General features: G+C 44.4%; 1 protein-coding gene across 2 annotated transcripts; it reads right to left on the bottom strand.

Moving 5' to 3' along the window:
• Window positions 1–36349: 36349 nt before the first annotated feature.
• On the bottom strand, window positions 36350–664231 carry SLC8A2 (solute carrier family 8 member A2). Of its 2 annotated transcripts, XM_085625254.1 has the most exons (8): window positions 663871–664230; window positions 607541–609368; window positions 172181–172284; window positions 167669–167686; window positions 164804–164928; window positions 141767–141866; window positions 85649–85924; window positions 36350–38174 (listed from the first exon to the last, which is right to left on the bottom strand). In XM_085625254.1, the coding sequence occupies exons 2-8, from the start codon at window positions 609316–609318 to the stop codon at window positions 37798–37800; spliced, it is 2778 nt and encodes a 925-aa protein (XP_085481380.1). In that variant the 5' UTR covers window positions 609319–609368; window positions 663871–664230; the 3' UTR covers window positions 36350–37797. The 2 variants fall into 2 exon arrangements, with proteins under 2 accessions (XP_085481380.1, XP_085481381.1); XM_085625255.1 differs by lacking the exon at window positions 167669–167686 and having other exon boundaries at window positions 663871–664231.
• Window positions 664232–1010808: the final 346577 nt, after the last annotated feature.

Genomic DNA, 1010808 nt, shown 5'->3' with positions numbered 1-1010808 from the left:
TCTCTAGTACTCTCTACTACTCACTCTCTACTACTCTCTCTACTACTCACTCTCTACTCTCTATTACTCCTCCTCTACTCTCTACCTCTCTCTACTTCTCTCACTACTACTCTCTACCTCTACCTCTCTCCCTCTCCCTCTACACCTCTACCTCTCTACCTCTCTCTACACGCACACATATGCACATATATATATGTATATATATGCATATGCATTTATATATATGTATGTGTATATTACCTACTGGCAGTCCCCAGTAGGTAGTTATAGTTAGGACCAATTTTCCATAGGAAATCCGCAACAGTCTATTTGGAATAATGTTGGCGACGATTGACGAATCTTTGCGAAATTTTCCAAACTTTTGGCCAGCTCTGGTCCGCTCCAATCCTGAAAATTTCACGGTGATTCATAAAGCGGGGGCTGAGAAAAAAGGGGGGTCCCAAAACGCGTTTTCCCCATGCATTTTCCCATAGGACCTGTTGACGCAGCTACAGCCCGAACTGCTGAACGGAAATACACCAAATTTGGCAAAGAGATAGTCCTCAGTTCAGACTCGTGCCTTTTGCTTAAATGGTGTAAATCCGTTCAGCAGTTCCTGAGAAAATTAGAGTTAAAAAGATAGATATATCTGGACGGAGCCTAACCACACATCTCATCGTGAGATCTGATTGGCTGTCAGTACTTCATCCAAGAAGTGTTGGCAGCCATCTCGGGACCAATATACATGATAGCACCTCATTAAAAAGCATTGCTGTTAATAGAAGGTTTTAAGACTTTAGTTACATGATAAATCATTTGTTGATGGTACCATACTCATTTTAGGAATTGTGGTGTGTTCTAAGGTGATTTTACCATGTGAAAAAGCCTTCTGCTGTAATATCATGAATCATGTTTGAGAGAAAACTATTTTCTCATGCTTTTCCCACAGAGGTTTGGAAGATGATCTATAAGCTAAACTGAGAGCATATTTTCTGTAAATTCACATTATCTTTCTCAGTCATGTGAGAATGAAGTCTGACATTCTCAGTAAAACATGCACATCCAACAAGGGCAGACACAGTCAATTGATTGCTTTGTGTTCTACTGCAGCTTCCCAGAGTATTTTAAAGAACAACTAGAGCGCTAACAGTCCTACTTATGACAAACGTATTGCACACCTGAAGCCATCTTGATTGGAATAAAGTGGTAACTCTTAAAACATTTCATTTAAAAAGGAACAAAATGAGGGGGTTCATTTTGCCATAGAAAGTATGATTAGTGCTGCAGAAAGAAAAATTAGGGCACATTTTGAGTGACTTCTCAAATCCTCTTCTATTTTATTAAAAAATTCTGACATGCAGACTGAAACATGCACTTTCAATACCAGCAGCAGACTTCTCTGGTGAGCAGTAGCTTTACTACAGTGATCTAATAATCAACTGGAGTGCTAACATTCTGAATTCATGGCAAATGTGTGACACATCTGAATGCCTTCTTGATGGAATCAAAGTAAAAAACTGAAAGTATTTCCTACTGAGGAGACTGCAGTAAATGAGGAAATTAGGAAACTTCATAACAAATAAGTCTCCCAAAATGGCCACTAGAGACAAAAGAGCCCAAATGTAGCCCAAATATCACCCAGATGTAGCCCACGTATAGCCCAATGACAGAATGTCCCAGAGTGTTCTAACAAACAACTAGAGCACTAACAGTCTTACTTATGACAAAAGTATGGCACACCTGAAGCCATCTTGATTGGAATAAACTGGTAACACTTGAAACATTTAATTTAAAAAGGAACACAATGAGGGGGTTCATTTTGCCATAGAAATTATGATTAGTGTTGAAGATAGAAAAATTAGGGCAAATTTTGAGTGACTTCTCAAATCCTCTTCTGTTTCATTAAAAAATTCTGATATGCAGACTGAAACATGCACTTTTAATACCAGCAGCAGACTTCCGTGGTGAGCAGTAGCTTTACTACAGCGATCTAATGAGCAACTAGAGTGCTAACATTCAGAATTTATGGCAAATGTGTGACATATCTGAATACCTTCTTGATGGAATCAAAGTAAAAAACTGAAAGCATTTCCTACTGAGGAATCTGCAGTAAAAGAGGAAATTAGGAAACTTCATAACAAATACATCTCCCAAGATGGCCACCAGAGACAAAAGAGCCTAAATGCAGCACAAATATCACCCAGATGTAGCCCACATGTAGCCCAATGACAGAAGTGTGCAAAACAGTTATTTTTTTGTGTATTTGCAGTTTTATATAGTGCAGACTTGTCAGGTATTGGAGTGCTTTACATGAGCATTGGTTACATCACACAAGATCAAATTCGTTTTGGTTGTAGACATGGGGAGATTAAGTGATTTGATCAGAATCACAGAATGTTTAGCTGAAGCAGAAACTCCAACCTGGTTCCTCAGTTGCAAAGTCTGCAGCTCTGGAAGTAACACCACATCCTCTCCTCTAGGTGCAACATTTAATCAAGTGGTCAACTGGATAATAAAACATAAAGATTACAAATAATTTAAAAGTTCTTTGTCGCTATTTGAAAACTCAGAAAATATGTCCTCATTTTAGTTTTTTAGAGCACTAACCATAATTTTGATGCAAATTAGACCCTCTCATATATGTAATTTCTAAAGGAAATGCTCTAGGTACTACAGTTTTGATTACATCAAGATGACGTCAGGCGTTCCACACTTTTGTAATAAATATAGAATGTTAGCAATTTAGTTGTTCATTGGGATACTGTTGAGAGGCAGAGGCCAGGGGCACGGACTCTGAAAATTGAAGGCAGGTAGGAGAGTGCAGAGGCAACAATTTGACCACAGTGGGCAGGCAGGAAGGGCAGTGGCAGCACAACAGACTATGGAGGGCAGTGGAAAGGGGGGCAGGGGCAACAATCCAACAATACAGGACTGGCAAGAGAGGCTGTGGCAATATAATAGACCATTGTTGGCAGAAGGAAGAGGCAGTGGTAGTACAACCATATATACCAACAGACCCGTTTCAGTCAGGAAACGTTCAATGTTTTTAAGCTCAAATGGGCTTTATTTGATCTGTCTCCTGTCTACAATCTCCTCCTTTTCAATATAACTCAAAGGGGAAAATCAATACCCCAGTTTTTTTTCAAAATTTCCCTCTTACCAAGTTCAAAATGTTCGCAAGTATGATACATTGGATCATGGTAGGCAGGAGGAATTGGGGTAGGGACATGGACTCGGATAACAGAGGACAGGAGGGACATGGAGAGGTGCACCAAACTGACCCTACAGGGCAGGCATCAGGGTTTGCCACAGCACAATACACCACACAGGGCATGCGGGATGGGAGTGCAGCACAACAATCCATAAAAAGCAATAGGGAGGGGACAGGACCACGTACACGGACAACAGAGAACAGAGGGGAAAGAGGCAATGGTAGCTAGCTGACCATAATGGAAGGACAGGAGAGAAAGCTGCAGCATAACAGACCATAAAGGGCAGGAGGGACGGATCAGGGGCATTACAATGGAACAGACAAGCCAGGAGGGAGGGAATAGGGGTCTGCACGTGGAAACAGAGGGCTGGGGGCAAGGGGGTAGGGCAGTAGCAGCAAGATGACCATGGAGGTCAGACAGGATGGGCACTAGAAACAAGACAACACATGGAGAGCAACAATGAGACTATGATGGCATACACACAGACCATGGAGGGAAGGTGGGAGGGGGTCAGGGGCTGCTAGCTGACCACACAGGGAGTGTGGGAGGGGCCATGGCAGCACAGAAGACCATGCATGGCAAGCGGGAGGGTTAGTGGCAGCACAATGGCTATGATGGGCAAGAAGGAGGGTGCAGGGGCATGCACGAAGGACCATGGAGGATAGAAGGGAGGGTCAGGACCTGGGCACAGACAAGAGAGTTCAGGGGAAGGGGCCTCACAACAGACCACGTGGGGCAGGCAGGAGGAGCAGTTGCAGCACAACAGACCAGGGAGGGCAGAAGGGTGTGGCAGTAAAATGGACCATGGAGGACAGGAGGAAGGGGATAGGGGCATGGCATGTGGACAGGCAGGGTGGAGGTGGCAGGGACAGGTTACAGTCATCTGACAATGCTAGGCAGGTGGGAGGGGAGTGGCAGCTCAACAGAACACTCAGAGTAGATAGGAGTGGCAGGTCCATGGAACATGGTGGACAAAAAGGATGGAGCAGGGGCATGCTTAAGACATCGGAGGGCAGGGGGAAGGAGAATAGGGGCAGCAAGCTAAGCACCGAGGCTAAGCAGGAGGTCAATGATGGGCCCTAGAATTGGGCAATGGAGGGCAGGAGGAGTGGACTGGTACATCATGCTAAATGGAGGGCAGTGGCAGCACATCAGAAAGGAGGGAGGAGGCTAGTCCATGGATTCAGACAACAGAGGATAGGGAGGAGGTGGATGGGGCAGCAAGCTAACTGTTCAGAGAAGGTGGGTATTAGGAACTTTATTGTTTTTAAAATGTGTGTCTGTGCGAACTACTTAAAATATGAACAAGTATGCAGCATAATCTCACTTTTATTCAGGAAGAAGAGGACGTTTGTGACTGTGCCTCTGGGCTCACTTGGCAGAAACACCCCCTGACCCTCCACCCCCCATCGCAAAATGTAATGCCTATGAAAAGGGTAGGGGAACGCAGTGTTATATAGAACATAGTCCTGAGAGCACGATTGAAAATGAAAACTAGATATAGTATATGGTATAAACTATGCACCAAAAAGTGTGATATAAAATTAACCGGGCGTGAAATATAATATGCAATACATTGTGCGCAATGACAGATTCATTGGAGAGCGCGAGATAGCACAGGCACTAGCGCGTGCTATGCGATATGCGCCTTGGAGTGTAATATGCACAGGGCAGTGTTGTGTAACCTAACTAGTCTCTAAAGTTGTAATATAAAATATGTGCTGGGGAGTGTAACGTTGCATATGCACTGTGACAAAGATATGGGGCCCGATTCACAGAACTAACTTAAGACAAAATCCTAAACTTACTACCATTTTCGTATTCACAGAAGACACTTACTCGCTTCGGTATTCACAGAAGTTAGGAGTCCTAACTTTAGGACTCCTAAATGCCTTCTGTGAATACCGAAAGTCTTAAAATTAGGATTTTTCTCAGTTTAGGAGTCCTAAAGTTAGGACTCCTAACTTTACTACTACTAAATTGAGAAATACTATTAAAGTGACAAAAATCCTAATTTTAAGGCTTTCGGTATTCACAGAAGTCATTTAGGAGTCCTAAAGTTAGGACTCCTAACTTCTGTGAATACCAAAATGAGTAAGTGCCTACTGTGAATACCAAAATGAGTAAGTGCCTTCTGTGAATACCAAAATGGTAGTAAGTTTAGGATTTTGTCTTAAGTTAGTTCTGTGAATCGGGCCCTTGGATCCCAGATTGTAATATGTATGGCATAGCGCTGTGCTTTATAACATAGGCATCGAGGAAGGCACGTTAGATGGGGCAATATAACACGTGCGAAGGCAAGTGTGGAATGACATATTCACGGGGTGGTGTTATAGTGCACATGGGCTAGAGAGTGTCATAGCATACGCACTAGCTGGTGGAATACAACACAGAGGTGTGTGGCACTCGGCGGGCACTGGTGGGTGTAACACAGCATTGGGCTCAGCCAGGAGCACGCTGTGACTCTCAAGTGAGGTACGTCTCCTTTCCAGAGAGTAAAATAAAAAGTATTACACATCCAGCGGTGGATGTGTGTTTTATTAACCGTGAGGGGGGTTTCTTGCATAGTTTGGTCGAATTTTGGTCGAATCCCCTTTCAATGGCTTGGTGTGCGTGTGTATTAAATGTGCCCGTCAATAGCTACCCATGTTTGTATAAATAAACGACAAGGGTGTCTACTTGGAGAGTACCCACCGGCGGGGGCGCCGGGATTAGACACGTTAGGGCGTCAGACACGTCAGAGCTTCACTAGCGGTGTAAATACATTCCACGTGGATTCATTGTATGCATAGTCGCCTTTTAATGAATATCACGCAAATTGTCATGGTGATAGGTACATACGGTTTGTCCAGCATGTCCTAGGTGTTTCTATAAATATATATTTTTTAACCCCTTCGACGCGCATGACGGAGCGGTTCCGTCATGCACGTCGGTTGCGCTGTGCGCATGACGGAACCGCTCCGTCATGGCCCAGCCCGCGCACGGAACCTTCAGCGTGGCGCGGAAATCCGCGCCGCGCTGAAGGGGTTAAAATAATAAAAAACAAAGGCCGGCCCCGGGGGATGGGGTCCCCGGGGCCATAAGTGGCCTGAGGAGGGGGGCAACGCAGCCCCCTCCTAAAGAGGTTGGGGTCCCCAGGGCCGATTAAGGCTTTGGGAGGGCCAAATTTATTTTTTTCAACAAAACAAATTAGGGTGCAGGCCCTGGGGGATGGGGTCCCCAGGGCCAATAAATTAGAAAAAGAAGGGGGGCCACACAGCCCTCCTTGTTAAAAAAATAAAATAAACAAAAGACCGGCATCGCGCCGGAGGCCACGCCCCCTCCTTGCAGCACTCTGCAAACGCGCTCCCTGGCCAGTTGTAAGTTGGGGAATTAATTCCCCTTCAATACTGAGGGTCCCTGAGGGCCAACTAGCCCAACATGTATCTCCAGTATGCGCCAGGGAGCTGCGTTGCAGACAGGTGTTCTGAGGCCACGCCCCTTTTTACACCTCTATGCAATGCAGCTCTGTGGCGCTTACTGGAGGTACCTAGTGGGCTATTTTGACCCTAGGGACCCTTAGGATTCAAGGGGACTTAATCTCTCAACTTAGAACAGCCACAGGGCGCGTTTACACAGTGGTGAAGGGAGGGGACGGGGCCTGAGGTGACGTGTGCAAACACGCCCTGTGGTACATTTTAAGTTGGGGAAATAATTCCCTTTCAATCCTGAGGGACCCTGGGGGCCAACTAGCCCACCAGGTGCTTCCAGTAAGCGCCACTGCTCTGCGCTGCAGAAAGGTGGTGCAGGCCGTGCCCCTTTTCACACCTCTCTGCAATGGCGCTTACTGGACGTACCTAGTGGGCTATTTTGCCCCTAGGGAACCTCAGGATTCAAAGGGACTTAATCTCCCAATTTAAAAAACGGCCATAGGGCGTGTTTACACAGTGGGGAAGGGAGGGGACGGGGCCTGAGGTGACGTGTGCAAACTTGCCCTATGGCGCGATTTAAGTTAGGGAAATAATTCCCCTTCAATCCTGAGGGCCCCTGGGGGCTAACTAGCAAACAAGGTGCTTCCAGTAAGCACCACTGAGCTGTGTTGCAGAGAGGTGGTCCAGGCCGTGCCACTCTTTACACCTCTCTGCAACGCAGCACTGTGGCGCTTACTGGAGGTACCTAGTGGGCTAGTTGGACCCTAGGGACCCTCAGGATTCAAATGAACTTAATCTCCCAACTAAAAACGGCCACAGGGCATGTTTACACAGTGGTGAAGGGAGGGGACGGGCCTGAGTTAACATGTGCAAACAAGCCCTGTGGCGCGTTTTAAGATGGGGAAATAATTCCCCTTCAATCCTGAGGGACCCTGGGGGCCAACTAGTCCACCAGGTGCTTCCAGTAAGCGCCAAGGCGCTGCGTTGAAGGGAGGTTGTCTAGGCCGTGCCCCTTTTTACATCTCTGCAACGCAGCTCTGTGGCACTTACTGGAGGTACCTAGTGGTCTAGTTGGACCCTAAGGACCCTCAAGATTCAAGGGGACCTAATCTCCCAACTTAAAACGGCCACAGGGCGTGTTTACACAGTGGGAAAGGGAGGGGACGGGCCTGAGGTGACGTGTGCAAACACGCCCTGCGGCGCGTTTTGAGGGTAGTTTTAATCCCCTGCCCTATTATATACTAGGGTCTTACAGAGCAGGTCATGCTAATCACAGGGGGACCCCAACGCATAGTGTTCCCTAGTGTATGTAGGTGTTTTCACTGTATTCGGAGTGTCTTTTAACATAGCACTGGCTCTAGGACTGGTTAGTCAGACTCAGTTACCACCAGTATCCGTCTGAAAAAGTTGAGGGTACAGGATGATTTTGCAACAAGGCTTCTTTCTGCTCTTTTGTTTGTTCTTTCTGCACATTATCCTTCTTCCTGCACTTTTCTTCGTCTTTGAGGACTTCTGTTGCTTCTTTCTGCATTTCTTTTTTTCTTTCTGTGCGTTTTTTCTTCTTTCTTCACATGTCCTATCTCTGTAGGCATAGTTAGAAATTAGCATTTAAAAAACTTTGAAATTCACTGAAAAAACCATAGGTTTCAGGCACGTTATAGTTAGAAATTAGCATTTAAAAAACCTTAGAAATTCACTGAAAAAAACATAGGTTTCAGGGGCGTTATAGTTAGCTGGACTTTTCACTCGCACAAAACCATTGAAATTCCCCTGTTATAGTTAGTTCGGCTAACTATAACTTGCGCGCCTGCAATGCACTGCTGATGACGTCACATATTACATCACTCATGACATGGTCAGTGACATCACTCATGACATCACTGATGACAAATCAAATGACATCACTGATGACATCATGACATCATCCTTGAGATAGAGTGGCAGACCTCCTCTCCCCCTGATATAACCTTTGATACACACATTCAAAAATGGAAACTAAAATTTTCAAAACAATGGACATACCAATACCAGTTACAACTAGGCCTGGGCGAAGCACTACGCTACGCTCGCGTAGTTTGCGAAGTTCGCGCTACTTCGCACTACGCGAACTGCACGTAGCACAGTGCGAACACGCGTAGCGTAGTGTTGCGTAGTGCTGCGGTCATTTTTTGCTTGCTCGCGGTCCTCAACTTCAAGTTGGCGACCGCGAGCAAGCAAAATGACATCCCGGCGAGATTTTTTCCTTGTTCGCGATCGCGAGCATGGAAAATAAACCTCCCGGCGAGATTCCCAACGCGAGGAGGTCAGGTTTCTCATTGCGAGGGGTCGCGTATGCTCGCGACCGCTCGCGATGAGAAACTACCAGTTCGCGTTGAGAAAGCTGCCGCTCGAGTAAAAATCTACTCGAGCAGCAAAAAACTACAGCTCGCACTGTGCAAGATGCCATTTTCAATGATTGCACAGTGCCGGTTGCTTGTCCGCACTGTGCAATCATTGAAAACAACATCTTGCACAGTGCGAACATGTTACTACGCAGTTCGCGAAGTGCTACGCGTAGCTCGCGTAGTGCGAACTTCACTTTGCGTAGCTTCGCGAAGTGCTACTTCGCGAACTACGCCCACCCTTAGTTACAACAACCTATTCAGTAATTCTAAGATCCACATATACATCCACTCATTCACCAACAGTCCTATACAGTCACTCATACATGTACTCACTCATCATATGTACTCATACACCTATACATCCTGTTACACAACGCCACTCATCCATAGAGTTACTCACACACATAGTCACTCATGCTAATAAAGAATCAAACATCCATTTACTTGCATATACAGTTATACACACACCACCACACTTACTTCTACAGAAACGTACACATACTTAGTCTTTTCAACAATCACTTATAGAAACACATACTTATTCATACAGGAACTCTTTCAATCTCTCACTCTCACATATACTCACTTATATACACCAATAGTCACATATACTGGTTTAAAACATATGTAGTTACTCATAAAGACACTATTGAGACAGTCATTCACACACCCATGCACACACTCATCCACCCATACAGTCCTGCACACATGTTGTCTTCAACACATACAAACAGTGAGTCACTCATTCATGCACCTATGCACTATGTATTGCCCCCCACCGAACCATACAGACACTCAGACACTCATACTGATACTCCAAAAACCAACTAATTACCTACATAGACACTCATGTAGCTACTCACCAACCCATGCAGCCACTTATACACAAAGTGAGAGACTGATACAGATATTTACATATTTAAACATTACTCACTAAGCCATGTATTCACTAAGATACACTTAATCAGTCAGTTATACAATCAATTTTTCAAAAACAAATCATCCATTTAGACACTTATATACCCATTTATTCTTCCATCGACCTTGAGATATACATATATAAAACATATGTAATTTTCAGAAAACACGCATTCACTGGATGATGTCATCAGGGATGTCATTTGAGATGTCATCAGTGAAGTCATGAGTGATGTCACTGACCATGTCATGAGTGATGTAATATGTGACATCATCAACAGTGCATGGCGGTCCCGCAAGTTATAGTTAGCTGAACTAACTATAGCGGGGGAATTTCAATGGTTTTGTACGAGTGAAAAGTCCAGCTAACTATAACGCCCCTGAAACCTATGGTTTTTTCAGTCAATTTCTAAGGTTTTTTAAATGCTAATTCCTAACTATAACTTGCTTGAAACCTATGGTTTTTTCAGTATATATATATATACATACATATATAAACATATATATAATCTGCATATCTATATAAATACAAATATAAATGCATGTATACATATACATATATGTATCCATATGCATGTTATGTACATGAAAGTTTGAAAAACACTAATAAAAGCAAAGCTAAAAAGCCACCTAATTACAAACAGAATTGCTTTAACTTAAACGAGGGTGAGACCCATTGCATTTTCAATGCTTGTTTACTTTGGTTCCATCAAGAAGGCATTCAGATGTGTCACACATTTGCCATAAATTCTGAATGGTAGCACTCTAGTTGCTCATTAGATCACTGTAGTAAAGCTACTGCTCACCAGGGAAGTCTGCTGCTGGTATTCAAAGTGCATGTTTCAGTCTGCATGTCAGAATTTTTTAATGAAATAGAAGAGGATTTGAGAAGTCAAAATGTGCCCTGATTTTTCTTTCTGCAGCACTAATCATAATTTCTATGGCAAAATGAACCCCCTCATTTTGTTCCTTTGCAAATTAAATGTTTTAAGTGTTACCACTTTATTCCAATCAAGATGGCTTCAGGTGTGCCATACTTTTATCATAAGTAAGACTGTCAGCGCTCTAGTTGTTCTTTAGAACACTCTGGGACATTCTGTCATTGGGCTATACTTGGGCTACATCTGGGTGATATTTGTGCTACATTTGGGCTCTTTTGTCTCTGGTGGCCATCTTGGGAGACTTATTTGTTATGAAGTTTCCAAATTTCCTCATTTACTACAGTCTCCTCAGTAGGAATACTTTCAGTTTTTAATTTGATTCCATCAAGAAGGCATTCAGATGTTTCACACATTTGCCATAAATTCAGAATGTTAGCACTCTAGTTGCTCATTAGATCACTGTAGTAAAGGTACTGCTCACCAGGGAAGTCTGCTGCTGGTATTCAAAGTGCATGTTTCAGTCTGCATGTCAGAATTTTTTAATGAAATAGAAGAGGATTTGAGAAGTCAAAATGTGCCCTGATTTTTCTTTCTGCAGCACTAATCATAATTTCTATGGCAAAATGAACCCCCTCATTTTGTTCCTTTGCAAATTAAATGTTTTAAGTGTTACCGCTTTATTCCAATCAAGATGGCTTCAGGTGTGCCATACTTTTATCATAAGTAAGACTGTCAGCGCTCTAGTTGTTCTTTAGAACACTCTGGGACATTCTGTCATTGGGCTATACTTGGGCTACATCTGGGTGATATTTGTGCTACATTTGGGCTCTTTTGTCTCTGGTGGCCATCTTGGGAGACTTATTTGTTATGAAGTTTCCAAATTTCCTCATTTACTACAGTCTCCTCAGTAGGAATACTTTCAGTTTTTAATTTGATTCCATCAAGAAGGCATTCAGATGTTTCACACATTTGCCATAAATTCAGAATGTTAGCACTCTAGTTGCTCATTAGATCACTGTAGTAAAGGTACTGCTCACCAGGGAAGTCTGCTGTTGGTATTGAAAGTGCATGTTTCAGTCTGCATGTCAGAATTTTTTAATGAAATAGAAGAAGATTTGAGAAGTCACTCAAAATGTGCCCTAATTTTTCTTTCTGCAGCACCAATCATACTTTCTATGGCAAAATGAACCCCCTCATTTTGTTCCGTTTTAAATTAAATGTTTTAAGAGTTACCACTTTATTCCAATCAAGATGGCTTCAGGTGGCCATACGTTTATCATAAGTAGGACTGTTAGCACTCTAGTTGTTCTTTGGAACACTCTGGGAAGCTGCAGTAGAACACAAAGGAATCAACTGACAGTCTCTGCCCTTGTTGGATGTACATGTTTTACTGAGAATGTCAGACTTCATTGTCACATGACTGAAGAAGATAATGTGAATTTACAGAAAATATGCTCTCAGTTTAGCTTATAGATCACCTTCCAATCCTCTGTGGGAAAAGCATGAGAAAATAGTTTTCTCTCAAACATGATTCATGATATCCCAGCAGAAGGCTTTTTCACACGGTAAAATCACCTTAGAACATACCACAATTCCTAAAATGAGTATGGTACCATCAACAAATGATGTATAATGTAACTAAGGTCTTAAAACCTTCTATTAACTGCAATGCTTTTTAATGAGGTGCTATCATGTATATTGGTCCCAACATGGCTGCCAACACTTCTTGGATGGAGTGCTGACAGCCAATCAGATCTCACAATGAAATGTGTGGTTAGGCTCCGCCCAGATATATATGTGATTTTACTTTTGATTTTCTCAGGAACTACTGAACGGATTTACACCATTTAAGCAAAAGGCACGAGTCTGAACTGAGGACTACCTTTCTGCCAAATTTGGTGTAATTCCGTTCAGCAGTTCGGGCTGTATCTGCGGCGAAAGGTCCTATGGGAAATTGCATGGGGAAAACATGTTTTGGGACCCCCCTTTTTTCTTGGCCCCCGCTACACGAATCATCCCGAGACTTTCAGGATAGGAGCAGACCGGAGCTTGCCAAAAGTTTTGAAACTTTCGCGAAGATTCGTCAATCGGCGCCAAAGTTATTGGGAATAGAATGTTGCGGATTTCCTATGGAAAATAGGTCCTAACTATAACTACCTACTGGCGACCGCCAGTAGGTAATATATATATATACACACACACACATACATATATATACACATACATACATATATATTTATATTCACTTAAAAAACCATAGGTTTCACACATGTTATAGTTAGCTGGACATTTCCCTCGTAAAAACCATTGAAATTCCCCCGTTATAGTTAGTGCAGGCAACTATAACTCACGCGACCGCAATCCTCTGCTGATGACGTCAGATATTACATCACTGTATTTAGACACCTATTTACCCATGTCTTCTTCCATTAATCTTTAGCTATACATATATTACAAATATTTATTTTTCAGAAAGACACATATGTAATCAGTGATGTAATATCCGACGTCATCAGCAGAGGATTGCGGTCGCGTGAGTCATAGTTGCCTGCACTAACTATAACGGGGGAATTTCAATGCTAATTCCCAACTATAACGTGTGTGAAACCTATGGTTTTTTAAGTGAATTTGTACGTTTTTTTAAATGCTAAGTTATGTATTTATTAATATTTTTTTTTCAGGTTTTTCACCGTGCGCGCACCGTGCGCGCTGGGTGGGCGCTTGGTGCGCTACGCAGACCAAGCGCCCACGATGCGTTGTGCATGCCGTGCGCGTACGGTGCACGCACTCCGCGAATTTTCGAAAAAAAAAATATTGTTTTTTTTACCCTTGGGGGTCCTTCAGTGACCCCCTGACAAAGGCTATGGGGTCAGGAACTGTCCATCCTGCCCCCTTTTCACGTTTTCCACCTTTGTTTTTCACTGCCTCAGACTGCGAGAGACAAAATGGCGGCCGACACTTCCTGATTTCGACCGATTCGAATGTTTACTGACATCTAACAACCAATCAGAATTGCGCTCGCGCACGGCAGCGTGCGCGTACGGTATGCTTACCGTACGCATATGGTGCGCGCTTATAGATATATATGTACTTTTAACTGCAATTTTCTCAGGAACTACTGAACAGATTGACTCCAGATATCCAAAAGGCACATCCCTGACCTGAGGACTACCTCTTTGCCAAATTTCAAGTAATTCTGTTCAGCCGTTTGGGCTGTACCTTGGACTAAAGGTCCCTATGGAAAATTGCATAGGAAAAACGCGTTTTGGGACCCCCCTTTTTTCTCAGCCCCCGCTTGACGAATCCCCCCGAGACTTTCAGGGTAGGAGCGGAGCGGAGCGCCCCACCTATTTTGATAAATTCACGCGGATTCGTCAATCGGCGCCAAAGTTATTCCAAATAGAATGTTGCGGATTTCCTATGGAAACACGGTCCTAACTAGAACTATCTACTTGTGACCGCCAGTAGATAATATATATACATACATACAGATATGTTTGTTTTTATATGTATATATTTATATATAGTATTAAAGTTTAGTGAAATGTATATAATTTACATCATACTAATATTAAGAATTGAAATATTTAAGATTTACTACTTTAAACTCTCTATTGCTCTCTTTCTTTATATATATAAAACGATTTTTTGTATATTTTTTATTGATATTAGTGTGAAATAATATTTTATTTCTGATATTTTTGTACTTAACATTATAAGTATAGGGACACAATATATTATTGTAAACACTATTTTTGACACAATATTTGTGTCAATCGATATTGTTTACATCGATATTGTGAGAGTGACAGAGTGACCCATATTAAATACATAGGTAACTAGCGTAAGACAAAAAGTATTGGCACATACAACTTAGCATAAAGAAAAAGAGAAGGCTTATCAGAGCACAATTTTGTTTGCTACAGATAAGGGGCTTCTGTTGGCTTCAATAGGAACAAAACGGATATCATATTCCACCTCTGTAAGAGGTGATTACTCTGTCCCAGCTCCAGAAAACAGTCAAGCTCAGTTTTTAACAAGGACAACAATTTTTGGATGTTAAGCTCATTTATTCAGTGCAGTGAGCTTTTTGCCTGTATGTATCTGTATGATTTTAAACAACTGTACAGTAAGTACATTTAAGAACTCCAATTCACTGATTTTTAATGAAAGGTTTTAATCAGTTTGAGGACATAAATTCCATGCAACTCAGATTCCGTTGTCTCTTATTATAGGAAACTAAGACTCTTGAGAGGAATATTGACAAAGTGAAGCATTTGCAGAATGCTTTTAAATGATTGGGGGTGATTACGATGGCGGTGTACCCGCCACTGGCAGGCTGCCGGTGGCGGGTTCACCGCCAGCTCAGGATGGCGGGCGGTGTGCCTGGTGGGCAGAAAGCCTGTCCGCCACGTTTTCACCATTGCGGTGGGTGCTGCAACCAACAGCACCCGCCGCAATGGTAAACATGCACAATTCGACCACCACAGTGGTGGTCGCATTGTAATGTCATGTGCGGGACCGCCGCCATATAGGCAGCCTGTCCCAATCCCTGGGATGATGGCGGACGGACTTAAGTTCGTAATCACCCCCTAAGTGCAGTTGTAGTTTCACTGCAGGAGACTAAGGGTCGGAGAATTTGATTATTTGATTCAGCAGAAGAGACTTGCAGTGCAGTCTTGTAGAATCAAGTACCTGGTCGTTTTAATTCAAGAAACAAATGTAAATAACATATTTTTCAAATACGTGTAATTATGAAAGTGTGTACATTGAAAAAAAAATAAACAAATAAGCACGTGTTTATCAATACGAAATTATAAACAGCTTAACATTAAAAAAAATGTATAGACAAAACAGTAAAACTGGAAGCTTGTATGATCTCAACTGCAATATGAATTTTGTCTGTTTTCAGTTGGTAACAATAATTAGATATAGACAAACTTTATTTTGGTGTTGACTAAAGGATGAAAAGGTATGTTTGGCGTTCCTACTGTTCTAATCCTCTGCTTTATCCTAAGCTAAAGCTGTAGCGAAGTGAGCCTCATTGGTAGCCTAAAATGTAAAATTAAGATCACGTGCAAAGGAAATGAATGCAATGAGGAGGAAGGCTTGTGACCACATCTTCTTCCTTCCCTTTGTTTAGGGGTTGCTGAAGAAGAAGGTTTAAGAATGAAAGAACAAGAAGTAGATGACTCTGAATGAACAAGATCAACTTGAACTTGCCTTTCCTACACCTGCGGAACCAAATAACAGATACATTTCAAATGTTCCACATTGTAACTGAAGTCCCTCAGAAATGTTAATATAACTGGTTCCCATCTGAAAAGCAAAGACAACAGGAAGAATAAAAGACAACACATATTTTTTTTTCAAAATAAATAAATGTATTCATCAATTTCTGGGTCTGTTGCTCAGTAACAATGACATGCTGCTAACAGTAATTGTTGTCGTTGTCTGAAATTAGAACAGGCATAGTAACAATATTAAAAGTCGTCTGTAGCCTTTTTTACAAGCAGAAAAGAAAGAAAGAAAGATAGAACGAAAGAAAGAAATAGCGGGCTAATAGGAGAGGTGTTGAGGCAGATATACAAGGAGATAAGGGGAATAAAGAGGAAGATATGAGGGAAAACATTAGAGGATTAGTAGATGATAAAAAGAGAAAGAGTACAGCTAGAAATTTACGAAATAGCGCTAGCATGATATGGAAGAACATATGGTGAGGACGTTGGGGAACAAAGAAACAAAATGATTGAGCAAAAAGGGGAGAAGGGGGATTGGAGAAAAATTAGAGGTGCTGTACTAGCTAGAAGGTGCCACAAAATGGTGGTTTATGTGACAAGAGAAGCCACATAAAGAGAGCACCAAAAGTGAGAAGGCACAAAAGACAGAGGGAAGGAGTGATGAAATGTAATTAAGGAAATGCAAAATGTCAGATGGAGAGGAACGAGAAGAAAGGCTGTCAGGTAGACCAACACTCCAAAAAAGGGAAGAGTTACACTTAGTCAGAGATGATGAGGGACAGTTGTGGGTTCCAGTATTTTAAAAAGGAACAGCAACGACAACATATAAACATCTGAACAATAGCAAGAGAATCATTTTAATACAAGACATCCTTCTCCCGCTCCCAAATAATGGTATATACTACAAATCTTGGGGAGACCGGTTGTATCAAGAGAGCTCTTAGAAAATGTAAAGTCTACCATGTCATAGAGTAAAAATGTGCTACTTTGTTCCTTGGCCAGGCAGTGTGACTTGTGGAGTTCCAGACCCTTTCAGAACAAGGTAGGAATGGCTTGTCTTAGTGCTGTTCAGTATTGAAGCAAGTTGGCTTAGTGGGTTGCAATTCCTTTTAGCGCATGGATGTGATTCCTTGCTTGGGTGGCGCCTTTTCTTGGAGGATGGAGAAATGGATTGTTTGCTTCTAGTCCCATTTAGAGGTAGAGAGAGGAAACTTCAAAGGGCACTATATCCTTTTAGAGCTAAAGGATGATATTTTTGCTTATTTTTTGACTGAGTGAGGGAGAGATGACCTGTCTAGCTGCTAGACCCTTTCAGTGTAACACCGCTTCTGCCAGTAGATAATAACTACCTGGCCTATTTAGTCTTCCCACGGCTTCCCAGCCCTACTCGTTCTCACACTATTACTCTGTTGTGTTACTCATAGGCCTTTTGAGTAGACCTCCTGGCCCAACATAGGGGCGGGATTGCTTGTCCGTGCGATATACCCTTTCACAACAGAAACGAGAAGACATTTTGTCTTGGGAATGGTCTTCGGAGAAGGATTATTCTTTAGGATGAGCTCAGCATTCGGAACAGGAGAGAGGTTACTTGTTAAATGGCGTGGAGCAGAGGAGGGCTCGCTTTTGAGGGTGCCAGCCAAATCCAGAGGAGGTGAGCAATGACCTGTCTTGGTTCATCCTCAGTGGTGGAGTAAATGTTGACCCCTAGGAGGATGAAAGTGAGAAGACATCATAGGAAAACATAAGCGAAAGGTGATTACCAACCCACACTGGTTTTTTCAACAACCAGTGTTAACTGTCTACATGAATTGGATGGTCATGATTGAATCATGGGGGGAAAAGGCACTTCCTCTACTCAGTAGAGAGGAGTAGTTATGTTCTGCTTCCCTTGCATGATTAGACAGCCCTACATTTTCGAACTGTGTTCTGGATGTTTTGAGAAGGAATGTATGATGCCTCTGTGTTCCAAGGCAGATATGTTAGGCACTGAAGGGCAGAGGCCTTTTTGCCATTTGAGATGGCATGCGAATATACAACTTGGCACACATTGCAGACTCCCCCATCACAAGGTATTTGTTTTCAATTTATGATCATATGGCACCGGGGATACTGTGTGCTATATTTCGACCCTCTTGCCTTTTCACCCCATTCAAAAAGTTCCTGTATATGTAGGCTTTTGCTGTTTAATGTAGACTGCACAGATGTAAACTTTGATTTTTATCATACTGTCCTGAGGTGGACTCCTTATGGCGCGTATACATTCATGAATAAATCAAAATTTTAAAATACCTTGCTCAAACGTCTATGCATTCAACCTAGATTTTTGTTTTGCATTGCTCCAAGGGTCAGAATGGTAGAGCATTTTTTGTTCTAAGGTGAATCGTTCCCCATCCTATCTTGACTTGCATTGTTGTGTTGGTGTGTGCTTGCTTGCCTGTCTTAGGAATGGATGGAGCTATTTTTAGCCTTGCATTCTTGGTCTGGTGTAGGTGTTTCTAGAAGCGTTTCAAAACTTCTAGAAACGTAAAGTAAAAAATGGCTAATTTGTGTTGAAAATGGCTTCACTATGTGTAGCTGTGTGGGCCGTGGGTTCTCCTAGTACATAATTGCATCCTGACTGGACAGGGGTTGACAAGATAACAAATAAATCACTGTTTCACCAGAAAGGTTGGGCCCGTCATGGTCTTTAGCTCTACTCAGGGACCTCAATAAGCTGTTTCCTTGTGCTCAGCACACGTTCTGCGTTGACAAATGTCTTTTTAAATGGGCACATCGAGGGCACTCTTCCTCTGGCATTTCTGCATAAAAGGACCACAATAACCAAAGGTTTCGGTTCACTTAGGTTGAACCTAACTGTGTGAAACAGAGCTTTCCAAGTGTAAATTCCAAACTTGGATGGCGAAATTTAGGGGTATATTCACAAGAATGTGTGATAGCTACCGCAAGAGTAGCTTAACGCAACTCTCAACATCGCAGCCTATCGCGGGAAAATTACGCCATGCCAACCAAGAATTCACAACGCGGTGGTAGCATGCGATAACGCGACAAATGGCCGCGTAAAAATCAACGCCACACCAAAAAGATGCCAAATGCGAATGCAAAAAAACATGCGATGAGGCCAATCGCGGTACAAAAAGTAGCAAAAATGGGCCACAGGCCTGCAAATCCCACGCGCCTGGTGGGAAAATGCACCATAAAAACCACAGAAACAACACACCAGAAACAAGCCAAAGCACGTAGCAACATGGATGCACCCTAACCGAGCACAGAGGCCAACGCAAACCCCACAACCCACACAGACCACCAGCAAGGAACAACGGGGACGGGGACAGCCGAGGAGAAGAGGGAGAGAAAGACAGGGTGCAGTCCGCAGCAAAACCAGATCAGTGTCATGGAGGTGACAGAACACTACCAGCAACTGACCCACACGTAGACCCCCTGGAATGCAGTCAGAGTGCCGAGGAGGCCAATTGAGGACGCCAAGAGGCGCTGGCATGATGTGACGACCTAAACCAGGCACAAACACGCTGCCAACAGGAAGGCTGCAATGGCGACAGGAGGTGGCAGTCCTGTGCCACAGGAGGAGCTGGAGGAAACCGTGGCCACAGTTATTAGTGTGGAGACGTTGTAAGGAGTAGGGAGTACGGACACAGCTCGAGAGGACCTGACACAACATCAACAGGGTGAGTAACTACCAGGGACTAGGGGGGCGGGGGGAGATGGGCACAATGGCACACATGCACAGCAAGGTGTAGCACACTGCACACCCACAATTACCCTGGATCATGTCCCTCATCCCCTTGAAACACTGCAGCACACACACACACACAGCAAGAACAGCACACCCACATTGACGACAACGTTGTATAATGCACAAAGCCGACACTGCAGAACAGAGGACACAACTGGCCTGCGGTGACATGCCTGCATCCGCTGTACACAGCACAATGTAATGTCGTAGGGCCCTGGGCCCTCATGCAGACAACAAGACCACAGGGACACACACAGATATTATGTTGAACTGGCTACGGGCACGTGCGCCCAGACCCTTTATTGGCAGGGCCACATGTACAGTGACGCCTGTGCTGGATGTGTGTGTGGTGGGTGCAAGCCAGCCCTCGGGGAGTTGTTGGTGCTAGCAACAAATACAACAGTTAACACAATGAATACGTAAACAGACAACACCAGCAGCACAGGAACAACTGCGGAGCATCATGGAGGTAGCCTGAGCAAGTCCTGAGGGCACACAATGAGCAAACAGAAGTGTCCGTGAGTTGCAGTGCACTGAGGTTGGGGCACTACAGCTGAGCGCACCCATGTGAAGAAAAAGTCTTGGATAGTGTCCCTTCGAGATATTCCTGATGCAGACGCAGTGGGGTGTGTTACATCTGCATCATCTACCTCATCAACGTCCCAGGTCTCCCATACTGCTTGAGGTGACATTGCTGCGCAACCACTCCACAACACAAAACTCAATCAGTAACGGACGATGGCTTGCGGTGCACTGAGTCAGTGGCACCTGGAGTGCCGAGCAAGTTTTATGTCTGATGATGCATCCACGACAGGTGTGAGCAACTCCGTAAGTCTGTCAGGACCACCGTTTTGACTCTGGCAGATGGCGGTTGGAGGTGGTCCTGTGGTGGTGGCGTGTGCCTCCTGCGGTGATGCAACATCCGGTCCGGTCAGGACTCGATTTGATGTGTGAGCCTGGTGGACCGCAGTTGAGGCCAGAGGCAGCAGACAGCGCAGGGCCACAGACACATGGCGTTGATGACCCTAAGGCCATCGCCTCAGAGTCTATCCAATATCTCAGAAGAAGGGGTCCCGGACATGACCAGCGCAAAGTTAGTGGCCCCGGATGCACTGCGGCAGGCACAGGCACCCAGCCACGGGACGGTGACTAGCGGTGCAGTCAGAGGGGCCATGCGACCTGAGCGGGTCCTCATCAATGTCCAAGGTGTATGTTGCGGAGGGTTGCGGGGGACAGTGGAAGGTGTCCTCCACGGCATGATGCAGAGGGTGGAAGCTGTCTGGAAGCAGCAAATGGAGGGGTGGAATGTCACGGCCTCGTTTTCGCCGCAAAGTCAGTATCACCGCCATGATGGCAACGACAACCCCAAGTCAATGGACTCAGTCGGACCACACCTGTCGTTGGCTCGCAATGCACAGTTAGTGACACCAGGGCAATTGTCGGTAGTGTTCGATCACCTCCGTAACGATGATCCTATTCCCTCCAGACTGCAACGCGTCATCCTCTTACACCTCTCCTTGCGTGCGATGATATGTATTCTGCCTTTGAATAATGTTCACTGCCATGGTGTAATCAAGACTCAGTTCCATATGTGTGACCTACTTGACCATGGTATAGGCCGGAAGCGGCAGTAGAGTACGTCAACGAGAAAGGACTAAAGCGGGCCTGTGTCATGGAGGCCGTGATGGTCTGAGGAGGCTGCCAAGGTCCCGGGCCTGGGCCTTGGGGTTTGCGCAGGCACGTGGTGGGCCCTCCTTGACACACACCGGTGTCAGAAGGTGATCAGTGTGGCCTGGCTGCGCAGGGGCAGGCCTGACGGGTTAGGGGTCCAGAGGGCCGGGGTACTGCTGGCGCACAGGATCGCAGGCAACTTCGCTCACGAGGACGGCGTTGGCCTCGTGGCGTAGTGAGAGGCGCCGCCCTGGCAGAGACATTGGGCTTTCCAGGAAGAGGACCACGCCCAGGGTTACGTGCTTTTTATTCACACCCCTATGCTGGCCTGGCGTACGCTGGGCCATCCCACTCCGCTCACGCTTACGGGGGGGACGTAACAGGCAACATTTCCGTGAACTCCTCCTCTGCCTGGGGTGACATGGTTGCATCCACTGTCCACTACACTCCATACGCCAGAGGTGGATGTCGCCATGGATATGGGTGTGTTCTGCATACTGCTGTCTGTCCAGCACATCTCTGTCACTCTTGGCATTGTGTACTTTCCCACTGATGGTTCTCCTGCATCCTTCACACATGCCTGGTTGCCACCTCTACCCACATTCGGCTAGTGTGTGGCTGAGGTGCCATGCCATTGATGGCTCATGTTCACGGCTTGCCCAGGTTACCATGTTGAGTTGTTCTGTCGTGTCTGGTGGGTGGGCATGTTGTTTTGCATGTTGGTTGTGATTTTGTGACGTGTGCATTGCCAGAGTTGTGAGTTGCATGGTTGTGGAGTTGAGGTGAGTGGGGTGTTCATTTGGAACTTGCCACGGGGCTGTGCATTTCTCTTGGTGCCATCCTGGAACGCTGTTTGCTGATGGACTGTCAGAGGATGAAGGAATCATGCACACTTGCTGGGTATTTGTAGGCAACATTGGTGGTGGTTCCACGGTGTTCGGATGTTGCCTGCACATTGATGTGAAATGTGTGCTTTCTGTTGCGGTGATTGTGTGCTGTTTCACCAGGGGGCACAGGTAGAACATGTGTGCTGTGGATTGCCGACACATGCGTGCATCCAGCTATGGCGTATGGTCCTTGCTTGGTCTCCAGCAGATCCTGCGCATTGTGTTGGACGTATAGGGACTGGGGTACCAGGCTGATGGTGATGTCCAGGACAGGTGTGAGGGACTTGGATGTGGCTGGCTGTGAGACTCCTCCGACTCTGGCGGGTGTTGGTTGGGGGGTACCAAGGGCCAACAGGTGCAGCACAGCCAGCAGCTTTGTGTGGGGTGGAATGTTGGTTGTCCGCTGTGTTGGTGCCGTCAACCTTTTGGGCGATGTTGGACAGGATGCGTAAGATGGTTTTCCTTTTGAGCCTGTAGTAGTGGGCAATGACATTGTCAGGTGTTGGGTCTGTGAGGCTGGTGCGTTTCCTGGGGGTCCGCTGTCTTTGTCAGCGCTGCCTCTGTGGTGGTCCGGGGGGGGGGTTCGGGTGGGGTTGGGGTCCTGGGGTGGTGGCGGTGAGTGTTGCGGCCCTCTTGGATGTCCGGGCCGCATGACCAGTGGCTCCATGGCATCTGTTGCCCTTCGATGTGGCTGAGGGCTGGGCTCCCTTTTGTGGTGCCGGCTGTCGCCCAACTTTGCACCAGGTCTGAGCAGGTGTTAGTTTCAGGGTGCTAACTCGCCATATCGCCTGTTTTGTGTTCTTATCGCCGATCGGGATGGTCGTTGAGAATGTTGAGGTGTGGTGTTGTCGCTGCTTTTGGCACGGGAAAGCCTACTCTGCATCTCATTAGCGATAGTTGCTGGGGTCATCTATGGCGATGTTTTTTGCGGCTGCTATCGCGGGTATACTGGTGCTGTGGGCTGTTAACACCAGCTTGTGATTGGGGCGATAAGTTTATCGCAACTTTGGCTGCGATAAAGTGCCGTTAACTCGGCGATAGATCCTTGCGCATATGCCCCTTAATGTACTGAAAAAGCTTTAATGAAGGTCAGAAAGTATGTGGGTGAATTGCTAAATTTACAAGTTTAATGTAAGAGGCAGGCTGCTCTCTGCTTCTTCGTGAGCCACGTAGTAAAGTAGGTCAGCACTGACAAATAGATCTGGTTTTGGGTATTCACATGTCTGTTGGAGTCGGTTTCTCACCACTGAAAACATTCAACTTCATTACTATCAAAAGCAAGAGCAAATGTCTTTTATGGGTGGGAACTTGGAGCAGTAACATATTTATTGGGAATTAGGTGGGAGTGTTTTGAGGCGGTGGATAGTTTACCAGGTGGAATAAAAAGAAACAAAAATTGTGAAAGAGCATATGCATTTAATTTAAGACTGCAGAAGTGTTCAGTGAGTGGATATTTCAAAGACTACATTTTATGCTTTGGAGTTCTCCTATAAATCTACACCTGCTGTTCTGGTGCACGCCTGGGACCATTTGGAAAACTCTAAAAATTCCTAGATCAGTTTCAAATTCAGTAGTAATCCTCTAGGGACAGATTTCTTACTTTCTCACTGTTCCCTGTCTGAATAGGGCTGAAGAGATGAACTTCAAGCTGTCCAGGACCCGCTGCCTCTGCCCGAAGATAGATCTCACGTTGCCATAAAACTACAGACTTTCCACATCTGTCAAGATAAGTATGTGACATTCTGCTAATTCTTCGAACTGTCAATTTTCTATTTCAATGTCTCCCTTTGGAAAAATGCAGTCTCCTACTGCCAGCCCGCAGAAAGACATTACAATAAGACTGAAGCACATCTACAAGCCATGGTGCCAAAGTGGTTCACCAAGGCAGATCTTAGTATCTTGGTTAAACTATAACTACGATGATATCAAAATGTCTTTCAAGAAATAGTATCAAGAAACCTGTGGTTGCCCCGCCTCAGATGTGTGAGATAGATGCCGCTCCGTCTCCCTAGCCCGCGCATTCCTGTATGCTCCTGCGACATGCGAATTTGGTTTCTTCGGCCTTGCCCCCCCCCCTCTGTCTACCCGGGTTGGATTACTCCCTCGATACGAGGGGCACATGCTACTGCTATTAATTTCCTCTGCCTTGTGTGTTTGCTGTTTTTCGTTTCCTAAAAATATGAAACCTTTCTTGTTTGTTTATGGACTGCGGTTGCGGCCGACTGCGATGATTAACTCTCCAGTGGCCCCTTTTTTGTTGCTTCATCGATGTGAATGTTCAGCTGTGCCTAGGGTTACACTGCATTTTAGCAGCCGGCCTGTTGGTTGTAGGCCCATACTTGTATTTCTCTGGAATTGTAATAAAGGTTTTAAAAAAAAAAAATTAAAAAAAGAAACCTGTGGTTGACGTTATCATAGGTATGCACATATAAATCATGGGCCTACATATTCCAACTGTATGACTACACTGTGCTCTAAGAGGAAGAAACTACAAGGCCCCTTATGGGCTCATTTAGAGTACTGCACAAGAGAATGATGTATTATCCCAAATTTGTCTTTACAGGGGGATGCTGTGCAATGGCCAGAGCTGGCGACTCGGGAACTGGAGAACCGGGTTTGGGTCTCGGCATCGGCTCAACAACCTGTGATTCTGGGCTAATCAATTAATCTGACCATGCCCATGGACAGTGCCTGGAAACCCTCACAGGTGATAAGCCGCGCTATATAAATCAACAAACATTGGAAAATAACATGCAGAAAGAGTGGCTATATAGAGTTTTAAATGTTTGGCTTAGGAGCATGACCTTGCCCAGCTTTAGAGGTCAGTCAAGTTTCCCACCACATGGATCTCTGCTTTTTAACAGTTTAGGCAGAGTAAGCTCTCATTATCCATAATCAGGAACACCTATGAGGCTAAGATATGATTACGCAACTTGTTTCTCAAGCCAGAGAAGGATTTATTTGGCACCAACGTACATTTGGAATGGAACACCGTACTGAGAGTTCACTTCTACATAGTGACAAATGTTCATCGAGGTCACCTTCCTTGTTGGCTGGATGGTGAGACCAATCTTGAATTGTGGGCTACACTCAGACAGGAAAGATCAACTCAATTAAAAACACAGTCCTATTATCCCTTGCCACTCATCCAAACTATTCATGACTTTTTTTGGTGGACTATCGTGGGCCACAGATAGGTTAAGTAGCATTAGGCTACCTGAATCTTTCTTTAATGCTTTGAGGATGTCCTCTTTGATATCAACCATGATAGTTTTAGTGCCTTTGGTGAGTGTAATCCCTGATTCATGATCAGGTAGTAGAGCAAGGGACTCCAAGAAACTTAGTAGATATTTTACAACCACCCCTTCTAGAATCTTGCTAACAGTGGGAAGATTATATTTTGATAGCCAGTAAAAAAGAATTGGGATGGGTAACAAATACAAGCTTGGTTCATTTTGAGACAAGTACAAGTCTGTGGGATTCATTAAGCATCTCAGCAAAGTTCAAGTATTGCAATATAATCCATAACTAAGGATTGGGACAAGGAGCCACAAGTTGGAGGCTTTTATCCTGCCTCTGTCCAGAATACTTGAACTTTGCTTATGGGTTTCAAGGAAATTCATAAGTTCTGTTTGTTGGTGGCCTGGTGAGTAGATAGTTTACTATTTGGGGCTGTCACAAGTAAGCTCTTGAATTACAGTCATTTCGTTGGCAAAAAAGCGTGGAAGGTATTTGCAGCGTTTTTCGGTGAAGCAAGGCACAATCTTTCGCTTATATTAATTCTGTGGTGCCCTTGGAAATATTGATCAGATCACTCTTGTGACTGATGGATACTTGGAATGGTTTGCATGGGGTGTCTTTTTGTTCTCAGTACACCAAGGGGCATATTGATCAAATATTCACCTTGCTGTGCTGTGCTGCACTGCGTGAAAGGGAGATAGCAGGAATGGGCCGAAATAAACATTACATGGTGCATTCCTGCTCTATGCCTGTGCTTGCACAGAAACCGCTGCCTAGAGTTGATGCAACCACTTCATGAACCATGCTGCAAGGCGGCCTGTGTTGTAGGCAGGATTGTTTGTTTTTGTGCATGAAACAATCCTCTGAGGCTTTTTCCTCTTTCTACATGTGCTGCAGAATGCTTCCACCCACTTGCGTGGCGCAAGGGGGCAACTCACAACCATGATAAATATGCACCCTAGTGTTAGTGTCTCATATGCAGTCAGAAGGGCTGTTAATCCTATAGCATAATTGTGTTTTTCCAATAGCAATCTAGATGGCCTGCCAGTTATTCCATTATATGTCCAATGACGAATGCATTCCTGCATTGACTTATTAACACTTTTTTGAAGGATTTGACATGTTTCACCCCCCATGATCTTGTAGCAATCAAACGAGGTTTGGAATAAGGTGCTGGAATGTATACTATGATGAGGGAGTGCTGCACGTATTAGAAAAAAGGTGATCAGTGATTGCCTAGTTTTGTTATTTGGGAACAGGAATTATATTTGTTGTTCATTTTTTTAAACAAGTATTACGAATGTTCTAATAATGTGTGGTGTACCATTTGATGCGTTCTTGCAATCTGGCAAATGAATAACCATTGAACTCAAAGGACAGTCTTTCCCCACAGTCGATAGCTCTGCAATTTTTCCTTAAGGCACACCTCTGCACAGAACATTACTACCTCACCCGTTGGGCACCCTGCTCGCTCTTCTTTTCAGCACTCCATTGCTTCCCAGCTGGATTTCCGCTCTGCAATACATCTTCATACATATATTTTGGTAAACATGTTACAGAGACTTGATGCTCTGTATTCCATAAACCGAGCTAGGATGCAGGACCAGTTAAGGGACTTTAGACAGGGAAAGTGGTTGTTCGGGAACTCCTAGGACAGTGGGGGGAGCTAATGGCAAGAGATAAGAAGAGGTTATTCAACCTTTCATGGTAGAGTACTTGATCTTAAGATGGATTATTCTCTGGGATTTATACAGGATATTTTCCTGTGTAGAGCATCAAAGTATACTCTCTTTCAGTATCCCTCCTTAGAATGTTAGTATAGCCCAGTGGCCGCCAGCCCCGGTAAGAGCATTGGGGTGGTGGGGTTGGGCGTTAGTAGTCAGACGACGGGATAGGTAAAATTAAATAAATAAAATAAAACCACTCACCTTGCACAGTGGTGCGGCAAGTTCAAGGTAAGTGTTTTTTGTAAAAAAAAAATATTTTACCTATCCCATCTTCATAGGAAGAAGAAGCGTAAGTCTTCTAAGACATCAGTGGTAGATGATATTTTCTTAAAGGGAGGGATCAAAATGGAAATGAGACTCAAAGGTACATCGGTGGGGCAAACAGCAAGCACAAAGGGGAGAAAGGAAAATGAAGGAGGGTGAGCGGACGGAGCAATGAATATTCATTGTTAGATAAGAAACACCCACATACACTTGCATTAGCTGTGTTGCTTATGCTAACAAATTTTACTTTGATATGGAATAGGCTGGAAAAACGACAGAAAAGGCTGTAGAGAAATGGAGTGTTGCGGGAATGTAAGAGAAAGAGAGAAGGAAAACAGAGAGAGAGAGAGAGAGAGAGAGAGAGAGAGAGAGAGATGTAGCCCAGGGCTGAATTCATGTCAGGTTTTCAGAATTGCCATGTGAAATAAATGTGCATACTATGGGGCATATTTACAAGCCACTTGTGCCACCCATACATAACTTTTCCCATGTTAAAAAGGACGCAAAAGTGGCGCAAGATGCTTGTAATTCAGCCCCTATGAATCTAAATCAGAATAATTTGCATATTCAGTGGATATCCTAAGTATCTGACATGGATCTCTCTCTCTCTCTCTCTCATCGAACAACCTTTGACACGCAAGCTATAGAGAGCAAGGGAGGTTGAGACAGAAATGAAAGAACTAAGAAGAGCTGTGAGATATTGAATCAGAAAGAAAGAGGACACAGGAAAACAGGATAGCAAGAGAAATGCAGGCAGACATGTGAAATACAATATGAAGAAAAGGGATATCATCTAAATTTATGGGAGACACCTAAACATTTTCAGGTATTACGCATATCCCTAATTAATAGAAAAATAAAGTCTCTGTACAGTAGCACCAGCTTTGAGATGGGCCAGACGGTATCACACATTACACATATATGTTAGTATAATTCTTTTTTGAGGAACGGATAGGGAGTAGAGTGATGGGAGAGGAAAGAGATGGCTAGAGAAGCTAAACGAAAGAAAAGGGTATATTAACTACTACTATGTATGCATACAACTTCAATGAAAGAGAAGGTCCTTATGGCTCATGTAAACAGAAAAACTGCACCCATTTAAATTTCACAGTAACCAATGGTGAGTGCCCTAATGTGCACCAAGTATGGACTGCTAGAGAAGTTAATCTTTTGAAAGACGCTGAACTGAAACACTCATCCACTGCTCCCGCAAGAGCAGTTCACAGCATCTGAGATATCCGGAGATGTATGCCAAATCCCAATATATGAGACTAAAAGAAACTTCTTCTGAAGGACCACTGAAGGCATTATTAAAAAATGAGGAGTGGGGCAATGTAGAAAGCACAAACAAAAAAGTCGACTACCTGTGAGGGGCCTGGACCACACCCTGGAGAGCACTGAGACCAGGTTAAAATATAATAGTGATGGTATATTTGATACCAACTGAGATGTGGTTGACTTGTTTCAGCCACACAGCAGTACAGCACAATGTCCCAGCAAGTCGGTATGCCCTTAGCAAACCCAGAGTGTTGTGATCTGCTGACTAGAGCAGGGGAGTGGCCCAGCTTGTGCTGAAGTGGCAGATATATAAATGGTGGTCAAAAGATTAGGGATATGGATAGCGTTTAATTGGTGCAAGGGGCTTGAGGTGAAATCCGAGAAAGACTTGGCTAGAAATTTTAGAATAGCTAACAGAAGGAAATAAATCTAATTGATAGTGCAACTTTCTAGTTATATAGCCAGATAAATAATGTCTTTTACATCAATTTGGATTATCAATAGTCTAATGACAACACAACAAGGAATAAGGGCTGACTCCAAGCATGGCATGGGCACGCTACACTGGGAATTAGAGGGTAGAACTTTAGAATTCTCAAGATGTTGAAGCTGGAGGTGAAACTATAGCTTCACACCACTTTAATATCACTTGGGGGAAGGTATATGACTGGTGTACCTCACTAATATTAGCCTCGCTTTACTCCCACAGATCCCTTTTTCAGTTTTGTTTTGGGATATGGAAACATATAAGACACAAACTGCATGACAAGGACGGTGCTGCCTGCCCATTTTGCAACTCGCACCATGGCTATTCCCTTGCTTACTTCCCACAAAGTACCCTTGATCTCTGCTAGGAAGCTGCTGCATCAATCCATAGTCCTTAACAAGAAATACTTTTTGCTGAATATTTCAAGCCACTGCTTGGGATCAACAGGAGTACAAACTTAGTGGGGATGGTGGAACCAGAGTCCTGAAAAAAACATTAGAAGAAAGTGGATGGGGTTTACAAAATGACCACAGCATGCCACGGCCAGAGGTCACATCAACAATTACAAAGGTGATTATTTATGAATTCTAAGAATGTTGAACCTTCTGGGGAATTATCCTGTTTAGACGGGTGAACATTCACTCCAGCCAATCATCCTTTAACTTTATCATTTCACCAGTGTTACACTTTACCACTGCGTTGGTAAAATGGGGTCACTTTCATAAAATCATTCTTAAATGAGCAGCGAAGGACCTTTGTGTCTTCACTACTCTGGAGAGAGGTCTGAGTCTGAGATCAGATACGGCCCTGCTCACGTGTGAGGGATTTTGAGAGTTTAGGCCTGAATTATCAGTGGAATGGGGTGTAAATTTTGATCTCTCCCCATCACTAATAGGACTTTGCAGAGGGATCGGGATTCCGACTTGTGCAGTAAGGACCATATGAGGTATTTATTTAAAGATTTTCTACGTTTCGAATGTGGTAACTACTGCAACCCAACAATTTTCCCCAGTCAGATTATGCCAGGAAAAACCTGGCAACATTTAAGATGGTAAAGTTCCCAGTAAAAAAGGCAAAGCAAGCGTCATTATCTTAAATTAAAATCTAAATAGTGGGGTATTTACTGCATCTAATAAATACTGCTCACCAGGGTAATGGCAATGGTATTTACCAGGTGTGGTACATACCGCCCTTATTCAACCCAACTCGTAATCTGGGCCATAGAAGGAACATTCACTGGGAGGTTGCTTGTTGGCTTGTGCATTTGGGTTAGTTCCTATACTGTTCGTTTTGATAATAATTCTGTAAATCTCTCACAGGATGTAGAACAATTATTGTTTAATCAATCGTTTTTGTTTGAGGGCCAGTAAGTCCCGCAAAGGGCACCAGCCAGCCTCTTTTACGAAGCCTCTCAGTTTATCCTCTGCCTCGATGGAAATCGAGGCAGCCACCTTTCAAACAACGCTGTGAGCACCGTCTTAAAACATGTGCTTCCAATAAGTGGCAGGAGAGAGGATGGGATCTGACTGCAAGATTGCCGACTTTGGTCCTGGAAACCAGGGTTCGAGCCTCGGGTCCACATCCTGTGATTCTGGGCAAATCACTTAATCTTCCCATGCCTGAATGTGTCCTTGTGCAACGTAACTGGTGCTCATGTAAAGCGCTCCAATACCTTCGGGACAAGTTTGCGCTATATAAATTTGCAATATAAAAAAAAAATGTATGGAGTGGAACACAAGAAAAAAAATGAATAACGAGACATAAAATATAAATGTGCAGAAGACAATATGGTAAAATACATGCAGACCTTTGAGAATCAAAATGGCAGCCAAACTAACCGTGGCTTCTGTGTATACTTTTGTAGCATAAAGGTTACTTTATAATCTATCGTTGCGCAAGTTCAAATAGTTCTTGGAAAAACACTTTAAAATAGCGTCAAACAAACTGATGTTCCACCACTGTACACATAATTAATTTGCTTCAGATAAATTCAAACTAGTGCCTAGGATCAAACAGTGATGTCACCATCCTGCAACATCAGTTTAATTCTAATGAGATCTGTTCTGCGACATCTGCTTGAATTTTCTAGACAGGGGACCGACGAGACAATTATAAAGTTGATTTTCAACTAGAAACATTCATGTCCCAAATATATTAAACAGAGGCGACCAGGTTGAGAAGCAGCATAAAATGTAACCGTTTCCTATTTAAAACACGTTAGAATTTCCTTCTAAAACTGGTCGTTTTTTCCCAAAATCGTTTTGCCATTATAACCAAATTTTATAATATAAATCTTGGTCCAGGTGTTAACCGAGTGCACGGCAGTCCCAGGGGCGGTGGGTGAGATTTTAAAGTGGTGGGGCGCAAACGAATTAGCATACAGCACCGTAGCGAGCGAGCGCAGCGAGCGAGCCCGAACCCCAAAAGGGGGGTTTGGGGGGGTTACCCCCCCCTAGAAAATATTGAAAAAAAAGAAGAAAAATCAGGCATTTTCAAGCAAATTTGAGAAAGCAGGAAGGTTAATAAAGCAATTGTGAAAGTGCAGTTATTACATTAATAGATGGCATAACATAGGTAGCTGCTTATTCAGTATTACCACAGAGCTTCATACATTCTGTCCTATTATGCTCAGGTGCTGAATTCAGACTATAAGACTCATGGAAATCTCAGCTCTAAGAGTAGAAGAAGTTGCACAGCAGTGTAATTGGAGTAAGTGGGGTAGATTGGAGTAAGTGGGGTAGATTGGAGTAAGTGGGGTAGATTGGAGTAAGTGGGGTAGATTGGGGCGGAGTGGGGTAGATTGGGGCGGAGTGGGGTAGATTGTAGTAGACTGGAGTAGATTGGGGTACATGGGTGTGAAGTGGGCTAGAGTGGGGTGGGGTAGACTGGAGTTGAGCGGGGTAGACTGGTGTATTGGAAAGGGGTAGATTGGAGCGGGGCAGAAAGGGGTGGGGTACATTGGAGTGGAGTTGGGGTAGTCTTGAGAAGAGCGAGTGGAGTTGGGGTGAAGTGGAGTTGGGGTAGACTTGAGAAGACCAGAGCGGGGAAGGCATGGGGTGGGGTAGTTTGCTGTGGAGTAGACTGGAGTGCAAGATTGTGGGAGAGTGGAGTGGGGTAGATTGTAGTAGAGTGGAAAACATTGAGAGGATTGCAGTGAGGTAGATTGCAGTAGGGTAGATAGGCAGACTGGACTGGTGTAGATTGTGGTTGAGTGGATTGGAGTAGATTGTAGTGATGTAGATTGTAGTGGAATGAGGCAGGTTGGGGTGGATTGGCCAGGAGTGGAGAGGGGTAAAGTTGGGTAGACCCTAGTGGGGTAGACTGTAGTGAAGTGAGATAGAGTTGACTGAAATAGATTAGTAAAGAGTGGGGTGGGTAGAGTTAAGAGGGTCAAATGGTGTTGAGTGGCTTAGATTGGAGTGGCATAGAGTGGCATGTCAAAGTCGAGGGGCATGTCTCTGAATCAAAGGGCATAGACTGAAGGAGAGTGTTGCAGAGTGGAGCGGCGTAATGTGGAGTATCCATCGTGTGGTAGCACACTGCCTTTACAGACAACACATTTCCAATTGAAATGACCATAACATTGGTACAGACATGCAGATTTTTAGCGCATAAATGATAATGTGTGGAAATAGCATTGGCTAGTGTATTGTGTTTTCATTGTATTCAAATATTTGTTTCCAGACTCCAATACAAAAATTAACTTCATTATCTATTTATAATTCTAATATAGTGTGAAATATCAGCACTTTTCATATTTGTTGTGTGCTAGAAAAAACCCTTTCCATTTCATAGCAAGATTTCACATAACTCTCTCACTTCGAAGTCAGAGAAAGAAAAGTAAACACCAGGCTCCCAGAATGAAAGCGGCTGACATTTGACCTTTGTATTTCAATAACCAGCAAACGTGACAAGAAAACAAGTGCAAAAGGGTAATAGCTCAGTTCATCACCCAATGAGACAACTGCAAAGCAGAAGCTAAGGCAAACACAGGCAATCACAGATATTGAAGTGCAGTGTCTCACAGTATGCATAATATATCAGAAGCCCACTAGGAAAGGTGCAATAAAGCACACAATACTAGAGATTCATTGTCGACAATCCTAGAGTCACGGAGTAAGTCATTTTGATTACGCTGCCATCAGATTGACCCTAATCATAAAGTGTACATTTTGAATGAATCCCATTCAGCAGAGATTTAGAATATAACATATTTAACACATACCTAATCCAGTATAAAATATTCTCTCATTCGCAAATCTAAGAAAGGTACCTTAAGACATGGAAATACATAAATGCATGATATATGTATTGTATCACAACTAAAGCATTACCCTAAAGTGCTTAAGTGCAATCATGATTATGCGGTGTCAAAGTGTATTCTTCGCTTCTAGCCACACCTTCGCATGACTGCTCTCAGTTCACCAGTCTGTGTGTTTTAATTACTACAGGCCCCCCTGCTGTCCCTGCTCTTGTTAAGGACCCTTGATGCCACAGTGGAAGAATACATTTCAGGAACAATACAGAGCTAGGCAAGCAGAACATTAAAAGAGTGCCGAGCCAGAGTCCAGGCAGTGCTCTGTGTGGTGTATAATTTGCCATGTAAACCTATGCTAAAGGCTCAAATTTTAAAAAGGTAGATTTGTTTAACTTGGATGCGTTTTAGTTCAGAGACCTAGAATTAATTTCTGCATGGACTGGAATTTATGAGAAGTTATTGGTTCTAAATGTCAACTTTGAAACATTCATGCCTGCGAGGACGATGCTTTTAGTGAACCAAGAGGCAAGTCAGCCGTCATGTGAACACTGCATAGGTTTTTATAACATAGGGGGTATTATTAAAGTCTTTTAAACAAATGAGGTTGTTGATGACACATCCTTAATTGAGTTTTAAGGTAGGATGATAACAGAAAAGAAGGCACAGTGAAATAAGTTAATGGGCCAGGGAAACACACATTTTGCCAAGCAGATATACCATTTGAAACCAGGTTTCTTGGTTTTACGTTGCAACATTTAGCCTCTCGATGAGGCGGCGTAGTGACAAACATAAGTGTGTGGGTGACAGAAACCACAAGAAGACTTGGCGTGAAGTTCCAAGAACACTTCTTTCAGAGCCAGAGCTCAACATCTGGCTCTGGCCTTCAAAGGCTCACCTACCTCTACAAAAGTAACTTTGAAATATCCAAAATACTGACATTTTGTTGCAGGATCAGCTTCACAATCATTATAATTATAGTTCCAATTACACCTAAACTGTCAATGACGGTTTCTTCCTGTCGAGGGATGAATCCTCCTGCATGGACACAGCTCCACGAATGACCCTACACTCACACTGGTTCACGATTCCCCCAGCACTCGCACTGGTACTTCGGTTACGCATTTCTCACACAGCTCATCTTTCACGCTTCCCGTCCTGAGACAAGACCACACTGGTCACCCAGTTCTCACATGGGCACCCTATTCACCCTGCACTCACTACTCACCCTGTACTTCCACAGGCATACCTTTCACCCTGCACTCACACTGCTCACTCCGTGTCACCCAGCACTTACACAGGCACACCTAACACAGCATACATTTAATTACCCAACTCTCGTGAAAGTGTACATACTTTGAATATCTGTTCTTCCTGCATTAGTGCATGCCTACTCTCCGTAACTAAAATACCAGTGCAAGAGGGGAAGAGTGCGCTGAGGAATAGCACAGGAAAGAAGACTGAGTGGGAACCAGAGGTGGCTGAGTGGGAGGTGGGATTAGTCTTAGGCCCTGAGGAATCAGCCAAAAGGGAGTAGATAAAGCAGGCAAAGGCTGCTGGAGGGCAGCAGCACAACAGATGAGGTTCAAGCACTGCAACTGTGGCTGTGAGCTTGTGTGGGAATCGAGCAGGGACTGATCGCTAAGGGTATAGCGCAGGTGGGGTGGAAGAAATCCCATGCCCAACACTGAGCCCCAATGGATTTCATAACGACCACTATGAAGGAAGGAATAGGTCACCTACAGCCACAAGTGCTGTTTTGCAGCTTTTGAAGAAATGATGTAGACCGGCATCTAGGCTGGTTTTCATTCTTTTCCTTTAATGCCTTTAGTGCGGCATTTCTACCTGCACACACTGTGCCCTTGACTTCCAATGAAATGTAGAATTCAGTGAATAGTGATTAACGGACTATATAGACTTGGGTGGCACAACGAGTAAAGTTGGTCACTCTGAATACATAACCTTTCTGGTTGAAGGCATGTGCCAGACCCAGTTTAGGGGCTGAGCCACGGCCATAGGGCAGGGGTGGTTCACCTCAGATCTCCTGTAATCTGTCCTACTATGGCTTCGCAAACTAGGCCAAGTACAACCCCTTCAACACGAATTTCAGTGGTACCGCTGGTGAACAGCCACAGGCTTCTCAGGAAAGTAGGGCAGGGGTGTACAAACTGAACGCTCCGCAGCACAAAATTGTAGGTCCAACTCACTGCTTTAATTTGATACGAAAAGGACTTTAATAAACACTTAAAACGGTATATGACAGCAGTTACAAATCAGCCGGCCCAGCATTTCCCCATGTTTCCCCAACCGATCCTACCTGTGTGTCCTCAGTCCTCAGCCACCGTCCAGTCCACGAGTCACGACGACCACGAGGCTCAGGCGACGCGCACGAAGTGAACCCGACCGTTACCGGATCCAAGCAGCACGCTTACCTTACGTCAAGCTCGGCATCCAATCAGGATTGCCCCTGCTCATGCTGCGCGGTGACCGGCCAATCCTGGCGCAGTGGCGCTGCATGCAGCGCCAGGATTGGCTTGGAGGGCATAGTGACTGCTCGCCCTGTCGCCCTTTTGCTGCCAGCGCTGCCGCCAGCAGGTCCTGCACCCCCCCCCCCCCTACTAGCTAATGGGGCCGGCCTGGGTGCGCATGCTCGGGCAAGTTGCTGCCCGAAGTATACATGCGGGGAAAGGGGAAAAAAAAAGTTTTTAGACCTGTCAATCATCCGGCTTCAAATCAATGACCACACCAGCCAGCCCGCCCCCCTGCACACTCCCGATAAAGTCGGGTGCTGCCCGGCGCCGCCGGAATAATGTGCGCAGTAAATGGTAATTTGGACATTATATTTTAATTATTTAACGCGGGTATTATTTAACGCGGGTCCAATCAGCAGGGCTGGTGGGGCTACGCCCCTACGCCCCAATGGACGCACCGCGGCTGGGCAGTCCTGTTCAACATGATAGCGTAAATACAAAGCAATGTTCATTGGATGGAATGAATTGTTTGGCCCATGCACACCTGCTCCCTCAGTTCGGAAAGTGTCAGCTCCTCTAGGCCATTTGTTTGCTAACACACGTGACACAAAAAGTTTATTAGCCTGGCAAAACACTCGCCAGGCAGCAGAGAAAAGGAACAGACCGACGATCTTCACATCTCTCTTTTCGTTGCATTTCACCTTGGGACCCGCAGTCCAAGTTGTGCGTTCAAGTGGCAGGCAGAAGACAACACCAAACAATGACTTCGATTGTCCCAGGAGTCAATCAGAGCTCGCTGTGGAGGCTCCGCCCACAATATGGTACGTCATGAGGGTAGGTCACATGATACGTCACGTGGTACACGGTAATCCACATTGCTGTTTCAGGCAGCACCCTGTCCTCTGTGGAGTCCAGATGTGCCTGTGGAGTCCAGATGTGCCTGTTATTCCAAAAGTGGAACGCATTTGTATTCTTGCACATAATTAGAAACTCTTTTTTGTAAAACTTTTCCCCACCCACACCCCCTTCTCAAGGCGTAACCACAATAACAAAGCAAGAAAAAGCAGTGCTCCAGAATCAACTACACCATTGGATATAGCGCCCAAACAGCTCGGGACTGAATGGCCATTTAAGGCATTTGCATGAGTCCTGTATGGAAGGCGTAGCCAATGACGTGATCCCAGAGTAAGGGGTTCGGGGGCTCTCCATGTAAAGGGAGGGAGACTAAGAAGGAAAACAAGGGGCTCCACATTTAAAATAGGTATCGAGCTGGACAGGACATGAACACAATCCACCAGCTCTTCTGGCACTGAAATAAATAGCATTCAATTAATAAATACATCATCAATAAATATTATAAAATAATTGGTCAAGGGGGGACTTTTTGTGTTTCACTGAAAATCAAATGGCAGATGACTGAGCAGGAAAATAACATTCTTGGCTAGTTGACGCTGTACATTCAGAAGCCCTTAACCTCAAAAGGTGAGTCATCCGTCTATTTTTTCTCTCCCTCTGGTCACCTCCCCTGACAATTCTGCAAATACGAGGTTTAGAGTTAAACAGGCTATTCTAGTTGTAGAAAGGTGGGGGGAGGTAATGAAGAGGTTGCAGGACTTGTATGCCCTAGGAAAAGAGGACCCATGTAGGGAATTTGGAATATTCCAGGCACCGCTGGTCCAATGCGTAGAGGCTCCTTCTTAAGAGATCTTGCAAGTAAACATAGTCCCCCCTCTGGTAGAGTCTTAGAACCCTTTGATATGGCAGTAGGCCTCCAGGCTGGAGAATAGGATGTAGAGAAACCAAAGGCCGACGAAGAGAAATGAGGTCAAAATCTTGGTGGTTCTGGATCCTCCAAGCTCGCCCCCTATGCTCGGCCTCCGGCGATACATCAACACACTGATGCAAACAAACGCAAAGATGGTGAACAAGGTGACAGAAAAGGCCAGCGAACCAGGCTCCACATTGAAATCCTTCCCCTGGACAGCCCAGTAAATGGCCGCCACAGACCAGGCCACTCCGATACCCAGGAACACATTGACGGCATTGCTCCCTGTCACGTTGCCAATACAGGCATCTGCATACTGATCCTGCATCGCTGCCACCTTGCTGGCAAAGGTATCTGTAAGTATAAAGACAAAACTTCAAAAACAGCCCTTGGTGTGAGGAAGAACATTATGAAAGTTTGGTGTCATTCGTGCCATGTGCTCAGAATGTAAGCGGTTCCCCGTTACTAACAAGACTTGGACCAGTACTCATTTCACTGACAGTCCCACACAAGGCTGATTGATTTTTGCTATTTATTCTTCTCAGAAAAATAAATACAATATGTTGCTACATGCTCTGCAATAAAACACCAGAAATGTCACTGGTGCTGTTCCCTGATGACATCATTCATATATCAGACAAAAAATAGCGAAAAGGTTACTTCCTTAGTAAATCTTGCTCTTGGACTCCGTGAAATGCGTATTGGAAGGGACTGTTGCTTTACTGTGACATGATTGCAAACTGTTTGCCCTAGGTTGTCAGATTACATGCAGTGAATGGGGTGGGCGGACCTCGCGGAGTTTTACTCTGCAGAATTCCGCAGAGTTCCATTAAAAACTCTGCGAGATTCCGCAGAGTTCCGCCTGTCGGCGTAGCTGCCGTTCACTGCACCCCATCGAGCGTCAACAAGCCACGAATAACAGCTGGAATTAAAGATCCTGGCGCCAAAGTGAGTGAGGCCGGGGAGAACATGGCATGAATTACTGAATCAATCTCCTTTTATCTCCTTCCTCTTGTGCTCCCACGTACTCAGTGTTGGCTCTGTAGAACAGCTCATGGAAATGATACCTTCAGTTTCACAAATTATTTACCTAATGTTTAGAAGACATATAAGAAAAGGGGATCTAAGGGAGGGAGGGAACATGAGTCCAAGGGTTAAGAAGGGCATGTGCATTTTTCATAATGCGACATCGGATTTTTGTCGTCTGTTCCAGCTGTGGGAGCCAATACCCAAGATGAAGACTTTAGGAGATAGTTAAAGCCTAGGCTCAAGACAGCGTCAATTAAATTTGACCAAACACAGCATCCACTTTGGAAGAGGAATCCAGTGAATGGCATTGGCAGTTTGCAAGTGCAATAGGCCATAGATGTTGCTTTCCTTCCTGTGTGACGAGCTTTCACGGGGCGGTGTACACTGGATGTGAGAGCATGGAGTGATGATGGAACTGATCCACTGTGACGTCACACAAAGCATTACCACCATAGCTTGCAAACAGAAAATAAAGTCAATCTCTTTTATCCTGACATGGTAGCACTTGGAAGTTCTTTTAACCTCTTCAGTGCCCATGACGAGATAGTCTCGTCATGGAGCACGGTTGCGCTGTGCCCATGACGAGACTATCTCGTCATGAACCCCACCCACTAATAAAACGCCCAGCACAGGAGGGGGAAAGGGCGTGGCACAGAAGGGGTTAAATATAGCAAGTCTGAGGAAATGTACAGAGTGAATGAACCAAAGTCTAACTGCAGAAAAAGCAAGTCAGATGCTTTCTATCACAGGAAGTTATACCTTCGATGGAACAAAGAAGACACAATATTCCACTTCTCTTCGGATGTCAAATCCTTAATGGAGGATAACAATGACTAAATCCATCACATTACCTTCTAATTTTAAGTATTTATGAAAATTCAACCTAGTTGGTTTGCTTACATAAGTCTTAACAATGTCTCCGACACGTTGAAACGTGTTTGCTGTATTACGCGGAACTACATTCTCCATATAAAAGAGAATACATTATTTTTGTGTTAAAATCACATTTTGACATCAGAAATTCCTTGCAGTAAGAAAAAATATTACCACTCACCTGGCATAGCTTATTACTAGTGAGTAATGTCATCACAGCCCCGGCCCATAATTCATGTAATGTGGTTTGACCAGCACTGACAACACAGCAGACATTATCATTTGCTTTACTTTCCACGCCATGTGTGTTATCTGTAAGCATCACACTCAACAGGTTATATCAGCAGATATCTGCACAAACATACACTGCACTGATACCACAAATAAATGTTACCATAACAACACTCCATCTGTCTTTGACAACAGCACACATTTAGGCAGAACATCACACATTAAAAAGAGTCCACCTATACCACTGTGTTAGACAGTCTATCTCACACAGACACACACACACGCGCGCACACACGCACACACACACACACACACACACACCCCTAATCATACACCTTTTAGCAAACATGCCACAGTGCACAACAGCCAGAATAGTACATTCACACCTAACACAGCATAGCTATACCATGCAGTCGAGTATCACCATGAACCAAGCACCAAAATAGACTAAGAAACACAACATCTACAAGACAGAGCCTAGATCTTACATCCAGTGCTGCCCAAATAAGTCTCCAACTGGCTACACTGGCACTAAAAGGGGCATAGGACTGCTACGTAACTAAAACACAAATATATTTGCCAGGCAACAGGCACACAAAAAATGAAGATACATAAGCCATCTTGATACAGCTCTCTGGTATCACTATTCAAACCCATAGCTCACTAGAGCTGACTCACTCATTTAACAGAGGTGCATTTCTTCACCACAATGGCTGCACATTCCCACAAACTGAATCAGACTTCGCTCTGGGTTGAAAACCTCAGAACCATTTGGAAACGTACTGCTGAACTACCACTGTGATGTCAGTTTCAATACTTTATTCGATTTCATAATAAAATCATAAAAGTGCATTGCATTACATTGTAAAATCTAATACCCGATATAGTTCAAACGCTTCATAAGACAAATACTTGTCAAGAGCAATTTAACATTTTCTTTCTAGCATAAAATGCGGTCCACAAAAACTTCCGGCACACCTCCATGGTAGACAAAGACTGTAGGTAAAGATAAACAGGGCGGCATTGTGTGAAGTTGAGCGATTTTAAAATAGGCAAAATATAAATGTTCTCCAAGTGCTATAAAATGTGCAGAAAAGAACTACATGAATAGTACTCTGGGCCGTCAGGGTATCACAGGGACAATGTATTCGTTTTGCAAACCATTCATTAATTTCAGGAAAACTAATTAAACGAGGATAAATATCCATTCTCGAGTGGGTGAGTTTAAATCTATGCCTAGAGTTATATACAGCTTTAAGATAAGGTTGTATTTCATATGCAGTTAGGATGGCTTGGTTTTTTAATACGCTAGGCTTTAATATTTTGGTGGTCAATCTAAGATTCTCAAGGTGCGTCATATATTTGTTTTTCAAATGTTTTCTATTGATGACTACCAGGGATTCTGGATCACGTAATAATCAGGATACCCCAGGTCACGGCGAAACATTGAATATATGTCAACCAGGGTATATGTAAAGGTGAGCTCGCTTTAAGGCAATCCCTGATAAAAGCACAATTTAAGGCAGTATAATCCGATGTCCAAATTTTGTGCCATAATCGAATGCACTGCAGTATTATTAAATCTGTAAGGAACGGGACACCCAGTTCCGCATGACAGACATATGCAGAGGGAATCTTTGGAGTGGCAAGAAGATACTTTAAAAATTCATTTTTCACCGTCTGCAATACCCTACAGGTAGTATGTCCCCACACTCCTACTCGATATAAAGCAACGCTCACACATTTGGCTTTATAGATCTTTCTAATTTCATTGGGGGTTCTTACCCATCCTTCTGGCTAAGTTTTGTAGAGCAATCGTTGCTTTTTTAAACTGTAACTTCCTAGTGGAAATAGTGCTGGTCCATGAGCCTTCTATGTCAAATAATATGCCCAAATAAGAAAAGCTAGTTGTAAAACCAATATTTGTGTCCTTGATTTTAAATCTCGACACATTGCTGTTCTTCTCCCATATTTCATGATGAACATTTTAGATTGGTTAACTAGGAGACCTAAGTCCTGCATATAATCCAAAATGTTTGTAAAAAGGCTCTGTAGGCCCAGGGGAGTTTGTGCCATAAGGACAGCATCATCCAGATAGAGGAGGGCCGGGACAGGTCGATTTCCAATCTGAGGAAGGTCTTTGCACTGGGTGGCTAGCACAGCCCATACACTGCTTATATATAATGAAAAAAGGAAGGGTGCTAAAACACAGCCATGTCTCACCCCTCTCTCTATGTTAAAAAAATGTGTACATTCTCCCATAGTGCCGTATCTATCCATAGCTCTACATCAAGTATACAACTCTCTTAAAAAGTTGATAATCGATACCTCCACCCCCGTATCTCTCATAATTGCCCACAGTTTTTCATCAATGGCACAACCGAAAGCTGATGACAAATCAATAAAAGCCAGATAAATGTTCCCCTCTTTGATCTTGGTATACTTTCCAATTAGCATGCTTAGATTCAGTCCCTGCTCTATAGACCCAATTCCAGGCAGAATCCATATTGAAAATCTGACAAGATATCATAGGATTCCGCCCAGTCCTGTAGCCTATTCAAGATGATGCAACCAGCTATCTTTGCTAAGGAATTGAGAAGGGAGATCGGCCTATAGCATGCAGGATTAAGACAATCTCCATTTTTGTAAATCTGGACAATACATGATTCTGTCCACATACGTAAAAAACCTATGTTGCAGCATGCCCTCAAAGCAACATCAAGAGAGGACCCCATAAAGGGGTAATTTCCTTAAACAAATCCAATGGTATGGTGTTAAATCTGGGGATTTTCCCACCCTTACTTGCATTTATTGCCCTGTTAACTTCCTCCAAACTGAAAGGAGGGATGGTGGAGGCTTGGGGAATGACATTGGTATCAGTGTTGCAAATGTCATGGCCCACTCTGGCATTACTAATGGCAATTGAGTAGATAAAATATTTTGTCCACTCACTGCGATGTCATACTAATGGTAGATTGTGTGCTGTATAAATGGCAACTAATAATAATAAAAAACCTCTGAGTGGTACATAAGTGCAGTGGAACCACTCCCATCACATGCCACACAGTAGTGACCCATGGCGTGCTAGGTAGGGTTTCCGAAATATTTGCCAAGAAATGACTTGCTGCTTTTATCAGCACTGCAGAGCTGACCTGCCCAGGGCTGTGGTTTAGCATTACCTTCTTCGAACCACTCCCTTCTTGTATTTGTTCTTTTTGCAGGATTTTGCCATACTAAAATCAATCCCAGAAATAATTAGCAGGACGTTTGGCAAACTGGGAAAATAAAAGGAAGGCCTACACCAGATTTGACCAAAGTCTGGTCATGCCTAAGAGGCTGTAAGGTGATACAGTTTTCAGGTGCTGCTGTTCCTTCCCATTTCAAAACTGTCATGGTCTGGAGTCAACAAATTGATGATGCTAAAGGATTTAGGGTTTGTAAAGAGCATTCCCAAAGCATAAGCTGATATGATCATCTATTAATATTTAGACAGGTTGGTCAAACACAACTTCTCCAAAGTCAGCTCACAGAGAAACTGGTGTTCAGAATGCTGCCCTTGGACAGCACTCATTGGATATGAGTTGAACACAATAGTTTTTTTAACTAAGTGATTCTTTCCCAAGAGGAAAACCTATACATTTACACGTTTTAAAGAGTGCTGCTTTAAGTGGCAAGAAGAGGTCCCAGGAATCTAGCACTAGTAAAGGCCTTTGCCCACCATATTGCCACCACAGTTCTCCAATCTTAACTTATGAAGTTAAAAAATAGAAATAGGAATAACATATTACTCATATATATTAAGGTAAGTAAAAAGGACGAAACATAGTGCTCCGACTGGAAGCTGTGAACAAATTATGTGAAACAAAAAAGGAGCTAGACATACTAAAAACAGATAAGGTTGTTTGATCATAAGGAGACGAGGGTGGACAGAAAAAAACAGTTGCTTACCTGTAACTGCAGTTCCCCAGTATTAGCAGAAGCTCTGTGAACCAATGCTGCCTGAGCCATTTGGGAGCTATTAGAATGAGGCGACGGGGGGGAAAAGCGTATGCATAAATCCCGGACCATCTCATTTTAAGGGCCTTCAACCATGACCATGGGAACAGGTATTGACTGCTGTAAAACTGGCATTTGGCATGCTTGTCCATCACGAAAAGATCTAATGCTGGTTTGCCCCAGCGAGAGAAGATCCAGTCCAACATTAGCTGCTCCAATTACCACTCGTGGCAACTGTCTCTGGTTCTACTTAGAGTGTCTGCCAAGGTGTTTTTCACTCCTGACGCTTGACTTTTAGAGCTATTCCATTGGATGCCTGCAAATTTTAAAGGTCTTGAGCCTCCTGAGAGAGACTTAGGGACCTTGCCCTCCCTTGCTTGTTGATGTAATACATGCTGGTTGTATTGTCTGCATGGAACAGCATGGAGACTCCTGCTATTTGCGGAAGGAAGGCTTGAAGAATGAAAAAAATGGCATTGAGCGCTAGATGATGTATGTGCATCGACTTCTGGAGTGCAGACCATTTTCCTTGGATTTGAAGGTCCTGCATATGGCCGCCCCAGCCTTCCAAGGAGGCATCAGTGGTGATGAAGGTGATGGTACTGAGGTCAGGAATGTGAGGCCTTGTGAGAGATGAGATGCTTAAGACCACCACGCTAGTGTCTCCCACATCTTTGAGGTAATGTTGATCAAATCTTCAAGGGAACCTTATGATTGGATCCATTGCATATGGAGCTCCTCCTGCAGTGGCCTCATTTTCAGTCGTGCCAGAAGGACCAGGTTTGCCGCTGAGGAGATCATGCAGAGGAGCGACTTGAACAGCCACACTGAAATTGACTTTCTTTTGGAGATCCTTAGGGTGAGGCTTGACAATCCTTGTTGCCTGTCTTGAGGAAGATAGACTTTGTTTCTGACTGTATTGAAGTTGACTCCCAAAAATATTCTAGTCTGACTTGGGATGGTCGAGGATTTGGGGTAATTTACTGTGAAGCCCAGCCTGTGGAAACAGTGAGAGGCAGGCTGTGGTAGCTTCGTAAGCTTGCTGTGGTGTTGAGGATTTGAGCAGCCAGTCGTCTAGGTAAGGAAATAACTGATGACCTTGCTTGCGGAGTGTGGCTGCTAAAGGGGTGAGACATTTAGTGAACATTCAAAGGGGCAGACTTGAAGCCAAAGGTAAGGACCTTGAACTGGTAATGGGTACTGGCTTCGGTGAAACAGAGATACTTGCAATGCTTTGGCTGTATGGGATTGTGGAAGTACGCATCTTGTAGATCCAAGGAGGTCATGTAATCGCAGCTATTTAGCAAGTGGAGAATGTGAAAGAGTAATCATATGGAAGACTGTTTGCGCAGAAAGTTTGTTCAGTTTCCTGAGGTCTAGGATGGGTCACCACTCCTGATTTCTTTCGTTCCAGGAAAAAAAAGGAGTTAAATCCCATGCCTTCGTGTGAACAAGTTACTCTTTCTATTGCACTCTTGGCCAGCATTATTAGAGCTTTTTTTCCTCAGTAATTGAAGATGAGGTGGATGAACCCTCTTCAGAGAATTGTTTGGTGGTCTCTGCACAAACTCTAGGGTATGTCCATAGCTTACTAAGTCCAAGACCCATTTGTGTGATGTTATCTCCTACCATTGGGGAATGTAGTTGGAGATATTTGTGCCCACATGAGTGAAAGGGGAGGATGTAGCCGGCACTTGGTCCAGGTCCCTGTTTTAAGCCTATATCGTGACTCTGAGGGTGTGGCTTCCAGAACGCACCTTACTTGTTGTAAGCTGCTGAGGGTGGTTGATGGTAGGTCTGCTGGTAGGTGGGCCTATACTGAGATTGAGGTTGGTAACGCTGTGATCGTTGATAGCCCCCTCTGTAAGTAGAGAAAAGTCTTCCTCAAGTCTCCTGATTGGGCAACTTCATGAACTGGAGAGTGCAGAGAGACCTAGCGGTGTCAGTGCCCATCCTTATAGCCAATAAGGCGTAATTGATATGTTTCCCGAACAAAGTTGTGCCGTCATAGGCTATGTCCAGGATCTTTGATTGGGCCATCGGTCTAAAAGAGGTGCCTTGAGCCATCCATGGCATCTTGAGACTGCTGCTCCAGCCAACTGACGAAAGCCTGTGGAGGTGATGTCGAGCACAGTCTATAATTTCTGAGGAAGTGCGTTCGCCCTCCTTTAAGATTTTTTTGCCTCTGCCTTCCTGTCTTCAAGGATCAAATCGAGCAGACTGCTGACATCTGACCACATCTGGTGGTCATAGCACCCCAGGAAGGCTAGTGAGTTGGCTGCTCGAACGGTGATGGCAGACATGAGAGAGAATCTCTTCCTTATGTTGTCCAAGCGTCTGCCTTCTTTGTGTGGTGGTGCAGAGATGGAAGCAGAAGGGTTTTTTTAGCACCTTTGCGCTGCTTTTGAAATAAAAGTCAGGCTTGGGAGGACTGGTGAGGCAAGCAGAAGAATCATCTTTGGCTTTGTATTTTTTGTCCAGGCGAGGTGGTACTGGTGCTAACATAGCTAGATATTTTACGATTTTTATACCCTCATCCCAGATAGTCTATCATGGGGATGGCTCTGACAGACTTTCTGTCTTGCTCTTTAAAGTAATGACGAAAGCAGTCGGACTGCTTGATAGAAGTTGGCAGTGGAGTAGTGCTGCAGCTTGGTTGATCAGATTATGAAAACACCTGATGTCCTCTGGGGGAGAGTCTGAAGGATGAGGTGGCAGAGGAGACAGAGTAGGCACAATGTAATCATCCCATTCGCCCGTGGATGTTGAGTGTCAGGAATCTCGCCTTCCTCCCTCTCATCCTCTGATGGTGAGTGGTCCTCCATTGGAGGTGGTGCAATATTGAGAGCAGGTGTTTTCCTGGGCGTTATTGACGGAGGGATATTTCTTGGTGTGGAATGAGAAGCAGGCTGGGGCATGGCATGGCATGTAGATATTGAACTACAGAAATGGGCATGAGCATTTCATCTTGTCTGGGTTGAGGAAGGGGGTGGTATTCATAGTGTTCCTAATGCCGCTAGTTCATAGTATGACTGATAGTATAGCTCTTCGTCCTCATCATCAGTATCTTCCTCCTGGTATTTCACTTGAAGCTCTGAAGGACTGTTTGCACACCCAAAAGGCTTGTTATGATCTGATTCTTCTAAGTTCAATACATTACTGGGTAGTAAAGGTGAGACCTTGCTTGGAGAGGTCACTTCAGGCTTTAAGACAGTATTAGTTATTTTTGTAATTTTAATCTTCGTTGACGACGTGAATGTAAACTTGGGCGTCAACGGTAAGTATTTCTTCATCAACGGTGCTGTCATCGACGGGGTAGCTGTCCACAATGCTGTCGTCCACGCTGCCATCGTCCACGGTGTTGTCATCGATGGTGCTGAAGCTGGTGGCGCTGCCGTCGTCAGTGATATTGTCAATGGCGCTGCTGTTGATGGTGTACCTGTCAACGGTGTCTTTGTCAATGGTGACTTCTTCGATATTGGTGCAGTCGAGGTCAACTCCGCCGTCGACGGTGGCTTAGTGGAGGAGATCACCTTGGTTGACGAAATGGGAGCGTTAATAACTTCAATCGTCGATATTCTCTACCACGATGGCCTCAAGGACAAGATGGATAATACAATTTGAAATGAAGCTGTACGCTGGGTCCATCAAGAAGGACTGTTCAAGTCTTGACATTTTTTTTTTTTTGTTTATTGATTTTCAAAGCTAAGGCAATATACATTACAAACAGAAAAAAGAATCAAAGCCAACTCAGGAGTCACCGCAGAGCAAACAGAACCCGGCCTTCTTCCGCCACCCCACACCACCTTGTCACACCTAAATTATTAAAACAATTATATAACCTCCCCCCATAGTCTCGACGGTAATACTCACAGACCTGATGCTCCTCACAAACTAACCTGCTCCTGGATATGTGCCTAGACACCCTCCACTCAGGTCCCTCATATTTTCTCATATTGCTCATGCATCTCCTACTCTTGTGGACCATTTTTCCCTAGATCCTGCACAGTTCCATTCCTTCCACTAAACCCGGGCAGTGAGGACTTCCCCAGTGTCTAGCAATAACTCTCTTAGCTACAATATAGCCCACGTTGATCAATAGCTTGATATTTTTTTTTCCCTGTTTTCTCGTTCCGCTTTAGTGTGCTGTTTCTGCTCTGTATTTCTGTGATTGTCTTCCCTCCCTGTGGTATTTAGTTATACTTAGTTCGTTGCCTTTGTCCCCTGTTGCCCCTCGTGGTGCTCAGCCCCTGCCGCGTTTCCCGCCACCTCCCCGCTCCCCGCCGCTGCCCCCCTGCGGCCCCGCCCCCTTCCCTCTGCCGCCCTTCCCATTCGCCGCCCCGCTCCCGCCTCCCAGCTGTTCCTCCCTCCCACTGGACCATATAGGACAAAGGGAGCGCGGTGGTTAGCAGTGACCTCTGACCCTCTGGGCCGGTCACCCCACGCACCGCACTCACTCCTCCGTGTGTGAGCCCAGGCTGCCCCCGAGTGCCACCGCTGCCTGCAGCTGTGCTCCTGGCCCCCGACCGCTGCTGCTTGCGCTGCCTTGTATTGTATTGGCTTGTATTGTATTGTAATTTTTTTTCCCCTGTTTTCTCGTTCCGCTTTAGTGTGCTGTTTCTGCTCTGTATTTCTGTGATTGTCTTCCCTCCCTGTGGTATTTAGTTATACTTAGTTTGTTGCCTTTGTCCCCTGTTGCCCCTTGTGGTGCTCAGCCCCTGCCGCGTTTCCCGCCACCTCCCCGCTCCCCGCCGCTGCCCCCCTGCGGCCCCGCCCCCTTCCCTCGGCCGCCCTTCCCATTCGCCGCCCCGCTCCTGCCTCCCAGCTGCTCCTCCCTCGCTCCGCCCCCCCCACTCTCCACATATGGCAGAGTGGCAAACGCGCAGCGTTGACGCACAGCGGGCGCGCCCTAAGCGCGCCGAAGGCGCGTCAAAGGCAAGCCCGTCTGCGCCCGTCCGCGCCTGGCCCGCGCCCAGCGCCCGGACCCCTGGCCCCCGCAGACACCAGCCCACCCGCCGAACCTACAACACCACCGAACTCAACGCACTCAACACCGGCTGGATCCCTGGATGCTACCGAGACGCACCCACGGACCCTTCAGCTGCCACTCCTGCAAGTTCACCTGCATCCGGACCTGCACTGCGCCCGCACCCACCGTGCCGACCCCCAGCAGCAACCACCTGAAGTGCATCCTGCTCAACACCCGTTCCGTCCACAGACACGCCGTAGAGCTCTGGAACATGCTCGACACCACATCTCCAGACGTCGCCTTCCTCACGGAAACCTGGATGAACGCCACCTCAGCACCCGACATCGCCATCGCCATCCCGGACGGATACAAGATCACCCGGAGGGACCGCAGCAATCAGACCGGAGGAGGCATCGCCATCATCCACAGGAACACCATCCGCATCACGACCAACACCGATGACACCCTCACATCCGCCGAACACCTGCACTTCCAGATCCACACCAACCCCAAGACCACCCTCAGAGGCACCCTCATCTACAGACCCCAGGGACCACGCACACAATTCAGCGAAGACATCGCCGACTTCATCAGCCCGCACGCCCTCCCCTCCGCTGACTACATCCTCCTCGGGGACCTCAACTTCCACCTGGAGAACTACAACGACCGCAACACCACCACCCTGCTGGACAACCTCGCCAACCTCGGTCTCAAGCAGCTGGTGACCACCCCCACCCACTATGCCGGACACACACTCGACCCCGTCTTCTCATCCAGCAAGGACATCGCCTTCAGCCACGCCACCGGTCTCCACTGGACGGACCACAGCTGCGTCCACTTCAGCTTCAGAAAGAACACGATCCACCACCACCAGCAACAGGTTGCACGCAGAAGCTGGAACAAAATCACAGCCGACCAGCTCACCGCATCCCTGAGCCAGGACCCCCCCGCCAGCTCAGCGAACCCCAGCCAGGCCGCCAACAACCTCACGAAGTGGATCAGCAACTGCACAGACGACCTCGCCCCTCTGAGGACACCGCCTAGCAGACCCGGCAGTAAGAAAGCACCATGGTTCACCGACGAACTCAAGAGCTCCAAGAAGAACTGCCGAGCACTCGAGAGAGCCTGGCGCAGAGACCCAACACCAGACAACATGACCACCCTCAAGCTCGCCACCCGAAAACACCACCAACTGATCCACACCACCAAGAAAACCGCATTCAAGGAACGACTGGACAACAACGCACACAACAGCAAGGAACTCTTCAACATCGTCAAAGAGCTCTCCAACCCCAACGCCGGAAACAACGACATCACCCCATCACAAGACCTCTGCAACTCCCTCGCCTCCTAATTCCACAACAAGATCGCAGACATACACAACAGCTTCATCACACAGCCAACGCACCCCACGACCGCACCTGCAACCCCCACCACCACCCTCCGTGCCTGGACCCCGATCAACACCGAAGAAACCCGACGCACGATGAACTCCATCCACTCCGGATCTCCAACCGACCCCTGCCCTCACCACATCTTCAACAAGGCCGACGCTGTCACCGCACCCCACCCCACCTACGGGACATCATCAACGCCTCCTTCGACACCGCTACCTTCCCGGAGAGCTGGAAGCACGCCGAACTCAGCGCTCTACTGAAGAAACCATCAGCGGACCCCACCGAACTAAAAAACTACCGCCCCATCTCGCTCCTCCCGTTCCCGGCCAAAGTCCTCGAGAAGACCGTCAACAAGCAGCTGGCCGCCTTCCTCGAGACGAACGGATCCCTCGACCTCTCGCAGTCTGGCTTCCGGGCCAACCACAGCACCGAGACCGCCCTCATCGCAGCCACCGATGACATCCGAGCCCTGCTCGACAACGGAGAAACGGCGGCCCTCATCCTCCTGGACATCTCCGCGGCATTTGACACTGTCTGCCACCGCACCCTAGTGCAGCGCCTCAGCAACGTCGGAATCCAAGAGAAGGCACTAGAATGGATCATCTCCTTCCTCGCCAGAAGAACACAGAGAGTCCGCCTCCCCCCGTTCAGATCAGATGCCACCGAAGTCATCTGCGGCGTTCCTCAAGGCTCCTCGCTCAGCCCCACCCTCTTCAATGTCTACATGAGCCCCCTTGCGGCCATCGCACGCCAACACAACCTCAACATCATCTCCTACGCCGACGACACCCAGCTGATCCTCTCCCTCACCAACGACCCCGCCACCGCCAGAGCCAACCTGCACGAAGGGATGACAGGCGTAGCCGAGTGGATGATGAACAGCCGCCTGAAACTGAACTCAGACAAGACGGAAGTCCTCATCCTGGGCTCCTCGCCCTCCGCCTGGGACGACTCCTGGTAGCCCCCCGCCCTGGGCAGCGCACCCAAACCAACGGACCACGCACGCAACCTGGGCTTCATCCTGGACTCCTCCCTCTCCATGACCAGATGTAGGAGAGTAGGGTCTGCTATCCTATGGTCACCCCAAATTTTTGCTTTTTGCTTCACTGGTTTTTGACATATTGAGGCTGTGGGCCTGCCAATCAGACCCCCAGCCTGCTGTTCTCTCTACTAAATTAAAACTATGCACCCTAGGTGCATAACCAATTGGAAGTGGACCACCCTGTCAGCCCCTGTACCAGTGTACACTAGGTACCCAGGGCATTGGTGTACCCAAGGCCTGCCAAGGGCTGAAGCATGTATTATGCCACCCCAGGCTTGGCCTAGCAATTTGACACAACTGGCTGATCACTCAGCTGGGGTAAGTTGGTGTAATCACCTCTTACTAAGGTGTAGTATACCTATACCTAACCTTAAATGGGACACCTGGTAACCTATAAGTCACTCCTATGGCAGGCCTTAACAATCCTGAAGGCAGAGTGCTTGGTTCCATGTGAGATGGTGCTCTGGCATGAGCTGAGCCTGTCTGCAGTGGTCGGAACAACTTCCTTCTACTGTTTCCAGATATCGTCATACCATATACTCTTAAGTGCATTATGAACCTCGCGGTTAAATGCTATCTTTGGTTTGGCTTTATCAAAACATGTCGAGTAAGGTGTCATACGAATTGGAATACTAACCCCTCGCCAATTCTGGCGACGGGGTTAGCATTCCACCCTTCTAGAGGGACACGACATGTACAGTACCTGAAACCCGGGTAAAATCAGACATAGCCTCAGCTCCACAAAATGGATGCTGCCACCACAGACACAAGTCTGCCCTCCTGCTGCTGGGAGTCCTTCCAGCTTGGGAGGTGTGGACAAAGGGTTTCCTGCCAGGGGAGGTGCGTGCACCACCCCAGACAGGATTTTGTGTATTGGTCAGGTAGGGCTTGAAAGAAACCAGACATGCCTGTGGCTCACAAGGAGCCTCGGTGCATATGCCAGTTCAAACCGGTCCTGGGGCACACCAGTCCCGGGCCTGGGGCGAGCTGGACAAAGGATTGGGGGTGTAACCACCCCCCTTCCTGGTCCCACCCATAGGGAGGGACCTAGCAGGTAGTCCGGCCCCTAGAATCCGCTTAAAGGTAGGAGCTGTGTCCTAAGACTTCAGACATCCTGGAATCAACTTAACACTAAGAAGAAGACGGGAACTTCGATGCTCTGCTGCACAGAGGACTGAAGCCAATCTCCCCTGTGGTCAGGGAGTGACCACCTTGCTAACGCAAGCCCCATCTAGCGAATCAACGTCTGCTTTGCCGCCGCCTCCCGCCGGAGCCCGAGCCCAGAGACTGACAAGACCTGGACCTCCAGACCTCTCACCGCCCGATCCACAGTCCCTGAAAAGAGGAGACCCGTGGAGGCACCGAGATACGTGGAGCCAGCCATCTTGAAACGACCACGACAAGCTGACAAGTGCAACAACCGAGGCTCCCTCCAAGTTGTGCTTTGGGATCTGAGAAGCCCAACACCCGAGCAGCATCTGCACCAAAGGTGAGCCCTCCAGCATCTCCACGATCTGCGTGGGGCCCTTCTGCCTTTTGCCACTCGACGCGCCTAACCGGTTGCTGGCCCGCTGGCTAGTAGCCATCTTGGCGACGAACTCTACGAAATACACCGCTGGTCTGGTTGCTCCAGACTGGCCCTTGCTCCCCTCCAAAGGAGCAGTCCTTCTGACCTTGCTGGTCAGAACCATCAGCTTATTTCATCTCCTACAACAATTGCTTTTGCCAAGGCTTGTTTGCTTCGATCAAGTCGCCGACAGCGAGAGCCTGCGTGGGACAGCTCGTGAACCGACTCCTGGACGTCGTCGACCTCCAGGGACCACGTGGCTGCAGAGACAAGCTACACCTTTCTTCCTGTTTGCACCCGACATTGCCTGGTACCCACCTGGTGCCACGCCGGTCACTGGCTAGTGACTGTGAACACTGTCCCCTCTGCTTACAGGTCTTCAACATCTCCGATCCACTCTTGGATCCACTGCATCTCTCCCGGACCGACCGCCTGCAGCATCTTTGTCTTCAGGCTCCACGGAACAGATAGAAGAAACCCGACGCACTCGAGGCCTATGCACCCGCTTCCTGTGGGTGAGGTAAAGCTGGCACACCTGTGCCCAAGTGTAGTATTACATCTCTAGTGCCTGTGTTCCAAATCTTGAGTTCCTAGTCCATCCGGAAGGTCCTCTTTGCAGTAACTTTGTACTTTTTACGCACCCATTGAAACCTATGGGAGCACGCGTGTGACTATTTGCTCTGCACACGCCACCCGTGGACCTCCTGGTCACTAACTGACGTTAGCTCCTTGTAGGCCCAGCGATTCTAGAGGCCCTAGGCCTTTTCCCTTTTCTGTTCGTGGTACTTATACCACTATTTTAGTATATGGTTTGAGCGGCCACCAGGGCCTATCCATATAAAGTGCAACTTCTGTGTATTCTACTGTAATCTTGTTTGACGATTTGTGCTCCTGTGCTCATAAAGAGACTAGGGGTTACTTTGAGAAATAAATACATATATATTTTGAATATATATCTGTGTGGTGTCCTTTCATTGGTATAAAAGGGGGTTGCATTTGGTAAAACAGCTGGCTTAACACGCTTCACGAGTTTAGCCTCAAAGACTGCTTAGCCTACGCTACCACTAGGGCAGCTAGTCCGAAAAGGTTGACTTACAACCACACCATAAGGGTTGCTTGGCATGGTACAAGGTGATCACTTTAACTAGTGAGCATCATATACCAGGCCAACTTCTCACATTGGTGAGCAGCGGTTGGATTTGAGCTTGCTGTGTTTTACCATTGTAATCTCTTGGTTACCAATTGAAAGATCACATAGGTACCTGTAGGTACATATAAAACAAGATTAGATATACATAAGTTCTACTGAACTTAGTTGTTGTAGAGCAAAGGGAGTAGCACACCCTGACTACAACTACTAGATAGGTTTAGTAGGTAAACCCAAGTTTAGGTAGATTGCAACACATCCACCCACACTTAAGAGCAATGGCCGGGGCAGAGGGGTCCACTGTACCCATCTCTGTTGAGAGTGACCCCCAGAGGGCACCATCTAGCTTTGCTACCCTTAACCAGAATGAGCTCAGGCATTTGGCAACTCTTAGAGGCCTTAAACAGCCCAAGAACCCTACCTCTGCTGAGCTCAGAGAACTCTTACAAAATGATGAGAATCAGAGAGAACTCAGGAAAGCTTCCCAGTTAGCCCCCTTAGGGTCAGGAACAGGAGGCCCCCCTTCTGAAGATGCTACAGAGGTACCCAGTTCCAATAGCCATCCCTTAGATGAGAATCATACTACAGGGGAGGAAAGTGGTGAGGATACAGAAAGTAGTGATGATGAAGGGAGAACTAGCCCAGTGCCAAGTGTTATACTTGGCCCAGCTAAACTAAGGCTATTGGGGATTGACAGTGGGTTTACGCCATTGGATCTCCCCAGTGGACTTAACACAGGGCTTGGGAGGCAAAGGAATCGCTCAGGTGACTCCAATGCTTCCCATGGCTCTAGAGGCTCTCAAGGTCACTCCAGGAAAAGGATGACCACCCCTCAGAGGAGGGAACATGAGGCCAGAATGCAGGAAGCCCAGCTGAGGATCAGGAAGCAGGAGCTAGAAGTAGCCCTGATGGAAGAGAAACTGAACAAGGCTAGGCAACCTAGAGAGAGTGGGTCTATACCCACTGGTGGCAGCATTGTCCCTAAGGACAAAGATAGGGTCTTTGATAATAGGAACCTGTCTAAGGTTGTGCCCCCCTACAAAAGTGGGGATGACATCCACAAATGGATAACTGCTCTTGAGAGAGCCTGCAAAGTACAGCAGGTTCCTGAAGACCAGTGGGCAGCAATCCTCTGGCTCTCCTTTGAAGGAAGAGGCAGAGACAGACTCCTCACTGTTAGAGAAGAGGATGTCAGAAATTACAGAGTCCTGAAGAGTGTTCTGGTAGATGGGTTAGGCTTAACCACTGAACAGTACAGGTTAATGTTCAGAGACACCCAAAAGACACAGACTCAGGACTGGTCTGAATATGTTGAATGTGCCACTAAGGCTTTGGAGGGTTGGTTGCTGGGAAGTAAGGTATCTGATTTTACAGGATTGTATAATTTGATGATGAGAGAACAGATTTTAAATAACTGTCAAAACCAGCAACTGCATCAACACTTGGTTGACTCTGATCTGACCTCTCCCCAAGAATTGGGAAAGAAGGCAGACAAATGGGTCAGAACCAGGGTTAAGCAAAAGAACCAGAACCAGGGCCAAGGGGGTGATCAGAAGAAAACAGACCAAAAGGGTGGAGATCAGAAATCTAAAGACCAGAAGTCTTCAACAGGGCCCCAAACTACTGCTAAGGAGGGTGGGTCCCAACAACAGTCCAAAAAGAAGAAAGAAGGTCAAAAGAAACCCTGGTGCAATCATTGCAAAAATACAACTCACTGGACTAGTGATTGCAAAAAGGGTGGAGCCCCCAACACTGTTGCCCCTAAGGCACCTGCTCCCAGTACTACTGTTAGCAGTGTTGGTCCCCAGACAAAGGGTGTAGTGGGAATCACTATGGGAACTGAAGGAGATTCTGACTTAGACAGAACCCTGACACAGGCAGTCTTGATCTGTGATGGGGACATTGATTTGTCCCTGACTGTGAGCCCCAGTAACCTGGGCAAGTACAGACAGACTCCTTTAATTAATGACAAAGTGGCTCAAGCCTACAGGGACACATGTGCCAGTGTCACTATGGTGACACCAGGCTTTGTGGACCCTGGACAGTACATACCAGGTGAGAACTACCTGGTGACCAATGCCAGCAATGCCACTACTTCACATAGTGTGGCAGTTGTTAACTTCTCATGGGGAGGGGTAACTGGCCTCAAAAGGGTTGTGGTTAGTGCAGACCTCCCAGTAGAATGTTTGTTGGGCAATGGCCTAGAGAGTTCTCTATGGTCAGAAGTGGAGTACAGGACTCATGCAGAGATGTTAGGTATATCATCACATGTCCTTGCTGTGACCAGGTCACAGGCCAAAAAGTGCCTCACTGAACCTCAGGTCTTGGATCCTGGAACAATGGACCAAGCACCTACCAAGAAGAAGAACAGGAGGGTCAAGGCTGTGCCTTCCCCCCTGCCTCAGAGTGATGAGCAGCCTTCCCAGGAAGCTGATCTAGAGGACCCTGAAGGAACTGTCCCTGAAGAGCTTGAACCTGATCAGGTTGAGTTTCTGGGGACAGGGGGACCTTCAAGGGCTGACTTGAGGCAGGCTCAGTTATCCTGTCCCTCTCTTGAACCCCTCAGACAGCTGGCTGCTGCTGAGGCTGCTGGGAATGCTCAAGGTACCCATAAAGTGTATTGGGATGAAGGGCTCCTTTATTCAGAGGCTAGAGACCCCAAGCCTGGTGCTACCAGGAGGTTGGTTATACCTCTGCAATTTAGGGGCTTCCTTCTTACCTTGGCCCATGACATTCCCTTAGCAGGACACTTAGGCCAGAATAAGACTTGGGACAGGCTTGTCCCTCACTTTCACTGGCCTCATATGAATGAAGATACAAAGGAGTTTTGTCGCTCCTGTGTGACCTGCCAAGCCAGTGGCAAATCAGGTGGCACAACAAAGGCCCCCCTAATACCACTACCTGTGGTGGGGGTCCCCTTTGAAAGAGTGGGAATAGACATAGTGGGTCCCATGGATCCTCCCACTGCATCTGGGCACAGATTTATACTGGTGGTAGTGGATCATGCCACCAGGTATCCAGAGGCAATTCCCCTTAGGACCACTACAGCTCCTGTTGTGGCCAGGGCCCTGCTGGGAGTATTCTCCAGAGTGGGGTTTCCTAAGGAGGTGGTATCTGACAGAGGTACCAACTTTATGTCAGGATACTTGACAGCTATGTGGAAGGAATGTGGTGTCAACTACAAGTTCACCACCCCTTATCACCCACAATGCAATGGGCTTGTTGAGAGATTCAACAAGACCCTAAAGGGTATGATCAAAGGATTACCTGAAAAGCTCAGGCGAAGATGGGACATCCTTCTACCCTGCCTTCTGTTTGCTTACAGAGAGGTCCCACAAAAAGGAGTTGGCTACAGCCCCTTTGAATTGTTGTTTGGGCACCCTGTAAGAGGCCCACTGTGTTTGGTGAAGGAAGGATGGGAGTTACCTCTCAAAAAGCCTAAGCTAGACATAGTGGACTATGTACTTGGTCTCCGCTCCAGGATGGCTGAGTATATGGAGAAGGCATCCAAAAACCGTGAGGCAAGCCAGGCCTTACAGAAAGCTTGGCATGACCAAAAGGCTGTCTTGGTTGAGTTTCAGCCAGGACAGAAGGTATGGGTGTTGGAGCCAGTGGCCCCAGCAGCACTCCAAGACAAATGGTCTGGACCCCATACAATCCTGGAAAAGAAGGGAGAGGTCACCTACTTGGTGGACCTAGGAACTCCCAGGAGTCCCCACAGGGTACTCCATGTTAACAGGCTTAAAGCATATGTTGACAGGACAGACATGGGCTTGCTCATGGCTACAGATGAGGGACAGGAGGAAGAGAGTGACCCTCTCCCAGACCTGTTGTCTCAGAACCCTGAAGATGGCTCAGTTGAAGGAGTGACCCTTGGAGGCAACCTCACTGCCCATCAGCAGACTGAATGTAGACAGGTTCTACAATCATTTTCACATATGTTTTCCTTGATACCTAGTCAAACTGACTGGTGTACCCATGTGGTGGACACTGGTGACAGTCTGCCTGTAAAGAACAAGCTTTACAGACAACCTGACCACGTCAGGGACTGTATAAAGGCTGAGGTACATAAAATGCTGGAATTAGGTGTCATTGAACCCTCAGAGAGCCCCTGGGCTAGCCCAGTGGTTCTGGTCCCCAAACCTCACACCAAAGATGGCAAGAGAGAGATGAGGTTCTGTGTGGACTACAGGGGTCTCAATGCTGTCACCAGGACAGATGCACACCCTATTCCAAGGGCAGATGAGCTCATAGACAAACTAGCTTCTGCAAAGTTTTTGAGCACATTTGACTTAACAGCTGGCTATTGGCAAATCAGATTAGCTGAGGAGTCTAAGGCCAAAACAGCATTCTCAACCCCAGGTGGGCACTACCAGTTTGTGGTGATGCCCTTTGGTCTGAAGAATGCACCTGCCACCTTCCAAAGGCTGGTGAACCAAGTCCTTACTGGGTTGGATGACTTTTGTGCAGCATATCTGGATGACATTGCTGTCTTTAGCTCCACCTGGGAGGATCACCTGATCCACCTGAAGAAGGCTCTTGAGGCTAAGCAAAGGGCAGGCCTCACTATCAAGGCTACTAAGTGCCACATAGGGCAGAGTAAGGTTGTATATGTGGGCCACCTTGTAGGTGGAGGCCAAGTTCAACCACTGGAGAGTAAGATACAATCCATCAAGGACTGGTCCCCTCCAACCACCCAGACTCAAGTCCGAGCTTTCTTGGGCTTGACTGGGTACTACAGGAAGTTTGTTAAGAACTATGGGTCCATTGTGACTCCTCTTAATGATCTGACATCCAAGAAGATGCCCAAAAAGGTTCAGTGGACAGTAAGCTGTCAAAAGGCATTTGATGACCTGAAGGAGGCCATGTGCTCTGCACCTATCCTGAAAAGTTCTGACTACTCCAAAGAGTTTATTGTCCAAACAGATGCTTCTGAGTTGGGTGTGGGAGCTGTGCTGTCACAACTTAATGTAGATGGTCAAGACCAACCCATTGCTTTTATTAGCAGAAGGTTGACCCCCAGAGAGAAGAATTGGTCAGCTATTGAGAGGGAGGCCTTTGCTGTGGTGTGGGCCCTGAAGAAGCTGAGGCCATACTTGTTTGGCACTCACTTCAAGATTCAGACCGACCATAAGCCCCTCTTGTGGCTAAATCAGATGAAGGGTGAAAACCCCAAACTTCTTAGGTGGTCCATTTCCCTACAGGGGATGGACTTTACAGTGGAGCACCGGCCAGGTACTGACCATGGGAATGCAGATGGTCTCTCCAGGTACTTCCACTTAGGACATGAAGACGAGACTGGTCAAGGCTAGTTTAATGTCCCAGCGTTTGGGGGGGGGTTGTGTAGGAGAGTAGGGTCTGCTATCCTATGGTCACCCCAAATTTTTGCTTTTTGCTTCACTGGTTTTTGACATATTGAGGCTGTGGGCCTGCCAATCAGACCCCCAGCCTGCTGTTCTCTCTACTAAATTAAAACTATGCACCCTAGGTGCATAACCAATTGGAAGTGGACCACCCTGTCAGCCCCTGTACCAGTGTACACTAGGTACCCAGGGCATTGGTGTACCCAAGGCCTGCCAAGGGCTGAAGCATGTATTATGCCACCCCAGGCTTGGCCTAGCAATTTGACACAACTGGCTGATCACTCAGCTGGGGTAAGTTGGTGTAATCACCTCTTACCTAGGTGTAGTATACCTATACCTAACCTTAAATGGGACACCTGGTAACCTATAAGTCACTCCTATGGCAGGCCTTAACAATCCTGAAGGCAGAGTGCTTGGTTCCATGTGAGATGGTGCTCTGGCATGAGCTGAGCCTGTCTGCAGTGGTCGGAACAACTTCCTTCTACTGTTTCCAGATATCGTCATACCATATACTCTTAAGTGCATTATGAACCTCGCGGTTAAATGCTATCTTTGGTTTGGCTTTATCAAAACATGTCGAGTAAGGTGTCATACGAATTGGAATACTAACCCCTCGCCAATTCTGGCGACGGGGTTAGCATTCCACCCTTCTAGAGGGACACGACATGTACAGTAACTGAAACCCGGGTAAAATCAGACATAGCCTCAGCTCCACAAAATGGATGCTGCCACCACAGACACAAGTCTGCCCTCCTGCTGCTGGGAGTCCTTCCAGCTTGGGAGGTGTGGACAAAGGGTTTCCTGCCAGGGGAGGTGCGTGCACCACCCCAGACAGGATTTTGTGTATTGGTCAGGTAGGGCTTGAAAGAAACCAGACATGCCTGTGGCTCACAAGGAGCCTCGGTGCATATGCCAGTTCAAACCGGTCCTGGGGCACACCAGTCCCGGGCCTGGGGCGAGCTGGACAAAGGATTGGGGGTGTAACCACCCCCCTTCCTGGTCCCACCCATAGGGAGGGACCTAGCAGGTAGTCCGGCCCCTAGAATCCGCTTAAAGGTAGGAGCTGTGTCCTAAGACTTCAGACATCCTGGAATCAACTTAACACTAAGAAGAAGACGGGAACTTCGATGCTCTGCTGCACAGAGGACTGAAGCCAATCTCCCCTGTGGTCAGGGAGTGACCACCTTGCTAACGCAAGCACCATCCAGCGAATCAACGTCTGCTTTGCCGCCGCCTCCCGCCGGAGCCCGAGCCCAGAGACTGACAAGACCTGGACCTCCAGACCTCTCACCGCCCGATCCACAGTCCCTGAAAAGAGGAGACCCGTGGAGGCACCGAGATACGTGGAGCCAGCCATCTTGAAACGACCACGACAAGCTGACAAGTGCAACAACCGAGGCTCCCTCCAAGTTGTGCTTTGGGATCTGAGAAGCCCAACACCCGAGCAGCATCTGCACCAAAGGTGAGCCCTCCAGCATCTCCACGATCTGCGTGGGGCCCTTCTGCATTTTGCCACTCGACGCGCCTAACCGGTTGCTGGCCCGCTGGCTAGTAGCCATCTTGGCGACGAACTCTACAAAATACACCGCTGGTCTGGTTGCTCCAGACTGGCCCTTGCTCCCCTCCAAAGGAGCAGTCCTTCTGACCTTGCTGGTCAGAACCATCAGCTTATTTCATCTCCTACAACAATTGCTTTTGCCAAGGCTTGTTTGTTTCGATCAAGTCGCCGACACCGCCGACAGCGAGAGCCTGCGTGGGACAGCTCGTGAACCGACTCCTGGACATCGTCGACCTCCAGGGACCACGTGGCTGCAGAGACAAGCTACACCTTTCTTCCTGTTTGCACCCGACATTGCCTGGTACCCACCTGGTGCCACGCCGGTCACTGGCTAGTGACTGTGAACACTGTCCCCTCTGCTTACAGGTCTTCAACATCTCCGATCCACTCTTGGATCCACTGCATCTCTCCCGGACCGACCGCCTGCAGCATCTTTGTCTTCAGGCTCCACGGAACAGATAGAAGAAACCCGACGCACTTCGAGGCCTATGCACCCGCTTCCTGTGGGTGAGGTAAAGCTGGCACACCTGTGCCCAAGTGTAGTATTACATCTCTAGTGCCTGTGTTCCAAATCTTGAGTTCCTAGTCCATCCGGAAGATCCTCTTTGCAGTAACTTTGTACTTTTTACGCACCCATTGAAACCTATGGGAGCACGCGTGTGACTATTTGCTCTGCACACGCCACCCGTGGACCTCCTGGTCACTAACTGACGTTAGCTCCTTGTAGGCCCAGCGATTCTAGAGGCCCTAGGCCTTTTCCCTTTTCTGTTCGTGGTACTTATACCACTATTTTAGTATATGGTTTGAGCGGCCACCAGGGCCTATCCATATAAAGTGCAACTTCTGTGTATTCTACTGTAATCTTGTTTGACGATTTGTGCTCCTGTGCTCATAAAGAGACTAGGGGTTACTTTGAGAAATAAATACATATATATTTTGAATATATATCTGTGTGGTGTCCTTTCATTGGTATAAAAGGGGGTTGCATTTGGTAAAACAGCTGGCTTAACACGCTTCACGTGTTTAGCCTCAAAGACTGCTTAGCCTACGCTACCACTAGGGCAGCTAGTCCGAAAAGGTTGACTTACAACCACACCATAAGGGTTGCTTGGCATGGTACAAGGTGATCACTTTAACTAGTGAGCATCATATACCAGGCCAACTTCTCACACCAGACAAGTCAACGCCGTCTCCTCGTCGTGCTTCAACATCCTGCGCATGCTACGTAAGATCTTCCGGTGGATCCCCACCGAGACCAGGAAGACGGTCACCCAGGCCCTCGTCACCAGCCGACTGGACTACGGCAACTCCCTCTACTCCGGAACCACGGCCAAACTACAGAAGAGACTCCAGCGGATCCAGAACGCCTCAGCAAGACTCATCCTCGACATCCCCCGACAGAACCACATCTCCGGACACCTGAGAGACCTGCACTGGCTCCCGGTCAACAAGAGAATCACCTTCCGTCTCCTCACCCACGCACACAAAGCTCTGCACATCCAAGGCCCAAGATACCTCAACAGCCGCCTCAACTGCTACACTCCCACACGCCAGCTTCGATCGACCAGCCACGCCCTTGCCGCCGTCCCCCGCATCCGAAGAGCCACCACAGGAGGAAGGTCCTTCTCCTACCTGGCCGCCAAGACTTGGAACTCCCTCCCGACCCATCTCCGCCTGACCCAAGACCACCTCGCCTTCAGGAAGCAGCTCAAGACCTGGCTGTTCGAGCACTAGCGGACCCCCCCCTCCCCAAGCGCCTTGAGACCCTCCGGGTGAGTAGTGCGCTATATAAATGCATTGATTGATTGATTGATTAACAGGTAACCTCAGAACCCGTCCAGACCCCTAGCAACACCCCCGATGTGGAGAATGGCAAGGGTACCCCTGCAACCTCTGCCAGAGACATCGTCACACCATCCCAGCAGGGTTGACATTTTTGCCAGCCCCACATTGTGAGAAAAAAGACTTAGCTGTCCAAACTGTTGGAGGCAACAATTGCCTAATGCCCTACCTATCTTGTGTAGCAGGACCCAGGTATAATATGTCTTGTGCAGTTTTTTCAATTGAATGAGATGGAAGTTAGCTCAGATGCAAAATCAAAAGGGATGATGGACGGAGTGTTGAACATTGCAAGCACTCACCCCCATTCAACTGATCTGGGTTTAATCCATCATCATTCTTTAGCTCACTCCGCCACCCCAGTTCAGACATGGCCATATGCAAATCAGTCTGACCCTGTGCCTCATGGGAACAGTCAGGCCCGAACTGCCAAGCCATGTATTCCCTGGACCGGAAACAACCGTCCAGGGACCGGTATCTGGCTAATCAGCCGTCATCAGCCAGGCTAGCTTGAATCCAGTGGCAAAGTGAGCAAGGGACCCACGTCTGGGCATACCCTGCCAATTTAGGGCGAACAAAGCAAAACCAAAGGGGATGATGGACGGAGTGTTGAACATTGCAAGCACTCACCCCCAGTCAACTGATCTGGGTTTAATCCATCATCATTCTTTAGCTCACTCCGCCACCCCAGTTCAGACATGGCCATATGCAAATCAGTCTGAACCTGTGCCTCATGGGAACAGTCCTACCCAAACTGCCAAGCCATGTCTTCCCTGGACCAGAAACAAGCATCCTGGGACCGGTTTCTGGCTAATCAGCCGTCATCAGCCAGGCTAGCTTGAATCCAGTGGCAAAGTGAGCAAGGGACCCACGTCTGGGCATACCATGCCAACTTAGGGCGAACAAAGCAAAACCAAAGGGGATGATGGACGGAGTGTTGAACATTGCAAGCACTCACCCCCAGTCAACTGATCTGGGTTTAATCCATCATCATTCTTTAGCTCACTCCGCCACCCCAGTTCAGACATGGCCATATGCAAATCAGCCTGACCCTGTGCCTCATGGGAACAGTCCAGCCCGAACGGGTATGCTCAGACGTGAGTCCTGTGCTCTCCATGCCACTGGAATCAAGCTATCCTGGCTGAAGAGGGGTGACATCCCAAAACCGGTCCTAGGATGCTTGTTTCCAGTCCAGGGAGGACTTGGCCTGGCAGTTCGGGCTGGACTGTTCACATGGGGCACAGGGTGAAGACTGATTTGCATATGGCTGGGTCCAAACTGGAATGGCATGGTGAGCAAAAAAACGATGGATTTAGGCCCATAACTCTGTACTGGGGTGAATGTATGACATTGTTCTGCATTCTGTCCATCAACAGTTCTTTTTGCATTTGTCACCCCGAGTGGGACGGGTATGCTCAGACGTGAGTCCCGTGCTCTCCATGCCACTGAAATCAAGATATCCTGGCTGAAGAGGGGTGAAACCCCGAAACTGGTCCTAGGATGCTTGTTTCCAGTCCAGGGAGGACTTGGCCTGGCAGTTCGGGCTGGAGTGTTCCCATGGGTCACAGGGTCAAGACTGATTTGCATATGGCTGGGTCAAAACTGGAATGGCATGGTGAGCAAAAAAACAATGGATTTAGGCCCAGATCTCTGTACTGGGGTGAATGTATGACATTGTTCTGCATTCTGTCCATCAACAGTTCTTTTTGCATTTGTCACCCCGAGTGGGACGGGTATGCTCAGACGTGAGTCCTGTGCTCTCCATGCCACTGGAATCAAGCTATCCTGGCTGAAGAGGAGTGAAACCCTGAAACCGGTCCTAGGATGCTTGTTTCCAGTCCAGGGAGGACTTGGCCTGGCAGTTTGGGCTGGACTGTTCCCATGGGGCACAGGCTCAAGACTGATTTGCATATGGCTGGGTCCAAACTGGAATGGCATGGTGAGCAAAAAAACGATGGACTTAGGCCCAGATCTCTGTACTGGGGTGAATGTATGACATTGTTCTGCATTCTGTCCATCAACGGTTCTTTTTGCATTTGTAACCCCGAGTGGGACGCGTATGCTCAGACGTGAGTCTCATGCTCTCCATGCCACTGGAATCAAGCTATCCTGGCTGAAGAGGGGTGAAACCCCAAAACCGGTCCTAGGATGCTTGTTTCCAGTCCAGGGAGGACTTGGCCTGGCAGTTCGGGCTGGACTGTTCCCATGGGGCACAGGGTCAAGACTGATTTGCATATGGCTGGGTCCAAACTGGAATGGCATGGTGAGCAAAAAAACGATGGATTTAGGTCCAGATCTCTGTACTGGGGTGAATGTATGACATTGTTCTGCATTCTGTCCATCAACAGCTCTTTTTGCATTTGTCACCCTGACGGGGCCGGGTATGCTCAGACGTGAGTCCCGTGCTCTCCATGCCACTGGAATCAAGCTATCCTGGCTGAAGAGGGGTGAAACCCCGAAACCGGTCCTAGGATGCTTGTTTCCAGTCAAGGGAGGACTTGGCCTGGCAGTTCGTGCTGGACTGTTCCCATGGGGCACAGGGTCAAGACTGATTTGCATATGGCTGGATCCAAACTGGAATGGCATGGTGAGCAAAAATTACGATGGATTTAGGCCCAGATCTCTGTACTGAGGTGAATGTATGACATTGTTCTGCATTCTGTCCATCAACAGTTCTTTTTGCAGTTAGCTCAGATGGCCACTTGTGAGAAAGTGGCTCTGTATATACTGTTCCCTAATGGGTACAGGGTGTACAGAGTCCACAGTCCCCCAGAGGCTGATAGAGGTCAAAGTTAGGTATGACCTTACTCTCAAAAGTGGTAGCTTGGTCGAGCAGTAAGGCAGTACCTGAGGACAGTGTAAAGCATTTATTGTACACACTCAGTCAGCAAATGGTTTCACACACTCAATAACTGAACTCTAGGCCAATGGTTTATATATATAAAATATATGCTTGTTTTATTTTTAGAACCACAAAGGGAATAACAATATACTTTTCTCAGAATGAGAGATTGAATATAAATACTTTTGCAATAAGCAATGGATTTTTGTAAACAGTCACAGTTGGTTGCAATAAACAATCCTATTTCCTAAACATAACAATGCATTGAGCTCAATGGTAAATTCAGGTTATCTTGTAATAAATTACTTTTCAGATTACTTTTGAAATTCCAGGTCTGGCTCCTAGATCCAGTCTGGGTCAGTACTCAGAATCAAGTGATGAAAGTCGACTTAATAACTGTAATGATTTTTAAATAATATTTAGCTATTTCAAAAGTTAGCACTTAGAAAATATTTCAAAGAAAAGATTCAATGGATCTCTATGGCAAGAAATTCAAATTGCAGGTAGAGTACTTTATCGTTACTTTAGTAATCCAGGACTGGGTACCTAGACCCAGGACTGGGGTCCTTATCAGAAACAGGTAAGTAATTTCGTTTGCAGAAATAGTACGATTTTAAAAGAATATTTCAATTTTGCAAAAATAGACACTTAGAAGAAATTTCACAGAAAAGCAGACAATGGTTTCCTATGGAAGAAAAATGAGTTAGAGGTAAGTACAGTTGTGGACACTTTTCAGAGTCAGGGCTGGGCACCAAGATCCAGCACTGGGAGCTCACCTAAGAGCAGGTGAGTAAATTCGTTTTTGTCACTTGGCTGATTTTTAGTGAATATTTGCAGTTTTGAAAAGTTCACACTTAGAAGATTTTTCAAGAAAAAGCCAGTCAATGTTACCCTATGAGGAAAATGAAGTTAGCGGTTTAAGGGTAAGTACCCGACTGGCAGAGTTGAAATTCCGGGCATAGACTCAGGGGTCCCCCAGTGTCAGGTAGGTACAGTTGGTTCACTCTCAGCGGTTTCAGGACGGCCGGGTGCAGAGAGAGTTAGGCCCAATGTTATCCTATGAGGGATAGGGGGGCCTTGGTTGGTGGCTGCTGTCTGGCAAGCCACGCGGCTGTGGGAGCTGGGCTCCTGGTCACTTACTCAGGGCAAGTGGGGAAGTAGGTTAGTGTAGAGAGGGCACTGCCAGGGCCACTCGGGCGGCTGGGTGCAGGGTGCTTTTGAGCCCTCGGGCGCTCAATGGAAATCAATGGGAATGTTCCGGTTTGGAAAAAGGCTGCAGGCTCGGGGACGAGGATGTTTCAGGTGCCACCACCACTTCGAGAGGTAAGTTGGGTAGTTGTAGGTTAGGTGGGTACCCCGGGATTGGGCACAGGGGGCCGCAGGGCGCCGGGTGCAGGGGTGCCTTTTGACGTCGGGAATCTTACCCTCTGGTTGATCGCGGTTGGGGTGGCACTTGGTTCTGAGGCTGCAGGCTTCCTCCGGGATGTCGAGGGGTGTCCTTGGGTGCCGGACTCGGGGTCACGGTCGCCGTGGGGTCGTCCTCGGGGTCTTTGTCCACTCCGGCGCTGGCTAGGCTTGGCTGGTGCAGAGTGTGTTGGGTCCGCGGTTCCGGGCTGCAGCCAGGGGTTAAAAATAGGTTTCTTGAGTAGAGCCTCTACTCATGAGAGTCCCAGGGGCTTAGAGTTCAAAGGTAGCCAGGTCCTCCGGGGTTTTTGAGGTTGCTGGCCACAAGAGATGCCGCGCTGGAGCAGGAGCAGGTTCGAGGGTCGACAGGCCGGTAGGGCTGGGGCCAAAGCAGTTGGTGTCTTCCTCTTTTTAGCAGCTGCAGGGCAGGTCTTTGTCCTTCTTGCTCTTCTTGTAGTTTCGAATCTGGGATCTGGGGAAGGAAGGTTCAGGGGGCCCCTAAATACTAGATTAGGGGCGTTACAGGTAGGTGAAGGCCAGGGACCAATGGGTCCTTGTCCTGGGGTGGGTACACCCCCTATCCTGCCTCTCTCCTGTGGGAGGGGGGCAGTAGCCTAATCCTGATAGGGTAGGGCCTCCCATCTTCAAGATGGCGAGAGCCCGGAGATGTGCTTCACCTCGCCTCCCCCACCTGAGGGGTGGGGTGGGCAGGCTGGCACATCCCCTGTCCTTGTATGGGGTTTCCGGCCAAGCTTCCTGCCAGGGTGGGGGGTTGCAGTGGCCTGGGGAAACTCCAACTGGCGGCATGCCTTTGAAGCTTCCCTTTGCTCATCCTGGGGGAGGAGATTTCTCACCTCACCCAGGATGTGCATTGTTGCAGGCCAGGGAGAGCAGGGGCTCTCCCACCCAGGGGTCCAGCAACGTGTCTGCTGTGTGGCAGCCTGGGCAGCCTCAGAGCAGACGTGGATTGTAGGTTAGCTGTAAGGGGGCATCTCTAAGATGCCCTCTGGGGTGCTTAGTACATTAAATCCCACACTGGCATCAGTGTGGGTTTAATGTGCTGAGAAGTTTGATACCAAACTTCCCAGTCTTCAGTGTTGCCATTATGGTGCTGTGGAGTTCGTGTTTGACGAGCTCTCAGCACCATGTACTTGTAAAAGGCAGCACTGTACTTACAGTGCCCAGGAATGGACCTGGGTACTGTAGGGGCACAGGGCTCCTGCTCCTGTGCCCACACCATAGGCATAAGGCACCCAGCCAGAGGGGTGGCTGACATATGCCTTAGCAGTGTAGGTGATGGGCATGGCACACAGAGATGTGTGCCATGTCGACTCTTTGTTTTGTCCTGCACCCAGACACTCAGCCTGCAAAGGCAGTGTGTGTGTGTAAGGGTACAGGGCCTCTAAGGGTGGCACAATGAGTGCTGCAGCCCTTAGAGGCCTTCCCTGGTCACAAGGCCCTGGGTACCTAGGGTACCATTTATCAGGGGCTGACATGTGGCCAGGGTTTGCCAATTGAGAGTTTGTGTGTTTTAAGGAAGGAACATAGGCCCTGGGCACCTGATTGGCAGGAGCCCAGGGCACAACAAGGAAAAGTGCATCAGCTATTAGGAAAAAAAAGGGGGGGTTACTGCAACAGAAACCCACTTTCTCACACCACTTCCTTTGGGAATTGTAGGGCATCACCCCCCAGACCTCATCCTATAGATCCCCTATATCCTCCTGCCATCATTCCCTCAAGCACGTCATCTCCCCCTGTGTATTCCTCATTACTGTACCACACGTAAGGGAGATGGCTTTGGAATCCAGGTGGCTGTCTAATAGCCGTAGTTCCAATGGTAATTCTTCCTTCATTTCCTTATCTCTAGGGATCCTGGCCTGCAGGGTGTGTGTTAGTTGCAAATATTTAAATATTTGGGAGGTGCTAATATCATATCCAACCTGTAGGTGTGTAAACAAAGCCAACCTTTTTTACAACCCCCATGCCCAACAGGGCTGAGAGGCCAATCAGGTCCCATTTTTCAAACCTTGGCAAGACCAGTAAAGGACGAAGCCTTGTGCCCACCCACAGTGGGGTTCATGGTGTCAATCACGTTTCCCACCCCATCTCTCTTGTCAGTTTGTGCTAGATTGATATGACCATGGCAGTAGCTGGGGGGGAAGGGATTTGGTGGTATATTCCCCCCACACAGCAAGTGATGGTAACCCCTCTGCCCCAGTACCTCCCGGTACATTCGATTTGCCAGATCTGTAACTGGGGGGTGAATGTTTGATTTGTTCAGCATTCCGTCCATCATCTGCTCTTTTTGCATTTTTCGCCTTAAGTGGAAAGGGTCTGCTCAGACGTGAGTCCCATGCTCGCTACGCCACCAGAGTCAAGCTAGCCTGGCTGATATGGGGTGAAATCCCCAAAACGGTCCCAGGATGCTCATTTCTGGTCCAGTGAGGGCGTGACCTGGCAGTTCAGGCTGGACTGTTCTCATGGGGAGCACGTCCAGACTGATTTGCATATGACTGGGTCTAAACTGGAATGGCGTGGTGTGTATAAAATTATTTTTTTTTAACCCAGATCTGTGACTGGAGGTGAATGTTTGATTTGTTCAGCATGCCGTCCATCTGTTCTTTTTGCATTTGTCCCGATAAGTGGGAAGAGTATGCCCAGACATGAGTCCTGTGCTCGCTACGCCACCAGATTCAAGCTAGTCTGGCTGATGAGGGGTGATACTGCAAAAACGGTTGCAGGATGCTCGTTTCTGTTCCAGTGAGGACCTGGCCTGGCAGTTCGGGCAGGACTGTTCCCACGGGGAGCAGGGTCAAGACTGATTTGCATATGAGTGGTCTAAACTGGTACGAAGTGGCATGCAAACAAATTATGGATTTAACCCAAATCTATGACTAGGTGTGAATGTTTGATTTGTTCAGCATTCCGTCCATTATCAGTTCTTTTTGCATTTGTCACCCTAGGTCGGAGAAGGTATGCCAAGATGTGGGTCCCGTGCTCACTATGCCACAAGATTCAAGCAAGCCTGGCTGATGAGGGGTGATACCCCGAAACCGGTCCCTGGATGCTAATTTCTGGTCCATTGAGGACCTGGCCTGGCAGTTCAGGCTGGACTGTTCTCACGGGGTGCAGGGTCAAGACTGATTTGCATATGGCTGGGTCTAAACTGGAATAGTGAGGTGTGCAAAGAATTATGGATTTAACCCAGATCTGTGACTAGGGGAGAATTTTTGATTTGTTCAGCATTCCGTCCATCATCTGTTCTTTTTGGATGTCAGTGGGGCATATACCCACTTGTTGATGATATGCACCTGCACTGCCTCATAATACTTCTGAATATTCGAGAGCGCAATACTGATCTGACCTCGTAGACTGTTCTCTGCAGTGTGGTGGTCCATCTGATCAGAGGAATGAAAGTAACAGTGCATTAGTAGCCGGGAAGTAGGTGTCCACGATTGGAAAGGGGCTTTTCTACAAGATGTAGGTAAACTTAGGTAGCGCAATCATCTTAAACATCGTTGTCCTCTTCATTAGCGATAGTGGCAGGGCCCTCCTGTGTTTTATGTCTGCCTCCAATCACTGCAACAGGGGGCCAATATTATCTGTGTAATGCGTACCACCCTCTCAGGAGATGCATATACCCAGATTTTTAAAGTGCAGAGATTCCACTTTCAGCAGCAGGGGCAATGGAGCTCCCACCTACCACCCACCTATTAGCAAGATCATGGATTTCTTCCAGTTATTCCTCAACTCCGAGGAAGTGCTGTAAATAGTGAACATTTCCCCCAGCACCTCAAAGACACATTCGAGTCTGCTATATAAAGCAGGATATCATCTACGTAAAGCGAGATCCGGTCCTCCCATGAGTCGCTCCAGCACCAGCTCCACACCTGGGTATCCACCCTGATCTACTCGGCTAGTGCCTCTATGGCTATGGCAAGCAACATCGGTGAAAGGGGGCAGCCCCTTCTGGATGGGGAATTCCCAGGAGAGAACTTCATTCACCTTAAGCCTGGCCCAGGGGTGGTTATAGAGAAGGTGGATCCACCAGAAATATCAGGGACCAAAACCCATTTTCTCCATAATGGCAAACAAAAATGGCCATTGTATGGAGTCAAAACCTTATACATGTCTAGGGACGTGATTGCCAGAGGGATCCCCAGCCTATCAACCGCTGCTATGCTGTTGTATAAATGTCAGAGATTCAATTTGGTCAACCTGTGGAGGATAAACGTGTTCTGGTCTGGGTGGATCAAATCCGATATAACTCCCTGCATTCTGTTCACCAGGGCCTTGCCCAGAACTTTTGTATCTGCATTTAGGAGAGAGATCGGTCTATATGAGTCCCAACGGTCATGGGGCTAGTCTGCCTTAGGAACCAGAACAACAGTATATGTGCGAAGATCTCAAGACAGCCCCCCTCTGTATTCTATGATATACATCTCATGTAAGGAGCCTGCAATCCGACCCACCATCTTTTAAAAAAATTCAGCCGATAGTCCATTCGGACGTGGTGTCTTCCCCGCATGAAGCTGCATGAGTGCCAGGAGTATTTCCTCTTGTGTGAGATTGGCCTCGAACTCTAGAGCCACAGTGCTTTCTAATCACCTACAGGGACACTCCATTGCAAATTTCCCCATTTCTGACTGCAGGACCCTCACCTGACTATCATAGAAATTCTGCATATAGTCAGTCACCATGTCTGCTTGGGCCAATACCTGTGACTGTCGACCTATTCGGTACAGTAATGCCTCTGATATAACTCCATTCCCAGTTGCCTGCACTCAACCATGCCTGGTGTTTACCTGCTTTATCTCCAATTTCATATATGAGCTTCTGCTTGGCTACATGTGCCTGTTTGTCCTCTCTGGTGACCAAGGAGTGAAATTCTTCCATTTTGGTCAAAAAGCTCAACCTTTTAGAAGCTGACAGAGCTAAATGGTAGTATGTCTCCAGGTCCTTAAGTTCCTGTTCTAGTTCTAGATGACGGAGGGACTGCTCCCTTTTGTTTCCCACCTCATCAGCAATAATGACCCTCCCTGGGAGGGTAATCTTATAGGCCTGCCATCTGATCAGTACATCTGTTTCACACCTGGAATTTTCTTTAAAATAATGCTCTGTTGCCTTGTCCAGGCGGTCCACTGCCTCCTCATTTAACAGTCGCCATGATGCTATTCTTCATTCTGTCCTGTCTCTCTGCTTTTTCGTCCCCAAAGTAATACTCAGTGGGGAATGGTCTGAGATTCCCCATGCCTGGAACTCTGCCTCAGCGAGCCTGTGAGGGGTCAGCAGTAGTGTAAAAAAGTAATCCTGGTGCGAATGGGTATTATGGGCCCCAGAGTAGTGACTGCCAAATGTCCCTTAGCCCCAAGCCCATCACACATTTACCCAATTTCCCTTCATGGGGGTTGTGAGACTGCAGAGGGGTGAATTTATCCAGCTGTGGGTGCATGTCATATTAAAGTCTCCCCCAATGATAGTCAGCATCTGTGGGAGGCCACCAATTAATTGGGCCAGGGGGTGCTGAGTTTCTGTCTCTAGTCCCAGAGGGACATACACATTAATCAATGCCAGTGATTTCTCTCCCTTGACCACCGTGCCCACGGTCATCTGAGCGTGTCTGCGTCACCTAGAACGAGAATGGATTTTTTTATTAGTATCACAACCCTTCTGGATCCCGATGTGTAACCAGAGTGACCTGCCACGGTGTATCGACCCCAGCCCAGGGAGGCACAGTTACACTCCATTAGATGTGTCTCCTGTAGGAACACAACATCTGCAGAGTAGTGTGTAAGAGCTTTAGCCACCATCCCCCTCCTAATGGTGCTACCCAACCTACTGACGTTCCATGCGAGCAACCTAAGGGAATGTGTCTTCATTGTGCCGCCTACTGTTCTCCCTCACAGGGGAAAGGTGTCTACCCGGGTGGGGAGCCACCGGACCCCGCCTCTCATACTCAAATATGGCTGCAAACACAATAACATGAACAACAACGTTAAGTGAACTCCCCTCCCTCCTGGAGAAGGTGCCTTGCTGCTTCACTGACGGAAATGTTGTGATGTACCATGCCTCATTTCTGAAACTAAATATTCACTTCCTCATTCTTTCATGATGAGGAAATCCAACATCTCTTGCTGGGAAAGGTTGCCCAGCTCTGCATGCTTGGCAGAAATTTGCGGCACTGCTTCATACAGATGATGGGACACAGAGCACGGTCGTACCCATGATGACTGTCCATGAATCAAGAAGAGCAAAGGTTATAAGGGTCAACTCCTGCAAATGTCCTCTATTTGAATGGCAGAGCATAAAACTGGAATGTAGTGGAATAAGCTGACCAAGCTGATTGAAAAGTATAGAGGGCGTAGGAATTGGGATTGCTTTCTCCCGAGCTTCGCTTGGTGGAAATTGTTGTTATACCCAAGAAGGGACAACAAATGGACCAATGTTTCTCTTTCTGTCTCATCTCCCCTTTGAACGTGGAGATCAAAATATGGGCCAAGGCCCTGGCCAAAAGACTGCATACTGTGACCTCCACCCCTGGTCCATGCAGACCAATCTGGCTTTATGCCCTGGAGGGCCACATGGCATAATATCAGTCACCTGGATAACTGTTAGACCTAGCCCTTCTTGCAGGTCTATCCCCAAATGTTTTGCCTTTTGCCTCCTCTTATTCTGACCCTGTTTTAGTTGGCTATAGGGTTCTGGGCACTTTACCGCTGCTGATCAGTGCTAAAGTGCATATGCTCTCTATATAAATTGATAGTCTGATTGATTATCCATGATTGGTATATTTGATTTACTGGTAAGTCCATAGTAAAGTGCATTGAGTGTGCCAAGGTCTGTAAATCACATGCCATCTAGTGAGCCTGCAGCACTGGTCGCGCCACCCACGAGTAGCCCTGTCTCACACCTACCACTTAGTGTCTGCGCACACAGTTTTAAACTTCCATGTTGACCTGGCAACGGCACCCACTTGTCAGGCCCTAACGTTCCCTTTTCTTACATGTAAGACACCCCTAAGGTAGACCCAAGGTACCCTCATGTGCAGGGTATAGTGTATGTGAAAGGTAGGACATGTGCCGGTGTATTTTACATGTTTTGATAGTGAAATACTGTGTATTTTGTTTTTCACTGTTGAAAGGCTGTCTGTCCCATAGGCTATCATTGGAGCTGCACAGTAACATTTTACATGTGTAACTTTTAATTGGGACAAGATAGAGAAAATGAGTTTAGGCTCTCTGAACTCAAATCTAATACCACACCTTTTAGGAAATGTACTTTTTAAATTGTGTGTTTGAAGATGCACTTTTAGAAAGTGGGCATTTTTTTGCTTTACCATTCTTTGTGCCTTTGCCTGTTTGTGTATTCACCATCTGGTTTTATAGCGACAGGAGCTGGGGATGTGCATTCACTCTAGACAATTACAAGGGGGTTGCCTTGTCTAGATGACTCATCACTAGGCTGAATAGACATGGTCTGCATTTAGAGTGGTGGGAGGAGTTTCACTAGCACCTGAATAGGCTGTGTCTGCTTTGCAGAATGCTGTCTCCACCCCCTGAGGTCATGCTGGACCTGGGAGGACAGAACTGGTTTGGACTGAGCTCAGCAACTCTGAAGCAAAGAGAACAGGGTCAAAATGGGGTATACGTATGGGACCTTAAACCCCAGGACTTTAGATTACTTCTGGAAACAAGAGGACCCTGCCAAGAAGAAGAGCTGAAGAGTTGTGTGAGGAGCGCTACCTTTTCTGTGTGAGGGGTGGGTTGGCCTGCAGTTGCTACTTCTGTCTGTGGTGGAGGAAATGGACTGACTCTTTTTGCCCTGCTGTGGTATCCTGCTTGTGAAGAATCTCCAAGGGCTTGTGTGTGCTTGTATCCTGTTGGAAGTTTTAGTGAGATAAAAGACTTCAGAGAAACATCCTTGCTGGATTTTAAAAGGACCTGCCTGGAGCAGGAGGAAGACTGGACTGTTCTTCACCTTTTTACTAAGAAAGCCTGCAGGAGCACTGGAGTTTCCAGCCCAGAGCGTGTGAAGTGCTTTTTGACCTGCAGGAAGTGCACGGGATCGCAATTCTCTGGTTATATAAAAATCTAATTGGTGCTGTGTTGAAAACGCCTTGGCGGCATGAGTTGTAACCGAGGAAACAAAAGAAAAACCAGAAAGACATCCCTGTGTTGCTGGGGCAACCCGCCGTGCCATGCTGAGGAGGGAGCTGAGTCCTGCCCTGCCTACCCCATAGCCGAGGAAGAAGGGCAGAGTCAGCAAAGTGGACGTTGTTTGAAACGGCAGCTGCATTCCCAACCGCAAAGCACCGCCTGGAGGCACCGGGATCGAGGTCTGTTGAGGGCACGGCTGTTGCCATGTGCCTGAGAAGAGCAGGAGGCCAGGAAAGCATCTCTGTTCCTTTGCTGGCATTGCGGTGATACCAGGAGCCCTGCAAGGAGTTGGGCAAGGGAACGCCCCCTGTATCACAGGCCGTGTTGCCCAATATTGTTGCCAGCTTTGCTGGAGGCTCGCGGGCAGCTGCAGGGGACAGTTGATCGTGGAGATTGGTCAAGGTCTCCCGTGTGGAGAGCCTGAACACCCCCGACTTGCGAATCCTGCTCCATATGCACAAGTGCTTCTGAGCATAAGGGAGAATCCATTAAGTCCCAGAAAAGACACAAAGGAGTTACGGTGCCTATGTGTGACTATAACACTTTGGTAAACAGGTCACAAAACAGCAATAGGCGCTCTGCACTGCATATGGGGTAGGTAGAACTACACAAGTGTCTTAAATGGTGCTCATATGAAAAAAGGTCAGTTACCAAACAACCTGTGACAGAGCATCCCTGGAGGAGGACTACGGGTTCCCCGGGGGTACTGCGAAGGCGTGCTCGACATCCGTAGATAGGCAGGACACGCAGCCACGGACAGCGTTGGATGTACATAAGGGGTCGCCTGGTCCGGAGACGGGTTCAACCAGAGTCCGACAGGAAGGAGTGCGACGCAGGCTCAACCAGCGGGAGCAGAGAGAAGCGAGTATGGAGAACTGGACTGGAGACCAGGAGACGCAGAGTGAGGTGGCGCTGCCGGTTATCACAGGGGAAGGCACACCGGAAGGCAGTCGTGGCTCTGTCAGTGCATCACGGCTTCAGGTAAGTGGCCCGAACGACCGGACGGGCTATAGGCGGGTGGTTTCTTACCCATGCATACCTTACCGGGTTGTAAAAGGGCACCTCCGGGGTATTGAAGGCGGAGCCTGTTTATTTCCCTTTTTGTTTTGGGAGGGGTGTTTCTCGCCTCTTCTTTCTTTATCTACCTGACTTGAGTGAGTGAGCCCATGTTCTGAAGAGAACCCCGAGCTGGAGACAGAGGGTGGAATTGGGGCCCAAGGAGGGGAACGCTACCCGTCTGCGCTTTGCGCTTTAATGTGATACCCTGTTTTCCCCAACAAGTCACCCAGTAAACCCGAGGAAGCTTCTGCCCATCCTACTACCCTAGTTCCTGGGGTTATTGGTGAAGGAACCAATACGTACTAGGAGTGATACATGCACTAATTGCCTGTCATTTCTCCTTTTCCCAGAGGGAGGACTAACCCTGACCCTTGACTGACGATACCGACCGCTGAGACGAGGAGAGACACAAAAGAAGGAAAAGACATGGACCGAGTACCAGGAACTTACCTAACGGAATACCCGACAATGCTTTTCGGATGATTAATCAAACCTACTTTGATCAAACAACTATTGTGTACTCTTGTGGTTTGTCCTGTCACACAACCCTAAGAGGTCCCTCAAAGAAAAAGGGAGGGACAAACTGTATCAATGGACTAATCCAAGCACTAAAATTGTAAGAAAGAGTCAATGTTTAATCCAACAGTAAATGATATCAAGTCCACTTTAATCCGATTCATCTGTTCGGGCCAAAGGAGGTGTAGTCCCATAGTCTTCAAAATAGAGACCAGTTGAATTTCATATAGCCAATCAGAATTAAAAACATTAGTTGAATTGCACAACCAACACAGAATAGTTCAGCCTGAACTATTCTGTGTTGGTTGTACTATTGGAGTACACCTCCTTTGGCCCGAACAGAAGAATTGGATTAAATTGGACGTGATATAATTTACTGTTGGATTGAACATTGACTCTTTCTTACAATTTGAGTGCTCGGATTAGTCCATTGTGCCTATATGTGACATGAGAAGTATCATATGAGGTGTTGTAGGAGTGCAGGGCATTCACCTGCATTATCAAGCCCTAATATTAGGAGGAAGGTCACTGTGACACTTGTAAAGACCAGATAATAAGTATGATGTTCAGGAACGGATGATATGCACAACAAGGGTGTTTTTCATGATGTTTGTATGATATGTGCAACTTATAAGTACGTGCTTTATTGCACTAAGTGTGGTGTTATGATAATTGGGGGGAGGAGTTGGCCTAACAGCTAGGGCCGTTGACGTCGAATCTGGGGAACTGGGTTCGACTCTCGGCAATGACGCTGAACATCCTGTGATTCTGGGCAAATCACTTAATCTCCCCGTGCCTAACAAAAGAAAATGAATGTGTCCTAATGTAACGCAACTGGTCCTATGTAAAGCGCTCTGATACCCAATTCGGATCAAGTTCGCGCTATATAAAACTCTATTAAAATAAATGTAAAAAATTGCCTAGATGGCAAAGTGATTTATGATCTATGTATTGTGATGACCATTGCCTAGTCTCAAAGCGATTTATGTGATTGTGGTCTATGTGTTTGATCTACAATATATGAGATATTTGATATAACCTTGTGTGGAGTCTATTTTGTGGTGTGTGTAGTGCGTCACTGGTGTATGTGTGTGTGTGTTGTGCAACTGCTTTACACACTGCCTCTGAGATAAGACTGACTCCTCTACCAAGCTACCTAGTGAGGTGAGCAGGGGTTATACTGGGTGTGTAACTCCCTTACCCTGACTAGAGTGCTGGGTTCTAGCCAACCAGAAACCCCATTTCTAACAATAACACACTAGCACTAGCCAGCAGACTTCAGGGTGCACATGGATTCCTCCTGGTCATTTTCCACAAGGCGTTTGACTCGGTTCTGTGGGACAATCAGTTCTGCCTACTACATAAACTGAAGTTTGGTCCCAACTTTCTCAAATGGGCATGACTGTTATATGCTGATGTCTAGGTGTGGGTCAGGGTGGGAGTTTTGCTGTCCACTCAATTCACACTATATATGGGCATAAGGCATGGATGTGCCTTGTCGCGTTGCTATTCATGATAGCGATCGAAACCTTAGTGAGGTGGCTAAGTGTGGATGCCCTGGTTAGGGGTCTTGAGTGGGCCTATGGGGTCTAGGGTAGGATTGCACTATATGTGGACGACATACTCATATTACTCAATGATCCTCAAGAGTCCAGTCCCCATGTGTTCCCGATCCTGGGAGTCTTCAGTGCCTGTACTAGGCTTACGGTTAACAAAGCCAAGTCCTCAGTTTACCCTAGAAGTTCCCCTCATCGGCGCTCGGTTGGGTGGACGGCATACAGATCCTTCGGAATTACTTTCAATACCTGGGAGTATATGTAACTAATAACCCTGATCGCGCCTGGGCACGCAACATCCAGCATCACCTGTAGTGAATGTCCTGGGATTTTGGAAGACACTACCGCTCTCTATAGTCGGCCACTTGGCCGTATATAAGATGGTTGTCCTGCCCCGTCAGTTATACCAGCTGCAAAACTATCCAGCCCCGCTTCCATACTTCTTCTACAAGACTCTTTGCTGCAGACCTTCCTGTGGTGCCAACATACCCCACAGATAGACCTCACTAAATGTTACAAATCCCCGTATGACGGGCATTGTGACCCCGAACATACTTTCGAACTACAGGGCCTCCCATTTCATTGTAATAAATGAATGGGGTTTAAGCAATATACCCAACCCGACATACAATACCGAAAATGGGTGATACAGGTGATATCCCTCCTACATTTGCTGTATGGAGGTACCTCTCCAGTTGATCTTCCGCCGACAATGATGGTAACCCTTCAGATATGGAAAGACAAGATAGGACCCTCGGGTGGGTGGGACACTTGATGAAAGAAACTCCACTGTGGCAAGGAACCCGGGTACTGCAGGTCACAGCCCTGAAGCACTTCTCATCATATGACACTATAGACATTTCGACACTGGGAGACATCATGTCAGGCACTACACTGAAATCCTTCCTGGATCTGCAGACAGAATACGACTTGCATCACTCACAGTTCTTCTGAGATCTGCAGCTCTGGCATGCCCTTACCAAGTATTTCAGGGGGCTCACTGACCTCCAGACCACAGCTCATTGGAATAAAAAAAGTTACTTACCTGTAATTGTAGTTCTACAGTATTGGAATCTTTCACAGATTCACATGCTTGAATCATTCCCCATCGTTGAGATGGGAGTACCACAGTACATTATAATAGCAATGCAAGGATACACATAAACCAAAAAGGCCCTAGGCCCTATAGTTTTATAACATATTATAGTCATTGGTAAAAAAGAGACCAAACATAGGTTTGAACCAATCAGGTTAACCTGCCCTCTAGACTACTCCAGAGAGAAGCTCCAGTCCCTCAGATTTTAAACACCCGAGTGTAGGAGATACATCCAGATAAAAAAGAGTGAAGGGTGAATTCCTCCGGGGAAGAGGGTGGGTTGCATGTGAATCTATGAAAGATTCCAATATTGGAGGACTACAGTTACAGGTAAGTAACTTATTTCTTACTTCAGTATTGGAACTTTCATAGAAGCGCATGCTTAAATCAGATTAGAAAGCAGTTAAGAAGCACATTGTTTCTGTTACCTCTCTTTTTTAATGTAAAGAATGAATTCATAGATATATCATATGCAAACCCAGACATATACAAATACATCTAATAGGAAGGAGTAGAAAAACAAATTGGCATAGCCAGAAAAAAAGGATGGAGAGGTTAAGGAGAAATCTCACCATCACTGGAAAAGAAGTTGCAGTCCCACTTGACTCACTGCTGTTACATTGTGAACTGCAGAATCCAAGCAGTAATGCCTGGTAAAGGTGTGTGCATTCTTCCTAGTAGCTGCACAGCAGATGTCCTGGTTTGTCAGACCAGCAAACAGCGCTGTTGAGGCTGAAACAGTTCTGGTAGAGTGAGTGTGTACAGATGTCTGTAACGGCTTGCCCACTGCTTGATGGCAATAGCAAATGGCGCTGGAAATCCAAGGACCAATACTCTGTTTGGAAAAAGGAAATCCCTTTCGAGGAGCTCTGTAGGCCACAAAGAGCTGATTAGACTTACGGAAGCGTCTGGTCCTTGGCAAATAGAGCGTCAAGCATCTGTTGACATCCAATGAATGGAAAGCTTTCTCCGCTGGAGTGGAAGGATCTGGGAAGAATGTCTTGAGGATGAGAGGCTCATTTAAATGAAAATCTGAAGGGACTTTAGGAATGAACTTATGGTTTGTCCGGAGGACTACTCTATCATTTCTGAATTGGAGGAAAGGCTCCTGAATGGTTAGAGCTTGAATTTCCCTCACTCACCTAGCAGATGTCAATACTACGAGTAGAGCTATCTTCCATGAATTGAATTTGAGATCCGCTCTGTGAATGGGTTCAAATTGGTTCTTCATGAGCTGTGAAAAGACAAAGTTGAGCTGCCAGAGAAGTGGGGGAGGTCTGACTGGTGGATAGACCCTAAATAGTCCCTTGAAGAACTGCTTAACGATTCTAGATGTCCATAAGGAAGGAAAGGTATATGATCTCCTAAAGTGTGAGATAGCTGCTAAGTGGACCTTGATGGAGGAGTGAGACAATCCTGATTTTGCTAAGTGCAGGAGATAAGGGATAATCTCCTGAGGTAAAGAAGAAAAAGGATGCACATTAGCTTGTTGGCACCAAATTCCACAACATTTCCACTTCAGCCGATAGGTCTTGTTATTACTGCTGGCACGAGCGCTGGACAGTATTTCCCTGCATTCGGAAGGGAGTTTCAAATGGGTAAACTCATTGTGCTCAGGAGTCAAGCCAATAAATGACGTGATTTGGGATCCTGATGCCGCACTTGGCCCTGGGACATCGTTAAGAGAGATGGAATCCGTTTCAAGAGAATGTGATGTTTCTCTGAGAGTAGGAGGTGTCCCATAAACCAATGTTTGAACGGCCAGCAAGGAGTTATGAGGATCATCCTGCAGGGCTCAGCTTTCATCTTCATGAGCAGCCTTGGTAGGAGAGGAATTGAAGGAAAGGCATAGGCAAAGATGCCTGACCATGCCATCAAAAATGCATTCCCCCATGATCCCTGATGGTGATGCCAACTTGTGAAGAACTGGCATTTCTTGTTCTGGGGGGTCGCAAAAAGATCGAGATTCAGCTTGCCCCATCGGAGAAAGATGCTGTCGAGAGTGGCTTGACTCCGTTCCTATTCGTGACACGATGACTCTAGTCTGCTTAGAGCGTCTGCTGTGGTGTTCTGGTTGCCTTGAAGATGTTCTGCTCTTAGGGATACTTGCTTGCCAATTCCCAGATGCACTGCTCCTCTTGGGATAGGAAGAGTGATCTTATGCAACCCTGAATGTTGATGTAGTGCACTGTGGTGTCCGTCTGAACTAACAAGGCTGAGTTCTTTATTCTTGGCATTATTATTGGCAGGAAAGCTTATAAGGCCTGGTGAACCACGTTGAGCCCTAACAAGCTGATGTGAAGGAGGCGATGCAGCTTTTGACACTTGCCACTTACTTGTAAGTCTGGAAGGAAATATCCTCATCTGTCGAGGGAGGTGTCAGTAGTGGTGACCAAAGGAGATGACAGGACTAAAAAGGTGAGGCTGACTGAAATATTCTTATGATGTTTTCTCCATGAAAGAGCTTTTACCATGGCTGGGGTGATGGTGAGTAGATTGTCGAAAGATTCCTCTGCTTGAAGCCACTGCTTGTCTATTTTCTCTTGGAGAAGACAAATTCTTAACTGACAGAATGGAACTGGAGGGATGTAGCAGGACATCATCTATAGGAGGGATTTGTAACGGCGAACTGAAAGAGACTGTCTTTTTGTGTGTAAGTTCTGCTATTGATATTAGTTTTTTTTGTCTTTCGACCAATGGGAAAGCTCTGTTGAGCGTTTTGTCGAGCGTTGCTCCTACGAAGGTAATAGTCTTTGAAGGATCCAAGACTGACTTTTTCTAGATTCAGGATAAAGCCTAATTCCATGAACAGCGTTGTGCAGGCTGCGGTGGATGCTTGAGCTGCCTACATGGACGACGCCTTGACCAACCAATCGTCCAAATAAGGGAACACTTGGCATCTTTGTTTGCTGAGAAAGGCTGCCACTGGAGCTAAGCACTTTGTGAATATTTGCAGGGCACATTTGAGGCCAAAAGGGAGGACTCTGAATTGATAATGGCTCCTGACTATTGTGAATTAAAGGAATTTCCTGTGAGATGGGTGGATGTGAATCTAAAAATACGCATCCATCCTGGAGGTCGAGGGTGGACATGTAATCTCCTGGATTCTAGAGCAGCAGAATCTCCTGCAAGGAGACCATGTGAAAGGACTGTTCCTTCAGGTAGGTGTTGAGATTTCTCAAGTCTAGTATTGGTCGCAATTGCCTGAACTTTTTGCGGACCAAAAAGAAACGGGAATAGAACCTCTTCACACTCGTTATGATGCAGGAATTGGTTCTATTGCTCCCTTCCCCAACATTGCAAAAACCTATAAATGGAGGTGTAGATGTTTTGGAACAGATGGTTGAGGTGGAGTGGGAAATGGAATTTGAAGAAATTCTAGGGTATGGCAAAATTGAATAAGGTTGATAACCCATTGGTCCATAGTTATAGCCAGCCAACGATGAAGGTAAGCAGATATTTTGCCCCTAAGTTTATCTGTGAGGAATGAGGACTAGCTGGAGCCTGAAGGTGGTCTTTGGTGATGAGCTGAATACTTGTTCTGATGCCCTGCTGTACCTCTTGCAGAAGACCGGTTGTAAGCTGCTGACGGCGGCTGACATTGGGCATACTTGTGACAATAGGGCTGAGATGTAGAGGAGTAAGCAGGGTAGTGATACTGCTGGTACTCTCTTCTATAGGATGGAAAGCCTCTCCCTCAGGTGACACAAAAGAGCACCTTATGTAACTGGAGCACCCTCAAGACTTAGCAGCGGTGGTATCCGTCTTTATAGCTTGTATTTCCTCATCGACATGTTTGCTGAACAGGGCTCCTCCATCAAAAGGAAGGTCGAGAAACTTGTTTTGGACCTCAGGGCGGAATGAAGTAGTTTTAAGCTAGCCCCAGCAGTCTAAAACTGCTGCACCTGCCAGCAGTCTAAAGGCAGTTGTGGCAATGTCCATCGCACAGTCAATGACTACCAACGATGTGCGCTCTCCTTCCTGGAGAATCTTTTTGGCCTCTGATTTACTCTAGTTATGAAGCTGATCCAGGAAAAAGGAAAGATAGGACCACCTCTGGCGGTCATATCAGCCAAGAACTGCGAGAGAACTCGCTGCCCTTACAGTGAGGGCCGACACAGAAGTGAACCTCTTCCCAACATCCTCAAGGTGCCTGCCTTCTTTGTCTGGAGGTGCTGTGATTGGGACTGATGTTTTTTTTTACCTGCATTGTGCTGCCTGAGATATGACTGAATCAGGTTTCGGGTGCCCAGTGAGACAAGCAGAAGCGTGGTACTTTTTCTCCAGATGTGCAGGAACGCAGTGACTGTGGGCGGAGTCTTCATGACTTTCAAGCCCTCCTCCCAGATGTAATTCATGATGGGCATAACTCTTACGGTTTTCCTGAATGGTTCCTTAAAATCGTGAATGAAAAAGTCTGTTTGGGTAGAAGGCATAGGTAAGTCAAATCTCTTAGCTACTCGCTCTAATAAATTGTGGAACCCACCAATATCCTCGGATGGAAAATCAAGAGGAATTGAAGAGGGAGATGGTGGTGTGGGAAATGGTAATCATCCCATTCTTGGTGTGGCTCCCCTAACTCTCACTCCTCATGATCATCATCAGAAGTCGCTAGAGCCTGAAGCAAAGCAGTTCGCGATGAAAGGTGAACAGAAGTAGGTAGCAAGAGTATATTGTGCCCTGCAGTAGATTGTGGAATGGACGCCGGTGACAGTGGTGGGGTGGCTGGTGCTGCGATAGCAGAAGATGGGGGGAAATGCTTCTTGTAGTCTGATAACATAAATTGCAAGTCAGTGAGCAGTGCGGAGGGCATGCAAACCATCTCTTCCTGATGCTGCTGCTGATATTGGTCCTAAGGGACGTAGAAGCTGTGACCCGAATACTCTTCCTGCTCATAATCGTCTTATTGACACTTTACCTGCAGTTCTGATGGGCTTTGTGCATATCCCTAGGGTCCTTCGTACTCCTCCTCATCAGAGGCTTGTTCTTTTTGTAAGAACTTCAAAACAGAGACAAGAGCGCGAGTGTGTGCGTGTTTTTGTCTGTGTGTATAGGAAAACTCCAGGTGAAATCTGACAGACACCCCACCATACTCAACAGCACGTGTACCCTAATATTTACTACAGAAAACATTTTTTAATGGGGTGTAAAACCCCAAATTCCCCCTTGAAGCTATGCCCCTGCTCCTGGGAGCCCCCACACTCTCTTTCTGCCTCTCTCCTCTGGACTTTAGCGCTCCTCTGCCTGGCTGCTCATCTTGTTGCTCTCCTCCCCATGTCTCTCTGAACTCTCCTCACACTCAGTTCCGTTGATCCATGGCTCACAATTTGTCCGGTGCGAGCGGCGCAACAGCTCATGGACTTGGACCCGAAGGCTTTTCCGTGCCTGAGAGGGAGGGCTGGTGTGCACCTTTGTATGTGTGTGTGCACCTGTCAGTGTGCCTACCTCTGTCTCAGCGTGCGCTTAGAAGAGGAAGTGAAGGGGCATCTTTCAACGTGACTCACTGCGAGGGGGTGAGTGTAATTATCATTGTGTGTGTGTCTGTGTGTGTGCATGTATGTGTGCTGTGCGTGCTGTGCCTATCTGTTGGAGGGCGTTATCATAGTCTACTTCTGTCTGATTGTGCGAGTATTGAAGGGACTAGTCACTAGGGTGTTTGAAGACATTGACAATGACAGCGTCAATAACACTCGGATTGCCAAGACTTATTGGCGTTGCCAATGCTTGTTAACACTGTCCGGTCATTGGTGGCACCTCATTAGTACCAGTTTAACACCAAAATATAGCAATAAAAAACAGAAGGTGGACCAGTCACCGTTTGCAAAGGACCTTCCTCTGTGCAGCAACATGTGTCACTGTGTTTTTAGTAACTTTTGAACCGTTTGAGCTAGAAACAAAAATGTGTTTTTGTTAAAATCTGCAGATCATGCAGCAGATGATGGATTATGTGGCAAATTTCCAATTCAGTGAAAAACGACATGGCCGCACAATTGCATAATTCCAATAGCCCTGGTTACCAGCTAAATCCAGAATATTTTACTGAACTGGAAAGGTGGGACAATTTGTCAGAGACACAGTTTTCAACGGGTTCTAAAAATAGCCAGGGGAAACATTTCACTCAATTGACATTTCACTATCCACAACTGCCCATGAATCTGAACTACAGTCACTCTACTTTGGGCCCTTACCTGGTATGGAGGTTCCCAAAGCGACGAAGACCACAGCGGTTACGGAATCCTTCAGCCCTACGGTGCAGCCGAAGTGGGAGGCTAGGTCTCCGATGAGTGCGGTGAGCAGGCCGATGATAGTGATGCAGACCCAGAAGCAGGCCCAGCCATTCCCATATTCCGTTGGTGGCACAAAAGCGAAGAGCACCTTCCAGAAGACGGTGAGGAAATGCATGACGTAGTCAAAGCAGGAGGGAAGCCGCTCTTCCCGGCCATCATCCTCTTCCTCCTCATCACCTGGAAAATCGAGGATAAAAAAAGCCTCATGTTATATATCCTGTCATTGCACATTTTTTTGGTGTGCAGTCACTATCAAGATGAACGAAATACGTAGCAAGAAGTAGTGTTAGGCTAAGTCACAAATAGGCGTATTTTATGTGCTTGTGAAATGACAGAGGCTCAGATTTTCAAAGGTGTCACGGAATGCAGCGCAGCAGCCAAAAATGCTGTGCTGCTTTGTGTGAAAGGGAGAGAGGAGGACAGCGCCATATTCACAGAGATATGGCGCTCCCCTCCCCTCTCCCTATCGCTGGAGCTGACTTGAGCTGCTATGGCCCAAGGCACACACCTTAGAGCCATAGGGCTAGGGCAGTGGTTCCCAAACTTTTTTGACCTACGGCTCCCTTGACCAATTGCCCATTGGCCGCGGCCCCCCATTACAATACTTTTGTTTTGTGTGTGTAGGTGGAGAAGTGTGGCTCAATGTTTAGAGCGGCAGACCCTGATGCAGAGGTCTAGCCCGGTACCAGGGTTCAATTCCCCGCCTCGGCGGGTCTTGGGCTCAAAAATTCCACGGACCTGATAATTCTCGCCTCGGTGCCATTCCAATCATGGAGTGCAACTCTGGGCAATAGCTTGCTTAATCTCCACAACGGCCCCCACAATGCTAAGGATGCCTGGCCTCCACCTTGGGGGTGCCCAGGAGTGGACGCCTCACAGGGAAAGCCAGGATGGGTTCCACAGCGGTATTCGTACAAGTGCCTTGAGACCCTTGCGGGTGAGTAGTGTGCTATACAAGTATCAATTTAAGTAATCCGGAGCTCGGTAGTGCATCCATTTTAATCCCTGAAAATAATTGGGATGAAGGTGGGGATAATAGTGCATGCAATGCAAAGATATGTCTCCTCTCCCTTTCCACAATATTTGTACGCCCTCTGTTTGCTGTTCATGTGCGATCAAACTGAAGCTGGACACCTCCAGACGAATCCGGGGCCACTGGGGCGCTGCAGCGCACAGTTTGGGAACCACTGGGCTTATAGTTCCTTCCATCTGTTCGTGATCCACATAGGGTACAATGAGTAATTGCAATGGCTTGTTCGCTTTGTGATTTTCCTTTCACATTATGACAGGTCAGTAGCCTACCACTGAGGCTCATTAGGACACGAGGTCCACTCAGATGGCTCCCATGTGTCCACTTCAATTCCAGTAAAGCTATTAATGTCAAGAAAGACAAAGCCATGGATTCATTTAATAAAGCCAATTATAAGAATGTCACGGCATTCAGAGTACTGCTGGCGCTATACCTCCAATTAAGAAAGTTAATGCTGTTAAATACTGTCTGCCTATATCCGAACCACTGATTTAGCAACGAAACAGTAGCAATAGCCACAGTATGGAGATTAAAAAAAAAAACTTTCACAATGCCTCTGAACCACAGGATTCCGGTGCTGCAGGTCAGTCGTTTGTATGCTCCACTTCTGCAAGTCTTTCACTGTACTGACACATACATCAAAAGAATGTACTAAAAGCCAATACATTTGCAAGGGAGTGGGCTGCAGTGAAGGCATTCGAACACCCATTAATGTACTCAAAATGCCTCAACTGAACGGCAACATAAAAAGCCAGGACGGATAGTGTGGGCATCAGAAAAAGCCATCAGCAAATATGGACAAGCATACTGTTGAAAAATGGTATTCTGCAAAAGTGCTGGACCTCTTGTTACGAGGCGGTCCTCCAGCTGCTTCCGGGTTAATCTTGATGTGATAAGATATATTTTAGACAAAACCTCCCTACCCCTCTTTAAAGAAAAAGGACAACATCCGGTGTGTTCCTCAGTGTTATCAATTATGGGCAAGTCCGGTTTCCGAGCCAACCACAGCACCGAGACCGCCCTCCTCGCAGCCACTGACGACATCTGAGCCCTGCTCGACAACGGGGAAACAGCGGCCCTCATCCTCCTGGACCTCTCTGTGGCGTTCGACACTGTCTGCCACCGCACCCTAGTGCAGCGCCTCAGCAACGTCGGAATCCAAGAGAAGGCACTGGAGTGGATCATCTCCTTCCTCGCCGGAAGGACACAGAGAGTCCGCCTCCCCCCGTTCAGATCCGAGGCCCCCGAAGTCATCTGCGGCGTACCACAGGGATCATCGCTCAGCCCCACCCTCTTCAACGTCTACATGAGCCCCCTCGCAGCCATCGCACGCCAACACAACCTCAACATCATCTCCTACGCCGACGACACCCAGCTGATCCTCTCCCTCACCAATGACCCCGCCACCGCCAGGGCCAACCTACACGAAGGGATGAAAGACGTAGCCGAGTGGATGATGAACAACCGCCTGAAACTGAACTCAGATAAGACGGAAGTCCTCGTCCTGGGATCGTCGCCCTCTGCCTGGGACGACTCCTGGTGGCCCCCTGCCCTGGGCAACGCACCCAAACCGACGGACCACGCACACAACCTGGGCTTCATCCTGGACTCCTCCCTCTCCATGACCAGACAAGTCAACGCCGTCTCCTCGTCGTGCTTCAACATCCTACGCATGCTACGGAAGATCTTCCGGTGGATCCCCACCGAAACCAGGAAGACGGTCACCCAGGCCCTCGTCACCAGCCGATTGGACTACAGCAACTCCCTCTACGCCGGAACCACTGCAAAACTCCAGAAAAGACTCCAGCGGATTCAGAACACCTCAGCTCGACTCATCCTGGACATCCCCCGACACAGCCACATCTCCGCACACCTAAGAAACCTGCACTAGCTCCCCGTCAACAAGAGAATCACGTTCCGACTCCTCACCCACGCACACAAACACACAAAGCCCTCCACAACCAAGGCCCAAGATACCTCAACGACCGCCTCAACTTCTACACTCCCACACGCCAGCTCCGATCGACCAGTCACGCCCTCGCCGCCGTCCCCCGCATCCGAAGAGCCACAACGGGAGGAAGATCCTTCTCCTACCTGGCCGCCAAGATGTGGAACTCCCTCCCCACCCACCTCCGCCTGACCCAAGACCCCCTCGCCTTCAGGAAGCAACTCAAGACCTGGCTGTTCGAGCAGTAGCGGACCCCCCACCTCCCCAAGCGCCTTGAGACCCTCCGGGTGAGTAGCGCGCTATACAAATGCCTTGATTGATTGATTGATATATGGCAGTGCTGTAAGGAAATGAAGGCGCTTCTATTGTTGCCCTGAGGGAGTGACCAGTTTGGAATTACACAGGATCGTATTTAGTGCTAGCAAAGTCAAACAGTGAAGGTATCACATGGCAATGTGGGGGCCATGCAGCCCCGATCTTTTGTCCTTCATAAATACTGGAAAAAAACTAACACAAATATAAATAATTGAGAATATCCATCACTGTGTGCACTGGACACTGTGGACCACGATTCATTTGGGAAAATACAGTGAATATTAATGTCCTGGTGCCATCGACTTTCGAACGTCGTCTGAGGTGAGATGCCAATTCCAGTGGCTTGTGCTCTTGAAAACTACCCAAACACCAAGCTGTTTCCTGTCCTGCTGTCCTCATGTGGGGATTGAACATACTTTCAATGAGGGAAACGTCTGCTACCATATGTTCCTTCACATATGATCAATTATTACACTACGAGACAGTAAGTGCACCATCTAGTGGTCGCCAGGCACTGCGCTCCCGGCCTGCTTTTCAAGGGCTGGTGTAATTCAGAATGTCCTATTACTTACCGGTAATCTTCATTACTCCGGGACCCGTAGTCCTCGACACCTTCATAACAAGTGAGATTTACTATCTCACCGACAGAAAAAAAGAACGAAGGAATGCTGGACCTACCCTCCCCCTCCCACTGGGAGTACATAAGGCGTACCGGTCCCAGCATTCTTCCTGAAATACCAAGCCACAATGAAGGCCGGTAGACAGGGAGGGAGGGAGGGAAGTCATGAAGGTGTCGAGGACTACGGGACCCGGAGAAATGAAGATTACCGGTAAGTAATAGGACATGACCCCCAGGTCCCTACGTCCTCGACACCTTCATAACAAGTGAGAAATACCAAAGCAGACACCGGCATTCATTCCAAAAACACAACAAACCGCCAGGACAGCAAAACAAACCCATTGATTTATTGGAGACAAAAAAAGAAAAAACATCAGGAGCAAACAGAGCTCAACACCCCCAACGCAAAACTCCCATCATCCCCCAACAGATTGAGGAGCCGATAATGTCTGATGAAAGTATTAGAAGAGGCCCAGGTGGCAGCTCTACAAATCTCAGAGAGAGGAACACCCCGAACCTCCACCCAAGAGGCAGCCACCCCGTGTAGAACGGCCCTGAACCCCCACAGGAGGAGGAGACCCAGACAGAGAGTAGGCCAAGGAAATGACTTGCTTCAGCCAACGCCCGATAGACACAGAAGAAGCCTTACCCCCACGGGAAGCAGCCCCAAAGGAGACAAAAAGGGAGTCCGACTTGCGAAACACAGCCGTGCGATCCAGATAAACGCGCAAAGCCCGGCACACATCCAACAAGAACCACCGGGTACCACCAGGAGAATCCAAAACAGAGCCCAAGGCAGGCAAGACCAACTCCTGGCACCTGTGAAATTGGGAAGAAACCTTCGGCACAAAAGAAGAATCAAGGCGAAGCACCACCCCACTCTCCGTGAAGGACAAGAAAGGCTCACGAGCCATCAAGGCCCCCAACTCCCCAAGACGACGAGCAGAGGTGACGGCCACCAGAAAAACTACTTTGAGAGTAAGAAACTTCAAATCCACCTCAGATAAAGGCTCAAAAGGCGGATCGACCAACACCCGAAGAACCAAGGGCAAATCCCACAAGGGAAAGGAAGGGCGAGGCACAGGACGAGAAATAGAAAAACTGCGTAGCAGACGAGAAACCAGGTCCTCAACATCCGAAAGATTCCCCCACGGGGAACGAAACGCCCGAACTGCGGCCCACTGGGCACGTAGAGTGGACACAGCCAAACCCTTCTCGAAACCCTCCCACAAAAACTGCAGCACAGCCTGCAAGGAACAGGACAAAGGGGAAAGGCACAACGCCGAACACCAACGACCGAAATTACCCCAATGTCGATCATAAGACTTGAGGGTAGACGGCCGCCGGGAACGCTGAAGGGCCACCGCTAAATGTTCTGGGAAACCGTGCCGCCTCCAACCCTGCCTCTCAACCTCCACACCGACAGCCGCAATCAGAGAAGAGACAGGGACGGGGAAGACCTCAGCGGAGACGGGGAGAGGGGAAGAAACCAGGGACCTCTCACCACCAAAAGACGAACCGTGGAAACCAGGACCTCCGAGGCCAAAACGGCAGGACCACCACCACCTCCCGATCCTCCTGACATAAATGGGACAGAAATCGGGGAATCAGAGCCAGAGGAGGAAAGGCATACAGGAGACGGGACGGCCAAGGAATCAACAGGGCGTCCATCCCCCAGCAACCCTCCTGCAGAAACCGGGAGCACCTCCCACCCTGAAACGCTGAGCAAGGGACACCAACGTCACAACCCGAGGTTCCGGGAGGAACACCCGGTTCAGATCCGAACGGAAGCGAGCCCCAATGAAAACCATCTCCTGAGACGGCGACAGCTGACACCTGGGGAAGTTGATCAGGAAACCATGGGCCTGCAACGCCGAACACACCACTTCCCGGGCCTCCAACAACATGACCCGAGAGGGAGCATGGACCAACCAGTCGTCCAAGTACGGGTACACCATCACCCCTTGGAGATGAAGCCACGCGACCAAAGGAGCCACCACCTTCGTAAAGACTCTCGGCGCCGACCGAAGACCGAAGAGCAACACCATGAACTGATAATGATGCCCCAGAACACAAAACCTCAGAAACCGGCGGGACCGCGGATGGATTGGAACATGGTAATAAGCATCCTGAAGATCCAGAGTACACATGAAGTGACCCGGAAGCACCAAAGGTATCACCCTTTGCAAAGTCTCCATGCGAAAAGGAACCCTGGTCACTCACTTGTTTATCACCCTTAGGTCCAAAGCCAAGCGGAAACCCCCCGTATTCTTGGGAACCAGAAAGATCAGGGAATAAAAGCCCTCTCCCATCTCCAAAGCAGGAACCTCCTGAACGGCACCCTTACGAAGAAGATCCACAATCCCCTGAGAGAGATGAGCTTGTTTCAAACGGCAGGAAGGCCAGGGAGTTGTCCGAACCCCAGAATCTGGATCCGGAACTGAAAACTCCAGAGCATAACCCAGGTGAATGATCTCCAACACCCAGGCGTCGGAACAAGACTGAACCCAGGCCGTAAGGAAGAAGCGCAGTCGCCCTCCAACCAACATCCCGGGAACCACCACCAAAGAGTCAGGAACACGGCTTGGCAAGCGGAGGAGATTTAGCCTTACGATCCCGACCCCGGCCAGAAGCAAACCTTCCCTGGCCTCTCACAAACTGTCTACAAGAGGCAGGACGAAAGAAAGACTTGGATTTAGAAGGGACAGGAGCAGAAGAAGAGACGGACAGGAGCAGAAGAAGAGACCTTAAATGAAGAAGAATGCTTCTTTTCCTTAAACAGTTTATGCAACTTGGCCTCCAATTCCCCCCCAAACAACATAGCCCTGGAAAGGCAAACGCAAAGCGCACGCCTTCTGTGCAGAGTCAGTCTTCCAGTCTTTAAGGACAAGACTGCGACGAGCCGCCACACAAGCCCCGCCGGACAGTGCAGAAGCACGCACCACGTCAAAGGAGACATCGGATAGGAGCTCCACCTGACGCTCGATATGCTCAAGTAAACCGGAACAGTCTGTGGCATTGTCCAACGATTGATATAGCGACTTCAGGTCAGACAGCAGAGACTGAGAAACATATGTCCCATAGACGTCAGCCCTCAAGGCCAGGTGTGAACCAGAATAAACCTTCCTGAGCGCAACATCAGCCTTCTTATCCACAGGATCCTTCAGTACGGCGTCCTCAGCCAGGGAAGTGTGCCCCACCAAACTAGCCACAAAGGCGTCAATAGGGATAGAATCTGGAAGGTCCGAAGCCATATCCTGCAGAGGATACAGCCGTGCCATGAATCGCGAAATCAAAATGCGATCAGGATCAGCCCACTCACGATTCAGAACATCTCTAATGAATGGATGGACAGGAACATCAACCGTGGCAGCACTCTGAAACTGACGTAACAAAGGCCCCCTAGAGGTACTCTGAGCGTCCTCGTCAGGGAACCCCATGTTCTCCTTAACGTGCTTCAGAATACCTGGCAAAGCGTCCTTGTCCACATATTTGCCCTTCAAATCACCGTCCCCCAACCAAGCAGACTCATCGCCAGAAGAGTTGGAAGAAACCGGTGCAGGGCGCCTGCGACGGGACCCAACATCACCCACCTCAGTCAAAGTCTCACGAATTAGGCGCTTAATACGCGCATCTCCACCACCATCACGGCGTCGGGAACTGGCAGGAGAAGGAGACCTGGAATCATCAGATGAAGAAGAAGAAGAGGAAGACCTCTCCCGATGATGCCTCTTCCTAGAACGCTTCCCCATGGCAGCAGAAAACACTAAACACAGCCAAAATCAAGAAACCTCACAGCAAAAAACCGCTATGCGGTACTCACCCCACCGGCCCGTTTATAACGAGCAGCCCACAGCCGGGAACATCGAGGCGCCTGACATCTGTCCCGCCATCAAAAACCGGAAGTCAGGCAGGCCGAAAACCGGAAGGGGAAGGAAGCTGCAGCCAATCCTGAAGCAGCAAACCGGCCGCGCCCCCTAGCAAGCCCGGCAGGCCAGGAGGGGCGGCCATCGGGCCAGAGGAAAGCCAACGCGGTATTACCACTCCTGCGCGGCAGAACAATCCAGGAGAAGCCCGCGCCACTCCCCCCAAGCCCGGCAGGGAGGGAGAGGCCTCCGACGAAGGACCGCCGACCGAAGATCGAAACAGCGGCCTCCGTGTAAGTATATATCCAGCAAAAGGCAGGAGCGCCCCCGCTCCCGCCACGCCCTCACACTGTCAGCATGACAGAAAAAAAGAACAGGAGGAATGCTGGGACCAGTACGCCTTATGTACTCCCAGTGGGAGGGGGAGGGTAGGTCCAGCATTCCTTCGTTCTTTTTTCTGTCGGTGAGATAGTAAATCTCACTTATTATGAAGGTGTCAAGGACGTAGGGACCTGGGGGTAATAGATTATGATTAGCATCTGCGACCGCGGCGCCCGTGGCTGCTTTTGGTGGTGCACCAGGGTGCCGCAGCGCACAGTTTAGGAACCAGTGGGCTAGGGTGTGTGCCTGAGTCTACCATAGGTTTTGTACAGGAAGGGTACCTTCCTGTACTCCGAATATTATGACTAGACCAGTGAAAAACCTTCTCCTACTTTGTATGTGTGCTGTACAGTGCAGCACACATGCAAAGTCGGAAAAGAAAGGAGAAATTAAAATATTTCTCCTTTTAACATTTGCTTTTCAGCTGCGTTCATGTTTTTGCGCTAAACCCTGTCTACTAATGTTAGTAGATAGGGTTTAGCATAAAAAAACATGGGTAGTTGCATGGGAACGTCCATGCACCACCCATGGAACGCCCCCTTGATGCAAAGTAATGCAAAGCAGCATTTCATGCTGCTTTGTGTATCTTTTGAGTACTTTCCAGCGCAAAACAAGCGTTGCACTGGAAAGTGAATCAGGAAAAAACATTTTGTGCTGGTCTGTAACACTAACCCAGTGCAAAAAGTTTGAGAATCTCCCCCAGATTGTCACTTCTGGATGGATTTGAAAGAGATAGATTACTCCAAAGCAGTGCTTAATCGGAGCTGGTGATTGCTGGTGGGGCCAACCGAAGCTCATTTGTGGGTACGGGCACTTATTTTACCTCATCAGATATTGACCCAGAGCAAGGGAAGGAAAACACACAAGGGAGAATGAAGGAGGAAGAGATAGACGGGAAAACAGTGATAACGAGAGAAGGCAGGAATGTGCAGGAGTTAGATCTAAGGGGAACATAGTGTCTGGTGATAAAACGCATGAGGTGGAATCAAGGCTGTCGTGGGATTTTGAACAATAGGTGGGGCCCAGCACTTATTCTTATGCACATTAATCACTGCTCTAAAAGCAGCAGGCTAGAACCTGGGATGAATAACCAGCAACAGAACAGTTCTCTAGGTCATACTTTATGGGAGTTTGTGATCTGAATCAGCCCAGGCCCTGCTAAGCTGATAGTAGGTCAGATCTCATTCACAAAATGAGAGCAAAAGAGGTAGGTTGCCTGTCTCTAGTCTAGACTCAAGACTTTAAGTGGGATGAAAAAACAGAGGGTCTCTCAAAAGGGCGTGGCCAATGTAATTAAGGGCGTGGCTTAAAACACTTAAGTTTAAAATCTGTGTTTAGCATAGTGTGCCGCCGACTTGTATTTTGCCGTTTCTGTCATTGCATGCAGATATATGATAGTAACATCATACCTACAACAAGTTAAGACTATTTGCTTTGTCAATGGTTGTTAGTTGCATAAGATAAATAAGCAGCAACTATGGCTTGTTATATATAATGTTGAAATTATTAAAGCCCTTGTGACACCACGACAATGCTGCTGCTCCTGAGTTTCAAAAAGAGAAGGGAAATCCAGAGAGATATTGACTCTCTTTAAAGGATTTCCCTTCCCCTAGAACGCTCACCTGGCATGACGTCATGTTGTAACTTCTCGACGAGTGAGAAGTGAGCAGTGTGGGCACACGCACATTGATATGCCTGCGGTCACTGCAGTCCGGAAAAAATGGACTGCCTGTGTCAGGGCACAAAACAGAGCCCGATAGAGACCCGTTTCGAGGCCCCCTTTAAAAAACTGCCAGTGCTCAGCACCGGTGAGACCCGGCCCACTTAAAGCCCTGTCTAGACTATAGGTTTGAAGTGCCAAGCACACAAGCCCTTCATCTGACCTATTTCGCCACTGATAGAGGTGTGACCAGGTGTCCCGGATTTGCTGGGATGGTTACATTTGTTCACTGTCCCTGCATATATATATGTAAATGTATGACATTTACCTGTTTTCAAAGAGGGTTCACTGAACACAGAGGCAGGCAAGTTTTCATGTTTTCCAGTGCAGAACTAGTTAACAGCCCCTGGCAGAAAGCAATGTAAAAGTTGCATTTAATTCCCATCAATGTCTCGCTGTCTGTGTTTTTGTGTTGGTGAGTGTTGTCACTTAAGTCAGTCTGTGCCCATTGGTCCCTGCAAAACTGTAGTCCTATTTTGATGTCTGTAGAATGCCATGTTTTTTATGTTTATAATCTGCGTACCCCACACCGAAAACAACTACAGTTTTATTAGTGCAGGCATAATATGAGCTCTGCAAAAAAGTAGGAGCAGTAAATATGCTTCATCAGCTTTAAAGAATACAGGATATGCATGCCCTAGTTTCGAGCCCAAGGTGTGAGCGGTTCCATCGTGAAGAAATTACCTAATCAATGCAAAACAGCAGCAACTTCCTCGGGGGAGGGGGAGGGGGGGATGAAAAATTGGAACTTTTGTCTGAAATGTTTAAAATTGAACCAGTATTCCTAGATCACCCATTTTGCTCCGAGGATGTAAAGAGCGCAAAAAGTACATCAAGATGTTTCACCTTCAAAGCTGCTTTGATGTCACACATGAGCTGGGGGTCCTGTCATGAAGTTGTACAGGCTTTAAAGAGGTCCTATATCTTTAAGGTGTTAATATTTAATCTTAGACTCAATCAAATAAAATGGCTGATTTCACACTGTTTCATTCTCCGGCGTGCAATTTTTGTATTGCTGATTATACAATTTTTTTTAGAAAAATTGCATTCTCACTACTCATTTTACTAGCTCTCCAAGTCACTTATTGCCCAAATCCCTGCAATACTGTACTGTACTGTAATTGCATTTATATAGCGCTATATCATCAACTGCACACAGCACCAGCGCCAGCCATGGTCATCCTCATACACTTTAATGGGGTCCCAGTCATACACATCTTATAACTGCCCATAACGAGCCTCGTACACTTTAGTGGACACCCACTCGTTACCTACATCCCATAATAAAAAACACTTCAATGGAGTGCCACTCAATGTCTAACTCAGTGCGCTCCATCGCATAATAAAATTCAGGCACCACCACCCATAATCAATGGACCTCATACAGTTCATTGGAGTTCCACTTATTTCTGCATTACTACACCCCACATCATCAGCTGTACACACTACAAACAAAACCTCCGCCAACCAAAAAAACATATTTCAATAGAGTCCCACTCATTGCCTATGATCACTGCACTCCTATACATCTACTTCCCACACTACAGCACCAATACTAACCAATTTCATACACTTCAATTGAGTCACATTCATTCTTACATCGCCGCACCCTCCACATAAACTTCACATGCCACAGCCTCCACCCATTACCAAACTCATGCCCTTCGCCTCCACACCTCATCAGGGGTAGCAAGTGCTACATAAACGCAAATATTTTCCCTCTTCTATACCACCACTATACTTCCGAATACAAATAACTGGCTAACCTATCCACCACTCAAATTACTTTCATATTTCACTATACTAATTCAACACTAATCCTTTATGTGTTCCGGAGTAGCGTGCTACCCGCCAAAAAAGCGCTTCAACACCCCATCAGGGGCAACAAGCCAAATATATATATGCAAACCTTTTTTCCCTGTTTTATCTGTCCGCTATCCTTCTCAATCCAAATAACTGACTAATATGCACCACTCAAATTAGTTTCATATTTCACTATACTAATTCAGCACTAATCCTTTATGGGTTCCAGAGTAGCGTGCTACTCGCCAAAAAAAGCACCTCAACACCCCATCAGGGGTAACAAGCGCCATATAAATGCAAATCTTTTTCCCTCTTCTATCCCTCGGCTATCCTTCTCAATCCAAATAACTGACTAACCTATCCACCGCTCAAATTACTTTCATATTTCACTATACTAATTCACCACTAATCCTTTATGGGTTCCGGAGTAGTGTGCTACTCGCCCAAAAAGTGCTTTGACTCCTCGTCAGGGGTAACAAGTGCTATATAAATGCAAACCTTTTTCCCTCTTCTATACTTCCGCTATCCATTCAATCCAAATAACTGACTAACCTATCCACCACTCAAATTACTTGCATATTTCACTATACTAATTCAACACTAATCCTTTATGGGTTCCGGAGTAGCGTGCTACTCGTCGAAATAGCTCTTTGACGCCTCGTCAGTGGTAGTAAGCGCTATATAAATGCAATTACAATTACAATGGAATCACACTCATTCTTCTATCACTGCACTCCCCTCCCCAACTCAACTTCACACACTACAGCGCCTCCATTGACCAACCTCATACACTTCAATGGAGTTCCACTCATTCTTCTATCCAGGGCTTTAGGTGGGCAGTTCTATAAAGCAGGTGCTGAGATGGGTCCCTATTGGGCTCTCCATTTTTGCCCTCACCCTCAGGGTGAAAAAACAAAATCTTAACTCTGCAGCATTACCACCCTTCACTGCATTTGGTGTAACTACAAAGAGACTTGTTATAGTTCTTTCATAGTCTCAGCATGTCAGAACTGAAGCATTTTCAATATTAGATATACAACGAAGCCATAGTTGTTGCTTATTTATCTTACACAGCTAACAACCACTGGCAAAGCCAATAGTCCTGGCTTGTTGTAGATGTAATGTCACTTGTTGTATTATATATCTGTATGCAATGACTGAAGCAGCAAAATACCAGTCGGGTGACACACTATGCTAAGCACAGATTTTTACGTATTTTTAAGCCACACCCTTAATTACATCCACCAAGGCCCTTTGAGAGACCCGCCTTGTTTTTTCATTTCCCTTAAAGCCCTGCTTCTATCACGGCATCCCCACATCAACTTCACACACTACAGCACTACCCAAAAATAACTTTATACACCTTAATGGAGTCCCACTCATTATTACCAGGGACCTAGCAAAGGACCTCGCACCACCCTGTGGTGCGTGGGCCCCACAGGCTTCCTTCCCCATCCTGGGGGCCCCTCGGCCCTCCCTGCACTATGGGTGTAATGTAAACAACTGCTAGGGAAAGCCTCTGTGTGTTCCTCAAGCTGAAACAAAAAAAGTGAAAACTTGCAAGATTATCCTATTGCTGCAAGTGCAGATGGATGCATGGCCCGGCGAAAAGACTCCTCGGTAACAATCATAGTGTGATTGGGCCCAGCCAGGCGAAAGGAGAGTAGTAACAGAGGTGAGAGAGAACAGTAGAGAGCGGACTGGGGGCTAGGGACAATGAGCCAGGCAGGGGCATAATGCAGGCCCATGCAGCCTCTGCGTTGCAGGGGGTTCTCCCAAACTCTTCAAGCCCCCACAAACCTTCAGGGGGACACCCTTCAACCCAAGGCCAATGCAAATACGTGAGACTCATGGGCCCATTATCACATTCTGCAGGGGGGTCCTTCATTTTGTATTAAGCCCCTGATTCTTACACAGTAGCGGCTCGTGGAGGGAGTGCTGCGGGGCGGTGAGGCGGGGCGGGGATCGGAGCAGGGTGGGGGGTAGTAAACTACGAAATACGGCCAGAGGTAAGTAAACAAATAAATAAATAAAACGAATTTTGTTGCGCGCGTTGCATCGCATTTGGCAATGCAGCGCGCACAATGAAATTCGTTTTATTTATTTATTTGTTTACTTACCTCTGTTAGGCCGTTTGCCGTAGTTTACTACCCACCACCCTACAGCACTCCCTCCACGAGCCGCTACTGTTCTTACACCACTGCACTCTCCACATCAACTTCACACATCATAGCACTGCATATAAGCAACCTCATACGCTTTAATGGAGTCCCAATCATTCCCAAATTATCACCCTGACATATTTAAACTGAGTTCCGGTACTTTCACATCACTGCTGTACAAGAAGAACACTGCCCTCCAGCTCTAAGTTATCCTCACTCAGACCCCTTCCACCGACAAAATGGACTTCAGTGCATGGCCCATTCGTTCATTCACTAAACGACGTCAATGCAATCGGCGTCAAAGCATTCCGCTCACCCGGAAATACTTTGTGTAGATTTGTGATTAGTTTAGAATTTTATTAATTGTCTAAGAGTTGCTGTTCTTAGGAGCCTCACCAAGATTGTGGCTTCAGCACCTCCACTCTGGAAATGTTTCCAGGAGCACTTTACCATACTCGAGAGGAAATTAATGACAGGAAAAAGACAGGCATAAAGAAAAGTAAAATAAATATTGCGAAAATAGATTTTGTACAGACTTACAGAAAGTAATGACAAGAACTATTTATTATTCAGTTATTCATACAAGTCTAAATAACACCAGGTTAAGTGATATGCGTGCCCCCTCTGTGTATAAACAAGGAAAACAATACACCTTAGCCAACTTTGTAAGATAATTAAAAAAATAGAACTGCGGTATGAAGTGCATTAATCATGTTGTTAACACCGTTATTACAAGCAAGACTCTCTTCCAAACTGAGGAATCCTGGGCCAGGTGTACTAACATTAAGAATTAGGAAATCGGTACTTCTAATGTATGAAATTCTTCTGAGTTTCATTAAGGACTCTTAGTGGGTCGCGAATAGACCTATCTCATGGTAGGTCGCAATTTGCGACCTATTTGGAATCGCAGCCATCACAGGGATGGTGGTCTGCGGAGGTAAGCAGTCCAGCATGTCTGTGATTTCTTTTTAAATAGCTATTTTTTTTAATGCAGCCCGTTTTCTTTAAAGGAAGGCAGAGGTCTTTGGAACCATTGCCTACTCTTAAAAAATATTTGTATCCATTCTCAAAGGTGAAGACGTCCCCTGGGGACCCCTTCCCATTTGCGAATGGCTTACCACCTCTTTCAAGGAGTCGGTAAAATATGAATGTTTTACAACCGTCCACAGGGCTTAGTTGCCCCACTCACTGCTGCCGCTCCTGCCTTGCCTTTTGCCGCCTCCTGCCTGCAGATTCCCCCGTCCTTCGATCGCTGCCCGCTGCTTCTTCGAGTTTCCCACCACTGCCTCCCTGCGGCCCCGCCCCCCTGTGATTCCATTCGCCGCCCCGCTCCCGCCACCCAGCTGCTCCTCCCTCCCGGCTCCTTACTTTAGGGGACTGTAGGGGACCACAGAGTGTGACCACTCAGCCTTCCACAGGGCTTGGTCGTCCCACTCACTGCTGCCGCTCCTGCCTTGCCTTTTGCCGCCTCCTGCCTGCAGATTCCCCCGTCCTTCGATCGCTGCCCGCTGCTTCTTCGAGTTTCCCGCCGCTGCCTCCCTGCGGCCCCGCCCCCTGTGATTCCATTCGCCGCCCCGCTCCCGCCACCCAGCTGCTCCTCCCTCCCGGCTGCTTACTTATGACGCCCCCAGAGCGACCGCGCAGCGGACGCACGCAGCGGAAGCGCCGATTGTGCGCCGAAGGTGCGCCAAAGGTAAGCCCGTCTGACCCGTCCGTGTCTGGACCGCGCCCCGCGCCAGACCCCCTGGTTCTTGTCGTCACCAGCGCACCCGACTCACCTACGACACTACAACCCTCCTCGCACTCAACGCCGGACAAAACAACGCCTGCCACCACACCACCCCGAGACGCACCCATGGACCCTTCTCCTGCCACGCCTGCCGATTCTCCTGCCTCCATCCCTGCACCGCACCAGCCAAACCAAGCCCCAGCAACAACCATCTGAAGTGCATCCTGCTCAACACCCGCTCCATCCACCGACACGCCGTCGAACTCTGGAACCTCCTCGACTCTACATCACCAGACATCGCCTTCCTGACGGAAACCTGGACGAACGCCTCCTCAGCGCCCGACATCGCCATAGCCATCCCGGACGGCTACAAGATCACCAGGAAGGACCACATCAACCAGACGGGAGGAGGCATCGCCATCGCCCACAAGAACACCATCCGCATCACAACCAACTTAGATGACACCCTCACCCCCGCCGAACACCTCCACTTCCAGATACACACCGACCCCAATATCACTCTCAGAGGCACCCTCGTCTACAGACCACCAGGACCACGCACACAATTCAGCGAAGCCATCACTGATTTCGTCAGCCCACACGCCATCAACTCCACCGACTACATCCTCCTGGGGGATCTCAACTTCCACCTGGAGAACAACAAGGACCGCAACACCGTCGCCCTGCTAGACAACCTTGCCAACCTCGGACTCAAGCAACTGGTTACCACCCCCACCCACTACGCCGGCCACACGCTTGACCCAGTCTTCTCATCCAGCAAGCACGTCGCCTTCAGCCACTCCATCAAACTCCAGTGGACCGACCACAGCTGCGTCCACTTCAGCTTCAGAAAAACGACGACCCACCACCACCCGAAACAACCCCCTCGTAGGAACTGGAACAAGACCACAATCGACCAGCTCACCACCTTCCTCAGCCAGAACCCCCCCACCAGCTCAATGGACCCCAACGAAGCCGCCAACAACCTCACTCAAGGGATCACCAACTGCGCGGACGCCCTTGCACCACTGAAGAACCCCCCCAGCAGACGCGGCAGCAAGAAAACCTCCTGGTTCACCGACGAACTCATTACCTCCAGGAAGAACTGCCGCTCCCTGGAGAATACCTGGCGCACCAACCAGACCACAGACAACATGACTGCCCTCAAACAAGCCACCCACAAGCACCACCAACTGATCCGCGCCACAAAGAAGACAGCCTTCAAGGAACGGCTGGACAACAACACCCACAACAGCAAAGAACTCTTCACCATCGTCAAAGAGCTCTCCAACCCCGACGCCGGAAACAACGACATCACTCCCTCGCAAGACCTCTGCGACTCTCTCGCAGCCTTCTTCCATGACAAGATAGCCAACATACACAACAGCTTCGGCCCTCCAACCACGAACCCCACCACCGAACCGACGCCCCCCACCGCCACCCTCCGCACCTGGACCCCGGTCAGCACCGAAGACACAACTCGCACGATGAACACCATCCACTCCGGATCGTCCACGGACCCCTGTCCACACCACATCTTCAACTCGGCCGACCACATCATCGCACCCCACCTCCGCGACATCATCAACGCCTCCTTCAACACCGCCACCTTCCCGGATTGCTGGAAACACACCGAGATCAGCGCCCTGCTGAAGAAACCTACAGCAGACCCCACCAAGCTCAAGAACTTCCGCCCCATCTCGCTCCTTCCGTTTCCTGCCAAAGTCATCGAGAAGACCGTCAACAGACAGCTAGCCGCCTTCCTTGAGACCAACTGTTCCCTCGAACACACGCAGTCCAGCTTCCGAGCCAACCACAGCACGGAGACCGCCCTCATCGCAGCCACAGACGACATCAGATCCCTACTGGACAATGGGGAAACAGCGGCCCTCATCCTCCTGGACCTCTCCGCAGCATTCGACACCGTCTGCCACCGCACCCTTATACAACGCCTGAACAACACCGGAATCCAGGGGAAGGCCCTAGAGTGGATCACCTCATTCCTCGCTGGAAGAAGCCAGAGAGTCCGCCTCCCCCCGTTCCGGTCATCGGCCATTGAAGTCGTCTGCGGCGTCCCCCAGGGGTCATCGCTCAGCCCCGCCCTCTTCAATGTCTACATGAGCCCCCTCGCTGCCATCGCACGCCAACACAACCTCAAGATCATCACCTACGCCGACGACACCCAGCTGATCCTCTCCCTCACCAACGACCCGGACACCGCCAGAGCCAGCCTACACGAAGGGATGAAAGACGTCTCCAAATGGATGAAGAACAGCCGCCTGAAACTGAACTCAGACAAGACGGAGGTTCTCATCCTGGGGTCATCACCCTCCGCCTGGGACGACTCCTGGTGGCCCCCTGCCCTGGGCGCCACCCCCAAGCCTACGGACCACGCACGCAACCTGGGCTTCATCCTGGACTCCTCCCTCTCAATGTCCAGAGAAGTCAACGCCGTCTCGTCTTCGTGCTTCAACACCCTACGCATGCTTCGAAAGATCTTCCGGTGGATCCCCACCGAGACCAGGAAGACGGTCACCCAGGCCCTCGTCACCAGCCGGCTGGACTACGGGAACACCCTCTACGCCGGCACCACCACCAAACTCCAGAAGAAACTCCAACGGATCCAGAACGCCTCAGCTCGACTCGTCCTGGACATCCCCCGTCACAGCCACATCTCCGGACATCTGAGAGACCTCCACTGGCTCCCCGTCAACAAAAGGATCACGTTCAGACTCCTCACCCACGCACACAAATCCCTCCACGACCTGGGCCCCAAGTACCTCAACGACCGCCTGACCTTCCACCAGCCCACCCGCCAGCTCCGCTCCGCCAGCCTCACTCTCGCCACCGTCCCACGCATCCACATAGCCACCGCCGGAGGAAGATCCTTCTCCTACCTGGCGGCCAAGACATGGAACTCCCTCCCCATCCACCTCCGGACAACCCAGGACCATCTCGCCTTCAGGAAGCAACTCAAGACCTGGCTGTTCGAGCAGTATCATTCCCCCCCCCAGCGCCTTGAGACCCTCCGGGTGAGTAGTGCGCTATACAAATGCCGTTGATTGAACCGTAATTCTGACGCAAAACATTCATACATCACATTCAGATTCAGTATTTGGAAGGGGCGACCTTAACACGCCCCTTCCAAATACCAAATTGCAAACACAAATTGCGATTCGGTAACTTGTTACCTAGGGGCATATGTATCAACCACATTTTTAATCGCAAACGCTGCGATTCGCAAAAAACAGCGTTTGCGATTAAAAATTCGCAAAACGGGATGTATGAGGCAAATTCACATCGCAAATTTAAGGAATCGCTAATTTAGTGATTTCTTAATTTTGCGTAAGCATTTAAGAAATCGCAAATTGCGATTTCTTAAATGACATGTAACACGCACCAAAGCATTGCGAATTATCCTTAAGAAATCGCAAATTACCACCAACTTCTAGTTGGTGGTAATTTGCGATTTCTGTTAAAAATGCACTTTTTGGAATTTTACAAAGGGCCACGTGGCGCACATACATGCCCTTAGGGCATGTATGTGCGCCATATGAACACACATGCTCATTTCAGGGGTGCATCAGGGTGTCATCATGACACCCTTGCACCTTTGAAATTATTCTCAAATTGCGATTAGCAAATTGCGAATCGCAATTTGAGAATTACTTCCCATTCATTCCTATGGGTCTCCTGGCCCACAGAAATGAATGGGAAGGTATTCCTTAATTGCGATTTCGCAATTTGCTAATAGCAATTAAGGAATTTTAAGAAATCGCAAAAGTTTTGCGATTTTTTTAATACATCCCGTTTTGCAATTCTCAAATAGCGATTCTTTAAAAATCGCTTTTTGAGAATCGCAAATGGAGATGTTGATACATATGCCCCTTAATCGCCTTCTGCGTTTTGTACCTGTGGGAAAACATTTTTGTGGTCGGAAATAAAATGCTTCGTACATGTGGCCCTCTGTTCACTTCTGCAAAATTTTCTTTTTTCTCACAACAATTGCCCTTACTGGCCAGCGACTCTAAAAATATGCCAGCACAGTACAGATAGAAGCATAATGAAAACGATTGCCTTAGTCACTCACCCAGTAGACCAATTATCGCTATCACATCTCTCCAAAAACCTGCACGCCTATCACATAATAAACATGTGAAGAAACTACTATTTCAAGCACGCACTTCTGCCTAAAAGCTTCAATGTAACTTTTTTCCCAGTTGTCCAATAAATGGTGGGGCAAATTTCAGTTTAAAAGCATTTCTGCGTTCCATTGAGTACATCGTCGATATATGCTGTTACCCCTCTTTGTCGGTAGGTGGCAGTGCATCCCTTTTACAGCACTCAAAACCTATAGGAAGTAAAATGGAACGGCAGAAAACTCTCCAAGCTGAGTGCTCAGGTGAGCAGTAGAAATTCCGCAAGTCTACCTAAGGAGAAATAAAAAAGTGATAGGAGGAATATTTGAATAATCTGAGCCACTAGTTATGCTCAGGGCCGCATCCCAGCCCGTCGTTTTTTTGCCTATTTTTCCACTCTAGACAGGGATCAGACATATGCAAATAGGATTGGTCCTGACTCCTGCTCCAACGATAACCATTCAGCCCACACTGCCAAGTCAGTCAGATGGGAGCACAAGCAGCGCCAACCCGCTTAGGTTCCGTCTAGGCCGCGGCAGTGAGACATAGCTGATTCACATGGAACGGTGAACGTGGTACCCACGTCTGGGAATACACATCACACTTTTGGGAGTCACACTGAGGAAAACAAAAAAGGTGGAAAACAAAGTTAGGGCAACAAAAGTCTGACAAGGTGAGGTAGCAAAAAAAAGAGAGAGTAGCCAACACGGAGAAGTTAGGGCGTGTCCAGACCATCAGGGTTTAGTGGTGCGATTGGCAGTGCTTAATTTGAGCAGGTGGTTTCCGGTACTCGGCACAGTCACTTATTTGTCATCGCCGGTGCTTGTGACAGTCTGACACAAGGTGGTGCTGTCTCAGATGATCACAACAACCAATTATTAATTCAATATACATTAAAAATAACTATTACCTGCTGCCCAAGCCATTCTTATAGCTTTGGGGGCCTGGAATAGTCTGAATTGTCACACTTGGAGGAGTGTGATGGTTAGTAGGTGTGTTGTTACTATCACGGGCAACACAGCATGAGCAATGTTGTGGTTCAAGCTGCAGTGTTCTCCTGACGAGAGCCCTGGCACTTATTTATTTACAAATTAAGCACTGGCGATAGGGATGAATGTGGGGCAAAGCCGGGATGCAGCATAGTGAAGTTAAGGTAGTAGGGTGTAATGGCACCATATTGTTTATACACAACGTGCATTTGCTGATTAGAATATGCCAGTGTAACAGAATGTTTCTCCTAACAGGTATTGCTTTAAACTGCTCCAAAGTAGCCAAAGGGAGCAAGTACATCCACCACAGAATAAAACCAGTGTCCATTCCAAGTGGAATGCTGAGCAGTGCGGGAGGCATCTTTGTGAGGAAGACAGACCCTCACTTCAGGGCAAGTGACCAGCACACACTGCAAATTCACTCACACCTAGACTCACTTGAAATGTTGACAAGTGAGTAAACTGAGCCATAGGGACATGCAGTATCTTGTCCAGGATCATATAGCTTGATCTAGTGGCGGGAAGTGAAACATAGGTCTCCTTGTTCAGATGTATGTACCTTTGGGACACATGTACTAATACATGAACGCAATATACTGGTCACCACTGGCAACCAGTATTTTTGTGATTGACAAAAGATTTTTTTTAAATCCCACCTATGTACTAATTCGTCGGTTCTTAAAAATCGGAATCGCAGTGGGTTGGAATCTGCCCTACCTCATGCATATTAATGAAATAGGTCACATGTACTGACTCACTACTATTCGTTACCCCCACAGGGAGAGTGACCTGTGTGGTCAGCAGACCACCATGTTTGTGTTTGCTTAAATAAAGCAATCATTTTGTTTAAATGCAGTTTGTTTTCCTTAATGGAAAATGAAAAAAATAAATGACAAACTTTTTTTTAAGAGCAATGGGAAGAGATACCCAAGGGACTCCTCCCACTTTGTAAATGTTGTAAACAAACATTTTTATGCCCACTCCTAAAAAATGTTTTTTTTTTTTTTTTTAACATTCACAATGTGGAAGTGGTCCCTGGGGGATGTCTTCCTATTTGCGAATAGGTTACCACTATCTTTGTTTAGTTGGTGAAACATTAATGTTTTGAACTCGAATTTCGGTTGCAGAACATTAATACATACTATAAAGAATCTGTGTTTGGAATGGAACCCCTAAAACTCCCTTTCCAAATACCGATTTGGTATGGTTTCCTAAACTCATGTAACGATTGGGAAAACCTTTTCTGAATTGCTAAATGGTCTTACTACTTTTGAGAAAGGGTTTTAGCATTCACAAACATTTTGATTGACCAAATTAAATAGCTTTTGAAGAGAACATCCTTTGTTTCTCAGGCCCTTTGGCCCTAAACTACACTTTCTCCCAAGTGACCCTAAATAATTTACCTAAAAAAACACGATTGTCAAACAAGCGCTTCTAATACTCGAAGTACCAGTTACAAGTAATTTAGATATTTACAGAATTATAGAAACAAAGACTGTAGTTGCTATATTTCAATAGTCAATACACAATGGGCATATTTACAATGAAGTGGTGAAGCGTGTCCTTAAGTCAAGAAAGGCTAACAACATGCTTTGTCACTTTAGAAATGCAGGGATGCACCATATTTACTAGAATATGGTGCCGCCCTGAATTTCCCCCTGCGCTGGCGCTAACTGTAGCTGCTTAGCGCCAACACAGGCACTCTTGCACCTTGCACCTGTGTTGAGGGGAAGATTGTTTATGTGCGGGAAGGTCAACCTTCCTGCACATAAACAATCTTTAAATGGTGTTTTGTAACTTCTATGTGTGCTGCTTAATGCAGCACACATAGAAGTTGCAAAATGGCATTTTTTTAAGGGATTGTTTATTGTGCAGGAAGGGGGACCTTCCTGCACATAAACAATCATAGGCAATTTGCTATTTCTATGTGTGGAGCACAAAGCAGCACACATGGAAACAGCAAAAACGAGGAGAAATAAAACATTTATTCTCGTTTCGCCTGTTGAAGACCAGGTTTTCCCTTAATAATTTACCACTAACTTTAAGGAGGTGGTGACCCATATTCAAACATGAAGTGGTCGCCAAGGACCCCTTCACTTTGTGAATGGTGAATAAACATTTTTAAAGAAAATTAGGAGGTCATTTCATGGACAACAGCCTGATCTTAAAAAAAAAGTTTCATAAACATTCCTTTAGGAAAACAGGTTGCATTTAAAAAAGACAATATTTCTTTATTTAATAGCAGTCACAGACATGGTCGTCTGCTGACCCCAGCAGGCCACCATGCCTGTGATTATAGCCAATCATAGCAGGACGTAATTTGCGACCTACCTCACTATTATTTGTGAGGTAGGGCAAATTGTGACCCACTATGATTCTGTATTTTGTGAACCAACCTATTAATACACAGGTCGGTACGCAAAATAAGACAGCAGTCCATAAAAGTCGGCATTCAATTTTCGACCCCTTTTACCTAATACATTCTTCATATATAAGGCCCAAGATGCACTGAGAACCCACAACTCAGCGTTTCCTTAGAAAATGAGGTCTCAGGGCTTCACTGGAATCTCCTGGCCCGGCTCTTCCTCTTCTCTAACCCGTTTTCTTTTCTCTCCAGTACGGGCCTCCTTAGAGAGCCCCATATGATAGGAAAATGGTGAGGACAAATCTACTTCTTGTTCAATCTGCAGTCAACTCAGCACTCACTGAGCCTCCATACTCAAGAAGCTGACACCAGAGGGGATCAGAGAAAAATTTAAACATTTACAATAATAAAGCTTGTCAGGCAAATTGAAAATGATGAGAGAAAACACAGTAGAAGAGAAGTGGAAAAAGAAGAAAGGAAGACAGTTGAAAATAAAGCAGAAGTCCTTGTCATATTTCACAGTACATTGTGAACCCAAAAAGGAGTGAGGTGTTGGAATTGAATCAGGTGTGGTGAAACAGCTCTTTCAGCACTTGGCCAAGAAATGTTTATACATCTTGAGGATGTGAAGCTCTAGGTACAATGTTACATTCTTTGTATTGTTAACTGTTGAGAATTACAACTCTGGGAGGTGAAAATAGCCTTTAAGAATGAAAAGATGTACAAAACAAAATTAGGGCATTCTTATTGTATAGAGGAATAATGCAGGTGGAAAGTGAGGATCTACTTATCAGTCAAAGAAGTTACACTTCATTAGCATTAGTAACCAGTAATTTGAATTAGAAAAAGACCCATATTTAGGGGAGGCCACTCTGACAACGTGCATATTTTCCCATTTCTTTACACTCCAACAGACACTCCTGCCCCACCCTAGCGCCCCTCTCATTACACAAGTCCTCACTCTCCCAACTCGCTCCTGAGATGTCACTGAGCCCAATGCCTCTATCACCCTTACCACACATCACCACCTCATAAACATACAACATACAGTAACCAGTGGCCCCCACAAAATTCCTGCATTTTTCATATGGCATGTGAGGCCTATCTCCAGTACAACAGTTTGTTTTCACTGATATATTCAACCCTATTACAATGCTTTAGTATTTAACCCTGACAGAAACCCAGATCTTGCCTGAAGACACCACTATTTCAGCAGCATATAATTCCCATGCTCCAAAAAGGGTTGCAGGGGCAAGGTGCATCTTTGAGTAATCTCTTAATCACTCTCATGTCCGGCTCTAAAGATCCCACCGTAATTTAAGCAGGTCGTAACTTGCCTTTGGACACCACACAGAATGAAAATCCCCTTCCTCTACGACCCCTCTAGCTCAGTCAACATACGCTTCAAGGACAATGAGATTGTTCTTAACACCCTCCCCACTACCATCTCCTGTGTCTTCATCATAACTTGAACCTAGATGAACAAGTTACTTACCTTCGATAACTCATTATCTGGTAGAGACAGTATCTAGGTGAAGATTCCTTACCTTTGAATATTTCAGGCATCACACTGGATCTGGAAACGTTTGCATGAGCTGTACCCCTGCGCACCACCGGATGGCTCCATTCAGTTCTGCATGGCATCGTCAGCATCGTTGGTGATAGATGTGATGTCACGGTCACCTACATAGGTGCCACCCAGGCGCTTGGACGTCTGTTCATTTTCACGTTTTCCACGCCAGAAGCACAGAGCCATGAAGAGAACTGACTAGTGTGTGTCCAAACTAGGGCCCTGAAAAGCAACCGTAGCCCTATAAATGAGTTTGCAGAGCGGGGAGGCATGGGTGGGTCTGTAAGGAATTTGCAGCTAGATAGTGTCTCTACCAGATAATGCATTACCGAAGGTAAGTAACTTGATTATCTGATAGAAAGTTGTAGCTGCAGATTCCTTACCTTTGAACAAATACCCAAGGCATACATCTTGGGGATGGGCTGCGGAAAAATTACTAAACTAAAAAGTACTGTAGCACCAAATGGGTGAAATGCCCATCCCTGCGGAACTGACTATCTAGGCGTAGTGTTTAGCAAACGTGTGCAGTGAAGACCACCTTGCAGCCTACCAGATGTCCAGGACTGGCACTCCACAAGCCAATGCTGTGGTCACAGCCTTCTCCCTGGTGGAATGGGCTCGTAAGCCCTCAGGAGGCTGCTTTTTATCCAGCGCATAGCAGATCTTAATACAGATAACGACCCAGTGCAAAGTGGTTCATTTCTGCACTGCCTAACCTTTTTCAGCTCCCACATAGTCCATGAAGAGGTGGTGGTCCACCCGGGAACGCTTTTGTGCGGTCATGGTAGAATGACAGTGCTCTTTTTGGGTCCAGATGATGGAGACGCTCCTCTTCCTTAGAGGGATGTGGATCATAATAAAAAGTGGGCAGTCTGACCGACAGACCCAGATAGAATGGGGTCCCCACCTCAGAAAGGAAAGAGGCTCGGGTGCGAAGCACCACCTTATCCGGAAATATCATGAGATAGGGAGGCTTGGATGATAAAGCCTGCAGCTCACTCACCCTCCGGGCAGAGGATTTTGCCACTAGAAATACTGTTTTGATGGTAAGCAAACTGAGGGGACAATTATGTAGTGGCTCAAAGGGAGCACACATGAGGTAAGTGAGAACTAGGTTCAGATCCCACTGAGGCATAATAAAGGGCATAGGAAGAAAAATATGTACAAGCCCTTTCAGGAATCTATTTATAATAGGGGACTTGAAAAAAGAGGGTTGGTAAGGCAGCTGCAAGAAAAAGGACAGATCAGAACGATAACCCTTGAGAGTGCCCAGAGCAGATCCCGGCTGGGCTAGGGTAAGAATAAAGAGAAGAATATCAGAAAGAGAGGCAGAAAGGTGGTCAATAGATGTTTCTGTACAATATTTTAAAAAATGTTGCCAACAGCTGGTGTATACCGTCTTGGTGGAGTGCCGTCCGACTTCCAAGATAACCTTACGAACTTGGGGAGGAAGATCAAAAGCTATCAACTGTCACCGCTCAATCGCCACAAAAGGAGGCGTAGAGGTGACATGTTTGGTTGAGGGACCCTCCCCTGCTACTGCGACAGAAGATCCTCCCAAAGGGGCAATCTGATCGGAGGTTCGCTGCTAATTTGAAGAAGCTCGGGATGCCAGACTCTCTGTGCCTAGTCTGGATCCGCAAGATTTGGGCTCGATCATTCTTTTTTTTTTTTTTGTTTTTTTTTTTTAAACCGTTTATTGCAATCTCAAGTATATACAAGTATGGGCCTACAACCTTCCGGCCGGCCGCTAAAGTGACAGAAGCAAATGACATACATACAATAAGGCACCTGACTTTGCAGAGACGAGAAAGAGGAGGTATCAGCAACGTAGGCCACATGACTCTGAGCCCACAATACGGTTTCGTTTTATACAACACAACAACATAAAACCACACCCGCAAGGCAACCCGCGATCGAAAATGACGACACATGCTCCTCCAGTGGGGGACCCCAATCATCCAAAGAAATCCAGCGAGGGGAAGGGAAACAGATCCGGGACTGGGAAAACAATGTGCCCGGGGCTAAGGGGAGGGGTCAACTAAGGGGATGGAGCTGGTGAAGTGGGAGGCAACGACGGCGGCTCGCAAATACCCCCGCGGTAGGCGTTCCAGGGGCCCCATATCTTCACCCATGCCCCAGGCTTACCCCGCGCCACATACACCACCTTTTCTCGGAACATGCACCAATCCATGTGTTCTTTCCAGGCTGACACCGCCGGGGGCCTCTGGGATCCCCACAGCTGAGCAATGTCACGTTTAGCTATCATATATCCCAGAGTCACCCATCGCGTCTGCGGAACCGAGTAATCGGTCGGTTCCCACACATTCAGCAAGCATCTCCTCGCTTCAGGCAGCAGCGCGACATGCGTAACCGCTCGCAGGACCTCATGCACACCACGCCAGAATCGCTCCACCCTCGGACATTCCCACAGAATGTGCAAAAAAGTCGCCAAAGCACCACACCCACGCTTACACAATCCATCTTCGACATAGCCCATACGCAGAAGCCTTGGCCCCGTCATATACACCCGGTGGAGCATCTTAAGCTGGACGAAGCGAAGGCGAGCCGGGATGGCCACCTCCTTCGGAGAGGCCACCGCGGAAATCCAGTCCTCGTCGTCCAACTCCAGCCCATCGGCAACCCAAGCCTCGCGGAGGCCAGTCAGTAAGCCCGAGCGGTCATTTATCAATTTCTTGTAAATGAGGGAGATCGTACTGTCCGGAACGTGGCCATCTAGCACTCTATCCTCCAGGGGGGAGGACTCCGGGATGGAGGCCACGTCTGGGAAGACGGAACCCAGTGCGTGACGGACCTGCAGGTAACGAAAGTATTCACTGCCCTGCAGCTGAAACTCCGCCTGCAGCGTCTCGAATGTTTTGAATCCTCCCCTCGTCCAGAGATCTCCCACTGTACTGATGCCTATCATGTCCCACCTCTCGAAGCCCTTCGAGGTCCACAAAGAGCCCAGCTTCTCCGACGCATACAACGGTGACGCTCGGGTCAAACGGTCCTTCCATCCCATGGCTGCATTAGCCGCGTGCCATACTCGCACCATGACACGCGTGGGTCCCGTCAAGCGGGAATCGGGCACGCTAGTGTAGAGCGCTCGATTGTAGTCGCCACCGGGCAGGAGCATTTTGTCCATTTCAAATGCCGGGTTTAGGGCGGGCCCATAAAAACCGTGATTAATTGCAGCTAACTGGGAGGCCCAGTAATACCGCTTAATATCCGGGAGGGCGATCCCTCCGTCGTACCACGGGAGCGTCAATTTTGCCAGAGCTATACGCGGCCTCCCGTCCCAAAACAGACGGCGCTGCAAGCTTTCCACCTCACGGAAGTAGCGCGCCGGGACCAAGTCCATAGTGTTCTGGAGAGCGTACAGAAAGCGCGGTAACGACATCATCTTGAACAATGCCGCCCGGCCGAGCGGCGAGAGCGGCAGGCGCCGCCAGCATGTGACGTCCTCCTTCAAGGGCTGGAGGGGGGGAAGCAAATTTCGCTCGTAGCGGGCCACCGGGTCCAGCGTGATATAGACCCCCAGGTATCGAAATCCCTGCGAGGCAATCTGGATCGGACAACCCCGAGGGAGGACAGGCGCCTCTCCGGAAAGCACATAGACACAGGATTTAGCCCAGTTGATGACAAGGCCCGAATTACGGCCGAAGGAGCGCAAAACATCGACCAGGACAATCAGTGACTTGCGCGGGGAGGCTAAGTACAGAAGGATATCGTCAGCGTAGAGGGACACGCGGTCCTCATACTCGGGGGTCCAACGGAGACCACGGATAGAAGGGTGCCACCGCAGCCACTCCGCCAGGGGTTCCAAGGCTAGTGCCCCGTCCCAGCCCGAATGGGGCCGAGACTCGACCATTCACCACCACCTGTGCCAATGGGTCCGAGTACAACAATTTGACCCAACTGATGAATCCCGGGCCAAATCCAAATTTTGCCAGCGTCGCCCAGATGTAGGGCCATTCGAGCGTGTCGAACGCCATGGTGGCGTCTAAGGACGCCAAGATGGCCGGCTCCCGCACGAACGGCACACGCGCGAGCACCCCGTGCAGGCGCCGCAGATTAAGGGCCGTGTTGCGATGGGGAATAAAGCCGGACTGGTCCTGGTGGACCAAATCGCCCACCACGCCGACCAGCCGGTTGGCGAGCACCTTGGCGAGGATTTTGGGCTCCGCGTTCAAGAGCGAGATAGGCCGGTAGGATGTGACCCGGTCTCGCGGTCTCCCCTCCTTGTGGATAACCACGATGGTAGCCAGACGCTGGTCCGGCGGGAGGGAGCCCCGCGAGTGGGCCGCCAGGAACATTGCGCGGAGATGGGGTGCAAGTACATCCGGTCGCAGTTTGTACAACTCGATAGGAATACCGTTCGGGCCCATGGCCTTGCCAGAAGCGACCGAACGGATGGCGAGGGCAATTTCGTCCGGGGTGGGGGCGGCATCCATCAACTCCCTGTCTTCCATTGAGAGGGAGGGCAGCGCGATGTCACGCAGCAGGGCATGGGAATCCGCCTCCGGGCAGGGAGAAACCGGGGAATATACCTCTCGGAAGTAATCTGCGAAGCAAGAGACAATGCCTTCCGGCTCAGTAACACGTACACCATCCATTCTCTCAATCAGCGGGACCACACGACTAGCTCTCTCCTTCTTATCCAACCACGCAATCAACTTGCCAGCCTTATCACCCACATCATACAATCTCCCCTGTTGCTCCCTGCTGAGGCCCCTGGCCGCCTCCGTGACGAGGGACCTATATGCCGCCTGCTTCAGGTGTAGAACGTGCAGCGCAGCGTCAGTCACCCCACTCCCCAGATCACGCTCCAGTTCAGTAATTTCAGCCTCCACCCGGGTCACCTCCTCCTGTGCGCGCCTCCGGGCATGAGAAATAAAGGAGAGGGCCTCCCCTCTAAGCACTGTCTTGAAAGCCTCCCACAGGGAGATGGCCGACGAGACAGACCCCACATTCTCCTCGAAATACCGGTGCAAGGATTTAATCAAGTCCGCACGAATAGTGGGGTCGCGCAGGTACCAGGCATTGATTGGAGCTACCCTGCCCTCCCCCCTCGGGAAGACATCAAAGTGCAACAGGAGTGGGGAATGATCTGAAATACCCCGCGCCAAATGGCGCACCTCCCCCACTCTCCCGGCATAGGCCGCAGGGACAAGGACATAATCAAGCCGCGAAAGGCTACCATGGGCCCCCGAATGGAAGGTGTATTGCAGCTGAGTGGGATGCTTTAGACGCCAACAGTCCACCAATCCCAGTGTGTCCAAAAGGCCAGGCAGCCACGCTTGTGCCCGGGGGAGGTCCCTAGGGGGATAACGATCCATAGTCCCAGAGGCCACCGCATTGAAGTCCCCCCCAACCACCAGAAGCCCCCCCGGAAGGTCAAGCAGGAGGCGTCCCAGGTCCGCAAAGGTGGTGGACTGTAACCCCGGTGGGACGTACACTGAGACAAAGACGACTACTTTGCCCTCCATTCTCCCCACCAAGACAGTGTATCGTCCCCTCTCATCATGGCGCACCTCGTCTATTTCTAGCGGGAGCGAGGTCTTGACCATAATGCCCACCCCTCGTGAGCCAGATGTGAAGCCCGAGTGGGCCACCAAACGATAGCCACGCCGATTCATGGCACAAAAGGTGTTACCAATGAGGTGCGTCTCCTGCAAAAAGACCACATCTGGCGAAGTCCGTTTCAGATATTGCAGGACCACACCCCGCTTAATCCTATCACCCAGTCCGTTAACGTTCCAGGACAACAAAGTCAGGTCCCTACCCCCCATCACATACAGAAGCCATCATTTGTCCCCCGGAGAGCATCTCAACAACATCAATACAATGAAGGGTTTGCCTTGCGGTAAAAAAGAACCACACCCCACCCCAACCCACCCATCCCAACAGAACTCCCCCCACCCTGCACCCCTGCATGAGCCCGAACAGCCCCCCCAAAGTGCAGTGTGCCTGTCGCCCCATAGAAAGAAAACTAACTAGTCCCCCAGAGGAGGAGGGAAATCCCCCAAGAGACCCCACACGACCTCCACAGGAGGGGAACTTACCCTAACAGTCAATGGTGACAATAACACAGTCCCGAGCAAGGCCTACCATTAGTCCCTCAGTCCTGATCCTGCGGGCCCTCCCCACCAACCGCTCCCCCCCCACTCCCTCGGCCCCGATCTCCGGGCAAAGTGTCCAGCCAGTCCCCGGCCGCTTCGGGACGGTCAAAAAAGTGCGTGCGGCCATCCACCTCCACCCTCAGCTTAGCCGGAAAAAGCATCGCATATTTGAGATTCAGGTCCCGTAGGCGACGTTTGACACCGAGAAAGCTCAGTCTCTCCTTTTGGACCGCCGGAGTAAAGTCAGGATAGAAGTTTATATCCGCATTATCAAGTCTGACCGGCCCTTGTAGCCTGGAAGTCTGCAGGATAGCGTCCCTGTCCCGAAAATTGAAAATCCGGGCGATGAGAGGCCTCGGAGGGGCTCCGGCCTTAGGCCTACCCCCGGGGACCCTGTGGGCACGTTCCACTGCAAAGAATTTACTCAGCCCCCGAGGCTGGAGATGGGTGAGGACCAAGTCCTCCACAAACAGATCCGCTGCCTCCGCCTCGCGTCCTTCCGGCACCCCGATAATGCGGACGTTGTTTCTCCGGGCCCGACCCTCGGAATCCTCCAGTCGACGATGCATCAGGGCGCTCGCCTGGCCAAGCCTGCGCACCTCCTGTTGGAGGGCCGCCACGTCAGATGTGAGGCCCGAGGTAGAGTGGGCCAAAGAATCGACCCGGTCATTTGTTTTTGACAGATCGGCTCTCACGAGGCCCACGTCCACGAGGACCGAGTCGATCTTCTGCGCCAGAGTGTCGAAGCGCTGGTCCACCGAGGCCTTCATCTCGGCGATGGCGCCCATGACGTCTCGGAGGGTCAGGTCCGTGGGCAGAGCAGGAGCATCAGTCGGGCCCGTAGGGGACCTACGCAGTGCCTCTGGAGACCCCTTCTGGAGGGTGTAGCGATCCATGTTGTTGGATTGATGGGCCGCGCCACGACGGGTAGACTTCACTTTAGCCCGGTCGCCATCTTGTTTTGTGGCCATGGTCGTGGTCCCCAAAGCGAGCCAATCTCCTCAAAAAGGGGGTAGACAATCCCGTTCAAGGGCTCCGGGGGGGGGCGACCACCGCTCCGCAGGACGGACCGCAGCCGGCGGGCCGGCAGGGCACCCCAACGAGGCCACACCGCCGCACACCGCTGCGCGACCCTACCCCGCCTGGCAGCAGGGAGGGCGCAAAAGCGAAAGTGAAAGTGCGGGGTGCGCGAGTCGCCCGGCCTTGCCCGCCGCTGTTGTTCACTTTGTCGCCGGATCGCCTCACAACTCCAGTAAGGGGGGCCGGTGTGGAGAAGGCCGCAAACCTTAATCGGTGCTCCCGCCGGTGTCCGAAGTCCGAATTGAAAACGGAAAACGGGCGTCACCTCAGTTCGGGTTCACGAACACAGTCCCCTCATCTAGGACAGGATTCGGTCAGGATTTATGCAGGAGGTCGCGGAGGTCCTCGGGAGCCTCACACCTACGCGGCCATCTTGGGTGCGCGCTAGGCTCCTCCCCTCCGGCTCGATCATTCTTGATCTTCTTGAGAAGTCTGGGCAGAAGTGGTACGGGTGGAAAGGTGTACAGGAGGCCTAAGCTCCACTCGCGATGAAAAGTCTCGCCAAGAGATGGCCGCCTTGGAAACTCCAACGTGCAATACTGCTAACATTGCGCATTCTTTACAGAGGCAAACAGATCTAACAAGGCTCTCCCCGCTGCTGAAAGAGACTTGCACCACCTCTGACTGGAGATACCATTTGTGATCCACTAGGCATTGATGACTTAATTTGTCTGCCTTGGCATTCAGAGAACCTGTCAGGTGTTGAACCACCAGGGATATGCACTGCTTTTCTAGCCTTGTTCAGAGGTGCAAGGCCTCTTGACAAAGGGTCTACAACCTCACCTCACCCTGGTTGTTGCAGTACCACATAGCAGTCGTGTTGTCTGTGAACACCTGCACTAACTTACCCTTGACAGAGGGAAGAAATGCTTTCAATGCCAATTGGATCACCCGGAGCTCCAACAAGTTGATGTGGAGCCCTGATTCCACCAGAGACCTCTGCTCTACCCCTCTCCCAATGGCCGCCCCATCCTAGGAGTGATGCTTCTGTCACCACTGTGAGATCTGGTTGAAGAAGGGAGAGGGGTCTGCCTTTGACCCGATTGTGGTCTGTTAGCTACTACTGCAGGTCCCTTGCAGTTCCCTCTGAGATCAAGACAATGTTGGAAAGATTCCCCTGATGCTGCGCCCACTGGAACCACTGCAGAGCCTGCATACACCATCTGGCATGATTTACCAACAGGATGCAGGAGGCCATGAGGCACAGCAGCCTTAGAGTAATTCTCACCGAAATCCAGGATAGAGGCTGAAACATCGGTATCATAACTTAAATATCCTGGACTCGCTGCTCAAGAGGATAAGCCCAAAACTGCATTGTATCCAGAACAGCTCCGATGAAAGGGATCATCTGAGCAGGAGTCAGGTGTGATTTTGGCACATTTATAGTGAAACCTAGCGAATGCAGGAGGTCTGCCATAGTCTGGAGGTGGGAAACAACAGTCTGGGATGAGGATGCCGTCAACAGCCAGACGTTGAGATAGGGGAAGACTGGAACTCCTAACCTGTGCAGATGAGCTGCGACCACCGCGATCATCTCGGTGAACACCCCCGAGGGGCGCTGGTAATGCTAAAGAGTAGCACAGCGAACTGAAAGTGCTCGTAGCCTACCTTGATCCGCAGGTAACTCCTGTGGGCAGTCAGGATGGGTATGTGAAAATACGCATCCTGCAAGTCCAAAGCTACCAGCCAGTCTCCTTGGCCTAGGGCAGACAAGACATGAGCCAATGTAAGCATCTTGAATGTCTCCTTTTTGAGGAAGAGATTGATGGGCCGAAAACCTTTGTTCTTTTTGGGTATCAGAAAGTAGCAGAAATAACAACCACTGCCTCCTTCTGAAATCAGAACCCTCTCTATATCTCCCTTGGCCAAGAGAGCTGTAAGTTTCGCTCTGAGCAAGATAAGATGATCCTCTGCTAGCTAGGAGATGATGTTGAGTTCTCCCTCCAAATGGACACCCATGGTCTTGCAGAACCAAACTAGAAAGGCTTAGAGGCTGCAGATGTTGGGGGGTGGGTGGTGACCGACTTCTGGCTACCATTCCCACAAGGTCAGAATGCACAGCGTCCACGTCCTCGCACAACCTGGGAAGTCTGTGCAGGATGATGGCCCGAGTATGGCTGACACAGTTAAAAGCCCCTTCCACTGCCATGAAAGGGGCGAAATGCAGACTCTGGACGAGGTGTCACTGAGAGACCCAAGAACCTGGCCAAAGCCCATAAGTCCTGAAGTGCTCCAGCGCTGAGTCTGTCTTTTCTCCGAAGAGACGAGTCCGTTTGAAGGGCATGTCCATGAAGTTGGCCTGGACAACCCTCAAGAAGCCAGATGTTCTTAGCCAGGCATGGCGCCACAAGGCCACTGCCAACGAAACTGCTCTACTTAGTGAGTCAGTCGTATCCAGACCACACCTAATGGTGAACTTTGCTGCATCTCTCCTATCTTTTACTGCTTGGGAAAGCACAGTCCGGGCCTCCTTCTGGACCTTTGGCAGCACTGCTGCAACCGTTTCCCCTATGATATGTGAGAAATAGCCCAAAAGGCATGCAGTGCTCACCGACTGCAATGCTAGGCATGTTTTTACCAAGTGCGTCCAGCCTCTTGGATTCGCTATTTGGGGGAGCAGAAGGAACGAGCCATGGGATGTTGTGGTTTGGACCACCAAGCTCTCAGGGGTAGGATGCTGGCTGAGGAAACTTGAATCACCCGGGGCAGGGCGATGGCCGCGTGCTATAGTCCTATTCGCAGGAGCCCCTGTGCTATGCTTGAACCATGAGCCTAGAAGGGCATCCGTCAATGCCTCATTAAAGGGCAAAAGGGGTTCAGATGAGAAAGACCTAGGCTGAAGCACTTTGGTCAAGAGGTTAGTCTTGACCTGCACAGAGGGCAGCTCCAGGCCAAAGACCTCTGCTGCCCTGTTTACCACCGTAGCATAAGAAGCTCGCTCCTTCCTGACAACAGTAAGTGGAGATTGCATACTAGCATCTGGGGAGGTGTCCCATCAACTGGTCTTCAAAGCTCCACATACCAGTCTAATTCCTCACCAGGAGTGCAGTGGCACAGTTAGACCTACTGCCACCAGGGTTGGACCCTAAGTTTGCCGCCTGGGGTGGCGACCGACAGATGTCTTGTTTGGGGGGGTGCCTGGCGGCCAACTGATGACTTATTTTTGGAGGGTGGGGGGATGGTGATAGTCGACAGGCATGACTTGCTCACCTCCGCCACCATCAAAAACAGTGCCGCCCAGAGTGGACTGGCCCTCCACTACAAGAGTGTCTAACTGGTGTTCTAAAGGGTCCAGTGACCCCTCCCACTCTTCTCCCATGCCTGGAACCTCCTCAAAATGTTGAGGCAATGTCCTAGAGCCTCTGGGCTCCGTTGGTGCTGGAATCTGTGTCGACCGACGCCGATCCGACTTTGAGTCATCGGAAATCAGAATGGGGTGTGTTAAATGGTAGCGGCAGTCGTAGTCGATAACCTTTCAAGTATTGCCCGGCGGTAATCGCCTCTTATACCATTCGATGCTAAACCAATAAAGAGGCAGGCGCCGGAGACTGGAAGGCAGGAAACAAAGTTTTATTCCGTCGGAGTGGAACACATCAGATCAGACAGCGAGGTATCGTCACGAGGTGCTCTAACTACATCTCTGAGGCCTGGCCTCTTACACACAGGTTTATGACTTTATTGCAGGTTTATCATACATGGCACATTTTTGAGATCGCTTTGATACATGAAAGAACATCCTCAGAATCCCCACTTCAAGCTCGTTCCCACACATATCTACAGTGGAAGTCCCCACCCCACCCACAGTAGGAGATGGCTATCACACAGCTGGACATTCCGCCAATTCCCAGGGGTGTGTGCGACCGGTCGGGTCTCAGGGGGTGGGGGGGCCCTGATCTACTGTAATCCCTTTGATGTGGGGTGTTTCCCTTACAGTAGAGGCAATAAACTGCATCCGCAGGGCTAGGTGATGGCCTGGGATCGGTTCGGACAATGGGGCGCAGAGGAAGGGGGTTATCAAAGAGATGCATGACCATGTATGGGATGTCGGTCAGGCGTGGGATGTGGTTCCATGGCAGGGTCGCGCAGAAGGAGAGGGTTTATGGCCCGTGTATGAGAGAGCGGGGGTGGCCGGCGCGCGGGGGAATGCTCGCAGCGCCAGGGGGACGCGCTGGCGATCGGCAATGAGCAGGGAGAGACCAGGGTGCCTAAAATGGCTGCTGTGCGCTTTCCTGTGTGTCGCGCTGGGGAGAGACAAGATGGCGCAGATAATGTTCAGTTCGCAAGCTAAATTTCCACAGTCCTCCCTTTTAACATATCTCGCCAGCTTGTTTAGTTCGGATCTATCCCCATAATACTACGAACTTCCACCTCATACAAAGCTTTCATTCGCTCCGTTTCAAAGTTCAAAGTCTTAGGGCAGATGCAGTTCATAAAAAGCGAACATAAAGGTGGCAGACACTGAATCCCCAAGCAACATCCACATAGTATCACAATTGGTATTAGGATAAATGAAAACAGCCTCCATCCCCAACTTCTAATAGTGTCCCAAAACCAACTTCCCAGTGACCATTCTTCTTGCTCCTGATGAACCTCTGCGGAAAGTCTGTGGAGGTGTTCAATTGCTTTGTAGACTGAGGGTGAGTTATCCGGTAAGTAGGTACAACAGCTGGACCCAATGATGCGGCATGCTCCTCCACGATCAGCCAGAACCACATCTAGAACGAGGCGGTTCTGAAGAGCCACCAGGCGGACGGCCTGAAGCTCGGCGGTGTTGTTGGCGAGGATGCCAGCCGTAATGTTCATCGCCGTTTCGACTGCCTGAGTTAAGTGGCGGATGGCACGGCTGTTTGCCATTGGACCCCAGAGTGGAACAAGTCCTTTTACTGCGTCCATGAACTGTGCTCCGGTGGAGTCGGCTTGCACAATGTCTTTGGCACGTTTCTGTTGGTGATGGTTTGCTGGAGCCACATATGTCAGAGGAAGGACAAAAGCGATGTAGCAGGTGCCTCCCCAACCTTTCGGAAGCCAGGTGTAGGCCTTAGTACCACAGACGAAGTACATATTCGGGGAGGCAACAAAGGAGGGTGGATCAACTGAGTCCAATGTTCGGGTGATGAGGCAGGAGCTATGGCCCACCAGCTGCGCCCCCAGGCCTTCGAGGCACACAAGTCCAGTGATGTTGATGAAGGATAGGGCCACTGTTAGGGTGGCGGCCGTTCGTTTCCGGAGGTAAGAGAAGGTGGGTCTGGCTGGGTTGTTAAACACCTGCATTTCAACTCGTTCTTTGGCAGGGATGTCCATGTGAAAGGAAGTGTTTGATCTCAGAGGACAGAAGGGGGCAGAAGTTTTTCCAGTTTTGTTCAGCCAGAACCCATGGTAGAAGTGTGACACAGTTTTGCCGGAAGTGGCATTGTCCTTGTAGCTTTCCTGCAGGAGGATTACCCAGTCGAGGCAGGAACCATGGACCGAAAAAGGTGAAGGGATGAAAGGGATAGAGTGTCCGGTGGCAAGTGGTAGCAATCCACAGATCCAGCAATTAGTGGCATTGGAGGCAAGATTGTGTTGGTGGAGCAACTGCACAAAAGAGTTATTCCAGAACTCCTTACGCCTTTCTCGGAGTTGGGGTGAAAGTGAGATCAGATGGTGTTCTTTCATGGTGGTAGGTGGAACGGTGGTCAGCAATGTCTTATGGGCGGGTGCGCTCTCCTCCATGATCCAGAAGGTGACCATGAGGAGAAGGCAAAAGAGAAGGGTAATGAAAAGTGCAATAGTCTTTGAGCTGTGCATTTTATCAGTCTTTGGGATTTTGTAGTGGATCTTTGGGCGTCCGGTTGCTTCCATCATCTTCATGTCGGATGCTTCCATCACCTTCAAGGGACTCGGTAGCGGGCAGAACCACAGACTTTGTTTAGTTTCTCTCCTGGTGGCCTTTGAGGTGGCTAGGCAACCACTCTTGAGATTTCAACTTAGTTTGTGGTCTGCTTAGCCGAAGTTCCCTCCTTTCGTCGTAGGTTATACCCTTCTTTGGATGGCACAGTGGGATCGGGATATTTCGTTAATTCAAGTGTCTCTGTATCCGGGCAGTGGCTCAGGGATGGTCGGTCTTTGTCCAGTAGTTCCTCTTGGGCGGTGATGTTGTCCGTGGTCGTCAGGGTCGATGATACCTTCTTGCAGTTGTGTGCATGCAGCCAATTGCGCTTCCCCTCCACTCGAAGAGCTGTTCGGGTGGTGATCAGGACTTGCAGAGGGCCCGTCCACCGGGGCTCCAGACTCTTGGTGCGCTGGAAGTTACGCACTAAGACAAAGTCACCCGGTTGGATGTCGTGCCCGGGGCCTCTGGAAACGTTGGGAATGGCTTGCAGCACCTGCTGATGGATAACAGACAACGTTTTAGTTAGGTTGTACAAATAGTCAGACATGAGGACGTCCGGGACGTCGTGGATGGATGTTGGTTTCGGTGCAGTCCAAAGGTTCATGGGCCGCCCGAAGACGACCTCGTAGCGGGTTAAGTGGTGTTTGGTGGGGGTGGAACGCATTGATAGCAATGCTAGCGGGAGAGCGTCTGGCCATTTCAGTCCTGTGGTGGCAACTATTTTTGCTATCTTAAGCTTCAATGTGGCATTATGTCGCTCAACCAAGCCTGCAGATTGGGGATGGAAGACCGCATGGAACTTCTGTTTTACACCCAGCCCCTTTAAGATGAGTTGGATAACCTCGGCTACAAAGTGGGGGCCGTTGTCGCTCCACAAAATTCGACAAAGGCCGTACCGGGGGAAGAATTCTTTCAGTAGTACTTTTGCGGTAGTCATAGCAGTGTTGTCGCGGGTTGGGTAGGCTTCCACCCACTTGCTGAAGGCGCACACAACGACAAGTACGTACTTCAAACCTTTGTACCTTTCTAACTGGACGTAGTCCATTTGTAGGACTTCAAAGGGGTGATTGGGAACCCCAAACCCTCCCCGGGGTACAGCAGTTCCTTTCCCAGGGTTGTGTTGGAGGCAGACCAGGCATTGTTGGACCAGACGTTTGGCTGAGTCCGAGATTTTGTCGTTGTGCCAGACTTTGGAGATGAGTCCGATCATGGGAGCAGACCCTATGTGTGCGGGGGAGTGTGCCATGGTCAGCATGGGGATCAAGTATGAGTCAGGTAGCAACCATTTGTTTGAGTCTTTAGTTCGCCAGCAACCGTCATCGTCCTTCAATCCCACCTGTGCCCATTCAGTTAATTCGTGTGGTGAGCTGGCTAATTGGATGTCCCTAATCGTTTCCCTAGCATCCTTCCATTTCTCAGTTTGTGACCTGGTTACGTACATACGGGTCGTGGACCTATTCTCGGCTGTGGTTCGGGCAGTAATGTCAGCTAGTGCATTTCCCTGGCCTATAATGTCTGTCACTTTCTTGTGTGCCTGGCATTTGATCACAGCCAGCCGTGTGGGGAGGAGGGCTGCTTCGGTCAGGGCAGAGACTAGATCTCCATGCAGGATGGGTGTGCCATGGGAAGTCAAGAATCCCCTCTCCTTCCAAAGGAGCCCAAAGTGGTGAACTACCCCGAAGGCGTATTGGCTGTCTGTGTAAATGTTTGCGGTTGTCCCTGCTGCCAGGATGCATGCTCGTGTGAGAGCAATCAGTTCAGCCGCCTGTGCGGATCGCTGTGTGATGCGGGCTGTCTCAACAACTGTTCGGGCTGTGGTGACTGCATAGGCAGCGGAAGTGGTGCCATCGGGGAGCTTGATGCATGAGCCATCCACCCATAGTTCTCCGTCAGGGTCCGGGAAGGCAGTATCTCGAAGGTCAACCCTACTCTTGGTCTGTTCGTCGGTGAGAGTCACACAGTCATGTATGGGGGGCGCATTGGGGTCAGTGTCAGGGAGAGGTAGTAGAGTGGCTGGATTCAGAGTGGTGCATCGTTTCAATGTGATGTGGGGTGCAAGCAGAGTCAGTTCATAGCCAGTCAGTCGTGCGCTAGTCAGGTGTTGAGTCTTGGTCTGGTTCAGGAGGGTGTCAACCGCATGGGGTACCAATACAGTGAGGGGGTTCGAGAGCACGATCCCCTCACTTTGCCGGATAGAGACAGCAGCGGCGGCTACTGCTCGAAGGCAGGCGGGCAAAGCTCTGGCTACAGGGTCAAGAGTGGCAGAGAAGTAGGCACAAGGGCGTTGTTTAGGACCTATGGACTGGGTTAGGACAGACAACACGCATCCCTCCCTTTCGTGGGTGTAGAGGGAGAAAGGTTTAGTGTAGTCTGGGGTTCCTAGGACTGGGGCCGAGCAGAGGGCGTCTCGTAATTCTTTGAAGGAGGATTGGCATTCGGGTGTCCAGGGGAGGGGGAAGGGGACATCTTTAGCCAACAGGGAAAGCAGAGGTTTTACAATAAGACTGAAGTTTGGCAACCACTGTCGACAAAAGGAGGTGAGGCCTACTAGAGACCGCACTTGCTTCTGAGTTTTGGGAACAGGGGTTTCTAGGATGGTCTGAATTCGGTCAGGGGTAAGTTTCCTCCCATCCTTGGATAGGAGGTGGCCTAGGTATGTCACTTGGGGTTGGCAGAACTGTAACTTCTTTCTGGAGACCTTGTGACCGTTCTCCGCGAGGAAGTGGAGGTGAAGGGTGGCCGCGACAGCAAGTGGGGTGGTGTCGGCCGCCAAAAGAATGTCGTCGACGTACTGTATTAACACCACTCCATCGGGTAATTGGACTGCATCTAGTTGTCTCTTGAGGGCTTGGCTATAAATGCTGGGACTCTCAGTGTAGCCTTGGGGTGCCCTACAGAATCTGTACGACCGGGCTTTTAAAGTGAAGCCGAACAGGTAGCGGCTGTCTGGGTGGATGGGGATGGAGAAGAATGCGTTCTTGAGATCAATAAAAGTAAAGGTGGTGGCAGTGGACGGAATTAGGGTGAGGATGGTGGTGATGTCTGAGACCACGGGGTACTGAGGTATGACTACTTTGTTAACTTCTCGTAAGTCAACAATGAAGCGGTATGCTTTCTCATCTCCCTCGCCTTGCTTCTTTACAATGGGTAGGATAGGGCTGTTGCAAACATTACTGACTACTTCTTCTACTACTCCTGCATTGACTAGGGACTGGATGATTTCCACCAATGCCTTCTCACCTTCGGGCGATATTCGATACTGTGGAAGCTTTGGTAGCACTGCGTCCGGTCGGACGGTTATGTGTACTGGGTCGATCACCATGCGCCCTACATCTGAGTCGGTTTTAGCCCATAGATGTGAGGGTAACGTGTCGAGTAGGGACAGGTCAGCATCAGTTATAGAGAGCATACGTCGTGTGTGACAGGGTCTGAACAGATCTGGGTTATCGTGCAGGATGACTCGAACTCCGTCTGGGGAACATCTGATGGTAGCTCGGAAATGTTTTAGCAAATCGAGTCCCATAATAGCATCGGGGGTGTTGGAGGAGAGCAGAAAGGTCGTGTCTGTGGCGTTATCTTCTAAGTCAAAGGAGATTGGTGCTGATAAGGGGTTAGTGGAGGGCGTTCCATCGAAGCCTATTGAGGTTACGTGTGAGCCAGACAAGGGTGCCCTAGGAATCAGTCGTTTAGATAACGCACTACGTGTCGCCCCAGTATCTACCAGGAATGGAGACTTTGTGCCCAAGACCTTAGCAGTGACGTAAGGACCTTGCTGGTCAACACGGAGTTCGACTGGATCCCTCCCTTGCCCCTGGCGGTCCTATGCGAAGTCATGGGTGCTTTCGTAGTCGGACTGCTGACACTGGTTTTGTCGGGGGCGATCAAAGGTGTTTGGTCTGCCTGGCCTGTCGTTGATGGCGTCGTTCGTGTACCCTCGTCCCTGTCCTCTATTTCTGGGGTCATATGCTATGTCTCTGGGGTCCCTATTTTTGTTCATTTCCAGAAGGACCGGGCACTGGGATTTCCAGTGTCCGAACCCTCTACAGAACGCACATTGGTTCCCATCTAAGTCTCTCCGTCCGTTGTAGGGTGCAGGTGTATGGTCTCTAGGGGGTAGCTTTCTAGGGGCGGTTGGTTGGTAATTCCCTTTTGGGGGTTCCCTTCCTATGGTCACCCCTTGCAACTGTGCTATCATTACCCTCTCCTTCAGTACCTTTTTCTTCCTCTCTGACGCCCTATCGTTCTCATTCTTTTGGTTTTCGTAGTATTGGGCCATCTGGAGGATTGCTGCGGGTTTGGAGGCTGCCCAACTACTCTCGCTGGTCTGTAGCTTCTGGGAGACTTCTTGTGACAGACCCTTCACATAATTCTGGACAAAGAGGTGATGTCCGGTTGCAGTGGTCATGTCCTGGCCACTATAATCGGAAAACACGGTCTCGAATCGAGAGAAGTATTCTGACACATCCTCCTGGGGTTTCTAGCGACAAGCCGTTACTATCGACCAGTCTACCTTTCTTTCTGGGATTAGAGTCTTCAACTTCTGTACAATCTTGTCTGGGAGCTCCAATATGGCTTTCGGGGGTTTCTGTCCTGGTTCTCGCTGGTTGTCTATGGTATCAAGTTGTACCCAAGTATATCCGAACGGCTCAGCGTGGTCAACTTTCCGGATTTGCTTCCACACATCAGCCGGCAGACATAACCCGAAGAACAAGTCGATATCTGCTAAGGTCATTATTGTTGAACCTAAGGCTGTACCTAGTTCAGTGTAGAAGGCAGTCGGGTTCTTTCTTAAGTCGGGTAGGGTTTTTCTAAAGGTCAAAATGTTTTGTCGGTCCCATGGCTGGTAGACCCAATTATATACAACCCTTCCCTTCGCATCTTGGTGGTTGATGTCGTCATGTGTTCCCTGACCTCGTGGGGGGACCCAGTAGGGGCGGCCTCTTTGATGGGCATCATGGTATCAGCCCTTCCTGCCTGGGGCTTAGTCGCTATGGGGGTTTCTGCTTTGGTTGTCTGTCTGTGCTCTTTAAGGTGCCGGTAGACCTCGAGTGTACGAGTGAAGAGGTCCGTCACATCGCCCTCTCCTTCTTCCCCAATGTCTACCTTCCTATATAGGGCCGCTAAGCCTTCGGGACCTTTATCGTGGTACCTATCCTCATATGTATTCAGGGCGTGATAACAAAGTCGTACGACAAAGTGTCGTCTGCGGTTGTCGGCATACGAGTTATACACGTCTGTTATATACTCCTCACTTTCCTTTCGCTCCACCAGTGTCCTTACTATCTTGTCGATTCCTGCTCGTTCATCCTTTGTTAGTCGATTCATTCTGGTGGAATCTTTCTTTCTCATCTCAGGGTCATCCAACGTTATCGCCAACGTTGTGTTCAGTACAAGAGGCTCGGCCGGCGCGGAGGCCGTGAGGACCGAGGCCCCTGTACTGATTTCGCTTGTGTTTGGGGGTTGTGGGTGTTGCACTACCGGTTGGGAGGGTGCGTATGGAGGGGGCATGTAAATGATCGGGGGACCTAATAGCAATTCGTCATTCGTTCGTTGCTTAGAAGACAACTCAGGGTAGAGCATAGAGGGGGTCCTAACAGGGTACTGGCCTGATGTTTCAGGCTCCTGTCTTAGTTTAGCTTCCCTTCTCTCCTTTATTTCTTCTTCTAACTTTCTAGCGGCAAGGTGAGCTGCCTTTCGTAATTCCTTTTCTGCTTTTACTTCTTCCCTCTTTTTCCGTTGTGTTGCTTCTTTGCGCCACATGACGATACTGTCAAGCATAGTAGGCGTCGTTTTATTACTACGCAGAGCTATTTCTAGCATTTCTATTTTATGGTCGTCGAAGGATCCCATCAGTGGCCACTGACTCTCGGGGTCCTTCTTTGTATATTTATGCCATAGCTTGCTATAAGCTACGGCGACTAGTCCATATTTAGTGAACATGTCCTTATTAGGGGTGCCCTCCAGTGGAGCCGGGTGGTCCACCTCTAATAAGCGGTCCGGGCAGAACCAACTACCAATCAGTGGGGAGAAGATAGGCATGACGGGTTACAACGGGGACAAAAGTCAGCACTACCTATCTTTTCACTGCTTGCAAAGACTAGATAGAATATCTCTATTCCTTGTTATTTGTAAGCAGAGAATACCTCCAAGGAACCAATATCGAACAACTAGTGTTCGGACAATCAATCAATCAATGGTGAGAAAGAGATAGGCACGACGGGTTACAATGGGGACAAAAGTCTGCGTTACCTACCCTTCACTATTTGCAAAGACTAGACAGAATATTTCTATTCTACGTTATTTGCAAACAGAGAATATCTCAAGGAGCACTATCCTTCAAAACAATCAATATTTGGACAATCAATCAGTGGGGAGATAAAAATAGGCACGACGGGTTACAATGGGGACAAAAGTCGGCGTTACCTACCCTTCACTATCTGCAAAGGGAGAGAGAGAGTATTTCTACTCCTCCCCGTTTGTAGACAGCGAATATCTCAAAGAGAACAATCAATAAGCAATACTAGTATTTTCAATCAATCAATCAATCGTTTCGCAATTTGTCGTGTTTCACGACCTTACCCGGACCGCATGGACAGTTTCTCGTCTTCCGCCTCCAGCGCCCGATCGTCCTCTACTCTCCGTATTTGCCGCGGCACTCCTGATGGTTCCCAGTCAGGACCGTAGATCACTCGAGAGAGGTCTGCTCGGAACCAGTGAAGTTCGGATGATCGGCTGCCAGACGAGGGTCTATCGGGCAGGAGCTCTCCCGATCGTTGCAGTCGTTCACTCTATCGTCGGGACCTCTCCCACTGGATCCACGTGTCGCTGATGGGCCCCACGCTTGGGACGCCAATTGTTAAATGGTAGCGGCAGTCGTAGTCGATAACCTTTCAAGTATTGCCCGGCGGTAATCGCCTCTTATACCATTCGATGCTAAACCAATAAAGAGGCAGGCGCCGGAGACTGGAAGGCAGGAAACAAAGTTTTATTCCGTCAGAGTGGAACACATCAGATCAGACACCGAGGTATCGTCACGAGGTGCTCTAACTGCATCTCTGAGGCCTGGCCTCTTATACACAGGTTTATGACTTTATTGCAGGTTTATCATACATGGCACATTTTTGAGATCGCTTTGATACATGAAAGAACATCCTCAGAATCCCCACTTCAAGCTCGTTCCCACACATATCTACAGTGGAAGTCCCCACCCCACCCACAGTAGGAGATGGCTATCACACAGCTGGACATTCCGCCAATTCCCGGGGGTGTGTGCGACCGGTCGGGTCTCAGGGGGTGGGGGGGCCCTGATCTACTGTAATCCCTTTGATGTGGGGTGTTTCCCTTACAGTAGAGGCAATAAACTGCATCCGAAGGGCTAGGTGATGGCCTGGGATCGGTTCGGACAATGGGGCGCAGAGGAAGGGGGTTATCAAAGAGATGCATGACCATGTATGGGATGTCAGTCAGGCGTGGGATGTGGTTCCATGGCAGGGTCGCGCAGAAGGAGAGGGTTTATGGCCCGTGTATGAGAGAGCGGGGGTGGCCGGCGCGCGGGGGAATGCTCGCAGCGCCAGGGGGACGCGCTGGCGATCGGCAATGAGCAGGGAGAGACCAGGGTGCCTAAAATGGCTGCCGTGCGCTTTCCTGTGTGTCGCGCGGGGGAGAGACAAGATGGCGCAGATAATGTTCAGTTTGCAAGCTAAATTTCCACAGGTGGGCACTGCCGGTGGGCACTGGCAGTGCTGAGACCATCTACTTCGGGACCGGCAAGGGGATGGTTGTATTAGCACAACCAGCAACAATCTGGAATCCAAACCATGAGACCCCACCAGAGTCGAGGCCGGAGACGATGGTGCGAAACCTGATGGGGTCTCCTATGACTCCGTGGGACCCAAAGGCACACCAGAGGGGTTGTCCAGCTCAAATACTCAGTGTCCGGCTTCATGAAACACTTTTATCTGAGCAGGGATTGCTCTGGCTCCTAGAAACAGGGGGAGGCATGGACTCGAACCTGGCTTCAGCTCTGCCGAACCGTGCCTGGAACATCAATGCACCTTCACTCGTCTCGTCAATCCTCAATAGACAAGGTAAAGTTGAAGTACGCCTAGACCTCTTCTTCTTCTTCTTGTGCCTCTTCCTCGAGTGTGACGAAGAGGACTTGGGGCTACTGGAGCGGACCTGCAACCTTCTCTTACTCGATCGGGACCTCCAAGGAGTCGTCACGATGGCATTGACTGCCGGGCCACAAGAAGTTTTAGGGACCGGTCCCTCAAAGCCTTCGGTGCCATGGCTTGGCAGTGCGAGCGTGACTTTGAGTCATGGTCACACTTGAGACTCCATAAGCACACATGGTCAGTAACCAACATGGCGCGGTGACAGGCCCCAGACGGCTTAAACCCTATCTTTCTACAGGTCATCCCTCGACACACAATGAAAAATTCCTCACCAAAACGTTGAGAAAAGTCTGTCATAAAGAGACAAGGGGGGGGGGCTCTTCTCTGGTCAGCGTTAACTGGCGCGGAAGAAAAGAACTGACGTGCACGCGCCTGGATGGTGCCTATGTGGGTGGCCGCAACACCACATCCAGTGCCACCGACACTGACGACACAACGTGGAACTGAATGAACCACCTGACAGTACACAGGAGTACTGCTTGTGCAAATGTTTCCAGATCCATTCTGACCCCTGGGAAATTTAAAGGTAAGAAATCTGTGGCTAGAAGTCTCTATCAGATACGGACAACAGTGAGAACAAACATGAAAGTGCTTAACTGCTCAATGTACGCAACATACCCAAAATGCACTCATTCCTACAGCATACCACCCTTCCTGTAATGCTGTTTTTAGCATTTTGCCATCCTTCTTGGTGATGGGAGGAGGAGAAGGGCCTGTGCCTGTGGAGATTAAATAAGGTTTGGGTTTGCAAAGTTCAGAAACTTGTCTAGGGAGTACAGAAAAAATTACGGAGAAAACCACTGCGTTGAGGAGTGATTTGGTAGTACTGAACCAAATTAATGAGCTTTTTTTTGCCGGTTAGGTAATTGTAATTGGGAATGGACATACTGGTGATAAAGTCTTCCATCTTTATCAATGAGCTGAACAAAATGCCAGGATTCTCGGCTGATGTGGTGAATTTGTAGTCTGACAACCTTGGGTACAGGGTTGTATGATAGTTGCTAGTGAACAACCACCTTCTCAACAATATGCAAAAAAAGGCATGAAACACACCCAAGTCAGTGGAGCCCTCTATTGACCAGCACCTAAGCTGCTATCCCTTCTATATTTATGTCCCTATGTAGTTACTAGGGGTAAGTGTGCACACTGGATCGCACCCACTGATACAATGCAAGTCCAAACGGACCTAATAATTTCAAAACATAAGCACAGGTGCACCACACATTGAGAAATCGGGAAGGACAATAATATAATTCATTCCCCACGTCAAGATTATTCAAAAAAGTTCATTTTTATTCAAAAGATTTATAATAGTTGTCTCATTTTAAAACACAAAATTGTAAGTGCAATCTGTTCTTGACAACACAGCCGACGCGTTTCGTCCTTGAAGCGGACTTCTTCAGGGCATGTAATAAGGTGCACGAACTAATCAATTCTATTCTGCATGGATAGACACAGTGCCAGACCACAAATATCCGTAGAGAAATTCCCCGGTTTCTTATGTATACTGAGATTATATTTGAGCGTGGTATTCTATAGGATCACCATAAATTTTAAAAGGATGACCTAGTCACGTCATTTCAAGTGTTTTCAAGTATTTTCTTGTTGTATGAGACGAATGATAACAATCTTCACAGTCAATATAAGGCTGTGACGAGCTCCCGATGGATCCGAAAATAACGGCTGGCGGGCAGCAAGAAAGGTAGCAAGCAAGTGAAACACTTGCTTGCTACCTTTCTTGCTGCCCGCCAGCCGTTATTTTCAAATTTATGGTGATCCTATAGAATACCACGCTCAAATATAATCTCAGCATACATAAGAAACCGGGGAATTTCTCTACGGATATTTCTGGTCTGGCACTGTGTCTATCCATGCAGAATAGAATTGATTAGTTCGTGCACCTTATTACATGCCCTGAAGAAGTCCGCTTCAAGGACGAAACGCGTCGGCTGTGTTGTCAAGAACAGATTGCACCTTCTCAACAATATTTGAGGAAATGTGCTTATCCACGCAAGGCATTCCCAGATGCTGGCAACACTGATCTTCACCCCTTCCATACCTCATGCCTATCTCCCTCGCTGCTCAGTTCCAACTCAATTCGTATTACAGTGTCCCCTTTGAGACTCATTTCTCTGAGTCCTTCTCCTCCATAGCAGTGCCCCCACATCCTACAAGCAAGAGATGGACGACACCTAAGGTTTTCTGTGGCCAGTGGTTCTGCATCCAACTGCCTGTGACAGACTTACCTGGTAAACGATGGAATCTGTCTACTTCAAGGGCAAGTTGATATTTTGGTAGGTTTCACCTAAAATCCAGATTATTTGTTTTCTTTAACTGGAGGTATCAGGGCTCATTAGACAAGACTTTGACTCTGCTTAGTGTAGCCAGTATCACTGCTGGACACAACAAAGACAGCTTCAACTGCTGGAATCCACATATCCAAACTGTTTGGAATTACTGAATGTGGGCTATATTGCTGAAGCCCTGGGAATGCTATTTTGAATATGCACAGCTGAATTGATTTGGTCAGTCTCATTTGATTTTGTACAAGACAAGCTAAAAGCAAAAAATATTTTATATTATGGAAACCAATTGGGTACCTTCAGGCCTAAAGTGTCAACAATACTGTCTGTTGTCGTAGAACTATTTTGATAGACTAACAATAACACCCCACGTCATCTGAATGAACCATATGTAAGGGATGGCCCCTAACCTTAAAAAAGAGACTTTGTCTGTGGTCGGGGGAGCACCTTGCCCCCCTCTCAGTTCATACAACCCTTTATGAGTGGGGGGAGGCACCTCATCTCTAATTGGGAACTAGGATGTGCATACCATGGCCTCTCCTGCTCAACTGATGGGGTGGACGGATGCCCATTCTCATCACTACCAGTTGGTGCAGCGTTTTGGGGATTGTTGCACAGAGCTTCCTGTGTGCTGCTCAAGGACACAGAGAGACCAGCAGGGTGGTGGTTAGGGTATTCTAGGGATTAAATCAATAAGGACATTGTTCCCTGTTGGCGGCGAAACAAAAATGTCGATCACCTGCTCAACAAAGGTGGAAATGGAGGGAAGAGTGTAAAAAGAGGAGGGGGAAAGAAGGGGGGGGAAGGAGAGGGGAATAGAGGGGGGATGAAAAGAGGCAAAGAGAATTTCCCCAGTCTCAAGGATCCACTCCTGAAGGGGAGGACTCTATGAAGCCTCTCGTAAGCCCTCACACACCCCGAGGGATGTCTTGCTTCATCATTGGGCTAGTTGTTGCTGGATTAAAAATGCCTAGGGGTGTCCAAAAAAGTGGATTTTTAATAATATGGAGCCTCTGGCAGACTAAAAAGACCAGAAGGTCACGGGGTCACTAATCAGCGTAAGGTGCTGGTGTGACTTTAATGACCTTTTATTAAAGTCACACCAGCACCTTACGCTGATTAGTGACCCCGTGACCTTCTGGTCTTTTTAGTCTGCCAGAGGCTCCATATTATTAAAAATCCACTTTTTTGGACACCCCTAGGCATTTTTAATCCACACACCCTGCACGCACCCAACCACTTACCTCTCGGATCCACCTCACTGCTTTTTTGCCCACATACCCGCATTCACCTAACGGCTTTTCTCTTTAAAAGACCTCCGATAGAGAGACCCTTCGGGGGACCGTCGGGCATTGCAGCGCCGGCCCGACGAGGAGCAACAACTAGCCCAATGATGAAGCAAGACATCCCTCGGGGTGTGTGAGGGCTTACGAGAGGCTTCATAGAGTCCTCCCCTTCAGGAGTGGATCCTTGAGACTGGGGAAATTCTCTTTGCCTCTTTTCATCCCCCCTCTATTCCCCTCTCCTTCCCCCCCCCCTTCTTTCCCCCTCCTCTTTTTACACTCTTCCCTCCATTTCCACCTTTGTTGAGCAGGTGATCGACATTTTTGTTTCGCCGCCAACAGGGAACAATGTCCTTATTGATTTAATCGTTACGAGTGGAGCACGGACATTGGACCATAACCAGCTCCTGGTCCCCCCTCTCCTTTTTTGACTAGGGTATTCTAGGGCCACTGCCATCATGGGTTAAGGCCATGATCCTAGCCACTAGTTCCAGAGTTTACTAGGGGTCCACCGGGGCGTGTTCACCATGTCAGGGTGGTGCCCGTCCTAAAATACAGAAATACAGAACTGTGAGATAGACCTCATATTTGAATCTTAATAAGGTATTCACATTGTATATATAGTGGCTGAAAGGAAGGGAGAGGAGTGGGAGGGACAGTGGCTATGACCTGGGAGATAATATTTTCATGGCTCCAGGATAGGGCCATGAAGTCCCAGTGTCTGCCTCCATGGCACTGAGCAGTTTCAGAGGGTTTTAGTGGAGTCTCTACCTCTACCACACCAGCTACGCTGGAAAGGGGGATAGCTTGGTTACTCCCGAGGGTACAGCAAACTTAGCAAGCTATCAGGAAAGGTCTCTGTGCATACTGTCTCACTAATTTAGTTCTTGGCTCAGGGCTCAAATGAGCCAGGGGTAGGCCTTACTTTGGCTAGTTGTGTAACCCTATTTTGAATTCACGACATAAAACCATATTTTTCAGTTTGCATATAGGTAGAGACACATATGGAGAAGGTGTGGAGCTGAACAAGATGATACTAGGAGTATGCACGTTTGTATCCAGTGCACTAGAATACAAAAACAGCAGAACCTTCACCAAGTTGTTCCATCAAATTCTGACACCAAGACCCACACTGCAGAAAATCGTCACTAGGGCACCCACAGTGGTTTTATTAATCTTGTAATGGAAGGGGGCGAGGTCTGTGCGAGTGTGTGTGTCTGTTTGTCTGTCGAGAATGGCTTATACTGGCATACCTATGACCTGATTCCTTAAAGTGAAGTAGTCATTCGGACTGCCGACCACATGACTTTTCTATGCAGTGCCGTAGCAAAGATGCCATGGGCTCTAGAGCAAGCAAGGGCTATTGACCCCTCCACTTCAGGTTGGACAGTAAAACACTATGGGCCCAATTCACAAAGGTAAAATGAGATGAAAGTCTAACTTTACGACTTTCGGTATTCACAAAAAGGCATTTACTACTCGTAAATGCCCTTTGTGAATACCAAAAGTCATGAAGTTCAACTTTTGGTATTCAGAAAGTTTCGTTTAATTTTACCTTTTGTGAATTGGGCCCTATGATTACTAGGTTTCAATGGGCCCCCTCAGCCCTCTGTGCCCCTGTGCCACTGCACCTGCTGCACCATTAATAGCTACGCCCTGGTTCCTGGGCCACCTGCAACCAGAATTATTACAGACAGAATGACTGATGCAGGCTACATCCACATGGGTTGGTGTGGGCTTTCTGGCTGCAGTGAAAGTTACAGTTTGAAAATTAATGTTCTGATCACGGTAAGGTCTAAACAATGGCAGGATCTGTAGTAGTTTTGAGAGTGATGAAAAAATATGTGCTTGAGTTGATGGATGCTGAATAACCCGAATCCCAAATGATTCTTAACTCTGCGAAGGGCCAACTTGAAGCCCTGCAGAATGAGTACTGTCACTCACTGAAGAAGGGAATCTCAATATACAGGGCAACGAGGTCCCACAGGATAATGCAACTGCCCAGAATATCCTATACAGAGTAGAGGGTACCATAAACATTGGCTCAGTGGCGGCTGGTAGGGAATAGAGGAGGGGAGGCGAGAGAAAGTGGGGGGGTTAGGAAAGAAAAAGAAAGGAAAACTTACCTGGGGTCACAGTCGCCAGCCGCTGTCTGTCCTCCAGCAGGAACCAGGAAGCACACAACCTCCCAGAATCCCCTGACCAATCACAACGCTGCCTTACAGCAGTGTTGTAATTGGTCTGAGTGCCGTGGTTCAGTGCTCAGAGAGGGGCTGGTAGGCTGTGCATGTTCTTTAACCCAGGTCACTAAAATACGGCCTGTGGGAAACATGCAAAGTGCGCATGACAGTTTGGCTGGCCCGAGACGGCCGGCCAAACCATCATGCGCACTTAAGGTGTTGCCACCAATACTCCTCCCTCAACGTCAGGGGAGCCCACCCCCTCCCCGCCCTAACAACCTGGCTGGTTGTAGTACAACGACAATACTAAAAATAATATGATAATAACGTTCCGTTATTATCATTTTGTTTTTCGTTTGCACATGCTTTGCAGCAGTGGGCCAACGCTCCTGCGCCTTAACTGAGGAGTTGCCCCTGCATAGGCTAGAACACCAAAGGACTCCATCTCAGGGGAAGAACTACCAGTGCAAAGGCATACGTGGCAAAGTCAGCTATTTTTCTTTCTTCAGAACCGAGTAAAATCCCACATTCAGTACAAACCTTCAAGTTGTCTCTACCAGTGGGCGAGCCACATCCCCACAGCATGAATGGAAGGACCTGGCAACCAATGGAGTAGACTCAGCATCTAGAAGTAAGAAGGCGCAGTGCTTCTCTTCTTGGCGCTAGGAGACCTTTCAAATCCTGAAAAAGAGTAATCTATCACCTGATTGCTAAAATAACGTACGTGCTGCTTCGCCTGATTTTTCATGAAGACTGTTAGTCAAATTTGAAATATAGGAAATATGAACTGAGAAAGAAATTTGGAGTCGCCATTAGTGTCACAGAGACAGTGGTAGCTCCTCTACCATGGTGGAGGAGCGTCGCCCACTGCCTGGCTCAGAGGCAGCAAATGTAAAATAAAACAATGTTCTTGCATCGTTTTATTTTACATTTGCCGGCTCTTAGCCAGCGGTGTTGGGAGGGGCGAGGCGGAGGCATGGGAGTGGGGAGGAGAAGTGCTAGCGCAGTCCACTCCCTAAGTGCTCATGTGTGTTTGGCCGGCCGTCTCAGGTCAACCAAAACACACATGCACACGGAGGTTTTCTCCAGCCCGGCTGCTCAATGCAAACCCCACAGACTCCCTGGTCTGAGCAGGGCGTCTTTCCTGCCTGCTCAGACCAATCCCCGGGCTGCTCTGCAGTGCAGGGACTGGACAGGGAGTCTGTCCCAGGGGCTGCAGGCACCCAGGAAGAAGCGGAGAGGCAGCATGGCATGACGAGACGCGACGCTGGAGGCGGCCGGCGGAAAAAGGTACGCCTATTTTTAATTTTTAATATTGTATCTGCCTCCCCCCTCTCCCGGGGGACACCCACCGCGAGACCACACCCGCTCACTACCCTTTGTTTATGAGGGCCGCCACTACACACAGATAGTCATGACAGAGATTGTAGCGCCTAAAAGACAAATTAGCTATTTCCTTACACCTTGTGAGTCCGGATGGTAATCCTGCAGAGAAAAAAATGCAGGCAAAGGAAAACCCTAGTGAGGTGAAAAGGCTCAAAATAGTTTGTGCGCTGCAGCTGCGTAAACCGTGACTTAATGACAGAAAGACCCAAAAAAGCAACAGGGAGGACCTGGCAGCTGGCAAACAAACCCTCTAAAATTAGCTCGAGGGAGCTCCAGCAGCGATGTCACCATATTGTACTCTTGAGGGAAAATGATGTAAGAAAAGAAAGTAGGACAAACCGCTCAGTTCTTTGAGGAGCTTTTACGCTTGGTAAGACTTAAGACGTGTGACTCTGTGGATGAAGACAGAAGTATGTAACTTTCTATCATCTAAAACTGTAATCTAATGAACTCCTCTGAACAGCACATCTAAAGAACACTTCAGAGCCCTTAATGAACCATTTCATCTCCAGGGCCCATTCACAAGTCTTCTCCTTCTGCAAGGAGCTTACCAATCTTATATCTGACAAGATTGCTTCTATCCACAGAGATAATGCATTCGTATCCTCGGTCCAAAACACCCTTTCCTCCGTTATCTTTCCAGCTTCAGGCAGCTTCTCTCCTTCTCTTCATCCCACTCTCACAACACCATACGTTTCTTAATCCCTCAAAGAACCTAGGGGGTATTTACAATAAAATGTCCGAACGTGCTGTTATTCCAAAATTGGTAACAGCATGCTCCAACATTTTTTAAATGCATTAATGCGCCTTATTTACAAACATACGGCACACCCCAGTGTTTCCCCTAGTGCTGGCGCTCAAACAGCTGCCTAGTGCCAGCGCAGGCACCCTTGCGCCATGTTGCAAGGGTACCTGCGCTGCAGGGGTGATTGTTTATGTGCAGGAAGGGACACCTTCTTGCACATAAACAATCTTTAAAGAATATTTGCTGTTCCTACGGGGGCTGCAGAATGCAGCACACACAGAAAGAGCAAAATATGAAGAGAAATTAATAATTTTTTCTTGTATCACCATCCTTAGACAAGGTTTTACTTGGCCTTAGATTTTTGGTGCTGCCCCATCCTTGTAAATATGGGGCAGCGCCAAAAAGCAATGGGTGTTGTTGCGGGACGCCCACTGCAGCACCCATTGCATACCCCTTTCATGCTAAGTGAAGCGTGAAAAGGCACCTTATTTACAAGGCGGCATTAAGCCACGTTAAGTGGCTTGACGCTGTTTTGTAAATAAGGAGACAGGGATATCGCCACCAGAACGTCACGACAAGTGATGTTCTGGTGGCGATAGCCCCTTGTAAATATGCCCCTCTGTGTTTTTCTTATACTGCCTTATAGTGTCTGTGTGCGCCACAGTCGTTGGGGCTCCTTTAACTCAAGCAACTGGAGCAAACTGTCACTCACCGTCCCCTACTGAGAAATAATGCAATCTCTCCAAGCTGCCAGACCCCGTCCAATAATCAGAACACATAGTCACCCATGAACTGCAACATTCTTCAGGGCTCACAGACCATTAAATGACCACCAGACAGGTGACTGACCCAACCGGAGGGACATAATGGGGCCTCATCTGTGGAACTCATGGCCGCTGAATAATCATTGTCAAGCTCAATGTTGGTGCCTTCATGCAACCTAGCATCATGCTAACATTGGCTGACATCCTATAGTTCATGTAAACCTAGGGCTGTAGGGCCTTCGCTGTAGGGTTCTCCTGAATCTCTTCTATGATCTTCAGTAGAATTCAAAAGGCCCTCCATTCCTTCTCAAACACCCAGGCCCAAGGGGTCCTTCTGTGATTTTTTCACAAGGATCTTCCCTGTCTCCACCTTTCTTCACACTTTGGTGTTTGATCAGATTATTTTGTTTGACCTTCTATGCCGAGACAGATGATGCACGGTAACAGCCCTCATTCCTTTGCTAAGACTTTCTCCTTATGCCTCGAAGTTTTTCAACTTTCGATGCATATTAGCCAGCCCATGGCGTTTAATGGAGATTCTGATGGATTACCACTGCAGCAACCTCTGAAACTCCTCTTCCTGACCTACCTGCCCCCATGCCTTGCACCGTCCCTTCCACCAAGATAGAAAATGTGGACTTTTAGATTTTAGAGTATGGTCAGCCTCTCCATAGTTCACTGATATACCATATTGTCAGCACAGACATCCGCTTAAAAGAAACTTCTCTCTTCCTGACAATGTTGCTATGACAACTGTCTCTGCAGCCTTTAACTCCTTATCTCACACAGATGCTTAAAAATACTGCAGAAAGCCCCAAGGCCATATTTGTGGTGTACCATGAAATCAACCATATATCTGAAGCAATACTTACCTGTTTGTCTATGAGTGGAAGGGGATTTAAGAGTGGGAACGCGTACACGTAAAAAACTGGAGATGGCACTTTGCTTATTTCTTTGGCGATGAATACACGTGACCAACATGAAAATGAGATTATCAGCCTGAAAAAAGTGGTTGCTAAAACAGGACTTGGTACCATCCCTGAACAAGCATTGGCATAGCCAATAGGTCTCGCCTTTGGGACCTTATAAGTGTTTAGCCATGCAACAGTTGCATAACTAAATACTTATAAGGTCCCAAAAGCGAAACCTGTTGGCTATGCCAAGCGGCCGTGCGCCCGCGAAAGTGATCGCTATCAAACATCAAAGCGAAAGTGAAAGTAATCGCGGTAAAAGCGGTGCTCGCGCCCACGCACATGCACTGTAGCTCTATGCTGGCCTGGTAGCACTTTTTGGAGCCCACTCAATAAGTCTCGCCAGACCAGCGCATGCGCGGGGTCAGGCGAGACCTAATAAAAACCACCACACCAGGCCAACTTCCGTCAGATATGTCTACCTTTCTACTTCTCCAGTGTGCACCTCCTGTGTCCACTAAATTGAAGTCTCCTGGAATGGGCGATAGTCGTTGACTCACCTGCACTGACTGTGATGGCCTCCATGAACTGCTCCCGCCAGGAATGGGTGCCGATCACTAGAGCCAGGTTCGTCTTCTTGATCAGCTTATCCACAGTGCTCTGGAAATGGAAGAACAGACATAAATCCAAAATGAACAAATGGATACACAAGGATGGACCAGAGATAAAACTCTCTCTCTCTTGCACTCCATAATTTACCATGAAGGCACGTGATCTGCTCTGTGACTATGCACAATATATATGCACATGTAATCTTGATGAGATTGCTGAAAGGACTAAAAAGAGTTGTAAGGATTTCTGTCCCATTACTTCTTGTGCAGACCTAACTCTGGTTTGTAGTGGTATACAATCATTATTACAAAGGGTGTGTTTGTTGAACTGTGTGAAAGAAGACGTCGATTTTAGCGCAGTTCACATTGGATAACTTTTCTTACTACTAAGGAACCCTAGTAGGCACCACAAGCTGAGAGCCAAGGCATGGATCTGTTCTGACCTCTCAGCCAGGTCGACTGCCATACAGAACAATCAGGCAGTGCCCGGCGAGCTGATCTGATAGGTCAATGTGTGGGCTGATCTTTTAGCTGTTTGTGGCCCTTTTTTATGGTTTGTTGGGCTGGTTTTACTGTTAATGTTCCTGATATGAAAACAAAAATTGATTGTAGCAAGCTCAAATCCACGCAGTCTCCCATAACTGGAAAAAATCATTTATACAGCAGGTCTTTACAGGTTCACAACTGCTGCAATTTTCATACACAGGCAAAATGTTTAGCTATCTAATTCACTAATGGGGGTCACTTTTATTTTGGTGCCCAGTCCTATTTTCCGTCCCAGTACAACCCTGTCTCCAAAGCATATTGAGGGAGTCATCTGTTGAGGTGTGCAGAGTTTTTTTTATGCTGAATTACTTTTGTGATGTTCCCACCTTTTACTTTTCCCGAAAGCTTCATAACTTTAATAGACCGTTGTAAAGCTTTAAAAAAGAACTTCATAACTGTGCAAGTCCATAGTAATGTGAAGGTGTCTTTCAAGTACTATGGACAGAATTACACAGTAGATAACACGTAATAATTTGTCTTCATGCTCTTGCGGTATGTGTGTGAGGGAAGCTTGCAGTACAATTAACTATGATGTAGCAGTTCTGTCTGTCCTTGCATTGATGTTTACCACTACTGTTAAAGTAGGGCCCATTAGGGAGTCTTCTACAACTACTGTCTGTGTTGAACCCTCTGTGTCAGAGAAGTATATTCTAAGAAGTGTGCACTGGTGAAGGAAGCACAGACTACCTCTGCAACTATTCTGTGTAAGAGGGAAGCTTGTGTTCCAAAGTGCACAGTGCACCTATTCAATGTATGTGAGAGAACTGTAAGGTGCCAGTACCTAGGCTGTAACTTTGCATGTTTGTGCATGAAGGATGCCCTCCTTCATCCATTACTACCGGCGTGCGGACGTGCTGTGGGGAAAAGGTTTTCAGATCCAGTCTTGCACCTGGGGAAGATACTAAAGTAAGGAATCTGCAGCTAGATGTCTCTATCAGATAAATAAACTTAGCACTTTGGTTCTAGCCAGTGCTTAATTCGTAAAATAATAAGTGCCAGGGCTCTAACCAGGAGGCCACTACACCTTGCACCACCGATTGCCTGTCATCACTGGCAATAACGGTACCAAAACAACTGCTAACCAGCTCTTTCACCTTCAAGTATGACAGTTCAGATTATTCCTGGTCCCCGGAGCTAAAGAAATGACTGGGGAGGCAGGAATTCGTATTTTTTAATGTATTTTGTGTTCATAAACGAACAATGTTCTGCTCATCTCTAAATTAGATGAGCAGCGCCACCATGTGGCAGAGTGTCATAAGTGTGGTGATGATAGTTAAGGGCCGATGAAGAGCACCGGAAAGTAATTAAGTGCCGGAACCGAGCACCGGCTCAAATTAAGTACTGGTTCTTGCGCTAATAATCAAGCTCATTTCACATGGTCACATCACACACGCAGACTTCAAAAGTGTGTTGCAGGTTTCACAGCATTAAACTTTGTGCTGTAGTGTGGCTTATCAAACCATCACTGTGAGCCACGGAATGGAGACATTTTCTATTTATGCCTCCATCAAATCCTAATTGGATGTTATTTTTTAAAAGTTCTTCAGTTATTTTCTGTAATTCCACAAACGTCGGCTTGTAACCACTTCAGAGCATTCTGTAATAATTGGACTTACACGTTGGGCCTGTGGCTCCATTCAGGTCAGGTATACAGAGCCCTGAGTAGCAACTGTAATCCAAGGTGGCAAATCAATAGGAGAATGTTGCATTGAGAACCACCAAACCTGTGCTTGGATCCAGAAGATAAATGAAGTGGGGCAATTGGGGGCACGGGGAGGGGAGGGGTAAGAAAGGAAGAGCAGAATAAATACCTTTTTGTTGTGGCTTGATCTCACATTACTAGATCACTGGGTTGCATGGTACGTGACATATATATCAGTTTAGACAGACATATTTTTCAGAGTCTTCTCAAGTGCAAGGTTTTCGGGTGGAATCTTAGATGGGTCTTGGATATTGTATTTGGGGGGTGGGGTTCTGAGTTTAACTTCATTCTTTTGCCACCTGAAAGTTTGCTGGGGAACATAGGGTCCTTTTTAGTGCATGTTGGGGCAGCTTTCAAAGCAACATTGGATACTTTCTCCAGAAGGCCTTGTGCATGGGTCAAACCACTTTAACCTCTTCGACGCCGATGACGGAACGGTTCCGTCATGCACGTCGGTTGGGCTGTGCTTATGACGGAACCGTTCCGTCATGGCCCCGCCCACGCTCAGAACTTTCAGCACCGCGCGGGAATCCGCGCAGCGCTGAAGAGGTTAAAGCTTATTTACAGTTTAGCAGGGGGACAGCACACCGAAGCCCTGGTCGTCAAGCACTCCATAAGAGAGCTTTCACTTCCTCTGCCCAACTTCAACTGCCCCTGGCTGCCCATCCTTAACTGGGTCTTCAGGTCACAGTGCGGTTGCCCTTCCCCACTGAGAGCGGGGCTGCGGTCACTCATTTTTCCCAGTCAGGACCGCCATACAACACCTGGAGGACCCTGGAAGAAAAATGTGTAACTTCCCTGGTGGGCAGGGAGAAAAATTCTCTGTGTGTCAAGATCCTTTCCCTTATGCTTTTTAAGAACAAATGGCCGGTTTGGGGGTTAGTTGCTTATAAGCAAAGTAGAATCCAGAGCACAGCTCTGTATTTATAGTAATGAAAATGCATCTGCCACAGTAGCAGATGTTTTTGTATCATAGACATGGCTACCAAGTTTTCAGTTTGTTTACGTGTGACAATTCCATGTTTTTATTGTTCCAAATATGTGACACTTCAATACCTTTTGCGGTTTAGAGTGACACTTTATTAGGGTTCAACAAAGCATTCACGCCCATTAAATGAGATGAAATTCTAAAATCGCCATCACATGCGCAATGCTATGGTCTAGAACAGGGGTCTCCAACCCTCTCTGTAATAAGAGCTACTTATGTTAAATGAAACTCATTGAGCGCTACTATTATTATTAGTGTTGTAAAAGTGACCACATATGACAAAATTACATTAATCATCACCATATGCAAGATTACTACCAGCAGTCATCGCCTCAGTTCATCATGTGTGTTTGCCAACCGTAATGTAAGAAAGGCTATGCCAGTATTGTGTGCTTCTACATGGGCAAAATAATACATAATAGCGATAGCACCAGGGCCTCTGGTATCAAGGTGATAATTGCAGAAAGACTCCCTAATGCCACATGATTTATCACTCATATATATATATATTGGAAAGTCAGCCATTTTTCTCCAAACACCAGTTTATGAGTTCTGATAATAAAATATTTTTGGCTAAAATATACACTCTCAATTTTGGTACAGGTATATTATTCAATCAAGTGAAAGCTTCTAATTTCGTATGGTTGCCTGCACAGAGGAGACCTACTTACAGGTTGCTGGAGAGCTACCAGTAGCTCACAAGCGACACGTTGAAGAAGCCTGGTCTAGAATGACCTAAAAGGGCAGCAAAGATTCTAGAGTACTTATTTACGGTCAGCCTGTTTCTAACATGATCGTCCCCTCATGCATTCTTCGTGCTATTAAGTCTAGTCAGGTATGGACTTAGGTGCTATGAGCAATCGGTAGAACGCAAACTGATCTTGGCTACAACAAGCCATGGCAACAGTCACATGCCTGGTAGCCATTTCATAGGCTGGCAACACCAATTCCTGAACCTTCCTTACACACAGCATTGTTTATAAACACGCTCCAAATTAAAGATGTTCCACTTCTTCGGAATTTTTATTTTTAAGTTCTCTATTTAATTTTTTGGACAATAGTTTGGACCTACAACCTACAATGTACCATACTCCTGCCAAACTAGTTTCCCTAACTGGTGCGATCTAACTACAAGTCATGCAATGTACAATTTGCCTGTACTGCATGAGCTTGAACATTTTTGTGATGGTGGCCAGGGCCAGACAGGCCACAGCAGGCACCGTTTGTTTCCCCGTTGGGGCTGGTTTTGGACCCCTGGGGGATGTTTTTGTTACCGGGGGTGGCAATATCGACCCCTGTAACAAAATTGGCAATGGTGAGAAGGGAGCGGTGCTTTCAACAAGCACCCCCACCCACCCCTGGTGCCGACCGAACTGTTTGCCCAGGCCGGTTTCGGTTCCCAGTCCGGCCGTGATGGTGGCTAGTACGGCCTGTCCAGCAGTGTTAAGTAGGTGATCTTCTGTCCTACATACTTGCAAAAAGTAAACCTAATATATGTGTGTGTCAGTTGTATCCTGAAGATCAGAAAGTGTGAAATATGTCTCGTTTAAAAACGTAATTGGTTCCTTCTCTTTCAGTGCTTAATTTACGCAGATAGTTTTTCGGTGCTCAGCACCAGCACTTAATTGTCAACACTGACACTTGATGAGAGTTTGACACATGATGGACTGTTTGTCGAATTCAGAGACGAGCACAACAAAATTTGTTTATTAATTCAATATGCTTTAACCCCTTGGCAGCGGCGCGAATTTTGCCGCTGCGCTGGGGGGGTGCGGGGTGAGCGCGGCACCGCCATGCTCGTGACGGAACCACGCCGTCATGAGTCACGGGCGAGCTGTGCTCATGACGGAGTGGTTCCGTCACGACTCCGCCCACTCGTTAATTCGCCCGCAAAGGCGGGGAATCAGCGACGCATGGGCGGAGCGGCCGCAGCATGACGGAACCACTCAGTCATGAGCACACGCCGCCCGTGGCTCATGACGGAGTGGTTCCGTCATGGGCACGCAAGTGGTTAAAAATGATTAATACTTGCTGATCTAGTTATTCTTATAGCTTTGGGTGTCTGGAATAGTCAGACATGTCACAACTATAGGAGTGGAACGGTTAGTAGATTTGTTGTTGCTATAGTTGCCAGCGCTGACCGCGGCAATGAACAGTGCAGACAATATGACCTCCTGATGAGGATCCTGGCACTTCGATTTTCACAAAGTAAGCACAGATGTATTTGCTACCAAAAAACTAAGGGGCAGATTTATGAGCCCCTTGCGCCACTTTTGCGTCACTTTTCCTATGTTAAAAGTGACGCAAAAGTGGCGCAAGGGGCTCATAAATCTGCCCCTAAGGATCTGGCACCATGAAGAGCTTTCCTGGTGTTCTAGATCTAGACCGGAGAAAGAAAAGAGCAATATTTTAAAGCCGTTTTGAGGATATACCACGAAAACAGCTGGCGGGTAAACAGTGGGCCAGAGACATGACTTAAAATAGATGAACAAACTCTTAAAAAGAATTCATTTATATAAAGAGAACCAGTGAAGCACAGACAAATGTAGTGAAATGGGCTCTTGTCTAGGGGTTTTAAGGGAGAGCTGAGCTGCAGCATTCTGAAGCAGCTGCAGATGCTGAATTGTATTAGCCTGAAGGCCTAATCACAGGACATTTGCATAATCCTGCCTAGAACCTTTCACAATGTGCAAATGAGGTAATGAGCATTATCCAGTAGTTAGGAGAAAATCTTACGAAGAGTCTTTAGATCATAAAAACAGGATGAGGTGACCTTGGTTACCTCTGTTTTGCATTAAAACCCATCCTCAGATTTGCAACATTCTTCACAAGCCCTAGGTAGGTGTTTAGGGAGTCCAGCTTCGAACTCTAGGGCCATACATGCAGAGAACCGCCAATCAGCATCGCCAGAGTTTTTTTCTGAATTCAGCTTCTGACAATTCTTTGCCATCCAGGCTGCCACCAGAATGGAAGTCTGCACAAGCCACCTAGTTTTTGCCATTCAGCCTAAAAAGTATTTGAGCATCATTTGCATAACACAAGCTAGAAAGATGACACTCCTTAATCAACCCCGTGAGCGTAGCCACCTCTACACAGGGACATTTTAAGGATTTTGGGGGCCCTGGGAGAAACATATTTTGGTGGGCCCTTTCTGGAACAGCTTTTAATTTATAATCCAGTTTCAGCTATTTCATGCCCTCTTTAGCCAGTACACTGACAGGCGCACTGACTCTAATCCTAAATATGTTTACATGTAATATTCAGGGCTAGAGAGGTGTTTTCCAAAATTGTAACACAGAAGCAGCTCACTAATATTACTGAAAATAATCTCTGTGACACTCTCCCATTTCTCTTATTTAATATAATAAAACTTTTTTATGGATGTTGCATGAAACATAAACAGAACATTTCTCTGCAAAATGTCTGTAATCGACTCTCCACATCACCCACGTTAAACATAAATGAAAGGAAACCGTAATTAAAACAATCTGTTTAAGAACTTTTCAAGGTCATCAGGGCAAGACTCTGCAGAACAGACCGGGCTCTATCAGGAGGGCCAATGAAAGCTGGGGCCCTGGGCCAGGGCCCACTTTGCACTTGCCTTAAAACGTCTCTGCATGTACGTTGGATAATGTGAGTCTCAAGAATGAACCTTGCGGAACTCCAGAGGACCGTATGCCACTCAGACCTTTGGTGGATAACTTGATGCAGGCATTCACATTGATTGGCCCTGGTGACTCCCTTATGGCCACTCCTTTTTTTACACTCCTATATAGTAACGTGAAACTCGTAAGTGCATAAATAGTAAAGAAACACATACATTTTGCTGCTGCATGCATGATGTGATGCGAAGAATTGGAAGAGGATTACATGTGGATGCTTTCTCACTTTTCCACACTGCAACAAAGGAAAGTACTTAAAAAAAAAAAAAGACATGTCGTGCAACGGGCAAAATGTGATAGCATTTGTTAAATGCACGTACATAAAAAAATGGAAATCTTTGCAGTTTAACAAAGACCCAAATAAAAAAAAACACGGTCAACATGGCACTTAAGTCCTGCATTTTACTGGTAGAAATGCAGCCACATTGGGAGTGAAAAAATTATAAAAATAAATAGCTTTATTTTTTATTTTTTTTATTGCACAGCTGCCATTTTTAGTAGTGCAAATTAACAGGTGTTAGGATTACCCAGTTTATTGTTGCTAAATTTAAAAACTTCACATCGGGGGAAGGTTGACTTGGCTGTGCTGAAAATCAAATCCCTGACCAGTAGATTGCACCGGACGTCAGCTAGGAGAGTTAAGTCACCAACCAGATTCCAGCTTGAGATTTAGGTCCAGATTTACTAACCCTTTGCATAGCACAAGGCAACGCAAGGACAACACAAAGGCTTCAGTACGATTTCCAAGGCCACACAAGGGGTGTTATGTGGTGCCTTGCTTGGCTTTGTAAAGAAATGTAAAGCAACACGGTGGGTTGTGCTGCGTTGCATTACATATCATTAGCGGTAGGCATTCCTTGGATGCAGCATGGAACTGGTAAACCTGAGATTGTGCCAAAATGGTATGCCACCTCGACAATGGTGTAAATATGTTTATTTCGCCTTGTGATTTCTGCTTTCCACATGCGGCATACATAAAATATATGCCTTTTAGGACTGTATTTGCACAAAAACAATCCTAGCTGTAATGCAGGCACCCTTGCAGGTTGTCGCAAGGGTGCATGAGTGGGCCCTAGGCAGCACACAGTGCACCAGTGCTAGGCGGAAGCAGAAGTGTGCCATATCTTAGTAGATACTGCACATTTTTATTCTCTCCATTTCACACAACGCAGCATGGCAACTTTGCTTGCGGTTTTCCTAAGGCTTTGGGTTACAATCTGATTGCGGTTACGATTGCGCCAATTCACTTATCAAGGTGAGAGCGTCTCCCGTATGGAGAGGGGCGGTGCATGGACACTTCATGCTCCTCAGGAAACAAAGGACGAATATTCTCAAAAGTAACGACGTGTGATCTACACAGACCTAAAGTGCTGCTTGCTATCGTCTCTATGTATAGACTCAAGGGAGGTAGACAAAACAACCTCTCATTAGATTTTCCAAATCTCGACTATTGAAGAATTTTTTCGAACAAGACTGCCATCTTAATATTTAAGAAATAAGCCTTGAGAAAGTCCAGGAGGATGAAATGCGCGTCGGCTGCTGTCTTCTTTTTTCCAAGTGGAATAAAAAGAGTGACCAGAAACATCAGTCATTGTGGACTATTACTAGGAAATTTGTCAAATGAAATCGTAACAATTGGATGTCCTTTTCTTGTTAACAATATTAATTGAGGATAAAAGCAACATTGGTTTGGTCTGCTCTGGTGCATTGGCTGGATATTGTGGTCTAGACTGCTCTTTTGCAGTTCTAGCAGACTTATACCTAAGGTGGGTGGGCATTTCAGCATCATGGGAGCACCCCTATAAAGTAATGAGTTTTGGAGAAAAAAAAGTGTCGAAACATGATATACTGATCAGTTCTATCAGCACATCCACTGTTTGTATATGTATATTTGCGTGAAACATTAGTAAGTATGCCCTTTAATGATTTTGCACAATCTCAAATTGTGATACAGCTGGAGGAAAGAGTCAATTTTATTGGGTCTGATTAACTGTAGCAGAGTAAAAAGAGAACTTAGTATGGTAGACTACTTGTTCAAATCCCATGGAGCATGTGAGCCTGAGCAGCGCGGAGACAAGCTGACCAAGGAAGGTATATTTAGCTTAGTAATGCAGTGACTCAAGGGGCAGGATGCTAAATTAATCAAAGCCAGGATGAAGAAGCATCTCTTAGCATCATCCCAGAGGTCAGTGCCAGGGACTGCAGTAAACCTCGGTACAGCCACTAACAGCTCACCTTGTCTCACGGTCTTGGTGCACTCTCTCCCGTGGTAAAGTGTGTTTTCCTCAGTTTACTTTCCTCAGGATACAAACATATAAGGGTAATTAAATAGAAATGGCAAAAAAGTATGGTAGAAACATTTAACGAGAAAGGTATGGGAAGAGTATAATTAAAAAGTGTATAGATAATTAAAAAGTGTAAAGGGTAGCGGTAGATCTGACGGCTCCCGGGTTTTGCAGGAACCTTCAGAAGGTGGAAGTAACTGATTTTAGTGGAGAGGCTTTGAGTGGGAGGGGAACCAAAATTCTGTCAGCTTGGTTTGGGGTAACTATAGGTGGGGGTATTGGGTGCAGTTGTTTGTTAGTGACTTGTTTTAATGGGTATGCATTTGGGTTGTACAAGTTTTAAAGATATGTCGACATTTTTAACCTGTTTTTCTCTGTACTAGTATGCATAGACCGTGGTCTGTTTCTGATGTCCTGTACTACCACAGTGCATAGCCCATTCTCTGTTTCTGAAGTCCTGGCAACAAAGGTTTTTTGATATTTGTATATGAAAATAATAACATTTTGTTTAAAATAAATAAGGGTAGTGGTAAAGGAAGGGTTTAACTTAAAGGAGTGTGGGATAAAGTGATAACTATTCATATAAAAAAAGGGATACAATAAGTTCAAGAGGGGATACATGAGGGAGCAGGTGTTTCTCACTATAAATGAAACAAAATGTGATGGGTGAAAAGGAAAAACAGCAAAATGAATTGGATTTGTATCAGGAGTCCCAGGGCAGGCAGGGGTTACTGGGCTCGTACTGTAATAATCAGATACTTTTATTACTGGTGTGCTGGGGCTTAACCTTAATATTGACCCCAAAACGGAACACGGAACACAAAGCAGTCTAAGGCATACTCAAGAAGGTAGTGTGGAGATAGAGGCTCAGAACTTAAAATAAATCAGGTAACAATTGATAACTCAAGGTCCAGTCAGTAAATTTGTTTTTAAAAAGAAAAGTATTTTAATGCTAACACACACAATGGAAAAATGTTGTATAAAACAAACAAAGGGCTTTCATTAAGGGTACTAATGGAAAGAGTATCCTCTGTACACTAGGGACAGTCTCTTGTGGTAATGCGCGTTGGCTCATAGCTCTATGTGGGGAGCTCAGTGGGACTGTTGGGGGTAGTTATGGAACTGATGCTCTCTCTGCCTCCCAAAACCCCCTACAAATAGATGCATACTCTCCCTTCCCATCCTGGGTGCAATGCCTCCTGACCTCCCTGTCCTTAGCGAAGCATCTGTGGCGTCCTTTCAAAGCAGGCTGAGGATGCCAATGTCGCTGTCAGCAGCAGTAGACACGATGCTGGTGGTGTGTGCTCTGCACTGCCCCCGGGGAGGGGAGAGGGGGAGTTGCTAACCTTGATCCGGCCCGGCTGCCTGGTTGCACTTAAAGTTACGAGGGCTGGCAGCCACAGCCTCAGGTAAGTGGTCACAGCACCAGCACCACTGGAAATGAGGTTAGACTGAGGCCATGCTTCTTGCGGTTCTGGTCATCTTACCGCTTGAGTCATCCTCGTGCCCATTTACAAAACCCCACCTGAACACGTTTGGTGTCCACCCTGGGTTGAAGCGGTGACCAGTTTTCTTCATCAGCATCAATCTTCTTTCGGGACTTGTTGTCTCTTCGGAGCTCAATTTTGGACAACATTTAATAGTCCTCCAGCATTTTGGACACTAATTGGCCCTAGTTGACATAGTGGAACTCACCCTTGTGAGTTCCACCACACCCTCAATCTCACCTCTGCTGTTGGGACTGCTTGGGCCCCATACTTTACCCTTAGTGCATTGGTGCAGGTCATATCCCAAGTTGCATCAGTGGTCTCTGTTTGACTCAATTGAGCTTCTTCATAGCCCTTCTCTTTCAGAGTAGACCCTTCTTTGTGCAAGGTCAACGCCTATGCCCACCCGGTGCAGTCAATATGCTCTCTCATTCAAATTAGGGTCCTGGAAGACTAGCTGGGGTTTTCCCAGGTTTCTAGTCTCAAATCTGGCTAGAGTAGTTGTTGGTCGGCACCCCATCCCTGGCGATCAAAGGCATCGCCCTGTAACCACTGGTGTGGAAACCCATCTTTCAGTTCAGGAAAATCTGGCATACTGACTGGAAGTTTCTCTACCATCTTTATGCCCAAATTGCAGACACTTCTTCAGTATTCCAGCACTTTAGTTCAGTGACCATTTCCTGACAGTTCTGCTCTTTTGCCATTTCCACACAGAGTAGTCCAGCCATGGTCTTTGTCACAAGCGTAGGCAGAAGACAGAGAAGAGCTGGGAGCTTCCTCACAGAAGCAATCCAGAACAAGAGTTAACTTGCAATGGTGGCTGCCCCATTAACTACCTGTTAACCTGTGGGGGTAGCCTCTCCCAGAGAAGAAAGGACCCAGATGTGACAGGGAAAACGCCCTTCGATTAAAAGGACCCTCTGTCTCCTTCTTTAACAATCCTTTGTCTGACTCAGCACAAAGGATCCATGGATAGCTTTGGGTGGAAAACATCTTCTGTCTGGGGTTCTCCATCCAGTCCTCCATCTCAGGTATGGTAACGGAATAACCAAAATAAAATGGAACCGCAGTCACATGTGTCATATGCGCTCCTCATGCACCCTCTTCACAAGCAAGTGATGTGCACATTCACTGCCTCCACATCCTAAATGGAGGAGCAAAAATCCAGCTGCAAGAACTGCCGGAGAAGTTTTAAAAACGGATGATAGGCCAGCAGGCCCCTGTACCTCGGAGGCATCAAGTTAAAAAATCCGTCCTGATACCATAATCATGTTGTTGCCACACCTGCCAGTCCTCCACAAACCTTTTAGGTGACAGTAATCAGGCTCATTAAAAGGAGAGTGCGCCTGATGCTCGCTGGAGGTCACTTGTATCACAGAAAGGATTCAGCACACAGGTATGATCATTATATGTGCTGACGTGGGAGTCAGAAATCACTACAGCTTGCTAAGGGGGATTAAAGGCAGGGTCACACGCTCTCCAAAGCCAAGGAGGGGACTCTTCTCAGTAAACGGTTAAAAAAAAAGACCGTTCCGGGTGGGTTCTTCCCAGTATATTATCCTGTATCACTTTCCCCAAAAAATGTCCAGAGATTTTGGAAAAATTAATAAATAAAATAATAAACTGACATTAATTGCCCTGGAATTAATAACTCAAGATTAATCTTAAAACCAGACAGAACCCCTCTCACTACTCAGAAACGTGCAAAAATTATCTTCTGGTTAGGTGGTATTTCACTAGTCATCTCCACCAATCCAGTCTTCTTTGTTCCACATACCTACAGTTCCTGGATCATGTCTCTCGCTAATAGGAAGGCCAAATTTGCACTTGCATTTATTATGTTTTTCTGGAATTAGACCTGACACCCTTCTTAAAAAGGTACAAAACCGTGCGGCTAGCGAGGAAGGGATGGAACAAATGGGCTTTAATTTCTGGGTACAACTTCAACTGCACGGACAGGTCCTTGAAAACATGCTTGTCTTTGGGGAGTGTCAACTTGAGGTGCATAAACTGTGCAAGGAAACATTTAATTTCTCATCAAATAGTGTTATAGGGTTGTATGCTGTAAAAGATCGAGCAACAGCTGTATTTGTAGTGTAGATGGTGTATAGCAGACAGGCTAAATGGGCCTGTGGCCCTTATCTGCCACTATCTGTTATTCTATTATGGCAGAACAAGTTGCCTGCCTCTGAAACAAGACACAGTGAAATTGCTATTATGATAAGAAAAGGATGTAGATTTAAAAGCCTTTCTGAAAGCGAACAGTCTTCCGTAATCTCAGGAAAGGAGGGCGTGGAGCAACTTGAGTGGCTCACCAGCATTGATGCTTCAACATTATGTGTAAAGGTCGGTTTGGCAACGGAGTGGTGCAGACTGACAACCCACGTGCTGCTTGGTGTACGGTGGGGGTCACTGTACTGCATGCAATATATGACCTACTGCAGTGGTGTAACAAGGAGGTGGACGGGGGCGGTCCGGCCTGGGCAGCACGAGTTTTGGGGGTGGCGGCTTCCCCCCCACTCTTACCTGCGACCGTGCAAGGCAGCTGTCGCGGGAATCGTCAGCACCCCCCGCTATCACATGCAGCCGCCGGGCGGCAAACTCAGGGACCGCCACGGGCGGCAGAACGGCTAGCTACACCACTGACCTACTGATAATGTCATCAACAACTGCTACATTTACAGTTAAATAGATACATATTTTACTTCATTCACTTATACTTACCCTCCAGTCAGGGCTGGACTGGGAACCGAAACCGGCCCTGGCAAACTGCCCCTTGGGGGGTGGGGGGTGGGGGGTGCGGCCAAACTTTTTGCTAGTGCCCTTTCGGACGGTTTTGTTACAGGGGACAGATATTCCTAACAAGAGAAAAAAAGCACTTACTGGATCCTGATGACATCCTGGTCACTTTGACTTTGTCTGCTGGGACTGCAGTGCAGGACACAGCAAACTCCCTCGACCAATCCAGGCATGCTCACATGCTGTTAACCAGCAAGTGAGCAGTGCCCTGGTTGGTGGGAGTGGCCTCTCTTGGCTCTCCTGAGGGCACTGGAAGCCTGCACTTGCTCTCAAGCCAGCTGTCCTAAGACAGCTGGGTTTAGAGATTTAAAGTGCGCATGTGTGGCTGGCCATGTCAAGACGTCCTGCCAAACTCACATGAGCACATTAAACAAATGCAAAGGCAGCCCTCTCCTTCCACTCCTCCCTGCTCACTCAGCAGGCCCACCCCGTCCTGACGCTTGGTTCAGAACGGGACAATAAAAAATAAAATGGTAATCAATTACTATTTTATTTTTTTATCTCTGGGGCTTTGGGGGGCACGTAAATGGGGCGACCCTACTCTGCTCCAATGGCGGAGCTGCCCCTCTCAGCTACGATTCTTCGAAGATATGAAATGTCCGAAAATAGGGAACACAGAACCAGGTACTGAAATGGCAAAGGAGTGATGCCCTAGTGGTCGGTGACCCTTTAGAATTTATGTACCAACGTCACCAGGTTTCCTCTATCGTGGAATGGTCACTGTGGTGCTGTAACAGCTCATGAAAAGAGAAAGGATGTAATCAGACATTAAATTTCCTGCAGGCCAACCTGTCTGGCCTGCATGGCATATTGTAGTGTACTATAGGTTATATAGTGCTTCATGACCCAGCAAATATTGTGGTTTGGCCCCTTAATAGCCCTGAGGCATATTGGGAGGCGCAGTCTCAGTGACAGAAGGTTGCTTCTCAATCAATCTCACATATATGTACATGGATGGTATAACGTAGCCGGAGGAAGAAAGCGTAAAACCTGGAAGCAATACTGTGTTAAAACGAGAACCCTCACTCACCCTAGGGTGACATGCTTCATCATTGTGTCCCCCATAGGAGAGGAACGGGAGGTGTTTTTTGTCATCCAAGCCAAAGTTTGTGAGGGGCAGAGTGCAATACAAAATGTGTGAGTTAAAATTTTCTCTTGGTGGGTGTAAACAATCTTTATTCTGATAACCCCAATGAATAGGCTAAAACCAAGCTAAGTGAAAAAGGGATATAGATGTTCCCCTATTTTATGATGTGGTCAACGTGTTTCTGCCTATGAAGACCAAAAGGTTCTTGGCATTCTTCAGGACCAAAGCTATATGTCACTCTGCTCAAAGTGTGTTTGAAAAAGTAATAAAGTAATAAAAACCATACTTTCACTGGTATGGCTTATGTATGTGGTACCGACCTCTAGTAAGGTCCACATGATACTGAAAAGATATAAAAAGAAAAAACAAATCAAAAACACGGTGTACAATCCCAGTGCTCCCATTTCTTCACCACACCAGTGTCCTACACCAACACTGCAAACGAAATACAACATAGTTTTGTGTCAGCAGTCTATTATATGTAACCTTACCATTTAAAAGCTACTAATCATGCATCACCTTCATCAGTCCCTTCATGGCAGGTATCAGGACTCTAAAGGTATACAAAGGTGATAGCAGAGATCATATAGATATAAGTAAACTGTTACTTCTTTATTATTAGTACACCAATTGATACATTCATAAAAAATCTCCACTCCTATTATGGAGCAGGGGCCTCATCTCATGCTCAAATATCTCATTTTATATAAAAATCCATTGATCTGATATCATGGCTGATAAGTAGCAAATAGCGCCCGTGAGCAAAATAATTGGACATAAAAAGAATAAACTAGAACCTTCTGGAAACCTATCTCTAAGAGAAGATTGTATTTATCAATTAAACAATGTACCAAATTACTGATATGTTTGCATTAGCGTATGACAGCTAGCCAGCCTACATACATATAGCTAAATAAGATTACCCGTACCTCAAAAAACTCGGCATGCGTACGACGCCAGCATTCATATTGACAGTACAAAACCATTTGAGACGATAGAATCATAATCATTCATCTCAATGTTAGTGCTCTACACTTTATAAATTCGAGAGAAATTTAACCCCTTCAGCGCTGCGCGGATTTCCGCGCAGTGCTGAAGGTTCTGAGCGCGGGCGGGGCCATGACGGAACGGTTCCGTCATAAGCACAGCCCAACCGACGTGCATGACGGAACCGTTCCGTCATAAGCGTCGAAGGGGTTAAAAAACACACGCCACAGAAGAGCGCCCTACCTCGTAAGTCTCAACTGCCGTGTCTACGAAGGGCCGGAAGGGAAGAGCTTATGGAGGACGCTCCACAAAAGGCGCTTAGGAGCAGAAATTACCTATACGACAGAGTCTCAGTTACAGAATGGGAATTCTGGGAACCGTATTACTCACTGTCTCTTGTAGTTCGCATTAGAGGAAATCAGTAATCACGGGCACATTAAGTACGTGAGCGCTCTATAGTGGACAGTATATAATTAATAGCACTTTAATGAAAACGGGAGACCAAACAGAAGGGAGAACAAGGACTGAAAAAATAATATAAAAATAGGACAAATTAATGTTAAATCAATTAGCAGTAGACTAATCTAAAATCATCCTGGCCAAGAGAAAGAGTGAGTTGTGAATATTTTGTCATCTCTCATAGGGTCAAGGAAACTTCTAATCAATGTTAAAAGGGTGAATGGATAAATCACCCTTTTTTATCATGTTTCCCAACAGATCAGGTTTATGAAATATGCCCCTTCTGGTAGTCTTCATACACTCAAGTTTCTATCGAAAGACAAAGATACTTAATCTCCGAAATATTGTTTCGGTGGGTTAAACAACGGCCTCAGTGCAGTTTATCAGGTCTTTATATAACCCATATAATTGTCTATATTTCCGACCCAACAAATACAGATTAGTATGAGATTGTGGAGAAGGAGTTATCATGTCTGTCGTGTATTTAAAACAAGCACCAAGGAATATCATCATTAAATCCTCTTTTGTGACTCCCTATTCGAAAGACCCACTGTTATTCCCTCCGTACCAAAACTTTCTCTAGAGAACCCATTTATGTGTCGTAATTCGGTTTGTCCAGTATCACCCAGGTCAAATCATCCTTGGTATGGCCTACCTCAAGAAAAGGCCTAGTGAATTTAGTATTGGATTATTTACACCTAATAGAGCTACGGTGTTCAACAATCCTATTCTTCACTTTGCTGGTGGTCATGCCCATGTACAGGGTGCAGGGGCATGTAATCAGGTAGAAAACACCCCATGAATTACAGTTTGCATGTTTTGTTAGGAACCATGGTGTTTTGAAACCCAAGTCTAGTTGTTCCATATGTTGTGTGAAAGGGGACACCAAGCAAGACCCACAAGGAAATTGTCCCATGAACAGGGGTCCACCCCATAGTGACTGTTGTGCCACCTGTACATTGGAGTCTTGTGTGAACTAAAATGTCCTTCAAGTAACTGCTCCCCGATGTAGGACAGTACAGGTGGCACAACAGTCACTATGGGGTGGACCCCCAAACATGGGACAGTGTAGGCTGGCTAGCTCCTATACACTAATGCAAACATATCAGTAATTTGGTACATTGTTTAATTGACAAATACAATCTTCTCTTAGAGATACGATTACAGAATGTTCCAGTTTATCCTTTTTATGTCCAAATATTTTGTGCACGGGCACGATTTGCTACTTATCGGCCCACTATATCAGATCAATGGATTATGATATATAAAGAGATATTTAAGCATGAGATTAGGCCCCGCTCCATAATAATAGGAGTAGAGATTTTATATGAATGTATCAATTGGTCTACTAATAATAGAGAAGGAACAGTTTACTCATGATCTCTGCTATCACCTTTGTATACCTTTAGAGTCCTGATACCTGTCATGAAGGGACTGATGAAGGTGATGCATAATTAGTAGCTTTAAAATGGTAAGATTATGTATAATAGACTGCTGACACACAACTATGTAGTATTTCGTTTGCAGTGTTGGTGAAGGACACTGGTGTGGTGAAGAAATGGAACCACTGAGATTGTACACTGTGTTTTTGATTTGTTTTTTCATTTTATATCTTTTCAGCATCATGTGGACCTTACTAGAGGTCAGTACCACATACATACTCCATACTAGTGAAAATATGTTTTTTATTACTTTATTACTTTTTCAAACACACTTTGAGCAGAGTGACATATAGCTTTGGTCCTGAAGAATGCCAAGAACCCTCTGGTCTTCATAGGCAGAAACATGTTGACCAGATCATAAAATAGGGGAACATCTATATCCCTATTTCACTTAGCTTGGTTTTAGCCTATCCATTGGGGTTATCAGAATAAAGACTGTTTACACCCACCAAGAGATAGTTTTAACTCACACATTTTGTTTTGCACTCTGCCCCTCATGAACCTTGGCTTGGATGACACAAAACACCTCCCGCTCCTCTTACGGGGGAGTTGTAGCCCACACTGCGTATCTTGCAGTCCCAGTGTGAAGAGGGGACCCAATGATGAAGCATTTCCCCCTAGGGTGAGTGAGGGTTCTTGTCTTAACACAGTAGTACTTCCAGGTTTTACGCTTTCTTCCCCCGCTCCGTTATACCATCTGTGTACATATATGTAAGATTGATTTTGTGGAGTAGTACAGTGGATGGTGATAATTACTCCAATGAGACCCCTTATTGTGAGATACTACTGGTTGCTTCTGAATGCCTGGAAAGTAGGGTGACCAGATCTTTAGAACCAAAAAACAGCCCCTTATTGTGAGATACTAATTACTACAGCTTTTGTAGCTGTGAGTTGTCATATTAGTGTTATCACTCACATTTTTCATTTTTTTCATATTTGTTCCTTTTTCTTACACATTTGGTGGCTTAAACATGGTTGGGCACTCTTGACTCTCAACATGACCGATACTAAGGGTCTGGCTTTTGATGATGAGGCGGTACAGGCCATCCTACAAACACTGAGCATGTTAGACACTCATATCTCACAAACACTTTCACAAACAGAGGAGTGGATGAAACTCAACAACTTGAAGAAACAACATGTTAGAACGATCCTACATGCAGCGATACTTACAGAATATCTTAGAGGGAACATTGCCCCCCAAGGGTTGATTGTGTCTAATGCCCCAAGACTTTTCTAGACAACAAAGTTTTTACCACCAACAGGTCCAAAATAGCATGGAGATGCACCAGAGACTGGTCGGTTTTACTGATCAATACAGCTAAGGAGACGGCTGATATTCTGATAGTGGAAATTCAAACCTTAGAGAACCAACTGAAGTGCTCGATACAGATTACAGCTTACAAGAAGAAGTTGGAAGAAATAACTAAAAATCTCAATGAGACTAAAGAGGAGTTGGTTAAATATAAAATCAACAAATTGAAAAAAGATCTGGACAGATTCTCTCTTGAGAAGATATATCCTTATACAGCGGATGGGTATCAAGCACAACAAAGCAAGAAGAATAACAGCAGAGGAATCAGAGGTTGGCGCCATGACACAGATGAATGGATGTCCAACTCAGACGAGTGGAGTGATTCCAATGACTCTGATTCACACAACTCATCTAAATTCAAGTTGAGGAGAGGGAGAGGAAGAGGTACACTGCATGGCTTTCCTCCTCAAACAACATGGTGGCCCCCATAACCATGGTCTTTTCCATCACACCCCTTCCCTACATGTCCTCCTTTTGGAGGTCTGCTTTTCCAACCTTTCTTTGGGCAGGACCGGGGAAGAAGAAGTCGAAGAACAGGCAACAAAGGTAGCTCGACCTGGAACCAACAACAACCACACGTGAATTGGGATCTAACCTTGGAACAGTGAGTGACCAGGAGCATGACTCGGGATCAGATGGCATCCACAAGCGACCTGACGACTTAGTTGTGAATTTGAGCAGTAAAATATTGACACCATTGGAAACCAAAGTCTTGAGAAAAGGCCTAGGGTTTGTCCCTACTAAACTAGGCAACAAATTCAAGACATACAAAGAACTGACTGAGTTCATTCGTAAAGTGCACCTACATTTCTACTTTTTTTCTGCAACAGATAGGGATGTAACTACAACTATGACCAATACAGGTCTGAGAAATAAGTCCATTTTTCTTCCATCTCTACAACAAGTACCATCAGAGGTGGCTACCTTTGAGAAGGGCGTGATCAAGTATTTTGAGACCTACAAGGATCAAGCCAAAAAATCTTTTTTCAACCTGTCTCAAGATGAGAAAAGATGTCTAGAAGTACTGGGTAGTGATGTGACAGTTACTATTAAGCCAGCAGACAAGGGCGGGGCAACTGTGATCTTTGACACATAAGTCTATCGCACAGAATGTCTGAGACAATTGGGTGACACAAAATATTACAAATCTATCCAACGGGATCCAACAACGAGACTACAGAGAGAAATAAAGGTCCTGGTAAATAAAGGGAGAGAGTCAGACTGGATTACAAAAGGGGAAGAGGATTTTGTGGTTCTAAAACATCCAAAGATACCAGTGTTTTACATTCTCCCAAAGATCCACAAAGCCCAGAGACCACCACCAGGTAGACCTATGGTCTCAGCAATAGGTTACATTTTTGAACCTCTCTCTCACTTTGTGGACTACTTCCTCCAACCTCTTGTAGCTGAGCTGCCTTCATATCTGCATGACACCAAACAAGTATTATCCTTTCTTGACACGGATCTGTTTGATCCCACAGTACATCTGTTGGTGACATATGATGTGGAATCATTGTACACCAATATTCCATAAGATGATTCACTAAATACCATAAATTTTCTGCTGGAACGACACCTTTGACAGGATGAAGCACCTACCGCACTTATCATGAATTGTGCCAAAATAGCAATGAAAGAGTATTTCTTCACATTTGAAGGTCAGCTATATTGGCAAGTAACTGGAACTTCTATGGGCAGTACATGTGGCCCCAGCAAGGAAAATTTGTACATGCACGGTTTTGAGCCCACACATATCTACTTAGCTACCAACCCCTTCCAGGTAAACCTGAGATTGTGGAAACGATATATAGACGATATCTTTGTCATCTGGGAAGGTGATCGTATGTTTTTAGACACTTTCTCAACATGGCTGAACACCCTGGACCCTAATTTACGCTTACTGGAAAATCAAGCAATGAAAAAATCTCCTTTTTGGACCTCCTTTTATACTCTAATGATGGCAGAATCTACACTGAGCTCTTTCAGAAACCAATGGCACGAAACTCCTTACTCAGCTATTCCAACTTCACCCATGAGCTTTGCTTAATAATCTCCCGGTAGGGCAAATCCTTAGGTTGAGGAGAAATTGTACCGAAATAGAAGAATACAAACAACATGCCATCAATCTGAGTAGGAAATTACGGACACCCCAATATCCTGAACATTTGGTTTACAGATCCGCCAAAAGGGCACGTAATAATAACAGAGATGCCCTCTTAGAGACATACCCCAAAGAAAATACAGGCAGAGTGGTTTGTGTGAGTACATTCAGCCACCTTACAGATACTATCAAGAAAGCTGTAAATAGGAACTGGAACATCTTAAACAAGGGAGACATGGTTTGGGAAAAACTCTTGTTTGCTCTGAAACAGAGCAGTAACTTGAAAGACATCTTAGTTCACACAAGATGTCGATGTAGGACAGGACAGGTGGCACAACAGTCACTATGGGGCGGACCCCCAAACACGGGACATTTTCCTTGTGGGTCTTGCTTGTGTGCCCTTTCACACAACATACGAAACAACTAGACTTGGGTCTCAAAACACCATGGCTCCTAACAAAAAACACAAACTGTAATTCACGGGGTGCTATCTACCTAATTACATGCCCCTGCACACTTATCTACGTGGGCATGACCACCCGCAAAGTAAAGAATAGGATTGTTGAACACCGTAGCTCTATTAGGTGTAAAAAATCCAATACTAAATTGACTAGGCGTTTCCTTAAGGTAGACCATACTGAGGATGATTTGACCTGGGTGATACTGGACAAACCGAATTATGACACACAAATGGGTCCTCTAGAGAAAGTCTTGTTCCGGAGGGAACAACGGTGGGTCTTACAACTAGGGAGTCACAAAAGGGGACTTAATGCTGATATTCCTTGGTGCTCTTTATAAACGAACAACAACAGACATGATAACTCCTTCTCCACAATCTCATACTAATCTGTATTTGTTGGGTCGGAAATATAGACAATTATATGGGTTATATAATGACGTGATAAATTACACTGAGACCGTTGTGTAACCCACCAAAACAATATTTCAAAGATTAAGTATCAATTGTTTTTAGATAGAAACTTGAGCATATGAAGGCTACCAGAAGGGGCATATTTTATAAACCTGATCTGTTGGAACACATGATAAGAAAGGGTGATTTATCCATTCACCCTTTTAAGATTGATTAGAAGTCTCCTTGACCATTGAGAGATGAAGAAATATTCACAACTCACTCTTTCCTCTTTCCCCTTTTCAGTCCTTATTCTTCCTTCTGTTTGGTCTCCCGTTTTCATTAGAGTGCTATTAATGATATACTGTACACGATAGAACGCTCATGTGGTTAATGTGCCTGTGAACGTTGATTTCCTCTAATGCGAACTACAAGAGACAGCGAGTACACGGTTCCAAGAATTCCCATTTTGGAACAGAGAAGCTGTCATATAGGTCCTGAAGAATGCCAAGAACCTTTTGGTCTTCATAGGCAGAAACATGTTGACCAGATCATAAAATAGGAGAACATCTATATCCCTATTTCACTTAGCTTGGTTTCAGCCTATCCATTGGGGGTATCAGAATAAAGATTGTTTACACCCATCAAGAGATAGTTTTAACTCACACATTTTCTTATGCACTTTGCCCCTCACGAACCTTGGCTTGGATGACACAAAATACCTCTTGCTCCTCTACTGTGGGGGAGTTGTAGCGCACATTGGGTACCTTACGGTCCCAGTGTGAAGAGCGGACCCAATGCAGAAGAATGTCACCCATGGGTGAGTGAGGGTTCTTGTCTTAACACAGTAGGGCTTAACACAGTAGTGCTTCCAGGTTTTACGCTTTCTTCCCCCCACTCTGTTATACCATCCGTGTTCATATATGTGAGATAGATTTTATGTAGTAGTACAGTGGATGGTGATAATTACTCCAATGAGACCCCTTATTGTGAGATCCTACCGGTTGCTTCTGAATGCCTGGAAAGTAGGGTGACCAGATCTTGAGAACCCAAAAACAGGACATATTGGACAAATAGAAGAAGGACTACAACGTTTCATCCACGGAATTCGCACAGAATGACAGCTCTCATCAACATAGGATTACAGAAGATGCATTAAGAAAATAAATAAAATGTAATCTGTACAACAAACCTCAAGATGACATGGTACCTAAGGCCCCTTCATGTGAGGAAGCAAAAGCACCAACAAGAGTATAGAGAGAGAAAAACAAATTGCCTTAAACTCGTAGGACTCCTCAATGACGACTTCCATCTTGGAATACTCGCCCAGGATTGGCTTCCCCATCTCCGCGATCCTCTTTGCTTCCTCCTCTTCCGCTGACAGCTTCTTATCCTCTTCATCTGAGTAAGAGAGCACAGGTCAGTTTCTTAGCAGGCGGCTATGCAACCCTGGATCCCCGGGGCCTGCTCAGCCCACAGGGCCATTTTATAGTAATGAATTTCGGGTTCAGAGGTGAAGCACAAGTTTACAGCCATTAGCCTGCCGTCTGTTTACTACATTCCTTAATTAGTTCGCATTTGTATATTTGCAAACATGGATTGGACATTTATTTGCTTCGCCTTTGCGATGTGGCAGGCCTTATTTAATGATCTCTTGGTGTTCAGCACAGCCAGCCTGAAGATTTAGCATTATTTATGAGAAAGTCTTACATACTAGGATTTAACTGCAATGTTTCAAAATTTAATGGAGCTTTAATTGCATTATGTGACAGCTGTTCAATGTTGAAGATAATGCACCTACAGCACATTTTGACTCACCAATTTATTGTCAGGCAACTAGTAATTTTAATTATTTTACTAAAATAAAAATAGAAATATAAAAATCTTCTTTTTTAGTGGCTCAGCATGCACATTGGTTCTCACTTGGTATAGCACAGCTATTTGCAAGAGGAATTGTGGAAACAGCAACACCCTAAACCAATGACTCAGATGGGTGACATACAGTATGACAAATCACCCATCTAAATTAGTAGGGATGACTCAATAACAAATGGCACTATTCCATCAAACTTGATTCGAACATTTTACATTAAACATATTTAAACAGAAAAACTCCCAGGAAGCAACAGGAATCACACACCAGAATGGACATGACAGAGCATCCCTTCACAAGAAGTCATCAAACCACAACCCATGTCCTGCTCACCTCCAATATGAAACCTCTGATCTCCTGCCAGACCATCCTATACCACCATCTATGATCTGGTGCACACAGAGAGCAACATTTATTTTTCCTATCAAAAGAATTGATCAAACGGAGTCACAGTGGAGACAACTAGGCAGCAGAGTAGAAGGTGAAATGCAAATAAGTACTCAGAAAAACTAATCTAACACATTTAGAGAAAGTCACTTCTTCTTGTACCCTTACGGATTACAGAACAACTGGAAAATATAAATGGCCTGCATCCCTTGTTAAAACAAGATCAGAATATCTGTGAAGTATGCCCTATACCATCGGTCACCACATCCGGACAACCATAAAACATTTCAAACCTACATGTTTACAATAGTTACCATCAACTACACAAGGAAATGTACATATACAGGACCAGTACACATGTTAATGGCCAGGTATCCTTCATGTACCAAGAATGCACATCCGAGGTTAAAAGATTTCACCTGCAAACCCAAAAATATTGTTTCCCCTACCAGAGCAAGTGATGCCGTTGTGAGAAGCGTGTGGGTGACGGCAAATAACATCTACACCCAAGGTCAAAACGTCACTGTTTCTCAACAAAAGAGTCATATTTCACGACTCTAGTATGAATAGACTACTCTCACAAACACATTTACATTTCAAAAATTTGGCAACATTTATACATGAATACCCACCCACACCTATCCCCTAGCCTTCATAAACTCCTGTTTGTTATTGGTAACTTAAACTGTTTCCGTTAATTCAGTGAATACCCATTGGTAGAAGGGTCACATGATTTTGCAGAAAACATAGACGTGTATCTGTAACACACTGGTTTCATTTTTTCTGAAATCATGACAGGTCTACAATGAAAAAATAAGCAACTCAATATGCTGGTAAACTATTATTGACCACGTTAATGACACTTTCTTTGGAGGTGCATTTACAGTTTAGAACTCTTACATTCAGAAAGAATTCTGGCAAGTGGGAATATAAGCATAGGGATATCACAGCAGAAGGGGATAGGGACAGATTGGATTGGTATAGGAGAACAGGAGTCAAGAGCAGGGGAAGTGGGATCAAGCACATCAGTAAAAGAGGTATGAGTTTGTGGTGACCCTTCTGTTTATGGTGCTGTTTTCCACATAGTTGAATCCATAGGTTTTCACTATATTAGCACACGGATTGTATGATTCAGCTGAGTATGGCTCAACAATGCAATGTATAGTCTTGGGGCGCTGGCCTGGAAACATGGAGGAAGTTTCCTTTATAGGAGAAATGTCCATTGTTAAACACACTCTACTCATTTTGTGTTTTATTGTGTTCCTACACCTGCATGCAATGCAAATATTCATGCCTCCAGCTCTACCAGAGAGTCCTGAGGGTTAACTTCACTTCTTGTCCTACACTCAATTGGACTAACAGGAGTGTGGGTAATTAATGTTCATTTCCTAGAGTCTCATTTCTCCTCCTTCTCCTCTCCTAGCAGTTAAAGGATCATCCTTGGGTTCTTTCAATTTCTACTTTGTGAGTGCAGTTGCCAAACCATAATGAAGCTTAGTGCCAGAGGATTCTTGAACCTGTGGTATGTGTGAAAACAAGTTTGCAGGACGATAAGAGTAACCTAGTGGCTGATGCCAGCCATGGAGTGATCCCAGGAGATTTATTCTAATTTTGAGCTCTTGCGCATGTCTCCAGTGGTACGCAATGGCTCATATGAGAAACAGTGGCACGCACCAGTTACTGCCACAGTGGTTTCCATGAACAGCAGACAGAAATTGGTTGACACACATTTGAACGTTCATAGTTGCTGCTAGCCAGGTCTGATCTGTCTGCTGGCCAAGCAGGAGGGAGGCAGATGATAGTAGACACACACAGAATGTAAAGCAGTGGGTACAGCGTAGCACATGCAAGGGACGTGTCATGGACATTAAAATGGCTTACCCTCGTTGAGTAAGAGAGCTGTGAAAAAGGAGGTGAAAGAGAGAGAGAGAGACAAAAAGAGAGAGGGCAAAAAAGAAAGATCAAACTATGAGCACAGCAGGTACATAAAGATCACAGAAGCTGTCTTTGGAAAAGGACAGTGAGTCTATTTTAAAACACACTTAGGAGAAGGTAGGAAATATCATTTTAGAGAACAGCCCTCAGACCGTTTCCCCAACTGATAACTCTAGGATCACTTTGTCCCAAACGACACGTCAGTCTGTCGTCCGCTTTGAAACCTCCCGTCTCTGTTCCTTGGAGACCAGCTGCCATATGGAAACTGGAACTGGAAATGAGCGATCACAAAACCTGGTTAGCAGAAAGAAGCATGCCCACCTGCCCTTGTTTTTAAGAACTGAATATAAGCCAGTATTTCTCTGATCCACACAGCCCTCCTTGCATTTGTAAAGGAAGTGACATAACTGAATTTAACTGATCTTCTCTAACAGTACGCCTCTTCTGAAAATATGGGAAGCATACCAATGAAACGTCTAACCAGAGAATCAAAAATCATAAGCAGACCTTCTCTAACTATGGTGGTTTGAGTCTGCATATATTTTGGAATTCATGTTTTTACAGACTGAACAAATTTCATATATGCAATTGGATAGAAGTCCCACAAAATGATATTACTTGAGTCAGATAAATGCTAGAATGCGTAATGTTTCCAATTCTTGGCAGAAGCAAGGCCTACCAATGTTATATTGACTTGGCACTGTTTCTCTCAAACTAGGCCGGCCAAGTCTTATTTTCTCTGGACTAAAGCCATAAGTGTTGATGCACCAAGATTTCTAGCCATCATTCTGCCTCCCCATCTGGTTAAGGAGTTTTCCTTATCTGTATCCACATATTCATTTCACTGTTATTAGTAGCCCAAAGAGCTATCACTTTGTCCTCCATCCTCAGCCATTCAGTGACTGATGGATGGTCATCGTCTAAATGTAGGACAGTATCCAACACTTGACACACAGCTCAAAGCAGGTATTTTCACTCTATCAGATACTCCGCTTGTTCTAAAATATAAATGTATCTAATGGATGAAAAGCACATTTTTTTCTTTGTGTTCTGACTTGAACAAATAATGATTCATCTAAAGTGAGCCTGAGAAATGTGCCCTTCCTCTTACATGTATTTCTCAGAAAGCGAATGGCCTTTAGTAGCTGATAATACATCATATTAAATTAATGGATACTTGGGCCTACAGACCAATCTAATACAGTTTCAGGATATGTCATGTGTGCCAGCAAACCTAAAAACTAGGCCTCTGAAGATTAACAAAACCAGATGGGGAAATGTTAAATCCTTTTTTTTATCCAGATGGTAAATTCGATATTACATTGAGTGGGGCACCCTTAACATCATTAGCACAGATGTATGGGTCCATTCTTAACTTTGATCAACAAACTGAGGGAAAGCAAGTAGAAGCAGTACTAAAAATTCAGGATGCAAAAAACATGTCCTCTACCGTTTATGGGTCTGGAATTTCAGGTTATGCTATTTCTGCCTTTCTACAGAGTCAAGATCCTGTGGGGATTGTTAATCCTTCCCTCAGTCAGCCTCAGGATATTCTATCCAGCAGGAAGACTGCTTACCGTATTTAGATGATAGAATCACACTTGGCCACTGACCTTATGGATATAAGTAGGGTGATCTCCTAGTTTCAGCAAATGTTAATTCTATCTATTTGGTTTAGTTATATGGAGGGTGCTTTTGTACACCTACATAAAGTCAAGATATTTATTTTTAGTACTAAAGATGTAGCAGTTAAAGATAAGAAATTGGTCACTGATTGTCCCATATACTTATATCTGTAGGACTCACTTGGGCAACAAAAGTGCACTGTTAGAATCTTTTTTTATTCTGCTCAAGTGTAAATAATCTTCCTCTTCTCACTGAAAAGATTCTACACTTGACAAATGGACGTTCCCATCTCCTAGACAATTGGTTGTTTTTGTGATTGTTGAACATATTTCCTCTCATGTATGTAAGATTTGTTTTTGCTACTTGTAAATACAATTATGTGCCCATTCACGATTCTTCAAATTTCATTGTGTTTATTTGCACTATTAAAAATTCTGTTTATGTTTTAAACTTTCAAGTGATTGACATCACTATTTTGAAAAGAATACAATTAGTTTGCTCTTACAACCTCTCTTTGGTATTGCTTTTGTATGCAAGTACCTGTATGGAAAGGTGACCAAACTGGCTTAGCCAGCTTTATGTAATAAAATATTCTCACATTAGGTGGGACCGGACACGCTCAAGTTTCTTGCATACTGGATATTGTGAATAATTTCCTAGAACAACAACTGATGGAAGCTCTGTTTTCTTGCTACAAAAAGACTCATACTTGGGCTGTGAAACAGTCAGTTAGCATACCCAACTGTAGAGTATCTGAGTCAGGTTGTGGCCTCCGTCCCTGAGATACATGTTCCATATATGTACACAGACTACAGTTGATACATTTGCACATACTACGTAGCACCATATAACACCCAGTAAGATCACCCAGTAAGATAGTTTTGATGAGGTTTAAGGTTTCTGAGCTCTAGGAGACATAGACCAACTCTCAATCACTTATTGATGCTTTGATGACCGTACATTTGCCGCTCAGTGGACGTCTTTGTGGCAAAAGCATTAAAAGCTAAAAGAGATTTAGAAGATTCTGGAGGAACGCTCATGCAAGGAGCATAAACTCTACTTTTTCTCTTTTCCGGTTATGCACCATTTAACTTTGTAACGCCACAAAAACCTATATCTAGAGGATAGCAACGGATGATATTCTACTCTAACCCTGTGACTATGTACCCAGATTTAATAATTAACGCTTTATGATTCATTCTATCTTGCCTATTTTATCTCTATGTTATGTTTTTAAGGTTTTAGAAACTACATTTTACTACCTTTTCCTAACCCCATTGTGTCTTTCCAAAGTAATTACACCCTGGAAAACATTACAAAAGTATTGCATGTTAACATGGAAGTAATCCAAACTTTTTTAGAGTTGTCAAGATTCTCAACTTGATAGGAAACCAGTGACAGCGAAGGGGCTTATTGAGTAAAGTCAGTACAGCTTTGGGGTTTAAGAATTGATCCTCCACCTAGGAGCAGGGCATGACATGACCCATGCCCTTTGTTTCAAATGTAAATTTCCAATATATGTGTTTTCTCCTTGGTAACACAAATATTTCCCCTCCAAATATTGATATGTCAACATTGTGCATGTGGTGTGTGTTGTATGTAGTAACAATTTAAGTCCAAGAAGTTGATTGTGTGCTGTAAGTAGATGACAGCTAACAATAACAATGGAATCTATAGATGTGTAACTCAAACTTGAGAATTGAGAATGGCTTGAGGTCTTCCTGGTTTGGCTTGCCAGCACGGCTGTCTGCAAGTCATATTGTTACCAAATTATATTTCAAAAGTACACTGAATCCCCACACAGGAAATTCTCTACATCAAAAATTCATTGTTTACTGAAACCTGTCGTTTTTTTGTCAATGCAAGAGGTTCTCCTTAAAGTATTAGTGATAACTAAAAATACAAGCCAAGCCTATTGACTTTCTCAATGATTGTTTCAATAGAGGATATACAATAAGCTTTTGCACTATCCAAATATTTACACATAAAACAACTTACAGTTAGGTTGTCTCAAATTGCTCTCTAATCAAAAGACTTCAAACCAGGAGAAAATGTATCACTATGCCAAGAAGTCATGGGGTGAATTTTAGGAGGTACGTTCCCCTGAAAGGCATCCAGTTATCACAATAAACATATGAAGCATTCCTTCCTGGTTCTTTTCTCAAAGGTACAGTGTGACATCTCATTTTCTCCTGTTGGTTAAATGTTCAAACTTGTACAGGAGTTGCGGCAGCGGTTTTGGTAATTTCACCAGCCAATTAGTGCTCATCTAGAGTCATAAAATGGGTAGAAATCTATAGTGAGATGCCTTGAAGAGAAATCTGTTAATAATATCTTCCAGCTGAAAATTAAAGGAATGGGTTCTGCTAAGAAAGGGTATCAAAGAAACACCTAATCCTAAACTAGTGTTTTTCTGGCACTCCACTTCCAATACAATGATCATGGTCAACACCTAGTGGCCATCCTGCGTAGTGGCCTTGTGGGTAGGAAACATTTTCTAATTTCTGCAGGCTGAAGGCATTAATTCACAAGACCTCAGTCTCCGAGAAGCATGCTTCAGTATTGCTCTTGTAGCCATTAAAGACTTTCCTGTTTGAATGATCAGAGCCTGGTCCATCTCCCAGAGTTAACACGTAAACAAAATCATTCCTCCCACCCCAAACTCATCTCCATATCTCAGTAGGTCTTTCTGCTGTTCTAAAACTATCGTGGAGAAGAATGGGCGACAGGGATATACAATGACTGACATGAAGCTTATCATATGGAGGGGCATGGATGTAAATTATGCTTTCTGTTTAGGCATGTGCTAGACAAGATGATCTTAAATGCTACCTGAAATCCCGCGCTTCAGCCATCTCGGATCCTCCAAGATGATGTAAAAGTTTTCTTGCTTTTCATATTCTTCATCATCAACTATCTTCACCTGCAGGGTTTTTCTGGTCAGGGAGAGAAGAAGAAAAATATCAGCATCAGCTAAATACCCGACTCATTCTATTTATCACTGATGTACAATCCTGATTTACGATTAAGATCATATCTGCAAAGTTTCAACATTGCTCTTTGTAGAAGAACATTCTAATGGCATAATCGGCTTATAAATCTTATCAATTTGATAATCTCCCAAACTTGAACAGCATACACTGTGTTGCAGCGTGTTGCTTTTCAACAACTGTATAGGAACCGCAGGGCTTTCCTGCTTCAATCATCTTATGTGCAGTCCCAGACTGGCCGTAGCGGGCATCAGACGTTTTCCCGGGAGGCTGGAAGAGTGGGGTCTGGTTTTGCAGCAATGGGGACCGTTTTTTTGTTCCCAGGGCCAGTTTTTCAGAGGTGCTGCATTATCGCCCCCTCGGTAACAAAAAGCAGCAGTGCTTCACACTTGCATCTCCCTAATCCCCTCCCCCCCCCTCCTCTCTGGGGATGATCCTTCAAAATTGCCAGGCCCGGCCTTGCTTATGTGCTACACACAGGTGCGTAGCTATCAATGGTGCATCAGGTGCTGTGACACTGAAGCCTAAGGATTTGAGGTTCCCACAGCCCCCCAATTATAATTGAGTTTTAATACCAAATTAGAGGCTGGGGGGCCATTGTACTTGCCAAACAAGACAAACTTCACCTACAAAACATTAACAGATTATACAGGTCAGCTAGCACAAAAGCCAAGAAAAGGTACTATTCAGACAGAATTCAGAATGCTAAATGTGCAAAGTAGAATTCTTTAAAATACTCAATGATTTTCGCAAACCAAATTGCCTAAAAGGAACTCATCCTGTTACTCAAGATTTCACAGACAAACTGGCAAATAATTACACGGACAAAGCAGACACATTGGACTCATACTTAAAACAGAAACAAAGCACCAGCACTAACCCCTGTACAAAACAACAATCCAAGAATACTCTAACCCAGGCTCTCCGTTCCTTCCAATACATCTCACACAATGAATTTATGGACCTGTTCAAAGCAAGATGGCTTGCCGGCAGCCCTTCTGACCCCTATCCACCACAAACTTTCAAGACAATTCTTTTAACATCCTCTGCTGCCACTCCTGTAAGAATCATCAACGATTCCTTAACTAGCAGAATATTTCCAGAAGAACACAAAAACTCACACATACGCCCTTTACTGAAGAAAACAAACTTGGACCCGCCGAACCCTGACAACTACAGACCCATTACAAATGGACCATTCCTGGGCAAACTGATAGAAAGAGAAGCGTTCGCCCAGATGTCCCAATTCATTGAAGAGAATGACATACTCTCAGACTTCCAAACAGAATTCCGTCCGGGGAGAGGAACTGAATCTGCCCTCCTTGCTATCTGGGATGACCTGAAAGATACAGTTGACCGCAGCAGGGTTGCTGCGCTACTCCTCTTGGACCTCTCAGCTGCCTTTGACACGGTTGACCATGACACTCTGAAACAAAGACTCTATGAAGCCTGCATAGAGGGAACTGCTCTAGACTGGATCGTGTCCTACCTCCGAAACAGAACTAATGTCATCCATACCCCACCTTTCTCGTCCAAACCATACTCCACGAAAGCAGGGGTCTCTCAAGGTTCTATCATCTCGCCCATGCTTTTCAACATCTATATGAAGTAATTACCGGTACTGATCAATCAATTTCACCTCACGTACTATAACTATGCAGATGACACTCAAATACTCCTTCAACTGGAATGCCCTAAAGACATTGAAAAATGCCCAATTTTCAGTTGTCTCAGAGCCATGGATCAGTGGATGACTTGGAGCCATCTCAAAATGAATGCTTCAAAAACGGAAATACTCACGTGTGGAGATTGGAAACATTACGACCCGCTTGCCGCCTGGCCTGATGAACTGGGATCACCACCTAAACTTTCAAAGGAAGTAAGAAACCTCGGACTAACCATGGACTCCAAGCTGTCGATGAATGCCCAAGTGGACAAACTAGCAAAATCAAGCTTTGTCACTATAAAAATGCTTCGACGAATTTTCCCTCATTTGGGATTTCCACACAATATCCAAGCTACCATCTCCCTTGTTCTGTCCAAACTCGATTACTCCAATAGCCTCTACCACGGATCACCTTTAACAACCATGAAAAGACTACAACGGATTCAGAACTTGGCTGCCCTGCATTGGTTACCGGTTGCCAGAAGATTCATGTTCAAGCTACTTTGTATCACCCACTAAGCAATACATGGGATGGGACCGCTCTTCATCAGGAATAAAATCACCAAACACATTCAACAAAGAAACCTACGCCCTAAAGGGGCATCTCACCTCAAAATTCCAAGATACAAGAAAAAAACCATGGGTGGCACATCCTTCTCTGTTCAAGCAGCCAAACTATGGAACTCTTTACCCCCCAACATAAGATCCACCGACAATCACCTTATCTTCAGAAAACTACTCAAGAATTTGCCCTTCTCCACATAAGCACCATACGCAAACACAAATTTACAGCATATTCCTCTGTATATAAGCATTTATTTTCACTATAGATATGTACCTATCTTTGTGTATTGCTTTCTATAAACATGTATAGTAATTATGTTGTTGGAAATAAATAAATAAAAATCATCTTTGGGCTACATGTACTTACTTCCATTGTGCATCTATGTACCTTCCATGTACTTGGATATGTGTGTCTGTTACCTTTCTCCTGAAAAAGCATATCCAAAGCACTACCCTATTTCTTATCCTGTACCTCTATCAATATATTTAATCTATATATACTTACCTCCTTTATGCATCTATATACTTTCAATGTACTTATGGATCTATATATTTATCACATTCTTCTAATTTAGCATTTAAAATGCACTACCCTATTTCTAAGCCTATACTTCTCTCAATATATCCTCTGGCCCAACCTTCTGACTCATCTCAAACTTTTTTCTACCACTCTTTCCAATGCACTACCCTATCTCTCACCCTATACATCTATCAATATATCCTCTACATCCACTCTCTCATTTATCCCAAACCCCATACCACTACTATGATCCCAAAATAACCCTTTCTAGACTCTCTCCTACTCTACCCTCATCATCTGACACCTCTTTTTACTATACCGATCCCCCAAAACAAACCTTTATAAACTCTCCCCTCTGACTCTCCCCTCAAAAAACCCTTTTTACTCATCCAAAAGCCTCCCCCTACTGCTATGACCTCAACAAAAAAAAATCTCACTCTTCTGTCCCTCCACTATCCTTTTCAATCAAAATAACAGACTAACACGTTCACTTATCAATTTCCATATTCCACTATACTAATTCACCACTTATCCTTTATGGGTTCCAAAGTAGCGTGCTAATCGCAAATGAAGCGTTTCAACAGCCCATCAGAGTTACCAGTGCTATATAAATGCAAACCTTTTCCCTTTTCTACCCCTCCCCAACCCTTCTCAATCCAAATAAGTGACCAACATATCCACCACTCAAATTACTTTCATGTTTCGCCATACTAATTCAACAGTAATCCTTATGGGTTCCAGAGTAGCGTGCTACTCGCCAATAAAGCGCTTCAAAACCCCATCAAGGGGTAGCAAGCGCTATATAAATACAAACCTCTTTCCCTCTTCTATCCCGCAACCTCCCCTTCTCTATCCAAATAACTGAATAACATATCCACCACTCAAATTACTTCATACTTCACTATAGTAATTTTCAACACTAATCCTTTATGGGTTCCGGAGTAGCATCCTACTTGCCAGAAAAGCGTTTCAACACCCATCAGGGATAACAAGCGCTATATAAATACAAACCTTTTTTGTCTTCCCCTCTTCTATCCTTCTGCTATCCTTCCGAATCCAAATTACTGACTAACCTATCCACCACTTAAAATTTACTTGCATGTTTCACTATACTAATTCAACACTAATCATCTATGGGTCCCGGAGTAGCGTGCTGCTCGCCGAAAAAGCGCTTCGACGCCTTATCAGGGGTAGTAAGCGCTATATAAATGCAATTACAATACAATTACAATACAATACCTCCTTTGCTAAGGCACTACCTGCATAAAATCGATAAATAGTGCTTTAGCTAATTGCTTACATATAGCCATTTGAGCCGTTACATTATAATGGCCACTTGAACAGTTGCATGTAGGACTCTCGAGGAAAGAATTATCCAACAAAATTATCGTGGCCTAAATATTGAGAAAACAACATTGTGCAGGTAAGTATATATAGGTAAGCATAGATTTACTATTAACTCCACATCCACACACATTGAAGATATATATTGTTGAGGTACAATCAAACGGAGTTAGATGCACTAAACGTATACTTATCTATATATAATCTTACCTTCGTGATATTTTGGTAGTTTATTTTTTTACCATAATATTTTTGTAGGATGATATTTTGTCCACAATACTCTGGTAGTATGGTCACTTCGACACAGATGCTTAATAGAATGGGCGATAAGATACTCCAATGATGCAAATCCCTATTATAAGGCTGTACCTACAGACGTCGTGGGAAAATGAGGTTCCAGGTGGCCACCAATTGTCATGCGGTCAAAATACCCTGAAATACATTCATGAGCATCTACATTGTGTCTACTTAATATGCAAAAATCAAAGTCAGTTACTTGCACAAGTATAACAAAAGTCCAAGCTTTACTTTTGCAAAAATAAGTCTTGAAATCAACAACAGTCCTGGTGCCCCGGGCTCTTTCATTAAGAGCAAGGTTTCCTGCTGTGCCTTTCCAGCTAGCCAGGCAAGCTGCTTGCATTGCTCGTTTTCTACAGCAGACAGCAGAAATACTGCGAATAAGACTCAGGGACTGTGTACCACTCGCTGTTCCCCGTAAGTTTCCAATTATTGTTTTTCTGTGCAAGGGAGATGTACACAGTTTGTAACTACTACTTGCCCTACGTGTTGACCAGAAGCAGATTTTCTTCTTCTTGTGATGTTTAGCTGGAATTACCCCCAGACCATCATCCAACTGGTCAAGGGACTAGGGCCGGACTGGCCGTATCGGGCATTGGGCGTTTCGCCGGGAGGCTGGAAGGGTGGAGGCCGGCAAGTGAGCGTTTCCAGCCTTCCGGAGCCAGGCAGTGCTTCTCCAGGAGCTGGTCTGAGAAATTTGCCAGGTCTGCTTTGGGTTCCCAGTCCATCCCTGCAAGGGACCCAAAAGAAAGGCATCTGCAGGGTTAGACCATCTTTTCAGTCTGACTGCCTATCACTGATGTTCCAGCTTGAAAGGACCAGTGTGTGGACCATTTTCTTTTGGTCCCATGGGGCTGTGACAATACCAAAAACAGCCCACGCACTGCTCCTTTCAAGTTGGCCCATGTGGCAGTAATGGACCGCCCAATGGTCACTCCAACACTGAGCACCGGAAGTGGACCTCCACCCTGTTGGGAGTCACAGAAACAAAGTGGCATCGGCCTCAAAGGTGAGGTGAGGCCGCGAGAAATACAATAAAAAAATTAATTGGCAGCCTTTGATGCTTTAGTCTGGTTCTGTGATTTCTTCATCCCCTCGACCTCGGCTACAGCAGTCACCGTCATGAATCGGAAACAATGAGGAAAAATAAAACGTGCTTCCCATACATTTACCTTCATTCATGTTAGTGAAAGTTCTTATCTTTCCTGCTCAAGGGACTTCATAAGGGGTTACTGAACCCAAAAGAAAATAAATGGCCGGGAACGTAGAATTAGCTCCACGGGAAATTCTTGTTGGGCCAGCGTGATCTCACATCATTTCGCATTTGGCGTGCTACGCAAAGTTTCCCAAAATTACACCATTACGCATTGTGGCATAAATACAAATTTTAGCAAAATGCATCTTCTTACCTAAAGTTGAAACCTGGACATGTTTCTTGCTAAATATAGTGTTAAATTCCAGTTTTACATTTCAAGTAATTTAGCATAATTTTGTGGGATTTTACATAATGGTGCAAATGGAATGGGCAGAGAGCCGCCTGAGACTGGCCTAAATGGCTTCAGACTAAGGAGTACAACCAGCTTTTTTTAGGTCGACCCTGGGCAGAGTATGAGGTGCTCTGTGAGGTATGCTGTATTCGAGTATGGACTTGAAGCCCCACCCACTCTCCACCCATATATTGTCATTGGCTTGTGTCATTGTCCTTCGTAAATGCTGGCATCTGATTCGTTAATAGGCTTGTAAGTCCCTCCTTAGTACCGCCTTGTCTTCATTTGTAACCTCCCTTGAGGACTGGCCCTTTTACTTCTGTTGTTACACTGTATGTCTTATTTAGTCTGTAAGCACTATTTTCTTTAATGAGTTTCTCCTACTGCAAGCACGACATGCTTTCCTGCAATATTCAGCATGCCATGCACGCTTTCACTTTTCAAGCAGCCCGGGACAATGGGGCCGCTTCTTTGAAATGAAATAGGTCTCACATTTACAAGAGTTTGAACTATTGGCATTGTAAATGATAATGGCTTTTATTTATATGTTAATTATCAAAACAGATAAATAAAAGGCATTGTCATTCACAAATGCGAGACCTATTGCATTGCAAATGCTTGGTCAGCTGGCTAAGGAAGAGCTCTAGAAAACTGTTCTCTCTCATCATTTGTCGCACAGCTATTGCTTTGGCCTAGTGTTCCCGACAAGTCAGTTTTAGAATGCAGGTGAGACAGCTTTCATGACCGGAACGCCTCCACTTAGCTTTGAATGTGAATATTGGTGGACAGCAGAAACAAAAGAAAAACGTGACACCACCAATGTAGGTGCTTTAGAAACAGCTCTTTCAAGTTTCCCAGTGCCATGTGTGAGTAGCTCAGCCAGTTCATATAAGATTTTTGTTTTTATTCTGGTACCTGGACTCTTATTTTTATTAGAACATTGGACTGTTGAGTGCTCCATTGAAGAAAATGGAGTGCTCCGGGCTTCTAATGGCTGGTAGTAGCCTAGAGCATCAACATTCCAATGCAACAGTTGTGAACAAAGGCATCACGGGTCCCGAGGGGATTTCAACCCCCTCAGGCTTCGTGAGTCCTTTGTTTTACAAATTTGAACATTCTGCCCTCTAGGGGCGGAATGTTCTAATAGCCTGCTCTCTTGTTAAAGGCCCTCGCTGTACGCTGAAGTGGGCCTTTAATAGCTGGTAGAGCCCGCTATGTCGGGCTCTAAGGCTATAGTAAATACTTAACAATGTAAAGAAAAGAAAAAATCGTTGAACGATCACCTTCTCAAACATGGATCTGAGAAACTTGAGAGCTCTGCATGACACCATATCTTCTTACTTGTCATGTTTCTGTTGCGTCTGTCATCCTATTGGGAGTGTGACAAGAAGGAGGAATTTGGAAGGAATTCATAACATTTCCAAAAATGTTCTTGGTGTGGTAGGAGACCCCTGCCTGCTGTCCCCCACACCCCCTGTAAAACACAAAGCATCTCTGTAAATAAATGACAAAAACGTATTCAGACCTGAGCTTATAATTGAGAACCCATTGCAAACTGTATGCAGTCTTGAACAAATATCACCCTCATACAACAGTAACTAGTTCTCTACTGAGTTTATAACCATGTTTAAGGGATTTCTGTTAAGTCTGAATAACTTTTCTTTTCTTTCTCCTCAGAACCTACAGATCAGAGGGTATGGAGGAAAGAGGTCACCAATTAGCAGGCCTTGGCCATCTCTCAGGAGCACTGAATCCAAAGGAGATCTCAGGAAGTTTCTGCTAACTCCACAATGCTACACCATTACATATAGTGAGGTATTTCACTGACAAGGCTGTCTTTGAAACACTATAAGCTATGTGAAGATCTGCCCTATATATCAACTACATGTATGATTTGTGCTAAAGTAAGCCCTCACAGTTAGAAAACACCATCCCATGCACTATTCTCTTAGGCTGTATCTTCACAAAGCAAGATCTATGTGAAGGGGCCCTCCACCTAGTCGATATTTGCTGGCGTGCAGAAGATTTACGCTCTGTACTTGAATTATTTGGTACTGTTCTGTAGATAAAGAGCAGACTCACACTCATCATGCTTTAATACATAGAATTACTGTAACTACTATAGTTAAGGAGCGGTCGACCTCAAAGCTGGGGAACGGGGTTTGAGTCTTGGCAGGGATGCTCAACATCCAGTGATTCTGGGCAAATCACCGAAACTCCCCATGCCTAACAAAATGAACGTGCCCCTCGGTAACGCGACCAGCTCTGATACCTTCGGGTCGAGTTTGGGCTATATAAAACCCTAACAAAAAAAAATGTAATTACTGCAAACTGTGTAGATTAGACAAAAATCTCACTAGTGCTCCAATCAAGTATACGTTTTGTAGATAAAGAGCATCCTCTAATCGTGGGGGCATCCGTGAATTGTGCTATAGTGAAGGAGTGCCTCCTCAACTGTGCTTGAAGGAATTGTAACTTGAAGGTCTGTCTCTAAGAAGCATTCTGTTTCCTTGCATGAATTGTGATACTGTATTTTCTGTAGCTAAGAAGCACTCTCTCATTGAGTGTGTCAGAGTACATTGTGATACTGTAAGTTCTCTCACTGCCCGTGTGAGAATGAATTATGTTACGGTAAGGTTTATAGAACAAGAGTACCCTCTCATTCTCTATGCTTGAATGATGAGTATTATTGTATGTTCTATAGCTAACAAGCACTCTCTCACTGTGTATGTTAGAATTAATTGTAGTAGTGTAAGTTCTACAGAAAAGTACACCATTTGTGTTTGAATCTAGGGTATTGCTGTAAGTTCTACAGTCAAGGAGCACATTCTCCCACTGACTGTGTTAGAATAAATTGTGATACTGCAAGTTCTATAGAAAAGGCGTACCCTCTCACTCTTTCTGCTTGAATGAAAGGTATTACTGTAAGTTCTATAGCCAAAGAGCACTCTCTCACTGCCTATGTTAGAATGGATTGTGATACTGTAAGTTCTATAGACAAAGTGCCCCCCTCAATCTTTCTGCTTGAATGAGAGTTAGTGTTGTAAGTTCTATAGCCAAGGACCACTCTCTTACTGCCAATGTTAGAATGAATTGTGTTACTGTAAGTTCTATAGGTAAAGGGCACCCTTTCACTCTTTCTGCTTGAATGAAAGGTAGTGCTGTATGTTCTATAGCCAAGGAGCACTCTCTTACTACCTATGTTAGAATGAACTGTGATACTGTAAGTTCTATAGAAAAAGTGCACCCTCTCACTCTTTATGCTTGAATGAAAGGTAGTGATGTAAATTCTATAGCCAAGGAGCACTCTCTTACTGCCTATGTTAGAGTGAATTGTAAAACTGTAAGTTCTATAGAAAAAGTGCACCCTCTCACTTTCTGCTTGAATGAAAGGTAGTGCTGTATGTTCTATAGCCAAGGAGCACTCTCTTACTGCCTATGTTAGAGTGAATTGTGATACTGTAAGTTCTATAGAAAAAGTGCACCCTCTCACTTTCTGCTTGAATGAAAGGGAGTGCTGTATGTTCTATAGCCAAGGAGCACTCTCTTACTGCCAATGTTAGAATGAATTGTGTTACTGTAAGTTCTATAGGTAAAGGGCACCCTTTCACTCTTTCTGCTTGAATGAAAGGTAGTGCTGTATGTTCTATAGCCAAGGAGCACTCTCTTACTACCTATGTTAGAATGAACTGTGATACTGTAAGTTCTATAGAAAAAGTGCACCCTCTCACTCTTTATGGTTGAATGAAAGGTAGTGTTGTAAATTCTATAGCCAAGGAGCACTCTCTTACTGCCTATGTTAGAGTGAATTGTAAAACTGTAAGTTCTATAGAAAAAGTGCACCCTCTCACTTTCTGCTTGAATGAAAGGTAGTGCTGTATGTTCTATAGCCAAGGAGCACTCTCTTACTGCCTATGTTAGAGTGAATTGTGATACTGTAAGTTCTATAGAAAAAGTGCACCCTCTCACTTTCTGCTTGAATGAAAGGGAGTGCTGTATGTTCTATAGCCAAGGAGCACTCTCTTACTGCCTATGTTAGAATAAATTGTGATACTGTAAGTTCTATAGAAAAAGTGCACCCTCTCACTTTCTGCTTGAATGAAAGGTAGTGCTGTATGTTCTATAGCCAAGGGGCACTCTCTTACTGCCTATGTTAGAATGAATTGTGATACTGTACGTTCTATAGACAAAGTGCACCCTCTCACTTTCTGCTTGAATGAAAGGTAGTGCTGTATGTTCTATAGCCAAGGAGCACTCTCTTACTGCCTATGTTAGAGTGAATTGTGATACTGTAAGTTCTATAGAAAAAGTGCACCCTCTCACTTTCTGCTTGAATGAAAGGTAGTGCTGTATGTTCTATAGCCAAGGAGCTCTCTCTTACTGCCTATGTTAGAATGAATTGTGATACTGTAAGTTCTATAGAAAAAAGTGCCCCTCTCACTCTTTATGCTTGAATGAAAGGTAGTTCTGTAAGTTCTATAGCCAAGGAGCACTCTTACTGCCTATGTTGGAATGAATTGTGTTACTGTAAGTACTATAGGAAAAGAGTACCGTCTCAGTCTCGCACTTGAATCAAGGCTAATGTACGTTCTGTAGCCAGGCAGCTGTGTCTCGCTGAGCTTGTTAGGAGGAATTGTGCTATTCTATGTTGCAAAGAAAAGGAGCACTCTCCCACTCCCTGTGTTAGAATGAATTGTGGTTCTGTAAGTACTTTAAAAAAAAAACTTTATTTATTGATTTAAAAAAGAAACAGTACAAAACAGGCAAATGGCGGCACGACACAGTATACAATAACTTAATGGCATCAGTACTAGGGTTATGACATTTCTTCACCATAGAACCTTAGGAAAGAAAGCATGAATGAAAATAGGCACATTACAGGCACGTAGATCCAAGCGGAAGTGTGAGCATGTTACTCAGGGAGCAGAGGAGCAAGGGAGGGGGGGGCGGCAGTGGTTCTGTAAGTACTTTAAAAATGGAGGACCTTCCCACTCTCTGTGCTGGAATGAAACGTATAATTGCTGTCCGTTCAATAGCTATAGCTTCTGTTCTGGAATGTTCTATATTACAATAAATTGTATAGAGATAGTGTTGCCACTCATGCCTTGACCTTAAATGATTGTTTCCTATCCATTAAATGTATGAAGAACTTCTTTTCACTGCCTGAATGGCATGTGCTACTTTTCGCTCTAGGAAGAGGGAACTAGCGTAAAACCTCTTTTCCTGAATGGCCAATGTTACTATAAAGGCTGGGGAGCCTGATTGTACGCTCATGTGCGGCTGACGTGTGCCGCTCTCTTCACGTGTGCGTTCTTTACCCTGTGTGGCTAAATGTGTGTCAGAGTATTGTTAGCACAAATAACATCTGACTGCAATACTGTATCCTAAATATTGTTTACAAGCATATAATGCCATTGGAAGTCTATTTGCAAATAATAACTCTAATTGGACCACATTTGTGTGAACAATGTTTAAGGCACTATATTTCTGTGAGACAATATTTTGGTTACAATAGTAAGGTCCAAAATCAAATGTCTTTATAATCGTTCTATTACAAACTCTTTACTGCAGACAGTGTCTCGATGTTTAATACTAATTTGTCTTATGTTTTGTGCCAATTTACCTGAGTTGTAAATTACTTATATCACATTTTCCAGTTGCCCCAGTCAATGGCACTCATTTACCAATCCTGGAGGGACTAAGGACTGCGCCATCCCTTCTCGGATTCAAACCCTCAAACTTCAAGTTGTACGCCACTATCTGCAGCAGTTGCATTGCCTCAATGTCTGGGCTATCCATTAACCTCCATTTGGCCTACATTGCCTTAGCCTTTATGCTAAGTCATCAATTTACTTTATTGTAAAGCATGTGGCTATAGATAACAAAATGAAGCAATACACCTACAAAGCTATGCAACCATTAAAGAAGGAGTGTCTACAAGCTAACAAGATGGTGCCAGACTTGGACAGGAATATAAGGTTTGATTCATAAATCTTTTTTTTTTAACATTGACCCCGCCTTACTCCTAGGAAACTCAGGAGAATGACAAATCAAAGTCAGGAGAAAGACAGAAGTGCTCTAAAAAAAAATAAAAGAGCTTTGTGCCCTGGACCTGTAATGAGTTCCTTACATAATTGCATGGTTGATTACAATTCCACACTATCAATATGATTATCATTGCACTCAATATTGTAAGTCGAGTTTAGTGTAACGGTTAAATATAATGCACATTTCTCACTGATCTTGCCTGTGTAACAAAACATCAGGTGGTTAGTAGGATCCAACTCTTCCAATCTCCACCTGGTAAAAGTGAGATTCCCTGGAAAAAAACTCAAATAAATATTTTGAGTGACATTTTTGTGTTAAATGTGCTGCCCCAAGATACTCCGCTGCAATCGCAGAAGTGCGTGCTTTTCTAAATCGCTGTTCCACAAATCCCTGCAGTCCTCCAATCACGGATCCCTCCAGAATCTCCAGTGGTTCTATATTCTATTCTGGACCACACCAGTTGCGTTCAAACAGGCTAGCTCAAAGGTAACATTGGAAGGCAACAAAGGACGAGAGATAATCTGCATACATCATTGGCTCTGCCTCCATAATTACAGGTAAGTACCTTGTCCATGTCCTTCACCACATGGACCATGCAGGTCCCCTCTCTTTACATGGTTTTCTACCGAGAGCCTATAGCAAAGAGATGCTGCAAGACTTTGCTGCAAAACCAGCTAGAGCCTTGGCACCCATGGCCACACAACACTGTTTTGAAAGCACCAAACAACGCAACACAACTTTCCAAATTTCGATCTTGGGAAAGTTGCAAACCATAGCAAAATTGGCTCTTTTCATCCTGTTGGAGAGAGTCCCAATTCACTTTTTGGCAAGGGATAGTTTATCTGTTTTGAATAACAGAAAACAATGCATAGGGCAAGCCAAGTAGATGTTGAATCTTGAAAAACAGAGAGATAGAAAGTTTAGTCACAAGTTAACAGAATTTTGTGTGGATTGCTTCTGAAGCTTTATTTTCCATCATAGTTCTGACATTTGATGACATTCTCCTAAAAAACCCTGCTCTTATGTAATGTTGTAATTAGAGTATCAGCAGGAAAAGCTTCAATGTCACTGACTAAGCTTGCAGAGGGATGGAAACAAAGAGAGTCGCCTTGGAGAGCAATCAATTTTAAAGGGCATTTGTCTTAAGTCTCAGTCGTAGACTTTCTTAATACACCAAGGACAAAGTCTGAGCCGCAAGCAGGATAGTAGCCAGTCCAAGCAAATTATTTGCATTTTTTTAGAAAGGTCTGCGCAAGAGCCAAAAGACGGATAGGTCATCAGTGCATTTATCTGTATGCACCTGTAGCATGTTTGTGTTATGTTGTAAGCCACACTACATCCGTCCATTTCTGGTATGAGTACAAATATCTCTTCAAAAAGAACAATTACAAATCCGTCCTGAAGCATGGAAATGTCTTGTGTGTGTAGTTTTATATTTCTTTACAGGAGAGCTGGACTCAGAAAGGACACCTGAAGAGCCTATATTCTCAAGGTCTAGAGCTACCTTCATGCCATGAGGTTGATTTTGACAATAAAGGGATTATTTGTGAATCTTCTAAAATTCTTCTATATCCATGCTGCCTATCATGCTGCATGAGAATGTCTCCAGCATTATTACGAGCTTTTCTTCACTGCTCTGGTTCTAGGAGAAGATAATGTGGTAGTCAGTCATGGAGGTGACTGTTTCCTTGAGAGTTTTTACTCCTTTCTATCTTGGACAGATGAACTTATGGTAGCTCCTTGAGCTGAGAGACAGACTTCAGTGTATCCTGTTTGATCTGCTATTCGTGAGATATCTGTGTGTGCACACAAAGGGTCAGTTTAGGCCCTTCTTTCTGACAGGTGTCAGGTGAAGGGTTATACTCAACAGGGAAGCATACATTTCGAAAGAAGAAAGGCCTTTCAGAGGAGACAAGACATCACCATCTTTCGTTGTGGATGTAGCACAGAGATGTCCTGAAGTCGAAAAGCATATATTCTTGCTTTCCTTAAACGCTGCATAGAAAAGCTAGTAGAGAAATCCATTCTGCTCTGGACTTCAGGGTATTAAACTACAAATTAATTTCCTCCTGGACAAAGGCTTCTGAAGATCAATCTGGGAATGTGCGGTACTCATCAAAAGCCTTTGGAATTCATACTTCTTGACGCTCTTCAGGGGGCTGTGAGGTTGGCTACAATTTGGTAAGTTGAAGGGCCGCTTTGCAAGTGCACGTTTCAACTCCGCTGAGCACATACTTGGGCACAATCTGTGTCAAAGCATCTGTGAATTGTCTAAATATTCTTTGCAGTGCTGTTTAAGCAGTAACTTCATCAACTTGGGCTATGGCACAACATGAAGTCAGGAGAATATTTTCAAGCAAAGAACACATCAATCATGACTAATAGTGAGTGGAATCTTCAGCCTTGCAGTTGAAGCCCCTGGGAAAGAGGTGAATGAGTGAGGTTGGGTGTGCAAACATGAACTGCCATTGCTAGTGTTGAATGAAAGACCCAGAGAATGACCAACATTCACAGTAACTTCCAGAGCGCTGCAAACCTCCTCCTGCATTGGAGCCCTTGTCAATCAGTCGGCCAGATCTCATTGTTGGTTTTGTGATAAGTGCTTCAAACCATGGCATGATTATGGTGAATATCTTTAGAGTTGCACTATGCCCAGATGGAATCTTGATAAAATGATAGGGTACATCTGCCAGTAGAAATCACAAATATTCTGCAGCTTAGTCTTAGAGGAGAGTGGAGCCACACACTAGGGGAGTTTACTAATCTTACCTCACTAATGCCATCACTTCAGCTGTCTGCTAAACCTGTCTATGATGAACAAAGAGACTCCTCTTTTTGTTCTTTTGCTCTATGGCCTTAAGAGCAATGGGAACATCTCACTTTCAGGCCAAATACTCTTTTGATTGCTTCTCTTCCAACCTCAGCTTTGGCTGTAGAAGAGGCTCGAGGAATGACTATTCTTTTAAGTGACAGGAACCAAAAGGTAACAACTGCTTTGCAGGTTCATCCAATAAAGGTGTGACTCGCCCTTCCACTGGAGAGACTAATAAAAGTACTTGTTAATGCACGTGTTATTTTCTTCAGTTCGTATTGACGGCGTGAGTAGCAGCAGATTGAGATTACCCACTATCACCCATGATTTAGCTAGTCCCCAGTAAATATCAGCAAGTACCCTCCTCTATTCAGAAGAAGGTTTACATTTTTACATGATGCAGGTAGCTCAACAGGAGGAACATTTAAACACCCTTTAAGAGGGCAGATGTATTTCCTTAGCTCCTCAGTGTTTCAGGGGCCATGGGAATCACACTGCTGCACAGCGTTAGCTGAGAATTCCAAGCATAGTCAGTTAACAACTAAAAGTTTTGTAGACACAATATCAGCTATTCCAGGTTTTACACCACATTACACCATACCTTTGGTTTTGTGACACCAAGGTCACCACCGCAATCCATGGAAGACCTATCCATTTTGCAGCAGCTCTATCTGAATATAGCTTGCTGAGTCCAGCCGCTTGCCATTCCTCTGAAGGAAAGAGGAAGGTCTCATCATACCTATAGTAGGTGATGTTGACACAATCTGTCCTGCCTCTGGCTACAGGAGTGAGGCCTTGTGACACTGTCTATGACAACCACAGACAGAGAGTGAAATTGGATTCAACAGCATTTACATTTGCTGCTCTTGCATGAATTCCTTAATCTAGAGTATCTCTTGCTTCTCCCTTACAGTAATAGCATTTTTCTATGTAGGTTCGCCAGAATATACTTTTTTTTCGTTTAGGGGAATGTTTGTAGTCAGTACTCTTTCTTTTCCCGCTCATTTCTCACGCTCGAAACCAAATCCTTTGTGATCATACTGCAAGTGTTCTTCATCCAAATTCTACCACCATCTGCAGCTCTTTGATCTCGGAGTGGGATTTTTGTTTATTCCAGTGTCACAGGATACTCTTTTTGTATAATGTATTTCCCCACATGCAAGCATTATAGTGGTTGAAAATGGGTATTAGAATTAGTCAATTAGCGGGGATTTAAGGTTTGCACTGCATTTTTTCCATGGCCAGGTGGAGTGATTGTATGCTCCCTATAATTTTGCAACAACCAGACGGAGCCAGAAAAAAAGATCGCTGGGCAGGAACCTCAACTTAAGCTTCCTTCTCGCTCTCAGAAATGTGCATATCAGTTCATCCGCCATTCCTACCTGATTCAGACCTTCTCATCCAATAGCATAGTGTGAACTTCATAGATCTTTACTTGTTTTATTAACATTATTTCAATGCTATTTTTATGAAAAATAGATTTCATATAAATGCTTCATTAACTAAAGGAATAAAATGCATTGTAATGTCCTGTGAGGAAAATATGTTTTTTTCTGCTTAAAAACAATTGTAGGAAAAACGAACTTAAATTTATAGTAGATGTAGTCAAAGTCAAAATACTTTATTTCCAAGAAATACAATCTTACAGAAATATTGCATGTTATCCAATACATTAATATAAATAATCACGAGCTTCATAAAATCAGCAGTGCGCGGCACAGAGTTGGATCAATTCAACCAACACATGAATTCAGCTTATAAAGGATATATAGCAATATGATCATTTAAAATTTCTCCACACTAAAACTCAATAGAAGGTCACCAGCCCAGAATCCCACATATATTTAAAAACATTTTAAATATAAAGAAAGTAGCAAATTAACCAGCAGCATGCAACTCGTTTTGCCCCCATAAAACATTATAAAGTGCAGTATGAGTAGCAACTTATCACAATTACAAGGAACTCTCTTAATCAACCTTACTGACAAGGTCAAATTTCCCATTCCCGGATCCGTCCTTATCAGGGCATCCCCTTAGTGTGGTCAACATCTGCTTACCAGTTATAGACACAACACTACTGACCTGAGAGGACTGCCAGCTTAGATCTAAAAACACTAAGAGGAAGGAAGCCTAGCATGGGATGTTCTTTTACAGAGGTATTGACCAGTGGCAATGGCTGCATCCTGATATTTGAGGCCACATATCAAGTTTAGACCCATTCCTCTCGACCATATCTCATACTTTTTAGATACAGGCCAGAGAATCATTTTCCTTTCCTCGAGAAAGAAAACACAGATTATTGATAAGTGACTCACTGAACATTTCCTACCCTGCTTACAGGGGTATTGACCATGGTTCTCAGATATTTCAGTTTTTAGCCACGCTATTCACCGAGGGTCATTTCCCACCCTCATCCGCAGAATTTCATTTCGTAGAAACTTATCTGGCATTTAAAATAAGTACAGGAAGAGGTCCATACTAGAGGTAGTCATACTCATATAGTAATAAGTGTACTGGAAAGTTATAACTCACAGCATGTATAGTGCACTATCATCATAAAGCTGTTCCTATGTTATTTCAGCCCAGTTGTATCAACATTAGGAATTGCAATTCCTAATGTATGACAGTTTTATTTTTAAAATTGCGATTCCTTGTGGGTCCCAAATCGACCTACCTCATAAAAAATATTGAGGTAGGTTGCAGTTTGAGTTCCACTAGGAATTGCAACCATCACAGTGATGGTGGTGGCCTGTTGGGGTCAGCAGACCACCATGTCTGTGATTGCTATGTGTTCCAAATTCAAATTCCTTTTCTATTTTCATATGGGTTACCGTCAGCATTGAGTTGGTGGTAAAGTATTACTGTTTTGCGACCCAAATCAGGTAGCAGAACATCAATACATACCAATGCGATTCGATATTTGAAAGGGACACGCTAAACACAGCCCTTCAAATACCAATTCGGAACTGGGTCGAAAATGCAAATTACGATTCGGTAACATCAAGAAAAGCTTATTCGCAGTCGCATAAGACCCGATTCCGTGATCGGGCCTTTTGCAATCCCAACAAAGTTTTGTTGTACAGCTGACCTTCCATTCTATCATTTGTTATATGGTTTGTAGTGAATAACACTATCAGGATCTTTTAATTATTACTCTTACATGAAGCATTTATTTAACCCTTTTCACACTTTAGATAGTATTTTCCAAGTGTTTTTGCATATCACCTTCAGTTTTTGTTGCATTCACTCTCTCATACTGTTTTAGTTCTTTCTTTACTTGCCCCTCTGTCCACAGAACTTTTCTCGTTCTTTCTTCCTTTGCCTCTCCCCATCGAATTGCTGTTCTTTTTCGCCTGCCCCAGTTATTTTCCTTTTTCTCTACTGTATTTCTCTCTTGCCCACTTTCTATTTCACCCTCTCTTCTTCTCTCTTCCTTCTCTCCTTTGATCTCTTACTTGTCGATCCTGTGTCTTGTATTTTCTGATGTAGTGTTGTACTGCTAAAAGAACAGACTGTACCATCCACATGGGCACAAGGGAGGACTATTATGTGGAGAAATGCTCATCGCATTCAAGCCACCCACGCACAGAAGTTCCTGGCTAAAGCTGAGGAATAATGTTATTTGGCAGACAAATCAGATTTGCCTGCAGCACAGTTGCAGTATTACTGAACAGAGGGGGTTATTTTGCACTTTACCACCACAGTGACACAGATGGCACCTGGCACCTTCTCTAGGTTTTGCAATTCGAAATATTCCTGCTAGAAAATATTACAATGCAGAAGGCTCTAGGGGTAAAGATTTGCAAAGATCATACGCGGGGCGATTCCAGGTATATTTGCTGGCGTTATCATTACTCCAACTTTGCCTTTATCATTTACTACTAAATCCATAGACAGGCAAACTAATTGCAATATATTTTTCTTAGCGTTCAGTCCCTTGTAAAGTGAAAGTCCATCCATTGCTCCTCCTATGATGACGGCCAAAGTCCTTGGGCAAAACCAAGAACCTTGAGGTTTGGCGGTGTGCAGTGTGCCGAGGAAGACAGAATTTGAGTAATGATATGTGCATAAGCAAGTGAAACAGCCTACAGAACCCTTGTACTAAACTTCACATCGAGTCTCCCACCACCTACAAGTAGTGTTTATGAAAGGTAGGTGAGGAAGCCCATGCTACTGCTCAACATCTATCTGGAAGGGTCATGCTGACAGCCTCCAACCATGATGCTGCCATGCACCTAGGTGAATGGTCAAAATAAACCCAGAACCTCTTTACTAGCTAGCTGATGGGACATCAAGATTGCTCTTGAAGTCTGATGACTCAAGGATGGCACATTAGGCGTGAGATTGGTTTTTACAGTTCCAAAATGTACCAAACCTTTCAGAGTGATAAAGAGAGCATGCCAGCTCTAAGTTTCATGCCACTACTCTACAGACATACATTAGAACTATGCTTAAGATTCAATACCAGAAAAATTATTTCTTCCAATCTGGTGGATTTTTAAAAAATATCTGTGGAACAAAGATGGCTGTATGGCAGGAACTGTGAAAGCAACCTACTGAGAACCCCTTCCTGGTAGGCCAGTCCAAGGCTGCTAGCTGAGACTCTAAAGAATTAAGGCTCTATTCTTGAATTTAATCAATCCTCTAGGCGCATTTGTTTTTTATGATTTGGTTCCTTTATATTAGAAGTAAGCTTTACAGCACCCAGAGGCATTGTGTGTATAGTTCACTATAAAAATATCATTATCAGTCAACAAATTTGCATGCTACCTCATGTGGGACCAATCTATTCAGTTTCAGACTTTGAAAAAGTAAAATAATTTGATGTATTTTATAAAGACCTTACTTTTTCCAAAACAAACATGTCCATCAAAACACAAAAGGGGAGTTATATGACCCTGAAATCCCATACTTCCAATAAGAAATAAGAATGCAATTACACACTATCAAAGGTTTAAACCTTTCAATAAATGTTCACACTGCCATTTCCCATTTATTTATACATTTCTAACGATTAAGTTATTAAAATTTCGCTTGAAACAGTCCATTAAATTAATTAGTAATCGTGTCACGTGTTTCATGCATCCATGCACACCTTCTGGCCTATGACACAATCTGTGCAATGTGTGCATTGGTTTTAACTTTTCACATATTAGAAAGATCCACCAAACAGGCTTTTTGAACTAAAAAGAACAAAGAAAACAAAAAACATTTTAGTAGATGTAGTAGTGCGTGGAAATTGAGATCAATACATTTGGCATGGATCAGAACAAAAACCTGTGGCAAGTGGTCTGCATCAGAGTTTAGATACTCTAATAACACTATCGCGGTAGCACCACACAGCAGTAAAAAGTTCCCCCTCTGTATTAAATTCACCCCCAGATTTAGATTTGGTGGAGAATAATTTACGGGAACACGAATAATGCTTACTCTTGCACATGCATTTTTATTTACTGGTCATTTTCGGTAAACAACGTTTACCACAAATCTTTTTCCCCATAAGGAATCACAACACCGTTGTTACAACGACCGTGTTGTGATTCCGCATACCATTACTCCGTAAGTCGGAACAACGAGGGGGGGGGAGGTGTTGGATTTAAAATCCAACACCTTCCCTATTGTCCTCACAGACTGGAGTTGGAATAGTAAATTATACTATTCCAACATCCAGCGCCCTCCCCTCCGCAAGTCGTTGTTCTGACTTGTGGAGTAATGGTATGCGGAATCACAACGCGGTTGTTGTAACGACCGCGTTGTGATTCCCTCCGGGGAAAAAGAATGCGGAATAACAACACACATTCGTCATTTTCTCTCTGCTAGTGAAAAACATTTACAGTTTTACAGTAAGAAAAATATGTAAGTCATAAGTGCAATGTTTGTTGACTTTTCATTTGAACACTTGTAATTGAACTACAATGAACCATTTTTCAAACCCTAGTGCCAAAGAGGGATTTCACGTAAAATACGTGAAATGAAACTGAAGGGAGACGATAGTGACAAAGTATCATGCGCTTTAATTGAAGACCCATTACTACAAATGCATGTCAATGCTCGATTTCAAGAAACAGTACATGCCGCAGCGGCCTGTGCAGGTAAGAGCGGTGGGGCCAGGTGTGGGGGGATTCGACAGACAACCACAAGGGGAATTAAATAAATAAATAATTTTCCCTCATCGACGTCTGTCGAAATCCCCCACAACCAGGCCCCGCCACGCCACTGCTCTTACCTGCACTGGCCGCGGCTGGTCTACTGCAATTTGCTATCAGAGGAAGACAAAAAAGGACACGATGTTTACCATTTTATATTTGTGGTACTTATGCCATAATGAGACGTGGGCCATCAATGTGATGTCCCTAGAAATAGTCTTGTAATCCTGACCCTATACGTGTACAGTAATGTCGACATTCATATCAGCCAGTGCACTTTTCCAGGATGAGGTGGAAGAGAGCAAAGTACGAGTATCCTTGAAACAGTTTCAAACAATTGTGATTTGCACTTATGAAGAGGAAATTCCAAAACTTTCTGGATAAATGAGACAAATATATTTTGCATGCTCAAGCTTCAAATCCTCCAAGAAGAATAGATCAGAGATAGTGCAGACTTTACGAAAGATATATATGTTTAATCTGAAACATTGTCAAGGAATGCCAACTTAATCAGAAATGTACTGATGAATAGAAATGTTTTCAGACAGGAATACAACTAAAAATCTACAAATTATGTCCTCTTTTGTACCACAGTCCCTAACACACAGAGTGGCTGCAATAATTTTGAGAGAACTTCCCCTGCCGCAGATATACATGAATTTAGCTCACAGAAATACAGTGCTGGCTATTAGTAGGTCCTCACTTTAAGGCTGGAGTGGCTGGGTTACAATAAGGACTAACAATGCTGTAAGCTTCACAGGACAACCTGTCTGAAGAGGACTGTGTGCTTTCATGCAATGACAAGAAAGATGGTATTTAGTGGATTAGCAGAGAGTTAGGATAATTCTTATTACTATCAGTGCATATTTAAACTACTTCCAATTAATAAATACAGCCACATCTCACAGGGGGCTGTGACAAGTCATAAGAGAAATGGCTTGGTACAAACAGCCCTATATACTGAAGATCACTGATGGGGAAACAAGAAAGAAAAAGCCAACATGGGAAGTAGCATTACCTACTTAAAAATAGGCTGATAAATGGTGACTGTTACCCTTTCTAGAAATGGAGCCCCATCATATAAAAAATATCAGAAACTGTAACTGAAAGATGGTTACTTTAAATTAAAAAAAATTAAAATTTACAATGCTACCTTCATTGTTTCTATGCAGGAAAATTATGGGAAATTATTTAAATACAACTTACTACAAATCACACACAGCAGTTTTGCGCAAAGTACAATTTACAAACTGAGCAAGTGCATTTAAATTGTCTCCATGTATAATACTTAAAGAGCTTTTAAACGTATTCTAGCACCAAGTTCTAATCAAACATTAAGCTAGAATACTGTGCCCTGTTAGGACTGCCATTATTCACTTAAACAAAGAGAAATTGTACACATATTCTTGATGAAAAGAGTGTTATTTTCATGTTGAAGACAATCCACACACCTTAAAGACAGCTATGTGTGAGTAAACATTATGTAGACAGTGGGTTAATGGTGAGATTAACCCAAATAGTAGCACAACATTTAAAATGTCTTTCTTGTTTTATATTCGTAATACAAGGGTTGCGATTTTCAACGAAGACCTTTCTTTATTAACAGAGGTGCAATTAGAATGCTTTAACACGAGGGTTTAGAGAATGGAACAGTAAATAGCAGCTTTGCCACTTATAGGATAATTAATACAATTATCATATAAGTGGCAAAGGTTATTAATTAATCCCAATTATTGGGGATTTCTATGGGGCTTATTATATTTCTTGATATTTAAATAATGGAATAATAAATATACAAAAGTAGTTGTAAATTTATTTTTGGGGGGATTGTGAAGACAACTACACTCATTATTTGTTTCATAGAGGAAGAGAGGTTTCAGTTCTTCATTGAAGAGGAATCCATGCTCCTGTTTGATAAACATGCACTCAACATTGCTCTGTTCGCTTGGATAGAAATGTGGGTGAATGTGCTTGGTACAGTAGTGCTGGTAAGAGTCAACCCAGAGTACATATCTAAAACTGGGGCGCCCCCTATTGCTGCCAGGAAATTAAAAAAGAGTGGATAATATGATGAAACTTTTTTGTTTTTGCTCTTTTTCAAATGTTCTTGTTCATATACATATGTCTCTCTATATTGCCATATAGACAGAAATAAGTACAAGCAACGCAGTTATTGGTTGATAAGTACACTAAAGTTATATACGCTTATAAATATATAAGCACATTAGAATTCACACATGTATGCGGGTCAAATACAGCATATGAGATGCTTTCTCCAAAGTGTACTGAGACGTTTCCCCAACATTTACATATGAAATCCTATAAAACATTATACATTTTACATTTTACAGATCCCCCCAAACTAAAACGTGTGTGGACGGTAAGTTAATTTGTCATTTTATGTTTTTTTCAAAGTTGCATCCATTTTAGTCTCCAGATTTACCTTTTGAGCCAATGTTCGACTTTGAAACTTAGTTTACTGATGTCATTTTAAATACACATATATTCCTCTTAGTCTTTTTCATTAGCAATTGACGAGAACTGGTCACTGGAATAATCATTTCCCAGTCTGCAGTTTTGCCTTACTTTCATTAATACAAGACTATAAAAAACTGACCAAAACGTATGTGCAAACAATAATCACATGTTCATCTACCCGAGAACTTATGAGCGGAAAATATCATTTTACACCCATCTCGTTTATTTTTTTGCCTGCTCAGCATTTTGTTGTTATGCTTGGCCACTTTGAAATGTTTCGCTTGATATCCTTTATATTTGTCTATTGCTTCATTAATTTGCAATTTTTGTATCGAATTTTGTATTGCTGGAGTCCTTTGGTGTGACCCCTTTGTGTTTTAAGAGGTTATTTTTTTAGATGTGCTTCATGGAATTTTAAAAGTTAGTCCCTTAGACACCACTCCAAGAAAGCCATGCTGCATTTTCCTTGAGCACACATGCACCATGGCTGAGTTCAATAGCATTTGAAATTTGCATCTGCTATTTTACTGTCTTTACTGCCCATGTACTTCACTCCTGTCATCTAGGGCTCATTGGTAAAACAGCAAAGAGGTCTGGCAGATCACTCCCAACATCCTCAGGTTTGCCTTGAAAAATCCAAGAGCTTTCTATGATTGACCTAATTAGTATGTACTTTCCTTTTTAGTTATAGCCTATTGACAATGCAGCTCACATCATTAGCTTTCTGTTGTTGAAAGACCCATTTTGGACAATACCAGAACTTGAGCTTTGGTTCACCTGATTGCTTATCATTGGTTGGCTGTCCTATCAACCTTGCTTACTTATTTTTTTTTTTTAGCTTTCCTTACACTTCTTGTATTTGTCCCTCCCCTGGAACTTAGCTTATTTACCGTCCTTTTGACTGGATGACTTATATCCTTCAACTGCTTACGTTCAGGAATTACTTTTTACTTTTGGTTTTAATACTCCATGGTAGTGTATACATTACTTGCTCTACTGCCTTCCCCCTTGCTCTCCCAACCCTATATCACCTCTGTTGTTTCCAGAGCCTTCTCCATCTCAATCAGCTTTTTAAATAGTTCTTCCTCACCCATCCATTGGTCCCAGGCCCTTCCATGCTTACTGCTGCCACAGCTTGCTGGTGGAGTTTACTTGGCATCCCCCCTCCTGGGTTGCTATGCCATCTCTCTTTGCTCTTTTTTTTTATACATTTTTTAATTTCTTTGGAGATCAATGCACCTGCGATTTGCTACCAAGACTCCCCTTTTTGAATATGCACTTTCAGGCAATTTAATTTAAAGAAATGTACTGCTCCATGATGGGAGTCCGTTATCTTGGAATGATAAATGAAGAAAAAGACAATATGGCGTACACATCATCATGTACATGTGCATGTGTTGTGGCGCATTCACTTGTACACATCATCACACTGGGGCACTGAAATGTCATGACGTATATGTGCATGAATGACGAGACATGCACTCACATATATCACTAAGTTTATTCTTTATTTGCAGATGACGTTCACCATCGGGAATCACCATTTTCTACTTTTTGCCGATGCTGAACAGCATTGACTAAAAGTATCACCAAAGTCAATAGGTCTCCGTTAGCAAAGTCAAAGTCGAGCCCTATTGACTTTGCCAATGCTTGACAGCAACTTATATTTTATAATGGGACTTTTTGATGGCATTGTTGACACACTTTTAATCTCTTCAAATGGCTGGATCTGAACTGGGGTGGCATGGTGAGCAAATAAATGATGGATTAAACTCAGGTCTGTGATTAGGGGTGAATGTTTGTATTGTTCAGCATTCTGACCATCATCTGTTCTTTTTGAATTTTTTTCCTTCTTTTTACCCTTCAAACCTCAGCTGTTTTAGTACTGGGATCCTCACAGAGTTCTGCCAAAGCAACTCAATCTTGACCAGAACAGTATCGTGGAAAATTGCTATTTTTCCTCTCTTGAAAGTCTTTCATTATTGCCTGTTCTTAATACTGAATATTTCAGTCATTTTCCAGTGAATGGCAACAATACCCAGTGCAGATTAGGTAAAACGGCCAAAGGCATTTTAGCCCCAGGAATGGTTGTTTGTCATAATATCGCACACAAAAATATAATTTGACAGAAATATCATGTCCTAAATATTGTTTATAAAACATTGTCCCATTAGGTGTAGCTTTTATATCATTTACTCCAACGGCGTGGCATTTTCGTGAATGATATTTTTAGGACATGATGTTTCTTTCAAACGATTAGAGGAACTGAAAACCGTGCGCTCCACTCCTCCACTCCCGCCGCTACAAGTACATTTCCTGGAGGCCCTGTCAGTCTCACGCCACCCCAGAAGAAAGTCGATTGGCCGGGCGCTGTTTCTACCGGGTTCCTGATGTGTATTTCTCTGGTAATCTATCAGGGCTGCCATTGTGCAGCGTGATTTACATTTCATCTGCAAACACCACACCACCAGTTTCAAATTCAATTTCTTGTTCCAATCTCTGTCGGTACATTTTTATTATTGCAATTTCTAGAGTAGAAGGAAAAAGCAATAGATAAGCGTGCTCCAAAATCTCATAAGGGAAACATGGAATATATAAGCAGGCTGGGACCCACTGTCCCTGAACGGCACGTGGCAAGCAATTCTACATTCTTACTTCAGATTATGTCTTTCCTTCCTGGAGTCCACAGCCATTGGAAATAAATTTAATGATTGAGTGGTCTAGCGTTCTGTGCGGGCTACAACCGGATATGTCGCACCCATGATCTCCCACAGACGGGCGGAGCGCTCAACTATAAATAAAAGGGGCGTGCCCGAGTATGGGTGGGCAGTCAGCACCCAACTATACTAAAGTGTGGTGTCTCATCATTTGCACGCGCACGCATAGGCCAGCGTGCTCCAAGTCCCGCAGCGAGGGGGCTTACATTGGCAACGAGGGAGCTAACCTCACGCTCCCGTGCCTGTCGCGCACCAGCCAGCACCATGTTCGGCCCTGACGCAGCCTCGGCAGCGGCCCGCACCACGTCAGCAAGGCGCAAAGACACAGCCCTGCCCCACACTACCAGCAGGTGCGACTTGAAAGCGGCTATGGCGGCGGCCCCCAGGGACATACCCATCAGAGCCCTTAAGGCATGACCCTCATTATCACCGGAGGCTTGCGCGCGGCCGCGTATCTGTGCCAGCCCCCCCCTGCAGTCACAGGCAAGCAGGAGGGCAGGGACCTCCAAAAACAATCAAGCCTGAACACGTGGCACTCCAGACACGCTGTGGAGGCAAGAAAGGCCATAAAACCCCAGCAATCCGGAGACAGACAGCAGAGGAAGATAAAAGCAAGTGGAGGTGATAGTCATAGCCAGGATTAACCCTGTGACCTCACTAGACAGCAGGAGCCAAGCCTTGGGGTACACACACTCATGAAGCACAACAGCACTCCTGCGCATAGTGCAGACCAGCACCAGCAGTTGATACCCCCAAGAAACAAAGGAAGATGGGAGACAACCCCGATGGGAACCTGGCACCAGTCCGAGTCGCTACGCAACTTGCGCCCACAGACGTGCTGTCCCCATTCAGCAAAGCGGCTGACCCCACAACGGCGTCCCCAAGGTGGAAAACGTGGCTGGGAGGTTAGAAAATTATTTCATAGCCACCAGGGAAAAGGACGGGCGGTCAGGCAGTCGCTACTACTCCACTATGCGGGGGAGGAGGTCTACCTGCTATTGAAACACCTCCCGAACACAGGTGGCCCAACCGACTACGACGCAGCAGTGGCTGCGCTTAACGCGCATTTCGACCCACAACTGAATTCAGACTACGAGAGATTCAAGTTGCGACAAGCCAGACAAAGGGAAGGGGAGTTCTTCGACGCATTCCACACAAGACTCAGGGAACTGGCAAACAGGCATCTCGTCAACTAAAGGGCCACGGAGGAGATTCGGGCAACTCATCCAGGTAGTCAGCCGCAAAGTACTGCAGGGGCTCATATTAAGGCAGCCGAACATACCCCTAAATGACATACTGAATGCAGGCTAGCATCAGCTAGTCTTAGGCAAAGAAAGCCGCTACATCACCACGTTCAGTATCCACCTTGGACTGAGAAGGTATAAACGTCTCAATTTCGGAATATCGTCTGCAGCCGAGGTGTTCCAGGACACTGTGAGGGAGATTCTATCCGGCCTGCCAGGAGTGCTGAACGTGAGTGATGATATCCTCATTGACTAAGAAACTGCGGACGTGCACTATCGCCATCTGAGGGCTACACTAAAGCGGCTGCAAGACCATGGTGTCCCCCTACACCGGGAAAAGTTCCTCTTTTTCCAAAAAACAGATAGAGTTTTTTGGATACCTGTTCAACCAGGAAGGCATCCAAGTGGACCCACGGAAGTCCCAAGCGATCAACGACGCCCCAGCCCCTGTGATCGTACATGAAGTATGAAGCTTTCTCAGGATGGCCATGTACTGTGGCCGATTCATCCCAGGCCTGGTCACCATTGCAGAACCACTCCGGAACCTCACCCCAGCAGATGCCATGTGGACGTGAGGAACCCTGGAAGTAACAGCATTCCAAAAGATTAAGACCACCCTGCTCGATCACACCACCCTGGTATATTTCGACCCTGCCAAGCAGACGGAGATACTAGTTGACGCCAGCCCCGTAGGCTTCAGGGCCGTGCTGACCCAGGAGCAGGAGCCATGAAGATGGGCGGCTCTGGCGTATGCCAGCAATGCGCTTTCACCCATGGAAAGGCGTTACGCCCAGATCGAGAGGAAGCCCTGGCTATCCGCTGGGCGTGCCGTCACTTTTATTTGTATGTCTGCGACCAGCCATTCAGGGTTTTTACCGACCACCAGCCATTTATGCTGCTCTTCAAGGGATCAGCACCACGCCCACCCCCGAGGATCGAGCAATGGGCAATCGGACTCCAGCAATACGAAATGGAAGTGGCCTACCAGCCAGGGGCCAAAAACCCCGCTGACTTCCTATCAAGACATCTGGCACCCAATGAGGACCAGAGTGAGGAGGCAGATGTCTAAGCGCTTGAAGCCCACCTGAACATAATCTCAGCCATAACGTGCCCAAAAGTACTGATGCTGGAGGACGTTGCCACTGCGGCGGAAAATGATCCCGTAATCACCAAAGTACGTGCAGCTGTCCAAGGGGGACACAGGCACCAGTTCTTGCAATTGGCCAATGATTGGGCCGGACTGGAGAGGGAGTGCCTCATGAAGAAGATGTGGAAGATCAGGAACAAACTAAGCGTGATTCAAGGAGGGATTCTGTTAAGAGGGTCACAAATTGTCAAATTGGCGGCCCTGCAACATCAGGCAACTCAGCTGGCTCACGGAGGACACCAAGGAGTTGAAAAAATGAAGGCCCGGATGCGAGAAAAGGTGCGGTTCCCAGGCCATGAGAAGATGCCTAGCCTGCCAATTAACCTGCGTCTCGGAAAGACCAGCACCAGTCCAGAGGGAAGAACACGGGAAGGCCCGTGAGAGAAGGTGAGCATCGACTTCTGGAGTTTTCCCGATGGCCAGGCGGCCGTGGTCATCATCGACAGCTACTCCAAATATCCCCTGGTTGAAGTCGTCAGCTCCACCGCATTCTCCCGGGTCGCCCCAGTGCTTGAGAAGACCTTCGCAATGTTCAGATGCCCAGAGGAAATCAAAAGCGACAATGGGCCTCCGTTTCAGGGGAACAAATCCCACGACTTCATGCAGCACCACGGCATATGTCACCGCTGTATCACCCCACAGTGGCCGCGGACCCTGAGCGACACCTCCCGCTATTCCTCCGAGAATAGAGAAGCACCCCCCAAAGCACCACACGCTGCACGCTGATTTTCAATGGGGCCGGCCGTGACACCCTTCCCATATGCCCAGGATGGAGCCCACCTCCATATAGTGAAGAAGACACCCTTGAGGGGAGAGAGAGACAAAATGTCACCGCCAGCCGAAACAGGAGTGCGGCGCCCCGATAAATGCAAAGAGGGGACACAGTGATAATGAAAGATCGGAGACCAGGAGGAAAGTTCCAAACAAGGTACGAGCCGGGGCACTGGACGGTGGTCAGTGTAAAAGGGAGCAGGATAACAGTAGAGAAAGGTGGAGAGAACGTGACCCAAAACATCTCCTGGTTTAAAAGAGTACCTCCACCTCTTTCTAACATGCAAGTCGACAGTGTCCAGGACCCCGGAGAAAGCAACGGTACAGAGCAAGAGGAAGTCCCCATGAGCACCATGCCGGCAACAAGCCATACGGCACGCAGAGAAACGTGCCAAGAAGCAGGACCAACAATGCCAAGCTTCGGGGAAGCTACGTCAATGGCCCCTGAACCACCAGATTCCAGAATCGGTATCCGAGGTGATCACCCCAGGTACAGACTGAGGGGGAACCACAGACCCATCTCCCGCCTGAAGGACTGTGTATGGCAAATAAGGAGATGGTGGGCTTCCACGAAAAGGGACAAGGACTAAGTTGGGATGGTATGTAATGATTGAGTGGTCTAGCGCTCTGTCTGGGCTACGACCGGATATGTCGCACCCACGCGCTCCCAGCGATGGTGGGCAGAGTGCGTAACTATAAATAAAAGGGGCGTGCCTGAGTATGGGTAGTCGGCACCCAACTATACTTAAGTGTGGTGTCTTATCATTTGCACGCGCGCACCTAGGCCAGCGCACTCCGAGCCCCGCAGCGAGGAGGCTTACACTAAAGAGCACTGCCACACGTGCACACACGTACACGTAAGTATGCATGCACGTTCCCACCTGAAACCACTTGGCCTGTTTATGTCTGAGCAATTTGCAGATTTATTATTAAATCACTATGCAGTTGCAACAATAGATATCATGTGGTGCTTACTAATGAATGAATGAAGAAACAATGAATGAATACCAGATTTCTATTGCACAAAACAGTCGTCCAGAAGGGTATTCTAGCGCTAGAGAGAAAAAAATCACAAAGAGAAGTCTAGAGGCTAACATAAAATAATAAAACCAATTTTTTGAGAATGGTAAATAATTCATCAAAAATCAATGGGGCTGATTAAGACACTGGTATTCGTAAGACCGCCAGACTGGCGGTGGTGGACCTCAAAAGTCGTTGCAGCGGACGACCACCAGCTGTGCCAGGCAACAGTCACCACAATGCAACATGCTGAGCGGGACTGTCCCGCTCAGCATATTACGAGTTCCGCCACCGCCCGCCATGAAAAGGCTGGCGGTGGAGGAACAAAGAGGGCCCCCGCCATGGGAATATATTTAGGGGGGGTACAACATGTGCCCCCCCTGTCTGTAGTCACCCAAGGTTCCAGTACGGCATGGACATAACCCTCCATACCAGGCTGGAACTTTTTTGCCGTTCCCATTGCAGTACCTGTTTTCCAGGCACCGCCATTGGAAAGGCAAAGGACCTTACACGATTTCAACTCATAATAAGACGGGCGGTCCTTGCACGGCTTTGGCGCAGCTGTGTTGGCGGAGAGCCGGCGCAAATGCGCCAAAGTCGTCATCGGGTCCTAAGATTGGGAGGAAAATTATTCTAGAACTTGTGGCCGTTTCAGGCTATGGATGGGCCACTGCAGCAAACTTACTGAATCATTGAAACTGCCATCTATGTAGACAACTTCCCAACAGACCAGACCCAAAGGATGTATCGACCCAGTGGCAAATCCACGTGCACTTGAAAAAGATTTTTTGGTGTATGGGCAGGCAGAGAAGCCTTGAAAGAAGTTTCAAAACATGATCACAGTGTGCAAAACCGAGCACCAGATAGGCAGAAAAGTTCTGGATGAGCCTCTATTTGGCAAGCCTAAATAAAATGCATTACCATGATTCAAATGAGAGGGAATGGTAGCTAGGATGGCCTTTTTTACTTTTGTAGCCCCAAAAACAAAAAATGCAGATGTCAGTCTGCTCCTCTGAGGATCAAGAGAAAAGTCTTTATCCAGGATTAAGCCTAGATTAATAACAGAAAGAGTGGTGACAGAACTCAAATGTGGTTTGCATTGGGGCAGGGCATCTGTAGTGGGGTGGGTAGAGCCTGGCCTGAAGGTGTGCCCAGTGGGGTGTTGGCCAGCTGCAGCAGAGTTGGGTAAATGTCCTGGCTATAGGCCCTGCAGCCAGGATCTGTAGCCCACCATCCTCTGCACTGGGCTCAAGTTTGAATATGATTTAAAAGAAAAAAAACAGGAATTCACTGGGAAAAAAAGGTGAAAGTGACACCATAGTTAGGTATGGTAATAAGATTTTAGGTGTTGAAATAAGATAAAAGCAAATATTTAATAAACAAAAAACAATGAAAATCACAAGTTATACTCTAACTATAACTTGTGCCCCCATTGCACTGCCTGTGACCTCGCATATTACATCATTCATGAAATGTGAAATTAAAAAAGATATATTTAATGTAAAAATGTAATTTAAATTTAATTTAAATATAATAGGGTATTTTAATATTTGGAATAAGTTTTCTTTACTACATTAGTAATACCTTTCACCTATTTTTAAGTTAATTTAATTTAAATACATTTAATATACTACTTTAAATTACAAACCTTAACCCTAAACATTCCCACTATACTGATGGACTACCTCTCCCTAAATACCAAAAACTCCTTACTACCGTCTATACCAGGGGTCTCCAACGGGTATCTCGGGAGCTACTGATTGCTTGTCAGTTTCATGGAAGTAGCTCCCTGTAGTGCAGGGTGTACTCCAGCTGCATTAAAGAAGGCTACTTCACGAAAATACGACATTTTGTTGGAGCGTGTTAACCCAAAATGTAAAGTGCATTCATAGAAAACCATGAGGCCGATTTAGCCTGCTAAGGAGAGTCTTTTCAGGGTGGCAAAGTAAACAAGCATTGGCATAGCCAATAGGTCTCGCCTTTGGGACCTTATAAGTGTTTAGCCATGCAACAGTTGCATAACTAAATACTTATAAGGTCCCAAAAACGAGACCTATTGGCTATGCAAAGCGGCCGTGAAAGTAAAAGTGATCGCGATCACGATCAAACATCAAAGCGGCCGCTGAAGTGAAAGTAATCGCGGTAAAGCGCGGCGCGCGCGCGCGCGCACATGCACTGTAGCTCCAGGCTGGCCTGGTAGCACTTTTTGGAGCCCTCTCAATAAGTCTCGCCAGACCAGCGCATGCGCTGGGTCAGGCGAGACCTAAAAACTACACCGGCCTGAAGGAGTATCCTTCTTCCAAATCTAGGAATGCCCGCCAGCTCATCAGACATCTTGGCAGGAACCGCTGCCATGATGGTTCCTGTCAATGTACTAAAAGTTTGATTTATGAAGCCACTCAGGACCACACAAGGTAGCCATGCGTGGCTTCATAAATTGCATTTTGGGCTTGCGTCACCCTTGCACCACCTTGTGTGGGGCAATACAGCCGCGGCTGCTGCAGGTAAGAGCGGTGGGTCAGTGGGGCCAGCGGGGGGGAGGGTTCGAGAGATGACCACGAGGGAAAATGTATTATTTATAAAACTTTCCCTTTCAGTCGTTTCTCAGAATTCCCTTCCCCCAGCCGGCCCCACCGCTCTTACCTGCAGCGGCCGCGGCTGGTGCAATAGCGACACAACTCCCCATATTAATATGCCCCCTGGTCTTATCTGTACAGCGCTCCAACAACAAAGCTGTACTAGTCCACCCTCAGCCAGTAAATCTGAAAACATATAAAAACTATACTGCAGGCGACATATTTTTCGCTTGAAGTGTTCCACTTTGCCACAGATGAGAGGATCTGCAAGGGAAAAACAAACTCAGGAATTCTTCCATAATAAATACAGGTGAAGCATCTTGCACACAACGCATCATAACCCATCATTGTGTTTTGGCCATCCCCAGAGCTCACTCACTGCAAGGTCAATGTTCATTTTTGAAATGCGAACTGTTATGCACTGTGAAGTGGACAACACGTTCCTGATCGCAATGGCTTTCTGGCTCGCATAAGTGGCAGCAAATTCGGGGTCTGATGTATTAAAGAGTTTTTCTAAATCGGTGTCTATGGGAAAATGCATTAGTACATATGGGCCCTGGTCCCATAACTTGATTAACACTTAAGGCCCGATTTTAAAAGTTAGTTATGTGCGAATGTTTGGCTTAAAAAAGCCACTAGCCTTTTTTATGAGCACAAAATCACTTTTTGATTTCCAAAGTTGGTTTTGTATTCTTAAAAGAATTTACTTATACAAATCTTTATTACAGGTGGGGATGCGCGGGGAGGGGGCGAGGTGGGGTGAGCTGGGGGATAGGAGTTGGATTTCCATGCCTGAATTACCCAGTGAAGTTGTTGTCCCCCACACATCTCTTTCTGACCTACTCCTACTCTGGAAAAAGCTGAAAATGTACTTCGGACAATGTCAGGGGTGAAAATAGCACTTTACTGCGCGATGTATTACATTACGTGCTATTACAATGCGGTCGTTACAACGACGCGTTGTTAGTACGCAATGCATTTACATCGCAAGTCTTTACAACGTCTTCCACTAGGGAGCGAGCTGGACTTAGGAATAGTATTATTTACTATTCCTACTCCAGTTTGCGCAACAGTAGGGAAGGTGTTGGAATTAATTTCCAATACCTCAGCGCCCCTAGTGGAAGTCGTTGTAAAGACTTGCGATGTAAATGCATTGCGTACTAACAACGCGGTCGATGTAACGACCGCATTGTAAAGGTATCGCGGTATAATGACCGCGTTGTAAAGGTTGTTTCCCATCAGGGGTAAATCCCCTTCCAGCGTGAGAGGGGATTGGAATGCCACAAAATTGTTGGGAGTTTAGAGGAAGGAGTTCCCCAATAGCTCATAAATAATTTCCCTGTGGAGAAAAAAATATCAAGTGCATTTTCTCAGCAGTTTTTATTATGAGCAAATAAGCACTCATATTTGTGTATGCAACCATGAAATTCACAAATGTTTGCCAGGAGCACGTCTGCACACCAGCCACTTTCGTAGGATTTCAATAGAACTTGTGTAATTGTTTGTGAATTTTAGAAAGTCGTAAATATACACCCATGAAAGATCATAGGCCTCTGGGTGCAGATCTTTCAATTAGAATCTAGCCCTTAAATTCTACGTTGGAGCATAAAACTATGCAACTGTAATCAACCAAAGTGCAAGTGCTTTTAATATATATGCTTGAGGACCTTCCTCTATTAAGGAATATGTGGCGGCTGTACCTTGTTCTATTCTTGTCTGGCTATGCAGAATTTGATTGAATTCAATTTTCTTATTTGGCCATGACAAATATATAATCTCAAATATACTTTAATTTTATTATAAAGTTACACCTTTAAAGTCTCGTCTTGATGCTTCTGTGATTGTTTGAGCACCTTTGCCCACCCTCACCCACCCTGATGCCAGTCTAAGTAGTAGGGTGCTATGGCTGTGGTTGCAGATTGAAAGTGTAACACAAGAGACTGGAATTTGATTTTGTGATAAAATATTAGTGAGTGTTGTTTCTGATACTCACTTCACTAGTTGAGGTCCCAGCCGTTTTCTTAGGAAGATTTGAAGAAGCCAATACTAGTCTCACCCACACACCTTTGCAACACATAGGCACAACTTTATAGCAGGGTCCCAAGATGGAAATGCTGTTGAATGTTTTACTTTAGCTATGTGTTCACAATTCCAACCAATCTACAAACTGACTGTATGTTAATGTTTCAACCCTGTGGACCATGAGCTGTCAGTGGGGGTTCATCGGTTAAGGCGGATGAGCGTTGCCCCACTGCTTTCAAGCAGTGTCACTAGGCAGCTTTGCGGGTGGGATGGGGCGGGGCTGCTCTGCTGACAGAACAGGGAGGGGAGGAGTGGTTTGCACTCCCTAAAGTGCGCATGAATGTTTGGCCAGCCCTCTGGGGGCGGTCAAACATTCATGCACACTTTGCACGTCCTCCATCTAGGCCACATTACAACCTGCATGAAGAACATGCTCAGCCTCCCATTCACTGGCTGAGTGCCGATCCATGGTGCTCAGACCAATAACAACGCTGCATTGCAGCGTTTTGATTGGCTATCGGGAGGCTGGGAGCTGTGTGCATTCTGCTTCCTGCCCTGGGAACAAGGAAGAGGACTATGAGAAGGCGGCGGCGGGTGGCAGACAGGTAAGTGTGATTTAAAAATGCTTTTAATTCCCTCCCCCTCCTCCCGCGACTCGCCCCCCCCACCCCACCTCCAAATAACAGCCGCTGCTGTGAGTCGGGCATTCTAGAAACTAATGAGTTTACATACCATGAATGTATGTTAGAATACAAGGTTTTTGTGCTAATATAAGATCTACCATGGCACTTCAACCTATCCTGCAAAGTTCTGTGGTCTGAATGCTGCACTTCTAATATGAACTGTAGGGTTACAAGCACCAAAGGGAATTGTAGCGTGTGAAAAGGACTGACAATCCTTCTCAGACCCCCCTTAGGGAATCCTCAGGCTGCAATGGTTTCATATTCCTTTGAAGTGAGGCATAATTGCCTTCACCAGATCAGAGGGAGAAAAATAAAATAAGCCATGCCCTCTGTCCTTTACCTCCACCTTCAAAGGCGAGCATGTTCAATAGGCAGAGCAAGGTACAGGATGTGGCTCATACTGGTATTAGCAGGGAATACGAATGGGCTGTTTTCATCTTTGATATGCATATTACAGGATGTAGATGTCATGTTGTCGACATGTACCCCTGCCCTGAGACAAATTAACCTCAGGAATTTGGAAAGTCTATCAAAAAGCACATAGAAATACTATCTAGGTTAATGAGAACTAGCCAGGACTTCAATAAAGGAACTCTTTTGAAGTACACAAATCACTGGCAGGCCCCTATTTCATATTTGTCACATCACACTCAGTAATACTTGACTGGACTTTAAGGGGATCTAATTTTATTGTTTTGACATATATGCATGTGTAAAGTAACACGAACATAGCAAAAACAACTTGGCTTCTCCAGAAAGGTCATACTTTTCTGCTGCAGATCCCTGATGGCAAGACAAGAAAATAAGGCTTCATTTTTATGTTTTTGTGAAAAGAACAAGCTACTTACCTTCGGGAATACCTTATCTGGTAGAGACTTTATCTAGCTGCAGATTCCTTACCTTAGAATTATCCCCAGGCATCAGACTGGCTCTGGAATTTTTTTGTGAGCAGTACCCTTGCGTGCTGATAGGTGGCATTGTTCAGCTCCATGTGGCATCTTTGGCGTCATTCGTGCCAGAAGTGATGTGTGTGGTGCCTATATAGGCACCACCCCAGTGCGCTGATGTGAGTTTTTTTTCATGACTTTCCACATCAGGAGCACAGAGCCATAAAGAACACTGCCTCTGGAGTGGAAAACTAGGGCCCTGGCCTGCCCTGTCCCTAGAATTTTGTAGAGTGGGGAGGGTGGGTGGGTTGGTAAGGAATCTGTGGTTAGATAGAGTCTCTACTAAATAAGATGTTACCGTAAGGTAAGTAACTTGTTCATCTAATAGCGACTACTAGCTGCAGATTCTTTACCTTATAATAAATACCCAAGCAATACCTCCACGGAGGTGGGTCTGCAAACTTAAAAAGTCCCGCAGGACCGAGCTAGCAAAGTGCTAGCCCCAATGGACCTGAATGTGCAGGCAGTAGTGCTTTGTGAATGTGTGAAGAGAAGCCCACTTTGCTGCCCAGCAAATATCTAGGACTGTAACTCTGCATGCCAATACAGTGGTCTCAGCCTTAGCTCTGGCGGAATGAGCACACAAACCCCAAAGGGGGTTGATTTTTGACCAATGTGTAGCAGATCTTAATGCAGAGACCGATCCCTCAGGAGATGGTCTGTTTCTGCACAGCCTTTACCTTCTTCACTCTGACATACCCCATAAAGAGTTGGTCGTCCACCCGAAATTCTCTTGTGCAGTCAAGTTCAAGGTAGAATGACAACGCTCTTTTGTGTTCAGTCGGGGAAGTCGCTCCTCATTCTTTATAGGGATGTGGCGGAGGGTAAAAGTAGATTAAGGTCTCACTGAAGCATGATGAAGGGTGAAGGAGGAAATATTGCAAACCTTTCAAGAACCTATGTACAATAGGGAATTCAAAGGGATGGCTGATCAGGCAACCCCATAAAGGCTGAGATGGCAGAAAAATAGCTCTTTAAAGTTCCCAGACCAGAGCTCTGCTGGGCAAGGGAAAAGATAAAGGATAGGGCCTGAGGCAGGGGTGAATAAATAGGGTCAACCTTTTTATCAAAACACCATGCCACAAACTTTCCCCGACAGCATGCCTATACCATCTTGGTGGAGGGACACCTGGCTGCCAAGATAACATTGCAGACTTCAGGCGGAAGGTCGAAAGCTGTCAGCTGTTGCCACTCCATCTCCACACATGAAGGCAGAGCATTCCAGTCCAGTGGCCTCTGCAAAGTCTATACAACAGTCCATGTTGGGATCTAGGGACTGGTATTCTTCAGGGTCCAGTGACCCCTTCCCAATCCTCTTCATGTCCTAGCCCATAGGAATAGGGGTCAGGCTCTGGCCTGGAAGGCATGGCTCCAGTTGGCACTGGAGTCGGTGTAGGACAATGGCCCTCTGGCTCGGTGTCAGAGTTGGGTATTAGAATGGGGATGGCGCTGCCAGAGGGGATCCAAGTGCCCGACTGGTGCCAGGGGGTGGACCCGCCAGCAGTGAACCAGTAGGGCCCCCCCCCCCGAAACCGCAGGGCCTGAAGGCCCACTGGCGGTGTTAGGCCATCCAAATATGAGGTGCATGGCCTCATAAAAGTCTTGAAGTTGGATGAGGGCGCAGTGGCTCCAGGAATCTCGGGGAGGTGTTGAGCTGGCCAAGGCGCAGACTCAACCACGGAGCCTGACCTCGAATGACAATGTTCCCTCATCTCGTCTGAAGACCACAATAGATGGGGCAAAGCAGAAAACCTCTTTAAGTTCTTGTTCTTCTTTTTCTTGTGGGACTTACTCGAACGTCTGGACGACTTTGAGTACCCTTAAGGATTTTGGTCTCAGTGACCGATCCCAGGACCTTCCTCTAGGCTGAGATTGAGACTGTCGTGGTGTTACACGTTGAGCAGCAAGGATCTTAAGGGACTGCTCCCTCAAGGCCTTGGTGTGCATGGCGAGGCAATTGGTACAGGTCTTGGCGTCGTGGTCACACTCAAGGAACCATAGGCAAACAAGATGCAAGTCCCTTCACCAACATCTGCCGATGACAGGTGCCACAGGGCTTGAAGCTGGCCTTCCTAGTGAACATCCATGCCACACCAGGAGAAGATCCCTCAAAAAAGACTTTGACAAAAATCAAAAAAGGTCAGTCAAAAATTGCATGGGGGTATTTCTCTCCAGATCGGCGCTGACAGATGCAGAAAGAAAAGCACTGGCATCAGCGCACTGGGGTGGTGCCTAAATAGACACCGGACATGTCACTTCTGGCGCCGATGACACTGATGCTGCCATGCAGAGCCGAAATATGCCACCTACCAGTGCACAGTGGTACTGCTCACAAAAGATTTCAGGATCCTGTCTTACATCTGGGGATAATTCCAAAGTAAGGAATCTGTGGCTAGATGTCTCTTTTAGATAGACTTATGCTTCCACTGAACATCATGGTATGTATTTTCTGAGGATGCTCAATTATGCACCTGTTGAATTTTACTGAATTGCTTTGTAATTGAATTAATACAGAATTACTACCAGATGAGGCATTGAAGGGCTTTATGGTGGGTAGCATGCTACTATGTAACCCAATGTTAGTGGTTAACCCAGTGGTTAATAAATATTGATGTAAATGTGTTGGTTATCAAGTTATACAGAATATCATGGCTGAATTATCCAGGCTTGCAAAAGACCTCCTCTGTGGAAGACCTGGGCATTTCTCAAAAATGGAGACTATGTACCATAACAGAGGAATATATTGAGAGCAAATGCCAGACATAAGCACGTTTTTAACTGTACCTTTTCCACAGGGACCTCTAACATACCATGCTATGATTTGAGGGCATGCAAAGGTATGGACACCTCAAATATGAAGTTTACACTAAATAACAATTAACCAAGAAAAAAAATTCCATCCAAAAAGCAAGTGGGGGTTGATAGAGACAGAAGTCAAAAAAGTGGCTGCGGGCAGTGGGTGGGGATATGGCAATCTTCTGAATCTCAAATGACATGTGCTTTAGCAAACTGCCACTTTGGCATATTTTCATTTGACTATATGCCAAAACATTTCCATATCGCTTATACTCGCCACAATGCTATCAGGAGGTATCCATTCAGTGCTGCTTTAAAAGATGCATAAAGTGGTCTTCATACCCTTGCCTCCTATCCAATCTTCTCCAATGTAGGTCTCAACTCATTCTGCACCATCCTCACAAGTAGACAATATATTTAAAGGCACTTCATGAAATACCATCACCTGTCATTTAAGAACGGGAGTCCTCAAGGCTTCACCCTCGTATAAATGGTATTTCATGGCACCGCACAGCGTCCTTTGCCATTGTAATGGATGAACTCAACTACAAATTGCATTTTAACACCAGTGATCCTCTTATGTTTCCTAAGATCTTGTTGGCATGTGAAATTCACCAACAATTTCAGCGGTCTGTTTAAAGTGCATCCCTGCCAAATATTAGTTTGTCCTCATAAAGGGTGCAGGCTTCAGCCCTAAATAGAAGACTGTCTCAATACAATGAAATGTAGCTGCTCCTCCCATACTCTTGACGCTTCAGCCAAGTCATTGGATTGTTAAATTAATCCACCCCTCACCTCCAAAGAAAATGCTCAAAGAAAGTTCACATCACCTGGTAGAAGACCAGCCTTCTTAGAAGCATTGAAGTTTTGTTTCCAACTCACAGTCTCCTGACTCACAGCCCCCCAGTGTAGGCCCTCATTCTCTCCCACAGTGAAGCAGACAATGCCCACATACCCAGGATCCCTGAAGCCACACTGACCCCTGTAAAGGTCACCCTCCATGATGCTGCTCATCCGAACAATGGTAAACACAAATAGGACTAAAACACCCCCCATCTCAATGACCTTAATTGGTTCCCAGTCCAAGCCTGCATCAAAATCAAAGCTCTTTGCACTGTTTTCAAAGCCATTACTTAATTAAAACAGAATTCCTCACTGAACAAAAACTACTTAGCACCCTCTTAATAAACGTTTGGACGCTGGAGACCCTGAAGATGAAAGTGGAGAATAAGCAAGCGAGACCATCCAATCCCTCACGCCTTTTCTATAGAACAGCCTTCGCCCTCACTTGAGACTGGTCCATAAGGTAAGGACTCGAGGCCTTTCTAATCACCATCTTTTCCAATACACTTGACAGGCTTTTTCTCCCTATGTGTACCACCTTCAAATTTCACAGTTTCATAACTTTGATGTTTCTCTTTTATCCGCTGCATACTCTTTTTTATTGTGTCTGCAAACGTCCTTTGCCATCCTAGAGCCCATGTGCTGAGGTTAATTAGCTCCCTGTTTCATGAAAAGGGCATTACTGTCCCTTAAGGCCCCGTCTGTGCTATATATATATACTCGCAATGAAATAAAATCAAATAAACATGTGAAGTACACTCCATTACTCAAAGTCATCAAGGGCACTATTTTGCAATCTAGTGTATACCTCTATTCACCCCTGTTATCTAGGTCTTTAGTCCAATTACTTCACCTTATATGAACACGGTCTACACATCTTAGAATGCACTCTATTGTTTGTAATAAATAGAAAGTGGTATCTATGCTGCTATGGCATCAACTGTTAACCTTACAGTGAGAAAAAGAAATAGGGGAAGCCGGGGTCTGCCTTGCTCCATTTGTAAAAGGGTCGTGAGCCATTTCGTTCTAAATACCCCTGGTTCTGCTGCTATGTGCTCCTATCATAAGAACATTCCTCGTACACGGGTTCATGGCTCAATAATTCAACATATTATTTCCAGTGGAAAGATTTCTCATTAGGAGAATATTCGGCTAATTAGAACATTTGTTTCCATCCATGGGGCATTATTCTCCAGGGAATGCACTATGCCTGATTTGTGTTTCTACAGTGCAGAGGGAGCCCCATTAACTCCCATTCTAACTTCCAACTTTGGCAAGTCAATTACACAAAGTAAAACGAGAGCCTCTTTGACTTGTAGTCCTCAGCAGCCTCGCGAAAATTACGGGAAGGAGTTGCCATGGCAACCAAGGCTCTGGCTTGGTTGACACAGAACACAACGAAATCAATTACCCTCAAATTACCCATACCTCTCGTAATGGGATGAAGAGGTGGCCCGGGGCTCTGGCAATCAGACCCTTTACCGAGCCGCGGGGAGGGAAAGGCTGATGGGCTTCAACCTCAAGTGTACGAACCAAAAAGAAAGAAGCCAGGACGCTAAATAGCCGCTGAGAGTTGACTAATGAAGCCGACAAATAAGATGAAAAGCAGCGCAAAGGTGGATAGAGTGAAATACGCATAAACAAAACATTCTTGGTGTCACATTGGGACAAATGTACATAGGGGAAACTGACCATCCTTCCATTTCCACCTTCCATCAATAGGGTGTGGCATCCATAGTTACCAAGATTCCCATTAGTAAGTCATTGCTCCAGGGTCAGTTTCAACCCTTAGGACCGAATACTGCCTTTAGTTCAGCGGAGAAGGGGCTGTAGTGACTGAAGAACGATGAATTAGAAGCCAGGCGAAGGAAAGTTCCTTTTAAAGAGAGAATAACATTGTGCCTGTGATTGCCCATAGGAATGGCAGAGAGGTACACACCATTTACTCCAGTGGTCTGTGGTGTTTCACCCAGAGGCTCCATCTGCTGAAAGATCCTAACTCCAAACTTTTTTACACTTATCCGCTGCATTTAACAGGGTGGCCAATAGAGTCCTCATCTTTACCCGCACTGAAAGGCTTAGAATTAAGAACATTGCTCTACAGTGGTCTGAATTCTCTCTTGCAGACTGGTTTTAATACATACTAATTGATGGTAGTCTCTCTAAAGAGATCCCTTTTACCCATAGTGCAACTCAGGGCTCATTACTGTCACTGCTACTGTTCAATATATATCTTGAATACCTTTGGTCTCTTCTAATAGAATTAGAAATCTGCTATTATCTTTATTCCATTGAGATCTAGTTATTTCTTAAAGAGGCAGAAAACTCTCACTGCTTAATTCTGCACCCTTGTCTAACGAATATACAAAAACAGAAGCAGTTAAATGAATTAAAAACAGAACTTTGTATCTTCTCATCATAAACCGACCTTCCATATGTATGGAAATTATTTAAATGTGATTCGGTCTACTGAATTTCAGCCTCAAGTTATTGAATTGGCCTAAACCATCCAAGTCACATTAGGATTCTTCCACAGGTTCATTTTTCTAGCTCAATTATTTCATAACTGCAAACATTTCCTAGAATCTAATGATTTAAAATCATCAGTGCAACCCCTTGTGCTCTTTTACACCATCTAAGGCATTATCTTTCTTATCTAACTTCTATAGTAAAGCTCAGCACCTTTAAATTCTGTATTTCAAGGTCTAGTTAGGATGGTCTCCAATTCCTGTAGATATGGCTATATCACATAACTCTGCTCCTAAAAATGTCTAGCAATCAATGCAAAATGCATTTATGGAATTCTATGCTTAACATACCTGAATACTTCTAAATAACTTCCAAAGAAACTGACCATCTCTGGGAGCTCCTGCATGCGTAGAAGATAAGTCAACTGCCACCTATAGAACCAATAAGTCAAGAAAGGATCTGCCAATGCATGTTCTTTTTCTAGCTATGGAAGTTCCTTCCAATTGCCATTAAAATGTTTAAATCCTTAAACCTACTTGAGGGTTCTCTGAAAACTCACCTCTACCAAAATTAACTTGACACAATTACTGTGTCACTTTTAAGGAACTTTTCAGAGTACATATCTATTGAACCAATTAATGTGTTTACTTGGAAGGATACAAACTCAATACCATGTTCTTTTGATATTCTTGCTGTATGATTTAATTTGGACATTGTGTGCAGTGATGCTGCAAACCTGCTTGTATCCCACTTATGTTTCCTGTAAAATCATTTGGAACTCGAATACTTTGTATGTACTGCTTTATGAGCTTGTCTTAAATTCTGCTTCCTTCCTATCAACTTTGAATACATCTGTTTTAGGAGTCTCTGTACATTGCTTTGGCAAAAGCGCTTATGCAATTTCAGTAAAAGGAATGGAATTCGGTGCTCAACATCATTTAGAAGTGAATGACGTCATTAGATGGTAACTGGCATCATCCAGGGTATGGCATTGTCCATCAGTATACTGGATCCTTCACGGTGCATAGCAGCACCATGTTGTGACTGACATCAGAGTTTCCATCTAAGGTCTCATTATGAGTATTCCATAATTCCTGATGCACCCTGCTCTACTGGATTGCAGTTAAGGCTCCCAGTTTTCTGTTTTTACTGATTTTTACAGATAAATACAGACAGAAAACAATGTGATTTCTGTCTGTATTTATTTTCAAAAGTGGAACAATTCTGAAAACTGTGCTTCTAAAGTATGACTTTCCATGCTGTCTGTTGTGAATTCCAAGACCACAGATAAGCAGATAGACAGCATGGGGAGTTTCAAAACAGGTTAAGATATCTTTAAATACATGCACATTTTAAAATATATTTGTACTAAATTGCTAATATTTACTTGTGGGTGTAGTGTTTTGCTATATTTGGATGCTGAGTTTGATAACACTTGACAGCCATTAAAGTATGAGTGCATGTTTATCAGTAAAATAAATGTAGAAATGTACAGTTTTTGACTCCACTCATTCACATACTACAACATAAATATGGATAAATACTAATACGATGGGCAAAAAATAAGTATGGATAAATACAGAGGGAAATGTTGAAAAAATGAATACCATAAAACCAGGAGCTCTAATTACAGTATACAGGGGCACACCACAGGTCCGGAGATTTTATCTAGGAACTCTGCTCGAAGCAGGAAAAATGGCCAATTGAAACCGGGAAAAAACATGAGGGAACCTACCTGGAAAAACAGGTTCTGCTTGATACTTACCATCAACCTTTTCTAATCAAGCAGTAAGTCCTAATCAAGCAGTAAGTCTTCTCCCATCCAGAAGTATTGATGCCCATAGTATCGGTACTTCTAGGTTAGGGCAGGGGTCGAAACACTGTACTGATTCCTGGTCCACTCATAGTGGGCCTTTTCGGCCCTCATTAGAACTTTCCCTGTAATTCTGATATGGGGATGAATTACAAGTTGTGCATTCAAAGCGCACTGCTGTTTGCTTTTCCCTTCAAACATTTCAGTTGGTATTAAAAAAAGTACATGAGGAAAAGGCCTGGAAAACATGGCAGAATCAGTGTACAAATTCTCATTACCGCTATTCTTCTCCATTGCGAGGATAAAAACTTGTGTTTCACTGGGAATTTCTCCATGGTGATCTCCACATGATCAGGATTTCCCAGAGGAGAAATTGACGCTGAACCATGAGTAATGAGGACCTTCTTAGCCGTCTATGATATCAGATAGATATTGATACCCTTAGGCTTTCATTGATGTGAGTCATGGAGTGTGTGTGCACCTGCAGGCTGTGAACAGTATCATCAGGTACTTATTGACATATTAAAGTCCCATTTAAATCCTCAGCTATTGACTAACATCATCAGGAGTGTATCTTGTAATGAAAAACTAAAGGCCAGCAATAGAAAATGTCAATTTCACAGTGCGTGTATGATATTATCAGATAGCTAGTAGCACCCCGAGTTGGTGAATGGTATCATCGGGCAGTGAGGGGCCTCACGGGGAGCAGCTGGTAGTACCTGCCCATACACAGAAACCTCCAGTAGTGTACCGGTGATTAATATCACAGGGGAGTGACTGACATCAAGAGACAATAAATAGAATTCTTCCACAGTGTATGTAATCACCACTCAGTGAAAGACAAATCAGACAGTGATTGACATGATCAGACAGCGAATCTCACTCTGTCATATAGTATTTGTCATCGAGTGACTGACATAATAAAATTGAAAAAAAAGAAAACCACTTACCTTGTGCACGCCACATCGCAGAGTCGGAGATGCGTTGAGCTCAAGGTAAGTTGTTTTCTTTTTTTTTCTTTTTTTTCTCTTATAGTCGTCTGTCGACTCACCACCGCGCTCCTGCCCCACCACTCTTACCTGCACCGGCCGCGACTGTGTAAGTTTTCTGTTTCATTTCTTCTAAGTAGTATATACTTTGAGGTAACCTTAGCTAGGACAGAGGACAGAATGCGAAATGTGTCTAAAAGTGTACTAGTTTAGGTCAGAAATTGTATTCACTACCCAATTTCGCCCGTGACATTCACATTTATATTTAAATATATGTCCCTTCCAATGGAATAACAGTCTCATTCTATTTGCAATCCCCAAACCACTCTGCCGAAGTTTACCGTTGTCAGGGCAACTAGGATTAGGTGGCAATGAAGGATTAAATTATGCGGCAGGTTGTCAAAATTGTGCAGCAACAAGAGCTAAATGTTGCTGCATTATGCAGCACATTCTCTGACAGTGTTATTTTCAATTACTTCAGCTAGAAACAACATTGTTTTGTGAGTTTTTTTAAATATTCATTTCTTTACAAAGCGACAGTCCGCACAATGTATGATTTAGCAACACTTTTTACTGAAAAGTCCTGTATACAGGGCACAAGTCGAGAGTAGACGTGGGTAGATGGCATCCATCCAGATGGTAGCTGCCACCCAGCTGGCCACTATGACGAGAGTGCACAAAGTACATTTAGTTATTTTGGCCCAAAATTTCCAGAATAATTTCTCACCATGCCCCCTGCACCTTCTTCTTTGCAATGGAGGAGTTGCTTTGCCCATTCACAGCAGCACTATGGGCAGTCTCTGGCACCCCTGTTACCTTGCAGCCTGCCTCCCAGTGAATGCCTTTGACCAATCAGTGGTCATATAACAGGTCACTGGGTAGGCATGTGTGCACCTCTACAATTTCACTATTCTGCTGTTTGGCCCTTTATTTTCTGGGCTTGCCCGAATGTCTTCTTTCTTCTTTGACCCATATATCTTTGTGCTGCCCACCCAAGACGCCACATTTGTTCCTCACCACCGGCATAACTGGTCTGGCACTACTTGTTCCCACTTTCCTGGCACGATTATGAGGGTTGATGACAAAGGATTGCAGTCTAAGTCTATTTTCCCAATCGCTTGTGCTGAACAAATCCTGTTGACACGTAGGGTGGGCGGGATCGGTCAGTCTAGGAAATCCTTTGATGGGGATTGTCTCATTATTCATTTTAGGCATCCCAGGTTTGCAGGGAAGATTCTGTATATGTCTTCGCCTGACTTCTCCAAGGGGGTAAAGTTCTGCTTTTCCTCTTGGGTTTTTTCTATCGTCACCTATCTCAGGCTCCTGCTGGTTCTGACTATCGATCCTTTGACCCCCCTATTGCTGGTAACCACCCTTTCCCCCTTACACTCTCAAACAAGTATAATGCTTTGAATGACTTACAGGCTGACTTTCAGATGCAGGGGTCAAGCCTTATCCTTTTGGCTGGAATGACCCCGCAGGCCCTATTACTTTATCTCCCTGCTGCACAAATACGTCGCCAGTGAATTCTAATGCTCCTGTTCGATATACTTCCCCTCTGCTTGGCAATGGGGCATTGGCAAGGAACTCTAGTTTGTCTGGTCCAGCTGTCCCTTCAGTTCAATCTGGCTATAATGGGTTATGTGGCCTTGTTTCATTGAATATCTCGGGGCTCTAGAATAAGTTAACTGCCCCAGACTGGTTTCTACTACTCACATAATTTTAATATCCAATGATAAGGGAAAAGGCCTGGTCGACCCTGTTCCAGGCAACTGAGACTAATGACCATATCCTGTTTTGGACGACTGTAAATGCCCTGTGTTTCAAAAATGATTGCATTCCTGAATTAACATCACGCCTCCCTCCAAGCCTGGGTCAATCACTTCAAAAGGATCTTTGACCCTTTGGTTAAGATTGAGTTGAGGTATACCCACCCGGCTCTAAAGGCAGCAGAAATGACTTCTATTTCTAAGAGTAGCATGCCCCTTGACCTTTACCTGTATGAGGTCTTTGAAGCTTTAAAAGGTTGTGCCAAAGGTAAAGCTCCCGGACCAGACGGGTTTCCTATTGATGCTTTTATAGGTAAGGGTGAGCTATGAGGTCCAATTGTGACTCAAGTCTTTAATGCAGTGGCAAAGGGCTCAGTACCCTCCATGCAGGCTAATGCCATCATTGTCCCCATTTTCAAGAAGGGTGGCAGGTCCGATCCAAAGTGTTACCATCCCATTTCCCTCCTGGATTCATCTGTGAAACTCCTGGGCAGAGTTGTCTTGCAGAGATTGGAGGAAGGGGCACCCGATAATTCTATCTTGTCAGACATCCAGTATGGATTCAGGAAGGGACTGGGGATGGTGGAATAATGGGTAAACCTCAAACTCCTTATTGGGAGCTATACAAAGGCAAAGCCAGGATCCCTTCACTGTGGTTTGTCAAACTTTAGTAGTACTTTTGATCTGGTGGACCATTCAATTCTGTGACACACTTTGCTCTCATATGGAACGCCTGAAAATATTGTCTGTCTTCCTTGCCGCGGTATAAGAATCTTTTAGCTAAGGTATGATATGGTCCCAACAGGGAATGCTTCCCCTCTTTATGAATTAGGTGGGACGTGAGACATGGGTGTACACTGGCCCCGCTTTTGTTTTTACTTTTTATAAATGGTGTAGATGATGTTCTTTGGTCCTTGCAGGTCGATCCACGACTGTTGCTGGTCGCCCATTCCTTGTCCTCCTGTATGTAGACGACGATGTCCTATTGTTTAGGACCTCCATCAGGCTATAGCGATTAATGGATACCTGTGCTGAATTCATGGAATCATAGAAATGAAAGATTAATACATCCAAAACATTTATAATGTCTTGTTGGAAAACTCCCCAGAAGTTTAGGCCCTATTTTTTTGGAGCGCTTTGTTATTTGGGCATTCTTTTTGCTAGTAATAGTTCCTGGGTCCAAAACAAGCAGAATGCCTGGCTTAAAATGAATAGAGTGTGTGAGGTTGTGTTAGGGGTTTTCCTGTAAACTCAGGTGCCACCCTATTAGGGATATGATCACCATTTGTAAAGCAATAGCATTAGGAGCTGCACCATATGGCGGGTTGTGGGGTCATATGCCTAGAAGCTCTTTACAGGTTGAGGAAAACACCTTTTTAAGGCATCTTCAGTGGACTTCCTCTTCATCATCATCTTCTAAAAGTCATGAGGAAGTGGGGTTAACTCACCTGAAATACATGCTGTCACTCAAACCTATCATATTGTGGCATTTAATATGGGCTAAACCCAAAACAGAATTCATGAAGGCAAACATACAGGGCTGTTTAGGCGTTAGATTATGCCTTTAATATCCTGTGGTTGTCTTAAATCAACGACATCCTCAAGCTGGTGTTTGGCTTTTCTGGGCTTCCGGAGCCTTCTAGAATTCTTATGCACCAGAAATCTGAGGTGAAGGCCGTTTTACTTGATATTTGGGTAGAAAAAAAGAGGCCTTGTTGATATCAGGAAATCCATGTTTTTCATGTATTTGTCATGTGCCCTTCCCGAGGGATTTCAAATGTATCTGTCTCTGGTGACAAGCACTCAACATCGCTTTGTTTTGACCAGACGGCGGCTAGGTATTGTACATCATCTCGTCACTCACCCTATTATAAATCAACGGTTTAGAATGTTTGTCTCGTGCCCATGTGAAGGAACCTCAAAACAGACTTGTTATGCTTTTTTGCCAATTCTATCTTGACTCAAGGAAGCTTTCTTTTAAAACCAATCTTTATTGCACACAATACCAGGGATTACAATGCTGCATGGGTTTTTTTAACATTATGGTGGCCCCTGCATTATGTTTTAGTGTTGCCTCTTACATTTGGGAAGCAATTTGTGTTAGAAAAAGAATTCTCTATCAACAGTAGCATCGTTTTGTTTGTATGATACTGAGCCTTGGATGTATATTTTATTGTTCTTTTAACCGAATTTATGATGTAGTGTATTTTAACCAATTGCTCTTTTATGGTCTATGCTGATAGTGCTGTGTTATACTGCTGCGCAGCCTGGGTGACTGTGTGAGAAAATGTTGGTGAGTGGAATGGTCATGTGTGTGATTTACAACATGCTGAAATAAAGATTTTGAATCAAAACGGCAAAGGATTGGAAGCAGAGTCAGTTGTCCCTCTCTGCACTGGCCAAGCCCCATCCCTTGCTGTGCTCTTTCAGGCTTGCTGTGTCCTTACTGTGCTATTAAAGGTCCCTAAGTAAGGACATTTACTCTATGTCCTGACTGTCCTTTCTCTTTCAGTTACTTTTCTTCCCCTTCCCATCATCCCTCTTTCAGCCACTCCCTCTCTCCCCCTCCATTTACTATCCGCCCTTCGTCATTCTCTCTTCATCCTACTTTGTGCCCTCTTTTCAGTTTACCCCTCCCCCTTTCACCAGGGCCGGACTGACTACCAGGCGTTTTTGGAATTCTGCCGAGCAGGGGGCTGATTTCACTGCGGTGGGGGCTGATTTCGTTCATGGAGACCTGCGTGTACTTCGAAATAATTAAAGCAAAACAAATTTAGTTCAGTACACGCAGGTCCCCATCAACGAAATCAGCCACCAGCTCAGCAGCATTCCAAAACGCCCGGTAGTCAGTCCGGCCCTGCCTTTCACTTAACCTCATCCCTCTCTCTGTCACTCTCCTTCCTCCATTCACTTCCCATCCACCTCTAGGCGCCCTCCCTTCTCTTTCAGTTACACTTCATCTTTCATCACAGCAAGCAAGCTTTAAGTTAGCTTCTGCCTGCCACTCATGCTCATACATGACGTGCCAATAATTAAATTAAACCAGTGACCTTTGATTTATAACGGGCGAGAGAGGGAGATGCCCATCTAATGGCTCGGTTGCACAATGTGAAACAAGAAAACCCGATATCAATCCCAGCTTCTCCATAACCAAACTGTGTGATCCTAGGCAAATATTTTATTTTCCCATGCTCCCTTTATCTTCATTATCACATCAGAGCACCTTCAAATACACAAGTTTAAGAAGTATGCTGTACAAAATCCTCTCTTGTGTTTGACTTAACAGACTATTGTTTCTCCATGTATCTGAAGAATCCAAGTAATATGTAGGGTACACACAGTGGTCGAAGTGGGGGAAAAAAAGTAGGGGAACTGTGGGCGGAGAATCAGAGGGCGGGAATAACCTGAGGATTGGATCAGTGGGCGGAGTTAGAGGTGTGGCCAAGATTGGCAAAACATCCCAATCTTTAGTATTTGTTTGGCATTTCACTGACCAGTTACAGCTTATTATGTTATGTAATTCAACCAATGGATACACATGATTATTTAACGATTAATATGAGTTATTGACATTAAAATAAATTCACAAACTGGGATATGTTTCTAATCACAGAATGTCCCAAATATGCTTAAAAGTGGAAGCACAAGCCATTTGTTTCTGAGCCATGGATTTTCTGTTGTCAGCAATATACACAGAGACAATCAATTTTACGTGTGTAAATCAGTGTATGGGAAATGTTACATAAGACAAAGGACTACAAGGTGTAGGAGTCACATGACAACCTTATTAGTAGGCAGTATAGTTTAATAATGATTGATCTGGAGAAACACAAACTCAGAATTTAAAACTTAATACCATGATTGGGGGTTCACTTTAATAATCATTATTGATTTCTATCCAAATGAACACTTTTTGCAACATTAGGATAATCAAAGGCTTAGGGAAAAAAACCATAAAGCTCTAGTTTATACCTTGCAGTTTGTATTCAGCTCTAAGATGAAAGTTAATAGCTCACTGTTCTTTGTTAGGATTTTAACTTATAAACTGCAAGTAGCAAAAGGATCTTACTGACAAAAGCAGTAACCCACTGACCTATTTACAATATGTGCACTTTGTGATGGGCATGGTACATGTTCTTAGCAGCAGGCACATTAACCCTCTGCGCTATCTTTCCATGAGTCAAAACTTCCACTAGACAAAACTCTGATCTCGCTCTAGTAAGACGTTTACTCACCGGAGTTATCATGACATTTTTATTATTGCAGAAAATTGCTGTAGGCCAGGAAGGAGGCAGCAAGTGCTTCTAAAACCATAATTTACAACGCCCCCACTCAAAGTCAGCACCCGTTGCGGTCACACCGGTCGCACCACCCTAGTGCCAGCTCTTCTCAGGGGTCCTGTGACCTCACTGTTGCTCTAGGGTCTGCTACTTCGTAGGCCTGCCAGCAAGACTGGAGGTGAACTTCAGTATGGATTGTGGTGGGCAAGCCTTCAAGGTGAGCCCACACTTGCCACTGCTAGGGTCCACATGCTGGTGTTAAGACACCGGGGCTTTTCCGGTTTGGCCGTTTAAGGTCTAGCGTGGGAATGTGCTCCCTCAGGAGAGTGGTCTGGGAGACTGCTCATGAAGGCTGAACCTGGTTCCCCAGTTCTAAATTCGGCAGCTCTGCCCCCAGTGCTACGATCCGCCTCCTCACTGAACACCATGCTGCCCCACTGAGAGAAATTCACACTGCCTTCAACTACAATCCAATTTGACCTGCTATAAACAACTGGATACGACTCAATTCAAATTAAGCACTAGGCAAGAGCAATATGCTGCCTAGAGGAAAAAGTAACAACATCCTGGAAAAAGCAAACACTCATAGGAAATGAAAGATTAAATAAAGCATGTGAAATGTAAGCAGAAACAACATGGTGAACTTAACGCTTTTACACTCACTATTCAGAAATTAGTGGGTGCTTCTGCCTGAAAACTACAGGGCCCAGAAAGGACCCATTTCAATGTCCACTGCTTATATGCTTACAAAACGTAAGCAGTATGGTTTAAAAAGACCACATTCGTGAACACAAAACCGCCATACACATTTTGTTTTCCAATCCACCCATCAACCAGGTATCGCACTACCTCCAGGTTTGACGCACTTCCCCACCAGGGGAAAACAGCGCTTCACTGGCAAACTCAGTAAAGTGATGCTAATGTTTTTGGGGTTTGAATAAAACCGATCTGGCCACTTTAAGAACCCTCCGTCTTGCTTTATTTAGTTATTGATTTTTCATATTTTTAACCTTTTATTTCCGTGGCTGCACTTTGGAATAGAAAAATGTCAAAACGGCATTTCCAGCAAAAGTGTTTTTCTTTTTTGCATCCATTTCAAAGGGGAACAAATGAAAGACAGGAAGAAAGAGAGGGTGAGAACCATTTCTTGAGTCACGGTTTTCGGTAAGTGAGTAGGAGTTAGACAGAGAGGGAATAAGAGTAAGAAAGAGAGGGGGGGCAGCTGTCAGCGGCTGAGCAGAAGCGGACACCTTCCTTGTCTTGTCTGGGCAGGAAGCAAGAGAGGGAGATCTTTTCCTTCTCTGCTCCCCGCCCGTCCCCGAACAGCCACAAATGCAGAGCCTTCTCTGCAGGCCTTGGATATTTCTTACGTTCCGGGACGCATGTTCCAAATAAAAAAGTAGGGGAACGGAATCTATAGAATTAAAGAAGTAGGGGCACGCCGTGCCCTGCCGTTCCCGCCCACTACGACCACTGGGTACACATGACAATCTACTTGCCTCTTAGTTCGGGGGAGCAGGAATCTCTTCTAAATTCATATTTAAAAATTAGCACCTTTAATACCTCTCAATGCAGTCATATTATATTTGATGTACAAAGATAAAACGATTATGCACGTTACAGAAATGCACTTTTTCTTTATTTTAAAGAGGCATCATATTTTTACATGATGAGTGTTCCATGATTTATGTGGCAAATATTTTCATGGCTCGGCTTGCGCATGGCCTCTTAGAGCTAAGACAGATCCTTGGCTTGGGTCTGGCGTCTGGCTTTGCTCTCACTGTTAATGTGTTGACTTGCCGACCTATATTTATACCTATTCATTGATAGCAGTATGAAGATTCTGTCTATTAACCAAGGATTTGGAGTGAGGTGCATCCTAACCCCTTTAGTAGCTTTAGGGTGGGGTTCCTTATGGGTCTCTTCTGTCTACAACATGGCATATACAAGCTCATAATTAAAGCTATAAGGAAGAATGAAGAGTTGTTAGAAAAGGGAAAGATGGAGGGATGAGTGGGTGAAAGGATGGATGGATAAAGGAATGGTAAATGAGTGGATAGGTGGGGGAAAGGATAGCACAGTAAATGGAAATTAGGAAGGATGGGTGGGTGGGTGAATGGATGGAAAAGTAAATGGAAATCTGAGAGGCTGGATGGATGCATGGCAGAATAAATGGAAATCTGAGAGGATGGCTGGATGGCAGAGTAACTGGATAACTGAGAGGATCGGTGGATGGACGAAAGGATCAATTGATGGATGAAAGGTTTTATTGATGGGGTAGGTCAAATGATGGCTGTATGGATGGGTGGATGTATAGATGATGGATGTGTGAACAGACGATGGACTGTCCAGTCAATGGATGGAATTGTGAAAGACTGAATGATAGATGAAAGAATGAATGGATGACAGAATGTAAAGGTGAAGTGGTGGATATGAGCAGGTGGCTGGGAAGGTGGAAGGATAAATGGATAGATGCTTGGCTAGAAGTGGCAAGGGAGCTTTTCTGGGGTGTTTCGGGCTACTTGCTTAGTGCTATTTGAACCATTTTGTTCAAAGTGGGATGTATATTAATTTTCTGGCTACTCCCTTAATTCCACTACACATCCCTGCTACAAGAACAAGCAGTGAGTTACCTACACATATCTTGGTATATCTTTTAATAACCTCTTTCTTGATGGTTGCACTGTGGGACTTCAATTCCTATCCCTCTGCATTTACAGCAGTACTAGTGTCCAGGATGCACAGGTGTTTTAGAAACTAAGGTATGAGACGGCAGTGTCATCAATCAGGGTATGGATATTAATAGTAATCAGCTTTGTTTGCCCTAAGTTGGCAGGGTATGCCCAGACGTGGGTCCCTTGCTCACTTTGCCACTGGATTCAAGCTAGCCTGGCTGATGAGGGGTGTTACCCTGAAACCGGTCCCAGAATGCTTGTTTCCTGTTCAGGGAAGACCTGGCTTGGCAGTTCGGGCTGGACTGTTCCCATGAGGCACAGGGTCAAGACTGATTTGCATATAGCTGGGTCTTAACTGACGTGGTGAAGTGAGCTAAAGAAAGATAATGGATTCAACCCAGATCTGTGACTGGGGGTTAGTGTCTGAAAAGTTACGGTGCTCCGTCCATCATCTCCATCTGTTTGCGTTATTAATAGTAATCTGATCTTAGGCAAGCTGTTCGTTAGGGTACTGGATCATAAATGGGCACAGCACAGGATGCATTTTAGTGTCTGCTAGCAGGCATTGGTTGATGCTGGTCTGTGTAGCAGCGTGTTCTCATTACATACAAAACTGTGTTAGTATTGCACATCTTTCTTCACTAATGTGCGTATATCTCATGGGCCCTCCTCTGTCGCTTTGGAATCCAGTGCCATATGTTAATGTCTGTATTAATATATGTGCAGAATATTGTTCCCCATGCTCAATATATCAAACATAGTGTTTAACTTGCATTTTTAAATGGTCAACGTATTTATAATTATCAGTGTATATAATGGTGGTAAGTTAGGTAGGTTAATATATTTCACAGTTTTGGTATTCGCAGTTGCGGTTTCTAGCATTTTTATTCCAATTCATGAACTGTACTTTGATCTTGGTGCCAAGTTTAATCTGCCTAGCTTGTAGCCATTAGTGGCTTGTCTCCTGTAGTTAGACATAAAACCTTATCTGGAATTGAGCTGTTAATTACTTCAAACAGCAAATTCGAGTCACAGGCTTACGTACTGATCCATTTTCACTTGTTAAATCTCGTAATGTGCTCAAGTATACTCGTGACAGACTTGCTAAACATATCAGAGGTTGTAGGATCTGATGTCCCTTCCTGTGATGTTACTTCCTGTGATGTCACGTGCTGTGATCCGATGCACCCTGATGTCATTTGCATACTGCCTATCTGGGTGAGTCCCACCACTTCTTTTTTTAGGACTTGTGCTCTACATTTTCGATGTCTTTGCTCAGGGCACATCATGACCCATTTGAGTCTGTCATTCATGAGTCTAGGTCACTCCCCACATTGAACAATCCTAAAACAATACCACACTGCAGCATACATCCGCATAACAATTGTTTTCCTGTGTGGTTAGAATATGGCTGTCTGCTGTGAGTGCTGGCGTTGGACTCTTAGATCACGAATTAAGGAGACCTTACAACGTAAATGATACCCAGCTGCGACACAGCCTGGAAGCATCAATCGCTGGATACCTTGTTGAGTGCAGAAGCTCATTTTGGGCAAAGTGTTCTCCAAAATCAGTTTGTTTAAAGCATGACTTGAGTGAATGCTGTTAAGGCCTTGATTATGAGTTCAGAGATAAATATTGATCCCTGTGTCAACAGGTGTTTCCACAGATATCAGAATTATGAGTTGTGTGAAAATTATCACACCCGCACGGTTTTCTCCTGATAAATTCCAGCCGCTCAAACCTGCTGAAATTTATAGGGAGAAAAGGCCTGTAACAAAGCCATAACGTGGCATTCTATGTGCCTTGTCCTGCTGTTAAAAACTCGCAATAGGAGATTTTTGCCATACATGATAAATACCTCACCCAGGGGTAATGGTATATACCATGTGTGTTAAATACACCTCCCTATTCCGCTAAACTTGTAAAGAGGGCCTAAGTGTAAAGCACTTAGGAATCTACTCTCACACTAGGGATTGGCAGCCTTCCAGATGAATCAATGAGGAAAATAAACTTCCATCTATTAGCACCGCACATCATCGCATGCGCTGCCGCTACCTGTTTGTGAGTAGCAGGGCCTGACCGAAAACGCAAACCAGCCATAGCAATTAAGTCGGATCAGCACGGGGGGTGTTTGCTGGTGGGAAACACTGCCGCTGCTTTTGTTACAGGGGGCTGATATAGCAGCACTGCTACAAAACCAACCCTCAGAAACAAAAACGTCCCCAACCGGTCCAAAACCGGCTCCCACCCTACTGGCCTACCAGGAAAATGCCCGGTGTCCGCTACGGCCAGTCCGGCCCTGGTGAGGCCGTTATATCCTCATTGGCTCTCAATTTCTTCTCTTCTAACTCTTTGTGTTCCAAATCCAAAATTCCTCTTCAAATCAACAGCACATTTTCATTGCTTTTAGCCTCTTGATGTAATGTGTTATTTGCCTGGTCAGGCATCTTAGATAATGTATTCCAATTATATCCTATTCTCATTAGACAGCGATAAGGCCATCGATCATAGTGGTAATCGACTGTAGCATCACATCAAGATTAAGGGCTTCAAAGAAGGTGAAAAAAGAAAGAAAAGCACAATATAATTTCCAATGAAAAAGCTTCTTTAAAGACCTCTCCCCTGATCAATGCACTGTGGGGAGTGTCAATTGATAAATTATTTCTCACCCACAGCTCTCACATAAAAGCATTTCCAGCACCCCTGACAAACAGAGAAAGGATGTTTTTTAGCTGTGGCTTACCAGAGTCTGCTAGGCTACGGTGCAATGTATGATACACAAAAACTGCGACATATTGCTGATCGAAGTGCAGGATGCAATGTTCTGCCTTGCCGCCCAAGGGTGCATCGAAGCATGCACAGTACCAACAAGGGGAAGAAAAAAAAATTTGAAAAGAAAACCACTTACCTTGTGCTTGCCGCATCACCGAGTCCCCGATGCGGCAAGCACAAGGTAAGTGGGTTTTTTAAAATTTATTTTCCCTTGTTGTTGTCTGTCGACCTCACCCACCCCACTGCTCTTACCTGCACCTGCCGTGACTGCTAACAGGGTCGGGTTCACATGTTGCACTAACTCATGTAGCACAAATTGGTACATTGTGTATGTCTGGGGGTTGTTTAATCTATTTTTCTTTCTACATTGTTGCCCCCAAATGTTCCCTCGATCCATTTACTTTCCCCGTGGTTTACCTACTTTCCTCATCTCGACGTCTCGTGGTGCTTTTAGTTTCCCTCATACTCCATTTCCTCTTTGCTGCTCTTAACTTTCTTTTCTACCCTGTGCTCACCTAATGCAGTGGTTGACATCGCTTCTGCATGCAGCATCTGGTTGCTTCAGGCCCTGTGGCTACGTATGTTGCAGGCTGGAGCCTAATGAAACCTACCTTACATATGGGGATTTTGGCAGCAAGCCCAAAGGAAAACAGTTTCCTGTGTCTCTTTTTTTATTGCTCATCTCGTGGATGTTTGGCTGTCCACTCATAAAGTGCATGACATTTAAGGCTCCTTCCTTCTGGTCATCACTTGGCCTATTTATGCCTAGCTTTCCAAGGTAGAGTCACGCGAACTGCCTAGGATGTGACCAAGAACCAAACATATGACTTTTAACTGCTGTCATGTTTTTTAATCTCCTGCCATTTTTCCTTCTGTCATAAAGCATACAGGTATTTCAACTCGTGAACGCTTAGGGCAGAGCTTCCCAGTGGCATCTCCTGGCAAATTACTTTTATGCTATTTCATGCCACAAAACACCTGGGCATTCCATCGAAGAATATTTGATGGCCACTTCATGATACAGTCTTTCTCAAGACAATTCATAACCCCTAAAGTAGGCCCTAATGGTTCAAAGGGTAAAGTGCAACTATGTAAAAAGTAGGACAAGTGGATTTAAGTTTTACATGCCCTAAAGTCGCTTTTCACTGTTTGAAGGCCTACCTCTACCATTGACTAACAGTGTGCTATTGTATTGCAGTTAATATAGCCTTAGAACCCGCCGTAGGGGGCTATACCGGCTATTAAAGGCCCGCTCCAGCGTTAAAGGCTCGGGCCTTTAACAAGGGAGCGGGACTTTAATAACCGGTATAGCCCAGCTATGAAGGGCTATAAGGCTATTAGAACATTCTGCCACTAGAGGGCAGAATGTTTTAATTAAAAAAACATATACCTCGCGGAGCCCGAGGGCATTTAAATCCCCTCGGGCTCCGAGAGCCCTTTGTGAAAACAACATTGGAATGCTGCTTTGCGGGCCTTTACCAGCCCATAGAAGCTCGGAGCACTCCATTGAATTCAATGGAGTGCTCCACATTCCAATGTTCTAATAAGTGATAACTTTAGATTGAGAGCCGATAGAGATATGGTATTTACACTCAAATAAATTGTAATTTAAAATCCTCTTTAACGGTAAAGTCCATTTTTAAGTCACAGTTCTGAAAATGCCACTTTTAGAAACTTGGCATTTTCTTGTCCTAACCATGTGTGCCTTCTGCCAGTGTCTTGGGTCACACATAACTGGGACTTGGCTCTACTACTAGGGTTTGGTAATTGCTTCCAGACAGTAACACAAAGGGGACTTAGGTGACGTGAGATTTGGTGAGGAGCTATACCCAGCCTTACTTACACTTCAAATGACTTTGCCTCCTGCACACACAAAGGAACCTGGAATCAGATCTGCCCTGTCTTTTGTCAACCCAGCAGTTTTGGAGCCTTGACCAGGGAAGGGGAAGACATTTCCAGAACCAGATGTGAGGGTAGGACAGGGAAACCCCCCCCTACACACAGGGGCTGGCACTAGATTTAAATGTTGGACCTCCAAAGCCACTCATCAGAACAGTCCTGGACCTGTGGAAGTTACAGAAGGCGGACTTGCTGCCAGAGGACTGCCTTGCTGCTGAAGGACTACAACAAGACCTATCTGTGCCCTGCTGCTGGCCTCTGCCTGAAGTGAATCCCGATCCCAAATCGGTAGCCCAGGTCCTAGACCCTTGGTTGGAATCAGAGTGTACTCCTACCTGCCTAAGTGTGTGTTCCATCAAATCCAACAAACACAGCATGACACAACTCAATGTAGAACCTTGCATTGCAACCCTCACAGCTTCTGATGCAGCGTGACACCAGCCGACGCTGGACCTCATATCTCAGCACTTGCAGCTCCTGACTGGAACTGATGCAGCATGACGCAACTTGACATCACAGCACAGCACGTCTCCTGATCAGAATCGACGCAGAGCGATGCAAAGCCTCACATCAAGGGCATAGGGTACAACTCTCATTGAGACTGACATTGTCATTGATAAGGACCTGTGCTCTAGCATGGCCGGCATGAACTTGTGACTTTGTCCTGATCCGGCATGACCAGAAAACCACAGTTGGCACTGTGTGCTTTTGGCGCTATTTTTACTCAAATCTTTAAAAGTCAATATCTTCGATTCTAATGTTTGTACATTTGTAATTCTGGTATCATTTTATGTATTAACATTTATTCTATTTTTCTAACTTGGTTTGCGATTTTTCCTGTGCTGTGTTTTAATTTCATTACTGTTTGAGTTCTGCATAATTTTTTAACACATAAATATTTTACATATTGCCTCTAAGTTAAGTCTGACTGCATTTGTGCCAGGCTACCAGAGGGTTAAGCACAGGTTTGTTTAGTGACTTTTGTGGTTCACCTTGACACGGATTGTGGATGCTGCCTGAATGGGGGTTTCACTACCCTTAATCAATAACCCATTTTTTTACAGTGTCTTTTGGCAGTTGTTCGTCACCTGCATTTCAAGACACAGAGTGGCAGTGTGAATTTGGATTTGAACTAGAAAGTTAAGAACGGGCTGAAATTTCAACATATAATGAATTCTAGTGCTTGCTGCTATGTGCATTATTGTGCCAGTAAGTATTTTTGGTGCTATGTTTCCAAAAGTCATTATTTTTTTCCTCTAGTAATCATGATGTCTACTCTTTCTGTAGAATGTTACTCTCCATAGGGAGTCTGAGGCAAAGACTGCCTTTGGGTGGGATTGCGCTCCGTTAGTCATTGGGGAGAAGTGTGTGAAACCCCAAATCCTGTCTCTGTTGCAGACTTGGTACATCAAGCAGTGGGGATCGAAGGGGCAGCAAAGGAATAGAGGACTAACACGTGCTGCCATTTACAAAGACAGGGAAGAGTTGAAGGGGCGTTGCAGGTTAAGATGGTCACCAATTTGGTTTCTGTGAGCAAAACAGGGCAGTCTAGGTAGGGCAAACCCCTAGCCCTGTATTACAGGTGAGTGCTTCCAATGACAGCTGAACGTAACACATAGGAATAGGACACTTTACCCCACATGCGTTACTCCGCAGTGCCATTACCCCACAGTTTCTACACCGCAAAATCTTTTACAGCGCAGGGCTTTACACCACAAACTATTACAACGCATTCCCCATTACAATACAATTTACTATTCTAACTCCACTGTGGCGTTACTTTGGGAATTGCGTTGTAATACTTTGCAGTGTAAAGCCCTGCGTTGTAAAAGATTTGCGGGGTAAAGGATGTTTCCCAACACACAGCAACCAGCTCTGGTGCAAAGATTTTGTAAGACAGTGGCAAAATGACAGTTTGCCACTGGGTGCTCCACTGTAAAATCATTACATTTCTATGCCATTTGAAGAATCTGGTGGCTGTTTTGTAATCTTTTTGTGCCTCACAGAGGCAGAAGCTGGCAACAGCCTTTCAATGGCACCTGGCTAGCTTAATTTCCCCCTTCTTACCTAACTTGCATTTCCTTGCTACAAAATCAACATTGCAATTAGAAATGATCTTCCAAACAGAAATAAATGTTCACTCTTTTTACGAAACACGCATTTCCTTTACACACTGTCTAGAAAACAGTTATTTCATCAAACAGAAATACTTGCTTCTTTCCTCTAGCTCACCTGTGTTTGCCTTTCACGCGAGATTGGATGTGATTACCCTAAAAAGAAAGATCAATTTCAGATGTAGTGAACGGGACATGTGGTCCTGAAAGCTAATCCCCAAAAATATTGATTAGTCAAATAAAAGAGCCTCGGAAGAGAGGTCCCTTTTTGCTAGTTTTGAAACACCTACTCTATGTTTCATGTGTAACACATTATTACCTGTAATTAAGGCATTTTAAAAAAAAACTATTGAGAAGAGAAAAGAAAATGATATGAGGCGGTAGAGGAATGCAAGCATATCACACAGGTACAGAAAACAAATTAATACAAATTAATCTTCCACTGAGTCGCGAGCCAGGAAATCAAGCTGAAGGCAGCAAAGGTAGGCTGGAGACAGGCTGGTTGGCCTGGGTCACTCTTATCATTTGCCCCTTTGAAACCACTGTGCTGTGCAGACTAACAAGCTAATAAAACTGTGAAGTGTAAATATTAGGGGAAAAGTACCCAAAGTATGCCTTCACTGTTTCCAAACTTAGTACACCCAGACCATTGTGGTTTTAAATCATTAGCCTCAAATAAAATAAATATCTAAACAGCCTTTGAAGACATATCAAAGTCTGAAGAAAAACAGCCTCCCACAGGGAGCTTTCTGTTGATGCTGAAAAGCGTTTGATTCGTATTCCGTTCTATTCAGATGGCGTTTTGATTATTCTAGAGAGATTCGTAGTTTGGTTTGCAATTACGAGTCAGATAAACACACTTTTGTACAACTCCTGATTGTTGAGATCAAGGGCTTTGTAAGTATGCTTAAAATCAGGATCAATCTCGAAACACTGTACATTGTGCACAAAGTATACAAAGGTACTGGCAGTGTTCAGAATCTGACCCATCTCTGCCTTCCAGCCAGGAATCTGAGTCCCTACCGAGCTCATCTGAACTACAGTATGGTGGAAGGTCCTCAGGTCAAGGCCTGAGACTTTGAAACAACCTTGACCCTTGTATCCAAATGCACGTTTGTTACCTTCAGACAGGGTCGGACTGGCTCACAGGGCAATCAGGCATTGCCCGATGGGCTACTCTATCAGATCAGTGTGGGTCCTTTTTAGGTCAAGCCTGGGCCGCGCATGCGCTGCTCTGCGAGGCATGCTGTATTCGAGTATGGACTTAAAGCTCCGTCCACATTCCCCCCATATTTTTTATCGGCTTGTGACATTGTCCTTTGTAAATGCTGGCTTCTGATTTGTTAATAGGCTTGTTAGTCACTCCTTAGTACTGCCTTGTCTTCATTTGTAACCTCCCATGAGGCCATTTTAATTCTGTTATTACACGGTATGTCTTATTTAGTCTGTAAGAACTATTTTCTTTAATGAGTTTCTCCTACTGCAGGCACAACATGCTTTCCTGCAACATTCAAGCATCATGCAGGCTTTCACTTTCCAAGCAGGCCGGGACAATGACGGCCGCTTCTTTGAAATGAAATAGGTCTCGCATTTACAAGAGTTTGAGCTATTGGCATTGTAAATGACAATACCTTTTATTTATGTGTTAATTATCAAAACAGATAAATAAAAGGCATTGTCATTTACAATGCCAATAGTTTAAACTCTCGCAAATGTGAGACCTATTGAATTGCAAATGCTTGTTTTAAGCAGTTTGAGGACTGGTTTTATGGCCTAGTGGGACGGTTTTTAGGTCTCGCAAAGGGCAGCGCATGCGCTGCCTCTACGAGGCATTAAGTAATTGATGTGGTAGGTGAAACTCCGCCTATTGGCATTAGTTTCTGCTGCTGCTTGCCATTTGTTAACTCAGGCATTTTTTTTGTTAGCAGGATTATCATTGGTTTGAGTTCCGATGCATCACTTCCGGTTTGCTTCCCTTTTGCAGGAAGCAGCACCGACTAACTACAGTTTCGGTCCGCTGCTCGGTGTTATGTAGTCATGTAGGGACTACTTCCTTGTTTTTTCCACCAGCTCCACGCTCAAATAGTTAATTTTGTTTTGCCTCCTACGTGCTCACTGCACGCACCCTACCTGTGGTTGCCTCGGTGCTTTGTGCGTGTTTGTGCGACTGCAGCTGCTCACAGCCAGCCCGGGCAGCAGTTCCCCAGCGCCGACATGCTTCACGCCTTCCTCCTCCTGCCGGTGTGCGGAGGTCCCCCGCGACCTCCTCCCCTTGCCTACAGTACTCACAGACATTGGAGCTCCACGTCTCGGCCGCCACACTCTACGAGCAATACCGCCACTGCACCGATGCAGCTCGCCATAAGCTCCACCAAGGAATCGGGTACCGCCTGGTTTTTATATGTTGGCAACTATAATTGTGCATTTATACCCTCCCCTATGGTTCATTTTCATTCCCTCACGCTTGTTTTCCCTGCGAGTTAATCTCCTTGCAGGGGCAGGACGACATGCGCAGCCTGGACAGGGGCTTTGGCAATGGCGGCGCATGTTTATTTTTTGCATTGCGCCGTGCCGCCATTGACAAAGCCCCTGTCCTGGCTGCGCACATTATCCTGCTTCTACAAGGAAAAGGCATTTTTGAAATCTCTCCCTGTGTGAAATGCTTCTTTTGTTAAGCCCGCCTCCTTTAAAACTGCAGCGTGTCCCACGTTGGCCTTTGGAAATAGTTTTGGAAATATGTCGAGTGCCCGTCAGTAGGGCTTTTTGTCCTGAGTGAGGAATCCAGCGTCGTAAAGGAGACCCCTCACACTAGGCTGTCTTTAATTAGAAGAGTCAGCGGAGTGCAGCGCTAACAGCCAGGCTCAGAAAACATCACTCAGCTGCGTACCTGTATGTGTGTGCGTGCATGTGTGCAAGTGTGTGTGCCCATGTGTGTGTGTGTGTATCTGTGTGTGTATGTTTGTTTGCATCTATGTATGTGTGCCAATGTGTGTCTGTATGCGTGTGTGTGTGTATGTATGTTTGTTTGTCTGTGTGTTACAGTCCAGAACCGTGCTATGTTATTCTCTGCCAACGAGGGGCCCAGGCAGGACATCTGCTAATCGGGGGCGCATTTTGCATCCTATTGCAGTTGGCGTGGGCAGAACTGCTAATTTAATCTTGGCGCCCCTGCGAGATCACCTATGTAGCTCTTCATAAGTTATGTTCCTCCGGGCCATGAGAAAGTAATGTCTTGCGTTATCTTGCGAGTAAAAAAGAAATGAACGGCAAAATATTTTCTCAGGCTATAACATTGCAAGTTGACTACTTTGTGCCCCTTAGTCCCCAGAATTCATCAGTTTGTGGGTTTACAAGGCAGGCAAGAAAGACGGCTGCGATTTACTCCTGACGAAGCGGGAGGTCGCGCAAATTCCAGCGGGTCGTGAACCCACTATCATTTTCACATGTGTGGCTTCCCTTCTTCAGACTGCGCCTCGGTGCCAACGCCACTCTGCTGAAGTAAGTCTCAAGTGATCGCTTGGCAAAGCTGAGTGGGTTGTGTTCCGGCCGCATTCAACAAGGAGAAACCAGGATTTGCAATGCAATTGGTCTCTCATTTACACAAGTTTAAGCTATTGGCATTGTAAATGACAATGCGTTTATTTCTGTTTCAAAAAACAAAACATAAATAAAAGGCACTGTCATTTACAATGCCAATAGAGCAAACTCGCGTAAATGCGAGACCTGTTGCATTGCAAATGCTTGTTACTGTTGGTTTCCCCGGTATTGCCACAAATATTGTCTGATGCATACACAAATGCATGCAGTCTCCCATAACTGGCAAAACACCGATATAGTGTGTCTTTACAAGTCCAAAACAGGCCTGATTTCAAATGTGGGTCACTTTTTTAGCTATCTTGTTTGCTAACGGGGCCACTTTTATTTTGGTGCCCGGCCTATTTTTTGTCCCAGTCGGACCCAGCTGATAAATTAGAAAATTCAAGAAAACCAAACTTTGCAAACAGGCTTTGAATTTAGTTTACCGCTGTCACGGAAGTGAGTGAAGAATGTCTGATATAGGGTCATCCTACACATCTGGTATGATCTAACGTTCATGTTTTCAGAACCTTCATTGTCAGATTTTTCTTTTCTGTTCCAGCACTCTTAAGCTACTTCGGTGACGTGCCGCATAAAAATCGTAAATAATTAAAACAAATAGTTTGCATGCAGACAGTGGTCAATCAATGTACTTTGAAAAGTGTGCAAATCTGATTAAATATTTAGGACAAGATACTCAAACATGGGCACTCATCATTTATTAACTGTGAATTTTTCGCGAGACATATTTCAAAGGGTTGGGAGCAATGGAATAGACACTCTCCAGTAGTGACAAAAGAGTAAAGGATTTCATGAGGGTTTTGAGAAGAACCAAAATATAGGAGGTAATTGTAATGCACAAGTTCAAAGTGTTAAAAGATACCAGAATAGCTTTTGGCATATGAATAGGGAGTATATTAGTGGATGAAATTTAAGTTTTCTTTGCAGTGTCAAGATCAGGCTTCTCCAAAGAGTAGCTTATGAGCTACTGGTAGCTCTCCATCTACCTCTAAGTAGCTCCTGTGTGTGCAGCCTAGTCAACTAAATTAGAAGATTGTGCTTGGTTAAATTAATCTAAGAAAATTGAAAAGCATGTACTTAAGATGAAAATGTTTATATTTTCAGAACTCATAGGCTGATGTGTGGAGAAAAATGGTTGAATTTCCAAAATACATTTAAAAATTATATTTGAGTGAGAAAAATCAAACGTGTCGGGGAGATTTTTCACGAATATTATTAACTTGGTGCCATGGGCATTGCAGATATTGCTGTTATGTATTACCTATGTAGAGACACTCCACACTGACAAAAACAAATTTATATTACTGCTAGCAACCATATCTGATGCACTGGAGTGTTCATCGCCAGTGAACTTTGTATATTGTGGTTGCTAATGTAATCTTGTCTGATGTGGTAACTATTACGTCTCTAATAATATTAGTAGCTCGGGAGAATTTTATTAACCATAAGTAGCTCTTAATATAGAAAAGGTTGGAGACCCCAGGTCTAGATATATCTTGAAGGTCGAGATTTTGCCAACCCTTTTGAATTTATTGCACAGTGAGTATCTTCTACGAGTAAGGAGAGTCCACAACAAGGACGATGATAATGGAGAAAATCTACAAAGTAGTGCAATGTAGAAACAAGTTGAGGGAATAGTGTGTTATGCAGTATTGTGATCTTGCACATAAAAGAGTGGATGTTTACAGCTTTATGATCTGCTAAAGCAAACTGACCTGACACCCTCCGTGTAAGAGAAGGTGAAGAAAGACTACAATGGAAAACTGTAGGATCACCCCTTTCATGTGGTTTTGCTAAGGAGCGAAAACGATAAGCCAATCCTAATGGAAGAAACACGGATGATGGAAAATGTACCAATGCAGTATGTACGAACTCCGTTCGGCAGTAAGCCGGAATTTACTACCCCCCACCCTGCCCCTCTCCCGCCCCACCGCCCCGCAGCACTCCCACGAGGAGCCGCCACTGGTTAAATGGCAACTAAAGTACCTGAGGGACACACTCAGAGATAAGTGCGAAGCTTGCGTGGACCTAAATGAAACTTTGAAGTAAGAAGACACGGCACAAATGTGGTTAGAAATTAATATCTTGAAAGAAGTACTTGTACTAAATGTGCATCCGCCTCCCTGACAAGGAAGAATGGAGAGCTCTGAAAAAAGAGTACAGATAGATTGGCTGGGCTGATATTGGCCTAGGAGAAACGGATCTGAAAGGATATCATCTCATTGTGCACTGGTGGTAAGGGGCGATTTCAAAGTCCAAAATAGTAATGTGATGGGAGTATTCACGAAATTGCTCTTGTAATAAAAGAGAATGCATATTTTAACAATTTCTTACATTTTTAATGTCGTTTTTTTAATATGTATTTAAAAAACTTTGTACAGCACTGAGTTTTGTCTTCTGACCATTTAAGAGAGTCAGGGAACAGGTTGTTGTATGTTCTAATAGGATTGTTTAAACGTTTATGTGCCTATCAACGAAGGTGCGCTCCCATACCAGGCGGTGTTTATGCACACCTATTGGCATAATTTTACAATGCCATTTAGGTACTTTTCACTCAGCCCTTTTGCAACGTGTTGCCGCAGTCTCTGGGTGCAGGCATAGAGGTCTGTGAGGGACAGCAAAACTCTACACCTGAATTTGCATTTACTGCATGCCAATGTTTGTTTAAAGAAGGACCTGTCTCTTGAGGAACAGAAGCTGTTTTCAAATTAATAGGTTAACATGTAGTGAACGAAACTATGCGCTCGCCCCCTGAGCCACTGTCTGCTTCCACTGATGTCAGAAGTCACCATTCACATGGTGGAAGCTGTCCTTGGAAGGGGGGGGAGGGCAGATGCAACCGTGCAAACGTGCTACTACACGTCCACGTGTCAGTAACTGATCAATGGCTGCGGCTGCAAATCAGTGATACATTGCATAGCTCACACCAAACTCACAGCAGGGAAAGGGATCCTATTATGTTCACTCTTTCCTCTGGAATTTGAAATGGGGGTGCAAAATATACTTTGTAAGTCGCACAGACGTTTCCATCCCTCAAGGTACATTTTGTACATCCCAACACACTATTTGGGAGGTGCAAAAAGCCATCAATTGTGCAAATGACAAGTATTGCAACCAGAAAATAAATTGATGCGTCTGGCTGAGCTATAACCCTTTTTTCATAGCTCTTTATTACATTCGAAAATTTGGATACTTTTGCGTTAGACTGTTATCTAACCCATGCCCATGTGGAAAAGTAACATTTAGGTATTCTTGACTGTACTCCATTCTTTTTCATCCCAGCCCGGGGTATTTTACACAGAGTTTAGGATAGGGGGTCCTGTAAATATCTGTGCCCACTGCTAGTGTCAATGTTCTACAGGGAGTGAGAAGAGCTCAGTAACAAACCCATATAGACCATTGACCCCATGACTACTCCTTTCAGCAGTATCACGCTTTGTCGGGACCCCTTCAGGGTGCTGCTCCCACTGTTCTCAACGCCCGCCACATGAATCCCACCGCTGCGAGTCACCCTATTTTGTTCGTGCCACTGGGGTTCACCCAACGAATCGCCGACTGCTCTGTTGGCTTCCACTGAGCACTAAACCTTTAATGTGTCAATTTGAGGATATTAGTTAATATCCAAGGGGGTCATGCACGGTGCTGCTGTTCCAGGATACTTACATCCAAGCAATTGCTTTGTTTTGCGATTGGATCAAAAAGAAACTAAATACATCAATCAAAAAGGGAAAAAGAACTAATCATAAGAAAAGTTGTATTTAAGAGGACCACATGAAGAAATGACAATGTACAAATCACGATGAAATCAGATTTGTAGGGTGGCAGAATATTCTTTATATATAAATTGCATCATTTATATCGACACCCATATCATTCTTTTTTGCAAAGCAAGGCTACCAAAGTTATAAAGATTAAAATTAATTCGTGAATCAGTGACAAAGTGACATAAGTGACATAATTAGTGCATAATATATACAAAGTGAATACAAAAGTTTTTATATACAGAATAAAAAGGGCCAGTATTGGAACGAACACAATCACCCAGTTTCCACGGAAAAAATTCAAGTTCTATATGAAACCGAGTCTTGAACTGGTCCTAGGTACTGTCGACGTTTCAACCCTATATATGCGATCTTAAATCGTCATGCGGGTCTTCATCAGGACTTAAAATTGACAATGGCAACCTAGCCGTTGGTCTAGGATGGCCTAATATTCACACATAGTAGATCCGATGCACTCATCCAGCGGAGTTTCTCAAAATCGACTTGTAAGCTACAAAGCTTAGTAGGTTGAATAGTAGCCGTCAAATCCAATTTGGAACAGGAGTTGTTAGAAAAATCTAACTGCGTTTTCAATTACAGCAACAAATTGCTTCCAAGCGGTGTTGATTCACGCTTCTGTGCCACCTTTCGTTAATGTGGGGAAACCACAACTCCTGTTCGAAATTTGATTTGACGGCTACTATCAATTTTAAGTCCTGATGAAGACCCGCATGACGATTTAAGATCGCATATATAGGGTTGAAACGTCGACAGTACCTAGGACCAGTTCAAGACTCGGTTTCATATAGAACTTGAATTTTCCGTGGAAACTGGGTGATTGTGTTCTTTCCAATACTGGCCCTTTTTATTCTGTATATAAAAACTTTTGTATTCACTTTGTATATATTATGCACTAATTGTGTCACTTATGTCACTTTGTCACTGATTCACGAATTCACTTTAATCTTTATAACTTTGGTAGCCTTGCTTTGCAAAAAAGAATGATATGGGTGTCGATATAAATGATGCAATTTATATATAAAGAATATTCTGCCACACTACAAATCTGATTTCATCGTGATTTGTACATTGTCATTTCTTCATGTGGTCCTCTTAAATACAACTTTTCTTATGATTAGTTCTTTTTCCCTTTTTGATTGATGTATTTAGTTTCTTTTTGATCCAATCGCAAAACAAAGCAATTGCTTGGATATACCCGACAGAACCACTGTATTTTGTATCATTTATACCCAGGTTCTGAGGGACCCAGGGTCACCCCATTGTTTACGTAATCCAGGATATTTACAGCCTGATGCTAGTGTGAGGATTATCGTCTGGCCAATTTCTTTTTCAATCGTTACATGTTGTGTTCTCAGACTGTGCACTCTGTTCTACACCTGACCGGTCAATAGGTCAGCGAGTTCTCTCCCCTCTTCTACAACACAAAAGACAACTCCTACAATTCACATCGGGCACTCCATGGCCAAAAGAGAGCCAGCAAAGGAGCGGCGAGTCTGATACAAACCGGTAATCACTCTGCAGCAACCCCTTAGAACCTAGGAATATAAACTAGCGCTCTTCTTCAGCAATTTAGTAAGATACATCAACACGATGCTGGAGGACTTGTTGCTGTTTCCTGGATGAGAGCTGCCGTCTCTTCCCTAAAGGCTGAGAGTGACAACTCATGAAATCCTGTCCTTGCCCCTGTGCTGTCAAGCCACCTGCTGAACATAAAGCTGCCCAAGAGTAGACGGTACGTCAAGCCAAGGAGGAAAAAGGAGCTTCTTGTATACACCTGATGGTCTCCAAACACCCTTTACCAGAGACATCAGACTAGAGCACAGGGCAGGAGTACAGGTGCCATCCCCTGGAGTGGTGAAGCTGCCTGGTGAACACTGTACCTCTTTTGGTAAATGCAGGGATCTTCTTTTTGACACCCCCGGAACACATTAGCCTTTGTCTAGCATGATGTGAGCATGGACCCTACCAGCTTGGTGGCTGGGCTTCAGACGAGTGTGCCTACACCACACCATGGTTCCCCTGACTGTTGTGTTATGTTGAAGTCTAGCAACCATTGGAACACTGCATCAAGGGCGCTGTGCTGGTCTCAGACTGAGCGATCCATTTTGTGAACTTCAACCAATTCAGTCTTGGATAACAAATCATCTTTTTGTGGTTGTAACAAGTACCAACCCCTACTATCATCAAAAGGGGTACTCCTGAATCCAGGACATTTAACACTGAGCCCGGCACGTCAAAGCCAGAGCTTCATGGAAGCAAACACAGTGGGCCATTAATATCTATGTTTGGGGCTAGACTCTTGGGGCAATCACTATTCTTCTTTTCCTACTGCACCATAGTTATAGGATATTTATTAAATTTGTATTTCTTCTTTGCAAGACATATGCCAAACTGGGTAGAGATATTTACTGTTTATGTTGCGATTGTGTTACTGCAGCTGACTTAAACTTCAACCCACATTCCAGGAGCCAGATCAAGGTTGTTCGACAATGCTACCTGCCAGAGTCAAGGAGGATACGAAGACCAAACTTTCCCCCTCAGTCACCTATGCACAAACAAACAGCATCTTGGTCATGCAATCTCATCTTTGATAATGGGAGGCGGTCACAAATTCATGAGCTTGGAAAAACCTGACAGTGCTGATTGATATATTGATTTCTAACAAATGCATATAACATACTTGCCATCTTTCTGAGACCAGAAAGAGGTAGGATTTTTTCAGGTTGTAAAACCAGCAGTTAGCTTAATGATCTTCCATACCTTGGTTCGAATCGCAACATTACAGGAATGACATCCAGTGATATTGGACGTAGAGCAGAGAAAGAACATTGAGGGCTCTGTCCATTGTGACACTACACTTGAAAAGCTTTGCTATGTATTACTAAATGTCAATGACAAAAATACTAACAAAACGTTGTTAAAGTCTCAAGTTATGCCCTGCAACACTTCTCTCACTAGCACAGTTCTTAGGGACAACATTTTATAGGCAGTCCAGTGGACACAGTAAAAAATAGGCCCCTTGACAAGTTGAGGACCTGAATTAGGCAGGGTGTCCAGGGAACTATGAGTCCTCATAATTTTGGAAGACACGATGGCCCAGGCATAGCGGATTGCTTCCGGTGAGAGTCTTTTCCATGGCAAATGGCGTCATTTGGACACTGGCATCACTTCTGCCACTAGTGTGTCTGTTGGCGACGTCACCGGAAGAGAGTATGGATCTTTCACTTTGAGCCAGGGCCATGATTAGGAAGGTGGAACACATGGTCAGTCGGTGGCCATTGAGAATTAATGATCTCATCATGTCAGGCAGTCAAATAATCTTTATGCGGTCGGGAGGACCATAAAAGCACAGGATAAAACAAGTTACAAACAAATCACACATGATGAAATCACAAAGATAAAACTACTCCGTGAGACATCATCGATTGTCATTCTGTCATGTCGTGAGTCGTGACTAAGTCACACTGCATACTTTTTCCTTAAACCCCTCGCCTGGGTAATAAAATTCAATACTGCGAAACAGATTGTAGGAGTCTATCAGCATTGCAAAAATCAATTAACCTTCTTGATGGGTTTTAAAACATATCCCCACTAAAACAGGGCATAAAAACGGGGCTATGTATAAAGTGCAGAAAAACATAAAGTGCTTGGTGGACTGTATTGACACTGAATCACATGGGCAGCAGGGTAATGAGGCAAACCCTAGCCCAGTAACGGGGGAGAGCCACCAGGAAATGAATCATATTTATTCGAAGGCAGGTTAAATAAAATTTATGGTCTGGTGCCTTTGTCTATAATAGGTAAGGTTCCATTCCTTCAGAGGCTGATAAAGGGATATATGCGTGGATAGTTACCATGTCCACAGTTTTCTCAAGTCTCATCTTATCTCTACGGTCATGGTATGTGTCCTTTACCAAAGCCTTTGTGCGTTAGCCAATATCGCTAGTACTCTCAAAAACACTAGGTAATCCTAAATCATAAAGTGTGTTTTTTTTATATACTTGATCCTAGGGAAATCTAGCATGTTAGTCTGTTTCAGACACTCCTCCAATATTCCCCGAGTGAAGCTTAACTCCGGAGTGGACCAGATTTCAACCCACAACAAAATAGATGCGATCCTACCTTATTTTCTATAAAATCAAGGACCATTTCTTTGTGAGTAATAAAACTTGCAGTGGATCTGGTAATACCTAAACGCCTTGCAAAAAACTTGTTTTCTGCTACCTGAAGAGTCTTTTCAGGTGTATGTCCCCAGACTCCCATACCGTATGTACCAACCGACAAGCATTTGCTTCTGTATAGCATTATCAGTTCTTTTGGAGGATTGTGTCCTAAATGTTTGGTGAATCTAAACAAGGATGCACAGGCTGCCTCCAATAACTGTTATTTTTGGAGAGTTAGACAGCCCCACTTCAAATTGGCACTAAACAGAATGCTCAAATAGCTGAAATCTGTTGTTTTCTTTATTGGGGTATAGCCACTAAAAATGTCTTTGAGCAAGTGTTCTTAAGCCCACATGTTAAAATGTAGGATTTATCAGTGTTTACCTTAAGGTTTAACCCCTGCATAAAACTTTAAAACCCATCTAAAAGAGCTTGCAGGCCATTTGCGCTGGGGGCCAGGAGGACAGCATTGTCCGCATATATAATAAAACGGGGAATGGGCGCAAACCAATTTTTGGGACGTCAGGGGTACAGTCTAATAAAAAGGAGTCAAGGGCATTAATATAAAAAAGAAATCATGTCAATGTTTCTAGTCATTAAAGAACTAGAGATTGGGTTGCACTGGAGTGAATTTGCATTTATCATTATATGGCAATAATTGGTCCCAGCCAAAGATGGGTCAGAGTTGCAACTTGTGATGTAGTGATGAAGATACCTGACTGGTGATCCTGCCCTCGCTACTGGGGTCACATCTCCACACCCACACTGTTAAGGTGGGGGTGTGGGCTGAGACAGTTGCCCATTTGGGAGGTGGCATGGGACTGTCTCCCCTGAATGCGGGTTGCATCAGCTATGTTTGACTTGGGCAGAATGTGAGTGCAGAGAATGGGTCTACTGCTTAAATGTAAATATTGTAAATAGGCTCATAAGGGCTAGAATAGTTACAATAGGGAAATCTGTGGGGCAGAGGTTCTGTTTGACTCAACCTGTAAAAAACAATTTGTGGAAAAACTAGGTAAGTTTCTGAAATTTAAGAAGTGTAATTTTGTCTTGCGTTAAATTAATTAAAGATGACATGTCTTCTGAACAAAGAAATTGTGGGCATTTTCCATTGCCTCTTCCTAGTGGGGAGGATGTGCACCTCTCTTGGGCCTCCTGGGCTTATAAACACAGGCAACTTTTTAGGGTTGAGCCTGCGAGTGCATGAATGCTATTGTGTTCAATAAATGACTTGCAGCCTGCCATTGCTTACCATTTGTTGGCTCCATTTTCAGTCTTCTTTGCTGCCTCCTAACTGGTCAATGCAGCCCAAATGTTACCTCCGTTTGCCTCTGTGGAGCAGGGCGCAAGCACAGACTAATCAAACTTAATCAGTGCCCTTCCCCTGCTCGTAGCGTGATTGAGGTACTATTTCTACTACCCCCACTCGCTCTTACCTTGTCTGGTTTCCCAGTTGTTGTTCTAAGCAGATCCTGTGTGTCCTTTCAAGAGGGTGTGTTTGGACAGGAAAATCAGGCTGTGCAATACACAAAAACACTGCTCAAAACGTGCGTGAATCAGGATGAAAATGCCTGCATCTCCCTCCATAGCGCCTTTTAGGTCTCGCCTAGGCAGCGCTTACGCTGTCTCTTCGAACCAGGCTTAATTTAGGATATGGGCATAAAGCTCCGCCCACATTCAGCCCATCTTTTTAATTGGCTCCTGTCCCTTCCCTTTGTACTGGCTTGTCGCTTCTTATAACCTCGCATGAGGGCACCCCCTGTTACATGTGTTGTTACTCCCTAGGTTTTAATTACAGCCTCAGAGTACTATTTTCTTAATTGGTTCCAAGCAGGGCACACCCTTGGTCCTAAGTAAGGCTGGCAGTGGTTACTTCACTCACTAGCACTTCTCACATTTATATGAGACCTTTTATAAATTCCCCTCAAATAGCTCCACACAGAGTACAACCTAATTTGGAATTAATCTAATAATTATTTTGTCACATTTCAAAGCTACTAATTTTTATATATGGACATAGGTTTTTTAATGTACTCGTGGTACTGTCTTGTATGCAATGCATTATGGGTAGGGCGGATTTACCATATCTTCTGCAGGGTACAGAAGTAAAAGGGCCAGTCCTCATGGGAGGTTACAAATAAAGACAAAGCGGTACTAAGGAAGGACTAACAAGCCGATTACTGAATCAGAAGCCAGCATTTACAAAGGACAAAGATACAAGCCCAATGAAAAATATGGGCGGAGAATGGGCGGAGTTTCAAGTCCATACTCTAATACAGCATGCCTCGCAGAGCAGCACATACGCTGCCCAGGCTTGACCTAAAAACAATAGCATTTATAATGCCAATAACTCCGAACTCCAACAAATGCGAGACCTATTGCATTTCCAACGCATTAGGTCTCGCATTTGTTAAAGCTTGAAAATGTCAATGTGTTTTGTTTTTGCTTTTTTTTATCATTGGTAATAGTGCTATAAAAATATAATAACTCCACTGCAAATAAAAAAAACAAAAGTAAAAAACATTGTTATTTTCAAAGCCAACAGCTCTAACTTTAACAAATGCGAGACCTATTGCATTGGAAATGCTTGTTTTTTCTTTTGCTGGCACCTGTCGTTACTTTTTGCCCCGCTTTTGGTACCCCCTCCTATGTCGTGTTTCCAACCAGCCCCCTGCCCCACCCTCTCCCGTGTTGCATATTTTCAGTTCAGCTTTCTCCTTTTCACTGCTTAGCTACATACACTGTCTGATGTAATATAACGTAAACGGTGTCCACAGTCATAGAATTCCACGCCCAATAACTGGTCAAAACTGTATTGTTCATTTGTTCATACCACGTCTTTAGTAAGTTGTAGCTGAGACTGGCAACAACAAAACCCCTGTTTTGAGATGCAAAAACAAACTGCCGCAGCAAGTTCAAGAAGAAAACGTAGTAGACAAACCATGTTTACTTCGTGATGACGTTCGACGGATCACAATTTTTTAAAATCATTTATTCGTTTGGCTATGTGCCCAGCATTTTGAGACGCTTCTCTGGAGAGGTCCGGGATAAGCTGGCGGGAGGGGGGGGGGGACGGGGGCTAAATCGACCAACTTGAGTGGTATGTTCTGCTCTGCCTATCGAGCACACAGGAGGTCTCATTTTACAATTCCACTGTGATAATGACTGGTACACCTCTGAGACCTGATGGAGTTCAGTATAACAAGCAAAGGAGTCTATACTGTGTTCTGAAGGGTTTTGGAGTAAGATGCATTGTAGAATTTATACAGTGATTGATACAACGCTTGGGAACTTGATGGTTTACAGAGTTCCCAAGTTTCATGGTACATGGTGAGCAGTTCAGGATTTTGTTTTGGATTCTGGAGCTTAAAGTCTGGAGTTTAGAATGGGGTTAACAGGACTACATGTCCCAGAATGCAAAGCAAAAATGTAAACAATGTGAGCTACTCACTGAGAGACCTGAGGGAATTGTAAGCTCTTAGGGAAGATGCCAGCACACTGATAAGTATGAGGCGCTATAGTATATGAGGAGTTGAGCAAACAGTGTGAGCTTTCTGAGGGCTTGACATGTATGTGCTGTCGGTATATATGCAAATTCCACAAGTTGGAGAAGTGAGGAAGGAGTTTTCAAACAGTTAAATCTCCTTCCACAGACCTCTTTGCGCAATCCTCTTCAGCAGTGAAAGGTGTTTGATCCTGCTAGTTAAGTAAGGTTGCATATATCATTTACCAAAGCACGTGTTCCTTGCGAATGAATACCAACAAACGTGGCTCTTTTTCCCTGTGTAATTTCCGTTGTGTGATATTTGGTTGCACTTTGACCACCACTTCATCTAATTAACAGTTCATAATTGTGCGACTGTTATGTACTGCTACTGTAAGGTGAGGTAATTTACATGTGTGCAATTTGCACCTAATTCTAAATTGTGCACATCATTTGTATCAACAGGTGTTAAAATAATAAAATAGTGATGTTAACACTGCCACAGAATGTCATATGAAACACTGTATTATTTGCCTTTTCTTGCTGCATTATAGTACATTGGGCAGCAGCATGGCTAAAAGTAGTTATAAAAAAAAGCTCTTTTTTTCTAACTTTACTTCTAGCCATGCTGCACAGCTACGCTGCTGTACAACATAGATAAAAGACATTGGCAAACTCAATAGCTTTTTCATAGGCAAGACCCATTGGCTTTGCCAATGCTTGTTCATCTTGCAATGCTTTACAGATTCATGTTGTCCAGGCAAAGGATGTACAGGTATTTGAAGTCTAACACTGTTGGCCTGATTAGGATGGCTGGTGGTACGCCCCTGACAGGCCGTCGGTGGCGGTCCACCGAACAGCCAGGATAGCTGCCCGACTGCCACATTTTGATACAATCGGTCGGAATGATGTGGTCGGAGGGCCCACCGATGCCTTGGACAGGTTCAAGGAGCCCGTCAGGGCATCTGTCCGAACGTAATCCCTACAATGGGAACGATGCGTGCGGAAGCACGGCCATAGGGATTACGATGTCCCTTTCCCTCTGCCTTTACATGGCAGTCGGACCGCCATGTAAAGGCTAGTGCTGCTATACTTTTCAGGACTGCAGCACAAGCAGCAATAGAAAAAGGCTTTTTCCCAATCGCCTACATCGCATCATATTTAAGAGGGTAGGACTGCCGACTACATGTCAGGCGGTTCCATTCCTGCGGTGATGACAGTCGGAAGCTCGTCCGACCGCCATTGTAATCAGGCCCTTTATGTTCAGCTGGTTTTCTTATTACCCCAAAGAGGGCTTTGTTTGCAGACTACACTGAGGAAGGCAAGCAGTCAAAAAGTGTGATCACTCTCAAACAGTTGCATGTGCCGCAAAAATATTAAAATACAGTAAGGGACTTTTTGGAAATGATCTCAAAACAATGGCTTTTAGCTTGAATTATTATATTGCCCCCTTCATGTATCTTTATTCCATTACAAGTTACTCCCTGTCCCTCGAACTCCCTACTGTTTGTTCTTTTTCATCCCTGTTTTTCCCTTTGTCATTATTTTTCTGTCTTTCACCTCCTCCTTCTCTTTATCTTTTTGTGTTTTTATCTCTCTGGGTCAAAGTTGGATCAGAAAAAAATAGATGTTGGTGCCCGAAAATAAGTGCTGGTGGGCCACAGCTACAACCAGTGCTTTAAATAGAGCAGTACCAAAAGGTACGTACAGGTACTTTTTTATTTTGAGAGAGAGAACCTGCACAGCTCAAGGGAGGTGCCATACTTTTAATTGAAGAGAACCAGCACTTCTCAGAAACAAGGACGCACTCCGGTACAGGGTACCTGCACTTCTATTTTTCCATTCTAAGCACTGCCTGCAACCACCATTTCAAGTTAAGTGCTGCCAAAATGACAAAAACCGTTAGACAGGCAATGTCAGGGGTATTACCAGTGTCCGGCACAGGGAAGTGTCTGTCGGTCCCCACAATAACTGATTTCCACAGGGCGTGGCTTGAGTGTGCTGGCGTAGCAGGCCTCGCTCAGCAGTAGAGCACTGAGGTGCTCGAGTTGAAACCCTGTCTCGCCTGGAGTAGAAGGCAGTGATAGTCCTAGCCCCACACTCAGGCTTCTCATTGGCTAGCCACACTGTACAACAGCAGTCTTTGGCTAGCAGCATTACTCTGAGCTCCGCGCAGCCAGTATTTGCCTGACTTGAGGCTTGTTATGGTTCTTCACTGCACCAGTGGCGGTTCCCCCGTTATGGCAGAAGAGTGGCTCCTGCTGCAAGTGCAGGAAACATAAAAAATAAAATGGTAATAAAATGATTCTATTTCCATTGTATTTTTCAGTGCGGCCAGCCCGAGCCGAATGTCGGGGCGGAGCCGGGCGGGGCCATTGCTGCTGATTAGCAGCAGGGAGCTGTGGTGGCAGGTACTCCAGTTTAAAGTGCACATGTCTCTTTCGCTGGCTGTCCTGTGACGGCCGGCTTGGCATGCGCACATTAAACCTCTTCAACCTGAGCTGTCTTAGATATTCGGGTGGAGAGCAGGCACAGCCCTTCGGTGCCTGTAGGAGTGCTGATCCAGCCTGCTCCAAACAACTCTGGTGCATCTCTAATGCTGTTTAACAGCATTAGAGCATCGCCTGGATTGGTTAGGAGAGTTGGTTCTGAGAATCCTCGCTGACTTACAGCCACAGACTGCGTGACCGAAGAGGAGTAGGTAAGAACGTTATTTCTTTTTTTTATTTAAAACTGGTTTTTTAACCCCATTACAGGCAGCATGAGAAACTTGCCCTGCCTTCAACCTCAACCTCAACTCGAGAGCTCTCAGCCGTGGCACATTAAAGAACACTGTTTATGCTGGAACACAACTGAGATCTTTGGTGTTGCACCTAAGGGCATTCCTGGTTTCTCACAATGCCTGTAAGTGGGTAAAAATATTCGCCCACCACTTTCAAATACAAGCAGCTGCCACTGCCCTGCACGTGGAAATGGCTGCAATGACTACGTCCTTCACAAGCATTCAGAAGCTGTACGAAGGCAGGGACAAATTGGGAGGCGGCAGAGCTACAGCAAATGTGGTAGACTACTGCCTACATCAGTAGGGTTGGCAAGTATATACTATTAGAGCAATAATAATAATAATGACAATAATATATTTTGGCTTCAACAAAAGATAAAATTGTCTCGTGTGCTGAATAAGATCCCATTTTGCCTTGACAAAAGAGCCCTGGCTCAATAGCGATGCAAGCAGGAAACTCTGTGTCAGTGCTTAATTTGTAAAATATGAAGTGCCAGGGCTCTAACTAGGAGGCCACTGCAGCTTGCACCACCCATCGCCCTTATCATCTCTGGCAAAACAACTACTAACCATCTCTCTCGCGTGTAAATGCGACATTTCAGATTATTCCAGGCCCCCAAAGCTAAAGGAATGGCAGGGGAGGCAGGTATTAGCACTACTGTAATGTATATTGTATTCCTAAACACTCATTGTTCTGCTAATCTCTAAATTGGGTGAACAGCGCCACCATGTGGTAGACTGTTCTAAGTATGGTGTTGACAATTAGGTGCCGGTGCCGAGCACCGGAAACCAATTAAGTGCCGGTGCTGAGCACCGGAAAGCACCGGCTCAAATTAAGCACTGCTCTGTGTTAAACAAATGCACAAGAATCACACTGCGTTATATCTTCCATGTACAGTGTCAGTAGAGCGATGCTTTATTTTTATCACCATCCAGATAGCATGAAAGAGACAGATGGTCACATTGCAATACTGTGAGTAGGCCAGTGCGCTTCAACTTGTGACGTGACCCATCTTGGGAGCGCATGGTGAAAGGCCTTGGGTGGCAGGAGCCCATCTGCAATGTCAGTGCATCAAAGGAGGAGGAGGAGCGGAGCCAGTGCCTGTAAATGAGGACAGCCTGGAAGTGCAAATGTGGCTCTTTTTAAGATTGTCTTTATTAACAGTCTCAACTGAGGGGGAGGAGCATGCAGTGGTCAAAGTGGGCGGGATCTGAGGGGCATGACATGCCCATACTTTTTTTAATTTAAAATGGTTCCCCTACTTTTTGTAAAAAGGCAACCATCCTGGGACGGTTAATTGCGAGACTTGAAATGCTTCACCTGAAATTTATGACACTTGTGCTATGAAACCAAGGGAAGGGCAAACAGCTGAACAAGCCTTCTTGCCAGGGTGCTTGCTTACCTGAAAGAAACTTAAGTATGCAGAACTAGCTAATCCGCAAATCCAAAGCATGCTTGAAAGCCGGTATTGGCTTTAATTGAAGGAATCACTTGAAGCTTCCTGATAACACATATTTATAATAGGCAATATTGCAAAGGAGTTACCAGCTCAGCAGTGAAGTGTGTGCTTTTAAAGGACAATTATTTTAAAAAACTGCACTATGTACAGTCTTGGCATTACTAAAATGTATATTTTGGAAGCAATTTTTATCCTAAATCTTTTTGCAAATTTTGTAGCAGCTTATCTTATACGGTGTGTACTGCAAGTTTAAAATAATGACTTTCATATCCACAGTGCTTTCTGTCACATACTGGGACCTCGTAGCACCAAACAAACACAAGTCACTGCTCTCCACTGCACCAACCAGGATTCAGTTTTGTGGCATTCTGGTTACAGACATAGACCATTCATTAACTAATAGAGGTTACCTAATGTACAATAGTGCATTTTCCAATGATTAACTTAACTCACATTTATTTTTCATTTAAGCTGCACTTTTTGTTCTATGTCGTTTACCTGAAGGTGAAAGAACAAAAAAGTTCCAGTATATTTTGTGTCTTCTAGCCACACCATTTACCATGCCTCCACACTCACTCACCCGCCCCCATTGTGCACAGCATCACAGTTCCCAAACTTTTTTTTGCACTTCGACCACTGGGAACATGGGACCTCAGAGCCATGGTCCCCTGCAGCAAGGGAAACAGAAGGGTCTCATTTTATTCACAAAGCGGTAGAGAGGAAAGACTGCTCAGGGTTATGAACCGGCAAACGGGATGGGGTGCCTTTATTACAGGAAGCAATGATGGGCCAGCTCAGAAGGACCTTAGACGTGGTTCATGAGAATCCGACATCTGGAGGCCTCATTCAGCCTGGGACATTTCCTCTTATGGTGTGTCACATAGTGGCATGGGAGACCTTGAGCCGGCCACTCATTCAGTAGCGGTCAATCATATTAAGAAGTGGTTTGGCGGGGGAAGGGGAATACAAAAAAAAAAAAGAATCAACATATATAAAATTGCACTTACCTGCTTTGCCGTCCGACGCCTTTCTCCTGATCCTCGCCGCCCGGACGTTCAGTAATTGCTGCACACTGAGTAGGCTCCCAGCTCTCAATCCCAGCGCTGCTCACAACCCGGGAATACTACACGACTGGTCTGAGCGCCTCAGTTGGGCACTCAGACATAGACTGGGAGCCTGTGTTGGTTTCCCCATCCAGTCGTACAACACAACTAGGTGGTGAAAGGCTAAGTGCATGTGGCGGTTTGGCCAGCCACAGAGGGCTGACCAAACCATCATGCGCACTTGGCAGTGCCCACCACTCTCCCCCTCCCTGGTGCTGCAGCGTCAGTATGGGAGGCCACGCCCCTCCCTCCGCTCGCAGCCTGAAGGGCTAAAAATAAAATGATAATAAAAATGCTTTATCATTTTGTTTTTGGCGGTTGCCTCTGCTGGCTTTCAGCGGGGGGTGACGCTCCTCTGCCATAACGGAGGGGCCGCCCCTGCACTTGTTGCATAGAGCTCCTGCTTCATGTCACCTCAGTGGCTGGTGCTGAGGGACATAATGAAGGAAATGTTCCTAATGACAGAATAAAGCAGCAGGTTCCAAGGATATGCTTCTTGAGTTGATCTCAGAGTTGCTGTTCGCGATTAAGGGCTGAGTTAATCAACCAATAAGAAAGCACTGGCTAAGGACAAGCTGCTCCGACATCTACTTTTTTACGTCAACCCATTGAGCGGTCTCTGTGGCACAGTGGTTGTGAGCAATGTCTGCCTTTGTTAACCTTTGGAGTTTCTACCTTTCTAAGAAAAACACATCACACTCTTGGTCATGTTTTGCTGTTCTGGAAGTGTCAGGAGCTGGCACTTTGAAAATGGTTGTGTGTAAAATAAATAATGTTAAGTACCCATACAACTTCCCTTATTTTTAATAACCATTTCGGATTACCATAAAACAAGTCGAAATACTTCCGAATTATTTTTTTTTCTTGTATCTGCTGCCTTAAGTTTATATTTCAAGTGAGAAAAAATACTGGGTTTTAATTATATATACCACTTTTTGTCTGTCTTTAGAATAAAAATACCAATCATGATTGCAGAATACTGACCACGTGGCAACCCAACCGTGCAAGGATACGGCTTCTTATGCAAAATGGTTGCAAACGACCCATCGTAACTTTGACAACCATTTCTCTATACATCAAAGACAACCACCTTTGTCAAATAATAATTCCACCCAATTCTCCATATTTCAAATTCAGGAATTAAACATGCCAACACTCGATTTACATGGGAAACTTGTGTTGTATTAAGTCAGAAAATGGCTTTCATTTCCTCTTCTTTCACTTAACTTTTCTGTTGGACTTGGCCCTAGCTGCAGGGTCACCTCTAAACTCTTTGCCTATAGCCCTGCTGTTTTCTGAACATGTTTGTGTTGGCTTTTAGGACTCTATGCACTTTAACAATGCTAACCTGTGTTGACAGGCTTGTGCTCTCTCTTATTAACATGGTTAGATCAACTTACACCCAATTGGTGCATATCATTTACTTATCAGTCCCTAGTAAAGAGGCTCTACATTTACCCAAAGCATGTAAATTTAAAGCTACTGGTGGGCCTGCAGCACTTATTGTGCCGCCCACTTACGTATGCCTTTAAAAACATGTCTCAGGCCTGCCATTGCTGCCTGTGTGTAGTTTTAAATTGCCAATTAGCCCTAGCAAAATAAACTTTTTGCCAGGCCTAAAGCTCCGTCTATAATACATATAAATCACCATTATGGTAGGCAAATGGGCAGGATACATCTCATTTAAAAAGTAGGACATGTGTTTTTAAGTTATACATGCCCCAGTAGTAAAAACTCATTAATTTGTCTTTCACTACTGTAAAGTCTACCTCTCTCATAGGATAACATTGGGTTATGGTATTACATTTAATATATGCTAACATTTGATTAGGAGGAGGTAGAAATGTCGTGTTTGGATTCAAATTAATTGTAATTTAAAAACCTACTTATGGTAAAGTCGGATTTTAGATTACAATTTTGAAAATGGTAGTTTTAGAAAGTTGGCATTTTCCTGCCTTAAACTTTCTGAGGCCTTCTTCTAGTTACCAGCTGCCTGAGCCTGTTACTTCATCAATAATGCATATTGGGCTCAGACAGTGAACAATAGGATCTGGTTGTAACTGGGAGGGTAATCCTGACACAATGGGAGGGGTGGAGTTGTTTCCTGCCCCACTTGCATTTCTAAGGGCAGCCTCCAGTACAATCACAAAGGAACGTGTCACCAGCCTCTTGTCACTCTAACCCTTGAAGACTGGACGGGGGAAGAAAGGGGAAGGAAGGAACATTCCAGAACGAGATGTGGGGGCAGACTAGAAATGCTCCCCTCTTGAAAAGGTGACACTATTATAAATATTGGAGCTCCTGAACCAATCGTCAGTTCATTCCTTGACTTTTGGAGGATCCCTAGAAGGACTGCCTTGTACTTTAGAGGACTGCCCTGCTGCTTGGGGTCTGCTTAGTACCTCAGAGGACTCCCTGCTGTTGCCAGAAGACGGCCCTGTCTTGTACCCTCTGAGGACTGTCCCGCTGCTTGAGGCTTGCATTGCTGTTGATCCCAGGAGTACCAGAGTGACTCCAAGGGTCAGTTGGCTTACCTCCTGTTATGAGCTACAGGGAAACAACAAACTTCAGAGACCGCCCTCTAACTGCCCAGCTGACCTGTTGCAACTGGCCTTGCCTGGACCTGAAACTGGACTTGTCTGAGCCCTGATGGCCTCTGCTGGAGTGAGTTGCTGATCCCAAGAGGAGCCTCCCAATGTCCTAGACCTGTGGCTGGCATCAGATGAGCTCCTCCTTTGAAATTCTGTAGCTTTGGACTCTGCGCGCCGGACTTTGAGAAGGTAACTTTTCAGCTGGGCTACCCTGGTCCCTATATCTGGCCTGCAGTCCATCGTGGTTGGCCTGAACTTGTGACTTTGTCCCAGTCTAGCGCAACCAGACACCCACAGTTAGCACTTTGTGCTTCTTGCTGCTATTTTTACTTAAACAGTTAAAATTACATATCTTGGGTTCTACTGTTTGGAAATCTGTTATATTGGTCTCATTTTATTGATACAATCATACTCTATTTTTAAATTAGCGTGGGCTATCTCTTGTGTTGTGCTAACACCTTATTACTGTTTTTGTGCTGCATAAATACTTTACACATTGCCTCTAAGTTAAGCCTAAGTGTTGTTGCTCCACGCTACCAGAGGGTTAAGCACAGGTTAATTTAGTGACTGTTGTGGTTCACCCTGACAAGGACTGTGGTTGTTACTTAAGAAGGGGCTTCACCCCACCATTAAAAAAAAATGTTCTCACATTGGTGTTCAGTGGTGGATTCAATGCTTGTGTTTGTGAAGTACCAATCAGTGATTTTGTATAACACTAACGCTAAAATCCCATAAAAATAACTTGATACCAGATTCAATCTTTTCTTCTCATTTATTGGCTTCTTTTGCTTTTTCCACATTTATTGCCATTCAACCTAATTTTGTAAATCTGTGGCTCTGCTTGCTGCAAGCATTAACTTTGAGCTAAACAACCTGGAGAGCTACACTGTGGCTGGGCTCAAGGATTCTACAGGGAGAGGGAACTTCCAGCAGACAAGAACTCCAAGAACCAGGAGATCCAGAAGGCCCTCAGGGTCTGGGAGGATGCCCTCCAGTTCCAGTTTCCTGTACAGGAGTATGAGGAAATGGAGTTTGAGGAGGAGCAGGGTTAAGAAATGGAAAGGGAACATAACAACCCCTAATTGTGGTCCCAGAGGAAAGAGGAGGGGCCACAGGAGTAAGGTCCCTTGCCAGATCCAGAGTAGGCAGCAGTATCTCCTCCCACACCTGTCCAGCCACAGCAGGAAAGCAGAAAGGAAGTTCAGGTTAATGATGGCCAAAGTGAAACATTGAGGATGCAGCTGCGCAGAGAGCTGCAGAGGAGAGAATGCATGAGGCACAGAAAGCCTTGGCAAGAGAGAAGGCTGAGGCAGAGACAGTTTGGCAAAGGAGAAGGCTAAGGCTGAGGCTTGCAGCCAGGTCCCTGGGGGGAAATAAACTAGCCCTGGAGAAGGAGAAATCTGAGGCTGAAAAGGGCCTTGACTGAAAGAAAACTGGAAGTGGCTCATGAAGTGAGTCTTAAAGAGCTGGACATCAAAGTCAAACACGCCTCAGAGTCTAGCAGCAATGGTGACATCGATACCCCAGTGCCCAGTTACCAGAAGGGTCCACATTCCAAGGACCCAGTGCCTAACTTTGTTGTGGGGTGTGGGGTTGACAAGCAGTTTGAGGTTTAGGAGTCTGTGTTAGAGATGCACAGGGTCCCTGAGGAAGACTGTAGAGTCAATCTATGAAGGCACATTCCCAACGAAGAGAGAGATGTGCTGTTGGCAGCAGCGAAGGGAGACAGGATGAGTATCCCCTCATGAAGGACAAACTTGTCAGGAAGTATGGCCTCACTCCTGAGAAATATAGGCTAAAGTTTAGTGATAGCTAGAACTTGCCCCAGCAGTCCTCAATGAAGTCTGTAGACTTCTTCTACAAGGAAGTGTATGGTTGGGTGAAGGGCAGTAATGTGGATGACTACAAGAGCTGTACAATTTGATTGCCAGAGAGAAAATGTTCAGCAATTGTTTACAGAGCTGCACCAACACCTAGTGGATAGTAAGATCTCTGACCCCAGGGAGCTTGCTAAGGAGGTGGACCACTGGCTCAGCACAGGGTCGACAAAAAGGTACCTGGTAGTGACCCCAAAAAGGGTGGTATACGTTCCCCTCATCAGAGTGAGGAGAAGGTCCAAAGAGACACAGACAAGTCCCAGAGTAAGGGGGGGAGGGGTTCCCAAGCCCCTTCTGAGAAACAGGGAAGAGGTTCTGGTGGGCGGTGGCCTAAGGCACTTCATTTTCAACCCTGTTACTTTGACTGTTCTAGGTTAGGAGACAAGCAGGGGGACTATGCCTCTCCCAAGAATCCACCCACTGGTGGAAACTCTACACAAGTGGCCCACATGGCCTTAGGGGTAAGTAGTCCCCAGGAGCAAAGGGTATACCATTCCCTGATCTCCCTTAGTTGGGAGATAGACCAGAGGGTAGGCTTGTGATCCCTGTAGGTGGGAGTCGAAAAGTTAATTAGATCACAGAAAATAGGATCCCTGTCACTGCTCTGAGTTATACCAGTGCTAGTCAGACAGTGGTGGAAAGGCTGGTTTCCTCACATAAGTACACCGGACAGGTGGGTAGGGTAAGCCAGGCACTTGTGTAGGCCTTTGTCTGCCCTAGGGCTCTGGTACCCCTAGAATGGGACGGAGAAGAGGCCCTGGTGCCCACTGACTGCATTCTGGCTAATGAGTTACCACCGATATAAGAAGAGCTGGAAGGGTAACTGCCCAGGGCTCCCTGGAAGCTCTGGTCTCTGGGGACACAAATACCACAGGGGGGGTATAGAGGTTCATATATAGGGTCAGGTAGTGGAAACAGTCCACAGTGGGTGGACTAGTGGCTCAGGGGTTGCCATCTCTGAGAACAAAGCATCCCAAGACTGACCCTGGTGAGGCCACTCTTGACCTGGAGGAGTTCTCTGCTCTGAGACAGAGGGTTGGAGACATGCATCAGGCAGACTCCTGCATGACACAGAGTGTGCCAGCCTGAGGGGTGGTGGTCCCCCCTCCCAAACCCCCGGGAGGTTCTGGCTTGCCAGTCACCCGTTCAGCCTCAGGGTGCAGACCCTGGGCTGAGTGCCCAGTCTCAGGCTTCCAGCCCAGGAATGGTGGGGAGGAGGGTATTTTAAACTCAAATACATGGTCAATGTTTGGTTAGTGGTGATCCTTCTTGATAGAGAGTATGTGAGCATGCCACTTTATTCATGCAAGCTATGAGGCAAACATCTCAGCAGGAACTGATTACATTTGTGTGACGTACAAGGTGTAAGATTACTGACTGTGGGCACTCGGTGGGAAACCCTGACATGGCTTATATAGCCAGTGTTTTAGATCCTTAAAATAGATATAAACTGTAAATGATTGGTTATCAATGAGGATACACTACTCAAAGCAGTGACACAAATGCCCTTGAAGATTTGATCTTGAGCAGACAGCAGGTGTCTGTGTTTTCTAAGTTTAGGAAAGACGAAATTATGAATGTTTTAATTTGGCAATTGGTGATGCTTGCATGAGCCTGAACTAGTTGTATCTATCTGTGATCAAAGTCACTGGAAAGTTAAAGTTTCATTGTTTGGACATTTTCTAGTACTGCTGTTTTTACTTTCACTTATGAGGAAAATTGCACATAAGAGTTATTGAAGAAGGAATGTAGGCAAGTAATAGCCACTGAGAACACCAGAAGTAATGAATTCTCATTCTGTGCTAGGAAGAGGTGGTAGAGAGTCCCCACTGCCTATGACATTCCAGAACAATGGACTAATGGAGTTATTGGTGAGTGGATTATAATGTGTATTGTTTGAATGTGTTGTTGCATTTTGGTGTTCATTGAAGGTCTGTCCCAGATTTTGGACATGCCTGCCTTCTACTAAAACGAAGCGGAAATGTCTTCTTAAAGCAAATACATACGTTGCATTATTCAAATATTCCATAAAGTTTATTTTAGGTATAGAGACCCATAACAATTCAAAACGAACGCAGTTACACATTCCCGCATCAATAATTAAATTATAGGCCAATTTAGCATATTAAAGCACGTGTATAAACAGCGTGCATTCTATTCATAATTCAACAGGACTTACATCATAAGAGATGACAATCACAAGAACTCTAATCCCAAAATGTAATAAAATTGGTTTCAGCTAATGCTTCTTATGCACTCAATATAATGGGCATAAAATGCAAAAAAATTAGATAATGTTTCTGAGGTTTGGGCACAGTGAGTTCATTAACCCAATCCGAATCATTTATCTTTCAAGTATTTTGTAAAATATGCAAGAGGCAAACGTCCTGCCTGGATTTTTTAAAAAAAGCTCTTATGATGAAAACGTTTTACCCTTCCAGTGCAAATGTTTCTACAGTTCAGCAAATTAGTCTTCAAGTAGCTTTCTGTCATAATTGTGTTCTTAGATCAGACCCCCCAGGATATTGAGGCATGGATTATGAAATTTTGTGAAAGAAATGGAAATTTTTGTGGCACACTATTGCATTTCTTGTGGCATTTTATTTTAGTGACATTTATTAGTTATGTCCTCATAGCAAGCGAATCTGGAGGAAAACCCCATGGTGTGTGCTCCCGTAATGACAACAGCTAAGGGCTCCTCCACACACTGACACTATGTTGAGGTACCTGAGTGGGCTACGACCCTGGTGGAGGAGCACTTTTGAGGTGTCAAATGTTTGGAAGAGGATTCTGTATTAGGAGTGTTGAGGTTATCAGAGTCTGTTTAAGTGGAATGAGCAGACGGGGAAAGGAATTGTGAAAACTGCTAACACTACCTCCTGACAGTCGCGCCGGCATGGTTCGTGGGTGGCAGGGCGGGCGCGGGGGGGCTGGGTGTCACGCAATGGGTGGGAGGATCGGAATTAAAAAAAACAACTTACTATGAGGTCGGGTCCTGCAGGTTCTCTGCTCCTACTCTCCTGCCTCTGACAGGAACAGGAAGCAGGCAGCCAAGCTCCCTCTCCTAAGTCAATCACAAAGCTGTAATGCAGCGATGTGATTGGTCTGAGCGCCATGACACGGTGCTCAGCCAGAGGCTGGAGGGGTAGGCATGTTCTCCATGCAGGCTGTAATGCATCTTGCATGGAGAACAGGGAAGTGCGCATGACTGTTTGGGGCGGCCCGAGAGGGCTGACCAAACAGCCATTGCGCACATAGGAGTGGGCAAACCACTTCTCCCCTGCCCTGCTCGGAGAGCAGAGCAGCCCCGCCCACCCACACACCTGCCACAAAGCAGCAGGACATGAAACATAAAATGACAATGGCTAACTTATTTTCATTTTATGCTTCTCACGGCTTAATATCAGTGGGGCAACGCTCCTCTGCCATAGCGGAGGAGCCGCCCATGCCTCCTGGTGATTTCAAATTTTATTCTTGTCCACAGTGGGTGTCGGTGAGAGGAAGAGCCCTGCCTGGAGTATTCTTCGTGGTATTAATCGATAGGTATGCAAAGTCTTAGCTTGTGATTGATGGTGGACTGTGGAGATGATTAATCTAGTGTTCACATTTTATTTAAAATAAATAAATAAAGGATGGTAGACTGAAAAGAAGATGTGACAGCTGTTGGTTACATTTTAAAAATGATGGTTGGCTGTGGAGACGCCAGTGCTACAATCGTCCTCCACTAACTCTCACTTCCAATTATCAGTTTTTTTAAATCTTAAAAGTCTATAAGCAGAATGCTGATAAATAGCCGACCGAATTGTTATGGATTAATACTTAATGTATCACAACACTTAGTGAGTTAAAGTCATGTTTATTGGCGGTCCGTAATAAGTAGTTTACTTGTGACCTGCACTTCATACACATAAGGTAACCAGATGGTGCCACGCCGTTGGGCACACTGTACTCCAGTACTGGACTTTCCCTCTAGAAATCTCTGTTTTCAGCTGAGTTGGTCCTATTGATTCAACTGAAAATTTACAGCATTGTAATTGCATTTATATAGTGCTTACTACCCCTTACTAGGGATTGAAGAGCTTCTATAATAGTCGCACTTTACTCAGGATTCCAAAGTTAATGGTTACTCCAGTGGTTGTTGTTGGTTATTGGGATCAGTCTTATGCTCTCAAAGAAATCATTCCATACACTAACTCCAGTTCTATCTGCTGCGGGTAACAGTGACTAGTGGAACCATTACCCAACTAACAAACGACCTCACTGGAAGCAGGAAGATTTGACTACAGGGTCTGTGCGTTCAGCAAGTATATTAATCAAGTGGTTCATTTTAATAGGGGTGGAATGTATGACCTGTAGGTAGGTTACATTCACATCTCATTAGCAGGTGCATTATGCCCAAGCTGCCTCAGCAGCTCAGATTCACACAGCGGAAGCAGTCAGGGACCTACCAGATGTTGAGCAGCCGCTCCCATCGAGAGAATGAGGATGTGCAGGAGAGCCCTTCCCCTGCCCCACCACTCTGTGCATGAATAGAGTGGACCAGTTTCCAAAGGCCCACAGATCATGACTTTATCCCATGTAGTCAGGTTTTGCATTTGTGGCCTTCAAAGTGGACAGGAGGGCAAAGCTATATACCTTTGTACACAGAGATTCCTGCTTCAAAGTTAGAGGAAACTTTGAACGGTCTCCTCGTCCAAGAGACAGCAAGGCCATTCACTGAGGATGAAGCAACAGCATTTTAACAAAACAGCTGAGACCTACCCATCAATGACAGGAAAGGATTAGATAAAGTCAATCCTTTTGTATACAGGAATAGAAAGTAATACTTTAGCACTTTGTCGCGAATCATACTCCCTGTCTATTCCTACAGCCACAGCAGCTGACAGGACACCTGACTAAAGGTGGGACAGCCGCTGAAAGCTTGAGACAGATGCCGGACGCTGGCTCGCCTCGAGGTCCTCTTGTAACCTCGAGATCAAATTGAGCTGAGCGGAGGTGATGTAGCCAGGGGCTACAGCTGTCGCTTCTGTAACATGGAGAGCCAAGTTTGAATTCCGGGCTCAGCTCAGCATCCTGTGACTCCAGTCAAATGTACTTGTGCCGAAAAAATTGAAAACTGTGTAACGTGTCGTGAAGCACGCTTATGTCCTTGGGCAATGTTTGTGGTATGTCAACTGCCAAAAATACAATGTAGATTGTGCCCGTCAACCACGCTCTAATCTCATCCTCCAAGACTTAAAGACATAGCATTTTGATGTCTGGAAGAGTTATCCATCTAGTGGCTGATTTGCACAGTGTGAAACTGGAAAATTGAGGAGCACAAGCCAACATTCCTGCTGGACCACATGGTGTGGTATTAGGCAAATATTTTTCCATTGAGCCTCCTTTTTGTTTATTACCACATTTGAGAGCACTTCAAATGCATGACTTTCAGGATGTGTGCTGCACCCAGACTTGTCCTTGATTTAATGGTATATAATTTAGTTTGTAGCTCAAACGGCTCAAAGTTACTAAAAATGTGATGACGTGTTCGCGCACAGTGGAAACCCTTTTGCAAAAGTTAACTAGTTATCTTTCTGTAGCTTATTTCTGTATTTGGTTGTTAAATTGGTACTAATGAGTTGAAATCTGTGCCCAGACAGTATTACTATGTGAAATAATCTTAAAATAATGAAGTAGTGCTGTTGAAAAATGTGTCTCACTGTGCCACATAAGTTGCCTTTTCTTGCTGCATAATTTACTAAACTCAACCGCATAATCATTTGATGCTCCCCTAATGCATAATTACAGTGGCCCTGATATTTGTCAAATAACAGCATTGTCATCAGGGCCCAGGCAGTAATGTTATGTTTCTCAGTTCAGTAAACCCTCATATTCAATAAATACCCCCTAATTCAGATATAAAGTTACATGTACTAAGGTGAAACGCTTCTGCGTTTTGAAGACACCTTATCATATTCTAACAATATCTTTGTTGCATGACATACACGCCAAGTATTTTCTGGGCTTGGCTCGTACATGGGCTCTTGGAGCCAGGCTGGACCCTTGGCTTGCTATGTGTTTATTTGTTGGTTGTCCCACCTTTACAGCTGACCTCCCCCAGGCTGCTTCGCTTTCATTTAGTTTGGCAGCTCAGTGAGCTGGCAGAGGGATAGGTGACGTGAGAAGTAGAAAAATAAGTTCAAATATAGCAGAACTAACTACAGGTGAAAAGCTCATGCTCAGCCTAAAGAAACGCTGGAAGACATTAGGGATCCAGGCCTGGTTTCCGTGCTTTGCTCCACTCCCTGAAGAAACTCCAGCATTCGGGAGGAGGAGACAGAGCAGAGTAGGGCCATATAAGATTATTTAGAGCACGTTTGGGAGGGTGGGAACACAAAAAACACGCCGTTCTGCTGCCTTTCTATCAGCAGAACCTGCTGTGTTTGGAGCACCTATGCAGCCTTCAATTAAAAAAAATACATCATTACAATACACTCTGGCATAAAATTGCAGGCATCGCACACCTTGGCAATTTGTGTGGCAAATACGCAAATAGCAAAATCAGTGGCATAGCTGGTCCTTATGCCACCCATGGTGGCCCCTACTTTTACTGCCTGCGGCCAAATGTAAGATGGGAGGGGGATTGGGGGGGGTTTGCTGGCAATTCCTGTGGTCGCCGTGGGGCAGCGGCCACAGGTAAGAGCGAGGGCCGCTCACAAAACTCATGCCGCCTGTGGCAGACCGCTCCCCTTCCTGCTACGCCAATGAGTAAAATTTTGAAAAACTAGGGGGTCTGTTTAATACACTAGACTTAACCATTAAATGGTTGATATATCTTTTTTTTTCCTCATATCACCATAGCGTCTGCAAAACGTGGACCATCTTAACACTCTCTGTCTCCCTCGTGGCCATTTGCATTTGCTAGCTTCAAACCTCCACCGCTCTGATCATACCACAATGGCCGACTCCAAGTGCGGTGACCTGGTGTAATCATGGGACAATGGTATTGTATTTGGGGTTCGCCCCTCGGTGCACCTCGGTACCTGACCCCCTATGGAATCCACCTGATAAAGTCAGCCCACACCTCAGCCGATCTTCCTGGTTCACATTCCACCTCCATGCGGCTCTAAGCCACTCCATAGCGTGGGGGAGGGGTAGATCAGTCCACCGTTTACAGATCTCCCACCTGGCTAAAAGCAACAAGTAAAATACCAGGCCACTTTGCTTGCTGCTCAGAGTACTACGTGTGATTTTATCGACCCCCAAAAGGACTAAGACAGAGTTCAGAGCTATAGATGTCCCCATGATGCCCCTTATCTTAGACTTGACTACATTCCAATATTCTTTGATCTCAGGACATGTGAAAAAGATGTGTTCATCTTTGGCTTTTGGGCAGTCGCATCTTCATAAACATACATGAGATATTGAACAACTTCCCTTCATGTTGTTGTCTTCATCGTGATCTCGTCAACCATGCAGCTTTAGAATGCCTGCCTTTCGCAGCTAGGATGAGACAGGTAAAAGTACATTAACTGTTTATTCTCGTCAGCTTCTCCTTGTTTTCAAGAACTGAAGGATTAGGTGGTGAGAGATAGATAAGAAAGGACGACAAACAGCAGATGCCAAAGCCGGACATGTCCTCAGTACTGTGAGACTGTATTCATGCTTTCATCAGATTCCTGTCAATATTTTACTTCGGTTTAACTTGCACAATCTATAAGGTGCATGCATGTGTGACTCAGCTATTTCAATATATGTCAATGATGTTCAAATGGTATAAGTAGATTGTGCAAGCTGCGTCTTGGCTGAGTATACTTGTTACTTGTAAGCCAAATGCTTTGTATCTCTCAGGCTTAAGCTTAAGTAAATATACCTACACAAATGTGTTTTTTTACTGTCTCTCATTAACAGACAAGTGTACCTGATTTGTGTGTTCACAGATCAAACCATTAGCCCTATTATCTAATTATTTTACATGAGAATAACACAGAAAATACATGTACAATTATGATAAAAACTCTTTCAAATAAAAAATATTTGTTTCCTCAATTATTGGGTTTTATTTTAGTACATTACCTTATAACATTACATGCACATCTGTTAAACTTAGTAGTTTTTAAACATGAACTTCCTCCTTCAATATCCTGACATCTAAAAACCATACACAAGGGAGGATTTTATACAATGCATATCCTAAATTGTATTCCTTCAGGGTACTTTAAGATTTGACACTCAATCAAAATGAGGCAATATGTGGTAAAGGGATTTGCCCAGGATCACACATTTTTCAAGTAGGGAAGCCGGGCTGTGAACTCATGTTTCCTGATTACATGTTATGCAATTAAGCCACTGGATGAATAATCTATAACAGGGTTCTCAAAGTCCGTCCAGGAGGGCCGGATTCATGCCAGATTTTTAGCATACTCCCATTGAGATAAATGTAGTTATCTTAAAAATCTGGCATGGATCTGGTCCTCCAGGACCAACTTTGGAGAAACCTGTTCTATAACTATAAACATCACACCTTATTTCAATATAAAGATATATGAAGTGTCAAAAAGTATTCTTGAGAAAAAAGTGAAGCATAAGGCAAGACAGGAGGCTATCTTAATGTTAATATCACTACATTCCCCTGACTTAAACTGTAAAGAGGAGAGGTTCAGCAACTCAATGAAGGCAACTAATCAATTAGCAAAACACATAGTGGGCACTGGCATACGGGAAACATCCTTTACCACGCAACCATTACAACGCGGTATGGTTACATCGTGGTTTTTACAACGAAAGTCGTTACACCGACTTGCACTGGAGGGCGCTCTAGACTAAGGAATAGTGTGAATTACTATTCCAACACCTTCCCTACTGTACGTAGACTGGAGTTGGAATAGTAATTCACACTATTCCTAAATTCAGCGCCCTCCAACGCAAGTCGATGTAACGACTTGCGTTGTCAAAACCGCGATGTAACATACCGCGTTGTGATGGTACGCGTTGTACCATCATACATCCCTCAGAGGATGACAGACACAGCAGAAACACACCTTTTAGACGTCACATGCTAAGCTGTTTTCTATTTAGAGGGTTTTGTCTTTTAAGACTGCATTAGGAAGGAACTGAGATGCTTTTGCTCTGCTCGATTTTTGATCACCAATCCCCCAGGGAAAATTGCTGAGACAGTCATTCGGCTTGAGACAAACTGGAGCTCTGCTTGGCTTGACAGCCTCTAGACACCGCCAATGCCTTGAATAAATGTATCTCTGTCAGGAAAATTATGATGCAGTCCATACTAGAAGATGCTTAATTGTTCAGTTCAGCCCTCCCTGTCTTACACACAGAATGATCACCCACAGCTCACTGAAGCTGATGAAGTCACCTAACATTAGAACATACTGAGTCAGTATAGTGATGAGCTCATCTTCACAAGTGGTCCAAGACTCTAGTCTTCAGAGGAACCCTCAGAACAAATTCAAAGTCACCCTCGACTAACAAAAACACTGCAATACCATGGGAGACATGGACGTATTGCACCCGGACCCAGAGCTTTCTTGATGCTCTTTGCAGCTTCCTCTCCTCCCTCTCCCCTTTTATTCTATGTCATTTTAAGCACTTTATTTGAGACAGGGGGGATAGTCATGCTTATTCAAGCACAAGTTTTAACGTGTGCTGCATCCTTGTTATAACAATCTTCTGGGGGTTCCAATCTTCTAATGTAAGGGCTATCCTTCCCCTTCTAAAAAGCGCTTTTCTGGTTTTATTCAGCATGCACACTTGCGTAATGTTGCCCAGCACGCGAGGGTTTCACCTTTTTATCGCCTTTTTCTGTTTTTATTTATTATGACCATTTGATCAATGTTGCCCAATACATGGGGGCATGTTTCACTTTATATGATGTTGTTTTCCACATGGTGGTACGTCCCACCCTTTTAAGATTTTAACAAATCAAATAAAAGTATTTCTAACACTGCAATACCATTCCAATGGCAAACTGAGTGCTATACATTTGTATATGTTATGATATTCACATGTCTATAGCGCCCACAACTTAGCTTATGATAATGTACTGCATTCTCTATCTTGGCGAACTTTTATATGGGTCTCAAAACCCTTCATTTGCATTCCCACTAAATATGAGGGTGTCCCCGACTCTTTCCTACACGTAAAGTTTACTTCACTTTGCATATGATTCCTGGGTGAGAAACGATTTGCAAACGGATCGTAAAATCCTCCAAGCTTATGGGTTTGGAAGGGTGCATTTTACAGGGCCACACACCTAGAAGGCCCACAATTCAGCCCTTAACCTTGATCTTGTGAATGTGGTAATTCCACCAAACACACCTTAATTTTCCACACTCATAAGCGCCCTTTGTGAATACAGAATTCCACCTTTCCAGATTATATTAATCAGGATATGGATTTCACACTCGCAAATTGCTGTTTTTGTGCACTTATGAAAAACGTAGATGAGCAAAAGCTTTTGTCAATCGGACCGGCTGAGTTTCTCCATCTAGATTCATCTTCGTCATATGGTTATTGTGATGAAGGCCATGATACAGGGAAGGGGTTACATTCCAATTCCTGCTCAAACTCCTGTCTGCATGGAGATCAGTATTCTGAACCCTGTGCAGTATTCCACATGGGTAATTACTAAGCCTGGGCAAAGCACTACGCTACGCACGCGTAGTTTGCGAAGTTCGCGCTACTTCGCACTACGCGAACTGCACGTAGCACAGTGCGAACACGCGTAGCGTAGTGTTGCGTAGTGCTGCGGTCATTTTTTGCTTGCTCGCGGTCCTCAACGTCAAGTTGGCGACCGCGAGCAAGCAAAATGACATCCCGGCGAGACTTTTTCCTTGTTCGCGATCAGCAACTGCAAGTTGGCGATCGCGAGCATGGAAAATAAACCTCCCGGCGAGATTCCCAACGGGAGGAGGTCAGGTTTCTCATTGCGAGTGGTCGCGTATGCTCGCGACCGCTCGCGATGAGAAACTACCAGTTCGCGTTGAGAAAGCTGAAGCTCGAGTAAAAATCTACTCGAGCAGCAGAAAACTACAGCTCGCACTGTGCAAGATGCCATATTCAATGATTGCACAGTGCCGGTTGCTTGTCCGCACTGTGCAATCATTGAAAACGACATCTGGCACAGTGCGAACAAGGTACTACGCAGTTCGCGAAGTGCTACGCATAGCTCGCGTAGTGCGAACTTCACTTTGCGTAGCTTCGCGAAGTGCTACTTCGCGAACTACGCCCAGGCCTAGTAATTACAGGGTGCAATAAACACCACACAGCTGCAATTTTCGCCAGGTTACTTGACAGGTCAAACTTGCCAAAAATCACTTTGAAGTTGGTGAATCGGGTACCGAATTCTTCCAATTATACCTAATTTCTGAGTTAAAAGTAGGAAAAGTATACATTTACCAGACTTTTGAATACCCCACTTCCCAACAGAGTACCACACTGTGGCGGCTCCTCTGCAGCATTGAAATTCAGAAAAAATAAAATGATAATAACTCGAGGTTATTATCGTTTTATTTTGTCCTGCTGTGGCAGCTCTGCAGGGCGGGGCTGGCTGCTCTGACCACAGGAGTAGGGGAAGGAGTTGCGAGCACACTTTGAAAGGGCACATGAATGTTTGGCCAGCCCGCTCGGGCCAACCAAACATTCATGCACACTTTGCATGTTCTCCACCCAGGCTGCATTACAACCTGGGTGGAGAACATGCCCAGGCTCCCATTCCCTGGCGGAGCGCTGAACCACGGCGATCAGGCCAATCATTGTGATTGGCTAAGGAGAGCCTGGATGCGCTTCCTGTTCTGGCTGTGAAGAGGAACGAGGAGGAGAGACGGAGGCAAGACGCGGTGATGAGGTACGTATTTTTCTTAAAAATTTTGATCCCTTTACCCCCATCCCCTCACCACCCCTGCCCCGCCAACCCGATCTGTGCTGGCCGGCACTGGTTCCACATGTCAAAAGGTCAACACGTTAGGATCCGGGGCCAGAGGACCACCGCCCTCATGCACACGTGACTCTATGGCCGTGGGCTGGAGGGAGGTGGGGGGGCAAGATTCCTTCTGGGTCGTGTCGTGCTTCCTGTCACCAGTCCCGTCAGTTGCGGGATCTGTGGCAGGAAATGACTTGCACGATCTGTGAGCCATTTCTGCTCTAACTGCAGTGATGGCTGGGAGCTAATTAGGCTGGGCTGGATGTGGCCACCTCCTTTTCAATAGAGGCCATCGTGGCAGCCACCCACCTACCTTCTCATGTGACGGTGGTATTTATTGCTCCTCCAAGATTGCTTCTCAACAGCCGGGGCCCTCCATCTCATACTTCTGAGAGCAGCACTAATGGTGGAGACAGAAATCTGGATTCCGATCAAGGATCTTCAAACCGGCTTGAGGCTTAGGCTCACGGTTCATCAGTGTAGGACATGGGGCTATAGCTCCTGGTCACACTTCTTGTAGCTCCTGAGACAGCTTGGGGTTGGAGGGGCAGGACCAGGGATGTGGAAAGATCAGAGTGAGCGGGTGCCACCCCTCAGTGATACAGGTGGTTTCACCTGTGTGGTCTTTCTAGGAGGAAGGGTTGCCTAGACCTTAGTGTTGGAGTGTTATCAATGGAGACCTTATTGCAAATAATTGTATTAAGTTAATGCTTCTGGTTTTATGTACTCATTCACTTACCTCTTTTAAATTCTGGTATTTTTGTGCTGTGGTTATCAACGTTTGCTGTGGTTTAATGTATATGTTACTGATAATGTATGATTCTGACCAATTATTATTGTGTTTTGTTTGGACAGTAATAAACATGATCTCTTTACTCAAGAACCAGATAGCCGACTGGCCCGGACCGGGGTCTTCTGGTCCTAAAGGTTTCAATGTTTACTGAGGTAAATAAATGTCCTAACCCCTGGGGCGCCCTCAGAATCTTGGCCAAAGATTGCTAGATACACCCTGGCTCCGCTTTTCCTCTGGTTTCCTTATATATGTAAAACGGCTGCTCTATATTCAAAGCAGTCTGTGTCGCCTTCATTGTTACTTTTTTTAGTGGTTCTCCCAGACAAAACTGCCTCTTTCATTGCTAAAAATATCGCTGGGCCTTTTCTCATTTAAATCGCAGCAGGGAGGGTGTGGGGGGGCGGTGGGGCTGTGAGAAACAAAGCGTGGGATGGCTTGGGTGATTACTCTATTATTCACAGGCGATGCCTTTCTCTTTACAGAGGGAAAATACTTAAGAGGCAACACATGACTTTCATGGCTTTGCCTAAAAAGAGAAAAAAGGGCCTTATCGGCCTTCGCCAGCAGCAGAACGCATCGCTCGTGCCTGCCAGCCGTGACAACCTTGGATCAAAGCGCACCTTTTTGATAAGTGCGTGGAAGCATAGGTGCGCAAATGGAGGCTTACAATGAGGCAGCTGAACCGAATCGGCACAGTCCAGTGGCGGCTCCTACGCTAAGGCGCAGGAGCATCGCCCCACTGCCTTGGAGCAGCAAAAGACAGGAAAGCATTTTATGGTAGTAACTAATGTCTCGGGCCGCCCAAACCAGTCATGCACACATTTCCCTGCTTTAATGCAGCCTGCATGGAGAACATGTCCACCTCTACAGCCCCTGGCTGAGCGCAGTGTCATGGCACTCAGACCAACAACAACGCTGCGCCGCAGCACTGTGATTGGCTGCAGGGAGCGTGGGAACCCTTGTGCTTCCTACTTCCTGTTTCTTAGAAGAAGCCAGGAAGAGGACGCACGAGAGGCAGCGGTGGCCGGCCAGGAGGTGAGTGATGTTCTTTCAAATTAATCCCCCAACACCACAACCCTGCCAGTCCCTAAACCCCCACACAGCCCACTGCTCCTTCCAGGCAGCAGCCGCGTCTGCTGCACACTGTTTCCTTCATCAGCTAATTCGGCTCAGTGCAAAACACTCCATCACTTAGCCTAGGAGCATGTGGCTGCACTGGTGCCGGGCAACGTTCTCAGGCCTCAAGCAATTCTGCACCATAACTGGGAGATTTTGGAGTGGTCCACCAGGGTCGGACTAGGACAGAAAATAGGCCTGGCACCAAAAAAAGTGCCTCATCCCATTAGTGAATTAGATAGCTAAAAAATCGCCCATGTTTGCAAATTGAGGCAGTTTTGAACTTGTAAAGACACGTTCTATGAATGTTTTGCAAGGTATGGAATATTGCATGGATTTAAGCTTGCTGAAGGCAATGTTTGTTTTAATGTCAGGGAAAAAACTTGCTCAGAATACGATAAAACAGGCCCACGAATAGCCGAAAAACGCCCCCTGCCCCACTGACCTGTTCAGACCAGCCCACCGGGCACTCTCTGATTGCCCTGTAGGCCAGTCCAACCCTGGTGGTGCTAGACAACATTGCACTTTTTACACCCAGTTTTGCATTGGTCTTTTGCACTGGTGCCACGCAACTTTGCATAGATGCCAAACAATTTAGCCACAAAGTTGGGCACTTTCACAGTGACATTTATAGCAACGACCTGTCGTGATTAAACTCGCGGGCAAATTGCATCGACAGCCAAGAGCAAGAAGGTCAATTTGTCTTTGCAAGTGCAAATATTTGCTTTAGATTAGTACCAGGTCGCCTGACACTGGTGCAAAATTGCTAGGTAGTAGTACAAAACTACCCAGCAGAGTGAGGCGCATTTTGGATTGTCTGGTCCCATCTTTTCTGTTGCATCACATCCGGTTTCTGGTGCCTTTCTCTGACTTCTGAACCAGCCTGAATGCATTCTCCTTAGTTTGCTAATTCATCAAAATGACAACGCGTTTGCCACAGAAACAACACCTACCCACCATTGTGTGTAGGACTCTAAAGCCCTTCTGGAGCAGTGGGTCGACCAGAAAATCCCTCTAGTGCAGGAGGCTCTACTCCCAGGACGCCCATTCTCATCCCAGGACCTTCTTTCATCTATAAGGCAGCTGGCCTAACGTTTGTAGCCTACCTCCCTCATTTTTAAACGCCACTGTGTTTTCTTGGTGCCAGAAGCTGTACTAGATGAACTATCTTCTAACAGGTTTCTATGATGAAAACTTAGTTAGAGGTCGCTTGCCCTACAATTTCCTGCAGACATACCTTATTCCTTAATAATGCACCATATGTTATTCTTTTTTTACCCTGCAGTCTTTCTTGTATCACTTTTATTTTCTTTCTAGTGATATGCTTCCAAACAGATTTACAGTGGAGATATAATGCTTTAGACCACATAGAAACTGCATAGTAACTGGGGATACCTGCAAGATGAGAGATATAAATTCCAGGAACGAGTTGATTGGTATAATACTTCTCACAAACGTTGCTCACCTGAAGAGCCCACTTTTATAACTCAGCTGTTAACTGGTAATCAGACAGATGAAAGTAAATATTTGAATCACCATGTAGTGGAATATTAATGCAATTATTGTTTGGATACCAAAGTTGAACAAGTATTATCAAAACATCAAATGAATTAATTACTCTAGGAACAGAGAGAGGATGCATGCCAGCACAGAGACAAGAGGAGCAGACAGGCTGTGCATACATGCTTCACATTCTGATGTGAGAAACAAGGTGATGAAAGTAATGCCTGAATTAATCCAAGCCTCTGGTGATTACTCCGGGCTGCATTCCAGACCTTTGTTTTTCATCCACTGTGCCACACTAGACAGAGTCCTGTCACATGCAAAACAGTCCATCTACTGTTCCAATTGGAGCAGTCCAGCCCAATTTCCAAGTCAGGTCCCCTCTGAGCAGGAATATAAGCAATCGCCGGCCTGTTTCAGCCTGCTTAGGGTTCCAGAGTAACAGATAGCTTAAGTCTTGTAGCAGTGAGCATGGGACCCATATCTGGGGATACAAGGAGAGGGAGTGTGATCTGCAAGGTACAGTGGGCCACCATCCCTGTGTTTGCATTCCCAATCAGATCCCATTCCTTAAAGGAACCAGTGCTGTTTAAAAAAAATTAGGAACGTTTTCGGTTTAGAAAGACATTGCAGGGAGTGGGCTGTGGTCCCCTGACCAATGCACGACCCCCCCCCCCCCTTTTCGAGGCTGCCAAAACGATTCACAAAGGAGAATGCATCCGAAGGGGGCTCAAATCCAAATGAATCTGCTGTGTCATTCAGCCTTTCAACAAGATCGATAAACTGAGTGCCATTAAATTGGATACCAATAATTCACATACCTGTAAGTAGTGTCAAGAGAGATCCTTGGGGGGAATTCTGCACTCTACAAATACACATTTTGTCATGTCTAGCTTGGGGACTGGATGAACTCCAAGGAGGCTCAGGCCCCAGCTGACACATCATCATTTTGCCAAATGCCAAAATGCTACCCTTGGGACTACTAACAGTCTATATTTGTCAAAAGAGCCTTTGAACAAATGGATATTCAATAAACCTTTTTTGCAGCCTGTGTGATTATGCTAATACTATTATTGTAAAGGGTCCAGTCGGTACAGATTTCAAGCTGGACTAAAACCAACATGAAGGTTTTCGCCCCATTCTTGTTCTTGGGTCTGTAAGCAACAGGAAAAGGTTGCCCAGTAGGTTTTACATTTCAGTAGTTTACCAAAAGGCTCTGTCACTTATAAAGCAATAAAAAGAAACTGCAATCTAAAAATTATTTGTAAAATTACAGCGCCTTGAGACCCTAACAGGTGAGTAGTTTGCGCTTTACGAGAAACTTGATTGATTGATTGAATTACAAAAAGTTGTAAGAATTTAACCAATAAAGACTATAAATTCAATAAATACATTCCTTTCAAATGACTAGTGGATGGCATATCATCCCCATAGCATTCTCTCCTTCTGTGTGTCTTTTAATGTAAAAAATGAATGCTTCTTCCCATAATTTAGACTGTAAGTATGCTTGATGTATTCATGTATAAAAGTACAAAGGGTAGATGTAAAAGAAAAGCCAAAAACAGACAGACACATCCACGCAACCAGACACTATGACACACTCTAGTGCACTCTCTCACACACAAACACACACACCCACACACCCTCTCTCTCATACAGACACACCCACACAGATTGTGAGAGAGATGGAAAAAGGGGGGACATTTAATTAAAAAAAACATTTTGTTTCAATTAAAAAAATCTCAACCGATTCGTTTTGAAACAAATATCCATTTCTTTCCAAGGTACAATAAACCTAACTTTTTTACTGATATGTTTTAATATAAGTAAATAGGAAAACATTTATTTCAAAGGTATTCAAATGGAATGACGTAGATACAGATTTATAGTGGCTTCTTCTGTCTGATCAGACAAAAGACTTGCAAGGAGCAGTGTCCAAAGACTGAAATGGCAGGCCTCAGATTTCAATAAAGGCAGTAAAAAATGATTTTAACATTTGTCTTCTGACCATACACACAATAGAGTGACACACAGATGACAATCAAAGTCCCACTGAATAGACCATCAATTCACCAGTGTTTGTGGTGAGGTATGATCTATATTAAATACCTTTCTCTTGAATATATTAAAGAAAATCAGAATTCTTAAGTACATTGTGTAGGGGTATCACGAGGTGCCACAATTTCCAACCAGTTGTTCCCAGGTCACATGGATGAATTGCCAGAAATAGACTGTATCACCATTCGACTTCTTGCATGGAAGCACTTCTGATGGATTGACAGACTTGAATCTGGCAAAAGTGTCACCCTTACTCATGTATGCCTTGCCAATGTAACATTGAGTGAGGTGCACCCCTCTCAAAAATGAGTAGACACAGCTTAACCTCTTCTATACAGATCCGTGGCCAATGTCAAGCCAGGGAATGGGGTTTGGATTCTCAAAACCAGGGCGACTTTTCTGTACCCTTCAGGTATGAAATTAAAAAAAATGATGGCTGGCACGCTTCAATTGAGTTCAGACACTGATAATAACTCAGGCCACATCCCAGTCCATAGTTTTCACCCACCACGACACCTCAGATTAGACCCAGACATATACAAATGAGCATTGTTCCTGCTCCAATTGGAACATTCCATCACACACTGCCAATCCATATCCTTTTTGAACCAAACACAATTAACCAGATACCGTTTTTGTCCTAATTGGGTCTCTTTAGTACTGTACCGCTTGGTTCCAGTGGTACAGTGAGCACGGAACACAAAGAAACAAGTGTGTGAGAGACAGACTATTGGCCATGTTTAAAGTTTGACAGACGGATAATCTGTCAAAAATATGAAGGATAGCCAGTCCACCTTATGATAAGTACCATAGAATATAATGCACATGTAATAAGGTGAAGCTGACACAGCCAGACTGGCCGTAGCGGGCACTGGGCGTTTCCCCGGTGGTCCGGAACGGTGTGGGGATTTGTTGTTGCTGGGGGGCAGTTTTGAGGCAGTGCTACAAAATCGGCCATTTGTAACAAAAGTGCAGCAGGAGTGTTCAAGCCCTGGCAATTACATCTGATCGCCCCCCACCCCCCTCCCACCGTGGGGGGTCTGACGTAATTACCAGGGCTGGTTTGCGATCCCAGTCTGGACCTGGAAGCTGATATCTGCCACCTCTGTAAAAGTGGACGCGTCTGTCTAACTCAAAAGCAGGCAATATGATTTGAAAGCATATTTTTGACTTTTCCAACCCCTAAAAGTAAGAGATATGCATGTGCTGTAAGAGTGTCAGATTTATCTATGTGAGTAATTACACTACTAAATACATTTTCTTCAATTTCTTCTTGTAGAACCATGCTCATCCCAATGTAGGATGTCACCAAGGCTTATATCACAGAGATATTATATCGAGGCGATGCTTTATACAAGAGTGTAAGTCAATTTAAAGGAAATGTTACATAAAACAAGGAGGTTTACAAGGTGTATGAGTCACATATCATCCAAACTGCCTGTCAAGAGCGCTTGTTCTGGAGCAACAAAAAGTCAGGATTTAAAACCTGGGCGAAGTCTACTGTACATGTTGGATGATTTTTGTTTGTACTAAAAGTCTTTTTCACTACCTAAGGGTATCCTTATTAGCAACCTTATAATAAAGAAATAAAAAAAATAAAAAAACATTCTAAACTTGTGCACTGACATTTTTATGCCGTTCCTTAATACTGGTTCATAACTCTGCAATCAGTGCGTAATTTGTAAAATAGTAAGTGCAAGGGCCCAAGGTTTTGCTTAAATACCTGCCAGAACCAGAACTACGAATATCAGTGGTGCTGAATACCAAGGCTATGTAAACTTAATTCTATCTCATGCCTCTTTCATCAATCACCAAACACTCCATGCCCACTTTTCTCACTTTTATAGGTTCTTTTTCTTCCCTGCTTTCCCCCTTTATCTTTTGGCTTTTGCGTCATCCTCCTTTTACCCCTCTTGTATTTTTCTCTCTCTTGCCCTAAGTCTGATGAGGAAAAGTAAGTGCTTTTCCCCAAAAATAAGTGCCGGGGGCTGCACCTGCAACCACTTACTCAAATGCAGCATTGTCTGCTATATGATAAGGATTGTAACTTATCTCCTGCAGGTATCAAGAATATCTGTGAGAAAAGCAATAACCCTTTGAAAAATGTACATAAAATAGAAACAAGTATTCTGCATGTTCCAAGTTCTGCTTTGCAACAAGCACATTAATCCTCTATGCTATCTTATGATGAGTCAGACTTGTAACTAGATTGCACAATAATCTTTCCAGCATGCGCATTCATTGCTAGAGTTATATTACTGTATTATACCTTGAAAAATGTTGTGTGCACAAAGATATCTGCAGGAGCTTGAAGGGATCTTTTACGCTTTTTAGGTCGAGCATTCGAGACCTCTATATATACTTTACTATATACTTATATGAGTATGTACTTTGTAGGCTCTGGAGATCAGCCCTAGGATTTGTCTGCTTCCGCTTAGGGGCTCTTTTTCTGTTCTACTGCCTCTATCTAACTGTCTTGATAGAAAACGACCAGTAGAGGTCAGTAAAATACCAGAATTGCTTTCTGCTTGTTCAACTGCCTCTATTTAACTGTCCTGATAGAAAACGACCAGCAGAGGTCAGTAAAATACCAGAATCCCTTTAGCATTCTCTCGATTCCAGTCCATAGAAATTGTCTTCCACAAGCACCCGTAGACAATAAAATATTTTTTCAAATCTTGTATTTTCAGTGATATGATGACCGAAGGCCCTGATACTATATTAAAAACAGAGCTTTGGACTATACCATTTCCCGCTGAAAGGCAATATTTCTCTCCATGTGTTGCCATACCTGGCGTGTCACACAGTTTGGAGCTTACTTTCCCTCCATGTTAAAGAACAGTAGATGTTTCAGCACCCAGGCTAATGTGCTGCGTAGCTAAATACATATAAGGTCCAAAAGGCGAGACCAATTGCATTGCAAATGCTTGTTTAAAATGCAACCTGTTTGTGACCAATTTAGCAAGCCAGGACAAGTTTACTGTCACATTATCCCTTGTTGCCAGTTTCTGTAGAAAACAGTTGTTGACAAATAAATGAAAATAAGTTATCTGTCATACTGTGCTCCTCCTGACTGCGCCCATCGCAACTCCACCTCTTCTCCGATGGCACTCCTCTACCCACACTTGATTGGATCCCAGAGTCATTTTTATCCGTTTCCAGCACTGCTGGGCCTGTAAATATGCTGCCTTATTTAACCCTGTTTTCTTAACTAATCCACTCTGACACGTAAGACACTCTGAAACGAAAAACAACAGAGGCAGCAAGTACGACAACATAATGAAATCTGGCATTCCAAACACCATGTGATAGAACATATGTGACTGCCCCACTATTCTAAAATGCTCAGATAGCACACGTCTAAGACTCATCTCTCCCCACAAGGATTCTCTCTGCTTCCAATAGAAATGCAGAGAATTTTTAAATTGTTTATTAGCAGTCCTTCCTGTTTGAGCGTTAATGTGTGAGTGTAGATGTATTGCATTGTAATTGCATTTATATAGCGCTTTTTTGGGCGAGTAGCACGCTACTCCAGAACCAATAAATGATTAGTGGTGAATTAGTATAGTGAAATATGAAAGTAATTTGTGTGGTGGATAGGCTAGTCAGTTATTTGGCTTGATAAGGATAGCAGAGGGATAGAAGATGGAAAAGGTTTGCATTTATATAGTGCTTGCTACCTCTGATGAGGTGTTGAAGCACTTTCTCAGTGAGTAACATGCTTCTCCAGTATCCACAAAGGATTAGTGGTGAATCTGTATAGTGAAATATGAAAGTAATTTGTGTGGTGGATATGCTAGTCAGTTATTTGGCTTGAGAAGGATAGTGGAGGGATAGAAGATGGAAAAGATTTGCATTTATATAGTGCTTGCTACCTCTGAGGAGGTGTTGAAGCACTTTCTCAGTGAGTAACATGCTTCTCCAGAACCCACAAAGGAGTAGTGGTGAATCTGTACAGTGAAATATGAAAGTAATTTGTGTGGTGGATATGCTAGTCAGTTATTTGGCTTGAGAAGGATAGTGGAGGGATAGAAGATGGAAAAGGTTTGCATGTATATAGTGCTTGCTACCTCTGATGAGGTGTTGAAGCACTTTCTCAGTGAGTAGCAGGCTTCTCCAGAACCCACAAAGGATTAGTAGTGCATCAGTATAGTGAAATAGGAAAGTAATTTGAGTGGTGGATATGTTAGTTTGTTTGTGTGAATGAATGAATTATACTTGTATACATCTCTGTAGGGAACCCTTCTCTAGATGCGATACTAACAATTGCCCCAAGAACGCCCTACATGGTATAGCATGCTACACGTGTAGACATGCTCTTCAGCGCCCCATATAGGGTTAGGAAGCACTGTGTAAATGTAACAACTCAATACAATATATTTAGGGCATAAACAGCTTCTAAATAGCTCAAAAGCAGTTTGAAAATGTTTGCCTATCTGACAGAATTTCTGGTGTCTGAGTTCTTTCAGGCTAACCACAAGAAAAGACTTCTAAAGTGTTGGTCCCAGGGTGCATTTGTGTGCGTGTAATGATCACATTTCATAGTAGAATAATTATGAACAAAAGCAGTAAAAGACATTTTAGTTCCAAAGAAATGTGAGTACATTTATATAAAAAACAGCAGCACGTCAGCAATTATTTCCAAGCTAATAATAACGAAATCAGCAATGATTTCAGTAAATGGGAATTTCGAAATAGGAAGCAAAGTTAACCTTTTAGTATAAATATCAGACACATGCTGACTACTAAAAAGAAGACCATAAAAGAGCAGGGCTAATGAGGATATCCACATCTAAGCAACTGAATATTTGGGGCAACTATTCCACTGCAAACTTGCCTCTGGGTAGGCTTTAGGGACCCTACTGCATTATTACCTATGAGAAGAGGAAAACACATTACACACAGTATTGGGATTGTTCCACAGCGTTGTACATATCAAAAGTTGCGATGCAATATGAAAACTAGAAAGTACCTTTTAGGGCACAGGAATAATTGATTAAAGGGGGGCAGAAGGTTTAGAAAGAGGCAGGTTTTACTTCTTGTCATCAAATGTTGGTTTGAGGGAGGATTACTTAGAGTCATTAGGAGTTCCTTCAAACATCCGGGCAGTGGCGTAACAAGGGAGAGCGGTCCGCCCTGGGCGGCACGAGTTTTGGGGGGGGCGCCTTCATCCTCTTACCCGCGGCCATTGTGAGGCGGCAAATGCAGGAATCACCAGCACACCCCCTACTCTTACATGCAACCCCCATGGGGCAGCAAGAGCAGGGACCGCCACGGGCGGACAAAGGTCTTGCTTCGCCGCTGCATCTGGGTGCATTAAAATAGAAGGTTTTTTTCTCTGATTTCTCGAGAGGTTTCTTCCGGTCTGGCCTTGCTAATTAGGGAATATGCCCTGTTCTATAGCGACCAAAGATGGTTAGTTTATTGTCGCGATTTCCGTGAGGTGTCAAGTATTTAAATATAGTGCTCAGTGGTCATGAAGATGGTTGGCCAAATTTCGCTTACTGTTTCTTCTGCCATGGAGCAGCAGGGAACACCATCTTGAGGAGTGCAAGTGTGTTGTTGGCCTTGCCAGGGAGTAGCATATTGCCACTGTTGGTGTCCCAATAGAAAGAGTGCCTAGATGGTGTCACGTAAGTTTTGAGCAAGGAGGAATCGTTGGTTTTACAAAAGACCAGTTGGTCCTACTCGCTTATGTGATCTTTGAAGGAAAGCAATGTAGAAGCCCACAGTGGGTGTCAGATAGGACACAGCTGGAGAGATGGTCAATGTGGTCTCGGGTTGGAGTTGGGGCTCTGAGGTTCCCTTACGGTGAAGCACAAACTAAGTTGTGGTCATGGAAACTTCCGACAGACTGAAGGCATCTGAGTTGAATCACCTTGGCCAACATGACTGAGATTGTAGTTCTGTATCGTCTGTGTACTTCACCCACTCAACCTTTCAGAACCTTTTGTTATCATATTCTTGTAGTGAGATGAAGGGGAAAGGTACTTTTAATGTCAATAATGATGTGTAACCACTTCAGTCTTCAAGCAGATACTTTTCTCCCTAGGGTAAAAGTGTGCAAGGGACCTAGTCAGTAGCGCATCACTGATGGGTCCCTAATCCCACACATTACCTCTATCAGTCTAATAAACATTTAACATAAGTGTAGCACATGAATCAATGGTGCCACAGTTAAGATCCGGCTACAATCTCATCAGAAGAGGGGGTGAATGCAGACCTGTTGTCCACATAGTGATTTGAGTAAGCTCTCGTAATACTCGGGGTGAATGTGCTTCTAAATATTTAAATGTATGCAAGTTTGGGAAACAATGCATGGTGAAATAAAGTGATTTGCCCGGTTAGATGCCAGGGTAGTGATTAGAACTCAGATTTACAGCTTCTGACATTCAAACTGAATTTCGCTATGCCAGCATGGCTCCATACCCATTCCTGTTAATCAAGAGTGGCTGGGTTTAGAGCTCCAAAAAAAAGCTAACCACGCCAGACAGCAACTGGTTAACATCATGTTTCTGACTGAGCCAAACCCCAATGCCCAAAAAAGTATTATTCAGTCAAAAAGTGTCACTTATGGAAATTAAACCGGCTCTATCACCAGAGTTTTTTTCATTTCTTCTAATCCGAGCATGATACTTCGATCAACCCTCAGAAAAGAGTGTAAGAGCATAATCACCTATGCAGAACTGAGAAGCAAAAAGGAGTCCGGCGTGCCTGCAGATTTGACTGAAAACAAGTCCACAAAGGCAACTTCTTTCAGAAAGAGCACTTATGAAATCAAATACTTTGCATTTGTCCCACAAGTGGTTAATTTATTTCAGAACCAATCCAGCAGGTGACAATCCACTGAGTGTCATAACATTATAGAGAACTCAAAAACAACAGTGTGATTTATTGCACTCCAAACAGCTTTAATGTCATGTTTTATTACACGTTATCTCCTGGCTGTAATTGGTAGTCTACAAACACAGGTTTGTTTATTTCTATGGTCGTAAATGTTTGCAAAGCATGCAAAAATGTTTCTTAAAAAAAAACGTTCATATAGAATTGAAGTCACTGTCTTTTATACTGTCAAGATAAAATAGAAGTACAATTACAATATGTTATTAGTATCTCTGCAAAACACGTTAGCAGTGATGTCTATAACATGCTTTATTTGTTAGTCATTATTCACATGTCTTGAATGAAGACTCAGTCGTGAGAGGTGCAGAATGAATGTATGTAGGACAAAAATAAATAAAAATGCACATTACAGGCAAGGCATTATTTGCGTTCTCAGCATTCTACACTTTCTGGCACAAGCAGCAACGTAGGCTTTTGCGATTCCTTAATTGCGATTATTAAGGAATCGCAATTAAGGAATTGCAAAAGCCTATGCATGTAGGAATCGCTATAAAAATAGCGATTCCTACACATCCCGAGTCGCAATTAAGGAAAGCCGTCCCATTCATTCCTATATGCCTCCAGGCCCATAGGAATGAATTGGAGATTGCATGAGCAATTTGCGATTACCAGTAGGTACTCACAAATTGCTCATGCAATTTCAAGGGTGCAAGGGTGTCAAAATGACACCCTATTGCACCCCTGAAATTGATCTGTGCACATATGTTGCACACACACATGCCGTAAGGGCATGTGTGTGCGCAACATAAAACTTTGGAAAATGCACAAAAGTGCATTTTTCAAAGTTTTTGCAAATTACCATGAAGTTCAACTTCATGGTAATTTGCTCCCCCTATTATCGAAATCGCTAATTTTTTTACTTTAATACATTGCATTTAAGGAATCTCAATTTGGGATTCCTTAAATGCAATTGCAATTTAAGTAATCGCAATTTAGAGATTCCTTAAATTGCGATTTTTGCATTTGGGATGATGCATCCCAAATGCAAAAATACCGGTCGCAAAGGGGCAGATTCTGAGAATCTGCCCGTTTGCGACAGGTTTTTCGTTTGATGCATGTGCCTGTTTATTGCCTATAAAGAGAAAAAGGAGGTTCATTTCACGGGTGTCTATAGTGCTAACAATTATGATACCACCATTTTTATCAGGTTTTCATTTGGTTTTCTGCACAAGTTCACGCAAGGCTCCACACTGCACCTCTGCTGGGGCATGTGTTGTGATTGACAGTTGATTTCATCATGCTGAACCTTTTCTACTAGATACACGTGGCTTCAGTGGGAGGGGCTTATGCACTCTCCATCCATTTCAAAGTGCTTGTAGTCACTGACACTCTGAAGTTTACAACAGGGCGTGGATCTTGTGTAATTGCGATTATAAGGTGTTTAGCTGCCTGAGATTACGTGATCACCTATGAAAAACATTCCCAAAAGATTTAAATCAAGCGACTTGTAATGTACAAAGGATCTCCTGCAAGTTCAGTTGTATGCCACAGGATCGGGAAAGATATTGTCACCAAAATATTGAGAACCAAAATACCATGGGCCCTATTATATATAGGGAGAAATCTCCCTGTTTGCACCCGGCACACCTTAAAATTAGTGCACCGGGCTCAAACAGGGAAAGTGCACCCTATTGCATAGAATGCCCTGCCTCCAGGACAGCCGAAAACTCATGCTGCCCCAGAGCAGTGCATTCAATTGAAACAGGGAGCGTCTTTGAAGCAGCCGCTCCGTGTTTCACTGAGCAGGCGGCAGGGGATTAGAGATCCCCTTGGAGCCGGATGCAGTGAGTGACTGCCCCCGCCTGCAAGGGGATGCCTGGAGGTGTCAATAGGACCCCTTCCCCCTCCAGAGGGCTGCTATGCCTCTTTGCCCGCGTCTGTACTAAGGAGCGGGCACAGAGGCAAAGAGATTCCCTCATCTGCATGGGGCCACGCCCCATTAAAATATGGGACCGCTCTCTTGAGAAAGTGCTGGCGGTGTAGGCGTATTTCGTCCATGACATTCCTGTACTATAGTTCAAGCTCAAATATCATCATTAAAGTAGGGAGGAGGGAATAGGAGGTTAGGTGGATGTTGTTGAGAACAGGTACATATAGTGATATAGATAATGTCAACATTTCTGAAACTACCTCTATGGATGTTAAATTAATAACCTGTGCAAATAGATAAAGATAGTATGGTTTTTGTTGCCAGACGTATGCTCAATACCCCTAAAACATAGTTTAAAACCTCTGCTTTGATTTAATTACATATGACCCACTGAGCCTAAGGCAGACATCCATTTGATGCGCACTGATGGCACATAAATATTGTGTTACTATTTCATGAGACAATGATTTAGCACACAAAAGAAAAACATCTTCTTGTTCTTGAATATTCGACAGGTGCATGTTCAACCTGGATTGTTCCTAAAAAACCTAGACCAAGGTGGTTTTGGGCTTTGTTGGTCCTATTCTGTAAAATCACAGATGAGCTAAAACAATTGTTTGGAATATACCTAGAGTAATTACTAGAAGTTCAGATTAATTCAACCATTTTCCTACATCACTATTTAGCATTCTTCGTAAATCACCACAGGTGGTGTGGGTATGCCCATAACTGGGTTGTGTGCTTGCAGAGCTGTATACACTTAAGCTGAACTTCACTGATGAAGCTCAACAAGGCCACAACCGGCCTGAGATTGCTTCAGATTCAGTTCAAAGGGTACTGGCTAAACAGATCATGCTTTAAAGAGAGACCACTATGTGCCTACAGTAATTACAAGGTGTCCAAATTGATTGAAGCAGTCCCATCCATCAGTTTTCTAAACAGGTTTTATTGTTTTTAATGGCACACATTACAGTTCCATAACAATTTCACCTGAGTGAGACACCCCCCAACCAATATCATATGGACCAGTCCTTACGAATGACCAATTGGCTGAGCTTTATCTCTTCCCCTGGAATATTTTCCTCATTATCTTCAATTCGGGGTGACCTTAGATAGAGATATCGCTGTTCGATGAGTCATATATTTCTATGTTGAGTCCATAATAAGTTTTTCATTTCCCCAGACCATGCCGAATTTCTATGGGCAGCCCCTGCCCTCGAATACCATCCATTCTGCCTCCATACACATATTCACGCCATATTGCCACATGGCGTTTGTTGGAGTTTATTTCTAACTTCACATTCCAGCCACATCTCTTTTCGGGAATATAAAACCCAACATACAAAACCCCCCTTGTGTTCTAGGGAAGTCTGCATCATTTGGGATTCCCAGTATTACCAGATGCGATGTCCCAGAGATGTCTATATCCATAATAGCCTTCAGATCTTCTATCATTACCCACCAATACAAGCTCATCCTGGGACATTCCTTTCACCACTTTTTTGATGTCTACATTTTCACCAGGCTAGGCATAAAAGAATGTCGGTATTGAGCTATGGGGTGCCTTCACTTTTAAATAGAAAAATGTATCACCGGTAATAATCGATAAAGTGCTTTAGGTTTATATTTAAGAAATGTATTTATTTTCAAACAAAATATATCGTAGAGTAAACCAGTTATTTATTTGAAAAAAAATTGTGCATGTTATCTGACAGAAGAAAAAATATGCAGGACCAAAGCTTCTACAATGTATCAATCACAAGAAAAGGGATAGCACACCTTAAATCACTCTTACATCCTAACAAATGGATATACTACACAATTGGGTACAAGGAATACACCCATCATTGTAGATGCACATGGATGTGAATGAGCAGTTAATGGGATGTGCTTTCACGTTGACAGATTTAGCCAGATCCTTACACATCTTTAATTTTGCCTGCCCAGCAGAAATGTTAATTTTGCCGCTTGTTCTGTTTGACCTAGTACAATGTGCTGCATTGCCCTTTCGGTATTGTTCTATTTTAATGGCTGTCGTATCATTTTGCAAAGGTAAAACATTTGTAAAATGTAAACAAAATCTTGAAGTTTGAAAATGCTAATGTTTTTTTTTCTTGACCGCTCACGTTAGTGTGCGCAGACACTATTCGATCATCTTGCATATCGGATATGGTGCATGTTTTCCCAATTAGCAATGATTATCATTGGAACAGAGGTAATGCGAATGCAGAAGAGTTAAAAAAAAACTGATTGGTCATAATGATAATCAAAGTTCTAGTGCTCAAAAATCATAGTGAGGCACTGAGACCTCAGTTACTCCAGTAATGGGTCTCCTCATTCGCGGTCTCTGGAGCTCATTGGCTCACTTGACACTGAATAGTCAGAAATTCATAATTTGAAACAAGTATGCAAATAATCTCCACTGATAATCATTATATGTAAATTCGCCTCATACATATTCATTGTGGATATCAGGAAACCTTGACTAGGATTTACTATTTGGTGGACAAGCCCAGCCCTAGCCTTAACTTGTAAACAACAGGACTTCGAAAGACCTCATGCCCTGAGTGTGCCCCTATTCGCACACTTGTGCCAACAGACATCTGAGGCCTGCACCCCGACCTTAAGGGATTACCGGGAGTAAAGTAAGAATGTTTCTGTAGAAAAAATAGCATGACTACAATGCATCCCTCAAAGTTGTCAATTGGCCAAGATTTCAATCCATGCGCAACATCTTAAACTCTACCAGTTTCTTCTTCTCATTCAACGTCATGCTTTTTCTTGGCTTTGTCTGCAGTCTCTTTGTTCAACAATTTAAGAATTCTTGAGGTAGTCACCGTTTCCACCCGATGACGGCCATCCCAACCGTTTCAAATTGAGCCTTTTACCGTGATGGCATTAGCTAGGGTTGTTATGCTTTGTTAATTCAACTTAGCCTAGAGAAAACTCACTACACAACTGGGGATTTTTTTTAAATTTTGGTGCGTAATTGAATGGGGAACAACTGATCAAGGATCAATAGTCCACTTATGTTTTTAATTACAAATGCCAATTTGGAATCAAATGTTTCAAAATCTGCTTATTGGATCTCTGGTGACACTAACTGGAAAAAAACCCTGAAAATATGGGCCTTAGTACTAGTTTTGAAATACCCAGTGAGAACCCCTGTGAGAGATAAAAAGCCGTAATATATCAGAAAACAATGCATACCTTGTTTTTTAGGTAGCACATCATACGGCACTTTTGCCATTTCTAAGAGCTGTAAATAACACATATTCTTATTGCCAATGCACTCAAATTTCAGATCTGCAAAGGGTGGAAGTCTGAGTCAGGCATTACTGTAACCCTGTTAACCAGTAGATCACAGACTTTTTTTTAACAGCAAGCGTTCAAGTCACTGAGCCATCCCGCTAGCTATAGCCTCATGGCCGGCATGTAGACGGACACGCAGTACAGCTGTTGCTACTTACCACATCCTATGCTACAAGCATTCTGAACTAGAAATAATTGCAATTTAAACAATATTGCAACAATGTTATCTCAAGACACAAACAGAATCATAACTTGGGACACCTTACATTTTCTCTCTCCAATCCGTTCACAGACCTGTTTGCTTCTCAGCCAGCAGGGGGAGAAACAAAGAAGCCACGGCCTGTAATCTCAGCCGGAGAAATCCAAAATCCAATCATTTTTTTATTGTTTTTAAATCCCAGGCCTCTTCAAAACTCAAGGCGTTCGGTGTCTTTAACAGAGTTACTGCTGGGAAGGTAACAGATGGTGGATTGAAAAGTCGTAGAGGCCTCAAAATACCCCCAATAAATTGCATTGCAATCAACCATAGATGTGCCACTGAATACTAGAACACCAAGTCCACACAGAACGAGGGGCTATCAGGACCTTGAGCTGGAAAATGGGTTGAATGCCACACAAATACAGGTTCATAAAGACTTCCCAGGAGACCATCATTTCCTTGCAACATATTATTTTACCTTTATACATTTACACAATGCCGTGGTACGTTGTACTATTTGACATCACTGCTTGGAATTCAGTTCTTCCCCCCACCAAACTGAACTTTTACAAAATTACTTTTTTTAAATACTAGGGCCATGCTGTGATAGCCAGATTCTGGGGAAAACACAAGTGGTCTTTCTAAGCAAATACATTTAGATGGGCGATGCTGCGTTCATTTGTTTGTAAAGCATACTGTAGTGTTCTGTCCACGCGCTTCCCCGGCGCGTGGACACTCCAACAGTAATTGTCTCGTGCTGCCCGTTGGCGCGCGAGTCCCGCTAGTCATGTCAGTTATTTATGACAGTTGAGTTGTCAGTTGAAGCTGAACCAGCGCTGCGCTTGCAAGCGTCGCCACATTCGTCTGTGGGATCTAAATAAACCAAACTCACCTTCATCGCCCGCTTCCTGTCAATATTACACATACCTTTCCACAGCATTGTGAATCCGAAAAAGATTGTCCAACTAATAAAACTTGTTTTTGTGTGTGAAGAGCTTCCATTGATACATCTAGCCGAGAATATTCTGGCAAGATCATTTTTGGGATCCTTTCTATTGGTGACATGTCTGGGGAAAGGGTCATCAGACTTATTTGGGAGACAGTTAGGAAATGCTCCTGGCACAATGGCATTTTACCCACTACATTCATAGCTGGGCCAGGTGTGCTTAAAAATGATAATTTGGTCAACTAAGCTACGAGCAGCAGGTACTGCCTGCATTAAATTGGAGCAGGGGCCATATGCCGAGTGTACACTCATAAGCCACAGACGAGGAGACAAATTTCAATATTCTCGTCTATACATCAAGTCTTATCCAGGTATTCTTTTCCTCCACTAAGTTAATCGACTGGTAGCTTAGTTGACCAAATTATCATTTTTAAGCTCACCTGGCCCAGCTCTCAATCAGGAGTCTGAGCCCAATTAGCACTCCCCAATTAACTACACATGCAATCAGTCCTGAGGATGGTCTCCTGTGTACAAGACGGGGTCGAAACATCGACGGTGATTCCATTACTGTTCTCGAAACTATACGGAGCAAATCCAGCATCTTGGTGATATACTCTATGGACTGTTCCCAGACAAGAGTGAATTGATTACACATTGGTCAAACAGTGCTCTAAATGATTGGTCTGCACAAGATTAGCACTGGATAGATATGTGACTGTTGCTTGTTTTGTACCCCTTTTCAATGATTCAGCCGTCATTTGAGACCATAAAATGGACAAACTGAATGAGAAGTCATCACACCTGTACGTCTCTCTCTTTTCTAGTTGTGTCCTGTCTTTATCGCCTTTTTGTTTGATTTGCTCCAATCTGTGGATTCTAAGTATCATCTTGAACCGACCCATATGTATTAAAAAATAACTGTAAACAAACTCTGCAAACATTATCCAGGTAATACTTAGCCATGAGTTTCACTCTGGTCTCTCTGTGAGGAGCAGTGCACAAGTGTGCCTGTATCGCTACTTCAGGTGGAAGCTAAACTCTCAGGATACAGTCCATCTCACAGCTGAGAGTCTCAGAGTTGCAGAGAACAACACAGGGCTACTGCAATTTGGAGATTGGATAGGACTACTAGGTACGTTCAACACATCTGGGATACGGTTCTTAACTTCCTAGATTAGCACTGTTTTCAATGTGTATTCTATCGACAATCGCTCTTAAATTAGACAGTATGTACACTTAAGACCTATACAAAATATACTGCAATCATCTAAAGATACATTTATATGACAACCTTTTTCTACATATAATGTAGTTTCTCACAGCCTAGTAAAACCTTTAATTTTCAAGTCCCCGATAATTAAATAGGATGCATGTAAATATTACATTTCAGACCACCTAAACTCTGTGTTTGCCAACCACTTGGGTCTATTCTTTTTGATTTACTTTTTCAACTTGCATGCCATCTCGCTCTGCTTTAGTTTAAATACTGGGACATCTGAGTCACTGTGAGTTGTATGGCTCTACAGTGCATGGGACGAGGTACACTTTTTAATCACTCTGACCATATTAAACACTGACCTATTGCATCTGTTCCGACCGACTCTTCACTGATACAGCCCTGAATAAATTTCTTTGGAACAAAAAATGTGTCGGCTGCGGTTACATCGTTTAAAATACTTTGGTCGGCCCCAGAACATTTACTGCACATTCAGAAGTCCTTATACACTCAGGAGCTTATTTACAAGGCCCTTGGCCCACCCGTACATCCCTTTTTCCATTTTAAAAATGACTCAAAAGTGGCGTAAGAGGCTTGTAAATATGCCCCTATGTGTGCAACTTTGGATTTGTTATCCCAGGGACTAGTACAGTTCAGAAATATTACTTGGGACTGGTTTATTTGGACACTTTGGATTTTTGCAATCAAGTCTGAAACACAAGGACTATGACGTTGACGTGATATATGATGGATTTACCAAACAAACCAAAGAAATACTAAACTTCTAACAGATTTTGCACAATGTATCACTTATTTTAGTGTATATGTGTGTTGCACCTGTCAAATTGCTAATCCATCATTCGTCTTTTGCAACTGAAATGTTGATCATCAATTATACCTCACTATATTGTGCAGTAATCCATCAGTTTCATCAATACAAATTATATTCACTTGGTGGTATGCTACCAGACGTTTAATATACAAGCTTTGTAAGTTGTGGGCGCTAATAATTTGGGTACAATTTCCTGGACAACAAGGAATTTTTAGGTTTAGCACCCTCATTTTCTGAATTCTATGTCACATCTTCTACTTTTAAGGGAAGGAAGGGAGATGTGGAACACGCACCATCATTGCAACGAAGTGTGAACTGATCCAGAGGTGTGAGATTTGTCAATCCCTAAATGATGTCCATGGTGCAGCCTCAGCCCAATCTTACAAATTTCTCACCCCACAGCACAGCTGACATGCCTGAAGCAGTTCAGGCAGGGAGTACTGGTAACTCCGTAGTGGAGAAATTCCAGTTCATTACGAGTAGAGCGGCAGCAGTGGGTCATCCGTATGGGCTGAGGGGCTATGCCCCTCACCTTTTTCCCGGCAAAGAGTGTTTGTCAGGCTGAACAAAGGTCAGCCTTGCAGACACTGTTCTTGTTCAGCTCAGGAATCCAGGAGCTAACCATGAGCTAAATGTGCTGGCTCCTTGCTGCATGAGCTGAACGTTGTTAGGCTGAGGATTTCACAGCCCTGTGGGCGTGGCATTCTCAGCCTGGCAAAAGTGCCGCGAGGCCCTCGCCCTCGTGACGAAGGGGAGAGTCACTGATTGCCTCGGTCCGGGACGCTTCGGTTATAAGCCTTGAAGTGCCCAGGTCCGAGTGTCAATTAGGGACACCTCATCCCAGAGTGGGGCGGGGTCAGCAGTCTCACTGACCCCACCCCACTCTGTGAGGAGTGAGGGACCGCTGCCTTCCCTCATTGGCTGACCTTAAGGCAGCAGGCCATGTCCAACTGGGACTTCTGAGGCTGCCCTCTCAGAGAGTTGCAGTGAAGGTAAGTTTTATGTGTTTTTTATGTTTGGTGTGAGTGAGCGTGTATGTATGAATGTAAGTGTATTTGTTAGTGAGTGTTGTGAATAGGTGTGTGTGTGTGTATGAATGCATGGGTGTGAGTGAGTGAGTGTGTGCATCTGCATGTATGCCCCCCATCCTCCTCCCTAGTAAAATTACCAGCCACTACTTTATGAGCTGGAAAAATGAGAGACTGCCAAGATAACCAGTAACTTTGGGTCTGAGTCCAACGACAACTCATTTTACCCCAGATTTTCAACTTCATCTGCCTTTAGTAGTGAAAATCTCTGGTTGACACTTAAGAGATCTGCAGTGTTTCCATGGATCTCATAATTCCAGTGGGACAGGTAGTTGCTGCTACTGGTCCATCAGAACTAGTGGCTACTTGTAACAGGGGCTTTTGAAGTTGTCACACAACAACATTGGCAGGTTGGTTATTAGATAAATACTATATGTAAATATTTCGCTATTTCATGAGTGACTAGGGGATCATAGATATAAAGATGCCAGAATGGCACAGATCCACACTGTTATTTGCTTTTTAGTTTAGGCTAGATACAGGTTTCTGTCTCTGAAGCGCTGATAATACTGTGTGCACCACTAGAAAACTGTGTGTCTCATTCTTTGTTAGCGAATACTGAGTTGGAAATGCATGTGACATTTGGCTGCAGGGGCGGCTGGTGACATTTGAAAATGGCGGGGCATAAAAGTGCTGGAGGAGTGCCCCGTCGGTGTCGAGCGAGCAAGCAATGCAAAGTAGCAAAGAAAGAAATACTGGGGATAATGGTCCCAAAGAATGAACTACTGCTCTAGCACGGAAGGAGGGGGGAGGCAGCTGCCAGCAGCGGGAGAACTGAATAAAATTAAAACAAAACTTACCTGACCGCCTCTGCTCCTGGTCCGAGTTGGCGCCTCTGCCCCCTTCAAACCGGAACACCACGTCAGCACTGGAGTGGCAACCCCTCAGTCAATCCTGGTGCTGCTGCAGCGCCAGGATTAACTGAGGGCACAGCTTACGCTACGCCCGCTGCCTGCCCATTAGGAGACCGAGGGCCTCCTAATGGGCATGCGCAAGGCAGTAAAAACACAAGTATGCATGACTGGCACGGGCTAAAAATTACTCTCCATGCCCACTCATGCGCACTTGTGCTGCAGTGCTGCCTTTCCCTGGCTTGTCTGACAATGCATGTCAGTCAACATGCCGCCGGACCGCCCACGGTCCGACGTCATGCTGACTGACATTCATTGTCAGTTCTCCCCACCCTCGGCGTCTCTGAACTTAAGTAAACTAAGTTCAGAGACACCAAGGAGGGAGCTGCGGGCACGGGCGTGTGCGGGGGCGGGGGGGGGGGGGCAACGCCCCAACGCCTCAATGGACGCACCGCGCCTGTTTGGCTGGTATTCACTCATTATTCAAGACCAGCCTCTTCTGGGTTCTGCAATCATAATTAGCAAGTTGTTTGCACCTCGCTCTCTCTGCTCATTCCGAAGAAATAAAAACATGCTGTGAATGAGGAGCCTGTTCAGAGCTTGACTCAACAAATTATACATGCAATTATATTTCCCAGGTTTATAGGCAAGAGAGTAGCAAAGTGATGCTTTGATGAAGAATTGAAACCCAATTTTCTTGGTCTTTTAGTACTGCAGGCACACAGCGACTCTTCGTTAAAAAAAGAAAATAAGATTCTAAGCACATTCGACACATAGGTCTTGGTCCAAGCCAAGGACTGAGGTACCCACATGATGGTAAAAGTGAAGAAAGACATCTAAAGAGCTTCAACAACTCGGCAGAGGTAGTAAGAGCTATATAAATGCAATTACAATACAGTACAATGTAATGTGCCCATTCGTCCTTCAAAGGTGAGACTGCCCTGTTCCCACGAGAAACAGGATCGGTATGATTTCCATGAGCTGTCTAGAGTGTCCCAGTGGCTGAAAAAGAATGAGTTATAATGCAACCCAGGGCATTTGCCAGCTGATTATATTATCTACACGCATTTGTCCCATACTGTTTTGTGTGTTTGATGTAACACTCTTACGGCCTGATTATGAGCTAAGGCATGATTTATCGCCCTTGATAAATAACGATACCACGGGGTACGTTATTTATTGAGTGCGATAAATAACACCTATTGCAAGTTCATGGGGAATAGCGTGTATTTTGGTGTTTAACGTACTAAAATTTGCATGATACTGTAAATGTTGTATGTTTTCCCTCGTTAAATTTCTGCAGGTTTGACTTTCCTAAATGTAATGAAAGTTGAGTTTTTTAACGCATCTGATAATTGTTGAATGTGTTAAATACCTTCAAATTCGTATTTCCGAACCATGCGTAAACGGGGGCTAACGCATGGGTCAAAATATTCCGAGGAACTCGTAATCAGGGCATTAGTGGACAAGGGTATCCCAGATGTGGAACCATTGCTCGCTGTGCCACATCACCTAAACTCTACCTCACTGATGATGCCTACTAGGGCACACACCAGTCTGGGGATGCTTGTGTTCCCCTCTGGAGGGGGATCACCTGGTAGTTCAGGATGGATTATTCCTATGAGGAACAGGGTGACTGATTTACATGAAGTGGGGATTTGTCTAGAGTAGCGCACTGGCAAAAAACGACTGGTTGGAATGCTACCCAGAGCAATTTCCAGTGGTTATGTGCAAGAATTCCTCCATCATCTTTTGTGTGTTTGATGTAGTATCTACATGATGGTAACAGTGAAGAAAGCCATGTCTCCATTCATCCTTTAAAGGTCCAATGTTTGATTGTTCCTTGGGGAATTTTAAATTTTCATGAGACTATACGGCATAAGGTCATGCACTAACAGTACTACTACAATTTAGGAGCTATAGCTGAAACAATGAACCCATAATATTCTGGGTAGAAAATGGCTTACCATATAGAGTTTTCATTCTCTTTAGCCTGAGATTCGATTCAAGAAGTATGACGCCCATGAGAGTCAGTGAGAGAGCACCCAATGCTAAGAGCAGACCATTATTACAATTATTCTCTAAGAGACTCTTGAGGCAATGCCAAAGCATAAAACCTCACAAATTCTGCTATCCAGCCCAGGCCCTTGGTTCTGAAGAGATGCAACCCTGGTTCGCTGTGGGATATTGCAGTAGCCCAAGACGTACTTGCTGACATCCCTCTTGACATGTGCCTCTAAATCGAAGGCATAAGAGACCAGGGCCCACAACGCTATTATTCAGCTCGTGTCTTTATATGTGGATTCAGCCGCCACTAAGAGTCTAGGGGTTTGCACTCTAGAGCATTAATTATGCCACTGAAACATAGTGCAAACATGACTTACCATCTGAAATAAGGTACTGGCCTGGTGCTCTCTTCCAACAGTTCTTTTTAATCTGCAACTCTCTCTCCTAGGGTGAGGCCTGCATGCTACTTTGATATCACAGGATGGCGCTGAATAAATGAATGTGATTTGAAGTACAAATACTGTAAGGTCCTCATTACCAGTGGCCCTATAATTCCGATGGGCCCTGTAGTGGGGTTATGAGTAGTGCTGTTTCATGCAGATTCTTCTACTGGTGAAAACACGGATTGGAAAGCATATAGGAATTGGCAGGAAAGCACTAAAACCCACATGCCATTCCCTAATAACTTATCAGGCTGCCCCAATCTCTTCCATCAGCTGTTTTATCCAATACTTATTTACAACCTTCACGTTGGGTTCCTCCGGATTCTACTTTGCGTTCTGTGCTCATTACCATCCATGCCGCACCACTCACCACACACAGACTGGTTTCAGGGCATCTTATGGCACTGAATTAGTTCTCCTCCAATTGCTCAAGCTGTGACTAATTGTGTGACAAAACAGGATGGCTGCTTTTGTACCTTCAAACGTTTCACCATTTCCCCTATACAATCTCCCACTCAGCCTTTCTTGGAAGTCTCCATAAGGACTGCATGTGGTCCAAGTGCATTGGCATACCTCATTCCCTTTGCGTCAGACTGCTCCTATGTCATGCATCTGCTGCACTTTCAATCCTTGTTTAAAGCCCACATCTTGGATTCCTCAGGGCTATTTCTTGAGCTTTCTCTTTGACATTTATGCCACACTTCTGACTAAATTGATAAGCTCATTTAGCCTCTGTTTTGAGTCCCATTCTGGCATTACCCAGGTCATCATCAGATTTTATAGATTCGCAGAGCACAACAGAAGATCTAACAGAAATTGAGCTATAAATGTGTCTTGGCCTCCAAAGTACACAAAAGGCTTCCTTGATAAAAATTACTGCTATTGAAGAAGTGACTTTCATAGCAAGAATAATTCTATGACATAAATCCATCCATCCATTGTCCAATGGTGCATTATTGAGAGCTTAAGGGAGAGCATTCCAGAACGTATGCTCTTCTGTGATACTACAACTAAAGCTGTGACATTGTAATTGATGATCATACCTTTGGGACACTTTGCCAGAGCATACCTGATCAATGAAATGTAGGCGTCCTCAGGTGTTTATGTTACATCATTCCAGCTCATGGATACCCCCTTAGACTCATTTATCTGTGTATTTAGATCACTGTTGATACAAAACTCTACTTGAAAGTCTCTTCTCAAATTAATTTTTATCAAAGAACAAATGGGAAAAAAACCTATAATTAAGGCATATAGAAACAATAACATGTCCTCTGTTAGCAGTCAGCTTAATACAGAAGGAAACAAAATAATTATACAATAGTCATTGATCACAGGTAAGGGTCCCAGGGCAAAGAACACAAAAGCCCTTAAATACAAAACAAACACCTCCCTCAGCCAACGTGCTCCACTCAAAGCTGCCACCCCATCTAAACACAGTTCAAATACAGGGGAGCACATGGTCACCAGGGGGCCGGCCTCCGCCCACATTCTGACCACCTTTGCATCTCCCATCACACATCAATCATTGTCTGCTCCCTGGCGGCCCGTGAGGCATGCAATAGCTATCAGACCATGAGGGCAGGTCAACGCATGTTGAGTAGATCTATCCTGTACACATGTCAAAAAAGGGCTCCACACATTATCGAAGCACAACCATGTGCCACGTACCGTGGCGGTCATACTTTCCATAGTATATATGTCTCAAATCTTAACCCACCAAAGAGTCATGGTGGGAGCCTCTGGGCCATTTCACTAGAATGCAACCAACAATCTAGCAGCTAGAAAACAGTGTGTGAACAATTTGCCCGGAGGAGGGCTGAGGGGATAGAGCCCCTCTTCGTCCGCTGCCCCCTAGAGTGCCTGGAGGGGATGGGAGTCAAGCGTAATATTCAGGATCTCAGAGATTTGGTGGAACACCTGGTTCCAGAAATCTTCCATAACAAGACATTCCCACCACATGTGACTATACGTACCGTGGGACCCACAACCCCGCCAACAGGTGTCCACCACTATGTGTGACAACTGGGCACAGGTGAGATACCAGAGTAGAAGCAGATCATGTGCATTTTCCCTACTTTGGGTACGGATGGAGGTCTTAGCTGCTCTCTGCCATATAGCACCCCAATTGCCCTTTTCTATATCCATGCCCAGATCTTGTGACCACTCTGCAATGTAGCTAACCTTTGTGGTGTCAAGAGGAGTTTCCAGCATGTTGTAGATCACTTTCGTCCTGTCCCCTCCTCCCAGGATATCCTCCAGTACATCTGTTTCCTGTGTCCCTCCCTGGGTGGCATTTTCCTGAGGAGCCCAATGAATGAGCTGTGTCACTCTATATAGATCAGTGCAGTATAGAGACAAATTGGTTACACATTGATTTCAGGTTTTGGGGACCCCCCTCTAAATACAAATCCTCAAGGGTAAGAGCTGCACCCCCTATGCCACTGCTGGAACTTCCTATCCAATGTACCTGGAAGAAAGTCTGGGTTTCTTACAACAGGAGTATATGGGGACAGATATAACTTAATCTGCAGAGTACGGGCCACTTTCCTCCAACAATACAGGGTGGTCAGGGTAGAGTCCAGCTGACGACTAACTGAAGTAAGGCTGCACTGAGGACGCCATGGTAGATGTTCAAGGGGAATCTTGCAAGAAAGATGTTCCAAAGAAACCCACTGTTTAGTAGGTTTGGAGACTCAATCTAAGGCCAGAGTTATCTGGGCAGCCAAAATATGATGAGTAACATTCGCCCTCCCACGAGGACCAATAAAGAACTGGACTAGCAACCCTGGGAGATTTATTGTTCCATAGGAAGGCTCATATTTGCTCTGAATGAGGGAGATCACTGTTTTCGGGATTTGGAGTGGAAGAACTCTAACAATGTATAATAGCCATTGTAAGAAATTCATCTTAAGGCAATTAATTTTTCCCATACAGGAAACCTCAAGGTAAACCCCCATCTATAGAGATCCTTGAAAAGTACATCGAGGAGAGGTGGAATGTTAAAAAGAAATGTGTCAGAAGGTCCTAAGGTATGGATACACATAAGTATTAAAAGCTGCTTTGAGCCCATGAAAATCCCCTAGTCTCGACTAGCTATTGAAGGCTTGATGCCTCGGGTCCACCCCATACTCACCGATTAGTTGTAATTTATTTGGAAACTGGACACCTCCCTGAACTCTTGTAACATAGCTTGAGGGGCATCAAGAGAGTCAGCAGTATAGAACTTGAAAGTCTCTTCTACTTCAGATTTCCAGATTTCCATTGCCTCAGACACTGCCTGCATATCATCCAGATCTGGATGTCCAGCGCCAACCTGAAGTTCAGCCCAATTAAGACAGAATTTCTGTTATTTGCTAAAGCAACAAACATTAAACAGTACAAAACTGTTTCAATGACATGAACTTTGCTAGTTTCGACACTCAGCTTTCACTGTATGCCGAGTCACTTGAATTCACCCTGGACAGCAGTGTGACAGAATATTGAGAAAAGAAATACGGTGAGGCCAAAATATCATGGGCTAAATTGTGAGGACCAAAGTATCAAGAAGGTACGTGCATATAGCTAAACATAGATTTATTATATTGATAAGTTACGTACATCTGAAGTATTGCAAACCTGTGCTTACCTATATAACCTTCTTCATGATATTTTGGTCCTCAATGTTTTTATAAGATATTTCAACCCCACAATATTCTGTTGTTGATATCCTGGTGGAATATCCCTTGGACACCAAGCTCAATGTCAAAGAGCACATTGCCAATAAAACAGGCAGCCTATTACAAGCTGTCTCTACAAGAAAGAAACGTCAGAGCTGCTGTACTCTCCATCAAGATGGTGGTAAAGCCCTGCTCCATGGCATCTCAGAGTCCACACTCACCCCCTTAAGGGCACCCTACATGCTGCAGTCCATCTCATACAGGGCCTGAAGAAATATAATCACATCACTCCCATCCTAACAGAAGTCCTTTGGCTACCCTTGCCAGCCCGCACCATCTTCAAAACTAGCTGCATCATTTACAAAGCCATGACAACCAGCGCAACCACTCATCTTGAAGACAAGCTCATCCTCTCTTGGGGTTCTGTACACACCCAAAGCCAGGATGCCATCATACAGCAGACTAAGAAGTGTAAATAAGAAAAAAAACAAGGCAGAAGGCTATTTTCATCTATTCACCCAGGAGCTATGCACTCAGATTCTGGAACAACATGCCCATAGCCATCAAGCCTGCCCAAAGCTGCCCAATTTGGGAAAGAGTTGAATACACACCTATTTAAAGAAGACTGCATCCCAATGCATTCACTGTCCACAAACCAACTACTTCTCATATCAGAAGTTGACTTTATGCTTGTCTTTGACCATGCCCAGCACACTGCCGCCTTTTGGCTAGGTTTGTGCAATAGAAATATCACATACATTCAGCAGGGCCATGGAAAAGGTAGAGCATGGGATTTGTTTGGCAATGCGTGAGTTACATCTGAAATGGAGACCCCCTTGCAGCTTCTGAAAGATCATTGTAGAAAATGGTGTCCTCTACAACCATTGCTATTAAACTTGGGAAGCCACATCTCAAGCATGGTATCTGTCGGAGTCAGTGTAAGAAAAACTGGAGTCATCTTTTTTAATCCTTTGAAGGAAATTCCCGGGAATAGACCCTGTTGTTTGACCTATGATTCTTCAATGCAATTTGAGGCAATTCTGAGCAAATCTGTTAAACAGCTGCATGGCATAAACTGCTCCGTTCAACTCTTCAGTTTGAGACTTGAGATTTCCAGAAATGCTCACTCGGTTGTCTCTAGGAGTAAATTCCAGAGCACAGAACCATCCACTGATATTGCTATATAGATTGAGATGTTGCATTTGCTGCAAGGCATTCATGTGTGTCTGCAGTAGAGTGGTTCAGAGCACAGACCCCTCCACAGGGGCGACTCCTCCATGTGGGTGGAGGAGCGTCGCTCCACTTGCTTTCTCGCAGTGCGAGAAGCAGTAACATAAAATGGTATACCGTTTTTATGTTACTGCTTCTCGCACTGCGAGAAAGCAGAAGGGTTTGGTTGGGGGCGGCGGGCGGGTGGGCGGTCCTGCAACAGGGCTGGGAAGGAGTGGCTAGCCCAATGTTGCGGGCCCTGACTGTTTGGTCGGGCTTCTGGGGCCAACCAAACCAGTCATGCGCACTCTGCATGCATCCTGTATGGAGAAAACAGCCTCCCCATAGACGCCTGTGCGGTCAGCATCCCAGCCAATCACAACGCAATAACTTAGGGGAGGGGAGGGGAGGGAGGCTGCCTGCTTCCTGCGGCTGCGAGGAGCAGAGATGACGCGGGACCGGATTGGGTGGCTAAAGTTAGTTATTATTTCTTCAATATAATTCAAATTACCCCCCCTGCGCGACCCCCTGCCGCCCCACCCACAAGTCATGCCAGCTGCGACTGCCCCTCCACTGATGCAACTTGCCATTTTACATCAAAAGTGATGACCCTCAGAGAGATGGTGGGGCAGCATTCAAAAGCACGTGTCAACATATGTGGATCGATGACAGAGAAATAGAAAGCTAGGGTGGAAGGAAATGGGCCAAGGATAGAACAAGTCAGGAAATGGATAAATAGACTAACAACATAAACTGCAGAACTGCCTCTGAAAGCGTGCGTCCGCGTGTTCTGACAGTGCCAGCATGGACTAGCGAACAGAATACAAATCTTCTCATGTTCTCCTCCCTCGACGGGTAGAGCTATTGCGATTGCAGCCCGTGTAATGCATTTTCAGTCAGGTTATGTGAAATTCTGCTGTCTTTAGAAATATATATTGGTTTACCTCAGATGCGTACAATATAATTACCTGTCAGCCTAGGCCAGGAACAAATTTACCTTTGCGCCACCAAAATGAGTTGTAGTTTTGCCAATAAAATGGCTGACTGGAGTAGGCATGCCCAAAAGATAGCGATAAATATAGCGATAAATATTCCCTAGCATCGTTTTTCTCTCAGAGAGGTAAATACTCTGTGCACACTCGCTCTCTGAATGTCAGTGTTGATCTGATCTGCAATACATTCAATCTCCATGTGGTTCCACAATCTCAACTGCCCCCCCCCTTCTTTCTCTCAATCGCGCTCTCTCTTGTGGCCTCTCTCTCAAGACCCTTTCGCTGTCCCTTTCTCTTTCTTGCCCTCACTCCCCCTTTCTTAGTGGATCTCCACCTTTCCCAATTTCGTTGTTCTTCATTATGTGTTCCTGCAAAATACTGTGCTTTTCGCAACAGTGATTGAGGGGGTGATGGGCTTTGTATAACAGACCACCACAGGCAGCTTCAACTCCAGCACTTCCTGGTAGAACTGAATGCTCCAATCAGTTTGTATTAATATTAATAGCAATCATAATTTGTAATGAGGGGCTCTACTCAAAATGTTTCACACTGAGCATTTTGATATACAGGAATTATTCCCTTTTTGAAGGATGCGTTCCATCATCAGTGTGTCCACAGCACAGTGCAGCGCTCATAACAGTGACATGTTGTATTTTATGCAATTACATTTATATAGTGCTTACTCTCCCTGCAAAGCGTTGAAGCTCTTTCAGCAGATAGCACGCTACGCTGGAACCCGAGGTTAGTGGTTAATCCATTGGTTAATGATTGTTGATTCGTGGTTAGAGATTGGTTAGTGTTGATTATTGGATTAGTCTCGTTCTGTCAAGGAAACCATTTACTCCAGTTTCTATGTGGTGGGTTAAATTGACACAGGATCATTGGGGGGGGGGGGGGTATGTGAGTTCATGCATATGGTTGGTGTTATGAATAAATAGAAGAGAGGAGATTTTGTATTACTTAGTTGCTGGGATTTGGCTTCAAATAAGGAGGTTGTGATCTATGAGATGAGGTGTGGGTAATTTACAAAAATGTAATAATAGAGTGGCGGCAGACAGGTATGCAGCTTAGGGCAGACTACACTCATAGAGCGTACGGCATGCAGGAGATGAGAGTACGGAGCGGGCCATTCGACAGAAAAGAAGAAAAGAGAAGCAGTTGCTAGTTTTAAGTCAAGACCAATTTTGTATGCATGATATTAGGAATATAGGTGAAACCTTTTGAGACAGCATGAAATCTGAGGATGTAAAACTGTAGAAAGAATCAACAGTATTTGTGTGTGGGATAGCATAATCCACCGTAGCACTCAATGGTGCTAAGTACCTCAATATGGGGTGCCCAAGTGCCTACCCACAGAGATAGCATACTATATAGATATGTGACTTTACATAGACTAATGCCTGCCATGCAATGAAAACATACATGGACACTTGCACAGAGGACTTACTGATCTGGTTGATCTTAGTAAGGGGGTGTTTGAACGGGGAATGGGATGATCTAGTCCTCCCTTGATCAGTCAGTAGACGGTAGTGCAGGGGCATCTGTTTGTAGACAGTGTCTGTTGTAGACAGTGAGGGCATAATTTGTGTTGGCACTTTGCAAATTCGATGAGGGATCAAATTGAGAATTACCAACTCTATAGTTGATGTAATAGTTCACTAAGCCACTAAATGAGAACCTCCATCTCAATATAAACCTACCCTTATCTTTTTGCATTCTGTCATTTCCCCAGAGTGAGGATTTCTCTGTAGGTCACAATTATGCTATCGACCCTCCCCTAGAACATGATGGAGGCAGGGACTTAAAATTGAACCACATAGAAAATAATGTTAAATGAATCTATTTTGACTTTTTAAAGATATACATAAAAATAATGTAATGTTAAAAAAATTAAATATAAAGATGGGACTAGGTATGGCAGCAATGGGTCTCTCAGCGGCCTGCACCTTCAGCAGGTTGGACCCAGGAAACAAGACGTTCTTGTGAGAGTGGAAGAAAGGGCTCTAGCATACATGGGACAATCAGGTATTGCTGTGACTATGGGGGCTACATGTGCAACAGGCCTATTGCTCTGCTGAGTTAGGTTGTGTGTGGCTTTCTTTTTTGTCAAATATATATATTTTTTAATTAAAAATAAATGAAAACGAAATATTTGATGATACAATATGTTATTAACTTCAAATTTTAAAATAAATGTAACTTTCATTTCACTTTGAGTGGGATTTTTAAACTAAATCATACAAAACATAATGATAATTTAACATATTTAAATAATGCAATATTTAATTCAAGATTAATATAATAGTGCTGTCGTTTTTTGTTGTTTTCTTCTACATTAAAATTAAATATATAACATTAATTTACATTAGTATTAAATATGTAAATATTGTTACTGTTTTTTTAAAAAGTTTGATAAACATTTTTACTTTTCCCCATGCTTTACTGTAGGAAGAGCTCTACCCAAGTGGTGGAGATCTCCCTAAGAGCCTGAATCCCGGAAATCTATTTAAACGTATAGCCATTAATGCAATCTACAAAGCCCCATGACCATAACCCAAACAAATCCATGCAGCCGCTTTGGGGGTGTAATTTTTTAGTACAACTGATAGTCTGGGAAGCAAAGAGGAAAGAAAGGAATGAATGAGGGGAAGAAAATAAGAAAGAATACTAGAAAAGGCAGAACACAGGGGCAAATGATGAGGAAGAGAGAAGGGTCATGGAAAAAATAAAAATACAGAAAGAGCGATAGAGAACAAGCATTGCCAAAGCCAATAGGTCTTGCTTGTGTGAGAGTTACAGCTGTTGGCATTGTAAATAAGAATGTCTTTTACCCATGTGTTGTGGAGTGGAGTGGATGTATGTGGTGTGGTGTGGAATTACATGGGTTGGATTGGAATTGTTAGTTGTGAAATCGTACGGCATGGGATTGTGTGGTGTGGAGTGGATTTGTGTATTGGAATTAAGTGGCATGGTGTGCAGTGAAAATATTTGGATAGTAATTATATGGTATTGAGTGCAATGGAATTATGTGGAGTGGGATTGTGTGTCATTGAGTGTAATTATGTGGAATGGTATTTTGTGTGGTGGAGTAGTATGTAGTGGAGTTTAATTATGTAGTGTGCTGTTGAATTTTGTGGCATGATGTGGAATTCTGTGATTTGGATTGGATGTATGTGGTGTGTAGTTGTGTTGTGTTGAGTTATGTGGTTTGGTGTTCAATTATGTGGTGGGGAATTGAATCGTGCAGCGTGGTGCTGTGTGGTGTTGAGTGACATTATGCTGATTGGAATTATGTGGAATGGTGTGGAGTGTTTTGATGTGGGTGGTTGCTGTGTGGCATAGAGTGGTTTTATGTGGGGTGTATTTATGTGGTATTGAGTAGAGTGTAATTATGTGGAGTTGAATCGTGTTGTGTTGATTGGTACTATGTGGAGTGTAAATATGTTGGGTGGTGTTGAATTTTGTGGCACTGAATTGTGTGGGGTGGAATTGTGTGGTGCTGTGAATTACACTAAACATCCAGGTATGTTACACAATATTCGAGGCTCTGGATCAACCTACAGAGAAGCAAAGATAAACCACTATCAACCAAGACTTTTTAAAGGACAATCGAAGTAATGAATAAAAAAGCAATGGTTGGGATGTAAGCTCTCAAAGTGAATACAACATGTCTCGAAGAGACAGAACAAGTGCTGCCTAGGCTCCACCTAAAAAGGACAGAATAAGGAGGAAATCTGACTAGGCGCATGTTCAACACACCTACATAGATAATGCTGACACATTTGAGCATTGGTAAGCACAGGCCTGCAAACTGGTAGCAAACAACATGCAGCAATATATCTTAGGCTGCACAAACTTATGAGACTAGGAGAACTGGCAGATAAGGAGTCTAGGAGGAAACCAGGAGGTGCCAATGCATTTACAAGAAGGAACGGGAGTCAACTGGACCCAAAGACACCGAGATGGCTGCAGGGAGGCATTATTCTAAGAAACAATGAACAAAAAGAGTCACACATGATACAGCCCCTTTCTGAACATAAGACAAGTGCAGTACAGCGACTGCATAGTAAAAGTTGAAAGACATACTAACTCTCCCTCCAGGATTGTAAAAAGCTTTTCTTCTATGAAAACAAACAAAACAAAATAGTAATATCTAACATAAAGAGTTAAAGACCTGCGGCATCACCCACAGGAATTAAATATTTATCATCTCTTCTGCAGCTAGCAAAACTTTTGGAATTCAATGCTTCTGAGCAATATGGAAATCACACCGTGATCAGAACATGCATAAATGTAGTTTTCAAGAGAAAATCTAGATATAGGGAATTATTTAACAGTGTATTTCTGGAAAAGTTGGTATTTTCATTTAAAAATGAGGTTAATATAACAGAGAGCAGCAGTGAAGCCAGTTAAGAGCAGACAATGGTAAGAAAACGTAAAGGTTACCAATAGCAGGAGTGTGTTCGTGGGGGCGGGGGGAGCAAGAGGGGGCAGGGGACACAAAATGTACTAACTGTAACAGAGATTCTCTGGCCAGTCTGCAAAGACGCTCCCAGGGCCACATGCACTACAAGGAAGACAAAAAACAAATGACACACATCCGCCCCTCCCCCAGAAAAAGCAAACAGTATTGGCAGACATCTCCGCCATGCCCACATTAGAAAGAATTGTGCGCAGTCTGTGGTCCGAGGGTGCTTACCTCATCCCATACCACAGATCTGCCAGATTCTGCTCCAAACAGTTTATTCGGATAGGAAATCAGCGTCAAACATTCAGAAGAGTCTAAACACAAGTGTAAATTGGCATTGTATGGTGAAGCACAATCAGAAAAGAGGCCAGGGGCACCGTGTTTATTCTGAAACATGTAAAAACACCAAGCCAGTGCTAAAGTGTGCTATTGCCAACCACATTTCACTCCACCCCTGGCCAGCTGAAATTGGCCAAGGTACAACAAATGGTGCTGAAAACATGAGCGCTCCTAATAAGGAACTCACCAAAAGGGAGGCTTTGCTCACATGAGCAGTGAACCAAGAAAAATCAGTGCTTAAAAACGAACAGATATGGGGGGCGTGGCTTCGGCGTCTTCGGTGATGGCCGCCGATTTCGGGAGCTCCGTAGTACCGTGACACAGTCCACCCTCTCCAGGATATTTTCGCTCCTTTTTGGAGCGCGGAAAGTGCATATATCAGCGTCGGAAGTGTATCCTGATGCAACGCAATATCTTTTCCATCGTTTGGTGAGCTCTTAACAGCTTTTTCTCCTCAAAACGGCTGAAATGCACTCGCAGCCGCCATTTTGTTTTCATTTTTCAGGCGTTTTTCACATTCCCTGATATTTTACCTCAGAAGTTGCGTATTATCGCCTGAAATGACTACTTAACCAGAATTTTTCTATTGCCTCATTGATTTCCTGTGTTAGGATGCGCTTGTGTCTTCATATTTGAACATTCCGGCTGTGCTATTTATTTACTTCAAGTTATTTTGCTCCACGTCTGGTTCTGGACTTGTGGGTTAAAACTGCTTTATCCAGACTCCGTACCTCTGCCAGCTTGCTTTGTGTTACAATACTCTCTGGGTCTGACTCTTTTGAAGCCGTCATCAACATTTCTGCGTCTAACAAGCTCTACAATATGGCGGCATCTCGAACCAGCCGTAAAGAGGTGCCACAGTCCGCTGGGGCCTCTTTAGAGGACTTCAATCCTTTTACTATTTTACCAGAAACTACAGATGAAGCTCTTAGTGACCCTATGGCCATAAAAAGCTCCTCTTCGTCTACGACTCGTTTGGGCTCCAAACAGGGGTCTAAAATTCCATCTTCAGCTCCCCTCACCCCTAGGAAAAGAGGGAAAGCGAATCCTCCATCTCCCACTGGCTCTTCTACACCTCTTTCAATGGAACTTCTTCTTGAGGAGATTCGTGCCCTCAAACCCTATATGGAGGAAACCAACACCCGTTTGCTGAGATTAGAAGATAACTGGTCTCACACTGAACAGCGGGTGGAGGGTCTGGAGAAATGTGTTGATGCTGTTCAGGAGTTCGCTGACAAGGTTCCTCTTATTCATAAAGATGTTGAACGTCTTCAGCAACAAGTTGAACAATTGGAAAATCGTAATAGGAGTAATAACTTGCGCATTTATGGTTTGGCTGAAGGTCTTGAAGGTTCTAACGCCATATCCTATTTTCAGTCATTTCTTCCGACTCTTCTTGGCCTTCCGGAATCTCCTCCATTAAATATCCAGCGTGCACACCGTTTGGGCCAGAGTCCCCGTTCTTCATCTTCATCAACAAAACCCAGAGGAGTAATTTTGTACTTTCTGGAGTATACGGATCTACTTAAGGTTTTACAAGCAGCCAAACAACGAGGAAAAATTTCCTGGAACGGTTCCAACCTCTTCTTCGCTCAGGATTATGCCAAAATAACTGCTGACCGTCGAAAAAGGTTTTTAGATATGTGACCAGCTCTACGCAGTTTGAATGCCCGTTATGGCTTATTCCATCCCTGCCTTTTTAAAGTGACTCTTAACAACAGAACCACCAACTATGAAGATCCTGCTGTCCTTCAACAATTTTTGGACTCTTGTACAGGAATTTCCATGGATATTTCTAAACCATGAATTGTCGTGTAGTGTTTATTGCGTATTTACCCGTTAATGTACACTTCGTGTGTATCAGTCATTTTCGTAAGTTTTTGATGTCAGTATCACTTCTCACATTAATTGTTATCTTATTTTATTTCTTTTTTGCCAGGTTGTGCTTTCCGTACCCCACTATTTAATATTCTGCGTTTCACCTGGATGGTGTTTCTCTGTGTACTTTGCGTCCTGCGTCCTCCCGTCTGGCGTGTGGCCCTCCCCATATGGCTCCACCTACCCCGCTACTCTTGTTCTTTTGTGGTACGTTTTTCTGTTATTGTACTGTTTTATCAATTGTTAGCTTAATCTGTTCTTCTGTTCCCTGTCTCTTTCTCTCTTTCCCTCCTTTCTCCTCATTCCTCTGTTCTTCTCTATCTCTGGTTGTCCTCTTATATTTCTCATTTGTCTACAATGTTTCTCTTATCCTCATTCTCTTTTTTCGGCACTGTTTCCTGATCTTCTTTGTTTCTCACTGCTACTTTTCCACAATAAGAAGTTGTTTTCATGATTTGATGTGTTTTTTGATTACTTCTGTCTTTATGCACCATATATTCTTTTACGAACAGTTTTGAATATATTTAAATAAGATCTAATATGTCGTTAAACATTATATCTTGGAATGTTAAAGGCTTGGGTTCTCCTATCAAACGTCAACGAGTTTTGTCTCATATTGCAAACTTAAAAGGAGATATTGTTCTTCTACAAGAAATCCATATACCGGACACTGAGGTAACTAAATTAAGACGATGCTGGGTGTGCAATGTTTTCGCATCACCAGGTTCCGGAAAACGCAATGGCGTTGCTATTCTCTGTCACAAGCGCTTAGATGTTCAACTCATAAGTCAAGATAATGATTCTGAGGGTAGATGGGTTGTGGTCTCTTTACTAATTAACAAGATTCCTCTCACCATTTTTAATGTTTATGCCCCCACTTTCCCAGATAAATTGTTTTGGCCTCAAATTCTCTCCCGTTTAATGCAATGTACTGATGATTATTTAATTTTTGGGGGGGATTGCAATATGATTGTGGATCCATTTATTGACAGGAATTCCAGCTCCAGGTTTGTCCCGTTCTCTATGCATTCTCAATTTATGTCTGCTATTTCTCAAAGAGCTCTGGTAGACTCTTGGAGGCTTTGTCACCCCACACTACAAGAGTATACTTATTACTCACCTGCTCACTCCTCCCAATCCCGAATAGATTATCTTTTTATTTCTAAAGCTCTTCTTCAACACATTTCTCATTCGGACATAGGCTCTATTCTTCTCTCTGATCATGCCCCTGTTTCCTTGAATTTAGATTTACTTCCTCCCATTAAAGGAAATAGACGCTGGAGATTCAATAACTCTCTTCTTTTAGACTCTAAGTTCCCGCCAGCCTTTCTCGAATTCACTTCTTTATTCTTTAAAGAAAATGATTCCCCTCAATTATCTCCTCAACTTGTATGGGATTCCTTTAAAGCTGCTTCTAGAGATTTTATTATATCCTTTGTTGGCCGAAAAAGACGTGCAGCTTTTCTTTCCTCTCAAGCACTTACTTCACAAATCAAAAAACTGGAACATCTTTATTACTCATCGAAAAGTCAATCTACCTTGAAAGAATTAATTAATGCTAAACTCTCTTTCAATAAGCTTTCTACTGACTCTGCAAATTTATATTTACTCAAGTCTAGTGCTAAATTTTATAGTGCGCAGAACAAATCTGGCAACCTTCTTGCTAAATATCTCAAGATCAAAAAGGAACGTACTAAAATCGATTCTATTGTATCCTCTGCTAATGCCATGCTTCATAAAGATGAAGACATTCTTTTGGAGTTTTCTAATTTCTATAAATCCCTACATACTCCTGAATCTACTCCTCTTCTATCTGACATTGATCAGTATTTAGCTTCCATCCCTCCGCCTCCTTCTTTAGATGTTGATTTATCTGCTTTAGAATCTGATATTCAGATTAAAGATATTCTTACTGCTATTCAGTCACTTAAAAAGGGAAAGGCGCCTGGTCCTGACGGTTTTACCATAGAATTTTATACCCACTTTTCCAAATTACTTATCCCTAAATTACTCAACTTATTCTTGTTTTTTATATCTTCCCGAAAATCTGAAGGTTCTTTTCAAGAAGCTTTGATTTGCCTTCTTCCAAAAGAGGGTAAAGATCATACACTATGTAAGAACTACAGACCTATCTCTTTAATCAATCTAGATTATAAGATTTTTGCAAAGATCCTTGCGCTTCGTTTGGACACTATTTTACCTCATTTAATTGGCAAAGAACAATGTGGTTTCATTAAAGGTCGTCATCTCTCAGATAACACTCGCCTCTTTTTCAATGTCCTTAGTAAATCTCAATCCCATAAGTCTTCGTTAGCAGCTGTAGCTTTGGATGCTGAAAAAGCTTTTGACAGGGTTAATTGGCAGTTTATATTTTCAACTCTTACTTGGTTTGGTTTTGGCCCTAAGTTTTTATCCTATATTTCTTTACTTTATTCTTTTCCGAGATCGTTTATTTTAGCTAATGGCCTTGTTTCTTCCTCTTTCCCACTTCTCCGTGGTGTCAGACAAGGGTGTCCTCTTTCTCCCCTTTTATTTATTTTGACGTTAGAACCCTTTTTATCTAAAATCCGGATGAACGAAAATATTACTGGCTTCCCTTATGGGGATAAACACTTAAAGATCTCGGCGTACGCTGATGATATTCTTTTATTTCTATCTAACCCTCAGACCTCTCTACCGGCTTTTCTTTCAGAAGTTTCTTCTTTTTCTTCTGTTTCAGGTTATAAGCTTAATGTGGATAAATGTGAAATTCTTCCATTAAATAAATATTGTTTTCATGCTGATTTTGTATCTTCTTCTTTCCACTGGAACTCTACCAAAATTAAATACTTAGGTTTATGGTTCACCCCTTCTATTAAGGAAACTGTATCGCTCAATCTTAAAAACCTCCAATCGACTTTAATTAGTTCCACAACACGATGGCATCCCTTGTTTTTATCCTGGTGGGGTAGATTGGATTCTATAAAAATGATGTTGGTCCCTATAATCTTATTTTTCTTATCTAATCTGCCTGTTAACATCCCTAAATCCTGTTACAAACAAATATATACTATTTTATCAAACTTTTTGTGGCAGAACAAAAAATCTAGGATGTCTTTTTCCAAACTTAAACAACCTAAAAATTTGGGTGGGGTTAATTTCCCTGATTTTGCATTATACCATACTTCCTTCTTTCTTAAGAATTCCTCTTCCCTATTATCTCAAAATACGACTGATTTGTTGTCATTGCCTCTGTGGGTAGATATTGAATCCTCTTTCATTCACCCTCTCTCATTTGATGACTTTTTATCCATATCGAATACTCCTCAGAAATTCTCCCTTCCTATTCTTAAACATACTCGTAAAACTCTTCATCCTCTTACACTAGATGGTTTAGATGACCGTACCCATTTCTTACAATCACCGATTTGGTATAATACTCGTATTAAGATCAAAAATTGGACCCTTTTTTGGAAAGAATGGTTCAATCTTGGTCTTAAATGGACTCATCAACTTTTCATAGGCGATCCTTGCATTCCTTTCCGTATATTGCAACAACGCTTCTCTCTTCCCTCCTCATTTCTTTCTAAATATAAATTATTGACCTCAGCTGCCCAAAGTTCCTATGATAAGCTTCTGGCTTCCTCCACACAGATCATTTCTTCTCCTGTTACGATTTCATTCTTGAAATCGAACCCCTCAGCCTCTCAAATTTACAATAAATTGAGACATACTAATCAGACTCGAGACAAATCTGCAGTTGAAACTAATTGGGAATCCGACTTAAACACTTCCTTTTCCACGTCAGTATGGGATAACATTTGGATTAAGATAAGGAAATCTTCTAGGGCAGCAAATACTACACAAACATTATTTTTTATATATAATAGGCTATTAATTACTCCAGCCAAATTACATCAGATTAACCCTATCTCTCCCTCTACTTGTTGGTCATGCCCAGCTCCTGTTGCAGACCTTAAACATATGTTGTTTACTTGCCCAGTCATTCATCAATTTTGGATTAAAGATTGGCAGCAAATTAACAAAATATTTCACACACATATCCCTTATTCTTTTTCTCACATTTTTCTAGGTAGTGTAGCGGAAGTTTGGCCCTCATCCACTTCTCTTAATACTCTTATTATTGACTTACTCATTGCTGTTGCCTTTCAACAGATCACTAAGTCGTGGAAAAATGCCTCCAATGTCTCTTTTCAAGCCTGGTGGTATGGCGTTTGTTATAATCATAGGTTGGATAGAGCTTATGTTTACCCGATTACTCTGGCTATTAAACGTGACTTGTTATGGCTTCCTGTTACCAGTTTTTTAGATTTATCTGCTCAATCATTACCATCCCATATTCCTGCCATAGAAGAAGTTTCCAAGCCTCCTTAAATTAAGTTTAATTCCATTAAAGTAACTTAAATGTTGTTCTATTTTATATATACTCTCAATATATAAGTGAATTTGTGGTAGTGAGTTCATTACGATGTACCTGTTATATTTGGTGTATAATATTGTTCTATGGTATTGTTATAGGATTCACATATTTTTCTTTTTCTCTCCTTCCCCCTTCTTCTCCCCTCTTTTCTTTTTCTCTTTTCTTAGTATATATAGTTTATTTTCTATTTGATATTGCTTCTATATGCTAGATTGTATTATTGATGTATCTATTGCTTATATTCAATAAACTTTCTTTAAACTTAAAAAAAAACGAACAGATATGCACCAAAGTTTAATGATACCAGTAATTTGGCTGTGGTCTGGAGAGGAAACAAAACAAAAAAAGGAGGAATAAAGAGCAAACGTAAACCACTAGCAAGCAAGCCTTTTTATATGACAATCGAAGTAACAAATAAAAAGGCAATGGTCAGGCTGTAAGTCCACAAAGGGTATATACAACATGTCTTGAAGAGACAACACAAGCGCTGTCTAGGCTTGACCATAAAATAACTGAAACTGAAAGCAACTGAGAAAATTTATGAAAATAAAGATACAGAAAAGAAAAAGGAAAACATGAAAGAGAAACAAAATTAACATTGAAAAAGAATTAAGAAAACGTAAAACAGTGAGGTAAGAACAAAAAGCAATGGTGTAAAAAAAGTGAAAAAGAGAAAAGAAATAAAAATTGCTGTTGTCTAATCCTAGCAAATCACAGTGGGCTGGCAAAGCAACAGGAGAGCAGGAACGGGGCATGAGCAACATGGGGCGCAGGTGGGGAGAAGGAACATGGAGGGCACCGTTGGGGGAAGCAAACTGAGACAGCGGTGTGTGGGGGTAGAAACAGAAAAGGAAGAGTACAAAGTGTAGCGAGGGAGGAGTTCACAGGCAAAAAAGCAATGTGGGGGGATAAGCAGCATGGAGGAGGGCGGAGGAGATGCACAAGAGCAGTATAAGAGCAACAGGAGTGAGCGAATGGGGGGTGAGAAGTAAACAAAGGAAACGGGGAAAACGCATATACTCTCATGGAGTGATTTAACAAAAGGAAAAAAGTAATACCTGAAAAGGGAGCAGTGGAAGGACACATGTATTGCCTCCATGCTCCATGATGGATATAAACACAACAGGAAGGAAAGTCCACACACACTAACAAATAAAATGTAAGCAAACCAGAGTGGCAATAAAGGCAACCAATGGTATGCAATGGGTGGGCTCTAAGCACCCTGTAAGCTAACAATATTCTCGCATCGGACAGTGCATGCTCTGTCTAGTAGGTAAGTCCTAAAAATTAAGTTTAGTATCCTTGTGCGCCTATTATAAACAATGGCTTTTGACTCAGACCTCACAATAAATAAGCATTGGCAAAACCAATGGTCTGGTCTAGGCAAACTGGCACAACAGTGTATTTTTTTTTAATTACTGCAAGCATATGCCATAAAAGTGAAAAAAAAAATGCTGCAACATAAACATGGCGGCCAAATGCTTGAAATAAACTTTTCAATAAAAAAATATAATCATTGCTCAAACTTTTACCTCACGGTAAACCTCAAGTAGCAGAATATTCGAGAGTTGTGGGTGACGATTCAAAAAGACCTAGATCATGCTGAATGGTAGTAAAGGCTTTGAGGAAGCAACAGGGAACCTGTAGTGTAGTGAGAATGCCTGGAGTGTAGTGAGAATTCAAGAGCTCGTATTATGGAAAGTCGTGTCAATAAGGCAGAGCACAATAAAAAGAATCCACTTTTTTTCCAGGTAATGAAGTTCTCGCAGAGCCTCTTAAATGTGATCAAATTTCATCTTACTAGTGCATGCCCATATTCTGAAGCCTTTGCAATTTAGCAATCTGGAAGGTCAAGGTATAGAGTATTTTCAAAGTCCAAACATGGAAGATGGTAGAGGTGATCATCATGAACCAGTTTTTGTGAAGGAGAAAATTGAGGAGTTTCCCATTATTGTCAATAGGGCAAAACAAGGGATCCAGTTTATTTTGAATCTGGGCACTGAATGAAATATGTAGGTTAAGTCAACCTTGTTTGGAGACTGAGGTAAGGAAGTTACCCAACAAGGTCTGCAAGAGAGATCTAGTTGAAACCAAGGGATTACCTTGTGTTTTCAGAAATTTCTTCTTATCCTATGGGCAGCTTGAGCAAATTTTCTGCCATTCAGTTGACCAACCAACCAATTTTTATTGTGTTCATTGTATACATTTTCATAAAATAATTACAATATCCCAAAAATTAAGTAGCATATAACAACATGAATGTTAGATCATTTCAAGTACAACAACAGACAATATTAAAAATAATTTTAAAGAATCAAAAGATTAATAAAAGAATACCCTATCCCTCTTCAATGCGTCAAGTTTAGTCATTTGCCTTTGCATGCCCATTAATTACATTGCCATTCGAGTCTTTTATCGGTTATATCCAGATAACATATTAACTTTTCTGCTAGAGCATTTATTTGTGGCTGAAAGCAAGCTGTGGTGGCCTCCTTTATACAGTGCAGGGATTGCTTCCTGAAACAGGGCAATTCAAATGTTCTTCAAATGTAGCTTAACCCTATGCAGACGCTGATAATATGTTCTAGAGTTTCATTCAGTTTCATACAGAGTCTGCAGTTAGGGGAACTAATTTAGACATCCAAAGAACCTTTGAATTATTTCAACTGGATATACAGCAGATGGAATGTTTGTTTTATTGATGGCTCTAGATTGGAATCGATATGCTTCTGGTTGGACTGAAAGTATGATTCCAAGAGTCGCTCTGTATATTTGGAGCATGATACTTTGTATAGATCTCTTAAGCGAAAGGACTCCTGAAGGTTTTCTTTGTCAACTCTTTTAGGGGTTGATTGTTCCATCTTCAAGAGGTCCTTGAGCGAAGGGAAATTATGTTTTTGGATAACAGAATTAATTTGATCCGAAGAGAAGGCCGAACTGACCATTTTGTTCTCTGTCAGTTCTTGGTAAATCAAGCCTCTCGGGGAAGGTAGATTTTGCAGAGGCGCAATCACAAAAATAGTTGATTTCCCAACTCAGGTGTGCTGCCTCAATTGATGGGAGATTTGTTTTGAACATATTTAGATGTTGTACAGTGGTTAAATTCTTATTCAGATGAATGCCCAGCTTAAAATTTAAATTTACTGACTCCACTTAATTATCTCCTAATTTCCATGTGAATTTCTGTGGATTCTTCCAAAAGTATACGATTTTTGTTTTCTTGATGTTTGTCAAAAGGCCATTCATCTGGTTATATTAATTAACAGCAACATGTTGGTGTTGTAATCCAACTGAGATCTGTGAGCAGATCACAAGCTTGTCTGCGGATGTTAGGTGGCTGACTGGGCAGTGGCCTAATTGTGGTGGATGAAATCCAGATTTCTGAATGTAGTTTCCTGTGCCTGAGATATTCAGTGAAAACAGGTGAGTAGCTAAATTGAAGCCTTTCCTGAGCCCATTCTCAATACAAATTTTAGGGAAGATGTGTGACCAGCTCATTAGCTTTATTTGCATCCAGGAATTAGAGTGTTATGCAATTGTCAGGTGCAGCAAGTTGGCCTCGGCATCCATGTCTCAAAGCTTGGACCAAAGATGATTACGATTTACCTCATGGAAGGCGTATGAATAATCCACAAAGCATACATATGGTGGTCTTCTAATGTATACTACCTTCTCTGCAATCCAGGTCTTAACAGCCATTTGGGAGATAACACTGTTTCAGTGGCCTAGTTATGAAACTTAAGGAGATTTTTAGTATCATGAGCGTATGACAGCAACCTCACATGCAAAACGCCATTTTGGCTCGCCAAAATTCTAGACATAGTTTCTGAAATGTGTGTGTGGGGGGGGTGCAGATGCTTGAAGGACTCTGCGGCAACATGGCCAGCCTTTAGAGCAGTAAAGGGCTGAGGGGAAGTGTTTAAGTTTGCCTTGAAAAGAAAGAAGTGAACCAGTCTGGTGTGTTTCAGTGAGGCCAACCCCCTTGAGACTGTTGATATGAATGATGTGTCAACTGTATGGAATGTCACAAATTGAGAAAAACAGGCCAGCAAGTTAGATGAGTTCACAGGTGTCACAAAGAGAGTCAGAAGCTACTATGAAAGCCACCTCACTGTTGGCTGCCCCAAAAGTCAGTCTGGGCCAAGTCCAGAAATCCTGTGATTTCCATCATGCCTGCTAACCGCTTGGCAAGAAAATGTCCATGATTTTAGCGAAGGCAGGCAGAAGAGTAACGGTCCTGTCATTTTTCAGGTTTTTAGGGTCCAATCCAGCCTTTTGAGCATCCTAAGAAATACACAGTATTTACAGAAATCTGGCATATGGCCACAAATTAGGGAAGCATTTATGACATTGCAAAGAGATGGCACCAAAGAAGAGGCCAATGACTTCAAAATGGCCTAAGGCCATTCATCCTCAGGTGAGCTCGATTTCAAATTGCTAGGAGTGGTGGAGATCTTAGCTTTGAGAAGCAAGAAGAAGCTTATAGATTTTGGTTTATTTGGAAGGCTCAGTGAGTGAAGGCGCTCAGTGAAAGCACGAGGAGCCGACTTCTTCCCAGATTTTTTTTATTTATTTTATTGCAAAAAATGTTGCAAGTTCATCATACATTGTGTGAGAAATGAGCGAGTTGGAGGGCCAAGCAGTCAGAAGCAGTGATGAAATGGACCACCTTAAACAGGTCACACTATACGCCTGAAAAGAAGAAGCAAGCTGGGATGCTCTGAAGGTAACTTTTGAGTCTCGCAGTTTACTTTTAAATGCATCCCACAAGTCTGTGAGTAGTCAAGTCTCCAGCTGCTTTTTGATAGTGTCGCCTTGCCTTGAGCATCGTGTGGTTCACAAACCCACTAGTTACACCAATCCTCCCAGCAATACATTATTTTATATGCAGCTTAGTTTAGTTTCTTTTTGCAGTTTAATGTACTCGCCAATTATTTTAGCATTCAAAGAAGTGTTAAGTTGTTGTTATCAGCAGATGTCACCCATTGTTACCTGTGAAATATATTACAGAACTCTACCAACACCACAACTAATCCAATAAGCCACATGGCCCTCTGGTCATGGCTGGACAACCCTCATATGTAATGCAGCTTTTGCAACTGTACAGCACAACCATGTTCAGTTCATACTTTGAAATCTGACGGTCACCAAGCATTGATACCAGGGTTCAGAAAAAACAGATGAAACACACGAATAACTTCTACGATAATTAATTCAACTAAAAAAGTCTTATATGAAGACCCTGGTGGCAGAATATGCCTCCTCAGCAGAGTGACATACTGCCCTCCCAGCAGGCTCCTATGCCTGCGTGCTGAGAGTCACAACCATTGTGCTCATTGCCCAATGGCATTACAATTCCTAGAAATAGATGTCAAATAGGGAATGACCACTCCCGAAAGAACGGAAGCCTTCCCTAGCTCTTGAGGACAAGAAAGAGTTAACGACCACATCACGGTCCAAATTCCCTGAGCAAACCACAAGGGAAGCACCACAAATACTGCTACCGCCTCTAAAAATAGATTCCACCAAAAAGGCAGGGGTGGGTGATTGTACCTACATAGCAGCCAGACGTGGCCCGTGCAGGTAAGAGCGGGGGGCGGTGGGCCGGGTGAGGGGGGATTTCGACAGACGATGGCGAGGGAAAATTAAGACAAAAACACAAATACATGGCCGTGTACACTGTGAAAAAGGTTTGGCCTAGGGCTCCCTGCCAGCTGCATCTCTCCTACCTCCAAATATAGATGGAAAGGGATCATGATTGTGAAGCAGACTGGAATGGAATGGGCAGGCACCCTGCATAGCAAACCTTTACTGCCACTGACACAGATTGAACAATCATTGGCATAGCCAATAGGTCTCGCCTTTTGGACCTTATAAGTGTTTAGCTATGCAACAGTTGCATAACTAAATACTTATAAGGTTCCAAAAGAGAGACCTATTGGCTATGCAAAGCGGCCGTGCGGCCGCGAAAGTGATCGCGATCCAACATCAAAGCGGCCGTGCGGCCGAAAGTGAAAGTAATCACGGTAAAGCGCGGCGCGCGCGCCCGCGCACATGCACTGTAGCTCCAAGATGGCCTGGTAGCACTTTTTGGAGCCCTCTCAATAAGTCTCGCCAGACCAGCGCATGCGCTGGGTCAGGCGAGACCTAAAAATGACAGAAGTACAGGAGGTGCCTGCATTTGTACTCAACCCCCGACGCACACAGCAGTTCCAGGAACCACCACATGCCCTGTATGTCACAGCAAGCGCCGCGAGGGAACGCCAGGACTTCAGAGTGTCATCCTGCAAGGCTAGGCCCACCCCGATAAAGAAGACTAAAAAAAATAAAAACTAGTTTCTGGACATGAGCAAAGCCTGCAAAGGAGATGCCCCTCACAACAAATCCCAAAATAAGGCGGGACTGGGAGCCAAAAACAGCCCTGGCAAAAATGCTCACACCAACCTCGCCCGTTCTCTCCTCACTCTCTGTCCATCTCTCTCTCTGTTCTCTCGCTCGCCCCTCCTTCCGCTCTCTCCTTCCCCTTCTCTCTCTCTCAGCCCCTTGTTCCTGCTGCCATTAATCTGGAGGAGGTGGGGGAAGTGACAGAGGCACCAGCCATGGCCTTGGGCTTCTACATCAGGCCTCCAATGACTGCAGTGATGAAACACCCAATGGAATAAAAGGCCAGCCCAGCCCTGCCCCAAGCAAAGCAAATGAGTCAAATTAAAAAACAGGAAATGGAACAGACTTCAGGTTCCAGTGCAGTGTCTATTTTAACGACTGTAAGAAGGAAGAGGGAAGAAGTAGTAAAGAAAAAGAGCAACACGACCATCAAGCAATAATAGGGAAATAAAAGAGAGCGGAAGAAAAACGTTAGATCTGAAGCTTTGCAAATATCTAAAGCATATTTATGGCCATTTTAAAAAGACTACAGAAGTGTTCTGTCCTAATAAAATTGTCAGAATTGAAAAGAAAGCCAGGGCCGCATTGACCGTTTATCTTAGGGGAAAGGGTAAAAAAGGATGACCTGCCAGGGGTTTATGTTTCTTTGTGGCAGCAGGAGGCTTTCCAGTAAAAAGAGACTGCTCCTGACTCACCTAATGGGACAGTGTGTGAGCCCCATTAATCTTACGCGGCGCCTGCGTTTGATGAAGTAACGCTGTGGCGGTGCCAGGTCGCAGCTCAAGGCATCCTAGACACACAACTAATGTCTTATCTGGCTTCCCTGTCTCCGCCGTCTGGTGCTGTTATTGGAATTACAGCATCAGTGGGGCGCTTAGGGCAGACATTAGCTAGTTCCTCTTCTGCCGTGAGCATCTAGGGCGCCTGTAGCACTATGCCTAGGAAAGGACAAAGGGATGAAGTAGTCAAACCACGTTCAGCCTGCTCTGAAAGAACAGAAAGCGTTGCACGGTTTGAAGCTTCAGTGCAAGAATTTCCGGAATCCACGCAAAATAACACTTTTCACCTTGGTTAACTGCCCTTGCTTCAAATTCACTTTTAAGGCCGTTTGTGGCAATTTGGTGCCCTCTTGCGGTATTGCTTTAAGGCGGCTGCCTGCAATTTCCTTGAGGTGTCTGCCCTGTCTGGTTTCCGTGCTATGTTTCATTAAGCTTCTAGTAATCTATGCATGGCCACTGGAATTCTGCAGCAGGGGAGGACCAAATTATGTGACAGGGTTGACTAAATTATGCTGCAAGGAAAGGCTAATTATGCAGCGTAACGTGGCACATTTTGTGATAGTGTTACTTTATTATTCTGTCATTTTTATACATTCAAACACTGCACCCAGGCCCTCGTCACCAGCCGTCTGGACTACGGCAACGCCCTCTACGCCGGAACCACCGCCAAGCTCCAGAAGAGACTCCAGCGGATCCAGAACGCCTCAGCCAAACTCATCCTCGACATCCCCCGACGCAGCCACATCTCCGGACATCTGAGAGACCTGCACTGGCTCCCCGTCAACAAGAGAATCACCTTCCGTCTCCTCACCCACGCACACAAAGCCCTACACGACCAAGGACCGAGCTACCTCAACAACCGCCTCAACTTCTACGCTCCCAAACGCCATCTCCGATCAACTAGCCACGCCCTCGCCGCCGTCCCCCGCATCCGAAGAGCGACAACAGGAGGAATGTCCTTCTCCTACCTGGCCGCCAAGACCTGGAACTCCCTCCCGACCGACCTGCGCCTGACCCAAGACCACCTCTCCTTCAGGAAGAAGCTCAAGACCTGGCTGTTCGAGCAGTAGGGGCACCCTCCCCCCCATGCGCCTTGAGACCCTCCGGGTGAGTAGTGCGCTTTATAAATGTCTTTGATTGATTGATTGATTGATTGCCTGCCTGTGCAAAGATTTCACCATATCAGTGCCAATTTAGCTCTCAAATAAGAGGCTTTCCACTGCACAGGGACATGGGTCACCACATTTTTACTAACGTTTGATCTGTTTGAGCTAGAAACACATTTTTTGGTTAAAATCTGCAGATTATGCAGCAGATAATGGATTATGCGGCAAATTTGTCAAATCCATAATTATGTGGAAAATGCAGCGGCCACAGAATTGCATCATTCCATATCCCTGACTATATATCAGGGTCCATGCTGCTTCCCACAACTTCCACTTGAGATGACCGGTCCTTATCATTTCCATTACAATGAATGTTAATCAGGCAACCTCTAGACCTGGTTAAATTCCGTCATCCTGAAATGCAGGTACATATGACCAGCCACAGCCCGTGCAGGTAAGAGTGGTGGGGTGGTGGGGCTGGGTGGAGGGGGATTTCGACAGAGGACGACAAGGGATAATTAACTATTTATTCAATTTTCTCTTGTGGTCGTCTGTCGAATCCCCCCACAACAGGGTCCCACCGCTCTTACCTGCACGGGCCAAAACTGCATATGACTAGTCTCTAAATAAGTCACATGGTTGCAAGCACTGCCCCTTATCCTAAGGGTGTGGTTAAAAAGTTGGGCTTTCTGGTAAACAACAAGCTCGCTATGAAGGAACATGTAAATGTCATCTATAGGACCTGTTTCAGCACCCTGCAACTGCTCAGGAGAGTGTTCCCATGGCTTCCTATAGCTCAAGGAAAATGCTAGCCCAGGCCTTCATAATAAGTCACCTGGACTATGGTAACACACTTACGGTAGCGGTAAAATAAACTCTCATGTGCCTCTCCTACAGGTGGTACAAAATACAGAAGCCCATTTGGTCTGTAAACTCCCATCCAGTTCTCCCTCTGACCCCACTTTAGGAACCTTGCACTGGCTCCCCATATGAAAGCGCAAATATCTTTAAAATCATGTGCCTCACACACAGAGCACTATTTGGCAATGGCCTTGCCTACCTTTGCCCAAGGCTATCATGGAATCATCTGGGTAGAACCCTGAGATCTAAGGATAAAGCACTGTTAACCGCACAATGCGTATGTACGACCCGACATCAGGGTCGGACTGGCCGAAGCGGGCATCGGGCATTTCCCCGGGGAGGCTGGAAGAGTGAGGGACGATTTTGCAGTGGTTGAGGCCGTTTTCGTTAGTAGGTGCCGGTTTTGCAGCGGTGCTACTATATCAGCCCCCAGTAACAAAAGCAGCAGGGGGGCTGGTCCGTCAACATTGCCAGGGCTGCTTTGGGTTCCCACTCCGGTCCTGCCCGAAATGGGGGCCGTTCGTTACCTTACCTAGCCCCTCTTCACTGGAACAGGCTCCCCCCTCAAATTCGATCCTGTCAGAACTTCAGTAATTTAAGGAACTTACAGAAAAGATGGCTCTTCTAAGTATTATAGGCTGCCTTTTTAGAGTCTGCAGTATTAGCGCCGGGACATTCCTCTGGGAGTGAGACGCTGCGCTATACAAGTATAAAAGAACATGACCTAAAACGCAGTGCTGCTATAACCTCTACAAATAAACTAATGAATATATTACACAAGGTATTTTATGTTTGGAGATTTAGGAGGCATGGTTATGCCACCAGCACGGCCACTGTGATTCAATTAATTCAGCATTTTGGCATTTGACTGGCTCGTATTAAAAATAAAAAATAAATCATTTTGTACACGAACAGCAAAATCAAATGTGTTTTAACCCCTTCAGCGCGGCGCGGATTACCGCGCTGTGCTGAAGGTTCCGTGCGCGGGCGGGGCCATGACGGAGCGGTTCCGTCATGCGCACAGCGCAACCGACGCGCATGACGGAACCGCTCCGTCACTCGCATCGAAGGGGTTAAACCACATGTCAGATCTATCACATTGCACCGGAAAATACAGTATGTCTGTGACCAGAGAGAGGCACATTTTCATTTATGTCACATGCTTAAAGAGCTGAGGGACACCATCTTTGCTGATAAAAGTTCAAACATATCTGAAATCCATTAATAGAAACTCCCATCCTCAGCATCCCAGAGGCCGAGGCATTTGGTGCATGTGTGCTCAGAAAGAGTATTTTACTAAAAACACTGCTCATTCATAGACTGTATACAGACAGCATCGATGAGATGCATGCGCCTAAAGCCCTTGCCTACTAGAGAACTCGTGAAGCATTTGGATCAGGTTCCCAGTCCCTAGTGTCACTCAGTATGTGCTTGAGATAGCGGCCAGAGGGGGAGGGCTAAGAAGGTTGGAGTAACAGGGGGCGTGGTCACAGTATGTGCAGAGGCAGTGTCTATTGCGATTAATAGAGCCTGTAAGAAACCTACTGGGTGAACTCCTACAGAGGTGTTGTTCAGCTGCTTTAAGTGAGAATGTTCCTGGAGATGCTAAGGCCCAGCTACACAAAAGATTGTGTTGTCCTTGTGTCACGCAAGGTGACGCAAGGTAAGCAAAGCCCTTTAGTGAGATTTACTAAGCCACCTTGCATTGCCCTGCGTGACTTAGTAAATCCACAGCAGCGTAGCGTAAAACGCTGCCTTGCGTTACTATGCATTGGGAAGGCGCTCCATGGGTGGAGGATGGGCATTCTCATGCATCCTCACTTGGATTTTGACGCAATCCTAGACTTGCTGAGGGCTGTAAACCTGGGATTGCGTCAAAATGGTACACCACGGCGTAACAAGAAGAAATATCTCTATTTCTCCTGGTTATTTTCTCTTTCTACAGCAGACACAGAAAGAGGAAAATGTCTCTAAGGATGGTGCAAGGGTGTCTATGTTGGCACTGGGTAACGCTCAGTGCACCAGCACAGGCAGAAAGCATTAATGCTTCATATCTTAGTAGATATGAGGCATTCCTGCTCTCCCCCTGTCATGCAGTGCAGCACAGCAAGTTGTCTTACTACGTGCATGACATTTTGAGAGATCTGGCCCTAAGTCTATAGCAAACACGAGGAGTTATGGAGTGTGTTCGACCCACGGTACTCCTGCCATGTGCCACCCATGAGGAAGGTGACAAGGGCGGCAGGAGAGACTGGTCCTCTGGAGTTGCCATTATATGAACAGTTGCTTTATGAGCTGTACAGGACATCCGAGCACCCAAAGGCTGGGTTTGCCTGCACAACCCTCAATCGAGCCACCATCCTGGTCCATGTCCACCTCTGCAGCTTCAGTCATGGCTGGAGATGGAGGGCAACTATGGAGAACATATACTAGTCAGAATCCTGCATTGGCAAACACCTGGCCACATTTGGCGTGTCGTTTATTGGCTTTATCATTCATTAGTGATGAAGCTCAGCCATCATCTGAATTAAGCAGGAGAGGAGATTTTTTTAAAGTAGTACCTATGAAATTTTCCATCGCCTTTGAATGAGTTGAAAGCATCTTTATGTTGTTCCTTGTGATGCAACAACAGAGCATGGTAGTTCAGTGTTTGGGCAACTAAGTGTGAATAAAAAACTAGGAACCACAGATGGATTTCAGTCTCTTTTGTTAAGAGACCCCCCCCCCCTCTCACCCCGCCACTAAGCAGAAGTCTCGAATCAACACAACCGACATTTGGTGGCACCCGGCCTAGCGAACAAGGTCAATCTATTAAAAAATATAAGCATTCCCCACGTGCACAGGGTACGGAGCACATGAAGTAATTATTTAAAAACTATTACTGCACACGTTTGGCATACATACAGCTGCGTTTTTAAATAATTGGCTTACACATTTTTAAAGTACTCAACTGTCTCTCGTGTCACACATTTATAATTGTATTTTTAATTGATTTGGTCACAGTCACACAATTTATGGACGCGTATCACAGCCAAGGCTCCAAGTTCCAAAGACAGTAGGGTAGGAACTAGACCCCATCACTGAAGCATATTCTCGTTCTGTGTGATTATAGTGAATTCAGCAACAACTAGAACATTCTAAAACTACACAATGAACATTTCATAGACATAGTACTGGAGCACCTATCACCAGTGCTTAATTTGTACAGGTGTTGGCCAGTACTTGGCACTGGCACTTATTCCTAAATACCAGCAGTTAGTAAGGACAACCTAACACATGGTGGCGTTGTCTATCTATATTTGAGCAGACATCCTCACTAAAGTGCTGAATGTACTTCAAAAAATAGTAAACCCAGCAGGTCCAAGCCATGCTTTCAGCTTGAGGTGAGGTGGAATAGTCCAAATTGATCACACTTGAATTGTGCGATGCTTAGTATTTGACAGTGGTGGCAGGCACAGCGGGTAGTGCCACGTACTTTGGCCTCCTGAGAAATACCCCGGGCCCTGGCACTTATATTTCTACAACTTTGGCACCGCCTATCACACAGTGCGATGTAAGCATGCTGTACTAGAAAGACAGACTGAGCACACGTGACTGACAAATACAACAGCAGACATACACCAGACTACCACAAATCACTCTTGGAAAACAATCGTAGACACAGCTAATGAGAGAACATCTAACAGCTCTCTTGAACAGTGATGAATGCTTGAATTAAGTTAGCTTAATTCTAGACCACCATTTTGATGCTCACTGTGCTTCTGCCAACAGAGATAAATTGCCTGGCGGTGACACTGCCCTGAACCACCCAGGCATATGCCCCAACACTGCAACCTCACCCTGTCCACGTCACATATGTTCATTATAATTAATTCAACACGAGGGTTTCTTTTTCTGGGTAGAGGCGCAGGCTGGACCATGAAACAGTACAGTGTAATCTGCACGTGTGTGCCTCAGGACAGTTTCAGTCCCTGTTTCCACTTCAGTCCTGGCTGGTGCCTTCATGGTGCCTCGGAGCAGTCATGCCATGCTGCCCACGCACCACACTGTAGACTGCCCTTTGCTGCACCGCACTCTGAGATTAAAAAAAGACGTTAAAGTCTCCAATGGGATGTCCATATTCCAGCTTCTGGGATCCCTTTTTCTGCCTTATGATCCTCCGCAGCCAGATGTATGTCTTTATCAGTGCAGCTGCTGTAAGGCACTGCTTAATTTGTACTTCAGGCCCTGGCACTTATATTTCTACACATTGCGCGCTGCTGTAAGCGGTGTAAGTAGACATCAGTGGTTGGGGAGAAAGGGAGGGGGTTGCAGTCCAGGCATAACTCGAGAGTGTGGGTGCCTTAGAGCAGGGCTTGCTATTGCTTTGCTCGGTACCCTCTTAGGTGCAGGAGGACTGACCAATGACGTAGCGAGGGGGGGCACTCTTTTTGGGGGTGGCAGAGGTGAGCAAGTCATGTCTGTCGGCTACTGTAATGTCGTGACCGTGACGCGATACGCCTAGCGTGTACGCCTTAGGTCACGTGGCTATAATTAATAAAAGATGGTCACGCACGTACGTACGCCACTAGGGCTACGACGGCGGACCTTACAACAACACACCTCCTGGTCTCCTGGTTTTTGTGTCCAAGCCCAGGCCCCTAGTCGCGACTTCCCGGCGGTTGCGTCCCCATCTACCAATGGCGGGAGCCGGAGAACATAACATAAACTGGCGACGAGGGTGGGCGTGCCCTCGCCGACGTGTGGTGTGCTGGTGTGGTGGCCGCGAGCGCTACTCTTGGCTCGCGACGCTCGTGTCCCAGTGCGTGGCGCGGAGTGCTGTTTCCTGCGCACCTCGTGGTGCGCCTGGTGTGCGGTGCAGTCGCGCTGCCCTGCGGAAGCGCTGCAGAGATCGCGCACAAGGCCCGTGAAGGGTCGGCCTGCCAGCCACGTGGTCTAGGCCTCGAAGGGTGCCAGTCGTGGCGCCCCAAGCTTTTGAGCCCTGCAGGTGACTGCTGATCGTGATGCCAAGGGGAGGCAGCTCCTGAGAAGCCCTGTGAGTACCTGTGGCCCCAATCACTGGGAAGACTGGGGGAAAAGCCCACCTCACAGTGCAGAGGTCTAGCCCTCAATAACCTTACACCGGAGGGAGGCCTATGAGTGAGGGGCAGGCCTAGTGAACAGTGGAGAACCCCAAGCACACGAGCATAAGGAGAAAGGGGAGGCACCCCAGAAATAGGGAAGGCCCACGAGGACTGGAGGCACAGCAGGCAGTATACACACACGCAGAGGCCAGGGAGGACCACGCACAGCGCTGAGCATTAGCCATGGCCACGATACCACCAATAGAACCCTTCATAGTAGAGGGATCACCTTCGTCGATTGCGGCCAAGTGGAAGGACTGGGAAGATCGCCTGCGAATATTCTTCGAGGCCACCAAGGTCCATAGGGACCAGAAAAGAGTAATGATTATACATCTGGGTGGAAAAGACATTCACAACATCTTCAAAACGCTAGCGGGAACGCCACATCACTCCCACGATAGACGATCTCATCGGGGAAATGGCAGGAGCCTGTTGGTTTTCAAAACTGGACCTGAGATCCGGATATCACCAACTGGTGCTCGACAAAGCCTCCCGCAACATCACCACATTTTCTACACATGTGGGACTCCGGAGGTACACCAGGTTAAGTTTTGGAGTATCCAGTGCCGCAGAGGTATTCCAAAATGTGATACAGGAGTTAATTGCAGGCATCCCGGGGGTCATCAATGTCAGCGATGACATCATGATACACGCCAAAACCATCCAAGAGCACAATGAGCGACTGCTTCAAGTGCTATGCTGGGTACGGGATGCAGGCCTCACCGTTCATCGAGAGAAATGCGAGTTTCTATGCCAAAAACTGCAATTCTTTGGCTATACCTTCTCCACGGAAGGGGTCAACCCGGACCCTGAGAAAGTTCGGGACATTAAAGAAGCTGTCACTCCCACCAACGTCACGGAAGTCCGCAGCTTCCTTGGGATGGTCAATTATTGCGGGAAATTCATCCAGGACTTGGCCAACCTGACGGCACCGCTGAGAGAGCTGACCAAGGAGTCCATCACCTGGAAGTGGGGCAGTGAACAAGCCCAGGCCTTCGAGAAAATCAAGGAGTCTCTCTCTGAAGCCACCACCCTGGCGTTCTTTGACCCCACGAAGTTAACACTGGTCGCCGTGGATGCTGGTCCGGTCGGCCTAGGAGCCGTCCTCCTGCAAAGAAGGAACCCTCAAGAAGAGTGGGCCCCCGTGGCATTCGCCAGCAGATCCCTTACTGAACAGAGATACTCACAAATAGAAAAGGAAGCCATCACTATCCACTGGGGGTGCCGCCACTTCCATTTGTACTTGTACGGAAAACCGTTCGTAGTAGCAACACACCACAAGCCGCTGGTGGCGCTCTTTTCAGGAACCTCAACCAAGCTGCCGCCACGGATTGAGAAGTGGATGCTACAACTCCAGAACTATAACTGTAAAAAAGAGTATCAGCCCGGGTCCAAGAATCTGGCCGGCTACCTGTCCCGCCATCCTTGGAAAGCCACGGCCCAGGAAATGGAGGATGCCGCTGACACTGAGGAATATGTTAGGTGTGTCACCGCCCGATCATGCCCTATACCCATCTCCATGACAAGCCTACGGGAAGCCACAGACCTAGATGAGTGTCTGCAGCGAGCCAAGGGAGCCATCCGGAGCAGTAGCTGGCACAAAGCTAAGGAGGAGTGGAAGAGTTTAACAACCATGGCACAACGAATAATGGACAGCTTGTACCATGTCCGGGACGAGCTCGATGATACAGGGTGCCTGTTAAGAGGACATAGGCTAGTAATTCCGACATCTCTAAAACAGAGGGTGGTTGACCTTGCCCATGTAGGACATCAGGGCATGGTTAAAACAAAATCGCGGCTTCGCACAAAAGTTTGGTTCCCACTAATGGACGACCTGGTAGAGGCCACTGTCCGTTCTTGCCCATCGTGCCAGGTCACCGGGGAGGTGCCCCGACCGGCCCCTGTCATCGTGGAACCTCGGCCGAGGGTCCCATAGTCCCGAGTGAGTGTAGACTTTGGCAGTCTTCCAGATGGACGCCATACCCTGGTAGCTATCGATGACCATTCTAAATATCCTGAAGTGGAGATACTGTCAGCACTCAGCGCTACGGAAGTTATACCAAAACTCGAGAAGATCAGGGCTGCCCATGGACTCATGCAAGAGATAGGAACTGACAATGGATCTCCTTTCCAAAGTCAAGAATTTGCCTCATACCTGCAAGCGCTGGGTATCCATCATCGCCGGATCAATCCACGCTGGCCGCAAGCGAATGGGGAAGCTGAAAGATTTATGCGCACACTTAACAGAGTCATACGCATTGGACATGACAAGGCTCAATCTGTAGAATTGGCCATATTCACCTTTCTCCGGAGTTATCTCCAGACACCCCACACGACCACTGGTGTGACTCCTGCGCATCTGCTAATGGGAAGAGTAGTCACTGACACTATCCCTCATCAACCGGAAACTCCTGAGGACAGTATCATTGATGCCCGGCGACGGAAAGCATATGCTCTTGTTAGTCTCTGGCGGAGGGCTGCCCTACCAAACATCCGCCGAGGGGACGCTGTACTGCTCAAGAACCGAGCTCAGGGAAGCAAATTTCGCTTGAGTTTTGAAAAGGAACCCTGGACGGTGGTGTCCGTCAGGGGAACTTGCGTCACTGCCACTCGCGGGAGAGAGAGAATAACCAGAAACGTGTCGCATTTTAAAAAGTATTACCCGCGGCGAGCAGAAGTAGTCCCTGACCATGTAGGAGACGACCTCAACACAAGGCGGGTGGAAGACGTCAGAACTAGTGGTGGAGAGATGGAACCAGCCATGGAGGACACGGGAGAATCGGACATCCTCCGGTCGTCTCCACAGAGAGCGTCAAATGGTACAGCGATGAGTCCTGGGCTACAGTCTCACGAGGCTGTGACTCCTGTCGAGGGGCAAGGTGGAGATACTGGAGACTCACAAAGCCGGGGTACGTCGCAGTACAGCCTGAGGAACAATCCTGAGCCATCCTGTCGTTTAAAAGACTACCTCACGTAAGATTGTTCCATTTTATATTATTTGGAGTTTTGGAATGCTCTGTTAACGGTGAACGCTGGGCGGGGAGTCCACTGTAAGGAAGGTTGCAGCTATGTTTTGGTTTTCATGTTTGTTGGGGAGGAATGTAATGTTGTGACCGTGACGCGATACGCCAAGCGCGTACGCCTCAGGACACGTGGCTATAATTGATAAAAGACGGTCACGCACGTACGTACGCCACTAGGGCTACGACGGCGGACCTTACAACAACACGCCTCCTGGTCTCCTGGTTTTTGTGTCCAAGCCAAGGCCCCTAGTCGCGACTTACCGGCGGTCGCGTCCCCATCTACCAACGGTGGGAGCCGGAGAACATAACAGGCTACCACCATTCCCCTGCCCCAGAGAACAAGTCATCCACCTTCCAAACCCCCCGGAACAAGTTGTCCGTCAGTCGCCATCCCCCCCCCCCACTCTTACCAGCATCAGGCGGCAAACTTAGAGCCCCCCCCCCTCCCGAGGCTGGCTCTTTGGGGCTCACGGTACCCCGCCCTCCAGGCTCTGCTTCTGCTTCGTGTCAGGCCCCTGGCCATTGTCATTAGTATGGCCTTGTAGCACTGGGGAGAATGAGTGCCGTTCTTGATGCAGTTCAACAGTCCCCGGATGCAGGCGTCGTGCTCATCTGGTGTTTTCTTTCAGCAGGGCCAGCTGCTCTGGAGAGCTCACATTTTAGATTCCCTCATAAAACTGCAATGGCGAAGCTTGAAGAAAATCAAATCTTTACACAGAGACGGTGCAGTGGCTACATCTCTGTCCTGGCTTTTTCCTTCATCAATTGTAACAAGCATTGGCAAAGCCAAATACGTCTCACCTATGTATGTTAAAGCTATTGGCTTTGCCAATGTCATTTAGCCATATTGTACAGGAGCGTGGCTATGAAGCATGGCTGAAGGAAAGGTCACATAAAAAAAGCACTATGACGCCGCCAGCACTGGTCGCAGCATAGATCTGTTTTTTCTTATGGTGGATGGGGGTGGGCAACACAGATATTAGGAGGGAGAGTGGGAATGATCAACACAGACAACGGGATGGTAAGATGGGATGGCAATGGGATGGTAAAAAAAAGAGCTTTGACGTGGCCAGCGCAGAGTGTTTTATAGCACGTTTAGATCGAGCCTGGCAAGCACATGCGCTGCTCTGCGAGCCATGCTGTATTGGACTATGTACTTGAAGCCTCGCCCACTCTCTGCTCATATTTTTCATTGGCTTGTGTCATTGTCCTTCGTAAATGCTGGCTTCTGATTCCTTATTAGGCTTGTTAGTCTCTCCTTAATACCATCTTGTCTTCATTTGTAACCTCCATGAGGACTGGCCCTTTTACTTCAGTTGTTACACAGTATGTCTTCTTTAGTCTATAGCAAACACTATTTTCTTTAATGAGCTTCTTTTACTCCAAGAGGGCATATCATGTGCAGTTCTGACCACCGGCTACTTTAACTCGTAGCAAACGGGGAGTTCTTCAGGGGGCCATGGGAGACAGAAGGGACAACTCAGCGATGTCAATGGCGGTGATGTAAATTCTGCTAGATATGGCGTGTTTATTTTCTGTTAAACATGAATATGTTTTAGGTTTGCTCCTCCTCTCACTTGCTAATAACCATGACTTCAACAAAGGGCTCCTACCTTCTGCTCTCAATTGGTTCCTCTGTGAAACGGATCCAAAAAAGAAAGAAACTCTTTGGCTGCAAATGTCCTTTGCCACACTCTCCCGCAACTGCGAACCTGACCTGAAGGTATTGGAGCGCTTTACTGAGCAGTTCCAAAGTGGCAGCTAGCTGCGCTTTGCTCCTCGGCTCTGATTACCTGTGAAGGGTGTGCTTTCACCCCCAGCTTAACATTGCTCTGGCTCATTTGCTTTTCTACCCCTGCCCGTCACACTGCTCTGTTTATCGTTTGCTTCCCTATGCCCTCCGTACCCCTTCCCCTACCGCGCCATCATTTTTGCATTCCCACACCTTCTCCTCGTCTATGTTCCTTCTTCTACCTTCTGTTTGCAACCCCCCACACACACTTTTAAACAAGCATTTGGAATGCAATAGGTCTCGCATCTGCGAGAGTTTAAGCTATTGGCATTGTAAATTACATTGTCTTTTATTTATGTTTTTAAAATCAAAACATAAATAAACGGCATTGTCATTTACAATGCCAATAGCTCAAACTTGCGTAAATGTGAGACCTACTGCATTGCAGATACTTGTTTTTCTTATGACGGTTAGGGGGGCAATACAGTCAACGGGAGGGTGGGTGGTGGGAAGGAAGTAGCACCTTGTACAAGGGGGTGGTGGGAGGTGAGAAGCAACACAAACAATGGTGTGGGGTGGCAGGGGAAGACACAACACAGAACACATGTGGGGATGGGAGGGGAAGAAGCACCAAGGGGTATGGGCGGAAGAAGTAACAAGGACAGGAAGAATAAATAAAATAGTACCTGAATCTCAGTGATTAGTCAATGGACAGTGGAAGGACACCAATCAAAGTAAATCAATCAATGCTTGGTCCATGCTCCAAAGAAAAGAACTGGAAGTGACATCTGCAAGTGCTGGCCAATTAGAAGACAGCAAATATGAGTGACAAAGAAGCCAATGAATGGTAAGCAATGGCCAAGATCAAAGTCCATTAAAGTAAACAATACACCTCGCAGCAACAACAAATGTGTGGCAGCAGGTGAGACCTAAAATTGAGCTGAGGTGTCTGGTCAGTCTATATATTAGTTACATTGGCAAAGCAAGGTCACCCTACCTAGTCCTTCATGTAAGCAAGTTAAATTGGCCCTCCCCTATCAAAGACTTCTATCGCTATATCTTTCTTGAACAAGTTCTGGCTTGGTTTTGCGATTTGAGGTGTGTGTGTTTGTTTTTTCCAATATACAGGGTCTTTTTAAGGAAACATTAAAAAACAAAGATTTTAAATCAGGCTGACACAGTTAAATGGGCACAAATTTAATATTATATAAGTAGAACTTTACATTGAACTGTTTCTGATTATTTTGAGGGCAGTGAATGGCATATATAATACTTAGATGCGTATTTGGCAAAATGCATCAGTGAAAAAAGGATGGAATTTCCCTGGCAGTACTAATATAATAATAGATATCTTTCAGAGTATCTCTTTGACAGACATGAGCACTGGCACATTACAGTGGCATGCACACCAAGAGGTTCACACCGTAACACTGAGTTGCACAAAAACATGCATACAAACAAACAGACCAATGTATTCCACCACCCACCTATAACCAGCTTGATTACACAGATACCTGTCCCCTGGCCCCACTTCACCAACAGCTCCCCGGGCCTCCTCTTCTTGGGTGGACTGGTCACTCACTTCTCAGTCTTCTGAGGGTACAAAGCCCATGGCTGTTAAGCAGAGTGAGTAACAAGCCCAAAGCAAGGCAGCAGGAAGTGCCATGTTGTAATGGTTGCATATCAGCCCAGTCACACTTCCATTGAAGCAGGGCTATCTTGTGGTTAGTAAGAAGCCAGTCCAGCCCAATCTATCTGGGTGCTGTGCTCTTTGGGCAACCTATGCCCGAGAGCTCTGGCACCTGCAGGTGATATCCGTGTGCTTGCTGCCAGACCAGGCTGCAGCCTCCCCTGGGACCGGTGTCACAGCGCTTGCTGCACTGCTGGTAGCTTGGGCCTTGTTATTCTAGCAGCTAATAGGTCCCATGGCATTAAGGTTACCTTGAGTTCTACTCTTGCAGCCAATAACGCAAAGCATGATGGGAGTAGTAGCTTCAATTCTGCCATTATACATGTGATCTTACAACCCCCAGCATACCCAGTGTTGTCTTAAGATCTGGGTAAAGTCAAGTTCATGAAAAGCATCAGCCAGACTCCCAGCCCCCATTCCCCTCCACCCCACCTTCAGGAAGATGAGTTCACTCGCTTGCTCGCTTCAATCTGGCTTTGGGCATTCTCCATGCAGGCAGTGGGTGTCTCCCGCGGCAGACGTGGGCGGCACCAGAGCAGTAAGTGGGCCGCACAAGTGAAGGAAGTGGGCTGCGGCCTGCAAAGAAAAATGTTGACCACCTACACTTAAGTTTCTTCACAAATAAAGCACTGCCATGACACAAAGCGTGGTGTGGCCGCCCGTGAGGCCTCTGCCGCTCTCCATGGTCCTGAACAGACGAGCTCTCCGCTCCTCGCGCCGGGAAGGCCACCGCTGTTCCTGCTGAAATCTGCTGCACACAAGCAGGTGATCGATGCACGGAGCACCTTTATCCCGGAAGCGGCGGCTCTATAAACGCTCATCAAATATTAACGCGCGCCTAATAAATAAGGCTTACACGTTGTCATCACCTTGGGTGATTGCTCAAACCGTCTACATTATTAAGCAGAACAGGCTCCCTTAGAACTTGTGAAAGAGATTCTAAGAGTGGCCGGTTTGTGCTGCAGGCATACACAGCAGCCGTGGCACCGAGGAAAGGGCCAGGCTACCGGTGTGTGCGTTGAACAGTTGGGCCCCTAAGGAGTTAGTAGCCAGACGCTTGCTCAGTTCATCGCTTTATAGTAAAATAAATTATCCACTCATTTTATGGACTACAAACAACGTGACAGATATGCTGAAAAGTTTTTTTAAAAGGCCCACATTTATCAATGTTTTGCGTCCCCTCGCGCCACACAAAGGGGCACAGGGGCAACGCAAAAGCTAAGTTAGATTTATCGAGCCACGCAAGCCCACCTTGCTTGCGTGTCCCTGCATGGCTTGATAAATCTAGATGAACGCGAGGCAGCGCAAATCACTGCCTTGTGTTACCCAGCCAAGGGAAGGTGTGCCATGGGTGGGGCGTGGGTGTTCCCACGCCCCACCCATGGATTTTGGCGCATTCCCAGACTTACTATTAGTAATAGATATGGAAATGTGTTAAAATGCTACGCCTCCCTGGGTGGGACGTAATAAGGAGAAATATCTTTATTTCTCTCCATTTTTTTCTCTTTTTATGTGTGCTGCATCCTGTGTCGCTTCCTCCACAAAATCGCTCCTGCCTACAGTGCAGGCACCTTTGCAACATGACACAAGCGGGGTCGGATTGGGACCAAAAATAGGCCCGGGCACCCAAAAAAAGTGACACGCATTTCTGAATTGCAACCTTTTGTGAAGCGTCGATTTTTTAGTATGAGGGGGATCATTTTAGGAGAACCTTATGTAAAAAAAGCTTTGTGTTGCTTATTAGTCAGGTAACATTGGTCAGGACTGAAAATTCCATTGCTCCACTCAAACTCACTCACTCTTCTCCTGACGCTCATCTCAAAGTCTATGAATATCCATGATCCCATTCTCTCCTTCATATCTCTGAGTCCCCTTCTGTCTATTAGGCCACAATCCATACATATCCTGATGAAGGCAACAAATGATGAACCAAAACGTTGTGTACTAAGCTGATAGTTGTTGAAAAAGTGTCTAGAAAGGAGAGGGAACTACTGGATGAAATGCATATTGCTTGAGGTTTTTGTCTCCCCTTATCAGGACTTGTTCAGTAGAAAAGTGTGAATGGGAAAGGGTGCCTGGAAGTTTTACTTTTTAAAATATTTTCATAGATATGCTGTGAACGAAATTGTACTTGATAGAAAAAAATAACGAAAATTTAAATAGCCAGTGACTGTTTTAAATTTGTATGGATTGTATTTGGATATAGAGCAATAAAGATGAGATGATATCAGTGATTCTAATACTTTTAATAGGGCATGAAAGGAGGTGTGGCTCACTGGTTAGAGGCGGCAGACCCGTAAGCAGAGAATCGGCCAGGGTTCAATTCCCGACGTGGCAGGGTTGTGGACCAGGGTCAAAACGGACTCGATAATTCTCGCCTCGGTACCTACTCTAACCGGGAACACACTTGGCAACTCTGGGTATTAAGCTTGCCTCATCTCTACAACGGCCCCCCACAGATGCCGGGGATGCCTGGTTTCACCTTGGAGATAGCCAGAAAGGGACCATCTCACAGGGATAGTCAGGACGGGTTCCCCAGCGCTCTATAGCGCCGGGACACTTCCGAGTAGCTGTGCGCTGAATAAATTAACATAACAGGCGATCACTGCGCGCTCGAGTATGGCATACCCAGAGGTTGGTCCCGGACACATACCTGCAGCCCCACTCAGGGTAGAGGCGAGCGCCCTGAGGGCCCACGAGACTGAGAGACCGAAAGGGCTGTGACTGGGCGCTCCTGATATGCAAGTCTCTATGATAATGACGATACCGCCTGTGCCTGCGTGTATTATTGTTTATAAATGCCAATAAAAATGTTTTACAAAAAATTAAAATAACATAACATAACATGACAGATATTTATATAGTTGTAATTGTGGGGAAGAAAGCATCAGAAGAGAAGAAATGATGAGAGCGGTATCAATATTGAAATTAGATTTGAAAAAGAGTGACAAGATACTCTCTAGATGAAAAGACTTACCCAATTGAAAAAATAAAACAGCACAGTCTCTTACCCTTGTCAAAAAGATAGAAAAGGCAAACTCTGCTCATGGCCGCTGGGATGCAAGAGAGACGCTCACTGTGAGTGCTCTATGGAAGAGAGGCAGATCCCCAGCATGGATAAAAGTGTGGAAGTAGGCCCCCATCATAGGCTCTACAGTGGGGGAGGCAAATTACCAACGCAAAAAAAATGCGTCGATATATATAAATACACACACACCAATCCACACATTCTATGTGTGTGGGGGCTCAGATTTTCTTTAAGGAGCTCTTGGTCAGAGTTATTGAACACAGGATCGAGGCAACCAACACTTGGTTTCACCCTGTTCTGCCTTCTTACACCATCATACTCTTCCTGTCTCTTTAGGTCATTCTTGTATGTTGATTATCCTCTCTTCTTTCTCCCTTTGTCGGTGTTTCGCTATAGCACTGTTCCTCTTTATTCTGCCTTTCTCTCTCTTGCGCTGGTCAAAATAAGCCTTGGTGTAAAAAAATGAGTGCTTGTGCCAACCACTACCAACGATCTGCACAAATTAACTGCTCACCTTTGTTGCTTATTACTATATTTGAGTGTTAAACTAGTACTAATGAGTTGTGTCCAATGCACATACACTGTTAACAGGTGTAAAAATGACAAAACAATGAAGTAATACTATCATAAAATTTGCCGCATTACACCACATAATGTTACTTTTCTTGCCATACAATTTACTCAACTCTGCTGCATAATTTAGCCCTCAACTGCTGCATAATTCCAGTGGCCCTGGTTGTATCAATACACCCCAGCAGACAGCACATAATTGACTTGCTGTTTTAACAATTAAACTACAGGCGTAAACACTTTCAGTTTCCGTGGCTTTGTTTGAAAGGGCTTTATTTTTTTCAAGGAAGGAGTACCTGATCAAACATTTGATCTCTCTGAAAAATAGTAACACTTTCTTTGAGGTCCTCCTCTGACATCGGTAATTTTAAAAGCTGCACTGCGGTGGCACTAAGACCCAGGAAACTCGCTGCCAAGGGCATCTGCTCACAAAGCCTCTTAATTAAGTGCCAAATCTGCACGAGACAGGTAAAGCAGTTGCTTTCCAGTTAAATTCTGGGTTTGAGAAGGGAAGTTGGTAGAGCAGCAAGGATGCCTTGCTTGGCCACCATAAAGGGGAGTGTGGCCACCCACTGGGGGGACAAAAGCAAAACCCCCTTTATTGCCCCCACCACTTCCCCTTCCAAAGTGAAAACTCTGCCGCTCAGAAGCCGCATCTCCCATGGCAAGGCCACACCGTCACATCTCAAAGCCACGGCAGGAGCACATACCACATGCTGTGTCTTCTAGGGCTAGCCCATTGTCATTCTATGTATGACAAGGGGATGCGATAATCCGTGCTGGGTTGGGAATAGACTGCTGCAGCATCTGGAGTTCAGAGCAGCCGAGTTGGCCCGAACATTGATGAGGAAAGGACTGGCCCACATCAAGACTCGGGCACCAGGCCTCGGGCACCGGCCAAATGCCCACCTTCCCAATCTGACCCTGGTCCAAGGGTGCCTGCATTGGAGTTAGGCAGCCAAAAGTGCAGCAGAGCTAGGAAAGGAGAGGAATGTGCCATGTAATGGTAAATACAGTGCATTCCTGCCTTTTCATGCAGCACAGGAAGGTGTCTTGCTGCGTTGTGCTGCGTGAAAAATGATAAATCTGCCCCAAAGTTTATTATGATTTCAGTTATGTAATTTTTTCCTAATATTGCATTTTTGCAAAATATATTTAAGCAAGGAATATCAAAAAAAGAGGCCTGAATAAAGCCGTGAAGTAGGTGAGAAAAGGACAGCCAGGAGATTTGGGTTGAGAAAATGTGGCAAGGAGACGAGGGTAAGTAGGAGGAAGGAAAATGGATAAAGAGAGGGTTGCTTGTTGTACCAAAGAGAACGCCCATTTTATTTTTCAGGAAGCAATTCTCTGTTTAAACAGTATCAAAATATCCACATAACATGGGGAATGGAGAGAATTAGTGATAAACAATAATGTAGGTGGCACAGTGACCAGTGCCTTAGTGGGTGGTGTAGTGTATTTACAAAGGAATACTGACAACCCAGAACTGTAAACCCAATGAACTGAGAGGAGCATCAGCTATATGTGACCTTTTTTGAACAGACAACCCTAATGTTGGGTTTATGACAGGGTCATCAGCCGGATGAGGAAGCTAGGGTTAACTGTAGAGGTCACCGGTCAGTATGGCACTGGAATGCATGAGTCACAAAAGGCTGTTACATCCTGGTGCTTAACGCCCCATTAAGTGCACAACTTAGGGGTAGCTTACCATTTGGAGCATTTGACACTACCATTGTGACCCATGTCTCGGCATCATGAAGGCAGCAGCAGGTAGAGTTGGGGCCACATTTATCAGCATTTCACGCACCGCACATCAGCAATCCACCTTTCTGCGCTGCGTGAAAGGGAGAGGGCAGGAATGTATTGTATTTAATATTATACGGCACATCCCTGCTCTCTGCCTGCGCTGGCGCCTAAACCGCTGTCTAGCACTAAAGCAGGCACCATTGCACCATGGTGCAAGGGTGCCTGTATTTCAGGCGGTATTGTATTGGTGCAAAACAATCCTCAGAGGCATTTTCCTTTTTCTAAGTGTGCTGCACAAAGCAGCACACAGAGTTAAGGAAAAAAACGAGGGAAAAAAGTATTTCTCCTTGTTGCGCTGCTGGCGGGCAGGCATACAATTTTGATGCATTTCTAGGTCTACCAGTGTTGGTAAATCTGGAAATGTGTCAGAATGTATGGGTGGATGCCTGGGAACACTCACACTCCACCCATGACACGACTCCCTGCCGCAGAGTAACGCAAGGCAGTGATTTGCTCTGCCTGAAGTTATTCTAGATTTAGCAAACCACAGAGGACTATGCAAGGTGGCCTTGCATGGCTTGGTGAATCTGATTTAGGTTTTGCTTCACACTTGCATCCCCTTGCATGGCACAAAGGTGACACAAAACCTTGATAATAACGGGCCACTTAATTTCCTCTCCTTTGCCCATCTTCTAGCTCATCAGCAGCATTTAGGAGGCTGTTAAGGGACTAAGGTGGCATAAGGAGAGAAACATGTGATGGCATCGGAGGTCGAAGGGTAAGTAATGTCACTTTCGTTACTCTGTTATTTTGTTGCAGAACATCAATGAATACATGGTTAAAGAACAGGAGTAACAAATAGGCTGATCAAATCTCAAACTGAATAAATGTATCCTCAGTGAACAAAGGAAGTTAACAAATGCCAGTAATCACAATCAACTGTGCTAAGGAACCATAAATGCCTGGCACAGTCTTCATAAACTAACTAAGCAGGTTGCTGCTAGGACGAGGGGCAGGATAGATATCTTGTAGTTCTTCCTTAACTAAAACCACTGTCCACCCTGTGCACCTGGATCTACAGAAAGATTTAGGGCTCGATTACGATGTTGGTCGGAGTTGCCTCCGATCGACACCATTGTCGATCGGAGGCCGTAGCACAAGCTCCCATTGAGAAATGGGAGAGTCTGTTAATCCCTGCACCGCATGGCAGGCAACTCAAGGTGCCTGCCACACAGTGCAGGGATTAACAGGGGGCACCATAGGTGGCCCCTCGACCCCCAACCAGAGGCCGCATAGAGAAAGGGGCCCTGCTAGGGGCCACCAAACTCTCTTTCTGACAGACTTTCCATGCCAGGGAGCCCGGCATGTAAAGCCTGTCGAAAACCGAGCATCGTAATCCCAACGGCGGAAACGCCGTCCATTGGGATTACGTGCCAGTCTCCGACTGGCCAACGGGCTCCTGGAGCCCATCAGAAGCCAGCCGGAATGACTGCCCGGTTTCAGTTTCGACCGCACACATTGTAATGAGGTGGTCAGAACAGATACCGCAATGAGGCTTGGAAAGCCTCCAACTAGTGGTCGGAGTCTTTCCAGGTCTCATCGTAATAAGGCCCATAGTTGGGTGGTTGTGGGTAGAAGGACTTACAGACGAGCATGTGTTGCAGCAAGGCAGTTCTAAATAGGGATGGGAGGCAAATTCCGTTCCGCGCGAAAATGTCGAAACTTCCGCGATCGGCGGCAGAACGGAATTCGGGGGACATGAGGTATTTTTAAACCTCACCAGGAGGCACTTGCAGGAGCCCGAGTGTCCTCTTCTCTGCCTCCCTCCCTCCCTCTCTTTCTTTCCGTCCGTCTCTTCCTCGATCTCGATCCTACTGACTTCCTCCATTGGTTCCCCAGTGAAATGGATCCAAAATCGAATGAAACTCTGTTGCTGGAAAAGCAGTCTGTTTCTTTCATTTTTCTCTTTCAAAGTGCAGCCTCTGGATGGCATCTAAACAAAAACATAGTTACCAAAAAGTCTGTGTAACTTCAATGCATCGAGGTGTAGGACACGAGGCACTGATTTACAGCAGGCGCTGCTGACTCAAGTCACCTGGCTGCCTGACAATGTGCGGCTGTTTACGACACAAAATAAGTGAAATACTCGGACGTGGTCTAGATTGCACAGGTAACCAACCTTCACCTGGCAGACTCTACACAGCAGACAGCACCTCTAAACCTGGCAGCAGTGGAGCATGTGCTGGCTTCACAGAAGACTCTGTTGGTTGGCAGACAGCCAGTCTTTATAGAAATCAGGAAACGGTGCCCACCAGGACTAGACTGCATGGTTTAACCTCCTGACTCAAGTCTAAATTTTGAGCGCCATCTTAAAATTACAAAACGTGCCAGTTACATAGATTGCTTCAAGGAGGTGTTGTTTTGATGGGGTTAATGCAGTAGTGCAGTGGTGTATACAAAGGCGGAGTGCTCACAACAGGAGAGATTCATTGAACGTGCGTGCAAGCAGCAGATATGTGGTTCACACATTAGGTTTCAGCCTTGCATGGATGATATCTCGAATATGGGCTAAGGCTAACACAGGCTTTTGCACATTCTCAGAATATGTTTTAATTTACAAAGCATCACTTTTAAGAATAATCTCAGTGCTTCAAACAATATCTACAATAATATTTCAGTTGCAGCGCATGCGTCATCGCCACTTTTCTGCATAAAATGATGCAGGAAAAAACTGAAGGGCTCCAGCTGGAGAATACATTTACATGTGTACCTGAATTATATGGTAACATATAACCACTGGCGTGTGCATCACGATGCACAATAAGCAGGGCGAAAAACAAAAGTTTAAGAAAACGTGAAAAATAAATAAATAAATAAAGCACGGCACGTTGGCCGCAAAGCGGCAAATAAAATAAATAAATAAATAAAGCAAGACATGGTGACCAAGTTGGTTTTATTCTCACGCAAACACAGTAGCGCCACTTTACAGGCGAAACTTTCGACGGGCACAGCAAAATCTCCACGAGAACGCGAAATTTCGCGTGCTCGCGGAGATTTATTGCCGTTTCGCTGAATTTTGAAGAAGGCAACTTCGCAAATTTCCCCCACCCCTAGTTCTAAATAAGAGTGAGCCTTACTAGTCACTAGCTCCCAAATTAACAACGAATCAAGTACAGAGAGTGGACACCATGTTCAAACTCATGCATAAGCAGGCCATCTCTGATATGGCAGGTAAGATTCAAGGTTCCCAACAAGCTTACTCCTCCCCCACGACAAGTAAAAAACAAAGAAATGGAAACGCTTTAAAATTCCAGGAAAAGGGGGAAGCATGCATGCTCCACATTGTATATATAAGACTTTACCCTTGGAACCTCCTAGCCTTTCGCATGGTCAACCCTTCTCGCGCCCTGCCTTCATCTGTCCACTCAACCATGCCTAGCACATTTGTCGATGACCCGTGTGTGTGCACTGTACATAAGGGGCACTCCTTTAGTGCTGTAGTTTGCTGTCAACACGCTGCGATATATGGTCCCAGAGCCCTTCCCATCAACAAGGAAATCCACAGCAACGCATACTCAAAACATGTGCAGCATTTGCAGCAACCAGCAACAAGCAAAACTACCCAGCATCATAGACCATCTCATGAGCCTATGCAGTTGACATGATCGGAAGCCTCTCTATACGGTAGGGGCCAGTGGCCCACTCATCACAGCCACAACTCACACATCTGTAGCCTTCACACAGCAAACAATTCAAACAAGTGAAAGGGCCCGAATAAGCTTAAATGTCATCCAGTGACATTTCCATCTTGTTAGTGGGAAATCGAGAAAGCATCTGAAACCAATTTCCTTTATAAAAAAAAAAAAAAGAGGACCAGAATGCTTTTAAAAAATGTAATTAGGAGGACTTGTTTTCATGCTTTGCTCAGAAAAGTTAAATGTCATAGTAAATGAACGAGGAGCGATCTTGGTTGATAGATGGAGTCGCTCCCATTCCCCCTTTGCACCCATGAGCCACAAAAGGCCTTAGAACTGAACCAGTAATTTATACCCGCCTTGTATTATTTGGAGACTGCTCTCCTCTTTCATGTGTGTCATGAAATGATAGGAGTCTGAGCCCGGTAATGAGTCTAACTATACTAATGTATTATAGATTTCAAATGATGCCCATGCTCAACACTGCTACCATGTCAAGGGAATGGAACGTTTTGATGTTTGATGTCCAATTAATGATGTGCTCTTTTTCTCTAAAATGTTTCTGTGCTTCCTACAGGCCACGACAGCTTCTTTTCACACTGAATTGCGAACTAATACTGGAAAAACACCAGCGTAGAGCACAGGTCCCACTCTACTGTCCAAAAGGGCATTATCTTGTCAACAATTGTAGAGGCGACTCTCTAGCAGCCTACGTTATCTCCAGCCTCCCTGGCTTATCAACAGCACCACTTCTGATCTTGACAAACCAAGCCCTTTGTCTCATTGGTAGTTCCCTACCATGCTCATATCAAGCTGAAGGGTAACCATGCCCACCTATAATAAAAGAAAACAAGACTTTCTTCTTCAGATCTTCTAAACCCACGAATCTGATACTCTCAAGCGCTCGCTTCGATCCTCCTCCGATCAGTTGTCCGGGACCTTGTAGAGACCACTTTCTCTCTGATTCAGTGGCACGCCAGCATATTTGCAATCAAAGTCGCCAACTACCAGGTCCTGCACCATGTACCTTAGCTATGGATAAGGTAGGACTTAAAATCAGCATGGGCAAAACACTCAACCCATCCCCAACTGCAGAACACCACAACAAAAATAGAGTTGTGGCGGCATGATTGAGCGAAGGCGGCCCATCCTGCTCATCTAGCCTGAAACCTACCAGGAAAATGCCAGAGTGGCAAAATGGCTGGTCTCCCTAGCTTTAGAGATCTGGCTGATGCAGCTGAGGCTAATGAGCAATGCTGAGGTATCCTCATGGCCATATGCTTCAAGGTACAGCAATTTAATTGTCATTATTCTATTCATTAGGGAAATCATTTTCTTATTTATTAAACTGTCTGTTCCTAGCAATATCTGAGCCTCATCTGACTGTTGATCAACAACACCCAGAGTAGGATCATTTGCTTTCCTGACTTTAAAATGTTTATGTTGACGAGGACCATAGATTGTCTACAAGAACAGTCTATGACTGGTCTGCCAAGACTTCAATTAGCTCATCTGTGGGTAGACGTACTACTTTTAAAAATGATATCGAGCACGTGATACTGAAGTAGAAGAATTTGCATTGACGTAACATCAAAGCAATGCTCCTATCAACATGTGCAAAACAAAATGCGCTGTTAAAGCTAATTATATATGCAAAACAAACCAGCCTTGGCTTGCTGAGATACCAGCGGATCTGCATCTCAGACTATTCTAGGTTAGAGGAGACAGTACGTAAAAGCCATTTATTCTTTCTCTTCAAATTATGACAGTAAATGCGTAAATATCTTGCTCCCATCTTCGCTTGGATGAATCCCATTCTCGTTTCTCACAATTCCTTTTCAAGAAATGTCCTCCTAAGACCTGAATTCTTTTTGGAATAACTTTTTGGTCAATTCACGTATCTTATTGTGGGATCTTTTACTGCAGTTTCAGAGCAATTAGAAGTTACTGGAGTCATATTGTGTGAATCAGAACCCTTTACCTATGGGGTTCAGAAGCTTAATCTTACTGCTGGACCTAAAACTACTGATCATCAAGTGCACCCTTTCAATACTTGACACTCAGGTTTGACAAGTTGAGCAGTCCCATGTTTACTCAGGAAGGTGCTGTGGGTTCATAGACTTAGCACTCAATATATCTCAAGAGACAATCAGAAAATCATGGTCCAGCCAGTACCTGAGTATAAGAAAAGTAAATATTTATTAGGACACACACACTGGAAAATGCTATAAATAATAAGCACAGAGCTTTATTAGGGCACCAATTGGAAACAGTATCTTTCTTTACATGGGGGAGTTTCATAAAGCAATGCGCATTCTCCATGGCCCTCCACCATGCCTCCATCTCAGTTACAAGCGAAGTATGCCTGATACAAATGGATTCCGCTATAGCCTCAGGCACATTTGCTCTCCATATACATCCTCCACAAACAAGTAGCACATAAACATGCAACCTCTACACATATGTAGCGTTCACATGTGTAATAGCTATACACAAGCAGCATGTGCCTATGCAAAATCCACAAACAAGTTGCACACACACACACAACATCCATATTGTGCATGGATGGGCGAAGAACCGGATTACAGATGAAAGAATAATTTAGAAAATGTTTGTGATTGGTAGACTCTGGCCAAAGTAGGTAAGAGGGAAAAAGGCCTATCCTGCAACTATAAGCCCTACACTTCTACCACTGTTGGTGTTGTAAAAGGAAGGTCCACGTGGTGCACACAGTCTGTGGGGAAAAACTATAATCAAAACAAAGTAAAACAAAACATACACATATAATAAGATGGAGAGACGTTACTGATTAACTGCTATTAATCTGGTATAGTAAACTATTGGACCTTGTAGCTTTCCTGGCAAAAAAAGGATAAAGCCTCAACACAAGAAGGGCTGGTACATTTAAAAATACATTTATGTGCCCGATCAGAAAGCCGTCAGCCACCATTTATTAATCTGATGAATAAATTCCTGGTGAAACTGCTTTTTGAGAGGAGCCCATCAAACAAGAGGCCAGATTTATAGTGCCACTATCCATGGGTGGCCCAGTGTTAAGAAATGAGTCTGTCCAAAAAAGCTTTTTCCCTAAGTATATCCCATATGGTGCTCTTTAAATCTTGAAAGAAACATTTCTTTTTTTTTTTACTGTTTTATCCTATTGCCTAATGATTCTATATTGTATTGATGTTTTACTTGGTTTATTATATTCAATAAAGCTTTCTAAACTTAAAAAAAAAAAGAAATGAGTATATGTGAAAAAAGACTATCCTAAAATAGAGGACCACATCGGATTCCCCATTTTTAAGTAAGGAAAAAACCAAGCTCATTCGAATTTTCTAAACTTGGAATAGGGTTAGGTCTATAGAATTTTATAGGAGATCTGCAAAATTTTCCATTTTAAATGTTACAATTTTGACATCCCAAACTGGTATACAGGAAAGAGACAGGACAAGGCGGTGTTGTTTGCCCATCACATAAAGAGGCTTTTTTTAAAGTGAGCAACGTTTATATTAAGTCAACAATCATATGTGAAAAATAATAGTACATAGTTTTAGACAATCAAAGAATTCCTGAACATGGATTTGATTTATGTTGTTTACATCAACTTCTACGCGTTTTAAAATGAGCCAGCGGCAGACAATAAGTGAAAAAATAACATCAGAAGATGACAGTGCTCTCAAGGGAAATACAAATGAATGCTTAATGCATGCATGTTTTGGAAGATACCACAATTCCTATGCTTACCTTCTTCATCATTTTATTTAACACATTTGCCAAGATGATGATTAAGAGTAAATGTTTAAGAAAACTGGGCTCTTTACAGGCTCTGCATGGGATTTTAAATGTAGACACAAATAAAATCCCTGACCGGAATTGCACTGAAGCATTTTTTCCCATTTGTATGTTCTGGGTAATATAAATGGTTAATGCAAAATTCAAAATAAAAAGGGGACTTCAACTAAAGCTCTGCATTAAAAATATAATTGTGCAACAATGTGAATGGATCCGTAAACTAATAAAAAATGCAAATGGAATTCATACACGAAGGCAAAAAAAAAAAAAAAAATTACAAGCCGAACTTGTGAAGAGACACTTGACCTATATGCAGGGCCACAGGAATTATGCAACAGGGGAGGGTCAAATTATGCGGCAGGGCTGACTACATTATGCGGAAAAAAGGCAAATTATATAGGACACTGCAGGCCATTGTGCGGTAGTATCACTTAATTATTTAGTATTGTTTATACATTTTAACACGAGACAAAGGCTTCACATCATAAGTACCAGTTTTACACTCAAATACAGCAACTGGGCAACTGAAGGGTGACCAGTCTATCTGTGCTGAGGGCCTTCTACTTCCATTGTTGCGAAGGATAACAAGTGCTGTCGTGTTTTAAGTAACTTTTGATCCATTTGAGCTAGAGACACATTTTCTTTTGTTAAAATCTACAAATTATGAAGCAGATGATGGATTATGTAACATATATGGCAAATCCATAGCTATGTAGAAAATGCTGCAGCATTATCACATAATTCGAACTGCCTCCATCCACTTTTTATGTAGTTCATTAACTGATAGATTTGGTCAATTAATGCCAAAAATAGGTACTTAAGTACCCTAATCACCAACCTAACTAAACGTTTTTAAAAATACAGTCATAATGAATGACACACACAATTCTAACAAAGTACATTTAGCTGCATTTAATTGAATCAATTAAAAATTAATTGACTGTGATGACTTGCATTTTAGCTTGAAAATAAGAACTAATCATATAACTGTAAAGGACTGCTGACAGGAAACAAACATTGGCCTACAGAAGAAACATGTAGCAAGAGTAAGATGCATTACAGCCCTACCAGTTGGTCACCAAAAAATTATATATATATATAGATATATATATTGGTCACCAGGTGTATCCATATTTACGACAGACAATAAATTCTCTATAGTGTTAAAAGAGAGGATGCTGGGTTTTCTACAATACAATTCTGAATATTTTGTTTCAAGTCTTCACCTGACATCAAGCTGCTCCAGGAAGGACACGGGGTTTCACCCAAAGCTAATCAGCTGACCCATCACCAATGAAACTGGAATTATCTCAGAGATCAATCGGATACAGGCACAAGGTAGCCAGTCAGGATGGCGGAAATCTTGAAAAAGGAACAGAGGGCCCAACTCTCATAACAATTTTAAGTCTGCAGATACAAGTTCATGTTGTCTTTATTAGTGTTTTAGGTTACTCGCAGGTTTACGATCTCACATTGGTGAAGATCTATGATCTGTTGCAGTTCACAAAAGTTTACTACCCTTCTCCTTTAAAACAGCAACTGTCTCAGATTTCCAGGAGTACTCCAAGAAATGTCTGTTAGTTCTCAAATCCTAATGCAAAAACAACAATTGATGGATAGAATGCAGAACAATGTCATACATTCACCCCAGTATAGACATCTGGGCCTAAATCCATAGTTTTTTGCTCACCATGCCATTCCAGTTTGGACCCAGCCATATGCAAATCAGTGTTGACCCTGCACCCATTAGGAACAGTCCAGCTCGAACTGCCAGGCCAGGTCCTCCCTGGACTGGAAACAAGCATCCTAGGACCGGTTTTGGACTTTCAGCCCTCATCAGCCACGATAGCTTGACTCCAGTGGCATGGAGAGCATGGGACCCACGTCTGGGCATACCCGTCCCAATCGGGGTGACACAAACCTACCATGCGAAGAGCTTTTCACTTTCACAATTATAAACAGTGTGCAACCTCTGACAGAGAAAAGCCTAGCCATGCATGCAATTGCAGTATTTTTTCCTCCTTGTGTACAATATTTTCTTTATGGAGAAAACCCTTCCCCGAGACCCCCAACGATGATATGGGTATTCCATTGTTATTTCCACCCTCCAAAGAAGGGGTTCCCAACACTTCCAAGGTGCCTGCTGCCAAGCTGCACCTGCTCTCAGGAAACAGGTACCAAAGAGAAGCTAAATTCAAGAAACTGCTTCAGAGAGCCATCTGTATTCAGGATTTTGGTGGCATCAATAATGGCTCCCTCTATGCTGCTGGTACTCAATAAACACAGCCGCCATTGTACCACAAGCAGTGTCACTTGTAAACAGTCTGTAGGAAACACTGCCTTATCCAACAGGTAATTTCTAAATACCAAAATTGCATTTTCAAGCGAGTAGCTTTATACTTTTCAGCAGTTCACCTTAGCCAGCCGAGGCCTCCATTCCCAGCCAAAACTGTGGATTTGAGTCGCGCAATCATGTGAACAGTGAGCCACCAGAAAATCATTAACTGCTGTAATTATTAATCTCGTACCCCATAGTCATCTTTTGCTGGTCCCAACACTTGTAGACAAGATGCTTCATACCCCTGGCATGAGAACACCTTGAAACAGGGCAGTTTGTATTCATTCCTCTTCAGCTACAAGCCTAGGCATTGCCTCCTGGATTTCCTCTGTGAGTATGCAAGTGATTAGTGGAGATTCTAATCAGGGCCGAACTGGCCGTGGTAGGCACTGGGCATTTTCCCAGTGGGTTGGAAGGGTGGGGGACGGTTTTGGAGCGGTGGGGGGCGTTTTTGTTACTTTAGACCGGTTTAGAAGCAGTGCTCCAATATCGCCCCCTGTAACAAAAGCAGCAGCAGAGCTTTACACTAGCACATCCCCCAAATCCCCCCCCAACCCAACACCCCACCCCGGCCGGGCCGACTGAACTTCCGGTGCTGGTTTGTGTTCCCAGTACGGCCCTGATTCTAGTGAGAAGTCTAGTGCAAATCCATGGACTGAAGACCAGGAGCAGCTGCAACCGGGATGTTAAACCTACCCCCGAACTCGGAGCATCTCAAAGTTATTCACTTCAACATGATGCTCTTCAATTTGCCTCCATATAAATCAGTCGCAAACAAAGACTTTGGGGTGATGTTCTTCCCTCAGTGGGTGCCCCGCGGACATTTATCACACCTTTGTGAACATACTAGTCATGGCTATGGCATGACGTCTTTGCTGCTATGGACTATAATGAAACAAATCTTACTTGCTTGGATCTCTTCCATATGTTATTATGTTAATGTTCATATTATGCTAACCATGCAGTACATATCTACTGTTCGCTGAACTGGAGTGCTTACATTGCGTGCCGGTTGACATAAGTCCTGCGGGATGGCGTAAGAATTTGCTCCTCAGACAGACCCACTATCAGTATCCTTTCTTTAGCTGGCTTAATATGTGTGCTGCCGGGTGAAGGTTTAATAATTATTATCAAAGCAAAAGATGTCTACAGTAATCCTTCCATGACAAAGAGGATTTGTGTCAGTAATCACTGACCCAGTTGTGGATTTATATCCATACGTACTCTCTTATTAGATGTATGCCTGCATTCATTGCCCCGAGAAAGAAGGCGTGCATGTCTCCACCGATTGCCCTCTCAGTTCAGAATGCACACTTAAAATCATTGAGACAGCACTGCAATTTAGACCGCTATCAAAAACAGTAAATATGTATGCCTATAAATGTACAGCGGTACATGATTTATAACTTGAAAAAATGCCTTTTGAAAATGGCTTAGTCTTTGGGTTAGCATGTCGTCTGTTTTGTGATTTGCCCTATGGCAATCCTGCCCACAGCACAACATTTATACCAATCACTATCCCCTTCAAGAACAGGTTGACTGTGCACAATTACTGCACAACAGGTAGCCTGCCTGTTCCTATAGGCATAATCGTAGGTATTGTGCAATGCAAGGAACCACTCAGTGGTGGATCCTCCGCTCTGGCAGAGGAGCGTCGCCCCACTGCTTTTAAGCAGTGAGAGGAAGAAGAAACATAAAATGATAATAACTTATTATCATTTTATACTTTGTGCTGCTTCACGGCGGGTGGGCGGGCGGGTCTGCTCTGCTCTCGGAGCAGAACAGGGGAGGAGTGGTTTGCCCACTCCGAAGTGCACAATGACTGGTCGGCCCTCTCGGGCCGCCCAAACCAGTCATGTGCATTTTCCCTGTTCTCCATGCAGGCTTCCGTACAGCCTGCTTGGAGAACAAGCCCAGACCCCATTCCCGGGTTGAGCGCTGAACGCAACATTGTGATTGGCCAGTGGGGGCTTCTTCCTGTGCCTCTAGTTCCACGAGGAGAGCAGGGACGCGGCGGCAAGGTAAGTTTATTTTCTTTTTTAATATATTTTTGTTATTGTGTGACCTCAACCACCACCGCGCAACCCCTCCCCTCCCCCACCTGCCCCGCCACCCGCGAGCCTTGCTGGCCACCACTGTGCAAAGAAGACAAGAAATTGGTACCAGCACACCAATATATTTGCACTTAGAGAATGTTCCAGTGCTAACCCTAAATGAGCAACTAGGTAATGAGTTTGAAAATCAACCAAGAAAAACAGAAAAAATCCTTTCATTTGAGGAGCACTGTCCAGTAGCCAAGCCTTCCAATGATGTGTTTTGAGGACTGACTGTCCAATCCGAGCATCATCCTGCAGGTCAATCCCAGCTTATACAGTTTGCGGAATGTGTGAGACTTGGCTCATGTGGCTACTGTGAACTTGTAGATAAAGTTAATTAGGTTTTGTTTTAAGAGAACTAATTTGGTGCTTGGATCATAACGGCAGGTATGTGGGGACCAAATGTAGGAGGGATGTTCCACGTTAAAAGGCATTCCAGAATACATGTCACAGTCCAGCAGAGCAGAGAGAATTTAGAGAGTTTGCTTCTGAGAACTAAGGCCACCAAAAGCTACAAATAGCCAATTACAGAAGCATAAATCACTAGTGTTTTCCATGTACAAGGGCACCTTAATAATCGGATTATGGAGCATCCAAGAACTAATACAAGAAGAGTTGGCAGAAACATGGTTAATGCGGAACCCTAGATAGGACTATATATGGTTCATGAAGGGTGGCCTCAACAGTAACAAAGACAGAGGTATTCAATATTTCAAAACCAAACATTCCCCTCCCTACAGTCCTCAAGATCGTCCAAAATGACTGCCACATAGGGATGTGAAAATAATCGCCCTGGAGCCCATCAGAAATCTACTCGCTCATTTAAATGCTATGATTTGTGCTACAATTAACAAAATGAACCTTAATTGGGTAGAGTAGTAATCAGGCTTTGATTGAGTGAATGAGGGAAGGAATAGAGCACCAGTGGCAAATGGTTTCTGAAGACATGTTTTCATTACTTTCAGGACTTCAAGGTCCCGGGTGCTAGTTCGCCACACAAGGAGGTACAAAGAGTTTTGAGCTCCTCACAAGGCTCGGATGGGCATGAATATTGATCTGGTTAAGAGGCAGTCAGCTTTGTGATTGATTCCGTTCTGGTTTTAAAACCACTAGACTGCAGGAGAGTAAAAGAAGTCCTTGGGAAGGGCCTGGGAAGCGTTCCTCCTTGCCTACTACATGAATGCTCTAGATCCGCGCAATGGCTGGCAACACCCTAAAATCCAAGAAAATATGTTAGATTTGTCTTGCATCATTTAGCCTGTTGGAGTCAATGATGGTTAATGTTCTACTTGGATAAGATGACCAAGATAGACAAGATAGACTAATGCCGCCACTTTCGTGAGTAAATCCTTCATGCTGGCATCGAGGGGTGTCAATTGCAAAAACAACAGTTGATGGACAGAATGCAGAACAATGTCATACATACACCCCAGTACAGAGATCTGGGCCTAAATCCATCGTTTTTTTGCTCACCATGCCATTCCAGTTTGAACCCAGCCATATGCAAATCAGTCTTGACCCTGTGCCTCATGGGAACAGTCCGGCCCGAACTGCCAAGCCAGGTCCTCCCTGGACTGGAAACAAGCATCCTAGGACCGGTTTTGGGGTTTCACCCCTCTTCAGCCAGGAAAGCTTGATTCCAGTGGCATGAAGAGCACGGGACTCACGTCTGAGCATACCTGTCCCACTCGGGGTGTGTTTCAATCAAATTACATATCAAAGACTCTCTCTTGAACATTAATTATCAGAGGGCAGGTGCTAAGTCAGGCTTCTCTTCTAACAGTGACTATTAATGCCTGTGCCCTTAATGGCAGGACTGGCCATCCTCACATTAGAATTTGAGTTGAAGGTAAGGCCTTTCCCCATACAAAGGTTGAGTCTATATAAAATACAATTAATATTTGCTTCACAAAGAATAACCAAGAATGCAGATACACCTTTTAGCATTTAAACATCTAATTATCAGCCATGACCTCATGCACCCTTCCCTCACTTGGTGCTGACTCTGTGTGTGAATGTGCACATAAGGTGTAGATTTTAAGCTGTGATCATTCATAGGGACAGCACCCGAGGGATCTGGCCTCGTGAGTGACCATTACACCTTTGTCAGAGTTATTTGTGTGATGTACATTTGGCCAGGGTTTCGGTTTGGTTACGGTGACTTAATAAATAGTAGGCATGTGTGTAATTCTTCCCTTTTGCATTATCACACGAAATTCAATAAACATTCATTGAAATTATGCAAAATGAAAAACCAACTTTCAAAATGTGTCCTACAAGCCATATTGGATGCGCAGATACATTTTGCATTAAAAAAAAGCTCAAAGAGAACAAGTGCCATAAATAAAAGCCACTTGCTTCTGGTCATTTGCCTTGTTTGATTGTGGTAGGATATATTGAAGATAGAATATTGAAGAGTCGCAATATCGTAACAGAATATCTAAGAATATAATATCAAAGAGGTAAGTGCATAGAAGGACGTATGGATTTACTATCTATTCTGAGCTCCAATGCTATGTACGTTGAATATATATATATATATATAACACAAGTGCCCGCTCCCGAATATGGAGCAGGCTCCGACACAGTTCAGATTCACCCCATGAGAATGAGTCATCAATGACTTCAGGTATTCCTCTTCCACATGTTAAATGTATTAACCTTGCAGACACGTTTCGGCAAACAAGCCTTTTTCAATGCAGGTAACAAATAAAATGGTGTTAGTTGCATGTCTTTAAAACACCAATGGACTGTTCTGATTGGAGGAATTTCAGGGCCAAAGAAAGGGCTGCCTCAATCCATATGTACTACAGATTAATAATAAGGCTGTTTGTTGATATGCGTGTTTAGATTTTCTCAAGTACTTTAATAGACTATTACCATGCTGAAGTATTAATCCATTGTTAAAATAACATGTTCTTCCGTCAATGGATGCAGCACGTTGCAATGCATAACAAAGCCTTGTACTTACAGTCCGCCACTCGAAGATATTGTTCCTTTGCATCTGCAACACTGACATCGCCCATCATGACAAGCCGCATGCTGAAATAGCCAAATGCAGAGCCATGAGCATTGGTACAGTGACCTTCGCTCAAACACATAATAATGCCCTAACGCCCGTCAGCGGATGTGCCTTGAAATCTCAGCTGCAGCGGAGTCATTGTGAGGCGACTAACATACAGCGATACCGCTGTTCCATTACGCTGTAAAATACTGCTCTCTTCTCTCCCCAATGCAGGTTCAGTAGTGCAGGTTAGTCTATCAAGTTTACAGGCGTCCTTAGAGGCTCAGGAACCCGTCATCGACTTGTCCTCCATTTGACTGCTGGGGGTGCGCCCTGGCTTGTAGCTCCATATAATATTCCCTTTCAACCAGCAGCCGCGGTGCACCAGACCGAGAAGGCGTGTCGAACTCCACTTAAACGTTCAATATTTTGTATCTCGATTTTCTGTTCAAAATACCGTGACTCTTTGATGTTCTGTCTTTGGAGTTCCTGACCGACACTGCATTTTCCCAAGCTCCTGCGCTAAAATTGTAACACCATTTCACGTGACATGCACAACACATTTTCAAAATAATTTTTGTTCTGGGTGACGCAGGAGCTAGCATGAATAACACACCACCCATGGCTTGGGCAATTGGAAACCTGGATGTTGGGAATGTATTAAAAAAATCACAGGCTCAAACAGTGGGCTCCAAATTCATCGATTTGAGACTGGTCTTGGCCAAGCGGGCAAGCGCTATGAACTGGAGGTATCCAGATTGCCCACCTCATGATATACTGAAAGCGGAACTCTTCTAATGGCCAAAGCTAAAGAATCCGCTCTAAGATTGGACGAACTAAAGGACCTATGACGAAAACCATTTGCGAATGACTGGGTGGCTCTAATTGCCACCCTCACCAAGACAGAGAGAGAGAGAGGCAGAGAGAGAGTGAAAGAGAGAGACATCCGAGCCTCAATCCCCTGTGCCAAACTTCCCAACGGGTGAGTAATGCATAACCAGCATAGAGCAGAGGATACTGGACTGTGATTGACTGGTGAGGTGGGTGAGGGCCAACCATGCTGCGAGGGAGGGATAATGCGCTTCAGGGATGAATGGGCATCAGCTAGGAAAGAATGATTACAGTTTCTGTTAAATTGTTAGGTTTACCAAGCTTCTGCAATCAGTCCTGTGATAACACTGCATATGAATAAGTGAATTATAACTAGCAACATCACAATGTAACTTCACATGTATACCTGATGTCAGTACTTAATTTGAGCGGTGGTTTCCGGTGCTCGGCACCAGCACTTAATTCTCAACACCAGCACTCATGACGGTCTGTCACATGGTGGTGCTGTCTGTCTAATTTAGAAATGAGCACAACAGCAGTTATTTATCAATGCAATACACATTAAAACAGACTAATACCTGCTGCCGAAGCCATTCTAATAGCTTTGGGGGCCTGGAATAGTCTGAATTGTCACACCTGTAGGAGCGTGGTACTTAGCTGTGCTAGTACTGTCATTGGCAGCGCTGACAAGGGCAATGTGTAGTGGAAGCTGCAGTGGCGTCCTGACAAGGGCCTTTGCCCTACTTTTTTTTTTTTACAAATTAGGCACTGCATGAGGCCTACCACAGGATATGTTAACCTGCCGAGGCTTTGCGTGGACAAAAATTTGCTTAAGGAACGTCAATGCAGACCTCAATAGAAATTAATGTAATAAAAATAATTAAACACAGATACACATTTACAACATTATGTAAGATTACACCAGTGTAACGAAAATCTCATCTGGCTTTATTGAATACTGCCTTTTTTCCACTCCCTTCCAATAAGGTCATATCGTCTCAATCTCCGAACCTTCCTGAAATGTACCTTTACAGTCCCATCCTGCTCTGTCCCCTTGTCCATGACAGTCCCATTGTTAGAAATGGGATTTCTGGTTGGCTAAGGCTTGCGCCAAAGTCAGGCAGAAACCACCACTCTAGTCAGGGCAAGGAAGGTACACGCCAAAGATAACCCCTGCTCACCCCCTTGGTAGCTTGGCACGAGCAGACAGGCTTATCCCTGAGGCGATGTGTAAAGCTTTTGCGCGCGCACCCAGCAACAACACCCAAGGCCCACCACAAAGGAAACTCCACACAAGGTATTATATAAAAATAGCCTTTGTATTATACCAAAACACATTAGATAAAAACACACACTTTACAATGTGCCAACAGGCACGGGCAGAATTTACAAGGGATTATATATACAGGGGACAGGGCCACATGGACCACTGTCAGGAATTAGCACTTTGTAGAAATAGCACTTAGAACGTAGGAATAATATTTTAGAACATAGCACATATAATCACTGTAGCACTAAAAATAGAACACATAGCACACAACCAGTAACTACTGGTAACAAGTAAGTACTACCTACGCAACCCTAACCACCTTAGGACAATATCGCGCAGGGAACTAGGACCTCACTAGCACCACCTGTACTAGGAGTAAACAAACAACCACCTAAGTATCACAATATCTGTAGGGGTAAAAGCACATTACACATGACACATAAAAACATTCAGAGGTGTAAACACAAGGCACATGACGCATAAAAGCACAACCTACACTAGGAAAGACCTTCCCCTACGCATAGGTACAGCTAGCAATCAACATAGCATAAAGGCATTGCGCAGGCGCAAAAGTACATATGTAAACATCAACAGGTACCCTAGGTGAGGGCACGACACAGCAAAACTGTCCCCAGGCCAACCTGGCCCTTCAGGGGCTCAAACGCCCTTCGTCCACAAAGTCAGGGCTGGACGGCGCAGGCTGCGCAAGCCAATGAGCGCAGGGGCACAACCTAAACGTGGCAGCTGCCCACTAAGTGCTGGGCAGCTGTAGGGACTGAGGCCTGGGCACCTCTGGGCCCTTAGAACAGTTATTGCCCCCTGAGCCTCGCAGGCTCTAAAACAAGAAATGCCCCCTAGATAACGTAGGAGCGGCCCGCTGCCTTCCGGGGCCGCTCTGACCATAAACGAAATGCCCCCGTCGTTGGAGCCCTCTCAGGCTCTTTAAACAATTGCCTCATTGGAGCGCACTAGCGCTCGGAATCCACCAATGCCCCCGGAGTTGGAGCCTTCACGGGGCTCTGAATAATGAGCCTTAATCACGTGGGGGCGGCCCACTGCCTTCCGGGGCCGCCTGTTACCGGTAGTGCCTTGGTGCCGGTCTCAGGCACCCCAGAAATGCCCCTGCAACGTTGGACACCAGCGCGAGGCGGGGGAGGAACCCACGGGGACAGCCGCACTCACCGTGCTCACGAGGCGGCGTCTCCTTCCTCGGGTGCCTCCTCCGGGGCGCGGACCTTCCTTCACCCGGCCCCCTCCTGGGACCTGGGACACGGATCGGAGCCGGCCGCTCCGGACTTCTGTCTTCGTCTTCCTCGTCCGGCGGTAGGAGCGCGGGGTAGGCTCCCGTCCGCTTCCTCTTCAAGTCCCGCCCCCGTCCCAATGAAGGCTGCCTGACTTCCGGCCTGGAGAACCGGGCCGCCGCGGTGATTTCTCCGGTCACAAGAGGGGTGGGCTCCCTCGTAATAAGCAATATACGGCGGGGTGGGCACCCGCCGTAGGAAAATAATTAAATAAGCGGGGTGGGCACCCGCCAATGAGCGCACAATGCGAGGTGGGCACCCGCTTCAATCTTGGCAACCAGAGGGGGAATCCCTACGCCGGGGATTCCCTCTTTCAGGAGGAGCAGTTTGGCGCCGCTGCAGACGCGACACGGAGCGCTCTAGAAGTGCTGGGGCCACAGAGAGAGCGCTCCTAGCGCTGTGAGGCAGAGAAAAGCGCTCCCAGGCGCTTAGGGGTGAAATAACCACCAAATCCAGCAAAGTCCTTAGTAAGGTGGGCAGGGGGCAAGGGTGGGCCAGGGGCCAGCTCACTGGGCCCTCCAGACGGGAAGGCAGTCCAAAGTGGTGGTTCCTCCTGGCCTCCAGCAGCAGCAGCCCCCCCTCAGGATCCTGGAAGAGAACAGATTCTGTGGGGACACAGCCCCATTTTTATACAGTAAAAACCCTTTGTTCTGGGTTCAGGGTGAGGGGGAAAACCAGTCGCAGCTGGTTGGGGAGCACCCTTGATGTGCTCAGCCCCTCACTCTATTCACTGGCAGGGCTAGGGTCGTCAGTCGCACCACAGGGGGCGGAGCCAGCATTGTGTGGGGAAAACCCTGCCCTATTCAGGACCCAGGTGTACTCCTCCCACCCATCTAGCTGCTGATCTCCCCATTCACCACTGGGTGACTCATCCTGACTCTGGGGAATCCCTAGCCCGTCACATGACCTCAACCAGCCAATCACGCGACAAGGCACACATTTTACACTGCACACCGAAGTGCCCACTTCTAGAAGTGGCACTTCCACACTAGATACATGCACGCCGCACACATCATCGCGCAGAATTCAATCTCACGAGTCCGCACATACCAAACTCGGGCCTGCACACCCCACGCATCAGGAACTACTAGGGACACATACATTCCCCATGCATTCCTATGGGAGGGCAGGCCTATCTCACCACATGCACTCAAAGTGCGCACGCACTTTACCCTGGGACACAGGGAAAGTGCGCAGAAACCAAAAATCACCACACCAAGTCACCAGTAAAAAGCAAAAAAAGTTCAGGGGTGAACCTGCCAGAAGGGCCAAGTCCAACACCCATCCTGTCCTGTTTTGTCCCCTTGTCCATGACAGTCCCATCCTCCTCTGTCCCCTTGTCCATGACATTCCCATCCTGCTCTGTCCCCTTGTCCAATGACAGTCCCATCCTGCTCTGTCCCCTTGTCCATGACAGTCGCATCCTGCTCTGTCCCCTTGTCAATGACCGTCCCATTCTGTCCTGTCCTGTCCCCTTGTTCATGACAGTCACATCCTGCTCTGTCCCCTTGTCTGATGACAGTCCCATCCTATTCTGTCCCCTTGTCCATGACAGTCCCATCCTGTTCTGTCCCCTTGTCCATGACAGTCCCATCCTGTTCTGTCCCCTTGTCCATGACAGTCCCATCCTGCTCTGTCCCCTTGTCAATGACAGTCCCATCCTGTGGTGTCCCCTTGTCTGATGACAGTCCCATCCTGCTCTGTCCCATTGTCCGATGACAGTCCCATCCTGCTCTGTCCCCTTGTCTGATGACAGTCCCATACTGCTCTTTCCCCTTGTCCGATGACAGTCCCATCCTGTCCTGCTCTGTCCCCTTGTCAATGACCGTCCCATTCTGTCCTGTCCTGTCCCCTTGTTCATGACAGTCACATCCTGCTCTGTCCCCTTGTCTGATGACAGTCCCATCCTGTTCTGTCCCCTTGTCCATGACAGTCCCATCCTGTTCTGTCCCCTTGTCCATGACAGTCCCATCCTGCTCTGTCCCCTTGTCAATGACAGTCCCATCCTGTGCTGTCCCCTTGTCTGATGACAGTCCCATCCTGCTCTGTCCCATTGTCCGATGAGTCCCATCCTGTTCTGTCCACTTGTCCATGACAGTCCCACCCTGCTCTGTCCCCTTGTCCATGACAGTCCCATCCTGCTCTGTCCCCTTGTCCAATGACAGTCCCATCCTGCTCTGTCCCCTTGTCCAGGACAGTCCCATCCTGCTCTATCCCCTTGTCCATGACAGTCCCACCCTGTTCTGTCCCCTTGTCCGATGACAGTCCCATCCTGTCCTGTCCTGTTCCCTTGTCCATGACAGTCTCATCCTGCTCTGTCCCCTTGTCTGATGACAGTCCCATCCTGTTCTGTCCCCTTGTCCATGACAGCCCCATCCTGCACTGTCCCCTTGTCTGATGACAGTCCCATCCTGCTCTGTCCCCTTGTCCGATGACAGTCCCATCCTGCTCTGTCTCCTTGTCCATGACAGCCCCATCCTGCTCTGTCCGATTGTCTGATGACAGTCCCATCCTGCTCTGTCCCCTTAACTGATGACAATCCCATCCTGCTCTGTCCCCTTGTCCGATGACAATCCCATCCTGCTATGTCCCCTTGTCCGATAACAGTCCCATCCTGCTCTGTCCCCTTGTCCGATGACAGTCCCATCCTGTTCTGTCCCCTTGTCCATGACAGTCCCATCCTGCTCTTTCCCCTTGTCCATGACTGTCCCATCCTGTCCTGCTCTGTCTCCTTGTCCATGACAGTCCCATCCTGCTCTGTTCCCTTGTCCATGACAGTCCCATCCTGTTGCATTCCCTGCCATCTGCCAAGGTGTTTCACTTGCTCCCTTGTGTGAGGGGCCAAACCCCCCACCCCCCCCTCCCCCCCACAGTTTTACTGGCAATGCTCCCCTGCTTGTCTTGCAAGACCCGGCTGCAGCCGCATCATTACAGCCCGGCGTCTCACTCCCTTCTTCTGGCCCTTAATGTCCTGGTTTATGCATTGATCACAACTGCCAGGACAGAACTCTGCAACGAGGTCTCCCTGTGGGAGAAAGGATATACAACTATTGATTACATTAAATGGTGATTATATCCAGTCATCCTATCTTGCGATGACAGGCAGCCTAGGAGGGAACACCCTGTCTGCGAGCTCTTTCCCAGAAGCTATGTAAGGACAGGGAGGCCTCAGACAGGTCTCTAGATATGTAAGCATTGAGGCAGACGCGGTGCTTTAAATGGGCCGGTACGGAGTACCAGCACTTCTTTATTTTGAGAGGTAGAGTACTGGCACTTCTCAAGAGTGACCCAATACTTTTAATTGGAGAGTACCTGCACTTCTATTTTTCCATTTCAAGCACTGGGCAGATGGGCAGTTCTAGGCTCCTTTTTGGGTTTCTCCTACAAATAGCTTGTTGTCAGAAGACCTATTGTGTACAATACCAATACTTAGAGAGGGCTTGGGACAGCCCATTGCTTATCATTGGTTGGCTTTCTTGTGAATTTCAATTCTTATTTCTTGACTATTTTTCTTTTTACTTCTTCTGTATGCCCTCCACTGGAGTCTAGATATTTTACAGTGTTACTGATGGGATGTATTGTATTATTTCACTGCTTCCAATCAATGAATTACTTTTTCTTTTTTTCTTTAAGCACCGTCATTTGTTTTCTTGCCCACATGTTGATGCACTTTTAAGTAAAATAATCGTAACAGCAACATTCTTGAGTGCCGCCTGTTCTTTGGTTCTGGATTATGTACTGGAGTGGTTCCCAGCCGCGGCCCGTGCAGGTAAGAGCGGTGAGGCCAGGAGAGGGGGAATTTCAACAGATGATGCAGAGGGAAAATTAAATAAATAATACATTTTCCATCGTCTGTCGAAATCTCCCCCACCCGGCCTCACCGCCCCACTGCTCTTACCTGCATGGGCCGCGGCTGCTGGTTCCCATAAGGGCTCGCATTGGCAAAAAATAGCTACATGTCAACGTAATAAAGAGCCAACTTGGTGGATAAGATATGTATGGAGGGCACACATTGTTAATGTTAACTCTACACACTACAAGGAACTTCTACAGGTATCTCCTGCACTGAAACATATAGCATTGAAATACATACAACCACCTCGATGCAGCTTGCAAGATTGTATGATCTAGGATATGGCTAAAGCAGATCTTTGTGCTGCAAACAGACATGGCAGGCCCTGTCCTTCTTGAATACTCCGGAAAGGGGCTGGAGGGTAGTGCTTAATTTGAACCAGTTGTTTCTGGTACTCAGCACCGGCAATTAATGTTAACACTAGCGCTTATAGTGTGAACTCGACTCAAAGGTATTGGAGCACTTTTGATGAGCACGAGTTAAGGACACATTTATTTTTTGTAGGCAAGGGGAGATTACGTGATTTGCCCAGAATCACAGGATGTTGAGTCCACGCCAAGACTCGAACCTGGTTCCCCAGCTTCAAAGTCATCAGCTCTGGCTGTTACCCCACATCCTCTCCCCACTTGTAGGGTTTCACGGTTAGTAGTTAGTTCTGGTATAGGCAGCGCTAATAGGAGCATTGGGCTGCTGCAAGCAGCCTCCTGACGAGAGCCCCGGCACTAATGTTTTCACAAATTAAGAACTGCTGGAAGGGGGTCCGTACCAGGAAATGTTTTGCCTATAGCCATATGGATGTTTTGTTAATAGGAAATTGCCATTGCCCATGTTGTGTTATTCCCACAGACAAAATGATATGGTACAGCTGTATGTTGGGCACACACGACCATATGTCATGCCCTGTCCGCACTACATACAAGAGCACAGAGCACTCAAGACATGCATAACCTGTATCATTTATGATATCATAAGTAATATCATAGATGACGTCATTTGTGGTAGGATCTGTCATACTTGGGAAACATCCATTACAACGCAATGCCTTTAAAACACAGCCAATACAACCCAAATTCCATTACAACGCATGCTATTACAACACATGCCATTACAAAGCTGACCAGCACCTTCCCTGAGGTAAGCACCCGGCGCTGTTAGAATAGTAAATTACGTTGTAATGGTGCATGCGTTGTGATGGCTTGCGTTGTAATAGCATGCGTTGTAATGGAAGTTGCTTTATAAAAACTGCGTTGTAAAAGTATGCGTTGTAATAGTTTGCGTTGTAACGTCAGACAGCCGTCATACTGTGGCTAAATGTACTCATCAGTTAAAAAGGACTACCTATGAGGCATAGCCTCGAAAGGATGAGAGCAAAAGATATCCCGTCTCAGCAGTGGGATTGATCAGATGTGATTGTTATACTGTTCTGAGTCTCAGTGTGAAGAAAGTACAAGCGGTCACAAGTGATCCAGAACCAAACAGCCGGTACCTTCCACCACCCAACCACTGGCATCACACCAAGGCCCCTTTGAGTGAGCTCCACCCCAGTGGCAAAGCGAGGGGCCTTGGGCCCTGATGCAAGGGGGGGAAAATGGGCAACGCTCTGCGTCTGCTGCATTAATTGTTGCCGGGCCACTGGTTTACAAGCTCCCAATCAGACAATGTTTACAAAAAATCTGACATTTTTGTTGTCCAGGGTCAGTTTTTGTGAAAAAAATGATACACCTAAAAATGTCAGCTAGAAATCTTTGGTTTCGTTTTCTTAATCAATGTAGTGATTTCGCCAAACTCGATGTCAATGGGAAGCTGTTTTAGCCCGTATTATTGACATAAACCGACTTGTGTTTTTATCAGTGAGCAGCAGCTGAGGCCGCCTCCCATTAGAGCAGACGAGCCAGTGGACCATCACAATGTAACACAATACACAAGAAGTAGAGATAAGCGAGTGCACATTGAGACGAGCACGGCTATGCGTTGACATGTATTCAATTTTAAAAGTCTCCATTACAGTTACAGAGAGCCGCTTGAAACATAAGCGCCTCTGTACTGTTTAATCTCTTCCTCCCACTGTTCCACCATTATCCCTGGTAATTGAGTTTTCTCATGTCTCATTTTCACTGATGCTTTTTGTTTTAGTTATTGGAGTGCGTTGTCGGCCTCGGTGCTTGTTATTATATTAAAAAGCTGCAGTTCTTTTTATGTTGTTACAATTGAACAGATTAATGAATGAAAAGGTGTGCACAGTACACTGGTCAGGGAATAAACTGCTGACCCAAACCAAGCAACAGGACTCTGGAAAGACCCAAAGCCCCGCCCGGCCAGGACCTGTTTAAGAGAAATCCTAAAATGGTCTTCTAAAATCTTAGGCTAACCAGGCATAAATTCTATTTCAAGCCCGCCTTCTCTCTGAAGGCTCTTTTCCCATAGAGGCCATTTTAAAAGGGGGTGGGGTCAGGGACTAGCGCTGTATGATTCCAGAGCCTGGAATCTAAGCATGGAAGAGATGCCTCAAATTAAAGCTTGTGTGGCGGACGTATCCTTCTAACGGGAACCCTAAAGGCTACGAGGAGCTTCTGCAGGTACCTCTCACACTGGAAGACTTACCATAGAAACACCTACAACATCTCCGATACTGTTGAATAAAATGGCATGAACTATGCCACGGTTAGCAATGGAAAGGTTCCAGGAGCTCAGGATACGGATCCACCCACTGGCGAATAGAGTCAGGCTTTCTGACAGCGGCGGCTCCTTCACTAAGGCGGGGGAGCGTCGCCCTACTGATTTTCAGCAGTGTAAAATGAAAAATCAAATGATAATAACTGTAGCGGTCTAGCTTATTTCCAGTGTTCCCCTGTCCCCGGAAGCACCTCCACACTTTGTATCACTCTCTCGCCAGGCGTGGCCAGAGAGCATAAATAAAGGGGCAGAGGTCGCTCATGACCTTCCGGCTAGCACCCCGAGCAATGTGTGTGTCTCCCTTATTCGGCGGTGCTGCGGCGTAATCATACCCAGTCCGATGCCGGCTGGGGCCTACCTGCACCTCATGACAATAACAAAGGCTATTATCATTTTATTTTTCCTCCCTCACTTCGGCAACTGAGGGTGGGGCAGGGAGGTCCATTCTGACACGGCACAGCTGCAGGAAGGAGCGGTGGCACTGCTTCAAGTGTGTCTGGCCGTAAAAGGCCGGCCGAACCGTCATGTGCACTGCAATCACTCCACCCGAGCTGCGCTGTACAGCCGGGTGACGAGCAAGCACAGGGTTGTAGTTCCTTAGTGATCACCTAACTAGGGCGCTCACACCAATCAACTGGTCTCAAGCTGGGCAATACCAGCATGAGACCAGCGTCTGGATTGGTGTAGGGGAGCCTGTGGCATGGCAGGCGTCGAGGAGCAGAGTCCAGAAGAGCACTGCAGTTGGCAGGTATGCATTTTAAAAATAATTTTCTCCGCGCTGCCCCCTAGCGCTGCCTTCCACATGCTGCCTCACCACTTTAATGCCCCAGCAGCTGCCACTGCTTTCTGTCCGCATAGCAGTCAGTACAGAATCCAACCCATAGACTGAGCAAAAGCTGGACAGTAAGGGGAACAGGAGAAGTAATTACTTCAGATCACCATGAAGCTGCCAGCACCAGCAGTTTCGCAGAATGATAACGAAAGAGGCAGATTCATTATAGACTGATAGTTTCCAAAAATATTGTGGTCTAATAAAGACATCTTAGGCAGGGGTTTACTATTGTTATTTCTAGATTGTTGTGCTTGGCTTCCTCTAGCAGACAGGCCATTAACAAAATCAGCTGGCTTTAGTCTCAGCTGTTGCCACTTATTTGGAGCGTCACAGATGGGTTCTTTCATGCGTTTAGCAGTCCAGAGTTTCCAACACAGGGGTCATAAATATTCGGTGCCACTCATATTTTTTTTTTAGTTTTATATAGCGCGAAATAGACCCAACGGTATCAGAGCGCTTTACATAAACACCAGTTACGTTACAGACACATTCATTTTTTGTTAGGCATGGGGAGATTAAGTGGTTTGCCCAGAATCACAGAATGTTGTGTGTCCCTGCCAAGACTCGAACCCGGTTCCTCAGCTTCGAGATCAACCGCCCAGCCATTAGACCACAGCCTCTCTCCGAGTCACTCACTAAAAATGGAAAGGGATGGGAAAGGATTAGCCATATACCTTGAGTTTAATGTATGCAAAAGGGAGCAAAGATGTTGATGCTTGAAAGTATGCTGAACGTTTCAAGGGATCACTTGGTTGCTAGACACCTTTGTATTCACTAATAAAACAAGAATTGGCAATGCCATCATTCCTGGTTTGCCTGCAATAAAGGCAATAGGGCCCCGGTGGCATAATTATTTCACGTATGTTAACAGGTCAAGCAGAGGATTTCTGTGGCCACTTCAGCCATAACACTTTTCCAATAGATCAGTGTGAAGATCCAGCATATGCCATGGCTCTGTTCCTATAGAATGGAACTCAGTAGCATGACCACAGACAGCTACAGTTAACTGTAGCCAGACACAAAAATCATTTTCTGCCTTTTGCTTATAATTTGCAGATACCCAGTGGTTGCGTCCTAAGGCTGCTGCATTACCCCACCTGTTCAACAGAAAGTAGCAGCAATGGGATCTCTTGGTTTTTCATTTTCCCTGAGTAAAAAATATCAAACTCTTCTGTTTCTTCCAACTATTGAAGAATCTGGTACCATATACTTTTAGACAGAGGTAAAAGCCTTTACAACTGAGGAAAGGGCCTCACCATGATTATTTTTTATTGCCAATTAATATAGCGCAAACTCGACCCAAAGGTATTGGAGCGCTTTACATGAGCACCAGTTACGTTACACAAGGACACATTCATATTTTTAGGTAGGCACGGGGAGATTAAGTTATTTGCCCAGAATCACAGGATGTGGAGTCGACCCTGAGGCTCGAACCTTGGTTTCCCAGCTCCAAAACCGGCAGTCTAGCTGTAAGACCACATCCTCGCCCCAATTCTCTGCGTATGCAATTTTGTTGTGCCCAAACATTTGTTTCGCCGACTAAATTGCATTGTTATAGCAGGTTAAATGTTGTCCAAAAATTATTTACTGTCACATATATACTTTCCTGCAATTTCCATCCAGTTTAGTGTTTGCTTTTTTTTATTTAGATCACTGGTGTCATCAGGTTGCCAAGTATTTGGGTGGGTTTTTTGCCTTGCGGGAAAAGGTGTGTATAGAATTTTTTTAAGTGGCGGCTCATCCGCTAAGGCAGAGGAGTGTTGCCCCATTGCTTTTTAGCAGTAAAAATAAAGGGAAAATAAAATGATAATACTTGCATTATTAACATTTTATTTTCTCCTACTTCCGCTGCTTTGCATGAGGGGGCGGGGGCAGGGGAGGAGTGGTAGCACCCTCCTAAGTGTCCTCCCGGGCCAGCCAAACAGTCTTGCCCACTTCGCATTACATCCTGCATGGAGAACATGCCCAGGCTCCCAGTCAGCATCTGAGCGTCGAAACACAGCACTCAGATCAATCACAACGCTGCTAAGACAGTGTTGTGATTAGCTGACTGGGAGCTGGGTGTGCTTCCGGTTCAGGCCTGCGAGGGAGGACTACGGAGGAGAGACGTGATGAGGAGGCAAAGAGAAGGTATGTTATTTATCTATTTTTAATACCCGCTTCCTCCGCGTGCAATGCTGCTCCCATCCCTGCCCCCGCCACCCCACCCCTGATCAGTGCTGGACACTGCTATTTGTTAAGTAGTTTCTCTCACATAACAAAAATTTGAGACTCTTCCACTAACTCAATAGTGCCGATCAAGAGCTCAAGGAGCAATCATTTGCCTAAGTGAATAATGAGCATAAATCAGAGTGTACTGGCTGAACAAAACAAGCCTTGGCAAAGCCATTAGGTCTTGCCTATGGTTCCTTAACAGTACAACACGAACAACAAGCATTGGCATAGCCAATAGGTCTCACTTTTGGGACCTTATAAGTATTTAGTTATGCAGCACAATATCCTTGGTGCAACAACATCAACTGTTGCATGGCTAAACACTTTTAAGGTCCCAAAAGCGAGACCTATTGGCTATGTCAATGCTTGTTTTCATAGTAACTGTTGAGTATCAGCCACGTCCTACTCCCAAATAGACAGCTAGCATGTCAACCGACCAGAGTGAGAGAGAGATTTAGAGAGAGAGAGATATTTAGAGAGAGAGAGAGAGAGAATTAGAGAGAGAGAGAGATTTAGAGAGAGAGAGATTTAGAGAGAGAGAGAGATTTAGAGAGAGATTTAGATAGAGAGAGGTTTAGAGAGAGATTTAGAGAGAGGGATTTAGAGAGAGAGAGATTTAGAGAGTGAGAGAGATATTTAGAGAGAGAGAGATTTAAATAGTGAGATTTAGAGAGAGAGAGAGAGAGAGATTTAAAGAGTGAGATTTAGAGAGAGAGATTTAGAGAGAGAGATAGATTTGGAGAGAGAGAGAGATTTAGAGAGAGAGAGAGATTTAGACAGAGAGAGGTTTAGAGAGAGAGAGAGATTTAGAGAGAGAGAGAGATTTAGAGAGAGAGAGGTTTAGAGAGAGAGAGAGATTTAGAGAGAGATTCAGAGATTTAGAGAGAGAGATTGAGAGAGAGAGAGAGAGATCTAGAGAGAGAGCGAGAGCGATTTAGAGAGAGAGAGAGATTTAGAGAGAGAGAGATTTAGAGAGATAGAGAGATTTAGAGAGAGATGTAGAGAGAGAGAGAGAATTAGAGAGAGATTTATATAGAGAGAAAAAGAGAGATTTAAAGAGAGAGAGAGAGATTTAGAGAGAGAGAGAGAGAGAGATTTAGAGAGAGAGAGAGAGAGAGAGAGAGAGAGAGAGATTCAGAGAAAGAGAGAAAGACCTTGTGCCACTGACAGTGGCTGGTGTAAAAAAAAGTACATTGTGGTGTACTAGTGTGCACAATGTAGCCTTGTTGTGTCGTAATATCAACAAAAGACATTGTGATGGACCAGTAAACACAATTCACCCAAATTGGGGTATAAAATAAGGGTACTGTGATGCACTAGTGAGCACAATGCACCTGGATTGTGATATATTTCGTACAAAGGTGATTGTGATATACTGGTGAGTTAAATGTACCTTGTCTGTATTGTTATGTACAAGGGCCTAATGATACAGCGTTCATATTTCATGACGATATTATGATGCATGTTTATACCAGACAGTATTCTGGCTGTGATATTCTTGTTCGATAGCGACAGACACACAATAGTCGTACAGGATGTGGCGTTGTGCAATGTACAGACACTGTGCATGCTCAAACTTCCAGGATGGTCGCTACAGTGTTTGCAGATTGTTTTCACAACCTTCTTACATGAACCAACGGTCCCATATTTGGAGATCTGAAGGAGTCCGATAAAGGGGTGATGTCAGAAGCACCAAGACGTTTGGGCAGATGGTTAAGGGTGTGTGGAAGTCACACATTCAAGTCCCGGTTACCCAGTGGCTCGTTGTGTGATCTGAGGCACATTCTTTTTCTCATTGTACAATGACTGATCAACTGCGAGAGGTCGTAGAGATCCATATGGCGTAAATGTATTAACTCAAGCGTTAATGGGAAATATTTTCGTGAGCCTGCGCTGTAATGTGAGGTAACACTGGTGCAGGAGTGACACTTATTGAAGTGTCCTGACACTGGTGAATGTGTTTGAAGGCCCTGTAAACCCTTCCCAGGGGCTGTGTCAATGTTGGAACATTTCAACCAAATGAAGAGAGAAAGGCTGTATCAAAAGCGGCCAAAAGTGTGAAGATACAGCACTAAAATTCAGTGACAGCTCCTAACTGGTGCCCACTCCTCGTGCGGTGGAAAGCTGCAGTTACGTGAAAAGTGCAACTTACGCCAGTGTCACCCCTGAGGCCCCGCTTTTAATTAAGTTAGCTCAGCGGGGGGCAAGTGGATTCCAACTCTGCAAACATTGTCATCTAACTAGGTAGACTAAAGAGAGTTTCGATTAATCGATTAATCAACTAATCAATAAGGAATTGCAAGTGTTTCACAGAGGAGCACTCGTGATACCTTACTGCAGCTTCAGAAGAACCTCAAGCAAAGCTGAAATAGTCCAGAGTTCCGATCATGCAATAGCTCGTGAACACCAACTTCCCGTTCACTACAGTCACACTACTTTATACGCTGGTTGTGCGACATTTGAGCAGCATAGATGCCGTGCCAAAAGTTTTCACATTAATTGAGTGGTTTCGTGTCATCTTGTCTTTTGAGAAAGGTTCTAATAAACCACGCACTCTTCCCAGATGCTGAGCCACGTTTCATACGATGTGATGCATGAGGGAGCTGTCCAGGTGCTGAACAGCGTGCACTCTCTTGAGAGCAGGGGTTTGTGTTACTGAACAGCAAATGTAAACAAGAGAGGAAAGCCAGATGGCGCTGGGAGAAGCAGCAGCCAGCAGAAGGAGCGGAACGCGCTCTGTGGTGGGGGAGGGGGAGGAGCGTTCAAGAGGAAAGCCAGATGGCGCCTGATCGAGCGATGCGAGGAATGCGCGTTACTGTGCGTGTAACCGCACGCTCTAGGCCAGCAAAAGCTTGTGGTGGGATTTCTAAAGCCCACTCACTAAATGTCTCGCCAGATCAGCGCATGCGCTGGCTCAGGCGAGACCTAAAAATAGCTATAAAAAAGCATGTTGACATAGCCAAAGGCCACATCATTTTGTAGGCGCACACATGCGTGATGATGTGTAGTCATGTAATTTTGTAAACACACATGCATGATGACATATATGCATGCAAGTATCATCATGCATGCGTGCCTACAAAAATTACGCAAGCACAATCTTTTTTATTAAAGCAGTAGTGGGAAATCATTTTTCAAGGCAGAGGGACCAGCAGCAATTATCTGCCTGGTCGTCGTGCCCACCACATACAAAACTAAAAATTAAGCATTTGAAAAAGAAAGACAGTGGGGGGAAATGGAGATGTGGGGGGGAGGAAGAAGCAATGGGCAGTGGGTCAGAGAGGTAAAGGCAGCACATTCAAGAGAGCAACACATGGGGTGGTGGAGAAGCTCAAGAAACAGGGTGCATGGGGAGAGAGGGAGTTGGGCAGCAGGCAGAAGCACACAGGAGAGAGCTTGCAATGTGAGGGAGACAGCAACATGGAGCATAGAGGTGTGTACTTTGCACACAGAGAAGCGTGTTTATTTATTTATTGAGTTTTTTATAGCGCTGGCTAGACCCGGAGGTATCAGAGCGCTTTACATGTGGAAGAAACATTGTTTCAGAACATGGTTACAGAGTTACATCAGTTACTGGAGCGTAGTTACAGGAATTACAAGAGCACAAAAGCATAGCATAAACATGAGGAAAAAAATAGGCAAGGGGAGAGAAGATTAGGGGAGAGAGGGAAGGAACAGGGGAGGTAAACGGAGAATAATGGAGGGAAGAAGAGGGGGAGGGTGTAGAAGGCACAACGGGGAGACGAAGAAAAACAGTGTCCGACATCCGGCTGGGTAGGTGACGGCCGAGGGATGAACCAGAGCCAAACTCCTCTATAGCTGCGTGGGACAGCTCCACCGGTCATCGGCCAAAGGTTGCTGTGGCTCCGCAGTACATACAGAAAGGTTATAGTTTCAGCCTAGGGGGGGCATAGTCAAAAGTTCCATCGAGCGCGCCGATCACGGTGTACGGTGCTGTGCTCCCAGCGGTAATGGGATAAAAAACCCAGGCCTCCGCTGGGTGAGACTCCCTTGTCACTGTGGACTCTCTCAGAGGGGTCTCTGAGACTCCAGGTCATAAATGCTGGATCCCTCCCCAACAAGGAGAGAAGGAGTGCTTTGGAAAGGGGCCCACTCATGGTGGCCATTATTAGAAAATTGGTGTGTCAGATGTGCCCAGAGGCAGCCATCCTAAGGTCAGGCACCCACGCGCAAGTCAGGGCTCTGGGTTCTACTGGCGTGATCCCTGGGGCCGCGTACCCTGGGGGGGTCTCTCCTCTGTTTTGTATATTGGTCACTGGTATCGGCGAGCTCTGGGCCCTGCTCTTCGACTTCAACAGCGCTGCTGGGCCCACTCCGCTATTTTATGCCTCCTCTTTGACGCGGCTAATCGCCTGTCCTTCTCCTCAGGTCTCAATGTAGGATTTGCTGCTTGCGGCCGACCTGGGGGAAGGCCCCCCGCCTCTCCGGCCTCTCGCTGCCGGTCTTCACCGCTGGGGCCCTGGGAGTGCTTCTAGGATCCCCGTCGGGGCACTCTCCTATCAAGCCCCCGGGGTCTCCTAGCCTCTAGTATATTCGGGACTCTCTGCAGCGCGGTCTCAATCCTCCGGGCCTTCGTCTCCCCCAGGCGCCCGCTGGTATCTCTAGGGCTGCACTCGCTTACCGGCTGCTGTCCCTGCCAGTTACCTCAATGCCGCTGCAGTTCGCTTACCTTCTGGGGACCAGTGCAGCGTTATCCAGGAATTGCTGGTTCGTCCTCTGTTCTCAGCTCGCTTTCACCGGTGGTGGCCAGGGGCTTCCCCCGGACCCACCACAAGGTGTCCCTGGCAGATCTGCACCTGCCTCCTCACCGCTCCTCCGGTTCAGCCTTCGGGAGTCCCTGGGCTCTATTTCAGAGCCCTTGACAGGGCGGGAGGGAAGGGGGACACTCTGGGTCTTAGTCGACTGCTGCCCGATCAGTGCTGTTAGCTGAGTTTTCCTCCCAGCTCTGAAATAGCTTCATGGGCGCCGCCATCTTGAGGGAGAGAACTGGAAATCACATGCAAGGAGTACTTAAGCAAAATAAAGAAAGCAGTTCCCTAAAAGTGAGTAGTGGAAGGAAAGAAGCCAGTCAATCATAGAGATGATAAAGATGCTATGCTCCAGGGAAGGGACAAACACAAGATGGACAGTCTGGGGCAAGGAAAGCCATTGAATAAAAGTTAGAAAATGAGAGTGACAATAAATGTTAAGCAGTGGGTGCACTGTACACCCCTGTAAGCTACTGTCAATCAAATAATAGGCATAATAAAACCAAGGCTGCTCAGCTTACTAAGATATGATTAAGCTTCAACTTGATGGTGCTATAGCCAGGCCATGTCTCCAATAGGACGATAGTTTCGGGGCAGTGGAGCTCTACTATTGCGATTGTGCGCTGAAAGCCTTTTTTTGGGCGGGGGTTATATAGCGCGAACTAGACCTGAAGGTATCAGAGCGCTTTACATGAGCACCAGTTGCGTTACAGATGGATATATTCATTTTTTTTGTTAGGCACGGGTAAATTAAGTGATTTGCCCAGGATCACAGGATGTTAAGCGTCCCTGCCGAGACTCGAACCCGGTTCCCCAGCGTCAAGATCACAGCCTGGGATAAAAGGAGCATTACTTAAAAGTGTAACTCACAGTTGTCACCCGATTCTGTGCTCCAAAGGGAAGAACTTACAATTTAGTTGCTCATAGGTCTTGTGTGGGCTGTGAATCAGCAGCTAGGAGGGGTGTCTGTTGAAAATGCTCCTGTAGACATACGGCACCACATGTTTTTGTTAAGCTGGATCCTGCTCAATGTAAGAAACAAGTTAGTCACGCCAGCTGTGGTCCGTGCAGGTAAGAGCGATGGAGCTGTGGTGCGGTGTGGCTGGGTGGGGGGCGAATCTTGACAGACGATGACAAGAGAAAATAATGTATTTATTTAATTTTCCCTCTTCATTGTCTGTCAAAATCCCCCTCACCTGGCCCCACCGCTCTTACCTGCACGGGCCACGGCTGACTCACGCACAGCCTAAGACAGATAGGCGCGTGAATCACATTGGAAGCCTCAAAAGCTATGTTTGAAATTAAAACGATGGGATTAGGGTGCGGTTTGATTACTTTTTTAATGATTATATGCATAAGTAACTGTTTTATTCCATTGAAGTGCACTTTTATCATTTTAAATGATGTCTTCGCTATTTCTTGGGTGGTAATTAGGACCTTATGAGCTGATATGGAAAGCACTGTACAACGCATGAAAATCCGGTTTGATAGTAAATGTATGTGGTAGCTGAATGTAATTAAGGATCTATAATACTATTAGATATGTTGGATTTGTTTTATAAAATTGATTACTAATGGTAATTGGAATTGAATCTACTGTGCGGGCTAAGGAGCCATACACTAAAGAATGAATTATTACAATTAAACAGATAAAATACATATTAAAAACATAAATCTACTGTGCGCCCCTTTAATGATTTGATGGCACTACACCAGGAATAGGCCTGCAACCAGATTAGAAGCTAAATGGTCATTCTGAACCTTTACACAAGGCATCCACAACCTAGTCCTATTGAAAAATGTAAGTAAGGGGCCCATAAATAACATATTAGGTCAAGGCAGGCAGGAGCAAGCGACAATCTGTATTGTTTAGTTTAAGAGAACGGAAGTAACATACCTGCCAACTCAGACGGTGCCGCAGTCTGACAAACGATATCGACTCCCCTCACATGGTCTCCCGGTGAGGAGCCGATATCACACAGTGGCAGGGAAAATGATCTGAAAACCACTGTACAGAGTGGTCTTCCAGCTCGTCTTCTGAGTTTGCACTGCCCACGTCCACTAAGGGGTGTGAAAACACCACAGGGCAACGGCACCAGCCTCAGCAAGCTTTTATTTTGTAGGGGAGGAGAGCGCTAGGGGGCGGGATGAGATGCAAAAATGCCTCGTCTGTACTTCTCTGCATGAGGCCCCGCCCCTTCAAGGCCCCGCCCCTTCCTCACACAGTGAGATTGTTCTTCAAGTTGCCAGGTATTTAGTAAGATAGCCAGCGACTCAAGGCTCTCATCTTCCAACCTATGGTTTTAGAATTCAGTCTGGTAACCCATGCTGCGATTGGCACACAAGCCTCCCTCATCCCCAGTCCCCTTGGGTTTGTCAGAGCAAGCAATTGCATACCCATTAGGGACTTGATTTCAACCACGCCTGCCTACCTAAACTAGTGGCAAACAGGGTCGGATTGGGACAGAGAATAGGCCCGGGCGCCAACATAAAGTGGTTTCCATTTGCCAATCAGATAGCTAAAAAGTAGCCCACATTTGCAAATTGAGGCAGTTTTGAACCTGCCAAAGCATGTTGTCAGGACCAAATTGGGAACACAAACCCGCCCTGGCAATTCTGCTGGACCGGCTCTAGGGGTGGGGGGGAGGGGAGGTGAGGGGGGTGCAGTGAGAAGCATCACTGCTGCCTCTTTATCACCGCTGCTGCTTTGTTAAAAGGGGCTGATATGGCAGCACTGCTGAAAAACCTGCCCCTTAAAACAAAATTGCCCCCCACCACTGTAAAGCCAGCCTCCACCCTTCCAGCCCACCATGAAAACTCCCGGTGTCCGCTACGGCCAGTCTGGTCCTGCATGTTCTATATGAGATTTACAAGGTATGGGAGATTGCATGTATTTTCCTTCATATTGAACACTTCTTATAGCATTTCTTATTACAATGGTCTACTTGCCATAAGACAAGCTGGCCCCACTGCCCTGGTGTGTGATTTGCTGCATCGTCACCCACCCTCCTGTCTATCCCAGCACTTTCAGGCAGTGCTCCATAAGTGCTCGTTTGTAATCTTCAAGTTTTGCACTAATTTTATATATTTGTTTCCCCTAGCGTGAAATAAGAGCTGCCCATTAATGTGTACACAGACCAGTTCTTAATTTGAGCCGGTTGTTTCCGGTGCTCGGCACTGGCACTTGATGTCAACACCAGCGCTTTTAGCGCGAACTCGACCCAAAGGTATTGGAGCGCTTTTCATGAGCACCAGTTAAGGACACATTCATTTTTTGTAGGCACGGGGAGATTACGTGATTTGCCCAGAACCACAGGATGTTGAGCCCACGCCAAGACTCGAACCTGGTTCCCCAGCTCCAAAGTCAGGACCTCTGGCTGTTACGCCACATCCTCACCCCACTTTTAGGGTTTAATGGTTAGTAGTGAGTTATGTTATAGGCAGCGTTATTAGGAGCAATGGGCTGCTGCAAGCTGCCTCCTGATGAGAGCCCCGGCACTAATTGTTTCACAAATTAACCACTGACACAGACAATGCTATTTATGAAAACAAAGTGTACCTTAATATTTATATCTTCTGGAACTGTTAACTGTAACCCGTTTTCTAATGGCAGACTATAAATTGTGCCATGCGGCCCTTTCACCTGGAGTCTTCTTGACGAAAGAGTGCATTGGAATTTAATGACAGTTGCTAGGTTAAGAAAAAGTGTTTCTGTTGAGTTTGAGTCAATAGAAAATGCTAACTCCTCTACTGCAAGCCTGCGAGGAACACTTTGAAATCCAAATACTTACATACAAAAGAATACCTCTATATGAGTACAAACACATACAAGATCTGCCCAAGAACACCAGATAGAGGACTGTTTCCATTACTATGCAATCGAGGAAATTTCAATCACCCTATTGTTTAATAAGTGCTCTTAGCCATTAGGATTATTATTTGGTCCGGTGGCCACGGGTGAGTGTAATCTGTCAGTTAACAGTGTGGATGGCCAAATGCGCAGTCCTTTGCAGGAACACTCTGGTCCCTGACCACCATCTAGATATCCAGAAAAAGTGGAATGACTAGCAGGAATGGTGGGTGGCCTGCTAATCCTTGAAGACCACCATCCCTTTTTTCACAGCCAATCACTGGAGGTTGCAAATAGTCACCTGACTAATTAAGAGTCATTAGGCTGGTCATCAGTGGCATAGCAAGGGGGGTGGGGGGCGGTCCGCAGGCGGCAATCGCAAGCCTCCCGCCGCTCCTCAATGCATTTGCCACGGGCGGCGAACGGAGAAAACTCGTCAGCACCTCCCACAAGGCTCCCTTCCATGCGGCCACCGCGGGCAGCAACCGCAGGGACCACCATGGGAGGCCAATAGGCTAGCTACACTGCTGCTGGTCATTATGTAACCCCATGCAACTGGATAGTTTGAGATACAACCTAAAAATGGTTGAAAACTCAAAGATTTATCCAGAACATTAGTGAGCAATTTGTGTCCACTATTGTCCTGTACCCAATCTCAGCTACAAGCATCACTTTACAAAGTGCAGGGATTCAGGTAACATTTTTTAATAATAAGGGGCGTATTTTGCCCTTCGTGGGCTGTACTCCATTCCTCCAGTGAGTGCAGTGCTCTGGATGGCTAAAGCTGCCATATATAAATATCTTTGCCTGCCTGGCAGAGATCTCTGTGGCTTCAGACGAGCTGTCTCTACTGCAGTTCCTCCGAAGACACAGGAACTTTGCTATTTGGGCATCACATTCGGTGCACACACACAGCAAAGTTTTTTTGTTTTTTTTTAAACAACCTCCCAAAAAGAGAGTTTGACTTTGAAAATCAAATATGTCACTGACTGGCTGGGAGATTTAACCCAGTGTGTGGGAGTCACAATTTGTGCTGTTTAGGCCACCAAACTTTACGTAGTGGTACCAAAGAGGAAAGAAAAAAATGCCAGACCGTCCACCCTAAATAGGGAAAAGGGTCTAGGGTTCTTCGACTGATGTCTCAATGTCAGTAGATTGATCAGTCAAAGGTTGCTGCCAACAGAGCCATCGAAGGCTCAGCCAGAGGAAACATAATGGTTCACCCAACTCTAAATAGAATTGGTGAATTGCGAGTTTAGGGAGCAGGATTTGTGCTAAAGTACTCTGTCACCAAATTTTAAATAGGTCACTAAGTCCTAAAATTAATTGCTTGAAAAATTCAAAGTCATGCTAGGTCCTAGGAAGTCTAAAAACATCGATGCCAATTGTTAGGAGTAAATACATTTCACCCAAAAAAAAGGGGTCAATAATTTGGCAAACATCCATGTGGTTTACAGTTTCCCTTTCAGAGAGCAATCAGAAGTACGAACAGTCAATAGGATTTGTAGGAGACCCAGTCCGGGAGTGAGGAAGAAAAACAGGGAGACAGCAAATGGAAAAGACCTTAGCATCTGCTAGGTTAACAATAAGGGCCTCATTACGATGTCTGTCGGAGTTGCCTCCGACCGATAATGTCTTGGTGTGTGAACCAGCCGACCATAGTTTGGCAGTTCCTCGCACCAAATTAGGATGCCACCACACATGGTGCGGTCGCAAACTCACATTTCTCTATGGGAGCTTGTGAGGTGGGCAGAAACTGCCTGCAGCACAAGCTCCCATGGAGAAATGGGAGTTTGTGCAAATCTCAGCACCATCTGGCAGGCACATCATGGTGCTTGCCACAAGGTGAAGGGATTTTCAGGGGGGCAGCATAGGTGCCCCCCAGGGCCACAATCGGAGGGCAAGGGGGGAAAGGGGCCTGTTAACAGTGCCCAAAGTTGCTTTCCTACAGCCTTTCCCTGTCAGAAACTGACATCATAATCCAGACAGCAGAAACACAGTCTTTAAGGGATTATGAGCGGTTTCTGACTGGCCGATGGGATCCTGGAGCCCATCGGAACCAAGTCGGTTTCCCTGGCTGGTTTCCACTCCAACCACCGACATTGTAATTCGGAAGTCAGAATGTAAACCTTCCAGTCAGAAAGCCTCCCAGCAGCGGCCGGAGGCTTTCAGGCTGACATCAAAATAAGGCCATGTTTGAAGCGAAAAATCTGAAAGTCTTGATTCAAACACAATGCAGTCAATCAAATGCTTCCACTTTCCGGATCATATTTCGGGAGCCTTTTTGATCTTCCGGAAGGTAGAATGCTGAAAAGGGGCTAAAAAGAAACTCTGACCTCCTGTGATGTTTATACATATACATTTGTTTTTGTTTGTAATATCCGAATCTTGCCTAGGAGTCTGGAGTCAACTTTTTTATTGTACCAGTGCCCGGCCTTCCCCAGGAGTGATGTTCACCTTCCGCGGCCCAGTTATATCTTCTGTGCGGATCACGCTATGCATTGCTCTGCTCTCGGACCACCAGCGGCAGCCAGCAGAGGTGAACGCGGTGTGGGAGCAGGGGGAGGTCGACAGATGACGGAATAGATATAATTAAATAAATAAATAGTACCTATTCCGTCGTCCGTCGACTTCCCCCCTGCCGCGCCCCGCCCGACTGCGCTTACCTGTGCCGGCCGCTGCTGCCAACCACACGGCCATTTTCTTGGCACTGATCTGGTTTTCAGTCTTTTTAGCTCCTGAGCCCCTTAAACCCCAGGCGGTGAAACGCACTGTGCTTAATTCCAGCCACCTGCTCACGAAATCCATTGCTGATGTGTATTGTTTCCGAACCCTGGTGACTGCAACATTTTGGCACAAGCTAACAAATCTAAAGTAAATACACTGCACAAACCCTGCCCCAACAACAGCAGGCAGCACAACGGTTCGTCTTACACGTTTGCAAATACTTCCTCGCCTCCGGGTACTCGGGCAGATGCTGCTTCCATTTTGTGGATGGTTTTGGAAGCATCTTTCATAATAAGTGCTTGGAAAGCATTATTTTTGGGCTTTTTGGCTTTAGGGTGGACGAGGGTGGTGTCGGATGCATGCTTTTGCAAAATGATGATTCTTAACATTCCTTTTAATAGTCTACATTAGTATGTCCTATAAGGAAAGAGAAAACATTACAGATCAGCATCTGGCGTAATCTGCCTCGTCATTAATAAAGAAAGCATCTTTGTTTTTTAAAAATTACGAATAAATCTGTTGCAGCAGCAGTGCGTGGCCCCTGAGAAAGCTTGGGGATGAATAACCACTCTGTCTCCTCTTCTCCTTACAAACCTGGCCTTATATCTTGTTCTATCCGGGTTCTACCAATGTTGTACTGTGTCAGCTTTCTTTTAGTTTCCTCTGGTGTGACTGTGGTTTTCTTCTTCGTCAAACATTTGCAGGCTCCTACTTACTTAGTTATTTATTTATTTATTTATTTATTTATTACTGATATTTATAGAGTGCAGACGTCACCTCTTGGGCAGGATAAAGTGGGAAGAGTAAACATAATTGCAAAGAACAATTTGTAATAATTTGCAGGATTAACAATAAATTGTTATTGAGTCTGATGTTGTTCCATAGTCTCAGTACCAGGCGGCAGGATGCTTGATTGGGGTTTTTATTTCTTTTTTTAATTTCCAAGTGTAGGTGTGACCTCCTGATTTCGCAGCATCTTTCACGTCCTGCAGTTTGTAGCTCACCCTTCAGGATCCTGGGTGAGACACTGTGCTAAATTTATGTGATAACATTGATTTTGAATGTAAATATTACTTTAAGTTTCTTAAGGATGTGTGAAGAGTCGAGCCGCAGCATGAAGGGTATCCTGAGGAGAGACAGCTTGGGGTTGAGGAGGCTGGCTAGCAATGCATTTCCAATATACAAATGAGAAAGCACTAATACATGTAATGTTGCTCTAGAGTCTGAGGGAAAGATTAAAGACTTAGGGGCATATCAGCAACAGCCGGCGATAATTATCGCTTAGCGCGAGGATAATTATCGCGGCTATCGCTGGATTTTACCGCTGAGATAGCGCGCTATCAGCGACGCTTATCTCCAAAGTGATAAAAATTCAAGCGATAGCTGCTAAATGTGCGATTATCGCTGGAAATCGAGCGATAATCGCACAGCGAAAGGCGATAGCTTGATGATAGGGCAGGGCAGACTTAGCCATAATATCCACCTTCCATTGGATATAATTGAAACCAGGCATAAGGAAAGTAGTGATAAGCACGGTTAGCGCTACTTTTCTTATCGCTGTGCAGGTCATCGTGCAGATTAATAATAGGAGAAATGTCGGTTAGCGACATTTCCCACGTTATTCTGGTGAGGAACGCCCACTTTGCATCTCATTAGAGATGCAAAGCTGGCCGTTAAGGGAAAGGGCGCTGAGGCATGTGAACACGTGCTAGCGTGTCTTTGCTGATAGTGCGATAGAATTATCAACGCTTTTCACTCGAAAACGGACGCTAAAGCGGCGATAATTCGATTGTGGCCCCTTGCTGATATGCCCCTTAGGATTTCCAAGAAAATGTAGTTGGAGGGAGGCTATTTTGTACATGTAGATATATGTTGAATTATAGTTTGATTCTGATTAAAGATGAAGCCTAAAGTTTTGGCAAAAGGTGCTTTGAATGGTGAGATCTCAAGCTTAATAAGCGGTTCCAGAGATTCTGGATGGAAATGGAGAGTTATTGGTGGAGATTAGGAGAAATTCCTTATTTATTGGGTTCAATGTAAGGGACAATGAACTCATCGAGTTTTTTTTTTAAGGAAGTTCTTCAGGCATGAAATGTTTGAGGGGGAAGAAACTGAGATACAGCTGGTTATCATCAGTGTATTGGTGAATGATGACGTCATTCTCTCTAAACATTGTGGTTTTACGCTTCCACGTGCAAGTTGAGAAAATATGACAAGATGATTAAAGATTGATGCAGGCCACATTTTGGAGGCATTTTTGATTAACCATAAGAGGGATCTTGATTTAATGAAACATTGATTTCAATCTAAGACTTTGCCTTTTATCCACAACCTGGGAGAGAGGCTATCAAGTAAAGTGCTGGATCAAATGTGTTGCTTGCTGGCAACAGGTCAAATACCACAAGAAGACAAGTATCATCTTCATCCTGAATATGTAGAATGTCATCTAATATTTGTAGTACCATAATTCTAATGCTACATTTGGGCAGACGTCAGATTGAATAGTATTTAGTAGGTCATAATTGGAAATGTGGTACAGAAGTTGTATAGAAACTACAGTCTGGGTCTTGTGCGCAAGGAAAAGGATTTTGGAAACTGGCCGTAGCATCTGCAAGTCACAAGGGTCTAGGTTAGGTTTTTTCAACATAGTGGAGAGATCTAGCCAGATTTTAGTGGGGACAGAAGGATGCCATCTTCTAGTGAGGTGTTAATGATCTTTGGAATTATTAGGATGATGTCTAAGGCACAGGATTATATTAGTGTTGCAGGTAATATATCATCTTTATTAGATCAGGAGTTCATTGGCATTATGATTAGATTAGTTCTTGCATTTCTAGCTGCTTCATGTCCATCTCTGCATGGTTCATTAATTGAAGTTGAGGTAAGGATTTCAACATTTTGACCTGTTTGTAGATCTTTTGTGTTTTCTTTGAGAAACCACAATGTTGTTGCAAAGAAAGGCGAGCTAACAGTTGTGGTTTGTATGATGGGGCTTGTACAATGTCTTGTTAGGAAAATATTTTAGGAGTGGTTCACAGTTTCAGTAATCTGTTTTTGTAGTATTTGCTCAAGTAAGTAGTAACAGGTCTTGTGCTTTTTCTTTGGGTTTTTTTAGAACTTATAGTGCAGATATTTCTCCTTTCTTTAGTTTCCTTGTAGATTTTTGATGGACGGAATGCAGAACAAATCAAAACAATCACCCCCAGTCAAGAGATCTGGGTTAAATCCATCATTCTTTTGCTCACCATGCCACCCCAGTTTGGACCTGGCCATATGCAAATCAGTCTTGACCCTGTGCCTCATGGGAACAGTCCAGCCCGAACTGCCAAGCCAGGTCCTCCCTGGACCGGAAACAAGCATCCTAGGACCGGTTCCGGGGTTTCACCCCTCTTCAGCCAGGATAGCTTGATTCCAGTGGCACAGTGAGCCCAGGACCGACGTCTGGGCATACCTGGCGCACTTAGGGCGAGAAAGCAAAAGACACACAATTGATGGACGGAATGCAGAACAAATCAAAACATTCACCCACAGTCAAGAGATCTGGGTTAAATCTATCATTCTATTGCTCACCATGCTGATGAAGCTTGAGAGGTCCTCCATGGAGTTGGGGATTTTCGTGGGCATCACAAGAGAGCCACGTATTTAAAACAGTTTTGGTAAAGATATCCAGCAACCTCTCCTTGGGTGAAGATCACTCACAAAAGACTATGCGGACAAAATCCAGCAATCAGGAGTGACTGAACGCCAGGAACCAGGAGTGTTCCTACAATGACCAGGGCCGGAAGCTAGAACTTGGGCTGATCCCGGAAGAGTAGAACAGAATGTGAGCTGGAGAGGTTAGCATGACGGCTAACCTGCCCAGGGTAGAGACTTGCAGGTGCACTAGGATCTCCTTCTGTCACCAAAGGAGAATGGGCCAGATGTACAACCCTACCAATTTACGAGTCGCAAATTGCATCGTTTTGCGACTCACAATTTGCGACTCGCAAATTAGAATGTACATCAGTGTCTCAGACACTGTTTGCGATTCCTAATGGGGTCGCAAATTGCATGCCTCATAAATATTCATGAGGCAGGTGCAATTTGCAACCCAATTAGGAATGGCTAGCACTCCCAGGGATGGTGGCCTTCTGGGGTCAGCAGACCACCATGTCTGTGACAGCTTTTTAAATAAAGCAGTTTCTATTTCTTTAAATGCAGCCCGTTTTCCTTACAGGAAAATGGGATGCATTTAAAAAAGAAAATGAAACGTTTCTGTTTCATTTTTTAAGGGCAATAAAAATATTTTTGCATCCATTCACAAAGGGGAAGGAGTCCCCTGGGGACCCTTTTCTGTTTGCGAGGAGCTTAACACCTACTTGAAGTAGGTGGTAAACTGTGAGTGTTTTGCGGCTGGAAATGCGGTCGCAAATCAATGGCGCATTCCATTGTGACTCGCTATTGGGAAGGGACGCCCCTTCCTAATAGCGAGAGTCGCAAACGCTATATTGCGAGTCACTGACTTGCTAAATAGCATTCCTACATGCCATGACCCTTTTTTGCAGTCGCAAACGGACCGATGTCCCATTTGCGACTGCAAAAACGGTCGTACATCTGTCCCTTAGAGTCTTTAACATCATTTTAACTTAACTTAAGTTTAGCATCACGGATTTCGTCTAAAGGTTTACATAGTTTGAGATTTAGATTTATGTGTAAAAACTGGAGTGTTCATGCCCCTCTGTTAAACACCTGCCATGTGAATTAGCTGTAATGCTTGTGCTTGGGAGAGCATTGGACATTGGTGCTAATGTTTATTTAGTACTCCTAACGATGCCTGACTGAGGGCCAATGTCATTTGTTTGTTCTACTTTTTTGATGTTTTGCTATTTTTGCTGCCTGATTAGTAACATTGTAATATGCGAGAAGTCGGCAATCAATGTTTTTGCCCTGTTCCCAGAGCATATTCATGTAAGAACTGGGTATTTTGTTATTTCCCAGTACCTTGGTACAAATCCAAGCCAGATTTATGAATATCAGCCAGGCCCAAATCTTTCTTAAAGAAGTGTAGATTGATGCCTTGTAAGAGGATCAACTCACAAAGTTGTACAACCTGCCATTTTTGCTATTGCCACAATACCAAATAAACACCATGGGAGCCTTACCTATTGATCTGATTTATCGTTCTTCATCAATATTACTTTGCCTGCATTATCCTGTGCTGCTCCTTTATGATAAGCGTTCTAGCATGGCAATATTGGACTCAAAATTCCTCACATTGCTGGTACAAGTCCATGCCCACGTTCGCTTCCACTAATATTGACTGGTTTTCTGGACATTTTTTTCATCTTATATAAAATAACACAAATAAAGTAAATATCTGTTTCAGAAAATAAGGATTTCCCAACATCTGGAGTAGGCAAAGTTAGATATACTGTCACATTTAGCCTTTAAGGCAGTATGTGTTAGAAATGAGGTCACTAGTTGGCAGTTGGTTGCACCCTGCCCATGTAGCGAACCTTATTCTAGTCATTGTAGGGGAGTTACACATCCAAGGTAAGCCCTGCTCACCCCCTTGGTAGCTTGGCAGAGCAGTCAGGCTTATCTCAGAGGCAATGTGTAAAGCATTTGTACATAAACACATAATAACAGTGATAACACTTCAAAATGACACCACACCAGTTTAGAAAAATGACCAAAATTTATTTGAGTAAAACAAGTCCAAAACGGCAAACATCCAACATCCAAAAATCAAGATATCACTTTTAAAAGGATTTAATATAGTTCAGTCCACAGGAAACCATCGATGCATCACTTTTTCACAGTGTACCTGGAATGCTTCAAAATCAAAGATGAAAACAGGCGCAGGGGAGGTGAGGCTCTGGAAAAGCAGAGCAATGCGACTGTCCCTCACTCCCAAGGGAGGTGATTGGTTGGTTCTTTCTTTACTCCCAGGGAAAGTGATGTGTTGGATCCTGACTGCAGCACAGGGGAGGTGAGGCGTCTGTTCATTACTGTCAGGGGAGGTGATGCCTCAGTTCCTTACTGTAAGGGGAGATAATGCATCGGTTTCCGGACACGCGGCCTCAGTTCCTTACTGCAGGCCAACAACGATGAAGAACTTAGGGGACAGGTATAATGTGTCGACAATCTGGACATGCTGGGTCAATGTGGTGGCAAAACAGGCACTGCATTAATTTTCAGGCCACGAGCAGGTGATGCTCGTGGTCCTGCATTGCAGTCGGAGCAGGTGTAATGGACATCGGTGACAGTGCTTAGGACTCGGGCTGTGGCAATCTTCTGGCCGCACAACAAGCATTTCATCTATTATTCGCCCGCACCCCAGAGATGCATTGGTTTTTCAACTGCATGCCATTGCTGTGGTGAGAAAATCAAGATTTTCTTCATTTCTTTGCAGCAAAGCCACCTCCTATAGCCCATAACTGGAATTGGCACCACTTAGCAGGTCAGAACTCGCAGCAGAGGAGTTCGGGGGCTGCAGATGAAGTTTTTAATGGCCTTGAGACTTCTTAGCAGGAGGCAAACACAAAGAAGCCTTTGGAGAACCATGGCAAGTAGGATACAGAAAGCAAAGTCCTGTCCTTTCATTGCCCAAGACAGAAGCAGCAAGCAGTAGTCCCGCAAAATACAGCAACAAGCAGAGTGGCAGTTTTCTCCTACAGCTTCTCCAGCTCGTCTTCTTGGCAAAGTCTCCTTCCAGTCTAGAAGTGTTCTGAAGTCATGGTTTCACAGCTCCAGTACTTTCACCAGTTTCTGCCTTTGAAGTATGAAAACCTCAAAGGAAATTATTTGTAGTGCACACGCCAGCCTTTCCCTGACCTGGCTCCAGACACACTGAAAGGGGCATGGAGACAGCTTTATGTGAGGACAGGAACATCCCTATTCAGGTGTCAGTGACAACTCCTCCCACCACTCTAGCTCAGGAAGACCCATCAGCCTGGTAATGGGCCATCAGAATATGCAGGGCACACCTCCGCTCCCTTTGTGTGACTGTCTAGAGTGAATGCACAAACAGCCCAACTGTCAGTCTAAACCAGATGTGGATTCCACAGGCAGGCTGAGGCACAGAATGGTAAAGCAAGAAAATGCCCACTTTCTAAAAGAGGTATTTTCAAACATGCATTTTAAAAATCAACTTCACAAAAATATGAATCTTAAATTGTGAGTTCCGGGACTCCAAACCTCTATCTCTTCCCAATTGAAAGTTACACTTGTAAGAGGCTAAAAGTCAGCTCCAATTATAACTTATGGGAGAGCATGACCTTGCAAGAGTAAAAAATTAAATAAGCAGTATTTCACTATCAGGACATGTAAAAACACACCAGTACCTGTCCTACCTTTCAAATACAGTACACCCTGCCCATGGGGCGACCTTGGGCCTACCTTAGGGGTGCCTTTCATGTAGTAAAAGGGAAGACTTTGGTCTGTGTAGTGGGGGCACTTGCCTGGTCGGCATGGCAATTACAAACTGCAGTGGCAGGTCTGACACATGGTTGCAGGGCTACTCATGTGGGTGGGACAAGCAGTGCTGCAGCCCCACTAGCAGCATTTTATTTACAGGCCCTGGGTACACCTAGTACACTTTACTAGTGACTTACCAGTAAAATAAATATACCAATCACCGATAACCAATCATAATCACAATTTACAAAGGGAGTATTTGCAATTTAGCACTAATCAGCAGTTGTAAAGTGCCCAGAGTTCAAAAACCAGAAAAAACAAAATGCAGCACTTAGTCAAAAACAGGAGGTCAGAAGCAACAATGACAGGGGAAACACATGCCAAAGATGCCAGGAGATCACTGCCAACTCTCAAACTAATGTTTTTTAAAATGTTTTCTTTTTAAATGCAGTGTTGTTTCCTTTCAGAAAAATTGGGGGCGTTTAATAAAATATTTTTACTTTATAAAAATGCAATCACATGCACAGTGGTCTGCTGGCCCCAGAAAGCAACTGTCATTCTAATAGCATTCAATCGTAGTGAGTCACAATTTGTGATCTGCATCATGAATATTGATGAGGTAGGTCCGATAGAGGCTCACCGTGATTCAGAATTTTGTGACCCAACCTTTCAGTATATATGTTGATCTGCAAAATAATTTTTCATTTGTAAAAGCCAGTGAACGATCTACTACCACTTTTTGGAAAAGGAAATTCCGTTCACCAGGCCCTATGTATCTTCAATATGATTTTACTATACTACACACATTTAACCCTTTGCATCCTGATTTTTGGATAAAGATCTTTTGTCAAAATAAGAAAAATTACCATGGCACAAACCATATATGCAGATGTGCAGATTATAATTAGGGCTCCCGGTTTTATGGTATTTATATTTTTTTCATGTCTGCCTGTATTTATCCATATTTATTTTTTGTTCATTTTACCTGTATTTATTCATATTAATTTTAGGTTTTGTGAAAAAATTAAGCTGAAATATGTATATTTCTGCATTTATTTAACCAGTTAATGTGCACTTGTGCCTCATGCCTGACAGGTTTCAATGATATATACACAGTCAGATGGTAAAATATGCACTTGTAAGAAAATATGCACATTTCAGTATGAAGGTTGTGCTAATCTACTGCTGTTTAAGGATTTTTTTTTATCCCCTAGCTTGTCAATCCACACAGCTATTGGCCTGGCAGTCATGACTGACAGCATTTAGAATCACTCAAAAACTACATATATTTCCGTTTTTATCCATATTTAAAAATAAATACAGAGAGGAAAATAAATGGTTTTCTGTCTGTATTAATCTCTAAAAATCAGTAAAAATGGAAAACAGAGAGCCTTAACTATAATAGGATTTTTTTTTAACCAATGTTGAGGAAGGAAACAGACATAATGACCTTTTGTGAGTCATGACTACACCCTACACTCAGCAATGGTAATAAATAGCATATTGCACTCAACGCATCTGTGCGCACACACACAAACACCTCTGACTGTTAGGAATCCATATTCAATGCCTGATCCTCTCAACTTTAAATCACATTTCACTTTGGCCCACTCACAGTATGCAACATGGAGCAATGGGCCAACCCACGTCAGCCACTGGCTCTCATTATTGTGAATTAGATAATTACAGCATTTGTATCTGCCCACTTCAGCCACTGGCTCTCATCAATGTGAATTAGTGAATTATAGCATTCTGCTTGTGCACATGTGCAAATCCACTTAAAAAGTAGTCAGTTTCAGTGTCATGGCTTGTTGGTCAATCTCTGTTCAATTCTGCTCTCTTTCATAATTTGTAAATTTATATTTGCACTGGATTTTTTTTACATTTTATTTTTTGTAAATATTTGCAGACCACCTTGAATGCAGCATTTTTACATTTCTTAACTTTTTAGCTTTTAATACCTATTGCAGATTTTTTTGTTGTAAATTAAGTAAAATAATTGCAGGCTTTCCAATGCCAGATCAATTGACTATGCCAATGCTTGTCTGCTACAGATGTTTGCCAGATTGAAGCTGACATCTAATTTAGGATGCTGTAGGCCCTTGGGTGCTACACACCTGCAGCAAACAGCTACATTTCCTATTAGAGATAGAGATGACGGTGGCAGTGCACTGTGTCTCATACTGATGGAGAAAGAAGCACCATCAGATGCCCAGAGCTCATTCTGACCACAGCATCCAGCCTGCCTACTGATCAGTGTGCTGATAATGTGATAGATGAGGCATCAGAGATAATTTAGGGCGATAGCAGCAAACATGTCATTTCATCAAACAGCCTAGCAGAAATGTGTGTAATCATGCCAGCTTTGATTGCACCGAGGAATGTCAATTTGCAGAGTGTCTGGATTCCGCTTGCTATCCACGGGGTCTTACTGATGGCAGAAGAAGCAGGTGACATGTAAGGATGCGGCAGGGGAATTACAGAAGAGAACAGACAGCCTCTTCCTGAGCAATTTCACCGGTCTGGAATTAAGATGTTCTCCATTATTTGTTATTTCCCTGACTCTCTGATCCATTATCTGTAAGAGAATGTACTAGCAAATTTACGTATTATTACATTTCGATCGATAGTGCTAAGTACTGGGTGAAGTGTTGGTTTATATAGTTTTTTTTGTTCAAGTACTGACACTGTGGGGCCTATTCACAAACCGTATTTTGTAGTACATATAGCAGTACTACACTAGCACTACTCACATACTTCAAAATGTGATTCACATATCTATGTGTGGAGGTCTACGCACCCGCCTCTCCAATATTTTCTGTGAAGATATCTCCAGCCTGACTGCGGAGATTTCCGCACAGTGACTTCTACGTTTTAGAGGAAAATGTGGGAGGGAGAAGGGGGAGTGGTTAGAAAATGTCCAATACTTACAACAGAATGAGAGGGGGTTAGGGAGGACTATGGAAAGGTTAAGGGAGAGCTGAGGAGGAGCATGTACCCACCCACAAAGGAGTAGGGTCATATTTATAGACAAACTGCACTTCTATAGTTACTACAGTAAAAAATGATCCTTAACTGTAGAAAATGTACTCCAGCTCAGGCCTTGAGTAAATCCAGCACCACACATGGTCAACCGTTGGTACTGCAACACCCTCCCATTGACAATAAGCAGGAACTTATTATAAAAACCCAAAGGAAATAATGGTCAAAATAAATTATTTTAGCCTTTTTTAATATACAAATGTAATCTAATATTAAAAAATATGAATAACAAAAAAATTCTTTTATTATGAAGTATTTTAATACCCATTTTAAATGTAAAAATAAGTAACTTTAATTTAAAAAAAAAAAACATTAATATATCATAAATAAATATACACATTTTACTGTAGGTGTTTTTTTTCAATAAACATTTAAAAAAAAAAGAATTTTAAGTTAATGTAATTAAACTAGTTAAATGTTTAGTTCAAAATTAAGTTAATAAGGCTGCCGCATTTTTTTTTACATTTGTTCAACAATAAATATACCAAAATTAATTTACGGTCGCATTGGCTATTTTTTTAAACTTTTATAAACTTTTATAAATGCCCTAATACTTTACCATAGGAAGATCTTTGCCCTGATTGTGGAGGTCTGAGCCAAGTGTGCAGAAAGTAAAATACTGTCACAGTTACTAAAAGTGTGACTTTACAGTCGTATTTGTTGTATTCTCAGACTATTCCCCCTGTTTCGGCGGGGGGGGGCACATAAGTCTACACTTTGTAGTAAATTTACATGCAGAAATAGTGAATAGCCAAAAGTGCCAAGTTACTACAAAGTGTAAGAGTAAATTTACATGGGTAGATTTACTCACGTAAATTTGCCTTTGTGAATAGCTCCCTGTGTTTATAAGCTCTTTGGGCCTCAAATCAGGAACTTTCAGTGGCCAAGCCAGACACTGTCTCTGCTCTCCTCATAAGTCCTATCCTCTTTAACCATCTCTGCTTGGGACACTCTGATTCCTCCATTTATGAGTAGGGTTACTATGTCTTGCCTCCATCTTTGTTGAGGTGTACTCTATCCTGCCGTTATCTCTGATAAAGGTCCACTGTGACCTGTTTACCATATGAGAACCCTATACCCTCCATCTATTTCCACTCATGGGCACTGTGCCACACTTTCATTGGTCAGGGGCCAAATGTTCTTTCCTCTGGAGATCCGTGCCCTGCCTTCATGTCTGCCAGATCGATACTGTGTCCTACCACCCTTTCAGTTTGGGGCACATCTATGCTCAAGGTCACAGTATCATAATGTGATCGGTGCCTACTCTATCTGAGAGTTTCCTTAGTCTCATCTCAGGTGCATTGTGTTCTGCCCAAACAGTGTGTTCTGTATCCAACTTTGACCATGGTACTATGCCCTTCCTCTGTCTCTGCTCCATGCACTGTTTCATTACTTCTTCCGAGTGTAGTGGTACTGTGTCCTGCGTACCTTCATCTTTGCTAGAGGGTATTGTATCCTGCCTGCTTCTGTACTCAGGGGCACTGTACCCTGCCTCCATTCCAGCTCAGGATCGCTGTGCCTTGTCTCAAACACTACGCCCTACCTTCATGAGCAGTGGGGTTTCTTCATGCACAGTGGCTTACCTGTATTTCTGTTGTGGAGCAGTGTACACTCCTATCATTACATAAAGCCCATATTACTGCCATTAATTCCTCTCAGGCACAGTGTACCCATTCCGCATCTCTGGTAAAGGGTACCATGCCTTGCCACCATCTATGTACAAGGGCCCTTAATATTTTCGCCATTGCTCACAGACATGTTCTTTCTCTGTCTTTTCGTAGGGCTGTGTCGTGCCTCCAGATATTGGTCATTGGCTCTGTGTCCTATTTACCTCTCCACTCAGGGGCACTGCATCCCTTCTCCATCCCTGCTCAGGGGCACCAATCTTGCATCATTGTCTTCCAAGGGCACTAGTCTAGCCTCCATCTCTGCTCAGGAGGTGCTGTGTTGTGACTACATTTAATCAGGGGCACCAATTTTGAATAAACGCCTACATAGGTCGATGTGCCTAACCTCCAGTTCTGCTCAGGGAGCACTATGTCACAAGCCTACCTTTACTCAGGGGGACCAATCTTGCATCAGTGCCTACCTAGGGCAGTGTACCTAGCCTCCATCTCTGCTCAGGAGGCACTGTGTCGTGACTGCAGCTATACTCAGGGCACCAATCTTGCATCTATGTCTGCACAGGACAATGTGCTTAGCCTCCATATATGCTCATGGCTCAGTGTCCTGCCCCATCATCTTTTTTTGATGCACTGTCTCCTTCCGACGTGGGAGGCCGAAGCACAGTTGTCTCCATCTTGGCATCTGTTTCTAGGGCCCTGTCTGCTGATGTGGCCATCACACTCTTCTATCTTGCATCTTTTCTTTAGAGACGGTCTCTTTCCTCTGTTAGTGCCCATTGCACTGAGTCGTGCCTCCATCCCTGCTCTGGGGCTCTCAGTCATGTGGTCATTTCTTGTCTGGTTGGCCAGGCTGTGTCCTGCTTCCTGACTTCAAGGGTTCCAATAACTGTATTCAACCCTCAAACTGGTGTATTATCACATATGTTTCGCACTGGCAATAAAAAATAATCTCAAGATGCACAGACTGCATTAGAGAATACAAATATACATGCACTCTTTAGCCATAGCCTCTAAGAGGATTTTGTTAACTAAAAGCTCTCCATGTTTTCAGAAATCGCTCTTGTGCAGATCAGCTCTCTGGTTATTTCCCTTAAACAGAACATTTCAGTTTCCTGGGATTTTTACTTTTGCTGCAGTGGAGCTGTACGGCCCTATGTAACTGAAAATTTGGGAATGAAGAGGATATTTCACGTTTTCTCTAGCACTTATGCGTTGAACTCCAATGTTTTAAACTAATTTTTAATACAGAAGGTCCGTGGGAAGATCTGAGCCCCTGGAGCATCTCATTCTAAAAGAAGTATTGGAAAAACCAGTAGGTCTCGCATGTGGGGCCTACTGGCTTTGCCAGTAGTTTGTAACCATGCTGTACAGCATCCCCAATGATGAACAGGATGGTTGAATAAAACAAACCAAAAAAAATGTTCTATGATGCAGTGGCGGTGTCATTTTGTAGGTGCATGCACAATGTATGGGTTTCCCTACAAAACGGTGCCTGCAAACATTTTTTATGTTTGGAATCAGTAAATAAAATAAATACTAGGTAGCGTTTTGTTTCTTTTTTCTGAAGCACGGGTAGGGAGAGCAACATGGGGGGCCAGGTGGAGGCAAACAATGGGCGGGAGACGGAGGCAACATGGAAGGCATGGTGGGAAGGAGAAGCAACAGGTGAGAGGGAGAAGGAGAGAGTGGGTGGAGGGTAGAAACACTGAGGGTGGGGAAGGACAAGCAATGTGCGAGAGAGCAAAGAGGAATGGGCGGGGAGAAGCACACAGGCGAGAAAGTAACAGAGGGAAGTACATGAGGGCCAATGTAAAATGGAAGGGCTGGGAGAAGCACATGGTCAACTGGGAGCAACAGGGTGTGCAGGAGGTGAGAAGAACATGAGGAAGACTGCCGGAAAACACTCTCATGGAGCGTTTAACTCAAAAGAAAAAAGAGTGCTTGTAAAGCAAGCAGTGGAGGCATAAAAGCCAGCTTATCAACAGAGATGGTAAAGAGTTTATGCTCCATGGGAGGGACAAACACAACATTGACAAGCTGGGACACAAGAAAGAAGCTGACAAATGAGTGTGACAGGAAAGCCAGCCAATGGTCATCAATGGGCAGGCTCTAAGCCCCTGTATGTTCTTGGAAAGTCCACAATACGTCTTTCGCATTGAATAACCTAACAAAGCCACATGATATGCAGACTAGTAAGCAATATCAAACAGAGACCATTATGGTTAGAGAATTGTGTTTTTATGAGGAGCTACTTTTTATGTTATATGAGAAGGATACGGATACCTGAGCATGGTTGCGGTTGAATTTTAATACATTTGATACAAATGTTAACACAATGATTTGTTTTTTGTGGTAAACCATATGCATTCATTATGGAAAAGATTTTATGTGGTTTAAAAAATTTGCGTATGACTTATGTTAAGTGAATCCAGGAATTAAATGATTCTCACTACACAAATTCATTGCACAGGACACGGATTCAAGATAAGAAACTAGGACTTACCCATATTACTGTTAAGGTCTCATAGCCATGTAATTATGGGGGCCAAGAAGACATGTCTGTGTGCATGTCACACATTGCCAATGATCAGACCACACATCTATGTCATGGTATAGGGAGCACATCCATGTCACTGCGCAGGTCACAAACCATGCAATAAGGAGAGCAAACATTATATCACTGTCTATCAGAGCAGGGTGGGTGACTGGGATGCTCTGGATGGTTGGAAGCAGGCACGGAGGCACAGTTAGAGTTTTTTACACCCACCACAACCACTAAGCTCCAGCCCATAGTGTGGTCCTGGGCATGTATCTGGGTCACAATCAGTCGCGGCTCGCCAAGGGTGTGCTGCGGGGTGGTGGGGCGGGTGGAGGAGGGGCATGGTGGGGGGTAGTATACTCCGGCTTATGGCCGAAGGGAGTTAAGTAAATAAATAAATAAAAGAATTTACATTGCGCGCACTGCAACGCCGAGTTGGCGATGCAGCGCGCACAATGTAAATTGTCTTATTTATTTATTTATTTATTTACTTAACTCCCTTCGGCCGTAAGCCGGATTTTACTACCCCCCCCCACCACCCCCACCCTGCCCCTCCTCTGCCCCGCCTCGCCCCGCCCCGCCTCACCCTTGGCGAGCCGCCACTGGTCACAATTCATCCCTGCAAGTGGATTCGGTGGTAAGTCAGTAATCAAATATGAAGCGTGCACTATTTCTTTAGTATGAACCTAGCCAAAAGGTAGCAGAGCTCTGTACAGGGTAAAGCGAGAAATGTACAAACTGATTACAGAATCATCAACACGTGATGCTTTTAAAAATACTGAGTGCCAAAACACTGCTATATTTTACAGCTCCTGAAGTGATGGTCGGTACGCTTCGTAGTAAGTCACAAGTTCTTTATTAGGAACAAAGTATGAAACAGGTGAGCGCCAGGATACACCTCCACATCCTCAGCCAGACTAACAGCAACTCCCAGAACCCGAATGTCACAGAGACTATGACATTCCATGCACGCACACACACTCACCTTAGGAACACTCGAAACCACGAGACACACGACACTAAAGTAGGACACAACACATCCCCCCCTTAACACAACAAACAAACAACTAACAAACCAAAACACAAACACAATAAAAAAAAAAAAAACAGCTTATATCCACAAACACAGAAAGAACACCAAACACAAAACAACAGTACTACACAATATACTCCTTAAGCCAACTAGGCAAAATCTTTTTCCTTTTTCTTACCCCCATGCCACCATCACCAGAAACAACATCCCCCTGTATAGGTAATGTGACACATTCCTGTGGAGGTACCATGCTTGGCTGACACGACATAGACCCTTCCCCCTCTGTAACAGAAGAAGTGTCCTTGGCACCCCCATGACAGAATTCATCCTCCTGAACCACCTCATGTTCCCGTACATCTTCCACACCTAACTGTGACCGTAAGTTACTATTCTCAAAATAATCCTCCACCCATTCGAAATCTTCCCTTTGATCCTCCACAAGGTTACCACCATCTTGACCACCAATCACAGCTATGTCTTTCAAATTCCACACCTTCCCATCACTTAACCTAACCGAATTCCTCAAAACCTCGATAACTTGCTGAGGTGACTCAAATTTACTCTCTCCTTTAACAACTTTGAACGGTTTCCTGACCCGTACCCAATCGCCAACTTCCATATCCACCTCCTTGGCACCATGGACCCTATCATAATAAACTTTAGTTTTTGCATGTACTTCTTCCAATTTACCTCGTACCTCATTAGGAGACCAATGATGTACTCCACTTTGTACTAACCACTTTGGATTGTACTTACTCCTTGGCATTCTACCCCTCATCATGACAAAAGGAGGCAACCCAGTTTGAATTTGAGAAGTAATTCTGTATGACCACACCGCTTTTTGCACTTGCATCCTCCAATCCAGATTTTTGTTCATTGACGCTTGGATGACCCCTTTAATCACCCTATTAAAACGTTCCACCGTACCATTCCCACTTGGATTGTACAGCGCCGTGGTTTTATGTTTAATCCCACACCTTTTAAAGTACTCTTTAGCCATATTAGAAAGAAATTGCACCCCGTTGTCCGTAAGAATGCAACCCGGTAAGCCTTCCATCACAAAGATATTATCCAAAAACCTTAAAACGGACTGAGTATCTGCCTTCTCTACTATTTCTACAACTGGCCATTTGGTAAACAAATCTATAGCCACCAACCCATACTCTTTTAACTCACCAACCGGTCCAAAAATGTCCACCGCAATAGTATCCCATGGCAAACTCGGAATTAAACCTTCAGTCATTGTGGGTCTTAAAGTTTTCAAAGACTTGTCCGCCGAGCAACAAACCGAACAAGTCTTCACAAAACTTTCAATCTCCTTGTCAATTCCTGGCCACCAGAACATCCCCTTCACAATCAACTTCGTTCTGACAATTCCAAAATGCCCCTCATGGCATAATTGTAAAATCCTTCCACGCAATGTCTTTGGAGGAATTATTCTATCACCTCTTAACAACAGATCTCTGTCTAGAACCAATTCCATCCGTACCTCCCAATAAGATTGCAAACCTCCTGAAATACTCGCCTTCCTCGGCCACCCTTTAGAAACGTACACCACAACTCTCTCCAACACCTCGTCCTTAGACTGTTCCTCTAGCCATTCACCTTTACTGATAGCAGCTGCACCAGAATCATGTACTAAAGCTATACTACAGTTCTCCCAAGGATCATCCACACACTCCTCCAACGGAGTGGGCAATCTTGATAGGCAATCCGCCACTACATTATCTTTGCCCGGAACATGCACCATCCTGTAAATGAACTCCTTCCTCCTCATTGAAATTCTGGCCAATCTAGCCGAAGCAACTGCTGTACCCTCACTAGATAAAATACGAACCAAAGGTCGGTGATCCGTACGAATCACCACAGGTTTCCCCCACACAAAGGCACGAAAATGTTCAAGTGCCCATGCACACGCCAATGCCTCTCTTTCTATGATCGGATATTTACTTTCTACAGGTGACAATGCTCTAGAAGCAAATAAGATAATCTCCTCTCTTCCATCTTTCCCTTTTTGTGACAACACAGCGCCAAGCCCTTTATCGCTAGCGTCCGTAGTCAAGAAACAATCTAAATTCGGATCAAAACTAGCAAGAGCATTCACTGCTTGAAGATCCACCTTGACTTCCCTAAATTCTCTTTCACACTCCTTATTCCAATCAAATTTTGCATTTTTCTTTAAAAGTAAACGAATATTGTACATTTTCGATGCAAAATTCTTTATGAATTTCGCACAATATTCTGCCATACCCAAAAATGACCTTATCTCTTCCTTAGACACAGGGGCTGGTGACCTAATGATGTTTTCGACCAATGTTGGCTTAGGTCTTACCCCTTCCTCACTTATAATGTGCCCCAGATACGAGACACTCCTATGACCGAATTTACATTTAGTTAGCTCAACAGTTAACCCCACTGACTGTAAAGTTTCCAAAACTTGAATCAATTTTTTATCATGCTCCAGTTTGTCTTTCCCTGCTACCAAAATGTCATCTTGAAAAAAACGTACACCTTCCACATCACCAAACAATCTGTGCATTAGTCTCTGACAAACTGCTGCAGCAGATGCCAGCCCAAAAGGCATTTGTGTGAATTGAAAGCACCCAAACGGCGTAATAAAAGCTGTGAGGTTCCTTGAATCTGCTTCCAACACAACCTGATGGTAAGCCGCAGACAGGTCAATGGTAGAAAACCACGTAGCCCCTCTCAAAGATGAAACCATCTCATTGATTTTGGGTAAAGGAAACTTTTCTATGACAATGTTATTGTTTAAATGGCGCAAGTCTATGCAAAGCCGGATTTTTCCGTTAGGCTTGCGGGCCACGACAACCGGAGAAATCCATGCTGATGTCTCCACCTCTTCAATAACTCCTTTGCTTAACAAATTCTGTATTTCACTCTTTACCTCATCCCTAATCAATATCGGAATGGGTCTTGCTTTGTGAACTTTAGGTTGTGCATCCTTTCTCAGTATTATTTTGTGCTCAAACCCTCTGAGCTCCCCTAACACTTTCCCGAACACCCTAGGAAATTTCCTGCTCAACATTTCACTCATCTTACTGCACTCATCCATTATCAGCACTTTTTCCACACTATTAGGATCAAGAATTACATGCGGATCCTTTTGATCGAACCATCCCAACACTGACGGTCCCCTCTTAGCTATGTACAATTTCCCTCTTGTGGATCTCCCTTTAAATAGGAATGTCAACCATCTGAAACCTAACATGTCAATTTTTTCACCAGTGTAACTCACAGGATTTACATCTGATTTGTTTAAATGGTTCCCAATTTTTCCTACAAATTTTTCTTTCCAAATTTCTTCATTTATAATTGTGTACGGTGATCCTGAATCCGCATACACCATTACTTTAACTCCACCCAAGGATAGCTCACAAATAGGTTTACCCTCCATAGAATTATCCTCTATGTTCAACATGAAGCTTCCCCTCACGCTCTTCACACATTCTTCCTCGTCTTCACCATCTTCCTCCTCATCATTCCATATGTACTTTACATTGCTGCGCCTACGACACATTTTGCTAAAATGGCCTAACAATCCACAAATACCACACTTTTTCTTCAAAGCCGGGCACATTTTGCTAAAAGCTAAATGTTCTTTGCTGTCGCAACGATAGCATCTTCTCTCCTCAGTCTTAAAATCTCTCGCTTGGCTCCTCATGGGTTGACTTGTCCATCTCCCTTGCGTACGTTGAAAATTTGGTTTAGCTTTACTTTGAATTTTAAATACTCCCTCTGTCGCCTTTTCCGGATCTTTCTCTGCTGCCTTGACCACTGTCGCACATCTCCCAGACATTTCTGACTTCCTCATTATGGCCAGTACATCCTCCAGTGGTGCATCCCCATTCACCCATAAGCGATCTTGTAGAGGCGAATTGTTATTATGCATAACCAAATGATCTCTAATTAAGTCATCATGTAGATCACCAAACTTGCAATCTATCGCCAATTTCTTCAAATCATCTAACCAGTCATCAACAGTCTCATTTTTGGCTTGCTTCCTCTGAAAAAATCTGTGCCTAATTACACCTATGCATACCTTCGGGGCAAAATACGTGTCCATATCTTTTATTGCGTTCTCAAAAGTATTCAAATTTGCATCTGACACTTTGGACATTCTTGAATAAGTTTTCAGCCCCATAGGTCCTAAGGAATGTAGAAGTATTCTCTTTTTCTGCTCTGGTTTCATTTTCCCCGCTTCATCCACAGCCGAGATATAGTTAATAAAATATTCTTTCCACTCTAACCACTTGATACCTGGTTCTGCTCCTGTTGCCCAAAAGGTGTGTGGGTTACTTATTGAATAATTCTGATGTGCCATCTCTATATTTGTGGGATTTCCTTCGTTATCCCCTTCACTCATTTTCAATCTTTCTTCTTTTTTTTTTTTTTATAACAGCAACTTAAGTTCTGGTCCTAAATTCTTTATTTGGGGTATTCCCCCGGCAATCTCACCTGTTTCCGCAGCGCTCCGCTACTTCAAACACCTTGTGGTTCCTTTTATTCGCCGTACGAACGTGTTGCTAGGTAACAACGCTGAAATTGATTAAAACAAAATGGCCGCCACATTGGGTCACGCAACGTGACCTTGCGTGGCTGCGTAGAAGTATTCCTAAACACTGCGCATGCTCCTGACGTGTCCAGATGTTCCTCTTACGTCAGGAGCGCTTCGCGCGTACAGTTCCGGAATCTCCCAGCGATTCGTATCTCGCCAACAGCGCGGACCCTCCAACCGTCCGAGACTCTTCTGGACAGACAAGTAAGACACAAGTTCCTTTTCCTGCTTTTTTTTCTTGTTTCCATCCACCGTCGTCCGTCCCGATGGCAAATACTTGAGAAGGAAGCTCAGAATAAGAAAAAAAAAAATATCGACTTCTTCCGTTTTTTTTTTTTTAAATCCTTCGCACGCCGCTGCTCCAATCCCAATCGTCGCCAATTGAAGTGATGGTCGGTACGCTTCGTAGTAAGTCACAAGTTCTTTATTAAGAACAAAGTATGAAACAGGTGAGCGCCAGGATACACCTCCACATCCTCAGCCAGACTAACAGCAACTCCCAGAACCCGAATGTCACAGAGACTATGACATTCCATGCACGCACACACACTCACCTTAGGAACACTCGAAACCACGAGACACACGACACTAAAGTAGGACACAACAGCTCCACACTTCCTTTCCCCTGTAACAGAATCTTTATGGCCGTATTTGTCTCATAGAGTTGTGTGACTCCCTGAGCAGGTCAGGTCAGGCTCCAACTTGTCACGGAGAGAAGGCATTGAACTGGATGGCTTCATGCAGTCCATTCAGGAGAGATGGGCCGCTTGCATGAGCCACCAGATACAGGTAGCAGGAGCAATAATGCCTCTTTACCAGCACAAATATGGAGAAGCATGAAACTAAATAAGCCGCTTATCAAATTCAGGACTCGAATAGCTGAACCGACTGACTTCAGGAAAGAGCTCTCAACGTCAGGGCCGGATCGGCCTATAGGGCAATCATAGGGTGACCAGATGTCACCGATTCGCCCAGACAGTCCCAGTTTTTCATGCGTCCCGGACACTTTTTTCTACCAGAAATGCCCTGGTTTTTGAGAGGGTCGGGTGAGCGCACACATCATTATAGTGTGTGCAGGCTCACGTTTCCTCCGACCCTCTCTGAACACAGGAACATCCTGTGATGGACTACCATCTACTCCAAATATTAATCCACTTTCTCAAATTGGTTAATATATATGAATATATGACCACCTTCGGATACCTTGTAGAGCAATGAAAGCCATAGTTTAGACAAGGTAGTAATCTTTTAAGAACTATTATAAACTTTAAAGCGTTTTATTTTGAGCACCGTTAAATTCCCATTACGCGAACACCATGAGTATCCTCATGAGTGTTTCACTGCCTATAACATTTCAATTCACTTGCATGAACTTACAGCTCTTGCCCTCGTGAATGTAACCACGTTTATCTCTAAAGCTAATTGTGGATCTTTCATTTCAAGCACTGACACACTTTTATGTTCCGTTATGCGAACAACGCGAGCATCCTCACGCATGTTCTATTGAATCACATGAGTTTTTCCTCGTATCTCACTGTTTCGTTATCACGATTGATGACATTCTTTAAACTCACAATGGGCACACTCGCTTCCTCAGCCCACAGTGAACCTCCATGTTAATAACAAGTACGTTTTTCACGGCCAATTCACTTCCGTTTCACTGATACTTTTCTAAACTAATCTTATACTCACACAACGTTTCTACTATTCGTTTCATTCGTTTCACCTCACATACTCAGGTCGCCTGATTTAGCCTATCTCTGTTTTTCCTTAGGAATTTACTACCTGACGAAGGGCAGGATATCTGGCTGAAATGCATTGGAGTTTTCATCTAGATGTTCTTTTGAGACTATGAGTAACCCCCCAATAGATTTTCGAAAAACATCTCATGAATACAATGAGTATGTGTTATTATACAATGAACAATAAATCTTCGTTTTGAACCATTCAAACTTTATTGATTACAATATGAACTCATGAACTTTTCATTACTGGCAGTGCACATAGAGGGACATCTCCCGTAAAGAGAAATGCAACTTTCTTCAAACTTTAAATCATGCCACTAACACAGAACACTTTTCAAACTCTAAATCGTAACAGCATAGGACAACTAGTCATTGAGTAACATGCAATTGTGAACCATGATGAACCACATTTATATTAAAATACTTTTCAAGCATTTCTAAGTGATGTTGAATCTGAGCTACGTTCTAGCAGATAGGGAGTACACCGTGCCCGGTAGACTCCCCTGGACACTGTACAAAGTTGCTGACCACAGGGGATGTGGTCCACAAGGCATGAAATAGGCACACGGATGGGAGGGTACACGACCCACTCTCCTTAAAAAAATGAGACCTCAGGGGATGGGGCCCGAGTCTGTATTCAGCTTGTGGAGGCGGGGCCCAAAGCTCGCCTCATTCCCCACTTTTTAAAATAATCAAAGTGTAAAATAAACAATTGATGGACAAAATCAAAATGCTGAACAATGTCAAACACTCACCCACTGCCAGAGATCTGGGCCTATATCTATTGTTTTTTGCTCACCATGCCATTCCAGTTTGGACCGGATGGGAACAGTCTAGCCCAAACTGCAAGGCCAGGTCCTTCCTGGACCGGAAACAAGCATCATAGGAATGGTATCACCCCTCAACATGCCTGAATCCAGTGGCATGGTGAGAACAGAACCCACATCTGAGCATAACCGTCCCACTTGGGGTGACAAATGCAAAAAGAACAAATGATGGACAGAATGATGAACAAATTAAAACACTCACCCCCTGTCAGAGATCTGGCTCTAAATCCATCATTCTTTTTGCTCACCATGCCATTTCAGTTTGGATCCAGAAATAAAAAAAGAACATTAAAATTTCATCTTGGTTGTCTAGTGGAATTCAAGTGAAAATGCTGTGAGATTGAGAGCGAACTCCCCCAGGCCCCCCAAAAAATTAAAATTAAAGCACAGCCTTTGGGCTGCACAGAGCTCTTTACAGACAGTGGACTTCCAATACATTAGGAGGCCCCATTATGTGGGCACAAGACCCTACTAAACACAGTCTTTGCTCAGTGTGCAGGCTGTGAGTAGAATCCACTCCGTCCACACATGCAAGGACTATTAGGTTTGCAAGCCCCTATAGGGCACAGTAGGCACCCAGTGTGCAGACTGTGCGTAGAGCCTCCTCACTTCAGACACAGAAGCATTATTAGGTGGGCGGGCCCTACTATGGACAGTCAGTGCTGAGTGCACAGACTGTGCATAGAGCCCACTCCCAATTGTACAAAAGAAGAGGGTACCCCTGTAACTGGATGTATTCCTAAATCAGGGATTAAACAACAAATGTATACATGAATTCTTAGGTAACTATTGAACATATGAGCAAACAAATAAAGAAATAGAAAACCCAGATCAATATCTATATCAATAACAATTTAATAGTATCAAAAATACAAATGGTGCAAGAGACATGGTCAAAGTACATTAAATAAATACATAATCCAAAGTGCAATATTCATGACTGTACATCTTTTAAAAGAACGATATGTACCTACATCTCAAAAATGATGAAACAAGCCTGAATGTTCACTCGCACTCCCACATTCATACTTCTAAAATGGATGCAATGGGGTATATAGATTTATATGGGAACCAGACCTATACAGTTATATAGTCTACGTTGTAGTCAGTAATAGGATATTAACTAAAATGAAAGAAAAAACAGAAATTCTAATGATAAACAAACGTTAAGGTGACATTATAGTAAGGTGTTGAAATTAAATACAAATTAACATTGAAAAATTGAAAAAACACTGAAATTCACAAGTTATAGGTTAGAGAACTCACTATAACTTGTGCCCCCACCATACACTGCTTATGACCTCATATATTACATTACTCAAGGCATGATCAATGAGATCATTGAGGAAATCAATGATGACATCTCAAATGGCATCATTGATGAAATCAGGCAGGTGGGGGCGAGTTATATCTAGCCTAGCTCATTGCCCATCATGCAAGGTTTTCCCATAATGTGGTTCCCAATACAGTGGAATGACCGTCCACTGTGCCTGACTTAGCCTTTGTTTGTTATTGGGTACTGGAGATGGACAATCAGCAGGCAGTCTTTAGTCATCACTCAATCAATATGAAAGAATATATTCTTCTCTCTTCATATTGTCTGGTGGCCAATCACGATTTCTTTCCCAAGCTCCTATCGGGGGAATAACTGCGACAAAGGCTGTATAATAGTGAAAGGGGTCTCTGGGTATGGAGTTGGCCATCTTGTAATGGAGCTCAACAGTTACATTATTATAGCTGTGTCATGTACTTCAAGAAGAATGCTGCTGGACTGCCAATCCTACACACATAATAAGAATCCTCAGCCTTTCCTAAATTAAACATATAAACCTACTGCAGCCTAGATGAATCGTTTGCGTGTAGGACCGCCAGTCCTACGCACAGATGAAGAATTCTCAGCCTTTTCTAAAATAAAAATACAAATCCACATAAATCTCATTAAATAAATCAAGTGGATAGAATCTGAAGACGAGTCGCGCTAATCCAGAAGAGACTGCATAGTTCTCCTTTTAATAAGCTTGTTTTCTTCTTTATTTGCTTGGGCCGGCATTCATTTCGTGCTGATTGTAAATGCTCTCTGGTGAGTGAAGTCGTGCAGCAAAACAGGAACTGTGCTCTGTTCTGTTCTAATAATGAGATGCAACCTTTCTATTTTTTAGTACAAGATAGTTTGTCTTAATGTATTTACAAACAAAGAAACTAATCATAACAAATCATTCTCGCTTCAGTTACTGCGCTTGCTGTGGTATCCAGATTCTTGCTGTTGGAGCCAGTGCTTAGTTTGTAAAAAAAAAAAAAAAAACATAAGTGCGAGGGCTCTTGCACATTGCCCTGGTTATGCTGCCAATGATAGTAAGAACACAACTACTAACCCTCACACCCCTACAAGTGTGACAATTCAGACTATTCCAGGCCCCCAAAGCTATAGGAATGGCTTGGGCAGCAGGTAATAGTCATTTTAATGTATATCGAATTAATAATGAACTGTTGTTGTGGTTATCTCTAAATTAGCTAGAGAGCACCACAGTGTAGCAGAGTGTCACAAGCACTGGCGTTGACTACGAAGTGTGAGTGCCAGCACAGGAAACCACTGGCTCAAATTAAGCACTGGTTGTAGCTTATTCCACACTGTGAGCCAGCTGTGTTGCATATCATCTGCAAACACCAAGAGTCTGTGCAAGCAGCCATTACCGGTTGGACACTGCCTGCACCTAAACAATGCATGGAATACTGGGATAGCTGCCAGTCACTCTTATAATCAAGACAGAGTTACAAAATAGCGATACATCTTAGATTGTCGAACTGCCTCTCCATAATTCAATTACTCATGAAAGTCATATTTTAATTTAATGGACAATAGGCCAAAAGTGCCACTCTCTCTATACTAGAGCTTCCATATGGGAAGGATGGCCTCTGTTTTACCAATTGAAAAAGTGGCATGTCAATTTATGTATTCGTTAGAAGCTCTGTATTTCAAAAGACAATGTTGACTTTGAATCTCAGGGATGGGAAAACCTTATGATAGGAGAACGCATGCATATTGGAGAGGTCAATTGTCACTTACTAATATTTCTAGAGAGGCCAAGTGCACCCCGTATTATGTGTGACACCTTCAGCCAGTGCAGGTTCCAAATCAACAACATTTCATGTTCTGGGGCTCTTTCTTTAGATGTTCCTTCCCATCCTAATATTCGTAGATTTGCGTTTCCAATTTTAAAATCAGGTAAGCCAGTCCTGGCTCTTCACCGAATGTCACTTTACATGCTAGGGATAGTAGTTCCACTTTTCTCTTTACATGTATGGGTAAAATCAGGAGCGTCGCCCCACTATTGAAATGCCAGCACACCGCAGAAAAATAAAATGGCAATAAAACAATTTTATTGTGATTCTATCTTTCACTTCTAGTCCACGAGTCTGGGGTGGGGACATGACTCAACGTCATCAGCAGGGGGAGAGTGCTACTAGGCACTGAAAGTGTGCATGTCAGTTTGGCGGGCCGCCGGCGGCCAGCCAAACCGACACGCGCACTTTGGTATCTCCAGGTTGTTCCTGGGAGATATCATCAGTGCTCAGGGGCATTGGCTACCAGTCCCTGCTGGAGCTTTAAACCGGCACACTCCGCCCAATCCCAGTGCTTCTCTCATGCTGGGAGTATTTGCATGAGAGAAGCGCTGGGATTGCGTAGGGAGTCTGGGAGCTTGAGCTCCTGGTGATTGTAGTGCAAGGAGCAGCGTGGCGAGGGAGCAGCAGACCGCAGGCAGCAGTGAGAGGTAAGTGGGTTTTTTTTTGTTCCCCACACTGCCCCTGCTGCCACCCCCCCCCCTCCCCACACACACACACACCTCCAAATCCGATTGGCAGCAGCCGCTGCTGGTTGAAATAGTTTCACTTTTCTCACATGTATGAGGTTAGATGACCCAGCTTGCAATGTCCTATTGGTTGACAAAGGCAGGGTTGCCAGAAGGGATAGATGTGACATAGAAAACCAGCTGCTGTATGTCACCTGCAACAGCTTCATTTGCCCCATGTGACACTGAAGCAGCTCTATTGTGGAAATAAGGCACCGGAAAAGGGATTGTTTCACAGTAATAGTTGCTATGCTACGTAGGGTCATTCACAATTGCTTGATCCATTTGTGGATTTTTGCCCAGGCGCATTTTGCATGCTAGAATTTTTTACCTATACTAAAATGTGAACAGTGAAATTAGAAGTCCCAGAATGAAAGCGCTGTTGGCTTAAAAGTCACGACTGGATGAAGGTGCCACAGATCACATGGGCCTTCTTGGCAGCTTTGCACACAATGTGGTTGACCTGAGATTAAATCCCAGACGCTACCTGTACCCAATTATCAGCTTAGAACTATTATAACACTTTTTACATCTAAAATTCTACAACCCAGTTAGTTGATAGAGATCAAACTGAGATGCAAGTCAGGGAAATAATCGTGTCAATGTCATGTGAGACACCTGTAGCTAATTCTTCTTTTTTCCAAGAGTTTCTATGATAAGGGTGTAACTACATGCCCCAGAACACAACAATCGGTTTTCTTAAAAGCCAGGACTAAAAGAATGTGTCACATATGACCCGTTGTCTCCTTGGGAGCATTGCCTAAAGCAGGATTTTCAACCAGGGCCGGACTGGCCATAGCGGGCACCGGGTAATCCCCTGGTGGGCCGCACGGGTGGGGGCTGGTTTTGGGCACCTGGGGGCCGTTTTGTTATAGGGCCGTTTTTGCAGCATAGCTGCAAAATCGTCACTGTAACAAAATTGGTCGAAAACCGGCCGTGGCAAAGAGCTCGGCGGCACCCCCAAGCCTGGGGGGCTTGGGGTGGGGGGGGAGGGTGTGGGGGGGGGGGGGGGGGCTGTCCGAGCACTTTGCCAGGGCTGGTTTTAGTTCCCAGTCCGGCCCTGTTTTCAACCATACGATACTGATTTCAAAGGCTAAAATCTGCCCTACCTTCTTTCCTAGCTCTCACACAATTGGTCAGTAGATCAGACCACCTTACAATGAAATATAGTCTAGCAAATGTTTGGGGAGTGAAGTAGTTATTTTCCTTGAATCTGACAGCCTGAACTTGACTGCCAAGGACCACAGTGTCAAGAGTTACCCCACGTCCCCAGCAGCCAGCACTGGCTTTTTTGCCTCAACGCTGTGCATACTGGGCGCTATAACCCCATACTCACCACACAAAAAGTCGAAATACAAGCCTCAGTATTGCAGGGAGTAGCTAATGTATGACATACAGCATAAGGACACCTGGACGCCCTCTCTGCTTAGCTGATTTAGCTAGTTTTCTATAGCACTAAGCAAGTCAACATGTTGCCACTGCAGAGCTCTTGTGACTTAACAAGCAAACAGTTCAGACTGACCTGCATCCCTTTAAGCCTAGATGCGACATACAATGGGTTGATAGGATGGGAACAGTGCTACGAGGCTGCTGTTACAAGTCTCCATTTAAGGTCACAATTTGGGGGAATTTATCATTGTAGTACTCCATTTTGTATCTTTCTCAAACCCTGATTTCATGAATATTCCAAAGGACATTCTTGTATATGTTGGAGTCTCACTTGTAGGTCCACTTTCCTTTTTACATGCATGGGTATTAGAGTTTCACTTTTCTCAAATGGATGAGTATAGATGACCCAGCGTGCAACATGTTATTGGATAAAAAAGGCAGCGATAGATGGGGAATGGAACAGCCTGCAACAGGTCCCCGGGTCAGCTCCCCTCTGCTGACGCCAGCTCGAGTGCTCCCCTCGAGCGCCTCTACTTGAACCGCTTTGAACTGAGGTCCACTGAATTTATACTTTAACCCCACTGCTTGTCCTCCACAGAACCATTATTTTCCCTCACAGCTCACATAACCTTCCTCGTTCTCCTCCTTCTAACCTTGTTTTCCTCTTCTTAATCACATCTTTCCTCCTCTTAACCTTTGTTTTTTCCCCTCCTAACCTCGTTTTTCATCTCCTCTGAATCGCATTTTCCTCCTCCTCAACTCGCTTGTCCTCCTCTTAACGGGACATTTTCACCTCCTAACTCGTTTTTCCTCCTCTTAACCGTATTTTTTCTCCTCTTTAACTCATTTTGCTCCTATTAATGGCATATTTTCCTCCTCCTTAACTAATTTTTCCTCCCATTTCTTCCCCTACATACTTTTTTCTTTCCTCTACTTAACCTCATTTTTCCACCCATTCATTTTTCCACCTACGGTTCACTTTCCTCCACATATCAATCATTTATCGTTATTCTCCAAGCTAACATTTCCTCTCGCTGCCACTTGTTTTTCTTGCCTCAGTGCCGCTCTCCATCCTGCTTCCCACCTCTCTCTGACTGTCACTGCCCAGTGCCTCTCCCAGGAAGCTACTTAAAGGAGGGCGCAGCGCAACCCCATGGAGTAGGTCCCAGGACCAGGTCTCAGGTGCCACCTCGAGCGCTCCGCTCGAGCGCCACCTCTTGAACCGCCTTGAACCACTCTGAACTTTTCTTGGAACTGAGATCCACTATATCTTACTTTAACCCCACTGCTCATCCTCCACAGAACCCTTGTTTTCCCTCACATAGCTTCATCTTTCTCCTCCTAAGATCGTTTACATCATCCTATTCCTAACCACATCTTTCCTCCTCTTAACCTTGTTTTTTCCATCTTAACCTCATTTCTCCCCTCCTCTGAACCGCATTTTCTTCCTCTTTAACTCGTTTTCCCTCCTCTTAACAGCACTTTTTCTACTCCTTGACTCATTTCCCCTTCTAACTGCACTTTCTCCTCCTTAACTCATTTTTCCTCCTCTTAACCACATTTTCCTACTACTTAACTTGCTTTTTCCTCCCATTTCTCCCCCACATAACTTTAGCTTTTTCCTTCTACACTTCACCTCGTTTTCCCACCAACCCCTTTTCCACCTGACACTCACTTTCCTCCACATATCTATCATTTTTCTTTTTTCCCCAAGCTAACATTGCCTCTCTCTGCCACTTGTTTTATCCAGCATCAGCACCGCTCTCCCTCTTGCTTCTGGCCTCTTGCTGACCTTGCCCAGCGCCACCCCCCAGGAACATACTTAATGAAAAAAGCAAGCCTGTCTGTGCCCCTCCGCACCTGGACCGTGCCCAGTGCCAGGAACCCTGGATCTCTACCACCCACAGCTACACCAGTGCTGAGATGATAGCCCTGAACCCTGTACCTCGCAACGACAACTGCAGTCGAGCATCTCCACACTCAAAGGTAGGACCGTTCTCCTGCCGTCACTGTCTCTTCTCCTGTGACGCCAGAGCACCCGCTCAAGCACTCTCCTCCTCCAGGCCCACCACTACTGAGCCAAGACAACTCTACTGCCTCCTGGTCAACACCGACACTCCATAAGAACGCCACAAAGATCTGATACGCCATCACCTCCCTCACCCCGTGACATTGTCTTCCTTACGAGACTAGTGCCCAAACCAACATCTGCACCCGACATCGCCATGGCCGCACCCAACGGCTACAATATACTACACCAGGACTGCATCAACAAACACAGAGGGGGAATAGCCATCATCCACAAGGAATACCTCCACTGCACAGGCGCAACAGACGACCCCACTCCAATCATGGAACACCAACTCAATACAGACAGAAAGACAACCACCAGAGGCACCCTCACCTACAGACCTCCAGGTCCCTGCCCAGTCTTCTTCGATGCCTTCTGTGACTTCATCGCCCCACTGGCCATCAACACTGAGAACTTCATCATCCTCGGAGACCTCAATTTTCACCTCGATGACTCCAACGATGCTAACACACCCAACCTCCTCAAGAGCATGAACAACTCTGGCCTTTCCCAACTAGTCAGTGACCCCACACACATCGCCAAACACATGCCTGACCCCCTTTTTACAGCCAGCAACAGAGTCAGGTACATCCATGTCACCAAGCTCACCTGATCTGACCACTCAATCATCCACTTCCCCATCACAGCAGCCCCCACTACCTCCACCAAACCGCACAGTACCACTCAGAGGAGCTGGAACAAGATACCCAAAGACAAATGGACCAATGCCCTTATCTCTACCCTTCCTAACATGAATTTCAACCTCGAAGAGGCTGTCAAGAATTTCAATGGCTGGATCACCCACTGTGCCCACAAAATTGCCCCCATCGAACCCACCAAACCAAGCAGACCCACCAAGCATACCAGCTGGTACACCATGGAACTGAGAACCACCAAACACAACTGCAAATGACTGGAAAGGATTTGGCAATCTAACAAGAATCCAAACGACCATGCAGCCTTCAAGCTAGCACTCATCAACTACCACCAGTGCATGAAAAATATTAAAAAGAACGCTCTAGCCAACCTCATCGAAGCCAGTTCTAACTCCAGCATAGATCTATTCAACATCATCAAGGAGTTCTCCAACCCTGTAGCAACCAAAATATTGTCACCCCTTGCCTAGATCTCTGCGACACCCTAGCAGACTTCTTCCATAACAAGATCTCCATCATCTACAAACACGTCATCCCCAACCCTCCAATGCCAGCATCCTCAGCCTCCTCAACTCCACCGAATACCACCCGAACCTCTGGATCACCACAGGGGACCAACTCACCACACAGAGCACCTCAGTCATCATGAGCTCCATCCACTCAGGAGCACCCAGGGACCCCTGTCCCAACCACATGTTCAATCTGGGGAACAAAACAATCAGCAACAAACGCACCACCATCTGCAAAGCATCCATCACCTCAGCCACATTCCCGGAAGAATGGAAACATGTGGAAGTCACCACTCCTCAAAAAAAGCATCCTCAGACCCTAACAATTTCAAGAACTCCCAGCCCGTCTCTCTGCTCACATTCCCTACCAAGGTCGATGAAAAGGCCATCAAGCGTCAACTCACAGAATACCTAGAGAACAACTACCTCCTGGATCCATCCCAATCTGGTTTCAGCTCAAACTACAGCACAGAAACCGCCCTAATCAAAGCCACCCATGACATCAGGACTCTCCTAGACTGGGGAGAAACTGCCACCCAGATCCTCCTCGACCTCTCAGCAGCCTTCAACACTGTGTACCACCATACCCTCATAAAAAGGCCACATCAGATTGGAATCCAGGGGCCCTGTCCTCATGTGGATCGCATCCTTCCTCACCAAAAGAAACCAGAGAGTCCGCTTTCAACCCTACACCAAAGATCCCAGGAACATCATCTGCGGCCTCCCCCAAGGGTCTTCCCCCAGCCCTACCCTGTTCAACACCTACATTACCCCCTTGGCCAACATCGTCAGGACCCATTGACATCATCTCTCTTTCTGCAGACCCATCCACCACCAAGGCCAACTTCCACCTGTGCTTGGCCAGCGTCGCCCACGGGATGCAAAATAACTGCCTCAAACTAAACACTGACAAAACTGAGGTACTAATCTTCGGGAGCGACACATCCCCATGGAAGGACTCCTTGTGGCCTGCAGAACTAGGACCCTCACCCACCCCTACAGAACAGGCCAAGAAGCTCTGCATCATACTGGACAGCCACTCACCATGATAAAACATATCAGCGCAGTATCCTCAGCCTGCTGCCTCACTCTTTGCATGCTCCGGAAAGTCTTTAAGTGGCTCGTAGCCAGCAACTGACACACAGTCACGCAGGCCATCGTCACCAGCCCCACACACTCTAAGGGACTGATTCCGATCTCGTTTGGAAAGCAAACTAAGTGACTCGTGTTCGGAAAGCTTTTCATACCACTCATGTCAGGGGAGTCCGACTGAACAAGTACAATGCATTTGAATGCGTCTGGATAACGATTGGTCGGAATCCCATTTACTTCAATGGGAGCCTGTGTACCGAACACGTACACAGGTTCCTATTGACAAAAGGGGTGGTTGGGGGTCATCCTGCAACCTGTGGCGGGCACCCCTTGGTGCCTGCCACACTGTGCATGGTCTGAAAGGGGGGACCCATGGGTACCCCCACAGGCACGATTTGGAGGGCCCCGGGCAAATGGGGGCCTGCTACGGGCCCCCAAAGACCGATTCTGGCAGCCTTTTTAATCCGGATAAAACAAATTGTAAAGGCTGTCCAAAGAGTTCTTCGTACGTGCTCGCTTGAAAGACCTACTCCACAGAGATGTACGATTCGGCGCCAGAGGGCTCCATCTCTCCGTACGCCTTCCGGAGCCTATTCGGTCAGTACTAAAGGTTTCCAGGCATCGTATTTTATTGTTCGGTAGTGGGAACGAGTCAGTCGGAAACAAGTGCTCCGGATAGGTTTAGGTAAAACCAAATCCGATTCGGAGCCCTTCTAACCGAGATCGGAATCCGGCCCTAAGTAGGAATCCTCTTGCACCTACAGAACATACAGAACTCAGCTTCCAGACTCATCCTCTATCTCCCTAGACGGACCCCCATTACCCTGCTCCTCAGGAAACTCCACTGGCTCCCCGTCCACAAGAGGTGCCAATTCAAGATGCTGACCCATGCCTACAGGGCCCTGAACAATCAGGGACTAGCCTACATCAACCACCTTTTGAACTTCCACCAGCCTTTCAGACACCTGTGTTCCACCTCCCTCTCCCTTGCGCAGACCTCCCCCCATCCGCCGAAGAAAGAGCGTTGGACGCTCTTTCTCCTACCTAGCTGCCAAGACATGGAACAGCCTCACCCTCCACATCCGGACCTTCCCATCCCTGCAGGATTTCAGAAAGGATCTAAAGACCTGGCTGTTCAACTAATTCCACCTAGCAGCAGAAAGCCCCAGCGCCTGGATACCCTCGCGGATGATTTGCAGCACTTTACAAATCCCATTTGATTGATTGCCTTCTGCATTTCCAAATCGCCAAGATGCCTTCAGTGTCTACATGTTATCAATTTGAATATTTTTACATGAATAATTCATTCTTTTATCTATCAAATATTATGACTTCAAATGTAGTTTATGTTATGTTATGTTGGTTGCTTTTAAAACACCTAATGCAGCTGAGGTCTGGGAGGGGAGAATTACATATATTAATGAGTATATTAATGAGTCTCATCCCTCAATCTTCTGTACCTTCAAAGTATGATGATTCAAAGTATGGTGAAACATGTCTATGAATCTGAACATCTATGAGAGATTTCTGAAAATGTCAAGTTAAATGTGAAACTTGGATTGTGGAATCGTTTTAAGTATTTGTTTGGGATACTCTTTGTTAAACAGTAGGTCTCCTGGTGCGGTGTTGGCATATTCCCAACTTCAGCTTGCACCTTAATTCTTGAGTAAGGGTTGGGGAGTGTGCATGATCTGTGGGATGAGGGAGCAATGAATCCAATGTAGCTTGTGTCCTATACTTTAACTTGAGAAATTTTGAGATTAAGTACAGGATTACCAGATGACTTCATGTCACCAGAACTCACATTTTCTAGATATGAATTTACTTTTACAAATCATTGCTTTCAGGATTGTTAATCCAAACTGTTCAAATGAATTGAATTTATCATTACATCTCCCAGAATGCACACATTTGTTAGCTAAACACATAGGACTTGCAAAAAGGTGTCCTTGGGACTTCGACTCATTTGCTAACCATGACTCTGTGGGGCATCACGGAGTGAGCAACAAACTTTCAGCAAATAGGTTTTCATGTGTAACCCCATACAATCCATTACACCAATTTCCCATCTTTAATACTCTTACAAGAAAGATTTCATAAAAACATAATGCATTTCTCAGGTCATCAAGTCGTCCTTTGTAAGGTCTGGGCTTCTTATCACTTTTCCTAGGCCCATGGATGCATACGCTGTGTATTAGGTTGGGTAATTGTAGCATCTGTCATTGCAGCACTGCAACAAATAACACACAAACACAGTCTTCAAATAGGCCAGCCTACCAGCAGTCCCGATAATTAAAGTTACATATTCTGTCCCTTCAACCCCACCCAGGGTCAGGCACGCTTGTTGCAGTCTCTGCAACAGACACAGGACGTGATGTCGCAAGAACTTTACCACTTCCCACTAATGGCTGATTCAAGCCTGGTAGGCTAAGCATGCTGGTGCTGTATGCACTCTCTTCCCCAGCATGAAGAGAGATCCTCATACCATACCTGCACCTTGGCATCTAGGCCTGCCACGTTCTCTGCAGGCTTGTGTGACTAACTAGGGAGTTTCTAGTTGACGGAAAGGACTCTGGTATGCACTGTAAAGCAGTCCCCCCTTCACCACGGGGGCCTGAAGGTGAGCAAGGCACTCTGCCTGCCATTCCCCAACACTGCTAAGATCAGATCATAATTTAAAGGGCATCTTAGGACATGATGTGGCTCCTTGACAGTTACACCCCTCGATTAACGGTGCACAATAAAAAGTCAGAGCCAAGCCAAGATTGGTAATGCCACGCTCCGATATTTTTTTAACGTACACAAATAAAGCATACTCCTGCATTGCCGCTAATGCTGGTGCTAAAAAAGCTGCCTAGCACTAGCGCAGGCACCTTTGTGCCATGTTGCAAGGGTGCCTGCGCTGCAGGGGCGATTGTTTATGTGCAGAAAGGGACACCTTCCTGTACATAAACAGTTTTTAAAGGTGATTGCTGTTACTATGTGTGGTTCCGCAGCACACATAGAAAGAGCAAAATATGAGGAGAAATTGATAATTTCTCCATGTATTGCCATCCTAAGACCAGGTTTTAGCTGGCCTTAGTTTTTGGCACTGTCCCATCCTTGTAAATATGCCCCTTAGTGTCACCAGCCTCAGTGCGTTGCTGTGGGGATACCTGGGTTTGCAGGGCCTAGTCTAGGGAGGAGAGATCTTGGCATTAGGTAAAAGCAAGTACTGAACAGCAACGAGAGTGGCTCTGTGAAGGACAGTATGCTGCAAACTAAGAACTGCCTCCAAGCCTTTCAGTGTGTCATTGGTTACTGTGTCGCATGTTCTGCTGGCTGCACACGGGTAAAACGTGGTACAGTGTGAACAGAGGCCCAGCACATACATGTATTGTATGTAGACAGCCTTGGGGGATGGGAAGAGTCCAGGCATGTCCGTGGGTCTCCCGTCATAGATCCAGCCATTTCTGATGGTCAACACTTAAGGTCATGGGCACTTTTTTTTTTATTCATTAGGGCACTGGGTCTTGCACTGCTCATTTCCGCCTCCTACGGAGGAAAATGTCCATCTCCTGTATCTTGATTCCGGCGACCCCCAGCTGAACCCCGTCTAGGCAGACAAGAGTATTCAGGTAGTCTGCACTCTCGAGTCAGTTGGAGCAGGCCCAGCCCCTCGCCCCTCCCCCTCTCTATTGAGACAGAAGACCTTGCCAAGAGGAGCACACCTCGTCACTTGGCCAGATGCCCCTCCTCTTCATCACCACAAAGGCCATTTTGCAGCTCTCTTCAAAACATCCAGCATAAATTAATCAATTCATCAGCAGCACTTTGACCCTTGGACTCCTGGGAAATGGAATGCAATCTTTGACATTAATTGGGACACTACCCTCTGCCCCCCACTCCCTTTGCTTGAAGTTAGCTTGCCTCCCTCTCGCTCTCCTGTGGCCTTCCCTCATGCAGAGGGCCAGCTGGCTTCCCACCCAGTCTCCGGGTGTCAAAGTAATGGCTTATTACACTTGACAGAACGCTGCCTGCTATGCAAAGCTGGCTCAGAAATACTGTGACAGGAGATGAAAACGTGCCTGTTCATCATCTGTAGCAGGCCCTTTGGCATCAGCGACACGGCTCGTGCACAAGACTATCAACATCCGAGAGCGCGACGCCTGCATTATAAACAGCAGGCGGTTGTGCTGCATTTTAATGCAGCCTTACTGAAGAGAGCAGCAGGCAGCAGGTACCACAGCCTGGCTCGCCCATCGAGATCATCGGAAGAGCCTGAACAGCTCTATCCCATTGCTCCCACCATACGCACATGGTGCCACCAACAGGAAGCCGCAAAGGGTTTTGCGTTGCACCAGATTTTGCTTGGTGGTCTGCCACTTACAAAAAATAATTTTTGCCTGTAGCACTGAAAATCCTACACCAATAAGGGCCACACAATGTTCCAACTGTGCCACCGCCACAAACTTTCTGCTGTAAATATCATGTTTAGCGCAACAAATAATGGGGAGGAGGCTACTTTCAAAATGGCCATGAATACCTAAAGATGAATACTCTGAACTAATCTCTACCACCTACAATCTTTACCTAAATCCTGCCACAATGGCAATGCTGGACCTGACTTGATGGACCAAGCAATGAGTAAATCCTATCTCGCATGGATTTCAGAGAAAAGAGTAGTGGAATCCAGGGAACTCAGCGGGGGACAATTATTGCACCAACCATGACCAATGTTCTACTCACAGGCCTCTGAGACCTGGCAGATGAGCCAACATCTTGACTTAGACTCACAAGAGTGTCTCCAGAGCCGATGCGGTCATTTACGGTTTGGTGGAATGTCATAAATCTTTGGTTCTTTTTTCATGCCGAGCCTGAATTTCTCCCACTTCATTTAGAGTCATGGAAATTGCCATGTTTTCACTGGTGGGACCACAATCATCTCCACCAGTGCTTAATTTGAGCCAGTGATTTCCAGTGCTCAGCACCAGCACTTAATCATCAAGACCAGCGCTTTTCATGAGCACCAGTTAAAGACACATTCATTTACGGGGAGATTAAGTGATTTGCCCATATTCACAGTATTTTGAACCGATGCCGAGACTTGAATGTGGTTCTCCAGCACCGAAGTCTGCAGCTCTGGCCATTAAGTCACATCCTCTCCTTGACTTTCATGGTTAGTAGTTGGTTCTGTTTCAGGCGGCGCTAACAGGCGAAAAGGGCTGGAGCAAGCTGCCTCCTGATGAGAGCCCCGGCACTTATTTCTTTACAAATTAACCACTGACTCCACTGATTGAAACTCTAGCTCTGGGGATCCCTCTGCCAGTGGAGCATCAGCTCATGGTTGAACCGCCCTATTTAATGTGGGACAGTCGTTGCTGGGTTTCCCTGCGTGAGACCACCATGTAAGACATGGCAGACCCACAGGGTCGTAGCTTCAGGGGTGTTTGGGGTGTTACACCCTCTTAATAAATGTATTCTGGAGTAAATACTTGGGTACAGGTGCTTTAAGTCTGGATTGGTGAGGTGTTTGTCAGATTTCACTTGGGATTTTTACATACCGACAGACAAACACACACACACAATCGCGTATCTTTTTTAAAGGTCTTAAAAATGGTTATTTTACAAAATATTGAGTTTTAGGTACCCCTCACAATCCACACTCCTCTCCCTTTCTGCTGCTCCTTGAGGGCCCCTCCTGCTCTGCTTCTCATATAATGTATTTTAACCAGGGTGATTGTTAGGAAATCTGAAGCTTACACCCCCCTAATCTTACTGACCAAGATACGCCCCTGCAGACCCGGGCAGGGAAAATAAACAATGGCCTGATGCGCTGGGAAACAACTTCCTGCACTGAAGGGCCATTGTTTATTGTTTCTTTCTGAAACAAGCTCCCAGTTTGAAAGTTTGTTTCAGAAAAACAAATTAGAATGCCAACGGGGGCCAAATAAACATGGTGCCCCCTCGGCATTCTTCTCTGTCTTCAGTGCATCTTCTCTACCTGCGGATGCACTGAAGGCCAAGAGACCCCTAACAGGAAGATAGGGATCACTAACGGGAGGTCCTCTGCCCGTGGAGGGGAGAGGATGCCACGTACCAAACTATGAATGATGCAGCCGCGGCCCCCCCATTAGGGTGTAGGAGCATCACTCTCCTGCTGCCAGTGCAGCAAAAGTGAAAAATATAATAAAAAGAATCCCCATTTTATTTTTCACTGCTATCAGCCCGAGCAGTGTTAGGGGGCAAGGCATTGCTGCTGACTGGCAGCAGGGGAGTGGTGCTCACTCCACCAGTTTACACTGCACAAGTCACTTTGGCTGGCTGTTTTGCGACGGGCTGCCTGACTTGCGCAGTGTAAACCTCTCCAACTATCTGTCTCAGACAGCTGGCTGGAGAGCAGGCACAGGCCTCCTGTTCCTGCTGGAGTGTCGAGGAAGCCAGCTCCAGCCAATCCTGGCGCTACTCTCATGATGCTCATCTGCAGCATGAGAGCAGCGGCGGGATTTGCAGAAAGGGGTTGCCTGAGGCTCCATGAGGTGTGTCACGCTGATGCCAAAAGAAAGAAGAATACTCAGAGGAGAGGAAACATGGGTTATTACATCTATTTTTTTTATTACCTTTTTGGCCTTGAAGAGCATAGATGGGGCAGGTGGCTCTGTCGTCTGAACACGTCTGTGTTTATGATTCTAGCCCCATGCTACATGGATAAAATTAACTCCATGACTCACCGCAAATAAACTCTGATGGTTCCCACAGCCAGCAGGGCAGAGAAGGGTCAAGATGGCGTCACCGTGCTGCGCCTCTCTTTAGTGGAACCAGTAGCTACCTGTGTCTGAGACACACAGAGCTTTCATCTATGATACAATTTTGCACTGTTTTCGTTCTTTTGTTAAGTCTGGAATTTTCCAAGATGCTTTGTTTTAACAACAAAATGTATAAACTATACCCAGGGCACAAGTCCTAAAAAAAGAAGTGGGGGGACGCTGTCACCGGAAGTGACGTCACAACAGGAATCTCATGAAAAGAAGTGGGGGGACGCTGTCACCGGAAGTGACGTCACAACAGGAATCTCATGAGTATTTATATGCCTTTAGATGACGGGGCATTTCACAGCACTGCTACCCCTGGTCTGTTCCTCGATGTCCTTTGCAACCCCCCCTCCCCCCCACTCCCCCGAGGGGGTGCCCCAGTTGCACAACGAAGCGCTCAAAAGTGCACAAGATACAGAAGGACACACATTCCAAGCGTTAACCGCCAACGCCTGCTCGCTCCGCCTCCCAATCACTCCAGCCTGCACACACCACCGGTGCCTCTTAAAGTCTCCAATTACAAATATTAGCATATCTTTGGTAATTTACGGGAAACTTCCCTCCCACCCGGGCTCTCTGCTCACACAATGCTGTCCAGCTTTTGGGCAGGGGGGACGGCGTCCACCCGGAAAAACCTGGTAAAATAAGTGGGGGGACGCCGTCCACCCGCGTGGTACCCCGACTCGAGCCCTGACTATACCTATTTGCAGGGGCTTTCAGCTAGGACTCTTCATTCATTAGTCCGCGGTAGTGTCATTCCATCCACCACAGTAAGTCATGGGCTTACCTGAGTTTGATTGGGGGCATTCTGCTCTTCCACAATTTGCACAATCTTGCAATAAGAAGTCCCCTTTGGTCCTAGGGACCAGTGGTGTAACATAAAATGATTAAACCATGTTCCTGAGGACACACAAAACCCCACAATTATAGGTAATTGGGAAAAAATCAATATTCGTTGTTTCCTTTATTTTCTGTCTTCTTTTAGCCGTCCAACACATGTTTCGTCGTGTAGGGATTAAGCCACTTCGGGGCTTTCTAGGTTCTTGCAATCTGTTCTAACAGTCCTTGCCACCGGTTTTACTTCCGTCCCGGTACTGTACTATATCAATTTCCTCCTGTCCATTGTTTCCATATCACGATACATTTGGAATCCCTCAAAATGTAAGCTTTCAGGTTTCAAGGCTCGTGCGCTTTACAAACACCCAGTGTGTGTCCAGTGAGTGTCCCTCCAGCAGTTTCTCCTCCGCAGTGTAAGATCTGCAGGTGAGTACACTTGCACGATCCCAGCTACGTGTGTTAAACGTGGTGTCCTGCTTCGACTAAGGGGGGAGGGAATTTTTGTGCCATTTCTTATTTCAGTTCTGCACCTGAGTTGTTATGGCCACCCTGCAACAGATTACTCAGCAACCTCCTTTCTTGGCTCATCTGGGGAAACTCGCCATCAAATGGGCTTAGTGGTTTCACCTTTTCGAGAATCATCCTATTGGCACAGATGCTCGGATTTAAAACCCACAGAGGAAATTTGCACTTCTATTCTGCAGTTTGGGGCTTACTGTGCAGTAAATATTTGATAATTTACTACCAATTGCTGCTCCTCAAGCTCCGGCTGGTGATAATTGGAATGTATATGTGAAGGCAACTAAAAGGTTAAAAAAACAATCTGCAGAGGAACCCAATGTCATGCTTATAAGGCACAACTAAGTAAAAGGTAAGCAACTACTTGATGAGGGGGTGGAAGAATATGTAGCTGCAGTTAGGATCCTTGCTGTCATTTGTGAATTTGGTGCGAATTTGGATACCTACATCCGAGATCAATTTGTTTTTAATTGTTCATCAAAAAAAAACCAGGAGTGGTTGCTAACTGTCGCAACTCCACTCTTAGGGCCTCATGTAGGTAAATAAATTTTACCGGTTCTTAAATACCGAGCCGTACCGAATCGGTAAATATGAATCGGTATTTTAGAATTCGGTAACTATGAATCGGTATTTACCGCCTCATATTTACCGAAAAGTGGTTTTTGGACTCCTACATCTCACTTGTCTGAATACCGGTAGGTAACGGCATATTTACCGAAAATCGGCCGTTACCGACCGGTATTTGGCTACCTACATGAGGCCCTTAGTGAGGTTTTGGATTTAGCTAAGAGCATTGAATTCTCCTTTCTCACATCTACAGTACTGAACCCTGATGCCACAGTCTGTTTCTTTGCTGAATCTACCTCTGGGTTTGAGATGGACTCGTTATGCGCAGTATAGGCTAAAGGGAAACCCCAAACAGAATAAGGAAACCTAAAGAGGAATTCTGCAGTTTGCTACAGATGTGAATCAAGGAACCATTCTAGAAATGTTCAAGGGTTTCCAGCTATAGACAAGTGCTGTCTTGGGTGCAAGAAACTAGGACATTTTTAAAGCATATGTAGGAGGAGCAAGACCCCAGTTCGCATTAGCAATGTGAATGTGGAACTTAACTTGTGTATAGATTCTGTAAACATGGTAGTGTTAACTAGTGAGTGTAATACTGTTAGTACACCTGTTAAAGGTCCCACCTACGATGCTGTTGTTGACAATGTTTTACTACAGGCCATGGTGGACTCCGGTTCGCATATTGCTATCGTGCGAGATACTACTTTTCATGACAAGTGGAGTAAAAACAAGTCACTCATGCCCCCTGATATCTGCCCAAAGCTTTTGGTGAAAAGCCCACTGATATCTTATGTTTCTTCATGGAAAAAGTTCAGTGCATGGGTAGAGAAACTAATCTGAAAATGTATGTCGCCATCAAGGGTAAGGAAATCATTGGTTGGCAAGACCTTGCCAAGATGGGTTTATATCTTGTTCCTGGCTCCAGCACTCCAGTAGTTGTGGCTGAGTTAGCAGAGTGTAGCTCAGAGGAACCCATTGACATGATTCTAACCAGACATAAGGAACTATTTTGTGATCAGGTTGGCACAGTAAAGGATTTTGTCCTTCACATCAGGTTGAAGCCTCATACACATCCTTTTGTTCACAATGAGAGGTAAGTTCCTTTGTCAGTTAGAGAATGGCTGAAGCTCATGTCAAAAGACTTATGTAGCGAAGGTATCATTGAATCAGTGGCATCATCTCAAGGAGTCTCTCCTATAGTTGTCACATACAAAAAGTTATTATTGATTTGAGAGGCAGGACGAATGACTAAAGATGTGCAACATCATCTTTCCTGTGGTGTGACGAATGTCAATCCGAGGCTGGAGTAAATTACCTTTGCCTACTGTGATTGTAGGTATACTTTTGGCGGAAGTGAAACTTGAAAGCATTGCGTTTATGAAGTAGTGTTAAGGCAACAGTAGATTGCATTTGTACAAAGAAGTTCGTACTCAGGTCCGTGAATGGTTGAGTGGAGGAAGAACGCATGAGCCGAGAGGAGCAAAGGCTGTGTCACCCCATTACAAATGTAATTTGCACATTATCATGCATAAACACATTACTCCCCAGGAGAAAATAGCAGACTGACAGATCTCCTAATGGTGCTGAGTGCCCTTTATTCATCCTCCTGTCGGACTGGAAAGAAGGCCACTGTTGCCTTTCATTAAAGCTTTTTTTAATTATAGTACCTTGGAATGGAGTAATTTAGAGGAGACCTGGGTCTGCACTGTTTGCAGCCGGCTCTGACCTCAGAGGCAAAGGAGGAGACCGAAGGGATGAGGACTTGGGACTCACAGGGTCTCTTAACGGGACTAAGGGGGGATCTGGGACAGGTTCGTAGACACGGTTATATGGCTCTCAGTAGCATCACTGAGCACTTTGTTATTAGAGAAAACAAAAAACTCAAATAGTAGGGGTTTTTTTGTGTGCAGATTTATTTAGCGCAAACTCGACCTGAAGGTATTGGAGCGCTTTCCATGGGCACCAGTTACTTTACACAAGGACACATTCATTTTTTTGGGTAGGCACGGGGATATTAAGTGATTTGCCCAGAATCTCAGGATGCGGAGTTGACCCAGAGGCTCAAACCTTGGTTACCCAGCCCCAAGGTCAGCAGTCTAGCTGTGAGAGCACATCCTCTCCCCTACGGAATAGGGTTCATGTAATATTCAGGTTCCCAGGATAAACCCTGATTGGACAGAGTCACAGATGATGTGATAGATGAGAGGTAGAAACACCTCATGGTCATGTTGTTGCAGGGTCACCTCTAAGAAGCGCAACAGCTACATCTGCACCCCTACTTCAAGCCGCCAATACCCTGTCATTATAATGACCGCAAGGGCAGTAGTGGAAATTACACATCTAAAATGACCGTTCTATGCAGTGTGACCCAACCATTTATCATACAATTTGGAGTTTTTGACCCTGTATTAACACGAGGGATGCAAAATTCCATATTATACCAATGGCAGCAATTCTACCTCCTTTGGGAGGTGAATAGGTGCCATTAAAACTTGTTATCCAGTTTCAGCTGGAAATTGGGTTTCATGGCCAGAACAGGTTTACTATTTGTCTTGTAATCACACCCTTAGAGTCTTCTGTAATGCCATGCCCTATTACACCTAATTCAGCTTTTCATTCTCTCTGGACACAGAGGTGAGGTGAACTCTTCCCGAGTCCTCTTGGTGTTCTGGCCTGAACGCTCATAAACAGTGACCGGCCATTTTCACCGTCTTCTCTCAGCCGCTTCCTTGTCCTACAGTACCAACAAACCAAGCAAAGCCCATTGTACAGACAGCTAGGACTAACCTCATCAGGGACTTTTCATGCCGTAGTTTTAAATGAATAATTCCCAGGCCCTAAAGTGGCGTCTAGATTTTAAACCAGATTAGATGACACCATTACTACGAGCTGGGATGCAGCCGGGGACTTGTTCCTATTCTGTCCACCTCATACCTAAATACTGCCTTCTCCACAGTCCAGAGAGAATATTGCTATGTGCTCCCATTGATATGTACACCGTCATGATGTGCTCTCCTCTTCCTTGGGTGCACATGCACCTCAGTATTTGAGGCACACCTTTACCTTCTCCTTCTACTGGAACACGACAAATGTTTGAAAATGCAGGTCTCTGCAGCAGCGGCCGGTGCAGGTAAGCGCGGTGGACTGGCAGGTCGGCGGGCGGTATGCCGACAGATGAGGCAATAGGATTTATTTATTTTTCCCTATTCCGTCATCTCTCGACAAACCCTTCCCCCCACCCCACCGCACTTACCAGCACCGGCCGCTGCTGGGTCTCTGCACTTTTTTTTTTGTATGTTGCATTGGGTTTTACATTCACCAAAAAGAAAAGAAAACATAAATAAAATGCAGTTAAAAGCGTACCAACAACAGGTTATATGTGTCTGTACTTTCATTAAATCCCAACCTGTTACACCCGCTTCTTCATACTGGCACCCATAACATGACAGATATATCTGCAATTCGTCCATTCACCCAGCTGTAATAGTGTGTTAGACTACAGCAGAGTGTAGCAACAAAATCATCAGTCCACACTATACTGTGCATAGTGATCGACTATTCGGGGGATCTGTCAGTTTAGGTAGCAATGCGGTCCATATCGCCATATCCTCTGTCAAATGGACATCCCTCCTCGAGCTCTTCATGTGTGGCTCATCTGCCACTGCCCATTCAAATAGGTCTTTTTTTTTCTAAGCCTTGTGTCAGAGGGCCCTAGTGGATGTCCAGTAGATAGCTATTCTGTGCTTAGTTTAGCCAAGTCGGTACCAAAACCTGCCATGCGCATCTTCATTTTTAAGGAGTGCATGGTAGGAAAGATACCGATCAAGCATTGTGTCATTGAGAGGACCGGTAGGCTGCTAATTATAGTCAGTAACATTCCACCACAGAGTCCCAGAGTGGTACCAGTGAGGGCCGCCTCAAACCATGTGAAGAAAGTTAGACCCCTGCCTGTCACACCTGGGACAAGCAGGGACAAAACATTTTAGCCAGTTAGTTTGGGGTGAGATAGACCATATGAGAAAGTAATAATTAATACGTTTAAAGCGAGCATTAAGGGAAAAGGTTTACACCTAAGTGGATGCATTTTGCCAGTTCACATCTGGCAGTAGTTCTGGGCATACACTCGCCCACCTGGTATGCACCGCCTCTGTGTTCCCTCACCCGTCCGAGACCAGGACAGTGTAGAAGTTAGTCACCAGCCGGGTGCACCCTGATAAGGATAAAATCCTAGTCATTACTGCAATTGTTGAGTGTTCCTTGGGGGACCTGCCTAGTTGTCCGTGCTATACACGGGATCTCCAAGAACTCTCGAGGGCAGAGATTAGAAATTGCTTTTTACTATAGAGGTCATTCACCACTTTGCATCCCCCATCTCTCCATGTCTGGACTGACTATGTATTGCTTATCCCTTTAAAGGGTTTCAGAACCTATATTGAGATACTTGGATCATAGGGTGGCTTTTCAAGACTTTAACCATCTTTCACATCACCACCACCTGCCCCACAATTTAGGGCAGAGTATATCTCACCCATGATCCCAACATAAAGGCCTTGGGAAGTAAGTGAAGGGGGTGAGAACCAGCCACCCGCCACTTTTCACAATTGTGTTGCAGGTAGTAACATTGAATCGCATGCTGTATTTCTGCTGCTACAGATCTGGGTGCCCCAAACCCCCTCTCTCGTGGGAGAAACACCAATTTTGCCACTGCTATCCTTCCCATGATTGGTAGGTGTAATTTGTACCAAAACTCGACCGAGGGTGCCAGTTCAGTGGGAATCCGTCCCTATTCAAGTCTTATTGTGCCTTAGGGTTCACCGAGACCTGTATGCCTACATTGCACAAGTGGTCAGATTCCCACCGAGCACCCTTTAGGGATGAGAGCTAGGACCGAAAGTCTAAGGTCTCATAAGTACACTAGCATGTTGTCTGCATAATAGGAGATTATGTGTACTATATCCCCGACTTATATTCCCCTCCCCACCAAAGCTTCACGAAGGCGGCACACTAAAGGTTCCATCGCAAGAGCAAATTGCATTGGAGATAATGGCCATCCCTGTTGCATATCACCTATGGAGTCCATTCATCAGATACCCACCCTCATGTCTACACCCAAGTTGTAGGCTGTTCATACAGTAGTTGTGTCCAGGTACAGAATTCTGTCCCAAACCCCATGCGTTCCATCACCTCCTATAGGTAGTCCCATGATATTGTATCAAAGGCCTCTTCTATGTTTAGCACAGCTTGTGCTAGCAGCTCCAGAGACCCATGCACCAAGGATAAAAACGTGAGTTAAGTCTCTTGAATTATGCATCATGTTCCTACCCAGTATAAAACCAGATTAGTCCATATGTGTCACAGTGCACACAACCATGCACATCCTTTTGCCCAGAGCCTTGTTAAGGATTTTTACGTCCGTATTCAGGATAGATAAGGGGTAGTAAGGTGTCAGGCATGTTGGATCCCACCCCCATATTCAGATTTAATGTAACTAACACTTGTCACATGTCTCACAGAGAGTATTTTCAAGCATCGTCCTGAACCCCACTACCAGGAATATACATTACCCCTTAGGGCAACTTTATGAGCATCCCACTCAGCTGATTTTCTGCCTGTGTGTCACGATTGATGGCAACAAAATTAGGTGTAAACTTCCGGACATGGGACACAAAAGGAAGGTCCCCCAAAGTCTCTACCCTTAGTCATCATAGCGGAATCTCCGGAAGGGTCCTTGTCTGTTGGAGTTGTAGCACAGAGGGGATTGATTATATAGAAACCAATTCAGGTGGGAGACAGCTCCTGACCCCCTCAAACAGACCACATGACTCATCATTTTAAGTCTACTCTACATGTTATGGGTCAGGGAGTGGCATGAATATTGCATGATTGATGGGTTCCGACACTGCCAGACATCCACCAGGTCTAGGTCCAGGATTACCCATGTTAGCACTCCCACCATTCCCGGTTTCATTCCCTCCCAGACAGAGACTACATCATCCAATATGCCCCACAGCTGTATGCATCTACCTGTAGGATCAGAGACAATCTTTTCACAATGAAAAAAGACTGCAACAGCTATCTAAATCAGGACTTACTGTGAATAGGAAAAATAACAGACCTTGGCTACAAATGCCCTCCATTTTTAACATAGCTAGTTGACCTCGGGTCGCAGTAGTTGTGTTTCATGCAGCACCATGTCTCCTGAGGTTTACAAATACCCTGTATGGCTTGAGATAATCCCCTTAATGTTCCACAGAATCAGTTTTCTATCCGTCATGGATAGCGATCAGGGGACAGTGCCGAAGGAAGAGCTGCACAAGTACAAGCCACATGTGTGGCATCAAGGCCCACCAAGGACCTAGCAGAACTCAATAGGCATGGATAGCAGCCAGGAAAAAAGCACCAGATCGATTTTGATTTTACTAAAATTATGTGTACAACATAGTTACTTATAGGGGTTTTCAGCCAGACTTCATCCATTAGTCTGTTGTGTCCTTCACATTTTTCTTCCACCCACTACAGCCATTGTCTGACTTTACATCCACACACAAAGCAGTTCCATTTAGTGCCAGGGACTGCTATGGTAATGTGTCCCTTTTCGGACCCAAAACATTTTTTTTACTCAGTGTTCTTTAGATTGATGAGGGGCCAACCGCTTCCCTAACAATAACGTTTTGCACAAACCATGAAGGAACAGATCATGAATTGCCAAAAACAGAAACGCAGGCGGGCTAATGCCAGAACTCTTGGCTTTTCCGTGCTTATTTTTCTCACTGTCTACTTGGCTCTGATGATGAAATCCATGACATTTCTTTATTGGGTGTGCCTCGCTTACTTTTTACATTTATTTTCTTTGTTTTTTAAACTTAACCCATCGCTCTTGGCGTTGTTCGTTTCTATCTTATCTTTTCTTACTATTACAGCATATCATGGACTAGACACAGAAAACATATCCCTTTATGACAAGTAAGGATCTGACTAGGCCTACGGTGGCCTCAGGGCATATAAGCAACAACCCAAGCGAACAGAACAAGACTGCCTTAGACATCAATGCTAGTAAAAATACTTGCTGCTATTGCATGAATCATAAGTTTTACAATCAATTTGGCTTATTGCAAATTTTGTTTCCCGGTTAGGTATGGCAGTGAAAAAGAAAACATCCAGACTTAAGGCCTCAATAACTGCCAATGAAAATTGTTAATGACGTCAGCATATAAAACCAATTATTAAAATAAGGCAGTTGCGGCAATGAAAAAAAAAAGTTGCTAAAAGATATAAGACAATTTCAAATAAGGCATTTACAAGGTTCATTCCTGGATTTAAATGGCAGCCATGGGCCTTCACTGGATGGGTACAGGCGAGCGCAGATGCAATAACTTGGTATATGGTAAACTCAGGGCCTAATTTGAGCCGGTGGTTTCCGGTGCTCGGTACCACCACCTATTTGTCAACACCGGCGCTTATGGCAGTCTTCTACAAGGTGGTATTGCCTGGCTAATTTAGAGAGGACCACAACAAAAGCTAATAATGAATTTAATATTAATTAAAAATGAGTATTACCTGCCGCCAAAGCAAATCTCATAGCTTTGGGGGCCCGAAATAGTCTGAATTATCACACTTGTAGGAAGGTGATGGTTAGTAGTTGTGTTGTTACTATCACCGGCAACATGGCAGGGGCATTGTGTGGTGCAAGCTGCAGTGTTCCAACAAGAGCCCTGCAGAGAAGATTTAAGGCATGGGCAAAGTGGGCTCTGGCCCACGACTCCAGCCTTTCAGGGGACCCCTGATAGAGCCAGGTCTGGTCTGCAGAGTCTTGCCCTGATGACCGCGAGAAATTCTTCTCCAGATTGTTTTAAATAATATTTTCCTTTCATTTATTTTTAATGTGGGTGATGCGCAAGAGTCTTTTACAGACATTTTGCAGAGAAATGTTTTTTTTTTTCATGCAACATCCATAAAAAAAGGTTTCTTTAAGATCACAATAGGACCAAACATTTGAGAAATGGAAAGGTGGCACAGAGATTATTAGCAGTAATATTAGTGAGCTGCTGCTGTGTTACAATATTGAAAACACACACCACTATCCCTGAATATTAGATGTAAACACATTTAGAATTTGGGCCAGGGTGCCTGTGCACAGTTAGTGACCCGGCCAAAGTGTGCATGAAAGAGTTGAAATTGAATATAAATTCAAACCTATTCTGAACAGGGGCCCCCAAAATAGGTTTGGCCCAGGGTCCCCTAAATGCTTAAGATGTCCCTGGCGTCCTGGCACTTTTTTCTTTTTTTTTTTACAAATTAAGCAATGGATATGGTAAACCAACAACAAAGATTCACCCTGATGCTGGTTTCAAATTCAAACTAGTCATACAATGAAGAATATGGAATCTTTAGAGGAAAATTAGGAGATTTTCTATAGGTTTGCAGAACTAACATAGGTTTATAAAACTAAAACTGTTGGCATGCTGGCCCGGGCCTGACATTTCATCGACTCTGCCCGTCAAGTGCAAAGGCTTGAATGAAAACTCTTCATTTCCCTATAGCCTAATCTGTCTTTGAATTTGGACATTTTCTATATTAATGTCCATCCTGTTTGTACACATCACCACCAAACACATTCAAATAGCATTGCACTTTGCTCTTTATGTTACATTGCATTTTCTTCTACTTCTGATTATTCCATTGTTTACATAGTCTTTCTGCAGCTTACTCCTTCTAGCCCGCCCGTCCCATCTGTTCTTCATTCTTCTTTTCGACCTTTTCTTCTTTCATTTTTTCTGCCTTTCTTCTCTTTTTTCCAGCCTTTCTCAAAACGTTTCCTATTACTCCTTCCTTGCATTTTTCCTCCTGGTCTCCATCCTTTCGGCTCTTCCTTACCATTCTCCTTTACTCTCACACACCTACAGATACTTATTAGCACAGATCATTGCTACATGTTTATCCAGTGATCCAACCCCGCTGTTTCGGTCCCTTGACTAACAATGGCGCAGCTAATTAACAAGAATGGAAAGCAGAGACGAAACTCATCCTCCCCTGAATTCACAGCGGTTAATTGTTTGGGGGTTCCTCTGGGAGGTGAGCTGGGTGCACCCCGTCACACATAGCAGTAATTTTACAGGACACCCTCCACTTATCGCGCACCCCGAGGCGAGGCGCTGGGAAAATAGGGCAGATAGAGCTTTAGTAGCAATTCCTGTCTACACTCTAAAAGTGATGCTTCCAAGTTGTCTCTGGAAATCAAATGTTTGAGTCGAGTTTCTGTGCGGTCATGCAGACAGGAAGTGAGAAGGAGGGCGACCAACCAGATGTGTCACGTGCAGTTCCAATCTCTGGAAACAAGGTCATTAGCACTGCACGAGCGACCCCGATGACATGATAGTCATGTGATTAAGCCTCCTTCCAATGGTCTCTTCCATGAGATGAGAGGGCATGCATTTTTTTTGTTGCAGATTTATATAGTGCAAACTCGACCTGAAGGTATTGGAGCGCTTTAAACGAGCACCAGTTACGTTACACAAGGACGCATTCATTTTCGGTGGCAACGGGGAGATTATGGGCCACATGCATTAACCCCTTCAGCGCTGCGCGGATTTCCGCGCCACGCTGAAGGTTCTGAGCGCGGGCGGGGCCATGACGGAGCGGTTCCGTCATGCGCACAGCGCAACCGACGTGCATGACGGAACCGCTCCGTCATGCGCGTCGAAGGGGTTCACATAAGGAATTGCGATTCCTAAATAGCGATTTTTAAGAAATCGCTATTTAGGAATCGCAATTCCTTATGCATGTAGGAATCGCAAAAAATAAATTGTGATTCCTACACACTACCTAATAGCGATTCACAAATTGCGAATCACTATTAGGTAATGTCGCTCCATTCATTCCTATGGGCCTACAGGCTCATAGGAATGAATGGAAATGCATTAGCAAATAGTGATTCCAAAATTGGTAATCGCAAATTGTGAATGCAATTCCAAGGATGCCAGGAGGCCTAAGGCCCCCCTGATGCACCCCTGAAAAGGTAAGTGTGCACATGTGAAAAATTCACTTTTGTGCATTTTTAAAGAATTAGCAAATTACCATCAACTTGAAGTTGATGGTAATTAGCGTTTTCTTAATGCGAAGTCGCATTTAGGAACAGCTTGATGCATCTCAAATAGGGAATCACAATTTGCGATTCCCTAAATGCATTCGCAACGTGGGTAATCGCTACCTAGATTGTGAATGCGAAAAGATTCATTCATCAAAAAGGCCTTTTTCCGGGCGCAAAAGGACCAATTCTGCCAATTGGCTCGTTTGCGACAGGAAAAAAGCTTGATGAATGTCGCCATAAGTGATTTGCCCAGAATCACAGGAAGCTGAGCCGACGCTGAGGCTCAAACCTGGTTCCCCAGCTCCAAAGTCGGCAGCTCTGGCCGTAAGGCCAATTGATCGAGTTATAAGTATTTTTGCTAGTCCAGATGCTGTTTCTTTTCCAACTATGTTTTTGGGGCTCACAAGGAACACATTTCACAGAACAGGTGAAGTCGAAGTACACTTTAAGATCATGTAAGTTCTGAAATATCAGCGTTGGGCAGGGCTTTAAGTGGGATGATAAAACTGGGGGTTCTCCCATAGGTCTGTGGCCGATGTAATTAAGGGTGTGGCTTAAACGCTAAAAATCTGTACTTATCTTAGTGTGCGGCCCCACGGGCATTTTGCTGCTTTTGTCCATTCATCCAGATTTATAACACAAGTAACAATACACCTACAACTAGCCAGGACTATTGGCTTTGTCAATGTTTGTAAATTGCATAAGATAAATAAGTTGAGCCCCCCCCCCCACCCCCACCCCACCCTGAAGGTAAAAATGAAGAGCCCAGGAGGGACCCGTCTCGGCACCTCCTTTTAAGAACTTGCGGTGCTGAGCACCGGCAGGACCTGGCCCACTTAAAGCCCTTGCGTTGGGTCAAAAGGAAACAGCTTCACCTCCCTTTAGAAAGTGGAGCAGATGGTGAAATCCTGTCAATCCGGTCTTTGACGTATTTGTTTGCAAGTAACTTTAATTTTGAAGTCGAACCGGTTTTACAATACCTAAATGCAGGTTTGTGCACTTAGATATGACTTCCCTGCACTGATTTTGCCCCTGCTGCTCAGATTTTTGTATCTAAAGGCCACGCGACTGCACAGTGTGCAGTGAGTATTTCCTAAATCCGTCCATGTCTTAAGTCATTCTCGTCTAATGGTACATATGGGTCGGTGAGGGCTTTCTGAGAGAGGACTGTCACGATATGCGACAGCCATCTAGGAATGGAAATCCTTTGATACCTGCAGAGTAGTCTGTGAGTGGTAAATCAATTATGCTTGAAAATATACATGCACGCCGACAGCTCAGCACAGAGTGCACATGAATGCCACTGGGAGAGCCTTATGCTTGTTGGAGCGTATCGAAACACCCTTTAAGGTCAATGAATATCTGCGAGATATGGGCGACATTCTGCAAGGGGGGCATCGTTTTGCGTCACTCCATTCCATGTAGATGTGTTAGTGGTTATCCAATCAACAACATAGACATAATAGACATAAAACCATGCCCTTTTCTCATTGAAGATATGTAAACACTACACTAAGGCCCTCATTACGAGTTAAGGACAATATTCGGATCCCTGTAAAATGTAAAAAACAACTGTGTTTTCGCAAGACTGCACTAAATAAAGGCACATAGCAAGCAGGACTAGATGTAAAGTTGATGCTGGAATATCAAAAGTCAGGTAGGTCACTACGTGGGTACATCAGTGCCAGCAACACATTAGTAGAGGTTACTACAGCGTTACTTAAACTCTAAAAACTGAAATAAAATGATTTGCTGCAGATTATGGTGCAACCCGAGAAACCTAAAATATATTTTTACAGTTATGCATCATCCTAGGCTGGATGAGTTTACACCTCACTTAGATCTTTTATTCTTTTAGGAATTTTACCCAGAATCAAACAACATTGTGATGGAAGGAATGCTTTAATTAATCTCATCCTCTGGCGATTGCCCAGGTAGCACTCCTGGTCATATTTTTTCATCTTCTTAGGTGCCACTCCAGACGGAAACTAGTCATACAAAATTCAGTCTGGAACCTGTTCCAGCAGGGCCAGTTTACCCTGACTGCCAAGCTAAGTCGATTTAAACAGGAGCACAAGGGGCCTCAGACAGGTTTCAGCCTACTTAGGCCTCATCAGTGAGATATAATATGATTACTATGACACAGTAGCTCAGGACCCGAATCATGGCATTAATGTCACACTTAAGGCATCTACCACAACAAACAGCAAAGTGATGGAAGTCTAAGTCACTGGTGATCACTCTGTGTTATATTCTAGTTAATTGTATTTCACCCACTTTCACTTTAGACAGAGACCAGCCATATGCAAATCTGCCTTAGCCCTTTCCAAAAGGAACAGACCAGTCAGACCAAGTGCTCCCCCCAACTCCCAGATGCCAGAAGTATTTGTACAGTTGCTCGGTGTCCTAGGCTGGACGAGTCCACAACTCAGTCAGATCTTTTATTCTCGCAGGTTTTCTATCGAGTGGCAAAACATTCAACTCACTGTGAAATTTTGAATGAATATATATATCAGATGAGCTTGTGTTAGAGGTGTTTGTGGAAGTGCTGCAGGTTAGAATTGAGTTGGATACAAATAACCCACACTCAGGTCTACTGAAATCATGAAGCAGCGAAGAACCAACGTATGGGGCACGTGTGACTAAACTATGAGCATGAAAGCCAATCAATGCAGCAATTATGAGTCGCCTTTATCCATTAGAACAGCTTGGTAGAACAGTATAGTACATTTTACATGTATTATGTATGCATCTCACTAGTAGGCATTTTTAGGATTCAAGACATTGGACCTTGCATTAGATATGTTGCCTATTGTGATTCATTTAAAGACTAAGTGCCCTGCTAAAATAACTGCAACTTGAGAACAGTGTCTGTGATGGGAACTCGAATTTCCTATATTAGTGAAATAAAACAAATCATGAGGAAATAAATGAATAATTCCAAGATAATTCCATTAAATCGGGATAGTTACACTAGCTGGAATACAGGCACCTTAATGTCCCAAACAATGGAAATCTTCAATCATCCTCACCTAAATGCTTACATAGTTAATTTTAGCGATCAACAGCTGAAATTGACTAGACTTGTGCAGCATTTTAATAAATTCAGGCAACTTTGGGCTGGAAATGACATTTGTTAAAATCTGCAAATTACTCATGCCACACCTATATTTGCATTTTTTTTCCAAATATCACCTGAACAATATCTCTCTTGCAATGTTGGCAGCCTCGGTAGACCAGGAATCTTATAGTCATCTTCAGTTTGTCATTGAGTTTTTCAGAACTCTTATCTGTGGTCAAGAAGAGTCACTTTAATCTATTTAAAAACATAACATCAAAGCTTTACTTCATTTTTCTTTTCTGAAACTCCTTCTTCAATGCTTGGTCTTTTATTGCATCAACTGTTGTTCTTCACTCTACGTTGGTCTCACTGAATATCTCCATACTGCACTGGAATCTATCTAAAAATCTTGTATCTTTCTTCTCTTTTCTCCCAACTATCCTACTCAAACTTTTCCCCTTCTGGGCCCAGCTCTAGTGGCTTAGATCATTAGTCAGCTCAGATTACTTTATCTCCTTATTGTCTTTCAATGTCTACACTTACTTCCACCACCTTATGTATGCCCATTGATGTCTTGATTTGATTTCAAGCCAAAGAAGAGAGGCTGCAGGCTGAAAAGCAAAAATCAAGTGTTAAGCATTATTTATATCCTAATCCTGTGGCAATTTCTACCAACTACCTGCAGAACACTAATAGGATCTGGGAAAGGCTTTTATTGTTTCCCTTCAGGGATGGTATTGTGAAATATTTACTTTGTTTTCCAGCTGGACACCAACCCCAGCTCGCCTCTAGGGCATGCCCATGTACTAATTTGCACAAACTATAGTACATTTCCTCTTCTTTTGTGAATATTTTAAAACGTATAGCAAAAAATTCCTCATACCATTTTTGAAGTTTAAGAATATACGGCTTTTTATGCAAGCAAGTCATTTTTACTGGCATTAACAAATGATGAAATGTGTGGTCACATGACTCTGTTTCTTAAAGCCACAGTCCGCTCCAGGAGGTCAATGATTTTAGATTATTTCAGATTATTGTTGAATCAGTAATTGACCCTGTTTAAATTTCAGTTTTATTCATCCCAGCCTGTTTTTATCCAGATTTTTAGTCCTTAATATCCCAAACCTGATGATTTTACCTATTTTACGTGCATGTTTTAATAACATGTATGTATACTATTGATTTTTGCATGTCTTGCATGTTTTTATGGCTGTTCAGAGCAGAATAAAGAGATTTCTGATGCTGATTTCTTTATGCACACTTTCTTTTTCTCTTTGTTCTGGATTGCAGTTCCATCTTTCTTTCTCCAAATGTCCTTTTGCCTCTGCGCTTTTGTTCTTTTACACTCGTTGGTACTACACCTTTGAAACAATCTCTCTATCTCTGCTTGCTTTGTTCCTACTCTCTCAGTTTTCAGGAAACTTTTAAAGGGACAACTGCTGGCTGTGGCTGAATGAGGTTATAGTGTTATATATTTGAAGAACTTCATCATTACTTTGTATTGTACTAATTTTGATACTTATATACAGTGCTTTAAACGGCAAAATAGAAGTGCAGGTACTCTGTAGCTGAGTACCTGCTTATTTCTTAGGAGTGCCGGTACTCTCCAATTAAAAGTATTGCATTTTTCTTGAGAAGTGCCGGTACTCTCCCTCTCAAAATAAAAAAGTGCTGGTACTCCGTACCGGACAGTACCGGACCATTTAAAGGACTGCTTATATATGAGTTTGATAAGGGAGCGATAATAAATCGATAATAATAACTATGTGATGAGTGCATAAAATGGATATTTACAAGTAAAACGCACCTGCTGCACAATTGCGTTTACTAGTGGCCCTGCCAACGTCATATCACACATACGATACCACTGTCCACCAGAACACAACATGAAGAGATTCTACTAATTCTGTATTTGGCCACAAATAGCAGGATTTAGACAAGTCAGAGCAGATATACAACTGTGGAGCTGCTTAGGAAACCCAGTACAACAATTGCATGGGCTGCTACACATAGCGGCTGAGACACATTTTAGAGCTATGCTTAAAAAATCCCAGTGATATAATTGTTGAATGTTCTGAAAGTCAGCAGCCAGATGCATTTCCAAGGCAGTGTATGGTGGTAACAGCAAGATGGAGGTGTACTGCCAAAGCTTTGAGTAAATCCCCAGACATTGGTACACAGTAGGATTGCTGTAGCTGTGCACTGGAGGAACTGCCTGCACAAAGGCGCTTTTGCGAATGAGTGAAGGCTCTTTAGATTGTACTCACACACGTAGACAGAGCCGTGCATGAGGAACTGGAAGGACACCTGACAGGGACTGCTACACATCCCTCACTTGCAAGAGCATGTCAAACGATACCACATTGGAAATATGCATGTACAATATGTGATACAGATTAAATTGAAGGTTTATTGAGAAAGCTCCAATTCATGCAAGAAAGGATATGATGGGCAGGATTATTGTCCCCCTGGGTCATGTTTTGCTTTTGATCTAAACTATTCTGAGAGCATCTAACAGCCACAGCTGCTTTACTAAACTCTTACAGATGGGAATATGTAATCAGTTTTAACACTGCAATCCCCCCTCTGTGCCCCAAATTCCACATACCTCAGAGGTACAACCAAAAGCCCATGTCTTCGCCTCGCTTTGCTCTCATCCTCTCTGATCGATAAATTTCAAATTATGTGCCCTCCCCTTGACACAGTGCATTTTTGAAAGGCAAATTTGAGACAATTTGAGACCCCCATTTTCAACCAAGTTTGGAGAAAATGGTGCAGGGAAAACCAAGAAATGGCACAGCTGGTCTTCTAATATGAACACATACATCCCCTAAGAAGCTGGTTAATGAGGTATCAAAGACAGAATCGCTCTACTTGATAAATACTTTGGCAAATTCAAAGTCTCATGCTGGAATAAAAACATTCTTGCAATACATATACTAAATGACAAGGAAGAACTTAGAAAACATGGTAAGATTAGAATTTCAAAAGACTGTAAACTACCTTGCATACAACATTGAAGTAAGTGACACAAAAACAAAAGATAATAATAGCATGAGCAGACAGAAATTAGTTACTTACCTGTAACTCCAGTTCTCCCGTATTGGAAGCTTTCATAGATTCACATGCTTGAATTCTTCCCCGTGGTCATGATGGGAGTCCCCGGTACCTTAAACACACTAGTATCATGATAGGTATAGACTAGAAAAGGCTTAGGCCTCTCAGTTTAGTAGCTTATTGGCATGGCTCCTGAGTTCAATGAGTTCTGGCATTTGAACATACCCAGAAAGTGTAGAGAGATCTTAGCCATCATGCAGATATACATCCACTTTCCTCCTCTCCAGAGCAGGTCTTACTATATCTTTTACATCTGGCGCAGTAAGGTTTCGCGCATATTTTAATATACGTTCACTTGGCAGCCATTTCCGGGTTAAGAAGATCGCTTTCTTCTCCACCGTTATGGTCTTCTAGGATAATCAAAGAGCTTCTCAAAGGATTGTTTTGTACTTTCCCTTCTTTAAAGCCTCCACCTACGTTGTGGCAGTTGAACACTGTTCTCTCGCAATAAAGAAACCTCCCTTTGAACCGATTCACAAAGCGGAGATCAAGTTCCTGTCATGGAAGCTGGCTTTACTCCTCGCTTTAACCTCAGCCAGAAGAGTCAGTGACATTCAGTTATACTGGAACCATTTCTGCAATTCATAACTGCCGGAGTCCTTCTCCGCACACATCCTAAATTCATACCCAAGGTCCCTTCTGACTTCCATCTTAATGAGCCTGTGGTATTTAACACTTTCTTCCCAAATCCTTCGACAACACCAGCAAGGGCTCTTTACTCGCTAGATGCCAAGCCTAAAGTTTTACATGCAAAGGGCACAAGCTTTTCGCAAGACTTCACAACTTTTGTCGCATACAGTGCTCCAAGGAAAGGTTTACCGCTCTCCACACAAAGTATTTCTAGATGGATTTCAAATGCCATTCAATATTGACATCAGAATGAAGGAACCACTTTGTTTTCAAAAAGCCCGATCTCAGTCCACCAGAACTGTATCTACTTCTACAGCTTTATTTGTGGGAGTTTAGCTTCCTGAGATTTTCCATGCAGCAACATGGAAGAATAAACAGATATTTACTCAACATTACTGCTTGGATTCAGCAGTTCTCAACATTACGGCGGTGGGTCAAGCAGTGCTCCGACACCTTTTTCATTAAGATGAGCCACCCCTGTCTACCCTACTACCACTATTGCTGTACACACATTTCCATAGTTAAATATGTTTTTTCTATTTGAATGCTTAGAGGAATATATTACCTAAGAATTATTACTGTTATTACTTTTAATATTTTTGCTATCTATTGCATGTTGTGATGATAAACTGGTATATACTTATTAAAATTCAGTGCTATTGTAAATGTGCTACTAAACTGCTAGCTATTCTGATTCAAGCATGTGAATCTATGAAAGTTCCACTACTGGAGAAAGAAATTAGTTACTTACCTGTAACAGTAGCTCTCCAGTATTGGAAGCTTTCATAGATTAACATGTGATCCACCCTCCTTCCATGGGGACGCTCATCGTCTTCTATCTCAGTATAGTAATGTTAGCGCTGGTGCTCGAAAATCTGAGGTAATGGGCTTCTCTCAGGAGTGTTCTATAGGGTGATTCACTCTGATTGATTAAGGCAAAAATGTGGCCTCTTTTTAGGTCTCGCGCCTAGCGTTGCAGTGCGCAGCCCTGGTCACGCAGCACTGCTCGCGCAGCGAGAGACCTCTTGTACGGGGTTTGAAAACGGACCTAGAAATCGCACATGCTTGTGCATGTGCTTTTCCTTTTGGCCCACGCTATTGGCCTTTGCGTGCATCTTTTTATCAAAGCCAGCACGCAATTGGCCAAAGACGGGTGCATTGCTCTGCCCATGGTCTATTGGTGTCTATTACGCGCACCTCTGCCATGTGGTTTCAATTATCGTGCACAGACCCGGGCGCGATAATTGAAACCACATGGCTCGCTGTGGCGCGCGCGTGCACCACTCGCGGCCTCACCTCCTGCTCGCGCCTTTTTTCTTTCGACATTGACTGTATCCGCGTCACAGAGTGGCCACAGCCAGTGATTCATGTCATGTGGGCCGCGTTTCACTAATAAAAGCAGAGAAGTGTCCTTTTAAGCATGCGTATAACATGTTTATGTGAATGGAGCAAAGTGTGGTGGAGCTGCAGATTTCATAGCTGTCAGGCGACACCAGGTCACGAGTGCGACCCTCAGCCAGCCCTGGTCTCTCTATGTATGCTGGGACTTGTAGTTTCACATTGCCGATTAAAGATAGGGCCTCACACGAGTTAATGAAAAACGAGGGGGGGGGGAACACTGTTGCACTCCGGATAAGACCAATTCTGTCAGCAAGTGGCTAATTCCTTGACGAGTTTATTGTATAAAAGTTAAACGGTGAACGTATGCTCATATGTGTTCCACCGCTGTATTCTTCAATCTGCTCTTAACCTTAACTGACTTTCCATTCCATAGTCTAGTATAACAGGGCCGTTGGAATTATGCAGCAAGACAGCACAGAATTATGTAGCAGTTTTGTCTAAATTATGGGGAAAGAAAAGGCCAAATATGCAGCATAATGCAGCACATTTTTTAAAAGTATTTCTTCGTTATTTTGTCATTTTTGTGCACGGTGATACTGTCTGAGCAAATTTCTCACCCCAGCTCAACAACCAAATGCATAAATAAGCAACGGAAAGATGACTAGTTAACCTTTACAAAGGCCCTTCCAACACGCGGCGAGCACATAGCGCCACGTTACTATCGTTTGAGCTAGAAACATTTTTTTAACTGCTGCCTATGCAGCCGATTATGGATTATGTGGCAAACGCGGCAAATCCTTAATTATGTAAAAAAATCCTTGGCCGCAGAATCGCAGAATTCCAGTGGCCCTGAGCATAGATGAAACATTCTGATGCATGCCAACATTTCGAAAGTGATGAGAGAGTTCGAAAACAAAATTACGGGCTATTGAATTCCTCCACTGGTTTACATTTAAGAGGAGATTTTAGGCAAGAGACACAAAATACATCCTCGGGAGTCTCCCACCAGAATCGGGTTGGTTGGCATTTCTCCATTCTACTCAGCATGAGCGCGCCGCGTGGCCACACGCACGCGCTCACTTACATCACCACACACAACATTACAGATTCCTTCTTACGTCTGTGGAGAGCACAATATGCACAGCACATATCCGCATATGCGCTGAAGAGCTGTACCACTTGCATGTTAACTTGCTATTCTGGAATAATGAGCTACTTGTGACGCTTTGCTGCTTGTCTGCTCGTCTGCTCAGCTGCTCTTCAGTGCTTTATTTGTGACGGTGCTGGCAGGTGGTCCTCAATTTTCGGGACTGTGACTTGTGTATCCTCATCAGACTTGGTCCCAGAGCAAGAGAGGAAGAGAAAGCTAAGAAAACTGTGAAAAATAGAGAAAGACGAGGTGAATATGAACCAGCAAGAGTGGGATAGACCGGAAGTGTAGGGTGACGGAAGAAAGAAGAGGTGGAATCAAGGCCAGGCAGCCGTGGGGTGAAAGTAAGAAAAGCTTTGGGCCTCTGCACTGCTCACTGAAAACATGTTCCCTGCTTTCATGATGGTGGTTTGCACGGCTCTGTCAACAGTCATAACTTTTATCTTGTGTTGAGTTTAAACAGTGCTGGGTATGTTGAGCGGGAGCGTTGCCATAACAATGCTCCTTCAGTGGTCTGTGTGCTGTTCACTACCCCTCCCCCAACTTTGGAGATAAGAGGTGGGAACGGGTCGGGCTTGTTTTTCATTGAACCTCGGACGCTGAGCATACAGAAAAGCTGTTGGATTTTAATTTTGCCCCTCTTGCTGCACTTACGCATTTAATAATTGCTGTAAATTGCGGACGTTAATGTTCACCAATTTAATGGTACTCATTTTACCGACCTCGGGAGGATGGAAAGCTGACTAGGCCTCTTCGACAGTCTGTGTACCTGCAAAGGGGTCTGACTTAATCAAGCGTCTCCATTAGGGCGAAGGGAGCAGCTAGGATCACAACAAAACATGAGCGGTTAAGAGCTCGGGAGATTAGCGCATGTCAAAGTATTAATAATTGTCTACAGCGCGCTCTAGGCTCTCCATTGCCTTAGCAGTAAACGATTTTCACTTCTGGATAAAATGCGGAGTCTACGCATCCCTATGATCTGGGCCTTATAAAGGGTGCAGCATGTGTTTTTTTTGTTTCTGCCGGGTTTTTTTTCATTGTAAACATGTTCCCTGTTTTTGTGATAGTGGTTTGCATGGCTCTGTCGACAGTCATGACTTTAAAGATAAAAGTTTTTTTTAACTTCAAAATTAAAAGACCTGATCGTTTGCACCGCCGAGCCTCCAAAGAAAAGACCTAAAAATATAAAACATTTATGCAGTTTTGTAAAAGTCTCGTTTTTCAGACTGAATACAACCTGCCTGCCTGGAAAGTTTGGCGATCAGGTGTGTTGTAATGGAACACTGAGCTTGGTATGTCACAACAATGGCAACATGAGCAGAAAAAGCATTTGCAATGCAAAAGGTCTCGCATTTGAGAGTTTAAGCTATTGGTATTGTAAATGTTTATGTTTTAAAAAACAACACGTAAGTAAAAGGCATTGCCATTTACAATGCCAATAGCTTAAACTCTCGTTTTCCCTTCTTTTATGCACCCCAGTTCCAAAGGTACAACACAGACCACAGAATGTATACATAAAAATGACTTACACAAAACTATGTAAAAGGCTAAAATGATACCATGTGATGTTTATGAATCTAAAGCCATAGACTTCTTCTACCAGTGGCATCTTAAGAATTTTTGGAACCCTGGGCAAGAAATATTTTCAAGCCCTTGTTTGAAACAGCTTTTAATTTTACTACACATTTTACATTTATTCGTGACCCATGATGACGAATAATCTTGTGATTACGTTTTCTTAACCCGTTAACCGCGGCGTAAAATCCGCCGCGGTGCAGGTGAAATCATGCGCGGGCGGGGCCGCGTCGGCCAACGGACGTGCGCAGCACTACGGAGGTAGTGCTCGCGACGGCACGCATCGAAGGGGTTAAAGCTGGTAGGCAGATATTTTGTTATTGGGAACCTTAGACTACAATAGTAGTAGACAAGTACTTGGCTGCAAAAAAAAATAATAATACATCATTTACAACGCCAATTGCTCTAACTTTAACAAATGCGAGACCTATTGCATTGCAAATGCTTGTTTAATAATGACTATGATAGCCTACTTAACTGAGAGGCCTAAGCCTTTTCTAGTCTATACCTATCATGGTACTGCTGTGTTTAAGGTACCGGGGGCTCCCATCATGCCGACGGGGAAGGATTCAAGCATGGGAATCTATGAAAGTTCCACTACTGGAGTAAAAGGAAGATCTCACAAAGTGTGACACAAGAAATCACTGTAAGAAGACAGTGAAGCACTGAGATGGGGCAATTTGCTATATAAAATTTACAATATCTTAAGAAATTATTTTTAATAATCATACATAATGAACCAAAGGTTAGCACATTAATAATGTCATACGTATAGTAGCCGTTTCATATTTTCATACCTAGCCTTCATGCGAACAAGAACAGAATAATTTATAAGGAGATAACATCCTTAAATATTGTGGCCCAGAGGACTGTCCTGAAATCAGTAGTCAGGCGAGATAAAGCTATCCCTCTTTCAAAAGGAGTAAAGCAGCAATGGTTATATCAGAACACCAATCAGTATGATAAAAAAAAACACAAAAATCCTGTTACATTGTGCTCAAGGCAAAAAGCAAGGCCTGCTTTCCAGCAGTTGGATGTCTGAATTAGTGCACGCCAAAGAGAGGCTGCAAAATTGCAAGCTGTTCTTTTTCTCTGTGTTTGTCTCCTCTCCAGGTAGAAGTAGGTAGGATGTTTTGTTCCAAATTTAAATCTATGCAGTTGTTTAAGCTTTAATGCCCCCAAATCTGGGATGTAAGCTGTCTGACACGCAGCTCTAGGTGGCAAACTGACGAACTGCAGTTTTTAAGCATTGTACGCAGGTGAAGGCAAAATAAGCACATTCTGTGGCAAGAGAGTCTAGCTACTTTGACACATTATTTGACATTCCTACAAAAGAGAACCAACCGCTACAGAATATATGCAGATTTTCTATTTTTTTTAAACTAGTCTTGTCAGAACTTTTTCAAAATATTACACACCAACAATTGTGCATAAAGACTAAATTATGTGGCAAAAAAGGAAAACAATGAGCAATATAAGTCCTATTAGGTAGCATATTATGTGATTTAGGGCAAAGCACGAGGCACATTTCGTGTTATATTGAGCTATTTTAATATCTTATACATATTGAAATAAAATGGAATCCAGTGATATAAGGAATACATTAGCTTCTTGGGAATGTATACTGGTCATATTCAGCAGAACCTACTGTAAATGTGATTCACTAAGAGGTAATTATTCGTCTTGCACTTAAGCACAATGATGTCATTTTATTAACGCTGTTCCTTCTGCGGTTAAGAGTAATTAGTTTGTGTAACGCATATAACATATGAATTTAAGGGAAAAGAATCCTTCATGTGGCACTTATTGTAAAATAAAGGTGGGCTTCATTTATTGTAGACATCTCAGCTAGCTTCTAAAAGTTACCTTTAGTTTCTAATTTGTCCAGGGAGCACATTGTTAATTCCGTTAGAAACATAGGGGCTTATTTACAAGCCCCTTGTGCCATTGGTGTGTCACTTTTTGTTATGCAACGGCGGCGCATTTTGCTGCGCCCATATTTACAAGGACAGGAAAAGCCACCCTGCGTGGCTTTTCCTGTCCTTGTAAATATGGCCCCTTTACACGCAGCACTTTGCCAATGTATTCATTTCTCCTCTGGTTTTTCCTCTTTCTATGCATGCTGCATTCTGCAGCACACACAGAACGAGGAAATCACCTCTGGTGATCGTTTATGCACAGGAAGATGTCCCTCCCTGCACGTAAACAATCATTAAAAAAATGACGTTTACAAGTTCTATGTGTGCTAAAGCAGCACACATAGAAGTGGAAAAATGCAATTTCAGATTGATGAGCCCTTCCTGCACATGAACACTCTTCGCTGTGACGCAGGCATCCTTGTACCATGGTACAAGGGGGCCTGCATCAGCGCATGGCAGCCCATTGTGCACCAGTGCAGGGGAGAGCACAGGAATGCGACATATTATTGTAAATATGTTGCATCTCTGTGCTTTGAAAGTGCTGCAGCGTGGCGCAGCCAAAGGGCTTTCGGTGCAGCGCTGCAGCACTTTCTTGTAAATGAGGCCCTATATCTTCCACAGTGACATTTTAAGGATGTTTTGGGACCCAGGCCAAGACATATTTTGGGGCCTACTGTTTGTAATTTTACTATCCATTTTATGCCAATTGAAGCTCACATGATTTCAAACAAACTTAAAACCAATGTTCACAGAAAACAGTTGAAATATTTCTTTACAGACCCCGCAAACACCCTCAAGATGCCAATGGGCAAAGCAAGAGAGACTCAGAGGTAGAGGTGGGCAGAGAGGAGAGTGATTGATGCATGAAAATAGCCTGAAGCAAGGTAGATAAATAGAGAGTTTACTTTCCTGGGGAGCCTTTGCAAGGTGGAGGCCCTGGGCAATTGCTCTCTTTGCCCATGACTTAAAACGTCTTTGATCTTCCCAAGAAGAATCAGCTCTGCAGAAAATTATTACTACACATATTGCAACATATTTTAGGTAAGTGCCCACTTGGAGCTTATGCAAGTTATAAGGGCTGATGGGACCGGAAGCCAGCAAATATGTATGTTAGGAACACAACAGTCAAACCAGAACCTTTCATGGTGCTCATCTAGACTTGACCTACCCAACATCAGGGAGCAACAATATTTCCCAACACGAGGGAGCAACAATATTTCCCAACATGAGGGAGCAACAATATTTCCCAACATGAGGGAGCAACAATATTTATCAGTAGCTGTGATCAATAGAGGAGGATATAGGGCAGATGATTAGGACAGGAGCGCTCCAGCTTTATGTTTTAGAAGAAGGCAGCTTATCCTTATTTCTGGAGCCTGCGACATGAGCTCATCCTGGGTCTTTCCCTTGACACTCAGACACGTAAGTCAGGGCATTCGAGTGGGCCATGAGCTTTATCACCTCACCTAGATGGAACTGCTCACTTGGCCCGGGGCTGGCCCTACCAATAGTGTTGTGCTCATACCTATAGGCTGTTTGTCATTACTTAAATCACCTTTACTTCCACAAAGTTTTAATTCCCTAGCTTTATTTAATTCTACCTTTACTTCTGTGGAAATATGGATTTTTTCTGGTCAGTTATGTCCCCTATCTTGGACCCCAACGGTTCTATGTGCATGTTACAAGTACATGTATGTTCCCTCCAGTTCCAGTTATGAAGACGCAAATACATGGGCGTCCATCGTCAACATGTCCTCTTTCAGATCCGCCATGAATGGGCTGGATATTCGATTCCTAAGTACGAAAGGCCACCGACTTTATATGGCTTAGTTACTCCATTTTTGCAGTTCAGGCGAGTAGGCCCTGATTCTGCCATCAAGCCTTTCCCTGCTTTCTGCCTCTGACAGCTCCAGTCTGAGCTCGCATCTGTATCCATGAACTTTGTCCTACTCCCTGTGCGGCTAACGGTGCCTGCCTCGGCCGGTCTGCCTGCCTGCCAAAAACTGTATTTCACCTTCAAGTTATCTGTTTCGCTCCTCAGCCGATGCATTCCTGTCTAGTAGTTTAAGTAAACATTTCCTTCAGCTACTGAGCAAGGGCCCGGCTTCTCTGTCCTCATGCAAGTAATTCATAGCCCCGTTACCATGGAAGGTTTCTGCCCCTTGCATCTCATGTAGACACTTAGACGCTTGTGCACGCACACACAGTCAGTATAGAATAGATTTTGTCCAAGAGTCCTTCCTTTGTGGATAACATAGTTCTTTAAACATAGGATGTTAGATATGATTTGGGATTAGGTTGACTTGACCCCCCAGACTTCTTGTCTCCACATGTAGAGCTAAACGTCAAGTCCCCTTCACCCCCTAGTTGCACGTCAATCACGCGTCATGCTGCTGCGTGCGCATCTCTGCCAAGTATTTCTGCTGACTTTGCGAAATTATTTAATAGATCCACCCTGTGTGACATCACAACCAATGACGTTCCTTTGTTACGCTCAATCACGCCCATTTTCATTACGCATGTATAATGTTATCTTCCTTATCAATTGTTACGCCTCCTGCATTTGTTTCATTGTAATGTCTGTTCTATAAAAATGATTACTTGTCAAATAAGTATTGTACTTCACTTCCTGAACCCCCGTGGTGATGGAACTTGGAGGCCACGATTCGAATCGTCCATTGGAATAAAGCCCATTCTGAACCTCTTATACCACGGATTCTGCCTCTTATTTTACTGAGCTATTTTATTTAAGATTCTGTATCAAATTAAGTCCCGGTAATTAAATTATTTACCACATGAATGGCGCCCGAACAGGGACACTTTCTCATCTCACGCGCCGGTGGTGCGTTGCAGGCCCGGTCTCCTGCCACAGCTGGACGGACAACAACGCGTACCAGCAGGATTTCCTGTATCTCCCTCCGGTCAAGCGGGGGCGACTGAGGCTGCGATCAACACCCAGACGAGGCGGTGAGAAGTGCGAAGTATCCCAACCAGAGCCTAGCTGAGAGAGCAAGATCCGAGGTATACAGAGGCCCACCAAGTTCCGAAGTTCCGAAGTTTCCGATGTTCCGAATTTCCGAAGTTTTCGAGTCGAGTCGAGTTCAGTTCAGTTCCGTTCCGAGGCCTTCCGTTCCGAGCTACCCGGTGAGTACCATTGCTGGGGAGGCGTTCTGACGTGCACAGAGGTTGTGCCGGTCAAGACGGATTTGGGTACACAAATCCGGTCTGCACTGTTTAAGCAGTGTATATGTACTGTTTAGCAGTATATCGAGTATGTCTAGTATATGAAGTCAGAATTATCTAGTTAGTATCGAGTATTATGCTTAGTGAACGGCCATCATTGTTGTTCATTAAATGTTAAATGTTAAATGTTTTAAATACGTTCTGCATATTGTGGTATGAATGACTGTTCATTATTGTGCTTTTGTATTAAGTGTGTTTAAGAATAAGTATCAGATCAGTTGTCAGTATGCCGCTCTTTTCGAAATTAAGACAGATCACAACTAGAAAAGGGGTACTCGAAGAAGCTGTTCCTATTCCTCCTAGGGACACTCCAGGGCACTTTATGTATCACAAACATGGCTTAGACGCCATATTATTTCTTGATTTATGGGTGGACTACACCAAGGAATTACCAGAAAGTCAGAGGTGGCCCGCAGCTGGGACCTGGGATGCAGAGTGCATCATGAAAGTAGAAGAAGAGTTATGGAAAAGGAGAGCTAGACAGTCACAGAAAGACGCCATTGAATTATGGCGTAAAGAATCGTATAGACGTACAGAAAAAGCACGTAGACAGGAAGAGAAAAGTAAGGAAAATTCAAATAAAGTTCGAGAAAATCTGTTAATTGAAGAAGGTACACGAGTAAAATCAGAACAAGTAGATAGACAAAGAAATGCCCTTATGAATGGTATGTATCCCCTTCTGGCCGAAGGATTACCTAAGGCTACTCCGGAGATACCAAAAGACTTGCCACCCCCATTGTTTCCAATAAAAGCACATCCAAAGGGGCATCCCAGAACCGCAGAAGATGTTTTTCTTTCCTCATATTTAGATGACGCAGCTCCCGAGTATGCTAACCCTGCACCACATAGACCGTCTGCTGGGGGGGTTCAACGTCAAGACCATGTGTCTGTACCTTTGCAACAACAAATTCCGACACAAGTTCCGGCAAGCGCATCTGTCTCTACATCTGTTCCCACGGCCGTTTCTACAGCTGTGTCCACACCTATAGTTGCTGTATCACGATCAACGAATCCTTTCGCGCCCAGTACCCCAGATGGGGCTACCGGAGGTGCTACCAGCGTGTATTCTACGCCACCCAGAATAAATAAACTTACTTTTCAAGAATCAGCACATCCACGTACGCCCAAACTTATAAATACCCGCACACTTAAGGAACTTCTAGTAGATTGTAGATATGACCCTGTGCCCGGCAAAGAGGACGAAATGGTCCTGGCATCATTACGTATCAGACGAGCTGCGATGTTCCTAGGGAAGCTACCAGGAATGACTAAACATCTAGATAATATATATCATTTTGTCCAAACAGGGCGAGATTCTGAATGTATTAACAGAGCTATGGAATACCAGAAAGTGGAAATACAGGGGGAACTGTTACGTTTCCTCATAAATTGTGTGATCAGAAATCAAGACCGACCGGGGGTAAACCCGGAAGTAATGCAAATTCTTACGAGATGGAGCCAGAATATATCAGACGGGAAACATGATAAGCAAACATGTATAGTAGCCATGTGCCGAAAGATCCGTAAAGAAATAGAACGAATACATGAAGAGAGATTGGAAGTAGACCAGTTTGAACAAAACGAAGAGGGAGAATTAGAAATTCCCGCAAGACAGTCAGAAACTATAGCCTATGTAGGTAGAGGAAGATCTTGTAGTAATACTAGATGTTTTACTGATCCGATACGTCCGATATGTCCAGATAATAACAGAACTTATCCAACACCTATAATAAATATAAGGTCTCCCGAACATTCGTTCCAAGCCGCTGACAAAGTACTCCGAGAACGAAGGGGTTATCACCTACTCGATTCTATGGATGAACAAGAATTAGCCAGATCAGCCGTTCACTGGATTGACAGTCCCGGAAAATATGGTGATGAAACAGTAGCACACACGTTTTTGAACCTCAGCCCAGATGAACAGCGTTTAGCTGGGATTTATATGATTCAACAACTTCTTATATTATACAAGAACGAACATTCCGATCCTGGTCCTTTACCTGATATATTGACTGAATTACTCACGAATAGATGGAGAGGTTCAGGTACTAAGTTAATTAGAGAAATACTAGAATCAAGAAAGCAGTACATTCTCTTTGTATGCCCAGAACATGTCTCACTGCCCATCAAGGAAAGAACGCCGTATTACATAGATAGACAGAATCCCTTGCGAGAAGTGCACCCAATAAAAGGCGAAGACAATCAGTTTAAACGCGTATTTGTATATACGCCCATATCTAAAATAGAATTGTTAGAAATGAAGAAAGTAGTACCCAGTCATGACAAAGACCCAGCGGGTTTTCACCGAGAAATTAAAGACATGTTACTCATGGGAGAATATACCTATCCTGACATTATGACAATATTAAAGGTATTAATGCCTGCTGGCATTTATGAAAAACTTAAGGAAAAAGAGTGGGAAGTGGGAGACCAAAAGATAGACTGGACAGCATTAGAAGCAGAAGAAAAGGCCCGAACTGCAGGTTCAGGGCTCGGGGATAAAGTTAAGGCGCTACCAGGTTTACTAGTACAGGTACTGCCACGTTTATTAACTACGAAAAAGGAAGACTGGGGTGCAATCTCAGCCTGTAAGCAAAAACAAGATGAAGACACTAGTGATTTCTATGCCCGATTCGAGAAATGTTTTGGTATAAATAGTGGCATAAAAGCAAGTAGTGAGTCATATCCACATCTGTTTGTGACAAAATTAGTTGAAAATTCCTTGCCCCAAGTGAAGTATAGAGTATTGAAATTCGAAAGTACCTGGCAAGGTAACACCCCGTCACAAATGTTACAAATGTTACAGTATCATCACAATAGAATAAGAGAAGAACAAGAACATGAACAAAGACGTATGAAAGACACAAAAATGAAAATGTTAGTCTCCCAGACAGTTCCAACTGACGGTCACAAAAAGGGTGTGACACATTCCAGAGATTCAGCAGTTCCTGTAAAAGGGACATGCAATTATTGTAAACAGGTAGGTCATTATGTACACGATTGTCCAGTCCTGAAACGTAATATCGCCATAGGTATTGCAAAGGAAAGGCCACGGCCACTCAGACAGGATCAGAATGAACAAGGAGCCCCGCAGCATGCACAGTCCATGCCAGCTCCGCAACAGTCCATGCCAGCTCCGCAACAGTCTATACAGTTTGTGCCAGCTGCACCAGCGCTGCCTGTTGCAGTCACACAAACAACGACACGACAGCTGTACCAGACCGCACAGTATGACTATCCTGATTATCAACGATACGCATGAACCAGCCTAGAGAGAGAAGTTGACTTACCCCTTATCGAGGTCCCTGTAGATCAAGAAGGACCTTATGTGCACAGTGAATTATTGGGTCAAGATAGAAATTTTTTACTTGATACAGGGGCAAGTCGAACAACAATAAAACGTAGTGAAGTTCCGGAGGCACCCCTCTCAGGCTCACAGAATATTTCCCTTGGTTTTTCAGGAAAACCTATTGTTAATGAAGTATCACAGCCTCTTCCACTTACGATCGGACCCTTGACCCGAACTACAGATTTATTGCTTACTAAATCATGTCCAGAAAACTTGTTAGGTATAAAAACATTGAAAGCTCTAGGAGCGGTAATATGTTGTTCTCCGGAAGGAGTGAGATTGTTTTTGCGTGATTTTAAAGGTCACTATGTGTCCCGAGACATGGATTCCCGACTGCAGACTTTACCCACACATTTATGGGCACAAGGCCCTGCAGATGTTGGTTGCATGAACATTACACCATATCGAGTTACACTAAAGGCAGGAGTGGTACTACCACGAATGCGACAATACAAGTTACCACCAGATGCTGTAGTGGCTTTACTGCAAATCATTGACGAGCTCATTGCCCAAGGAGTGGTTGTGGAAACCGACTCCAATGTATGTAATTCCCCGATAATTCCGATTCTTAAACGAACTGATCCAAAGGCTCCGCCAGTATATCGATTGGTTATTGATCTGCGCGAATTAAATAAATGTATTGTACCACAATACCCCGTAGTTCCAGACATCTCTTCATTACTGACAGCTATTGACTCCGAAGCAACATTCTTTACTGTAATTGATCTCAAGAATGCCTTTTTCAGCGTCCCAATAGATCCAGAAAGCCAATACTTGTTCGGATTTAGTTTAAATGGACGAAGCTTTAAATTCACACGCGCACCTCAAGGATTTACAGAAAGCCCCAGCATCTATAGCCAAGCACTGAAACGAGAACTTGACAGTATCCACATGCCAGTCAACACTGCACTACTTCAATATGTCGATGATCTGCTGATCACCGCCCGAAGCGAACCTGAATGTGAAAAAGCATCACTGACGGTTTTACAATTTCTAGCCGAAAAGGGGCACAAGGTGTCCCCTTCTAAGCTGCAATTCTGTGTCCAGCGAGTTGTTTATCTTGGTCACTCGCTGTCCAAGGAGGGAAGGCAGCTTACACCCGACCGCATTCAGTTAATTGCTAACATGCCAATACCCAAGACACAAAAGGAGGTGCGGGCTTTTATAGGCCTCACTTCATATTGTAGGCAGTGGATCCCTCAATATGCATTTTTAGCAAAACCACTCATTCAGTTGACAACACAGGAGGCGGCCACATCGACTGTCCTCCCTTGGACTCAGGAACACACACTAGCTTTTGAAAGCTTAAAGAAAGCTCTATGCCAAGCACCTGTTTTAGCAACACCATGTTACAGAAAACATTTTACACTCTTTGTTACAGAACGAGAAGGTACTGCCTTGTCCGTACTCACTCAGGAACAAGCAGGATCACACAAACCATGTGCCTATTTCTCTAGTACATTAGATCCCGTAGCCCAGGCTTTGCCTGCGTGCCTGAAATCAGTGGCAGCAACAGCTTTAGCAATAAGACAAAGCGATGCCATAGTGTTAGGACATCCATTGACAGTACAAGTACCGCATGCAGTAGAGGTTCTTGTGAACCGAACGCAAACACAACACTTGACCATAGCAAGACTTACAGGGTACGAACTAACATTGTTTCAGCCACACATAGAAATCAGACGCTGTAATACATTGAATCCTGCCACACTTTTACCTGTAATCGGAACAGACCCACTAGCTCATGATTGTATTGAAGTTATTACAATAACGACGAAACCCAGACAAGACTTGACAGATGTCCCATTGTTAGATCCAGACCTGACGTTGTATGTAGATGGTTCATGTATGAGAACAGGTACAGGAGAGTTAGTGGCCGCTTATGCAGTCACAACAGACGCTGAAATCATTGAAACAAATTGTATAAATACCTTGTCCGCTCAAGCAGCAGAGCTCATCGCTCTGACACAAGCCTGTATTCAAGCCACAAATAAAAAAGTCAACATATACACTGATTCACGTTATGCATTCGGAGTTGTACATGACTTCGGCGTGCTGTGGCGAGAGAGAGGTTATTTAACTTCTCACGGTGCCCACATTCAGCACGGATCCCTCATTCATGCTCTGTTAGATGCAATACATTTACCCACTGCAATATCGATTATGAAATGCAAAGCTCATACGAAAGTTACTGATATCATTTCTCAAGGCAATGATTTAGCTGACAGAACAGCTAAACAGACTGCGCAAACTCGCACATCCGACATGACAAAGACAATAGTCCAGACACCAACACATTGTATGACGATTAAGGATCCCGCTCTTGATGTAATTGACATACAGACACATGCTACACCAGACGAAATAAAGAAATGGACGGAATTAGGAGGGATCCAAACGGACCAGGGATGGATGACGAAGGAGAAATCTGTATGGTTTCTTCCTGACTCTATGGTCCAAGCTATCATAAATACAGTACATAGTCCAGCGCATCTAGGAGAAAAAGCTATGCTAGACAGCATCCAACACATTTGGTTCAACAAACATTTACGAGCAGCAGCTAAACAAAAAGTCCGTACCTGTATGATCTGTTGTCAGTTTAACCCAGGTAAAAGCATCCCCGTAGAGCAGGGTGGATTTCAGCCTCCTGATCACCCTTTTGAAGTCCTCCAGATGGATTATATCCAGATGGAACGATGTCGAGGATTCAAATATGTTCTCGTAGTTGTCTGCGCTCTTTCCCGCTGGACCGAAGCTTACCCAGTATCAGATTACACTGCCCCGACCACTGCCAAGCAGCTAGTTCGAGAATTCTTCCCACGGTACGGTTTACCACGTGTTGTCTATTCAGATAACGGCCAGCCGTTCTCATCCGAACTGATGAAACATGTTTCACTTCTGCTAGGATATCAGTGGAAGTTTCATTGTGTCCGACACCCCGAGGCAGCAGGTCTCGTGGAACGACATAATCAAACTTTGAAAATCAGATTGTCCAAAATATGTAGAGAGAAAGGTGTTGACTGGGTAGTAGCTTTACCAGTTGCACTCTTTTACATGAGAATGGTAGCACACTCTCGAACGGGGCTATCCCCTTATGAGGTGATCTTTGGAAGACCACCGAATATGTGGGGGACGCCTATACCCCGTAAAATAACTGATGTTGACTGTAATATGCTGACAGATTACTTGGCTTCCTTGATGTCTGCACTACAATCTTGTCGTTCACAGGTAGCTGCAGCCTTTCCTGACAACACTGAGGTGAAACCCCATGACGTAGTTCCGGGGGATCTAGTTTTAGTGAGGAACTTTGATCGGAAGACTCAGCTGGATCCTAGGTGGAAGTCGCCGCAATTGGTCCTGCTCACCACAAGGACAGCCGTGAAGATCGAGGGCAGAAAAGGCTGGGTACATTCAAGTCATATCAAGAAATTTCATGGACTACCATCGGATGTAAATACCACACCTCGTGTGTCTTCGCCCATTGACTCAAAGCTCCCTTTGGTTGAACTCAGTAGCCCGGAACAATATAAATTAAAACTCAGGTCTAATAAGTCAGACAATTTGATTGTTTAAGTCCTCTCCAAGGTGAAGCGGTTGAATTTGTCTCTGACATGTATCCCTTAGACCTGAATAGAGGAAAAACCCGAAAAATGTTGAAACGACATGCGTACTGTAAATCACTGCGTAGTCATTGTATAGTGACGTTATTAATTTTGTTTTTCTTGAGTCTTATAATAATCACTGCAAGTATATTGTTGCACATATATTATCCTATTTCTAAACATGTCTATAATGTTACTGCTGAACATTCCTTTAGTGACCTACCCCCGCATGAATTGTCCTATAGATTTGCGCTGCGCAATAACACTTTCATTAGTATGTTACATCATTCCCATCAGACTAGTAATGCTACCAATTGTTGGATATGTGGTCGACTCCCTCCCTATCAGAATTATAAGGGAGTTCTGCCCCTCTTTCCATATCCGTTTACACACAATGGCTCCTGTGGAGCATGGTTTAGTTTAATTAATTCCTTAGACTCAAACACAGCAGTTTATCAAAACAATTGGGTATGGGGAAATCTGAACTTAGTTTTACTCAAAGTCTGCTACCCCGACAAGGAGGGTCGTCCCAAGAGAACAGGAACTGATCTAGAAAATGAAGTATATGGATTAGGTAATTTTACACTTAATCTCATGATCCTGAATGTCGAATCCGAAGTTGCACCAATTTGGCCTGCCATGTCAGTGTTCCCAGCTAAGGGTGAATTGTGTGTAAGAAAGAATGGTTCCATACATATGGGCCATAGTAGATGCACTACTGTAATAGAATTCAGTGATCAAGGCAAGTCTTCGTTTAGAGCTTCTCGCCATTCCTACTTTGTATGTGGTCAGACTGCATATATACGTTTGCCTCTAGATTGGGATGGTACCTGCTACATTGCATTCCTTTTGCCACCTGTTTTCCTAGCTCCTCCTGATTACCACAGAAATATTCATTTAGTACACAATAGAGAACGGAGAGATCTCCCAATTGTCGATTACACTGAGACGACATGGGAAAAATATGTAGATTTTAATAAAGGGCTCTTTCCCTATATAGGTACAGTTACCAATAGTAAGCTAATACGTAGATTAACTAGGACTCTTGAAGCCGTAGTGAATGAAACTATTTCCGCCCTAGGCAACTTGACAGAGGAGCAGTCTGCGATGAGGATTGTTGTTCTTCAAAATCGTCTTGTCCTTGACGTCATCCTGGCCGATAGGGGCGGAGCTTGTAGGGTCATCGGATCAAGCTGCTGCGTATTCATACCAGAAAATTCGCCATCTGTATATAAAGCTATAACCCGCCTTCATAAGATTGTGAGCCAGATACACCAGAATCCAGGCACTTGGACTTGGTCCGGGTGGTTTTGGAGCGTGTTATCAGCCTGGGGATGGAGAGTTCTATCGTTCCTAGGTATTGGCCTTCTTATACTATTCAGTTGCTGCTTATGCCTGCAATGTGGACCAGCGATTTGTGGTCTGTGTGCCACATCGTGTATTCCACATCAAGATTTTCATTCAAGATCCCGGAAGAAGAAAGAAGAACAAATGATGCTATATGAACAGATCGATGGATTAATGAAGATTGATATCTCTTGACGGGCAAGTAGGGGACAAGGAGGGAATGTGGAAATATGGATTTTTTCTGGTCAGTTATGTCCCCTATCTTGGACCCCAACGGTTCTATGTGCATGTTACAAGTACATGTATGTTCCCTCCAGTTCCAGTTATGAAGACGCAAATACATGTGCGTCCATCGTCAACATGTCCTCTTTCAGATCCGCCATGAATGGGCTGGATATTCGATTCCTAAGTACGAAAGGCCACCGACTTTATATGGCTTAGTTACTCCATTTTTGCAGTTCAGGCGAGTAGGCCCTGATTCTGCCATCAAGCCTTTCCCTGCTTTCTGCCTCTGACAGCTCCAGTCTGAGCTCGCATCTGTATCCATGAACTTTGTCCTACTCCCTGTGCGGCTAACGGTGCCTGCCTCGGCCGGTCTGCCTGCCTGCCAAAAACTGTATTTCACCTTCAAGTTATCTGTTTCGCTCCTCAGCCGATGCATTCCTGTCTAGTAGTTTAAGTAAACATTTCCTTCAGCTACTGAGCAAGGGCCCGGCTTCTCTGTCCTCATGCAAGTAATTCATAGCCCCGTTACCATGGAAGGTTTCTGCCCCTTGCATCTCATGTAGACACTTAGACGCTTGTGCACGCACACACAGTCAGTATAGAATAGATTTTGTCCAAGAGTCCTTCCTTTGTGGATAACATAGTTCTTTAAACATAGGATGTTAGATATGATTTGGGATTAGGTTGACTTGACCCCCCAGACTTCTTGTCTCCACATGTAGAGCTAAACGTCAAGTCCCCTTCACCCCCTAGTTGCACGTCAATCACGCGTCATGCTGCTGCGTGCGCATCTCTGCCAAGTATTTCTGCTGACTTTGCGAAATTATTTCATAGATCCACCCTGTGTGACATCACAACCAATGACGTTCCTTTGTTCCGCTCAATCACGCCCATTTTCATTACGCATGTATAATGTTATCTTCCTTATCAATTGTTACGCCTCCTGCATTTGTTTCATTGTAATGTCTGTTCTATAAAAATGATTACTTGTCAAATAAGTATTGTACTTCACTTCCTGAACCCCCGTGGTGATGGAACTTGGAGGCCACGATTCGAATCGTCCATTGGAATAAAGCCCATTCTGAACCTCTTATACCACGGATTCTGCCTCTTATTTTACTGAGCTATTTTATTTAAGATTCTGTATCAAATTAAGTCCCGGTAATTAAATTATTTACCACACTTCTCCCACCTATCCATTACCTTGAAATGACCTTTACTCTATCCTCCCATCACTTTATCCCATATCTCTAACTCTATAGTTTACCATACCACTGTTTAATTAATCGCATGTCATTTTTTTTACAGTTTATTTTTTAAACTCCATAACAAGCTACAATCGTAAATTGAATTAAACTGCATTTCAAGCAGGAGAGATTATAAATCACCTTACTATTACACTCGTTCTAGCCCCACGCTAAATGTCATTCTTGTAAGTTACCTTATATTATAAAAAACTCTACACATAACACTATTTAAATTAAAGAAATTAGTTACCACTATTTTTCCATCAATCACAGTAGCACTAAAACTAAGTATAATGTATACATATAAAAGACAGACAGTAGGCATGGTTTGAAGTCACAAAGTCTGACATCTTAGAGTTGGAAGGAAGGTTGGTTACGAATTATGTCATAGCAACTGTATAGGCAAATTACGATGATCTGTACTAACATGATTTACATTAGTATTCTGTTGTTTCATGGAAAAACATTAAATTACATTTAAAAAATCATAAGCTTAACTGAAGGAAAAGCATGCAGAAATGATTTAGTGATTGCTTAACGCTAATGCTAAATGTTATTTAACTTTGAAGTAATGTTCTTGGTGCTACTGACCCAGCAAAGGTGTAGTTCAGCAAAAATAGGAAAGTAAAGTGAGATCAAAGTATCAGCAGGGGAGTAAATAAAGAGGACGCAAAGGAGTCAAGGTGAAGGTCGTTTGAGTGAGGGGAAACTTGAATGGGGGGAAATGTTTGTTGTATCATTTTTTGTTTGAGAAAGTAAACACTGAAATCTAAAATGTAAAAAAAAACACACATGCAAAGGAAAAATAACAAGGATAAATAAAGCTATTTCTCCTTAATAGACCAGCCTCAGGCAGGTGCACCATTTTGGTGCAAACCCATGTCTAGAACTCTTTACAAATATGGGCTTGGTCATTATCATCATCACAATATCTTTATTCGGCCACGGCCATGAAAGCAAAACAATGTCATCACAATAAATACACAAATAAATGTTCCACAAGCATCACAGTTTGGGTAAAACCATAAAACGAGGCAACATTAACACAATAAATACACAGATAGAAATTCCCCCAAAAGCATAACGTTTCCTATTCTTAAAACCCACTCTTACAAAATTTAACAATGCATGAAAAATGTCTCGTGCACCTAAATTATGCAGAAACAGAGGCCCGTCCTTATGGTGTTGTAACTTCGTCTTTCGTAAAGTAGGTGCCATAAAAGAATGCCCTGGTACTGGATACAAGTGAGAGAGCAGAAATAGATGGCTAGTTCTGTGTCACGAGACATTGTCACAGAGACAGAGGGAAAGATTATGCAGACAAGCCTCTGATGTAGGGAAGGCAAATTTAAAATGCAACATGCTTCACCTAAAAAGAGTTAGGTAATAACGCTGGGTAGGATCTATAATCCAGAGCAAATAGGGTTCCAAACTCTCTGTGGTTGATACCAATGAGTGATTTATAATTCACTCTCTAACCTGGCCTTTCTCTAGACGAGAGTTCATACAATAATGCAGATAATGCTTTTTTACCAGAGCTTTAGGTTCCGGACTAATACAGGGTTTTTCAACAGTTCGGGCAGCCCGATGTTCTCAAAGGTGACCTTGAAATAAGAAAGACACGGATTGTGCTCCACCCCATCTAGTGACAAACAATCAGAAATGCAAGTTCTGATGTGTCCTGCCTCTGAGAGGGTTCCCCAACGTTTAATCCACAATAACAAAGGGGAAACGCCAATCAAATCCTTCAGATAAGGTATACCTAATTCTTCATGGCATCTAAAGGTGGCGATCCCCCCTAGAACTAATAGCAGTCTGTGCAACAAAACGGTTTTCTGCTCTCCGACATTAGAGCAGCCCCATAAGCCAGCGCCATAAACCCCCACTGAAGTGCATTTACTTTTATATAAGGTCAGCATCTCTACAATTTATTTGTGTGTGAGCCTGCCAGCAAATCTAAATAAAGACTGTATATTTCTGTTAAAATGCTATTATATAGAAATCAATGGAGAAGTCCAGTTAAAAGATGCATTAAATGGAATACCTGAATAATTAAAGGATTTTACCTTTGATAAAGAAGAGTCCCCAAAAGCAAAATGTTTAGATTTCATGCTTGGGCGACCGCAAGTCATTATGTATGTAAAATTACCTTGCAAGTCCAAGTCATTCATAAAGGATAAGAATAAGTCAAGAAGAAGCTGTAAACCACGCAGGCCTCAGCAAGCACTCAGGGGCCAAACTGCACCCAGGCCACGGATGTTTCATGATCGGCAGGCTCCTTTCTTCAACGGGCCGTGCCAGTTGATTATAAAGTTTTGAGCTTCCTCCAGATACAGCCAACCCACAATCTTGATCCTCGGGGTGCGGTCCATAAGTGTGATTGCCGCTGCCCGCTGCCCGCTCCCCAACACCCAGCCGCCTACCGCGACACGAGATGATGGCTCGGGTGCGGTCTCCTGGAAGCACCCCACACAGGTGCAGTCTTTATCGGAGGCAGGGCCTGCAATCGGCACTCAGTCAGTGACCTCCGCGTTCACTCCAGGGCTCCCTGGTTCGCAGTGGGGACACATAGTTTTGGTTCCTACAGGCTTGTGGCAGAATTTCCAGGGATCCGTAAGACAAGCGGTCTTCCACTCAGCGATACGCTGAGCACCATGCCTGAGCCGCAGAATAAGTCCACTAGTCGGCTTCCTTAGCCACCGAATCCCCCGGACGTGGTAGAAATCCATGGTTGAATGCACGGGAATGCTCAAGCACCATCCATGGAGCCACTCATTAAAAGCCTCCCTGATGCAAAGTAACGCAAAGCAGCACAATGCTCTGGGTTCATATTTTCCACAAAGCAATGAAAATCGATATTTGTGTTGCTTTGTAAATACCAAAATTGATTTTGTGTCGGTCTGTGTCAAAAAAGTGTATCAAACCAAATGCAAAAACTTTGAAAATCGTGGCCTTCGTCAATCCCTTTTACTGCATGAACTAAACCTTTGTAATAGTTCTGCTTCAGATTAGTCCTCTGCCCACTTAGGTCCTGCTCTAGAATCCACTTATTTAGTGCGGCTATTATCATATCCAGTATGGCATCATCAATATGCCAAGCCATGCTAATTGTCACATGAAATATTAATACCACATGAATCCACCTCCTACACAGTCACACTGACAGAATGCTGCTATGCAATGTTCCCGTAGAAGACAAATGCCCCAAATTACACTAGCCACATTTTTGAAGGAGATTTCAAGCAGCAGTTTGCATGCAGACAAATTCTACATGTCTGTGTTCTCCATTCTTTTAGCATTTATTTCTGAGGCCATGAGGAGGGGGCATTCAACTTCCATTAAAAGGCTTTGAAGCCAAGTTTAAGCTGATATCAGCTTGATTCTCACCATATAATGTCCTTATACGAGGCAGGTCAAAACCCCACAGCATTGACTCTGATACATCATATATTATTTAATAGCTAAAATCATGCGGTAGCAGGCTTACGCTTGTAAGCCTCATCTGAATGTCTAACAAATATAGTAGACTCCTGGGACTTTTCCAGGTGGCCAGTATCCCACTGGCAGGAGGCCTTACATTAATTATATGCATGACTGTCAACTTAATACATTTACAGTGAGTGGCTACTGAGAAAAGTTGCATGTTTCTATTAGCGTATGGAGGGGGGCAATTGCATACTGTGACCGTGACTGTGTAGAGCAGTTATGCGCCAACCAACAAGTGTAAAAATGGCATTTGCACCGACCAGAGCAAAAATGTAACTATGCACAGGTTTTGCTCTAACATGTCAGTGAAGAGGTCACTGAAAAAATGGCTCTACTCTGACTTTGGTCCATGCAGCTGACTGAAGTATATTTCCACGTTCTAATATGTTCTAATAACCTCTCCATTTATAATGTGATTTTTTTAAGAATGTCTACTTGTGATTATCTGTTTAAGGCTCCTCTTTACAAATTTCCCTGTAGTACCAAGCCTACACACAGGGATCCTCATTTAATAAAAATAATCAGCAGGGATGCGCCTGGAAAGATGCGTGACGCAAGTTTACCCTTGCGCCACCACAGATGCGCCGCATTTACAATGCGGCGTAACATGGCGCAAGGATAAACAGATGCGTGTTGCATCTGCCGGCGTAAGGTTGGTGCAGTGCTGGAGTTATGTCGCGGGCGCAACACAACTCCAGCACTGTTCCAACCTGGCTTATCCTCAACATGGTGCGTCACGCCTTACGCCTGCTTCAAGCAGGCCCAAGGTTTTGGCGCAGCGGCGTCGGAAAAGTGACTAAGTGAAATCTTGTAGATTTCACTCAGGCACTTTTCCGAGGCGTTCCTGCGACGGAACACCCCCCCTGCGCCGGAACGCCCACATGAAACCTGACACAGGTTTCATGTGGGGCAGGGCTTTACGACGTGACGCATCTCCCTAGATGTGTCATGTTGTAAATAGGGCGCAACATGGCGCATGGTTTACGCTGCCGCTGCGTCACAGAAGTGACGCAGCTGCGGCGCAAATGTGGCGCACGGGGCTCGTAAATCTGCCCCTGAATTCTCTAGCCCCTACTGAAGTGGAGAACTGTTTAACAGTCTCTCACTGTCAAACAATAGAACGTTTCTTCATATGATGTTTCACACATAGTTCATAATATAAAACCACATCTTATTGTATTTGATACAGAGATCACACTGTAAAAATCCTACCTCTTGAAATTGTCAAAGGGTTCACAAACAATACAAAACCTCTTCCTACTCTTTTAGTGATGGGGTTACGTCGTGCAAAGGCTCCATCCTACTGAATTTGAAATGAGATATTGTTTAAAAGTGTCTTTATCAGTTATGAGCCAAGAAACAACAACGTGGACGAGTTAATACAACTGCTCCTCAAATGCCAGTAAATGATATCAACGAAGGGGCAGAAGCAAAACCCCTTCCTCTATATTGCTTTTCAATTCCTTTTTTGTGTTTACATGAGCTCCTGCAGTATGGGTGTTATTATAAGGTATTTGTGTCTTTAACATTAGAATGGACTTGACCGCACACAGCAAAACCTGTACCTAGCCAGAATGTAAAAGGGTTAAAAAGAAAAAGGAGAAAAACAGCATTTACCGCTTTCTAGTCTATGGAATGTTGAAGCAATATCAGAGACTGTTCCGGGTCAGTTCCGGTTTTTCATCATCCGCATAAATGAATTTTAAGCCGGAATAATAAAGAGAAGAAAATCAAATATTAACAAGCGCCAATTTCCTTAACACCGACAACAGAAAGAAGTGACATTTATAGGAATGGCTGGCTTTTCATTCGCAATGTGCCTCTAGCCTACTTTTTAATTCCCGGGGAAATTTAGATTTGTGAGCCGCAGGCAGACTGCAGCTCTCTCCCAATCCGAACGCCAAGATCAGCATCATTAATAAAACAAGATGTCGGCACCTACAGAATAGCAGGCATTAAAAATGCAGGAGTCCCTTCCCTGCTGGCTGTGTGTTGTCCTCCTTTGGCTCAGTCCTTGAAAAGGATCACACTACAGATTTGGCCATCTCTGTGCCAGTCCCGGCATTCCATTTTGGGAAGATTGTGAGCTAGGAGATTATTTGTAAGAGGGAAGGGTCTGTGGACAACCACCAGCTACTCCGGTCTGAGGATAGTCGAGTATTGAGGTTTAATTGCAGAATACTGTTGTCAGGATATTGAAACCGGTCCTAGGATGCTTGTTTCCGGTCCAGGGAAGACCTGGCCTAGTAGTTTGGGCTGGACTGTTCCCATGAGGCACAGGGTCAAGACTGATTTGCATATGGCTGGGTTTAAACTGGAATGGCATGGGGAGCAAAAAACGATGGATGTAGGCCCAGATCTCGGTACTTGGGTGAATGTTTGACATTGATCAGCATTCTGTCCATCAATTTTTCTTTTTGCATTTGTCAGGCTATTGACTGACATAAATATCAAGTCCTAAGTATCCTGTGCTTAATTTGTAAATTAATAAATGCTGGCACCAAAGGTTTTCTTCAGTAGCCCATTGCCAGCATTGCCGAATGTAAGGGCTGCCAAATACCAAGACTGCTTGCACTTTATGACTCTTTCATCAACGACCACACACCAGTCGCATAGCTAGACCTTTGGCCGCGGCGGTGGGGTGGGGTGGTGTGGCGGTACTGGTGATACCTGCATTTGCTGCTCTGCGACGCCCGCAAGTAAGAGCAGGGGGAGGCTGCCACCCCAAAAACTCGTGCCGCCCCCCATCTGCCCTTGCTACGCCACTGCCATACACTCCTTTTATCTCACTCTTGCAGGTTCTTTCTCATTCCTGCTTTCTTCCTTTGTCACTGTTTTTCTAACTTGGTCTTCTTCCATAATCCCTATTCTATCTTTTCTCTCTTGTTCTGGGTCAACTCTGGTGATGAAGAATAAGTTCCAGTCACAAAAATATAGTGCAGCTGCGCCCCACTTGCAACCAAGCTCAAATTAAGCACTGTAAATATTGTTTACAAAAATATCGCCCCATCAGAGTTTATAATAGAAAAACTTTAAGTATATGGAATATCTGGGGAAGTCTTCATTTGTCCACAGTGTAAAGAAGCTGGATGCCCCATAAAATGATAGCGCTCTGCCATTGAAATGTATGGAACAAATGTGCTGAGGTATACAAATAAATTCAGAATAAAAAATATTCCCCCTAAAAAAACCTGTTTGATAGGAGAGTCCTGTCGTGGTTGAGAATGAAAGGATCAATTCAGGAAATATTTCAGATGCTTCCATAGTAAATAATATATATATATATATATATATATTTTGATTATCAGGAGAATGAGTATCAAACGAGTCACACCAATTTTCAGAAAGGTGTATATGTCTTTTAAGTACTGCTAAGAGTAGCAGAATTATGAGACTAAACTAAGATCTTGGGTCTTTTGATATACCGCTAGTTTTTCCCTTTCTGCTGCATTTGCTTAGAATGGCACACCTTTCATAAAAAGTATTTCATATGCTTAGTTATCGTTAGTAATTTGTCATTTTATGGCCAATACGATTTGATATGATTTAAAATACGAATTGCAAGACAGTGGATTCTGGGTAGCCGGTGGATTGGTGAGCGACTGATTCTGGTGTTAGAACATGAAGGATGAATAGATAAACACATGGGTGTCCTGGTGGATTTAAACACACACTGAGAATGCTGCACTGCCGCACACGACTGTACTGAACCTATATCCTGAATAAGAGAAAGAAAAATTGACGTGAGTTATTCTGACTCATATATATGCTGATAGATAGCTGTCCATGATTTGTATTAAACAAGACAGATACATGGATGTCAGGACCTGAAATTAGAGCATATTGTGGTGCAGCCAACGTACCGTACATTGATACCATGTATGGATGGGTAGACAGGCTTTGATAGATGGATGAACAGGAAGATAACATGACTGAAAGACGCAGGACACTGCCCTCCCTTTAGACGGAGACACAATAGTCTAGAAATAGAAGCTGCATGACAGATGGCCGGGTGCACTTCAAAAGGCAGGTTATCGACACGGAATGACAGCCATGGTGGGTGCATGGAAAAGCAAATTCACCGGTTTTCAAGCACAAGGTGGCTTAGCAAACAAAAGGAGGAACAGGAGGAGTCAATCAAGTATTGAGCACAGGAGATGAAAGGTTCAAGTGCTGCAAGTACTGGCAATGATGGGACTCTCACATCACAGGTATTAAGTGTCTTTCAACACTGATGCTGGCATCTAGTGAAGCTTCCTCATTTTCTCTGGGTTTCATTTACTGAGGGGAGGGAGGCAGCAGCTTAGAATCTCTCTGTGCTGAATACACTGCTGTGCACATTGAAACCGGGAGTGCATATGGCCCTAACTGTGTTTTTGACATTGTTTGTCACATGCACAAGGCTCTAAAAAACTAGACTGCATGGCTTCAACGTCACCACTTGCCAAGTCTATTGATAGAGACCTTATTATAAATGGGGCACAATATTTATTGGTGCCGAAGCACCTTTAAGTGAGTGCACTCGGTGCATATAATTGCAGTACACTCTATTTCAGTGAATGTGCTCTTCACAGTAGAGGCACAAACTCATGCTTGCACTCTGAGAATCACATTAGTGAAAGGCAGACGAGCTGTATGAAGCCCGCAGTCTAGACTATCTAGAGTGAAAGCACAAACAGCTCAGCTGTACCCCTCCCTCAGACGTGGATTCCACAAGCAGGCACAGGCATAGAATGGTAAAGCAAGAAAATGCCCACTTTCTAAAAGTGGCATTTTCAAACCCACAACTTAAAAAACAACTTCACTAAATAAGTGTTTTTAAACTGTGAGTGCAGGGACCCCAAAATCCAAATCTCTACCTATTCCCAATTGAAAATTACCCTTGTAAGAGGTTACAAAGTAGCTACAATGATAACTTATGGGAGACATAGTCCTTGCAATAGTGAAAAACGAAATTAGCAGTATTTCACTATCAGAACATGTAAAACACACCAGTACAAGTCCTACCTTTTAAATACACTGCACCCTGCCCACGGGGCTACCTTGGGCCTACCTTAGGGGTGCCTTGCATGCAGTAAAAAGGAACGTTTGTGCCTCGCAAGTGGGTGCGCTTGCCATGTCGACATGGTTGTTCAAAACTGAGCATACAGACACTGCAGTGGCAGGTCTGACACATGGTTCAGGGTTACACATGTAGGTGGCACCATTAATGCTGAAGGCCCAGTAGTAGCATTTGATTTACAAGCCCTGGGTATAAATAGCACACTTTACTAGGGACTTACAAGAAACCAAATATGCCAATCATGGATGACCAATTACAGATACAGTTTACACAGGGAGCACTTGCACTGTAGCACTGGTCAGAAGTGGTAAAGTGCCCAGAGTTCTAAAAACTAAAAAAAACTAAATGCAGCACGCAGTCAAAAAATGAGGTCAGAAACAAAAAAGACAGCGGAAAAACAAACCAAAGATGTCTGGTCTAATACAGAGGATTAGGCACAAGTTAATTTGGGGTTTGCTTGTGACTTCACCCTGACATGAATGTTCGTTGTTGCTTGAGAAAGGTTTCAGCCCCCTCTCCCAGTAACCCAAATTCCTATTCCATGCAATTGAGATAACACCCTCATGTGCTCACAGAGGCTCACATCTTACACTACGCAATCTATATTGCAGAGAGACCCGTGCAAGCGTCCAGGGCACCCTCTGTAATACTAAAGTGTCCCAGAGTCGCACACAACAGGTACTTACACCCGTTGCCCCCCAGTGCACTTTGCATAATATGGCTTGTTGAGTCTCAGTTGTAATTTCTCAATTATTAAGACAGGATTACTGTTGTTCCCTTTTGGGGAATATTGGATTCTGCAGCTCATTTTGTCATTATGTGAGAAACAAGCAGGAAATAGCTAAATGAGCTCTGGAATCCATCTCATTAATCGTGTAATTTTGAGTTTAGTCTTTTACTTCCACAACCACCAAGTAAGAGTAAAATGTCGTTTTTGCATGGTGCAAGGCTTGTATTTGGTGTAGAGGGTGACCCTTTGTGTGATTCTCGCTCACATTGTGTGTACCCTAGAGGGAAAACATCCCTTTGCAGGGAACTGGTGCTCTGTCAAATCGTAGTCAAGTGGTATTAATACAAGCATAACCACACATATCTGTGTTTTTACAAAGATAAGTATTACACAAACAGACAGGGCTTCAAAAGGATTCCTGTGAGGAGGATGGGTGAGGTGCAGACCAGAGACAGCTTTCAGACAGACAAACCCCTCCCATCCTGCCGATGTCATCAAGCAGGCTGGTCGCGATCGGAGCTCACGGGGAGGAGCCGGTGATGTCAGAGGAGGAGCCGGTTAAGTCAGCGGAAGGGGATATCCAAGGAGGCGGACGAGGGGAGAGGCGGAATCCGAATCGGAGGAGGCAGCCGACGGAGAAGGCGGAAGTGAGCGACGGAGAAGACAGAGGCGAGGACGAGGCGAGCGGAACGACGAGAGGCACAAGTAACATCGGCTGTACACTGCGAGAACCCGGCGGGCTGTTGCAGGGAGAAGACGCCCCGGGTCCCTACGCCACAGCCCTGGAGACGGGTCGTTGCTCAAGGCGAGTACCGCTTCAGGGATCGTTCTGGTGGGGTTGGTGGGGAAACACTGTGAATTGAGGCGCACTTGTGGTGGTTTTTGAGCACGCATCACTCCCTCACGGTCCCTTTCCCTTGGTGACGGTAGCACAAGACAGTAGGAAGACCCGAGAGCCCGGCTCTAATCCCTACCTAATTTTTTCTTTCCTCCCCCGGTCCCAGGGAAAAAGAAAGCAAGAAGCCCATAGTCCAGGAGGTGCTACACAACCCGGAAGAACGAGAGAAGACCCCTGAAGAAGAGAAAAGGAGAGGACGTTGCCCCTGTTGTTTTGTTTTGTTCTTGACCTCTGCAGAAGTGCCCTAGCAGAGCTATTGTTACATCCACTTCTCTCCCTCGAGGAGGACCTACAACCAAACTATAAATAAAATCAACCCATTTATCCCACGATTGTGTTCTGTGGTCCCTTCATTACCCGTCTTGGACGCCCCACATCCTACAATTCCTTTTAACAAAGAGGAAGTATCCTCTTGTAAAGACGTGAAAGGAGGGTGACTGTATCTTCCGATTGTGAGAGTACTGAGCATTTAATTGACAATATTGACATTGAAGAATCTTACTGTCAGAGACCAGAGTGGTTGCCTCCTAATAGTGAAGCTGAACTCTGTTAGAAGAAAGGCTGGAGTAGATATCTCTTAACACCAAGACTCTATTTTCATATAGACATAGGCTGTCAAGACCTATCTTCTGACTTATTATCATTGACACAGCAATCCCTTCTGAACAAGATGATAATCGCTAAGATGCATGGCAGAAAGCTGATGTCTCTTCAGAGAGCGCAGCGTACTCTTAAAGATAGGGAACTCACAGAAGTCCCCTGAGGAGCTACGTGCTCCTACATACAGGGACTGCAGAGAATGTATACTTTGAGCAATGTTTCCCTTTCTTTCCACTGAAGAGTGTCACGTTCTCCTAAAAGCTTTTTTGTTCAGGTCAAATAATATGCACCATTGTGGCATCCAAGCACATTGGGGGAGAGATTATACTTCAACACAACAACAGGAATCACAGCTCTGTTGTATCCTCATAAAAGAATGTGATAGTGGGGGGGCGTGGCTTGGACGCCGACGGCAATGGCCGCCTGACTTTGGAGCTCCGCAACACCGGGACGGACTTTCATCCCGTACGGAGGCGTTCCTGCATCTTTTTCGTTTCTTTTGGCGGTTCCTAGCACCGGAGCGCGATGTGTACCCGGTGAGGTCTGGGGGTCCGCTCTTCTCTGGAAAATGCCTCATTTTCGGCGAATTTGTTAATCGCCTCAGCGCGTCCGCCATTTTGAGTTGACTTCACGAAGGCATCACGTCTGAGGGGACTGCTTTTGCTGTAACTATCTGCTGTTTCCTGAGCCTGTCACATCTTCTTCAACGCTTCTGAGAGGTGAATCAACTTGATCTTTACACGATGTGGGCGCATAAAGATAGATTCTGCACCAGAGACTCTCTTGCTGTGACATTTACATAATTTTAAGGAAATATTGCAACTTGTCTCCTCTCAGTCAAATCTCTCATGGCGCCAATTCTATTACTAGACAACGTTCTTTAATCCCTAATCCTGTATGAATTACCTCTGGTGGCTGTGTCAGGGGGATATGCCATTTGGCCCACTTGGTCTTTATTATTGCCAGCTTTTGAGACTGCGCCCTGTCAGTGCGCTATCCTTCCAGCTTACTCCTCATGTTGGCGCTCCTTTTTCTGAGACCTCTGCCTACATGCTCTCCTTGCAATATGCCACACACGCAGTGCTTTTCAGTGATAGCCTACCTCAGTTCCAAGGCATGTGACTTATTTTTCTAATTCTTTTTCGCAAGTATGCCTACCAAGTTTTAGTGCGCATGGCTTTCACGCCCACTGGTGATCTCCTGGTTACTACTGGAAGTACCCTCTAACATCTGCTGGCATTCCTTCAGGTCTGGAGTTTCCTCATGATTTTTCCAAGTGTCCTCTGCTATTCCTGCTGATTGCTGGGCTCTTCGGACTGGATATATTGGCATTCTCTGCTTTTTGAGTGCAGGTTGCACTGTTGGTTTGCTTCTTTCCCTTCCTGTCACTGTTACTGGCACGTTTAGGCTTCTATGGGCAAGCTACGCAATCCAAAGTTTGTCTTTGTGCCTTCGAAGGCTCTACCTTCCTTTGCTTCCTCCTCATCAACAGGTCATTCTCCTCATCCTCCTTCCACGGATCAAATGGCGACATCAGCCTCCACCCGCTCTTCTCCATCACAACTTACCCCCAGTAAATCTTCTCCTCCTGCCTCCTTACCTAAGCGCTTGAAGCAGGATTCCTCTCCACCTCCATCCGAGTCTTCTCCACCTCCTATATCTATGGAGTTGATACTTGAGGAGATCCGCGCCTTGCGCCCGTTCGTGGAGGAGACTAATGCTAAGATGCAGCTTTTTGAGGCCAAATGGTCCACTATGGAGGCTCGTGTTTCTTCTGTTGAGCAGCAGGTTCCAGAAATTCAGTCAAACTCTCAACGCATCTCCTCTCTGGAGAAGTCTCTTCTTGCCCTTCAACAGCACACTGAAGACTTGGAAAACAGGAACAGGAGGAATAACCTGCGCGTTTACGGCCTGCCGGAATCCTTGGAAGGATGATCCTGTCACGTTTTTCTCTTCTTTCCTCCTGAAGTTGCTGGACCTTCCTGCTACTACCCCTCTCAGTATCCAACGTGCCCATAGACTTGGCCCTCGCTCCTCCTCCTCGACCAAACCGCGAGGGGTCATCATCCTCTTCCTCAAATTTACAGATCTCCTTTTGGTCCTCTCCACAGCTCGAGCGAAGCGCCAAGTGTCCTGGATGGGTCAGAGAGTTTTTCTTTCTCAGGATGTCTCTAATGTCACTGCTGCCAGAAGAAAAGAATTTTTATCTCTTCGTGCTCCTCTGCGCTCTATGGGTGCCAGATATGGCCTTTTTCACCCTTGTACCTTCAAGGTAACTCATCAGAACAACACCTGGACTTTCCAAGATCCGGCTGAACTTAAGAATTTCATTCACACTCACACTAACGGTGGCATGGACACATCCGTTCCTCCTACTGGTTGATTATTTATCTGTTTGGTTTTTTTCTTCTTACAGGTTCCTGCTGGGATTTTTTCCCTCCTAGGTTTGATCCTTCTTCTGCCTGATGTGATTATATAATGGTTGTTGTTTGGGTTTTCTGTTCTGCATACAATTCTCTGTTTCTGTTTTTGTACTCTTTACCTCCCCATGACTTCTGCATAACATGTTTCTTTTTCCCTCCCTCAGATTTTTTTTGTTTGATCAACCTCTTGTAGTCCTCTTCGTACCATATGATCCGCCCTACTCATATTCCGTCGCGGTGTGTTGCTCTCCGGCTTGGGGGGCTGTTCTTGTCGAATCCTCCCACACCCCATCGTCATCTCGTCATCTTGTCATCTCCCTTCCCCTTTCAGGTATGTTTTCCTCAGTCGTCCGTTTTGGATATGTACTGTCTCTTCTTCTTCTCCTCTCTTCCTCCCCTTTCCTTCCTTTCCTTTTTCCTTGTTCTTTTTTTACTATGTCCTTTGACGTTCTTTTGTCCTACTCTTTTCTTTCACTCGCTTGTTATTCTCCTTTGTGGCGTTTTTGGTTTTATTTCTTTTCTCTGTTCCTAGCACATTTTATTGTGATTTAATTCAAAGTTATTTCATGGAATGTGAAAGGTTTTGTTAGCCCTATTAAACGGCAGAGAGTGCTTTCCCATCTAGCCTCTTACACTCCTGACTTAGTTCTCTTACAAGAGACCCATCTCTCTGAGGCGGAGTCTCTTAAGTTAAAAAGAGGCTGGGTGGGAACGGTTTTATTTTCTCCTACATCTAACAAAAAGAACGGTGTGGCCATTTTGTGTCACAAGAAGCTCAAATGTAAAGTTCTTTCTCAAGAAAATGATTCTGAGGGTCGTTGGGTCTTAGTTAAGTTGTTAATCAATTCTGTATCCTTGACTGTTTTTAATGTATATGGCCCCACTCATCCTGATTGTAATTTTTGGCCTCTAATAACTTCTAAGTGTTTTCAATACAGTGATTCCCTGTTCATTCTGGGTGGGGATTGTAATCAAATTGTTGACCCGTTTCTTGATCGCAAATCCTCTGCCCGCTTCACCCCCCACAAATCACATACACAATTCCTTGACACTATCTCTAAATCTCACCTTCTCGACTCATGGAGACTGTCCCACCCTGACTCTTTGGACTATTCTTTCTTTTCACCTCCTCATGCCTCTTTCTCCCGGATTGACTACATATTCCTTTCTCAGTCTCTCTCTCAAAATCTTCTTTCCTCATCTATAGAACCGATACTTATCTCAGACCATGCTCCCATTGTCACTGTTCTTGACCTTCTTCCTCCTCATCCCAAATCCTCCCGCTGGCGCTTCAATAATTCTCTCCTCCTGGATCCCCTCTTTTCTTCTTCTTTTCTTTCCTTCGCTACGGAATTTTTCCTACTCAATTCTGATCCTTCTTTACCTCCTCATGTTATTTGGGACTCTTTTAAGGCTACCGCTCGCGGTTTTGTGATTGACTTTGTCTCAAAGAAAAAGAAGTCTTATCTTAAGAAACAGAAAGACCTTCTCTCCCATATTAAATCCCTGGAGCATAAATTCTACACTTCTTCTACTACAACGGTTGTACCAGACCTTATACGCGCCAAACTCGAATTTAACAAAATCTCTACTGACAATGCCTCCTCATCACTACTCCGCAGCAGCGCCCGCTACTACGGAGGTCGCAACAAGTCAGGTAAACTTTTGGCCAACTATCTTAAGTCCCGCAAGGAGCGCAACCTGATTGATTCAATATATTCCACCGATAACCTTCTCCTACATAAGGAGCAGGATATACTCGCCCAATTTCAACAGTTCTATCAATCTCTTTATACTCCTGAATCCCCCCCTTCGGCTGCTCTTATTCAATCCTACTTGGACAAAATTCCTGCCCCCTCCACTTCTCATCTTAATTTCCCTGATCTTGAACTTGACCTCTCTATTACCGAACTGGATAGCGCCTTAACTTCTCTAACCAAGGGTAAATCTCCGGGGCCGGACGGTTTCTCTGTGGAATTTTATCTACATTTTTCAGATCTTTTGCTTCCTAAACTTCTCTCCCTCTTTCAATCCTTCTTCACCTCCGGCACAGCTGCTGGTACCTTTCACGAGGCCACGATTTGCCTAATACCCAAAGAGGGTCGCGACCCGCAATTTTGTAAAAATTATCGCCCAATCTCCCTTGTCAATGTAGACTATAAATTATTTGCTAAACTTCTTGCCCGGCGCTTAGATCCTTTCCTCCCACACCTTATAGGTAAGGAACAATGTGGTTTCGTAAAGGGCAGACTCACCTCAGATAATTCCCGCCTTTTTCTCAATGTTCTCAATAAGGTACCTTCTCTCAACTTCTCTCTAGCTGCTATATCAGTTGATGCCGAGAAGGCTTTTGATAGAGTAGATTGGTCCTTTCTTTTTGCCTCCCTTCGTTGGCATGGTTTTGGTCCTAATTTTATTTCTCTTGTTTCTTTACTTTATTCCTCTCCTAAAGCGTCTGTGTTAGTTAATGGCCGGCTATCCCCTTATTTTCCCTTGCAGCGTGGCGTCCGTCAGGGCTGTCCTCTGTCCCCTTTACTTTTTGTCCTAGCTTTAGAACCATTTCTTACATCTAGTAGAAACAACATTTCTATTTCTGGCTTCCCTTATGACAAGACTCATTTGAAACTCTCTGCATATGCAGATGACATTCTTTTGTTTATTTCTGAGCCTGACCAATCCATTCCGGCCTTGCTACTTGAGTTTAACTCCTTCTCCCAAGTTTCTGGTTACAAGATTAACTCTGATAAAACTGAGATCCTTCCTCTTACTAAATTTTGTCTCCCTCATCAGTTTTCGACCACTGGGTTTGCATGGAACTCCTCTAAAATTAAGTACCTTGGAATTTGGTTCTCTAACTCCATTTCTTCATCTATTCGGTTGAACATGTCCGCTGTACTATCCCGCATGGATAAGTTGTTCTCTTCTTGGAATCCTCTCTTTCTCTCATGGTGGGGTCGGCTGGACTCGATCAAAATGATGATATCTCCCATTCTTATATACATCTTTTCCATGCTCCCCATTCATATCCCTGATATCTATTTCAAGCGCATTGATTCCTGTCTCTCTAAGTTTCTCTGGAATAATAAAAAATCGAGAGTTGCGCTCGTTGCCCTTCGTAAACCGAAGTCCAATGGCGGAGTCAACTTTCCGGACTTCCGCCTTTATCATAAATCTTTTTCTCTTCGTCAGGCTTCTAACTGGCTTGCTCTTGCACCTTCTCCTCTTGCTCCTCTTTGGCTCTCTATTGAACGCTCACTCCTCTCCCCTTTTTCCCTATCTGAAATTGTACATTTCACCGCTAAGAATTTAACCACCCCTCTACCCCTGTTTAAGCATACTTCTTCTCTTCTACATGCTCTGGTCCGTCCTGACCCGGTCTCCCGTGAATCCTTTTTGGCCTCCCCTATTTGGTACAATTCACTTATTCTCCTCCATAATCGTCCTATTTGTTGGACTGCGTGGAGATCAAAGGGGCTGATATGGGTTAACCAACTTTTCGACGGTTTTCTCCCATGTTCTTTTCCTCGATTCCGACTTCTGTTTCACTGTCCCCAGTCTTTTTTCCATAGATTCACTGTCTTAATGGCCATCATACTTGATGTCTACTATTCTCTTCCCTTATCACCCTCTTCTGTTTCCCATTCCCCGCTTCTTCAGATCCTGTCCACTCTCCCTAAAGCCTCTCTTATTTATAAATTTTTCTCCTCCCCCAATCCGACCCGTCCGAAATCTAAATTGGAACTTGCTTGGGAGCTTGATTTGGGCTGTGAATGGTCTATAGCTGTTTGGGACAAAGTCTGGGCCAGGTCCTTAAAAATTTCCCGTTCCGCCTCACTAACTCAATCTATGTTCTTTCTATATCATAGACTCTATCTCTCTCCCCTTTCTTTTTCTCGCTTTTCTCCTGATAAGGACTCTACCTGTTGGACCTGCTCTACCCCTAATGCTGATCTTTTTCATTTACTTTTTCTGTGCCCTCCTGTTCTCGCACTCTGGGTTCAGGTGTGGTCTTATATCTCTCGTCTCTTTTCTATCTCTATCCCATACTCTATCCCTCTCCTTTTTTTAGGCAGTATCTCTGACACTCTTGATATTCCCTCTCGCTCCTCTGGCCTACTAGATCTTATGTTGGCTCTGGCTTTCCAACACATTTCTTCTAACTGGAAGGATCTTTCTAAGCTCTCTATACAATGTTGGTGGAATTCTCTCTGTCACTATCACAGACTTGATGTTCGTTTCGCTGCTGCCTCCACTCCTACCCTCAATAGAGATTTATTCTGGTTCCCTCTCACAGCATATCTTGACCGCATGGCTCTGAAATCGAAATCTATCTCTCCTTTATCCTCTGAGAATTTCAAACCCCCATGAGTGACTTTTGCTCTGCCCCTCCTCTTCCTTCCTTCCTTTCTACTCCTTTTATCTTTTTTACATTTGCATTTTTTTTTTCATTGCCTGCCTTTCAACTATTCCCTACCCTTGGCTTATTTGCTCTTTCTATTCTACCTATATTTTCTCTCTGACCACATCATCTATTCTTCTCCTAACGCCTCATATTTATCTTTCTCTTTCTCCTCTCCCTTCCTTCCTTTCTCCTCCCCTTTTTCTCCTTTTTCCCCCTTTTTCCCTCTGGTTGCCTTTAAAATTTTACAAAATGCTTTTTGAATTTTTCCTCAGGTTTCTTATGCTTATCGCATGATGACCCTTTATTATTTTTCTCTTTTTGATTTTGTATGACAATATTCTTTATATGACCTGTATTTGTTGCTCACTATGCTTTTTCTTCAAATAAAGCATTTCAAACATAAAAAAAGAATGTGATAGTGAGGTTCTCCTCTAACATATGCCGACTAGTACACTCTTCTGACATTGAACACGTAAACTGGATTGGCATGGTCATGGTGTTTCACACGCTTTGTTGGGTGATAGTGTGGAGGGCCAAATAAGGGTCAGGTGATAGCTTGACAGAGTTTGAGTCAGTGTCTTCCATTGGGAATGGGAATGAAGTACTGTCCCCGAGTCATTTGCCTCCTTGCTTGATTTCCTGTTAGATCTGTTTGGCTTGGATTACCTGTCACATCACTGTCCCATGGCCCATTTTTATAGAACAAGTATGGGCCATTCAATCTATTTAGCCACATTTATCCGTGCCTTCACTCAAGTGAGAGTGCCTGTCTGCACCTTTCTTCTCCCAAAAACCTTATTTTTTTCCACCCCAGATTTACTCATTAGTTACCCCAGCTTGTGCCATGTATGAAATCTTTGGTCTTTGCTCCAGATCTTAAATGTTGGTGTTTGTTACTTGAAGGGATACATCTAGTCCTAAGTCTACATCTCTTTTGCTTGTCTTTGTGAATCAAGCATACCCCTGTCCCACCATGTAGCAAGGATACCAAGGGCATTAAACCAAGCAAGAAAAAAGGGCCCCCCATGCTCTTCATTGGCTAGTATGAGACAGGCACAATTGGGGTGCAGATGGCCACTCACTCCCAAGATGCCGGTGCCACTGCTCAAGTTGCACCAATTATACCTTTACTCCTGTTCCTAATTCACTAGAGGGAAGTTATTACTGTAAAAGGCTCATCCAATAATACTTATCCAATATGAGCCCTCCAACTCCACAGAAGCCTGATGATCCAACAGACTTTGGAATCTTTTGTACGCAGCCAATAACTCACCCTTTGCCACTGAAGTCAGATTCTACTCTCCAGTGTATTTATCCACAGAGTCCTTGCATATGTGTGGATTTTATACAAGTCTGTCAGCTCTTGTTTCTGGTTGGTCTAAAGCAGTTACAAACACCCGGGCACTGTCTTGCACTGCCCTACCCATAAACCTCAGGCTACATATTTTAAGTTTCATCCAAAGCCCGCTGTCATTCAGAGCTACCTTTGTGCTTGCTGATGCGGAAGGTCTGTGCTCTATGAAGGCCAACGAGGGATTCATTGTCAGGGGTGTTGATCTCCCCTGACTCATCTTTCACTTTCCCTCTTCACTAGATTTGTGCTGCACAAGAGTCTAGTTCTCTTCTCTCTAGGACACCATAGCTGCCAAGCTCCTTAAGCCGAGTCCTCCTTATGGTTTGAATGTTCTCGGAACACGTCTCATTGGCCTGAGGCCTGTTGATGTGGACTCCATTTGCTTTAGCCTATTATGACACCAAACATGGCTGCTCAAGTACTGAAAATTCCTATATGGACAATGGCACAAGATATCCATTCCCAGAGGAACATTGCATGCCAAATTACAGCACTAGTCATCAGAAGTTATCTGTAAGAGTGGATCTCCCACAAGTTGCTCAAACAATGGCTGTGTGTATCTGTGGATGATGTCTCTGTATTTGCATGCATATGTATGCATGTATGTATTGTAAAAACAAAAAATCAGAGTGTGAAGAGAGGGCAGAGCCATGAAAGGGATAAAGCCACACTCCAAGAGCTACCACAGAGACACTTATGCTCCCTACCCGAGCACCCCAAAGAAGGTTTGCTGAGGATGCTGCACATGAGCTGGGATGTTTACCAACACGTTAATGGACATCGGCTGTTCAGAGCCTCCACAGTCGAGGCGGAAACTCACTCTATGCAGTATTTTCCAGCTTGCCTTCCCTGCCACCATGTGATATTTGCTTTTCACAGGTGACACTCTATGATTTGGAAGGTCTAGTATTAGCTGTCTACTTAGCACAAACCTGGCTGAAAGGCAGTGGAGCGCTTCTCACGGTCTTATTTGTTAGTATTCTTGGTGCTAGAAGTGCTTTCTTCTTTGCTGGAACTGTTACTGTCTATGGTGTACTTTTCTGAAGGAAAAGGGTGTGACTGCTTCTACCTGTCCTCTTACCTCCCTGTTGTGCATCTGCTGCAACTGCACATGTACATCTGTACTTTGCAACCAAAGCTTGTAATGCTGCTGTTCATGCTGTGTTTATTTGTTAGGTGAATTCCTACTGTCCACTGATGAATTTGCTCAGGGTGTGAGGACTTCTGGGGCCTCTGCTCACATTTAGTCTGTCATTGGAGCATGCATTTTTGATGCATGTGTTGTACCTGTGTGGTGTATGGGGGATGGCCTGTTGTGGCCTGGTCAACTTATTATGCGGGGGATAGGAAGCCTGCATGGTTGCTTCCTGTGCTGCAAATGCTGTGCTGCTGCCTGTCCTGCATATGCAGTTCTCGAGGAATGCTGGCACAAACACTGCTGTGTTGTCCCAGTCTGGAGTGTGTAGGAGAATCTTGCACATGTCTGCACAATAGACATATATTCTGTGCATAACTGTGTGATTCCAGATTTTAGAGCATTTCATCTGCCATCTTGACAGCTGCATTATATTTTCTATGAATTGCCGTGCGGGCCCGCAATATGATGTTCAACCCATGATAGTTTCCTCCTATTTACATAAGAGTTTTTACTCAACATGTATGTTTTATATATTGTGTATCCATGCCTAATGCTAATGGAATTTTATTGTAATATGTACCAGTGTTTTTAAATTGTTATGTCTGCTGTGCTTTTATGGATATGGCTGTATCCGAATAAAGTATTTTGAACTTGAACTCTATTAATTTAAAGCAAGAAAGCAACAGATGTCTTCCTTTAGATAAAGTTAAGCGACAAGGCTGTTCCTGACCAGGACGTCTTGAAAGGTTTCTTCTAGTTACTTGTGTGAAACAAAATGGCTCTGTCCTTTCAGGGATGTCTAGCCACTCAAATGCCTGAAAATCTTTTGAATATTTAAAAACACACAGAGGGGCTGAACCCATTTTCACAGTAGAACTCTTGGCATCAATGTTAAATCACTGAACTCATAGTGATTCTGAAAAATCAAAGATTCACACAAAGAACAAGTGTAGCAAATAAGCTATTCTCATTCACAAGAGAGTGGTAAGTAGTGTAGTATGTAGCCGGTGTTGCATTTTGGAGCGCACTGCCATAAATATATTACTAAAGGGTGGTTTGGTAGTGCACTCTCATTTACAAACAGCACATTTTCTATTGAAATGACCACTAATTGCACAGACATACAGTTTTACTCATAAAACTATACAGCGCACAAACAAGCGTGGAAATTTGGTTTCAGCAAATATTTATTAATTCATCATCAGCAAGTAGTCTCTTGGTTAGGTTTGCACCTATTAACATCTTTCTTTCCATCACGCTTCAAAATTACAAAAAAGACAATTTATTTGGGCTTCCATAATGACTTATGATTTTGAATTATTTGTACAATTCGTTTTATAGGTATTTACATTTTGCTGTGTGTTAAAAGAATGACATCCTACAGCCTTTACTTTAGCATTCCTTTTACCCCAGCAAGATTGCTACATAGTAAACTTTACAAAATCCTCTCATTTTGTAGTCATTGAAAGAAATGTAAAGACCAGTATCTATGTTAAAAGAAAAAACAGCTGCCTGTCTGAAGACAAGGCTGACATTTGACCTCTGTCTTTGAATGATGACCTCTGTCTTTGAATGCATAGAAAGTTTGAAAAGATAAAAATACAAATTAAAGCCATCTTTAGTACTTTTTCAGTTTCTGAATTCCAGCATGTGAATTTTGAAGGGGGAGTGCAGCACCCCATGTATTCCTACCTTTAGAGCCTATTAAAGCACGCACATTCAAAAAAATGCTTTCTGTAATAGTAAGTATGCTCTTGAAAGTTAAAAGTCATTGAAAGTTTCCATGGTAAGTGGTTTGCCCTATGAGCGTGTTTTTTAATTTGTATCATGTTCACACAAACAATAAGCAATCTAAATGAAAGCCACAGAATACAGGGGCAAAGGACTCATGGGAAATGTGCTCGATCGAAAAAGGAAATCACTTTGTGCATCTAAATTGGAAAGGAAATCAGACTTTCCCCATGAGCACAGTATATTGCAAGTGTGAATCCTAATGAATCCATGGTGCAGAAATGTCAGACTCAGGAGAACGCAGGAGGGGGCCAGGGACGTCTTAAGGATTCTGGGAGCCCGGGGCCAAACGGATTTTGGGGGCCCTTGTTCAGAACAGCTTTGAATTTATGATCCAGTTTTATCTCATTCATGTCCTCTTTGACCAGGTCACTAACAGTGCACAGGCACCCTGGTACAAATTCTAAATGTGTTTACATCTAATATTCCAGGATAGTGATGTGTGTTTTCAATATTGTAACACAGCTGCAGCAGCTCACTAATATTACTGCAAATAATCTCTGTGACACCCTCCTATTTCTCATATTTCAGGTCCTGTTTGGATCTCAAAGAAACTTTTTTTAATGGACGTTGCATGAAACATAAACACATTTGTCTGACAAATGTGTGTAATCGACTCACAAGATATCCACATTAAAAATAAATTAAAGGAAAACGCTATTTACTACAATCTTTCAGAATTATTCAAGGTCAAGACTCTCTCAGGGAGCCCCTAGCAGGCCGGGGCCCCGGGCAAGAGCCGACTTTGCCGATGCCTTAAAACGTCTCTGGAGGGGGCGATGGGGCATTCATCCAACACACAGAAGGCCAACACACCAAAGGGCTGCCCTGAAACATATGCTTCCTTGTTCACCACTAGGGATGAATTATGGGTGTTTCGGAATGGTGGGGGGCAAATATTTCCTACTTGGAGTTTATTTCTCACAAATGAGGCATAACATGTGGAGTCAGTGTTTGCCACACCGAATTCTGCATGTGGCGCCTTCACTCCGCACATTTCTCCTCCCATAAATTCTGGCAGGTTTGACCTGCAGAAACGAGCCTGAGGAAAACTGGGGGAGGGGGGTGGAGAGGGGACGATAACTTAATACAGCTAGGAATCCCACTTCCTGAGCAAACTCTCATCTACACAGGGATCATCATTTAGCCCACAACTCAAAATCAAGAAATAGGAGTTATTCCATTTATGTTAATCTTAAACTTTGTTTTTTAGAGAGCACATCTGACCATTGGAATGGCCACAGGTGAAATGCAGGGTGAAATGCAGGGCATGTTATATTTATTGGGTGCCAAAAGATGGATTTCAGATTAAGGGCCTTGCTTACTTTTTGCCAGATGGGATACTTTGTCATAAATGTGACGGCTATCACGTTAATGGTATTACAAGTGCGTTTTATCCTATAGCCAGGTACCCTGGAATTATGTGGCAGAGGTGAGTAAATTATGCTGCAAGAAAAGACAAATTATACGGCATGATGCAGCACATTTTGTAATGAAATTACTTCATTATTTAATCATTTTTAAACTTGGTTACAATGTATGGGCATTGGTTGCACTTCATTAGGTACCAGTTTAACACTAAAATATAGCAATAAGCAGCAGAAAGATGACCAGGCCAGCTTTGCAAAGAGCCTTCCACTGAGCTGCAACATGTGTCGCTGCATTTTTAATACCTTTTGAACTAGAAACAATTTTTGTTGTTAAAATAAACAGATTATGCGGCAGATGATGGATTATGAGGCAAATGCAACAAATTAACACTTATGCGAAAATCGCCGTGGCCGCACAATCGCATATTTCCAGTGGCCCTGCCTATAGCACTTAAAATATGTCGTATGGGATATCTAGCAAGTTTGTGACGCAGTGTCCTGTCTGCCAAACTCTAAATCAAGATCTTATTATGGGTAACATTATTAATGCAGCTACATATAGAAGGGGACACTGTAATTTGTAAGATTCAAGTGGAATAGCAGAAGTAGAGAGGTATTTAAACACCGAGGACAGTGTATATATGGGATGGATCATAGTTTTGTACACGCTAAATAAGTTGCTCTCCGTGTCCTGTCAGTGTTTATGAAGTGCATTATGCTGGCCTCCGATAGAATATTAACATCCATACAAAACAGGGTAAAATAGAGTAATCTGCACTATAATGAATTTGTGGCTCTGAACATTAAATAGTTTTTTGTGTACAAAAAAGCAAATATTGGGTGTTGCAAGGTATTCAAATGTTTTAGGAAAAATGTTCTTGCCTCAAAAGCAAGTAGCATTGGCTCTTATGACAGTCCACCACATGGTGGCGCTGTCTTCTGTCTGTCACTGCATCTCAGTCCTTAGCGCTAACACTACAATGCCAGTACCAAGGCCACATCTTGTTATGGCACCTCAATTCTACTAAAACCGCAGGGATCCTCACACTGCCTATGCACCTCCAGACTCAGGAGGCACTGCCTGCTATTCATGGGGTGGCTCCCACACGCTGTTCTTCGTAAGCCCCTCAACTTCAACCTGTATTACCCACTGCTACTTTCGTAATACGAAAACAGTCGGTTCAGTCAAGTTAGGAATTATTCATTGGAGCTTGCTTTGCAGGATCCACATTTACAATGGAAAGGAAAAGATTTGGCATGGGCACTCCCGAACCCCTAGCTTTAGGTTTCTTCTGATACTGAAATAACTCCCAGTAACTACAGCAACAGTGTTAATGCTCAACCATATAGTAGACGATAATATGACATGGCAATAGGAAAGAAATGGCACTGACCTTGAGCATGATGGTCACTGAATCATGATGTACTTCACTTACTCTATGGGACTCATTACAATCCCTTGAGGGATTTGGTGCAATAACACCATACCCGGTAAATGCCAATACAGTGGGGTGCGAAGTTTACTGGGTGCACTATTACAGCATCATTCTGATTTCCATATCCTCACCATTCCACGGGCTACAAACTCAGCATGTATGCTCTTTGCTTGCACGCATTTCATAGGTTTTCCCTGGTGAAAATTGTGCAAGCAAATACCCTCAGGATGCGGTGAATAACACAAAATGGGGAATCCCAATTCCAGCACAAACTCTTGTTTGTGCCCAAATCAGGAGTTGTTTTATTTATTTATTTTATTTAATGCAATTTTATATAGCGCGAACATTACCTGAAGGTGTCAGAGCGCTTTACAAAAGAACCAGTTGCGTTACATCAAGGCATTGGATTACATGAGTTACATAAGAGATATAAACAGGAAAAGAATTGCAAATGTACAAGTGGAACGAAAGGAGGGAATAAATTGCAAATGTACAAGTTGTAAAGTCACTCAAGGAAGAGATACAAACAGATTAACTCTAAAATCACATAGGAATGGTAGTAAGTACAAAGATCTACTACATATACTAGTGGTTGGAGTTATATATACAAGTGGAGTGAAAGGAGGGGAAAATTGCAAATGTACAATCTGTACAGTCACTCAAGGAAGAGATACACACAGATAAACTCTAAAATCACATAGGAATGGTAGTAAGTACAAAGGTCTACTACATATACTAGTGGCTAAAGATAAATATATATACAAATTGCAAATTCACTCAGGATTACATTTTAACAGCGATTAGGCTTGGACAATTATATATTACATTGTTTGTGCAACATTACATGTTGTGCACAAACATAAAGATTCAATGTTTTATTAGGTGTGGCAGTTCCTTTATCTCCCTAACATAGTTTGACCACCTCACTTCAGGTCATTAGGGTCACGGTTTCTAGTCATGAACTTTTGTGAGATCACCTAAAGCATTCTGGGTGTTCTAGTCTTGAGTTGCTTCTATTAAACGAATTCAACTGACACACCTGAAAATGATGATAGGTAAAACTTTCAGGATTGGCAACAGTGCCCATAAAGTCGAGGACTGAGGTGGTCACCCTACCTCAACATCCGTCAAGTATAGTACACATTTGGCTTTCGAGGTTGCAGGTGGCTGGCATAAAGCATTACACAACCAAAAGAAGCATGGCCTCTCACTGCTTTAAAGGTGTAGAATACGGACTGTCGATATAAATGTGAATAAGCTAACAACCGGCTATGGTAATTGATTGCAATGTAAACGCAGAGGTTTTGATAAATAAAATAATATTAATAAATTTTTTTAAATGTAGTGAACCCATAAAATGCTCCAACATAGTCCTTAACGCCATTAATACCACCGCATTTTGGCTAAACAGATGTGATGAGTTGGAAGTTTACATCCACTTATAAAAAGACAATCAGAGACAGCATCATACATATTCACCATCAACATCATGTGCACCTTTCCACCAAAGCAACTTATGCAAATACTGACACCAACTGTTTTTGTGTACTGGCAGCCTGTGGATGAACACAGCACAACACCCATAATTAACTCCACCACAAAAGAAGACATAGCAACTGTGTACAATTTTCTTTGTCATAAAAAACGTATTAGAAACCGAAATGTCAACTGGATAATGTATGTGACTTTAATGTTGAATTATTAAAAAGATTTATAAAAAAAAAAAAAAGAAAGTTTGTAGGACTTCCTGACACTAAATCGCAGTAAAGAATCTTGCTCATTTAAACTTCTTACATGGTACAGTAGTTTTATCAGAGAAGCACTGTACATTAGGAAGCAGTATGGCTAGCTTGTCTCTTTAGGATGTGTGGGCTGGAGGTCACTGCACTTTATTTTTAATGTGTTGAAATATTTTGATATATTAAACGATTAAGGAGATGTATGTTATATCATGTTTTAATCTTTTAGGACTGAGTATGTCTAATAAAGATCTTTGGAACTTGAAAAAAAAAAAGTATTGAAAACATATAATGCTCCCATTCTAGTGCCCTTGTATTAGACAACAGGAGTAAAACCCATAAACCACGTTGAGATTAGGGTATATACGCGAAACAAGCAACAATTTCTCAACTGGTATCATTAAGTAGAACAGTTAGGCAGGCATGTGCAGAACATTACATGAAAGAAAAGGAGACTCTTGGTTGGTTTTTTAGAAGAATGGGCACATGGCATCATATATTTAGAAACAAATTTAGACAAAGGAAAAAGAAGGTACAGTTGTAACAGCACTGCGAGCAAAGTAGATTTGCGTGAACAACCCAAATTGTACTTGGTGCTCGAATGTGTTCGTGACACAACAGGTGGCGGCTCAAGTGACAATGTGATATCAGCAAGGAACGGCGTAAGGTGAAATAAGTGAAAATGATGTACAGTGAAACTTGTGGTTCAGATCAATAATTCGCAATCTTTTTAGGAAATTGGTAAACAGTTTCTTTTTTAACCATATGAGGTAAGCGCCATCAATTGCGCTGACAGGTCGACGACGTTTCGATCCAGTGACTAAGGATCATCTTCAGGACCGGCATACCATCTTATTAGTATTCCGACCAGTACGTCTTTACCCCGCACACGTGTTGCGTTAATTTCCTGCAATTTACTTTTGGCACAATATACCTCATATTTTTGACCTATCTACCAGGCCAGCGCCACCCCTTTTACCTTATTCTCTGACCCACCCGGTCACCTCATTCACATACTGCCTCCCCAGATTCCTTTACCTCGCGCTCCTTCCCCATCTCCTTGCCCACCCCTTACCCTTCTTCCCCCCTTACACAGCACCGCCTTAACCAAGCCAACCTGGTCCTGAAGATGATCCTTAGTCACTGGATCGAAACGTCGTCGACCTGTCAGCGCAATTGATGGCGCTTACCTCATATGGTTAAAAAAGAAACTGTTTACCTTTTACCTAAAAAGATTGCAAATTATTGATCTGAACCACAAGTTTCACTATACATAATTTTCACTTATTTCACCTTGCGCCGTTCCTTGCTGATATCACATTGTCACTTGCGTCGCCACCCGTTGTATCACAAACACATTTGAGCACCAAGTACAATTCGGGTTGTTCACGCAAATTTACTTTGCTCGCAATGCTGTTACAACTGTACCTTTTTTTTTTCTTTGTCTATATTTGTTTCTAAATATATGATGCCATGTGCACATTCTTCTAAAAAACCTACCAAGAGTCTCTTTTTCTTTCATGTAATGTCCTGCACATGCCTGCCTAACTGTCCTACTTAATGGTACCCATTCTAGTCCCCATCACATAAACGCTGCCAAGGGGGCATGCTTCAATATCTCTTTGCTTGTAATATAGAAACTGACCCGCCAACTTCAGTGTACGTAAAAAATCAGAGTCAGGCCAATTTCTGTCATCAACTCTCTAGTTAATACTTTATGTCCTCTGCCTTTTCTATAAAAAATGCATTTAACTCTCTGTTTAGTCCAAAAGGCATTTCATCAAGCAGGCCCAACCTTCCTCTGTCTTCTTACCTCTCACAGGAGACACAAACCCTTCTTCCCAAGGCTTCCTCTGTTTCATAAAATAATACAAGGAGAAATACCCTTCTTTGTTCCTGGTGACACACTTTAGAATTGCCATACCCCTTAATTATATTCGCCTAACTGACCACAAGAACACAACAGAGGCCCTAGCAGTTCTCCATCTAAGCATCGGTCACAGACCCCATTCTCCATCACCCTAGCACTGAGGAAATTATGACAGGTATGCATTCTTCAAAAATGAAAAATAACGTGACATGGTCATGCTGCATTTTCAGCACTCCACAATACCCAATTAGGTGCTTGTATGGAATGCTGAGATTGGTTCAGCCAATCAGGATGCTTAGAATTCTATTCTGCCATGTACTCTAGCTTTACTGGCAGTCAGAAGCAGAGGGCATGACTATTTGCCAGTATTTAGTGCTATTCGGGGAGAGATTGCTTACAGCTTACGAGCTGGTTGCCATTAACAGCTGTTAATTGGCCCCTCATTATGCACCCTCCACCGGGGCCTCTGGCCACAACTGTGTGAAGACAATTAAAAGGGTTAATGAGCTCTTCAAAGCATATTAACCACTGTAAACACGCTCAGTACAGGGCAATAACATATAAATAACATCTATAAATGCTTCTCCTCCAGGTCCACCCATTCCAGTGCTGGCCTATATACAACATCATTTTCTATAGTTATTGATAACTGGCACTTACATAGAACAGAATGTGGTATTGGAACATCATTGCAGTGCATTTCCGTAGTCCGGATTATGACTTTCCAAACGTTTTCATTGTAAACTGGAGATTCCCTAACTATGGTTGGTAAGTGTGCTTTGAAGGGTGGGTACGTCGGTTTTAATGGGTTACAACGTTTTCTTTTGATGGACGAGGTCGAAGTGTGTAGTAAATTGCTTACATATTTCCTCGGTTGGTACAAATCTCACTGCCCAGTCCATGCCTATGTGCCGTCAGTAGCTTATGGTAGCTAATGCAGTTTGAGTCCTAGATAGATATTTTATTGCATATTCTATTCTATTCGATTCTGTTCTACTCTACTGGAACTGTAAAGCACATTGCTACCCAATGGGCCTCCTAGTGCTTTTATCCACTGATCCAACAGTGAATCCGAATACTTAGGTCCCGAAGTTAGACTAGATCACGAAAAGCCAAGCTTTCAGCAATTTTCTGAAAGTAGCTTCTTGATTCATCAGATTAAGCCTAATTGGCAAGGAATTCCATAGCTTAAGGGCTAAGGTTCCCAAACTGTGTGCCGTGGCTCCCTGGGGAGCCGTCAAACCTAGCCTGGGGAGCCGCGCACCAAGCACTTTAATGCATTTAATGTTGAAGGGTCTGTTGGCCTCAGTTAAGGGCTAAGTAAGAAAAGTACCGCCCTCCATATTTCACTTTACAAATTTTGGGACCAGTCATGAGTCGTGTGTTTACCGATCTCAAGGCCCTTCCGGGGTTTAGGGCCGCACTGAGGATTGTAGTCACTGAGGGAAGTTTTTGTGATAGGCCCTAAGAGCAATGCAGAGGGCATTGAACTCCAACTATTCAAGTGGGTGCCAACGTAGCTCTGCCAACACACTCTGTACTGACTGATGCCTAGGAATATTTAAAAGGAGGTGAGTCACCAAATTTTGAATTACTCGTAGCCTATTAATTTCATTGCGAGGGGAACACAGTTAAAGAGAGCCACCATAGTCGAGGCAAGATATCACCAGTGCCTGTACGATAAGCCTTCTGGAAGGGAAAAGGAGAAGGTCTAGTATTTTCCTGGGCATTCTGAGTAACTCATAATAACTGGCTGAAAGCTTACTCTTTATGGGGATTTTGGGAGTAGATGGGTTTCCAAAGCAGTCTATCCAGGTAAACAAAGGGTCATTGCTAAGATTGTTGCCCATCAGTATAGTCTCAGTTTTGGTCACTAATAAAGGCAACACTTGGCCATCCAATTGCCCACTTCATTCAGGCAAGCTGCTGTGATTTCGAGCAGAGCTCTGGAGAGATGGACAGTGCTATTTGGGTGTCATCTTTGTATGAGACTATTGAGAACCCAAATGCGTGTACAAGCTTAATAAGGGGACGCATATAGGGATTAAAACGTGTAGGGCTCAGTGACAAGACCTGAGGTATTCCATGTTTCAAGGGAAACACATTTGAATAGCATGTTTTATCCAACACTTAAAAGTTCCTACCATCAAGAAATAACATTAGCCATTTTAGTGCACTGTCTTTTATGTCCTCATTAGCGAGTCTCTGAGCAAAAACTACGTGGTCTACAGCGTCTAATGCAGCACTAAGATCTGTATGACACCTGCAGTTCCTCCCTGGTCCAGAAGCATCTTAAGTCATTCTACTACCACCAATAGTGCAGTTTTGGTATTATACAGTGGCCTAAAACCATTGTGGGTGGGGTGAATTTTGTTAGCTTCTAGGAAAAGTGAAAGTATAGGTGTTGGTTCACACGTTTCTCCAAATGCTTGCCCACTCCTGGTAGTAGGGAAATGGATCTGTTTTCAAGGCATATTGGGTCCAGGCTCGGCTTTTTAGCAAAGGGCTCACTACTGCATATTTCCACGAGGGGGTAACTATCCTGCTTTTTAATGACAGGTTAAGCAATTCCTGCAGAACTGGACACTGCTCTGCCCCACACTCCAAAATGTGGAGATGGGCAGGGTCGAGGGGTGAACCTGACTTAACCAATACTAGATAATTCTGAAAAATGATCTACAGTAATAGAACGGAAAGGCCAATAGACATTCTCCAGAGCTCCCAGATTGCTCCAAGATGGAGATGTGTTCTGGCTCCCTTATCCTATCCGGAAATGACAAGTAGATATCGGTAATCTTTTGTTTTAAAATTGGCCAGATCATTAGAGTGTGCTACTGTGCAATTGGGTAGAGATCCATCTGAAAGATCTCTCTGGTCGAGTTGGAGGCTTGATCTATTTTCGATGCATAATAGGAGGCTTGTGTGGTTCTAATCTCTGAGTGGCAATTCTTTATCACCTTCTGATACTCCCTCTTACTCCCTCTTACTCATATCATCATAGGACTTTCTCCATTTGCTCTCTGATATTTGCAGTCTTTTTTTTAATAGCAATAAGTGGGGATTAAACTATGGGTATCATCTGCCCTGTCAAGTGCATTTGAGTGTTTTAACTTACCGTGGACTGTAAGAAGATTTGGGAAGGTAAAGAAACAAGTGAATCCATATAGCAAGCCTAAGGGCAAAGGCAGCAAATCTCAAGTTACTGTCTATCCTATATCTGACCAGATGTTTAGGAACAGACAGTCAGGACGAAGACAAGTCGGAGGCACAAGCAGAAAGAAGCTGTTTGAGATGTCAAGAAGAAAGAGGCAGCGTTGCCTTGGCTTTTGTCCTGCCTTCAATAGTACACATTACAACATGGTTCTTGATGGCCTCTCTCATTTGGCACAGATGATGCAAGATAAATTGTGAAAAACGCAAAAATGGTTATGCTGCTGTGTCCCATTCAAACGTTCATTTTATGCCTAGGCGGTTAGAATGGAACCCTTCTTTACAACATGTACACAAGACCGCTTTACAAGGCACACCTGCGACCGGGTGTGGAATCTGAAACCGAGATGGATGGTCCGCTACTCTTGCCCATCTTTAATACACTCATAACCGGCTGATACAACTACAACTTTCAAATGCAGTGTTATCAATTTGGCTAAGCTTCACTAATGTGATGAGAGTGTAAAATGATCTATCATTCTGAACATAAGCTTAAAGAACAATCTTAAAGAGCATTAAACAACATTAAAACATTAAAGTACCTATATCAGAAACCTTGGACCATAGCATCTTCTCACTCCTTTCATATGTTTCTATGTATTATGTTTGCACAGTGTAAACTGCTCATCCTAATTACTGTTAAGTCCTTTTTAGGTTTCCCCTGCACACAAAAAAGGGCTTAGAACATGCTTAACACTTACCTGAACTTACCATTCGTTAATTCCAACGTGCTCTAATTTACATGCTTCTGATCGGTCAGCACGTCTTCTACTTTCACTTTCACACGTCTTGCTTCTTTGTTTTTCCTGTCCATGCCGTGGCATGGAGATTGGCTTAAGTACAGCTTCCAGTCACTAGCCCATGGCTAGTGGCCAGTGTCCTTCCACTGGCTACGCACTCTGAAGGCACTTTTTAGGTCGATCCTAGTGCAGGGCGCATGCGCTGCTTTGCAAGGCATGCTGTATCTAGTATATGTGATTCAAGAACCTCCCATCTTTTCAATTGGCTTATATTATTGCCCTTCTTAAATGCCTGCTTTTCTTTTGTTGGGTGGATATCCCCACTTAGTCCTACCTTTTGCCTTTTTTGGACCTCCCAGGCTTTGGGCTCTGTTACTGTGGCATTACTCTTTTTTTTAATATATGTTCATTCCTGCTGCACTCTTTTTTTTGCTTTCTCTCCACTCCTGTATCAGCATGGCATCCGCTTCAGGGACGCCGCCCTTCATGTTGTAGACGGCATTTATATGCCAGCCGGCCTATATTACCCTTCAGTCGCTGCCTCTTTACATTTTTGGCTTTCCCTCTCCCTCCACGTGTTAGAAGCCCTCCCCCCACACTCTAAGCACAAACGCAGCTGTGGGTTTCTCAGTACAAGCATTATGGGCAAGATAAACACATTTTCTAAGATAAAAATATTTAAACTGCCATCTTTAAGATTCATCATTAACAATAAGAACTGATGAAGTCATTTACGTTAGTTTTAGGTCTCTGGTGGTAAACGATTACATTTGAACCAAAAAATGTTTACGCTAGCATCTTTGATATTCATCATTGTAAAAACCTAGTATGGTGTGTATTATATTAGTCTTAAGTCTATTTTGGACAGTAGATGGGAACAAATAATGTTATAAAGAAAGTTGAGAATGTTTTTTAAAAGTTGCTTGCAGAAAATTTACTGCACAGCAAGGTTCCAGTATGTTCCTTGTTTTGAGGCAGTGTTTTGATGCTACTCTACCGCATGGGATTCTGCTTTTGAGAAAGATTTGTTACATAAATACTTGCCTATCAAGCCTGAAACTGGGAAGCAACCAATGGGGAAGGGTATAGATGGTTTCTTTAAATTACACAGTATGAATCTAGTATTTGTGAAAACGTGATCAGACCAGAATGATCCAAATATTTTATTGGAACAGCATCAGGTGTGCAACTGCCATTGGGCTGAAATGGCATCAACCCGCCCCAGCCCCCAACCCCCAACCCCTCACCCCCATCAGGTGCAGTGGACTGTGCTGGGGCTGCCCATCAGTAACCCAGGTTATTTTGCACTGGCCGCCCTAAAGCCCTAGTACTCACTGCACAGAAAACAAGCCTCTGCTGCATCTAGGGTTTGTTCTTTCTTTTAGCAGCTTCCACTGTGGACTCCTTTCCTGGCTTAATCGCTGCATCTCTGCATAACAATGGCGAGGAGATGGGCTCAAAGATAGGCAGTGGTTGTGACGTTAAGGGAGACCTCACCATCCAGGGATGAAAAAGAGGAAAAACAAGCATTTGCAATTCAATAGGTCTCGCATTACTAAAAGTTTGAGCTATTGGCGTTGCTGATAATGATGCAACGCCAATAGCTCAAACTTTCAGTAATGTGAGATCTATTGCATTGCAAATGCTTGCTTTCATTTCCTATCAAGCATTTCATACGAGTGCATATACAGGCCATCTTCACTCCTCCCAAATTGTTGTCGCTGCTCCTCCACCTGTTCGCCCTCCTCCCCCGTTGCTTTTCCTCCCCCGTCCGCCTGCCTGCTGTTGTTTGTGACTTACACACAGCTTCTGCCTATGCAGTAAACGACCGTGTAACCTTTGCAAAATCTTTTCACTATGCATGCTGTAGCCATAAGGCAGCGCGGCAGAACATCGCACATTCAAGTTTAAGAACATTTACCAGGCAAATTGGCAATTCGCAGCTTGCGAAAAGATGCCTACTTGAGTAGCCAGTAAATAGCTTTGTAATCCTATCTCTCTCTGTCCTTCCTTTCTCTCCTCCTTTCTCCTTTCTCTCCATCCGATTCTCACATTCACTCTTGTCTGTCATCTTCCCTTTTCTTCTCTAATATATCTCACTTTCTCTTTCCTTATCCCTCTCTTTCTCTCTCCTTTCCCCTTTTCTGTTTCTATCTCCTCTCTCCAACTTCCTTTCTCTTCTTCCCCTTCTCATCCCTCCCCTCTCTCTCACTCACTCCTTCGCAGTATTTCTTTCTCTCTCATCACCCTCACTTACATACCGACCTATCTCTTACTGTTCTCTCTTCCCCTTTCTCCTCCACCCCTTTCTCTTCCCTCTCTCTCCCCTCTCTCCCTCCACCAGCTTCTCTCCGCACCCTTCTTAAGTTTGCACAATATGCGTTTCCAAAAGACCCTGCAACCCAAATCCTAAACATTTACATCTAGATGAAATGATGGTGCCATGACTCTATTTCTCTTTAGAAAACCATATTTGCACCATCACAAGCGATTCAGTGTGAGACAGAATACATAACTGTGGCGTGTTCAGAATAAAAGTTTCACACCTTTAATTAAATAGTTTCCAGGAAAAGAATACCATTCTGAAACAAGCATGGGCAATGTATGTTTAAGACATGTTGAACAGCGGCGTTAGCTGCTGGACAACATGGCTTAAAGTTTGAAAAAAAGTGCTATGCCGCAGATTGTTATAGCACTTTTTTGTACTTTAAGGAAATCTGCATAGCAGCTAGTGCTGCTGTGTAACATATCTAAATAACATTGAGAAAAGCAATAGACTTCGCAGAGGCGAAACCTATTGGCTTTGCCAATGCTCTTTTAGAAGAAACAGCAATATATGCAGTTACAGCAATACGTCAGGTGTTTACGTGGAGTTTTGGGAGTTCAGATTACATTGCTGTTCATACTTGGTTTCATATCATTGTATGCACTTTTTGTCCAGTATAATGTTGGCTGGTGCTCGCCAATGGGTCCCACAGCTCCACTGGCACTCTTCAGGTTTTTTGGCCGATAGAAGTTCTGATGAAGAAAGTCATAGAGTCTTGATTCCAGGGTTGCCACTTTGCTGAGAAACAGTAAATCTAATATTTCAGGTCTAGCCATTGAGACAGCTTTAGCTTTTTCACCAGATTAATTTAGCAAAAAACAATCTCACATAATATACATAAATAGAAGGGGTTTTAGTCGGAGAATTTCATCCATTGGTGTGTTATATTGTTATTCATATTTTTTTTGGCCCACCACAGCAAACAGTGTGCGGCAATGGATCATCCCACTTTGTCCATTGGCTCCCTTCATTTTCAGTGACTGCAATGCTTTTTGGTTTTGGGGGTGGAAATAGTGTAACAATTTTGGACACAATGTACCAGACATCAGTAACAGTATAGGTGATAAATATCTCTGGGACCATGGCTGTGTCTTTTCGGTTCGTAGCTGGTGCAGTTGGTACCCTCCTGAGCCTCTAAGCACACTGCCTACACCAACCAGAGTTTATGATCCCTTCATTCGTTCTTTTCCAAAACGAAGTAAAAATTAGACTACTGAATAATCTCCTTCCTATCTGAGGTGACTATCCGTGCCAATTTTATTTCTTTGCTGCAGGGCTGGACTGTCCATAGCGGGCACCGGGCGTTTCCCCGGTGGGTCACCAGGGTGGGGGACGGTTTTGGGCCCATGGGGGGCCATCTTTGGTATAGGGGCCGGCAATATCGGCCCCCTGTAACAAAATCGGCCGAAACCGGCCCTAACAAAAAGCTCTGCTGCAACCCCCCTCCCCACCTCCAGGGGGCCGGTTGAGCAGTTTGCCTGGGCTGGTTTTGCTTCCCAGTCCGGCCCTGCTTTGCTGGTGTTTTCACTATGTCTCTTTGCATTATCTTTTCATGCTGTATATTCTATATTTTGCTCCTTGTATATTTTAAGCTATTTATTAGGTTGTACAGCGCTCTGACACCAACATTTTGGTCATGTTTGCGCTTTATAAAACTTTATAAATAAAAAAATAAAATGATGGATACAAGATAGGTCAGTGATTAAACTGACAGAGGGCGAAAGGAAGAAACAAGATAGCATTTTGTTTCCCATTTAATTAATGGCTAACTCTTCTTATGAAGTTATTTATTCAGTACATGGTGTTCACACATAAAAGCTAAGCAGTACTCCTTTCATAAAATGTTTCGATAAAATGATCAAAAAATATGTAAAGGCCATGTGTTCTAAAAGTTGCAAGACACTTTTTATAATTTTCTTTTTAGAATTTTAGGTGAAATGAAAGGTATCGCAACCTGCAGTATGTAGAATATTTATTGTCATTGTATTGTGCTCACTGTGAGGTATGCGCCCAAAGTAGCTGGTGACACCAGAAAGAGGGGTTGCAGCATGAGATGGAGTGTTCCAGAGAGTCAGAGGTCAACTGCCCTGAGGCCCCTATTTCCAGAAAACGAGAGGACATCCTGATGGCTGGAATAAGGTAAATGGTCTTCGGCAGCAAGCTGAGAATTTCCATATCAGATGATGCAGTATCGTCTTCGTGGCAAAAATATTTTTAATACTACTATGCTACTCACATTGTGGCACAGTAGTATATTCATCCACAAAATGGGTGAATTGTTTCTGCAGTAGAGCCTTTCTGAAAACAAAATGGCGGGGTGCAAGCTCGAAGTACATTCGGCTGTGCACTCCGTCTACTTGTTTCCGGTGAAGAAAATCGCTACAAGCGTTATGCTAGCAGACAGAGCCACAGACAGTTGCTAATGTCAAGTCTGTCATTAGCTGCAGGCATTAATGTTTGCTAATCACCTGCTTCAGCTAAATGGGCCGTCGCCTGCTGCTGAACCCCATGTAGGAACAATCTACGGACGTTATTACTCCAAACTGCAGATAAATACACTTAAATAGCGCACACACAACCTATTTGAATATTTGGTAGCAGGTGGGTTGGACAAACCTAAGCACCAGTGCAAATATATTCTCAAGTACACTGGCGCATTACCCAATGGACCAATTTGAAGTTTATATTGAGAGACTAGACTGATTATCCGCCGCATAACCAGCACAGGTACGAGATGAAGTGATGTGGAAGGGGATTTTGGCTTGCCTCCTCAAGACACAGATCAGTCTGGGAGGTTTGTGGATAATGGAGTGCAGGGGGCTAGGAGGTGGCCGTGTGCCGGGCTCGATGTACAAGTCTTGTGGTGTTCTGAGCGGGTGAATGAGGATGATACCAGAGGAAATCATACACAGTTCATATGTAGGGTATGATGCAGTTGTAAAAAAAATGTCAAAATAATGAAGTAATGCTATTACAAAATGTGCCGCATTATGCTACATAATTTGCCTTTTCTTGCCGCATAATTTACTCACCCCAATGCATAATTTGCCGGTCTCCAGTCACATAATTCCAGTGGGCCTGGACATGCGGTTGTGAGGGGGTGGTTATGATTACCTGATTTCTCCTCAATAGGTGGTCTTGCGCACATGCAAGTTGAGGAGTTCCTGTGTCTGTATTGTGAGCTGCTACCTGGTATTTAGGCCACCTTTTTAGGTCGAGCCTGGGCAGAGCTTGTGCTGCTCTGCGAGGCATGCTGTATTCAGGTAGGGACTTGAAGCTCCGCCCACTCTCTGCCCATATTTTTCATTGGCTTGTGTCACTCTCCACTGTAAACTGTGGCTGTTCATTGGTCAATAGGCTTGGTAGTCCCTCGTTAGTACCGCCTCGTCTCATTCTGTAACCTCCCATGGCGACACCCCCTGTTACCTGTGTTGTTACTCTGTAGGCTTTAATTACAGCCTCAGAGCACTATTTTCTCAAATAGCTTTGCCAAGCTCTCTTCTAACGCTTTAAAAAAAATGTATAGCACAAACGCATTTGCAATACAAAAGGTCTTGCATTTGCAAAAGTTCAAGCTATTTGCATTGTGAATGACAATGCCTTTTATTTATCTGTTTTCAAGACAACACATAAATACAAGGCATTGTCATTTACAATGCCAATAGCTTAAAATCTCATAAATGCGAGACCTATTACATTGCAAATGTTTGCTGAATAGTGCCAGTGCTTCTGCTGTTATATGCACATGCTGCGCTGTGATAAAACAATAAAGCTATTTTTTTTAAAGTGCGTTGGTGCCTTACTGCAAGGCTTCAGCAATGGGGAAATATGGCTGTGCAAATATAAATGTGCTCCTAGGAGGCAATCATGATGACTTTGACCATGTCCATATCCTGGCGGCATATTCATAGGAGCAGAGGTTAATCTTATTCAAAGGTGAGATTCTATTAAGGCATACCCCCAAAGTCATGTACTCCCAGGGCCGGACTGGCCGTAGCGGGCACCGGGCAATCCCCCGGTGTGCCGCTCGGGTGGGGGCCGGTTTTGGGCCCCTGGGGGCCGATTTTGTTACAGAGCCATTTCTGCAGCATAGCTGCAAAATCGGCCCTGTAACAAAATCGGCCGAAAACCGGCACTGGCAAAGAGCTCGGCGGCACCCCCAAGCCGGGGGGAGATAGGGGGTGCGGGCGGCCGAGCACTTTACCAGGGCCGGTTTGGGTTCCCAGTCCGGCCCTGTGTACACCGGACGATTTACAGTTATCTATCTTGTCTGCCTCTGTTCCCCTACACCCCGCTACTCCTCCTGCAGCCGGGATGTTGCAGCTGAGTGATGCTTGCTGCAGGGTTATGGTGTCTGCTGTGCATGTGCTCGGTGAAACAATACAAGATGTAGGGAAGCCGGTTCTCCTCAGAAAGTTAAGCAGGAAATGTAATGGTGTCCCCATGGAGTAAGACAGGTTCACTTAAAAAGAAAAGTAGTGTGTTCATTCTATTCGTGTCGAGTCTCAAGGAAAGATTTAATATTCATTAGCTTTGAAAAAAACACTGGCTTTATGGGTAGTACATGTTCATTAATGAGGTTGCTGCCTTGTGAATTAAAGTACTAGATATGGTAGTGTATATATTGATGATGACAAGGGTATACATGGTAAAACCTGTCTTCAGGCAAGCTCATTAAAGAGTGGATGATATAAAGCGAAACAGTGATAGATCTGAAAACGTAAAGAATGCGCATGTTTATACACCCAACATTTGTTGTGGTCCTTTGCAGTTAAATTATTTGCCTTCTGATGAACACATTCGTTTTCCTGTGTGTGAATGGTGAGGCTTCCGCTGGATTTAAGGGACTTAAAAGGAGAAAAGTAGCACATTTTTCGTGCGGTTTGGTCACTTTTCCTTATCCTTTATTAGCCTCGAACAAGGAACCATTGGGGTGTTGAGGGTGGGCAGGTCAGAACGCTTTAGGAAATGATCCACAGGCGTTACAACACCACTAAAATTGACTAGGGACACAAAGTGCATAAGCTTCAGTTAACACGCTTTTGCATGCATTTCTACATTTGATCTTACCTTACTTGTACTGGCTATTTGTATATAAACGTTTTTATTCATTTAGAGCCTAACTCCCCCCAGGCTGAACGTGTTCTGTAGTCAGGAGCCCAACAGAAGGAAATAACAAGTAGGTGTGCGAACTGTGAGTGAAAAAACTATTACCTGGCCAAAAAGGTATGCCCAACAATTGCAATGACAGAATGATTATTCAAAAATAGAACTTTATGCAGGACTATCATTATGTAAGGGATGGCCAACTTTCAGCTAGAGATGCTCACAATCTATCAGGAGAGATATCATATGCAAGTGCCAGCATTATGCCAGAGAAGGTCATAATAATGCCAAGTTGCCCAAACATGGAAAAGAGCAATTTTGACAATGATGCTCAGGAGAAACACCATAATGACAAGATGTCTTCAATATGTCAAAGAGAACGCTATTATGCTAGGGTCACTATTATAACAAGAATTACCACCATAATGCCTGGAATGCCAACAAATAGCAAAAGTGTCATCTTAGGCCATGGTGACCAAACAGAAGAGAAAGCTGACAATCAGCTGAGATTTTGTCACATTAGACGCAGCGCCGACATTATGTCAAGCATGGCATCCTTCTCATTGCCTTGTTTGTGTGTTATTGGTTGGGTGGTTTTTTTTTTTTGGTTTTTTTTCTTCTATTAAAAAATATGAAACCGTCCTTCTTGATCGCCCTTGGACTGTGGCCGCGGCCTGTTATATGTGCTTACGAACTACCGGGAGCTTTTGCTTCTGGCTCATTTGAATGTATGGCGCTGCCTTGCTGGCTCCCGAGCTTTCTAGCGGCCAGCCCTTGTGGTTGTAGGCCCTTGTTTGTATCCTTTTTAATGTGTAATACAGGTTTCTTATAAAAAAAAAATAAAAAAAAAAAAAAAGCATGGCATCCTTACATCTTCGGATGCCCATGATCTGCAAAAGATGCATACATTGTTCATTTATATCTATACACGGCCAAGCAAAAATACTTATTCATGCTTGAGCAGACACCAACAAGTTACTCACCTTCGGTAACGCCCTATCTGGAGATGTGATCTAGCCGCAGATTCCTTACCGTTGAATTTCCCAGGTGTCAAACTTGATCTGGAAGATTTTTCTTTGAGCAATACCAATGTGCACTTGTAGGTGGCGTTGGTCGGCTCCACGTGACATCATCGTTGTCGTCTGCACTGTGGTGGCATCCGCATCACTTATATAGGCACAACCTCGGCACACTGATATCAGTTACTTTTCATGACTTTCCAAGCAGGTAGCGCAGAGCCATGAAGTGCACTGACATTGGTGTATTGTGAACAGCTACGGCCCTGACAGGGATCAGCCCTGACCCTTAAAACCTTCCCACAGTATGAGGAGGACAGGTCAGTCGGTTAGGAATCTGCTCCTAGATCATATCTCTACCAGATTAGGCAAAACCAAAGGTAAGTAGCTTGTCCATCTGACAGAGACATCTAGCCACAGATTATTTACCTTTGAATAGATACCCAAGCAATGCTATCCCCGGAGAACGGACTGCCGACATGTTTAGTACAGGATGTCCTACAGAACTGAGTGGCCAAAAAGGCTGTGCCTGCATCCTAGACTATCCAGGCAGTAGTGCTTAGTAAAGGTGTGCAGGGATGATCACGATGCTGCCTGACAAATATGCAGCTGCGTGGTATCAGCCTTAACTCTGGTGGATTAAGCTCTTAAGCCTTCAGGAGGCTGTTTTTTTGCCAGTGCGTAGCAAATCTTGATGCAGAGGATGACTCATCATGAGAGAGTCCTCGTCTGCATCGCATGACCTTTCTTAGCACCCGTGTACCCCAAAAAGAGTTGGCTGTTCACTCGGAATTCTTTAGTGCAGTCAAGATGGAATTGCAATGCCCTTTTTGGATCCAGACAGTGGAGTTCCTCTTCTTCATTAGAGGGATGAGGAGGAGAGTAGAAAGTGTGCAAGGTGACAGATTGCCCCACATGGAAGAGTGTTACCACTTTCAGTAGGAAAGAGGCCCTAGTGCGAAGCAACAACCTGTCAGGGAATATTGTCAGGTAAGGAGGCTTGAATGACAAAGCGGCAATTCACTTACCCTCCTGGCGGAAGTGATTGCCACCAAAGATACGGTCTTGATGGTAAGCAGCCAAAGGGGGCAGTTGTGCAAAGATTCAAATGAAGCCCACATTAGGTAGGCGAGAACAAAATTAAGGCTCCACTGAGGCATGATGAAAGGGGCAGGTGGGAACATATGTACAAGGCCTTTCAGAAATCAATCTACAATGGGATATTTAAATGAAGAGGGTTGGTCTGGCAGTCGCAGCAAGGTAGACAGGGCTGAAAGGTACCCTTTTAGAGTGACCAGAGAAAAGCCCTGCTGGGCAAGGGTTAAAATAAAAAGTGAAATATCAGATAGGAGAGCAGAAAGAGGGTCAATAGACTTTTCTGTACAGTATATTACAAACTTGTTCCATCGGCAGGAGTACACTGACTTGGCAGAGGGATGCTGGCTGCCAAATTAATAATACAGATCTCGGGAGGAAGGTCCAATGCCTTAAACTACCACCACTCAATCTCAACGCAAGAAGACGTAGAGTTGACAGGTTCCGGTGGAGAACCCTCCCCTGCTGCCACAGAAGATCCCCCCTGAAGCGGCATTCTGAACGGAAGATCGATATTCAGTTGAAGCTGGGGATACCAGACTCTCCGTACCCAGACTGGGGCTACAAGGATGACTTGGTCCTGGTTGGTCCAGATCTTCTGAAGAACTCTGGGCAGGGGTGGTATGGGAAGGGGTACAGGAGGCCTGAGCTCCATTTGAGGCATACAGTGTCCCCAAGCAAGAGCAGGCCTGGAAACTCCAGGGTGCAAAACTGCTGATATTGCACTTTTTCAGCCGTGCAAACAGATCTAGCCAAGGCTCTCCCCACTGTTTAACAAGACCATGTGCCATCTCCGGATGGAGATGCCATTCATGATTCGATAGGCAATAATGGCTGAGTTTGTCCACTCTGGCGTTCAGCGAACCTGCCAAGTGTTGAACCACCAGGGATATGCCCTGGTGTTCCAGCCAAGTTCAGAGATAAAGAGCTTCTTAATAAAGGGTCCACGACCCCATCCTGTCCTGTTTATAGCAGTACCACATGGTGGTGGTGTTGTCTGTGATCACTTGTACTATCCTCCCCTTGATGAAAGGAAGAAAGGCTTTTAATGCCAAACAAATCTAAGTTCCAGCAGGTTGATATGGAGTCCGGATTCCACTGCAGACCAGAGTCTTCTGATCTCCACCTCTACCAGGTGGCTGTCCAATGCCAGGAAATATGCATCCGTTTCTACTGTGAGATCTGGTTGGGGAAGGGAGAGGGATCTGCATGTGACCCATTCACGGTTTGTCAGCCACCACTGCAAACCCTGTGCAGTTGCCTCCAAGATCTGGGCCATTTCGGAGAGGTTCCTCTGATGCTGCGCCCACTGGTACTTCAGGTCCCACTGCAGAGCACACATATTCCATCTGGCATGTGTCACTAGCACGATGCAGCAGGCCATAAGGCCCAGAAGCCTCAGAGTCATTCTCACCGAAATCCAGGATAGAGGCTGAAACATCAATATCGTAGCCTGAATATCCTGACTCCTCACTCAGGAGGATAGGCCCAAAACTGCACTGTGTCCAGAACAGCTTCGATAAAAGGGAGCAGCTGAGAGGGAGTCAGGTGTGCCTTCAGCACGTTGATAGTGAACCCCAGCGAATGCGGAAGGCCCACTGTAGCCTGGAGGTGGGAGATGACAGCCTGGGGCGAGCCTGCCTTCAACAGCCAGTTGTCGAGATAGGGGAAGACTGACACCCCTGATCGGGGCAGATGAGCAGAGACCACTGCCAACACCTTGGTGAACACCCAAGAGGTGCTGGTAAGGCCAAAGCAGAGCATGGTGGACTGAAAATGCGTGTGGCCTACTGTAAATCGCAGGTAGCGCTGATGAGCAGGCAGGATAGAAATATGGAAATAGGCATCCTGCAAGTCCAACGCTACCATCTAGTCTCCTCGGTCCAGAGCAGACAGGACCTGAGCCAATGTGAGCATCTTGAACTTTTCATTTTTGTGGAAGTAGTTGATGGCTTGTAGATCTAGGATAGGACGAAGGCCCTTGTCCTTTTTCGAGGTCAGAAAGAAGCAGGAATAACAACCACAGCCTACTTATGGCGCCGGAACCCTCTCTATGGCTCCTTGGCCAAGAGAGTCAATGACTTCCTCTTTGAGAAAAATAAGATGACCCTCCGTCAGCCGGTCATAAGATGGAGGCATGGAGGGAGGCGTAGTTTCGAAGGGGAGGGAGTACCCATTTGGACTATCTGGAGGACCATCTGTCTGATGTGATATTGAGCCTGGGGTGGAGGTGATGGTGGATATTGCCACCATGATGTTGCAGGGCAAGACTAGGAGGGTTTGGAGGCTGACAATGAAGGGGGGTGTTGGACTGACCCGACCGCTGGCCGCCCGACCCACGGGGTCGGATCGAGCCGCGCCCTCTGCTGCGCTGAGGTTGCTGAACCTGCGTGATCTTGTAGCTGAATGTAGCTCCGATGAATGGGAGCGTCTGAGAGAGAGTAAGGTGTGACTTCAGCACGTTGATAGTGAACCCAAAAGAATGCAGAAGGTCCACTGTAGTCTGGAGGTGGGAGACAACAGCCTGGGGCGAGCCCGCCTTCAACAGCCAGTTGTCAAGATAGGGGAAAACTGACACCCCTGATCAAGGCAGATGAGCTGCGACCACCACCCGCACCTTGGCAAACACCCGAGAGGCGCTGGTAAGGTCAAAGTAGAGCAGGGTAAACTGAACATGCTTGTGGCCTACCTTAAAACTTAGAGTGCTCCAGCACCATGTCTGCCCTGTCTCCGAAGTGACAGTTGCTCTCAAAGGGCATGTCCATGAGAGAGGCCTGAACATCCCCTGAAAAGCCAGAAGTCACAAGCAGGTGTGGTGTTGAATAGTCACTGTCAATGAAATTGCTCTGTCCAGCGAGTCGGTTATGTCGAGACCAAAGGAGATGGTGAACTTTGCGGTGTCTCTCCCGTCAGATACGGCTGGGAGAGGGTAGCCTGGGCCTCCTCCGGGACCTGTGGCAGCACTTGCACAAACATTTCCTACAAGGTGTGGGAATAATGGACTAAGAAGCATGTGGTGTGCATCGATCGCAATGCAAGGCTGGCGAAGGAAACATTTTCTTACCACAACTGTCCAGCCTCTTCGATTCCCTGTACAGGGGAGCGATAGGGAATGCACTATGGAAAGTAGAGGCTTGGACTACGAAGCTCTCCTAGGTAGGGTGGGTAGTGAGGACGTTTGGGTTGCCCACAGCAGGGTGATGGCAGAAGCAATTGTCCTATTCACAGGAGCCCCTGTGTTGGGATTATACCAGGTTCCAAGTAGGACATCTGTAAGGGCCTCGTAAAAGGGCAGCAAGGGTTCCAAAGAAGAGGCACCTGGCAGTAGGACCTCTGTCAAGATATTAATATGAATTGCCGCTGAAGGTCGATGGAGGTCCAGGACCTCAGTCACCCTTCGCACCACCATAGCATAAGAAGCTCCCTCCTCCATAGCCACGGTAAGGGAAGAAAGCAGGCCAGAATCTGGAAAGGTAACCAGTCCTCTGGCCTCATCCAATTCCCCACAGCAGTCAGTGTCTTGAGTAAGCTGGTCTTCTGAAGGGTCCAGCGCGACCTTCCCAGTCTTTTTCCATTCTTAGCTGGCACCGGCATCGGCAGTGGCGGTTCTTCGAGGGAGTGCTGTGAGGCGGCGGGGCGGGGAAGGGGCAGGGTGGGGGGTCGTAAACTCTGTAATTTGTTTTATTTATTTGTTTATTCACTTAACTTCGGTCAGCCGTATGCCGGAGTTTACTACCCCCCACCCGGCCCCTCTCCCGTCCTGCCCCACCACCCCGCAGCACTCCCTCAAGGAGCCACCACTGGGCATCGGTAGGCACAGATCCGACTCCGGGTTGTTGGAAATTAGAATGGGGCTACGTCAGGAACCTCTGATACATTGCCAGATCCATGGGAGGTCATTGACACAGAACTCAATGGAGCCCCCTCTGACCCTGTGGGGCCTGAAGGCGCGCCGGTAGGGTCAAGCCTCCCAAATATGAGGCACAGCGCATCATAAAAATGTTCAAGTTAGGCGGGCGTCGCTCTGGTTCCCAGAAAGGTGGGGAAGTGCAGAGCCGACCCAGGCATAGGTTCAGAAGAGAGAGGTCTAGAATGCCAAGGCTCCACCGTCACGTCAGCCAATAGATGGGAAAAGTTGAAGCACGCTTTGACTTCTTGTGTGTCTTATGCCTCTTACCTGACTGACCCGATGACTTCGAGTGGGAGGACTAGGGCTTGGGACTCCCAGAGCGGTGCCCGTACCTTCCTCTTGACCAGGACCATGAACGAGACCTCCTAAGAGTTGTGCGACACAGTGCCGGGCCACAGGTAGCTTTAGGGACCTCTCCATCAAAGCTTTCGGAGCCATGGCCTAGCAGTTGGAGTGCAGCTTCGAGTTGTGGTTGTGCTCCAGGCAGCTGAGGCATATCAGGTGTAGATCCGTCACCGACATGGCGTGGTGACAGGCGCGGCATGGTTTGAATCCAGAAGTCTTCCTAGTCATGATGGAAAAAAGTCTACATACCAAAAAAGGGGACGGAAAAAAATCCAAAAAAAACAGTGAAAAAGTGACAGAGGGTAGCTCTCTTCATGGATCAGCGATTGACTGGCATGGAAAGACCACTTACTGGAGCATAGGTGTATTGCTCTAAGAAAAATGTTCTGGAGCCAATCTGACACCTGGGAAATTCAAAGCTAAGGAATCTACAGCTAGATGTCTCTATCAGATACATACATACACAACACATATAAACACATATGCTCACTCATGCCCGCAAACACACATATGCTTGATCATACCCAGAGGCATGCCACACACCCATCAGCAGGCAAACACAAACAAATAAGCATACATAAAATACCTGACCCCACAGCCCTTCACGTACCTGCCAAACATTGGGCCACTGCTGATGCTTACACTAGACAAGACCCACTCCAATTGATGCAGCGCTGGCAGAGGATGATGAATATGGCAGGACCTGCAGGGCATAGTCAGATTGTGTGCAAAAGTGCAGGACTGGCCTGAGAAGTGGAGCTTAGGTAAAGGACTGGAGGTGGCTATTTTGCCCACCCTCCACGGATAGGGGATTGCTGCAGGATATGTTTGGGAACTGAACCTTGGGAATTAGCAGGTGGTAGAGGGCCAAACCATGACAATCCAAGCCCCCTTTTTGGACTGTTGGCACACTGAGATGCTTCCATGTAACAATGAAATACTGTGGAAATTAAAGCAGTGACTTTGGTCTTATAAGTGCCATGAGGGCTATTTGTATGTGTCTGCATTTGTATAAGTATGCTAGAAGTTTGGGCATTTTCACATTAGTGTCTGTATACATGTGGTTGAGCTTTTATGTTAGTGTGTGCGTGTGTGTGTGTGTGGATAAATGTGTATCTGTGGGGGAATACCTGGTATTATAATGTTCCTGCTTTGTCGTTTGGTGGCTACCCCTGATTTAATATAACCCTGGCACAACATGAACATTCTAGGCATATCGCACCTTCCTATTGTATCCTGGCACACTTTGCATCATGGCCATCCATCTTTAGCATATTGGGGGTCTTCACACACAGCGATGTGATTATCACTGGCATAATAACTACCTCTAGTCTAATGGTAAGCCTTGATCAATGTAGGCATCTTTGGCATGTTGTATACAGCCTTGGCATATGTGATCATGCCTGGCACAATGTTAACCCTCCCATTTGTAGCTCTGAATTAACCAGTACCTACTTCTAAAAAAAAAGTTCAACTTTCACTAAGGGATCTTTTGGGCAACCCTTCCCTTTTGCGAATGGGGTACCACTACCTTTATTTAGTCAGTAAAATACTAATGTGTTATGACCGGATTTTGGCGGCAGAACATTAATACAAATATAAGTATGGAAGGGATGCCTTAAACACACCCCTTACAGATACCGGTTCGACTCGGTTTCCTAAACCCATTTAACGATTCGGAAAGGCTTTTCCAAACCATTAAATTGGCTTAGTACATTTGAAAAATGGTTTTAGCATTCAAAACCCCTGTGATTTACTGAATCAGAGGGTCTGCGAACGCTAAGCACCTTTGTACATCCGGCCCTGCTACAAGATTAACTTCATTGTAACTTAAAAGAGAAGAAAGTCCTCAATAGATGCCAAAGACTGAAGTGGTGTTCAGAGAGAATTTTACGCTGTCCTTGAAGGGGTGAACAACGCGGAGTGAGGGAAAGGTCTGAAGGGGAGCCGAGACTGAACACGTCTCACACTTCGTACAGTAGAAGAATGCAAAGTCCGGCCACGGACCGAAAGGATGTGGCGAATGAGCTCCTCTTACACTTTATAGAGGTGAACACACCAGAGTGAGGTCAGAGACTGAAAGCGTGAACAGACTGGCCTACTGTCTCACTTTGGGGATGCATCCTTCCAGACAGGCACTACATTTGGAACGGGTACAGGGGTGGATATGCCCTTTCACTCCCTTGTTTACCCCATTCTGAACAACAGCTAGCAGACCAAAAATCATTCACAAGAGATACTGTGGGGGAACTTTAGGTAAACTTTATTCACTCACTTTGAACGATTATGCTGCCTTATTGAGAGCCATGTTTGGTTAATGCACCCCTCCCATTCCCTCCTTCTCCAAATAATCAAGCATTGGTAAAGCTAATAGGCTTCGCCTCCCGAACCTACTGTCTTTGCCATTGCCTTTTAGCTATGCTGTACAGTACCCGCATGATGTTGTGCGGCATGGTGAAAAGCGAAAAAAAATTAAAAAGTGAAATGATGCAGCAGCATGGCAGAGTCATTCTGTAGGTGCAAGCATGCTTTATTAAGAATGCATGCCTAAAATATGTAGCGGACAACTTTTTTTTACCGATCGAGACGGATCTGTAAATAAAACATAAGTGAAGTGGTGCAAAACTACTTTGAAGGTGGATGAGCCTTCATCAATTTTATGCTTTGCCCCCCACAAATGTAAATAAATAAACAAGAACGTGATGGTATGAACAATAAGGAGCAAAGCAGGTGGGGGGGAAGCAGCACTCAAGGGATAAACACAAAGGTAAAAAAGAAACATTGGGGGTAGAACCACATGAGAGTGGATAAGCACACGAGTGAGAGAGAGAGCAACATGCAGCACAATGAAGGGGGGATGAGAAGTGCGCAAGGGAACCAGCTGGAAAACACATGCACGCTCATTGAGCGCTTAACCAAAAAGAAAAAAGTAGTGTCTGTAAAGTAAGCAGTAGAGGGACACAAGTAATGAGGCTATGCTTCAAGGAGGGACAAACACAAGAAGAGGCAGGAAACTCCACACAAGCCAATGAAAAAAGGAAGCAAATGAGAGAGACCATAAAGCTAACCAGTGGTGAGCATTGGGCGGACTCTAAGCCCACTCACTGTAAGCTCACAATAGATCAGACAGCCTGCATTGTTTGGGAGGTGAAACCTATAACCTGCGTGGGCCGGCAGACAGAGCTGCAATGCAAAGGGGTGCCTTTCGGATGCATGTACGGAAAGCTGCGCAGCTATTGGCCGTTCTAGGATGCTGAACCTTCCTTCCTTGTCTTACTCACTCATTTTTATTACCAGATTCGGAGGCAGGTGGTACTTTCGAATTCATTGCCACCTTCTCTGAAACATTACCCTAGAATGCTCAGGCAGACAGAATCAATTTTCCCTGGAAACAAATATAAATTCTAATTGTGTTTCAATAATAATAGTGGTGACAAGAAGATGTTTCGAATTAAATTTACAACTAAAGCACCCGTCCAAGGATGGAGGATGGATTTCATTTCTTTCTTCAACGAGGAAGCCAATATATTAGCATTTCTTTTAAAATATAGATAGTATTCGGTATATATTACTCACACCGTCGACACAATGAAGGAAAAAAGAGGACTCTTGCCTTGGGAGAAATTACAGCGACTTTCATGACGGCTGGCGGTGAATTATTAATTTCACTGAAGATATTAATGACACATGAATTATTAAACCTGGTACTTCACCGCTGGCTTCACACGGGGACTCTGCTGTTTCGCTCTCTGACGGCCAAAGCAGCATAATTGCAAGTAATGGTGAGAACTACAGAAATGGAGGGGTAAAGAATCAGGCATGATGTACCCCACTGAGTAGTCAAGGGGGAGTTCAAAGAGGTGATAGTTATGGACAAGGAGGCCTACCACTTCATTCCCCTCACAAGCTCAGAATGTGCTGCTAAAAAATTACCCCTCCATGTTTTTTTACCAGATTTTGCATATTTCTTGATGTGCTTTGACACTTCAAGGCGTCACACCCTGGTAGAAAGTACAGTTGATCAACTGCAGATTTATTTCTCGGGACCCTATTGCTGCATATGGATTTCTCGACATTAAACTGCGATTTTTCATGGGAACGGCAGTGGTTCAAGAAAAACACCAGCTGAGAGCAGCTCAACTCAACTTATGAAAATATTAACTGTTGCCCTCAAAAGAAGTTAAAAGCAGTGCAAGACATCTAAACCTGATTGAGCAGAGGCGCCCTGAAGAGCACATGTAGGTTATGAGTTTGAGAACCCAAGATACAATGTTTGTGGTGAGTTCAACCACGGTGGCTTTTAGAGGTAGATGTGAAAGGCCAAGAAGTGGTGGGGATTGTGGTGGCTTCGGCCACATTGCTGCCAGTCTAGTCCCGGGTCAAATGCCTTACAGCAGCCCCCCATATACAATGGCATAGACACTTATCGTGGCATTGTAAAGTCCGTCTTTAACCCGCTGGTTCCTCATGCAACACTTCACAAAGGAAGATTCAGATGATACCCTGGGCAACAGCAATATCTTTCTCATCTCTAATCCTTCAGATTTATTCAAATCGTTATTAGGATTTTTAGCATAGTTATTGCAAACCAGTATCTCCTGAATATGTTAAAGACATACCATGCCCTCCAGTAGAAACGAGGCAAGAGTGATTTACACTGATGATAAAAGTATAATTGAGTCTCCTGTGAAGGATATCACCTGCAGACCCTAGAGCCAACACCGCCTCTATTATTAGTTTCCTTAGAACATAGAAAAAACAATAGATTCGTCAGAATTATTACATAATCCTTTAGCACAATGCACCTCTTTTCTGCGGTACCCTCCAAAACGCTTTACCTAGCTTAACAAAAACATTAACTGAATCATATAACATTGGCGACTAAAATACCATCCGTCTAAAGGTTTGACAATTCTCAAAGCTAAGCAAAACCATGAAATTCTCTCCAAGGCCCCCATATCTTTTCAAAGATTTAGGACAGCTTTGGAACTAATAGATTCCTTTCGGCCAGTGTTGGACTTGGCCCTTTTTGCAGGGTCATCCCTGAACTTTTTGCCTTCCTCCTAAATTTTTTCTGACCTGTTGTTGGCTGTTTTATGACTCTGGGCACTTTACCACTGCTGATCAGTGCTAAAGTGCATATACTCTCCCTATTGTAAATTGATGTATGAATTAGTGATTCCAGGATTGGTTGGTTTGGTTTACCTGTCAGACCCTAGTACAGTGCACCAGGAGTGCCCAGGGCTGGTAACCCAAACACTGCTGGTGGGCTTGCAGCACTGGTTGTGCCACCCACAGAAGCAGCCTGTAAAAGTGTGTCTAAGGTCTGCCATTGCAGAGCCTGCGTGCAGTCTGGTACTGTCATGCTGACTGGGCAAGTGCACCCACTTGTCAGTCCCTAAACCTTCCCTTTTCTTCATATCAGACACCCCTATGGTAGGCCCAAGGGCAGGGTGCATTGTAAGTATAAGGTAGGACAAGCCCTGGTGTGTGTGGCATGTTCGAATAGTGAATTACAGCCATTTTCGTTCTTCACTGTTGCAAGGCTACCTGTTCTCCATAGGCCAGAATGGGCAGTTTGATTATTACATCTTATATCTTAACTGACTCAGGGAACATGGTAGAAATTAGAATTTAGTATGCCTGAATTCAGAATGAAAAAATACATCTTTTAGTGAAGTTGATTTTAACATTCTGTGTTAGAAAATACCACTTTTAAAAAGTAGGTATTTTCTTGCCTAACCATTCAAACCTGCCTCTGCTAGGCTGTGTATTCCTTGTCTGGCGTTTGAGTGACAGGGGCTGGGGAATTCCAGGGGGCTGGGAAATTCCCGGAGACAGGGTGAGTCAGCACAGGGCTGCATAGAGAGATCTCCATGTAGATGGGTGGGAGGAGTTACACCTGGGACCTGAATAGGGCTGTGCTTTCCATCCACAATGCTGGCTCCACCTCCTGAGGTGCATCTGATGTCTTTGCCCTGCACTGTGAAAGGAAAGAATGAGTCATGTTAACGAAGTGCTCCAGGACTGACCAGAACTGGTTTGGAGTAGGCAAAGGCCTCTCTACCTTCAGAGAACAAAGAGAAACTGGGTATAAATATTGGGACCCAGACCCCAGAACTTTAGATCACTTTGGTAAAACAAGAAGAAACCTCTGTTGTGGAGAGGAACCAAGAAGAAACTGGGGAGAGACTATCCCTGAAACTGGGGGATTGACCTGGTTTGGATTAGGCAAAGGCCTCTCTGCCTTCAGAGAACAAAGAGAAACTGGGTATAAATATTGGGACCCGCACCCCAGAACTTTAGATCACTTTGGGTAAACAAGAAGAAACCTCTGCTGAGGAGAGGAACCAAGAAGAAACGGAGGAGAGACTATCCCTGAAACTGGGGTATTGGCCTGCAGGGGTTGCCTACTGCCAAAGAGAGGAGAAAGAAACGTTGTGTGTACTTTTGCTCAACTTGTGAAGCATCTCCAAGGGCTTGGAAAAGAGCTTGCCTCCTGCTGAAGTCTCAGGGACAACAGACTTCAACCCCCAGCTCCCCAGAGTTCTTTGGAAGTGCCTGCTGCTGTTTTGGGCCTTCTGAGGGACTGCGTGTCGCAAGGAGCTGGAAACGCGACTCAAGAAGGAGAAGCGTGCCGCCGTCGGAGCTGCTGTCGTCGCATCACGTAAAGGGGTGTTGCCGCTGCAGTTGTTGCATCGAGCGGAAGCATCTCGCATCTTCGAAGAAGGGTCTCGTAACGCCGAAGAAGCGTGTCGCCATCACAGCCATCGTAGCTGACGCATTGCAAGGCATCAAGAGAAGAGTCTCGCATCGAGGAAGAAGCGTGTCACCGTTGCAGCCGCTGCCGTCGCATCTTGGATGACGTCGCTGTAGCTGTCGCATTGCACAGCATCAAGTAAAGCGCCTCGCATCCACGGAGAAGCGTGCCGCCGTTGGAGCTGTTGTCGTCGCATCGCGTAAAGGGTGTCGCCGCTGCAGTTGTCGCATCGAGCGGAAGCATCTCGCAACGTTGGAGAAGAGTGTCGCCGCCAAGGCCGCTGTCGCCGCATTGCGTAAAGGGGTGTCGCCGCTGCAGCTGACGCATCGAATCGAGCCTTCTCGCAACATCGGAGAAGCGTACCGCATCTGGAAGATCTTCACGTCCCTATTTCTTTACACTAAACTTTCATCGCATCAAAATTGTTGCAACAATTTCGTTGCCCTGCGTGTCGCATCTAAAGGTACATTGACTTAAAGTGTCGCATTTAACTAAAGAGAACTAAGCTAAATTCTATCATTTTAAAGTAACAGTATTGTGGATTTTTGTCGTTTATGGTCTTGTGGTAAATCTATATAAAGAATACTTATTTTTTATATAAAACTTGCGTGGTGTCCATCTGTAGTGTTGTCACTTGATTACTGTATGTGTTCACAAATGCATTACACACTGCCTCTGAGATAAGCCTGTCTGCTCATGCCAAGCTACCAAGGGGGTGAGCAGGGGTTATTTTAGGAGTGTACCCCCTTACCCTGACTAGAGGCGAGGGTCCCTATTTGTCACAAGTGCATAACTGTGCCAACTAGAGACTCCCAAGTCTAACAGCCAGCATACACAAGAAGTCCATATTTCAGCCCAATTTATCAAAGGTTGAGGCACACTCACCACTCCATAGTTGGCTGAGTAACAACTAAATGAAATTTGCAGAGATTTAATTAGATGGCTGATTTTCTCACCGAGAACGAAGGAGTTTCCCAGGGCTTCAGATAGGTGTCACCACGCTTCATTCAAGAATGATGTAATCTGACAATGTTGCCAGATACTGCAGGCCCCCAAAACAAATTAGTGTTAATTGCACCAATATTAGTCAGCAATATCCTGGTGTAATATATACAATGCAGAAAATGTGGTTGCACTAGGCTGAACTCAAGTCAGATCGCTACTTCCATGCGAGAACAGTGATATGGTCTTGTTCCACTCATTGTCCTCCATGGACTCAACATGACATTAATTACCAATGTTTTTGTATATCATGATTATCACATGTATTGTTAGAGGGGTTGATGGCACCTTATGCTGCAATGAAGATCCACCAACACATTGCACATTTGCCACTCTCCTGTTTGGGTTCGTAGAGATGCCCCTGGCCTGGTGATGAACGCCATCTTAACTCCTGGTCCTGTAAGACATTTTTACAGCTTTTCAAATTGTAAACCCAATTTGACTAGATCGTCTTTTAGCTTTCGATTAGGTCATTAGGGGCTTCAGCCATTTTCAGCCATTGCAGTACAATGGGCTTTTGTCTGCAATGCTGCCTGTCATGATGGAGGGAGCCCTGGGATCACCTCTGATCCGTCCCTTTTTCGAAGACCAACTGATCCGCCCTCAAAACTTAGCCTGTGACACACAGGCTCTTTAGAAAAATTCTTATTGTGGGCTGAACAGCTGCTGCGAGGTTTGTTGTTCACATGTTCAAATGTTTTATGGTGCCGAACTCAGTCGTTCATCCTTTTCAGGACAATAAAATGATTACCATTTAGGAAGGTTAGAGTAACACCCACTAAGCTCCAAGAGACATCAGAGCTTTTGATGTATGCTACACACATTGGGCGTCATTTATGAAAAGTGTCGCATAGCTGGGGAAAACAGTGATGGAACACTTTTCATTGTGCCCTCCTTGCGACATCCTTGATGCGCCGTATTTACACTATGGCACTCCATGTCGCAAGGATTGCACAGATACGTCAGGAATCCCAACGTATCTAGTGGCGCAGTAAAGACTGGAGTATGTCGGTAAACTGACGCAACTCCAGCAATGTGTCATTACACCTGGGGCAAGTCCAATGTGAAAGGCTCTGCATCACATCTTACGCATGCTTGAAGCTGGTGTAAGGATTGTGACGGAGTCAAGTCGTACGAGTGGTGCAGTGAAATCTCATAGATTTCACTGCACCTACTTCTACGAGGCTTTTTTTTTACGTGGGAACGCCCACCATGCATGCATTATACCTGTCGCAGGTATAATGTAGCGCAGGGCTTTACAAAGTGGTGCACCTGCCTAGATGCGTCACTTTGTAAATAGGGCGCAGTGTGGTGCATTGTTTACGCCACCGCAGGGTGACAAAAAAGTGATGCAGCGGAGGCACAAGCCCTCATAAATAAGGGCTATAGTGATTATTATTAGGATAATGCAAGTGCCTCAAGCATGTGAGAAGCATGTTTATTCTCCTCAAGGTGCTTGATGACAGAAAGGAATGAAAAGATGCTGATGTTTTAAACAAGTTCGAGAAAAAGTCATTGTCCATAAGGCAAAGATCCTCAAGAAGACTGGGCATTAATAATTTGGCATTCACAGTAATTTTCTACTATTAGCTCACTAAGGAAAGGCTCAGGTGGGGGTGTGCACCTTCTTCATCCTTGCCTCTCTACTATGGAACTCTCTCCCCAAGGGATCACTGACAGAATATCAGAAACAAAGTTATCGTATGGACAGAATATTGTGTCAAAAATATCAAGAACCAAAATATCGAGAAGGTAAGCGCAAATAGGTAAGTATAGTTTTATTATTCTTAACTCCACATCTACATACCTTGAAGATATGTATATCGTCAAGGTACGTATATGTGGAGTTAAATGTAGTCAAAATGTGCTTACTTTTAGAAACTTACCTTCATGATATTTTTGTCCTCGATATTCTGGACGCTATTTTTTGTCCTTATGATATTTTTTCTCCAACATTTTGTTTAAATACCCTCCCGAAGATCATCTAGGATATTGGTGTTTACCAGAAAGCTATCCAGAATTGGTTTCATGTTATCACATCTTTTTTGCTGATTTGAAGGTAAAATAAATGCCCATAAGACAGAGTACTTTGTGAAGAATATGAGTGAGTTCATTAGCCATGGAATAAAAGAGATCCAATAGGCTGTTCTCTAATTGGACAATTCTCTTGAGCCTGAAAAATCTATGGAGTTCCTGTTTTAGCTTGTGAGTGCACTGTCAGTACTGTTTTCAAACACAATCACGGGCATGTTTTTATGGGATACAATGAGCTATGGATGGAATCACAAAAATCACTTATGTCTACTGCATGGCTATGGTGCAATCGCTTAAATTAGCATGTCAAATGCATGTTGTCAATGGTCACCTCCAAACACAAACCAGGCTTCCTGTGCTAAACTGAAGACTAGTCCAGTATCATTTGTGAGATCACATACATCTTGTAGAAATTCAGGACTAGTGAAGGATATAGTTCTCTTGAAAATTAACTTATGCAAACATAATTATTTGCCTTCTGCAGTGTTAATTTTATGTAGAGCTACAGGCCCACAAAAAGTCACCAATTTCACTGTAGGGATTAAATGCTTTCATGAAAGACCAGTACACAATTACAGTCAATCATGGCATATGTTAGTGGTAAAATGCCCCGCAAAAATCAATGCAAAGAAGGTGCAGATATGCTTTCTCTAGGAAATGACCACGAAATACAAATGATTAATCCTGGGTATAAAGGTAGAGACAAACAAGGGAAGGAGTAGAATTATAATGAAAACATGCTGGAAGGACATTTCAGTGCTCATGATAACAGGGGGAAATGCATTAAAACAAGAGATCTCAGTCAGAGGTGGATGTGACAGATTTAAGAATATTCAAGAATTCCAAGGGTGTCTCATGATTTAGAGTAATATCATTAGTAAACGATAAGATTAGACGATACCCTAAATGCATTTAAAGATAATGAAAAGTAATTGAAATGTCAAGTCAAAACACAAATCTAGCTAGCACAAACGACGAAGAAAGGAAAGACAAAGGCAATTGAAATAAGAGAAATACCGAGGCCTGGAAGACCTAATAAAGGGGGTGAAGAAATATATAAGGAAGACCAAGAACACAAGGTGAGCAGAGATCTCGTCTTACGGCTGTAGTCAGAAGAGTTCAAAAATTGAGGGGCCTGAAATTTAGAAAATACTAGGTCATAAAGATGTTCAACAGATTATTGTGAGTAACAGGTAAAGAAGATGACATTGGGAAGATAATGAAAGGAAGGATTCAAAACTGACACTTGAGTTTTCAAGAAGAGTGATATGAGGGTATAGGAAATGGAAATAGAGTACATCAGAATGGAGGAGACAGGCGAGAGAGATGAAAACAAGAAGAGGAGAAGAAGAAAGCAAAGGTTTAGAATGCTTTGCTAAAGACATTAGATAACACAACATAGGAATATAATACATGTTTAAGAGGGACATGTACCATAGAAGAGGCCAAAGGCAGATGCTTTGGCAACCTCGGTTGCTTCAAACTACAAGGTGAGAGTAGAGCGCCAAAGCAAAAATATGGAATGGGAAATGGTCAGAAAAATAAGATGTGTTGCTAAACAATATGAAATACAGTGCAATGGATGTGTAAGGAAGATAAAAAGTTGAAAAGAATAAATTGATTTACACTTCCAAAAGCAGAATAGGACTAGGGGCGAGATACACAGCCCTTCTTAGTGGTAGCAAACGGAAAATCGGGCTGTTTGCGACTGCTAAAAAAGGTTCTGGTATGTACAAACCCTAATTTGCTAGTCGGTCACCTATTACCGACTCGCAAAATAGGGTTTGTGTGTCACAATTAGGAAGGGGCGTGCCAAGGGAGTCCCCTCCTAAAAGCGAGTCGCACTGGTATGTACGATTGTTTTGCGACCACAAATGGTGTCACAAAACAATCACTGTTACCTCCTACTTCAAGTAGGTGGTAAGCCAGTCCAAACATGAAGGGGTCCCCAAGGGACACCTTACCATTTGTGAATGTATGCAAAAATATTTTCTAAGAGCAGGCAGTGGTTCCACAGACCACTGCCTGCCCTTAAGAAAGAAAAAGAAAATTTTCATTGTTTTCTTTTAAACGCATCCCGTTTTCCTTTAAGGAAAATGGGCTGTATTTGAAAAAAAAGTTGCTTTATTTAAAAAACAAACACAGACATGGTGGTCTGCTTTTCCCAGCAGGCCACCATCCCTGTGGTCTTGTTCAAATTAAGCGCTGTTTGTAATTTGTCTTCAAACAAATTGCACTGTTATAATTAGTCTGTAAAGTTTATGAAACTTGTATTGTTCTGGTGAAGCCCCTGAGTTGGTTACTACTCCAAAGAAGTGTTTATTACATTAAACATTCTGGTGAGTTGTAATGAATTGTAAATGTACTACTACCTTCTTTATGATATAAGGATTTAATTAGAATAAACAAAAGTAGTATTTCATAATTAAAATAAAATAAATACATCAGAGCACAATGATAAAGGTGTAGAATCAATGTTTCTACCTCTTAGGTTTTAATTTGGAAGTGGTGTACAGGCCACATCAATATAAGCAGGGAGGCGATTGGCAAAGCATGAAGAGAATCTGCATCAGCAAAGGCTCCCATGCACTATATTGACATCTTAATCAGATTCTGCTCCTCAATAATTACATCACCTGCCAACTGGCATTCTGTCTCTCTCTAGTTCTCTTTCTCCCTATCGCACACACATACATTAAAAAATAAACCACATACACAAACTCACACACACACACAAAACAATCAATCTCCATTTGGGCAGATGGGAAAAAGTGCAAAGTGGACCATATTCGATCAGGTAGTCAAATGAACTGGCCTGTCAGTCCCAAATATCCACACTGGACAGTGGAGGACCAATTGGTGTGCCGCATGGAAGTGAGTGAGCCCCTGTCACTTCAATGATTTGCATTTCCAAGAACTCTTGCACAACACAACACATCTCAATGAGACTTGCTGTTGCCCCTCCACACTACAATCAGACCACTAAAAGAATGATCTAATCAGGTGCACAATGCCCATAGGGCTAAAAGTGCTTTAACCCTCCTCCCGTGTTGTGTGTCTCAGCCCAAGCTGCTGCAGATTGAGATGCTGTGGGCTCAGCTGGGCAGTGTCTGGAGTCTTACCTCCGCCTCACCCGATGTTTTTCACAGGTCTTTAAAAGACCATTTACATGCCTTTGTGAACTGGTAACCAGGCTTTGTGTTTTTACATTGGTTCCAGTACCAGCTGGGTCCGCACTCTGCCTATTTCTTACATTTGTATTTTAGATTTACTGCCCCAGCGGGAGAATGCATTTTGTGAAAAGGCATCTCAAGAGTAGGGATGCCACCTTTCCTAGAGAAAAATACCTGCCATTTGTTGTTGTCTAAAGAGTCTGCATAGGCCTCACCTCGACACTAAATTGGGTTGTAAATAAAATGGCATTTATTCATTTTTAACATGACTTTTCTGTCTTTGTTTCCCTTAATTATTAGTCATGGATCATTAATGCAACTCTTTAACACAGTTAGACATGCTATTTATATTTTCTGTTTGAAGTATGCACAAATAAGTGCTAAAGATACCAGCTTTAGGTGATTTTGCATATTTTTTTACTTGTTGGGATATCAAAATACTGGTGATGCTGGTATATATTCGATCAGCTGGCAACCCTAATCAGGACACTGGAAGTTTGTTGCAGGGTCAACTCATTATTTATTTCTTCCACCCTCCATCCCTGATTGATGCCATAATAGCAACAGTTTAACTTATATCTGAAACCCTAGGCCAGCAGTCAATGCAATGCTGAGTTACTCCAAGTGTCTGGGAATACATCCTGCAATCAGACAACTCCCTCCTCATTCTCACTGCTCACCCTTTACTTTAATGTTCACCCTGCAGTCACAGCCATCACACTGCAGTCACACTGCTCACCATGCACTCATGCTATTCACCCTCCTCCTACCCTGCACTCACACAAGCACACCGCTCACCTTGCACGCACATGATTCTCCACTCCCTTATTACTTTCACCACTCACCCTACACTCACAGCGATCACAATGCACTCACGCGGTTACCTGCAATCACACCATTCATCCTCCTCTTACCCTGCGCTCACATGAGCACACCATTCAGCCTGAACTCACAGCGACCATACTGCACTTATGCCCCCTGCCATGAACACATGCCGTTCTCCTTCACCTCCCCTGCGGTCACATGAGCACACCACTCACCCTGCAGTCATAGTGATCACACTGCACTCATACCGCTCACCATGCACTCACGCTTTTCACCCTGCACTTTCATGAGCACTCTACTCACCCTGCACTCATGTGACACTTCACTGACCTGTCACTCTCACTGCTCACTCTGCAATCTCACTCAAAGAAGCACATCACTCACCATGCACCTCCCACTCTGCACTTTCACCTGCACCCAAATTCATATGTACCATCATTCACACGCCAGTCACTACTCTCACCCTTCTCTCACACTGTCACATCACTCACTGTGCACTCCTGTCATTCACACAGCTCACCCTTCACTCACATGGGCACAGCTTTCACCCTGTACTCACACCACGCGAACAAGCACAGCACTCACCCTGGAGTCACACCACTCACCCTGCACCTCCTCCTCTCACCCTGCACTCACACGGACAAACCTCTCAGCCTGCATTCATACAGGCACCCTGTTCATCCTGCCTGCACACAGGGACAATAGTCTGCCGGAACTCATAGGGACCCACCACTCACTCTGCATTAACTCATGTCACCATGCACTCTCACCAGTCACTCTCACAGACCACACTTCTCTCTCGCCGCTCACCCTGCACCACAAACAGGCACACCACTCACCCTACATTTACACTGCTCACACCACCCTGCACTCACTCCTCTCACTCTGCGTGCACTCCTCTCACCCGACACTCACATGGGCTCGCCTCTCACATTGCATTCATGCAGCTCACCTGACACTCACATCGGCAAATGTTACACCCTACACTCGCACTACTCACACTGCGCTCACTCACACTAATCACCATCACTTATATGAGCACACCTCTTACTCTGCTCATATAGGAATTACACAACTCTCAAGAATATACACATATTTCTACAAAGGCACCCACAGAATACCTGCTGGTTCCGTAGTTCTAGGTGCCTATTTATTTCCCTCTGCAACAACAGGGCTGTGCAAGAGGGGAGAGTGGACTGAGAATGTGGAATAGATCGAGGAGGGAGACTAGGGCTGAGGCTTTGTGGTATGGTGATAGATTGAGGATCTTGGGACACCTTAAGCCATTCCTGGCTTTCCATTTGCCACAATGCTTCATTAGGGACTTGTAGGTTTCTTTTTACATTGTAAGTTGTGTCTCAAAAACCCAAAAATACAAAGTGCTACTGGATAAAATTCATGGTTGTCAAAGAAGTCAAGCATTTCATAGGAACAGTTGGATGCTGTGACATTACATGTTGGAACGTGGATTGGTTGATTTTCAACACTGTAACTGTTGAGCCACAAGTGAAACCAAATATAAGCCCTGTATAGCTATCTTAATGAAGTGTACTTTTCATTCACATCATACTTGTGACAAACATTGACAAGGCAATATATTATTATTTTTGAATAGCATATACAGAATATATTTTTATTAAGCTTCAGTGAAAGGCAAGGCTGGTATAGCAGAAGCAGCAGGACAAGCTTTTCTAACACAATAAAAGCAGATAGACTAATGGAAGTGTGAGTGGCAATGTTTGTGTGTGTGAGTATGTCAGAGTACAAATGTACGAAAGAGTTTAAGAGATATTGTGAGGATGTGCGTGTGAGAGAGTGTGTGTCTCAGTGTTTGGGTGTTATGCATGCAAGGGTGCTGCTGGTCTGGTATACTGATGGTTATTCTTGCCTTATGGACAAGGGCACTAAAAGAATATGGATGTGAGGTGTTACCTATGGCAAACTGCAAGCCCTGGCACACTTCTATTAAGACGCCATCATTGGTTGTGGAGACTTTAACTGTCTATCTGAGAAAGCCTCTAACCCAGTCATTCCCAGCAGAAGGGACACAGAACAAGCGCCACCACACCTGGCCATGGGCCCTGAATTAAGGCATGTAATTCTTGGTTGTACGATGGAACAACGCAGGTAAATGCATCATATGCCTTTGCCACGCATTTGTTAGCACGCATGTTTTTACTGTGAATATGCATTTACAGCGCATGCCAATACCATGCATTCTTTTTAGATTTAAAAACATTGTATTTGTGGGGGGAGACCTCCCACACCTCCCAACTTACTTTAAATGCGTGGTATTGGCATGCGTTGTAAATGCATATTCACGGTAAAAACATGTGTGCTAACAAATGAGTGGTAAAGGCACATGGTAAAAACCTCATTGTAAAGGCTGTTTCCCTTTACTTCTTAGCATATGGGGTGAATCCATAGCAAAATTTTGGAACAGATGTTTGGGGTAACTCTTGTCATGAGATTTCCTTTACTCATTTTATAGAGTGTGTCAATGGCAAAATGCTGACCCTTGTATACCAGAGGGAATTTTTAGAGGTGCCCATGCACTGGCTGAAGTATCCATGGTAAATTGCTGGCACTGTCATATTGATTGTACTCCTTAACAGAAGTGGTTCCCCCATGAAAAAATGATGGCCTTGGTACAGTGAAAGTAATTTCTGACGTAATACATTTAAACAAAATCTAAATCTACTCCCTTGGCCTGGCTTCCCTGGTGCACCATGAAAGTACTGCAGTATTTCATGAATGACCATAAAGGTCTGCAGCATTTTAGCAAACTCGATCCCAAAAGTTTAAAAAAATTCTCAGGGGAGAAGTCTACTCTCCCTTAAATCTTTACAAGAAATCTGTTAACTTGCTTTTCTTGCTGGAATTTGGGGAAGCATCACACCCCACCACTTACATAGATCTTTTTCCTCATATAATGTGTACGTTGAGCACCTCTGCTGAGACTCGAACATGGTTCCCCAGCTTCAAGGCCAACCTCTCTAGCCGTTAGGCCACATCTCCTCACTCTCCCTAAAGGGGAAATGTTCCTTTCTCGCACCAGGGCCTATGGTATACTTGCTAAACTACCGCATTCGACAACGCCAGCAGTGGGCCCCTAAAAAACATGTTGGGCGCAGGCACCTAGGGCCTGATTTAAAGTTTGGTGGACATTTTACTCCGTCACAAACGTGACGGATATCCGGTTTGTAGTATTATAAGCGCCATAGGATATAACAAAATTGTAATACGCAGACTTTTTTGATGGCGTAACCCCATCCACCAAACTCTAAATCAGGTCTTTAGATATTTCTATTATTAATGCATTCCATTAGTGATAGTTTTCCATTTTTATTCCCATTATTAGTTATTTCCATATTAACCCCTGTGCAGCCCAAAAGTGTTGTCGTGGAGTGGTGCAAGGCTAAAGGCTTGAGCCCAGGCCCACCCGACTGATGGCTTCATGCGCAGGGACACCTGCCCGTGTGTACCAGCCGCAGCACACGGAAAAAAGACGTGTTTCTCTCTCTCCCTCTCTGAGCGAACAGTCGCTGCCTCCCACGCACTGCGTGGGCGAAGGACGCCGGGAGAGGGCCCACGCCTGCTGCGCGAGCTCCCGGCTCAGAGACCGCGCGTTGGGGAGACAGGGGCACGTGGCCAACGCGCACCCCCTCACGTAAAGCCTGGTTCAGGCTCTGAACGTGTGAGATGCGTAATGTTCGTCGGGGGCCGAGCTGTCTTTTATGAAAGATGAATACCGCATAATTGCGATGTGTGATTTTGGCACTTGTTCTACCGGCAAAGTCGACAAAATGATGTTTGAATAAAATGAAGACACCGCTGAGCGAGTCTTGTTTCAGCAACAAAAAGACATGTTATTTTTTATTACAGTGGTTGACTCTTTCGCACCTGTGAGTCACTGCAGGAATACTTGTTGTAAAAGGAAGCTCAGACTAGCGACAATGAATACTGACGATCAACACATGCATTGTTGATGGTTTTCAGGATGTCACAGACTGCCACGAGGTCACTGTAGTGCACACGCGATTGTGGTAGCTGCTTTAGCAATACTTAGAGCCATAGAGCACGTGTTGCATTACGGATACAGGAAAGGATTGCTGTTCTGGAGTTACAAACACAATGCAGTCCTTTGTAGGGCGTACATAGTAAATGACATCGTCACAAGGACCTAGGTCTTGGGGCAAGGAAGGGATTGGTCAAGGATTCATTTTATCTTTCCTGAAGTTTGGGGGACTTACTTACAAGCCCCTTGCGCCGCCCGTACATCACTTTTTCCTATGTTAAAAGTGGCGTACTGGCGGCGCAAGCCGCCAGAACCTCACTTTTTTGACATTTTGGTGGCGCAATGTGCCATGGTATATTTATAAGGCCACGTAAAGCCACTTTGCGTGGCTTTTAATTGCCTTATAAATATGTGCCCCAAAACCGTGTGTAAGGGGCGTTTCATGGGTGCTGCTGTGGGTGTTCCCACGCAACACCCATGGAACAGGACACATTCCCAGATTTACGAGAAATCGAGGGGTGGCATTAGGGAGGCCCAACGAGGAGAAATGTTTTAATTTCTCCTCCTGCTTTCCTTGTTCTATGTGTGCTGCAGAATTCTATGTGTGCTGCATTGTGCAGCACACATATCAAAATGAAATCGCCTGAATTGATTGTTTTTGTGCAGAGAGGTGTCCCTTTCTACACAAAATCAATCAGCCCTACAACACATGCACCCTTGCACCATGGTGCAAGGGTGCCTGCATTGGCGCATGGCAGCCCAATGTGCGCCAGCGCTGGAGAGGACAGGAATGTGCTGTATCACATAGATACAGCGCAATCCTGCCCTTTTGTTTTGACGTAGGGCAGCTCCACAAGGTTCCTTGCGGCGCTGCCCTACGTCAAAACTTCATAAATGAGGCCCTGGGTGTTTATGGTATGCAGGATAGTCTTTGGTATTTAGGGGTTCACCTTTCACCAGAGCAGTGAATAGTCCATTCTTTCCTCTTTTGCTCACCTAAAGATCCTTTATGTGGGAGAGGGGGCTGAGGAGGTTTCAACTTTTAGTTGTACAAAATAAAATAGTCTTTCTCACGAGCTTCCAATAGCACTTCCAGTTCCCGAGTCTGACTGGCCTGTGATTAAATTGTTTCTTAACTGCAATGAAATGGTCTGAGTCAAATTATGTTCCAAATACTAACCCTGGTTGAGTGCCCCTGGCGAATTCTTCTTCAGAGCTTCACCAAAGAAGGCCCTAAACTTGCCCCTGCTCCCCAGAGATCTGATACAAAAACTAAGTTTTTCAGCTAGAACAGCAGAAGACATACAGGTTCTAAAACCGGATGAAGGAGAATACGGACACGGGAGTCACTGGTAGCAGAAGTGATATCACACACCTTTTAACCACTGATGACACTACAGTTTTTCCCACTCCTACCTATTGACCTTCAAGTCCCTTCTACTTACTGCTGAGAGGCTAGGAGCAATGCAAAACCAAAGGGGATGATGGACGGAGTGTTGAACATTGCAAGCACTCACCCCCAGTCAACTGATCTGGGTTTAATCCATCATCATTCTTTAGCTCACTCCGCCACCCCAGTTCAGGCTAGGAGCAATGCAAGGATTTTCAGGGCCCTAGGCAAAATGGCATTTTGCCCTACAGACACTCCCAGTCCCTGGACGGGTTTCGTTCCTTTCCAGTGATACATGATGTCACTTCATGTATCGCCAACCGAGTCAAAGATCGCATAATGTAACTTCTTGTGATGTGAGGGTGAGACAATTGGAAAGCAACGTCCGCTATGATCTTGGTGCACAGGAATGCGGCGTCACTTCCGCTATCCTCTTCTCTTGGTGAATAGACACGAGCTCCTTCAACATCTTTCAGATTTTTCTAGGCTATTTTATTGTAACCTATAGATTTACATACCTAGCATTATTATTTAAAATCAGGCAAAACAGAAGTACAAAAAAGACTCTTGTGATCCGAGTCCCATGCACTCTATGTGTGTGTGAGAGCCTGTTTTGTCGAACCTTGTGTCTCCTTTCTCATGCATTGGCATAGCTATTGTTGGTGCAGCATGTTCAGTGGCACCAGGGCCCAGTGTTGTAAAGGACTCACTGCACCCCAATTATGGCTGTTTTTAGTTCTCATTCAACAGCAGCCCGTGCAGGTAAGATCGGTGGGGCGACGGGGCGGCAGGGCTGGCTGGGGGAAGATATCGACAGACGAAGGAAAATTAATTATTTATTTAATTTTCCCTCGTCATCGTCCATCGAAATCTCCCCCCAGCCGACCCACCGTTCTTACCTGCCCCGACTGGTATTTTGCGGTCTTACATCGGGGTCATGGCGCTCTTGTAATTGTGCTGGAGTTGGTGTACTTCTTGACGTGGTAGGTGGCCGGGCTGCCCGTGAGTGGGCGCAGCTGAAGATGATGCTCTGAGCGGAGGCGGAGGATAGCCAGGGTCGGATTGGGACAGAAAATAGGCACGGGCACCAAAATAAAACTGGCCCCCATTAGTGAATAAGAAGCTAACACCACGGCACACATTTGGAAATGGGGCCATTTTGAACTTACTTGTAAAAACAACACGTTGTGCATGTTTAGCAAGGTATGGGAGACTGCATGCATTTATGCTTGCTACGGGCAAAGTTTGTGGTAAAAAACAAGGACTTAAACAGTGACAAGAGGCCTGCGAACCTCAAGAATAAAACAGCCCGTACAGGGACTAATCGGACCAGCCCCTGTGGCACTGCCTGACTTCCCTACTGGCCCATCCGACCCTGAGGCTAGCCTGCTCCTGGTTGGAGAGTTCAGAGTAACGTCCATATCACATGTTCCAGGGCTACAAAGTGCCATGAGGCCCGGGCTTCCCGTGAATTCTCAGTCCACACCTAGTTATTGTCAAGCCGCTCCCCACGCACAATCCTCAGTGGTCCCGATTGCATGTGTAGGTAGTGTAGTAATGCTAAATGATGGTGCCCCATGCAGAATGTGATGAGGGCCCCTCGAGACTCTCATATCTCACAGACATTAATTGTCTTTGGGCTGACTGTTGGCCGCACAAAGGTTTGTGGCCCCCTGAAGGTGTAGGGGCCCCTGAAGAGCCCCCTACACTGCTCGGGCCTGCCTTACGCCCCTGTTTGTGGGTAAAGTGACATGTACCCCTCCCCCCCAAAAGTTTCTAAAGTTTCAGACTGTTTTCCCAAACTCAAAACATGGGGTCCAAATTGCGTGGGGAGCATCACCTGTGAGAGTGTAAACTGCACTATTAGTTTTTTTAGCCAGTATAGTCAAAGTGCAAACTTAGCACCCTGTTTTCAGGTTGATTTATAGGCACGGAAGTGCTTAGTGCAGGGGGGAAAACTGTTTACAAATTAACAGAGTAAGAAAGGTATCCCGAGAAATGCTTATTTAAAAGTGCAGAGAACCTGTACAATGTATCACGGAAAGACATCTGTACTACCCTCAGAGGTAAGGAAGGTATCACAATACAACCAGCATCTATTGGAGACATCAGACAAAGGCATGGCACAGGAACCCCTCTCAGCATTCAGCATTGGAGGCCCGACATGTAGTGGACCAAGGTCACCGAGGAGGCAAAGTGCTTACTTTAAAGTACTGAGAATGGGTAAATGCCTGGGGATGGCAGCAAGAGAGAAGAGGGAGTGATCTATCCCGGGCAGAGTGAGAGGGCGGTCGTAGTATAAGATCAAGAGCACTTCTCGGCACTTCAAGGGCAGGCGCTTCTGCGCTCTGTTTTTGTGTGAGAGAAATGACGCACCCACTTTGAGCTCGAGACCTGAGAAAGCGTGTACTGCTGCTGGGGTGGAAGTTTGAGCACTTCTGGTTGCTATGGTAATTTCTCAGGAGTTAGAAGGGTGATGGCAAACCGAGCAAGGGGGCTGCGGGAGGGGAACAGAATCAGAACACGAGGAATACCTTCTGAAGTATATGGGAGCAGCAACATGTCTCTTGCGTACACTTTGCGCGCAATGCCAGTCCTTGCATATGGCAGAGAAACCACAGCAGCAGATGTCTGATACCACGGAGCTCCACTTCAGAGACCCAGCAGCTACCCGGCAGAACAAACCCGCTGAGACCCCAGCCTGGCACCGACCCTCTTGTTTTCCAAGGGGATGTTTCCGTTGGAGTGGGGAGAGAACCAGCGCCCCCTTGCCTTCGTACGCGCCTCCATGGCACTGCCATCTGCCGTGCCTACTGTCACCCAGCACCCTCCCCTTGCAGCTCCACTGTCTGCTCTCTCCGCCCCCTCAGCTCTGCCACTCACATCACAACACTCCATCAGCGCGCTAATCTCCCGGGCAGCAGGACCTCCCCGCTATAATAGGGAGGCGGGGTGCAGGGCCCTTCATCCCTGCACGCGCCTCTCGGTAGACAGGGAAACAATGCGCTGCCTTTCAGCGGAGATGGATGTGATGGAACACTGGAAAGAGTCAGGGCCTGGCAGGCGCACACACTGTCAAGGGCGTCGCTGCAGCAGGTGCAGTGGCACCGGGGCCAGAGTGGAACACTGGAAAGAGTAAGCGCCTGGCAGGCGCACACACCGCCAAGGGCGTCGCTACCGCTGGTGCAGCAGGTGCAATGGCACCGGGGCCTAGAGTGGATCACTGGAAAGAGTCAGTCCCTGGCAGGCGCACACACAGCCAAGGGCGTAGCTGTCATTGGTGCAGCACGTGCAGTGGCACCACGGCACAGAGTAAAACACTGGAAAGAGTCAGCGCCAGGCAGATGCACACTGCAAGAGTGAAACTACCATAAGTGCAGAAGGTGTAGTGGCATCAGGGCCCAGAGAAGAACACTGGAAAGAGTCACCACCTAGTAGGCACACACACACAGCCAAGGGCGAAACTACAATTGGTACAGAAGGTGCAGTGGCACTGGCACCAAGAACCCTAAGGTACACACTGAACCCCGATAATCGCTGTATTTTACTACCCCAGCATCGGTCAAAAGGACCATCAGCTTTGCTCTCACCAGGGCCCATGGAATCCAAGATACACTACTGCGCACAGTGTACAGGCACTGACAAATGCACCTTAGAAGAGAGTCACACTGGAAAATAAAGAAATGTACTCAGGAACTTATAAAATGAGGGTCAAGGTGTGGCAGTGGAGAGGGGAGGAGTGCCATAAAAAGCTGAGTCTGACCTTCAACGTATACATTTTCTTTAAAGCTCTGCTGCAAAGAAATGATCAGCAAGTCAAATGTGACTGTAAATCTGTTCAAGCTTACTTACTTGGTCACAAAAAGGCTGCATTTTAGAACATCTTTCAAGGCTAAGGCACTTTCTGCAGAGATCATTGTGTGCCGCCCAACGGTAAGAAAACTGTTGGGTAATGCACTTCCTGAAGAGACCTTTGTTTTGTTCAGGGACAGATTTGACTCACAAAGTACTATAGGATGTTAATGTGCTACTGCAAAACCCTTTTATGATCACAGATTTGTACTATATGTAGACAAGTAAGTGGGTTACTGCTTTTGCCACATAGACCCTTTTGTTACTTGCAGTTCATAAGATTCAATCCATCTAATATTGCACAGTGAGTTATGAACTGGCACCAATGAACTGCATGCAAGCTGCAAGGCATGCAGGGTTGAACTTGGACACATAAGAGTTCAAGGCACCAAATTACAGGGGACCCTCCCCACAGTGGATGAGATAGCTAAAAAAAAAGTGGCACACATTTGCAATTCAGGACGATTTTAAACCTGGAAAGACAATTTGTGTAGGTGTTTTGTAAGGTAGAGACGGTATGCATTTTTGCTTGCTACAGGCAATTTATGCGGCAATATAAGAGACGTCAACAATAAAAGCAAGCCCACAAAACCAGCTCACAAACAGCCAAACAACCACCTCATACACTGATCTGTCAGACTAGCCCTCCAGGCACTGTCTGATTGCCCTATGGGCCAGTAGGACTCTGAAGGCATGGATTTAGAACACTACTTTTTAAAAATCTGTCATTATTCTAAGGTAGCCAAAAAAAGGAGTTTCTTTGGGTTGTAATAAAGTCTCATTAGCACAATCAACCTCACAACTCAGTCACATTTTAAATCCTGACTTTTTGTTTCTCCCGACAATACACTCTTAACATATGATGCCTACCAGTATGGACGATATGTCTCCTTTACTTTGTAGCCCTCATTATCTTGTGTGGCATTGCCTGTGCACTGAATTTGACACAAATCATTTATTGTGCATGTATGTTGTGTGTGGGATGATTTGCGGAATAAAATAATTAAATACAAAATAAATAGTAAGTGCTATTTAAATTGTTATTTGTAACTACTCATACAGAAAGATGTATCTGTAATTCTTATAATTTTTTGCCCATTTCTTAAAGAGACGGGTGAACAATATTGAAAACCGGCCTCCAAATCATAGATAATCTTAAATGCTTGCGAAATGATAACAAACAGTGTACTTTATTTCCTTCCACTGTATTAGCATCTAGGCCTAGGGTCTAGTCTCCGGATAGCACCCAGCCAGGATGATACGTCATCAAAAGAAGAGCCGATGGCCCTTAAAATGTGGCCTTTATTTTAGGTGAAGTCAGAAATTAAAATAAGAAAGCCCCACTGCGTCTGAAAGTTGATGCCCCGATGGAAAGCAGGCATCGTGCAGGTGCCCCTGCATGTTTCTGGGTGTCAGCAAATTCATCATCATCATAGACTTTATTTCGATCATAATGGATCATAAAAGTATAAGTGTGAGCAAATTACAACAGGACAAATTCGGCATATTTCACTGGGGTCGAGCCGGATCAGAAATCTGGCTCAATAATAGCTGCTGGATCTAGAATATGTCTGGATACCCCTCATTTCCTGCACTAGATCCCATGGGGCCAGGGGAGGGGGGTGAAGGAGGCTCTCCTCCTCCATCGCCTCAACAGTGTGCACTCAATATGCATTGTAGAGATCGAGAACAGACAAGAGGGACTAAAATAAAAGCTGCTGTAAAAAGGAGAAACAATGAAATAAGGAACAGGAAGTGAGGTGAAGATTTTGCATGTGTTCTGTTCTATAGCACTTAAGCTGCTGTTTGGCTTCTAGACGTCTGATAATCTAGTTGGCTCCTTTATCCTATTCAATCCAACTAACAGACTCAAATGTCCACAACTCAAATTAACAACTTAGATTTCCCTATACTAATTCAACACTAATCCACTTAGGGTTCCAGAGTAGCATGCGGCTCACCGTAAAGCGCTTCAATGCCTCATCTGGGGCAGTAAGTGCTATATAACAGCACATAACATAACATAAATACAATTACAATTATATATGATTTGTACACATCAGAGCAGAGAGGCAACACATATATTAGAACCACTTCCAAAAATTATTTCAAGCAATCAGTCTAACAATTAACATTTAGAAGTCCATTATAGTCAAATTCATTTGAATAGATTCTTTTTTCATAATTTCTTCACATTTGAGCAGCCAGCACGTTTTGCTTCATCAGGGCTGCAACATACAAAAATACATAACATCTGATAAAACCTTCAATGAGCAATTAAGCATATACCTATAAAAATTGCCTACAAACAACCACATAGTTTGATCAAAGAACAGTATAACAACATAACTATTTAGAACCACATGGACTGTTAAATGTTGAATTAATTTTGGCAGGAAGAAATTAGGTTATGTAATTGAACATCATACTAATTCAGACATATATTATTAACATGTTGGCAAAAGTTTTCCGGCAGTAAATACCTGAGCGATATGTCAGAAACAGCTCCATCTCTAACTCTCATACTGCTTTTTAGGTTCGAAACACATTATTCCTCATATAGCACAACTATTAATAAGTCTAATAGTAACACAATAATAACTGTTGGAACATTTAATTCTTCATGAAATCATTTCATTAATACTTTAAAACACATATTTATGAAACAGGTAATAATATTGGTTTTTAACAGAGGTTATATATTTTGGTATGTTGCAGCCCTGATGAAGCTCGATTGTGAGCAAACTGCTTTAGCAGCTTGTTTATAAAGAATTGACGAGCAAAGAATTTATTCAAATGAATTTGACTGGAATAAACTTCAAAATTTTAATTGTTGGACTGATTGCTTGAAAGAACATTTGATCCTGGTTCTAATATATGTGTTGCCTCTGCTTTGATGTATAAGTTCTATTGTTAGGTTGTTAGGAAGCCAACCTTTAGAGGTGGGCAACAATGCTATATACATAAGGGAACTTACTCGTAGTGCAGTACATTGGTCCTTAGCTGCCTAGGTTGTTTAAAATTACATATGTTACCTCCTGGGACACTCAAAAGTGTGACACATTCTGGAAACCGAGAGACTGAGCTGCTGTCTCGCCCCTGTCTGCTGCAATCAAGATGGTGGTGATGACTCCATCCTTCAGCACAGTGCAGCCTAGCCAATCAGAGGTGAGCCACTGACAGCACATATAATTCAAGGTCAGTTCCCTTGGTAATATCACATTGCTCACTTAAGTCACATGTGGTACCTAGATCTTCTGTGAGTGGAAATGAAACCCAAGAAATGTTGAACTAGAAAAACAGATAATGGATTTGGTCAAAAAGTTGGAATGTGAGTTTCTTTCTTCAAACAATACATCCATCATATCTCCATAAAATCTGAAAATCAGTCGTAATGGGAAATAGAGGACAAAGCGACTAATTCTTCCTAAGATAAGTTTTTGTTTTTTTAATGTAGTAAATTCCTGTTCACCTGTATCATGGACCAGACACATCATATTTTATTGCTTGGAGGCATAACATATTGCATATAAGAAGTGAATCTTTCCCTACTTGTGATTTGGAAAGCTCTTAAGATATAATTTATCGGTATTTGCACAATTTCTGCCTGATCTTTCTGTTTTTTTGTTAAAACCTTCTTTGCTCATTATGTATTTACTTCACAAAGCTGGTTTGGAGGACATCCATCATGTTTCGGCTTGATTATTCTAATGCCCTGCACACCTAGTTCCCTGCACTGACCACAGTACCATACTTCACATGGTCTGTGAAATCATAAAAGGGACCTTAGAAAAAATTATCAACAGACGCCTCACCGAATACCTCAGTGGCCACATCACCACTCAGTCTGGTTTCAGACCCAACCACAGCACAGAAACTGGCCTCATCACCCCCCTGGATGACATCCGCCTGACTGGACAGAGGAGGTCCTCATCCTCCTGGACCTCTCTGCAGCATTTGACATGGTCTCCCGCCCCATCCTCACCCAAAGCATACACAACATCGGCATCTAAGGACACAGACTCTGATGGACCTGCTCCTTCCTGACTAGGATAGTCCAGTCAGTCACTCTGGTAACGTACATCTCGGACGCATGTGACCTCATCTGTGGAGTTACGCAAGAATCCTCCCTGAGCCCGGCCCTCTTCAACGCATAACTGATCCCTCTACCCAGCATCATCAGCTCTCATGACATCAAAAGCTTTTCCTTAGCTGATAGCATGCAACTCATTCTCTACCTCATGGAGTAGACGCCCAGGTCCCAGAAAAAGTTCAATGCTTGCATGGCTAAAATCAAACACAGGATGAAGACCAACTGTCTAAAACTGAACACCGACAAGACCGTAATTGTGATCATCAGAAAGAGCACTTTGCTGCAGGACTCCACTTGGTGGCCAACAGAGCTAGGACCTGCACTCACCCACCCCTACCACCCATGCCAAGAACCTCAGGATCGTCATTGACAGCAAATTTAACATGACTGGCCAAGTCAACTCCATCACCTCCTCTTGGTTCTATAACCTGAAGATGCTGAGGAAGATTTTCAACCGGCTCCCAACCAGCAACTGGAAAACGGTCATGCACGCCCGGGTCACAAGCAATCTGGACTATGGGAGCACCCTCTATTCCAGGATCAACATAAAACTCACCACAAGGCTGCAGGCCATTCAGAACTTGGAGGCCAGAATCATTTCCAACCTCCCACACTGTACTCACATCACACCACACCAGAAGGAGCTCCACTGGCTCCCCAGACACAAACACAATTTAAACTTCTGACCCACACTTTCAAAGCACAACATAACACTAGAAACATAAGGAGGTTCACCAGGGAGCATTTGAAGACCCATTGTGCATCACTCCTAGTAACTCACAAGGCACAGAATAGATGCATATTGTCTAATAGGAGTAACTAAACATTTAGAATGGCTCACAATGTGCAGGTCTCTTTTTGAAAAAAAAATGTTTAAGATGAAAACCCTCAACCACCCTCAGGTGGCATGCTGGCATACTTCATCATCGGGTACCTATTCACACCACTGACCTAAGTAGTAGTTGTGTGGGCTACCAATAATCCAAAATTGGGGAGAAGCACTTTTGAGATGTACTTGAGGGCCCACCAATGTGAGCTATCTGGTGTTGGTGAGAATAAGCATAGTATGGTGAAAGGATAGTGAAAAGATTAATTAAAAAAGTCTCTCAGTAGACTTGATCACAGCTTTAATGTGGGTCTCTAGGAACATATTCAAAGAAAAGATGGGGGATGTGACTTCGACCCATCAGTGGTACTGGGGTCAACATGTTTCAGCCAATTCCAATGACCCTACAAAGAGGCGTATGCCATTCTTCAAGACCTTATAAGACACAATGGCCGAGCACAGCATACCTCAACAATCTCATCGCCTTTCACAAACCATTACTGTTAAAGCGTTGAACAACCTGCCACTACACATATGAACCTCCTCCTTTCTTCTTCAATACTGCAAGAAGCTGAAGACCTGGTTTTTGAGTAGTCCCATTAGACCCTAGGTTTGGCTAGGCTCACACTTGCTCGGCAACAGGATACCCTGCCCGATGGTAGTGCACTCTATATGAAATGCTGAAATTGATGAGAAACTATATGTATTTTCTTATTATCCTACTAATGAAACTCTGAAACAAAGTGGAAACTAATCACAACCAGATATTCCAAACATTCACAAACCTAAGTCATCAGAGCATAAACCATAACATGACATAGCATTACTGAGGCCAAAAATTCCTCCACTCCTTCCCTTTTGCCAATGGTACTTGTCTCAAGCCAGCATGCTTGATCTTTTGATAACAAAATGGCCATGAGCTCCCCTATTTAATATACAGGGCTGTGCCTCATTTCCATAGTCAGTATCTAACAACAGATGTAGAACTTTAGCAGGTCCCTCCTGCCAAACTACCCTTAAAAATGAGGAAGACAATTCTGTGTCCAGAATGCTGAACCTTTCTCTTTTTAGGTTCATATAGCGCAAACTAGACGCAAAGGTATCAGAGCGCTTTACATGAGCACCAGCCTTGTTACAGACGGACACATTCATTTTTGTTAGGTAAGGGGAGATTACATGATTTGCCCAGAATCACAGGATGTTGAGTTCCCTGTTGAGACTCAAACCCAGTTCCCTAGCTTTGAGGTTGACTGCCCTAGCAGTTAGGCCACATCCTCTCCACCTAGAGCAACCTTCTTACTGAAGTCTTCAAAATTTCATCTTTGTCTGCTGACAGAAATTGAAGGAGCACTGGGACTAGACAGCATTTGCCTAAGCAAAGCGCCAAGACACAAATTGGGTAGTTGTGTGGAAAGTGGTGTATTATATGGAGTGGTTGTGAGACCTCGCCATGCCCTACAATCGCAATACCATCTTGGGTCCAGTCAGGCTTGTTTGTAAAACCTTTAGCTCAAACCTGGATAGTGCAAAAGAAATTCAACACCAATTTATCAAAATCGAGATCAATTTAAGCGCTTGCCACTGATGTCTGTTGCAACCTGCTGTCACAGGCTCAAACCCAGCAGGGCCACCTAAGCCTTTCATTTTTTCATATTCAATACATGTGGTGCCATTCTGTTTTAGCTTGAATCCACCTGAAGTTAAGCAACTTCATGTCTGAGGAGCAGTGCTTAATTTGAGCTGGTGGTTTCTGGTACTCAGCACAATATTGTCAGCACCAGCTCATTTGACAGCCGGCCACATGGCAAGACTGTTTGTCCTATTTTCTGAGGCACAATTGAAATCACTAATGCCTGCCACCCGAAGCTATAAGAATAGCTTGGGTGGCATGTATTAATCATTTTAATGTGTATTTAAAGTCTGAATTGTCTCATTTGTTTGACTGTGATGGCTAGCAGTGATAGTTCTGTTATTGGCAGCACTAGTGGGAACAATGGGTGGTGCAAGCTGCAGTGGCCTCCTCACAAGGGCCCTGCACTTTTTTTATTTTTTTTTATTTACAAAATTGGCATTGCTGAGGAGGCAGCAAGAGCTGGGCACCACGTGCCCATGGAAGTGTGAAACAGATATACCTCTGGCTAGGAAATCGATCTGTTGTGGTTAGTCGACATGCTCTACATGAATTCTAAGCCAGCACATTGAAAGGGAGTCTGAGCAGCCTCGCCAAGGAAGCATACACATGCTTTGCTTTCGCCTGCAGCAGCCTTTGATTCACTACTGTGAATCACCTCTGAAGGAGTAAAACCAGAAGAACTACCACTCATACGGAAGCATTTCTTTCCATAATACTAAAAAGGGGCAGTACTAGATTTATGCAGAAAGGCTGGTTGCTATATTCTAAGAAAACTAGCCTTGGCCCGATTGAAGAAGCAGACTAACAAGACACATTTTAAGTGCAACCTGGGGTCCCACAAGCCGGATGTGACCAAAGTGGTCAGTGTTTCTTAAGCAGCAGTGGCGGTAAGGACCAATTCCAGCGGGTGAGCCAGGTGAGCCAGGCCCACCCAAACATAAGCCTTGATCTCCAACTCCCATTGGTTACACGAAGGCCAATAGAAATTGCCCACTGTAATTAAAAACGTTCCCGCGCACGTTGCTTTTCTTCCTTGTTCCAAGAGTGACTGGGCCAAGGCTCTATCTTGCAGGAACCCCCAATCATGCATTTCCTTTTAGAAAGGTGGGCTGTGTCCCCACTCACTACTGCAAGCACAATAGGGGTATGGCAAAGGGAGCAAATCCTTTCCTTTAGCACCGGAGTAACTTTTTCCTGCTGTCCTGCTGCATTAATCTTGCCTCTACTATTCAGCGCTGGAGAAAAGAAGTTCATCCTGCTACAGCAACACCCACCTTGACCCCTGCAGCTGCTGCTTTATCAGATCATGCTGCGAGGCAGAGTTCCACATTCACGTGAGAAGGTTGCAGGAGTGTGTGGCTATTTGTTCATGTTTTTAGAATCTGCAAAGGCTCAGCAAGACACATACTTGCTGTATGCTTCACTTAAAATCGCATTGTTGTATTCATTGTTATCATGGCTGACAGATGCAAGGCAACAATAAAAATATCAAGATACTGTTGTATACATATGAATAGTACTGTAAGGGTGCGTGACCTTCACGAGCGGTTCTTTTATGCTCGTGGAGATCACGCGGTCTGTGTTGGTTCAAGTATGATGGTTGGGAGTGTGAACGTTGGAGTCGTTGGTGGGGCATTAATGTTATGAGCCTTGGAGAGTGATGACATGGAATAAACATCGCTCCTACTACATTCAAGCTGTCGTGTCTTACTTGTGCATTTAAGTGGATAACAGGATACATCTTTACGTCGCCACCTGTACCGTCATCAAAAGAACAGTTAGTTGCTTTCCTTGGGCTGACCGAGTTTTATGCTAAATTTATTCCAAATTATTCAGTTAAAGTTGACCCTTTCAGATGTTTACTAAAAAAGAATGCAAAGTTCATATGGTCAGAAAACATGACTCAGGCTTTGAGAATCTGAAAATGTTCATAGTAAATGCACCTTGTTTGAAGCCTTTTGTTCCGGGGGAAAAGTGCATAGTCATGGTAGATGCAAGTAATTTGGGACTAGGAGGTGTGTTGATACAGAAGGACAATTGTAATGAATGGATCGTAGCCTACGCATCTAGAGCGTTAAGAGATGCAGAAAAAAATTATTCTGTGATCGAGAGAGAGCTTCTTGCTTGTGTATGGGGTGCGGAACATTTTAGGAGTTTTCTGTGGGGGACCGAATTCATTATCAAAACTGACCATATGCCTCTTGTGTTCTTAATGTCCCCTGGAGGTGGTAGATCAATGTCAGCACGATTGGCAAGATTATCTTCAAGATTACAATCATTTCGGTTCAGTATTGAGTATGTTCAAGGGAAAGCAAATATGCATGCAGATTGTATGTCAAGGTTACCTACTGATGGTGAGGAAAGTTACAAAGATGATGACTGTGAGGTGGCATTCACTACGCATGATTTGAATTTAATACATGGTATGGGGAAGAGTTTAAGAGAGGAGGATTGGACGTTGGAAATGGAAATGGAAAAAGACAATGGATTGAAATTGGTAAAGAGATACATTGTGCAAGGTTGGCCAGAAGTAAGGAAAGTGTCGGGTGACATGATGAGTTTTGCAAAAATTCAAGAAGAATTAGCACTTGAAAATGGATTGGTCATGAGGGGGGACAAAATGGTTCCACCTTTTGGTCTCAGGAATACAATCATGGAGATAGGTCATGAGGGACACCTTGGAATTTCATTTACTAGAAGACGTATTAGGGAAGCATTTTGGTGGCCTGGTATAGATGCATCCATCGAACAATTTGTCAGCAAATGCAGTAATTGTTCCAGTAGTGACAAATCTACTGTTCCCTTACGGGTGGAATCTCATCCTGTTTCCTATCCCGGTGGTCCATGGAGGAAATTGGGTCTTGATATCATTGGTCCTTTCCAAGTTTTGCCTAAGGATAAATGTTTTGGTATTGTACTTATTGATTATTTTTCAAAATGGCCAGAAGTAAAGATGGTTAAAGAAGTCACCACACAGAGTGTTATTGAATTTTTAGATGAGACATTTTGTAGGGAAAGCATCCCGCAAGAGATAGTCACGGACAATGGGCCACAATTTATTAGTAAGGAGATGGAGGCATTTTTGGAGAAATGTAACGTAAAACATAGGAGAATAGCTGTTTTCCATCCGGAAGCAAATGGTCAGGTGGAACGGTTTAATCGTGTTGTTAAGGAGGCAATACAGTTGTCTTTAAAAGGAGGTTTGAATTGGAGCAATGCATTGCAATCTATGTTATTGTCTTACAGAACGTCTCCAAATTCGGTAACGCTGGCTAGTCCATTCGAATTGTTGAGGGGACGTAAACCAAGTACTAGTTTGGTACCTTGGTGGTTGAGAAAAAATTGGGATGATAAGAAATTCAATGCCATTGATTATGAAGTTGTCAAGCAAAGGGTTGAAGAGCAAAAAGGAAGAATGAAACTTCTTATGGATAAGAAAAGAGGCACTTGTAGTAAAGCGAAGGTTGTGGTTGGTGATTTTGTTCGAGTGAAGAGAAAGGAAGGTGTTCCTAAGGGTTCACAGTGTTGGTCAGATCCTAAGAGGGTAATAGAAGTGTTTAACAGTGCTGTACGTATTGAGGGAGGAAGTGTCTGGAATCTGAATAGGATTTCGTTGTTTAAGGGTGTTTCCCACTCAGTTAAAAGTGCTGGGATGAGTCGTCATATAATTGGAAATCACAATGAACAACAACCCCATTGTTCAAATTGGGGTGGAGAGTCAAGGGGAAAACGTGAACATCGTTACCCAGGAAGATTCAAGGATTATGCTATGTGCTAGCTTGAAAGGATAAAAAAAAAAAAGAAAATGGGGAAGATGTGTTGTATACATATGAATAGTACTGTAAGGGTGCGTGACCTTCACGAGCGGTTCTTTCATGCTCGTGGAGATCACGCGGTCTGTGTTGGTTCAAGTATGATGGTTGGGAGTGTGAACGTTGGAGTCGTTGGTGGGGCATTAATGTTATGAGCCTTGGAGAGTGATGACATGGAATAAACATCGCTCCTACTACATTCAAGCTGTCGTGTCTTACTTGTGCATTTAAGTGGATAACAGGATACATCTTTACACATACCTCTGGTGATTCATGATCCTGCTGGAGTGCAATCTGAGGTTTGTCTGGTGGCAGTTTTGACATGCAGATAACAAACTGTATTTAACATGGATAGCTCAGTGGGTTACTGCCTTTGTCTCAGAGATACTTTTGTTATTTGCAGTTCGTTAGTTCCAATCCTAATATAGGACACTGACTTATAAACTGTCAAAGAGCTGCATGCAAACTGCATGAGTAAAGTTTTTCCCCCAGTCTTTCATTATCCTGATGGTTCTAAAAAGATAGTGGCGGCTCCTCTGCTAGTGCGGAAGAGCGTCACCCTACCTGCCAGTAGCTGAATTAAAAATAAAAATAAAATAATAAACCCTTGTTTTTTAGTGTTTTCTTTTTTCTCTTAAAACTGAGGCTTGGGGGCGGGGCCAGGGTGATGACAGGCTGGAGGGGGACTGTAGGGCACTGCTATTCAGTGCGCATGACGGTCTGGTAGGCCGTCTCAGGGCGGCCAAAACATCATGCACACTGAAGCTCTCTCCAACCTCAACTGCATTCTCCTGAGAGAGTAGGCGCAGGCTCCCAGACTAACTGGGAGTGCCAGTCATTGGTGCTCAGGCCAATCCTGATGCTGCTCTCAGCAGCATGAAAGCAGCATCAGGATTGGCCGCAGTCAACTCTGGGACCCTGTGCCTGCAGAAGAGAGGGGCGTGATGCGGCAGGTAAGTGTTTTTTGGGTTTTTAAAAAAAAACATTTTTGTCTTGTCTGTCTGTTGCCCCCCCCTGCCATCGCCACTCTGTAAACACACTGGGTATAAATACATCTTTATTAATAAAGCCAACCCCAACCACTGGAGTACACTTTTAATCCTGTGTTTGTGCTTCTCCAGGTAAATCCTTAAAATATACTGCCCATTAGTATCGATGACGTGATTCCTACATCTTGTAATCCTCATTGTCTTATGTGGCATACCCTATAGAGTGATTTACCTACTTGTATGATTCATTGTCTCTGTATAATGTGTGCGTGATATAAAGTACTGTGACGCCCTACACTGATACACTTAAGATCCATAATGGATACAATGGCTCCCCCAAAAAGAAGATGCAATAGGTTTTTAAAACCATCAGCCCATTGGTTCACTGAAGAATTAGATTTAGCTAAATGAACTTGTGAACATTAGAAAGAAGCTGGAGGGTTACCCTTAGTCCAGATGACAAGAAGGCCTACCAAATGGTGCCAACAAATTTTTAAATTAAATTAAAACAAGCAAATATGAATTATTATCTGAACAGAATAGAGACAGCCAAACATACATCTGGAGAAATGTTCTCAATTGTTAAGAATTTAGGTAATCCACATTATTTAACAATGTCAATTCCTGTGTCACAAAAGTTATATAAGGATTTATTTACTTTCATTAAAAGTTAAATTGAAGTAGTTCCCACTATTTTTATGTTGGTCTCAAACACAAGAAACACTGTTTTCCCATTTTGAAGTCCCTGCTCCGCAGATACATTTGTGTCAATTCGATCCTATTGAGAGAACACAAGATCTGCTGCATTTTAAAGTCTTGCTCACCGTTAGGCCTTTGCCGCCCTTAATTCTACACATCATAGCAAATGTGATTTTGCAGGTGCTCGTAGATTCAGACACTGACTGAAAATAAGCTACTGTGATTCCTCTATTGAAGGAAGGTGATGTGGACACCTCTGTGCTCACTAATTACAGGCCAGTATCACTGCTAGCTCTTTCAGCAAAGATTATTGAGAAGGAGGTGAATGGACAACTGACTCAACACATTGGAACCTCTGATCTTTTGGATCCCGCCCAGGGACGTTTTTGCACAAAATACAGCACAAAATCAGTGCTACTTGCTGGTAGCAGACATCTTCACAAGACTATGGACCATGGGAACAAAGCAGACCTTGTTTTTTTAGACCTAAGTGCTGCCTTTGATACCATACTGTTTCTGATACAATGCTTCTAAAATACATGAATTGGAATGAAATGAAAGCGAAGGCTTGACGTATCCTTTTTATAACATCCAGTTTAAATGGTGAAACTTGCAGAACTGGTTTCCAGTCACCACCTTTCACTAGAGGAGTCCTCCTGCAGGGCTTCTCTTTGAGTCCAACATTACCTTATCTATTCTTGGTCCCTGTAGCTGCTGTAACATACTACCTTGTATACCAGATTATATCCTATGCAGATGATGCACAGAATGTGAACTCCTTGAAGGAAGAGACAAAACCTGTGGTTGCAAACTTCCACCAATGTCTTTCTCAGGTCGCCCACTGTATGGGGTATATTTCACTGAAATTAAATGGCGAAAAGACAGAGCTGTTAATTTATGGAGGCTCTCCTTCAATCTGGTCTTTGGGAGGGTGGTCTGCTAACTCCAACCCCCACTGAGGTGGCGAAGAGTCTTAGAATCTATGTGGACAACAAGTTGTGTTTTTGATCTCAGATTAACAAAAGTAATTCCCAACTGCTTTCATCTCATCTTGGGCAGGGGTTGCTTTTAAATCTCCCACATCATCACTCTATTACAGGCTAACTTAGACAACTGCATTGGCTGCAGATTCAATTAATAGGTCTGGGTAGGTGTCACAGAGCCATAGAAAACAAGTGTCCTGTGGCAATTAAATATCACTTAAGATGTTATCCGTCCTCCAGGACCCTACACTCTCTTTCAAGCTCCTGGTTCCAAAAATAGAGAATTTAAAGTGCGATCCTTCTATTGGGCCATCAAAGCTTGGAACACATTCCCATTATGTCTTCGTAAAAACCCCACTACCTCATATTTCAAAATAAAATAAAGACTTTGTTGCTCACCTAAATTGTTTCCTCAGCTCATCCCTATGGATTAGCGCCTTCAGTCAATCAATCAGGGATGTCATTTGTGGAGCGCATACTCACCCGTTAGGGAATCAAGGCGCTGGGAGGGATTGGGGGGGGGCGGGTTTGTTAACTCCTGTCATCCGAAAAGCCAGGTCTAGGAGCTCTTCCTGCGTCCGGTCATCTGAAAAGCGAGGTCTTGAGGCTCTTCCTAAATGCTTGCAGTGTGGGGCTTTGTCTGAAGCTGAGAGGGAGTTCATTCCAGGCCTTGACACTCCTTTGTGGGTATTTGCAGCACACTTTATAAATCCTTTTCAAATTGAAAGCTTCTAAAATACAGCAAGGAAAAACAGAACTCCTGGAAATGAAAACTATGTATTGTTTACAATCGATAAGCAATCGCAAACCCCAGAATAACATAACGTGTATTTGTGAAGCACACGTTCACCCGTGGGCATCTTGGCGCTGAACAACAGATGTTTAGAATACACCTGTAAACAGGAGCACAACACAAATAACTTTACTGTAAGCACAGGTAGATGGTGCATACAGTTATTGCATATACAATATTCATGATCACTACCCACTCATGGACACTGTATAACAAAAATGAGGCTCATTGTACTCCAACCAAAATATTGCTTTCTTACTTTGGTTTGACAAACCTTACTGTTCCTGACCCTAATGCCCATCACCATCAAACTGGCTGAAAAAAAACAGAAAACACTGCTGTGAAGAACATAATTGTGAAATAGTATCCTTGCAAAATTATATGGAGTGCCTCGGGTAGAGAAAGTAGAGTGCAGGATCTGCAAAGATAAGTCTATCATCAAGTTTAAGGTTTGGTGGTGTCTGTCTCTTAAAATGTGGCTACATTGAGTCCTGAGTGTTCAAGTGAATCAGAGTTAGCGGCCCATGCTCATGGGGCATCAACTCAAGTGAGCAATGGGAGATAACCGCAGTCAATCAATCAATCAATCATGGGTTTGTTTGAGCGCGACTACTCACCCGTAAGGGTCTCAAGGCGCTGGGGGAGGGGTGCTGCAGGTACCAGTCCATCAAGGAGGGGGTCTGTCGAAGAGCCAGGTTTTGAGGTTTCTCATGAAGATGGGGAGTGCTGTTGTCTGCCTGAGGTGAAGCGGTAGGGCGTTCCATGCACTGGCCACGAGGAAGGAAAAGGAGCGGCCTCCTGATCTGGTCTTTCTGGTGTGGGGAACCACAGCGTAGGAGAGCTGGGCTGATCGTAGGGTTCTTTGGGGTGTGTGGAAGTTGCTTCGGCTGTTGATGTATGCTTGTCCAGTGTAGTGGAGGGCTTTGTGTGTGTGGGTGAGGATCTTGAAGGTGATTCTTGCCTCGATGGGGAGCCAGTGAAGTGTGCGCAGGTGATGGGAGATGTGGCAGGGTCGTGGTAAGTTGAGGACCAGTCTTGTGGCAGCGTTCTGGATGTTTTGTACCTTGCGGATGAGGTTTTTGTTTATTCCGGCGTAGAGTGCGTTGCCGTATGCGAGTTTGCTGGGTGACAAGGGTGTGGGTGACGGTTTTCCTGTGCTCGAGGGGGATCCATTAGAAGGTCTTATGCAGGAGGCGGAGGATATGGAAGCAAGAGGATGTGACATAGTTGATCTGGCGGTCCATTTTGAGTTTGGAGTCTAGGATGATTCCAAGGTTGCGTGCGTGGTCCGTGGGTGCGGGAGGGCTGCCGAGGGCGGTGGGCCACCAGATGTAATTCCAGGTGTCGGGGTGTGGGCCCATGATGAGTACTTCTGTTTTGTAGGTGTTCAGTTGTAAGCAGCTGCTTTTCATCCATTTGGCGACAGCTTCCATGCCTTCTTGAAAGTTGTGTTTGGCTGCGTTGGTCAGGGAAAGGATGAGTTGAGTGTCGTCTACATATGAAACCGTTCACCAGGGAGCGGTTGATGGTGTGGCGAAGCATGGGTGCGATGGTGTCGGCAGCTCTGTTGAAGATGTGGAGCGGGCAGTGGTCCGTGGGGGCCCCGGAGTGGATTGACTTCCTCGACTTCAGTGTGTCTTCGAATGTGAGGGCTGCCCAGCTGTCAATCGTTGGCTTTAAGGCATCGGGGGTGGTTGCTGGGGTTCCGTGTGTTGGTTGTCTTCGTCGAAGTTGTTGTAGATGTTCTTGAGTTTGCGGTGGAAGAAGGTGCTGAGTTTGTTGCAGAGGTCTTTTGAGGGGGGAATGTCGGTCGACTCGCTGGAGGGTTGGGCAAACTCCTTGATGATGTTGAAGAGTTCTCTGCTGTTGTGTGCGTGTGTGGAGATTCTGTCTTTATTTTCAGCTTTCTTTCTGTTTCTGATGAGCTGGTGGTGAGTGGTGGTGGAGGCTTTGAAGTTGTTGTGGGCTTCTGTGGATTTGGAGTTCCTCCGGGTCTTCTCGAGGCGGCGGCAGGTGCGCCCAGACTCTCGGAGTTTGGGGGTAAACCATCTGGCCTTCTAGGTGTGTGCGTTGTTGTTCTTCTTGAGGGGGGCTATGGTGTTGACGCTGTCGGTGATCCATCTGTGTAGAGTTCGGGCGGCGGTTTAGGGGGCATCGTCTTCCGCGGTGGTTGGGGTGGAGTTGCTGAATGAGGAGGTGAGCTGGTCATCAGTGACTTTGGTTCAGTTTCTTTGTGTTAGTCAGTTCTGGTGTCTGTGGATGGTGGGTGTTCTGAAGGGGAAGTGGATGCATCGATGGTCTGTCCACGGGAGTTCGGTGGTGTGGCTGAAAGTGATGGAGTTTCCTGTTGTGAAGAGAGGGTCGAGGGTGTGTCCCGCTGAGTGCGTGGGTTCGGTCACGATCTGGCAAAGTCCAATGTTGTGAAGGTTGTCTAGGAGGGATGCGGTGTTGGGGTCTAGTTGGTTGTCGAGGTGGAAGTTGATGTCTCCCAGCAGGGTATAGTTGGTGGATGCGATGGCTTGCGGTGAGATGATGTCCGTAATGGAGTCGGTGAAAGGTCCGCGGGGTCCAGGGGGTCGGTGGATGAGGGTTCCCCGAAGGCTGGTGGCAGGGCTGGCCTGTAGCCTGAAGTGCAGTTGTTCCATCAGGTCTGTGGGCTCGTCGGGGAGTGTGCTCAGGCGGAGGGTGGATTTGTGGACGATGGCGATTCCTCCTCCCGGGCGGGTGGGTCAGTCTTACCTGGAGATCTTGTATTCTGGGGGAATGGCGATGGCAATGTCCAGTCCCGAGGTGGTGTTGGTCCAGGTTTTGGTGAGGAATGCTACGTTGGGGCGGTGCTATCGAGGAGGTCCCAGATTTCCGTGGCGTGTTAGTGGAGTGATCTGACGTTGAGGAGGATGTATTGCAGGGTCTTCGGTTCTGGAGTGTTGTTGCAGTCGGGTTGTGCTGGGTCCGTGTTCCTGGCCGTGCTGTAGGTGTGCCGGCAACAGTGACAGCTGAAGGGTCTGTGGGTGTCGGCTGGTGATGCTAGCTTGTAGTTGTTGTTGCATCCAGGGTTGAGTTCGTAGTGTGCCGCTGGGACGTGGCGTTGGTGGCACGGAGGTCCAGGGTTCCTGGCGCTGGTCGCGGTCGGGTCACGGACGGGTGCAGATGGGCTTGCCTTTGGCACGCCAGCAGCACGCCCGCTGGGCGCGCCCGCATAGCAGCCACCATTAAGTAGGGGTCAGGGAGGGCTGGGAGCGGGGAGGGGAGCTGGATTGGGCCGGTCGCGCTGTGGGGGGAGGGGCTGCGGGGACAGCAGCGGCGTGGAAAACGGGCGGGAAAGGGAAAGGAAAAATAAGGAGGTATAAAAGGAAAATGAAAGTAGGAAAAAAGCAGAAAAGTGCAGCAAAGCAGAAAAGTACAGAAAAGAGATTAAAAGAGGGTAAAAACTAGTGGAAACGGAGAGGAAAGCGGAGCGAGAGAAAGGAGACAGAGGTCCCCTGGACCACCAGCAATGAGGCACAGGTAAACCTGCGGGTGGAGGAGGGCCTTGAACAGCAACACTTGAGAGTGCAGGGGCTCGGGGGAGCCTCACTTAATGGTGGAGCTGCGCTGGTGGAGGAGCAATTTCACTGACAATAAGTCAGTGGTCTTGCAGCATGACTCCCAAGTCACAGCCAGGTTCCCTCCAAGTCCCAAAGGATTCCTATCACCTCCATAGTCCCCAGGGTTTCACACTGTCCCCGCTCATCTACATGGAACCCCTTGGGTCTCTACTAAAAGAAAGCAGCATCAAGATTCAAAATTATGCAAATGATACATAAGTCTACTTAAAAGCCTCCTCCACTCCAGACATCCAAAACATCAAACACTGCCTGCAACTCATCCAGACCTGGGTCTCTGACACCTATCTAAAGCTCAACCCAACCAATAAATAATTCTTCCTATTTGCCAAGAACAACAAGCAAGAAATGAGACAAACCTGGTTCACTGATATGAACCTTAGCATCTTTGAAGGCCAACTTTAACCGAGTGCCAAGTCACTTGGATTCACTCTGGACATCAACCACACCCTCAAGGCATACATTGCCAAAAAACAAAAACAGCCTTGAACCAGCTGTCTCTTCTAACTAAAGTGAACCTGTTTCTTCAATAAACTGCTTAAAGAGACTATCGGAAAAATGTTGGGGATCTTAAATCTTTAAAGTTAGTCAGGGACTTTGGTTCTTACACATATGGACAACAAAACAGAATAAATACTGTTAAAACTTGTTAGCTAGCATATCCAACACATATATAATAATACAATGTGCCAAAGTTCATTGTTGCTCCATTAATGTAACTCTCACCCATCCCCAGTAGGTTTTAGGGCTCTGTGATATTCATTACCTCCTCCCATTCTGCTTTGCACCTACATAAATTCCCTTGACATCCTGCTAATCAAAGTTGTGTTCCTTGTAAATGAACGCAAAAATTCTACTATTCCAAGAAAACTCACAGCATGCCCACAAACCCACAGTGAGTAATCTGCTTAATGCTTCGGGGAGCCATTTCAGGACATGTTAGCCACGTTGGAGATAGTCTTCCAAACAAATGTTTAGGGCATAAAACTCTTCTTCCAAGACTTATGCAATCTATGGGGTCAGACACAAAAAGCACCCGTTTCTCAAGCCTTAATGGCCAAATGAATGCAAACTGGCTCAGACTACAAAGTCATAAAATGCTCAAAAGCCCACATCACAAATTCCAACACAACATAATCAACTGGGGTTTCAGTGGACCAGGATACTCTCAGCATGGCCACAACCAATGTTTTAATTGTGCAGGTGCTAGCATGACTCATTTCGGGGTACTATGACTTATTTCATCATTAGGTTTGATCCAGAGCAACAGAGAGAAGGCAGAAAAGGGAGAAAGAAGAATGCTGAGAAAGACAGGAAAACAAGGGGAGAAAGCAGGGATGTACCTGGAAGAGTTAGATAAAGTGGCAGAAAGTATTGGGTGATGGAAGAGAGAGGCACTAGGTGGGATCCAGCCTTGGTATTGAGCACCTAGTGCATTCAGTAGTACCTGCCGTGGACTCCTAAGAAAAACTCTGGGCCCCTGTTTTTTTTGTTTTAAACAAATTAAGCACTGGCAAACGGCAAAGAATGGAAACTAGACTTATGACGGAGCTTAGAGGTGTACCCTCTGTTTCCGATCTCAGTTTCCGATTTTGTTTTGGCAAAAAAACCTATATATAGTAAATAACTTAATTAATTATATATTATATATATAATTATATATATTAAATAATTAAGAGTGGATAGAAGGGGCAAAGACAGCCACTGCTTCAGAGAAGGGCATTAAACACTTCCATTTGTCCTCAATGATCCGATCACCGTTGATCCTTGTGAGTGTTGTACAAATGCCAAGTAGGTGTAAATGCTTTTTTTATAACCTACATCAGAGTTTTCTATTATTTACAGGATGACGGTTAATTGACGGATGGGTGATCTTATGGATTCCTTCACTACTGAGAAACACATCACACTCTCAAAGTGTATAAAATGACTTTTTGATTTAAATTAGCAAAAGCGTGTTCTGTCTATAGCACTTCCATCCGACATCCGATGTGCTTCATGCAGAACCTTCATTATCACCCACCTAAAGTTGTGCTCACGCCAATGATCCCAGAAGGATAACATTCTGAGTACACCCCCCACCTCTATGAAACAGACCGTAACATCCCCTACTTCTCTCCAGGGCCGGATAGGCCATAGCGGGCACTGGGTGTTTCACTGGTGGGCCGCCAGGGTGGGGGCTGGTTTTGGTACCCTAGGGGGACGTTTTTGTTACCAGTGGCGGGTTTTGCACTATAGCTGCAATATCTGCCCCTGTAACAAAAGCAGCTGCCGTGTTTCCCACCAGCACCCTCAAACTCTCCCCCCCACCCGTGGCCGGTACGGCTCAATTGCCAGCGCTGGTTTGCATTCCCAGTCCGGTCCTGCTCCTCTCTCCTTTGGGTGCCACTGTTTCTGTCCCAAAAACCTGGAAACACAAAAACAGGGGTGAGGAGTTGGGGAGGTGAGTCATTCTCTGCAGTCAATAATCATGTGTTTGTGTGTGTGTTTGTGTCTGTCTGTCTCAGTGTGTGTGTGGTGTGTGTGTGTGTCCACGCACACAAAAATATATATCTCGAATAAATACTCTATTTCGGCAATAGGCCACTGAGGTAGCATAATACAATTTTTTTTATTATATATAATTCCTCTGCTATCTCAAATACTAAGAAAGAGTTGGAGGGTGGAGACTAAGTCGAGTCTCCGAGGTTCCCAGTGGAAGGAAAATAATCCTGGTCACCCCCATCTGCAATTAATGTGTAGTCATCTATGTATCTGTGTATATAGCATTTAATCATAATACAAGCCCAAAGGTAAAGTTGGACACTAAATATTGCCTATGGAGTTTAAGCAGGTTTGGAAATGGAAAGAAGGGATCAGTCCAGTGCTACTTATCTGCAATCATTCTCTATTTTTCTAAGCCTCTCTCCATAAATTACAATCATACTGTGAGAGCAGAGACAGAGCGGAAGACTGCTAATCCACTAACAGTGCCCTGGTTAATCTGTACGGATTCAGCTGTACGCCTACTATCTACTGAGATGTCTGGCTTTTATGCAACTCGCGGACGTCCCACTTGTACTCCCAGGAAATCTACAAATTTAGCAGATTTCAAGCCCTAATCTTGTAGATTTTCCACAAAGTACACCCGAGTACGGATAACTAATTAGTTAAAAGATTTGAATAGCACACTAAACAGTCATAGCAATGTGCTGTTTTTTTCCCTTTCTATTTTTTCTTCAGAACCAGTATTTATTTTCAATTCCAACAAAATACTTTCCCAGCACCCTGTAACACCCCTGCTCTTACCATCACTAAATGTAACACCAATTTGTTTTCTACAAGATTAGAAGAGCATGGAGTGTGAGGAGTTTGAATAACCCCTTAATTTGCAAAAACATGGATGCTCACAATATAAACCCACATAAAGAGTCCAATACTAACTTCGACTCTGACAGAAACAGAAATTCCTTGCCAAATCGCAATTACAAGTGTTGCAGGAAAACTGTGCCTTTAAGTTTTTTCCCATGCATATTTTGCCCGAATAAAAACATGGCCCAATGTCCTCAGGGAAAAGGGCCTGGAATTGAAGCTCTGGGAATCGGTGTGCAAACATCTGTTCCAAACCTTAATTTGCCATTTTCAAGTTAAAACAAGCATTGGGAAAGCCAATAGGTTTTGCCTATACAAGAGCTATTTGCTTTGGCAATGTGTTTTTGCCATGTTATAAACCGGTGTGGCTGCTGTTCAGCATGGCTCAAAGTTAGTAGCATAGAGTGTCCTAGAGTGGAGTGGGGGACTAGAGTGTCGTAGACTGGAGGGTGTGTTGGAGTAGAGTGTCGTAGAGTTGAGTAGGGGGAATAGAGTAGAGTTGAGTAGAGGGGAGTAGAGCTCAATGATTTAGTGGCAAAGAGTGTCATAGAGTGCAGTGTTATAGAGTGCAGTGTTGTAGAGTGGAGTGCCGTAGAGTGGAGTGGAATAGGGTGGAGTGGGTTAGAGTAGATTGAGGTAGTGGGGTAGATTGGATTGGAGTAGATTATGGTGGATTAGTTTGTTATAGAGTGGGTTGGATTGAGTTGAGTGGGGAGGATTGGAGCGGGTGAACAGGATGAGGTGGATTGGATTGGAGTGGGGAGGATTGAAATTGAGTGAGGTGGATTGGAGTGGAGTGAATTACATTGATTTGTGGTGGGGTGTTTTGGATTGGATTTGGGAGAATTGGATTAGAGTGGGGTGAATTAGATTGGAGGGGAGGGTGATGGACTGGACCGAAGGGGTTGGACTGGAGTGGGGTTGATTGGAGTGGAGTTGATTAGAGTGTGGTGGGCTGGATGGATTGGACTGAGTGGGGTAGACTGAACTGGGGTAGGGGGATTGGATTGGGGTAGAGGGGCATGGATTGGTATAAAATGGGGTGGACGGGACTGCAGTGGAGTGGGTGGATTGGAGTGGGGTGGACTGGATTAGATTGGAGTGGGGTGGGTTGGGTTGGATTGAAGTGGATTGGGTTGTAGTAGGGTGGACTGGAGTGGACTGGAGTGGGGTAAAATGGAGTAGGGTGGAATCGAGTGGGTGGAATGAAGTCGGGTGAATTGGGTGGGGTTGATTGGAGTGGAATAGATTGGATTGCAATGGATGGATTGAATTGGAGTGAGTTGGACTGGACTGAGTGGGGTGGATTAGACTGGAGTGGATTGCATTGAGGTGGATTGGATTGGGGTGAGGTGAGGTGGATTGGAGTGGGATGGATTGGTTTGGAGTGGGCTACATTTGAGTGGGGCAGGTTGGAGTGGGCAGATTGCAGTGGGACAGATTATTTTGGATTAGAGTGGGGCAGACTGGAGTGTTGCAGTATGGAGTGTGGGAGATTGTTTTGGATTAGAGCTGATTGGAGTGGGGCAGATTGGAGTGTGGGAGATTTTTTTGGATTAGAGCTGATTGGAGTGGGGCAGATTGGAGTGAGACAGATTATTTTTGATTGGAGTGGGGTAGATTGTTTTGGATTGGAGTGGGGCAGACTGTTTGGGATTTGAGTGGGGTAGATTTTTTTGAATTGGAGTGGGGCAGATTGGAGTGGGCAGATTGTTTTGGATTGGAGTGGGGAGGATTGGATTGGAGTGGGGTGGATTGGGGACAGAGTGAAGTATATAGGATTGGATTGGGGTGAGGTAGATTGGATTGTAGTGGGGTAGATTGGATTGGGAAGGATTGGAGTGGATTGGATTGGTGTGGGGTGGGTGGGATTGGAGTGGGGTGAATTGGGATGGGGTGGGTGGATTGGGGTGAGGTGGATTTGATTGGAGTGGAGCAGATTGCTGTGGGCAAACTGGAGTGTGCAGATTGGAGTGCAGCAGATTGTTTTGGATTGGAGTGGGGCAGATTGTTTTGGACTGAGTAGGCAAATTGTTTTAAATTGGAGTGGGGCAGATTGTTTTGGATTAAAGTGGGGTGGATTTGAGTGGAACACTCTGTTTTGGATTGGAGTGAAGCCGATTGGAGTGGTGTAGATTGTTTTAGATTGGATTGGGCAGATTGGAATAGGGCAGATTGATTTTGATTGGAATGGGCAGATTGTTTTGGATTGGAGTGGGCCACCCTGTTTTGGATTGGATTGGGGCAGATTGGAGAAGGGCAGATTGTTTTGGATTGGAGTAGGGCAGATTGCATTGTACTGGAGTTAGGCATATTGTTTTGGACAGGAGTAGGGCAGATTGTTTTAGAATGGGGCAGATTTGAGTGGGAAGATTGGAGTGGATAGATTATTTTGGGTTGGAGTGGGGCAGATTGTTTATGATTGAGTGGGGAAGATTGTTGTCGGGCAAATTGTTTTGGATTGAAGGAGGGTAGATTGTTTTGGATTGGAGTGGGGCAGACTGTTTTGGATTGCAGTGGGGCAAATTGTTTTGGATTGGAGTGGGGCAGATTGGGGTGTAGAAAATTGAAGTGGGTGGGGCAGATTGTTTTAGATTGGAACAGATTGGAGTTGGGCAGATTGTTTTGGACTGGAGTGAGGCAGATTGTTTTGGACTTGGGCAGAATGTTTTGGACTGGAGTGAGGCAGATTGGTTTGGCCTTGGGAAGATTATTTTGGATTGGTGTGGGTCAGATTGGGATGTGGTAGGGTGGGATGTGAGGATTGGTGTGTTTTGGATTGGAGTGGGGAAAATTAGAGTGCGGAAGACTGGAGTGGGGCAGATTGCCTTGGATTAGATTCGGGCAGATTGTTTTGGATTGGAGTGGTACAAACTGGAGTGGGGCAGATTGGAGTGCAGCAGATTGGAGTGGGTGGTTTGGGAGAATTGGAGTAAAGTGGGAGTGGATTAGATTGGGGTGCGTGGTTTCGATTGGAGTGGGGTAGATTGGTTTGGGGTGAGGTGGGGTGGATTGGCGTGGATTGGAGTGGGGTGGACAGGGGTGTACTGCACGATTATGTATCAAAGGATAATTTCCTAAATTACACATAAAATAGAAACAATTTTGCTTTGCAATAAGATAATGCTCATCGTTTGCATGAGCAAAACAAAAGAAAACGTGAGTGCAAAGTCAGAAAAGAAGACTTGGCAAAAAAAAGAAACTTAAATTTTCGCAAAAAAATCTTTGCAATTTTGTTTTTACTGCTGGGCACGTTTTTGCCAGTCACACACTTTCTGCTTGCAGGGCACTTAATGTTAAACAGAACAAAATAGTATGTCAATCACGTTGGGAGCAGCGGACTGGCACTGATTAGGTTGAACCAATCAGTGCTTGGTCCCTGTTCCACAGAGAGGAATGGAAATGATGTTAGGCCTGCCTTGACAAATTACTAGGCTGTAAAAAAGAGTGTCATGCAAGCCAACAAATGGTAAGCAATGGGCGGACTCCATGACCATTTATGGATACAACAGTGTCTCACGCAAGCGAGATGCATGCACTAGCGCAGGCTCTCACATACTCGGCCCTAAAAAATATGGAATATAGTAGAAATTCTGTGCCTCAAAATTACCCTGCCCGCCGGCCATATCAGTTAATGCAGATGTAGAAATTCCAGTGCGTTTTCCTTTAGACAATTAGGGCCATAGTGTCCTATGAAGGTGCTATCAACACAACTCATTTTCGGACCTAGAAATGACCACATGCCTATTCCTAACATTCTTTCCAGTGAAAGAACTCCTGTGCATCTTGCATGTAGCTCATGACGTATGGAATGTGTACACACCAAAACTTCCACAAATCGGGATTCTGTATATCAGCATTTGGTAATTCCATACTCAATTCCAAAGTGGTTTAAATGCAAGTTCAACATACACGTATGGAAGAATTTGTGAAACTTTATCACTAATCATGAAGCTGCAACTTCAAAAGGATGTAGAATGGATCTGAGAAGGTAGTAGTGTAATTGCACTGGTGTATGTGGGAGGATATAATTATGTTAATTTAGAAAATTTGTATTATCCCTGTTAGCATCCTATGCCTTACCCCCACTTCAATCAGCCATCTAATCTGTTAGTGCTCACTTTCAAAAACAGGTCAATAATTCAACGTGAATTTAATACTGGGACATTAATAATTAATTAATTTGGGCTCACTAATACACGATGAAAGTGTGACATTTTTATTTGGCACTCTGAGGATTGAACAATATTGAGGCATATATAATTTATGTATAACATCAATAAAACCATCCCAGATGTATTATTGATAATGCCCCTCTATAAGGAAGTAAGGAATAATTACAGATAAATGTTTATTTTGCTTTGCTGACTTCAACTCTTCATTCGTTAGAGTTATATTTAGCAATTTATGAATAATGCATTTCTTGCCCACAATTATCTCATCCCCCTAGTTACAAAGCTACACACATAAATAAGTACTATTTAGTGAAGATTTTTGGGCGCTCAACCTTTATGGCACCCCAGTGCCACAAACCCCAGATCAAAACACAGTTAATGCAATCTACCTTCTATAAAAGCAAGTGACTCATGGCTATAACATTCGACTGCTATAAAAACAGAGGAAAAACAGAAAAAAATACATGAAGTGCCATGATAGTGAGAACTATAAATGCGGCAGAAACAAGCTACACCGTGGTCTACACTAGAAGCTTATCTGCTAAATGTACACCATGCTTCAACCAAAGAAGTATGAGACAAAGAAACTTAACATGGCTTAAATGTAGTCCTGAAGCAAATTCAAACCACAGAGTGAGTTCACTAAATTATTCATGACAACTCGTTCAATGTCCTTCAAGAAAAGGTACTAATCTACAGCCCATTGCGTTCCCTCAGTCCTCTGTTCCACCACAAACCCATGCACTGACAAGAAAAGGGAGGCAATGGAGGCCTACATTTGTGGTAGCAGACAATGTTTGTGAGAGGCTGTCTGTCTGTGTGTTCTAAATATCACCAAAATCAGAGAATTGCTGAAAATGCAAAAGCAAGAAATGGCAATGGTTTTATGGCACGCAATCATGGCAAGAACGGCATTTCGAAAACTGCTAAGATCATTTGGCAAAATGTTAAAACATTGTTTTCAAATCCCTTATATCAAGCTGCACATTTTGTTTCACTATAGACAAATTCCTCTTGAAAATGTACTGATGTAGGCATTCACTTGAGATCTATGTCAAACGTGGCACTCAACGTCTAATCCTTTTTTCTTCATATCAGTCTGTCCGTAAGATTCCAGGCAGTGCAGTTTGTATTTTAAAGGAGAACATATCATCTGCCTACAGAAGTCAATTATGTAGTTTGTTTCCAATTTTTACTGTACTAATCCTCTAGTTTTTCTAATTTCAAAGGCAAATGCCACTACACTGGAGCAATGTTGAGGAGTAGTTGGAAAGCGGCTCTGTTTGCTGTGGCAAGACATTTCAGTGGACTTCCATTGATACACAACACTATTTTTAATCACAGCACAGCTCTATACTGACCCACAACAGCATACTCACAAAGCGCATTACACTCAGGCACATCTCTATACTCAAGCACAGCACTGTACTCACCAGCCCGAGCCTCAAAAACTGCACTATAGGTATATCTCACAATATGCTACCACACAACAGTAGAATCAAACACAGCACTAAAATCACAGCGAGCACACTGAGCACTATAATCAAGTTACAGTACAATACTACACTGTATTCATTCACAACGCTTTACCCACAGCCAACTCAATGTTCACACATAATAACAAACTTACGCTCAGCGGTATAGTTGCACACTACATCTTGCATCCGTATAGCACTATATTCAAACTCAACACCATCCGCACATCACTGTACTCGCACACACAGACACGGATTGAACGGAATAGGCCCGTCTCACTCGACCATTGGCACTTGAAGTGAGTCAGGCCTGCAGAGGCGTCCCCTGTGCCTCCCTGGCTCCCAGAACACGGCAAGCATTTAAGGACTTTCTTAAAGAATAGCGCCCGCTGCTCTCGCAGCCATCCAGGCACTGGAAAGACGCTGAGCTCTGTATCACGAGGGCCTTCTGTTGATTACGTATTCATTCTACTCTCCGCTCTGACCTTCCAGGCAACCGGACTCTCCAGTGTCGAGTTCGCGTCTGGCTTTTCAGACAAAGCTCAAGACTGAATAAGCTTTTGTTTACGTGAAGCAGGCAGTGTGAGTCCGCCCAGCGTAGTTGCAAAAAAAAGAAAATTCAACTGCCATCTCTAAAGACCCCTGCCTCAGTGCTCACCACCTGAGAGAAGACTTTCCTACCAGCTCTGCAGATCTGCCGAGCGTTTCCTGGGTGTCTCGACGCCATTACAACTCACTCATTTCCAGTGTGTCGGCAAAGAGCGCTTAGGTTTTTGCTGATGAACTCGGGACCCCGAGGATAATCAACAGAGGGAATCAATAGCAATTTGTGCTGCGGCTTTCGGGGTGCGTCACAGCATGAGGAATGGAGAAATAAACATTAACCCTGGGCGTAGTACTACGCTATGCTCGCGGAGCGTGCGTAGTTTGCACTACTACGCGAATTGCACGTAGCACAGTGCAAAAACGTGTAGTGGGCATTTTTTCCTTGCTCGCGGTTCTCAACATCAAGTTGGCGACCGTGAATGAGCAAAAACAACAACCCGGCGAGACTTTTTCCCCGTTCGCGATCAGCAACATCAAGTTGCCGATAGCGAGCGTGGAAAATAAACCTCCCGGCGAGATTCTCAATGCGGGGAGGTCAGGTTTCTCATTGCGAGTGGTCAAGTATGCTCGCGACCGCTTGCGATGAGAATCTACCAGTCCGCGTTGAGAAAGCTGCCGCTTGAGTACAAATCTACTCGAGCGGCAGAAAACGACCGCTTGCACTGTGCAAGATGCCGTTTGCAATGATTGCACAGTGCAGACAAGCATCTGCCACTGTGCAATCAGTGCGAACAGTATTTCCCTACCGCACTACGGAGTTCGCGTAGCTATGCGTAGCGTGCGCAGTGCGAAGTGCACTTTGCGTAGCTACGCGTAGCGCTACTACGCAAACTACGCCCAGGAGGAGACGCATGTCGAGAAGAGGTGACGGCAGCCCCACAGAGAAGGAAAGGGCCATAGAGTTAGTGCCACATCAGAAGAGGCAAGATATGCGGATTTGTGTCTGTTTAATTCACCTTTCTCACCTGTAGCACTATACATGCATGTGTCATGAAGGGGAGTATTTCATTCAGGCTTCAAAACCGATAATGGACGCTGTACAGAGCTGGCTTAAACCCTGTGGAGACCCCTTGGCAGGCGAATTTCGGGGCCCGCCTCTCAAATAATCTCCGAATACCCAATGCACCGGATTTGTTTTTACAAACTGCCAGCTGCCAGAAGATGAACTTTTAAGAGACAAACTGTTTTGTGAATCTGATGTCTCTGGTTTATGTACTTTAAGTTGTGGGTACATGACATGAATACAGCATACAGTTTTCGTTTCTTTGAGGCGAATCATTATTTTCTATTTTTTAGAAGCAATATTTAAGAAAGCTTGATTGTAACTTTCTTTCAAGATCAAATCAAAATTATTTTGATCTGTCCACATCCACATCGCCACATTTCCACTGCATATAGTTCTCTCATTGACTTCAGTCACTACGCCCAGTCTGGGATCCAGGGCTTTAAGTGGGCTGGGTCTCACCGGTGCTGAGCACAGCAGTTTTTTAAAGGGGGCTTCGAAACGGGTCTTTATCGGGCTCTGTTTTGTGCCCTGGTACAAGCGGTCCGTTTTCTTCTGGACTGCAGTGACGGCAGGAACATCAATGTGCGCGTGCTCACACTGCTCACTTCTCACTAGTGGAGAAGTTACGGCATGACGTCATGCAGGCGCGCAACACCCATTGGACTTAAAGGGCTTTAGCCCCCCCCGTCGTGTGTGGCAGCCCGGGATGAGACAGCTTCCCGGGCACACACACAGCCGCACTCGAGCACTTCACAGATCTTTAAAAGACCATTAGCATGTTAATGAGGCATTGCTGTTTCCCCCCTTCTAAGAGCCCCTGCAGCTCCACTCTGCCTATTGCTTAAAGATTCAGCCCCCCCAAAATCAGCTCCACTCTGCTTAAAGATTCAGCCCCCCCCCCCGAAATTTTTTCTTAGCCCCCACCCCCCGAAATTTGGCTCTAGTTGCGCCTCTGACGTCATGCCAGGTGAGTTTTGTAGGGAAGGGGAAATCCTTTAAGGAGAGTCATTTTCTCTCTGGATTTCCCTTCTCTTTTTGAAACTAAGGAGCAGCAACACTGTCCTGGTGTCACCAGGGCTTCAAGTGGAAGCTTTTTCAATATTCTATACAACAAGCCATAGTTGCTGCTTATTTATCTTATGCACCAACAACCAATGATAAAGCCAATAGAACTGACTTGTTTTAGGTATGATGTTACTTGTATCATATATCTGGATGCAATGACAGAAACAGCAAATACAAGGGGGTGGCACATTAGGCTAAGGACAGATTTTTAGCTTACGTGTTTTTAAGCCACCCCTTAATTACATTGGCCACGCCACTTTGAGAGACCCCCCAGTTTTTTCATCCCACTTAAAGCCCTGCTGCTATCCATACATGAACCTAACTCTCCATGTTCTCTAGCTTAAGTTTATCTCAACACTGCTTCTCAGGCACATTAGTTTATGCCCTGATGAAGATCCCATGATTGCTTAGGGATCAAAACGTCGTCAACTACAGTACCTAGACTTAGTTTATTATGTTCACACTGTTGTACGTTTTGAGCGTTGGCACTTTTGTATTGTGACTACAACTAGTGTTCTAATTTGTTACATTCCATATGCCTGAGTCACTACAGTCTAAATTGACTATCATTGCTTCTACTTTTTTCTTTTGACTGCTCCCACACTATTGTTTTAATTATTCTTGTGCTTAAAAAAACTTTATGAATCGTCCACTGTACAACAGATCTAAGTTTCATTGTATGCCTATTTACACTTGATCAATGTGTGTAAGGGGCCCTCGTTCCTTTATAAATACATGTATCTCTGGTCCCTCTTTACCCATGGGTTTCCCTTGTTGCATATGAATATGCTGAACCAGTTATGGCAATTCATGTAGATGTCCCAAGAGCACACATTTTCAACTTGTTCGCAGAAGTATTCAGTGACAGAGTTGGGAAACGGAAAAGGTTTACCCATCATATTAAATTAAGGGAGAACCCCATACCCGTAAGACAGAGGATGAGAAATGAGTTGAGTTGCAAGGACTTTAAGATAAATTACAAAAAGATTACAACATTAAGGAAATATAATCTTCTGATTTCTTCTGTTTTTCTAACAAAAAATCAGATGGAAATTTGAAACTGTGTATGGACTTAAGAGCAGTCAGTGCTTGCATTATTGCAGCTAGCCATCCTCTGTCAAGAATCAATGATGTCTTGTCAATGCTGAATGGTGCAACAATAGTCACTACTTTGGATTTACATAATGCATAACACCAGATAGAACTATCAGAACAGTCACGACACTGTGCAGCATTTGTTACCCTGTTTTGGGTGTACCAGCACAAAAGAGTGCCATTTGGTTTATTGTCAGTGGCATCGGTGTTCCAAAGAATGATGTACCATTTGTTTAAGGATATGGAAACCAGTGTAAGGTACTGCCAAGATGACCTGCTAATCTTCACAAAAACAGAACAGGAACACATGAAAGTACTGAGTGAAGTATGTGAAAAAATGAAGAAAGCAGGATTAATTCTTAGGGCTCATAAATGCAAACTCTTTCAACCTGATGAGGAATATTTGTGTCATCTGATATAAGAAAGAGGGGTCAAGCCCAAAATGTCCCTAGTGGATCATTTTAGCCGAGCCGCACCATCTGATGATAAAGAAAATTGGAGGTCTTTTGCAGGACTTTTCAAATACTACAGCAAGTTTCTTAAAAATCTTGCTGCCCAAATGAATCCTCTTCGCAAATTATTAAGGAAAGATAAACAACAAACAGCATTTCTCAACATTAAAAATCAAATAATAGAAACTCCCACATTGCAAACATTTGTTGTAGAAAAATGGTGTATTATATCAGTGGGTGCCAGTGCCTATGGACTTGGCAGTGTACTCTCCCAGAACACAGGCAACAGTACATGGACAATTGCATTTGCATCCAGAACACTCAGTAAAACAGAAGGGAAGTACTCAGTGTTTGAAAGGGAACTGCTTGCATGGGTTTGGGCCATTGACCACTTTAGACAGTGTGTGTTGGGCAGTAGGTTGCGATGCATACAGATCACAAACCTCTCGTATATTGTCTCCTGGTGGGAGAATCCACAGCACAAGTTGCCAGGTTATGTTCCGAACTACAAGAGTACAATTTGGAAGTTACCCATGCACCTGGTAAATGTTACTAACCAGCTGATTGTTTATCTAGAGTTCCACTCAAAGGACATCCTGAGCCATGTTTCTCAACTGATGATAGTGAGATAGTAGCATATATCAGTGATTCGTGGACAGAATGTGGGGAAGGAGTGAAAGAGAGTGAGTGGATTGTAGGAAATGTAAAAGATTAAGAACTAAGACTAGTAAGATAATCTGTACTCAAGGGATGGTCCTCCTCCAAAAACTTGACAGGCTCAGCCCATTCATTTTCCCACATAGCTTCTGAACTGAGTGTAGTCAATTTTCTAGTTTTTAGAAATGACAAGTGTATTCTCCCTAGAGGCATACATGAAAGTCTAGTAGGAGAACGTCACCAGGTTCACATGGGAATGCTGGCATTGAAAAAATTGTTTAGTGAATTATTTATGGCCAAGAATGGATATCGATGCAGAGCACATGATAAGAACATTAAAGGTCTGTGCTACATTAGACATAAATTGCAGAACCCAGGTACCTCCCATGAAAAGCGCGACCTGGCCTGCCACAACTTGGTGGTAAATAGGTCTAGACATTTCGGGGCCCTTTGAAAGGCTATGCATTGGTACTTGTAGATCATCACTCCAAATGGCCTGGGGTCAAATTAACAGACAGTGTTACTTCAACTGAGGAGTTGGAGATCTTAATGGAAGTGTTCAGTGGGGTTCCTAGAAATTCTCGTTACTGACAATGGGGTCCACCTGTGTTTCAGAGAAATAAAATAATTCTTACAACACCATCACATAAGACACACCAGAACAACTCTATATGATCCCCAATGCAATCAGCAGGTAGAATGTTTCAATAGGTACCTCACGGAGAGTGCTCAATTAGCACTTGGGGCAGAGAACCATATGTTTTGTCCATCTGTAAATGGTTGTCGGCTTACAGAATAACACCCAACTCTGTTACAGTATCCTCATTCTGGTTGTTGAAGGGAAGACTTTGGTCTCGGTGGCTAAAAATTAGGTTACAGGATAATAGTAATTTCTGCGCCAATCAAAAATGGACTGCTTTTTAAAGTAACATTGCCCAATACCAAAAAAACTGAGTCTAGACATAACACTTTACATAAGTCCACTACTGTGGACTTCTGTGTGGGAGATCGGCCAGGATTCATATTCCCAAAAGCACAGTGAAGGGTAAGAGCAAATACTTTAGGCCCATAAGAATAGCCAAGGTCAATGAGAAAAGTGTTATAACCCAGGATGGTAACTGCTGGAATAAGAGAAGAGTACTGAAGTCTGTTACTGACAGGGCCGGACTAGCCGTAGCAGGCACTGGGCATTTCCCTGGTAGGCCGCCAAGGTGGGAGCCGGCTTTGGGCCCCTGGCGGCATGTTTTGCCCCCTGTAGCATAATTGGCTGAAACCGGCCATAGAAAACAGCTTAGCCGTATGCCCCCCCAACCCCCTGCGGCGGTTTTGGTTCCCAGTCCGGCCCTGGTTACTGACCCTTGGACTCTGGCAGGAAACGCTAACCTAAGAGCAAAAAATGGGGACAAATCACTTAATTTCCAAATCTCTACAAAATCAGCAAGGGACACTGACCTGAGTTCAACCAACCAAATGTTTCTCCTAGATTGTGTAGAGAGGGATGTACAGCTTCACGGCTTCTGGGAACTTCGGATGTTACAATGTTCCAAACTTATTCTGCCACAATAGCAGCAAGGATAAGATGTAACCCACGCAACAGAACCCCCTCTTGGAATGTTCTTCAGGGTTTCTAATGTTCTTTTGTTTCATAAAGGAAGGAAATACGTTGTAGTTCATCATGGGATATGTTTATGATGCTCTAGTGCATGTTTTTTTCTCTTTTGTCCCTTTTCCCCCTTGTCTGTGCTTATTTGGTTCCTCCTACAACATTCGGTTCTAGAGACTCCAAGAGAAGCAGTTGATGTTTTTTCTGTGAAATGCCGACCAACCAAGCGACGCAATAAAAGCTGTTCCCTCAGTTGTTGATCCTCCAACTCATTATTGGAGTATAAGACAGAGGTGCCAAAGACAGGATGGGACTGGGTCATCACAGGTACACCAAACATAGTGAAACGTCAATAACGAACTCAACAGATGCAAAAAAGGGCCTCAAACTAAGACCGTAGCTTTCGATAGACCAAGTAATTTGATAACTATGGAACAGAAGAATGTAACTGCAGTGGTTCGTTTTGCATCCATGAGTCCTGACTAGTTAACAGGCACCTACAAGAAGGGGCAAGCGCCAGGAGGGGCGGGCTCTGACGAAGTGTTGTGGTGTAACAGCAAAAGGTCCTCAGTGACATTTTACAATCTCCAATTGTTTAAAGGTTTAACTTGCTTTGAAAAAAAAGTTACATATTTTTCTGGAGTTTTATATAGCGCGAACTTTCTTGACCCGAAGGTTTCAGAGCGCTTTACATGAGCACCAGTTGCGTTACACAAGGACAAATTCATTTTTGTTGGGCAAGGGGAGATTAAGTGATTTGTCCAGAATCACAGGATGTTGAGGGTCCCTGCCGAGATTCGAACCCGGTTCCCCAGCTTCCAGGTCGACCGCTCTAGCCAAAATGCCACATCCTCTACCTTCGTTTTAGTAACTCACTGTGTTCAAGCATCAAACAATTATTAACTGACAGGCGATTCCATTTCGCTCACTGGGTCTGAGCCTTCTCGCTGTCAGACACGGCTGGCATTTGCTAAGCCTGCGGGCTGATCAGAGGAAGGAGCCGAGAGCGCGCGCTCCTACCCACACGGAGGTGTTCAGCGCGCTTCCCCTGTGAGGTAGGCCGGCTAGGCGATACACGCGTACTTGTAAGCCCAGCGGGAAACTCGGATGCGGCCTAATTGCCTGCTGTTTCCTCCTTGAAATATCAATTAAAATTGCTAATATTTACAGCTTTGTTTATCAGAGACTGCACAAAGTCCAGCTAGTTCTGACAGCGCAAGCGGCACCACAGTAAGCCAGAGACGTTTTAAGGCATGGGAAAGTGGGCTCTGGCCATGGGCCCCAGCCTTTCAGGGGCCCCTGATACAGCCAGCTCTGCAGAGAGTCTAGCCCTGGTGACCATGAATAATTCTTACACAGATCGTTTTAAATATCGTTTCCCTTTAATTTATTTTTAATGTGGATGATGTGTGAAAGTCTATAACAGAAGTTTTGTAGAGAAATGTGTTTATGTTTTATGCAACCTCCACAAAGAAGTTTATTTTAGAGCAAAACAGGTCCTCACATATGGGAATGGGAGGGTGCCAGAAATTATCTGCAGTAACATTAGTGAGCTACGGCCGCGTGACAGTATTTAAAACACACATCACTATCCCTGAATATTAATTGTGAACACATTTAGAATTTGGATGAGTGTGGCTGTGCATAGTTGGTGCATTTGCCCAAAGAGGGCATCAATGGGTGAAATTGCAGCATACATTGAAAACTGTTCCAAAAACGGACCCCCAATATTTTTGGCCCAGGGCCCCCAAACTCCTTAAGATGTCCCTGCAGTAAGCGATTCAACAGCTCCCCATTACAGATGGAGTTCAGCTGGATGCACAGGTTATTGTTGCAATAAGGATGTGAGGTTCCAGTCAAGAAACCACGCGGTACAAAAAACGCAAAGGGTCTGATTGGCAAAGAATAGTCATGAATGTACTCCTGTGCATGTACTCGTATTCACAGGTGAAGATTTAAGTCCTAAGGCTATTCATGAAGACTGCAAGTAGCATGTTTAAAAAGCTCCACCAGTAGTCCCTTTCCATGTGTACTCTTGGAAAAGTCACATACCTCCAAATTTGATTTGTTTGCCATAGTACTTTCCCTAGAGCAGAAATGTATAGCCAGTACAATTCTGCACTAGGAAACGCCAGCGAATCTGTGAAACTGCAGATTTTTTTCCTTTTTATCTCCACTTCAAAAATATTTCTCCTGTACTGAATCCGCTTTCTCTAGGTTTCCAGGGGGCTGGGGTGTCCTGTTCCTGGTTCCAACCTTGGGCAGGAATTTATTCTAGCCCTTGACTCAGGGGTGGCTCCTCCGCTAAGGCGGAGGAGCGTCGCCGCACTGAGCAGGTCAAAAAGGAAAAAATAAAATGATAATAACTCATAGTTATTATAATTTTATTTTTCTGTCTTTGCTCAGCGGGGTTGGGGTGGGGCTGCTCAGCTCACAGAGCAGGGCAGCGGAGGAGTGCTTTGCCCACGCCAAGTGTGCATGACGCTTTGGCCGGCTGTCTCGGGCCAGCCAAACCGTCATGCGCACTTTACATGTTCCTCACCCAGGCTACATTACAGCCTGGTAAGGAACATGCACAGGCTCCCACTCCCTGACTGAGCGCCGAACCACAGCGCTCAGACCAATCACAATGCTACTTTGTAGCATTGTAATTGGCTATGGGGAGCATGGGAGCCGGATGCTTCCTACTTTCTACCATGGACCCCTGAAAGCGGGTGAAGAGGACCGAGAGGCGGCGGCAGCAGCAGCGGCACACAGGTAAGTGTTTATTTTTTTTTATTCCCTCCCCCCTCCCACTGCGACCCGCCCTGCCACTGCCGGTAAATACCAACCGCCATAGCAGTGACTGGTGTAAATCTCCAACAATTTTTGGGCTGAGAATGGAGTTTGATAATGCTCACAAACTGGCATGTTCACAAGCGTTCACAAATTTTCAAGGCAAGCGAATCTTTGAAACGCCAATTCTCCAGCCACAGCTTGGGATATACCCCGACGCACTATTATGCTAATATATTAAGTTGGAATAAATGGATTTATGGCTGCAAAATCACCATTTATGAATACTCGGCAGTCGTTAATCCAACTAACATTGATCCTCAAAGTAATTTCACTACCAAAGCTTTGTGAATTTGGTAACTAAAAATTTGTAATCTCATAGCATTTGAGCAGATTGGTCTTTTCTTTCTCAGTATTCAAGGAAGAAAGAGTCAGGTGACGTTCACAATTCTCTAACTGATCTCCATGAGGGGAATTTGTGGGAGGGTTGCACAAAAAGAGGATTTTCATTGTTGAATTACATTTTAATCCACTGCAACTGGGACTCTCCACAATGTGGCTGGACTCATTGCTACAATGAAAGAATCCAAAGGTCACGGAGTGACACAAAGGTCTGATAGTTTGTTATAAGTTTCTTATGAGGTTTATAAAGGCGCTTATGCGTTGTGTGCAGTTTAGGACTAATAGACAGGTGTGAGCAAATCGATTTGGATGTTATTGACCAAAATTCACAGAAACACAGTGTGGGCATGGGTGGGGAATGGGGAAATCCACCTAAATCCAGAAAGTAGCTCTTTGTGTCCTACCAGGTGCGCCAAGACTGTTTCCTCTCAAAGCCTTAATCACTGAGGGGATTTCATTGAATCAATCCCTCCCTTGAGAAGAGATTGATAATACATACCCCTCAAGTTATGTTCAATTCTCTGCGTAACAATGAGTGTACCTTCATGAAATCAGTGTGACCTGAAGCAGATTTAGTTGAAGGAAATTAACTGACTCAACAGAAATTCAGCAAGAAACTTGGGAAGGATAGAGCATAGGCCTCAACACATATGAAGCAAAGGTTTTTCGTATGAAGGTCTGACTTCTACACTTCAGATTTTGGCTGGTCAGGTCTGGGAGAAAATCTGTATCATCTGAATCCATGTTTCCTCCTGGTCCAGTTACATCTTTTTGCTGTCACAAAGAACATCAGCCCTGGTGTGATCCATAGGGCATTCAAGAACGGAGAATGTATGCAACAGCACTCAGGACTGGCTTGGATACAAATTGATTGGCAACCCTAGCTGAAGCTCAGAAACAAGAATGTCCCTTCAAAATGAAAGTCTCTAACTGAATGACCCGTCTCTCAACACTCTCTCCTCGCTTTTAGAGGCCTGCCTGAAGGGTTAGGAAGGGAAATGTCATTAATACACTCATTATTTCCAATAAAGGATCATGAAGATGAACCTCATAAGGAGATTGCGAACCTCAGACAGGAGTTGCATAGAATCAGGGTACAGGGGCTGTATCCTTCATATGACTGTGCGGTGACAAAAATGGATAACCTTTGACGAGACTGTCATGGTGAGAAATGAGTGTGTGCACGGAGATGGATAAACACAATGAAACCTGAATATGCATATCTATAGACATTTACCAATTGATGATGATGTTGTGGTACAGCAGGGCATTACAGAACAGAGAAAAGGCAAGTAGAAATTAAGTCACCGTGAAATCCATTACTGTGGTGTGCTGAATGAGCAAACTGGGTGTTAATCGCATTATGTACAAAGTTTGTTGCACATCATCCGCCCCTTACAATGCTATCATTGTACATAAATGGACTCAAGTGAGTGTCTACTTTATGCCGTGTGCTGTATCCACCATTGACAAAAGCTGAAGGGGTTGTCTTATGGGAGTGCACTGTTGTTCTATGGATGAAGGCTGAAGTAAACACCTGCTCTAGGGGTTTATGCAGTTTCCGATCGTTATAAGGCAAGCTTCAGTAGGTGCCCTGTATGCCATCTGACTCACATACAAGGAGTGGAGTGATTTTGGTTATCCTCTCTCACAGACGTGGCTTCCTCCTACAGGCAGTGTATTGAATAGCTGTCTCCTGAGAGCAGTGTGTTGTTCCAAAAAACAATACTGGAGTGGCTGTTCCTCTAGGGTCAATGATAGTCTCCTCTGACAAGTTCAGTCCTTCAGGCAAGATTTTAAACCTCTGCTGGGTGATGCAGTGCCCTCCTTCTGGCAAGGAATTGGTGGTGTCCTCTAGGAGGGAATTGGTGTCCTTCTAAAAGCAATGAACACACTCTTAACGTAGCTACAGGTGTCTTCACTAATTCACAGGCTGAAATATTGGTCCGAACTCTTAATAATTAAATGTAATCTGCCGACCCTGTGTCTACAGGAGAATGGTGCCCGAGTCAGTCATGAACTGCTGGACAGCGAGCACACAACCAAACTATCAACCTGGGTCTGGCAGTACACTGAACACCCATCATATCACTGGCCAGCCCACCTGTAACCTACTCTTGAGCATGGGAAAATCTCACTCAAATACACATAAAAATACGTTCATTTGTTTCTTTTTTTAAGTTCCTCTTTTTGACAGAAAAGAAAAATATACATGCTCCTGTTGGTAAAGTGTGCTAAAATGAATATGAAATTGTAAAAATTTGAATTAATCTATTTTTCGTATCAGGGACAGCCCTCTAACACATGAATTTCCTCATCAATGTTTTGTTCAAAAGTGGCTTCCACACTTAAAACTGACAGCATCAGCAGTGAGCAATGGCCATCTGTTTTGGAGACAATTTAACTCGACATAGCCTACAGGTTAGCACCCGGAATAGTAGATAGATCCATGAAGAAAGTCATTACTTGTCTAAAAATGTTATACCATGCATACTTAAATAGTGCATCATTAGAGAATTCAAAAAATTATGAAGACTAACTTAGCAGAAATTGACAGCCCTAATTAATCTGCTGTAAAGTATATGTATACATGACGATTCAAAAAGTTTTAGAATTGGAAGGTGTGTTCCTAGGATATTGAGTCAACAACATTGATAGGACAGAATATGGAGGACAGAATTTTGAAAATAAAATATCCAGAGGTAAGCCTAGAGTTTCTATACCTAACTCCACATATATGTATCTACAATATTTTATCCCTCGACATTCAGTCTTTGATAATAGTATGCCACGATATTGTTAGAATCGATCTTCAGTAGTACAATCTAATTGGAAGATCTTTATCACACACATGCTATTTGCATAAATGAGGAAGAAAAGTGGTAGGTTTAATAAGTATTATCGACAACGTTTTAGTACAGACCCCTCCCTATACCTAAGAATCTCTATATATAATGACGCTACTGTTGCTCTGAAAAATGCATCTAAACTTATTGATAGTGATTCCGCTGTAAAAATCCTTGACAAATGCTGCTTAGCTGGTGTGAGTAGGGCCATGGGGATATTCGCTCCTTCTCCCAGGCAGATATTGTCGGCTGTAACTCCAGTAAACCAGAGGGACTCCGTGCTATGGCAGTGATGGAGAGGAGGTTGCTGAGCAACCGAGCGTTGGTGGAAGTTGATGAGGGAGCAAGATTTTCTTCAAGGCACAGCGAAGACTAAGGACGCGTTCCCAAAATGAGCCAATGCATCATGGCCGGGTTCAGGGCTCGCTCTTGTTCTTTGGACTGGAGCTTTTTGACAATCATTAGGCCACATCCTTGAATGCGACTCATCCCCCTTTTACTGTTATTAGCCTGTAAAACTGCAGCTTGTTCTAAATTGAGGGAAATATACATAACCAAATCATGAATATTTCAGGCAGTCACAATTTAGTTTAATAATTGATTAAAGAATTGACTTTAAAGTTTCCTGTTATTTTCAACAATTTTTACCGCCGGAAGACTGAACGTTCCATGGTAATTCTTACTAAATATATCTACATGGTTATGCTGATTTGTCAGTTTGTTTACAAACTGATTTACTGCTCACAAAGAATTTGACATAGTGTGCAGGCTTCTAATATCCATAAAGAGAGGGCTCTACACTTTGAAGTATGTGAAGGCACCTAAACAGCACAGGTATAGCTAGATAGCTAGAAAACACAGGAAAGCTGTTGATGTTCACAGGGAGCAATTCCACACCACGTACATTATGAGGGGAAGTGGGTTAAACAAGGGGTGGGTCCTCTTCGCATTGAGCGAAAGGCACAAAAGCTTCCTTAATAATGGTGGACAAAATGTTCCCTGAATATATGTAATTGTAGTTGCATGCGTTGCTATTTTTCTCCTGACGAACATTTACATATAGGCTACTGAAGATCACTGTGTCACAAGAAAGCCATTTCACACAATAGATATTCCTCCTGTATAGCACCTTTGCATCTTTGGATATGCCTGCCTTCACTTAGTGCATGGTATAATTTATGCAGTGTTTACAGCTTGGGTTTGAGTTTAAAACTGGCCTAACTATATACTATATATTACCCAGTGGTGGTCACCACTGTATAGTTATAGTTAGGATGGTGTTTCCATAGGAATTTTTTTTGTTTGCTAATAAGTTTGGCGCCGTTTGACAAATCTTCACAAAACTTTCCAAAAAATGTGTTATATATCTTTTTCAGCTGCTTCATGAAAACGTTTGGGGTATCTGTCAAGCGAGGGGCAAGAAAAAGATGTGATCCCAAAACCCAAAATTCCCATGCAATTTCCATAGGGATTTAAATTTATAAGAACATTTTATTGTTTTTGGTACAAACAGTACACACCGTTGCCTTGGCAAAATAAAAGAATACACTAAATACATGTTCATTTAACCCTACCCATCCATCCTCTCACTCACACTCAGTGACTAACATCAGTGTGGGAGCCGAGTTTCCATAGGAATTTTGGTAGATGCAACAGCCAAGTTTGACAGGAAGCTAGATCTTGGTCCAGAAAGCGTGCTGTTTGTGATTTGGTGTAAATCCGTTCAGTAGTTTTTGAGAAATTAAGGTTGAGAACATTTGCATATCTGGACGATTGGGTTTGCAGGACTTTCACAAGTTTCATGCAAGTACAACTTAAAAAAATAGAGCACTCTGATTGTACTAGGTTTTTTTTTCCCCTTGGGCCACATCACTCATGCAGGAGTGAGGGTCCCGCAAAAGCGACACTCTGATTGGCTGGCAACATAAAAAAGAAATGTTATGGCGGCCATTATGCGGGTCGGGATTCAGTTCTCTGTCCTGAGAATGTTTTAAAAAACAATTTAAGGGGCATGGTAGGGATATCCTGCCCCTTAGCCTTTACCCCTACCCCCAGGGCCAAAAGTTAAAAAATTGTGATTGAGGCAAAAAAAAAATCCAAAATAACGTCCGCCAATATCAGGTGGCAGGGTAGAGTATATCCTGCACCCTAGCCCCGTACTCCTTCCCCATCCCCTGAGGCCAAACGTTTAAAAATCGGGATTGCAGCAAAAAAACAAACCAACAAAAATAGCATCAGCTATTCATTTTATAAATAAAATGACCCCTTTATTTGGGGAGGGGGCATGCATGGGGAACCACTCCATGAGCTGGTTTTGACTCCTGGGGATCCTATCCCCCTCAGGCCCACCACATTTTGAATAGGGCAGGGGGGGGCACATGGCTCCCCTCTCTGAGCCTCATAAGGTCTTAGAGACCCCATCCGTAGAATTTAAAAAAGGGGAGGGGCATGTCCCCCTCCTTGAGCCTCATAAGGCCTGTCAACCGCATCCTCCGGGGCCAACACATATATTTTAATCGGAGGTAGGCAAGCAAACCCCCTCTGCAAGCCTCTAAAGGTCCTGGGGACCCCATCTCCCGGGCTAACTCATATATTTAAAGGTGGGGGGAAGAAGACTCCCTTCCAAAGCCTGGAAAGGTACCAGAGATCCCATACCCTGGGACTGATACTTATATTTAAAGGGGAGGGTGGGGTGCACCCCCAAGCCTTGAAAGGCCCAGGGATCCCACCTCCTCTACCGTACCCAGTGAGGCTCCCAGGGATGCAGTTTACCTGTCAGGGAAAACTTGTCTGCTCCCACCCGGCAAGAGCAGCAAAAATTCTCCAACCAGGTGGGAGCACACCATTTTTCACTTACCCGTACTCCTATGGAAAATTGACATTGCTCCTGCTGCACCCTAGATGGGTGCATGCGAGGAGCCGGTGGGGCTGTGGGGCACTGAGGTTCCCCTCAAGGCCCCCAACGTTGTTTGCTGTGGCTGCCTCCTATGGGCACAGGGGCACCCATCTAAGGCCCCGGTAGATCGGGTCCCCGGGGCCAGTATTGGTTTGAATAAGCTGCCGCGCTCCCTCTCCCCTTTAAAAAAAAATACAGTCCTGGGGGATGGGGTCCATTGGTCCTGTAAAGGCTTACGGAGTGGGGCCACATATCCACTGAAAAAAGAAAAATACAGTCCAGAGGAATGGGGTCCCCGGGGCACATAATAGCTTGTGGAGGAGGAGTCAGACTCACCTCTCCCCAGTATTATATAAAAAACTTTAAAAAAGAATTGTCAGCTCCTACAGGCACTCAGGATGGGTGCTGCCAGGGTTGTGGAGGACTTGGGGCTCCTCCTACAGCACCCAACAAAATATAAGTATCTGGGTGTCCAAGGAAAACAGAGGGGCACCCACAATATAAATAAAAAAAGAATAATACATGAGTGTCAGGAGCTGCTCATTTATTATTCACTACTCCCAGCAAGGAGTGCCCTATAATGCCCTCAGGTATTTTAACATAACATATTTTTATGCTTGTGGAGTTATTAAAAGAAGCAGGCACACCACCAAACATTTTTTTAATGATGCAGGGGGGAAGACATCAGGGAGTGCAGTAGCCCCCAAGCCTGTTTTTCAAAAACACTCCTTGCTGGATCTCTATGGTCTTAATCTGGAGTGCAATGTTCTTCTGTGTTTATTTTTAATGATTGTGTTTTGTGGACTGAAAAATGTTAAAAGACTCATGGACCTGCTCAACCCACAAAATGCAATAATCAATACTGTGTTTAAAGAAAAACTCATAGACATGTTGATTTTACCTTTTTATTAAAACTTTGTTAACATTTCTTTTACTAGTCAATATGATTAAACATTGCATTGTGTGAATTACTGAAATATACATTTGATAAATAAAATTGCAAATTATTGGAGAAAGATGACAAATCTGCTTTATATATATTGATATGCTTATCCCTTGAAAAAGTCAATAGGCCCTCTATTTATATTTTGGTGTTGTGACTCTTTGACAAAGTCAGTAAGACTGCCTGAGTGCGGCCAGGCCCTGCAGACAATCCCACGCAGTGTGGGGTTCACATTAGGTATAGTAATAAGATAGTACTGTATGTTAAAACACTAGAAGTTCACTGAAAAAAACAAAGGTTAAAGTAACATTATAGTAAGGTATTGTAATAATATCTTACTTTACCATTAAAAAAAACTTAGAACTTCATTAAAAAAGCCAAAGGTGAAACTGATGCTACAGTTATGTGAAAATGTCAGCCAAAACATATCTGCTCATTTGTATTATTTGCACACAAAACGCAGCACGACAACTTGCTGAGCTGCGTGAAAGCGCATTCATGACCTCTCCTTGCACTGGCACACTCAGTGCACCCTAGCACCAACGCAGGCACCCTTGTGTCATGGTGCCAGGGTCCCTGCTTTACAGGCAGGATTGTTTTTGCGCAAGAAGGGACTGCTCAAAAACAATTCTTAGAGACAATTGCTTCTTTCTAAGTGTCTATTTCTCCCTGTTGCGCCTCTGGATGAAAGGTGTAAATGATGGCACATTCCTAGGTCTACCAGTGTTGGAAAATCTGAGAATGCAACAGAATACAAGGGTGGATGCGTGGGAACACCAACGTTCCACCCATATAATGCCTCCACCGCGTAGTATAATGCAAGGCAGCAACTTATTCTGCCTTGCGTTACACCAGATTTCTCAAGCCACACAGGCCCATGCAAGAAAACCCTTGAAATGTATTTGTTATAATTATGCCAATTAACTATAACTATTGCCATAAAGTTACTATAACTCGAGCCCTCACCATGCACTGCAAATTACCCCATATATTACATCACTCGTGACATGCTCTATGACATAATAGATAGCATGTCTGCACCATCTGAAACAACATCATTGATGATAAGACTATGCTTGGCGGGGCACAAGTTCTAATTAATTTAGCCCACAGGTTCTAGTTACCTCAGATAACTATAACTGGTGAATTTCAGTGGTTTTATTAGTTTAAAACTGCATGTTTTAATTGACATTTTCTCTTAACTACAATGTCCCTTTAACATTTCAGTGAAATATATATATATTTCACTGAAATGTTAAAGGGACGTTGTAGTTAAGAGAAAATGTCAATTAAAACATACAGTTTTAAACTAATAAATCCACTGAAATTCACCAGTTACAGTTAACTGAAGGAACTTTAACTTGCACGCATGCAACAAACAGTGTTGCCATCAATTATGTCATTTCAGTTGTCATCAGTTATGTTATTAATTATGTTATAGAACATCATGAGTGTTAGCATACGTGGGTCATAAGCAGTGCATGACTAGGTCACCAGTTATAGTTTCTTCAGTTAACTATAACTGCTGCATTTCTGGGCTATTCTGACACAAGTCCTGGCCTGGACCCCAGCCCTCAAGGTCACTCATTACTATAAAGGGGAGATGGGCTGCTTGCCCCCCTCCCTGAGCCTTGTTAGGTCCTGGTGACCTCATACCCCAGGGCCAATTATTTTAATAAAGGGGAGGGGGACACACAGCCCCCGTCACTCAAGCATCTAAATGCCCCGGGGAGCCCACTCCCAGAGCTGAGACAACTTAAAATGGGGAGGGGTGCCATGCTTTCCCCCTCCCAGAGCCGCTATCGGCCCCTGGAACACTACCTGGGTCGACTCCCCTGGTCTTCTGGAGGCTATCAGTAGGGGGGCCTAGAACCACCCTCCTCATATAAACTTACTTGAGCCCCAGGGATGGGCTCCCCGGGGCCTCGGAAGGCTCGGGGAGGATGACACGCAGCCCGCCTTCCCATTATGAATACAGCTGTGGGGGTGGGCTCTCCGGATCATAAACTCAGTAAATGCAGCCCAGCCCCCCATATTCTTTTTCAATACCACAGGAGTCCCACAGGATCACAACATTTTTTGTCTTTTTCTTTTTGGCCTCAAGGGTGGTCTCGCCGGTTCCCACCCATGAGGCCTAGGGTGTCAGGATACAACATGTTAAGGAAAGGGGACTAAGTCCCTGGGTCCTGTAATGGCTGCCAGCAACATTTTTCTTATGTTGCTGGCAGCCAATCAGAGCACTAGCTCTTGCAGGCGTCTGACTCCTGTGGGAGCGAGATGGCCCAAGGGACATTAAGCTCCCTGGGCTAATCAGACCACTCTAATTAAATGAACTACATCTCCCAGAGTGCTTTGTAAATAAATTACGTTTTTCCTATCTTGGAGGCACACCTGAAGCCAAGTAATTTGAATAAAACTCGAGCGGAAGAATGCAGTTGAAAATAGAGGTTGCTGACATGGGCCTCTGATGAGAATCAAACGAGATTCGAAACGCGTAAGGCCAGGGACGTTTTCTGCGGGGATGCCGAGCTGGGTTAAAGTATTTTACTTACCAGCTACAGAGTGCGGTCTTGAATCTGGGCAATCCTGATGTGTGAATATGACCGCGGCGGTTCCAGGCCGCGTGAGACGACGCACCATCTTTAAACCAAAGGACCCAAGGGGTGGAAGATTCCACTTCTGTGTGGGCGCAGTTAGTGATTTGAATATAGGCATCCAGAGTTCCATCCTGAAGCCTCATGGAGGGCTATAAACATTGTCCCATATTAAAGTGCAGCAACCAAACCCACTGGAGGGTCGTGAAAGAAATTAAATGAACCACATCTCCCAGAGTGCTTTGTTAATAAATGACGTTTTTCCTATCTTGAAGGCACACCTGAAGCCAAGTAATTTGAATAAAACTCGAGCGGGAGAATGCAGATGAAAATAGAGGTTGCTGACACAGGCCTCTGATGAGAATCAAAAGAGATTCGAAACGCGCAAGGCCAGGGACGTTTTCTGCGGGGATGCCAAGCTGGGTTAAAGTATTTTACTTACCAGCTACAGAGTGCGGTCTTGAATCTGGGCAATCCTGATGTGTGAATATGACCGCGGCGGTTCCAGGCCGCGTAAGACGACGCACCATCTTTAAACCAAAGGACCCAAGGGGTGGAAGATTCCACTTCTGTGTGGGCGCAGTTAGTGATTTGAATATAGGCATCCAGAGTTCCATCCTGAAGCCTAATGGAGGGCTATAAACATTGTCCCATATTAAAGTGCAGCAACCAAACCCACTGGAGGGTCGTGAAAGAAATTAAATGAACCACATCTCCCAGAGTGCTTTGTAAATAAATGACGTTTTTCCTATCTTGAAGGCACACCTGAAGCCAAGTAATTTGAATAAAACTCGAGCGGGAGAATGCAGATGAAAATAGAGGTTGCTGACACAGGCCTCTGATGAGAATCAAAAGAGATTCGAAACGCGTAAGGCCAGGGACGTTTTCTGCGGGGATGCCAAGCTGGATGCCTTCTGAAATAAAGTATGTTACCTACCAGCTACGGAGTGCGGTCTTGAATCTGGGCAATCCTGATGTGTGAATATGACCGCGGCGGTTCCAGACCGCGTGAGACGACGCACCATCTTTAAACCAAAGGACCCAAGGGGTGGAAGATTCCACTTCTGTGCAGGCGCAGTTGGTGATTTGAATATAGGCATCCAGAGTTCCATCCTGAAGCCCAATGGAGGGCTATAAACATTGTCCCATATTAAAGTGCAGCAACCAAACGCACTGGAGGGTCGTGAAAGAAATTAAATGAACTACATCTCCCAGAGTGCTTTGTAAATAAATGACGTTTTTCCTATCTTGGAGGCACACCTGAAGCCAAGTAATTTGGATAAAACTCGAGCGGGAGAATGCAGTTGAAAATAGAGGTTGCTGACACGGGCCTCTGATGAGAATCAAAAGAGATTCGAAACGCGTAAGGCCAGGGACGTTTTTTGCGGGGATGCCAAGCTGGATGTCTTCTGAAATAAAGTATGTTACTTACCAGCTACGGAGTGCGGTCTTGAATCTGGGCAATCCTGATGTGTGAATATGACCCTGGCGTTTCCAGGCCGCGTGAGACGACGCACCATCTTTAAACCAAAGGACCCAAGGGCTGGAAGATTCCACTTCTGTGCGGGCGCAGTTGGTGATTTGAATATAGGCATCCAGAGTTCCATCCTGAAGCCCAATGGAGGGCTATAAACATTGTCCCATATTAAAGTGCAGCAACCAAACCCACTGGAGGGTCGTGAAAGAAATTAAATGAACTACATCTCCCAGAGTGCTTTGTAAATAAATGACGTTTTTCCTGTCTTGGAGGCACACCTGAAGCCAAGTAATTTGAATAAAACTCGAGCGGGAGAATGCAGATGAAAATAGAGGTTGCTGACACAGGCCTCTGATGAGAATCAAAAGAGATTCGAAACGCGTAAGGCCAGGGACGTTTTCTGCGGGGATGCCAAGCTGGATGCCTTCTGAAATAAAGTATGTTACCTACCAGCTACGGAGTGCGGTCTTGAATCTGGGCAATCCTGATGTGTGAATATGACCGCGGCGGTTCCAGACCACGTGAGACGACGCACCATCTTTAAACCAAAGGACCCAAGGGGTGGAAGATTCCACTTCTGTGCAGGCGCAGTTGGTGATTTGAATATAGGCATCCAGAGTTCCATCCTGAAGCCCAATGGAGGGCTATAAACATTGTCCCATATTAAAGTGCAGCAACCAAACGCACTGGAGGGTCGTGAAAGAAATTAAATGAACTACATCTCCCAGAGTGCTTTGTAAATAAATGACGTTTTTCCTATCTTGGAGGCACACCTGAAGCCAAGTAATTTGGATAAAACTCGAGCGGGAGAATGCAGTTGAAAATAGAGGTTGCTGACACGGGCCTCTGATGAGAATCAAAAGAGATTCGAAACGCATAAAGCCAGGGACGTTTTTTGCGGGGATGCCAAGCTGGATGTCTTCTGAAATAAAGTATGTTACTTACCAGCTACGGAGTGCGGTCTTGAATCTGGGCAATCCTGATGTGTGAATATGACTGCGGCGGTTCCAGGCCGCGTGAGACGACGCACCATCTTTAAACCAAAGGACCCAATGGGTGGAAGATTCCACTTCTGTGTGGGCGCAGTTGGTGATTTGAATAGAGGCATCCAGAGTTCCATCCTGAAGCCCAATGGAGGGCTATAAACATTGTCCCATATTAAAGTGCAGCAACCAAACCCACTGGAGGGTCGTGAAAGAAATTAAATGAACTACATCTCCCAGAGTGCTTTGCAAATAAATTACGTTTTTCCTATCTTGAAGGCACACCTGAAGCCAAGTAATTTGAATAAAACTCGAGCGGGAGAATGCAGATGAAAATAGAGGTTGCTGACACGGGCCTCTGATGAGAATCAAAAGAGATTCGAAACGCGTAAGGCCAGGGACTTTTCTGTGGGGATGCCAAGCTGGATGCCTTCTGAAATAAAGTATGGTGATGTCACTGACCATGTCATGAATGATGTAATATGTGACATCATCAGCAGTGGATTGCGGGCGCGCAACATGTAGTTAGTACAACGAACTATATCGGAGGAATTTCAATGGTTTTGCTGGAGTGAAATGTCAAACTAACTATAACACCCCTAAAAACTATTGTTTTTTCAGTGAATTTCTAAGGTTTTTTAAATGCTAATTCCTAACTATATCAGGCCTGAAACCTATGGTTTTTTCTTTGAATTTCAAAGGTTTTTTAAATGCTAATTCCTAACTATATCAGGCCTGAAACCTATGGTTTTTTCTGTGAATTTCAAAGGTTTTTTAAATGCTAATTCCTAACTATATCAGGCCTGAAACCTATGGTTTTTTCAGTGAATTTCAAAGGTTTTGTAAATGACAATTTTTAATGTATTCATTGTTATACTGATTTTTTTTATACTGATTTACTACATTTTTTAAACTATTTATTTTTAGATATATTTTTTTAATTACATTATAATTACATTATACATTACAATACAAAATATACTTTCTCAGAATGAATTACTTTAGTTTAAATACTTGGCAAATAGGCAACAGGCTTTTAAGTACAGTAGTTACAGTTGTTGCAATGGGCAACACAATTTCAAACACAATGCAACATTGAGCTCAATGTGAATTTCTAGTTATATGCAATTAGTTACTTTATGGATTACTTTTCTAACCACAGGACTGGATCCCAGATTCAGTCCTTGGACATCTCCTGTACACAGTTGAGTAAAAGCGTTTTGGTTACAGTAGTAATTTTTAAGGAATATTATTGTATTTTAAAAGTTGACACAAATGTTTTCACATAGAATCACCAATGTTATCCTATGGCAGAAAATTCACTTAGCAGGTAAGTAGTGTTATTGTTACTTTTTCTTACTCAGTGGTGGATCCTGGATCCAGCACTGGCCAACCTCCTGTAAACAGTTGAAAGAATGTGTTTAAGTCATACAGATGATTTTTTAGGAATATTTTTAGTTTGTGAATATAGACAGAAACTTTTCTGCTGAAAACCACACAATGGATTCCTATGGAAGGAAATACAAGTTACTGGTAAGTACGCTTAGAATTACTTTTCAGGGTCAGTGCTGGGCTAAAAGATGCAGCACTGGGTTCTCTCCTGATTACAGGTGAGTAAATCGGAATTCGTAGTTCAGCTGAATTTAGAGGAATATTTGTATGTTTCAAAATTGGACACAGAAACTTTTCTGCTGAAAAACACACACTGGAATCCTATGGAAGGACATACAAGTTACTGGTAAGTACGCTTAGAATTACTTTTCAGGGTCAGTGCTGGACTAAAAGATGCAGCACTGGGTTCTCTCCTGATTACAGGTGAGTAAATTGGAATTCGTAGTTCGGCTGATTTTAGAGGAATATTTGTACGTTTCAAAAATGGACACTTAGAAACTTTTCTGGTGAAAACCACACAATGGATTCCTATGCAAGGAAATACAAGTTACTGGTAAGTACGCTTAGAATTACTTTTCAGAGTCAGTGGTGGGCTAAAAGATGCAGCCCTGGGTTCTCTCCTGATAACAGGTGAGTAAATCGGAATTCGTAGTTCGGCTGATTTTAGAGGAATATTTGTACGTTTCAAAATTGGACACTTAGAAACTTTTCTGCTGAAAACCACACAATGGATTCCTATGGAAGAAAATACAAGTTACTGGTAAGTACGCTTAGAATTACTTTTCAGGGTCAGTGCTGGGCTAAAAGATGCAGCACTGGGTTCTCTCCTGATTACAGGTGAGTAAATCGGAATTCGTAGTTCGGCTGATTTTAGACGAATATTTGTACGTTTCAAAAATGGATACTTTGAAAATTTTCTGGTGAAAACCACACGATGGATTCCTATGGAAGGGAATACAAGTTACTGGTAAGTACGCTTAGAATTACTTTTCAGAGTCAGTGCTGGGCTAAAAGATGCAGCACTGGGTTCTCTCCTGATAACAGGTGAGTAAATCGGAATTCGTAGTTCGGCTGATTTTAGAGGAATATTTGTACAATGGTGAAGGAAGGGGGCAGGGCCTGAGGTGACGTGTGCAAACACGCCCTGTGGCGCGTTTTAAGTTGGGGAATTAATTCCTCTTCAATCCGGAGGTCCCCTGGGGGCCAACTAGCCCACCAGGTACCTCCAGTATGCACCAGGGAGCTGCACTGCAGAGAGGTGTTCAGAGGCCGCGCCCCTTTTTACAACACTCTGCAACGCAGCTCCGTGGTGCTTACTGGAGGTACCTGGTGGGCTAGTTGGTCCCCAGGGACCCTCAGGATTGAAGAGGAATTAATTCCCCAACTTAAAACGTGCCACAGGGCGTGTTTGCACATATATCACCTCAGGCCCCGCCCCCTACCTTCACCACTGTGCAAACGCGCCCCCTGGCACGTTTTAAGTTGGGAGATTAAGTCCCCTTGAATCCTGGAGTCCCCTGGCAGGGTTGGAGCCGCGAGGCTCCCGCCCTGCCATTGCAAACAGCAGTGTCCCGGGGGTGGGCACCCCGGGACACTGCAGGAGCCGGCCCTGGGGGGTGGCGGTCCCCAGGGCCATCATTGGCTCTGGGGGTGAGCCGCGCGGCCCCCCTCCCACCTTTGTCAAAGACCCGGGGGGTGGTGGTCCCCGGGGCTTGGGCGTCCGAAAAGGACCCCCTATTTTAAATAATTAGTGCCCCGGGGAGGTGGCGGTCCCCGGGGGGTGTGGGGGGGCTCAAGCCCTCCACACAGGTTTTTTTTTAAAAAACAAGCCCCGGGGGGTGGCGGTCCCCGGGGCTTGGGGGGGCCTTTGAGGCCCCCCACTCATGTATATTGAAGCCCCGGGGGGGTGGCGGTCCCTGGGGCTGGGGGGGCTGAGAGCCCCCCCCATAAATCAGATTAGCCCCGGGGGGTGGCAGTCCCCGGGGCTGGGAGGCCCCTCTGGGCCCCCCATTATGATATCATTTTGCCCCCGGGACTTGGCCCCCCCGGGTGCTAAATAAAAACGAAGCGCGGTAGTCCGCGCTTCATTTTTTTTTTCGTCAGCGGGATGCGCGGACCCTAAGTGCGTCCCGAGATTTAAAAAAAAATTATATATTTTTTGGGGCCTTGGGGGTCCTTGTGGGACGACCTGAACAGGCCTAAGGGATCAGGGTCTTTCTCCCATGCCCCCTTGTCGCGTTTTGCGCCTTTTTTGGGGTTTTTTTTGTGCCTCGGTTCTACCGAGGCACAAGATGGCTGCCAACACTTCCTGATTCAGAGTGTTGGCAGCCAATTAGCATTCAGCTCGTGCACGGCAGGGTGCGCGCTGGGTGCGGGGAGGGTGCGCGGATCCTCCGAGGCCATAGATATCACTAACTTTTTTACCCTAATTTTCTCAGGAACTACTGAACGGATTTACACCATTTAAGCAAAAGGCACGAGTCTGAACTGAGGACTACCTCTTTGCCAAATTTGGTGTAAATCCGTTCAGCAGTTCGGGCTGTAGCTGCGTCTACAGGTCCTATGGGAAAATGCATGGGGAAAACGCGTTTCGGGACCCCCCTTTTTTCTCGGCCCCCGCTTGACGAATCACTGTATTTAGACACCTATTTACCCATGTCTTCTTCCATTAATCTTTAGCTATACATATATTAAAAATATTTATTTTTCAGAAAGACACATATGTAATCAGTGATGTAATATCTGACGTCATCAGCAGAGGATTGCGGTCGCGTGAGTTATAGTTGCCTGCACTAACTATAACGGGGGAATTTCATTGTTTTTTTAGGAGGGAAATGTCCAGCTAACTATAACATGTGTGAAACCTATGGTTTTTTAAGTGAATTTGCAAGGTTTTTTAAATGCTAATTCCTAACTATAACGTGTGTGAAACCTATGGTTTTTTAAGTGAATTTGTACGGTTTTTTAAATGCTAAGTTATGTATTTATTAATATTTTTTTTTTCAGGTTTTTGCACCGAGTGCCCACGAAGCGTTGTGTGTGCCGTGCGAGCACCGTGCGCGCTCCGTGCGCGCACCTAGCGCATTTTCAACAAAAAAATAAATGTTTTTTTCACCCTTGGGGGTCCTCCAGTGACCCCCTGACAAAGGCTAGGGGGTCAGGAACTGTCCACCCTGCCCCCTTTTCACATTCTCCACCTTTGTTTTTCACTGCCTCAGACTGCGAGAGACAAAATTGCGGCCGCCACTTCCTGATTTCGACCGATTCGAATGTTTACTGACATCTAACAACCAATCAGAATTGCGCTCGCGCACGGCAGGGTGCGCGCACAGTGCGCGCACGGTGCGCGCGTATAGATATTGATATGGTTTTAAATGCTATTTTCTCAGGAAATACTGAACAGATTTACACGAGACCTTCAAAAGGCACTTCCTTGACCTTATGGCTACCTCTCTGCCAAATTTCACGTAATTCTGTTCAGCCGTTCGGGCTGTACCTTCCACTAAAGGTCCTATGGAAAAATGCATGGGGAAAACGCGTTTTGGGACCCCCTTTTTTCTCGGCCCCCGCTTGACTAATCACCCCGAGACTTTCAGGGTAGGAGCGGAGCGGAGCGCCCCACCTATTTTGAAAAATTCGCGAGGATTCGTCAACCGGCGCCAAAGTTATTCAAAATAGAATTTTCAGATTTCCTATGGAAACACGGTCCTAACTAGAACTATCTACTGGCTACCGCCAGTAGATAATATATATATCTATATATATATATATATATATATATATATATATATATATATATATACACATATATATATATATATATACATATATATATATATATATATACTGACTACTAGATGTTTGATTCCACAAACGAGCAGGAACGGACCACCACGCAGTAAGGTATCTTCAGTGCTAGTTTATTCTCACTTCAGCAACATGATGCGTTTCGACCGGGTTTCCCCTGACATTCGCCCTCCACTAGGAACTAAACACCCCATTCTAAGGGTATCGGAGCAGAACAGTACAAGGACTACTCAAGGGAGATGGTGTGGGCAAGTAATCAACATTCACTGGCATACAATAATAACACTCAACTCATTGTCCGGACTGCGCTTTTCCTTTAGAAAATTAATGTAGATTTATTACACACACATACCACTCAACACGACGCAGTAATCTACAAATATACATAAGGCTGGGTGAAATACCTTTGATGACGTTGCGTAATCACCTCTAACCCCCTAGAGGGATGATGAGCAATAAACCACAGTTCAAAAACACTATAATTTTAGGAGTAATGCAATAATCAATAATGACCATATGCACTTCGATCACTAATTGCTGTTAACATTATGATTTCAATAAATGCATTAAATATGAACATCACATGTCTCTGTGTGCCTTTTATATATTTTACAACTATGAAAACAGCTCCTAGAAAGCATCCCATTCTGATCACATAACAAGCAATCATAGACTTAGCCCATAGAAGGCACTGTCCCACATGTGCTGCCTTTAGACACCTTCAGCCCGCAATGACTGAAACTATAGACTTAGCCCCAATAGAGTGCTGCACTCTCAGCTGTGGAGCACATATTCCAGACTGGGGAGTGTTTGAAATCAACAGCAAAGCTTGGGGGGAGGGAGATGCGATGCCTCTGCGAGTTAGTATGCCGGGCCCCTCCTTTTGCTTCATGGGGAAGTAAAGGAGCGCCGGAATTTTGTTTTTGTGGTGGGGTTGGAGTTTCCGGGCTCCCATTGATAAAATCCAGCTCGGGTTGGGGTCCCTAGGCTTTTTTAGCTCTGGGAGGGGGCCCCATGCACATCCCCCTCCCAGGGAAGAAAAGTAACCAGTTACTTCTTGCAGTGACCCCCGGGCCTTGGCCCATACCGGGGGTATTTACCAAGGCTACAGCAGAGCTCCATGTGCTCCATAACCACGCTGGAGGGAAAGGTCAAATCCTTTCCCTCCTTCTATCTCAGGCCATATTAGGCCATTTTTAATTGCTATTGGGCCCATTTCGTTCATGGTGGCTAGCCCTAGCAACCTGGAGCCTTTTCCTCAGGCCTCCTGGCCTCCAAGGTGGCAAACTGTGCAGGGAGCTGGTTCCACTGACTCCCTGTGCCAACATTTCTTCTTTTTCCTCCTCCTGGGATTCACTCCTCCTTGGTGTAAAAGTCCAGTTCCTACCCCCGACTAGTCCTTAGAGGGTGCAAGGGGACCAGCTTTCCTGGTACTGGGGAGAGCCCCACTGATACTGGGGACAACTGTAGTTAGATCCCTTAGTTAAGTTTGATATCGGGGGGTTCCCCCATCCAGCTGTTCGTGGCCGCAATGTCCAGTCCCAGTGACCAGCAGAAAATCACAACCAAGAGAGAGCTCTTTCCCATAGATGTATAAGGGAGTGCCAGTGCAGACAAAACAGTATACCGCACGGGGTTTCCCTATGAGTGCACAGTAATATTATGGGGTCTACCCCAGGTCATTATCCAATCCTGCAGAGTCCCCTCTGCACCACGGTACCTGTGTGCAGTTACCAGCCTGTGCACGACAGGAGTCTTGCACGTGCCGCCTTTGCTTGTCTGCACGTGTGTGATATGAAAGAGTGCAGAGTTTCCAAATGGTTCCTGCAATAACCAAGCTAGACGTACTGACTCTCTTGAAAGACTGAATCAATATTCATTCTTATTCTGAAGGAAATAGGTAGATTATGTTTACTTCCATTCAGTGAATGGAATCGAGCAAGCACGTTTTAAACACAATTGCTTGCAGTAACACAGTCCTAGTCGACTGAAACCCCACACACTGAGCAAAACGAAATCCCTTTAGAGTACAAAAAGAAAAAGTCTCCGAGCACACAGATATCCAAAGTTGAGGTCATGGTTTCAGTTTATTTCATTTGTTTAAGCACACCCCTTCGCCAACACGTGTTTCGTTTTTAGCTGTTCCAGTCATAGCAGACTTCGTCAGGGCTTTATAGCTAAAATAGAGGCATATTCAATTCAGGAGGAGTATCTAAGTAATTTCGACTTTCCGTCACCTGGGTCAAATGACCCCAGGGCTGCACCCAAAAGTGTGGTATAGAGTTTTAGTATATTTTGAATAGGTGCGAGTATTTACTTAGTGCTTAATACAGTGGGGAGCAACCTCTATAAGGAAATTCTAGCATATGGTGTGAGTATATCGTGTGAGGGTGATTGGGTCCTAGCACCTTTTCAGGCTGATTTCTACGGACCAAAGGTTTGGAAAAGTCTAGCAGTTTGCCCCAGTTCATCCCAGTCAATGAATTTATCTTCTCAATTCTAAAATAACCACCAGCAGGGTGAGGCAAGATGCTAAGACTGAGATGGTTTCCATGAGATACAATACACTGATTCCAAGGTCTCACTGAAGTTTTGAACTTTGCAGTCAAAAACTCAGAGCCAGACTTTGCCATCTTTTTACACCCTGGTGTTTCTCATTGAGACTTGTTTTCAATTGTTACTTTTATGAAGGTTGAACTTTTTCAGTGTGGCAAGTTTAGAGGCACAACTGGGCATGGACCCATGAGGTCGGAAACAAGTTTTCAGCAGTATTGCAAGAGCCTCGAACTTCACTGCAACCGTTTCTGAATGGGATACACCTGGAAATCCCCTCTACCAAGAATATGCCTTTTTTCAGTAGCACAACACCTTCTCCCATTCCACCATGAGTCAAAACATTTTTAAGTCCCAACTTCCCAAAATGTGCAATAACGTGTTCCTGAACACCGCTATAGTTAAGAAACATCGAAGAGCAGAAAGGCTTCTCAACCACTCTCTTTAGCAAGGGCTTCAGCCAAAGAAATCTCCCACAGGCCTGCTGATTGCTCTTTCAAGATACTCTTATCTTCTTCTTCCTGTGAAGTTCCAGGATTTCAGCCTTCCTGGCCCTCAGAATGTCTTTGAGCTCTCAAGATTCAACAGAAATCAGGATTTCCATCCACCATTCTTCAGACGACAGGAATAAGTCTTTTGTAGTCTTTTTTGATCTTCCTCATGTTTGGGAAACATACTCCTTTCCAGGAGTTGGATTGTGTTACCCTCTTTGCTATCACTAAAATATTCTCACCCTTTCCACACTCAGCTTTTGCAGTGCTTCCTTGGCCTTATTACAAGAGTTATCACAGACAGAAACATTTTAAGATGGTGGCTGGCAGGCTCAGTCCTGCTCTGTGCTCGACGCTCTCTACGCATGGTCCTGGGCTTGGCCATTCTAATCAGGTACACCTAACCACCATCAATGATATGTACACTCTAATTAGTCATCTATATAACGTACCACGTATGAAGTGATGCTTTTCTCACTGTATCTTATCTTTGCAATGTGAGTGAGGATGACAGAGCCCATGCATGCATTTGTGTCAAACAAGTGTCTAAACATCCTCTCTATTCGCAATGACTGGTTAGCTCATATTACCTTTCTTGCTGATACTGAGCCAGCATCATGGGCAGTCACACCAAAAGTCCCAAGGTCTTCTAGGCAAAGTACTTAGTTACAGTACTTGACGTCTTTCTGGGCATAGCTTTGGGTTGTAAGAAATCTAATGAAGGTGTCCGCAGGAAATTCCTGGGTTGCCTACAATTATTCCCCCACCCCACCACGCCCCAGTGAAGGCAGAATATATCAACCTTTCTATGAATCCCTCGGGGAAACTTACACTAATCATCTAAGTTCGGCATTACATTAGATTTTTACTATAAAATGTTGCAATAAGGACATTTACAACTTGTAACTAGCTCAATATACAAGAAAATGCTTTCAAAGACCACAAACGGTTAATAAATGGAAAGCTGACAAACACCTAATCAGTAATACAACTTTGGTGCAACTGTTACTGCAGAAAAATGCAAGTTAGCACAATGTTCATGTGTCTTTTCTGAGCTCTATACAGTGGAGTTCTGCAGGTTCAAAGGCACACTTTACAGTTAACCTGTTCAATGTCAGCAGTGGGTGTAAACATGGTCAAACTATTTGGTCTAAAATGTTAAAACTTCAGCATTAGCTACAGTGCCACAGGGCTGCTATCATTGCCTTCTGCTATGATTCTGAAATCTCATAAGTTGGTGGTGTATGGCCTCATTATGTCCCACATTGGACATTTGAAATTTAAGCCACTTTGGCAGACCATTTACTGACAAGATACATGTGCAAATTGGTGCTTGGTAATCACATGCCAGGCTTAAGTGTTAAATAAATGTTGATTCGCGGTCTCCCACTGCCCAGAGATCCACATATGTTAGTCATCAGTGGGGAACCTCACATAAAGATAGACTTTCCCACAAAGGCATTTCAATAATGGCATCCACAGCTCTCTCCTATCAAAGGCAATGACGTTGAAAGAGTGCTTCTACAGTGGCACAGCGCAGCTCCATCTACCTGGACAAACAACAGAGCACTCAATGAAGGCAAGGCTGCAGAAATGTACAAATAATACATTTCTTTTTAAGACCGGTGTCCGAGGAGAGAAGGCACTATACAGATCAATAGCAATTCACTGCTGATGAGCTATTAGTGCATCTTCCATGAACTGGCACAATTACACGCCCATGGCTACAGAATTCCTGCTGCACAAGAGCACACAGAATACATTGACAGATGTGCAATCGGCAAACAGTGCTGCTTTATCTGTGTGCGCTCTGCAAATAATCATAAGATAGTTTCAGTGGCCCAGTAAAGAGTTTGTAAGCAGGCCTCCAGATAAGAGTAGTAATCTCCCTCTATTCACCTTCCAGTTCGGCCAATGCATTCAAAAGAAAAACAGGGCTGTGAATATGCAGATTTCTGCCTTTGGCTTTCATCAGAGCAGTTATTATCAGCAGCGGCTCCTCCACCGAAGCGGAGGAGCGTTGCTCCACTGCTTTTCACAGGGCAAAAAGGAAAAATAACATGATAATAGCACAATGTTATTATCAAGTTATTGTTCCCCGCTGAGGCAGTTTTATGGGGCAGGATTGGGGTGCTCAGAGCAGGGGGAGGAGTGGTTGGGGCAATTTCAAAGTGCGCATGACGGTTTGGCCAGCCGTCTTGGGCCGGCCAAACAGTCGTGCGCACTTAGCATGTTCTCCACCCGGCTGTATTGCATAGTCTGGGTGGAGAATATGCACAGGCTCCTTAGTCCCTGTCTGAGCGTCGAGCCACGGTGCTCAGACCAATCATGACGCTGCTGTCATGCTGGTGACAGCTGTGTTGTGATTGTCTTAGGGGAGCCTGCGTGCTTCCTGCTTCCATCCCGGGACCCGTTGGGAAGAGAAGCAGGCGAGACTATGGAGGAGAGACACGGTCGTGAAGAGGTAAGTGTATTTATTTTTCGCACCCTCACCCCCGCCCTGCTCCGCTAACCCCGATTCAGGCCAGCCGCCACTGGTTCTTACATGTTTCGATCCCTCACTGCAGTTCTATTGTTTTTGTCTGCCTTTAAGGGGGTTTAATGTTAGAATTTGTTGTTATTTACATTATGCATTCAGTCTTAACATAAAAACCTCTTCTGTACCCTTTTAAGCAAAGCCCCCCATTTGCTCTAGACCCGAAACTTTGCCATGATAGTTTCAAAATGCAATTAGAATTCTTGATTTAATATGTTTCCTTCACAAACTTTATGGGGTGCATGTTTCCTACTGGATTCAGATGTTGCCATCATTTAGGAGTATTCTCCTTTAGAAGTATTTTACAATAATGTTCTTACACTGTGGATTTGTCAATGTTTGGGTGCAATCTGTTTGGATTTATCTACCTTATTAAAAACGGGTAACCCATGAATTCTGATTTAATAGCTAACTAATCCTGAGAAAAATGTTAAAAACATAAAAATGAGGATGGAGAAGCAAGTGTTCATGAATTGAACAAAATAGGATATATTAGAATTACATGAAACTGGTCAGCCAACAGGATTCCTCTGAAGCGCTCCCATCAGTTCACACAAGTGGAATGTTTGAACTAAGGTAGATCACATTTAAATCAGAGATGTTCCAAAGTAGGTCCTAGAAAGCCAGATCCATGCCAGTTTATTAGTATAACCACCTACTATGTAAATCAGACCTATTTAGATTGAATGTATGTAAATGTTTCATATGTAGATTATGCTAGAAATTTGGCATAGATCCAGCACTCCTGCAGAAAACGTTCTTTAGACACCGTTGATCTAAATGAATCTGAGGAACAAGGATCTCTGGAAGGATTGTCAAGTGCAGTTTATTCCATAGGTATTCATGCAAAGGCCCGCCATTGGCTCAATGGTCTAGGAATACAATCTGTCATCTATATTTATAGTATTGACAAAGCCTACATGGAACTCAAATGGAAAACAGTAAAAGTATGGAAAACTGAGTAGCCATATGATAACTCACCTTGAAGTAATAAAGGCACATAATACCAGATCTGAAATCCATCCACTATTTTCCAATGAAACACAGGGTAACTTTAAAAAAAGATCTGAATTATGGTCCAGGAACATTATTAACTCATTCCCCAGCAGCAGTCCATGTAGGTAAGCGCGGTGGGGCGGTGGTGCGGGGGGGATGTCGACAGATGACGGAATAGGAATTACTTATTTATTTAATTTGGCATTTTTCATCATCTGTTGACTCCCCCGCCCCCACACCTCGCCCCACCCCACCGCGCTTACCTGCATTTATCGCTGCAGTTCCCCAGCAGTTCTGCCCTACAGAAACAATCAGTGCAGCAAGTGAGAAATGCAAAAAAATGATCAGTGGGAAAGGAGAAGTGAACACACAGGTAAAAACACCACTAAATATGATTTGAAGTAAGGGCATAGTTGAGCCCTGACAGTTTTTCCTCATTACACTGCTGAATACAATTCAAGGGAATCTGCTGCCTCACCAGGGAAGTGCAACTGAAGACAACATGTAGTTTTATTGGTGGCGGGACAGTGAGGAGGCAAGATGATGAGGGCTTTGGGTGGTTTTCTCTTAGGCTAATATTTGCCACTACTGTTTGTCTTGGAGAAACAGCACTGCTATTGCTTGCTGCCTCCTACTATCAAACCACGCATGCATTCTTTTGTTTGGGAACCCTAAGTTGTAGTCTTTTTGCCACCATCATAGGGAGCTGAGGGGGGCTTAAAGAGAGATGGAAACAAGGCCACCAGCCGTTTATTTTCTCCCATTCTATCAATATGGGAACATTTTAGGGTCAAGAAACCTAGATGATGATTTGGGCTAACAAACTTGATTTTCACAAATGTCAGCAAACATAAACTGTTCATGCCTTCTCACACTATGAACATTTTATTTCACAATTGTTCTGCAACACTTCATTTTGTGTAATGTTATCAAACCCCTAGATTAAAATAAAGAGAGAAATTAACAGTGAATTAAGTAAACCAACTTTGTTCTGATATAGGTCACCCTTATTCAGTTATGTTAAGAACTAGGATATGGGCATATTTAGGTTATATGGTATTCTTCATAACAAATTTACGAACCTTGGACACAAATATAATGCTTAATGGGAAGCAGAACGCAACAAAGAAATATCAGAAGATGCATGAGTACTTATTTGAAGGAGAGTTGCAAAGTCCTCGATATGCTCTGAATGTGAGAAAATTCCTATTAAATACTATTAACATGGCACCTCACAGGTTTGGCTTTATGGTGGATACTTTGAAGCAATGTTGGAGAAGTTGCCAAGATGAGGGATGACATTGTCCACAAATTCTATCACATTGGAAAATGAGTCTATCTCTGATACATACCATATTGTTTTTTTCAGGTAACAATTAAAGACCCTAATCTTTGAACATCAATGGACACACCCCTAACACATATATTGTTGGCTACAAGATTTCACATTTCTGAAACTCAGATGCACCACCACTGTTGAGTATGTGGTGAACTAAACTCTAATATTTGTATCATGTAAAAACTAAAGACAGTGGTCCATGGCACCATCCCTAAATTTGAAAGAGTGTAGTCCCCATTTATAGATTATGTTAGAGAACAGGAGGAGGACTCGCCATCGCACACAAGAGCTCCCTCCGATTCTCCACCTCCACCACGAATGACCCTCTCTCCACCACTGAGCACCTTCACTTCCAGATACAGACTAGCTCGAGAACCACTCTCCGTGGCACCCTCGCCTACAGACCCCCCAGACCTCGCGCCTCGTTCGCCACAACCATCGCTGACCTCATCGCACCCCATGCCATCGCCTCCATGGACTACATACTCATCGGAGACCTGAACTTCCACCGTGACAACCCCACCCACCCAAACTCCACCACCCTCCTGGACAACCTCTCCAACATCGGCCTGAAACAGCTTGTCAACACGCCCACCCACAAGGCAGGACATACCCTCAACCCCATCTTCGCAGGAGGCAACAACATCCACTTCAGTAACACCACGCAACCCCACTGGACGGACCACCACTACATACACTTCAGCATCGACAAACCCACGGCCCCCAAACCTGCAAGGCGCCCTCCACAAAGAAACTGGAGCAAAATCACTGAGGAACAGTTCTCCACACCCTCAGCCGCGACGCCCCCACCTCATCGACTGACGCCAACCTTGCAGCCAAAGAAGTCCACACATGGATCTCCAACTGCGCAGACGAACTCGCACCCCTACGTAACAACAGACAGCACCCCAGAAAAGACACCTGGTTCACCACCGACCTCCAAGAATCCAGACGCACCTGCAGACGTCTCGAGAAAAACTTGAGAAACAGCAAAACTCCGAAAGATCACACCACCTACAAGACAGCTATGACAGAATACCAACAACGCATCAGATTCACCAAAAGAACCTCCATCCGAAACAAGATCATCACCAACTCCAGCAACTCCAAATAACTTTTCAACGTCATCCAGGAATTCACCAAGCCCCCTAGCGAAACCATGGACATCACCCCCTCCCAGGACCTCTGAGACAAGCTTGCATCCTACTTCGACCTGAAAATCAAGGGCCTCTACGACCACTTCAACAACCAAACACCGGACATCAAAGCTGCCGCCCTTTCCAGCAACACCAACGGGCCTACCATCTACTCCTGGACCCCAGCCACCACCGAGGACATCACTTCGACCATGAAAGGCATCCACTCAGGAGCCCCCACAGACCCCTGCCCACCGCACATTTACCACAGAGCAGCCACCGCCATCGCTCTCAAACTACGACGCACCATCAACACCACCTTCAAGACCGGCACCTTCCCCGACGACTGGAAACGCGCAGAAGTCAGACCCCTGCTCAAGAAACCTTCAGCAGACCCCTCAGACCTCAAGAACTACCGATCCATCTCCCTCCTTCCTTTCACAGACATAGTCACAGAGAAGATCGTCAATGCCCAGCTAACAACATTCATCGAAGAAAACTCCATCCTCGACCCCTCCCAATCCCAATTCCGGAGCAACCACAGCACTGAGAATGACCTACTCGCCGCCACAGATGACATCCGTACCCTCCTTGACCAAGGACACACCGGGGCACTGATCTTGCTTGACCTCTGGGCAGCATTCGGCACCGTCTTCCACCGCACACTCACTGCCAGACTCTACGACGCCGGCATATAGAGAACCGCCCTCAAATGGATCAACTTCTTCCTCACCAGCAGAACCCAAAGGATCAGACTGCCACCCTTCCTCTCCGAACCCACAGACATCAACTGCGGAGTTCCCCAAAGATCGTCACTCAGCCCCACACTCTTCAACATCTACATAGCCCCCCTCGCCGCCATCGTCAGACACCACGGACTCAGCATAATATACTACTCCGACAACACTCAACTCATCCTCTCCCTCACCAAGGACCCCGTCACCAACAGGCTCAACTTCCAGGAAGCAATGAAGGACGCCACATCATGGATGAGCAACAGCTGCCTGAAGATCAACTCGGAGAAGACAAAAGTCCTCATCCCCAGACCCTCCCCCTCTGCATGGGACAACACCTGGTGGCCCACCTCCCTCGACAACCCTCCCACACCCACGGACCATGCCAGAAACCTCACCATCGTCCTCGACTACTCCCTCTCCATGACCCGACAGTTCAACACCGTCGCCTCCAGCTGTTTCAACACCCTCTGCATCCTCCAAAAGACCTTCAAATGGCACCCCCGGAGTCAAGGAAGACGATAACCCACGCACTCATAACCAGCAGACTGGACTACGGAAACGCCCTCTACGCCGGGATCAACAAGTCTCTCATCCACAAACTACAGACCATACAGAACACCGCACCAAGACTCGTCCTCGGAATCCCTCGACAGGAACACATCTCCCAACACCTACGCTACCTCCACTGGCTCCCCGTAGACAAGAGAGTCACTTTTAAGATACTCACACACGCCTACAAATGCCTCCACAACACCGGATCCCAATACCTCAACAAGAAAATCTCCGTCCACGTACCCGAGAGAAACCTCTGCTCCGCCGACCTCACCCTCGCCGAAACCCAGTGCATCTGCAAAACCAGGACAGGAGGAAGAACATTCTCCCACATAGCGGCGAAGATCTGGAACGAGCTCCCGGTCGAAATCAGACACGCCCCCTCCTAGTACATCTTCAGGAAGACACTCAAGACCTGGCTATTCGACTGATCAGAGCTGCTAAATCCTACCCTCCCCCCAGTGCCTTGAGACCCTCTTGGGTGAGTAGCGCGCATCACAAATCCCTGATTGATTGATTGATTGAACATCCCATATAGATGATAGAGTATTCTATATACCTGAAATCATAAGGTGATTCAGGTTAGCTTTAATTCCCTATTCATAATATCTGAGAAAGAGAGCAATGTTTTGTCGTTGTCTAATCCTTAAGCACACCGAATACTATGTTGTGATCTGCCAAATACATCAAAGAGAGCATATCCTTTCATTTTGTGAAAATTTGTGAACTTTGAAAAGTATAATATATACCATGCCAAATTGTTGAATACAGATTTTCACAAAAAGAAGTTGGGTATGTAGAGCTCAAATGCTGCCAAATGTCTGTTCAAGACAAAAAACTATTTATTTGTATCTGTACACCAGACAATTGCTACGACACAGAAAGCAAAATGGCATGTTTCAGTTTCATTTTATTTTCTGAAAATAGCGCGTTGACGTGGGTAATTCTAGACACGGACAGGGAAGAAATGATTTTTCTTAGCTCATGTTCTTCATCACACATAACTCAGGAAACAGACTAACCGTATATGCAAACAATAGTGCAAAACACTGGCCAATTTTGACTTGGCAAAAGGGCATTGCCTTGTCTTGAGTCCTTCTTCAATGTTGCTCTTCCCTCTGGCCCTCCCTATTCTCCAAGGAACCCAGCCTATTTGATTATGTAAGACATAATTGAAACAGCAGAACAGCAGATAGAACATAAACCTGGCATGCGATACAGTGTCTGCAGCCATCTCCGGGCTAGTAAAGCCCACTCGAATATACCTGTATGGCATCATTTATTTGAAGAAAGGGATCATTCTATTCTTCTAAGCCCTTTCTGAGATCATAAGAGATATGTGTCATAGCACAGTGCAATGACACAAGATGAGAACAACTGGCCTTAGCTTTAGCCATTACACTGGCCAACTGCGCGTTGTACGGCCCATCTGCACAATTTTTGCTCACGTCCTAGTAATCTGAAATAGAACATATTAGCTGTACTCTTACTATGGGCAGCTGAATCGGAGTTCAAGACCTCATTACTCCTATGGATGCATTTGTCAAAGGCATATTAATGCTCATTTCTGTATTTAGCTACACGGACTACGACCCCTTTTGTCAAGAATAGTTTATTGCAGCACTTAAGAGTTATTTCGTTGGCGATCAGAGGGTCTGGCAGGTCCTTCGAATCACTCAGCTAAGCTTCTGCAGTGCCTTATGGACTCAGTGCCTTAATACACATAAAGCATCCTCAGCACATTTTACAAGGATCAGACGTCTCCACAGGCTTGATCAATAAAAAGAGCAGACATAGTTAGTGATATAATGCACATGTGTCTATTAATGTGAGCACTGACGAAGGAAAAGGAGTCAGGAAGAAGTTAAACAGGACCGGTTTAGAGACCATGGAGTTCAGTTCCAAACTTAGTGCACCTGATGCTCAAAAGGACATTGTGCATCCAAACAGAGTTTGCAATAGGAAAACAATCATATTGCTCACTTTTGCAAAGTGCTAATGATTCACAAAGGAAGAAACGTGAGAGGGGCTTGAGCATTTTTAAACCAGGCATTAGTAATGTTCAAATGAGTACAATTCATGTGATTACAAGGAGACATTTAGGGAGAGACAGGATAGCCAAATAGCAGCACTTCTCCCTCGAACATTGGTACTCAAAGAGGGTCCAAAAACATTCAAAGCAAACGAGGGAAAATCTTAAGAAGACAGCCTAGAAAGGATGCAAACTTGATTACCTAATATATTTGCAGATTATTTGGTTCTAGCGCAATGAAGAGCTTAAACAAAAATAAGACATGTGGCTTAGAGGAAAATGTACAGTCACTCTCTTGGAGAATGTACAACGCAGATTAAGGGGCCACACATTTGTTTATGTGGTCACTTTTGATATGATTCTTAATATTATGAAATCATTTTACTATGCTTTATAAAAATGTATATCAGATACGCACACGACTATTGCCCTTCTCTTTCTAATAGGAACATTAGATTCCAGGCATTATGTTTGGAAAATGCCTTGCAAAGGAAATGCTCAGTTATGGGAGCTTGTGTACCTGGAAGTGCAAACTAGGTTGACTACATTGCTAATGTAAGGAAGCATGAAGCTAATGAGCATTTATGTTTATATTTTTATATATATTTATTAGTGCGAGTATTAGGAAGTTGGTTACTTCTATGATTCTACCTCCCAATTGATTTTTGATTGCCCCTAACTCTGCACCCTTAACAAATTTCCACCATACTTTTCCAAAATCTTCCTTTACAATAGTTGTTAATTTGCTGTTGACCAATCAAAAGGATACAAATTTGCAGGATGAATCACAACTTTATGTCCTGTTTAACGCTAGGTTTAAAAAGACGTAGGTCCTTTTAAAGGAACTATGGATTCTAGTCTATGGAGATTTGAAAAATTGCCCAAAGTGAAGTTTCTACACAAATAACTACGTGCATCAATTTGCAAATTTAAAGCCTCAAATCTGATTGGTTGAAGTCTGATCTCTTAAAAAAGAGAAGTTTCTAAAAAGGTATTTTTGTAAACACAGATCTATTGAGCCACTTGTCCTGAAGACGCTACAGAATCACAAATGTAGTTTCTTGATTCTGGATGAAAACCCACTGATCTGGATCTATAGGTCCATTTATTTAACACAATACACAGAGGAGTGGAAATAGAAATCCAGGCTTCATTTACCCCGCTCCTGAAAATGTCTGAACATCAGGGATCATCATTGCTATCAACTACAGCCCTTTTCGTGGATCCGTCTGACCTCGTCGGAGTTGCTCACAACTGTAGTCTACGATTAGTGGACCAGTCCATGTTTGATGGACTAGTCTAATATCTTGCTTGGTGGTTTAGGGTTAGTCTCACAAACATAGTGATGCTTGGAGGACAAGACTTATATGCATATTTATGGTCACTGACAAAAAGACTTCCGGAATAAGACGTAGAAAGTAAGGAATTCAGAAGGTGCCATCATCCCAACCTTATCCAATAAACTCATAAACAACATCACAAATAAAACGAGTGAAAACATTACACATAAGCTTACTGGTGGCATTTGAAAGTATTCTGAAATGTTTCCTGTCAAGTTAGTAAACGCTATTAAGGGAAGGTTACATTCATTGTTGAAGCACAGCTGATACATTTAATTTGCTTTTTTTAAAACATTATTTTCTCTATGGTGTGCTTGCTACTCTTTTAATATTGGGTGGGTGTATATTGAACCTTTCCCAATAATTAAGTTGCTCAACATAAAACTGTCTTTTGAAGTAAATATGAAACATGTTTATTGAACCAGTGTCTCTGAAATGTACAAACTTAAAAGGAATACTCATAAATATAAAACTTTACTAGTTTTGAAGACTATCAAAAAAGTATCGCCGAGTTTAAATTCTAGTTTTGGACTCTAAGAGTGACTAACAGAACATTTCAGGAACTAAGCACCTATTTCATGCTAACATTTTAAAAGTGTTTTAAACATAACAAAAAAGAAGCATTTTATGCAATCTGTGTTAAGAATTTGTCACCAACTTAATTTAAAATGACAAATTTTAATGGGGAGAGATTTTACTATAAGAATAAAACTTTCTATTAAAAAAATTGCTTCACAGTTTTTGATAACATTTTTTTTATTTTCTGTTAATAGTGAACTGTGAATGAAATAAAGCCTTAGAATTGGATTGTGTACAGCACAGAAAAGCATAATTTCATACGTAAGCGGTGATGTCATTTATCCTATAATTTATGATGTCATCAGTCATGACAACAGCAGAGGAAATTGAGTCATATAAAGGATGAACTTTAATACACCTTAATTTTCTTTTCCTCTAACCAGAGAGGCTAATTTGGAAAAAGACACGTTGCTCCCAAAAGCATAATACCCACTAGTAATGCGCAATTGGAACTTGTAAAATATGCTGATTCAAAAATGAAATAGAATGTGTGTGCATATTTGTGTTCCGCTTGTGTACATTGCGTGTGTAACTTATATTTACTGTATTAATCAGCACGTGAAGGTGGGCCTACCCTAGTACATAGACAAAGTGAGGCAATGCAAATGAGGGCCCATTCGCACAAATCAGCGTATTCCACAACTGATTTTGGAATGGGTCCAGTACAAAGTTAAACAAGCACTGGGATCTGGCTTTTGTTTCCTTTGTTATAGTCTATTATTAATTCACTGATCTAAGAAAGCAACTCATTGGGAATTTTGAAATGAAAAAACAATGTAAATAGATACATACCAAGGACTTACGAGCTGCAGTGGCGTAAAAACAGCCCTTGCAGCCCCAGTGCAGGGAGGGCCCGAGCTTCAGGGGAGCCCCTCCGCACTGTACCCTGGCCTTAGCACTCCTGAGTGAGTCCAGAGGGGGCCCCACCATGTACTTTGTAGGGGGGACCTCAAGTTTCGTTACACCACTGACGAGCAGCCTTCGTGTAATGTTTTTGTTGTTGTTAGATTTTAACCCAAAACATTTTAAGATTTTTTTTTTCTTTTTGCATATTTATATAGCACGAACTCGACCCGAAGGCATTGGAGCGCTTTACATGAGCACCGTATTTACATTACACATTCAGGCCCGGGGAGATTAAGTGATTTGCCCAGAATCACAGGATGTGGATGCGACCTCGAGGCTCGAACCCTGGTTTCCTGTACCAAAGTCGGCAGTGTAAGCCGACGGACCACATCCTCTCCCCCATGATGCCACCCAATGGCGGGTTAAAGAGGGCGGAGGCAAGTAGTGCCTGCATACATGAACCCACCGTAAGAAGCTACAAAGGCCCAATAGCAGTGTTTGGGGTGCCACCAGACTGTCACAGAACAAAAACATTATTTCAACTTTACTAAAGATAAAATATATATTTTTTAAAAGGACACGTTGGAATCCCAATCCCTGACATTAAAGGGATTACATTTGTTGTAAGTGAGTACATTGTGCACAGACCAAATACGGTCACATACAACGAGGGGACCCAATGGCTAATGTGGAATGACATATTGTCCTGTGCTCTGTGCTGTGGTGGGTGGAAGCAAAATCTGAATGACACTGCAACAGACTAATGGCTAGAGGGCCAACTGTAAATGCGTGTATATATACGTATGCACACGTATATATTTTTTCAGATTAAAGAAAAAAGTTCCTGGCAAACATCAAATCTAAAAAGAAATACTTTTCCCATTAGTGGCACAATAGAATTTATAGATAAAGAACATTGTGCACCTGCTGGGAAAAATATTACTTTTTAATAAAGTGCTCTTTTATGATAAAACAATACAAGTATCTCCACTAGTTTCATTAGACATGTGCAATTTCACTGCTCACAACTTACTACTGCCAAAATGCTTTTTATTTCTGCAAAACACATAGATTTTTGTGACTAATGTACGACATGCATACTTTACACAGGTAGCTCAGCGAAATCATTGTGAATTAGAAAAAAGAGTTAACTACACCTTGTCATAAGTATTCCTTTTCCGTTGCAGGACTTTACTGGAATTTCTCTGAACCTTTGTAAACCGCACACTTCTTTTTTTTCTTGCTCATTTATAATATATATTCCATAGGTTTTTTTGGGGGGTTGTGTGTGTCACATCCTTTTTCTCTAACCCGCTGTAACAGAATACGTTGTGCAATCAATATTTCTATAAAATATAGGGCATCTCACGTAAACTTGTCTACAGAGTGAAAAAAGAACTGAAAGAAATGCTTGTTCCATCCAAGAATACCCGCCGTGTCTGTGTTAGATTGATCCAGCCGCAGGACGACAGTGACCATCGCTGTGAATAATAGGTGGCAGGGAGACCAAATTGCTGCCTGGGGTTCCTCGTGGGACGAGGCTCAGCCTGGGCTGGCAGGAAGCAGTAGGTTTTAATTATCTTCCCTTCAGCCACCGTGATTTATTGACAACAGATCTTCCTGGCTGATGGATCCAGTGGCACTGTGGGCGTCTTGACTTGATGAATGCAGCTTACAATGTGAAATGTTGCAGCGTTGCAGACACATGCCATAGACAAGAGGTGCAGCCAGACCTATCCATCCTAATCCCAAAACTGAAGCAGGCAGTGCATTGTCATCAATCTTAAGGGAATTTACCTCGCGGGATACTGTCTTGGGGAGAACGGTAAAGCAAGCATTGGCAATGCCAATCGGTTTGGTGTTGGCTTCCAGTTTTTGGATTGGCCAGGGCTTGCTTTTTCATGGTTTTTGCAGAATGTTTTTGTTGGGCGCAGTGGGCCTGCCTGGCCCTCACCAATATAAAAAATTGCTAAAATCAAACATATTTTTGGGTCTTAAAAACATACATTGCCATGATAGACCCTGGTAAGGAAGGGAACTACTTTGTGCATGGATATGCTCCTCGCAAAAGAGAAGTGAAGTTAGCAATGTGGCTGGAGTGGAATGATCCAGTACCAGTTCTGTATGATGTGGTGGGAAGAAGAAATATGTGCATCACACAACTACAGACAACATGATTAAGAGGGCTAGCTGAAAGCCCTTATAATGTGAGGTTTCATAGCTCAAAATATCCACGCAGTAACCCCAATATGATGATTGTCCAGTCTAAAACTGATCTTTAGAATAAAAAGCAGTATTTATTACACACACTAAACATGGCGCGCTGAATAATCCCCACAGTATTCTCAAGGCTAGCGGTCTAGAGCTTGTCAGGGCGACGCATCCCCCATGCAGGTCCTCTCACTCCCAACTTTACTCCATGCTATACTGTGCGTTCCTGGTGGTTTCTAAGAAGTGACCCCAGGTGCTGCCTTCATATTTATGATGTACATCAAAGTCTGGCTTTGGTCTTGAAAGTATTTCAACTACTACAGCTGTAAGCCCACTGAGTTCCAACAAAAATCACATGGGCCTACGGCCCAGCTTCCACCTTACCCCAACCTCAGTCTTCAGAAGAGTCCAGGAGCCGGAGTGCTTCTCTTCCCTGCGTTCCACACTGAGCAGCTCGTATCACACCCTTCCTGTGAATGGTGGGATCAGCACACTGGGGCAGTTGCAGACAGTGATGGCTTCCGCATGCACGGCTTGTCCTTCTTTGCGGTTCCTGGCATTAAGTTGGTGATGCAATGAAGTCCCTGCCGGCAGCTTCTGGACGTGTTCCCAAGCCCTTCCACTAGCAGCAGGGACTCCTCCAACATGGAGATGGCCCCAACTGGTTAGTGGGCCCCCGCCTGTCATATGATGGTCACTGACATGGGCAACTGCACACAGTCTTATTTGTATGGTTGACAGCTCCAATAATTCCAGTGGCACTCCTCCTGGCACACGACCGTCACGGACAAGAGCGATGTCCCCAACGAGATCAGTGCTTCCGGGTGACATCTTGCAACTTCACAGAAGACCTAAGATGGCCGGCAAAACTGACATGCGCCCTTATAAGTGCACTCCACTCCTCCTACCTGCCATGGCCTAGCCCCTCCCCTCTCTGCACACGCTTGGCTCAGGCAGTTACCGAAAAACAAAATGATTATAAAAGATAATTTTATTTTTCAGCTGCTTGCTCTGAGCCAGTGGGGCGACGCTCCTCCGCCACTGCGGAGGAACTGCCACTGAAAAGAGTGGAGAAAAGTGGCATAGAGTGGAGTAAAGTAACGCGGACACCTTTATCCTTCGAAGCTCAATGTTGAACATACAAATAATGTCGTCAGTAAATGACTGAGCTTATATTCAATCAAGCAGACAATTATGCTGCAGGTTGACTCATAGTCATGATGCCAAGGTCAGTGATCTAAAATGGGGCAGAATTTCAGTTCGTCATTTATCTATTCATACACCAATCAAAACTTTCTACAGGGGGTTAAGTAGATTTAGGGGGCAGAGAACTGCTACTTGGATGAATAAACGAGCATCAGTTATTATAGGACTTTAGGTTGGTTATGCTAGCCAATATTGTCATGACATTGTGCCAATATGTACGGTTTACTGTGTAAGAGGAAACGAGAAAAACAGCTTTATTAAACAGAAAATCAACTAGGCTTGTGGAAGAGACTGGCAGCTGTCCTTGAAGATAAGACAGTTGCAGGAAAATATATCACTTTCCATAGTAATTAAAAAGAAATAACTTGGGGAGAATGGATATTTGGATAAATACATTTTACAGAGATGGTGAAAATATAAAATTAGATGAGAAAATAGGTAAAGTGTCAAAATCCAGTGGCACGATGGCCATGGTTAATAGTTCATACTTTCAACATCTAAAGTTTCTATTGCTAAAAGAAAAACGACAGAAAAGACAATATACTTCACACACTCATCATTCTGTAGACTATGTCTATACTGGTATTAATAAGAACCAATTGTCAAACCTAACATAAAATCATTAACAAAATATGGGCAGCAAGGGCTTTAATTGACCCCATCTGGCCCATGCAGAAGATTTTTTATTCATCAAGTTGACAAACAAATGCTTTTTTTGGTAAAAGCCCCCCATACCTCGGTTTCACTTTAATAGCGGCTGCGGACCTTTCTTTAGACACAGCTTGTCTAAAGAAAGTGGCGTAGCCTCTATTAACGTGAAAGCTGGCATGGGGCGCTTGAAAACAACAACCCAAAAAAGTGAATTAATAGTTTAAAAATAACATGCGGCCTCTTTCGGCGGCACAAATAAACCAAAGGCACGGCCGCCACTGTGGCGTGCCGTGCTATATAAAAAAATACATTACTAATAATATAAAAGCGTGCTGCGTGCTGCGATGTCGTAGGTGGAATAGCAGTTAGATCATTAAAGAAAATAGTGCTCACTGACTACATAACGCAGACTGTGTACCAACACAAGTAAAAAGTCCAGTTGTTATGGGCGGTAACAAATGCAGACAAGGCGGTAACAAGGAGGGACTACTAGGCCTATTCATAAAGGAAAAGCAATGATTTTGCAAGGAGAGTAACAGGAGCCAATTGAAAACATGGGTGGGGCTTCCATGCCATACCTCAATACAACATGCCTCGCAGAGCAGCGCATGCGCTGCCCAGGCTCACCCTAAAAACGACTATGACACAGCCAGCACTAACCACTGCATATTGCTTTTTTTTTTTTTTTTTACTTTCAGCCTTGCTGCAAAGCAGCGGCATTGCTGCACGACATGGCTAAAAAAATATTGAGTCAGCCAATAGCTCTTGTAGTCAGGACCTATTGCGTTAGCCAATGCTTGTTTATCATTTAAGTGAGTAACATCTGCGGCGGTAAACTGGAGCACGTTAATTAGATTTTGTAGGAAAGAGCATTTAGACCAATTCCTTCATGTAAAATGTTGTCATTGGGCACTTCCACTATCTGACTGGCATCTTAAGACTTTTAATTGCTCAAAAGACCAATGCATCCACTGCAGAGATCAATGGATAGCCACATGGTCACAGGTTCGGGTCCTGGAAGACCCACTCAGCCTTTCAGCACTCCAAGATTGATTAAATGAGTTCCGTTAACTTGAATGACATTAATCTGTAATTTACGCCAATATACCCTCGGGCTGAGCATGTGGTCTTTTAAGCCACATTTTATGTTAATAGTGATTTCAAAAGTAATTGCAGTTTGGGGCCTTAAGTTCTTTAATTACAGATCGGACTCTCTTCTGTGCCAATTTGAGTAGCTAAGCAAGCTCTTTACATTTTTAATTTGGCAGTGTTCTCTGGAGCAAAAGACTATGCAGTGAAGGGCAGAAGTCAGACATTTCGTCACGAATCCGCACCAATATTTTCAGTGTTCATGGACAAACACCCTTTATATTCCATAAGGTGAACTCAGCAAAGCAAAAGTAAAGTTTCTCACAGCAAAATCCCTTTGTTGCTTTCCTAGATACCATTCCTCCCTCTGCTGGCCTACATCCCCACTAGTCCTACGAAATTTGATCTATATTTGGTTTCCCGCATCTGCAAACCGTCAACACCCTGCAGGCACGTTTTCCTCCACTGCCCTCTTGAAACAAATAGATGTGGATGAGGAAGCACAGAGCGTTGCTGAGGTTGTGCAGTGTCTGACTGATGGTATGCAGAATGACGTCAAGGGCATAAAGAGCATAAGGATGGGGACAGCACAGCTGAGAATGTTGGTTGAGGGTTTGCAGACAGTAGCTGGGGATGTGCATACTTGCTGGCCTTGTCATAACATGTGCGAGTTTGAGTCGTACACACTTGGGGCAAAGAGGGTGTTGTCGAGGGTGTGCAAGGCTTTGAAGAGGATGTGCATAGGATGGCTGGCGTGATGAAGTGCCGGATACTATGACTCGGGCATGGCATAGGTCAAAATTCTGTGACAGGCCGTGGCCAAGCTAGTGGAGCAATTACAAAGTGTGTCTCTGCTCAACACCAGGCTCACCAAGAGTTAACACTTCATCCTGCCCACCATCCGCCGGATCCACAAGACACCTGGGAGAGGAGGGGGTTTCTCCACAAGATGGCCCCTGCCACTACGCAACTTGAAGAAAGATGGTGTGGCTTGAAAAAAACACGTTGAAGCCATGAGTCCATGCAGCCTCACACCCCTGAGGTAAAAGATAAGGCCCACTGACACTGTGAGACAACCTCTGCGCCTCCACTGAAAACCCAATCAGCACAACAGAGAGTACCAATCCTCTGGAGGAGTTGATGATGTTGGAGACAGAGGAGCAGTTCTGCGCTGTGCACACCCCAGGGTGGGGTAGCAGTAGAACATCTTTTCAGGGACTGAGAGAGGGCTTTTCGGTCCAGTGAGGTGATCTTAAGCAAGAAATGCAAAATGTAAAGAGAGATGTCAACGACCAGAGTCAAAGAGTCTTCAGATTGGAGAAATCCAGTGATGGCAGAGAAAGAAATGAAGTTTGTCAATGGTGAAGTTTTGCACTGCACAAGTAAAACATCCTCCTACAGGAAAAAACTTGAAAGCACCAAGAACTAATTGTCACACATGGGGGATAATGAGTGGAACAGAAAGTACAGACATCAAAACCTTTACACTTAGGCTAGTGCGCTCCCTCATATTGGATCCCGAAGCCCAGATCATAATAGATAGAACTCACAGAGGGGCAAACAATGCATCTAGAGGGAATCACTCAACAAATACCATCAGATGGGTCCATCAATTCCAGATGAAAGAGTAGATCATGGCGGCAACAAGAATCCAAGAGAAATTTTCATTTGAGGTCCATATCTACCAGGATGCAACAGGGCAAGAGAAGAGACTTTTGATCTGTGACACCATTTTGTAAGTAAATAAGGAAGAACGTGTACAGTGCACGAATGCCGATGCATCTTCGCGCTGGAAATAGAGAGGAAACATGTAAAGAATCGGGTGAAAAGCCTCATTCCTGTATGGGAAATAGCCAGGTCTTAAGCATTTTCCTAAACAGGGGTCTCATCGGTTATAGCCTAATAATAACCGGCAGTTCGTTCCAGAGCTTGGATGCTCGATAGGAGAGGCTTCTGCCTCCCCAACTGGCCTTTTGGGTTTTGGGGACATGGACTAGTCCTTTATTGGCAGATCTAAGATTCCGCTGTGGGGAGTGATATTGGAAACGTTTCTGTAGATCCGACGCCCAACACCATACAATGCTTTATGCACCAGGCACAGTGCCTTGAATTCAATGCGCTGCTTGACCGGAAGCCAAAGAAGCTCCCTGATGCTGCTAGAACTATGGTGGTATTTGGGAATATTGAGCTTTAGCAGTTGGCGTTTGTCTATGCCCAGTAGAAGTGCATTGCCGTAGTCAATTAGGAACAGTAACAGCCCCTTCCAGATGGGGCTACCCCTTCAAAATTTGTTTCGAATGGTATGGTCAACACATACAAACCAAATCAAAGATGGAGGAACAACAGATACTTTGCATCACCAAAGATGATGCTAGGGTCCCTGGTGACTCTGTTCACAAGCATAAAAGGGACTTTCCCAAGCACTATAGAGAGTGATTGGGGATGGCACGATATAGGCACAATATCAAACCACACCCAGAAACGATCAAAAAGGAAAGAGACAACAATCAGATCTCTGCGGTACACTGGTGACCCAGAACCTGAGTAGCAATCAAACGCCGAACACTAGATGGTAGATTAGCCTGTGATGCTGACTGACCAGAAGGACCACTTTAAGCTGGTGCAGATTCGGGGAAGTTGAGCTACACAGGGGCCTGGTGGGGTGGAAAATTAGACACACTTTCATCTTTGCCACCTTTAAAGAGAGGAGCAGTAGGTTAGGAGGGCTATGAATGACCCTGAAAGGGGTAAATGTTAGTGTTAATCAATGTGAGCGCCTATCTGAAATTTGCAAAAATTGTAGATCCCCTCATTATTAGTCCTGTGAGATTTAATGGATAGATTGTAGAGTACATCATTATTAGTCCTCTGAGATTTTATGGATTGTAGAGTACTGTATTGTCCATTCGTTTCATAGATTCATGTTTAGATTGATAAAGTTCAAGCCTTTACCCTTGTGCTTTCTTATAAATTAGTAAATCTTGAAGGGGAGTACATTTCTCTGGATGGAATCGTGTTGGTTATTTTAATACTAAAGACTGCAGATGCTAGTGTTCACGTTTTAGGTCTGGCAGCATTGCTTGTGAAGCACCCCAGTCACCTCATCATTGAAAAAAAAGATGATAAAATTACATTCTGGACAAAATTATATTATGGGCTGAGAGAAGTGCTGTACCATTGTTGACCTTGAACTTATATTTTGAACTTCTCTAATGAAAGTTATATTTATTAAGTTTCTCGGGTAATTGCTTATTTGTCAGTTCTATTTGTGATAAATTGTTATCAAGGTTAATATTGCCAGGACGCACCACTCATACTCAAGGGTTCAGTCTCCCTACTGGGGTCCACCACAGCAGAGAAGTGAGAGGTGGAAGTAAATGTGGTGTGAATTGACAGAGAAATGTCAAGTGGGAATTGGGGTATTGGCAGTGGCAGCTGCTACTTAACGGGGTGGCGGGGCAGGGCGGACTTAATTTTGTTTTTGTTAAATCACTTGCCTGCGGGCCGGCTGCCGCTACTGGATCTTCTTTGGCTATTCGGTTGACTCCAGGAGGAGGAAGCACTCAAGCTCCTAGACTCCCCTAGCCAATCAAGGTGCTGCATGAAGGCAGCGCTGTGATTGGACTGAGAACCATGGCTCAGTGCTCACACAGGGATTGGGAGTGTGTGCATGTTCTCCACCTAGGCTGTGCAATACAGCCGGGTGGAGAACATGCTAAGTGCGCATGACTGTTTGGCTGGCCAAAGACGGCCGGCCAAACTGTCATGCGTACTTAAGAGAGTCCCCACCACTCCATCCTCTGATCCTGCGACAGCCCAGCCACCCCCAACCCTAACCAGCTGAGCCACGACAGAAAAATAAAATAATAGCATTGTGTAATTATCATTTTATTTTTCCTTTGTGAACTGCTCACAGAGCAGTGGCGCGACACTCCTCCGTCTTAGCGGAGGAGCCACCACTTGGTACTGGAGACCCCGTCAGCTGAGTCCATGATTGTACCTTGGGTCATGCAGAGGATGCTACATGTTTCTCGGGCTCATTAAGACCAAACTAAGAGGGCTACTGCAGGTGCACATTCCCTGTATTGAAACTGTATTTAGCCCAATCAAAGATGGCAGTTTTCCTAACAGTGCTTCTGGGTCTTGGGGAGCAAACACAGGATAAAAGCATAGTCTCTACTCTAGCCACTTATCTGACAACAATTCTAATTGATAGGTATACTCTTCGCTCTTGACAGTCATCACCTCTCTCCCTCATCCTTACCCTTCTGTTTTCTTGCGCTCCATGAGGTTTTCACTTATTCATTCTGACAAGGTACCTGTGAAGATATTCTTGTGCTTCTCTTGTGCCTCTGTTTTTCGGCTCTCTTGTTCTTTTTGCCGGAGTGCAATCGATCACAAGGATCTCTCCGATGTCAAGTCATTCTGCATCCCAGAAGTGGTGAGTAATCACATGATATTTTTTTCATATACTTTCGTACCTCATCATATACGTTATAATGATTTAAAGTGAGAATCACCAACAATAAGAATTCTAGCATGTTTATGTTTTTTCATGATGTCTGCTGGAGTTTGTGTCAGTGGGGCATCACTCAATGGATGACCCCTTTAGACTTCATATATTTTTTCATGTATAGGTATTTTCTTCTCTGTAAAGATTGTATTTTTCGCTTATTTTTCAATTTTTCATTTTCATTTTCCTCATTAATTTGCTTTTCACCATCTAATGTTGTTTTGCTTGCTGTGCATATTGTGTAATGCGTAGGCTCTTCAGAGTCCACCCTTTGTAGCTCGGTGTGACAAGAGTTTAATCTTCTTGGATCTTCTGCACAGGATTTGTAAGGCCTCCTGTTTCAAACTCAACTTGAGCTACTGCTGGGAAATACGTCAGCATACAACCTTTCCCTGCTTTGACGAATCCCTGTTGCAATTTTGAAAATACACTATGAAATCTTTATCACTTTCACTGCAAACATTCGTTCTATATGATGGCTAAATCTTACAAGGCATATTTACGGGAGCTAATGCAACATTACATTTTTTTAGAAAATGACATTTTGTCTGGCTTTCAGTCTATTGTGTACAGCCCACTAATATTCCCACAACAATACTTTATGGGCTATGGGGCAAGTGGAAGGACCAGAAACAATGACTTAGGGGCTTATTTACAAGCCCCTGGCACAGCAGGTGCGTCACTTTTTTTTAACGCATATGCGGCGCAGTGTGCTAGCCCATATTTACAAGGCCCCGTAAAGCCACTCTGCATAGCTTTTCATGGCCTTGTAAATGCAGCCCCGTTTCACGCATCACTTTGTGTGAAAGGGGCGTGCCATGGGTGTTGCTGTGGGTGTTCCCACGCAACACCCATTGACTCTGCTGTATTCATAGATTTACAACATTCTGTAAACCTAGGAATGCATCAGAATTCTTCGTTAGGAGACGCAACGAGGAGAAATACTTTTCTTTCTCCTTGTTTTATTGTTCTTTCTACGCATGCTGCATTCTGCAGCACACATAGTACAAGGAAAACGCCATCAATTATAGTTTTTGTGCAGGAAGGTGTTTCCTGCACAACAACAATCATCCCCACAACGCAGGCATACTTGCACCATGACGCAAGGGTGCCTGCTTTGGCGCATGGCAGCCAATTTTGCACCAGCACAGGGGAAAGCACAGGGATGCGTTGTATTGTTGTAAATACGATGCATTATTGTGCTTTTAAAATGACGCAGCTCTGCGCTGCAAAATGGCTTGCAGCAACGCACTGCGTCATTTTGTTGCAAATGAGGCACTAGGAACGGCCAGCAATGTTACCACTAATGCTAGCACATCACACAGCTGGAGTAATCAAATCATCAGTACACGATTTCAGAGGTATCTTTAAAATGTCATACACGAGACATGATAAGATGGTTAAGCTGACCCAGACGTTCTCTGCCAACAGATAATTTGTATTCAATATATTAATTAATATCCCAAATTAAGTCAAAAACTGTCTACTACAGCAAAACACTAATTTATGCGTTTTTTGTATCATGCTCGTCTCCAACCCAATTCCACCAGTGGAGAATGACAAATGAAAATCGAACTTTTAAACTTGAATTCACGTGTTATACATTGGCGCAAACTACAGTCTTGAGAAGTTGAACCAGAATTGTTTAAAGAGGGAGAGTTGTGGGGGGTCTTAGGTATTTAAATACGCTCGGAAATGAGTGTGCGTCTCATGAAGAGGGGTGTGTCCCTGAACAAGTCCAGTGATCTTCAATCCAAGAAGGAGCAGGTCACCAGCCTTAGTTTCACTCACATTTCCAGGGTATGTGGCAAGCTGGGGATAGGCACAGAATTCATGTAACGGTAACGCTATGCCCCGAAAATAGTTTGTGCCGGTTCAGAATTGTCCCTAAGCTGTGAACAGAGCAGAGAAAGATCAACAAAGTGGCTGCTTGTTATCTTAAGCTTGGAGACAAAAAATACTAGCAATTCAGGCCTTCTGGTGTTCAATTGAACTGATCTGGCTAATGGTTGACTGCTGTTTTTTTAACACAACAGTGAGCTAAAATATAATAGAAACATTGACTGCATGAAGAGGCCAGCTGAATGACAAATATATTCTGTAAATCATATTAACAATAACAGGTCATGACAGACAGAATCCAGATGTTAAGCGTGTAACTGTCACAACATCCTTTGTACGTCACAGTATCCTTTGCAATTTATGGCAATGTATCACAGTGCTTAATGCACAAAAAAAGCCATTCGGCTTGGATCATGTGCAGAACTTTAACAGCGCCTAAAAGTTCTAGAGATATACAATGGGAGGTAAGAGCTGAGAAACTCCACGGGAAAGCCACAAACTAAGCTGAGTGTCACAATGTAATTGGCTGTCTAGGAAAGTGTGGCAATTTGCTCTCTAGTATCACCTTTAACACATATGTATGAATACAATTGTGTTCAAAAGCACTAGTGAAATATGTTTTTGAATGTATTTAACAATGTTATTACAGTGAAACTAAGGAATTCCTGTAAATTGACACTTTGTTTTTGATGTGAGGAGAAATTACAATTTGCATTCTTCAAAGACAATCTGTAACTTAAGCCCTGGCCATTGCCTTTACATCAGCCTGAAACAACTAATGTGTGACTAAATCATAAACAGCTTGTATCAGAGAAGACATTTTCAAATATACAGATGGTGTAAAGAAACATCCTCCAACACATTGCTCTCACATTCAAGACAGGAGGGGGGCTAGCCATCACCCATAAGTCCTCCTGGCTCTGCACAACAGCCAAATCAAACGAGCACCTCACATTCCACGTCCCACTCCTGCAGTCTCAGCTGGCCTGTTTTGTTCTGATGGACAGACTCCCCAGAACCCAACAATCACCTCATTGCAACCCTCTTAGGCCTAGGCCTCATCTCCACCACCCCGCCCCAAGCTTCCACCCAACTTCAACCTATTCTGCAACTTCAACTGAAAAATATTAAGGAATGTCATGATACATTCCCCGGTACCCAGCACAGCAAGAAGCATATCATTAAACCCACTGACTCCAAAGACAGTACCCTCCATCTCATCCTCTTGGCTTCACCCATAATCCACTGCAGGTAACCAATACTCCTGGAATGGGCAGATCACTGACCGCCCCTTCTACATCTTCCACACCACTCTACTGCATCAAGGTCAACCGCAGAGAGACAAGCTCACATTACAATTCTTCAAAGACCACTCCCATAGGCTAGCTCCAAAAAGATCTCATTAACCTTCCGAAAACCTTTCATACCACATCATATTGTCAACACACTTCTCTACCGCACTTCACTAAAAAACGATGTAGAATTTAACGGTCATTTCAAAACCTGATCCTTTAAACCAAACTTTTCAGCACCTCTCTACACCCATGCACTCTCTGACAACAGGTGTGTTACGCACAGAAAGGAAATGGAGACCGAACAACGTGCCTGATGACCTCATCCAACTCAAAAGAGTCCGTTACACTAGCACAGTCCTAATCACCTCAACCAAAGACAAGTGCCACAGAACTCTCATCAAAGAAGCATGTAGCAGACCCAAAGCACTATTTAGGGCCATTAAACTCTGCATCAGTCCACTCCTTGATCCTCTCATTCTTCAGTCAAGTTGATAAGAGCAACACTATCAATTACTTTTCAACTGGGGAGAGGAGTTGGCCTAACGGCTAGGGCGCTCGACCTCGGACCTGAGGAACTGGGTTCGAGTCTCGGTAACGACGCTGAACATCCTGTGATTCTGGCCAAATCACTTAATCTTCCCGTGCCCAACAAAAATGAATGTGTGTCCTCATGTAACTGGAACTGGTGCTATGTAAAGCGCTCTGAAACCTGATTGGATTCGGGTCAAGTTCGCGCTATATAAAACTCTGCAAAAAAAAACGAAAAAAAACAACTAATCTATGACAAGAAAAACAACATTTCTCAGCCTCCCTTGCAACATCCCCTCCCCACTGCCACATACTACATCCCCTCACCCCCTCCCCATGATCTCAGAGCTAAACTGATTCAAAGTTACCTCATATGAGTATGAAATCCTACCATATTTAACTCTCTTTGACAAGATCTCCTCACAATGCCCCTCAAAATCATACATTTCCCCCTCAGCCAAGGAACCTTCAAGGATTCCCTAAAGACTGGATATATGCTTTCACTGCAGAAGAAACCAACTCTGTACCCAAATGACACTGCCACCGTCTGGCCAATCAATCTCCCATCCTTCTTACGACGATGCCCCCCTCACGTATGACAGAGACAACCCCTTCTTCCTGATCCTGCACAATTTCTCCCTAGCCTTGAACACAGTAGATCATCAAGCACCAATTCACACCCTGGAAAAAAACATGAGTTTTTAACACAGTAATTTACTGTTTCACCTCATATTTTGAAAATACCCAACAATTTATACCGATAGGAAAGCAGGATATCCAAACTCCCAGCGCTATACAGAGTCCTCCAGGGTTCTGTCCTCTCTCCACCTCCATCATCTGCAATCTCTACATTGACCCTTACTTGCCAACAAGAACATCAGGATAAGTCAATATACTGAAGACACTGAACTCTGCCTTAAAATGTTCTCAACCAATGACATTCAATAACTAAATTGCCTTGAGGTAATGAGGAATAGACACCAAGGGACATATTTACAAGGGGATTTCGCCACCTGAATATCACTTTTAGCAACATTCTGGTGGTGATATCCCCTTCTCTTTATTTTCAATGTGGTGTTAAGCCGCTTAACATGGCTTAACGCTGCCTTGTAAATAAGGCCCCTTCTCAGGCTTCACATAGCGTGAAAGGGGTGTGCAATCGGTTTTGTAGTGGGTATTCCGCCGTAACACCTATTGCTTTTTGATGCTGCCCCATATTTAAGAGGCTAGGGCAGTGCCAAAAACTAAGACCAGGGAATACCTGGTCTTAGACTGGCGATACGAGGAGAAATTATTAATTTCTCCTCATGTTTTGCTCTTTCCATGTGTGCTGCATTCTTCAGCACACATAGAAAAAGCAAATCGCCTTCAAGATTGTTTATGTGCAGGAAGGTGTCCCTTCCTGCATATAAACAATCGCCCCTGCAGCACAGGCACCCTTGCAACATGGCAGCTGAGTGCCTGCATTGGAGCTAGGCAGCTTTATTAGTGCCAGCGCTGGAGCAACACTGGGGTGTGCCGTATATCTGTAAATACAGAGCATCCCTGTGTTTAAAAAATGTCGGTGCATGGTGTTACCAATTTTGGCGTAATACCACGCTCCAACATTTTCTTGTAAATATCCCCCCCGGTTCGTACCTAAACTTAAAACCAACAAAGACAGAGCTCCTGTTCACCAGCAGCTACAAACAACCACGATCCAAACTGGATAACCAGCCTGAACCTAGCCAGTATGATTCCTCCGGTGACGGTCAATGTGAAATCACTGAGATTCCTCACCTTCAAAGAATACTTTATCCGGAAAGCTAAGACAGAAATGCTATCAGTTCTGTCTCCTCAAGAACGTTAAACATCTTGATTACAGAAACTGATTCCACAACTACAATGCAAATCTGGACCTCTCATACCTAGATGAAGACAATACTCTGCTCAAGGTCCTGTACAACACCATCCTCGCACCATTCAAAGGCATGTTACATGTCTCATCGAGAACCTGAAGGCACTAACTCACATCACCCATCACTGAAGGCACTATAATGCCTACTCCTCCAGGCCTGTTTCATCTTCAGGAGAAGATGCCTCCCCTACGAGGACATCAGAAACAACTCCCAGGTACTTGTGAATTCCCTGGTAAATAAACTAAAAGTCTCTGGTGAGCAGTGCCATACCAGGATCCAGGACATTACCAGACTAAAAACGAAAATGTTCAAGAAAGAAAAAAACAGAAGGCATTAATTTTCTGTCTAAGCCCCAGTGATCCTCAAAGACATCAATCAGAGCTGCTACAAACCTTCTGCAATTCAGGAAGAAGATAACATGAAGGCTCTTCTCTTAAAGGAACACAATACCTCCTCTCATAATAGAATTGCACTCTCTGTAACTAACCTTGAATTGTACCCGTAGGCTTTCATCCTTCTTTAGTGCTAAATGTCTTTTTAGTTATGATTGCACTGTAGAAATGCACGTACACAAATACATATATAGTACAGTTTATGGTGAAGGAGGAAGCTATTGATTCATAAAAAATTTTAAAAAGCAATTAAGTAGAGAAAAAAGCAGAATTGGAGTTCTTGTACTTACAGAGTTTCATCATTCTGGAACTCCAGCTCTCCGTAAGCATCTTCATAGTCAACAGCACCTCCTCTAGCCGTACCGTCCACTGTCCTATAGGGCACAATTACGGTCCCCCTTGCTCCTGAGTTCCTCACCACTTTCACCTCCAGAAGGCCCACACTTTCACTGACATGCACTATATTCTCCTGAAAGGTGAAGATCCCAGCATGGTCATCATCCAGGATCGTCACTGTGGCAATTAGAGGTGACACCAGACGACCTTTGGGATAAGCGGTGGGATCTGATTCAAACATGCCCTCTGCATCACCGATGCGGAGGTTTAGCAGTCGGACAAAGAAATGCTCATCCTCCTCAAAAATATCATCATCAATAATCCCGATCTTGATTTCCTTTTGTGTCTCCCCAGGCTTAAAGATCAAGGTGCCTTCACTGTATTCATAGTCAGAACCAGCATTGGCTGAGCCATCTTCAGTTTTGTAATCCACATAGAAAGTGCTGTTGCAGTCGCCTCCTTGGCAGGTAACATTAAGCGTTACAAACCCACAGTTCTCCAGGCATTGGTAGGTGCATGGATCAAAGAATATCTTGCTGCTATTTTCTTCATCTGAATCTGATGGGACTTCCTGTAAGTTGGCTGCTCTCTTGGAATGATCTGCAGCTGCATGCTTCTTCAGGATGTTCCCAGCACCAATCATCATGCGGGTGGCTTGGATACGGTAGAATGCCCTGCTCTTCTGCTGGTGAAGAAGAGCATAGTAGTTGGCCATCTCGACCAGCTGGTCCAGTTCTCGTTCTGGGTACTTCTGCTTGAGATCTTTCAAGATGCGAATTACTTCCTTGCGACTCTCATCAAGCTCCTTTGCTTCCATGGTGGCCACCGACCCATCAATGAACCCATTGTCACGATGGTCAGCAATAAATGCCCCATCCATTTCTATTCCCCTGGGGAATTCACCTTCCGTCTCTATAACAATCCCTCTACGTTTGTCAGGTCGATACCTCTTGTAGGCATACTTGTAAAAGAGCAACCTTTTGTCAGCAACCCAGGCAAAGACAACACAAACAGGAAAGAAAAGGAGAGTCACAAGGCCTTCCCAGACCTGGACCCTCCCTGGTGAAATCACAGCAAGGATAAGGTACAGCCAAATGTAGGCAAATATGCTCCAAGAGGCAGTGACAAAGAAAACTCTGAGATGCTTAACTTTCCTGCTCTCACCAGTTGGAATCACATACACACAGATGGCAATGATTACGAACATATTGAAGGCAGCACTGCCAACAATGGTACCTGGCCCTAATTCACCAGCATTGAAATTATGGCCGCAAACCTCAATGACGGACAGAAGAATTTCTGGAGCTGATGAACCTAGGGCCATCAAGGTAAGATTAGACACTGTTTCATTCCAGATTCTAACTGTTGCAACACTCGTCTCCCCATTAGGTTTTGTTAGAGTGATTTCCTTCTCCTGTGAAGTTATGACTTCTATGGATGCCATGAAACGATCTGCAATTATTGACACGCCAAGAAACATGTACAACATGGCTACAAAGTAGACAATTGCCCTGGCAGCCTTGTCGCCAAAGGAAGGGTTGTTTGGTTCCCATACTGGTAGGATGATGCCAGGCTGGCATCCTTTGGATTCAGTCCCACATGTTGCACTTTTGTTGACCTCCAACTGTGTCTCAGATGCTGCCACCCAGGAGATGTTTCCTGCGAAGATGATTGCCACCACCAAGGTCTTAGCAAGGAAAGATAGCAGTGGGCTCTGCTCCAAGATCCTCATCTCTGCCACTGCCAATCAGGGATCACTCCGGTGGCCTGGTGTTAAAGAATCTGTGAGAAAGAAAAACAATCAATTATCATTTGATTGCTTTATGAAGAATATACATTTCCTCTTAAATTGTTTTGACACATACAACAAGCATTTTCCCTAGAAACAGCAGTCCTACTAAAATATGCCTTTAAAATAATTCCTTGTTGTTTGGTTCAGTTCCTCATTTGCTCTTTCACGGCATTCCTCTTTCTTTATTAAAACAGAATATTGAAATGAAAACCACTTACTAGACAAACATGTGAGTACCATTTTGTTGCAGCTACGGGCCTAGAAATACTCCTTAGGTTGGGTTGCACTGCGAAAACTACTACATTGGTATTACAAGAATGACTTTGGAATACATAAACTGCTCTGGCTAAGGCCACAGACGTTATGTCTTCAATCTTGGCTATAGGTTGGTCAGCAGCTCTCATACTACTAGATCTACTAGATCTGTCGACCACTCTTGACACCATCTCTCATGCTATTTTGCTGGAACAGCTGGCAGGTCTTGGGGCTGCAGACATTGTGTTAAAATGGTTCTCGTCCTTTTTGCGGGAGCACGGAGTGTATGTAGTAACAAACTGTGAGAGGTGTATAGAGTATGATTTAATTGTATAAATATATAAATACATAATGTGATAGGGACTGTACCATTAAGAGATGGGGGGGGGAGGGGTTTATGGATTTATGGAATGATTGAGCTGTTACTGTGCAATGTCTATCTTATAATAAATGGCAATAAAATAATCTGGTTAAACAACCGAGCTATGGATATAGATGTTTTGCTTACACTGATGATATTTAGTTGATCCTGAGTTTGAACGGTGACCCACATTATTTTTTCATCACGGATGACTGGTATATGTGACTAGGTGAGAGCAAACTGCCTTACCCTTAATTGTGATAAAACCAAAGTGATTCTCTTTGGAAACTAGTCAATGTGGACCATTAAATGGTGATCCTCGAGTCTACCACCCCACCCTAGTATCGTCAGCTAAAAATCAAGCAGTTGTATTTCACTCTAATCTCTCCTTTCTCCCACATACAAACAAGTTGGTAACCACCTCTATGGAACTGCTGAGAGTTATTTAAAAAATCCTTCCACGGCTCCCGGCTGCTTCTAAAATGATTATGGTTTGAGCTCAGATTCTGTCACGTCTTGATTATGGAAACTGTTTTTAGGTCTTCGTAAATATGTCATTAGAAAGCCCCAGATTGTTTTAAACTCTCTGCAAGACTGGTTTAGTTCTTAGGTGTAACATCTCAGTCTCGGACCAGCTACGTAAACTGCACTGGCTTCCTATGGGAAATAGGTGCTTATTTAAGGGTCGATGTCTTATGACTCTCGCCATGTGGCACACCAAAGCCGAAGGAAAGACCACTACATGAAACATATTTTTGTAGATATACATCAGACCTCTGAGGTCCTCCCTCCAGTTTCAACTGGCCAGCCCCAAATTCAAGGAAACCAGAATCGGGGGAAGGATGATGGCGGTTATTATCTCAAAAGCACTGCAAGGAATGCCTGTTCATCTGCGCTCTCAAGCTAATCTGGTGGAGCACAATACTGGAGATGAAACAACAAATTACTTACCTGTATCTTTTATAGAAAACACATACTTGAATCTTCCCAGTCGTCATGGTGGGAGGGACTCCCACCGTGACAGCGGAGAAGATTCAAGCATGTGAATCTACAAAAAAAAGAGTAAAGAAACTAACCTGCTCATCACGCCGATGGCCAGACACCAGCCACCGCCTTACCTCCACACAGGAAGCAAGCACCCAGGCTCCCAGCCAATAACAATGCTGCAATGCAGCATTGTGATTGGTCTGAGCGCTGTGGTTCGGTGCTAAGATGGGGAATGGGAGCCTGGGCATGTTCTCTACCCAGGCTGTAATGCAACCTGGGTGGAGAACATGGAAAGTGTGCATGTAGGTTTTGCTGGCCCGAGAGGGCCGGTCAAACCTACATAGGCACTTAAGGTGCAGCCACCCCTCCTCCCTGTTATGCTGGAAGCCTAGTACCACCCCCGCCACTTCAACTGCAAGCTCAATACAAAATATAAAATAATAATAACGGAGTGTTATTATCATTTTTTTTTTTTATTGAGCTTACAGTTGAAGCAGTGGGGCAACGCACCTCTGCCTTAGCGGAGGAGACGCCGCTCGAGCTGATGTAATATCTACAAGGGAAGCTGTTTTCCAAAGAAAGGTGTTGCAAGAAGGCTATGTGGATAGGTTCAAAGGGATTCTGCATAAGACGTGAAAGTACTATGTTGAGTTCCCAAGGAGGAGAGGGACGCCTAATGGGAGGAAAAACCTTCAACCCTTCTAAAAAATCCTTTATGACGCGGAGTTTGAAAAAAGAGGTTTCTGAAGGCTTTTTTCTGTAGGTAGTAAGAGCTGCCAGGTGAACCTTTACAGAAGAGAATTGCAAGCCATATTTAGCCAGGTGTAATAGGTATGGAAAAATAACGTCTTTTTGGCAAGTAGTAGGGTTCACGTTCTGGAGAAACACCAAATGCAAAATCTCTTCCACTTGAAGGCATAATCGGAATGAGTGGAGGGCCGATTAGCCTCTTGGAAGATCTCCATGTAGTCTTGTGGCAGGCTCAAATGTTCGTACTGCACTAGCTGAGGAGACATGCCCACAAATTCAAGGAGGAGAGAATGGGGTTAACCATCTGGCCTTTGAATTTTGTTAGGAGGTCTGGTCTGCATGGCAGTTTGAGATGTGGATGCAATGACTAGTGAAGCAGGTCCTCGAGCCACCATTGATATGGCCACTCTGGAGCTATGAATATTATCTTGGCTTTTGAGTGGGATGGCTTGATTAGCACTTTCAGGATCAGGGGAATTGGTGGAAAGGTATAAAGAAATTTGCCAGACCATTTTATCCATAGGGTCCCTGGATGGTAGTACCTCAAGGCAAAGCGATGGATGGTGTGCCCCACATTTGGAAGATATTTTGTCTGATATCCTCGTGCAAGACCCACTCGTGGTTCTCTTTGTGCATTCTGTTGAGTGCCTCTGACAGTACATTTTGAACACCTGGGAGGTGAGTTGCTGTGATCTTTAGGTACATGGCCAAGAGCCACCTCCAGATCGCCCGGGCCTCGACTGACAGGGCTCCGGTCCTCGTCCCCACCCTGCTTGCTGAGGTAGTACACAGTGGTGGAATTGTCCGTATGAACAAGAAAGGAGTTAGTTTTGAATGATGAGCGAAAGGCTTTGAGCTCTGGGTGAACTGTGTGGAGCTCTTGGAGAATTATGTGGTAAGTCATCTCTCTCTGAGACCATGTGCCCTGAATCTGTAGGTGATCCATGTGGGCTCCCCAGCCTAGTAGTAATGCAACATCACTATGATGTGAAAGGGGACCTGTTGGTGAAATGGCATGCCTTGCAGGAGAGTGGTTGGAGAGCATCACCATTTCAGGAACTGGTTTGAATGAAGAGACAGCCTGATCCTTTCGTCCCAGTTACCCATTAGTTTGTCCCACTTATTCTCAAGACATTCTTGGAGAGGCTGCATGTGGAAGCGAGCATTTGGAGTGAAGAAGATACAGGAGGCCATTGAGCTGAGAAGAGATGATACTGTCCTCACTGTTGTACCTTTAAGAGAGAGTGACATTTCTGAAGGATCAATATGCATCTCTCCTCCGAAGGACACACTTTTGCCTACTTTGTGTTGATGGAGGCTCCCAAGTAATGTCATTTCTAAATCGCAATTGGTGTGGACTAGTTGTGGTTGATACGAAGGCCCAACCGTTGAAGGAGATCGCAGGTCCATTTGAAATGAAGTTGGTCTTTTTGAGAAGTTGACACCTTTATGAGCTAATCGTCTAGGTATGGGTAGATGAAGATGTAGATGGACTGCCACCACTGCCATGCACTTTTAGAATGTTCTGGGTGCTGACTTTAGGCCAAATGGAAGTGCTGTGTACTGATAATGGTCCTGCCCCACAACTAATCTTTAAAACGTCTGATGTTTTCTGGTGATTGCAATGTGGAAGTATGCATCTTAGAGGTCAATTGAGCAAAGCCAACCTCCCTCATGGAATTGGGGCTAGATTTAATGTAGTGCCAGAATCCAGAACTTTCTCGCCGAATCCACTTGTTGTCTATTTTGAGATTGAGAATGGGTCTGAATTTGTGTTTGTTCTTCTTTTTCACCAGGAAGTACCTGGAATAGATGCCTGTACCCTGGTGACTGTGGGGAATGTAATAGGATGTTGATCTTCAATCGTAGCAATGTGAGATAGAAATTGGACAGTTTGGGACGGATGGACAGTGGCAGACTGTTGTACCTGAGACAATGTCCGTTTTGCACAATATTCAGAACCCAGGTATCTTTTGTGATGTTTTGCCACTGCCAGATGATAAGTAATGCTTCCCCCTACCGAGTGGGTAACAGAAGAGGGGGAAGAAAAGGACTCATGGTTTGGGCACTACTGCCTGCTTACCTCCCTGGGCAGTCTGCTGGGTAGAGGGTCCTCTTGTCTGTTTCCGTTCTTGCTGTAAAGATCTCTGGTGTTGCTGCTGAGATCTGCCTGCATGCCACTGAGGGGTTTGAACCCTCTGAGAATAAAAGTGACACTGGTAGGGTCTGAAGGATTTTCTTTGTTCCTTTGGTCTCTCTAGACCCACAGCTTTTAGAGTGTTAATTTTGTTTTTCATCCTTGCCATTTCTTCATAAGCGTGTCTTCCAAGAGTGTGGAGCCTGAGAATGGAAGATTCTGGATGCGTTGCTGACTCTCAGGCTTGGGGGATGTCAACCAGAGCCAAGAACGTCTCCTTAAGGTTACTCCATGACAATAACCTTGAATAGCTAATAGGGAGGAATCCACCACAGCGCTAATCACTTGATTAGATATCATCGCCCACTCATGTATGATCTCCAGAAAGTCTTCTCTCTTATCTCTTGGGAGATGCTCACTGAAATGCTGGATGGAGTCTCAGAGTGCTCGATCATATCTGCCCAAAAGAGCTGTTGTGCTGGCTGCTTTCATGGATGTTGCAGCAGTGCTGCATTCTTTGTGGCCTGCAGAGTCCATGTTCCTGCTCTCTTTATCTGGAGGAGCCAATGATGAAGGAGAAGTAGAGTGGTGTTTCTTAGCTGCCACTTTCACTACTAAATCTGGAGGGGGATCAGAGCAGAGGATTAAAGGGTCTTGATCCCCCAGAATTTCTTCTGCAGCCTAGACGGAACAGTCTTAGGAGTGGCTGGTGTCAAAAACAGCTCCATGGCAGGTTCTAGAAGGCCAGGGACCAGTGGAAGTAGTGGTCTTGAAGCTGTTCGTTGGTGTAGAGTTTCAGATATTATCGATATGGAACGTGTTGGTACAGACGTCTGTATATTGAGTTTGGCTGCTCCACGTACCAGAAAGTCTTCAAAGGTTGTGATATCATCCACAGGGGAGAAACAGGCCGGTGCAGAATCGGATAGCGTTAAAGAGTATCCTCTTGCAGATGAGGAGAAAGTATCTGTATCTCTGCGATGAGACCTGTTTCTTGATCTTGTATGGAATCTATTTTGCTGAGATGAATGGCGCGAAGATGTTGGTGGGCAGCTTGTAGTGTGATTAGACTGATGGTGAGAGCCGTGGTGCATTTGAGAGTGAGACCTATTTCTGGAAGTTGAATCTCTAAGAGGAACTGGCGCTACTGTAGGAGGAGGCAATGCTGGTTGTTGTGGAGGAGGTAGTGCCAATGGTGGAAGCAGTGGTGACGGAGGATTTGGAGGTAGCACAGGAAACATAGGAGTAGGAGAAGGAGAGGATGGTACCATCATTGAGGGTGAATATGCTCTTGAATAATGAGTCAGGAGATGAATATATTCTTCTCTTCTTCCTTGACTCTGTTGTCCTCTCAACATCGAGAAATTCATAGACATCGATATCTCACTATGATGTTTGGAACGTATCCTCGACATCGACGTCCCAAGATATCTTGACATCAAGCCACTCCTTCCTGACAATGAAGCACTCCTCGATGTCGAATGGTGTCTGCGTGTCGACGGTGTATGGTCTTTTGACCTCAACAGGGGTGGCCTCGATGACGATCGATGTCCTTCCCTTGATGTTGAATCAGCTGTTGAAGGCAAACAGGTCGGGTTGTACCTCGCTTTAAAGTTGAATCTCTCGATGTTGACCGTGACCGATGTAGTTTTTAGTCAGAAAGCTTCTTTTCAGATCTCTCTTCAGACCTCCCACGTCTTCTGGAGGTTGAAGACATAGACTTAGTGGAAGCTTGATCTCCCCCTCACTCTGAGGACTGTGTTTGCTGGTGCTGGTTCTCCTCAGTCCCATGAAGTCAAATCTTCTCTCTTTCACGAAGGGTACATTGCGAAAAGTTCCTGCAGTGATGACAAGCGTCAGGAACATGAGAAGGTGGAAGGCAGATGATACAGACTTTGTGGGGGTCTGTTTTGGCTTTCTTTCTCCTGCGCTATAGGCACTTGTCAAATAAAGATGGCATTTTATATGACAAAATACCACAGTTTTCTGTCGGAAAGAAAACAAAAAGAGGCAGGGAGAGATGAAAAACATTGAGTAAAGGTGTTGTCACCAATTTGTTCCAGAATTTTGATGAGAAAAAAGCCTAAAAAGGCCAAGAGCAATGCTCCAGAGTCCTGTCAGCAGGAGCCGAAAAAAAGAACGGAAGCAACTGCCACCTGCTGATCATGATGGGATACTGGTGGTCTCTGGGTTATTAAAGGCACAGTCTTTATTTTTAACTATATAATGGCAGCCTATAAGGCTACACTGCCCTTTTCTCCTTTTTCTCTATCATAAAAAGGATTTGTGATGGAGATTTATGCTCTTTGTTAAGGCATCATAAAATTATACATATATGCTTCCTTCTGCCCTTTTCGAGTTCATTATGAAGAAGTGAGTCATTGTAGCCTATGTCTATAGGCTGCATTATCTGTTTTCTTTCTTAAGTGTCTCTGCAGGCCTTCCGGAAGAAAGGGGAAAATCTATACTTGAGAAGATATATATTGAAGAAGTGCTCTGGGTCCCCGCACGTGGGCGGGACAATTCTGTGCTTATGACTATAAATGGAAATCCCCTACGAGAGAACTAGGGCTTACACAATATCATTTACAGACGTGTAGATTTATTTAGCACAATACCGAAGATTTACTTGGACTCCCTGCTAAAGGGTACAATTGTGATCCCGTTTTTAGATAAAGTGAAGAGACGGACATTGAGAATACTTTATTTTGCAGTAATTATAAATTCCCTAAGTGCAGGCTGTTGGAGGAGATACTTGCTCATCAACTGAGAGTTACTACAGAGCCCTGAAGAAGTCCAAGTGATCATGCCAGATGAAAACCTGTTAGCTAGTTTTCTCTCAAGGAGAAAATAAAGTACCAGAACCTGGATAAAGATCGGATAACTCTATGCATTTTCTTTTGAGTGCTCACAAGGACTACTGCTTACAACAAAAGCTCTTATTCCGAGTGGTCCGTTAATTTATGAGGTAATAATGCACATAGAAATTACTGATATGTTACAGTACTTAACATGTGTGGCATTACCTCCTCATTCTGAGTTCTGCACCTCAGAGTGGCAGAATAACATAGTAATACTATGGGGATTATTCACAAACTGCATTTGAAGTATGCAAAATAGTACTACTCACATCCCACAAAATGTTATACACAAAGCTACTCCTGGAGACATCCGCATCAGCCTCTCTTATCTTTTCTGTGCCGAGATCTCACAGAGGAGGAAATCTCCATATATGTCAGTATACATTTCACTAGTAAATGTAGGAGGGATGGGGGCTAGAAATGGGGAATGCAGACTACTTAATTCGAAGGGTTTCAGAGATTTTAAGGGAGGGTTTGGAGAGGGACATGCCAATAAAATACAAACACCAACAAATAAGACCTTTGCTAGTTACAAACTGCACTTCTAAAGTTACTATAGCCTTAATGGTGTGAAAATAGTTGTAAATGCACTCTTTCCCAGTCTTGGAGCTCTTGAAGAAAGTCAAGCACCACACATAGCCAATCACAAGCACCGCAACACACTCCCATAGAAAACATTGAAGGCAGGGAAATAAATATTTTTTAATTAATTATGTTATTCTTTTGAACTATAGTAAAAAACTTCATTTGAAATAAAAATACACTTTACATTTATATTTAAAAATAAAATAACTCAATTTCACAAAATATACTACCTGTTAAGCTACATGCCCAACTAGATTAAAGAAAGGCCTATATGTCTGTCCTGAGAATTCTCTCGTTGACTTGCCACATATACTTGGTCATACACAGAGGGGAATGCTGCAGCATATCAGGCAAACGGGACATTAATGCCAACGAACAGTAACTCCCCCCAGCTGACACTGCCGGGGGGATACCCATGCACCATAAGAGGTGAGGACGGAGCTGACAGGTCTCAGTCTGGTGTAGTTTGCATCCTCTCCTATCAAGCGTACAAATGCCCCCTGGGTCGCGGATAAAAGCTGCATTAAAATAGAAGGAATTGTCTGTGCAGAGGAAGACACCATCAGTTACAGGGCCCTGCATGGGATGCTACACCCTGGGCACGCTGTTATTCCCCCCTTTAAAAAAAAATAAAAAAATCTTGTATTAGCGCCTTTAAAATCCTGATTGTTCCTTAATGTACTTTAAATACAATTAAAAAATGTGCGCTAGTAGAGGGGTACTGAAAGGGGTGTGACACGCAAAGCATAAACCCCTATAAAAGAGGCGCGGCGCTGTAATTAAGGGTAAGGCAGAGTACAGGTGGTCTTGAATCACACCGGCCTTACTAACAAGGAGGGCTCTGAATAAAGACAGGCACACCATCCTGATGAAGAAAGGTGGACACTCCCTCTGTGACTACGGGGGGTGGAGGGGGTGGGGACACCTCAAGTGTCTTGGAAAGGAATTAGAAAATGGTGAGAGAATGTAGTCTTACGGCTAGAGCGGTCGACCTCGAAGCTGGGAAACCGGGTTCGAGTCTCATCAACGATGCTCAACATCCTGTGATTCTGGGCAAATTCCTTAAATGAATGTGTCAATCTGTAACAAAACTAGTGCTCATGTAAAGTGCTCTGATACCTAATATCTTGGGTCTAGTTTGCGCCAGAGGCGTAACACATGCCCCCGAGCTGCAGGGGGCCTCCTCAGCACAGTACTCAGGCCTGAGAGCTCTGAATTAAATCCGGAGCGGGGGCCCTTCTGTGTACAGGCGGGGGGGGGGGGCCTTCAACTTTTGTTACGCCACTGGTCCACACTAAATAAAAGTCTAAAAAAAAACACTTTGTGCCATCAAATGAACAGTTTCCTCTTCAAGCAAACTGTAGGTTAAACAAAGCGTGACTTCTCACTTTTCAGTGCTTGCAAGCCATGGAAGAGACCATGTGTGAGGTGCATCCTTATATAGTGACGTACAAGGATGCATCTCACACAAGAGTGTGCAGTTACATCTCTCTAATCACAGCCCATCCTCGGTGTCAATATTCGTATGTCATTTCTAGGTCATTTGGGTGTGTTAACACGTGTGCTGTGTAGTCGGTTTGGGTCTGGTTGGCTTGTAATATGAATGCCTGCGGTGCTAATGTAATTCTCTGACTTCAAATAATGAAATGAATATTTCTTGCCTATTTTTATCCCAGTAGTGGATTGGCCCTTTTCCACATGTTCTTATTCCTATTTCCTAAATTGATACATTTTTGCGAATTAAAGGTTTGCACCATATAATTCTCACCAGGCACCTTTAGTCAAAAACATATCCCTCTGAGCCCATTCTCCATGTTTTTATTCTGTGCTATGCTTAAAATGTAAAATAGACCAGTGGGTTCATTCGTCTTCTTAAGATGGCTGTGGGCAATTTTCACTTCACAGGTGCCAATGCCAAGAAGGCCATTGCTGATTATCTTCCTTTGATTGATAACATGTTAAATAATGCCATCTGTTATCTGGGCTTTAAGACTTTAGTAAGTTAGTGATATATACAAATTTAGTACTTATTACTATCCAACTCACATATCACATTTTTGCTATGGAAAATGTATCATCAGCACCATGTAGTGTAAAGTAACAAGCCAAATCGCAGCCCCACGTTGACTCCGTGTGGTTTTGGGCATATTTATTGAGAGACACGTGCCCTAAATCCACTTGATGCAGCTTTGGCTCTTTTACGTAACTTCAAAATGTAAACCTATGTTGGGAAATCTGTCTTTGGACTCTGAATGTCTACTTTGTGATCTGTTGGACAGCACAATATTCTGGTGGCTATGAACTGATGGGCACGTGCTAGAAAGCCACACCGTTGTGGCTAAACCACACCATGCCCCATCTCCACCTGAGACCCATCCTCATCACTCTCATTGAGTCATCAGTATTTAAATTTTTCCTTTCCTCGCCAGCCTAGGATGGCACATAACTCTTAGCCAGAGCTATGGTCAGTAGAAACTCCAAGTCTGTCACTCAGATTTCTGCAAACCAGCTCCTGTTTTCTTAAGCTGAGAGAAGCCTTTCGCGGTCATTACTCAAAGCCTGGCCCAGCAGTTCCTCTCCTAAAGGATCACTGGCTTACTCTAATGGCCATCCTTCCCTGATGAGACATGGGCTCATTTTCCCTGTGCATGTCCACCATGCGATGCATGACAAACATGGACAAGGAACATGTTAAGTGGCCCCCCTATGTAAAGGAAAAAGCTTCCAGAGCATCAGGGCCATCTAACTTTTGCTCAGAAAAAATCAAATTCCCACTTTCAGAGATTATTTCCTCTGAACAAAAATGTTTGTCGATCGATACAGGTTGCCCAGCAGGGTTTCGTGTATTTGGGGATTTTTATATCCATGGATCCTGCTGTGCGCTATGAGAGGAATCTGCTCCCCCCCTTGGCGCGCTTGAGGCGAGATGTTGAAGGTTGGCGGAGGCTGCCGCTCTCCCTTGTTGGGCGTGCGGCCCTTTTCAAAATGATGTCTCTTCCCCGCTTCCTCTATGCCCTCCAGAACACCTTGGACTGGGTACCGGCCAAATACTTTTGGGAGGTCGAAGGCCTCCAACGGACGTTGCTGTGGGATGGGCGGCCGCGAATAGCAATTTCAAAGTTGACGCTTCCATGGTACGATGGGGGCATTGCGCTCCCTGACATCCGACGGTACTATTGGGCCACGCAGCTGAGCGCGATCAACCATGGGTTTTACGGCCCTGCCCTCAGCCCTGGGCACGCCCTGGATAGGTGGCTGCTTCGTGGCGGCAACTACTACAGGGCGTTGTATTCGCGGTCCTTAGACTCGTCCCTCACGGGGCCCACAGGTGTGGCGGTGCGTGTATGGAAGATGGCGACTGATTCGTTGGGCTGGAAGGATAGGCTCACCCTCGCTACCCCATTGTTTGAATCGGAGAGATTGGGAAGACTCTGGCATACGAAGGGCTTTGATAAGTGGGACCTGATAGGTATATCCAAGGTGGGAGATGTGCTGCATAAGGGGAGGGTGAAGTCCTTCGAGGAGTTGCAGACTGAGTATGAGCTAGGGCCCTCAGAGTACTTCAGGTATATCCAGCTGCGTCACGCCCTCCGATCAGTCCTCGTGGAGGGTGAGAAGGTGCCGGAGTCCTCTCCCCTTGAGGACCGGGTCCTTGATGGTCATATGCCCGAGAGCACGATCTCGCTCATATATAAGAAGTTGATTAACATCCGGGCAGATATGCTTTTGGGGCTGAGAGAACAGTGGACTAGGGATGGCCTTGAGTTGGATAATGAGGACTGGCAGTCAGCGGTCTCTTCTCCTAAGGAGGTTGCGATTCCGTCGCGTCTGCGGCTGGTGCAGCTTAAAATACTGCACCGGGTGTATGTGACGGGGCCAAGGCTGGTCCACATGGGATTCTCGGAGGACGGCCTGTGCAGAAGGGGATGTGGTATGGTGGGTACTTTCCTGCACATCATTTGGGAATGTGGTGTCATTGTGGAGTTCTGGAGGAGAGTCCACGCAGTTATGGGGGAGGTGACGGGCACTGCGATACAGCCGGAGGCGCGGTGTTGCCTCCTGAACGTCTGGGGGCCCTCTGACCTCGATGAGGCGCAGACCCAATGGGTGACTCTGGGTAACATGGTAGCTAAAAGGGATATCGTGCGATTGTGGGGCTCCTCGGGACCCCCTACACTGACCGCGTGGAAGGAGAACATGGACTGGAGCATGTTTAGGGAGAAGACGGTCTACTGCTCTAGAGGTCGCCCCCGGAAGTGGCACGCCATCTGGGGGCGGTGGAACCAATACAGGGGGGGAATATGTCTTGCCCCGGACCTGGAACCTCCTGAGGAACAGCTCTCCCCCTGACCTACTTTCCAGCACAGTTTGGTTTTAGTAACCGTTTTGGGCCTCTGCTGTCCCCCCTCTTCCTCCGTACACAGTCTTGTAACTAGTAGATGAGTGGGGTCCAGCCTCCCCTGGGGGCTTTCGCCATGGGCTTTCAATGTTCTGCCTTGCTGGGGTTTGTTGTGAGTTTTTTCTGTGTTTATTTAAAATTAGACCTTTGCATTACTCTTCAACTGTATTGGGGACACATCACTGTATCTAAATCTCAATGCTGCCGAACCTTCGGGCTGTCGGCTGAATAGCTGTGTCCTGAATTTTGAAATAAAGGTTTTAAAAAAAAAAAAAAAAAAAAAAAAAAAAATGTTTGTCGAGTGGGTGCTTTAAACATGGTACCCACTCTTCAACTCTTCAGTTGTGTGAAGGGAACGGCCGAGGAGGTGGCTCCTCTCAAGTTATACACATCCCTGCCAGGCAGGTTGAGAATCCCTACATACGACAGACAGACACCCACAAGGGTCAAAATGAGGCACTAGAGGCCCATCAGGGACACCGATACATTGCAAAATTTGTTTGCATGGCCAAATCTGAGATCTGGTAGGAATCAATCCACACAAACCATTGGTTGGCTCAGTAGTGTGGATGATACTAGACATACAGATTCAGTTTACCTGTATTCAAATGTCCGCTCTCTAGGTGATGTGAGAACACTAAAATCCTTGATCTCAGCCAAGGTGAGGAGAGAGTTGTATATGCAGACCATTAATGGCTTGGTTAACATTTATTTGCACAACTCAGGTTCACAAAAATGAATTTTCTAGTGTAGACCCAATCATGAGTCACAGTTACAAAAGGGATGCACGTGTGTGAACAGTGTCAGCATGGTGGAATTCGCAAAATCACAAGCTGAGAGTTAGAGACAGGTTTATGAGCTCCTAGGGAAGGCCTCCTTGGAAATGTAGGTGACCACACACAAACTAACAAGATTTTTGTTATTCACATTCCACCAGCGGGTAGCTCTACACTCTGAAAACACTCGCAGATTTACAAATCTCAAGAGACTCGCTTAAGTGTATTTTCAAGGCAAGAACAGGAACGGATGACTCCCATATTTAATGGCGGTGTGGGAGAAGGGGATTCTCCACTAGGAAAAATACTTTCCGAAGTGGGAAGAAAATACTGTAGAGATCTATGAGTACAAGATAATGGTGTTAGAAGGCTAAAGTTAGCTTTATACTCCTAGTCCATATCAGCACCATCTAATGGTGGCACCAGAAAATGAATCTAAAGCTGTTTAGTAGAGGTTTGCAAAGATGTGCAACCCCTGAGTCTGTCACTCCATGGACCGCCAGACTCATAATCGAGCCGTTGGTCTTGTTTTTGTCTGATGTCTGAGAATTAGGCAGAAGGGTTTTGCTAGTACAGACGGGCTCGGGATTTGGAACAAATGATTAAACATGAAGATACAGTTTTGTTATATCTGTGTCCTGTCAGTTTCGTATTCTACACCCTATTTCTTATTCTCAACTGGAACGTACATTCAAAAGTGGAGAATAGATAGGGAGGTGAAGCAAGCAATAGGCATTTATGCCTAAAAAAACAGGTTCCCCAAACCCTCTAGGCCAAAAGGTACATCACTTGAGGAGAAAGTCGCAAAATCAGAATTCATGCAAAATGTGTGCTGGGTTGCCACTTATTTTTATCACAGGAAGGGGTGCAGAGAATTTCACTAATGTCTCCTTATCTCAGATGGAGGGTGCCTAAATACCAGATTCAGTGCCTGTCCCACATAAGGAATAGTAACTGGAGATGCAGGATGTAATCCAACCAACAATGGTGGCCTTAGCAGTGGCTGGGCTAGGATCATTGCACCAAAAGGTTACACAGAGTTGGTCTGTAGAACACAGAGCTCTGATTTATAGGAGTAAAAATGTAAGGCATGACTGGACTTGAGGTTGTGGTCTCTTTCTTCAGCTTCAGTTCTGATTGCTTGTAAGGAGCAATATGAAATGACGTTCCTTCTTGAAAGAGTACACACTGTCCACACTTAACTAATTGCAACTTGTTTATCAGGGCAAATGACACCCAGGTTAGTCCTCACCAGATGACTCGAAATACTTAACCTCTCAGCAAGAACTATCTCATGAATGAGAGCAGAAATGAGAGGCAAACTAGAGACTTCTAACTTATTCAAGTCAGGAGTGAATACTGGAGGGGTGTACTCCGATTAACGATAAAAGGCCAACACACTCACATAAAGGCGCAGATCCACCATGTACAATATCCCAAAGAGCACAAAAGGGACCGAATGACTGAGAAGATGATGCTCTACAAAGCAAAATGAACGAATTGGGTAATGAAATGGGAGCTGCTCTGATGAAGGCTAACGGTTAACCATGCCCTTCCCGCAGGTTCACACATCTTAACCCCTTTGCTGCGGCGGGAATTCCGCCGCAGCGCTGGGGGGTGCGGGGGGGCAGCGCGGTGGCGCTGTGCTCATGACGGAGCCGCTCCGTCATGAGCCACGGTTGAGCTGTGCTCATGACGGAGCGGTTCCGTCATGACTCCGCCCAGTTGCGTTGTCCCCCCGCACAGGCGGGGAAACAGCGCCGCGTGGGCGGAGCGGCCACCAACGGTCGTGGCATGACGGAACCGCTCCATCAGGAGCACACGGCAACCGTGGCTCATGACGGAGCGGTTCCGTCATGAGCGGGGAAGGGGTTAAAATACAAAAGGACAACTAGAAACTTGTTATTGTTTTATTGCAGGAAGGAACTGGAAGGATCATTTGCTGGTCAATGGATGTGAGTGAGTGAGTGAGTCATTCAGTCAGTCAGTTAGTCAGTGAAATCGTACTTCGCACAAGGGTTTCCCCAGTCGCAGGTGGTCCAGGGATACAACTGTGAAAGTGTTGGACATGACAGAAACAGAACTTTGGAAAGTACACACAGAGGGCAGGAAGCGAGAGGAAGGACAGTCAGGTCTCTGGATGCTACATTGGGAACGGCCATGGGCAGTTCGAGTAGCTTGTGTTTTCATTTGGTTTGCGCTCTTGTGAATCTATAATTTTGAACAGGATTAGAAGAATCAGGGGCTTTGCAGGCGCTGCTGAGGAGGGAGGTAACATTAAGAACGGGAAAAAACGACTAGGAGGAACTGAAATACAATATCAAGATAAAGCAAAAGAAGCTAAACACCGACAGACAGACAAACGTATGGCATTCCAGCATCAAGAAAATGCCGGAGCGTGGCGTTACGCCAAATTTGGCAACGCCGCGCTCCGACATTTTCAGAACACAGTGATGCGCCCAATGTACAAAAATGCGACACATCCCTCAATTTTCCAGCGAAGGCCCCCTGCCGCCATGTTGCAAGGGTGTCTGCCCTGCAGGAGCAATTGTTTATGTGCAGGATGGGACACCATCATGCACATCATCATGCCCATAAATAATCAATAATGGCGATTTGCTATTTCTATGGGTGCTGCAAAATGCAAGATACATGGAAAGAGCAAAAAATTAGGAGAAATTAATAATTTCTCCCCATATTGCCATACTAAGACCAGGTATTACTTTGCCTTAGTTTTTGGTGGTGCCCCAGCCTTGTAAATCTGGGGCAGCATCAAAAAGCACTGGGTGTTGCGGTGGAACGCCAACAGCAACACTCATTGCCCGCCCCTTTGCTGCAGAAGGCTGGGGCAGAAAGGGGCATATTTACAAGGTGGCGTTAAGCCACGTGAAATGTAAATATGGAGAATGGCGCAACGTCACCAGAAGGTTGGAAAAAGTGGCACGGCGGTAGGGTTAGGGGCTTGGAAATGTGCCCCTAAGTCTATTTTCATACTGTTTTCTTGTAAATGCTTTTTTAAGCAGATGTGTTGTTCCCACAAGTTCTGGAAAAGAACTCTAGATGCTTGGAGCTTTGTTCATGACCTCATGAACTCCGACGACCGTTACTGCCTTCTCCTGGAGGTCACAGATGACTAGCCCATCAAACACATCAGCTTTTTATGACTATATCTGGTGTGAAAAGGTCAGTCATGGATATTTCCAGCGTACACATTGCCTCTCTGCTCCACTGGAGCAGCAGATGTTTCCCGGCCTCAGAAACAAGCTGAGCTGCAGAGAAAGGAAGGCGCATATTTTTATTATTGCCACGCCAGCTTCTTGCTTATGTATCAAATAGAGAATTACTTTTGGAATTCTATTGGACGCCCCGATTTATTTAAATGCCTGAACTTGGGATGAGCGTCTTTTTGTTAGGAGGACGAGATTACCTCAAAGATAAACACAGAAAGTCAGAACCTCAGGCTTCACTGGAGAAAACAAGCGTTTGCAATGCAATAGGTCTCGCATTTACGCAAGTTAAAACTATTGGCATTGTAAATGACAATGCGTTTTATTTATGTTTTAAAAACCAAAACCTAAATAAAAGGCATTGTCATTTACAATGCCAATAGCTCAAACTCGTGTAAATGAGAGACCTATTGCATTGCAAATGCAAGGCATCACAGACAACAGGAGGGCTGGTGGGGTTGAGGGGGGACGGGGAGACCGAAGGCACGGACAGCGGGCGGGTGGGCGGGCAGAACATTGGGGGGTGAGAAGGCACGGACAACGGGAGGGAAGGCGGGGGGTAAAGAAGGCACGACAACCGGAGGCAGGGGGGTAAAGAAGGCACCAAAGCACGTCGTGCCTGCAGTAAGAGAAACTGAATAAAGAATATAGTGCTCACAGTCAAAATAACACGTACTGTGTAACAACCGAAGTAAAGAGGCCAGTCGCCATGGGAGGTGACAAATGAAGAGGAGGCGGTACTAAGGAGGGATTAACAAGCCTATTTTCACACCAGAAGCCAGCATTTAGGACAGACAATGACACAAGTCAAGAGCAAATATGGGGGGAGAGTGGACGGGGCTTCTTTTTGCTACTCCACCACAAGTCTCGCAGAGCAGCGAATGCGCGCTGGCACGGTGTTGGTGATACTGTGTGCTGGCATGGTGAGGCAGATGTGAATTTTCGTCCTCAGAGAAAGAAAGAGAAACGTTGCCTAGAAAGATTTATTCAGATACCTCAGGTCTCATTACATGAGAATAGCATCAATTGCTGTGTGTGAGGGTCACACACTGGAGCACTGTGTCACTCGTCGCCCGTCTCAGTGGTTTCCAATGATGGCAATCGGGCATTCCCCATAAGAACGTTCTCCCCACCACACAAATTCCTCCCCTCTGCAGTCTTGGCTGATGTACCATGTGGTAAGGGAGTCACATATCATAGGAGGGTTTGATGGTAATAGCGGGTTGTTTTGTTGAGACCTCCAAGAAGAAACCCCTAACCAATAAGTAACTGAGATGTATAGCTTAATAGTAGTGCAACACTTTCCATTTCATGTTTTTTTGAAATTAAGATCTCCTTGTAATTTGTACATTGCTTTTGTTTGTGTATGAAGACACTCCAGAATGTGCCCTGCGATTAGCAAATATGTTCCTCTGCGAAATGCAAAAAACCAATACAATTAGGGATAACGACAGACCCACAACTATTGCATGGAACACCCTTCTGCTTGAACCGCAATCGGAACCTATATAGACAGGTTCCGTAAAGGATTAAAAACTTGCTTATTCAATTTTTGTTATTGCTGTTTCAGCTATTTAGACTGTAGACCATTTTTGTTTATTTAAGTTAATTCATCACTTTTAATTTCAACTGTTGTTTTCAGGAAGCACAACGAAGCACCTGCAGGAGAGAGCTATACAAATACAATTTAAAATAATGTGATATAGAGTAAAAGTAAAAAACTTTTTCCATTGAGAAAAGAGAATTTTGGCACAGATGCAAACATCTAATACCAGCCCCATGGTTATGGAATAGGTGCTGTATGTTCAGAACCAGGTGTGTGGTGTACGAATATCCCTGCCATCCTAAGTCTTCAGAAGCTCTTTTACAACCCAGCAAGCCACTCCTTTATACATTGTTGCCTTTAGTGACGTGCCAGTGGTAATTGTCTCCGCATTTGTTCTATTCCTATTTCTTTTACTTTTCAGTAAGTTATTCAAAATTAATAGATCGTGTTTCTCTCTGGATTACTGTCTCCGAGTTGGGTTCATTTGTCAGTTTTGAAGATTTTGGATAGGTTTTGATGTTGAATAACCAGGGTTCAAAGTATGGGTACTGAAATATTGACACTGGTAATGTGGTACAGTGAGTTGAATGCTCGCTGCTGTCCTCTGCGGTGAACTGGATGCCAGCCACAAGTTTAAATTCTGGCAAAGGCAAATCAACCATCAATCCTTCGAATGTTGGAAAGGTAATGGCAACCAGCACCTGTTATTTACAGTGCTTACAAAAGGCACGTGCGACATGAAGACCAATAAAAATATTTATATCATGGATATTACTCCTTTCAACATATCCCCCTATGTGAGGATGATCCCACCAAGATCAAGAACAATTTAGAACATGAATTCTCTTTTCTGACAGCTGACATCATCCAAGCCATTGTACTGGCTGTCACCCAACGAAGCTTTCTCAATGCATTTGATCACTTTAGATATAGATATTTCAAAAGAGCAATAGCAACAACTTTTCATAAATAGACATTTTTGATCCAGTGGTTCCTGTCTATATTAGACACTCTAAGTTGCCATTCTCACCTAGTTGTTTGGAACATCAAGTACCAATCGCCGATCAGCCCTTAATCAAGGTATGGGACCGGAGGAGGCAGCGGCTGCACGTGCCAGGGATAACACCCTAGGAGTGACAGTCCTGATCCCTTCAGATGTGTGAGTAGCTTTCAATACCTATGAACACCAGAGGAGTTTTAATCACTGTCCGCTGTGGTCCACGTTAGTGGCCTGATAAAAAGATCACTAAGAACCTGGTGTATAAACCATATTGCGGTTGAAAAGTCTGCAATCCTAAAAAAAAAAAAGGATTTGCGGCTGCAAAATGGCTATTTGTTATGTGCTAAACTCATTTGGTGATTCAGTAAAAGGTTATAGCAAAATGGGTTTAGAAACCGATAACCAATTGCTATGTGGAAGGGGAGTGTTTAGGGCATCCCTTCCAAATAGCAAATTCATTAAGCAAGATATCAATGTTTTACAACCGATCAGTGGCGGTGCGTCCATTGGGGGCGTTTCCCCACTAAGCGACTGTCACGCTAAAATTTAATTGCCACCAACTTCACTCACTCAGTAAAACAAAGTCTTAGTCTCGCAGTCTTGCTGAATACCGGGACACGCCCGACTCGAGGCAATCGGACCGTGGACGGTGGGGAAGGGGGTGAGGCTGCGGCAGCTTGAGCGACAGACTCAGCGCGGCACTATTAGCGCAGCAGTGCAGCAGCAGTCCGCATGTCCATTTTTGGCCTGGTCATTTTTATGACCAGCCCGAACCTGCGCACAGTAGCACCTTCCCCTTACAGAGCGACTGGCGAGGGACCCAAGGGTGCTTCATACAGCAGCCCCCAGGTCTCATAATGGGCAGGGAGAACCCTGCTCTTAGCCAATGCGCCAGGATTAGCTGAGACACGTGCAGCCTGAGCCTGAGGGCAGGCATAGCATTATTGGGTGCCGCGTGGATGGTGGCACTGCTGCACTTGTATGGCCAATCACTGTGGCTTATGTGAAGCCATGCAGTAGTGATTGGCCATTTGATTTTGTTCCTTCCTACGCTGTCGTCGCAAGGCAGCAGTCCGTCACGTCACTCACCGCACCACACGAGTCAGACACGACACCACACAGACGGACATCGTGCCGGACCGGTGTCTACTGCTCGTGCTAATCAATTGGTTCGTTGAAAAGTGAAAACAAGTAAGAGTCGGGCAGGGGCCCTCTGTGTGACCCGGGCCGGCGCAGCCTCTGGTCGACCCTCGTCGTATATTATAAAGATATAATGTAATGTGAATCGATTGACATTTGACTTTGTTGTGAGGTCCTGGGTGGGGGATATGTCTGAGGGCCGGGGGCAGTGGGGTCCGGTCCGGTGCAGTGTACACTCACTGTTGACATGGTCGCCATTGAACAGTGAAGTAGAGTTCTCTCAGGGCCCAGGGTGACTGAACAAACAGTGCAGCGGGCCTGACGGGCTGTGTCTAGGGCCTGGGGGCAGCCAAGCTGCGAGCTTCCGGGCCCCATAGACACGTGCCCCCTGGCCGGGACCTGTCAGGGGGAGCAGACCTGGCCCATATCCTGGTTCGAGCCATATGCAGGCAATTCGCCGTCCGCGTGCCCAGGCCTGAGTAGTGTCAGGTTAGAGCCATAAGCGCTGCAGCGAAGAATCTTTCCAGGACATGAGGAGAGCCATCCGTAGCCTCCTGTGCCTAGACGTGGGCTGAGGGAGCGTGGAGGCCGCATGCAATTACTGAGGCACTCGCCTCACTGGCCCTCTTTGAACCCTCTCCCCCGCTATTTTATTTCGCAAGAATTCAGCGAATCGACTTGATGGAGTTGGCGCGGTGCGTCCATTGGGGCGTGGGGGCGTAGCCCCCCCGCCTGCGCCCGCGCCCGCAGCTCCCTCCTAGCTCCCTCCTCTGTGAATGGCAGTCAGCATGACGTCGGACCGTGGGCGGTCCGGCGTCATGATGACTGACATCATTGTCAGACGCCTTTGGGAAAGGCAGCACAAGTGCGCATGAGTGGGCATGGAGCTTAATTTTTACTCCGTGCCCAGTCATGCGTACTTGCGTTTTTGCTGCCTTGCGCATGCCCATTAGGAGCCCCTCGGTCTCCTAATGGGCAGGCGGCGGGCGAGGAGTAGGCGGTGCCGTCAGCCAATCCTGGCGCTGCTGCAGTGCCAGGATTGGCTGAGGGCCGGGTTGCAGTCACTTGCGTCACGTCACGTGGACGTGGTGTTCCGGACCGTTTGAAGAGGCAGAGAGGCGCCAACGCGGACCAGGAGAAGAGGCGGTCAGGTAAGTGTTTTTTAATTTTTAATAATACATGAAGTGCAGCTTTTACTCTTTTTTCTGCTCGAATCCTTTTTCAATATTGTTCCCTGACATAAGGAGTGAGGGAAAGTATTTACATTATTACTAGCGGAGTTGAGCGGGTCAGACGCAAATAAACTGTGGAGGGTTACATTGAGAGTATAATTTATGTTAAAACAGAACTGAGAAAAACGTGCATTCTAACATTGACTTGGACGCCTTGACCCCTTCACAGCAGCCAGCACCATAACTAGAATTCTACGAAGGTAACATTAATTATGTCACAGCCGCTTCGAATGATGTCACGAGGCGCAGGGTTCCTTGAAGACAAGGGGGCTGCTCAGGAGAGGTCGCTATTGCAGCAGGCAGCAACAGAGAACGCTGCTGTGGCAGTTTGTCGGGTAGCAGTTGTTATTCTGTTAAGGCTCATGACTTAATCAGTTTTATGGTCCTATTTACTAATCCTGTGAAGGAACAGGCTATTTTCCGCAGGGTTTACTGCCCCCACCAAATGGCGTGGAAACAGATGGAATCACCCACGCAGGGTTAGTGATGTCACAGTGACATGTTGAAAGGGCTCCATTGTGACGCTTCCCTTGTGAAAAAGGCTGATAACCTGGGCAATGCAGCACTCGGCGCAGGAACAGTAGCCAGGAACGATCTGCTGGGGTCTACTCTGGAGCTGAGGACACAGAGAGGCAAGCTCGCCGTGGGGAGACCAGCCCCTAAAGGCAGGGGTGGCTGGTGACATTTGAAAATGGCGGGATATGTACTTAGCTGGGATCAGAGTTGGGAAGGTCTAATTTTAATTGCAAGTGTTTTGAAGAAAATCCATGGAGGGGAAGGGGTGTTTTGGTCCTAGTTTGAGAGTGCGTTTTGACGCGACTTTGTTACGGGGCACTTTTACGCCCCGCCATTTTCAAATGTCACCAGCCGCCCCTGGAGTTAAGAGGTCACAGGCATCGATGAAAGATTCTCCTGGTGGCAGGAGGCAGGAGTGCCATAGTATTCCTCAATCATGTCAAGACTTTAAGTAAAAGGAATATCACCAAACTTGAATAATCGCCTGTTAAACATTTCTATACGACCCCTTCCTCCTTAGCCCTGGTCCTACCTGGGCCCCTGTGGTCACCTTATAGCCCGCTTCCTATCCGGGCACCTTTTTCCTTCAGGTGCACGCTGCACACTCAAAAGACTTATGGCCCAGCCGGGCCCGTGGCTGCTGTTATTTATGAAGGCCAGTGGAGTTATGCGATTCTATAGTCGCATAGTTTTCCGCATTAATATATATGTATTTGTTCCATTATCCATAATCTGCTGCATATTCTGCAGATTTTAACAATAAATAATTTCTAGGTCAAACAGGTCAAGAGTTACTAAACGCGGTGACACGTGTTGACACGCAGTGCAAAGCCCTTCGCAAACGTTGTCTTGCCACCTTTCAGTTGATTGTTGTTGTATTTGGGTGTTGTTAATGAGGTACCAATGAGATAAAACCTTTATTGAAACACTGTTAAAGTGTACTAATTACAGTATTAATAGAGTAATGCTATAAAAAATGGTGCCATATTATGCAGCATAATTGACCTTTTATTGCCACATATTTTTTCAACCCTGCAGCATAATTGGTACTCCACTGCACTGCTGCATATTTGCAGTGGCCCTGGTTATAGCGCTGGTCCCTGATACTCGCTGCACTGGCTTGTACTTTGCTCGAGATAGAAGCAGCCTGTAGGCTGCCTAGAGCGTGGGGGGGGGGGCAGTATGTAGGCTACTTTACATATGTCTGCCATAGTGTGTCTGAAGGCTGTCCGGCAGGGGCTAGGGAGTGTTAATTGGTGGTTTACCCTTTCTATACCTGGGTAGAGGTAGCATGTAGGGTACATAGGCTCTAAATAGAGGGAGGTATGATGTTATTTGTATAGCGCGCAACTTTCATTAGTGTGTGTAGTGACAGCACATGTGGCGGTGTGTAATTACAACTCTGGGCCCCCTTATTTTTATTTTTTTTTACTACAAATTAAGCACTAGGCCAGTGTGCAGGCACCTTTCCTTTCCCGGTGGGGCAAAATCAGGGTGTGAGGTAACTGGCAGGGTCTGTGTCGGGTCCGTGTTTAGGTTTGCATTCCTAGGCCTGGGCAGAGACAGTTTTCAGGCCACATACCAGTATGTTGGCTGCTTGCTCAGGGCCTGGGAATGATGGTGCGTCTAGTGGCTAAGCTGTGCACCCAGGACCAGAGAACACCCTGCTTGTAAGCTAAACACAGAGTGCCTCCGCAGAGCAGCTGTTTAAGATGCACTCTGTGAACCTGGACAGTCTTTCTAGGTTCCATGACCAGGGCCCAGGGAGTGCTGGTGCTACTTGCACACGCTACAGTGCTGAAATAAATATGGTTAGCCTATCACTCACTCCGAGGTATTGGGTTTCAACTTCTTGGCTTTTATATAACAAATTAGTGCCTTCTAGGATTTGTATTCTTGGTGGACTTCAATTCACCCTATTCAGCTGACAGACCTGAAAACAAAATATTAAAGGAAATTACATTTCTAGAAAATGCATGTCAAGTGTCTTCTGTGGATGTTCCAGTTTGGAGGAAAAAAACACTAATGGCAAAAACCTCCTTCACAATTTTGTAGCTCTTAACCAGAGCCACTGCAATTATGTGCCGTTTTCTGCATAGCTATGAATTTGCCACATGTGCCACATAATCTATCTTCTGTTGCATAATCTGCAAATTTCAGCAACAGAATAAAAACAAATCTGACCCAAATTAATCAAAAGTTACTAAAAATTCAGCAACGCATTTCTGTGCAGTGGAGGGCCCTTTGCAAAGGTTGCCTAGTTACCTTGCTGTTGCTTATTCTTGTATTTGGGTGTTAAAGGGGCACTAATGAGCTGAAAGGTTTGCCCAAAAACTATTAATGTGTAAAAATACCCAAAATAATGAGGTAATACTAAAACAAAATTATTGTAGCCAGGTTTTCAGTCACCTGGACACAAGAATGCACAGCTTAAATGATATACTTCATTTATATGAACAATTACACCATGTTTAAATCAACTGTTCAACAGTATTTCATCTCATACTATTTATGTCAAATAGTCATCAAAACTTAATAATTACAGGTTACAATTCGGTTTGACAACCAGTTATAAAGCATTTCACAATTAAACAGCCGGTATATAAATGCTTGTGAATCTTCGCCCAATGCATTTCAGGACGAAATGTCCCCTCGTCTCGGGCAACACCTGTCAATAAAACACAATATCAGCTACATGTGCTCATTTGTGGTCAAATACGCAGCAATACTGTCATTAAATATACGTCACTCTGGCACCATGTCAGTGTGTTCAGATCAATATCTCGTGCATATCTAGATATTCAACGGTATTGAGTCAGATCAAATGAATCATTTGTAAACGATGGGAACTATTAGAGGAAGAAGAAGAGTTCAGTGAGTCAGTGCTTTTGTCAGAGATATCCTTTTGTTACTTGCAGTTTGTAAGTTAAAATCCTAACATACAACAGTGAGCTATTAACTGTCAGCTAAGAGCTGCATGCAAACTGCAAGGTAAAAATTGGAGCGTTATGTTTTTTCCCCCCAGCCTTTGTTTGATTACCCTAATGTTTCAAAAATAAATTGTTATATTTTATTTTCAGCACCTGGTAAAGCCTGACAACCTGAACCATTACCTAATTTTTGGGCAATTTTTGGATGAAGAACAAGAAGCCCCAACCTCCTTTGCTGCTCTTTCATCCCGGCTACGACCCAGCTAACACCAGTGTTAAAGGTAAGAAAACTGATGCTATTTTTTTTTAGATTGGAGTTAGGGCTATGTATGTGGTCACTCTACATGGTGGTTGGGGTGGGTGCACATTCTGAACAGTGTACCCTCAGTGGATGGAATTTATTAATACTGAGCCTTAGCCCTGTGCTTTGGGCAATAACAGTTGTTAAAGGCACTATCTATTCCTTGCCTTGTTCAAGGCCCTCAAGCTGTGTCTGTTTCAGTGCCTTCATCAACCACTATGACACACAGGGGCAGCAGGCAGTAAGGCTGTACAGTTATGTTGTCCAAAGGGGAGCTGTTGGAGATATATTGCGATAATGCACAAGATATATGTATTTATACTGAAATTTGATATTATTGCACCAAACCTTATACGTTGTTACTTTGACTATTGACAGGTTTCTTTAATATTGGTAAGGACAGCATCGGCATGATGAATACATTAGAACAGCTAATTACAATGTCATTCCATGCACAGCCACTAGAAGAGAAACTACATATAAAGCGATTAGGACCTGATCGGCCTGACCTACAACTAGAACAAGTTACCCTGGACAGAGGAAAATCTTACAAACGTACATTTTCAAACACCTGGTACACAAAAGCTGATTGGCTTACAGGGTGCCCGTCAAGAAACAAACTGTTCTGCTTCCTCTGCTTGCTGTTCAATGGTCACTTTTCTTGGACAAGAGAAGGAGTAAAAGACATGAAGCATTTGTCTGAAAAAATAAAGAAGCATGCACACACAAGAAAGCATATGGAAAACCTGACGAGACTAGGAATGTGTAGCGGAAGGTCAAAGGTGCCATGTCTTTGCTGGATTTAATTCGTAAACTTAATATGGAAAAGTCACTTATAGAGACAGTGGCTTTACTAAACATTGTCATTACCACTCCTATGACAACATCAGAGTCAGAACAATGTTTTTCCACCTGAAAGAGGATTAAGACATTCCTGAGGAACACCATGCTTGAGGAAAGACTAAATGCGTTGGCAATGCTCTCTATAGAGAGCGAACTAGTGAAGAGAATCCCATACTTTAACATACAAGTTATTGAAAATGTTGCTGGTCTTAAAGACAGACGTGCTGATTTTAGATATAAAAAGTAAACAATATGTTGAATGCTGCTAGTTTGCGACCTGTTTAGTTGTTTGTTAAATAAAAAACATCTATGAGGTACTCAGAAATGCATTATATTGCGAAGTCTGTTATGAAGCTCTGTGGTTATACTGAATAAGCAGCTACCTATGTTATATGACATCTCTTTATTAATGTAATAACTGCACTTTCACAAATGCTTTATTAACTTTCCTGCTTTCTCAAATTTGCTTGAAAATGCACAATTTTTCCACTCTTTTTTCAAAAACATTTCGGGGGGAGAACCCCCCCAGAACCCCCCCCCCCCCTCTTAGTTTGTTCAGGCTCGCTCGCTCGCTACGGTGCAGTATGATAATAATGTTATGCCTCACCACTTTTAAATGTCACCGTCCGCCACTGCAACTGATATCCCGATGCAAAACATTGACATTTTAACCACACCTCGAAGTGGGGGGTATTTCATTTGTAAAAGGGAAGGGGTGTCCTTGGGATGTACAAAAACTGTTTGTTGAAGAGTAGGCAGGAATGTCGTGCTGCGACCAGCATCAATTCAGATTTTTAAGAACCAACCTATTAGTACACAGGTTGGTTCTTTAAAATCTGTACTGATCACAAAAATACTGATCACCATTTGCGATCAGTATTTGGAGATCAGATATTTATACATCAGGCCCTAAGATCCTTCCTTACTGTGAGAATACTTAGGGTAAAGCTTGGGTGGTCCTGCATGGGAGTTCATTTTGTCAAAAAGCACCTTCAATTGAAATGTCCCACGAGGGTCCAACACTTTCTCTAGTTTTGATTAACAAATAACTAAACCTCCAACAATCTCTCCTATTATGCATACACTCATGATCTCAGAATACATTTCATGTGGATTAAAATGAGGATAAGGTTCAAAGGATTTTTACCCTTTAATAAACCATTGGAACCATTATAAAATGTCTTATATTACACTATAGTAAGCCCGAAATATTAATGTTGCATCACAGATCTGCTCCATTCCCAGGTGTTTCAGGGATACATTTAATACTTGTCTTGAACTGCAAAATCATTTTCAGAAGCCACAATTGTTATTACATTTTATATGATCCCACAGAAAAGATAGATAGTTAATGTGGCCTGTTTAGGGTTTACACAAATCTGTCTTTTATACAAGCCAGAGTCACCTTTCATATATTTCCTTAACCCTTTCCCACCCTATTGGTTAGTCCAGATGTTTACATTTGATTTCAAATGCGCTTAGACTGATGAAAAAGCATGTTGTAATTATAAATGAAAGCACATAAATGGATTGGCTATGAGTTTTCTAAGAGCAGTATAGGATTCAACTGACAATGACTTGACTTCCCAGACAGCAGCCAAAGGACTTAAGGGTCTTGAATCTAATCTCAACTCACACCACCTCCAAGATAAGCTTCCCTTAGAATGAGGCTTAGCATTCAGATGTATCATTCATGTATCATTCATAAACAAGACAGGCCCCCTTCCCTCTAGTGGTGCCCCAGTGAGAAGCTAACAAAGGTTGATAGAAAGGATGGAAATTGAGCATATGTCTCCCACTTTCCGAGAGCATCGCCACCCTATAGAAAGATGCAGAAAATGAGGGCCACATTATGTGGCAGGATTGACTAGGTCAGGGAATAAGAGTGGGTAAATTATGAATCATAAAGCAGCGTATTGTGTGTCAGCATTATTTCTCCATTTTGTCAATTTACTACACATTACTTCCATTAGGGGAAAGAAATCATCTCATTGATGCCAGTTTAACATCAGAACACAGCAATCAGTAACTGCAACACGACCAATAAACCTTTGCAAAGGGCCTGCCGTTATGTGGTGCTTTTAATCCGTTAGAGGCAGAAATTTTTGAAGCAGTCGGTAAGCATGGTAAATCTATAATTATGTGGAAAACATCATAGACGCAGAATCACATAATTCCACTTTCAATTCATATATATAGTGTACACATATGTACTTTTACCTTTACATGTTTGCATTTTTTAAAGACATACATTTTAGCCATAATTATTCTATCGCTACCATATTACCATTTTTTAGACCAAATTTTTTGTAGTGTCATTTTTACATGGAATCACTTGTTCGCTTGTCTTGTTCTCCTAGCAACAGAATGAATCCTCTTCATCAAGCTTCAAGTCGAATGGACCTTGCTGCCAAAGCGACTCTATTGATTCATATCAAATTCTTTGAAGCCGACTGTTGTGACTCAAAGCCCTCAAAAATGTATGGTTTCTTGCATGTTGTGCCAAACAACACAGATTTTTTTTTTTAAAACTTGTTTTTTATTGCAACATTTTCAGCAAAATAACCATCGGGGCAACCGGCACCCCCTACAATCTCCGATCACATTCTTCGGTTTAGCAATGCACACAGCCATTCAGCCCACATCCCGGGGGCTGGGCGGCATATATAGACAGTTAAGCATTGTAACACAACTATCGCCTCATAGCGGTGCCTGGATCATGCCCCATGGGAGCCTCTGCTTTTCTGTCCCAACAGCTACATTCCTCATCCAACTCAATATAGCATTACCCTCCCACCTCAGGAACTCCCCCCCCTCCCACCCCACCCCCCAACTGCTGCTGTTGTGGGCCCCTCCAGTGGTCCCTAACTCTAAGTCGTGCCATCCGTCAGGGTGCCAAACAACACAGATGTACACAACGTAGACCCATAGGAGGCATATTGGTGGTCGAGTGTGGATTGAAGGCTTAGTGGAGATGAAGTGTGGGCTCTTTAAAAATGACATAGTAGGGACTGTACAGACTCCACACACCATGGCTTCAATCCATTGGTTGTGGATACACACCAAATTGGGTCTATCAGGACAGGGTCCTGCCCCCTCTCCCCAAAACAGTTGTCATAAGACACAGTGGTAAGTATCAGAAGGGATTATGTACTTCACAAGGGGCTAGTACGCGAAGCTGCATGGACAATGGGACAGGTATATACAGGAATTGTTTGTAACCATGGAGGTAGGACATTTCTCAAGGTCTGCAGCTCAGAACAGAAATAGGTGGGACACCACCAAACTTTCAATTTGAAGAGAAGCTCCTGCTACCTCTACATAGGAAGCTGTACAGTATATTTTTAATTATTGTTTAACAATCTCTGGGGACTTTTACCCTCCTGAAAGTATGATGCATACATGCAGTGTCCTTCATGTTTGCCACAGCATGCATTACTGCTGCGGCTGCTCACACAGGCCCTTTTTTTAAATTAAGTGTATTTATTTAATTCGATTTTATAAAGAGTGAACTTTACCCGAAGGTATCAGAGTGCTTTACAAAAGTCATTACGTAAGGACTTCGGAGTACATGAGTTACATAAAAGATACAAACAGAAAAACTCCAAATTCACATAAGAATGGTAGTAAGTAAAAGAGTCTACTACAGATACTAGTGGTTAGAGTTGCATATATACAGGTTGCAAATTCACTCAAGGAAAAGATACAAACAGATAAACTCTAAATTCACATAAGAATGGTAGTAAGTATATAAGTCTACTACAGATGCTAGTGGTTAGAGTTACATATATACAAGATGAAAATTCACTCAAGATTACATTTTAAGAAGTGATCAGGGTTGGACAATTACATGTTACATATTTACAGAGCATGAACTTCTTGCCGTTGTCATGGAGGGAAAGTACAGTACCAACAGCACTACACCGTGTTAAAAGCTTTTGCTTAGCATAAGCCCACACTGTGTCAGTGCTTTCAGACTCCATGCTATGACAGCATGCTCTTTAAAGCACTTGACGGAATTATATTTTTGCTTTGTAGGTATTGGTTCATATCTTCTCAAGTAAGGATAAATGTGTTTTCTGCTTTTCTTTTTGTTACAGCACACAGGTAATTTCAGAAATAAATGGATGCTGTAACGCCGTTTGCTAAGTACTTGGTTTATTTTCCACCTGTGTGGGCTACTGCATTCAAAGAATCGAGCATTGGCAAAGCCAATAGTTCTCCCCTATTAGGCCAGTTGGCTCTGCCAATCTTTTTTAGCCATGATGTACAGCATTTTTAGCCATGCTGTACAGCATTGCAGTTGCTATGCTGCAAGGCCATTAAACAAAAAGCTCAATGGCACAACCGCCATTTCATTTTATAGTGCACAAGTGCGTTCAAGTATTACCTGCAAGGCAACCATGGAGAAACGCAAACTCATCAGTGCCGTTATTTCTAGTAAATTATACTGAAACATCTAGAGAAATAGCCCCAATATTCCATTTATCAAAGCATATTCTTTCAGAGGCTGAATCAGATGCCTTAAGCCACAGCGATAGTAATCAAACCGGCAGATAAAAATGGGGTCATTTTTATACACAATGCTGCAGACTACAGGAACAAAGGTGATTAGACATTTATCAATACCTGCATATTACATGAAACCTTTGACTAATCCCACTTTTAACCAAATAAAACAGACGACTGGTAATGCTTTACAGGCTGGTTTCATTATCCAAAATGAGTTTGAATATCTCAACAAGAAGTCCCCTACATGTCCAAAATCAATACATTTCCCGAGATTCACATACATTTTGAAAACCTTCCCAGTAGACCGATCATATCAGGATGTGGGTCCATATTAGGACCATTATGTAGGTGCATTCACTTTTAACTGTGTACCTCTCACTAGAGCCTTTGTCAGAGACACCACGGATCTTTCAGTATATATTACGCCTTTGATCGAGCATAATAACTAATGATAATCTTAGATATACAATTCTTGTATACCAAAATTCAATTACATGAAGCCTTGAATGTTTTTCAAATGACACTAGACAAAAGAAAGTCCCCTATGCAAGCATCTACTGAATTCTTTTTTGATCTTTTGGAAATAGCACTACATTTCTGGGTGACTATTTCTATCAAGTCAAAAGTGTTGGCTTTGCCTAGGACCCATCTAACCATTTTTTGGATTATTACAAACAACTTTATATAGTCAACAAAGATAATCCTATTCAGTCAGATCTCTTGTTTACACAGATATAAAGACAATGTTTTAATAATATGGACTGGCAACCAGATCATCCTGGAGTCCTTTTTTGATTGGCTAAGCATTAGGACTACTGAAATTCAGTACCCTGTCCCATAGTCAGTCCGAGATAAATTTCTTGGATACTACTATTAAAGTTGAAACTATGAAACTGTTCACTACATTGTTTAGAAAACCAATTGTAAGAAAAACACTTCTGGAATATTACAATCACCATACCAGGATTCTATGTGACAATCTCCCATTTGGGAAATTCTTTAGAGTGAGGAGAATTTGTAGCCATAAATCTGACTATTTTATGCATTACCTGATCAACAAACCACAAGAAAGAGGTTACCCCGCAGGTTGCTAAAACAATAAAGAAAGCAGGCCTTCTCTGCCCAAGGGATGATTTTTTTGTCGAATTGGGGATGGAGAGTTAAGAGGCATTGGGAGAGCACCACTAAGTGACACCATGATATGAGCATCTACCAAGATAATACAGAAAGATACAAGCTAGTCAATGCTGAGCATGTTGAAATACAGTCCTAAGACTTCCTTGGTGAAGAGCACATCTTACAAACTCATACATTGCAGGAGGATGGAAGAGTTTGTGCCATCAGTGGTTGTACGGTAACAGAGGGTGTAACATAGGAGGATATGATATCAGATGTTGCTTGGAGTCTGGTGACTTCAGAGGGGTATATCAGAGAATGTGGTCATAAAAAAGTACCCTATTTTCAAAGGTGCTTCAAGGAATACAAAAACCAGATGGTCGAAAGTCCACACTTCAGAAACAGAACAAAACCCTAACAAAACAAATTGGCCAACATACTTGGATCAGTCAATGCCACTGACACCTCTCTGATACTGCCCACCATTATTTTTCCCAGGCAGCTGGCTACTCCTAGTGAAAATTTTAAACCAAAACTGAAAATGAAAAGAATAATGTTATACTAGTAAAAATATGTTTTTTAATTGTAAATGTTTCGGAGAGATCACAGTAATTTATAAATGTAAACCAGATCTCTGTACTGGGATGAATGTATGACATTGTTCTGCATTCTGTCCATCAACTGTTGTTTTTGCATTTGCCACCCCGAGTGGGACGGGTATGCTCAGACGTGAGTCCCGTGCTCTCCATGCCACTGGAATCAAGCTGTCTTGGCTGAAGAGGGGTGAAACCCCGAAACCGGTCCTAGGATGCTTGGTTCCAGTCCAGGGAGGACCTGGCTTGGCAGTTCGGGCTGGACTGTTCCCATGAGGCACAGGGTCAAGACTGATTAGCATATGGCTGGGTTCAAACTGGAATGGCATGATGAGCAAAAAAACGATGGATTTAGGCCCAGATCTCTGTACTGGGGTGAATGTATGACATTGTTCTACATTCTGTCCATCAACTGTTGTTTTTGCATTCTGGAGCCATATCCTAAAAATACTTATACTGCACGCCTTCTACTTAATTCAAGAACAAAACTAATATTGTTTAATAAAGCAATTATTTTCAATAACTGGACAAATGTGACCTGCAAATATTTTTATTACAATTAAATTAATTGATTATCAATACAAGATGCAAGTTTGGTCTGGGTTACCATTGTAAAAACAAATAATCGTATAGATTTCAATGCCACTATGCCCAAACAAACATCATGAAGGGGTTTCACATGTTAGAGGTAATTTAGATTACAAATGACTGAGCCACAAACAGACATGACCCACCAATAGCCAGAATTATAGAAAGCATCGCTCAGCAATCGGGCAGGCAGCTATCATCAACCATCATTTTTAATTTTAAATACAAATCAAGGTCTCGCTATATTGTGTATAATATATCGTAACGCAGAATATGTCAACATTCTAATATGTAATTCTACACCAGATATAACACTGATGCAAAAATGGTCACAATTATATCTTCTGGCACGTGGTAAAGCAACACAATTTAATTTTGGACCAAAGAAGATGGTTTGCATTGCTTGGAATAGACAGTGTACACAGAAAAAGTTGGAAGTAAGAAAGGTTTTGGGTTCACCCCAAACCGCATTAGAGAACTTTTTGGTCTTCAATGAGAATGTAAAAGCTTTGTATCAAGGACAAAGAACTCATGTTGGGCCCGTGATTTACACAACACCAACGTCATCCAAGTGATGTAACATTGTTAGAAGATCAAATGTTATTAGGAGGTTATGAGACACATCTCCATTGTCATAGGGAGCCGGGTTGTAAGTTCAAAAAACAGATAATGCTAGATCTTGATGATGTCTGCCATTGTTTGTGCTTCCCATATTTATTGCTTTTTAGGACAGTAGGGGTTTCATTTAGACCTTGATGGGCTGTCCACCGAGCCCACCATTGCTGTGGAGGACCTGCCTCTGCCCACCTCAGAGCAGACCCCTGCCAAATAAGGGATAAACACCTGATAAGTGGCTTATTTGCGATGAAAGACCTCCTGCCGACACAGATGGATGTCTTTCATCTGAAGGGATGCTTGGTGGGACGGCATGTCAAGGTGGTCCACTCAGCATTACTCTTGTTTTTCAGAAACAAACTACCAGAGAGGTGATTTCTTTATGAACAAACAAACAAATCAATCATCCTGATACACACAAGTGGTTTTCTTCCTGCACCTTGAAGCCATTGTTGATTTCCCTCCCCAGGTCCACCATGCCTCACATGGTGAGCAAGGGACGGGACATTCTGCATCAGGAAGCCTAAACAGGGCACTAAACCTGTGGCCATATGGGGTTGTATATCAGGAAGTGTGCATAGAATTATTGTTTGACATCAATGTTGCATCCTAAATAATATTTATAAAAATACTGTCGTACTGGTTGAGGATTTACCATTATTAACTCCAATGAAGCCATATTTTTGTGAATGATTTTTTAACACAATATTTATGTCAGAAGATATACTTACAGCAATATTATGGTACTTAAACTCCCAGGGCTAATTCAGTCTACCAATAATATTGTCAATCATTCCTTAATATCTGGCAAGGCCCTCACAGATTTGAATCTCGGCATTGTAAAGCCATTTCTCAAATAGCCCCACCTAGACCTAATTACTCTATCTAGTTAGAGTCTTATTTCGCTTGCGTCATTAGTCTTCAAAACCATACAAAGTCATGTAGCCTCTAAACTGTCAACTTACGTAGAAGTCATCTCTATCCTTGATGACGCCAAACAGGCTTCCAACCAACCTAACCTGCAACACTGAAACTGATATGACAGCCACAGTCGGAAAGCTTGTGTGGCCACTGATTAAAGCTGTATCAGAGTTCTGATCTTACTGAAATGTTTGGTGATGGTCAACAGAGTTTAATGTAGCATTTTAATAACAAGGCTTTTTATCTTTAGCCTGCAAGGAATTCCTCCTCTTTGAAATATAGATCTCAACAATATCCATTGTGTGTAATATTGACACAGTTTGTGTGGTCCCTTCCCTACTCCAGATAGCAGCGTTAAAAGCCCAATGGTAAAAATTGATTTTCTTCTCAAGGCGGAGGCCCAAGTTTCAACAGTCATCTCCTCCCACACTTTCTTGATGCACAAGCTCAAATCCACCCATCCAGTCCTGGCCTTCGAAGGTAAAAGAGCAGCCACATTGCTCTGATTAGGTCTAGGCTCAATTACTATAATGCACTGTATCACAGAATAATAAAGCCTCATTACAACATCGCCAATCAATCCACCATGAAGCTGCAAGGCTCATTACCTCTGCAACTTGTTGCACAAGAATTTTTATTTTTTAATACAATTGCAATGACTTCCAATTATGGATGGAGTTCATTACAAAGTCCTGCCAGATTGTTTATCGCCTTCTGACTTCGAAAAACAGCAGATACCGGCTCTCACACTGGCTTTGATCTACTCATCGATATCTTTCATAGATGTCATCATTTCATACCTTTTATGCTCAGTGACAGACCCCTTCTCTATACTCGCTCTTAACCTGTTGAATTCATTGCCTATACGCATCAAAACCATCACTTTGAACACCCTCTTGCGGAAGTAGCTTAAGACCCTACTTTTCCCTAAATGACATATCCTTATTATACTTCCTTATCCCTAGCACCAAGAGACCTCTTTGATGATAGACTGCTTTAAAAATACATACTAACATAACAAAACACAACACTAACATTTGTGCCATTACACAAGTCAGCAAATGCTTCACTAGTGCACAATCAGTCGTTCCCTTGCCTCAAGGCAAGTTCACTCTGGATTTGGTAAGATAGGGCCCCTGCTTGCCAGAATCGAAATGAGGCCATAAGGTTTTGTTCACTAGCAATGTCACAGTCCGTTACATGAGACTTTGTTATGTCTGGAGATTTACTAATTTCACGTTATTTGTCTCGGAAAGATGTTTGATACATGTTAAGTCCAATAAATGTTTTATATATATATATATATATATATATATATATACCAGTAATAATAAAATACCAGCAAATACATCAAATATTTAGACAGCTGATCTTCATGGTCACGTACCAATATAACCATTATGGTGTCTATTAAACTATGACAAATGTTTTTAATTCCATTTTTCATTACTATTCACACAACAGAGAATGTTTCTTACACCTGCACTTTATTTATTTTTTAGCACTTTTATCGGGTATATAACAATGCCTTTTAATCTGCAACTGCCTTGATAACTAAATATTGTCACGACCTAGACCTAAAATCTTAATCCTATACTTATAGGGCAAAAACACAATGTTTAAAAAAAATCTTTTTAAACTATTTAAGATTGTTTTAATTCAAACAGTAAACAACGAGCATCATACTATCATGTTGGATAAATCACTTATTTTACATCAAGTTCTGAAATGTTTGAAGAATATGTTTTTTTATGAGGCATTGAAGCCATAATTTTAAGGAAACAAAAAACTAAGGTCAATCTGATATATTTATTTGCCATCTTTGCACAGTTCAACTTAATGGTATTTGTACCAATATTTATTTTTGTTTGCACTGTTTTGCTATTTTGCCCAGAGTTGGCTTTGTTGGGTCTCTAATGGACATTTACAAACAGATTATAACTATATGGGTCATCTAACTTGTGTACAAGTCTCATTGCAGACATTTGTTGCGTTGTTGTTAAGGTATGAAACGGGCATAAAGCACTGTCACTTTAAACAAATGTGCACAAAAAAGAAAAAAAGCAAGAGAAAAAAATGGTTTAAAAGTCATGTGATTTCTGTTGAGCGTGTCATGTGATCAAGGCCCTCCGGGGCTGAAACGCGTAATGGCTGTTCCATCGTTTTGCTGAGGAAAAATAAACTATCTAATCGTGATTTTTGCATTATTTTGTACAATAGACTGCCAGCAGCCCACATGGGTTTTTGATCATGGACTCCCAGTCCCAGAAAGCAATGGTGCATTTACTCACCTGAATGTAATATTGGATTGCATTTAAATAAAGAGGGAGAATGCTGGGAAATCCGTTTGGTGGCTTTCAGTGTGCAGCAGACAGCCTTTGAGGAAGGGAGTTTCCCGAAACGCGTCAGGACTCTGCTGACGTCGAGTGTGCCTGGTCCTTCCCTGACCCTATGGTTTGTCAAGAGGAGAGTGCGCCCCGCCTTGGGCAACTTGTGAAACTTTATATATATATATATATATATATATATGTTTCCGATCCTGACAGCGTCCAACAAACAGGCACCGACACCGTGAGTAGATTCAGCAAAGAAGGATTATTTCCAAATGTGGCACAGACGCGTTTCGGCGGGAACAGCCGCCTTGTTCACTGCATCCAATTCACAAGTGGTCAAACATAATTATTTATACATAATTGTCTCGTCACTCAACTGCGTTGTCACAGCAACCAAACAAAAAATCATAGACATAGTGAAGGTCATGTTAGAGTTGTTGTTATGGCAACCACAAGAAACCGACCTAGCGGGTTTTTAGTGTCAAAACCAAATTGAAAACGAAATATTACGGATAAGGAAAACACTGTACCATTATTTTATAATTGCATGATAACAGTGAAATTAAGAAGACCAAAATGTTGAGAAAAACAGACAGTGTAGAAAAAATAATCTATATTGTACATGCAAATGTCGGTTGTTGGTATAAGCCTACTCAACGAGATTCCTCACGGAGAAATATATACGTTTAAAATCCACTAAAGTTTTGACTTATTTGTTATTGAAACACATGGATACGCTTGTAGAAAAAACAGTCTACTTAATGCAATGGTATACATAATAAATAACCAAAACGAAAATAATTAAACCTTTGTGCGTAAGGCAAGGAGTATGTATCCTAGGTGTGTGCGTATATTAGGTATCATTCCAGAGACTGTTTTTAGTGGTAATAGAGCCCAAGTGGGCCAAGATTAAGAAGCGATTATTTTTGGAACAAGAAGAGTCAAAACTTGACGGTTTGAGGTAGAGAGTGGGCAGTGACAAAAAATTATATTTTTAAAAACAGAGAAGATGTGTCATGTGTGAACTGAACGCTCCTTAGGGGGGACACAGGGAGGAGCGGAGAGGCAGCAGACTGTAGAGGTGTTTTTATAGATGGACATTAAGCGCTTCATCAGCATTCATCCCATGTGGGATTTTAGAGTTGAGGAGAATAATGTATCTCGACTCAAGTCTCCCTAGAGCCAATTGTCTGTTTCCACCACGTGGGTTTTTTTGGACACTGTCGATAACAAAATAGGATAGTTCCTGAGATCTCCCATTGTGTTGTGAATTTATGTGTTGGGCCACAGGGTATGATTGATCATTATTCGTGATGGCTCTAAGATGTTGCAGGATACGGACATGTGCTGGGTGAATGGTGCTTCCTACGTATTTTTTACCGCATGTGCACTGGAGAACATATATTGCAAAATCAGTTTTGCAGTTGAAACTACCTCTTATTTCATAGGGTTTGTTTATAAAAGGCATGTGTACAAATTTGATGTTAGTACCATGTTTACATGCCTTACATTTGCTGCATTTGGTGAATCCCTTGGGTGTCTGAAACCAATTTGTTTTTTTGGTAATCGTGGGTGCATTACGTACTAGCTCTTGGCGCATAGATTTGGCGCGTCTGAAGCTAATCAAAGGGATTTTGGCACATGCTGGTCCTATGATAGGGTCATTTCTTACATTGTTCCAGTGTCTGTACAGGATTTTGCGTAGGGCAGCATGATATGCATTGAATCCTGTTATCATTCTTGGCATATCTGTTTTGGCAGGCTCGTGTTTGGTTGAGTTGTCTTTTTTGTTGGGGAATAAAAGTTCCTCTCTAGTAATTGTCTTGCTTCTTACTTTGGCATTATCAAGGCATTTGGTTTCATAACCCCTGTTTTGTAGTCTATTAAAAAGATCGCTGGTAGACTTGTTCAGACTATCTTCGGTGCTGCAGTTACGCTTCATTCTAATGCACTCTGCATAGGGGATGCCTTTCTTGACGCAGTCATAGTGAAAACTATTAGCATGTAGGATGGCGTTACCTGCTGTGGGCTTCCTGTATGTTCTTGTTTGAATTTTGCTGTTTTCTATGTACATTTCTATATCCAGGAATTGAATACACTCTTTGCTCACATGGCTAGTGAAGGAAAGGTTGAGAGTATTGTCGTTTAGTTTTTGTGCAAATAATTCAGCACTTTCTTGACTACCTCGCCATAGAACAAAAATGTCATCAATATACCTGACATATATAATCACATTTTCATTCATGATTGCGTAGTGTGTTTGCATGAGTACTTGCTCCTCCCACCAGCCCATATGCAAATTAGCATCGCTGGGGGCGAAGCAAGTACCCATGGCTGTGCCCTGCAGTTGTTTATAAAACAATTTGTCGAATAGAAAAATATTATTATCAAGGCACCATTCCGCCATTTGCAAAAGCATAAAAGTGTGTTTGTGCAGATGTATAGGTCTTTTGCTAAGATAGTACTCTAATGCATGTAACCCATCTTTATGTCTAATGCTCGTGTATAGTGAACATACGTCCAGTGTCATGAGTACATAATCTTCATGCCATTTTACATCATACATTTTGGTCAAAAAATCTCCTGTGTCTTTAATGTATGATGGTAAACCGCAGACAAAAGGCTGAAGGAAAAAGTCAATGTATCGGGATGTATTTTCAAATAGTCCACCTATGGCAGATATGATGGGTCTGCCCGGTGGATATATATATATATACATACATACACACACACACAGATTGCTTTTCAAGATGGCCGCGGTCAGACATGTCTGAGCAGACTGCCTCCTTGCCTTCCTCTACTGCAATGAACTCTCACTGTGGAAAGGTGGTGTCAAAGACAGATGAATAAACACACACAGAAACGTCAGCATTTTCTTTGTAGACCTCTACAGAACACCTCGTCTCATCTAATATTGACCCATAGCAGCCCTTGCCATACCTTGACTTGTTCATTTGTACTGCAAAACTTTTGAAACTCAATAATAAAGGGTAATGGATTGAGCGAGGGCTCATGAGTTCTATTTGGAAACCCGCTTAACAATTTTCTAGGTAATCTGCGAAAAACGTAATTTTCCTATTGAGAGACTTACTATTGGGTGACTTAATTCATAGCAATTTAAAAATGTTTTCCAAAAATTCAATTAACAAAATTGTTTGGATATTTTTACTCACCTTCATGAAAAATTCTACCCAAGGGCTAAAGTATTGAAATTGCTCTCCTCCCCAGAAACTGCACAAGTAATGTAGCCTTGCTCTAAAAGTGATCTACAGGGGATCTTATTATTCAATCACACCCGGGCTGTAGCTTTCCAAAACCGTACCCCTCTAACGAGCAATAACATTGTGAAGCTTTCTTGACACACAGTGGACTTTTCCAAAAGGGATGTGGGAATCCCCTAAGTAGACAAAGTCCAATAGGAAGACTTCTTTGCTTCTGAGCTTAGTGGACCCCCAGAGTAAACAGACTGCTGCTATCGCTATCAGCACTCAGCGGTGGACATTTGTTTTCCAACAGACAGCTTAAAAGTTGAGCAGTGATCCATGTTGATTAAAACAGGGTTTAAAACAAGCATTAAAAATGCAATAGGTCTCGCCTTTCATTAAGTTAAAGCCATTTGCTTAGCTGTAAAATACCATTAGCAAATCAAATGGCTTTAACTTAATCAAAGGCGAGACCTATTGCATTTTCAATGCTTGTTATTTCCCCCTCCCCCAATCAATGTGAGGGGCGGGGTGCGGATGCTAAAGACGTACGGATTTGTACATTTGCATGAAACCACAGCAAGCCTCTCTTTTAGAGTAACACTTCATACACAGTACATGGCATACATTAGAGATATTTATTTATATTTTAAATGCTTTCAGCTAAAGTCTGACTTTGCTCTTTTCCATGTGCCAAAGAAAAAAACAAAAACTTAACCCTACTCAAAACACATCCTAAAAAACGTTCAAACCAAATGAGTTCGAGTCATCTTTGTTGTTCGAAATGCGTGTCGTTTGGCTAAACCCCAAATATTCCTACCACAAAATGGGCTAAATTGTCAGTAAGTCAGGCTGAAGGAACTGTGTTGTTGTTTTTTTTTTTTACACTTTAAGGAATGAGGAAGAACACTGTACGAGCAATGATGGAAGGCAAAAAGGCCCAGTCTGTTAATCAAGCAGGATTACATTTGGTGATAGCGCCCCTTATGTACAATGCTTAGAAACAGCAAGAGCGTGACAAGACGTGCAATATACGCATTATAAGTTATTATCACTATAAGAGAGAGGTACTGCCCCGCTGTATGGCAGCCTTCTGGGGACATGCTGGACCGACCCTTTGACAATATAGCAACTTTCAGGGGGCGCCATTACAGTGGCAGCAGCCCCTCTGGGACGCGATGAGCCTGCGAACAGGGCTGGACTGGCCGTTGCGGGCACCGGGCAATCCCCCGGTGCGCCGCATGGGTGGGGGCCGGTTTTGGGGCCATGGGGGCCGTTTTTGTTACAGGGCCGTTTTTGCAGCATAGCTGCAAAAACGGCCCTGTAACAAAATCGGCCGAAAACCGGCCGTGGCAAAGAGCTCGGCAGCACCCCCAACCCCCAGGGGGGCCGGCCGAGCACTTTGCCAGGGCCGGTTTGGGTTCCCAGTCCGGCCCTGCCTGCGAACCTAACAGGACAGTAGCCTTGCTTAGAATGCAGCTACAGTCCCATTAAAATATGAAACTCATGCTTCGAAGTTCTGATACTGTTCCATTAAAAGTATGGAATACATGCTGAGAAGTCCTAGCATTATCCCAATAAAAAGATATCCTGAAAAGTTCTGGTAATGTCTCTTTATAAGTATAGAATACATGCTCACACGTGCTAGTACTGTGTACATACAATGATACAATGCATCCTGAAATTCAAAGTACAGAATTCCTGCTGAGAGGTGCTGATACTGTCTCACTAAAAGTGTAGAATATAATCTGAGAAGTGCTGGCACTGCTCCACTAAAAGTGTGGACTATATGCATAGTGGTGGAATTGTCCCATTAAAAGTGTGGAATATAATCTGAGAAGTGCTGGCGCTGTCCCAGGAGAAGTTTAGAATAGAAGATGAGAAACGCTGGCTCTGAACACTTTAGCTGACTCCCCCCTGAGAGGTTCATTGAAAGAACACTGGCTCTGTTTCCTCTGCAAAGGACGTGTGCCCCTCCTTCCCGCTCTGCGTAGGGACCATCTCGAACCGGCACCTACCAGAGGTCACTGGGGGAAGGTCACAGAGAACAAGTTCGACACATAGTACGCGCTCAATGAAACACTCAGTCCCCTTCACTTCTGACACCCCTCAGCGCTCACTGGGCCCAAGAATATTCAGAATCGGTTATGTTGTCCAAGGCATAGACTTCTTAACCATATAAATCTACATAACCACTACGGGATTGGATTAAGTATTATTTGGATATATATCAATATTCATAGCAACAGACTTTGCGACATACACAAGTCAAAGGCAGTAAGAAGATAAGGCATAATTTTATAATCGATTTCACCTTTCCGATACACATGTACTTATTTTGTTGGCCGACTCGGCCTACCCACTCAGCTGCGCACATTGTGCCGGCAGGCCCCAACGCGCTGCATCAAACATTGCATTACTTGAAATACAGGGCACCGCATAGTGCACCGGCCCACCGAGGTACCTGACCACAGGCATCCTCCCAAATAGTCCACACAGTCCATATGTTGCTGGATAGGGCAGTAGAGACAGGACCACCAGCAGGTCAGTCCCCTCCCTGCGCCTACTCTTGGCAGTAGAGTCCAGGACCACCTGCAGGTCAGCCCCGTCACTGCCTATCCATTGCACAGTTCCATCGTACCCCCTCTTGGGGTCCATCCAATCGCAGAACCTCCATTGCTGTGCATGCCCCCTTTTGGTGTTAACTGTCAGCGCTCCACCGCGCTCTGCCTTGCTTTTCTACCGGGTGGGAGGGTGGTTTCTGATGATCACGTGGCTTCCCTGGGTCAAAGGAGACAAAGAGGAGGAGACCCCAGGGACGCCGCCTTATATAAACATATTCATGTAAGTTTCGGTTTCTAAACGTGCGCCCAAACGTCACTGGGAATCTGACCATCCAAAATGAGCTCCTCCGACTAAAAGGCTTGATTTCATGGCACAACTAAGGACACCCCTCCTCTATGTGAGGGGGGCGCCTACTCAGTAGGTTAACCCTGTGTGAAGGCACACTCGCCTTTGGTGCTGGGGGCCTGTGGATACAGGGAGTGTCTGCCGCCCTCTGGGTAGAGAAAGGGTGACCTCGGCGAAGTGGGGCTGCGTTTCCGGTTCCGAGGGAGGAGGTGGGAAGCCTGTTTAGAATTTGAGAAGGGCTGGTGCTACTACAAGTGCAGCAGCTGTGATCAGACGTGTTTGTACCAGCACGTGACATGACAGCAGCTTCACCCGAAGTACCGAGTCGTGGTGTAATTGCACAGCAGGAAGGGAAAGGGTGATGGTAGATTCCGTGTCCATCCGAACCTTGCCCTTGAAGCTGATCCTACCAACACCTTTCACGGCCTCTGTGACATGCTCTTAAATAACTATACCAACTCCCTGCTGATCAGCCCGCACACATTTCCACTGCAAAAAAAACCTACACTTGTTTTGTCTTTAAAATGTCTGCTTTCTTGTTGTCGGAAGCAGACCTTCCTTCCTTACTACCTTCGGTTACAATGGCTTCTAAGTTGTCGATCAAGTGTTTCCCTGAGGACTTGATAACCGCAGATCTGATGGCCATCCTCAGAGCTGTACTTTCAAAATCCGAAAATACATTTTCCAAAAAGGATTCAACAGCCAAAATTTTACTTATAAATAAGCACAACTGATCGACTTTGACTAGCGGAGCCATCTTTCCAGCATACAATGAGAAATTCTAAATAGCAAAGGTGAATTCATTTATTTACCTTTTTCCACTCCCACCCAATAAAATTACGTTTCTATTCTTTCCCCTCGAGTCTATTTTTAGGTCGAGCCTAGAACAGTGCATGTGCTGTTGCTCGACATTTAGTATACGGGTTTCCAAAGTGCTACCTACCAGACCTCGCTGGCCTAGCGCTTGCATTCACGCGAGCGTGCACGCGCGCACCACTCGCGTGCTTGACACACAGCACTTCCCGTCCTCGCAATCACGATCACTTTCGCTGTGATCGCGATTACTTTCGCTTTTACGGCCGCGCGGCCGTTACTTTTATGGCCGCGCGGCCAATGCTTATTATTTTATGTTGAAAATACACTGGCGTCTACTTTTAGTGCACTTCAAAAGCGCTATCAATATAGATTTGGGAATTTTTCATATTATTCCTGCCCTGTTTAAGATGCAGGATTTTTTTTTTGCTAAGTCTGAGAAGCGTTTGGAAAATAACCTACCTTTAATCCGTGTGTAGTTTCGATTTGCGATTGTGCAGTCAAGGAGCCCTAGCGTTGTGCATGTTTAATGTGCACACACTTGTCAGCAGTGCCACTGACTGACGTACAGTTAGCTACCGTGAACATAGCAGTAACTCGTAATACCGAGGCTTCCATTTTACAGCGCTGTACATTAAACGGGTGCTGAAGGATGTGTCAGTGTGACGTTTAACAGCACAAGCTGCCATTCTTGAGCTTGTCAGAAATGTAAACCTAGCACCCTGCTACTGTGGGAGCCATTCTCGGATTGCTGTGTTTGTCCAAATTGACAAAGGTTTGGAATTGTGCTAAGGACAAACGAAGTGATTGCATTGAACTGTGTGAAGTGGAGAGGGGGTCAAGTTGAAGTTTTGGCTCTGACTAGTGACGTCATGGTTGTGTGCTACCCTATGAATCCTTTTATTGTGAATGCACCAGCTTATCTTAAGATGCCAAAAAGGAAAGGAAAACCTTCCGAAATTGGCATTTTCGATGCCTAGTTACGTAGCACTTGGTTCTGTGGCATCTTTGACAAGCAGTTTTAACATTTACTGGGGAATTGCCAAATATGATTCCCCCCATGACATTGCATAGCCATCCATTCAATACCAGTTGATGCAAGCACAACTCCTCTTAGCCTTCGGTTTGTAATCCCACACTGGATTATTGTCCACATACCACATACTGAGTGCGCTGTAAACACTCAAACTACCGTAATTGCGCACGCAAAGGGTCCACGCTCTGCACAAAAATAATTGCTCTGCCCGATTCATGCCTTCCGTCGACACTGTAACTCAATCACAGTTTGTCCAGTACTTTAAGTGCTATGATTCTACACTCTGGCCATACCATCTCCCACCCCCCGGTACAGTTCTCTGTAGCCAACAATTAACTGCACAAGCAGACCTATCAGATCGCTACATTTGCTCCCTATCTAGAAGTAACCAGTTCCTATAGCTACAGGCTATCCACTCTCACTATCCAGCACAAACTTGGCTGGCCACTCACACCCCTTGTTACTTTTAGGAGGAAGTTGGGAAGCACCTTTTGGACCTGCCAGTTCAGTATTTCCTTCAATCCCAAGGAACCTCCACGCTGTAAAGGAGACCATGGATTTTTTAATAATTGGTTCTAAGAAGTCGAATGGCCTTCCTTATAAAAAAAAAGCGAAACCTACTGCAGGATCTATAACAAGCATTTGCAATGCAATAGGTCTCGCATTATTAAAATTCGAGCTATTGTTCTTGCATTATTTAGCAATGCCAATAGCTCAAACTTTAATAATGCGAGACCTATTGCATTGCAAATGCTTGTTTTTCTTTCTTTTATTTTCTGTCAACCTCTTTTTCTTTCTGTCCTCTCTCTTTTCTTCCGTTCTGCCCTTCCTTTCCTGCTGGGTCTTCTTACTTTCTTGCGCTTATTCCCAGTTTCCGCGCGAGAGCTGCTGCTTGTGTCTTTCGATTTAGAAGCTCTCTGCGTCCCCTGTGACTGGTCTCCGGTAGTCTGTGGGTTCCTTTATAGGTGTGCCTAGTGAGTAACGAAGGAAGAAGCCCCACAAATAAAAATGGGTTATTAAGATTTGCTGGTCTAGTTCCCACCAAAAATAGTTTCTGAGCAGAACACACGTCATTTTTTTAAAATTATATTCCTTTTATCAAGTATTGGTTCTCAAAAAACGATGTACTGATGGGTGAAATGACACCCCTCACGGTTTACGAAATAGTGGTCTCTTTTACCGGCCCACGAAGTTAGACTGAGCTCCTATATTTTCCCATGGACGAGAGGAGCAATGTTCACCTTCGAATTTCAATCGGCCCTCTCATGGGTTATGATTTATGAGCCATCGTTTTTAACATCTGAATCTACATGATGACGTAGCACGGATTTAGCCAATAATGTAATAGCGCGAGGACATTGCGTGGATTTGGTGTAGGAGTTCTCACCTTATCATCTTCGTTATTCATTCCAAATAATGAGACTTATTAAAACGGATGTGGCATTAAGGGTAGGATGTCGACCTCGAAGCTGGGGAACCGGGTTTGAGTCGCGGCAATGACGCTCAACATCCTGGGATTCAAGAAAAATCACTTAATCTCCCTGTGCCTACCAAAAATGAATGTGTCTATCTGTAACGCAACTGGTGCTGATGTAAAGCGCTCCGATACCTTCTTGTAAAGTGGACGCTATATAAAACTCAGCGAAAAAATAGAGTTATTGGTGTTGTCATAATCAATATCAATGTTTTTTTGGTGGTATCTTAACCATTTAAAAAAAATCATTAGTACAATTATTAGCATTAATAACAATATTATTCTTCTTGCTATACTCATACTTGCTATTATATTTAGTCATTCTTATGAATGCATACAATTGCACAAGAGAAAACAGAAACTTAATAAACTAGTAAACTCGCTGCCTCCCTGTTTTCCATAATCTTATGTGGGAGCACAAAATGTGTGCGCCTTTACATCAAGCGCCGTGTTAGGTTAGCGTGGATGAGGCGAGACCATTATTTAAACTTATCACGCAGATTCTAGACCAGCCGTTAGCATGTTGCACGAGCCACTGTTCACAAAGTGGATGTCTGTGTATTGATCCCGTCTAGATAGAGAACGTCAGGAGCGCCTGTGACCAGCATGTTGTTGTTTGTGTTGTTTTGTTAGGGGGGGGAGTGGAGAGTGCTCCGGATGGTGCCCAGCCACCCACTGTCGGCTCATAAGCCAACTCTTTGAAGTTTAAGTGGCTGCCATGAAGCACATTTTTCCCGGGGGTCTTCGGTTTTGTTTTGACTGGAGCTAATTGGTGCAAAACAGCTGCAGTGAGGGTGGCTGGCGGAAGTAGGGGAAGGGGGGCACAGTTACAAGCGGATTTAAGTTTGCAATAAACATTAGTGCTGGAGACATGCCGGGGTCGGTCGTAGAAATCATGTAGGTGATCTGCGAGCTGTGACCAAACGATGTACTTTGAACTAAGCTTACTTGGACCCCCCTCCATGCCATTGGAACGTCTAAGCCTTTCTTAACATTGCACGTGTTAAACAGATGAACCAACCACGATTATTCTTTTGGGATTTGTATATAGTAAGATTTTCTCAAGTTTGAGTATGACTCAGAAGTATACCATGTGCGCATTTGCAATAGAAGATTCTGCATCACTCATGCACCGCATTAAACTGAAAAACAAATGTTAAAGATATACACTTTTTTTACATTTTAAAATGCTATCTTAATATGCCTGTAGCAATAGTTGCGTGATTTTCATGCCAAATCTTGTGATTTGGTTCAGTTCTCCCTCTCCGTGGATTTGTACGTCTCTTTGGAAACGGCAGTTCACACAGCATCGTTCTCTTGTCTTATGGGGCCATGTGTTTCAAACACATGGCCCCATAAAGATAAGAAAGTGCTTCACGACGGCCGTGAAGCAGGCGAGCCAGTCCGGCTCGGAGACAAAGGGCGTGAACAGAAAACCCTCATTTCCAATGGCAGGCCACCGTTTAGCATAAACAGTGACGCCAGCCAATGGAAATGAGGGACGGGGCTTAAAGTCCTCTTCTCACAGTCCTCTCTTACAAAATCTCTTGCGGAGGCGGAGCAGTGCTTTGCGCTGCAATACACGCGAGACCTAAAAACTGTGGTAAGCGTTCAAACCTGCTAGCCCTCTTCCAGGAAATATCAGCTTTCAGTAGCTCAGGGCATATCCGCGAGCCCAGCATTAAAAGGAAGATAATTTGCCAGATTAGGCTCTATGACGCTTGATTGTCAAGGCATATTTATGCATACACACACATTAAGCCCCTTCTGTCCACATATTACCACTTCACCATCTAGATGTAAATGTGTATATCTAAATATCGCTGCTTATCCACTGCTCTATCCAGGCACATCTTGCCCGCTCTTCCCCAATCAATTCCACAGATGCAGTATGACATGCAGAAAAAGGCTATGTTTACCTGGAAACACTGCATTCATATTTTACTTTATTAGACATCCATCAAATCTGATAAATGAAACGTCTGTGTTTCAGCATCAGCTTTTCTGTGGGCTCGAGATTGTAAATGATGTCATTACACCATGTGGCGTAATTATGCCCATTTGTGGCAACAATTTCGCATAGGCGCACAGGATCGATGCAAATGACCAGAATGTGAGTGGTACTCGTGCTTTTTGCTCTCTTCATAAGCATGAATACGCCCTCACATACAAAATGGACACAAGGATGCATTTTGCTCCCAAACATAGTAATAATGCAGGTTTTCCAAACAAGAGGGGTCGGGAGGAAGGGTAGGACGTGGTTAGGGAATGGGGAAGTTTCATGAGGCGGGCACTCGATCACTCTGTATACTGGGGACTTGCATGTGGCAGGGTGGGGGGGGGGTGGTAAGGCCACACAGGCGAGAACGATTAACTTTGTTTTATATTTTAAGCTCAAAAACGAAGAAACATATTTTCAACAAAAACAAATTTAGGTTTTGCAGTTTATTTAATTTAACAATATTTTTTCAGAATTTAGCACAATTATACAAAAGCAAATTAAGCAAATGTCACACACCATTACTTTTCTTATCCTAACATGTGTCATTTACAAAGAAAGCATACATTCACACACAGACATTAACACACATGCACACAACACCATCATACAAACACACATACACATGCATGTGTGCACACACACACTCACACAGTCAGACTGGACTATGCAGCATTATGTCTTCTTACCTTTGGCACATACTAAAAATAAGAAAAAAAAAGCCTGCAGGGAGTCTTCCCATAATTAAAGTATTCCGCAGGATAACTTTTTGCACATTAAAAGAGTCACTCAAATGGATGAAATTGGTTTCCATTTTTATTGGATATTTTCCGGCTTGTTTATAAACGATTTGGATATATGAAGAGTCATTCTTTTAATATTGGAAGCTTCTAATTGTTTCATATTATACTATTATGGTACTGAAAAGTATTGAATAAAGTTATTATTGACTGATTGGTTGACAGCATAGTTTAAAACATAAATTTGCAGTCCACAAAAGTATACAAATAAATACAGAACAATGAGAAGGGTCATCATGTAAAACATGAAGCAATAAATTGTCTCATAAGGTGATCACACAAATTATTGCTGAAAAAGTAAAATTTCTATCTCACATCTGAATGAAATAAAAGTACACTCAGGCGTAATGGAGACATAATGAAATATATGGAAAGGCTCGGAATAGCAAGGAAAAATGCTTGAGAAGAAATGCATGCTTTCTGACAACAGAACTGTCCGTAAAGTCAAAGATTTGCCACATGTCGGGCATGGTCGGCGGGCACTTGTTAATTTGGTCAGTACTATAAGATGTATATTGCAGCTGAATGGATTGGTGTGTGAAGCAGACTGGTTTCAACTTGATGCACATTGCATGCAGCAGACAGAGCAATTCCATGTCCAGTCACTGCCAGAACATGATGGTCCTGAACAAGGCCATGCAGACCAGTAAACCTCAAGCTCTGGGGTTTGGACCCATCAAGCACATTTAATTCCAGCCCCACACATGCATGATTTAGGATTTGATTTTCCTGTGTGATTAAGGTATTGGAAGGCTTAACAGCGCCTATATGACCAGGGTGTGGCTACACAGGCAGACAAACACGAGGATCTGTATTTGTATTAATTGTTGGCAAAGATTAATTTATATGTTGTGCAAGCCACTGAAAGGTATCTTCATGAAGTCTGCCAAACAGATCATTGAACTTCAAATTAAAAAACATAATGAATTCTTGCATATAGTGGTGTTAATGAATCTAATATAAAATCCAAAGTTCAGGGCTGTTGAGGTCCTACTCATCATAGTAACATTAAGTCAAGCAAAAAATGAAGAATATTGTACAATCAATTATGTGGCATACTGCGAAGTTTGAATCTTGAGTGATATGTAATCTTCCTAGCTATTTTTCAGGTGTTCTACATAAACCAGCCATGGTTTTCGCTTCCTCCACCACATGTGGCTAATTCCCAACAAACTATAAACTTCAAGAAGCATCCTAAACCTCAAACCATATAAGCAATTCGATTTTCTCTGGAGAAGTCCAAAATGATTTGTCTATCCATCTAAACCAGTCAAATAATATTACAATTTTTTACTACATATCATGAACTTATTAGACAACAATATAGTTTATTGTCCTTTAACTACTAGTTTAACATATGTGGAGTTTTAAAACTAGACTGGTAAGAAAGAGAATGTGTTTATGTTGAAAGTTGAATTAATATAACTCCTCGCCGACTCTTGTTCTCTTGCTTTAATCTTCTTCCTCTGCATCTCTCTATCCCTTACTTTCTATCTAATTTTCTTTCTCTCTCTTCCCTTCTTTCTCTTTCCATCTCTGTCGTGATAAACAGAAATCATCAATATGGGTTTTAATTTCAAAGATATATTAATGCAACAAGCTAAGTGGCTTAGAATCTGAAGGAATGTATACTGGCAACTACTCTGCACCAGCTGGAGAAGGACAAGCTACAAATATTTGCAACACAAATTCAAATACATGAAATCCACATATAAATTGATTAGTTAGGCTGTAGAAAGGCACCAGCCCAGGGTTCTGGGTGGCATTTGACTGTGCTAACACGGAGATGTTAGTTCTTGAACTCCAGAACCACTTAATTTGTTTAGACAATTTCATGAATACTAGATCATATGAAGGACTCACATGCACCTCTACCATCTAACATAAATAATGCAAAAGCCTTCTCATTGGGGTGGAATGGAGCAATCAGGACATTTCCTTAGCGAGACATGTGCACGTACTCTATTTTAAACATGCATGTATACCAATGGGATAAAGTCAATTTAATTGTTAATACATAATGTGACTTTTTCTCCTGCTATTTGTTGCACACTTACAGGGTGACACCTGCTCAAGACACATGCATCGTCCATAACCATTTGGAGCATTTGGAAGTGAGACAAGGGTGATATGTGTAAACTCCTACACGAGTACTGAAATCCAATATAGGTGCAACTTAGACACCATTTTCCAACAGAAATGTCTACAAAAATATATGTGTCTATGTGTAATGTAACTGGTACTCATGTAAGACGCGCCAATAAATTCTGGTCGAGTTTGCGCTATATTAAAACTGCAATAAAAGAAAAACTGAGACACTGATTAGCTCGCTCCAGGTACTGCCATCCTTGTGACCCTGAAGTAAGATGAACTCCGGATGAGCATAAATTGAATTCATGATTGGGTTTTCTGTCAAACGACGGTTCTATCCTGAGGAGACCCATTTTATTGGTGTTGGGTCAGAACATCGACATCTGTATAGGGGGCCCTGAAGATAATGATTACGAATAAGGAAAAACATACATTTTGAACTTTAGGACATGTGGAAACAGTGGACATCCCTGATTGTAAATACGTGTATCATACTGCGCAGTTCCCGCCAGTTTCCCTTAAGAGCACAGCGTTGTCTGCATTAGCGTCAATTGTTAAATTAACCAAGGGGATAATATTAATATATTGTTTGCATTTGAAAGGCCTCAAGTACATTGTTTCTAGTAAAAGATGGTGCTATTGTGGTTCTATTTTAAGGTAGAGACCTAGTTAAAAATAAGACCCATGAACCACTGTTCTGCTTCCTGTCTTATACCCTGGTTCAGGATTTGGGCAGAATCGGTTTGGACCTGCGTTAAATGCTACTTTTCCTTAACCATAGGCATGACAATAGGTATCAGTGAAGTTAAAGTTTGGGCATATGATGGGACTATCTTGCTATTTATTTGTTTCCATCACCTCTCTGTCTGTCTAGTTTGTAATATCTGAACTTTATTTCCAACATATATGGATACATATGCATCAAAGGAAAAACAAAAATGTATACTGTCACTGGTGTTTAGGTATCGCTGTGAAGCATTTGGTTAGGTGTGTAGGCATAAGATGATTAAACATTTACACACCTACATCAATAATTTCCTTGACGCAATTAAGAAAATCGCGCATAATATTTTGGGAAGCTGACGCATGTATCAAACAGTAGAATTTTTTACCTACATTTAAAGAGCAGATTAGATTTCATTTGGATGATAATCCTGTAGCTCTTCGCCCGCTTTGAAAGTTAACACTAAAAAGCTGTGATTATGTTTAAGCTTCTGTTGAATTTTATCTTTGCTCTGATCAATGCCTTCTTTTCTGAATCTATAGAAATCTGTTACATTTTCTTTTAAGCTTTGTTTGCTTCCTTTGATTAGTGATTTATACCCTTGATCAACCCCTTTTTCTTTCGGAGACAGTGGGAGGTGAACGCTTTAGTGAGCGGTGACTGGCTGCTGAAGATCCCTACCTTAAAACTTTTTTGATATCCATGCCAAATATTATGGTACCCTACATTTACAGATTCTACCACGAACTGCTGCCATTTATAATAGTACAGAATGGGTTAGTACAGAGAGCTTCCAGTACACATTGTGGCCATTATCTCAGCATGGTGAGTGAAGATTTAGCCGAGACACTCCACTCTGCATCATTTAGAGAAGTTTAAAAGGCTCTGGCAAGGCCACTAGGTCCAAGGTAGATTATTTGTAATCATGCGGTTATCATGTTGCAAAGGAAATCCATTTGGTTCAGTGATCTCCTATTCAGATTACTATCAAAAGCTAAAACATTTTTTGTATGAGAGTGCTAATCTACGGACTCAATCCAAGCTCCCTCCAGCTCTTTGGTGCTGACTCTGTGTAGGGTTGGATGCATTCCAAGAGGCACTGAAGGTAACTCTTCTATATCACTGATAATTGTAATGGCGGGTGGAGCTGGACTCCTTCCTTAGATAACCTTATATCCAAATTACAAGAGGATGTTAAAATATTACATCTCGTTCGAGGGACCTCATGTGTATCACTTTAAGCTTTTATTGGAGATGAATGTGTACAACTCACAGCCTCGAGCCAGCGGCGTATAAAACAGCCAGATCGGGAAGCAATTGAACCCAGATGATCTTCATTGGCTACACTCTTGAACTTCAAAAATGTACATCCTTATCATGAAATATCTGATTAATATACCAGTGAGGGGTGTACTTGGAAACATTTTGTAGAGCTCGGGGTTAATTCTGCTTAAAGTGATGTACTATTCAGATATAATGTACGCCTTCCATATATCTCTGCAGACTTGCCGCTTCTCCATTTACCTTTGACCCAAGGAGTGATTCCCCCGCCCCTTTCCTCTTCTTGGTCATTGCTTTATCGACTCCTCTAATGAACATATCTTACGGACGCACCTGATTACACTCTTTGACCCCACATGGGGCCCACGCATCTGTGCTGCTATGTGTAGTACACTTGATGTTAAACGCCGAATTCCAGCAGGAGTTTAACTATAACTTAATTATTACATTTGCATACACAAATCATAATGAGATTAGTACTTTTTTATCATGAACAATCCTTGAGTGTTTTCTTTTAGAAAGTCTTAACAAAGAGTAAATGGTCGTATGTCAGTATTTTGAGATCAAAAATATCAACCTCAAAAAATATTGACTGCAAAACGTAGACTACCATCATATTGTTATGGTATATATTTAGGTAAGTATTTTAGTATGGATCTATTAATCTTAACTTTGCCGCTACACGCATACATACATATATATTATCATGATCCTGTTCAAGCAATCGGAAAACAGATTCTAGTCTGTGGCATAATCCTTTAGACCATGGCGTGAAGATACAACAAACCCAGCAGCGCTCTCAGGTCATATGAATGGCAAAACAGCGCTATACAAATCTCTGCGCCATAAACTGACAGCGAAAGCCGATGGCCTCGGCTCAAGATGTGTTCTGGACACCAAAGTGTGAAGGAGCCCAGAAAAAACTTAGCTGTGGGACTATATTATTGACAATACACCACTACACAAACCTTTGCAACATAACATGCCAGCAAAGGTGCAATGCCTCAACCCTCAATGTGTCCTCGAGACTAGGGCATGAAGACCACAAGCCCAACATAGCTGTGAGGCCATATTATCGAAAATACAGCAATATACAACTGTTTAGCATAATGTGCCAAAAAGGATGACATTTCTCAAATCCTACATCCGTCCTCGAGACCAGAGCATGCAGGTACCAAACCTAACTGTGCTGCAAGGACACAGTCATCCAAATGGCACAGAGCACAAAAACACCTCTGTAATATACCATGCCAGCATTGGTCATATGTTTCAGCCCTAGTTGTGTATATGTCTACACCCCTTGCACAATATCCAGACAGAAGTACAATCATTAAGGAATCCAGCTGAATCCAGGAATCGAACTGACTGAATAAGAAACATAGTAACTTGTTACTAAATAAAGCGACATGGAAATTAATCTAGCCTTACAATCAATGGTATGTACAATTCCCGTTAGCTCCACCCCTTTCAGCCGCTGCTTCATTTTCTGCTGTACAAAGTGTGAAGAAAGTACTTCTACGCCACAACGTTTCCAAAGTTAGTCAACATATTTCAGAAATGAAAGCCCTTTTAAAATAATGCGAAACAATGACGAACTCGTAGCACAGTAGAAAGTCTGCCACAAATCATCATTTTACCTCGCTCGCCTCCAGATGGTTCGCGGAGTGTTCCCTCGAGGTCTTCATGCCGCGCGCTGCCCCTGGTCCAGCAGCAGGCGGGTGGGTACCGGGGAGCTCGTGTGTGTATTCTTTCATCCGAGCAGCACCTGGATGGCTCTCGCTCCAATGTCGGTGGAGAGGGAGCAACACGCAGACGACTGTTCAGCAACAGCTATGAGGAGCAGTGGCTCTTCTGCACTATTTATACGCGCGCGCGCGCACGCACAGTTGTTCACCCACGCATCGGCAGCTTAGGGAGGCACCGAAACGTCAGGATGAACAGAAGCCCAAATTCAAGGCCTTGTGCTGAGCCAGTTTGATACAGAGGGAAAGCGTCGGGGGGATTCGAGCTTTTGCAGCTGCCTGACTTGATAGTATTAGTCGCGCGCAAGAACGCAACGCACAGAAATGCCCTGGCTGGCGTTTGCGCGCGCGCTGCCGGAGCTCTCTTCCCTGTGAGGCTTGTCACCGCTGCCCCCTTTAGGATTGCTGCGCGTTGATTCTACACGCCGCCCAGATGTCGTTGCCTTGCCTGGCACCGCACGCTTCTGCTGCCATGGAAATGGCTGGGCTGTCACCGGCAGAGACTGGGGAATTAACAGGCGGATCAGATACACTGCCTCGGCTTCTGAAGGGAACAGCAGCCCATTCACGATCCATATGCAAGGGAAATGCGGGAAAGACATTGGGCGCAGGCCCCAGAGGCGTTTAGGGCAATATTGCAGCAGACCCACGTTCCTGCTTGCAAAATTGTGTTCCCTGTGTACACCTGAATTTAAATTTTTTCTCTTTTCAAAAACCTCTTAGAGCTTTAACTGATGTGCTTTGCTGAACGTATCTTACAGTTGCCTGGAGTCTTGTCGACCCACAGCAGTTATCTCAATACATCCTGAAGCATTTTCTTGGTGAGAAGGTTCATGCCATTGAGCCAATATTTTATGCGCTACAAATAGCCTATCAGTAGCTAGACATGACATATAGTGACAGCTGTTGTTTGTTCATTGGGTATGTCATTTCTATTCCTATGAATGGAACTCGTTCTAATGGAACTTCCATCAACTCCCTTTGGCAATATAGGGCCCAATTAGACTTTGGTGGAGAAGGTGCTCCGTCACAATGGCGATGGATTACCCTCTGCACCAGAGCAAAGTTCCTCCCAACTTATTTGAAGTCGGGTGGAACTTGAGTACGTAGATGGCACAGATCGCTCCATCTCTGCTGCCTACATACACCTCAGATGGCCCGATGGAGTAAGGGCCATCAGAGGTTTGGCGATGTGTTCCCACGCCCTATTTAGAGTGGTTAAAAATATGGGCTGTTTTCACTGAAAACAACGGGCAGACAAACCTGCAAAATGACCCCAATGCCTACGGGAGAAATATCAGCCCCTGGACTTCTGCATTGACACTAACATCTGTTTTAGTGCTTTCACCACATGCAAAACACAGAGCACCAAACATCAATAGGCTCTGCAGCTCAGTGTAAAAACCTTTCTGCAAGAAACAGAACTCACAAGTTCCGTTCAGGGTCTGGACATTATGAAACTCAATGGAAGTGGCATCTTGCTGGCGGGCATCTCTGAGATCCTCGTGAAGTAACTGAGGCATGTTCACATGCTGTGCCATGACTCTTCAACTGTCTTTCCAAGTATGATGAAATCCCATCTTTCTTCCCAAAAACTTTACTGTGGTCTCACAAACCACTTGCATCACTTTCAAGATTTGTTGCCTCAAGAACGGGGCAGTCAACTCTGGGACTACACCGTCCCTCCAGTGGGGCACTCATGACAAGTAGCAGCAGCATTGCCAAACATGACATAAGAAAATGAAGAGAGACAACAATGAGAAACCAGGTGTTCTAGCTAGGAGGTGAAAACCTATCTCATCAAACAACACCGTGCCACAACAGTGGACCATATACTAGTATTCTCACTCCCTCCTCCTCATATTCTACACACGTTTCCACCCATAGCTCTGCATCTCATCTCACAACCACAATCCTCCCTGGACTTTGCAATCGAGTACCTCTTTCATTTCCAATGTAAACCCACACTGCTGATGCAGTGCCTCTCGTCTTCCACATCAGCTGCACTATTCACTGTAAACCCCCCTTTATTTTCATGACTCTGTTGATATGATCTAGGTTTGTGCTAAATAAGTGTGGGTACCCACATTCTTAAAAATACCACAGGTATTGTATGTGTAATCACAGGTTTTATATGTGTTAGCCTACTATTGTATATGGTACTCTCAGGGACACCACAGACTAAAATAGCTGTGCAATAAGAAAACTTCTTTTGAAAAGCACCTTAAGTTTTTTGACTTTCACAGAAACTTCACCCAACACTGACTGAAATGGACAACATGTATTTATTTTTTTTGTATGTCAAATGTTTTGAAGTTGTATGTGGCCTCTTCAACCTTTGCTCACTCTCAATGACCTTGAAATTGGAGATACATGTTTTGGTCTCTAGAGAAAATGTGTGGGCATAAGCAAAATGCTTTTGTGGGTGTGCAGACTGTAAGTGGAAGCCTTTAAATAAAAACAAAGAACCGCAAAGTACAATTGTGTGTATTTTTGCCAGATTGGGGTACTCCAAAAATCAACTGCTGCACATGCACAGTTGCATAGTATGATATTCTATTTATTACCATTGCTGTGTGTGTGGAAGGGGCCATGGCTCATAAGAGGTGAAGCATAGAGTGGGTCAGAATGATTGTTCCCTCCAACGACAGTAATAAATGGCATATTACACTTTACGCATCTGTATACAAGGTTTATGCCATGGTACTTCTTAATGCTTATTTATGCCTCAGTAATTAGATGGACCCTGTTTGATTTTCTCTTAGCCTAAGGGAAAAAATTCAAACAATGTTTGGCTCAGCTATTCAGTGTGCACAGGAGCCACACTTTTTGGATTTTCCTAGTACAAGAAGAAACCTAGGGGCATATCAACAAGGGCTTTATCTCTGCTTTTTTGGCTTTAAAAGCCAAAAAAGCAGAGATAAAACTAGCGCCCTATCAACAACAGGGTGCTAACACGCAAATTTGCATGTTAGCACCCTTTTACTCTACGCTTCCCCTTGCATCTCTAATGAGATGCAAAGGGGGCGTTCCAGAGTAAAATAATAGGAGAAATGTCGCTAAGCGACATTTCTCCTATTATCAAGAATGTCGCTAACCCTGTTAGAGACAAAAAAGCAGCGCTAACCGCGGTTAACGCTGCTTTTTTACGTCTGCTAATTTTCAGACTTAGCCATGATATCCTATGGAAGGAGGATATCATGGCTAAGTTTGCCTGTCCCTATCAACAAGGTAACGTGTGATTATCGCTGGGTTTCCAGCGATAATCTCACGTTAACCTGTTAGCGTGTAGATCTTTATCGCTATTGAGATAAGCGTTGCTAATAGCACGCTATCTCAGCGATAAAAATTCACGCTAGCCGGCGATAATTATCCTCACGCTAAGAGCGCTGAGCGATAATTATCGCCGGTTGTTGTTGATATGCCCCTAAATAAGCATCTAGTTACTTTCTTGGCTGCAGACTTTCAATTATTTCCTCTTAAGGCTTCTCTCTCTCTCCCTAATTAGTATTGTGATAGGAAGGAGCTATGGGGCTCATGAGGATGGCGTAACGATCACAACCTCCGGGCCAGCGGTGGCAATCTTTACGCCATCCCATTGTGAAATACCCCCCGCCATATTATGATGGCGGTGGGTATCGCGGCGGACGCAAAGTACGTCTGCAGCTTTTCTGCCGGTCGGCAATCGTTACGATTGCCGGCCTGGTGGAGCTGGGCCAGTAATATGGTGGCGGTGCCTAGCAGGCACTGCCAGCCATATTATGATCGTTGCCATGGAAAGGCTAGCGGGGATTGGCTTTGGGGGCCCGTTGCGGGCCCCCGGGGGTGGGGGGTGAACATGGGGGGTTATCAATGGTACCCCCCTGCACCAAGTGGCAGGCACCGCGTGGTGCCTGCCACGTGGTGCAGGGAAATGCTGCGCATGCCCTTTTTCCATTGCGGATGGTGCTGCAGCCAGCAGCACCGTCCGCAATGGTAAAAGGCCAGGATGGCGGGCGCATCCTAATTGGGCCAGTGAGACCGCTGCACGTCTGGCGGTCTGTCCCATCACTGTTATGATAGCGGGCGCATAATGAGCCCCTAAGTGTCTGTGCCTCAGCAAGGGCCATGAGCCTGGAGCTTCTCCTAGCCTGTGAAAACATCCAAACAGCATCTAGCTCCTAGCTGGATCACAGACACTGAGCACAACAATACATGCAGTGTCCGATTCCTTACTGGGGCACATCCACGCAGCTTCATTTTTTCACAGTACAAAGTAAGAGGAAGGAATTGTGTGTCTGCGCACCAGCAAGAAACCAGATGCTGTCAGGAATTGTTCTTAGCCTATGAAAAGTTGTTTTGAGCTGTATCCTTATTTGAAATTTTTGGAGCAAACAAGCCTGATACCCATGGGGGGTCTCAGAAAGCTAGAGATCACTAAAAAGTGGACACATTTGATAATTCAATAATTCATCAACAGGTTATTTGTGTGGACTGTTCAAGGGAATCCCCCCAAAAATAAATGTAGAGATTAAAAAATAGTGACTAAGAGTTAAAACATGGGTAACCTCTAAATATTTGTACAGATGGCAACATTCACACACATATTATACTATTACTTATTGGACTCTTCCAGTGACAGACATGTATACTTCCTGTAATTTATTGAAAACCATACATTACCCAGCGCCAACAATTAATCTGTGCTATAAAATGTAATTTCACTGTGCTGACCACGAATCACTTGATAATGAAATCTCAAGTGAATGCAAATTGGGCATATGGACTCAACAATCCAAGTCTAGGAATAAGAGTATCATATAAGCTACTCCGAATTCTAGTTTACCCATAATGCCAAGTAATTCTTGGGTTTCTGAAAATTTATTTTGTGGGTAGAAAAATTGAATAAATAATATCAAATGTACTACCATCATGCATCCCCACACTTCTCTTGATTAAAATGGTACCCACAAGTGTTGACCGTCTTATCTTTCAGGATGTAAAAGAAACATTTGGAATTAGGTTGATTATTAGGATGCAAGTAGCATTACCACTGCTTTGATATTTCCAGTGCTTTCTGGGTAATCAAAACTGTTGGACTTTATATAAGTTACAACACCACAGACTCTTCTGGGTCTCTACTCTTTAGAATTTTCTGGCTTTGGTAGGTCTCACTGAGGACTGACCCAAGTACTTCAGTCGCCCCAATGGAAGCTCTCCCATCAAAATCATTTCCTAGAGCCCAGTGTGTGAATCCCCGCTCACACCTACTGAATATGCATACATGTCTGGCACTCCCACAGGGAAGAAACCCAGAGGAACGACAGGTGTGGGCCTCTCTTTGACAGGAACACTAAAGGGAATTATTATGTTTTGGGACAAAGATTCTAATAATCTGACAAACATCATGCACAATGCATTGTCACGCCCAGCCAACAAGGGTGAGAGAAGTGTAGCAACCAGTGATAGAAACATTAGAAAGTGTAGATATCAAAAATATATGGTCGTGGTCGGATATCATCCAGCTCAGAGGTTATTGCTGCCTCCTGAAGTGAGGCATCTAAACCAGTATATCAGTCGCTGTCCAAAATTTCACAAGTGCACTGGATCCAGTTTATGACTTACTCCTAACCCATAGCACCCCATTCATGTCTTGTACCCTCACACTGAGGAGACACAGAGGACGATATAAGGGTGTCAAACCTTGGTAGGGACATGTTTCTGTCCAAGAAAGACTGGACGAATCACCATGTTCTCAAAACTAAAGTTATAATCTGGAAAACCTAATTTCAAGTGATTTCATCTGACTAGCCTAGCAGGGCGAGGGATGTCTTGAATCAAACATTAGAAACCTTTGGATGAGTAGATGCTGAAAATATATGATCGTGGTATGTTTCCATACAGCTTAGTGGTGATACCTGCAACCAAAAGACTGTTAATCTAAACCAGCATTTTCCACCCAGTTGCCTTCCAAATTTCTCAAATGTACGGAACCCCCATCGCTATTTGCAGCTCCGCCATGCCCTGACCCCCCTGATCTGGCAGCTGGAGGCTTTACTTGAGTTCCATCCGCTGGAGGGTCGCTTACTGATGCGGGATATTGGGGCTCACAAATTACGGCAAATCTACCAGACACTTATCACGCATACCAGAGTCACTATCCACAAAACCCGGGAGGTGTGGGCCGCCGACTTGCCTGCTCTTACAGACGATGATAGGGCCGAAGCTTTGGCCAGTCCTCGATATGCAGCCGTGTCTACCAGATACCGATTAATCCAGTTCAAATGCCTCTATAGGGTGTATTACACTCTCCAATAGGCTCTGGAAAATGGGTGTAATCCCATCTCTTTTTACACCCGGTGTGGGGTTGCGTGGCGATTCAGTCGTTCTGGTCTAGCGTGGTGTCCTGCCTCGGCCGTGTCCTGGTGTGGGATTTCTCATTGGATCCCAGACTGGCGCTTTTACACAGCACAGAGGACATTGGGGGGAATCGCTACAAGAGACATCTCTTATTCTTGGGCCTCACTTTAGCCAAGCGTGCCATAGCGCAACATTGGAAAGACTCGTCCCCACCCAGTGTCACCACGTGGAAAAGGGCAGTAGACAGATGTATGTCTGCAGAGGTTGTAGTGTTTGAAGCAAGGGGATGTCCACAGAAGCACGGAAAGATCTGGTCCCGGTGGGCCACCTACAGAGGTATCGAATTGCCCCCAATGTTGCAGTCTGCTGCTCGTGACCCCATTGAACAATTAGTGGTAAACAACCTACCTGTTTAGTGTATAGTGTTAATGAAAAGTGGTGGGGAAATTCTTGGCATCTACTTGTAATGTTTCTTGAGTATATATGGTGCGCTTCGGGGCGGGTGGGGGGTTTCATGGTTCCTTGGTCTGAGGTTCGGCAGGCTATTGGGGTTTTGTATAATGTATCCAGAGATATCATTTGACGCTCTTCCTTTGTATTTCTCTTGTTGGGATCTGCCCATCTGGTACACTGAAAATTCAATAAAATCTGTTGTTAAAAAAAATAAATTACTGAACCCAATCTTTCACCGGTGGACCAGGGGAAGCTGTTGTTTATGCATGTGATGGTCAATGTCCTACCTGCTTTAGGGAACAGGCAAGAAAATGAGAAAAAACACAGAGCAGCTGGAAATAAATGTTTTCTTGGTGATGAAGTTGGTTGAATCTGTACTTTTTTTGAAAGGCAAGTGGTATGTGGTGGCCTGCTGTGCTTGTACCAGGCAGCGTCTTCTTTAGCCTGGGAACGCAAGCCACAACAGTGACATCAATAAGGAGGGTGTTTTGGATTACAATGCCATCCACACTAGTCCATTTGGGAAACATATGTGTTACAGGTAGGAAACACTTGGGGTGTTTTTATGAGCGAGTGTGTGTGTGTGCTTGGCTAGTGGTTGTAGGGCATTTTGCAAACAGACGAACTATGTATTATTCCTGAGACATTTTTTGGCTTGTGCTAATGTTTTCTTAAGATTTGTGTTGAAAAATGGCCCATGTGGATCAATTTTTTCCAAACATTTGTTGAAATTGTATACTGTAAAATGCAAGATTTTAATTTTTTTTACTTTTTTCATCCAAACAAGATTTCTCACGCACTTCATTCAGTCATTGTGCAAGGCTTTCTTGTGCATTATATTCAAGTTTAAAAATTTGCACCCTACCACTCTTAAAATCTACCTGCTAGCACTGCTGTGAACACCCCAAACCGACAGAAAACACAAATAGGTCTAGAACACACATGCTAAGGAGAAACAGAACAAAGATGGGCATCACGCCTTGGCAGAGATGTGTTTCTGCATGAGGGAAACGGAAAGGAATTACAGTGTTTTAGAAAAATGTTAAAATTTTTGGCAAACTTCATGTTCAGAGTTTTCTACCAGCTAACCAGTCGAGGAAGGGAGGTTTGGGTTGCACCCATAGATTCTGTAGGATGTAGAGAATTTTAATATATATAGTTTTAATACTCTCCATATAGTAATGAGTTTGAAAACTGACATCAAATACACAGTAAATCTGCCACAATTTCTTTATTTATGTTAATAATACATAATTGATTGTGTGGGCCACATTCCCTAAAAATAACACAATTTTGGTTATGCCAAACTCTAGAAATTTAAGGCAACATTTCTTTGATCATCGCCATGAAATTTATGCTTGTTCATTTCAGAAATGCAACAAAATATTGAGCAAATAAAAAAAATTAAACTGTCTCTACATTTTTCATTCTAATGTTGGAAGCAATGACACTTTATCCATATACTAATGCACCACTTATCCTTTTTGGGTTCCGGAGTAGCGTGCTACTCACCGAATAAGAATTTCAAAGCCTCGTCAGGGGTAGTAAGCGCTATATATATGCAATTACAATTACAATTCACTTAAAAATAGCCATGAATGTGCCAAAAAACATACAAAGCTTGCTTGCGTCTCCTAAGACACCCCCCGAGGTACATAAGCTTGAACAATCTAACACCATTCTTTTAAAGCTCTAGCACAGAGATGCACAAACACCGCAGACGTGAAAAGATTAATAATAATTCAAAATAGAATTTATGTACAGGGAAAATAAGGATCAAATGATCAAAGGCAAAAAATCAATTAGGTAACTAAATAACGTAATTGGAGAGAATGGCAAGTAACACACAATCAGGCACATGCATTAAGCTAAATTGGGCTCGCAAAGATAGCGATTCACAAAAAAAGGCTGTTTGCGAGTGCAGTTTAGCCCTTCTCAATGCAGGAACCCAAAAACCGAAAAATAGACAAATTCGCAAAAATAAGGAATCGCAAAAAATGCGAAAGCCTATTTAGCACATCCTTATCTGCGAGTACCTTAATAGCGATAGCAAATAGCGATTCGCAAACAAAGAAACGCAAACCAATGCATGTATTTTCGCAAATAGCAAATCGCATGAAAATCACAATTTAGCAAGTGCAGATTAAGGGGAATCACAATCAGGTGGTAAACAGGAGTAAAAAAAATCACACTGGTGCAACCCCTCAGGAACCTATTTAAACTGACCCAGGAGGCCTCTGAACCTTTTCACATTGGCAGCGCTCTACATGATAGCGAGGAGGATGAGGATCCATGCAGCAGCCCAGCGCAGAAGGAGAATACAGGATGGGATTTTCAGAGTGCGCATCACATTGTTTGGACAAACAGCAGATGAAATCTACGACAAGTACAGGCAGAACGGTGCAATGATCCTTGACCTAATAGGAGAATTGGAACCCCTAATGCGGCGCCAGACCCGTAGGACCCATGCCATCCCCACTCATGTCCAGGTCCTATGTTGCCTGCACCTACTTGCGTCAGGCAGTTTTCAAGGGGTAGTTGCTGTAGCTGGAGGGGTATCACAAAGCTCCCTTTCATGTTTCTTCAAGTCCTTCCTGGACGCCATGATGAAAAGCACACCCACATTACCTTCCCCACAACCCAACAGGAATTGAACAAGACCAAACTGGACTTCTACCAGGTAGCACAGTTCCCTCATGTGATCGGTTGCATAGATTGTACGCATGTTGCCATTTGTCCCCCAGTAGATAATGAATACATTTTCAGGAACAGGAAATCCTACCATTCCATCAATGTACAAGTAGTGTGCAATGCAAACGATATCATAACAGCCATTGTGGCGCAATACCCTGGAAGCACACATGACTCCTATATATTTCGACACAGTCACATTCACACCCGTCTGCTCAGGGGTGAATTTGGCGAAGGACATCTGCTTGGTAAACACATATACTTATTCCCCACACAAAATTACAAAATGGCAATGCATAACTGTCGCTAACCCTTGTGCGGAACTATATATTGACACCATACCTCAACCCAGCCACCCCACATGAGCAGAGGTACAATGCAGCACACATCAGCACACGGAATGTAATTGAACACACATTTGGACTGCTGAAAAATCGCTTTCGTGTCCTCCACAAAACTGGCAGAGCATTGCAGTACCGGCCAGAGACCTGCTGCAGGATTGTGGCTGCATGTGCCATGTTGCACAATATTGCAACCAGGAGAGGCATACCCATTGAAGTGTCCGACAGTGAGTGTGAGGGGGACAACCAGCCACCGGCACAACTACGACAAGCGCATGGGGCAAGCTCAGCAGAAGGGCAAAGGAGACGTGCAGACATCACACAACATTATTTCTGAGGTGTGTAATAATGAGACACGACACTTCATGTTTGAACAGAAAAGTATTTACTACCATGAGACAATAGTAGTGTTAAGCCACACATAGAAGGTGCTAAGTAGCGCAGTGATTGCATGCACAAAAGAGCAAATTAACTTATTTCAGGACCTGGAACTCAGTCACTATTAAGGTTTTGTTCATGGTTACGTCACCATGGGCAAATAAAGATGGACAAGCCAGTCTAGCACTTCCTGCCACGCAACCCCAAACGCCTTTCTTCTGCATCTGCGACATCCCTCATGGATGCATGGGAAGGTGTTGTGCTGCAGGTACTGCGCCTCCTGCCAGTGGGGACTGGCACTGACAGGCTGCTAAGGCTGGATGCCTCCTCACTCCCCTCTTCCCCCGTAACATTGCTGCTCCCAACAGTAGCAGCCTGGATCTGTTCCACGGCAGTGTTTACTTGGACAAGGGCCCTGTCTACATCACCACAACAATGGCCCATGTCAATTTGCATGGCCACGGACCGACGTGACAGCAGTGCAGTGGTGTTGCAAAGGTTATTGTTTGATCTGGTATAGCCAGCCAAGCGCATCATGAACTGCCGATGTCTTCTCCTCTGTGTGTCGTGGCCCTCCTGCATCACCCGGGTCAGCTCCTGCATAGTTGCGTTGGTCTGCCTATTTCCTTCGCCCACCGCTGTAGTTAGTTCTCACACACAATCAGTCATGACTGTGATGTTCCTAGCCAATTTGGTGAATTGCAGCTGTATTGGCCCCACATGTCTCGCTTGCAGGCGCTGCACCCTCAACATCTGGGACTCCATGCCACCCCACACATTTGGAATTTGGTCATCCTGTGCTGCAATGCGGGCTCTTGACCTGCGACTCCATCTTTGCCGGACCTGTGCCTGGGGTGTAGTTGTGGGGCTCACACGAGGCTGGCCAGTCTCAGGAGCGGGTTCAGGATCCATCTCAGATTCCATGGGCTGCAGTGATGTAATTGGGGCCCAGCGTTTTGTGGGTGTGGGGGCTATGCTTGGTGGGGCCACATGTGTCTCCACGTCAGCCTCTGCAGGAGTCTCCGTGATGTCTCCACATTCACTGTCCTCAGTGTCTCCTTCTGCTGCATCTGTGATGTGAAACAGTGCAATGTTACTTTGCGGTAATGCTAATGTTGTGTTACATTTAGCATACTTGGCTCTCATTAAATCACTGACTGTAATCACTGACTGACATGCAGTGTTGACGTGTTTTACTTGCCTTTGTTGTGTTTGAATACCCACTTGCCTGACCTGCCTACAACTCCCATAATGCATTTGGGTTTTGAGGGAAAAGGTGGACTGGAGTCTGTATCTGTACACTGGGGTTGGACTGAGGGGATGTGCACAATTGATTAGTACCTTGATATGTATAGTTGCATGCATCTTACCCTGTGAATTACTGGCCGCTCCGGATGTATCCAGCAGGGTCACACCCACCACTGCTTCTGGCTGGATTGTGGTATCAACCAGGCCCTCCAGGGCTGTATTGTAAGGAACTGTTGATGGGCCCCCTCCAGTACTCTTGGCTTCCTTCAGCCTGTCTGCAATTCGCTCCTTGGCACGGCTGCGCAGGTCGTACCATCGCTGCTTGAGGTCATCTATACTGTGGTGTGTGACCCCCACTGCATTTACCTTGCTCTTGATCCAGATCCATATTTTTCTTTTTTCTGCCTTCGGCACTTTGAGTGAGAGTTTGCCAAAGAGCTTGTCATGGCTCTTGGCCACCTCCTCTATGAGGTTTTCAAGTTCCCTCTCACCAAATTTCAACTTGCGCTTCCTGGGCACTGCACTCTCCCCTGATGTAGATGGATCAATTTTTGTGCTCTGGAAGGGTCTGCGAGCCAAGTTGGATGCTAGTTCTGCTCTGCTCCAGCACTCAGCTTCCTCCTCTCACTTTCTCTGGACACTGAATGAAGCATGGGCTGGATGACTTCCTGGTTGTGATGTCATCAGCATGCTTCCAATGCAAAGCGCTATTTGCGATTTCACTATTAGCGATTTAGCTAATAGCGAAATCGCAAAACCGCTTTAGTGGTATTTGAGCGTTTCTATTGTCAGATCACTATTTGTGATTGCGAATTTTACCAATCTGGTAAATATTCGCTAGGGGGGTCATGCATTGCAGATAGCGGATCCTAAATTCCTTATTAATCGCTATTTGGGAATCATTAATTCTGATTTTGATGAATGTTCCCCCAAGATCCTTATTATGAGTGGCGTGGAGAAGGGTCCAATATGTATCGTTCACTATGAAATTTGACACCATAGTGGTTACAATTAATCAGGAGCGATATGTAGCACTCATTACAAGATGATCAATGAGAATGGAGGATAGCACGGTAAACAGCTTTATTGGTGTCTGTTGCTTATCATGAATCGAACAAATAGATACAAAATCATCACATGCATTTCTTTTTGGCCCCCATACACGAATAAAGGCAAATCTGGAACATCTTTAAATGGCACAATCGAAAATGCAGGTTATGAAGTAATGAAAATGAATTTTTTGTCCACATTGTTTGATCTTGTTAAAGTCTCTTGGAGTTAAGATTCCTTAGTCATGGACGAGCATGCATAATGGGCCATAACCTAGTCCTGTCTCATGCATTGTGGTCTTGCTAAGAGTGAGATAGAACTCAAAGCACTATCCTCAGGTGGTGCAAGGCTACTGTCTTTACCTGGATAAGAAGCATGCGTGCAGTAGTTGCAGCATACCATGTTTTCAATATTAGTGATCAGTAGAGTGAACAGGCCTGTATACCTCTGTCACTGGAGAGGTGTCTCCTGGCTCACTCATACAAAGTTTTTCTGCTGTGTACTTAACACCACTCTTGGCCTTCTTTGGATTGTATGTAGTGCCTGTCATCACACAAGGTTGCGTGTGCATTCTTGGATGTATGTACGCCTGTGAAGTGGTGCAGTACATGAGAGTTTGCATGCATATTGCTGCATGTGCTCACAGGGATGTATGTATGCTTGTGAAGAGCACAATACAAGGAAGTCTCTGGGTTCCATTTTAGGAGTCCCAGGGCTTGCTGGTGCATATGAGGAGGTAAAGGAATCTCCTACACAGATTTGAGGACTGTTGCATTCCAGAGAACTGGATGGGTGGAACACACACAGGAGGAAAGAAAAGCCTGGCTCTTCATGCACTTCAAAAAGACTCTTTGATTCTAAGAGAGGCCACTTGCTAAAGGGGCCTGGACATCTCAGTAATGTGATGGGCTGATAATGGAAATATAAAGAGCAGAGATGGGGGCCCTTTGGTAACCATTTGATTCACAGATCACTGAGGCTTATATCCAGGTGTGAATTTTTAGTCCTGGCCTGTGTTTAGACTATCAGATTTGGAGACACACCTGCTGGGATAGACAGCTATCTGGAGAAAGAGTACAACATAGGAATGGGCACTTCAAACTGGGTAACCACCAAACAACACAAACTACAAAGACATAAACACTAAATCACATCTGTGTCTGGAAGAGGATTACAAAAAGGGAAGGTTGAGACTCCCAAATTGCCTACCTGAAACTGAACATCAGCACTGAGAAGCATGGAGTTCTGCCTGCTTAGACCAGGCCTAAGGGTCTGACAGCCTCCCTGCTGGGTGAACGAACATCACCCAGGAGAATCAAGACTGATCGCACTGGAGCCTGGAGCACCAGCTTCTGCCTGACCCAAGAGCAGAAGACCTTGTGAGGAGTGGGAGATTTCATGGAGTACAATACAGTGGAGATCCTTTTGAGTTAACCCCTGAAGCATAGTCTATGATTTGGTTCCACATAGGGACCGCCACACATGGGGAATCCACCTCCTGCGTGCATTGTTCACAGCCCCCATATGTCAGGTGGGGACCATGGTGAAGCACTGTGGTAAAGATAGGGCCAAAGAGGAACTTGGCCGTGGTTTGCAACCTCCGTATGCCAGGTGGGGGCCACAAGGAAATTTAAGGGGCTTGCCCTGGTGAAAGGCTTTGGTGTGTGAGGGTCATCGCCCTGTGCAGCATTGTGACCCAAAGAGGGACTCAGCCTCGAGTGCTTGGAGTACCATTCCTGTATGCCGGGGGTAGCATTGGAAGAAGTCAAGGACAGTTGTCCATGAGCCTGGGTCAACTGTGAATTCAGAGCTACTGAGTCATTGGAACTAGCGTAGTACCCTAGGATTGCCATTGGAGACAAGGAGTACTTATCGGAACAACGAAGGAGCACCATGGCGGTCCTGACCCTGTGACGGCTGTGAGGAGACTACCGCTCATTACCGGCACAGGTAAAGTCTACCTTGACCCAGGACTGCTGAACACTTATCAGGGCTGCCGTTTTGCCTCCAGCGAGTAAGACTGCACCTCCAGATGCAGAGCCCTAGAGTAGCAAAACCTGCTGTGACTGAGGCGCCAGAGGCACACAGACACATCTGATTTTTAATTGCCATTGTGGGACTTCTAAGACTCACATTATATAGTGGGGTCTAGCCAAGATGGTTTTTGCTTCAACTGAATTTGATACAACCGGGTCCAATGCTACAAGAGCGGGATGCTGCTGCCCACGGGGAGTATGCTAGATTACATACCTTATGGACAGTGTGTTATTATTTAGTATGTACTCTGTTTCACTTTATGTGTGTTTATAAAAGCTACTTTTTTATAAAAGTGAGTATTTGGCTGGACATACAATTATTGCGGTTGGTGAGTGTATGTTGAGTTGTGAGCCTGTGTTCACCCTACACCTACCTCCTCTCCAAGAAGACTGCTCGAATCCCACTCCCAAGGGGAGTCAAGTTCAGAAGAACTACTTGGCCCTGTTACTCTGAATCCACGGTAGGCCTGGCCCCAGGTTATCAGGAGTAAAAGGCCTCAACCAAAAGGGTTGGGCCAAGTAGCTCCATCTTGCCCCGTGGCCCTCTGAACGGGGATCTGCCATGACACCATTCACTTTTGCCTGAATAATTATGATTAAGCAACACTCTTTTGCTGCAAAGTTTTTCTACGTAGCTTCTATGTCATTATCTAAAAAGGTCCAGTGGACAAGTGATGGTGATGATGTGAAGTTCTGCCTTGCACTTATTTAGTTACTTTATTTCCAGCATAGATAGAAGGTCAGATTTTGTAAGTCTTTGTGGCCTTTCAAATTGCCAAAACCTTAGCCCATTCAGCTTAGAGTTAGGGTTAACCACTCTCTTCAAATGTAGATATTTCACAACTCTAAAAACCTTAGTCAATAGCTTCATTCTCAGAAAGGACCAGTCTGACAGCTTTGTGACCCACAGGTGAAATTACGTTTGGGAACCCAAATACTTAAGGGCACAATGTAGGACAACTCAGGCCCTATTGAGCATTATTTATTCAGAAGGCTTGCAGCATCAAGAGAAAAACTATAAATGATGGTCAGTGAAGGGCATGTGCTTTCCAGACAGAGTCATTACACCGTTCATGTGTACTAGTAGATGTGTTGTTTTAGGGTCATGCCACCTCTGGTCTCTACTATGGGGTAGAAAGGGGTTTTTGATGTTTTGTGTCCTCATCTTTGGTCTCATTAGAATGGATAGAGGCTTCCATGCATGCAAAGTCACCAGCTCAGCATGCCAGAAGAACTTCAGAAGGACATAAGGCTTAATCGTAGTCTTGAGGAAATAGTTAGCAAACAACTTAATGTTCAGGAAGTAACAGCAAGATCCATATAGGTCCGAGTTAATTAAGATATTCCTACAGTGGAAGTGGGGCTTCCTTCCAGTCCATGGTTAGAGCAGCAACCCTTAGCCAATCATTGCAAATATTTCTTGGATGACTGTATTTCCAAACAACTAGGTCTGGACAGCCTTTCCCTCCACAGAGGCACTTCTGGAAAAGCAGGACTTGTCCTCTTCCCCAAATGCACTATGGTGCAGGTTCAATCTCCAGTGGGCAAGCTCTGGTGGGAAACCTAGTTTATTCCCCTCAGGCTAGGTCTGGAGACAAAGGGAGCAGAAGAAGAACAGAAGTAGGGAGCTAGAGCTGTTCTTGATGTTTCTCAATGAGCAGCATCTTTGTGAAAAGATGTTCACAATGATGCCAGGGTACCCTAAGGAAAGGTGTGCCAAAGATGAGAGATGTTTTAAGGCATGGGTAAAGTGGGCTCTCGCCCAGGGCACCAGTCTTTCAGGGGACCCCCTGAGAGAGCAAGCTCTGTTCTGCAGAAAGTCGTGCCCTGATGACCTTTACTAATTCTTAAGCAGATTAATTTAAATACCATTTTTCCTTTATTTTATTTTTATTGTAGGCGATATGTAAGAGTCTGATACAGACATTTTGTAGAGAAATGTATTTATGTTTCATGCAGCATCCATACAAAAACTTTCTTTTAGATCAAAACAGGACCTCACATATAAGAAATGGGAGGGTGTCACAGAGATTATTTAATATTAGTGAGCTACTGCTGTGTTACAATATTGAAAACACAAGTCACTATCCCGGAGTATTTGATGTAAACACATTTAGAATTTGGGGCGAGTGTGCCTGTTAGTGATCTGGTTAAAGACTGCATGAAAGAGCTTAAATTGAATCATGAATTCAAATCTGTTCCCAAAAGGGGCCCCCAAAATACGTTTGTCCCAGGGCCACCCAAATCCTTAAGATGTCCCTGCCAAAGATCATTGCAAACACGCTTCCATCCACACGAAGTTTGCAATCAATATTACAAACCTCTTGCACATAATGTTAGCAAACTTTAACATTAATTTAAAAGGTAATCACAAACGTGGCCCGCTTACCCTGGGCCCTCGGGCATCATTTACATGGCGAGGCTAAAAGGCAACACTTAAACCTGCAGCTGCTACACACAAAAAATAAAATCTTCTTTCGTCAGCTAGGATCTTGGCAAACAAGTCAAGCTGAGCTGCATCTAAAGACTACATGGTAGGAAGACCAATTGAGGGTTTCCCTAATCCAGAGAATACACAGGGTGACCTTAATGAGCACCAAGTGTGCTGTTTATTCAGTAACCACCTCCCTCCAGGTCGTTACGGACACTGCTTCTAGTTCTGGGCTTTCATAGGATGACCTAATGCATTTTTCTTTGTTGTATTATTATTTAGCTTTCATTGAGCTATTTAGACCAACACACCTTAAAACAATGGTTTGTAGGTGTAATATTCAGAACTGCAGACAGTGTCTGTAATGGCCTGAAAGGGAGGTGGTCAATCCATCTATTTGGGGAGTTGCATATGGAAAGGGTCTCCTCAAACTGTACCAAAAGGGACAATGCAGGCGAACCCACATGGAAAAATGCTTCCTTCCAGCTTGAAAGTGTCTTTGTATTATTTCATATAAATTCTGTACCCAAATAAATTGACTGAAGGAAACAACACATATTGAACTGTAAGAAAGGCCAGGGGGTCACATACTGTATTTTAAGATAATTAATGGGTTAAGGCTTCTATTGCAAAAATCTATCAGCATCCATCAAGACACTTAGAGGTCTATTAGAATGTCGGGTGGATCGCCACCGCCTAAATGGCGGTGCCAATCCACCCAACATACTCCTCCGCCCACATGCCATTTCCCCCCCGCTATAATAGGATGGCGGGGGGACCTCGGCGGACGGAACGACCGTCCGCCGGTTTTCCGCCAGTCACACAGGTGACCGGGCGGAAAAGGGGCCTGATATGGTGGCGGTGTCTGCTAGATACTGCCATCCATATTATGATGGCAGCGGGAAGCAGCCTTTCCATGGCAGCGTTGCCGCCACAGAAAGCCATGCGGTTTCTTCAGTTGGGGGCCCGTTGCGGGCCCCACGATGTTGGGGGGGTGAGGGGGGGCACATGGGGGGTACATAGGTACCCCCCTGCCTTGGTATGCACAAAGTGGCAGGCACCGCGCGGTGCCTGTCACATTGTACATGCCAAGGCACGACGAGCATTCCCAGCATTGTGGAGAGAGGTGCTCAGAGCACTGCCCGCCACAATGCTGGGAATAGAGGATGCTACCGCCACGGTGGCATCCTAAATGCTGGTGCGGGACCGCCGCACCACTGGCAGCCGGTCCCAGCACAGCTAGGGCCAGCCATCCTAATAGGCCCCTTAGTATCATAATTATAAGACCAATCAGGTGGTTAATGCACTTGCTGCAGAGGTCTCTGTGTTATCTGGTGGTCACAAATTTGAAGCTTCATAATCATAAAACAGCTGAAGTGGGTTATTATTGCTGCTGGAGAGCACGGTGTATTCAAACAAGTTAACTCAACAGGCTAAGGCACATGCTGCATAAATACTCACGTAATCTGGAAGTGGCAATTTCCAATCCTGATAAAAGTACTCAGTAGGCTATGTGCTCATTGACACCACCGTCATGTAACCTGCAAGGCATACGTTTGAATGCTTTCAACTTGAACTCCACCTTGTATTCTTATAATGTTGATACAAGGGGTACTGAGTTATGTTTTTCATATAAAGTGTGACAAAAATTACTTTGTACTGTTTAGTATATAAAAGCTAATTTTTTATATGATAATGCAAATTGACTTATAATCGTACAATACATTGTTTATTGTGCATTGAATAGACATGGTACTTTTCTAAGCTCTCATAAACACAGGCTCCAACATATTTTTCAGCAATTCCTTTAGCTTTATCACACACATTGTATACACTATTTCTCTGTAAGGCTCTTTTAGGGACTTTAAGAAAAATAAAAAACTTGGAGATCTCAGTTAATATATGGAGAAATGGCATGTGGTTGTATCTTTATTTCCCTTGATAGGTGGTCGAATCTGGAAGGATGGTCTGGCTGTGTCTAGATTCGCCGCCTCTAACCTCCATCTTCTACTCCATGTTAGAACCAACTCACAAATGTATCAATTATCCTTATAGTCGGGTTTCCTGAGCAGTGATGCAGTAGTGAGGAAAGTAAGCACTGGCAAAGCCCATAGGTCTCGCCTTTACGAGAGCCATAGGCTCTGCCAATGTGTTCTAGCCATGTTGCACACCAGAGTGGCTGCTGTTCAGCACGGCTAAAACTTAGTGGCGTAGAGGAGAGTGGCGTGGAGTGTCGTGGAGCAGTGTGTTGTAGAGTGGAGTGTCAAGGAGTGGTGTAGAGTGTCATGGAGTGGCAAACTGTGTAGTGGAGTGGCTTAGAGTGGAGTGGAGTGGCTTAGAGTGGAGTAGCTTAGAGTGGAGTAGAATATAGTAGAGTAGAGTGGAGTGTCATGCAGTAGCATAAAGTGTCATGGAGTTGCAGAGAGTGTAGTGGAGTGTTGTGGAGTGTCATGCAGTGTCATGAAGTGTAGTGGTGTGCCATAGAGTGGAGTAGCGTATCGTGGAGGGAGTAGAGTGGAGTAGAGTATAAAGGAAGGGCATAGACTGGAGGGGATTAGAAAGGAGTAGAGTGTCATACAGTGGAGAGGCTTAGAGTGGAGTAGAGTGTCTTAGAGTGGAGTGGCAGAGAGTGTCGTACAGTGGAGTAGCATAGAATGTTGTAGAGATGAGTGGAGTGGTGTAGAGTGAAGTAAAGTGGCATAGAGTGGTGCAGAGGGAGTTGCAAACATTAGTGTAGAGTGTTGTGGCATAAAGAGGAGTAGATTGTCGTAGAGCGGAGTGGCATTAATTGGAGTAGTGTGCCATAGAATGTAGTGCCGTAGAGTGTCGTGGAATGTCATGAAGGGAGTAGAGTGTTGTAGAGTAGAGAAGAGGGGCATACAGTAGAGTGGTGTAGAGTGGAGTAGACTGTGATAGCGTAGGGTGGAGTCACATACAGTGAAGTGAAGTGGCATGGAGTGATGCAGAGGGAGTTGCGTAGAGTGAAAAGTTGTACAGAGAGGAGCAGATTGTCGTAGAGAGGAGTAGACTATTGTAGATGAGAGTGTTGTAGAGTGGAGTGTCTTAGAGCATAGTGTTGTCTAGTAGAGTGTCATAGAGGGTGGAGCTGGAGAGTAGTGTGTCGTGGAGTGTCATGGAGTGGCGTAGAGTGTCATGGAGTGGCGAACAGTGTAGTGGAATGGTAAAGAGTGTAGTGGAGTTTTTTAGAGTGGAGTAGCGTAGAGTGGAGTAGAATACGGTAGAGTAGTGTGGAGTGTCATGCAGCAGCATAGAGTAGAGTGGAGTAGCATTGAGTGGGGTGGAGTGTCGTGGAGGGTTATGGAGTTGCGTGGAGGGGCGTAGAGTGGAGTCGACCATCGTGGAGTGTTGGAGGGAGTAGAGAGGAGTGGAGTAGAGTGGAGGGGTATAGAGTGGAGTACAGTTTCATGTAGTACATTGGAGTAGAGTGTGGCAGAGTGGAATATAATGTCGTAGAGTGGGGTGACATAGAGTGTCAAAGACTGGTGTGTCATAGAGTCGAGAAGAGTGTCACAGTGTAGTGTGGAGTGGCATAGAGTGGAGAAAAGTGGCACATAGTGATGTAGAGGGAGCTGTTTACAATGGAATAGAGTATCATGGTATACAGTGTAGTAGATTGTCATAGAGTGGAGTGGCATAGAGTGGAGTAAAGTGGAGCAGAGCAGAGTGGAGTAGAGTGAATTGTTGGGGAGTGGTGTACAGTGATGTAGAGTGGAGTGTCGAGGAGTTGCGTAGAATGGCTTAGGGCGGAGTGACGATGAGGGGCGTAGAGTGGTATGGAGTGCTGTGTGGAGTATTGTGGAGGGAGTAGAGTGGAGTAGAATGGAAGGGCATAGAGTGGAGGGTCTTAGAATGGAAAACAGTGTCATACAGTGGAATGGCTTAGAGTGGAGTAGAGTGTTGTAGAGTGGAGTGGCATAGAGAGTCGTACAGTGGAGTTACAGAGAGTGTCAGCAAGTCAAGTGGCATAGAATGATGCACAGTAGGGTGGAGTGGGGTAGAGTGAAATAAAGTGGAGTGGAGTGGTGCAGAGGGAGTTTCATACATTGGTGTAGAGTGTTTTGGCATAGAGTGGAGTAGATTGTCGTAGAGTGGAGGGGCATTGATTGGAGTAGAGTTCCTTAGAGTAGAGTGGAGTGGCATACAGTGGAGTTAGTGGCATGGAGTGACGTAGAGGAAGTTGTGTAGTGTGGAGAAGAGTGTTGTAGAGTAGAGTGGCATAGACAGGAGAGTGGCATAGAGAGGAGCAGATTTTTGTAGAGTGTCATAGAGTGGAGTGTCGTGGAGTGGAGTGTTGTAGAGTGGAGTCTTTTGAAGCTTAGTGTCATCCAGTAGAGTGTCATAGAGTGGAGTGCCATAGAGTGGAGTGTGGTAGAGTTGAGTGGCACACAGTGCCGTAGAGTGGAGTGGCACTGTGTGGCATAGTGGTATAGAGTGGCATTGGAGAGTAGAGTGAATTAGTGTGTCAGAGTAGAGTGAAGTAAAGTGACATGGAGTGACATAAAGAGATTTGTGTAGAGTGTCATAGAGTGGAGCAGAGTGTTTTAGAGGGGCTAGAATGGAGTAGAGTGATGCAGAATGGAGTGGCATAGAATGGAGTACTGTGTCGTAGAGTGGAGGGGCTTAGAGTGCCGTAGAGTGGAGTAGAGTGGAGTGGTATATAGTGGAGTGGCATAGAGTGGAGTAAGGTTTTGTAGAGTGGAATAGCATGAAGTGGAATAGCGTAGAGTGGAGTAAAGTATCATTGAGTCGAGTGGCGTAGAGGAGAGTAGCATGAGGTAGAATGGAGTGGCGTAGAGTTTGAGTCTTATAGATTGGAGAGTCATGTAGTAGAGTGTTGTGTCAGAGCATCGTGGAGTAGAGTGTCATGACTTAGAGTGATGTGGCGTAGAGTAGACTGGCGTAGAGTGGAGTGTTGTAGAGTGGAGTGTTGTAGAGCGGAGTGTTGTAGAGTAGAATGAAGTGGCATAGAGTGGAGTAGAGTGTTGCAGAGTGAATAAGTGTAGAGTGGAGTAGAGTTCACACGGTGGAGTAGCATAGAGTGTCCTAGACTGAAGTGGCATAGACTGGTGTAGAGTGGAGTGGTTTAGGGTGGCACAGTGGAGTAGAGTGATGTATTGTGTGTTCATAGAGTAGAATGGAGTAAAGTGGCACAGAGTGGCATAGAAGGAGTTGTATAGAGTGTTGCAGAGTCACATAAAGTGGAGTAAAGTGCTGTAGGGGTGAATCGGCATAGAATGGAGTAGAGTGCAGGGGCATAGAGGGGAGTAGAGTGGAGTGGAATAGAGTGGAGTGACGTGGAGTGTCGTAGAATGGAGTAAAGTGGAGAAGAGTGGAGTGGCATAGTATAGAGTGGAGTGAATTGTCATAGAGTGGAGTGGCATAGTGTCACCAAGTGGAGTGTCATGGATTGGAGTAGAGTGTTGTGGTGTACAGTGATGTGTCGTAGAGGGGTGTGATATAGAGTGGAGTCGCATACAGTGGAGGAGCATAGAGTAGAGGGGCATAGAGTGGAGTAGAGTCGAGTGTAGGGGTGTAGAGTGGAGGGGCATAGAGTGGAGGGGCATAGAGGGGAGTGGTGTGCTGTTGAGTGGCAGAGAGTGGAGTGGCGTAGAGTGGAGTAGCGTATCGTAGAGTAGAGTGGCATATTGCAGAGTAGAGCAGAGTGACATGTTGTTGTAGAGTGGTGTGTCTAAGAGTGTCTAAGAGTGGAGGGGCGTGTCATGGAGTGACATGTTGTAGAGTAGAGTGGAGTGGCATGTCATAGAGTGGACTGGTGTATCTTACAGTGGTGCGGCGTAGAGTGGAGAGAAGTAACATGGAGTGTAGCACCGTAGAATAAGTGGAATGTCATAGAGTGGAGTGGCGTGTCGTGAAGTGTTGTATAGTGGAGTGGAGTGGAGTGTTGTAGACTGTTATAAAGTGTTGTAGCGTGGAGGGCCATAGAATGGAGCTGAGTGTTGTGGACTAGAGTAGTGTAGAATGCAGTGGCGTAGTGTGGAATATGCATTGTGTGGTAGGGCTCTGCCATTACAGACATCAGATTTACACTTGAAATGACCATTACATTTGAACAGACATACAGTTTTACTGATAAAAGAATACAGCGCACAAACAATAATGTGTGGAAATGCCATCACCTAGTATATTGATTTGCTTGGATCGTATAAAAATATTTGTTTCTTCCACACTTCAGAATTACAAAAAAAGTGCTTCTTTTGTGCTTTCCTAATCCTTATATATTGTGCAATATCTGCACAGTTCATTTACAGATATTTAGATTTTGTTGTGTGCTAGAAAAAAGCTGTTCCTATCGCAGCAAGATTGTCACATAAATCCTCTCGCTTTGAAGTCAGAGAAAGAAAAGTAACCACCATGCTCCCTCTGAAGGCAGAGCCTAACATTTGACCTCTGTCTTTGCATGCACAGCAAATGTGACAAGTAAGAACAAGATTTAACGCCCTATTTACAGAAAGTTAGCACTCATGGAAGATCACGGTAAATAGGTTATGCTACACGGGAGGGACAAACTCAAGCTGGACAACCTAAAACAAATAAAGCAAGAAAATGTGAGTTACAAAACACAAAACTAATGGTAAGCAGTGAGTGGAATGCATTCCCAGGAAAGCTTTCAGAATGTCCCCAAGAAGTCGTTAGCAAGGCAGACAGGCTTCTACCTAATGATCCTCTAGTCCCCCACCAGGCTGCAGTCTGCTGTTCAGCACACACTAAATGTGTGCAAGTGCCACTTTCATGCTTGCATCTACATGTTCAGATGCCCCCCCCCCCCGCATCGGGACACAGCTGGGATAATTTTCCACAATAAGGACCAGAAACTAGTAGGGGCATTCAGACCAATATACCAGGCACTTCTCATCCTAATCCGGTGCTTACAACATGAAAAAGTGAATTATAATGTGAACTTGACCCTACTAGTTTCAGCCAGTGCCTAATGCCAAGAGCCCCATGATTTGAAATGCCAGCCTTTTAAAACTTAAAATGACATTTTAAGTTGAAGTTATAAAGTAGACGTGTTTTGAGTCGAGTTGTGCTGTTTAAGGCAGGTTTAAAGCCCCAGTTGCCTGCCCTTCTGCCCTCCTCCACCACCCTCCCCATGAACTCCTCTGCAGAAGAATTGTATGGCCCTTGCTGCGGGAGGTTAAATAGCACTATAAAATAAATATAATTATACCATATGCTGCTGCGGACAGCGCATGCACCAGTGGAAACGCAGCTGCCATCAATTAATATTTGATGTGCTCCCTCAATACAAGGGGTGTCATTCATCACTTTTATTTTCCTGATTAGATGAAGGGTTACTGATGAGGTCTTAGTTCAGTTGTTTGCCTATATTCTCCCCTCCCTAGTTTCTGGTCGGTGAGAATATCCAGATTTGATCTGTCTTTGGTTTATTATCCTTTGTCTGGGCTATAAACCACACACAATGGCGGGCTTCTCTATTTCCCTTTTTTTCTTCACGTTGCCAGGAATTTACAGTAACAAAACATACATTGCCGAGGTTGAAGCAGACGTCATATTGCATCCTGTAAGAAAGGCCCAATGTCTCCATATGGCAGATAAAGGACACTATTGGCTGTATTCGAAGCTTCACTAATGTCACTTACAGTAGAGATGAATGGGCAGTCATAGTAAGCCCTGGGAAGAAGGAGTGACCCTATGCAGTGGAGATGAATAGATGTGCCTCTGTGTGTCAAAATGGCCACTGGGAGGAGGTTTTGCAAAAGAGGTGATAGAAGGAGCGAGCCCGCACTCTCTCCAGCTGACCTGCACATATGTGTGAGGTGTTTTCTCCACAAATGCAGGATTGGCGGCCACCTAAGAAGCATGAAAGGGAGCCTGCATTTTGCATCACCCTAGCACAGGTACTCGCAGACATTTTCCAGGGTCCCAAAATGTTTGGTCTATCTTGTGGCCGAGGGCCTCATTGATGCCAGCTGGGTGGCAGGTGTTGTCCATGTATAATAGAAACCCAGGCCAATCAGACTGTGGATATAACAACTGACTAACCTCTTAGTTCACTATTTGCATTGTTGCCAGGGTTTGGGGAAGCATGAATGCTTCTAAATTCATATTTGCAAACTATCACTTAAAAAAATACTTCTCAATGCACTGATATTCTAAGGTGACACGCTACTGCACGTTAAAGAAATGCACATTTTTAGATTTTTGTTGAGACTTTCACATTGTTTTCACATTTGTTCCTAAAAAAGAATGAGTTCCTAAAGTTAAGTGGTGCAGGACACCCTTCATTTTTTGCCTTTATTATAGTTAATAAATTAGTTTAGTTGGAAATAAATGCGTGACCCTTTAATTAACATCTTTCACAATATCCGTGCTCCCTTAAGTAAACAACAGCCCAGTGCTGCTGTTCACCGGGGGCTACAGGTAAAGGTTAGGAGGGCCGAAGCACAGTCTTAAAGCGGTTCTACATATACATGGTTTCCACTTAGGGTGACTCCCCATTATTGTGGTCAATATCTCCAATTCCGAACTTTACACCTAGAAATGATTGATTTCAAATGTGTTAGTTTAATTATATCAATGTAAGCAAAATAAGACTACAACACCCAGAATGCATTAGGCTATCACACAAAAGCCAATGGCAGAAAACTGTCCATAATAACCTGGCAGAAAGGGGTTCATCCTATTTCCACTACTGCTTTATGGAACTACCAGTCCCTAAGTGTGACAGTAAATCGAATACTCAAAAAGCTGGCCAGAGATCCATGCAATGTACTAAATGGTCAGGGAGGTCATTGGTGAGGGTGTCCAAAAAGACCTCTACAGAAAGATCCCCCCTCAATGAGGCTCTGCAAGGAGGTACCAGGCACAAAAAACAGAACGTCAGCCGTGGAGAATTGAAGAGTAAAAAGAGAGTCTGCACTAGAGACTCGAGCAACTGAGGCCCCGCTGGAGAGAAGGTGCTCAAGCAGAAAACCCGGGTACTATAGAGCACTGATGAGAGGCAAGCAGGGTCTAATACCCTGTTATGAAGGCATCCAAATGGGTTGAACAAGAGATTCGTGAAATATACACCATATCACTTTGAGGGCATCGAAAAGGAGAACTGCAACAGCTGGGCCAGTAGCCATCTGCAGAAGGGTTTGAGAATTGTTGAAGGGGACTGCTGAGAGTAAGGAATCTTGCATGCCTGTGGACAGTGGCATTCAAAATCAGGAATGACTAGGTTAGGGCAGCTTACATCCCTGAGGCATCTTAAAGGAAGGAAACGGGGATAGAACAGCGCAGAGTTTGCAGAGTCATAAGCAGATGGTGGAAGCATCTTTGGCGTGTAAACAAGTGTGATTTGGACCAGATGTTGAATATGGTGATATCCAGCAAGGAAAGTGAGTACTAGCAAAGAGAACTGTATATAGGGACATGCAATGGTCGAGGGAAAGACAGGGCAATAACCAGTGATGCACTCGTTCAAAAGAAGTCAAAGCGAACATGGACAGATGATTGCCATGGCAAATCTATGAAATAGACCACTAGAGATATGTTGTAGTTGGGGTTTAGAGGTCCACGGAGTTGCAAACAAACCTCGTGGAACTCTGCTACACCACCCGCCTCCACCCCCACGCACCCGCGCAGTTTTCTCAAGTATTAGCGAGACGGAGAGGAAGAGGAAGAGGGCAGCCCGGGGACGCCACAGTACAGGTAAGTGGCTTTACATTTATTTTTTATTAATGTTTAATTACTTGTTATAATGGGGGTTGGAGGCGGGGGCTGGCCAACTCCGCTCCACCCGCGAATTGTGTGGAGATTTGCCTTTCCCGCGTTCTCCGCACAACGTGGAGAACGCAAATCTCCGCACACTCCGCGGGCGGAGCGGAGTTCTCCGCCCAGGGTTACATAAAACAGAAACCTTGGGAGGCAAAAGAAAATAGCACAGTGGTGATTTCTTTGGAATGATCCTTAAGTACAGATGCTATGGGGTGGTGGGACGATTTGTAGACAGGAAGCTGAGGGAGGGTGTTGAGAAAGGTTGGCTGTGCCCTGAATTTCTGCATGAGTGCCTGGGTATGAAGGTGCTCAGTGTTTTAAGGTCAGGTATTATAGTACACTTTATGATTCTAACAATGGTTCATGGGTGGAAAGTCGGCCAAGGACATCCTAGTCAGATTGAGTAAAAATCAAAGGAAACTTGCATAATACATGTTGGTGAGCTCATATTAATTACTGCTACTAACTACTTGAATGTCTTCCCATTTGGAGTAGAGCCTACAAAAAACACCTGGGGGCATATTATCAAGAACGGCGTTAAAAGTATCGCCGCTTTAGAGGCGGGAAACTGCCGCTTAAGCAGCGACAATGGGCTTGATTATGTGCCCTTGAGAATTCCAATAGAAGCCCATGTTCACACCAGAACATGGGCTTCTATTGGAATTATCAAGGGCATATTAACAAGCCCATTATCGCCGCATTAGCGGCAAAGCGGCGATAATTTTAACGCCGTTCTTGATAATATGCCCCCTAGTGGGTTTAGGCTGATCTATTATCTCTCCAGGCACGAGCCAGGATACATGGATCGTTCGGTTAATAAAACTGGATGTGCAGACGTTTATGCCAGTGTTGACTAAGTTGTGAAGCCCTATAATAAAAGAGCAGACACCAAATAGGCCATGTCAAGAGGTGCAAAATAAAATAGGCCATTTGACTATTGCCCATAATGGGGGGTGTCACCCTTTGGGGATGCAGTGTGACCATCTGGGCATTTTAAACAATAGATCGCCAATAGTGTGCTTGTGTATTGTATATTATTTTAAGTAATGCTGCGTTTTCTGGAAACTAGGCTTCAAGTACGATAGAAGTTGGAAATCATGCACTTTTCTGACGACTTCTTGTTTGTAAAAGAGGTGTCAAAAGACAGGAATAAGTGATGCAGGCAGATTTGGAGTGTGAAAAGCGGGTTTTCTGGTTCCCAAAAATGAAAAGACGTACCAGATAGGATTCAGTACCACCACATTGAACTGAATGTCGAGAGTGAGGCAGTTCATTTTTTCTCAGGACAAACTGGAATAAAGAATAGTAAATAATTTGGGAATTTGTGGGGGCCACAAATCTAGAACTCCAATTTTAGGTGCTGAAATACTGGCAGGGCATTTTAGCTGTGCAGGTAGGCCAGGGGCGTAACACAAGCCCCTCCAACCCCATCCGTGCGGAAGGTGCCCAGGCTGGGTGCGGCCCCCAGCCATCTCTAATCCTATGTGGATAAAGCATGCACAGTAATCGAGAACAGTCTCAGCCTGTCATTCTGCATACAGTCTGCTTCCAGCCCTAGGTTGCCCCTTAAGGGTTAGCACAAAGTACAGGCAACAATGTTGCCAAACAATTGTTGCAAACTGAGAGGCATCCCGACCTCTGTGTCACGGTCACTTAGCAGGTGAGCAGAGAAGAAAAATCATTAGAGGCAGAGAGGGATGGGAGGGCATGGCTTGAGCCTGAGAACGATGGTTGCCTAGGCTACTAGCTTTGCGCTCCATCAACTCACTTCATACATTTAAATCATCCATCCTGACAAAGAAGTGACCCAGCCTAAAGCCAGACAATAATTGCAGCACACCAGCAGTGCTACTGAAGGATGTTTTCAATGAACTGATTGATTTGAAAATTCATCTTTACCTCCTGAGGCCTCCAACGGTGCTGTTGCCAAAGATGGTATGTGCCACCTCTGGAAGCATTTCTCTGTGGCTCCCTCACTCCATGCCGGCCTTATGACTAGTAACTGATTGGACCGACTGGTCTAAAGCCCCTGTATCTATGCAGCACTCCAACTGTGGGGTCAACGCCACTCTTGCCATACCTCCACATTGCTGATTCGCACCACAGCTGTACATCACCAGCAGTAAGCAGTAAGCAGCAAGCAGCAAGCAACAGCAATAAGCCCCTCCAAGACCAGATAAGTAGGGGGCTTTTAAACATGCTGCATGCAGAGTCTATACCCTGTTCCAGCACCTCTCTGCTCTCCCTGGTATGTGCCAAGGCACTAAGCTCAAGGTATCTGCCTTGCTGCATTTCAGCAGAGTAAGCACTGGCGCATCGGCCACGAGGGGACCATTAGAGGTCTACATCACCTCCGAAAGCTATGGCGACCTGATTGCTGGGCCTCCCGCTCAGCAATAGAACTAAAAGTTAAACATAGACGGTCGGATCTCTGTGTTTCGCAGACCCTCTATTCAGCCTGTTCAATGTAGAATCCCCGATGCCTGACTTCAAAATGGCGGCCATTTGATAGATGGCTCATAGCTTGGCCTGTGCTAACTCTGCCCTTATGGTGTGCCCTGATTGTCTCCATTTCTAGACCCAAAGTTCCCCTTCAGATGTAGACCACTACAAAAACTTTTCAACCCCCAGCCTATTTCTTGGCCTACATCTGATACTCTTCCCTGTCAAGAGGCAGGAAACTGGCCAACGGGCAGTCTCCCAGGAATCCACACCAACAGTCAAAGTGACATTAGGCAATCAAATGTTTTGACAACAGACCGGTGCTACCAACAAAAGTACGTTCTTTGCAGCTTCCTACACATCAGAACAATGTGTGTCAGGAAACGGCCAGCAACCAGTGAGCAACACAGAAGACAGACAACAAGTAGTGTTCAACATGAGACAATGCCCTTTTCCTTGTGCTCCCCATATGCACTTCCTTTGACTCATGTCTCTCCGTGGTGCTCCCAAAGTACTCACATCTACCAGCCAGCTGTCTCATACTTCAACCTACAGTCTGCTTCTCTCTTAAGATGTTTGATCACAAGGTGAAAGAGTCAAAAGATCACAATGAACACAAGGGAAAAAAGGACCTCACAAGCAACCCAAAGTAGATCTTCCAAACCCAGACTCGCCAATCGAGCCCAAAGGAGATATGTCAGCTGACACTAAAGTCATCATTCAGTGCCGGGGTGCTCTCCATCACTTAGCCCAAGACACTAAACTTAGCATCGAAGCTATGCAACAAGATATCCAGGCTCTTTGTGATGGCATGAGGGATCTCTCCAGCAGACCTACTGAGGCTGAGTCTAGAATTAGCTCCATGGAAGATTCCAACACTTCGACTGTGAGACATTTGGACCTCTTAAACAGATCAATGAAGAAGATGGCGAGAGAACTCTCAGAACACGAAGACTGTAACCTGAGACGAAATCTATGTATCTTTCACTTACCTGAGAATGCTGAAAAAGATGCCAACTCCTGCATTGAATTCCTGGAATCTTGGATTCCCCTCACCCTGGGCCTTAAATTCGACAAAGACTTTGAAATCGAACTGGCGCACAGGATCCCTTCAAGCACTCCACCCAACTCCACATCTGGTCATTCCACTCACCCAAGAACAATGGTCTTTTGACAGTTGTGTTATCATCACACCAATATAATTCTCATCCACATGAGTAATAATCAACAAAGTTGAATGGAACGGATTGCGCATAATGATTGTCCACGACTACTCAAAGGAAACTGTAGCCACAAGGAAGGGCTTTTTGGTACTACTTCAAGGTCTGAGAGAGTGCCTCATCCCCTTCTCCTTCACTGGCCCAACAAGGTTTTGCATATTCTTTAAGGGCAAAGCAATGGTATTCTGCACTCCTGCTGACCTTCAAGCTTTTCTGTACACAGCCACTCAAACAAATATGTCCATTTGACCCTATCCCTCATCCAGCATCTGGGTTGACCTCTGTACGCATGTGCTTTCACATGTCTGTGTACCCCTAACCGAATGTGTCCTTCGCCTCTATACTAACAAGCATTGTTGAGCCGATATGCTACTACCATCTGATCCCTCGTTTATTTTCCTGGCATATGAGTCACTCACAATAGGGGAAACAGTCATGATCCTGATTGTTCTGTCATAACTAGTTTATCGCTGTGCAAACACACCAGTTGGGCTAATACTGTCTGTAACTGTCTAGCATAATTTACGAATCCTATAACACCCTCTAGGTGCTCTACAACATGATGCTTTTTTGTTTAGTGCTTTCATTCATGTGCTTGCTTATGTGCATGTTCGTGTGCCTCGATGGTATAGCGTTCTTGCACTTTTGTGCATGCCTTAGTATGCTTTAGCATATGGGTCCTCACACTTTACGCGAAAGTGCTTTTTTGCACTAATTACACCACAATAAGGTTGTATACTCACATGTTACTTTCCCTACCAATTCCTACTAGTTATACCTCACTGGACAACCTCAAGGCTACGTTTATGTATTCGTGTGTATGTTGTGTCTACAATGAGTTGCACATTTTACGTTAGTGTGTTCTACCATTAGGATCGAGCTCTCCTGAAAATGTTTAGGCCTGGCCTTCTCATAGCCTTCCTCTCCTCTTTTCCATATGGGGTGGGGAAATACAGTTCGCCTGCAATTCAAGGGATAGGTTTTCAGGCTCTATTTTGTTTAAGTTTATCTCTCTCTTAGTCTTTCTTCTCCCCTTTCTCACTCTCTCTCATTTACCCCCCTCCCCACCCACAGCCCCTGAAGGTATTACCGATGTGTATGGTCCCCCAAGCTGGTTTGCAAGGCATCTTCCATGACCCATGTTCTCAGTCCCCTTCTCGCTGGCCGTCAATACAGATAACAAATTGTCATGGCGGTATACCCCACACACATCCACGCTTAGTCTGCGCGCTCACAGGTATCTCCACCACAACCTCAGGTCACATCAGATACCTCCTTACGGTTCCAAATGACCCTGGCTTTCCATGTGTACCACCTCTCTTCCGTCCATGGCACAGACTTCAATCACATTCTCCTTCAATTGAATTTGCAACCTCCACCAAGGCCCAAACTACTAAAGCACGCAAATCACCACCCACACCTCAAAGTTCATCTCACACTTAGAAGGGCTATTTGCATACCTCCCTGCATTCCGACATTGACTCTCCACTAATCTCTCAATTTTTCCATTACCCGATGGTTGACATCAGAATTCTATCATTAAACACTAGAGGTCTCCCACACCCAGTAAAACGAAAAACAAATGCCAATTATTGCAATAAACTGAAAGGAGACATTATTCTCTCACAAGAGACTCATATTGAGTCTGTCAAAGATGCCAGATTCTATTGCCCCTGGGTCACAGACACACTATTTTCCCCAGCCACAGCTAAACAATGGAGTCATAAACCTATTCACAAAAAGGTCCGGGATATCCATTCTTACCAACTCACATGACCACCAGGGATGATGTTTAATCACTAGGATACTAAGAAAAAACAGGGGGATTTCCAACACAGATTTCCCAGATAACTTTGGCATCATTGTGGGGTTGGGGGGGCTTCAACCCTCCAACGGACAGTGTCCTAGATATAATCTCCTCACACAAATGTGATAGCAGCAGGACTCATAAACAGATGAAACTATGCAGCAAGAACAACAATCCAATCGACACCTGGAGACTATTCAACCCGAGTGGTAGTGACTACACATTTACTCCTCCTCACATCATAACTTCATGATAATTGATGACATTCTAATAGCTAAATTTTTAGTCCCCACGGCACAGAACCCAAAGATTGAGCCTACATTAATTAGCGACCGTGCATGCATATCTCTTGTTCTTTCAGTCACAGATATTCACCCACCCTCAAATCTTTGGCACCTTAACCCGTTCCCCGCTCATGACGGAACCACTCCGTCATGAGCCACGGGTGCGCTGTGCTCATGACGGAGTGGTTCCGTCATGCTGCGGCCGTTGGCGGCCGCTCCTCCCACGCTGCGCTAATTACCCGCCTGTGCGGGCGATTAGCGCAGTGGGTGGAGTCATGACGGAACCATGCCGTCATGAGCACAGCTCACCCGTGACTCATGACGGCTTGGTTCCGTCATGAGCACAGCGGCGCCGTCAACCCCCCCAAACCCCCCCAGCGCTGCGGCGGAATTCGCGCCGCAGCGAAGGGGTTAATGACGCACTCCTGGAGGACGACCTATACAAATCCAAAATTAGTCAAATGAACCAACAATTCCTGCAAGAAGACAGAGCTGGTGACACCTCATACTCGGTTAGGAGGGACTCCCTGAAGGCCACTCTCAGGGGCACTTCAGTGAACCTAGCTGCTTCCAGAAACAAATCCCTGATTAAACGTCTTGATTCTATCAAATCAGAGATCAAGCCCTTAAACGAATCCATCAGGCACTCCACTGGCTCCCAAGACACCACTAAGCTGTGCACACTACAATAACGTGGATAAATTGACCACTAGAAACAAAGCCAGAAAGGCCCTCGCTAATTATCTGAAATACTCCAAAACTATCACCACAGCCATCAAAAACAAATCAGGCCGCACAGTAAATTCCCCTCCTGAGATTCTGGTGGCCTTCTATAATTTCTACTCTGACCTCTATACTCCAAACAATGCAATCAACCCACAAGATTGCGTTTCATACCTTAAAACCTGCACACTGCCATCAGCCTCAGCAGAGGACAGATACCGGCTCAACGCTCAAATTACTTCTGAAGAAATCCATTCTGCCATTAAATCCTTTATGCCAGGTAAGGCTCCAGGTCTGGACAGTTACACAGTGACCCTTTACAAAACATTCCTTGTCATTCTAGCAGAACCTCTACTTACCCTGTGCCAGTTGTATGCAGCTACTGATCATGTCTCTGGTTCGGCCTCCGAGGCCACAATAGTTGTTATCGCTAAAGAAGGGAAGGATGCACTGGACATCAAAAGTTTTTGTAATCAATATCGACTGGAAAATATGCATCATATTCTTGCCACAAAGACTAGAGAAAGTGATGCTAAAACTCATTTCCCCAACCCAAAGTGGATATCTGAAAGACAGGCTAGCTGCCGATAAAATCTGTGTCTTTTGCCACGCCCTTGAAAAAGCTCAGTCATCGTCCTCAGCCACCATGGTGATGGCTCTCGACGCAGAAAAAACCTTTGATAAGGTCTCTTGGACCTTCCTACACAAAGTACTCCTCAAATTCCCAGGAGGCAAGAACTTCATCCAAATGGTGATGGCTCTCTATACAGCTCCAGTGGCGAAAAGTTGGATAAACGGCTGCCTATCCAACTTATTTCCTTTAGTCCAAGGCACTATGAAAGGATGCCCCCTTCTCCCCTTCTATTCCTATTAGTTATTAAACACCTCTTATGCTCCCTAAAAGCGAATGGCAACATCAAAGGTGTCCAATTTTAATTGGGCGGGCAACAAGCTGCAGCCTACACCGACAACGTTCTGATCTTCACTGAATATGCAGACAAAGCTATCCCGCACATCATAACAGAAATCAACAACTACTTTAGGATATCTGGCTACACTCTTGACCGCTCCAAAACAGAAATTTTCCCCATGAACATCCTCTATACCCACACCATTCTTGGCAACTATGGCCTGAAATGGCAACCTGAAGTGCTCAAATACTTAGGCATCTGGTTTGGAAAAGACCTACATGCCTACGTCTCGAGCATCGAGAGTAAAACACTCCTCAAAATGAATGATCTATTATCCTCCTGGTCTCCCAAACTCCTACCTTGGTGGGGCATGGCGGACACCTCGAAAATGATGATAGTTTCCATTGTCAAATTTCTCTCAAGCATGCACCCCATAAACATATCTAACCACACCTTTAACGCCATGGACAAGGCTATTTTGATCTTCATATGGAAAGGGAAGAGGACTTAGACCGCCAGTCCCAACCTTAAACTGAACAAAACCAGGAGTGGCCTAAATATGTCTGACTTCCATCGATACCAACAAGTGTTCCTAGCTGCCCAGAGTAATTGGTGGATTAACAAGACCACGGACTCCCCCACCCCCCTGGCTCCAAAGAATAGGTCAAGTCACATCTCACATCTATAAACTTTTAGAGCCTCTAAGACTACACCTCCTTAAAAGACACTGCGCAGTGAAAAACAAAACCCACCCCTTCAAATATATAAAAGGGCCTAAAGCATAGGTCCCTGAGTTACAAAGGCACTAAATTTGAGCTGAAAGAACAAACAAAATAATACTGAATGTTTAGTCATACAGCATATGCTATAATAAGGCTAGATGCAAGAAATGAATACATTTCTGATTTGTTTTATTCTTTTTTTTCCTCTTTTCAATATATGATATAAATTTTATATAATCGAGAGTTTTTTTGTCTTTTTTTTATATACGAATAAAAAAGTGTAATTCATCAAAATAAGAAATACAATATACAATGTTAATATATTCAAAATAGCAACATGTCCCACTCAAAATTAAACACACTCATACCCACAATCATTCACAACAAATCAATTAATCTAAAACAAACAGGATGGCGCGGTTCCATCATGAAGGTCATATGGACAATAAACAAATATATCATCCAGATGGAAGACACAAAGTAGGGTGGAGTACTAAGATACCAGAAATATGGGCGCCAACGCGCGTTTCGGTGTGGGACCCGAACCAGGGTCACACCTTCATCAGGGCGCAGAATAGATGGGTTGAGGGGGACATGGGCGATACGTCTATAAATAGAGATGTTGGTCCTTGCTGTGAATTTTTTTTTTTTTAAATAGCGTGGATGAAATGAGCAAGAGTCTCAATTCAATAGAGTATCCATGGACCGAGAAGGTCAAGCGTCAGGGATCCGGAAGGGCTGCTCAACTAAGCATAAGTCGGGTAGTGGAGAAATAGAATAGAACTAATGCTGGTAGTCATGAAACTGATCCCTGACGCCAGCCCGGCTGGACTCTTACGGACACTTGTTGCTGCCCGAGTAATCCTGAACCGATTGGCAGCCAGAAGCTCTCGCTTTATTACCGTATCTCCAGACCCGTTTACGGGCTGCTGACTATGCCTTCATGACTACCAGCATTAGTTCTATTCTATCATTGTTGATACGTCGTCGTACCCGTTAAACAGATCAAACCCATATTATTTTCAAGCCACTCCAAGCTGGAGCTTATATCCACTATATCTATTGAGGAACTTTCTCCACTACCCGACTTATGCTTAGTTGAGCAGCCCTTCCGGATCCCTGACGCTTGACCTTCTCGGTCCATGGATACTCTATTGAATTGAGACTCTTGCTCATCTCATCCACGCTATTTAAAAACAAAAATAATTCACAGCAAGGACCAACATCCCTATTTATAGACGTATCGCCCATGTCCCCCTCAACCCATCTATTCTGCGCCCTGATGAAGGTGTGACCCTGGTTCGGGTCCCACACCGAAACGCGCGTTGGCGCCCATATTTCTGGCATCTTAGTACTCCACCCTACTTTGTGTCTTCCATCTGGATGATATATTTGTTTATTGTCCATATGACCTTCATGATGGAACCGCGCCATCCTGTTTGTTTTAGATTAATTGATTTGTTGTGAATGATTGTGGGTATGAGTGTGTTTAATTTTGAGTGGGACAAGTTGCTATCTTGAATATATTAACATTGTATATTGTATTTCTTATTTTGATGAATTACACTTTTTTATTCGTATATAAAAAAAAGACAAAAAAACTCTCGATTGTATGAAATTTATATCATATATTGAAAGGAGGAAAAAAAAGAATAAAACAAATCAGAAATGTATTCATTTCTTGCATCTAGCCTTATTATAGCATATGCTGTATGACTTAACATTCAGTATTATTTTGTTTGTTCTTTCAGCTCAAATTTAGTGCCTTTGTAACTCAGGGACCTATGCTTTAGGCCCTTTTATATATTTGAAGGGGTGGGTTTTGTTTTTCACTGCGCAGTGTCCTTTATACCCCGTGTTCCCCACCCCCTATTCACACGTTGGGGTCCCCCTTGCCTAATTGGATACACCTCCTTAAAAACCTGAAAAAGAAATGGTCATCATAAAATTCCAGGAGACCTGATCTCACACTTCTCAGACCCTACCTGGCATAAAATCTGGCACTCTCCCTTTCTAGCAGAAATAACACCAGCAATCGTACAATCCAGATATTGATCGATACACAAATCTCATTGGACTCCATCTAGGCTAAACAAACTGGGAAAACTGCAATTGGACAAATGCTGGCACTGTGAGGAATCCTCAGGTTCGATTGAACATGTGCTCTTCACATGCAAAATGGTCTAACCGCTGTGGTCCAGGATACAGCAAACCATTCAAGACATCTTTAAAATTCATTTCTCTCCAACCCTACTGACCTCAACACTCGGCCTAGTGGCACACCACTCTAACATCAACCTTTCCTCACAAGATTTACTTCTTCTCAAACTCATGCTATCCGTAGGTACAAAAACAGTTCTATTAGAATGGAAATCAACCACATAAATCCCCCTCAATAGATGGTGGAGCATTCTATGTGCCACCAGAGGCACAGACAACATCATGTACACAAAAGTATGCAATACTTCATGCTTGCGTGGCCAATGGAACACACTCGACTTTATCTCCAAAAAGTGGACTCTCCATGGCCCCCGAATATCAGGGCGAATACCACATCCACACGTCCTCTGCCTTGCAGACCTACCTCCCCCCACCCTCGCCTGCTTTCACCCCACAACAGGGGACCGTCCCCCTACTGTCCCGCCCACCACCTCCACGCCCCCTTACACTCTTTCTCTTTCTTTCTTCTATCTTTCTCTTCCTTATTTTTTGCTGTAACTTTCTGCGCACTCTAGAATTTAATTCCTACACCAATCAGTGTGCCTCCACCTTACTCTTCTATACTATTGGGTACTCTTGCACGGCCCAACCATACTTGATCCTGCTCCACCTCTAACATTGGTAACTCCGAAGTCACCCCTCCCCTTATTGTTAATTCCACCTATATACTGCATTTTGTCTGTTACAACACTGACTTCCAACAGATATGTATGCTGCTCCATACCTTACCCTGTAGTGTGCATATAATTTCTACTAAGATTCAGTTTTTTCTGTTTTTCTTCATCTATACTTTTGAGAAAAAAAATATGTTTGAACAAAAATAAAGAGGCAGTGAGGGATGGGTAGGAGCAAATGTTGCCCTGCCGTTAATATTACTCAGTGTCTGCCCACTTCACTGTTGGCAGTGACATACCCTGTGCTAAAAGATATGGTAAAATGCATGTGGTATTACAATGTTTAATGCACTTTTAACTCAATGCTTGTGATAAAGTTTAAATGCAGGGTATCACTGTATTCTTTCAATATATGGCACAAAATTCTAAATGAGGGATGTCACAGGCACTGGTATTATCGATCTTGGAAGGATGAACAGCTGAGACAGTACTGACAAGAATGCAGACCTATGGCCTTCGGGTTACATGCATATCTCTGACCAGGTGCTCAATCTATTGATTAATCTGGGGTGGATCAAGACCCAAGTTATTCCCAAAACCACATTAGGCACAAAGACTCCATGAGCACTCCTGGCACCGCACAGCGGGCCCCAAAGCCTTCAGAGGTCCCCCAACCATTCATGGGGCCCCCTTTCAGTCCAAGGCCAATGAATATCTGTGAGAAATGGGAGACACAGGTGCCCCTCAAAACATTCTGCGGGGGGGGGGCATCATTTTGCGTCACACCACTGAGGCAGGCCTAAGTATTATGTTCTGTAAAAGGATGTAAAGGATAGTCTTGATCATGGTTAGGGAAATTTACAAACAATGACAATAAAACCATCAGATCAGGGTTTCATATGGATTGAAGTGGAAATACAGAATTTTTGAGGGTCACGAAGCACCAATGGCCTAGCAGACATGCATTTCCTTCAGATGCCACAGGAGTATGGGGTTTCAGAATGAACTGGGGTGGGCTGAATGATAATGAAGAGAAAAATTCATGGCTACCGGACCTGACATTGCTCTCTTTGTCTTCATCCCCAGCATTCCTGGAGTTCCATTAAGGGGTCTAAAATAGATCCAATTAAATTTTGATGTGTACAAAGAGACAGTGAGGGGTCTGATCCATCAACAGCATTGGCAGGTTAGCCCTGAAACTCACTTGCCTTACGCTGCACTACATATACTTTAATATACTCTATTTATGGCATCACGTTTAAAAATGGAAATACAGAGCAGGCGCTTTTTCTCTTTCGCGGTAGACAGGGCTCCATGGGTCGGCACCAGAAGCAGACCTGTGTTCAGCTCAAATGCAACATGAACTATAGATGCTCCAAGACAGAAGCAAATGGGAAACAAGTTGCTTCCTCAATCCACTGAAGATACACACAGGCTCTGAGGCAGGAAATAGCATTCTGCATCGGTGGATCCCAGAGATAAAAAAGATGCAGTTAAGATAAGAGGGATGACATGTTCATGTACGTGTTCAAACAAGGATTCAAAGAGAAAGGGTTGACATTGACAGACAGACACTGCTAAAAGATGACAATGGTGACTTTCTTAGAGTAATTGTATTGTAGGTTGGTTATGATCAGAAATGGTAGGTGGGGGTATTAGAAGGCAGAATGCTGGGCCTGGTAATGGTTGAAAGCAGAACAGAGACAACATCATTGTTTAAGACTGTGAATCGGACATGTGGGTCCCAGGAAGAAGATTCTTTTTTGAACTAGGTTTAGAGGTTCTAAATGTTTTGCAGCAGTTTTGGTGAATGAGGTAAAAGTGACTAAGAGAACAACGCGTGCGAAATTAAAAACTCATTTCTCAGTACTCAGCCTAACCCTACAACTCTCTTTTTCAGAAAAATAAAGAGCTATGCGGTTAGTCTGAGTAAGTCATCAGACACAACTTTGTGGCCATTCGTGAAACAGCAGGTATTCATGTAAGGCAGAAGGCGGGTATGGCAGGTCATTTGCTATCACATGTGTTTCATGCATTTCTCGTCTATATATCTGTTAGACCAGGCATCCTTGGCGTGGTTTCACCTCACTTTTTGCCTCTACCTCCTGTGTTTTTGATGCTGTTTTTGCTGGCTTAGATGCTTTGGGCACTTTGTCACAGCTGATCAGTGTCAAAGTGCAAGTGCTCCCTGTATAAACTGCTATGGGGATTACTTCTCCCTCATTGGCATATTTATATTACCAATAAGTCCCTAGTAAAGTGCACTGAGTGTACCAGGGCTGGTGAATCAAATGCTACTAGAGGGCCTGCAGCACTGATTGTGCCACCCACGTGAGTAGCCTTGAAAAGATGTCTCAGGCCTGCCACCACGGTGCCTGTGCGCTGTTTGTTAACTGCCATGTCAATTTGGCAAGTGCGTAAGACACCCCTATAGTAGGCCCAAGGTACTACCCTGGGCAGGGTGCAGTGTATGTGAAAGGTAGGACATGTACAGGTGTGTGTAACATGTCCTGATAGTGAAAAACTGCCAATTTCGTTTTTCACTATTGAAAGGCTATCTTGCCCCATAGGACAGAATGGGGAATGCTTTGTACCATTTTACAAGCATATCTTCCCATAGGGATAAAATAGAAAAGTGTAGTTTGGTATCCCTGAACTCAGAATTTAATACCACATCTTTTAGATGGTTTTTAAATTGTGTGTTTGAAAATAGCACTTTTAGAAAGTGCCTATTTTCTTGTCCAACTATCCTCTGTGCCTCTGCCTGTTTGTGGATTGACTGTCTGGTTTCAGTGTGACAGAGACAGAGGATGGGCATTCCCTGTAGACAGCCTCTAGGGGGGTTGAGGTGTGCCTGGCCCTTCCTGGATGACCCAGCCCAGCCCTGACCTGACTATACCCTGGCTGCATGCAGAGTGGTGGGAGGAGATTTACCCTACACCTAAATGGAGCCTGTCTCCCTTGCACAATGCTGTCTCCCCCCCCTGTGGTCATGCTGCACCAAGTGAATGCAGAACTGGGTCCAGAGACCCTTACTTTAAAACATAAAAGACATTTTGGGGTATAAATATGTGCCCTAAACCCCCAGTAATTTAGACCACTTCATGAATCAAGGGGAATATTTTCTAAGAAGAAGAGCTGGAGAGACTGGAGGCGAAGCACTGCCCCTTTGCTGGGTGATGTCTGGCGTTTTCCTGCAGTAGCTGATTCTGCCAAGGAAAGGAAAGGGACTTTGCTGTGTGCTTTGTCCATCCCCTGCTTGAGTCTCCAAGGGTGTGCTGGCCTCCTGTTGTAGGAAACTCAGGGACATCAAGGTTTCCAAGTCTTTCTCTTCCAACTGTGCCGTGTGTGTTTGCCCTCACACAGCCCATCGTGTGTTGCGATCTCTGAGGAGTCTGCAATGTTAAGGGAGGAGGACGCTGAGGGCCTGCCTACCTATCATCAGCCTCAGGCTTCGCTTCCCCTGTGCACCCCTGGGAGCCGCAATGCGCTCCCCCCCAGAAAAGAAGCTACCAAAACCTTTTGACCGGTCACCGCCTCCAGCCCGAGTCCAGGGCCAGGATTCACTCTGATGGAAAGGAGCAGCACCACAGTATACTTTTCTGTGAGGAGTTGCCTAGCGACCGGAATCTCTCGGTGTAGGGAAGCCGTCATCAACTCAGCCCCGCCCAGCAGGACGTCAGCCGCCGATAGCAACGGACGCCCTCTCTTCAGGAAGGAACTAGCTGCCCCACTTTTCCCAAGCAGAGTCTCCCAGGATTTCACCCCCCGCGCGGCCAGGAGACCGAGGAAACCTCAAGCCGGTGTTTCCCTGGGCCGCTCAGAACTCCTGCCCGCTGTTGAAGAGCTGCTCGAGGCCCAGGCAGTCTTGAGCAGGAGGAGCGCTTGAGGGTAGAGCGGCCCTCTCTGCCCCGCAGGTGGTGGTGGAGTCAGCCCCAGCTGGGGCCCCCTCACACAGCGGAGAAGCCAGGAGGTGCGAAGGTGGACAGAGGACCCAGGCCCAGGTAACGCTCAGTCTTGAAGTCTGAGTCGCTGCGCACTGTCGTTTCAACGGCCCAGATTGGGTTGAGGGCTTAAGTGTTACTGCTGTTCTGGCTAGGGGCAACTGGGGTACTTTTCTATGATAAGGAGAGCATGTGAAATCATGAGAGATAACAGTAGTGACTGGGGCACCTTTATTTTGGATATAGAAGCCCGTGTTTCTATTTGCTAAAAGGATCAATGGCAACTGGGGCACCTTAATACTGTTACAAGAGACATGTGCTTTTACTAATGTGATTAATGAAGCTTAATGCCTTTTTTAAACACCCTATATCAAACCTGTGACTCATTGATCCTACTGCATTGATTTAAAAATACAAAGGTTATATTTTTTTACATACCTTCGTGTGGAGTTTCCTTTGTGGTGTGTCTAGGGGGATATTGGTGCATGCTTGAGTGTGTGGTGCGCGAACGCTTTACACATTACCTCTGGGATAAGCCTGACTGCTCTGCCAAGCTACTAAGGGGATGAGCTGGGGTTATCTTCAGCGTGTAACACCCTTGCCCTGACTAGAGTGGTGGTTTCTGCATTAGACTCATGCCCAAGCCAACCAGAAATCCCATTTCTAACAATATCCTTTTCGAGTTCATTGCTAGAGCACAGGCCAGGGAACAATGTGTCAGCATAGAAGCGCCTATTCCAAATGTACAGCAAAATTACCCTTTGTTATTAAGAAGACTCATTAGCTGAAATGTGTTTCCCCTGTGATGGGGACTCATGCAAAATAACCTACTCTCACGAGCACCTGAAATCCTTTCCTGTAAACAACCCAATCTTTTTGCAATCTTTATCCCAGAATCTAGAAGATCTCACAGAAACAAACTCACATGCGGTACTGTCATATATCAGCATCCTTCAAGCCCAATATATGTATGTTTTCCTAAGACGAGTATACCACATGTTCAAACTACTGTTCAATAATAGACAATTCATGATTCGTTGTGACATGAAAATATGTCTGCTTATATATGTTAGACCAAAATCTCACAGCAAGGGGCAAGATCAGTGCTAAAAACCTAGAACAACCCTTACAATTTGCGAGTCGCAAATTGCGTCGTTTTGCGACTCGCAAAATGTAATTTACAGCAATGTCTCAGACACTGTTTGCAATTACTAATGGGGTCACAAATTGCCTGCTTCATTAATATCCATGAGGCAGGTGCAATATGCGACTCTATTAGGAATGGCTAGCACTCCCAGGGATGGTGGCCTGCTGGGTTCAGCAGACGACCATGTCTGTGACTGCTTTTTAAATAAAGCATTTTTTTTAAATGCAGCCCATTTTCCTCAAAGGAGAATGGGATGCATTTAAAAAAGAAAAAGAAAACGTTTCAGTTTAATTTTTTAAGAGTAGGCATTGGTCCGTGGGACCACTGCCTGCTCTTAAAAAATATGTTCGCATACATTTACAAAGGGTTAGGGGTCCCATGTGGAACTCTTCCCGTTTGCTAGTGGCTTACCAGCTACTTGAAGTAGGTGGCAAACTGCGTACATTGCAGTGCAACTCGCTACTAGGAAGGGACACTCTTGGCATGCCCCATCCTAATAGCGAGTCGCAAACCATATTTTGCGAGTCAAAAATAGGTTACCGACTCGCAAAACATGGTATGTACATGGGACAGACCTATATTGTGGTCGCAAACAGGCCGATTTCCCATTTGCAACCTCAAACACCAGTCGTACATCTGGCCCCAAGCTTTCCTGAGAGTATGAAAAACCTAATCCTTAGGTGACTTAGTAAGTTCTCTATGGTTATAGTAATATATAAGTGGCTCTTTTTGCTCCCTTCAACGTGTGTTTGTATTTAAGAAAGTTAGCTTTTTTTTTCATTCAGACATGTTATGGCCGGTGCATAGAAATAAAAGTTAACAAATGTAAAAAAGTAATACGAACTTTTCCGTTTTTTTGTGTGGAGTTTTATATAGCACAAACTAGAGGTAAAGTTATCAGAGCGCTTTACATGAGCACCAGTCGCGTTACAGACTGCCACATTATTTTGTGTTAGGCACGGGGAGATTAAGGGCCTTATGTAGGTAAATTACATTTACCGATTCTTAAATACCGAATTTTACCGATTCGGTATTTATGAATCGATAAATGTAATGTAGGTAAAAAAATACCGATTCGGTAAGTGTCGGTATTTTAGAATCGGTATTTACCGATTCGGTAATGGTAACTTGTTTCCCATTGATTCCTATGGGCCAGGAGGCCCATAGGAATCAATGGGAAGCCAGTTACCATTAACGAATCGGTAAATACCGATTCGGTAATGGGGGAGGCATCATCATGGGTGGCAGGGTGTCACATTGACAACCTGTTGCACCCCTGATTCGTCCATGTGTGCACATGTGGCGCACATACATGCCCTAGGGGCATGTATGTCTGCCACATTGCACACTTCACAGTGCACAAAAATGCATTTTTACGCCTATTCGTTATTTACCACCAACTTTTAGTTGGTGGTAAATAACGAATCCCCACACCCACCACACACTCCCCCTACATCTCATTTCTGTATTCGGTATTTACCGAATCGGTAAAATTACCGATTCGGTAATTTTACCGATTCGGTAAGTTACCGAATACAGAAATGATCCCCCTACATAGCAAAAGCCTAAATACCGGTCGGTAACGGTATATTTACCGAAAATCGGCCGTTACCGACCGGTATTGTGCTACCTACATATGGCCCTAAGTGATTTGCCCAGAATCACAGAATGTTGAGCCCCCCTGCTGAGACTCAAACCCAATTTCCCAGCTCCGAGATCGACCGCCCTAGCCATTAGGCCACATTCTCTGTCCCTCATCTGCTCATGAAAGGCAAACATTATCGTTTCAAAGGGATGGGGCAAAGATATGGGTGGGAACGATTATAAATGGGACGTCTTCCTCCTCACTGCTTATTAAAGTGAACCACCACAACTGTTTTAAGATGCCAAAGGGCGTTTGTTGGCTACCCATTGAATGAAGAACAAGTGGCCCCTTCTTCAGCTTTTACTCAAACAAGGCTTTACCGTTAAGTTCAGAAATGTGATCACAAACGAATTCATCACCACATGGCCCCATACTGATCAGCTTTCATGATGGCCACCGTGGCTAAGTTGTCCTCATCTTGGAAGTGGCAGGGCCCTTCCAGGTTCTGTCCATTTTCAAGAGAAACAAGTCCACTCCTCGTGTCACATTCTTGAAATGATTGCCCAGGGAACATGACTTTTAAGTCTACAATATCAGTGAGATAATATTTAGGAAAGTCAATAATGAGCATAAAGCAATGTCCATGCACCTCCCCCAATTGAAAATTGCCTGCTTAAATACAGAATACAAAAATCAATTTCTTCTGCTGGTGCCTTAGTTTCAAAATGTCCATGAATAGGAGATTCAACAAACAACAAATATATCAAAAAATTACCTCGACCATTGGGCCTCGCCCTAGTCAGCCTCTAAATTCTATCCCTGTTAATAAGGCACTACAAACCTTAGTCACCTTTCCCACATGCACTATACCGGAAGTAGACGCTCTTCTAAAAAGCACAAAATCTGGCTCACCTTCAGACCCTATGCCTGCCAAAATTGCAGCTACTTTGTCAACTTCTCTCGCTAGCCCTATTTGTGATATTTTTAATAAATCATTGGAGGAGGGTGTCCTTGCGGTTGAGTAGAAAGCAGCCCAGGTTGTTCCAATAAAGAAAAACCCGAAGTTGTCACCAGAAGATATTACCAACTATCGTCCTATTTCCTTGCTTCCCCTTAATAGTAAACTTCTTGAAAAACACATTAATAAACATCTCTCCGAGTTTATTGAAACTACCCACTGTCTAGATCAATCACAATCAGGTTTCCGCTCGAAACACAGTACTGAGACTACATTAGTGGAGGTTACTGATAACATCAGAATGGCAGCAGACAAGGGTCAGGCAGTGATGTTAGTCCTGCTTGACCTGTCTGCTGCCTTCGACACCATATCCCATCAGGTTCTGATCACCCGCCTTAAGGAGATAGGTGTTAGAGGCAAAGCACTGAGTTGGTTAATTGATTTCTTGACCAATAGGACGCAAACCATCAATCTTGGTCCTTATCGTTCTCAAACCACCGGTATCAGCAAGGGGGTCCCTCAGGGCTCCTGCTTGAGCCCCACATTATTTAACATCTAAGTGGCCCCCTTAGCAGGTCTCCTCAGAAGGCTTGGATTCACCCCCATATCCTATGCTGATGACACGCAACTTCTGCTGTCATTTGACAAAGCAAATCCTCTCACCCAGGACATTTTTTCCGAGGGTATGAAGGGTGTTGTGCTTTGGATGAGGGAGAATTTTCTACAACTGAACACTGACAAATCTGAAATAATGTTGTTTGGAGAGGCAAGACTGAGATGGTCCCCTAGCTGGTGGCCAGAGGAGCTGGGCTCTGCCCCGTCCCCTAAAGATGTAGTAAAGGACTTGGGTGTGCGTTTGGACAAGGATTTAACGCTGGAAGAACATGTAAACAGTACTGCCAACACCTGCTTTCATACTCTCCGCATTTTGCGTAGGGTCTGTCCCTTTCTTCCTATTTCTACTCGTAAAACCCTTGTCCAATCATTGATCATCAGCAGGCTAGATTACTGCAATGCCTTATTAATTGCAGCCAAGGAAAAATCCTTAAACAAATTGCAGGTGGTCCAGAACAACGCAGCCCGCTTAGTAAACAATGCACCTCCCAGGACGCCTTCAGCCCCTCTGCTCCGTGACCTTCATTGGCTCCCTATAAAAAAGAGAGTCAGGTTTAAAATCTGTTGTATGGTTTTCAAATCCTTACATAACTTAGGTCCCAGTTACTCGGTTCGTAAACTTATTAGATACACTCCCACAAGACTGTTGAGATCAAGTCATCTTGCATACCTATGTAACCCTCACATCAAACTGGCACGGATGGGAGGGAAGGCGTTCTCTCATCTGGCGCCCCACTACTGGAATCTTCTCCCACTACATCTGCGTCAATGTACCAACTTACTGGTCTTCAGGAAATTGTTGAAAACAGAACTTTTCTAAACTGTACTCTCTGTAGTGGTCATTCGGCTGTCCTAAGCGCAGAGATACCCCGTATGGGGTGATTCAGGCGCTATATAAAACCCATAAATAAATAAATAAATAAAAATTCATGGGTCGAATCAAAAAGAACCTTTAACATACGAAAATGCCCTTTGTCACTCAGTTCCCTTCATGTTTTTTTCTAAAAATAGGGGTTCCACAAAGCATTTTTAGTCATCAGCCAACCAGATTCCAAGTCATTTTCATTAAAAACCCAGTTCAGCAGGTCCCTAAAAATAAATGCCATTTTAAATAGGTAAATGTCATCAAAGCTGCCTTTACATTTTTCTCTTTCCCGATTTCGGCTGTAACCCCTATAAGTAGATTTCTCGTGTTTCTATGGGAGTGGGTATATAAAAGATCCAAATTGATATACAGCAAGGACCTCTTTTCTAAAATGTTTACTCTTCCTCATGAAGTGCTGCAACCCCTATAAGTAGATTTCTCGTGTTTCTATGGGAGTGGGTATATAAAAGATCCAAATTGATATACAGCAAGGACCTCTTTTCTAAAATGTTTACTCTTCCTCATGAAGTGCTTGGACTCCCACGTACCCTAATGGGTTTTCATCTTTTTTCATGATTCTTGTAACATATGGTGGGCTCCATTAAGAATCTCCATGGCTGGATTATTGATTCCTTTACCTCAAAAATGTATTTCTTAGTCTTGTAAACGACCCTTACTGCATGCCCTTGACATGTGCAAGGCTTCTGTTTTCGACATACAGGAATCAATTTATAGCCTGACATTTTGGCCCATTTTAAGACTCTTAAAGCCACTCACACTGGTATATCCTGGAATGACATAGAAAGCATTCCTCGTCATCAAATGGATGGAAATTTTATAAATGACCAATGTGATCAATGGTTCCTAGAGCAAGTTACATGTTTAGTCTGCACAATGGGCATTCCAAAGCAATATTAAATATCAATGTAGAGAGAAGGCACATTTGAAGGGTATACCTCTTGAAACAAAAATGATCAGACAGGTTACATTATGATTCTAATTCCATGTTAAGTAAGGAGAGTCGCCTATAATTTGAACAGACATGGCTGTGCTTACATGATTTATGAATAAGTTTGCAAAACTGAAGGTCTGCACTCTTATGGACCATTTAACTATCTTGTGAGCCTGTCGACTGCATTACCAGTTGTATCAGCCTACTCTATTTTCCAGACATTTTCTTCTTATCCCAGAGTCGATTTGCAGACTTTTCATAATATTCCCATACTCTGCATGCTGATTATAAATGTTTTCTCCTTCTTTAAGACAAGACTTACCATCAAATTAGCAAACCACGTTTGCTCCATAAACAACAGATTAAGACGTGCACCCCATCTGAGCAGCAAATGACTTACAGATGCAGTTAATGGCTTCGATAGCCCTTACTTTGTTTCTGGTCTGGGTTTTGATTATGGACCATCGAGTTGTATATCATAGAGTTCATCTTTCCCAACTTCATTATATCAATGCAACATTGTATTATGGTCACTGCAGTAAAATAGACATATTGAGAGTAGTTCTTGATATGTATTTCTATAGTTGTGGAACCCCTTAAAGGAATGCAGCACAGATGGCCTGATAAATTTAAATCTTTCACAAATAGTGTGAGTGCCTTTTCAGCCTCCCCTCCAGTGTGCAGCTCCATTTTGCTACATACTCATATAAATCTCAGAAAAAAGCAATTTAAAATGTGTGTAAATACTGCCTCTCCTTTCAGTTCTGTCCACGTTCTGAGAGTCTGTTACATGCTCTTGTTTCTTCCTACCATTAACGAATGATTCTAATTTCTACCTTCTCAGTTTTAAAAGTATTGATGCCATCTCTTCTCTAAGGCTCTTGGTAGTTAATGATGTGCAATCTTCATCTTCTATAGAACTGAAGAAAAGAAATCAGAGTTGCATTCTCCTACCATTACATGGGGGTCATTAATTAAACTTGTGCACAGGTTTTACTCCATCCTCAAGGCACTACCAGAATTAGAAGACCAAACTACTTTACATTAATGAGTTTTATGCATTTCCATGGTATGTGCAACTCATGTCCGCAAATTAGGTGTAAGTGAAATAAGAGCTGTACAAGTGGATTATTGGCCAAATAATCTACTATATGTTTCCATACATTCTTCCTATAGCAAAGTGAAACGTTTCATAGATTTCAACAAGAAACTCATCAAACTATGCTTTAAAGCTCCAATCGCCTATTTAGAGAATGTGACTCTTAAAAACGATGGGTTATCTTCCCGCATAAATCGTTCTATATTCTCCTCTGCAAGTGTTTTCACCACAGAGTAACAAGTAGTATTATTTATTGGGTTACTTAGAACAACCACTCGCTTTGAGGGCCTAAAGATGTACTTCTTGCAAAATGTAAGCCCTCAAAACTCTATTGCTGCACACAGATGAATAACAACCTACAGACATCATGGTTATGTAGGCCCCAGGACATCGGCTGATATTTCCCCACCTTCACTGTTACTTATACCAAGGCTACCGGGAACTCCAGCGACTTGGAAAATCTGGCCCACTAAAAGATGGACAAGGAGGGTCCACTAAGGAATGAGGAATCACCAGTGGAATCGACAATTTCAGGTGCCATTCTCCCATTAACTCCTAATTTCTCAACTAAAACGTCCACCTAGAGATGGGTGAAAGAATACAAATTATCCATTTTTCCACAGATGTCATAATTCTTTAGGGGTCAACAACTGACGCCATCAGGCGCATCACAATTAGCAGGCTTCTCGAAGGTCTTAGTAAGCAACGGGTGATTCAACAACAATCCCTAAATGATAGTCCTGAGGAAAGTTACAGAAATGCTAAATTGTCAATATATCAAACACCCTTTAAAACACTGGAGTGAAACAGAGAACTCTGGATTGAAAACTGGTCAGTGCACAAGTAGTGGGTCTAATGGACCCACTATCATGCAATGGGCAAGAGTATAGGAGGAAAGAAAGTAATTCAGTAACCATTCTTGGTTTCAGAAGTGACATCAATAGGAACAGTGTGTCAGGAAGAGGCTGTCTAACACTACATTCCTGGGAGCTGATCATTAATTGAGTGCGTAGACCTTATGGTCAGTCATACAGGGTGTAGATGTTCAAACCAGTGTTCTACCTTTACACAGGTTTCAACTTTTTATGTTTCTCACAACATGTTTAGTGCAGTCAGTCATACTATAGGATTGAATTAATCGCAAAATCCATCATAATCACAGTACTATTCAAAAACACAGCCATACGTTAACGGGTAATCGGGAATAGCTGATACTTTGGAAACCTCTGATATTGGCCTTGCCTACTATGGACTCAGAAGACATGAAGGCAAAGCAGGTAAAGAAAGTGAAAGACATAAAACATTCTGTTTACTGTCTGTAGCATACACTGCTTGACCTTTGACTAGCCAACGCTGATGCTATATTACGGTCCTATGGGCATTTGTCTTACAGGATCACTAGTGTGCCAGATTGCACTAACTTGACCCAAAAAATTGGAACACCAAAATGCCAATTTGTTTGGAAATCCTACCCCCGATGGCTGCCCTTGGCTGGCTCTGGCTAACATCACTGAGTGGAATCCACCCATATCTAGACCATCAGGTCTAGATATAGGTGGATTCCACTCTGTGATGTTATCAGTGGTCTAAGGGAGCGTACAGTCAGTTCTGCTATCCATTTTGATTAACTGACATCCATGTGCATACACCTTATTACTTATCACCACATAGGTAAATCAGCCCCAGCATTAAACACATCACATCAGTAACCTGAGAATCTGTTTGATTGGCAGAAAAACAAATTCAGCATCTGAAATCAGATGCTCCACTGAGGTACATGGGGCCAGGCTACAAATTGGTAGGGTACCACCTGTTTGTCCACTGTGGTGGTAGTCAAGAGATTAAGTGAAATCAAGGATTTGCTCTCCGATCTCATTAAGCAACCCACCTCTACAGAAAAGTTTGCAGAAAGAAACCAATCCTTCCTTTCAATTTCTCTTGCAATGTGAATGGGAAGGAGGACGTGCAAGGGAAAAGATACTGCAACCAGGTTTTCTACCAGATCTCTTTGCTTTTTGACATGCTCACAAGTTTAGTAAGCATCGATTTGGGAATAAGTTCCTGAACAAGTCATACCCAAGAGCATGATTTTTGCCATCTAGAGTAAGTTTGAGATCGCTTTGCGATTTCTCTTGGCAAAACAAGCACAGTGCTATTCTTCATCAGCAGTCACATGTATAAGATGCAAACTCACACGTGTATGTGCAGGTTGATCACTCTTTTAATGTGCTTTACCCACATATCTCCCCTACCGCCTTCTCTTTATATTAGTTATTCACATCTGGGAATCTGCTCTGGCATTTTAAACATGCTTTACCCATGGAAAAGCGGATCACACACAACTTCAATGCTACAAATACAAAGCTTGCATGTTTGCAATGATTGCAATCACTCAAACACCTGCATACAACACAAAAAGTTCACGTCAAGGGATTCCTCGCTTCTCCAGACAAACATTATGATTCTCAACCATTCACCTACTCAATGCATTACACTTTGTTACCCATTGACTTACCCTGGGGTGTGCTTAACTCACTCTTCATACCATGAATTGTCGAGGAGAGGGGCGACATCCCAACTGTACCTGGTACAGTCATTCACTCTGGATGGGAAATCCCATCCTCAGAAATAAATAATGAAACCTTCTCTGCGTGTCTTTGTACAGTAATGAGATGTATCCGCTAGCACCCGATCTTCTGAGCTTAGGAAATGGCAGATGGTGAGACTGCTGGAAAATCTAGGAGACTGACAGAAGTATGTGTCTTGCCTGGCGAAAATACTTTATTGGATGAACCAAATATAGTTTGGCCATACCCTTCCAAGTAATACTTGCCAACCAGGAGGAGTATCATGATTCCATTCTGCACCTCTGCACATCTAAGAAATATGGAGCATGGACTTTGCTGGGATATAGATATGGCCTGCTCTATCACCGATTTAGTCACACATAAATACAGTTGCTTGTTCGGACCGGTTAGGACAATGCGAAATGTTAGTGAATTCAGAAGTGTAGCTTCATACAACTTAAACTACTTATACTGAAAATCTTTCTTGGCCATAAACACAAATTCCCTTGCTTGGACATCACTGAGACCTCATATCCGAGTTTCTATTTTTTGGGAATTCCTAAAAACCCACCTTCTCCACCTCTTCTTGAACTACTTAGTTGCTTTTCTCCCCAATGGCTGTACAGTAGCATGCACCAAATATTTATGTAGTTACTGTTCCTATACAAACAAGTTATAAGTAATGTTGCTATCATTAGTTGCTACTTCAGCCTATACTTGTTCACATATCATACTTTTGTATTAAGTTGTAATCTAAAGAGTGCGATGCAAAATTCTATAAAATTCTCCCTATAGCAGCAACGCTATGCAAAACACATAACGGCTCCTAAAACTAATACACTTGCATGGATACTGGGTGGCGGGACAGAAAAGGTACACCTACCAACAAATTTCTAAGTGCCAGTGGAATTCTAGGGACAATATGTTTAGTTCAACGGGAATAAGTGTCACCTTTTTTGGCAACCCTCCTACGGGCCAGACGGTAAGCTGAAGTGAATCTGCAGGGCAAGGACCTTTAGATCTGAAGATAGTCGAGACTATTATTTCCTGGAGGTGAGAAATTAGGGCCTAAAAGGAAGGGCAATCGGTCATGCTAGGCTATTAGACCAACAAGGATGAGTTGTTGTTAATAATGGGGGATATAACAACAACTGTTGCATCAGTCTAACATATTAGCAGCCGCGGCCCGTGCAGGTAAGAGCGTTGGGCCGGTGGGGCCTGGTGGGGGTGGGGGATTTCGACAGACGACGACAGCGAGGGATTTTTTTAAATTTTCCCTCCTGGTCCTCTGTCGAATCCCCCCACCACCCTGGCCCCACTGCTCTTACCTGCATGGGCCGCTCCTGTATATTGGGCCAGTTGGTACTAAAGCTATAGGGTCATGGTCTTTTGGTTGGAAATAAATTAAAATCTTTTCATATGTAAACGTTACTGTACTTTATATAACGCTGATTGATTGTAACATGCACCCAAGCTTAAACAGCTAGTTTTTGCACTAAACCTATGTCTGAATTTGGGATGTGTCGCTTCACTCTCGAGTTTTGTTCACGTGCTGGAAATTCCGTTAGGAGTTCCTTCCTAAACAGATGCAAAGCAACGCATCCCGAATTAGAAACTGGTCTTTGCAGGTTAAATGAGAACACTGTGAATGAATTTGCATAATTCTGTTCATCCACAGACCTGCGAACACATGTTAAACTCTGGCTCCACATTCTGCGTGGGATTCAGTTGGAGTCTTGAGAAAGTCACCTACATAACAAGGAATAAATAAAGTAAAAGCGTCTTTTATGGGCAATCCGGCGCAAATAAGGCAGAAAACGATACAGTGAATAAAAAGAGCAAGCTTGGAAGCTAGGAAGAAAAAATAAAGGGGCTTATTTAGAAGCCCCTCGCGCCACTGGTGCGTCACTTTTTGTGACACACCACTGGCGCAACTTCCTGCCCAATATTTACAAGCACACGTAAAGCCACCCTGCGTGGCTTTTTCTTTTCTTGTAAATATGGTCCCTTCTCATGCAACACTTTGCGTGAAAGGGTATGACATGGGTGTTGCTGTGGGTGTTCCTAAGCAAAAGCCATGTATTCTGCCACATTTCCAGATTTACGAGAATTTGTAAATCTGGAAATGCGTCAGAATGCGCGGCACAATGAGGAGAAATGTTTACATTTCACCTCGTTTTTTCCTCTTTCTACACATAGGAAGAGGAAATCACCTTTTTTATTTTTTGTTATTGTTTTTGTGCAGGAAGGTACCCCTTCCTGCACAGAAACAATCTCCCCGCAACGCAGGCACCGTTGCACCATGGCGCAAGGATGCTTGCGTGACGCATGGTAGCCGATTGTGCACCAGAGCAGGGGAACGCAGAGGGATGCGTCATATTGTTGTAAATATGATGCAACCCTGTGTTTTGAAAGTGCTGCAGCGTGGCCCAGCCAAAGGGCTTGCGGTGCCGCACTGTCTCACTTTCTTGTAAACAAGGCCCAAAGAACAAAAGAGAAAACACAAATCAATCAATAGGCGAATGAGAGGGAATAAAATAGTATAAATGAGTAAGGAGACAGGGAGTGAGGGCTGGGGTTTGAAAGTTAGGGAGAGAAATAAAAAAATAAGTAGCCTAAAGAATGTCTAAATAGATAGATGGTGGCAGGGGAGGCATGGTCGGTGGCTGACATGATGGAAGTGCCAACAGAGAGTTCCTACCACTAAAATTAAGGTCGAAGCATCTTAGAGGATAAAGCAATGGTTAAAGTCATTATTATCGACCTTTTTCTCGGGACTGGCATGCATGTAGTTATAATAGAAATAGAGATGCCCAACAAACCCCCGATGCTGAGCGCCAAAGGAATTCAGCTTCAAAATGGCTGCCACTGACACCTAAAGAATGGATGGCCTCATCTCAACCAAAAACACTGCACAGTGGAGAAATAAGTTACCTGAAGAAGAGCCTGAACCATTCCAAAACATTGGGTGAAAGTCAGTGCTCTTCTCAGTGGAATAGGGCAGCCTGGTACTTTGAGAGATGCCATTAAAGCACCACGAAGTGGTTCAAGAGGGCACACGCAAAATCCAAACCTCAGTATACCAGATTACAACTGGACCGTGATTGGAGTTCAAATGTATTCTAGAGATCACATTTGAGAGAACTTTGGCAAGTGAGAAGTGATGGGGTAATTATAAGCACTGTGATGTGTCCTTCAAATCTGAGTATGTTTCAACTGTTGAGCAGAATAGAGAGGAATACCTCCCAAATGACCACTCAATTCGAGAGTATTTGAACTGATAGAGATTTACAGGAGTTCCATGTGGTGCACGGGATGATATGGAAGAATGCTAGGACTGGGACATTACTGGAGCAAGCCTACCACGAGATGACCTCGGCCTCAGAGGCAGATCACACTAACTGGGAAAAAGATCCTGCCCTTGCAGTACCTTCAGAACCCACCAAACTCTAAAAACTCAGTAATAAAGAAGGACAACTAGAGAGAAGCCACCTGCAATGGATGCAACGTTGGAGGCATCCACATGTGCACCGAGGAACTGAAGTTATGGCATCTTGCAGAGACAAAGCAAAATCCTCAAGGGGCTAATAGGTCCAGAGTGTGTGGTGTGACCTAATAGATGAACAGAGTCAGATCTGGGAACAGGCATTAGCATGTTGGAGACCCCTCTTGAGGGAGTCAGACTGACTTATTAGACAGTGGGACAGAGCTTTCTGCAGCTGCCCCACCCATCCCTCCATTATATCCTTTCCACCAGGATAAAGAATTGCTTGAGCTACCTGAGTGCATTGGCATACGGGAGATAGATTTTGATGTTTGGCAAGAATCTTAGGGGTAACATTACTTATGCCCCCCCCCTGCCAATATTTGCCTCTCTCACCTAGGAGGTGCAAACATGTGTCCTTTCCCACTTTATTTGGTCAAGGTGCTGCCCCACTAATTTTTGCGTTTTATTAACATCTTCTTCACCACGCATCCCAGTTGTTCCTTCCTTTCATATACTATCTTGTAAAGTCCCCAGCCAGAAATCCTGACTCCTCATTGTGTCCTTGTTCAGCATCTAGGACAGACCCATATTGAAAGCGGCAGGAGCACTGTGACTGCAGCACCAAGACCCAGAAACATGGCTAGTATCAGAGCACTACAAGTGAAATTGTTATGTGTATTTGTGATGTGGTTATGATGTAAAGGATGGACAAAGTCTGAAAAGGATGCTACTTCCTATGCCTGCCATGATATCAAAAGATATTGAAATAGACACCTCACTCACTTTATCGTGACATGCTTCATTGTTGCAAAAAGAACAATTGATGTATGGGATGCTGAATGATGTCAATCATTCACCCCTAGTTCAGAGATCTGGGACTAAATCATGAATTTTTTTGCTCACCATGCATTCCAGTTTAGACCCAGCTTAATGCAAATCAGTCTTGACCCTGTTCCTCATGGGAACAGTCCAGTCCAAACTGCCAGGCCATGTCCTCCCTGGACCGGAAACAAGCATCCTGGAACCAGTTTCAGGGTATCACCCCTCATCAGCCAGGGTAGCTTGGCTATAGTGGCATGGTGAGCAAGGGACCCAGATCAGGCATACCCTTCCCACTTAGGGCGATGAATGCAAAAAGAACAGATGATGGACGAAATGCTGAATAAATTAAACATTCACCCCAAGTCACAGATCTTGGTTAAATCCATCAATTTGTTGGTCACTACGCCATTCCGATTTGGACCAATTCATATGCAAATCAGCCCTGACCCTGTTCCCCATGGGTACATTCCAGCCTGAATTGCAAGGCCAGGTCCTCCCTGGACCAGAAACAAGCATCCTTGGACCGGTATCTGGGTATCACCCCATATCAGCCAGGCTAGCTTGAATATGGTTGCATAAAGAACGCGAGACCCAGGTCTGGGTATATCTTTCCCACTTAGGGTGACAAATGCAAAAAGAACAGATGATGGACGGAATGATGAACAAATCAAACATTCACCGCCACTCACAGATCTGGGTTAAATCCAGGTGCCTGGGGCTGTTCTGTAGTCACACCTGCATCAAGGATCAGATACCGCCAGTGCATCTACGAACAGTGGCGATCTGAGAGGCAGTGACACGTGGATGCACCTGCGGTGTCTGATCTGTGATGCAAGTGTGACTACAGGACGGCACCACATGCCAGACACGCATGACCCATGAACATTCCATAAAAAGGGTACCCTCCAATGATGGAATATTGATTCAGGTGAGAGCCTCAGGCCTACCGTATGTGCATGGAATGCAGGTGTTGCAAGGTAGGGATACATTGCTTAGTCCTGACGAAGGCTCCAGACCCGGTCGGGCCCATGGTTTGGGCTGAAACATGTTGGCATTGGCATATTAGGGTAATTGAACAACTAAGATTCAATAAAAGCCCTATAATACTTTTATCTATACCCCAGGTACCCTACAAGTGAAGAAATAATTTGGGTATACCTTGATGTATTTTTTACTTTCTCCCTTTTTTATCTGGATCCCTGCTTATCCAGCAAGACTTTACCTAGGAACTCCCATCCTTTAGGTTGAGTTCACCCTGGTAGTACCATCCTACCAGGGTGTGGCTAGGCACCAATGATGAAGCATGCTATGATAAAGTGAGTGAGGCTTCTATTTTAATATCTTTGGATACCTTGGTAGGCCTAGGGATCGCATCCTTTTAGGTCTTTGTCCATCCTCTTTCTCTTCCGTTTTTGCCCAGCTGCCCATCTGTGAGAATAGTGATGATTTGGGAGAACACACCTGAGTTTGTACTCTCCGTTTGCGAGAGCAGTGGTTATGGTATAACCCCACTGAGAAGTGGCATTGGTGCTCCAAACTTACCCTTTGTTGTGTTGAGGCTGTTTGATGTATCTTAATTGCCAAGAAAAACAGAATTATAAAAATAGCGAGCGACAAAGAGTGTGACAAATTAGCTGGATTGTTGGAGAAGAGGAAACAGAGATGAGGGTTTGATAGAGTGAGAGAATAAGACAGAGAGCAGAAACAATGTCAGCAAACAGAAAAACTTGAGCATTGGGACACAATGACAGTGAGATAGATGGGAAGAATGAGAGAGCAACAGGGAGAAGCAAAATATTAGGGAAAGAAATATCAATTGGGAATAGAGAATGAGAGAAAGAAATGTAGAAGGCGGAGGAGGGAAAGCGTGAGAGAAATTAATCGTGTTGAGCCCTACTTCATTCTTTTCTATATTAGAAATTTTCTCAAGCACATGTTCAATATCTCTACCTCAATTATTTATTCTGAACAACTGTTGCAGTAATCTTTTCTATCTAAAACCCACTTGTAATTAAATTGCCTCAAGGTGCTTGGGCCAATTCAGATGAATATAGTCATAAAAGACAATATTACAACAACTCTCAGGATCAAATGCACTCTGTAATCGCCCATGGCTGGGTTTTGGTGTCAGTCAATAAATCACTTCAAATTGCAAAGGCGATAGCCCTTATTTTGAGTTTTCTTTCATAACTGGAATAAGACTCAGCAGTTATTAGTCACAATAATTCAGTACAAATGTTTTACATCCTATTTATAGTATGTCTTCTATCCCATTAATTAGCATGATGTACACAGTGTATATCTCACTGTTTCATTTCATGTTACTCATTGCCAGAGCCCCTCAAAATATTACGTATAAAAGAAAAGTACAATTTTGTATTTATTATTTCTATTTATATGGTTGAGGAAGCATATAGATAAAAAATATTGTAAATACATTAAATAATTCAGTACATAAGAACTAGTGATGAAACTGTGTGTAAAAGCTGCATTTAAATCCACTTAATGCCTTACTGCCTTTGTTTTCTATGTTGGTGAGTCCATTGAATTAACTCATTCTTTTCCCCATGTTAATGCAAAGGTGTAGTCCTACTTCTATGTTTGTGGAACATCCCACTTTTGTTTTTCAAAATCTAGTTACCCTATTAAGCATCTGTGCGCATGCGCAGGCAAGGGCAGCCATTTTGGAATATTCAAAAACAGTATAGCATTGGTCAGCACTCAGAACATGAGAAAACTGTACGCCAAGTAAAGTCTGTGGGGACATTTTTCTAATAAAGAGAGTACAGGTGGGAAAGTAGCAGAGGGAGTAAAAATATTCATTCATTTACTGCAATACAAGGCCTTAAATAATTAATTACTTTAATTAAAGTATTAAAAGGGAAGAGAAGCAATGTTATCTCATCCTATTCCTCTATCCTGTACTGATTCTAGCAAATGTGATAAGCTAGGGGGCTCTAATCGAGCGAAAAAATAGAGAGACTCTAAAAAACATAACTACAAATCAAAGTGATTTTTTTCAGATGTAAATAGCAAGAGATCATTTTCAGCTCTTAATTTTAAATGTTAATCTAGTTCATCATCATGATTTGTCCTTTATTTCTGTTGAAAAGAATCATAAAAGGTACAATGTAAAACATGTAAAATAGAAATATAATGCAAAAGCATACAAATTCATGTAAAAATATTTTTTTCTAGGAAATACTAAATCATGTGGGAAATTACAGTCCAACAATACAAGTCTCATCATGTTTTAAAATCCATAAAATTATTTTAAAACATTGATAAAAGATGTTAAAAAGAAGCATCCAAAAGCTAAAATGATTTGCAAAGAGGTCAAGTAAAATCCTCAATAGAAAGGGTTAAAAACCAATCATAAATACAATTCAGATAACTGTGCACGAGGTATGCTTATTGGTTTAAAAGTTATTCAGCCTAATATACCATATTGCTGACAAGTAGCTAGCGATTGAATACACCACACAGTCTCTGGTGTTGGTTTTACATATTTTAAGAGCTGTATGGCGGTCCCTAAAACCGAGAAGTTTACAAAGGGGAATAATTCAGTGTGATCGCTGTTTAGCATAGGCCTTACAGAAAAATAACAAGTGTTCAAAATTCTCTGGTTAATCTAGTTTATACTTTGATTAATTAAACAATTACATTGACTCGGCAGAAAGTGACATTTACACACACTTTTTAACTGCCCTCTTCTATCTACCTTGCACTGGCATTCTAAAAAAGACAGTGTCATCTTTGACTCTTGATACTTGCTCACAGTGCTTAATTTGGGCAGGTGGTTTCCGGTGCTTGGTACTGGAACTTAATTGTCAACACCAGCACTTGTGACAGCTACCACATGGTGGCACTGTTTGTCTAATTTGGAGATGAGCAGAACAACAGTTTATTATTGATATAACATATATATAAAATGACTAATAGCTGCCTCCCAAGCCATTCAATACCTTTGGTGGCCAGGAATAGTCTGAATTGTCATCGGCAGCGCTAGCAGGGGCAATGAGTTGAGCGAGTAGCAGTGGCCTCCTGACCAGGGCCCTGACCTAGACAGACACGTTTTTTCTGTCTTGACCATTTTGAACACTCTCCTGCTCCACGTTCACTTTATCCCATCCCTGCTGTCCCGAAAAGCTCTCAAGAGGTGGCACTTTTCATATATTGCTTAAGTGCAATTCTATTTGCTAGGTTCTGTTTTTTACACTATGTAATCTACATGTACCTACGTTGAGAATAACTGTTAACATATACCACTTTTTGCAAAACACATAGGTCAAATCAGCACGCTTTGGACTGTACTACGATCTTTGGCAGCATTCTAGTAAGCATGTGAATCCAAGAAAGAATTGAAATTTATAAAAATGTTGTATGTAATGCAAATATGTTGGTGTGAAGCACAATGTACTGCATAACGTCCAGCGCACCCCTTTAAAAGTGACTGCACAAGATTCAAGAATAACTACAAGGAGACCTCAACCTTCCAAAGTGGATGGACTCCATGAAATATTTCCAGGCTCATTACATGTCCTTTCTGTGGAACATTTTATTGTGGCAACACATTGGTTCTCCCTTTCTTACTCTGAGCCAGAACATCTGTCCCTTCCCTTTAGATTAGTAAGGCTGCTCTTTTGTGCATACAGGATCCTGTCACCGGTTCTCTGAGACTGCTCACCTCTGATCAGAACCTGTTGGCTCTTCATCTACCTCTTTCACTTAGAGTCAGGGCCGGCTCTAGGGCGGTGCGATCGGTGCGACAACACTAGGCGTTGACTTGGGGTGGGAGCGTCCTTTTTGAAAATGTGTATTATCATTTTAAAAGCACCTGCTGCCTCGTTCCTGGGCTCCAACCACTTTTAGACATCAATTAAAAAGTCAAGAGAAGTCTGGTGATTAATCATCTTCTTGGAAAGAGACCGGAGGTTTGTCTAGTGGAAGTTTTGACTCATCCTAAGGTAGTGCAGAGGGTTAAGATGCCTGCTGCTAAGAACGTGCACCATGCTGATAACGAAGTGCATATAAAGTAAACAGGTCAGTGGATTACTGCTTCTGTAAGACAGCTCGTTTCGTTACTTGTCGTTTCTAAGTCAAAATCCTCATATAGAACACTGAGCTGTTAACTGTCACCCTAGAGCTGTGTGTCAACTGCAAGGTATATGTTAGAGCTTAATGTTTTTTTGTCCAGCCTTTCATTAACCTAATCTTGTGAAAAGGGTTCATTTGGGTAGAAAACAATTCTTATTATGAAAGAGAACCCCTAACAATGATGTTATGTTTTAAATTCTGAATTTGTGCCTTTCCTGAATAAGAACTTTAACTATATTGCCTACCAGTATTGATGACATGTCACTCCGACACTACACCTTGTAGTACTGTCTGATGTAACTTTTCCTATACACTGATTTACACACATATGATTGTCTCTGTGCAATGTGTGTGTGGTGTAAAGTGCTCTGACACCTTACACTGGTATGAGTGGTGCCATAAAACTAAATTAATCTGAGAGACAGTGGTTATGGAGACTTGAGAGGCACTGTTAAAGGGTGCTAGTGAGGGAATCCGTGGCAGAGGTGGTCATTGGAGGGACTCCAACAGACATAGTCGCACAGGGTGCCACTAGCGCTAAAGCCAGCCTTGCTGAGAGTGGTGAGGAAATGCAAGAAATTTGTGCTACCTGGTTTATCACACAATTTCCATACTTATAGTAATATCTTCCAATGTGAAAACGTTGTTCGTGGAAATATTACGGCTACTAATTTTGCACCATGAACTGCAGAATAGCAATGGAAGTAACATGGACCATAATTCCATATATGGGAAATGCACAATTCCTGCAAGCTTGAAAATCAACTTCTTTGGACCACGTGAACGATGAAGATAGCACTGACATTAGCACTCAAATTTAGAACCATCTGAAAAATTGAGTGAAAATGACTGGCATCAACAGATATATCCCTGAGACTACTCTATGCCAGGTATTAGAATCTTGAGGAGCATCAGCAGCTGTGACTTGCCAATAGTAGACCGAGGAGAACAGTTTTTTTTTTTAGTTAATTTCTTTATTTGCGGTTTTGCAGTTCACGACACACATTAAAACAGTTCCAATTTACAAGCAATTCTGCATAAGAATCCCCCCAGTCTTTGTCCAGCAACTGGTAGTCCCTCAATGGAGATCTTCGAAGTGTGTATCAAACCGGCAATATGCTTGAACAGTAGCAATAACCAACATTCAAACCTTCAACGAAACATTCCCCCCCCGCCCTCCCCCCCACCCCGCCGGGCCCACCCACCTAGAGGTCTATCTTCCAACATCTCAACCAGGGGTATCTTCCCGTCTCTCCCCCCGCCTGGGGGATATAGTCCCCATCGGACTAAAATCAGACACCACTATCTGTGTCGAAGTCGGGGAGCTCCTCCCTAACTCCTGGATCATCAGCCCCCATGCCTGCAATACTTCTGGGAGTTTGGTATCCTGCCTAGTACTACGCATATGCCCCTCCTCCGCTAATGCCCATTCCTGCAGGTCCGTCTTCCACTTCCCAACCAGCGGACCGAGGAGAACAGTTATGAGGATTTGCTGCACCAGACTCATTCCAATGACTATGGGTGCCCATCACATCTTAACCATTCCCACTCTAAACATGGACAGGATACTCACCATCTTGAAGTTCACTGAAGACGACATCTTGACTGCACCACCACCACTGTAGAAAATGCTAATATTTCTACATTATTATGCCACACACTCATCCCTACATATCCTGAAACTGATTAAGCTCATTTCCCAAGACACTAGCCATGGCCTGAAAAAGCGGCTTGTTAAGGCAAATGGCCTCACATCTTATGTCCTACTTACAGTCTGTCAGTGCTATTAGGATATGTTTATCACAACTAACTGCAGCAATGTTGTGGATGTGAATGACTGAACCCTGTTCCACATATAGAACAACCACAATGACCGCAATGTGTAAAAGGCAATAGACAGACTGCAATAACGCATGTGTGCCTGCAGGAATATATGGAACCTTGGCTACGCACGTACCATGCTATTTTTCGAGGTGAACCTGGATAATCATTGAACCATTGACAAAATGCCAGTCTACAAAGAAACATGACGCCCATTGAAAACAAACACATGCAATACCCATCTCACTAAAACTGCTTATTTTGATCTTTTAGGGATATGTAATCAACATAAGGGTTACTACTAATAAGCAATACCATATCTCCCATCCCATTCTATTCCCCTCTCCTCCTCTTCCCTTTCTTGTGCTCCCTTCAGGACACCCAATTACCCATTATACTTGCACTCCTTTATTCTTACTACATTATCCCCCCTTTGACACCACCTACTCCACTAATATTGAGCTACACCGAGGTTGTACGTATTCTAAATTGCATGAAAATGAGAAGGGCACACCATAGGATGTCGACAAATTAACTATATATCCATTTAGTGAATATTCACAAATGTCTGATGGGTTGAGCAAAACACTCCAAGATTCAGAGAACCATATATTGTTAAAAAGTTATTCTTTATTTCATCTTTGTTATTTTACGATAAGCACAGTCAACGCATTTCGTCCCTAAAAACCATGGGACTTATTCAGGGCTAGATTATCCACTTCATATTTTTTCTATTCTCCATCATTCCCAAAATTATAAGAGGTTAGGCATCGACTTCAGAAGTCCTCTGAATCAGTTCCAAAAGCGTGTATCAGAACATCATCATGGGTTGTCATAAGGGCGCCATTTTGAAGTTCTCTTACTTCTATAAATACCTGTTTCAGTTTAAAAAAAGCATGTATCAAGGTGTCCTCGTTGCTTTAGACACGACGTGATGACTCTCCAACGTTTTTGCTTAACCAAAAGCACAAACACCTTTTAGAAATAAATAGATAACAACAAAACGATCCCTATCATGGGCCATTGATATCCAATGCTCGTCAAACAAAGCCGGTTTCGACAGGAAGCAGTCAAGATTACCCATACATTATCCCGTGAACACTACCCTATCCCTCGTCCACATAAACTGTCTTGTGAACTGGGGAAGCACAAAGCAGTGTATGATACAAGAATGCTGCAGCACAAGTGCTTTGTTTCATTCACTACCACCCCTTCTCCAGAAACTAACATCATGACAGAAGTAGGAAATACCTCAGACTGACCTCTCAATATTGTGGTGTTGAAAATAAATACTAGGGCTAGAACACGTTTCTAAATTCCAAATGTCCTGTGCGGAAGCTCCCTGATTCTCAGCCCAGAAAATATACACTCAGAAAAGAACAACCACTCACACCATCGAAATCGCCGATCCCTCAATGACAGATAGGTTGTTACAATCGCCAAATGAAGCCATTGGCTCAAAGTGGCTGTCAAAAGCTTCCGGGTTAAACACAGAATAACAAAGCTGAAAAATAGTGGTGCCTTACAAATAAACCCAGGACCGTGACAGACATCCAAGGAATGAACACTTTCCTCTTCCTTGGGCGAAAGATTAAAGAGAAGAAGTAGTAAATCCTGCTGCATATTCAAAGTCACAAAAAGGCTCAGAATCTAAACTCAGTCAAAACATGATTTTATTGCAGGAAATTGAGAAAAGGTTCATGGAGGAAATTAGGGAAAAACAGTGTATCCAGTTTAACCACTTAATGAAGTGAAATAAGAGCCACCAAAGAAGGAAGCTGCTTTTAGAGAACTGCCTGTAAAGGACCCGGATGCCTAGACCTGCTGTAAAGCCCATATTACCAGCAGTGGCTCCAGGTTGTTGACAGTCAGCACTTGAGCGGGCAGCAAAACTCTAATCTCCACAAACACAAGAAGCTAGTGAATCAACCCGAATGTCTAAGGAAGGATTCATCACCATCCTAAAATATCTTCAGCTTAATATGAGGTGGCCCCTACCCATACACCCAGCAAAGCGTGGAAACAATCAAGAAGTGTAACTTGGAAGAACCGTAAATCCACCTGTCAAGTTATTCGCTGAGCTGACTGCATGGGCCAACACTAGGAAACCATGTTCCAAGAAGCCTTTTTGGGAGTCATGTTTCCAAAACATACATTAGAATGTAGTACGTCTTTGAAATCTGGCACCTTATAAAAGACTACAGGAGAAGATGTTGAGCTATGATTTAATTCAAACCAAACTGCAAGAATGACGTATAGGACCAAAAGAATATCAGATTGAGAAACAAGCTAAGCCAATCAAACTAGGGGGCAGATTTTCAAAACTCTTGCACTGGTTTAGCATCACAAAAGTGACGCTAACCAGCGCAAATTTGTTTTTTGCTATTTTTTTTCCAGCGCAAAACTTGTTTTGCACTGGAAAGCACACTTAAGTAGCGCAAATCAGCGCGAAGCACTGCTTTGCGTTACTTTGTGCCGGGGGGGCGTTACATGGGTGGTCCATGGGCATTCCCATGCAAGCACCCATGCCTTTTGACGCAAAACCTTATTTACACATATTTGTAAACATGGTTTTGCGCCAAAAGTTAACGCTCCTTTAAAGGAGGCGCTAGCAGGAGAAATGCTTTTATTTCTCCATGCTTTTCTGACTTTCCATGCGTGCTGCACTGTGCAGCACGTATGAAAAGTGGGAAAAGCTTTGCATTGTGCCTAGCATAATATTTTGTACAGAAAGGGTACCCTTCCTGTACAAAACCTATGATACACTCATGCCCACCCCTAGCGCTGCGGCGCTAAGTTGTGTGCATGGCGCATGGCAGCTGAAATCAGCGCCGGTGCAAGGGAAAGGGGAGGAGAGAGACATATCTCTGAAGATATGGCTCTCTCCTGCTCTCTCCCTGTTGCGCAACGCAGCACAGCCTCGTGGTGGACTGCGCTGCGGAACTTTTTTGAAAATCTCCCACTAGGTTTCTACATCGTTCCCAAAATACATAACAATCAATGGCAAAGCCAATACATCTCTCCTTTTTCATCTATTGGCTTTGCCAGTGTTTTATTTGGCTATGGTCTTCGGTATCGCAAAAAGAAAATATTTTTGCCGACATTGTGCATGTGATGCTAGTAGTCTCTAGAATGATAACCATTATCTCCTTGCCCATGGGAAAGTATGTTTGTGTGATACAGTGTTTATAAATGGTGTGCATTAGATGGCTTCGTTAGACTCAGTATGTATGTTGTTATGAGAAGTTAAATGGTGGGAAGGTTGGTCAATTAATCTTGATAGGGGTACTGTGAAAGTAACCTATCCCAAAGTACCTAACATTTATAACAGGTTGCTAAATATTTAATTCTGTAATTTGTCATTTTATGAATTTTCAAAGAAAAACATGCGAGCTGGCTTGAAATGATCGAACTTTTATTGACCCCTTTGTTGCAGGGTCTAATAAATACCGTTTCTCCGCAGAACAAAAAAATGTTGCAAATATGTAGTGTAAAATTCACCGTAGGAGTAAAGGAAGAGAGGACGAAAACTTCAACCTAGACCCTGGACTCCTTCATAAAAAATAACTCTGACCCTTAACCACTTGGCTATATAATGAGCTGGTATGCTTTGGGTTACAGCTAAGCCATATATTAAATCGGGCTACAAAAGTACAGTTATAGGGCATCAATGCCATTCCGTTGCAACGCATGCCTTTACCACGCATGTGTTACAACGTGAATGCCATTACCACGCATATCCTTTACCACGCATAGGCCTTTACCAAGCAGTTCACAACGAATTTCGTTTTAAAACCATGCATGGTAAGGACATATTCATGCTAAAGGTTATCTCAGACCCCTGCCCCAAGTACCGTAACTGGTCCCTTGCGCCCTCCCACCTCCTGCCCTCAGATAGTTTTTTTTTTAAATATCCCTCCCCTGTTCCCCCATGGTACCCCCTCACATCCAGCCTGCAATCCTTCTAAGAAACATCCCTTCCCTCCCATGAACCCTAAAAATGGACCCATGTGCGATTCGCCCACCCCAACCCCTTCTAACAAATACCCCACCTGATTCCCCCACCCCAAACCCTTCTAACAAATACCCCACCCCTTTCCTGAACCCTAAAAAATGACCTCTGTGCGATTCGCCCACCCCAACCCCTTCTAACAAATACCCCACCTGATTCCCCCACCCCCAAACCCTTCTACTAAATCCTCCACCTCTGCCCTGAACCCTAAAAAAGGACCTCTGCAAGGTTTCCCCTCCCCCAAATCGTTCTAACAAATACCCCTCCCCTGCTCTGAACCCTAGAAGCAGCCCCCTGCGCAACCCAACCCCCAGCCCTTTATTTAGACAAATATTAATTTATCTATAAAGTAAAATCCCCTTACCTCTCCATAAAGTGTCCTCTCCAAGTTCTTCTGAGGCACGGTGCATGTCATAATGAGGAAGCAGAAGGGTCTTTCAGTTTCTTCTAATGACGCCGATAGCCTCCACCACCCTACCTTTATCACACAGGCCTTTATTACGTATCTCATCGAAATGGCTGTGCGTTGTAACGGTGCTTAACCGTCACACACATACCTTGACCATACATACTTTTACCACTTAATTCGTTGTAAAGTTATGCGTTGTAAAGGCTATGCGTGCTAACCACGCATGCGTTGTACCACATGCATGGTTAAGGCTTTCGTGGAAACAGCCGCATTGTAGAGGCTGTTTCCCACCATAAACATATTATTGACATATCTGATAATAGGACAAAGAAACATATAGGGAATGTGTCTCTAAGTTGTTTCTGCCACCCCCTCTGCTCACCTGCAGTCAAAACCTTTCCGTGTTACTGGTCTACATCCTCTGAAACACAATCTAAATCCCCCAAATCTTCTTCCAGTCAAGCTTCCAAGGACTGTGTAATCTGCTTATAATAGCAGTATTAACAATAAGAGGCTTAGCATAAGAGGGTACACCATGTTGGTAATTTTTTTGACTTTTTATCAAGTCTTTAATCGTTGAGTACTGAGAGCGAGGATTTTCCCTCTATGGGCCAGATGTACAACAGAATTTTGCATATGTAAATGGGTTTTAGACCCGTTTGCGCATGCAAAAAACCTGTGGGCCATGTACTGACCCTATTTTGCGAGTTGCAAATAATTTGGGACTCGCAAAATAGTGCTTAGCGACTCGCTATTAGGAAGGGGCTTTCCCTTCCTTATAGCGACCCCACAAGCCATGTAAGAATGTTTTGCGACCGCAATTGCGGTCGCAAAGCACTCACAGTTTACCACCCAAGAGGGTGGTAAAGCACTCGCAAACAGACCCCTTCCCCTTTGGGAATGCATGCACAAACATTTTTTAAGGGCAGGCAATGGTCCCAGGGACCACTACCTGCCCTTAAAAAATTTTCTTTTTCTTTTTTAAATGCATCCATTTTCCTTTAGGAAAAATGGGCTGCATTTCAAAAAACACAAAAACAGCTTTATTTAAAAGCAGTGACAGACATGGAGGTCTGCTGGCCCCAGCAGGCCACCATCCCTGGGAGTGCCCGCCATTCCCAATGGGGTAGCAAATTGTGACAGCCTCATTAATATTCATGAGGCATGCAATGTGCGACCCTATTGGGAATCGGTAACAGTGTCTCAGACACTGCTGTGCATTGGAAATTGTGACTCGCAATTTGTCCCAATTTGTGACTCGCAATTTCCAATGGTCATACATCTGGCCCTATGAGTCTATTCCAAAGCCTATATAAAGCTTATAATTACTGCACCACTCTTTAGGGTACAAGGAGGAGTCCATCGACCTTCACTGCTAATGCCGAGCCAGTGTACCGTTTTCCCTGTCAGAACTTATCGCTTACTGCTTGTGCATGTGCCACTGACTACAAGAGTGAGGTGTTGGTGCAACTTGGCAAGCCCAAGAGAGGTCATTGTCACTGACTAAGGCAGCACTACTTACACCTAGGAGTGACTGTGTAATGAAAGGATGACCTGGTGCACCTGCTTGCCTATTGCTGTTATACCTGGGCTTCTCCACTTTACCACATAGTTCCATCTTCATTCCCTTGTCTATGGGCAGAATTTAGAGGATGTAGAAAGAGGTTAACCACCAAAATTTCAAATGATGTTAACTAGCAGCGTGTCAACGGAGAGGATTCCATTAAGTGTAGGGAGGCTACATTTTCCATGTCTTGCACCTTATAGAGGCTGTATGCTAAGCCTGAATCCTTTTGGGAAAAGACTGGGGCGGTTCGAGTTCCAAAAAGCTCCTTCATCAAGGAAAATCCACCCATTATGGACCTGTATGGCTATTACAATGCCAGCATTCTTCTACATGGGGAAACTGTGCAGCCAGAGGCCCATATTATCACAAATAGGAATCCATTCTATATGCATTTATATATTCAAAGAATGTGCAGGGCTGCCTTAGAACGCATATATATATATATATATATATTACCTACTGGCGGTCGCCAGTAGGTAGTTATAGTTAGGACCACGTTTCCATAGGAAAACCTCAACATTCTATTTTGAATAACTTTGGCGCCGGTCGACGAATCCTCGCGAATTTCTCAAAATAGGTGGGGCGCTACGCTCCGCTCCTACCCTGAAAGTCTCGGGGGGATCCGTCAAGCGGGGGCTGAGATAAAAGGGGGGTCCCAAAACGCGTTTTTCCCATGCATTTTTCCATAGGACCTTTAGAACGAGCTACAGCCCGAACGGCTGAACAGAATTACTCAAAATTTGGCAGAGAGGTAGTCCCTAGGTCAAGGAAGTGCCTTTTGTAGGTTTGGTGTAAATCTGTTCAGTAGATTCTGAGAAAATAGCCTTTAAATCAATATATATATATCTGAGCCCGCTTACGGTACGCTTACCGTACGCTTACGGTAAGCGTACGGTGGCGTGCGCGAGCGCGATTCTGATTGGCTCTTAGATCTTAGTAAACATTCGAATCGGCCGAAACCAGGAAGCGGCGGCCGCCATTTTGTGTATTTCACTCTGAAAAAAAAGAGTGAAAACAAGGAAAGGGGGCAATGAGGAGAGTTACAGACCCCCTTACATTTGTGAGGGGGTCAAAGAAGGACTGTAAAGTACAAAGAAAACATTTATTGATTTTAAAAAAAATCACGGGGTACGCGTACGGTAAGCTTACGGTAAGCGTACGGTAGAAAAAAAAAAAAAAAAAAATGAAAATCAGATTTAAGTGTTTAGATATTAGGGGGCTCTAAAAAGAGCCGTTGTGTTTATGAAATGATTTTTTAGTGGTACCTACAAGTAAGTACCGATGCAGAGTCTAAGGTTCAAGAGGAAGACTCTGTTCCCTTCATCATTGAAGTGCACACCATCTCCTCTATAAATGTCTTGCATGTCATAACGCAAGTTGTTGTGGTAAATGGCACCCATACCATAGTCACGGAGGAAAGCAGAAACAGATTTGTTGACGTGCTTTCTTGCTTTGTCATCGCACCGCGTGCCCACCGTGCGTGCACGGCACTAACTGCGTAAAGTGGGCGCGCGGTGCGCGAAGCGCACCGCGTGCTCACTGTGCGCGCATGGTGCGCGAAGCGCACTGTGCGCGCATGGTGCGCGAAGCGCACCGTGCGCGCACGGAACGAACTGCGTTAAGTGGGCGCGCACGCCACGAATGGCGTAAAGTAACTTAGCATTTAAAAAACCGTACAAATTCACTGAAAAAACCATAGGTTTCACACACGTTATAGTTAGGAATTAGCATTTAAAAAACCTTGCAAATTCACTGAAAAAACCATAGGTTTCACACATGTTATAGTTAGCGGAAATTTTACTGATAAAAAACCAATGAAATTCCCCCGTTATAGTTAGTGCAGGCAACTATAACTCACGCGACCGCAATCTTCTGCTGATGACATATGTGTCTTTATGAAAAAAAAATATTTGTAATATATGTATAGCTAAAAATGTATGGAAGAAGACATGGGCAAATAAGTGTCTAAATACAGTATTAGCATCAGCAGAGGATTGCGGTCGCGTGAGTTATAGTTGCCTGCACTAACTATAACGGGGGAATTTCATTGGTTTTTTATCAGTAAAATTTCCGCTAACTATAACATGTGTGAAACCTATGGTTTTTTCAGTGAATATATATATATATATTCACTTAAAAAACCATAGGTTTCACACATGTTATAGTTAGGTGGATATTTCACTCGTAAAAAACCAATGAAATTCCACCGTTATAGTTAGTTCAGATAACTATAACTCGCGCGCCCGCAATCCTCTGCTCATGACGTCACATATTACATCACACATGACATGGTCAGTGGCATCATTCTTGACATCACTGATGACATCATCCTTGTGATAGAGTGGCGGTTGCGGGAATTATAGCTATCTGAACTAACTATAACGGTGGAATTTCATTGGTTTTTTACGAGTTAAATATCCACCTAACTATAACATGTGTGAAACCTATGGTTTTTTAAGTGAATATATATATATATATATATATATATATATATATATATATATATATATATATATATATATATATATATATTTATTTAAAAAAATGTATCTAATTAAATATATTGACATGAGACAAGTGACACTGAGCTTACTACAAGTCAACGGTGTATGTGTCTGTGTGGGTGTGGCATGAGTGTGAGCGTGTGCGTGTATTTGCCATTTGTGGTTAGCCTTCAAAACATCCATTCAGACCATAACTTGCACACCAAATGCATCCACCTCACTCTTGATGAAGCAGACTCAGTAACAAACAGCATAAATACTCATGCAAATCAGACTACATATCACAATACCATGGTGCGTGGCGCCAACAATTATTGGACATTTTCAGTGCTTTTTGGTCTTAATTCGTAACCATAACTGTACTTTAAATCTGGTTTTCCAAGAGAATATCATAGTTTTTATAAAATATAGGTCGAGGTGCAATAATCAATTCTAACCATAACTTCACTTTAACTGTATATCTTTAGTACATTTCTGTTTATTTTGTGATATACTATGTCCACCTTTTACAATTCCCACCTTCCCCACTGCACATGGCCTTCTTCTATGAGCTGCGGGTGTAAACCACAGGCTCAGGCTCTTCACCCGACTTGCTACTGGCAGTGGCACTCCACTGCACAAGACCTTTGACCATGTACATTGGAGATTGTGAGGGCAAGCTACCCTCACTGTTCATGACCTTCAGCCATGCATACCAATAATTTCCCAGAGGGGGTGCATAGCAACCTGTAGGAGACCAACCCTCACTGTCCACAGGCAAGCAGCAAGAGTTGCCCACAGGGCCTTTTCTTTGGCTAAGCCCTGCGCAAAGATCACTGCAGGAGGGCAATCCCCTCTCCTGCCCCCCAGCCCAAAAGTGGCCTGCCAATCCCACTGAGAACAGCCTCATGCCTTGCCTTGCACAGAAGTGGTTGACCACAGGCCTGCCTTGACCTTCAATCAGGCCCTGCGTCCAACCAGCTGTGGGTGGCTGTGCAGGGCCTAGCTCTACTTCCCCATTTCCAGTGCAAATACCCTCTTTGTCCTCATGGAGGGAAGATGAAGAACATTCCACTGGGCTTTGTTAGCCTTGGTTCAGACCTGGAATGAGGCAGTCACTTCAGTTATGAACTGCACAAGTATGCTGCTCTTTACATAATAGTGAGAGTGCTTCCTGTCACTATGAAACAGTCACTTCTTGAACTGGTGAAAGCTTACATGTGGTTTAAGCCAAAGAAAACCTAAAAATGCTCTTTAACTTCTCAAATAGTCTGCAGACTCTGCTAGAAGTCTGCACACTGTACATTAAGTCCCAGACTGGTATCTTTTAAACAGATTGAGTTCTACAAAACACCCCCAAAAACGCAATCCTACCCCATCCCTCTCCTAAACCTCATATGTAATAAGGCTGTGACCTGCTTTTTAGATTTTAAATGGTGCCTAAAAGTGGCAATAGTTAGTAGAATTAAAAGGAAGTCCCCTGTCACAATCAAATGTCCATAAACTCAGTGTAAAGTCCGCAAACTATAGAAGTTTCTACAACATGGCTCACATATTTAATAGATTGCCAACCAAGTACAGATTCTATGATTTACAGAAAGGGACCCAACATAGGTCCATGATTATTTTGGTTCACAAACCTGATATAGAGTCTGCAAACTATACAAGCGGACCAAATATGGGTCAAAATGTTTTATAGTTCACAAACACATAAACAAGTCTACAACTACTGTAGGGAAACCAACATGCGTCCAAGAGTTTGCCGACTCTATGTCAAACTCTGGAACTTCAAAACCATGTTGATCAGGGGCTCTGCCTCTTGGCAAACTATGGGAAGATTTGTTGTGGACCCTGTGACAGGAACTAATTTGAAATGTCTTATAGTTCATGAACCGAGAAAACATCCCCCAAATACTGTAGGGGACCAGGTGTGAGCTTGTCTATTAGCGCCGGGACGCCCCATTGCTGGGGTAGCTGTCGCGCTTCACCAAACCTAGAAATTAGAAATTAGAAAAGCTTGTTGATCGGGGGCGCTGCCTGTTGGGATTCACAAACTATGGGGGGGAGTTGTTGTGGACCCTGTGACAGAAACCAATTTGAGCTGTGCCTTTGTGGGTCCCGCCACTTGCGTCCGGGGATCAGGATATGCCAACCCTCTGTCCATACATGGCTTCTTGATTTCAGGATGCACCAGACGATCCCCGTTATCACATTATGTGTCATCAAGGGAATAGAAAATACAAATCAGATGTCTTTTCTAGTAAAAATGAGGGAGAAACAAACTGTCATCCTTGCTCCATCCATTCTGGTCACCCAGAAAGAGTAATAAAACCTAGATCAACGGAATTTGTTACTGGAAAATTGCAAACTTCAAATTATAAAACAAAGGCTCCAGTATCATGATGGAAGACCTTTTGTTCTGGAAGGGAAATTACGACAATTTGTTTTAGATTGGTATCATGATTCGCTGATTGCAGATCATCCTAGGAAAGCCTAAATAACTGACCCAATTCAGAGACAATTTGGTGGCTTTGTTTGACAAATACAGTCTCGGAATCAGGTTTACCAACCTTCTTGGGATTTTTGAGAATCTGAGAAATTGGGGCACAAACCTCTCTTAGTACCAAAACATTCCTGAGCTCCTCCATTCCAGTGAGGGGATCGTATCCAAACATGACGAGGCATTACGGTATGAGGAGGTTCCGAATGATGAAGCATGCCACCTACAGTGGGTGAGGGAAACCATCCTATAAAAGGGACATTCCACAACAGTTCATAGACCCAAGCGTTCCAGTTTGTGTTTGATATGTTAAGTAGGGGAGCTGACCCTTGCAGGTCTTAAAACCTCATCAGGCCCTCTTTTGTGATATGAAGGTACTGTAAAGTGAACCAGAAGAGGTAATGTGTTGGCCTGGGTAGATGAAAAGGCCAATTTAACTGTTGATGCTTGAATACAGGATGAATTTTCCAGTTTTTGGGGAGTTCCAGTTTTATGGCTCGGGGTCCTATCAATTAAATGATATTAAACAGAGAAACAAACGTAAGAGAAAATTTTGTATGAGAGCTGTGCATTGACAAATACTTGATGCGTAATGCCTAGTCATGTTTGGTTACGATCCCCTCACTGGAAGGGAGGAGCTCAGGAATGTTTTGGTACTAAGAGAGGTTTGTGCCCCAATTTCTCAGATTCTAAAAAATCCTACTACATCCTTACTCAATATATAAAATCTAAAGAAAACTCAGGAGTTGTATTTTTCCACAAATTAAACAAAAATATGAGTATTCTAGAATCGCTACCTTTTAGAATTAGGATCTATGGGTGTGGTGTCTTTTAGACACTGACGGTCTGTACACTTGTCTGCCAGTACAGTTGTAAAATATTTAGAGATCTCCACCTGTCTGGATCTCTATGCCTTCAGAGGCCCTTCCACCAAAACGGCTCTTCTGAAGGTACTGAAACCGGCTTCTCTGAAGGTACTGAAAGTTTGTTGGGCAACTGTCATTTGCAACGTGGACACTCAGAAAACTTTTTGGTTTTAGAAAAAGAAAACCCCCAGAGTGGGAGTTTGTTTCTGTTAAACAAAAATTATTGACCCAAGGAATTTTTTTTTGTGTTAGGGCTAAAAAAGGCAGATGGTCTGAGGTCAATGGCTGCTCGTCTGCTAAATTGGAGGAGCGTCATCCCACTGCTTTTCAGCATTGTAAGGAAAAATAAAATGATGACTAAAAGTTATTGTCATTTTATTTCTTCCTGTGTCGGGCGCGGCAGCTTTGCCAGTTGGGGTGGGGCTGTTCTGCTGACAGAGCAAGGGAGGGGAGGAGTGTTTTTCACTCCCTAAGCCTCTCGGGCCGGCCAAAGGTTCATGCGCACTTAACATGTTCTCCACCGAGGCTGCATTACAGCCTGGGTGGAGAACATGCCCAGGCTTCCTGTCCCCATCTGAACGCCCAATCACGGCGCTCAGACTAATCACAACGCTGCATTGCAGCAATGTGATTGGCTCGGGAGCCTCAGTCTGGGTTCTTTCTGTTCCGTGTTCTGGCCGGAGGAGAGTTGTGACAAGGAGGATGCGATGAAGGAGGATGCGGCTAGGAGGTAGGTTTAATTTTATTTTTTATTTGCCCCTCGTCCCTGTCCCCCGCCTCCCTGCCCTGCCCCGACACCACCGATCCGTGCCAGCCGCCACTGTCTGAGGTGCTTACACTGATGACCCTATGTCCGTTGAGCCATCATTGTAATGTTTCCACTGATAGAGCCTGCAAGGGCATAGCCAGCAGAAATATGACAGGCCGCCCAACACCAAAGAGAGCGGGTGGACTGTCAGTTTGGCAGACAGTGTACTCTGTCATGTTTGTGGTGGAGTCCTCTGTCCGCCAAACTCAAAATAAGGCATTTTGTGTGCATTTGTGTTGATTCCACCACCAGTCAACTCAGATCATTTACTGAAGTATTATAGCCTACTCGACTTTGCAAAAGAAATTATATATTTTTTAAAGTTTAGTTTTCTTTTGTTAATATACCAACTGCGCTGGCCAAAAGTATCCTTCAGATTACTACTAGAGAGAGACACTAGGCGGGTTTGCATCCAAACATTTTTGGTATGTAAATGCAATTTAAAGCACCAAGCTATCCCATTCGGAAATCCAGAGATTTCACAGCAAGCCGGCATCTCTGAAAGACAGGTAGGACTTGGCATAGTAGACCAAGGGGCAGATTTACAAAGAACTGACGCATCTACATAGATGCGTCAGTTTCCTTGCGCCAGCGGCAAATGTCCTTGTGCCACCATGGATGCACTGTATTTACAATACAGTGCTCCATAGCGCAAGGATTAACAGATGCGTCAGAAATTTGACGCACCTGTTGGCTCAAAAGTTACGCATTGCTGGAGTTGGTCGCAAGCACGACACAACTCCAGCAATGTATGTTGAGGCCTATACTTACTGTACTGCGTCACTCCTTACGCCTGCTTGAAGCAGGAGTAAGGTTTTGACACAGTGGCGTCCCAAAAGTGGCGCAGTGAAATCTTGTAGATTTCACTGCGTCACTTTTACGAGGCCTTCCTGCGTGGTAACGCCCACACTGCATACATTATACCTGACGCAGGTATAATGTGACGCAGGGCCTTACAATGTGATGCATCTCCCTAGATGCGTCACATTGTAAATAGGCTGCATTGTTTGCGCCACTGTTGCGTCAACAAAAGTGACGCAATGGCCGCGCAAGAAGGCGCAAGGGGCTTGTAAATCTTTCCCCAAATGTTTAGCTCTGCCTGACATGATATTGACTCGGACTCTGCCCTTGTCTTAAATGTCTTTCAGGTAGTCACTACGAAAGTGCATTTTTTACCTTTAATACATTGTGTCATTTTTGGGGGATAGACACCAGCTGGTGGGTTCTTCATTTATCATCATTAGAAGTATTAATTCACAACATGATAGCACAATCGCTAAAGTGATTTATAGTTACTAAAACTAGGCATCGAAGCAATAAAGTGCATGACATTCTTTGATACTTAAAAACAATAAATCATTTTATATTGCAGTAATCTTTAATACCTACCCGTCCTAAGTGTACCAAAGCATGAAACATACAGCTCATATTGCACTAGAAGAGACAACCTACATAAATATTTCTAACAAGTAAAACACAAATCTGTCTGGTTATATTCTCTAACAGCCACAGTGTAGCAATTCAAGAAACAATGTGCATGATTTAATGTTTTCTGCATTTTTAAAAGATAAGTTAAAAGACACGTAAACGATATGGATGTCAGCAAGGGAGAAAGCAGTTCAAATGGCCTGATATTCAAGATTATTGTATCATCCAGCACATGCCACCAGGCGAATGATCCCTTGAGCTGAACAAATACAAATAGTCTAATTACTCAACCAAGACAGACACCTGGGGGGGCAATCAGTCTAAAAGAGAAACTTAATAGATGCTGGCCACAAAGGCAAACTGGTGCCGATTACAAGGGGTAATAAAGTCACCAAAGAAATGTGTCATTCATTGAAAAAAATCGGAAGAAATACTCTCTTGCTAAGAAGAGTTTGGACCTATCAAAACATCTGCTTGACTTGAGGACACACAAATAAGATTACAGAGTTGAGAAGGACAATTATATGCTGCTTGTTACTATGAGGAAGGGCTAAACCTAACAGACAGGCTTAGCATCTCTCAGCCAAGAGACAGTGACACACAGAGCAGTAAGAAGCTTCCCTGAATGAAGGGGCTCTATATGCATTCAGTGTGGTGCCACCATGAATACCATCTCAAGCAACAACCAAAACATGCCAAACTTTGGGAGTATGTCACCCAATAACTATCTGGCTGACCAGAGTAACCCTTGGCCTGTTTTGTCTGGTGGACATGCTGTTCCCAGTGCCTTTAAGGCAGCCAATTGGTGGACACTCATGCACACAAATACTTGGGACCCCATACAAGGGCACACAGCACATAGGAAGCTGAACCGTGGTCACTCCATGTGCGCTGGGTCACCAAAGCAGGCCTTACACCTCTTGGCTTGGCCTGTGTGCCTTCTGTGTATAAAATGAATATGCTGCATAAACACAGAACAGACTATTCACAAAGGCATTTAGGAGTGCCTAAAGTAGTGCTCCTGCAGTACTCTTTCATACACTCTTACATGTCTTGTTGAATAGGCCCCAAAGAATCTAAAATGGAAATAAAATGGGAGCATTCAGGGAATATTCATATACAATTAGTACAAATAAACAGAATTGTGCTCTCTTTGTACTTTTACTAAATAGGGATTTGGACATTTAGGGGGAACATTCACATAGGCTTGGAAGAGTTCTCAAAAGAGCACACCTGTAGTACTGCTTCCCGTACTCAAAAATGCTCCTATGAATAGGCCAGAGACTATTTCGTTATGCTCATTTTGCATGAACAATAAGTATCCATGAAGGACAGTGCTGTGCTGTGTAAGAGACACTGGGTCTATTATTCCTCTGCATCTGTCCCTCACTGCTTCATAGAAAGGATAGAATGTTGTGCATTGAGGGAAGAGCTCCATAAAGAGCAACAGCGTTTGCAAAAGTTAGTTTGGGAAATTTGTGCAAATGCTTTTTTTTGTTGGAAGGGTTGCTGTTTTTTCCAAGAGTTTCTACAGCAGCTGCATTTTGTTTACACAGGGCAGCATTACTACTGACACGTATTACACTGCAGGTGTTATTCTTCCTGCAGGCGGGATGAAAACTCCACCCCCAAGCTTTTTTGAAACTGTGTACACTTACCTTCCTCTAGGCTGACACCCAACACATTTACAGTCTTATTTAGAGTTTGGCAGAGGGGGTACTCCATAAAATGTGGTGGATATCCCGTTCACTGTATTGCAAGTGCACTAGGCTATAATGCACTTGTAATAAGGCGGACGGGACATCCGCCGCTTTTGTGGCAGATTTTTCTATCCAATACGAAAGTGCACTAGAGTGGTTGCCATGGGCACCTACACCATTGTTGTTAAAGCAGTTGTATGAGTACTGCATGGCACATTATTTCGGCACCAGCGACGGCCCGTATAGGGCGTGTTACCGCGGCGGTGACGTGGGACAGAGAAGGGGCAGGGTGGGGGGTTGCAAAATGCAGCATACGGCCGATTGCAGGTAAGTTATGAAAAAAAAAAAACGAATTTCGTTGCGCGCGCAGCATCGCCAAATGCGATGCAGCGCGCCCAACAAAATTCGTTTTCTTTATTCTTTTCGTAACTTACCTGCAATCGGCCGTATGCCGCATTTTGCAACCCCCCACCCTGCCCCTCCTCTGCCCCACGTCACCGCCCCGGTAACACAAATTTTAACGTACCTCGTGAATAATTATGAGGTAGGTCAATTGCGACCCACTGGGATTCACACTGTTGTACATATCTGTTTGCGATTTCCTAATAGCGAATTGCAAAAACTCGCTATTAGGGAATCGCAAACGGAAATGTTAGTACATTTAGACCCCGGTTCCCCAGCTTCAAAGTTGGCCCGCTCTAGCCGTTACAACACATCCTCCACCCTCATACTAACACGGGGCAGATTTACAATAACTGGCGCATCCCTGCATATCAGCAGGGATGCGGCAGTTATTGTGCGTCACGGCTCCGCCACCATGGATGCGCTGCATTTACAATGCGGCGCACCATGGGGCAACAATGGACAGATGCGTGACGCATCTGCTGCCGTAAAGGCGGCGCATTGCTGGAGTTGTGTCGCAAGCGCGACGCAGCTCCGGCAAGGCTCGGGGTGCCCTATCTTTAAAATGCTGCGTAAATCCTCACGCCTGCTTCAAGCACACGCAAGTTTTTGACGCAACGTCGGCATAAAAGAGGCGCAAGGGGCTTGTAAATCTGCCCCACATTCTCTATTTTCCCTATTTCCCACTGCCCCCAACAGGCTTCACGCACAGCCTTCGGTATTCACTCCCTCCTTCCAGTCCTCGATGTCTCCCCTCCCCCTGCAATCAGAAAGGGAGTTTTCAGCAGTAAAGGCGAGCCACTCGCATATTAAGGCAATGAATCAAGAAGGCTCCGGGCCGCCCCGGGGACGGATGCTTGGAAAACACTGGCACAAGAATATGCAAATGATCCAGAAGAGAAGCTCGCGAGCTGTGATCTGGGGAAGGATTCCCACCGTCTGTGACAGCTAACTCTCCTTGTCCGCGAATCCCCCTCTCATCCAAGGGCCTCGTTAAATCTAAAGCTCTCATTAAGGCAGCTGAATTGGGAAGTCCCGAGTAAGGCTGATGATGGGGCCTACATTCTGAATGTTGCAGACTTTTCTGTAATCAAAACAATACGCCTCGGCTTGCAAAACTCATGTATTTTAGGGGCTAGGGATTTTTTTCGATTTTTTTTTGTTTAGTTTAAGCTTGGGTACAGTTCAATGGACATTATATTTTGAGAAAAAACATCAATTTTTTTAATTTGAATTCAGATTGTAAAATGTCTGTGCCCTTATGAGTTCCTGTACAGCATGCAGAATATGTTGCAGTGAAGTCTCAAACATATCTCCAGTGTTGCACTCACTGGTGTAAGGGATGCTCACCCAAACAGTAGACATAATGGATTGCTGGGGATGCTCTGGGCTATCTCAAGGGCAGACTCAAACCGACCATCCTGGGAAGTCAACTTAGATCAAGTGGCTAAAATGTGATTGCGATACCGTTTAAAAAATGTGTTTTTTTTTGCATATTTATATAGCATTCGAACTCGACCCGAAGGTATTGGAGCGCTTTACATGAGCACTGTATTTACATTACACATTCAGGCACGGGGAAATTAAGTGATTTGCCCAGAATCACAGGATGTGGACGCGACCTCGAGGCTCGAAATCTGGTTTCCTGCCCAAAGTCGGCAGCGTAGCCGACGGACCACATCCTCTCCCTTGAATGTTGACATGAACAGCAAGAGTAGATCGTAGATCATTCGCCACATGACTAGATTGTGGATTGGCCCTACTGTAGTCTACCATTTAATAAATAATATCTGCTCATCCCGACTTGTTCTTGTGGGCTTTGAGGCGTTTGTACTTTAGCACTGCAGAAATTTAATGAAGACGATGACGATGCAATGGGTCTTCAAAATAGGGCTCTACAGACAGCAGTGTTTAGTTGAAGTAAAAACCAAACTGTCAACTACCATAAATTAGATAAAGATTGTGTCTTAAATTGGTTAAAGCTCAGTCAGTAGGACAGTACTGGCTATAAGGACTTCCAGGATTTGGCGAGCACTGGTCTCTAAAGCAGAAGATTTACCGCGTGCCACACAAACAGCAATGTGTGTAGAAAAAAATCAACTCTACAGTAACCTCCCTTTTAACAATTTTAGAATTTTATAGCAAAATAGCAAAAGTTAAGAGCAAAATGCGAACTATGGATGATGGAATGGAGCAACTGCTCTCATTTATTGGGTAGTTATGAATGACTTGGCCACTTTGGTGGTATTCCTATCTCCACAATTAGAATCAAGCATTACATCCTGCAGTTTCATTGATATTAGTGTATCAAAGGTAATTCAACTTAATGGCTTACCACCTTGCCAGAGGAGAAAAGGCATTATAGGATAAGAATCAGTTTGTTGTGTAGTTCCTACTAATCCATAGGATCTGCCCATTGTTTGGCAACATAAACTAAGGGTTTGGTGCCAAGACTGATTCCAGACACCCCTGCAGGATATGTTGGCCTATAGACCAGCTAGCTCAGTGCCACCGTAAGCCCCCCTAACCTATCAGGGAGCAAATGGTTTCTGGCAACCACAGAACATGACAACCCTGACCCCTCCGGGATCGTGGAAACAGTACAGAACTTTTGCTCAGTTACTCGTGCTCACTTATTCTCAGAGAGGTCTACCGAGAATACACAGAAGGACATTTTCAATAGGTTTATTGAACCAATGTCATTCTTGTATAAAATACATGTGCTGCAATGATTAATAGACAGAAGCAGATAAAAGTGATTACGAGCACCAAAAGTGTAAATAGTAGATATAGTTCTACCATGGTGCTGAAACAGTGTATATATGCAGGCATATCAAATAAGGCAGTAATCGAGCGTACTCCTACTATGCGAACCCTACTTTAAGTGTACCTAGAGTGTGTGTAGGTGTGGAGCCAAGAATCCCGCAAGGGACAATCTTACCCCATTACCTGATGGGAGAAAATGAAGGACCCCATCTTGGTCACAAACTGACACCCCTCACGAGTCGTCAGAACACTGTGGGTTGAATTCTCAGCATGTAGGGACCTCTGGGGTCAGCTGGAGAGCCTCCTCTGTTAATCTATCGGGATGCTCATCTTTCATAATAGAAAGCAGCCTTGTGATGTGCGTATAGTATACAGTACAAAAGAAAATGGAAAGGATCACTGAGTAGATAAAGGGCCTTTTCCTATGCCGGGCCACCAACTACTTAGGGAGGACTAGGTCAAAAGTAACACTGGGTGGGGTACTCCGCTCTGACAGCAGAGTTTGCAGTGTTTTGCCAACTTCGCACTCCGCTGGGAGTGCAAAGTCGACAAAAACTCTGACTCCCACCGTTAGTTTAGTCAGCCCCTGCCCGAGTCCTCCCCTTACCTGGATCTCGGCTTGAAACGTTGCCGTGCCTGCACTGCCACCTCGGCACAGTAGGATTCTTCTTCTACTCCAGTGGGCTGTGAAAGTGAAACCCCTTCCTTCAGGACTCACAAGTACTGCGCATGCACCTGCATGTTTCTCCACTCTCCATACGCGTGCACGAGCAGCCCTCGTGAGTCCTGCAGGAAGGGTTTTCCATTCAACAGCCAGTCAAGACTGAAAGAAGAATCGTGCACCGAAGAGGCAGTCTGGAGTCATGAAGGACCCCGGAAGAGGTAAGTTGAGGTCTGGCCTAGGGCGGAGCGGAGAAAAATTCAACAGAATTTTTAGGCAACTCCGTGGAATTCCGCGTAGTGCCACTCCGCCAACTCCGCCCACCTTTAGTCAAAAGCTGACAAGTGGATATGAAAAGACTCGTTATAGCTAAAGCACTAAAGACCCACTCTTTGTAATCTCATCTTCTTTCTCGACATTGGGTGTCACACCATTTCCTTGGTAGTGGTTAGCAGTGTTGGCTGCATTTAGGGTGCAGTCCTTGGCAACAGAAGGAAGGAATGCTCTTGTTCAGGCTACAACCTATCTCCATTGGGCATGCCATTGATTCTCATCAGAGCTCAGGTGCTGCCCATGCTGTCCTTCTCACCTGAGTTCCATTGGTGAAAGCTGGTAATATCGAATTAAAAATATCGACGGGACAGGATATCATTACAACAATATTGAGGGACAAAATACCAAAAGTTAAGTTTCAAAATACTTTCTATTCCTAACTGAACTGCACATATGCGTACCTTGAAGATATATATATCTACAAGGTACATAGATGTGGAGTTAAAAATTATAAATCCTTTCATCCTATGGGCACTTACTTTTTTCAATAGTATTTTTCCTCGATAGTTTGGTAACTATGTTCTGTTACGGTGATATTTGGGATTCAATATTCCTTACCACACGGGTCTGGTGGCTCAGTGGAATAATGTGCCCACTACAGGGTTCTGTGTTTGACCTCATGGTCACAGGTTCAAATCCCAGCAGGTCCACTCAGCTTTTTAGCCATCTGAGGTTGGTAAAATGAGCACAATTGAGTTGGGTAACAATAAACATCTGTTGTTCAGTGGCCAAGATGCCTATGGTTGAACATGTGCTTTATAAATACACATGTTATGTTATGTTACGATTGTCCTATTCCAGTGTCAACATCTAGAATTGTAGGCATCACATAACACAGTAAAATGAACTAAGTGAATGGCTTGACTGTTCCCAATCAACTGATACCCATTTTGTTTCTGTGCTCCATTTTAAAAATGCTCTCCATAAAAGAGAACAATTGATGGACAGAATGTTGAACAATATCAAGCATTCACCCCAGTACAGAGATCTTGGCCTAAATCCATCGTTGTTTTGCTCCCCAGGTCCCGTGCTCTCTATGCCACCAGATTCAAGCTAGCCTGGCTGATGAGGGGTGTTACCCCGAAACCAGTCCCAGAGTGCTTGTTTCTGGTCCAGGGAAGACCTGGCCTGGCAGTTCGGGCTGGACTGTTCCCATGGGGAACAGGGTCAAGACTGATTTGCATATGACTGGATCTAAACTGGAATGGCGTGTCGTGTACAAATTCAATATATTTAAATCAGATCTGTGACTGGGGGTGAATGTTTGATTAATTCAGCATTCCATCCTTCATCTGTTCTTTTTTAATTTGTCGCGCTAAGTGGGATGGGTATGCCCAGACGTGGGTCCCCCGCTCGCTACGCCACCAGATTCAAGCTAGCCTTGCTATTGAGAGGTGTTACCCCGAAACTGGTTCCAGGAGGCTGGTCCAGAGAAGATCTGGCCTGGCAGTTCAGCTAGACTGTTCCCATGGGGAACAGGGTCGAGACTGATTTGCATATTGCTGGGTCTAAACTGGAATGGCGTGGCGTGCAAAGAAACCAATGGATTTAACCCAGATTTGTGACTGGGGGGGAATGTTTGATTAATTCAGTATTCCATCCATCATCTGTTCTTTCTTCACAAAAGAAGACACAGTGGTAATCCCGCTAAACTTAAAAAAATATAAAATTATGTATATCTCCTATTCACAGTCCCTGGTGTGAAGACTATACAAAGACCTCCAAGGTGAAGTGGATTTCTAAAGTAGGGAATTGACACAATCATAGAAATCTACTTCACAGTGAAAAAAATAAGAGAATAAACATTAAAAATAGAACTTTTTTCACAAAAGTTATAATGGTGCCCCGGGGTGGCACGCAAATAAAGGGAAACAGCCTTTAGAATGCGGCTCAAACCACGCTGTCTTTGCAACGCATTCCTTTACCACACAAGTCGTTACAACGACTTGCCTTAGGAAAAGCATTGTTGGACTGATGTTGCCTTTAAGTTCAACACTTTCCCTACTGTTGCACAGACTGGAGTTGAAATAGTAAATTATACTATTCCAAAGTCAAGTGCTTTTCCAAAGGCAAGCCTTTGTAGTGACTTGAGTGGTAAAGTAATGCATTGTAGAGACGCATTTGTGGTTTGGACCACGTTGTAAAGGTATGTGTGGTAAATGCATGTGTGGTTCGAACATACAGCCCTAAATAAAGGACCATTAGAGGCACATCAAAGACAATCGGTGCCAAATGGATGAACCCATTTTCTGGTTGTAAACCCTGCAATTCAGTAAATCGCAGGGTTTGGGACAAGTAAATATGTTTTCCATATACTAAACCCATTTAGTGATTCAATAACATGTTAGCAAATTACTGAACAGGTTTAGAAAACCTTTGTAATCACTATTTGGAAGGGCATGTTTAGAGCATCCCCTCCAAATAGCATTCCTTCTGGAATGCATTAATGTTTTGTGACTGAAATCTGATCACAAAACATGAATATTTTACCAACTACTAAAAGGTGGTGGCAGCCAATTTACAAATGGGGAGAGGTCCCCTAGTGACCCCATTGCCTTTGTGAATGGACAAAAAAGATTCTTTAAAATTAGTTTTAAAACCTTTTCTTTTGTTTGTTTTATAATGCATCCTGTTTTCCTTTACGGAAAGGGGCTGCATTAAAAAAAAGATTGTTTTATTTAAAATTGAATTCAAACATGGTGGACTGCTGACCCCAGCAGGCCACCATCCATGTGAAAGCAGCAAATCTTAGTGGGTCTCAGGTTGTGACCTACCTAATTAATATTCATAAGGTAAATTGAATTGCGACCCACTGCGATTTAGTATTTTGTGAACTGACCTAACATAGGTAGGGTCACAAAATTCCATAGGATTCACCAAAAGTCGGTGTGCATATTGCCGCTTTCGCGAATTCTATTTTAGTGCATCTGACCACTGGTTTTGTAGCGCTTTACTCCGACCATTAATATGAACGCATCAAAATAGCAAAATATATACCACTGATCACCCAGTAACACTCACTAGTGCATGAAAATCACAAAGGACAGAAGTGAACATGAAATACATTTTTGAGGATTATCTTTATGTTTTGCGTGATTGTGCTGGCATCTATAATTATCCTATCTAGTTTTGCTGCAGATTCTATTCTGACGGGAAATAAATGCTATAAATGCTGTCTCTTGAGTGGGCCCAGGGCAAAATAGTAAGCACTGCAGAAGAGGTTGCCTTAGTGATACAGAACATCACTTCTCCATCTTTCTGACTCACCCAAGTCAAATTGTGGCTCTGCTTAATTTAGAGAGAGATAGAAAGACAGCGAGGGAGAAAAGAATGTCAGAGAAAAACAGACAAAGAGAGCAAGAGTCAAATAGAGAGATAGAGGGGTAGGAGAGAGAGAAAAAGAGAGAGAGAGACAAAAAAAGTAGAGAAATAAGAATGCAAGGGAGGGGACAAGAGAGATATGAATATAAAGATATTGTGTGAAGTGGGGTTTGGTAATATATTCCCAGTTCCCTACTCCCTTCCAGAAAGTGACAGCCCTTCTCTCCAATCTTTCTGCCTCATCGGAAATCTCTCCCAGCTACAAGCTCCCTGCAATCTCCTACCTGTACTTTCTCCCGTCAGGCTGTGTCCTAATGCCCCACTGCTAAATATCTGGTCTCTAGTTGGCAGCAGTTTGCACCCTGTCTAAGTAAGGGCCTACACTGTAGCCAGGGTAAGTGTGGTACACACTAAGTTTACCTGTGTTCAGCCTCGGGTAGCTTGGCACAGTTAAGTCAGGCTAAACTAAAGAAGCAATGTGTAAAGTATTGGTGTGCACTCTCACACAGTAATACTTTGAAAACACCACAAAAGTACTCCACACCAGGGTGGAAAAATAGCCAGTATTTATCTGAGTAAAAGAAGACCAGGATGATAAAAATCAAAAATGCACAAGTAAAGAATTATTTGATATTAAATGTATTTTATAGTGTTTAGAAAACAATAGCTCCAACTGGGGCTATTTGGAAGTGCTTGACCACAAGTTCAGTCCAACCACAATGGTGCATAGGCCCGCTACAGGAGTCACATGGACCCCAGTACAGTACCTTGGATGAGTCACAAAGTCAAAGACAGTGCGAGGCACAGAGGAGGTGAGGGGACGCGAAGGCAGGTGATGCATCCGTCCCTTACTGCTAACAAGGTCTTTGGCACGTTGGCCCTCGGAGACAATGTGTTGGGCAAAGGATGTAAGGGGTCACTATACCAAAGTGATGTGTCGGTTCCTGGAGGCGATGCAGGGTTGTTAAGCCCCTAATGCCCAGGAACAATGCGGGGCGCAGGGAAGGTGATGAGTCAGTTGCATGGGCAAGACCTCAGGTCCTAAAGGCAATGCTGTGTCGATAATGCGTCAATGTCACAGCACGGTGCATCGATTACACGACACTGATGTTGACCACCACACCACTGCATCGGAGTTGAAGCTGTGCAGCAAAGACTTCAGTGAAGCGGTGGTCGAGACACACATTAGGCGGTACTACAGAGGGCCTGCGGCACCATCGCAGCTCACATTGTAAGATGCGGTAATTCTGTTGTGCACTCAGCAAGTGGGGACCACGGCTTCGGTGCAGCCAGTGGCGATGCGTCGATTTTGCAGGGATGCTCCAGTTCTGAAGTGATGCGTGGAGTCTAAGCGTCAATTTCCTGGCTGCAGTACAAGAATCACCTCTAAGGGTCCAGGAGACGGGGTTTGTCTCCACTTGGCAGGTCGCTGTCACAGCAGAGGAGCCCAGATGCTGGTAGCAAGATGTAGGTGAAGTCTTTGATGGCCCTGAGACTTCTAATAGGAGGCAAGCTCAACTTAACCTTTTGGAGAATCTTTAGAAAGCGGGATGTGGAGAGAAAGGTCCAGTCCTCTCACTCCCAAGCAGGAAGTAGCAGACAGCAGGCCAACATAGCAAAGCAAGCAGCAAAGTGGCAGTCCCTTCTGGCAGTGCAACTGCTCGTCTTCCTGGCAGAATGTCCTCGTCCAGAAATGTTCCACAAATGGTTAAAGTAAGAAAATGCCAATATTCTAAAAGTATATCCAAAGAGTAACGCTGGTGCGCACCCATCTGTCGCACTGCGAGATCAGGAATGTATCCTTATCAACAACAACTTCTCTTTTCCTTTTTAAATCTTAATCCTCTTATTCAAGGTAAACCGATCAGTGATCCAAAACCTTTGTCCAAAATTCATCCATGCTTCCAACAAGCCAGCGAAAACAGCGTGATTCCAACATGATTCATTTTGCATTTTCACATATCTCCTGCATGCCCTCCGGGCCTTCAACAGCGACACGTTGAAAAGAATCATTAAAAGCAAGTTGGCTCAAAAGATGTTTATTACTTTTCACCCATTGCATTTTGGGCAACAAGGGCCCTTCGTCAGGGGTAACTGAAATGGATAATAAAAAGACATCTCAGCCATTTGTACAAAGCAAACTCTCTGCATTGAAATAAAATAAAATAATGCTGTAAATGTAAAAATGAACCCAAATATTGAACCTTACTAAAATTTAAAACCCAGAAACTCCTAGAGCTAATCTCCTCCTGTTGTAAATTGAAACAGAATGTGATTAAGCATTTACTAAAGACATTAATGCTTTCCCTTTAGATCATGTTTTCTTCGTTATGTTGACCGAAGTCCGGACTCCATTTTGTATTGACATGCTGCCATGTGTTCACCACGAGGAGAGTCCGACCTCTGTGTTAGTTGCTCTTGTAATCTGCCTAGTAACAGTTTATAAATAGCTCTCTCCTGTCCATCTGGCGCATGCCCAGACTTGACCACATCTGTTATAATTAGCCTTGCTTGACCATGTGTTTTCGCGGGCTCAAGGAGTGTGTTGGCTCCGCCCATGTATTGATTCAGTATTGAGAATGACCATAAATGGTAATGTTCTTCGGCCTCATGTTGTATCCACCCACTTATGAGCCCCTCTGTTGTGTATAAAAGGGGACTGTGTACGAATGTTCTTTGTGCTACTCCATGCAATACTGAAGAGTGTTGTGTGGATTGTAGGACCACCCTTAAGGGTTAATAAATGCTGTGTTTGTACTTTGCAGTTTCTGTGCCAACTTCCTTATAGATTCCGTTACAGGAGAGCGAACCCTTGTGTCCTGCGGGCCTAGCTGGGGCCTGTATTCATCAATTGGCGCCCAACGTGGGGCTCATCGGCGACTCGGATGCTCGAAGGACTGGTCGCGACGAAGGTGAGGAGTTTGGCCGGGGACGTGATCACTGCCAGCGGCGTCTTAGCCCTGGCATCCCGAGGTTTTTCTTCCTTCCCTTCCGAGCTGACCGTCTGGGCGGCGCCGGTCATCGACTGAGACCTCTTCTGTCGGTCCTGCCGTGAGAGCCGTTTGGGCGATTGTGGAGCTTGGCAGTTGGAACCTGGACTCTTGATTGGTAAGAACCGTTGTACGGTACTTGCTCCGAGTTTTTGAAGCCTGGGTTGGCTATTTGAGTTTGATTGATGATGACTAGTCATATTTTGAATTTGTCTTTGTGAAAATATATGCGTTGCAACACATATAGGCAGGTAATGTGGAGAGATTTCTCCGGAGCTGTGTAAACTTTGAACGGCGCAACGATTAAGTGCCATTTTTCCTTATAATATTGCATATTTTGCATTATTCCTAGCATGCCTGCTTTTAGCGCACTCCGTAAGTGGTGCTGCTGTTTTGGTAACCGGTTGAACCTTGAGGAATCTGCTCCAGCTCCCCCAGAGGGGACTCCTAATAGGGATATGTATGTGAAGCATGGTCTTTCTTCCATAATGTACAGCACACTATGGAGGAAATACACGAAGAAGGATCCTGAGTTGCGATGGCCTTTGTATGGATCGTTTGATATACGTAAGATTGAGTATGTGGAACAGTGTATGTGTAAGCGACGTGCTCGTCAGGATATGTTTGAATGTGTGCGGTTGTGGGTGAAGGAGGTGCGTGAGCGAGAGAAACGTGAGAAAGCGCTGTTTGATAAAGAGCAACGGAAGAATGATCATGTGCGAGCGCAGGAAGCGAAGCGTCGGGAGGACAAAGAGCAAACGGACAGACAAGAGAAAGAGCGTAGGCTACAGGTCTCGGGTCAATATGTTGTTCGTCAGCCACTTTATCCTGTCCTTAATAATCCTGATGATGATTTTTATTTACTAGATCGCTCTCCGCCCCCTTATGTTGGCGCATCCGCTCCGCGGCCGCAAGATTCTGGCCCGGCTTCGGGTAAGGTAGACACACGGTCCATGTTATCGGCCGAGCATATGGCTGAGCTTCGGAAACTTTCCCTCCGTGCACTTAAGGGCAAGATGTCTAAGGAGGAGTTGTTCCATACTTGGGGGTCGTGGCAAGATAGAGAGAGGGTGTATTTTCTGTCTCATTTCGCGGATGAAGTAATTGCTGCTTTCCGAAAATATTCTAGTGTCCTTGAGCCTGACGAAGTGTCTTCGGATGCCGGAGCATTACGTAATGGTGTTTTTTCTCCCCCTAAGGCTCCTGAGGCGGCTCGGCGGCTGTTCGCTTTGCGGGACGAGGTGCTGGCCCTTAGAGAGAAAGCACGCCAACAAACGGAGGAGGAGAAGCAGTCGGATTCGTCTGCAGCAGGGGGCCACCCATCCGCCTCCCAGTCAGATAAGGATGACATAGTGCATGCTAAACCAATGCGAGAGGCGGCGCCTTTGTATGTTCCTCCTAAGGGAGCAGGGACTAGCTCGGATATTAACTCCGCCGATGCAAGGGGATATTTTGTATATAATTGGGTTTATACTCCATGGCATAGGGCCGATGTTATGGCGTTAAAGAATGCATTGCCTGACCCCCGCAAGAATCCAGCGGCCTTCTATGAAGAAGTCGAGGGGTCCTTGAATTCTTGCATTATGACCTTAGCGGATATAGACCTGTTCTTTGGCCTTATCCTACCGCCGGATACGTGGCGCTCTGGCCGAAAGGTAGATGATGCGGTTGCCTTCAAGGCCCGGTGGTCTGACCTTGAGGATGAGGATAGGGAACGGAAGCCCGCACAGAAACCACCCCAGAATATTTTAGATCTCCCTGCTGCTATTGTGACTAAGTTAAAGACGATTATCCCCCCTAAAAAGATTGACTGGAATATGTTAGCTGCATGTAAACAGAAAGTTGACGAGTCAGTTGCAGATTTCTTCACGCGCTTTGAGGAAACGTTTCATGATTTTAGTGGCCAGTCGCTTACTGACGACACGGGCCGCCACCTTTTCGCGGACAAATATGTGGCTAATCTGCTACCGGCAGTTGCGGCCCGGTTAAAAGCGAGCGAGAGTTCCTGGTCCTCCGCGACGCCGACGGCCCTTCTGACTATCGCTCAGTATTATGAGCGTCAGGAGCACGAGGCGAAGGGCCAGGAAGAGAAGAAATCGAAAGACCTCAAGACTAAGGTGATGTTAGCACAAGTATATGGCCCGCCCCGACGGGGTAATAATAGAGGAAGGGGCGGATCTTATGGTCCCCCTTCGGGCCGATCTGATTTGAATAGGAACCAGTGTGCGTATTGTAAGCAATTGGGCTATTGGGCCAGGGATTGCCCAGTGTTGCGTGCTTCACGTCAGGGGCATACTCCGGGTGGCCCGAGAGGTAGAGGGGGTTCCTCGAACTTTAGAGGGAATTCTAATGATAATGCCCGTTTCGATACTGCTGGGCAGCACCGAGATAGCTCAAATGTTTTCGATCGCCAGCACCAGTATCATGTGTCGGACATCGATCGATCGGGATGTCACGATTCGCAGCATGCATAGGAATGCGTTGGATGGGGGTCTGAATCAGTTGAGGTGCCGGTCGATCAGACGGGTCCTTATGTATCGGCTGAGGTTTTAGGTTCTACTGATCAGTTCCTAGTAGATACAGGAGCGACACGTAGTGCATTGTCTAGGTACTTGGTTCCGGGGGCTCCCCCATCCGGCTCAGTGGTTACATCGGTAGGGTTTGACGGTACACTCTCCCGAAGCCCTCTTTCACAGCCCCTTACATTTAAGGTTGATTCTTTTTCTGCGCCCTGTCCGTTTCTGCTTGCTCCGTACACACCGGATAACATTATGGGCCTTGATATGTTAAAGTACTTTAGGGCTACAATCCGCTGCTCCCCTGAGGGTGTGAGGGTGATCTTAAATGACAACTACCCCCGGTCTGGGCGGATGTGTACGATATCAGAGGATGCGTTGTTGGCTACCCTCCCCCGAGCTTTATGGGCGACTTCGGACACAGATGTGGGACAAATGGTGATTCCTCCGGTCCACATTAGTGTCCAGGAGGGGGCGGTGTTACCACGCCTCCCGCAGTATCGTATTTCCCAGGAGGGCGAGGAGGCTCTCATACAGATTGTGCAAGACTTGATCGCAGTAGGGGTAGTGGAAGAAGTTCCCTATAATATCTGTAACAGTCCGATTCTCCCTATTCTGAAAAAGGACACGGATGCAAAGGTCTATCGGTTCATAATTGATTTGAGGGAGGTGAACAAGATCGTGATACCTCAGTACCCGGTGGTTTCCGATATCACGACGTTGCTTACCTTGGTCCCGCCTACGGCGACCATGTTTTCAGTGATTGATTTGAAGAATGCCTTCTTTTCCATTCCCATTCACCCTGATAGCCGATTTCTTTTTGGGTTCACATTAAATAATAGATCTTATCGTTTTTGTAGAATTCCCCAAGGCTACACAGAAAGCCCTAGTATTTACAGTCAGGCTTTGAAACGACAGTTGGATTCCTTTGTTTTACTCGAGGGGGTCGCCCTCATTCAATATGTCGATGACATCTTGTTGGCGGCTGACACCCTGGAGTTGTGTGAGACGAGCACGTTATCCCTACTTTCCTTTTTAGCATCCCACAATCATAAAGTATCTAGGAAGAAATTGCAATTCTGTAGACCAAAGGTGACTTATTTAGGTCACCTTTTGTCTAAGGAGGGGCGTGCACTCACACCAGATCGTATCCAAGTAATTTTGGACACACCGAGACCATCCACGCAGAAGGATGTGCGTGCATTTTTGGGCCTTGTTTCTTTTTGTAGACAGTGGATATTGGGGTTTTCACACATAGCTAAGCCATTACTAGCTCTTTTGACAAAAGACACGCCTATCCCAATCCCTTGGTCAGATGAGTGTGATGCTGCTTTTCAGCAACTGCGACAGGCCCTTTGTTCAGCACCAGTGTTAGGGACCCCTGATTATGCAAAACCCTTTTCGTTGTATGTGCATGAGAAAGATGGATGTGCATTATCAGTTTTAGTGCAGATGCACGGCGACAAGCAGCGCCCTTGTGCATACTTTTCGGCTGTGCTTGATCCTGTCGCCCGAGCATTACCAGGGTGTTTTCGCTCGGTAGCGGCGACAGCTGTGTCAATACGCCAAAGTGAAGGAATTGTGTTGTCCCATAAATTGTTGGTGTTAGTTCCCCATGCTGTGGATGCCCTGCTCAATCAAACAAAGACGCAGCATTTGACCAGTGCCCGCTTAACGGGATATGAGTTGACGCTTTTGGCTCCTCATATTACGTTGAAAAGGTGCGTAACGTTAAACCCGGCCACATTGTTGCCATACCCCGAGACCCAGCCTGAGGCGCAGAAAGCGCATGATTGTATTCTTGTGACTGAGGAACAAACAAAGGGTCGTATTGATCTCCAGGATACGCCCTTTTCAGATGTAGATGGAGAGTTGTGGGTAGACGGATCATGCCTGAAGCTACCAGATGGTACGACTTCAGCAGCGTATGCAATTACCACATTACACACGATAGTGGAGACAGCACGCATACCACAGAAATCAGCTCAAGCAGCGGAACTGATAGCATTAACACGAGCATGTGAGCTCAGTACAGGATTATGTGTGAATGTTTATACAGATAGCCGCTATGCCTTCGGAGTAGCGCATGACTTCGGCCTACTCTGGAAGGAGAGAGGTTTTTTAACGTCACATGGAGTACAGATAATGCATGGAGAGTTAGTTCATAATCTTTTAACTGCATTGACATACCCAAAGAAAATTGCTATCGTTAAGTGTAGCGCCCATAGGAAAGTGGTTGATAAAGTTGGAGAAGGGAATGCGTTAGCGGATCGAGTTGCACGGGAGACTGCGATGCAGCCCGGCGCTACTGCCATGTATGTAGTAAAATCACAGGTGGAGAGATGGCGTGATGCGAAGGAGGAAGTGCGAGAAATGCAAAGGACCGCTTCTGATAAAGAGCGGGAGAAATGGGCTAGCGAGGGAGAGTTGGATGATGAGGGTTGTTGGAGAAATAAACAGATGGATAGATGGAAGTTACCCACGGCTTTCGTACAACCTATGGTTCAGATGGCACATGGGCTAGCACATGTTGGAGCTTCCGCAATTGTGAAATTGCTTACCCAAGTCTGGGAGCATCCAGAGATTGCTAGCACGGCAAAGAGGGTGGTGCAGACCTGTATGATCTGTCTGAAGTATAACCCAGGGAAAGGCACTCGAACTCCAGCAGGAGGATTTGCGACACCTACTGCACCCTTTGAGGTTCTGCAGATGGATTACATCCAGCTTGAGCGCTGTAACAATTTGAAGTATGTTCTAGTAGTGGTTTGCGCTTTCAGCAAATGGGTTGAGGCGTACCCTACGAAAGACAATACTGCAATGACCACGGCGAAGCTACTGCTAAAAGAGTTTTTCCCTCGATACGGCGTCTGTAGACTTCTGTGGAGTGATAATGGCCCTCACTTTGTAGCGGATGTTATAAAGTATGTCTTGAAGGGCCTAGGCATCACTCAGAAGTTTCATGCCGTGTTTCACCCCCAGTCTGCCGGACTAGTCGAGAAGTATAATGGTACACTGAAGCTTAAGATAGCCAAAATCCAAGCTTCAACGTCTTTGACTTGGCCAGACGCCCTGCCACTGGCGTTATTGTCAATTAGGTCAGTGCCACACTCTCGAACCGGCCTTACGCCGTACGAAATAGTATTCGGACGCCCAATGAACATTTGGGGTCTACCAAGGCCTAAGGCTGTGTATGATGTACCTTGTGTAATGATGAGCGATTACCTGGCACAGTTAACGGATAACTTGGTTTCTATTCATCAACAGGTCCGAGAGGCGCTCCCTGATCGGTCTACCGGCGAAGGACATGGTCTCCGGCCTGGAGATCATGTTATGGTGAAAGTCTTCGACAGAACGAACAGTTTGGAGCCGAGGTGGGTAGGACCTGAACAAGTCCTCCTTGCAACGAGGACGGCTGTGCGAGTCTCGAACCGAAAGAATTGGATCCATTCCTTGCACTGTCGAAAGGTACCGCCCGGATTGGTGGAGTCTGCCGTGCTGACCGATCAACGAGAAATCCTAGCAGCAGAGACAGGCCGTGCTGCTGAGCCACGAGACACTGAGGAGCTCTTTCCGGACCACACGACTTCTGGAGGAAGGCGATATCATCTTCGACCAAGGAAGTAAGGTTTCCAGTGCCGGGACATACTGTCAGAACGGCCCTTGGGTTAGTGAAACGGAGAGCCGATGAGGCAAGGGGGGGGGATCAGCCCTGCATTAGTGTAGTGACACCCGTCTTGGCCCGCTGGTGAAGAAATCAACCGCTGCCCAAGGGGAAGAGTTCTGACAGACCTTTTTAGTTTTAGGAAGATATCAGGGTATTGTTTCTTTTGACATGGAGAAGAAGAAAATCCTTTGTGCGTTGGGGTTCATGCTAACAGTAGCTATTGTTGGGATAACCACATGGTTTGTGGAGGAGGTAACTCCTGCTCGGAAAACACTTGTGTTGACAACTCCGGTGCCTGAGGAGCACTACTTTTATACATTACCGTATCAAGAGTTGAAGCATCGACAATCTTACTTGAACAACACTTTCATCCAGATGCTGCATCATACCCACGTTGCTACGAACGCTACGAACTGTTGGATATGTGGGATGATGCCGGCTCATCAGAAGAAAGGAGGTACACCATTCATACCACTCCCTTTCTCTCATAATGGCTCTTGTAGAGCATGGTACACTTTGCTTTTTGCCACTCGGAAACCGACAGTGGGTCGATTGCTTTTTAGACTTAATAGAGAATGCCATCAAGACAAGAATGGGTATCCACAAGCGAATGGGACAATTTGGGAATGGGAAGAGTACCGACCGGACAATGAATCCATTCCCTATATCTTCACGAACACCAGAGACACTGTGGGGAAGGACAAATTCGTGATCCAAGTGGCACAAGCTCAAGCGGACCTGTGTGTCCAGAGTGTGGGTTTTATCCCTGTTGGTGTCAGTGATTGCATAACTGTACTGAATATTGACGGGTTAAACAACAGTACCTTCCTAGCGTCCCATAATACTTACTTTGTATGTGGAAATAAAGGTTATTACCGTTTGCCGGCTGGGTGGTCTGGGGTATGCTATGTATCATTCCTATTACCTCCTGTATTTCTAGCACCCGCGTCATATCATAAGGATTTGAAATTGTTGAATAATGTGACTGTAAATAGGTATAAACGTACTCTATCAATTGATGATGTGGATCAAACTGATACCAGCTTGCAACAGTATATTGATTTTAACTTAGGACTGTTTTTCTTTGTTGGAGCCGCTTTGAATAGTAGGAAGATCCGAAGATTAACAAGAGTGGTAGAAGCTGTGACCAATCAGACTGCTGCTGCTCTTGGGAATCTTACGGAAGAGTTACAAATAACTAGGATTGTTGCATTACAGAATCGTATGGTATTAGATGTAATGCTAGCTGATCGAGGTGGAGCCTGTAAAATTATTGGAAGTAGCTGCTGTGTGTTCATCCCTGATCATACGCCATCCGTTTATAACGCCATTAACAAGCTGCATAAAATAGCAGCTGAAATCCACACAGAAAACGGCACTTGGTCCTTTTCTGGATGGTTTTGGGCGTTGGTTACTGCCTGGGGATGGAAGGTCTTAACTGGTCTCTGTATTATTATAGCAATTCTGTTCTTTTTCTGTATGTGTGTTCAATGTGGACCATTGTTCTGTTCTGTATGCATTTCATTCTGCATTCCGGATAAGAAAGCTATTGCCGATGTTGCTCATCAGAAGCGTCTAGCTAAAGAGGTTAAAGGAATGATGATAATTGACATATATGATGATTTTTGGAAACCGGATGTCTTCAGTAAATGCTGAAAGGGTCGTCTGTTGTAAATTGAAACAGAATGTGATTAAGCATTTACTAAAGACATTAATGCTTTCCCTTTAGATCATGTTTTCTTCGTTATGTTGACCGAAGTCCAGACTCCATTTTGTATTGACATGCTGCCATGTGTTCACCACGAGGAGAGTCCGACCTCTGTGTTAGTTGCTCTTGTAATCTGCCTAGTAACAGTTTATAAATAGCTCTCTCCTGTCCATCTGGCGCATGCCCAGACTTGACCACATCTGTTATAATTAGCCTTGCTTGACCATGTGTTTTCGCGGGCTCAAGGAGTGTGTTGGCTCCGCCCATGTATTGATTCAGTATTGAGAATGACCATAAATGGTAATGTTCTTCGGCCTCATGTTGTATCCACCCACTTATGAGCCCCTCTGTTGTGTATAAAAGGGGACTGTGTACGAATGTTCTTTGTGCTACTCCATGCAATACTGAAGAGTGTTGTGTGGATTGTAGGACCACCCTTAAGGGTTAATAAATGCTGTGTTTGTACTTTGCAGTTTCCGTGCCAACTTCCTTATAGATTCCGTTACAGGAGAGCGAACCCTTGTGTCCTGCGGGCCTAGCTGGGGCCTGTATTCATCACTCCCTCCAACAATTCATCCCCTGCTCAAACAAAAATGAATCCAACACGTGGAAACTGAATAATAAACCTACTAACCCACAACCCATTCTCACATTCCCTCGACCTACGTGACATCCCTCAATTAAACCCCTCTGTTAAACCCGCCCTGTTTACTAATACTGAACCCCATCCCTTCAGTGCACTATGCAACTGTAAACGAGTGAATCACCTTAAAAGCCGTGAGCGGCAATAACATCATAACGTGCAACTCCATTCGACACTGCCTGCATTCAGTTTGACTCAAACCCTTCCACCGTAGTTTTAAACTCGTGCACTATAGGAAACAGGTGTGGTTCTAACCCATGACCTAATCGGGTTGAAATTTGAATCTTTAAAGAAACAGCTCCCAAAATATTGTCGTAAAAATAGAACAAAAGCAATCCTCATTCAACACCAGTGTTTCACGTGCACCATTAGCTCTACCCTATTTTAACCTGCTCAAATTAAATTTCGAACCCTCCCACATCAAAACCAAGAAGTCAAAATGAGTACATCTAATACAAACAAAAATACAGCCAAATAAATAAATAAACAGAATAATACAGCACCAAATGAAGAAAACCTCAGCTGTTTAAAGAGTTGTAACGCCCCATACAACTGAATCTATTGTCTCAGTCCGTTATATTACATTATCCATACATGAGCGTCACTTGGATTATTCATGTCCTCACACTGCCTTCGGAGTGATACATGTATCCTCAATCAATGTTTTAAGAGTGCAGAACGCTGCGGCCAGAGCGATCATAGGTCTTCCTAGGTTTTGCTCGGCCGGTCAATCTTTGCGAGCCTTGCATTGGTTACCCGTTAGGCAGCGGATCCACTTTAAAGTTTTGTGCCTTTCCTTCAAAATTCTGAAGGGCCTATCACCTCCCTTACTGCACCAACTCTTGCGCCCTTACATCCCGGGCCGCACTCTGCGCTCGCTAGACCAAGAATTAGCGGTAGTCCCTCGGTTCAAACTCAGTCGGGTGGGGGGTCGCTCTTTTAAGGTGCGGGCAGCCGCACTCTGGAACGCTCTCCCTTTGAAACTCCGGACCTTTGGTGACCTGCTCTCCTTCCGCAAGGCCGCTAAAACTCATTTATTTTCTGAGCTTTGTTAAATCCTTCACTCCCCAATTTCTTAATAATTATTTCTGTTCCCCAGTTGTGTTGTGTTCGCCACCTTGTCGGTGCGCCGGGACGCTCCTTCGCTGGAGCAGCCGTGCGCAATACAAATAGCACTAACATAACATAACATAACATAATCTTCAAAATTGTAACCACGGGGTGCAAACTCACGTAGGGGCAGTCTGTTTGTTTTACAAAATGTGAAATAGAGAGAATGCACTCCTTCCCTTTGATTAGTGATAATTTATCGAACTTAGTGGAAAAATTACTAATTGTAGATGCATGCGAGCAGGCTACGATCTGTCCCAACAATCGCAGATCTTATCAAAGAATATCCGAAGAGTAACGCTGGTGCGCACCCATCTGTCGCACTGCGAGATCGGGAATGTATCCTTATCAACAACAACTTCTCTTTTCCTTTTTAAATTGTAATATTCTAAAAGTGGCATTTATAGACAGGCAATTTAAAAACCAACTTCAGTAAAATATGTGTTTTTAAATTGTAAGTCAGAGACACCAAATTCCAACTTTCTATCAGCTCCCAATTGGAAGATACCCATGTAAAAATGCTACAGGGCAGCTCCAATGCTAACCTTTGGGAGAGATAGGCCTTGTTGTAGTGAAAAGCAAATTTAATTTCTTTTCACTACCTGGGCATGTAAACCTTAAAAGTACATGTCCCACCTTTTAAATCACAGCACCTGGGTGCTGGGGCTGCCTAGGGTCTACCTTAGGGGTGCCTTACATGTTGTAAAAGGGAAGGTGTGGACATGGCAAGTAGTTGAACGTGCCAGGTTGACATGGCAGTTAAAAACCACATGCACATGCTCTGCAGTGGCAGGCCTGAGAAAGGTTGGAAGGGCTACTCATGTGGGTGGCACATTCAGTGCTGCAGGCCCTCTCATAGCATTCTATTTACAGGCCCTGTGCATATGTAGTGCACTGTACTAGGGACTTACTAGTAAACCAAATATCTCAATCATGGAGGAACCAGATGTAATTACATTTTAGACACGGCGCACATGCACTTTAGTACTAGTCAGCAGTGGTAAATAGTCCAGTGTCCAAAACCCAGAAAAAACGAAGTCCAGCATACAATCAAAACAGGAGGCCAGCAGCAAAAAGACAGTGGAAACCACACCAAAAGATGCCAGGTCTAACACCCACAATCAACCAGTCCTGCTCCTAATTCCCTTCCCTTGAACCATGATTTTAGTGAGCATGGACTCAAGTAAGGGTTCACTGCGAGGGAGTGGGAAGTGGTTTTCTCATATCACGTTAATTCGGGAACCCCTTTTTTTGCATGCTGTTTCACATGCACAGGATGTATGAAGCAATATGAAATAGATAGTGAAGGAGTAATGAAAGGAAATGGCAAAGAGGAGAGGGTTGCTGGGGTTGATTAAGGGGACAAAAAGCATTTGGAGAAGACAGCGAAGGAAGGAACAAATGTAATTGGAAGGTTGGGGAAAGGTCTGTGTACCTCTCTGACACTTGGCTGCCCACCTAAACCAATAGACTAGGTCCTCAGGTTGGGAGTCTCTGTCTTGGGCAGCAGCCCTATATCATAGTGCCTGTGCCATCTCTCTTATTTATGTGCATGACTGCCTTTCTGAGGAACTTCAACTGAGAGCTCATTGGAGGGCCCATAATTTGTCATTTTCAACTCTTTCGGTGGCTTCTGGATTAGCAGCCTCAGATCTTATTGGATGGGTTCTCGTTGCCCTTGATTAGGGCTTCTGCCACCATTTGTACTTTTCCGTGGCACGGTTGGGTGGCTCAGTGATTGTCATGCTCACATCCAAAAACTATGCTCATCACGGGCTCCTGAGTCAGGTCCCAGTATTGCTGCCTCAGGCCTTTGCCCTTCCTGGGTCAGTCCCTCTTGAGACTTTTCATTTCTAGGAGGTGGCTCTTTGCTCTCCTAGGGACAAGCTGGTACTCACTGTGCAAGTGACCTGATTGAGTGTGCAAGACCACCTGGCTGACATTGCCTCTCCTGTCCTCTGTTATTCTCTCTTCATTGCCTGGTCCTCGGGAATGAGAATGATGAGAAGTTTACTGGGCAAAGCGATTGAGAAACGAAGAGTCCAATAGTATAGTCTAACTCAAAATGAGCAAGAACTAGAAACGATGGGGAAAGGAAGAGAAATGGGCAGCCAAAATAGAAAGAAAGTAACAGGAAAAAAAGCAGAGAGAGAAGATCCTGAATAAAGGACGGTACATTGCATAAGAACGTGAGACCAAAATGAGAGGACAAAAGCCCGTCAAGCCGTTTTCACTCTATGTGTACTGGCACGGTTCAAAAAATGTTACAATTAAATAGGACTGACATTTCTTAGAGCCCTTTATTTGTCTTAGATTCTTAGAGTGGTGTATATAAGTAACTGCTCTTTGGCATCCAGCACAAGGACAAACTCTGGCCTCACGCTTCTCAATCTCAGTTCCAACTGCAAGATGCTGCTGCTCCCGTCATGTCCTGCCACCACACCTCATCCTTGGCTTGAGCACACTCAAGGGGCTCTTCATCACTGTGAGTATTACAGAGACGTTTTAAGGCATGGGCAAAGTGGGCTCTGGCCCAGGGCCCCAGCCTTTTCAGGGGAGACCCCTGATAGAGCCGAATGTATGACGTTACAACGCATACAATTACAGCGCATGCCTTTACAACGCGGTTTTTACATTGCAACATCCTTTACAACGCATAAATTTACATCGCATACCACTACAACTAATTTTTTTAACTACATTTCCAACGCATTCCATTACATCGCATTATACCTTAACAACGTATACTATTATAATGCATACCATTACATTGCATTTAAGGTAAGTGTTTGATAGTGTAGGGGTAAAAATAACTATTCTAACTCCAGGGGGTGCAACAGTAGGGTAAGTGTGGGATAGTGTAGGGGTAAAAATTACTATTCTAACTCCAGGGGGTGCAACAGTAGGGTAAATGTTGGATAGTGTAGGGGTACTATGCGTTGTAATGGTATGCTTTGTAATGACATGCGATGCAATACCTGCATTGTAGTGACATGCGATGTAGTGTGATGCGTTGTAGTGACATGCAATGTAATGGATGCGTTGTAGAGACATGCGTTGTTAAGGATGTTGTGATGTAATGACTGCGTTGTAAATGTAATGCGATGTAATGACTGCGTTGTAAAGGTTGTTTCCCGATAGAGCCAGCACTGTTCTGCAGACAGTCTCACCCTGATGGCCTTGAATAGTTCTTAAACAGATTGTTGCAAATCCCGTTTTCCTTTCATTTATTTTTAATTTGAATGTGAGAATACATTACAAACATTTTGCAGACAAATGTTGTGTTTATGTTTCATGCAACATGCATACAAAGTGTCTTTTAGATCCAAGCAAGGTCTCACGTGTACAAAATTGGAGGGTGTCTCAGAGATTATTTGCAGTAATATTAGTGAGCTGCTGCTGTGTTACAATATTGAAAACACACATCACTGTTCCTGATTATTGAACAAGTGTGCTTGTGCACTGTCAGTGACCTGACCAAAGAGGGTACATGAAAGAGCTGAAACTGTATTATAAATTGAAAGCTAATCCGAACAGGGGCCCTCAAAATACGTTTGCCCCAGGGCCCCCAAAATCCTTAAGATGTCCCCGGTGAGTAAGGAGGATTTCCGTAAAGCACAATTTACAAATTACCGCAAGGTGTGACCTGCTTGTGAACATTCCATGGATCTATTACGTTTCATCTCAAATATAGTTTTTTTGGTTTCCCGAACTAATTCCAGAGCTAGGTGATCGGCAATATGAAAGGGTCTGCTTTTCGCCTAGAACCAAATAAAGGAACGAGTCATTTTTTTGGCCTTTTCTTTGTGCACTTTTTAAAAAAGAATGTAGAAAACGAGAGTGCCCCTTTCCCAGTGCAAAAAACATAAGTGCTATGGCAGAAAGGAACAGCTGCTATCCGGCCAGTTTCTCTATCCACTTATTAACCGATACAAAAATATGATGAGTCCAACTGTGTCCTACTGAATATTTATGAGAGAACCCAATGTAAAAAGAACTCAAACGGATTCTATCTATCCTTGCTTTGTACGTGGATGTACAGGAGAGGACGTAAACTATTACATTGTAAGTGAAGCACCTCATTAACATATACTAGGTGACGTAGACAATTGAGCAAGTTTATGCACTTCGTATGTTAAAAATAATGTAACTTAAGGGCTCAAGCTCTACATGGCCACTATCCTTCAGCATTAAACCAAGGCAAGTGACAGGAAGGGGAAACATTTGGAACTGCGAGGCCAGAGCCACGAGTTCCGGAAGCCCGCAGTGTAACCACGCCTGCCCGAACAATGAATTTGCCTTAACCACGCACATGCGTGGCTAAGGCAAATTGCACTCTAGTGTTCAGAATCGGCGGGGAAAGAGGAGTGTCGGAAAGCGCACACAGACAGGTAAGTGGGGCTGAGACCGGGTCTGAGGGGTTGTGGTAGTTTTCAGGGATGGTGGGAGTTCGGGATAGTTTTATGGGGTGGGGGGTTTGTGGTAGTTTTTAGGGGTGCGGGTTCGTTGTAGTTTTCCAGGGGGGTTCAGGGTATGTTTTAGGGGTTGTTTTAAGGGTTCAGGGAGGGAGATGGGGTAGTTTTTGGGGATATGGGGAGGGTGGGGTCATTTTTAGGGTTCAGGGGTCAGGTCGGGTACACTTTTAGGGGAGGGCGGGCTAGTATTTAGGACAGGGTTTTAGGCATTAGGGCAGGGGGAGGACACAGCGTAGGGGTTGGAGGGGGTAGGGGTATTTGCACTTCAGGGCGGGAGGGGGGCGAGGGGGGAGTTTGTACCTTAGGGAAGGGGGAGGGGGGTGCTAACCTTATCCAAGCATACCCCTTTACCATGCATGCCTTTACCACAAAAGTTTGTGGTAAAGGCATGCGTGGAAAAGATGCGGTCGTTATACAGACCGTGTTGTTTAGGTATGCGGGGTTGAGGAACTCGTTGTTCCGTCATACAACCACTGCTTTTTTTATCTGTCTCCATTAAAACATGTTTGAAGAAATCGTTCCCTGATGCTGGCGGGGATTTCTTTCTTCACTGATTCTATGTGGTAACAGTTATCATTGACAGACAAATTTCCCAAAATTCCTGAATTTTTCAAGTACCACCTTTGTTTGGGAATATGTCCTTCAATGAAGAGGACTTTCCTTCAGTTACGAGCTTGTTTCATAGCTGTAAGATTCTCCCCTAAACTTACACGCAGTTTCCACCTCTCTCTTACATCGCTCTCGTTAGATACAATTATGCTGCCTCTAGTTTTCACAAGAGAGTAAACTTGAGATTTTCTCCATTCTGGATGTTAAGGCATCTAGAACATTGGAGGCCCTGATATACAGTGAGTATGAGGACACCGTGGTGATGACACTAGGCTTGTGTTATACTACCACCAAGTATACACTGTATTACAAAATGGATACATGTGACTTCATCTTGCAGCTCTACTTCACGATCACTGTGCTTTATCGTAGCATCGCCATCACCTTTGGCGTAGTCAACTTGCATTTGGAACAAATTTGCCACAGCTCCACCCTCTCTGTCTCCACTAATACAGCAAATGTCCGATAGATTACAGAATCAGCGGAGGGATATTAGCACTACCGCAAATATGCTAACAAGAGTGGATGGTCATATTTCTGGTGAGCAGAGGTAGTTGCAGGCCAATATGGCCCCAGCTGAGTGCTCCAGTGGCAACTGCACTTATCTGCTTGGCAAAAGAAAATGGGAGTACCTCAGTCATCTCGCAGGAGTGTCCACGACCTGCGTAAGATGACAGTAAAATTGGATGCATAGGCCTGTTGAATTGCTGTAGCTGCATGAAGAGTACAGTTTCATGCCATCTCGCTCTACTGGTACTTGTGGTATAACTATTCAGAACCACAAAGCAAAACATGTCACTAACATTTTAGTCTCTAAAGCCATTGTAGTATTTTAGTGTTCTAATCTACATTGCTTGCATTTTGGTACCTTCCATTTTATGATTCACAGGCTTGGCCATCGATGGGAATAGGCCATTTGTATTCAATGCAATCCATCAGGGCGAGGTACTTTCTCCAATGTAACACTAGTTAGTGCATTAACATTTCAAGGCAAGTGGCTAGTACTCAAACATCCATCTTTAGATATTATATGCTGGTCGATACACAACTTTCTGACGGTCATTGTTCTACACAGCATTATAAAAATCTTTTCGACAGACACATATATTATACAAAATTAAAAATAAATGACCCCAATAACAATTGACCCTCTGACTATGGGAGTCATCCCCTCACTCTGCCATGTTTATCCTCCTCTCACTTAGATTATAAAATGGCCTTTTGTCTGACCTTTGAAATAACTTTGTCCAGTGTTTTGGCTTGAAGGAGAGGGGTTTTTAAACACAATGTTCAGTTTGGTAGAAGTAAGCATGACACGTTGGTTCTATTTAGAGGACCTGCTCTCATTGGTATAAAATGTAATAGTATAGAATTTGCATCTAGCCCAAGGCAGAAAAGGGCAGGTATTTGTCCATCCCACTGTAGGGAGGGTCCTAGCAGCGAGGAGAAGTCATGGCAGTGGAAGCTGCTGCAACAGTAGCACCGAGCTTTGAAACCCAGGGAGCAGAGGCAAGAGGGATAAAAGCAAGTGATAGACTTGAAGACTGGAAATAACCAAGGACCCCAGGGCAGAACAAACTACGCAGGCCCTGGCAACAGGGAATCTAAGAAAACAAGTTTGAATGAACAGTCAGAGGAATATAACAATAGTAGTGATGATAACAATCATCGTCCTGTTTTGGATTCGCAGTCAGCTACTTACATTGGTATTACAAATAGAAATCACATCTTTGGTCCAGTGTTCTCTTACTGTTTGATATCGAAGCTCTTAAGTAGGTACCCTCACTGCGATATTCATCTGCAAAATGAAGCCTCTATAAAGCAGCATTCTTTATATCTAATTGTACTTGCCTACTTCTTTGTTCGTGAATACATTTTAATTCACTACAATAATTTTTTTTTTTTTTTTTTTGAAACCGTTTATTGCAATCTCAAGAATATACAGGTATGGGCCTACAACCTTCCGGCCGGCCGCTAGAATGACAGGAGCATATGACATACATACAAAAACACTTGGCGTTGCAGAGGAGCAAAATCAGGAGGTATCAGCGTCGTGGGCCACATCACTCTGACCCCACAATACGGTTTCATTTTACACAAACAACACAAAAACCACACCCGCAAGGCAACCTGCAATCGACAGTAACAGCACGTGCTCCCCGAATGGGGGACCCCAGCCATCCACAGGAGTCTAAAGAGGGGAAGGGGAACAGATCGAGGACTGGGGGAATTCCGTGCTCGGGGCTAGGAAAGGAGTCAACTAAGGGGACGGGGCTGGTGAGGCCGCAGGCAGCAATGGTGGCGCGCAGATACCCCCGCGGTAGGCGTTCCAGGGGCCCCATACCTTCACCCATGCCCCAGGCTTACCCCTCGCCACATACACCACCTTTTCTCGGAACATGCACCAATCCATGTGTTCTTTCCAGGCCGACACCGCCGGGGGCCTCTGGGATCCCCACAGTTGAGCAATGTCACGCTTAGCTATCATATATCCCAGAGTCACCCATCGCGTCTGCGGAACCGAGTAGTCAGTTGGTTCCCACACATTCAGCAGGCATCTCCTCGCTTCAGGCAGCAGCGTGACATGCGTAACCACTCGCAGGACCTCATGCACACCACGCCAGAATCGCTCCACCTTCGGGCATTCCCACAAAATATGCAAAAAAGTCGCCAAAGCACCACACCCACGCTTACACAACCCATCCTCAGCATAGCCCATACGCAGAAGCCTTGGCCCCGTCATGTAAACCCGGTGGAGTATCTTAAGCTGGACGAAGCGAAGGCGAGCCGGTATGGCCACCTCCTTCGGAGAGGCCACCGCGGAAATCCAGTCTTCGTCGTCCAACTCCAGCCCGTCGGCAACCCAAGCCTCGCGGAGGCCAGTGAGCAGGCCCGAGCGGTCATTAATCAATTTTTTGTAAATAAGGGAGATCGTGCTGTCCGGAACGTGGCCATCCAGCACTCTATCCTCCAGGGGGGAAGACTCCGGGATGGAGGCGACATCTGGGAAGACTGAGCCCAGCGCGTGACGGACCTGCAAGTACCGAAAGTATTCACTGCCCTGCAGCTGAAACTCCGTCTGCAGCGTCCCGAATGTTTTAAATCCCCCTCTCGTCCAGAGGTCCCCCACTTTACTGATGCCGATCGTGTCCCACTTCTCGAAGCCCTTCGAGGTCCACAGGGAGCCCAATCTCTCAGACGCGTACAACGGTGATGCCCGGGTCAAACGGTCCTTCCACCCCATAGCTGCGTTAGCCGCGTGCCATACTCGTACCATGACACGCGTAGGTCCCGTCAGGCGGGGGCCGGGCGCGCCAGAGTAGAGCGCTCGATTATAATCGCCCCCAGGCAGGAGCATCTTGTCCATTTCAAATGCCGGGTTTAAGGCGGGCCCGTAAAGACCATGATTAATTGCAGCCAGCTGGGAGGCCCAGTAATACCGTTTAATATCCGGGAGGGCAATCCCCCCGTCGTACCATGGGAGCGTCAACTTCGCAAGGGCAATACGCGGCCTCCCGTCCCAGAACAGGCGGCGCTGTAGACTCTCCACCTCACGGAAGTAGCGCGCCGGGACTAAATCCATAGTATTCTGGAGAGCGTACAGGAAGCGTGGCAACGACATCATCTTAAACAATGCCGCCCGGCCGAGCGGCGAAAGCGGCAGGCGCCGCCAGCGCGCGACGTCCTCCTTCAAGCGCTGGAGGGGGGGAAGCAAATTCCGCTCGTAGCGGGCCTCCGGGTCCAGAGTAATGTAAACCCCCAGGTACCGAAACCCCTGTGAGGCAATCTGGATCGGACAGCCCCGCGGGAGGACGGGAGCCTCCCCGGAAAGCACATACACACATGACTTAGCCCAGTTGATGACAAGGCCTGAATTGCGGCCGAATGAGCGCAAAACATCAACCAGGACAATCAATGATTTACGTGGGGAGGCTAGGTACAAAAGGATATCGTCAGCGTATAGGGACACGCGGTCCTCATATTCGGGGGTCCAACGAAGACCACGGATGGAAGGGTGCCACCGCAGCCACTCCGCCAGGGGTTCCAAGGCCAGCGCGAACAGGAGCGGCGACAAGGGACAGCCCTGTCGTGTGCCCCGTCCCAACTCGAATGGGACCGATACTCTTCCATTCACCACCACCTGCGCCAATGGGCCCGAATACAACAATTTGACCCAGCTGATGAACCCCGGGCCAAATCGAAACTTCGCCAGCATGGCCCAGATGTATGGCCACTCGAGCGTGTCAAACGCCATGGTGGCGTCTAAGGACGCCAATATGGCCGTCTCCCGCACAAACGGGACACGCGCGAGCACCCCGTGCAAGCGCCGCAGATTAAGGGCCGTGTTGCGATGGGGAATAAAGCCGGACTGGTCTTGGTGGACCAGGTCGCCCACCACGCCGACAAGCCGGTTGGCTAGCACCTTAGCGAGGATTTTGGGCTCCGCGTTCAAGAGCGAGATAGGCCGGTAGGATGTAACCCGGTCTCGAGGTCTCCCCTCCTTGTGGATCACCACGATTGTAGCCAGACGTTGGTCCGGCGGGAGGGAGCCCAGCGAGTGGGCCGCCAGGAACATCGCACGGAGGTGGGGTGCCAGTACATCCGGTCGCAGCTTATACAACTCGATAGGAATGCCGTTCGGGCCCATGGCCTTGCCGGATGCGACCGAGCGTATGGCGAGGGCAATTTCGTCGGCGGTAGGAGCGGCATCTAACGACACCCTGTCCTCCACCGAAAGGGAAGGCAGCGCGATATCCCTAAGCAGGGCATGGGAATCATCCTCCGAGCAGGGAGAAACCGGGGAATACACCTCGCGAAAATAATCCGCGAAACAAGAGACGATGTCTTCTGGCTCGGTGACACGCACACCATCCATCCTCTCAATCAGCGGGACCACACGACTCGCTCTCTCCTTTTTATCCAACCATGCAAGCAGTTTACCAGCCTTATCACCCACATCATACAGTCGCCCCTGTTGCTCTCTATAGAGGCCCCTGGCCGCCTCCGTGACGAGGGCCCTGTAGGCCTCCTGCTTAAGTTGTAGGACATGTAGTGCAGCATCCGTCACCCCACCCTCTAGATCACCCTCCAATTCAGCGATTTCGGCCTCCACCCGGGTCACCTCCTCCTGCTCGCGCCTCCGGGCATGGGAAATAAAGGAGAGGGCCTCCCCTCTAAGGACTGTTTTGAAAGCTTCCCACAGGGAGATAGCCGAAGGGACGGACCCCACATTCTCATCGAAATACCGCTGCAAGGATTTAATCAAATCAGCGCGAATGGTGGGGTCGCGCAGGTACCAGGCATTGATTGGAGCTACTCTGCCCTCCCCCCTCGGGAAGACATCAATGTGCAACAGGAGCGGGGAGTGATCTGAAATACCCCGCGCCAAATGGCGCACCTCTCCTACCCTCCCAACATAGGCCGCAGGGACAAGGACATAATCAAGCCGTGAGAGGCTACCATGGGCACCCGAGTGGAAAGTGTACTGCAGCTGCGTGGGATGTTTTAAGCGCCAGCAGTCCACCAATCCCAGTGTATCTAAGAAGCCGGACAGCCACGCCTGCGCCCGGGGGAGGTCCCTAGGGGGGTGACGATCCACGGTCCCAGAAACCACCGCATTGAAGTCCCCCCCAACCACCAGAAGTCGTGGACTGTAACCCCGGTGGGACGTACACTGATACAAAGACAACTACTTTACCCTCCATTCTCCCCACTAAGACAGTGTAGCGTCCCCTCTCATCATGGCGCACCTCGTCTATTTCCAACGGGAGCGAGTTCTTCACCATGATGCCCACCCCCCGTGAGCCCGACGTGAAGCCCGAGTGGGCCACCAAACGATAGCCACGCCGATTCATGGCACAAAAGGAATTACCAATAAGGTGTGTCTCCTGCAGAAAGACCACATCTGGCGAAAGTCGTTTCAAATACTGCAGGACCACACCTCGCTTAATCCTATCCCCCAGTCCGTTAACGTTCCAGGACAATAAAGTCAGGTCCCTACCCCCCATCACATACAGAAGCGATCATTCGTCCCCCCGAGAGCACCTTAAAAACACAAATACAATAAAAGGTTTGCCTTGCGGTAAAAACAAACAACACCCCACCCCAACCCACCCATCCCAACAGAACTCCCCCCTCCCTGCACCCCTGCATGAGCCCAAATAGCCCCCCCAAAGTGCAGTGTGCCTGTCGCCCCATGAATGATTAAACTAACTAGTCCCCCAGAGGAGGAGGGAGAGCCCCCAAGAGACCCCGTACCACCTCCACAGGAGGGAGACTTAACGAACAGTCAAAAATGACGACAATGTTGTCCAGAGCAAGGCCTACTATTAGTCCCTCAGTCCTGATCCGGCGAGCCCTCCCCTCCAACCGCGCCCCCCCCACCCCCCCGGCCCCGATCCCCGGGCAAGGAGTCCAACCAGTCCCCGGCTGCCTCGGGACGATCAAAAAAGTGCGTGCGGCCATCCACCTCCACCCGCAACTTAGCTGGAAAAAGCATCGCATACTTGAGGTTCAGGTCCCGTAGACGACGTTTGACTCCGAGAAAGCTCAGTCTCTGCTTCTGGACCGCTGGGGTGAAATCAGGATAGAAGTTCACATCCATATTGTTAAGTCTGACCGGTCCTTGTTGCCTAGAAGTCTGAAGGATAGCATCTCTGTCCCGAAAGTTGAAAATCCGGGCAATGAGAGGCCGCGGAGGGGCTCCGGCCTTAGGTCTTCCTCCGGGAACCCTGTGGGCACGTTCCACCGCAAAGAATTTACTCAGCCCCCGGGGCTGGAGATGGGTGAGAATCAGATCCTCCACAAACAGGTCCGCCGCCGCCTCCTCACGTCCCTCCGGCACCCCGACAATGCGGACATTGTTCCTCCGGGCCCGACCCTCGGAATCCTCCAGTCGACGATCCATCAGGGCGCTCGCCTGGCCGAGCCGGCGCACCTCCTTTTGGATGGCCGCCACGTCCGCCGTAAGGCCCGAAGTGGTGTGGGCCAAAGAATCGACCCGGTCATTGGTCTTGGATAAATCGGCCCTCACCAGGCCAACATCCACGTGGACCGAGTCAATCTTTTGCGCCAGCGTGTCAAAGCGCTGGTCCACCGAGGCCTTCATCTCGGCGATAGCGCCCATAACATCTCGCAGGGTCAGATCCGCGGGCAGCGTAGGAGCATCAGTCGGGCCCTCAGGGGACCGATGCGGCACCTCGGGAGATCCCTTCTGGAGGGTGTAGCGGTCCATGCTGTTGGACTGATGGGCCGCGCCACGGCGGGCCGATTTCACCTTTGCCCGGTCGCCATCTTGCTTTGTGGACATGGTTTCAGTCCCCAAATCGTGCCAATCACCTCGGAAAAGGCCGACAAACCAGTTCACGGGCTCCGGGGGGGGGCACCACTGGTCCGCAGGACGGATCACAGCCGGCGGGCCAGCAGGGCACCCCAACGAGGCCACACCACCGCACACCGCCCCGCAACCCAACCTCGCCCGAGCAGCAAGGAGGGTGCAAAAGCGAAAGTGAAAGTGCGGGGTACGCGAGTCGCCCAGCCCTGCCCGCCGCTGTTGATCACTTTGTCTCCGGATCGCCCCGCAACTCCAATCCGGGGGGCCGGCGTGGAGAAGGCCGCAAACCTCAATCGGTGCTCCCGCCGGTGTCCGAGGTCCAATTTGGAAACGGAAAACGGGTGACACCTCAGCTCGGGCTCACCAACACAGTCCCCTCATCTAGGACAGGATATTTTCAGGATTTATGTAGGAGGTCACGGAGGTCCTCGGGAGCCTCGCACCTACGCGGCCATCTTGGTTGCGCGCTAGGCTCCTCCTCTACTCTACAATAATTATACATTATTCTCGTAGCACAATGCACACTCAGTGGTTCTCCTGTAACATTATTTGCATTAATTGCCATCCATTTTTTCACATATACACATATATGAATATGTGTATATCTATATGGAGCCAAATGTAGGTACATTAGAAATTGTGACTTTCTAATTGTAATTCCATGTGGATCGCCATTAGGAAATCACAATAACAAATGTACAAAACTCTATTGACTTTCATTTGCGATTCCCAGTGGGTCTCACATTGACTTACCTCATTAATATTCATGATGTAGGTCATAATTTGCGACCTATTTGGAATCGCTAAAAACTTAGGGATGGTGGTCTGCTGAGGACAGAAGACCACCATGTCTTAGTTTTCTTTTTAATAAAGCAGCGTCATTTTAAAAAAATGCAGCCCTTTTTCCTTAAAGGTTGCGTTTCAAAAAAGAAAAGTTAAACATTTCAGTTTCATTTTTTAAGAATAGGCAGTGAGGGACCCCTTCCCATTTGTGAGTAGGTTACCACCTACTAGAAGTAGGCAGTAAAATGTGTATGTTTTGCGACCACATCTTGTTCGCAAAGTATTCGTACATTGCACACAAGTCGCTATTAGAAAGGGATGCCCTTAGCACAACCCTTCCTAATACTAATTCGCAAAACCCAAACTGCGTTTTGGTAACAATGTACCGAATTGGTATATGGGCGTTGTACAAGCTAAAAAGTATTTTTGCGTTCTCATATGGGCTGATTCATGTGGCCCCCTGTTATGTATAGTTATATATAACTATATCTAAAATATTTATGTATAGTCATCTATATGAATGTATATTTATACATCTAAAAATAGAGAGAGGGATAAGTAATGGGTAAGCAGCAGGACCCACCTATTCCTCACTCTCGATAACCTCTGGACACACCTACTTCACACTCTATGTAACTTGCCTGACCCACTTATTTTTCACTCTACAGAAAAGTGCACTAATGCAATAACCCTCTTCTGCATTGCAAAAATACAGAAGATCCGACAGCACATCGACAATACCAAGCCTGCTTCTTCTTACACACCCACCGCATCCTGTAGAATTCCTAAATAGTTAGTCTTCAAAGCCCTATCCCTCCCAGATCTGGCTAACACACGCAACTCCCTCAAATACACTTTTTATTAAGATAACTTACCATTGTCCTTCATCAAAGCTCTCTCTAGGGATGGTCTCTTAACCCCACTTACTATTGCCAATGCCTGTCTCACTCAAGGCACCTTCCCAGAAGCTTTCAAGACTGACCAGATCCTCCCATTTCTAAGGAAACCTACACTAAACACCAATGAACTAGCCAACTAGGTTTGATGTTGTTTCATATGTAGATGACACGCAGTTGTTAATCACTCTTGGACCTAAACCAACAGACACCAGAATCAGATTCAAAAGCTGTATGACACACATAAAGACTAACCCTGGGCGGGTAACTCCCCTCCACCAGCGGAGTTTGCAGAGATTTACCTATTCCGCGCTCTGTGGCGAACGCAGAAATAGGCAAAACACTGCCTCCGTGGTGGAGCGGAGTTAGCCGCTCCCTCCCCCCTTCCAAATACTTTAAAAATAATAAAAAAGAAGGTACTTACCTGTGTTTCTGCCTCCTCCCCTGCCTGGCCCCTCTCCTTCCTGCTCCTCTTGCTTCCTTTTTCATAAAAAAAAAACCACAACGTTGTACATCTTGCAAATGCACATGCGCATGCGCAAGACGTACAACGTAGTGTTTTTTTCAATGAAGAAGGACGCGAGGCGGCGAGGAGCAGGAAGGAGAGTGGCCAGGCAGGGAAGGTGGCAGAAACACAGGTAAGTGCCATCTTTTTATTATTTTTAAAGCATTTGAGAGTGGAGAGCGGGAGGGAGTGGAGCAGAGCTATGTGTAGCTCCACTGAGTTTTTTTCAAACTCCGTAAATCTACGCGTAGAGGCACTACGCCAGCTCCGCCCACCCTTATGACCTTGATGCAAATCAGCCATCTTCAGCTCAATGCCAGTAAGACTGAGATAATATTATTTGGAAAAGCACATGAACTCTGGTCAAATTACTGGTGGCCTGCTAGCCTTGGCCCCTGTCCATCTCCTAAGCCCATGGTACGTAATCTTGGATTAAAAATAGATGACAAATTGTCTATGAAAGACCAAGTAAATCATGTCCTGTGCACCTGCTATGGCAGATTGCGAACCCCATGTAAAATCTTCCAATGGATTCCTTTGGAATCAAGAAATCACTCTTTCAGGCTCTTATAATCAGTTGACTAGACTATTAATGAAGAGCTATACACCAGACTCCAGGTGTTGCAGAACACTGCTGACAGACTGGTGTTGAATATTCCATCGCAGTCTCCATCTGCTCCCAATCTAAAAGCTCTACACTGGCTTCCCATTAGGAAACGTGTTTGTTGCAAAATTAACTGCCTGGCACATAAGACCATGTATGGGAATGGGCCGAGGTACCTGGTAAAGAAATGTAATTGGTATATACCGAAAAGGAATCTTAGGTCAGGAACAAAACATCTACTTACCCCTTTCAGGGTCCGTACAGCCAGAAATGGTGACAGATCCTTTTCCCACTTAGCTCCTCTTTCCTGGAGTGAGCTAAAAATTCAACTCCGAACGATCACAGACCATAAATCGTTCAGAAAAAAAGCTTAAAACCTGGCTGTTCTAAACGTTTCCTTTCCTCTCCTCTGCCGTGAACTTTTCCCTCCATTTGAATTGACTACAGCGCTTTGAGACCCTTTTGGGTGTTATGTGCACACAACAAAACCCAATACCATAACATAACATAACTACCGGCCCATTGCTCACCTACCATTCATTGCTAAGATCATTGAAAAAGCAGACTGTGTCCAACTCCAAGATCTCATCAATGCTAACCATCTCCTGCACAATTGCCAGACTGGCATCAGATCATGCTGCAGCGCGGAGTGCACCACCTTACACATCATCGATGATGCCCTCTTGACCACAGATGACGATGACACCTGCCTCCTGATATTTCTGGACCTCTCAGCTGCCTTCAACAGTCGATAGTCGATATCCTACCCTCATACACACCCTCAAGTTGCAAATGTCCTTCACTGGTTCTTCTCCTCCCTTTCCAATCAACACCATTTTGTTCACATGGGCAGCTCCAGGGCAGCTTCACCTCACTGTGGAGTCCTTAAGGGTTCCATACTTTCTGCTGTCACCTCCAATCTATACATGGAGCTGCTTGGTACATACAGAGAACAGCCTCGAGCTTCATCAGCATGCCAATTACACATCTCTACATGAAAGTCTCCTCTACTTCAGACATTCAACACCTCAAACACTATTTTCATATCTTCCAGACGTGAATGTCCAGTGCCCAGGTGAAGCGCAAGCCACCCAAGATAGAATTCCTGCTATTTGCCATGAAAAGCAAACAAGATACAGTACAAACCTGGCTCAATGACCTAAACCATAATGGTTTCGAACACTCAACTCTCACTGAATGCCAAGGCTCTTGGATTAAGCTTGGACATCAACCTCACCCTCATGGAATACATTGCAAAAAAAGACAGACAGCCTATTACCAGCTTACTCTTCTAAAAAAAAGTCAAACTGTTTCTTTCAGAAAGTGACCTCAGAGCTTCTGTTCTCTCACACCTGGAAGGTGGTAATACCCTACTCCATGGCCTTCCAGACTCCACACTGGCACCACTTCTACATGCCGCAGAACGCCTCATCCAGGGCCTGAAAAAATATGATTACATCGTCCCCATCCTGATGGAACTCCATTGGCTCTCCTTGGCAGCCTGCAACTTTTTGAAAACCAGCGGCATCATTTACCAAGCCGTCACGACAAGCATACCCCAATAAGCTCAACATCTCTGGTGGTTCTTGGCACATCTACAGCCAGGGTACAATCCATCAGACTGAAAATTAAGAAGTGTGAAAAAGAAGAAACAAGAGAACAGGCCCTTTTCCATCTATACAACCATGTTAGAAATTTGATTGTTGGTTGAGAAGGTGTGTGAGCCCTTCCCAAGCACCAGTCACAATCCTTATCAGGGTGAACCACAAACAGTCACTAAATTAATCTGTGCTTAACCCTCTGGTAGCATGGCACAAAAGCAGCCAGGCTTAACTTAGAGGAAATGTGTAAAATATCTATGCAGCATTTACACAGCACGAGAAAAATACCACTCTAAATTAGAAAAATGCAATATACAAACTCTCACCAAAACAACAAATAGTCAGATTTTCTCTGTTGGCTTGGAAGTAAGTGCTACTTAGGAAACAGTGGCTTTATGTGGCCTTTGTGAATCTGCGAGCTGCGTTCGATTTGGTGCCACGCAACTTGTTGTGTAAGACTATGCTTGACCAAGGTGCCCCGGTTGATTTGGTGACTATGATTGCCAGGTTGCATAATGACACTTATGCTCAGGTTAGGTGGGGGGTAAATGGGGAACTGAAGGAGAGGATTCCGATAGAACGCAGGGTCTGCCAAGGGTGCGTCCTCCCTCCCACATTGTTTTGTCTGTACATTAATGATGTGGTGAGCTGCTTAATGGATTGCGCATAATGATGCCCCCTCGCTGAATAGCACAAAAGTACCTATCTTACTCTTCGCGGATGATTCACTTTTAATATCCACTACCCCCATGGGCTTACAAGTCTTATTAAATAAATTCCTGGGTTTTTGCAAGGATAGGAAACTGGAACTGAACACCACGAAAACTAAATTTATGGTGTTCGGTAAAACAAGGGCTGGTATTCGAGAGGTTAAGATCATGCATGAACCTCTGGAAAGTGTAAAGGATTTTGATTACTTGGGCATAGGCTTAAGTGAGTCACTTAGTTGGGATTATCAATTGAGGAAGAGCTACTTGACCTTATGCCAAAGATCTAAATCAGTATTAAGATTCTTTAAACAATCTTACACCCAGCCCCTCTCTCCGGCCTTTGAAATATATCGTGCAAAATCCCAGAACGGAGCACTGTATGGAGCGGAAATCTGGGGATTCACTCCTGTAACCCAGCTAACAACCTGCGAGAACAACTTTGCAAGGGCTCTGATTGCACTACCCGTCACAACACCACTTACCCCACTTTTTTGTGACCTTGGGCTAAAAAGAATCGGTGACTTGGTTGCCCTGAAACCCTTAATTTATTGGCTGCGCCTATGGACTACTCCCCAATTAACTGAATATTGCAACTCTTTACGGGAGGTCCTGGCACTTAACGGGGCAAAACAACTTCCCTGGTTCAAGCATATCGCTAAATGGTGCAAGTCACTCAACCTAATGGGTCTATGGGAGAATCCAGAACGGGCTACTGGACGTGACCTCCTGCCCCTTAAAGCTATTTACTGGAAGGTGGTGGGGGAGCACTACACTAATAATTTAGCTAGTGGACAGCTAACAGCAAATGTTTTATTTATAAAATCCTGCTCCTCGTTTGAACCATTCCTTGACTTGATCTAACCTTCACTTGCTAAAAGCCTATATGTCAGGTTGTAGGTATGGTAACCTATTACTGAAATTTCCAGGGAAAGGGGTGAGGGGTTTAGTAATTGACACCTGCCCTGCATGCTGCGAAGCTGACGAAACCGGAGAACACATATTGTACGTCTGCTCCAAGTACAGGCAGCTACGCAGGAGATGGATTAGACCTATTTGCCTTGATATGGGTGTCAGGAAGTACCAGATCGCGTTTAGAATTTTTAAAGCAGACACTTCTGGACCAATTGTTTTTTCCCCTAGTCGTTTTCTGTTATCCTTTTGGTTAATTCGTAAAAAATTCCTTTGTTAGTTATGATATTATTCTAAAAGTCTCCTGTGTAGTTATGATACCATTTTAATCTTTTCTTTCCCTAGCCGATTTATATGGTTTATCTTTCTTATGCTTGTTGGTTGTATTGCTCCTCTCCATAAGCATGATTAGATTGATGGTACATGTATTCATGTTCTTAAATTGATTCGATATGTCATTTGTATTCACGATTGCAATGGTTTAATACTATTTTTAGTGTAGATATATTTATATTTTATATTTTGTACACTTTGATGGTTTTTACAAATGACCGAATAAAGATATTATTAGGATGAACAAACAGTCAACCAGTGAAAATGGAGATATGCACTTTTAAAGATTTAGATAAAAGTAGCACCAAAAGACGCAAAGCACCAACTGAGGGTATCTGGTGGCACTGGTCTGGGACAGAGTCAAAAGTTCAGGCTGACCACAATGCGGTGCAGGCCAGGCACAGGACCAAGTTGGGCCCGATGAAGATTTTACATTCTGTCCTTGGTGCATAGTCTGAGTGGCATTGCCTTGCAGGGCTTTGCCTCGCTTCTCACTGGATTTGGTGGAACCTTTAGTGAGCCTAGTAAAGTACTTTTAGCAACACTTCCAAGGGTCCAGGATTGGAGGGGTACCACTTGGAGGATCAGGACTCACTCTGGGTCCAGGTGCAGGTTCAAGATGGTTGGAACCTCTTCTGTCCCTGAGGCTCTGATCACATGGCCAGTGAACTAGCCCTTGGAGTTACTCTGGTAGTCCTCGGTGCAAGCAGAAAAGCAGGTCTCAAGCAGCAGGGAAGTCCTCTGAAGTCACAGACAGGCTTTAGGCAGAGGACAGACCTCGTGGTGCAGATTGTCAGTCCTCTGAAATACACAGCAGTATACAGACAGCTGGGTAGTCCTCTGGGAGATCTTCTGCAGGTCCAGAAGTGAACTAAAGATTTGGTCTGAGGGTCCTACCTATGTTTATACCTGGTGTCCACTTTGAAGTGGAAAAAGCTTCTGGAGTTTTCCTCCCACCGAAGTGTCTGGAATGTTCGGCTTTATTGCCCTGGTCCCAGGTTGCATGGGGGCCCAATGACCGAGTATGAAGTTCTTTGTAAGTATGCTGAAGCAGCCCCTTTGAAGTGCAACTGTGGTAGGTGACAACTCCGCCCCCTCATCCTGCATAGATGACCCATCCTGCCACCACCCACCCTCTCTATTTTGTGGCAGTCTTGGAGGAATACAAAAAGGTCAACTGCCATTCACACATAGTCATGTGACCCAGGAGTGGGCTGCAGGACAAGAAAAGGCCAACTTTACCATTAAAGAAGTTTTTAAATTACAATTCTTAAGAGAGCAAACTCAACATTTCCACCTATTCCCAACCAAAATGTTGCATTTATTAAATGTAATATAGGAATCCAATATTATCCAATGGAAGAACTATGCTTGCAGTAGTGGAAAATATATTTAAGGATTTGTCACTTCCATGACATGTACAACTTGAAAGTATATGTCCAAGTTTGTATATACATTGCAATCAGCCCTATGGCTGTTTCAGTCCTACCCTAGGGATGACATAAGTATTGAAAAGGAAGGTCAAGTTCTGGCAAAAAGTGTATTTTGTCAGGTTGAAATGGCAGCTTACAACTGTCCTCAGGCTGCGATGGCAGGCCTGTGACATGTTTTAAAAGGCTATTTAAGTGGGTGGCACAATCAGCGCTGCAGGCCTACAAGTAACATATAATCTACAGGCCCTGTGTATCTATAGTACCACTTCTCTAGGTACTTTCAAGTAAATGAAATGTTCCAATCAAGTATAAGTCCTTTTCACCATATTGAAAGGAGAGAGCATAAGCACTAAAGTGCAGAGACCTAAAAGGCAACAAAAATGGGTTCAGAAATCAGGAGGGCAAAATGTTTGGGAATGACCCTGCAGAGAGGGCCAATTCCAACAACCCAGGATGTGACTCAACATCCTCATATCTATTAGAATCTCCCCAATCCTATTTCAGTTTAGAAAAGAGTTGAAGACTCACCTTTTTAAAGAACATTGTTAACATGTACAACATGTACAGAGCTATGCTATTCTTTGACTAGATTCACAGTATAGAAATACCATTTACATACTTACATACATACATTGTTAGATATTACCCTCAAGTGGTTCTAACAGATTCTGGTGACCTTATAATGTCTCCAGAGCACTGAAATTGTAACATTGGACGATATTACGTTACCCTCTGTGGATTTTTTATACTACAAGTGGTTTTATTTGAAGACAGGTAGCTTAAAAACATATCTCTTCAACTGGAGTAAAATAGTTACTGAAATACTGGACTGGATAGTTTAGTTGTATGTAGAAAAAGACAAAAATCCTTAATTGTTTGTTTAAGAATTAAGAATTTCAGAAAAACGTATTTTACTTTGTTAAAAAAACATAGTCTGTAGAAAGCGGTGCTTGTTGAAACTATTCTATGTAAGTTGGGTACTAATTGGATAAGAAAGGTCTGGTTTGTTTATCTTTTATGGATCAGACAAACCAAAAGCTGTGCAGAGCGGTTTGGGTTGACATCATAAAGAAACCCATATTTTCAAGGGGAATTTGAAATATTTTGCATCTTTCATGTCATCTCCTGGAAATTAAGTTGCTAATACCACTGCACTTGGTACAATAAAAGCGCCCAAACATATAATCGATGGATGGATGGATGGTTGGATGGATGTGGTCTAGTTAACACTTCTGTAAACAAACACTTGGGGAGCTTCTGCAAAAATACATACGCATTTTCGATTTCCAGACCAGACAGTTGTCTTTTTGCACTCAGCTTAATACCATTTACCACACACCTCTGTGATGCCATCTTAAAACTGCTAGACAATTCTCTACTGTATCATTTATGCGTTTAACAACACTGCCCTTATACCTTACATTAGCCAGAAAGCATTCCCACAGACTCAGTTGTTTCTCTGCCACAGGCACGCAGGACAGTGTCAGATTCGTGCAAATCCACTCCCGACTCATAAACCGACTCCCAACAAGAGGCTTTGAAATTAGCTTAAAGGCAAGGCATAATCCACCAGCTCACACAAAAATGTTGCACTTTTTCCCATATTACAATATGGTATTCCTCCATTGGCAGGCTCCATTTTGTTTGTACACATTCATGCATGCGTAGAATGTTTCTTCCTCCTATATGCCGTACATTGGTTTTGGCAGCCGTGGCCTGTGCAGGTAAGAGCGGTGGAGCCGGGTTGGGCGGTGTATAGGGATTTGACAGACGACCACGAGGGAAAATTAAATAAATAATTTTCCCTTGTGGTCGTCTGTCGAAAACCCCCCACCTAGACAATCATTGGGTTTATCAAACTATCAAGCCCTTCGTAACAAAACCACACAAAGCTATGCTATTAATTTCCAATTGCTTTGTCTCATCCGTAGCCCAGGTTACGTCTTTTCTTCATTTTTTATTCACTTCACTTCTTTCATCACATGACACACCTTCTCACAGTTGCTCTTCATCTATTAACCCCTTGCATGCCCGCCCCTTTCCCCGCCCAGTGCCGCGCTTTGTATTAGCGGGCGGAGTTCATGACGAGCTGGACTCGTCATGGGCACAGCGCCACCGCAGCCCATGACGAGTCCAGCTCGTCATGGGCACTGAAGGGGTTAATACTGAGTTCTAGAAATTGTGATCTCTTCTAATCTCAGACTACATGCAACTTCCTCAGCATACCACTTAAACTGACAAGAAGTCCTTAGTACACAAGAAGTAGCACATAGTTGCCAACCTTCTTAAGTGGTCTATTTGCCAAGACAAAATATTTTTCTGTCTTTGCTCAAAAAGTTATGCCAGTGCCCTCATGTCTTAACACAGTGATATTCTTGAACTGTATCTTCAACCTAAAGTGCGGTGAATGCCAGAATATTTACTGTTCTTCTGCTTCCTAGCAAATCCTCAGCACACCAAAAGATTGTTCCATCTGTGGTCAATAGATATGTTTTAAACAAAACCAATCTTTAAACAATGGGAAGAAGAAATTCAGAGCTTTCGCTATATTTAGCATCATTTGTCACTCACACTTACACTCACACACTCGAATACACACAATGCAAACCTCATCAATAAAATATTGATATAAGCCAACAACTAAGGATATAAACACCAAAAGTTACACAATTTGTCTGAATACATTTTGCTGTGGCAGGTCCCTGAATCTTTGTACTTCTCTGAATACATCAATCCCCAAAGTGCGAAAGCACTGCAACAGATAACCCAACTTCAATAACATGGGACCTATCACAAGCACATGATCCTAAAAAGTCATACTAAAGTCACTGCGTAAATTACACATTCTGCGAAAAGTTGCTCAAGGTGGTGAGCAAGCCTGGGATCAACCGAAACGCGGCAGATGGCGGTTTGACAAAATAAATGATTTTTGAATCCCACAAGCCGTCATCCTCCTTTCTCAAAGGAATACAGTAATATATATATATATATATATATATATATATGTATATATATATATATATATTACCTACTGGCTGTCGCCAGTAGGTAGTTATAGTTAGGACCCCTTTTCCATAGGAAATCCGCAACATTCTATTTTGAATAACTTTGGCGCCGGTCGACGAATCCTCGCGAATTTCTCAAAATAGGTGGGGCGCTACGCTCCGCTCCTACCCTGAAAGTCTCGGGGGGATTCGTCAAGCAGGGGCCGAGAAAAAAGGGGGGTCCCAAAACGCGTTTTCCTCATGCATTTTTCCATAGGACCTTTAGACACAGCTACAGCCCGAACGGCTGAACAGAATTACTTGAAATTTGGCAGAGAGGTAGCCATAAGGTCAAGGAAGTGCCTTTTGCAGGTCTGGTGTAAATCTGTTCAGTATTTCCTGAGAAAATAGCATTTAAAAGCATATATATATGTGGGCGGAGCCTAACCACACATCTCATCCTGAGATCTGATTGGCTGTCAGCACTTCATCCAAGAAGTGTTGGCAGCCATCTTGGGACCAATATACATGATAGCACCTCATTAAAAAGCATTGCAGTTAATAGAAGGTTTTAAGACTTTAGTTACATTATAAATCATTTGTTGATGGTACCATACTCATTTTAGGAATTGTGGTATGTTCTAAGGTGATTTCACCATGTGAAAAAGCCTTCTGCTGGGATATCATGATTGAGAGAAAAATATTTTCTCATGCTTTTACCACAGAGGTTTGGAAGGTGATCTATAGGCTAAACTGAGAGCTTATTTTCTGTAAATTCACATTATCTTTCTCAGTCATGTGAGAATGAAGTCTGACATTCTCAGTAAAACATGTACATCCAACAAGGGCAGAGACTGTCAGTTGATTCCTTTGTGTTCTACTGCAGCTTCCCAGAGTGTTCCAAAGAACTACTAGAGCGCTAACAGTCCTACTTATGATAAACGTATGGCACACCTGAAGCCATCTTGCTTGGATTAAAGTGGTAACTCTTAAAACATTTAATTTAAAAAGGAACACAATGAGGGGGTTCATTTTTCCATAAAAAGTATGATTAGTGCTGCAGAAAGAAAAATTAGGGCACATTTTGAGTGACTTCTCAAATCCTATTCTATTTCATTAAAAAATTCTGACATGCAGACCGAAACATGCACTTTCAATACCAGCAGCAGTTTTCCCTGGTGAGCAGTAGCTTTACTACAGTGATCTAATGAGCAAAAAGAGTGCTAACATTCTGAATTTATGGCAAATGTGTGACACATCTGAATGCCTTCTTGATGGAATCAAAGTAAAAAACTGAAAGTATTTCCTACTGAGGAGACTGCAGTAAATGAGGAAATTAGGAAATTTCATAACAAATAAGTCTCCCAAGATGACCACCAGAGACAAAAGAGCCCAAATGTAGCCCAAATATCACCCAGATGTAGCCCAAGTATAGCCCAATGACAGAATGTCCCAGAATGTTCTTAAAAACAACTAGAGCGCTTACTGTCGTCATTATGACAAAAGTATGGCACACCTAAAGCCATCTTGATTGGAATAAACTGGTAAAACTTAAAACATTTAATTTAAAAAGGAACACAATGAGGAGGTTCATTTTGCCATAGAAATTATGATTAATGCTGAAGAAAGAAAATGAGGGCACATTTTGAGTGACTTCTCAAATCCTCTTCTATTTCATTAAAAAATTCTGACATGCAGACTGAAACATGCACTTTTAATACCAGGAGCAGACTTCCATGGTGCAGTAGTTTTACTACAGTGATCTAATGAGCAACTAGAGTGCTAACATTCAGAATTTATGGCAAATGTGTGACATACCTGAATACCTTCATGATGGAATCAAAGTAAAAAACTGAAAGCATTTCCTACTGAGGAGACTGCAGTACATGAGGAAATTAGGAAACTTCATAACAAATAAATCTCCCAAGATGGCCACCGGAGACAAAAGAGCCCAAATGTAGCCCAAAATCACCCAGATGTAGCCCAAATATAGCCCAATGACAGAAGTGTGCAAAACACTTATTATTTTGTGTTTTTGCAGTGTTATATAGTGCAGACTTGTCAGGTATTGGAGTGCTTTACATGAGCATTGGTTACATCACACAAGAACAAATTCATTTTGGTTGTAGACATGGGGAGACTAAGTGATTTGACCAGAATCACAGAATGTCGAGCTGAAGCAGAAACTTCAACCTGGTTCCCCAGTTGCAAAGTCTGCAGTTCTGGAAGTAACACCACATCCTCTCCCCTAAGTGCAACATTTAATCAAGTGGTCAACTGGATAAAAAAACATAAAGATAACAAATAATTTAAAAGTGCTTTGTCGCTATTTGAAAACTCAGAAAATATGTCCTTATTTTAGTCTTTTAGAGCATTAACCATAATTTTGATGCCAATAAGACCCTCTCATATATGTAATTTCTAAAGGAAATGCTCTAGGTATTACAGTTTTGATTACATCAAGATGATGTCAGGCGTTCCACACTTTTGTAATAAATATAGAATGTTAGCAATCTAGTTGTTCATTAGGATACTGTTGAGAGGCAGAGGCCAGGGGCACGGACTCTGAAAATTGAAGGCAGGTAGGAGGGTGCAAAGGCAACAATTTAACCACACTGAGCAGGCAGGAAGGGCCGTGGAAGCACAACAGACTATGGAGGGCAGTGGAAAGGGGGGCAGGGGCAACAAACCAACAATACAGGACTTGCAAGAGAGGCTGTTGGAGGGAAGATCTATTACGGGTCAAGGAAGCTAGGGGCGGTCCCCAGATCCCCGGGAGCCACCACAGAACTGAGCAGGAGAGTGAGTCAGGGACAAAAGGGGCACCTTAATTTGAGCCGGGGTGCCTAGGAACGCTTGCTCCAAAAATGAAGAAAACAGACATATGAGACATGGAATTGGAGGCAGAATACAATGGCAGTTTAATGAGAAGATGCAACTTCAAAGAAACCGCAGAATAGAGACATAAAGTACAAAATACAGAATCCAGATAATCATACAGCTGTCATAATATTCTCTGTATCTCAATTAATGTACTGACAGAGAGAGAGAGAAAACACATCTATAAATGCATCATGAGAAACAAGTTACACCAAGGAAAATGTTACCTAGGAACACTCACGTTTACTCTTAGAGCAAGCATTCCTGCAATTACAATACAAAATCTTTTAAATGCAAAAGTAAAGAGAACAATGGTTAAACATAACATGACATTTCATATAGGTAAAATAGAATAAGATACTTCAAGCAAAGCAGAGCAAGACATTTTAAGCAAAGGAAGACAAGAGCTCCCAGCTCTTGGGGAAAACCTGCACTGCCTGTTAACCTACATACAGACGGCGAGGTAGTCCGTCGATATCTGTGGGTGCTCCCTTTTTATATCATTTTGTGGGCTCCTTTGCACGCTACATCTACCTACGTATGCTACCCAAAAGCTTCGTCTGCAGATTTTACCAGACATTTCGTCATTTACCCACTTAATGCTGACAATGGACTGGGTGAAAAGGTCAGTCTCTCAGGCCAATCGCTTATCGTAAGTTCCATAGAGCAAGCAGAAAATAATGGGTATTGTACGGGAATTCAATATATTCATGTATAAAATCTCCTCAGTTCTCCTAACTTGACGCTCTGCGGTTGCCACTTCATTAAAAGCGGGAAACCTGCCCAGGAAGCAAGTACCAGTCCAGGATGCAGCCTACTGTATGTCGACAGCTTCAGGGGGATGTTGAACTTTGATACCGAGCACGGAGCACTCGGGTAGGGTGGGGGCTACTAGTTTGGATCAGAAGGCCTCGCAGACCTGCCTTCAGACTGCTATACACTAAAATTGCAGAGCTATGGTCAATTTAACAAAGAGGCCAACATATTGAACAGAAGGGCCTACACAGGGATTTTATGCTGGCTGAGTGGTAAGGATGTCTCAGGATAATTATATAGCAACACAGGACCCGCTGGTCAATTTAATACGGCCTACAAATGCAGCTGGCAGGGCAAGGACAAGGGTCTCATACTTCAGGTGTGGACAGAACGGGCCAGGGGCCCCCTGTGATACAAAATCTACCCTCCTTCAAGGCTGTGGCAATGTAATAGACCATTGTGGGCAGAAGGAAGAGGCAATGGTAGTACAACCATACATGCCAACAGACCCGATTCAGCCAGGAAACGTCCAATGTTTTTAAGCTCAAATGGGCTTTATTTGATCTGTCTCCTGTCTACAATATCCTCTTTTTCAATGTAACTCAAAGGGGAAAATCAATACCCCAGTTTTTTTTCAAAATCTCCCTCTTACCAAGTTCAAAATGTTCGCAAGTATGGTACATTGGATCATGGAAGGAAATGGGATAGGGACATGGACTTGGATAACAGAGGACAGGAGGGACATGGAGAGGTGCACCAAACTGACCCTGCAGGGCAGGCATCAGGGTTTGCAGCAGCACAATACACCACACAGGGCATGCAGGACGGGAGTGCAGCACAACAATCCATAGAAAGCAAGAGGGAGGGGACAGGACCATGCACATGGACAACAGAGAACAGAGGGGCAAGAGGCAATGGTAGCTAGCTGACCATAATGGACAGACAGGAGAGAAAGCTGCAGCATAACAGACCATAAAGGGCAGGAGGGACGGATCAGGGGCATTACAATGGAACAGACAAGCCAGGAGGGAGGGAGTAGGGCTGGGGGCAAGGGGGCAGGGCAGGAGCAGCAAGATAGCCATGGAGGTCAGGCAGGATGGGCACTAGAAGCAAGACACACCATGAAGAGCAACAGTGAGACTGTGATGGCATACACACAGACCATGGAGGGAAGGTGGGAGGGGGTCAGGGGCAGCTAACTGACCACACAGGGAAGGTGGGAGGGGCCATGGCAGCACAGAAGACCATGCATGGCAAGTGGGAGGGTTAGTGGCAGCACAATGGCTATGATGGGCAAGAAGGAGGGTGGAGGGGCATGCACAAAGGACGATGGAGGATAGATGGAGGGTCAGGACCTGTGCACAGACAAGAAAGTTCAGGGGAAGGGACCTCACAACAGACCACACGGGGCAGGCAGGAGGAGCAGTTGCAGCACAACAGACCAGGGAGGGCAGAAGGGTGTGGCAGTACAATGGACCATGTAGGACAGGAGGAAGAGGATAGGGGCATGGCATGTGGACAGGCAGGGTGGAGGTGGCAGGGACAGGTTACAGTCATCTGACAATGCTAGGCAGGTGGGAGGGGAGTGGCAGCTCAACAGAACACTCAGAGTAGATAGGAGTGGCAGGTCCATGGGACATGGTGGGCAAAAAGGATGGAGCAGGGGCATGCACAAAGACATCGGAGGGCAGGGGGAAGGAGAATAGGGGCAGCAAGCTAAGCTCAGAGTTTAAGCAGGAGGTCAATGATGGGGCATAGAATTGGGCAATGGAGGGCAGGAGGAGTGGACTGGTACATCATACTAAATTGAGGGCAGTGGCAGCACATCAGACCATGCATGGCAGGAGGGAGGAGGCTAGTCCATGGATTCACACAACAGAGGATAGGGAGGAAGGGGATGGGGCAGCAAGCTAACTGTTCAGAGAAGGCGGGTATTAGGAACTTTATTGTTTTTAAAACATTGTGTCTGTGCGAACTACTTAAAATATGAACAAGTATGCAGCATAATCTCACTTTTATTCAGGAAGAAGAGGACGTTTGTGACTGTGACTCCGGGCTCACTTGGCAGAAACACCCCCTGACCCTCCACCCCCTATCGCAAAATGTAATGCCCGTGAAAAGGGTAGGTGAACACAGTGTTATATAGAACATAGTCCTGAGAGCACGATTGAAAATGAAAACTAGATATAGTGTATGGTATAAACTATGCACCAAAAAGTGTGATATAAGATGAACCGGGCATGAAATATAATATGCAATACATTGTGCGCATTGACAGATTCATTGGAGAGCGCGAGATAGCACAGGCACTAGCGCGTGCTATGCGATATGCGCCTTGGAGTGTAATATGCACAGGGCAGTGTTGTGTAACCTAACTAGTCTCTAAAGTTGTAATATAAAATATGTGCTGGGGAGTGTAACGTTGCATATGCACTGTGACAAAGATATGGATCCCAGATTGTAATATGTATGGCATAGCACTGTGCGTTATAACATAGGCATCTAGAAAGGCACGTTAGATGGGGCAATATAACCCGTGCGAAAACAAGTGTGGCATGACATATTCACGGGGTGGTGTTACAGTGCACATGGGCTAGAGAGTGTCATAGCATATGCACTAGCTAGTGGAATACAACACAGAGGTGTGTGGCACTCGGCAGGCAATGGTGGGTGTAACACAGCATTGGGCTCTGTCAGGAGCACGCTGTGACTCTCAAGTGATGTTCGTCCCCTTTCCAGAGAGTAAAATAAAAAGTATTACACATCCGGCAGTGGATGTGTGTTTTATTAACCGTGAGGGGGGTTTCTTGCATAGTTTTGGTCGAATTTTTGTGGAATCCCCTTTGAATGGCTTGGTGTGCATGTGTATTAAATGTGCCCGTCAATAGCTACCCATGTTTGTATAAATAAACGACAAGGGTGTCTACCAGGATTAGGCACGGTAGAGCATCAGACATGTCAGAGCTTCACTAGTGGTGTAAATACATTCCACGTGGATTCATTGCATGCATAGTCGCCTTTTAATGAATATCACGCAAATCGTCATGGTGATAGGTACGTACGGTTTGTCCAGCATGTCCTAGGTGTGTCTATAAATATATATTTTTTAAAAATAATAAAAAACAGTGGCCGGCCCTGGGGATTGGGGTCAAAAAAATATAATTAGGAGACTGGCCCTGGGGGATGGGGTCATCAGGGCCAATAAATTAGAATAAGAAGGGGAACCAAACAGCCCCCCTTCTTAAAAAACTAAAATAAATAAAAGACTGGCATCGTGCTGGAGGCCATGCCCCCTCCGTGCAGCACTCTGCAAACGCGCCCCCAACAGGCATCTCCAGTATGCGCCAGGGAGCTGCGCTGCAGCCAGGTGTTCTGAGGCCAAGCCCCTTTTTACACCTCTCTGCAACGCAGCTCTGTGGCGCTTACTGGAGGTACCTAGTGGTCTAGGTTGACCCTAGGGACCCTTAGGATTCAGGGGGACTTAATCTCTCAACTTAGAACAGCCACAGGGCGCGTTTACACAGTGGTGAAGGGAGGGGACGGGGCCTGAGGTGACGTGTGCAAACACGCACTATGGCACGTTTTAAATTGGGGATATAATTTCCCTTCAATACTGAGGGCCCCTGGGGGCTAACTAGCCCACCAAGTGCTTCCAGTAAGCGCCACTGAGCTGCATTGCAGAGAGGTGGTCCAGGCCGTGCCACTTTTTACACCTCTCTGCAACGCAGCTCTGTGGCACTTACTGGAGGTACCTAGTGGGCTAGTTGGACCCTAGGGACCCTCAGGATTCAAATGAACTTAATCTCCCAACTAAAAATGGACACAGGGCGTGTTTACACAGTGGTGAAGGGAGGGGACGGGGCCTGAGTTAACGTGTGCAAAAACGCCCTGTGGCCTGTTTTAAGAGGTAGTTTTAATCCCCATGCCCTATTATACACTAGGGGCTTACAGAGGAGGTCATGCTAATCACAGGGGGACCCCAACGCATAATGTTCCCTAGTGTATGTAGGTGTTTTCACTGTATTCTAAGTGTCTTTTAACATAGCACTGGCTCTAGGACTGGTTAGTCAGACTCAGTTACCACCAGTATCCGTCTGAAAAAGTTGAGGGTACAGGATGATTTTGCAACAAGGCTTCTTTCTGCTCTTCTTTTTGTTCTTTCTGCACGTTATCCTTCTTCCTGCACTTATCTTCGTATTTGAGGACTTCTGTTGCTTCTTTCTGCACTTCTTATGTTTCTTTCTGTGCATTTTTTCTTCTTTCTTCACATGTCCTATCTCTGTAGGCATAGTTAGAAATTAGCATTTAAAAAACCTTTGAAATTCACTGAAAAAACCATAGGTTTCAGGCACGTTATAGTTAGGAATTAGCATTTAAAAAACCTCAGAAATTCACTGAAAAAACCATAGGTTTCAGGGGTGTTATAGTTAGCTGGACTTTTCACTTGTACAAAACCATTGAAATTCCCCCGTTATAGTTAGTTCAGCTAACTATAACTCGCGCGCCCGTAATGCACTGCTGATGACGTCACATATTACATCACTCATGACATGGTCAGTGACATCACTCATGACATCACTGATGACATCTCAAATGACATCACTGATGACATCACTGATGACATCATCCTTGTGATAGAGTGGCAGACCTCCTCTCACCCTAATATAACCTTTGATACACACATTCAAAAATAGAGACTAAAATGTTCAAAACAATGGACATACCAATACCAGTTACAACAACCTCTTCAGTAATTCTAAGATCCACATACACATCCACTCATTCACCAACAATCCTATACAGTCACTCATACATGTACTCACTCATCATCTGTACTCATACACCTATACATCCTGTTACACAATGCCACTCATCCATAGAGTTACTCACACACATAGTCACTCATGCTAATAAAGAATCAAACATACATTTACTTGCATATACAGTTATACACACACCACCATACTTACTTCTACGGAAACTTACACATACTTAGTCTTTTAAACAATCACTTATAGAAACACATACTTATTCATACAGGAACTCTTTCAATCTCTCACTCTCACATATACTCACATATATACACCAATAGTCACATATACTAGTTTAAAACATATGTAGTTACTCATAAAGACACTATTGAGACAGTCATTCACTCACTAACACACCCATACACACACTCATCCACCCATACAGTCCTGCACACATGCTGTGTTCAACACATACAAACAGTGAGTCACTCATTCATGCACCTATGCACTACGTAATACCCCCCACCGAACCATGCAGACACTCAGACTGATACTCAAAAAACCAACTAATAACCTATATAGACACCCATGTAGCTACTCACCAACCCATGCAGCCCCTTATACACAAAGTGAGAGACTGATACAGATATTTACATATTTAAACATTACTCACTAAGCCATGTATTCACTATGATACACTTAATCAGTCAGTTACACAATCAATTTTTCAAAAACAAATCATCCATTTAGACACTTATATACCCATTTATTCTTCCATCGACCTTGAGATATACATATATAAAACATATTTAATTTTCAGAAAAACACACATTCACTGGATGATGTCATCAGTGATGTCATCAGTGATGTCATTTGAGATGTCATCAGTGATGTCATGAGTGATGTCACTGACCATGTCATGAGTGATGTAATATGTGACGTCATCAGCAGTGCATTGCGGGCGCGCGAGTTATAGTTAGCTGAACTAACTATAACGGGGGAATTTCAATGGTTTTGTACAAGTGAAAAGTCCAGCTAACTATAACACCCCTGAAACCTATGGTTTTTTCAGTGAATATATATATATATATATATAGATATATAATGTAACTAAAGTCTTAAAACCTTCTATTAAGTGCAATGCTTTTTAATGAGGTGCTATCATGTATATTGGTCCCAAGATGGCTGCCAACAATTCTTGGATGAAGTGCTGACAGCCAATCAGATCTCAGGATGAGATGTGTGGTTAGGCTCCGCCCACATATATATATGATTTTACTTTTGATTTTCTCAGGAACTACAGAACAGATTGACACCAGACCTGCAAAATGCACATCCCTGACCTGAGGACTACCTCTCTTCCAAATTTCAAGTAATTCTGTTCAGCCGTTCGGGCTGTACCTTGGACTAAAGGTCCCCATGGAAAATTGCATGGGAAAAATGCGTTTTGGGACCCGCCTTTTTTCTCGGCCCCCGCTTGACGAATCACCCCGAGACTTTCAGGGTAGGAGCGGAGCGCCCCACCTATTTTGAAAATTTTGCGAGGATTCGTCAACCGGCGCCAAAGTTATTCCAAATAGAATGTTGCGGATTTCCTATGGAAACACGGTCCTAACTATAACTATCTACTGGCGACTGCCAGTAGATAATATATATATATATATATATATATATATATATATATATATATATATATATATATATATATATATTATCTACTGGCGGTCGCCAGTAGATAGTTATAGTTAGGACCCTGTTTCCATAGGAAATCCGCAACATTCTATTTGGAATAACTTTGGCGCCGGTCGACGAATCCTCGCGAAATTTTCAAAATAGGTGGGGCGCTACGCTCCGCTCCTACCCTGAAAGTCTCGGGGGGATTCGTCAAGCGGGGGCTGAGAAAAAAGGGGGGTCCCAAAACGCGTTTTTCCCATGCATTTTTCCATAGGACCTTTAGACACAGCTACAGCCCGAACGGCCGAACAGAGTTACTTGAAATTTGGCAGAGAGGTAGTCTACAGGTCAAGGAAGTGCCTTTTGTAGGTCTGGTGTAAATCTGTTCAGTATGTCCTGAGAAAATAGCATTTAAAAGCATATATATATGTGGGCGGAGCCTAACCACACATCTCATCCTGAGATCTGATTGGCTGTCAGCACTTCATCCAAGAAGTGTTGGCAGCCATCTTGGGACCAATATACATGATAGCACCTCATTAAAAAGCATTGCAGTTAATAGAAGGTTTTAAGACTTTAGTTACATTATAAATCATTTGTTGATGGTACCATACTCATTTTAGGAATTGTGGTATGTTCTAAGGTGATTTCACCATGTGAAAAAGCCTTCTGCTGGGATATCATGATTGAGAGAAAAATATTTTCTCATGCTTTTACCACAGAGGTTTGGAAGGTGATCTATAAGCTAAACTGAGAGCTTATTTTCTGTAAATTCACATTATCTTTCTCAGTCATGTGAGAATGAAGTCTGACATTCTCAGTAAAACATGTACATCCAACAAGGGCAGAGACTGTCAGTTGATTCCTTTGTGTTCTACTGCAGCTTCCCAGAGTGTTCCAAAGAACTACTAGAGCGCTAACAGTCCTACTTATGATAAACGTATGGCACACCTGAAGCCATCTTGCTTGGATTAAAGTGGTAACTCTTAAAACATTTAATTTAAAAAGGAACAAAATGAGGGGGTTCATTTTTCCATAAAAAGTATGATTAGTGCTGCAGAAAGAAAAATTAGGGCACATTTTGAGTGACTTCTCAAATCCTCTTCTATTTCATTAAAACATTCTGACATGCAGACTGAAACATGCACTTTCAATACCAGCAGCAGTTTTCCCTGGTGAGCAGTAGCTTTACTACAGTGATCTAATGAGCAAAAAGAGTGCTAACATTCTGAATTTATGGCAAATGTGTGACACATCTGAATGCCTTCTTGATGGAATCAAAGTAAAAAACTGAAAGTATTTCCTACTGAGGAGACTGCAGTAAATGAGGAAATTAGGAAAGTTCATAACAAATAAGTCTCCCAAGATGGCCACCAGAGACAAAAGAGCCCAAATGTAGCCCAAATATCACCCAGATGTAGCCCAAGTATAGCCCAATGACAGAATGTCCCAGAATGTTCTTAAAAACAACTAGAGCGCTTACTGTCTTCATTATGACAAAAGTATGGCATACCTGAAGCCATCTTGATTGGAATAAACTGGTAACACTTAAAACATTTAATTTAAAAAGGAACACAATGAGGGGGTTCATTTTGCCATAGAAATTATGATTGATGCTGAAGAAAGAAAATGAGAGCACATTTTCGAGTGACTTCTCAAATCCTCTTCTATTTCATTAAAAAATTCTGACATGCAGACTGAAACATGCACTTTTAATACCAGGAGCAGACTTCCATGGTGAACAGTAGTTTTACTACAGTGATCTAATGAGCAACTAGAGTGCTAACATTAAGAATTTATGGCAAATGTGTGACATATCTGAATACCTTCATGAGGGAATAAAAGTAAAAAACTGAAAGCATTTCCTACTGAGGAGACTGCAGTACATGAGGAAATTAGGAAACTTCATAACAAATAAATCTCCCAAGATGGCCACCGGAGACAAAAGAGCCCAAATGTAGCCCAAAATCACCCAGATGTAGCCCAAATATAGCCCAATGACAGAAGTGTGCAAAACACTTATTATTTTGTGTTTTTGCAGTGTTATATAGTGCAGACTTGTCAGGTATTGGAGTGCTTTACATGAGCATTGGTTACATCACACAAGAACAAATTTATTTTGGTTGTAGACATGGGGAGACTAAGTGATTTGACCAGAATCACAGAATGTCGAGCTGAAGCAGAAACTTCAACCTGGTTCCCCAGTTGCAAAGTCTGCAGTTCTGGAAGTAACACCACATCCTCTCCCCTAAGTGCAACATTTAATCAAGTGTTCAACTGGATAAAAAAACATAAAGATAACAAATAATTTAAAAGTGCTTTGTCGCTATTTGAAAACTCAGAAAATATGTCCTTATTTTAGTCTTTTAGAGCACTAACCATAATTTTGATGCCAATAAGACCCTCTCATATATGTAATTTCTAAAGGAAATGCTCTAGGTATTACAGTTTTGATTACATCAAGATCATGTCAGGCGTTCCACACTTTTGTAATAAATATAGAATGTTAGCAATCTAGTTGTTCATTAGGATACTGTTGAGAGGCAGAGGCCAGGGGCACGGACTCTGAAAATTGAAGGCAGGTAGGAGGGTGCAAAGGCAACAATTTAACCACACTGAGCAGGCAGGAAGGGCCATGGAAGCACAACAGACTATGGAGGGCAGTGGAAAGGGGGGCAGGGGCAACAAACCAACAATACAGGACTTGCAAGAGAGGCTGTTGGAGGGAAGATCTATTACGGGTCAAGGAAGCTAGGGGCGGTCCCCAGAGCCCCGGGAGCCACCACAGAACTGAGCAGGAGAGTGAGTCAGGGACAAAAGGGGCACCTTAATTTGAGCCGGGGTGCCTAGTAACGCTTGCTCCAAAAATGAAGAAAACAGACATATGAGACATGGAATTGGAGGCAGAATACAATGGCAGTTTAATGAGAAGATGCAACTTCAAAGAAACCGCAGAATAGAGACATAAAGTACAAAATACAGAATCCAGATAATCATACAGCTGTCATGATATTCTCTGTATCTCAATTAATGTACTGACAGAGAGAGAGAGAAAACACATCTATAAATGCATCATGAGAAACAAGTTACACCAAGGAAAATGTTACCTAGGAACACTCACGTTTACTCTTAGAGCAAGCATTCCTGCAATTACAATACAAAATCTTTTAAATGCAAAAGTAAAGAGAACAATGGTTAAACATAACATGACATTTCATATAGGTAAAATAGAATAAGATACTTCAAGCAAAGACATTTTAAGCAAAGGAAGACAAGAGCTCCCAGCTCTTGGGGAAAACCTGCACAGCCTGTTAACCTACATACAGACGGCGAGGTAGTCCGTCGATATCTGTGGGTGCTTCCTTTTTATATCATTTTGTGGGCTCCTTTGCACGCTACATCTACCTACGTATGCTACCCAAAAGCTTTGTCTGCAGATTTTACCAGACATTTCGTCATTTACCCACTTAATGCTGACAATGGACTGGGTGAAAAGGTCAGTCTCTCAGGCCAATCGCTTATCGTAAGTTCCATAGAGCAAGCAGAAAATAATGGGTATTGTACGGGAATTCAATATATTCATGTATAAAATCTCCTCAGTTCTCCTAACTTGACGCTCTGTGGTTGCCACTTCCTTAAAAGCGGGAAACCTGCCCAGGAAGCAAGTACCAGTCCAGGATGCAGCCTACTGTATGTCGACAGCTTCAGGGGGATGTTGAACTTTGATACCGAGCACGGAGCACTCGGGTAGGGTGGGGGCTACTAGTTTGGAGCAGAAGGCCTCGCAGACCTGCCTTCAGACTGCTATACACTAAAATTGCAGAGCTATGGTCAATTTAACAAAGAGGCCTACATATTGAACAGAAGGGCCTACACAGGGGTTTTATGCTGGCTGAATGGTAAGGATGTCTTAGGATAATTATATAGCAACACAGGACCCGCTGGTCAATTTAATACGGCCTACAAATGCGGCTGGCAGGGCAAGGACAAGGGTCTCATACTTCAGGTGTGGACAGAACGGGCCAGGGGCCCCCTGTGATACAAAATCTACCCTCCTTCAAGGCTGTGGCAATGTAATAGACCATTGTGGACAGAAGGAAGAGGCAATGGTAGTACAACCATACATGCCAACAGACCCGATTCAGCCAGGAAACGTCCAATGTTTTTAAGCTCAAATGGGCTTTATTTGATCTGTCTCCTGTCTACAATATCCTCTTTTTCAATGTTATTCAAAGGGGAAAATCAATACCCCAGTTTTTTTTCAAAATCTCCCTCTTACCAAGTTCAAAATGTTCGCAAGTATGGTACATTGGATCATGGAAGGAAATGGGATAGGGACATAGACTTGGATAACAGAGGACAGGAGGGACATGGAGAGGTGCACCAAACTGACCCTGCAGGGCAGGCATCAGGGTTTGCAGCAGCACAATACACCACACAGGGCATGCAGGACGGGAGTGCAGCACAAAAATCCATAGAAAGCAAGAGGGAGGGGACAGGACCATGCACATGGACAACAGAGAACAGAGGGGCAAGAGGCAATGGTAGCTAGCTGACCATAATGGACAGAGAGGAGAGAAAGCTGCAGCATAACAGACCATAAAGGGCAGGGGGGACGGATCAGGGGCATTACAATGGAACAGACAAGCCAGGAGGGAGGGAGTAGGGGTCTGCACATGTAAACAGAGGGCTGGGGGCAAGGGGGCAGGGCAGGAGCAGCAAGATAGCCATGAAGGTCAGGCAGGATGGGCACTAGAAGCAAGACACACCATGAAGAGCAACAGTGAGACTGTGATGGCATACACACAGACCATGGAGGGAAGGTGGGAGGGGGTCAGGGGCAGCAAACTGACCACACAGGGAAGGTGGGAGGGGCCATGGCAGCACAGAAGACCATGCATGGCAAGTGGGAGGGTTAGTGGCAGCACAATGGCTATGATGGGCAAGAAGGAGGGTGCAGGGGCATGCACAAAGGACGATGGAGGATAGAAGGGAGGGTCAGGACCTGTGCACAGACAAGAAAGTTCAGGGGAAGGGACCTCACAACAGACCACACGGGGCAGGCAGGAGGAGCAGTTGCAGCACAACAGACCAGGGAGGGCAGAAGGGTGTGGCAGTACAATGGACCATGTAGGACAGGAGGAAGAGGATAGGGGCATGGCTTGTGGACAGGCAGGGTGGAGGTGGCAGGGACAGGTTACAGTCATCTGACAATGCTAGGCAGGTGGGAGGGGAGTGGCAGCTCAACAGAACACTCAGAGTAGATAGGAGTGGCAGGTCCATGGGACATGGTGGGCAAAAAGGATGGAGCAGGGGCATGCACAACGACATCTGAGGGCAGGGGGAAGGAGAATAGGGGCAGCAAGCTGAGCACAGAGTTTAAGCAGGAGGTCAATGATGGGGCATAGAATTGGGCAATGGAGGGCAGGAGGAGTGGACTGGCACATCATACTAAATTGAGGGCAGTGGCAGCACATCAGACCATGCATGGCAGGAGGGAGGAGGCTAGTCCATGGATTCACACAACAGAGGATAGGGAGGAGGGGGATGGGGCAGCAAGCTAACTGTTCAGAGAAGGCGGGTATTAGGAACTTTATTGTTTTTAAAACATTGTGTCTGTGCGAACTACTTAAAATATGAACAAGTATGCAGCATAATCTCACTTTTATTCAGGAAGCAGAGGACGTTTGTGACTGTGACTCCGGGCTCACTTGGCAGAAACACCCCCTGACCCTCCACCCCCTATCGCAAAATGTAATGCCCGTGAAAAGGGTAGGTGAACACAGTGTTATATAGAACATAGTCCTGAGAGCACGATTGAAAATGAAAACTAGATATAGTGTATGGTATAAACTATGCACCAAAAAGTGTGATATAAGATGAACCGGGCGTGAAATATAATATGCAATACATTGTGCGCAATGACAGATTCATTGGAGAGCGCGAGATAGCACAGGCACTAGCGTGTGCTATGCGATATGCGCCTTGGAATGTAATATGCACAGGGCAGTGTTGTGTAACCTAACTAGTCTCTAAAGTTGTAATATAAAATATGTGCTGGGGAGTGTAACGTTGCATATGCACTGTGACAAAGATATGGATCCCAGATTGTAATATGTATGGCATAGCACTGTGCGTTATAACATAGGCATCGAGGAAGGCACGTTAGATGGGGCAATATAACCCGTGCGAAGACAAGTGTGGTATGACATATTCACGGGGTGGTGTTACAGTGCACATGGGCTAGAGAGTGTCATAGCATATGCACTAGCTAGTGGAATACAACACAGAGGTGTGTGGCACTCGGCAGGCAATGGTGGGTGTAACACAGCATTGGGCTCTGTCAGGAGCGCGCTGTGACTCTCAAGTGATGTTCGTCCCCTTTCCAGAGAGTAAAATAAAAAGTATTACACATCCGGCAGTGGATGTGTGTTTTATTAACCGTGAGGGGGGTTTCTTGCATAGTTTTGGTCGAATTTTTGTTGAATCCCCTTTGAATGGCTTGGTGTGCATGTGTATTAAATGTGCCCGTCAATAGCTACCCATGTTTGTATAAATAAACGACTAGGGTGTCTGCCGGGATTAGGCACGGTAGGGCATCAGACATGTCAGAGCTTCACTAGTGGTGTAAATACATTCCACGTGGATTCATTGCATGCATAGTCGCCTTTTAATGAATATCACGCAAATCGTCATGGTGATAGGTACGTACGGTTTGTCCAGCATGTCCTAGGTGTGTCTATAAATATATATTTTTTTAAAATAATAAAAAACAGTGGCCGGCCCTGGGGATTGGGGTCAAAAAAATATAATTAGGAGACAGGCCCTGGGGGATGGGGTCATCAGGGCCAATACATTAGAATAAGAAGGGGAACCACACAGCCCCCCTTCTTAAAAAATTAAAATAAATAAAAGGCTGGCATCGTGCCGGAGGCCATGACCCCTCCGTGCAGCACTCTGCAAACGCGCCCTCAACAGGCATCTCCAGTATGCGCCAGGGAGCTGCGCTGCAGACAGGTGTTCTGAGGCCAAGCCCCTTTTTACACCTCTCTGCAACGCAGCTCTGTGGCGCTTACTGGAGGTACCTAGTGGTCTAGTTTGACCCTAGGGACCCTTAGGATTCAAGGGGACTTAATCTCTCAACTTAGAACAGCCACAGGGCGCGTTTACACAGTGATGAAGGGAGGGGACGGGGCCTGAGGTGACGTGTGCAAACACGCACTATGGCACGTTTTAAATTGGGGATATAATTTCCCTTCAATACTGAGGGCCCCTGGGGGCTAACTAGCCCACCAAGTGCTTCCAGTAAGCGCCACTGAGCTGCATTGCAGAGAGGTGGTCCAGGCCGTGCCACTTTTTACACCTCTCTGCAACGCAGCTCTGTGGCACTTACTGGTGGTACCTAGTGGGCTAGTTGGACCCTAGGGACCCTCAGGATTCAAATGAACTTAATCTCCCAACTAAAAATGGACACAGGGCGTGTTTACACAGTGGTGAAGGGAGGGGACGGGGCCTGAGTTAACGTGTGCAAAAACACCCTGTGGCCTGTTTTAAGAGGTAGTTTTAATCCCCATGCCCTATAATATACTAGGGGCTTACAGAGGAGGTCATGCTAATCACAGGGGGACCCCAACGCATAATGTTCCCTAGTGTATGTAGGTGTTTTCACTGTATTCTAAGTGTCTTTTAACATAGCACTGGCTCTAGGACTGGTTAGTCAGACTCAGTTACCACCAGTATCCGTCTGAAAAAGTTGAGGGTACAGGATGATTTTGCAACAAGGCTTCTTTCTGCTCTTCTTTTTGTTCTTTCTGCACGTTATCCTTCTTCCTGCACTTATCTTCGTATTTGAGGACATCTGTTGCTTCTTTCTGCACTTCTTTTGTTTCTTTCTGTGCATTTTTTCTTCTTTCTTCACATGTCCTATCTCTGTAGGCATAGTTAGAAATTAGCATTTAAAAAACCTTTGAAATTCACAGAAAAAACCATAGGTTTCAGGCACGTTATAGTTAGGAATTAGCATTTAAAAAACCTCAGAAATTCACTGAAAAAACCATAGGTTTCAGGGGTGTTATAGTTAGCTGGACTTTTCACTTGTACAAAACCATTGAAATTCCCCCGTTATAGTTAGTTCAGCTAACTATAACTCGCGCGCCCGCAATGCACTGCTGATGACGTCACATATTACATCACTCATGACATGGTCAGTGACATCACTCATGACATCACTGATGACATCTCAAATGACATCACTGATGACATCATCCTTGTGATAGAGTGGCAGACCTCCTCTCACCCTAATATAACCTTTGATACACACATTCAAAAATAGAGACTAAAATTTTCAAAACAATGGACATACCAATACCAGTTACAACAACCTCTTCAGTAATTCTAAGATCCACATACACATCCACTCATTCACCAACAGTCCTATACAGTCACTCATACATGTATTCACTCATCATATGTACTCATACACCTATACATCCTGTTACACAATGCCACTCATCCATAGAGTTACTCACACACATAGTCACTCATGCTAATAAAGAATCAAACATACATTTACTTGCATATACAGTTATACACACACCACCACACTTACTTCTACGGAAACTTACACATACTTAGTCTTTTAAACAATCACGTATAGAAACACATACTTATTCATACAGGAACTCTTTCAATCTCTCACTCTCACATATACTCACATATATACACCAATAGTCACATATACTAATTTAAAACATATGTAGTTACTCATAAAGACACTATTGAGACAGTCATTCACTCACTAACACACCCATACACACACTCATCCACCCATACAGTCCTGCACACATGCTGTGTTCAACACATACAAACAGTGAGTCACTCATTCATGCACCTATGCACTACGTAATACCCCCCACCGAACCATGCTGATACACAAAAAACCAACTAATAACCTATATAGACACCCATGTAGCTACTCACCAACCCATGCAGCCACTTATACACAAAGTGAGAGACTGATACAGATATTTACATATTTAAACATTACTCACTAAGCCATGTATTCACTACGATACACTTAATCAGTCAGTTACACAATACATTTTTCAAAAACAAATCATCCATTTAGACACTTATATACCCATTTATTCTTCCATCGACCTTGAGATATACATATATAAAACATATTTAATTTTCAGAAAAACACATATTCTTTGGATGATGTAATCAGTGATGTCATCAGTGATGTCATTTGACATGTCATCAGTGATGTCATGAGTGATGTCACTGACCATGTCATGAGTGATGTAATATGTGACGTCATCAGCAGTGCATTGCGGGCGCGCGAGTTATAGTTAGCTGAACTAACTATAACGGGGGAATTTCAATGGTTTTGTACAAGTGAAAAGTCCAGCTAACTATAACACCCCTGAAACCTATGGTTTTTTCAGTGAATATATATATATATATATATATATATATATATATATATATCCAAACAAGAGTTGCCCCCAAGATGAAGCCACATCACAGCGTGTTAATCCATTTATTCCAAGGATTCTATCAGCCTGGTTACAGCACACAAATATTGCCAAACGCGTTTCGGGCGTGACACCGCCCTTGATCACTGGCATAGGAGACCCAACAACTCGAGCAGTCCACCTGAGCACAATTTAATGTCCCGCCCATGTGGGCGTGTGCTATAGAGGATTCTGGTAAGTGTAGTCCGCTCTTTTTATTTTAACCCCAGTGGGTGATGTGGGCCCCCGGAAAAATGAACAGTCTTACCCATGTGGGTATGCGCTGCAGCGCGGCTTGAAGTTGATTTCATCCTCCTCGGAATGGACACGCTGTTCCTGTAGTGCCTCTTAGTATCCTGCACTACGGACCTGCATGTTACGCAGTGGGGCCTCACCGCGACCGGGCCGGCCGCTATACATTCAAACAAGAGTTGCCCCCAAGATGAAGCCACATCACAGCGTGTTAATCCATTTATTCCAAGGATTCTATCAGCCTGGTTACAGCACACAAATATTGCCAAACGCGTTTCGGGCGTGACACCGCCCTTGATCACTGGCATAGGAGACCCAACAACTCGAGCAGTCCACCTGAGCACAATTTAATGTCCCGCCCATGTGGGCGTGTGCTATAGAGGATTCTGGTAAGTGTAGTCCGCTCTTTTTATTTTAACCCCAGTGGGTGATGTGGGCCCCCGGAAAAATGAACAGTCTTACCCATGTGGGTATGCGCTGCAGCGCGGCTTGAAGTTGATTTCATCCTCCTCGGAATGGACACGCTGTTCCTGTAGTGCCTCTTAGTATCCTGCACTACGGACCTGCATGTTACGCAGTGGGGCCTCACCGCGACCGGGCCGGCCGCTATACATCCAAACAAGAGTTGCCCCCAAGATGAAGCCACATCACAGCGTGTTAATCCATTTATTCCAAGGATTCTATCAGCCTGGTTACAGCACACAAATATTGCCAAACGCGTTTCGGGCGTGACACCGCCCTTGATCACTGGCGCCAAAGTTATTCCAAATAGAATGTTGCGGATTTCCTATGGAAACACGGTCCTAACTATAACTATCTACTGGCGACCGCCAGTAGATAATATATATATATATATATATATATATATATATATATATATATATATTACCTACTGGCGGTCGCAGTAGGTAGTTATAGTTAGGACCTATTTTCCTTAGGAAATCCGCAACATTCTATTTGGAATAACTTTGGCGCCCGTTGACGAATCTTCGCGAAATTTTCAAAACTTTTGGCCAGCTCTGGTCCGCTCCTATCCTGAAAGTCTCTGGATGATTTGTGTAGCGGGGGCTGAGAAAAAAGGGGGGTCCCAAAACGTGTTTTCCCCATGCAATTTCCCATAGGACCTGTAGCCGCAGCTACAGCCCGAACTGCTGAACGTGATTACACCAAATTTGGCAGAAAGGTAGACCTTGGTTCAGTGTCGTGCCTTTTGCTTAAATGGTGAAAATCTGTTCAGTAGTTCCTGAGAAAATCAAAAGTAAAATCAAATATATATCTGGGCGGAGCCTAACCACACATTTCATCGTGAGATCTGATTGGCTGTCAGCACTTCATCCAAGAAGTGTTGGCAGCCATCTTGGGACCAATATACATGATAGCACCTCATTAATAAGCATTTGCAGTTAATAGAAGGTCTTAAGACTTTAGTTACATTATAAATCATTTGTTGATGGTACCATACTCATTTTAGGAATTGTGGTATGTTCTAAGGTGATTTTACCATGTGAAAAAGCCTTCTGCTGGGATATCATGAATCATGTTTGAGAGAACTATTTTCTCATGCTTTACCCACAGAGGTTTGGAAGGGGATCTATAAGCTAAACTGAGAGCATATTTTCTGTAAATTCAATTATCTTTCTCAGTCACGTGAGAATGAAGTCTGACATTCTCAGTAAAACATGTACATCCAACAAGGGCAGAGACTGTCAGTTGATTCCTTTGTGTTCTACTGCAGCTTCCCAGAGTGTTCCAAAGAACAACTAGAGCGCTAACAGTCCTACTTATGATAAACGTATGGCACACCTGAAGCCATCTTGATTGGAATAAAGTGGTAACTCTTAAAACATTTAATTTAAAAAGGAACATGAGGGGGTTCATTTTGCCATAGAAATTATGATTAGTGCTGCAGAAAGAAAAATTAGGGCACATTTTGAGTGACTTCTCAAATCCTCATCTATTTCATTAAAACATTCTGACATGCAGACTGAAACATGCACTTTCAATACCAGCAGCAGACTTCCCTGGTGAGCAGTACCTTTACTACAGTGATATAATGAGCAACTAGTGTACTAACATTCTGAATTTATGGCAAATGTGTGACACATCTGAATGCCTTCTTGATGGAATCAAAGTAAAAAACTGAAAGTATTTCCTACTGAGACTGTAGTAAATGAGGAAATTAGGAAACTTCATAACAAAAAAGCCTCCCAAGATGGCCACCAGAGACAAAAGAGCCCAAATGTAGCACAAATATCACCCAGATGTAGCCCAAGTATAGCCCAATGACAGAATGTCCCAGAGTGTTTTAAAGAACAACTAGAGCGCTAACAGTCATACTTATGACAAAAGTATGGCACACCTGAAGCCATCTTGATTGGAATTAAGTGGTAACACTTAAAACATTTAATTTGCAAAGGAACAAAATGAGGGGGCTCATTTTGCCATAGAAATTATGATTAGTGCTGCAGAAAGAAAAATTAGGGCACTGACATGCAGACTGAAACATGCACTTTGAATACCAGCAGCAGACTTCCCTGGTTTGCAATAGCTTTACTACAGTGATCTAATGAGCAACTAGAGTGCTACCATTCAGAATTTATGGAAAATGTGTGACACATCTGAATGCCTTCATGATGGAACCAAAGTAAACAAGCATTGAAAATGCAATAGACCTTGCGCTCATTTAAGTTAAAGCAATTCTGTTTGTAATTAGGTGGCTTTTTAGCTTTGCTTGTATTAGTGTTTTTCAAACTTTCATGTACATAACATGCATATGTATGCATATATGTACAAGTATGCATGCATTTATATTTATATAAATATGCAGATTATATATATATGTTTATATATGCATGTATAGATATATATACACATACATCTATATAAATGCATATGCATATATATATGTGCATATGTGTGCGTGTAGATAGAGGTAGAGAGAGGTAGAGAGGCAGAGGTGTAGAGGTAGAGGTAGAGGTGTAGAGTTAGAGGTGTAGAGGTAGAGGTGTAGAGGTAGAGAGTAGTAGAGAGAGATAGAGAGAGGTAGAGAGGTAGAGAGTAGAGAGTGAGTAATAGAGTAGAGAGTGAGTAGTAGAGAGTAGTAGACAGTAGTAGAGAGTAGTAGAGAGAGTAGCAGAGAGTGAGTAGTAGAGAGTTAGAGAGTGAGTAGTAGAGAATGAGTAGTAGAGAGTGAGTAGTAGAGTGTAGTAGAGAGTAGTAGAGAGTAGTAGAGAGTAGTAGAGAGTTAGTCGAGAGTGAGTAGTAGAGAGTGAGTAGCAGAGAGAGAGTATTAGAGAGTAGTAGAGAGTGAGCAGTAGAGAGTAGTAGAGAGTGAGTAGTAGAGTGAGTAGTAGAGTGAGTAGTAGAGTAGTAGAGTGAGTAGTAGAGTGAGTAGTAGAGTAGTAGAGAGTGAGTAGTAGAGAGTGAGTAGTAGAGAGTGAGTAGTAGAGAGTAGTAGAGAGTAGTAGAGAGTGAGTAGTAGAGTAGTAGAGAGTGAGTTGTAGAGAGTAGTAGAGTGAGTAGCAGAGAGTAGTAGAGAGTGAGTAGTAGAGAGTAGTAGCGAGTGAGTAGTAGAGAGTAATAGAGAGTGAGTAGTAGAGAGTGAGTGGTAGAGAGAGAGTAGTAGAGAGTAGTAGAGAGTGAGTAGTAGAGTAGTAGAGAGAAGTAAGTAAGTGTTAGTCAGTGTCAGTCAGTGTCAGTCAGTCAGTCAGTGTCAGTCAATCAGTGTCAGTCAGTGTCAGTCAATCAGTGTCAGTCAGGGTCGGTCAGTCAGTCAGTCAGTGTCAGTCAGTCAGTGTCAGCTAGAGCAGCTCTACTGACCTGGTTCTCTGGCTCTACAGAAGCTCTGCTGACCTGGTTCTCTCTCTCTAAAGCAGCTCTGCTGACCTGGTTTCACTGGCTCTACAGCAGGTCTGCTGACCTGGTTCTCTTGCTCTAGAGCAGCTCTACTGACTTAGCTCTTAGGCTACAGAGCACCTCTGCTGATCTGGTTCTCTGGCTCTACACAGCTCTGCTGACCTGGTTCTCTGGCTCTAAAGCAGCTCTGCTGACCCGGTTCTATGGCTCTAAAGCAGTTCTGCTGACATGGTTCTCTGGCTCTAGAGCAGCTCTGCTGACCTGGTTTTCTCCCTCTAGAACAGCTCTGCTGACCTGGTTCTCTTCCTCTAAAGCAGCTCTACTGGCCTGGTTTCTCTGGCTCTACAGCAGCTCTGCTGACCTGGTTCTCTGGCTCTAGAACAGCTCTGCTGACCTGGTTCTTAGGCTCTAGAGCAGCTCTGCTGACCTGGTTCTATGGCTCTAAAGCAGCTCTGCTGACCTGGTTCTCTGGCTCTAAAGCAGCTCTGCTGGCATGGTTCTCTGGCTCCAAAGCAGCTCTGCTGACCTGGTTCTCTTCCTCTAAAGCAGCTCTACTGACCTGGTTTCTCTGGCTCTACAGCAGCTCTGCTGACCTGGTTCTCTGACTCTAGAGCAGCTCTGCTGACCTCGTTCTTAGGCTTTAGAGCAACTCTGCTGACCTGGTTCTCTGGCTCTAAAACAGCTCTGCTGACCTGGTTCTATGGCTCTAAAGCAGCTCTGCTGACCTGGTTCTCTGGCTCTAAAGCAGCTCTGCTGGCATGGTTCTCTGGCTCCAAAGCAGCTCTGCTGACCTGGTTCTCTCCCTCTAAAGCAGCTCTGCTGACCTGGTTACTCTGGCTCTACAACAGCTCTGCTGAGTGCTGACCTGGTTCTCTGGCTCTAGAGCAGCTCTGCTGACCTAGTTCTTAGGCTCTAGAGCAGCTCTGCTGACCTGGTTCTCTGGCTCTACAGCAGCTCTGCTGACCTGGTTTTCTGCACTCACGATGCACGCACCCGACTTCGCGAAAATATATTTAAAAATAATTTGTTTATTATAAGTACAAATATATTATTTTTATGAATATCTTACATAATCTCTTGCCCTAATATGTATATTAAAGACACATATGTATCATTTTGGAACCTAATTTTTTTTGCGGGAGTCGCGCAACCAGCGCGCCTCAGAACGTATATGACATCACGAGGGACCCGCAACCGCGCAAACATCTCGTACAGTAATGCGCATGTGTCGTGAATGCGTGGGAGCAGGAGTCGCGGACTGGTCACATTCCAACCGCGCACATCACGTTATATTAAATGTATATGATGTAACTGAAAAGCACGCAGTCATCGCACACCATACGCGGATCCTTCATGACCTTTCTAAAATGGCAGCTAGAATGCACCCACCCACCGTGATGTGTACGCTTTTAATGCGCGACTCCGAAAAAAATTGGATTTTTTTAAAAGAAAATAATATAAATATAATAAAATAAAAAATGAAAACAAGAAAATTAATCAATATTTCAGTGTTAATTTTTTTAAACATTCTTTTTGCAATTTTCAGAAAAATATATAATGTTATTTAATGAATAAAATATTTATAATTAAACAGTTAAAAAACTGTAGAAAATCAGTACAAAAAAAAGATATAACTACCATCACACTTAAAAATTAGCATTTAAAAAACCTTTGAAATTCACTGAAAAAAACATAGGTTTCAGAGACGTTATAGTTAGTAATTAGCAATTTAAAAAAACTTTGAAATTCACTGAAAAAAACATAGGTTTCAGAGACGTTATAGTTAGAAATTAGCAATTAAAAAACCTTAGAAATTCACAGAAAAAACCATAGGTTTCAGGGGTGTTATAGTTAGCTGGCCTTTTCACTCGTACAAAACCATAGAAATTCCTCCGGTATAGTTAGTTCTGCTAACTATAACTTGCGTGCCCGCAATGCATTGCTGATGATGTCACATATTGCATCATTCATGACATGGTCAGTGACATCACTGATGACATCACTGATGACATCTCAAATGACATCACTGATGACATAATCCACGTGACAACCTGATACACCTCATCATACACTAGTATAACCTTTCATCACTCACTGTAAAATACAGAGTACCATATTTGAAACCATTGACACACCAATACCAGTTACTACATACCCACTCACTGATTCCTAAGTCTACACACACAACTACCCATTCAACAACAGAATCATTTATACATGCAGTCACTAATTAATAGAACACTATCAAATGCACTTATACACATATATAGACATTGACACATCAGCAGTCATCTTAGTCGGTTATGCAGTCATCCTACTCACTCATGAAAAAAATTAATCGCACTTACATTTACTCACTTACACAATTATCCAACAACACCTCATTTATTCAAACACATAGTAACTCATAGTTAATATGTTAAAAAAGCACCATTACAATTATACACTCATTCATATAGTTACTCTCACAATCACTGACTCTTACACATACTTATTTATATACACCAACTCTCACATACAATGCCTTTAATTTTTTTACTTTGTTGAAGATGTACAACTAAAACATATATTCGCTCACCAACACACAAATAAATACACTCCGTCACCCAAACAACTGTTTCCACATGCACTCTTAAACCTATACACCTAGTCAACCATTCACACATCTATGCATAGTTACACACACCCCATCCAACCACACAGAAACTCAGTGTCCCATACAAATACTCACCCAACTAATCAATAACTAATATACACACTCATGTAGTTTGTGACCAACTGATGCAGCATGTTATACAACAACAGAGACAGTGCTGCGCACATTCACATAGTTTAGTTACTAATCCACGTATTAAGTGAGACACTTTTAATTACTCACTTAAACAGACAGTCAGACAGCTACTAAATCCTCCATCCAGACAGTTATATATCCACTCAATCTTCAATACAGATTGGTATATATATGATACATATTTAAATTTCAAACTAAACCACATTCACTGGATGATGTCATCAGTAATGTCATCAGTGATGTCATTTGAGATGTAATCAGTGATGTCACTGACCATGTCATGAATGATGCAATATGTGACATCATCAGCAGTGCATTGCGGGCGCGCGAGTTATAGTTAGCAGAACTAACTATAACGGAGGAATTTCTATGGTTTTGTACAAGTGAAATGGCCAGCTAACTATAACACCCCTGAAACCTATGGGTTTTTTTCTGTGAATATATATATATATACTTATAGGAGCATTCAGCCAACTTTCGTCATCCATTTTAAAACCACCCACTACAACATGGGGCGATTGGTCAGCCCACTTCTTCACTGTGAGTGACAGCATTCTGCTCTTTCAAAATGAAACAACCTCACACAAAGTGGTTCCCTCAATGCCAGAGGCTACTATCACAATCTGTGCATTGTGAGGTGGAAAACATATTTCTGCTTTTAAGCAGTTTGTTTGTATTGGTGAGGGTCCAGCTCCCCCAGGAACAACGTTTTACAAATGGCATGATGAAGCAAAACAAGTATCAACAAACCCTAATACTGGCAGCCAGTATTCATGCAGCCAGTAGTCAAGCAGCTTGAATTGGCACACATTCTGCTCAACCAAACACACCAATGGACTTTTTAAATCTGAAAGCTATGGATTGCTCATAGGTAAATTACCAGTTCAAGGCTGCTCACCTTATATATCTGCATAAGAGCATCATATGCATACGTACGCAAAGAAATTTGTCTCCCAGCATATGAGAGTTCATTCTAGAAGGAATTATTAAAACGACCCATGTCTGACCACTTTTGAGATCTATTCAGCCCCAACTAGCTGACATTCTTAGATGTCAGTGTAAAACCAAAATACTTATAATGGCAGTCTCAACCTCCATTTCGGCCAGCACAGCCCAGACCCATTAGCAAAATAAAAAGTAGACCTCATATTGATAAAAGCTAGATGTATGTTGCTCTTCCTAAAAGCTTTGGGCCGGATGAACTAAGCATTTTAACAGTTGCAAATGCTCCAATTCAGAGTTTACAACTGTTAAAATGCTTCTTTCTGAAGAACTTCCTTTTTAGGAGTTACAAAGCTTTTTCCGCCACTTAAAAAGGGTTTGTGAACGGATACTGAATCAGTATCTGGAAGGGACCTGTTGTAGGTGTCTCTTCCTAATACTGAACTGGTATCTAATGTATCACTGATTTGCAACCAAAATCCGGTCATTAAACATTGATATCTTACTGACACCTCAAAGGTGCATTTGCAAAAGGGAAGGGATCCCTGGGGAGCTCTTCCACTTTATGATTGTCAAAACAAGTTTGTTTAATAGCAGGCAGTGGTCCACAGGACCACTGCAAGCTCGTAAGCAAACAAAAAAAGTAACATTTTATTTTTAAATGCAGCCCTATTTCCTTTATAGGCTTTACTTTACTGAAAAACAGTTACAAATATGGCGATCTGCTGGCCCCAACAGACCACCATCCCTGTGATGGCCTCCAATAATAATGATAACGAGACAGAAATTAGGGATAAATTACCCCTGCCGTACATTATAAGGATATTGCAAGCCACAAGGAGTTCCATAACCTTATAGAGAAATGAGCCCGAAGGCCAAGTTCCTTTATAAGGTTGTGGGAGTCCGAGGTGACATGAAATATCCACATAATGTACGACAGAGAGTACTTTATCCCATATAATACAAGGTCACACCATCACCTTTCCACAAACCACTTAAAACCTTGTTGTGTTGCTCTTTCATATGAAAGAGGGAGTATTTTTGCAAACATGAAGAATAAAAACAAAACCTGTAGTGCAAAATAAAACACCTCAATAACCTGTTAGATATTTGTTGCAAATAGATATTAGAAAAAATGCTGCAGTAGCACAGAATATGTAGAAACATTACGAAAGATTCTAGCTTTTCTCTAAGGAGTGCAATAGAGCAGAAGAAAGAAAAGCAATGTTCTTTATGTTGCTTTAAAAAGCTGCTTCAATTATGCTCGGGGACCTGTTGGACCTTTCATCTTGGCTGCTGACTTTTTCGGCAGATATTGTGATGTCAGAACTCACCCTAATTACATTTAATAGTTCAGTTCTGACGTCTTTTCTTTATAATCGACGACTTGCGGCGTCGCAAGTAGCAAAAGAAATTAGTGACTGACGTTTATATAGGGATTACAGAATCCCATGTATTATAAATAGATATTTGAAAATGTGTTGCCCAGACGTCTGCTCCAGCATTTGTTGGGTTATTCAGGAACTGCACTAGAATGTTACTCTGTCAAACACTAAACTCAAAAGTTCCTGTCCAAACTGGGAGATATAACATGCCACGCAGATAGCTTCCACTGAGACGGGTGCCTTCAGGGAGCAGCTTTCTTAGCTATTTCCTCAATAGATATGTCTAATATCCCACAGTTGATACAAAATTATATGAAAACTGTCAGGATCAAAATGCAATGTAGCTGTCCATGCGACACGTCGCATCACCTTCCTGCACAAATAACTACCAAGATGGCATTGTAAGGTGTCAAAGGTATTACACTGATTGTGCTGACATACACCCAGAGCTACATGGCATAGACTGGAGACTTGACAAAGAGTAAAGACAGATGAGTGTAAGACTGTCCTCCAGGGCGAGAGGGGATGCATGATATTTAATACATTTTTTTGTACATTTAAAAAAAACATTACAAAAAGATCAATAATGAATAAATCTGAAGATAAAACATCAAATTCTTATCAATAATACAACAATGCTATGTACAATATTCTATGGAGTAGGAATAGAATGATCTCACTACAAGAGTTAACAAGAGCAATATAAATATTCATCCTTTGGATGGACTATTTACAAACATCATTACTAACAAATAAACTGTAAATTAGTTCACTTGCAACAAGATATAAGAACAACCTTCCTACACATGTCAATTTCAAAAGATAAAGGTTTTTGATAATAATACTGATTATATTAGAATACTGCTCCAAAATGTCATACCAGCGGTCAGTGCCTGGTGCTGCCCTACAATCAGTACCTACTAATGTGGCAACCTTTCCTTTACTGCCATGATGACTTATCATTGAAGATGGAAGTCAAATTACATCAACAAATCCTGTTTAGAGGTCAGGATTCACTGGGATATCAACTGGACCTCAAAAACAACACTTGCAATTGTTACTGTAAGCATTGATAATATAATAAGATTGTAAAATAAACTTCAGCAAATAGTTTGGGTACCGTGATTTAAAAAAGAAATTCTGTCATTGGTGTTTTCTGGCAGCCCCTTCCAATTCCTTTCAAAAAAATCTTTAATGCCCAGCTGTTTTCTGACCCTAGTCCAAATTCTCCACGCTGCCACCACCGTCTTAAATTGCAATTTTCCAATTTCCTAAGCAATGGCACTTCCAGTTCAAGAGGAATGACTCTAAACTGGTTGAGCACTTTTTGGAGCACACTCATCTTCAAGATATTACATCTTCCAACTAGAGCGAGATGCAAGCCATCGATACACCTCAAATCAGTACTGATCTTATCTATTAACGGATCAGAATTGATCACCTAAATAGAATCAACCTTGGGCAAAATTCTAATCCCTATATAAGTACCAGTCTCGACCCTTCTGCTATCTAACAGAACAATATATGGAATCTGGATTTTTTCCTTGTTGAGGAGATAGCCGGAGATTGACCAAATTTAATCTGCCAATTTCTCCACCTCAGCCAAAGCATTACGTCAATGTAATCAGCATAAGCATATACTTTTGTTTTATGATTGTTGACCCTCACCGGCTTAATAATTTTATTCCTTGATATTTGATTTATCAATGGATCTATATAGAGGGGAATGAGAATGGGGGAGCAGAGACAGCCCTGCCTTGTTCCCCTAGTGATCGCTATCCCATCGGACTCTAAGCCCATAATGTGAGGCTGAGCAAATGGGGAATGATACAAAGCCCTTATGGCCTTCATCAACCCTGGGCCAAATCCCTTACAACTCAGGGCCCCCACACAGATAACCCCAATACACTGTTGAATGCCTCCTCCGCATCGACGAGGATCATAACCTCCATTTCCAGTCACCTCTGCAATATCAAATAATGTGATGGCACATCTAACATATTCTGTTGTTCTACTGCCAGGTATGAACCTGTGCTGTCAAGGCGAAACCATCTGGGCTATGACCCTCCCCATGTGCACCACAAGTATTTTAGAATAAAATTTGGCATCAGCATTGATCATCCAAATGGGCCTATAGGAGCCCAGAATATCCGTGGCTTATTTTTCTTCCCGAAGATTACTATGTCAGTGCCTCCCCAAGAAGGTGGTGGGATCTCCTTCCGCTGGACCACCACAAAAATATCTTACAGAACTGTCACCAATTCTGCAAAAACATCTTATAGAACTCTAAGGGAATTTTATCAGGTCCTGCTGCTTTGCCAGAAGCCATGGATTTTAATGCACTAGACACTTCCTTCAATGTAATACCTGGCTCTAGTGCCTTGATCTTATCCACATCTACCTGGACACTTTCTTCTTCTTCCAGTACGCCTTCTACCTGAGCTCATGAGGGTATACTTTCTTTTTTATATAAAACCCTATAATAGCCTTCCAACACTTTCATTTTACTAACTGCCTCTGTAGCTGAGGTGCCATCGGCCTTCTTAATACATTCAATGCGCTTCTCAGCCTCCCTTTGGTGAGTCTACCTACAGCCTCCCCATAGTCATAATTTTTATTTCTGTATGTCTGGAACCTTTCCGTCAGCTTCCTTGCATATAATCTATTAATCATAGCTTTTACCACCGCTTTTTTTTGTTGAATCTCTACAAAGTCGTGGCACGGTGTAAACCCCTCAATGTGTTGCATTTCCAGAACAGTTAATTGCTCATACAACCCATTACCTCTTTATCCTGTTGCCTCCGAGCATATACGATGAAGCTGATAGTCTTGCCTCTCTCTCCTGCTTTTAAAGCATCCCAAACTGCCCCTAACAATTCCAATGTGTGCCCTTGTCTGACTTGTCACCCAAGTTACCACTGCCAAAATACACAAATCGACAAAGAGTGCAATCCCACCCAAAACATCTTGACACTTTTCTATTGAAACAGAAGTCTTGCACTGTTTGCAGTGTGAAAATTAGGCTTAGTTGCAGAATATGCTCTGCTCTATTCAGTGTAGTCTTAACGCCGGGGCACGCTGGGCAGTGGCCCAGGGTCCCCACAAGCATAGGAGCCCCATGCAGACCAGAATTTAACACTATTTTTCTGTAAGACATTTTTATTCCTGTGAGTGGTTGTGTAGGCAGGGCCCAGTGCACTGCTTTGCCTGGGGGCCTACAATGCTGTCAAGACGGCCCTGGCTCTATTGTTTACTGAGCATAACTTTATCACTAAGCAGAAAAATGCTTGATGCAATGATTTTACCAAACAAAAATCCCAATCTGTGGCCCTTAACATATGTATATTTTAAGAACTGTTTGATTAAGGGAAATTGGAGGATGAGCAATGCATCACAAATCACTGAATTCTGGTCTGGGGGGAAGTTCATGCTGAGATGCCCCCTAAAGGTTAGTTAAGTGTATGCTCCAGCAACACTGGATCCAGAGTCTAACACAGCTGCCAAGCAGCTGACTCTGTGACGCGGTTCAATCCCCTGTGCAGGCGGCAGCTCAGCTTAGCATCATTAGACTTTGGGCAATAGCTCTCTTAATTTCCCCGATGGCCCAGTGCCTGGATATCCTTAGGGCTGATACATTTGAGCTTTACAAATGTGGAATGAGGATCTCCTCGACTGGCTGCTACTGCTACAGCATTAAGACTACATCCAGCTTAGTCAGAGGGCTTTCTCATGAGCTGCTCTGATGTCCGAGACTGACAGGCACTTAAGGAACTTCAAAATGTGCAATAGTTAATTCATCAATGTATACTGATGGAACACAAAGCATCTTCCTCTTGGAAGTTCAGATATTCTTTCAAATAACTGTGAGTGGATTGAAGAATATTTTCTCTGCCCATATTCATTATAAATGATATTCTTATGCTGGGTATTAAAACTCCCTGATTCAGCAGATTTGAATAGCAGCCTTCTTTAGATGCAACCCCAAGCACCTCACAGCAAGTGAAAATATTTTGCTCTTTTTCGATCAAGACTTTTCCGTTGCCTCCAGGTTAACTCACTAGTTAAAAGCATACACCCCTAGGTTTCCATGGCCAGAAAGTCCTCTCCCTTCTACTAACGCAACTCAGGGTGGAACTTCCTACATCATTGGTGATGGTGTGCCTAGATAATAGTAGGTTGTATGTCAGAATATCGAGCACAAACAGAATTGTGCTTCAATAATAGTGTATGGCAGAAAAATTGAACTAAATTAACAAATGGATTAAACTGAAAAAGGATTCTGGAACATATTTACTTGAGATCCCAGAAATTATCAGTGCACCCTGACATGGAGATCTGACAAGGTTCTCTAATTTAGCGGTTTCAATAATATTGTAGTCAGGCAGGTGGACTACCAAAATATTGTGATGTTAAGTAAGTATAAGTAGGTAAGTGCATTTTTTCTAATCCTACCTCCACATCTACATACTTTGAAGATATATATACATTATGAAGGTACATATATGGGGAGTTAATTATAGTAAATCTCTACTTAGTTATGGACACAATATTTGTGAGTATCTATTCTTTCTCCAATATATTTGAAGCACAACATTTAAAACGTGATTTTCTGATAGCATACCCTCTTGTAATATCATCTGTTTTGGTTTACCAAAGAAACTGATTGTCAAACTGCACAGACTGCAGATTCGTGCAGGGTCACTTTGCTTTCACCCCCGTATATGAGATCCTGTTAAACCATCACTGAAGACACTTCATAAGCCGCCAGCGCAGTCAAAGATCAACGTACGAGTGCCTTGTTCCATGCAGAGGAAATGCTAGGGTAACAGTTGGCCCTACTTAAAAAAGTTGGCCCACTTTAATTACATCTAGGCCAGAGCCCTCTGTTCGACCGGTGCATACCACATATAAAACATTGCTAGAGATAACTAAAGCATGAAGTTCTCTCTGAGTACCAGGCCCCAGACTTTGGAATAGTTTGAGCCCAGTGTTGGCCTTAATCCCAAAACCACGCATTTTCAAAACTCCAGTAGACATTACTTTACAGGCTGGTATATGCAAAACTCTTGACAGTTAGGCTAGTGAATGCAGAATGGTGGATAGAGGGTCTTTATCGCATCCAGTTAGACTCTCCTGTCTCTGTAAATGACTTTCCCCAACAGTTCCAGTGGGGACCCTATGGTAACAATACAGCACAATACTAGAGTCAGTAAGAAAATGAGTTACTTAATGTAACTACGGTTCTCCAGTATTGGTATCTTTCATAGACACAAGCTTGAATCATGCTTGTCGTTGTAGTGGGAGACCCACTGAGACTCCCACTACCACGTCGGGGATGATTCAATCATGTGAATCTATGAAAGATCCAATACTGGAGAAATGGATAAAAACAGTGCCCCACTCACATATCCAAAGAAGAAAATAATTAGGTTTGCCTAATGCACTTGAAAGCAGGCTCAAAATGAGTAGCAGGCGAATCATCCATTATGCCTGCCCTAGAGGAAATTAAGATGCCATTTCTGACCACCGTCTGATATGCTTTTTAAATCAAACTCAAGTGCTCCTGCAACTATTTTGTTTATTTGACCTCTTGCATTCCCGTGTGCTACTTTCCTTTCAAAATGCACTTTCATACTCTGTCTTTTGAGGACATGTCTCTGATGCCAACATGCGACAGAACATGAAGAATCTGCATTTGTTGCTCTGCAGGCCTCAGTACCGTGTGCACGGGCCCGGTTTAACTGGGATACATTTGTGTCCCTTAAACCCACGAATGAGGGGCTGTTGGTTCTTGCAAACAATTCACAGGGCAATGCATTTAATTCTAAGGTGGCTGTATGTATGTAGTACGAGATCGTACCCCGGGTCAACCTTGATGCGCGGTAATTGTGGTTTCCTTCCAAAAATAAACTTGTCTATAATAACTCATGCGCTAGAACTTCTGTCCAGGTCTGAAGTGGGGTAAAAGGAAACATGAACATTGCACACTAGGGCTACTGTTGTGAGGACTGTGATGAATATTTGTGGATTATTTTATTTTTATTCAGAAAAGTTTTATAGAATGCGAACAAGACCCAAAAAGGATTACGGCATGGGATCTTTCTTGGACAACTCCTACCCTACTATTCATAAACATAGCACAACTTGTTGAAGGAGATTGTTCTTGTAACAAGACAGGTAGGTCTGTGCCTCTATCCTTTCCAAGTTGGTCTTGGCACTAGCCAAAACCTTTCGATTTTTACTAAAATAATATATATAATATACTTACTTATAAACAGGAGCGGCCCGTGCAGGTAAGAACAGTTGGGCGGGGAGGGATGGGGGGACTCGACTGACGACGACGAGGGGAAATTAAATAAATGTTTAATTTTCCTTCATCGTCTGTCGAGTCCACCCCCACCCCGCCCCACCTCTCTTACCTGCAAGGGCCGATCCTGCTTATAAAGGCTCTTCATCCATTGTTTGGTGGTTGGGTCATTCACTTTTTTCTTCCACCTACTACAACATACAGCATGGGGCACTTCAGCCATTGGCTAAGTTCACTGTGATTGATGGCATTGTGCTCTTTTATAGGAAGCACATCTGCACTCAAAGTAGTTTTCTTCAGTGCCAGGGCTTACTATGGCAGTGTGCGCTGTTTTTTTTCCAATTTTTGTATATTGTCGAAAGCCTGGCATCTTCCAAAATAAAGTTTTACAAAAGACATGAAAAAAGAAAACAAGCACTAGTAAAGCCAAAAGGCTGGCAGCCGGCTCCAGACCTATTGGCTTTGCCAATGTTTGTTATATTTTTGGATTCCCTTCAAGAACCTTTAAACAGCGTACAACACCAATCTATGTTCCAGCAGAACATCGCCTAAAATACCTTCAAATAAAGATGACAACCCAGAGTTATGGTAAGGTAAATAAATAAAAAAAAATCAGCCCTCTATTACTGGAATCAGCTCCCAATCCATCTCCGGAAATGCCCAGATTATCTTTAATATAGAAAGCTTCTTAAGACCGAGCTTTTCTAAATTGCCCGCATTTGGACTGCTCTGACTGCTGCACTTCCCTAGTGCGGAGCTACCCATGTGGGGGTGATTCAGGAGCTTTACAAGTAAATAAATAAATAAGGTGCCATGCGGTGCAGAATCTCTGTAGCCTTTTAGTGACATTCTATGCTGCAATAAAGTGATACAAAAGATTCCGTTTGTGCTGCAGTACAGGATCACATGGTGGTCCCTTGGAGCGGCTTTTTGACAATAATGGACCGTCATGCAATAAGCTGCAAATATTCCTATGGCAGAATAGGTGCTGTTTTAAGCCAATCAGCCCACAGAGGTCCTTTAGTATATTAAGTGAGGTATATCCTTGGCTAAGGTACTATTTTATATTACATAACTTCACTGACATTGCTACTGCAGTTGACGGTCTCCTTTGAAGGAAGAGAAGCCTAGATACACAGAATACACCCTTAGCAATTTTGCTCTAACATTGCATTAGTGCAAAAAACATTTGCACCATGTTACTTGTGCTAAAACAACATTTTGCTGCAGTCAGTCGTCTAACTGTTGATACCCATTCGCACCAGCAATTTGCATTCCATGTAATCTTGATATGTTCGTGGAAAACTGAAATGGCACCGGTGTACTCCTTGTAATGTGGCTCCATTTCATTGTGTTCAAGAGTTTCGGAAAGAGAGTACGAAACACCGCCTAAGAGACTTCTGTTTGTTTTTCATAAAAGCACTGTAATAGCTTAATAAACAAACTGCAAACACTTGGCTTTAAGAAACACCTAGGTCTGCCTTTCTTGATCACTTCTGGCTGGAGGCAGCTTAGCTGTCTTCTGAAGCCATTAGGATCTAAACTGCGAGAGAGGCAAAAGGTCAGGCCCTCTCAGACACTGGTTGTTATAAGTGTCGGTAGCATATTGATCTGGGCACTTTCATCAGCCACTGACTCACTGTAATTGCCACACATAGCATATCACTGATAGCATGTGGAGCTTCGACATTGCACTGGCATATGTCTAGTTCATTGATCCCGCCCTAAGAATCCCCATAGGGATGTGGCAGCTCAGGTTTTTGATTCTCTGTAAACTCCCTTGAAAGTCCTTATTTTCAGGAGGTGCTGAAGAGCAGTTAACAGAACAGGAAAGGTTTGGGTGATCCATGTCTCCCTCTATTACTCAGTAATAGTTTACTAGGTAAAGAATAGATACCGATGGCCTTGAGAGGTTCAGCATGATGCTCCTGCACTCACTCAGGCTGGACTATGTGTTCTCCCCTTTGCTGCATTAATTCGGTTTCAACCAGACTAGCAGGTTGATTTTTCAATTGTTTATAACACAATTTATTTTTCTTACAAGACCGACCATTCACTGATTGATCTGCTGTGGCTATTATTTGTTTGGGGACCGCTGGAGCCGTGCAGAATTTGTGAACAAAAATAAATGCCAGGGCCCTCCTCAGAAGGCCGCTGCAGCTTGCACCACCTGTTGCCTCTGCCACAGCTGCCAGTGACAGCACTAACACACTTCTAATCATCACACACTTAAATGTGTGACAATTCCAGGCCCCCAAAGCTTTAAAAAAAAGGCCTTGGTGGTAGGTATTAGTCATTTTGCATTGTATATTGAATCAATAAACAGCTGTTCTTCTTATCTCTAAATTCGACTGACAGTGCCACCATAATAATAATACTGATATTTGTAGAGCGCGAACAGCTACCTCACGAGGAGGTGTCCCGGCGCTATAGACCGCTGGGGAACCCGTCCTGGCTATCCCTGTGAGATGGTCCCTTTCTGGGTATCTCCAAGGTGAAACCAGGCATCCCCAGCGTCTGTGGGGGGCCGTTGTAGAGATGAGGCAAGCTTAATGCCCAGAGTTGCCGAGTGTGTTCCTGGTTAGAGTAGGTACCGAAACGAGAATTATAGAATCCGTTTTGACCCTGGTCCACGACCCTGCCGCGTCGGGAATTGAACCCTGGTCCCTGGCCAATTCTCTGCTTACGGGTCTGTGACTGTCATAAGTGCTGGTGCTGACAAATAAGTGTGGTGCTGAGCACTGGACCACCAGCTGATATTAAGCACTGCCCTATACATGTACGATCCAGAATTTGTAACTACTTGGGGACTTCTCTCTCAATGCTGGCAGGATCACAAATTATTTAGGTTGTCCTGATGATGACCCATGACTCTGTTGCCATTAACTTTTCAAGTGGACTAATGAGCATTTGAAACACTAAATTGTTTCTAATGATGACAACAATGGGTGTTTTTTTTCTTCCATGCCTGAAAAGCTATTTTATCACCACTGGCTACTGTGCAATCCTTTAAGCTTCCTGTTAGTTTTATTCTCATATAACCACTCACAAATTCATTCACCCACTGAATGATCCATCCATTCATCCACCATTATTCACCTGAGTAGCGGTCAGTTCACTAATCCATCCAACCACCCACTGTCTCATCCATCTAGCTACATGGAGACTGATCAATCCACTTGAATTCCCATGTTATCCAAACTTCCATCCATCCCCCAACCACTCATCCACCCACTGAGGCATTAACTTAAAAGGCATCCACTGACTCACCTAGCCAATGATCCAACGAATCAGAGACCCACTTGCTCACCCATCAAACTATCCACCCACCCACAATCATCTCATTCAGCCACCTATTGACTCCTTCTTCCACTCTCTAATCCATCTACCCACTGGGAAATCAACTTGCCCAACACCCACTCACACCCACTCATCCAGCGAAACATATACATACCCTCATGCACCCACTATCGCATTCAATGACAACTCCACTCATCAAAAGAAGCGCTCTTGCGTCCATCTGACTGCTCTACTGTCTGACAAACCATTCATGCATCCACTCAATTACATACATATCTCTCTGCTCACCCACCCAACACACCACTCACTCATTCACACACCTTTCTGTTTACCCATTGTACGCCTACTCCACAGACACACCTCTTCCTATGCCCTAATTTTCACCCTTTTCACACATTTAGACCAGAAACTCACCCACTAAAAAAAAACTTCCATTCATAAAATAAAAAAATAGACCGAACGGGTTAGCCTGACCTTCTGTTCGTTACATGAGAGTTCCTCTTTGATGAACCCGGCCTTGGGGTGCGCTGTACTCCAGCACAATCTGTCGCAGTGATATTTACATAACAGAAAGCTGGTGGTCCTACTGTCGAGCTACTGACGAGGCTGCTATGCAGTGCATGCAATAAAGAGCAGACAAGTAAGTGAATGGTTTGACATTTCCTCTACCTGCTTGACATTTCCTGCCTAGCACCCAGCAGCCCTCATGACCGCCCCTTAAAGATCATCTGAAATGTTATTCTCTCCCCGCATCGTGTAACATGTTTTTCTTCATCTGAGGCTTGTTACACGATTCTCTTATATTAACCACTCTGTTGCCAGAAGTTACTGATGATTCTGGAGAGAGAAAAGTCACCATGAGGTTGATGAGATTTTAAAATTATAAGCCTACTCACACACGCCTACAAAGCCCTACACAACGCGGGACCTGCGTACCTTAACCACCGCCTCTCATTCCACACACCCACCAGAGACCTCTGCTCCACCCATCTGGCCTTGGCCACCGTCCCACGTATCCGCAATACTGGATCCTTCTCCTATCTCGCAGCAAAGACCAGGAACACCCTGCTTCGCCATCTAAGGCAATCACAGTCACTGCCTCAATTCAGGAAGGACCTCAAGATCTGGCTCTTCGACTGAACCACAGTGCCTTTGGCGGATTAACAGCCCCCCTCACCCAGGCCCCTAGCGCCTTGAGACCCTTACGGTGGAGTAGTCGCGCTTTGCAAGTCACCTGATTGATTGATTGATTGATTGACACATTGTTTTTAAAGACACTCTTTCTGCAAAGATCTACACGTTGTCAAATTGTTGTGAGCTTCAACTTCCAACAACAGTAATCTTCGAAAGACACAGCATCACAATTATCTCAAATTTGTCAAACTATACCCGACATGGGGCTGGGGCGATCAATCTACCAATGAAGCACTCGAAGGTGCAAGGACTGCAGTGTCCATAATTTTCTACTACTACAGAGCATTTGTTATGAAAATCAGCATCAAATCCATAGCTTACATAGCAGCATGGTAGGAATGAAGAGGACAATTCAAATTCACATATTTCCCATGTGCAAATAATTCTAAAGAGGTCAAATAAAAAGTATGCAAAATCCTATTGTAATTGGCTAGTTCTGTTAGTATTTGTTACAATAGCAGATCTAACACTCAACCTTACTTAGAGTTTGGAGGCTACTCACATTTCTGCTGACACTCGAGATATGGAGTAGTAGATCCCAAGGGCTGAATTTCCTTGACCACTGGGATAATTATGTAGCGGAAAGTCAGCTCTTGTGTTTACAGTTTCCTCCAGTAATTGGAGGAAGTTCAGGTTTTAAGCCTTATTCCTTCTGATACGTGGGATACAGGGATGAATTAATAGCACTTCTAGAAAGGAATCTCGTTAGGAGACAGGCTAAATTGCTGAGAAGCAAGGTCACATCTGCTAAAAGGGAGTATCAAGCAAATTCCTCCAGACCTGGGACGAGAAGGGAGTCACCCCGTCGACCTTCTCTGTAAAGATAGTAACCCCTTTGTATGTGTAACCGAAACTGGATATAGGCATGAGCTCATTAGGAGCGCCAGGACTAACTGGTACTTTTCCACGTATAAGGTTTTGTATGCTGAACTGATAATGTATAAAAGTGTGTTACTGTCAGGGAGCCAGCAGTCTTCCTCGGCGCACCTGATGGGTGAGGATCGACGAGGCTCCTCTATATAGAGTTCTGTGGTGGCCAATAAACGCTTGAACCTTCCACGTTGCCAACTGCTCCTTATTTGACTTAAGATTGCGGGCCAGTGGTAAGTGTGGCCCTTGGAATAATTATTTGGATACATCAAACTGTTATAAAGAAGCTGTATGCTTGCATGCATGTATATATGTGTTTGGGGTTTGTATTTGTGTGGGGTATATTGGTATGTGTGCATGTTTGTGTGTAAGCAAGTGCCTCTGTGTATGAATGGAAACATGTTTTTGGAAGAGGGAAGATGGAGAATGTTTGGTGGCATAAAGGTGCCTGTTAGCAAAGTTGACATATTTAAGGGCATTCTAGACCCAATAGTGGCTTACCTAACATAATGGAGTCTCTGGGATAACAGAGGAGATGCTTGCCAAACCTGTGCCATTCTGGACCTAAATGTGGCTATCCCCGCATAACATTGACCCTGGGCAAACAGAGAGCATCCTTGGCATATTGGGCCATATTGGGCCTATATGTGGTTATTCCAGGTATAACAGTGCAGTGGTCTTAGGCTAATTTTGACCAAGTTTCAAGTTTATTTTTATTTTGCATAGTTACTAAAAATCATTGCAATGTTATAAAACTATCAAGATAAAAAGTAATTGTTATTCACCAGTAAGACCATTAGTACACATGATAAAAATGCAGTTCAGTACTTACATAGCTAGTATAAAAATGACTGATAAAAACATTCAATTTGTACCATTGATATAAAACAGTAAAATCAAGAGTCCTGAAAATGTGCAATACAGTACTACGTGGCAGCAATGATATTAGTTAATGTAGCCTACAATGTACACCATTTATGCAGCCGCGGTCGGTAGTAGGAGTAACTGCAGGGCGGTGACGTGGGGAGGGGGAGGGGCAGGGTGGGGGGTAGTAAACTATGGATTACGGAGGTTTACAGGTAAATTGACATATAAATTAATAAAACGATTTTCGTTACGTGCAATGCATCCCCAAATGCGATGCTGTGCATGCAACTAAATTCGTTTTATTAATTTATATGTTAACTTACCTGTAAACCTCCTTAATCCATAGTTTACTACCCCCCACCCTGCCCCTCCCCCTCCCCACGTCACCGCCCTGCAGTTACTCCTACTACCGACCGCGGCTGCATTTATGTATGCCAATAGAGCCAGGCTGACACGTGGCGAACTGCAAAAAGTACAAATCTGTCAGGACGAGGCTCCTAGTCGATATAAGGCAAAGTATGAATTTTCCCATCATAGGGGGCTCTTTTTTGAGTTATAGCAATTAAATTTAAAAGGACAGCATTCGGTTGGTGAATTGGGTTCTTCTTTATCCACCTATTGCTAAAGTTGCTGGTGCACTCTTGTGGTATTATTCATTTTTTGTTCCGCCATTGTGAGGAATTTGACTACTCTGCAATTCAGTTGTATGCCCCAGGATCAAAGCATGCAAGTCCCGCATGCCTCCTAGTGCGGGTTCCTCTCTGCTTGAGGGGGGTCTATAGTAGCTGTATCCTCTCTTGCTGCAGCACCGTGCATGTACAAATTAGATGCAAAATGTCTCCTGGGCCTGTATCACACAGACTACAAGTGCTTTGTGATAATACCCTCCGCCATGGTGGAAAGTTCTTGGCGCACGGAATAATGCCCAGATGGTGCTTTAGAAACTTTATTTTGATCAGGTATAACACACTATGAGCTCATGTTACATGTTTGCCACTATCCTGGCACAATGGAGAAATTGGGATAATAGTGACTACATAGGACAAACTCGAGGCCTGGCGTAAACGTTTTCACATATTATAGGCATCCTTGACATTTTTGGCCACCCCCAGTATTATGGTGGTCCTTGGATATTGGTGACACTCCTTGACATACTAGGGGCATTCTGGATATAACTGTAACGATCAGTGGCAAAATATATCCATGGCTCATTCTGCCTCCTACACATATTTGTTGCTATCCCTGTCATAATGATGCAACTGGTATAATGGTCACAACTTTGACAAACTGCGGAATTTCCTAACCAAATTATATTCTGGCACAAATGTTGTAGAACTCCCTTCCATGTGACATTCCTGGTATTCATTGATGATAAATGCACATGAAAGTGAGAATCTGACAGATTGCTGCATGAGTATAATAAGTACTTGGGGGAAAATAATAAGATGATGTTTCAAGACCAAAAATGTTTTGAATAAAAATGAAATGCTGGAATTGGAGGTTTTTGTTTGGGCATGGGCTTATTTAAGTTATGCGGTCTAATGTTTAAAACTGCACACTAACAAATCCCTTGTCTCACACAGTGAACTCGCCTTATTTAGGCCCCAAATGTCCTACGCCCACTTTGGCAACCAATTTAACAATTCCTGTAGTAAAACATAACACCATTTGGGTCTTGGTTCCCCAATGTATTAAATCATACAATGCAGTGGGTGCTCTCCCCAAACACCTGTCAGTTCTCATTGTGACACCATTGTCAACACCTTTAACCTTTTCCATCTGTATGGGCCTCTTCCACCCTCTGGGAATGAGACTGAGCACCACTGTGCTTGCTTCACAAAGTTCCTCTTGTGCTACCCAGCCCATAGAGTGACATTCTCCATACTAGCTGTCGACATTATATCTTTATCGTGTGTCTGGCATTTTCACAGGTTTTGAAAGAGTAAGGACCACCTGACCTTATCAAAGGTGAGAATACATGGGCTCCTTAATGGCAAGGATGTTTTGATCTTGGTTTAAGGTGGAAAGTTGGGTCTCCAAAGCCCCCTTGAACCTCCAGGATAGCTTGGTGTCCTCCAATTCACACAAAGGTTCAGGTTACTTTCCTACTGTTTCTTTTGAAGGAACCATAATACACAAGACCTGATTATGGGGGGAACACTATTCTTTTTTAAAGTACCAGGGGCAGTCTGAAACTATCGCCGCCAAGAAGCTGGCATCACCAAGATGCCAGTTGTACCTAGTTTCCAGTGTTCACATTTAAAATGTTTGTCAAATAACACCTCTTCTCGTAAGTAAAACTAGAAAAAAGTGTGAGAGGTCAGAAAGTACCTCACGTAAGCATCACCAAGTGAGCTGCTGGTTGGTACTCACCAGTTTGCTCACACTATCATCATTGGTCACTTTCATGACTGTGAAGAAAGAAAAAAGGTAGTGCCCTAATTTTTAGAGGTGAAGAAAAGAGAAGAAATTGAAAGAGAATGCAATATCGATGCTTAAGTCATTCTTAGCCAATCGGACCCCATGGTGAGAAAGAAAAACATTGCTTCTCCAAAGTAAAATGAGTTGTGACTCACTTGCAGATACTTTATTGATCGCAGTGATCACACTCAGATTAAAGTCTAGATAGGAATCGAAAACGTCACAATCCAGGCACCTGTTGGATGTAAATAATACCGCCCCAAGATGGCGCCTGTGTGTGAGCAGGGTTTGTACCAGCGTCCTACCTCACACTACGAGGTGAACGTGAATGCTGATTGAGGTCAGTGGGCGGGCTTCCAGATGTCTTTCCGAGATGCACGTCACACTTATTAAGGAGCGCATGAGCACTCTCAGCGTCCTGAATGATTGCACGACAGAGACGCCCACTTGTGCGTTAAGAGTGTGGTAGCACAAATGTGGGGAGTGGGGCTGCCAGGCAGTGGTAAATTAACAGAGTTATACCGCCGGTCATGGCAAAGTACGGCGTAGTGCTGTGGCGATATGATTGGTAGTTCCCCAGAGACTGGAGTAGTAAAGAATACAGGCAGTGATGCTTTAAGCGTTAAACGAATGCACTGCGAGGCTGCAAATTATTGGAATATTACCCAGCAGGATAGGTTTACGGATGTGAGGTGGGCACTCACTGATTATAGGGTGAACATGGGTGGCCCCCAGGAGACATGGTCAGTGCACATCAATTAAAATGTATGTACATATATCCACAGGTTGATGAGCGGTGACCGCTACCTTCTGCAGGGGATGTGTGGCTAAAAGTTGTGCGTACTCCCAGAATTGTGTTTGCTGGTATGAACTCTGTTAGCAACCACCTTGTAAATATGGCATTATCTCGTACATTTGCATGCATTAATGTCTTGGCGATATTGCTAGTAAACCACAATTTTAATGTGTGTTTAAATGTTTGGCAACATCTTTCTTTTATTGTTTGTCAATCACCATTGGTTGTGTTTGAAGTGTCGGTGAGGTAGAGACCGGTCCCCAAGCCCTGATAAAATTGCCGAAAAAATAAGTGGTAATTAAACATTTCGGCCTCTCTAACTGAAATGGTCTAAGACATGCTGTTCTTTTAATCTGAGTATGATCACTGCAATCAATAAATTATGTTTACCTGCAAGTGAGTCACAACTCATTTTAGCTTGGAGAAGCAACTTTCTTCTTTCTCACCATGACTCTGATTGGCTAGGAATGACATAAGCATCGATATTGAATTCTCTTTCACTTTCTTTTCTTTTCTTCACCTCTAAAAATTAGGACACTGCTTTTTTTCTTTCTTCACGGTCATGAAAGTTACCAATGATGATAGCGTGAGCAAACTGGTGAGGGCCAACCAGCAGCTCCCTTGGTGATACTTACGTGAGGTACTTTCTGACCTCTCATACTTTTTTCTAGTTTTGCTCATGAGATTAGGTGTTATTTGGTGTATTGACAAACATTTTAAATTTGAACACTGGGAACTAGGTAAGACTGGCATATTGGTGAAGCCAGCTTCTTGGCAGAGGTAGTTTCAGACTGTACCTGTTACTTGAAAACAGAATTTTGTTCCCCCATAATGAGGTCTTGTGTGTTATGGTTTAGTGAGTGGAGGGCGGCCTGGTTACTTTTCCCTCTTTTGCTCCCCTTTTGCTGATCTTTTGAAGGAGCATCTATCATAGAGTATTATACAGGTATCAGATAGACCAACACCTTGGATAGCTCTGGACCAACCCAGAGTGCTACAAGTGTTTAACACTGAAGAGTATATGGAAAGAAAACACATTTCTAAGACTCAGTCTATCCGGAAGAAAAGTGAAGCTGAATATCGGTATATTTTGAGAAATAATTAAAAGTCAAGCAAGTCAATACAATCCATAAAATCCACTTACATCGGTTCCTGCTGGTCATGATCGAATAGTTTAGTTCCCCTTGGGGCACTGGAGCCTCACTGTACCTCCCAGTTGTGCGAAGTGTAGATGTAAACTCCTATGACTTGCATCTCATAATTAAGCCTGGGCGGAGTTTGCGGAGTTCTGCTACGCGGAACTCCGTGAAGTGCAAAAAACACTCCGCAGCCACTCTACGCAGAGCTCCGCGAGCAGCGGGGTGCGTTAGATAAATGCTGTTCGCTGTGATTTTCAGTGCCAGGTGCTTGTCCACACTGTGCAATCATCGCAAACGGCACCATGCACAGTGCAAGAGGGCGCTGCTTCCTTTCTGACGCTCGAGTAGATTTTTTCTCAAGCAGCAGCGTTCCCAACACGAACGGATGGTTTCTCCACGCGAGCGGTTAAGAGCATATGTGACCACTCGCAATGAGAAATCTGACCGCCCACATTGAAAATCTCGCTGGGAGGCTGATTTTCCACACTTGCGCTTGCCAACTTGATGTTGACGATAGCGAACGAGGAAAAATCTCGCCGGGAGTTGGATTTTCCTTGCTTGCCAACTTGACGTTGACCGACGCAAGCGAGGAAAAACTCCGCTCCGCTTCGAGGACCGGAGTTTTTCAGAACTCTGCGAGCTCCACATAACGCACAGTGCGGAAAACTCCCCAAACTCCGCGATCGGAGCGAAGTTTACCACTCAGACTTACTCATAATATACATCCCAAAGTAAATAAAATTAAGCTTCCTTGAAGTGCAGCTGTCTAAACATGGTCAATGGTGTATTGGGCAGTCATCGACCCTGAAGGCAGAAATGGATAACATTTGTTGGAACCCAAAGCAAAAAATGTGTCATCCCAGCTCAGTTAGGCAACAGTCACAAGTTGAGCATGTGTTTTGGTTAAAAAAGCTCAGGATATAGATTGCAAGGCTCGACCCATTGCTCAACCTATGTGTGCAGTCGAGTAGGATCATTGGAGACCCTAGTGTGATTTTAGAACATCCTAATGGCATTGAAGCCCAAGGCAGAACAGTTGTATGCCTGAATATTACATACAGAAAAATCGTCATACAAACATATTGTGTCCTTAATATCGTTTAGAAAAACGTTGTTTCATTGGGTGTACATTTTGTGTTATTAACTCCAACAGACATATTTTTGTAAACAATATTTCTTGCACAATATTTATGTCAGATGATATTATGAGAACGTTAATCTGGTACCACATGGGCTGGTGGGCACCCATGGTCATACAACAGCCAAAAGATGCAAGGCATCCTGGTAATTTTATGAAGGGGACACTCTTGAGAACAGGATAAGGTGCTCACCATGCAGGAATCACTGCTAATGTAGGTCACATAAAGCACTTTACTATCACTTGCATGGTTGTTCTACACAGTTTCTGGTATTCAGTTTCTGAGGGCATGTGGATATCTGAGCATCTTCTCTCAGATCTCATCAGGTTACACTCCAGGTCATCAAATCCTTTAAATTGTTAAAACAGAGATAAAAAATGTATTCAAAGACTGTAACAGTTAAGCAGTTGACCATTGCCAATAAAATTCATTGTTCAAAGTTTTGGTGCTGCCCAGTTAGGCTGAATACATTTCCATAGGCTTTAGAGACTCAGGGACATATTTGCAAATAAATGTCTAAGTGCGGTGCTATGCCAAATTTGGCACCACCGTGCTCTGATATTTTTTTAACGCTGGGATGCAGCATATTCACAGGAATACAGTGCACCCCTGTGTTTACCCTAGCACTGGCACGAAAAGAGCTGCCTGGCGCCAGAGCAGGCACCCTGCCGGCATGTTGCCAGGGTGCCTGCGCTGCAAATAACGATTGTTTATGTGCAGGAAGGGACACCTTCTAGCACATAAACAATCAATAATGGCGATTTGCTCTTTCTATGTCTGCTGCAGAATGCAGCAGACATAGAAAGAGCAAAAAACAAGGAGAAATTAAAAACTTCTCCTCGTATCGTCATGCTAAGACCAGGTATTCCCTGGCATTTGTTTTTGGCACTGCCTCAGCCTTGTAAATCTGGGGCCGCATCAAAAAGCAAATGAAGTTGTGGTGGAACACCCAATGCAACACCCATGGCACGCCCCTTTGCTGCAGAGAACTGTGGCGGAAAGGGGCATATTTACAAGGTGGTGTTAGGCCACCTTAAGTAGCTTAGTGCCACCTTGTAAATATGGAAAATGGTACTATGCCACCGGAGCGTCAAAAAAAGTGACACTCCAGTGGCAAATGGGGCTTGTAAATATGCCCGCTGTTTTCGATTACAAACCTGTAGAATAGACCTAAAGTGAAGATTATATATTGCTGATCAGAACAGTAATTGCTAAACGATTGACTCACGTGATTGTGGAGATGATTTTAAGGATCCTTTCTACATGCCTGAGCAGGGAGATTTTTGTATTCCCCAGTCATTGGAGACTGAGCACCACTGTGCTTGCTTCACAAAGTTCCTCTTGTGCTACCCAGCCCATAGAGTGACATTCTCCATACTAGCTGTCGACATTATATCTTTATCGTGTGTCTGGCATTTTCACAGGTTTTGAAAGAGTAAGGACCACCTGACCTTATCAAAGGTGAGAATACATGGGCTCCTTAATGGCAAGGATGTTTTGATCTTGGTTTAAGGTGGAAAGTTGGGTCTCCAAAGCCCCCTTGAACCTCCAGGATAGCTTGGTGTCCTCCAATTCACACAAAGGTTCAGGTTACTTTCCTACTGTTTCTTTTGAAGGAACCATAATACACAAGACCTGATTATGGGGGGAACACTATTCTTTTTTAAAGTACCAGGGGCAGTCTGAAACTATCGCCGCCAAGAAGCTGGCATCACCAAGATGCCAGTTGTACCTAGTTTCCAGTGTTCACATTTAAAATGTTTGTCAAATAACACCTCTTCTCGTAAGTAAAACTAGAAAAAAGTGTGAGAGGTCAGAAAGTACCTCACGTAAGCATCACCAAGTGAGCTGCTGGTTGGTACTCACCAGTTTGCTCACACTATCATCATTGGTCACTTTCATGACTGTGAAGAAAGAAAAAAGGTAGTGCCCTAATTTTTAGAGGTGAAGAAAAGAGAAGAAATTGAAAGAGAATGCAATATCGATGCTTAAGTCATTCTTAGCCAATCGGACCCCATGGTGAGAAAGAAAAACATTGCTTCTCCAAAGTAAAATGAGTTGTGACTCACTTGCAGATACTTTATTGATCGCAGTGATCACACTCAGATTAAAGTCTAGATAGGAATCGAAAACGTCACAATCCAGGCACCTGTTGGATGTAAATAATACCGCCCCAAGATGGCGCCTGTGTGTGAGCAGGGTTTGTACCAGCGTCCTACCTCACACTACGAGGTGAACGTGAATGCTGATTGAGGTCAGTGGGCGGGCTTCCAGATGTCTTTCCGAGATGCACGTCACACTTATTAAGGAGCGCATGAGCACTCTCAGCGTCCTGAATGATTGCACGACAGAGACGCCCACTTGTGCGTTAAGAGTGTGGTAGCACAAATGTGGGGAGTGGGGCTGCCAGGCAGTGGTAAATTAACAGAGTTATACCGCCGGTCATGGCAAAGTACGGCGTAGTGCTGTGGCGATATGATTGGTAGTTCCCCAGAGACTGGAGTAGTAAAGAATACAGGCAGTGATGCTTTAAGCGTTAAACGAATGCACTGCGAGGCTGCAAATTATTGGAATATTACCCAGCAGGATAGGTTTACGGATGTGAGGTGGGCACTCACTGATTATAGGGTGAACATGGGTGGCCCCCAGGAGACATGGTCAGTGCACATCAATTAAAATGTATGTACATATATCCACAGGTTGATGAGCGGTGACCGCTACCTTCTGCAGGGGATGTGTGGCTAAAAGTTGTGCGTACTCCCAGAATTGTGTTTGCTGGTATGAACTCTGTTAGCAACCACCTTGTAAATATGGCATTATCTCGTACATTTGCATGCATTAATGTCTTGGCGATATTGCTAGTAAACCACAATTTTAATGTGTGTTTAAATGTTTGGCAACATCTTTCTTTTATTGTTTGTCAATCACCATTGGTTGTGTTTGAAGTGTCGGTGAGGTAGAGACCGGTCCCCAAGCCCTGATAAAATTGCCGAAAAAATAAGTGGTAATTAAACATTTCGGCCTCTCTAACTGAAATGGTCTAAGACATGCTGTTCTTTTAATCTGAGTATGATCACTGCAATCAATAAATTATGTTTACCTGCAAGTGAGTCACAACTCATTTTAGCTTGGAGAAGCAACTTTCTTCTTTCTCACCATGACTCTGATTGGCTAGGAATGACATAAGCATCGATATTGAATTCTCTTTCACTTTCTTTTCTTTTCTTCACCTCTAAAAATTAGGACACTGCTTTTTTTCTTTCTTCACGGTCATGAAAGTTACCAATGATGATAGCGTGAGCAAACTGGTGAGTGCCAACCAGCAGCTCCCTTGGTGATACTTACGTGAGGTACTTTCTGACCTCTCATACTTTTTTCTAGTTTTGCTCATGAGATGAGGTGTTATTTGGTGTATTGACAAACATTTTAAATTTGAACACTGGGAACTAGGTAAGACTGGCATATTGGTGAAGCCAGCTTCTTGGCAGAGGTAGTTTCAGACTGTACCTGTTACTTGAAAACAGAATTTTGTTCCCCCATAATGAGGTCTTGTGTGTTATGGTTTAGTGAGTGGAGGGCGGCCTGGTTACTTTTCCCTCTTTTGCTCCCCTTTTGCTGATCTTTTGAAGGAGCATCTATCATAGAGTATTATACAGGTATCAGATAGACCAACACCTTGGATAGCTCTGGACCAACCCAGAGTGCTACAAGTGTTTAACACTGAAGAGTATATGGAAAGAAAACACATTTCTAAGACTCAGTCTATCCGGAAGAAAAGTGAAGCTGAATATCGGTATATTTTGAGAAATAATTAAAAGTCAAGCAAGTCAATACAATCCATAAAATCCACTTACATCGGTTCCTGCTGGTCATGATCGAATAGTTTAGTTCCCCTTGGGGCACTGGAGCCTCACTGTACCTCCCAGTTGTGCGAAGTGTAGATGTAAACTCCTATGACTTGCATCTCATAATTAAGCCTGGGCGGAGTTTGCGGAGTTCTGCTACGCGGAACTCCGTGAAGTGCAAAAAACACTCCGCAGCCACTCTACGCAGAGCTCCGCGAGCAGCGGGGTGCGTTAGATAAATGCTGTTCGCTGTGATTTTCAGTGCCAGGTGCTTGTCCACACTGTGCAATCATCGCAAACGGCACCATGCACAGTGCAAGAGGGCGCTGCTTCCTTTCTGACGCTCGAGTAGATTTTTTCTCAAGCAGCAGCGTTCCCAACACGAACGGATGGTTTCTCCACGCGAGCGGTTAAGAGCATATGTGACCACTCGCAATGAGAAATCTGACCGCCCACATTGAAAATCTCGCTGGGAGGCTGATTTTCCACACTTGCGCTTGCCAACTTGATGTTGACGATAGCGAACGAGGAAAAATCTCGCCGGGAGTTGGATTTTCCTTGCTTGCCAACTTGACGTTGACCGACGCAAGCGAGGAAAAACTCCGCTCCGCTTCGAGGACCGGAGTTTTTCAGAACTCTGCGAGCTCCACATAACGCACAGTGCGGAAAACTCCCCAAACTCCGCGATCGGAGCGAAGTTTACCACTCAGACTTACTCATAATATACATCCCAAAGTAAATAAAATTAAGCTTCCTTGAAGTGCAGCTGTCTAAACATGGTCAATGGTGTATTGGGCAGTCATCGACCCTGAAGGCAGAAATGGATAACATTTGTTGGAACCCAAAGCAAAAAATGTGTCATCCCAGCTCAGTTAGGCAACAGTCACAAGTTGAGCATGTGTTTTGGTTAAAAAAGCTCAGGATATAGATTGCAAGGCTCGACCCATTGCTCAACCTATGTGTGCAGTCGAGTAGGATCATTGGAGACCCTAGTGTGATTTTAGAACATCCTAATGGCATTGAAGCCCAAGGCAGAACAGTTGTATGCCTGAATATTACATACAGAAAAATCGTCATACAAACATATTGTGTCCTTAATATCGTTTAGAAAAACGTTGTTTCATTGGGTGTACATTTTGTGTTATTAACTCCAACAGACATATTTTTGTAAACAATATTTCTTGCACAATATTTATGTCAGATGATATTATGAGAACGTTAATCTGGTACCACATGGGCTGGTGGGCACCCATGGTCATACAACAGCCAAAAGATGCAAGGCATCCTGGTAATTTTATGAAGGGGACACTCTTGAGAACAGGATAAGGTGCTCACCATGCAGGAATCACTGCTAATGTAGGTCACATAAAGCACTTTACTATCACTTGCATGGTTGTTCTACACAGTTTCTGGTATTCAGTTTCTGAGGGCATGTGGATATCTGAGCATCTTCTCTCAGATCTCATCAGGTTACACTCCAGGTCATCAAATCCTTTAAATTGTTAAAACAGAGATAAAAAATGTATTCAAAGACTGTAACAGTTAAGCAGTTGACCATTGCCAATAAAATTCATTGTTCAAAGTTTTGGTGCTGCCCAGTTAGGCTGAATACATTTCCATAGGCTTTAGAGACTCAGGGACATATTTGCAAATAAATGTCTAAGTGCGGTGCTATGCCAAATTTGGCACCACCGTGCTCTGATATTTTTTTAACGCTGGGATGCAGCATATTCACAGGAATACAGTGCACCCCTGTGTTTACCCTAGCACTGGCACGAAAAGAGCTGCCTGGCGCCAGAGCAGGCACCCTGCCGGCATGTTGCCAGGGTGCCTGCGCTGCAAATAACGATTGTTTATGTGCAGGAAGGGACACCTTCTAGCACATAAACAATCAATAATGGCGATTTGCTCTTTCTATGTCTGCTGCAGAATGCAGCAGACATAGAAAGAGCAAAAAACAAGGAGAAATTAAAAACTTCTCCTCGTATCGTCATGCTAAGACCAGGTATTCCCTGGCATTTGTTTTTGGCACTGCCTCAGCCTTGTAAATCTGGGGCCGCATCAAAAAGCAAATGAAGTTGTGGTGGAACACCCAATGCAACACCCATGGCACGCCCCTTTGCTGCAGAGAACTGTGGCGGAAAGGGGCATATTTACAAGGTGGTGTTAGGCCACCTTAAGTAGCTTAGTGCCACCTTGTAAATATGGAAAATGGTACTATGCCACCGGAGCGTCAAAAAAAGTGACACTCCAGTGGCAAATGGGGCTTGTAAATATGCCCGCTGTTTTCGATTACAAACCTGTAGAATAGACCTAAAGTGAAGATTATATATTGCTGATCAGAACAGTAATTGCTAAACGATTGACTCACGTGATTGTGGAGATGATTTTAAGGATCCTTTCTACATGCCTGAGCAGGGAGATTTTTGTATTCCCCAGTCATTGGAGACTGAGCACCACTGTGCTTGCTTCACAAAGTTCCTCTTGTGCTACCCAGCCCATAGAGTGACATTCTCCATACTAGCTGTCGACATTATATCTTTATCGTGTGTCTGGCATTTTCACAGGTTTTGAAAGAGTAAGGACCACCTGACCTTATCAAAGGTGAGAATACATGGGCTCCTTAATGGCAAGGATGTTTTGATCTTGGTTTAAGGTGGAAAGTTGGGTCTCCAAAGCCCCCTTGAACCTCCAGGATAGCTTGGTGTCCTCCAATTCACACAAAGGTTCAGGTTACTTTCCTACTGTTTCTTTTGAAGGAACCATAATACACAAGACCTGATTATGGGGGGAACACTATTCTTTTTTAAAGTACCAGGGGCAGTCTGAAACTATCGCCGCCAAGAAGCTGGCATCACCAAGATGCCAGTTGTACCTAGTTTCCAGTGTTCACATTTAAAATGTTTGTCAAATAACACCTCTTCTCGTAAGTAAAACTAGAAAAAAGTGTGAGAGGTCAGAAAGTACCTCACGTAAGCATCACCAAGTGAGCTGCTGGTTGGTACTCACCAGTTTGCTCACACTATCATCATTGGTCACTTTCATGACTGTGAAGAAAGAAAAAAGGTAGTGCCCTAATTTTTAGAGGTGAAGAAAAGAGAAGAAATTGAAAGAGAATGCAATATCGATGCTTAAGTCATTCTTAGCCAATCGGACCCCATGGTGAGAAAGAAAAACATTGCTTCTCCAAAGTAAAATGAGTTGTGACTCACTTGCAGATACTTTATTGATCGCAGTGATCACACTCAGATTAAAGTCTAGATAGGAATCGAAAACGTCACAATCCAGGCACCTGTTGGATGTAAATAATACCGCCCCAAGATGGCGCCTGTGTGTGAGCAGGGTTTGTACCAGCGTCCTACCTCACACTACGAGGTGAACGTGAATGCTGATTGAGGTCAGTGGGCGGGCTTCCAGATGTCTTTCCGAGATGCACGTCACACTTATTAAGGAGCGCATGAGCACTCTCAGCGTCCTGAATGATTGCACGACAGAGACGCCCACTTGTGCGTTAAGAGTGTGGTAGCACAAATGTGGGGAGTGGGGCTGCCAGGCAGTGGTAAATTAACAGAGTTATACCGCCGGTCATGGCAAAGTACGGCGTAGTGCTGTGGCGATATGATTGGTAGTTCCCCAGAGACTGGAGTAGTAAAGAATACAGGCAGTGATGCTTTAAGCGTTAAACGAATGCACTGCGAGGCTGCAAATTATTGGAATATTACCCAGCAGGATAGGTTTACGGATGTGAGGTGGGCACTCACTGATTATAGGGTGAACATGGGTGGCCCCCAGGAGACATGGTCAGTGCACATCAATTAAAATGTATGTACATATATCCACAGGTTGATGAGCGGTGACCGCTACCTTCTGCAGGGGATGTGTGGCTAAAAGTTGTGCGTACTCCCAGAATTGTGTTTGCTGGTATGAACTCTGTTAGCAACCACCTTGTAAATATGGCATTATCTCGTACATTTGCATGCATTAATGTCTTGGCGATATTGCTAGTAAACCACAATTTTAATGTGTGTTTAAATGTTTGGCAACATCTTTCTTTTATTGTTTGTCAATCACCATTGGTTGTGTTTGAAGTGTCGGTGAGGTAGAGACCGGTCCCCAAGCCCTGATAAAATTGCCGAAAAAATAAGTGGTAATTAAACATTTCGGCCTCTCTAACTGAAATGGTCTAAGACATGCTGTTCTTTTAATCTGAGTATGATCACTGCAATCAATAAATTATGTTTACCTGCAAGTGAGTCACAACTCATTTTAGCTTGGAGAAGCAACTTTCTTCTTTCTCACCATGACTCTGATTGGCTAGGAATGACATAAGCATCGATATTGAATTCTCTTTCACTTTCTTTTCTTTTCTTCACCTCTAAAAATTAGGACACTGCTTTTTTTCTTTCTTCACGGTCATGAAAGTTACCAATGATGATAGCGTGAGCAAACTGGTGAGTGCCAACCAGCAGCTCCCTTGGTGATACTTACGTGAGGTACTTTCTGACCTCTCATACTTTTTTCTAGTTTTGCTCATGAGATGAGGTGTTATTTGGTGTATTGACAAACATTTTAAATTTGAACACTGGGAACTAGGTAAGACTGGCATATTGGTGAAGCCAGCTTCTTGGCAGAGGTAGTTTCAGACTGTACCTGTTACTTGAAAACAGAATTTTGTTCCCCCATAATGAGGTCTTGTGTGTTATGGTTTAGTGAGTGGAGGGCGGCCTGGTTACTTTTCCCTCTTTTGCTCCCCTTTTGCTGATCTTTTGAAGGAGCATCTATCATAGAGTATTATACAGGTATCAGATAGACCAACACCTTGGATAGCTCTGGACCAACCCAGAGTGCTACAAGTGTTTAACACTGAAGAGTATATGGAAAGAAAACACATTTCTAAGACTCAGTCTATCCGGAAGAAAAGTGAAGCTGAATATCGGTATATTTTGAGAAATAATTAAAAGTCAAGCAAGTCAATACAATCCATAAAATCCACTTACATCGGTTCCTGCTGGTCATGATCGAATAGTTTAGTTCCCCTTGGGGCACTGGAGCCTCACTGTACCTCCCAGTTGTGCGAAGTGTAGATGTAAACTCCTATGACTTGCATCTCATAATTAAGCCTGGGCGGAGTTTGCGGAGTTCTGCTACGCGGAACTCCGTGAAGTGCAAAAAACACTCCGCAGCCACTCTACGCAGAGCTCCGCGAGCAGCGGGGTGCGTTAGATAAATGCTGTTCGCTGTGATTTTCAGTGCCAGGTGCTTGTCCACACTGTGCAATCATCGCAAACGGCACCATGCACAGTGCAAGAGGGCGCTGCTTCCTTTCTGACGCTCGAGTAGATTTTTTCTCAAGCAGCAGCGTTCCCAACACGAACGGATGGTTTCTCCACGCGAGCGGTTAAGAGCATATGTGACCACTCGCAATGAGAAATCTGACCGCCCACATTGAAAATCTCGCTGGGAGGCTGATTTTCCACACTTGCGCTTGCCAACTTGATGTTGACGATAGCGAACGAGGAAAAATCTCGCCGGGAGTTGGATTTTCCTTGCTTGCCAACTTGACGTTGACCGACGCAAGCGAGGAAAAACTCCGCTCCGCTTCGAGGACCGGAGTTTTTCAGAACTCTGCGAGCTCCACATAACGCACAGTGCGGAAAACTCCCCAAACTCCGCGATCGTGGGAAGTTTACCACTCAGACTTACTCATAATATACATCCCAAAGTAAATAAAATTAAGCTTCCTTGAAGTGCAGCTGTCTAAACATGGTCAATGGTGTATTGGGCAGTCATCGACCCTGAAGGCAGAAATGGATAACATTTGTTGGAACCCAAAGCAAAAAATGTGTCATCCCAGCTCAGTTAGGCAACAGTCACAAGTTGAGCATGTGTTTTGGTTAAAAAAGCTCAGGATATAGATTGCAAGGCTCGACCCATTGCTCAACCTATGTGTGCAGTCGAGTAGGATCATTGGAGACCCTAGTGTGATTTTAGAACATCCTAATGGCATTGAAGCCCAAGGCAGAACAGTTGTATGCCTGAATATTACATACAGAAAAATCGTCATACAAACATATTGTGTCCTTAATATCGTTTAGAAAAACGTTGTTTCATTGGGTGTACATTTTGTGTTATTAACTCCAACAGACATATTTTTGTAAACAATATTTCTTGCACAATATTTATGTCAGATGATATTATGAGAACGTTAATCTGGTACCACATGGGCTGGTGGGCACCCATGGTCATACAACAGCCAAAAGATGCAAGGCATCCTGGTAATTTTATGAAGGGGACACTCTTGAGAACAGGATAAGGTGCTCACCATGCAGGAATCACTGCTAATGTAGGTCACATAAAGCACTTTACTATCACTTGCATGGTTGTTCTACACAGTTTCTGGTATTCAGTTTCTGAGGGCATGTGGATATCTGAGCATCTTCTCTCAGATCTCATCAGGTTACACTCCAGGTCATCAAATCCTTTAAATTGTTAAAACAGAGATAAAAAATGTATTCAAAGACTGTAACAGTTAAGCAGTTGACCATTGCCAATAAAATTCATTGTTCAAAGTTTTGGTGCTGCCCAGTTAGGCTGAATACATTTCCATAGGCTTTAGAGACTCAGGGACATATTTGCAAATAAATGTCTAAGTGCGGTGCTATGCCAAATTTGGCACCACCGTGCTCTGATATTTTTTTAACGCTGGGATGCAGCATATTCACAGGAATACAGTGCACCCCTGTGTTTACCCTAGCACTGGCACGAAAAGAGCTGCCTGGCGCCAGAGCAGGCACCCTGCCGGCATGTTGCCAGGGTGCCTGCGCTGCAAATAACGATTGTTTATGTGCAGGAAGGGACACCTTCTAGCACATAAACAATCAATAATGGCGATTTGCTCTTTCTATGTCTGCTGCAGAATGCAGCAGACATAGAAAGAGCAAAAAACAAGGAGAAATTAAAAACTTCTCCTCGTATCGTCATGCTAAGACCAGGTATTCCCTGGCATTTGTTTTTGGCACTGCCTCAGCCTTGTAAATCTGGGGCCGCATCAAAAAGCAAATGAAGTTGTGGTGGAACACCCAATGCAACACCCATGGCACGCCCCTTTGCTGCAGAGAACTGTGGCGGAAAGGGGCATATTTACAAGGTGGTGTTAGGCCACCTTAAGTAGCTTAGTGCCACCTTGTAAATATGGAAAATGGTACTATGCCACCGGAGCGTCAAAAAAAGTGACACTCCAGTGGCAAATGGGGCTTGTAAATATGCCCGCTGTTTTCGATTACAAACCTGTAGAATAGACCTAAAGTGAAGATTATATATTGCTGATCAGAACAGTAATTGCTAAACGATTGACTCACGTGATTGTGGAGATGATTTTAAGGATCCTTTCTACATGCCTGAGCAGGGAGATTTTTGTATTCCCCAGTCATTGGAGACTGAGCACCACTGTGCTTGCTTCACAAAGTTCCTCTTGTGCTACCCAGCCCATAGAGTGACATTCTCCATACTAGCTGTCGACATTATATCTTTATCGTGTGTCTGGCATTTTCACAGGTTTTGAAAGAGTAAGGACCACCTGACCTTATCAAAGGTGAGAATACATGGGCTCCTTAATGGCAAGGATGTTTTGATCTTGGTTTAAGGTGGAAAGTTGGGTCTCCAAAGCCCCCTTGAACCTCCAGGATAGCTTGGTGTCCTCCAATTCACACAAAGGTTCAGGTTACTTTCCTACTGTTTCTTTTGAAGGAACCATAATACACAAGACCTGATTATGGGGGGAACACTATTCTTTTTTAAAGTACCAGGGGCAGTCTGAAACTATCGCCGCCAAGAAGCTGGCATCACCAAGATGCCAGTTGTACCTAGTTTCCAGTGTTCACATTTAAAATGTTTGTCAAATAACACCTCTTCTCGTAAGTAAAACTAGAAAAAAGTGTGAGAGGTCAGAAAGTACCTCACGTAAGCATCACCAAGTGAGCTGCTGGTTGGTACTCACCAGTTTGCTCACACTATCATCATTGGTCACTTTCATGACTGTGAAGAAAGAAAAAAGGTAGTGCCCTAATTTTTAGAGGTGAAGAAAAGAGAAGAAATTGAAAGAGAATGCAATATCGATGCTTAAGTCATTCTTAGCCAATCGGACCCCATGGTGAGAAAGAAAAACATTGCTTCTCCAAAGTAAAATGAGTTGTGACTCACTTGCAGATACTTTATTGATCGCAGTGATCACACTCAGATTAAAGTCTAGATAGGAATCGAAAACGTCACAATCCAGGCACCTGTTGGATGTAAATAATACCGCCCCAAGATGGCGCCTGTGTGTGAGCAGGGTTTGTACCAGCGTCCTACCTCACACTACGAGGTGAACGTGAATGCTGATTGAGGTCAGTGGGCGGGCTTCCAGATGTCTTTCCGAGATGCACGTCACACTTATTAAGGAGCGCATGAGCACTCTCAGCGTCCTGAATGATTGCACGACAGAGACGCCCACTTGTGCGTTAAGAGTGTGGTAGCACAAATGTGGGGAGTGGGGCTGCCAGGCAGTGGTAAATTAACAGAGTTATACCGCCGGTCATGGCAAAGTACGGCGTAGTGCTGTGGCGATATGATTGGTAGTTCCCCAGAGACTGGAGTAGTAAAGAATACAGGCAGTGATGCTTTAAGCGTTAAACGAATGCACTGCGAGGCTGCAAATTATTGGAATATTACCCAGCAGGATAGGTTTACGGATGTGAGGTGGGCACTCACTGATTATAGGGTGAACATGGGTGGCCCCCAGGAGACATGGTCAGTGCACATCAATTAAAATGTATGTACATATATCCACAGGTTGATGAGCGGTGACCGCTACCTTCTGCAGGGGATGTGTGGCTAAAAGTTGTGCGTACTCCCAGAATTGTGTTTGCTGGTATGAACTCTGTTAGCAACCACCTTGTAAATATGGCATTATCTCGTACATTTGCATGCATTAATGTCTTGGCGATATTGCTAGTAAACCACAATTTTAATGTGTGTTTAAATGTTTGGCAACATCTTTCTTTTATTGTTTGTCAATCACCATTGGTTGTGTTTGAAGTGTCGGTGAGGTAGAGACCGGTCCCCAAGCCCTGATAAAATTGCCGAAAAAATAAGTGGTAATTAAACATTTCGGCCTCTCTAACTGAAATGGTCTAAGACATGCTGTTCTTTTAATCTGAGTATGATCACTGCAATCAATAAATTATGTTTACCTGCAAGTGAGTCACAACTCATTTTAGCTTGGAGAAGCAACTTTCTTCTTTCTCACCATGACTCTGATTGGCTAGGAATGACATAAGCATCGATATTGAATTCTCTTTCACTTTCTTTTCTTTTCTTCACCTCTAAAAATTAGGACACTGCTTTTTTTCTTTCTTCACGGTCATGAAAGTTACCAATGATGATAGCGTGAGCAAACTGGTGAGTGCCAACCAGCAGCTCCCTTGGTGATACTTACGTGAGGTACTTTCTGACCTCTCATACTTTTTTCTAGTTTTGCTCATGAGATGAGGTGTTATTTGGTGTATTGACAAACATTTTAAATTTGAACACTGGGAACTAGGTAAGACTGGCATATTGGTGAAGCCAGCTTCTTGGCAGAGGTAGTTTCAGACTGTACCTGTTACTTGAAAACAGAATTTTGTTCCCCCATAATGAGGTCTTGTGTGTTATGGTTTAGTGAGTGGAGGGCGGCCTGGTTACTTTTCCCTCTTTTGCTCCCCTTTTGCTGATCTTTTGAAGCAGCATCTATCATAGAGTATTATACAGGTATCAGATAGACCAACACCTTGGATAGCTCTGGACCAACCCAGAGTGCTACAAGTGTTTAACACTGAAGAGTATATGGAAAGAAAACACATTTCTAAGACTCAGTCTATCCGGAAGAAAAGTGAAGCTGAATATCGGTATATTTTGAGAAATAATTAAAAGTCAAGCAAGTCAATACAATCCATAAAATCCACTTACATCGGTTCCTGCTGGTCATGATCGAATAGTTTAGTTCCCCTTGGGGCACTGGAGCCTCACTGTACCTCCCAGTTGTGCGAAGTGTAGATGTAAACTCCTATGACTTGCATCTCATAATTAAGCCTGGGCGGAGTTTGCGGAGTTCTGCTACGCGTAACTCCGTGAAGTGCAAAAAACACTCCGCAGCCACTCTACGCAGAGCTCCGCGAGCAGCGGGGTGCGTTAGATAAATGCTGTTCGCTGTGATTTTCAGTGCCAGGTGCTTGTCCACACTGTGCAATCATCGCAAACGGCACCATGCACAGTGCAAGAGGGCGCTGCTTCCTTTCTGACGCTCGAGTAGATTTTTTCTCAAGCAGCAGCGTTCCCAACACGAACGGATGGTTTCTCCACGCGAGCGGTTAAGAGCATATGTGACCACTCGCAATGAGAAATCTGACCGCCCACATTGAAAATCTCGCTGGGAGGCTGATTTTCCACACTTGCGCTTGCCAACTTGATGTTGACGATAGCGAACGAGGAAAAATCTTGCCGGGAGTTGGATTTTCCTTGCTTGCCAACTTGACGTTGACCGACGCAAGCGAGGAAAAACTCCGCTCCGCTTCGAGGACCGGAGTTTTTCAGAACTCTGCGAGCTCCACATAACGCACAGTGCGGAAAACTCCCCAAACTCCGCGATCGGAGCGAAGTTTACCACTCAGACTTACTCATAATATACATCCCAAAGTAAATAAAATTAAGCTTCCTTGAAGTGCAGCTGTCTAAACATGGTCAATGGTGTATTGGGCAGTCATCGACCCTGAAGGCAGAAATGGATAACATTTGTTGGAACCCAAAGCAAAAAATGTGTCATCCCAGCTCAGTTAGGCAACAGTCACAAGTTGAGCATGTGTTTTGGTTAAAAAAGCTCAGGATATAGATTGCAAGGCTCGACCCATTGCTCAACCTATGTGTGCAGTCGAGTAGGATCATTGGAGACCCTAGTGTGATTTTAGAACATCCTAATGGCATTGAAGCCCAAGGCAGAACAGTTGTATGCCTGAATATTACATACAGAAAAATCGTCATACAAACATATTGTGTCCTTAATATCGTTTAGAAAAACGTTGTTTCATTGGGTGTACATTTTGTGTTATTAACTCCAACAGACATATTTTTGTAAACAATATTTCTTGCACAATATTTATGTCAGATGATATTATGAGAACGTTAATCTGGTACCACATGGGCTGGTGGGCACCCATGGTCATACAACAGCCAAAAGATGCAAGGCATCCTGGTAATTTTATGAAGGGGACACTCTTGAGAACAGGATAAGGTGCTCACCATGCAGGAATCACTGCTAATGTAGGTCACATAAAGCACTTTACTATCACTTGCATGGTTGTTCTACACAGTTTCTGGTATTCAGTTTCTGAGGGCATGTGGATATCTGAGCATCTTCTCTCAGATCTCATCAGGTTACACTCCAGGTCATCAAATCCTTTAAATTGTTAAAACAGAGATAAAAAATGTATTCAAAGACTGTAACAGTTAAGCAGTTGACCATTGCCAATAAAATTTATTGTTCAAAGTTTTGGTGCTGCCCAGTTAGGCTGAATACATTTCCATAGGCTTTAGAGACTCAGGGACATATTTGCAAATAAATGTCTAAGTGCGGTGCTATGCCAAATTTGGCACCACCGTGCTCTGATATTTTTTTAACGCTGGGATGCAGCATATTCACAGGAATACAGTGCACCCCTGTGTTTACCCTAGCACTGGCACGAAAAGAGCTGCCTGGCGCCAGAGCAGGCACCCTGCCGGCATGTTGCCAGGGTGCCTGCGCTGCAAATAACGATTGTTTATGTGCAGGAAGGGACACCTTCTAGCACATAAACAATCAATAATGGCGATTTGCTCTTTCTATGTCTGCTGCAGAATGCAGCAGACATAGAAAGAGCAAAAAACAAGGAGAAATTAAAAACTTCTCCTCGTATCGTCATGCTAAGACCAGGTATTCCCTGGCATTTGTTTTTGGCACTGCCTCAGCCTTGTAAATCTGGGGCCGCATCAAAAAGCAAATGAAGTTGTGGTGGAACACCCAATGCAACACCCATGGCACGCCCCTTTGCTGCAGAGAACTGTGGCGGAAAGGGGCATATTTACAAGGTGGTGTTAGGCCACCTTAAGTAGCTTAGTGCCACCTTGTAAATATGGAAAATGGTACTATGCCACCGGAGCGTCAAAAAAAGTGACACTCCAGTGGCAAATGGGGCTTGTAAATATGCCCGCTGTTTTCGATTACAAACCTGTAGAATAGACCTAAAGTGAAGATTATATATTGCTGATCAGAACAGTAATTGCTAAACGATTGACTCACGTGATTGTGGAGATGATTTTAAGGATCCTTTCTACATGCCTGAGCAGGGAGATTTTTGTATTCCCCAGTCATTGGAGCAGGAAGATGGCAAATATAATATAGGCTGGTCATGTGCTGCCAAGGGGAGGTACTCATTGTGCCATGTGATGCCACACAGACCCAGCGGCGGCAGCACAGGTAAATGTGGTGTGGGGGTGGGGCGGGATGGGAGGGGGGGTTTGGAAGTCAACGGACGAGGGAATAGGTATAATTAAATAAATAATACCTATTCTGTCGTCTGTCGGCTTTCCCCCCTGCCGCGCCCTGCCCCGCCTCACCGCGCTTACCTGTGCCGGCCGCCGCTGCACAGACTGTTCGAAAGCAGTTTGCAAAGATATTCTTCAATACATCCCTCGTCCCAGCTGTGGTGCATGGTGCTGTACATGGGAGTACTTGGGGGCAGCCCGGTGTTCTATGGAATTAGGGGCCACCTCTACTCACGAAAAGCAAAGGTACTGTTACAAAAAGTGACAACCTGCAAAATGGGGTGGCTGATACAAACATCTGCCAGCTTTAATGCCTACAACGTGAAAAATAGCAGTGGCTCCCTAACGACCTTCAGAATGAGCCACGCAAAGCATAAAATGAATCTGACATAGATTAATAAAACATTAAAATAAAGGGACTTTAAAAAAATGAACACGACTACAGTGATTAATTAATAAACTACACATATTAAAGTTATCTGAGTCCCACTGCGAAATAGTTGCTGTCAAACTTGATTAAAAAGAAGGAATAGTTGGATAATTTTCTTGACATGTTAAAACCGAGCCATGCCACCAGCCGAACTACATACACTGTGTGGGAACCAGGGTAGAAGGCAGAGGAAAAGATGCAGACACTGCTCTCGGAAAGTTTTCCGAGAGGTCACTTCCCACAACCTCGAGAAGATACTGAAACACGGGAGCTCAGGGACTGGAAACCTTCCTCAGACACACTCAAGGCGTCCATCATAGAGTTTGTTTAGTTTTCTGATATTTGGACTAAAAATATCTTTGCCAGTTAATCTCAGCAACCAGAATTGTGACTTCCTTCCCCAGTTAACTGCTTGTAGGACTGCATTAGGATCCATTAGCGATATGGGATTCCTGTTCGATGCGTGAGAATGTTTAGTTTCACACCTGGAGAGGCTGGGTTCCTGCCAATCACTGATGATAGGCACCTGAACATTAGGTGGAGTTTTAAACCTACAGACACCAAATGTTTATGAAAGTCCCTTTGTTTACATAGAATTTGGACCGTGTTCCATTTTCCAAATCTGACACTTACTTAAAACACATTAAGTAAAACAACCTATGTGCAATACCCCACAATCTCTTTATTTAAAGTAATATTAAGTCTTTACAGAATATTGATATTCTGGACACGGTCCATTGCAAATATGTAAGGGGGTGTGCTCGACATATATATCGCTCTGCAAAACATGAGCCACAATCATAAAAGTACTTTGCGCACTCAAAGCCAGTTTCGCAGACTTTGCAAATGCAAAGATGCACCATGTATATTGCGATTGACATTTAAAGCGCGCTCCCCACAATACGCCCCTTTCCTAGTCACGCTAGAAAGGGGGCAGGTAAAGCATCACCGCGGCGAGTAGCGTCCTGGTGAATCTGGTCGGAAATTTAGAGATACCTAAATCTTTATCCAACCTGAGCTAAGTACGGTGAGCAAGACACGCGATCATGGAAACTGGCTCATAAGTCAATCACGCAGGAGAAGTACCAGAGAAGCGGCGCAGGACCTATTCTACAGTAGTGCCTTTCATGGGCTTGGATTGTGCAGGACAAATAAACAGGACCCTGGTTCATGTTTTGTTCGTCCATATCCAATTGGTTTAGTTATCATTTTGGGCCTGATTCACAAATGGCCTCCGCACTTGTGGCAGAGTCTCCACAATGAGAATTCACCCTGCGAAGATTCTGCCCTGAGTGCGGACACTCCCCCCACGACTGTGGGGGACTCCTCCACCAGTGTAGAGGCCCTGTGTGAAGCAGGCCCTTTAAGTTTGGAGCCCTGACTGCCAACCTGTCCTTGTGGCAGAGGCAGCCCCTCCAGCATATTGAGAGCAGCCAGGATTGCCAAAGCTATGGACATTTTCTCCCTAAAATGGGAGCTGCTTAGGAGAAAAAACGATGGCGGCAATGAGCAGCTTGCTTGGAATATCAAATTTCTAGAGCTGTGTATTCAACAAGCGCTGCCCTCACTACAGAGAACCAGCGGCATACTGTGCATAAGAAACGTGGGTTCCACGTGGAAGTACAAAAAGCTAATTCAAGCAGAAATTCCCCAAAACAATCAGAGTAAACATTCAATAAATGAAGAGAGAGACACAATCTCTTGGCAGTATCCAACATTTACTGTTGATTAAAGAAGTGCTTCTGGGTGTCTATAACTTGCGTCCATACCATTCACTGCTTATGACCTCTCATATTACACCCCTCATGACTTAAATTACATCATTGACGACATCACAGAAAACATCTCAAATTACCTAATTGATGACATCACTGGTGACATTACCCAATTACCCAATCTACTACTGCTCTAATAGGGTTATAAACCAATGCTCATTAAGAAAAAAAGTAGGTGGTATGGGGACAATAAAAAAATACAGCATAGATTGACTTTATGCAAATATGTACAAGTATGAATTAGAAACAGTGTAGCATGGGAAACAAGTCTGATTCAGTATAGTAAAAGGTAAATGGTGTACACTTTAGCTACCAGTGAAGTTTTAAGCACAAGTACTACTACATACTTGGTCGCATCTTGAACAAAAAAGTTGCGGCCGCCATTACAAGTCACAATAGCATGATCCCCATGTACTGAAGCTGTATTAAAAAAACTATATAAGGGGGAGGGAAGGGATTTTCGAGGAAATTACACCACTGAGTGAAGCTTTCAGGGTCCAGCGGCACCATGGAGGTGAAGCTTAGTCGAGGTATGCGGGAGTACAGAGGTACCGTGTAAAACAAATCCCTTACAGTCCTCTTAAGAAAAAACTAGATATGCATTTTTTATATGGGGTAATCCCCAAACCCCACCTTTTAAAAAAAAAAGAGATTTTTTAATTTGGAGAAGTAACCTAGACACCTATATATACACAATTCTTCTTTATAGGCTACCCTAAATTTCAAAAACCTTGGAACCCATTCTCGCCTGGCCCGTTACCCATCTCTGAACCCCAAAAACCACTTACTACCCCACACCTTTACTAGTCTTTGAACACTCAAAAAGTCTTAAAACACTTCCTACCCCACATTACCCTGTACCTTTTCCCATCCATAAACGCTGCAAATCTCTTAAAACCCATACCCCTACCCGCCCCTAAACCTTATAAAACCCTGCAAAACCTTTACAACCCCATATCCTTACCATCCCTCAAATCTATAAAACCTTGCCCATCCCTGAATCCTAAAAACCCCATAGTATCCCATACCTCAACCATCTTTAAACCCTAAAAAAATCTCCATAAAAATCTTGCTACTCCTTTACCCATCCCTGAATCATAAATTACCTTCTCCACCCTGTACCTCTACCCATTCCTGAACCGTAAAAACCTGGTTAAATTCCGTATTATCCCACACCCTTATGCATCCCTGATGCCAAAACCTCTTTTTATGCCCCATACCCATAACTGTCTCTAAACCCTAAAAAAAACATAAATGCTTAAACTCTTACTACCCCTAAACCATCTCTGACCTCTAAAAATCCTTTTTAACCCATACTCTTACCCATCCCTGAAATCTAAAAAACCCTGTAAAGCCCTTACTACCCTATTCATACCATCTCTAAATCCTATAAACCTCTTACTCTCCTGTACTCTTACCCATCCATGAACCCTAAGAAACCCTTACAATGCCGCTTTTTATCATCCCTGAACCCTAAAAATGCCTTATTACTCTTTACCCCCTGAACCCCAAAAACCCATTAGAAAAGCTTACCGTCCTGAACCCTTACCCGTCCCATGACCCTTAAATCCTCTTTTAAAAGAAGCAATAATTATGTAATAAATAGAAAAATAAGTAGTTGTGTGGTAAAGGCATGTGTGGTAATGCCTCATGGGCGGTGCCAGATTACCAAATAGGAAAAGTCAGCACCAGCCTATGGGTCACATTCCTTTTAGGGGGCCCACGACAACAGATCAAAATAATATTGATTTGATCTTAAAAGAAAATTAAAATCAAGCCTTCCTAAATATTGCTTCCAAAAGATAGAAAAAAATCAACCAACTCAAAGAAAGGAATACTTTACATTAAAGACTCTATAGAGAAAATACTGTATCAATGTAATGTACCCATTAACAACTTAAAGTACATAAACCAGACACATCAGATTCACGTAACAGTTTGTCTCTTAAAAGCTGATCTTCTGCCAGCTGACAGTTTAAAAAAAAAAGCTGGTGCATTGGTTTTAGGAGACAATTTGCTAGGCGGGCCCCGAAATATGATTACCTAGCCGCCCCCCCCCCCCCCCTCTCCCCCAGGATTTAATCCGGGACTGCTTGTGGGGTCAAGACCACAGGGTGGAGGCTGGATACCATTATTAAACAACATTTCTTTTCACTGCCATGACAGAAACGCACACGCCAATTAAAAAAACCACATATATAGAAATGTGTATATTTCATAAGAAAGTGATATGAGAAAAATAGAGAGACGCCAGTTGAAATGCAAGTCACTGCTGAGAATGGCCCTTTAATTCAACTTTAATTTCATGTTTTTGGAATCTTCTGCTGCTCTATTTTTTCTTGTGACTAAAGATAGCCTGGGTGAAGCGCAAAACCTATTTTAAGTCGTGAAGGCAGCTTTTTTCAGATTTCTAGCAGGACATGAAGTGCATGCATGAAAAGGCAACGTTACATCAGCACTCGCACGATCAATAGACCTGAGAGTGAGGGAGCATCTGGCATTGGGACTGAGTCGGTGCTCAAGCAGTTCATTCAAAGGGGAAATGGTGCAGGCTGCTAGGGGCAAAGGCGGCAGTCTGAAAAAGATGGCGCCCTCGGGAAATCAGAAAGGAGAAACGTACATAGGGGTCAGGGGGACACATGCGGGCAGCTCATTATTACATTTTCCAATGCAAAAAACATTGACCTTCCACTTATGCAAGATCTCGTATGGCTTTGAGAGGTGCCACTCAGTACCATTGGGCACGTGCCCACTTAGAGTCCACTTTCTCTAATTAGATGACCTCTCACCCCTAAGTACGCAAGGCGGTAGACAGTGGACCTCTGGTCAGCCAAGATGGCACCTCAAATAATGTGGTTCATTGCCCTCCAGAGTGTTCAAGACTAACATTGCCTGCTTGCATAGGACGCACAAGATCACAAAGCAAAACTGCAGGCATCTTCAATGTTATGTAATCATAAATTGGTACTAAAGTAAAATGTGTGAAAGGTATTGTTGAGTATCTTTGTAGAATGTCTTCAATCCGTGTTGGATCTGTATCTAAATCTGTGCAGTGTTATGATTAACACCGTACCAGAGTCCTTCAAGAGAACAAGCGCCATGCTGCTACTTCTGAATACTCTATCCAAATACCACAAACCCGTCTCAATTATTCATCCCTTTCTACCTTTAAGAGTGCAGTCAATCTTTTGAGCACTGTCAATTGATGATTGATTGACGGGGGTGGTGGGGGGAAGGTGACTGATTTGAACAAGATCACACAGTGAATGAGTTAATGAAGCTCATGCAATAAAAACTAACCACAAATTTTGCCTTTTTCACCAAGATGTACGTCATTGCTAGAGCAATCAACTCGGAATTAGCTGTATTTACATGGAGAAGACACGATGGCTTATTTAGCAGAAGGATCTACAGAAAAGGCACAATTAGAGTTCTACAACTCATTTCAAATCCTTGTAATCCGCTTGAATGTAAATCTACCTAAAACATACACCACAGCCACTCATGTTTTTGGAAATGTTAGGCAGGTGGGAAGTTAGTGATTCACTATTAGCATTCCTGATGACAATAACTGTATAGTGGCTCTAATCTCCAGTTTTCAGTACCACACACAACCCTGGGCGTTATACTACGCTTCGCCCACGTAGTGTATGTAGCGTTGCCTGCTTCGCAGTTTTCGAAGTAGGCGAAGCAGGCAGCACTACGCACACGTCAAGGCGAAGCGTAGCTGCTTGCCACCCGCCACCCGCCTCCCGCCCACCCTCCTTTTAAAATAATATAATACATGATAAAATATTTAAAAGTTAAGACTTACCTGCAGCGCGGCGTCTCCGGGGCTCCCTCTTCCTCGTTTCCAACTTCTCGCAAGAAATGCGCTTGCGTGGGTGTCCGCGCATGCGCATTTGTCACAAGAAGTTGGAAACGAGGAAGAGGGAACCCCGGAGACGCCGCGCTGCAGGTAAGTCTTTACTTTAAATTATTTTATCATGTATTATATTATTTTAAAAGGAGGGTGGGCGGGAGGCGGGCGGCGCGTAGTGGGGCTACGCGTAGCGCGCGAGTGTGCGTAGATTTGGGCACACTACGCGCGGCTCCACGTAGCCCCACTACGCCCACTACGCCCAGGCTTGCACACAACACCATATATCCTCTACCAGCAAATAAGCTAATCCTGAAACGGTTCTCTTTCCTCCCAGGCTGAGAGACATGCTCATGTTCAGGACAGCATTTTTTCCGCTGTAAAGAGAATCCTCCTTAGGAATCAAAAAGGCACTGCAACAAGCAGAAGAAAAGAAGTCAGGAAGTCAGCTGAAGTAGATGCCACTCCGGAGCGCCCACCATCCCCTGCCTCAAACATCTCTTCAACCTCAGAACCAACCCAATCAGTATGGAATTCACCAGCATCCTCAACACCTCCATCTCCACACCTACCTTCCCAGATGGATGGAAATAAGCAGAGGTCAGACCCCTCCTAAAGAAGCTATCTGCCAAACCCAGCTACCTAAAAAATTACCGACCAATCTCCCTGCTCCCCTATCCAGCCAAAGTTCTTCAGAAAGCCATCAACCAACAGCTCACTGAGTACCTGGAACAAAATCACCTACTCAATGCCTCACAATCAGAATTCTGTGCCAACTTAATTACTGTTACAATGCTGATTGCCGCCACAGATGACATCAGAACTCTCAACAACAATGGAGAAACTGTGGCACTGATCCTCCTCGACCTCTCTGCTGCGTTCAACACCGTCTCCCACCACACCCTCATTGACAGACTCCACAAAGTCAACATACAGCAAAACATACTCAAGTGGATTGCTTCCTTCCTTTCAGGAAGCACACAGAGCATTTAACTGCCTCCTTTTACCTCTGCACCCAAGGACATCATATGAGGCGTACCCCAAGGATCATCCCTCAGCTCCACCCTGTTCGACATCTGCATGACCCCCCTCACAGACATCATCTTATCCCACAGGCTCAAAATAATCTCCTATTCTAACTACACTCACATTTTTCTCTCGCTCACCAAGGACCCCACCAACGCCAAAACCAACTTCTGCAACGCAATGACCAATATAGCAAGATGGAGTATAGGCAAGTGGCTCAAACTCAACACTGATTAAATAGAGACAGTGATCTTCAGGAAGAACACCTCAGCATGGGACCACAGCTGGAGGCCAGCAGACCTCGGACCAACACACACATGACAGACCATTCACACAACCTCTGCATAATCCTCGACAGTCAACTGACCATAAATCGACAAGTCAAAGCAGTTGCCTCCTCCTGCTTCCACACTCTACAAATGCTCCACAGAATCTTCAGATGTATTCCAGTCAACACCTGGAAGACTATCAGGAAGGCCCTCGTCACCAGCCGCCTCGACTATGACAGCGCTCTCTATGCCGGAATTTCCACCCAGCTCTTCAAAAGACTTCAGACCGTACAGAACACTACAGCTAGACTCATCCCGGGCCTTCCTAAACAAACCCGCATCACTCCTCACCTCAGAAATCTCCACTGGCTCTCCATCAAGAACAGGTGCCAGTTCAAGGTCCTCACGCTCTCATACAAAGCTCTATCGATCAAGGACCATTCTAAATCAACCATTGACTGAACTTTCACCTGCCTGCAAGACACCTGTGCTCTGCCTCCCTCGTCCTTCCACACACATCCCGCATTGGCTGCAGCAGAGGCCGTTCCTTCTCCTACATCAATGCCAAGTCCCGGAATTGCCCGCCCCTCCACCTCCGAACAGCACCCTCCCTGGTGGACTTCAGAAAGAAACTCAAGACTTGGCTCTTCTTCGGAGACGCAGCACACCCAGCGTACAGATGCCCCTAGGTGTGACAGTGCTGTGCAATACAAATGCTGATTGATTGATGCACAGTGGCCTCTCCTCTACTAAGGCGGAGAAGCGTTGCCACACTGCTCATTGAGCAGTGCAAAAGAAAAAGAAAATATTAATAACAAGAGTTGATTACCATTGTAGTTTTCTTTGCGGGACACCAGCCAGGTTGGGCAGGGTGGGACTGGGCTTGCCGCTGTCAGAGGGAGCAGGAGTGGTTTGCACTCCCTCACTAAGTGCGCATGACGGCTTGGCCGGCACTCTGGGGCCGGCCAAACAGTCATGCACACTTGCCGTGTTCTCCACTGGGCTGTGTTGTACAGCCCAGTGGAGAAAATGCCCAGCCTCCCAGGTCCTGCCTTAGTGGCCAAACAGACCACTCAGACCAATCATGACGCTGCTCCTGCAGCGTCATGATTGCCTGGGAGAGTCCTGGAGCCTTTGCGTTTCTGCTGGCAGAGTGCGAGGACAGAGGGGAGACGTGCGTTGGTGGAGACAAAGGTATGTTTATTTTTTTATTTTTTTAAAACAACAGCACATCCCATGCAATCAACAAAATACTGGAACTGCAAGTGTGGGTGTTATCCAATTGCCCCAAAGGAATAAGTGAAAATAGAGCAAAACTCTCAGATCAGCCAACAACCTTTTCTTCAACCATTGAGCAGGCACAACAAATCAGAGGGAAATATACACTTAATACATTGTATGCCAACCTGCAATTTACTCTTGAATGGTTCACTACACCAGTGAAATAATGCATAATCTAATGCACCTTTTCAGGTGGTGAGAAAACAATAATAAGAAGTTAAGAGGTAAAACAGTCCAGCTCATTTCTCATCAACCAAGACAAAAATATTCACACATTAAAAAACATTGCAAGCTAACCAAATCACAATGCTGCCAACCAGTAGCCACAGATCAATTCAAGCCATTTCTTACAACCCAATATCCAGAAAACAAACATAATTAACACTGGGCTTCCCCATCAAGCACACCCAAGAACTCAACACAACCATGAAATTATACAATTCATATCAAGCATCAAGCTGGGAGGGAGGCCTGAAGGAAGGGTTAAAAGGTAGGAAAAGGGGAATCAAAGATGGAAAGAAGGAAGGAAGGAGGTAGTGAAGATAGGTAGGAGAAGACACAAAAGATGGAGGGTGGCATGAATGGAGAAACGAAGGTAGTAATGAAGGGGAACAATGTATGTAAGAATGACTGTTTCAAATGTACAGCAAAGAAGAGTAAATATGCTTGAGACTTTTGGCTACAACATTTGCCCATTGTATACCAGACCCTTCATAACTGGGGAGCCAGTCAGTTCCTCATATTTGTTTACAAGCACATGCGGCTTTTCTTATATTAGTGTTCTCAGTTTCTAAATGAATCTCCATATGAATGAAAAGCTATTACCTGTACTTATATGTAGGTTAGATAAACCACTGTTATTTAACATTACTGGAGGTCACAGTAGGGCTTCTTGGCTCCCAAGGTCCCTCAGAGGTAAAGTGGACTTCACCCCCCAACCATTAGTGCGCCAGGAGGCATGTTTTCCATAGATTTGAGCTTGCTGCAGGCAATATTTGTTTTAATATCAGGGAAATCAACAGCAAAATCCTGCTCAGCAGACCGAAAGGCAGGCCCATAATAAGCAGAAATCGCAAGCAAAATCCTGCTCAGCAGACCGAAAGGCAGGCCCACAATAAGCCAAATACACTGATCTGTCAGACAGCTCATCAGGCACTGTCTGATTTCTCTATAGGCCAGTCCAATCCTCCTCTTAATGGAGCCAGAGTATAGGGATAGGTGGTTGAGATCAGCTGTGTCAGCCTATAGTAGAAAATGAGGAATCCATAGCTAGGAACGAAGTTGGAAAAGTAATCGATAAGGTGAAAAGTGAGTCAATTGGTTTGCCTAGTCTTGTAGCTTAACTTAATGAAGAACAGTTAAAAAATGTCAGGGACATACCAGAATCAGTTGACTATGGAAATCTGCATGAAAAATATGAATCTACTTGCAACACATTCAAACCTACATTTCTCTATGTGTAGTGGTCAGGAAGACGCATGGAGAAGATTTCTCATACTCGTGCCTACTGCATATGTATAGAAGACAAATCTTGTGTTGAAACAGCGTTCACTGATATGGCAGCACACATCATAAAAGGCATAACTTTGCATTGTCTTCTAATGCGGCCAGTGGAACATTGAAACAAAATGGAATACCTCAAGGTATCTGGTGATGCTTGTCATGAAATTCACAGGGTTCTTAAGAAATTGAAGATCTTCATTATTGATGATGTTAGCAAGGTTTCAAATGTAATGCTAGCTTTATTTCACCTGAAAATGCAAATGTTATCAGAATACACCCTGATGTACTATTTTGAGGAAAACATGTCATAGTCTTTGCCGACTTTTTCTCAGCTGACTCCTGTAAAAGGTCGGCCGGTTTTCAACAAGCTACTCCACAAGCAAACAAGGAACTCCTTAGCCAATATTGAAATGCAAATATATGGCTAAATTTCCTAAACACTGAATTAATTAGGAGCACAAGATAGACTACAGATATGAAGTATGGCAGCATGCTAAGAAACATTAGACTAGGTATAGTAAATCAAGAAGTTAAAAGGGTTCTCTAAAGTCGAGCATTAGCTGTTCTGTTTCCAGATACAAAAAAATCACCTCCAAATGTAATGTAGGAGTGCCGGAAAAGTTGAAAACAAATTGTGTGCCTCATGCCAGCATTGGATGACTGTGCACAACTTAATATAGAAATGTAACAATGTGAGTAGCAAGAAATTAGTCAGCACAACTCAGTAGATAAGATGGTGCATCAAGGAGTAAACTTACCACTATGCCAACAAAAAGTGGTGAAGAAAACTTAATGACAGAGAAAAAAAAGTTTCATGTATAGCAGGTTTAGAAAAAACTCTAAGCCTCTGTAAAAATTCAAGGATTATTTTGCGCCATAATTTGAAAGTAGAGTAGGATCTAGTGAATGGAGGGCTGGGAAATATGGTAAACTTTGTCACATATCCTGACGGAACTGGCCTTGAGTCAGGTTTGGTCAGGGTTGACCATTCAGAGGAGCCCAAACAAACAGGTAATTGAAGTGCCCAATTCCTGTTAGTGAAAGATCTGTATATGCAAAGAGAGCAATTTCTTCTGTGTTTAGCTTATGCTGTCACCTTACATAAATCACAAGGATTAAGAGCCTGATTTAGAGTTTGGCGGACGGGGTTGATTCATCACAAATGTGACAGATACCCGTCCGCCGTATTACAATTCTATTATATCTATGGCACTTGTAATATGGCGGACGGGATAGCTGTCACGTTTCTGAAGGAGTAACCCATCTGCAAGACTCTAAATCACCCCCCAAGTCTGGATGCAGTAATGATAAATATAGACTAGGTTTTTAGGGAAGGAATGTCTTATGTTGCACTGTCACGAGTTAGGTCACTTTCTGGAATGTACCTTCTTGATTTTGATGACAGCAAAGTAAATGCAGTCATCTCATGTATTAGAGAGTACAATCGATTGAGAAGCTTGTATACTCCTCATTTGGGTCAATAACCAATTCCTGAAAATTGTGCATTCCTAAACAAAGTTTGAGAAAAGCAAAGCAGATAAGAAAGGCACAAAAGTGAGAAAGGCAGAACAACATCAACAGAAAAAGGTGAACGTGGATGGAGTAAAGGATATGGAAGGATCTCAGTTTTCTAACTTATCTTGAGTAAACTGGTACTGTAACATAATTGTAAAAAATAAATTCAGTTTACTCCACTTATTCACAAAATTGAGACGAAAACAGATAAACCACTATGTAGAACAATGTCATTTCTACTGAGGATAGTGCAAGCTAACAAACATGCATCTCATGGGTATTCGCAGCATTATCGGCTTGTGTACTTGTAGAACACAATCTACTTTAAGCTCTCAAGAGGATGCCGAGGAATTTCTCAAGGTAGTTGTAGATATTCTAGAAAATGAACACATTTCAACTGATGAAATGCTTGGAATAAGTTATTCCTGGGATTATGAATGTGTGACCATTCAGAGGAGCCCAAACAAACAGGTAATTGAAGTGCCCGATTCCTGTTAGTGAAAGATCTGTGTATGCAAAGAGAACAATTTCTTCTGTGTTTAGCTTATGCTGTCACCTTACATAAATCACAAGGATTAAGAGCCTGATTTAGAGTTTGGCGGACGGGGTTGATTCATCACAAATGTGACAGATACCTGTCCGCTGTATTACAATTCTATTATATCTATGGCACTTGTAATATGGCGGACGGGATAGCTGTCACGTTTCTGAAGGAGTAACCCATCTGCAAGACTCTAAATCACGCCCTAAGTCTGGATGCAGTAATGATAAATATAGACTAGGTTTTTAGGGAAGGAATGTCTTATGTTGCACTGTCACGAGTTAGGTCACTTTCTGGAATGTACCTTCTTGATTTTGATGACAGCAAAGTAAATGCAGTCATTTCATGTATTAGAGAGTACAATCGATTGAGAAGCTTGTATACTCCTCATTTGGGTCAATAACCAATTCCTGAAAATTGTGCATTCCTAAACAAAGTTTGAGAAAAGCAAAGCAGATAAGAAAGGCACAAAAGTGAGAAAGGCAGAACAACATCAACAGAAAAAGGTGAACGTGGATGGAGTAAAGGATATGGAAGGATCTCAGTTTTCTAACTTATCTTGAGTAAACTGGTACTGTAACATAATTGTAAAAAATAAATTCAGTTTACTCCACTTATTCACAAAATTGAGACGAAAACAGATAAACCACTATGTAGAACAATGTCATTTCTACTGAGGATAGTGCAAGCTAACAAACATGCATCTCATGGGTATTCGCAGCATTATCGGCTTGTGTACTTGTAGAACACAATCTACTTTAAGCTCTCAAGAGGATGCCGAGGAATTTCTCAAGGTAGTTGTAGATATTCTAGAAAATGAACACATTTCAACTGATGAAATGCTTGGAATAAGTTATTCCTGGGATTATGAATGTGTGACCATTCAGAGGAGCCCAAACAAACAGGTAATTGAAGTGCCCGATTCCTGTTAGTGAAAGATCTGTGTATGCAAAGAGAACAATTTCTTCTGTGTTTAGCTTATGCTGTCACCTTACATAAATCACAAGGATTAAGAGCCTGATTTAGAGTTTGGCGGACGGGGTTGATTCATCACAAATGTGACAGATACCTGTCCGCTGTATTACAATTCTATTATATCTATGGCACTTGTAATATGGCGGACGGGATAGCTGTCACGTTTATGAAGGAGTAACCCATCTGCAAGACTCTAAATCACGCCCTAAGTCTGGATGCAGTAATGATACATATAGACTAGAAGGTTTTTAGGGAAGGAATGTCTTATGTTGCACTGTCACGAGTTAGGTCACTTTCTGGAATGTACCTTCTTGAATTTGATGACAGCAAAGTAAATGCAGTCATCTCATGTATTAGAGAGTACAATCGATTGAGAAGCTTGTATACTCCTCATTTGGGTCAATAACCAATTCCTGAAAATTGTGCATTCCTAAACAAAGTTTGAGAAAAGCAAAGTAGATAAGAAAGGCACAAAAGTAAGAAAGGCAGAACAACATCAACAGAAAAAGGTGAACGTGGATGGAGTAAAGGATATGGGAGGATCTCAGTTTTCTAACTTATCTTGAGTAAACTGGTACAGTAACATAATTGTAAAAAATAAATTCAGTTTACTCCACTTAATCACAAAATTGAGACAAAAACAGATAAACCACTATGTATAACAATGTAATTTTACTGAGGATAGTCCAAGCTAACAAACATGCATCTCATGGGTATTCGCAGCATTATCGGCTTGTGTACTGGTAGAACACAATTTACTTTAAGCTCTCAAGAGGATGCCGAGGAATTTCTCAAGGTAGTTGTAGATATTCTAGAAAATGAACACATTTCAACTGATGAAATGCTTGGAATAAATTATTCCTGGGATTATGAATGTGTGACTAATCACCATTCTTCAAAAGCTGAGATTGCTTCAGAGCGATTTGCATATTTAACCATACCACATTGCAAATCCGTGCCATTTGATAGGATGCTGAATAAAGGTGGACAAAACAGCTCGGTTCCAAACTGTAGAGCAGAAGTACTTTTAAGTTTAGTTGTTTAGGTTAGTAGAAAATCAGTAATCCCAATGCTACAAAGGAGTATGACTCTTTACATCACGGATTTTACTAAGGACCGCATTGTTACAGTGCACTGCCATTACTACGCAAGTTGTTACAACGACTTGCGCAAGATGGCGCACTGGACTTAGGAATAGTATGATTTACTATTCCAACTCCAGTGTGTGCAACACTAGGGAAAGTGTTGGAATAGTAAATCATACTATTCCTTTGTCTAGAGCGCCATCTAGCGCAAGTCGTTGTAACGACATGCGTAGTAATGGCAGTGCATTGTAAGAACGTGGTCGTTGTAACGACTGTGTTGTGTTTGTACGCAGTGTAAAATCTGCAATGTAAACGTTGTTTCCTCTACAAAGATATACAATCAGTGTCTTGTTATTAAACTGAAATGAAATTCATTATTTCAGGAGTTTTCTGTAGATTAAGTAAGTCTTATATGGTTATGATGTGCATACATGGCAAAACAATAACATTTCCTGTACAAAAACTATTAGTTAATGGTTTTCCAACTTTCTCACTGTAGTGTACAACAGACCACAAACACAAAGCAGCAGATTTACAAACAAGTCATGCTGCGCTGCAATGAAAGTTGTTGTGTTGCTTTGTGTGACAGTGAGAGAGTGGTAAGATATCATATGTACTAACATATGGCATTGTTGTGCTCTCTCCTAAGCACTGGGGGATATTGAGTCTGCCCAGCACTATGCACTCACCTTTGCACTATAGTGAAAATGAGTCTGCACCATGTGCACCATAGCTTTTGTACTGAAAGAGTACCCTTTCGGTACAAAATGCTAGGCTTAGAGTAACTTTAAAATTTCCACACTCTGGATGTGTGCTGTACAGAGCACATACAAAGTAGGAAAAGTTGTTAGAAATAAAAGCAAGATATATGAAAGAAACATTTCAGAGCTGTGTTGGTTGAAAAATCTTTGGGTTTATTTAGACTTTGCTGATTGTTTAACGCCCATCATAGCGATGGAATACTTTGCTCCGTCACCGCAAAGCATATTCCATCCACGAAATGTAATGAATTTCATAATCTCTTGATTTAATGGACATCTATCTACAGTGAGAGAAACCACTGTCCAGGCAGATTCTGTTAATGTAGGAAAGGTTTGGCAGACAGAACAGTGACACATAATGGCTGCCCGTCAACATTTTCAACCGTTTCTTACTTTTTAGAAAGAAAATCAAAAACAGGAGGGTTTTTTTTACAAATAAAAAACTAGTGGCCCCCACCACCTGGAACTTTTCTCACTGGATATAAGGGTCATTGTTATCTCTTTTTCCTGTCCCTGACCGTCAGACATAAAACTGTCCACCCTACATAGAGCAAATGGTGTTATACATTTTGTCCAAAAGCCCTTATTTCATCAGTTTGCCGGGAGGGATATTCTATTGCCAGAGCTCATGGGAGTTATGTTAATGGAATAATAATATTCCGCGCAATTTAAAATGAGGTGAGTGCACCAAAGGTTTGGTACAGATGGTACTCGGTTGTTTTTGTAACAGATACCTTGTCTGCTAAACTTTAAATCACTCCCTTTGATCTTAATTAGGACACTGCGTTCTTATGGGGCAGAATATTGTAATGTATTATACTTCAATCTAGTAGGTTTCAGTGTTCATTAAAGTTCCAATCCCTTGTTACGGTCCTGTGCCTTTGGCTCGGGCCTGTCACCCTGCAGTGGGCCTTTAATGACTCTAATAATCCAGTACAATAGCTTATAAGGGTGTATTAGCACGTTTGCCGTCATGGGACAGAATGTTCTACCTGCATTATAGCTGCTGAAGCTGGCTATTTTGGCCCTGTTTATAGTGCTATTCCCATGTTATAGGCCTTTACCTTTAGGATGGGCCCTATATTAGTGCAGTAGGCCTTTAATGACCAGTATAGCTTGTTACAGTAGTCTACGAGGCTATATGAACATTAGGAAACAGACATACCAAACAGCACCATTCTGGGTTCTAAAAAAAACTTTTTGGGGGAAATGGTATATATTTTTTACAGAGTTTTTACTTTTAGGGATTCTACTTAAAAAAGTAAACAGGGCACCTGATCTTGGATTGAAAAATATTTTTTTCCTCACTCAGGTTGGTAAGCAGATGGTAACTTGTCTCAAACTCCAGAACTTTGATCTCCAACAGAAATCATTTTAGAGCACTTGGTGCAGTAGATATCGATATTAGCATACACGGGATTAACAGTCCTTTGTGTTGTCAAGACTTCAGATGGCACAGAGTTTCCAGGTTGCACACAGGGCTCTGCGCCTGACACTGACACCTTCTTCTGTTAATATCTTCATTTGGCACGAGCAAGTTGGTTTCCAAGACAGGCTCTAAGGTGCTTCATCATCCCTGATGTACAGCCGCGGTCGGTAGTAGGAGTAATTGCAGGGCGGTGACGTGGGGAGGGGGAGGGGCAGGGTGGGGTATTCTACACTATGGATTACGGAGGTTTACAGGTAAATTGACATATAAATTAATAAAACGAATTTTGTTACGTGCAATGCATCCCCAAATGCGATGCTGTGCATGCAACGAAATCCGTTTTTATTAATTTATATGTTGTTACCTGTAAACCTCCTTAATCCATAGTTTACTACCCCCCCACCCTGCCCCTCCCCCTCCCCACGTCACCGCCCTGCAGTTACTCCTACTACCGACCGCGGCTGCTGATGTACCAAACGGGTACTCAGTATTTCCAGCAGCCCTGCTGAACTCCTTCTGACAGCGGTTGCAGGACGCTTTCTTTTCATCAGCGGGTACTGGAGCAAATTGCTATATGATGGACTCTCGTGTGGTCTTGGTGGGCTGCTCCTGTTCCTCAACTGGGTTGTCAGGTATGTCTTCGCCTCTATATGCCATTTATTTTTAGGTTAAATTCCACTAAAAAATAGAGCTCTCCGTAAGGGGTCAATGCACAGCACATATGTCCACTCACCCAGGTGCTAATACCTAATGAGGATAAATGAGTGGGAACGTCCTGGAGGTGCAGCAATACACCAATCTGACGTGATTTTACTGTGCCACAAGTACCGTGGTACCATATTCAGGTACTGAACAAGTATGTCATAAATGATGTAATTTTAGATGCCATCAGTGACATCATCAATGATGTAATTTAACATGTTATGAGTGCTTTAATATGTGTGGTCATAAGCAGTGCATGGTGCGGCTTCTCTTACAGTTAGCTCACTGAACTATAAGTGAAAAAAGTTAGGGCTTCTTGGTTTTTAAATGTTCTACTGTGTGTGTCTTTGTCATCTAAATATAATGTCATTTTAACCTTTCTTTTTTATCTGAATTTCTGCATAGGTTAGTATGTAAGGTATTGTGTTTTTTGCCATATCTAACTATAACGTCACTTTAAACTTTGTTTTTTTGCCAGTTAATGTATACATCTGCTTTCCAGTGTCTGGTGACCACAAGAAGATTCTTAACCTCTGCAGTATTCATCATTCATAAATCCTACCAGATAAAGTTGTATCACACGTTGAACATCAGCTTCTCTCCTATGCGGGTGTGCAACACATTCAATAACACAAAGGGTGCACAATTTATCTCTGACCCTGAAAAGAAACTAGTTTAAATCTCCAGCATGTACTACACCATCTCATTTACGGCTCCCACCATTCATAGAAAAGATAGCCGGGGAGGATAGTGGCTCAGGGTAGAGACAAGCGCCTGTTTTTACGTGCTTGTACTGTCTAAAGTGCAGTCATTTAATAAAAACATTTCTCCGTGTTTGTGCATCATTTTAAATAGTTCACCTCAGAAACAGAAAGGAACGGCCATTACTGCGGTTCTTATATATGCATTGAAAGGTTGCTGTGTGGCTTATTCAATTTGACAGCTCTGTACTGCACACTTTAATTTTTTTTTTATTCCCCCAAAAAAGCGATGACCTACTCGCCATTTGAGTTTCCTCAGTAAAATCTTACCATGTGCCTCCTCGCTCCAAATCGGGTGGGTGGACACATGCCCAAACCTCTGAGGGGCCTTACTCTGTCGGGCCATCCGAGGGGTATGTAGGTGTGGAGACAGAGTAGGCTCTGCCACCTACATAATGAAGGATAGCCAATCTGTGAATCAGGCAGGTGGACCTTCAGTTTGGCAGAGAGGGTACTCCGTGGCCTTTGCAACAAATTGACCTCTTCCCCCAAACTCTAAATCGGTCCCTAAGAGTCTTTGAGTGGGCAAGGAGAGGCAAGTCGCGAAAGAGATTAAAAACTTGTGCATCAATGGCGTAGAGCACTTCAAAGAGACAGTCTGAGGCAATAAGGCCATTTTCGAGAGGCAGGGTTCAACAAGAGGGTACACGAGAGACATCCATTACAACGCTTTCTTTACACCGCAATACGTTTACAACGTGGTCATTACATGTAACGACTTGCGCTGGATGGCGCTATACACTAAGGAATAGTATGATTTAATATTCCAACACCTTCCCTACTGTTATGTAGGCTGGAGTTGGAATAGTAAATCATACTATTCCTAAGTCCAGCGCCTCTAGCGCAAGTCATTGTAATAACTTGCATTGTAATTACCGCATTGTAAACGTATCGCGGTGTAAAGACCGCGTTGTAACATCATACATTTGGGTGCACACAGCTTCTCCTCACTTGACCAACTAAATGAATGGCTCCAAGGATAAGTAGAGATACAAACGCAGACAATTAAAGGTGATGGGCTGAGAATATGTTCATATGTGCCCCTTCATCGATTTTAGCACAAACTTTGGGAAAGGACTAAATGCCAAACAGAATCTAAGGAGAGAAGAGGGTAGGTAGCAACTACTCCATACTTAGTGTGTCTCTCCCTTTTATTCCACGGGCATTTCCTCGGTGGGATGGATCCCCTGGAGGTGAGTTTTAAAAGCCCAGGGCATTCCTGGTGCTGCTGTCACTTTCTCCAGCTCCCCCGGGTTAATTGCAGAGAGCACAGGAAAGCTTCAAGAGACAGACAGAGAGAGGGGTGGGAAAGAGCCCAGAAAGTGATCAGAGAGGAGAGAAAAGAGAAACAAGGAGAGAGAAAGAGAAACCGGATGATTGGAAGGAGATTGATAGCGCGAGAAGATGAAGAGAGAGGGAGTGGTTAGAACATTTTTACGGGGCTGCTTTGGATCCCCAGTACTGCCCTGCTCACTCCCACAATGGTCACCCTCCAATTAATTCTTTAGCATGGACGTTCATTAGGTCTGGAACGTAGATACAGTTATACGGCTGCATAACTTTCTTCATGCAAGCCAGGGATGCAGAATCCTTCCACGTTCTGCCCAATAAGAAAGGATGTCTTTTCTTTTACCTTGTTATTATTTTCTGATAAATGTTTGATTGATTCCTATGTTCATAAACTTGGGAAACATACTAGCTTCAAATTGCTTAACACCCAACCCAGCATTACCTGAACCAAAAACATACACATGTTATTAAGTCGAACGAAACATTTTGGCTGTCATTTTGAAACACAGCTGTTGCTCAAGAATCAGATAGCTAGGGGCAAATAAGTTAATAAAATGGCAACCTGCAAGGATCCTGCTTTTTCTCCATGTCATAACGTCTAAAAAAGAGGTACCTGGGTCAGATGGGCTGGTCTTAGAGATCGTGAAGGAATACACGTAATGCCTTTATGGATCATTGACAGAGTATCGTGTCATAAATATTGAGGATCAAAATATCGAGAAGGTAAGTGCAAATAGCAATACCTTGAAGATATATATATATCGTCAAAGTACATATATGGGGAGTTAAGTATAGTAAAGCTTTGCTTTCCCATAGAAACCTTCCTCTACAATATTCTTGTCCTCGATACTCTTGACACAATATTTTGTCTGCACAATATTTAATTTTTTGGCTCAAGGTCTATTTATTGAATTTTCAAAAGTTTAAATGTAATTGAGGATAGAAATATCTTCAGTTGACAATTACATTGTAATAGCATTACATATAGAACTTTATGCTAATGTACCAGCACAATTGCCTGAGATGTCTGCAAAGACGGGAGCGTAAGGTGTGTAAACTCACTCCTCTTAGGATGCTTTGTAAAGCTTGAGAAAGGCCTCTGTACTGTGTGAGCTATTGATGGTGCATGTCCTCTGGAAGGGCAAGATTGAAAAACGAGCATAAACTGGGAGAAAGGGGGAGAGGGAAAAGGGGGGATCAGGAGGTTCCCGGCCGGTCTCTCGTGTGAATGAAGTCATTTGAGATGAAGAAGGGGGGAAGTGCCACTTATAAAGAGAGTGTGTGTAGACTGGTCTGAAAAAGGGCAACAGGGGGATGAGGTTCTGCACTACGCCGTTTCATCAAATAAGTGAAATGTGCATAATTTGGGAGGATGAAAGCACAAGTATTCCAAGCGGGACACATATTCAACAAGAGGTGTCCAAAGGCGCAGGAACTTCTTATGGGTGCAGGACAGCTTGTGTGTCATCTGCTCCGTGGCAATGGTGGGCTAGTGGTGTGTGAACTGGGATATTGCTGAGGGGACCGAAGGGGATCACCAGGCCAGGGTTATAAGCTGTTTGGCCACACCAGTCATGTGGCACACCAGATACCAGTCCACGTTGGTCATGGCAGTCAAGGATGTGAGGTGTATACTCAATATAATTACTTGGTAGTCATCTGGTACTGGGTATCCCAGAGTGCCCATAATATTACCAGGATCTCCCTCCAAAAGATTTTTAAGGAAGGACATGCCCACCATATGTGTTGGAAGTCACCCATTGGTGCATCACAGCACCAGCATGAGCCAGAGGTCGCAGGGTACATGGTGCAGAGACGGGCCGGAGTATAATGCCACTGGAAGATGACCTTTTATGCTGCTCCTTGTTGGGCAATGCATCTGTGTGTATGTGGTATTTCTCACCAGAGCAGTTCCCACTATTCCTGGGTGATGTTGAAGGTAGTAACTGGGGACAATTGTTTATTGGTAGGGATGACAGGGAAGGAGGCATGATTGTTGCAGTATGGCATATGTCTTAGAGATCAAACCTCGAGTGCCTTCAAAGTTGCAGACATTTTGCTCAAAAAGAGTGAGTGGGTGGGTGGCGGCCTCTGCACTAGAGGAGTAAAGGGCCCAATGTTAGAGCTGGACGTATTGATGACGGGCAGATTCAGGGTGATGGCATTCTTTCTTACATTGATCAAAGGGCTTAGTTATCTGGCCTTGGAAGAGATCTTGTAGCAACCTAACTCACCCTTAAACCAGTCTGGGAAGAGTTACCGGGGAAGAGCAGAGGAGAAGTCGGGATTACGTGCAATTGTGGTGTTTGGGGACAGGAATGTGGTCAGCCCGCATCGGACAGCTAGTTTATCGTAAATCTCCAGCACTGTGCGTGTCAGGGTTGCAATGTAAGCACTGCGTGGATGGGACTGTCTAGGTAACCAAGCGAGGTCCCAAAGAGGCCTACAAGCGACCCCTCTGCCCATGTGTACCCAGTGCTTCTCACTCTCACGCACAACCCAATCAGAAATATAGCGTAGATGCGCAACCCAATAATAATCCTGGAGGTTGGGCAGGCCAGGCCCCCTCGGTTTTGTGGGAGCAGAAGAAGCACAGCGGAAATGCGGTAGCTCTTCTCTTTCCATATGAAGGAGTTGAGGTCTCTCCGTCTTTGGAGGGGATGGGAGTGGGCAAGGGTTGAAATAAATATAAAAGCAGAGGAAGGACATTCCTCTACACAATATTTTGGACTCGATATTTTGTCCAAACACCCACATCATTAGAAGCTGCGCTGGCTCTACACAGGTCATTGCCAGAAATTCAGGACTACAATCGAGCTCATAAATTAATTGTCAATATTAAGGAAACAAAGATTATTGTCTATGGTAAACAAATGAACAGTTACAAATGCTGTCTGGGAGGAACATAAGTCTAACATAGAGCAATATTTAACTATCTAGGTATGTGGCAACACAAACACACTGCCCTTAAGCACAATCAAAAAATCTAAGAATTAAAAAAGCTTTTTTAGTAGCCTTTAAGGAGATTTTACTTTAAACTGCCCAGCGGAACAGCTAACCAAGTAATATAGGTGCTGAAAACCCAGTTCTGCCCAAGTATAATCAAGGGGTTATAAAATTCAGAGAACAGCTGGTTACAAATCTAGAAAGAGCCTTGGGAAGTTGTCTTATATTCAGTGCTTAATTTGGGCCATAGGTGGCAGGTGGGGCCCACCAGCACTCATTTTTGATGACCAGCACTTATGACAGACCTTGATCCAAAGCAAGTGAGAGAAAAACCCAAAACAGGAAAAGACGAAGGAACAGAAGGATGAAAACAAGTGAAAGAGAAAGGAAGTATGGAGAATTAAAGAGGCATGAGAGGGACTCAAGACCACGCAGCTTTGGTACCTGCCACCCTGACATTTTATGGCGCAGCCGGGCAGACTTCTGAACAAAACTTTGGGCTCCGGCACTTATTTTTGTACAAAGTAAAGACTGCTCATATTTGTTTTTTATCTTCTCAGTTATCGCTCAGTGACCCGATTACAGTTGAAATTTGGGTTAATTAACTCGATCTGGACACTCATTTTATTAAATACAGCCTTCTGACTGTTTATTAAATACTGCCACTGCCTCTCATCAGGAGAACATGGTTCACAATAACGTTTTGTTTTGACCGAAATTGTGTGGAAACCAAAATGATCTTTGGTACGTTTATGTGCAAAAAGTCTTAGAGAGGCTACAGGCAAGTTCTATTTGTAATCAGTTACCGTCCCCTCTGGGTTTCAAGCAGGGGAGGAGGGACAAGGCGAGAGAGTTTATTAAAGGACTTGTGTTAGGAGCACTGAAAATATGTCACTAATATAACGTCATTTGCTTAAATGTAACCCCCTCCGACCTCCAAAATCACCTTGTGAACCCATTAATGTCACAAATTTAAAATAAGATATTATAGTTTCGTTTGCTGTTACCGCCATTTGCGGAAATCAGAGGAACTTGGGGGCATATCAACAACAACCGGCGATAATTATCGCTCAGCGCTCTTAGCGTGAGGATAATTATCGCCGGCTAGCGTGAATTTTTATCGCTGAGATAGTGTGCTATTAGCAACGCTTATCTCAATAGCGATAAAAATCTACACACTAACAGGCTAACATGAGATTATCGCTGGAAACCCAGCGATAATCACACGTTACCTTGTTGATAGGGACAGGCAAACTTAGCCATGATATCCTCCTTCCATAGGATATCATGGCTAAGTCTGAAAATTAGCAGACGTAAAAAAGCAGCGTTAACCGTGGTTAGCGCTGCTTTTTTTGTCTCTAACAGGGTTAGCGACATTCTTGATAATAGGAGAAATGTCGCTTAGCGACATTTCTCCTATTATTTTACTCTGGAACGCCCCCTTTGCATCTCATTAGAGATGCAAGGGGAAGCGTAGAGTAAAAGGGTGCTAACATGCAAATTTGCGTGTTAGCACCCTGTTGTTGATAGGGCGCTAGTTTTATCTCTGCTTTTTTGGCTTTTAAAGCCAAAAAAGCAGAGATAAAGCCCTTGTTGATATGCCCCTTGGTTGTCTGATTTGCTACGTGGGTGCTGTCAGTTTTGATACACACACCAATCAATTCCACATTTGATATGCATTTGTCCGCGATTGCTTTCAGAGTGAGTTAGATTGTTAAAACCCACATTTAGATGATTTCTGATTTGACAAGTCTCCACAGCAATCCGGGAATATTTCATCGGGGAGCGTTTTGGAAATTAGCATATCTAAACTAGACACCATTACATGTAACGATAATGAAGGCTTTTTGACGCAAGAATTGCATTAATAAGTGATTAAAGTATCTTCTGTTTTATCTATTGATGTTTAGTTGTTGGATGAACAGGATTAAGTTGCCTGTTAGTTTCTGTAAGGTTTGATAGTCCCCTCTTTTGCATGATCTCATCTTTGTAATTATTTTGATTAACGATTAGTGTGGGCTTGACTAACTTCTTTTAGCTTTCTATTGTCTTTTGTGTTTTTGTCAAGGGATTAAGTTGCTCCCAAAACCACAATCATGCAAGTATATCAGCTTCCATAAAAGTGAATGAGTTGAAGATTGCTATGAAGCTTTTTCCCTATGCCCTTATGCATCCACCAATCTTACATGCTTCTGTCCCTTCATTCACTATACCCTCTACTGGGGAAATGAGTCCTTGGTCCTCTAGCCATCAAGACTATTCACAGCCTTCGCTATTTAGAAACAGATGACGTATGGGCTACTGGAGTGCTGAAGTAAGTAGTGGGACTCAAACCCCTTGGAATATATAGGCATGCCCCTTCTAAAACATTTGTGAAAACTTGGTCATTTCCAAAATATTGAGACAATCTTTGAAATTCACATTACTGTGACGGGTATTACTGTTTGCCCTTACACTTACAAATCCCCAAGACAGTGAGCTTTTAATGGACTGTAGGCGTCTCTCTTTCATCACTGGGCCTATTGCAGGAGTGAAGTCCTGGAACTAAACCTGTCTTAGAAGTGCCAAGCATTAATTCACTGCATTAAAGAGGTTATTTGAGTGAGATGCTGCGTTCTGTGCCTTACAGAACTCTGAGTAATATAGAAATAACTGGGTAGACGGTTGTACTCCTTTTTGATAGCTTCTAAAAGGCACCGCTTTCATTGAATAACGACCACTCTAAAACTCAACTTACCTACACCTACCACCAGTTTTTTCTCAGCTGTTAATCTCTCCCTTTGCTTTACTTCTATTTACACTAAACACCTCTTCACATACTACCAAGACATCCAAGCACCCCAGTCTTGAACCACACCACTACAACCTCTAAACCTACTGCCATTCCATTCCATTCCCAGGGCCCACCCTGCACCTAGCACTACATACTCTAATTGCTACAAGCACCACCCTTCCATTCTGAGGTCCATCACTTTACAAATACCGCCACCTCATTTACGTTGAACTCCCAGTTCACTACTAGCTCTAATACTACCTTAGGGGGCAAGATAGCTAAGACAGTTAAGACTTAACCATAACTTGTGCAGTAGCATGGAGGTCACAGGTTTGGTTACCTGCAAGGCAGACTAAGCCGTCTGCCATTCTGAGGTTGGTGAATTAAATACAACTAAATTGGGCACAGTGACATCAGTTAGTTATATTACTTAGAACTGGCAAGATTGGTATGAAGTGATTTATATTGTTTTAGGTTACTTTAAAAATTTAATATTATTACACACAAAACAATATAATTATTATGCCTCTTCTTCATTTCCTACCATTTAATTCTCTGGACTATTTTTCCCATGCAGAGCAAATTCTAAAACGACCCTATAATCCTTTCCCGGTGCCTTGTATTCTAAATTCCCACCTACGATAATACACCCACATGTACCAGTCAGCTTTTTCTCATCTTTTATCACTTCAATCTCCTACTACTTTCACTTTATAGCACTCTTTCATTGTGTCTAATACTACGCTTCTACCAATACACCAAGCATTCGTTTCTGTTTGAATACCAGTTTGTCATTCAGCTCTATCTCTGTACTATTTTCCTTCACTGCCTCTAACTCTAAGCATGCTTCCATCTAACATTTCTTTTTCCCCCCTGCTTTTACCACATCACCACCCAGGACACAACACTCCCCTCCACCTGCCACTATTCTTTGCTAAGCTATCAATTCATAACTCAACACAGTCTCTAACCTTGCACATGGCTCCATCAAACACCATTCCATTCTCAGCTCCTGCCACTTCACCACCCAGGATTAACTCAATACTTCTCCACACAGGCGTCCACTCTCACACCCTTCACATCTGTTAACTGTTCAGCACCAGTCGCGGCCAGCGCAGGTAAGAGCGGTAGAGCAGTGGGGTGGGGCGAGGTGGGGGTCGGGGAAGTTGACATACAACGGGATAAGTGAATTGTTGTTTTTTAAATAAAACCACTTACCTTGCGCTCGCCACATCGCCAAGTCGGCGATGCGGCGAGCACAAGGTAAGTGGTCTCACCGCTCTTACCTGTGCCGGCCTCCGCTGTTCAACACCCAGCACTCACTCTAACAATATGTTTCCATGCCATGTTCCATTATAACCCGCTTGCCCTTCCCCTACATTTCTAACAAGACAGTGATTCACCAAAATACCACGTGTAGCAGAAATGCAATCAGCCACACTTTGATTTCCAGTGATGTCACAGAGATCTGACTTTGTCTTACCCTTAGCCCCTAAATAGCCTCTTGTTTAATGCTGATGTGATAGTGGAACAGCAGGGGGGAGAAGGGGACACAGGAAAGGGAACAAGACTTCCAGTGCCCAGTTTACTTTCAGGCAACAAGACTTCTAGTACCCAGTTTACTTTCAGTGAACAAGACTTCTAGTGCCCAGTTTATTTGCAGGGAACAAGACTTCTAGTGCCCAGTTTACTTTCAGGGAACAAACCTTCTAGTGCTCTGTTTACTTTCAGGGAACAAGGCTTCTAGTGCCCAGTTTACTTTCAGGGAAAAGACGTCTAGTGCCCAGTTTACTTTCAGGGAAAAGACGTCTAGTGCCCAGTTTCCCTTCAGAGAACAAGACTTCTAGTGCCCAGTTTACGTTCAGTGAACAAGACTGCTAGTGCCCAGTTTACTTTCAGGGGACAAGACAGCTAGTGCCCAGTTTACTTTCAGGGAACAAAACGCCTAGTGCCCAGTTTACCTTCAGAAAACAAGACTTCTAGTGCCCAGTTTACTTTCAGTGAACAAGACTTCTAGTGCCCAGTTTACTTTCAGTGAACAAGACTTCTAGTGCCCAGTTTACTTTCAGGGAACAAGACTGCTAGTGCCCAGTTTACTTTCAGGGAACAAGACTTCTAGTGCCCAGTTTACTTTCAGTGAACAAGACTGCTAGTGCCCAGTTTACTTTCAGGGGACAAGACTGCTAGTGCCCAGTTTACTTTCAGGGAACAAGACTTCTAGTGCCCAGTTTACTTTCAGTGAACAAGACTGCTAGTGCCCAGTTTACTTTCAGGGGACAAGACAGCTAGTGCCCAGTTTACTTTCAGGGAACAAAACGCCTAGTGCCCAGTTTACCTTCAGAAAACAAGACTTCTAGTGCCCAGTTTACTTTCAGTGAACAAGACTTCTAGTGCCCAGTTTACTTTCAGGGAACAAGACTGCTAGTGCCCAGTTTACTTTCAGGAAACAAGACTGCTAGTGCCCAGTTTATGTTCAGTGAACAAAACTTCTAGTGCCCAGTTTACTTTCAGGAAACAAAACTTCTAGTGCCCAGTTTACTTTCAGCAAACAAGAGTTCTAGTGCCCAGTTTAAAAACTTCTAGTGCTCAGTTTACTTTCAGGGAACAAGACTTCTAGTGCCCAGTTTACTTTCATGGAACAAGACTGCTGGTGCCCAGTTTACATTCAGGGAACAAGACTGATAGTGCCCAGTTTACTTTCAGGGAACAAGACTTCTGGTGCCCAGTTTACTTTCAGGGAACAAGACTTCAAGTGCCCAGTTTACTTGCAGGGAACAAGACTTCAAGTGCCCAGTTTACTTTCAGCGAACAAGACTTCAAGTGCCCAGTTTACTTGCAGGGAACAAGACTTCAAGTGCCCAGTTTACTTTCATGGAACAAGACTGCTGGTGCCCAGTTTACTTTCAGGGAACAAGACTTCAAGTGCCCAGTTTACTTTCATGGAACAAGACTGCTGGTGCCCAGTTTACTTGCAGGGAACAAGACTTCAAGTGCCCAGTTTACTTTCATGGAACAAGACTGCTGGTGCCCAGTTTACTTGCAGGGAACAAGACTTCAAGTGCCCAGTTTACTTTCATGGAACAAGACTGCTGGTGCCCAGTTTACTTTCAGGGAACAAGACTGATAGTGCCCAGTTTACTTTCAGCGAACAAGACTGCTAGTGCCCAGTTTAAAACCTTCTAGTGCTCAGTTTACTTTCAGGGAACAAGACTGCTAGTGCCCAGTTTACTTGCAGGGAACAAGACTTCTAGTGCCCAGTTTACTTTCATGGAACAAGACTGCTGGTGCCCAGTTTACTTTCAGGGAACAAGACTTCTAGTGCCCAGTTTACTTGTAGGGAACAAGACTTCTAGTGTCCAGTTTACTTTCATGGAACAAGACTGCTAGTGCCCAGTTTACTTTCAGGGAACAATACTGCTAGTGCCCAGTTTACTTGCAGGGAACAAGACTTCTAGTGTCCAGTTTACTTTCATGGAACAAGACTGCTAGTGCCCAGTCTACTTGCAGGGAATAAGACTGCTAGTGCCCAGTTTACTTTCAGGGAACAAGACTGATAGTGCCCAGTTTACTTGCAGGGAACAAGACTTCTAGTGCCCAGTTTACTTTCATGGAACAAGACTGCTGGTGCCCAGTTTACTTTCAGTGAACAAGACGTCTAGTACCCAGTTTACTTTCATGGAACGAGACTGCTCGTGCCCAGTTTACTTTCATGGAACAAGACTGCTGGTGCCCAGTTTTCTTTTAGGGAACAAGACTTCTAGTGCCCACTTTGCATTCTGGTTTTGCTGCTCTTTTCTTGGACCTCAGAACCCGGGTCCTCCAGGGCAGGGAAGAGCATCGCAAGGGAAACTTAGGGTTGGAAGCTGCATCAGCTGGCAAGTGGCAACTCCTAAATGAAGTCCACATTGTCCCCAAAACCTGACCACTAAATTCTGTGCCAGACACAATCTTTTATTTTGCTTTTTGACCTTGAAATCAGGGACACACTTACTTCCTAGGTGCTAAATGGTATACCAATGCAAAAAACTGTCATATTTCAGTGCAAAAATATGACCCAACATGTTGACCCAGAACAGAATAAACACATGCAGCAATGCATCAATAATAGTAAAATTGGGCTGAAGCTCAATCAAACTATAGCTAAATTTGTCATCTAGTGCCAACGAGCTCACCCACTACAAATATCCCAATGAGTGTGCTTGCGAGCTGCACTGACGAGTTCCACTCAGCCCAATGGGTATTTTTTTCCTACCCATTTTATGAATTCCTGTCTAAACCTGACTTTCCTTCCTCTCGCTGCTAAGCAACAAGGAGGATACGCAGCCTGGTGATTTATTATTAAACTTAAGCTTCCCACTCTGTCTTTGGAGCTGAATTACCGAAATAACTGTTGTGACGTCGCAGGTGTGTCAAGCTTGCTGCAGGGCTCGGCTGCATCAGGGCCAGGCACGGAGACGCTGCACGCATCCGTTCCTGTTGCACTAATGCAAAGTAAATGCCCTGTAAATAATTCAGGGGCACGTGCCTGCCTTCCATTCTACTTCACTGAGCGCTGCAATCATTTTGCAGTATTTATTTTTATACTGTAAACAACATCATCGATCAGGCTAAGCAGGCAGAAAAAGGAAACCGTAGTTGGGGCTCACAGGAGGATCATGTGTGGGGAAATACTGGCCAGGAAGTAGGTCAGGTGAAGTGTGGATGCGCCCTGTGCAACGGGCTGGTGTGGGAAAAGTCCTTTCATGTGGGCTTGGGGGAATATGCTGCCTGCATATCAAATCCATTAAGCAGAAAAGGCGCATAGGGAATAGTGAGGGGGCGGGAGAAAGAAAAAAATGTCGGAGAAGAGAATTGAAGAAGCGTTGATGGGAAATAAAAGTGAGTGGAATATTACTTCTCAGAGTAGTATACAAGAAAGATGGCTTAATTTGCGCCGGTGGTTCGGTTGCTCAGCACCGGCACTTAATCATCAACACAGGCGCTACAGTTTCATGAGCGCCAGCTAAATACACACTCATTTTTGGTAGGCGGGGGAAATTACGGGGCATATTATCAAAAACGAGCGATAAATATCGCTAAATGCGTCTAGCGCATTTCTCATTATCGCCGTATATCGCCGGATCACATCGCCATGTTAGCGGCGTATTTGCAACGGTTTGCTAACCGGCAATGTGAAATCCGGCGATATACGGTGATTGTCATCAACATCGCATGGAAACCAGCGATGTTTGAACAGCGCTTAGGAAAATGTTGTTAATAGGGACAAGTGGATGTGACCTTACAATCCACCTCCCATTATGTACATGGCGAAGTCGAGAATTTAGCAGACGTAAGTATTAGGCGATATCCGCGCTTAGCGCGGATTTTTACATAGCTTTTTTCAAGGCCAGCTTGTAAATACAATGATGTGCGGTTAGCGATCATTTTCCTGTTGTTTCCTGAAGGTACGCCTACTTTGCATCTCATTAGCGATGCAAAGCGAGGCGTTACTACAAAGTTAATAGGGCAATGGCATTATCTCCGCTCCGAAGTCGCCAGCTCTGGCCATTACACCACATCCTCTCGCCACTTCAGGGTTAATAGTTGGCTCTGTTTTAGGCGCCGTTACAGGGTAAATGGGCTGGTGCAAGCTGCCTCTTGACGAGAGCCCCGGCACTTAATTTTTTTTAAAACAAATTAACCATTGGATGGACCCATTCTGGTAGTGTTGTGAATTGTTAGTTTCATTGTAAGTTGGAGGCAATTCTCTTCCAGCTACCATTTTTCGAGGAAGATGGCTTAATTTGAGCCAGTGGTTTCGGGTGCTCAGCACCGGCACTCAGTCAACACAGGCGCTACAGTTTCATGAGCACCAGTTAAGTACACACTCATTTTTGGTAGGCGGGGAAATTAAGTGATTTTCCCTGAATTACAGGATGTTGAGTCGATGCAGAGAATCGAACCTGGTTCTGCTGCTTCAAAGTTGGCAGATCTGGCAATTACACCACATCCTCTCCCCACTTCTGAGTTAGTAGTTAGCTCTGTTTTCGGTGCCTTTACAGGGGAATTGGGCTGGTGCAAGCTACCTCTTGATGAGAGCCCCGGCACTTAGGGGCATATGTACAAGCCCCTATCGCCACCACAACGTCCCTTTTACGAACCTTGTGGTGGAGATAGGGGTTGTGCCTTATGTACAAGGCAGCGTTAAGCCACAAGGAACCCTTTCACGCTATGGTTAGCATGAAAGGGGCGTGCAGTGTGTTTTGTGGTGGGCGTTCCACAGCAACAGCCATTATATTTTATGCTGCCCCCTATGTAAAAGGAGGCAGCGCCAAAATTAAGATCATGAAAATCCTGGTCTTAAATTGGCGAAACGAGGAGAAATGGATTATTTCTCCTAATTTTTGCTTTTCCATGTGTGCTGCCTTGTGCAGCACACATGGAAGAAGCAAAATGGCATGCTTTTTTTATGTACAGGAAGGTGTCTCTTCCTGCACATAAACAAACCTTTTAAAAAATGCTATTTTGTAAATTTCATGTGTGCTGCATTAAGCAGCACACATGAAAGTTACAAAATGGCATTTTAGGATTGTTTATGTGCAGGAAGGGACACCTTCCTACACATAACCAATCCTACCCTGCACACAGACATCCTTGCACTCTGGTGCAAGGGTGCCTGCATTGGCGCTAAATTGTTAAACTTAGCGCCATCGCAGGGGGAAATGCAAGGCTGCACCACATTCTTGTAAATATGGTGCAGCCTTGCGTTTCCGAAGTGGCGGAGCGTGTCGTTGAGCCAAGGAGGCTAACGACACGCTCCGCCACTTCATTGTACATATCCCCCTCATTTTTTTGTTTAAAAAAAAAATCTTTTTATTAAAGACCCCCTCAGTTTTTTACTAATTAACCACTGGATGGACCTGTTCTAGTAGAGCTGAGAATTGTTAGTTTCCATGTAAATTGGAGGCAATTCTCTTCCAGCTGCCGTTTTTTTCAAGGAACTCATTGCAAATGTTTGGGCTATGTTTTGGGCTACTCTTTTTCTCCCACTGCTTTTCAGATAGCCATTACAGTTACTTCTTTATTGTTGTATCCTTTATTGTGACCATTGAAAAACATTGCAATAACTATCTGTAATCTTAGCTGCTACTGTTTGATAAAACAGATGGAGAGGAGTGAAAGGAGACGGGGATGCTGCAAAAACTGATGCTGAATGGAAGAGGGAGAATGTGGGTAGGGGTTATGGCATTCATAGCCAGTTCAAACTCAGTCTTTCCGAAGAAATTAAGGCACAGAAGCCCAATGTCTGCTAATACTTCATCCAAATCTAACATGTATCTTTTTACCCTCTGTGACAGAGTGGTGGTTAAGTTCTGGTGGTTTGGTTCTGTTCTTAAAATGCATGATATCTAGAATTTCAGGTAACTGTTTTGCATCCTGCTTCTAATATCTCCCTATCGCAAATGGGTTCCACCCATTTAGTTCACCAGGATTTTTCACATTTGACTATTTATTTTTACAGTGAGTGAGTATCACTAACTGAGTCTCTCTGACGGTAAATTCACAGCCATTGGAATAAGCATGTGTACAGCCAGTGTCTGCCTTTTAAGATAAGACCACTGCTGCACAGATAGGGTAAGGGGCACTGGACTGGTTATGTGTCATCATGAGTGCACATGTGTGTGTGCATCTGTGAGGGCTGCACGTGTGAACCTACCATCATGTGCAGCCCAGAATCTGTGCACAGGTAGCCTGTTGCAGAAGGGACTCTGCATGGATTTGTTATGACTTGGGGTAGGCCTAATAATATGAGAGGACTGTCATTGTGTAGTTTGGCAGTGATTACTGGAAAATCTGTGATGTTTTTACTGTTTTAGACATTTAGGGGAAATTTTCCATAAAGTACAGTTTTGCTTCACTTGAGGGTCCTGCAAGGTTTCAACGTGGGGTATGTCGTGTGCACCAAGTTTGAATTTGCTGTCCCCAATAACCCACACCCACATCTTATGGGACTTCAGCAATTGTCATATTTCTCTAGCTCAGCTCATAATAAGATTCCAGGCCTTTGTCCCTTTTACTGAGCCAAGTTAATTACTGTCCTCTCCAGCTGAGAGAGCAAATACCTCCACACATTTAATGCAATGGTGATTGACTCAGTTCCTGGGCAAGGAAGGGATGGGCAGGAAATCTACATTTTATAAATAACTTGTCACACTGCACAGCTTAGGACCACTAGAAGAAAGGAGGGATCCCAGACATCTGGTGCCAAGAAGGAAGGACTCCCCTTTGACGTTTCGTCAGGAAGGGATCAGGCAGTTGTGTCAGCAAGGAACGTAGCTGAGGCACTCTTATTAGAGAAAAGGTAAAGACGCCATTTTAGATTGTGTCAGAATGCTGTGCAGAAGGTTTGGGATGGAGTGGAGAGATGATATGGCACCCTAGGACTAGCCAGGGGGTTGTATGGCACTAACATGCTGACAAATACCATGCATGCCTTTACCACAAATTTTTACCATGCAAATTTTGACCATCCATATGCCTTTACCATGCATGGGAAGTCTATTTAAGGTAAGAGCCACATATAGAAAATTTTGAAAAAATAAATAAATATAAATATATATATATATATATATATATATATATATATATATATATATACACATATATATAATTTTCGTATTATAAAGTAATTACCTACTGGCGGTCGCCAGTAGGTAGTTATAGTTAGGACCACGTTTCCATAGGAAAACCTCAACATTCTATTTTGAATAACTTTGGCGCCGGTCGACGAATCCTCGCGAATTTCTCAAAATAGGTGGGGCGCTACGCTCCGCTCCTACCCTGAAAGTCTCGGGGGGATCCGTCAAGCGGGGGCTAAGATAAAAGGGGGGTCCCAAAACGCGTTTTTCCCATGCATTTTTCCATAGGACCTTTAGAACGAGCTACAGCCCGAACGGCTGAACAGAATTACTCAAAATTTGGCAGAGAGGTAGTCCCTAGGTCAAGGAAGTGCCTTTTGTAGGTTTGGTGTAAATCTGTTCAGTAGATTCTGAGAAAATAGCCTTTAAATCAATATATATATCTGAGCCCGCTTACGGTACGCTTACCGTATGCTTACGGTAAGCGTACGGTGGCGTGCGCGAGCGCGATTCTGATTGGCTCTTAGATCTTAGTAAACATTCGAATCGGTCGAAACCAGGAAGCGGCGGCCGCCATTTTGTGTATTTCACTCTGAAAAAAAAGAGTGAAAACAAGGAAAGGGGGCAATGAGGAGAGTTACAGACCCCCTAACATTTGTAAGGGGGTCAAAGAAGGACAGAAAAGTACAAAAAAAACATTTATAGATTTTTAAAAAAATCACGGGGTACGCGTACGGTAAGCTTACGGTAAGTGTACGGTAAAAAAAATAAAAATAAATAAAAGAAAAGCAGATTTAAGAGTTTAGATATTAGGGAGCTCTAAAAAGAGCTGTTGTGTTTATGAAGTCATTTTTTTAGTGGTACCTACAAGTAAGTACCGATGCAGAGTCTAAGGTTCAAGAGGAAGACTCTGTTCCCTTCATCATTGAAGTGCACACCATCTCCTCTATAAATGTCTTGCATGTCATAACGCAAGTTGTTGTGGTAAATGGCACCCATACCATAGTCACGGAGGAAAGCAGAAACAGATTTGTTGACGTGCTTTCTTGCTTTGTCAATCTGTGGACAGAAATGATTGGACCAGTTCCATTTTTGCCTTTGGCATATGTTGGAAAACACAAAGGCAGTTTTAGGGAAAAGTGTAAACAGTTGTGCAAAGGTGTCCTTCATAAGCATTTCCAGACCTACCCCAGTCAAAGTGCCTAGGTCATTGCCACCACAGTGCACTATTATGAGGTCAGGGTGTTGGATTTGAATGAAGGATTTCACCAATGGCATCAATTGGTGCCACTTTAACCCTCTCTGACCAATCCATTTAATGTCTACATTTGGCAAAGCAAGGTCTCTCACCATACCTGTTTTCTCTGCAAACTTTTCACTCCAGAAGACATAGCTGTGCCCTACAATCCACACTGTGAACATCTTCAAAGGAGAACTGGATGCACTCAGGAGGTGTCTTTCAGTAGAATGGCAATATGAAAAGAAAGACAGTTTGGAAATGGAGGCATACATATTTTTTTCAAAACAAAAAGAACTGATTGGCTGTTTCATACCATTCTAGAATAAAAACTAGGCTGTATGTGTAAATTAATAGAAGCATGTTTTGTATTGGTAAAAAAAAATGTGTAACCAAAGAACAGTACTATGGATTTGCTGTTAGGTTTGAAAAGTCAAGCACTCTTGCTCTGTGGAATTGAAACATTGTTTGGCGAACTTCTGACCTAACTCAACACAGCAGTGTTCCATGAGCTGTTGCTATGGTAGCAGGCAGAAGTCAAGTTGGGGGAAGGGTACTAGGCAGAAGTCAAGTTGGGGGAAGGGTACTTTTGGAAAAGGGTTGGTTTTCAACCAATAGAAATGTGTGATTACATTTGAAAAAAAGGGGGAAGCACTGAGATTTGAAACTTACAAGTATATGTGTGGAAAAATAGAGGGAAAGTTTGCCATTATCTGGTTCTGCTGAGAGGAGAGAGGTGAACACAACAGAGATCCTGGCTCTGATAATCTGCTGTTTGAGTGTCACATTTCTTTCACAACTAACTAATTTTAAAGGTGAGTTTACAGTTTGAGAGGGGATGTATGTGGTAACTTAAGAAATGAATAATAGAAATGGAAATTGTTTTTGTTGTAGTTACACATGGTGGTTTCATAATGTGTCAGTCTGTAAAAGTGATTTTCACTTGCCCCGAAAAAAAAAAGAGCAGTAAGTGTGCTTTCAAATTGGCAAAGAAATTTCGTTTTGGGACTAATGTGAAAACATGACTCTGTGTGCAGAGAGGAATTATAGGCAGAGATTTATTGCGTATTGCTCTGGTGATTTCACAGTTGCATTAGATGGAAAGGGGGAGCGAATTTTTGGAGGAAGAAGCAGAGTCTTAGCACACACCCATGTGCTTGCCATGTATAGTCATGCACAGTATTTACAAGCGAGTGGGGTTTTCAGGTTTCAGTCTGTAATGCAAATACATTCAGCATCACTAAGGCTGGTTGCCCTTGCTGGAGTGTAGGCAGTCACCGAGAATACACATGGTGGTGGTCTGAAAAAACAGTTTGGACATGTGCATTTAAATAAATCAAAAAAAGTGGTTTCATAATGTGTCAGTCTGTAAAAGTGATTTTCACTTGTAAAAAGGGATTTTCACTTGCCCCGAAAAAAAAAAGAGCAGTAAGTGTACTTTCAAATTGGCAAAGAAATTTCGTTTTGGGACTAATGTGAAATCATGACTCTGTGTGCAGAGAGGAATTATAGGCAGAGATTTATTGCGTATTGCTCTGGTGATTTCACAGTTACATTAGATGGAAAGGGGGAGCGAATTTTTGGGGGAAGAAGCAGAGTCTTAGCACACACCCATGTGCTTGCCATGTATAGTCATGCACAGTATTTACAAGCGAGTGGGGTTTTCAGGTTTCAGTCTGTAATGCAAATACATTCAGCATCACTAAGGCTGGTTGCCCTTGCTGGAGTGTAGGCAGTCACCGAGAATACACATGGTGGTGGTCTGAAAAAACAGTTTGGACATGTGCATTTAAATAAATCAAAAAAAGTGGTTTCATAATGTGTCAGTCTGTAAAAGTGATTTTCACTTGTAAAAAGTGATTTTCACTTGCCCCGAAAAAAAAAAGAGCAGTAAGTGTGCTTTCAAATTGGCAAAGAAATTTAGTTTTGGGACTAATGTGAAAACATGACTCTGTGTGCAGAGAGGAATTATAGGCAGAGATTTATTGCGTATTGCTCTGGTGATTTCACAGTTGCATTAGATGGAAAGGGGGAGCGAATTTTTGGGGGAAGAAGCAGAGTCTTAGCACACACCCATGTGCTTGCCATGTGTAGTCATGCACAGTATTTACAAGCGAGTGGGGTTTTCAGGTTTCAGTCTGTAATGCAAATACATTCAGCATCACTAAGGCTGGTTGCCCTTGCTGGAGTGTAGGCAGTCACCGAGAATACACATGGTGGTGGTCTGAAAAAACAGTTTGGACATGTGCATTTAAATAAATCAAAAAAAGTGGTTTCATAATGTGTCAGTCTGTAAAAGTGATTTTCACTTGCGCCGAAAAAAAAAAGAGCAGTAAGTGTGCTTTCAAATTGGCAAAGAAATTTCGTTTTGGGACTAATGTGAAAACATGACTCTGTGTGCAGAGAGGAATTATAGGCAGAGATTTATTGCGTCTTGCTCTGGTGATTTCACAGTTGCATTAGATGGAAAGGGGAGCGAATTTTTGGGGGAAGAAGCAGAGTCTTAGCACACACCCATGTGCTTGCCATGTATAGTCATGCACAGTATTTACAAGCGAGTGGGGTTTTCAGGTTTCAGTCTGTAATGCAAATACATTCAGCATCACTAAGGCTGGTTGCCCTTGCTGGAGTGTAGGCAGTCACCGAGAATACACATGGTGGTGGTCTGAAAAAACAGTTTGGACATGTGCATTTAAAAAAATCTGAAAAGTGGTTTCATAATGTGACAGTTTGTAAAAGTGATTTTCACTTGCCCAAAAAAAAGAGCAGTTTGTGTGCATTCAAATTGGCAAAGAAATTTCGTTTGGTGACTAATGTGAAAACATGACTCTGTGTGCAGAGAGGAATTATAGGCAGAGATTTATTGCGTCTTGCTCTGGTGATTTCACAGTTGCATTAGATGGAAAGGGGGAGCGAATTTTTGGGGGAAGAAGCAGAGTCTTAGCACACACCCATGTGCTTGCCATGTATAGTCATGCACAGTATTTACAAGCGAGTGGGGTTTTCAGGTTTCAGTCTGTAATGCAAATACATTCAGCATCACTAAGGCTGGTTGCCCTTGCTGGAGTGTAGGCAGTCACCGAGAATACACATGGTGGTGGTCTGAAAAAACAGTTTGGACATGTGCATTTAAATAAATCAAAAAAAGTGGTTTCATAATGTGTCAGTCTGTAAAAGTGATTTTCACTTGTAAAAAGTGATTTTCACTTGCCCCGAAAAAAAAAAGAGCAGTAAGTGTACTTTCAAATTGGCAAAGAAATTTCGTTTTGGGACTAATGTGAAAACATGACTCTGTGTGCAGAGAGGAATTATAGGCAGAGATTTATTGCGTCTTGCTCTGGTGATTTCACAGTTGCATTAGATGGAAAGGGGGAGCGAATTTTTGGGGGAAGAAGCAGAGTCTTAGCACACACCCATGTGCTTGCCATGTATAGTCATGCACAGTATTTACAAGCGAGTGGGGTTTTCAGGTTTCAGTCTGTAATGCAAATACATTCAGCATCACTAAGGCTGGTTGCCCTTGCTGGAGTGTAGGCAGTCACCGAGAATACACATGGTGGTGGTCTGAAAAAACAGTTTGGACATGTGCATTTAAATAAATCAAAAAAAGTGGTTTCATAATGTGTCAGTCTGTAAAAGTGATTTTCACTTGTAAAAAGTGATTTTCACTTGCCCCGAAAAAAAAAAGAGCAGTAAGTGTGCTTTCAAATTGGCAAAGAAATTTCGTTTTGGGACTAATGTGAAAACATGACTCTGTGTGCAGAGAGGAATTATAGGCAGAGATTTATTGCGTATTGCTCTGGTGATTTCACAGTTACATTAGATGGAAAGGGGGAGCGAATTTTTGGGGGAAGAAGCAGAGTCTTAGCACACACCCATGTGCTTGCCATGTATAGTCATGCACAGTATTTACCAGCGAGTGGGGTTTTCAGGTTTCAGTCTGTAATGCAAATACATTCAGCATCACTAAGGCTGGTTGCCCTTGCTGGAGTGTAGGCAGTCACCGAGAATACACATGGTGGTGGTCTGAAAAAACAGTTTGGACATGTGCATTTAAATAAATCAAAAAAAGTGGTTTCATAATGTGTCAGTCTGAAAAAGTGATTTTCACTTGTAAAAAGTGATTTTCACTTGCCCCGAAAAAAAAAAGAGCAGTAAGTGTGCTTTCAAATTGGCAAAGAAATTTCGTTTTGGGACTAATGTGAAAACATGACTCTGTGTGCAGAGAGGAATTATAGGCAGAGATTTATTGCGTATTGCTCTGGTGATTTCACAGTTACATTAGATGGAAAGGGGGAGCGAATTTTTGGGGGAAGAAGCAGATTCTTAGCACACACCCATGTGCTTGCCATGTATAGTCATGCACAGTATTTACAAGCGAGTGGGGTTTTCAGGTTTCAGTCTGTAATGCAAATACATTCAGCATCACTAAGGCTGGTTGCCCTTGCTGGAGTGTAGCACTCTGGACATGGGCTTTTTAAAAAATCTGAAAAGTGGTTTCATAATGTGACAGTTTGTAAAAGTGATTTTCACTTGCCCAAAAAAAAGAGCAGTTTGTGTGCATTCAAATTGGCAAAGAAATTTCGTTTTGTGACTATTGTGAAAAGAAATGTAGTAATATATTTAAATACAATAAAGGATTTTTTTTTTAGTTTTTTTCAGGTATTGCTGAAGAGCAGTGAACAAAATTTAAGATGCCTACAAAATCCAGAGTTCAAAAAACGCTAAAAAAAAAACTATATTTGAAGACAACTGGAGGACCAAAGTTAGTAGAAGATGCTCATGTTGGGAAAAAGAAAAAATCTTCTGGTAAGCAGAAAAAACAATTTCTTAAAAATATATTCAAAACAAAGAAAAATGTACAAAATGTCTGTACTGGAAAGAATGTTACAAAAGGAAGAGAACAGGAAAAAATTGAGAATTTAGTTAATGCAAATATACCTTCTGCAACTGAAAAGATTTACATAAACAGAAAAACAGCGTTTAAAGAGATACGTAGAAAAATGTTTCAGAGAAGAGTTATGTCCAATTTGATAAAGGATGTGAAGAAATATAAGCAAAAGGCAAAATATTACAAGAGAAAAAAAGAAATTGAAGCCATTGCAGCAAAGGCATTAGAATTAAAAAGGAAACTATTAATATTAATTTTGAATAGGATGCGTACATTAGATAAAATGGTTAATGTACTGAAATCACAGAGCAAAAGCAAAAGAGTAGTGAACAGAACAAACGTTTGTAAAGTGTTTTTAGGAAAGTGGATGCATAGTTCAAGTAGTGAACCTTTTTTTAATGAAGAGAGCTATTTTCAAAGAAATAGTTTGCTGCATGCAGTTGACACCAGAGGTCGTGCTTACGAAGTGAAAAATGGTTGCATAATGGAGAAGGAGATAATGGTTCCAAGAGATGAGGTACAAGTGATGGCAGATGAGGCAATGGGGAGACGTCCTAAAGCCCCAGTGTACACTTGGAATTGTAGTAGTATTTGCACTGTGCGTCAGGATTCTATTGACAAATTTCGAGAGTTTCTTAGAGAATATAGTAAAAAAAGTGTAAAACAGAAGATTAAGGTGCTTCAAAGTCTGGATCCATGCAGAGTGAGAGAGAATACTGGTTTGCAGGGTCATTCTCTGGCTTGTCTATCTAGAAAAGTGTGCAATAGTGTTTTCCATCATTTTAGGATGCTGGCTGTTCATCATACTGAAATGAGAAAGTTTGTGAGACGGTTGTATTTTGCCAAAAGTCCAGCAATAAAGTTAAATGAATTGAATAGGGCTCTGTTCCGAGGAACGGTATCAGATGTAGAGAAGGTTGTTGATGAAATTCAGTTTTGTTACTTTGGTCCTGAACAAAACAGTGCAGAGAAGGACACAGTAAATGAGGAAGAAGTGGAAGAGAATGTAGAACCTTCTGTAAGTAAGACATTTAATGATCACATAACAAAATTTGCAATAGTCTCTAATGAAAGACCAAATGTTACTTGTATTTGTTGCCGCAGAACTCATTATAGAAAACAAACTAGGAATGTTGATCTCTACAGAAAGAGTGAAAATGAAGATAATTATAAGTGGAAGTATTTTGCCACATATATATTTCTAGAAAATTGTTTTGAATTGGGTGAAGATCAGCGTATTTGTAAATACTGTTACAACAAGTTAGAGGAAAATAGAATGCCGACCAGAGCTGTACATAATAATTTAGAATTGGATGCTATTCCTGCTGAACTTTCTGAATTAAATACATATGAGTCTATACTCATTCAATGTGTTCATCCGTTCCAGACCATAGTACGTATGGAGCCCAAAACTGGTAAATTACCTCCTTCAGATTTACTGCGAGGTTTAAAAGGTAGAGTGGTGTATTTGCCCTTGGATTTGAAAAAAAATATGGAAACTATTGATGCGGATACTTTGGAAACTGAACCATTATTCTGGTTAATGGTGTACCTACAAAGAATAAGAAGATTTGGCAGGAGCTGGTAGATGTGCGGAAAGTACAAAGAGCAAATTTGTATTTGAAAAAAAATAACAAATGGTATGAATCAATTTATATAGAAGAAGAAGAAGAAGAAGAAGATTTTCAAGAAGACACAGAAACACCAACTGGACAAATTGAAAAAGTGGACAAGTCAAAGGAAGAAGAAATTTATGAACATTTTAGCATACATCCTCTTCATTCGAAAGAAGTTATGGGAGACAATATTGATCTCTTTCAGATGAAGAAAGCAAAAGGAACTCCTGTGAGTGTATGGGAGGAGAGCTTGGAAGCTCGATGTTTTCCTCAGCTGTTTCCTAAAGGAAAAGGAGGACGATACGATGAACGTCCAGAACAGATTCCAGCTTCAGAGTATCGGACTACAAGACTATATGCTGAAGATCCCAGATTTCGACAAAGTATTCCTTATTTGTTCCATCTTTTATTTGAAAGCGACTTGTCTGCACTGTCTTATGCAGTAAATCACATTTTAAAAAGTGGAGTACATTTACAAAATGTGTCTGCTAAGGATTTTATGGAGAAAGTGCAGCACCGAGATGATCATTTGGAAACACAACTGATCAATCTGATGGCTTGTCAGCGTGGGACAAATGAATATTGGTACCGACGCCATGGTGAACTAAAATGCATGTTACGGAATTTAGGAACACCAACATGGTTCCTTACCCTAAGCTGTGCCGAGTACGCTTGGGATGATTTACTGGATTTTCTACGAGAGGCCAATTCAAACATTAAAAACATCGAATACAAGACAGCAGGAGAACTGTGCTCATTGGATCCGGTTAATGTTTGCAGATATTTCAATCATAGATTTGAGGCTATGATGTCCTTCATCTGCAATAAAAAAAATCCACCCCTTGGAGAAGTAGTGGATTTCTTTTGGAGAAAAGAGTACCAGGCAAGAGGTGCTCCTCATATTCATATGCTGTTGTGGATCAAGGATGCCCCAAAGTTTGGAACAGATGCTGATGAAGCAGTGTTATCTTACATTCAAGAATATGCAACATGTGCTATACCAAAAAGCACAGAAGAGAACAAGTTAAAGGATCAAGTTTTACGTTTCCAAAGTCATCGGTGTGGAAAATACTGTCGACGGAAATACAAGAGCAAAGAAAAATACTACACTAAGGTGCCGATCACAATCCGGTAAAAACCGGGTACGAACCGTCGGACGGAGCATATTCTCCGTCCGACGCGTACCCGGTCGTCAAAATATACAAACATGGAATTACGATTCGCACGGGTACACCATTACCGTACGAATCGTAAAAAAGACCGACCGAACAAAAAACACCTACCAATGCGATCCGGGAAAGCGCCGACCTGACGTCGGGACGCACGCAGCCAGCCATTCACGACCCAGGAATCACGATTCGCACCGACGTCACCCCGCACGGTCAATATTTTGCGGCACCCAAAAACTGCCGGAAAATCAGGACGACGCGAACAAGGACCACCAGTACGCGACGGACAGACGGCGACGCGAACAAGGAGGACCAGTACGTGACGGACACACAGGACGACGCCACCAAGGAGGACCCGTACGCGACAGGACGACGCGATCAAGGAGGACCCGTACGCGACAGGACGACGCGAGCAAGGAGTACCAGTACGCGACGGACAGACATGGACCCGAACCTACGAGTCATCCCTGCCCTCATAGCAGTACACCTCCTCTACAGGTTACGACGCAGACGCCGCAGAAGGTCAGAATAACTAAGGGAGGGGGGAAAGTGGGGTGGGGTGGGGGTGGCACTACCAGGGCAGGCCACAAAACAACCACATGAGTGACACACTACACATGGCCTGGACATACCTGACTCCCATGCCCTGGTCACCACGAGGGGGTGGGGGCGTGTCCTGATAAGCCAGCGACCGCCACAACGGAAGTCCGTCACCACGCGAACCGGCAACACAACCAGACAGGTACGTCCCGTACCCACGCCTGAAGAGCGTGGGTACGAGTCGGACCACGCCCACACACGTCACCCCAACAATGGCGGGACGGATCGCACCCACGTGGCAAAGGCCTGGGTACGGGCCGCACAAACATCACATAGCGTGGGGACGGATATGTACGGACCCTACCCCCACCCCGTATGCAAGGAGCGTACCCCCCAGCCCAACAGTGCAAGTACGACCCGTACCCCCACCCGCGGACGTACGGAGCGTACCCCCAGCCCAACAGTTTAAGTACGACCCGTACCCCCACCCGCGGACGTACGGAGCGTACCCCCAGCCCAACAGTGTAAGTACGACCCGTACCCCCACCCGCGGACGTACGGAGCGTACCCCCAGCCCAACAGTGTAAGTACGACCCGTACCCACACCCGCGGACGTACGGAGCGTACCCCCAGCCCAACAGTTTAAGTACGACCCGTACCCCCACCCGCGGACGTACGGAGCGTACCCCCAGCCCAACAGTGTAAGTACGACCCGTACCCCCACCCGCGGACGTACGGAGCGTACCCCCAGCCCAACAGTGTAAGTACGACCCGTACCCACACCCGCGGACGTACGGAGCGTACCCCCAGCCCAACAGTTTAAGTACGACCCGTACCCCCACCCGCGGACGTACGGAGCGTACCCCCAGCCCAACAGTGTAAGTACGACCCGTACCCCCACCCGCGGACGTACGGAGCGTACCCCCAGCCCAACAGTGTAAGTACGACCCGTACCCCCACCCGCGGACGCACGGAGCGTACCCCCAGCCCAACAGTGTAAGTACGACCCGTACCCCCACCCGCGGCCGTACGGAGCGTACCCCCAGCCCAACAGTGTAAGTACGACCCGTACCCCCACCCGCGAATGCAAGGAGCGTACCCCCCTGCCCAACAGTGTAAGTACGACCCGTACCCCCACCCGCGTATGCATGGAGCGTACCCCCCATGCCAACAGTGTAAGTACGACTCGAACCCCCACCCACGAATGCAAGGAGCGTACCCCCCTGCCCAACAGTGTAAGTACGACCCGTACCCACACCCGCGGACGTACGGAGCGTACCCCCACCACACCAGTGTCAGTAGACACGTACCCTCACCTCTAATGCAGTGTGCGTAACCCCACCGTGTATGTGCCAAGCGCACATATCCAGAAATCGGAGGTGTGTGTGCAGAGTCCACCCAGCAGTGCCCTGAGACAGGAGGGGTGGGTGCAGAGTCCTCCCAGCAGTGTCCAGACCCAGGAGGGGTGGGTGGTGAGTCCTCCCAGCAGTGCCCAGAGACAGGAGGGGTGGGTGCAGAGACCTCCCAGCAGTGCCCTGAGACAGGAGGGGTGTGTGCAGAGTCCTCCCAGCAGTGTCCAGACCCAGGAGGGGTGTGTGCAGAGTCCTCCCAGCAGTGTCCAGACCCAGGAGGGGTGGGTGCAGAGTCCTCCCAGCAGTGCCCAGAGACAGGAGGGGTGTGTGCAGAGTCCTCCCAGCAGTGTCCAGACCCAGGAGGGGTGGGTGCAGAGTCCTCCCAGCAGTGTCCACACCCAGGAGGGGTGTAACACATGTGTGTGATGCCACAATTACCCACATCCATACTGCCTACAAGGGAACATGTCCCCATGAACTCATGTCAACTGACTCCACACACAAGTACAGTGATCACCAAGGATGCCACGATTGTTGCAGGTGGAGACATGGCCATGCATGCATGGCCAAAGTAGAAGGGCTCCGTCACACACACAGCTCATGTACACACAGCTCTGCGCTAAACAATGGGAACACCCTGCAGGGAAGAAACTGGGTACACAGAGGAAGGAATACACCCTGGGACAATTGAACCATGCAGTAACTGCTGACATGACCTAAGGAAGTTAGCCAACACCTTGTGATGGCACACAGATCCTAGGGTGGCCCCAAAGAGCAGAACACTACTACAAATCCCACACACCCAAAGCCTTAAACACCACCCAAAACAATGTAGCAGCCCCACCAACACCAATACCACCATAGCAGGAGTGTGATAATGAAAAAAAAAATAAGCTTTAATCAGCATGAGCACAATGTCCGTGGATCAACGGCAGTTCAAAGTCAACAAAGGCCATAGGGCAGTCAATTATTCCCAGCTGCATGGGGGACACAGTGGGATGTGTGTCCCCTACCTTGCCTGCACAGTCAAATGCCATCGTCTTCCATACTGGTGAGGGCATCAGGGGGGGGGGAAGCAACAGGCACCGCAGGGACATCAGGGCAAAGGGGCGGCGTTGTGGGTGCAGGGATGGAGGACTCAACCACAGGGGGTGTGTCATGGCCAAAGGCGGAGGCCAGGATGGCACTACACACCTTAGCAAGGTCCTCCAGGGACTCCCCTGCACCCGAAGTGACCTCAGGCCCCAAGGAGGGGGGGGGTTCAGAGGGATGGGTTGCAGCGCCACCGGGGGAGGGTGGAGACAGGGGGGGAGACTCAACCACCCTGACCGAGGACTTCCTTGACCGCTTGCGTGGTGGCGTAACTGTGGGGCTCAGGGACAGAGCGGCCATGAAGGAGTCCTTGGGGGAGATGTGGCCAGGAGAGCTGAGGGGAGGGGATTTGGAGGGAGTGGATTGTGTGGAATGCGGACTCCCACTCTGGCTGCGTGTCACACGTTTGCCCCCCGACCCAGTGGGTGTGCCTATCTCACCCTGTGTGTGCGTGTCAGGAGGAGTGCGGTGGACCTTCCCTGCTGGTGTGGTGCCTGTGTCTGTTGTGGTGGGTGCATGCCGACGTCTGGGTGTACGTGGGACAGGCATGGAAGTGGGAAGTGTGGATGGGGCAGGGGTAGGTGGGGGGAGGTCGCGCTGCAGGAGACCCACTGCTGCAGTCAGTGTGGAGTCTAGGGACCTCAGCAAGTTGCGTTGGTCAGCCTGCAAAGAATGAATGCCCTCCAAGAATGCCTCGATGTTGCTGAGGGTTTTCCCGTGGGAATGGAGGACATTCAGGATCGCAGCCTGACCAACCTGCATTTGCCGCTGGATGTCCATAGACTCAGCATTGGCGGCAGCAGTGGAGACAGGGGCAGGGGGTGCGGTGCCTGGCAGGAAGGAGACATGCGGTGACCGGGCACGCTGGGAAGGGACACGAGCAAGTGGGAGGCGGTTGGTGGGAACTGAGGGGGCGGTGGCAGGTGTTGTTCCACTGTCAGCTGCTGGTGCAGCCTCCGCCAACTCTGAGACATCCTCCTCGGACCTGTCAGCTTCGTAGTCTGATGTGCCAGTCGACAGGTCCTCGGCCACACTATCCTCCGCCCCTGTCCCACTCGATGTGCCAGCCCCGATGTCACGGCTGCCACTGGTGCTCGGTCCCTCCGCCTGGTCCGTGTCCATGTCTCCCTCTGTGTCCCCCGACGATGCTGTGGGCAGGGTGGAGAGACAGAAATTAATCAGACACCTGTACACATCTGTCACATGAGTCCAATCTACATAGTCAACATTGCATAGCCTGAAGAGGCAGATCCCTAACATCTGCAAAACAAGGTACCGATGTAGGGCATGAAACACAGTTGGTTGAGCCACCATGCCACTGAAATACCATGGAGAGCATGAGACAATAGCTGATGACAGGAAACGGAGTCTGACATAGCACCCAGGCCCTGGGGACAATCCTGCACTGCCTCTGCACCACACAGCGTATGTGAAAATACCTATGACCAGGGACAATATCCATGAACTTGAGACACATGCTGCATAGGTAATGCTGCAAACATGCCCAACATAACTCGGTCACTGCACCTTGCGTGTGTGTCCAGTAACATCACACACTGGCCAGACCCAGCAATTAGGAATCAGGATTTGACACATAGGCATTGCCCGCCCCAAGCAACCCCCACACGATGCTAATTGCTGAGACACAGGTGGCACCAACATCTCATAGTCTGGGTGATAAACACAGTGGCAGGCAAAAGGCAAGATTGGACGCAAAACAGCAAAGGTGCGCCTGTACAAATAATGAGGTACCAGTGCCCATCCTCAGATGAGTATAACAAGACACACAGGCACTGGCAACTGTGAGTATGAAGAAGGACAATCAGGTCAGGCTGCACAGTGGACACCTGTACATAATAGCACGTCTATATACATGGTGACAGGGGACAATGGCACAGAGCACAACCTACGCTGTAGACAGTGAGAGTGTCCACGTTGATGATGACACAAACAACACTGAGGATAAGGTGCCCCAGGGGACAGTATTGGGCACGCAACTACATGCTACTGAATGGGAATGACTGCTACACACGTCACCATCCCTGCACTATGCGTAGCGCACACTCATGCACATCATGTCACAGGCCACTACATAGGACATGCGCGCTGTAAGGCATGACACATGAGAGACCAACTCCCATGTCTGGAGCCAGCATCAGTGCCAACTGACATGGAACCCACATGCAGTGAACTTGACAGTTCACAGGCAAGGTCCCACAACCTGTTACCCACCACCACCACCCATGATGCTACAGTCATTGTTCTCGTGGACAAAGCGCCAGCCTACATTACCTTGTGAAGGAGTGACTACACACAGACCAGGGAACACATTGCAAGGAGGGGAAGGGTGGCAGGGGCGCAGCGCCACACAGGGGCAAACTGGATGGGCACAGCACCTTTAAACCCTGCCAGTGAATTAATGCCACTGTGCCCTCACAAATGCCGGTGACACACAACAAACGCACATGTACCTACCCCCTTCCGCCTGCTGCATCGCCTGTAAGCGCCTCTCCAGGTCTGGAAAGACCACCGGCAGCACACGCCTGTGGAGGTGGGTCAGACGGCGGCGGCCGCGGTTCTTGTGGCTCTCAGGTGAGTCCCCCAGCAGGAGCCGTGCAATCCTCCGCGTCCAGCACCGGATATCCTGCCAGCGTTTCCTCACCTGGGACAGGCTCCGCCTCCGACCATCCACACGCCTCACGGCACTGACGGCGGTCAGCCAGATCTGCTCCTTGGCAGTGGCGCCTACCTGTGAGGAAGAACAAGTGACACCACATCAATACACCAGCCACATGTCACAGAGGGACATATGTGAACATAATAGCTGGTTACTACATGGCATGTAATGCAGCCAACGCATTGCACCTCTGTCATAGGGACATCATCCTCTGGTGAGGGAAAAGGCAGTACGTGCCATAGTGGGTACTCAGGTGGAATGATGGCAATGTCACAATCAATGATCAAGGATCACACTGTGCATCACAACCACCCCTCCTGTGTCAGGGCACTGCTGTGAGGACTCCACACCCACCCCTCCTGTCTCAGGGCACTGCTGTTAGTGATAGGCCCCCACCCCTCCTGTCTCAGGGCACTGCTGGGAGGAATCTGCACACACCCCTCCTGTCTCAGGGCACTGCTGGGAGGACTCCACACCCACCCCTCCTGTGTCAGGGCACTGCTGGGAGGACTCCACACCCACCCCTCCTGTCTCAGGGCACTGCTGGGAGGAATCTGCACACACCCCTCCTGTGTCAGGGCACTGCTGGGAGGACTCCACACCCACCCCTCCTGTCTCAGGGCACTGCTGTTAGTGATAGGCCCCCACCCCTCCTGTCTCAGGGCACTGCTGGGAGGACTCTGCACACACACCTCCTGTCTCAGGGCACTGCTGGGAGGACTCCACACCCACCCCTCCTGTCTCAGGGCACTGCTGGGAGGAATCTGCACACACCCCTCCTGTCTCAGGGCACTGCTGGGAGACATCAGGCACCCCCCCCCTGGTACCCCCCCGACAGTACATGGCATGTGTGTCACACCGGGTCACAATGCCTGAAGACACAGTCACAACATAGGGACAGTCTGTGGCAGTGGCCTATGCACTCACCTGATACCCTGGTCGCCCATACAGCATGGGGTACTGTGGGAGGATCACATCCAGCAGAGCCATGTTCTCCTCCAGGGTGAATGGCTGTGTCCTCTCCACAGCCCTTGACATGGTTCCAGGGAATCAGTAGCAGCAGCTTGGTCGACAAATGCAAAGATGTGCAGGCAAGTAATCCCTCATGGGACCTGGCTGCCTTATATGTGGCCTTCTGCCCAGTCTCATGCACAGGAGTACAGAGTGATTGGTCACTCACATTTGCATCCTATGTTTCCACCAATCCCTTCAAACCTAGCAGTCTGTGGGTTCTCTATCGGTTTCATTCTCCTGCATGATGTCAGCCCCACAAACACATTGCAACAAAGTAGAAGAATTCCAACTGACTTCTGCTGTGCACCTTCCAGAACAAAATCGAAATTTGAACCTGGTCGCCATGACAACCAGCATGCATGTAGGCCTTAATACTTGTCCCCTATGTAATTAGGAGAATCACACACAGGTACGGTGCGTTTCCGGGCCCCAGGGCACCCCAAATGCATGGCAACGGCCCGTACATGCATGCCTACGTTCAAAATCACTATGGGTCTGCACGCGTATGCGTACACGTAGTGGTACGGACCGTACACACGCATGTACGCTCACTATCACTATGGGTCTGCACGCATATGCGTACACGTAGTGGTACGGACCGTACAAATGCCTGTACGCTCACTATCACTATGGTTCTGCACGCGTATGCGTACTCGTCGTGGTACGGACCGTACAAATGCCTGTACGCTCACTATCACTATGGGTCTGTGTACCCGTAGTGATAGTGAGCGTACATGCGAGTGTACGGTCCGTACCACTACGTGTACGCATACGCGTGCAGAACCATAGTGATAGTGAGCGTAGATGCGAGTGTACGGTCCGTACCACTACGTGTACGCATACGCGTGCAGAACCATAGTGATAGTGAGCGTAGATGCGAGTGTACGGTCCGTACCACTACGTGTACGCATACGCGTGCAGACCCATAGTGATAGTGAGCGTACAGGCATTTGTACGGTCCGTACCACTACGTGTACGCATACGCGTGCAGACCCATAGTGATAGTGAGCGTAGATGCGAGTGTACGGTCCGTACCACAACGAGTACGCATACGCGTGCAGAACCATAGTGATAGTGAGCGTACAGGCATTTGTACGGTCCGTACCACTACGTGTACGCATACGCGTGCAGACCCATAGTGATAGTGAGCGTAGATGCGAGTGTACGGTCCGTACCACAACGAGTACGCATACGCGTGCAGAACCATAGTGAGAGGGCCGTACACTCGCATGTACGCTCACTATCACTATGGGTCTGCACGCGTATGCGTACTCGTTGTGGTACGGACCGTACAAATGCCTGTACGCTCGCCATCACGATGGGTACACATACGGCAGCACTCCCACAGTGATTGGGGAACATACACAGGCCCTCTTAGCAGCAGTACGCCGGTTTGTACACATCACTGTGGTGATAGTCGACACACAGGTAGGAATAGGGCGGACATACTTGTCCATGGATGGACATACTTGTCCAGGAATGGACATCAAGGCATCGTCTGTGCATTACTACATGTGTGGGGCACAGGTGTGACAGGCTGTGATGTGGAACATGCCTCCTGAGTGGAGGAGGCACCAGATGTATGATGAGATGTGTACAGGTGTACTGTGTGAGGGTGCAATGTGTGCCAGGCATGCCCTTGACTCCTTTGACATGTGTGCATGTCGTACTGCGCACTTGGGGTGAGCGTCACTGGCATGGCACGGACACCAACACACGGAAGTGTCCCATGATGCCCGGTACAGGGGTCATGACACCTGACTTGTCACTACCCACAGTGCACAATGTGACTATGTCATTTATGTGTCCGGGATTTACATCAGGTTGATGTTGTAGCACCCTCAAAAGCTGCAGCCGTTGCAGCAACCAACATGTGTCTGTGTGTAGATTGTCATTGCACACTGTTCCGCACACCATGCCACATGTGGTATCTGATGTGAGGTGCACATGTATGCATGGGACACGGAGTAGCGTGACAAGGCCATGTCAGCATCCTCACAAGGAATGTGTGGTGAGTCATGACATGTGCACCTTCATGGCAAGGTGTGTGGGCAGGCCTAGTGTAATGTCATGTGACCTGTGGCTCCGGTGTTCCGCTACCAGTCTCTACAATCGGCATCCTACTTCTGCTGATGTGTGGGTGTATGTCACTTCTGTCTTGCGTCGGGCTGTTCACTTGCACTGGGACACAGCTATTCCCATGGCGTGGCATGGGGAGGTTCTCAATCACCGTGTGTAGCTGGGTCTTGGAAGGAGTGTCACCTTGCATCCATACGTGTCCTGGGCATGTAGCACATGCCTGACTCCCTATGTGGCATGTGTGTATTGGCAGATTTACATGTGCTCAGTAGACATGAGTTGTTCTCGTAGTGCACTCACTCTTCCTTGTCACTTCCAAATTACTGCAGAGCGCCTCCTGTTGCCCGAAGAATTCCAGACTTGGCCACCATGCAGGAGAATGACAGGATCAGGCTCTACCGCTTCACCCAACCGTTGATTCTGGAGCTGACGGCGAGACTGGCACCACACCTGCAACCGCAGCACAGGTATCCTACGGCACTGACACCCCAGCTGAAGGTAATGGCTGCCCTACATTTCCTTGCCACGGGTACCTTCCAATATACCATAGCTCATGTTGGTGGCATGTCCCAGAGCATGTTCAGCGGTGTGCTGCATGATTTCTTGGAGGCCATGTTGATTCACCTGGATGACTTCATCAAGTTCCCAACCCCTGAACAGATGACTGAGGTCAAACGTGGTTTCTATGCCCTGGGAGGGATGCCCCATGTCATTGGGTCCATAGATGGGACACATGTAGGTTTGGTACCACCACACGCACGGGAGGTGGCGTACCGCAATCGGAAGCACTACCACTCCATCAATGCCCTTGTGGTGTGTCTGTCCAACATGGTGATTTCACATGTCTGTGCTCGTTTTCCAGGATCAGCACACGATGCCTACATCATGAGGCGTAGCGGGATGCCTGATATGATGATGCAGCTGCGCAACGAACGTGCATGTGTTGTTGGTGGGTACAGTCTGTCTGTCCTGTATTCTGTTTGGCCGAGCAGCACTACCGCTTCGCCTGTTCTAACGATATCCATGTGCTTTCCATTTAGGGGACGCTGGCTATCCCAACATGCCTTGGCTGCTGACACCTCTCCGCAACCCCATCACGCCGGCCCAGCTCCGCTACAACACCGCCCATGGCCGGACACGGCGAGTGATAGAGAGGACGTTTGGCATGCTGAAGAGCCGATTCCGGTGCCTCCACAAGACCGGCGGCGCACTCCCATATGCCCCGGCGAAGGTCTGCAAGATCTTCATGGTCTGCTGCATGCTGCACAACATGGCAGTTGAAAGAGCTGTGCCCCTCATCCTGGATCAAGATGACGAGGACCATCCACCCGTGGAGGACGAAGGGCTTGGCAATGGGGCTAGTGATGTGGAGGATGTGGAGCCTCAAGAGGACATCCGGACTCGGCTCATACGCGACTTCTTTGCTTAGTGGTGAGTACCAGGGTCTGAGTGTGCACGCATTGGTCCACGTGTGGCATGCGTTGTGATGTGTGTCTCCACCTGCATGTATGGCACGTGGGTCAGAGGTGTGTGTGGGTGTGTCACTGGAGTGATGGTGGCAGTGATGGTAGTATTTCCCCAGACATAATTGTGACCTAGCATGTTGTCATACATACATGTGTCGAGTACATGCACATGCAAGTGGCTGTGCTTCTTGTGGCTGACTTCTTGTGTGTCTCTCTTCCCCAGGTACCTGCGCATGCCGTTTGCTGGTTGCATTGTTGTGGCACTGCTATTCCTCATGGACATGGCATCGTGGGCTGACTCAGCGTTACAGGCACGGACACGTTTGGAAGTCTCCATGGGGTAAGGGATGCATCTGGGGTGTATTGGGTGTGGCAGTTGTTCACGATGTGTGCACACTGCCCCGGTCGGGGTTTGGGTCCTCTGCAGACATGTGGCATCCCCATGGGACACGACATGCAGCTGGGTACACCTGAATAGATGGGCTGCCTGGTTGTCAGTCATCAGTGATGGGATGGTGGATTGTGATGAAGGCATCAATGTGTGTGACACTGCCCTCGGACACATACGGTTAACATTGTCTTGACATGGCGTGGGACTTCCACATCAGCGGATGTATGGTGTATGGCAGGCTCTCCGTGAGCAGCTGTGGGTATTTAGCTATTATCCGACACTTGTGTGCCAGTTCCATGGCTATCACGCATTTGTGCTGCAGAGTGGGGTGCCAGTGTTGGAGCCACATGTTACTCCACATGATGTGTCCATGTGTACTTCAAGTTGCCTCTGCAATCCCAAACACATGACTATTAAAGATGTCCCTATGCCTCCAAGGTGCCTCTTCTCAGTCAATGCTGGTGTGTTGGCACGGTGCATCCTGCATGTCTGGCATGGTATTCCCTGATTGTGGCTATGTGTCAATGTGTCGAGTGGCAAGATGCAAGCTGTGTGTGTGTGCTGAGACTGTGTAATGGGCATGATGTCCATGACTGTGTGGGTATTGTGACATGTGCCATCCCCATGCATCCAACGTTGTCCATGACCCCATTCTCTGCATCCACCGGACTCAAGCTTGCAGGACATGGTTCTGCCACCTGTCTACACGTACCTGGGTGCCCCCCAGGACACGGGCCAGGATCCCTGACCTCTGCGCATGACTGTTGCTGTACTCAATGTGTCTGTCAGCACGGTTGTTCGGCCACCCCCTCAGCTGGTTCTGACCATCACGGGTGTGTATGGTGCTCCATGTCTGTCTTGCCTAGAAAACTGTGACCCATGTGTCCTGTGCCAGACTCAGGCCCCAGGGTGTGGATGGTTGAAGTGAACAGATGACTCAGGCATGTTTAGACTGTACAAGACACATGTTAGGTAATAATGCTACCAGCAGGCATCTACTCTTAATAGTGTGATTTATTATTGGGGGGGGGGGGCCAAGTGAGGGCCTTTCCGGGATTAGGGAATCCAAAGTTCAGTAGGGGAGTTGGTGTCCTTGCCATTGGGAATCCTCAGAGTCCATGCCACAGTCTTTGTCAACATTGGTCAGCCAGTGACCAGCAGGGCCATGTGGCAGAGAATGTCTCTTGATGCTGTGATGCTGTTGCTCCAGTGGGCCAGGTGCCAGGCCAGGTGTCCTGGGAGATGGTGATGTAGCAGCCACCCTCACGGTCCTTTCCGTGGACGACCCGGCTTCCTGCGGGGAACCTCGGCAGCAGCCTGTGACGACGTCTGGGATGCTCCGTCGGATGTTTCCTCCTCCTCCTCATGATCCCTCCCTGTGGGTGGTGATGTTCTCCGCCTTCTGGCACAGGGAGGGTCGGCCATGGTGTCGGCCATCCGACGGAGTTCAGCGTGAATCCCCTGGGACGCCGTCACTTGCTCAGCCTGTCTGTCCTCCATCCTCCGTTGGTGTAGCTGTAGACAGGCTATTAGCTCCGCATGTTGCTGGGCCTGCTGGACCTTGATCCCCTCGAGGACGGACACAACCTGGGCCATGCCCGTGGTGTCCTGCCGGTATGAGTCCAGGATGTTACGGACATGGGAAAATACCGGATCCCCAGCCAACTGGTCAGGCTCGCGCCTCCGCCGCTCTCCACTCCCACCACCCCTGCCCACTTGCGTCTGGCCTGCACTTGTGGGCACATGGGGTCTCCGGGACCCCTGAGGGGTGGCATTGGCGTTGTCGCCTGCCTCCTCCTGGGTGCCCGGGACACCGTGTCCCTCCTGGCGAGCCTGGCTGCATTGTGGTGTTGGGGCAGGGATCCTGGGTGTCTCCTGGGATGTGGCAGGAGTGGGGGTGGTGGTTGGCACGGTTGTACCTGACGCAGGTGCTGCAGGTGGTTGGACACCAGAGGGGCCAGGTCGGTCGGGGTCGTCCGCAGAGTGGTGAGAGTGGTCGCTGCCGGTGGGATCGGGCTCCTGCAGATCCGGGTCCTGTGAGTGTTCCCCCCCAGTGTTGGGGGGTGCAGCACGACGTTGACCTGTGTGTGAGAGAGACAATGTTACTTTTGATCCATGCAACATCCATGTTTCATCCGTTACAAAGTTGGCACATTTCCTCTTGGAATTAGGATCTGTCTTGCATTCCACTCACAGTGCACTTGTGCATGTGTGTGTCCCTTGGGCACCAATTTGGCCCCTTTAACTATGTGTGGCACAGTCTTACTTGCTGCGTCAAGTGTGACTGCAGTCAGCAGTGGAGTGTGCATGTGTGCCGAGCTATGCGTTTGCGCCTTCCTTGTAGCACTGTACATGTGCACATGGAGTGGATCCACACACTCATATGATGCAGGTGGCTGTCCTTGTGCTCGTGTACAGGTTGTGACATGGCCCTGCGTTTTGCCATGATGAAGAGGGGGGGTTCTGGCACTGGCCACCCTTGTCTACATGCATGCAGTCTACCTGCTGACGAGCAGACATTCGCACACGCCACACGGCTGATTTGCTCTCCCTGTGTCCCTCTCTATCCCCCTCTCCCTCCCTCTCTGTCCCCCTCTCCCTCCCTCTCTGTCCCCCTCTCCCTCCCTCTGTGTCCCCCTCTCCCTCCCTCTGTGTCCCCCTCTCCCTCCCTCTGTGTCCCCCTCTCCCTCCCTCTGTGTGTCAGCCTCCTCCCTCTGTCCATCTTCCTGTGTCTCCCTCCTTCTCTGTCCCCCTCTCCCTCCCTCTCTGTCCCCCTCTCCCTCCCTCTGTGTCCCCCTCTCCCTCCCTCTCTGTCCCCCTCTCCCTCCCTCTGTGTGTCAGCCTCCTCCCTCTGTCCATCTTCCTGTGTCTCCCTCCCTCTGTGTCCCCCTCTCCCTCCCTCTGTGTGTCAGCCTCCTCCCTCTGTCCATCTTCCTGTGTCTCCCTCCCTCTGTGTCCCCCTCTCCCTCCCTCTCTGTCCCCCTCTCCCTCCCTCTCTGTCCCCCTCTCCCTCCCTCTGTGTGTCAGCCTCCTCCCTCTGTCCATCTTCCTGTGTCCCCCTCCCTCTCTGTCCCCCTCTCCCTCCCTCTCTGTCCCCCTCTCCCTCCCTCCGTGTGTCACCCTCTGTCACCTTGGCCCAGCTTCCTGGGCACACACTGTTGGCAGATCTTTGAGTGGCCCTTGGCCTGTTGATGTGAGTTTGTTTCTGATCTCCAGGCACCCATTTTGTCTGCTGTGTGTCTGTGCGCTGCTGCTGTGGTGGTGTGTGCTGCCACTCTTTCACACTGTTGGCTGTTCATTAGCTGCTGGCATGTGCAAAACAGTGCCTTCACCCCCATGTGTTGATGCAAGGCATCCGCCATTTGCTGGCAAGTCATTCCTGTGTTGGGACACAGTGTTTGTCTGGCTGTGACCTAGGCCATATGGGCAGAGGGCATTGTTGTCTGCTTTGGAGTCGCACTATGTGATTCTTGGTGCCCAGCCTCCCGCCATCCGGGTTACCGTGTCATGTGTTGTTGTCTTCTGTGGCCTGTGACTTGACATTGTCCAGCTGGGTGCATGGGGCATGGTGGCAGCAGTGGCATGTGCCTGCTCATGGAGTGTGGTTGAGTAATGCGATGGCTTGTGGTGTTTGCGTGCCTGTTATTAATTTTGGTTGTGGTTGCAGTTCCCCCCATGTGAGGTGCGTTGTTTGTGTACTCACCCGGGTCTCGGAGTCCTTCTACTCCTTCAACTGCCTCCACCGGCAGTATGGCCATCACCCTCTCCTCCCAGGGATGGTACTGTACGGGTCTGCGGGAGGGCCCTCCTCCGGTGGCGTTGGCCTGGTCGTGTTCCTCCTGTCTCTTGGCTCTGACCCTCCTCCGCAGATCGTACCACCTGTTCTGGCAATCCTGCTTGGTCCTCCTGGTGTCCGCAACAGCATTCACAGCATCGACGATGGTCTGCCACATGGCTGTTTTGGCTGCCTGGCTGGTGCTTCTGACCAATGTTCCAAAGATCTGTGGCTCGACTCTGAGGATTTGATCAACAAGGACCTCCAACTCTCGGTGACTGAACTTTGGATTCTTGGTAGTGGGCATGGTGAGGGGTGTGGGTGGGGATGGTGTGGGTGTGGGGGGTGTGTGGATGTTGGGGGGGGGTGTGGATGGTTGTGTGTGTGTGTGAATGTGATGAGAGGGTGTTTGTGAGGGTGGTCGTGTGAAGGTGTGCAAGTGTAAGATGTGGTGTCGCTTGTAGTCTGGTTCTGTGGTGTCTGGCAGCAGTGGGTCTGTTGCAAAGGCTCATGGTTTGTGTGTGTGGGCCCTTTTTATTGGTCCATGGGTGGGTGTGGCAGTGTTTGAATTTTGGGTGGGTGTGTTATAAGGAGTGGTGGTGTATTGGGCCTCTGTTTGTTTTTGACAGTTGCAGGTCAGTGATTGTGTTATTTTAGTGGTTGTTGGCCATGTTTAGTGGCTGTGTGCCTTGCGAATGGTGTATTGTTGAGTTGTTTTGTTTTGTCCTTGTTGTGTACGTGCGTTTTGAGCGTGTGTACGGTGTGTACATGGGCCATTTGGTTGTACGATTTGGTCCTTGTGTGTGGCTTTGTACGACTCGTACATGCGGTTGTGATGTTGGGGCATGGGGTGCGCTCCGTACTTAGAAGGTTGTGTTGGGGGTGCGCCAGGAACGTACTGGGGTGGGGGTACGACTGGAACGTACTGGGGTGTTCATAGACGGTGGTACGACACGTACAGGGGTGGGGGGGTGTACATAGACGGTGGTACGACACGTACAGGGGTGGGGGGGTGTACATAGACGGTGGTACGACACGTACAGGGGTGGGGGGGTGTACATGGACGGTGGTACGACACGTACAGGGGTGGGGGGTGTACATAGACGGTGGTACGACACGTACAGGGGTGGGGGGGTGTACATTGACGGTGGTACGACACGTACTGGGGTGGGGGTACGACTGGAACGTACTGGGGTGTACATGGACGGTGGTACGACACGTACAGGGGTGGGGGGGTGTACATGGACGGTGGTACGACACGTACAGGGGTGGGGGGGTGTACATAGACGGTGGTACGACACGTACAGGGGTGGGGGGGTGTACATTGACGGTGGTACGACACGTACTGGGGTGGGGGTACGACTGGAACGTACTGGGGTGTACATGGACGGTGGTACGACACGTACAGGGGTGGGGGGGTGTACATGGACGGTGGTACGACACGTACAGGGGTGGGGGGGTGTACATAGACGGTGGTACGACACGTACAGGGGTGGGGGGGTGTACATTGACGGTGGTACGACACGTACTGGGGTGGGGGTACGACTGGAACGTACTGGGGTGTACATGGACGGTGGTACGACACGTACAGGGGTGGGGGGGTGTACATAGACGGTGGTATGACACGTACAGGGGTGGGGGGGTGTACATAGACGGTGGTACGACACGTCCAGGGGTGGGGGTACGACTGGAACGTACTGGGGTGTACATGGACGGTGGTACGACACGTACAGGGGTGGGGGGGTGTACATAGACGGTGGTACGACACGTACAGGGGTGGGGGGGTGTACATTGACGGTGGTACGACACGTACTGGGGTGGGGGTACGACTGGAACGTACTGGGGTGTACATGGACGGTGGTACGACACGTACAGGGGTGGGGGGGTGTACATTGACGGTGGTATGACACGTACAGGGGTGGGGGGGTGTACATAGACGGTGGTACGACACGTCCAGGGGTGGGGGTACGACTGGAACGTACTGGGGTGTACATGGACGGTGGTACGACACGTACAGGGGTGGGGGGGTGTACATAGACGGTGGTACGACACGTACAGGGGTGGGGGGGTGTACATTGACGGTGGTACGACACGTACTGGGGTGGGGGTACGACTGGAACGTACTGGGGTGTACATGGACGGTGGTACGACACGTACAGGGGTGGGGGGGTGTACATTGACGGTGGTATGACACGTACAGGGGTGGGGGGGTGTACATAGACGGTGGTACGACACGTCCAGGGGTGGGGGTACGACTGGAACGTACTGGGGTGTACATGGACGGTGGTACGACACGTACAGGGGTGGGGGGGTGTACATAGACGGTGGTACGACACGTACAGGGGTGGGGGGGTGTACATTGACGGTGGTACGACACGTACTGGGGTGGGGGTACGACTGGAACGTACTGGGGTGTACATGGACGGTGGTACGACACGTACAGGGGTGGGGGGGTGTACATAGACGGTGGTATGACACGTACAGGGGTGGGGGGGTGTACATAGACGGTGGTACGACACGTCCAGGGGTGGGGGTACGACTGGAACGTACTGGGGTGTACATGGACGGTGGTACGACACGTACAGGGGTGGGGGGGTGTACATAGACGGTGGTACGACACGTACAGGGGTGGGGGGGTGTACATTGACGGTGGTACGACACGTACTGGGGTGGGGGTACGACTGGAACGTACTGGGGTGTACATGGACGGTGGTACGACACGTACAGGGGTGGGGGGGTGTACATTGACGGTGGTATGACACGTACAGGGGTGGGGGGGTGTACATAGACGGTGGTACGACACGTCCAGGGGTGGGGGTACGACTGGAACGTACTGGGGTGTACATGGACGGTGGTACGACACGTACAGGGGTGGGGGGGTGTACATAGACGGTGGTACGACACGTACAGGGGTGGGGGGGTGTACATTGACGGTGGTACGACACGTACTGGGGTGGGGGTACGACTGGAACGTACTGGGGTGTACATGGACGGTGGTACGACACGTACAGGGGTGGGGGGGTGTACATAGACGGTGGTACGACACGTACAGGGGTGGGGGGGTGTACATTGACGGTGGTACCACACGTACTGGGGTGGGGGTACGACTGGAACGTACTGGGGTGTACATGGACGGTGGTACGACACGTACAGGGGTGGGGGGGTGTACATAGACGGTGGTACGACACGTACAGGGGTGGGGGGGTGTACATTGACGGTGGTACGACACGTACTGGGGTGGGGGTACGACTGGAACGTACTGGGGTGTACATAGACGGGTGGGGGTATACATATACGGGGGGTACGTGTCGGACGTACGGGGGCTGGGGGGAGTGTTGGGCGCGTATGCGGGCACATGTCTCCATGGTTGCTATTGGTGTTCGGTGCGGACGGTGTTTTTTCCATGCGGTTGTAGGCTCGGACGCACGGGATGGATCGTGATTCCTCGGTCGGACTTGGATTTTTACGTTTGTAAGGTAAATCGTCCGAGGACGTGTCGGACACATTTTCCGACCCGAGGACGTGTGGGGAATGATTCCCGGTGCGGGTCGTATGGACTTTTTACCATGCGAATCGTGATTGCCAGTTCGTACGGCACTTGGACGATTCGTACGGTAAAAAGACCCGATACGAGTCGCACGGGGGAATTTTTTACCGGATCGTGATCGGCACCTTAATGTCGATTTGGATTTCCTAGACCTGTTCTTTCAAATGGAAGAGTAAACAGTTTTATGTCAGCTGTGAGACATACTATCACAAGAAAATCACCTAAGAATACCTACAACCTTAAAAGAAAAGAAGAATCAAAAAATATAAATGACTACAACCCAGTCATTTTATCCATGTGGAACGCTAACATGGATATACAGTATGTAGCTGACAATTCCATTGCTGTTGCACGATATGTAACGTCTTACATTACGAAATCAGAAAAAACAGAATTGAAGGAAATGTGGGAAGAGATTTCTCACGAGAAGACTGTCAGTAAGAAGCTGTACAGTTTCAGTTTGAAGATGTTATCGCATCGAGAAATTGGATCCTACGAATGTTCAGATAGGTTATCTTCTGCAAGTCTCTACTCGAAGTCAAGAAGAATAATTTGGGCAAGTTTAGGCCTTGCAGCAATGAGAAATCGGGTACTGAAATCTGTAGGAGAAATTGAATATTTGGTCGAGAATGACCCAGAAAGTACAGATATATTGAAAACAAACATGTTGGACACATATTATCCCAAGAAAAGTCAACATCTGGAGAACATGTGTCTCTATGAAGTGCTGCAGAACTACATTTATTCAAGGAAAGCCACAGAAGACATCAATAATGGAAAATATAAAGTCGTTGGTGAAGAAGGATGTTTGGTGAAGCAAACAAAAGGAAGTTTGATAAATCACCGGAAGCTGAGTTGCGACACTACTGACAAGAAAGAATTTTACTACTTGGCTCTTTTACAGTTGTTTAAACCATGGCGTACAGAGGATGAACTACTGGGAGAATTTCAAAGCTATGAAGATTCATTTAATGCTTGCAAAGACAGCATACAATGCAATACATTCACAACTTATCTGCAAATGTTAAATGAAGAAATTGAACAGGAAACTACAATTGCAGCAGAAATAGCTAGAGACAGTTCTCAGGACAGCCAAAGTTCAGGAACACACAGTCAAGATCCCCTAGGACAACCAATCATTGAAAATGAAGCATCAATAGCCATGAATGAAGTGGAAACGGCTATGAATCAAGCTCAAGAAGAATTTATAGACTTAGAAAATTTGGAAAGACAACTGAATCAAGAGCAGCAACAAATTTATGAAGAGATCAAAAACAAAATTGATCACGGATTTCTACATGTAAAAAAAGAGTGCTCATGCACATCATTTCATCCAATCAGGATGTATGTAAGCGGACAAGCTGGAACTGGAAAAAGTTTCCTAATAAAAGTCATCAGAAGCTACCTACAGCAAAAAACGGATTCTACTTTGTCTTGTGTGGTTACTGCTCCAACTGGGTTAGCAGCATATAACATAAAAGGAATCACCTTACATCGTTTGCTAATGTTACCAGTGGAGCATGAGAACAAAATACAATTCAACAAGCTAACTGGAGAAGCATCCTTGGAAGTTTCAAGAGTATTGAAGAAGATGCAAGTTCTCATTATTGATGAGGTGAGCATGGTATCAAACCTAATGCTTGCCTTTGTGCATTTAAGAAAGCAGCAAATTTTGAAGACAGACTATGACATGTTATTTGGTGGAAAACACGTCATAGTTTTTGGAGATCTTTTGCAACTTACTCCAGTTAAAGGACAACCAGTGTTTAATACTGTGACACATGAAGACACGAAGAAGTCATTGGGAAGCATCGGAAATACAAATATTTGGTCCTTCTTTGAGTACAAGGAACTTACTACTAATATGAGGCAAGCAAACGATGAAGAATATGGAAGTATTCTGAAAGATATCAGGATTGGACTACTGACAGAAGTTGGCAAAAAAGCATTACAGAGTCGGCTGCTACATAATTTATTTCCAAAGGAAGAAATAGTTGCAGAGAAGATATACAAGAACATTGCAGAAAACAAAAGTGTCATCTGCTTAATGCCAACTCTACGTGAATGCTCAATATTCAATGAGGAGCTTTTGAAATTGGAAAAGGAAGAGATCAGGAAATTGGAAGCAGTGGACAAAATTGAGGATGGAAGAATTACTGTCACAGTAACAGGCAAACTGAAAAATAAATTGGACTCACTAGAGAAGAACATCTCCAAAACAGCTGGATTAGAAAAAAATCTATATGTTTGCATGAACTGTAGAGTGTTTTTAAGGAGAAATTTGGATGTTGAGAAAGGTTTAGTTAATGGAGCGATGGGAAGAGTTGTGGGTTTTATTAATTACCAGAAAAAAGAAGGAGTTGAATGTTTAAAAATAAAATGTGATCAGATAGATGAAGTTAAAGATATTTGTCGTTGTACAGTTCGTTTTATGCTTGTGAAAGACTTATATGTACGTAGGAAGCAGTTTCCGTTTTCTCTAGCATATGCTGTAACTATTCACAAGTCTCAAGGATTGACTGTAGATTGTGCATTTGTGAACATTGGTTCAACTGTGTTCAAAGAAGGTATGGCATATGTTGCTTTGTCACGAGTCAAAACATTATCAGGTTTATTCATGATAGACTTTGATGAGTCAAAAGTTAGTGCTGATACAAACTGTGTAAAGGAGTATAATAGATTAAGAAGAAGCTATGCTCCTCATTTAGGTCAGTATCCTGTGTTGGAGAAACGTGTAGTTTCTCGTAAAAGAAAAAATGAGAATATCTGTAGTGAAGATGTAGAGAAGAGGAAAAAAAAGAGGAGTGATGTAATTGCCAGCAAAAAGAAAAAGGAAAATGAAGAACAGGTTGTAGGATGTCATTTTGAAAATAGCTCTGGTGTCAACTGCTACGCAAATGTAGTGCTGAATGTTGCATTTTATCTGGAAAGTTTGCAAGAGCAGATAATAGTAAATCAGGGAAAAAGATTCTGTTCAGAGCTGAGTCTCCTTTTTCAAAAGCTGAGTAAAGATAAAACTCAAATAGAAAGTGCAACTGACATTAGAAAACTTTTAGATGTATGTTCAGGACGAACACAGTTTTCTCAAAATGAACAGCAAGATGCACATGAATTTTTGATGTATTTTCTTCAGGTAGTGGAAGAAGAAGGAGTTCCCATTGACATTTTTTTTGGTCTCTCTTATAAATGGGAACATAGTTGTGATAATTGTTATAATATATGTGGCTCTATTGTTGATAATGAAAGGTTTATTTATTTGACATTGCCAGAGAGTAAAACAGTCACTTTTGCAAAATTAGTTAAAGATGCTAATCATAGCATGAAATGTGGTGAGTGTAATTCTGACATGTTTTCAACATTAATTTTAAAGGAATACGGACAGTATGTAATTTTAATGATGCAACGATGTAGAGCTGATGGTTCAAAATTGGATACTTTAATAAAGAAGTTTACAGGACAGCAATTATCAATTTCAGGAAAAACTTTTGTAACTGTTGCAATAATTTTCCATGATGGACCTACTGTTACTTCTGGACATTACACAGTTTATCTTAAATGTGAAAAAGGCTGGACACTGTGTAATGATTCCCAATTGATTTTCAAACAACGTTTGCCTTTTGATTTAGCAAATTCCTATCTAATCTTCCTGAAACCTAAATTTTAGAGAGACTTGGCAAGATCTGGACAAAACAATTTTACCATTTTACTGGATTACCATTGCAATTTTGTAAAAAAAAGATTTTTTAAATTATCATTTGGCCTAATGGAAAGATAACCAATTGTAATGTGGACTTTTTTAATTTTTAATGAAACTTTGAAAAACCAATAATTTAGAGATTATCGGTAACTTCTGCACATTTTAAATTTTGGAATGTTATTGGACTGCCATTGGAAATTTTTTCAATGGCTTCAGGTGTGCCATACTTTTGTCATAAGTAAGACTGTTAGCGCTCTAGTTGTTATTTAGAACACTCTGGGACATTTTGTAATTGGGCTATACTTGGGCTACATCTGGGTGATATTTGTGCTACATTTGGGCTCTTTTGTCTCTGGTGGCCATCTTGGGAGACTTATTTGTTAGGAAGTTTCCTAATTTCCTCATTTACTACAGTCTCCTCAGTAGGAATACTTTCATTTTTTTACTTTGATTCCATCAAGAAGGCATTCAGATGTGTCACACATTTGCCATTAATTAGGAATGTTAGCACTCTAGTTGCTTATTAGATCACAGTAGTAAAGCTACTGCTCACCAGGGAAGTCTGCTGCTGGTATTGAAAGTGCATGTTTCAGTCTGCATGCCAGAATTTTTTAATGAAATAGAAGAGGATTTGAGAAGTCACTCAAAATGTGCCCTAATTTTTCTTTCTGCAGCACTAATCATAGATTCTATGGCAAAATGAACCCCCTCATTTTGTTCCTTTTAAAAATAATGTTTTAAGAGTTACCACTTTATTCCAATCAAGATGGCTTCAGGTGTGCCATACGTTTGTCATAAGTAGGACTCTTAGCGCTCTAGTTGTTCTTTAGAACACTCTGGGAAGCTGCAGTAGAACACAAAGGAATCAACTGACAGTCTCTGCCCTTGTTGGATGTACATGTTTTACTGATAATGTCAGACTTCCTTCTCACATGACTGAGAAAGATAATGTGAATTTACAGAAAAAATGCTCTCAGGTTTGCTTATAGATCACCTTCCACACCTCTGTGGGAAAAGCATGAGAAAATATTTTTCTCTCAAACATGATTCATGATATCCCAGCAGAAGGCTTTTTCACATGGTAAAATCACCTTAGAACACACCAGAATTCCTAAAATGAGTATGATACCATCAACAAATGATTTATAATGTACCTAAAGTCTTAAAACCTTCTATTAACTGCAATGCTTTTTAATGAGGTGCTATCATGTATATTGGTCCCAAGATGGCTGCCAACACTTCTTGAATGAAGTGCTGACAGTCAATCAGATCTCACAATGAGATGTGTGGTTAGACTCCGCCCAGATATATATGTGATTTTGATTTTATCACATATATATATATATTACCTACTAGCGGTCGCCAGTAGGTAGTTATAGTTAGGACCTATTTTCCATAGGAAATCCGCAACATTCTATTCTCAATAACTTTGGCGCTGGTTGACGAATCTTCCTGAAATTTTCAAAACTTTTGGCCAGCTCCGGTCCGCTCCTATCCTGAAAGTCTCGGGGTGATTCGTCAAGTAGGGGGCCAAGAAAAAAGGGGGTCCCAAAAAGTGTTTTCCCTATGTAATTTTCCATAGGAACCTTTAGTCGCAGCTACAGCCCGAACTGTTGAACGGAATTACACCAAATTTGGCAAAGACGTAGCCCTTGGTTCAGACTCGTGCCTTTTTGTTAAGTGGTGTAAATCCTTTCAGTAGTTGCTGAGAAAATCAAAAGTAAATTCATATATATATCTATGGGCGCGCAGGGTCCGCGCACCCTCCCGATCACGAGCTGTATGCTAATTGGCTGTCAACACTCCAAACCAGGAAGTGTTGGCAGCCATCTTGTGCCTCAGTAGAACCGAGGCACAAGAAAGCACAGAAAAAAACACGCAAAACGCAAAAAGGGGGCAGGGTAGAAACAACCTGACCCCCTAGGCCTGCTTAGGAGGTCCCACAAGGACCCCCAGGGCCCAATTTATTTATTTTTTGAATCGGCAAAATCTGCGCTGGGTGCGCAGATCCTGCCGATAAAAAAAAAAAATGAAGCGCGGGATGCCGCGCTTCGTTGCTTATTAGCCCCCGGGGGGCCAAGTCCTGGGGGCAATATGTTTTATGTAGTGGGGGCCCTGAGGGGCCCCCCAGCCCCGGGGACCACCACCCCCTGGGGCTCTACTTAATTTTGATTGCGGGAGGCACACTGCCCCACCGCAGCCCCAGGGACCGCCACCCCCCGGGGCTTCTTACTTTAATGTGGGGGGCCTCCAAGGCCCCCCCAAGCCCCGGGGACCACCACCCCATGGGGCGCTACTTAATTTTGATTGCGGGGGGCACAATGCCCCCGCAGCCCTGGGGACCGCCACCCCCAAGGCTTTTTTTCAAGTAAATAACCTAAAATAATCAGTGATGTCATTTGAGATGTCATCAGCGATGTCATCAGTGATGTCACTGACCATGTCATGAGTGATGTAAAATGTGACGTCATCAGCAGTGCATTGCACATGGGCGAGTTATAGTTAGCTGAACTAACTATAATGGTGGAATTTCAATGGTTTTGTACGAGTGAAATGCCCAGCTAACTATAACACCCCTGAAACCTATGGCTTTTTCTGTGAATATATATATATATATATATATATATATATATATATATATATATATATATATATATATATTCACTGAAAAAACCATAGGTTTCAGAGACGTTATAGTTAGGAATTAGCATTTAGAAAACCTTAGAAATTCACTGAAAAAACCATAGGTTTTAGAGAAAGTTATAGTTAGCTGGACATTTCACTCGTACAAAACCCGTGAAATTCCCCCCATTATAGTTAGTTCAGCTAACTATAACTCGCGCCCCCGCAATGCACTGCTGATGACGTCACATATTACATCACTCATGACATGGTCAGTGACATCACTGACGACATCACTGATGACATCTCAAATTACATCACTGATGACATCATTGATGACATCCTCCATGTGATAATTTCATGCATCTTCTCACACCTTAATATAACCTTTGATACACCCACTCAAAATTACAGATGGCCATTCTCAAAACCATAGGTACTCCAATACCAATAACTACATACCCACTCATTTATTCTTAGGTCTACACACACATCCATTCACTCACCTGTACAGTCACTCATACTTACAGTCACTCAGTACAGGACTATCATATGCATTTTTACACCTATATAGACACTCACACACCGCCTCTCATCCATAGAGGTACTCACACACCTAGTCAATCATGCAAATAATTAATCACACTCCCATTTACTCACCTATACAGTTATACACACACCAGCTCACTTACTCATAAAAATACTACCACATTCTTATGCTCTTATACAATCACTGATACAAGCACACACTCATCCATACAGCCACTCTCACAATCACACACTTTCACATATAGCCATGTATATACTCTAACACACATATATACTGCCTTTCACATTTGTAGTTACTCTACATGTACCATTGAGATATACATTCAATCACTAACACACCCATACATACACTCACCCACCCATACAGTTCATCACAGATGCACTCTTAAAACCATGCACCCAGTGAATCACCCACTCACACATCTATGCACAGAGTCATACACAACCCACCCACACAAACACTCAGACACCCATACAGATACTCAGACAACCAATCAATAACCCATATCGACACTCATGCAGCTATTCGCAAACCCATGCAGACGCTTACACACAACAGACAGATGAATACAGACATTCACACAATTTAGTCACTAACCCATGCATTCAGTAAGTTATGTTTAATCATTCACTTATAGAGTCAGTCACACACCTAGTAAATCATCCATCCAGACACTTATGCACCCACTCATTCTTCAACACGCCTTTCCCTATATATATTAAAACGTATTTAAACTTTAGAGAAACACACAGTCACTGGATGATGTCATCAGTGATGTCATTTGAGATGTCATCATTGATGTCATCAGTGATGTCACTGACCATGTCATGAGTGATGTAATATGTGACGTCATCAGCAGTGCATTGCGGGGGCGCGAGTTATAGTTAGCTGAACTAACTATAATGGGGGAATTTCACGGGTTTTGTATGAGTGAAATGTCCAGCTAACTATAACTTTCTCTAAAACCTATGTTTTTTCAGTGAATTTCCAAGGTTTTTTTAAATGCTAATTCCTAACTATAACGTCTCTGAAACCTGTGGTTTTTTCAGTGAATTTCTAAGGTTTTTTAAATGCTAATTTCTAACTATAACGTGCCTGAAACCTATGGTTTTTTCAGTGAATTTCAAAGGTTTTTTAAATGCTAGTTTCTAACTATGCCTACAGAGGTAGGATATGTCATGAAAGAAGAAACAACACACAGAAACAAAAAAAAGAAATGCAGAAAGAAGCAACAGAAGTCCACAAAGACAAAGAAAACTGCAGGAAGAAGAAGAGATGTGCAGAAAGAACCAACAGAGGAGCAGAAAGTCCTCCTGTGCCCACAACTTTTTCAGACGGGTACTGGTGGTAACTGAATCTGACTAACCAGGCCTAGAGCCAGTGCTTTGCTAAAAGACACTTAGAATACAGTGAAAATACCTACATACACTAGGGAACACTATGCGTTGGGGTACCCCTGTGATTACCATGAACTCCTCTGTAAGACCCTAGTACATAATAGGGCAGGGGGATTAAAACGACCCCCTAAAACGCGCCACAGAGCGCGTTTGCACACTGGTGAAGGGAGGGGAGTGACTGAGGTGACATGTGTGCAAACACGCCCTGTGGCCGTTTTAATTTGGGGGATAAAGTCCCCTTGAGTCCTGAGTGTCCCTTGGGTCCAACTAGCCCACTAGGTACCTCCAGTAAGCGCCACAGAGCTGCGTTGCAGAGAGGTGTAAAAAGGGGCAGGGCCTGGACCACCTCTCTGCAAGGCAGCACAGTGGCACTTACTGGAAGGACCTGTTGGGCTATTTGGCCCCCAGGGGCCCTAAGGATTGAAGGGGAATTATTTCCCCAACTGAAAACACGCCACAGGATGTGTTTGCACATGTCACCTCAGGCCCCGTCCCCTCCCTTCACTACTGTGTAAACACGCCCTGTGGCCATTTTAAGTTGGGAAATTAGGACCCCTTGAATCCTGAGGGTCCCTAGGGTCCAACTAGCCCACTAGGTACCTCCAGTATGCGCCACAGAGCTATGTTACAGAGTGTTGTAAAAAGGGGCATGGCCTGGGCCACCTCTCTGCAACGCAGCTCAGTGGCGCTTACTGGAGGTAAGTGGTGGGCTAGTTGGCCCCCAGGGACCCTCAGGATCGAAGAGGAATTAATTCCCCAACTTTAAACTCGCCACAGGGCGTGTTTGCACACATATCACCTCAGGCCCCGCCCCCTCCCTTCACCACTGTGCAAACGCGCCCCGTGGCGCGTTTTAAGTTGGGGGATTAACTACCCTTGAATCCTGAGGGTCCCTGGGGTTCAACTAGCCCACCAGGTACCTCCATTAAGCACCACAGAGCTGCGTTGCAGAGAGGTGTAAAAAGGGGCGTGGCCTCTGAACACCTCTCTGCAACGCAGCTCCCTGGTGCATACTGGAGGTTCCTGGTGGGCTAGTTGGCCCCCAGGGACCCCCAGTATTCAAGGAGAATTAGTTCCCCATCTGCAAACGCGCCCCCGTTTGCAGAGTGCTGCAGGGAGGGGGCGGGGCCTCCGTCGCGATACCGGCCTTTTTTAAATTAATTATTTTTTTTAAGAAGGGGGGATGTGTGGCTCCCCTTCTTTTCCTATTTTACTGGCCCTGGGGACCCTATCCCCCAGGGCCTGACCCCAATTGTTTTTGTTTTAAATAAATTGGAAGGGGGCCATAAACAGCCCCGGGGACCCCATCCCCCGGGGCATGGCCATTTTTTTTTCTTAATTTATCTGGAGGGGGGCTGCGTGGCCCCCCTCCTCAGGCCACTTCTGGCCCCAGGGACCCCATCCCCCGGGGCCGGCCCTATCCGTTGGGGACCGTGGGGGGTTCCCCAATCCCCCCCCCACGGTCCCACCGGCTCCCCGCGTCCTGCAGCAGCCGGCATTGCTTTTCCACATGGTGAGCTGCTAAGATGCAGCTCCCCGTGTGGAAAAGCAATCAGCATTGTTTTTTGGAAGAGAGAGCAGGTTCCCTTCGTGATCGGGAGGGTGCGCGGATCCTTCATGCCTCTAGATATCATTATCTTTGTTTCTTAATTTATCAAAAACTACTGAACGGATTTACACCATTTTTAAAAAGGTCGCTTTCTGAGCCAAGCAGTACCTTTTTGCCAAATTTGGTGTAATTCCGTTCAGCAGTTTTTGCTATAACCGTGTCTAAAGTTTCCTATGGGAAAATTATTTTTTGACCACTATTTTTTTAATTTCTCAGGAACTACTGAACGGATTTACACTATTTAAAAAAAAGGGCGCTTTCTGAACCAAGGAACTTGGTGTAATTCCATTCAGCAGTTCGGGCTGTAGCCGTGTGTAAAACTTCCTATGGGAAATAACATGGGGAAAACGCGTTTTGGGACCCCCATTTTTTCTCGGCCCCCGCTTGACGAATCACCAATTCGTCAACCGGCGCCAAAGTTATTGGGAATAGAATGTTACGATTTTCCTATGGATAATAGGTCCTAACTATAACTACCTACTGGCGACCGCCAGTAGGTAATATATATACATGTGATCAAGGTCCTTGTGGACCGAAACGCGTCATGGCGGCATTACGCACAAAAAATAAAATAATTTGCACTAAAGAAGAGGTGTCCGTTCCTGCTTTCGGATTCGTGTCTCAGCTGGATCCATCGAAAAAAGGTTACGTTGAATATATATATATATATATATATATATAAATCTATACACACACATGCATACATATTTTTTATGTGGTAAATAAATGTGTAGTAAAGGCACTGCGTGCTAATTTCTGCATTGTAAAGGTTGTTTCCCCGGCAGGGGTGCTTGGCTCCTAGAACTTTCCACCCTGGGTAAGGAATGGTTAAGTCTTTAAGTAAATATGTTCAAACATTCACCAGCCTGGACAATGCCCAATTTTCAATGTGAAGAGTGTTTGCAGGGAATAGTTTTTATGGGAAGGCTGGGAGGAGAGGGCAACCTCTCAGCCATGGATATTATAAGTCTAATTATGCAGGAAACCAAGGTGGTGAAAACTATAGACAAAATCAATGATTCTATCCCCAAGGAAGGAGAGGAGGCAGCGGTAGACCTTCAAGAGGTGAAGGACAAAACTCAAATCCAGGGCAAGGTGAGTATGAGAACAATTTCCTGTTTTATCCAAGGAAAAGTGGTAGGCAGGTTGCGTTTTTTTCAAGAACAATTGAGAAAGATAGCAAAGATCCATGGGTATTGGCAACAGTAGAGGTTTATCTAAAATAATTAGATTCAGAACCTATCAACAACAAAAACACAACAAGTTGATTTTTCAAAGAAATTGGAGCATATTGCAACAGAGAAGTGGCTCAGATGCTAGCAAAAGATGCTTCAGGGAGGTAGGAGAGGAACAGGTCAGATATGCAATGTTTCTAGTGGAAAAAAAGGACAAGGTTTGTAGACCAGTGATAAATTTGAGTTATTTAAATAATGTACTGACCTACAGACATTTCAAGATGGAAGGTATTCGTCTCTTGAGGGATATGCTGCAAGAATGGGATTGGATGACGAAAATTGATCTCAAAGACACTTATTTTGCAAATCCAATAGCTTTTGAGAGTCAGCGCTATTTACAATTCAGATGGAAGGGGCTTTTGTATCAGTTTCAATGTTTCCCTTTTGTTTGTCTACAGCTCCCTGGTGTTTTACGACAGTTTTAAGACTAGAAGTGGCATTTTTGAGAGAAAGGTGTGTAAGATTGTCTATCTGGACGATATTTTGATAATGAATATGTTTGGACGAGTTGAAGAGTCAATTAAATTTGGTGAAGGATTTATTGGAATCACTGGGTTTCATAATCAATTTGGAGAAATCAGATCTGGTTCGGGCACAGAGTCTGGAGTCTCTAGGTTTTGCAGTGGACACTGTGAAGAGTCAGTTACAGTTACTGGTGAAAAAAGTAAGGAAGGTAAGAGAAGAAGTAAGGACTGTGTTGAAGAAGGAAGAAGTCAAATTGAGGGATTTGGCACATGTGATCGGACTATCATGCTGTTCAATATAGGCTGTATTTCCAGAAATCTTACATTACAGGGCATTACAATGTCTAAAGAAATCAGGGCTTTTAAAAGGTTTGTGGTACAGAGACAAGATAGCCATGGCGCTGGACTCAAGCGAGGAGTTGAAATGGTGGCTGGAAAATGTGGATGACCGGAATGGTCAGGTAATATTAGGAATAAAAGCAGAGAATGTTTTGGAAAAAGATGCGAGCAAATCAGGATGGGGTGCGATGTGCTCTCCATGCCACTGGAGTCAAGCTATCCTGGCTGATGAGGGGTGAAACCCCGAAACCAGTCCTATGATGCTTGTTTACAGCCCAGGGGGGACCTGGCCTGGCAGTTCGGGCTGGACTGTTCCCATGAGGCACAGGGTCAAGACTGATTTGCATATGGATGGGTTCAAACTGGAATGGCATGGTGAGCAAACAAATGATGGATTTAGGCCCAGATCTCTGTACTTGGGTGAGTGTATGACATTGTTCTGCATTCTGTCCATCAATTGTTCTTTTTGCAATGTTCAGGAGAGGAGACAGGTGGAGTTTGGAAAGGGAGGAGGATATAATTTTCATAGAGATCTGAGCAGGATTGGTTGCCCTGTGCTGTTTCAAGAGAAAGCTTCAAGGCAATTCAGTTTTTTTGAAGATGGACAATGTAACTGCAGTAACATACACAAACATATTGGGAGAAAGCAGGTCAAAAAATTGTCGAATTTAGCTATGGAAATGTGGGAATTTTAATTACAATACAAAATTGGTTTCAAGGCTGAGTATTTAGCTTGGGTTCACAATGTAGTGGCAATTTGGAAATCAAAGAATGTGGCAGATTTCAGTGACTGGAAGTTAAGTGAGGATTATTTCCAGAATATTCAGGACAGTATGTGTCTACTGGGGTAGACCTCTTCGCTTCTCGGTTAACTTTCCAGTTGAAACATTAAATCAGTTGGAGGCCAGATCCAGGTGCCATAGTGGTAGGCGCTTTCATGTAGGATTGGATAGAGACGAAATATGCATTTCCACAGTTTTCAATGATTCAAAGGGTACTAATCCAGGTGAGGAAACAGAAGTGTCAAATAGTGTTAGTAACTCCTATTTCGGAGAACCCAGGCTTGGTTTCCAACGGTAATGGAGAGGATTGTGGAAGTTCCTTATTTGATCAAGTCATGCAAAGGTCTAATAAGAGGAGCAGAGAAGGAAGAACATCCTTTAGTAGATTCAGGTTTGCTCAACCTTCTAGTTTGGATGAATTCAGGAATTCAGGAAGAATCTCAGAGCTTTTGGGAACAGTTCCAAAGTTATGAAGTAGAGGTGGCGAATTTCTTTGGTGAAATTATTTGAGAAAGGATTAACATACAGAACAGTTCATTGTTATAGGTCAGCTATTGCAGCAGGACATTCTTTAATTCAGGGAATGTCAGTTGGTAGGAGTCCATTGATTTGTAGAGTAATGAAAGGAATTTGCTGAGAAAGACCGCCAATATAAATCACTTGGGGATATAAAATTGGTTTTAAAGTTGATTGAAAGATGTCCAAGTAATAGATATTTAGGAGTAAGAGAATTTACATGACAATTAGCTGCTTTGTTGTCTTTGGCTTCCTTCAGAAGGGTGTCAGATGTAAGAGCAGTGGAGGTGTCAATAGATTTTTTCAACCTAATGGGGTAGTACTTGAGATTTGAAGGAGGACTAAGATGATTTCTAGTTTGGCATTTTACCCTAGATTTGACAATTCTTTAAATTTGTGTGTGGTAGGATGTACAACGGAATATGAAGCTAGGATAATGGAAAAAATCTTGTGCTGGAGTGGATCACCGGTTGATTTCTTATGTAAAGCCATTTAAAGGAGTCATAAATGTAAACATTGCTAGATGGGTGAAGTCTGTAATGAAGGAAGCAGATATAGGTTTATCGGAATTTAAGGCACATTCTGTCAGGGGTGCCATGGCAGGTAAAGTGTTTATGTCAGGAGGAAGATTAGAGGACATTAAGACGGTTGCAGAAAGGTCTGATGCTGATACATTTAGGATGTTTTATTTCAGACCTTTAGAACATGTTTCAAGGTGTGACTTGAAAAACTTTGAACATGCATAATGATAGCCTCGTGTCTTGTCATAAAATGTCAATTCTTAAAGGTTTACTGCGTAAAGAAACACAATTTTATTACAGACAAGGAGGCTAGCATTGTACCATCCTTCCCTTCCCTAATATTATTGAATGAGGGGTAAGAAAGAAAATTAATTCTGTATAGCAATAAAATATATGTGTATAAAATAGGAAGGAGATGAGTATAAAGAATAGATGAGAAAATTGATCTTAAGAAGTGGAGATAATTTGATATATTTTTCAGAGCATTGAGAGGTGGAAGAAGAGATCAAGAGAAGGAGGATGCGCACATTAGGAGGGAACACAAAAGAGGAAGAAAATGTAGGACATGGAAATTTAAGAGGACTGGAGGATTCTATTTCATTGTGACGTGGTTCTGTATTCTGATTCTAAGAACTTTTTAGTGCTGCTCAGAAGAGTGAATGCTCAGAAAAGTGAATAAAAAATGTATGCATAATGCTAGCTTCCTTGTCCTTTAATAAAATCGCAATTCTTTATGCAGTATAATTTAATAATCTATATTCTCAGATGCAATAGAAGTGATACGTATTTAAAACTCTATGCTCCAGCATTAATAGCTGTTAGCATTCCACTTGGTGGTAATTGACCACTAACATAATTTCTGATTCCACTCTCATTCTATGGTGAAACAAGTCATATGTAACAACCTTATTGCCTCTGTGAATGCCACTAGGAAATGCTTTAAAGGAATGGAGTATTACAAGAGTGCAAATAAGACAATTTAGTGGTAGAGAGTTTGCTGCAGAGGTCTCCACGTAAGCTTAAATCCCAGGTTGGAATTCTGGCAGGGCTAGCTCATTCATTCATTCTTCCAAGGTTGATTTGAGTGATTTGATTTATTTTGTTTGCTTATACTCACACGTATTGTAGTCCCATAAATGATTATTCATTTTGATCATTCAAAGAAATTGGAAAAAGGTCATACAAATTAAAACGTGGTGGATTCTTCTGGCTGCGTAAATTAACCAATTATTATCTTAACACGCAGTGTATGGCTTTACCTGTAGTTCCCAATCAGGGTACCGCCAATTAATAGAATGCTGTATAATTTGATTCGTTACAATTATTTATTGTCTCTCTTTCACACATGTGCTGAAAATGAATTTACCCAGGCGAAGAGCTAACATGCTTGAAATGCATACAGGGCAGATTGAAAATGTTTATAACTTACATGTATTAAAATAAATATAAACAAGTAAGTGGTGTATAATTTAAAAAGTACTGAAGTATACAAAAAAGTGTTGGATGGAATACCTGAATTAATCTCAGCGACTGATAATCACTTAGGCTGCATTCCTGTCCATCATTGTTTTTCACACTATGACACCTCAGTTTTGACTTTTGACCTAGTCATATGCAAATAAATATTGACCCTGCTCAAATAGGAATAGTCCAGCTTGAACTGCCATGCCAGGTTGCCAGGTCCTCACTGAACTAGAGCACAAGCAACCCAGGACAGGTTTCACCCTTACTAGAGCTCATCAGGCAGGTATAGCTTGGTTCCGGTGACACAGTGTGCATGGAACCCACCTTTGGGCATATCCGTTCCACCCAGGGTGTCATACTGAAGTATTCAAAAAATTATGGATGGAATGCTTGAACTAATCTCAGTTCCTGGTGATCACTATGGGCTGCATCCCAGTGCACTTTTATTTTGCACACCATGTCACCTCAGTTTGAACACCACCATAGGCAAATCAGTCTTGATCCTGCTCAAATAGGAACAGTCCAGCCCGAACTGCCAGGCCGGTCCTCCTGGAATCGGAACACAAGGAACCCAAGACTGGTTTTGCCCTTATTGGGCTCATCAGTCAGCTACAGCTTGTTTTCAGTGGCACAGTGTGCATGAGACCCACGTCTGGGCATACCTATCCCACCCAGTGCGTTGCACTGAAATGTCGAAATAGTGATGGGTGCCATGCTTGGATTAATCTCAGCCACTGGTAATCACTTTTAAGTAATTTCATCACCACAATTGAGAAATCTTTTCCAGAAGAGCGATTTTGTCCATACTTTATTGACTAAAGAATATTCTATTCACTGAGCAATGAAATTGTGATAGCATTTATTTATGCAAATAACCGAATTGCACAATATTCTAATCAAAAGTGGTTGGATAGTGAACTGGCAGCCCAATCAGTCCCTGCATGTCATGATGTATAATGAGTAACAATAAACAAGATAATACAAGCACCTAATGTTTAATTCAAAATGACAATTCAGTTTGTAGTTTATGTGGTAGAATTGGTTGTTATATATGTCTCTCATAGGGTGAGACATTAGCATGAATACCGGAATGTAAATCTCGCCTACCTCTAAACCCTCTCTCCGGTGTCCACAGACCCAATGGAGGAGGGACAATGTGGGCGCACTCTTCCTCCATCAATCACCACATTCACGGTCAGCCACAGGTCTCTACTGACCAACACAGGCAGAAACAAATATGCAAGGGCATATTCACTAAGATTTCACGCAATGCAGGGCAGCAAGAAAAGTTTCTGAACTGCGTTGAGTGAACATGAGAGAGCTGCAAAGCACCATATCTAATAAGATATGGCACTCTGCAGCTCTCTACCTGCCATGGCGCACTTGAGGCTACCTAGAGCCAATGCAGTCACCCTTGCACATTCCTACACAAACACAATTCTTGGAGGCGATTTCTTCTTACTATGTGTGATGCAGAATTCATATTTTTCCTCGGTATACCATGGTCAGGTTGGATTACCATTTTGGTGCAATCTAAGGTTTACTCATTTCAGTAAATCTGGGATTGCAACAAATTCCATGGATGGATGCATGGGAACGCCCATGCTCCACCCATGGAGTGTCTACCACAACAAATGGAAGTGGAAAGCTTTGCAATCTGCTGCGTTGCATTACATTTTTTTACAAAGTCACACAAGGTAGCATAAATCACCCTTTACATGGCTTTGTAAAACTTAGTTAAGCCTTACGAGGCAAGGACACCGCAAAGCAAAGGCTTAGAAAATCTGTGCCACAGTCTCTGGACAGGGAATGAGAAGAGGCTGCTGTGGAAGGGAGGCAGGATTCCAGATAGGTATTTGTAGTACTGGGGTGTGGGGATGGTACAGCAGAGGGAGGATGTGGATGGCAAAAGGATGACAGGGTATTTTATTTTTATAGAGAAGGGTGAGGACAGTGATTGTGTAGACGTTGGTGTGCAAGAATGGCCAAGCAAAAGGTGGGGGGGGGTTCGGAGGGGAAGAGTGAAAAGAGGGAATGGGTGGGGAGAGGGTGGTGTAAAAGGGAGGGAGAACGTGATGTATAGATTTTTTTTCTATTGGGGAGGGAGAAGACAAGGATTATATTTTAATATGTGAGTGGAGGACAGGCTAATGTCAAGGGTGTTTGGGTCAGGTGGCAGGGTACCTGGCTGTCTATGGCTCAGCCATAATTCCTATACCCCTGTAGTGTTATTATTATTTTTATTATTATTATTATTATTATGATTATTCGCCTAAGCTGTACAATACAAAACTCTCCATCCTATTATGCAGACTTGGCCATTAGTCATTGAACAGTGCTAGCCTTTCTAAACACTCACCCTCCTCCCCGATATTGGGCTGAAATCTGCTGAGGACTTTGAAAATGTTGTGCTAGATTGAATTTAGGAAATGTTAGAATGGAGTGGACATGCTGCAGATAGTTGATGGCCTCTGCACCATTTATTAGCACAATAACTGTCCTTTGACCTTTCCTTAACTGATATACAAATCAGCCGCGCTTGTGGAACAGTCTTCCCCCGGAATTGAGACAAATACAGGATTTGCTGCTCTTCCACAAGCAAGTTAAGACCTGGCTCTTTCCTAGAGCGTAACCAGCTGGCCGGCTCAGTTTGCAGTTTGCCCTTTACCTTATTTGACTGTGTCTCAGCGCCAGGATGCCCGTAGGGTTATAGCCCGCTTTATAAATGCAAATACATACATAACAATTATGCAAATGTATAGTTGTAGATATATTCTGCCTCAAACCCTTGGAGGTCTATTAGGATATCGGTCGGAAAGCATTCTGACTGAATCGGTCTCGGAAGGGTTTCTGACGGAATCAGATTTATGAAGTCCGACAGACCGATTACAAGTGTTCTGGATACCATTCAGTCGGACTCCAATTGGCTTCAATGGAAGCCTGTGTTCCGACTGAACACACAGGCTCCTATTGAAGAAAGGGGTGGGTGGCGAAAATCGTGCACACTGTCGTGGGCACCCCATGGTGCCTGCCACACTGTGCATGGTCTGAAAGGGGGGGTCCCTTGGGTACCCCTCCGGGCCCTTTTCGGAAGGCTCCAGGTGAAGGGGGCCTGCTACGGGCCCCCAAACTCAGATTCCGATAGCCGATCCATGTCAGACAAACCAATTCGGAAAGGCTGTCCGAATCCTACATCGTATTCGTTCGGTCGGAAACGTGGTCTGTTGACCTGTATGAGTCGATTCCGAATGACTTGGTTCCTCCCAATGCCATCAGAAACCGATTCGGAAAGTCCGAACGCTTTCTGTAAATTGTAATCGGTTGTTCGGAAAGCCCAAACAACATCGTAATCGACCCCAAGGTCTGTATTGGAGAGATATAAGAGTCATACTGTATATCCCTGTATGTCAGTTGAAGGTGCAACTCTGCTTGTATGAACAGATGTGGAGTATATGGCAAATGAAATTGAGATAAATTAAGTAGGCAGATTTTCCTCCAGTTTCGAGTGGACTTCAGGCAGGATCCACCAAGGATAACTAATCTGATTAGGATTGTGGAAAAATTATAACATGTTCGATTTTGTTGCATGTTCAGGATATCGCCATTGTATTTTTTTGAAGTTTGTTTGTTAAAAGTAATAAAATATAAAAGCAAAAAAAGAAAGCAATTTTGATTTTAATGAGTGTGCCAAAACTCTGAATCATGCAGGATTCCTGCAGGGTATAGGGACAGGCTGCAATCATTGGGTACCAGGTTCTGACCGTTTCGTTTCTAAGGTGGGCACAGTATGGGCTCCCTGTCTATCCTTTGCACAAAGGAGTTCCAGTCATCTTATAGCATCTATGGGATCCGTCTGAGACCCTTTCAGTCTCCCGATCAATTATCTTAAGTAACCTCATTAACCTGTGTGGAGAAGCACTTTTCCATTTCTCAGGATATCCATCAAGAAACGTTTTCATACAACGGCCAAATGAGAAGCCTCTGGGGAGGAGAAACTCTTTCGGACCGACAGCAAAAACCAGAATCAAAGAGCAGTGAATCTGCTAAGCAGATCCAGGGAGGAATGATACAGAGGAGAAGGAACTGATGAAGCGGACACTGCCAGCTATGGGCCTTGGGGGTCCACTTAATCACATTTTGCAAAACGATGAGCAAATTGATTTTTGCGCCATTGATCTGCTGCGAAACCGCCTAATAAATAAGGAATGTAGCAAACCATCTGTGTCCCTTTTCACACGTAAAAGGTTAAGCTCAATAATAAATCTATTTGCTCCATTTGTTGTTTGCTAAGCTTTAGAAACTTTGGTGTGATGAATGAGTCCTTTATTTACATGAAAAAGTGATATCCTGTGTGTAATACAAACATTTGCAATGCAATGTAATGCTTCGAAATGGCTGTGAGGCGACGAGTGTGGCTATGTAAATTCCTAATACATGGAGAAATAAATAAATAAATTGAAGATTCATAACTCGTTTTAGGATCAGATAGAAGGAACAGAAACAGAGGCAATGCTAAAGCTAAAGGATATTTGGAACATATGTGATCTATAATGCTTGTCCCTGACAATGTATATCTTGTCATTTACAGTCACCCCATGTCTCCCTGCCCTTGGGGGAGTCTTCACAATTGCTCAGTTCGATCCTTCGGCTTAGTGAAATAGCTATAGTTACAAGAAATCCCTGAGAGCCGTTGAATCGATGTCAATTCTCAATTAAAAAGACAAGTATTCTCAAAATCTTTAGCAGAACTCACTTTGAATCCCCCACCGTGGAGGTCTTCTGTGATCTCACCTACAGACCCCAATTCAGTTACTTCACTGGTGCAATACATCTCCCCCACCACATCCATTCTAACTTGCTGACCCGGTCTTGCAGATCCCACCGAGGCCGCCCTTACAGCTCCACTGCCACTCATCTCAAAGATCCCTCCCCAGGCTTATCACAACGCCAACTTGTTATCACTCACTCCCAAACAATGCACTGCATAAACAGAAAATCCACTTAAACCCACACACCACCCAGCCACGTGATCATGGTCCACCCCAAAAGGAATAGTCTCTTCAGCCTTAACTAACTGGCCCGATTATTATCTGATGAGCTGCCCCCATCAGATAATCACCACTCACCCACCACACTGAACAAAACATATAATGCACAATACAAATAGAGTGGCATGGTAAGGGTGCCACTGGCCCTGGTGCAAGTAATCACTCCCTCAAACTTGGTATTAAAATACATCAGCGACAACGGTCCAGTGGGACTTTCAGGCCTCTGGACCTAGGTACTACTGCACCTGCTGCACCATTGATAGTTACGCTCCTGATACAAATGCAATAACAAAACAATACATGGTATCTAGAACAAGTTGAAGAAATTTACATTTTCTCTGACACAATATCCATATTTAGAGCACAGCATTGATCACATCTGGCACAGCTGGGCTTCTTCTCTGATATTTTCATTCTAACTCCACAGCAAAACTAGGCGTTCTTTGCAGCACAGTGATTTGTAAATATTCTCTGGGCCTGGGCCCACAATTCATGATACAACTGTGGGCACTTCACCTTTTACTCATGGGGTCAACTCTCCTGTATACCTTGAACGTTATCCTGAAATCCAGTTGGACATATTCAGCCGCACAGTGCTTGAGATACTCTGGGAAGCCTTAATGGTCGTACTTTGTGATAATAAAGACCAGTACACTTCTGCCTAATAGCACCTTTTTAAACCTTCGTTAAAAATGGCGTATTGAGTAAAGATAAGCATGAAAGGTGAGATTCCTTAAGATCTAGCAACACCGGCATATGGGGCCCCTTATGTTGAACCTACTGCATCAATATATAGCAAGACATATATTTTGAATTTAAAAACACAACAATACTAGCTGCTGGTGATGATGTTTGCTATGAAATATTCCTAGATCCGGTCTGCCACCTGGAAAGAGTTTACATAAGAAATCTGTAGAAATGATTGTCCTTTAGAAAGCGTCTTTCAATAATACATCTAGAACTCCAGTGGAAGCCTTCACTGTTAATTTATTTATTTATTTATATAAAGTTTTATATAGCGCTGACATTTCCAAGCAGGTATCAGAGCACTTTACAGATGATCAAGGGACAAAGAACGTTGGGCTGCGGGTCAGTAACAACAACAGTGATAAGCATGATACTGGAGTAAGTTCACAGGCTTCGACAAGCTATACCTGGAATGCCGCAGCCCTCGTTGTGCCGGAGGACAGTTGAATGCTTTCAGGGCCAGATGATTTGAGATAGGGCCCACAATTTTCTTATAGGTAAATACTTGATTGACTTCTGCAGACAAATAATGTCCCTAAGTATTGTGCCACACCTTGAAGCACTGAAAGAACAGCCTTTAAAACCTATGGGGCATATTATCAACGGAATGCGATAATTATCGCAAAGCGCGCTTAGCGCGTCTTTTACTATCGCCGGCTTTCGCTGGATTACATCGCCGTGTTAGCTGCGTATTAGCAACACTTTGCTCAGAGCGATGTAAAATCCAGCGATAGCGGTGAAAAACAGCAATAGCGCAAGAAATCCAGCGATATTTTGACCGCGTTAATGTAAAGCTTGCTAATAGGCAGGTGTCGACTCAGCCTGACAATCCACCTCCCATTGACAAGATGGCTAAGTCAGGTTTTAATCAGGCGTTAAATGCCAGCAATAATCGCAGTTAGCGCGACTGTTATTATCGCTTCGCGGGTCCGGAGCCGCATTGGTAATAGAGGGAAGTTGTGTTTGCGACTATTTCCATGTTGTTTTAGTGAGGAACGCCTACTTTGCATATCATTAGCGATAAATATCGCTGACATGCAAAGCGGCAAATAAAACGGCTGCTATCGCACAGTAACTAGCGCCAACGCATGTTAGCGAGTCCTTGTTGATAGTGTGATAGGAAAATCACCGCTTTTCCGGCGATATGTGCCGGAAAAGCAGCAAAACTTCTCTTGATAATATGCCCCTATGTTTTTAAATGATGTTTATTAATTAATCATAAGTTTCTTTTTTTAAAGAAAAACCACTGGGGTGGGATGAAACGTTAGAAAATTCCCAGGAAGAGGGTTTATCCTACTTGCCTGATACAATATAGGAGTGGAATTAAAATATTGTTTCTGAATTTAGCACCAGGGTTACTCGTAAGCACATAGCCCTTGCTGAGCAACCTTTTGGGTAAATTATGTTCAGTATTGACAAAGCACTAGTATGTCAGCCCGGTATGCCCCTTTCTGGACACTTTCAAATTATAGGAGATAGGGACTCAGGAAGATAAGTGATTCCCAAAGATTACACACTTGATCTTGTGAGAAAGTGGGAATTAAAACCCCGATGTTAAAGTTTCCAGGGCTTGAGTCACGAACAATTTATGAACATAAGATGAAATGCAAAAAAATGACCCCTTGCATGTAATTTCCAATCCTGAATAAACAAAATTAGAACTGATAGAATGTTAATTGCACAAGTATGATATGATTTATTCAGTTGCAAATTCAGGGAGAGGTGTGGCGCTGCGGCCAGAGCGGCTGACTCCAGAGCGTGGGGCTCGCAGTTCAATCACCTGCGACAGCTCAGCTCAGCATCATGTGACTCGGGGCAATACCTCACTTAATCTCCCCGATGTCCCCCAGTGCCTAGGTACCCTTAGGAGTGATGAGTCGTGCTTTACAAATATGGAATATAGATTTTTTAGGTTTAGGGTTATTTGGTAGGTTTGCAGGGAGTAGTACTATCTACAAAGGTAGACAAATAACGACAGACTTGTAAATTTGTTTGTGCCCATTCTAGAAAGGCACACAAATCTGCTACTGCCAAAGGGAAGAGAAAGGGCACTTCCATAGTGGGTAAAGGGAAGAGACACAGCATATTGAATAGAGTTGTAGGGAAAAAGGTTTCTCCGCTGGAAAAAACACATCCCTTAGAACAAACAAAATAGACGTTCAAATGCACCTTTGTGTCACATTTATGTATGACGATTTTTTTCACCTGTGGAAATTCTGCATATATACATTTTATTCACTGGAGTATTTAAGAACATCTTATAGTTGGTGTAGATGTGGGATCCTGTGCGAATCCCTATGCAAGAAGTGAACTTGCTGCCAATTTAGGAGTAATTGTAAGAGACCTAATTTCAAACTTTCTGAGTCATGGATTTGTGATTTGGCCCTTTAGAAATAGCCCACATATATGAAAAGTTAGAATATGCCCTTTGGTCTCGAGCACGAACAATAGAGGCAAAGTACCTAGAATGCATACCTCTTGCTTCTACAAACGAAGTGGCATATTATCAATAGACGGCGATAAATATCGCAAAGCGCGCTTAGCGCTTATTTATTTATCGCCGTCTATTGCTGGAATTTATCGCCCGGTTAACGCGTCATTAACAGCGCGTATCACCGAAGCGATAAAAAATCCAGCAAAAGCGGCAAAAGGCAGTAATATCGCTGGAAATCCAGCGATAAAACTGCAACGATAGAGTAATCCATGTTGATAGGGAGATGTGGACTTAGCCTCATAATCTACCTCCCATTATACAGATAGGAAAGTCTGAAATTTTGCAGACGTTAGACACCGGCGATAACTGTGCTTAGCTCGCCTTTTTAAATCGCTACGCGTGTCCGGGCCAGCATTGTAAATATCTCAAAAGCCCGTTAGTGATATTTTACAATGCAGTTTTACGTGTCACGCCTACCTTGCATCTCATTAGCGATGCAAGGCTAGTCGGAAAGAGGCCGGGCGCTAAGGCAAGAAAACACACGCTAGCGTGTCCTCGCTAATAAAGCGATACAATTATTGCTGCTTTTCGCCTGAAAACGGACGCTAAAGCGCCAAAACTTTTATCGCGGCCCCTTGATGATATGCCCCGAAATACTGTAAGAGGTATGTGCTATCTTCTATCCGATCTGTGGTTTATGTGACTACCAGTGTTACCTGGATGCACAATGCAGCAAACCATCTATAGTGAAGTCCCCACATGGAGTTTTTCAGCGCACTGTACAGCCTCCTCTCGACTCATCAAAGCGGGGGCGGTGCCGCATCTTAGTAACGCTCTGCCCCATCCCTGCTCTCACAGCCACGATAACGTCTGTGAATGAGAATCTCGCTCTTAAAATAGATCCCCCTGCTTCAAGAGCTTTCACACACGCAGACAACGGATATCTGTGATGCCTGTACCAAAAATGTTTCATTGCAGTACACGAGGCCGCCATCTGTTCACAGTGACTTCCTGCGTGCCATTCTTACATTTCACTTGCTGTGTTCCAGCTGCTTGCTGCGGTTTCCAGCAGCAGCGAGTACTTACACTACAGTGAGAGATTCGGTTCTGTTACTGGTATGACTGCTTATGCTGACCTGTACACCATACACAGAAAAAACCTGCATTGCGGGGATACATATTTTTAAATTAAAAGCGCAGCATAATGGTTCACACTAAAGGATGGAGAGTCGGTGAAATTCCTGCGTGGAAAACTTAACATAGGAATTCCTCTAGGTTTTATTCAGTGCTTAATTTGAACCAGTGGTTTCCAGTGCTCGGCACCGGCACTAAATCGTCAACATTAGCGCTTTAAGGGCAAACTTAACCCAAAGGTATTGGAGCGCTTTTCATGAAGACCAGTTAAGGACACATTCATTTTTGGTAAGTACCAGGAGATTAAGTGGTTTGCCCAGATTTCCAAGATTTTGAGCCTACAACACTGAGACTCGAACCTGGATCCCCAGCTCCAAAGTGGGCAGCTCTGACCGTTATGCCACATCCTCTCCCGCTTGCAGGGTTTCATTGTTAGTGATATTCAGGGTCATCAGGGAAAGATTCTCTGCAGAACAGAGCCGGTTCTGTCAAGGGGCCCCTTGAAAGGTTGGGGCCTTGGGCCAGATCCCACTTTGCCCATGCCTTAAAACGTCTTCATGGCATAGAGCTTTTTAAATTTTCTTTCAGCTATGCCTTACAAAAGCTGTGCTGCTGTACAACATGGCAAAAAAAAATTGGCAAAGCCAATTATTCTCACACAGGAGAGGCTATTTGGCTTTGCCAATGTTTGTTTTCATATTTCCTCTTGCCTGTTTAAGATGACATTTCCTGTACATTATTGGAAAGTTATTGCTGGGATAATATTCGTACAGGGAAATAGAAGATCATACACATGTAAACAAACTCTCTCAGGCACACCAAATGCACACAGGGTCTTGCTCTTTGTCCACCTCAGTGACTCCAGGAAACGTTTATCTCATCCCACATTTTCCTCCCCAGCCCAAACCCCCGCCTGCTTGTAACACGCATCAGCACCATGTTGCATTGTGGGACTTGTTTCACTTGTACCTGTTCAATAATCTGCTCCGCATTCGAGGAGGCTACGTGCTGCTTATTAAAAAGGCAGTTCTGTTTCAAGGATTCACACGTTGTCTCCACTTGCCAGCTACAGGCAGGGTTGAGAAAACATACCTATGAGTTAGTAAGTAGGTGGTGAGCCAACTGGGGTTGTGCGATGAAGCCATGCTTGCGTTTACCACGTATGCCGGTTCCACGCAGTTTCAACATCGCAAGTCTGAACCATGAATATGGCTTTACCTTGCATGTCTTTACAACGAATAATGTGTTGTTAAGACATGTGTGGTAAAGACATATCCGTGGTTAAGACTTGACCAGTAAGTCTTAACTCCCACACCCTGCCCCTGCCCGGAGTCCTTAAACTCCACCCCCCCCCCTCTCCTCTGAAAACCAGCTCCCTAGAAACTTCACTGCCTCCAGTCCTAACAAGCATTTTAAATGCAATAGGTCTCGCTTTTGCGAGAGTTTAAGCGATTGTCATTGTAAATGACAATGCCTTTTAATAATGTGTTTTAAACCCAACACATATATAAAAGGCATTGTTATGTTTAATTCCAATAGCTCAAACTCTCGTAAATGCGAGAGCACATTAATGTTGGCCCGCCCATTTATTTAGATGCTGCTCGGGGTATTCAGGCTACAGTGAGCAGCGTCTAAACAAAGGGGCACGGACAAATTAAAGTGGAAGAGCATATGGTGCGCTTTCACACAAAGTAAAAATAAAATAATTAGGAAAAGTTACGCGCCGCTGCTGAAGTGAAAGTGGTCCGCGGTATAAATTAATAAAATAAATAAGCGCTGCCGCTAATGTGAAAGCGGGCGCCTGTAAAATAGACAATTAAATAATCACGGACGCTAAACTGAAAGCAGACCGCAACGTAAATTAAATACGTGAATAAGTGTGGCTGCTATAATTAAAGCGGACCACGTAGTAATTTAAATCAAAACAGTAGTAAGCGTGCGGTGTGCTGCGATGTCATGGGTGGAATAGGGAAGAGCATTAAGGAAAATAGTGCTTACCAACTTATAAAGCAGAGCATGTAACAACACCAGTAAAAGGTCCAGTCGTTATGGGCGGTAACAAATGGAGACAAGGTGGTGCCAAGGAGGGACTAACAAGCCTCATAAAGAATCGGAAGCCAGCGTTTACGAAGGACAATGGCACAAGCCAATTAGAAATATGGGCGGAGAGTGGGCGGAGCTTCTAGTGCATACCCTAATACAGCATGCCTCGCAGAGCGAGCAGTGCATGTGCGCTGCCGCTAGGCCTGACCTAAAAACTACCCCGCCCTCACCTAAGCGCCCTAAAAACTTCCCTGATCTCCCCCTGAACAGTGAAAACGACCCTACCCTTCCCATATCCTTAAAAACTACCCCTACCCCCGAGCCCAAAAATGACCCTGCCCCCCTAAGCCCTAAAAAGTATTACGATCCCTGACAACTAAAACTACCCCTCCCTTCTAAAAAACACCCCCCTCAGCCCTGAAAATGACCCCAACCCTCAGGCCTGGAAAACTACCCTGACCCCCCAGCCCTGAAAACTACCCTGACCCCCCCACCCTGAAAACTACCCTGAGCCCCCAGCCCTGAAAACTCTCCCAACCCCTCCCAGCCCTTAAAACTACCCCAAACCCCCAACTCTGAAAACTATCCTGAAACCCCCAGCCCTTAAAAATACCCCAAACCCCCAGCCCTGAAAACTACCCGAACCCCCCTAGCCCTGAAAACTATCCTGAGCCCCCACAGCCCTGAAAACTACCCAACCCCCCCAGCCCTGAAAACTACCCCGAACCCCCCAAGCCCTGAAAACTACCCCCAACCCCCAAACCTTAAAACTACCCCGAACCCCTCCAGCCCTGAAAACTACCCCAAACCTCCAGCCCTGAAAACGACCCCAAGCTCTCCTGCCCAGAAAACTACTCTGACCCACCCACACCCCAAACCATACATACTACCCCCCAAAACATGGCCCCAGCCCCACTTGACTCACTGCATCGTGTCCTCTCTCTATGCTTCCTGCTGCTTGGCTGCTTCCTGCTTCCGCCAGCCAGCAGCTAGCAGCTATGCCACGCACTGCCTTTACCACACATATGCGTGCTTAAGGCAAGCTTGGTAGAGCTTGCGTAGTCGGAACATGCATGGCTGAGGCCTCGATGTTCCGACTGTTTCCCTTCAGCTGGCCGCTTTAGGGTGGTCACAGGAGCCTCATAGGCACGTAGTCACTGTAAATGTTCTTCTTCTGTCTGACCATAGCGATGACAAAATGTAATTTTGTGCAAGCTTGGTTGACACCAACCTCACCTGATGTGCTTACTTTATGTAAAATGGGATTAGCCTAGGTAGAGTCAACTACATAACTTTTTCCCACACCCCTTTTCATACAACACAGAGAAGAATAGGGGTATGGGAGTGACGATGAAGCCAACCCATGGTAAGCAATGAGTGGACACTAAGCTCCTTTTAAGTAAATAAAATGTCACACAAGCAACAGGGCATGAGTTGTCTCAAAGACCTAAAAAGGACATTTTAACTAGGCTTTATGGTGAGGTGCTGTAGTGGCCGTGATCTTTTAGTGTTGAATCACAAGATCAGATTTCAAAATCTGGCTTCCCCATTCTTTTTTATAGTTGGTATCACTCCTCTTCTATCCTATGTGTTTTTAAACATATGTTTATTGCCATTTGTAAGAAATGTCACCGTAGGTGAAAACAGTAATGTATAATGGCATCAATCAATCAATCAATCAAGAAAGCTTTATTCGATTTTCAAGTTGAAATCATAAAAGCATACATAAAAAAGCATACATTAAAAAGTACATGCATATATATACAGATAAAAAAGTTTAAAAAATTGGTCAGATTGCGTAAAATGCATATTAGAGTAATTACATAGAGCTTAATGCATAATGGCATCAACAATCAGAGCATTGCAATTTTTTCATTAGACATGTTGGACATAAGTAATACTCTGTTAAATAATACTCCCTTCACAAAACAGGTAATGTCCCATTGCATCATTGCCCATACAAAGCCATTATGCAAAAGAGGGTACAATACCATTACAAAAGGAATAGTGGCATCTAATCTGCAAGAAATTCAAAGGAAAAAAAGGGGGAGAAAAAGAAAAGATCTAGTCAGTCGAACTAGCACAGGGATCGCTCAAGTCTGGTTTTTCAGGGAAAATGAAAGTGTTAATAAAAGGGATATGGGGAATTGCGGCCTGACGGTCACCCCTTGGGTCACAGGGAGGGGAGTCCCCAGTAGCAGGAGTGACAAGCCAAAACTCAGAGGGGAAGGGGCAATTCAGCGCCACCTGAATCACCAATAGCCCTGCCTCCGCCTTTTCAGTGTCTATCTTATATTCCAGTACTGTCTCCTGGAGAATCATCCCTGCCTCCCTCAAGTGGACACCCCTGTTCATCAGACTCCTCTTCAAAGTCTCCCTCTGGGTGTTCCCAAGTCTATACGACCTCCATCCATAATACCTGTATTTGGTGTCTCCATACACCCCTGTGCCTCCACCCAGAGCAGAGCCCTTTCTTTAGCCCTGACCTACTGAGAAACGTCTTTCACCAAGTTTCTACTACTGGTCCCACTGTAAATTTCCAGGCCATCACTGTATGCCTCTTGGCCAGCACTAGGGCCAGATCTAGGAAGCTGGAACCCACTTTTCGTTTGAGTGATCTAGGGAACAATCCTAGCAAACAAACCTCTGAGGAGTGTGCGAGGGAGCATCCGATTGCAGTGTTCAGCGCGTCCACAGCAGGGTCCCAGAAGGGGCGCAGTCCGAACAGCTCCAGATCATGTGTATAAAATCCACATCCAAGCGTTGACTCCTAGGGCAACTACATGGTTCCCCATCGTAGCCTACTTGGAGTCTGTGGGAGGTCATATAGGATGCCCTGCTGAGAGCAATCACCCACTGTCACCAGCCGGGCATCCATCCAGGTTGACAGCTGTCCAGCTGCAACCTGGAACTGCTGTTTCAGCTGCCACAGAGGGAAATGGAAACACTGACGCCGGCGAGCAATGCCACGAACTGCAACGAAGTCATGGGCACCACTCATGAAGAGCACGACGCACCGCCCCGACTTGCACCGCAGCCCTGATGCCTGCCGCCGCACCATAACAACTCTGATGCCGTCACAGAGACCGCTGCCTTCACAGGAGCCGACGGCACCACTCGTGGCACTCATGATTCACCACCCGACTCACACCGCAGCCCTGACCTCACCAACACCGGTGCATCTTCATCACGGAGTCGATACCTGACGTGGGTGACCTCCCGAATCCATCGACCCTGCATCGTCGTAAGGAACCGATGCCTCGACGCTACTGCGACGTTACTTCCCCAGCAACGGTAGGGAACCGACGCCTCACCTCCCCTGCATCGCAGTACGGAACCAACGCCTCATCTCCCCTGTGGTCGTAAGGAACCGACGCCACCTGGCGCCAACGAAGCGTCACCTCCTCGACGCCGTGCACTGTCTTTGTTTTCATTGTTTGCCAAGGTACTGTTCTTTGGGTTCCGTGTGACTCCGGACCCGACGCTGCGCACCTCATGGTCAGCGCCGTATTTTGGGATTTTTCCCCTGTCATGACATTGCACTAGCCCCAGGTGGGGCTATATGTTGCTACAAGCTTTATTTTTGTGAATAACCTATTTCTGGTGATGTCTTGACATATGTATGGTGGATTATTGTCGTTTTGGTCTTGTTGTGTTTAGATAAAGACTTCCTATTTTTCTAAACTGGTGTGGTTTCCATTTGTAGTGTTTTCACTGTGTTACTGTATGTGTGCACAAATGCTTTACACACTCAGTGGCGGCTCCTCCGCTAAGGAGGAGGAGCATCACCCCACTGCCTTGAAGCAGTAAAAGAAAGGAAAATAATTAAATAATAACAAGGTAATGTTATTATCATTTTATTTTGTCCTCCTGCTGAAGCAGCTTTGCATGACAGAGCAGGGCTGCAGAGCAGGGGAGGAGTGGTAGTACCCTCCTAAGTGCACAATGACTGTTTAGCCAGCCCTCTTAAGCTGGGCAAACAGTCATGCGCACTTTTCCTGTTCTCAACGCAGGCTGGATTACAGCCTGCATGGAGAATATGCCCAGGCCCCATCCCTGGCTGAGTGCCGAACCACGTCGCTCAGTCCAATTACAAAGCTACATTGCAGCATTGTGATTGGTCAGGGGGCATGGGTGCTTACCAATCACAACGCTGCATGCAGCATTGTGATTGGTATGGGGAGACTGGCTGTTTGCTTCCTGTTTAATTCCCAAAACCGCGGGAGACAGCAGAGAGACACGGTGGAAAGGTCTGTTTTAAAAAAAACTATTAAAATATCCCCTTACTCCCTGCTCTCTCTCCCCCCGCCCCGCTATCCCCAATCTATGGCGGCCACTAGTGTACACACTGCCTCTGAAGTAAGCATGTCTGCTCGTGCCAAGCTACCAAGGGGGAGAGCAGGGGTTTTCTAAGGGTGTAACTCACTTATCCTGACTAGAAGCAAGGGTCCCTACTTGGACAAAGGTGCAAACGATTGCCAACTAGAGATCTCCATTTCTAACACTTTAGATGCAAAAATGTGGGCTTTCATCTCCACTAGGCTGAGCCTGATATGTCATGTGACAGAGTATGTAGGAAAGTCACAAGGTAATAACACAAAAGTGAATTGCTCATGTTCTTCTCCCTGAAGGGGGCTATGGAGTGAGGAGGCTTCACACAAAGCACAAGAAAAATGATGTATCTATCCAAAGTCATGAAGAAGAACAAGCACTTATAACAACTGTATGCACACGGGTGCGCTATCGGAGGGTTCGTGTCTTGAGGGTTACAGTCTTTGGCATTTAAGTGGGAATGGCTTGAGACTGGGGGCTGTCAAGCTACCCCAGTACCAATGCGTAAACTCATGAGTCAGAGATTATAGGACTTGTCTTCCTCAGCTCAAATGGTGTGATTTGAGGCGTGTTAATGGGTAGTGTATGATTGTGTTTGGTGTTTATTAATTTCCAACAAGGTCAGAGTGGTACCTTAGTGCTGCAAGAAGCTCAGATCAAAGCCCGACTCACCCCCACTTATCATCAGGGGTGGCTGTATGTTTCAGATGTACTCTAATATATGGATTTTCAAGAAACAGGTTTCCTCACCCTTGATTATATGTAGTGGTTCGAATGTTGTTCATTTTAAATTCAACCTAACCAAACCAATGTGTAGCATGTTTTATGAACTCCTTAGTCAGTCTTTTATGCCTTCCTGTTTTTGTCTGTGCCAGTGTGTATGTAACTCGCCAGTCAGTGGAGTGCGGCCTGTAGTGTAACGTGGCCATCGACCTGCCCTTTTCCTGTCACAATGATACATGCTTTTGGGACGAGATGTACCCTGTGTGGCTCCGGAGAGACCTGCTGCCATGTGTTGCTTTGCTGAGGTTTCTGTTGTTTTCCGTTAGTGAGCTCGACAATCATTCAAGTTCAATGACGTTTGCCTCTATTTAATGCACTGAGACCCCACAACTATGCACCGAGGTCGAGAGAACACCGTAAGTGTACCCCTCTTTCACTGAGTGGCTAATGCCCTGTCTAATTAGGCTTTTGGGGACTCATGGTGGTGGGAGTTTAATCAGTAACGAATAGGCAGGCCTCTTTCTCTGCTCCCTTCAGGGGAATAAGCCTACTTGCTTCTTCCTTGATAAAGATCTCCCAGTCTCCCCTGACTGAGGTGCTTTACCTCCATATGCATTGGATATGGGTGGAGTGCATATAAGTGCCTGTCTACGTATGTTTGTTGGTGTGTGAGGTCTGTGTACAAGTCTTACACAGTGCATGGTGAAGTACACTTTGACACCAAGGGGTAGATTTATGAACTTGTCATGCAGAGCAGCGCAGCACAACAAGTCGCCTTGCTGCGCTGTATTGAGTGACAGGGTAAGGGCAGGAATGCTCTGTATTTAAGGCAATATAGCGCATTCCTGCCTTTTCCTTTGCGCTGGTGCTCTTTTGGCAGTCTAGCACCAACACAGGCACCCTTGCAACATAGTGGATGTGTGCCTGTGTCACATGCAGGATTGTTGAGAGGCCGATTACTCTTTCTATGTGTGCTGCATTCTGCAAAGAGTAATGAGAAAAAAAATATATATTTCTACTTGTTACACCTCTCCTGGGAAGGAAAATCTTTTTGACACAATCCCAGGTTTACCAGTTCTGGTAAATCTGTGAATGCATCAAAAACCGTGGGAGCTGTGTGGTTACACCCAAGCAACACCTATTGAGGGCCCTGCCTGTGCAGAGTAAGGCAGCGCACCTTTTGCGCTGTGTGGCTTTACTCCAGATACATGGAGCCACTTAGGGTCACGCAAAGTGGCCTTGCCAGGCGTCATAAGTCTCACTTAAGATTTGCGTTGCGCATGTACCACGTTGTGTGGTGCAAACACAATGAAAACCAGCTCATAAATAGGCCCCCGAATGCAGGTACTTCAATCTAAAATGATGGAAGGCTTTATGCAAGGATTGGGAGTCCACACTTTTGCATTCATTTCTCTCATGCTCATAATAGCATTCCTCTGACAGAGTGTGCGACTAGTTCCCTCTTCTTGCCTTCTTCTGTGCTTCTGTGAGATGGGGCCCGGTCTCTGGGACTCAACGCACATTCCACCTACACAGTTTAGGAACAAGACAGATAAGCTCCTGTTGTCCCTGGTACCTACTAGTGCTGATCAAATATTCCCTGTAAGTACTGGCCATCACCTGCTTGTGCTGATCAAATATTCCCTGAAAGTATTGGCCATTTGGACCAGTACCTTGTTGCAACATTTTTCATCAACCAAGAACAGAGGTGCTGATCAAGACAGCTGAGAGGGGCTGTGATCCAGAGCTGGAATGTTACTTGACTGCTGCATTCCAATTAAACTGGTTATAAGTCTGACCTGCATCCTGGTTAAAGGATTACTGGACTACACTGCAAGGAGAGAGCTGTTCACGCCGTGGAAAAGAGCACGGAACTGCGCCCCACTGAAGAAAGCCTACTTGCCAGTCAAGTTCAGAAGTCCAGCCTGTAATGGCCTGTAGGAGTCAACATGAGGCCTACCCTGTTCCATGCCACATGGTGGTCAATTGCTTCTCTGGAGGTTGCACAAAAACTTTCTTGTTAAAATCTCCTGTATGATGCCCGTGGGGAGAGTCATATGGTGCATCTGTTGATAAGCCTGCTTCATCCTTGACCCCACCTGCACTGGAACTAAAGCCTGCGTGCCCCTTCCAGATTCTGCTAGGAGCCTTGAGAAAGGCTGGGGTTCCAAACCATGGCCTGCGGAGCCCCAGAAGTAGCTGGAGGATATCAGCTTGAGCCTTGAACCATTGACTGCATCGGATTCCAACAAGTGAATACCAAGATATCCACATTTGAACCGCCAGTCCATTATCTCCCTCCTCGCGTTCCTGTGAGAGATAGCCAAAGTCTCTGCCCCAGTCCTGTGGACACTACTGGCACCGTAAAAATCCAAATACAACCAGTGGATTTGAAGGTCGAGTTTAATTTAAATATCTTGTGCTTTACCACAGTAATTCTGGTGTAGTGGCAACAGAATCATCTCCAGTCCACCAACAACCAGCCTGCACGACAATTAACTTCACTAGGACTATGCCCTGACATCGAACACTGCCCGTGCACCTCTAAGAAGTGGCCATTTTGCTTCCCATAGGATCTGTTTTGGCACTTTGTGGTTTATTTTGGAATGGCTGGGGGCATGAATGGAGCAGTGGTGGCTCCTATGCATGGCGGAGGAGCGTCGCCCCACTGCCTCTAAGCAGTGTAAAAGAAAAGAAATATAAAATGATAATAACTTTGTTATCATTTTAAGTTTCCTTTGATGGCGGGCGGGTGGGCGGAGCCACTCTGATCTCGGAGCAGGGGAGGAGTGGTTTACCTTTAACACACACGCACCTAAGCAGCAATTTGTCAGAGTTGACATGCACATCCACATAAGTTTTTTTTCGGGTACACGATAATTAACACTATGTTCACTGTATAGTTTCCTTTCTATTTAGCCTATAGTGCTCTCAAACCTAACTTCCTCCTCTGCTTGTAGAAGGAAAGAACAGACCCGTGGATAAGCCCTAAGGATATTCCACTAAGGTCACACACTAATAGCACATCAGTTGAGGCACTTAATAGGTATTAGTCCTAAAAAAAAAATTTTCCTTTTCTTTTTATAACTAGCACACAATCAAAAGAGAGTTTGAAGTCCACAAACAGATCAAAGAATTTCGTTAATAATCATTTGTTTATTTTTCTTTTCTTGAATTGTCCAAATTTCATTATAACACATAACAGCCGACACGTGTTTCGTCCATCCGGACTTTTTCAAGGCTCATTGGAAAGTAGAGTCCCTCTCCAAATATATATGGATTCAGAAATAAATACTTCTTGTTCGCTTTGGTCAATCTTGTCATTAACCGATCAGTGTTTCATGTACTGATTTTTATTTAGTGCCTTCAGCGCTCCCCACATCAATTGTCACGATAGGGCTGACAACTCAATACATAGGTACTGATATATCAGAACGTCTGGTTCCCTTATCACTGTTAAGGGAAGGACCCCTGTCACCATCAGAGATGTTGGAACCCAATTGGAATTATTATAGTTGTCCCATCAAAGTCATAATCGAAGGTATTCCCCAAAAGGTGTAATTTCCAAATCCTAATTAGCCCAACAAAGTCGTGATAAACCTGTTGACGGCACCCGCAATCTCGTCTTCACTTCCGTGGTAACAATGACCCACTCCTAAAGTGCGCAATGACTGTTTGGTCTGCCCTCTCAGGCCGCCCAACGAGTCATGCACACATTCCCCATTCTCCATGCAGGCTTGTAGCATTGTGATTGGTCAGGGGAACTTGGCTGTTGTTCCTGGCTTCTTGTCCCACGAGGAGAGCAGGAGCAAGTAGAAGAGATGCGGGACCCGGTGGCAAGGTAAGGGTGAAAAATGTCTTTTTCCCCTTTGCACAAAACCACAGCCCTCACCCACGCCCCCCCCTCACCCCCTGCCTCGCCACCCACGAGTCATGGTGGCCTCCACCGATCTGCAGGTAACTGGCTGGGTCCAGGCAGCCTGAAGAGCAGATGTACCGAAACATCGTAAACATTCCTGTACAAGCATCTGAAACTCTAATTAGTCCTGAACCAACACAAAGATATATTTGACTTCGAAGAGTAGCAAGGTAAAGCATTAGCCCTTTGAAAGGTGTGTTGAATGAGACTGAGAAACTGACTACATAGATATGCACAATTCTCAGGGGAGGACTGGAGCTGGCTCTAAAGTTCCAAAATCAAGAGGATGAGTCTTCGTACAACAACACTGCCCCTTACATTTACGAACATTATTCTATCACCAACCAGACTGCCCGAAATAATGGTAGAGGAAGTTTCACTAATAACTCCTTTCAATCACAAATTTAACTGGCAGGTAAAACAAAAATCCAGGAAATCTGTTAAATAAAGGGAACACAAGAACAAGCAGCAAACCCTGTGAACTCTGGGAACATAATAGGCCAGAAATCTACTTCCGAGGTGACTTCCAGCTCCCTTACTTGTGATGAAGATGGAAAGGGGGTGCAGGCAGCGCAGCAGAATCCTTTCGCTGTCATTAAATGGAAGCACAGAAAGCGATACCTGCTGCTGAGCCCATAATTGAATGGAGCGCTTGTAATGGGCGTCACGCGGCGACATATGTGACCAAATCCCACTAACACATAATTCAGCCAAGCAGGACTCATTCTGAAGCCCTGTCTTTATTTCCTTGGAGAGACCAGGGCTACATAGACCATTGTGCCACATCAGTCAAATGCAGGCAACTTGCACTCTGACAAGGTCATCCACCAGATAGCATCTAGGAAGCCCCTTCAAAAGACAGAGGACTGAAATCAGACCACAGTCACCATTGCACTAAGCAATTAATATTCGCAATATGCACAATTCATGATCCTTTTCTCAAGAGATTTTCAATACTCCAAAGGCGCAGCACTGGGACATTTTTTTTTTTTTTTTTTGAAGATGTATATAGCGCGAAGTCGACCCGAAGGTATTGGAGCGCTTTACATGAGCACCTGTTACACAATGACACATTCATTAAAAAAAAAAATAGTAATAATTTAGGAACGGGGAGATTAAGTGATTTACCCAGAATCACAGGATGTGGAGTCGACCCCGAGGCTCGAACCTTGCTTTTCCAGCTCCAACTCTGGTCCTGAGACCGCATCCTCTCCATTTCTTCCAGGTTGTGTGAAACGAAAAACTGTGCATCTCTATGTTAGAAAGACAGCTCTCTCCCAAGACTTGGTGTTCTCAACACAAATATGTCTTTCTCACTCCATCCAACTAATTTCAGTCCTGCGGTCTTCTCTAAAGTAAAAGGAAGTCGTAGTGTATGGAGGGGGGGGGGGGGGGGGGGTAATGCTTGAGACAGCCTGGGACAATATTCCAGGATAAATTCTACTGAGCAAGGTGCAGGCATCTGCCATGATCCAAGCACAATGGACGAGGAGAGGCATGCTCATTGAGATAAACTCCCAGAAAGGGCTGCTCCTGGGCCCAGGAAGCGGGTTCTCTCTTTATCTTTATGTTACGCCAAAAATAAAAAGAAACTGATATACAAATATTCAACAGCCTGAGTCCATTTGCAATTCACAGACTTACTCCTACAATTTTCATTGGTTTACTTTTGTTTTGTGACTCATAAATCCCCAGAGACGTTTTAAGGCATGGGCAAAGTGGGTTCTGGCTCAGGGCCCCAGCCTTTTAGGGGGGCCCCCTGATAGAGCCAGCTCTGGTCTGCAGAGGATTACCCTGAAGACATTGAATAATCCTTCAACAGATTGTTTTAAATACTGTTTCTCTTTAATTTATTTTTGATGTGAGTGGTGAGTGAAAGTCTATTACAGCATTTTGCAGATACATTTTGTGTTTGTTTCATGCAACATCCATAAATAAAGTTTCATTTAGATTAAAAGGGGACCTCACATTTGAGAAATGGGAGGGTGTCAGATATTATTTGCCGTAATGTAAGTGAGCTGCTGCTGCGGTACAATATTGAAAATACACATAACTATCCATGAAGATTGGATGTAACAACTTTAGAATTTGGACGAGTGTGCCTGTGCTGTGCACTGCCAGGGACTTGGCCAAAGAGGGCACAAAGGAGCTGAAAGTAGATCATAAATTAAAAACTGTTCCGAACAGTGGCCCCCCCAAAATACAATCGGCCCTGGACCCTCAAAATCCTTAAGAGGTTCCTGCGGAGGAAAAATGGCAAATATCTATTTTAAAAAATCCTACACTTCCAGGTGCATGTCTCTTTGAATTGAAGTACTTCCACACACTGTCCAATGGAGGACAATCCTTAGGTTTATGGTTAGGAAAAAGTCAAATTGCATATTTCATTTCTGCAACCATTCTTTTTCTCCAAGTAGAAACATTTTACATGTGGAAAAAATCCTTCCTATGTAGCCCATGAAAACTGTGGGTGTTTGTTTTACTTTCATGTATTCATATACAAATAATAATAATAATAAAAATATACACATATATACATATATATATATATATATATGTGTGTATATATATATATAGAGAGAGAGAGAGAGATTGAGAGAGAGAGAGAGAGAGAGAGAGAGAGAGGGAGACAGAGAGAGACAGAGACAGAGACAGACAGACAGACAGAGAAAGTACCCGATTGACGAATCACCACGAAAACTTCCAGTCCAGACCTATTTTCTACATGTTGTGATGAATGAAATGTTTGCGGTGAATCGTTAAGGGGGTGCAAAGGTAAATAGAAGGTCTAAAACCACGTTTTCCCAACAAGGCATTTTCCATAGAATATTGTATTCAATATAGCGTGAAAACGGCTGAACGGATTTACAAGAAATTTGGCAGAAGCATACGTTATGGTGTGCAGGTGATCATTTTTAGATGCTGCAGGTACGTAGGGTAAGTATTTTTTAAGTTATAATTAATTTAAACTTAGTAATACCCGTGGTGGCAGCACTTTTGCAGAATTACGAAAAATTTAACAAAACTACCGCAATACATGGCAAATACAAGTCCTTATCTGATTGAATAAGGACTGCCTTTACAAAAGTTTAAGGCAGCCAATTTGGTTTAAGACCACTCAGTGTTCCGTCAAAGGGCCTTTGATATAGGTATGTATTAGGTTATATATTTTTTGTACATATTAGCAATTTAGTAAAGTGGTAATAGGTAGGGAAAAATAACTATATGTTTCTATATACATGTTAAAAATGTTATGGAGTACTGCAGTACTTTCTAGGTAATAGTTAAACAAAAATGTAATAAATATCTTAAAAATTGAAAAAACACTATCACACTACATTTCACAAATATAATGTAGTACAGTATATTTATTATTTAGAACGTATTTAATTCTGTAAAATAAAGTGTAGTGAGTACCACAGAAATATCTAAAAAACGACAGGTCAAATCCAGCGCAACCTAAAAATATGTAAAAATATATAAATACATTTTCCTTCATAATACCACTTCAATATAGTGTAACTACGTTGGGAACTACAATAAAACCTACTACCTACCTATATCTAAGGCCCTACCACAGAACATAGCCCAAGTGTAGTAAAAAACAATATGGCTGGCTTTTCATTTTCTAAAAACAGCCATTACCCAATTATATACAGACTTGTCATCACCATGTACCATGATATACCGCAAAGTTACCGATGTATACCATGGACCAAAATATAACTAAGTCCTAGCTACATTACTGCATTGCGCTACCCTTGCATCACACATGGTGTCGCATTGGCAACACAATACTTAATTCTGAATTACAAAGCAACGCAAGGCCATCATGCATGGCCCTGCTTTGATTTGTAAATCTGGAGAAATGCAAGGCAGAGCTATTTGCTGTTATGCGTTGCTCTGCACACCATAATCTACATTACTGCTAAATTTCGCATACATCCATATGCCACTCTACCATATGCCACTCCACTATAGAACACTGCACTGTATGCTACTCCACTGTACGCTACACCAGTGTATGGTACTTCATTCTACGCCACTTCATTCTGCACTTTTCCATTGGATACCATTCCACTGTACGCCACTCCACTGTATGCCAGTGCACTGTATGCTACTTCACTTTACACTACTCCACTATATGATATTCCGCTCTAAGCCATTCTACTGTACGCCACTCCACTCTATGCTATTCCGCTGCATACCACTCTAATGTGTAACACTCCACTGTGTGCTATTCCACTGTATCTAATTTGGTTGGCTCATGCACTTAGCTTGTTTCTATTGAAAAATAACGTGTGATAATTCATTTGGTGGGTTGAGGGCATGCAGTAAGGTATCACTTTCTCATCAAAAGCGCAATGAATATGTAGAAGTAGCGCTCCCCCCCTGGGGAATATGTCCCTTGCATGCACTGCTGAGTTCCCAATGAAGGAAGGTAATCCAATATTCGTTAAAAAATTAGTCTCGAGTGGTATTCAATTTCGTTGCTTTGCTTGTTTCATTCATTCAATAATTTCTTCATTCAGGAATAACTAGAATAATCATAATCAGTAACATTTAATTTGATTTGTAAAATAATCATTAATCCATGAATCAGATGCATCATGCAAATTTGAAATCATCCCAATGTATTTTGGGCTTCTTCCCCTGATGCTAATCCACTATACCATACTCCACTCTATGCCACTCCACTGTACTTCACTCCACTCAACAATATACCACTCTATGCCACTCCATTCTTCTACACTCCACTGTATGATATTCCACTGTATGGAACTCAACTGGACAGTAATCCACTCTGCGCCACTACACTGTACACCACTCCACTCTACAATGCTCCACTGTACAACACTCACTTCCACTGTATATAACTTCACTCCATAAAAGTCTAATACATTTTATGGCACAATACGACACTCTACTCCACTCTATCCCCATGCACTCAACTGTCCAACTCTATATCCCCCTCCACGCCAGTACACTCTATTCCACTGTACTGCACTTTTCTATACTCTACAACACAGCACCCCACTCCAATTTACAACAGTTTACTACCTACTCTACCCTACTAGACACTACTCCATGCCACTCTACTCTACAACACGTCAATACACTCTATAATACTTTACTCCACACTATGTTATGCCACTCCACACAACTCTAACCCATTGTAATAAACTTTACCTCACTCTACGCTTCTGAACAACAATCCCCTCTACGCAGCTCCACTGTTTGGCACACTACTGTACTCTATGCAGCTCCACTCTACAACACTGTATGCCACTCTATGAGACTTTACTCCAGTCTATACCCCTACACTCCACTGTACAGTATTCCACTGGACACTCCACTTTAAGCCACTCTACGATACTCTAGTCTACTATACGCCACTGTACAAAACTCTATGTATGCCACAGAAAAACATTTATGAGTGGAAATATCTTCTAATATCTCCAAGGAGACTTTGTAAGTACCATACCTCTGAAGCAAAGTGAAGTTTGCAGTATGTCTGCACCTGACATTATTGGCTACCTCAGTCCTGAAATACTCATTATCATATGTATTTTGATTTTTTGGAACACATTTTGCAAAGGGCTGCATGTGATGCGCACAGGGTGCAGATTGCATCACTACGTGCACTTTTAAACTATTTTGGGATAAGTATGTGAGATGCGTTCTAGTGGCTAAATTGAAGTGTTCGAAAAAGGAGACTTGAGCCCAACTCTCGGCTTCAGCCATTTGACCAAACGCCTGTGATCCTGGGCATGTCTCAATTCTCTCTTAGCCTCGGTTCACAAACATATGGCATGTCCTAGAGGTGAATGCAATCTGTAGTGAGATCTACACAAGAGCGTTAATCCCATGTGTTCATTCATTAGCATGTGATACCCAAGGGGTCCCGATTGCATCACTAAGTGCATTTAAAAAAAAACTATTTTGGGATACACATTTGAGATGTGGTCTAGTGGCTGAGTTGAAGTGTTAAAAAAGATGAGACTTGAGCCCAAATCTCAGCTTCCCCCATTCAACCAAACATCTGTGATCCTGGAAAAGCAACAAGCAAAGGCAAGACGCGTTTACTAACTTACTAGACATACTTTGTAAAAGAATATGCCCTTCTGTTATGCAGCTGGACGGTGCACAAATACAGCCTTCTGAGCCGAGATCTACAGCATTTGCAGTGCGGAACCAGACTCAAGCAATTTGGGCCCCGATTTTTCCCTTCTGCCTGCCCGTGCTCCTGCTTCTCGTTATTACAACTTTCTTGTCCTTTCTCCAAATACCTACACGAAAGGTAGCGTAAAGAGAATAAGCTGGTACTTGTTTCATTTTAAAACAAGTAAGGCCTAGCCTCAAACTGCTACATCTAGTGTGGGAGCCACACACCGTACCTCTAGGCTACACGCGTACATTCAGCGTCCCGTCAGAACCTGTCTAGCACAGCCCTTTACACAGGATGGAACCTACTCTCATAGGGAGAGTATCTCCTGGCGAGCAGTTAACCAAGGGCAGCACCCGAGGAAGGGTGGGGTGGTCTTTCTTGACTAAACCAGCTGCCACACGGAGGCACAGTTAATGGCCTCAATGCCAGAATTGGGCATTGTGCCGATCCCTTGCTCCCCTAAAATTAGCAAACCCTTTTGAGAGCTCACTGTGCTCAGCCATGCTGGAACCTGGGTCCCACCCCCCAAGATGAATGTGATCCATAAATGGGCCGTAGCACGTGTCGGCAGTACTGTTTGTTGCCGGCTTCTCCCTTTTACATGCCCTGATGCCTCAACCACCCTGCACCTTAAGATAGGAAAGTGGTGTCACGGGGGAAGAGAAATTCTGGAAGGAGCTAAGCCACCTACCGCCAAACCCTAAAGCCAATTTCTTTGTGCCAGAAAAAGGGCAGCCTCCTTTGTTTTGCACTTAACTTATAAAGACATTACAGTCTCCCCAATGTCGCCTACACCTCCGTTCCATCGCTGGTTCTCTGTGCAACCCAGATGCTACTCTACTCCCGATTATTTTTTATTTTTTTATATTTTGTTATTGAGAGTTCATAGGAGTTACAAACATACAATACTGACATACATAAATACATGTTACAGAGTATTGCAAAAACAAGAAATCGCCTTAAATTAAAGTTTAAAGTGCTAAATACTATCAAATATAAATACATATTTCAGAATATTCAACAGTAAAATCAGTGTGTTCATATGAGGCAGTAAAAGATCACCTTAAGTTAACGTACAAAGTGCTAAATATCACAAAAGTAAACACACGTCTGCTCTATCACTCTATACCAGTTGTAACATAGATTGAAATATGTAAATAGAGCGTATATTTTGCGCAACCTATAAATGAAGCATAAAATATCAACAATTTCTCTACCTATCAAATGCAATCTAAATTCGTAAGATTTATATTAATTGGTTGAGAATCGTGATAGAGAAAAAGTGCAAAGTGTGTGTTAATAGATAAGGCAAAACCCCTTCCTTCTATTAAAAATCCGGCTTCCACATATTTCCTTTTTGTCTTCCCAGTAATAATGTGGGATAACCGATAGGTCCAGATCCCTATCCTATATCTCAATTAAGCTCCAATATTCCTCATACTTTCTTATTGCGCCTGATCTTATTGCATATTTCCTAATTCTTGTTTTTTTCGTAATTTCGCTCTCCATGCATGGAAGGAAGGTACCTTCTCCATTCTCCAAAGTTGTAAGATTAAGGATCTTGTTATTAATGCTGCAACATAGGCATTCTTCATGCGTAGAGATAGCAGGTGAGCAGCCCAAAACTGCACTAGGTTCATCAATTGAGATAAGGGGGTCCAATGTGGATTTAAGATATATCTCGATTTCCTCCCACAAACTGCGGATTTTTGAACACTCCCAGATAATATGCGTCCAGGTGCCTCCGCCCTCGATGCAGCGGAAGCACCTGTTTTCAATTTGTGGATATATCTTTTGGAGAAAGCAGGGTGTCCTATAAATCAACCATTTTGAGTAATATTGCATGCGTTTAAAGTTCGCACCTCTAAATATAACCGCATTAAACGTATTAATTCTATTCCAGGTTGATTTAGAGACCTGCATATCTTCCCTTTTCTTCTATCTATCTCTGGCTTTTTCATATAACGAAAGAAATTTGTTCTCATCAAAGATCTTAACCCAGGTACTGATCTTCCTTTGTATCGGGGAATTCAAAGCTTCACTTATACTTGTTTTGTAGGTCAGATTTTCTTTATCTAATTTCTCCAACATAGGTTTTAGTCTAATGAATGACCATTTCAAAGTTGTATTAGAGTGTTGGAGCCCCATTTCGATCTCTAACCAAGATTTCCAGCAGTTACCTCTGGTAAAGTCCCGGATTTGGACATACCCGTTTTCTTCCCACAGCCTTAAAATGCTGGTCTCTAAAATGCATCTTTCCCCCGTATATATATTGGAAAGCCTAGTCGAGTTACTAACTCTTAGAATACAATAGTATGCTAGAAGTTGAGATTTTTGCTTAAGTATCCATTGAAGGATCTTATAACGTACTTTATTGGGGTACTTAGTAATTCTTGTATGGTCAATGATATTATATTCCCTTAAGATCTTTTTCATAAAAAAATTATCTGCCTCTTGAGGATCTAAAACTGCAATGTGCAAATGTCGCGTAATAGTAATTTCTAATATTTGGAAGAGACAGTCCTCCTTCTGCAAAAGGATAACTTAAAGTGCTGAGTGCCAGTCTTGGTGTCTTATTTGACCATAGAAAAAAGGAGAACATACTGTCTATCTCTTTAAGAAAAGAGGTCTGTAATACACATGGAGCTGCGCTAAAAAGGAAATTGAATAGTGGAAGGATAGACGTTCGGATTAGCGCAACTCAACCTATTATTGAAAGTGGGAGCTAGTTCCATCGTGCTAGCTGAGATTTCACCTTTTTCAGCAGCGGTCTATAATTTTAGTGGAATAAATCTTCTACTCTCTCTGTCACATAAATCCCCAGGTATCTCTTTGGGCGAGTATTGTATACCTGTCTAAATTCTGTTAATAGGGAATTAGCGCCGCAATTGCATAGTATGAGTTCTGTTTTGGTCTTATTAATTTTATAGCCTTCCATCTCCTGAAAATCTGAAAATATCCTCATGATTTCTGCCTGGGTGCCTATTTTCGAATCCAGAAAAAGAACAATGTCGTCGGCATAAAGCTTTATATTTGCCATTCCTTGAACAGGGACCGTATGAGCCTTTTTTTTTCTAATTGCAATTGCTAATGGCTCTATAAATAGTGCAAATAAAATCGGGGAAAGGGGACAACCCTGTCTGGTTCCTCTATTTATTTGACATGTCCCTATATTTACAGAGTTGATTAAAATGTGCGCCTGAGAATTCTTATAGAGCTGCTTTAATAAAAATATGAACTCATTTGGGAAACTGAATTTTTCTAAAATCGAAAACAGACAGCTCCAAGAGACCAGGTTGAATGCTTTTTTCGCATCTAAAAACCAGACCTGAGCCTCAATCTTGTTTGAAAAAAAAGTCCAATGCTTCTAATAAAAATTTTGTATTGGTATGAAGCTGTCTCCCTGCTATAAAGCCGCACTGATCCATCCCTATAAGTGAGCCCACCATTTTATTTAGTCTATTGCCGAGAAGTTTAGTAAAGATTTTATAGTTAGCATTTAAAAGACTTATAGGCCTATAGGAGTTCACGTTCTCACTGTCTTTATCCTTTTTTTAAATGCTGACCACTACTGCGGTACGAAAGGATACTGGCGGATCACCCCGTGTAATAAATAATTTGCAAGTTTTAAAAGTTTGTGGCTAAGTATTGTAGAAATTTTTTTTTAAAGTCCGAGGGAAAGCCATCCTCCCCGGTAGCTTTACAATTCGGCAGGGAGCTGATAACTAAATCTAGATCTTCTTTCATGAAATCAGCTAGTAATATTTCTCTCAATTTCTTGTCCAAACTGGGATTGGCAATTCCTGGAAGAATTCATTAACTGCTTCTGAGGGAACCTGATGGCATGTCTGGTAAATATCCTTATAATGTTTAAGAAAAATCTCGCCTATATGTGACGTAGTCTTTAAGCGTGTTTTGGTTGCCTTATTCCAGATGCTCTTGATTCTATTTTGAACCTGCTTCTCCTTTGTTTGCCAGGCTAAGAGCCTTCCTGTATATTCGCTATCTTCATAGCCTGTTAGGAGGTAAATCCTTCTTGTCATATCACCTAATTCATAATAAAATTCTCTCATTCTCATTTTGGCATTTAGCACTTCTTGCCTAGTATTTTGGGCTCCTATTCCTAAAGTGCTCTTGATTCGCAGAGGCAAGCTCGTTTTCTATCGCCATTCTCTCCTCCTTTTTGGCCCTCTGTTGTGGGATATCCTTTGAGGTGATTATGCCTCTTAATGTGGCTTTAAATACGTCCCATATTACATTAATTGGAGCAGAGTCTTTATTTATATTAAAAAAGGAACTAATCTCCTTTTCTATCTCTGTGCACCATTGTTCTTCTGCTAGATTAAGTTTATTAAAATACCACCTTCTGGATACTCCTTCATCTGTCTTTCCTACAATAATTTCTATTTTATTCAAGGCGTGATCTGAAAAAGCGTTTAAAATGTGTTCATATTTACTAACTGTAAGATAATGCGAAGTCAGAAAAAAATCTAGCCTTGATGCTGAATCATATTTTGCTGAATAGTGGGAGTACACACGTTTGACTGGGTTATTGAGACCCCAGCTATCTCTAATATCTAAATCTGTCTTGCAGCTGGATAGCGCGATGGCAACTTGTGGTTTATTTTGCCTTCGCTCTATCTTTGTTGAATCAACAGAGGGGTCCTGTAGAAAATTAAAATCGCCTCCCCATATAATCTGTCCAAGTATACCTGATAGTGCTTGCTTTAATTGTAAAATAGGGAGCGGGTCATCTATCACTGGTGCATAAATTGTAGCAAGTATAAGATTTACCTGGTTTATTTTCCCATGGTGAAATGTCCATCTACCACCCGGATCTGAGTGCGATGCTTCAACATGAAAGTGGACATGTTTGCCTAAAAATATGCCCACCCTCCTCTGAGCTATACCTGAGACAGATGCACAATAGAAGCCCACCCAGTTTAAAAAAAGTTTACTAGCATCAGATAAGGTTCGAAAGTGTGTCTCTTGTATAAAGATCACGTCAGGGTGATGACCTTTCAGCCAACTTTCTATTGCACAAGCTTTACGTCTATTATTTAAACCATTACCATTAAGGGACAGAATTGTCAATTTATTCCTATTCATCGTAGGTCTTTAAAAACAGGAAGAGCTAACTTGCTTGGGCCACATACCACAACAAATACCGACTAAAGTGCGACTTGTGCTGAATGTACAAAAATGCGCATGTAAACAGTAACTCTAAACAGTAACCAAAGAATTATTTTCCTAATAGCGATAGACAGGCTAAAGAATCCTTAATAATGACCGAAGCTTTTTCTTCCTAATAGGAAAATAATCAGACTGTATTGCCAACTAGTATACAAGCCATTCCTATTGTGCAAATCACGCAAATATTAGACCAATGTACTATGGTGCAAATTATGCCAATTGTGCAAAATATACATTGAGCAGTGTATAATAATCAATAAATAAGTGAAACAGAAAAAAACCCTCCTTCCACGTAATAGTCAAGTTAAAGTGCAATGTGCAATGTGCAACATATAATGTGCTATGTAGCAACAGCATATTAAGCAGTATCTTTTCAATAGCAGCTAACATATTGCGTAAGTAGAGTTTGATGTACAACACTGCGACTTACGCCTAAACATATTAGAGTATTAAAGTGCCCCATGTGCATTCTCCTCTTAAAAGTATGATATGATTCACAAACTGTTGACCGTATATGAACGGTTTCTCTACAGATCCTATACTTATTCTGAAACAATATGATTTCACCTGCAAACTCTCCTTTTCCAACTGCTTCACCCCCACCACCATCCCCCCAACCCTTACTCCTCAGAGGGAGGGAAGTCCCAACTAGTCCCACTATTCCCTCCTTCTCCCTCTTTTTACTGGATGCCATCTTGTTACATCTTTTTGCGACTCCTGATTCCCCTCACAGCCGCCCACGATTACTTTGAGGATAACTCATGGCCCTTCTTAAACAAAACCTATTGTAATACAAAACCGCTTTATGACTACAAAGTCTCCTTTTCTTATGCAGCCTTTAGTTCCTCCAAAAAGTTTTGGGCTTCCGATACGTCCATGAAAATGAAAATGTTTCCTTTGGCTAGAACTTTTAATTTAGACTGTTGTACAATTATAGCCTGTGCTCCTTTAGCCTTAAAAGAATCAATCATTTTGACAAAGTCCTTCCATCTATGGGCTGAAGCAGCTGACATATCAGTGAAGATTTTAAAATTATTGATCTCGACAGTTGAAAATTATCTCTTTAGTATTGCTGAACGTAAGATATTTTCCTTGATTCTGTAGTCAGAGAAATTCATTAAAATTATGCGTGGATATTTAGCATTTAAAGGTTTATGTGTGGGAACCCTGTGGCCTCTGGTCATTGTAAGATCCCCTTGAAGCTCTGGAATTTCTTTCTTCAATAAAGACTCTGTCCTTTTGACCATTTCCGCATTCTCCAGGCCCTCCCGTATTCCAACAAGGAACAGATTGGACCGCCTGTTATAATTCTCAAGGTCTTGAAGCTTTGATTTCATCTGGCACTTATTCTTATTTAATGAACAAAGATCCTTTTGCATAACCGTGACATTATCCTCTAGGTCTGATAATTGAGTCTCCACTTCTGTGATCCTTTTAGGTAGGCTGCTTACATTTTCCTCAAGTTTAGTTAGTCTAGCATGTAACTGTGAAATTTCAGGAGCTTGTGATACTTTAAAGTCTCTTAATTCTTGCAGGATAGTTATAAGCATTTCTTTTATTGAGGGGTCCTCCTTGGCTTTTTTTCAGAGTTTTTCTCGACTCTTGATAAGGGAAGATCTATTTCCTTTTCTGCTTCAGTTGAAGATTCCAAGTCCAACTCTTCCACAGCTCCCATCACGATTCGTATGTTACTGTCTACCTTTTGCGTTATCTGTGAGGATGTTTCATCCTCGCGAATAGATGAATGACTAGCCAAAGGTGTTTCTGAAGGATCTGACACTGGTATTATATTTAGTTGGAGCTGTGAATGGATTACTTGAGCCGGCGGTGCGGCAACAGGTTGAGACCTTTGATCTTGGGAATCTTGTTGGCGACCTTGCAAATCCTGGTGTTGCAATTGGCCTGGTTGGTCTATTTGCTCTTCGGTTCTTTGGTCTTCCCTATTTACAAGAGGAGAGCTATTCATCTTACATCGTGCAGCGAGAGACTTGCTGAAGAGAGGGTACTGCTTAGGGCTCACAAAGTTGTCATCTTCCCTGTTGGGTGTAACACCTGCATCTGCTCCGGTACCGTCTCCTTCTCCAACTCCTTCTTCTTCGCCGCCTAAAGTTAAAAGACTTGAGTCTACTGAGGGCTCCAATAGAGTTTCCTCTTCCTCTGAGAGTTCTTCAGGGGCGCTTTGTCCGGACTGCTTGTTTTTTTCATCCAACGCCAGTGCTTTGGCCTTTAATTCCATTCTTTGCTTGGCAATGTGCGTAGGTCACGTCAGCCGCATTCTCCGTCAGTAGCCAGAGACCCTCTACTCCCGATTATTGACATAAGCCCCAGGGAGGTGATGGTTCCCGGGGCACAAAAAAGCCCTTGGAGGGGGGGCTGCCCCCCCTCCGTTTTCTTATAAAATGCTCCTTGGACTTGGCCCTTTTCAAAAAAGCGCAGGAGCTCGTGCTAGCTATTCTTTTCTTTTTGCAAAAAAGTTGTGAATTTTCACAATTTTTCTGCAATTTTTCTTTGAAACAATGCTTTTTTGACCTGGCTAGGTCCCTCTGAGACCCCAGGACCAAGTTTAGCGGGTCAAGTATTCCAATCCTGCCTCCTTTTTGTTTTGTTTTAATGTTTTTTTGTGGGACTCGGCTGAATACAAATTTGGATTTTCTTTAATAGCTTGCAAACTGCTGAATGGATTTACACCAAATAACAAAAAGCACAATCTGCGGACCAAAAGCTAGCTTTGTGCCAAAATTGGTATAAATCTGTTCAGCAGTTCAGGATGCAGGCATGCCTTAAGACTCTATGGGAATTAATATGGGAAACATGGAGAGAGAGAGAGAGAGAGGCAGAATAAGGCTAGGAACTCTGGGTAGTTCCAAAGTGTATGTGGAGAGCTGCTCTTTATGGAGCGCATGTACAACAACAGTGACACTTTAACTCTGACCACATTAAACATCTTGTTTTCTAGCTAAGGTTCACCAAATATTTGCAGCACATTGGATCAGAAGCAATAGACAAATAGCAACACCAAAGTTATTTTTATATGTTTGTCTGTGAGTACTTATGGGTATGTTTTCCTTCCAGGTCCAAACTACAAACAAAGAAAGAACAACAGAACAACAATCAGTACCCCGAAAGGGATGATATGGGCAAATCGACCGAAGAGAACCATGCACTCTACCCGAGCACTAACTTCTAACAATTTCCATTACCCAAGCAATCACAAAGGAAGTATCTAAAAAACATTGGAACTAATCATATTTTCATAAATGTTGTTTTTTATGATTTAGGACGAATAATTTAATAATCACATCAGGGTCAGGACATATCTGGTTGCTAATGCAAGAGGGTGGAAAAGACAGAGTAACATTTTATACAAAAGAGATTTAGCCCTGCTTGTCAGGGAATGCTCTTCTTTCAATCATTATTGATTATATGTAATTTTGTAGGTTTTGCCACACTTGAAAGTCACACTTTCCTTCGTATAATATGGTTGATTGAAATCAAGCACATTTTTCATCACTACCAGTTTAATTGGCTGGTAGAGTGAGTTTTCGAAGGCAAACTGCACTAAATGGAACTGGCTGCTTTGATTTCTACCCACAAATTGTAAACATGTGAGTGCAACAGTCACAATTGCAACTTGTGCATGCATGGAGAAAACCAAATAGTTCATGTTAAAGCATGGAAAATCCTTATACCGTTGGACCAATATTTGTACCAAGTAAGAACCTGGTTACAGCTGCAGAGAACATTATAGCCTAACCTTTGTCTATATTGAACATCGTGTTGCATGAAATGGGGTTGGAGACGGGCTGTTTCTCTTTGTTATGTTGGTGCTATCAGGGATCACTCCCATAGGTGAGGGGAGGTGTCTGTGACTGTAACCACCATGTAAGAGGCCTCTCTGGGAACTGTGAAACCCTGCAGGCTACCTCTGAAATGGCAACTTGGTACTGGTTAAGTGTGTGCTACCTCCTTGGAAAAGCACACTTAGACACATAGGGGTTTATTTACAAGCCCCTTACACCACCGATGCATCATTCTTCATCACACAAAAAGCGATGCACCAGCCGCACAAGAGGCTTGTAAATAAGCCCGATATTTATCAATATTTCACGCAACGCTGAAAGCCACCTCGCTGCGCTGTGCTGTGTGAAAAGGAGAGGACAGGAATGCCCTGTATTTAACATTATACGGCACATTCCTGTTCTTTTCTTGAGCTGGCAAAGAAACTGATGCCTAGCACAAACACAGGCACCCTTGCACCCTGGTGCAAGGGTGCCTGCATTGGGCCTAGGATTGGTTTGAGCAGGAAGGGACACCTTCCTGCACAAAAACAATCCTCAGAGGCATTTTCCTCTTTCTACGTGTGCAGCACACTTAGCAAGAGGAAATAACGGGGAGAAATAAAGTTATTTCTCTTCGTTGTGCCTCTGGCTAGGAGGTGTACAATTCTGACGCAATACCAGGTCTACAAGTGTGGGTAAATCTGGGAATGTGTCAGCATGCATGCCTCCCTGCCGCAAAGTAATGCAAGGCAACGATTTTTGCTGCCTGCCGTTACTCTAGAACTACTAAGCCACGCAGGGCCATGCAAGGTGGCCTTGCATAGCTTGATAAATCTCATTTAGGTCTTGCGTTGCCCTTGCACCCCCCGTGCATGGTGCAAGGGCAATGCAAAACCTTGCTAAATATGGTCCTTAAAGTTTATTCACGTGTACCATTAGTATAATGTAGTCATGGTTTTCTGTAATATAAAATGGGTGGGGAACAGCCGTTACAACACAGTAATTAGAACACAGTGCCTTTACCACACATTTTGCACCACACATTTTCTACCACGTGTACACCTTTACCACACATGGAAAGTCCAGTTAAAGTAAGTATAAATGTTTGTGTTTGTGTATATATACACACACACACACACAAATATATATATGCATATACACACACCACTCATTTAATAAATAAACACATACATAGATTTAAGGGTTTAGGCTAGGGTGGTAAAGGCATTTTAGGGTTTAGGAATGGGTATAGGTGTAGGGGGCATAGGGTGGTAAAGGTATTTTAGGGTTTACTGATGGGTAAAGGTATAGGGAGGTAAAGCCATTTTTAGATATCAGGGGTTGGTAAGGGTATTGGGGTAGGAGAATTTTGTGCTATGGGGAGGGTAAGGGGGTTTATGAGTGAATAAGGGGACTGGGTTAGTAAGAGTATTTTTAGCGTTTAGGGTGTGTAGGGTTACTGGATTGTAAGGGTGTTTTTAGGGTTTAGGGGTGGGTAAGGATATTCGGTGGTAAGGGTATTTTTAGGGATATGCGGTGGGTAAAGGTGTTTGGTGGTACAGGTGTTTTTAGGATTTAATGGTGGATAGGGGTATTGGGTGGGAAAGGTATTTTTAGGGTTATGGGGTGGTTATTGGGTGGTAAGGGTATTTTTAGGGTTTAGGGGTTGCTAAGAGTATTGGGTGATAAGGGTGTTTTAAGGGTTTGGGATGGGTTAGCGTACTGGATGGTGAGGGTGTTTTTAGGGTTTAGGGGTTGGTGGGGTATTGAGACTGTAATGGTGTTTTAGGGTTTAGGGTGGGTAAGGTTATTGGGTGGCAAGAGTATTTTTAGGGTTAAGGGTTGGCAGGGGTACTGGGTGGTAAGGATGTTTTTAGGGTTTACAGGTGAGTAAGGGTATTCAGTGGTAAGGGTATTTTTAGGGGTTTGGGTGGATAAAGGTATTGTGTGGTAAGGGTGTTTTTAGGATTTAGGGGTTGGTAGGAGTATTGAGTGGTAAGGGTATTTTTAGGGTTTAGGGGTTGCTAAGGGTATTGGGTGATAAAGGTGTTACCACTTACCCTAATTATACTTACCTGCATGGTAAAGGTATATGTGTGGTAAAAGGCATATGCGTGGTAAAGGCATGCATTGTAAAAAAATGAGTGGTAAATTCATGCATGGTAATTGGCAGCACTGTAATGTCATACAACTACATGGTATGTGGCTAAAGTCATTTCCACATTAAAGAACGTCTACTTTTCATTGTGCAGGTAGTAGTCCTTCGATTGAGGAATGAATACTGAAAAAAGGTTCATGCACACATTTGCTGCCCTTTCTTTAGTGCCAAACTGCTCTCGGAATGCAAAATAATGCGCAAAAGTGTGTTACACAAGTGGGGCACATTCAGTTAAAGATCCCTAGAGGTTTTCATAAAATCATTGAAACCACAAGTATGCTACCTGGGAACTGAGGATGCACATTAACTAACAAACTCAGAAAAAGGCAACAGTTGGTCTTGATTCGAAATTTTAAAGGACAACTGCAAAAACACTTTTATTGCTGATAACAGCTCGTCCAATAATATTGATTATAATGCTAAGTTTGTAAAATGTTTGTATAATCATTATTATCGGTTTTTTCTGTCTTTCTTAAAGTTACAGTGCCATAAATGATTCAAATGTAGAAAAATATGTAAGAGCTTGTGGAAAAAAGGAGGCAATATTGAAAGCTGAGGGAACTGAAGACAAGCTGTGCTATTGGTTCATAGGGCCAACAATGTATTTCTTCCTGCAATGTCTACTAACAGCCTCACTTTTCAAGGTGGGTATTTCTCTGATGTCTCAAAAATATAGTGTTGTAAGTAAGGCACAGCTTAGAAAACCTTTGATACCAGGAGAGACATTAAGATATTACTAGATGTGAGCAGTATATCAAGTTAAATGTCTGTATCAACCTGAAGATAGCCAATATTTTACTGGTTTTGATGTGTTCACACTACATTATTCCTACCTGTAGCCTATATGGCAGTTTTCAAGCAATATATGGAGAGTTACATTTAATTATCCGACATCAAAGTCATTTGAAAGACTAAACACAGTATTTTTGTATTACTTTTATTATTTTTTGGTTTTGTCAATTGGCACCAAACATTGTGCACATGACGGGCACTGGAGGATACAATGGTTACCAAACCAAAACTCCTTGAGCACCACCCTCACATCCCCTTGTGTATGACAGAACATAAAGGGGTCTTGGGTGCCTCCTCAGGTGCAGTTCTCTGTCTCTCCCACTTAAAGGGGGGAAATGTTAGGAGGGAGTATCCGAATCTGCGGAACCGCATATCGTGTCCATTAGTCCATAGTAGGCTCTTCATTGCCCCCAAAATTTATCGAACCTCTTGAGGCCACCCCTACTCTCAAATACCACCCTCTCCGCGTCCGTGCACCTGTTCCTGCCCTCTTGCCATCTGCTCTTTGTAGGAGTTTGTCTCCTGCCCCCACAGTTGTGCCACGACAAACCCAGCATGCAAAACAATTGTTTCCTGGGGATATCCAAATCATTGGGAACACTCAGTATGACCAGATGGGGTGCCCTAGGGATGCCCATTTCGATTATAGCTTCCAATTCACTACTGATTTCCCAGCCGTATGCACTGATTTTGGGACAACCCCACAAGGCTGAACACAGTATTTATAACTTATTACAATGAATGAACAAGGATTCCAGCATTTGAACTACGTAGAAGTGCAAAACCTTTTAAAGATTATACAGTATACACCGATCAGAACGCCCAATAAGTTCTATGCATTTCTTAAAAAAGGTATTGAAACAACACATGCAAAAATTCAACATTATGTCACTCTTCTACTATCAATTTCAGACGACAACGAGTAGTTAAGGGCTAAATGCATTGCAAAACTAGATGATGTACAGGCGAGAACTGGTTTTAGAAGTCACTTAATATAATGCACAAAATGGCTGGCACGGCCAAAAATCTAAAACATCGATTTTTCGCTCATTTCCAATTCCAATTAGATTATGCTCAATTCCAATTAGATTATGCTCAGTTCCAATTAGATTATGCCCTAAAAGCTAAATTAATATTATCTGGGGTCCGTGATCTGTGCGCTAGATGTGAGGGTCAGCGCAGAACAGGGAATAGCTAGTTGGCGGGATGTCATCGGTTGTCACAATATTTCAGTATAATCCTGTAGGCCAACTCAGAAACAGTGAGATGCCTATTAGATGACAAGGAGGCTGTTAGGGTTTCCACATACGCTTTCAAAATGTCAAACGAGGTACAAAAGATAATGGGACTTTTCCTAGCGTTCCTAAAGGAAAGTTCTGACTGATAAGGACACAAAGGAGAAGATTACGTTTCTCTTCCTCTTTTCTTACTAACAACTATATCCAAAGCCCAATACTACTCACAACTCCTGGGTAATGAAACTATAAGCACATGACCCACTTCAACCAATACACCTTCCCTACTTTAACTAATAGTCAGAGTCCAATTAAAAAGGCTTTTTCTTTCCACCGAATGAAAACTCTTGATTCCATCCTCACCGAACGCACACACAATCTCTAGCGTCAAGTCTGTTAGGGGCATATTAACAAGGGCCGGCGATAAATATCGCAAAGCGCGCTTAGCGCTTGCATATTTATCGCCGGCTATCTCTGGAATTTATCGCCCGGTTTGCGCGTTATTAACAACGCGCATCGCCGAGGCGATAAAAATTCCAGAGATAGTTGGGATATCGCCGTTTTCCATGGTGGAAAACGGCGATATCCTAGATGATAGGGCCTGTGGTCTTAGCCACAAAATCCACCCCCCATGTCAAGTATGCCTTAGTCAGGAATTTAACAGACGTTAAATTCCTGCGTTAAGGCATACTTAACGAGATTTTAAAAATCGCTACCCTCCCTTGTTAATATCGCGAAGCTGCCTTCGCGCTATTTTCCCAAGGGAGTCTTGTCAGGCACGCCTCCTTTGCATCTCATTAGCGATGCGATCGGAGGCGTGCTGCAAACGGGCGCTAAGTCAGCAAGACACGCGATAGCGTGTCTTTGCTGATAAGGCGATGAAATTATCGCCGCTTTTCGCCCAAAAACGGACGCAAAAGCGGCGATAATTTCATATCGCCGCCTTGTTAATATGCCCCAAAGTTCTCAAAATCTGGAGAAACGAAAACTCAGTTTCAGAAATGTCTTTCAGAGAAAAACAGCAGTATGGGAAAAGCAAGAAAAAGTGGACAATCATCAACATCATAAAATTGACATAAAATGCTTACATGTTAACATCATTACTTTTTCTAACTCATGCCAACTTTACCGTGGAGGTACCCAAAATGGCTGCTACGACCCTCATTGTGTCTAATTTCAGTGGGATAAGCCTAAACTCCAGGGGGCAGATTTACAAGCCCCCTGCGCCACCAGTACATCACTTTTTGTGACGTACTGGAGGCGCATTTCACTGCTCCATATTTACAAGAAGAGGAAAAGCCACCCTGCGTAACTTTTCCTCTCCTTATAAATACGGCCCCTTCACACGCAGCACTTTGCGTTCCATGGGTGTTGCTGTGGGTGTTCGCACGCAACACCCATGGAACCAGACACATTTCCAAATATGCTAGGAATTGTAAATTTGGAAATGCGTCTGAATGCTACGCAGAGAGGCGCAAGGAGGAGAAATGTTTTCATTTGTCCTAGTTTTTTCCTCTTCAATGCGTGCTGCATTCTACAGCACGCATTGAAAGAGGAAAATGCCTGTAGCAATTGTTTTGATGCAGGAAGGTGCCCCTTCCTGCACAAAAACAATCTCCCCACAACGCAGGCATCTGGCACATGGCAGCAGTTTGTGCGCCAGCGCAGGGGAGAGCACAGGAATGCGACATATTATTGTAAATATATTGCATTCCTGTGCTTCAAAAGTGCTGCAGCGGGGCGCAGCCAAAGGGCTTGCGTTGCCGCACTGCAGCACTTCCTTGTAAATCTACCCCCAGGTTCTTAGTAGAATCAGAATTTTTTTTGCAAAAGCTAAATCAAAATCCAGTACAACCTCAAGAGTAGAGAGAAAGAAGAAGCTTGTTCGAAGCTTATTTTAAACAAATGATGTCAATTTGGAGACTGGTCTAAAATTAAATCTTTTAAGTGGCTGCTCTTGAAATGTCTTCTAAGAACCCACTGGAACAGCCTTAGGTGCTATTGCACCCCAATCAGGAAGGACCTCAAGTAGGGAAGTATCCACATCTGCATCCTGTATCATTCTTTGAACACATCTGGCCTAGTTGGGTTACAAAACCACACTGCATGGCTTCCTAACAGAAATCAGCAGTTGCCTGATAGAATAATCCCATAGTTCCCTAGTAATTGCTTTGTATAGTCAGAAAAATTTGGATAAGTGACTGTAAAGGTGTTGGCTTGAGTCCTCTGGGAAATGAGAATTATTACCCTGTCCAGGGTAAAAAATAAAATTCTTCAACTGGAGAACCAAAGCCCGTAGATCTGATACTGTCTTACCTTATCTATTAGATCAATGCAGTAAATTTACAGATAAAACCCTAAGAAGGTAGTCTTTATTAACTGGTCACCTTGGCAGTAAATTTTACACCTGATTCACAATCCACAACTGTCAGTATTTGACCTTGGAGAACTGGGCTTGAGGAATCACTCTAAGAAGATGGCAAATCAACGGCTGATTCCCTATCAGAGAGTCCTCCGCTGAAGCATGCCGTAGACTAGAACATATTTAATGTCTTATATGCTTTGCTCTCTGGAGCCAAAGCAGCCCAAAAACTCAATACATGGACTACTGCTTCGTTGAATGCTTTGACGTCTTATTCCACACAGCAGCCACACTACACCCACCATACAGGATCAGTACATCTTGTTGGTGCTGTATGTTCAAAACAAATAAAATAAGCAGCTGATTTAAAAATGAATTGGACCACCCAATATCCCCTAAAATGCTACCTACTATGAGCCTCAGGAGACCCTGTGTCACTAACTGGTGAAGTGCTTCCTACAGTGCCAGAAGAATTACCAGCACGTGTGGCAGATAGACAAGCAAGTCCAAGACTGTTATCACAGGAGACTGATCCACACTTTGTATGCTCCCAAGAGAAGTCACCAGCATCAGATTCGCTAGTTGAACCTTCACTTGCATCATTACCAGGGTGACCAACACGAAAGGTTGAAATACATAATTGAGTTCCATACCTCTGTCTTGCAGTAATGCATCCGTCGCCATGGCTTGGGGATTCAATCTCTAGTTGTAAAACCTCCCCAGCTAAGCATTTAGTTTGGAGGCAAATAAATCAGTGGTGCATAGACCCAAGTCTTCATCGGGGTCCAGAAGATCTCTTGATCTAGCATACAGTTGCTGGCATCCCTTAAGCTTCAGAATGCCAATTTGCCATTTTTGACATGGCTATCAGACCGTTTACTGTAATTGAAATCTTCCTGGTGAGGCAAAAGTGCCAGAAATACTCGGCATGTTCACCACTAATGTGGATTTTGTTCTACCTAGAATGTTTATTTATATGACTTTCAAAATATGGTGAGTAGCAAGCAACAATGGAACCTCTCCCCTGTGAAATAATTCACAGCAAACAAGCCGTCCAGTAATTTTAAACAATGTATATGAAAATTCTTCTCATCCTTTGACCACTGATCATACATTGTCAATTGCCGACAACAGCCTGTCCATCTGGTGTCAGACAAAATCATCACTTATTGAGCCTGGCACAATATAGCCCAGTCATTCAAGGTCTCTAAATGTTGCATTCACCGTAGAAGCTCTGTTCTCCACTCTCTTATGTGAGGAGGCTGCATTCTGATTGTAGAACAATCCCTTTGGCGCATGAAATATCTCAGGCTGGAACAACTAGCTAGGAATGCCACTGCTTGGGCTACTTCCCCTACAAAGCAACTGCTCCTGTGAAAAACAGACTGATCTTCCTGGAACTGATCTTGTAGGCCAGAAGAATCAAGGTCAATGCAATTGAGTTCTCTGTGAACCTCAGAAAATCCTGCTTGAGGTTCAGAACCAACTTGTTTCAAACTGATCCAAGGTCTATAATCTCCAACCACAAAATGGCTTGCTGCAGCTGCAAATCTAGCATTGATTTGAACGGTGCACAGACAGAATATCGAGTTGCAAATGTTGACCTACCATAATATCGAGTTGCACATATCGTAATGCAAGAATATCGACTGCAAGAATATCGTAGTCCAGAATATTGACAGTAAGGTAAGAAATATCGTGTTTTTTAATATCAAAGTCAGTAATATCTTTAGTAAAAATATTGTTGTTTATAATATTGATTTTTATATTATTGTGATGTATTTTAGTATGTATTGTAAAAGTATGTATTTAATATTTTTGTATACGTATTGTTTTTTTTTATGTATGTGTGATTTTTTTTTATGTTGATTACATTTTGTGTTTTAGTTCCGTAGCGAGTTGCGGGTTTATAGGGGAATAGGGTGGGAAGTAGCTTAATTATAATAAATTAAATATTAATTTTATTTGAAATAAATTTTGCTTTTTAGTTCCGTAGTGGGTTGTGGGATTATAGGGGAATAGGGTGGGAAGTAATTTAATTATAGTAAGGTAATTAATAATTGCTATTTATTAGTTTTTATAAAAAAAAAAATTAAATAATTATTTGTTATTCATTATTATTAATTAATTAATTGATAATTATGTTAATTTTGTTATATTTTTGGGAGCGGATTGTGGGTTTATAGGGGAGCAGGGTGGGAAGTAATTTGATTATAATGAGGTAATTAATAATTGTTATTTATTAGTATTTATCAATATTTTGTATTAATTAATTATTAATGGGATATTAATTATTATTAATTAATTAATTAATTGATAATTATGGCTAATTGTGTTATATTTTTGGGGTGGGTTGTGGGTTTATAGGGGAATAGGGTGGGAAGTAATTTAATTTAATATTTTATAATCGTAATTGTGGTAAATAATTTATTAATTAGTTATTCATTTTTATTAATTTATTGTTAATTGTGTTAATTGTGTCATTTTTTTAGCAGCGGGTTGTGGGTTGATAGGGGAGTAGGGTGGGAAGTAATTTTCTGAAAGTTCACCAAAAAACATGTATCAAAAAAGTCCTAACATATCTCAGATACAATGTACATAATAAAAATTAAAGAATTTTAGGAAAGTACTAAGGCGCAAAATATTCACTCCTCAAATATTTTGTCATTGAACAAGTATGAAGGGAAGTCCAAGAGGTGGTAATAGGGAGCTTGCCCTCAGAAAGAAAGAATCAAAATGGATCCTAAATCTTGAGAAAAATGTACCCGAAGGGACATAATGTAGATGAGGAGCTAGCCACACATCTCATTGAAGATTGATGAGTTAGCGCCTTAGTACTTTCCTAAAATTCTTTAAAATTCTTTAATTTTTATTATGTACATTGTATATGAGATATGTTAGGACTTTTTTGATACATGTTTTTGGGTGAACTTTCAGAAAATTGTACATGTATAAGTCAACTGTAATTTTATCTTTTAATCCCAATATTTTTTCTTCTTCTTTCTTCACAGGAAGAAAGGAAGGGGTCCACCGACTACTTGCAGAAACTTCACGGACCACCTACCCTTTTCTTCATTCTTCTCTCTTTTGAAGAGAGTATCACCAGTTTATAGATAAGATTTTATTCACTTTTATTAACAAATTTCTATTATTTTTGGATAGTTTACTATTAGACAATTTTCAGTTGTGTGCTGTTTGTAAGGGTACTATGTTTTACTTAGGTTCTGTTTTAGCCACATGGCGATAGTATAGAATCCATACCAAAATGTATTTAATATTATTGACAGCGCACACTATAGCATTAGGCCACTAGGCACATGCAATGGTCTAGGGCAGTGTTATCTTTTTCGCTACTATCTATTACTTTAGATTAGCTGTAGCGTAACATTGGCTTTATAAGAAGCACACTAGTGCGTAGCCAGTAGAACCACTTGGTTAATGTTAAAAAGTCGTTATTAATTACTACGATATATAGAAGCTTACTTCTTACTATATATTTTCAGGGAATCTTGTATGTATCGTATACTTTTCCTATGTGCACAATGTATGCCACATACCACTTGGTATTACAGTATGGCCGCCATATTCACAGTCTGTGTATTTGGTAAAGAAACGCTGTCCTCTTTCTATGTCTAGTACTAAAACTATGTATAGATTGTTTTGGCACTCGGTTCTTGGTGTGATCAAGGGAGCTTAGTTCCCGAAACGCGTAACCAGAATTGGAATAAATATCCTTACTTGGACCTCTGAGTGCACGTATGTATTTACATTGGATTGCATATTATATTTTATATATATGTATGTTTAATTTATTTTTACAGTATATGTATTACTGATAATTTTAAACATTTTCTAATTATTCTAACCATGTTTTTTTAATTATATGTATTATTTCTTTTATTTTACCTTATTCTTTAAACATTTTTAAAAAACGATATTTTTAACAACAATATTATTTTTTAGACATTTTTGTACTTACCATTATGTAGATAGGACTTCAATATTCTGGACAACGATATTTTTGTGTCGATATTTTTGTACCTCGATTTTTTCGTTGTAGATATTCTGTCAGTGATCCGATTTGAACTGTGCCAATAAACTTATGTTGTTTAAATATATAGTCTTACAGACAGCCTTTCGAACAAATGTGCTACTGCCAACATGTGGAGCTTTGTAAAGTACCATGATGCAGAGAAGGTAAAATGACAAATTTTCACGCCTGACCTTCCCAAAGGAACTGAAGAATCTCCTGTGTGGCTTGAACACGGAGACTATCAAGTACGTATCCTTCAAGTATAGCTTCAGTAGTCAGTCCACTTTTCAAAGAAGGTCTGAATCCCCTTCATCTGGAAATGCCTGTTACTTCCAAGACATTAAAGGCACAGCGATTTCACATTAGTTGAACTCATTTTCCTTTCTGTGCCAACATAATATGTTGCTGTGAATGGGGTGTGGAAGTACAGATTCTACTTAGGATCAATGGATTGTTTGTACAATCCAATTGGCTCAAATCAGATTTTGCCAGTTGTGTGTGTGGTCTTGGTCTCACTCCCACAATTACCAAGGAATATTTCTCACCTTGGTTAGGTCCTTGTTCCTAGAATCATCTTCTGAAGTCTCTCCCATGGTCTGTTTTGTCAATTGTTGAGAAAATATACTATAGCTTTATTGATACTTCCAGTACCCAGTGCTGCATTTTCGATCTTGGAATCCTTGAGGACAATGTGGCTAGTTACAGGCGGATGGGTTTGCTCTGTCCCAACTGGCCATGTTAAAAATATTGCCAAGAACAATCTTTTCCAGCACAAATTAGTCTTTGTCCGGTACAAACTTGCAGAGCTCCTTAACAGATTGCCCCACTGTAGCACAAGGCCAGTATCTGAACAGCTAGGTCTGCCATCTTGGGATTCACTGTGGCCCGATGGACCTTCAGTGTTTTGAAGTGAAGTCACTCTGCCCTAAGGCAGTTCCTCACCTCTAATCTAAGGGTTTCAACAACGAGTGAGTTCACCGTGCTCAGACATTAGGTCCTCCTTTCCATCGTGTTATCTTCTGGTATTTCCATCATCCCAACAGTTGTAGTGACATCTTCCTCTTCCCCTTCATGGCATATGTGTAATTCTGGAGGGATGGATCACTCTAATGGTTGGGCCTAAATCCACCAAGTTATTCAGAATCCCCCTCTCCTGGGCTCTCTTTGTCTGAACACCACAATTCCTCTTCCTCTTCCTTCATCACAGACCTCAAGTCAGCTGCCTACATCCCCATCATATCCATGTATATTTCACGTTGTGTGCAAGGGTGATTTGCTAGAGTCAGCACTCCTCATAAATGACCTGCATAGATTTTGAGGTGGGTCTCAGCTCGCATTTGTGGGAATGGGCGATTCCTCCATCTGTTTCGCCTAACATCGGATTTAGGGTCATCCACGTATGGGATTATTTGCGCTCCTATCCCAGAGTTGGGTGTTAATATGACCCCCATCCTCACCAAGAAGCAGCCACTTTTGTAGCTGTTTATTGGCAAGGTTATGTGCAGCTGTAATGGCTTTTGCCACCCGCAGTTCCCACAGATACACAAAGAACCTTTCTCGATTCTCCTTCATTGAGAGGACTGTTTTCTCCTCTACTATTAATGTGTCATCACTGCTAAACTCACACAATCGTTAATTCATGTTTATTGTTTTTCAGACAATAAGGGTAAAATGTTACTGTCATTAAGGCATGTATTACTAAAGAAAAAAATCTGTGTGCAACCAGGAGATGAATGAGCCAGTGCTCCATAGCAAGGAGGTGCACCATTCAGGGGAAACAGAGTTTAAAACGCTGTTAAAACAACGCAATGCTATTTCAACGCGGTTGTTACAACGACCGCATTGTTGGTACACAATACCTTTACATCGCAAGCCATTACAATGACTTGCTGAAGGGGGCACAAAGGTATTGGATGTAAAATCCAACACCTTCCCTTCTGTTGCGCAAACTGGAGTAGGAATAGTAAATAATACTATTCCTAAGTCCAGAGCGCCCCCTACAGCAAGTAGTTGGAATGACTTGTGATGTACAGGTATTGCGTACTAACTATGAAGTTGTTGTAACTACCGCATTGTAATAGTATGTGATGTATTAGCATGCATTGTAACATGCTATATTCCATTCTAGTCACTACGCCAGCCACGGTCCTTGCAGGTAACAGTGGTGGGGCCGGGTGGGGGGATTTCAAGGGACAATGCAGAGGGAAAATGAAATAAATAATTAATTTTCCCTCTGCATTGTTCCTCAAAATGCACCCCCCCCAACCACCCCTACCACCCGACCGCTGTTACCTACATGAACTGCGGCTGCCTCTACGTTCATGGTCACACAGGCCTATGGGGCAATCGGTCAGGGCTCAACGGGCTGGTCTGACAGGTCAGTATGTGGGACTGTTTTTTGACTGCCGGCCTGTTGTATGGTCTGCTGGGCCAGTGTTTAGTTTTGATTTCCCTGATATTAAAAAGCATTGCCTGTAGCAAGCTCACATTCATGCATTCTTTCATACCTTGCAAGATACTTGCACTGCTTGTCTTTGCGAGTTCATAACTATCCCAATTTGTGAATATTGGCTGTTTTTTTTTAGCTATCTCATTAACGAATGGGGACCACTTTTATTTTGGTGCCCGGGCATATTTTCAGTCCCAGACAGACCCTCACTGCGTGGAGCCAATACCTCCTTCTGCTGTCCTCCCAAATGCGCTGATGGCAATGAGTGGAAACAGCTTCAGCCCTCTTCTGCTCTGTGCTGTACACAGCCTGAGGGAGCAGACCCTGCATTGCCCGCAGACATCACTTTTGCACTCCTGCACCCTGCCTCTCCCAGGGGACTCTGGCAAACATCCCCTCAGAGGGAGCACCCGACAATTCATCACTCCATCCCTCTTAGCTGATGAACCCAGGCATCCCCACTGACTATGAGTGACCACTGTCACAGTTGTGTTCCGCATGGGACCATGCCTGGCCGCACTCTACTTACCCAATCACACACTGCAAGAGCAGTAGGAAGAATACATGACTAAATGAACGCAAACGCCCCTTCAAGTAAATCTTAAACATAATCAGACAAATGTAATCTGTCGGAGAAATCAGAAGGAGAAAAGATCCCCACAACAGAGAAGGGAATATACACAATGAAATTAAACTGGTGTCTGCAGCAAAGAAAGATGCTATTTTTAGATAGATTCTGGTTATTGGTGGAGGGCTCAATCCTTGAAATATGGTTTCTGTTTTTTGTTTCACTGTTCAGGAGGGTGTGGGTAAGGAAATGTTTTGGAAAATGTTCAGTTTAAGTTGCTGTCAGTAAGAATAAAGGAAATGTAAGATAATTCTTACCTTTGGTCCTGACATAGAATTTATCTTTTGATTCTAGTGGCAAGATTGAAGACCGCAAACATGTGACTTGGTGGTACCCAGCTGAGAGAAGGAAGCACAGTAAGTCAAGTCCATTAAAGGGCCAGAACAATTCAGTAATTTACATTGTCTTATTTCTGAGTACAAGGCTGTGCAATACATATTAGAATTTCATATCAGGATTTCTGTAAAAGACTAAAAGCACATGTGAGTGGCAAGACATGTTTTTAAGAAACATAATTCAGCACTATTTGGATATTTACCATAAGATATTTTAAAATCTTTCAAGTTTATATTTAATGTAAAAATAAAAAAGCACCATATCTAATTCTGAATATGTAAACTACCCAAGGTGAATTTCACAATGTAAAAAACCCACCTGGGCTAAGTCCAGATATACTAACGTTTTACTTCGTGGTCGCGCCACTTTTTTGGCGCAGTCAAGATGCCAAATGCTGGTCAACATTTACAAAGCCATGCATGGATCAAATTGTGTTGCACCAAAAGGCGTTACACTGCGTTTAGAAGGCGCTATGTGGGTGTAGCTGGAGAGCTCCCACGTATTCACCCTTTTGATTCAAACCCAAATTTACTCAAGGCAGTGAACCTGGGTTTGTGCCAAAATGGTGCTCCTACCCAAGAAAGGCTTAACGAGGAGAAATATCTTAATTTTAATATCTTAGTTAACTTCCTCTTTTCATGTGTGCTGCCTTCCGCAGCACAAATACAAAGAGGAAAATGCCTTTTAAGGATTGTTTTTGTGCAGGAAGGTATTGCTTCTTACACAAAAGAATCCTGCCCGTAATGAGGGTGCCGGGTACCTGAATTGGTACTATACTGCCTGAAGTGTGCCAGCACTAGGAGAAAGCAGACCTGCTCTCTCCCTTTCATGCAACACACTTCAGCAAGGCAACTGGGTAGTAAATCTATGTATCTAATTTATCTTTCAGCTTTATGTCACAATAACGAGGAGAAAAACATAGGGCTAGATTCACTAACCTTTCACGCAATGTTACAAGGCTAGGCAATTTGCAGCGCTGCACTGCATGTAAGGGAGAGAGCAATAGAGAGCCATATTTACTAGGAAATGGTGCACTTTTTCTCTCTCAAATTGCTGATGCACTTCAGACAGCCTAGCGCCAATGCTGGCATCCTTGCACCATTGTGCAAGGGTGCCTGCATTACGGGCAAGATTATTTTTGTACTGTAAGGAATACCTTCCTACACAAAAAAAACAATCCTTGGAGGCAGAATGCAGCACACGTGGAAAGTAACAAGGAGAAATGAAGATATTTTGGCACAAACCCAAGTTTACTGCCTTTAGTAAATCTGGGTTTGTGTCAAAATACCTGGGCGGATGCATAGGAACATCTATGCTCTACCAGTGTAACGCCTACCCAGCGCATTGTAAAGCAAAGCAGCACAAGGTGCTGCTATGCATTTCTTTGTTCTTACAAAACCACTGAAGGTGTCGCAATTTGACCCCTGTGTGACATTGTAAATGGCAACTAGCATTTTGCATTGCAGCTGCACCAAAAATTTGCGCAACTACGATGCAAAATGTTAGTAAAATTGTCCCATAGCAAGACCAAAATATCAAAACCTAAATATTGAGAACCAAAACATTGCAAAGGTAAGTGAATATAGGTAACTATAGATTTACTGTTCTTAACTAAACATCTATGTATCTTAAAGATATATAAATAACATCAAAGTACATATATGTGAAGTTAAGCATACTAAAGCTATATATACCTAGCAATACTTACCGTCACAATATTTTCTGTACGTAGTTCGCGTAGTAGCGCTACGCGTAGGTACGTGAAGTGCACTTCGCACTATGCGAGATACGCGTAGCGCTACGCGAACTGCGTAGTACGCTGTTCGCGATGATTGCACAGTGCCGGATGCTTGTCTGCACTGTGCAATCATTGCAAACGGCATCTTACACAGTGCAAGCGGTCGTTTTCTGCCGCTCTAGTAGATTTTTACTCGAGCGACAGCTTTCTCAACGCGGACTGGTAGTTCCTCATTGCGAGCGGTTACGAGCATACGCGACCACTCGCAATGAGAAACCTGACCTCCCCGCATTGAGAATCTCGCCAGGAGATTTATTTTCCACGCTGGCGAACGGCAACTTGAAGTTGCTGATCGCGAACGAGGAAAAAGTATCGCTGGGATGTCATTTTGCTCGCTCGCGGTCGCCAACTTGACGTTGAGGACCGCGAGTGAGCAAAAAATGCCAGCTAGGCTACGCGATTTTGCACTGTGCTACGTGCAATTCACGTAGCACGAAGTAGCAAAAACTACGCAAACTTCGCGAGCGTAGCGTAGTTGTCCGCCCAAGGTTAATTTTCGTTCTCAAAATGCAGACCTCAATAATATGGTCCCATAATAATTTGTAGTTAAACAGGAATTAATGATGCACAGAGGAATTCTACGCTGGGGTAGGTTCTAACATTTGTAAACTGTTTGCCAACTTTTTGCGTGTTATGTGCACAGCCATCTCTGGCGCTTGCCCTCTGATCATTTTTGCAATAGCTGTGATGTCAATGGTGAGGGCAACTAGCATGCCACTATATGAAAACAGGAAAGGTGCACCACGGGGAAAAAGAATTGAAGTGTCCCATCAAAAAAGGCATTTTTTTTAAAGCTCTTATCTAATATGTGGTACCATTTTGGGTCCCCTGCTGTGGACTTTACCTATCCCTAGGGAAGAGCCGGCCCTCTTTGAAAATCAAGTGCATGTAAAGAATACAAACTGGCAATAATGTAGGTGTACTATCAAATATTCCATACATTTTTTTACTGAAAGGCTTGAAAACAATACGAAAGACATTATTGTTTTAGAAAACAAAATGCATTAAAGCAACGTGAAACACTTGGCCTAAATGGTTTTCGTGATATTTAAGCCTACATGATAAACAGTATGTGTTAAAAGTGGTCTGGACCGTGTTATGGCCAGATTATCTAAAATAGAGTCTAAACTTGACATTTGTAGTGTGAATGGGAACCAGGCCCATAAATTAAATGTAGTGGGTAATAAAATAGGTCAGGGTGAGGAATTCAGAAGTCAACCTGCACCCTGTATTACGACCGCTGATAACGATACTATACCGACATCAATACCCAGGGGTCTTAGCACCAGATCTGCTGCTGGTAGTACCCAACTGGGCGATCTTACTATAGGAGCTGTGACCTCCCTGGAACTGAAGCCCACTATATTACCTCCTCCAGGGCCTCATTTATTAACCCCAGGAGCTTTTGCTAATCAAACAATTTTGGATTTGCCCCCAGAGGCTTCCCCTTTGGTAGTGATTCTAGCAGGGGTACCCCCTCTTAAAAATAATAGCTTTGAGACAACTGATGAGCTTATACGAAAAGTGATGTTCTGGTGTAGTAGGGCCTCTGAGGGAGGCTTAAGCGCTTCCACACATATTATAATGGCAAGGCGGGTAGGTTGGTTGGGATATGGCCCAAAAACAAAGGATGGTGATTGCATAGTGATCAATTTTGACCGACCAGGGGTGGCGGGGTGGGTCCTTTTCAGGAGCTCTGATAAGGCTGGAGGAGGGATAACACCTTTACCCTTGGGCTTTTTCTATCCCCCCGACACGGATATAAGGTTAAGATTTAGTAGGGGGGCACCGAGATATAGGGCTGGTATCGCTGCACATGGCTCCACACCCCTTTCTTTGCATAAAGTCTCTCAGTCCCCTAATGTAAACATTATGGCACTCACTCAAGACCATTTAACCAAAGATACTATTGTAGATTATAGAGGTACAGAGAGCAGGTTCAGGACATCAAATAGATTTGCCCCCCTTACCCTGCTGGACAGTAACAAATGACTAGCCCCTTGTCTGGATGGTTGTAAGGGGGAGGGTGCCGATAGTATGAGTTGCCAGAGTAAATTTACCCAGGGGACTTTGAGTAATTCTGGACAATGCACTAAAGTTCTAAGTTGGAACATAGCAGGTCTTAAAAATAAGTCTGACAATGCCAGGTGGTTAGACTTTCTAAGTGAATTTTGTATCATAGGACTACAAGAAACTTGGGATACTGAGAACCATTTTTGGTTGGATGGCTACACAATTTATACGGAGTCAGCAAAAGCTACCGCTATAGGCAGGTCAAAGGGTGATCTCTTTAAAAGTGGCAGGGAACCACTGCAAATTGAACTCAGGCTTGCCTAATTGTCTAGTGGTACAGATTACTCCCCCGAATGCTTCAAATTTGCTCCTCATTAACTTTTATAACTCATTTGATAAAACTGTAATTAATGAACATTTGGTCAGTCTGAATTGTTTTCTTGACTCTTATAGCAAGAAACAAATTAATTCTTATTCGGTTATTATTTTAGGCGATTTTAACATACATCGTTGTTGTTTAAACTGTCATGTTTCAGATGGCATGAACTCTACCGATTGTGCAGACACCCATTTCGAACATACCTCGCAGGGTAACTTTTTGGATAGTTTCCTGGCGGATCATGACTTATTTTATCCTAATATAAGGCAAAAAGGCGAGGATATTCTCTCTTTTAAAGGCAGAGGTGCCCATACTATTATTGATTATATTTTCATTAGTGCAGCTCTGATCCCTTGGATAAAGGATTACACTATCAAGTGGTCAGTATATAGTGATCATAATCCCATTTGCCTGATATTGGCGGGTGGCTTTAAGAAAATCCAAAAATCGGTTAGACCGGTTTGCACCCCAGACATCCGTCCTACAGATCAGGCACGCAGACTTAAATGGTGCTCGATAGTACAAGGGGATTTTCAGGCTAATTTGTTTTACACTGTTGGAAAAGAGATGAGCCTCTGTTTAGATGTTGATTCACGGGACAGGGAGGTCCTTATTGCATATATTAAAATCTATATGCAGGTGGCCTCTGATCTTAAATGTTCAGGTAAGGATCACCAATGTAAAGGGGAGAGATGGTTTGATCACAATTGTTCAGCTGCTCATCGAAAGTTGTTAGTAGCTTTAAAAGCAAAACCAGAGGACAGGTCTGCCTTAGCAGCGATAAGGAAAACTTATAAGTTGGCAACCCACAAACGCAAAAACGAGATCAAACAAGAGGCATGGAATGATTTGCTCTCGGTTGACGTTATTAAAAATAGCGCTAAATTTTGGGATATTGTCAACAAACCTGTCTTTCAAGAATCTATCGTCTCTCCCTTAGACTGCATTATACAGGAGCAAGACTGGTTTAATCATTTGAAATCAATGTATGGTGATCAGGGTCCCTCAGTCACTTCTTTTGAAGTTAAAGCTTACACCCTGTCGTTTACAGAGCCTGAAGTTTCGGAGGTGATAACTCAAATGACTGGTAATAAGGCTCCTGGACCAGATGGTGTCCCAGTCGATCTTTTTAAGTTTGACACTACATTTTGGTCGTGAATATTGGCTCATGTTTTTAACTCTGCTTGTAGATTAGGACTTCCTAGGTCATGGTCAGAGTCAGTAATTGTACCAATTTTTAAAAAAGGAGACAGAGGGGATGCAAGCTGTTAAAGACCAATATCGCTTATTGACTCTGCAGTTAAGGTACTGGGCAGGGTGATACTTGGAAAGTTGACAGCTTGGTTAGCTGAATCCGATACGCTTTCGATTTTGCAATATGGTTTTAGGAAAGGTAGAGGCACTATTGACCAATGCCTCAATCTCCACCTCTTAATTGGGAAGTATACCATTGCAAGGAAGGGAACACTCTACCTGGCATTTATGGACCTTTCCTCGGCATTTGACCGAGTGAATAGATCAAAACTATGGTCAATGCTTCTCAAATTAGGTGTGGATGAAAACATCGTCTATTTCCTTCGCCGATTTGCATAGGGACTTGACTGCTACCGTGAGGTATGACCAAAGGGGGAATTGTACACAGAGAATATGCATTGTAAATGGTGTGAGGCAGGGGTGCATTTTGGCCCCTCTACTTTTTACCCTTTATATTAATAACTTGAAGCAAGTCTTAGGGCAAGCCAGTAAAGATATCCCACGTGTGGGGGTGCGATTGATTCCGGCACTCCTTTACGCGGATGATGCTGCATTGTTAGCAAGAACTGCGGTCGGTTTACAACTCCTTTTAAATTCTTTTGCCACATTTATGAAATCTTTGGACCTAAGTGTAAACTTTGCAAAATCGCACACAATGATAATTGGCAGTAAGCCGAGAAGGGTTAAAACACTTCATTGTGAGGGCAATGCGATCACTAGGGTCACAACTTTCCCCTATTTGGGTGTTTTATTTGACGATCGAGGCACATGGATTCCGCAACTACACGCGAAGAGGAATGTTTTGGCAAGATCTACCTCCGCAAGTTCTAGCCTTTGCTCGCAAATTAGGGGCAAAACCAATGCAAGCTCTTTTAAAAATATATGGTGCAAAATGTATCTCTATTGCAATCTATGGTTCGGACATTTGGGGTTTTCGTAAGGCAAGTGAAATTCAAGCTGTTGAGAACAAATTTCTAAGGAATTTGTTAGCGGTGCCACTATCCTCACCTACATATATAATTCATCAAGGGTTGGGGATTGGTTTCGTTGAGGACCAAATTGCACTAGCACCTCTCTTGAGATGGATCACAAACTGGTTGAACACCGAATTAGTACTGAACCGTGGATATTAAACGATTGCCTGTCCTTAGATCAAGCCAGTCCCATCCCTTGGCTAAACCATGTTAAAAGTCTGGCGGTGAAATTGGGTCGCCCAGAACTATTCAATTCACCAGCGAAAATAGTCAAGGGTGACTTGCAGTGGGCAAAGCGTTCTTATTTATATATGGCGGCCATGGAGAGAGAAGAAAGGGAGCTGATAAAACCAACTGTACGCGATCATCAACTATTAAAACAACTATTAAAAACGTCCCCTGCATTGGAACCATATTTGATCGTGGTATATAATCCTAACCATCGCTTCCTTTTGACAAGATTTAGATTAAATCAGCTACATTTCCTTCTCGCTGAACCCCCGGGTTGGAGAAAGATGGAGGACCTGGGCGTGTGTTCTTGTGACAATTTTTCTGCGCAGGATACAATACATTTTATCTTTTTCTGTGAGCTTTTTTTGCACATTCGAAAGCGCTTTATTCTCCCAATTCTTAAAGACAAAGGTTTTTTACAAGTTAAACCGGCTCTAATGTATTTACAGCTGTTGTCCAATGTCTGGGAGATTTTTAGCATAGCAAGTTTTCTTACTGCAGCCACTAGGATAAAGAAGAAAAATTGAGTGACTTTTAAGATTGTGATTCTATTGATTGATTTTAATGTTTTTAAGGTTTTCATGAGGGGATTCTAACCGTGATTGACTTTTATGATCCCGTTTATATAGATTGTTTGTTTGTGACCATTTAATGTGTTGATTTGTGTAAAAATCTTCTTGCTGCTCATTAACATTTGTACTCATTTTAACCTTATGTATAGCATGCTTTTATGGTTTTAATTAACCGAATAAAGTACTCTGACTGACTGACTGATAAACAGTATCTTTAAGAGTGATAATGAAGCAACAAAAATGAATATTTAAAAAGCACATCAATGTCAAAATTATTAGTTCGCTTCTGGCACAACTTATGTAATGAACTATACACTGTCCGTGAGTAACTCTGATGACAACTGTGTTTGTTACTTGGATTCATAGTTGTGCAGTAGCACCTGAGAAAGGTCTGCCATTTAGGCACCAAACCCGGACTGTGTCTCAGGGCCCAGATGCCACTCCAAAACCTTTCCTACACCTCTTTAACTATTTTCACAATTCATCTAAAGGTAAGTGTTTTTTTCTGATCTATTTTTCTGTGTAAATTTAGTGAAGTCCAATATGACTGAGCACAAAGTTTTCTAAAATACCAAAATAGTACTGCTAATTATTGCTAGCAAATGGCTGTGACTCATAATTTAATTCTCTTTTGTGATGAAATTACATGGCCTGCTACATAATTTGTCTTTCTATTTTTCATTCAGACATTTGTGTAAACCAAACCTGGACACATGCCAGAGGCCCACAGGAGGAGGTCTGCAGGAGCTGCAAGCCTCCAAGCAGAGTTCCCTCTTGGATGTATCAGACCATGAGGGTGCGCCTCAACTGGGCTGTGCATTTAAACACTGGGGCAGATTTACAAGCCCCTTGCGCCACTTTTGCTTCACTTTTCCCATGTTAAAAGTGAGGCAAAATTGGCGCAAGGGGCTTGTAAATATGCCCCACTGTCTCCAGAGCGGCGCATAAGCAGCTTTGGAGTACACAAAGGAGCCACCTTTATTCGCCAACTCCATCGTGAGGCTAACCCTAAATTTAAGGAATAGGTCCAGTTGCAATACATGGGGGCATGCGCGGCTGGTACAGGTGAGAGCGGTGGGGCAGTGGGGTGGGGCGGGGGAAGTCAACAGATGACGTGGTAGGGAAAATAAAATAAATTAATTAATTAAACCACTTACCTTGCGCTGACCGCACCCCCGAGTCGGTAATGCGGCAAGCGCAAGATGTTTTTTAAAATTTATTTTCACTATCCCGTTGCCTGTCCACTTCCCCCCCTCCCCCACCCAACCGCTCTTACCTATACTGGCAGCGCCTGCATAGGGGTATGAATCATATAGTAATCTGCAGTTTAAGTTTTTCTCCCGAAATAGCCCTTGGATTGTGATCAGTTTCTGTTTTCAAAGAGAGTTATGCCTTGTCTGATCTAGTGAAGTGGAGAAAAAAAAGACTAAACAAAAAAATGAAAAAACAGCTAGGGGTTGAGGAAACATTTCTCTGTATTTTCAATACTATAATCGCATACTGTGTGTACAAACCATTCCATAAGATTTGTCGGCCAAGGTCTGGCGTCCTTCCCCTCGCGATGAAGTGAGCATGCTGATCCTTTGCTTCCATGCTATTAACAGAAGCCACAGGGAATTCAAACACTTCTTTTTTCCAACAGGAAAGCAAAGCTCCCCGACTATTTTCTTGCCTTTCACAGCTGCTATTATTCTCCTGTGTCTACCCTGATCTCATGGAGAAAAGGTATCATACATTTGTCTGTATCAGAAGCAGTAAATGTATATGTTAGACCTCTCAGCTCTTGGTGTGGTTTCCCCAGTCTTTTTTCTTCTGACCTCCTGTTTTTGAGCCTGTGCTTAAGTTCTTTTTTGCTAGTGTTAGGAACTCTTGGCACTTTACCACTGCTGATCAGTGCTAAAGAACAAGAACTTTCTGTTTAAAACATGATGGTAACTGATGTATCCATGATTGGCATATTTGATTTACTAATGTCCACCAGGGGTGCCCAGGGCCTGTAAATCAAATGCTACTGGTGGGCCTGCAGCACCGATTGCATCACCTACATGAGTAGCCCTGCAAACATGTCTCAGTCTTGCCACTGCAGTGTCTGTGAGAGCAGTTTAAACTGACATTTCGATCTGGCAAGTGCACCCACTTACCAGGCCCAAAGCTTCCTTCTTATTACATGTAAGGCACCCCTAAGGCAGGCTAAAGTAAGCCCCATGGGCAGGGTGTAGTGTATATAAAAAGTAGGGCATGTGCTAGTGTGTTTTATATATCCTGATAGTGAAATACTGCTAATTTTGTTCTTCACTACATCAAGGCCTATCTCTCCAATATGGTAACATGGGGATTGCCTTGAAATATCTTTCAAGAGTAATTTTTCATTGGGAGCAGACAGAGATTCGGAGTTTGGTGTCTCTGAACTCACAATTTAAAAATACATCTTTTTGTGAGGTTGGATTTTAAATTGTATGTTTAAAAATGCCACATTTGGGAAGTGGGCATGTTTTTGCTTAACCATTCTGTGCCTCTACCTGTCTGTAGACTACACGTCTGGAATGGCTGACTGTTGGGCTCTTGTGCATTCACTCTACACAGTCACACAAAGGGAGCTGAGGTGGGCCTTCTATATCCTGATGGGCCATCACCAGGCTGATGGGCCTTCCTGAGTTAGAGTGGTGGGAGGAGTTGTCACTGACAACTGAATAAGGCTGTGTCTGTCCTCACACAAAGCTGTCTCCACCCCACTAGAGTGTGTATGGAGCCAGATCAGGGAAAGGTAGGGTCTTGTGCACTACAAAGACTTTCTTTTGAAGACTGCCAACTTCAAAGACAGAAAGGAGTTTAAGTATTGGACCTCTGACACCCCAGAATCAGAACACTTCTGGACTGAGGACATTCTGCCAGGAAGAAGAGCTGGATGTTGTAGGAGGGACTGCCACTGCCCGTTGCTTTGTTGTGCTGGCCTGCTGCTTGCTGCTTGCTGCTTGCTGCTACTGACCTGGGAGTGAAAGCACTGGCATTTGCTTTCTGTATCCTGCTTCCAAGGTTCACCAAGAACTTGAATTGAGCTTGCCTCCTGTTAAGAGGTCTTAGGGCCATCAAAGACTTCACCTGCCAGTGCCTGTGCTCTTCTGCTGAGAGTACTGATTTGTCAAGTGGAGTCAAATCCAGTTCCTGGGCCCTTGGAAGTGTAACCTGGTGATCTTAAGGAGAAAATCCATGCATCAACTCCCAGGGCCTGTTTTATCGATGCAGTACTGCAAATGATCAATGTATCATCGCGACCTGCACCAACGTGTGGTTCCTGCTCGATGCATCAACCATGGCTTTCACCGCAGGCCCCAGATTGCCATCACAGCGAGTCAGAAAAATCGCTGCAGCGTGAGTTTCGAGCACTGTGTCACCGACGTCTGTGACACCCGCTCCGACACAGCACTTGCTATGCGGTAGTGGAATCAACACTGCACCTGCTTCAACTCAGCGCCTCTGGATTTTCGATGCATCATCCCTGGGCGCTGATTCTTCAATGACACTGCACTGCAGTAAGGAACTGAGGCTGCGTGTCCGTAAACTGACGCATCACCTCTCCTGCAAGTTAGAAACTGACGCATCACCTCCCCTGCCAGTAAGGACCTGATGCATTACCTTCCCTGGCAGTAAGGAATTGACGCATCACTTACCCTGCCAGTAAGGAACCGATGCATCACCTCCCCTGGCTATCAGTAAGGAACCGACGTATCACCTCCCCTGCCAGCAAGGAACTGACGCATCACTTTGTTTTTCCAGCACTTCACCTTCCCTACGTCTTGCTTCATCTTTGATTTGTGATGCATCTAAGGTACTTTGTGCTAAAATGAACACATCTATTTATTTCTATGGACTAAACTTGCTTAATCTTTTAAAAGTGATATTTTGACTTTTGTATGTTGGATTTTTGTCTTTTGGTCTTGGTTTATTATTGGCTATTTTTCTAAACTGGTGTGAACTCCTTTTGTAGGGTTTTCACTGTGTTACTGGGTGTGCGTACAATTACTTTACACATTGCTTCTGAGATAAGCCAGACTGCTTGAACCAATCTTCCAAGGGGGTGAGCAGGGGTTATTTTAGCTGTGTGACCTCCCTAATCCTGGCTAGAGTGAGAGTCCCTACTTTCACAGGGTGCAAACCACTGCCAACTAGAGACCCCATTTCTAACAGTATATAAGGACAAAATGAAAGATCACAACTCAGACAAAAAGTCCTCAGCATGATGGACTCTCAATTTCCTGTCCCTTCCTGACTCAATATACCAAGCCTTTAGCAAAGCGTACCTGGCTTATCAGAGTGCATTGATATAAGTTTCATTTTGCATCTCTTCCGAAAATGTAGGCTGAAATATCATTTATCCACACTGATTGATAATGTATTGCCTGCAAACCAACAGGGTTTCCTATTCAATTGGGAAGATTGCCACACCCGCTTTGTTCTTCAACTCTCCTAGTGCTTTTCTTTCACATCTCACTTCCCATTTTCATCCTGGTCTCCTTCTTCTCCAGTTCTTTTTTTTTTGTTTTACAATTTTTTTCAGGAGGAGCAGCCATTGCATTGCCTTCTACTTCAAATTCCCCTCTCCACTTCCTCACACGCCCTCAGCTTCTTTCCCCTCTCCGCATCCTCACCACTCCCCCAACTTCTAATCTGAAGCACACCATTGTTTTTACGTTTTTATTGTTATAAATGGACTATGCTCCTCTCATCTTTCATAGTCACAACTATGTTTTCTTGTCCTGAACTCCAACCCCCACTCTGCATATAAAGACCCTTATTTGGTTAGGTCTCGCCTGACCCAGCGCATGGGCTGGTCTGGCGAGACTTTTTGAGAGGGCTCCAAAAAGTGCTACCAGGCCAGCCTAGAGGTACAGTGCATGTGCGCGGGCGCGCGCGCCATTCTTTTCCACGATTACTTTCACTTTTGCGGCCGCTTTGATGTTTGATCGCGATCACTTTCCCGGCTTGTTAAAATGTCTGTTTAGCGCGCGCGCGAGTGCACAACTCCCGGGCTTGTAAATTATACCTGATCTTCTAGTTTCCAATTTTCCTTTCAGACTAGAATAATTTCCTTTTATGTTCGCTTTTCCTTTCTTTCTTATTTCGCTTTCAACACCCATTTCCTTTTCTTTGCTTTCTTTTCTTTTTTCTTGTCCCTCTGCACTTATTCAGCTACATTAAGCGTGTTCTCGCTCTTCCTCCCTCCTTCCACGTACAGCATGTTTGCTAGGACTCAATCTCTCATTTCTTTTCCCCTTTTGCAAGGTTCACCATCCATGTTGTCTCACTTTCTTCGCTGATACTCCTGTCACATACATGTAAGCTGACATGTCAGTGTATTAACTACCAGCTGCTGCCAGCCTGTAAACTATGACTCTGTCAAGCTTGTCTGCGTTTAATCAGGGGGTCTCTTTTCTTCTGTTTCCATAGCAATCCTTCTTGAAGACAGCAGTGGGTGTAAATAGGCCACCATTGTTTTTTTTTTGTTTTTTTTAAAACCTCGCTGTGGCACCACTGCACTGTGGGAGACGCACGTAGAAGAATGTTCCCATATGTATTCAGATGGGAAACAGCCTGTCCGATGCAGTCCGTTACTGATGCCTTATTGCCTTGGACGGGGTGCCTTTGTCTAACTCCTCTGTCCCGCACAATGAAGCATTTAATGAGTTTGCAGCTGCAGATGGGGCGCCCCCCATGATGACGAGCTGCTGACATGGGCTTATCACATTCGTCACATGACGGATCACGCGTCCAGCGCAGCGCAGCCTATCAGCTTCTGCTTTCTGATTTAAATCTAGACAATCACAGTCACGGCGTTGGAATGGGGTCTGAGGTAAAATCGGTGAGTGGCGGTGTCTTTACGGCCACTCTCTCCATTTCAATAGGTTCTAATTAGCAGCCTTAATTGCCCCACATCTGTTTAGTCAAGGAATGAGTGGGACCCACCGCCTGGCTGCAGATGGAGAATTACCGGCACTTCAGTGTTGAGGCGCTTTTGTAAAGACCGCGAGCAGAAATCAAATGTGTCTTGTCTTGTCAAGAGTCGGCAACAATGTGCGACTTCCAGTCCCAGCAGCCACCTTGCAACGCCATTCAACAACACAAGTCCTGCATCTCACAGAGAACTTACGACGGACGTTGCGACCACTCAAATAAATGGACCTGAAATTGTCTTTGCCAGATCATTTTCAATTTCTGCAAATGATTTAGGGAAAGAGATGCGCTGTGCGTGTCAAGTTGTCAGCTGCGATAAAAATGATACCAGTGTTCTGCCCCTAGTGAGATCCCTCGTATTCCCTGGTATTCGACTGCCTCCTTGAACCTCCGTTGCTTTATTTTCACAAGCTGAAATTGAGAAATAGTGGCCAACTCATGTTAAAAACACCCTATATAGAGAAGATAGACTTTACGCTAACAGAGGATGAACAATACGCTTTACAACCACGACAAGTATTCCTGTCCCATAATTACCAACAAAAGTTGTAACTCTTGCAGTCTCGAACTATAGCAGAGTACAGTATCTCAACAAGGACAGGGCACTGGCACAGCCCATGCTGTATAAACAGGTGCCCAGATGTTAGGCTGCAGCCTCCTGGGACTGCCTAACAGAATGCATCAACCTCTTTCAGCTGCCAAAGCCCACTACACTAGCTAACGCCTGTCTGTTATGAGGATTTGTACCGCGTGTCTATCACCTGAAGGGTATCCAAACACTAGAGCAGATGAGGAGGACGATCGGGCTTCGAGTTGAATAGCCAGGCCTTCAGCTTCTTGTGAAACTTGAATAGTGATGGGAAGGTCCTGATGTGGTGTGGAGAGTCGTTCCAGGATCTGGAGGTGATGTATGAGAAGGAGCGTCCTCCTTGCACAAGGTGGATTGAGGCTGAACAAAGTTGCCTGGTGGGTTGGTGGAAGTTGAGGCAGCAGTGGAGTTAGGCAGGTCCTAAGTTCTGGAGGGCTTTGTATGCGTGGGGGAGCAGTTTGAATTGGCATTGCTTCTGGTAACCAGTGTAGCTCGGTGAGGTAGGGGACGAAGTTGTTGAGGATGTCTGGCTGTAGCATTCTGGGTGGCCTGGAGTCTTTGCAGGAGGTTTTTGGTGTGGTCAGTGGGGGTGGGTCACAAGTGTGTTGGCCACCTGGAGGAGTGCCATGGATAGCTCTTGTTCTCGAAGATCAGTACCTCTGTTTTATCTGGGTTGAGTTTAAGGCAGTTCTGTTCCATCTAGTTTGCTACGGTGGAAACTTATGACATGGGTGAGTGGCGTCCTGTAGACGTTGACGAGGATAGAGCTCAGTGATGATCCTTGAGGGACTCCGCAGATAAAGTTCTCTGCACACAAAAAGAGACAGTTTCCAGCTGTCTTCCTCAGATCTTGACAAATTGCCCCATAACTCCTGTCAGCTCACCAAACCCCAGCCTTTCAAAAAACCACTTGGTCAAAGACAAGGTTTCCCATTATCTTAGGGAAATAATTCTTGTGCATGCCTATGACTAACAGGACACAGCTGACCGTTATCCTTTGAAGGCTTCCCAAATACTTGACAAACGGCTGTGTGCCATCGGTATGCATGCACGCTTTCCCTACCACTCTGTAGCTTCAGACAGCTTGAACACCTACCTGGTCAGCAGACAAGCGTTTCCATAATCTTGAGGGATTGATTCAAAGCAGGATGTTACCGATCTAAGAAATATAAATTATTGAACAAAATTATTGAACTCTCTGCTATGATATAAGCTAGCCCCTCACTATGGAAGCACACAGGGAGATGATGAAGGGGTCAACGGTGGAGGCATTCATCAAATGGCATCAGAAACTACCAGCACAGAATCAGGACTCAGTCGCCAATGTGGCATTCTTTAATTATTAATTCCTTTTATGGCAGCCTTCCGAACCAGAAAACAGAATGGAGTCCATACTAAATCGTTGGTCCCAGAGTACCACGGAGAGTACAACAGCAGCACTATGTAGCCAGGGTGAATGCTAATGACCTCATACTGCCTACGAAATAATTTATTGGAAAACAATTTCCATACATGTCTTTTGCTCCTCACTGCCAGTCTGCAAGAGTAAGCTCTACTGGTCATTTTGCGTCTCATTTTGATTCTTGTTCTGGACCAGGTCTCCTCTGTTATGATTTCTATTTGAACTTTCTTCTCTTTAGATAAAGGTTCTCTGCCTAGAAGTCAAACAATTGTTTCCAAGCTCAAAATGCCAGCAACAAGTTTCTACACCGACCCATCCTATTAATTGCCACCCATATTGGGTTTGTGGCATCACAACACGGATCTGGCCACTCAAATCCAAGTCACCACCTCATTAAAATGGCAGCAGAACAAGATCCACAGATGTGATAAAACAGATATCATATCAAACCAACTAATATCACCATACAGTGATGGCCCATCTGAGGTGATCATCATTTGCAGTGACTTTAGCTACTTCAGTGACTCTCCGTGATCAATAAATTGCTTTAAGAGAATAACATAACTAATGAGCCCAGGTTTAACCTGATAGGCCTCAGACAGACATGTTTCTCCGATCTCATACAATGCCAATGCCAATGTCATCAAAAAATATTTGAACTTCAGAATTACACAACATCATCTTGTAGAATAACATAAAATAGGTGGAGGAGTAGTAACCTTCACCAATACTGGTTTAAGGTGTAGCAAATAATTCCTTTGAGTACTTTTCCTGCCAGTCCTAACAAATCACTCTTTTTACCCATCATACACCAACACTCTGACCATATTGGAGTGCATGCTTGAGGCAATTCTCAGTCTGGTGAGTCATAGTTCAAATGAAAGCTCAAAGAGTCTTCAAGATGGGAGATCTCAACAAATGGGTTGATAATGACAAGGTAAAAAAGCCTCAAATTTGATTAAAAAACAGAACTCCTGGCTCCACCGCACAATGAAATCAGGCCACATGTTCGACTAAGCTTTCTGCCACAGCTGCCCAATATGGAAACTATACAGATATATTGGGACAATCACTGCCAGGTAGACATTCACTTACATTTCCCTAAGTGAAATTGACCCATTCGATCAAAGGAGCACACAAATAATGGTTCTTTATAGAGACTTTAATGGTGTGACACAATTGAAGTCCACCACCACATCCACCACATCCACCACCACGTCCACCACCACGTCCACCACCACCACGTCCACCACCACCACATCCACCACCACCACCACCACGTCCACCACATCCACCACCACGTCTACCACCATGTCCACCACCAACACGTCCACCACCATCACCATGTCCACCACCACTACGTGTACCACCATCATGTCCACCACCACCATGTCCACCACCACGTCCACCACCACCACCACATCCACCACCAAAACCACCATGTCCACAACCACCAGGTCCACCACCACATCCACCACCATGTCCACCACCACATCCACCACCACGTCCACCACCACCATGTCCACCACCACGTCCACCACCACCACCACGTCCACCACCATGTCCACCACCAGCACGTCCACCACCACCACCACATCCACCACCATGTCCACCACCACCACATCCACCACTACCACCCATGACAGGTAGAGTGTCACTGGAGGGCACGGGTACTAGGAGTGTCAACCCCAGCTGTACATGGGACATTTAAGGATGCATTCAGTACGAGAAGACAGGAATAGTGGCTAGAAGTATTACAACAGACCCAAGATACATTTTGAAGAGGGGCAATGTCACAGGCGCCCCTGTAAAAGCACTCGCAGCATCTCTACCTCACAGTGGCATACCTGCACGAGCCACTCACTCAAAACAAGCATTGGCATAGCCAATAGGTCTCGCCTTTGGGACCTTATAAGTGTTTAGCCATGCAACACTTGATGTTGTTGCACGAAGGATATTGTGCTGGATAATTTAACACTTATAAGGTCCCAAAGGCAAGACCTTGTGTCCATGTGTTTTCTAGCTGTTTCCCTTATGTGCTTCTCCCACACCAAACCCTCCTGCTTCCATGCTCGATGTCGCTTTCTCTCCCCTGAGTGCTACTTTCTCCTTCCTTAGCCCCCAACCAGTGGCGGCTCCTCCGCTAAGGCGGAGGAGCATCGCCTCATTGCCTTGAAGCAGTAAAAGAAAGTTAAAAACAAAATGAAAATAACGTAATGTTATTATCATTTTATTTTGTCCTTCTGCTGTGGCAGCTTTGCGTGAGGGGGTGGCGCGGGCTGCAGAACAGGTGAGGAGTGGTAGAACCCTCCTTAGTGCACATTGTCTGGCCAGCCCTCTCAGGCCGCCCAAAACAGTCATGCGCACTTTCCCTGTTCTCCATGCAGGCTGCATTACAGCCTGCGTGGAGAACATGCCCACCCCTCCAGCCCCTGGCTGAGCGCCATGTCACGGTGCTCAGACCAATCACAACGCTTGATTGGCTGCGGGGATCGTGGGATCCCTGGTGCTTCCTGCTTCCTGTTTCCCCCAAGAAGCCAGAAAGAGGACGCAGGGGAGGCAGCGGCGGTCGGGAGGAGATTTATTTTTTTAACCCGATCCCTCCCTCCCTTTCAGGTAGAAGCTTCGACTGCCCCCAACTACTCTGTTTTTCATCTCCCCAACCACCCTCCCACCAGCACCTCATTGCTCCCCCACCGCATGCAGACATTTACCTGTTTTGTAAGCTTTAATCTTTTTTGAAGAGCCGGCAGCTGCCATTTTCTGCTTGGGACTTCATTACACAAAAAGCACTTTTGTGGGGTTACAGTTTATTTCTTTTTTTAATTCACCAATCTAAGTGGCATACACCATCTTAAATAGGTCAATAAAAAAATTAAAAAGAGCACCTGTGTCATTTTGGAGCAAGCATGCGTGGTGACGCATGCACCCACATATGTCATAACGCTTGTGTGTCTACAGAATGAAGAAACCAGTTACAGCATCATTGCACCTTCTTTTCGGTCTCACCTGGCATGGGCTGTGCACATGCGCAGTCTCGCTGGCAAGATTTAACATTTTGGGGTATTTTCTGTAAAGGGCATTAAGCACCGTCCCTCTTTTCCATTGGCCGGCATCACCGTTTATGCTAAACGGTGGCCAGCCATTGGAAAAGAGGTGTTTGTGACGTTTTCGTCCGGCTTTCTGAGCCGTCCCATTTGGACGGGCTCGTCTGCCTTCCTTCTGCCGTGAAAGCTTTCTTATCTTTTTGGGGCCATGTGTTTCAAACACATGACCCCATAAAGACAAGAAAGCTTTCGCGACGGAACGAAAGTGAAAGCGGACCGTGCTTGTTTAAAGCAGGCAACATGTCAGTTCTTACGTTCAAAGGTTTTACTGTAGTAAAGCTAATTCACTTTCCATGCTAAATATGTCTGAGCTTGCCCAGAAATATGAAGCTGCACAATACAATTAGAGTAATGCTACAACATTAGGCCAAAAATAACTCCAAATAAAAATAAGAAACCTTTGTAAAGAAGCCTTAGGGTTCAGACTGTCTCCATAAATATTAAGATATCCAGCATTTTTTTTCAGTTTCTGAAAATGTGTCCTTATTTGGCCTGCACGTGCAGGGCATTGGACGACTACCCACGATAAAAGGGCACACGTCTTTTTTAAGTGAAATGCTGCAAATGAACCTAACCGGGGAACCTTTGTGTGGGCCGGAAACTCTCCCCGTGCGGCGGCCGCATGCAGGAAACCTGAGCTGCAGAACAAGCCGCCTTTGGGCTTCTCAACATGGGTCATGAGGTGGTACAGAAATAAACTGCAGGCTTCAGAGACGGGGGCTCCGAAGATCCACCGCAGCACAACAAAACACTCTGACACAATGGAGGGCCACGGCGTGACTTGTAGGGGTCTTAGCTGCGCAGTGACATAAACCGAGACCCCAAGGCGTACTCCGCTGTTACCTTCAGGTGTGCGGGCGAACAACAAGGTAAGGCTAAGGGTGGGCGTAGTTCGCGAAGTAGCACTTCGCGAAGCTACGCAAAGTAAAGTTCGCACTACGCAAGCTACGCGTAGCACTTCGCGAACTGCGTAGTAACATGTTCGCACTGTGCAAGATGTTGTTTTCAATGATTGCACAGTGCGGACAAGCAACCGGCACTGTGCAATCATTGAAAATGGCATCTTGCACAGTGCGAGCTGTAGTTTTCTGCTGCTCGAGTAGATTTTTACTCGAGCGGCAGCTTTCTCAACGCGAACTGGTAGTTTCTCATCGCGAGCGGTCGCGAGCATACGCGACCCCTCGCAATGAGAAACCTGACCTCCTCGCGTTGGGAATCTCGCAGGGAGGTTTATTTTCCATGCTCGCGATCGCGAACAAGGAAACAGTCTCGCCGGGATGTCATTTTGCTTGCTCGCGGTCGCCAACTTGACGTTGAGGACCGCGAGCAAGCAAAAAATGACCGCAGTACTACGCAACACTACGCTACGCGTGTTCGCACTGTGCTACGTGCAGTTCGCGTAGTACGAAGTAGCGCGAACTTCGCAAACTACGCGAGCGTAGCGTAGTGCTTCGCCCAGGCCTAGGTAAGGCACGTTTCTGAAACTACGTTTACAGACGGGTGCCTTTTTAATACCCCCCGCGTTTCAATCAGGGCACTCTGATTTCACAGGGAGACCGCCCCGGAAGACTTGTTTTAAAATCATGGTTTGTAGACAGTAATCAGAACTTTGTTATTTTTCACCTCAGCCTGAAGAGTGCATCCTGGCGGCATGTGACGTCAGCCTGCAAAGACGCATGACTAAACAAGCATTGGCATAGCCAATAGGTCTCGCCTTTGGGACCTTATAAGTATTTAGTTATGCAGCACAATATCCTTACTGCAACAACATTAACTGTTGCATGGCTAAACACTTATAAGGTCCCAAAGGCGAGACCTATTGGCTATGCCAATGCTTGTTTTTCACTTCCATCCATTCCATTTTGTTTCCAGTTATGCATTCATTCTTTTAAACTTTCCATGTCATGGTTATGACATATATACATATTTACATTCTCCTCCAACTATGTACATTTTCTTTTCACTCTCTCTCTCATACACACATTCCTTCTTTCACCAATCACTCTGCAACCATTTCTGCCGTTCCCTGTTTGCATCACTTATTCTGTTTCCTTAACTATAGCCTTTATCACCAATCCTATGCCATAAGATATAATGCATTCCTGCTTTCTTTGCACTGGCACACTGAATGCAGCCTAGCACCAAAGCAGGAATCCTTGCACCATGGTGCACGGAAGCCTGTGTTACAGCCATGATTGTTTTTGTGCAGAAAGAGATGCCTTCCTGCACAAAAACAAGGAGGAAAATAAACATATTTGTCCTTGTTACGCCTCACCTGGGAAGGCGTAGGATTTTGATACATTCCCAGATTTACTAATCCTAGAAAATATGGGAATGCACCAATATCCATAGGTGAATGCATGGGAACACCCAGGTTCCATTCATGGAGCGCCTTTCCAGGGCAGAGTAACTCAAAGCAGCAACTTGAGCTGCCTTACAATACTCCAAATCTACTATGCCACGCAGAGCCACATAAAGTGGCTTTGTGTGGCTTAGTAAATTTCACTTAAACCCATACATTGCCTTGTGTTGCCTTGCGTGATGCAATGGCAACGCAAGGGCTTCGTAAATCAGGGCCCTATTCACTTCACTCAGCTGCACAGTTTCCACCATAAATACTTATGCCTCCTCCTGAATAGGTTATGTGTATGTAGTCTATTTAGGCTACTAACATGCTTTTTACTTTACTCCATCTGGTCCTGAAGCTCATTTTCTGATTGAAACAGGAGCAACCAGGTCCATCAAGCAACGGCAACTTTACGCTGGATATCCGTTGCCAGTTATTCTGCACTGATGTGCAGTTCTTTCGCCGCTCATACCATCTATCTTACAATTCACTGGATGAAGCAATACATGAGCAATCTGACAACCTCAAGTGTCGAAAGGCAGTATGATGCTTGCTCTACTGCCTGCATACATATAACAGATTATTTTCCATAGCACCAAGAAGCCTACAGACTATTTTACAGTTAAAAAAAAATATACAAATACATTTGAAAATTAATGCTTTCCAGTATAGGAGTGACGCCTATTTTGTCACTAAAGCAACCAATTTTATGAACGATTAACCACTTTTGTTATTGTGAAATTATTGTTATATTTTTGCTGCTTGGGGACTTTTATTTCAGTCTGCAAGGTAACATGAATATTTACTTTCCATTTTTTTTTGGGGGGGGGGGCTGATGTTCTATATAGCGCGAGCTAAACCCGAAGGTATCAGAGCGCTTTACATGAGCACCAGTTACCTTACAGACAGACACACTCATATTTGTTAGGCATGGGGAGATTAAGTGATATGCCCAGAATCACAGAATGTTCGAGACTCGAACCCGGGTAACCTTGCTCCGAGGTCTACCACCCTAGCCACATTTGTAGGCCTTCTTTTGTACTTCGCCCAGCCATTAATGAATTATACAATTAATCAGCCAATAGAATGTGAGTAACTTCGTGATGTGGTACAGTGCCAAAAAAGGAATCATTGTTAATGTCTTTCGACCCTTCAACCATAGGTATGGGCATTCAGTCATATTTTGTATGGATGTTTACAATAATAAATCAACAAAGGTTTTGGAATTATAAGAGGCTACGTATGCCTTTTTAAGTCTGTTTTGTACTTTCTACAGTGTATTTAATAGCTGTGCTCCGAAATAATTGTTTAATGGTTCTGCTGTGGTTTCTGAGCATTGCTTGATCGGTAGCCGACATATGTGTGACTAATCTTTTTAAATATTTAATGTGCTAATTGATTCAATTAGGATTCATTTGAAATGTGTATTTATACCATTGTTCCCATACCCAACGCCATCCCTCCTAGGAGTTGAAATGCTGCCGAAGGCTTTTCCAACCAGTGGTGCAGGAACAATTTTAAGAGTGTGGGGTGCTGCTGTCAATGTTACGTCACTGAAGTCATAGGGTTTTGGAAAAAATCCGAGCGTTACACAAAGGCCAAGTGCAGCAAACGAGCAAGGCCCATTCAGCAGAAGAATGGAGGGGGAGAAGTACAAGTCCAATCAATAGTACATTCTGGACCACACTGTCCTGAATAAAGCATTGTGTAGTAATGTCCCACCATTTACAGTGATCGCATTTTCCAATGAAATGGCTTCTTGAAATGGCTACTAAATTTGCACTGGACATATAGGGCTTTATTTCTGAAGGCCTGAGTTATTTTTACGCCGCTGCTGCATCACTTTTTGAGACGCTGCAGCGGCATAAATAATGCGCCACATTGTGCCATATTTACAAAGTCTAAGCAGATGCGTCACTTTGTTATCCCCTGCGTTACATTATACCTGCGTCAGGTATAATGTATGCAGGGAGGGCGTTACCCCCCACAATGAAGGGTAGAAGTGGCGCAGTGAAATCCAGGATATTTCACTGCGACACTTCTAGGACGCTACTGCGTCAATCTATTATGCCTGCCTCACAGCAGGCATAAGACTGACTCAGGCCCTTTCAGGGCACATTGCTGGAGTTGCGTCTGTTTTCAGACACACCCCAGCACTGTGCCACTTTTGCGCCTACAGATACGTCAGTAATACTGACGTATCTGTAACTCCTTGCGACATGGAGCGCCGTACATTAAATGCGGCGCATCCAACCTGTCGCAAGGAGGGCGCAGTGAAAACTTGCGCATCGCTGTTCTCACGCAGCAATGCAATAGTTTTCATAAATAAACCCCATAGTTTTAGTGCTAAACCTGTATGGCACAAAAACTTTAACGTATGGAAATCGGATTTCAGTGCATTTTCATCATTTGCGCATCACACGGGTAAAGTGTCTTTGTTTTGAGCTTCGTTCCTATTACACATCGGGATGACAACAAAAACAATTGTGCCTTATATGTACTTCCCATGCTTTAGGTATATTTTCAAATAGTTGCAAAGTTCATTGACAAATATTTACATTTTGATGTGTGCTACAAAGCATTTACTATCCTACAGCCTTTCCTTTCACACTGCACACCAGTAAGTTTGTGATTAGTTCCACATTACACAATTGCCTTACTTTGCAACCGGCAAAGTTAAAAATAAACACAAACCTATTTAGCAGCCCCCAGAGCCAGGGTGATCGCCCTCCCCCTACAGGATCTAAGGGGATAAGTGAGCGGATTGGGAAGGCCCAATAGGATGTAGCTGGGGAATCCGGGGAGTTTTGTCTGATATATATGGTCAACAACAGGGAGTATAGCGTCCCAGTAGGCTTGTATTTTGGGGCAGTGCCATAGAATGTGTGACAGTGTGCCCGTCTGTCCACATTTACGCCAACAAAGATCACTGCTGCGTGATTTCCACTGGGCAATACGCGCCGGGGTATAATACCAATAATGCACAATTTTTAGGAGCATCACCTTTCCCGAGATGCTGCATGAAGAGGCCCGAGCCCTATGTATGATGTCTGCCCACTCCTTCAGGGAGAATTCTCGACCCAGCTCCGATTCCCCACTACACTGTGCCCCGGACTTTGCATGGTTCTTAGCCTTGTTGTGGAAATTATAGATATCTGACAAAAGGAGCTTATTTGAGGTGCGGGTAATATACCAAAGCTCAAACTTTGTGAGGGGCCGACCTGCGTGTACACGGACCCGAGGCTGTGTGACCCAATGGCGCAGCGCCAGGTACTGCCAATACGTCTCTTTGGGAATCCCATAGCCAGTTACCAGTTGGGGGAAGTCAATGACTCCCTGTGTGTCAAAAAGGCCCCTTAGGCATTTACAGTTTGCTTCCTGCCATTTCAAGTATGCGTTCCCTATGAGAGCCGGAGGGAAGTCTGGGTTCCCGATAAAGGGGGTCAAAGGGGACACAGCAGTCGACAGTTGACATCTCTCCTGTACCTTGTCCCATACCTTCATAGTGGAGCGCAAGACCTGGGAGATGTACACGCTCTGGGGGCGATGACGTGTGGGGAGCCAGGGAATCCCCCAAATGTAGATACCTGCCACCCCCCTATCCATGAAACACCAGTGTTTTCCCGACTCTAGCTGGTACCATTCTATCATCCAGCGCAATTGAGTTGCCTCGTAGTAGCGCCCTAAGTTTGGGACCCCAAGTCCCCCCTCCTCTTGCCTCAGGTACATAAGATGTCGAGCAATGCGCGTTTTCTTTCCCCTCCAGATGAAGCCATCAAGCAGTTGCTGGTCAATGTGATTTTAGAAGATTGTACTGCTTAAATCTCTATTTTCAATAAACATTTAAAAATCCAGTAGGGGGTTACTCTACACTGTAGAATGTATCACAAGTCATCTTATTCGGTCAGAATCAGATCCTGTTACTGCAAAGTAGCCGTCATCTTCAACCGGCACTTTTGCACGCCCGGAATGTCACTTTTTTGACGTGCAGAGGTGCAATGTGCCACGGCATATTTATAGGGCAACGTAAAGCAACTTTACGTGGCTTTTCATGGCCTTAAAAATATGCGCCCCTTTCATGCAGACAACTGCGGGAAAGGGGCATTTCATGGGTGTTGCTGTGGGTGTGCCCACGCAACACCCATGGAACCTGACACATTCTCAGATTTGCGAGGCATCGTAAACCTGGGAATGCGTCAGAACTTAACGCCACCCCAGGGGTGGCGTTAGGGAGGCCCGACGAAGAAAAAGAAAAAATTACTCCTCGTGCTTTCGTCTATGTGCAGCATACGTAGAAAAAGGAAAGTGCCTGAATGATTTGATTTTGTGCAGGAATGTGTCCCTTCCTGCACAAAATCAATCATCCCAGCAATGCAGGCACCCTTACACCATGGTGCAAAGGTGCCTGCATTGGCACACGGCAGCCTATTGTGCGCTGGTGCAGGGGAAAAGGACAGGAATGCACCGTATCACATAGATACTGCGCATTCCTGCCCTTTCCTTTTGCCGTACGGCAACGCAGCAGGGAGGCCTGCGGCGCTGCCCTACGGCAAAGGCACATAAATAAGGCCCTAAAGGTTTACCTAACAGGGCAAGGATTGTTGGGACGTTACTCTGTGAGACGCACAGGGAGCATACATGTATATGCGCTTTGTAAGAAGGTGGTCTGCTGGGAAGTTGCTCATCTGGATGTGTCATGTTTTCTTAGCCTTTAAAATGATGCAAAAACCTTCTTTTCTTTGAAGAAGCAAAACAGCGAGCAACAGGGTGGCTGGGGCAAGTACTTATGCTAGCTTTAGATCCTAAAACCGCCCTTGTGTTTGGTATCTTGACCTTGGAAGTGGACCCAGGAATAAACACAATAGCTGTGTTTTTACATTGTGACCAAGAAACGCTCATTGTTTTAATGGTTTGTGCTTGTTATGTTCTGGTCTACCCTCTTTCTCACATTCCCTGTCTCTGTAGAGTCATCTGGGGTCGCTGGAGTGGCTGTTCTACCTTTAACAGCAATGAAAAATAACTGCCATCGATCTGATGCAAACATAAGTCTCATGTGTGTCTGTTTTCTTCTGCAACACATATGCCTTTGCATTAAAAAGTGTTTTATTGATCCAAAAATTGATCTTTTAAGTTGAAAGATACAAGTTTACCAACGCTGAAAATACCAGCCGCTGTAAAAAGAGACACCAAGGGTTTGTTCTAAACATTTAGATTTACTTCACTCTATCTCCTGCCCTATACTCCAAGGCCCTGAGCTGTCAGAATAGACTTTGCACCCTCTTTGTAAGGTTGTACCTAATTTCTTATTGGAGGATTGCCGTGATGTATTTCATTTCTGGTTGGTGATTTGAAGCACAGGTGAACCTAAATGAACATATTTTAAGTCTGGAGGATTAACAGACAAGGAAGGAGTGCGAATAGTCATTTTTCCTTAGCCTATGTGCTTTATTCATTTTTTATTTTATTTGTGCAGCCCTTCAGTGAACTATCCCGCATGCTGTATTGCTCAACTATGACTCTTATGTACCTCTTGTAAATGTTAAATTTGGTGCATCCCATGGAGTATGTCCCCCGGGCACTGGTTGTGGAGTCCTTATTCAAAGGTTTCTCTGATAAACAAGAGCGTTGTAATGAAAAAACTTTTGGTCCTTTAAAATGAAGATTTTAATGAACCTGTTGCATCACAATTCGTGTAGATATAAAACTTAATTTTTATAAACTTCAATTCCCAGAATGCATTTCGGCTAATAAACAACTTTAGGCGATCCCAACTTTAGGCGATCCCACTGCATTTCGGCATATTTGCCTTCATCTGGCGATATTCTGTGAACGATAATGTATAAATCTTAGTGAATGCTGTGTGTATTTACATGAGGAGAGTAAAAAAAGTTGTAGTAAACCTTCATCCGATAATAATGGCCAATGATCACATAACATGTAAGGCACTCTGATGTCTTCGGATCTAGCTAGCGCTATATAAAACTCAAATTAATAATAAAATAATGTACAGTGCACAGCTACCCAAACACTAGTTGTTACTTTCTAGTTTTTTTTTGTACTGTCAGTATGTCAGTTCTGATGTTAATGAATGAATCTTGATGCATCTAACGTATTACATTTGTTTGCGTTAAACACCAGCAGGAGGAGGCACACACATGCAGCTCATGAGTGTTACAGTACTTTGAGAAAATTCCCATTTTTGCATGCTCACGTCAAACTTTTGCTGAAATGTATTGCTGAGTTTTAGACTTCGTACACCGAGCCACTGCTGTCTTGTGCCCAGTGTATGTTCTCTGTCCACTAAAACATGTAGAAACTGGGTAATCTCTGATTGGCTTTTTTAGCATTCCTTTACAGCCATAGCATATGATACATAAAATACATCTATGGCATAGAAAGTTGCAATGGCATATGTGGACTGCAGCACTTATTGTGCTACCCACTAATGAGACAGGGAAAACATGGCTTCAGGCCTACAAATGTAGCCTGACTGCTGCAGTTTAAACCTGTACTATACTTGCCTCAATAACCCTTTTGACAGTGGAAAAACCTACCTGTAAAATATTAATAAATCACCCAGTATAGGCCTTGTAGCCCACAAGGAAGGGTAAATAGCATTTAAAAATGGGGCATGTAGTAATTTATAGTCACCATGTCTCTGCAGTGACAAGCTCCCTAAAGCTAATTTCACTGTGGAAGGCCATGGCTGCCCTTTGAGAAAACGAGAGAATAGATTAAAATATAAATTTTGTATTTTGGGTTTGGGACAAGCTAGCAAAAAGATACAACCATTCTTTTTAACATCTATTAAAATTCAAATTCAAGGGGAAGTTGGATTTTAATAAGTATTTGGGGAAAATAGTTTTAAAGAAGTTACCTTTTCTCTGAATGAAGGCTACTTTACATTAACTCTTCAATAGCGGCCAATCAAGCACTTGAGCGGGGTAAAAACTGCTGCCAGAAAAAGGACAATGGGCTAGGAGAGGGGAGGTGTTTTCTTCATATGACAGGAAGACCAGTTGGAATGGGCACAGGAAGCACAGAGGAGAGGACAGCTCATTTCCCTAGCCACACCTCAAGATGGGAACACAGGCTCTGCAGAAGAGGAAAAGGGTTTCCTCATCTTGTATTTTGGGAATAAGTTTCATGAATTGTTTGCAGTAAAGCAAGTAGGAACTGGTGCAAAAAAAGGTGGGTTTGCTCCTGGGAACTTTTTCCCCATTGGTAAGGGAAGGGCCAGGAGTCACCCTCATCCACTAGCTGGGGCCATTCATAAATATGGCAATCAAGCGCTTGAGCTGGTTAAAAACTGCTCCCAGAGAAAAGACAATGGGCTAGGAAAGGGGAGGGGAGGTGTTTTCTTCCTCTGACAGGAAGACCAGTTGGAATGGGCACAGGAAGCTAATTAACTTCAAGAGTGTCAGGCCTGTCACAAGTAAATGTTAGGTGACACCGGGAAAGGCCCAGCCTTTTCCCACATAATCAGATTGGCCCCAAACGCAATGGGAGGAAAACTACCTCCAGTAGTGGTGTTTAATTTCCACAGAGGAGGGTACTGCTCATTTCCCTGGCCACACCTCTGGATGGGAACACAGGCTTTGCAGGAGAGGAAAAGAGTTTCCTCATCTTGTATTTTGGGAATAAGGTGCATGAATTGTTTGCAGTAGAGCAAGCAGGAACTGCTGCAAAAAAGGTGGGTGTGCTCCTGGGAACCTTTACCCCGTTGGTAAGGGAAGAGCCAAGAGTCACCCCCATCCACTAGCTGCGGCCAGGCATAAATATGGCCCCTCAAGGCATCATCCTCAGAATTCTTTCTGAACCTGTGGAAGGACAGGAAAATGATGGCACCTGCAAATTCAGACTTGTGCGGGGACTCAAAGGGCTGGTTCTGCACCCACATGTACCCACAACATTGGAGTGGATTCCAAAGGTCTATTGGTTGACCTCCTGTGTGGGTAGAGGGACACAACAAGCTGCAAGAGGCCTTTCCCTTTTCCTTGTTGTTGGCCTCTAAAAGACACCCTAAGAGTGTCTAATCACCTTCTCATGAGGTGCCCTTGACACACCGTAATAAGCATCCGACCAGCAGCTCCACAGCATTGGATTGAATTTAAGCTTCTTCCTGCTCAAAGATGCCCCACCACTGAAAAAATGAATAATCAAAACATTTTCAGTGAGAAATCTCCAAAGCTCCAGAGCACCAGCGGGTCAACCTCCTTCAGATATTCGGCCTTTGCTTCTACTGAAGCAGTTAGTTTCAGCTACAACCCGACCAGGGATGGTTTTTAGTCTCAAAATTGGCAAAGTCTCATTCTGCATTGGATTTAGAAGAAATTTCAATGTTTCTCTTTGAAAAAGCGATAAAGTGCCTTTCTGAAGTGCAAATTAGAAGTTTTTTGAACTTTTTTACCTCCGGTTTTTCACCAGGATCAATCCCCTTGGTGTATCCAATTAAGGCTTTATCGCAATAGGACTGAAATTGCACTTTATTCCCGGTCTACAGTGTCCATTGACCTACATAGGATACTTTATTTTTCCTGGCGCTTTTTTCACTTATATCTTCATGCCTCAGGTTTCCCTATAGGATTTTAGGATGAGGTCCCACTGCGGCATGACAAAGGGCGTGGGTGGAAACAAGTGAGCCAGCCCTTTTAGAAATCTATTTACAATAGGAGACTTGAAGAGAGAGGGCTGGTCTGGCAGCTGCAAAAAATCAGACAGAGCAGAAAGGTAACTCTTTAGAGTTCCCAAGGCAAAGCCCTGCTGGGCAAGGGTGACAATGAATAAAAGGACAGAAGAAAGAGAAGCAACAAGAGGGTCAATGGACATTTCTGTACAGTATAATAGAAAAGTCTGCCAACGTTACAGACTTCGGTAGGAAGGTCAAGGCTATCAACTGTCACCGCTCAATCTCCACACATGGAGGCATGGAGTTGACAGGTTCGGGTGGAGAATTGTCCCCTGCTGCTGTGACAGAAGATCCTCCCGAAGGGGCAGCCTGATCAGAGGATCGGCTCTCATTCTCAGAAGCTCTGGATACCAGACTTTCCTTGCCCTGTCCAGAGCCACAAGAATGACTTGGGCCTGGTCGCTCTTGATCTTCTTTAGAACCCTAGGTAGGAGTGGTATGGGCAGTATGGCATTCAACAGGCCTGAACTCCCCTCTCGATGAAAGGCATCACCTAGCGATAGCTGCCTTGGAAACTCCAGCATGCAGTACTGCTGACACTGCGCGTTCTCTTCGTAGGCAAACAAATCTAACCAAAGTTCTCCCCACTGCTGAAAGGGACCTTGTGCAATAAATAAACGCAGAGTACACTATTGGGTATCAAAGCGATTGGCAACAACAAATGTGATACATGTTAAATTTGTGAACACTGTATAGTAGCAAAAATGTTTACATTTAATGGCCAAGAGATTAGGTGTACCAGTCTTAACAACTGTCGAAGTAAGAACTTGATCTATCTGTTAATTTGCCCATGCAACTTAGGTTACGTGGGTGAGACAGGTAGGGAACTCAGATTCAGAGTCCAAGAGCATAAATCAGCTCTAAGGACAAGAAAAGAAAATGCACCCATAACGGAGCATTTCACTAAGTTAAACCATAGTTGTGATGATCTCCGGTGGTTTATATTGGAAAAAATATCTGGAACACTGAGGGGTGGTGACTTAAATAAAAAAAGGAAATTGAGGGAACAATGGTACATCTGTAAATTGAATACCGTTCAGAATGGACTCAATTCCTGTGAGGATTGGATGTCAATAATCTCGTAAGACATATGGATATGGGATCTCTCTGTGATTGATTTTTTGATATAAAAATCCCTTATATATAAAAAAAGAAATGGATAGACATCCATTGCTATTTTTGGAAAATGGAATTGGCTATCTGGGGTTTCTTTATATTTGATATCTGAAATACATGAAGGAGGTGATTACGGAGACTCATAATTGAGGAGATCTTCTCCTTAAAAAAATTGAGAGAAGAGTGAAAGACTTTCCACAGGAAGCATTATTTGAGGCAAATGTATTTTATAAAGCTAATTGGTTGGATAGTAATAATCCTCTAAGATACAAAGGTATGGGATGTTTCTGTGATTTGATCAATCGCTATAAAGATCCCTTATAAAGTAAAAAGAGATGGACATCCATTGCCATGTCCGGAAAAAAGATGTGGTAAACTGGTGTTTTGGTTTTTATATTGGATAATGGATACACATGAAGGATTGGACTTCAAAGACTCACAATCGAGGAGATTTTCTCCTGAAAAACGTTAAGATATGAGAGATAGATGTTCCATAGGAAGCATTATCCAAGGAGAATGGGTTTTATAAAGTTAATTCAAGTTTTGTGTTTACTTAAAAAAAAAGTCTGGAATTACCAAAAAAAACGCTATACTTTGTGGCGAAATGAAAAGAAAGTAGGTCTAGAAGTCTCCGGTTTTGTCAACCAATTAAATGCCACGCACAACACGTAATGATGTTAGACACACGTAAACCGTAATATCGGAAGTGAGAGTTCCGTTACTTTTAAAAGCTTGGAAGACACGGTGCAGCCGATAACGCCGACATGACACAACACCAGGACGGATAAATGAATATACCGCCGGGGTTTTTTTACGATCGTGAAAGGATAATAAACGCGATTGTGGGCGAGTTATGCCTTTACATTTGTTAAACGCTATAAGAGGAAAAAATGGGCTTTATCATCTAAAAAAATTGTTTTTATATAAAAAATCGAAATGGCTTTGTAGTTAAGAAAGGCGGCTTGCTTTACAAATAATAGGGACCTGAAGAATAGAAAAATTTGGCTTAAAATAGGACAGGAATTACGAAGAGCCCGAATAGCTGGTTGAGAAACGGGGATAGTGTTTCCTTGAAAACATGATGTTAAATAAAGTTTAGACTCTATTTTTATATAGAGAAGCCCTTAGAATGAACCACATTTAAATAAGAGGATGTATGTGGGATGAGATCCGATAAAGGAGGCAGGGTTAGCCTACCTACAAAAAGGTAAACCGCACTTAAGCGCTAAAGTAAAAATGGGCGATATAAATAAAAAGTTTAGATATATGAATTTAACATAAGGAAACTAGAATTCAAAGACTATCAGAGATAAGCCCGTATTTTTGTAATATTGATAAAATAAATTTCTTTTAAATAATATAGGGTTTATTAAGACTCAGGCTCTCTCTCTTTTCTCACTTCGCAGCGGATGTTTTCAAAGATAATCACATTGAAGCAACAAAGCAAACATTGAAAAAATCTTAGATTGGGAAACCACTGATTAATTTGGGAAATAATAGGTTTTGCAGAAGGTATGCACGAGAATATAAAACATTTGAAGTAACCTGTAAAATCAAGCTAAAGATAAAATGAGGTGAATATATGTAACACTAAAGGTTTAATTTTCATTTTTAGAGCTCAAACTAACAGGGGAACGATCGCAAGGAGTATGTGTATATATGAAAATAAATGAAGATACACTGAATAGGACATCAATAATCGACTGGGAGGTATGTAGGATATAGACAAATTAAATTGGGTTGAGATTTATAAATTAACATCCTCTAAGTACTATGTAAATGAGAAAAATACTTTTGTCTTATTTATGTAGTGAGAAACGATACAAAGACCACTATTGAAAGGAGGATAGCAATATATACAAAGTGCTCCAGTCTCATAAAGTGTGCAAATTAAGGATAAGCAACAAGAACACAGTGGTAGGGACAAACTGCGCAGGGAAATGACAATGTAAGGAAAAGTATCAAAATTAAACCACTGCAACAAGGTTAACAAGACGACGACCACTTCACGTCGTAATTGGTGAACAGAGTCCACCTCATACAATTACAAAAATGAAAACCGAGCAAGGTGGTTCAATAGTAAAGCACAAATCAAAGTCCAAATTTCAATTCAATAGTGTAGTCTTCTTTTAATTCAAGCTGTTCATATCTTGTCTCTTATTCCAATGTACAGTCTTCACTGTGTGCCTTCAAGCCAAGCCAACACGTGTTTCGTCCTGACAGTTATAAGTCATGGACTTCATCAGGGCAAGATCATAAGCGGTCAAATCTTGTAAAAATAAGGGTATAGTTCAAAAAGAGCTCAAGTGCAACTTCTATGGTCCTAATATAATAATGCTCTATCCTTCCAACGGTTCAGTCAAAAACTATCTCTGTTTGTATCTTTGATTATTCAGGTTAAAATATTAACCACGCATCCTGTAAGCGACATAGCCGGGCCCTCAATCCAGACCTCTCGTAACAGCGTTGGCGTCTAACGTGTTGGCTTGGCTTGAAGGCACACAGTGAAGACTGTACATTGGAATAAGAGACAAGATATGAACAGCTTGAATTAAAAGAAGACTACACTATTGAATTGAAATTTGGACTTTGATTTGTGCTTTACTATTGAACCACCTTGCTCGGTTTTCATTTTTGTAATTGTGCAAATTAAGGGATGAAAGGTATCTCAGATTTTACGATAACCCGGTTTAAAATGAAGAGTTGAGGAATGCTGAATTGAGACAATATTAAATGAATAAGATGCTTAATATATATATATATATATATACATAGCATCCAATGAGGGCTATAGATAAATGAAGGACTATTTGGGATCAAATGTATATAAATAGGTTCCAATAATAAAATCAGGGCTAATAAAGGTATCCCTGCCATAAACGGGCAATGTCTATATTATATATGGCCCGGAAAAAGAAATATGGATTTTTATAAACCATACAAAAAGGAATGAATACCAAAGAGGTTGATATCATCCTAGTTTGATTGAATTTAAAAATGTGAGATACTTGAAGTATGATTGTTGTACAATATGGGTCCACTCTAAAGAATGTATTTCCGTTTGGTTTTTTTTTTATATTGGCATATAATATTGTTTTTGAATTTGGAGAGAGATGAATGTAATAATTTTACATAAGAGTGTTTTTAATATGAATAGAAACTGGGGTAGAAGGGACGTAAATTTATTGAATGTTTAATGGATTTACTTATTTTTGTAGATTCGAAACACGAGAGTAACAAAACGAATTGTCTTGAAAAAGAAGATTCCAAATGAATTTTCCTTCGAAACGCTTCGACGCTTCTATATAGCCACAAATTTTGGTGTATAAGCATTTCCCTTGATACATAAATACTAGATGAGATCAGGGTTTATGTGATTAAATAGATTCACCAACTGTGGCAAAGGATGACAAAGGGGAATGTCTAGGTAGTATGCTCTCATGTATAATATGCTGTTGCTTTAGGAGGTGGTTTTAAACATTGAGTGCATTGTAATTGTTTTACTGTTTTTATAAAATTGTATGTTACTGTGGGAATTCTCAGAAATAAATTGCCGTGGTGAAATCTTTAAACATTGTTACACTAATTTGTAATATTTGTGCCAATACGCAACAAACCCAGTGTGAGACTTGTGTGACCTTTTGGACCTGGATGAAAGAGAAGCAGAATGTGAGTGAGGACGAAAGCGTGGTTGATTAATTTCCCCAGAGGACATTCTTGTTTTTACTACAAAATTGAACCCCAGTCCTTTGGGTTACCAAGGGTTCCTCTCTTTCTTTTATATGAAAGGGACCTTGCGCCACCTCCGACTGGAGATGCCACTCGTGATTCGTTAGGCATCGACGGCTGAGTTTGTCTGACGTGGGGTTCAGAGAACCTGCCAAGTGTTGAACCTCCATGGTTAGCCCTGCTGTTCCAGCCATGTTCAGAGACGCAGGGCCTCTCGGCAAAGGGTCCATGAACCCACCCGCCCTGCTTGTTGCAGTACCACATGGCGGTGGTGTTGTCCGTGAATGCCTAAACCATGGTTTAGGCTTGTCAGAGTAAATGAAGCAGCAATTGTGGATATTATTGAAGTTCTAGTGACCTCACTCAACATGGAACAGACAGATATTATACTTTAAATCTATTGGTAGCATACAGCGCTGTTAATCACATAACACTGCTAGAACTTCAGGAAAAGTGGGCCGTCATTATCAGTGCAGCCATTTAATGGTTACAATCATTTTTGTTAAACAGAAGCAAGCAAAATAGTTTTTTTCCTTCTAAATTCACGCATGGATCTCCATATGCAATGTCTGGCCCTGCCCTAACTGTTAGCTCGGCACCACTGTGAATTCCACATGTAGGCAGATAGCTTCCAAATCAACATCTTGCTTAGCACACTTAAGGACCAAAACAACTACATTACCAAAAACAAGTTGATTGCTGGGTGGAACAGAACTATGTGTGGAAAGATTTAAGTTCCGAGAGTGATAGAAACCGAAGTATTTAGAGTCAGTCTAATTCATTCTTATGAATCATGCAGTTGATCAGAAGAGTTTATAGTACCCATTAAGAATAGAATTGATTGTATAGGTTCTCTGACAGCCTGGAGGACATTATGCACATAACAGGCAATAAGACTACATTGATCAACTGTAGTGATGGCTGATTCACTTTTTTTACTGCTGCACTAGTTTTGCAAGTGGTACAATACACATGTCAAACAGTGCTGGGAAGAAACAGTAGCCCTGGGTTTGTTCCAATCCATAAATAAGATTGGTAGATATGGTGTAACTTGTACAGACCACTACTGAACAATGATAAAGTACTCAAATCCAGCTATTTTCACCTTATTGAATGACCTATCCAATGTTATATTTCCAAGATTGTCTACACCTGCACTCTCACAGTTCTTTCTTTCTTTCCTTGATTAAAGTTGGGGATTAGAGATGACATTAAGGGATATTTTATTACAGAAAGGTATAAAGATGTTGCAAATGAGAAGGGTGGAAGCAATGCGGGCTGCAAATGATTGTTATTCGATTAAAATTGTACTTGGCTGGCACAGCGAGCATTAAAGAAAAACATTTTGGCAAGAGCAGCTGGAGCCTCACTGGATTTTGCTAGAAGATTAGGGAGTAAACTCATACCACCATTGGTGCACATTTATAATGAGAAATGTGTCCCCATGACATTGTATGGTAGTGTGGTATGGGGCTATAAGGAATGCAATGAAATACAAGGATTTGAAAACAAACACTTACGTAAACTCTTAGCTGCTCCTTCAAGCATTCCAGCTTTTATGATACATGAGGAACTAAAGCAGGGATACATTACAGATAACATTGCTGCAGCACCCTTGATATTGTGGCTAAACATTTGGTCTAGAGATAAGTCGAACCTAAACCAAATCATTTTAGAGGACTGCATGATGTTAGCCAGAGTTGCAGATATTCCCTGGTTAAAGTATGTCTCTCGACAGCTTTTCAGCTCTCGGGCAACCAGAGCTATTTAATCAACCAAAAAAGCTGCACCCTGAGGATGTGAAAGCTATAAAAACAAAATTCTTAACAAGGAGAAATCTGGATAGGGAATTAAATGAACTTAAGAAACCTACATGCAGACATTTTCAGGCACATGCATCAAACCTTTTTGCGATCGCAAACGGTGCGAATCGCAAAAATTGGCCGTTTGCGATCGCAAAATACCGTGTAGAAATGCATCAACTAGATATTTGCGAAAACCCAACTTTTCGCAAAAATAAGGAATCGCAAAAAAATCTGCGATTAAAATTGCGAGTCGGTAGTAGCGTCTTCCAAATTGCGATTCGCAAACAAAGAATCGCAAAATGAATGCATGAAAAATCGCAAATTGCGATTTCCATGAAAATCGCAATTTTGCGAGAGCAAAATAAGAAGGATCCCAACCAGGTGGTAATCATGAGTGCTAATCAGAGACAGCTGAAAACCCATTTAAACACAGCCAGAATGAGCTAGCACTTTTCACAATGGCAGGGATTTACCTGATGGCGAGGAGGATGAGGCTGCAGGCTGCCGGACAGAGATGGAGGCGAATAAATGAGCGCATTTTCAGAGTCCGCATAACTTTGCTAGGATGAGATATACGATAAGTATAGGCTCAATGCAGCAATGATCCATGATCTAATCAATGAATTGGACCCCATTCTGCAACGACAGACACGTAGGACCAATGCTATCCCAACGCATGTGCAGGTCCTATGTTGCCTACACCTACTGGCATCAGGCAGTTTTCAGAGGGTCATTGCTGTAGCGGGAGGTGTGTCACAAAGCACACTTTCAAGAATATTCAAAGCATTCCTTGATGCCATGATGGCCTTGATCGG

The sequence above is a fragment of the Triturus cristatus genome, chromosome 9 (assembly GCF_964204655.1).
Source record: "Triturus cristatus chromosome 9, aTriCri1.1, whole genome shotgun sequence".
Lineage (NCBI taxonomy): Eukaryota > Metazoa > Chordata > Amphibia > Caudata > Salamandridae > Triturus > Triturus cristatus.
Note: the sequence above shows the minus strand (reverse complement) of the source record. Positions and strands in the feature narration are given on the sequence as shown.

Coding starts and splice junctions, on each gene's coding strand:
- SLC8A2 (XM_085625254.1), bottom strand. CDS start 609,318: ATGAGGATCTTGGAGCAGAGCCCACTGCTATCTTTCCTTGCTAAGACC. Junction 85,925..141,766: donor GGCCATCACAGTCAGTGCAG/GTGAGTCAACGA, acceptor TCGATTTTCCAG/GTGATGAGGAGGAAGAGGAT. Junction 38,175..85,648: donor TTTGGGAACCTCCATACCAG/GTAAGGGCCCAA, acceptor TTATACTTACAG/ATACCTTTGCCAGCAAGGTG.